The 1,153,433-nt window shown below is 38.8% G+C and overlaps 3 protein-coding genes, 2 long non-coding RNA genes and 1 pseudogene across 11 annotated transcripts; 4 read left to right on the top strand and 2 right to left on the bottom strand.

Annotated features, from left to right (window-relative positions):
* Positions 1-41,927: 41,927 nt before the first annotated feature.
* LOC133254884 (peptidyl-prolyl cis-trans isomerase A-like) lies at positions 41,928-51,826 on the bottom strand (annotated as a pseudogene).
* Positions 51,827-57,400: 5,574 nt separating this feature from the next.
* Positions 57,401-87,666, top strand: LOC133247620 (uncharacterized). Of its 4 annotated transcripts, XR_009736451.1 has the most exons (9): positions 57,402-57,549; positions 65,646-65,790; positions 70,823-70,916; positions 76,795-76,913; positions 79,524-79,666; positions 84,007-84,204; positions 86,309-86,370; positions 87,172-87,215; positions 87,485-87,666. XR_009736451.1 is itself a non-coding variant. In XM_061416647.1 (8 exons), the coding sequence occupies exons 1-7, from the start codon at positions 57,524-57,526 to the stop codon at positions 86,352-86,354; spliced, it is 750 nt and encodes a 249-aa protein (XP_061272631.1). In that variant the 5' UTR covers positions 57,401-57,523; the 3' UTR covers positions 86,355-86,370; positions 87,172-87,666. The 4 variants fall into 4 exon arrangements, 3 of the variants coding, with proteins under 3 accessions (XP_061272631.1, XP_061272623.1, XP_061272613.1); XM_061416647.1 differs by having other exon boundaries at positions 57,401-57,549; positions 79,545-79,666; positions 87,172-87,666; XM_061416639.1 differs by having other exon boundaries at positions 57,401-57,549; positions 87,172-87,666.
* Positions 87,667-190,871: 103,205 nt separating this feature from the next.
* Positions 190,872-274,698, bottom strand: GOLIM4 (golgi integral membrane protein 4). 4 transcript variants are annotated; one of them, XM_061416725.1, is made up of 16 exons: positions 274,121-274,671; positions 228,833-228,907; positions 227,538-227,587; positions 225,641-225,694; positions 223,704-223,854; positions 217,554-217,636; positions 216,941-217,024; positions 213,644-213,802; positions 209,484-209,813; positions 207,145-207,398; positions 206,610-206,692; positions 204,459-204,568; positions 201,621-201,788; positions 200,324-200,392; positions 192,904-192,984; positions 190,872-192,603 (listed from the first exon to the last, which is right to left on the bottom strand). In XM_061416725.1, the coding sequence occupies exons 1-16, from the start codon at positions 274,305-274,307 to the stop codon at positions 192,454-192,456; spliced, it is 2,088 nt and encodes a 695-aa protein (XP_061272709.1). In that variant the 5' UTR covers positions 274,308-274,671; the 3' UTR covers positions 190,872-192,453. The 4 variants fall into 4 exon arrangements, with proteins under 4 accessions (XP_061272709.1, XP_061272720.1, XP_061272731.1 ...); XM_061416736.1 differs by having other exon boundaries at positions 206,613-206,692; positions 274,121-274,399; XM_061416747.1 differs by lacking the exon at positions 216,941-217,024 and having other exon boundaries at positions 274,121-274,698.
* LOC133247681 (uncharacterized) lies at positions 238,754-250,274 on the top strand. Its single transcript, XR_009736468.1, has 2 exons — positions 238,754-238,882; positions 249,476-250,274. It is a non-coding gene; the product is annotated as an uncharacterized LOC133247681 (long non-coding RNA).
* Positions 274,699-306,741: 32,043 nt separating the features above from the next.
* Positions 306,742-402,048, top strand: LOC133247614 (uncharacterized). The gene is made up of 3 exons (XR_009736449.1): positions 306,742-308,031; positions 352,566-352,635; positions 401,462-402,048. It is a non-coding gene; the product is annotated as an uncharacterized LOC133247614 (long non-coding RNA).
* Positions 402,049-482,502: 80,454 nt separating this feature from the next.
* Positions 482,503-1,090,842, top strand: LOC133252773 (EGF-like and EMI domain-containing protein 1; the record flags this gene model as incomplete). Its single annotated transcript, XM_061425692.1, has 23 exons — positions 482,503-482,609; positions 485,995-486,104; positions 487,634-487,738; positions 924,399-924,521; positions 966,432-966,551; positions 968,486-968,608; positions 972,070-972,207; positions 978,109-978,231; positions 980,294-980,416; positions 980,786-980,971; positions 982,800-982,931; positions 986,533-986,661; positions 988,090-988,218; positions 992,391-992,525; positions 996,123-996,254; positions 1,050,113-1,050,244; positions 1,059,833-1,059,961; positions 1,063,009-1,063,134; positions 1,069,948-1,070,076; positions 1,073,661-1,073,789; positions 1,077,374-1,077,502; positions 1,079,180-1,079,308; positions 1,089,836-1,090,842. Coding segments are annotated over 23 exons (2,970 nt in total), but the record flags the coding sequence as incomplete, so codon positions are not given.
* Positions 1,090,843-1,153,433: the final 62,591 nt, after the last annotated feature.

The following is a 1,153,433-nucleotide window of genomic DNA, read 5'->3' as shown; positions in this document are numbered from 1 at the left end:
TTTATAAAAGAGAAGTCCCAAATCAGGAGCATTCAGTGATTTTTCCAAGGGAATTTGGCAGTTAGATGCTACAACTTAAAGAGGGACACAGGTGAACTTATTCCCAAATCCAGACTCTTTTCCCCTACACCAGTGGTTCTAAGTATCAGCCTCACCAAGCAACTTACTTTGTAAATCAAATTCTTTGGTCCCACCCCCAACTAAAGAATCAGAAATTCTGGGAGTCCAGCACAGCAACCTGTATTTAACAAGCCTTCCAGAGGATCCTGATGCACACTTAAGTTTGAGAATCACTTACAACACCCTGCTGCCCACATTTCCTGCTCTCAAGTTGATCAAAGTTTTTTCTAGTTATTTTAAGATTTGAAGAAGAAAAACACTGCTATTCTTGGAGATGAACCCAAGAGATCTTGATATGGACACTCGGGTACATCATAGGAAGCCAAAATTATATTTACCCTACTTTCAGATTCAAAGGGCTCTTGAAATTAAGAATCTATCCAATAGACTCCTTTCCCAAGGTTACATTCCTGAATTAAATGACTAGTAGCCAGTTATTCCCCGTATATAGCTCAAGTTAAATTTTTATGTGAGCAGACAAGGAAAGCTAGGGAAGATGTCTCAGAGAACTTATTTTCTTAACAATGAGCAACATTAAACTCTCTCCTCTGCCGGAGAAGAAGAAATATTGTATGACATCTCTTCTATGTGGAATCTAAAAAGAAATGATACAAATGAACTTACAAAACAAAGGGACTCACAGACTTAGAAAATGTACTTATGATTGCGGAAGCGATAGTTAAGGACTTTGGGAAGGTTAGGTACATATTGCTTTATCTAAAATGGATAACCAACAAAAACCTATTGTATAGCTCATAACTGTTCAATGTTATGTACCAGCCTGGATGGCAGGGGGGTTTGGGGGAGAATGGATACATGTAGATGTATGGCTGAGACCCTTCACCATTCACCTGAAACTATCATGACATTGTTAATTGGCTATACCCCAGTAAAAAATTAAAAATTTTAAATAAAAAAATCCATAAGATCCTCCTTTAAAAGAACTTGTACTATTAACTTATTATCTGATTAAAGTTACTGTAATTATCTGGCGGGGGGGGGACCTCTCTCCTCTGCTGAAATGAAAGCCCTTTACTTTCTAGTTTTCATATTCTTCTGTGACCCAAACTTTTTACCACAACTTGCAATGTTTTCTGCTTCTTAAAAAAACAAAAACATTTCGGGGACTAATAATCATCTTTGACAAAGACGCTCTAATTTGAGCACAAGAGAAATTTGTTTTCTTCCAACTTTTCCATTCTTTTGCCATATTTTCAAGACCACAAGAATCCTAACACAAAAATCATGGGCTTACGCTTTGTGTACTAGCTATTCTCCACCTTTTCAGCGTATTTTGTGAGAATAAAAGGAATCATAGACACAGGGTCAATTTCAGGCCTAGTGGATATATTGGGAAAGTCTGTCTCCCTCTCCTAGTTTTGGAACCCTGTTTACTCTGCTGGTAATCACCTGGCCATAATGATTATCCACAGGCTTCTGCTATTGCTGGATTTTCTGAGTCCTACTCTGTCTTACTTTATCATATTTTCTCCCCAACAGCACATCTCATACCTTGAATCCTATTAACATTTATCTCCACCCAAGGAGGAAGCACTGTGCTGACTTTGAAGTCATAGCTGATGACCTTGAACAAGCTACTTAGTCCTTTAGTTCCTCCCCTATGAAATGGGCATATGCAGTGGTTCTCAAAATGTAGGGTACCTTAGCATTACCTGGAGGGCTTGAAAAAGAGAAAACAGAGTGCTGGGCCCTCCACAGAGATTCTGATTCAGTAGGTCCAGGGCAAGGCCTGAGAATATGCATTTCCACAAAGGTCCCAAGTGATGCTGATGCTGCTTTTCTAGATCTCACACTTTGAAAACCACTGAAACAATGTCATTAGGATGAGAAATACTGTTTATAAAGTGCTTGATTCAAAGTAACCACCTCGTGAATGTTACCCTCCTGTCCTCCACCTCTACATGTCCTCAAAGCAAAGGAAATAGATGATAAAAATGAATTAATGACATTGGATTTGAATGAAATTGAGCTAAATGCAATTATCTTTGGGCTAGGCTTTTCTGGAAGCAAACCAAAAGAGATATTTCTGTGGAAAGAAACCAAAGAAGATATTTTAAGTAAATGAATCTTTAGAAGCTATTAATAAATATTGGCAAGGGGATCAGACAAAGGACATTCTTATACATCATTAGTAGAAAGAAAATGCATGTAATTTTAGAAGTTGATTCGGTAGTATCTACCAAAATGTGAAAGATGCGTATCTTTTGATCCAGCATTTCACTTCTAGAAATATATCCTTCAGAAAGACACATGAATGCACAGGAATATTGTGCAACATATTTGCAAAACAGCTTCTAAACTCAAGAAATGTAATTTTTTTTTCCCTCTAAGTCAACTTGATTTATACTTCAAGCCCATTGCACCATGTGGTAAAAATAAATCTAATTCATTTCAGGATTCATTTCCTGACATTTTTCTGGAATTGCATCTGAGAACCAGGACGTATGCAGAGAAAAGAGGGGTTGGGGTATGCGTGGATACTTGGCTTTTTGTCAGAATCCAGCCATGCTGTCATCTTCTGACTTGGCCTTCTTTGTATTGGTACTTGGTAGATTTTATACACAGATGTCTACTTCCTTATCACAAGATTTCCTCCTTGTGGTCCCATCCTGCCTGCTGCTTCTACAACTGCCATACAAGATGCCAGACACTTTTGGGAGGCTGGGACCCTCATTGCTTTGATGCTACTTTCAGATGCTTGGGACATTCTGATGTTTTTGTGTACCATAAATTCTGAGGTTATCTGGGGATCTAATCAACTACATAACTACTTATTTGAGTCCCACTAATAAAGTAGATTAATAAAGTTCAACTGCTAATATTCAGTGTCACAGATTGCTATTTGAAATCTTGAATTACTTTTAGTTTTTATCAAATACTAAGGAAAAGAAAATAACCATTTTAATGGTGAAAAATCTTGTTCTCAAGACAAATCCCAGAAGTAAGCCACCCTTAATCAGTGACTCAGTGATTATAACTTAGCAACATGCAAGTCTGTGTTAACTATATTTAGCTTTATTTTTGTATGCATTGAAATGAGCCTCTGATGGTCAAAATAGTTTTATGTTTTAAAAATGATAGCAGCTGCTTATCCTTAATTTTGAGAATATTCAGGGAGCTATTACTCTACCTTTTTCCCAAAAGACAGGAATGACTTCACTGTTTAGATGCAGAAAGAAATATTCAACCAATGCTACTTGGAATAGACTTCTTTAAAGCATATTTTGATTGTGTAACTGTTCTGAACTAAACTTGGCTTGTAAGTCTCTGACTGTTATGTAACCTCTGAGAAAATATTCAATACAAAAGTAAGAAATAAGGAGAGAATTAAATGAAAGACAATAATGTTGAAGCATTTCAGCATATGCATTTTTAAAGCACACATAATGTGCCAGATGTTGCAGATTCAAAGATAGATTGAACACAGTTCCTGTCAATGAGATCTCAGACTAGGTGGGGAGATAATCAAGTAACAGAAGATTCCATCAAATAATAAATACAAACTACAGAGCCAAACAGCCTTTGTCCTATCTGAAGAAAAGCTTCACAGTGGAGGTAATATTTAAGCTGCGATGGAAGAGACACATATTCAAGAAGCAGGGACAGAATTTTACCGAGACAAAAGTATCTTATTTATTAGAGACTGTTAGCTCTGTGTTGAAAGGAAATATATCTAATTTATCTACTACATCCTTAATGCCTAGAAGAGTGCTTGGATGCATAAGAGATGATATACATTTGTTGAATGAATGAAAACATGATTTTAAACAAAAATGAGCAGTTCCTGGTGGTTCTATCTGGTTAAAGCAGAAAGATTGGTGTTAACAGATGAGAGGCTAAAAAGTTGGGTATGGACCAAATTCTATAACTATGGTCTTCTAAGGAATTACAATTTTGTCTTCCAGACAGTGAGAAACCATTAATAGCCTTTGAGTAGGACCATGACACAAGTGAGTCTGTAGTAGAATGTTGGGATTAGCGCTGTGTGCTTGGGACTAGAGTTCATAACTGAGAACCAATGTTAAGTATTTCACATTATAAAAAGAACAGTCAATGATTCAGGCAACAGGTTTTACCCTGACCTCCCTTAATCATCACCTCCCTTCCCACACATGCATACAAGCAGCACTGGGAAAATGAAGAGAGGGAGTATAGCATTCTTGGTGAGATGGAATGTCCCCTCCCTTGGCCAGGATGCCTGGGTAAACCTATAGCCTCTGCTCCCTCCTGTAGCCTCCATGCCCCTTTAGAGGAAGCCACGAGAATAAAAGTGATCCTCTTATATTCTTTCTGAGGGCCATGGGACTTGGGAATGGCTTCTTCCCTTTGATTTTTCTTTACAGGAAAATTACAGAACAGTCTCTTTTTCTAGGCAAACTATTACAGCAAGCATCCTGCTTTCATGCATTTCTAGACTAAAAGGAGAGACCAGTTTCTATGTTTCAATCCAAAAGCCACCTTCAAGTTTTCCCAATGATTCTTTCGCCACACTCTTCACTGCATTCTGATGCCCCATCAGTGTGGTGCCAAGATCCTGCAACTGATCAAACATTCAGCCAGGAATAGAAGCAAAATACACAGCTCCGTCTCTTGCAGTGACCTTCAAGCTTTAATTTCCACCTCCTACTTTCAAACCTTATCACTTGGCTTGAAAGTGGATGAAATATGCATGCAGGAAGGAGAGGCTGAAAGCCCTTTTCTACAAACAGTGCCCTTGGGAGTGTACTGTTTGGTTGAAGTTGGGACTGTAGAAGAAAGAGTTCCCCCACATTCTAATTCAGAGGGTTGTTTAGCCCAGTTTCTGGCTGCTGTTTTTGGAATGTGGGGCTAGATAGCACTTGTCCTTATCTATAGGTCCTAGAAGCCAATTTCAGGGCAATAGGAAAAGTTTCACTCAATATTCAACATTGTTTTCCAAAAGAAGTATAAAGTAAGCCACTTAGGCAATTCTAAATTTTTCTAGCAGCCATATTAAAAAGGTGAAGAGAAAGAGTTTGGAATTAATTTTATAACATACTTCACCCCAGCTTATCCAAAATATATTTCAATATGTGATCAATATAAAATATTAATTTAGATAGTTTTCATTTTTGATACTGTCTTCAAAATCTAGTGTGTATTTTATAGTTACAGGACCATTTAAATTTGGGTTAGACTCATTTCAGTGCCCAGGAGCCATTTTAGACAACTCTGTTACAGATTATCTTGTGAGGAAACCTAACAATGGTTTTTTATCACTCATAGAATAAATCCAGCTTTCTGTTACAAACATGTTTGTGCTTTAGACAATTTTTCTGAAGGGTGAAGGGGCAGGCACCTTCCCTTACCATAGGCTTGGAGATTTCACCCTCTTAATATGTCCTTACCTATTAATCAATTATATAGAAACTCAGCTGTTTTAAAATATCCTTTAAAAAATATTTTTTTTTGTAACTCAGGTTATTGCTCAATTAAACAGAGAAAAATATCTAGAATAAGTTTTCTTTGAACTTTGTATCACAACTTTTAGAAAGAAACTGATGAAATTTATTATCTCTTAAAACACAAATCAAGCTTTTCTTCCATGAAGGCAGCTCAATATAGCTCTTTGCAGATGGATGGGTCTACTTCAATGCCCAGGTAATCGAACACAGGCTGGATATGCCCCATCTGTTCTGTTTCAGATTTATTTCTTCAGACAGAGCAAGAAAGAATCAAAAATCAGAGGTAAAATTGAAGTCATTACTTTTCAGATTTTTTTTTTCCTGTTTTCTTGGTTTGGCAGCTTGCCTCATTCCACAGAGACTTTATGAGGTATATTTGTGTCTTAGATTTTTGAAGGTGAGAACTGTGGTCTAATCAGTATTCTATAGGTTGCCTAGCACACAGAGGGTCCCCAATAAATATTAAACAGGAAGACTTTATTGAACCACTCTACACCATACACTTCCTAGTTCATCCATCATGTCAGCTTCCAGGGCAGAATCATTATGAATAGATGGGTGGTTGGATAGATTAATGAGAGAATTTATTTGATAGTTTGCTGCCAAAATTTTGCTACCTGTAATTAAATCATATTTCTTGGTCTTTTCCCATGAATCACAAGGAGAATACCTTCACTTATATTAATAAAAAGCCTAAGTCTGTATAAATACAGAGTAAGATCCTTGTCTCTGAAAATTTTAAAGGAAGTTAAAGCTCAATAAGCTCCATTTCCATCAACCCATAAAACTAGAACCCCCTAAATGACCTTCTGGCACCTCAAAATCAAAATACTTTAATGATGTCAGGATATGTGGAAGTCAATATAATATTGACTTCCAGTTATTCAATACTGGATTATACTCAGTGTAGTTTTAATGCTAAAAGGATTTTATTTCTTCAAAGCTATTAATTTATTAAATTCATTGATTTTAAAAGATTATATAGAATACCTATTATCTTCCAAGCATTATTTCCAGATCTGGACAATAGATAAAAATTCCTACTTTAAGCAAGTTTACAATCTATTGGAATACTTAATTCAATAGGTACTCGGTTAAGATATTTAAAACATTTAACCAACTATTTTCATTTAATTCCAGTATGTAATGATTTAATTCATTCTTACAAAACATAAAATCCAAAAAGTAGATAATAGAACCAAGACAACAATCAAGATTATTTGATTTAAAAAATGTATGTTCTTTCACAGTACTGTGACAAGTACTTGTCTTTCTATTCAATTTGTTCAGGATTAGGTTAATATAGCTACAAGATCTCTTCTAACTCTAAGACTTTTTTTTCTAGCTCTGTAATAAAATATTGTAATGCAAATTAAATCTAAAAAATGTGGATATCAATTTGAAAGTGAATATAATAAGTCTAAAGATAATACTGAAAAAATGACCCACACCTAAAGAGTTTCTACAAGGGAAATTTATGAAAAACTTGAGCATAAAAGGGCAGTACAGGCATATCTTTATAAATTTGATTCATATGACATAAATCATATAGTAAACTGGAACCATTCTATTTGATATTCAAATATATTACCACCCACACTTCCAGAATTGTTCCAAAATGTGTTTCTCAGACTGATTAAGATTCAATTGTTTTCTTATAAATCATGTGTATGCATTTCATGAATGCCCTCCTCAAATATCACCTTCTCCCTTCACCTGAAAGCCTCCGACAGTTGGACTGCTTTATATTACTCTTGAAGGCCCATAACAAATATGTTTATGTTTTAAAAGGTGGATCAGATAGTAAAGAATCTGTTTGTAATGAGAGAGACCTGGGTTCAATTCCTGGGTCAGGAAGATCTCCTGGAGAAGGGAATAGCTACCCACTCTAGTATTTTTGCCTGGAGAATTCCATGGACAGAGGAGCCTGGCAGGCTATGGTCCATGGGGTTGCAAAGAGTTGGACACAACTGAGCAACTAACATTTTCACTTTATATATCAGACCGCAGAAGGACTTCCCTGGTGGTCCAGGGGCTAAGAATTTGCATTGCAATGCAGGGGACAGAGATTTAGTCCTTAGTCAGGAACTAAGATCCCCACGTGCCTGGAGTAGCTAAGCCTGTGCACAGCTACTACTGAATCCTTGAGCCACAACTAGAGAGTCTGTGTGCCACAATGAAAGATCCCACATGATGCATGAAAATCCCACATGCTGCAACTAAGATCCAACGCAGCCAAGTAAATAAATAAATGAAACAAACAAAAAATTAACTTAAAAAAAGGTGGTAGGGGGGAAAGTAATGTTGAGAAGGAGTTGGGAAAGACAATCTCTTAAATATTAGAGACCATTCAATTATTTTAAAAAATCACTTGTCATTTTTTAAAAAACCATTTGTTTTAAAAATTCTGAAAGATGTGCTATTGTTCTGGCCCCACTGACTTGTTTAAAGGCAGGCTAGTTTCTAAAATTAACTTGTCTTTGAAATTTGAATCACAACTTTAAGAAAATTAAATAACTGTTTTCTCTTGCACCACGCATCAAGTTTCACTGTGTATTGAGGCAAGCCAGGGCACCCCACTTGTGAATGAGATCATGGATACCCTCAGTGCCATGGCATTCTGAGCTCCTCAATTTCACTCTATATTATAACTGCTTTCTCAAATTTTGGTTTCTTAAAGAATTTGCTAGTACCTCAACATCAAAATGATACCTTCAAGTTCCCTTCCTGAACTTCTCTTGATTTCATACATCCCAATAGCATTTATTCAATAATTTTACATGCCAGATGCTATTTCCCAGAGATGCAAAAATAACTGTTTTGCTACTTGCTTTCAATTTATTCATAACCTGGAAAAGAAAAGAGATATAAGGAATAAAAATGGAGTTGGCATAGAGATAGAGACAGGCATATCCTAACAGAAGTATCATGAAAGGGTCTCTAGTCTGACTAGGACTCAGAGAGAAGGTGTCCTCCGGGAACTGGGGAATGACGCCCAAGAGAATCCAAAAGAGCAACTGGGATTCCTCAGTTAGGCATGAAGGCAAATCGCCCCTGCATTTTTCTGGAATGTATACTCATCGTGTGCTCATGATTAGTACATTCCATATGGCGTACCTCCCATTCTAGATAGTGAGTTCTATGAGTCAAGGCCCATATCTGGCACAAATTTTTCTTTCACTGGGCCTAGAATGATGTCTTTAACATCAATTCTCAAACAGTCCCATTCTGCAGTACACAGGTGATTTGGGATTAAGAGATCTACAAGCTTAGCAAAAAGGTTTATGTTAATTACATCACAACCACATCTTGCAAGACTTGACATTTTTCTCATATTAAAGCAGATATAGACATCTGAAACCTTTTAAGAAATAACTGAGTAACTCAGTTTTCAAAGGCCATGAAAAAAACTCTAAAGTATCATTTCTATTTTGCGTAGTGTGTGCATTTGTCAAATCTCACCTAGAACAGTGTAGACAGCATAAGTGAATACTGAATTAACCATCACTTTAGCACTGATGGTGCTAAAGAAAGTAACCTGTCACACCATACATCAAAATGATAACATTGAAAAGCAATGCAAGACAAAGCAGTATCAACTGAAAGAGACTGATTGAACTGTAGCCTCCTTATCCGTCTTCTCTCTCCTCTGTTGTCAGTCCCGGGAATTCACAGCAGGATACCACACAATGGTGGTATATATAATGTGTATATATTTTATTATAAATGCATACAAAATCCTGGTAAATACAGTCCTAAATGCTTACAGCAATTATCTCCAATTGGTATGTTAGAATCAAATAGCTTCTTTTATTATTTTTCTTTTTTTCTATTTTCTTTTGTCAGTGGATACATATTACATTGATAATCAGAGGATCTACTATACCACTGAAATTTTAATCCTAGCTTGTCTCACTGTGTATGTGATGAGTGTCCTGATTCAGCCTGTGATTTTCTCTCTCTCCGAAGTCCCATGACGTGGACCCTGGTCTCTAACCAGTATATTTGTCATGAGTAAGACATCCTGTGGTGTTGGAGAAGACTCTTGAGAGTCCCTTGGACTGCAAGGAGATCCAACCAGTCCATCCTAAAGGAAATCAGTCCTGAATATTTATTGAAAGGACTGATACTGGAATTGAAACTCCAATACTTTGGCCACTTGATGCGAAGACCTGACTCATTTATTTGAAAAGACCCTGATGCTGGGAAAGATTGAAGGTGAGAGGAGAAGGGGACGACAGAGGATGAGATGGTTGGATGGCATCACAGACTCAATGCACATGAGTTTGAGTAAACTCCAAGAGTTGGTGATGGACAAGGAGGCCTGGTATGCTGCAGTCCATGGGGTTGCAAAGAGTTGGACACAACTGAGTGACTGAACTGAACTGAACTGAACAGAGGACATCCTCATGAAAATTTTTTAGCTTGAAGAGAAAGAGGGCATTTGAAATTAGAAATCCTGGGAGAGGCATTTTGGAGTTAATCTGCACACAAATGCTGGCTGACATCAAATATTTTATTCTCATTCCCACATTCACTGTAAACCCTGACTCTGTTTATGTGGAATGTTCAAGTTACACGTTATGTATGCAGATTATTACAGCAAGCGACAGATTCTCTCTTCTTTGACCTTCAAGGTACACAGTCCAACCATAAAACAATATTCAACTTTCTCTCTTTTATAGATATGATTGTAGACTGTAAACTCTTTGAGAAAGGCTTTGTTTCTCCTTTTTGTAACTCCACAGAGATGAGAATTCAGCTGGTTTAAACAGAATACCTTATTCACTTCTGTATTGCAGTGGGAAAGTTGAGTGCCCTGGGGAATTTGAAAATGCGATGTTTAAAAAAATATATTTTTATGCTCCTTTTTAAAAATGGCCTCACCAAACACATGTTATAATAGATATTTGGAAATCTTCCTCATAATGAATGAACTATTTACCAATCTATACTTCATCGTAAATAAAATGACAACGTGTATGCGGTTATTGTTAAAATCATACCTTAGAAATATAATAGGCTGTCTAAAACAAACCTAGGAACATAAGAAAACAAATAAAAATGCCCCTCCCTGAGCAGTTAATTTCTGCATTTTTGATAAATCTTGGCTTGCTTACAAGAGATTGTTTCGTTTGAAAAAAAATGAGATGAACAGTTCACATACCTATTGGGTGACTGTCATGTAGGAAACAGAAGTAGTGAATGTAAAATGGTATTTCCTAATGAATTTAGAATATGAAACCCTGAGATTTTGTGAGATGAGAGTTAACTGGTTCAGGATAAGGATGAAAAGGATGAATTCATCAGGAGATAGTCCTTTGCTGTCCAACTGAGTGGGATTTACATTACATTCTTCAAACAGCAGGGCCCCAGAGGACCTGGAGAGCTAGACATTAAAATCAGATTCAGGGCTCCAGGCATGAATGAGACAAGCCATGTATACTGACAGCAATTCTCAGTAATCCTTGGGGCTTCCCTGGTGGCTCAGAGAGTAAAGAATCCACCTGTAATGTGGGAGACCCAGGTTTGATCCCTGGGTTGGGAAGATCCCTGGAGAAGGAAATGGCTACAATTCTGTTTTCCTTAGTTCAAGACTTTTTCAGCAACTTAAACCAGAGAAAAGGTGGAGAAACACACACCACTCAAAGATATTAACTTTAAAACAATTTCATACTTTTTCTTGGCTCAACTCTAACTGAGAAAGGAGATGGCTTGGTAGGCAGTGTTTCTCAAATCCAAACGTGCACACTGGTCGCCTGGAGGTCTTGTCTCCCAAGTTGCTGATGCTCCTGAATTCAGGACTGGGTAGCAAGCACCCAGAGTACCAGAGTCCTGCATGGTACACTGAATCTGTTGGGTTATGAAGGACTGGAAAAGCTCTGCCTTGTTTTCAAAGCCAACCATCTAAATCAGTGGAAGGTAGCATTGGGTGGGGTGTAGGCAGCCCCTGATGTGATGGGAAGCTCCAAGCCTGATCTGAACTCTGCACTTGCTCAGGTCACATCAGATGCATGTGATGTTCAAGGAGAGGCCAGCTTCATTCCTTGTGGGGCTGGAGACCGACAGCTCCTAGGATCACAGTTTAGACAGCGGAGGTCACCTGCTGCCAGAGTGTCACAACATCTGCAGTCAAAGCATCATGACATAAATGACAGTGTCCTCTTTTAGAGGAAGCAAGGTGGAGCACGGGAGAGAACACTAAATCCCTGCCCTTGTGGCTTCCCAGAATCCAACTTTCCAGAAGAAACTGAGTCCCTTCCTTCTGTCCCCACCTCCTGGTGGAGTGTTGAGCTAGATCTTTGCCTCAGTTCATCACTGCAACATTTTCAGGGCTCCCCAAATTTCTCTCTGGGACCAGAAATGTGGCAGCATCTGACCTGTACATCAGGCAAGATGCCAGGCTGTATGAATCACAAGCTGGAATCAAGATTGCTGGGAGAAATAGCTACAACCTCAGATATGCAGATGGTTCCACTCTAACCACTGAGTGGCAGAAATTCAAAAGGAACTGAAGAGCCCCTTGGTGAGGGTGAAAGAGGAGAGTAAAAAAGCTGGCTTAAAACTCAACATTCAACAAACAAAGATCATGGCACCCAGTTCTATCACTTCATGGCAAATAGAAGGGGAAAAAGCAGAGACATCACTTAGCTGACAAACATCCATATGATCAAAGCTATGGTTTCCCAGTAGTCATGTATGGATATGAAAGTTGGACCATAAAGAAGGCTGAGTGCCTAAGAATTGATGCTTTCAAACTGTGGTGCCAGAGTAGAGTCTTGAGAGTCCTTTGGACTTCAGGGAGATCAAACCAGTCAATTCTAAAGGAAATCAACCCTGAATATTCATTGGAAGGACTGATGCTGAAGCTGAAGCTCCAATACTTGGGCCACCTGATGCAAAGAGCTGATTCATTGGAAAAGATCCTGATGCTGGGAAAGATTGAAGGCAAAGGAGAAGGAAGAGACAGAGGATGAGATGGTTGGATGGTATCACTGACTGAATGGACATGAATTTGATCGAACTCCGTAAGATAGTGAGGCACAGAAGAGCCTCGTGTGCTGTAGGCCATGGGATCACAAAGAGTTGGACGGGACTTAGTGACTGAATAACAACAGCCTCCCTTCAGCCCTTCAGGACACATTTGTGCAGATCAGAAAATGACCCTTCATGTGGGAAGAAAGATGTGGGCAAACTGAGGGACCGTGTGTGAGTGGAGCAGGGCTGGTCCTGGGTGGGCACTTGCAAGGCACAACCCACACGACTGCATCAGTGCCTTTCCTCCGGCAGCTCCCTAACACAGAACCATCAGCCTGCTGAGAACCACCCAGATCCTTGAGAGTGTGTCTAGCTGCCAGCGAGTAGATGATGATTTGCGGGGGAAAACTGCTTGGAGCTCTTCCAAAGAGCCCTCATCTCCCAATACCAGCAGCATCCTGCCTTTCTTGGCTCACATTGGGCTCCACCTTTGGGTGAGGCCACTTCTCTCAGAACCCTTTCTGCCAACCTGCAGGGCCTGCAGGAGGCCTTGAGGAGAACCCAGAAGGAGGCCAAGACTGCTAGTGGTTCAGGAGCCAACAACCTGGGGGAGATGCCTTAACACTCCCCTCACTGGACTGAGATGCCTCTTCTGCAGTCCTAGTGGGGAATCCACCCTGGGCCCTGCAGAGCCAGAACAGCCTGACTCATTCTGCTGCTTGTGCCAGAAAAATCATCAGAAATAGGCCTGAATCCTTGCCAGGTCTGCATCGCCATGAATTCTGTGTACTATGACCTTAAATAGCCTAGATAAGCCAGAAGCCTAAAATAGTTCAACTCTTAGAGTAACAGAATTTAGTCTTCTTCTCCTTCCTTAAGTTGAATTCTTAATTGTTAAACTGTAGGCTTTCTTTGTTGCTGTAAAAATGTTCAAGGCCACAATTCTATAGATTTTGAAGTGAAATGCTCAGAAGAGTAATTAATTTGCCATAATTAGCATCTGATTTCTACTCTGATCTGATGGGTGTTTAGAAGAGTACTTTTGGTTATTTATTCATGATTTTGTCATTGAATCCTAGTTTTACTGGATTGACTAAAGAATATATAGCTTCTATTGCTCTTTATGAGATGAAGTATATGACTCACAATTGAATATGCTCTAAAATATGGGAAAAGAAAGCATATTCCCTTTCAGTAAAATATGAATGTTTTAAATATATGTATGTGTAATTGTAAATATTTGAAAAGGAGTCTGCTGAACTTATTTTTAATGCATTATATCTTTAGTTGATTAAATTATCTTTGTATGTGTGAAAGATTTTATTTTATGTATTTTTGATGCTGTGTGCCTGGCAAATAAAGATATCAACTTTGCTTTGTACTTTAGCTTTTACCATGATAAAAGAACCCCTTTGTCTCATTTAATGCTCTTGTATATCTTACTTCATTTGATATATCAATATTGCCAGCCCTTTTTACATTTTTATTTGTATTTGCCTCTGTGATCTGCATATCCTTTTCTCAATTTTTATCTTCATTTTTATTTCAGGTATGTTTCTGATAGATAGTATATATCACTATGCTGCTGCTAAGTCACTTCAGTTGTGTCCGACTCTGTGTGACCCCCATAGATGGCAGCCCACCAGGCTACCCCATCCCTGGGGTTCTCCAGACAAGAACACTGGAGTGGGTTGCCATTTCCTCCTCCAATGCATGAAAGTGAAAAGTGAAAGTGAAGTCGCTCAGTCGTGTCTGACCCTCAGCGACCCCATGGACTGCAGCCTACCAGGCTCCTCCGTCCACGGGATTCTCCAGTCAAGAGTACTGGAGTGGGGTGCCATTGCCTTCTCCGATATATCAGTATACATCAGTATATATTTTAAAATTCAATTTGATATTCACTGTTTCATGATAGGGAATTTATTGTGAAGATTAATAGACTTTTAGTCTCATCATATTTAATATTTATTAATTTTTTATGCTTCTACTATTTATTAATTTTTCTATTTTTATCTCTCTATGTATTTTTGCTAATCATATTAGGCCTTTTTATGGCAAACATTAATCATTAAATTAATGGTGTTTGATGAATCTCCATACCTCTAAATATTACCTTATGAATGTAAGAATAATACTTTAATTTATGTGTCTGTTGTTCAATTGCTAAGTCGTGTATGACTCTTTGCAACCCCATGGACTGCAGCAAACCAGGCTTCCCTGTCCTTCACTATCTGTCGGAGTTTGCTCAAACTCATGTCCATTGAGTCAGTGATTCCATCCAACCACCCCATCCTCTGTCGCCCCCTACTCCTCCTGTCCTCAATCTTTCCCAGCATCAGGGTCTTTTCTGATGAGCCAACTCTTTGCATCAGGTGGCCAAAGTATTGGAGCTTCAGCTTTAGCATCAGTCTTTCCAATGAATAGGGTTGATTTCCTTAGGATGGACTGGTTGGATCTCCTTGCAGTCCAAGGGACTCTCAAGAGTCTTTTTCAGCAGCACAACTTGAAAGCATCAATTCTTCAGTGCTCAGCCTTCTTTATGGTCCAACTCTAACATCTATACAAGACTACTGAAAAAACCAGAGCTTTCGCTATATGGCCATTTGTCAGCAAAGTGATGTCTCTGCTTTTTAATATGCTGTGTAGGTTTGTCATAGCTTGCCTTCCAAGGAACAAGCATCTTTTAATTTTGTGGCTGAAGTCACCATTCATGGTGATGTCAGAGCATAAGAAAATCAGATCTGTCACTGTTTCCAACTTTTCCCCATCTATTTGCCATAGAGTGATGGGATCAGATGCCATGATCTTCGTTTTTTGAATGTTGAGTTTTAAGCTAGCTTTTTCACTATCTTCTTTCACCTGTATCAAGAGGCTCTTTAGTTCCTCTTCTCTTTCTGCCATTAGAGTGGTGTCATCTGCATACGTGAGGGTATTAATATGTCTCCCGGCAATCTTGATACCAGATCGTGATTTTGCGTGATGTACTCTGTATATAAGTCAAGTGCAGGGTAACAATATACAGCCTTGACATACTCCTTTCCCAATTTTGAACCAGTCCATTGTTCCATGTCTGGTTCTAATTGTTGCTTCTTGTCCTGCATACAAGTTTCTCAGGAGGCATGTAAGGTGGTCTGGTATTCCCATCTCTTTAAGAATTTTCCATAGTTTGTTGTGATCCACACAAAGGCTTTAGTGTAGTCAATGAAGCAGAAACAGAATTTTTTTTTTTTTTTTTTTTTCTGGCATTCTCTTGTTTTTTTCTATGATCCAGCGAATGTTGGCAATTTGATCTCTGGTTCCTCTGCCTTTTCTAAATCCAGCTTGTGCATCTGGAAGTTCTCAATTCACATACTGCTGTGGCCTAGCTTGAAGGATTTTTATCATTACCTTGCTACCATGTAAAATGAGTACAATTGTACAGTAGTTTGAACATTCTTTTGCATTGCCCTTCTTTGGGATTGGAATGAAAACTGACCTTTTCCAGTCCTGTGGTCACTGCTGAGTTTTCCAAATTTGCTGCTTTAACAGCATCGTCTTTTAGGATTTTAAACAACTCAGTTAGAATTCCACTACCTCCACTAGCTTTCTTCATAGTGATGCTTCCTAAGGCCCACTTGACCTCACACTCCAGGATGGCTGGCTGTACACGAGCAACCGCACCTTAGTGGTTATCTAAGTCATTAAGAACTGTTTTTGTAGAGCTCTTCTGTGCATTCTTGCCACCTCTTCTTAATATTTTCTGCTTCCCTTAGGTCCTCACTGTTTCTGTCCTTCATTGTGCCCATTTTTGCATGAAATGTTCCTTTGGTATCTCTAATTTTCTTGAAGAGAAGTCTAGTCTTTCCCATTCTATTGTTTTCCTCTATTTCCTTGCATTGTCCACTTTAGAAGGGTTTTTTTTTTTTTTAATCTTGGTTTGCTCTTCCCTGGAACTCTGCATTCAGTTGGATATATCTTTCCCTTTCTCCTTTGCCTTTTATTTCTCTTCTTTTGTCAGGTATTTGTAAGGTCTCCTCAGACAACCACTTTGCCTTTTTGCACTTCCTTTTCCTGGGGATGGTGTTGGTCATCACCTTTTACACAATATTACAGCATCTGCTCCCTCCGTAGTTATTCAGTTCAATTCAGTTCAGTTGCTCAGTCCTCAGTCGTGTCTGACTCTTTGCAACCACATAGACTGCAGCACACCAGGCCTCCCTATCCATCAACAACTCCTGGAGTTTACTCAAACTCATGTCCATTGAGTCGGTGATGCCATCCAACCATCTCATCCTCTGTCGTTCCCTTCTCCTCCTGCCCTCAATCTTTCCCAGCATCAGGGTCTTTTCAAATGAGTCAGCTCTTTGCATCAGGTGGCCAAAGTATTAGAGTTTCAGTTTCAACATTAGTCATTCCAATGAACATTCAGAACTGATTTCCTTTAGAATGGACTGGTTGGATCTCCTTGCTGTCCAAGGGACTCTCAAGAGTCTTCTGCAATACCATAGTTCAAAAGCATCAATTCTTCAGCACTCAGCTTTCTTTATGGTCCAACACTCACATCCATACATGACTACTGGAAAAACCATAGCCTTGATTAGACGGACCTTTGTTGGCAAGGTAACGTCTCTACTTTTTAATATGCTGTCTAGGTTGGTCATTACTTTTCTTCCAAGAAGTAAGCGTCTTTTAATTTCATGGCTGCAGTCACCATCTGTAGTGATTTTGGAGCCCAGAAAAATAAAGTCTGACACTGTTTCCACTGTTTCCCCATCTATTTCCCATGAAGTGATGGGACCAGATGCCATGATCTTAGTTTTCTGAATGTTGAGCTTTAAGCCAACTTTTTCACTCTCCTTTTTCACTTTCATTAAGAGGCTCTTTAGTTCTTCTTCACTTTTTGCCATAAGGGTGGAGTCATCTGCACATCTGAGGTTATTGATATTTCTCCTGGCAATCTTGATTCCAGCTTGTGCTTCTTTCAGCCCAGTGTTTCTCATGATGTACTCTGCATATAAGTTAAATAAGCATGGTGGCACTCTGTCTACCAGATCTAATCCTTTGAATCTATTTGTCACCTCTACTGTATAATCATAAGGACTTGATTTAGGTCATACCTGAATATCTAGTTGTTTTCCCTACTTTCTTAGATCTAAGCCTGAATTTTGCAAAAAGAAGGTGATGTTCTGAGTCACAGTCAGCTCCAGGTCTTGTTTTTCTCTGACTGTATAAAGCATGAGATGTAAGAGATGTGGGTTTGATCCCTGAGTTGGGAAGATCCCCTGGAGAAGGAAATGGTAACTCACTCTAGTATTCTTGCCTAGAGAATCCCATGACAGCAGAGCCTGGTGTGCTACTGTCCATAGGGTTGCAAAGAGTCAGACATGACTGAAGCAACTTAGCATCCACGCATGTATCTTCACCTGCAAAGAATATAATCAATCTGATTTCTGTATTGATCATCTGGTGATGTCCCTATGTAGAGTTCTCTTATATTGTTGCAAGAGGGTGTTTGCTATGATCAGTGCATTCTCTTGGCAAAACTCTGCTGACTTTTGCCTGCTTAATTTTGTACTCCAAGGCCAAACTTGCTCATCACTCCAGGTATCTCTTGACTTCCTACTTTTGCATTCCAGTCCCCATGATGAAAAGGACATGGGGTGTTAGTTCTAGGAGGTCTTATAGGTCTTCTTAGAACTGTTCAACCACAATCATGGAAAGCTAACCAAAATGATCACATGGATCACAGCCTTGTATATGTCTTTCCTAACACATAAAAATTAATATTTTATTTGCCCACCATCTCCTGCCCCTGCTTCCGCCTCACTCCCTTTCAGAGGAAACATTTCTACTTGTCCCCACCCCTTCATTCTGAGCCAATCCCCACCCTTGCCAACAGCCAATGCTTTGGTTTTTAATAACAGTTTCATATTTTTAATGTTTTATATCCTGGCTAAATATTCTCAGACAGCATTTTCCTTGGTTCAGGAGTAACTACTCATAACTTAAATACATTCCATGCATATTATATTTTCCATTTTTTATCTCTATATTTTAAAATCCATCTCATGGTTCAGCATTAGAAAATTCATCACTATGATTCATTAAGTAAACAAATTAAAAAGTAGAACATCATATTGCTTTTTTATGCTTTTGGTTTTAGTAGTATCCTTTCACATTCATAATCCAGATCATGAGATAGGCAAGATTTTATCCATCAAGGCTCCCCTTCATTACTCTGCCTAACAGAAAAAACATTGCTGCCATTTTAGTCAACAGTTAATCTTTACTATAAAATATTCTAACACTAAATGAACCTGCAACTCACACAGTGATGCTTAAATCTCATTTGGCAAATCACCAAACTAGCAGATTCTGAAACATGGTATTCTATGAGCTTTAGGGTGTGGATGTGTCCAGGCCTTCCATGAAAACTGACCTTAAATACTTCACAAATACCATACCACCCAGGAATTCACATTTTCTTTATTTAATATAGAACTGTGAAATCTGTAGAAAATAGCTGAATCATTATTTCTTAACTATCTCCTGCTATTAAAATAAGAACTATGAAACAAATCAAGGGAAGAGAAATTTCTTTGATTATATTCATAGCTTGCCCTTGTCCAAATCACATATGAAAGGATGTAGACAAATAGAAATTAAGATTAAACTTTGAAGTGGCTGAAGAACTTCCCTAGGATATAGTAAATATATAAACTGAAAGCTGATGTACGTCATGAATTCAGTCCTAAACAAATAGACTGAAGGATCACAATGGTTTTGTGGACATTTTTCTTTTCCTACTTTCCCAGACTTCTACAAAGAGATCTACTAGTAGTAATAAAAAGATAAATAAATTTTAGTGATGCTAAAGATATGTATAAACAAATTCTCTTCACTAATGGTAAAGGTGCAAATTAGCATAGACTTTCAGAAAGACTGAGATGTATATACAGATCTTTCTCAACTTACTACGATAGGGTTACATCACCATAAACCCATCGTAAGTTGAAAATACTGTAAGTTGAAAATTTGTTTACACCTAAACTACTGAATGTCATGGCCTAGCCTACTTTAAACATGCTTAAACACTTGAATTAGTTGGGAAAGGGGTAAAATTGTCTAACATGAAGCTTATTTTATAATGAAGCGTTGAGTATCTCATGTAAGTTATCGAATACTGTACTGAAAATGGAAAACAGAGTGGTTGTAAGGTGTTGTTTACCCTCATGATCCCATGGCTTACTAGGAACTGTGGCTGCCGCTGTTGCCAGGCATCACAAGAGACTATCACGCTGCATACTGCTAACCCAGAAAAAGACCAAAATGCAAAACTTCAAAGTACAGTTTCTACAAAATGCATATAGCTTTTGTACCATCGTAAAAATAAAAAAATAAGTTTAAACTACTATAACTTGGGGATCATCTGTACTTTTTTTGGTATATAATTGCTTTACAATGTTGCATTAGATTTTACTGTACAACAAAGTGAATCAGCTATATGTATACATGTATCCACTCCCTCTTAAACCTCCCTCTGCTCCCCCATCCTACCCAACTAAGTATTCACAGAGCACTGAGCTGAGTTCCTGGTGCATACACTTTTAAAAATTTTAATTTCATACTTTAAAAAACTTAATTTAAAAACTAAATTTAAAACTTAAGAAACTATTTAGGTGGTTGGGCCAAATGTATGTAAAAGTAGGTTCATTCATTGTTCTCAATAGAAAAGTAATTGAAAAAATTGTACAGACATCTATTAAGAAGGGCCTGGTTAAATAATGTATTGTATATATTCAGCAATTTATTAATAAAATGGCCATTTAGATCACTATATATATATATATATTTCTTTTTATTTTAATTGGAGGCTAATTACTTTACAATATTGTAGTGGTTTTTGCCATACACTGACATCAGTCAGCCATGGGTGTACATGTGTTCCCCATCCTGAACCCCTCTCCCATCTCCCTCCCCATCCCATCCCTCAAGGTCATCCCAATGCATCAGCCCTGAGCACCTAGTCTCATGCATCAAACCTGGACTGGTGTAGATCACTATATATTAACATTAAATAATACCCACAATATACTACGTCAAAAGGCATAAATATATAGAGAAATATGTCTAATTAGAGAAAGTCTATGTATACATTTATAAATACAGTACGTGGGAAATGTCTGGAAGGCTGTGATCTAAAACCTTATTGGTGCTGTTTTTCACAGGAGTGGGGACTACTTTGACCATACTGATTATACTGTGGGCATTTTTTTTATGAATGGCTGCCAGTATTTTTTGCTTCTTTTCTTCTTTATTATTTCCTACTTCTCATTTTCCTCCCTTCACTGAGTATTGACTCATTTGAAATGAATAACACACTCATATTCCAATGAAAAAGAGGAGATTAAAATAGGATAAATATGAAAAAAATAGGGAAGATATCTTACAGAGCATAAAAATGTGGATACTGGCACCTTAACTTTTGCAAAACGAAAAGGAGAAACAAAAGAGTCATTGACTTTTTTGAATGCTGACATTTTAAATTCATTCCCATTTGAAGTAGCGACATGGATGTTTGCTATCACTACTATTATGCAACACTTCTGGTAAAGTTATATATTGCCCTTGTAATTAAAACCTGTGATGGATTCATTTTGATATTTGGCAAAACTAATACAAGTATGTAAAGTTTAAAAATAAAATAAAATTTAAAATAAATAAATAAATAAATAAAATTAAAGTCCACATGTGTAAAAATAGCTAGCTCATGGGAAGCTACTATAGAGCACAGGGAGGTCAGTTTGGTGCTCTGTGACAACCTAGAGGGGTGGAATTGGGGCCAGGGTGGGGGGTCTGTCCATGGGATCACAGAAGAGGTGGACACGACTTAGTGCCTAAACAAAACAAAATGGCTGGTTCATGCTGTTGTAAGGCAGAAATAAATACAAAATTATAAAGCGACTATCAAAAATAAATTAAAAAAAATTAAAATCCAACAAGCTTTCTAAACCAACATATTATAATCAAGACTAGATTTTACCTCATGGAGGTAAAATTTTAAATATATTTCGCTGCTAAAATCTCCCAAAATAAAATGATATAAATGAGAAATTATGAACTAGTGCTGTAAGATATGAATTCTTTCCAGTAGGCTGGAGGTTGGGAGGAACATGAAAGAAATTTCCAGAAACAGAAAACAGCATTAAACTTATTGCAATTTATTTGACATTTTAAGTGTAATCACTCTTCATTTTTACAGCTACACATAGGGTTGATTCAGGCACATACTAATAAGTAAGATGTACAGGGTGCATCATGGTGAAACTTCTGGTAACTTTCCCAAGTCTCTGCATTTATTCTTATTTATTCATGTGTAAATCATTCATTTTACATATATCTTCCTTTCTACTAAATTAACATTTAGGATATAATCAAATTTTATTTTTTAGATTATTAACAAATTAAAATGTTAGTGACAAACACAAACTTTTTTTGCAGCTTTACAGAGTAAACATGAACTCTTAAGCTTTAGAAGAGGTTAATGATTAAGAAGACACCAAATATTAGATGGAAAATGCTTCCTTTATCCTGCTTTTTAGAGAAAAAGTATTGGGTTTTCTATAAAATGATAGGTCCTTAATATTCCACTGGACTGAAAAAAACAAAAATGGAACCTCTTTCAAATGTACGCTGTCAGTACACATACTTCAAATAGTATTTTTGAAGTGTGCTGTTTTATAAATATAAGGTCCTTCAACAACTTCCTACTTCATAGCAGAGTATCCTCTCTCCACCCAGAGTATTACAGTGCCAGCCTGAGTTTTAACATCACTCACCTCTTCTTCCAGGTCACAAGACAACTGTTTTTCATTAAGATGCTGGAAAGAATTGAGGTGTGGATGTGGCCAAGCATCAGCTACTTAGACTTTCACCCTTCATTTTGTTCCTAAAAGCAGATATTTAGTAAATGACAAAACTGTGTTTTGAGTTGTATTCCATGGTGACTGCAGAGCATAGAATTGTTCAAACATGTTATTTTGTAGATTTGTCACTAGAAAGCAGAAGTATTTCTGGTTCCCATAGAGATTAGATACTCATATTTGCCCATAGGAGAATTTAACAAGTCTTCTGATAATACTTTCCTAAATTATTCTTAAATATAGCCAGCATAAAACATATGATATTCAACTGCACTTAAGTTTTTAACATTTGCAATTTAGGAAATTTTGAAGTAATTAAAAAAAAAACTTTTAACAAAGGCAATAAAAAGTAATTGCTAATTACTTACTCTGGGTCAAAAAGATTGATGTAAACTTTTCAAGTATCTTTTTTCCCTAAGCCCACACTTTGTTTTTCACTTTGTAAAACTGCAATCAATGGCTGTCCTCGAGCTTCTTTGCTTTCTTGCATCCCTTTGCTGTTATTTCAGGAAGGATGGATACAACAAGCCCTGAGGAAAAAGAGCAACAACTCAAACTTAATAGTTGAATTTCTAATGTAAAAGAAAGACATTACTGAGATTCAAAACAAATATTTTCTCAAGTTCCAACTATGATTTTTATCTGTCTCCTTGGTGGTTTCTGACTTGCCAGTCAGAGCTGAAAAGCTCCTTCCCTGTCAATGCAAGCCAGGAATGCTAATACATCATCTGTCCTTGAAGTGGAACAAATATCCTTTACTAGCACAACTGATCCAAAATGAAAAAAAAATTATTACAGCAAACTGTGATGGTTGTCAATAAGGACACTTTCATTGTGACTATTCATTCACCACATCATGAACAACTGCAGTATCCTCTTATCCAAATGAGAAATACCTTTCCCACTCAATCGTGTCTTTACAAAGTTAGGGAGCTCTATTTTAAACTTTGCATTGAAGACACTTCTAGTTACAGTAAATCATCATATACACATTTATTAATTCATTTTTTCCCCTGAACTCTACCCCTTCAGAAAACCATGTGATGCCAATGATGAGCATGATGATTAAGCGTTTTGTTGGTGAAGTCTTTCCAGGCCTCAGCTAAATCAGCGCAAGAACTGACAGGATAATACCCAGTTCATAGGGATTGTGAGAATAAAATAATACAGCTAGCATGTGCCTAAAAAAAAAAAAAAAAAAAGGAATAACAGGGCACAGATGGATTCTCTTCCTCCAGTACAGGAAACAAAGCTTAAGACCTAAACTAACTTCACTTTCAGCCTCTCCCAAGAATGCAACCTTTCATCAGTTAATCTGGGATTACCTGATCAGAATTAATCAATCAGCTGGATAGACTCCTTCCTTTTCCCTAAAGGATGGCAACCGTGCCTGAAACAGTCCACTCTTTGTCAGAAACTTCCTTTTTCATACCCTCCTGCCTATAAAAGACTTTGATTGCATACAGTTCCCTGGAGATCCCTCCTATTTGTTAGACAGGATGCTGCCCAACTCATGAATCACTGAATAAAGCCAATTATATCTTCAAGTTGACTCAACTGAATTTGGTTTTTTAACAATGTGAAAGTCAATCAGTCGTGTCCGACTCTTTGTGATCCCATGGACTTTATAGTCCATGGAATTCTCCAGGCCAGAATACTGGAGTGGGTAGCCTTTCCCTTCTCCAGGGGGATCTTCCCAACCCAGGTATCGAACTCAGGTCTCCTGCATTACAGGCGGATTCTTTACCAGCTGAGCCACAATAGAGAGTGATAAAATAAATACTAGCTAATTTTTCAGTCATAATTTGAGTGAACTATTTGTATTACTTTATTACGAATAACTGAAAAATATTTTATTTGCTGTGAAAGTAGCCTAGAGTACTCAAAAGATCTCTGCATAAAAAAACTAGGTCCTTAGTACTGCATTTTGAGATACAGTTCCCATACTGCAGTCTCACAATTGTCTTTATAAAAATGTGTCAATGCTGAAAAAAACAAAGGAAGAACGAATTTTAAGAAAGGCTCCTCTTTAAAGGTCTAGCTTACATAAAAGAGGAAGCTATGATGAGGGGTTGTGCCTTCTTCAGAGGGGTTGTCCACAAAGAGCAAATTCCTGACTGTTCCCTCTGTTCATCTGATGCTTCAATATTGTAGACATTAAAATAGGGCCAGCTAACCTACTTCCATTCTCATTGACCCAGTCTTTACAGTTCACCATAGATTTTAGAAAAATACTCATGAGTTATTTTAGCAAACAGTTCTTAAAATGCATCCTTAAAATGAATAACAATATTTCAGTATTAGAGACTTCTATCCCATGAGCAAATATGTTTCACCCCAAATCCAGCATAAACGATCTAACAAAGAATTATTTTTCCAATAATAGACATTGCGATCTGATTTGTTGCCCCCACTCTGCACTAGCAACTGCACTATATTTTATTGCCTCTGTGGAAAGGGACTGTTGCCTGGCAATTCACTAAACAAGTAATGCTGCCTGCCTATCAGGAGCAAACCTTCAGCTACTGCACATACAGCTCCCTCCCTACCCATCCTACCCTCCCTACACACCCATGAGTGTGTGTGTGTGTGTGTGTGTGTGTACACACCTTTTAGTGACCCAGTGGATTGCAGCCTGCTAAGCTCCTCTGTCCATGGGATTTTCCAGGCAAGAATATTGGAATGGGTTGCCATTTCCTCCTCCAGAGAATCTTCCTGACCCAGGGATCCAAACCTCATTTCTTGTGTCTCCTGCATCTCTTGAGTCTCTCGCATTGGCAGGTGGATTCCTTACCACTGTGCCACCTGGGAAGCCCCTCCCAAGGTTGTACCCTGAGGTGAGTTCAGGACAGAGAAAAACAGTAAGAATCTGTACTTTGGATAGTGAGTGAAAGTCACTCAGTCGTGTCCAACTCTTTGAGACTCCATGGACTGTATAGTCCATGGAATTCTCCAGGCCAGAATACTGGAGATGGATTCTTTACCAGCTGAGCCACAAGGGAAGCCCTCAATAATTTGGATGCATAGCTAAGGAACCGGAGAAGGCAATGGCACCCCACTCCAGTACTCTTGCCTGGAAAATCCCATGGATGGAGGAGCCTGGTAGGCTGTGGTCCATGGGGTCGCTAAGAGTCGGACACGACTGAGTGATTTTACTTTGACTTTTTACTTTTCATGCATTGGAGAAGGAAATGGCAACCCACTCCAGTGTTCTTGCCTGGAAAATCCCAGGGACAGGGGACCCTGGTGGGCTGCCGTCTATGGGGTCACATAGAGTCCAACACGACCGAAGTGACTTAGCAGCAGCAGCAGCTAAGGAACAGTTTCCACAAGCCCATAGTCTTGCATCTTTTCATACATAAAAAAGCACTAAATTCATTAGTTGAAATGTCTATGCTTTGTGATTAGCAATAATCTTTTGATATTTGACTACATGTTTTATTCCAGCTAAAAATTCCTTTATATCCTGGCTCCTCTTTTCCTTCTTTGGAGCAGTTTTTCAGAGCTATCTGAGAGGCTGTCTCCTAGGCTATAATCCTCGGTATGATCCCCGAACAAAACTTAATTCACAACTTTTAGGTTGTGCCTTTCTCACAGCTTACATTGGCTATTTCAGGTTGGACATGAAAGGGTTAAAAGTGAACTTTCTGAAGTGTCATGGTCTTCTCATTCGCATTTCTGTTCAGTTGCAGTGAGTAGTAGCTACTCTCTAGTTGCGGTGCGTGGATTTCTCATTACAGTGGTCTCTCTTATTGCGAGCTCTAGGGTCCATGGGCTTCAGTAGTTGTGGCTCAGCCCCTCTAGAGCTCAGGCTCAGTAGTTGTGGTGCATGGGTTTAGTGGCCCTGCAACGTGAGGAATCTTCCCAGACCAGGGATCGAACCTGCGGCTCTTGTGTCTCCTGCATTGGCAGGCAGATTCCTAACCACTGGACCACTGGACGACTGGGGAAGTCCTAAATAGAGTCTTCAATTTTCTCATGTATTTATGGTGTATGCTTCCTGATTTTTTCTCTTCTGCACTAGAATGTGACTGCAGACTGCAACAGAGGCCTTCTCTGTCTTGTTCACCTTCATGTCCCCAGAATAAATGACAATGCTTGACACAGAGCAGGCCCCAAGTATTTGTACTACAATATACGCCAGGTGCTCTTCTAAGTTATTTAATCCCTACATCAGCGATATGATGTAGGGTCTATTATTAGCCCCATTTACAGATGGGTAAATTAAAGAACAGAAAAATGAAGTCATTTGTCTAACTTAGGAGCTGGTAAGAGGCAGAATCAGGATCTGAACTCAGGTAGGCTGTCCCTAACACTCTTATTCCAGCCAATAGCCTCTGGTGATTATGCATCTATTCATACCTGTGTATATTTACTGCATAAGTAAATGAAAACTTCTTTCTGCCTGGGTGCATGGGACATTAAATTATAACTAATCCTTTTGAATTTAATTCAAACTTCTGACCATAGACAAAGTAATGGCTCATAACAGATATAATGATTATCCCACCACACACTTTGTACTACGTCATTTTTTTTTCAACTTTAACTACACTGCTTTTTCACTATTGTGGTTTTACAACACTTTATGACTGAAGTACCACATTCATAAAGTTATGCCTCATAAATGTTACACACTCAGCATTTTCATGAGTAGTTTTAAAAAAATCTTAATGCAGACAGATTGCTCCCAGTTTGTGTTTCCACATTTTTTGTGGGGCAACAAATTTTGTGACTAGTTCATTTTATAATGCTGACTGACTTCAATCAGTGATTATTTTCTATAAACTAGAATTGTGGGGGGGAAGGGGACACTTCCTAATATATGGGAAAATCCAGAACTGAATATTTGAAATTGGAAGTACCTGAGAAAATCATGGTGTCTGTACATCTTTGACATAAATCTCATGAAGAATGATATATTTTCTTTCCTTGTCAAGTCATGCAACTGAAGTCAGACTTCTACCAAAACTGACTGAAAATGTAAACATTCAGATGATCGGTTTGGTGGATGCTTCGCCAAATTTTCTAAACTCCCAGTTACTTATAAACCAGTTACAGAACAGCCATGGTCTGAAACAATATATGCATCGTTATTATGAAGAGGATCAAGTAACCATGCATCCAGAAAATACCAGGTATGCCTGATAAGCCTGCCCCTTCTTCCAAAATGGTCCCCAAGGGACTGGGCATCTCCAGAGTATTGTTGAAAAAACACTGAAGTAGACAGATTCTAAATTTCTTTCCAGTGCTAAAGTGCGATAGTGGTCTGAGAAGCCCTCAAACTTGGAACAGCAGGTCATACAGATTAAGCTTAAAGAGTAATATACTATAATTCATTGATAAATGACTATTGTTCATTTAATGCAAACAACTTTTAGAGCTAAATTCATGCTTTTTGAATGGACTTTTGCACACATTAAAACGTTTAATTCAATGGTTATATTCCTCTCTGAGTACATCATAGAATCTATTGAGGTTAACAATTTAATTGGGATGTCTCAAACTCCATCACTCACCAAATGGGTGGCTTTGGTCCAATTACTTAACCACTCTCAGCTACAGTTTCCTCAACTATAAAGGGTAAAAAATCATAACAATGATTGTTTTAGTGTTGCTAAAAGAATTAAATGATGCCTATTCCCTACCTGACAAGTAGTAAGTTATACATTAAATGTTCATTAGTAGAAGAACCAAGAGTAGTAGCTACCATACTTAGAGAGCCATCAATTCTGTTTTCCAAGAATTCTGCTAGTGAGAATTATATTTTGTTTTGTTTCAGTTGCATTGCTGTATACAAGAATGCTAACTTTCGTCTTTAAGATTATTCAAATAGCAAGTCAGGAGAAAATCTATTTGTCAAGAGTCTGTCTCAATTGGCTAATAACCTCTAAGGAAGATAAAACTGCATGCCTTTCTTGGGATGTTGTTGTTTAAAAAGATTTTGAACAAGAGAAAGAAATGAAGAGTCCCTCTCAAAAGAAAGTCCAGTTTGGTAGTGAGAAAACTTTAGGGACAGTTGAGTAGAATGCAAGTCAGTAACTAGCTTTCTCATTGTGGGGAAGAAACACTAAGAGCCCATCCAGAGTTGAGAGGCAGGAGAGAGGATGGAAGGAAGACGAAAGATGAGGCTGTCATCATTCACCACTTCCACCTGAATAATTTTGAAAAATAAAGTAATAGAAATGAGGAGAAAGGAAAAGTCACCATTTTATCCCCCCATTGTGATTCAATTAGAAAAAAAAAAAAAGATGCAGATACCAATAGTCTCAGGTTGTGTTCTCTTGGTGGCAAGATTTGCTTGTTTCTGTGGCTCTCTGAAGTTGAAGGCAGTGTCTGCTACTAGAAATAAAATATGTGGCAACAGTAGCCCAAGACACGGAGATCCTCAGAGTGGCTTCTGAGAGGGTTCGATGTAAAGTTGGAAGAGTCTAGAGAATTCATATTTGAGCAATTATTGGGAAAGAATAAACTAGGTTAGGCACTACTTGTTCCTAGACTTAATGTTTTTCCAACCTGCAAATGAGATTTTTTTCATATTCGTATCAAGAATAAGGAACATAGTGTTTTGTGCAGCTCCTATATTCCAGACACAGTATTAACCACTTTATTACCCTTTATCTTACTTAATATTGAGCAGGTGGAATTATTAGCTCCATTATATAGCCCAAGAAACCAAAGCTTAGAGAGATTAATTAACTTGTTCATATTCATACAGCTGGTGACTGGTAGAAATGGGATTTGTAATTATTTGATGCCATATTTGATGGTGAACACAGCCTTTTATATTTTACAATAACTTTTCATTTTGTTTTATCTTTGAAATGTATGTTCATCATAATAAACAAAATACAGATAGGCAAAATAAATATATCTTTACATTAAAGGGTTTAATTTGCTTAAGTTATTTCAAAATCTTACTCAGCAGTTTTGCACACTTCTCTTCCTAAGGAGGGTTAACTTTTTGAGGGTTTTCTTTTGTCCACCCACTATTCCTGGGATAGTTCTTTTACCCATTATGGGCAATCAAATGTATGTGGACCAAATAAGTCCAAGAGAAAGTTGCTTGTTGGGGCTGTCACACCAGCATGAGGTCACATTTTTTAACTGTAGTTTCCAGAGTTGGGTGATGATACTTGGCCAGACAACCCAATTTCCTGGATATAGAGCACTGTGATGCTATAATACCTTCACAAGTGCTATCAGAAAACTTGGTTAAGAGTGAATATCATGGAAGTGCTTGCTCCATAATTTTCTACTCTCGAAACATCTTTGAGTGGTAACATTCACAGACAAGAACATTTTTTTAATCTTCAATTTTCTCTTATTTTTGAATACTGTACTTGATTTTGCAGGAAATGTGCTCAGTGAAAGAAAGAACAAGAGAATATGGTTGACAAAGAATAAGATAATAAAATGTATGTATCAAACTTAGAAAGTTTAGGTTAGGGAATTTTACTCTTTAGGTGAGTCCTTATTTAAAAAATAATTAGAAATAGGAACCCAAAGATGAAAGCATTCAAATAAGGTTCGTGGTCAGCTGTTTCTTTTGATGGATATATTTTATCATGCATTTGAGCTACAATATTTATTTATCAGGAAGAAGAAAAATTTAATTATAAAATTATATAACATCCTTTCAACATTTGATCTTACTATTTTCTTCACACGCATGTTGGAGAGTCATTTCTTTGTATTACTATGTCCAGACAAGATCTTTGTTGTCTTGGGGAGCTTCTCCTCTCACTTTCCAAAATATGGTCCTCATGGGGGCTGCTAATCACATTATTCTTCCCCCATCTCCGCCCCAGGATGGGCACGGGTGCCAGACGGGGATCAATCACATATGTCACCTTTCTAGTCATGGGAATTAGCTAAGGGACAGATGTATCAATAGGACTCGGGCCAATCTGAGTACCTGCATAGAATTTTTCTAACAGAATCTGGCAGGAAATAGCTTTGTTTCTTGTTAGTTAACAAGCCTTCAGAATACAAGCCCAGAGCTTTCTGCTACCAGGTCTTGCCTTGTGGGGGTCACAGGCCTAAGATGATGAAGACATCAATCAAAAGTGGAAAGAAGTGTGTGTGTGTGTGTGTGTGTGTGTGTGTGTGTGTATGTGTGAGAGAGAGAGAGAGAGAGAAATCCAGTGTCCCTGAGGCTAAATCTACTTTCCAAGCTTTGCCTTTCTGCCTTTCAGAGCAAATAATTTGCCCACTTGCAGAGCAAGTTCAAGCTAAGTTTTTGTCATTTAACTAAAAGTCCTGACTAATAGCCAAAACTCAGGGTGCTAAGTAAACAAAATCTGCAAGACATCTATTTTCTAGCTTCTATTCCCCTTGACATCTGTCTTGAAATATTTATATAGGAAATGTTGAAGTCTTTTTGGCAACAGCATAAAAATCATATTATTCAACAAACTTATTCCATGCCTTTTTAGGGCCAGGCATTGTGCTAAGCACTTAAAATACTAAAGAAACTGAGGCAAGAAAGTACCCTGTGTCCATGGCAGAAGCATACATAAAAACCAGTTACTACAGAACTGTGTTGGAGAAGGAAATGGCAACCCACTCCAGTGTTCTTGCCTGGAGAATCCCATGGATGGAGAAGCCTGGTAGGCTGCAGTCCATGGGGTCGCACAGAGTCGGACACGACTGAAGCGAATTAGCAGGAGCAGCAACAGAACTGTGTAAGAAAGGTTTTGTCTCTTTTTAACTTTTTGGCCGAGCTGGATAGCACGTGGGATCTGACCAAGGATTGAACTGGAGTGCCCGATGTTGGAAGTGTGGAGTTCCGACCAATGGACCACCCAGGAAATCCCAGAACAGCTTTAATAAACATCTGTGGAAAGTGTCAAGGGCACTCAAAGGAGCAAGCAAGTTCAACACTTGAACTCTTGAGTGTATTTTGAAGAACAGTAGAATTTTACCAAGCAGAAAACAGAGAAAAGGGGACTATGGACAGAGGAAATAACAAGTTGCTAGGTCATGGACATATGAAAAAGATACATGTCATGTTTGGGGAATAACAAAACCTTTGATGCTACTACAGCATAATGTTTTAGAGTTGGATAATGGTAAGGGAGAAGGAAATAGCAACCCACTGCAGTATTCTTGCCTGGAGAAGCCCATGGACAAAGAAGCCTGGCTGGCTGTCTTGGTGACTCTAGGGTCACCAAGAGTCAGATACGACTGAAGCGACTTAACAAGGACAACAACAATGGTAAGGGATTTGGCTAAACAATTAGGCAGAACTCTGTCTAAAAAGTCTTAAATGCCATGCTACGAAGCAGACTTCATCCTACAGGCTATGAGAAGCCATCTGAAGTTCTCAGTCAAATGAATGACAGAATCAAATGTGGACATACATGGATGTAATGAACATGTGCAAACTCATCACGCAGTAAACAATTATATCAACTCGTGTGTGAGGTTGGACAACTTTTCATACTGTTAAGAGCAGTTTATATATCTTTTTCTATGGATTTTCTGTAGACCACTTCTTGGCCTTTTTCATCTCAATTTATATATCAGTATACCTTTCACTGTATATTTTGCAAATATTTTTCCCAGGCTGCTACTTGTATTTTTTTAATTTTGTGAATGGTATGCTATATTTTTATAATGAAAAAAAAATTTAACTTTTACAAGATAAAAATCTGTCAATCTTTTTTCTCATTGCTTCTAGATTTTGAGTCATATTTAGGAATGTTTTCTTATCTCCTGACTATAAAGGAGTTCACTGAAGCTTTTTCTACATGGTGCTTTTTTATATCTTTGATTTAAATATCTGATCTGTTGGGAATTTATCCTGGCTTATGATGTAAGAAATGGATCCAATTTAATTTTTCTCCATATGGCTACCCAGTAATCAAAACAACATTTATTTAAAGGTCCATCTTTTCCCCAATGATGTGTGAAGGCACCTATAATGTATATTAATTTCCATATGGAATTGGATCTATTTCTGGATTTTCTACTTTTCCCTTTGGTTTATATGCCTATTCATGTGCTAATATAAATTGTTTAACTTACAGAGGCTTTATAGTACTGTAAAAAGTCTGATATGGGACTTCCCTGGCAGTCCAGTGGCTAAGACTCTGCTACCAATGCAGGCGGTGCTGGTTTGATCCCTAATCAGGAACTAAGATCCCACATGCCAAGTGGTGCAGACAAGAAAAAAGAAAATAATCTGACACAGCTTTTTCTCCCAGTCTTTAAGTCAGGGAGAATTGACATCTTTATGATGTTGCCTCTTTCTCTCCCAGAATCGATATGTTTTTCCATTCATTAAGATCCAGTTTTTTTCCAAAAACAATCCCCAGTTTTGCTTATTTAAGTTTTGGACATTTCTTGTTAAATTTATGTTATTATTTTTCTCTTTTCTTTATTTTCTATCATAAATGGAGTCTTTAATTACACTTTCTATTTTTGTTTATGCATATATATGTTTATAAACATACATACATACATATATATCCTATTAATTTTTGTATCCTTACTTTATAAACTGGGGCTTCCCTGGTGGCTCAGACAGTAAAGAATCTACCTTCAGTGCAGGAGAACCAGGTTCGATCAATGAGCTGGAAAAATCCCCTGGAGGAGGGAATGGTAGCCCACTTCCATATTCTTGCCTGGAGAACTCCATAGACAGAGGAACCTGGTGGGTTACAGTCCATGGGGCTGCAAAGAGTCAGACACGACTAAATAACTAACACACACACAGACAAACACACACACATTTATAACCTATTATTTTATTCAAATTCTCTTACTGATTATTGTATTTTTTCCATGGATCCTCTTGAATTTTCCAGATATATAATCACATCTTCTCTTAATAAAGTTTTACCTGCTTGTTTCCTTGTCATAATCCAGTAATTGCTTTCTCACATCTAACTGCTTTGGTTAGTATCTGCAATATGATGCTAAATGTTATGGATATGGTAGGTATCTTCTTGACTTTAGAGGAAAAGCACTACAACATTAAATATTAAACATCAGTTTCCTTAGCTTTGGGAAAACTGATTCAGGGATTGTAATTCAGGGGTTGTATATTGATCTGTAAGATTTAGATCTATCATCTTAAGGCTTCTGTAAGAAGACATCAGAGTGAGGACCTCCAGTGGATATGGATGGCTCTGTTTTCTTAGGAAAAGCTCTAGATGGGATATTTACTAGGTCCTTATTTTTTGCCAGATACTGTGCTAAATGCATTACATGAATTGCTTCATTCTAACCTAATCACAAGATATTAGAGTTATTATCATTCTCAAATTCCAGGACAGGAAACTGAGACAATGAGGTTAAGTAATTTATCAATATCACCTAACCATTAAGTGGTCAAACTAGTATTAGAATCCAGGCAGCCTAATGTCAGAGCTTAAATATAACTCCTATGTATGTGATGCTGACTCATAGGATTTGGAGAGAAACTAGTTATTCATAGCAGCTGAAACACTGGGAATGAATTGTATCCTTAAGATTGTATAGAGCAATAGTAAAGAGTGATGAGAAAAGTGCTGAGAGACAAAGCATGAAAGAAGCAGGCAGAAGAGGAATCCAGGGGAGACAGTGAGAAGGGGCAGCTAGAGAGAAAAACAAAGAGAGTGTATACCGTGGAATTAGAAAAGAGTCAGCAGTGATGGAGAATTCTAGTAGGGAATATGGTTTATTTTCTGACCCTGATTCTTTATTTTCAGGTTCCAAAATTTTCCACCATGTTAATCAATTCTTGTTTGTTTGTTTGTTTCATTATTTTCCAGGCAAGAATACTTGGCTGGTATGAAATACTGCAGGATAGTTACAGCCTTTTTAATGAAATGTTCACAGAATTGTAAAACTGAAAAAAAAATCCCTTATCATAAGGGAATATTAGTATGTTTCCTTAGGAAAATTACAAACTAACAAAGGTTCACATTTTGCTTAAATATATTTCAAGTTATCAGTCAACACATAAGTAATATGAAATCCCACAAAAGGAATTTGGTTGATTATAATCTCTAGCAGATTCTAAATGGTGACTTAGACAGTAAAGTATCTGCCTACAATGTGGGAGACCCTGGTATGATCCCTGGATAGGGAAGATCCCCTGGAGACGGAAATGACAACCCACTCCAGCACTCTTGCCTGGGAAATCCCACGGACGGATGAGCCTGGCAGGCTACAGTACATGGGGTCGCAAAGAGTCAGATATGACTGAGTGACTTCAGTTTCAGCAGATTCTAAAAGTCAACTTTTGCATATGGGGGACAACATTAAATGCTGCAGTATTACATTATTTTAACAGCTCTGGTTTCTTCCTCCTCACCTACTCTTTAACTGGAACTGCCATATAAGGAATAATAAACAACACAATGGTCAAAAGAACAAATGCCTTATCAAAGCTTTTTTTTTTTTAAAGGTTCTATAACTAGTTTAGCATAGCAGTAAATATATTGGCTTGTTTTGTGCTGTTTATGTCATGTCCTTCTTTGTAAGATATAAAATGCAAGATCAATGTGGTTATCCATTTGGCCTTGGTTGAAAACATTCCAGTACAACATTGCCATTCATCTTCATAGTCATTTAAATGCAATCTGTTACTCAGTTTTGTGATTTAATTTTATATTTTATGGAGTTGATAGGATTCCAGAATTGCTTTCTGAATCATCTGTCTTATACACATGTAGGGGAAAGCTTTAATCCTTGCATCTCTATGCAAGGAAAACTGTCACAGAAATCAAGCCCCCAGAAGGAGTTCATCAAGAGCGGGGAGGGTGGAGAGATGAATCAATAGGGTTTTATGTTTCCGCAACTCATAATTTTGAGTAATCTTATAACCAGTTTCCTTTTGAGAACGATTTGTTGAATATGGTAACATCTGCCATCTACTGGCTGAATTGAAGTACCACATAATGAACTCAGTTCAGCTCAGTCGCTCAGTCAGGTCCGACACTTTGAGACCCCATGGACTGCAGCATGCCAGGCTTCCCTGTCCATCACCTACTCCTGAAACTTACTCAACTAATGTCCATCGAGTTGGCAATGCCATCCAAATATCTCATCCTCTGTCACCTTCTCTTCCCACCTTAAATCATTCCCAGCATCAGGGTCTTTTCAAATGAGGGTCTTTTCTTTGCATCAGGTGGCCCAAGTATTGGAGTTTCCCCTTTAACATCAGCCCTTCCACTGAATATTCAGGACTGGTTTCCCTTAGGATGGACTGGGTGGATCTCCTTGCAGTCCAAGGGACTCTCAAGAATCTTCTCCAACACCACAGTTCAAAAGCATCAATTCTTTGGCGCTCAGCTTTCTTTATAGTCCAACTCTCACATCCATACATGACTACTGGAAAAACCAAAGCTTTGACTAGATGGAACTTTGTTGGCAAAATAATGTCTCTGCTTTTTAATATGCTGTCTAGGTTGGTCATAACATTTCTTCCAAGGAGAAAGTGTCTTTTAATTTCATAATGAACTAGAAAATTTTATTTTTATGTAAATAATATGGGGATGGGGTGGCTTCCCAGGTGGCCCAGCAGTAAAGAATCTTCCTGCAAATGCAGGAGACACAGGAAACATGGTTTGATCCTGGGTCAGGAAAAATCCTCTAGAGTAGGAAATGGCAACCCTGCTCAAGTATTCTTGGCTGGAAAATTCCATGGACAGAGGAGCCTGGCGGGTTATAGTCCATGGGTTCACAAAGAGTCAAATACAACTGAGCAACTGAGCACGCACATAGAGGAGGGCAAAGGTTTTGGTCATTGCATTTCATCTACATTTTCTGTTGTTGGTATCACACAGATTTTTAACAAACTATTTTTTTTGTGCCAAATTTGATCTAATAATTTACTTTCTTTGTGTACTCATGTTCAAAGTAAAGGGGGAAGAAAGCAGAAAGTAAATAAAAAGAAGAGAAAGAAAAATAAACATTTTTTAACCTGCTGCAACAGAAGATATAAACAGTAATAATTTAACTATATTTCTTAAATTGTTTCACTTTTAGGAAGATTCCATTTTATCATTGAACAAATGCTAATTTATTCTTGAAACATAATTAAATAGACTATTTAAATAAAAACATCACAGATAAAAATGAGTGCATAAATCTTGCCCTTTATTTTTACTATTGCTAACCTATCATACAGATGGTAAAGAATCTGCCTGGAATGCAGAAGACCTGGGTTCGATCCCTGGGTAAGGAAGATCCTCAGAGAAGGGAATAGCTAACCACTTCAGTATTCTTGCCTGGAGAATTCCATAGACAGAGGAACCTTGCAGGCTGCGGTTCACATGGTCACAAAGAGTCAGACATGACTTAGCTACTCACACAAACTATTACATGCAATATTTTACCGTCTCTGACAGAACTGACTTTAATTGGATAGTCTCCATGATGAAAGCGGAGAGAGCAATGGCACCCCACTCCAGTACTCTTGCCTGGAAAATCCCATGGGCGGAGGAGCCTGGTAGGGTACAGTCCATTGGGTCGCTAAGAGTAGGACATAACTGAGCAACTTCACTTTCACTTTTCACTTTCATGCATCGGAGAAGGAAATGGCAACCCACTTCAGTGTTCTTGCCTGGAGAATCCCAGAGACGGGGGAGCCTGGTGGGCTGCCGTCTCTGGGGTCACACAGAGTTGGACACGACTGAAGCAACTTAGCAGCAGCAGCAGCATGATGAAAGTAATGATGGATTTTCCGTCCTTACCTTATTCAGTTCTCAGCAGCACTTGACATAATTGACAGACTCCTCCCTCCTGGAAGCACTTTCTTCACTTGGATTCCAGGACACCATATTCTTCCTGCAGCACCAGCCACATAATTTGTGGGCCCAGAGCAAGATGAAAATGTGGGCTTCCTTGTTCAAAAAGCAAGGGAAAAAATATCTAAAGGTCATAAATCATAAAAAAGCTTTTTCCTTTCTTCCACTGTCTCTCCCTCAACTTATCTTTTTTTTTTGCCTTTCAATGTTGTTCATAAATAAAGAAAAATTTAGAATTTAAATTATCAACATGAATTTTACCATTCAGTTTTACAATATGCAATGCCAGAGTTAATGAAAATATAAGGGCATTTAAGTCATATGAATTACACAGTTCATAGTTTGCAGCCAATGCATGCATATATATTTTTTATTTTTCCCAGAACAGTGGAAGTGCTGCACAGGACTAATTCGATTATTTTTATTTCACTTCTTGTGATGCATTCATTCTATCAATACTCTCTACTTTGGCTAATAGATGAGAAAAGGAGGACTGAAAGGAAAAGGCTCTATGGGTTCTTCTATCTTTCCCGCTCCTTCTACATTACCCTTTCCAGTGTAAATGGTTGGCTAACGCAGAGAAGTAACGTAAGCAGCTCTTTGCAGTAGACAGCCCTCAGCAGGAGGCCCCTTTTCTTGTCACTTTAACAAATCTATACTGTAACTAACTTTTAAACCAAGCACCACCATCCTCTACTCATCTCTGGCTCTACCACACCTTTCAAATCTCTTAATCACACAATGCCTTGCCTAACCTGTTGGTTCTTTTTGTAGATCAAAGAAGTAGAAATGAAGAATAAGTAATGAACAGATGACTAGATCTCTTCCTTAGCTTCCCTTTCAGTAATCTTCCTAACAAATTGTGTGACCATGTGAAGAAGATAACTTCTAGAGGAATGTTTCGAGGAGTGAAAAGCCCACACACAAGTCTGCAACAGTGGGGGATGGTGATGACCCTGACCCCCTATCTCAGTGATTAACTGAAATTACTTCCTTCCTTTCCTTTAAAACTTTCATGGCCCAGCAGAATCTACAGAGATGATTTTCAGGGAACACTGAGTCTACCTCAGGCTTTCCTTTCTACCATTTGTGAGAAAACAATTGCTTTTGTAAGCGATGAACATCAGGACCCCATCAAATGTTAACAGCAACATAAGTAAGAAAGGACAGGATAGGGTTCTTTGGTTGTTCATGCTTTTTAGGTCACCATTGCCTTCTTCTGCTCTTATGCAGCATCAGGAATGTTAATGGGGGTGTCAAGGAATGGCCGATATACATAATGTGTGTATCTTCTCTCCTCACTTGCACATTCCATTGTCCCATCAAACTTCACCTACAAAACATAAGATCAAAGATAAGTAAGAATTGGTGGCAGCTGAGCAATCAAGTATGGGGCCCTTCTGAGTGCAAAGCGCTGTGCGCTGCATGGGTTATACACCCAAGAAGCTTGATCTGCTTCCTGGGTTTCCTCCTATATTATTGGCTGCACCTTCTCAGTCTTCCTCATTGGATCTAGATATTACGACTTGCATAAGAGCTAAGCCTCTTCTTTCATTTATTTTTTCCTTAGGTGATGTCATCCAGCCCCTAGGCTTCAAATGTCATCTATGTGGGGATTACTCCTTAATTTGTTCTACAAACCCTGACCTGTCCTCTGAGCTCCAGTTGTACATATCAAACTGCCTGCTTAGCCTTTCCACTTTGATGTCTAGGGTGAGGGTGAAAGTTGCTCGATTGTGTCCAACTCTTTGCAACCCCACGGACTATATAGTCCATGAAATTCTCCAGGCCAGAATACTGGACTGGGTAGCCTTTCCTTCCTCCAGGGGATCTTCCCAACCCAGGGATCGAACCCAGGTCTCCTGCACTACAGGCGGATTCTTTACCAATTGAGCCACCAAGGAAGGAAGCCTCTTATATCATCTCAATTTCTCCACAGACTTCTGCCTCCTCTTACCATCTTAGCTCACTATTCACTATTCACTTTATCACTTAAACACAGAAGTCTTTATTATTATTATTGTTATTATTCTCCTCCAGTTCCCTTAAATCTAAATCAAACACAATACCTCTCAGCTTTACCTCTACAGTATATCTCCAATTGAATCACTTCTATCTACCTGAGATCAGCCCTGGGATTTCTTTGGAAGGAATGATGCTAAAGCTGAAACTCCAGTACTTTGGCCACCTCATGAGAAGAGTTGACTCATTGGAAAAGACTCTGATGCTGGGAGGGATTGGGGGCAGGAGGAGAAGGGGACGACAGAGGATGAGATGGCTGGATGGCATCACTGTTTGGATGGCATCACTGACTCGATGGACGTGAGTCTCAGTGAACTCCGGGAGTTGGTGATAGACAGGGAGGCCTGGCGTGCTGCGATTCACGGGGTCGCAAAGAGTCGGACACAACTGAGCGACTGATCTGATCTGATCTACCTATGGGGCTTCCCTGGTGGCTCAGTGGTAAAAAAATCCTCCTGCAAGGTAGGAGACACCAGTTTGATCCCTGGGTTGGGAAGATCCCCTGGTGGAGGGTACAGCAACCCACTCCAGTATTCTCACCCTGGAGAATCCCATGGACAAAGGAGCCTGGTGGGCTACAGCCCATAGGGTTGCAAAAAGTTGGACAAGTCTGAAATGACTGAGGACACATGCATGCACGTCTACCTTTGGAGAGAAATTTAAGACACCTAAGACACTGCTGTTTATTTCCTGAACTGCTGTAATGGCCTCTTAGCCCAATCTTTGCTTCCATTTGTTTCTCTGTGATTATTTCTCCACATGGTAGCTGGGGTGATCTTTCTAAAAAGAGAATCATTTCACAAACTTTCCCTGCTCAAATCTCATGAGTGGCTTCCCAGCATATTTTAAATAAAATCCAGACTCATCAAATGACCCTCAGATCACGTCTCCCCTCCTGACCCTATGTTCTACCAGCCTCTACCTGCATCCCTGAGTTCCAGTAGCTTCACCTTTCTCCTTGCTGAAAATACCCCAAGTTCAATCTCATCTTAGAGTCTCTATGTCTGCTGTTCTCTCTGCCTGGAATACCTCTCCTGTCCCATTCTTCAAATTGCTCACTTTTTCAGTTCTTTCAGTTCTCTGTTCAGATATTGTCTTCTCCTGAATGGTCTTTCCTGGCTATTGTACCTAAAATAGCATCCTCTCCTGCTCCCCAACCTTATATACTCTGCCATTACCCCGTCTTATACTTTTCAGATCACCTATCTGTAATTGTACTCCTTACCCATTTGTTTGTCTGTCTCACCCACTAGAATATAAACTCTAAAAGCACAAGTCTTTGTCCATTCACTGCTGTATCTTCAAGGCTTAGGACAGTGTCTGGCATGTAGAAGGTGCTAAATATTTCTGGAATGAATAAAGGAATGCTTTATCTTTGTATCCATGGAACCTAGCATAGCACAATGTTTTGCTCAATGCAACCGTTCAATAAACATTGTGGAAGGAAGGAGGTTGGAAAATAATTTCCATTTCTCAGTTTATTAGCTCTGTGTAAAATAATAAATAGCTTACTTAGTTCTTGTGATTGGCATCTAAAATATTATTTCAAAATTAGATGAATTCTACCAACATACTTTACTTTTTTAAAAAATATATTTTATTATTCTACTAATAAGATTAAAATTGCTTTTTATTGGAGGGTGAATGGAATTAGGGTTTAAATTGCAAGAATTTCTTTTTATGATCCATGATAAGAATTATTAGTCTCTCTCTCTTTTTTTTTTCTTAAAGCTCTGATTTACCCTACTACAAAGGTATATACACAAAATACTTAAATTTCTATTTAGTTGTAATAGTCTCACAGGCAAACGTCAAAATGAGATTTGAATTATGCTTTGTTGATGGGTGACTGATTGCCTAATGAATATCTAAATAACATTTCGTTGCCTTTGTTGATAAATATGACATTGTATTTTCATCTATTATGCATGAAAACTGATAAATATAATTGCTATAACTTTGGGAAAACAAGCATTTAGGAGATCTCTTTAAGTACAACAAAAGCAATATTACATCTTAATAAGACTAACCTTGTTCTAATAAATTCAGTAAATATATGGTGACAACATTTATATGGCTTTTTCATTTGAATTCAGTATATACACAGTTAATGAAATAGCTATTTTATTATGAATAAATTCAGGATCTGGAAAGTAGATATAGATAGGTAGATATAGTTAAATGAATGTAGCTGTAGTAAAATTTGGTTTTCCTTGTTTGTTCACCTTTCCGCACTCTCTTTCTGAACCAACTCTCCACACCTTCAGGAATAGTCACCTCCTTCTGGGTTAAGTTCAATAAGCATTTTTAAATAACTCACATCCACAACACGAAGTGTGCTAATACTTGGAATGTAATCACGAATAAGATATGTTTTCTGGTTTTTTTTTTTTTTTTTAGGTTCACAGCTTATTGGGAAAAGTAACAGATATCTTCTTATCCCCCAAAAGTTAAAATATAGGGGTACTATAAAGATATTGCCAGAGTAATAAGAAAGCAATGTGGACTAAATTATTTTGAAGGACAAAGAGGTAGGTTGTGTTGGGTATGTGGAGAGTGTTAGAGAAAGGGCAATTAGAATGAGACACAACACATGTGCCTTGGAAATATTAATATTTGAAATGTTCTAAATAGGCAACCACTCTGAAGTTCTCAGATACCACACTATACAATGAAACCCACTGAAGGGTTTCAGGCAATGGAGTGATGGAGGCTAACGTTGTCATATACAGCTGAGCTTCTCAACACTTTCAAGTTTGTACAAATTGCTCAGGGATCTTCCTAACTGTGAATTCTGATTTAATATGCCTGGTGAGACCTGCATTTACTACAAGCTCCCAGGTGATGTGCTGGCTGATTACTGCTCTGTGAAACACTCTTTGAGTAGCAGCATTTCAGGGGAATTTCCTTAGGAGTACCCACTAGGGGCAAACATGATAGCTTAGGAAAGAGATGAGGGTCTAAGGTAAAGCAGTGGTGGAAAGTAAAGACTTCTTGGGGCAGATTGAAAGACTTTTCTAACGGATTCAAAAAAAAAAAAAAAAAAACTTACAAAATGTCTAGTATCTTACAGTGAGTACCCGTATTTGTTGTTGCTCAGTAGCTAAGTCCTATTTGACTCTTTGTGACCCCATGGACTTAGCATGCCAGGCTCTTCTGTCCTCCATTATCTCCTGGAATTTTCTCATATTCATGTCCATTCAGTTAGTGATGCTATTCAACCATCTTATCCTCTGCCGCCCTCTTCTGCCTTCAATCTTTACCAGCATCAGGGTATTTTCCAATAAGGCAGCTCTTCCCAACAGGTGGCCAAAGTATTAGAGCTTCAGCTTCAGCATCAATCCTTAAAATGAATCTTCAGGGTTGATTTCTTTCAGGATTGACTGATTTGATCTCCTTGCAGTCCAAGGGACTCTCAAGAGTCTTCTCCAGCACCACAGTCTGAAAGCATCAATTCCTCCTTGGATGCTCAGCTCAGTCTTCTTTACGGTCTAACTCTCACATCTCTACATGACTACTGGAAAACCATAGCTTTGACTATACAGACCTTTGTCTGCAAAGTGATGTCTCTGCTTTTGAACATGCTGTCTAGGTTTGTCACAGCTTTTCTTCCAAGAAGCAAGCATTTTTAAATTTCATGGCTGCAGTCACCATCCACAGTGATTTTGGAGCCCAAGAGTGGGAAAAATCTGTCACTGCTTCCACTTTTTCCCCTCCTAGTTGCCATGCCATGAAGTGATGGGACTGGATGCCGAGACCTTAGTTGTTTTTAATGTTGAGTTTCAAGCCAGTTTTTTCACCCAATCTTGTTTCACCTTCATTAAGACTCTCTTTGGTTCCTCTTCACTTTCTGCCATCAGAGTGGTATCATCTGCATGTCTGAGGCTGTTGATATTTTTCCTGGCAATCTTGATTCCAGCTTGTGATTCATCCAGCCTGTTATTTCGCATGATGTGCTCTACAAATGTTAAATAAGCAGAGTGACAATATAGAGCCTTTTCATACTCCTTTCTGAATCTGAAGCCAGTCTGCTGTTACATGTTCAGTTCTAACTGTTGTTTCTTGAATTGCATACAGGTTTTTCAGAAGACAGGTAAGGTGGTCAGGTCCTTCCATCTCTTCATGAATTTTCTACAGTTTGTTGTGATCCATACAGTCAAAGGCTTTAGCATAGTCAATGAAGCAGAAGTAGATGTTTTTCTGGAACTCTCTTGCTTTCTCCATGGCCCAGTGAATGTTGGCAATTTGATTTCTGGTTCCTCCGCCTTTTCTAAAACCAGATTGTACATCTGAAAGTTCTCAGTTTACCTACTGGTAAAGCCTAGCTTGAAGGATTTTGAGCATTAGCTTGCAAGCATGTGAAATGAGTGCAATCGTACAGTAATTTGAACATTCTTTGGCATTGTCTTTCTTTGAGATTGGAATGAAAACTGACTTTTTCCAGTCTTGTGGTCACTGCTGAGTTTTCCAAATTTGTTAACATATTATGACTTTTCTTGTATAGTTCTTCTGTGTATTCTTGCTGCCTCTTCTTAATCTTTTCTGCTTCTGTATGTCCTTACCATTTCTGTCCTTTATTGTGCCCACCCTTGCATGAAATGTCCCCTTGATCTCTCTAATTTTCTTGAACAGATCTCTAGTCTTTCCATTCTGTTGTTGTCCTCTATTTCTTTGCTTTCTTCATTTAAGAAAGTCTTCTTATCTCTCCTTGTTATTTTCTGGAACTCTGCAATTGGTTGGGTATATCTTTCCCTTTCTGCCTGGCCTTTCACTTCTAATATACCCATCACCTAATTCTACAATTAGCATTTCATTATACCTTCTTTATCATATACCTATTCATCTATCCATCTCTCAGTACATTCACCTGTTGTTCTTTTTTCAATGTATTCCATTGTAAGTTGCAGACATCCCCTTGCAATAAAAATAAAAATTTAAGATCAATTGAAAGTGTGGGTAAATTGAGTTTGGGTTGTTTCTTAAGTTAATGTTGATGAGGAAGAATGCATAAATAAAAGTTTGTGGGGTGTATTGAGCTCAACCCATTAACACTGAACTAGAGATGACCATTTAATATAAGTATTATGCATATATACATGCAACATCTATTGTTGTTGTTGTTGCTCAGTCCCTCGGTTGTCTCCAGCCTCTTTGAGATACCATGGACTGCAGCATGCCAGGCATCCCTGTTCTTCACCATCTCTCAGAGTTTGCTCAAATTCATGTCCATTGAATTGGTGATGCCATCCAATCACCTCATCCTCTGTCATCCCCTTCTCTTGCCTTCAATCTTTCCCAGCATCAGGGTATTTTCTAATGAATCGGCTCTTCATGTCAAGTGGCCAAGGTATTGGAGCTTCAGCTGCAGCATGAGTACAGAATGTTCAGAACTGATTTCCTCTAGGATTGACTGGTTTGATCTCCCTGCAGTCCAAGGGACTCTCAAGAGTCTTCTCCAACACCACAGTTTGAAAGCATCAACTCTTTGGCACTCAGTCTTCTTTATGGTTCAACTCTTACATCTGTACATGGACCTTTGTCTGCAAAGTGATATCTTTGCTCTTTAATACGCTGTCTAGATTTGTCACAGCTTTTCTTCCAAGAAGCAAGTGTTTTTTAATTTCATGGCTGCAGTTACTGTCTGCAGTGATTTTGGAGTCCAAGAAAATAATATCTCTCACTGTTTCCCTTAGTTATTCTTCTCAGTTAAAGATACAGACTGGGAATCATTAGCTGGTAGTTAAAATAAGAGTAAATGTGAGTTTTCAGACATAGAATGCACAAATAAAAGAAGATCAAGGGTAATGGTTTGAAAAAATGACACTTAAGACATTAACAGAAGTAAAGTGATGAAATAAAGGAGATCTAGAGGGGATTAGGGAAACAAAAAAGAATCAGCAGAGGAAACAGGGACAGAAAACTTTTCCTTGTAAATCTTTCACTGCTTGGGAATAGTGGTTTTAAAAAATGCTGACATTACACTGTCCATTTATGATATAATCTATATTATATTTATATATTTATATTTTAAAATGCAGAAATTATACCATGATTAGTCAATCTCAACTTCACACTGCCTTGTGTACATACCAGTGGGAGTAAAGAGCCATTCAAAAAAGATGTTATTAAGTCACTTTCTCACTGAAACATCAATAAGTGTTCCTTGTTTTGGCTGGAAAAGGGAAGGCAACTAACTGGACCCCCTATTCTTGTTTCTCAAGTAAGAGGTCCTTTTAAGAATCACTGACCCATAGACATAGGTATATATCACAATGAAAAGTAACTTTCACTTAACTTGAGACTCTTAGGGCATTGGATGTGGTGAGAAAAAGGTCTCTTCTTACTTTAGATTTAATAAGACATCTAAAAATTCATTTCATAAATTACTTTTAAAATTTTATATTTTGGTTCCACATTATAGCTATTTAATGGAGAAAGAAAGAGTTAAAGCAGAGGAAACATATGAAAAAGAATTATGGATGACAGGAAGAAAAAATGGGGTAAACCAAGTAAAGAGAAGAAAAAATAGAAACAGGGAAAGCAAAAGATCTTCCCAGGAGGAATAACTCCGTGTTTTATTGGGGAACCATGTATTGTCTAACGAGGTATAGCCAAACTTTTCTTAACAAGGATCATACAGTCAGTGTTTTGGCTTTGCTCTGTTATAACTTAAATTCTGCCACTGTAATACTAAAATAGCCATAGAGAGTAAATTTTTAAAAATGCATGTGTGTGTATGTCTATGTTTCAATAAAACCTAACTTATAAAACTAATTCAACCATCTGGATGGATGGCATGTTTTGCTGGCCTCTGCAATAGAGCAAAGGTCAACAAGTTGGATCAACAAGCTATTTCTATAAGGGCCGCATATACTTCTGTAGCATATTCTTCTTTGTTGCTATTGCTTGGTTTTTGGTTTGTTTTTACAACCCTTTAAAAATGTAAAAAGTGTTCTTACCTACAGGTCCTATCAAAAGTAACTGTAGGACAAATTTGACCAGAGGTCAGGAGGTTGCCTGGCCTTTATCTAGAACACACCTTCTTGTCTTATCTAATTTCAATTTGATGGGAGCTATTAACTCTGTGCTTTATAAATAACTGATACAATGTGGAATAATTTTTGTCTATAGACAATGATACTCAAATTCTGTTCCACAGAGGTCCAACGGTCTCCCCTCACTTATTATGGAAGAAGAAGTTAGTTTCACTTCTCTTTGCATATAATTTTAATATTCCAGATTTATGCCATTCAGGTATGACCTAAGATTATACAGTGACCTAAGATTATACAAACCCCTTAAGATTACACAGTGGAGAAGATACATAGATTCAAGGGATTAGATCTGGTAGACAGAGTGCTTGAAGAAATATAGACAGAGGTTATGGAATTCCAGGGGAACTATTGCAAAGTTTAAAAGATGCTGCCGCTAAAGTGCTGCACTCAATATGTCAGCAAATTTGGAAAACTCAGCACTTGGTCATGGGACTGGGAAAGATCAGTTTTCATTCCAATTTCAAAGAAATGCAATGCTAAAGAATGTTCAAACAATCATACAATTGCACTCATTTCACGTGTTAGTTTTACTGAGTCTAAGCTTGCTCTGCTTGCCACAGGATAAGTCAATGAATCCAAGACGAAGTGTTGGGATCAGGAAGGGACTTTATTCGGAGCAAATTGACTGAGAAGATGGCAGGCTAGTGCCTCAAAATAACCATCTTATCAGGGCCTGATTTCCAGATTCCTTTATGGATCAGAGATGGGCAGTGGAGGTGAGGAAACAAAGTAAAAAAAACTATTCAATCCTTGCAAATGTCCCCTAGTATGGCAAGCCTCAGGCAGGGGACTGTGTTAGTTTCATTTTCTTACAGTCCTTCACAGGTGGGCAGTTCAGGTTATCTCTCTGAGGCAGGCCATTATTTATCTTACAGAAGTGGCAAGATGAGAGTTAAAGTCACAGAAGCAGATCCAGCAAAAATTCAAAATTAACCTTTCTAGCATGGTAAATGAGTGCAATTGTACAGTAGTTTGAACATTTTTGACATTGCCCTTCATTGAGATTGGAATAAAAACTGACCTTTACCAGTCCTGTGGCCACTACTGAGTTTTCCAGACTTGGTGAAATATGAGTGCAGCACTTTAACAGCATCATCTTTTGGGATTTTAAATAGCTCAACTAGAATCCCATCACCTCCACTAGCTCTGTTCGTAGTAATGCTGCCTAATGCCCGCTTGACTTCACACTCCAGGATGTCTGGCTCTAGATGAGTGACCACACCATCACGGTTACCTGAGTCATTAAGACATTTTAAAAATAGTTCTTCTGTGTATTCTTGCCACCTCTCCTTAATTTCTCCTGCCTCTGTCAGGGCCTTACCGTTCCTGTCCTTTATCATGTCCATCCTTGCATGAAATGTTCCTTTGATATCTTCAATTTTCTTGAAGAAATGTCTGCTGCTGCTGCTAAGTCGCTTCAGTCGTGTCCGACTCTGTGCAACCCCATAGACAGCAGCCCACCAGGCTCCCCCATCCCTGGGATTCTCCAGGCAAGAACACTGGAGTGGGTTTCCATTTCCTTCTCCAATGCATGAAAGTGAAAAGTGAAAGTCAAGTCGTTCAGTCGTGTCCGACTCAGCGACCCCAAGGACTACAGCTTACCAGGCTCCTCCGCCCATGGGATTTACCAGAAGAAATGTCTAGTCTTTCCCAATTCTATTAATCTTCTTCTTCTAAAAAAGCTGGAGGAGGGCATGGCAACCCACTCCAGTGTTCTTGCCTGGAGAATTCCATGGAAGAGGAGGCTGGCAAGCTATAGTCTAAGGGTTAAAATGAGTTGTAAGTAACTTAGCATGCACACCCCTAAAAGAGGAACTCTTTATGACTGGGAAACATTACTCATTTTACTGGACACTGGCAAAACAAAGTAGAATTCTTGGCATATATATTTTTGCAAATGAACAATTTTTAAAATGAGTTTCATTGGGATTTGGCTGGTTGCTGCTTCTACTGTAGAGAGCATAATTTTCATAACCTATTGGTTAGCATGTATTAAGTAAAAAAGATGATATATGTATAAGAAAAATTTTAATATTCTAAGAATCAGCAGTAATATAACATCAGATGTGAGGCAACTCCAAATAGAATACTATTTAGTTTATTTTCTTACTTCTTTTATCAGAACCATCCTGTACTCAAAATTTAGGTCTCCAGAGTTGAGCTAACTCATCCCATTATTTATCTGAAAGCAAGCAAGACTTTCTTCATATTTCACATAAACCCCTTGTGTACAAATGATGTTATCATACCATAACACATGAGTTATATTATCATGACATGCCCTATGTCCATCTGTGAGTTTCAGGATGATAAATCTGCTAAATAAATATCAATAAAATGTTCCTACTCCATTATGCACGTCCAGCAGCCTGCTTCCTTCTTAGAATTGACTCCAGAGCAGTGACTGCCAGAGACCCAAAGACGGACAACAGTTAATATCAGCAAAGCCAAGGGCAAACAGGGAAAATAAAGAAAACATAATAGAGTTTTTTTTTTTTAAATAGGGACAGTTTGTTAATTTAATGAAATATTTTTTTAGATAGTATTTTTCTTACATGGATTATGCAATCTTTTAATTTTAGAAATGATGAATGCATATAGAATTTTTGCTGTTTTTGGTTATTTTATATAAAAAAACTGTTAATTCATTGCCAATTAACTAATTTTTTGTGTGTATTTAGAAAAGACTCAAAATGGAAAGTACTACTTTATGACTTTGCAGCATGAGCTACTTTTAAGTGAATTCAACTTTAGATTAAAAATTTATATTATACATAAACATACACATGCAAAGGGGTTTCCCAGTGGCTCAGAGGTAAAGAATCACCGGCAGTTAAGGAGATGCAGGAGATGCTGGTTCGATCCTTGGGTTGGAAAGATCCCCTGGAGGAGGGCATGGCAACCCACTCCAGTATTCTTGCCTGGGAAATCCCATGGACAGAGGAGCCTGGCAGGCTATCGTCTACAGGGTAACACAGAGTTGGACATGACTGAGCAACTGAACATAACACAGCACATGCAAATATACATATAGAAGATTTCTCATGAAGCAAGGATATTTAAAAAGATTTAAAATGACAGAAACCTGACCCATCTCATACATTCTATTAATCATTTTTGCCTAATAATAATTTCTTCCAGCTTAAGTTTAGAACTCTCTTAGTCTGCCTTTTAATGGGTGCTGCTCAAGTCCTTGTTCTGCTTCTCTGAAGGTAAGATCTTTTTCTCTCCTAATTAATAAAGTCATCTCTCAAAGAACTCCCAATTCTCTGGTGTCACCTCATGATTGAGTACCTGTTAGGTACAAGACCCTAGCCAGGTCCTCAAAATTCTGCTACACGGAGCACAGAACTGTTCACATCGCAGGAAAAAGAAAGGGCAAAACCTTGATTTGTCTCCAATTTAACCTTACAGGAAGGAAATGAACGCTTTTTCTCATGGTTATTTTCTCCCCAAAGAATGGAATGTGAGGCAGAATCCATACATCTGCATTAGAAATGCCACGGAATTTTTCTCAGTTTTTCCCTTATTTGCCTATCAGTTATTCTTCACACTCTCATAGGAAAATATGCACTTGTTTTTCTGAAGATTCTAGATCAATCTGTTGGGGACTAAAGTGCGTTTCTACTGAAAGAAGGCTCTTGAAATGTTTTCTTTAATCTATGCCTTTGTAAACACACAAACTTTTCTCAGTAGTTAACACAGTGAAATATTCTGCAGCTTAGTGACCACTTCTCAGCTGTGGACTCCCTCCATCTTCTGATTCAGAAGGATGGCTCTAGACCCTGCACTGTTGCTCATTCATTTAACCAGAACTTATTTCATGCTTATGATATTCTAGTCACTGTGTTTGGCATGAGAGATATCAAGTAGTGAATGATATACACAGGGAAACTACTATGGGTATTAGTTACTTAGTATAAGGCAAAAAGATCATTATGGAGAAAGAGCAGAGGAAGGCTAGTTACTCATTTGTATATGTCTGGAAGAATTTGGTAGAGGTGAAGACTATCCCCGAGTAATCTTGTTTGATAGTACTCATTATAGGGCACCGTCTCCAAACCTATGCTCTTCATCTCACCTTTCACTTCCTGAGTGCCCCTCTGCTTTCCCCTGCTGCAGTTTTGCAAACTGGCCTGCCCTTCCTGGCATCATGTTCTGAGTTCATTTTTCCACTATTCCCTGGTTTCCATTTCCATGGAAATTGCCAATTATTAACCAGCTTTTTATCAATCTAAATCTTACGCAGAAATCCATTTATAAAATAGATACAAGCACAACTCTGCCTAAAGTGTTGAAGGGGATGTGGGGGCTTAGATGGATCACCTTGCCTGCCTAGCAAATCACCATTTCATGATAAAATACAATAAGTCAAAATGCATCAGCAGTACTCCTAGTAAATATTCAGGTTCATTTTAGAAAGGCTTTCTGAGTGTCAAAAATAAAGCAAAACAGTATTTTTTCAATATCTGTAGGCAATGCATCTCTGTAAAGAAATAACCACTTAGTGGAACTCACGTGTATAAAAGAGATTAGAGCAGTAGGCTGTTCATTTAAGCTCATTTTGAAGTCCAAATATACATTACTGATAAAGATAATCAGTGAGGAAAATAGGGCTATTTCCATGAGCACAGAAATTTGAGATTGAGCTTATGAGTGGCTGTTGTAGTTTTATTATACCTCCACAGCATTTTACTTCTCATTCTATTTCCTTTTTCCTTCTCTCACTTCTCCTCCTTTTATCCTTCTTCCTCTCTGTGGCTCTGTCTTTCTCTCATACACACACACACATGAACACACACACACACACACGCACACACACACACACACACACACACACACATACTCTTTCCCTGTCTCTCTCTGTGTATGTGTGTGATTGACATATAATAAACTGCACAGATTTGAAGAAAACAATTTGATAAGCTTTGACATATGTATATACCTGTGAAACCATCACAATCAATATAACGTACATTATATTGTTTGGTATCCATTATCCAAAAATGTTTTTAAGTACACCTTCATTATCCCATTATTTTTTTTCTTAAATATAAAACACAAGTCAAATTTGCTGGGTTTGTCCAGAAAAGTCAGCAATGGTGATATTGTTGGGTTTTCCATTTCAAGGCTCTCCATGGCTTCCACAGTATTCTTGCCCTCTTTCACCTTGCCAAAGACCACATGCTTGCCATCCAACCACTCAGTCTCAGCCTGGCAGATGAAAAACTGGGAATCATTTTTGTTAGGGTCAACATTTGCCATGGATAAGATTACAGGACCTGTATGCTTCAGGATGAAATTCTCATCATGAATTTCTCCCCAGAGATGGCACTGCCACCAGTGCTATTATGGCCTCTGAAGTCACCACCTTGGCATATAAATCCTGGAATTATTCTGTGAAAGGAGGAATCTGTGTAACCAAATCCTTTCTCCCCAGTTCTCAGAGTATGAAAGTTTTCTGTTGTCTTTGGAACTTTGTCTGCAAATAGCTAAAAGGAAATGTGGCCCAAAGGCTTGTTGTTGATGGTGATATTGAAGAAAATGATGAGGTTGACCATGGCTGGGCAGTGCAGGAGGCTTGGGGTAGGACCACCTGCAAGGCTGTAATCCTATTCTTGCTCTGATGAATGGTGGGCATATTCCCTGCCCAATTTCCAAACAAACAGATCTGCTTTCTGTTACTATAGATTACATTTCATTAGTTAATTCATTTTTATTGCTATGTAATTCCCTGGTATGAATATATCGTAATTTTTAGTCCATTCACTTCTTTTGGCTAGAAATTTTGTTTGTTTGCAGTTTTTAATTTTTAATTTTAACCATTCTAATAGATGTGTAATGGTATCTTGGTGTTTCAGTTTGCATTTCCTTAATGACTGATGCTTTTCATGTGCTAATTCATCATCCACATATGTACTCTACTTAAACTTCCTTTCAAATATTTTGCCCACTTTTTTAGTTCCTTTCCCTTTCTCCTTACTATTGAATTTGAGAGTTTTTTTATATATTCTGGATATATTATATGTATTCGCAAATAATTTTTCCAAGTTGCTTGCCATTTCTTTCTCTTACAAGTGTCTTTTGAAGAGCATAAGGTCTTAATTTTGATGAAGGTTAGTTTATCAATTTTTTTCTCTTTTATGGATAATGCTTTTGTGTTACATGGCCTCCTTATTTGGCCCATGGCCTCTTTACATCTGCAAAGCCAGGAATGGCTAGCTGTCTTTCTCTGACACCAATTTTCTTTACTTCCTCTTATGTTTAAGGGCATTTATGATTACATTGGATCCACCTGGAGAAACCAGAGACTCTTCCCTGTCTTGAGGTCAGCTAATTAGCAACCTTAATTCCATCTGTTATCTTACTTCCCTTTTTCTAAGTAAGGTAACACATTCCCAGGCTCTGGGTATTCAGATATGGACATCTCTGGGGGAGATATTACCTGACACAGGGTGAATTGTGAGTCCTTCCATCTAGTGATGCTATTTTGTTTTATAAGACCTTAAGTTTTCCCTTTTATCTTTGTCTCCACCTCCTAATTGCCAAAGGGAAGTTCTCACTTCTTTTTTCACATTTTTCTCTCCCAGAAGTTACTTATTTCAAAGATGTCCCCTTCACATCATGCCTGGGCTTTTCCATCTGGCATACTCTGAAGTCTCTTCCCTAATAATCCTTCCTCTGATTTGTGTGGATATTTTCATAACACATCCTGGTTAGGCTGGACTTAATCTTTTCTTGTGATAGTTTTAGATCTATATTGGACTCCATCTTTTTCTGTCCTTTCCACAGTTTTTCTTGCTCAGCTTTTGCTTTCTTTGAAATACTGCTGTGGAGTGAGGCTAGGACTGACAAATGAGACACACGTGAGATGAAAAAAAGATTCATCTTTTTTTTTTAATTCATAGTTATTTTGAAGTTTTAGTACTCTCTGTTCTCAAGGTCTGCTGAGTTTTTGTGTAGACACACTCTTCCCTTCCTTTTGTTTTGTATACTTCTCAGAGGACGTAGTGTGTGTGTGCTGCATGTTAAGAGGACCTCTTAGGGATCTGGTAACTAGTCTGCTACCACTGTCTGAAGCTACCCACAAACTCTACCTTTTGTTTTTATTTCACAATATTGAGAAAACACTCCATTATACAGAGAAGCACTTGTAAATGGTAGCCTTTTTTTTAATAGCTCACATTCCACATTTGGAACACTTCTTATTTTAACTGGTCCTGAAACTTAAGAGAAAAATAGTGTGCATACTTAGTCACTCAGTCGTGTACAGCTCTTTGCAAATCTTTGGACTGTAGTCTGCCAGGTTCCTCTGTCCATAGGATTTTTCAGGCAAGAATGTTGGAGTGGGTTGTCACTTCCTACTCCAGGGGATCTTCCCCACCTAAGGATTGAACACGAGTCTCTTGTGTTTCCTGCATTGGCAGGCAGATTCATTACCCAAAGCTCCACCTCAGATGCCCATAAGAGAGAAAAGGAGAAGGATGTTTTCAAAGAGTTAATTGTCTAACATCAGGTATCAACCTGGGCTTCCAGGTAGTTGTCAAAGAACCTTAGTCAACTTGAATCTTGATTGTTTTGAGGACAGTTCAAAAGTAGTTTTAATTTTGAGATATTACTTTTTTTAATGCCAGATATATCAGTGCCTTGTAGTTCCTAGTAAGCATGCTGGTCCTTTCTTTGTGACATAGATAACCGTTTGAGTGTTTGATACGGAGAATGACTAACAGAATCACTCTGCATGTTGTGTTTGAGGAGAGAAGGTGGGGGGGCATTGTTTGCAACAGGAGACTAGTGAAGTGTCTGTTGCAATACGACTGTTAAGAAATATGGGGGTCTCACATCAGTGTTCACAGAAGCACTACTTACAATAGCCAAGACATGGAAGCAATCTAAGTGCCCATGAACAGATGACTAGTTTAAGAAGATGTGCTATATATGTACATTGGAATATTACTCGGCCATAAAAATAATGAAACGCTATTGAGGCAATATGGATGGACCTAGAGAGTATCATACTAAGTGAAGAAAGTCAAGCAGAGAAAGACAGATATGACGTGATATCACTTATATATGGAAACTAAAAATATGATACAATGAGTTTATTTACAAACGAGAACTAGATTCAAACTTAGAAACAAGTTTATGGTTACCAAAGGAGAAAGTGGGGTAGAAATAAATAGTTAGGGATTAACAAATACACACCACTGTATAAAGTTGATAAACAACAAGGACCCATTGTGTAGCACAGGGGACTATATTCAATATCTTATAATAACCTATCATGGAAAAGAATCTGAATATATATTCTGAATATCCTTGCTTCACACCCAAACTAACACAATATTGTTAGTGCTCATTACTATAGTTTCTATAGTTCAATAAATAAACGAGAAATATGGAGTCTTATGGTACCATAAGTAGCACAGGGAACTTTGCTTGATGTTATGTGGCAGCCTGGATGGGGAGTGTGGGGAAAAATGGATACATGTATCTGTATGGCTGAGTCCTTTTGCTGTCCACCAGAAACTATCACAACACTGTGAATTGGCTATATTGCAATACAAAATACAAAGTTAAAAAAAAAGAAATATGAGGTCTGTGGTAGCCATGGAGTAGATGGGAAGTGGCCAGATTCTAAATATATTTTGAGTTAGAGCTGAAAGGATTTCATCAGGGATTGGATGCAATATTTGAAAGAAAAGAGTAGTTAAGGATGATTCCATGATTTTGGGTTTGTGTAAATGAAGGATATAAAAGGGGTTGATCTGGATAGGAGATTTAGAAGTTTATTTTGGGAATATTAAAATGGAGGCGACTGTGAAACATCCAGAGGAATGTCAAGTAGGCAGGTAAATATATAGGCCTGGAATTCAAGAGAGAGAAGGGGGGTCTAGGATGGAGTTATAAATATTGGAGTCATTAGCATAGAAATTGTTTTTAAAACCATGAGACTGGATAGGATCATTAATGGAGTGAGTTAAGAGAGAAAGAAGTCTAAAGACTGAGATTTGGACACATTAGTATTAAGACATTAGTTGGATGAGTAGGGAACAGCAAAAGAGATTATAAAGTAGAAAGAAAACCAGTGGAGTGTGGGGTCCTAGAAGCCAAATGAAGAAAGTACTTCAGGGAAGAGAGTAACTCGATGTTTCAAATACAGTGGCTAGATCAAGGAAATGAGAACTAGGAACCAACCACTGAATTTAGTGACTTGAAGGTCATTAGTGGCCTTGCCAAATGTAGTTCTAGTGAAGTAGTAGAGTGAAAACAACACCTGAATGAGTTCAAGAGGGATGGGAAGAGAACTGGATGCAGCAAGCATAGACAACACTTGCAAAGCTTTCCCCACACTGTAATGGATGTGAAGCAATGGGATGAAGCTGGATTGAGAAATGGATCCAGGGCATTTTTGTTTGGTTTCTGCTTTAAATGGGGAAAATCACAGCATGTTTATACATTTGTGGGAATGATGCAGTGAAGAGGAGAAATTGATGATGCAGAAGAATTTCTGGACCAATGGTCTTGAGTAGAGATGAAGGGATAGGCTCTAGTCCACAAATGAAAATAGAAGTGCTGATGTCATACCTGTAAATGAGGAGAAAGCATGAGAAATAGGCAGGAAGATGAGAGTAAGTGGATGAATGGATGATGGGACCCTGAGGAAATTTCTTTCTGTTTGCTTTGTGGAAGTAAGGATGGGAGCAGAGATCTTGGAAGTTAGAAGATAGAGAAGAAAGTGTGAGGATCAACTGGGAGACTGGGGAAGACATTGGATCTGAGGATTCTGGCAAAGTCAGAATGAAAACTTTGAGTATGAATAGCTTTTGCCAGAGGTAGTGAAACTATGGTGTGTTTTGGGGGGCTAAAAGCTAAAAAGATTAATTAAGACCAGTTTATAATTTAATTAATTCATCTTGGGATAATACTGGTTTACAATTTTTGGACTTGGGGAAATTCTGAGGATGCTTAGAAATGACGAGGGTAAAGAAATGTCTGCCATTTGGCATCTCTACTCATCATGGGAAAAATAGTCAAAATTTGAGATCTAATTATTATAGATATTTGATAGCTTTTCTTAATTATACTAACTTGGACAGAAACAAATCAATTGTGGGTCTTTACCAAATATATCAAATGATATTTTTTAGCATAAAAAGTTTTTATGGTAAGTTTCAGCCTGAAACATTTTTGTAATATAAATTCTAACAGAAACGTAATGTAGAGAATGTGTTTACACTCTTTTGATATGAAGCAGATCTCTAAGGTTCCTGAAAATTTTTACCTATGGATGGATTGCCACTGCATGGAAAAAGAAATGGAGACATAATGCTTTTTTCCAGGACATGCCAAACATCTTGTTTTGAAATGAGGTTTTGAATAAAATGGTTTCCTGAATGTCTTGTTCTCTGAATCAGTAGAGACTATCAAAGTGTTTACTGTGCTTCTGGCAAACAACAAGTTCTCAGTCCTCAAAAGCACAGCTCACATTTTCTATTTGGAGGAAAGAAGGCATGCAAGGAGCAGGCTGAGAGAACTTTTATCAGCTCCTGAAGTTAAAAATTCACAGTGCTATCTACACACATAGCAGGTACTCTAAGCAGACTTCTTGAATCAGTAAATGAGAATACAATATGATATGATCTCCTTTTTCTGTGACAGGTTGTAAACATTTGCTTTGAAATACTTTTTCTTTCCTTGTGCTGAACAAGGCAGAATTCCCTACCTTCAGGTCCAAGGTGTTTTATCTGAGCAAGTTTCAAGCTGGAATTAGATAACTTCCCTTTTGCTCCTTCTGCTTGTTCTGAAACTACAGAAGAGGAGTATGAAACCAAATACTGAGGGATACATTGCATGAGTACCACTTCAACTAAACCCAAGCCAGATGCAGACAATTCAAGAAATAATAGAACTGAAGACAGCACACTTTTCAGGGATGCCAGGGCCATTTGCTCCTCTGCTATAATTTATGTTTCTGTAGTCAAGGTTCAGTTATACCACAGTTTAGAAAACTCCCTGGAAACAACGTTCACCATTAGCTGCTCCAGGAGCACAGGAATTCCTTTGATGAGCACTAAGAGATTGGTAACAATACCTCCTAAAGAGCCAGGTTGCTAGGTAACAGCTTGTTTCCTTGGTCACGGTGAATACATGGAAGACCCCAAAAGGAGGCTGTTGATTCTTGCTGGACAGCTCTTCTGGGAATGGGATGAAAAATGTCTTCAGAAAAATAGGTTTAGGAAGGCCAGAGGAACTTTATGCACCAACAAGACATGTCCGAAAGGTAAGCAAATGAAATGTTGTAAGTGGTCTTATTCATTCCTTGAGAGAAAACAGACAACCAGAGGTTTGTGTGTTCCTGGATTAAATTTCATTTAAAAATGTAAAATAATGAAATCTGGGTTACTGATGACTGTTGCTTAGAGAAATGAGCCACCGCCTCTCCTATATGCAGGCAACTGGCTACAAATGCAATTCAGGTAATCTATCTAAACTGCTGTAACAGAGAGCTGGACTTACTGTCTAGTAGTGGTACATTTATAGCTACACACAGCACGTTAAGAGAGCGTGTGTGAACTTCAGGGGGAAGGTCAGATAGGACAGCCAGAAGGAAATATCTATTAGTTAATATCCACTGCCGCCGCTGCTGCTGCTAATTTGCTTCAGTCGTGTCCGACTCTGTGCAACCCCACAGACGGCAGCCCACCAGGCTCCCCCATCCCTGGGATTCTCCAGGCAAGAACACTGGAGTGGGTTGCCATTTCCTTCTCCAGTGCATGAAAGTGAGAAGTGAAGTCACTTAGTTATGTCCGACTCTTCACGACCCCATGGATTGCAGCCTACCAGGCGCCTCCGTCCATGGGATTTTCCAGGCAAGAGTACTGGAGTGGGGTAATACCCACTAATTATAGTTAATATTAGTTTCATCTATGAGTTACATTTAAATGAAATAACTACCAGAAAACAGGACTTTTACTAGATCAATAAAGTCATAAATCAGATTAAATTAGAGGCCAAAATCCAATACTTGTTTCCTCATTCCTAAATTTTATAGCTGTTTCATAAATGTTTCTCAAAGCATGCTGATAATTAGACAATATATGATTAGGTCTCTTAAGGACTTGAATGTTTTGTCCTTATATGAGTTTAAATTGGCTCTCATCCTTAAAAAAGTGAGATTTGCACCTTCACAGGATGAAATACATCGTGCTTTCATGACTGTGTGAAATTTATTTATAGCTCCCTAAATTTACTGCCTATAGTTAAGATAGGAATCATGCTTAAGCAGGGATTTAAAGGCTGAAGCAGTTATATTACAGAAGTTTTCTTTTAGTTAGCAAACTCTGAACATCTCATCTCAGCAGTATGTAGATGTTATGTTGATTTTAATGTCAAAAACTGAAATAATTAGAAATGGGCAGGTGAATCAATAGTTTTTAAATGTGTAGAAATTTTGTGACCAGTTATAAATTTATTTTTCCTACTTGCTAACACCCTTGAATACACTGTACCAAGAGGAAGTTTACTCATGAATTCTGTAAAAAAAAATGATATTTATGATCAATATTATTGTTTTTAAGCTAGTACATTTTCGGAGAAGGCAATGCACCCCACTCCAGTACTCTTGCCTGGAAAATCCCATGGACGGCGGAGCCTGGTGCTGCAGTCCCTAGAGTCGCTGCAAGTTGAACACTACTGAGCGGCTTTGCTTTCACTTTTCACTTTCATCATTGGAGAAGGAAATGGCAACCCGCTCCAGTGTTCCTGCCTGGAGAATCCCAGGGATGGGGGAGCCTGGTGGGCTGCCGTCTACAGGGTCGCACAGAGTCGGACACGACTGAAGTGACTTAGCAGCAGCAGTAGCAGTACATTTTATAAAATTATTTCAGAGACAGGGTAAAAGTGATAACCAGGCTGCTAATTTAAACTTTAATCTTCAAATTTTGAAGGAGTGGGGAAAGAGTGGGAGGGAGGGAAGGAAGGAGACAAAAGGAAAAAAAACGTTTTCTTAGTGCCAGTATTTGTTCGATCACATTTCTGCACATCATGAAATAAGCCTTGATCATACTATCTTCCTAACATACTGTTAATTTCATTTGAAATTTTCTAGTTTTTTCTCTGTTAACAAAACTACCTAATCACATATTGTCCTTTAGTGTATATATTCTTCTCCCTTTCAGTGTTACATGTGGCTGAATTTTCAAAACTGTAACAATATAGGTAGTAGTAAAACATTGCTCAAGTACTGAGAACCTTCTAAATAGCAGATATATATGTGGTTACAGTAACATTCTAAAAATTTCTAAATATAATTTTATAAAGAAAACATAGAGGTATCTCAGTTTATCTTCATTGTTCCTAGGATTTTAATATAACTTTGTGTTTCTAAAAATATCAATGAGCCCATTAATAGGTACTGAAGTTTACAAGCTTTTCCTCTAAAGAATTTTGATACATTTGTCCTTTTACTCTTGTTGCACCTTAATATGGGGGCCTATTTGTGTTTATAGGAATGCACATGGGGCTAGAGGAACAGGAACAGGAAAAATTCATTAGAATACAAGGTTACATAAAATTAAAATCTGACCATTAAGATAGAAATAAAGAAATGACAATTTTTGTTGTATATTTTTCAAAATTATAATTTGTTCCTCTATGTTTTTAGAATCAACAATCTAAATAATTTCAGATATATCTGTTAAAATTCTGGGCCTTAGGCACTAAAATTTTAGGGATATTTGTAAAACACATGAGTATTTTAGAACATTCATTGCTATATGATTACTTAATTTATGAATTTAGTTCTAGGAACTTAATTTAGAGCCATCAGAAATTTGAATGCAATAACATGGTATACCAAATTTGCTATTTCAGACACTAACATTATAATTGCAAAAGACTTCTTGATCTCATGAAACCTCCATTCTCGGTGTTTTACAATATCTCATCACCATCCCTAACATGTAGATAGCACAATCATCACCTGTTTTACAAATGAATTAACTTATACATAGGCATAGAAAGGACAGGGTTTCTGGATTTTAAAAGATAAGAAGAATTGTCAGAGTAATCAGAGATTGGATTGATATCTTCTTTCAGCCAAATTTAATGCTCTAGAGTTCATGGTAAGTTTCCTCTAGCTGATAACCTAAGTGCATGGGTTTAGCAAGATCCCACTAGATCTGAGAACCTCGCTCAATAATGTGGGGGGAGAAAGAAAGCATCTGAGGACTTGGGGAGCGTCCTTTGATAACTGAAAAATACAATTGAGCTTTTTCTTTTTCTTCTAAATACAAAGCTCTCATGATGCAGCACTGAATATAAATGGAACATTTAGAAATGGAGTTGTAAGCAATGCATCTTGACCACGTTGACTGTCTGAAGCAGCCCCCTGGCCTTCTGGATGGTGTGTGTTCAATACCGCCTCCTTCGCTTCACCTTAGAAACTCGGCCATCTGCCACTTCCTCTTTTCCTCTCCTTGCAAAGCCACATAATCACCAACTTGACATTTTAATTAAACAGAGAGCATCCCTTTGCAGCCGACAATTTATGAGGCTTATCAATTCCTGATTGTAAACAACAATGCAATCTTCCAATGAAAGGGGCTCATGAATTGATAACTTATATTATTGTTGTTTTTTGTCCTGCAGTCTCAGCTCACCAGATTCCCTCTTGTTGGCCATTCTACACTTTTTGAAACCAAGAACAGATGGCCAATTCAGATAATACCACTTATTTTAAAGACATCATAAATCACTCCTGACAAATGCTGTACTGTTTTAGTCATGGCAACATTATATTACAGCATTAATAAAATTAATTTCTCTTTCATAAGGTTTAGACTTGCAATTTATGATAATTGTTTGTTCAATGCAGGCAGAAAGATTAAAAATGAGTAAACCAAAATACTAACTAAACTATAAGCCTGGTTTTATTTTCCTTGGGGAGGGGAGACATGAGAGGGTTTTTAAAACAGCTTGATATCACCTGGAATGATGTTCTCATAGGTTCTACTACTAAAGGCTTACCATTTATTTTCAGTAAAGAGTCAGTGCTCAGATTTACATGTTTTATTAACTACTGAATTATTTATCTGTAGTTAAGTGAAGCAATCAGAATAGGAAAAATCAATACTAATGATCTTCCCTAATAACACCTGCATCTGAATAAATGATACAGATTTACAGTTATTTAAAGAATCACAGTGACTTGTCTGAATCTTATTTGAATTGTAGTAATTAAAAACACTTGATCATTTACTTGTTTGACTTGGACAAGTTATGCCACCTTTTTGGGTCTCTGCTTCCTCATCACTAAAATCAAAATAACAATGTTATGCACTTCGGTGATTTTAATGATTAAATACTTTGGCCACCTGATATGAAGAGCTGACTCATTGGGAAAGACCTTAATGCTGGGAAAGATTAAAAGCAAAAGGAGAAGAGGGTGGCAAAGGATGAGATGGTTGGATGGCATCACTGACTCAATGGACATGAATTTGAGCAAACTCTGGGAGATAGCAAAGGATAAGGAGTCCTGATGTGCTGCAGTCCATGGAGTTGCAAACAGTTGGACACAACTTGGTGGCTGAACAACAACAATGATTAAATGAGTTAATCTCTGTAAAGTTCTTAGTGTAATGCCTAGCACATAGCATATGATTGCTAATGCTAATACTAAGTCACTTCAGTTGTGTCCGACTCTGTGTGACCCCATAGATGGCAGCCCACCAGGCTCCCCCGTCCCTGGGATTCTCCAGGCAAGAACACTGGAGGGGGTTGCCATTTCCTTCTCCAATGCAGGAAAGTGAAAAGTGAAAGTGAAGTCGCTCAGTCGTGTCTGACTCTTAGCGACCCGTGGACTGCAGCCTACCAGGTTCCTCCGTCCATGGGATTTTCCAGGCAAGAGTACTGGAGTGGGGTCCCATTGCCTTCTCCGTAGCATATGATTAATAAATGTCAATTATAAAATCATTATATTAGTAATAGTTGTCATCCTGTTAATATTGTTGCCAAAAAAACACAAAACCAAACCAAAAAAGCTTTTCACTCAGGCAGAGTCCGCATCATCTTCTGAATATTAAAGGCAAGGATCCACCAGAGGTGCTAAGTGACCCGAGGTCATCGCAGTAACAGTTTTACGTTCCCAGGGCTCATGGTTTTGCACTCTGAACGTCAGTGACGTGTGCATGAAGGCAGATGGGGTAGAAGTTTGGATTAGTTAGATAACCTGGAAGATGCTCTACCTTTTCTTTTTTTAAACTAAAGGATCACAAATTATCTTTCTTTGCTGATATTTTTCCCCCCAAACTGGACCAAAGTAAACTTCTATATGGAACTTGTGATAGAAGTAATGGAACAAAGAAGAGCTTCAGAATTCCCCAAAGGTTTTACTTCACGATGTCAGCACACTGCTCTTCACCACTGCCCTCTGGTGTATGTCCAGGAGGAATATACGAGTATGAGAGAAAGAATTCAGCCTTTGAGACCCACAGAAAGTAATCACACTGAAAGAGAGTCAGACTAGTTATCTACTGGTTAGAATCTTCTCAGATAATCTGTCCTTAGCTGAAACTCTAGACCAAATTTATTTCATTCCATTGTGGCAGGAAAAAAGCCAGTGAAAGAGAAAGAAAGAGTGCGGATGTTATTTGCCTATTTATTTCTGTTACCAAAGTTTTAATTACTTTCTGTTATTCGTAAATGTCTAGTAGCAGTCAAGATAATTGCACAAATAGTTCTTCCAGTTTAAACTCTCAAATAATCTAATGTAAATTAAGATAATGAGATGATTTTCAGTTACTTGTAAATGTGATTTTCCCTTGAAGCTGTTGTACGTGGTCTTGCAGCACTGCCCAACCAAAGTACAGTGAAAACCCAATCAACTGGATCTTTCTTATCAGACATTTTGGCTTTGTGAATTTATGGTTCCCTGTGCTCTCCTTTAAACAAAATAAGACTATTTCTCACATTTTAGGTTTAAAAACAAGAGAGAGAGAGACACTTCCAGATTTTCCTATTGGGTCTGCTTCTCATCACTGTGCTGTTGTTCAGTTGTGAAGTCGTGTCTGGCTCTTGGTGACCCTATGGACCACAGCACGACCCCATGGACTTCCCTGTCCTTCACTATCTCCCTGAGTTTGCTCAAACTCATGTTCATTGAGTCAGTGATGCCATCCAACCATCTCATCCTCTGTTGTCCCCTTCTCCTTCTGCCTTCAATCTTTCCCAGCATCAGAGTCCTTTCCAATGAGTCAACTCTTTGCATCAGGTGGCCAAAGTATTGGATCATCAGCTTCAGCATCAGTCCTTCCAATGACTATTCAGGGTTGATTTCCTTTAGGACAGACTGGTTGGATCTCCTTGCAGTCCAAGGGATTCTCAAGAGTCTTCTCCAACACCACAGTTTGGAAGCGTCAGTTCTTCAGTGCTCAGCCTTTTTATGGTCCAACTCTCACATCCATACATGACTACTGGAAAAACCAAAGCTTTGACTATACGGACCTTTGTCAGCAAAGTAATGTCTCTGCTTTTTAATACACTGTCTAGGTTTCCCATAGTTATTCTTCCAAGGGGCAAGCGTCTTTTAATTGCATGACAACAGTCAGTGTAAGCATTGATTTTGAAGCCCAAGAAAATGAAATCTGACACAGTTTCCATGTTTTCCCCATCTATTTGCCATGAAGGGATACAACTGGATGCCATGATCTTAGTTTTTTGAATGTTGAGTTTTAAGCCAGATTTTTCATACCGTTGATAAGGTTCTTAAGGCAATAATACTGAAATGATTTGCCATTCCCTTCTCCAGTGCCCCATGTTTTGTCAGGCCCTCATCCCTGTGTAACCATGACTAAAGTTCAGAATCACAGAAGAGTCAGTCATGTCATTATCCTTATTTTCCTGATTTCATTTTGGCAGGAAATGGCTAGCATATTTTCATAAAGACAAGAGAACCAAAAGTCAGTTAAATGTTTATCCTCTGTTCATCCCCTGAAATACTATTCCATTTTGCATTATTTTATTCTCCCTGATTGTTGGCAAAACTCTGGTTAGAGATAGCAGGATTTACCCGCTTCGGGAGTAATACATTTTGCACACTGTAATGTTTTTCTAATGTTTGTTAATTTGTTACCATGGCAAAGTATTCTTTGGTAATGTCAAGAAAACCATGTCCAGGTTATTAAAGAATTGCTCAGTTGGGGAATATTGGAGAGGTATATATTTTCTGATGGAGGGATAATTTTTTCCTTGATAACAAGGCACAGTTTTATTTACTTAATGGCATAGTAGCACTATTTTTAGAATATGATGTAATGGCTATGCTCGTCTACTCTAACACATCAGTTAATACATGAAAAATGAAAGACATTTCTACATTATACTTCATGAAGGCAACTTCAATATACAAGAGATGTGTCAGTTTCTTGTAAGCAAAATTGCTACAGACCTTCATAATAACTGTGCCATAAAATATAGAATGCTGTCTCTTAAGATTCTCGGAGCCTGAAAAATAATCCATCAAGTGTAAAAAGAGGCCAGAGATAGATACAGTTTCTAGTTTTATTTAACATGGAAAAGCATACTCAGATATTTTTAAATTGACCTAAAGTAATATACAGTACCAATTACAGAAAGAGAAACATAACCACTCCTGAGGAGAAAGGGAAAAGTGCAAGAATAACAGTAAATAATAAATGCAGGAAAGCAAAAAGACATTTTATATCTCAGTGGCATAACAGTGGGAATACAGAGAGAATAGGACTGTTTTTAAGTGAACTATTTGAGCAGTATTTCAAAGTGAGAAAAATTGATTAAAGAACCTGAATTTTTAATATGTTTGCCACAAATTTGAGGAAATATAATAGGTTTTGGGGAAATTTCATGGAAAATGGAAGACCCAGATCAGTGGGAAAACCAGTAGGGAGTTTAAAGCTTATTTGGCCTAAGCCAAATCTGTACCAGGAATGGTATTCCAAAATTAGGGCTGATTTCCTTGTTCACATCCTATGAGCATGTCTTCGTGTGTACCATTAGATTTACTTTTCTAAGATGTGCAGTCTCTGTAGACAGTCTTACCTGGAGGAGAATTTGCCTTAAGTGACTGTCAGCCATAAAAAATGTGTTTAGGACTATGACAGAATTCCTAGGGTATCATTTATCTCTCTTATAAATGGAAAAGCTGGTGCTTATAATTTGTGGCTATTGTTTTATACAAAGATGTTTACATTGAAAAACTTTAAGCATTTTTTTAAATGTTTAATTGGAGGATAATTGCTTTACAATGTTGTATTGGTTTCTTCCATGCAAAAATGTGAATCAGGCATAAGTATTCATATATCCCCTCCCTCTTAAACCTCTTAAGCATTTTCTTTTGCTCAGCTCCTCAGGTCAAAACACAAGCGATCAGAAGACTTGTCCATCTAATTCATCCTACAGCTCCTATCTGAGTGAGACACACACTCTGTGGGCTCTCTCCAGGAACAGAACACTATATTCTCGTTCCGATTCTGGAATATCATCCCTGGTAAGAATTTTTTAATTAGTTCTTTACTTAGTCATAAGTTTAACCTGCATTTTACTTAACATTTTACATTTTTTAATAAGTGTATACATGTCTTCCAAGGTGGCACTAGTAGTAAAGAACCTGCTAGCCAAGGCAGGAGCATAAGAGATGCGGGTTCGATCCCTGGGTAGGGAAGATCCCCTGGAGAAGGGTATGGCAACCCACTTCAGTATTCTTGCTTGGGAAATCCCGTGGACTGAGGAGTCTGGCAGGCTACAGTCAGTAAGGCCACAAAAAGCTGGACTTGACCAAAGCAACTTAGCAAACACACACACATGTCTTAAACCTATCCTTGTAACTGGGGAGAAAATGAAAATTGCTACTCTCAGTCCCAACTCAGAAAGGAAAGACTCTGGGGTGGAGGAAGGAAAACAAAAGAGATAGAGATGAATAGAAAAGATAATGACCAGAGACATAACAATGGTGTCCCTTCCTTTCCCCACTGAGTTCAAATTCTGTCTCTAGTCTAAAAATTATCTCCTTTCTTTATGGAATATCCTTTGTCCACAAGATAAAAAAATTTCTTCCTAAACTCACCATTTCTAAGATTGTTCTTCAACCCATCTAAGTGGAATCACAAAGTTTTGTCCCTCCTTTCCTTCATTCAAAAATTTTCCAATTGTTCCTTGGATGAAAATAAGTGATTTCTATGTTTGCCTCTCAAATTACAGAAAATGAGTTTTTCAAGCACAAATACCATATTTTATTTAACTTTGTATCTTTAGTGTCTGAGATAGTGCCTGCCACATAGCAGGGGCACCATATTTATTTTCAATAAATTAGTGAGTTGAAATGAAGCATTCTAGTTTCAAAAATATTTATTGAACCAATGGTTAATCACTTGGTTCATCAAAATCAAAAAAGGAAGAAGAACAGGGTAAGACATAGGAATATTCACCAGTCCTTTAAGAAGAAAGCATGGGCACACAACTGCAATATGTTGACAGCTTTTCATAGATATAAACAAAGAAATGCAATGGCTCATTTTCCTGTGATGCTAGAAACCCCCAAATCAACCACATAACTCCTTTAAAAAACACAGTTTTTTTACCCAAAATTAGATATCAGTTGAAAAACGGAAACTTTATTTTCAATATAGCTTTAGCTTAAATTCATTTTTTCCCCAGCTAGAGTCTCAGGAAACAGCACAAAAAGGCAATTGGATGTGGCAACTACAGGAAATTTAACTTAAAATTTTTTTTATTCTATGACAGTAACAAGCAAAAAAAAATTCCAAAAGCACATAACAGATTGGGAAAGATGCTTCCACAAACATGTAAACCGAACAGCCAAAGACAGACTACATTTTTCAATAATCTAAAACGTGTTTGTGTTTCTTAGTTTTTTAAAAATAGTTCTGAAGAATAAGTGAATTACTTGAAAGTATGTTAGCGAATCCCCAGATTGTCCCAAAGAATTTCTCAAGCATTAATTAACTTTTTAATGTTGCTGTTAATCAAGTTAGAGAACTTTGTTATTTTTAAAATGAATATGTTTACCCTGGAGAAGGAAATGGCAACCCACTCCAGTATTCTTGCCTGGAGAATCCCATGGATGGAAGAGCCTGATGGGCTACAGTCCACGGGGTTGCAAAGAGTCAGACACGACTGAGCGACTTCATGAGTCATAAGATGATGCCCTGGGCATATACTGATGAAATTTCTGAACCCCAAAGACAGAAAATCTTGTAAACTTCCAAATAGAAGGCATTCCCAGCAAAGGAGAGAGAAACAGACAGCCTTCTCAAAGCCACAATTCTGAACACTTAAGACAGAAGAATAATCATTACAAAGTAATGAGACAAGGGACAGTATTCTAAGTTAAATTTCTACAACTGACCAATAAGATCACTCTTATGTGAAGGTAAAGGAAATTTTCAGATGTGGAAAGATAACCACCTGCATTCGCCTTCTGGTAAAATGACTTGAGGAAGTATATCAGCAAAAATAAGCATAAAACCATGCTAAAGGTCTCACTTTGGAAGAGTAGGATAAAAATAGTTATTATTTAACTTTGATAAAGTGATACAGAAATTTAGTTACATGATAAAGTGATACAGAAATTTAGTTACATGATAAAGTGATACAGAAATTTAGTTACACTTAATTTAAATATGAATGCAATTACCAGCATAATTTTAAGTACTGGTGGAGGATTTAACTTGTTAAACTTTTTAGAAGTAATAAGGGAATAAGAAGAAATAAACAAAAAATATAAAATAAGATGGTAGAAATCAGACCAAACATATTAGTTATCCTAATGAAAGTAAATGGACTGAATTTCCCTGTAACAAAAAAAATCAGATCCCAAGTCTTTTCTTCCACAATATTCATGTTTCAATGAAAAGAATGTGAGGCTTGGAATTAACCAGGTCTGGCCATTTTACTCAACAATTTTCATTGACCTAACTTCCCTGGAAAATGAGCGCCACAATGAAAGAAAATACATCACTTAGAGAGGGGAAAAAACATCTGCTTCAGAGAGAAGGAAGGGGAGGAGAAACAGGGAAGAAGGTAGGGGTGCATTCACCACTCACAGCACTGCAACACCCAGGAGCCCCTGTTATTGTTCTTTAATAGCTTCAGAGAGAAAACAGCTACCATTTTTTAGCCAGCCAGAGCTAGGTTTCTGTTCCGGTTCAATAACTACCTACCTATATGACCTTGAAGAATTTTCTTAAATCTGAGCACCAATATTGCTGTCTATCAACTCTCACTGATACTCAGCAGCAGAAGGTAGGGAAGATGCTTCATGGTACAGCTCTCCATATCCTGGGCTAGAGATACCCTGGACCCAAATGGTAATGATAATGATTAAATCTAGGAAGGTTACTCAGAAGCCCTAGAAAGTGTTCAAATACAATTTCAACTGTTGTACATTTTTGAATGGCTATTAAAAAGGAAAGTGTGTTTTATTATTTGAAAAAAAAAATAGTCTCAGACATTCCTCTCAACTATCTTCAAGCACATTTGTTCAACCTCCCAGAGACTTCCGAAACACTGATGCCACTTGGTTCTTCATTCAGTGGCCACCCCATTTCCCTCCCTGTGCAGCTTGCACAGTCTGCCATTATGATGGATTACATAGCTGTGCAACCAATCACTGATGGCTGTAAATCCTTTAAATGTCTTTAACAGGTAATACAGTCATACAGTTCCAAAATAAAACCATGTCAGATGTAGAAAACAAACTTACAGTCACCAGTGCCGGAAAGTGGGGGGATAAACTGGGAGATTGGGACTGACATATACACACTACTATAAAAAATGGGGTTTCTCTGGTGGCTCAGACAGTAAAGAATCTACCTGCAATGCAGGAGACCCAGGTTTGATCCCTGAGTCGGGAAGATCCCCTGGAAAAAGAAATGGCAACTCACTCCAGTATTTTTGCCTGGGAAATCCTGTGGACAGAGGAGCCTGGCAGGCTACAGTCTATGGGGTCGCAAGAGTTGGACGTGACTAAGCTACTCAACAACAGTAATAACAGTATAGCACAAAGAACTGTACTCAATACTCTGTAATGGCCTATATCAGAAATGAATCTAAAAAAGAGTGGATATATGTATAACTGATTCACTTTGCTATACACCTGAAACTAACACATTGTAAATCAACTATACTCCAATAAAAATTATTAAAAATAAGTAATAAATAAATAAAATGAATGTGTTTAAATATTCATGGACCAACTAAGGTCATTCAGTAAGTAAGTAATGAAGGTAAAAGATCAAAGTTAAATGATTATTAAAAACCCACCTCTTCCCAATTTATTTTGAGGCAGCTTGCCCCAAATTTTGCTTTATAGGATGGGCTAGTTCCATGTGCTATGCTAAGAATGAAAGGTTCTATGGTTTAAAACTCTAGGAAAATACTTTGTAGTACAGACTCACAATATATCTTAAGATACTAAAGGTTCAGAGCAGTCCTGTAGTAAAGATAAATGCTTAGCTTGGTTTAATCCAGTGCCTCATAAGCTTTTTTCATGATGAAAATGTTCTTTATGTTAGTCACACAGCCTCAAGCAAAGGAAAATTATGCAAAATACTGTTCTGTGAGATGAATGTAGTTGTTCCAAATACTGTACTGGCGCTTCTTCAAATCAAATACCCTTGATTTGCCTGTACAGGTATAACACAGCTAACAGAAGAATCAATCTATGGTGTATGTATTTAACATGTTCTTTGCTGAGTAATATGCCTTTTAGTTTGTGCTAACCTTGAAACTATCATAAGTCATGTAAGATACTAGGAATTTTGATTGGCTACAGCTTTGGTAGTAATAAACAGCATAAAATTGCCCCAGATGTGATCTTGACACATATTCTGGTCAACAATACATTGTCCAGAACAAGAAAGATGAGCAGAGACCCGAAATATTTCATTCAATATTGGCCACACATTTTAGGAATAATGTCAATAAAATGGAACTCTTCCCAAGGAAAACCACGCTTCTCCTGAATAGTCAATAATTTGTAAACCATGATCTATAAGTAATAACTAAATGATAAAGAGGATGACAACTATTATTATACACTTAAAATAGTAGTCACATGCGAAGGGATTCTTCTGGGTAGCCTCAAAAGGCAGAGCTTTTGTAACTGGACTAACTCAGAGGGATTACTTCAGGTCCATATAATGAAGAACCTTTAACAATTACAACTATTCTAAAATAGAATGAGATTCCTCATGAGCTATTCAATAAATAGCAGAGGACAGATTATTAGAGGTGATGTAAAGTGGATTCATGAATGGGTGCATATATTTATTTGTGCTATCATTTGTCAGCAAACATAAATCAATTGCAGGTGTTGGAAGATGCAAAACTGAATAAAAATAAATAATTTAGATTGGACGAACATAACATCAATAAGCACATCATTAGGTACCTGGAGTTCAATTTAGCTTAATGTTTGGATGGGTTCACATTACTTGTACACATAAAGTAAGTGAACTATTTATCGCCAGATGATATTTCTCTTTTCTCTTACTTTAAAGCTTCCATCAGATTCTTTTAAGTACCTCACTTGGCACAAAGTAGAACAAAATGACATCCAAGGAAGTCAACTGCGTTGCCCACGAGTAAGAGAAGGTAAAGGAACAGAAGTGTGTGATCTTTTTGTACATGCTCTTAGTAGATGTTTTTTGAAGATAACAAGACATTACTTGGGGATAAAAACCTGTATGACCCAGAGGTAGAAAAATTTCCTTTTTCAAGACCATATAGTTGTTAATATAGTGAAACCACCTTTAAAAGCATACTCTTTTTCCTTTAAGATTTATTCATTTGTTTATTTTACTTTGGGGCTGTGGTGGGTCTTTGTTCCTGTGTGTGGACTTTCTCTACTTGCTGTGAGGGGGGACTACTCTTCATTGCAGTGCACATGCTTCTCATTGGGCTTCTGTGTGGGCTCTGGGGTGCAAGGGCTTCAGTAGCTTCAGTGTGTGGGCTCAGTAGTTGCTGCTCTCAGGCTTTAGAATGCGGGCTCAGCTGTTGTGGTGCATGGGCTCAACTGCTCAGTGGCATGTGGGATCTTCCTAGACCAGGGATCAAATCAGTGTTCCCTGCATTGCAAGGCAGACTCAACCACTGACCACCAAAGAAGCCCTAAAAACATAATCTTATAGCTGATCATATAAATAATAATGTTCTATATTAGAAAACAGAAACAGAAGAACCTGTAATTCAATTATCCAGAAATAGTCACTGTGACTTTTCTTTCCATTTAGTCTTTTTTTTGAAAAGCATGTATATATTTCCTTACAAAATAATGTGGACATCTGTATTTTTTGAGTTTTTTCACCTGATATTGTGAGCCTTTCTTTCCTCCATGTTATAAACATTACTCTAAATAAATTGTTTAGAAGTTGCATATCTTTCCATCATAAGGATGTTATTAAATTTATTTAACCAATGATCTTTGTTGGAGTTTTATGATCATGAATAACACTGTTACTTCAGTGGATGACTTGAAGCTGGTTAATCCTACATTGATTAAAAAAGCATTAAAAGAGAATCTAAATAAACCAGTAGTCTCATTATGCATTTTCACTAAACATTTTAAACTTGGTAAAATAACCAAGGCTTTATTATTCCTCTTTCATACTGTCAGATTTTATAAGTGTGCCGGTATGACAGTATGAAGGATTTTTAATCTGAAGCCCTCGATATACATAATGTTTTATTTCTAGAAATAGCTGCAATAGATTATAAGTTCTATAGGAACAGAGACTGTTATCTTTTTGCATCCTTCTTAAGTGGATGAAATAATATTAGACATAATTCCTGCTGCAGTGAGCATTTGGTCTTTACAAAATATCAAGTATCTTGGCTAATTTACATCTGTATTTGTAGACTTGCAGATACATTGTCTATCATAAATTGTAATATTGATATAAGAAAAGTTGCTATAGGTATATTCATCTGCCCATTTCCACCTCTCAATTGCATTACTTTACCCACTAATGCTTTTCTTCGTTCACTCAAACTCAAATGACAAAGGTGATTAAAATAACATCTTTTTATAAAACTGTGAGTTAAATATGCTCTTATGGTTTAACTCTACCATATCTATTTGCAGCTAAGCATTCACTGCTTATATAATAAAACATTATTGTATGTAACAATTTAATTATATATTATATTAATATATTTTATAATAATAAAATGTTATTAGATAGTACTATTAGAGGTAAATTATACTTTCCTTTGGAGACCTTAGAATATTTTTCTAGGAGCAACAAATTATGGGAAATTAGTGACATGTACGCACTTCTATATTTAAAGTAAATAACCAACAAAGACCTACTTTAAAGAAATTTTAATGAAAAAAAAATAAACAATAAAAAATAAATTATGGGGAATTAGGAAGGAAGGAAGGAGATCAGAGGCCATGAGGCCATGTATGTCACAGGTACAGAGTTCATCAACAAAAGAAAGAGAAAGGGTTACATAAGGAGCTAAAGAAGGCAGAGTTTCGTACGCTCTTAAACTTCAGTGTGTGCACAAGTTACCTGGAAGTGTGTGGAAAACACGGATTCCCAGGCCCTATGCCTGAAGCATCTGATGTAGTTAGTATGCAGTGGGGCCCTGGAATCTGAATTTATTAAAATTATTATAGGCGATTCTGTTGCAGGTGATCTGAGATCCCTACTATGGGAAAAACTGGTTGAGGGGGCTTGGAGAGAGGCAGGAAAGGAATACATTTGAATAGGAAGTGAACACTGGGAACAGAATGTAAGCGTATTGGCATTTACGCAGGTGTATGTGGGAGGAGGTTGTTGATAATTGTGGCAGCCACCATGAGGCAAAATAAATTGCATTTGGAGGGACAGGTGGAGAGTTGAGATTTAGAACTGCAAAACTGAAGAAACTGGAGGAGATGACAGGAGAATAAAAATCTAGGAGTAAACTGAAAAGGAGCATGTGTAAAGAGTCCAGCTGTCTCCCTCCTTCTCTGATCTAAGCAGGCAAGTCATGTGCTGAGGTCATCACTCAGCAAAATCAGCCCTCATGAAGATCCCAGTGGTCATTCATGCAGAGGATATCATCGCTCTCCAGAGATAAGGCACATTTTGCTTCCATTAGGCCATTAACAACACCCAATCTCTCGCAAGTGACTGGTCGTAAAAGGAATGGAACATGATCTAGGGGATAGGAACCAGTGAAAAATCCCATCAACTCAAGCCATGAAGAAAACAGATGTCCCTTGTTCATTGCCCTAAATTTTGCTTAAGTGTTTTTTGTGTGAGATGGAGAACAAGTACATTTCAAAAGCATTCTAAGAATGCCCCCTCTTTCTAGATTAGATCCTGAAACACCCATCAAAATTACTGCAGTTGATCTTAGTTGCCCCAGTTGTACATTCAGGAAGAGTTCCCAAGAAAAGAAAGGTTAGCTGGTGTGTGATAAACAGCAATTTCCCAGGGCTTTGATTGCCAGATAGAGACTGACTTACCTCCTCCCAATTAAATGAAGCCAAAGAGCATATTGTTGGCAGAATTACCTGTGGCGGATTCATTTCGATATTTGGCAAAACTAACACAATACTGTAAAGTTTAAAAATAAAATAACATTAAAAAAAAAAAGAATAGATTCTTCCTGTTTGAAAATCCTCCAGCAAGTTAATTCAGTCACTGCTGTTAGGAGTTAGAAATCCGATGAAGGGACAAAGAACAAGCTCAGAGATGGCAGGTGAAAGCCAACATCCCTGGGCTGTCAGATATTCCAGATTTCAGTTCTCAGCTGCTGAGATATATCTTCAATTACCAAGCAGGTCTGAGGTTTTTTTTAATAAAAAGAATCCAATTTAATACATCTCCTCACAGTGGAAGTGACCTTTGGCTTCTAACTTCAAAGAAATCTTTGCAAGCTGCTTTAAAAAGAAATAATTGAAAGAGCAGAAGATCAATAGATATCAAACAAAAAATACAGGGCAGAGTTTAATAACTCTGGTATAGCTATTGCACAAAGAAAGCTACCAAATTTGGTGTGGGGGAGAGGGTGTAAATAAAGACAATAAAACCTGAGGTCTCCCCAGTCAATGAGTTGACTGGTCCAGTTTTTCCAGTTCTATAACTTTTAATTCCAATCATTCTAATCAATGAAGAAGGTGATTTCCTAGTACAAGGATATTTAATTTGTAAAGTAGCTGGGATACTACCACCTTCCGGCTATGTAATTTCCTGAGTGGCAACATTACAGCTTGTTATGAGAGAAATGCCTGAAAGCGCAGGTTAGATTCTTGGCTTCCGTGTCTGATGAAAGAACTGATGTTTTTGTCAAAATAATGAAGCATTGGCCTCTTGCTCTTATTGCCTTCCATAAATCCATCTCAAATGGACTCATTATCACCCATCAGAGTCCAGACAGACTTGCCACAAAAAGCAAAGTTTGTTCTTGAACCTTCAATATCGTTTCTGTGTTCTTTTCACCTTTGAAACCATGCATTCCAGAAAAAATGGAGTGAGGAGAAGTGGGTACAAATGGTGCCAGGTCTGACTCTTAGAATACAAGATGTTAGAGTTGGGAGCAAATTAAAATCAAACCCGGTGGCTCGGCAGTAAAGACTCTGCCTGCCAATGCAGATGTGGGATTGATCCCTGGGTGGAGAAAATCCCCTGGAGAAGGAAATGACAACCCACTTCAGTATTCTTGCCTGGGAAATCCCATGGACAGAGGAGCCTAGTGGGCTACAGTCCATGGGGTCTCAAAAGAGTCAGACATGACTCAGGGACTAAACAACAAAATTTAGGGTAGCTTTCAGGGGCTTGATTGGCATCAGGAGAGAGTGAAGTGTGCCTGTGGCAGCATGATAGGAGTGTCAGGGTCTATGACAATAAGAAAACCTATGTTGGTCTAAAAGTATTAGAAATAATTTTATAAATTAGAAATTTATAAAATCTTTATAAAATATTGTGAACTTCAAACATAATTTCTCACCAAATTCAGCCTTTGATGGGCCCTTGATGCTAGACTTCCCCATATTTTTGCAGACGTGGAAAACTGAACAGCTCAGAAAAGTCAAATTAATCATCTGGAGTCAGACAATTACCTGGTACTTAACTCCAGACTGAAAACAAAATACCCTTTCCCCAACCCTGGAAGTTATGTGCAAACCTGATTTAGAGGACAATAAGGCTGGAAAATAGCAGGAAATGAGTTTGGAAATGGGGACCTGGATAAGATTGTAGAAAACATTGCCTGATGAACTAGGCTTTTCCATCTTTATTTGATAAGCAATAAGAAACTTCTGAAAGGTTTTGAAAATATCAGTCCCATGGTAAACGCTGTTTTTAGGAGAGCTGGGTAGCAATTTGTGTCATTTATGCTGAAGAAGAGAAGATTACAAAGCAGGAGATCTAACAGAAAGTAGCTGCAGTTCAGATAGGAAGATGTGAGTGCCTGGACATTGAAAAGGAAGGGACAGATTCTCAAGGGGAAAACTGGTAAGATTAGGTGGTTTATTGAGTTAAGAGACAAAAGAGAAAGAAAGTCAAGAGTGACTTCATGATCCCTAAAGAGAAAATTACATGAAGATTAAAGCCACTATACTGGTGATTTTTCTCACTTGCTTGAGCTAGAAGTAATTGATGTAAGATTAAAAGTTAACTCCACATGTTGACTTTTCCCTACAGTTAATAGAGGTCATTCCTCCCTTTTAATTACTCTAGAAAGTCATCAAATTTTCTCTGAACCTCACAATATTTGTCATAGTACTGTGCTAAATTGCATTTAAAAAGAAATCTATATGTGAGAATTTAAGTTAAAGCTGACTTTTGATCCTCTGCAGAAAACTAGACCATAGGTAGCAGATTGTGAAAAATTTAAATTAAAATAATCTACAGCCCTATTTTTTTTCTGATAACTGTATTCACTTTACTGTAAACTGAAAAAAAGTAAAACAGATGAAAAAGAAATAAAATTGCTGATTTGTTTGCTATTTCCTTTCTCTTGTATAACTCATCTGGTGATGGGAAGGCCTAGGAAGTAAGCTCATCAGAGATGGCCTCAAGGTTTCTGGCAGCAGGAAGAGAAACACAGGAACTGGGGGATTTAAATATTTAATAATCATTTCTTGATTAATCTATTATTGTCATACCTGGGCATCTGATTTAGTGTTTTCACATTAGAGGTTTCACTGTATTTTGTTTGGAAGACATGAGAGTTATTCAGCAAATTTCAGGGAAAATAATTTTAAACAATTAGAAAGTGTTCATAGTGGTCAAGTCCTGGCTCCTCTTCTGTCCCCATCTCTCCCCCAGCCTGATTAGGCAGGCAGAAGTGTATTTAGTCACATACATCACATTTTGTTAATGCTCACACTATTGGGGCATAAGAGTTCAATCCTATCTCCCTCAGTCCTAATATCAAGTGGAAGTTTAAAACAACCAGTCAAGCATCCAGCGAGGGTGTTGGTCCTGTTTTCCGGAACCTACTTCCAAGATCTCACCTTGTGATTTCTGCTCAGGACCCTCTGCCGAAGAGCTGCTCTTCAGAGAGGAGGAATGTACTTTGCCTTCACAGAAAAGAGTCCTTGAGAAAAACAAATGGGAAACGTGGCTGCAGGAAAACTGGGAGGACTGCACGGTGAGAGCTTAAAAAAAAAAAAAAAAAAAAAGTATATTTCCTTCGTTGACTAAATTATGGCATTTTTTAGAAAGATCAATTGCCAGAATAAACATCAAAACACATTTAAGCACATCTCTAGAAATTTCTCTGAAAATAGTTGTGACTGGTGATCCATCTCTTTTCCCCACCCTTTATCTTCATCAAGAAATGCTACTTATTTTCTAATCATTTTATATTGATATTGCTGAACTTTGGAAAAAGTTTAAAAGAACGGAGAATGAAATTGTATTTTTGATAATAAAAAAGTCAAGTGTTGAATGATAATCCTTATCAATGAGTTTATGATGTAGTCTGGACTCTGAATGATGTGGTAAAAGCTAAAAGTTTTAATGATCTAGGGCAGCCACTGGGGTCTGAACAGAGCTATCGTGGAACAAATCAAACTTTCAGCAGTGAAGGATTTGAGATGTGGTTTCTTGGTGCTGAAAATGACTCAGCTGGCTGAGCCACTAGCATTGAAACAGTTCCCATAGTTGGCTCTCAACCATTACCCACCTGTGAGGTTGCCATCACTCAAGCTTTCAAGTCATGGTTAAGCAGAGGACTGAAGACTTAACTGTGAAAAATAAACATTGGTAGCAATAAAAGAATAATGAACTTCTTTATAACAGAGTAAGATGCCAATATTTTTGAGACTTTTCAAAGTGATCAAATTGCATGTGAGGATTTTAGGAAATCTTCCAGAAATGAGACTTATTGGGATCTCCCAATGCCTCTTCTGTTTCACAGATGAATCTTGTATGTCATAGAATTCTAGAATTAGGGGTTGGGAAGGAGCTTCAGATTGGGTCTGGTCCAAACACTTTCCTTTCAAAAAGGAAAGGAACGTTTAGAAAAAGAAACTATTTGCCCGAGGTCACACAACTTATTAAGGGAAGCTAGGAAAGTAGAATATTGTTTCCCAGTACAGTGTTTTCTTTTCTTTCTAAAATTAATTTTAATTAGTCACCTATAATGGATACATTCCACTCTTTAAAATTTATATAGTGCACCTACTTATTTACTTGAAAAATTTAAATAACACACCTAAAACTTTAACCTCCACTCCCAGGATTCTTTTAAAAGTAATTATTCCAGTGTATACAAGCATTTGTTCTTTATAGCTGTCATTTAAACCGTGGATATATTGCAAAGGCCAATGGTACCTTGCTAAAAATTTCTCATAGAAAGTTTTATTGGCCTTTAGATAATTGTACTGCAAGCGAATGGCTAAATGAAGCCTAATCTATTACAGAAAAACTTATTGGGAAAAGCAGCCTATTTGAGAAGGTGATGTTTAATGTGGGAATGATAGATATAATCTCAATATTTCTTTAGTTTTGTTTAGAATGAAGACCTTTAATATTCTGGGAAAATAGAACTTAAAGTATCAAATTTCATAATGTTTAATATCTGAATATATCAAGACCTTTTTTAGATAGAGATATCTGTATTTCTTTAAAAATGGTAAATTATTTTGCTTCAATTTAAAAAAAGGAATGTCATCTTATGCAATAATTTCTAGTCACAGAAATTTACGGCAAAATTTTGGAAACAAAAAAAGTAAACTTGACTTTTAGAAATAGAGTTTACAAGAGCAATGCTACCACTAAGAGTGGTTTTAATCTCTTTGACATCAAAGTTGACTCATGTTAAAAGTAACAATAAAATATCCACTATCTCAGAAATATGTCACACTGCAGCTGCTGCTTCTAAGTTGCTTCAGTCGTGTCCAACACTGTGCAACCCCATAGACAGCAGCCCACCAGACTCTGCCGTCCCTGGGATTCTCCAGGCAAGAACACTGGAGTGGGTTGCCATTTCCTTCTCCAATGCATGAAAGTGGAAAGTGAAAAGTGAAAGTGAAGTCGCTCAGTCGTGTCCGACTCTTCGCGACCCCATGGACTGCAGCCTACCAGGCTCCTCCATCCATGGGATTTTCCAGGCAACAGTACTGGAGTGGGGTGCCATTACCTTCTCCAATGTCACACCTCATATATGTATATACCCCTGGTTATTTTAAAATGAAATCACATTTTCCATCTTTTGAATGATGGCATCTAACTCTGAAATTTTTATAAATGAAATTTCTGAGTATTTCCAAGGAGGCTAAAGACCTGGGTGCGATCCCTGGGTTGGGAAGATCCCCTGGAGAAAGGAATGGCTACCCACTCCAGTATTCTGGCCTGGAGATTTCATGGACTGTATAGTCCATGGGGGTCACAGAGTCAGACACAACTGAGTGACTTTCACATTCAAAGATAACTAATCATATAAACCCAAACAGGGCTTTACCCCCTCTACTTTTCATATCAGAAAAATTTCAAAATCTAAGGATCTTTCCATCTCTATCTGCCACCTCCCACCTGGTGTTTAATTCTAAACAATCCAGTCAATATCTTCATCCTCCTTTCCTATCTTGAAAATCTCTGCAATAATTGTGAGTATTTGGATGTGTGAATATTTTAGAAGACCAAAAAACAAAACAGTAAAAACTGCTGACTTAAATATATAACAGTTAAAATTAAAAACTATTTTTAAAAGTTGACAAAGCACTTGCTTTTTCTTTTTATTTGTTTTTCCCTTCAGAATTTGAACCTTTCATTTCAGGATTTGGGGGACCCTTATCAAGTTGAAAATTTTAACAGGATTCTTAGAAGACTAATTCGAGTTGAAACCCTCTGGTTAGTGGACAATTCACTGGTGGATTTAAGTGCCTTAAGATTGCCAAGGTACCTTCTCCTTAGCATGTCCAGTTTCTAAGTTAAAGTCAAGTCTTTATTATATGGGTACATGTGATCAATGTCTTTACCTATTGTGGCTCCCTTCATGTGGTCAGGCCTTGAAAGTGAAAGTGCTTTTTGATTCATTTTGATATTTGGCAAAACTAATACAATTATGTAAAGTTTAAAAATAAAATAAAATTAAAAAAAATTAAAAAAAAGAAAATAAAAACAAACCAAAAAAAAGAAAGTGAGAGTGCTAAGCGATGTCTGAGCAAGGCAAAAAGGGAAATTTATAAATCAAACTGTCACAATTTAGCAGGAAAAATCTATTCCTTTTCAAATTAATATTGTTATTATCAGTTCTTAGGGGAATAATTAATAATCATAGGACGTATCGGCAGAAAAGCTTGCTATGTTCCTTGTGTAGTGAACTGGAAATACAATCACATTATATATACATTATCATTGTAAGATAGTGATTTTTAGTCATGTTTATTGACCATTTACAGGGAAAGACTCTATAGGTAGTTAACACGAGTCTTGACTTCAGGTTCACTTGCTTTAAAAAAGAAAATTTTTTTTAACTGAGAACATTTTATTTATTTTCAATTTAATCTCTTATTTGATTTAAGATAAAATTCTTTACATTCTAATAGAGGGGTAGGAGTTGTCAATGAGAACAGTGACAGACATAAAAGAAATTTTAATTTATGTGGACTCTTTGATGTCCCAAGGACACTAAAGATAATATTAAAGATAATCTGCCTCCTTGCTCAGGATTGCTTGAGAACTCTGTGGGGAGCTGCCCTTTGCTTCACCAAGCAGATGTATAGCTAGAGCAAGCTGTGGTAGCCATCAGAGGGGCAGACAGAATTTCCCAGAAAAGAATTAGGAAATATTAAGCAGCAACAAGAAGGAATGGTAAATCCTCGAGCGAGTTAAGTTACATCTCTGAGCCGGGGCTGAGGCGGGGCAACGAAAAGAGCTCATCACAGTTAACAGGGGAGCGAAACGGGCCAGCAGACAGAGGAAGTGGCAGAATATGCAATGATCCCTGAAGATCTTCAGTCATTTTCAAAGTCCCTTCCCAACTTTAGACAGACTTGTGTAACATTTGATTTTACTTATGTTCTTTTCAAATGACAAATTTAAAAATACCAAAATAAAAGTTTTCAGAGGAATCTTAATATCACTGCCATTTTAATTTATTCAGTTTGTTGTTCAGTCACTAAGTCATGTCCGACTCTGTGACCACACGAATTACAACATGCCAGGTTTTTCTGTCTTTCACTAACTCCCTGAGTTTGCTCAAACTCCTGTCCACTGAGACAGTGATACCATCCAACCATCTCATCCTCTGTCATGCCACTCTCCTCTTGCCCTCAATTTTTCCCAGCATCAGTTACTTGATGTTAATTTGTTCAATTTTTCCCCTTAGCCTCTCTTCTAGGGACAAAATAAGGATGTATTGGTTATATTTTGTAATACTTATTTAAATAAATGTACAAGAAAAAATATTAATAGTCACATAGCATACTTTAGAAACACTACGCTAGAAGACCATTAATTTGGGGTATGTGAATTTGACTTGATCCAAATCAGTAAACTTCCAAATTTTTCCTATCTTATATAAAAAAGAGAGAAAAAGGGAAACTCTTATCATTAAAGAAAAGACGACCCAGTTTTAGTATTCTTTAGATGTATTCTTTTGGCCTTTCTTTCTTCAGAAATACAATGTATAATGTAAATTATATAATTGCAATTCAGACTCTACAACTGTCAAATCAATGTATCAAGAGAGTAGAAAATTGATGCATGTATATTCATAGCCTCCTTCTCTGTTGCCCCAGGAGAAAAATCACACTTGGTTTGTCAGTCATGTCCCCTAACATTATCCAATTGACTGAGGATCTGTGCGATGGTGAATATGAGAGGCTGATTTGGCCTTGGAGTACAGAATGAAGCAGGGCAAAGGCTAGTAGAGTTTTGTCAAGAGAATGCACTGGTCATATCAAACACCCTCTTCCAACAACACAAAAGAAGACTCTACACGTGGACATCACCAGATGGTCAACACTGAAATCAGATTGATTATATTCTTTGAAGCCAAAGATGGAGAAGCTCTATACTGTCAGCAAAAACAAGACTGGGAGCTGACTATGGCTCAGACCATAAACTCCTTATTGCCAAATTCAGACTGAAGTTGAAGAAAGTAGGGAAAACCACTAGACCATTCAGGTATGACCGAAATCAAATCCCTTATGATTATAGTGGAAGTGACAAATAGATTCAAGGGATTAGATCCGATAGAGTGCCTGATGAACTATGGATGCAGGTTCATGACATTGTACAGGAGGCAGGGATCAAGACCATCCCCAAGAAAAATAAATGCAAAAAGGCAAAATGGTTGTCTGAGAAGGCCTTACAAATAGCCATGAAAAGAAGAGAAGCAAAAGGCAAAGGAGAAATGGAAGATATACCTATTTGAATGCAGAGTTCCAAAGAATAGCAAGGAGAGATAAGAAAGCCTTCCTCAAAGATCAATGCAAAGAAATGGAGGGAAACAATAGAATGGGAAAAACTAGAGATCTCTTCAAGAAAATTAGAGATACCAAGCGAATATTTCATGCAAAGATGGGCTCGGTAAAGGACAAAAATGGTATGGACCTAACAGAAGAAGATATTAAGAAGAGGTGGCAAAAATACACAGAAGAACTAATACAAAAAAGATCTTCATGGCCCAGATAATCATGATGGTATGATCACTCACCCAGAGCCAGACATCCTGGAATGTGAAGTCAAGTGGGCCTTTGGAGGCATTACTATGTACAAAGTGAGTGGAGGGGATGAAATTCCAGTTAAGCTATTTCAAATCCTAAAAGATGATGCTGTGAAAGTGCTGCACTCAATATGCCAGCAAATCTGGAAAACTCAGCAGTGGCCACAGAACTGGAAAGGGTCAGTTTTAATTCCAATCCCAAAGAAAGGCAATGCCAAAGAATGCTCAAACTACTGCACAATTGCACTTATCTCACACGCTAGCAAAGTAATGCTCAAAATTCTCCAAGCCAGGCTTCAGCAGTACGTGAACCATGAACTTCCAGATGTGCAAGCTGGATTCAGAAAAGTCAGAGGAGCAGAGAGCAAATTGCCAACATCCATTGGGTCATCGAAAAAGCAAGAGAGTTCCAGAAAAACATCTACTGCTGCTGCTAAGTCACTTCAGTCGTGTCCGACTCTGTGCAACCCATAGACGGCAGCCCGCCAGGCTCCCCCGTTCCTGAGATTCTCCAAGCAAGAACAGTCAGATACAACTGTTTACATGGCACACACCTAGGAAAGAGTGGAAACCTGAAGTTATCAAAGATATGGTTAAGACTGCAAAATATCCCTATGGAAAATAGAAGGAAACAAGGGAAATGAAAATAATGGATGTGAAAAATTACAATGAAACGTGCGGGGCGGTTCAAAGTGAATTTAATTTGTCATGCTGCTGTGTGACTGTCATCTCTCTGTTTAGCACCATGTTTACTGTTCAGTTCAGTCGCTCAGTCGTGTCCGACTCTTTGCGACCCCATGAATTGCAGCACGCCAGGCCTTCAGCGATAATTATTTACCAAGTGTCTTTGTGGGCCATGAGGTTTATAAATAAATACCCTGTGTTTCCCTCAGAGTATTAAATCCCAGCTTATGCATAAAGGAATTTTTCTGTAAGGCAAGGCGTCAGTGATGGATTTGGAATTATTTTCTTTAATGGCATGGTTTTATACAATTATGGTTTTAAGGCAAAATATTAAGAAGCATTATATTCTGTCAGGAAAATGTATTCAACCTCAATGCCTAACACAGATTTCTGTTCCCAAGGGTAATTTTAGCTTTCTTTTGCATTAAAAAAAAAGGACTTAAAAAAAATTTTTAAATACTATTTTCTCAATATTGAATTTAAGTACAGAAAAGTAGAAAGAAAGGAAAACAATTATAATCTCACTACTTAGGGGCAATACTCTTCAGAAGCTTTGAGTGAACTTTTATATTGCTGAGATTTCAAGCAGCCCTTTACTCTTTCATCCAGGACTTATTGAGAAGTCACCAAGAACCAAACACAGTGAAAAGAAAACATAGTCTTGCCTTAGACAAGCTTTCAGTCTTATCTGCCCTGTTTATTTTCTCTTAATATTTTAATATACATATTTCGTTTTTCTTTCCCACCATATTTGTAGAAAATGTCCCTGTCACACCTTTGAGGTATCATAGTCTAGGTGAGGCATGCTAGTGCTTTGCAGTATTTGGTAGTTCACCATCCTCTTTAGGAGACAAATGACAGGATGTTTATATTTTATATACAGTTGCAGAGTTTTAAATATGAACAAAAACCATCTCACATCTTTCAAGCAATTGCCAAAGATCCCTCAGATACAGCATTTATCCTTGGCTGACAACCATATTGAGACTCTGACTGGGCTGTCCAGCTTACGGTGCACGCCACTGGAATCCCTTATGCTCAAGAGGAACCCTTGTGAATTTCACCAAAACTACCGAAAACGGTGAGGTCCCAAATGCTTTAAGTCATCTTTTCTACTTCATTGAATCTTATACTTTTAACCATTGTTCCCATCTTGCTTAAATTTGCTCAGCAGGTATTTAGCTTATCTACTGCGTGTTGAACAATTCATGCTTCTAATCTCACCTAAAGTGAGATTTGAACTGATTTGAACTGATCTTGTGTGTGTGTGTTTAATTTTTAATATACTCTTCTGTCAGTTAATTTACAATGCTGTGCAAATTTTAGGCTCCTCCTGTAATGGGACTATACATAAACTTAGATATTTAATTTTAGACTTGCAAATCCTATGCATTTTCTCTCATGATATTCAGCAGATGTCTTTTATAAAATTTCTAAATGTAGGTTCTCATCAAGGCCCAAGTGACCATCTTATAAACTGTTTATTCTCTGGTTTTATTTTCATATCTTTGGGCCACAAGGGCACCATTAATTAAGTGAATACAAAAAAAGTAATTGATTCGATCTTCTCTGGTGGTTGAAAGAGCTGGAAACCTTCCAAGAATAAACCATTTTTATTTCTTTGTCAATATTAGGAACATTCTTAATGGTGATAATAATGGAATCTAAACAACCTTGAGTGTGCACCAAGTAATATGTCCATCCATTTATCTGCAGCTAATTCCCAGCACCACTATTAGTACGTGTGTGTGCTCATCTGCTTCAGTTGTGCCTGAGTCTTTGAGACCCTGTGGACTGTAGCCTGTCAGACTCCTTTGTCCATGGGATTCTTGAGGCAAGAAAACTGAAGTGGGTCACCATGCCCTCCTCCAGGGGATCTTCCTGACCCAGGGACTGAAACCATGTCTTCTGCACTTTCTGCAATGCAGGCAGATTCTTTACCACTGAGCCACCTGGCAGCCCACACTGTTAGTATACTTATGGAAATTAAAATGGTAGAAACAAGCAGCTGAGTTCTAGACCTATATTTGCCCCCAGATGACCACAAGTCATCTCATCTCTCACTCTGAATCTGTCTCACAAAGGGTTAGATCATTTCTAGGCTCCATTCTGGTCTGTGATTATAGTCCTTCCTCCACATCCAATTTCCACAAAATATAGTTCTCTCACCACTTTCCTTTCTCATACTGGCATTTTCCCATAATAGCAACTATATTCCAGAGGCCTGTATAATATCAGACTCTTCAGTCCATGATGTGCAATGAAAATTGTCAAAATAAAAATTCTAATCTCTGTTGTTACTACGTAAATCTCATTACTGCAATTGTTTTCCCTTTGACTATAGTCTGAAAGCAAAATTTCATATTCTGTGACAATAAATTCTCAAATTGATATTATATAAGCAAAATCTGGTGGCACAGTTGCTTTAATATTGAACTAATATTTAACCAAAATAATGTTTTGAAGCTTAAAATTAATTCTATTTCCTACAGTCAGAGGAGTTTTAGTTAGACATTTCAATGTCATTCATAAAATAGCACATGTCTGTCTTAAAAATATTTATTAGTATTGTATTTCAGTTTGGTTAATTAATATGTGGGATTTTAGAAAACACTTTGGTCCCAACTCAGTCACTTGCCTGTCTTCAAAGAATGCCTTATAACAATAGTGTTAGATTAACTGTCTGAAATCTGATATGCCCTGAAGTCTCACTATAAAGCTGTCTTCAGAATTCATGAGGTGGTATAGAATTTATGTGGAAAAGAAGGATATAATGAGGTTCTTCTATTTGTTTAGTATTAATTCGATTGGATTGAGTCCAAGGTGCATACATACTGACAATCAGTCTACAAAAAGCCAGGTTGTATTGACCAAGGTAGTGCAGGGTTGCTTTAAACAGAAAGATGTGGTCATTTTAAAGCATGAGAGAAGGATTTAAGTATTCACTCCTACTGAAGCACTAAGCTGAAGTCTCAAGTTCATCCAAATTTAGGTTTAATTATCTAGCCAAAAATCCACATGAGGATTACAGCAGCATTCATTTTGTCACTGGGTACATTTGTGTTGAGAATTTAGGCCAGACTTTCAGTGACCCTTTACATCATGATCAGAATATTTAAGTATAAGCTTTTCTTGATCACTGACACCTAGAATTGTGACTGTCTTCCCTTCCTCCTTTGTTTCAGATCCTCCAATAAGAAGACAGCACAGTTCAAAAGAGAAAGGACTTAATGATAGAGCTAATGGTGTAAGTCCCAGGAGGTAGAGGGCAGCCCACTTCTTGGGACACCCACAGGCAAATTCTTTTACCATTCTTCAGAAGTCAGGATTATCTTAGTTCACCAATAGTTTGACTTTAAAAAAAGAAAGGGGGGGACTAGGAGTTCCTGCCAAGTCTGAAAACTGGAGCCAGAAGACAGATTTTAATCTTTACTCCATCACCTACAGGCTTTATGATCTTGGATAAGTTACTTAAAATAGGGGGTAAAAACTAACTTGACAGGATTGTTTTGAGGATGAGATAATGTGCAGAAAGCATTTAGAGCTAAGAAAATCATGCAGCCAATGGGAGTATTCCAGGAGGTTGGCACCATCATTAGTCGGCATGGCATGTCTCCTGAAAGGTTCAGCATCTTTCATCCTGGGCCAACGCCACTGTCTTCCATTTCCCCTGGCCTGAGCCACCAGAACTCCCCAATCAGGAAAGCTGTCCACTCGAAAGAAAACGCTGCTTTATAAAGCTGCTAGGCATACGGCTACTGTTTAACTGGGTTGACATGAAAGACCACCTCCTGAAGCTGGAAGTGACTGTCTAAATTTGAAATGTGAGCTCCTCTGTCAAGAGAAAATAACTCAGCACAAAATTGTTTCCCACCCCCTCTTATAACTCTCATCCAGAATTCTTCCTTAACTATCACTAGACAACTCAGACTTGCTTTACTTTAAAAAACAGCTTCCAATTTTATAATGTGTACATATCTCATGATCTCATTCTTTCTCTCATGGTTAGTTAGCTAAATCCACTCATTGATTTTTTTTTTCTTCATAGGACATTGTAAAAACTGGAATGATGTTCTCTTATGAAAACAGAGTGTATGCAGTTTCACTCCTCTGCTCAATACTTAGAATCTGCTGAACGATCTAGTAGCTTCCAGAGAGGCAATCTATGACAGGGTCATCAGCTCAATCAACACAAATTGTACTTTACCTTAATGTCATTGCAAAGATAAGGAAAACAGAATAAAGTGATAGCCACTCATCTTCCTTTTAACAATAGGCAAAGTCCACTCATTTACAGAGTAAGTGAAATACAATTCTTTTGTTCGGTACAGTTACTTTTTTTTCTTTAACTTTTGCTTTAGAGTGTTCTCCTGTTTGCCAAACTTAAAAATGCTGGATGGGATCCTGAAGCTACCAGAAGATACTCCACCACCAGAAACCAATATTTTTTCAAAAATATGTATTGTATCCTAATGAAATCTGTATAGAAACAAGCCACCACCATTGTTTTTAAAAATGAATAAACAAGAAATGTATGACTAAGTATTATGACTTGTTATATATATATATATATACACACACATATTATATATTTATATATCTATTGCTTTCCTTTTATCCAGTTTTCTCCAGTTTTTAAAATTCTATGCCTTATCAGTAAATAAATTTTGAGCACATAGATTTTAAATAATTTAAATAATTTTATTTTATTAATTTACTGTTTAATATTTTTAGAAGTTGTATACATAAAATACTAAAATGAATATATAACATCTATTTAAAAACATAGAATTAAAGATTTTTAAATGATGGCAATAAAAATTTAACATAAATAAGGGCTCTAAGGTTTTCCCATGCTCCAGGGACTCTTCTGGTCCACCCCTAAGACTATAAGCTCCTTACTTAGAATGTACTGCTTTAAATATCTGAACCTATCAGAAGGAAAAGGGACGATTAGAAGCACCTTGTACAATTTTAAATCACATGCACTGGATTCTTCATTTTAAATATTCTGTCATTTATTAGTGATTTTCACACAGCAGAACTTTAGGGAGGTCCTAAGCCATATGCTATTCATGGAGTACTTAGAAAATAAACAATAATGGTAAAGCTTCTTTTTAGAGAATTTCACAAATACAATTTTGAGACTGCCTTCCCTATGTGCTAATAAGAAAGAACACAATTCACTTTCATTGCTTTCAAAATTTACAGAAAGGTCAACACCCAAAACAACTTATGACTATATTTTTTTTATTGATAAAGATCAATGGAGTTGCAGAATTAAGGTTTTCCTAAGATGGTTTATTGATTATCTAGAGATCCTAGCATGAAATAAATAACATGCTTTCTGAATCATTCTGCCAACTAACTTCTGCTTGTAAAATTATATAACAAAGATTCTAACAAGACCAAGACACAGCCCCTTCCCTCAAGGATCTTATGAATGATTGAAGATTACACACAAAGACCTTAAATTCAAAGAACTGTGTTATGAATAGCTATTATATGAGTAAGTGAAAGGAAGAGATTTCATTTTAAATTACAGGAAGCCATCTGAGATGGATATTGAAGAGTCGTAGACCTTCCCAGGTAGTAGCAGGTTCTTCCAGTCAGATAACACAGCATGAAAAGGGATACAAAACCTAGAAATTGTATCTAAGTTAGGAATGGGCCTGGCTAGAAAAATCAGAGAAGTATATTGACAGTGGTTTAAAAAAGAGTAAAATATTAATAAAAATAGCTGTAACTTTTGAATATCTATTATGCATCAGACATAGGACAGAAACTGTACATTCATCTTTAAGTCCTCAAAAAACTGTGAGGTTGTGGTTATTATTTTATAGGCAGGAGTATCTGAAGCTCAGAGGGGTTAAGTAATTTTTTTAAGATTGATGATAAAGGTAGGTCACATGGCAAACCCAAGATTCAAACCCTGAACACCTTTCAACACTTTTGCTGTCTCTTCTAATAATTTGGTTCTAATTTTAAAATTCAAGATGGTACTTTTGTATTTCTAGCAACAGCTTCATCTTCCCAAATTCTAGCATCACAAATCCTAGTATTTAATCATAATCAAGAATTCACTATTCCTTGAACATATCCTAAACTTTTCTTGTTCAAGTTTTTCGATTTCTGCAATACTTTTCCTTTGAAAGCACCCCTGAGAACACCTTTCTCCTTTCAACGCTCATTTTGAATAGTATTTCCTCCAAAACTCTTCCCTCATCATTTCAATCAGATCTGTTTTCTCTGTAAAAAGTACTTTAAAAAAATATTGGTCTTATGGCATATTTTCTCATTACTGCTTCTATTTGATTTAAAAAAAAATTAGATTTTGCCTGCTTTCAAAAAAAACAGGGACTTTACTCATGAAGTAAATAAGAAACTGGGACACATTTCATTTTAGATGTTTACACATGTAACCTTCTGCCTCTCTAACTCAGTGTGGGAAAATACTTTCAGTAAAGGCCCAGAGAGTAAATACTGTAGGTTTTATTGGCTATATGGCCTCTGTACTAACCACTCAACTCTGCCATTTTTAGTGCAAAAGCAGCCGTAGACCACATGTAAATTAATGGGTGTGACTGTGTCCCAATAAAACTTTTGTTTAAGAAAGTATATGATAGGTTATCATTTACTGACCTCTACTCTAAATTTTAAGGTCATATGGTTGGTTTTCTTTATGAGTTTTTTTTTTTTTTTTTTGATAACGTGTTTCTGTTTTTTGTTTTGGTTTTGGCTCCTAGGCTTGTGGGATCTCAACTCCCTGAACAGGGATTGAACTTGCACTCCTTGCATTGAAAGGTGAAGTCTTAACCAGTGGACCACCGGGGAAGTCCCTCATGTGGTTGATTGCTTTACTCTTTATCAGTATTCGCTGCCCTCCCCAGAAGAGGTGTATACTTGCCCCTACTCTTTGAAGTCAAATGTGTCAAGCAAACTGATTTGGCCAGTGAAATGTAAATGAGTCTGACGCAAGTCACTTATAGGCGGAAACTTTGAAAATGAGTTTGTGCTTTGTCACACTTTCTTTTCTTGCACTTACATTAGCAGGCAAATTTCCAGATAATGGCTACTCCATCAGTCTAGGTCCTTATGTGAATATGGTGTGAGGCAGAGCTGCAGTCAACCTACAAAGGATGTACAGCAAGAGAGGGTGAACACATGTCATTAACCTATAAGATTCCATTTGATGATACACCATAACCTAGCCTTTCCCAACTAACAAACCTCCTCAAATTTCAATTCAGTTCAGTCCCTCAGTTTTGTCTGACTCTTAGCAACCCCATGGACTTCAGCACTCCAGGCTTCCTAGTCCATCACCAACTCCCAGAGCTTGCTCAAACTCTGTCCATCTACTCAGTGATGTCATCCAATCATCTCATCCTCTGTCATCCCCTTCTCCTCCTGCCTTCAATCTTTCCAAGCATCAGGGTCTCTTCCAATGAGTCTGTTCTTCCCATCAGGTGGCCCAAATATTGGAGTTTCAGCTTCAGCATCAGTCCTTCCAATGAACATCCAGGACTGATCTACTTTAGGATGGACTGGTTGTATCTCCTTGCAGTCCAAGGGACTCTTAAGAGTCTTCTCCAACACCACAGTTCAAAAGCATCAATTCTTTGGTGCTCAGCTTTCTTTATAGTCCAACTATCACATCCATACATGACTACTGGAAAAACCAAAGGTTTCACTAGATGGGCTTCTGTTGGTAAAGTAATGTCTCTGCTTTTTAATATGTTATCTAGGTTGGTCATAACTTTTCTTCCAAGGAGCAAGCATCTTTTAATTTCATGGTTGCAGTCACCATCTGCAGTATTTTTGGAGATCAAAAAACTAAAGTCTGTCACTGTTTCCATTGTTTCCCCATCTTTTTGCTATGAATTGATGGGACCAGATGCCATGATCTTCGTTTTCTGAATGTTGAGCTTTAAGCCAACTTTTTCACTCTCTTCTTTCACTTTCATCGAAAGGTTCTTTAGTTCATCTTCATTTTCTGCCATAAGGGTGGTGTCATCTGCATATCTGAGGTTATTCATATTTTTCCTGGCAATCTTGATTCCAGCTTGGGCTTCATCAAGCCCAGCGTTTCTCATGATGTACTCTACATAGAAGTTAAATAAGGAGGGTGACAATATACAGCCTTGATGTACTCCTTTCCCGATTTGGAACCAGTCTGTTGTTTCATGTCCAGTTCTAACTGTTGCTTCTTGACCTGCATACAGATTTCTCAGGAGGCAGGTCAGGTCGTCAGGTATCCCCAACTCTTTCAGAATTTTTCACAATTTATTGTGATCAATACAAAGGCTTTTGCATAATCAATAAAGCAGAAGTAAATGTTTTTCTGGAACTCTTTTGCTTTTTTGATGATCCAGAGGAGGTTGGCAATTTGATCTCTGGTTCCTCTGCCTTTTCTAAAACCAGCTTGAACATCTGGAAGTTCACCGTTCACATACTGTTGAAGCCTGGCTTGGAGAATTTTGAGAATTACTTTGGTAGCATGTGAGATGAGTCCAACTGTGCGATAATTTGAACATTCTTTGTCATTGCCTTTCTTTGGTATTGGAATGAAAACTGACCTTTTCCAGTCCTGTGGCCACTGCTGAGTTTTCCAAATTTGCTGGCATATTGAGTGCAGCACTTTAACAGTATCCTCTTTTAGGATTTGAAATAGCTCAACTGGAATTCCTTCACCTTCTCAAATTTACAGACAGAAACTTTACTTATTCAATACAATAAAGTGTTTGATATTTGGTATTGCCAACCAAAATAGCAGAATTGGCATGTAAAATGTTGAATAAAGAGAAGGCAATGGCACCCCACTCCAGTACTGTTGCCTGGAAAATCCCATGGACGGAGGAGCCTGGTAGGCTGCAGTCCATGGGGTCGCGAAGAGTTGGACATGACTGAGCGATTTCACTTTCAATTTTCACTTTCATGCATTGGAGAAGGAAATGGCAACCCACTTCAGTGTTTTTGCCTGGAGAATCCCAGGGACGGGGAGCCGGGTGGGCTGCCGTCTATGGGGTTGCACAGAGTCGGACAAAACTGAAGCGACTTAGCAGCAGCAGCAGCAGTAGCAGCAGCCTACCATCAGAAACCATAAATGGGGTGGTATAACTACCAAGTAGGATACAATTATAATACTTTCAGTAAAATGTATTAAAAAAGCTTTAATTAGGGCAATAGTGCTGGAAATAGACATAAATTATTGAAAGGTTGTTGCTGAATCACGCAAAGATGCAGGGATCCTTGGCCTCCGGAGGAGAAGAATTCAATCTGGGGCCAGAGACAAGGCTTGATCGCTCAGAGCTTTTGTGTAATAAAGTTTTATTTAAGTATAAAGGAGATAAAGCTTGTGACATAGACATCAGAGGGGGTAGAAAGAGTACCTGCTTTCTAGTGTTAGCAATGGAGTTATATACTTTTCAATGAATCCAAAGATGTCTGGAGGTTGTAAAGACCTCACCAGACCTACTCCCATAATTTACATTTTAAGATAACAGAATTAGCCAGAAGGTTTAATCCAGAGATTGTCCTCAGGCAGGATACATTATTGTTATATAATCTTATGGAATGTAGATGGAAAAAAAGTTTGTCCTTTGTTCCTTCTTGAGAATTCCAGACCCCTCTCTCCTTGGGGACCCCTAGACTTCTTATCAACCTGCCTAGGAAATGACTCTCTAATTATGAAGACATGAAAAGCTGGGGAGTTATGACAGCCAGCAAATTGTTTTATTATTTAAATTACTTTGAATTAAGTTATTATCTGCAAGCAAAAACAGTCTAATTACAAGGAAAATCATGGGTTTCATAAGAGGTGCTGGGTGGTAGATAGCTATGAAGAATAATGGCTAAATGCAATGTAATTAGGGTCTCAAAATATGTGTTACACTATTTCTAAGAGAAAGCTTATATTGAATAGCAATCTGATTTTCTGATCTTAAGAGGTATAGGTCCTATGGTCAGTGTGGCCAGAGCACATTGACTCAAGTTGGTGATGCTTACCTACACCAGAGGGAACCAACTGGACCAAGGGAAATTGACTAAATAAAAGCTAAATCCCAAATTGAGGCTATTTATTCATTGTGGTGCCAGCAGTTCTAATAGCTATCAGCAATGATATTATATGTCCAATGGTGGTATTGCTATTATTTCAGATAAATCTATTCACTTGACCTGTGTAAAATACTTCCTTGTATATTCTATAATCCCCAGAGATCTGAACCACTCACTCCCATAGCTTAAACATACTAGCAGGCATACGTTATTAGGAAATATGCAGGGATTAAAAAAAAAAAATCAGCAACAGAGCTATTTTTGTAGGAATTTTGTACATAGGTGCCAAAGATTTTCTGGCCATATTCTATTTAACTCAACAGAACCATATAAAGTTCCTACTATAAAAATTTTAGGTACATTCATCCTTCAACAGTTCTACTATTCAGTTCTTCTTCAATACACAGAGTGATCGGCATAAAAGGATATCCTAAAATCATTTACTATTTCACGTCTGTGTTTGTGTCCCAGTTTCATTCTTCCCCTGAATGAAACACGTGTGTAGGTTCATGATTTTCTTAATGACTTTAGTTCAAAATAGTGGCAGGAATTAATTGTGTAGATACTATTCACAACCATGACTTTCTGAGAGACAGCACAATGCAAATAACTCCTTCATTAGAAAATTATTTCAGGGAGAGAAGCTCATTCATGTACGAAGAAATCTTACATATCAACTAGTCCAGCTTCTCAACAGCATCCAGTGAATGCTTGGATCAACTCTATATTATCCAGTAAAAGGCTTTCCAGCTTACATTTGAGCAAATTGAAGAATTAAAAACATTGAATAAAACTACTTTTGATCCATCTGAATCTCTGGGAAGTTCATCCTGTATTGAACTGATGTCTGCCTTTTGCAATTTCCAACTAACTGTTCAAATCTTTCAAATAAGTGTAATTAATTTCATCTTGTAGGGAATTTTCTTCAGCTTCCAGGTTCTTAAAAGTACCCTGATATTTTCTCTTATATTACAAGGAAAATGTAAATGATTAAACTAATTAATGGGGTGAGGATGATGAAGGAAGGGCAGAAAAGCTAACTAGAAATCCCCAAAGTTAGAAAAGAATTTAATGAATTCCCTGTGTCAACTTTTAAAAAATTAAGTGAGCAAGCTCACTTTTCAATTCCTTTAGAAGTCATCTGCTTCCAATTATTATTTCTTTCCAGAATAGGACAATTATAACTAATTGCTTGTCATTATACTACCAAACTATGTTAATAGATGCTCATCTTTTTAAAGGCTAATTGCAGTCATGAAACAAAATTTCCAATTGGTTTTAGAGCTTTGGAGCAGATGCATCAATATTTGAATTATGCAGGTGTATATTTGCTTAGCTGCTTTTTTCTCTTTAAAAGACATATTCTATCAGTTCTGTTCAGAATTTCTAAAAGGTTGTGCTGTGCTGTGCTGTGCTTCACCCCTCTGTTGCTTTGTGACTCTATGGACTGCAGCCAGGCAGGCTCCTCTGTCCATGGGGATTTTCCAAGCAGGAATACTGGAGTGGGATCTTCCCAACCCTTGGAATCAAGGCCAGATCTCCCACATTGCAGGAGGCTTCTTTATCATCTGAGCCACCTCCAAAATACATTACATTATAATTATCATTGTGAAATATATTACTGCTAATTAAAAAAAATGTTTCTCTAAATTCTCAGTGTCCTTGAGCTATAAATATTTTAAAGTAATTTTCATTTTATATTGTATAGTCTAGCTATTTTGATAATGTCTAAAATGCAAGTTGCTTCAAGAGCTGGATTCATCTTAATTCTTTATACCCCTCCAAAACAAAATTTTGTTCTTAATGAGTATTAAGTGGATGAATGTGAAATCTGAGTATATTCTCCTTGAGGTTAAATCTCTAGGGTTGAAAAAAAGTTATATATAAAAAAATACATTATAAGGCTGACAAAATATTTTATGAACACCAAAAATCTCACTGAGACAAGGACTCTTGTGGGACAAAGGAGAGCCTTGGCCTTGCCCCAGCTTCTTTTCTGTCCATTTTCTCACTCCTTCCCCTAACCAAATCAGACCTCAAGCCAGCAGTTCTGCTGTCCCTTTTCCTTCAGCTCAAGGAAAGAGGGCTGAACTGCCTAGACACTGATTACTGACTCCATTGCATTTTTTATGGGTGGAGCTTATGAGGTGGCTTTTATTTTCCTAATTCACCCTTTTCTGTATTTGGAACATGGTAAGGGCACCATCTTTCTTCTCCCTTTCCTCCCTCCCTGCCTCTCCCCCTTCTTTCTCTCTCTCAAACAAACACATACACATACTTCGCCTGTCACTGTCCTGCTTGCAGGAGACTTTGCCTTGGTCTGGGAGATACGTATGCCAGTCTGGTGGTCCAGGTATGGTCATTGCTGGGCAAATAGAGCCAGTGTTCTTTTGTCTGCTTTTGTTCTATAAGAATGGTCATTTCCTAATGTCAAATCTGGGCTCAGCAGGATGGCACCCCCTCACATATCTAGCTGGGGTGTAAATTCTACTAAATCACAGTGTGTGTAATTTACTAGACTTTGCCAATGGTCTTTGGGGCAGAGACTTAAGTTATAATAAGATGTCCTTTTGTTTAACTAGTTATTGCTCTTTTCATTTATCACCTTCCTGAAAATTGTGGGAGGTAGGATTCTAGCATTCCTGAGTCCCATGGCCAAAATGCCATTTAAATAAATCTTACTCTACTCTGAATATTAGAGTATGTGTTTGCATGTGTGTGCATGTGTGTGCGTGTGTGTGTGCTGTCACTCAGTTGTGTTAGACTGTTTGAGATCCCATGGACTGCAGCCTGCGAGACTCCTCTGTCCATGGAATTCTCCAGGTGAGAATACTAGAGTGGGTTGCCATTTCCTCCTCCAGGGGATCTTCCCAATTCAGGGATCGAACCCACATCTCCTGTGTCTCTTGCATTGCAGGCGGATGCTTTGCCACTGAGCCACCTGGGAAGCCTCATGTGTTTACATATATACATACAAATATGCTGATAGATTTTATATTAAACATTGAATAGAATTTTACCTAAGTAAAACCTATAAACAAAGAAAATAATACCTTGATTATGTTTTATTGATCCAACTCTTACACATTCTCAACCTATTGCCAATCTGGTCAGAGAGAGTTAATGCTATTCTCTGCCTATTGTATAACACAGAAAGCTAATAACATGGCAAAGCTTTGTTGTGTAAATTAAGGATTAAAATAAGGAACCAAAGTGAATGTACATTTATCTCACACAGAGCTATAAAATTCAAGCAAATAGCTGAATATTGGTCTGTATTATTCCGAAGAATTATGGCTTCTCTCTTTGGCTTTCTAAACTAAAAATAAAGACAAAGCAATTGATCACTGAGTAAAAAGATCAAGGATGCCTTTCAGATGAATTTATATTAAGTATCTGTAGGGTATATTGCCATCATTTTTTAGAAGTAAAACTCATTTTGGTGAAAAATTGTGTTTTAAAAGGTTCATTTATTTCCCTTTTGCAAGCACACACCTGTTCAACGACTGGATATATTTCCTCTGCTTTTAAGACCATTATCTGTCTAAAACACATTTTTAAAAAGCTGTGTGTCTTTTCTCTCAGTAAATTACCATGGATAAACATAGAAAATGGCTCATTGGTGGGAGGAAATAAATTTATGAAAAGCAAATGAATTTTATCATGCATTGTTATTCTAATACTCTAAATTTTAGGTGAGGGTTTATGCACATCTTTGGCCTGGCTCCTCCCACACTTAACTCGCCACAGTTTTGTAACCTACACAAAAGAGCACACATAATCTAGCTTTGATTTAAAAGTTGTAACAGTGTGTGTTTCACTAGATAAAAATCTGATATTTTATAATATTTTTAGTAGTGGGGGTGATGGAATTCCAGTTGAGCTATTTCAAATCCTGAAAGATGATGCAGTGAAAGTGCTGCACTCAATATGCCAGCAAATTTGGAAAATTCAGCAGTGGCCACAGGACTGGAAAAGGTCAGTTTTCATTCCAATCCCAAAGAAAGGCAATGCCAAAGAATGCTCAAACTACTGCACAATTGCACTCATCTCACCCACTAGGAAAGTAATGCTCAAAATTCTCCAAGCCAGGCTTCAGCAATTCGTGAACCGTGAACTTCCTGATGTTCAAGCTGGTTTTTAGAAAAGGCAGAGGAACCAGGGATCAAATTGCCAACATCCGCTGGATCATGGAAAAAGCAAAAGAGTTCCAGAAAAACATCTATTTCTGCTTTATTGACTATGCTAAAGCCTTTGACAGTGTGAATCACAAGAAACTGGAAAATTCTGAAAAAGATGGGAATACCAGAGCACCTGACCTGCCTCTTGAGAAATCTGTATGAAGGTCAGGAAGCAGCAGTTAGAACTGGACATGGAAAAACAGACTGGTTCCAAATAGGAAGAGGAGTACATCAAGGCTGTATATTGTCACCCTGCTTATTTAACTTATATGGAGAGTACATCATGAGAAACGCTGGGCTGGAAGAAGCACAAGCTGGAATCAAGATTGCCGGGAGAAATATCAATAACCTCAACTATGCAGATGACACCACCCTTATGGCAGAAAGTGAAGAGGAACTAAAGAGCCTCTTGATGAAAGTGAAAGAGGAGAGTGAAAAAGTTGGCTTAAAGCTCAACATTCAGAAAACGAAGATCATGGCATCTGGTCCCATTACTTCATGGAAAATAGATGGGGAAACAGTGTTAGACTTTACTTTTTTGGGCTCCAAAATCACTGTAGATGGTGATTGCAGCCATGAAATTTGGCAAAACTAATACAATTATGTAAAGTTTAAAAATAAAATAAAATTAAAAAAAAATAAAAAAATTTTTAAAAAGGAAAAAAAATAAATAAAATAAAATATGATCCATCTGCTATTTGCATTACACAAAGTAATGTAAGCAATTACATTATATTCATTGGCTAATCCTATTCTAATCATTGGCTAAATCTCATTTTCTCATCTAAACCAGAATTGAGTTATACAAATACAAAAAGAAAACTCAAAAAAAAAAAAAAAAAAGAGACGCTTACTCCTTGGAAGGAAAGTTATGATCAACCTAGATAGCATATTGAAAAGCAGAGACATTACTTTGCCAACTAAGGTCCCTCTAGTCAAGGCTATGGTTTTTCCAGTGCTCATGTATGGATATGAGAGTTGGACTGTGAAGAAAGCTGAGGGCTGAAGAATTGATGCTTTTGAAGTGTGGTGTTGGAAAAGACTCTTGAGAGTCCCTTGGACTGCAAGGAGATCCAACCAGTCCATTCTAAAAGAGATTAGTCTTGGGTGTTCTTTGGAAGGAATGAGGCTAAAGCTGAAACTCCAGTATTTTGGCCACCTCATGCGAAGAGCTGACTCATTGGAAAAGACTCTGATGCTGGGAGGGATTGGGGGCAGGAGGAGAAGGGGACAACAGAGGATGAGATGGCTGGATGGTATCATTGACTCGATGGACGTGAGTTTGAGTGAATTCCGGGAGTTGGTGATGGACAGGAGGCCTGGCGTGCTACAATTCATGGGGTTGCAAAGAGTCGGACAGAACTGAGTGACTGAACTGAACTGAACATTTACTTAGCAGCCACAATATGCAAGACTATGCTAAGATTTTTCAAATCACCTGTGTAACTTCTACACCATCCCATTTCATTCGTTTATTTATTTTTGGCTGCACTGGGTCTTTATTGCTGCGGGGGCCACTCTCTAGTTGCGGTGTGTGGGCTTCTTATTGTGGTGGCTTCTCTTGTTACAGAGTACAGGCTCTAGACACTTGGGCTTCACTAGTTGCAATGCAGGCTCAGTTGTTGTGGCATACGTATGCAGTTGCTCCATGGCATGTGGGATCATCCCAGACCAGGGATCGAACCTATGGCCCCTGCATTGGCAGGTAGATTCTTCACCACTGAGCCACCAGGAAAGCTCTACCCTATCCTATTTTTCAAATGTAATTCTAGCAGTAGATAAGGTTTAGGGATTTCAGGATTCTCATATTGGCTGTTCAGTCTACAAACTCAGGATTTTTTTTTTTTTTTTTTTTTTGCATTTGGGCCTTCAAATCCACCTAGGAGCAGATATTCTTCCCCCTTGAGTCTTGACTGAGCAAAGTGGAAAGGAGAGAGGAGGTAGATGTGGTCTAAGCATAATTGGACATGTATCAAGTGTGATGGTTAATTTTATGTGTCAACTTGATGAGATCATGGTACCCAGTGTCAACTTGACTGGGTCATAGTGCCTAGATATTTTATTTGGCCAAACATATTTTAGATGTTTCTGTGAAGCATTTTTTAATTTTAATTTTTTGGATGAAATTGATATTTAAATCAATGTATTTTGAGTTAAGCAGATTGCTGGCTATACTGTGGGTGGCCTCATCCAATCAGCTGAAGGTTTGAATGTAACAAAAGACCACTTCCTCTACTCCCATCTCTCACCCCCACTGTAACCACCCACCCCCTCACCTCCCAAAATTCTACCAGTGGGTGGGGGTCTGACTGGAGCTGCAACATTGGCTGTTCCCTGGGTCTCCAGCTGCCATTTTACTCTGCAGATTTTGGACTTGCCAGCCTCTATAGTTGTGTGATCCAATTCCTTAATAATAAGTACATAAATATGTTATAAATAAATAAACACACGCATGCCCTATTAGTTTTGTTCCTCTGAAGAATCCTAATAGAGTAGATAACCAGCCTATGATGTGTATCTCTTGTGTGCTTCCTATTCTGTCTGAGACTTCTACCCACCAACCCAGATAAGTGATCATCATTTCTGTTTTTATTCTAATTTCTGTGTGGTTGGAAATGACTTCAACATATCCCTAACTTTCTCTCCTGCAGTTTCCTTATACACCATGCCTGAGTCCACCAGCATCTAACTTTTGATACTTAAGGCTATTTTGAAATTCAAGAAACTCTTTTCTTGCTCAAGTGTCTAGTTGTTATCATTGAAAGGCAAGTTTTCAAAACTATTATTTTTGCTATATACTTTCTGAAGTTCATCTTGAAAATCAAGGTGAATCACATTTTTTTATCCTTGGTTTTCATCTTCCCACCCTAAAGCAATAGCTGCTTCATTATTTATGCTAACAGAGGCAAAGCAAAATAATTTATGAAAAAAAATTTTGATCCATGAGCTAATATTTGTAAATATTCTCACTCTGCAAGAGTTGCGTAAATGTGACTCTCAGCGTTGGCTTTACACTGGAATTATCTGGACCTTCAAAACTATTAATGCCCTAATTTCATTCCCCAGAGATTTTGATCAGGTCTGTAAAGTTCAGCTGTTACGATTTTTACTAAGCCTGTTAGGTGATTATAATGTACAACCAGAGGTGGGAACTGATATTTTTTTTTTTTTGGGGGGGGGGAACTGATATTAAGCAAAGGCTCAAGGACTGGGTTCCAATGCCTGTTTTGCCAAGAACCAGCTCTGAGACCTGGAGGGATGCACTTCATCTATCTGGGTCCAGTTTACTCATATGCAAAATGTGGAACTGAGTTTCAAGGTCTTCAGTGAACTGTCCAACACTAACATTCTATAAATCCATCACTGTGATAACTAAAAGGGTGACCTCCTTCAGTGACTGGTTGAAGTATCACAAAAAGAGTGTAGTCACACAAACAAGGTTTCTACTTTGCTCTGAAGTAACATACAACAGGGCTTCCCTGGTGGCTCAGATGGTAAAGAATCTGCCTGCAATGAGGGAGATTCAGGTTTGATCCCTGGGTCAGGAAGATCCCCTGGAGAAGGGAATGGCAACCCACTTCAGTATTCTTGCCTGGAGAATTCCGTGGACAGAGGAGCCTGGCAGGCTATAGCCCATGGGGTCCCAAAGAGTTGGACATGACTGAGCGAGCGACTAACACACATACAACATATAACAGCTAAAAGAACTCAATGCTCTTTTCACTACAATGGTCTTTCCCTGTTGTAGACTGTGGAATTATTTAGGGACCAACACCAATTTAGAAGCACTGCTCTGTGCAGTGCCACACCCTCTGTTCCTCAGGGAAATTCAACGAGATAAGCCTCAAGTACTTTTTTTTTTAATCTTGTTTTCTTTTTTTTATGTTTTATTTATTTATTTTTTATTATTTTTTTAATTATAAATTTATTTATTTTAATTGGAGGCTAATTACTTTACAATATTGTATTGGTTTTGCCATACATCAACATGAATCTGCCATGGGTATACACGTGTTCCCCATCCTGAACCCCCCTCCCACCTCCCTTCCCATCCCATCCCTCTGGGTCACCCCGGTGCACCAGCCCCAAGCATCCTGTATCATGCATCGAACCTGGACTGGCAATTCATTTCATATATGATATTATACATGTTTCAATGTCATTCTCCCACATCATCCCACACTCTCCCTCTCCCACAGAGTCCAAAAGACTGTTTTATACATCTGTGTCTCTTTTGCTGTCTTGCATACGGGGTTATCGTTACCATCTTTCTAAACTCCATATATATGCATTAGTATACTGTATTGGTGTTTTTCTTTCTGGCTTACTTCACTCTGTATAATAGGCTCCAGTTTCATCCACCTCATTAGAACTGATTCAAATGTATCAAGTACTTTTTATCTTGAAAGCATGTGTCTCAAAATATGTAAAGGAATTGTCCTGCTCTCATTAGTTAAGTATTTTGAAAATGTGGATTGTGTACAAGGAATTTCAAATGGTGCATTAAATTACACTGAACTGCATGGTAGATTCTTTCTTTTTAATTCTGTTTTATTTCTCTTGATTAGTCAATAAAAAATTAGTTTATGCTAGGATATCTTTTTCTAAATTCAAACTTCTGTTTATTGTTTAATCATTGCCTTTCACTTCTCCAATTTGAAAGATGAACATAATTTCTCTTGTCTTTACCTTTCCTGCCTTTTCCATATCCCAACAGCTGTCCCTGTTGGGATATCTTTGTTACATAGCTAATGTTTCCTAATGTATTGTGAGAAAGAGATGTTACAGTTCAGACTCAAAGTTTAATGCAGGGAACAGTATTTAGTTAATATGCAATAAATGTTGTATTTTCACTCTAAGATATGTTATATATATGCAGGTGGATTTCTATCTAAATAGATATAAAGCTTCCTTTTAAAGTTCTTCTGTACCAGTAAAGAAGAATTCACCTCACTGTCATGCAAAGATTCAGATGAAATTATTGAGAAAACATTTACTTGGGAAAAGATGCAAGAGAGTCAGACCTCAATTGGACTGGCTGATCAAATAAAAATTTCAAGTGTTTAAATGGGAAAATAAGGAAATTACTAGTTGGGAATTGAAATATTTTATTTTGTCATTGGCTGGATCTGCATCAGAAGTTGGAGATGACAGTAGCTTTTTTAAATGGGATGAATAATAAATGTTTATTGGCCATGTCTTACTATTCTACCTTATCATTAATTACAAATAAATTATTTTTTAAATGATCCAACTATATGTGTCTATATGAGACACACTTTAGATTCAAAGACACAAATAGGTAGAAAGTAAAAGTATAGAAAAACATGTAATATGAAAGCAGTAACCAAAAGAGAACTGGAATGGCAACACTAATATCAGACAAAACAGACTTGAAAGACAAAATTGCTAATGGTGACAAAAAATACAATGACATTTTTTTTTAAATGACAGAGTCAATCTATCAGGACCTGTATTAATATTACAGGAATTTCTTGTTTGAGGAGTTATATATTCTGATACTGTCCAGCTAGTCGTATGTAATGTTTGGACTTCGCTGGTGGCTCAGCGGTAAAGAATCCTCCTGCAATACAGGAGATGCAGGTTCGATTCCCAGGTCAAGAGGACCCCCCTGGAGAAGGGAATGGCAACCTACTAAAATATTATTGCCTGGGAAATCCCACGGACAGAGGAGCCTGGTTAGGCTACCATTCAATAGTGTAGCAAAAAGTTGGACATGACTGAGTGAGCATGAATGAGGACATTCTTTTTACTTGCCAAACAAGTCCATTCTTCTCACTCAAATTATTTTTAGTGAATGGGGGTCTTAGGTGAGGTTCTGGTACTTTGGCCTAAGGAGCTTATTGGAATACCCACCAGTATCTAACCACATCATCTGATTTGCATGTAGCCCAGAAAACTTAAAGAAGACAACCTGAACCTAGTTTCTATTGAAGAACAGGAGAGTCTAGACTAGGGAGAACCCCATTGGAATTCCTGAAAGAATAATCCCTATAAATAAGGAAAGACCCTGGCCTGATAGACCAGATTCAACAGTGTAGTCTGTCCCAGAGAAAACTGCAACAGACTGGAAGTGAGGGTGAAGTAGCCATGAGGTGGGTCTGTGTGGAAAGTCCGTAGGCATGCTCTCAGTAGAGACCTAAAAACTTCCCCACTGGGCAACTTTATTCGTCTTCTCCAAGAGAAGAAAGTGAAGAATATAATCTAATCAACTGGAAAGAAAGGTAAATTAGACTCTGATACTGGGTAGGAAAGTGGATGGGAGACTAGATTATCCAGAGATACCAGAGGTCAAGTACAGATCAGGACCAAGAGGAGAAGCCTGAGGAATGCCTGAGCCAGGCAGCCTGGAGCTGTGTACATAAGCAACTAGCTCACAGCAAGAGCAGATGCTTGAGTAGAGGAAAGGCAGATTCATCCGAAGGCATTCAAACTGAGTTTGAAAAGTCTTTTGGGGGAACCCAAAAGAGAGATTCAAAAGGACTAGAAATGCTAAGAAAAGTCTAGAAAATTATACAAAGTTCAAGGAAGTCCATGTCTCATCGACAGCTACTACTGGTGCAGCAGCCTTAGGCATAAAGTACAAAATGAACTCATGAGAGAAATTGAGAGTACCTATTACTATGAAGCAATGTATCTGTGCACACTGTGTAAAACGTTTATTCATATATGGCATATGTAATCTTCACAATTTGTCCATGAGGTAATATTATTTCCATTACATGGCTCAGGAAACTGAGACTTGAGAGGTTAGAGTGACTTCCTTGATATAACCCAGCTAGTAAGTGCGATTGCTGGCTCAATCCCAGGTCTTACAACCCCCAAGCCAATGGTTTTGCTGCATCACCTCCAGTCTTCACAGCTTTCAGTACAGATCTACAAGGACCCAATTTTATAGACATTCTTCAGGAGCCCAACATGCATTTTCATCACTCACAATGGATTTCACAACAGACCTAGTAAAAAGCTGATCACATGCTGCCTGGAAGGCAAGATTACTTTCACCTGGGGCCTAGACTTAAAACTCATCCTTCTTATCTCAATACTGGAGAAGGCAATAGCACCCCACTCCAATACTTTCACCTGGAAAACCCCATGGACCAAGGAGCCTGGTGGGCTTCAGTCTATGGGATCGCTAAGAGTAGGATGTGACTGAATAACTTCACTTTCACTTTTTGCTTTTATGCATTGGAGAAGGAACAGGCAACCCACTCCAGTGTTCTTGCCTGGAGAATCCCAGGGACGGGAGAGCCTGGTGGGCTGCCATCTATGGGGTCGCACAGAGTCGGACATGACTGAAGCGACTTAGAAGCCGCAGCAGCAGCATCCCAATACATGTAAAGCCATTCCCTACTGATATATAATCTCAATAGCAGAAGTCTTTCAAACTTATAAAAGTACAGTATCTGGAGAGATATATTTCACATTAGGGTGACCAGGGAAGCAGAGAGAGAGGTGCATGTATGTGGTTGGTGTTGTATATGTGTGTGCATTCAATTGCTCTGTTGTGTCTGACTCTTTTGTGACCCCGTGGACTGTAGCCCACCAGGCTCCTCTGTCCATGGGATTTCCCAGGCAAGAACACTGGCATGAGTTGCTACTTTCTTCTCCAGGGGATCTTCCCAACCCAGGGACTCAAGATTAAATGTGGGGGAATAGATCTTCTTATTCTCTAATCTCTTGGACTGAACAAAAATAGAACTAAGATTCGCTTCAAAATCTTTAAACACCAGTTTTCGTGATGTAATATGGATCATTAAGGTGGGATCCAGCACCCTATACGTGCACTATTCTCCACTAAAATGCCATTTTTAAAGCTGCTGTTGCATTATACCAAGATATCTCAAAAGACTAAATGCATCACTTTTTGGTGACAGAGTTAAGTGGTGCACTCAAATGTAAAATTTGCTATTCCATGAAAAGAACAAAAGAGACACATATTTTAGATTTTAAAATTATAGTCATCTACAGTAGTACCATCAATACCCCAATTACCACCACCATCATCATCATTAGGGACCATTGTGGCATATATGACAGAGAGGAAAAATAATTTAATATACCAAAAAAAAGTTTAGGTTTCTTTTCTTTTTTAGCAAAGAAATGTAACCAATATTAAATGACACATTCTTTATGCTATTTTAATATTTCTAGAAATTAAGCAGTGGGGAACCAACCAAGAAAGAACAAAGGCCAAGGTGAATAGAACAAGAGTAATTTCTTATGAGACTTTCCTGGTGGCTTGGTGGTAAAGAATCTGCCTGCCAGTGCAGGAGATGCAGGTTTAATCCCTGGAGAAGAAAATGGCAACCCACTCCAATACTGTTGCCTGGGAAAGACCATGGACAGAGGAGCATGGTGGGCTTCAGTCCATGGGCTTGCAAAAGAGTTGAACATGACTTAGCGACTAAACAACAACAGTTTCTTATGTGGTAGATATATACCCATATCCTAAAACAAACACACTCCATTCCTCATTTTTCATCTCTATAACCTATGGAAATTTCATTTAGATGATGTGCTTCATCAAGGTCATCACATACTTCATAGAAAATTGTTCAATTACAAGACATGCCTTAACAATCTATGGAAACTGTTGTTCTCAGCTTCTAGTTTCCATTTTGGGCTTGGGTCTCATCTTCCATTGGAAAACATGTTGCACTTGTTCCTCGCATGGAAAACCTAATATCATGTAAAATATCTCAGATAGTAGACAAATAAATAGTATCTTATTGGTATCTTGTTGATGATCTATAAAAAGCTGAGACCAAATCTGGTTTCCTACATTGTAAAGCATTGAGTTTATTCCATAACTCAAGCTTTCTTGGCAGAACTTTGCCCGTGGGTAACCATGGAGCATATATAGTTGTTTACAGTGAGCTTCCTTATATCATAAAATACAAGGAGTCTTCTAGAATTTAAGATATTTGCCCTTGTGTTATTCACAGTTTTTACTAATTAGCTTGCTGTTTAGTTTAGCTGACTTTTTTCTCCTTGAGGTAAGACTTTAATGATGTGTGAAACAGAATTGATTTACATTCTACCACAAACTCCTTAATCTGAACAACTACTCCAGATTATTCTCATGTCATTGCAACTACGTTATCAGAATTTATTCTCAAACTAAAATTAAACTCTTACCCATATTTGCTGACAGAATAATCACCATGATGTTCACATCATATGTATATATTTATATATATACATATATATTTATATGCATACATATATAATATATTTCTATGTGATAAATATATTCATATATTTATTATATAATATACATTTACATATAAATTATATATATATATAAAAGAATCGCCATGTTGGCAATATCTGTTCATTTGCCAACTTGTAGTGAAAAGAACTTTGCTAGCTTTATCTGTTATAACTTGCTTCCTTTATCTTTCATTCATTCCTGAATAGGCTGTGGTGTCACTGGAAAGTGGTTCAGCTATCTTCTTTGTGGCAGAGTCATACAAAAAACTTCCAAGCAAAAATCTTTACTACAGTCTTCTGCCTGCTGCTGCTGCTGCTGCTGCTGAGTCGCTTCAGTCGTGTTCAATCTGTGTGACCCCATAGACGGAAGCCCACCAGCCTCCCCTGTCCCTGGGATTCTCCAGGCAAGAACACTGGAGTGGGTTGCCATTTCCTTCTCCAATGCATGAAAGTGAAAAGTGAAAGGGAAGTTGCTCAGTCGTGTCCGACTCTTAGCGACCCCATGGACTATAGCCTACCAGGCTCCTCCATCCATGGGATTTTCCAGGCAAGAGTACTAGAGTGGGATGCCATTGCCTTCTCCGAGTCTTCTGCCTAAGCCTCAGCAAATATATGTAATCTACATTGTAGATAACCCATACAGCACTAACATTCATACGTGAAATATAATGTTTATGTGTGAAAGACTGAACATATAGACTATATACCAATACTTCTTTCAGCTTTTCATTATTTTTTCTTACAAAGAATTCCTTTAGATTTAAATATATTTCTTTACACCATGAATGCAAATCTTGCTTAAATGTTTATGATTTCATTATTTCTTTAGCCAGTACCTTTTCACTGAAGTTTTAGTACTTCTCTGTTAATAATGGCCACAAAATTAAACACCATATATAAGTTATCATTTTTCCAATTAAAGAAAGTGACAGTTTTTTCGGTCTTCCTTTCTTAGTAATCACATATTTTACTTCAACATTCAGAAAAAAAAGTCTTTTCTCTTAACAAAGAAAAAGAGAGAAAATTCTGTGAACTAGGCTCAGAAAAAGGCCATCTGTAAATTAGGGTTAAGTATAAACAATATAAATCTGATATCAAATTTTGCTAACAATGTTAAACTATAAACTTAAAATTCTGAATCAAAATGTAAAATGACTAAAAACTCTCTGAAGTATCTAATGCTTACTTGTTCTCAGATTTCTAAACACTTTGGGGTTATGACTGACAAACTGTCTTTAAGATATTACCCATGACTGTATGCAGCTGAACCAAAAGCAAATTACCACCCAGCTTTAGCAGCATCTGTACTGATCTATATGCTATTAAACAAGATGCGTTTGCTATCATCAACTTGGTTACCATTGTATGCCAACTGCTATAATGGTTTCTATATTCTTACTCCCATTTTTCTATGTTTTCTTTGTATTATGTTGTTACAAGCCAATAATCAACAGCTTGCACACTGGTACTGAATGCAGAACCCACTTTGTCACTTAACATAATTATCTATCTATCTACCTACCTACCTATCTATAAGGAAAGAGAGTTGAAAGACTTATTTTAAATCTGTTGTTTGTATTATTACCTTTCATTATGTTTTATTATAAATAAATCTCTGTATGAATCAGATTTATTTAGCCATTGAAACCCTAGTGTCCTCTTTTATTTCCAGAAGTGTGTCCTGGTGTGATTTTCAGTTAAACCTTAGCAATGCCCCTAACCTCACCTCAGAACTTTTCTTTAGTAAAGCTAAGGATAGCATTTATTGCAAAGGAGTTCTTTAAATAGAAAATCTGACTGTTTCAGTATCTCCAGATTCTCTATTTAAAAAACGCTTTTGTAATAAATGATATCTTTTGTTTTACTAAAGAAAAGTTCTGAGATGAGGTTAGGTCCCCAGTGGCTTAGTGGTAAAGAATCCTCCTGCCAATGTAGGAAGACGTGGGAGAGGTAGGTTCGATCCCTGGGTCTGGAAGATCCCCTGGAGGAGAAAATGGCAACCCACTCTGGTATTCTTGCCTGGAGAATTCCATGGAGGAGCCTGTCAGGCTATAGTTCATGGGATCACAAAGAGCTGGACATGACTAAGCAACTTCCCAGAACACACATCAGTATCTCCTTTTCTCATCTTGATGAGAAAAACAACATTACCTTCTTAAAGGGTTTTAAAGAAAGATCACACAAGACTCCTTCAGAGAGGAGAGGGAAAGGTGCCAGCAGCCCTGGATTTCAGAGAGGAAGGTATTTAAGGGTTTTGTGAGAATTAGCACATGCCTCACTTCCTCACAGCTACCATGGAAGGTAGCGAAACTGCAGGATGCATGATTTAACAATGAACCCAGGGAGACAAGATCCAAGACATCAAGGCTCTAAACTTGGCAAAGTCTGTGCTGTCAGAGCTTGGCAGAGAGGAAGCCCAGCAGATTGCCTCCAAGGCAGCATGTAAGTCTATCAGGAGAAGAAACCAGAGACTGTTTGCCAAATTTTCCGGACCTCATTAGATTCCCAGGACCTTTACACATCCTGGCAAAGGAGAGAGGAGGTCAGTGATGAATAATATTTCCTACTATTTGGGCCAGATAGGGGCTCAGAGCAGAAATGTGACTTAGAGAAAAGAAGAGCTATCGAATCTGCAAATTAATATCTACCATAATATCTATATAATAACAGCTAGCAGACAAATTTCATATTCAAGAGATTCAGAAAACCCTTTTAATGCTATTGGCTATGTGACAAGTGATCTCAACACACTCAACTCCTAGACAGATCTTCATGACATTCATTCAATTATTTGCTCATTCACCAAAATAAACCAAATTTCTTCTATGTTTAGGAACTGTTTTAGGTGCCGTGGATACAGCTGGGAACAAAAAAGACAATAGCTGCTGTGCCCCATGGAACTTTTAGCCATTTAGACAATAAATAAGGTAGGCACAACCTGTAGTATCTTGCATGCTAAGTTGCTTCAGTCATGTCTGATTCTTTGCGACCCCATGGACAGTAGCCTGCCAGGCTCCTCTGTCCCTGGGATTCTCCAAGCAAGAATACTGGAGTGGGTTGCTATGCCCTTCTCCAGGTGATCTTCCCATACCAGGGACTGAATGTGTATTTCTTATGTCTCTTCCATTGGCAGGCAGGTTCTTTACCACTGGTGCCAGCTGGGAAGCCCTGTGGTGTCTTACAGAGTCATAAGTCCTAAGGAGAAAAATAAAGCTCTAAAGGGAAACTTGGATTGTTGAGTATAGGCTTAAATTTTAGAAGGGTAATCAGGAAAGGAGTCACTTAAAAGGAGACATCTGAACAAAGCCCTGAAGGAGGTGTGCAGCACGGATATGTGGAGGGAAAGTATTCCAGGCACAAGGAATAGCACGTAGAAATCCTGTATTTGGGCAGATGTTTGCCATGTTGGAGGAAATGGGAAAAGGACACTGTGACTGAAGCAGAATTAATAAGGCAAGAGAAATCAAAGATGAAACCCAAGAGGCAGTGAAGGTCAAATCATGCAGGGCCTTGTAAGCCAGTGTAGTTTCTGGCTTTCATTCTGAGTGAGATAGGAATGATTGGAGGCATGTGCATGGAGGAGTGACATGATTTGACATATATTTTAAAAGGTCATTCTGGTGACTATAAACAGGTTTTTTGTTTTCCCAGCAAAATCCAGCTGCATGGATTCAAAGTGAAGTAATCACATGATGAAAAAAAGCTTCACTATTTAATTCCTGTTCTTCCTTGGTGTTGTATTAAATTCATTCTTCTTCCAGTCTGGTCAACCAACTGTCATTATTAGTAGACACAAAAACCACAATCTGTATTGTTGACAGGAGTGAATGATGGAAGGCTTCCTAAAAAGCAACGATATTTACACTCTGTAATTGGTTTTTAAAGGACTTGGCTCTGACAGAACTGCTACTTTAGGACAATGACAGCTCCAGCCAACGCCCTGGAAGGAAATGTGCCTCCAGTTCAGTTCAGTTCAGTCACTCAGTTGTGTCTGACTCTTTGCAACCCCATGAATCACAGCACACCAGGCCTCCCTATCCATCACCAATTCCCAGAGTTCACTCAGACTCACGTCCATCGAGTCAGTGATGCCATCCAGCCATCTCATCCTCTGTCGTCCCCTTCTCCTCCTGCCCCCAATCCCTCCCAGCATCAGACTCTTTTCAACGAGCCAACTCTTCGCATGAGGTGGCCAAAGTTCTGGAGTTTCAGCTTTAGCATCATTCCTTCCAAAGAAATCCCAGGGCTGATCTCCTTTAGAATGGACTGGTTGGATCTCCTTGCAGTCCAAGGGAATCTCAAGAGTCTTCTCCAACACCACAGTTCAAAAGCATCAATTCTTCGGGGCTCAGCCTTCTTCACAGTCCAACTCTCACATCCATACATGACCACAGGAAAAACCATAGCCTTGACTAGATGGACCTTTGTTGGCAAAGTAATGTCTCTGCTTTTCAATATGCTATCTAGGTTGGTCATAACTTTCCTTCCAAGGAGTAAGCGTCTTTTAATTTCATGACTGCAATCACCATCTGCAGTGATTTTGGAGCCCAAAAAATAAAGTCTGACACTGTTTCCACTGTTTCTTCATCTATTTCCCATGAAGTGATGGGACCGGATGCCATGATCTTAGTTTTCTGAATGTTGAGCTTTAAGCCAACTTTTTCACTCTCCTCTTTCACTTTCATCAAGAGGCTCTTTAGTTCCTCTTCACTTTCTGCCATAAGGGCGGTGTCATCTGCATATCTGAGGTTATTGATATTTCTCCCGGCAATCTTGATTCCAGCTTGTGCTTCTTCCAGTCCAGCGTTTCTCATGATGTACTCTGCATATAAGTTAAATAAGCAGGGTGACAATATATAGCCTTGACATACTCCTATTCCTATTTGGAACCAGTCTGTTTTTCCATGTCCAGTTCTAACTGTTGCTTCCTGACCTGCATACAGATTTCTCAAGAGGCAGGTCAGGCGGTCTGGTATTCCCATCTCTTTCAGAATTTTCCACAGTTTATTGTGATTCACACAGTCAAAGGCTTTGGCATAGTCAATAAAGCAGAAATAGATGTTTTTCTGGAACTCTCTTGCTTTTTCCATGATCGCAGTGTTAGTATCTGCTGATGTGTGAGAATACATCTCACTAATTCCTCCTCTCTTATTGAACAGTAATGTTACTAAACCAAAGGAACAAATTATTCAAATAAATCTTGTATTTTTATTCCCCTTTTTTCTTTCTTTTGGTAAGTAGTCACAAATGTAGGTATTTAATTTCATTAACTGTGTTTCTCAGTAATATTTCTCAATTTTTTTTTGTGGGAAGCAACTAAAGCAGTGCTAAAAGGAAATTTATTACAATAAGTTCATTTACTAAAAAGGAAGAAAGATCCAAAATCAATAACTTAAGCATCTCAAGAAGCTAGTAAAATGAGGGTAAGTTAAACACAGGGCAGATAGAACAAAAGAAATAATCAAGATCAGAGCAGAAATCAATGATATGCAAGATAGAAAACAATAAAGAGAAAGAAAGAAACCAAAAACTTGGTTCTTTGAAATATTTCACAAAATTGATAAAGCTTTAGCTAGATTTTTCAAGAATAAAAGTGGGAAGACATAAATTACCAAAATCAGGAATGAATGAAAGGACATCACTGGAGACCTACAAAATTTAAAAATATTATAAGGACAAATCAAACAATGTGATACACTGTATTAACAAATTGAAAGATTAAAGCCATATGATAATCTCAATAGAAAAAGCCTTTGACAAAATTCAGCACCCATTTATGATTAAAACTCTTCAAAAAATGGTCATAAAAAGAACCTACCTCAACATAGTAAAGGCCATATATGATAAGCCTACAGCAAACATTATTCTCAATGGTGAAAAACTGAAAGCATTCCCCCTAAGATCAGGAACAAGACAAGCATGTCTACTTTCACCACTATTATTCAACATAGTTCTGGAAGTCCTCGCTACAGGAATCAGAGAAGAAAAAGAAATAAAAAGAATCCAGATCAGAAAAGAAGACATAAAGCTCTCACTGTTTGCAGATGACATGATACTGTACATATAAAACCCTAAAGATACTATCAGAAAATTACTAGAGTTAATCAGTGAATTTAGCAAAGTTGCAAGATACAAAATAAATACACAGAAATCACTTCTGTTTCTATATACTAACAATGAAAAATCAGAAAGAGAAATTAAGGAATCAAACAATCCCATGCATCATTGCAACAAAAAAGAATACAATATATAGGAATAAATTTACCTAAGGAGACAAAATAACTGTACACAGAAAATTATAAGACAGTAATTCCAACAACACAAGAGAAGACTCTACAAATGGATATCACCAGACGGTCAACATCGAAATCAGACTTATTTTATTCTTTGCAGCCAAAGATGGAGAAGCTCTATACAGTCAGCAAAAACAAGACTGGGAGCTGACTGTGGCTCAGATCATGAACTCCTTATTGCCAAATTCAGGCTTAAATTTAAGAAAGTAGGGAAAACTACTAGACCATTCAGGATTATACAGTGGAAGTGAGAAATAGATTTAAGGGACTAGATTTGACAGACAAGTGCCTGATGAACTATAGACTGAGGTTTATGACATTGTACAGGAGACAGGGATCAAGACCATCCCCATGGAAAAGAAATGCAAAAAAGCAAAATGGCTGTCTGAGAAGGCCTTACAAATAGCTGTGAAAAGAAGAGAAGTGAAAAGCAAAGGAGAAAAGGAAAGATATAAACATCTGAATGCAGAGTTCCAAAGAATAGCAAAGAGAGATAATTGATATTTGGCAAAACTAATACAATTATGTAAAGTTTAAAAATAAAATAAATTAAAAAAAAACACATAATAAAAAAAAAAAAAAAAAAAAGCCTTCCTCAGTGATCAATGCAAAGAAATAGAGGAAAACAACAGAATGGGAAAGACTAGAGAGCTCTTCAAGAAAATTAGAGATACCAAGGGAACATTTCATGCAAAGATGGGCTCAATAAAGAACAGAAATGGTATGGACCTAACAGAAGCAGAAGATATTAAGAGGTGGCAAGAATACACAAAAGAACTGTACAAAAAAGATCTTCACAACCAAGATAATCACGATGGTATGATCACTCACCTAGAGCCAGACATCCTGGAATATGAAGTTAAGTGGGCCTTAGAAAACATTACTATGAACAAAGCTAGTGGAGGTGATGGCATTCCAAATCCTAAAAGATGATGCTGTGAAAGTGCTGCACTCAATATGCCAGCAAATTTGGAAAACTCAGCAGTGGCCACAGGACTGGGAAAAGTCAGTTTTCATTCCAATCCCAAAGAAAGGCAATGCCAATGAATGCTAAAACTACCACACAATTGCACTCATCTTACATGCTAGTAAACTAATGCTCAAAATTCTCCAAGCCAGGCTTCAGCAATATGTGAACAGTGAACTTCCGGATGTTCAAGCTGGTTTTAGAAAAGGCAGAGGAACCAGAGATCAAATTTCCAACATCTGCTGGATCATCAAAAAAGCAAGAGAATGACAGAAAAACATCTATTTCTGCTTTATTGACTATGTCAAAGCCTTTGACTGTGTGGATCACCATAAACTGTGGAAAATTCTTAAAGAGATGGGTATACCAGACCACCTGACCTATCTCTTGATAAACCTATAAGAAGGTCAAGAAGCAACAGTTAGAACTGGACATGGAACAACAGACTGGTTCCAAATTGGGAAAGGAGTACGTCAAGGCTGTATATTGTCACCCTGCTTACTTAACTTCTATGCAGAGTACATCATGAGAAACGCTGGGCTGAAAGAAGCACAAGCTGGAATCAAGATTGCCGGGAGAAATATCAATAACCTCAGATATGCAGATGACACCACCCGTATGGCAGAAAGGGAAGAGGAACTAAAAAGCCTCTTGATGAAAGTGAAAGAGGAGAGTTAAAAAGCTGGCTTAAAGCCCAACATTCAGAAAATGAAGATCATGGCAGCCAGTCCCATCACTTCATGGGAAATAGATGGAGAAACAGTGGAAACAGTGTCAGACTTTATTTTGGGGGGCTCCAAAATCACTGCAGAAGATAATTGCAGCCATGAAATTAAAAGATACTCCTTGGAAGGAAAGTTATGACCAACCTAGATAGCATATTGAAAAGCAGAGACATTACTTTGCCAACAAAGGTCCATCTAGTCAAGGCTATGGTTTTTCCTGTGGTCATGTATGGATGTGAGAGTTGGACTATAAAGAAAGCTGAGCGCTGAAGAATTGATGCTTTTGAACTTTGGTGTTGGAGAAGACTCTTGAGATTCCCTTGGACTGCAAGGAGATCCAACCAGGCCATTCTAAAGAAGATCTGTCCTGGGTGTTCTTTGGAAGGAAGGATGCTAAAGCTGAAACTCCAGTACTTTGGCCACCTCATGTGAAGAGTTGACTCATTGGAAAAGACTCTGATGCTGGGAGGGATTGGGGGCAGGAGGAGAAGGGGACGACAGAGGATGGGATGGCTGGATGGCATCACCAACTTGATGGACATGAGTTTGAGTGAACTCCAGGAGTTGGTGATGAATAGCAAGGCCTGGCATGCTGCAATTCATGGGGTTCCAAAGAGTCAGACACAACTGAGCGACTGAACTGAACTGAATGAAAGAAATCATAGGCAACATAGACAGATGAAGAGATATTCCATGTTCCTGGGTAGGAATAATCAATATTGTGAAAATGACTATAATGTCAAATGCAATCTACAGATTCAATGTGATTCCTATCAAATTACCAATAGCATTTTTCAGAGAACCAGAACAAAAAATTTCACAGTTCATATGGAAACATGAAAGACCCCAAATAGCCAAAGAAGTCTTGAGAAAAAAGAATGGAGCTGGAGGAATCAGCATTCCTGACTTCAGATTATACTACAAAGCTACAGTCATCAGGACAGTATGGTACTGGCACGAAAACAGAAATATAAACCAATGGAACAAGATAGAAAGCCCAGGAACAAACCCATGCACCTATGGGAACCTTATTTTGACAAAGGAGGCAAGAATACACAATGGGGCAAAGACAGCCTCTTCAATAAATGGTGCTGGGAAAACTGGACAGCTATTTGTAAACAAATGAAATTAGAACACTTGCTAACACCATACACAGAGATAAACTCAAAATGGATTAAAGACCTGAATGTAAGACTAGAAACTATAAAACTCTTAGAGGAAAACACAGGCAGAACACTCGATGACATAAATCAAAGCAAGATCCTCTATGACCCTCCTCCTCGAGTAATGGAAATAAAAACAAAAGTAAACAAGTGGGACCTAACTAAATTTAAAAGCTTTTGCACAGCAAAGGAAACTGTAAGCAAGGTGAAAAGACAACCCTCAGAATGGAAAAGAATAATAGCAAATGAAACAACTGACAAAGGATTAATTTCCAAATTATACAAGCAGCTCATACAAGTCAATACCAGAAAAATAACCCAATTAAAAAATGGGAAAAAGACCTAAACAGACATTTCTCCAAAGAAGACATACAGATGGCTAACAAACACATGAAAAAATGCTCAACATCGCTCACTATTAGAGAAATGCAAATCAAAACTACAATGAGATATCACCTCACACCAGTCAGAATGGCCATCATCAAAAAGTCCACAAACAATAAATTCTAGAGAGGGTGTGGAGAAAAATGAATGCTCTTGCACTGTTGGTAGGGATGTAAATTGATACAGCCACTATGGAAGATGGTATGGAGATTCCTTAACAAACTAGGAATAAAAGCACCATATGACCCACAATCCCACTCCTAGGCATATACCCTGAGGAAACCAAAATTGAAAAAGACACATGTATCCCATTGTTCATTGCAGCACTATTTACAACAGCTAGAACATGGAAGCAACCTAGATGCCCATCAACAGATAAGTGGATAAAGAAGTTGTGGTACATATATACAATGGAATATTACTCAGCCATAAAAAGGAACACATTTGAATCAGTTCTAATGAGGTGGATGAACCTAGAACCTATTACACAGAGTGAAGTAGTTTAGAAAGAGAAAGATAAATATCATATTCTAACACATGTATATGGAATCTAGAAAAATGGTACTGAAGAATTTATTTACAGGGCAGCAATGGAGAAACAGACATAGAGAATAGACTTAATAGACATGGGGAGAGGGGAGGAGAGGGTGAGATGTATGGAAAGAGTAACGTGGAAACTTACATTACCATATGTAAAATAGATAGCCAACAGGAATTTGCTGTATGTCTCAGGAAACTCAAACATGGGCTATGTATCAACCTAAAGGGGTGGGATGGGGAGTGAGATGGGAGGGAGGTTCAAAAGGGAGGGGATATATGTATCAGTTCAGTTTAGTCTCTCAATCGTGTCTGACTCTTTACGACCCCATGAACTGCAGCATGCCAGGCCTCCCTGTCTATCACCAACTCCCAGAGTTTACCTAAACCCATGTCCATTGAGTCAGTGATGCCATCCAACCATCTCGTCCTCTGTCATCCCCTTCTCCTCCTGCCCTCAATCTTTCCCAGCATCAGGGTATTTTCAAATGAGTCAGCTCTTTGCATCAGGTGGCCAAAGTATTAAAGTTTCAGTTTCAACATCAGTCCTTCCAGTGAACACCCGGGACTGATCTCCTTTAGAATGAACTGGTTGGATCTCCTTGCAATCCAAGAGGCTCTCAAGAGTCTTCTCCAACACCATAGTTCAAAAGCATCAATTCTTTGGTGCTCAGCTTTCTTTATAGTCCAAGTCTCACATCCGTACATGACCACTGGAAAAACCATAGCCTTGATTAGATGGACCTTTGTTGACAAAGTAGTCTCTGCTTTTTAAGATGCTGCCTAGGTTCATAACTTTCCTTCCAAGGAGTAAGTGTCTTTTAATTTCATGGCTGCAATCACCATCTGCAATGATTTTGGATCTCCAAAAAATAAAGTCAGCCACTGTTCCCACTGTTTCTCCATCTATTTTCCACTCCATGAAGTGATGGGACTGGCTGCCATGATCTTCGTTTTCTGAATGTTGAGCTTTAAGCCAACTTTTCCACTCTCCTCTTTCACTTTCATCAAGAGGCTCTTTAGTTTTTCTTCACTTTCTGCCGTAAGGGTGGTGTCATCTGCATATCTGAGATTGTTGATATTTCTCCCGGCAATCTTGATTCCAGTTTGTCCTTCCTCCAGCCCGGCGTTTCTCATGATGTACTCTGCATATAAGTTAAATAAGCAGGGTGACAATATACAGCCTTGACGTACTCTTTTCCTATTTGGAACCTATGACTGATTCATGTTGATGTTTGACAGAAAACAACAAAATTCTGTAAAGCAATTATCCTTCAATTAAAAAAAAATAAAAAATAATGTAAGGAAACGAGCAACTGTATGCACTAAACTAGACAATTTAGATGAAATGGGTAAATTTGTTAGAGAGACACAAATTATCAAAATATAGTCAAGAAGAAATAGTGTATCAGAGCAAGCCTTAACAAGAAATTAAAATAGTAACTTACAGTTTTTCTCACGAAGAAAATCCCAGGTCTAGATGGCTTTACAGGTGAATTCTATTAAATAGTTAAGGAAGGATTATGCCAATCCTTCACCAATTCTTTCTGAAAATAGAAGAGGAAAAAAACACTTTACTCAATGCAGGGACTGCTCAGTCAGTGCTGTGCTTAGTTGCCCAGTCATGTCCAACTCTTTGTGACCCCCATGGACTGTAGCCCACCAGCCTCCTCTGTCCATGGGGATTCTCCAGTCAAGAATACTGGAGGGTTGCCATGCCTTCCCCCATGGGATCTTCCCAACCCAGGAATCAAACCAGGGTCTCCTGAATTGCAGGTATATTCTTTACCAGCTGAGCAACCAGGGAAGCCCAGTAAGGATACATCTCAATGTTGACCAAGGGACTACATCACCACTTAATATATAAATGCCTCTCCAAAAAGCATCAATATCATCAGTGTCAGAAAGAAAATACGCTTCCACAGAGGGAAGTGGCTCTCAAATATCAGTGATAATAATGTATCATCTGGGTGAGTATAATTTCTGTTCACTCGATAGTTACTTCTTAGAACAGAGTGATGCTCAATATAATTTGTATATTAGAACAGCTACAGTATCTCAAAGCATAGTTCATAGTCAACAAAACCTGAGAATATCTTCTAAAACTGTTTATTTCCATGAAATTGCACTATAATTTTTTGAATTCTGTTTTTTTTTTGACTTCAAGGAATTCTACAATAGGAAAGGACACATATCCAGTATTTTTGCAGTACAGATTTTTGCCAGAGGCAGTTTTGCTGTGGAACTAATTGGCTGAAAGGCAATTTTCTCATTAAAGATAAAATAACCGTTGACAGTTTGGTTTCAAATGGCTGACATTTTGATTTAATTTTTCCATTGACGGGGCACTCTTATTTTTATGTTATACAAATCGTAGGCCTCATAATGGTCTATACAGTGACAAGGACATATGGCAATCTTAAAATAGTAGATGATAAGAACTATGTATATGGACTTGGAAAAAAATACAGAGATAAATAAACTTGCTGGAGGTGTGAAATAGAGTGTAAAGCCAGATCGCGTATTATACTAAAACATGATAACACATTAGTTCGCAGATCCTTCGGTGACCATAGTAATCCTTCCCATCCTCAAAAACCAAAGTTTACCAAGCTATGCAAATATAAAAGATGTCAGTGGTAATTCACAACAGTATTCAAGAGCATTAATTATCCATTATTTCAGCCACAACAATTCAACAGCAGCTTGTCTTTTAATGCCATCTTTACCAAATTCATCATGCAATATTATAAATTGGAGGCAAGCGAAGACTCAAGCTCTATCATGATTCTGATGCAGACAGAATTCTAGTATTTGGCATGGATTCAGGCTTGGAGAGTTTGGTGAAATATAAGGACTAGGCTTGTGATAGAACATTTAAATGTAGTCCAGATACGTACTTCCAATTACAGACATTGCATATATTGATAAGAAATAACAGTATCTTTCTCTTCCCTTGTGGCTTATCTGGTAAAGAATCTGCCTGCAATGTGGGAGACCCGGTTTTGATCCCTGGGTTGGGAAGATCCGCTAGAGAAGGGAAAGGCTACCCACTCCAATATTCTGGCCTGGAGAATTCCATGGATTGTATAGCCCCTGGCATCGCAAAGAGTCAGACACGACTAAGCGACTTTCATTTTCACTTTTCTCTATTCTTTTTACTTCAGATTTATGGGTAAATCTAAAGAATCTTACAGTAGATTTTTTTTAATATTACAAAAATAAGATTTTTAATATTTTTGTTATTATTACAAATTTATCCTGACTTTAGAGACTAAATCCTTAATGACTGACTTTGAGAAAGTATCATTGTTTTCTCTATAATATTCCTTAATACAACTGTAACCATGAATCTACAGACATTTTACATATATTGAAATATTGTTTGCATTTTCATTTTTCACAGACATTGAAAACTTTTATTCTTTTATGTTTCATTATGTTCTTTTTAATGTCCCTCTTTTATTTGACTTTTGTTAATGTACATTTTATGTCAAAGTTGCCTTCTGATCAATTGGTTGTACAGAGAAACTGTAGGAAACTACTTGAGCAAAGATTCTTATTGTGAAAATACCTAGATTCTTATTGTGAAAATGCCTAGAACCAAAACAGGATTTCTCTACAGTAGCTGTTTGCATAATCTATATATAACCCATGCCTATGAGAGTGGTTTTTCCAGAGAAACTGAACTGAACCAATTTTTATAAATACATATATATTAAAGTGAAAGAGTTGCTCAGTCGCATCCGACTCTTTGTGACCCCATGGACTGTAGCCTGCCAGGCTCCTCTGTCCATGGGATTCTCCAGGCAAGAATACTGGAGTGGATAGCCATCCCTTCTCCAGGGGCTCTTCCCAACCTAGGGATCGAACCCAGGTCTCCTGCATTGAAGGTGTATTCTTTACCGCTTGAGCCACCAAGGGAAACCCATATACATATGGAAATCCCATATAAATATGTATCTATTCACATACAGGCTTTATTGTAAGAAATTGGCTCATGTAATTTTGGAGGCAAGAACTCCATAATCTGCAGTTAGCAAGCTGAAGTGCCAGGAGAACCGATGATATAGCTCCAGTTGGAGTCCAAGTCCAAAAGCAGGGTGAAGGCCAACGTGCCAGCTTGCAGCAGAGAGTAAATTCTCTCCCGCTCAGCCCTTTTTATTATATTCAGGCCTGGAACAAACTGGACAAGGCCAATCACATTGAGGGCAGCAATCTGCTTTACTCAGTCTACTGATTAAAATGTTAATCTCATCAAGATACAGGGACACACCTAGAAAAACGTTTAGTCAGGTATTTGGGCACTCTAGTGGCACAATGAAATTAACACATAAAATTAACGATTACACCCTGTCTTATCAAGCAATCTGCCTGAGATAATAAATGAGATCACAGTCATTCAACAAATTTGACAAATATTTATGAGTTCCTATCATGAGTCCATTCCCTGTGTAGGCTCTAGGGATACAGCACTAATTAAAACAGACAACTCCCTGAATTCTGGAGACATTAAGAAGTATATTCCCTAGTTCGGAGGTGTTGGTTTTCCACTGTCTATAAGAACCTCCAGTATCTAGCAAAGTTGTCCCACCCTATAGAGTCCAGTTATTCCAGGGGAAGAGGGTGATTTCTCTCCTTAGAGGCACTTCATTCCTAATAAAAATAGACTCCGGGTGAAGTCGTGCTGCTTGTCCTCCAGACATGCCTGGTCATGTTTTAGCTCCAGCAGTGTACATAGCTGCAGATCAAAATGGCAGCCCAACTCCACCCATGATGTTTGAATCTGAACTACCACTTCCTTGAATAAATCAATAGCAGACTTATTTGGCCTCCCTGAGGTTTGAAGACAAATGTGGTCAAGGTCTTGCCGTCTCAGTTAAAAAAATTCAATTGTGTGAGTCATGATGTATCTGAAAAGTTGATTCCATTAGAGGCCATTAATTCCACAAAGTTCTCAATTTGAAAAGACTTTTCTGCAAAGTTTCTGTTATGCATTCTATGTGACTAAAATCTAAAAATTACATTTCTAGAATTTGCTTTATTTCGTTCCCATGAGCCATTCAAAAAATATATGATAATATTTAAACATCAAAATAAGAATGTCAAACTTGATGTCTCCTTTCTGTTACACAAGAAAAAAATCTGACTCTCAAAGTTGCCAGCAAAGAATCTCACTGAATGATGCACAAGACGTGTGAGACAGGTCAGCCTCCTCTCTGGCTTGCACAAGCTGCTAAAATCTTGCTTTTTGCCTCTTCATTATAGATGTTCCTTCTGTGATAAGTTAACTATTCCAGGTTTATAACACATTTCTCAAATTCTTCACTGGCAAATGTGTTAAACCTCTTCTAGTCTTTGTGTGCCTGTATATTGAATTTTATTTTGCTTCATTTCTATATTGAATAAATTACCAACAACTACCATTTATTGAAAGCTAGTCATGGTTATGGGCTTCCCTGATGACTCAGATCGTAAAGAATCTGCCTGCAATGCAGGAGACCCAGGTTCAATCCCTGGGTTGGGAAGTTCCCTGGAAGGGAATGGCACCCACTCCAGTATTCTTGCCTGGAAAATTTCATGGACAGAGGAGCTTGGCGGCGAGCTACAGTCCATGGGGCCGCAAAGAGTCAGACGTGACTGACCAACTAACACACAGGCATGGTTGTAAAACATTTTCTCTAATCCTTATAAGAACCATGTATTGTTCTTCACATATAGCAATTGAGGTAACTGTGGCTGAAAAAATAACTTGACTAATTGGCCCAACCAAACACTGAAAATTGATGTTTAAAAAAGTTTTTGCTAAACATCTTCTGCTCCCTGTGTATCAGTGATACTTAGTGTAATAACGTATGATTCTATTACAACACAGCTATGGTTAGAAAGACAGAATGAAATTTTGTGGTTTAGTTAATGCTTTGGAAAGATGTTTTGAAAACCAATCTCCACACAGTTTCCTGTTCTTCTTATTGATAAGGGCCTACATGAAGGAGATACAATACTATTAGCTCTCTCTGATGGATATGCACAAGGACAATTTGCACATGAGATTTTGCCCAATATGAACTCCAGCCGAAGCCAACCTGATTTGTTCTCATTTGGCACTGGATTTTAATATATGGTCATGACTATGCCTTTATGTTTAGTGAAAATAAGATGATGTTATAATAGTGGCAGTGACACAGTACTGAATGTTGTATTCAGTATTGCTATAGGAGCATTAGAACACGAAAAAAACAAAAAGGGCCAAGGTCAAAATTTTTAAGTTGCAGACACTTTACCATTTACTAATATTTACCAGGAGGGAAGTCAATGATTGGGAGGAATAGAAAAATACACCAGGAAAAATGTACTCAGAAATTATTTAAATGGGAAGTTACACAAAACTGGCTGTATTAGCACTGATCTTGACTACTAATTTTTTAACTATGGATATTAATGCTGTAAAAATTCTCATGGGTGAATCTTTAATTGTCAACTGTCTAGTTGTTATTTTCTGACTATTCAATCTATATTTCAGCTGAAAAGATGATTAACATTTTGAGTAGACTTGACTACTGTCTGATGTTTAGGTTCAGACTAATATATTTCATGATGTCTTCTCTTCAGAAATTAATTTGTCACCAATTAATCTTTTCAATAAGCTTTTTTGCAAAAAAATAGTTTTTGCTTTGCAAATATAAACCACATATAACTCCTCAGGGAATAAAATGGTAATAAAATATGGAAGTTAATTTGAAACAGGAGAAATAGCAGAAATCATAGCTCTCAGTGTCAGTTGTTGACATTTGAAAAATCCCCCAGAAGAACCAGTTGCTACAGCAAAGTTTATTTTTATCAGATTTACTGCAATAAGAGAGAGTATCACCTTCATAGGTGGCTCCGTGGTAAAGAATCCATCTGCCAATGCAGGAAATGTGGGTTTGATCCCTGGGTGGAAAAGATCCCCTGGAGAAGCAACCCACTCCAGTATTCTTGCCTGGGAAGTCTCATGGACGAGAGCCTGGTGGGCTACAGTCCATGGGGTCCCAAAAGTCAGACACGACTTAGTGACTGAGTATACATGTATACATGCATCACCACGACAGAAACTTAATAGTGTCCTTAGAAGGGGGAAGCCAGTGGAAAGTATCTGAAGGGTTTTGTTTGGGTGAGTTTAGGTAGGTTTTGTCCAGGAGAAGGACTGATTGGGTTTGGCCAAAGTTCATGACATGATAGGTTTGGATTGGAAGGCAAAATAATGTGAGGACTTCAAAGTACTGATGAGTAAAATATTAGTCTTTATGAGTCAGTTATTGTAGTTGGTTCACCATCTTAGCTTACAGTAACTGTAATTTCCTGGAGCAAATGGCTGCTATTTTTGCTTGATGGCACAATCACTTTGCACAGAGAAATAAAGTATGTTGGCTTCTGGTGAACTTGATTCTTTAACTCTGATGCAATCGTTGCCAAAAAGTAGATGGACACTTAGCTTTAACATCCTCAAAAATATGAAGATGTCTTCCCAGGTCCTGTTTCACCTACTCTGAGAACTATGTTTTAAAATGGTACTAGATGCGACTTCTCTGGTAGTCAGTGACTAAGACTCCTTGCTCCCAGTGCAGGGGCCCCAGGTTCAATCCCTGGTCAGGGAACTGGATCCCACATGCCACGTCTAAGAGTTCACATGCCATAATTAAGAACCAGTGAAAAGTAAAATTAAAAAATAAAAACGGTGACAGAGTGATATTTCTACTACATGCCCTGCCCTCTCTCCGCATCTTCCCACCCCATTTAATTGGTTTATGGGTAAACATCTGGCCTAAGCCAGTCTATTCCTGACCCAACTCTTTTGACCCAAGTATTCAAAACTGTAATTTACTTTGTTCTCTTTTCTTGATCTGAATACATATAAACTCGAGTATAAATATATAGTGCTTATTAGTATATGTTTATTAATCTCAAGTTATTTGTGTATAAACATAATATTTAAAAATAATTGCCTTCAATGGAACCATGTAGGCACCCATTTCCTGCTGGATGGTGGCTCTCTTGAATATATTTTGTCCTGATTCCATAATCTTTTAGTCCCTTTTTATTAAATAGTCTCATATTGGCATTTAAAGAATCAATACCAATTATTTGTAAAATTCAGCCTCATTATCTAATTTCATACCTCTTTCCTTTTCCCCTTTGTAGGCTATTTCTCTTGGAGCTTAAATAAGAGGTATAATCTACTCTTCCCACATGTCCCTCTTCACCTTCTCTGAGTTGTTTCCTCTATCATTGGGGAAGAGGAGAGTTGGAGGGGTGCACATATGATATCTCAAGAGTCAGATGGGAGTCCTTTTTTTTTTATTCTTTTTGTTGCTTAACATTGTCTGGCCAACTAATTCCCATAAGATTTTGGTGTCTAAATATTGGCTTTATCATGGGACACAGGTTTCCTCCTTCCCTTCCCTGGAATAGAAGTTCTGATGTAAGTTTGACCACTTCCTGAGTTCCTGAAAACTGCCCATGCTGCAAGCTCTGGCTGTTGGGTCTCAGTAAATGGCTCTGTAGGACTGAGGGAGCTGGTAGAACTGATCAAGCCCATGATCTTTTGGAGTCCAGTCCCTACAACAGACTTCATTAACATGACTGTCAGAAAATGACAGAAAACCACAATTAGAAAATTTTTAAAAGGAGACGTATTTCCAAGAAAAGGGGAGCAAGACAGGAAACAGCAGTAGAAAAGATAGCAATTTTTTTCCCCTAGCAACAAGATAATTCAAACTGCAAAACATGAGACAAGCACAAATTGATGCTGTCATTCTGAAGGGAAGGGTGCAGAGTAGGGCTTGAAACAGGAGGAATTTTTAAATTTGTTAACCCTCTGCATCCATTCCCACACCCAGTATATCCAGGCATGTACACCTTCCTTTCCTTGGCAGAAAACTCAAGGTTCAGTCTTGCAGACACAAGTCAATAATTTCAAGAGCATCAGATATAGCTAAGGAGACATAGGAGGCATGCAAGCATCATATTAAAAACAGGTATTGGGACTTCCCTGGTGATCCAGTGGTTAAGATTCCAAACTTCCAATGCAGGGGGCATGGGTTCAATCCCTGGTCAGGGAACTAAAATCCCATGTATCAAGTGGCCAAATTAAAAAAACAAATAGGTATTAAGAGAAAGAGAGATATTCTGTATTAGTCTGCTTGGGTTGCCATAACACAATAATATAGACTGGGTAGTTTAGATAACAGAAATTTATTATCTTACAGTTCTGTAGAGCAGAAGTTCAAGATCAAGCTCTGGTAGGACTGGTTTCTGGTGAGAGTTCTTCCCCGGCTTACAATCACTTTCTCACTATATCCTTACATGGTAGAGAGAGAGCTCTCTGCTGTCTTTTCTTGCTACTGCTGTTCAGTCACTAAGTCGTGTCTAACTCTGCAACCCCATGGACTGTAGCCCACCAGGTTCCTCTGTCCGTGAGATTTCCCATGCAAGGATACTAGAGTGGGTTGCCATTTCCTTCTCCAGGGGATCTTCCCAACCCAGGGATCAAACACATGTCTCCTGCTTGGCAGGTGAGTTCTTTACCGCTGAGCCATCTGGGAAGCTCCCAGTGTCTTTTTTAACAAAGACTCTCATCCTACTGTATCAGGGCCCCACATTTACGGCTCTGTGCATCTGTGTGCATACTCAGTTGTATTCTACTCGTAGTGACCCCATGGAGCCCACCAGGCTCCTATGTCCATGGGATTATCCCAGCAAGAATACTGGAGTGTGTTGCCATTTCCTCCTGTAGGGGATCTTCCCAACCTAGAGAATGAACCCGCGTCTCCTGTGGATTCTGCATTGGCAGGCAGATTCTTTGTCACTTGAGACACCTGGGAAGACCATGGCCCCATTTAACCTTAATTACCTCCATTAAAGTCTTATCTCTAAGTACAGTCACACTGAGGACTAGTGCTTCAATGTGAATTTTGGAGGACACAGATGTTTAGTCTATACTACCCTCTAGCCCTTTTCATAGTTAAGTCATGCAGAATATTGGCAGTGGATCTTAGCTCAGCGGCGAGTAATGCACCTGCCAGTGCAAGAGACAGGAGTTTGATCCCTGGGTCAGGAAAACATTGAATAAATTTGTATAAGTCAAGCTTCTTCAGAGAAATAGAACCAATAGGGCATATATAAGTATCAGTTCAGTTCAGTTCAGTCTCTCAGTCGTGTCCAACTCTTTGCGACCCCATGAATCACAGCACGCCAGGCCTCCCTGTCCATCACCAACTCCCGGAGTTCACCCAGATTCACGTCCATCGATCGAGTCGGTGATGCCATCCAGCCATCTCATCCTCTGTCGTCCCCTTTTCCTCCTGCCCCCAATCCCTCCCAGCATCAGAGTCTTTTCCAATGAATCAACTCTTCACATGAGGTGGCCAAAGTACTGGAGTTTCAGCTTTAGCATCATTCCTTCCAAAGAAATCCCAGGGCTGATCTCCTTTAGAATGGGCTGGTTGGATCTCCTTGCAGTCCAAGGGACTCTCAAGAGTCTTCTCCAACACCACAGTTCAAAAGCATCAATTCTTCGGCGCTCAGCTTTCTTCACAGTCCAACTCTCACATCCATACATGACCACTGGAAAAACCATAGCCTTGACTAGATGGACCTTTGTTGGCAACGTAATGTCTCTGCTTTTGAATATGCTGTCTAGATTGGTCATAATTTTTCTTCCAAGGAGTAAGTGTCTTTTAATTTCATGGCTGCAGTCACCATCTGCAGTGATTTTGGAGCCCCCAAAAATAAAGTCTGACACTGTTTCCACTGTTTCCCCATCTGTTTGCCGTGAAGTGATGGGACCAGATGCCATGATCTTCGTGTTCTGAATGTTGAGCTTTAAGCCAACTTTTTCACTCTCCTCTTTCACTTTCATCAAGAAGCTTTTTAGTTCATCTTCACTTTCTGCCATAAGGGTGGTGTCATCTGCATATCTGAGGTTATTGATATTTCTCCCGGCAATCTTGATTCCAGCTTGTGCTTCTTCCAGCCCAGCGTTTCTCATGATGTACTCTGCATAGAAGTTAAATAAGCAGGGTGACAATATACAGCCTTGACATACTCCTTTCCCAATTTGGAACCAGTCTGTTGTTCCATGTGCAGTTCTATCTGTTGCTTCCTGACCTGCATATAGGTTTCTCAAATGATTCTATATATGTGTACTATAAGGAATTAGCTCATGTGATTATGGAAGCTGAGAAGCCCCAAGATCTGCAGTGAGCACCATTTAACAACTATCATAGCAATAATCATTAATGGATTATAGCTAGGTGGATGAAAGTTTATTGAATGACAGGAGGTATATACTTATTTATTAACTTTAGAGTGGATAACACTCTATTCAAAATATTAGAAGTTAAAATAATTTTGTCCATTGGGCAAAGCAACATCATCTGCCTCACTGAGAACACAGAACCATTTCTGTGGCTTTCTTACCTAAAATCATTACTTAAATCTGATCATTAGAAACATCAGATCAGTCCAGATTGAGGAACATTCTTTCAAATTGCTAGCCTGGACTCCTCAAGGCAACAAAAGAAAAAAAAAAAACATTGAAGAAAATTATCAGATCGGGGGTGAACTGATGAACTGTTATAGATAAATACAGTACATAATCCTGGGTTGAATCTGGATCAGAAGGGAAAAAAAATGTTAGATATAAAAGCATTATTGGAATTTCTAGTCAGGTAAATTAGGCTTTTCCAGATAGAAACTAAAAAGTAAAACTATTTGCATATGAAATAAACGTTTATGTAGAAGTCCTAAGAAATTCACTAAAACCTATTAAAGCTACTATATGAATTCAACAAAATTACAGTTATACACGGTCAATGTACAAAAATCAATTGCATATCTATATATTGCTGCTGCTGCTGCTAAGTTGCTTCAGTCGTGTCCGACTCTGTGCGACCCCAGAGACGGCAGCCCACCAGGCTCCCCCGTCCCTGGGATTCTCCAGGCAAGAACACTGGAGTGGGTTGCCATTTCCTTCTCCAATGCATGAAAGTGAAAAGTGAAAGTGAAGTCGCTCAGTCGTGTCCGACTCTAGCGACCCCATGGACTGCAGCCTACCAGGCTCCTCCATCCATGGGATTTTCCAGGCAAAAGTACTGGAGTGGGATGCCATTGCCTTCTCCGATTTCTATATATTAGTAATGAATAATCTGAATATGAGTTTAAGAAAACAATTTCATTTATAATAGTGTATAAAAGACAATAAAATATTTAGGAATAGATATAACAAAAGAAATGTAAGACATATTGAAGGCTACAAAACACTCTTGAATAGGGAAGACACCCATGTTCATGAATTGAAAGACATAATGTTAAGATGACAAAATGCTCTAAATTATCTACAGGTTAAATGCAATCCCTTTCAAAATCCCACCTGGCAGCTTTTTTGTAGAAATTGACAAACTGATTTTAAAATTCACATGGAAATACAAGGGACTCAGAATAGCCAACATAACCTTGAAAAACAAGAATAAAGTTGAAGGATTCACACTTTCCAATTTGAAAACTTACTACAAAACTACAATAATCAAGAAAATGTGGTAATGACATACAAACAGAGACATACAGGTCAATGGAATAGTATACAGAGTCCAGAAATAAATCCTAAAATGTATGGAAATTGATTTTCATCAACAATGCCAAGAAATTAATTGGGAAAAAAATAATCTTCTTCAACATATACTGCTGTGACAACAAATGTCAATATGCAGAAGAATGAAGTTGGACTTCTACCTCACATTATGAAAATTAACTCAAAATGTATCAAAGGCCTAAATGTAAGAACTAAACTGTAATACTCCTTGAAGGTGTAAATGTTTGTAACCTTGAATTAGATAATGTTTCTCTAAACCTAAAGCACAAGGCATCAAGAAAAAAAATAGATAAACTGGACTTCAAAAATTTTTTTTAAATGTTGTGCTTCAAAGAATACTATTGATACATAAAAAGTTCTTGGATATACAAAGAACTTACAGTTCAAATACAACTTGATTTAAAAATAAGCAAAATATTTGAATAGAGAATTCTACAAAAATATACAAATGATCAATAAGAACACGAAAAGATGCTCAATATTATTAGTCATTAGGGAAATGCAAATCAAACCACACTGAAATGCCACTTTACACATTCTAGAAAAACTATAAATAAAGAGACAGATAATACTAAGTGTTGACCAGGATCTGGAGAAATTGGTATCCTCATACATTGCTTGGTTGAAATGTAAAATGGTACAGCTGCTTCAGAAAACAGATTGTCAGCTCCTCAAAAGGTTAAACAGAGTTGCCATATGACTCAGACATAACCCCCCAAATGAAAATATATGTCCATATAAAACTTGTATAAATATGTTCACAGCAGCATTATTCATAATGACAAAGAGTAGAGACAACCCAGCTAAGGAATGGATAAGCAAAATGTAAAAATAGAATACTATTTGGCCATTAAAAGGAATTAATTATGAGTAAGTACTAAAACATGGATAAACCTCAAAAATGTTAAATGAAATGAAAGAAGCCAGTCATTAAAGACTACATTTTTGAGCCTGTATTTCGATTATATATTTAAAGTAATTATTACATGGCATATATAGTTAATGAGAAAATAAGAAAGAAAACTTTAATCAATTCAAATTACATCTAAGAAAAATAAAGGCTATCGAATCCTGAGAAAAACCAACTAAATTAAAACATATATACATACAATATACTAAAACTTCGAAAATATTTACAATTTATTGAAGTCAGGGTAAACAGGTAAATTCTTAATATGTCAACTCTAGAAACTCTGAAGTCTTAGGAATTATATACCAAAGGATTTAAAAACAACATTTTTAAAAGATTTTAAAATTACATTTGTTGTTAAACTGGGACTTGGACTACTTTTGGTTTAGTTTTGCCCATGAACCAATGCCATGATAAATTAGTCAGCAGCAGTGCATTCTGTCTATACGAAATGGCCAGAATCAGCAACTTTTTAGAGACAAAAAGATTAGAGTTTGGATGGGACTACGTGGGAAAAGGAGAATGACTGATAATGAATATGAGGTTTCTTTTATTGACAATAGAAGTGTTCTAAAATCACACCATTCTGTAAATACACTAAAAATCATTGAATTGCTGACTTCTAACAGATGAACTTTAAGGCATGTGAATTATATCTCATTAGAGTTGTTAATAAAAAATACACATGTGTAGAGCCAGACTGATAAGGTAAATGTGGCAAAACATTAACAATTATGGAACTTTGGTGATAGGTATATGGGATTTCTAAGTTTTGTGGATTTTCTGAAAGTTAGATTTATTTTTAAATAGAATAAAAATAAACGTTATGGTGCCCTCCCACTTTTTAAACTAAATGCATGGTGATAAATTTTTTAAATTGTAAAACAGATATGGGTTTAGAAGGGGCATCCCTGTGGCTCAGTTGGTAAAGAAACTGCTTGCAATGCAGGAGACCACCTGCAATGTATTAGACCCGAGTTTGATCTCTGGGTCAGGAAGATACTCTGGAAAAGGAAATGGCAACTCACTCTAGTATTTTTGCTTGGGAAATCCCACAGACAGAGGACCCTGGCGGGCTCCAGTCCATGGGGTCGCAAGACTCAGACCTAACTTAGCGACTAAACCACCACCATGGGTTTAGAGTGAGGCAGGAGATAATATCATCTAGTCAGGACCACTAACTCCAGAACTCCAAGGGGCACCATTCAGCAGCAGTATAACGGCCAGACATTCCCCACTGATCAGTAGCTTTAAATTCCATAATCAGGCCCTACATGGAAAAATCGGCAAAGCTCTAGAGTTAGACAGCCATGAGTTCAGGTCTTGGTGCCACCAGTTTTTAGCTGGTTACCTTGGAAAGTTATTTATGCTTTCAGGGTGTAGTAGGTACCTCCTACAATACTGCAATGACTCAATCCTTGATTAATGCACCCCCCACCCTTTGAGTGTGGGTATGAACTATAAAGACAGGAGAGACACTCCCATGATTTGAGTATGTCATATGTCTTTGTTAGCTTTAAGAAAATTAGTTAATTTTAAGAAAGGATGGACCTGATCTGACCACCTGAGCCTTTGACATATGGGTCTTGAAGTTAGAGAGAAAGAAGTCTAAGATTTGACACAAGACATTCCCATTGCCTGCTTTAAAGATGGAGGGGCCATCTTTAAAGATGGCAAGGCATATGGACGGCCTGCAGGAATTGAGAGTGACCCCAGCTCAGCCGACAGCCAGCAAGGAAACTGGTACTTCAGTTAGTTCTACTTTCTCAAGGAGCTGGATTCTGCCAATAGCCTTAATGAGAATGGAAGTGGATTTTCCCCCAGAGGCTTTGGATAAGAAAGCAGTCCAGATAACACCTTGATTTTAGCGTTGTGAGATCCTGAGCAGAGAACCAAATCATGCCATGCCTGGAGTTCTTTTCTACAGACCGTGAGCTAATACATGGGTGGTGTTGTAAGCTGCTAGATTTTGGTGATGTATTATAAAGCAATAGGAGACTAATACACAGAATATCCACTTCCTCACATATAAAATGAAAATAATATCACTATCTACCCCATAACATGTGTTTTTGTCAAATAAATAATCATACGACCACAGCAGCCTTTCATATAGTATCTACTTAATTTAACTTAGCTCTCATTTTCATTACTACTGCTATCATTATTGAGATCAGGTAAAGCAAAATCTCAAAAAAGAAATCAGAATCTTCTCTAGTAAACCCATAACAAACTTAATTTATTCATTAATGTGCCAACCAAGGTATTTTGGCATACCCAGAATATGAATAGTATTTCTAACATCATTCATATTAAAGCTTTGGCTTTTATTTAAAATCTGATTCATCTCAATGATGACATTTCCTAGTGACAGATAACTTTCTCAGTCCTTCAAAGTATTCATCATAAGGCTACCTGTCAAGTTTTGATGATGGGTGGGAAATGATGCAGACAGCAAAGAGCACTCTTATAAATAAAAGTCCCCTGAATAAGGCATTTAAAACTTTACACATTAACTGTAAAACTGAAATATTTCTGGCAACTAACAGCCCCAATGTGATATTCATGACACACACAAGCCCAACTACCTGAATAGAGTCACATTTGTAAAATGGACTGAAGAGTTTTGTGTCACCTAATCCCAGTTGTGGGCTAATGCTCAGTGTGGCTAACATTTATATTCTAAAATCAAGGGACTGTGAACGTGCACCTGTGCATTTACAAAGCAAAATAGCATTTATTCCCAGTGGGTATTTGTCTTCAACAATGAAGCAGAGCTATTGCTAACCCATATAATATTAGGCTAGGCTGAATTTACCTAAAACACTCCATAACTTGCATTTATGTTTCATAATATTTATTACCAAGATTTCTATGGAATTATCCTTCTTATCACTGACCAGGGGCTGCATACACTCCTTGATCTCAATTTTTATCAAATTTAAAACTATATCAGTATTTTAAGATCTCTAGAATTAACAGAAGTGCACCATTGAATAATCAGATCAATAGAGGATGCCACAGGTCACAAGCAGATCCATGGATCTGCAATAAACTTCTACAAAATTAAAAACACTAGAGAAATGAAATTGGAACATACCTTCCAAGCAAAGTGAAGCTGTCATTAACCTGCATGACTGTTCTGAGATTGACTAATTCTGAGAAAATCATTCAAGAGGTATTAAATATTTGCCTTTGATAAACAACTTTTGATAATTGACATTTCTAGCTAAAAATTAATTTAAAATTTTTCATTTAAAGTCATTCAATTTTCCTCATCTTAGACATAAATCCACTCTGATTCATTAGAATTATTTCACATTGTCTTTTATATTCTGAATACTAACAATGTTCTTACTTTAATCATTCTTGAAACATTACTAATTTTTGGAAGAAAGTTTTTTCATAATTTTTATCAAACACCTTTGCTTTTCATCAAAGGAATGTTAACTTACAAAGCTTTTTTACTTATATATAATTTGTAACTTGATTATTTATATGCACATCACATTCAACATACTAGTTAAACAGAATGGTGCATCAAAAAGTAAAATCCAGACTAAATCCTGGTATCTAAATGATGATATAAGGAATGTTTCCATATGCTAAAATAGCTGGAGAAGTTGATTTTTCACATTAAAAGACTCAAAATAGCTTAAGCACTATTTTAATAAATTTAGTGAAGATTTAATAAACTTGATAGGCATGGGTAGATATTTGAGAATATAATCTCCAAATACAGGAAAAATATAAATTTGATGTGCATATTTTTATTGTTCAGTTAGTTGCTCAGTCGTGTCCAACGCTTTGTGACCCCATGATCTGCAGCACGCCAGGCCTCCCTGTCCATCACCAACTCCCAGAGTTTACCCAAACTCGTGTCCATCGAGTCGGTGATGCCATCCAGTCATTTCATCCTCTGTCGTCCCCTTCTCCTCCTGCACCCAGTCCTTCCCAGCATCAGGGTCTTTTCCAATGAGTCAACTCTTCGCATGAGGTGGCCAAAGTTTTGGAGTTTCAGCTTCAACATCAGTCCTTCCAAGGAATACTCAGGACTGATCTCCTTTAGAATGGATGGGTTGGATCTCCTTGCAGTCCAAGGGACTCTCAAGAGTCTTCTCCAACACCACAGTTCAAAAGCATCAGTTCTTCAGCACCCAGCTTTCTTCATGGTCCAACTCTCACATCCATACATGACTACTGGAACAACCATAACCTTGACTAGATGGCCTTTGTTGACAAAGTAATGTCTCTGCTTTTTAATATGCTAACTAGGTTGGTCATAACTTTTTCCTTCTAAGGAATAAGCATCTTTTAATTTCATGGCTGCAGTCACCATCTGCAGTGATTTTGGAGCCCCCCAAAATAAAGTCTGCCACTGTTTCCACTGTTTCCCCATCTATTTCCCATGAAGTGATGGGACCAGATGCCATGATCTTAGTTTTCTGAATGTTGAGCTTTAAGCCAACTTTTTCACTCTCCTCTTTAACTTTCATCAAGAGGCTTTTTAGTTCCTCTTCACTTTCTGCCATAAGGGTGGTGTCATCTGCATATCTGAGTTTATTGATTTCTCCCAGCAATCTTGATTCCAGCTTGTGCTTCCTCCAGCCTAGCGTTTCTCATGATCTACTCTGCATATAAGTTAAACAAGCAGGGTGACAATATACAGCCTTAATGTACTCCTTTCCCTATTTGGAACCAGTCTGTTGTTCCATGTCCAGTTCTTAAATAGTATTAAATACTAAAATTATTAAAAGGTCTTACCACAACGTGTATCTCTCTGGTAGCTCAGATGGTAAAGAATCTGCCTGCAAGGCAGGAGACCCACATTCAATCCCTGGGTCAGGAAGATCTCCTAGGGAAGGAAATGGCAGCCCACTTTGAACTTTAACCTATTACTCAGTAACAGTGACCACAGCTTTGGTAAAGTTTTATCCTTCTACAAAAATTACACTATTAACCTACAGTCTGAAACTGGAGCTGCTTATTCAGACTTGCAGACTAATTGTTCTGAATCACTCACATACATTTGGATCTCATCTGCTTGGAAACAGGATGCAGTTTATGTCAGGGTACAAACATGCCTGTGTGAAGGGAAAACAAACCAGTAACTAATGTAGCAGGACCCTTTGTCATTGCTTCTGTCCTCTAGCTGAAGTAATTAATCTGGGAACAATATCCAGTCTCCTAAACAGTTCAGAAGCTAACAAAATTCATAATCCCTGAACTTCTGATTTATACAACAGCAATTTACAAGTAATCAAACAGAATAGAAAAAGGAATAGGAAAAGGTCCCATTTTAATCATCATTCAATAATACTTCTTAATGTCCTGTGTACTTAGCATGATTTTAGGCTTACGTAGGGCTTCCCTGTGGAGAAGGCAATGGCAACCCACTCCAGTGTTCTTGCTTGGAGAATCCCAGGGATGGGGGAGCCTGGTGGGCTGCTGTCTATGGGGTCACACAGAGTTGGACATGACTGAAGTGACTTAGCAGCAGCAGCAGCAGGGCTTCCTTGGCAGCACAGCTGGTAAAGAATCTGCCTGCAATGTAGAATACCTAGGTTTGATCTCTGAGTTGGGAAGATCCTCTGGAGAAGGAAATGGCAACCCACTCCAGTATTCTTGCCTAGGAAATTCCTTGGACAGAGGAGCATGGAGGGCTACAGTCCATGGGGTTGCAAAGAATCAGACATGACTGAGCGACTAAAACCAGTGTAAGCAAGTTCTGCCCTCAAGGAGTCTGCATTTTGCTTAGCATCCAAGGAGATTGATAGAAGAGGTAAGCAAGAAAAGGTGGCAATTTGAGCAGGTGTGGTGCTGGAGAAGACTCTTGAGAGTCCCTTGGACAGCAAGGAGATCAAACCAATCGATTCTAAAGGAAATCAGTCCTGGATATTGAAAGAACTTTATTGGAAAGACTGTTGCGGAAGCTGAAGTTCTGATACTTTCACCACCTGATGTGAAGAGCCCACTTACTGGAAAAGACTGTGATGCTGGGAAAGATTGAGGGCAGGAAGAGGAGGGTGACAGAGTATGAGAAGCTTGGATGGGACCACTGATTCTATGGACATGAGTTTAAGCAAATTCTGGAAGATGGTGAAGGACAGGGAAGCCTGGCATGCTACAGTCAGTCCAGGGGCCTGCAAAGAGTTGGACATGGCTTAGCGACTGAACAACAACTACTACTTATAGAGGTGAATTTAATGATGCCTCATAGCAGTGCTCTTATAAGAAATTATAATGAGCAATACTCTTATTACAGCAAACACAGTGAGATGATGAGAGAGCTGGCAGAGCTCAAGGAAGTTTCCCAGATGAATTAAATTCCCAGATACAGAGGTCTAAGACACAGGTCATGATTTAGCATTCTGGTTTCTAACTTGCTCCTCAAATTAACATATTTGCATTTACTCAGATTCTACCATTCATTTTTTAAATTTTTTCACAAAGAAAAAGTTAATTTTCAACTTTCTAATGCCTCTTAACATCAAATATTTGCATGAATAGGCTTCAAAAGGCCTATATGTTTTTAAAAAAGACTTTTGTGAAAGAACATTCTTTAAATGGTATTGTTTTAATCCCAACAAAAGCAGGGCGCTAATCAACTCCCTCACTGGTTAAAATCAATATCCTCTTTGTATTATTTAAAAGCGTCTGCCAAAGATCTCAAAGGCATTAAGCTATGGTGAAAATTTTACCTGAATTCTTAGAAGATGTGAGCTTATATTTGTCTGTGCTCTCTGTATGATATTGTCCCATCATTTACCTTAGTATGTTTTACTACACAACTTCTATTTTTTCATTTCTTTATTGGAAAGGTACTATCACGTTATTGAACCTGGTAGATAGTCACCCAGAGGCTCACTAATGACTCAACTCTATAGACATTGATTGAACACCATCTGTGTGCAGATTAGAATGGTAGCTGCTAAGGTAAATGCTAAGATGAATTAATCACAGACTTAATTCTCCTAAAGTTCACAACCAAGTGGCAGAGATTGTGACAAGATATATAATTCAGTGCCTGGGTAAGATGTTGAGGGAAAAAAGGAGGAGGAGACAGTGCAATCTTTAGATACTGAAAGTTCCTAATTTACTATCAGCATAGAATTTACATTATTACATGAGTTTCACTGCAAAAAATAGAAAAAAAAGAACTCTGAACTTTCTACTTAAACATTTACTCTGTTTCTCATTATTTCATTTGTTCTGTATGCCGTCTTTTAGCGAGTGCCTCCTCTGTGCACAGTGCTGCATAAGGATTTATCAGAACACTGAGTAATACAGTAGTATATGAAGATAAAACAGAGTTAAGGATTGTTATTTTCACAGAGATGCTTATCCTGAATTTTCTTCAAGATCAAAGCTTACTTTCATAGAAACTACCTGTTATATTTTATTGAACAGTTTTTAATTTTAATTTTTAAATCTTGAAGTTAATGTTCTTGGACTTTTCATTTAGAAAAGACTTTGGATTAATGGGAGAAGTCAGTTTTCCTGCAAAGAGAAGCACTAAAAGTCATTCTAACATCTATGAATCTCAGTATTTATCTAGCAGATTTTGCTAGAAATGACAATATCCAAAACAGAGCTCTAATCCTCTTAACTGGCAACAGATACCAAGTTACAAGTCCAATTCCTCATATATTAATACTTCACGAAATTTTCCTAGGTCTGGAAGAAGACAGCCAAAGGGCTATAAATTAACACTGTTCACATTATTTTGATGATTTGCAAAATATTTAACAATATTGACATGTAAACTACTTAGGTCCTTTCAAAGGCAGCAAAATACATTCAGATATGAAAATTCCCACCTAAAATTGCAAATGACAGTTATACTCACTTCAGTAATAACCGTGAGTTAACAATTAATTTGCATTAAATCACAGTTAAAAAACAATTGAGAAAATTGATTCCTTCTTCTTAAAAAGAGAAGTGCTGCTCATAGAAAAATGCTGTGGGAAAAATATTCAATTTTATAGCCAAATGATAAAGTGTGAGCAGTGACAGAAAATTTGTAAAAGTGTGCAGGGACTCAAAATCCCATATATTCACTTTCAGGAAGATACTATAAGATATGCTCTAGCAAAATGGGGCACTAAAACAAAAAAGAGGCAGACTGGTGCCTAGAAAATAGAGGATCCAACGCAAGAAAGCTACAAAATGGAGTCTCACCTGGACAGCCATCCCAAAGGCTGGAAAGCAACCAGCACAGGCTAAAACAGTGAGGTTAAGATCTCCAAAATATCAGATTTATTTGAACATTTGAAAAACTATAGTAATGAGTATTTGAGTGAGATGACAGAGAATTTGAAAAGATATATTGAACAAACAAATCAAACAAAATGAGGGAGCAAGGCAATTATAGACTCCAGGAAAAAAGAAAGGATATAAAAAAATAAAATGATAGTATACTACTTGGCTTATTAATAAACATATCTACATAGTGAACACCGACCAGTGACTTAAGCAAATATTTTATAATGATATGGAGAAGATGCAGGAAAGCAAGAGAGGTGAACATAAAAAGAGAAATCCATAATCAATTTTGGCCAAAAAGTTCATTCAGGCTTCTCCATACACTTTATGGAAAACCTGAATGAACATTTTGGCCAACCCAAGAATATCTAGCTATGATAAATAGTTATATACACATATAATTTATATGTGGAGAAGGGGAAAATAACAGACCAATCAACTCAGTTGTTGAAAATGAATGTTTCTAGGTAATAGGATTGGAAAAAAAAATGGAGAGATGGCTCATGTTTATTATAATCCTTTTATTTTTAAAAACTATGTGCATAGTGTTTTTATAAAATCTAACATATTTTAATTAACTTGCAAGTAACAAAAAGCATTCTGCTTAATCTAAGTAGAAAAATCATTTGTTAAAGGACATTAGGGAACACATAGATTCATTAAACAGGGTTAGTGAAACAGTGTAGAGGTTAAGCATCCAGGCACACACAGATTTGGCCAATAAAGAGACTCCTATTGCCAAAAGCCACATATCCAAGCTACTATTCCAGAAAAAAAAAAAAAGGAAATTTACATTCTCAGGTGGCTTATTTTTGCTTATCTTCCAGAGTATAGATTCTGTAATCACAGAATGTAGATTCTATGCCCTTAGCCTGGGGCAAACATGTCTAAAAATAGATTCTCCAACAGCGAACCAAAACTCAAACTGTGGGAAATTATCAAAATACAGAGAAGGTATTCAAAAGACACCAGAAATGCATAAATGATGAATTTTTGGTACACCTGGATAAAAATGAAAAAGAAATGCAAAAAGCAAAATGGCTGTCTGAGGAGGCCTTACAAATAGCTGTGAAAAGAAAAGAAGTGAAAAGCAAAGGGGAAAAGGAAAGATATACCCATTTGAATGCAGAGTTCCAAAGAATAAAAGGAGAGATAAGAAAGCCTTCCTCACAATCAATGCAAAGAAACAGAAGAAATAGAATGGGAAAGACTAGAGATCTCTTCAAAAAAATTGGAGATATCAAGGGAACATTTCATGCAAAGATGGGCTCAATAAAGGACAGAAATAGTATGGACCGAACAGAAGCAGAAGATATTAAGAAGAGGTGGCAAGAATACACAGAAGAACTATACAAAAAAGATCTTCATGACCCAGATAATCACAATGGTGTGATCACTCACCTAAGCCAGACATCCTGGAATGTGAAGTCAAATGGGCCTTAGACAGCATCACTACGAACAAAGCTAGTGGAGGTGATGGAATTCCAGTCGAGCTATTTCAAATCCTGAGAGATGATGCTGTGAAAGTGCTGCACTCAATATGCCAGCAAATTTGTAAAATTCAGCAGTGGCTACAGGACTGGAAAAAGGTCAGTTTTCATTCCAATCCCAAAGAAAGGCAATGTCAAAGAATGCTCAAACTACTGCACAATTGCACTCATCTTACATGCTAGCAAAGAAAAGCTCAAAATTCTCCAAGCCAGGCTTCAGCAATACATGAACCGTGAACTTCCAGATGTTCAAGCTGGTTTTAGAAAAGGCAGAGAACCCAGAGATCGAATTGCCAACATCTGCTGGATCATCAAAAAAGCAAGAGAGTTCCAGAAAAACATCTATTTCTGCTTTATTGACTATGCCAAAGCCTTTGACTGGGTATATCACAAGAAACTGTGGAAAACTTTGAAAGAGATGGGAATACCAGACCACCTGATCTGCCTCTTGAGAAATTTGTATGCAGGTCAGGAAGCAACAGTTAGAACTGGACATGGAACAACAGACTGGTTCCAAATAAGAAAAGGAGTATGTCAAGGCTGTATATTGTCACCCTGCTTATTTAACTTATATGCAGAGTACATTATGAGAAACGCTAGGCTGGAGGAAGCACAAGCTGGAATCAAGATTGCTGGGAGAAATATCAATAACCTCAGATATGTAGATGGCACCACCCTTATGGCAGAAAGTGAAGAGGAACTAAAAAGGCTCTTGATTAAAGTGAAAGTGGAGAGTAAAAAAGTTGGCTTAAAACTCAACGTTCAGAAAACAAAGATCATGGCATCTGGTCCCATAACTTCATGGCAAATAGATGGGGAACAGTGGAAACAGTGTCAGACTTTATTTTTTTGGGCTCCAAAATCACTGCAGATGGTGATTACAGCCATGAAATTAAAAGACGCTTACTCCTTGGAAGGAAAGTTATAACCAACCTAGTTAGCATATTCAAAAGCAGAGACATTACTTTGCCAACAAAGGTCTGTCTAGTCAAGGCTAGGGTTTTTCCCATGGTCGTGTATGGATGTGAGAGTTGGACTATAAAGAAAGCTGAGCACTGAAGAACTGATGCTTCTGTCATGAACCTCCATCCATAGTTCATCAGGCACTCTATCTATCAGATCTAGGCCCTTAAATCTATTTCTCACTTCCACTGTATAATCATAAGGGATTTGATTTAGGTCATACCTGAATGGTCTAGTGGTTTTCCCTACTTTCTTCAATTTCAGTCTGAATTTGGCAATAAGGAGTTCATGATCTGAGCCACAGTCAGCTCCTGGTCTTGTTTTTGCTGACTGTATAGAGCGTTTCCATCTTTGGCTGCAAAGAATATAATCAGTCTAATTTTGGTGTTGGCCATCTGGTGATGTCCACATGTAGAGTCTTCTCCTGTGTTTTGGAAGAGGGTGTTTGCTATGACCAGTGGCATTCTCTTGGCAAAAGTCTATTAGTCTTTGCCCTGCTTCATTCCGTATTCCAAGACCAAATTTGCCTGTTACTCCAGGTGTTTCTTGACTTCCTACTTTTGCATTCCAGTCCCCTATAATGAAAAGGACATCTTTTTTGGGCGTTAGTTCTAAAAGGTCTTGGAGATCTTCATAGAACCGTTCAACTTCAGCTTCTTCAGCGTTACTGGTTGGGGCATAAACTTGGATAACTGTGATATTGAATGGTTTGCCTTGGAAACGAACAGAGATCATTCTGTCGTTTTTGAGATTGCATCCAAGAATGCATTTCGAACTGTTTTGTTGACCATGATGGCTACTCCATTTCTTCTGAGGGATTCCTGCCCGCAGTAGTAGATATAATGGTCATCTGAGTTAAATTCACCCATTCCAGTCCATTTCAGTTAGCTGATTCCTAGAATGTTGACATTCACTCTTGCCATCTCTTGTTTAACCACTTTCAATTTGCCTTGATTCATGGACCTGACATTCCAGGTTCCTATGTAATATTGCTCTTTACGGCATCGGACCTTGCTTCTATCACCAGTCACATCCACAGCTGGGTATTCTTTTTGCTTTGGCTCCATCCCTTCATTCTTTCTGGAGTTATTTCTCCACTGATCTCCAGTAGCATATTGGGTACCTACTGACCTGGGGAGTTCCTCTTTCAGTATCCTATCATTTTGCCTTTTCATACTGTTCATGGAGTTCTCAAGGCAAGAATACCGAAGTGGTTTGCCATTCCCTTCTCCAGTGGATCACATTCTGTCAGACCTCTCCACCATGACCCGCACCTCTTGGGTGGCCCCACGGGCGTGGCTTAGTTTCATTGAGTTAGACAAGGCTGTGGTCCTAGTGTGATTAGATTGACTAGTTTTCTATGAATATGGTTTCAGTGTGTCTGCCTTCTGATGCCCTCTTGCAATACCTACCGTCTTACTTGGGTTTCTCTTACCTTGGGCGTGGGGTATCTCTTAATGGCTGCTCCAGCAAAGCGCAGCCACTGCTCCTTACCTTGGATGAGGGGTATCTCCTCATTGCCGCCCCTTCTGACCTTGAATGTGGAATAGTTCCATAAGGCCCTCCTGCGCCCACACAGCCACTGCTTCTTGGAGGTGGGGTTGCTCCTTCCGGCCACTGCCCCTGGCCTTGCACATGGGGTAGGTCCTCCCAGCCGCCACCCCTGGCCTCGGACGTGGGGTAGCTCCTCCCGGCGACCAACCTAGACAGCATATTAAAAAACAGAGACATTACTTTGCCAACAAAGGTCCACCTAGTTAAAGCTATGGTTTTTCCAGTGGTCATGTATGGATGTGAGAGTTGGACTATAAAGAAAGCTGAGTGCCGAATAATTCATGCTTTTGAACAGTGGTGTTGGAGAAGACTGTTGATTGTCCCTTGGACTGCAAGGAGATCCTACCAGTCCATTCTAAAGGAGATCAGTCCTGGGCATTCATTGGAAGGACTGATGTTGAAGCTGAAACTCCAATACTTTGGCCACCTGATGCAAAGAGCTGACTCATTGGAAAAGACCCTGATGCTGGGAAAGATTGAGGGCAGGAGGAGAAGGGGACAATAGAGGATGGGATGGTTGGATGGCATCACTGACTCAATGGACATGGGTTTGGGTGGACTCAGGGTGTTGGTAATGGACAGGGAGGCCTGGCATGCTGCAGATCATGGGGTTGCAAAGCGTCAGACACAACTGAGCGACTGAACTGAACTGAATTTCCTAGAATATATAATTTTCTTCATTATTAATATCTGACCGTTTGATTATAAGCATTATTGAAAATTTTGAAAAGAAATTAAGAAAATCTTATAATTCTATATCAGCAACTTCTGGGAAGTTATTATGTACCCTAGTTCAGTTCAGTTCACTCAGTCAGTCATGTCTGACTCTGCGACCCCATGAACTGCAGCATGCCAGGCCTCATTGTCCATTACCAACCCCCAGAGTCCATCCAAACCCATGTCCATTGAGTCAGTGATGCCATCCAACCATCCCATCATCCACCATCCTCTTCTCCTCCTGCCCTCAATCTTTCCCAGCATCAGGGTCTTTTCCAGTGAGTCAGCTCTTCCCATCAGGTGGCCAAAGTATTGGAGTTTCAGCTTCAACATCAGTCCTTCCAATGAACACCCAGGACTGATCTCCTTTAGAATGGACTGGTTGGATCTCCTTACAGTCCAAGGGACTCTCAAGAGTCTTCTCCAACACCACAGTTCAAAAGCATCAATTCTTCAGCGCTCAGCTTTATTTAGAGTCCAACTCTCACATACATACATGACCACTGTAAAAACCATAGCCTTGACTAGACAGACCTTTGTTGATGACGTAATGTCTCTGCTTTTTAATATGCTGTCTAGGTTGGTTATAACTTTCCTTCCAAGGAGTAAGTGTCTTTTAATTTCATGGCTGTAATCACCATCTGCAGTGATTTTGGAGCCCAAAAAATAAAGTCTGACACTATTTTCACTGTTTCCCATCTATTTGCCATGAAGTGATGGGACCAGATGCCATGATCTTCGTTTTCTAAATGTTGAGCTTTAAGCCAACTTTTTCACTCTCTTCTTTCACTTTTATCAAGAGCCTTTTTAGTTCCTCTTCACTTTCTGCCATAAGGGTGGTGTTATCTGCATATCTGAGGTTATTGATATTTCTCCCAGCAATCTTGATTCCAGCTTGTGCTTCCTCCAGCTCAGTGTTTCTCATGATGTACTCTGCACATAAGTTAAATAAGTAGGGTGACAATATACAGCCTTGATGTACTCCTTTTCCTATTTGGAACCAGTCTGTTGTTCCATGTCCAGTTCTAACTGTTGCTTCCTGACCTGCATACAGGTTTCTCAAGAGGCAGATCAGGTAGTCTGGTATTCCCATTTCTTTCAGAATTTTCCACAGTTTATTGTGATCCACACAGTCAAAGGCTTTGGCATAGACAAGATATATCCAATTACAACATACACAAAGATAGTGAGTATAGATTCTGGGCCTGATTACAAGAGAGCAAGTTAAAACAGGTTGCTGAGTAGGAGTAAGAAACCGATTATACATGGAAAGTTGTAGATCAGATAAAAACCTTGGTATCTTGAGGAATAGTTACAAATTCTGTCATAAGAATGGATTTCTACTGTTTTCTAATTTGAGACTGAGCATCTTAAGTATAAACTTTGGTGACTGTATTTTTCTTTAGCTAAAATTATTATAAATTACTTCACTCATTACAGCAATTTGTGATAGTGAACCATATTAAGAAGTAAACATATTTGTCTCCAGTGTAATTATGCACAGAGACAGTGACAATAAATAACAATGCAGATAATATAATTATTCTATAATTTTTATTTGATAAAATGATAATCCAGATTTTGTTTACTAATTTGAGTCAACAATCATATATATATATATATAAAACAACTAATTTGAGTCAACAATCATATATATATATATATATATATATAAAACAACTCCTTGGAAGTAGTATCACTCTAAAATTCTTCAACACATCAAATCTTCAAAGTAGAATTAAAGAATGTAGATACTATCCCAATAATTATGCTCTGCTTCTAGAAACATTACAGTAGTCATAGATTCCCAAATGCACATTGTGGAGGTAAATTTAGAGTAGATCTAGAACATGATTCAGATCAGATTAGATCAGTCGCTCAGTCATGTCCAACTCTGCGACCCCATGAATCGCAGCACGCCAGGCCTCCCTGTCCATCACCAACACCCAGAGTTCACTCAGACTCACATCCATCGAATCAGTGATGCCATCCAGCCATCTCATCCTTTGTCGTCCCCTTCTCCTCTTGCCCCCAGTCCCTCCCAGCATCAGAGTCTTTTCCAATGAGTCAACTCTTCGCATGAGGTGGCCAAAGTACTGGAGTTTCAGCTTTAGCATCATTCCTTCCAAAGAAATCCCAGGGCTGATCTTCAGAATGGACTGGTTGGATCTCCTTGCAGTCCAAGGGACTCTCAAGAGTCTTCTCCAACACCACAGTTCAAAAGCATCAATTCTTCGGCGCTCAGCCTTCCTCACAGTCCAACTCTCACATCCATACATGACCGCTGGAAAAACCATAGCCTTGACTAGACGGACCTTTGTTGGCAAAGTAATGTCTCTGCTTTTGAATATACTATTCAAAAATTAAATTAAATTAAATTCTTTTAATTTAAAAGAATTAAAATTAATTCTTTTAATTTCAGTCACCATCTGCGGTGATTTTGGAGAAAAATAAAGTCTGACACTGTTTCCACTGTTTCCCCATCTATTTCCCATGAAGTGATGGAACTAGATGCCATGATCTTCATTTTCTGAATGTTGAGCTTTAAGCCAACTTTTTCACTCTCCTCTTTCACTTTCATCAAGAGGACTTTGAGTTCCTCTTCACTTTCTGCCATAAGGGTGGTGTCATCTGCATATCTGAGGTTATTGATATTTCTCCCGGCAATCTTGATTCTAGCTTGTGTTTCTTCCAGTCCAGCGTTTCTCATGCTATACTCTGCATAGAAGTTAAATAAACAGGGTGACAATATACAGCCTTGACGTACTCCTTTTCCTATTTGGAACCAGTCTGTTTTTCCATGTCCAGTTCTAACTGTTGCTTCCTGACCTGCATACAAATTTCTCAAGAGGCAGATCAGGTGGTCTGGTATTCCCATCTCTTTCAGAATTTCCCACAGTTTCTTGTGATCCACACAGTCAAAGGCTTTGGCATATGAAACCCAAAACCTTAGAATTGGAGAAATTCATAACTTCGTTTTATATAAGTGAAAAGAAAAGCTCAGAAAGTAATAGCAATCATATATGTATGGAAGAAAACACTGTAGAACCCAAATTTCTTGGTATCAATTTAGTGTGGAGCCAGGATATTGTTTCAGACATTATACTCTTTCTAAACTACTATGTTATACTGTGTCTTGACAAAGAAGAAATATATATGCTCATTAAATATAAAGGGCTTCCTTGATGGCTCAGGGGTAAAGAATCTGCCTGCAGTGCAGGAGAGGCCAGTTCAGTCCCTGGGTCAGGAAGATCCAGGGAAGAAGGAAATGGCGATCCACTCCAGTATTCTTGTCTGGAAAATCCCATGGACAGAGGACCTTGGCAGGCTACAGTTCATAGGGACGCAAAAGAGTCAGACATGACTTAGCAACTAAATAACAACAACAACAAGTAAACATAAAAAGGCCAATTTCAGCTACAATGAAAGTTGCATATTAAAATAAGAGGAAATCACAGTTCATGGTTATAAAGTCTGTGAACACTGAAAAAATGTATACGGAGCCATTGCTCCCAGGAGAAATAGAACAGGTTCTTGCAAGCTTTTGGTCACAACATTTTCTTCAACTGATAGGCATATAATTTTGTTTAACCATAGGCAGTGTTTCTTTATAGTAAAACATTAGCTGAGAACATTATCCTGATGCTGGGTAACATGACCATAAATTTCTTTGGCTTTCAACTCACAACAATTCTATCTACTATGGTTTTTTAATCGGTCATCATATCACTAATCCACAAATTTAACTGTCCCATAGCTTCATCTCGAACTGTGGATGTTATTTCTGCACTTTCCAGAGAAGCCTCACATACAGATCAGTGAATTTCCTCTCCCCTTCTCTGGATACATCATACCTTGATTCATGAACACTGAACTCCCAGCCAACAGCACTATAACTCAGGCCTGAATGAAGCTTATCTAACACGTGTATTTTTTCCAGAAGGCACATCACAGCTTCTTACACATGGGAACAGTAAACAGCACTTTAGCATATACTAGGGGACCATTTAAACAGCAAAATTACCAACAAAAGCACAAAATGTGAAAATTGTGGCACTAAATTAACTGTGAAAAAGACACTTGTTCACAGTATGAAAGTTGAAACAAGAGTGCAGGAGATGGCCTTGTTTGCCCATATGTGATTCAAATTTTTCACCACTCTGCACATGTCCACAAACAACCAGGAAAGTGCCCTGAGTACTGACTTTGGAATTGCAAATAGACTTTAATGAGTTAGCAAATTCACAAATACAGAATTCATGAATAACTAGGATTGACAAGGATTTCAAAAGATTGATAAGACTAGTGTTGGCAAGGATGGGGAACAGCGGACATTCTCCGCTGCTGGAGTTTGCCTTCCGAAATAGGACAGAATTTTCTGAGGCCAACTTGGAAATACAAATCAGAAATTTAAAAACTGTTCACCTACTCTGATAATTTTATGTGCAGCTTGGATAGAACAAAAAGGCTTATCCTTCCCTGAGTAAGAGAGAATTCCTCCTGTCTGATGGCCTTTCAACTTGGTGGACAGTTTTTTTCCTGCCTTCAGACTTGAAATATTGACTCTTCCTAGGTTGTGATCCTGCTGGCATTCTGATTGGAAACAGAATGTGGCTGTGTTGGGTCTTCCATTTACAGAATTAACCTGCAAATTTTGAGAATTCTGAGCCTTCATAATCTTATGAGCCAATTTTTTATAAACTACTTCTTTCTACATAATAAATCCTATTGGATCTGTTTCTCTGGAGAAATCTAACACATATGCTTTGTTCTTGGAGTTGAACTTCTAGGAATATATCTCGAGAAATTAATCATTCAGTAGATAGATAGATATAGAGATAGACTGATAGATTGACAGAGATGTACATATACCTCTTACATTATAAGTTTTATAGAAGTATTATTATAATGGCAATGAATTAGAAAGAACCTAAACTTCCACAAAAAAGAGGTTTTTGTATATTGTACTATGCTGATATAAAAGATTATGATATTGGTATATATTTTGTATTCATATATAGGTATTTATAAAATATTAAGTTAAAATGATTACAAGCTATTATACATAGTACAATTATATTTTAAAAATATGTGTGTGTGTTTAGTTGCTCAGTCATGTCCTACTCTTTGTGACACCAAGGACTATAGCCCGCCAGGTCCTCTATCTATAGGGATTTTCCAGGCAAGGAAACTGGAATGGGTTGCCATGCCCTCCTCCAGGAGATCTTCCCAAGCCAGGGGTTAAACCCAGGTCTCCCACATTGCAGGTGGATTCTTTACCATCTTAGGCACCTAAATGAGCATATATATATATACAAAGAAGTCTTAACAGAAGCTGTTATCTTGAATGGGAGGAATTTGGGTAAATTCTATTTTTATTACCCACTATATATTTTCTTTTTTTCTATAATGGGGACTTCCCTGATAGCTCAGTTGGTAAAGAATCTGCCTGCAATGCAGGAGACCCTGGTTTGGTTCCTAGATCAGGAAGATCTGCTGGAGAAGGGATAGGCTACCCATTCCAGCATTCTTGGGCTTCCCTTGTGGCTCAGCTGGTAAAGAATCTGCCTGCCATGCGGGAGACCTGGGTTCATTCCCTGGGTTAGGAAGATCCCCTGGAGAAGGAAAGGGCTACCCATTCTAGTATTCTGGCCTGGAGACCAGACCCCTTCTGTCCACTTAAATGAACATATATATGTAGAAAGAAGTCCTAACATAAGTGGTTATCTTGAGTGGGAGGAATGTAGGTAAATTCTATTTTTATTACCTACTACATATTTGTATTTTCTTTTTTTCTATAATAAGCCTATATTATTGTGTTTGAAAAGAATCTCATGATGGGCAAAGACATGGTATAAAGAACTCTAGATTTGATGTCAGGTGACTTGGATTCTAAAACCCAGATCCTCACTAACTTGAGGTAGCTTAACTACCCTGGTCCTCGTTTTCTCATCTATAATATCATAAAACTGAATTAAGAGATCACTAAGGCCTCTCCTAGTACCACACTAGTCTTTCCTGGGCCCATATTTCTTTGGATTCTTTGGTAAAGGTTTTAAGCATTGGTACTCTTGTGATTTCAACATAGGGATCATAGGGAATACAAAAAGAGCAACTTCCGTACATTGGCTATTGGGACTTTACCAACCTGTGAACCTACCTGGACCTAACTGGCTTGATCCTGGGCTTGTGACAGCAGATTGGAGGCTCACAGATCAGGCACAGCTTTGCACTGTTTGGTGGCATTGTCCAAGTGTCCTAGAAAAAGAAAGAAAGCACATAGTAAAAAGAACATGGATGCTGGTGTTTGAATTCCCATTCAAGCACTTGCTAATTCTAAGTTTTTCCTAACCAGTAAAGAGAGACTGTTCTTATGGATTCTGAATTCACCAAGGTAGCAAAAGTGCATAGTATAGAATAGGCAGAAACTTGAAAAAATAAGTAATTGCTTCCTCCTCGTCTTCCTTTCAAAGATGATACATTCTATAATCAGGTTGATTCCAAGGAAAACGAGGAAAGGGAAGTGAGTTTTCTTCATGATTGTTCTAGAAGCTAGAGGTAATCCTGTTGTTCTATCTAATGATTATGTAAGACAGTTGATAAATTATAGCTTACAATGAATTTTTTGTCATAGCAATTTTTAAAAAGCAAGTTAAGCAATAATAGACAGGAAACAAGGATTTAATTTTGGGATCCAGTTTGGAACACAATTAAGGTGATGTAGGAGCCTAATATTTCATTCACCTAATAAAATATCTCCATGTTCAGGAGTGATTAGATGCAGAGTCATTTCCTGGCCCCTCTAGTAGATAATACATCTGACACTGTGTCCTTTAACAAAGCCCCGGAGGCACAGCTCAAAAATACTCTGAGGAACAAATCACACATTGTCCAACCTACACGAGCCCTGAATTCTGCCCACAGAAGCACTGACCATAATCTGATCTTATTTTCTCATGGGATCTTAGGATAAGAAGTTATTGCTTTATCTTGAAAACTTATTGTATTCTTTTGAAAGGGGGTTATGCAAACTCATGTTGATGCATAACTGTAAACAAATTATGATGCCTCTTATGAACTCAATGAATCTTAGTTTCTCACAATGAGGAAACCGCTTGATTATCCAAAGAGATGAGCTAAGTGTTCTGTTCCCTGATCCCACACTGATTTTTGACTACCTCCTAATTCCCTAAAGCTGCAGTTGCTTAACTGTATGCCATCTCCAGATGGCAGAGAATTTATACGGGAGTTGTGGAATTTTTACATTTTTAATGGAAACATACTGATACGGAGCATCTGTCAGAGAGCCCATGAATGATAAGCTAGAGGTAATTTTCAAACCACGTGACATTCCTTTGGATGACCTCTTTTAGAAACTGGGTTTTCTGTAGTGAGCAGTGCACAAAAATTAATCAGGAGCAGGAAGTGAGGATAGTGAGGGATGCAGTCTGATTCCAAGTTTCAAGAAGTTGTGTAGTGCCCAACAGAGGCACAGATCATTTAAGGAGGTAACTGTGGTTATTCAAGAATGATTTAAAATAATTTTTCTTTTAATTTATGTGTAATACTTTTTAAAATGGCTGCTAAATTGCTAGGGCATAAACACTTAAGAAGTTGTTTGGATCTAGGTACTTAAAGTACCGAACTATCAGGTTCTTATTTTGGCCTAAGGATGCTGTGGGAAAAAAAATATTGAGACACTAAGGGCTTCATAAACAGATAAAGTTTGGTAGCTTCTGCCCTGTAGCCCTTTTCTGTCTTGTCAATACGGCTCAGGTCAATATTTTATACTCAAAGGCTTATCCATCACAATACGCTGCCTGAGGAGGTGGGTGTTCACTTTCATTGAAGCAGAGAACGCTAAAATAAATTTTAGGTCATTAAGATCTTGTCAACCTACTGAGAAATGCCTGCTATAGCTCGTGTTAAATATTTATCACCTGAGGACAGCCATCTGTTCTTTCCAATTCTCATTTGGCCTTCGCCGCCTCTCTTCCTGCCAAAAGCATTAGATGCTTGATGGTTTGATTCCCCAAATCAGAATGCTTTGGGGTTGCCTATTGTATGCATTTATTTATAGCAATATTTATTCTGTCTGACTTGCTTCCTGCATTTCTCAAAACAAAACATCCACATCTCATAAATGTGCTATGAAATTTCTAATCATGTTGCAAGCTACAAGCACTCTAAAATAATTACTTCTCTTTCTGCTTAAATTGGAAAGCTGGAGAATAAATATTCAGACTTTATTAGTCATTCATATTAGAAACAAGGCAGAGAAACTCCAAGTTATACTTGCATATTAAAGATCCCAGGAATCTGAAAATATTCACGCTTTTTCCAAAATGCATTCTCTGGGAGAACTCCTCTGATGTAATTATTACCTCAGGGTAATATCTACACGGATGGCTTTCAAATGTCCATCCCCTCCTTTATCCTCTCTTCGGAGTCGCAGCCACACATTCCAAATTGCCTAGATATGCCACAGCCCCACAACCATCCTGGGCCCTAAATGTACTCACCACCTTTCCTCTTTTACTCTGCTTCCTTCCTCCTACCTTTACATCCAACTCAGGCTCAAAATCTTGGTTACCCTTTTCCTCCTTATTTCTCCTTCCCAATAACCAAAGGATTTCAAATCATAGCAATCTATCTCTTCAATTTTGCTCCCCACTAACAACTAATATTATTTGGAATTATTGGGATATCTTCCCAAACATATTTTGGACATATCAACAATATACTACGTGTGATAAATTTATAAACTTACTTATTTCTCCTTTTGTAACACAAATAGTAACATTTCCTACATGCTGTTCTGCCCATTGATTTTTCACTCAACAAAACACATTGGAATCATACTGGGGAGTGTGCACGGTGTTTCCATTCTTTATGCCACCAAATCATCTTCTCTACGGGTTTACCATGATTTTTATTTAACCCAACACACTGCAACTATAGGCATGTATATTTTAGATTTTGATGGAGAAGCCAAATCATCTTCCATAAATGTTCCAATCTGCGCTCCCTTCAGTAGTGTCTGAAGTAAACATTTATAATTAAAATAGAGAGTCATCCTATCATATAATCATATAAAGGTGCTCTTCTGTGTTGGAGAGAAATACTGTTTTCTATTATTTCTTGGTAATTACAGGATAGATACAAGATGCTACTGTTTCATTAAGTAAAAAGCTTTCTCTGACTAAAAATCTCTTTTGCAACTTCTTTATTCTCACTGGTAGGGCTTTGTGCAAAATGGCTTCACTCAAACCCTTAGGTAAAGCATTTATAAGATTCGACATAAGAGAAATCTTTTTTGTATTCACTTCTCCATATGCCTTTTCTATCTCGTTATTGCCACATACACACAAAAAAATACAAAATGATGTAGAGAATCTAAGTTAGGCAGAGGTTTATCAGAAAGAGCAGGAACACATATTTAAAATGCTCATCTTTATAAAAAAGAAGGAACAAGTTTCTTTAAATGATTTTACTGTACATCCAACAAAAGAATCAATATCTGGCTTTTGCAGGAGCAGTCTCATAGTGAAAATAAAATCACTCACCCTTGTAGCTTTAAACAACAAACTTCTATGCCTAGAAAGAAAAGAGCATTTTAGAGAGAAGCTTTAAAAAATAATGAGAAGTGGAAATTAATCATGTTCCATTCTTTCAAAAGGCTTGTTTCTTGAAAATGAAATAATTAATGCACCATTCCTAATATCTCAAACCTTAAATAATTCTTTACAAGGTTTGCTAAACAGTCAAGACTGGAGTGCATGCATGTTAGTGAAGAAAAATAAAAGAGAGAGAGAGCGAGAGAAAGACTGCACTTCCATAAAGTATTATTTAACTTGAAGACCTCAGGCAGGCAAAATGTGAGTGGAGTTAGAATAAGCTTTTCAAAAGCTAGACAGGCAACCAAAGAAAAGATACACAGTGTTTTCTTTAAATGAAATAAGGTGAAATTCAAAGAGGGAGAAGTCAATATTTCACAGCCACCAGCAGCCTTTAGGTTGTGTCCCCCAAGCCTCTGATTCTACCATATTAGGTACTTTGGAAATCTACAGTATCTTTTAAAATTGAAAAAGGAGTTAACGAGATTCACAGCATCAGCTAGTACAAGCTACTGCATTTCTTGTGTCTAAAGGCACTTGCAAAAAAATAAATAAATAAAGGCACCTGCGTATATAGGCTTAAATGAAACCTCTTTTTGTTGCATTGACTCTGGAAACCTATGGTCCAGCCCTGAGGACAAAGGTCCCCTTTACACATGTCTCTCACAGGATTCCTTTTACTACAGTGTGTATTCGTTTCTTGCCTTCTATGTGTAAAAATGTACTTATAAAAGTTAATCTGGAGCATCTGAGCCAAAAGAAGTTCAGAAACAGGAAGCTGAAAATGCACATATGAGGCTCAGATACATGTTCATGGTACTCTTCATAAAGGTCACAGTTAAAATGTGCAGAGAGGCAGAATGAGGGAAAGAGCATAATGAAATAAAAATTACAAGGGAGAGGGAGCCAGTGAACAAACCAGGAGAGACCAAGGAGAATCTGCTACATTGGAAAGCAGCTGGCAGAGGCAGCCTAGCAGGGGGCAATCAGCAGAGCCGGATCCAGTCCTCAACCCTCTCTCCATTTCACTTCCCCCATCTGTAAGTTGAGGGCCGTGCTGTCCAGATCTGATACCCTATGGTCTCTGAGTCTATGCTTGTGCAGGTGTGTGACAGAGAGGATGGAGCTGAAAGGCATGCCTAGGATACTGATTTCCTCCTTTCTCTCTGACATGAGCTGAGACATAAACACCGCTGCTCCACAAGTATTCATCCCATGTCCCAGCCCTCTTGCACTAACAGTGAAGCCATGACCTAGATCTGACTACTGAGCTGTGAACAGCTGCTGTGTCGTGTACAGGCTGAGGCATAAGAGCCCAGGAATGGCCTCCAGTTGTCTCCTTCCTACAACCAATGCCATAGCCTGGGTTGCTGAATGATGAAGTCGAGACAGAGGTCTCTACCGACTGACATGGGATATGTAACATGAATGAGAATAGACTCTGCTGTGGTTGTTACATATATATCAGACATACCACACTTTACTCAGCTTCACTTTATTGTGGTTTTTATGAAGTGAAGGTTGTAGCAACCCTGCATTGAGCTATTTCTCCAACATCATTTGCATAGTTAGAGTCTGTGTTATATTTTGCTAATTCTTGAACATTTTATTATATATTATGCTGGTATGTGATTAATGATCACTGATGTTACTACTATAATTCAATGAAGCCTCATATAATGGCTAATATTTTTCAGCAGTATTTTTTAATTAAGGCATGTACATTGTTTTTTAGACATAATATTACTGCATGCTTAATAGAATACAGTATGATATAAAGATAATTTTATGTGCATTGGGAAATCAAAATATTTGTGTGACTTGCTTTATTGAGATATTTGCTTTATTTTAGTGCCTAGAACCAAACCCACAACATCTCAGAGGTCTGTCTCTATGTGTGTGTGTGTGTGTGTGTGTGTGTATGTGTGTATAGGCAGAGGGGGGCTTCCCTGATAGCTCAGTTGGTAAGGAATCTGCCTGTAATGCGAGAGACCTGAGTTTGATCCCTGGCTTGGGAAGATCCCCTGGAGAAGGGAAAGGCTACCCATTCCAATGTTCTGGCTTGGAGAATTCCATGTACTGTATAGTCCATGGGGTCACAAAGAGTTGGACACAACGGAGCAACTTTCACTTTCACATATAGGCAGACACTCTTATCTGATATGACAGCATAGCAGTAAACAATGGATATAAGAAATATTTGAACATATGTGAATGAAGAGAAAATAGTGAAAAGAAAACTGAAGAAGCTGTTACACATTAAATAAGGAAATTACTAGTAGAAAGAGACTACGTGTGCACATGCTCAGTCGCTTCAGTTGTGTCCCACTCTTTGCAAACCTATGGACTGTAGCCGACCAGGCTCCTCTGTCCATGGGATTCTCCAGGAAAAAATACTGGAGTGGGCTGCCATGCCCTTCTCCAGGGGCTCTTCCTGACCCAGGGATTGAACCTGCATCTTTATGGCTCCTTCAGTGGCAGGTGGGTTCTTTCCCGCTAGTGCCACCTGGAAAGCCCAGGGACTATGAACAGAATATTCTAGAAAAGTGGTCAAACCCAGTGGGATCCACTGTTCTACATACTCTCAAGGAAACTCCAGTCTGTAAATCCAACTTCACAGAAAATCCACAAGAAATAAATAAGTGTGAGTTTCGTGGGGGAGGAGAACATTAAATGGTTAATCATCCTGTGTTTCATGCACTGGTTCAGAATTCAGATTTTTTTAAAAAATGTTCATCCTTTCATTTATTTCCAGCTAAAGCACAGTAACCAAGATACTGGCATTCAGGGGAAAGATCACACCTCAGGGGAACCTGTTCAAAATGAAAACTCAGAAACGGGGTGGTGAGAACATGTCTTCAGAGACCTCATCCAAAAATGCTAAAAATAAGACAAGGCTAGCTTTTAGAGAAAAAAAATCACTAAAAAATAGTGTCACTTCAAAAGAGCTGTTGTTGCCTCCACACTTTGAGAAGTCATTTTCTCCATCTAGTGGGACGTTGGAAATGCAGATCTGATGCATAGATACACATAGATCTGGAACTCTTCAACACGAAGGTCACAGTGATGCAGATCTTGTTTATGCAACACCCATCCTCATACCCATCTCACTTGTCTTGTTCTGCAGACCAGGCACTCTCTGGCTAGTGCTCCATATGTAGCCTGGTTCCAACAGCAATGAGAGGCAGCTGCCAGTGACAGGAAGAAGTCATTTTCCTATAGACAGGCCTGCTGGAGAGGTCCCTGGTCTCCTGGAGTAGCTGTCATCAAGTGTCTGGCAACCCTTCCCTAGGTTCCTCTGGTCTGAGAATGGTAACTAGTTTTTACTGGACTTTTCTCCTGCCTTTATTATTGCTAGTTTTGCATCTCAGCCTACTTCCCAGGACTTCTCTGGTGGCTCAGATGGCAAAGAATCTGCCTACAGTGTAGGAGACTCAAGTTTGGTCCCTGGGTCAAGAAGATACCCTGGAGAATGGACCAGAATTCCAAAGTCAGACACAACTGAGTGACTAACACTTTCACTAGTTCCCAGGAATCCTGGAGTTCCTGTAAGTTTCCCAAGAGTGTTTTATGAGTCTTCTTATGTTTAAATTAGTTGGAGTAGATTCTAGCCTGCATGTGAGCTCAGTTGCTCATTTGTGTCTGGCTCTGTGCGACCCCATGGACTGTAGCCAGGCTCCTCTGTCCATGGAATTCTCCAGCAAGAATAATGGAATGGGTTGCCATTTCCTCCTCCAGGGAATCTTCCCAAACCAGGGATCAAATCTGAGTCTTCTGCATTGGCAGGCAGATTCTTTACCACTGAGCCACTGGGGAAGTGCATCCTAGTCTGCAACTAGGAATAAATTACCTAAGGATTCAGTGAAATAACAGATTCAAGGTAAAGGCATTTGCAATTGCTAATGCAGAATCTGAGAAGAGATGAAGCAGGAAAGTTCAGAGTGCTTGTCCTATCCCCAGGTTGTCAGGAAGCATTTAACAGGAGGCTTCGTGTGTGCTGTTTTGAATCTGTCAGGAATTCTCTGTTCCTTATTAATTCCTGAATATTCAGGAATTAAGAGGAGGGGCAAGCCTCTCCCAGGACTGAGGAATCCAGGCATTTCCTTCATTAGTGTTTCTATATGGTGATAAGTACCCTCTTCCTTGGTAAAAGTGATTGTTTACAACTCTCTCTCTCTTTAATATGGATTGCCTATGTTTTGTAAGTCTGGAATTTTAATCTTTATCTTTGCTGAGAATAACATGCCCACACCATGTTGATTAAAACACCTTTGTTCCATCAGAGCTCTGGTCCCCATGTCTGTCTTTCTTTCTTTCTTTCTCTCTCTCTTTTTCAGGCTGATCCCCTGGAGCACAGAGGCTCTCTGAGTTCACTTTCCTGCCCGGGCTTCTAAGACCCTCTTGAGAAGGCGCTCTGAGTCTTCACCCCATTGAGAGGGCACCTGAGGCCTCCATGAACAGAGCAAGTCCCATGTCAGGGGCTTTATTGGCTTTCTGTGTAAACCAAGGAATATCAGCCTCTTTCTCTCTCCTTTACTTTCTTATCGGTCAACTCTGGACCACCAGGTTCCGGTCCATTAAAGGACCTTAACACCAGGTGAGCTTCAGGTTTATATACTATTTTGTTATTAGAGAGATGTCATCTGTGTCCTCCGTTCCCCTTGCTTTGTGCAGGAGAAAACAGTCTACAGGACCCTCTGTCAGGTACCCTTTGTCTTTTGCAACTGTTAACAGCAGACTGGCCATCACTGCTGGTCACAGAATCTCGGCTCTCTGTGGCTCCCTGGGCCCAGATCCACTCCTCTTCTCATCCTCTGCTTTTGAGCATGGTGTGGGTCCCAGAAGCTCTCAGGAGCTTTTTCCATGCCTTGTTGGTAAGACAGGGACCCTTCAAAGCTGCTCTCAGACTCAGATCCCTGGAAACTCTGTCTGTTTACTGCCTACATGCCATGTGCCTTCCAGAGCCATAGGAACTGGGAACTCTCTGATGTTCGTCACCTCCCCCAGCAATGGCCAGACAGTGAGCACAAGACTGAACATCTGTTTGAATGATAATCTCATTGTCCCCTTTCCTGAATTTCAAACCAAGTTGGTGAAGCCAAAAACAGATGTTTTATGTAAACTTCAGAAAATCTAGTTTGAAGATTTTCCATACATTTCCAGTTGGCATATCAATTAGTACCACCTCTATAGAAAATAATTTGGTAATATTTTACAAATTTTTAAAACACGTGGCCTTAAATGGTAATTAGGAATTTATACTATAGATACAATAATGATATCAGAAAATGACTTTTTAATGAAGTTACTCACTATGTGACTGTAATCATGAAAGATAGTAAATGACTATCAATATGAGACTAGCTAAGTAAAAATTATGGTAAATCATGCAACAGAATATAATGAAAGTATGCTATGCTATGCTAAGTCACTTCAGTCGTGTCCGACTCTGTGTGACCCCATAGACAGCAGCCCACCAGGCTCCCCGTCCCTGGGATTCTCCAGGCAAGAACACTGGAATGGATTGCCATTTCCTTCTCCAATACATGAAAGTGAAAAGTGAAAGTGAAGTCGCTCAGTCGTGTCCTACTCTCAGCGACCCCATGGACTGCAGCCTACCAGGCTCCTCTGTCCATGGGATTTTCCAGGCAAGAGTACTGGAGTGGGGTGCCATTGCCTTCTCCAATGAAAGTATGAAAAATAACAAAGTGACTTTTCATATACACTAATTTGTAAAATCTCCAAGATACATGTAGAAGGTTACACCAAAACCATTAGTATTGATTGACAGTGCAGAGAGGAAGTAGAATAATCTTCATTAGATGGGGAAATTTTCACCAGATAGTCTTTTATACTTGTTGACTTTTGAACCATGTGACTGTAAAATCTATAAATATACTTTTTAATCTTCAAAAACATTTATTTAATTTAAAAAATAAACCTTTTTCCTAAACAAGTGTGTATAATAACTATATATATATATATATGTGTGTGTGTGTGTGTGTGTGTGTATGTTAAAAAATTGCTTCAGGCTAAGCAATTATTTTGGAATAGCTACCTTCCCCTGAAGCTACTCTTGCTTCAGTTTTAATGAGAGAAGAGCCTCAGGGCAAAGAGAAGCAATTATTAATTCCTCAGAATAAGCACTTACTTGCTTCAGTTTAATGTTTCAAAAAATTCCATGTCTTTACATATGGTCAATAGTTGGGATTTGCATCACTCTTTACTTAGATCTTTGTGTGTTAAGTGTTTCTCCTTAGTTCATTTCAATATTTATATCAAAACCCTTCTAAACCTTTCATTCTACAGTTTTTGTAGATTCAAAGAAATTATATCACTTTAGATATTAAATAACAACCACAAGGGAATCTTTTTGGGGGGTTCTCAGACAATTAATACCAGCTCTGTTTTATAGTGTGGTTAGCATGTACCAAGCACACTCCAGAAGGTTCTTTGCTATACTTGTTTGTTTAATCATCACTATAACCCTATTAAGCAAGTACTGTTATTAACTTTTCTCAGATGAGTAATCTGTCACAGAGATGTTCTCCAAGGTCACACAGATAAGAAGGGATGGGAGGAGGATTCAAACCCTTAGATCTGGCTCCAGTAAAGATGATTGTGACAACTAACATCTATTGAGCAATAACGATGTATCAGGTACTGTCCTAAAATTTTTCCATGGATTAATGGTTTTTTAAGGAATTAACCAATTTAATCCTTATACCAGTTCTGTTGGTAGGTCCTGTTATCCTCTCATTATATATGAGGGTATTGTCTTAGTCAGTTCCAGCTTCTATAATAACAGCAGAGACTGGATAGCTTAAACTGCAAACATTTATTTCTCAGAGTTTGAGAGGCTGGGAAGTCCAAGATCCAGGTGGAGGCAGATTTGGTGTCTAGTAAGAGCCGGCTTCTTGGTTCACAGCTGGGGATCTTTTCCTTGTGTCCTTACACGGTAGGGGACGTGGGGCATAAACATTCAGTCTAGAGCAGGTACCAAGGCACAGAAATTCATCATATTCTTAGACACTATGATAACCACTACAGTGTTTCATCACAAACAAACCCATGAGGCAAATATTTTCATCTCGATCTTTCAGTGAAATTCCCTAGTTTGCACAGTAATGAGTAATGGAGACAGTCTGAACTCGGCGGTCTGCCTCTACAATCTGGACTCTTCCTCCCTAGAGCTCAGGCCAGACTAATGGGGGTTTGGCACTAACCAGCTGTTTGCTTTGTCCAAGTTACCTAACCTCTCTGAGCTTTAACGGGCACAATTTTGAAAGGAGAGAGAAGAACCAGAAGTTCTCTACAAATACTGACAATCCTGGGAGGTTCTGTCACTTGACTTTCCCGCTCCATCCCTTCTCTCAGTTTAGAAAATCTGTACAAAAATCTCCGTTAACTTCATACTCTGACACTACTAGACTTAGTAAAAACGAGTGCTGAGCAAGAACGAGTGCAAGAGCAAGGTTTGAAATTACAGAAGAGAATTAATATTTGGACACAGGTTCTAATCATGACTCAACATGTACCCTACTCAACACCCCTCATACCACCACAGTCCTGGGCCTTAGCTCATGCTGAACTTTCTGCTTCAGGCTTTCTCCTTCCCTTTCCACTTTGAGGGCCCAAATCAATAAAATTCCTCAAGATCATTTTAATTGTCTCCTCTGTGAATCCTCCCTGTTCTCTCTTCATACTGGAAGCAATATTTCTTGCATCTGGTTGAATTTTTCTCTATAGGCTAATAAAAGTCAAAAGCACAGAGATTGCTGCCATTTCAATTATTTTGTGCTATCATTCTAACAATTTTTCTGGTCAAAAAATTCTTCATCATTTCAGGTCAATTTTGCCTTCTACCCATCTTGATTTTTTACATGTGAAACCTACAACAAGGTTATTTCTTTAACAAGAAAATAATCCAAGTTCCTTTGACCTTTTCTAAAAGGGCATTTTCCCACCAATTAATATCTTGGTCGCCTTTCTGTGCCTCTCTCCAACCTTTCTTTCTGCCCATCCTTCTCAAATCCTCTCTCTCAATCTCTCTCCCTCCCTCCCTCCCTTCCTTCCACCTTCCTTCCTCTCCTCCCTTTCAAAATCTCTCTCCTTCTCTCTCCTTCTTATTTTCTTTCTTTTTAAATCTATAAATTCACTTAAATTTAGAAAGTACTTGTTGAAGTCCAGCTAGGTACAGGACTCTATTATTGGTATTATAAAAGATTTAAAAATTCAGAAGTCATCTCTCCCTTCAAGCAATTTAACAATATACTTGGAAAGAAATATGTAAAAATTAATTATGACACAGTATAGTCTAAGACATGTTTGGGGAACTGGAGATTAATCTTTAAAAACAATGCAATATGCACACAAAAAGCTATCTTAAAAACAAGCTAAAGAAATTTACAAAACATTGAAAAGTAATTAGTTCTCCTAAAAGAGGACCCAAGATAAAAATTAGTTATATTAAATTATATAAAGGTCTTCCAACTTTAATAAGACAGAAAACAATTTTGCTATTGTTAGTTTAAAAACTAATCAGATAAATTTATATCTAAAATATGAAGTGCCTTTTTCTATAGCATTTAAGCAAAAAATTAGTGTAATTTTCACTTATGGTATAAAATTTCTTTTTATTTTTTAGGTTGGCTAGAAATTAAGCAGGATTTGAATGAACCCCAAGTGCTCTATGACTATATTCAGAGTAAAATGTTTGCTTTATATGGAAGGGCTTCAAGGGAACAGTGCAATGAAACTGTGAGAACGTATTAGCATCCCAGACAGTTCTGTAGATATTCTTTACTCTAACAGGCCAAAGAATGGTTTATTATTTCCCCAGGTTTATATTCTTATATTTTAGAAGTGGCAGATTTAAAATCATAGGAATCTTAAGTAATGGTAGAGACTTCAGTGACCCATCTTGTCCAGAGGTACGCTCCCATCAGCCAGCTGAACCCCTACCAAGGCAATACAGTCTCCTTCCCTGATAGTGCTAAAGTGAAAGTGAAAGTTGCTCAGTCGTGTCTGACGCTTTGTGACCCCATGGACTATACAGTCCTTGGAATTCTCCAGGCCAGAATACTGGAGTGGGTAGCTCTTCCCTTCTCCAAAGGCAATTTTATTCACTTCTTTATTTCAAATGAGTTCTTCCATATTTTATAACCACCACCACCACAAAAAAAAAAAAAAAAAAAAAAAGGTCTTCATGCACCTATTAATATATTAGGTAATAACATAATCAATGTATTGGTTTTTTCTTCTGTGTTGAAGAAATAGAAATAGTCTAAATGACATTATTGAGGCAACATAGTGCACTTCTAGCAATTATTATTGTAACATTTTTATTGTTGTTTTTTGTTACCAAGACTGGAATGTCTCAAACATTAGACAGTATGCTTACTGAAATAAATCAAAGTAACAGAAAAGTGTGGTTAAAGCATATGTATGTAAACATAAATAATTATACACATATATAAATAGAGAAGGACTTCCCACATGGTGCAGTGGTAAAGAATCCACCTTCCAGTGCAGGAAAAACTCTATTGAATAGACGTGTGTTTGATCTCTAGGTTGAGAAAATCCCCTGGAGTAGGAAATGGCAAGCTGCTCCAGAATTCTTGCCTGGAAATTCCATGGACAGAGGAGCCTGGTGGGCTAGTGTCCACAGGGTCATGAAGAATCAGGTATGACAGAGCACATACCAACCAACCACATAAGCAGAGAAAGAAGTATCAGGAAAAAAGAGGTGGTTATTCCAGCCATCCCTTACTTTATGAACAAAATTCTACTATTGCATTGGCTTACATTTTTTTCTTCAGTTCAGTTCAGTACTGTTGCTCAGTCATGTCCGACTCTTTGCAACCGCATGGACTACAGCAAGCCAGGCTTCCCTGTCCTTCACGATCTCCCTGAGCTTGTTTAAACTCATGGCCATTGAGTTGGTGATGCTATCCAGCCAGCTCATCCTGTCATCCCCTTCTTCTCCCACTTTCAATCTTTCCCAGCATCAGGGTTTTTTCAAATGAGTTGATTCTCCGCATCAGGTGGCCAAAACATTCGAGTTTCAGCTTCAGCATCAGTCCTTCCAAGGAATATTCAGGACTGATTTCCTTTAGGATGGACTGGTTGGATCTCCTTGCAGTCCAAGGGACTCTCAAGAGTCTTCTCCAACACCATGGTTCAAAAGCATCAATTCTTCAGTGCTCAGCTTTCTTTATACTACAACTCTCACATCCATACATCACCATAGCTTTGACTAGATGGACCTTTGTTTGCAAAGTAATGTCTCTGCTTTTCAATACGCTATCTATGTTGGTCATAACTTTTCTTCCAAGGAGCAAGCGTCTTTTAATTCCATGGCTGCAGTCACCATCTGCAGTGATTTTGGAGCCCCCAAAAATAAAGTCTGTCACTGTTTCCATTGTTTCCCCATCTGTTTGCTTTGAAGTGATGGGACCAGATGCCATGATCTTAGTTTTCTGAGTGTTGTTTTAACCCAGCTTTTTCACTCTCCTCTTTCACTTTCATCAAGAGGCTCTTTAGTTCTTCTTCACTTTCCGCCATAAAGGTGGTGTCATCGTCATATCTGAGGTTATTGATATTTCTCCCGGCAATCTTGATTTCAGCTTGTGCTTCATCCAGTCCAGGATTTCTCATGATGTACTCTGCATATAAGTTAAATGAGCAGGGTGACAATATACAGCCTTGACATCCTCCTTTCCCGATTTGGAACCTGTCTGTTTTTTGATGTATAGTTCTAACTATTGCTTCCTGATCTGCATAAAGATTTCTCAGGAGGCAGGTCAGGTGGTCTGGTATTCCCATCTCTTTAAGAATTTTCCACAGTTTGTTGTGATTCACACAGTCAAAGGCTTTGGCATTGTCAATAAAGCAGAAATAGATGTTTTTCTGGAACTCTCTTTTAGATGATCCAAAGGATGTTGGTAATTTGATCTCTGGTTCCTCTGCCCTTTCTAAAACCAGCTTGAACACCTGGAAGTTCCTGGTTCATGTATTGTTGAAGCCTGGCTTGAAGATTTTGAGCATTACTTTACTAGCGTGTGAGATGAGTGCAATTGTGCGGTAGTTTGAGCATTCTTTGGCATTGCCTTTCTTTGGGATTGGAATGAAAACTGATTTTTTCCAGTCCTTTGGCCACTGCTGTTTTCCAAACTTGCTGGCATATTGAGTGTAGCACTTTCACAGCATCATCTTTTAGGATTTGAAATAGCTCAACTGGAATTCCATCACCTCCACTAGCTTTGTTCATAGTGATGCTTCCTAAGGCCCACTTGACTTCACATTCCAGGATGTCTGGCTCTGGATGAGTGATCACACGATAGTGGTTATCTGGGTCATGAAGATCTTTTTTTGTATTGGTTTTTCTGTGTATTCTTGCCACCTATTCTTAATATCTTCTGCTTCTGTTAGGTCTATACCATAGCTGTCTTTTATTGTGCCCTTTTTTGCATTAAATATTCCCTTGGTATCTCTAATTTTCTTGAAGAGATCTCTAGTCTTTCCCATTCTTTGCATTGATCACTGAGGAAGGCTTTCTTATCTTTCCTTGCTATTATTTGGAACTCTGCATTCAAATAGGTATATCTTTCCTTTTCTCCTTTGCCTTTTACTTTTCTTCTTTTCCCAGCTACTTGTAAGGCCTCCTCAGACAACCATTTTGCCTTTTTGCATTTCTTTTTCTTGGAGATGGTCTTGATCCCTGCCTTCTGTACAATATCATGAACCTCTGTCCATAGTTCACTGGGCACTCTGTCTATTAGATCTAATCCTTTGAGTCTATTTGTCACTTCTACTGTATAATCATAAGGGATTTGATTTAGGTCATACCTGAATGGTCTAGTGGTTTTCCCTACTTTCTTCAATTTAAGTCTGAATTTGGCAATAAGAAGTACATGATCGGAGCCACAGTCAGCTCCTTGTCTTGTTTTTGCTGACTGTATAGAGCTTTTCCATCTTTGGCTGCAAAGAATATAATCCATCTGATTTTGGTATTGACCATTTGGTGATGTCCTTGCGTAGAGTCTTCTTTTGTGTTGTTGGAAGAGGGTGTTTGCTGTGTCCAGTGTGTTCTCTTGGCAAAACTATTAGCCTTTGCCCTGCTTCATTCCGTACTCCAAGACCAAATTCGCCTGTTACTCCAGGTATTTCTTGGGTTCCTACTTTTGCATTCCACTCCCCTATAATGAAAAGGACATCTTTTTGGGGTGTTAGTTCTAGAAGGTCTTGTAGGTCTTCATAGAACTGTTCAACATCAGCTTCTTCAGCATTACTGGACAGGACAAGACTTGGATTACTGTGATATTGAACGGTTTGCCTTGGAAACTAACAGAGGTCATTGTCGTTTTTAAGACTGCATCCAAGTACTGCGTTTCGGACTTTTTGTTGACTATGATGGCTACTCCATTTCTTCTAAGGGATTCCTGCCCACAGTAGTAGATATAATGGTCATCTGAGTTAAATTCATCCATTCCAGTCCATTTTAGTTCACTGATTCCTAAAATATTGATGTTCACTCTTGCCATCTCCTGTTTGATCACTTCCAATTTGCTTTGATTCATGGACCTAACATTCAAGGTTCCTATGCTATATTGCTCTTTACAGCATCAGACTTTACTTCCATCACCAGTCACATCCACAAGTGCATGTTATTTTTGCTTTGGCTTTGTGTCTTCATTCTTTCTGGGGTTATTTTCCCACCTATTTCCAGTAGCATATTGGGCACCAACTAACCTGGGGAGTTTATCTTTCAGTGTCCTATCTTTTTGTTTTTCATACTGTACATGGGGTTCTCAAGGCAAGAATATTTAAGTGGTTTGCCATTCCCTTCTCCAGTGGACTTCATTTTGTCAGAACTCTGCACCCATCCATCTTTGGTGCCCTACATGGCATGACTTATAGTTTCATTGAGTTAGACAAGGCTGTGTTCTGTGTGATCAGATTGGTTAATTTTCCGTGATTGTGGTTTTCATTCTGTCTGCCTTCAGATGGATAAGGCTTATGGAAGCTTCCTGATGGGAGAGACTGACTGAGGGGGAAACTGTGTCTTGTTCTGATGGGTGGAGCCATGCTCAGTTCAGTTCATTTCAGTTCAGTCACTCAGTCGTGTCCGACTCTTTGCAACCCCAAGAACCACAGCACACCAGGCCTCCCTGTCCATCACCAACTCCCAGAGTCCACCCAAACCCATGTCCATTGAGTCGGTGATGCCATCCAACCATCTCATCCTCTGTCATCCCCTTCTCCTCCTGCCTTCAATCTTTCCCAGCATCAGGGTCTTTTCCAATGAGTCAGCTCTTTGCATCAGGTGGCCAAGTATTGGAGTTTCAGCTTCAACATCATTCCTTCCATTGAATATTCAGGACTGATCTCCTTCAGGATGGACTGATTTGATCTCCTTGCCATCCAAGGGATGTTCCAGAGTCTTCTCCAACACCACAGTTCAAAAGCATCAATTCTTCAGCGCTCAGCTTTCTTTACAGTCCAACACTCACATCCATACATGACTACTGGAAAAACCATAGTCTTGACTAGATGAACCTTTGTTTGCAAAGTAATGTCTCTGCTTTTTAATTTGCTGTCTAGGTTGGTCATGACTTTTCTTTCAAGGAGTATGCTCAGTAAGTCTTTAATCCAATTTTCTGTTGATGGGCAGGGCTGTGTTCCCTCCCTGTTATTTGACCTGAGGCCAAACTATGGTGGAAGTAATGAAGATAATGGTGCCCTCTTCAAAAGGTCCCACGCATGCGCTGCTGCAAATTTTTCTTTGCATAACCAAAAGCCTACATTTAAAAATATCTCACACATTGGAAAGTTATTTAATTCAAAACTCAGTGAGCAACTGCTCTACTGAAAACAATTTTGGAAAATGATTGTCACTATACTGGCATTATTCACCTGCCTTGTCAGTCACATACATATTTATAATGTTCCAATTCATCAGCTTAGAAAACTCAAACAGCATTTAAGTGAAACATACTAGAGCTCTCACATTATTAACAACAACAGAAAACATAAATATAACCCTCTCTTTCATCCAGGGTGTCCTTAGAAAGATTTGCAATGCATTTTATTATTATATTCACATAAACTATGCCCAAAGAAATTTAAAGTAGAATTAGAGGTTTGATTTATTTCTATTCTTTTTCAACATTGTCTTCTGATGTTCGAAATAATGAGTAACACTATATTTGAGTCAATAAGGTCAATGTTCTGTTTTTAAGAAATGAATTTTAGAAAAATAAAAAATACTCAACAATAGAAAAAATAATACATTGCTTGGGGTGTTCTGTGAATTTCAAAAATTCTGTTAACAGCATAAGTATATTTTAGGGCTATGAAACAAGAAAAAATTTATTTGGCCTATGAATTTATTTTTTTCTCTACAAGTCCTATTTTGAGAAACATTGATAGGACAGTTTGCTTCAGCCAGAAATTTTTTTTTTAAAGAAATCAAATGAAGTTTAGAGTTTTTTTTTTAATTTTTTAAAAATTTTGTATAATACAGAAAAGTAGCAAGAAAAATAATTGCCTGTAAGACCATTACTAGTAATATTTTTGGTATAATTCTTTTTTCTTTTTAATGCATAATTTTGGTTTGGTGTTATCTTCCCCCCATTAGCTTCAAGTACAAGTACAGAGAGGGACATTAGAATGCTATTTAAACCTCCATCTCAATGAGCTCTGCCTCTCACTTATTTTTGTTACCTTGACAAATCATGTATTTCTCTGTCTTAAGTTCTCATCTATAAGTGAAAGTGAAAGTGAAAGTGAATGTCACTCAGTCATGTCCCACTCTTCGCAACCCTATGGACTATATGGTCAAGTTCATGCAGTTCTCCAGGCCAGAATACTGAAGTGGGTAGCCTTTCCCTTCTCCAGGGGATCTTCCCAACCCAAAGATCAAACCCATGTCTCCTGCATTGCAGGCAGATTTTTTACTGAGTCACCAGTGAAGTCCAAGAATACTGAAGTGTGTAGCCTGACCCTTCTCCAGGGGAATCTTCCTGACCCAGTAATCAAACCGAGGTCTCCTGCATTGCAGATGGCTTCTTTACCAGCTGAGCTACCAGAGAAGCCCCATCATTTTTAAATGGGGATAATACTGACATTTGTCTGTTGTGATCTGACCTCACTGAATGCATGTCCTCACAACTGTCAGGCTCTTTTTGGTAATATTGGTGATCTACCATAATTAGAATTCCTCTCCAACATTTTGGCTGTTGGGGGATCTGTAGCAATGAAAGCAAAGCTCAGACTGATTTTTGTCAAATATGAACATTTCATGACAACCAGGTAACACCAGTTCTTCATCTCTTTAGGTAACCTCCCAGCAGTTTTCTTGGAAGTTACACTCCAAGCCAAAGATGCTAACACTTTTCTAAGATGAGGATTAATTGTCCTTCTCATGGGAACATATGATATCTAAAACACCATTCCAGAGATGTAGGCTTCCCAGGTTTAATACACTATTCAGGCAAATTTTCAGGTGAATATAAAGTATTTCTAACTGATCAACATAGTTAGAACACCACTCATTTCACCCATAAGAAATAACCACTAGCATTTCTTCTGCTAATTAGTGAACTCTCTAATAAAAAAGTAACAGTGATACATGAAACCTGGTATACTTGATCAATGTTTTCAAATACTCCCAATCACCTCTGGAATGTTTTTTCTATCTGAATATTTAATTGTTGACCAAATGACTTTGGATTAGAAATAAAAATTAAAATACATACTTGCAGTCCACTGTATAGGATCAAGTATTTTAAAGAAAATTATGGACAATTAAAACTATCTCTTTTACTGTCAGAAAGATTGAATGTAATTATTTAATAAATATTACTGAGCTGCTCAAAATGAGCCAGGCACTATTCTTGGCTTTGAGAAGATGGAAATAAAGAAGAAAAATTCGACTATCGTGGATATTGTCCCTAGACATTATGTTCTCAATAAACTCTGTAGAATGAATAAATTATTGATATTTTTATTTTTGTTATTATCATGTATATGTTGATGATATTAATAATTTATTATGTACCTACTACTATACAGTATATAGATACATATATAAATATGTATATAGAAAATATATATATTTATTATGACATAAGCATTGTTTCTAAACACTATTGTTAATTATTACATAGTATACCAAAGTCTGAAGGTGCAGCAATTTGCTTAACCATTCTCCCATCCTTGGCATAGGAACTATTTTTGATTTTTTATAATGAAACTACTATTGTGAAAAACACAATAGGTTAATTTACTTTTGTGAGACATCCTATGAAAACTTACATAGTAAAACTACTATAACTCTTTCTTCCCTTCTCTCAACTATATTTAAATTGACACACTAAGAAGGGGGCAGCAGATGATGAGATAGTTACACAACATCACTGACTCAATGGACATGAATTTGAACAAACTTCAAGAGATAGTGAAGAACAGGGAAGTCTGGCATACTGCAGTCCATAGGGTTGCAAAGAGTTGGACATGGCTTAGTGACTGAATAACAATAACAACAATTTATCAGGACCAAGAAGCAGCTCACATCTCTGCAAATTTTACTTTGTTAAAGGATAGCTCTGGCAAAGCCATGGTGAGGAGCCACATGCTTGCACACACACACACACACACATATATATATAGCTTTAGCTGCCTACCAAGCATTGCCATTTCTCTTAAGTGGTGGGAGATGCAACATGTAACAATTTGTTCTTTATTTCTGAGAGGATATTCTGAAATGCCCTATATATATATATATATATATATATATATATATATAATATATGCACATATATATATTAGAGAGAGATCCTAAGTATGGGATCCTCTCCCTTCTATTGTTCTTCCTTCTCCTAGTCATTTTCTTTATTCTACCTATTCATTTTTGTTTTTAAAGTAGGGTTTCCTTAGAAAAGAGTCCTCGAAACCCACTGTCTTTTCCCGCAGACGGTCCCTTTGTACTAAAGAGGCTCTGGGGTGAGCAGCTCCGGCAGCAGCCCCCTTGCCTGGGTCTGCTGCAGAAACCTTTCCTACGTCACGTTTCACTCTGCACTCGAAGTCTTTCTGTTGCTTGGTAAATTAGTTAGATTCATTTTCCAACCCTGGAATATACTGCTGAAATATACTGCAGAAGCTGAAACTGCCTACCAAGCATCACCCTCTCTTCTAGGTCATGGGAGGTGCAACATGTGACAATCTGTTCTTTATGTCTGAGAGTACATTCTTGCCCCAGACCACTAGAGTCCTATAATCTATACTGATGAGGACAAGATCCTGAACCTTCATCAAAGGGAGGGTTTATTTCCTCTCTTTCTGGCCTTTATTTGCCAATTCTTGTTTCTCTGGTCCAATTAACATATCATTTGCTGTGATGGACCAACATGATATTCCGCACTTCATTTCAATAGTCCAAGTTTTTTATTCTGTATGACAGAATAGAAAAGTTAGCATAACTCTGGAACAAGACCCTAAATAGTATTCTAGTTTATCATGAGTAAAAACTATTTCTGACTCTCTTCCTAAGTGGAAAATGATGAATTCACCAGATTAATGACTGCATTCTGTATACCTTGGGTCAGATATTCTCCTCTGACAAGGATAATACCTGGCACAGTTTATGCTCATCCTTCAGAATTTATCTGGTTTCATTAGAATATGATGAGGATCACTAATTCTGTATCCTTTAGTTTAAAGGCCGCAATATACTCTACCATTTCCTTTGGAGCTCAAAATTGTTATGACTGTTTTGGTAGGCGATCGGGGAGCAGTTTTAAGTTTTAAAGGCTTTTCTTTTATGATAATTCTTACTCCACAGACTGGGGAATCTATATGGAGGATCTTCCAACTGCTGAGTATGCCTATAACAACTATTCATTTAGGAATGAGAAAATGGCCACTGGTGGTTCTGTGGACCTCTATGAGTAGGACCCGGGCCAAGATTCCATTTATTATCTGACCTCAACCACTCTCACTACAACAGGGGAATTCTACATTACTACTTTGTAGGTCCTTCTGTGAAACCACAAGGGAATCCTCATCATGTATCTTTCAGATAACCTTTCTCCGAGGAACTTGACCTTTGTTTCATCATTAAGTGGTCTCTAAGTTTGAAAACTGACTCGCTTCTGAAAACTAGGCAAAGGATCATGATTGTTTTATTGGTGAAACTCCCTTCCATCTGCTGACCAAGTATCTTTGATTTCTTTGCATACATTTGGAAATATCTGTGTTGGTTGCAACCTACCTTGCCCTTTAATATACTATATTCCATTAATTATCTCCATAGCTCTCTTTATTCCTAAATAGAAAACTCCAAAAGGCTATTTGAAAAGGATACTGATTTATGAGAACTACGAAATGTCTGAGATTTTACCTTACTCGCATGGTAACAAGTTGGCCAATCCCAAGTTCATGAAAGACTGTAGAAGGCTCAAGACTTCTGGGTCAGAGACAAAGAACAGTTTATTACTCACAGCAATAGTAGTAGTGGTCAGAGTATCAACATCTTTGGTGCTGGTTCCCTAAGCCCAAAGGGCCATGCAAAGGGGGTGAGATGATATCTGAATATGCAGCTGGATGTGTTACAGGAGAGAAGCTCTGAGTTTGGGGAATCTGGATCTTTTATAATGGGCAATAAGATGCCTGTCCTTCATTTTGGAGGAAGCTGTTAACTTTATTAGACTGGGAAGTAAGCATGCCTGCCCTTTGTTCTGGAGGGAAACACTACCTCTATCTTTCAAAGGTGAGTACTATGCAAAAATCCTTGAAAAGATCATTGAAACAAAGGACAGTTTGTGCTTCACTTATCAAGAAACATGAGAAACTAAGGAGAATTGTGTCCCCAAACAGATAATATATATTGAAAAAGTGTATAATATTTGCTCAGTAAAATATGTACAGTCTCCTGAAGGATTATATTGCTGGTCCAGGGAAGTAAAACATCAATGAAGATGTCAAAGTATTTATCTAGATGAGTAATTCAACTGTAATTACTTCATTAGTTGAGATTTTAAGCTTTTAAATTATGTGATAATGTTTTGTTGATTATGAAGAGGATTTTTTTTCTTGACTTTACCTGAAATTATATTATAGTACTATATTCTATTGACTTTGAGAGCTGAAAGATTTTAAGATATATTGTTATTCCATTTACCACTGAGGGAAATAGTGTCTAATAACTATACATTGCAAAGCTATCATATGCTGTAAACTGCTTGATAATTTTAGAAACATTAAATTAGGGAAAATATATGTGTCTTCAAATAAATGAGATGTATTGTCTGCTTTTCCAAACTAGAATAGACACAAAAGGAAGGAAGAGATTTTGCCTATGTTAATCATCAATATGTGCCAAGTGCCTAAAATAGGGTCTGGCACATAGTAGATATTCAGAAAGTATTTGCTGAATTAATATAGGAAAAATTGTAGGCTCTGCATCCCTCCCCCTTATGTCTCTCCACACCCCCTAACTCTGGTCTGCAATAGTAATTCTCAACTCTACCTACATAGAGAATTATCTAGGGAGCTTTAAAAACATTCCAATGCCTGGGACCTATTCAGACTAATTAAATCAGAATTTCTTGAAGCAAGATACAGACACAGGCATGTTGTAAAAGTTGTCTGACTGAGCTCTCAGGGAAGGCCAAACGTTGTCCAGGTGAATCTAATGCACACTGAGAAGTTCAGACCCACTGATCCGTGCCGCTCTACTAACAACACATACACACGTGGCTGCCACGCATCTCTGCATTGCACCTTCTCCATATGTAGAGATTTGACCACTTGGGAATGAGAGAAAATCTTCTAAAGGAAATCACTGATATTCTCTCAGAATAATAATCCAATATGTTTGTATAATATATCCTTATCACCTCTCTCACTTGATCCTCAAACAGACAGGTGAGGAAGGAAGAGCAAATATTATCATTTTTAATATTAGAATCTGAATCTCGATGATTTACTGAAAAGAAAAGGAAAAATATGCACATTTTTTCTTCTTTTTTGTTTTATGATTAAAAAAAAAATTGTTCTAAATGATCATTTATATGTCTATATCCAAACAGCATTTCTTATTCAGTGTGTTAGCACTTGCAAAATGCTAAGAGAAGATCTGATTACTACTATGAGTCATCAATTCATTCAACAAATACTCACTGAATATTGACCTATTTGTTAGATGTCTATTGCATTCCAGCTGTTATTCTAAAGCAGCTGAGCTTCTCCTGGAACTTTTACTCTGCTCAAGCAATCTGTACCTTTCCCCAGGCTCCGCCTCTCACCACCTCACGACCTTCCCTTGTCTACCCTGTTTCAAACCCATACTCTATGTATGGCAAACAGCACAGGTACGTATATTCATATGATTCTATTGTTTAAAAGACAGTAATTTTCTTTTGAACTGCTGTGTCCTACTTCTTCATGCTTTAAATCATGATTCTCTTCTCTTTCTTTCTTCCTGTTAGTTTTTATTCAGTGAGCTTGGAACAGACTGAAACATGCAAAGAATAATATCCACTGGAGGATTAAAGTTGGAGAATGGGGTCAATTTTGGTTTTTGTCTTTCCAGAGAAAGCGAAGTCCTTGTATCTCTAATGTGTTAGAAACCATTTTTCCTCTAGGGGGAAGAGAGTCATTAAACTCTCATTATCATTTTATAAAATTGGGAACATTTGCTAGAATTATAAGAGGGATATTTCCAGCAACAGGGAAATCTGCACTTAAATGATCTCATGCCCATAAATGAATGGGACTTAACAATAAACCATTTTTCTGAAACAACCATAAAAGACTCTTAGAATCAAAAGTCACCATGATGAAAATGTAGACAAAATAGGCAGACTGTTTTAATGATCTTTAGGGACAGACTTAATTTCCTCCTGAGGTATTATAACATTATTAAAAAGTTAATGGGTTATCAGCCATCCTTAGAAACCTTTAATCCCAAAGATTTGTATTACCCAGTTAATGTCCTCATTAAAGAATTTAACATTATCCATAGGCATTCAAATTGATATAGAAGTTATACTTTCCTCCTTTGGCTTTCATGTAGTTTCTTTTTAAATCTGAATGAGGATGGGAATGGAAAATTCATTATTTCTAATTACAGATTTGAAACCATTTCCCAAACATGTTTTGTTTCATAAAACATTTCAGACAGTGGTCCACTTAGACCCTTAATGTGTTCCAACATAATTTTTGGAAATGCTATATATTATCTCCTTCCTAAACAAGTATTTCTTATCACCCTAAATAGGATCTAAGATGACATAGTTGGGTGACCATACATCCATGTTTGCCTGGGACAATATTGGACAATTTAGTCCTGTCCTTTTCTTCATAGCAACTCTAAAAAGCACTTGCAGGAGGTAGGTGTAATAGAAAGAAATGACACATTTAAGCAGGATGCAGCATGCATCCTATCTTTTTCAGTTTGAAGACATTGTTAAATTGTAACTACAGAATATCTGGTCCTTCATGACCCAGGGAGTGGCAGAACCAGGCTCATCACAGGTTTCCCTAAACCTTAATAAACACACTGAGTGGATGACGCTATAGCATCAGGTTTTACATGCCTTAACCACCTCCACTCACTTCCTCCCACTGCTTACAACTTATTCTCCCCTTAAATATTGCTGGTCAATGCAACAAAACATGCACTGCCCAATAGCCAGTGGTGGAGTTACACTCATAGAGGATTTGTGGTCACTCAGATTTCATTTCAGGTCACCTACTTAGCCTTGGCCAAGTTGGGGAAGAAAACATTAAATAAGGATAATTCAATTTCTCTAGTCTAGTACATTTTTGTCTGTTTCAGTAGATGTCTCAGGATGTACAGTTGGTCTGAGAAATCGACAGCAGCAGAAGATGCCTCTCTAGAGACAAAAACCATGACCAGAGCATGCTCAGAGTAACCTGCCTATTTCACTTGAACCAGCGTTGTTTTTTTTTTTTTTTTTTTTTTAATGGGGTGAAAAAAAGAAAGTGTAGACTTTTATCATGACCATCATCAGAAGACCTCACAGAGTGCAATAAATTCACATGATAAAAAAAAATTCATCAAATATTTTAAGTTTTTTCATTTACTGACTTTTCTGATTTACTTTTAACAGCAAAGTCCAGAATGAATTATTATACTATTCAAGCAAAAACCACACATTACATTGAAATAGACAAACAATTATTACCAATAAGAAAATAAACTACTGTCACAAATAATTTGTTTATTACTACCAAGTTATTCAGGGTTCTCTGGAAATCATTATTTTGGAGACTATCTGGGCCCCAAAAGACCAAAAAAGGCCCCATATTATCCTTAAATATTTATATATACTAGGATTTCCCTGGTGGCTAAGTGGTAAAGAATCTGCCTGCCAATGCATGGGACACAAGTTCGATCCCTACTCTGGGAAGATTCCACATGTTGCAGGGCAACTAAGCCCTTGTGCCACAGCAACTTAGCCTGCTCTTTAGAGCCTGTGAGCTACAACTACTGAGCCTGTGTGCTGAAAATACTGAAGCCCCCACGCCCTAGAGCTCATGCTCTGCAACAAGAGAAGCCACTGCAATGAGAAGCCTGTTCACCACAGCTAGAGAAAGCCCTTGTGCAGCACTGAAGACCCAGCACAAATACGAAATAATAAATAAAAATTTTAAAAATATATTTATACATACTAGCTTTTCTTGTAACAATAGCTAACACATATAAGACCTCCTGGGTCCATTCATGGTTCTAAACACTCTTCACGCATTTACTCATTTAATCATCCTAATAATCTTGGGCGGCATATAACACATATTACTGCCTTTACAAATAAGGAAACTGAGATGCAGAGAAATTTACTCACATGGCTAGTCAGTAGCAGCCTGTGATGTCCTCACCACACCGCCCTGCTCTCTTTATAATACAGTATATGATTAGTTGCTCAACTGTGTCTGACTCTTTTGTGACCCAATGGACTGTAGCCCACCAGGCTCCTCTATCCATGGGATTTCTGAGGCAAGAATACCAGAGTGGGTTGCCATTTCTTTTTCCAATAATATAGCACATCTTTATTTAAAAGCTTTTGAAGAAAAGTAGTATATCTGTTTTGCTTTCCTTTTGCCAATATCTCATGTCCTTCTTTTTAAGAAGGACACAGTGACCCACTCCAGTATTCTTGCCTGGAGAATCTCATGGACAGAGGAGTCTGGTGGGCTGCTGTCCACGGGGTCGCACAGAGTCGGATACAGCTGAAGCGACTTAGCCTGCATGCATGCATTGGCGAAGGAAATGGCAACCCACTCTAGTATTCTTGCCTGGAGAATCCCAGGGACAGAGGAGCCTGGTGGGCTGTCGTCTATGGGGCCGCACAGAATCAGACATGACTGAAGAGACTTAGCAGCAGCATATCCTTCTTTATATACTGCAAGCAATCAAGAAAAGATACAATAAATATGTTAATCAATAGTAATCATGTTTCAGATAAATGAAAAAACCAATATACCACAAAGACTTACTTTGAGCATAGTATATAATCATTGACTCTTTCTAATAAAGACTATGCCAATATTTCCTAAAAATAGTAAGTATTATTAAGTTACTTCCTAATTCTTTAGTTTGATAAAATTCAATAAAAACTAAACAACATCTTTCCCAAGTAAAATTATTTAACTGCCACTGCAAGTATTTAATACATAAGTACCAAATATATATTCTGAATCACTTTTTTTAAGCTTCTGATTTTTCCTTTACAGTAGCTAGAACATTGTACTGGGCTGAATAATTGAATCATGTCCCCCTTCTCCAAATTCGTATTTACCTAGACTCTCAGAATATGATCTTATTTGGTCATTCGCAAATAGTCTTTGCAGATATAAATAGACAAGATGAAGTCATACTATAATAATAGATTAGATTTATCCTTATAAGAAGGAGGCAGAGACGATACAGGGAAAACACGATATAATGAAGAGGTCGATTGTGTACTGATGCATCCATAAGCTAAGGATGGCCAAGGACTGCCAGAGGGAGAAGCCTGGCGGGAAGAACAGACCAGATTCTCCGTCAGACCCTAAGAAAAGAACCAACCTTGCAGACACCTTGATTTCCAACTTTTAGCCTCCAAAACGGTGAGAGAATAGATTTCTGTTGTTTTAAGCCACTTAGTTTGTGGTAATTGGTTACAACAGCCTGAAGTAACTAATGTAGACACTACATTACATTTTAGTATTTGCTCATGATTAGATAGAAATTTGCTGTTGCCTCAATTGTTGAGACATGAGCAAGAAAAACTATTTCATAAATGTCAGTTTTTATTTCTGTTGTAACATACATGGTCTTTATTTATCTAAAATGATGACTTTTTAAAGCAGTATTTAAATATCTTATTTAAGTTTTTGAATAAGCTTAATTTCTGCCAGTTAATTATTTGTTGCTATGCAGTGATTTGATTGAGTACTATATTTTCACTATTAATACTAACAATAGATTGTTTCATTCCTGCCTAACAGAAAAAATTTTGGGCTTCTCATACCGTACAATTCATTCAATAGAACCTACAGTCAAAAGCCAGTCAGACCTACCCAAGTTTTCAAAATGATGACCTTTCCTTCCTGGTTTTTTATAAAGGTAAGAGTACTGGAGTGGAGTGCCATTGCCTTCTCCGAAATGAAGAACAATTATCTAAATCAATATGGATGAATGTTAGGTGTATAACACTGAACCGAAAAGCATCTCAAAAAACTAGAATGTGCAACCATGCTAATAAACCTCAAAATAAGTAGAACCAAACAATCACCATTTACAGATTTGTAATTCACAGCAATAAGATTTTTTTAAAGGCAAAATAGTGATACATGTTCCCCCCCCAAAAAAAAAAAAACTGTTAACTGGGGAATATACTAAAGTAAATGCAGTTTCTCTTAATTCACCAATTCTATATATGAATGGGACTGCTAAAAAACCTCTTCAGAAGAATTCTATGAACAGAGGAGCCCGGCAGTTTACAGTCCATATGGTTACAAAGAGTTGGACACGACTGAAGCAACTTACCACATGCGCAAAAAAGACTGTATGGTCAGAACAGACTCTTGGATATACACAAAATTAATGCTACACTGGGAAGGTTTATTGTATATATTACTAATGTCTATGGCCATCTTAAATGGCCATTGAGAATTCTATACTAAATAAGGAAACTCTCTAGAACATAGACATTATATAAAAATGTGTAAAAAAATTAGTACTGATCTCTGACCATAGGATGTTTGTTTTCCTAAACTACCTAAAAGCAAGAAAGTATGACATTAACAATCCTTTCAGAAGTCAGTTCTTGGATTAATTTAAATTTTGTCTTATTTGTTACTCTTATGATATCACATTTAAAAAAATAATAAAAGGTCAAGAAAGCAGACCAGTAGTCAGTGGCCAGGTGATCCTTCACACTGAAAGCTGGCTCACAGGATCTTGGCTCTACCAGGCTACCAGGTAAGGAGAATAGGTGGTAGGGTGGAAAGGAAGGAGCCCACAGCCAAGCTTGCCTATGAAGAGGAAGCATGGGTTAATTCAGGAGCTGAGAACAATTCAAGAGCTGAGAATGGGGAAATGTCAAAAGGATCAAAACCCATATATGTCCCCACTGTGGTACATGCATATGCACAGGTATTTATTAGTTCAGATGTCTGTCCTCAAAACCAAGAATATTAAAGATGTGGCGCAGAAGGAGTAAAAAGCAGAAGAAAGGAATTGGAATCATGGTCTCTGTTCCACTAGCTTTGACATTGCAGCCAAGGCACTATAATCAAGCAGAATAGAAGAGGCTCCCAAGGGTTGTTAAAACCCACTCCAAAGCAGGGGTGTGGGACAAAATTATTAACCCATTTAAAAAATCAGGTTCAGCAATCTATTTGGATAAAAGTACTACTCCTAGACTTTGCAAAGGGTCAGAATCTTTGAACTTAAAGTCAGTTTTGTTTTTTTTTTAATTCTACTCACAGCTAAAGGCAAACAAGGAGAGTAGGCTTCAGGCAAATTGGTCAGCCCTCTCTTTCTCCTTCTCTAGCTTTGAGGCACCAGCATTCTCTGGCTCTTCACCCAGCAGCATCTCAACTCCAGGTCACCAATATTCAGTGACACACATATGGTTACCTGAAATTTAGGAGGTGGATAGTCTACTTCATCCAGACAGAACCCTGTACTAAACCACTCATGCCTCACTGAGGACATGAAGCCTTCAAGTCCTCCTGTTCAGTTAAGGACATTTCAAATATTAGTAATTTAATTAGCAAAAAAAAAGAATAAGAAGAAAATAAGAAGGAAAAAGAACAAATGAAGAGTACCTGGTATAGTTCATTCAAGTTACAGAAAGCCTGTGAGATTTGGACACAGATGCCTCTGTAATGGGCTGTCCTGTGGTGTAACTGAATAACAGAATACAAAAGTCAGGTGTGTACATTCATGTTAAATTCAAGTGCATTTTCTTTCTATTTATTTTTGGCTGTGCTGGGTCTTTGCTGCTACCCACAGGCTTTTCACTAGTTATGGAGATCAGGGGTTACTCTTTCTTTTGTTGCACGGAGCTTCTCATTGAAATGGCTTCTCTTGTTGCAAAGCACCAATTCTAGGCACAAAGGCTTCAGTGGTTTCAGTGTGTGGGCTCAGTAGCTGTGGCACAAAAGCCTAGTTACCTGGAGGTCTGTGGGGTCCTCCCTGAACAGGGATTGAACAGGTGTCCCCTGAACTGGCAGGCAGACCGCCCCCAACCACTGGGTCACCAGGGAAGCCCCCCAGGTGCCTTTTCAAAATGAGAAGCCAAGATATCATTTTGCAGTCCTTTCCTGCCTGTTCCCTGGCAGATACAATTTATCATCTTCAGGGTCAACACTGAACTTTCTTCCCTTTCTAAAATGTATGCTATAAAATGCTAATTTTCCTCCCAATTCAGTTTCATTCTTATTAAGCATGGTTTGTGGTTTTTCCAGTAGTCATGTATGGTTGTGAGAGTTGGACTATAAATAAAATTAAAAAGTAAACAAAAAAAAAGAAAGCTGAGCGCCGAAGAATCGATACTTTTGAACTGTGGTGTTGGAGAAGACTCTTGAGAGTCCCTTGGATTGCAAGGAGATCCGACTAGTCCATCCTAAAGGAAATCAGTCCCGGGTGTTCATTGGAAGGACTGATTTTGAAGCTGAAACTCCAATATTTTGGCCACCTGATGCGAAGGGTTGACTCATTTGAAAAGACCCTGATGTTGGGAAAGATTGAAGGCAGGAGGAGAAGGGGATGACAGAGGATGAGATGGTTAGATGGCATCACTGACTCAATGGACATGAGTTTGGGTAAACTCCGGGAGTTGGTGATGGACGGGGAGGCCTGGTGTGCTGCGGTTCATGGGGTTGCAAAGAGTCGGACACGACTGAATGACTGAACTACACTGTGCTCTTTAGCCACCTTAGTAATTTTGTGGCACTTCAAATAAACTCTCGCTCCAGCTGCTGGAAGAAGTCATAGGGAGGGTGTGGTGATGTTTGACCTGGAAGCTGGACCAGAAATGGGTGGCTCCTCAGAGTGTACCTTCTACACATCGTTCCCACAGGAGGAGCTGGTTTCCAGGAGGCGGCTTTGAGAAAGCAGTGTGGTGTTGAGACCATCTGGACTGAAAAATGTGACTGAACCCAGTTAAGGCCTCTGTATAAACCATTAAGTTTCTGGCAGGCGGGTGTGGAGATCTACTTACCGTGCAGTCATGGAAGATAAGTCTCCTATGATATAAGTTTCCTTGCTCATCAAAGCTGCCACCTGTCAATCTGGAGTGGTTGGCATCTTTCTTCCGTTGCTCCCTGCCCTTCTGTGTACAGGGGCTAGTTTCAGATTTTACCTTGTGGGTCGGGGGGTGATTCCCAGAACTGTGACTCAACACCTGCTTTTCTGTCAAGATTAGCAATATGTTTGATAACTTTCACAATCTAAACACTGACCTGGAGATTTCAATGTATTGTGTGTAAAGAACTCATACCCTAATTTAGCTGCGAAATTTTTATCAGGGTGGCGATGTTTTCCTCCTTGTCTCGGAGAAATTTCTGGTCTTGACTTGAACACACATTAGGTTGAACAGCATATGTTAGGGCATTAGGTTCCATTGCCCAAGGTGTGGATTAAAAGCAGGACTGGTTGGCTGAGACAACCACCATCTACTCCCTCCACCCTGGCAGCCTGTGCCCAAAATAACAGAAATGAGAAGCTGTAGATGTATTGCCTTGTGATTTATTTCTTAGTATTCACTTACATTTTGCATGCTTTATATTTCTATACATATAGTGTTTTTCCATGTCTCTGAAGCTTTAGGAAGTGCCCTGGTGAACATGTGAATAAACTCTGCTTAGTCAGCCATGTCCCCAGATGCTCTGGGATGCCTTGGAAGTGACTGAATGTTGAGGAATTCAACTCAAACTGCTTGTGTGGCCATGCCCTTCCATTGAGACTGCTTGCTCACCTTTTCATTTCCCTAGGATAATTGTCTCATTTTTCCTCATATACTGTTGGTTTTCCATAAGCCAAATTCATAAAAGTGATGTATTGGTTATTTTAAAGTAAGGATGTGGATGGGACAGATCAACCTGGATCAACACTCAATTCTCTTTGGCCAGACAATTGATTAATTTATTCTTTTTCCTCCAGACAGAGTATCTCAAATTACTGACGATTAAAGGATTCATACTGTTTTTCAGATCCTTGGATGGTTCATATATTGAAAGCTCTGATAAGACTTAGCTACCACATTACATCATTCAAGGAAAAAGATCATAAATTTAGGTATAGTCTTCTGGCCTCTAAACTCAGAAATAGTTTAGGGCTTCCATGTCCTGTCTCTGTCTTAGTGAGTCTTACAGGTAGAGGGGTAGAAACTCAGGCATTGGATTCCTCAGATGAGGACTCAGTGATCCCAACCATAGCATGAAGTTTTCTGTGATCATTCCCATTTTATGAGTGGGAAGTGGAAATACAGAGATCAAGAAACTTGTCCAACTCCAGAAAGCTTGAGAGTGGTGCATGCTGTGGTCAAATTCCCATCTGTCTTCTTGCTGCATGGCAATTATAAGCATTAAGTATCTGGTTATATTCTCCCCAAGTGTTTTAACTATGATTCTCTCACCATTATAGCAAGATACTGAGTCATGACCAACACTGTCATGAAATACTGATAAAAAGAACTAGAAGAGACATGGGCTTCCCAGGTGGTACCAGTAGTAAAGACCCTGCCTACCAATGCAGGAGATGCCAGAGACATGGGTTTGATCCTTGGGTTGGGAAGATCCCCTAGAAGAGGATATGGCAACCCAGTCCAGTATTCTTGTCTGGAGAATCCCTGGACAGAGAAGCCAGGCAGGCTATGGTCCATTGGGTCAGAAAGAATCAGACACGACTGAAGCGACTTAGCATTAGAAGAGACATGAGGTATTTCTTAAAACTTTTGTTTCATTTATCTAATATAAACACACATATTCATGCACACTGTTTTATGATATAAACTGCATTTTATTACTCAGAAATGAAACTAATTAAACTGCCAAATTCCTCTCCTTTGGGAATTTTTTGTTATTCTATAAAAATCCCAGTTTATGGGTTTGAGAAACATTGTTTTGAGGCAAAGCAATTGCATTGCAAGTATTTTTCTCCACAAGCAAGAGATTAATAGAGCTATTCATTTGTGCAATGCCCCACTGTAATATTCTAAAATTCCTCAGTGTGAATCTACAAAAGATAGCTAAGCCTTACTATTACAATATTTATAATTCACTTTAAAATACTTCTGCATAGACTATGTGGTGAGCTTATATATGTGGATATGTGCTGGCAGTACCCTAACTATGAATGTACATCTCAGAAATGGTAGATCCGCCCTTGAAAGAATCTAATTAGTGACTTCCAACCCTGCCTATACGTTAGACTCTGAGACTTTTATAAAGAATTTAATAGGTATAATATTTTGTTTTTACAATTATCATACAATGAGGTTGACCTTTTCCTTTGTTGCTGTTGTACAGTTTTATGTGTTATACATGTAAAGATTCATATGAAGCTCTCACAATCAGAATATAGAAGATTTTCACCACCCAAAACACTCCCTTGTATGTATTATACCCCTTATGAGTCATACCTCCCTGCCAATCTTGATTTGGTGAGAGATTTTTTAAAAGTACCAATGCCTAGGCTCTGCCCTCAGAGTTTCTGATTAAATTAGATGGGTTGGTATTGGAAATTATTTTTTTAAGTTTCTTTGGTGGCTTGAATGTGCTTCCAGGCTGAAAAGCTGGTGCTCTCACCTGGGCCCAAGTCCAGAGGCTGCTGTTAAAAGATCTTCTACTCACTTCAGCTCAATGTATTTAGTTATATAGGACCATGGATATTAAAGACTTTCCTTTTTCATTGTAGAAATGAATGCTGCTCAAAACATGAGTATGCGCTGGAGGTAGTCTTGCACAGGCACCTTCCCTGCCCACAAAATAGTCTGGGCACTGGGGGAGCCCAGCATCCATTGCAGAAGGCTATGGGCTGCATAAAGGAAGATTGTCAGGCAGGATCTGACCAGACATTTAGCCAAATTCTGTCTGTAGAATATTACAGGATCATCAGCAAATCCTTTAAGCCTCATGTCTGTCTACAGTGCCTAAAAGGATAGATATCTGAGACTTCCTAAAAGTTTGTAGTCTGTTTCTGCTTACCTGTAAATGTTTGCTTTGCAAATTTAGTCTGAGACTTGCTTTCATTGTAATTTACCATCTAATAGAGCGAGAGACCCAGGTTTGATCCCTGGGTTGGGAAGATCCTCTGGAGAAGGAAATGGCAACCCACTCCAGTACTCTTGCCTGGAAAATCCCATGGACAGAGGAGCATTGTAGGCTACAGTTCATGGGGTCGCAAAGAGTCAGACACGACTGAGCAACTTCACTCACTCAGAGTAGCTCAGATGGTAAAGAATCCATTTATATTGCTGGAAACCCGAGTTCGATCCCTGGATTGGGAAGATCTCCTGGAGAAGGGAATGGCTATCCACTCCAGTAGTCTTAGATTTCCCTGGTGGCTCAGACAATAAAGAATCCACCTGCAATGTAGGATACCTGGGTTCCATCCCTGGGTTGGGAAGATATATTTTGGGCTTCCCAGATGGCTCTAGTGGTAAAGAAGCTGCCTGCCAATGCAGGAGACATTAGAGACATGGGTTTGATCCCTGGGTCAGGAGGATTTCCTGGAGAAGGGAATGGCAACCCACTTCAGTATTCTTGCCTGGAGAATTCCATGGACAGAGAAGCCTGATGAGCTACAGTCCATACTGTCACAAAGGGTCAGACATGACTAAAGCAACTTAGCAGGCATGTACAGAGCAATATTGGGGGAAAACACAACTCTTTCAAGCTTCTAACTTATAAAGCAGTAGTTCTCAGTCTTAGCTGTACATTAGAAACACCTGGGGAAATTTTTAAATCCTGATGCCTAGACTATAGCCTAGTACAAGTAATTCAGAGTCTCTGGGAGTGGGATCCAGGTTATCACTACTTTTGAAATTCCTCAGATGTGTAGCCAAGGCTGAGAACCACTGTAAAGAGCCTACTGATATCTGGCACAAATAACCTAATAATTTTGGACAAATAAATTGGCTTAGATTTTTCAGCTAATTAAGCTGAACTTCATTTTCCCTCACCTGCACATCTAGCCCTGGCAACGGGCTGGATGCTCAGTTACACCGTGCTGCTCTGCATCACCTCCACCCCTGGCCTCTCCACTTAGAGCCATAAGCATTCTTAGAAGATGTAGTAGTTAGCTTCAGTTGTGTAACCAGTTACTCTAAAACCTAAACAATACACATTTATTATCTCATAGTTCCTGTGGGATAGGCATCTAGGAATGACTTATATAGGCAGTTCTGGGTCAGGGTTTCTAATGAAGGTTACAGTCAAGCTGTAGTCTGAAGGCTTAATGGGGCCAAATGGTCCGCTCTAAACTCGCTCATGTGTCTGTTGGCGGGAGGCCTCAGTTCCTCACTGGCTATTGCCCAGAGGCCTCAATTTCTTGCCACATGGATGCAGGTCTTAACATAAGGCTGTTTGAATACCATCATGACATGGTAGCTGGCTTCCAAGAGACAGCGCAAGAGGAAGCTACATTGTCTTTTTGACCTAATTTCTGAGTCACACCATCACCCCTTTTAATTTTGTTAGAAGCCAGTAACTAAGTCCAGCTCACACTCAAAGGAAGGGAAATTAGACTCCACCTCTTGAAGGAAGATTATCAAAGATAATCTTTTGTGGCCAAATCTTAAAACCACCTCAGAAGATAATTGGATTAGGCCGTTGTTGTTCAGTCACCCAGTCATGTCCTATTCTTTGCAACCCCATAGACTGCAGAATGCCAGGCCTCCTTGTCCCCCACCATCTCCCGAAGTTTGCCCAAGTTCATGTCCATTGCATTGGTGATACCATCTAGCCATCTCACCCTCTGATGCCCTCTTCTCCTTGTGCCCTCAGTCTTCCCAGCATCAGGGACTCAGTCAGCTGTTCACATCAGATGACCAAAATTCTGGAACTTCAGCTTCAGCATCAGTTGTTCCAACAAGTATCAGGGTTGATTTCTCTGAAGATTGACTGGTGTGACCTCCTTGCTTTCTCCAGCACCACAGTCTGAAGGCATCAATTCTTTGGTGTTCTGCATTCTTTATGGTCCAGCTCTCACAACCATACTTGACCCCTAGGAAGACCATACCCTTGACTACACCGACCTTTGTTGTCTCTGCTTTTCAACATACTGTATAGGTTTAAGGAAACATAAAAGGTGCATTACTTTTATGGAAGAAAATGTCTATTTCTATTAGGATTCATCAGCTGAACAGCAATCAGACACCTACAGCACTCAAAAAACTGTGAGTTGAGATCACAAATTGCATGATTTTTAATACTTTAATGGGCAGCCATGGAAGCTGGTTTCCCTACCTTCAGTCTTTAGAAGGAGAAAGAATATACCAGACCAAAGAAGTCATCCCATCATATTCAAACCCCTGTTTTCCAATGTCTTTAAAAGACATGTACTTTACAGGGAATGCTATGCATGTGTTAACAGATAAACAGAAATGATGTTTAATTTCAAGCTCCATTAGAAACATACAGGGAATTGTGAGAACAAGGTCAGCCGAGATGGTAAAGGACGAAAGCATTTCATTTCCAGTTACTTAAAACAGTGTACAAATGCAGCAGCTAGGATAATGTTGGGTGATTGCCAACTCAAAATAGAAGGAAGGATTGTAGGAAAGAACTGGAAGGCCTTGATACCTGAAGATCTTAAAATGCTCTATTTTCTGTTGACATAATTATTTTTACAGCAAACATTTGGGTCATTTAAACTAGATAGCTATCATCTGTGGGCTGAATCTGGCTTGCTGTCTGTTTGTGTAAATAAAGTTTTATTGGAACACAGCCATGCTCATTCCTTTACACATTGCCCCTGGCTGTTTTCACAGTACAGTGGCAGAGTTAAGTAGTTTCAAAAGAGGTTCAGGCAGTAAAGCGTCTGTCTACAATGTGAGAAACTTGGGTTCGTTCCCTGGGTTGGGAAGATCCCCTGGAGAAGGAAATGGCAAACCACTCCAGTACTCTTGCCTGGAAAATCCCATAGACTGAGGAGGTTGGTGTAGGGTACTATCCATGGGGTTGCAAAGAGTTGGGCACGACTGAATGACTTCACTTCACTTATGGCCCACAGGGTCAAAAGATTTACTATTTGGCCCTTTACAGATAAAGTTTGCCAGTCTTTGATATAGACTAAAGTTGAGAATATATAAGTATTCTTAACTTCATTACAATAATACCAACACTTTTGTGATTAATTCCCTGGGCTTAAAGACAGATCCAAGAGAAAAACATGATGATCAAGAGACTGGCAAAAAGCAGGGCCATTATTTATTAAAACTTGCTACATTTAGGGTGATATGACTAGAAGTTAATGAGAGTATTTCCTCTCGTTACATAAATAAAAATACAATGTGGAAGTCAGTCAATATTCTTCAGTATATAATTGATAAAAACGAATCTTAAACTAGTTCAATGGGACAAAAGGGACAGAAACCTTGGAAAATAAAATTAAAGTCAGAACCTGGGAATCTGAGCACCATTCTCTTTCTTTGTGATTCTGTCTCTCTCCCGTTTTCACCTTCCCTCTGCTCCTCCACTCCTGCCCCAATCCTATCCCTCTCTGTTTTGACTTCATTTCTTCTGCTTCAACTGAGTTTTTTCCCATGTCATCAAGGAGCGTGACTTCTGGAAGCTCCACATGGATGATTTCTGTCATCACTAGAGCAGCCAAGAGAACATTTCTCCTATCTAGCCTCAGTATAGAAATCAGAAGTAGAGAATTAGTATAGAGACAGAAGATGAAGTCCAATGATTGGTTTGGAGCCTACTCTAGCAGTTGTTAAGCCTTTCTGCAGATGAAGAACAAAAGGAATGGTGTGAAGACAAAAGGTCAACCAGTGGATGGATACATAGCCGACTCCATCATACCAGCTGGGCCTCCTACGATAGTTAGTGACAAGACCCAAGGAAATTCGAAGAGGATATTGCATCTGTTTTTTGGCTTAGGCATGGCTGTTATAAATTGAAATTATTTAATATATTCTGATTTGAAAATGACTCTAGGTTTCACAGCTTCATCCACTCATTTCTCAGGACATTATTTATTCTTCATGTTACAATTGATGCTTCATAGAAGACAGACATACAGTGTTACATCTTCCTTTGACCATATCTTTCTCAGGTCAAGTAATTGAAACTTTTTGGTTCTTCCTCAAGACCCTATGGCTGTGACTTCTTGCTTTTTACTACTGTTACATTTATTTTTGCAAAATTTAAAACACGCCTTCTTAATATATGAAACTCAGAATGAGGCACTGGATAAAGATCCATACAACCCTGGCTGTATGTAGAATTAACATTGGAATCAGATTCACTGGGAAAGACTTCCTAGCTCTGCCATTTACTTGTATGATCTTGAAATAATCAATATTCTCATTTTATGGGTAAGGATTTTGAGATTTCATTTAGTAAATATATATTGAAGATCTTAGTGCTTGGGTTGAGGGAACGAGGGAAATAAGGTCTCCACCTTCACAGAACATTTATGTCAAGGAATGCACAGACTTCTTGATAGTCTATTTCCATATTCTGTGGGAGGTACCATGATATGAAACACAGGATGCTATAGGGGAACAGAGAAATATATTCAACCTAGAATGAATATTGGGATGAGAGGTGGACACGTCTCAGAATTGGTATTAAGGTGAGACTTAAGCAATGAGCCAAGTAAAGAGGGGAAAGCAAACTGATTGAACAGTGTTTGGGGGGGGAGCAAATTTATCATGCTACAAGAGAGCACAATGATTTAAAGGAACTGAACGTTAGTCAAGTATTAGTCAGGAATCTTCAGGTGGCAAGTGACAGAAATCCATTTCCAACTAGCTCAACTGAAAAAGTAGAATTTATTGGCTCATTAATCAATCTGTGGGTGGACCTGCCCAATATCAGGGATGGCAGGATACAGGGACTGAAAAATTGTCACAGCTCTTTTCTTCGCTCCCTCTGCCTTTTGCTTGTCTTTGCAGGTTAGGTTTGTTCTCTACCTCTGTAGACTATTTTCTCCACACAAGTGAGAAAACAGACATCAGCTGATGTGAATTTACAAGTGGTAGCTTTGCTATTGGAAGGAAAGAGAGATGCTATTTTCCATTTGGTCCAGCCTGCAAAAATGGCAGTAATTGTGCAGAGTCTGAGATTCACCTTACGAGCTAACGAGTTAGCCTGCCACAGTTCCATGGATGCTAGTAGAAGACTCTAGACTGCTCGCTTAAAAACAAATATTTCTCATGGCACAGAAGGCAACGTGAACTTCGTGTTCACATCAGTTCCTCCTTGGTCCCCTAGTGTTATGAGGTGGATGTGGAACACCCCAGGTGAGAGGATGCACCCACATTGCTTGTGTCACTCCTAAGGATCTCCGATCTTAAGAAATTCTCCATCTTATAGAAGGACTGCTAGTAAATCTGCCCAAATTTCACCCTGCGGGGAGACATTATCTTTTTTATTCCAGCCAGGAACAAACATGCCCTCTGACCTAGTGGGAGATACTATCTCTAGCAGCTGGCTGTTTGATAGGCAAATACCCTTGAAAAGATTGTTCAGGATAAAAACTCACAAGATGTATAGAAGCACTGTGGAGAATTGCCCTCCAACAAAAAAATCCCAGGGAAGGAATTGAATTGGTGTGTCACGAATCATGTGCCCATTTTGGATCAAGCACTTTGTTCCGAGATGTGGGGTAGTAGTATCGGCTCTTGTCAAATCAACTTCCCACCCAAGGGTAGGAGTCAAGGTCAGTTACTAAGACATTAGTGTTTGACAAAGATGAGTCATACTTATTATGATACAGAATTAGAGTTTAAATTACAAGGCTGAAAGGGTTAAGATGGGTTATGAAGAAATATGTCAGTCATGTTAAGGAGTTTGGAACTTTTTCTATGTGCAACAGCAATTTATTAATTTTATAATGGAATAGTGTGTTATCTTTGGAAAGATCACACTGACACAGACTTTAGGGACAGGAAAGGGTAAACAAGGAGAAAAGTTAGGGGACTATTACGGTAGTCCACGTAAAAGATAACAAAGGCCTGAACCAGGACAGCAGGGTTGAAAAGAAATGGACAAATGATATACTGGTAACATCCATAGGGAGAGAAGACAGAATCAAGGACAAACTTTGCTTCTGTTTTGGGAAACTTTATGAACTGAGATGCAGAGCCTAGAAAGAGAAGTAGGTTTCAGGAAGGCAAGAAGACAAATTCAGCCTTGAAAATCATAAGTTTAAGGTAGGATGGGTCACAGAGAGCTAGGGTGAGGAGATAAATTGGGAGACATATCCAAGAATGAGAGAGAAGTGTACTGGATAGAGTAGAGTCCAGGACAAAAGCTGAAGAGCACTGATATGCTAGGGGCCGACAGAAGAGAAATCAGAGGGGGAAAGAAAAAGGTTGGAAAAGAGTAGCCAGGATGGTTAGAAGAAAACTAGAACAGACAGTACAAAGGAAGCCAATAGAAAATTCAAGAGCAGAAATTGACTTTTTTTTTTTTTAATGCTGTGCAACCTGCCACAGGACAATGTACCAAAATGATGTAATGAGAACTAAAAGCAAAATAAAGAACTCAAAGCAGTTTAAACAATCTCACATGCTTCAGGAAACCAAAATTCTTCTGTTGTAAGAAGGGAATTCCATGAGCCTTAAAAGAGCACTGTGGGGATAAAGTAGACCCTGTTCTCCCATTTCTCACAGTAAGAAGACGGTGTGTCCATCGTTTTCCTTTATCACAGTGAGTCACTGTGACCTCCACGTGGCTCCAATTATACTCTTATTCCTAGATCTAACTCAGTCACTCTTAAATATCCAGTTATTCCATTTGTACTAGTATTAATATAGCTCTTTTTGCGCTCCATGTGCCTCCACACCCTCCCCCACCTTCTTCTTATGTCACTGATACCAAGTCACAGATTAATTGGCAAGGCAAATACAAATGACATTTTATTTCTGCTCATCTCATTAATATAGATCAGCTCTGGCTGATTAGTTCTCCTCCAAACACTGGCTAAAACAGGTCTGTAACTTGGTGCTATACAGAGTAGAATGGTTTGTGATTGCTTTGCTTTTCCAGGGAAGATACAATAGTTTTTGTTTATATTGTGCGTGTGCACATGACACTGTCTCACACTCCTTTTTTCTTCCTCCAGAACTGGCTCAAATAAAATAAACATTCTTAGCTCTTTCTTTAGAAAAAGGGGGAGAAAAACTCATGTGCCAATCCAAGCAGAGAAAGAGACAGCAAAACAGGAATAGATTTGGAAAAGCACTTTATAATTCATTACTATACATTGGTAACTCTTAAAATTTTTCCTTTTATGAAAAATAACTGAAAAATGTTGTAAGATCAGAAACTAATAAAAAATCACATACTTTTAGAAGATTTACCACTTGCTCCTTTTCATTTTATTGACTATTACCAAGTTTCAATGTGTTTCAAATAATTAAATACTGCAACTGGGACATTAAAAATACAAACTAATTTACCAAAATAATTGTATTCTGAATATTATGTACAATATTATACATTTTACATTACATAAAGGGTTTTTATACATAAAGGTAAGATTTGATTCATGATTACTGAAAATCCAAAATACATTTGAACAAAGCATTCCTATGCATACATACATAATCACTCATATGGGATAATAAAAAACCATACATGAGTGTGGTTATTAAAAAATAAAATTACATTCATACAATAATAGTACAAATTGAAATCAGTTTTAATTTGAAAAGTACTATTATAAAACCACACACATATGAGTGAATGATATAACCTAATTCTATTTAGTTAAAAATTTTTATACTTGAGACTGAAATATGTCTCTATCCCATGGGAAATTTTTGATTTTTGATTTTTAATTTTAAGGGATTTGTATAATTCATCATCATTAAACGTGTATCCATGGATATAATGCAGACCTAATCCCAGCAAACAGAAAAGTCATGAGGGTCAATCATATCACCTTCTGTACTTCACCATATAGTTTTTGAACAATATATTGTTCAGTTGTACAGTTTGGTACTTCTTCATATTCATGCTTGTCATCAGTGATTAAGTGTTGAGGCACAGAGTTTACAGGGAAATGTGTATTATTGTCAAGAATTAGATACTAAAACAAGGCTATCACTGGGTGACTACCGAAAAAAAGAAGGGGTGCTCATGTGGAAAATGCCACCCATACACACCAAATTCGTTATTAAACAACATTGTCAGTCCTTTAAAAAGGTTAATATGCTGATGTGTCATACCTTGTTTGAATCCTGAAATAGCTAAGTCCAGAAGAGTGCCATGTAAGTTTTAGTACTATCTCACTTTTAAATTTAATTCAAGAGGAAGACCTGTGATTTTAAGTAAAATCAAACATTTCTCTAATTGATCCGAGAAGCCTGAAAAACAGTGTCTTTATAACAAAAATGTCTTTCTAATTGTATGTCACTGTCTATGAATCTTATCCCAGAGATACACAGACAGGTGAAAATTCTATCAGAACTATACATAAGAACCTTGGAAAGGCACCAATTAGTAAATTGGCCATTCTCCTTAAAATGTGTATAGCATTTTTCAGTATTCCCTATCTTGAAATTCTGCATTTCATCAAAGGCAGACAGCAGAACACTTGGAAACTGGAAGACAGAGAAGGAACAAGTTGAAACATATACAAAATCAAGGTCTTTTCCAACACCACATAATCTGCGAAAAATGAGATTCAGAGCCTAATGTCTGCTATATCATTTTTCTTCTCGTTCAGGTCTTGCTTGAATATAAAAAGAAGCTCTAACCTAGGTTATCAAAATATATTCATATAAATGTATGAGCATTTCTAATACAAAAGTTAAAAAAGGTCTAAATTTTTAATTTTTGTAATTAAATATCCTAGAGTTCAGTAGGCAGATTTATTTTTGAGCAGCTTGAAAAGAATCTGACAGCTGAGCTCTGCCTGTGAAATCGGGCATGGCTACATTTCAGCTCTTTGCCGTGACTTCTCAGCGGCAGCAGCCCCATCCTCCTCCTCGTCATCCTCCTCCTCATAATGCTCCTCTCGGCCTTTGGGGTGGTTGTCATCTCGAACTTCTTGCTCTTCTCCTTCATTATTTTTCTCATCGGCCTTAAAGTTAAAAGAAAAAAAGGAAAACTGAGAAACAGGACACTGAGTTAGTGGCATAAATAATTCCCTCTTAAAAAAAAAAAAACCAGAAAGAAAACAAGTGAAGAAAATATTCCAATAGGCAAGAGTGCTACTGTCTTTTCTAATCTTCACACTGTTACAATTTCCTAATTCCCAATGTTACACTCCATGGCACCTTAGATGTGCCCACTGGGATCTTTCCAACCACACATAGGCGTCTCCTCCTCACGTGCACAGAGGCACACATGTGCAACAGAAACATGTACATCCTACACATACATTTTCATCATTTTCACCATAGGTCTCTTCAGCGTTATGCTCCAATTCCCTTTTCTTCTCCTCAGTCAAATCTTCCTGAACCTAAAACAAACCAGAGACATCAAGTGGACACTTGGATCATTTCAACACTTGAAGCAACATATTGTGATTTCCAAAAAGTTCGTTCGAATCAGTAAAGACAAAACTAAACTAAAAATAAATCTGAAAAGACAAAGATTTGACTTGTCTATTAGCCATGAATAAATGTGTAACATACTTACTAAAAAAATTAGTGTTATTCAGAATCTAGGACTTTTGTGTGTTGAGTTTCTGATTTGTTTGAATAAGGGTTAACACTCCAAGTATAACACCCGAAGAAATTCACCTTATAAAGTTAAAAAACTCCTCTTTTCCAAAAGAGAGAACTGTGAAAGTCTGAAAGTTCTGACAGAATATAAGTTCTTGTGAAGAACAGGAACCATCAGTCTTACTCAACTAACTGCCTTCAATTCCTAGAGGCATGCTTGGCATGCTGCAACTGCTTAATAAATATTGTTGAATAAATGAATCAATGAATGAATCAATGCAAAAAAATATCTGCTCTTACAGATATTTACAAGTCACAGAAATCAGGCACCACCACCTACACTCTGGTGTAATAGAGAACAGAGAAAAACCTGTATACATACATTTCTATAATTAAGAATAAACTTTTTTGGCTAAAATATCTAGAACACAGAACATAATCATTTCAGTTTCTTCATAGAATAGTTATTAAGCTACCTCAAATCCCTGCATGTCTTTGTATTCTAACACATTTCTGTTTTAAGTAGTTCTCTTTCATGTATGCTATTACTATTATGTGTCATTGATTCTGATTATCTCAAAATGCAAATCAGAGAAAGAATTCAAATATTTTTGATCATTAAATCTCTATTTAATAATCACATCTATGAAAATAGAGGGTGATATATTTTACAACTTAACTATGACAATGGCATAAGAGTAAGTCTTGAGTAACACAAAATTACCTAATTTGTGTGTGTGTGGGGGGGGCAGTATATATGTGTTAAATATCCCAGAAATGGGCAAGAAAAAGAAAGTACACTGGTGTTATAATTAAGGAACAACAAATTAAGGGCTGCATCAAGGTGTCCATAGCCCAGGTTCAGCAGAATGAACGGCACCCATCAGACTCACTCTGGAGGGACCCTGACCTGTTAAGAGTCTACAAAGATGAACCTTCAAAGATGCCAGCCTTCATGAGTCTTTTCTAACCAGTCCATTGTTGGCTGGACTCACAGCCCCTATACCACACTGGAATCAAATAAATACATTGTGGGGACAGATATAGAGGATATTTTGTATTTACGTGTCCTGGTAGAGCGAGCTATAAAGAAGACACTTCTGCCTCACCGTAGGCTGTAGCAGTGGCCAATGACATCTCTTCGGCCCTTAGTCACGGAATGACAACACTCCCCAGGACATTACAGTGGAAACAGTGAAGCACTTACTGCCGACTGTACTAAGGTCTCACTAATTGAAAATTGCTAAAGTGTCCCAGTTGATTTCAGTGAAAAGACATGTCTTGTATGGCCTTTATAATGAAAATACACTAGTGAACAGTAAATACTGTAGTTGGGGCTGGGAGGGAACTGCCTTGAGACTGTGGTACAGTGAAAAGAATAAATCAGGGTTAGCACATGTTTGCTATAAAGGGCCAGATAGTAAATATCCAGGCTTTCTTGGCCATCAAGTCTCTGTAGCAATTACCCAAGTCTAGCGCAGCAGTGGCCTTAGACGACATGTACACAAAAAGGCATGGCTTTTGTTCCAGTAAGGCTTCACTTATAAAATAGACCCAGGCCTGTAGCCTGCCAACCCAATACAGACCATGGAGTCAGAGAGAGCTAGATTAAATCCTTGGCTCTGCAACTCTCCAAGCTGTATAAACAATAAGGTCATTTGTTTTTACTATGAAAAGTTTCAAGCACACAGAAAAACAATGATTCAATAAACTCCCTAATAGCCATCACCAAGGCTCAAAGGTCATCTCAATGTTGCCATGCCTGCATCACCTATCACTTTATTTTCTGATGAATTATTCTTAAAAATTCTAAATATCATGTAATTTCAGCCCTACCCATCTCTAGACACATTGCACTTTTCTTATATAACCATAATGCCATTATCACATCTAATAAGTAATTCCATGGCATCATCTAATGTCTAGTCCTTACTTACATTTTCTCAATTGTCTTAAATATGTCTATTTACATCTGGCTTGTCCTAATCTAAACAAAAGTCATATCCAACACCAATTCCACTTCCTTCTTTTTTCCTTAATGCTATATTATTGTCCAGTAAAATGACCCAGACTCTGGATTTCTTTGCTTCTTTGAGGTGTCAGTTATTTCTTTAGCCTCCACATTTCTTACAAAAGGAAGTTAGTTAGCTTAAAGGCTTGAATGAATTCAGATTCAATTTGCAAAGTAAAGATTTTTCAGAGATGATGCTGTAGACTTCATATTTCCATTACATCAGGAAGCATATACTGTCTGCTCTACTTTTAGTGAAGCTAAAGTTGGTCAGTGAGCTCAGACAGCTACAGCCTGATCCCTCCATGGTAAAAGCCCCTGACCTCCATTAATCTGGTGATGTCATCCACTGATGACTGCTCCTAAATCAACTGTTTTAATTAGGGGTTACAAAATGGTGACTTTCTAATTCCATCATTCCTTCTGTATACACTAATTTCTAAAAAGAAAAACTTGCCTGTATCAACTAGTTAGTTACTATGCTTTAATGTAATGTGCATATGTGTGCATGCTCAGTCATGTCCTACTCTTTGTGACCCCACGGACTGGAGCCCGTCAGGCTCCACTGTCCATGGAATTTTCCAGGCAATAATACTGGAGTGGGTTGCCATTTCCTTCTACAGATCTTCCCAACCCAGGAATCGAAGGCACGTCTGTTGCGTCTCCTGCACTGGCGGGCAGATTCTTTACCACTGAGCTACCTGGGAAGCCCAGTTACTATGCTTGGTATACTTAATTATGATAGCTTTTAAAAGCAGACCTGGGTAGGGTCTAATCATGGTTCTAACAATAACAAGCTGTGTGACCTCTGAAAATTTATGTAACCTCTTTGAAGTTCAAATTTCTTATCTGTCAAAGAAAGGGGTTAGATAAAAATCAGTGATTTTTAATTTTCTGTTTGTGTGTGTGGTATGGTGGGGGTCAAGGACCGCTTTAAGACTTTGATGAGAAAGTCTTTAGTAAGTAGGCACCTAGACATACATCATTTTGCAAAGAAGTCTTAAGAGGTTCAGACTTCTTTAAACAGTGTATTCCTGAAACATCAGCATTCCTGCAAGCTTGTGGAAAAACTTCGATTCCTAGGTCCCACACAGGAACAGAAGCTCCAAGAGTAAGGTCTGATCCAGGGATCTGTATGTTTTACACACTTTCCAAGGGGATTCTTATCCACAGCAAAGCCTGAGAGCCACTTGAGTGACAATGAATGTCTCTGGCTAGAGAGATAAATACTGTTTCATGAGTTCTTGCCTCTCTTGGAACCTACTGTAGAAAATTTAGGTTGTGGATCAACTGACAATATACACTGAGGTGGAAACCATTGATTTAAATTACTCTTTAATTTAGGTATTGCACAAATGAAAATTTTATAATTTTTCAAATTTATGAATATAACTTTTCTAATATTCTAGTAATATATTCTTTACATTTGGGGGCAAGAGTAATTTAAACTCATCTTAAAGGCATTACTGAAATGGGACAAAATGATATGGAGTTTGTCATTTTAAAATATGTTTAGACTAATAACTGCCAAATGTTACTTTTTTACAATGTGGACATGCCAGTTATGTCTTCCACACTTGACCCTCTTTATTATCCTGCTAAACCTGATGGAAACATTTTCTTAAATATCTCCCTGAACCATTGCTTATTACTCATTCAGTTCAGTTCAGTTCAGTCACTCAGTTGTGTCCGACTCTTTACGACCCCATGAACTGCAGCACACCAGGCCTCCTGGCCATCACCAACTCCCGGAGTCCACTCAAACCCATGTCCATTGAGTAGGTGATGCCATCAAGCCATCTCATCCTCTGTCGTCCCCTTCTCCTGCCCTCAATCTTTCCCAGCATCAGGGTCTTTTCAAATGAGTCAGCTCTTCACATCAGATGGCCAAAGTACTGGAGTTTCAGCTTCAACATCAGTCCTACCAATGAACACCCAGGACTGATCTCCTTTAGGATGGACTGGTTGGATCTCCTTGCAGTCCAAGGGATTCTCAAGAGTCTTCTCCAACACCACAGTTCAAAAGCATCAATTCTTTGGTGCTCAGCTTTCTTTATAGTTCAACTCTCACATCCATACATGACTACTGGAAAAACCATAGCCTTGACTAGACAGACCTTTGTTGACAAAGTAACTCAAATTACTCATTACTAAGATCTAATGATTTAGGCATTTTAGAAAAAGTCCCTATGTGATGTGGCAAATCTAATAAATAGCAAAAACAAAACAAAACAGATCTCTTGAATCTGAATGGACTTGGCTAGCTACCCAGTCCCCATATGTATTCATGCCTTTCTCTGATGCATCAAAGATCTTAGGAGGTGAGCCAGGAACTAGAAGGATGCCCTTAAGTAACCAAGAAGCCTAAAATCCAGAGAGATGGATGGGACATGATCACGGAAAGAGCTTCAATCTGTGATGGACACCGCTGCTTGCCGGCTAATGTTTAATAGAGTTTCTGCCATCTGGACAGTTTCTTGATGTGGTGATTCCCAGGCCAACATGCCACTAAAAGGCAGCCAGGAAACCCTGTACCTGTTCTTATGTGAGTGTTCAATCTGGTTTTACTCAGATTGGGGAAACAGAGCACTTGGGTTTTTCACAGTAGTCATTTAAGCTCTCTATATTTTTAAACATTTAAATCATTTTAAAGTACACACAGCACTTTTTGGCAATGTCACAGTTTGTCTCATTTGCTCATAAGGAGATTAAAAAAATCTGTAAAGTATGCAACACACGGATGGCTTTTCATAGGAATGTCTTTCTAAGGATCCCAAAGCAAAAACAATCAATGCTTGTTAACAGTCGTTTTTAGATCTTAGAAGGAAAACACTGTTGCACTACGATAAAAGAAAGCAGGGAGAGGGCAGATTTCCTAACATCACACTTGTTTTGGGTTTCTGTACCCTCAAAGTTCAAGTCACAAGTCTGATGGGCTATGCCTCTGAACAGGTACAACCTGGCAAGATGCAATTCCTCCCTAGAGGCAAATGTGACAAGAAGGCAGGTTGATGGTGGACTGGAAGGGAGGGGAGCCAATGGTGGCAATGGGCCTTACATCTCAGGGGTCAGCTGGAAGCCTCTGAGGCTTAAGGAAGAGAAGAACGATGCACATTACCCTGCATTTTACAGTTTTGAGTGCTCACATACACAGCACTCATAGACAACAGGCTATGTATTCTCACATACAGCAACCCTCTTTGTTTTTCTCATTTTGCTGCACTCCGCTGAGAACTTTGTCTCTATTACTAGGTCTTGACTGGTATATGGAAATTCTCCCTCAGCAAGGGAAGAACTGAGAACAGTGGAAAGAGGTGGGAAAATCCAATAACTAAGCACCTCAGGAACTGCCAAAAAAATAAAATACAGCCTGAACAAAGGACACTTAGAGGGCAGAGGGGAAAGGTACCCAGGGAAGGAGAGGCAGGCTGGGCTTCTGCTGAGAGCTCACATGGTAGCCACACTAAAGGAAAAGGTGTGATGACCTGAGTCTGCCAGGGTCAGCGAGTGGGGACAGAGGTGCCAAGCTCGGAGTTCTGGGCTGGGCACTGGGGGGGCCTCTGCCTGTCACCATCCTCCTTCCCTCCCACCTCTCTGCCTTTGTTTTCTATCTTTGATCCCTCTTGGATCCCACATTAACTGATAGAATACAGAAGTAAAAAAAAAAAATTAATCAGTAAATACTGATTAAAATTTTATGTTTACCCTTCTGAATTTTTAAAAAGAAGCCAAGGTGAGCCTCTTCTCTTTTAATCCCTAAAAGATCCCTGACAGCGGACATAATGAAACAAGTAATATTAGTCCAGACATCCTGTTACAAGAGAGGTCCAGATGAATATCTTTCTCTTGCCATATGTCTTCATATTCAAGGCTGCCAGGTTCTCTAACACTCTCTTCTGATGATATGGCTCAGGGGTTTGAGCAGGATGAACAGCAGGATGAGAAAAAGGAAAGAGAATAAGAGGATCAAGGCAGGTAGATTGCATGTAAAACTACAGGTATATGTTGCCAATGTCTGCAAAGAATGATGTTCTTCTCTGTTTTCCTGGTATAAAGACAAACTTCAGCATCAGCTCTGAAAAGCTGACAAATGCAACCAGACGAGGCAGCAGCCTTAGCCGAGGGAGCCCTGCCCATGAGGCAGAACACGGGCCTCTCAGCAGGCTCTCAGGTAGGTTCAGGCTGCCACTTGTCCATCCTCTCCTGCCGCTCCCCGTAGGGCCAGAGTCACACATTTGCAAAGGCCTGGTTGAGAAGCGCCTCTGAACTAGGGCTTTAATTTGCTAGACCATTTTCTGGTCCAGAGAGACACGGAGCCTGGGGCCTGGGCCTCATCCATTTCATATTCCTGTGTTCTGAGCTCCAGTGGTCCCTACAGGACCCTTCTGAGACTAATCAGCTCAACCAACAGCATTAATCAATCAACTACACAATTGTGGCACTACACTCAACACTACACACTACACACAACTACACATGGTAGATGCTCCACGAAGCTAATTTACAGTAATATGCAAGGGGTTTGCAATAAAAAGCAAACTAAAATGAAATGCTAAGAAATTCTACCCAAATGCATTTTACTCAACTGAGCTCCTTACCTATTTTTCCTTTTCTTCTTTGTTAAATTTAAGATACTAAATTTTTAGAAGGGAAGAGGCTAAAAGTGAAAATGTTTTACATGTCTGGAGGGTGTTAAGTGTGTTCTGCTAGACACCATGGGGTGTCGCTATGAGGCAGGAGCAGTGGCCATGTCTACAGAGAAAGTCTCTGAGGTTTGTCCAGACTCTCAAGGGGCAGAGCTTTGTTCTTCTTTCTTGTGAGGGAAAGAGACAGGAGAAAATATTTTTACAAAGATCACATAAACCTAAGTATGCCATTCCTGGAAGGTCAAGTGTCTTCTTAATTCAAAATTTCTAGGGAAAACAAGAGAAGAGAATTCTATCATCCTGTTTTTATTATCTTCCAAACAAATGTCTCCACGGCTATGGTCCATTTCTCCTCGAAACCATCCTTCCTTATCTAGCCTACGGCTCTCTAAGCCTTTCTATGAAAGCCCATTCGGAGAGGTTTTTTCAGGTGAGTGTGAGACCCCAAGCAGTCTGGCCTCCTGCCCCCCTTCCTACCTCCTCTTCCCCTTCTTCCTGGTACTGCTCATCCACGTTGTCCTCCTGCTGGTCTGGGTTTCCTGCCATCTGTTGAAACAAAAGGAGAGGTTCAGGTTACTGAACACTGGAGATGCATTTTCCAGTCCTCTGGGACAAAGAACAGACAGGCCACCATGAAGAGTGCATTTCAATGCCTCAGTGGGCAGGAAATGATGACTAATCACTCCCAACAAAGCCCAGGAAGCCCATGACCCACTCCTTCTGAGTGCACACATTGCATGTGAGGTAAACTTCCTGTCCACACAGGTCATAACGAAAACCTTTTGCATAAAACCTGGCATTTATAGGGCTTCCCTGGTGGCTCAGATGGTAAAGAATCAGCCTACAATGCAGAAGACTTGGGTTTGATCCCTGGGTTGAGAAGATCCTCTGGAGAAGGGATTGGCAACCCACTCCAGTATTCTTGCCTGGAGAATCCCATGGACAGAGGAGCCTGGTGGGCTATAGTCCATGGGGTCGCAAAGGTTCAGAAATGACTGAGAGACTAACACTTTCACTTTAGGCATTTATAAAATCCCCAGGTTAATACAACCCAGCAATCCCACTGCTGGGCATACACACCGAGGAAAGCAGAACTGAAAGAGACACATGTACCCCAATGTTCACTGCAGCACAGTTTGCAATAGCTAGGACATGAAGCAACCTAGATGTCCATTGGCAGACGAATGGATAAGAAAGTTGTGCTACATATACACGATGGAATATTACTCAGCTGTTAAAAAGAACACATTTGAGTCAGTTCTAATGAGGTGGATGAAACTGGAGCCTATGATACAGAGTGAAGTAAGTCAGAAAGAAAAACACCAAAAAGTGTATTAACACACATGTATGGAATTTAGAAAGATGGTAACAACGACCCTATATGTAAGACAGCAAAAGAGACATAGATGTAAAGAACAGACTTTTGGATTCTGTGGCAAAAGGCAAGGATGGGATGATTTGAGGAAATAGTATTGAAACATGTATATTACCATATGTAAAATAGATGATCAGTGCAAGTTTGATGCATGAAGCAGGGCACTCAAAGCCAGTGCTCTGGGACAACCCAGAGGGATAGGGTGGGGAGGGACGTCGGGAGGGAGTGGGTTCAGGATGGCGGGACACATGTACAGCCTTGGCTGGTTTATGTTTATGTATGGCAAAAACTACCACAATATTGTAAAGTAATTCACCTCCAAATAAAATAAAATTAATTAATTAAAAAAATAATAAAATCCCCAGGTTAAAACCACCCTCCATCATGGCGCCCACTTACCACCAAATGTTCCTCCATTTCTGCATTCTGTTGCTTTTGGTGACTTTGTTTTTGCTCTTCATTTTCATCTGGCAAGTTTTCTTCCCTCACTTGCCCGGCTTCTTCAAATTCATCCTCGCCTTGATTATTAGGGTCATCTGCTGGGTTTATATCCTCTACAGCTGCCCTCTGTAAAATTTTAATGAAAAGCAAGCACCACTTCAAAATCCAGGATCAAGTTTAATTTCATTTGAAAGGCCACAGGCTGACAGAGAATTAAATTGTCCTTTACCAGACTGCTCAGGTCTATCCTTACCAAGACTCACAGATACCCATCCTGCTGTCCAAAGATAAAGCCTCTGCTTTGTCAGAGACGGATGCATCAGAAAGAAGTTCAAAGAGCACTTCTTTCCTGCAAGTGATTCCAAAACAGTTCTCAAAGCTCCAATGCCATAAGTAATATGAGCATAACTAGATGACAAGAAAAACAGTTAATGAAAGCCAAAGGACCAAATAGGATGAATCATTAAAATTAGAGATTTAGATAGGCAAATGGTAACTGCTTTCACCAGTTCGTCAATTTTTACAGACCAGTTATTCTTTGCAAACCAGCTGATGTAAGCGGGTGAAAAGCAGCTGAGGAGAGAGGAAGCCCACACCAGCAGGGACCCAAGAAGAGGGCCTGTGAGGAGACAAGAGGAGGCTAATTCAAGAGCAGGCCATCACATTCTAGTGTGGATCTAAGAAGCTAAGAGATGTGAAGCTAAGAGATGCTGCACTGATAAGACACAAAATAAGAGGGAACGGGCTTAACTTCTGGTGATATAAATATTTTGAAAAATACCTCCCCCAACCCATCCTACCTCTCAAGTAGTTCTTGGTTATTGTGTTCAACGAATGCCCTTCATATTATCAACTTTAGAATTATCTGGACGTCCCACTTATGATCACAAAGCACCTTTCAAAATCATATACACCCTCATAAAGATTCAGATTTTTAGAGTGTGAGCTGGGCGGAAATGATGATGCTTGTAGGAGCGTCCCTGATCACACTGGGGTCATCAACAGGACACTTCACTGAAGCAGCAAATGCTTCCCAGAGACAGGGAAGCCTGAGTGAGATTTAGTCTCCAGACCACAAAATTCTACTTCAATTCACTTCAGAGCCTTGAACATGTTCAAGAGCTCACTGCAGTCTCAGCTGATGTATTATCTGTACCTCCCTGGCTAAATACTTTGTTCAAGAACAAAGTGACACTTTTCTTGGGGATACAGAGTGACAAATCATAACCTTCACACTAAACTCCAGTTACTCCACAATCTTGTCATATGGATTTCCTTTTGTGTGTTATCAATAAACTGTGTGGAAATATAGGGGAAATGTAAAATGTTTTCTTCAGGGCAAAAAGTACTGAATGTCCTTTGCAAAAGTTTATAAAAATATACAAATTAGCTCTAACTCTAGCCAAGTAATAAAAAAGGTTTAATAGGCACAGTTGTTAGACATTAAAAAAAAAAAAAAGGATGATTCATTAAACCTCAGTGAAGCTGGACAAAAATGTTCCTAATTTAAAAAAAATAAATAAAACAGGTGAGACAGAGAGACAAGCAGGCTAATAATTTCTAATTAAGGGAAGGCATGGTAGAAAGGCCAACATTTCCCATCGTGTTATCTAGAGCAAATCAACCGATGAAAGGAGAGTGAAGGATTATGCAGTCAGGTAACCAATCAAGACAGACAGCATTTCCCAAAGTCAGGAACTGGAATACCCACCCTTCCCCTGTGCCCTCCATCGCTCTCAGGCTCTTGCATACTCACTCTCTTGCTCTCTCGTGGACACTCTCTTGCTCCTACACATCCTCTGGCTCTCTCATACTCTCCTGTTATCTATAGCTCTTATCCTTTCCTGACAATATTTCAGGGCTAGGGTTCCCTGGAGCATACTTTGAGAACTGCTGATTGAGGAGCTAGTGGGTAGATATATCCTACCACCTCTCTGTGCAAGTTATAGGGGAAAGCCGTTTCCATCGAGGTTGCTTCAAGCAGCTCGGGAAGACTTTGTCAGTGCTTATCAAGAAAGAATATCAATCCTCCTCCTCTCAGTCCATTGGACCAACATAAACAGGGCCCAGAGGACAGCAGGGCCCAGAGGACCACATTCTATAAATGTGGTGGCTGATTTGCTAGCAAAAGATGACAGGAGAGCTAAAGTTGTCAAAATCATCTACGCATAAGTGCAAAGACACACTTACAGGCAAGGTCAAGGTCCCATACCACCCAACTGAACTGGGAGACTTGGTCCTTTCTTGCGTAAATGAAAAGAATAGCTTTGGTTATTATATCTCTACTTGTTAATACTCTAATTTTTCTATGGCAATATGGTATCTGGGAAATGTTTTTCATTTCTCAAACCTCATATTCTTAGCTGTGTGTTTACTGAAATAGTCACCGGACTGCAGAGAGATTACACAGTTGCAGGACACACATTCACAACCGAGCAGACTGCTCAGCATGCTCCATGGTGGCTGACCTCCTTTCTTGGGTTCTCTCTCTAATTCCCACATTTGCTTTGTTGTGTTTTCTTTTTCATCTTTCAGAATTACTACATACTACAGTGCCTCTTTTTGCTCTTCTATTTTAATTTTACTAAAGTCCCCAGAGGGCAACTCCCTGGATGTTTTCCCTGAGCAACCTTTAACCCATTCTCATCACACAAACACCCCATGGTTGACAGTTAACAGTTACCATATAATTATGTAAACCACGTGGAGCTGGAGTTACAGAGTCAGGTAAACCTTTATATTTCCTTTCTGCCTTGTGAGTTCACAAGGGTCATGACCGGATGAGAGGACACTTACATCTCCCTCGGATTCTGGGTCAGCTTCATGGGGCCCTTGTTCTTGCAGCTCATGTCCATTCTCTGGGTCTTCTTCTGCCTCGTCTTGGTGCTGGTTATCTCTCTCATAGGCTAGCAAATCAAAGGAACCCTTATCAGCCCCAGTGAACCAGACAGGATTCTTCCCTTTTAAAGCCAAGCCAAGCCAAGCTACCGGTGGGCTTTCCTACAGACCACATCACTCACTCTCTTCTTTTAGGTTAGCTCAACATAAAGTACACGTCTCAGCTTTTCTGAAAGTTATCTTTTTCCCAGTCCCTATATCTACAGAGACAATGTGGATAACTGACATATTCTAACTCTCTAAAACACATGTTTACAACAGAAGCTGAATTTTACCCCATTATGCCAAAAACAATGATAGAAACTTTCTCCATAAAATAAAGCCCAATCAATTGAACATCACTAAAATTATTGACTAAATTTTGGTAATGTCAGAGAAAATAGCAAGGTACCAAAAGAAGAAACGGATGCTATTTCAGGAAATGAAAGAAATGGTAACCCCATTTGTGAAGCTCAAAAACAAATTCAGCCCATCTTGTGTTCTCTGAGGTGGTAGTGATGATACCACAAACATCACATATTTATACTCACACATTTACTTGTTACTTTTTGAAAAAAATATTTCAATACAGAGAATTTAGACAAGAACACACACACAGATATCAGAGGAAAGGTTAAATACATGGAGAGTATTTAGCCTGTAGAAAATAAAGATACAGGTAACTTACTATTATGTTTCAAGTGCACCAAGGGATCCATTAAATAAAAGGGAGAACAAATGGTTCTCTAGTCTTTACTGATAATGGAACAAAAAAGCTTCAAGTGTTGCATGGGGGCACATAAGGAAAACAATTTCTTGACTATCAGAGCTATAAAATATCAGAATAGGCTATAGAGGGAGTTCGGTAATCACCTTCCATTAGATTCTTTAAGGAAAGGATACACAGCTAAGTGTTAGCGTTGCCAGAGAGACGGTTATTCTCTAGTTCTGCTATCACAGTAGGCAGTATTTGTTCAGTGACATATAGATGTGTACCACGAATGAAAGCTACTAGTGACTTAATTTGAAAAACTTTCAAGGTAATAATCTATATGTCTCCAAGGTAAGAAGAAAATGTAGAGGTTTCCTAAAGCCTAATATTCCTACGACAATGTGCTAGAAATAAAAATAAGTATTAACGTACAAGAAGTTTAGGGGTTTCCCAGGTGGCGGCAGAGCGGTAAACAATTTGGCTCAGCTAAACAATCTGTTTGCCAATGCAGGAGACACAGAAGATGAGAGTTTGAACCCTGTGTGGGAAGATCCCCTGGAGTAGGAAATGGCAACCCACTCCAGCATTCTTGCCTCGAGAATCCCATGGACAGAGGAGCCTGGTGGGCTACACTTCATGGAGTTGCAGAGTCAGACACGACAGAGCATGCAAGCAAGCCTTCCATGTAAGAAGAGTAAAGCACTATTTCCTCTCTACTTTAAAATGGCAGAGAGCAAACAGATTATCTTGGGTTGATTCAGGCCATCAATGTGAACTTTTTGGGAGGATAAAGGAAAACATATCAATGACAACAAAAGACATATGGTGCACAAATCTCTGTACATATAGGTACCCTCCACTTTTTGAAAGTTTGTTTTATGCCATTTCGCTTTTATGAAAGATCTACATTAGTACCTGTTTTGGCTAACTGAAAGAAATCGGAAGAGGATGTTCAATTTTATGAAAATAGGTGAAAGCAAAAATAGCCATTTAGTGTTTCATTTGTAGAGAGAGAAAGCAGGTATGGAGGCAGCACACACCTGAGCAGAGAAGCAAGAATGGCACCACCCACCTCCTTTCCAGGACCTACATTCAGCATCTCAACCTCACACCCCCAGAGCTCTGAATGTGCTGGTGAGCATCTGTGCTTCATCTCAATTTATTTTGTGTATCCGTTAGCAAGATGTGTCCTATGGTAATTGTTTCTTCGATCTACACCATTTCAGCTTACAAACAGTTTCAAAGGAACACTCTCAGAGAGCAGGAGAAACCTGTACACAGGTATGCATATGTCTCTGAGTTGACATTATATATTACCCAGCAGTTTCATTAAAACATTCATCATCTAAGAGGCTCACCACCTCCTTCCTCTTCCTGGATGCCCTGGTCCTCCGCTCCCTGAACGATATCATTATCCACAGCATCGTAACGAGCTTGCTGCCTGCAAGGAAACAAACAGTCATCAACTCCGGGACACTAGTAGAACAGTTTGACATAAGACATTTATCTTTAAAGAGAGTTACCAATGAATTTTTCAAAATTCTTTTAAAAGCCATAAATATATTTCCTAAATGTATCCAATTAGGTTTAATAAGGATTCCAGGTACACTTTCAAAGGATACCTTATAAAAGATAAAATGCTTTTCAAAAACTAAAATGAAGCTAGCACAACACCTGACAGGTTAATTGGAGATATAAACTGTTACTTTCAGGCAGAAAAAAAAATGTTGATTATTTTGGAAGTTAAATATTTAGAATTTGATTTTCAGTTCAGCCTCAGCTCCCATGAGCAAGAGGAGCCCCTCCAGTTCACAGGGAAGGACTACGAGGAGCTGTCTTTAATCTGCCTGTGGACACTGGAGGCCAAGCTATCCAGGTCGGTCAGAAGGCTACCGTGGCTGCTCGGGGCGCTGCAGCCGGCCCTCCTGGAGCCCATCCTGCCGCTGTCGGGCTGTCTCCCTGGCGAGGAGCTGCTGCTGCTGGTGCTGCCGCAGCAAGTGTCCCTGCAGCCGCTGCTGGTGCAGGGCCTCCTGCTCCTCCCTCAGCCGCTGGGCCTCCTCCGCCCGCTGCGCCGCCAGCCTCTGCTGTTCCAGCTGCTCCTCATACGGTGACTGGAGTCTGGTGACTGGCTTGGCTGAAGGATGCACCTGGGGAACAGTGAGCAAGAGCAGTCGGGTGCCCTGGGTCTGCCCTTCACCCATTTCTCATGACACGGGCAGAAGGCAGGGCTGGTTTATTAATACCTCTCTGTCAGATCAACTGTCTTGTATGTTAGGTCCAACACCACCCACTGCCGGACTCCACTGCTAGTTCCCTACTCTCTCTGAATCACCCTTGGCTTCTTTTAGCAAGAAGAAGCTTGGCTTCCTTTGACCTTCCCCTGCTGTTGGCATTAATGCAGATATTTTTAATGTGCTCCCTCTCAAATGGAAAAGGACACAACAGAAGAAATGTTTCAGCTTTAATTAAATGTATGCTCAAAAGACTTTGGTATAAGTGGGCACTTAATAACCTCAGACTAATTGGGGCAATGTCTGAGCTGAAGTTGAGGCTAAGGCTTTTCCATGAAGACCTGAAGACTTTGGGAAGCTAATTAATTCCAGCAAAGCATACACCAATCTCAGGCTAAGCAGAGCCAAAAAAGGTCAAATTTCAGGTTAGGGTGGAGAGGCAGAATCGCTTTCCTTCAAAGAAATAAAAAATGGATGAGGAGAGGATTTTCAGATTAAAGGAAAATCTGATCCAGGAATTCTTAAAGTCTGCTTCCATTAAGCAATCTACCACTCTCTCCTCCATCCCCCAACTAATACAAGCACGTACAATTCTCACCAAAGGAAAGAGGGTGCGTGGTTGAGGGAAATTAAACCTAGTAGGGAATTATCTTGGAGGAAAGCTTATGGATGCAAGACTGGGAGAGGCTTCTTCACACTAAGTGTGCAACAGTCTAAGAGTAAACCTACAGGTGCCTTTACACCTGCTCAGCCAATCCTCTAGCAGCTTGAAGTCTTGAAAAGTTTGAGAGCAAACAGAGCTTCAGAGATGTAAATAAAGGATGATCAGCATTCATGTAAGAGCCAGGTAGATTGTTGTCAGTATTACCTTAGAGGCTGTGTAATAAAAATATCTGGCTGCTTTAGCGTTGCTCTCAGTTCTTTTAAAGTATCATTTATAATAATAATGTTTTCATGAGTCTTACTTATGTGAGAGGGGTGTGCTCAGTGGAGTAAGAGGGGTGTGGAGTGAGAGGGGAGTGCTCATATGGAGAAGGGAGCGCTCAGTGGAGTGAGAGGGGAATGGAGTGAAAGGGGAGTGGAGTGAGAGGGCAGTGCTCATTTGCAGAGGGGAATGCTCAGCTTGAGCAGACACTGGTTAAACACACTCACCCAGTGGCAAACCCTCAGCTTTTGATGACTTACTAACCACCCTGAATTTGGATATGTGAAAGCCAACACAGGATTTAACAGTAAGTGAACAGGGAGACGAGCACCCTTGATCACAGAAAATGAGTCACTTCTTGGCATCAAGATGCCCATGGGCCTTGGGCACAGACTGAGAAAGTGCAGGATGAGGTGACCATCTAGTTTCCTAGTCTGTTAAAGGGATGTGCCCAAGTCTCCCTTACTGTGCACTCTTTTCTCTTCCTTTTTTAAAAAACTTTAATTGGAGGATAATTGCTTTACAATGTTTTGATTTCTGCTGTACAACAACATGAGTCAGTTTTAATATACACATATCCCCTCCCTGTTGAGCCTCCCTCCTACCCCCACCCTACTGTGCATTCTTGACAAATAAACACCTACAGCACCTTCTCTTTTCCCCAGTCACCTTTCTGGAGTAAGGCAGCTGTGCTACTAATGTCACAACAGAACATTTAAATAAGTACATGGAAGATTTAGTGAAATCACCCCCATTTTATTTTAGAGATTGTTACACATGGGCTTTTCCCTTGATGCAGTTGACCCTTGAACAATGTAGGGGTTAGGGGCATGGACCCGCAGCACAGTGAGAATCTTCATATAACTTTTAGTCAGCCCTCTGTATGTACGGATCCTCCACAGCCTCCCTGTGGGGGCCCTTCTGTCTCAGTTTCCCATGTTCAGATTCAACCAAACACGGATTTTCTAGTGTTTACTAGAAAAATCCTTACAGAAGTGGCCCTGTTCATAGGTCAACATTATGTAGAAACAAAGCCACAACCTCTACCCCAGCCGACTGGTTGGGCAACCTCATACCTCAGCGTGAACCTCCCCTGCGGCAAGTCTGGCTTCCTTTCGTTCACGCTGTTCCGTCCACTCCCGATCCTGCTCCTCGGGTGATGGGTCGTGCTCCTCCTCGAGGTGCTCAGGCCGCCCGACCTGCTCCATGGCCTCCTCCTCCAGGGCCCGCCTGTGCTCCTCCTCCACCTGTCGCTCCTCCGGCTCCTTGGGTCCTGCTTCTTGATGGGTCAGTTCTGCGGGAGCCTTAAGTTCTGCCTCCTTCTGGGTGGAAGGGTAAGGTTTTGTTTCCTCTGTTCTTCCAGGGGCTGCTTCATGGTTCTGCCACACTTCACTATTTCGAGACACCTAGGTCAAGCACATCACTGGAAATGACACTCCTCTAGTTTGAAAGTAGTGACAGAATTTCTTTATTACCATGTCTACAGGGTTACAACATAAGCAAAATCCTGGAGTCTAGAAATATAGAGTCCTGACTGAAAAGTATGGCTGCAATGGAGTCACTTAACTCTTCTCACTGTGTAATCTCACCTAAAATAGAGATAACATAAGCAAAATTTCATCACGGAAAGCATACCGTAAGTAACCTAAAAGTAAAGCCTGTAAGTGACCACATCTCAGTAGACTCTGCCCTCAAAAGCAGTCTAACTCCTGTTCTCTCAGAATAAAAAGGCAAAATCCTCATACTTCAAGTGATTGAATACTTATGCAATTTTCTTTGATGTAAATTTTGTCTTCAATAATTATTTGAAAAGAAAAGGATAAGATCAAATTGAGGATGAGTTAGCTTTGATTTTTGTTACCTAATATAAAAAAAGAATGCCATTACTAATGGACATCCATGTAAAATAGTGTCCATTAAATCAGGTACAATAAAACATTTTAATGTATTAAAAGTAATATTTCTTTGTACACCAGAGAAAGTCTGTGAATATTTTATATTATTAATACAGAAAACTCTGAAGAAAAAAAAAAGATAGGTTTTTTTCTACAGAGAACTCCTCTTCTAAAATTGGTGAACTTAAATCAGTTTTCTCTGAAAGCGTCAGAGATTTCTATATGGTCTTCATTTCTTAGAAAAAAGGGGCAGAATGAAGTAAACACAACATCAATAGGAAAATGTGTCACTGCTCTTCCTCCTGCCAAATCCTCCTGATTTTTCTTTATCAGGAAAAATATTTTGTTTGGTCAGACTGTCCCATAATTGAAATAAATGTGAAGCTCTCTTCTTAAATTAGCAGAAACATAACTGAGAAACTGGACTGTATAAATAAATAAACCAAGGGAAAAAGTCTTTTCTCAGACACTTGAGGACAGCTTCTGGAGGTACACATCTTATCAAGTCCTTGCATACCTGGAAAGTGTGAATTGATAGTACCCTGGCTTTACTGTCAGGCTAGCAAAGTAATGCTCAAAATTCTCCAAGCCAGGCTTCACCAGTATGGGAACTGTGAACTTCCAGATGTTGAAGCTGGTTTTAGAAAATGCAGAAGAACCAGAGATCAAATCGCCAACATCTGTTGGATCATCGAAAAAGCGAGAAGTTCCAGAAAAACATCTATTTCTGCTTTATTGACTATGCCAAAGCCTTTGACTATGTGGATCACAACAAAGTATGGAAAATTCTTAAAGAGATGGGAATACTAGACCACCTGACCTGCCTCTTGAGAAACCTGTAAGAAGGTCAAGAAGCAACAGTTAGAACTGGACATGGAACAACAGACTGGTTCCAAATTGGGAAAGGAGTACATCAAGGCTGTATATTGTCACCCTGCTTATTTAACTTATATGCAGAGTGCATCATGAGAAATGCTGGACTGGATGAAGCACAAGCTGGAATCAAGATTGCTGGGAGAAATATCAATAACCTCAGATGTGCAGATGACATCACACTTATGGCAGAAAGCAAAGAACTAAAGAGCCTCTTGATGAAAGTGAAAGAGGACAGTGAAAAAGTTGGCTTAAAACTCAACATTCAGAAAACTGAGATCATGGCATCTGGTCCCATCACTTCATGGGAAATAGACGGGGAAACAATGCAAACAGTGACAGACTTTATTTTTGGGGGCTTCAGAATCATTGCAGTTGGTGACTGAAGCCATGAAATTAAAAGACGCTTGCTCCTTGGAAGAAAAGTTATGACCAAGCTAGACAGCATATTAAAAAGCAGAGATATTACTTTGCCAACAAAGGTTCATCCAGTCAAAGCTATGATTTTTCCAGTAGTCATGTATGGATGTGAGAGTTGGACTATAAAGAAAGCTGACTGCCGAAGAATTGATGCTTTTAAACTGTGGTGTTGGAGAAGACTCCTGAGAGTCCCTTGGACTGCAACCAGATCCAACCAGTCCATCCTAAAGGAAATCAGTCCTGAATATTCATTGGAAGGACTGATGCTGAAGCTGAAACTCCAATACTTTGGCCAACTGATGTGAAGAACTGACTCAATGGAAAAGACCCTGATGCTGGGAAAGACTGAAGGCGGGAGAAGAAGGGGACAACAGAGGATGAGATGGTTGGAGGGCATCACCAACTCAATGAACATGAGTTTGAGTAAGCTCCGGGAGTTGGTGACGGACAGGAAAGCCTGGCATGCTGCAGTCCATGGGGTCGCAAAGAGTCGGACATGACTGAGCAACTGAACTGAACTGGCTTTAGAGTGGTAAAGAAACTGCCTGCCAATGCAGGAGAATCAAGAGATATAGGTTCAATCCCTGGGTTGGGAAGATCCCCTGGAGAAGGAAATGGCAACCCACTCCAGTATTCTTGCCCGGAGAATCTCATGGACAGAGGAGCCTGGCAGGGTACAGTCCATGGGGTTGCAAAGGGTCAGACATGACTGAGGCAACTTAGCAAGCACGCTGGCTGGCTTTATAGGAAATATTTCTCTGAAGGATTCTAAGTGCTTTCAAACACCTGTCATTTATCTCCACAGCATCCCTGTGAGAAAGGTTAGGGCAAGTAACTATTACCTCCATTTCATAGATAGAAAAACTAAAAAAAAGTCAGAGTCATTAAAAGATCAATCCAGTTGAACTTGGATGGAGAATAGAACCAGTTCCCACACCAGGGCACTGACTGTGTTTTCTGAAGTTCAGAGCAATGTAAGACCCAGACAAAGAGTAAGTATCCAGGACACAGAAGCTGTCCGTGAAGGAATGCTTTGCTCAGACTGAAGATTCAAGTGAAGTCCACTTATACCAACTTAATTATTCCTATAAGATGATGAGAAGACGAGCTGGGGAGTCTTCTCAAACACTCATTGTTTACAGTGTGTTTGTCAGGGGAAAGATCTGATTACAAAAGCAACTCGGTAAGAATTAATCACATGGGTGACACCATTTGGGATGCTCCACTTAGGAGACATTCTTAAACAACAAGACTTAATTTTATAAAGAACGGGAATACAAAAGAGTGGATTCTGTTTTTAGACCTTACTCTCTTGCAGTTTCATGAAGGTCTTAAAATACAAACTTTGACATATGCTATATGACCTAGTACAGTATCAAGTTCAAATATATTATCAACTTAGTACTTGAGTGGGGTGATTATCATATAATATCCTCACAATCATTTAACCTTCTTACTCTACCCCAATCCCCCCCCCCAAAAACCTTAAAATACTCAGACATGATAGCTTCTTTCAACCAAATAGACCCATATGAAGAAATAAAACTAGTTTAGTGTTTGTCAGAAAACAGGACAGCAGTTCTCAAAGTGTACATCACCAGGCCAGCTGAAACAGAAATGCAGATCCTCAGGTTTCATCCCAAATTAGCTGAACCTATAGGCTTGTTGTTCAGTTGCTCAGTCATGTCTGACTCTTTGTGACCCCATGGACTAGCCCACCAGGCTCCTCTGTCCATGGGATTCTCCAGGCAAGAATACTGGAGTGGGTTGCCATTTCCTCTTCTAGGAGATCTTCTCGACCCAGGGATTGAACCTGAGTCTCCTGCTTTAGCAGGTGGATTCTTTACTGCTGAGCCACCTGGGAAGCCCAACCTGTGGGCTGAAAACAGCTCTTCCTGTTTTAACAGCCCTAATGGGGAACTCTTGATATTTGCTAAAATTTGAGAATCAATGTTCCGCAGGAAGAGCTGACCATATTTAGAGTAGTTCACCTGAGAACAGCTTGACAGAGAAAATGACTCGCCCACAGGCCAGTTCCCAACTCTTACCTCCCGAGGCTCTCCAGGCGACTTGTCTCTTGCTGTGCTGTCACCTTGTGGAGAATGTGCCACCTGGGTGATATTTTGCTGTTCTGTTTGTTCTGGTTTTCGAAAGCTTGGAATCCTATTCAGTGTATCTTTCAGTTGTTTATATTCTGCAACTTGAGTCTGCATTACAAATTGCACAATTGGATGCAAATTGCACAATTTGAGGAGGGAAAAGGATATCATTCATAGATGGTTCAGTGGAGGACTAGATAAAAATATTATACCTAAATGCGAGAGGAAAAATATGCAGACTGTTTCCATGCATTAGCTATACTTACTTGGACATGCTCAACCATTTTTAATCACATGCAAATTAGAATTAGAGTTAAAGGGAACAGAGAAAAATATCTAAGGCAGATGTTAGTTTTCCATGCTACATTAAACTAAGTCAGAATTTTTATAAATAACTCTCTAGTATAAATATCATTATTAAAAGACAGCTATGCAATCAGTTTTAGGACATTAAAATCTATTTTAAAATTCCACATTTATATAAATCTAAGTGCAGATGTCTTTTACCAGTATGGTCTGAGTAACACTTTTCAGCAGAAAAGAAAGAACCATAGGCTTCAAATAAGTAACTGATTATATATGTAAAATCACTCAGGCCATCCTCTTTCCCAGTCAATCTGTGGTCACATAAGGTCCCTACCTCTCCAAAAAGCTCCCTGTATTGTGCTCTGCAGTTTTGGAAAACAGTAGCATAGGCATAAAGGAGGCTGGTTTTTATTCTCATTCTTTGATTCTGAATATCCTTTTCTTCTAAAATAACAAAGGCACTAATGCAGGTATAGAACGAGAATATACTTATGTGTGTGTTATCTGTGTGTATATGTGGTAGGATGTGTGTGTGTAGGTGTGGGTGTGTGTGTGTGGTGTGTGATACTTTAAATACCAGAAGCTATAAAGATGGAAAAAATAAATATGTTAAGAAAACCAATAGACTGCTTATACTTAGCTTATCATATGTACCAGCACTGTTATCCTAAAACAGAAGTGCTATCTGTGTAAACACACATTTCCATAAGCACATACAAAGAACCCAGAGCTCTCTTCTGAACACACTTCCCAGGCAGGGTGCCCCTTCACTGTGCCCAGCAGAGCAGAGAGGAGGCTGGCGAGTCTTGCTCCCTTGGCCACAGTTGCACACCTGCACGGCACTCACCCACCTGCTTCCTGCCTCTCTAATTCACAAAGAGAAGTCTGCCTGCTAAATGTGTCTCAGGGGCGTGCTTCTTTATCATTTGTACAAACGTGTGCCATATGGCTAACAGTGGCCCTTAGCCAGAAACCTATCAAAACATTTGCAAACTGACTTTGGAGGTCAAAGGGGAAAAAAATGACATCTATACAGCGATGCTTTTAATAAGATAAATATTCTACCCTTTCTTCTTTCTCCTCCTCCTACATATGTAACCTTTGAAGGGAGAAATACTATGGTCCTCAAACATGAGCATGCATGAAGAATCATGTTAAATTATGGAATGATCATGTTAAAAATGCAGGCTCCTGGATGCCCACCCTAGAAATCAGTATTCAGTAGGTGTGGGGCAAGGCCCACATAACTGTAATACAGAGAATCTCCACAAATCCCAGCTTCAAGGTGGTTCTGGGCACTGATATTGGGCCAGCTTCTCTACTCCTTTTGACCTTATTTAGTTATTAAAAAAAATACAGTTATTATATAACTCAGTAGGTTGTGAATATTAAATAAAATTCTGTATATAAAGTTATTATGATAATCCCTGACAAATTCTAAGCTCTCAAATTCCACTCAGGTCCTGGTTTCTCCCCACTTAATTACATTTAAAAATCAGATTGTCAAGACAGAATCTCATAAGATGATTTACATGAGAAACGTATATGCCTGAAATAGCAGTTGTTTTCTAAGCAGATCTGGGCAAAGTTTCAACTGGGGAGTAAAAGAACAGGAGAAACTTGACGACCTCATCCAAAAGAACCAAGAAGATATTCAAAGAAATAGAAAAATATATGTACATTAAATTTAAAAACTTGTTTTCTATTACAAAATCTTGTGAGTAATATTCCTCAGTGAGCTTACAACAGAATTTGGTTTTGGTCATTAAATGAACTACTTTACTCACATTTTTCTGAATTTTCAAGTCGTTGCTTAATTTAATATTTATTGTTATTATAGTACGTAGAGTATTCAAATTGGTCTGTCATATTTTTCAGTATGAAAAGTAGTCTCATGTAACAATGCTTGGCAGAAATTTTATAAAGAAGATTTTGAATGTAATAATATCCTCTAAAGCTAATTTAATTGATAAACATGTAAAAAATTACCACACAGCTACAGTTTTGTAGGGGGATAATCAATGACTGCCTTGAAAAGGGGTCCTACAGACCCTGATGTTACAGTCTCTGAAACAGATCAGGGCCTGGCATACGATTCTTTTAAAAAATTTTATAAAGACAAAAAATAATGCACAGTCTCCTGGTAAGAACAAATAGTTGGTTTTCCTTTGCTCTTTTCTTTTAATTCTTCCAAGAGAAGAAAAGTGAAGACCAGTGATTAAGAATATACAGTGACTAAACTAGCCATTCCTATTTGTTTCAATGATAAAGCTGTAAAACAGTCAGTGTGACATTACTTCACTAAGCTCTGTAACATCTGTATTTGTTCATTTAATACATTATCTACTGAGGGCCTGCCTTGTGCGAGGACTGCTGTAGGCTTTGAACAAATGAAACTTACGACTCTGGTTTTCCTTCTCTATTTACCTGTGATTTCTTATTTCCTGTAATTTGACCTAACAACACATAAGCCTAGGCCCAAAAGGAGTGTATGCAGGCGTAAAGCCGGGAGCAAGGGAAGGAGGAGTAAAATATAGAGTTTTACAATGATTTATTTAGGTACTTAGCATATAAAATCCTGCAGATAGTATAGCAAGAGTCTACATAGGTCTATATAGTGGAAAAAACCACATATGTGGGATGAATTCTCTGACTTAGACAAGTATTAGACTACTGCATGTAGGAGTTGGTGGAGGGTAGAAAAAGTCATATGAACCACACTGCCAGTGCAGGAAAAAAAAAAAGAAAAGGAAAAAAATCAAAGCTTTACTTAATATTCTCTTGATTGAGTTTTGAAAGCATGCATGATCTTCAGGATAAGGAAAGCTCTGTCCTAAGGAACTCAGCGAAGACTGGCCTTTAAGAGACTGCATGCACAGAGGAATTCAGAAATGTTAAGCAGACTTAAAAAGAACGCAGAGAGGCTGCTACCCTTCTAACCTGTGCAGCAGCTAGTGCACTCTTGTGGTCTTCCAAAGTCACTACAAGTTGCTCATGCTCGGAGAGTAAATTCTTATGCTGTTGCTACACAAAAAAGAATTTTACATGTTGAGTTTTGACATTCTGGGACAAACTCCTCTTGGGCAGGTAGTGGTATGGCCACCCAAACACTGCTCACTTGCTGGCTTGTTTGTTGTTGTAGCATTTGATAAGTTCAAAAATCTTTGCAGAGGGAAGACCATGGTTAAGGTGGTAATCCACAATCTAAAATGTGTTACCCAAAAATCATAATCACTTAGAAGGAAATCAAAACAGGAAGAAAAATACCTTTAGTTATTAATAAACCTTTTCAAATAAAAAGCTTATTAAGATTCAACCACGTGGCAAAAGAATCATTCCAGTGCTAATGCAAACGCTGAGATTTCCAGATCATTCTTTAGCTTACAATGCACAAGAAGTAATGGGCAGGTTCACTTTCCACAAAAGCCCAAAATAACAGTGTGGATTGTAAAGCAGGTCAAGTAGTGAACGACTTTTAAGTCACTACAAAGTAAAGCAGGCAAACACAAATCAATCAAATGCTGGGGTTTTTAGGTTGTTGTTGCTGTTTTACCTTGACATCTTGCAGCTGTGTGTGCATGTCCTGATGCGCTCTCCTCAGCTGTCTGTTCTCTTCTCTCAGATTGTACACGGTTTCTATTTTAGAAAAAGGAAAATCATGCATAAAGCCCTGGGCCTTTCAGGCTCTTGATTCTATTATTTTCCTATCTAAAGCCTCACATAACTTTTTCAAAGATCGTTTTGAACTTTGACAGTACAATACTCCAAATCAACAAAACTTAGCACCATTTTGGGATGTGGCACAGATTCAGTTGGGCAACCCAATACAATCTGGCTCAGTGGTTTAAATATGCTTAAACAAGCTATCTGGCATAGAAGTTAAGGATTTTTAATTACTCCTGAGCTAAAAATGAAATATTTTTGTTAATAAGCAAACCCCTAGGAATGAAATGTAATGGGTAGGGGTCATCTAAGATTTTAGTCTCACCATAAATTAAAAATAAAGCTATCAAAAAGCACAAACTGCCTCTCTCATAGCCATGAAAAATTTCCACAGTCCTTCAAAGGGATTTCAGTTACAAAAGCAACTCAAGAAACAAGGGACAGACACCTCATCTGCTCAAAAATTCTAAATGTATTTTCTTTCTCCCACAATCGAGTTCTTGACTGGTCTAAACTCTTCCTCCAATAGCTACTGGACAATTCTTTGCACAGTTACAATGTGAGACTGCAGTGATCACAGTGAAGTCTTAAAACCTCCCCAGCCACAAGCCCTACAATTCGCGGAACAGCCTCTTGGTAATTTCCCCACATTTTCTGTATCTGGAGATTATCTGTTATGAACTGGTAGCCCCTGGGCCAACACACAGACTTTTTTTTTTTTTGGCCCCTGCAGGTGTTAGCCAACATACAGTGTCTTCCACATTTGAAGGGCTGTAACCAAGTAAAAATCAAGAAGCTGGGTCTCATAAGATTCTGGCAACATCAGGCCAATTCTCAGCAGAAGTTAAATGGCAGCTGGGTGACCATATGATTCATTTTCCAATGGGAGATACTGTCGACAGTGAAAGGGGTGCTGTTTTAGAACAATGCTGGGACAGCAGCAGGTGTGGGCCTGCACAGTGCTGGGCAAACTGTCCCCAGAGTGGCAGCCACTCCCTGCAGGCAAAACTTTACTGTCTCCAGGGTGGCCGTGAGCACTGCAGAAAACTGCCGGTCACCACGCCGCCTCATATTCTCTGCCCGCTTTCACTCCGTTAAGAGTCCCTGCTTGATCCCTGGGCACTGGCTTTATGACACATTTGGAAAGAGATCAAGAAGAAGGTGAGAATGTCGCTAGTGGTTGTCCACCTATTTGTAACAGCAGATTTTCTCAAACGTCAAACGGGACACCAGCAGCAATCCAAGAGGACCCCAAGTGTGTCACAGGCTGGATGGGCCTTCAGTATACACACGCACACATGCAGTTGAAATACACGGCTGACTTTTAAAGGAATTCAGTTTATAACCTTAAGGACAGTGTCTCCTGTGCCTTTGCTGTGTGACCATAAGTTACTTAACTTTTGCAGGCCTCAATTTCTTCATTTGTTGAACTGGGTTAAATATAATGCCTACCTGCCAGGTTGTTATAAGGCTTAAAGAAGATACCTGCATGAAGAGTTTCACCCAGTACTGACACATGGCAAACATTTATTGAGTGTCAGCTCTTCTTATAACCATAATGATGAGAATCATCTAAGCTTACATGGTATCAACTCGTTATCTATATTCTAAATTCTAAACTCCCTCCTCATGTCACATTAATCTACCAAAGATCACTTGGACTACACACAACATGGTTTGCCATGACAGAGCCTCGTCTATCACAATTTACTGTCAGGGACCATGATCAAACAAAACTGCCGATGTGAAAATCACTTAGAAGTGTCATCAAAGGCACTGCCATATTAAGTTGTTTAAAATTTCTATGAGATGTCTTCCAAATATTCAGTTCAGTTCAGTCGCTCAGTTGTGTCCGACTCTTTGCGACCCCATGAATCGCAGCACACCAGGCCTCCCTGTCCATCACCAACTCCTGGAGCTCACTCAGACTCAGGTCCGTTGAGTCAGTGATGCCATCCAGCCATCTCATCCTCTGTCGTCCCCTTCTCCTCCTGCCCCCAATCCCTCCCAGCATCAGAGTCTTTTCCAATGAGTCAACTCTTCGCATGAGGTGGCCAAAGTACTGGAGTTTCAGCTTTAGCATCACTCCTTCCAAAGAACACCTGGGACTGATCTCCTTTAGGGTGGACTGGTTGGATCTCCTTGCAGTCCAAGGGACTCTCAAGAGTCTTCTCCAACACCACAGGTCAAAAGCATGAATTATTCGGCACTCAGCTTTCTTCACAGTCCAACTCTCACATCCATACATGACCACAGGAAAAACCATAGCCTTGACTAGACGGACCTTCATTGGCAAAGTAATGTCTCTGCTTTTCAATATGCTGTCTACGTTGGTCATAACTTTTCTTCCAAGGAGTAAGTGTCTTTTAATTTCATGGCTGCAATCACCATCTGTAGTGATTTTGGAGCCCAAAAAAATAAAGTCTGACACTGTTTCCACTGTTTCCCCATCTATTTCCCATGAAGTGATGGGACCAGATGCCATGATCTTCGTTTTCTGAATGTTGAGCTTTAAGCCAACTTTTTCACTCTCCTCTTTCACAGAGGCTTTTTAGTTCCTCTTCACTTTCTGCCATAAGGGTGGTGTCATCTGCATATCTGAAGTCATTGATATTTCTCCCAGCAATCTTGATTCCAGCTTGTGCTTCTTCCAGCCCAGCGTCTCTCATGATGTACTCTACATAGAAGTTAAATAAGCAGGGTGACAATATACAGCCTTGATGTACTCCTTTTCCTATTTGGAACCAGTCTGTTGTTCCATGTTCAGTTCTCACTGTTGCTTCCTGACCTGCATATAGGTTTCTCAAGAGGCAGGTCAGGTGGTCTGGTATTCTCATCTCTTTCAGAATTTTTCACAGTTTATTGTGATCCACACAGTCAAAGGCTTTGGCATAGTCAATAAAGCAGAAATAGATGTTTTTCTGGAACTCTCTTGCTTTTTCCATGATCCAGCAGATGTTTGCAATATGATCTCTGGTTCCTCTGCCTTTTTGAAAACCAGCTTGAACATCTAGAAGTTCACGGTTCACATATTGCTGAAGCCTGGCTTGGAGAATTTTGAGCATTACTTTCCTAGTGTGTGAGATGAGTGCAACTGTGCGGTAGTTTGAGCATTCTTTGGCATTGCCTTTATTTGGGATTGGAATGAAAACTGACCTTTTCCAGTCCTGTGGCCACTGCTGAGTTTTCCAAATTTGCTGGCATATTGAGTGCTGCACTTTCACAGCATCATCTTTCAGGATTTCAAATAGCTCAACTGGAATTCCATCACCTCCATTAGCTTTGTTCGTAGTGATGCTTTCTAAGGCCCACTTGACTTCACATTCCAGGATGTCTGGCTCTAGGTCAGTGATCACACCATCGTGATTATTTGGGTGGTGAAGATCTTTTTTGTACAGTTCTTCTGTGTATTCTTGCCACCTCTTCTTAATATCTTCTGCTTCTGTTAGGTCCATACCATTTCTGTCCTTTATTGAGCCCATCTTTACATTAAATGTCCCCTTGGTATCTCTAATTTTCTTGAAGAGATCTCTAGTCTCTCCCATTCTGTTGTTTTCCTCTATTTCTTTGCATTGATCGCTAAGGAAGGCTTTCTTATCTCTTCTTGCTATTCTTTGGAACTCTGCATTCAGATGCTTATATATTTCCTTTTCTCCTTTGCTTTTCACTTTTCTTCTTTTCACAGCTATTTGTAAGGCCTCCCAGACAGCCATTTTGCTTTTTTGAATTTCTTTTCCATGGGGATGGTCTTGATCCCTGTCTCCTGTACAATGTTACGAAGCTCCATCCATAGTTCATCAGGCAATCTATCTATCAGATCTAGTCCCTTAAATCTATTTCTCACTTCCACTGTATAATCATAAGGGATTTGATTTAGGTCATACCTGAATGGTCTAGTGGTTTTCCCTACTTTCTTCAATTTCAGTCTGAATTTGGCAATAAGGAGTTCATGATCTGAGCCACAGTCAGCTCCCAGTCTTGTTTTTGCTGACTGTATAGAGCTTCTCCATCTTTGGCTGCAAGAATATAATCAATCTGATTTCAGTGTTGACCATCTGGTGATGTCCATGTGTAGAGTCTTCTCCTATATTTTGGAAGAAGGTGTTTGCTATGATCAGTGCATTCTCTTGGCCAAACTCTATTAGCCTTTGCCCAGCTTCATTCCTTATTCCAAGGCCAAATTTGCCTGTTATTCCAGGTATTTCTTGGCTTCCTACTTTTGCATTCCAGTTCCCTATAATGAAAAGGACATCTTTTTGGGGTGTTGTCTAGAAAGTCTTGTAGGTCTTCATAGAACCATTCAACTTCAGCTTCTTCAGTGTTATTGTTTGGGGCATAGATTTGGATTACTGTGATATTGAGTGGTTTGCCTTGGAAACAAACAGAGATCATTCTGTCGTTTTTGAGATTGCATCCAAGTACTGCACTTCAGACGTTTCTGTTGACCAGGATGGCTACTCCATTTCTTCTAAGGGATTCCTGCCCACAGTAGTAGATATAATGGTCATCTTGAGTTAAATTCACCCATTCCAGTCCATTTGAGTTCACTGATTCCTAGAATGTCGACATTCACTCTTGCCATCTCCTGTTTGACCACTTCCAATTTGCCTTGATTCATGGACCTAACATTCCAGGTTCCTATGCAATATTGCTCTTTACAGCATCAGACCTTGCTTCCAAATATTAACTGGTACCAAAAATACTGCTCTCTCTCTCTCTCCATGTTTCTGTCTCAGTCTCTCTCTCACCCTCCAAGATATTGGGAGATTCTCTCTTCTGATGACAAGAGTCCCAGAACTGACTGTACTTCTCCTTTTGTTCTGGATCCCAGGATGTTCAGACCAGCCATCAGGCTTGAATTGTCTGAGTATGCAGAACTCACATACCAGTGTCCTCCTATTTTCCACAGTTCTGATTTCTTGATAAAATTTTACTACACGTGGACTGAGTTTCAAAGAAAGGCGTAAATATAGAGTAGACATAAGATAACATGCCTTTTAAGCCTCTCACTAAAATTAAATGAACTAAATTATGTGAAGTATGCCAAGGTCTGGCACCTAGAAAATACTTACAATGTATTCCTATTATTTTGGAATACCATTATTAACCTATTATTTTGGAATACTGAGAGACAAAGCATAGCAAAAGAAAAGTACAGAAAGTCCAAAAGACCTATCACACAGCAGATTTCTATGACGACATTTTACATAAAACCAGGAAATTGTTAGGCACAGTACATTAACTAGATTATAGAAGACCTTACTCTGATTTCATCTTTGTTTATGTAAGCACCGTGTACCTTTTTAAACCAAAGCTCACACTTCAAACTTATTCAGGACCGAATAGGTGACTGTAGAATATGCTGTTGCCCTTTTTCAGAACTCATATGTACTCAGAAGTGATGTATTTCATTTCATATTACTATGAAAATACCTGGTACTGATATTTATGGTGGTTAGCATATATTGAAGGTTTACCATGTACCAGTAATTGTATTAGGTGCTTTGCATAATTTAATCCTCATACCAACTCTATAAGGTTAATACTTTTAATGAATATCCCACTTTTACAGATGAGGACAATTGAGTCTGTGGAGATTTATACAACTTGCCAATGGTCATAAAACTAGTCATTGATTCACCAGGGCAGGCAGACTTCAGAGCCTGAACTTTTTGAAGTGACCATAAGTGATCAACAGAGTCTTTGTGCCCCAGTGGAGATCTGGAAACCTATCACCGTGACTGGGGAGCACTAGTGGCATTCTGTGGGTAGGGTCAGAGATGCTAAATGTCTCACAATGCACAAAAAGAACTGTCTTGCCCAACAAGACCAATATATCCCATTGAGAAACACGAAGTATTCTTTACTGTTTCCCTAAACAAACCAGAGAGATCAGTGTGAAATATCATAAAGAAGTAGCTGGTAAAACACTACATGTGATGTAAATAAATCACCAAGCAAACAAAAGCCTATTGTTCCATTCAAACATTAATATGAGTATTCATTTCCATGCACACTGGCTCATTAGGTTTCCAAATACCTTTTAGCTTAGAAAGCTCTTGTTCTTTCTCCTGCTGCAGCTGCAGGTATCTCTGCTTGTGGTCATTAAATGTCCTACTGAAGTCTTCTCCTTGTCTGCGGTGTTCCTCTTCCAAGTCGCTGTGTTGCTTCTTTAGCTCCTCGTGTTGACTCTGCAAAGATGAAAATTTGAGCAGGGATATACATTTGTAACTGAGCAGGACCCCATGGGGCTTTCCTGGGACAGGCCTAACCTGTATCCTCTGCTTTAGCTCCTCTCTGAAGTACCTAGATAACAGTATTTGATGCCCATTTCCTGAGTTGTTTTGTAGATGTGAAACCATCCCCCTGCCTTCCAAATGGAAGATGTTAACTGCTTGATGACTCTGAGCATACAGCCTCAGGCCTCCTGGAGCCTAAGGACTGACAATGCTAACTCCTGTGACACCACCCTGCTACCTCACCGTCAACCAATCAGACACTTGTACAAAAGCTGATCACAGACCCTGCAACCCCCCTCCCTTACCTGGCTTTTAAAAATGCTCTGCCAAACCCTTGGGGGAGCCTGGGGGCTTTTTAGGGCATAAGCTACCAATCTCTTTCATGGCTCTGCAATAAACCTTGCTCTGCTCCAAACTTTGATGGTTTGGTTTGTTTGGCCTCACTGTGCGTTGGGCACAGAGAATTTGCACTAACGCATTCTCTAAATCAGTCTGTCTCTCGATAGCACAGCCTTTCTCTTGTAAGAAAGTAAGCACAGATGAAGTAGGCTTCATTTTCCTGACTGCTTTAAATCTGTGCAGCTCTTTTCCATTTCCTTTCCATTTCAAATGAATAGTTTGGGATCGTGGCCAAAAATAATTTTTCCCTTAATTTTTAACATTAATGTGAACAACAAGAAGTTGGAAGTTTACAAGAGTGATGGAAAAGGAAGGGATCTGGGGAAATTCCCAGGGACTCAAGTTACTGTGGAAACTAGGTAAAGCTAATGGAAAAATTACCCCTCCATGGAGCCTCTAGACTGCCTTTCAATCTGATGTTTTCCCAGCAATGTTTTTTATTTCCCTTCTTTGATTATCAGCCTTTCTGGTAACCCAGTTTAAAGAAGGGGAAAAAAAGACTTTTTTCCCTTTGGGGGATGTAAAAGAAATCGATTATTCGTAAAAATGATTCTTATACTACTTAAGATTATAATACTGTAATCACAACCTAGATAAATTCTATAGTCTCCAAATGCTTAATGTGAATGGGTGGTCTACTTTAATTCATGTATTGCTTTCCTGAGAATAGTAAAGATTCTGGTTTCAATAAAAGGCATACACCCTACTGATACAGGAGCAAAGAACACCAAACAAAAAGCTGGGCACTGGTTGTTGGAGACAACGGCAGAGAGTTCCTGCTGTGTGGCTAGCATAATAGCCGCTGCTCATCTCTTCTGGCCTGACACAAACAGTGCATCTCTCTCTCTCTTTTCTTCAGTCTTCCTGACACACAACAATGAGTTTTATCCAAGAACCAAGGAAGGAATATCTTTAAATATCAATTGTGCTCCTGTGTAAGTGGGCCACTTATGACACATTAGTAACAGGAAGACAGCATTCTAATACTTCTACTGCCTCCACTGTGTCTAAGATTACAAAAAAAAAAAATTTCAAGAAAAACCACTCTGAGAAATTAGATAAAAACAAACGAAAATCCTTAAAGGACAAAGAACAAACTCAAAAATTAAGTGACCAGAGACCCTGATTTATAAGAAAATGAATAATGAGTTAAATATGTCCTTTGTAATCAGGTGATAAACATAATGGAGCATTATAATTATATATCACCTTTAGCCAAAAATGACTTTATTATACCATATCATGGTACAAATCAATTTTCTGTAAACTTTCCTTAATCACATAAGTTACTTAGTTAACCCCTTCATTCATTCATGAAGAATATGTCTAAATTACTCACCTTCAGCATCTGATGTTGGACATTCAATGCACTGTACCTGCTATTAGAATCTTGCTGTAAATTGAAAAGCAAATAATTAACAAAAAGATAACACATTTGGCTCTTTTGTTAAACAGAACTTAAAACTCTTAATGAAAGGTTTTCACTTGTTCACGTGTGTAAGTAAAAATGAATTCTAAGCTGGAGCCAGGATGCTTCTGAGGTCCTCTCTTTACTTCATAGTAGAAATGAAGTTTTACATTCCTCTAAGTTTGCTAGACTTTAATGGTGAAAAAGCAGGGCATGGAATTATAAAACCACAGTTTGAAAGGGCTCTTGGAGGTGATTTACTTCCACTCTCATATTCAGAAGAAAAACTGAGGCCAGAGGCAGAGGAGAGCTTGTCCTGAGACACAGCACCGCATATGGCTGGTACCTTGTGCCTGGTGCTCCAAGGGGAACAGGAGAGAAACCAGCAGAGACCAGGCCTTACAAGCTTAGAATGGGTTCCAGAAAGGGAGAGAAAAGGCACTTTTCTTCCTTGAGTTTCCATGGGTAAGAAATTCTACATACATTGTGCGTACGTGTGTGTACTCAGTCATGTCTGACTGTGTGTGTGTACTCAGTCATGTCTGACTGTGTGTGTGTACTCAGTCATGTCTGACTCTGTGATCCCAGTGACTACAGCCCTCCAGGCTCCTCTGTCCGTGGAATTTTTAGGGCAAGAACACTGGAGTGGGTTGCCATTTCTTCCTCCAGGAGATCTTCCCCACCCAGGGATTGAATACACATCTCTTGCATCTCCTGTATTGCAGGCAAATTCTTTACTACAGCGCCAGCTCACAGAGAGAAACAGAAAGGCTAAGGAACAGGCCTAGGGCAAATATCTCCTTTAGTAGCAGAGCCAGGACAGAACCCTGAGCTTTAGTGTCCAGCTGAACTCCGTGCTCCAGCAGTGTGTTCTTATGTACCAGTGGAGCATCTTCACATTTGGAGCTCACACATGTCCAGTCCTGGGCAGCCACAGCGGGTCAGTGTACAAACCACACCTGCCAGTTTTCTCTCCCCAGGCTGCTGTGTTTTTCTATCTTACGTGCCCCGCCTCTTACTTTACACCATCGGCAGTATAAGCACAGCTTCATTTATTTCTTTCATGTTCTTGCAACTTCTAAAATGGACCACATTTTTGCTTTAACACTTTATTTTTATCACTTTATCACTTTAATTTGTAATATATTACATGACAAAATGCACAACAGAACACACACGATTTTGACTAGGTTTTAAAAATGCAAGATAAGAGTGAAAGCCAGTAACCTCCTAGTTATTCAAGGAACCGACTCTTCTTAGTTTTAATGCCCCACAACACCAATGCTTTTGTCAACCAATACTTATATGTTTTTCTTAGAGTAAGAGAAAAAAGTGTTTTTCCCTAGTTAATTTGGACTTTAAAACTTTTTTAAAATGTCAATATCATTTATTTATCTATTCATTTTACAGATGTTTTTGAACATTTGAACATGTGAACTCTAGACCAGGTATTGTGTTAGACATTACACAGTAATGTCTCTGCAAGTGACAGTAACATGGTGCAAAGGCAAATCAAACTAAATATCACATTCTATAGAAAAGAGAGACTACGGATGAATAAATAAAGGAATCTCTTTATTGTGAATATTAAGGATATTTTCAATTTATCACTATTGCCAATAATGTGATAAGCAAAGGAAGGTAGGTTTTAAAGGAACAATTTTTAAGGTCTTCCTCTTAGAATTTTTTTGGGGAAGGAAGGAAGGAAAGGATGGAGGGAGATGTATTTCAGTCTTAATGATCAACAGAGTAAAATGTTTGGAGACTTTATTTCCCCCCCTGTCAAGTTTTGTGAAATAAAAAACTAAGGGAGAAAAAAACAACTTACCCTTCCCTTATTCAGTGTTTCTTGTGCTTCTAATTTATAAACCAGAAAATCTAGAAAATACAAAATGGAGAACATAATTACATTAATTAACTCTATTAGTATAAGTTAATTCACTGTGGCATTTTTAAACATCTAAAAAAAACAAGGGCACATTTTACTCAGACCTCAACAATCTACTTGATGATATACTTTATTTTGTCTTTTAATGCTTGAAAAGTTTTCCTCCATACCTTAAAGTTGGGAATCTTGCATCAGCAAAATACACACTATAGTCAACTGACTAAAAGTGCATTTAGAGTGTGGACTTGGTGATGAACTCACCTTGAAATGAAGGAGAAAAAAACCAAAACCATGCAGTGCACCTAAGGACAGAGATGATTTATTGCCAGCCACTAGATGGCACACTAAAATCATTCAGGACCTGAAAAGGAACTCAAGCCGTGGAAACCATCTTTAATGCTCTTAAAGCTTTATTATCCACTAGATGGCTCTACAAAATCACTCTGCATTTGAAGACAAGGAAAATCCAAACCCTATCAGAGCATTTTAATAATCTTAAAACTTCCCAGTAAAACATTCCAGCTCACACTGTCCTCCTCTGTTCTCCCTTCTTCTACCCCATACCAAAGTAATCAGACAAAACACCACTTCAATCTAATATTTAACCAAAAAGTTGAATAAATGAAAATAAGAATGCAGGTAACTCCAAATCACAAGCTATACAAAGTCCATGCTTTATAGAAAAATTCTGATAAAAATCAACAGCATTGATTTTTATTTGACACCTGTGCTAAATGTTTATTTTTCAAAACAAACCAATCGGCTATGCCAATAAAGTCTTTAGCACAAGAGAAAAACAGGTCTATAACTTAAAAGATGTCATGCAATGAGATTGAAATCGATTATGCTATAAATGCATATATACATATATATATATATATGTATATATATGTATACATAAAGTTTGTCATATTCTGGACTGCATGGTATTACTTTCCCAGATGTCTGTTAACAGATGTTAATAGATATACGATATTCAAATGAAAAACTGTGTGCTATTTCTAAAGTAATGCATATAACTAATATATGAATGACCCCAAAGAGGCACAAACTAAATGAAAAATTCTAAATCCAATCTTGAGCAGGAATTATTTTCTTGCACAATGTATAGCATATTGCTTGACGGACTTCGGGTGATTTGAAGAATTTCTAAGGAAAAAAACAGTAAAGCAAATACATAATACTTCAAAGAAGAGCATAAAAAACGTAAAACACGAATTACATTATTTATTTACCTTCCTTTGCTTTCTTATGTTCAAGTCTTTCCTTTTGCAAGGATTTCTCCAATCTTGATCTGTGTTCATACACAACTGGAAAAAAAAAACGTTGAAAACTTATCTTCAATAAATCAGAAATTCTAAAGTAAAATCAACATCAATTTTCAAAACAGGAAGAAGATAGTTTAGAGTCCTTTCACAATTAAAATGAAAATGCACACCTTTAACCTGGGTAAAAGATGGAAACAATAATAGACGTAGTACTCAGCTGACTCCTATACGGTCTGCCCCTCTGTAGAAACAACACTGTGCAAGAGGCTTCCACCTTCTTGGCCAGTTCCTTGTTCTCCTGCTTCTGGAATGTGAGTCTCTGTGGGGTTCCCTGTCTCCCGCTGGACGAGCGTGTCCACTCTCCACACTTCAGCCACCATCTGCACGGCATTTACCCCCGTCTGTGTGTCCAGCTCCCACCTCACTTTCAGGCACTAGGAGAATATTTACACCCAGAGATCCCATAAGTGCTGCCAAGTCAACGTGAGCTGACAGTGCATTAGAGCTGCCTGACACGGATTCCACTCCTGGGTTGGGAAGATCCCCTGGAGTAGGAAATGGCACCCGCTCCAGTATTTTTGTCTGGAAAATTCCAGGGACAGAGGAGGCTGGTGGGCCATAGACCACTGCGTCACTGAGTTGGACAGGACTGAGCACAGAACAGCAGCTGAATGAGCTGAGCAGAGGGTGTGTGTGGAAAACGCAACAGCATACTAAGGTTTGCTGAAAAAGGAGGTGTATTCCCCATGTCAGAGAAAATATAGGCGAGAGGGCCACAGAGACGAAGGAGGGAGACTGTCCCCACTGAAGAGCCTATAACCTGTGCCATGCCTGCATGTTCAGCTGTGTCTGACTCTGCTACACTGTGGACTATAGTCTGCCAGGCTCTTCTGTCCATGGAATTTTTCAGGCAAGAAAACGAGTGGGTTGCCATTTCCTACTCCAGGGGATCTTCCCGACCTGGGCTTGAACTTGTATCTCTGGCTGGGCAGGCAGGTTCTTTACCGCTGAGCCACCTGGGAAGCCCACAGGATTGACATCTGCCATGGCAGGAAACCCTAGGCAAGCTGATGTCATGCCACAGGACCTTCCTGCACTTTACCAAGCCCACCTCCACCGTCTATTCTGAAGAATTGGGAGTTATCTGGTGAGGGGAGCAGGGAGTGATAATGATTTAGGGGAAAAACAGAGAGAAGCTCCTGGGTACTTCCTCCCTCACTACAGGCTGCACATCTCCAGGAAACAGGAGCTGCAAGAGAGGTTTTACCTTTAATGAAAAAAAAAAGTATTATTATACTGGACTAGGCCAGATATTACTAAACCAAGACTGTATTTATCGATAAAAGTTATTGAGAAAAAAAAAATTTTTTTTTAATCTGAGAGAAGCTGATACAAAGTATAGTGAAGTCTGTCTTAGATTTCATGCAGGGACAGACAACTCAAGCCCACAGGGTAGTGGTTGGAACAGGGGAGAGGAGAAGAGGATAAAGCAAGTTTCTGATGTGCCCTTTAATCCTGTTTGCTCAGCATTATGGTCACAGATGACCTCACTCCCTGGCAGGCTCAGCCAAGCTTGCCACTGGGTTCTTTTTACCACCTCCAGCTCCTCACAGCTACCTAAGATACAATTCAATCTTCAATCACTGATTGACCCTTCAGTGTGTCGGTTCAGTTACTGAGTCATGTCTGACTCTTTGTGATCCCATGAAGTGTGTCAGTTCAGTTCAGTCACTGAGTCGTGTCTGACTCTTTGTGATCCCATGAACCACAGCACACCAGGCTTCCCTGTCCATCTTCAAATCCTGGAGTCCACCCAAACTCATGCCCATCAAGTAGGTGATGCCATCCAACCATCTCATCCTCTGTCATCCCCTTCTCCTCTCGCCTTCAATCTTTCCCAGTATCAGGGTCTTTTCCAATGAGTCAGTTCTTCGCATCAGGTGGCCAAAGTATTGGAGCTTCAGCATCAGTCCTTTCGATGAATATTCAGGACTGATTTCCTTTAGGACTGACTGGTTTGACTTCCTTGTAGTCCAAGGAACTCTCAAGAGTCATCTCCAACACCACAGTTCAAAAGCATCAATTCTTTGGTGCTCAGTTTTCTTTATAGTCCAACTCTCACACCCATACCTGACTACTGGAAAAACCATAGCTTCAACTAGATGGACCTTTGTTGGCAAAGTGTGTACAACTGCCCCAAACTGCTGGCCACCCAAAGTTGCCACGGTCACAGCAATCCCCTCCCTGAACCTCCTCCCCACCTTTCCCCACTGCCCGTCCCCCACCCCCTGCCAGGTGCCAGCTATGGCTGTCCTTCTTCCAATATGGCCGTCATCTCCAAGGTCCTACTCCTTCTCCCAACACTGCATCTCGCATCTTGCCTCCCATGTAAAACTGCTATTGCCAGGGCTCCATCTACGACTCCCACAGCCCCTACTCCTCTACATCTCAGTCCACGAGTGTTAAAATGCCTGCCACCACCCAGACTGGCCTGGTGTTGTCTCCTCTGGCCTGCCCCAAACTCATCTTCCCTCTCGTCTCAGCCTCCCAAGAGTCACCCAAATAACTCCGTGCCCCATTTCCTTTCTCCACTTGGGTCCCTATTTTCTTCACCACATGATCCTTCCCTCTCCTGCAGTGCTGTTATATAAAGGGATCTCATCCAACTCCACTTTACCCAGCACTGGGATACGAGTAGAAACACAAAGTGAATAGATATGGGCCTTCGCCTCAAGAAGCTCTAGTCTAACACAGGAGATAGATTCAGTAATTTTAAATAATCAGAGCTAACTGCATTTGGCATAATAAAAGTATATTTAAGCCCAGTGAAAGAGGGGGGTGAGCTCTGGAAGGAAGAGGAGTGAGGGAAGACTCCTGGCTGGCTTTGAGAGTGAAGAACAATCAGGTGGGTGGGGGCGCCGCAGGAGAAAGGTGCTCCTGAAGGACAGCACAGGGACAAAGTGCAGAGTGATGGGACTGGGCCAAAGGCGGCTGTTTTCCAAAAGGCTGGTTCCAAGTCCACTGCTGAGAAAGTACATTGTTTTTCAAACATACAGGTGTATAGTATATACATTTCTTGGCCAATTTCTAAACGTCTATTAAACCAAGAGTTTCCTTGGATTGGTACTAATGCTACCATCTTGAATGACATTTGGAACGAGGCACAGAAAACAAAGATTAGCGTTGTGGAACCTCACCAAGCCAAGCCCAGAACTGTGTGCTCATAGTCTCTGAAATTTTCAGTCAGGTGGGGGAAGCCTACAGGGAAACATAAATTACAATGTTGTCATGATATACACAGGTGAGAACAGGATGCCATGAGAACATCTAAGCTCCCAGCTGATAGAAAAAACACGCCCTCATCTCCAATCCACTGGCCAAAGTCCCCACAGTCTGGGCAGTGGCTCACAGGAACATAAACATGCCAGGTAATAGGGCTTAAGTATACCTTTATTATGCTAAATGAGTGCACTAACGGGACGTATCATGGACAACTTCAGCAAGCATGTGCATCACTTTCAAAGAAAGGTAAACAGGCAATGTAGTCAAGATCGTGCTCTAAAGGAAGCCAAGTGGCAGCAGGGGTCCTGAGTGCAGGGGCTCCCGAATGGAGGTCAGGACCTCTAGGGGGAGACAATGCAGGCTAGCAACACCCAAGATAAAAACAACAAAAAACCCAGCAGCAGCAGCACAGTCAAGAAAACATCTGTGAGGGAACTGTTAATCATCATCCCCAGACACCTCAGACTCTAAATATTAACTATTACCATGGGAAGGTAAGAATGTGGGGAAAACGCTGCATTTACAAATTATAATCCTGTGAAATTCTTGACAATAAAATACAGCAGCATCACTCAACATTACGTGGTACTTGGTCATCATGTAATGCTTATCTTTGGTTTAGGAAGCAGAAAACACATCTGCATCTGCAGAAATGCATCTTCACTGGCGTGGAGGGTCCACAGGGAGTTGGTGGACAGGATGAGGAGAACTGGGGGGCGGGGCGACATGGTTCTGCGCTTTACTCTCTTGCCTGCGATTCAGTCAGGAGGATAACATGCAAACAGCTGGTACAAAGTACTCATCGACCAAACTTAATCACACAGCTGTCTGACAATTATGTGCAGAATGGGAATTTACACATTTGATGTGTAAATTCTAGCTTGTCTCAACAGCTAGAAGATTCTAGGATACATGAAAATTGGAAACTTTCATAAATAACCTGAAGAGATGCTATACAATGTCCACAAAGAGGCGAATATATCTGTGGATTACAGTCCACAATCAAAGGTCTTGGGAAATCTGAGGCATGATCATGAATGCATAAAATGGCATCATTCATAGCAAAACCTAAGAAAAGAAAAATGTGTTTTTGCAAATTGCAGCAGAAAAAAGATGTGGTAAACAGGAATACAGGGTATGTGTAGAAACCATGATGTAACTGTACTATTAATATTAACTTACTCAGAATTGGTCAAGCCATTATTAAAGCGCCAGCTTCTAGTCCTGATACATAACCTAAGAATTCAGAAATGGTTTGCGAGTTGCAGAATATCACTGAGGAGGAAGGTGAGAAAATGGAACAGTAGTGACTGACAGAAGATTGGAGAAGTGCTCAGAAAAAGGAAAACAAAAGGAACATTACAGGCTGAGAAAACCATGTTAGGTAAAGGAAAGTGAGAGTAAAAATTAACCCTTAAAAATGGAACTTCCAGTAGAAAGAGAGAAGAGGAAGGTGGTAATGTAACGATCAAAAGCACACACTCTGGTGTCTGGGTTCAAGTTCATGATCCAGTCCTTACAGGGCAAGATGCTGAATTTCTTTGCACTTCAGTTTCCTTATATGGCACATGGGAATAACAACAGTGCCCATCCCTTTGGGTGGATGTCAGGGCTAAATGAGTTAATTTACATCAACTGCTTCAAACACTGCAGGGCACAGAGCAAATGCTAGAAAATACTAAAATATTTTTTCATCTGTCTGTGATAGCTTAAAAGTGCCAGAAAATGAATCAGGTGATTCCCTGAGCTCTTTCAACCCTACAATTAAAGTCTAATAATAACAAAGCAATTATACTTACACACACATAAACATATGTATTGAGAGAAGAGACTTGAAACAGCAATAAAATATTGGTCTCAGTTTCTTGTTACTTAAAAAAAATTTCCCTTAAAAAAGGAGAGAGGGTTGAGAATATACTTTCTAATAGTTTAGTAAAACCTATAAGCCTATTTTAATAAAACTTGAAGGGCAGCAAAACAGACCAGATGGAATCTTTGTATTCTTACAGTTCTTCTAGAAAATGTTTGTATCAATTAAACACACACATATACCCACACTACCTTTAATTCTTTAACACACATTCTCCAGGCTTTGCGGCTGGTGATTTATCTAGGTAGGTTTACTGTTTTGCTTAGAAGGAGGATTGCTAATGAATCCTTGTCACTTATCTCTATTTTTCTATTTATACTCTGAAGTCGAGGTCATCAGTCAAGATGAAATCATACTGTTAGAACTTTTGCAGCAAAAAACTTATATAATGAATACGCTCAAAGCACCAAACAGGTTCCAGGAAAAATAATTTTAAAAATAATGGTTCAGTCTTGGCATTCAAGATCGCTAATGCAGACCAATACTGTAACCAGGACAGGATGTGAATCACAAGAACTCATATGAAAAAGATGAAAACCCACAATACTCATCATCTCCTCTGCTTACTGACAAGGAGTTTAATATTTTCCATGCAGTCAAGAATGGAAAGAGTTTTCATACCTCTCTCAACACACACTCAAGAGTTTAAAAACACGCCAGCTTCCTACAGCAATTTTCCATTTTAACTGACTTCCATTCGAAAGGCACAAAGACACTAGCTGTCCTCTGTCTATGGGATTTCCCAGGCAAGAATACTGGAGTGGGTTGCCATTTCCTTCTCCAGGGGATCTTCCCAACCCAAGGATCGAACCCACATCTCCTGTGTCTCCTGCATTGCAGGTGGATTCGTTACCTCTGAGCCACCTGGGAAGCCCGTGTATATCCACTTAAGGGTAAAACATACCATCTATAACACTTTAGGGTAAACTGCTTCCATTCAGAATTAGAAAGCAACACTTTAAAATTAAACAGAAAACACTGCTAAGCGTTTTAACACCTTAAGCCAAGAGGGCAATGTTTCTTTGGAATTTCTGTGAAATTTCGTTCAGTCCTGATGATAACACAAAATTTTATCTTTATTTAAAAAACAAACAAACAACTGAGTCTTGGTAGGACAGGCACACTGTTCAACTTGTGAAAACACTGATTTGTGAGTGTCTTTATCATTTTACAGGTGACAAAAGTTAAAATGAACAAGTCTATGCTTTGATAATTGTGGCTGAAGATCTTTAGGATAGCAAGACAAATGACATAATAGGAAAATCAACTGAAATCATCATAGTTCTCAGAACACAATACTTTTGAGGTTTCATTTTATTTGGAATTTTTAGGCCTAAAATCATTGTTATTTATCTTTAAGAACAGTTTTGACTGTGGTTCTAATTAGTCAGAAGTGGGGTGGAACCACCCAACTTGCCCTCCTCTGCTGAACAAGTTAGTAATTAACACAAAGTCAACATCATCTTTTTTCCTTCTTTCCTTCCCTCTTTCATTTCATTTCATATGAAGTCTGAGAAAGAATATCAAATATCTCCCTAGAAAACAACCCACATAAAACAAGTACAAAGACAAAAGAAGGGGGACAATTATCACCGTTTTGAGGATCACATAGGATCCCCACTCCAGTGCCCGTAAGGCTCTCCTTCAGTGTCTCCGCCCCGATCTTTCCTCGAGGTCTCCTCAAGCTCTGCTCCCTCCCCATGACTCCACTAGGACCTCTAACCCCTAAACAGTTAAGTCCAGATTTGACTTTTCACCCCATTCCAGTTTTACTTCTTCCAGTACAATCCCACATCTCCAGTCTGCTCGACAGTGTATGTGTGAATTGAATTATTAAAGAACCCTGTCCTGTGGTTAGTTCCCTTTGCCAAATTACATCTTTGTATTGCAGGCCTGGGGGCAACACTTTCCAGTGGCTCCCTGTCACGCCTTGAATGAAGCCCAAAGCCTCATGAGGCTTCACCCCATCGTCCATCTTCTGCTCCAGCCACAGCAGCCTCATTATTCCCTGAACACACCAGCGAGCTTTCACCTCAGCATCTCACACTCCCTCTTTCCGGTGCCCCCACTGCTCCTTCTCTCGTGACTATCTCCCTCACCTCCCTCAGATCTTCACTAAAAAGACACCTTCTCACCAACAACTTTCCTGGACAACCTAAGTTTGCAACCTGCTTCTCACCCTCAACGCTTCTAGGGTCCTCCCCCACTTCATTTTTCTCCGTACTCTTTAACTCTTTCTACTGTATTTTTTGCTTTATTTATTGCCTTGCCATCTCACCAGAATATAAGTTCAGACAGGACAAAAAATGTCTGGTTTGATTTATCCCTGTTACAGTGAATTACAGGCACTGAATAGGTAACGAATGAACAAATGAATGACTAAATGAATGAACTATATATGCCATGAAGGCTGGGATTGGCTGCTTCCCTTTCCTTCTCTTCTATATCCCCAACCCTTACTACCACTTCAGTTCCAACCCCCCAACTCCTAATATCTAGCAGGATTCAATAATACTTGTGAAATGATTGAATGTATTTAGATTATAGGTCATTCTCTTCCTCATTTGCCTGCTATCCTTTAAGTCCCAGTATTTTTAACTGAATTTCCATATTTTTAGGCTCACTGGTACTCACACATCCCAGAGAACAGACAGGTAACAGAATAAATATACATATAGGCTCCTAAGATTAGCGTTAGTTAAATCATAGCCCTGAAATACAGACGCTTTCAGAAAGCCAAGAGGAAAAAAGGACAGTCTGATTAGGTATTTTTCTACTGCATGGCAATTGCTATACTTTTTTTAACTGCACAATAAACTTCCTATAATAGTTCACACAAGTGTCTATTTTTAAGTTTGCTAACGCATACAGTTTGTGAAGTTGTTTAAATGGAAATTTTAACCATGATTTGAATTGGTGCTTTACTGCCTTTCCTATTTTGGATAAAACTATACCCAAGCTTTCCCTCATGATACTATTTAACTGAGATTTGCCTTTTTTCAAACATGTATTAGCTGATTTAAGATATATGTCTTCACACAAGTCTTCTCCTTGGCACTCTTTCAAGTGGTGAGCTACTAATAATCATTCTTATTATTAGAGGAAACCTACTCATTTTCCTGAACTAATTCTTCTCTTGGATGCCCAGAGCTATCATAGCCCAGCAGTATTCCAGGCACCTTGGGAGACACCAAAGTATAAGATTTACTCTTATAAAAAGTCTCTAATCAATAAATTTGGATTGGGAGAGGAGGTTAAGAAAGGTAAAGCAGTAAGAAGACAATTAGAGACAACCAAAGGCTAGACGTCCCTTGTGGCTCAGAAGGTAAGGAGTCTGCCTGCAATGCGGGATACCTGGGTTCAGTCCTTGGGTTGGAAAGATCCCCTGGAGAAGGAAATGGCAACCCACTCCAGTACTGTTGCCTGGAAAATTCCATGGATGGAGGAGCCTAGCAACCTACAGTCTATGGGATCGCAAAGAGTCAGACACGACTGAGAGGCTTCACTTTCGTTCTTTCTAAAGGCTAGGTGAGCCAGGATGACAGAATAACCTGCTGAGCCAGCAGATTTTTACACCTAATCTCTTTGTAAGCTAAAAGAAAAATTATCCTTCCGTCCCATTAAAAATGTAAAAGTTACATTCTCAAAGGCCTAAATAAGTACCTATGAGCAAATATTGACTTCTCTGGTGGTTCAGACAGTAAAGAATTCACTGGCAATGCAGGATTCTATCCCTGGATCTGGAATATCCCCTGGAGAAGGAAATGGCAACCCACTCCAGTGTTCTTGCCTGGAAAATTCCATGGACAGAGGAACCTGGTGGGCTACATGGGTTTGCAAAACAGTCAGATATGACTGAGCGAATAACACTTCATATGCATATATATTAGAAACTTAAGAACTCACAATAACAGAAGTTATTCTAAAACCAGATGAATAAAAATAGACCCTTTAAAGTAATATTTGTATCTAGAAATCAGATTTCAGATGGACTGCATCATGACACTTCAGGAAATAATGCATGACAGAGATGAGTAGGTTTCTGGTATCCCAAAATTGATTTAAGGGCATATAAGAATGCTCTTTGGATGGGCTAAAATATGCAAAAGCACATTGGTTTTTTAATGAACCTAAGAATTTATGCATAAACTTTCAAAATCTATGTGCTTGGACCAAACATGAAAGACATTATTTAATTTTCTTAAGCTATGTAGCTTCTTCATGGAAACCTGCCTCTATGGACACTTCAAGTAATGCCAACAAAGAGGGAAAATCCAGAACTCAAGTAATCCCCTTGTAAAAACCTGTATCTAGCAGCACACCCACAACTCAGAAAGGGTGAGCTGGGCTGCAACTGGCTTCTTCAAATTAATGCAGCAGTACATAAGCACCCCCAAAATCATCTAAACTCCCAGTGTCAAGTCTTCACTTCAAATGTCAAAGTCTGCAACATTTCTTGGGAAAGTCTTCATGAAAATATGGCTTATTAAGAGATACTATGTAAAATCTCTTATCTATTGCATCCTATTTCATTCAACAAATCAAATATTCACTGAGTATTTACTACTTTGGGAATACATCCTGAGCACAAGGGTAGAAAATACCATATTTTCTACCATTCTCTCTGCTCATATTCTGCAGAGAGATAAAACTGATGACACAGTCAATGGTATATAAGAAGTTAGTGAATGCCACCGGAAGAAACAGAAAGGGTAAAAGAGACTGGAGCTGTGGGAAGAATGGATCAAGTTTCACTTTTTTTTTTTTTCCAAGTTTCACTTTTAAATATGGTGGTCAAGATAGGCTTCATACAGAAGGAGCCAAGACTTGAAAAAAAGTGGAGTTGGCACTCTAGACTCCTCAGGGTAAGTGTTTCAGATATAAGGAACCGGAAGTACAAAAGTCCTACAGCGAAAGTGTATCTAAGAAAAGCACGGAGGCCAGAATAGCTGAGGCAGAGTGAGATCTAGAAGGTTAAAGGGTGAAGGTGAAGGGGCCACATGGCAATGGGTCTTACAGAACCTTGTGAAGACTTGGCTTTTACTCTGAGACAAACGGGGAGCCAGTGGAGAATTTTGAGCAGTAATGTGTGATGTTCACTTAGTTTTTAAAATAATGATCACTCTGACCACATGCATGCAAGATGCAAGTGGGAAAGCTAGTTAGTAGCAGGCTTTTGCAGTCATCCAGGCCCGAGTGTAATGATAGAATAGGATGATGCAGAAGCCTCAGCCAGTTCTGCATTTAAACTCAAGGTAAAACCAGTGCCTGTAATCAGCTGAGATGAGGAAAGTCACCATGGACTAGGGTTATGAGGAAGACCAGGAATAAGACTTTAGTGACTACTGAGTGATTTACTGGGCCTGCAGGGGTCAGTCTAGATTCCCAGAGGCAACATTTGTGTGGATGTTTCCTTCCAATGGAGGAAGGATGTTTCTTATCTACAGGAGAGCAGCAGAGACAGAAGACAGAACATGTGAAAGCACTGGGGCAAACACAAAAATAATGTTTGTAGTATTCCTCAGACTTCCCCGAAAGTCAGAGGAACCTGCAGTGCTTGTTCATCACACAGATTCCTGGGGCCCAACTAGAATCTACTGAGTCAGGATTTCCTGGGAAGAGTCTTGATAATCCCAGGTGGCTTAGAAGGTAAAGAACCTGCCTGCCAGTGCAGGAGTTGCAGGAGACGTAGGTTCAATCACTGGATCAGGAAGATCCCCTGGGAAAGGAAATGGCAGCCCACTCAAATATTCTTGCTTGGGGAATTCCATGGACAGAGGATCCTGGTGGGCTACCATCCACAGGGTTGCAAAGAGGCAGACATGACTAAAGCGACTGAGCACGCACGTGCAGTCTATGCTGAGAGAAGGCAGGACCAGTTCAACCTTGCCTGTGCAGTGGGAGACGAGCAGGTGGTTCCCGGAAGAGGGCAGAAGAGCACATTTTTGGGTGCTGGCAACATTCTGATTCCTGGTCTGATTCCACACTGTCTGCTTTGTGAAAATTCACTGAGCTATATATTTAGAATTCATGTACTTTTCTGAATGTATATTTATCTAAGATCATGGACTTATTATTTTCAGTTGTTGTTGTTTAGTCACTCAGTTGTATCCAAGTCTCTTGCAACCCCATGGACTGTAGCACATCAGAGTCCTCTATCCATATGATTCTCTAGGCAAGAGTACTGGAATGGGTTGTTACTTCTTTCACCAGGGGATCTTCCTGACTCAGGGACCAAATCCGTGTTTCTTATATCTCCTGCATTGTCAGGTAGGTTCTTTACCACTGAGCCACGAGGGAAGTCCTATTTTGAGTTACATATTATAAGTGAAATTAATAGTAAAATAGAAAACATTCAGATAGATCACTTTCCCCCTCTGTGTCACCCCAGCAGTTTGATTCAAATTCTTCACAGGCATGTCCGGCATCTGTATCTGCATCACCTCAGGTCAGTATTTCAGTCCTCTGACAGTTTTCTAGAGCATACTCATCTTCACTAGAGGTATAGCATTTGTGAAATTTTCCATCTGATGCTGTCACTGGCAAAGTCCTAAGTCACAGATATTTGGTAAAAATTAGGATAGCTGACATCTCCATTTGTCTTGTAGGTGCAGATTCATGCTTTCAGTAGCCCTAGTTCCTGAACATTTTAGGGGTGAAGGTTTTCCGTTTTGTTTTGCCAGGTGGGGGTAGTAAAAAGGCTTATGTATAAAGACATTTTGCATTTATAATTGTGAGATCACGTTCCTGGGAATAAATACCCACACTATCTTTAACACTGCCACATCCTTAAAAAAAAAAAAGATTTTGTCAGGTGCCCGCCATAAATATCTGGCCGCACTAAACAAGGTCATTTTGGGCCATGCATCTTCCTCACACAGTGCTCTGCTGTTTAAAATAAAGCAATTGGGAAAGCTCCCAGAAATAGCAGAGGCTTTGTACTCACACCAGGACAATGAGATCCCCTCTTTTCTGCAGAGTAATTTTGCAGGGTGAAGGGAATTTCACTTTATAATATTCAAGTATATGCAGTAATCACTGACAGGGAGATGAATGCACAGAAGCAAAATATATTTAAGAAATAAATGCAAAATGCCTGAGTGACTGACTCAAAATGCATTATGAAAGTGGATCCAAGGATGCAAAGATTTCTGCCTTATGCTTCTGTGCAAAAGGAGGGTCCAAGACCAAGGAAGACAGCAGGAGTTGTAGGAGGGGGGCAGGGTATCATGCATCTCATGGTGGACGTGTTTAACGCCTGATATGGACACCAGAATAGTACCAAAAAGTTTTAACAATAACCAAGGAATAACAGTACCAAATAATAGTACCAAAAGTTTTAAGAATAACCAAGTGGCTGATAGCCAGAAGGTTAATGGTGGGAACATTTACATCACTATCACAAGTCTAAGAAGATGCAACACAAGGACCCCTATGAGGGAAACTCCCAGCCAACCCTCCACAGTCACCTCTTACTTTTCCTGACATTTTTTGTTCCACAACAAACTGCTTATCCCAGTTACCACTGAGGGAACTTAAGAAGATAAGACACTGTGGGGACAAGATCAACACCAGATGTCTAAAACCTGCTTCACCAGTTTGACTGGAATTGTTAGTGATAACCTGTATTCTTTTCCCATTTTTTGACATTTTAAGCTCTCCTCTAAGATAAGAATATAATCGGGTATCATTTTTCTTTTCTCATATTTGCTATAGAGCAATGAATATTTTCCTGACGGTTTGCTAGGAAGATCATATGCAACTCTAAATAAGAATATCTACTGTACTGAGGGCAACCCATTCCAATATTCTTGTCTGGAGAACCCCCATGGACAGGGAGCCTGGCGTGGCTGCAAAGAGTCGGACATGGCTGAGCGACTAACATACACACACATACATTGTGCTAAGATCCTGGGCACTGTCTGATGTAGGGTGAGGGTAAGAGTTTAATCTCTACTCACTGCACAGCACATAAAAGCCCTTCAGGAGAAGGATAAGTTCACTGGCTGAGACCCCCAAAGGTCAAATAAAAACATCCTCTTTTCAGCCTTTAAGAAAGGGTATAGTACATATCAGAACATCTGGATTTCAGCGTGATAGCAAGAGACTTTTGATCACAACACGACATGAGGAGGACACAGAGGGTTTTGTGAAATTCTGGTGAGTAGGCCTTGAAATACTTCCATTATATTGGACTCCATCAGGTAAACACAGTCACCTACACGACACCTGGCATGTGAGATCAGTGTCCACCTTCACCGTGGTCCCCAGAGGCTTCTGCAGGTCATCTGGATGCCCCACGCCTACTCTCTCACAGGGATCTAAGCAAATCTCTATCCATGGTCTTATTATAATACTTTATGTATGGATTTGTCATTCCTATTAATTTGGAGAATTACTCATGAGAGAATCAAATCTGTGCAGTGTTACCTAGCCTTGAGTCTGGATACCTGCTGATGGTTTATGAAATGACTGAATGAAGAAAACTAGCAGGTTATGTTTACAATGTACTCTTCATATCAATTATTTCATAAAATTTACCTACAAAACATGTAATTGGTTACATACCAAGATAGATTTATGCAAGTCCAGCTAAATTTGATACAGTTGACTTATACCAATATAAACATAAAAATTCATTGACAACCTCTAAAATTTTTCTGTGAGAGGTAGAGATAATATATCTAATATCTATATTGTTTAAATTAACAAAGTACATGGGGATTTTTGAAAGTACAGTAAAATCAACTGACAGTCCAGATCTGACAGTAGAAAGGTGAATAAGTAGATGCTAAAAGAAAAAGAAAAAAACTTTGATGATACCGGCATTCTAATTAAAGTGAGAATTTCAGTTTCTCTTTTCAACCCATTTCATAGTAGGCATATTAAATCCACTGAAAATTACTTAAGCAGGACTGATATGAATTAACCTGGAAGAATTAAAAAAGAGGAAGAAGGAAAAAAGGGACAAATGGGCAGATAAACAGATGGAGCCAAGAGACAATTTAATGAGAACATTTTCAAGGAATTTAGGGGAAATAACACTAGCCTGAGCCAAGGTTCCTGAGCCCCATGCTACCATACACGAATCAGTTCTGTTGTCACATTTAAGAATCTTCACATTTTGAATTCTGTTTCCTGAGCAATAAAATGAAGTAGTTGGGACATTTGAGTCACCAAGGTCCTTCCAATGCTAAAATTCTCAATACACATATTTAAAGCAAAGGAGGCATCAACAGTACATTCATCATTTCAAATTGAACTTGAATATTCTCAATAAAATAAATGTGAATATGAGAGGAAAGATTCAATTTAGCAGAATACTGGGAATGGCTCTGATTTTTCATGGAATGGTTTCTGACAAAAATTACACTATTTTCGATTTATCTGTCACATGATTTTCAATTAGTTGAAAATTATTATGTATAAACTAAGACCCTGTGTCACACTTAGAGTGTCCTATAGTGGGGCTCTCCTTTTCTATAGGTACGACTCTAAAAAACTGCAAGCACATTATCCTTTTCTGATACTCAATGAATTTTGATACTGAAAGAATAATAAAAGCAGTAAAGTGCATTTACTTCCACACAGTTACTACTACACAGTTACTACTTCCACTGTAAACAGGTCTAAGGAGCATGCTTGCCTCCTTTTTTCCCCTGCCTGATAAATGTTTCAGGTTGCTCTCTTCATGACTTTTCCACATACCAGGGACTAATACCCAAGCATAGTTGGTGAAAAGCCTGGACACAGAGGTGGGAAAATGCACATGTCAAGTGTTATTCAGAGTAGGCAGATGTCTGCGTATGTCTACTTGAGCATATCTGCAGGCAACATTCCATAGTGGAGCAGGTCAAAGGCTAGAAGTCCAGAGATTTGGGTTTAATTTTTAATCTGAAAAGTATTTATCTAACGTCATACATTTCATCACTGGTAAAATAAACCTGGCTTAGCAACTGATTTCTCAGGCTTCCTCCAACTCTAAAATTCTCTGCTTCTCTGATGTGACTTAACAGGCAAGAACACAGAATCAGCACCGTGGAATGACCTGAATAAATGTTTTAAGATCTTATAGCAGAAAAGTGATGCTCAGAAAGAATGCTGGCCTGACTAGAATAGGGGGGCCCAGCAGGGCTATAAATGAAGACAAGAGGAGGGGCAACATCTTTTTTGGCTGAAGGGCTTAACTCCCTTTTCTTCTGCAAAGTATCTGAAAATGATTAAAATTATTTTGATAGCTGCAAGTAATTGGGAGGTGGGTGAAAACAGGAAGTTCGGGCAAAGAATAACCTCAATAGTTCCAGATTCTAACAATTCAATATTTACAGTAATTTGGACATGAGTAGTTGACATTTATTATTATACTACAGCTTGATTTTCAAATGTAGAATAAAACTAATTATGCTATTGCTAAGTCACTTCAGTCGTGTCCGACTCTGTGTGACCCCATAGATGGCAGCCCACCAGGCTCCCCGTCCCTGGGACTCTCCAGGCAAGAACACTGGAGTGGGTTGCCATTTCCTTCTCCAATGCATGAAAGCGAAAGGTGAAAGTGAAGTTGCTCAGTCATGTCTGAATTAGAGACCCCATGGACTGCAGCCTACCAGGCTCCTCCATCCATGGGATTTTCCAGGCAAGAGTACTGGAGTGGGGTGCCACTGCCTTCTCCAAAACTAATTATAACCATAGCTTAAAACAAGATTCGTTAGCATACTAGACACTTCACCTCTGATGTGATGCTATTTCCCTACTGACAAACTGTAAATCAGAATTTCTCTGAAAGAGTAAACAGTTATTCCACTAAAGATCCCAGTTCTATTCTTTATTGCCTTGTAGATAAACCTGTCACTAAGAGGTTAAATACATTTGCAGATGAGTGCTCATCTATTCAGGGGGAAAAAGTGTCCTTTAAAACTCACTTTGGTAGCAATCATCATAGACTATGCTTTTATACTCCTTTATAATTTATATACAAAGAGGCTTTTACTCCCAATTCACAAGTAATTTGTGGTGGAACAAGGTGCTAATTAGAAACTACTCCTATTTATTCATTAGACGATCCAGTGACCTTTCTTTAGCCATTAGCTCATCTTACATGTATAGTACTGAAAAAGGTATTTACTTAAGAAGGTTTAAGCTTTTTAGTGAATTAGTGTGGTCTTGTTTCACTGTTCTAAATTTCTGTAGAGGTACTTCATAAGAAAAGAAATTCATTTATTATGGTAACTTTGTGACTGTCATTCAAGACACTGTGAGAAAGGAAATTATTACCTTTAAGTTTACCTTTAAGTTGTTGATACAACATACCTGCCACCGTGCCATAAAGCTGTATGAATCTAAGTATGTAGATAAAAGAAATGGTTTTATTAATTATTGCTGAATATGAATTATCATAGAACTGGGACAAATTTTAGTTAATATTCACGCTTGGTTCTTTCATCTTTGCTTTAGAATCTTGGGAACTCACTAGGTAAATTTTTAAACATTTTAAGGAACTCACTTTTGAGTTCTACTTTTAATGAAGATAATTTTGTGCTACTTTGTTACTTACTCCATGATAAAATAAAAACTACAGTACTTACAAGTATCCTATCCCTTCAACACTACAAATTTATGAATTAGGAACTGCAGTTTCTGATTCAAAACAATAAACCTAGAAATATACATTAGATGGTTACCTAAATAAATAGCAGTATATGTAAGCAAATAAAAAATAGCACTAGTTATTACAGTTTTTCTTCTGAGGTTAACACACACATGCACACACACACACGATTAAAAAAAAAAGCCCAAAAAACAAAAAAATAAAACCCTCTGATCTAAACACAGCTGCCAATGTACTGTCAACTTAGTAAATCATTCTTGTACTAAATGCATGAGAGAAAACAGCACAGGCATTTGAGGGGGAAAAAAAAGGCCAGGACTCATTTTAAAAACCAATACAATATTGTAAAGTAAAAAAAAAAAAACAACATTCCTATAAAGCAGAAAGGAAAATTCTACACTATCAATGCACAAAATATACATGATATTTATCTGAGGTTTACAAAGGGAGTATTTTCATTACCTTTCCTTTCGGAATTTCACGAATTTGAAAAGAACATAGATGAAATCTAACAAGAACTTATTAATATTTTCTGGCCTGGTGTTTCACTAGGAATATATAGAAGTAATTTTATAATTTAACTTCATAGCTAAGAAATAAAAGGTGTTATAAGCTTAATTTATCATTCTGAGTTAAAAGAATTTATCAACCTAGAGGAGTGGGATGGGGAGGGAGGTGGGAGAGAGGTTCAAAAGGAAAGGGATATATGTATACCTATGGCTAATTCATGTTGAGATTTGACAGAAAATAACAAAATTCTGTAAAGCAATTATCCTTCAGTTAAAAAAAAAGAAGAAAAAAAAGAAATTAACCTATGTAAGATAAAGCAAACATTGATAATTCATGAATGCATTTATCAGTTAGGCTTACATTCCTTATTGCAGTGGAAAACCCTGAAAGCAAATCAACAAAAATTACTGTGACTAAAATTTTTCTTTCAATACTCCAAGTCCGACAATAAAGTGAAAATAAAAATCTCTTACAATTTGACTTCTGAATGGTTCTATTTTTCAGAGAAACTTTTCCCTAAATTCTGAAAGCAGGTATATGATTTACTATTTTATATATTTATACATAAGTTTCTTGCAGGATAAAAAAACTTTAAAAAATAATTTGTTATTTTTTTCTGTTTCCCCAATAAGATACTGCAATGTTGATTAAGTGAATGGCAGATTTTTTTTAAGCCATAAGGGAAGCTTCATTTCTATTCTTCTCATCCATTTTAAAATGATTTCTCTAAAACTTAAAGTGGAAATACAAATAAAGTAAAACATCAACTTAAACAGGTCTAAAAAATCTTAAACTAGTAAAAATTGCCTTTAATTCTATATAAAGACTGCTGCTGCTGCAACACTAAAATTTTAGAGCTAGCCCTGGTTGTTATTATGAGTGACTTTTTGTCTCTTGAAATTTTTCTGCACTTTTCAAATTTCTACACGAACATAAACTACTCGTAAATTTATATCATAATAATTATGTTGATGCTAATTTTCCCATACCTTGACTAAATGGAGGTTTTTTTGTGTGTGTACTCATTTTCTAAAATAAAGGGAAAATCTATTGACAAGTTGATTGCTGTGTCCAACAGACAGTATACAGTTAGCCGAATCTTCTTCATATCTGATCTACATTTCCAGCACTAGAGGAGACTATTGTTTCTAATGATGACCATTCTTAGCACTTAAGTAAAGCAATTAGTACAGTTTGGAATGTCTTTCAATAATATAATAGGAAATAAAAAGTAATTTAACTGATTTCTCTTTTATCAGAAAAACACTTGGCATACAGTTTTCAATATAATCTCAAATTCAACAGAATGGTTTAAATATACAGACCAGAAAACATATGGGTGGAGAAAGTGATACTTTTCCTATTTAACACTGACAACTGAATGTACCAGAATATGCCATTTCCTATTTCACTTAATTTTTACTGTTTTGATGTTTATAATCACTGAGTAAAATGGATTAACAATTGAAGCAGGAGCCTTTCAAAGATCATTCCAAAATATGCTTTGTGAGAGAAATAAAAATGCCTGTTAAAAAAAAAAATCATGTCTTTTAATATGCTAAACTTACTCTCCCTAATGGAGATTTTAAAAGGGTGTCATTAGAGCTTTATATCCTATTTTTATTTTCTAAGTTGGAGTTATATAAAAACTTTGATGTAATGTAGTTAGTTTTCAAATATGAAGCCTTTGTATAGAAAGATGAAGTTACTTCAGTTCAGTTCAGTCGCTCAGTCGTGTCCGACTCTTTGCGACCCCATGAACCGCAGCATGCCAGGCCTCCCTGTCCATCACCAACTCCCAGAGTTTACCCAAACTCGTGTCCACGGAGTCGGTGATGCCATCCAACCATCTCCTCCTCTGTCGTCCCCTTCTCTTCCTGCCCTCAATCTTTCCCAGCATCAGGGTCTTTTCCAATGAGTCAGCTCTTCGCATCAGGTGGCCAAAGTATCGGAGCTTCCGCTTTAGCATCAGTCCTTCCAAAGAACACCCAGGACTGGTCTCCTTTAGGACGGACGGGTTTCATCTCCTTGCAGTCCAAGGGACTCTCAAGAGTCTTCTCCAACACCACAGTTCAAAAGCATCAATTCTTCGGCGCTCAGCTTTCCTTATAGTCCATTCTCATATCCATACATGACTACTGGAAAAACCATAGATACTACCTTACCATTAATAAGGCAAATATTTTGTTTTTCTCTGTGTGTATTTTGTGTATGTGCTCAGTCATCTCCAACTCTTTGAGACCCCATGGACTATAGGGCTGCCAGGCTCCTTTGTTAGCCTACAAAGGAATTTTTCAGGCAAGAACACTGGAGCAGGTTGCCATGCCCTCCTCCAGGGAATCTTTCAGACCCAGGGATTGAACCTGTGTCTCTTGCACCTCCTGCACTGCTGGTGGATTCTTTACCACTGCACCACCTGGAAATTTGTTTTTCTAGAAGTTGTAATTGCTCAACTAATTAAAATGGAGGTGGAGTTGACTACCTTTTTCAAAATGTCTGCTATGTATTAGATAAAGAACTGATGTTTTCATTAGCCTCATTAACTTCAGAGAGTAAATATAATCTCTATTTGAATAGGCAATCAAACAGGCTGAGTGGCTAGGTAACCAGTCAAAGCTTATCCAAGTGTTTAATTATGGAGTTCAAATTTGAACCCCAGGCTACAGTCATTTCAAATTTGCAGAAAGTGAATAGTTTCCTCATCTTCTTAAGTTTGCTGTTCACACTGTATCTTAAAGTCTTGGACATAATCATCCACCTCATCAAATACAGATTCACAGAATCTCTAAACTGTTGTAAAACCCAAAAAGAATTTTTTTGGGGGCCACTCTGCAAGGCTTGTAAGATGCAGGATCTTATTTACCTGACCAGGGATTGAACTTGTGCCCCCTACAGTGGAAGCGAGGCATCCTAATCACTGGACTGCCAGGAAATCCCCGCAAATGAATTATTTTTAATATTCTCATCACCAATGATATAATTAACCAAATAATGGCCTAATTTTCAACTCATGGAAACCACCTGCATTTTCATTAGGGTTATTAAAGAAGTAATTTTAAAAGAAAAACAATTTCTATGGCCTGCCTAGACAGAAGCATACAGCCTTATAACTTAAAAGGGAAAGCCTATTTATTCAATGTAACACCTTTCTGACGAAAGAATAAAATCATATTGTGAAAAAAACTGAAGTTAGGGAGTTCCCCTCACTTCTTTGCTTTTAATAAGTTCGCTCCTCTTAATGAGTGGAGGTTTCTTTCCCTAAATTATTAAATCTACTTTTAAGACCAGTCCTTTAAAATAAAAAAATCAACAGTGAAATAACAGCATTTTCTCCATCCTATAGGCCAGGAGCTGGCAGTATGGACTCCAGGTGGACCCAAAGATTGGTACCTGGGGCATATCTGCCACACACTGCTTCCAGCAGCCTCTTGCATCAGCAGAAGGATGATGCCCAGTGGCACAGACTTAAGCATGACCTAATGAAGCCTTCCAGTTCATGTCATCAGAGGTTCCCAAAACCCTGGCACACCTAGAGGAAATGGGAGTTGCGCTAAAGTGGAAAGAAAACTGAATTTAAAGTGGGCAGATTTTCATTCAGATTCCTTCTCTCATATACTACTTTTGTCACTCTGAACACAAAACCTTTCTGAACCTTATTCTTTGATTCCATAATGTAAGTAATACAGCCTATTTCCATGTAGGGTACAAAATAGATACTCAATGAATTTTAGTTGAATTCAAAACAAGGGCTGAATCTTGGCATGACTCTCAAGGCATGAATGATGAATAAACACAAGAAGTGCAACAGACAAAAGACAGCAACAGAAGTAAAGAAACTGGCATGGTGAGAAGTTCCCGACGGGTCAGTGGAAGCCACCCAGGAGCAAAACAAGGAAATACGGCAGCAGGAAGAGACCTAAACTGAAATGAGATGCTCCGGGGGGACACCAGACAATCCAGCAGGTACAGAGATGACCTGTTTTGCTTGATGACTAGAAGGGAATGCTGATTTCACTGATTTTGCTACTGAATGCATCACAAGGGTGGGTAACCCAAGAAAATATGTGAGGGAGTGGAAAATATGTAAGTAATTATATGGATGTTGTAAAACTTACTTTAATTAAAAAATTCCTTGCTCTGAATGTTTTGTTAACTCTAAGTATGCACAAGGATTGATACATCTCCCCCACGGCCTTCTTCTCAAGGGCTGAGCTGCCCCTGAATTCCACTGTTGTAAATCCCAGGCAGGGAGTGAAATACCATGTAGCAGTTATACCTGCTTCAGATGATCAAATCTCTAAAGGATACCTAGAAAGTCAATCTTGGACTGTGCATTTTCCATCAGGCCAAGTTACTGGTACCAGTCTGCCATGAAACTCAATCTTGGATTGCTCCCCAAATTGTGCTGACAATCAGGAAGGAAAGGTATCTGCAGGATTGGTCTTCCGAGTCCAGCCCAACACCAGGGATAAACTAGGACATCCTTGTCCAAGTGTCACACATATGGATGCTGCTCACTGAAGCATTTGTCTCCAGGCACCAGGTGGTGGAGGGTAAAGCCCAGTCCACCTGGTGGGATAACTGGGGAAGGAAGAGAGAGCGGAAGGAAATTCATGCCAGGTAACATTCTAGGCCTTGAACATATTTACTCTTTACATCAATACTGTCAGATATATTTTAAAATAAGGCTCAGAAAGACTCAACAACTTGTTTACGGATATAAAACTAAAATTTGGCAGACTCATGAGTCAGTCTGACTTCAAAGCCAACTATGATACATTGATCAGAAACACAAAGTTCAACAGCAAACCTAAGTAAAACAACACCTAGTAAATAAGAGAAGTTGTTAAAACACAGGTGAGTATGAGAAAGATGAAAATCATGAGCCAGAGAGAGCTAAACTAAAAATAAATCCTCCCTTAAAACGTAATTACTCAAAAACTCTTTTTGGAGTCTCATTTATTATTATACATAATTCTGGGACTTCCCTGGTATCTCAGTTGGTAAAGAATCCACATGCAATGCAGGAGATCCCAGTTTGATTCCTGGACTGGGAAGATCCAGTGGAGAAAAGACAGGCTACCAACTCCAGTACTCTTGGGCTTCCTTGGTAGCTCAGCTGGTACAGTTTCCACCTGCAAAGCAGGAGACCCTGGTTCAATTCCTGGGTTGGGAAGATCCCCTGGAGAAGGGAAAGGCTACCCACTTCAGTATTCTGGCCTGGAGAATTCCATGGACTATACAGTCCATGGGGCTCAGAGTCGGACATGACTGAGTGACTTTCACTTTCACATACATAATTCTATCTAGTGCGGTAATTGGGCATTCAAGCCACAGCAAAATTAGATGAAGCAACTTTAAGGAGATGGAGACAGAAGGACTACCCTAACAAACTGGTAACACTGAAGAATGCTATAAACATAATTATTACTCAGAGAACTAATCCCAAAGGTACACTGATTGAAGGCTGAAGTACGGGCAACTGTCTATATGCGATGACAACCATATATTATGAAATTAAATTTCCTGTATTTTTAGTCAATTCAGCAAGGTTATCTTTAACAATATATAACTTTAAAATATACGTAACTAAATAATTTACCATTTCTACTTCTGTAGAACAAGCTTCCTGACTTTGTGTTGTTCAGAAAATACAGTTTCTTTCCTTCTTACATTCTGAGCATGCTAAAAGAAACACAATATTATATAGCACAAAATAACATGCTGAACCTAAGACATAAAGAAGACCTTCTATTGTGAAGCCTCTCCCAATTTTCACCCTGCCTCCCACCCTGCCATCTCCTCCTCTTTTACTTTACTTGTTCTCATATGGCACACACCAGAGTCTGCCCTTCATCACTAAAAGGACTCCTGGGCGGGTAAAGACCATGTCTTATTTGGTTTGTAACTTCAGAGCATCTAGCACAGTGCCTTCTACATAAGGTAACTGAGAAAATAATAAACTGATGAAATTTATGTTCAGTACACCAAATTTTAGAAACAGTGATACATGTAAAAACAACTTCCCATATGAAATGGTTAAAATAAAACTTTCAGGGCTCAAAAAGGGAAACTTTTTTTTTTTTCAAATAATGATCTACTATATTTATCAAATAAAATTTATCATTTATCAAATAATGATCTACTATATTTCAGGCATTGTTCTAAGCCCAAGGATTATAAAACACTGGACATGAAATGTCAGTTTTTTGAATTCAAGGGTCTCATACTCTCATAAAGTAAGACAGACAGACAAGATACAATTAACAAGGAGACACAATATGGGATTTCAGAGGTCATTAGTGTAAATAATGAGAGAGAAAGTACTTGGGTGGATGAACTCTCATCACTGTTCAGCTATTCCCTTATCAAGGAAGAGACCCAGCTATGACTTTTAAACACTGCTCAGAGGTTAAAAAAAATGAAACACGCAGGCTTCTCAAAAGTAACCAATGCAATTCTCATGGGCTGCTATAGTAGCCAGCCTTCCAGATGGCTCCCTATGACACCCCCAACCTCCTGGTAATCATACCCTTGTGTACTCTGCTCCAACACTGTACCAGGGATGTGACTAATAGCATCCAATACAAGTGGATTAGGTTACAAAAGACTGGCTTCTGTGTTGGGCTCTTCCTCTGTTAGATCCCTCACTGTGTGGGGGATGCCACATCAGGAGGACACTTGGGCAATCTATGGAAGGGCATTCCCTTGCGAAAATGGAGGTATCTCACCAATAGTGAGAAGCTGAAGCCTGCCAGCAGCTTCCTCCTGAATCAACCGCAGCCCAGCCAACTGTCTGGGTCCAGCAATTCATGACCCTCAGGAAAATGTGTGGAATAGTTAATGGTTACATGTGTTTGTTACATGAAAGTAGTAAGTTTGGGGATAATTTGTTATGGAGTAAACAAAGCCAACACAGCTGCCTTTGTAGGAGCTGGCATCAAAGCTGAGGCCTGAATAAAAAATGTCAGTCAATGATGAAGAGATTCTCAGGGAAGAAGCAACCAGATAAGACAGAATAGCAGGTTTAAAGACTCTGAGAAGGCTGTGAGCTTGGAGGGTCACTGCAACAGCTAAAAGGCCCATGTGGTCGGAACTTGTTGGTACAACTAAGTGGTAATAGAAAAGTTCCTCTACAGAGAAATGGAAAATAACATTACCTAACTTATATTTTACAAAGAATAATCTTTATAAACTACTGAGCTACCACGTGGGAGGTAAGGGTGGAAGCAAGAAAACCAGGTAGAAGCCTACTGCAATCAGCCCAATCAAGAGAGGACAGTGAATCAGACTAGGACGTTAGAAATAGTACAGATTAGTAAGAGGCAGGATATGTATTTTGAAAGTAGGGTCAACACAACTATAAAAAATAATCCATGTAGTCCACACCATGCCAGTAGGTGTTTTGAGTGACCTGGATAACACCAGAACAGACCTAGAAAGAGGGGAAATTAGATATAATCGAATGAGACACAATTCAAAGTTCAAGACATAATTCTGGGTATGATAGTTAAAAAACTGTAATTTCTTGCAGTTAAAATGCTATGGGGCCTGGTAAGACTCTTCTCTTTACAAAATAATTACTCAGAAATGTTCTTTTTGGTGTCTGTTCCAATTGATGCCAATCAGACTTTTTTTTTTTTTAGTACTTAAGCAATTAGCAGAGTTAAAAAATAAATAAATAAAAAGAGATGAAGGAAAACTAAAGCCAGATTTTCTTTCCACATTAACGTAGTCCCAAAGGAACAAAGTTAATAACAAGAAGTATTTCTTTAAGTTAAAGAATAAATACACGGTAACTGGCCAATTATTCACTGGTTTCATAGAGTATTAGTTTCACTAACTGGCGCTTAACAAGAATCGACATGTTCCTACTCTGAAAACTTTCTGAGCAGGCATTGTTCATAAAAAGTACAGAAATAAACTTGTCGGAAAAAAAAAAAACAAAACTACCTCTTCTTACTGCTTTTTCTAGAGTAAGCACAAAAAGCATGTCAGGACGACTCACAGGAAATTAACCATTTCCAAATTAAGGCCATTATTTGTGTACCGAGGGACCAGCCTTCAGCTTCCCTTTTTTAGCAAACAATTCTAATATTCTCAAGCTGAAACATGAGAAATCAAGCTTTAAAAAGTAAAAATATAAATAAATTGCTACTAGGATTATATAACTAAAGACCAGTATCAAGTCAGACACAACTGAGCGACTGGACTGAACTGAACTGAGTATCATTCGTAAGTGATTAGACATATACACACACATACATACAATCATACACAATCTCACATTAAATGGAAGGAATTAGTAAATACGCAGGGCTTCCCTGGTGGTTCACTGGTTAAGAGTCTGCCTGGCAAAGCAGGGGACACTAGTTCAATCCCTGGTCTGAAGATCCCACACACTGTGGAGCAACTAAGCCCACGTGCTGCAACTGCAGAGCGTGTGCTCCAGGGCCCCAAAGCCACAGCTATTGCGCCCATGTGCTGCAACCACTGCAAGAGGAGTCACCGCAACGAGAGGTCCACATGCTGTGACTAGAGCAGCCCCAACTCACTGGAGGACAGCCTGCACAGCAAGGAAGACCCAGCACAGACAGAGACAACTAACTAAATAAAAATTATTTAACAATTAAGAAAATATGCAACTTGAAAAATGCTTAAAATTAGATATATCTATTAAAAATATAGAAAGAAAAACAGCAAGACTGGCGAAAAGGCTATCTATTTCTCTCAATTTTCCGTAGTTTTCCCCCAAAGCCTTGGGTATAAAAATATAAAGCCTTGGGTATAAAAAGATATAGTTGCCACAGTAGGTGCTAGAACCTTCAAATAAATACTAGTGACATAATTTTTCATTTAATATTTTTAAAGAAAAGAATCCCCGTGGATATATAATGAATATTTTTTTAAAAGCCAAGCATTATTTGAATATCTACAAGAAGTCTACAAAGAATTTTAAATGCCCAAACTTATCCATGGGTCCATGTTCTAAATTGTTCTAGCTTTTTAAAAAACCGCTTATAAACTAGTATGTAAGACTGAATCCTGTATTTTATCACATCTGCTTTTGCTGCTAAAATCACCATATTAAACACTGAAATACTTCAGCAGAGAAGGTCTACTAATTCTATGTCACTGAAAGAGCAGTCATAAAAACCTAACAGATAAGCCTTCAGCTTTAAAGGATACTTCATTTACGTTCTATCTCGTAATGACAGCACCTATAAAATTAAATCCTCTGAGAAAGTCTGTGGACAGCAGGTGCTTCAGAAAAGTTTGTTGACTGAAGAAAAAAGGAACATATTTACCTAATGCCTTTTGTTTATAATTTCTGCTACATGTCTTTTCATTATGAACTCATACCTTTTGCCTAGAAAACCAAATGATTAAAACCATGTTTTTTGTTGTTGTTTAGTTGCTAAGTTATGTCTGATTCTTTATGTTAATCAATGTTAATTTTTGAAAAAGTCTATGTCAAATCACCATAAAATGTTTCTTCAAATCAAAGAAGCTTTCTTCTTTTATCTCACACTGTACCAATTTTGAAATTGACTCTGGTAGATGGGGTCATCACTCCGAATTCTTTAACCTTCTATACTGTAATTATATACCCACACCCTGCCAACCACAGAGTAGTGCTTACTGTTGTGGGCAGAGAACTCTTCCGCCCCCCAGTCCATCAGTGTTGGGACAGACCATGCATCTTGCTTGGCCAATGAGGTGACAAAAGGAGTGAGCCAGTTCCAAGTTTGTCTACCCCTTACGTTCAGATAAATCAGGCCAGGTCAAGTCCAGGCCACAATGTTCAAATCACAGACAAGCAGTAAGCATGAATATGTCTGCTCTTTTAAGTAACAGTCTTTTAAACTGTTAGAAAATAAAAAAATACTGATGTTCAGTATCTTTATATGGCTACTCATGTAACATTAGTTGCATCAAATCACACCTGTTTGGATTACCTATCCTAAATTCATAACAGTAATTTTCCTTGACTATCTTCTGTTTCAGAAAACAGAATCATAAATCTTTTCAACTAAAAAAAATTAAAGAAAATGTCATGGAAAGACATTTGTTCTATGTAGTCTAATTTTCAGAGATAAACTATAATATATTGAATGGGCTATATTTTAAGAAACCCAAGTTACAATTTTTTAATCTCAGATGTCTCTACTAAGCAATTCTCTAAGTGAACTGAAGGTATTTCCCTAAATACCTGATAAGATTCCAGAACCACCCATATGGTTTTTTGAGCAGTTTCTGAATAGCTTCCCTTTGAAACTTCACAGGTGTAAACTAAGTAGTGTTGGGGACGGGAGCCAGTATAAATCACTAAAAATCTGAAATTACAGAAGAGTTTAGTACACACAAGCTTATTACTTTTGAATACTAATACTTCTAGGGCCTGCCTGAATCACAAGATAGGAAATATCTGTTACTTCTGTGGCTAGGAGGATATACTCCTCAGTGATTTAGAAATCTATTCTTTTAAAAAACTAGGTTGGATTTTGGTTAACATAAATATCTTATTAATTTTTTTCTATCATAATTTGTACAAAGACAAACTGTAGCATAGCACAACACAAGTTCTATTATGACAAGTTATAAAAGTAACATTCATGAATGTTCATGAATCAATTCCAAGAACATCATTGCCTTTTTAGCCATTTATATGTAATAAAGCAAACTCTAGTGTGAAAACTGTGTAGTAATAAATTGCTGAGCATGTCACTACAAATAATTCTTATTTTCATTATTGTTCACTTAAGCTAGCATCTCAGAATTTTAAAATGACATTATTCTAGTTTAGAAATATTCTTAACGCTAGTTCAACCACACACCAGATATCTGAGTTAACTCTATAACACTCCTCGCAAATGCTTAGCTATCCTCTGGACACTTCTAGTGAGAGGCAATGTTCCCAAATCAAGGGATTGTGAACATGTTTCAGGAAATTAGCAAAAAGGAAGAATCGGGCCTGATGTAATTTTATGTTTTTAAATAAATTACTTTAAAATGACCCTTTTACACAGTACAAATGGAAAAAGAATGTATCAGAAGAGCAGAAATGATGGTGAACAGAGAAAAGATAAGCCAGCTCACATCTGGACAGATCCCTAGGCAGCTTATCCTTATCCTTGGCTGAACAATGACACCAATGCTTGCATTTTGAATGTTAAGTTTTAGTTGCTTTTATTTTTGGTCATATTTTTTAATTTGTAGTGGTAATAGTCCAGTGCATACAGATAGGATGCATAAGGATATTAAATTAGCACTAACACAGTCAAGGCTATGGTTTTTCCTGTGGTCATGTATGGATGTGAGAGTTGGACTGTGAAGAAGGCTGAGCACCGAAGAATTGATGCTTTTGAACTGTGGTGTTGGAAAAGACTCTTGAGAGTCCCTTGGACTGCAAGGAGATCCAACCAGTCCATTCTGAAGGAGATCAGCCCTGGGATTTCTTTGGAAGGAATGATGCTAAAGCTGAAACTCCAGTACTTTGGCCAACTCATGCAAAGAGTTGACTCACTGGAAAAGACTGATGCTGGGAGGGATTGGGGGCAGGAGGAGAAGGGGACAACAGAGGATGAGATGGCTGGATGGCATCACTGACTCGACGGACATGAGTCTGGGTGAACTCCGGGAGTTGGGTGATGGACAGGGAGGCCTGGCGTGCTGAGATTCATGGGGTCGCAAAGAGTTGGACACGACTGAGTGACTGATCTGATCTGAATAGAGGAGAAATAATAAAATAACAACTTGGCAAATGCACTCAAAATAGACTTTAAGCTATAGTCATTGAGGACATTAAGTAGTTACTAACTCTTAAAAAAAAAAAGTCAAAAGGAACTAGAGCATTCATAGCAGCAGACCTATTACTCAAATGCTTATCAATCACAGAATGGATAAATTGTGATAGACTTATAAGATGGCATACTAAAAGAAGTGCGCAATCTATAACTACATGTAATAGCTTGGATGAATCTCACAATGTTAAGAAAAAGAACTGTTTGATTCATTTGTTTGATTTCATTGATGTAAAATATAAAAACAGGCAAAATCAATTCATAGCAATTATCCTTAGGGAGTGAGGAACAGTTCATGACTGCAAGGGGCTCAAGGAAACTTCTGGGATGCTGGTGGTGTTGCATTTTGATCAGGTTGCTGGTTATACAATGAGATACAATATGCAACTAATTTTAGACTAATATACATTTGTGACAAAATAAAACACAATGTTATTTTGAATATGTTAAAAATTATTTTCTTAAATAATTCAGAGACAACTAATGGTCAGTATCACTTAAAATGAGAAAATAATTTTAGCCTTTATATATCATGAACATTAACTGTATTATCTTTAAAATTACCTTTATTATATGACCACTATAACACACAAAGCTAAATTTTTACTTGCATAAAGTCACCTCTGTACATATGCCATGCAAGAAGGAGGAAAAATAAACTCCTAGAGGAGTTTGTGAGATTGTCTGGTACAATGAAAAGGTTTTGAGAATTAGAAGAAAATTTGGGCAACACTTTATAAAGTATTGATAATAAAGAAAAAATATGGTTAGAACCATGGGTATTAGCTGACACATTCCAGATTTTCCACCAACAAGCTGTGTGACCTCTGTCAGGTCAACACCATCCAACAGAAATACATATGAACCACATTTTCAATCTTTAGAGTTCTGCAGCCACATTTTAAAAAGTACAAAGTATACATGCATTGCAATAATATCTAATAATTAATAATTATTAATATCTAATAATTCAATAATATCTAACATGACCCAAGAGTTAATCGAAATATAGTACCACCAAAACGATAAAGCTGTGCTTAACTGAAAAATATTTCACAGTGCTTCAGCTTTAAATTTTAAGTTTAAATAAATTAAAATATGAAATTCCACTCAGTCACACACTTTCAGTGCTTTTTCCACACAGCACCAGTGGCTACCACACAGGATGGCACAGTTGTCAGGTCATTTGATCTCTCTGAGGCTTGCCTTTTTCATTGATAAACGAAATAAGTTATTCGAGAGGAAGAATTCCAGTGGAAATTTTGCCAACTGAAGCCCGCATGCCCCACTCAAAGTGCAAGCCACACAAGAATACAGACCAGGGTCAAGAGATCCTATGACTTCTCAAACAGTCTGAAATCTAGATGTTTACATAAAATATCTTTCTTTTTTCCATGTAGGCAACTACCTTGAAATTTTTCTGGGCACTGTGTGGGCCAAACCAAAACATATCCATATGTTTCTCTTTGCAACCTGGTTTCTACAAGCATTCTTTCCTGCTTTTCCAATCTGTGACTTATTTAGGAGTGATTTGGCTTCTACATCTGGAAGCTAAAAAACACAGCTGGAGAACCAGTTGACCGGAGAACTTCAAAGCCCCCCTGTACAGAGCCTGTGGTGAAAGTTCCATAGCAGGATCTGGGTGTGGGCTTCAGTTCAGTTCACTCACTCAGTCGTGTCTGACTCTTTAAAACCCCATGAACTGCAGCACGCCAGGCCTCCCTGTCCATCACCAACTCCCGGAGTTCACCCAAACTCATGTACATCGAGTTGGTGATGCCATCCAGCCATCTCATCCTCTGTCGTCCCCTTCTCCTCCTGCCCCCAATCCCTCCCAGCATCAGGGTCTTTTCCAATGAGTCAACTCTTCGCATGAGGTGGCCAAAGTATTGGAGTTTCAGCTTTAGCATCAGTCCTTCCAAAGAACACCCAGGACTGATCTCCTTTAGTTTACCCCCGTCTATACCCCAAGTTGCAGAGGAGTCTAAGAAAGAACCATCCAAAGGTAAGGGACTGTTTAAGCCCCTAATTTTGGACCAAGGACAATGTGCCAGAGAGAGATGAGAAGTGTGGGGGAGCCAAGTTCACCACGGTGACTATCACTCTTATTACCCTGGGATCCAATCCTATGGAGCCTGCCTCCATCCTCCGGGCACTTGTGATGCAGAAAGGAGCAAGGGAAACATGCCACTGAGTAAGTGGAAAGCTGCAGAGTGGAGCAGGAAGTGGGAGCATGAGCAGCCAGCAGTACCTTCCGTGGACCCAGAGATGGGAAGTGATGGGGGATGGCAGGTGGGCCCCAAAGAGACAAGTTCTCAAGTCAAGCTGAGTCACCATCTGGGGCTATTCTTAATTCTGAGGAGCCAAAGTCAGAAACTCTATTTTGTGAATAGATACTGTCAAAACCTCCTTTTATTAAGAGTTCCAGGGTGATGTAGCTTTGGAAACTGAGGATTAGTAAAAGCCTTGAATTAGGATTCAAGTAATTTGAGCATTAATCCCAAGTGTGTCACTGTCTTGCTGTGTGATTTCTGTTTCCCCAAATTTAAAATGAAAATAATTGTTGCATATTGCTTTAAATATCATGAATACAAAGCAATCTGAAAAGCCTAAATTTCTCACGTGATAACAAGACATTCTTTTATTATTTACTAAGCAATTACTAATGGGTTTTGCAGGTGACTCAGTGGTAAAGAATCTTCCTGCCAATGCAGAAGACACAGGTTCGATCCCTGGGTTGGGAAGATCCTCTGGAGAAGGAAATGGCAACCTACTCCAATATTCTTGCTTGGGAAATCCCATGGACAGAGGAGCCTAATGGGGTACAGTTTCTGGGGTCACAAAAAGAGTTGGACACAACGTAAAGACTAAACAGCAACAAGCAATTACTAGTAGATTGTAGGAATGCAATTTATGAAATGTCATTTAAATCTCTAATCAGGATTCTTACACTTAAGGGGCGTGGTAGGGATTTGGGCTTTAGAGGAACAGCATTGAGCATTGACAACCCCATTACAAACAGGGCCACTTTCCAGAGGATTCATGAGGCAGAGCCAGAGGAGGTAAAATTCCAAGATGGACTTAAAAAAACCTCAGAAGGAGGAATTTGCCCTAAAGCAGTAGTTCTTAACCTTTTTCAGGTCACTGATGCTTTGAGGATCTGATAAAAGCTATGACTTCTGTCTTGGAAAAAGGCACATATACAAAATTGACATAAATTTTCAGAAAGTTCATGGACCTCTCACTGATCCTAAATTGAAAACGCCACCCTTGAGGAAGAGGGGGTCACAGACAAGACACACAACATAGTCTCAGGACTGAGTTGTCGCCTGGTAGGAAGCAGTTTTGAGACCAGCTGGAGGCCTACCCTAAAAACTAAGCAGTCTTTCTTTAAAAGCTCAGCCTCTGCTCAAAGTATTGCTACTGTTGGACCCTCAGATGAAGACTTCTTGGAGGCTAAAAACAGGGCCTCACATGTACTCATAAATACCATCATTCTAGCTAACTGGGTTAGTAGCTACTGTTTCCTTGGGTGGTATCAACAGAAAAGAGCATCCTCTGGCTTAATCCATATGGACCCTAACCAACCTGAGTAGCAAAAGGTAAATAAGAAAAACACAACATGCAGACCATTAAGTCTCCCTAAGAACTACACTGTACTCTATAGAACACATAGGGAATTTTCTATGTGTTCGGACACAGAACGAAGACCATATGTCTCAAGGGACTTCAATCTATGAGGGTATCACTAAGACATGAGGCCCACAGCAACCTAGCCTAACAGTGAGGATCATGGCAGCAAACTGGTACCCACATAGATAGCAGTAGAGGCAGGAAGATCATCACTGATTGCTAGATATTGAACGGCAACTTCTCACTTACAAGAATGGAAGCTCCCCTTGATTTTTAAGTGAAGCATGACTTCAAACATTTGGACAAAGTATTCTCTATCCACTTCCTGATGATCCCACCTCTTATAGAAATGTGTTTAGGAAAGTACAATGGAAGTAAAATGGAAAATAGAAATATTCAACTCAAGTATCTTTAATTACTAAAGTATGTTTGGAAGAGTGAGGCCACAGTATGAATTTGAAATTTCAATTGTTCATAACATTTAATGATGTTTTCATAATATGCCTATATGCTCTGTTTTTTAATTTTATCAATAGCACAAAAGAATATCTCATGTATTATAATATATAAAACTTGACTTTCAAAATAGGAATGAATGAACAAGTTGAAATTACTATTCATGCAACTAATGCTCTTTTTTTAAATCAAAGATACCTCTCTTTATAAAACCAGTTGAACTCCATTAAAAATATGTATCTTCTGACTATCAAATAATAAGGTCTTCACAAGGGCTGCAGGCTATATAAAGTCAAAAGGAACACATTCAGAAGCAAGTGAAAATACCATATGGACAAACACATTCTACTGCATTCCTATCTACTAACCAATGAAATACAGTCTTTTGCAGAAATGTGAAATTTTCACAAATTGTCAATGGATTTTGAAACTCCCTAAGGACAGGATGGCTTCAACTTTGAGATTTCCCCTAACAGCTCCTAGTTAGGTTTATACTTCAGAGAGTTACCTGGAAATCTCTCTTAATTTGAATTCTTCCTGGTCAGATAGTTTAAAGACCAGATAATTTCCCTCTGAGGTGCCATGATTTCAAATGTCATTTTTTACTATGTCAAATTAAATGGTAAATCACATTTTAATATACAGTAAAGCATTTTTTACAAAATTACAATTACACTGGGTAATCCAAGAATATAATTTAGTACAGTACCTGGTACACAGCAAGTACTCAAAGATGACTTTGGTAAGGATATTTCCAACAATGACAATGACATTCTTACATTGTGGGAGGCAGCTACTAAGATGGCCCCAGATGATCCTTGCATTCTGTTATTCTTACCCTTGAGCACAGGCTAAATTTGGTGACTCAACAGTAATGAACAGAATAGGGCAGGAAGTCGTGAGTTATACCTTCAAGATTAGGTTATTAAAATACTTTCATATTCACCTTGGGTTCATACACACTCTCTCCCTGGCTGTTGCCCTTCGATCTCTTGCCCTGAGGGAAGCCAGCTACTCTGTTGAAAGCTCCAGGTTGGAACTATGGAAATTCCTATGGAAAGCCCTGGAAGAGTAAGACTAGAATTGGATCTTCTGAGGCCTGCCAGCAACCACATTAGTGAATTCTGAGGCAGATTCTCCAGTCCTGGTCAAATTTTGGGATAACTACAACCCTGATTCTCTGGTGGCTCAGATGGTAAAGAATCCGCCTACAATGCAGAAGACGTGGGTTTGATCCCTGGGTTGGGAAGATACCCTGAATGAGGCATGGCAAACCACTGCAGTATTCTTGTCTGGAGAATTCCATGGACAGAGAAGATTGGTGAGCTACAGTCCAAGGGATCATAAAGAGGCAGACAGGACTGAGTGACTAAGCACAGCACAGTACACACAACCCTGATCAGAAGTTTGACTCCAACATCCTGAGAGATCTTGAATCACTCAGCTAAGTCAATTCCTTTCCAGCAAAAGCTGTGATAGTATTTGTTGTTCAAAATCAACTCAGTCTGGGGGTAATTTGCTATTCAGCAGGATAACTAATCCAGATTTTGGAAGCAGAGTGCTGCCATGACAGAAATCTAAATGGTGGTAGTGGCTATGGAACTGTGTAGTGGGCCTAAGAAGACCATGAGTCAAAGTGTAAACTCTCGAACACACTGTTAACAGAACTTCGGACTTTGAAGAGATTTCTAATAAGGGCATGAATGAAAGTGAAGAAAATCTTATTGGAAACTAGAAATTACGTAGTGGCAGAAGGTTTAACAATACTGACACTGAACATGTAGTTACGTGACCTGCAGATTTGTGCAGTTAGATGAGATGTTTTAAAAGCACCAAATGAACTGTGTGATTTAGCTGAGGAGATTTCCCAGCAAAGTACTGAAGAGGCTACCTGGTTTCTTCTTGCTGTTTAGGGAAACCTGTGAGAAGATAAATTGGGGGAGGGATCACTAAACGAAAAAAAGACAAGACTTGAAGGTTTTGAAGATTCTCTACTGCTAAGTCACTTCAGTTGTGTCCGATTCTGTGCGACCCCATAGACGGCAGCCCACCAGACTCCGCTGTCCCTGGGATTCTCCAGGCAAGAATAGTGGAGTGGGTTGCCATTTCCTTCTCCAATGCAGGAAAGTGAAAAGTGAAAGTGAAGTCGCTCAGTCATGTCTGACTCTTAGCGACCCCATGGACTGCAGCCCACCAGGCTCCTCCATCCATGGAATTTTCCAGGCAAGAGTACTGGAGTGGGGTGCCATTGCCTTCTTAGTAATGCTAAAATCAAGAAATCGTTTCCAACCAAAGATCATTTCTAGGGAACTGTCTGAAAAAAAGTGTGAAGTGAGGTCAAGGTTGTAGCTTCTGAAATCCTTTTGGTAAGCCCTGGGAAATGTGGCATGTCAGAATATTATTCAATCAGGCTATAAGACCTCCTACAACTTTTAAGGGTGTGACTCACAGGTCCTCTTAGGTGCGAGTTTCCTTAATCAAGCTCACCTAACACACGTTCTCTCAACAGGGTTTTGCTAAGTTAAAGGGCACTGTCTCTCCCTTGTTTTTGCAGGAACCCAAGGTAGAGAAGGAATCATCTCTAAGATGGGTGTGCTTTTTGACTAACAAGAGTAAACCTCAATAAGCTTCATGGGAGACCCACAAAAGTTTGAGAGGATTTTATCAGAAGAAACACTGCCAGTTTTGACTGGAAGGAATGGAGAGGGTCCTAAATGAAAAAACACCATCAATCCCCAACTTTGTACAGGCAAGAAACAGGCCGAGAAAACTCAGCTGTAAACACATACCACCCCTTCATGAATAGGAAGGATAACTCAATACTCCACAGGGTAGAATCAAGAACCATGAAGGATTATTCCCAGGCCTGAACCTAGTTGAAGAACATCTGCCTAACTGGATTTCAGAATTTACATGGACCAGCAACTCCTACATACCTTGTACTTTGTGCTTTTTTTGAATAAGAAGATGTAGGTATCTTATGCCTGCTCCACTGTTGTATGTTGCTTGAGTTGAGGTTTAGTTTCACAGATCCATCAATGAAGAGGAACTAAACTTGAGAAGTTATATTTGAGGAACTATTTCCAAGGAGTCGTACCCACACCCAGATAAGATGACTTCTGGATTTTGAGCTGACACTTACCTATAAGGAGGATTTTTTTTTTCATTTTCTAATAAAAGTGATGTTTGACATCAGTACCATTTAACATGTTTTTCAGAAAAAAAAATCTCTATAAAGGATATAAAATCCTTTTTAAAATTTCCTCTAAATATTTGTTATGAGGTTGAGAGGTCAATGACATAGGAAGTATAGATTTATAATACTAAATCTCACTAACGTAAAGCTTAATAAACTGTTCTACACTAATCAAACTAAATAACCAATTTATCAACTTCCCATTTTTAATCTATATTTGGAATATTTTATAGTATCATAGCTATTGTCTCAGAGAAGGCAATGGCAACCCACTCCAGTACTCTTGCCCGGAAAATCCCATGGACAGAGGAGCCTGGTGGGCTGCAGTCCATGGGGTCGCTAGGAGTCAGACACGACTGAGCAACTTCACTTTCACTTTTCACTTTCCTGCATTGGAGAAGGAAATGGCAACCCGCTCCAGTGTTCTTGCCTGGAGAATCCCAGGGACACGGGAGCCTGGTGGGCTGCTGTCTATGGGCTCGCACAGAGTTGGACACGACTGAAGTGAATTAGTAGCAGCAGCAGCAGCAACTATTGTCTAGAGCATATAAGCAATGTCAAAGTTCTCTTACATAGCTTGAGTTGTAGATTTTTTGTTTTTTTAAACATTCCACTTAAAAAAGAGGCTTTAAATGAGATGTGAAATAGGAAATGAAATGTTTGACTCTCCTAAAATGATAATATATTTTTCTTAAATTCACTTATTCTCAAAGGAAAGGAAATGGTGTCATTCAAATGTTCTAAATGCCTCATCCTTCAGAGTGACAGCACATCTTTCTATTCATTACCTATCATATTATGACATTTTATATATGAAAAATAGCTAAACCAATATTTTTTAAAATGTCACACTATTATAACAAGCAATTTATTTCATGCCTGCATCCCTCCAGGCTATGAGTCTATTTAGTGAGGCTTATTAGCGTAGGGCAATGGCTGGCATGTCCTCTGGAAAAGCACCCATAAGCCAATAAAAACAAAGAACACAAGTGTGCCATTCAGAACTACAGAGCATTGTTTAAAAATAGCAACACCCATTTCAGCTCAAACTGCAATGAGGGTGCTGCTGGTCTCCAGGGGCTGCAGGGTGCAGCCCTGGAGGAATGCTATGTGGCTCTGGAAGTCAGTGTATGTGGACTCTGGGCTCAGCCTGAGACACATACTTAGTGACTCTTCCTCTTCCAAACTGTTTTCTTAACTGTAAAATTCAGTGTCGGTATCACAAAGTGATTTGATCTATTCCTAAATATTATTTAGGAATAATTATTATTTAGGAAATAATTATCATTATTTCATGCATGCAAAACCTGTACAGGTACTATGAGATGCCAAATGTTCACTTTTTCCCCTATAATAAACTTCTATAAGGGAAACTTTACATTACTACCTTGTAAATGAAAAATCTGACTTACATGGCATCAATGGGCAGTAATTGTAAAATTTAAATGCAATAAAACAAGAAAACAATTATTAAAGTCTAGCTATTAGGCTTTTTGGTTGCCTGAAGTCTGCTCTCTTTAAGAAAAACAAATGAGCAGCTATATCAACAAGAGCTTCTAGAATCAAACTGAGAGTTGCTCCTTGATTTGTCAAGAAAACACTGAAAGGGAATTCAAAAAAACAGCCATTTCTCATGTGATTCTATGTTATTTCAAGCAGCATGTGCAGACCACCTAAAATCAACTCAAGAATCAACTAAAATCACGCTCTGTAACTGCACCAAATGCCCTATACTCTGGAGATGCTGTATCAAATAATCAGACTTGTTACTTCTGATTCTAAATTTTATCTTAAATCCTCACATGACCCACCTAACCCACTTTCTCCAAACCATTAATATCACCATGAGACACTAAAGTAATTTTGAGGGCAATGTAGTACTGTGGAAAGAACCCAGGCTACAAAGTCACATTAGGGTTCCAAATTCAGATTCATTAGATTCGACCTTGATGCTGGAAAGTTAATTAACCCTCTGAGCCTCAGATTGCTCCTTCACACCACAGTGCTTGGTTCAGTGCTAGTGAGAAAATGCAAGTATCATGTTTAGCACAGCCCCTGAATGTGGGAGAAAGAAATGGTACGTACTTCACATAATTTAATTTTTTCGGGGAAATTTCCAAATTTCTGTCAAAATAAATTCGCTTTAATGGCTTGAAAGACAAAATACAGTTGGCCATTTTTATTTTAAAGTACAGTTATATTATGCATAACTTTCACTTCCAAACAAAGCTACAAAACCCACAAACCACTGACTGGCAAGAGTAGCAAAAACATTTTGTCCTCAGTGATAAAATAAGAACACTGAGTTGTCAAAATGAAAAACAGCAACACTTAGTTGCTACCATGTACAGCATTCTCAGGTCCTTTCTTACCAAAAAAGGGTCAAAACGGTACAAAAGACAGAGTGAGAGCGTCTTAAATCAAATAAAAGTTTCAGCCAAGTTGAGCATATGGCTCCAAAAAGAGCCATTAGACCACAGCTAATAACTGTTACCTTCCAGATGTAATACGGTGGGCAAATGAAATGAAAAGCAGCCAATGCTAATACTATAACAGCAAGTCCTGGTTTCCTAGTAAATGTCATAGTAACACACGCTGGGATTCATGCCAGTCACATTCAATGTATTATTTCTAGTCCATGCAAGTGTGCAAAATAGACATTGCTAACCTCAGGGCACTATGAAGAAACCAAAGTTCACCTGTGTGAACAGAGGTTACCTGTGTGCTCAAGATCACTCCATTGGTAAACACCGGAGTTGTATTCAAACAATATCTGATGCCAAACCCACACCCCCTTCACTATTCCCTATTCTTTTCTTTTTAGGACATGGAGGTGTGGGCAGGAATCTTCTCCAATGTTCTGAAATGTCATCAACTGATGTTAGTCCCCTTCCCTCTCTTTCTCTCTTCCATCTTCTGGTTCCTCTCAAATCCTCTCTGCACTTTGGTACTCTCAGCTTCAGTCTTCATTCTCAAACTCCCAATTCACCCATTCCTTAAGTCTCTAAAACCTAGTCTTATGTCCACACTCTTGGTGAGGCAAAAGGAATTTTAAAAGCTCAAGGTAAGGTTTCCAATCTATGTGGATGTAGTCAACTGTACAACATACTTGAGACTTAAAAGGCTCACTCACCCCTTATACATGGAATCTAAAAAGAAACGATACAAATGAACTTACTTATAAAATACAAAGAGACTCACAGACAGAGAACAAACTTACTGCTGCCGGTGGTGCATGGGGTTGTGGGGGGAAGGAATGGTGGGGAAGAGATAGTTAGGGAGTTTCCAAAGGTCGTGTACACAGTGCTGTATTTAAAATGGATAATCAACAAGGACCTACGGTATAGCACATGGAACTCTGCTCGATGTTACCTGGAAGCCTGGACAGGAGGGGAATTTAAGGGAGAGTGATACATGCGTATGTGTGGCTGAGGCCCTTTGCTGTTCACCTGAAGCTGTCAAAACATTGTTAATCAGATGCTTCGCTGTTGTTGTTCACTCAGTCATGTCTGACTTTGCCACCCCACGGACTGCAGCACACTAGGCATTAGCTTTACCCCAATACAAAATAAAAAGTTACAGCAAAACAAAGGCTCACAGATAATGGGCGATTCTCTTCCCTAGTCAACCAATATTGGCGAGTTCCATTACAGGGATGACCAAGGCAGGTATAATGTGCAGAACCAAACATATCCGTACATGTCACATATATTCAACAGAAGTCTTAATTGAGTCATATTTTCCAAAGTTTTATCTTTTATTCAGGGAATGAATTTTAAGGCAGGATTTTATATACAAATAAAACTGACTGAACTTAAAAAGTTGTCATTTCTATTCCATTTTTTAAATAGAACAGAATTAAACAAAAACAGCCTGATAAATTTCACCTTTTAACTGCAAGATGTATGTACTTCAGTGAAAATGTCCATTTAATAGACAATATATGTTTGCTGTTTAGTCGTCAAGTTGTGTCTCTTTTGCGACCCCATAGACTATAGCCCACAAGACTGCTCTGTCCATGGGATTTCCCAGGCAAGAATACTGGAGTGGGTTGCCATTTCCTACTCCAGGGGATCTTCCTGACTGAGGGATGGAACCCACATCTCCTGCATCTCCTGCACTGGCAGGCAGATTCTTTAACAGTGTGCTGCCACCTGGGAAGGTGAATCCAAGATCACCAGCTGATTAAAAAAAGAAAAATATAGCAAGACATCAAATCCAAGCACTCTGACTCCTCAGCCCACATCCACTACATTTCACTGCCCACCTTATATAAGCATATTCATCAGCAGAGAGCCAATACCACATAGGTATAGACCTACTATTTATTGAGCACCTATCATGCCAAGCACCTGGCACTGGAGATGAAAGAACAACAGAAAGAAGAACCAACACACACAAAAAATCTGGCCCTTAGCTGAAGGACACTTTTTTATTCTTTAAAGCAGATTCAGGGGAGGTCGAAAAAAAGTAGCCAGAAACAGTATGCTTTCATGCTCAGGTAAATGGGTCATCCCGTGTCTCAGGGGAACACCATGCAAAGGGCAACTAACTTAAATAACCATGTCAGCCTTAAGCACCAAACCTGTTTATTTTAAATAACTGTCACACACTGATCTGAATAGAAGACAACATATGAACCTTTTCTTGATGGTTTCTGGTCATCACTGGGAAGACCAAGAGCACTGCAATAATGTAATACAGTGTTTTAAGAACTAGCGACTGTTTGACCCTACTTAAAAAAATTTTTTTTTTACATAGTTCATCCCTCTCCCCGGAGAAGGCAATGGCATCCCACTCCGGTACTCTTGCCTGGAAAATCCCATGGATGGAGGAGCCTGGTGGGCTGCAGTCCATGGGGTCGCTAAGAGTCGGACACGACTGAGCGACTTCCCTTTCACTTTTCACTTTCCTGCATTGGAGAAGGAAATGGCAACCCACTCCAGTGTTCTTGCCTGGAGAATCCCAGGGACGGGGCAGCCTGGTGGACTGCCGTCTCTGGGGTCGCACAGAGTCGGACATGACTGAAGCGACTTAGCAGCAACACATCCCTCTCCCAGATCTTATTGCACAAGGTTACTCCTATCTCTGGCTATCACTCCCTCTCCTAATCTGACATAATATACAGTTAATTAGTAACCAGACTTGAATTCTAACTTTAAATTATCAGGGAGGGTCCCTTCTCCAGAGTAAAGTACTTGGATTTACACCAGTCTACCTATTTTCTTTGATGTGCATTTAGGTACAAAAAAGGAGCTAATTATAAAAACAAATTCTGTGAATTTCAACATTTTACCCATGGCAACCGTGGGAAGAAAAAGAGGTCAAATCTCTTGAACAGAAACCATAATGATAACAAAAACTAATCGTGAATGAACAGTACCTACTATGTGCTAGGTATGTGCTAGAAGCTTCATTTGCTGTTGTTTAGTTGCTAAGTCGTGTCTGACTCTTTTGTAACTCTATGGACTGTAGCCCCCCAGGCTCCTTGGTCCATGGGATTTCCCAGGCAAGGATACTGGAGTGGGTTGCCTTTTCTGCCTCTGAGGGATCTTTGTGACCCAGGGATCTGTGTTGGCAGATGGATTCTTTACCACTGAGCCACCAGGGAAGCCCAGAAGCTTCATAGGTATTAATTATTTTATCCTTATAGTATTTTATGAAATAGGCCATTCTAATCTCCATTATATAAATAAGAAAAATGAGGCCCAAGATCACACAAAAAGTTGCAGGGCTAGAATTTGAATCACATGCTTGGGTTAAAAGAAAAAAAAAAGTCAAATGTCTTTTCAGCCAAGCCAGTGAAGTCAATGTGTGAATCAGCTCAGTCTCAAGACTACAGAGCTGTGGTTCTCAACCTTGGCTGCGCACTGCAATCACCTGGGGAGATTGCCAGTAGGCTTCCACCCCCACAGATTGTGACTTAATAGGCCTGGGAGCTGCCCAGGTGATTCTAATGGGCAGTCAAAGCTCAGATACGCCTTATAGACAGAAAATGGTGGGTGGCCCGAAAAGTTTTTTTTTCTTAATTTTTAAGTTACCTAAACACTGAGCTAATCAAAGGTTGTTACTACTGCCTCTGCCACCAGAGGTAACCTCTGCTCTTCTCCTCAATATAATTAAGGAATATTATGGGTGGAAGACAGAGAGGCTAGGCTGGCAGACACAGACGTTTGTTTTTAGTGGAGGGGGCATTGCTAAGTCTTGAACTTTCACCACATCACCCCCACCATTTCCTACTTATGAGACTGTTTGACTCCAAAATGCACTGGGAGTTAGACTTAACCTGCTTTTAGAATAATGTCTAGTGTACAACCCATTATTAAACTGAAGATGACCCAAATATGTTCATTTAACAAATGACACCTTCAGATTACATGGCCAAACTAAAAGTTTTTCAACCAGCATTTTTTTTTTTTTTTTGCCACTCATAATTAACTGATTTTAATCCAAACCAGGTCAAGAGATCTCACATAGCTAAACAAGTCTAATGTCCTAAAAACAAATCTATGCTGGTCATACATAGCACTGCCAAGTAAAATGTCATCTGTCATTGGAAAAGGGAAGAAAAGCTGCCTGCCATCAAAGAATCTTCATTAAATGGCCTGCAGATGTGAAATTAAAAATAAAATGCCACAGAATAGAAGTGTGAAAAAAGAAAAACTACAGAAGAAGAAACTGTAATCTGAGTAGGAAATAATTCTTCACACACAATCATATTGAATTGCTGCAGCACCACAATTCAAAAGGAAATAGCAAAAGGGTAAATTAAGAAATGGACTGTAAGGTCACTCATTCAAACTGGCTACAACATTTTTTTTTTCATCTCCTGCAGCAAAGCAACTGCTATGCACTATAATGGTCTTGGATACCAAGTACTACCCCTCTTCCCCACAAATAAAAGGAGAAAAGACACTGAGCCTGATCTTCTAAATAGAATACTGCAAATAAAGGCTACGACTCAGATATTGGGACCTCCTCAGTCAATGAGTTCCACTGCTGGGAATTAAGGCAAATGTGGTGCTTGGGTTAAATATTTCACTGGTGTTACTTGGGCTTTTTCAAAAAAGCAGACAGGGAAATGAAATCTAAGAAAGCAAACAGAAGTGCTTGGAACTAGTTTTCTTACCACAGTTAATTTTTGTTTGTTGAGTGAATAAATAAATACATTGACCCTCCCTCAGGGTCAGACACTGTGCAGTGCTGAGGGTGTTTTGGTGAACTATTGACAGCACCTGCTCTCGAGTCTCCTGAACTAAAAGAACAAGGCACCAACCTTCTACCATCCACCATCCACCCTTCCTATCACAAGTGTGAGAACGCAGTCCTGCCAGTGTACTCCTAAACGGCAAACACTTCCCTAGGTCTAACTGCACTGAACTTCACCAGGAAAGCACTAGTGTCTTCTAAGTAAATAAATAAATATCCTTACTGTGCAAACCAACAGTAATTCATGGGTAAATTTCAACACATTTTACAGAAAAAAACTTTTTAACCTAAGGCTGAATCAAAACAGATTTTCCTTTTGAAACAAACTCAACTCACATATTTTCATTGCCTGTGGTGACACAGCTTCAGTAAGCTAAAAATACTTCCTTTACTTCTAAACTGGGAAAAACAAATAAGACCAAGAATCAGCTGTGGATCATTTTCTTATTTTTTTTTTTTTTTTTTTAACTAGAGAGAACATTCAAAATAGCTAAGTCCTGAAAAGACATCTGTTTTATATTTGTATAAATACACAGTGACAGAAACCAGCCATGCAGCTTGTATCTTCCTAGTGATGTGAAATAAGCTCTATTTGCATTATCAGCAAAGACTGTCAACATTTCACTACTCACAGCCCTTTACTATTATTACTTGTTCTGGTTAGGGAGAGGGCTGCATGAGTGTTGAAAACCAACCAAGAGTACAAGAAAAAGCTTTCAAAAAATATGTACAGGATGACGCTGCTCTTAACAAGGCCACCTGGTTCTGAATTTGCAGTCGCGCATCTTTTATGTGCCTGAAATTTACATTAAATAGGATTCTAAAATAGAAGTATAGGAGCTTAAGTCATTCTGCAGGTCTTGCTCACATTGTGCTTGCTGTGTATTTGGCGAAGTGAAAAACCAGGCTTCTCCTCTTGAGCTTCTCAAGGCTAACTGTAACACACACACACAGACACACACACACACCTACACCCAACCACCCCCCTTCTGGGATAAACTAAAAGTTAATTAGGAAAACAATTCAACCTTTTTAAAAAATTTTTTCCAAAAACATACCTGCAGGATGTTGAACAGTAGTGTGGACTTTCCCCAACACATTGAACATCTCTAAAGTCACACTACCGAGTTAGCAGAAATAAGATACTAGCAAGTGTAGGCTACATTCAACTAGGGCATTAGTTCGGACCACTGGGTCAGGCTTAATTTCCTTGGGGGAAAAAGAGCAGAGTTTGAGAAGTCTCGGCCAAACTGCCCACTTCTTAGGCTACTGACAAAGTCAGCTGAAAAGCAAATACCTAGAAACCAGAAAACCAAGCTCCTCCGGATGCGCTGCAGAGCGGAGGCAGGGATCCTGGTCTGTCTGCCTAGATGGCTGCTGGGACTTTTGACAAATGACAAGTGCTGGGGTAAGAGACTCAGCGTGCACCCGCCCATCTCATCGCCCAGTGGGACATGGGTTGTGCTGCCAATTTCAAATGTAAGCGCCGGAGGAAGCCGGACGGTGAAGAGGTGTCATCTCCTCCGACACTCCGGGATCCGGAGGCCCGGAGGGGCTGCCTCTGCTGTCCCTGAAGGTCAGAGGTGGCAGCGCCCGCAGGGCCAACGGCTCGCCAAAGCCACTTTTCCAGCCAGGGCGGGAGGCGCGGGGCAAACTTGGCCACTGGCCGCGCGCATCCCGTTAACCGTACCTTGTAACTGGGCGGAAAGGGACTCCTGGTGCTGCTGGTACTTGAGCGCCACCGCCTCGGCTTTCCGCAGCTGCGTCTGCAGCTCGTAGTAGAGCATCGCGCCATAGAGAAAGCCGAACACCACGGTTAGCAGCAGCAGCGTCTGGAAGATCCGCTTCTGCTTTCGGGAGCACATCCCGTTTCCCATAGTCCCGCCTGGGCCCCGCGCCGCGGCCGTCCGCGCCGCCGCCGTGCCTTCCTCCCCTCGGCCCAAGCAAGCGCCTCAACAGCAGCCGCCGAAGGAGGTGGCCGAACGCAGCATGAGGAGGAGACGCGAGACACAAAAGCCGGGCCCGAGGGGAAGTGGCGCCCGCTCAGCCCCCGCGCGCCGCGGGGCGCGCAGCCATCGACGCCGCCGAGGCGGCCGCCGCCGCCGCCAAACTTTTGCGAGGCTGAGTCTCCGCGAGTGCCCGGGCCCGGGAGGGGGCCCTCCGCATACTTTCCGGCGGTCTGTCCTCGCGCCGGTCCCCAGACGCCGCCTGCCTCTCTCCCTCCTGCCCACTTTTTGGCCCGGCTGCCCCGGGCGGCGCTCGGAGTCCCGCCCCGGCCGCTCCCCGCCCCCTCGCGGTGGCTCCCACTGCGCGACTGTGGCCACCAAAAGGAGGGGGTGCGGCCCCAACAAAGGGAGCAGGACTCCAGGCAGCCTCTCGGCGTGCGGCTCGCGGGGGTGAGTAGCTGGGTGGGCGACCGGCTATCCCGGCCGAGTTTGGGGGGGTACCGCGGGCCGGTGTCACTGACGGGACTGCCGAACCTCGGCGGCCGCCGCCTCCCACCCAACTTACGTGTCACCCACGGCCCCGCTATTTTGGCCAACGGGATTCCGGGAGGAAGTCCCACTCGGGCTCCCCGCTCATTGGGCCGGTCAGAGCCGCCGTTCCCTCCCTTCGGGGAGGCAGTACCGGGCTCGATTGGACGCCCGCTTTGTCCGTCCGACCCCTGGGCCGCGCCCTCCCTCGAGCTCCTGGTCGGGCGAAGGGCTCCTTGGGCAGCCTGGCCGCCTGGCGCCGGGTTACGCCCACGTGGAGTGCGGGTGATGGGGAGAGGCCGTGGAGCCAGCCGCAGGGAGGTTGGGGTGCGCGAGAGGCGAGTCCCGGCTGGCGTCTGGGAGAGAGACGGTGTGTGTGTGTGCGCGCGCGTGGAAGGGTATCTGTGATCCTGCACTGGAAAGCACGTGGGGAGAGGAATACAGTGTATGAAGTGGGAGAGAGTGGATGGGAACAACCGTGTACTCTCCACAGAGCACCTTTCCTTCTTTCCCTGTCCGGTGGGCAGATGCGGCAGGCACACGTAGCTAAATGACCACAGTTTTCTTGTAAACCAGAGATGCCTTGCCTACTGAGTCTTGCCCCATCTTGTGTCCTAGCGCATCCCCACAGGTGGCAGGGCACTAGTCCGGAGACTCGAGCATGCTACGGTGATAGCTCAACTGCCCACGTGGGTTGGGGAAGTCATCTTGTCTTTGGCAGAGGGAAAGAAATGATCTCATGTTTTTCTCCTGGCTGCAAACAGAATAATTTAAAAACAAATCTTAGAGGCTGAAATGAGTATGCATTCATTTTGTCATATGTATTGGTTTTATTGGTGGCAAAAAATACATCAGTTACATTGCTAAGTTGCATTTTAAAGGCCAATAAGATTCCCTATGTAAAAAAACAAGTAAAACAAACATAATAACTACAAACCTCTTCAGAGAAAATCCATAGCACATTTATTCTAAGTTCTTGAAGGGAAAGAAAATTGAGTTTATGCATAACTGATAATTTTGCTTTTGCTCTTGACCTAAATTCTAAAAAAGTAAATTATTTCTCAGAAGCCTTAGTAATGTAATTTATGACATACTGCATAATTTTTGAGATATTTTAACCAGATTTTAGTCACCACTGTCAATAATAGCCAGTGAGTGCTCAAACAGAGTAGATCTGTTTAGCCACAACTACTGCTTAAGGACAGCCCCTGTGCAGAAATTTTTTTAGGTGGGCTCTGATATTAAAAGCCATAAAATAAACCGAATTTACAATCTAGCTAGTCTGTGAGCTTCCCTGGTGGCTCAGATGGTATATAATCTGCCTGCAATGCAGGAGAACCAGCTTTGATCCCTGGGTCAGAAAGATCCCCTGCAGGAGGGCATGGCAACCCACTCCAGGACTTTTGCCTGGAGAATCCCATAGACAGAGGAGCCTGGTGGGCTACAGTCCATAGGGTCTCACAGAGTCAGACACCACTGAAGCGACTAAGCAGCAGCAGCCTGTGATGTTAATACTAGGGTGAAAACTCAGTGTGCCTGACTTGTGCTTTTCCCTAATAAATGATAACTTACATTATTTTTAAAATGCTTTTATTTACAAATATACTATCTTATCACCGCCAGGTTAAATATTTGCTTCACATATTGGTAAATAAAGCAAAGCTTATCAAAGTATTGTGATAGGTCTAGAACCTTCTAGAAAACTAGGAGCACAACAGGATCATAATCCAGGTCAGAACCCTGTCCTTTCCATCTCTTTCTCCTATAGAAGCCATGTTCTCATTGTTTTGAAACAAGTTATATTAACAGATTTTATCTGGTCCATTAGAGTAAGAACCTAATTTAAAGAGAAAAAGATCCAAAGTTTCAGTGTTTCGTCCTGTCATGCAAATATTAGGTAGGCTTACTTGTTTTTGAATCTACCATGTTTAAATCTACAGTGTTTAAATTTCATTCTTTCAGTGTGACTCTTGAGACTGAAAACTGAGACTGGATAATTCCTGCGACCTTGTCAGAATTCCTCATAACTAAAAATTCCGTACCATTGTCAGTGTGCAATTTGTTAAACAAACTTTTCCTCCAAAAAAACTACCTAAACTGCTCTGGAACAAATTAAGTTTTATAGCAACAATCCTGGCCCATACATGAATAGATAATTATCCTGGCCACAAAAGAAAAAGAAACTGTATAGAGAGTTGGAAAATTATTGCTCATATATTACACAGTATGCAATATTTGGTTGTTTTTCAAAATCTTTGGAAAATTCCTCTGCTTCCAGAATATATGATTACCCATTTTAAACCTCTGATTTCTTCCCCAAGTCTTATTTCTGACTGCAAAGGTATTCTTTGCCTAAAGCTGCTGGCTGACTCTACAGAATATAATAAATGTAGGTCATAAAACACAACTCAATATTTTAGTCATAAAATTTGAAAGAGAACAAAAATTATTACCTGAACTTATCCATTATTTCAAATTCAAGAAGGGTATGTAGAAGTACATAAAATCACTAATGGCAGTGTCTTTATAGTATTACTTTTCCAAGGTGAAGTGTGCTGCTAGTTTCTTGAAAATATCAGTGTAGAGCTTTTCAAAGGCCAGTACTGGGGAAGCTATTCAAGGCCTATAAATTGAATTTACATAACTCTGCCTTTAGGTAGAGCTATTCATATTGGGCTTGCTAGGTCTATTGGAGGAGGAAATGGCAACCCACTCCACTGTTCTTGCCTGGAGAATCCCAGGGACCGCGGGGCCTGTTGGGCTGCCCTCTATGGGGTCGCACAGAGTCGGACACGACTGAAGCGACTTAGCAGCAGCAGCAGGTCTGTTGTAAGTTCTACTTTGTTTTTGTTTCTTTCAATTCAGTTCAGTCTGTCAGTGTGCGACCCCATGAACCACAGCACGCCAGGCCTCCCTGTCCATCACCAACACCAACTCCCGAAGTTCACCCAAACTCATGTCCATCGAGTCAGTGATTCCAGCCAGCCATCTCATCCTCTGTCATCCCCTTCTCCTCCTGCCCCCAATCCTTCCCAAAATCAGGGTCTTTTCCAATGAGTCAACTCTTTGCATGAAGTAGCCAAAGTATTGGAGTCTCAGCTTCAACATCAGTCCTTCCAATGAACACCCAGGACTGATCTCCTTTAGGATGGACTGATTGGATCTCCTTGCAGTCCAAGGGACTCTCAGGCGTCTTCTCCAACACCACAGTTCAAAAGCATCAATTCTTCGGCACTCATCCTTCTTCACAGTCCAACTCTCACATCCATAGATGACCACTGGAAAAACCATAGCCTTGACTAGACGGACCTTTGCTGACAAAGTAATGTCTCTGCTTTTTAATATGCTATCTAGGTTGGTCATAACTTTCCTTCCAAAGAGTAAGCATCTTTTAATTTCATGGCTGCAATCAACATCTGCAGTGATTTTTGAGCCCCCCAAAATAGTCTGACACTGTTTCCCCATCTATTTGCCATGAAGTGATGGGACCAGATACCATGATCTTAGTTTTCATTTAAAAATAGTATTATATAATTATATTTTTATATGCCATATATTTAATATGAATAATTTCAAATTGTAAATCTAGAGGGATTCCACGAAGTTAATGTTTTATTCCTAAAACTGGAAGAAATTCAAGAGATTCAAGATCTTATATTTGAGAAGGGCTAGCACCCTTCTTATTTAACTTCTATGCAGAGTACATCATGAGAAATGCTGGACTGGAAGAAGCATAAGCTGGAATCAAGATTGCTGGGAGAAATATCAATAACCTCAGATATGCAGATGACACCACCCTTATGGCAGAAAGTGAAGAGGAACTAAAAAGCTTCTTGATGAAAGTGAAAGAGGAGAGTGAAAAAGTTGGCTTAAAGCTCAACATTCAGAAAACGAAGATCATGGCATCTGGTCCCATCACTTCATGAGAAATAGATGGGGAAACAATGGAAACAGTGTCAGACTTTATCCTTTTGGGCTCCAAAATCACTGCAGATGATGATTGCAGCCATGAAATTAAAAGACGCTTACTCCTTGGAAGGAAAGTTATGATCAACCTAGATAGCATATTAGAAAGCAGAGACATTACTTTGCCAACAAAGATCTGTCTAGTCAAGGCTATGGTTTTTCCAGTGGTCATGTATGGATGTGAGAGTTGGACTGTGAAGAAAGCTGAGCACCAAAGAATTGATGCTTTTGAACTGTGGTGTTGGAGAAGACTCTTGAGAGTCCCTTGGATAGCAGAGAGCTCAAACCAGTCAATCCTATAGGAAATCAACCCTGAATATTCATTGAAAGGACTGATCATGAAGCTGTAATACTTTGGCCACTTGATGCAAAGAGCCAGCTCATTGGAAAAGACCCTGATGTTGGGAGATACTGAGGGCAGGAGGAGAAGAGGATGACAGAGGATGAGATGATTGGATGGCACCATTGAGTCAAAGGACATTAGTTTGAGCAAACTCCCGGAGACAGTGAAGAACAGGATAGTCTGGCGTGCTGTAGTCCATGGGGTCGCAAAGAGTTGGACATGACTGAGTGACTGAACAATAACAACCAGAAGCAAGTAGAGCATAAGCAAAATAAATAAGTGGAACTACATCAAGCTAAGTGTCTTCCCAGTGAAGGAGACCATCAACAAAATGAAAAGGCAGCCTATGGAATGGGAGAAGGCATTTGTCAATCATATATATGATCAAAGGTTAATACTGAAAATATATAAGGAACTCATACAGATCAATAGCAAAATAAAATCCAATTAAGAATGGACAAAAGACCAGAATAGACACTTTTCCAAAGACATACAGATGGCCAACAGGCACATGCAAAGATGCTCAACATCACTAATCATCAGGGAGATGCACATCAAAACCACAATAAGATACTACCTCAGACTTGCTAGAATGGCTTTATCAAAAAGACAAAAAATAACAAACACTGGTGAGGATGTGCAGGAAAGGGACCCTTGTGCACTTTTGGTGGGAATGTAAATTGGTGTAGCCAGTATGGAAAACAGTATGGAGCTTTCTCAAAAAATTAAAACTAGAACTACTGTATGATCTAGCAATTCTATTCATGGGTATTTGTCCTAAGGAAATAAAAACATTAACTCAAAAAGATCTCTGCAACCTCCCTGTCATTACAGTATTATTAATCTGAGTTTTTGCTGATAGATGAATGGATAAAGATGTGGTATCATATAAAAGAGGCTTCCCTTGTGGCTCAGACAGTAAAGAATCTGCCGCAATGCAGGAGACCCAGGTTTGATCCCTGGGTCAAGAAGATAGCTATATATGATGGGTCATATGTAATAAAATACTACTCAGCTTAAAAAAAGAAAGAAACCTTGCCATTTGTGACAACATTGATGGACTTTAAGGGTATTATGCTACATGAAATAAACCAAAGTACTGATGATTTCACTTACATGTGGACTCTAAAAAATATAACAAATGAACAAACAAAAGAAAACAAACCTCATAGAGAACAGATTGGTAGTTGCTAGAGAGGAAGTCGGCGGTGGGTGGGACTAATGAGTGAAGAGGGTAAAGAGGTACAAATGACCAGTTATAAAATAAGTCATGAGGATAATGTACAGCGTAATGACTGTAGTCAATATTGTAATATTCATTTGAAAGTTGCTAAGGATCTAATCTTAAACATTCTCATCACAAGAAAAGAAACTAATCTTGTATGGTGATGGATGATAGCTAGACTTATTGCAGTGAGCATTTAACAGTCCACATAAATATAAAATCGTTATGTTGTACACTTGAACCTAAAATATTATATGTCAATTAAACCTCAATTTTTACATGAAAATTAGCATCTTTATTAATTAAAAAATCAATGAAATTAAAAGTCAAACAAAAATGAAGTAGCAATAATAATAATTGCTGAAAAAAGTTTCAACAACTCTTTCATTTAGCATAGCAACTATTTCCATTTTTGTGTATTACCATCTATTTCTTTCTCATCTGCAGTTATATTTAATTAAAGCTATAAAATAGCATATTATTTTGTATAATGCTTTTCATTACCACTACCTTTATAATATCTTTTTTTTATATTGTCTTAAATCATATTTTCAAATGTCTTCCTTTTCACTGAGGTGACTCTAGTGGTAAACTTGTCTGCTAGTGCAGGAGACAGAAGAGATACGGGTTCAATCCCTGGATGAGGAAAATCCCCTGGAGGAGGGCATGGCAACCTACTCCAGTATTGTTGCCTGGAGAATTCCATGGACAGAGGAGCCTTGTGAACTACAGTCCACAAGGTCTCAAAGAGTCAGACACAACTGAAGTAACAGCACACGAACACACAATACCTACTTAGCCGGTCTCCTATATCTGGCCATTTGTATAGCTTTTAAATAATAAACAGTGAATATTTTTATTTGCTTTTTATTTGTTTTCATATCTACCAAATTATATTTTTTAAGGATACATTCCCAGGAATGCCATTTCTGAAACAGTGTATAAGCAACTTCATGGGTCTCAGTAGTTCTACCAGTTTGGATGTGCACTAGCAGAAATCTTCCTTCAACATCGCCTAACTTCAGAAAATATGCTGGTTAAGTTTCTGTTTGTGTGATTTATTTGTTATTATAGTGCAAATGGTAAGTAAATTTAGACTTACAAGATGAGGAAGAGTTGGATTAAAGGAATGCCAGAAAAAATCAGTATTTGCCTAGACATTTTATTATAATGATGAGAATTCCCTGTTGAAAGCATAAGAAAAACATTCATGGACTAAGGACAGAATGATGGTCACAAACAAGTATAGCCAAAATGTAAATAGCAAAAAGACCAAAACAAAACAATAAAACCAGTTTCAATTAATATCAGTTTTCATTTTGGTAAACACAGTGTCAATCTTAGATGGAAAATGATGCCTGAAGCCAAGGATGGCTCCATCTTCAGCAAAAGTATTATGGTTTCAAAAGGAAAGGTTTTTTTTACTCAGACAAGAAAACTCAATTTTTTAAAATGCAAAAAAAGGTAACAAATTCTTTCTCAAAATGCCTGTTACTTTCCTTTCCTTCTCCTCAGGTAATTACTTAAAGGAAAGCAAATTGGATATATTTATTAATATAAAGATGTTAAAGAATGAATATTAACTCATTCAGTTCAGTTCAGTTGCTCAGTCATGTCCGACTCTTTGCCACCCCATGGATTGCAGCACGCCAAGCTTCCCTGTCCATTACCAACTTCCGGAGTTTACTCAAACTCATGTCCATCGAGTTGGTGATGCCATCTAACCATCTTATCCTCTGTCATCCTCTTCTCTTGCCTTCAGTCTTTCCCAGCTTCAGGGTCTTTTCCAATGTGTCAGGTCTTCATATCAGGTGGCCAGAGTTTTGGAGTTTCAGCTTCAGCATCAGTCCTTCCAATGAATACTCAGGATTGATGTCCTTTAGGATGGACTGGTTGGATCTCCTTGAAGTTCAAGGGACTCTCAAGAGTCTTCTCCAACACCACAGTTCAAAAGCATCAATTCTTTGGCATTCAGCTTTCTTTATGGTACAACTCTCACATCCATACATGACTACTGGAAAAACCATAGCCTTAACTAGATGGACCTTTGTCAGCAAAGTAACATCTCTGCTTTTTACATGCTGCCTAGGTTGGTCATAGTTTTTCTTCCAAGGAGTAAGCATCTTTTAATTTCATGGCCACAGTCACCATCTGCAGTGATTTTCAATTCAGTTCAGTTCAGTTCAGTTCAGTCTCTCAGTTGTGTCCGACTCTTTGTGACCCCATGAATCACAATCATGCCAGGCTTCCATGTCCATCACCAACTCCCAGAGTTTACCCAAACTCATGTCCATTGAGCCGATGATGCCATCCAACCATTTCATCCTCTGTCGACCCCTTCTCCTCCTGCCCCCAATCCCTCCCAGCATCAGGGTCTTTTCCAATGAGTCAGCTCTTCTCATGAGGTGGCCAAAGTATTGGAGTTTCAGCTTCAGCATCAGTCCTTCCAATGAACACTCAGGACTAATCTCCTTTAGGTTGGACTAGTTGGATCTCCTTGCAGTCCAAGGGACTCTCAAGAGGCTTCTCCAACACCACAGTTCAAAAGCATCAATTCTTCAGCACTCAGCTTTCTTCACAGTCCAACTCTCACATCCATACATGACCACTGGAAAAACCATAGCCTTGACTAGACGGACCTTTGTTGGCAAAGTAATGTCTCTGCTTTTGAATATGCTATGTAGGTTGAGCATAACTTTCCTTCCAAGGAGTAAGCATCTTTTAATTTCATGGCTGCAATCACCATCTGCAGAAATTTTAGAGCCCCCCAAAATAAAGTCTGACACTGTTTCCACTGTTTCCCCATCTATTTCCCATGAAGTCATGGGACCAGATTGGAGCCCCCCCAAAATATTAACTCATTATTCCTCCCAAAGATTTTGTGGGGAAATGTGTTAAATGGCTGAATTCTAAAGGCATAGTTGTAGCCAGCCTGATGAAAAGAGTGATCTTTGTGAATTGAAGAGTCTGACTTTTCACTATTCAGTTTCCGATTCTCCTGCCCAGTTGTAAAGGAGCGTTGGAACATTTAAAAGTGACTCAGAATACCTAGTGCCTGGTACAATATATCTGTAAATCACAAACTATCTATAAGGTCAAGGGTGAGTCTGGAGCCATTCATTCTCTCATTTGTCAAATGGAAGAAATTATTATATCTGTCCTGCCTACCTCAGAGGAAATTGCTTCTGAGAGAAGAAACCCCCAGGATTCAAGAGACTAGCAAAACTTCAGACTTAATTTAGATAAAATTGAAAGCTACAGTGTTCCTTGTCATTGTTCACCCAAATTTGTGTACATTTCTGGAAAACTACAGTTGATTTTTAAAAATTAGCTTTAAGGTCTTCCCTGGTGGCTTAGTCGGTAAAGAATCAGCATTCAGGCAGGAGACTGCCTGCAATGCAGAAGTGTTCGATCCCTGAGTCAGGAAGATCCCTTGGAGTAGGAAATGGCAACCAACTCCATTATTCTTGCCCAGAAAATCCCATGGACAGAGAAGCCTTGTGGGCTACAGTCCATGGAGTTGCAAAAGATGCGGGCATGACTTAGGAACTGAACCACCACCCAACTAAAACTGATAATTTTGCAATTATAATTATCAATTGAGCTTCTTTTGATTGCTGGGAAGGGGCAAATTATGACATCAAAGCAGAGGAGTTTTCTTGTAATACACCACTATCAACCAGATTTCTAATTCTTGGGTTGTAATTTGTGGGCTAATATTTTCATTATGCTTTAAATCACAACAATTTTTGAAGTAGTTATTGCATATAAGGTACAATGCAGTGAGGGCAGCAGAAAATGGGGATTTGTTGATGAATGAACCTTGGACCCTCTGTGAAGAGCTTACCAGTGTGGTGCTTATTTGTTTAAAGTCTAAACTGAAGCTTTGGTTAGAAATTTAAATTTCTCAGGGAGACAGCAGAGCAAGGAAAGAAGAGGGCTCGTGATGTAGTCAAGATCCTTCTGATGAATGCTTCTTAGACAATGCAGTTGGAACAGGTTAATCAGAGTCAGTTCCAACTGGGAAAAATAAGTGATACATAAACATCTTAAAACATAGAAATGTACTTTCCTTTAATCATCTCTGAATGTGGGGCCAAGGTCTTTGCTTTGTGTGTGGATCTGTTGTTGGTTGGAGCTCAGTTTTGTCATTTAAGCCATAACAGCATCATTCAGATTCCAGTTTTATCTTTATTGAGTGGTGTAAGAACTTAGGGACACATACATGATAAGGTCACTACATGTAAAACATATCTATATTTTTAAAAATATTTTTTCTTGTCCTTGTTTTCCACTTGACTATAATTTTTCTTTAAGCTACCAACCATTATGAAGCTTTTCCAAACCACTCATATTAACTTTCATAGAAAAAAACTTTTTTTACTCTCATATCTTGTTAGTTTATATAACATTTGATTAAATTACATAATAAAAATAACAAATGCAATTGCATTAACAGTTTTTAGAACAAACAACTTGCCTCTACTGAGCGTAGAGGTTGTTAGGTATACACAGATGACTTGGAGATTATTTCTCTTGTGCCAAAAGCTTTCAGCCCTGATGTGTGGTGGGGAAGGAATCCATTTACAGAGAGGGGAAGAGCCTTCCCTAATCCTGTGAATTCCTTATCAGGAGTTAAGGGTTTCTACTGTACATTCAAATGCTCTTGAGATAAAAGGAGGAACTGGTGATTAAGAACAAGGTTTATGAGAGAAAAAACAGTGGAAACAAAGGTGTCGGGGAAGAGAGTGCTTTGAAGAGAGATGGGAGCGTTATTGATAGAGTTACAGAGAGGACAAGTTAAGATAAAGCCAAATAAGACCATAAAGTTAACTGATTAGGGGTAGGCTGGAAGATTGCAGAATTTAGGAAATAAGCTGGTTGTTGTTCAGTCACTAAATCGTGGTCTGACTCTTTGATACCCCCATGGACTGCGGAATGCAGGCTTCCTTGTCCTTCACAATCTCCCGGAATTTGCTCAAATTCATGTCCGTAGAATTAGGGATGCCATCCAACTGTCTTATCCTCTGTCATCCCCTTCTCCTCCTGCCTTCAATTTTTCCTCGCATTAGGGTCTTTTCCAATGAGTTGGCTCAACACATCACATGGCCACATTAGTGGAGCTTCAGCTTCAGCATCAGTCCTTCCAATGAATACATTGGTAATAGGTGATTAAGGGAAGAGATTTGGTAAGAGTGAACTTTGCTTTTGTTTTTGTTTGGCTGAGAAAGAAGATTGGGTGGAGTTTGAGGTCTGAGAAACTAGGTTGAGAAAAAGTTTGGTTTTAGAGTTTGGGATTTTGTTTTAGATTAGCATACACTTAAACAGTTTTGGAAAGGAGCTAGTAGAGAGGGGTAAGTTAAGGATGTAAAGTGCTACATTTAAGTATATTAGAATATATGGAACATTATTTCATAAGGAAGTGCCCTATTATTGATTATATTCCATTTAGAGACTCAATAAATTATTGAATGAATGGTCTTAAGAGTTATGAAAGAAGAAAATTCAAAACATTGTCTGGCTAATAGAAAAAGAAATTTGCTTGAGGACCTAAGATAATGTGTGCTTGTGTTAATTCACTTGGATTCAGTGTGTATACCCTAAAAAACGGGCATGACTATCTGATAATATCTCAAGTAAAGAATCTGTTAGAAATATCTATTTAACAGAAGAAACTAACTCTACTTTGAAAATAGAAATTGGTCCACTTAAAACCACTTTTGTATCACTATTAGATGCAGTGTTTACTAAGAAGCTTATGGCATAGGCAAATATCTCATAATGTTAAATGGAAAAGGTAAAAGCTAAAATCACAAAAACAGTATAATTGAAACCATATTAAAATACTTATAGAAAAGATAATTTGTTATATCTTGCTACTTTTAAGTGATTAAATGAAGTTAAGGGGTGAGGGGAGGAAAGGCATATATTTTTACTTACTCCTGAGAACCTGTTTATTCTCTTCAGGATAATGATGCTTTCTACTCATTTGTAGTTTTTAATGTTATGGAGCACATCCCCTGACCATCAGGTCTGCTTTTCTATAAGGAGTAAGTTGATATCACAACATGCAAAAAGAGGGCAAACCCCCAGCACTAGGCTGCCAGTCCACTCATTTCCCCTCCTCCCCACACTGGCAATCATTGAAGTTCACTTCCTCACTGAGGGACTTCTAATGAGACTTGAGTATCCATCTGAACATTTGCCTCTACAATCATGTCTAGCACTGTGCCTGGCACATAGTGAACACTGCATACACTTTTATTGAGTGAGTAAATCAACTTGGCATATGAGGTGGAATCTATTTTCAATCTCTGCCATATGTCAAAGTAAATAACAGACAGATTCATAAGATAAATGTTAAAGAGAGACATTGGAAAGAGAAAAAAATGGAGAAAAAAGTAAGAGAAAATTTATCTGATTTTAAATGTAGGACAACTTTCTAAGTAGGGAAGCATTAGAAGAAATCACAAAGGAAAACAAATAGATTGTATTACTTGAAAATCAAATTGCATTTTATTAATATTAAAAAACTTAAAATCAAACAGAATATTTGCATAGATTAAATAGATTGCATTAGTAACATAGATTTAATAGTTTTAAGTTGTGTAATTGTATGTATATTGTTTGAAACATTCTAGGATACTTTAAAATTGCAAAATTTATAAGCAAAAGATAAACAGCCAGTACATGTGTAAGAAAATATTTAATCTCATCAATCAAAGAAAATAATTCTAGTAATCTCATAACAAATAAAAGCAAGTTTTAAAAAATGTTTACAGTAAGATTGGCTTAATGTGGTAAAAATATTTTTAACAGCATTGCAGATCAAGCACTGTAAAATGTGTTTTCATGCCTTTTGATTTAGTAATTTCCTTTCTCAGAATCTATCTGTAGACAGCAGTCTAGAACTCATGAGAACATTTTTGCAAAGCCCTCTGCAAAGCTAATTATTGCAGAGACAAATAGAAACAACGTAAACACTGCACTACTGGGAAATAGTTAAATTGTAGTATAAATGCCATATGAAAATATTAACCAGCCACTAAAACTGGTTGTCTAACTTGGAACCGTCAGAAAGGAACCTTGAAAAAAGGATTTGTGTGAAAGCATTGTTTAGAAAAATCCCTGTGAACAATCAGTATAATAGCAGGAATGATGGCAAACCTGCTGCCCCATAGGAAGTTACTTTCGCTTGATCTGCTTTATTCAGACTACCAAATGTTAATTTCATCCAGAAACATCCTCACTGACACACCCAGAAATAGTATTTAATTGAATATCTGTGAATCCTGTGGTCCAATTGTGTTGACACATAAAATTAACCATCACAGGGAGGATGAAGAAGAAAGGAATCAAAGACAATTATCTGTGTTCCACCTTAGATCTCTGTGTGGACAATGGGTCCATGATTTCTGAATCGAGTATGGAAAGAACAGACTCGAGGTACCCAAGGGAAATTCAGTATTGGACATGTTTTTTGGAGCATTTGTGGGGCATGTGTGTGTGTGATCAGTTGTGTCTGACTCTTGTGAACTTGTGGACTGTAGCCTGCCAGGCTTCTCTGTCCTTGGAATTCTCCAGGCAAGAATACTGGAGTGGGTTGCCATTTCCTCCTCCAGGGGATCTTCCCAACCCGGGGATCAAACCCACATCTTCTACAATGCAGGTGGATTCTTTACCTGCTGAGCCATCAGGGAAGTCCCAATCTGTGGGGCATTTGATTGTAAATATACCACTTTGGATTTAGATTGGAGATATTGAATTGACAGCTGTCTGTATAAGTTTTAGAAGGAGAGAATGAAATTCCCCGGAGAAAGTGTGTTGAGGATGAAGGATGGAATCCTGAAGGATTATAGACATGAAGGGACAGGAGAAGTCAAAGACACAGAGGTGAGATAATGGAATGAGATCAGGAACCCAAGGCAGGAGTTTCAAGAATGATGAAGAAGGAAACTATCATCTACTGCCAAGAAGTCAAATATGGAAAATACTGAAAAAATGACCAACAAAAATAGCAAATAGATTTGTGTTAACACCAGGGAGAAAAACTTGCAGAGGTGAGATGGATTGAGAAGTGCAAATGCAAAGGAAACAAGAGACGTAAAACACACTTAATGCTGCCAGCAGCTTAGATTGATGGAAAGTGAAGAGATGATCCAGGATGGAAGTAGGTTAAAGAATGTTTTTCTAAAATGCTGAAGAGAAGATCAGGGATGGGAAGAGGAAAGACAGGGAACATGGTCTCTGAAGAAAAATGAGATCCAGAAAGAAATAAGATCCAAAATACATGAAAAGTTTGATATTAGAGATTCTGGTGTTACTGCCTGTTCTTTTCTAGTCCAAATAAACACATGGAAGTTTGTCATTATAATATTACTTTGCATTCTGTCATAGGTGATGAAAAAACATTTCTGCATTTTAGATGTTACCTTTCTATATAAGCTTAAGACTGCTTAATTTCATGATTTCAGAACGCATCTATACTCAAATGGAGTAATATATTTGAAATTACTCTGTAAACTCTAAAGAGCTGTGTAACTTCCAGCAGTGAAGTCATTGGGAGCAATTTAAAAGAAATATAACTTCTGTCCTTTATTCTCCTCTAAATAATAACAATATGTCCCAGGGCATATGTTTCCTTTGTAAAAGAGTTGCAAAATTCCACTTTCTTGTTATCAATTTTTTTTTCCTTTCAAAATACCTCCATTACTTTCTATCCTATGGTCCAGTTTTTTTCTGAACTGTTCTAATGATCTTTACATAGTTCTCTCTTTTGCTAGTTTCTGCCCCCTTGAATCGATCCTTGACCTGTAGCTTAAATTTAATTTTCCTCAAACACTGATTGCAACTTCACTATTCTAGTCAAAATCCTTCAGTGGCTCCTGAACCTGCTTCCCTGAATTAACCACAGAATAAAGTCTGTATTCCTTAGCCTTAAGCACTCCATTGTCTGCTCTCCACTTTTCTCTTCAACCTTTTAATTTCTTCCTAGTACCTACAAAGCTACTACCCCTTTCAAATTGATGTGTTTTGTTTCTTGAAGGCATCTAGATGGACCATACATCTTTATAAGGATCATGCATTTCCCAGCTTTCGGAAGCACCTTTCACACTGCAGCGTGGTTGGTTCCCACTAGCGTTACAAGCATTTATAGCTTACAATGTGCATAAATGGAATTGATGGCCTCTATTTCACAGGAGAAATATTAACCCAACTTTTGAACTTCAATTATATCATGACCTGCCACTGGATTTCCCTCTTTATTCTTCTTCAAACCTACATGTAGAGAAATTACAACTGATCAAATTCAAAATTTTCTGTCAATTAACTTCTCTGTAACCATCTTACTTTATCCTCAAAATGAACTCTCCATTATAAATGGGCTGTTGTCTATGATCAGGTCTCTACAAATAGAATGCCTACCTCTGAGCCATTTCATTCTCTTTCCTTCCATTCTCATCCTTTCCACCATCTTCCAACAATTCAAAGACAATCTACCTTTCATTAAACAAAACAACTTGCACCATCTCTGTAAACCTTCAATAATTATTCTGCTTCGCAATCCTCCTTTATTTTCTGAGTTAGTGTTAAGATTATAATATGCGCTGCAATATTTAACACTTGGTTAATATCACAGCTTATTTTCATTTGTCATGCATCAAATTTTGTCAGTCACCAATTAGACTGTGATTCTTTAGTGGTCTTAATTTTGGCTTTTGTAACATTTATATGCCTTGAGCATAGAATACAGTCATGTAATATTTCTTGATTTGATATTTTCACTAAAATTAAAAAATTATAAAGCTAACCCTTATTTAGTCTGTAAAATTCTTAAAAAGTTAATCTATAATATGTAGTGTGATTTTGTAGGTATTTTTTTATTGTCTGATACATTTCTTTTGTTCTTGAGTTCCATTAGGAAATTAGGCTTTTATTTCTCTATCTGCTGTGACTTTACGAAACCCAAAAAAAGTCAATGGTTTTCTTTTCTGGAGTTTGTGACACAAGGCTGCTTATGCCTTTCTTGACCTCCATGGGGAAAATATGTCCTTAAATAATGAAGACAAAGAAATATAGAAAGAGTAAAGAGATTCATAGAGGGAACTATAATGATATTCTTTGAGGCCATAAATCCCTTTATAGTTGAGGTCAACCAAATCCCTGGGTTGACCATTTATATAAGTCAATAAATTCCACTTATAGGAATTAAGCCTCTTTAAATTGGGTGGGTTTCTGCTATTTCGTAACTGAGAGACATGACTCATACATTTGTATATGTATACAAATACATATGTATTTGTATGTATGTATCATTCAATCATCTTGCATTTTGTATATGAATGGCACTCTGTTAGGTATTGTGAGTGATAATCATTTGGGCAGATAACTCATATTCTGCCCTTAAGTAACTTTACAATCTAGTAAGAAAAGTAAGATGTATACATCTAATAATATAACACAATACGTGATGGATGACACGTGGGAAACACAAAAGACTACAGACGTCAGATAAAGGACTAAAACCTTTTGTTAGAAAGAATCACAGAAGATTCATGGAGCAGGTAACTTTAGAAATAGTCCAAGGATGGTAGAAGGCTTTCTCAAAGGATTTTAAAATATCTAATAATATGGGTGTATAGACTTTGAACAGTGAAGATTAGAAACTGAATTGGAAAGACAAATTGAGGCCAAACAGTGGATAAACTTAATAATGCTAAAACATGGGCTCCATTAGGAAAAAGGGAACTGTACCAAGATTTTGAAGAGGATCAAAGTGTTGCAAAATATAGCTACTATTAAATCAAAGAAAATATAAGCTAGTATATAATGCAGAAACTTGGGAAAGGAAGTGTATAAATTATATTTGAACCATAATATTTATAAATCTATTTTTTCATAATGTTTTCTTTACAATATTTATCAACATCTGTCAACAAAACTTATTTCTAGGAAACTATATCCAAGTAGGTGAAGGAGTTTGAATTAGTATCTTTCTTATAGATATTTAAATCATTTAGACTATCTGTATTCTTCAGACATTTTCCCTTTGCCCAAATCATAGAAAAATCATCACTATGACTGAGTTCAAATTATTTTTTGGTATTTGACAGCATGTTTATAACCTTTGCTGCTGCTGCTGCTAAGTTGCTTCAGTCGTGTCCGACTCTGTGCAACCCGAAAGACGGCAGCCCACCAGGCTCCCCTGTCCCTGGGATTCTCCAGGCAAGAACACTGGAGTGGCTTGCCATTTCCTTCTCCAATGCATGAAAGTGAAAAGTGAAAGTGAAGTCGTTCAGTCGTGTCAGACTCCTAGTGACCCCATGGACTGCAGCCTACCAGGCTCCTCCGCCCATGGGATTCTCCAGGCAAGAGTACTGGAGTGGGGTACCATTGCCTTCTCCATTATAACCTTTAATTATCCATTTAATTCAAGGATGGTGATGATTATGTTTATCTGAACTAGCCATAGACTTGAGGGCAGAGTGCATTCTTTGGGTTGTATTACACAAGGTGTTTTTAGAGAATGGATGATCTTATTCCTTTGTCCTTTATTCACTTATACTTGGCTCTCAGAAGCCTAGTTTTTGCATTGCGTGCAAATGCCCAAAAAGGAGCTTAGAGAAGTTCTCTTTTCACCAAATTGTGGGCAGAAAATGACATACTGCACAGTATAAGCCAAGTAAGGAAGCAAATTTCCCACAGAATTATGAGACAGCCCCATCTGTAACTCTGGGTGTAGCTGTGGTCTCATGCCAAGTCTTTGCTCTGGAGGAGTTAAATAGGACTCTTTCCCAGAACGTCTGAGAATAATCATGTCAGTTGAAGGTCTTGGTGCCAGTGCCTGATAACCACTGGCCTGGGCTCACAACAGTCCTTTCTACCTTGCCCAGTTCACTTAGGAGAGGCCATGTTGCTCTTTGATAAGTGTGTTAGTCACTCAGTCATGTCTGACTCTTTGCGACCCCATGGGCTGTAGCCCACCAGGCTCCTCTGTCCACGGAATTTTCCAGGCAAGAGTACTGGAGTGGGTTGCCATTACCTTCTCCAGGGGATCTTCCCGAACCAGGGATTGAACCCAGCCTCCTGCATTGCAGGCAGACTCTTTACCATCTGAGCCACCAGGGAAGCCCTACTAATTGACAAAGCAGTGTCTTAATCTGGAAGGAAGACCAGGACCCACTTGGATAACCCTGAGATTATAGCAACAAATTAAAGTATGTCATATTTACTCTACTGGTAGAGTCATGAAGGCTTCTTATGCATTTAAGAAAGATTTCCACTTAAAATATGCTGAAATAGGAAAATTTTATATGGAAATGATAGTTGTTTGCTATCTGATAAAAAACAGCTGGACTTATTTTCTCCTCTTGGTGACTGATCAGATACAAATCACCAGATAGGCATTTCTATACTGAATTTGTCTTGCAAACTGAAAAGCTAAACCAATTTCAAGTTTGATAATCTGTCAGGGAGCAATTATGTCATTTTAAGGTGAGGCAATAAATAATCCATTTTACGTACTTCTGATTCTGATATTCTGTTGTGACTGCCCAGAGACTGGCTAGTTTGTTATTTAGTTGCTAAATCGAGTCTGACTCCTTGCAACACCATGGACTCTAGCCCATCAGGCTCAACTGCCTATGGGATTCTCCAGGCAAGGATACTGGAGTGGGCTGCCATTTCCTTCTCCAGGGTATATTCTTGACCTAGAGATGAAACCCACATCTCCTGCATTGGCAGTACCCCAGTTTATTCCTAGTTTACCTAGGAATAAACTGGGGTACTGAGACAAAGCAGTAGAAAGTGTGACATTTTAGAGACAAGGGCCTGAGAGAGAATGCTGTTTCTCAGGGTGGCCCTTGAGGGAATAGTGCTTTATTGTTGCAAGCCTGCCTAAAGGGCTTCTTCTTTTTGTTTATTTCTTTTAGCTCCTATGAAATCATCTGTGTTAGTATTAATAAATTACTCTTTGCTTAAGCATTTCATGTAAGAGCCTATTTTCCCCATAGCCTGGAACAATGCCACCACCACCACAAGATTAAACAGGCATGAAAGATTGAGGAGTGCCTTGGTGAAGCAACATTCTGCTTTATTTTCTTTGCTCTTCAGATAATGACTCTAGGGAAAGAAGAGAAACTCCAGAACTACTTTGTTCTCTTCAAAGCCTGAGCCTCAGGAGAAAAAGTAAAAAGACATGACATGTTTCAGGCTGAGGGGCCTCAAAACAGGTCAGCTCTGGGCCTTTATTTATTATATTGATGATACTGAGTTCAAAAATTACTTACTTTTTCAAAAACAGCTATGGATAGTGGATAGGAAAAAAAAAATCAATGGTAGCAGGTAAATCAAACTTTAGTTTGTTCATATACATTTTCTGTTGTATTTATCCTTGAAGAGGATTTTAGTGCAGATGAGGGGGAAAAAAAGCAGATGAAAATCCTTTAAATCCTCATCATGCCATCAAGTGAATGAAGAACATATGTTTATAATAATTGGACATATACAGATGAGTAAAGAATTCCTGAGATTTACTATTAGTTGATGTGCTAATTTTCAGTTAAAAAACAAACGTGAGGACTTCCCTGGTGGTGGAATGGTTAAGAGTCTGTGATTCCACTGCAGAGGGCATGGATTTAATCCCTGGTCAGGGAACTAAGATCCCAGCAAAAACAAACACAAACCCTTGGCCTATCAGTAAGTATACGGTGCAATGAAACTTAGAGGAGCCTAACGATGGGCTCTTCCGGTATTGGCTTGCCCACCTCCAACCATTGGCACTTTCTGTGACCTTGAATAACCAATTTCACCTTTCCTGCTCTTGGATACATACCTGTTGTTATGAACTGAAAATTTGTATCCCCTCAAATTCATATGTTATGATCCTGACCCAACCTCATTACTGTCTTTGGAGACAGGGGCTGTGAGGAGGCTCACTGAGGTCATCAGGCTGAGGTCCTGATCTGATAGCGTTGGTGCCCTTATGAGAAGGGAAAGGCACACCAGAGTCTTTGCTCTCTGCCCTGCGAGGACAGCGTGACAAGTCAGCCTCTGCAAACCAGATGTGGGCTTTCATCAGAACTGAATCTGCCAGTACCTTGGTCTTGGACTTTCCAGTTTCCAGGACCATGAGAAATGTTTGTTGTTTAAGCCACTACTTAATGGTAGTTGGTTACAGCAGCCTAAAATGACTAAGATGACTGTAAAATAAGAAAAATGAGGTAGATGATATACATTTTCAATGCCAACATTATATAACTGAAGTTAGGAGTTTGAAACAATAATGCAAGGTCATATTTTGCTTCTTCTAGCTGAATACACACACACACACATATGTGTATATATATGTGTATATATATATATGAATATATATATACACATACGGGCTTCCCTGGTGGCTCAGACTGTAAAAGAATATGCCTGTAATGGAGGAGACCTGGGTTTGATCCCTGGATTGAAAAGACCCCCTGGGGAAGGGAACGGCTACCCATGCCAGTATTCTTGCCTGGAGAATTCCATGGACAGAGGAGCCCGGCAGGCTACAGTCCACGAGGTCGAAAAGAGACACAACTGACCACACACACAGAGGGAAGGGGAGGGTTGTTTAAACACATGTAGGCAGGCTTCATTTTGTACAGTAGCATAGGGCCATAAAAATGGCTAATAAATGTATACCTATATGGGGCTTCCCTGATGGCTCAGCAGGTTAATAATCCACATGCAATGCAAGAGACACAGGAGACTTGAGTGCAATCCCTGGGTTGGGAAGATCCCCGCAGAAGGAAATGGCAACCCACTTCAGTATTCTTGCCTGGAAAATTCCATTGACAGAGGAGTTTAGTGGGCTACAGTCCACCTAAGCATGCGTGCATATATATGAACTGAAAAAAAGTGTTAGTCGCTCAGTCGTATGTGACTCTTGTGAACCTGTGCACTGTAGCCTGCTAGGTTTCTGTGTCCTTGAAATTCTCCAGGCAAGAATACTGGCATGGGTAGCCATTCCCTTCTCCAGGGGCTTTTCCCTACCCATGGATTGAACCCAGGTCTTCTGCATTGCAGGCAGATTCTTTACCATCTAAGTCACCAGGGAATCCCCTGGGCAATTAATAAATACTGAGATAGTTTCAGATAAATATAACTAAAATATTCTTCATACTGCTATATTTTCCTCACAATTTTTTGATACTCATTAGACATATGAGCCTGGAGAAGGCAATGGCAAACCACTCCAGTACTATTGCCTGGAAAATCCCATGGACGGGGGAGCCTGGTAGGCTTCAGTCCATGAGGTTGCTAAGAGTCGTCACGACTGAGTGACTTCACTTTCACTTTTCACTTTCCTGCATTGGAGAAGGAAATGGCAAGCCACTCCAGTGCTCTTGCCTGGAGAATCCCAGGGATGGGGGAGCCTGGTGGGCTGCCGTCTCTGGGGTCGCACAGAGTCAGACAAGACTGAAGCCACTTAGCAGCAGCAGTAGCAGCAGGCATATAAGCCTTGTTAGCTAGAATTCTTTCAGAGTCCTTAAAACAACTTTCCTCTTGCTGATTAGGTAGTTTGTTTGGGCTTACTGCTGGCAAGACTTGGAGCTATGGTCACTTTTCTTTGAATCTTGAATGGATGGAAGAAATCCAATATGCACTTAAAAAAAATTATACCATGAATTAACATGAAAAACTGTGTGTTATAATATTAAAACCTTTCTATCTGATATTAAATACTTAATACTCTTAATGAAACCTATAATATATTATAGAACTTAATCTGACTTAATTGAAGCCTTGTAATAGCAGAATTAACTCTTTTATTATCAAAAATATTTTTAAAAAAGCAGCTCCAAACCCATCTTGAAATAGGTAGGAATATACGTTTTGTGTATTTACTGAAGCATATTATCAGTATTTCAGCATTTGTTCTTGTGTCATTTCTTTTAACTTTGTACATGGAAAAGTGATGGGTAAATTATTGATCTTTGAACTGGAAAGCCATAGAGCTGGGCCAGGTTGAGCCCTCTGGATACAGTGTATGTATCCAGAGCCCCAGCTCTGTGAATCTTTCTGCATGCCAGTATCAACTTTATACAGAGGATGAAACTTTGTGTTGGGAATTTTAATATAGAGTAGCTCCATGACTGGTTTTTGAAATATGACTCCATTGTCACTTCATAAAGTTTTGATGAGACAGTACTTGTGTTTGGATGGAAAACTCCTGCCTGCTTTCTTTATGAGTGTGAGAGTCAAATGTTCTGGATGCCAAGGAAGGACTCTTTCCAGTAGGTGGCTGGTTCCAACAGAAATCAGATGATGATCCCTGACAGGTTTACTGAGGAGATGCTTTGCACCATCATCATGAAGGTACCAGAGACTTGAACTTTCAAATATTCACTGGCATGACTTCAGAAATGTTTGATGTAAGACAGTTTATCCTCTTCTGTTTTATTATGCCTTTTCCCAACATAACACCAACAACTACTTTACCTTCCTGTCATTGATATACTAATGTTATTTCCCATATGTATACCACTTAATGAGTCAACACAAACACCCGTTTTATCTCATTTTTTGGAAGAAAATGGAACAATTATCAACATCTCACTTAATTACAATACGTGATAGGTGGGCTTTAGCTAAATTCCATGAGGAGCATGACTAGGTCTGTTTTGCTGAATGAATGATGAGTGAATTCACACATCTCTCATATACTTCGACTCCCTCTTATGATCTCCAACAGTTTCTCCCTCCAGCCCTCTGAAAGCCCACCAACATATTTTTTTTTCCTTTTCCTAATATTTACCAGTTTGACTGGAGGAACCAGCTTGACCAGAGATACCTATTTGAATCATTCTCCTAAATCCATTTGATTCTACTTGTAATAATACCTTTGTTTATTTTAAAGTATAGATTATAAAGCATAATCACATACTTCTCACTGAATCCTCATAACCACATCCAAGATTAGTTTATGTGGTCAGACTATGCCCTCCCTTGGCACCTGCTTTATCTTTGCAGGATTTAGTAATTGGCTATTTAATATCTATCTGTGTGCCTTACATAGGGCTTAGCAGTCTCTGTTCCATCAATATTTGCCAAATGAATGGATGACTTGAATGAATGAAAGTTTCTATCCCTATTTTATTGTTGAGAAAACCGAGAATCCTAACAGCTGAGTAACTTGCCTAAATTCAGAGTTCAAAATAGGCTGAGTCAGGGCTCAAACTCTTCTGGACTTCAAGCTCTTCCCTTTCCCAACCCAGCTGCTAGACTGTGGAGAAAACGCCAAGACAAATTTTTCAAACAAATAGAATCAATAGAAGCCAAATAGGGAGTATGATTGTGTATTAGTCTCTTAGGGCTGAGGAAACAAAGGACCACAAACTGGGTGGCTTGAAACAATATGAATTTATTTTTTCACAGAGCTCGAGGCCATAAGTCCAAATCAAGGTGTCAGCAGGTTTGGGTTTTTCTTGGGGGCCCGGGGAGGATCTGTTCTAGGGCTTTCTCCTCGCTTCTAGTGGTTCCTTGGTTTGCAGCTCTATCCCTCCTGTCTCTGCCTCTGTCTTTATGTGGCTTTACCTGCATCTGGTATCCTATGTTCTTCTTATAAAGATTGGGTTTTGAGCCCACTCTAATCCAGTATGAACTCATCTTAACTTATATCTTAATTATATCTGCAGAGACCCCATTTCCAATTTAGCTCACATATCCAGGTACCAGGCTTCACTGGTGTCTCAGGTAAAGAATCCACCTGCAATGCAGGAGACCCGGGTTAGATCCCTGGATCATGAAGATCCCTTGGAGGATGGAATGGCAACCCATTCCAATATTCTTGCCTGGAAAATCCCATGGACAGAGGAGCCTGGCACCCTACAGTCCATAGAGTTGCGAAGAGTAGGACATGACTGAGCAACTAAACTAGCATGCAGCTAGGTACCAGGGCTTAGGATTTCAGCCTGTCTTATGCGAGAACACAATTCAAACCACAGCTGATGATGTTTTTTAAAGAAGGGACTAATATATGAATAATTTAAATAGGGTTGAATTATTTCCACAAGTAAACTTACCATAAGACTAAGGTTATAACTTTATTAAATCACTTGGTACAACATTTCCTCAGGTGTGTTTTCTAACACTAGTCTGCAGAATATTAGGAAGTATTGCTTAGGGGAAAAGGGGGCTTTTATTATTAAATAGTTTTAAGAAACTGTAGGTCACATAGAGTTAAATCACCTTACAGGCTATTTGCAGGACTCCTCGGAAACTTTAATATGCCAGAGTGTATCACAAAGACGTAGTATATGCTTCCTAAACTCATACAATGACAGACCATTTTTTAACTTGAGTGCTGTCCTAGGGAACACCCTTTCTGAGACCTTGACTACACAGATAACATTATGTTGTAACTATCTGTTTACAAATTTTTCTCAGTAGGTTATAAGCTTCTGAAACGCAGAATCCATATTTCACTAATCTTTGAATCCTCAGAACATGCCTAGCATCTGACAACTATAGGGCCATGTGGTTGTACAGGATACAAATAAATGATGCTTCCCAGACTGATATGACCCAACCATACCAGACATGTAGAGTGGTGTTTTATCAGTTAGGATTTCTTTCAGCCGTGTCACAAGTCCTGGCCACTCTTCCCTGATAATTAAAGGGATTACTTTTTTTCTCACATAATAGGAAATTTGGGAGGAGGCAGTTCAGAACTGATGCACAGCTCTGCTCAAAAGAAATCATCAAGGCCACAGATCTGCCTTGTTTCAATCTTCAGTAACAGGAGGTCTTTTCTCAAGGTTACAGAATGGCTGCTTCATAGCCAGCCTCCACTTCTGGGCTTCAGGCAGGAAGAGAAAGTCTATTCTCTCTCACTCTTTATCTCTCCCTCTCTTTCCTTCCTTCCTTCCTTCTGTTCCTTCTCCCTCCTTCCCTCCCACACCCTTATCTTTCCCTTTTTTTTCCCCTTTTAACATTTAAAAAAACAGTAGCTTTCCCAGAAACCACACCAAGAATTTCAGCCTATATTTTATTGTCCAGAAGCCTGCCACAGTCTTCCCCTAGATGCAAGGGAGTCTAAGTAGGTGTACTGATAGGCTCATTATCAAGCCCCACCCGGCTCCCCAAAATGGGATCCCATTGGCAACGAAGAATGAGAAAAAGGCTTTTCAGCAGCAGGCTCTTGAATCCCATGCCATATAGGTTTGTTTGTACTATTGTTATTGTTAACAGTACTGGAGTTGTGACTGGTGCTGACCTATTTATAGAAAAAAAAAGTTTTTAAAAAATTTAAATATTTTTGTATTTTAAATTCCATAAAGAAGAACTGTGTTTCAGTAATCACTGAAACTGTTAGGTTATGTAACCTCCTAGTAATAAACTGTCTTGATGGGGGAGAAAAATGTATTGGAGAGTGTCCCAGGAATTCTGGACCCAGAATAGTAGGCTAATTGAGTGCTTATGCAATCACTGGATAAATTCACAATACAACTGAACAAGAAATTAAATATATAACCTCAAACTATTTCATTGATTCATTGCCTTGGGAAACCAGTGTTAACTTACTTCATCTTATTGATCCAGCATGATAAATAGAGCATTTTAATGGGGACTTGGATTCCATAATGATTTAGTTTCCAACATCTGTAGAAATTTTAGATCAGCCAGCAAAACAACTACCAATCTTTTTTAAATTTTTAAAATTTTTAATTGGGAGATAATTGCTTTACTGTGTTGTGTTGGTTTCTGTAGTACATCAACATGAACCAGCTGTGAGGATATATATATATTCCCTCCCTCGTGAGCCTCCCTCCCAATCTTGAGCCATGGTGGTATGAAGTTTGCTTTACAAAATTGGTGTCCTTTCCCTCTGAGATACAGCCATACTCAATTAAAATCATGCAATGTTAGCTAAGTAACAGGGCAGCAACCAAGACTGAAATTGTGGAGAAAAATTCCGAAGCGTGTCTGAATAATAGGAAGCAGAACTCAGAAATAGAAACTGCTTTCTGCTGTGATCACACCAGTGCAGCTGTTAGAGATTCTCCAATTGATCTGGAGAGTGTAGGAGACATAAATTAAAAATAAATAACTGTAGCAGCATTGCCGTGACTTTTTCGTCACATTTAATTAATTGGAAGTTTGGGACAACTTAGGACTTTGATATAGCTGCATTATTTGTCTTTCTCTTTATTCTTAGGCTTCCTGTTCCTATTTAGAAGGTAGCTCTCCTTCAGTTTTTTTAAAATTGTAACATCAACACAATTAATCGAGGAACAACTCATGATTAAACAAGATGCTCTAGTACCTCTGACTTCTAAAACATGAATCAAGTGGGACTGACCTAACTCCCTCAGATGACAGCTCATAAAACCCTATTTTTAGGTAGAGAATGCTGAAGCTTTTAGATCACATCTCCCAGAGATTATGAGATTGCAAAGAATATTACCTGCCTTCCCGCCCCCCGACACAACTCATTAAGACCAGATCTAGAGACTTAGTCAAACCTCAGCCCCAAACTCTGTGGCCAAATTTTCTGATAGACACATGGTACATTTTCACTGCATTTCACTTCCTTCAGGTTCTAAATGAAGCCTTATTTATCGGGCTGAGGACATCCTGGGCCTTAGGCTCCTAGATAGCTTCTCAGGGTCCTTTCTTCATTTCTTCTTGCCTGAGGGCCTGTGCATAGGCTGTTCTTTTTATTCCATCTTGGTTTTTTTTTTTAATTGGAGTATATAATTGCTTTACAATGTTGTGTTGCTTTCTGCTTACAACAGTGTGAATCAACTACAAGTATACACATGTCCGCTCCCTCTTCAGTCTCCCTCGCCCACCCTGCCTCTGCCATCCCGCCCTAAGTCATCATAGAGCACTGAATTTAGCTCCCTGTGCTATATAGCAGCTTCCCACTAGCTAGCTATTTTACACATGGTAGTGTATATTTGCCTAGAATAGTCTTCTCTTTGCCCAGATTTCCTTTTGTCCTACATTCCTTTCAGGTCTTCTTCTAAATTTCATTGGCATACTAAGTGAGTTTTCCTCAGTTATGAGCTCCAGAGTACATTTCTACCTTACATATCACATGTAGAATTATTAATAATTATATTATCACATGTCATTAATTGTGCTATATTATTAATAATAATTCATCTGGCTACCACCTTAATTTATTTCTTGTAAAGTGAAGAAGAACTAAAAGTGAAGAAGAACTAAAGAGCTTCTTGATGAAAGTGAAAGAGAAGAGTGAAAAAGTTGGCTTAAAGCTCACATTCATAAAACTAAGATCATGGCATGTGGTCCCATCACTTCATGGGAAATAGATGGGGAAACAGTGGAAATAGTGGCAGACTTTATTTTTCTGGGCTCCAAAATCACCACAGATGGTGACTGCAGCCATGAAATTAAAAGACACTTACTCCTTGGAAGAAAAGTTATGACCAACCTAGACAACATATTAAAAAGCAGTCAATTACTTTGCCAACAAAGGTCCATCTAGTCAAGGCTATGGTTTTTCCAGTAGTCATGTATGGATGTGAGAGCTGTACCATAAAGAAAGCTGAGTGCCAAAGAATTGATGCTTTTGAACTGTGGTGTTGGAAAAGACTCTTGAGAGTCCCTTGGGGTGCAAGGAGGTCCAACCAGTCCATCCTGAAGGGGTGTTCATTGGAAGGACTGATGTTGAAGCTGAAACTCCAATACTTTGGCCATCTTATGCAAATAACTAACTCATTTGAAAAGACCCTGATGCTGGGAAAGATTGAAGGCAGGAGGAGAAGGGGACGACAGAGGATAAGATGGTTGGATGGCATCACCGACTCAATGGACATGAGTTTGAGTAAACTCTGGGAGTTGGTAATGGACAGAGAGGCCTGGCATACTGCAGTCCATGGGGTTGCAAAGAGTTGGACATGACTGAGCAACTGAACTGAACTATTTTATTCCTTGAGTGCAATGTAAAGTAGGTAGAAGCAGGTCTGAGAGATACAGGAGAGAAATAGAGAACGATGGATCTGACCCAGCATTGTTTTCCCATTTCTATTACTATTTTAACCCTTATAACAGTGTATTTTTGGAGAAGGCAATGGCAACCCACTCCAGTACTCTTGCCTGGAAAATCCCATGGATGGAGGAGCCCGGTAGGCTGCAGTCCATGGGGTCGCTAAGAGTCAGACACCACTGAGTGACTTCACTTTCACTTTTCACTTTCATGCATTGGAGAAGGAAATGGCAACCCACTCCAGTGTTCTTGCCTGGAGAATCCCAGGGACGGGGGAGCCTGGTGGGCTGCCGTCTCTGGGGTCACACAGAGTCAGACACGACTGAAGCGACTTAGCAGCAGCAGCAGCAGCAGCAACAGTGTATTATAATAACCTCTGTACATGATTTTTTTTTCCTATTGCACTGTTTGTGCCCCAGTCCAGAATGCTTGTTCTCCTAGGCAAACACTGGCATTGGCTATTCCCATACCATAGGAGCTGACAATCTAGAGTCTAGTCAGCTACTCATGGAAAGCAATTAACTTTTCAAGCCATCATAAGCCAAATACCAAACAAATCAGCAGACACGATAGATCTGTACTGTCCATTCTGGTGGCTTCTAGCTACAAATGAGATGGATGGAAGAGCAATTTATTTTGATAATCATTTTAGTTCCTGGAAAGGGTACCACATTAGAATAATGACATAGCATAAAGTTTGTAAACAGAAATTTAAATGCTGCATAGTTTATAAAGCATGTCATAATGAAATTCTGCATATTGGCTTAAGCAATGCCTCAAAAATACTAAAGATACAGATGCAGAATTAAAACTAGTGGACTAAAATATTATAACAGGATGTGGAAGAAAAGTAAGATATGGTATTAGTTTACTATAGTTCACTATTTTTAGGACTTGCTCGGGGCATAGTCACATCTCAACAATACATAGAAGTTTGTAAAATATTATTAACTTCTAAATCTTGTACTATGTAAATGAATTTCTTGTTCAAAAATAAAACTAAGACTAGGGAAGAAAAGAAAAATGGCAATATTAATATGTTTTATATTTAACTTTTGATTTACTAATACATCTTTTTAAGTTGTTATGTAAACATTATATATTCTTAGAAGATCATTTCTGAGATTATAAACATACTTTTTAAAATATATATTGTGAAGATTGGCTTCAGGAAGCAAAGATAGAAATAAGTAGCATATATGATGATGGAGATTACTACACATTTGTGGTAATTGTGAAGACTTTGCTGAGAGAACAGTTATAGAACCACTTCCCAGGTAATTGGTTTCTTGAAGTCCTTCCATGATTATGTGGCAATTCCATTTTTGTCATCATTGTTCCATAATTAAGACATTATGGTTTTTCAGAGTTTTTCCCTGATACATCTGATGTGTGGAATATTTTTATTATTCTTTACCCTCAAAAAAACTTCCCACACAAGTACTTTTCATTATAAAAGAATTTAACATTTTAGAAATCTCTCCATGACTGAAATGTCTGTGTGTGTTTTTTTTTTAATGAACTATGCATGTTTTTTTAATGAACATAATGGATGTGCAAGTTCCAGTCAATATTTCACTTTAAAGTTTGGTGGATTTTTAATGCATTCAATGAATGCTACTGATTGCATTAATGCAGTCCATTTACAGAACAGCTGCATTTTATAGTCAGTATATCAATATTAGTTACCAGACAAGTCCTCCAAATCCTCCAAATGAGAAAGCTGAGATTTCTTTTGTAATATTGCAAGAATACATTTCACTCAAGAATCATAATTTCAAATAATTTTAAAAATATACATTTTTTTTTGTTTCCAGTTTATATAGAAAAATTGGTTGATTTCTTACAAATTGTAAGTTGAATGAGAAGTTTCCTTTACTAGGGCTGAGAATTGATTTATGGAAAAGTGTTAAATCTCTTAGGTTTTCATTTGTGTATTTGAAACTTGGCTCTTCGCTTATTTGGCTCTTCATGTCACATGGGATTTTATTAAGGAATATATTTGTCATGCCAAATCCCCCTTTTGTAATGACAACATGCATGGGGCAAGAAATCATATGCAAATTGCTTTTGTATCACTCTGGAGTGTGCAGGTTTGTGACCACTAAAATAATTATTTCTTAATAATATGTTTTAAATGAAAACTCAAAGAGTGGATACATCTTCCAAAATATGTGTTGCAGTAAATTATGGTTTATTGGCCATTCTATCAACCTGGCATTTCTCTTAATAAAGACATTTGTGTTTTGGCAATAGCAGGTTAAGTTGTGCTAATTTTGTGTTTATTATTGTGACCCTGAAAATGTATAAGATTTTTAAATACCTTCTGACTTATCAAAGAAAGATTAAATTATATTTCCAAGTCACTTCAGTTTCCAGAAAATTGCAATTCTTTGAATATATTTGTTCTCTATATAATAATCAGAGAAGGCAATAATCCTCTATTAGAATACTTTATCCCTAGAATATATTATTAAAAGAAACCCTTGAATTATCAGTCATTTTCCATTTCAAGTACTTCTTTACAGCATGTTGCATTTCTTGACATACTAATTATTATAAAATATGACTAACTTATTTTCCTTTTATCCATATATTCTGTGGAGAACAAAGTTAAAGTGAAAATATTTGAATAGTTTTCTATTTAGGAGAACCCCCAAATGATGAAGTGTTGTCAAGTTATTAGATCCCCTTAACAGTATCATTATTAGTGCCTTTCTTCTAACCCAGGTGGAGAAGGAAATGGCAACCCACTCCAGTGTTCTTGCCTGGAGAATCCCAGGAACGGGGGAGTCTGGTGGGATGCCATCTATAGGGTCACACAGAGTCGGGCATGACTGCAGTGACTTACCTTACCTCTAACCCAGGAACTTATAATTGCATAAGAGATCATTGGACTTTTCTAAGTATGAGAAATAGACTCTGAAAACCTTTAAGGCTAAGTCTTTTTTTCAGTGTAGTTAAAACCAAAAGGAACGTGTTAGTTTCAGCATTAAAAGTGGGTAATATAATCAGCAAATGGTTATAAATCAGGATATTTAAAGACCTTGTTCTGTAGTAAGATAGAAATTAAACTACTTAGCCAGGCTCTCTATTCTGTTGCACTTGATAGCTGCTAAGTCACATCAGTCGTGTCCGACTCTGTGCGACCCCACAGACGGCAGCCCATCAGGCTCCCCCGTCCCTGGGATTCTCCAGGCAAGAACACTGGAGTGGGTTGCCATTTCCTTCTCCAGTGCATGAAAGTGAAAAGTGAAAATGAAGTCGCTCAGTCATGTCCAACTCTTAGCGACCCCATGGACTGCAGCCTACCAGGCTCCTCTGTCCGTGGGAGTTTCCAGGCAAGAGTACTGGAGTGGGTCGACTTAAAAATCAGTAAATAGGCAAAACTTTAGGTTAACACTAAACTCTTGAGTGTTTTAAATCAACCGTCCTTCAGTTTCAAGAACCTGAATTCATCTTCCCAACTGGGTTGGCCTCCTTCACTTAACAAGGACTCAGAGGCCTAGTGGAATTTACACTAATCAAACAGTGCTGGCAACCAAACAGCTCAGTTTCAATACAAGGAGAAGCCAGGAGCAGAACCCAAGTTACTGGTGAGTCTCATACTTTGCACCACTCAGCAGGGCAGACAATCTTCTCCTGTTACACCTTGAAGCAAAAGAAGGGACGGTGCTTACCCTGTTGCACCTGTCTGTAATCCAGGGAAAATGTAAACTGAGCTGATAGGACTGGTAACAAGCCTGAATAACTTGTTTGGGACCCAGGATTTACTCTTTCAGTAAAACTACTAAAGGATGGAATGTATCTTTGCCATAATTTCAGCTATTTTACTTATTAATTCCTACTTCATGTTGTCCTGGCTTGTAATTTATTGTTGTCGTTGTTTAGTTGCTAGATTGTGTCTAACTCTTTTGCAACTCCACAGACTGTAGCCTACCAGGCTCCTCTGTCCATGGGATTTCTCAGGCAAGAATACTGGAGTGGGTTGCCATTTCCTTCTCCATGGGATTCTCCTGGACCAGGGATTGAACCCGTGTATCCTGCTTAGCCAGGTGGATTCTTTACCATTGAGCCATCAGGGAAGCCCTGTGATTTCCTGTAAGACCTTAAACTGGACTTAAACTTAAGAAGCTCAGATCTGAAGATTATTTCAGTTTGTTTCAGGAGATAAGACTGACTAGAGTTGTAGACAGAGAAGGCAATGGCACCCCACTCCAGTATTCTTGCCTGGAAAATCCCATGGACAGAGGAGCCTAGTAGGCTGCAGTCCATGGGGTCGCTAGGAGTCAGACACGACTGAGCGACTTCACTTTCACTTTTCACTTTCATGCACTGGAGAAGGTAATGGCAACCCACTCCAGTATTCTTGCCTGGAGAATCCCAGGGACGGGGGGAGCCTGGTGGGGTGCCGTCTATGGGGTCCCACAGAGTCGACTTAGCAGCAGCAGCAGCAGCAGAGTTGTAGAGCGTGCACTAGCAGTAGATTCACATTCCAGCTCTGCCAAATGTAGGTGTGGCAGGGTTAACCCTCGTAACTCAAGTCCCTCATCTCTAAAACGAGGCTCATAACACCTTCCACGGAGAATGTTACTGGATGTTTAAAACTCAGATATACCTGAAGCCCTTGGCATATAGGAAGGACTCAATAATTGATTGTTCTGAAGCTCTTTCTTTCTTTTCTCATTTCCCTTTTAAGGTGACACAAGGGTACTAGAAATGTCAGGTTTTCTGCTTTTCTGTTGCTCTTTCCTTTTGTCCCTCTGATTCTTCTTTTCCTCCTTCTCTAAGACTGAGCCCCATGGTTTTTTTAGGAAATGAGCTATGCATCTTATTCTTAACAGAAAAATGTCTTTGTGTGTGTGTGTATGTAAGTGTGTGTGCTGATATTTATGCTGTACGGAGTGTCAGTTCATATATTCTGGCCAGAATTTCTTTATATCATGGATCTTAATCCCTGCATTTTATCTTTTCTGAAATGGTAAAATGTTGCAATGGGGCAGTAATGGAGTAAAAGGGCAGGGAATGATACTGGAAAATGACAAGTTAAATTTTCTTCTCTCTTCTGGTCCTGTCTTGGTGTGTTGATATATTTACTTTCTCAATGGAAGGAAAGGAGACTATTTTCCCTCTACCATTTTCAAGATAAAATCAAGGCTCCTGAGCCTGTAAACTGACCACTGCTGAAACAAGCAAACTGACAAGGAGTGAAACTGTAGAGTTCACATGTTGTGTTTACTATGTGGGAAACACCATGATAAGAATTGCATGAATTATCTCATTAATTTCACAAAAACTCTATCATTATCTCTCTGTTACAGATGAGGAAGTTGAAGTGTAAATGGGTTAAGATAACTCCTCTCACAGAAGTGTCTGGACCAGGATCTGAACCCAGACAGTCTAGTGCTGAGAAGAACCTAATCTGCCTTCTAATGTATGATGTGGACTCACCACTGAGGGCTACATTCAGTGTCCATGTCCTGAAATTGTGCTACTCACCAGATCTGCCAACATGACCTGGGAACTTATGAAAAATACAGAATTTCAACCTCACCCCTGACCTACCAAATTTTAATTTGCATTTTAAGAAGATCCCCAAGTAAGTAGCATACGTATTAAAGTTTTGGATACACAAGACTAATGCATTATTTCTGGGATCATGTAAATATTTTTGTGTGATGCAAGAAGAAGAAAATCAGGATTTTAGATATCTCAAAGGGATTAAGATTTAGAGACAATGCAGTTCAACCTCTTCCTTTCATAGACATTGAAAATGTTACATGGTGATTAAATATGTGTTTAAAAATAAATAAATGTTTAAGAATTCAATAAAAAATTATTGAGCGTATATCACCTGGCAGACTGTATGTCAAGCGGGATGGAGATACAAAGACACACAAATTACATACGCTGGGAGACCAGTGGAAGGGACAAAGAGCATGAAATTTATAGGTGCTATGATATAGAGTGTGTGTGATGAAGCACTGAGGAACAAAGAGGTTGAGACAGGGATCAAGATAGACATTTTTTTTAAAGCTCTGACATTCAATGTATTTAATTTTATAAATGTCATTACTGTTCAGCTGCACTGGGTCTTTGTCGCAGGGCGTGGGCTTTCTCTAGTTGTGGTGAGTGGGGACTGCCCTCTACTTGCGGTGCACGGGTTCTCATTGCAGTGGCTTCTCTTGTTACACAACACAGGGTTTGTTGTACATGGTTTGGGTACATGGTTTAGTTGCCCCATGGCATGTGGGATCTTCCTGAACCAGGGATCAAATCCATGTCCCCTGCATTGGCAGGTGGATTCTTAGCAGCAGCAGCAGCAGCATCATACCCCTTCCTCTCTGGTAACCACTATATTTTCTCTGTGTCTATGTACTTATTTTTGTTTTATTTGTTCATTTATTTATTTTTTTATTCCACATATGAATGAATTATACTGTGTTTGTCTTTCTCCATCTGACTTTATCACAATACCCTCAAGGTTCATCCACATTGCTAGAAAAGGCAGGATTTTATCTTGTTTATGGCTAAGTAGCAAGGAGATCAAACAAGTCAGTCCTAAAGGAAATCAGTCCTGAATATTCATTGGAAGGAATGATGCTGACGCTTCAGCTTTGGCCACATGATGTGAATAAATGACTCATTGGAAAGACCCTGATGCTGGGAAAGATTGAAGGCAGGAGGAAAAGGGGACAACAGAGGATGAGATGGTTGGATGGCATCGGCAACTCGATGGACATGAGTTTGAGCAAGCTCCAGGAGTTGGTGATGGACAGGGAAGCCTGGCGTGCTGCAGCCTATGGGGTCGCAAAGAGTTGGACACAACTGGGCAACTGAACTGAGCATTCCATTAGTGTGCGTGTGTGTACATCTATCATCTATAACATCTTCCCTATCCATTCAACTGTTGATTGACACTTAGGTTATTTCCATATTTTGGTTATTGTAAACAATGCTGCAATGAACATAGGAATGCATATATCTTTTCAAGTTAGTGTTTTCTTATTATTTGAATGCATGCCCAAAAGTGGACTGCCTGGGTCATATGGTAATTGTATTCTTAATTTTTTGAGAAATCTCCATAGTGTTTTCCATAGTAGCTTCACCAATTTACATTCCCACCAACAGTGTGTGCAGACATGCTTCTCTCCACTTCTTTGCTGACACTTGTTATTTCTTGATTTTTTCATAATAGCCATTCTAATGGGTGTGAAGAAATATCTCATTGTGGTTTTGATTTTTATTTCCCTAATAATTAGTGATGATGAACATCTTTCCATGGGCCAGTTGTCTTGTTTGGAAAAATGGCTAATCAGATCCTCTCTACATTTTTTGTTGTTTGCTACGGAGTTGAGTTCTTTGTATATTTTGGATATCAACACAGTATCAGATATATGATTTGGAAAAATCTTCCATTTGGTAGGCTGTCTTTTTGTTTTGTTGATGTCTTCCTTTGCTCTGCAGAAGCTTTTTATTTTAATGTAGCTCCTTTTGTTTATTTTTTATTTTATTTCCCTTGCCTGAGGAGACATATCCAGGAAGATATTGCTAATGTGAACATATGCTATGTTTTCCTCTAGGAGTTTTGTGGTTTCCTGTTTTATTTTGGAGTTTTTAATCCATGTTGAGTTAATTTTTGTGTATTACATGATTGGGGTCTCGTTTTGTTCTTTTGCATGTGGATGTCCAGTTTTTCCAACACCATTTACTGAAGAGACTGTCCTTTTGCTCCATGAAATATTCTGTATGAAATCTATTAAGTTCATCTGGTATACTGAGAGTATATCTCATTTAAAGCCACTGTTTCCTTGTTGACTTTCTGTCTGGATGATCTATCCATTGGTAGAACTGGGTGTTAAATTCCTCTTGATTTTTGTGTTGCTCTCAATTTCTCCCTTTAGGTCTATTAATAATTGCTTTATATATTTTGGTGCTCTCACATTTGTCTGTAGAGCTGAGATGAGTCTCCTAGAGGCAGCATATTGATGAGTTTTGCTTTTAATCCATCCAGCCACTCTGTGCCTTTTGTTTGGTAAATTCAATCAATTTATATTTACAGTGATTGTCGGTAAATGAGAACTTAGTTCTGTCATTTTGTCCTTTGTTTTCTGGTTGCTCTATAACTCCGTTGTTTCTTGTTCCTTGTGTTTCTGTATGCTTTTTCTAGTTTGGTGGTTTTCTCTGATAGTTTTCTCAGTTTCCTCTTTTCACATTTGTATCTCTGCTCTAGATTCATGTTTTATGGTTACCGTGAGTTTTGTACAAAGCGTCTCACAGATAAAATAGTCCTTTTCCTGAAGATAGCATCATATCTTCATTTGGTAACTGAGATCTGTTTTTCTAACTCTTCCCCACTTAAGTTTCTGTTGTCTCAAATTATCCTATTTTTACTATTGTGAGTTCGTTACCAAATTAAAGTAGTTATTTTTACTGCCCCTCTTCCTTTATCTTTTATACTGTAATTATGCGTTTAACAATTTATTCTGATATAGAGTTGCAATTTCCTTATTCTGTCTAGTTAACACCTTACTCCTAGTTCGTGTACTTTTACCTTTTCATTTCAGGTACAAGAGCTCCTTATAACATTTCTTGTAAAGCAGGTCTAGTGATGAAATTACCTAGCTTTTGTTTGTCTGAGAGAGCTTTTATTTCTCCTTCGTATCTGAAGATTAACTGCTGGATAGAGTATTCTTAGCTGACAGTTTTTATCTTTCAATATTTAGATATGTCATTCCACTCTCTCCTGGCATGTAGAGTTTCTGCTGAGAAATCTGCTAATGGCTTAATGGGGTTCCTTTATAGGTTCCTGCTCTTTTCCGCACCTCCTGCCCCATAGCCAAAAGGTCTTTATTGATGACTTTCAATAGCATTAATATAGTATGTCTTGGAGGAGGTTTTGTTTTGCATTCAGAAAAGTAGATAGTCTTTTAGCTTCATGGACTTTGATATCTAATTCCTTTCCCAGATTTGGGGAGTCTTTAAATGTTATTTTTTTAAAAGTAAACTCTGCTCCCTTCTCCTTCTTTTCTCCTTCTGGGATTCCCAATTATCCTTATCTGCCTTTCATAATGGAGTGGGAAAGTTCTCATAGAATTTCTTCAGTTTTGAAAATCAGTTTTCTCTTCTCTTTTACCTGAATCATTTCCATATTTATATCTTTGAGCTCACCAGTTGTCTTCTATATGGTTTATTCTGTTTCCAATGCTTTCTAATGCATTGTTTATCTCATTTATTGGGTTCTTCTGCTCTAGAAACTCTGTTTGTTTCATTTTTAGAGTTCACTCTGGTAAAGTGTTCCTTCTGTTCATTAACTTTATTCCTGAGCTGACTGAGCTGAACTGCCTTTCAAAGTTTTCTTGTAACTCACTGAGTTTCTTCATTATTGTTATTTTGAATTTTCTTCCAGTCAGATTGTAGTATTCCATGATTTTAAGTTTGATTTCTGAATAACTGTCAGTTTCCTTTTGTGATATCGTTACCATGGTTTTTCATAGTGCTTGATTAGTTTATCCAGTGCTACATTTGAAGCAGCAAGCACCCTTCTTATTTAGATAAAGCTTTTAAATTTTGATTTTAACAATTCAACTGGTAGGTGATTAAAGCCTTTCTTTGGTTTTTCAGCAGGTGGCATTATAGCACAAGGTTTTGGTTTCTCTCTTATCAGGACAGCCTCTGGCGACATTAGAGAGTGGACACTTTTTCATCCTTCACTGCCTCTTTCAAAGGTGTCGCTGGGGCCCTCATTGCCACTGCCTGTGCCTCTGAGGTGGGGTAACTGGTGCCTTGATGCTGCCAAAGTGGAGTTGCCATTCAGAATACCAGGAGGGCAGACGCTCCCACTGCACCCAGGGTCATCTAGATTTCAGGCATTGATGCCATGGCAAGGAGAAGGGCAGGGTGAGGGAAGAGCCAGGGTCACTAGCACCTCTACCACACCTGGGGTTGTGGGGTTTGAGGGTACTGCCAGCGGTGGCAGGGGTGGGGGGACTGGACTCAAGAGTGCTGCCACAGCTGGAGGAACCGGGGTCATGGGTCCTGCTGCTTCCACTGCCCAGCTCCCTGTGCTCACAGATTCTGATGTGACCAAGAAGCTGGGGTAACTACTTCCCCTGCTGCTATGGGGCTCTCTGGGGCTACACGCTCAGCCGCTGCCATGAGAGTCCAGGATTGTGGACTGGGTTTGCCTCCACTGCTCCCCAGTTCTGCCTCCTCCATGCATTCCAGCCCACCCACCTTCAGATACACAGATATGTGGCTCTCTCTGGTGTCCTGGTGGATGGGGCAAGGAACCTCTGTTGAATTCCAGATCTTTTAGGGTTGTATATTGAAAAGGAGAAACAAAAAGAGCTTTTCATGTCCCCATGATGCTGACTGCCACCAGTCTCTGGATAGTTTTGATCAGTCTAATTTCCAGACCAATGGCACCTGGCGTTGTGTTAGTCGCTCAGTTGTGTCTGACTCTTTGAGACCCCATGGACTGTACCCCACCACACTCCTCTGTCCATGGGATTCTCTGGGCAATACTGGAGTGGATAGACATTCTTTTTTCCAGGGGATCTTTCCAACCTAGGGACTGAACCCGCATCTCCTGTGTCTCCTGAGTTGTAGGCAGATTCTCTACCCGATGAGCCATTGGGGAAGCTCAGATTCAGTGAGGGAGAGAGGAGTCAAAAATCTTTGTAGATGAGACAGAAGTTGGATACATTTTAACGATACACTATGAACCAAGTACAAAACAGAGTTCATTTTCCCAAAGCATGACCCAAATGGGCCACCAATATCAGAAGTACTTGGGGAAGCTAAACACGATTCAGTTTCTGGCTCCTTCCCTAATCCTACTGGATAAGAAACTATGGAAACAGGTCCCAGAAGGCAAATGTTTAACACTCACCAGATGTAATTCTGATGGGCATCAGCTGAGAGAATGACTGAATAAGTCTGTTATTTGATATGAAATCATTTTAGTAATATGGAAAGTTTATGTTTTTCATTATCTTCACTGAATTTTCTTTCAATTGTATCCAAAATGTGTCATAAGCAGTCAACAGAACACTATAAATAACCATAGAGTAGGAAGTACATTCCAAATATTTGAACAGGCAAATATGTTGCTTATTTTTGTACTGGGACAATTTAAAGAGGCATGGTGTGGTGAAGCCACTGAAGAGTTAAGGAGTATTCATCTTTTTAATGTCTGGAGCACATATTTGTTGAGGTGATTTCATTTTAAAGCGGTGATTTTGCTGACTAAGAGTGCCCAATGGAATTGGCAATAGGGAGAGAAAGTGGCACAGTGCCCAGGAATCATTAATGTTAAAGACTCCAAAGGTGCTGCTAATGGACAGCACTGGTGAGACGTTCTGCTTTAAATGCAGAGATATGTAGAGTGTGTTAAAAATGTGCTACCCTGCACTCTTGTAAGGATGGGAGCAGTTCCTGAAATTAGACAACTTGGTTAGAGTCAAGTGAACTGAGGAAAAGTTCTCCTGCTACCAAAATTATTTCTCTGCCATTCTCTCTTCATTTTTTGCTGTTTGCTTTTTAAACTTGGACTCTCTTGTACCTACTCTGCTGGGCTTCTGTGATGGCTCAGCAGGTAAAACATTCGCCTGTAATGCAGGAGACACAGGAGATAGTGTTCGATCCCTGGGTCAGGAAGATCCCCTGAAGTAGGAAAATGACAACACACTCCAGTATTCTTGCCTGGAAAATCCCATGGACAGAGGAGCCTGGCAGGCTACACTCCATGGGGTCTCAAAGAGTAAGGCATGCCTGACTGACTCAGCACAACCACACAGCTCAATACCTACTCTGGATTATTGCCAAAACCTTCTAACGGATCTCCTGGTATTCATTCTCTTTCTTCTACTTGCTGCCAGAATTCTTTTCCCAAATTAGATCTGTTTCACTTTTGAGCTTAAAATTTTGCAATGAATAGTTTCTCACTGCCTACAGAGTCAAGTCCAAAGTCCTTCACACCCCAGCTAAGACACCCTGGCTCCTACCAACCATTCCCCTCCTTGATCTGAGTCACTTTTTTTTTTTTTTATGCCATTTACATCCGTATTTTCCTACACTGATTGTAGTTCACTGAGCCATTTGTAGACTTTCTTCTCTGTTTCTTCCTCATAAACAAGAGATAAAGCAATGTAACAAACCAAACCTCTTGAAAATACACATTTCTGGCCAAGGCCTTATAGGCCAGAAATGTAATATTTTCACTTCCAACATCCCAAATTACATGACTGCTCCTGGGGGAGAGAACACATTATCTCAATCCCAAGGATTTTCAACTCAGTCCATGCAGTTTCTCCTGGGAAATCCTCTTATCTTTATATGAGCTGCTGGCATCTAATGACAGGCCTTTTGGCAACAGGGAATTTTCTGGGAAACCTTGGCATTCAGATCCCTTTCCCATTATCCAGGATGTCCTATGTCCCACATATCAGCTGAGGGAAAAATGAAGCTCTTGAGACAAAGGAAAGAGGCTCTTACGTGGTGTGAGTTATAGATAAGGAACCTAGAAGAATGGAATCTAACCTTGTTCAATCTTGCAGCATTTCTTACTCCAGGCTCCTGATTCTGCCTAGATTGGGAGTTTAGCATACTTGGAATAGTCAATTAGAAGACAGAGGAACTGTACTATTCTCAGTCCTGTTTGCTAAAGATATACCTGGTTTAAATATTAATGAGACACAAGACTAATAATTCTGCTCAATTCCTTTTCTTCAAAAAATCCCCAGCTGTCTGCAAAATGCTTAGATGCTTGCTTTCTAAAAAGACTCTTAGATGCTTCAGGGCAAATATTCTTTCTGTGTTTCAAATAAAAATTCTCTTATAAGGTTCCTTAACTTAAAAAATTATATGGTAAGCTTTAGGAGCTTGGTGTGTTTCTAAGACAGACAGAGACAGGCCAACAGCAGAATATGATTTGAAAGCAATTGTAAAATAGTGCTTCTAAGAACAGCCTCTCTTTTCTTCCTCCTTCCTTTCCTTCTTCTTTTCCCTTCCTTTCTTTCTTCTCTTTTTTACTTCCTTTTTCTCCTGTGCTTCTGCCTTTTCATTTTTTCCCTTTCTCTTTCTCTCTCTTTTGTTTTTGCTTCTATTCATTTATTGGACACTACAATAGGCCAGATTGTATGAGAGATAGAAATATTAAAAAAAAAAAAAACACTACTGCCTTTATTGACCACACAACCTAGTGTTGGAAGAAATATACAGGTATGCAATTAACAAGGATGTTTGGGGTTGCTGACTTCTTTTAAAGGAAGGAAGGCATTTTCTCCAATTGAATGACACACTTATTCGTTCATAGTGCTAGATTATTTTCATAGTACGTAGAACCGTAACTTCTTGTTGCTATAGTATAAGGACTGAGTTGAAGAGTGCTCATAAATAGGTTTGAAAGGGAAGCAAGAGCAGATAATAGTATTATCAGTTCAGTTCAGTTCAGTCGCTCAGTCGTGTCTGACTCTTTGCAACCCCATGAATCACAGCATGCCAGGCCTCCCTGTCCATCACCAACAGCTGGAGTTTACCCAAACTCATGTCCGTTGAGTCGGTGATGCCATCTAGCCATCTCATCCTCTGTCGTCCCCTTCTCCTCCTGCCCCCAGTCCTTCCCAGCATCAGGGTCTTTTCCAATGAGTCAACTCTTTGCATGAGGTAGCCAAAATATTAGAGTTTCAGCTTCAACATCAGTCCTTCCACTGAACACCCGGGACTGATCTCCTTTAGGATGGACTGATTGGATCTCCTTGCAGTCCAAGGGACTCTCAAGAGTCTTCTCCAACACCACAGTTCAAAAGCACCAATTCTTCAGCGCTCAGCTTTCTCTATAGTCCAACTCTCACATCCATACATGACTACTGGAAAAACCATAGCCTTGACCAGATGGACCTTTGTTGGCAAAGTAATGTCTCTGCTTTTTAAAATGCTATCAAGGTTGGTCATAACTTTCCTTCCAAGGAGTAAGCGTCTTTTAATTTCATGACTGCAATCACCATCTGCAGTGATTTTGGAGCCCCCCAAAATAGTATTATAGTTCATAATAAAGGATTTGGCATTTGTCCTGAAGTCTGTGAGAAGCTGCTACTAAAGGACTTCAGGCAGAGATATGAGATAATCATAGCATTAGGAAAAAAAAGTTATCTGGTAATAGTGAAGAGAATAGCTAATAGTATACTAATAGTAGTGGGGAGAGGGAAGGGCATTAAGTGGAGGTAAGGAGACCTTTAAGGAGGGTGTTGCTGTCATCTAGACAGTGATAAAGTCATTACCAAGTTGAACCTTTAGAGAAAATATGAGGTTTTAACTCACAGAAGAAATGTGGGTGAGTGGCAGAAAGAGAGGAGTTGTGGAAGTTACCCAGATCTTCAACACAGTATCATTAACACAGGTTCAAGTCACAGGAGGAAAAGACCTAGTGCTGGGGTTGAGGGAGCATGATTTGGGGTTCAATTTTGAGCATGTTGAATTCGAAGCATCTTACTGGATATATGACATATATTTAGGGGGTAAATGGCTTGGGAACTCAGAAGAGAGGTGGATAAAAAATGTAGCTTTGGAAGTTGGTGGTCTATAGGTGGTGGCTGAGACCATGGGGTGGGTACAATCATTCAAGAATTGGGCGGTGTAGGGGAGAGAATAGGAAAGAGGGGAAAGCCCAGAACCCTGGGAACACCAGTACTTAAGGAAATAAGAGACGGAAGCTGGGGAGATTGAGATTAAATGAGCTGGGAAGTAGAAAGAGGGATTTAGTAAGTGATCTCAACAGGAGCCAAGGAAGAAAACTTTCAATAAAAGATGGTGCTACCATTGAATATTGTAGAGAATTCAAGAATAAAGGACCCAGAGAACATTAATTGAATTAAAGAACAAGGTTTTCCTTGGGGACCTCAGTGTGAAAGGTTTCCATAGATTAGGGTAAGGGGTGGAACACAAAGTTTGTGGAGGAGAGAAGGGGTGGGGCCTTGGAAAGCTGGGCAAAAGCTAATGAGGGCACCAGCATGGCGACAGTGGAAAACCTAAGCTGAGGGCAGTAAGACTGAACCAGGGTCCTTGATGGTATGCGGGTGGCCTTCAGTGGAGTCCCAGGAACTGAAGAGAACAATGCTGTGTCAGTGCCGAGCCCCAGGAACAGACGGAAGGGGCTAGCTGTGCGCTCACATGGGCTGCAGTCTGGGAGCACGGGCTCCGGAGACTGACCTCATGGCCTCTTCTTCTGTGACCCAACTCCAACACTGGAGAAAGAGGAGAAGCAGGGAAATACAACCTGGGCCCCTCTTTCTGTTCATGTCACTGTACTCCTCACATGTCCTCCCCTCAACCACCTGCCTAGCCAGTCCCACTAACAATACTCAAAGAAGAAAGCTGTGAGCTCACTTATGGAGGAGGATTCATATTGAATTCTACTCTGGGGTGCCTTTTTATTAGTTTGTTCTACAGGGTTAAAATATTTTTTTTAATGTCTTATTTTATTATTTTTGGAGGGGTTGGAAAGACTTGAGCCTGTCTATCTACAAAAATGAAAAAAAGCCCAAAGAGAGAAGATGAAGATTCTGGAGAGAAACAAGCTCTGGAGAAGTGAGAGGTGTTGGACACAGAGCAGTAGTGAAGACAGGGAGAGCCCTTTCTGCAGGTAGGAGGTCAGGCAAGAGTGACACTGAGGGGCAGAGCCAGGCATTTGACTTCCTGTCTACTGGCCCTGGGTTATCCAGTTACCCAGACTCATCTGGGGCCTGGGTTCATGACTGAGTGGAGGCACAATGGCTAAATTCAGTAAGCCAATTCTGGAGCAGCCAGTTATGTGAGTCAGTTTTCAGAAGAGATTTTTATTTGGTGAAATGTTGAAGAAGAAGCTTTATTAGCCTTAGGTGGCTGAGGTCCTGAGAGGGCAGATGAAAGCCAGGGTTAACGTTTTAAAAATTTTTATTGGGGAACATCCCATGGCCAGAGGAGCCTGGTGGGCTACAGTCCATGGAGCCGCAGAGAGTTGGACATGACTGAATGACTAACACATACACATGCATAGTTGGTTGACAATGTGTTAGTTTTAGGTGTTCAGCAAAGTGAATCAGTTATACATAGACATATATCCACTCTTTTTTAGATTCTTTTCCTTTATAGGCCATTACAGAGTATTGAGCAGAGTGGGTCCTTATTAGTTATCTATTTTATGTATGAGCATGCATGCTCAGTTGCTACAGTCGTATCCAACTCTGTGTGACCCAATGGACTCTAGCCCACCAGGCTGCTCTGTCAATGGGATTCTTCAGGCAAGAATACTGGAGTGGGTTGCCATGCCCTCCTCCAGGGGATCTTCCCAACCCAGAGATCAAGCACCCATCTTCTGCACTGCAGACTGATTCTATACTGCTGAGCCACCGGGGAAGCCCATTTTATATATAGTAGGCAATGGCAGCCCACTCCAGTACTCTTGCCTGGAAAATCCCATGGACGGAGGAGCCTGGAAGGCTGCAGTCCATGGGGTCGCTGAGGGTTGGACATGACTGAGCGACTTCACTTTCACTTTTCACTTTCATGCACTGGAGAAGGAAATGGCAACCCACTCCAGTGTTCTTGCCTGGAGAATCCCAGGGACAGGGGAGCCTGGTGGGCTGCCGTCTATGGGGTTGCACAGAGTCGGACACGACTGAAGTGACTAAGCAGCAGCAGCAGTGTGTTTATATCAGTCCCAATCTCCTAATTTATCCCCCACCTTTTATCTTTAGGTAAACATGTTTATTTTCTATATCCATAACTCTATTCTGTTTTGCAAATCAGTTCATTAAGCAAGGGCTATTTTAATGCAGGTTATTGTTTTCATGAAGAAAGAGGCTAGGCCATCCCCAGGGAGAAGTGAGGTGTGGGCCTTGAGGAAAGGAAGAAAGTTAATGGAGAAGAAGGCGCAGCTATGTCTAGGGCTAATGAAGGACTGTTGAAAAGTGTGGAGGACCTGGCTGGGGATAGCGAGAAGAGTTCTTAGTGCTGTTATTTATCTGATTTTCTTCAGTGTTCAGTAGCTTAATGGGGCTTCCCTGGTGGCTCAGACGGTAAAGAATCTGCCTGCAATGCAAGAGACCCAGGTTCAATCACTGGGTAGGGAAGATCTCCTGGAGAAGGGAATGGCTACCCATTCCTGTATTCTTGCCTGGAGAATTCCATGGACAGAGAAGCCTGGCAGACTACAGTCCACGGGATCCCGAAGAGTTGGACACTACTGAGCGACTAACACTTTCATTTTCACTTAGTAGCTTAAACAGGAGAATGTAAAAAGCAGACAGCCAGCTTAATCCAGGGTTAAAATAATGTCCAAAAAGAAAGGAAAGGTGCAAGTTTAAAGATTTGCAGAAAGATTTGATAGAGGAAGAGCATCTAGAATTCCCACAGGCTGAACAGGAGAACTCAGGTGGTTGGAGAAGCAGAAAACCCCTATTCTGTTAAAGGTTATTGTGGCTGGTGTGGCCTGGGGGAAATCTTTGTTACACATTTGTAAGGCAGCCTACAATTGCATTAGCATTTTTGGCAACCACATCACACCTTGGGCTTATGTTGAACTCACTGTCGACCAAAATCCCTAAATCTTTCACATGTGCTGCTCTTAAATCCTGTTTCCGCCATGTTGTACTTGTAAAATTAATTACTATTTGGGGCCTAAATGTAGGGCTTTACATTTATGGTTATTAAATTTCATCTTGTTAGGTTTAGGCCATTGCACCAACTCAGAGAATATTGGATATCTTGACTCAAGTTTTCACACATTTCCCCCATAACTTTCAATGAGACAGAATCCAGAGGAATTCCTTATGCACATTCAAAAGTGACAGATTTACCCTATGTCTTATTTTTTAGTTCACATCTTTGTTTTGTCTAAAAGGAACTTGGCCATATTTCTTTCTAACATCATAATTTGCCAAAGTGTGCTGGTTAAGATGTTTGTGCCTGCAAAGGTGGAATTCTGAATCAGCCTGGAGTAAACAATAAGGACATTTATTTGTGCACAGAGGTAGGGAGGGCTCCAAGCACAGCACAACCAGAGCTCAGACTGTTCTGCTGTTTGGAGTTTACCTTCTCCGTGTCTTGTCCCTAGGCCAGTTTCCTTTGTGGATATAAGCTGGCTGCCAACAGCCACGAGGATAGCGTGCTTCCTTGTTTGTGTCCAAGAAAGAGGGTGGGAGGTGAGAAAGTGTGAATAGAAGACTATTCTTTCAGTTTGACTAGGACAACCTCCTATATCACCTTTACAGTGACCAGCAATCCTGATGTGCTTGGAAGTGAGGGAAGTCCCAGGATGTGGGACTTCCAGTGCTAAAACAGGAAAGTCCTGGGCAAGCGGGGACCATTGGTCATCCTGGCACCTACACCTAGACCAGTGACCTCTACCAGGATGAAACCTGACTTTGACTGGCTTAACCCAGTCAAAGCCCTTGGCAAAGGGCTTCTCTCATGGCTCACTTGGTAAAGAATCCACCTACAATGCTGGAGACCCGAGTTCAATCCCTGGGTAGGGACGATCCCCTAGAGAAGGAAATGGCAACCCACTCCAGTATTCTTGCCTGGAGAATCCCATGGACAGAGGAGCCTGGTGAGCTACAGTCCATGGGGTCGCCAGGAGTCAGATACGACTTAGTGACCAAACCACCACCAGAATTGGCAAAGGGATGGGAATACATGGTTGGTTTGCACACACGTTTCTGAAGTGTGACGCTGGTCTATCAGATTCCACTGGGTTCAGATTCCTTGGCACCAAACTCACTGATTCAGAATCTCTCAGCATGGAAATGGGAAACTAATTTTTATCAAGCACTGCAGACAGTGCCCTACACAGTAATGCTTAGAGAAATACTGGTTTAGACTTGATAGTACTCACCCCTGAAGCTTGGGTCAACACCCAAAATGGCAAGGCTGCTAGGGAGGATGGCCGGGACTAGGGAGGATGTTGGGAAGTCACAGCCCCATGTACCTACTCTAGTTCCCTGGTTTTCTTGTCAAGTAATCCCATCTTCTAGAAGGGAAGGAAGATGCTTTGGGATTCCTTGTTCTTAGTGAAATCATACTTCTTCCTGGTAATATCCAAGGGCATTAGTAAGACTCCCTTCAGTAAGTGTTCACAAAGCATGCTTGAGAATCACTCTTGCTTTTTTTCTTGGAATCAGTATAAAACTCTGAAGTAGCCAACTTGCAGAATCCATGACCTTAAAAAATTTTTTTTGGATAGAATAGTATTTCCTTGTATTTAGTTCCTACGGAAGTAGCATACATTTGAAATTAAGCAGCATACATAAGAGATTGAGCTCTGGTCAGGAAAAGAAGCAGAGAATCTAAGCTTTTCATTTGCATATATTGATTTTGCATATATTTATTAACTTCCTGAAGCTTATTATTTGCAAAATAAAATAAATATAGAACTTAATTTACTGGGCTGTTGAATTAAATGAGATAATGTTTATAAAGTTTGAGCACAGTGCTTGTCTCAAGTAGTCAGTACATTTTGATAATTAATATCCTTCCTCCTCATTCTTTCATTATTTGAGATATTCTGAGGACTAAAGTAAGGCCAGGCACAGAGCTTGTCACTAAAGATCACAAAAATGAGGGTCAGTCCCTGCTAGCAGGGAATTCACAGTATTGGCATTATAATATAATGACACTGTAGTAGATTTATATACTGGATATCAGGAGAAAACAGAGGAAGGAATGCTCAATTTAGAGGACGACCTGGGTCTTGAAGAATGATCAAGAGTATTCTGGATGAATATGGGAAAAGCAGGAGAGAGGACTTCCAGATAAAGGATATAGCATGAGCATTAATAAAAGCAGAGAACCTGAAAGAGTAGAGCCCCTTTGTGAATGTAAGTGATTTTGAAAGCTGAAATGCAGCATTCATGGGACTTCCCTGGTGGTCCAGTGCCTAAGACTAAAGTCGCAAAGCAGAAGGCCCAGGTTCGATCCCTGCTCAAGGAACTAGATCCCACATGCCACAACTAAACATCTCAAATGCTGCAACTAAGACCCCCTGTGCAGCCAAATAAATAAATAAAAAGAAATGTGGCATTCTGGTCAGGAGCAGTGGTAGATGATGTATATAGGAGGAAAGGGCTGATTCAGGGCTTTGGGCTTCTGTTCTACGAATGGAACAGGGTTTTAAACAAAGGAGTTAGTTGTGTGGCTACCCTTGTGTTTTAGAAAAATCAATCTAGGGACAGTGAATGAGGAGTTGGAGGATGGTGAGACAGGGAAATTTCAGAGCTTGCAACATTACTCCTAGTGAGAGTTGATAAATGTTAAAACAAGACAAAGGGTATTAGGAATAGAGTGGAAGGATGCAAACAAGAAAGGTAGGGTAGATACAAATGACAGGACTAAGTGACTGATTAGGCATCAGGTGGGGAAAAGGAAGATTTGAGGGAAATTCCTGTTTCTGTCTTGCTGAATGGTGATGTCATTGTCCAGACAGGATTACAGGGGGAGCTGCTGGTGGTGGTAGAGTCAAGCTTTGAACCGATTGAATTTTAGTTCCACAGGAGATCTCCAGATGGAGGTGCACTAGATTGTCTGTGTCTGGGGAGTACGTTCTGGGCTGGAGAGATGGCTGGGAAATCAGCAGGGAATGATCTTCAGGCACTGGTATCTGTGGGTGACAAAAATTGCCTGGGATGATGCCTCAGCAAAGTATGTAGATTAGAAGGAGGGCGAGTACCCTCAGAGACTACCAGATTCCACTAAGCTCGTGAATGATTCGGCGATATAATCTGTTCTACCAGGGTCCAAGCCAGAAGAATTAAACATGTTTAAGCTCTGTATTTTTCATACTACTCTTTCCAAGAATTCTTGCTGATCTGTCTAGTCCTTCATTTATTCCCCTTAAGTAACTGAGATTTTTCTGTCAGTTTTTTTTCCCCCCTCAGAGGGTAAAAATATGATAATGTTCTAAATTTTTAAATTGCATTTTGTTTTCTAATTGACTGTCTAGTTTCTTTGGAATTTCTTTAGCTGTTTTCTTATGTTCCTGTCCAAAATTCAAACAGTTCTAAATAGAAAACTTAAGAAAAACTAAGTTAAAATATAACGTTACTTCTGATGAAGAAATGGGGATGAGGAAAATAAAAATGACACAGCTCTGAGAAATATATGCAGGAGAGAGAAAAATACTACAAAATCTATGTCCAAGAACATTTTAAAGAAAGTGAAATGGATGTGTTTACTGCAGCTGCCCTGGTATTTAAATGAACTTAAGGCAAATTCAGAATTTTCCACAGTTTATTGTAATCCCATTTGAAAGAGATGGGAATGCCAGACCACCTGATCTGCCTCTTGAGAAACCTATATGCAGGTCAGGAAGCAACAGTTAGAACTGGACATGGAACAACAGACTGGTTCCAAATAGGAAAAGGAGTATGTCAAGACTGTATATTGTCACCCTGCTTATTTAATTTATATGCAGAGTACATCATGAGAAACGCTGGGCTGGAAGAAGCACAGGCTAGAATCAAGATTTCCAGGAGAAATATCAATAACCTCAGATATGCAGATGACACCACCCTTATGGCAGAAAGTGAAGAGGAACTAAAAAGCCTCTTGATGAAAGTGAAAGAGGGGAGTGAAAAAGTTGGCTTAAAGCTCAACATTCATAAAACTAAGATCATGGCATCTGATTCTATCATTTCATGGGGAATAGATGGGGAAACAGTGTCAGACTTTATTTTTGGGGGCTCCAAAATCACTGCAGATGGTGATTGCAGCCATGAAATTAAAAGACACTTACTCCTTGGAAGGACAGTTATGACCAACCTAGATAGCATATTGAAAAGCAGAGACATTACTTTGCCAACAAAGGTCCGTCTACTCAAGGCTATGGTTTTTCCAGTAGTTATGTATGGATGTGAGAGTTGGACTGTGAAGAAAGCTGAGCGCTGAAGAATTGATGCTTTTGAACTGTCGTGTTGGAGAAGACTCTTGGGAGTCCCTTGAACTGCAAGGAGATCCAACCAGTCCAGTTGGATCAGTTCTAGGTGTTCTTTGGAAGGAATGATGCTCAAGCTGAAACTCCAGTAGTTTGGCCACCTCATGCGAAGAGTTGACTCATTGGAAAAGACTCTGATGCTGGGAAGGGTTGGGTGCAGGAGGAGAAGGGGACGACAGAGGATGAGATGGCTGGATGGTATCACTGACTCGATGGATGTGCGTTTGGGTGAACTCTGGGAGTTGGTGATGGACAGGGAGGCCTGACGTGCTGTGATTCATCGGGTCGCAAAGAGTCAGATAGGACTGAGCGACTGAACTGAACTGAACTGAAGGTAAATTCGTCAGTCTTTTCCCTCAGCAGTTAGAGAAGCAGTCTGGGAAAAGTCAGAGGGGAAACTCCAGTCATTTTGCATGAGAAGAAAATGTATAAGAGTTTAGTGAAGTAAAAGACCTCTGCCAACTGCAAACTAGAAACCATTCCTGTAGCAATCCAGGAAGTAAAGAATGCCAGCTAATGGATGCCACCTAGTGGGAAACAAGGATTTGGAGAAAATGGACTACCAGAGGATTTCAGAACTTGAAGGTGGTTTAAAGTGACCAATGTGAGATTTATTCACCCTTTCAATAAAAATTCATTCAGGATCTGCTCTGTACCAGGCACATAAATAAGTTCTAGGCATTATATAGTAATCATTTGCAGTTATGTCCACAAACCCAGAGGTCCAAGAGTTCCAAATTTATTTTTCTGTAACATAATTACTATCTATTTTAAACCTCCACTTCATTGGTGATGAAAACTTAAGTCTCAGTCACTTTGGCACCCCAACACCTTCTGCCCTGGTTGGGTCTGAGCTCTAGGGTTTAGTTGCAGTGGGGCCTCTGCACTGCTGTCTATCCAGTCTTCTTCTGAGATGGTTTTATTCCTGTGTGTTGTTTGGACATTGGCCCTTATAAGTCACTCCTGAAAAACCTGCTCTTGTTTCTGTGTGTAGGCTTTAGACCAATTAGGGGGAACTGATACTTAACAAAGTTGGTGTTTCCTCATTTACTTAGGGATTCTTTAATTTCTACTAGCAATGTTTTGTAATGTTCAGTGTGTATGTTTGCACATTATTACTAAATTTATTTAAGTATTTTATATTTTTGATGTGATTGAAACTTTTTAAAATTTCAATGTCAAATTTTTCTGTTAGTATATAGATTATAATTGATTTATTTATTGATCTTGTGTCCTGCAACCTTGTCAAATTCATGTATTCTAGCAGTTTTTTCTAGATGGCTTAAGATTTGCTACATAGACAATCACGGTGCCCATGAATAATGACTGTTTTATTTCTTCCTTTCCACTTTATAGGCCATCTAGCTCTTTTTCTTACTTTATAATATAGCCTCAGACTTTGAATATAATGTTGAATGTAAGGGTAGAGTGAATATCCTTGCCTTGTTCCCTATCTTAGGGAAAAAAATATTCAATCTTTCACCATTGAATATTATGTTAGATTAAGAAAGTTCCCTTTGGTTCTTAGTTTGGTGAGAATTTTAAATCAGAAATAGGCTTATAGTTTATACATACTTTTCTTGTTTCTCTTACGATGATCATAAGATTTTTCTTTTTGGTTTCTTAATATTGGACACCTCTGGGAAAGATGCCAGATATCAAGCTATTTTTTCTATTTATATATATATGGGCTTCCCAGGTGGTTCAGACAGTAAAGATTCCATTCTGATAGAGGAGCTGGCTGGCTACACTGCATGGGGTTGCAAACAGTTGGACATGACTGAAAGACTGACACTTTCGTGTCTTCATATATTGCTAAATTCCATTTGTTAATATTTTGTTGAAGATTTTTGCATCTATTTTCATGAAGGATGTGGGTGTATAATGTTTTTAATTGTATGTTTATTAAATTTTAAGATTAGAATAATACAGGCCTTATGAGGTGAGTTGAAAAGTGTTTCCTCCTCTTTTGTTTTCTAGAGTTTGTGTAGAACTGGTATTATCTACTTCTTAAATATTAGGTAGAATTCATCTGTGAAGGAATCTGAGACTGGAGGGTTTGTTGTGGGTTGAGATAGGGGTAGGGAGAAGGATAGTGGAAGACTGACTTTTAAGTTGTTACTTTGATATTTATTATCTATTGTGTAGCAACTGTTGATGTTAACATCTTCAGACCCATTAAATTTTTTCAGATTGAGTTCCTTAACACTAATACAGTAATTTCCGATTTTAAGTAATTTACTTTTGTCAACTCTTTTTTTTTCCCCTAATGTCTCATATTTATAGCCTTATAATGCTACCACACTCAGTTTCGCCTTCAAATGAGTTCATTTTTCCTGTAACTGAGAAACCATTAAGGTCTAAGAAGAAGTTTCCCTTGCCAGTTGACTTTTATTTCCATGATGGTATTGATAGGTAGGATTCATCACTTTTCATTTTTCCCAATGGGCTTTTGAAGTATCTTATTGCAGCAGCATGATAAGAACATATGAGACTTATCAGTTCTGGAAAATTAATTTAATTTCTTGGTGGGTTGAATGCTGCTCCTTTTCTGCTCACTCTTCTTTCACTGTTGACCCCTTGCTAATTTTGACCCCCATCTCTCAACATTTTGCTTTTTTATACCATTTTTAAGTAAAACTTGGAATCTAGGCTGTTTCAAGATTTAGTTGCCTTGGATAAGAAGCTGCTTAAAAAATAAATGCCTTTGAATCACTGAGAGTTCTGTTTTCCACCATAATCTTGAGACTGGCTTTTTAAATATACTTTTCCACTACCATCTCCTTCTCACTTTCCCCGCTCATATTTGTAAATACCTAAACAAAGGTCCGTCTAGTCAAGGCTATGGTTTTTCCAGTGGTCATGTATGGATGTGAGAGTTGGACTATAAAGAAAGCTGAGCGCCGAAGAATTGATGCTTTTGAACTGTGGTGTTGGAAAAGACTCTTGAGAGTCCGTTGGGGTGCAAGGAGGTCCAACCAGTCCATCCTGAAGGGGTGTTCATTGGAAGGACTGATGTTGAAGCTGAAACTCCAATACTTTGGCCACCTGATGCAAAGAGCTGACTCATTTGAAAAGACCCTGATGCTGGGAAAGATTGAGGGCAGAGGAGAAGGTGATGACAAGGATGAGATGGCTGGATGGCATCACCAACTCAATGGACATGAGTTTGGGTAAACTCTGAGAGTTGGTGATGAACAGGGAGGACTGGTGTGCTGTGGCCTATGGGGTCACAAAAAGTCGGACATGACTGAGTGACTGAACTGAACTGAACTGAAACAACTGAAAAAAAGTTGGAAACAATGGAACTAATGCCAAAAGGCAGAAAATTAAAGTAAGCCATGATCATTTGTTTAGAAGTGAAATTAAACACAATGAAAAAAATTAAGACCTTAAAGTTTTCTGGAAGTTCATATCGGAATCCTTACATTAAAACATACACCCACCAAGTCATACTTCTTTAATTCTATCTTCTTCAGCTACCAGCATTCAAGACACATAAAAGCAATATATTATTAAGATATATTATTCTGGTTTTGTTTTATTACAAGTGTTGCAACATTTCTCTCCTCCAGCTTGAATCATAAATCTGCAGTCTCTGTACTTTATTATGGACTAAATAAGTACTGTAGGCTGACTTAGGAAATTAACCTCTAATGTAGCAAATTTTTTCCATTAGAAATTAAATTTGAAATAATAATCTGTCTTCATTCAACAGGCTTCCTTGGTGGCTCTATAGTAAAGAATCCGCCTGCCAATGCAGGAGATGCAGGTCAATCGCTGGATCAGGAAGATCCCCTAGAGAAGGACACGGCAACCACAAGGAGTCAGACATGACTTAGTGACTGAATAGCAACAACCAGTATTCTTGCCTGGGGAATTCTATGGACAGAAGAACCTGATGAGCTACAGTCCATTGGGTTTCAAAAGAGTAAGACACAACTCCCAACTAAACAACAACAACAGCAACAGCAACTTCATTCAAAAACAGATTTCTTAAGAATCTAGGCTACATTTTTTAACACTCAGTTCAGTTCAGTTACTCAGTTGTGTCCTACTGTTTGTGACCCCATGGACTGCAGCATGCCGGGCTTCTCTGTCCATCATCAACACCCAGAGCTTACTCAAACTCATGTCCATTGATGATGGACATGTGAGATGCCATCCAACCATCTCATCCTCTATCATCCCATTCGCCTCCCATCTTCAATCTTTCCCAGCATCAGGGTCTTTTCCAGTGTGTCAATTACTCTCATCAGGTGGCCAAAGAGCTGGAGTTTCATCTTCAGCATCAGTCCTTCCAATAACTACTCAGGACTGATTTCCTTTAGGATGGACTGGTTGAATCTCTTTGCAGTCCAAGGGACTCTAAAGAGTCTTCTCCAACACCACAGTTCAAAAGCATCAATTCTTTAGTGATCAGCTTTCTTTATAGTCTAACTCTTACATCCATACATGACTACTGGAAAAACCATAGCTTTGACTGCTGTCGCTACTCTGCTAAGTCGCTTCAGTCATATCCAACTCTGTGCAACCCCATAGACGGCAGCCCACCAGGCTCCCCTGTCCCTGGGTTTCTCCAGGCAAGAACACTGGAGTGGGTTGCCATTTCCTTCTCCAATGCATGAAAGTGAAAAGTGAAAGTGAAGTCACTCAGTTGTTCTGGCTCTTCACAAACCCATGGACTGCAGCCTATCAGCCTCCTCTGTCCATGGGATTCTCCAGGCAAGAGTACTGGAGTGGGTTGCCATTGCCTTCTCCATAGCTTTGACCAGACAGACCTTTATACACAAAATAATGTCTTTGCTTTTTAGTATGCTGTCTAGGTTGGCCATAACTTTTCTTCCAAGGAGTAAGCGTCATTTAATTTCATGGCTGCAGTCACCATCTGTGGTGATTTTGGAGCCCCCCAAAATAAAGTCTTTTACCAATTCCATTATTTCCCCATCTATTTGCCATGAAGTTATGGAACCGGATACCGTGATCTTAGTTTTCTGAATGTTGAATCTTAAGCCAACTTTTTCACTCTCCTCTTTCACTTTCATCAAGATGCTCTTTAGTTCTTCACTTTCTGCCATAAGGGTGGTCTCATTTGCATATCTGAGGTTATTGATATTCCTCCTGACAATCTTGATTCTAGCTATAGTGATTCATCCAGTCTGGCATTTTGCATGATGTACTCTGCATATAAGTTAAATAAGCAGGGTGACAATATACAACCTTGACATACTCCTTTCCCAATTTCGAACCAGTCTGTTGTTCCATGTCCAGTTCTAACTGTTGCTTCTTGACCTGCATACACATTTCTCAGGAGGCAGATCAGGTGGTCTGGTATTCACATCTCTTGAAGAATTTTCCGCAGTTTGTTGTGGTCCACACAGTCAAAGCCTTTGGCGTAGTCAATAAAGCAGAAGTAGGTGTTTTGGTAGAACTCTCTTGCTTTTTCGATGATCTAACGGATATTGGAAATTTGATCTCTGGTTCCTCTGCCTTTTCTAAATCCAGCTTGAATATTTGGATGTTCATGGTTCACATACTGCTGAAGCCTGGCTTGGAGAATTTTGAGCATTACTTTGCTAGCATGTGAGATGAGTGCAATTGAGCAGTAGTTTGAACATTCTTTGGCATTGCCTTTCTTTGGGTTTGGAATGAAAACTGACCTTTTCCAGTCCTCTGGCCACTGCTGAGTTTTCCACATTTGCTGGCATATTAAGTACAGCACTTTCACAGCATCATCTTTTAGAATTTGAAATAGCTCAGCTGCAATTTCATCAACTCCACTAGCTTTATTCGTAGTGATGCTTCCTAAGGCCCACTTGATTTTGCATTCCAGAATGTCTGGCTTAGATGAGTGATCACACCATCATGGTTATCTGGGTCATGAAGATCACTTTTGTATAGTTCTTCTGTGTATTCTTGCCACCTCTTCTTAATATCTTCTGCTTCTGTTAGGTCCATACCATGTCTGTCCTTTATTGTGTCCATCTTTGCATGAAATGTTCCCTTGGTGTCTCTAATTTTCTTGAAGAGATCTCTAGTCTTTCCCATTCTGTTGTTTTCCTCTATTTCTTTGCACTGATCTCTGAGGAAGGCTTTCTTATTTCTCCTTGCTATTCTTTGGAACTCTGCTTTCAGATGCTTATATTTTTCCTTTTCTCCTTTGCCTTTAGCTTCTCTTCTTTTCTCAGCTATTTGTAAGGCCTCCTCAGACAACTGTTTTGGCTTTTTGCATTTCTTTTTCTTGGGGATGGTCTTGATCTCTGCTTCCTGTACAATGTCACAAACTCCTGTCCATAGTTCGTCAGGCAGTCTCTGTCAGATCTAATCCCTTGAATCTATTTGTCACTCCAGTGTATAAATGTAAGGGATTTGATTTAGATCATACCTTAATTGTCTAGTGGTTTTCCCTACTTTCTTCAATTTAAGTCTGAATTTGGCAATAAGGAGATCATGATCTGAGCCACAGTCAGCTCCTGGTCTTGCTTTTGCTGACTGTATAGTGCTTCTCCATCTTTGGCTGCAAAGAATATAATCCATCTGATTTCAGTGTTGACCATCTGGTGATGTCCATGTGTAGAGTCTTCTCTTTTGTTGTTGGAAGAGGATGTCTGCTATGGCCAGTGTGTTCTCTTGCCAAAACTCTGTTAGTGTTTGACCTGCTTCATTTTGTACTCCAAGGCCAAATTTGCCTGTTACTCCAGATATCTCTTGACTTCCTACTTTTGCATTCCAGTCCCCTATAATAATTAAAAGGATATCTTTTGGGGGTGTTATTTCTAGAAAGTCTTGTAGGTCTTTATCAGATCAGATCAAATCAGATCAGTCACTCAGTCATGTCCGACTCTTTTCGACCCCATGAATCGCAGCACTCCAGGCTTCCCTGTCCATCACCAACTCCCGGAGTTCACTCAGACTCACGTCCATTGAGTCAGCGATGCCATCCAGCCATCTCATCCTTTGTCGTCCCCTTCTCCTCCTGCCCCCAACCCCTCCCAGCATCAGAGTCTTTTCCAATGAGTCAACTCTTCGCATGAGGTGGCCAAAGTACTGGAGTTTCAGCTTGAGCATCATTCCTTCCAAAGGAATCCCAGGGCTGATCTCCTTCAGAATGGACTGGTTGGATCCCCTTGAAGTCCAAGGGACTCTCAAGAGTCTTCTCCAACACCACAGTTCAAAAGCATCAATTCTTCGGTGCTCAGCCTTTTTCACAGTCCAACTCTCACATCCATACATGACCACAGGAAAAACCATAGCCTTGACTAGATGAGGTCTTTATAGAACCATTCAATTTCAACTTCTTCAGCATTACTGGCCAGGGCATAGATTTGGGTTACTGTGATATTGAATGGTTTGCCTTGGAAACGAACAGAGATCATTCTGTCGTTTTTGAGATTGCATCCAAGTACTGCATTTCAGACTTTTGTTGACCATGATGGCTACTCCATTTCTTCTAAGGGATTCCTGCCCACGGTAGTAGATATAATGGTCATCTGAGTTAAAATCACCCACTTCAGTCCATTCTAGTTCACTGATTCCTAAAATGTCGATGTTCACTCTTGCCATCTCCTGTTTGACCACTTCCAATTTGCGTTTATTCATGGACCTAACATTCCAGGTTCCTATGCAATATTGCTCTTTACAGCATTGGAATTTACTTCTGTCACCAGTCACATCCAAAACTGGTTTTTTGTTTTTTTTTTTTTTTTGCTTTGACTCTGTCTCTTCATTCTTTCTGGAGTTATTTCTATGCTGATTTCCAGTAGCATATTGGGCACCTACCAACCTGGGGAGTCTATCTTTCAGTGTCCTATCTTTTTGCCTTTTCAAGCTGTTAATTGGGTTCTCAAGGCACGTATACTGATGTGGTTTGCTACTCCCTTCTCCAGTAGACCACGTTGTGTCAAAAGTCTCCATCATGACCTATCCGTCTTAGGTGGCCCATAAGGCATGGCTCATAGTTTCATTGAGTTAGACAATTCAGTTCATGGTGAATGACTCCACTAACAGACAGAGAAGGAAAGGATAAGGATAAGCTACACTTCACTGTTGGAAATATGAGACTGGAACTCAAGAGAAAAGTAAAGGGTACAAGTCTAGAGAGTTGAATTTGTGAGAGTGAATGAGACTGCCCAAACAGCTACTCTAGCTGATGTTACTGAAGACCTTGTACATTTATCAAAGCTTGTGACCTCTTTTCAATACTTATTTTCTTTGACTCATCTTTACTCTAGAGAATATGAATTGCCTCTTTCTTTTAAGAGTTTCCCTTTGTTTCTATGATACTTTTACTTCTAATTCTCTTAATACTCTCTGACCATTTTCTATTTTTGTTTCTGACTACTTTTTCCTCTTTCTGTCTCTTCAGGGCTAGGTTATTGGTTTTTTTTTTTTATCCTTGAGTATATTCTTGCCCATCATCTGTTTGGGCAGTCTCATTCACTCTCACAAATTCAACTCTCTAGACTTGTACCCTTTACTTTTCTCTTGAGTTCCAGTCTCATATTTCCAACAGTGAAGTGTAGCTTATCCTTATCCTTTCCTTCTCTGTCTGTTAGTGGAGTCATTCACCATGAACTGAATTTCTCTTAGTCACTCAAGTATTAGCTTGGGCTATTCAAAGTTGGACTTGAAAGTGACTGCAATCAGTCCTAGGGCTGTTGAAGATCCACACAATGCCTTTTTGCAAATTAGACAAAGTCACTCCCTTACATGAAATACAGTACTTCCTAAAACAATAGATAATAACTTCCATCATGCAATGATTTATTTATAATGAAACATTTTCTATAACTCTATAGTGACTAGGATGTAAATGATACTCCTTTAGCTATTGTGCTATCTTCTGTCAAGCAGTGTACAACCTATGCAACTATACAGAGCAGAATAATATTTCATAGCCTTATGGCTAAGAAACAAAAGGCCAAGATGGTATTTATTATTCCTGTGAGGCTATATCAGAATTAAAATGTGTCCCAAAGAATCTTATGAATCCTGCTACTTGATCATGGAAAAAGCAAGAGAGTTCCAGAAAAACATCTATTTCTGCTTTATTGACTATGCCAAAGCCTTTGACTATGTGAATCACAATAAACTGTGGGAAATTCTGAAAGAGATGGGAATACCAGACTGCCTGACCTGCTTCTTGAGAAATTTGTATGCAGGTCAGGAAGCAACAGTTAGAACTGGACATGGAACAACAGACTGGTTCCAAATAGGAAAAGGAGTACATCAAGGCTGTATATTGTCACCCTGTTTATTTAACTTATATGCAGAGTACATCATGAGAAACACTGGACTGGAAGAAACATAAGCTGGAATCAAGATTGCCGGGAGAAATATCAATAACCTCAGATATGCAGATGACACCACCCTTATGGCAAAAAGTGAAGAGGAACTAAAAAGCCTCTTGATGAAGGTGAAAGTGGAGAGTGAAAAAGTTGGCTTAAAGCTCAACATTCAGAAAACAAAGATCATGGCATCCGGTCCCATCACTTCATGGGAAATAGATGGGGAAACAGTGGAAACAGTGTCAGACTTTGTTTTTGGGGGCTCCAAAATCACTGCAGATGGTGACTGCAGCCATGAAATTAAAAGACGCTTACTCCTTGGGAGGAAAGTTATAACCAACCTAGATAGCGTATTGAAAAGCAGAGGCATTACTTTGCCAACAAAGGTTCATCTAGTCAAGGCTATGATTTTTCCTGTGGTCATGTATGGATGTGAGAGTTGGACTGTGAAGAAGGCTGAGCGCCAAAGTATTGATGCTTTTGAACTGTGGTGTTGAAGACTCTTGAGAGTCCCTTGGACTGCAAGGAGATCCAACCAGTCCATTCTAAAGGAGATCAGCCCTGGGATTCCTTTGGAAGGAATGATGCTCAAGCTGAAACTCCAGTACTTTGGCCACCTCATGTGAAGAGTTGACTCATTGGAAAAGACTCTGATGCTGGGAGGGATTGGGGGCAAGAGGAGAAGGGGATGACAGAGGATGAGATGGCTGGATGGCATCACTGACTCAATGGATGTGAGTCTGAGTGAACTCCGGGAGTTGGTGATGGACAGGGAAGCCTGGAGTGCTGCGATTCATGGGGTCGCAAAGAGTTGGACACAACTGAGTGACTGATCTGATCTGATGGGAAAAAATTAGTGATGTGAGTTGTTGGAAAGGAGAAACTTAAATAGATGATGTAATTATCTTAGAAATATGTTGCAGCAAGCAAGCAAACAAATGTCTTGGTGATAGAATCTCAATATTTTTCCTTGAGTGATATCTTGAAATATGTGAGATGTTCAGTGTCCAAACAAGTGCTAAGCATAAATCCTGAGAAAATATGTCATAATCTTGTGATATATCCTGTAACAAATATCTGAGAGCTTAACTGTTTTGATTTCAGTGATTTGCTAAGCCTTTCAATAGTTTGAACTGATGGTTCCAGATAGTCAATAAGCCATTGTGAAAATAGTACATGAAAACAGGCATCTAGAATGTTTTAGGGGAGGCTTAACTTATTATTCTTTGGGGATATTGGGAGTCTATAGCTTTTCTTTTTTTGAGCATTATTTAGTCATTTGGGAATAGTGTCTGAAAAAAGGTAATGGAAGCAATTCCTGGCAGAAGACTGCAGTGCTCAGTAGGGCAATCCCAAAGAAAGCATTGTGAAGGAAGTGGGTAGTGGTAGTTAAAAATATATTCATGTAAACTTCTAGATTACTTTCAGAAATACTCAGGAACAGTTTTGTAGGGGGTTATGTAATACATACATATATATTACATGATATATTATATAATATATTATATATATATTAGATCTACCAACTAATGAAACATAAAGGCTAGTTATTTATTATACATGCACATTTATACATGTTAAATATACTTAACAAAATTAGATTGTACTATATCCTTCTTTTTCATTTTTTTATCATAAGCATTTTGCCCATGTCACTCTATATATAATCTCAAAGTCATTATTTAAAGTCTGTATAGTAGCTCATTTTGTTCCATAATGTAATTTATAATTCTATTTTTAATGTTTGCTTTTTTAATCTTTATAAATAACACAGAACACAAATAGAAGAATTATAAAAGAATGTAAAATCCAGAAAAAGATATATGTACAAAATTTAAATTATTTCCTTTACACATATTACTGAAGGGAGATTTTGTAAGATGGTTGAATAAAAGCATTTCTGTGAGCCTTGGTATGTATTTTTAAATCGGTTTCCAGAAAGGTTATACAACTTCTTTTTGACAGATAATGTGATTGCTCTGTCAAGGGAAATTAGTAAGTATAGTGTAATTGGACATACACATGGATTTGGAAAACATTTATTTCTTCATTACAGAAAAGTTTGAGAAATGCAGAATATATAATTGTTCAGTAAAATGGATTTAATACATCCGGGGTGTAATTAAAATAAAGAATGAGCTTTCAAAAGGGTTTCTTGAAGCTTGCCACTGGTCTCTCTTCTATATAGTATTTCTTTTAAAATCAATGATATAAATGAATATATAGAAAATCTTCTTAGAAAATTTAATGATCAGGAGACTTGACATCAAGGGAGCAATTGTTTGGTTAGACTTTGGAGGCACCAGAGCATAGTAGTTAGATTTGGAGTCTGACTGGGTTTTAAAGATCAGCTTTGCCACTTGTGACTCTGTAAATTTGGCCAAGTCACCTAACATCTCTCAATCTCATTACTTTTTTAAAAATATAAAATAGAAAGAACCTCATTTTTGGTGCATTTTTAGGGTCACAGCAAAATTGAGAAGAAGGTATAGTGATTTTTCATATACTCCCTGTCCCCATATATGCATAGCCTCCCCCATTATCAACATTCCCCACCAGAGTCAAACATTTGTTACAACTGATGTACATGCATTTTCATATCACAATTGCCCAAAGTCTATTGGGCAATTTTACCTTGGGCTTCACTCTTGGTGGTGTACACTCTATGAGTTTGGACAAATGTACAATGACATGTATCCATCATTATAGTATCATATAAGATATTTTCAATGCCCTAAAAGTCCTCTGTTGTCTGCCCATTCACCCCTCCTTCTCTCAAATTCCTAGCAACTACTGATCTTTTTACTGTCTCCATAGTTTTACCTTTTTCAAAATATCATGTCGTTGGAATTATAAAGTATATAGTCTTTTCATATTTACTTCTTTCACTCAGTAATATGCATTTAAGTTCCCTCCATGTCTTTTCATGGTTTGATAGCTCATTTCTTTTTGGTGGTAAATAATATTCCACACTCTGGATGTACTACAAGTTATCCATTCACCTCCTGAAGGACTTCTTGCTTGCTTTCATGTTTGGGCAATTATTAATAAAACTTCTGTCAACATCCGTGTACAGTTTTTTGTGTGGAACTAGATTGCCTTCTCCTTTGAGAAAACATCAAGGATCACAATTGCTGGACCATATACATTAATTTTGTAAGAAAATGCCAAACAATCTTCAAAGTGATCATACTGTTTTGCATATCAACCAGCAATGTGTGAGAGTTCCTGTTGCTCCAAATCCTTATCAGCATTTGGTGTTGTCAGTACTCTGGATTTTGGCCATTCTAATAGGGGGGCTTCGCTGGTGGCTCAGCAGTAAAGAATCTGCCTGCAATTCAGGAGACATAGGCTCAATTCCTGGATTGGGAAGATCCCCTTGAGAAGGGAATGGCAACCCACTCCAGTATTCTTGCCTAGAGAATCCCCATGGACAGAGGAGCCTGGTGGGCTATGGTCCATGGGGTTACAAGAGTCAACTTAGCAATTAAATCACCACTACCACCAATAGTTGTGTGGTGGTGCCTTATAGTAGTTTTAATTTGCGTTTCTGTGATGAGACATAATACAGATTTTTCCAAATGTTATGTGTCATATGTAGATCTTTGGTGAGTTGTCTATTAAGGTTTTTGGTTCATTTTTAAATCAGATTGCTTTCTTTATTGTTGAGCTTTTAAGAGTTCTTTGTATACTGTGGATAATAGCCCTTTTCAGATGTGTCTTTGCAAGTGTTTTCTCCCAGTTTGTGGCTTGTCTAAATTCTCGTGACATTTTATTTAGCGGAGTAAAATTTTAATGAAGTCCAACTTAACAGTTATTTTTTTCTTCCGTTGGTGTCTCATTATCCTTTTAGTTATGACCTTCCCTCCTGTTCTTATTTGTTTACATAGTATGGATGCATTTTTCATGAGATATTTTATTTACTTATTTACTTAATATACAGCTGTTTGTATAATTCCATTTTGGTAAGATTGCTATTCACTTCTACAAAGAAAATTCACTTCAATCAAAAGATTTATATTTTTCTTTCCAAAGGTGAAGGGGTAGAGAGTGGAGGAAGCTGGGAACAAATAAACACGTTTCTTATAAGACTGTTGCAAAAAAATTGAAATAATGCAGAAGATACAAAATGCTTAACATGCTTCTATCACACGGAAGCTATATAATTAGTTATTACTAATCCAAAACTTTCTTGGCAAACTGGAAATGTGAGTATATTAATAAAATCAAATATCCTAGGGATAAATACAAGTTTATATATTTGGGTCCAAAAATGATAACAAAATTGAGTATCAGCTTTAATGATAAAAACATGATTGATTTAGGTAAATGTAAGGTCAATAGTATGATGTGTCTATCAGAAAAACTAAACGTGACCTATAGCTGCTTTAGTAAAGTGTTTAGAATAAGAGAGGTGACAGTCTTGTCCTACTCTGTGCTAATCACACCATGCCTTAAGCCTTGTGTTCAGTTCTCCATATAAGATTTCAGAGGGGCTGGGGTCTAGGTTTGGGATTAAAGTCTATTTTTAAAAATATATTTCTTTAGACTGTTGAGACTTTTCTACCCCAGTAAAATAATTTTAAAGTCAGGGTAAATTAAGTATATTTTATGTGGAGAAGGGAAGTTCAGTGAGGTGAAACTAGGTCAGTCGTGTCTGACTCTTTGCAACCCCATGGACTATACAGTCCAGGGAATTCTCTAGGCCAGTGTACAGGGTGGGTAGCCTTTCCCTTCTCCAGGGGATCTTCACAACCCAGGGATCAAACCCAGGTTTCCTGCACTGCAGACAGATTCTTTACCAGCTGAGCCACAAGGGAAGCCCAAGAATATTGGAGTGGGTAGCCTATCCCTTCTTCCTGACCCTGGCATCCAACCAGGGTCTCCTGCATTGCAGGTGGATTCTTAACCAACTGAGCTCTCAGGGAAGTCCAGGGAAATTTAGAAGGATGTACTAAATAGCCGCTTAAGTATTTGAATATGTACCATCTGGACAAGTTGTTTATTTGGATACAGGTAATAGACTTTAGAAAAGGATAGAGGATTTCACAAGATCTAAGATCTGAACAATAGGCTTCTATGAGGTGGGCATCAGGGAAGCTTTGGTGTTTAAGCTTGAGGCTCCTTTTTCTGGGTGCCAGCACTGATGTGTCTCAGCATCAGCATTCCAGTCTCTCCTCAATTCTCTAGAGAGAGAATCTGACCATCCAATTGTATCAGGTCCACTCTTGGAACAGCACCGTTTGGCCAGTTAGTAAAATGGGCTTTAGATTTAGGTTACTAGGAATCAGAATGAAGTGTCATATTCACAGCTAGAACTGCCTCCTTTACTTTCTCTTTCTGCCTTCTCTGAAGTCCAAATAGAAAAATTTTAAAAGAAGGCTTATTGACATTCTTGTTTTTTCTTTCAGTATAATGCCCTAAATCTATTATCTGACAGTTGCTGTTAATCTGTCCTTAAGACTGAGTAGGAGGAAATGTACTTTATTGAGAGATTGTCTTTCCTCTGAAATTAATGATTAATGTGATGCACCTTAAAAGGTAGAAGACTGTATTTTAAAATCCTGTGTAAGGGATAACTGTTAGGAAGTGGATTTTTTTTAGGTCTGGGCCTATAGGGACTTCCCTAATGGCTCAGCAGTAAAGAATCTGCTTGCCAATGCAGGATATGAGAGTTCAATCCCTGAGTTGAAAAGATCCCTTGTTGAAGGAAATGGCAACCCATTCCAGTGTTCTTGCTTGGAGAATCCCATGGACAGAGGAGCCTGGCGGGCTACAATCCATGGGGTCACAAAGAGTCAGACACAACTTTGCAATTAAACAACAACAACTGGGCCTATAAAGGCAGTCCCTTTTTAGACTAATCTTTAGGAAGGTATTGAATATATATTGTTTTATTACAAGAGATGAGCTTTGGGTAACTGAAATTTACAGTGTAACATAAGTGCTAATCCATTGGTATGGAAAAAAATAAATATAAATTTCATGGCAAAAATATCAATTTTTATAAGCATTTTAATCGATATCAATGGCTTTTAATAACCTAAAGCAGGTTTTTTTTTTTTTTTAATTCACTGAGCCAGGGAATTTTTAAAAATCTCTCAGATAATGTAATATTGTGATTCAGGGGCTGGAGAAATTTTTCTTAAATACCAGACAGCATTTTCGTCTTTGCGGGCCACACTGTCTCTGTTGCAACGACTCAGTTCTGCCATTGTAACCCACAGACAGCTATAGACAATAGAGAAACCAATCAGCACAGCTGTGCTCCAGTGAAACTTTATTTACAAAACCAGGTGGCAGATGGGATTTGGCTGAAGCACTACAGTTTGCCACCCCTGTTGTAACTAATTATACGGTCGTATTTGTTTTGGCTGTTAGGAAGCTCAGACCCAGTTTTGCTGTCTGTTTCCAGCGTGGACCACACTGCCTGCAGGCTGTACATCACTCCATTCGTGTCATCGTTCCTTTACGCCAGTGTCCTTGGCCACCTTTTACATATTCTGTTTATTGTTTACATCTCAAACCACCACATGAATTCATTTTTGAAATGAGATTCATATAATTGAGTTAGATTTAGCATAGCATTTAGTTGGGAATTGATTTTGTATTACTGTAGTTAAAATTCTCAATTCATAAGGTCTAAGTTTGTCAAGCAAAGATCAAAGTATAAGTTTGGTAGATTCAGACATCTGTATCTACCATGTACTAGGGAGCTGACTTTTATTATATCTCTTTTTATGTACTATTCAAAGTTCTTAAGTTGTACTGATGTTTTCTGATTCATCTTCATCTTGAATATTTAGGAAATGATATCTCTTTCTGTTTATTGTCTTTTGTGCTATATTCATAGGACATAAAATTAAAAACACATAAAGATAAAAATCACAATCCAGACTCTACCCCCAAACTTAGTTGTTCTGACAGGTCTTTACCCCAGAGTCTTGGAATGTCATTTCACATGCCTACGTTTAGACATGCTTCAATTTTAAAAAGATGTCTTCTATTTAAATTGAAATAAGTGTCTCACAAACCAATCATTCATACTCAACTTTCATAATTTTTGCCATGTTTTATAAAACTTTTTTCACTTAACCTAATAAATGTAAAACAAAATTCTGTATTACCAATATAAAAGGAAAATCATTATCATTGGTCATAGACAGGGTAATTAAAATTATTAATATATCATATTTTATGTGATCTAATTTTATGTTTCATACCAGCAGTAAGTGCTATATTTTTGGAAACACTAGTTTTAAGTAATTTTTACCTCCTGCTGCCCTGATGATCCTAGCCTAATCCAGCAATCAATCAGTTTATCACTCAGAAACTTGGAATTCACTCCCCACAAGTTCTCTCCTACCCCTACCCAGTCACTAGCCTTGTTAATTTCTTGGGGCCCAGGATCTAATAGAAACTGGCTCCCCTTAAAATCCATACTTGTTAAAGCCACAGGGTATAAATCTGTCCTGCATGTCCTACATCCTTCTTGTCAGCATCCACCCAAGGACTGTAGAAAACCCAAAGCCAAGGACTGCACATAACAAAGCCATGGATTTCTTTCTTAAAGAGAGAAATGACAGCTTTAGACCTGATTATCTTTTCTTTGGTACACTGATTTCTAGAAATCAGACTTTTTCCCCCTTAACTCACTTCATGCAATTTCTGGAAAGGGTGTTGGACTTTTATAATTTATGTATTCAGAACTAATCAGAAAATAGAATTTGGAGTAAAAGATGGTCCTACTCTTCTTTTCCACATTAAAAAGGACACACTGCATTTTTCACAAAAAATATGTTATATAAGATTATATAATAGTTGAGACTTAGTATCACGTCTTTCTTTATGATGTGAAATGAATTTTAAATAGACCAAAATATTGTTTGTACTATGGATGCATTGATTTAATTCTCTATTACCATTAGCATTTGAGATAATTACTAAAAATGTTTGAAAAAGTTAAATCTCAATTTTGTCAAACCAACAAGTGCCCCCAACTCTTCACCTTCTGCTTGGCAGGGAGGACTTTATGGAAAAGGCACAAAAATTTGACCTACTTAGTCTGACACAGAAGTTGTCCTTCTAAATTTGAGAACTGTCCAGTTGGCAGTGTGACATTGACAGGCTTAATCCCTCCAACTAGCTGCCATTTCTACAGCTAAGAAAGATTGCAGGGGGTCACACTGTCCATCTGTCATCCTTTCCAATGAGTAAAATTATTTTAGATTTAATTTAAAAACCCATCACTGTTCCCCTAAACTAGTGGTGAACTTGCTTCATGTACTTTTGTAAGGTACATTTCTGTCCTTTTATTGAAGACCTACTAAAGCCTTTGAGGAACTGCCTTATCTGGGTATGATGTTTACCCTGTACCCAGCAGTGAGCAGAAATGCAGTCAGAGAGCAAATGTCTATCCTAAAATTACCAGTTCAAATTGTTTGTCAATGTCAGCCTCGTTATTGTAATAATTCATACCTACTGCTTTTCATCTGTGTCAGATATCACACAGACAATTATGTATCATTCTAACAACAGTCTAGCACATTGAGTAATTATACTCATGTTTCTGATGGAAAAACTGAGACTAAAAAGTATCAAAGCAAAGCTGTGCTTCACGTTGAGTTCCAATTGGCATCACCCCTAACATTTCTATTTTACCCCATAATCTTCCCTTTTTATTCTGCATGCTTTCTAAGTCTGAGTCTACTTGATTACCAACTTTAGAATGCCTGAAACTTAATCTGTTTATTTAGGTTTTGAATCAAGAACACTAAAGCTACTAATCAGAGGTACTGATTGGCATGAGATGATCAGGTCAACAACTTTGAAATCATATAATGTGGTTAAAAATAACTTTAAAAAAAAAACTTTGTTTAACCTATCCATTCTGATTGACAGGATTCACTGGCATTGAGCTGTATCCCCCCTTCTCTACCTGCCAATCCATACACAAAGTTGTTGCAAATAAAGTTTCTGCATTCCATACTTTCCAGAATTTTCTAGAATATTGGACCTGGCTTGTCTATATAAACCATGATTCTAACAAGCTCTCTTTACTAAATTCTGTGTCCTTGACTGTTCTTAACTGGATTTGTGAATAGATGGCGACTTAGCTTAATTCCTTGCCTTTCTAGAGGACATCTTTTCCAGGCCCTTTCCTCTTAATCAGTGTCCAGTTGTGGTCCCTTCCATCACTCTTTGCATCAGGGCAGAGGCTATTAACTAGTAGCAAGCAGACCATACTTCCCCTCACATGTGTTTGGTTTATCTCACCCAGTGTTGTTGTTTTTTGGTATTGTGACCAATGCAGTAATTTCAGGAGCCAGACACAAAAGATCACATGCTGCATGCTTTCGTTTATATGAAATATCCAGCATAGATAAATCCATAGAAATAGAAAGCAAATTGGCTGGAAGGAGGAGAGTGGGGAGTGATTGCCTAATGGGAATGGTGTTTTATTTCAGAATGATGAAAGTGTTTCAGAACTAGATAGAGGTAGTGGCTGCATAACACTGTGAAAGTACTAAAAGCATTAACATAAGTTAATTTTATGCTATGTGAATTTCACATATATAAGTGAGGGGAGTGATTTCAGATTTTCTACCTTTGTTGGGAAACTGTCCTCCCATTCTCACTATGTAGCTATCAGTGCTGAGTGAACTCTAGTCCTTTAGATGAGAAGAGGTGCTTTAGGGACCACATTGCCAGACCCTGAATTGTTGACTCAAGTCTGAGACTAAAGAATCAGGACCAAAATTCTACATGCCCTAGCTGTTGACTATACTGTAGCAGAGAGCTATTTCTCTGCACGCTCCATCAAAAGCCAGATAATGAAATATTTGCTGAAAGATCTGCACCATTCAAGAATAAAGGAGGGGTTAGTGGGAAAGTGAGGAAATAGATTTCCTTTGTGGAAAAGGATATTCTTTTGTATATCAATACTGAACCAAGGTCAAATGGGAACTTCACTCCTTTAGTCACTTCTGTGGGCATTTGTACAGGTGATCGCTACCTCTGAGGGACCAGCTCAGTAATCAAAGCACAGCAGTGGAGGTGGAGCAGGAGAGAAAAGGAATCAAATGAAATAGAGACCCATGATGACAAAGAGGAAAAGCATAACACAAACAGAATCCATTCTCCCCTACTACCCCTGACACTCTGTTGGTGGCAATAAGACAGTTAACTCGTTCTCTCCTTTAAGGAACATCATGAAATAATGTCTGAAATTAATTGAAGATAATCAGTTTGGCTACTTTTACTCCTCTAAAGTTTCCCCCCACCACCCCCACTAGGAAGCCTGCGTAGTAAATAATTTAACCTTGCTCAAAATGAGTTCTGGTCTTTGACCTTAGCTTCTGGGAGGTAATCACTAAGCCTTTGGAACTACAGAGCTGAAAAGAATGTCTTTATTTTTACCAGATAGTCTAACACTATGATACATAATGGGGACTGGCTAAACCCAGATAGTCTTAGGATGGGACTGGCCACACTAAAAAACCCAGCAATGTTATCTAGGGTTATTCTGGGTCAGACAAGCACATGAGCAGTGAAGCATCAATCGTGCCTATGTAATGGATCCCCAGTAAAAGCTCTGGGTACTGAGGCCTGGCTGAATGTCCCTTGTTGGCATCATTCCATGTGTCTTGTCACATATCAATGCCAGGAAAGCGATGTGTCCTGACTCTGTGGGGAGAGGACAGTGAGAGCCCCACGTTTGGTATTTCCCTGGACTACAGCCCATGTGCTTCCTCTGTTGACTGATTTTCCCCTGTAAAAACTGTAACTGTGAGTATAACAGTTTCCAGGGAGTTCTGAGAGTCCATCTAGACATTGTCAACATTGAGAGTGGCTCTGGGATCCCTACAAACGTTAGTGTCAGAGATGTTAGTGTCACATATTCTGCATGCCTTCTAATTTTACAGTAGTCTAAGCTCTTCCTAGTTCTACTCTTGAACAGGCATATCATACCTTGATTACTTAAATAGTAGAATTCATGGGGACAGGGACAGGTGTTATCTACTTCTGTAGTGTTTAAAATTTTTATAAGTATACATTATCTATAATAAAAAACATTTAAAAAATTTAAGAGTCTCACTATTTCAGCATTGCTGCTAAGTCGCTTCAGTCGTGTCCGACTCTGTGCGACCCCATAGATGGCAGCCCACCAGGCTCCTCTGTCCCTGGGATTCTCTAGGCAAGAATACTGGAGTAGGTTGCCATTTCCTTCTCCAGTGCATGGAAGTGAAAAGTCAAAGTGAAGTCACTCAGTCGTGTCCAACTCTTAGCGACCCCATGGACTGCAGCCTACCAGGCTCCTCCGTCCATGGGATTTTCCAGGCAAGAGTACTGGAGTGGGGTGCCATTGCCTTCTCCAATTACTCCTTTATCAGGCAACAAATATGGTGGAGAAGTAAAATGATTTACAAAGATAACAGAAATAGTGAAGCTGGAAACCAATCACAGAAATACATAATTAAGGTAAAATTATGCACTATACATTATAATTTATTTAAATCCTTGGCAACATTATAAAGCAGTATATTGAATTGGGCATATAATGTGTCTGATTCTGAATAGCAATTAGGTCATTTAAACTATAATTAGAATTTTAAAAGAAATCATCATAATTTCTCTAAATGTGCACACTGAGTCATAATATTGCTTTATGGAAACCACATCTGAAAACTATTTAAATAAAGCTTGGAATGTCTTATGAGTATGTCTATGTATATATTGGACAAAATAGAGGTTTTCAGTCTGAAAAAAAACTCCTCTCTAAATGCCAGATTTGGGACTAAAATAAAATAAGTATTTAGAAATAGTATTGGGAGATAGTAGAGTTTAAGAAGCACAGAAAATGCTAAAATAAAATTAAATGCAATAAACTAAGCGTCTGGTGATTTCTCTCTCCCCTCTTCCCCCTTCATCTTGGGAGGCGGGGTAAAAGAGGGCCCTGCACTTAGGCTCAAGTTGGAACTGTTCCACGAGGTCAAAGACAAAACTGTATCAAAGAGAAGATGTGCAAAGGCTATTGATTCATAAACTGGGCAAGGGAATCCATCTGTCATTACTGTCAGCAGGAGTTATAAGCTGGTAGAGAGGAGAATACATTTAGAGAGTAAAGAGAGGAAACAGTCTCTGATTGGCAAGCATCCTCTTATGGTGGGATTTTTAGAAGTGAGGGGCACTTGCTGCTTGGATTCCAGGAATACTCATAATTCGTTTGTTGGCTTCAGAGGGCAAGTGAGCCATCCAGGGACATTGCTAAAGAGGAAGCTGTGCTTAGTATTAGAGGTTGAAGGGGGATCTGTAGCTGACTATTTCCTGGAAGAAGTGAGGCTCCATGGGATCCTCTTTTTGAGGTCAAACTACCTTAATGGTGGCAAGGCTAGATATCATGGAGAAAGTTTCTCGATGAAGACAGGGTTGGGCAGCTATGCACTATTATTCTAATGGAATCATGCATTCTTTCTTCCTTTCTTCCATTTTTTGCTTCTGTGCCACCCTTCTTCATCTACTGTGCATCCATTACTGTCCATCCAGACTTCCTGATTCTTAAACATAAAACATTAATTTCTGTGCTGGAGCCTCTGGTCTCTCTCTTTTCTCTGCCTGGAATGTTCTCCTCTTCACCTGGCTCAATCTTTCTGCTACTCAGACCTTACCTATTTACCCCTTTTAAGTCAACCATTTAAAGGAAGGGAAGAGAAAGAATCTATATGTAGATGTGCCTATGCATGTATAGTGATATTATAGAAGCTATGTGAGAATCTAACAGTGGTTCCTTCTGAGAAGGAGCAGTGAGAACACCTAAGAACATGAAGGAGGAGATTGGAAGGGGAGAATCACCATGTATCTTTTTATATATTCTGATTTTATACTATATGAATAGATCTCCTATTCTAAAAATTTTTTTAAACTGAAAGCACGTTAACGTGAATGGCAGCCACTTAACCAGCCACCATCACTTTACTTGCATGTATATGTATGTATGTGTGTTTGTCTGAAAATAACATTTTTCCACCATCATAGTTAGTTAATAATTTGTCTAAGTATAGAAGTTTTACTTGAAAATACTTTTAGTGCAGAACTTTGAACATGTTTTTTCTTCATTATTTTCTAGTATCTGATAAAAAATTGAATTTTTTTTTTTTTTTTGGTAGGAAACCTGTCTTTTTGGAAGCTTTTAAGACATCTCTTTATCTCTAGTGTTTTTTTTTTTTTCCATTTTAAAAATTGTGGTATAATACAAATAACATAAAATTTACCATGCTAACCACCTTTAAGTGTGCAGTTCAATGGTATTAAATACATATTGTTGTACGACCATCACCGCCAACCATCTCCAGAACTCTTTTCGTTTTGTAAAGCTGAAACTCTGTCCACTAAATATAAACTCCCCATTCCCACCTCCCCCCTGTCCCTGGAAACCACCATTCTCTTTTGGTCTCTATGAATTTGACTACTCTATATGCCTCATGTACCTGGAATCATGTAGTATTTTATACCCTGTGTTTTTATAGCACTTTTCAGCCCTTTCCTAGTTATTCGTTGTTTATTGTTTATTGTCACCTCTATTGTGTTCTAGGTTCCACGAAAGCAGGGTCATTACTTCTCTGATTCATCCCTGTGCCCTCAAAGTTGAGAGCAATGCCTAGAACACAGTAGTACGTGAGCTGATGAATGTTAAATGGCCCATCAGTGGGCAGTCTTCCAAGGGGAGGGATTCTCTATACCACTTTGCCGGAAGAGGTTTGAACCTGGCAAACATTTACCATGTCATCAGCTGCCTTGGATGTGGGGTGGGCTTGGATTTGCTCTATACTGACTGAATTTCTGACTTGCTGCCTTTGTGATGTTATGATGAAGTTACCAAAACAAGACCCCACTTTGTATAATTAGAAAAAATGACCACTATAAGACAGTCTGAGGAAAACTCTTATGCTGCAAAGTCAAGTGGAATTTCTTAGCTGACAAAGAACTGGTCCTCTTTATCTTTTCTCTTGTCTTGGAGCAGAGCAGATTGTTCTACAGCCATCAGATAAATACCAGCTTACCCTCTGCTTAGTAGAATCTTGGCTATGATCTTGTTAGAGTGCCAATCTTCCTTTCTTTCTGGGATAGATTTAGGCCAGACAGGAGGATCAGCAACATTTTCTTAAAGAACCCGATACTAAGTATTTTAGGCTCTGTGTCTGTATGACTTCTGTCCTAACTACTCAGCGCTGTTGTTACAGTGCAGAAGCACCCAAGACAATAGATAATATGTAAAGGAATGAGCATGACTGTGTTCCAATAACACTTTTTTATGGATTGCTGAAATGTTAATTTTCATGTGCCATGGAACATTATGCTTCTTTAGATTTTTTCCTACCCATTTAATCAAAAACATCCTTAGCTTGTCAGTTCAGATCAGTCGCTCAGTCACGTCTGACTTTTTCTGACCCCATAGACTGCAGCACTCTAGGCTTCCCTGTCCATCACCAACACCCAGAGCTTACTCAAACTCATGTCCATTGAGTCGGTGATGCCATTCAATACCTCATCGTCTGTTGTCCCCTTCTCCTCCTGCCTTCAATGTTTCCCAGCATCAGGGTGTTTTCTAATGATTCAGTTCTTCACATCAGGTGGTCAAAGTATTGGAGTTTCAGCTTCAGCCTCAGTCCTTCCAATGAACACCCAGGACTGATCTTCTTTAGAACGGACTGTTTGGATCTCCTTGCAGTCCAAAGGACTCTCAAAGGTCTTCTCCAGCACCACAGTTCAAAAGCATCAATTCTTCAGTGCTCAGCTTTCTTTGTAGTCCAACTCTCACATTCATACATGACTACTGGAAAAACCAAAGCATTGAATAGATGGACCTTTGTTGGCAAAGTAATTTCTCTACCTTTTAATATGCTGTCTAGGTTGGTCATAGCTTTTCTTCCAAGGAGCAAGTGTCTTTTAATTTCATGGCTGCAGTTACCATCTGCAGTGATTTTGGAGCCCAAAAGTATAAAGTCTCTCGCTGTTTCCACTGTCTCCCCATCTATTTGCCATGAAGTAATTGGACTGGATGCCATGATCTTCATTTTCTGAATGTTGAGCTTTAAGCCAGCTTTTTCACTCTCCTCTTTCACTTTCATTAAGAGGCTCTTTAGTTCTTCTTCACTTTCTGCCATAAGGGTTGTGTCATCTGCATATCTGAGGTTATTGATATTTCTCCCAGCAATCTTGATTCCAGCTTGTGCTTCATTTAGCCTGGCCATTTTGCATGATGTATTCTGCATATAAGTTAAATAAGCAGGGTGACAATATGCAGCCTCAATGTACTCCTTTCCCGATTTGGAACTAGTCTGTTGTTCCATGTCCAGTTCTAACTGTTGCTTCTTGACCTGCATACACATTTCTCAGGAGGCAGGTAGGTGGTCTGGTATTCACATCTCTTAAAGAATTTTCCACAGTTTGTTGTGGTCCACACAGTCAAAGGCTTTGGTGTAGTCAGTAAAGCAGATGTAAATGTTTTTTCTGGAATTCTCTTGTTTTTTAATGACCCAACGGATATTGGAAATTTGATCTCTGGTCCTCTGCCTTTTCTAAATCCAGGTTGAATATCTGGATGTTCACAGTTCACATACTATTGAAGTCTGGCTTAGAGAATTTTGAGCATTACTTTGCTAGCCTGTGCTGCTGCTGCTCAGTCACTTCAGTCGTGTCCGACTCTGTGTGACCCCATAGACAGCAGCCCACCAGGCTCCCCTGTTCCTAAGATTCTCCAGGCAAGGATACTGGAGTGGGTTGCCATTTCCTTCTCCAATGCATGAAAGTGAAAAGTGAAAGCAAAGTCGCTAGCCTGTGAGATGAGTGCAATTGAGCAGTAGTATGAACATTCTTTGGCACTGCCTTTCTTTGGGATTTCATGAAAACTGACCTTTTCCAGTCCTCTGGCCACTGCTGAGTTTTCCAAATTTGCTGGCATATTGAGTATAGCACTTTCACAGCATCATCTTTTAGGATTTGAAATAGCTCAGCTGCAATTCCATCACCTCCACTAGATTTGTTTTTAGTGATGCTTCCTAAGGCCCATTTGACTTTGCGTTCCAGGATGTCTGGCTTAGGTGAGTGATCACACCATTGTGGTTATCTGAGTCGTGAATATCCTTTTTGTATAGTTCTGTGTATTCTTGCCACCTCTTCTTAATATCTTCTGCTTCTGTTAGGTCCGTACCATGTCTGTCCTTTATTGAGCCCATCTTTGAATGAAATGTTCCCTTGATATCTCTAATTTTCTTGAAGAGATCTCTAATCTTTCCCATTCTGTTGTTTTCCTCCATTTCTTTGCATTGATCACTGAGGAAGTCTTTCTTATTTCTCCTTGCTATTCTTTGGAACTCTGCTTTCAGATGCTTATATCTTTCCTTTTCTCCTTTGCCTTTAGCTTCTCTTCTTTTCTCAGCTATTTGTAAGGCCTCCTCAGACAACTGTTTTGGCTTTTTGCATTTCTTTTTCTTGGGGATGGTCTTGATCCCTGCCTCCTGTACAATGTCACAAACTCCTGTCCATAGTTCGTCAAGCAGTCTCTGTCAGATCTAATCCCTTGAATCTATTTGTCACTCCAGTGTATAAATGTAAGGGATTTGATTTAGGTCATACCTGAATTATCTAGTGGTTTTCCCTACTTTCTTCAATTTAAGTCTGAATTTGGCAATAAGGAGATCATGATCTGAGCCACAGTCAGCTCCTGGTCTTGCTTTTGCTGACTGTATAGTGCTTCTCCATCTTTGGCTGCAAAGAATATAATCCATCTGATTTCAGTATTGACCATCTGGTGATGTCCATGTGTAGAGTCTTCTCTTTTGTTGTTGGAAGAGGATGTCTGCTATGGCCAGTGTGTTCTCTTGCCAAAACTCTGTTAACCTTTGACCTGCTTCATTGTGTACTCCAAAGCCAAATTTGCCTGTTACTCCAGGTATCTCTTGACTTCCTACTTTTGCATTCCAGTCCCCTATAATGAAAAGGAAATTTTTGGGGGGTGTTATTTCTAGAAGGTCTTGTAGTTCTTCATAGAACCATTCAACTTCAACTTTTCAGCATTAGTGGTTGGGGCATAGACTTGGATTACTGTGGTATTGAATGGTTTGCCTTGGAAACGAACAGAGATCATTCTATTGTTTTTGAGATTGCATCCAGGTACTGCATTTCAGACTCTTCTGTTGACTATGAGGGCTCCTCCATTTCTTCTAAGGGATTCCTACCCACAGTAGTAGATATAATGGTCATCTGAGTTAAACTCACCCATTTCGGTCTATTTTAGTTCACTGATTCCTAAAATGTCGATGTTCAGTCTTGCCGTCTCCTGTTTGACCACAACCAATTTGCCTTGATTCATGGACCTAACATTCCAGGTTCGTATGCAATATTGCTCTTTTCAGAATCAGACTTTACTTCCATCCCCAGTCACATCCACAACTTGGTGTTGTTTTTGCATTGGCTCCACCTCTTCATTCTTCCTGGGGTTATTTCTCCTCCAATCTCCAGTAGCATATTGGGTACCTACCGACCTGGGGAGTTTATCTTTCAGTATCCTATCTTTTTGCCTTTTCATACTGTTCTTAGCTTGTAAGCTATATAAAAATAGGCAGTGAGCTCAATTTTTCCCATGGGCAGGAGCTTACCCACCTTTTTGAGGGAAGGATTACCTGTGAAATATAAAATGTAATTCTCATATAGTGCAGGGTGCACAGAAAACAATGTATAAATGCTCACATTTCTTTCAGACCAGATATTCTTGAAAACAACAGGGAGAAAACAATTTTGTTAACTCACAACAATAACTACTATGTATATAAACACACAGGTACACTATAATATCCCTAGAGGAGGAAATGGCAACCCACTCCAGTATGCCTGCCTGGGAAATTCCATGGATTGAGGAGCCTGGTGGGCTACAGTCCATGGGGTCGCAGAGAGTTGGACACGACTGAGTGACTGAGCAAGCAGCACTAAAACATGCTACCACAAGATAATGTCTTTAACTTCATCCCTAAAAGAAATTATTCTAGCTTTAGTATTAGATACTAACTATGAAGCGTATCTTGGGCAAAGTTGTATAAGCTATTGCATCTTTGTGGAAAAGAAAAATATCATGTCAAATTGGTTGCACAAAGAGTTTGTGCATGTTTATAAATTCTCATTGTTGCCCTTTCTGTTCTTTATATTTAACCACTCAGCTTAAGGATTAAATCTACAAATGCTACGAGAGTTTGTATGTATATGTCACAAGAGTTTAAAGATGGGAGAGCCAAGGCACAGGGTGGTTAAGAAAGTTTCATAAAGTCACACAGCTACCACATGCAGAACCTGAGTTAGACCCTGGCAGGTGACCCTAGATCCTGCTGTTTTCACCACTTTGCTATTTTTTAAAATCATCACACCTTTAAATTTTCATGCTAATACTAGTCTTTCTCTCCAGGGGAAATTGTTCCCTCTATAAAAACAGAGTGAGAGTTTAAAAATATTTCACCTCCTTCAATAAACAAACTGTGATACATAAACTTTCAGGTTTTAAGTACAGTCTTTAATATTCTCATCAGCCTGGGAAAATGAGTCCTAACAAAGATCTATGCAGAGTAACCACCTGGGTTCTACACACAGACCCAAGATAGCATTTTTAGATGAAGGTTTAGGAGGGTTTTTTTTTTTTTTTGGTAAAAATGTAAGATAAAAATTCTTTCTTCCATAGAACTACTCACTTTGCCAGTTTCCATTATATTCTAGAACATATATAAAATTTCAAATTAATGCTAGTAAAATATCTCTGATGGAAATGTTTGCATATAAATATAAAAAGCAAATGTCCATGTTGTTTTTAAGTACTAATTGTGGAATATAATGCAGGAGCTGTTATCTCCTGAAGAAGGATGGTGGTCAAAGATCTATTCCAGAATGCTGATAGAGGGGCTGGCAGGTAAGCTCCTTCGGTGATTTTAGTGATTTTCTCTCCATCAAACATAACTGGGCAACTATATCCTGAAGAAATGAGACCCTGGGGTTTCTTCTTTTCCAGTGATTATTATATTTTTTAATCTCATATTTTATCACTGCCATTGATAAGGTTTTTAAAAAGGTGTTGGAGATTAACCTTGAGTAGTAAGGATAAAATTAAACACAAAATGCCTCTTTTTGATGAGACAGCTATTCAGTGTGCTTTCTTCATATATTTAAAATCACATCCTATATCCTCAGTTGCTTCTATGCCAAATAATAAATATCTTGAACTTATACTGTATCATGTAATTTATGAAGCATTTTTACATATTTGAACTAAGTTTAAACAGAAAACACTGATACAAGTTTTTGCTCCTTTGTATGGATAAGGGATTTGAGAAAGATTAGGTGAGCTTGCTAGGATAATTTTATTCCTATTCTCTCATTTTTAAGAAATGGATCATTTTATTACCCACAGTCTTATAAGAGGGCATTGTAGAGAAATGAAACTATTATGAGTATTCCATAATTCTTCCTGGTAAATGGGTAAAGATATTTAACTCTGGGAGGGATATGAGAAATATTGATGTTTGTCCTCTGGCTTATCTCTCTTAATAATATTAGCCTATTGAGTTCTTACTCTAAGGTTCAGTTCAGTTCAGTTCACGCAGTGCTCAGTCATGTCCAACTCTTTGCGACCCCATGAATTGCAGCATGCCAGGCCTCCCTGTCCATCACCATCTCCCAGAGTTCACTCAAACTCACATCCATGGAGTCGGTGATGCTCATCCTCTATCGTCCCCTTTTCCTCCTGCCCCCAATCTCTCCCAGCATCAGAGTCTTTTCCAATGAGTCAACTCTTCACATGAGGTGGCCAAAGTATTGGAGTTTCAGCTTTAGCATCACTCCTTCCAAAGAACACCCAGGGCTGATCTCTTTTAGAATGGACTGGTTGTATCTCCTTGCAGTCCAAGGGACTCTTAAGAGTCTTCTCCAACACCACAGTTCAAAAGCATCAATTCTTTGGTGCTCAGCTTTCTTCACAGTCCAACTCTCACATCCATACATGACCACTGGAAAAACCATAGCCTTGACTAGACGGACCTTTGTTGGCAAAGTAATGTCTCTGCTTTTCAATATGCTATCTAGGTTAGTCATAACTTTCCTTCCAAGGAGTAAGTGTCTTTTAATTTCATGGCTGCAGTCACCAATTGCAGTGATTTTGGAGCCCAAAAAATAAAGTCTGACACTGTTTCCACTGTTTCCACATCTATTTCCCATGAGGTGGGACCAGATGCCATGATCTTCATTTTTTGAATGTTGAGCTTTAAGCCAATTTTGTCACTCCCCTCTTTCTCTTTCATCAAGAGACTTTTTAGTTCCTCTTCACTTTCTGCCATAAGGGTTGTGTCATCTGCATATCTGATGTTATTGATATTTCTCCTGGCAATCTTGATTCCAGCTTGTGCTTCTTCCAGCCCAGCGTTTCTCATGAGGTACTCTGCATATAAATTAAATAAGCAGAGTGACAATATACAGCCTTGACGTACTCCTTTTCCTATTTGGAACCAGTCTGATGTTCCATGTCCAGTTCTAACTGTTGCTTCCTGACCTGCATATAGGTTTCTCAAGAGGCAGGTCAGGTGGTCTGGTATTCCCATCTCTTTCAGAATTTTCCACAATTTATTGTGATCCACACAGTCAAAGGCTTTGGAATAGTCAATCAAGCAGAAATAGATGTTTTTCTGGAACTCTCTTGCTTTTTTGATGATCCAGCAGATGTTGGCAATTTGATCTCTGGTTCCTCTGCCTTTTCTAAAACCAGTTTGAACATCTGGAAGTTCACAGTTCACATATTGCTGAAGCCTGGCTTGGAGAATTTTGAGCATTACTTTAGTAGTGTGTGAGATGAGTGCAATTGTGCGGTAGTTTGAGCATTCTTTGGCATTGCCTTTCTTTGGGATTGGAATGAAAACTGACCTTTTCCTACTCTAAGGTAGGCTTTCTAAAAAAACATTTAATTAGCACAGTTAATCATCATTAATACCCTCAGTGGTGGGTATATAATACAGATGTGGAAACGGAAGGGTAGAGGTGTTAATTTACCCCAGATGCTGCATCTAGTACACTAAGTTCTCCACATACAAACAAGTTCTGCTCTGAGAGGGCATGTATAAATCCAATTTGTTTTTACGTCCAACAAAGTTAGCCTAGATACCAAACTAACACCAGCAGCTATATAGTATTGTCCTATAATAGGTTTGTAATACTTTCACACAAATAATATGTGAAAAACAAACACACATACAAAAATACATTTTTCATATTATAGATACCCTGGAGAAGGGAATGGCTACCCATTCCAGTATTCTTTCCTAGGAAATTCCATGGGCAGAAGACCCTGGAGGGCTACAGTCCAAGGAGTTGCAAAGAATCGGACATGACTGAACTGTTACTTTTCACCTTGAAAAGTACAGTAGTACAGTACAACAGCTGGACTACAAGGGCTGGCATCACATCAACAGGCAAGCAGAGATACTGACTAGAGGCGGGAAGAGGAGGAGAGAGATGGTAAGGCTGAAAGATCGTCAGCAATAGGAGACAGAGGACAATGCTGCAATTTCAGTCATGCCTGATGGTGGTTCATATGTAGGAGACCAACTGTAACTTGTTAAACAGGATTCAGTGAGGCTATCTGATCCTAAAACTTGAGCTTTTTTATATCCTCCACTAATTCTTTAGAATACTACTGCTATATTCTGTATTTTCCTTAACTATATCTTTTTATGGCCCTTGTAGGGAACCAAGTTTCCTGTATCTTATATAAAAACTGAATAATTTGAAAAAATCTGAGTTGGATTTTTGGGTATTTAAAAAAATTTTTTAATAACATTGTATGTTTTGGAGGTTAGAAAGATAAAGCTATGAAAGGGCAACTCTCAGAGGTGTCTACTTTCTAGCATTTATTTTGGAATGTAGGAGGGAACTTCAGAGACACACTAGAGAAAATATTAGGTAGCTATGAGAGATAATCTTGAAAAAGTGAGTGGGTTCTCATCAATAAAATCTTAGTGAAAGTGTCCATAAATAAAGGTCAGGCTTAGGACTTCTCTGCTGGTCCAGTGGCTAAGACTCTGTGATCCCAATGCAGGGGGCTTGGGTTCGATCCTTGGTCAGGGAACTAGATCCTACATACATGCGTGCATGCATGCTGAGACGCTTCAGTCATGTCCAACTCTTTACAACGCTATGGATTGTAGCCCATTGGGCTTCTCTGTTCATGGGATGCTCCAGGCAAGAATACTGGAGTGGGTTGCCATAACTTCCTCCAGGGGACCTTCCCAACCCAGGGATCGAACCTGTGTCTCTTATGTCTCCTGCATTGACAGGTGGGTTCTTTACTGCTAGCACCACTTGGGAAGCCCAGATCCCACGTGCCGCAATGAAGATCAAAGATCTCCCATGCTGCAACTAAGACCCAGTGCAGCCAAATTCAAAAGAGAGAGAGAGAGAGAGAGAGTCAGGTTTAAGCTAAGGTTAGCCTACTACCATGGTATCTTAATATTATGGGGCCATGTGTTCCCCTAAGATTTTAACAGCAGCCCCACACCTTAAAAAACGTGACGCCTGAGTGAGGCTTCTAACAACAGGGACAGTTCTGGTCAGCTTTACCCAATTTGAAATATGGCAGAGCTAGGTCTCAAGCCCAAGTCCTTTAAACATACGTTTGAAAGTAGAACATTACTGGCACTTTCATGGAGAAAGGACCAACTCCAGGCAAATCACAAGAGGCACACTTACAGATTGTCACCTCTTGGCTGCCTCACTTCTCTGGACCCCAAGCACTCAGGACCTGCAAACTTCCTTGGTGAGTAAGAGGCTTTTATTCTCCTATCCCTTCCTGAGCAAGGCAGTGCCCCCAACCACACCTCCATCCTCTGCCCTTCAAAGAACTTCCCCTTCATCTAGTTCAGCAAGTGGTACAGGACCACTGATGACTCATGCACAGTAAGGTATGAAGGACTGACAGCTGGTGTCTCTGGCTCAACAGTGTTTTAATGCAAAGGAAGAATTCTGGTGTTTACTTAGTGATAACTTCGCTGCAGAAAAGAATTCTGGATGGTGGAATTTCAGCAGTGATATATGGCTGAGAGTGAGAAATGGAGTAGAGATGAGGGAGAAATTATTTTTAGGATGAAGTCCAGCCTAGAGTTGTCAGAACTGAATTCGAGTCCAAGCTGTATGGTGTCTTTAGACTGTGTTTTTGTTGTTGTTCAGTTGCTTAGTCATATTGGATTCTTTTGTGTCTCCGTGGACTATAGCCTCCCAGGCTCCTCTGTCCATGGGATTTCCCAGGCAAAAACATTGGAGTGGGTTTGCCATTTCCTCTTCCAGAGAATCTACCTGACCCAGGGATTGAACCCACCTCTCCTGCATTGGCAGGTGGACTCTTTACCACTGAGTCACCAGGGAAGTCATTTAGACTGTGTGTGTGTGTGTGTGTGTGTGTGTATGCGTGCTAAGTCACTTGAGTCCTGTCTGACTCTTTGCTACCCTGTGGACTGCAGCCCATGAAGCTTCTCTGTCCATGGGATTCTCCAGGCAAGAATACTGGAGTGGGTTGCCATGCCCTCCTCCAGGGGATTTTTCTCACCCAGGGATAGAACCTGCACCTAATGTCTGCTGAACTTGCAAGTGGGTTCTTTACCACTGTGCCACCTGGGAAGCCCTTAGACTGTGTGATTGTGTTCAAATTATTTAACTTCTCTAATTCCTAGCTTCTTTAATCTGTAAAATGGAGCTAATAATTAAATTGTGGTTATGGAAACCATGTAATTTCTTGTGTGTAGAGCACAGTGTTTGTTATATGAGAATTGCTCTATAGAAAATGATTAAGTTTTGGGATTCAGAGCTAGAATTGTGGCTGCTTCAAATGCTTCAGTTCAGTTCAGTTCAGTCACTCAGTAGTGTCCGACTCTTTGCGACCCCATGAATCGCAGCACGCCAGGCCTCGCTGTCCATCAGCAACACCCGGAGTTCACTCAAAATCACGTCCATTGAGTTGGTGATGCCATCCAGCCATCTCATCCTCTGTCGTCCCCTTCTCCTCCTGCCCCCAATACCTCCTAGCATCAGGGTCTTTTCCAATGAGTCAACTCTTCCTATGAGGTGGCCAAAGTACTGGAGTTTCAGCTTCAGCATCAGTCCTTCCAATGAACACCCAAGACTGATCTCCTTTAGAATGGACTGGTTGGATCTCCTTGCAGTCCAAGGGACTATCCAGAGTCTTCTCCAACACTACAGTTCAAAAGCATCAATTCTTCGGCACTCAGCTTTCTTCACAGTCCAACTCTCACATCCATACATGACCACTGGAAAAACAATAGCCTTGACTAGATGGACCTTTGTTGGCAAAGTAATGTCTATGCTTTTCAATATGCTATCTAGGTTGGTCATAACTTTCCTTCCAAGGAATAAGTGTCTTTTAATTTCATGGCTGCAGTCACCAATTGCAGTGATTTTGGAGCCCCAAAAAATAAAGTCTGACACTGTTTCCACTGTTTCCCCATCTATTTCCCATGAAGTGATGGGACCAGATGCCATAATCTTAGTTTTCTGAACGTTGAGTTTTAAGCCAACTTTTTCACTCTCCTCTTTCACTTTCAAGAGGCTTTTTAGTTCCTTTTCACTTTCTGCCATAAGGGTGGTGTCATCTGCATATCTGAGGTTATTGATATTTCTCCTGGCAATCTTGATTCCAGCTTGTGCTTCCTCCAGCCCAGTGTTTCTCATGATGTACTCTGCATATAAGTTAAATAAGCAGGGTGACAATATACAGCCTTGACGTACTCCTTTTCCTATTTGCAACCAGTCTGTTGTCCCATGTCCAGTTCTAACTGTTGCTTCCTGACCTGCATACAGGTTTCTCAAGAGGCAGGTCAGGTGGTCTGGTATTCCCATATCTTTCAAAATTTCCCACAGTTTCTTGTGATCCACACAGTAAAAGGCTTTGGCATAGTCAATCAAGCAGAAATAGATGTTTTTATGGAACTCTATTGCTTCTTTGATGATCCAGCAGATGTTGGCAATTTGATCTCTGGTTCCTCTGCCTTTTCTAAAACCAGCTTGAACATCTGGAAGTTCACGGTTCACATATTGCTGAAGCCTGGCTTGGAGAATTTTGAGCATTACTTTCCTAGTGTGTGAGATGAGTGCAATTGTGCGGTAGTCTGAGCATTCTTTGGCATTGCCTTTCTTTGGATTGGAATGAAAACTGACCTTTTCCAGTCCTGTGGCCACTTCTGAGTTTTCCAAATTTGCTGGCATATTGAGTGCAGCACTTTCACGGCATCATCTTTCAGGATTTGGAATAGCTCAACTGGGATTCCATCACCTCCACTAGCTTTGTTCGTAGTGATACTTTCTAAGGCCCACTTGACTTCACATTCCAGGATGTCTGGCTCTAGGTGAGTGATCACACCATTATGATTATTTGGGTCTTGAAGATCTTTTCTGTACAGTTCTGTGTATTCTTGCCACCTCTTTTTAATATCTTCTGCTTCTGTTAGGTCCATACCATTTCTGTCCTTTATCGAGCCCATCTATGCATGAGATGTTCCCTTGGTATCTCTAATTTTCTTGAAGAGATCTCTAGTCTTTCCCATTCTGTTGTTTCCCTCTATTTCTTTGCATTGATCACTGAGGAAGTCTTTCTTATCTCTTCTTGCTATTCTTTGGAACTCTGTATTCAGATGCTTATATCTTTCCTTTTCTCCTTTGCTTTTTGCTTCTCTTCTTTCCACAACTATTTGTAAGGCCTCCTCAGACAGCCATTTTGCTTTTTTGCATTTCTTTTTCTTGGGGATGGTCTTGATCCCTGTGTCCTGTACAATGTCACATACCTCCATCCATATTTCATCAGGCACTCTATCAGATCTAGTCCCTTAAATCTATTTCTCACTTCCACTGTATAATCATAAGGGATTTGATTTAGGTCATACCTGAATGGTCTAGTGGTTTTCCCTACTTTCTTCAATTTCAGTCTGAATTTGGCAATAAGGAGTTCATGATTTGAGCCACAGTCAGCCTCCAGTCTTGTTTTTGCTGATTGTATAGAGCTTCCCCATCTTTGGCTGCAAAAAATATAATCACTCTGATTTCGGTGTTGACCATCTGGTGATGTCCACATGTAGAGTCTTCTCTTGTGTTGTTGGAAGAGGGTGTTTGCTATGACCAGTGTGTTCTCTTGGCAAAACTCTATTAACCTTTGCCCTGCTTCATTCCGTACTCCAAGGCCAAATTTGCCTGTTGCCCCAGGTGTTTCTTGACTTCTTACTTTTGCATTCCAGTCCCCTATAATGAAAAGGACATCTTGTTTGGGTGTTAGTTCTAAAAGGTCTTGGAGGTCTTCATAGGACCATTCAACTTCAGCTTCTTCAGTACTACTGGTTTGGGCATAGGCTTGGATTACCATGATATTGAATGGTTTGCCTTCGAAATGAACTCAGATCATTCTGTCATTTCGGAGATTGCATCCAAGTACTGCATTTCAGACTCTTTTGTTGACCATGATGGCTACTCCATTTCTTATAAGGTATTCCTGCCCACAGTAGTAGATATAATGGTCATCTGAGTTAAATCCACCCATTCCAGTCCATTTTAGATTCTTAAAATGTCGACGTTCACTCTTGCCATCTCCGGTTTGACCACTTCCAATTTGCCTTGATTCATGGACCTGACATTCCAGGTTCCTATGCAATATTACTTTTTACAGCATCGGACCTTGCTTCAATCACCAGTCACATCCACACCTGGGTATTGTTTTTGCTTTGGCTCCATCCCTTCATTCTTTCTGGAGTTATTTCTACGCTGATCTCCAGTAGCATATTGGGCACCTACTGACCTGGGGAGTTCCTCTTTCAGTATCCTATCATTTTGCCTTTTCATACTGTTCATGGGGTTCTCAAGGCAAGAATACTAAAGTGGTTTGCCATTCCCTTCTCCAGTGGACCACATTCTGTCAGACCTCTCCACTATGGCCCATCCATCTTGGGTGGCCCCACAGGGCATGGCTTAGTTTCATTGAGTTAGACAAGGCTGTGGTCTGTGTGATCAGATTGGCTAGTTTTCTGTGATTATGTTTCATTATGTGGCTGTGAGGAGATACTCCTCGTCCAAGGTAAGGAGCAGCGGTTGTGCTTTGCTGGAGCAGCCATGAAGAGATACCCCATGTCCAAGGTAAGAGAAACCCAAGTAAGATGGTAGTTGTTGCGAGAGGGCATCAGAGGGTGGACATACTTATGCTTAAGTGCATAAGTAAACAGAGCCAAATATAAACAGATAGATAGCATGCGATGGTTAGTTAGCAAATGGTGTCTAGCCAAAAACAGCCATATCCAATTCCTCACATCTACCCGCAGATGATTTTGTTCATAAGCTTTCCTTGTGCTGTCTTATGTGGCACATTGTTCCTCGTGTATATGTGTGTGTTGGGGGAGTTGCCATGTAACGACAATCATGTAATGATGATAAGTAACTGTAACTGTTCCATGTTTTTCTGGCATGTGAATTTCAAACGTTGACTTTAACATAAGAGTTATCACCAACATTGATTTTTACCATCTATCAAGCTATGGTTTGAGATGAGAGATTCTAGTCAATAAGTGTTCTACATATTCTCTATGCCAGAGATTCTCAAAATTTACTGTGCCTTAGAAGAACTAGGAAGGTTCAGGTTAAGAATTCTGTTTCATGGGCTCCTCCCTTAGAGGACTGGATGCAGAACATTGAGGATGGAGCTTCGGCAGCCGTACTTTTAACAAGCGCTCCCAGGTGACCTGACGCAAGTGGTAAGAGAGGCCTGTTTCAAGAAGTTGTTTTCTATTACTTTTTTTCAAATCTGGAGAGAAACAACTGTTTATCTGGCTCCGAGTTTCCCATTTTTCCCCAGCCTCATTTTCCTTTCACTCTCAGTTTATGAATGCGATGGCCCAGCTTAGATTTGCATGAGATTTTGATTTGAAAGAACAACCTACCTGCCAGGCATCTCCTGAGACCACAGTCCAAACTTTGAAATACTAGAGAACCTGCATTTGAATCTCAACAGAGACACTTTTCTCCCCATTCTGAGGCTTAAAGTAGCCTTACACATACATAATTCTAAATCACTTTTCCCTCAGTAAGACGTTTTGTAACTGTTATTTTCAAAAATTTGAACTTCATTTTCCTTTCTTTTTTTTCTCTGAAATCCTTAGTAATTCTTATTCCTGAGTTAAGACAAAATGAAAGACGGGCCATGTATGCTAAAGTGTATAACTAGAAGATGCTAATTAAGTATCGATACTTTAAAATGATTAAACAAAAGCACCTTATGCATACTTCCAGCCTCGGCCAAGAGTGTGGCTTCAGGCTAACCCTTGGAGTGATGGAGTTGTCTTCCCTGACCCAAAGTGCTTTTTTGCCATCAATCCTCTGAATCTTGCATTCCAGATTTCATTTCTTCCCTCAAGCTAGTATAAGAACAAAGCATCCTCCTATCCCTTAATCAAAAGCCGTAATGCTGTGAATCTTCCCTGGGCCTCCCCAGAGTGCTTTAAAGATGCCAATGGAGGCCTTGGTTCAGGGATCCATTGTGAATTGAACCGTAAGTTAAATGGTGTTTTTAAACTCACATTTCAGTTACTCTGGAACTAGGAACAAGTCACTTCACCTTTTTGAGCTTTGATCCCAGGAGTAGTTGTGAGACCTGATGAGATAATATTTAAAACATATACAAAATGTTTAGCACTTGCTAGACAATCAATGCATGCCAGTTATTACTATTACCTACCCCTGTAGATGCCAAACCCAGATGGTCAGCCAGCACAACTACTGTGGTAGGTAAAAGATCTGGGTTTTAAAACAGCAAGTGAGATCCGAAAATGTAACCGGTCTAGTATTTGTTCTTTAAGGACTCATATGATTTAATCCTTGAAGTATGTTTGTCCTGTGGAAAAAGCGAAAAAGGAAGAAGGAAGGTGGTTTGGAGAGCTGGCAATGTGCTGCTCGGCTGAGCTAGACTAGTAACAAAAGCCAGCATTAGAGAGGATTCTTGGAGAAGCAGCCTGTAATTAACTGAGAGGGCAATGGATGCTCTGAAATAGCATCCAATCATAGAGCTCTCGTTATTTTCCTCATTTCCTTGCTATCCTTTTCTCTTTCTTGGGTCATATGTGCACACATTGAATTACTTGGAAAATGTAACCAAAGAAGGTAAGCCCTTCTTTTATTGACAAGTCAGGAGCATCCTTACCCAGAGGAAATGCAGGGTTACTGAATTTATCCAGATAATGCTTCAGAATCCTCTGTTACTTTGTCTGGATTTGATCTGTATAGATGGAACATCTGGGGTAAAGTGACAGCTTTCTAAAAACTCCCTGTGAAATAATGTTTTAGGGCCCAGAGAACTAATTATTTAGCCATCAATCAAATGTGTCTTTCTCACTTGTATACTTTGTATTTCCAAAGGGTGGGAGTTGGCAAACTTGTTAGCTCATGTGAGTCTAGATAGAGTAAATGTTTCTAGAACACATTCTTGCCTGTGTTTAGGCATAGATGATTGGGGATGATTATTTAGTCGCTCAGCCCTGTCTGACTCTTTGCGAACCCATGGACTGTAACCCTCCAGGCTCCTCTGTCCATGGGATTCTCCAGGCAAGAATACTGGCGTGGGTAGCCGTTCTCTTTTCCAAGGGCTCGTCCCAACCCAGAGATTGAAGCAGGGTCTCCTACGTTGCAGGAGGATTCTTTTACCACTGAGCCATCAGGTAAGCCCTTTAGGCATGGAAATGACACATAAAGTGAAAGTCACTCAGTTGTGCTCTACTCTTTGTGACCCTATGGACTGTAGCCTGCCAGGCTCCTCTGTCCATGGAATTCTCCAGGCAAGAATCCTGGAGTGGGTAGCCATTCCCTTTTCCAGGGGATCTTCCCAATCCAGGGACATAACTGGGGTCCCCTTTGTTGCAGGCAGATTCTTTACCAGCTGAACTGCCAGTGAAGCCCTTTAGGCATGGATGTCAACCTTAAATATGTTTGTACTAATCTACTTGGGCACTTGTTCAGTAAATATTTACTGAGGACCTACTTTGTATACTTCCAAATGCTGAGTGTAGTGTTATATTTCTCTGGGAGCAGGTGGGCATTTCATACAACAAACCCAAGTGTACAAGAAGGCAAGTCAACTTTCTTTATTACAGAGATATAGCAGATAGACCAAATTTTGAGAATTCTTTCCCCCTCTTGTCCTGAGTCTTCGCCGTATCATCCAGAAAGGCAGGGAGTATGTTTTGCTTCATCTATTCCTGGAAGAATTATGACACATTTCAAAGAAGTCACAGCAAACCTTCCTGGATTTTGTTTCCAAATGCTTAAACCAAGGTTAAACGAATCCAAACACTTAGATGGGTCTGACAAATAAATCGATGGGAGGTGTGAGCTGGACAGGTCTGTGATGAGCTAGAAGGCATGTGGTTTGGATAAAGTATGGTTTGGATAAATGTGGTTTGGATAAATCTCGTACTGCAGATACATTTTTTTTTAATTTTATTTTAGTTTTAAACTTTACATAATTGTATTAGTTTTGCCAAATATCAAAATGAATCCACCACAGGTATATATTTATGTGTTTTTCTTTAAATGAAAATTTAGCAATTGGATGCTTTCCCCCATACCTTTTTTAAGTACCATACATGAGTTTACAAAGTCTGAGTGGGCCAACATTGGGTTCATTAACTAAATCTACATGGATTTTGCTGAAAGGAGCATGGAAGGCTTCCTGAAGGAGGTGGCGTTTGAATAAGGCCTTGGAAGGTGAGGAGGGTTTTGCCGTGATAGGCCCAGATGGCGGGGAGCAGAAGGAGTGGAAAAGCAGAGGCAAAAGAAATCGTCCGGAGGTTGATTGTGGGTGAAGATCAAAGCTGCTGTCAACTGAGGATTTCCTGAGTGCTTCATTTGGACTGCTTCACTTACTCTTTTCAAGTCTGTGAGCAGATGCTGAGAGTATCCCCTTCTAATGCTTAAGGCTGTTAAACCTTAGAGAGGTGAAGGTGGTGGCCTGAGGTCTCCTAGCTGGGGAGGGCAGGAAATGGGATTGGTGCTACTGTCTGACCTGGGCAGGGCGGTTCCTCACTGCTGCATTAAGCAGGACCCTTCATTGTTAGGGGTTTGGGCTGGCATTCACAATACACACTGGATCAGAAAGAAGTTTCAGGATAGTCTGCTTAAGAAAAAAATTAATTTTATACATCAATCTTTGATGAACTTAAAGCTTTTCCCTATATAATAACTTTTTAATAATTTCCTGCCATTCCTTTCTTCTTGTTTCCTTCCTCCCTCCCTCTCTTCTTTTTTTCTTTTAAATTAAGTTATTCATCCAAGGACGGTGTTGGCCCCAGGATATATAAAGGTGGACCAAAATATGTGCAGTCTCTGCCCTCATGGGAGTTATATTCTTTGTTAGGGGGAGGCAGGGAGCTAGATATTCAAATAGTTTCTAGATTAAAATTGCAAGTGTGACTTTTACTTTTGCTGTTGTTTGGTCATTAAGTTGTATCCAACTCCTTGCGACCCCATGGACTGTAGCCCACCAGTCTCTTCTGTCCATGGGATTCTCCAAGCAAGAATACTGGAGTGGGTTGCCATTCCCTTCTCCAGGGGATCTTCCTAACCCAGGGATAGAACTTGTGTCTTCTGAATTGCAGGCAGATTTTTTATCGTCTGAGTCACCAATGAATGGAAATTAGAGCCATTAAAGCTTAAGGTGGGGGCTTTGGTTTGAAAGGCCAGGAGAGAATTAGTAACTTTGAATGGAGTTCTGAAAGATAAATGAGAGTTAACTAGAGGAATCAGGAAGAGAGAAACGCGTAAGCAGCATGAGCAGCATATACAGAAGACCTGTAGTAGCAAGAAAAATGGGCTGAAAAGAAGACCTGAGTGGCTAGAGCTGAGCACACTGAAGAGGGAGATTGGGAAGGCGGGGGCCTAATCATGCAGAGTCTTGCTGTGCCTGTTAGAGCTTGATCTTTATTTATTTTTAAATACAGCCCTAACTGCCCTGTAGAGAGTGGATCAGAAATGAGAGAAGTGGAAGGAGGTGGAAGTAGATGTAGTTGAAATTAGTTCAGCCAACCAGGTGAGAGAGGCACGGCTTAAACCAGGTGGTGGCAGAGATGAAGGGAAGTGGGTGGATTCGAGAGATGTTCAAGGCATGAAATCAACAGGACTTTTGAACTGTCTGCATATGAGTGGTGAGAAACAGGGATGGCATCAAGCAAACTGTGTTTCTGACTTGGAAAATGGATAGTTTGCCATTATTGAAAAAGGAAGACTAGGAATAATTTTGTTTGTTTTGCTTTGTTAAGGATTGGGTTGAAAGTGGCAGAGAAGAACAGAAATTTTAAGTTAAAGCACCTTTAGGATTGTGAAGATTTTTGGTAATGGAGTTTTAGCTTTGACTTACAACTTATCCTGCCAGCACCCTATTTCTAAATACTGGCTCAGTTCCTTTCCTGTGGGAAAAAGAGGTCATCACAGACTGATAGTCAGGGGCTGCTGCCCAGCCCTGCACTGGACATGCCCTGAAATTGAAAGTGTTAGTCCTTTTGTTGTGTGCGACTCTTTGTGAGCCCACAAACTGTAACCTGCCAGCCTCTGTCCATGGAATTCTTCAAGCAAGAATACTGGAATAGGTTGCCATACCTTCCCCCAGAGGATCTTCCCGACCCAGGGTTCGAACCTGGGTCTCCTACATTACAGGCAGATTCTTCACTCTCTGAACCACTGGGGATATGCCCTACAGCCCCTCTGATTCCACCTCTCCCTCCTCAGATCCCAGAGCCAGCCCAGCTGCCAAGAGGAGACCTCAGATGGCTCAGGTGCTCCAGGCTTGAGACCTCAACTCAGACCACAATGTGCGACCCTTCCCAATGCTGATTAGGGTTGTCCAACTGCTCTAACCTCGCTTCAGCTCTTGGTGGTTTGGGTTCATCATCACTGGCTCCCCTCTGCTTCCATCTAGACTGCTGCCTCCTCGCCACCTCCTTGCCAGTAGTTCTCAGCATGTCCTATGGAGAACTGCATAGTATATCACTGCTGCTGCTGCTGCTAAGTCGCTTCAGTTGTGTCCGACTCTGTGCGACCCCATAGACGGCAGCCCACCAGGCTCCCCCATCCCTGGGATTCTCTAGGCAAGAGAGATTAATTCCCCGCTTCCTCTGGTCCTTCCTTCTGTCATTCCTCAGAAACATACCAGGTTCTTAACAGAGGCTGCCAACCTGAAAAGTATCCACCAGATGGCACCAAAACATTGTATTCCAATAGTTCAGGCCTCGCTACACCTTCAAGAAAACCCAAAAGTTCCACTACTGTGAGATGAGAAAGTACAGCCCCAGGTGCCAGTTCAACAGAGATTAATATTCACACTCCAACTTCCCGGAGTATTTAATTTTGGGTTTTAGAGAGAGAGAGAGACAGAGAGAATCTTTCTCACATTCTTTATTTTTATTTTTCCCTCTTTAGACTCTGGAGTAAAGGCTACGATGGACATTACAAAATGAGGTTCGTGAATATTTTCAGGGACCCTGTCATTTTCACTTGTGTTTGTTTCACTGTCCTTTTCTTAGTGTTAAAAGCTCTGCTTGTTACAGAACCGCATGTCAATAATAGAAATACAATCACTCCCTCTTATCTAAGTAATAATTAAGATTAATTGAAGACAAATATATGCATCCAGCATCCTAGTTAAACAGATGATTAAAAATAACCACTTTCTCTAATTTTAGTGTAATTTTTTTCAGTTTCAAAATTGAATTATCATTGGTGACAGAAAAAATAGTATGAGTGACCATTTAGATTATTAAAACAGTTAATGAAATTAATATACTGATAAATCTTTGTATTATCTTCTACCTATGGGATAGATAGTTTTATCTTTAATCAACATAATTAATAGTTATGTTGCAGATGACACAGCTTAAGAAACTTTGAGGGTTCTTTCTTATTTTTAGTAATATTTCAATGGCTTAAAAAATACCATGCCTTTATAAATTAGTACTTTGTATTGGGTGATCAATTGTCTATTGTGCAAAATTTAGTCAAATGTTCATGTGAGGAAAGTTCTGTACAGATTTGTTCTTTCAAATTTGGAGATCTGGGTACTAAGTGATTAATGACTTTGCCAGGGTGATGGGAAGGAACAAAGATGTTAACATCCACTATTTTGATTCTTCTTTGGAGGAAGAAGAAATGATCTGTGTGTAAATGCACAGCATGAAATGAATTTTAAAAATGAAAGCAGGTTAAAAAATAATTTGATGTTAGCTCAGTTTTGTGCATATATTTTTATACTATTTTGCATGTATACTCTTTTGTAAAATTTGGCCAGCAACATGCACATACACACACCTGGAGTACATATGTATTCCTTGTTTCTCAAAGGTGTGTATGCATGGGGGTGGTGCTGTCTTTTTACACTGCTTCTTGCTCTAGAACTTGGATGAATGTCTGGCCACTTCCCTACCCTAGGGAGTCATCTGAACGTCTACAGTTCCCAAAGTGCTTTGGGATCACTTAGGCTAAAAGATGCAATTTATTGTGAAGCTATCTTATTTTATTCCCAAGGGAATTTCATCATTTTGTATTTGTGAAAACTGTCAATGCATCTTTCTCAAAATGCAATTATCTAAAAGAAGCAAACCAACACAGAGTAGACCCCTTGTCTTCAAAGTCATTTTATTAAGAGTAAATTAGACTGGAAAAATGATAGTCTGAAATGCATTTTCAATAGATTGCTGTCAGCCTTGCTACCTGTCAAACAGAGAGGCCTGAAGTTTCATAGTGACATATGGATTAGCCCAGTCTTCCCCGCAGCGTGAAAACAAAAGACAATTGGTGATGCATGGGGCAAGCTCATCTTAAAACAGAGATATCAACAAAGGAATATGACAGCATGAAAAGACAGAGTGCAGTCTGCTGTCCACATTCGCAAAGAGATTCTGTCTGAATCTATAACTTCAATACACTATGAGACAGAAAAAGAGAAAATACGCATTAAGGGTAATTGTTCATCTGGTTCTTTGCTTTAGCAAATGCTGAATTTCATTCTCAGAAGGGAGGAAGAAGTGGGAACAATGGAAAAAATAGCTGCAGTTGTAGAGTCATTAAGAAGAACCATATGGAATTAGAATTATTTGATTTTTTAAAATCATCCATCTTAGAGACTTTAAATGAATGTTCAAAATCCTCATCCACTAATCAATTGAAAAAATAAAGGCTGAAGTCACAAAAGAGCCTCAAGAGCAAAAAAAACCTCTTTTCCCAGTTAGAGCTTTAAACTAGCCTAGTGAGGTCATTTAGTTCAGGGTTTGTTTGGAAAAGAAATGCATATCAAAGTTAAAGAAAACCATACAGATCTGTTTAGGTCTGGGAAAATAAGGTATGGATTTTTTTTTTCCAAACAATTCATGTGAACAATTACACAGAATACTTGCCTGACCAGTAACTTTCAATTAAATAAAAACGAAAGTTCCCCTCATAACCATTTTAATCCATACGTCCTAAGGGACTCCAAACAAGTGTAATAACACGTTGCAAAAGTCAGTGAAGGAAAATGATGTATTGAACTATAGAAACTGCTGATTTTCTAAGTTTGGGATTAGATGCTAAAAAAAGCAAAGATAGTTTTATAGTCACACAGTGCCCAGCAGAGACCAATGTAGAGCTCAGAAGGAAATGTTCAGGAAAGGACAATGTTGGGGTATCCTGAAGTAGTTTGCCTAAGGGTGGGGGATCAGTGATGAGTGATATTTTGTCAGAATCATCACTTGTGTGGAACAGGGCTGGCTCTGCAAATAGTAATAGGAAGCTGCCCACAGAGGGTCACTCAAAATAGGGACTGGAAGGCTCATCAGGATGCCCTGAAACACCTGTGATTAGTCATGTGTTAAGTGGTCCTGGATATTTTACAAAAATGGAGGATGGAGTAATATTTTCTAATTAATATATTAGAGAGCTTTAGGATATCCATGTCCTTCCTAGAAAAATGCAGGGTCCTGAAGGTTTGAAAAATGGAGCAGATGAGTTTTGGGTATTGTCCTGGGCTGAGCCAGAGGACACACATAAAATATTACATCAAGAGGGAGGGACATATGTGTACCTATGGCTGATTCATGTTGGTATATGGCAGATATCAACACAATATTGTAAAGCAGTTACCCTTCAATTAAAAATAAATACATTAGAAAATGATACTACATCTGATGTCATGAGAATTTGGAGGGGGCTGAGGTTATTAGCAATCAGTAGAGAAGTGGGAAAGAAATTACGGACATCAGTGGAAGCATTTCCAAAATTCATAGTCTTGCTTTTAAGTGGAGTTCTTCCCAGGGAATTTAGCTTATTGATATTTGCTTTAGTACTGTAAGGTTAAACATGTGAAGGAAAATTACATAGGGAGAAAATAGGCTCCAATACTTTGGCCACCTGATGCGAAGAGCTGACTCATTGGAAAAGACCCTGATGCTGGGAAAGATTGAAGACAGGAGGAAAATGGAACAACAGAGGATAAGATGGTAGGATGGCATCACCAACTCAATGGACATGAGTTTGAGCAAGCTCCAGGAGATGGTGAAGGACAGGGAAGCCTGGAGTGCTGCAGTTCATGGGGTCGCAAAGAGTTGGACACGACTTATTGACTGAACAACAAAAATAGACATGTTTGTTGTACATTTTGCAATATTTTAAAACGTGTCTTCATGTAATATCTGTTTTCTTTATTTTTGTTTTCTTTATTGATTATGTCTCTTGTCAATAAATGTCTCTTTTTTCTACAAACCCATAGGGATCAGCTTTGATTTCTCATTTTTGGAGAAAATCCCTGAAATCACAGTATGTACTCATTGTCATAATTGCTGTTGATTTTGTTGCTATTAGATTTGTTCTTGCTGTTGTGGTACCAGTGTGGCTACACTATTATCTCAGCATTAACACACTATGTCAGATAAGATAATTTTCAACTACATAAAATGAATCATAGTCAATTATTCAAGTAAGGGTTTGTTTTTCTCTCATAGAAAATAGACCAGGATCAGCCATCTAGGACTGTCACAGTGGCTCTTAATGACATCAGAGTCTAGATGCTTTCTCTCTTTCTGCTCCTCCATTTATGGCTGATGACTTTGAGCCACAGGGTCACCTCATGAATCCCAGATATTCGATCTCCAGCCTTCTCTGAGCAGTACAAGGGGATGGAGAACAAAGCCACATGGAGAAACGGTGATGTCTTTATCAGGAAAGCAAAATTCTTTCAGGTATCCCCAGGCATCTGCTTACATTTTGTTCACCTGCACTTTGCCTGATGACCATCCCTACCTTGAGAATGCTTGGAAATACAGCTTTTAAAGCTGGGTAGGAAACCAGTGCTCTATTTGTATGGAATAAAGAAAGACTAGACATTGGGCTGTGACCGGCAGACTCTATCACATACTGACTTCTCCACGGAGTAGGTAGTATGTGTAGAGTGGAATAGGAAAATGCATTTCTAGAAAGATCCTATACTTAACCACTTAGGTAGGGTATAAAGAAAGCAAATTGGAGGGAAACAGAGCAGTGGATTGATGGTTGAAAATTCTAACTGGGAATGTTGAAAAGGTTGATGTTTGGCCCAGGTGCACCAAGAAAGCTATTTTTTTATTTTAAAAGGGTTTGAGGTTGACTTGTGTGGAATACAGGAAGAGGAGCAGGAAAGAACACTAGCAGGAAGGAAAAGGAAAAGGTAGCCATGACTTGCTCCTTCATAATGTTTGAAAACCAAAGATAGGCAGGTGAATTTCACCTGCCTGCATCTCACATAGGGCTGTAATGAGGGCAAACAAAGGCAGGCAAACAGACCGGTTCCGGCTTATTGACTCTCTGCTGTTTGGGTGACTCAGTCACTCAGCCTCTAATCTGGAATGTCTGTGCAACTGAGACGTTGACTATTCCTATCCCACTGATGTGCAAGATTACTTGTTATAATGTCCAACCCGTAACAATCCATCAAAATATGTTAAATATTCATCATTATGAAATATCAATATTCATCAAGTCATCATTCATCTTATGATTATAGACCTGGAAATTATTTCACTAATTTCGGTTCAGTCTTCACATAGCTCTTCTGTATGATCTTGGACAAATCATTTAACTCTGGGCCCAGATTTTTTTATTTCAGTAAAATGAATGTAGTAATATCAACCTCATGCACTAGTTGTTACAAGCAAATAACAGACTTATCTAAAAATTCTTTTAATAGAGAATCTTTATATCCAAGTGTAAAATATTATTAGTGTTAATATATTGTATGTATCTTTTCCCCTTTCCTATTTGTTAGGCTTCCCTCTTGGCTCAGTGGTAAAGAAATTGCCTGCAATGCAGGGGGACTTCCCAGGAGGTGCTAGTGATAAAGAACCTGCCTGCCAATGCAGGAGACACAAGAGACTCGGGGTTCAATCCCTGGGTTGGGAAGATCCCCTGGAGGAGGTCATGGCAACCCACTCCAGTATTCTTGCCTGGAGAATCCCATGGACAGAGGAGACTTGTGGGCTACAGTCCATGGGGTATGGCAAAGAGTCAGACATGACTTAAGGACTAAACAACAGCAGCAACAACTTACTTTCTTAGATGAAGTTGATACAGGGTAGAGCAGATAATATATATTTGAGATATTTCTAAAAATTCGAGTTGACAAATATGTCAACTCCATCAATTGGTAAACACAAGTGCTCAAATATTTATCTATAAGAAACTGAACTGTGGTCTAAAATATTCCTTGTGATTTTTAGCTCAGACGGAAAGACTGTGTTTTCAAGCTGTGTGTGCCAGAGACCAATGTACTATTCTGACATGTTACAAGTCATCCTTCTTTTCTCATTGAACTGCTTCCTTTCCTTGTTGAAAAGTTTTAAAATTGCCTACCGTTATGATAAACAATTCCCATTTAAAATAGTCTTGGCTCGGCAAGTCCCCAGAGAAGATTGCTGCAGACGATCTGCCTCTGGTGGTGGGAATTGTCACTGATGTCCTCTATCCTCTGCCTCAGCCCTGGGGGCAATTCCATGTCCACTTGGCCTTAACAGCACCACAGCTCCCACAGACACTGTCAGCTTTAGTCACTTTAAGTGGTCTTGGTAAATAGTAAAGAAATGGTTTCAGTAAGATATTCCTAATTTTAGAGCTTAGGTAGATTCCAACACATGCCTTTTATGCCTCCTACATAATTTTCTATTTGTGCAATATATTGAATTTCTATTCCAATTTTCCATAGTTTTACTTAAGGGACACTTAGTACTTGATAGCAGCTTTTTCCAAATTCATGCATCAGAACTTTTGTTTTTCACCATTAATTCTAAAACTTTAAAAGAGAGGGTGAGTAATGGCTGGCATTTTTCTTTTTTTATGTGTTAGAAAGAAAGGTTCTTTACATCTGGCTTTAGCTCTCTTTTAGTTTATCCCTGTTTTCAGATATTCTTTCTTATTCTACATATAGACAAGATCAGTGTCCTTTGAGATGCCAGCCAGCAATTAGGAAAAGCATGTGTGTTCTCTTGTCTTATATGGAGCCTATGGTTTGACCTTTGAATTCTGTTATTTTTCAGACGCACCTAGCAGCATGTGCGGAGAAGGCAATGGCACCCCACTCCAGTACTCTTGCCTGGAAAATCCCATGGACGGAGGAGCCTGGAAGGCTGCAGTCCATGGGGTTGCTAAGAGTTGGACATGACTGAGCAACTTCACTTTCAGTTTTCACTTTCATGCATTGGAGAAGGAAATGGCAACCCACTCCAGTGTTCTTGCCTGGAGAATCCCAGGGACGGGGAGCCTGGTGGGCTGCCATCTATGGGGTCGCACAGAGTCAGACACAACTGAAGTGACTTAGCAGCAGCAGCAGCATGTAGGATCTTAGTTCCCAGACCAGGGATCAAACCTTCACCCCCTGCATTGGAAGCATGGAGTCTTATTACTATGGTTTGGATCTCATTCTCAAGGACACAGGACTAGGGGACTCAATTGATAGGATGCTGAGGAAGTGGTTTACAATCAAGAAGCCAACCAGGTTTTTTTTTAATATATATAAATAAATCCAACACACTAATTTATAATATAAAATATTTCTTATCATCAGAATATTTATGACTAACCATCACTGGTATCAGCAGATTCACCCCTAACCTATAGGGCCTGAGGAAAGAATATAAATCATGACCCATACCATCTAAATATTTACAAATTACGTTAATATATGATTAATTAAAATATGTTCTGTCTTCCTACCTTGACGAACATACCTTCATTTTAATCTAGAAAGCCAGGTTAGGATTAGAATTCTCCACTTTCCTTGTGGGGAGGAGATAGCTTCATGGCTCCCGCCTCCGTACCTGTGCTCTTCAGCTTCTCACTCATCTCTTTTTATCCTAGTTCTTTCCATGTCCTGCCAAGCATCTCACAACCATGTTGTGAGTACCTCAGTCTATACAAGCACAAGTTCAATCCATCCCACAAGCAACCAGTCCCCCACTGGCCATTCATCTGCCTGCCTTTGGAAGGAGAAAGCCAGGATAGACTCTTGAGGCAAACCTGGAGCCATTTGGGCAGAACCCCTACGTTCCTGGGCACTCAGAATATGATGCTAGAGCCAGCCCAGCTGCCCTGAGTAGACTTAAGTTGTCTCAGGTGGTCTAGGCTAGTGACCTTGACTCAGAACGTGGGGTCCCTCCTGACACTGATTAGTGCTGTTCAGCTGCTCTGTTCTTGCTTCAGTTTTTGCTAGTTTGGTTTCATCACCACTCACTTCTCCTCTATCCCCACCATCCTGACTACTGCTTTCCTCCACCCACTTATCAATAATCCCCACACTCTCCTTGCCCCCTCCCCACACCCAGAAAGCTTAAGATACACTGTCAGATCCTTGTTTCCAGAAACGGCAAACATTGATTATGTTTAATCAAGTAAATTTCAGTTCTGCAATATCTTTTTTTATAATTTTATTTATTTTTTGACTGTGTTGAGTCCTTGCTGCTGCTCGGACTTTTTTCTAGTTGCAAAAGAGCAGGAGCTACTCTCTAATTACTGTGGTAGAGCTTCTCGTTGTGGTGGCTTCTCCTGTGGACCACGAGCTGCAGAGTGTGCAGTCTTCAGCAGTAGCGTGGGCTCAGTAGCTGTGGCTCCCAGGCGCCAGAGCACAGGCTTAATAATTGTGGTGAATGGGCTTAGTTGCTTCACAGCACGTGGGATCTTCCCAGACCAGGGATCAAACCCATATCTCCTGCGTTGGCAGGCAGATTCTTTACCACTGAGCCACCAAGGAAGTCCAGGTCTGCAGTCTTGATGTTCCCTTGAGTTACTTTGCCTGCATTTGGGATGGATCTCTTAACTCAGTCATCCGTTCTTAGGAATTTCCTGGGTTTATATGCCTATCATGGATCTCATCTATTGGATGAACTTCCTTAAGCATTATGAAAAATTGTTAAGAAATATTTCACTGTATATAAAGATGCTCTTAATATAAATTTCATCCCGACATTTTTTTTTTCATGAAGTTCCTTTCTTTTAAAAAAATTAATTAATTTATTTTAATTGGAGGCTAATTACTTTACAATATTGTGATGGTTTTTGCCATATATTGACATGAATCAGCCACAGGTGTACATGTGTCCCCCCATTCTGAACCCCACTCCCACTTCCCTCCCCATCCCATCCCTCTGGGTTGTCCCAGTGCACCAGTTCTGAGTGCCCTGTTCATGCATCAAACTTGGACTGGTCATCTATTTCACATATGGTAATATACATGTTTCAATGCTGTTCTTTCGAATCATCCCACCCTCACCTTCTCCCACAGAATCCAAAAGTCTGTTCTTTACATCTGTGTCTCTTTTGCTATCTTGTATATAGGGTCATTGTTGCCATCTCTCTAAATTCCATATGTATGCATTAATATACTGTATAGGTATTTTTCTTTCTGACTTATTTCACTCTGTATAATAGGCTCCAGTTTCATCCACCTCCTTAGAACTAACTCAAATGTATTCTTTTTAATAGCTGAGTAATATTCCATTGTGTATATGTACCACAACTTTCTTATCCATTTGTCTGCTGATGGACATCTAGGTTTCTTCCATGTCCTAACTATTGTAAACAGCTCTGCAATGAACATTGGGGTACATGTGTCTCTTTCAGTTCTGGTTTCTTCCGTGTGTATGCCCAGCAGCATCCCCACATTAAAAAAATTTTTTTTCAATAAAGTATAGTTAGTTTGCAATGTTGTGTTAGTTGCTGGTGAATAGCAAAGTGATGCAATTATACTTGTATATATTATTTTTCATAATCTCTTCCATTATGATTTATTGAAGGATATTGAATATAGTTCCCAGTGATATACAGTAGGACCTTGCTGTTAATCTAACTTATACATCATAGTTTGTATCTGCTAATCCTAAACTCCTAATTTATGCCCCCCAAATTATTAAGTAAAGACTTGGTATAAATTCCTCCATGTTATTATTAAATAACCACTTCAAATTCCTCACAAGAATCAGTGGTTCTCAAACCCAAGGAAATATGAGTCATCTGAAGGGCTTGTGAACCCCAGATTGTTGGCTAGGGAAGTATGTGTATGAGAATCTGCATTTGTAACAAGTTTCCAGGTGGTACTGATGCTACTGGTCCAGGGATGCACTTTGGAAACCACTGCTTTCCATGTGTGCTGCTCATTTCCTCTCCTCTCATTCACTCTTCAGTACAGCACAATCCATCTTTCAACCTCACCATCTAATGATGTTGCTCTGACCAATGTTCTTCTAGGGCTAAATCCAATGGCTAATGGTTAAGTCTAACAGACACCTTTCTTTCTTTCTCTCTTTCTCTTCTCTCTCTCTTTCTTTTTGGTCAAGTGGCATGTAGAATCTTAGTTCCATGACCAGGGTTTGAAGCCACATGCCCTGTATTGAAAGCTTGCAGACATAACCAGTGGACCACCAAGGGAAGTCCCTAAAGGACACTCTTCATGTCCAGTAGGTTCTTAGGAAATTTCTGATGCATTCAATGTGATTTACCCCTACTTCCACATTCCTTCTTTTGAGTTTTATTTCATACAACTTTCTGGTCCTTTTATGTTTTATTGCTTTGCTCTCCACCTGGAAGGCCTCTACCTACTATTCTTTCTAGACTGGGACCCAGTGATACTTCCTCAAAGAAGTGCTTCCTTTTCTTGTTCCAGAAACATGGATAACCCTTTCTTTTTCTTTCTCATTCCACTGTGTGTGCTATGTGCTAAGTCGCTTCAGTCATGTCCGACTCTTTGTAGCCCCATGGACCATAAACCTCACGGCTCCTCTGTCTGTGGTATTCTCTAGGCAAGACTACTGGAGTGGGTTGCCACACCCTCCTCCAGGGGATCTTCCCAACCTAGGGGTCAAACCCATGTCTCTTATGTCTCCTGCACTGGCAAGCAGCTTCTTTATCACTAGCGCCCCCTGGGAAGCCCTTCCCTTTCCATTCTGCTTATGTCTGTATCATTCTTTCTGTGACATCTGTAATGGTTTGTATTTATTAATCTCCTGGTCAGGAAAAATTTTGACCAGGTTTTGTACTGAGTACTGCTATACAGTAGCTGTAAAGACTTGCTCTGATTCCTGGTAATCCTGTAGGTACAGAGCTCATTTGCATTCTCTGGGATGGAGCAAAGGTATGGGAAGCACGTAGGAAGGGTGAAAGCTAAGTCTCTGGATTGGGACAATGTCAGTGGCTATGTTTTCCCTTGACAAAGGTTTGGCTGCCCAGGAAGGGAAGTCCTCCCCAGATGCAAGGCCAGTGGCAGGGACTGCCAGCATTATCTTGGGAGCGTGCATTGCTTTTCAGGCCTGGGAGTCTGAGGATGAAAATTCAGCCCCCATTCATCTCCCCAGTGCCTGAACAGTGCCACAGTTGCCCTTTGCTGAAAATAGATTTCAGTTTGCCTGGCTTTAGTGGATTTGGCCCTCTCTCTCCCCTTCCTCATTAAACTCCCTGCCATCATCCTCTCCCCTTTCATCTCTCCTCCCTGAAAGAAAAGGAGAATCTTTATCTTTTAAGCAAATGTTTTATCCATTATAAGAGCTCACTGTGTCCTCAAGGCTTAAATCTTTGGAAGCAAAGTCAGAAAGAAGGAAGACTTTTTTCCCCCTTCTTTGCTTTTTTCACCCAATTATGTCACTCTCCTGGGTAATATGCCCAGCACAGAGCGGGTGCTTCTCTGTAGGATGATGTGAGGGTGAGAAGTACTCTACTGCAAAAAGAAAATATGCTAGTTATAATGTCAAACCATAGCCTATAATTCAGTTCATAGTGCTGCCAGAAACTTGACTATAGCCATTCTGTGGCCAGGAACTCTGTGCTATTCATCTTTGTACCTATCTTGCCTATTACACCTGTCATGCCTGTTGTGTTTACTAGGCAATCAGGGAGTATCATCATTTTACACAAAATGATAGTCTGTTGCTACCATCTTTAGAAGAATGTCAAAGAATGAACCGTTAACACCTAATATCCGTGCACCCTTGGAGCACCCTTTTCAGCAGGTCTGGAAAGAACCTCTTGAGTGATCATCCAAGGCTGTGTTTCTCCATCTAATCCAGGGTCAGTCGCAGCAGTAAGAAAGCCAGCAGCAGCCACATATGTGCAAGTCAAGCTTCTCTCCATCTGTTTCCTCCTTAGGGAAAATCTAACGCTAAAATGACTTTCTAAGGGGCGGAAGCACAGCTGTTGTCACCACCGTCTCTACAGAGTCACAGGATAAAAAACCCTGCTTCCTCTCCCCCAAAGCTCTGGTGTCTTTGGACCCGTTTTGAATGGCAGTGATGATTCACTTCGCTGCTGGGACGCTGGTGCCAACAGCACCTCCTTCGCTGCTCTGGCCTCCACCCCGTTTATCTCTGGCCCTGAGAGCCAGGGAGGCTGGGCTATTTCTATCTCAGGCATCTGTGTTTCTGATCAGCTCGTGTGTTTGGCCAATCTAAGCGTAAGGAGAAACTGAAACTACTCCCCATTTGTCTGAAGTAGTCCTTTCGTTTGGGCGTGGCACAGAAAATCGGGTGCTGATGCTGGGGATATGTGAGTCAGAGGTCAGAGATTCGGGCGGGGAAAGTGTTGCTTCTGTGAGCATCCTGGTGGAATCCAGAAAATGTAGGTTATGGAGGAAAGCTTTGGACTAATCTGGCAAAGTCTTCATATTTCTTTTGCTAAATATGAAGCTATGTCTAGCTGGAGTCACTTTTTATTTCTCCAGCCCTGAAAATAAGATTATAGCCTGGCCAAGAGACCTCAGGTTTTTTACTCTAGTTTACTCATCTATGTGGAGGTCCTGATTTTCCAGAGAAGCTCTAACTTTAAAATTTTATATGAGTAACTCCTAGATACTTTTATTTCTTCCATATAATATCATTTTTCTTAAGAAGGAGCACTTAATTCTAATTTAGGTAGTTTGAAGGACCTGACATTAGTATGATTTCAGTGCTCCCCACTTGATTCTGTTGTATAGCCAAGGCTGAGAATCACTGATTGAGAATCCATGAGAGAGTCTCACTGTAAAATGTAATTTGATGAGTTAAAGATTTACTAATAACTTACTGATATAATCTGAGTGCTTTCTTGCTCCAGATTATAATAGTATATAGTTGGGATGTTTAAATTCGATAATTTGTTTTCTGTACAGAAGTATATTGGAACTGGAATATAGGGCTAAGTGGGTTGTTTTCTTTGTGACTTAACAATAACACTGTGAGAGCTTACATTTTGTGGTCCTTCACATTTTGTCAACAGCTTTTATAATGATACAACCTCATTTTATTTTGGAAACAATTTCACTAGGTCAATGTTTTGGCATTCATAATGAGATGAGAGAAATATTTCTGGAATGCTTCATGAGGAATATTATCAGAAAAGTAGCTTCTCTCTTTTCCCCCAGTCCATACTATGGTCCTGGCAAAAGGTCAAAGTCGGGAATGTGAAACAGAAAAGCACTTGACAAACCTGAAGATATGTGAAGCCTGCCTTTTTCAGCCATGTGGGAAAGGGAAGGAGGAAAGGCTAAGAAATGAGGCGCAGGGATTGGTCAGACTGGGTTGAAATGTCTTCCTTTCTCTGGGTTGGAAACCCAGCAGGGCATCCGGGGGTGTGGCCTACATTTTGAGATCTGAAAGCAGAGCTGCACTCTGGTCTCCCGCTGAAACATAGGGATAGAGTGAAGGTAGAAGCAGATGTGTTGTACGGAGCTCCACATGGCATGCAAAGGATACAGATATTCTCTTGGCCCTTACAGGAAAAGGGAAAGTTGAGAGCCATAGACTTACTCTGACTCTAAGAGGTGGAGAATGTAGCCAAGACCCAGACAGCTCTGAATCAGTGAGAATGAGAGCGGGCCAAGCCCTCGGGGAGGCAACTCCATAGCTATTCTAGTTCTCCCTTAAATTCATGGACATTGCTCCAGACTTGGTTATCTGGGGCTTCCCAGGTGGCAATAGTAGTAAAGAACCTGCCTGCCATTGCAGGAGATGTAAGAGACGCCTAGGTTTGGTCCCTAGGTGGGGAAGATTCCCTGGAGGAGAGCATGGAAATCCACTCCAGTATTCTTGCCTGGAGAATCCCATGGGCAGAGGAGCCTGGGGGGCTACCGTCTATAGGGTCACAAAGAGTTGGACATGACTGAGCGACTTAGCACGCACCCGTCTGGGTTATTTGCTGCTGCTACTGCTGCTGCTGCTGCTGCTAAGTCGCTTCAGTCGTGTCCGACTCTGTGCAACCCCATAGACGGCAGCCCACCAGGCTCTGCTGTCCCTGGGATTCTCCAGGCAAGAACACTGGAGTGGGTTGCCATTTCCTTCTCCAATGCATGGAAGTGAAAAGTGAAAGTGAAGTCGCTCAGTCGTGTCCGACTCTTAGCAACCCCATGGACTGCAGCCTACCAGGCTCCTCCATCCATGGGATTTTCCAGGCAAGAGTACTGGAGTGGGGTGCCATCGCCTTCTCCCTGACTGCTTCTTATTTGTCAAAGTTACCTGCCAGTGTCTCTTCTATATGGGCACTGGTCTAGAGTAAGTGGTAGCTAAATGATTTAAGTGGACGATTCACATTGAGAGGGGTGGATTAGAAAAACCATGTGGTCAGACAGACCTCATCCAGTTCCAACACTGTCTAGTTTCTTCTTAAATAAACAACTTACCACTTCTAAGCTGAGAGTTCTTCTCTCAGCAACAGACACATCTAGCTCTTAGAGTGATATGAAAATTAACTACATAATTCTACTCATTAATTTTGGCCTCTTTGGGTCATTGTAGAACATGGCCTGGTCCATAGTGAGCACAAAAAAGCAACTGTTGAATGAATTGAATGAATGGCTCAGTTCAATTCAGTTCAGTTGCTCAGTCGTGTCCGACTCTATGCGACCCTATGAACCGCAGCATGCCAGGCCTCCCTGTCCATCACCAACTGCCGGAGTCTACCCAAACCCATGTCCATTGAGTCAGTGATGCCATCCAACTATCTCATCCTCTGTCATCCCTTTCTCCTCCTGCCCTCAATCTTTCCCAGCGTCAGGGTCTTTTCAGATGAGTCAGCTCTTAGCATCAGGTGGCCGAAGTATTGGAGTTTCAGCTTCAACATCAGTCCTTCCACTGAACACCCAGGACTGATCTCCTTTAGGATGGACTGGTTGGATCTCCTTGCAGTCCAAGGGACTCTCAAGAGTCTTCTCCAACACGACAGTTCAAAAGCATCAATTCTTCGGCGCTCAGTTTTCTTCACAGTCCAACTCTCACATCCATACATAACTACTGGGAAAACCCTAGCCTTGACTAAACAGACCTTTGTTGGCAAAGTAATGTCTCTGCTTTTTAATATGCTATCTAGGTTGATCATAACTTTCCTTCCAAGAAGTAAGCGTCTTTTAATTTCATGGCTGCAGTCACCATCTGCAGTGATTTTGGAGCCCAGAAAAATAAAGTCAGCCACTGTTTCCACTGTTTCCCCGTCTATCTGCCATGAAGTGTTGGGACCAGATGCCATGATCTTAGTTTTCTGAATGTTGAGCTTTAAGCCAACTTTTTCACTCTCCTCTTTCACTTTCATCAAGAGGCTCTTTTGTTCTTCTTCACTTTCTGCCATAAGGGTGGTGTCATCTGCATATCTGAGGTTATTGATATTCCTCCTGGCAGTCTTGATTCCAGCTTGTGCTTCTTCCAGCCCAGAGTTTCTCATGATGTACTCTGCATAGAAGTTAAATAAGCAGGGTGACCATCTACAGCCTTGATGTACTCCTTTTCCTATTTGGAACCAGTCTGTTTTTCCATGTCCAGTTCTAACTGTTGCTTCCTGACCTGCATATAGGTTTCTCACGAGGCAGGTCAGGTGGTCTGGTATTCCCATCTCTTTCAGAATTTCCCACAGTTTATTGGTATCCACACAGCCAAAGGCTTTGGCATAGTCAATAAAGCAGAAATAGATGTTTTTCTGGAACTCTTTTGCTTTTTTGATGATCCAGAGGATGTTGGCAATTTGATCTCTGGCTCAGCTAGGAGGCTTTTAGCTACAAGTGGTAGAAAACCCAACTCAAATACTCTTCAGAATGAATAAATATATAGAATAATATAATTGAGAAACTTAGCAATGATTAGTTAGTGGTTGAATTGATAGCCCTCGCTTTTTTAATTAAAAAAATTTTTTTTGTATAATTCTCTAATTTTGAGTTCCTGCCATGCTGACTTCTTTATAACTGTACTAAGACCGCTGCAAGAGTCCTAGGCAAAGAAAGTTCAGAGAAAAAGAGGACATTTTTGGTGACTGGCTTTGGAGTGAGGGAATGTCTTTCCCAGAACTCCCATCAAAATTCTCTTCTTGTCTCATTTGACAAAATTGGAACACATACTTATTTTTGAGCCAAATTCTCAACTAATGAGGTACACCGACTGTTCACAGCCTAGGTTCCTATGCCCTTCACTTCAGGAACAAAGGGATTATCCTTAGAATAATCAGCCTCTGAAGCTAGCAGAGGGGCCCTGGATTATGCATGGGAAGGGTGGGTACTTGAACTCAAATTAAGGTACTTTTTGGAAGGAGAAAATGGATGCTTGTAAGACAATCAACCATAAATATTAACCACAATATGTAAGCACCAGCCACCATATTTGACATGTTGTGGGCTCTCAAGTAAGGCTGCCTCCATTTCTCTTATAAGCAGACTTTAAAGAAAGTACAAGGACTCAAAGAACATGAACAAATATTTAGTGGTGGACAGTAAGTAGGGATTACAAGAGGATGTAGAGTATATCCATTAGAATTCCAGAAACAAATACATAATACACTCAAATGAGGCAACTGAAGAGAATTTTTATAAAAGGGCTGCTTACAAAAAAGCAAAGGGAACCCACCAGGGATAGAAAGCACTGCGGTGTAATACCCCTAGGACTGAAGGGGCAATGGAGGAAATAGTTACTAAACCAGAACAGAGTAGCTGTCAGTTGGTCTCAATAGAAGAGGTCAGAGTGGGAGATGGGAGGGGATTTTTCCTACTGGGGAACATTTGGCAATGTCTGGAAACATTTTAGATAGTCATGACTTGTGAGATGTTATTGACATCTAGCGGGTAAAGGCCAGGGATGCTGTTAAACAGATCCATACAATGAAGTATTATCCTGCCCAAAATGTCAATAGTGTCAAGACTGAGAAACCCTATACCAGAGAAAGCACTGTGAAAACAGAGGGCTGCTGAAGGTCTGGCCTTTGCATGTAACTCCAAGCAACCAGAGACAGGGAGCAAGATGGGGCAAGAGACACCCTCCCTGCCTCCCGCTTGCCCATATTCCAGGGGCTCCTATTGAGTTGTTATTCAGTTGCTCAGTCGTATCTTACTCTTTGTGACCCCGTGGACCCCACTTAGGAGTCTCATTTTTGTAGTTCAGTGATTGTTTAACTAGTTTGGTGGCCTTTGAAAGTCCATCCAATGATAAAGACAGAAAGTAATATATTATCATCATCATATGACTTTTCTCTTCTTTAGTTTTACATAGAGATTAATAAATTTCTTTCATGTCATTGAGAAAACAGTCATTTGAGACTGCTATATGTAAAGAAATGAAAGACTTATCCTTCACTTATTTTTGCCACTTTAGCCTCTGATTGGTATATTTGAGAATTAGATGTGAGTTATTTTTTTTTTTTATAGAGGCTTTTTTCCTTTTAAGTAAGTACAGAGCAAATCTTGTGTAGTTTATCATAGTTTTTACCTGATCTTGTTATTTATCAATAATTAGTTAGAAAAAGTAAAAATGGAAAATATGAATGTTCACTCCTTTCTTACTTCTGACATTTTTGAAGGTGTTCACTCTGTTTTCTGGGCTTCCCAGGTGACTCAGTGGTAAAGAATCTGCTGCAATGCAGGAGACTCAGGTTTGATCCCTGGGTGAGAAAGAAAGATCCCTTGGAGAAGGAAATGGCAACCCACTCCAGTATTCTTGCCTGGGATATCCCATGGACAGAGAAACCTGGCAGGCTACAGTCCATGGAGTCACAAAGAGTCAGACATGACAGCGATTAAACAATGATAACCACAGACTCTACTCTCTGAGACATTCCACTTCAGGGTTTTCATTTGGAGGATAACTTGAAAGAAGGTGCTCTGAAACTTAAAGTAACTCAAGACTTTGTGGCCCTTGCCTAAGTAGTAAAGCCATGCCAGGTAGAGTGATCATCAAGACTGCAGCCATGTAGACATTTAAGGTTCTTTTAAGGGAGATTCAAAATAAAAGCGAACTTATGAGTGAAGTAAGAAGCCTAATTTGTGCTTCTGAACATTAGCTTCTTGTTTACTTCTTTTTAGAATTTTTGCTATTAGATATATTTATTTACAGCTAAATGAATGAAGTCATGTAGCATATTATAAACAAATATGGACATATTTATCAAATTGTATCTGTGAAATGTCTTGGAGATTTGTAATTATTTTATCTTAAAATTCAAACCCAGACAACTGCTTGGTTCATGCAGTTCTAATAAGCTGGTAGCAGCAATGAACAGAAGGTACAGTCTGGGAGACCCTGATACCTCACTTAGAAGTCCCCCCCACCCCATACCTACAGTGATAGAAATGGCACATGCAGCCCCGTGGAAGTAAAAAAAAATACACTGACAGATGCATCCTGGACCTAGAAATACGTGTGTAGAAATAGAAATCTGAAAGATTTGTAGTAAATTTTTTTTGTTGCTCCACCTGAATTTCTGTGTGAAGCTATAGTAGTTTTGAGGTTTTTTAAAAAACTAAATGAATAACAAGGTATTAACTATAGATCACGAAAACATCAAGGAAGTATGCAGAGGTTCATTTAGCCTGCTGTTTATTCCTCAGCTGAAAGAGCAAGGTCTCTGTTTTGTTTTTGACATGCCAGTGACTTGAAATTAAGATCTGAATATCAAAAAAGAAATTAGAATTTCAGGAGATAAACCAAAACTACTAAAACCCTGATAGAGAAAAAAGTGTTCTTTTTAAATTTTATTACTGTCCCTCTATTTTCAACCTCCCTGTGGTCTGGCAACAGAATGCTTCAGAAAGTATCGATAGTTGCATGTAAGCATCAAATATAATGAGCCACAATTTTTTCCTAAAAAGAATATATTCAAAATGTTTTCAAAACTTCTTTAAGAAGGGGGGTATATAGTGAAAACCTTGAAGGCCTTGAAGTGAGAATCCAGAGACGGAAAACCTCCTGCAGGAAGCCCACAAGTCACCAGAGAGATCTGGTAAGAGAATATTTCATTGTGGATGTAGACACTCAAAATTTACCCCCAACTCCCTCACGCTTTTGCAATGGAAACATTCCTTTGAACAACCAGGAAATAACCTTGACTTTATCTTCAGTGCTTTCCAATGAAGTAACATACCAATGACACCCACGGATATTCCCTCACTCCCCTGCCACTCCAGGCCAACACCTCTTGTCACACTCCACGTAACATTCCCATGTCTTCTATATATGCCTATGTCTAGGCATATGTAGAAGATATATATGCAAATAATGCACCATACACAATGTTTGTTGAGTGGGGATATTACTCTATATTCCAAGTTGTCTGAGGGTATTCCCTGTGGTGAATGTGCTGATAACTTTCTGCTATTACACATCTGTTTGTCCAGTCACCTCTTAGCACATCTTCTAGCTCCCATGGCACACACAATCACAGCTTATCTCTTAACCATACATTGTAACTCAACACAATTTTATCTCTGAAACTACATACTGTAGCAGATGTATCTTTCATTATGCCTTTGCCCTTTTTACTCATCTTCCTGGACAGGGAATGCTAAAAGTGGCAGTCTTGGTAAGGATGGTAATGAATCACAGGTCCTACAACACATCTGCTCTCCTTCCAGACCATATAAAAGTGCTTGCTATAAAAGTGATGGACTTCCTAAGCTTTTGGTTCATCTCCTGTGGCACACTCCACTCTGTTCAGATTCTATCTGATCCTCTGTGTGGCCCTGTGGAATTGGGAGCTTACGGAACCAGCACACATATACTGATATGTCTGCTATTGCTTTTGCTGTGAGTAATAGAGGTCTTTGATGAAGAGTCTTGAGTCTGGCAACCACAGGACTGCAGAAGGCTACCTATTCACTTGTTCAGTTGCTTCATTCAGCGTTCTACTGCTTTCAGCCTCCCTCCACTCTGTCAAACCTATTTAAGTGGTGTTAAGTATCCAGAGTTGTGAGCCCATACATCTGCCCAAATATACAGGCATTGTCTTCCTTCCTTCCCTCCCTCTTGGCTTCCTACCAGTTATAGCTATCTATCAATATCCATCTCTATCTAATTATCTGTTATATACCATTTTTTTCATCTATTCAACAAATATTTACTGAGTGCCTCCTTTCTTTCAGGCACAGTTGCACCTTCTGCAAATTCAGCAGCAAATACAACAAGCTAAAATCTCTCATCATGGAATCTTTATCTTCATCTTTATTTGAAAAAAAAATTAAAAATAGATGTCAAGGAATACATACAAATAGCACAATCCTTAATAGATATAGGTAAAGATGAGATGAAAGAGAAAAAGGGTAAAGACTAAAACAATGTTGAGGGGTGAGATTAATATAAAAGACTAAACTACTTGTTTTTGTCTAAATTTGGCTGTGAGGTTTATGCTGAAATTTTCTAAGTTCTCTGGCTTTGGGAAAGTTTCCAGGAACAGTTACATCTTTCAAGAAGGCCCAATGGTCAGGTACATAGTTATCTTCCTTCTGAGATTGCCTCAGAGTTGAAAAATGTTCTGCTATTCTGTAGGACCATCTAATCACAGGGACCATGGGTATAAATCACTGAGTAGGTGCTCATCTAGGCTGTGCTCATTTCCTGGACTTAGGCTCTTTGCTATGCTATGCTTAGTCACTCAGTCATGTCTGAATCTTTGCAACCCTATGGACTGTAGCCTCCCAGGCTCCTCTGTCCAAGGGATTCTCCAGGGAAGAATACTGGAGTGGGTAGCCTATCCCTCCTCCAGGGGATCTTCCCAACCCCGGAATTGAACTGGGGTCTCCTGCATTGCAGGCGGATTCTTAAATTGATCTATTGTACTCTATAGCTTGTGTCTCTTCACTCTTGTGCTGTTATATATGTTATAATATACAAATGCAGAGACATATGAAGGTGAAAAGTGATTATGACTCTGAGAGATAAAAAATGGGGCTTTGGATAGGTTCCTGTATGTGTAAAAAATTCATAATAATTCCTTCACTTGTCCTTCATGGTACCCAAATTCTAGCATTTCAGTTCCTTAAGATGTTTACTTGTTCTTTAAGACATCCTTCTTATATTACACTCTAGCAATAAGGGCTGCTCAGCATGTTACTTGTTAGTAAAGGACATCTACTTTTGTTTTAATGCTTATTTAAAAAGAAATTGGGATTTAGTGCTTGTCGGCACTAATGGAATCAATGGTACTTTAATATGTGTTAATGGTACTTCAGTTCCCTTAACAGCAGAAAACGGTGAGGTTATTAACCAAACACACTGTTGTTCCAAATGAAAGAGAAAGCATATGGAATCTAGAAAAGGCAAAGATGGCAAAAGGTTACGCTAGTGTGAGGCCGTTTGAACCTAAAGGAAATGTATACAGTTTTCTTCTTTGATGTGTTTTAGTCCAAAGAATAGACAAAATTGTAACGGCAGGTGTTGGCGAGGATCTCATGCATCTTATCAAATTTGAAGGTAAAAGAACTTGCTTAATGCTTCTCCTTATGAAATTTCAGTGAGATGCTAGCTGTCAACTGCTAGCTTTAGGAAAGAGTTTTCCTCTCTATTGAAGTAAATATCTTTAAAAGACCATGTGAATAAGAGCACAATAAGGAAAAATGTAAAAGAGCAGAGAAGTGCACTGCACTGGATTAGACTTTAGCTCATCATATTAAACTCAACAAAATAAGAAGGCAAATTAATGGTTGAGGACTTATCTTGTATATCTTGCTTTTGAACCTTCAAGGCTCCCTTTACCTTGCACCTGTATCGAGATATATCTTTTAGTCTTCATTTCTGGATACATATATTACATCTGATGGCAGATTTTATAATTTAGACACTGCATGTTGTTAAGTCAAAGGCTAGAAATATTGTTATAAGAAAGGACATGATTACCTTCCAAAAGAAAGAGCTACTTTCCCAATTGCTATCTATATCAAATGATGCTGAATATTTCCTGACATGGCTAATCCTTAGCTTTTTTAAAAGTCTGGTGGAAATTTTCTGCTGTTAAAAGATTAGTCAAGCATTTTGAATTAGTAGAGAATATTGAAATATTTTGTGTAGTTATTGGAAAATATCTATTCTGTTCATCTTTCCTTAACATTTGTAGTATTCTTCTTTGGGATAGACTATAATAGACTTAAATCCCTGGCTCAAAGAAAAAGTCACTTGAATTCTCATACAATTGATTTTTAAACTTTTACTTAATAGTTTATGGACTCTAAAAGGATCATCTCTGAAATAAAACCTTTCTCTAGTCTTGTATAGACTGGATAATTTTTGGCATTTTTGGAAACTGAAAGGATGTCTAATGATTAAATGTTTGAAATACAAAATTAGAAATCAGGAAACTTAAGGTATTATCTCAGCTCTGTACACTGTGGTGTCAGATACTGTGCATTGCTGAGTTGTTACAAAACCCAATAAGACAATTTTAAGAAAGTGCTTTGTACTTTTTGGAAGAAAGGTTTTATATCAATATAAAGCATTAATACAAGTCGCTTGAAGTGTCGTTGCCTGAAATCTGGGAGTCAATACAGTATTGTCTCTATTGCTAGTGTCTAGTTGTATAAAACACTCTAGGATTACACTGTCAATTTAATATCCATGCAGGGTTTTTGTTAATGCACACTCTAAAAGGGGATGCTAAACAATGAGATCAGTGAACTATTAGAAGTCACTCTGTATGTGGGCAACATTTCTTCCTGTATCATCCTTCCTGGTTTTCTAAAGAAATATTTTCCTACCTTGAATTTCAACAGGTTATATTTACATTCACATCACAGAGACAGTCATAGTGTTTAATACTTTTTTCTCTTTTTAAGAATAATGAGAAACAAAAATCAGTGGTTTTGAATATTTCACAACAGATGCCAATAATTCCCTTGTGAAGCTGTACCAGACTGCTGGACACAAGTCAAATGAATTGTCAATAATGCCACAACCTCGTATCCAGAAAGATTGGACTGCTTAGAAAGCAGGTTTATATATAACATGATTTCTGTCAAAAGACTGGAGCTATTTTCAAGTTTTAAGAAAATGTATTTCAGGTAGCATTTCTAGCATTTTAACATGGGGCCATTTTCTTCTGTGTTTTCTTCAGGGTGATTACTTATCATCATACAAAATGAGAATTCAGGGCACATGTCAAACTTTCAAGGAGGGACACTGGGAGGTGATAATGCCCAAAGATAAATTGGAAAGATACCATAGGTATTAGCCTGTGTAAATGCTGCTTTCAATTTGTGTAGCAGCCACTGTAGCACTTTCAGAAGAAGATAATGAATTAAATGTAATTCTTGGCTGTCCCCTGAAGTCCTAACAAGGACCAAATAGCTGAATCCAAACTGATTTGAAACCTATCCTGGAACCATTCCATAGAAGCCTCACTTTCATTCTATAATTGGGCCAAGACAAGCTTTAATATAGCTTAATTTCTACCCTTGAAAGCACTGACAAGAATGGCTCTTGAATTATAGCAAAATCTCATGTGTTTTCTTGTTCTATGAAGGACTCAACAAATGCCAAGACTTGTCCTTGGTTCTCATTTCTTAAGTGGGACTATGTTTATATTTTAACCCAAAGGGGCACTGCTATTACCCGACAGTTCCTTTTTTTTTTTTAAATCTGTTAACCAACATAATAATGACAGTATAAATCAGCTCATTTGTTAAATAGTTCTCTAGGTTGCCCTTAACAAAATGTTTGTTTTAACTAAAACATTTCAGTCATTCAATATGACCTCACCTGATACAGTCTGCTATTTTGAAAGGTATAAATTAAACATTTCTCCTCTTAAGGAACTCAAAATAAATTTAGATGGAAGAAGTAGACAGTAAAACTGAAACACTTAGATATTAATACTAAAAAACTCAGATTTTATCATATGAAATTCATTTTAAGTGGATAGAAAATGCTGCAGCTTTTTAAAAATTTTTTCTGTGTGACCTTCCAATATTAGCTATTGCTCAGAATATATTGGAAAGGGGTTTGCAATGAGGAAAAATTCTGAGGTTGAGTTAAGAAAGGCTTAGCTTCTTTGGACTATGCAAGCTGATATTTTCTAAATTCAATTTGTATTTTAATTCATGCTTTGCAGGGCTTTTCCAAAATTGGTTCAACCAACCAGTAAATCAAAAAAGATTCATTAAAGCTTTTCACTGCAAGGCACTGTTTATAAAGAACTAAGTAGATAGCATCATTTAGGTCTGAACGCACTATGGAGAGAGCCAGTACAGCCAAGGTTTTCTAGAAGAGGCAGAGTGACTCAGAGCTTCCTCTTCTACAACCAAGAGGTCAGAGCAACTCCACTTCCATGAGGACACTCAGGTGACTGCTTTACTCTTTTTGAAGCTCTTGCTGACCGAGAGACCGCATTCTTAAAGTTCTGTATCTGATCTCTTGCCTCCAGTCTGCAATTCACCCTCTTGACTGTCTCTATAACCAGACTCCAGGTTCTACCCAACTCTGATTGTTTTGTCAACCTGTTTTCAGGGTTATTCCCAGCCTTTTGTGGGATTTCCAGTTTTTAGTCTGTGTGGGAGTTTCCCTCACATCGTAGTCCAGACATGTTTGGTTCAAACTCTCCATGTTTGACACTCTTCCTAGTACCAGGTGGATTTTTTTTTTAATTAATTTATTTTTTATTGAAGGATAATTGCTTTTCAGAATTTTGTTGTTTTCTGTCAAACCTCAACATGAATCAGCCATAGATATACATATGTCCCCTCCCTTTTGAAACTCCCTCCTCTCTCCCTCCCCATCCCACCCCTCTAGGTTGATACAGAGCCCGTTTGAGTTTCCAGAGCCTTACAGCAAATTCCCGCTGGCTATCTATTTTACATATGGTAATATAAGTTTCCATGTTACTCTGACTTTTGAGACTTGCAGAATTCAGACCCAGGAGCATGGTCGCTAATTAAGAGGTGAATCTCTCTTTTGAGCATTGACACTGAGGGGCTGGGCTTACCCCATGGCTCACCAGTAAAAGAATCTGCCTGCAATACAGGAGACACAAGAGATGCGGGCTCTATCCCTGGGAGGGGAAGATCTCCTGGAGGAGGAAATGCAACCCACTCCAGTGTTCTTGCCTGGAAAATCCCAAAGACAGAGGAGCCTGGTGAGCTATAGTCCATAGTGTATTAAAGAGTCAGATACAACTGAGTGCGTACACACACACACAACACACGCATTGAGGGGTTGGCTGAGCTGCCACCAACCTCTGTATAAAGGTCAGGATCCTTGATCCTTTTGGAAGGGAAGGAAAACTGTGGCTCCTCATTTGCCAGAGGGCCTAGCATGCTCTTATTTGTGTGGCTTCTGCAGAATTAATATAAATCAGATAGCATTCTTTCCGTTAAGGCTCTTACAACCAAATACTTAAGACAGTATAAATCCAGAGCTTTTCTGGATATAAAGAAATGGGGTCATTTTGAGAAGAAGGAAAATTCTTGCCTCTGGAAAAACAAAGTGAAAAAAAAGCAATGAGATCTGAACAGTAGTAAATTTATTATTTTATTCAACGAGAGAGAAGACAAAAATTTCTTATGTACTTAATGACTTCCTATAAGTGAAGTTTTATTTATTTATTTTTGTACTTAGTCTCTGCTTTGGACTAAGTGGTTTGGAACTTTTCATTACAAAATTTTAAATAAAATGTTTCCTATTAAAAAAAAAAGAATGTCTTTGCATTAACAAAAGGTATGCTGTAGAAAATAACTTGACAGAGATGGAGTCCAGCCAAAAGCAGAGTTGGTTGGGAAAACCTAGGGTCAAGCATCAGACTGGCATGTAGTCTTGAGAGCAGGTCAGTAAATAGGAATTCACACAAGGAAGCACCAAGAGTCCCAGAGGGAGATTCAGGATACTAAAGTCAAGGTCTTCAGCTGAATTAATAATCAAGTGGGAATTCAGGTGTCATGAAAAAGAACAGGGCTTTCAGGCAAGGTGGCTCTTAACAAATTTCTTCAGTATCAGCCAGATTTCACTGGTCCAATCTAATTTGAAAACAGATAAACCAGTGTGTCTTCAGGGTAGCTGAGGCTTCTGACACAATCTCTGTGACAAAATTTCATTATGCAAGGATACGAAGAGAAATATGCACATAAAAACTAGTCAAATAAGTCCATACATCTAAAAGACATTCTGTGTTGCTTGTAATCTATGTTTCACATGTGTGAGAAAGCCTCCCTTCAACAAGAAAAAAATTGTTTAAAATTGGATATTCATTCCAAAGGATGAAGATCCTATATCTTTTGTGCTTCCCTCTTACATTACCTATCAAACAGCAGATAAAGTCATGCGCAAGGTTTGGGGAGAGTCCCCAGTGAGGGCTACTGTGAAGACAAATGGTTAATGTCTGTTCTCCCAGCTGCTCAGTTAATTACTGTAATAGAAAACATCTTGAGGGAAAACACTGCATACAGTTATTAGCAATTAACCCACAACTCTAAAAATCACAATTCTTACTAATAATAGAACATTGCCCAGCCAGCCTAATTAGAATCTCTACACAAGAGTCTTGTATCTTCAGAAAATATAAAATCTTGTAGGTTACTACTATTTAAAATGCAAATAGGAAATTGGGGTGATGAAGATGACATTGAGAAATGCAGAATGGAGTAGAATAGATAGAAATGGAAGGTGCATGATTTATGTGGTGATAAGCTAATTTCAAGACATGCAAATGACTCAGATATATTAGCCAAAAGAACTTCCCTCTAGTATTTACTACAATTACAGGACCCAGTGGTAGTAATGGTTGATTGTGGTTGTTGTTGCTGTGTGTGTTCGCTCAGTTGTGTCTGAATCTCTGTGACCCCATGAAGAGTAGCAGGTCAGGCTTCCCTGTCCTTCATTATCTCCTCGAGTTTGCTCAAACTCATGTCCAGTGAGTTGGTGATACCATCCAGCCATCTCATCCTCTGTTGTCCTTTTCTCCTCCTGTCCTCAATCTTTTCCAGCATCAGGGTCAAAGTCCTCGATCATGTTCAACTCTGAGACTCCATGGACTGTAGCCTGCCAGGCTCCTCTGTCCACAGGATTCTCCAGGCAATAATATTGGAGTGGGTTGCCATGTCCTCCTCCAGGGGTAAAGAAGGTAAGATAAAATAATGCAGGGCAGGAGAAATCCATGAATGAAAGTAGACAGGTTTGGCATCGCTTTGTTTTTCTTTGAATCATGGATTTTTCTTAGACACAGCAGGTCATGAAGCTCCAATGCTTTTTCTCCCATTTGGATATGTTTCATCTACTGTTCCCCATTATTATTGACCTTGCTCAATGCTTACTTGTCTTCTTGCCTTTCTAGAACACACTACATTTATTCTTGTCTCAAAATCTTAAAACTTACTATCACTTCTGCCTGGAATCTTGGTCCCTCGGATTTGATATGACTGTCTCCTTCTAAGAATTCAGATATATACTTAGAAAAGGTTTGATCACAATACACAATAGCCTGTTTCTTCTCTTTTTGTTCTATAACATTCTCCTATTTTTCCATACACACATCTCAATCTAATAGAGTAGCCTATTATTTCTTTTTTTTTAAAGATTTATTTATTTATTTATTTTTGGCTGTAGTGAGTCTTTGTTGCTGCATGTGGGCTTCTCATTGTAGTGGCTTCTCTTGTTGCAGAGCACAGGCTATAGGTATGAAGGTTTCCCAGCATGTGGGCCCAGTATTTGTGGGTCCCAGGCTCTAGAGCACTGCCTCAATAGTTGTGGCTAACAAGCTTAGTTGCCCCAAGAAATGTGGGATCTTCCTGGACCAGGGATTGAACCGGTGTCCCTTGCATTGCAAGGCAATTCTTAAACACTGGACCATCAGAGAAGCCCCTATTATTTCATAATTTATCATATTAGGCTGTATTTATTGACTTCCTTCCTTCCTGTTTTGGATCTGTTATACCCCATTCCCCAAAGCTTCCTTTCCACTCTGCTTTCTGTAGTTGTTTCACAAATCTGCATCAGTATTTGCATTATTTTACATATGGCATATTGCTTGCAACTACACCAAATTACAAAGGTCTATATAGTCAAAGCTATGGTTTTTCCAGTAGTCATGTATGGATGTGAGAGCTGGACAACAAAAAGAGCTGAGCACTGAAGAACTGATGCCTTCAAACTGTGGTGTTGGAGAAGACTGTTGAGAGTCCCTTGGACTGCAAGGAGATCAAACTGATTAATCCTAAAAGAAATCAACCCTGAATATTCATTGGAAGGACAGTTGCTGAAGCTGAAGTTCCAATACTTTGGACATCTGATGCAAAGAGCCGACTCATTGGAAAAGACCCTGATGCTGGGAAAGATTGAAGGCAGGAGGAGAGGGGGACAACAGAGGATGAGATAGTTGGATGGCATGACCAACTCAATGGACATGAGTTTGAGGAAACTCCAGGGGATGGTGAAAGACAGGGAAGCCTGGTGCTGCAGTCCATGGGGTCGCAAAGAGTCGGACATGACTGAGCAGCTAAACAACAACAACAATACACCAAATTACATCTTAGGCTATTTACGTTCCTCAATAAACTTTTTTTTCCCATTTAATAATTTTCTCATGTTTTTTCTCACTTACCAGTAGTTTTTTTTTTTTTTTCCCCTCAAGGGCTCTAATGCCTAGAAATAATTTCTATAACTCCCAAACACATTAAATGACCTCCCTTTCCTTTTATCTCCCATGGATTTTTTCCTAGACTCTCTACTTCCAGACTGTAGGATGTTTTTTAATTCTGGTTCACAGTTTGAGTTGTAAAACTTCCCTTTGTCACTTTCATGGAAATACTCTTTACCATACTTTCTGGTTTCTATATTTTCCTCTCTCAGTTCATGTCCCCATTTTGCTGGACTATATCCTCCACTAGCTTCCTACGAAAGTATATGTGAGTGGTTAGTTTTTTTGACATTTTGTATGTCTGAAAGTTCTTTCTCTTAAACTTGATTGACAGTTTAGATGAGTATGGAATTCTATGTTGAAAACTTTCCTTCAAAACTGTGAAGTTGGGTTTCTCTGGTGGTCCAGTGGTTAAGAATCCACCTGCCAAAGCAGGGGACACGGGTTCAGTCCCTGCTTTGGGACTGAAGATCCCACATGCCACAAAGCAATGAAGCCTGTGTGTCACAACTATTGAGCCTGTGCTCTAGAGCCCATGTGCCACAACTATGAAGCCCACGCATCTAGAGCCTGTTTGTGACTCCTATCTACCAATGTGATTAATAACCCTGCATCAGGCTTCTATCTTCCAAACTCTACTTGAAATAGTTGATCATTTGTCTCCTCTCTCATTCATATTGGAGGATAACATCTTAAAACATTCTTTACTCTTCATTTAGTAAAGTGTGGGGAAGGAAAAGATATAAAACAGTGTGATCAATTTACTGTATTAAACTGAAATGCTTTTTTTCAGGACACAGCATCTCTTTTTTAAACTGGTTGCTATATTTATCTAAAACAGAGGTTTTCAAACTTTACTGTGCATCATTTGAAAGTGAAAGTGAAATCGCTCAGTTGTGTCCGACTCTTTGTGACCCTATGGACTGTAGCCTACCAGGCTCCTCCATCCATGGGATTTTCCAGGCAAGAATACTGGAGTGGGGTGCCATTTCCTTCTCCAAGAAGGGCTTGTTAAATTGCTGTGCCCCACGTCCAGACGGATTGTTTCAGTTGTTAGAGGATAGTCTGAGAATTGTTTTCGACAGAGTCCCAAACAATGCTGATGCTGCTGCCTTGGGAACCACACTATGACAAATACCAATTTACATGCATGACTTTCACTTTAATTAAGTCTGGTTCTAGTCTTTCATATGCAGAGGTATGTGCATGCGGAACTCCTATTCATCCTTTATCACCTACTCCATATACACCCTCTGGGAGGTTTTTCAGGCCATATAGAAAACATACCCTGCCTTCATCCTCTATATTTTATTTCTACTTGTTATACTAATCACATTGGACAAGTCACATGTCTGACTTCCATAGAGGAGAGTAAACTCTTTGTGCATGTAGCTCCTGTCTTATTATTTATTTACATTCTTCCTCCTCCTCCTCCACTTTCTCACCTACTTCCCAGCCTCATCCTCTTATGCTTTCCCCTGCTTCTCCTTCTTCATTTCTATTCCTGGACTTATTGCCTCACATATAGAATTGAACTGGAGTTATGTTACCACATGTAGTCGATACATAGGATGTAAGTTCAAAATCATTTGTCTCAGAAATTGGGAATGTCTTAATTCATTCATCAGCGTGTCATGTAACTGATGGCAGGCACGCTCTTGAAGTCAGACATGCAGATTACAGCAGCTTTACTCAAAGTAGCTGATCTGTGAACTCTCCTCATTACCTGGTCCCAAGGATGATAAGGAGCTTACCTCAGAAGGAAATCAATGGACTGGTTACTTCATTGGTAATGTCTTGCCATTAAAAAATGTCAGCTGAACTAAGTGGTGCGCTCTGCTTTCATTCTGGGAAAAACTTCTCGTCTAGTCAGCGACCAGTATGAAACATGCTGCAGCCTCGTACTGTTCAGCAAACTACATTTGAAAAAGCTGGGATATAATTCACATGTCATAAAATTTATACTTTTAATAAATGTACAACTCAGTGCTTTTTTGTATTTTTACAAAGCTATATAACCATCACCACTACCTCATTTCAGAGTGTTTTCATTATCTTACAAAGAAACCCTATATCCCTCAACTCCCCATTTCCCACTTTCTCCCAGCTCCTCTTAACCACTAATTTACTTTCTGTTTCTACGGATTTGTTTGTTCTGTACAATTCCATTGAAAAGGAATCCTAAATAAACATGTGCGCTGTTGTACCTGTCTTCTTTCACTTAGCATAAGGTTTTCAAGGTGCATCCATATTTTAGCATGTATCGGTACTTCATTCCTTTTTATGACTGAATAATATAATGTACTGACATGGCACATTTTGTTATCTGTTCATCAACTAATGGTCATTTAGATTTTTTCTGTTTGGGGCCTTTTTATAAATAACACTGTTACAAATATTCTTGTACAAGTTTTTGTGTGGTCATGTGTTTTTCATCCTTGTACAGTGTAATTGCTGGGTCATATGGCATGTGTGTGCCTGCATGCGTAGGTAGTCGTGTCCAACTCTTGGTGACCCCATGGACTGTAGCCCACCAGGCTCCTCTGTCCATGGACTTCTCCAGGCAAGATTACTGGAGTGGGTTGTCATGCCCTCCCCCATGGGATCTTCCTGACCCAGGGATCAAACTTGGATCTCTTATGTCTCCTGCGTTGGCAGGTGGGATCTTTACCGCTAGTGTCACCTAGGAAGCCCGGGTCATGTGGTTACTCTATGTCGAATGTTTGGAGGAACTACCAAACTATTTCCAAAGTGGCTTCATGAGTTTACATTCCTACCAACAACAGGGTTTTAGTTTGTGGTGTGGGTTTTAGTTTCTTCACATCTTTGTCAACACTTCTTTGATTGTAACCATCTTAATAGGAGTGAAGTTGTACCTCATTGTGGTTTTGAATTGCATTTCCCTAGTGGCTCTTGCCTGGAAAATCCCATGGATGGAGGAGCCTGGTCAGTTGCAGTCCCTGGGGTCGCTAACAGTCGGGCACGACTGAGCGACTTTACTTTCACTTTTCACTTTCATGCATCAGAGAAGGAAATGGCAACCCACTCCAGCGTTCTTGCCTGGAGAATCCCAGGGACGGGGCAGCCTGGTGGACTGCCATCTCTGGGGTCGCACAGAGTCAGACATGACTGAAGCGACTTAGCAGCAGCAGCAGCAGTGGCTAATGATATTGAGCATCTTTTCACTGTGCTTATTGGGTATTTAGGTATCTTCTTTGACAAATGTCTGTTCAAATCATTTTTCCATTTTTATTGTTGAGTGATAAATATTACTTATAAATATTGGACACTAGTCCCTTATCAGATATGTGATTTGCAAATATTTTTTCTCATTCTGTGAGTTGTCTTTTTACTTTATTGATAGTGTGCTGACTGCACTTTAAATATCAGAGTGACATAACTGAAGCTCCTGACTCTTAAGCTACAGAAAACACATAGTCAAGGGACTTCCCTTGTGGTTCTGTGCCTAAACTCTGCTCTCCCAATGCAGGGAGCCTCAGTTCGATCCCTAGTCAGGGAACTGGATCCCAAGTGCCACAAAAAAAAGATCACACAACCAAAAACAAACAAACAAACGCAAGACACACACACATACCGAAAGCTACAGAAAATATTCCAGGTGCAAGTGTGTACTGTGTTTGTATGAAAATGGAGGATAATGAACTTTTAAATACACTAGCTTGGGGGTGGTGATTTGGAGTCTCAGATACAACTAGAGCTTATTCTTCTACAGAACAGCTGATGCTTCCTGTCTTCTTCAGGTGGGATTTAAATGGATAGGACTAAGACCATATTAGGTATGATAATTTTTCCTTAAGTGGATATTTTTCCTTATTTACACTGAGGTTCATTAGTTATTACTTTGCTCACTTATTCACTCTTGTGAAATCCCTCTCTTTCATCTATATTGACTTGGAGAGGGATGGTAAATTCTATACTATCAATATTTGATTTTGGTCTTTCCTGGGTAAGAATGCTTCATTTATAAGAGGTAAGCTAATGGCACAGCACGAGTAGCTTCTTGCAGCCGGAGCCTAAATAACTGGGTCCACTATGAAGCACACATCAGGCTGTGTTGCTCCCTCTGTGCATCTTTAGGATCAGATCTGTTCAACATTCTTAGCGCTAGTTGTGCTTACAACTAACCATTGTAGAAGCATTGACAGTGGGTTTGTTAGGATTTGATCAGTTACCCAAGACGTTCAGACATAAAAAATAGGAATTCAGAATAAAAGTTACCAGGGAAGGAATTTTGGTGTTCACTTTTTCTTCTTTACAGAAAAAAAAAAAGTGGAAAAGTGGACCTTGGGGGAATAATAGGAAGGAACCTTTTTATGTACAAAAGTTAGCTTTAATTCACCCCTAATAGTCAAAGCCATCTTAAAAAAGAAAAAAGATGGAGGCTTCACATTTCCTGACTTTAAAACATATTGCAAAGCAACAGTAATGAAGTTGATATGGTTCTGTCCAAAAAAAAAAAAAAAAGATACACAGACAAATGGAATAGGATAGAGAGAACCTAGATATAAAACTCTTGCAATATATGGCCAAACGATTTTGACAAGGATGTCACAGCTACATAATGGGGAAAGGGTAGTCTCTTCAGCAAATGCTGCTGGGAAAACTGAACATCCATATGCAAAAGACAAGCTAAACACTTACCTTACATCATATACAAAAATTCATTCAAAATAGATTAAAGATCTAAACATAAGAACTAAAACTATAAAAGTCCATGAAGAAAACAAAGGAGAAAAGCTTTAGGACATTAGATTTGGCAGTGATTTCTTGGGCGTGACACCAACAGCACAGGCAACAAAAGTAAAAGTAGACAAACGGGACTACATCGAGATTAAGAACTTCTGTGCATCAAAGGAAACAATCTAGAGTGAAAGGCAACCTATGGAATGAGAGGAGATCTTTGCAAGTCATATAACTGAGAAGGGGTTACTATCTAAAATAAATAAGGAACTTCTACAATTCAACAACAAAAGCCAAACTGCTAGATCAAAAAACGGACAAAGGAGTTAATAGACAATTCCTTAAAGAAGGTATACAAATGGCTAACAAACACATGAAAAAGTGCTAAGCATCGCTAATTGTAAGAGAAATGGAATAAAACTTATAATGAGTATCATCTAACACCCATTAGGGTGGTGACTATCAAGAGAATAGAAAATAACAAGTGTTTAGAAGGATGTAGAGAAATTGGAACTCTTGTGCACTGTTGGTGAAAATAAAATGTACAGAAATTATGTATAACAGTATAGAGGTTCCCTCAAAATAAAAAACAAAATTATCATATACTTCAGCAATCCCACTTCTGAGTATATAGCTGGAAAGATTTAAAGCAGGTGCTTATAGAGATATTTATACACCTATGTTCATTGCAACATTATTCATAATAGCCAAGAGGTGGAAGCAACCCAAATGTCCATCAACAGATAAACAAAATGTGGTGTATACATACAATGGAATATTATGAAGCCTTATAAAAGAAGGAAATTTGTCACATGCTACAGCATGGATGAACCCTGAAGACACTGTGCTATGTGAAATAAGCCAGTCATAAAAGATATGATTCTACTCATGAAGTGTCTAAAGTAGTCAACATCATAGAAACAAAGTAGAAAGTTGTTTGGCAACAGCTAAGCAGAGAAAGGAAGGGGGAGTTAGTGTTGAATGGGAATAGAGTTTCAGTTTTGCAAGATGAAAAAGTTTTAGTGATATTGCATAAAAATGTGAATATACTTAACACTACTGAGCTGTATATTTAAAAATGATTGACAGTAAATTTAATGTTACATGGTTTAAAACACACACACACACACATGAATTAGCTGTGCAAAGTATGGTTTCCAAAAAAGTACAAGTTAAATGTGTCTTCTAATTGTGTCCTATCTCATAAATATACATAATTCTAGAGCTGGTAATTCTATTATAACTTACATCAAACTGGTCAAGTCTTAATGGCCAATGAGTAGCACAGTACTGAGAAATTATGTATTAATCAGTAGACGGGGATCTTAGGATTTTTATGCTAAATGTATCACTTTTCTAAAAAAGAGAGCTATTGGTATGTAGAGACAAAATTAGTGGCAGATGAAACCAAAGCGAGAATGATCATTCACATCTTGGAGTGACAATCCCAGTTGGTTCCTGGGTGGGTTTCATTCTATTTTGCCTGACGTCAAGGTTTTATTGTACATGGCTCATTAGTGCTTGTAGGCATTTCTATAATGGCAGTTTATTACACTTTTAGGTGACAGAATCTGTCCTTTGAAGAATTGCTTTTTGACTTCCTCTTCTTTCAACCCACAACACCTGCCAGATAAAGTGGCCTGCTCTCTTTTCCTGTCCCCATACAGACACTGGAAGTTTCTGTGTGCAGGAGAACAGGGCTGAAGAGCTTTGGCAGGAAGGTTTTTGCAGCAGCCTGCCTGTCGAATTGCATGGATCAACAATTTCTCAATTAGAAGAAGATAGACGAGAAGATAAAGTATGCAGTGACTGTTAAGCTTTAAGCAGCAGCTGAGAAAGATTTTGGAACATCTGGTTGGAATCTATTTCTTTTTAGGTAAGCATTCCTTTTTACAACCAGCATACATAAAGCATGAAATTGGCTTACTCCGCCTCCTCCTAACAAGGGAGAAGCTAGTTATATTTATTACTCCTTTGATGCAGCGTGGAGAGAGTGGGGTAGCATGTGGCATTCCCACGGGAGGTCCCCTCAAATCCTTTGGACTCTTCTCAGAGAACATTTGTCTGCTTGATAAATCCATTTTTAAGAACCTATTCAGGTTGACAATGTTAAAGACCATTCACAAAAATAAAACCCAATTCATATTTCTGTTTTTTCCTCCAATAACATGAACACAAAACTTCTCTCTCTCTTAATTAAAAAAAAATGATGCTTTGTGTATGTGCCTCATTCTCTTGCTTTGTTAATTTAAAATTTTCTTTCACTTGGACAATAAATGCTGAATGAATTGTTTGTATCTGGCTTCATTTTGTTTGTTCATAGCATCCCCAAACCACCAAACTGCTTTGCTCTTTTACTACGTATGACTGTAACAACAGGTTTCAAAATTCACCCTCTTTTTACAGAATAAAATAGCCAACTAATCAAACCAAATCACCAATTATTTTTAACTTGTATGAATAGATTGCAAAAGGAGAGCTGAGTTCAAATTAGGGCTTCCCAGTTCATAGAAAGTTTTAAATCCTTTTGCTGGAAGAGTATATTTCATTTAATGATAATTGCTTACATGGCTATATTGTTATCCATGCTAAAATAATTTGAAATCAATTTCACTTTATGAAATATGCACTAATCACATTTAGCATCACATCCAAAGTGCTTTAAATGTTCATCTATAATAAACATGGCTTTAAATTAAGGTGCATAAAAGGAAACTCCTAATTTGGGATTTTCAATTTACCGATTCACTTCCCCCTTACCCAAATTAAACATGACCTTTACTAAACAGCCATGCAATCAGATAATTTATATATATATTTCTGTATTTCCCCATTATTCTTTAGCTCTTAAAATAGTTCTGGGTTTCAGCTGTGGCTTACATAAAATTTAGCCTTGTAATAAAGGAGGTCTATTATTTATGCAAGGCCTTCTGTAACATAAAGAAAGAAAATGATTAGAAACTTTGTGCACTCCAGGAGGGAATGAGATTAGTTGAAGATAGAGCCCTGAAGTGTAAAAACTAGTCCAGAAGCAAAGAAAGGCTTAGCAAATCACAGAAATTTCAGGGCACAGTTAATCTATACTGTCATCTTTGGGTGTGCTATACATTTTCATTAAAACAATTAAGATCAAACTGTATTGAAATAACCTGAATTCTTTGGGTTTCATCTAAAGACAAACTAGAAATTGAATCAATGGAAAGAATTAATCTTTTCACCTCTACTTACATTGAGAAGGGAAGAAAAAGTCTCACCTTATGTAGTTAGTACACACAGTTCAGGAGTCACGATTACTGTGAATTAGGTTTCCTTTTCTTCCTTTCTGCCCTCACCCTGCCCTGCTTGCCTTTGGTCATTTCACTGTTCATTAGCACCTCACTAGAAGAGGGACAGGAAGAAGAGGAGGTGAAATTAGGCGTTCAACTTTGTTACTTGGTTACAAAGGTGACAAAGAGGTTTAGGAGAAGTTAAAACTAAGAGTTAAAAATAGATGTTAAAATTATCAATGTGTTTCAGCGACCCATGCGGGGCAGCCATTATCAGAACTAATTAAGAGTTAGCCAAGTGACAATGCACTTGTACAACAGATGTCAGCACTTTCCCTAAGTCTGCTCTGTGATTGGAAAAGCTTTGATTCATACATAACCAGTATTTAGGAACAAAAAAGAAAGAACAAATCCCTGTTTTATAAAGTAAAGGGGTTCAAATAAGGATTTCTATTGTGCAAATTGTCCCAAAATTGTTTGTTAAAGGCATCTGTCAAACATAGAGAAATCATCTAGTTGTATATTTGATTTTTCACTTTAAGTTAAACTTCAATAAAAGAAGTAAAAAATATGAATATGTCTAAAAGAAATAGAAAAGACTGCAAGGTAGTGTGAATTCCAATGCCACAAGTCAAGGAGGACAAAGTCATAGAATGTGAAATAACTCAGGAGTGGAATGGTTCTATCCCACCCTCATTTTTTTCTTTCTTTTCATGGAAACCCCAGAAGTTTGCTCCTCAGTCTCTCCTGTATATGCCCAATTGCTTCTTTAGTTGCAGAAAAAGCAGAAAGAAAAGAAGGGAGAACAAAGGCTCAGAAAACTGAATTGAAGAGCCAGATGGTTAAGTCAACTATGAAGGGCAAAGGGAAGCCCCAAACACCATTTGGGGAAGATCTTTTTCAGACTAGTAGGACCGAGGAAATCAGGTGGTACCACTTTAAATGCTTGACTATGAATGAGTCATTGGAGAGCCACTTTTGGTTAAGTTTAGGAATCAGAGAAATAAGTTCTCTCGCTGCAGATTGATCCGATTCCTGCAGCTGTGAACTGCAGATTGTGGCTTCGGAGCCGGGCTGTCCTTGTTGGAGGGCACAATGCACCATAGATTTTTATTTTCTAGAAACAGACTCCAGAGGTTTGTGGCCTTCCAGACAGCAGCTGGCGCCGGGCAGAGGCATCGCTTCGGGCCGGAGCTGCTGGCGACCGCGCGGCGCTTGGCTGTGCGTCCCAGGCAGGCGGGCCAGCACCGCAGCCGGAGCCTCCGGTTCCGAGCAGACGCTGTTCCCTTCTGGAAGGGCTCTGGGGGCTCGCAATGGACTGCTCCTCAGCAAATCTGGGGGAAGAGAAGCTGGTGTGAAGGAAAGGTGGGGGTAGGTTTGGAAAAGGGTTGGCTTCTCCTTATAACTCTGGTGCCTGAAGTGGGTGAGATAGATGGGGACCAAATAAAAGGAAGGGCGATGATCCCATTTGGAGTGACGAGGATTTCTGGATGAGCCGACGGTGTCCTGCAACTGTCAATTTGGCAGGAGATTTGACTCAATCAACTGCTGTTCGGATCCCACTTCAAACACACATACCGCACCCCCCCCCCCTCCCGTCCCTAGCCTGTGTTCTGACAGACTCCAGAGACTCGCGTTCGGAGCGGAGAGAGAATCAAAAGTCAGTTTTCCTTTAGTCTCTACTGGTGGCAGATTACATCTGGCTTGGTTTTGAGCAGGTTGGTTTGTGAGAGGTTCGAACCGCTTCGTGTCTTTGGCGAGGTTTCGGTGTGTGTCTTGGATGTGTAGGCAGGAAGAGGTAAGGAGCGGGGTAAGGCGAGATGATTAAGCAGAGCCCCCTAAATCTCGTTTTAATTGCGCCCCCAGCGTCCTGCCGCGCTCCGCGCCTCCTCCCGGCAGCACAGGGTGGAGAGGAGGGAGTGAGGAGGGCGAGGGGCGCAGGGCCGCTCAGCAGCTAGTCTAGCCAAGGTGGCAGCGGGACTGTCTCTTTAAGCGCTCCGGAGGGGCCGGGCCCGGCGAGCAGCGAGCGCGTTTCCATGGCACCAAGGCTGCGGGGGCTGCGGGGCCGCGGGGCTAGCAGGTTTCCAGTCGCTCCCGTCGGAGCAAGGGCGCCCATCTCTGCGGCCCGAGCGCCACCCAGGCGTTCCGCCCGCGAGCTCCTCGTCGTCGGTGATGCCTAGTGGGGCCGAGCTGCTGCCGCGCCCTCCGCAGGGAGACGCATCTCGCCGGCCCCGCGAGCCCCGCACACCAACTTCTGCCCTGCGAGCTCAACTTCTGCACGGGGCTCCGACTTGCGGAGCCGGAGTGGCGCGCGGCGCGCAGCCGGGGTGGCGGCTGGAGCTGCTCCACCCCGCGGAGATGACCTGGCGACTGTGGCTCTGGTGCTTCTGCGCTTGGGTGGCCGCCGGCTGGCCGCCAGGCAGCGCCCTTCAGCTCCGGCCAGGCATGTAAGTGTAGCCCGCGCGCTCCGGTATGTGTGAGGAGAGTCGGCCCCGTGTACCTCCGCCCACTCCTAACCTGCTGCGGTCCTGTGGCTGGAGCAGTTTCCTCCGGGTAAGGGTGGAGGGCGGCAGTGGCGGGCAGGCACCGGGCGAGGTCTGAGAGCTGTCCCAGGCCGAGCGCGGCGGGAACGCTGTCCCCTGCGCGTCCTCGGGGCAGAGACCCGGACCTGGGTGCTTCCCACCTGACTTACTTTCTCAGCGCCAGACAGGATTTCTGCCTAGGGGGGTGTGTGTGTGTGTGTGTGTGAATTTCCTTTTTGGAAGAGTAATTGCCTAATGACAAGTTCCACTTTTTGAATGGGTTTTGAACGAAATCCTGTTGAACAGTGCGTTACTTGACATGTCCTTCCTAGAGACCAGAGTTTATGTAATATCCAGTCTTTTTTTTTTTTTTTTTAAAGAAGTATCTCCGAGGCCGAAGGAGTGGATTATTCCACAGGTTTGTTGAGAGGCGAACCCTTTGATGGCGAATGACTTTCGCCAAAGTGAGGAGCTGGGGAGGCGAGTGTGCTAAGGGCTGAGTGCGCGGCCACTTAGATGCTTGCGGGGTTAGGAGAGAACCAAAGAGTAGCAACATGATTATAATGCATCCTCTGCGGGTGGGGCATGGTTTCATTTCCAGAACAAAAGTGAAGGAGGCAGGAGATGCTCATTCTTGGTCTCGGTGGCAAGTGTTGCCTGAAGCTCAGGGCAGGTGTGAATTTTAACCAATTGCCCTATCGCCCTGACTAGCTGGAGAAGTTTGCCCCGGAATTCTGTCTTCTCAGGGGGATGGATCACCATCAACTGTCTGAGAGAGAAGCCAAATCTAACTCTGCTTTTCCTTTCTACTCTTAAGCGGTTATGAATACACCTTAGTGTCTTTGCTACTTCTTCGCTTCATCTTTGATTTTCTGAAATGTGAATGCTTTATAGTGGAAAAATGGTTTAGATGAGTACACAAAGCCATCTGTACCTTTCTGGGTCTTGAATTTTTCTTGTCAGAAAAATACTATTTTTGGATTCACTTTACATTTCCATATTTCATCCTTCTCCTGTGAGATTCGATTTGCTACCTGGTTACTGCGAATGTCACTAACTATAAATCTTGAGTCATGACCAGTGTGCAGTGGTGTCACAGAACAACTCCTTGTCTACATAGTTTGTAAATACATGTTGGCAGAAATGCAAGAAATTTCTGGGTAGGTGATTTCTCTTGCATTGATAAGATGGGTCCTGTTTATTTGAATAGGCGTTTCCTCTCCAGTTTATTTCAGAAAACACATCTTACTTTGGGTAGCTTGTGCATAGATAAGCCTCCACTTTTTAGATACTGCTTTTTTAGCTAGCTGGCTGGCTAGCTGTTCTCTTACTTTTACAAGTGCTGTTATTAAAGTGGACCCTGGCTGACTTATTAGGTAGCTACCCGTGCACATGAGGTAGAATAATCCCTTTTGGGGGGGGGCACTGAAAAAGAACAGAGATACCACATCACTTTTTATATTGCTTAGATATTTTACCTCATGTTTCAGTATTGGTACTTTTGTTGAAAAGGCTGGAAGGATGACATTGCATTTTTTTTAAAGGACACTGCTACTGCAGCTCATTCATTTATCAGGTGAGATGAGATCAGATATTAAAACCAATATAAATTCTTGGGTGTTTAATAGAGATGCTCTGTCTGGGAGTTATTGAGATCACTCTGATGAGTCTTAGTACTTTCTGAAATCTGGATGGGAAAAATCCAATCAAATTTGTATTTAGTCCTCCCTGGTATTAGAGTTAATGGTTTCTTCAGCAGGAACCATGTTGGGATTTAGTGCTAGTTTTCTGCAGATGCCTTTGCAATTGTTGTAGGCATGTGGAATACAGCCACACAAAGCACTTGGCTTCCACACACCTGTCCATCTATTAAATTAAAGAGAATTCTTCCTGAGATTTTTATTGACCTCTGAGGTCCATTATCAGTGAGAGCAGGCTTCTAATGAGATGAGGGCCACTAATGAGAAGGCACCATCCTACTGACTGGCACTTATAGGTCATTAACACAGGTGAAAGTTTTGTGTAGCTGATCTTGTCCTTGAGCAGATTTTGGAGCTGAAATGACAACTGAAAAGAAGAAATGACTGTGCAGCTAATAATGGTCAGCCTAAGAGTAAAGAATTGTATTTATGGTATGTTCTTCCACGGGTATGCTCATTTTCAAAGGAAATTCTATCAATGAAACAAAAGATATAACGTATGACTTATGGGTTCTCCAACTCTAATGATAATCGATCTTGCTGATGACCTTGTCATCACTTTAAGCAAACCTTTGGTTTCCTAAGGTTAGGCAGATTTATAAAATCATCATTCCACAAAGAGTGCCTGTATACTTACTATGTGACTCAACATTGGAAATCACAGGTAATGAATACTGAGTCTTTTTTGAATTCTTAGTTAGATGTCAGGCAAATTTCTAACTACATGTATTATTTCATTTTATCCTGGATATAGCCCTACAAGAAAGGCACTGTTATCGTCTCCATTTACGATGAAGAAAGAGACATAGTAAGGTTAAATTCACACTCCAAGAATTCATGAGATTTGGATACAGGTAGTTTGAATTCCAGTGCTGGAGTTCTTAACAAATATGATCCCTTTTAGAACACCCAAGCCCAGCCTGTGTTTCTAAGAAGTTCTTTGTAATCACTGCCCAGGGTTCTCAATGGGAATGCAGCTGGTATTTTCTACCTAGTGGGAACCTGTGGGGCTTTTTTGACTGTTGTAAAAGCTATAGGGTTCTATTCGCATTTGGGCTTGGTATGGAGGTGGGCTGGTGTGCTTCATCCTGCAGTGGGTAAGATTGTTCCTCACAAGGAAGGTCTGATCTCTCTCTTCCTCACCGAGACTCTTCATAAGAAATTCTCCTGCTCTCTTATAGCTGTAGACACTGAAGTATTAAAACAATGGGCTCGGCTTAAACTGGGAATTGTGGAATAGGGAAAGCCAGCCTTGGCAAGTACATTATGAATTGGAGAGTTGTAACTGATGATGGCATTTTGATAAAGGGATATTGAAGCGTTTACTTATGTTAATGGTACTCTGCAAATGTTTTCTCAAGGATTAAATAGATGGAAATAAACTCTACTCCAGATCTTTGAGACATCAAAGGAAAATGACTGGCTGTAATACACTCTATTAAAATTTATCCTTTGTAATGCTGTCTTGTAAACACTTGCATAAGTATTGGATACAACATGATGGAAGTAGTGAATATGGGTGTGTTGCAGATAGATACCATTCAGGCAGAATGTCTATAAAGCCAGATCTGCCTATAAAGGCAGATCCAGCAGCTGAAGCTCCAGGGACTTGATGTACTGGGCATTCTCTGACACTTAGTGGGGATTTTAGAACGGTATGGCCACTTTGTGACTCAGTAGTCTCCTAAACTATTTCATCATGTGACCCCATGGACTGTAGCCTGCCAGGCTCCTCTGTCCATGGAATTTTCCAGGTGGAAATACTGGAGTGGATAGCCAGTTCTTCCTCCAGAGGATCAGGACAACTTACATTCATTCCCCCTAATGTAGGTCTCCAATACAGGTTGATGTAGAAATCCAAAATGTGCCTGATACGATACAGCTTACCCACCCAAATGCCACCCCCAACACATATGTGTAGAACTGTTTCCCCTCAGCCTGCTGTAGATGATATAGAAACTTGTGGTCATTGTGGCAGAGATTTAGCTTTTTGAACAATCAATACATTTAGAAGTAGAAAAAGGGAAGAAAATATAATAATCCAGAATCGTGAAGGGAAATTGACAGAGGTGTCTTGTGAAACACACACCATGTTGGTATTTGTTTTATTTGCTCTAGTTTTGTTTTTTTTTCACTTCTGATAAAGCCTGAAATTGAGCCAATTAGAGATGTCTGGGGCTATGAACAGAACAGTCCACTTTTAAATTCACAAATAATTTAAGCATGGCCTGTGGTCTGTCATTTACTCAGTGTAAATTAATTAAAAAATACTTTTCTTTTTTTGTTGAGATCAGTCATACTAAGTGAGCATAACATAAAGTGAGGTAGAGAAGACTATGTACACCCTCCATGGGCAAGGCATTATTTCTGGCAGTTTGTGTTTATTGTTTTAAGAATAATCCTCTGAGTTTGGGAATACTGTCATCTCTATTTTTCAGATGAGGACACTGAGACAGAGGGAGAGATTAAGTAACTTGCTGTGGTTTCATAGCTGAGAAGTGGTGGGTTGGGCCCTGAACCCACTGTAACTCCAGATCCTTCTTCCTGATCAGTGTTACCTGATATGGTCCCTCTCCCCTTGACCTTTCCTTCCTAGGCTTCCTTGGCTTTCAAATTGCCATCCTCCCAGGCCCTCCTGCTTATTTTCAGCAGTGGCTTACTCTTTCTCCTATTGCCCCAAGTGGACCTGAACCTCACCTCTGCCAGGGAATTTTAGGAACCAATTTCAACCCTTCCTTTATTGATGACATTGACATTGCATTATTTAATATGTAATATTTTGACAGACTCTCTGTCCTCAGCAGGGAATCCTCAACTTCCTGTCCTCAATATTTTTTTCTGTTTCTTTACTTCTTTCTTGTGTATCTTGTAGGAATAACTTTCCGGATTTTTCAAGGTAATTCCTTCCCTACATGTTCTACTTCCTACCTTGAACAGTGTTCTTTACTAGTCATCTCTTTTCTTCCTTTTATTGCCAACTGTTTCCTTTCTGCTATTTTCGCCTCTCCCCCATACGTTCATGTCTTCCTGTCTTCCTGTCTACATCTCCCTCTGTTCCGTGTTTCTGATATGTTTGTGACTATATGTGGATCTGTATTGACCTTGTTTCTTCTCTCCTTCACCTTTAATTTCTCAAGAACAGTTCTTTGATGCATATCAATGATTTTATCATTGATCATTTAACCCACTGCAATCTGGCCTCCTCTGCTAAAATTCCTTCCCAAGATGCTGCCTTGTTTCCAGAACTGACTCTGCTCTGAGTTTTCTACTGGCTACTCCTGTTTCCCACTTCACTTCTTCACTTGTGCGTTTCCTTTGTACACTCAATTTCATCTGTAGTTCTCCTGCACTAGCTGCTGCTTTCTCTCACCTTGTATCTTTAATCCCCTTTCCACTCTATACTTTCCCTGCTTTATCTATTTCTTTCCCTGGCTCCTACCATGTGTTCTATTCTGGTGAAACCTAGATCTGCACATTTAGCCCCATTCTCTTCAGAGCTACAAAGTTGCATTTCTAATAATAGATTTATTATCACTGTGGGGTCAAGACTCAAAATGTCCTTAGATCATCTCTAGTTATATTTGTCTCCCTAACGTTTTCTCCCTCCAAAGTACTTGACTCATCTATTTTCCCTTCGTATTTGAACTCGTATCTGTCGCTTTTCTGCTAGTTTATCTTGTAGTTACATTATGAACTTTAGGTAAGATGATCATGAACAAGCCTTTGTGTATGATGATTGGATAACTAGAATTAGGTGTTAAATTTTAGAAACACCAGCAATGAAATCTCTTGAATTAGTTCTCTTTCCCATTGCCAACACTCAAGCCCAGCCATGCTGTTTTTACTCCTAGATTGTTATGGTTGTCTCTTGGTTGGTCTTCCGCTTCATATTCTCTGGATCCTCTTTATTTTTATTATATATTCAATTTCATAAAAGTTGGTTTTTATTATATGTACAATTTCATCAAACAAAGACCTAGTAACATCATTTCCTTTTGTAAAAACTTTGATTTTCCATGGAGTAAAGTTCAAGTATCAGAATATTATTCTTAAATAGCACTTATTAAATGCCAGGAACAATATAAGTACTTTCCATATTTTAATTCATTTCATCCTCACAACAACCCTATCAGAATATTAGTATCCATATTTTATAATGAGGAAATTGAGATCTAGAGAAGTTATGGTTTTCTGAGAAATTGCATATAAGGCTATGGAGCTCAGGAGAATTTATGTAGTTAACAATTTTGAAAGCTAGGCTATGAACCCGGATTGTTTGACTGTAGAATCTGTGCTTTTAACTATTGCACTCTATTCAAGATTTTATCTTTCTGGTATTATTCAATTTCATAAACTTTTATAGGACAATTTTAAAAATTTCCTTTAGTTCTTTTCTCCTCGTCAAGAACTGTGATGAGGTGTTCTTGTGTTCAGATTTTACTCTGCCTGCAGGGTAACAAGTTAGTCTGCCAGAGTTCATAGCTGCTGCAGAAGACATGAGACTCCTGGATGAGAGACAAAGGACTTTACTAATCAATCAGGCCATAGCAGGTAATTCAAGCTTCATGTTTGCATCAGTCACCCCACTACCAGTTCCATGAGGCAATGAGGAGTGGCCCAAATGGATACTGTGTACACAGTGGGTTTAAATCACAGATGAGGAACCCAGGCCTTATAAAAATCTCCAATATTATGAGGGGGATGTTAGCAACCTTGCTAAACTTTTTGCCTTAGAGGGAGACATCATCTTTCTTATCCTGCTCAGGAAACAACTCTGACCTCAGCCCTGGAAGGACACACCTTCTAAATCTTCCAAGGCTGTTTCTATACAAAAATCCTTCTAGAATAAAAGCCCCGAAAACTTCTTCACAAGTTATGTTAAGAAATGAGTCCCAGCACCTCCAACATTTTCTTGCCCCATTTCACCAGCATGAGCTTTGCTAAAGCTTAAATCTAGTTTTGTTCTCTTGTTAAATTCAGTACTTGTGTTTCCATTTCTTTTTCAATAGGTGGGAAGACTCTGGAACTAGAGGAACACAGAGGTTTAATGAGTGGACTCAGGGGCTATGTTCAAATCCCAAGTATCTGTCTTCTCTCCACTGAAGCTGAAAGTAAATCATTAACTCAGCTGCTTAGTATGTAGCTGATTTCTTGTTACATCCATTTAACAAATGTTTATTCCTTGTCCAGTGTTTTGCTAGGCTTTGGGGATACAAAGAGGATAAGTTGATTCTCTGTCATCGAGCAGCTCATAGCTAGAGGGAAGAAAGAATCCAGGGCTTCAGTTGTAGGTTTTCAAGAGTGTATTTTTCTTAAGCTAATTCACTGACTAAAGGTTAGATGGATGACAAAAGTGGTGGTGGGGTTCTAGTTGATGAGAAGAGCATGTGCAGGAAGAAGTAAGTCTTTTCTCATTTGGAAAAACCATAAATCAATTCCTCAAAGATGATGCTGTGAAAGTGCTGCACTCAATATGCCAGCATATTTGGAAAACTCAGCAGTGGCCACAGGACAGGAAAAGGTCAGTGTTCATTCCAATCCCAAAGAAAAGCAATGCCAACGAATGCTAAAACTACTACACAATTGCACTCATCTCACACGCTAGTAAAGTAATGCTCAAAATTCTCCAAGTCAGGCTTCAGCAATACATGAACCGTGAACTTCCAGATGTTCAAGCTGGTTTTAGAAAAGGCAGAGGAACCAGAGATCAAATTTCCAACATTCGTTGGATCATGGAAAAAGCAAGAGAGTTCCAGAAAAACATCTATTTCTGCTTGATTGACTATGCCAAAGCCTTTGTGTGGATCACAATAAACTGTGGAAAATTCTGAAAGAGGTGGGAATACCAGACCACCTGACCTGCCTCTTGAGAAACCTATATGCAGGTCAGGAAGCAACAGTTAGAACTGGACATGGAAAAACAGACTGGTTCCAAATAGGAAAAGGAATACCTCAAGGCTGTATATTGTCACCGTGCTTATTTAACTTATAAGCAGAGTACATCATGAGAAATGCTGGGCTGGAAGAAGCACAAGCTGGAATCAAGATTGCTGGGAGAAATATCAATAACCTCAGATATGCAGATGACACCACCCTTATGGCAGAAAGTGAAGAGGAACTAAAAAGCCTCTTGATGAAAATGAAAGAGGAGAGTAAAAAGGCTTAAAGCTCAACATTCAGAAAACTAAGATCATGGCATCTGGTCCCATCACTTCATGGCAAATAGATGGGGAAACAGTGGAAACAGTAGCAGACTTTATTTTTGGGGGCTCCAAAATCACCGCAGATGGTGACTGCAGCCATGAAATTAAAAGATGTTTACTCCTTGGAAGGAAAGTTATGACCAACCTAGATAGCATATTGAAAAGCAGAGACATTACTTTGCCAACAAAGGTCCATCTAGTCAAGGCTCTGGTTTTTCCAGTGGTCATGTATGGATGAAAAAGTTGGACTGTGAAGAAAGCTGAGTGTGGAAGAATTGATGCTTTTGAACTGTGGTGCTAGAGAAGACTCTTGAGAGTCCCTTGGACTGTAGGGAAATCCAGCCAGTTCATCCTAAAGGAGGTCAGTCCTGGGTGTTCATTGGAAGGACTGATGCTGAGGCTGAAACTCCAATACTTTGGCCACCTCATGTGAAGAGTTGACTCATTGGAAAAGACTCTGATGCTGGGAGGGATCGGGGGCAGGAGGAGAAGGGGACGACAGAGGATGAGATGGCTGGATGGCATCACTGACTCGATGGACGTGAGTTTGAGTGAACTCCAGGAGTTGGTGATGGACAGGGAGGCCTGGCGTGCTGTGATTCATGGGGTCACAAAGAATCGGACACTACTGAGCGACTGAACTGAACTGAACTGATAAATCATTTTCTTAATGGTATGTCTGGAGGGGAGAGTATAAAAGGAGCCACAGTAGAAGATGAGTTTAAGGCAGTTAAGAGGGACTAACTCAGGGGGGTCTTACAATCTCAAGGTGAGAACTTTGGACTTCGCAGTACACCAATCAGGAACCAAGAAGAGACTGACTGAAAGCAGAGGAGGAACCTAGTCAGATTTGTGTTTATTGAATGAAGAATGGGCTTGAGAGGGAAGAGGCCAGAGGTGGGGAGCCCAATGAGGAGATTGCTTCAGTAGTAGAAGGAGAAGTGGTGTGAGTCTCATAAACACAGGAAGTAGTGGTGGTGATGAAAGGAAGGATAGATTCCAAAGGAATTGGTGAATGTGTGGTGGAAAGGGAGAGAGAAAGAAGGTGACATCTGGGTAATAGAGAAAATCAGAAACACAGGAAAGGGAAGAAGAAGGTGAGTTCTGCTGTGACCCTGTCAGCACTTAATGCATCTGTGGGCTCTCAGATGGGGACCTTCTGGGGAAGCTCCACAGGAGTGTCTGAGGCCAGAAGATTGGTCTGGGCTAGATCTATATTGGGGTATTGAAGTGTCAGGAGACAAGTATGTATAAAAAGTGAGGAGAAAAGATTATTAAAGAAGGAAACCTGGGGTACTTTGGTATATGAGAGGAGAGCTTCCCAGGTGGCACCGGTGGTAAAGAACTTGCCTTACCTGCTAATGCAGGTAGATGTAAGAGACCCGGGTTCAATCCTTGGGTTGGGAAGATCCCCTGGAGGATGGCATGGCAACCCACTCCAGTGTTCTTGCCTGGAGAATCTCATCAATGGAGAAGGCTGGTGGGCTGCAGTCCATAGTGTCGCACAGAGCTGGACGTGACTGAAGCGACTTAGCAGGTACACACATGAGGAGGACTGATGAAAAAGGACCCAAGGAGGAGATTAAGAAACTGCCTGAGAAGAAGGAAAGAGGGAGGGAGTGTAAATGCCATGGGACGTGTCAGGGAATTTAAATAAAAGAGGAGTATGGAAAGTGGAGGGTGTTGCTGCTGCTGCTAAGTCGCTTCAGTTGTGTCCGACTCTGTGCGACTCCATAGACGGCAGCCCACCAGGTTCCCCCGTCCCTGAGATTTTCCAGGCAAAAACACTGGAGTGGGTTGCCATTTCCTTCTCCAATGCATGAAAGTGAAAAGTGAAAGTGAAGTCGCTCAGTCATGTCCGACTCTTTGTGACCCCATGGACTGCAGCCTACCAGGCTCTTCCATCCATGGGATTTTCCAGGCAAGAGTACTGGAGTGGGGTGCCACTACCTTCTCCCTGAAAAGTAATTGACTTAGAGTTACCCCCAACAAACCCAAGGGAAGAACCTTGTTTAGTTCTTCTTTAGCTGAGAAAACTCTGGTAGCCATCACTTTTGGTCATGGTGACGAGAAGTGTAGACTCCTGGAGAGCAGCTGGAGGTGTCTGAGTTCGTGTTGGACTCAGTTTGTCATCGTTGCCCCTGCCCCTCATGCCCTTGCAGGGCCCCCCAGTGCTCTCTATGCTTTACTCTCAGTGAACGTCCTGCCTCCTTGTCTCTGCCAGGCCAATCTCTTAAGACCCAGCACCAAAGTCATCTGTTTCACAGCTAAGTTCTGGGTCCCTCACACAGGGTTAGTTGACTGTCTGTCCCAGCAATCTGAACTGACATTTGAATTTTCATAGGTATGCAAAGATCTCTAGATTTTTTTTTTTTAAGAAATCTATTTGAAAACCATGTGATAATGATGAGAACATGTTTAGAATTAGTAAAGGCTCTCCCAGCCAACTGTTTGTAGAGTCAGCTCCTGGTGTATAAATTATGTGGCTTGTCAACTGATGATGTGGGAAATGCTTTTGTCACTCTTCAGTAGACAAGTTTCAATGGTGGTAAGTGTTCTTCTCACTGATATGGTTAATTAAGAATTGACAGTAATTCTGAGCTTTAGTGACTTTGACTCTTGAGAGAAGAGGCAGTCCCAGGAGATTTGAGGTTTGGTTTCTCTGAATTATTAAGAAAACTGTTTTTCTGGTTTAGCATAGTAGATTCGGAACAGTATCAGGAGAAAGGCAACCTAATTTTGATTTTTTTTTTTCTTCTGGAGCTCAAAACACTAATCTTCATTTGCAGTACTTCCAAATTTTTGTTACATTGTAAAGGGTTTGACTTATAGACAAGTGTGTGATAATAGAGTAACAGTCAAATTGTATTGCTTTTTTATGTATTGTGGAGTTTAAACAAATTTTGTCTATCCCAGCTTACAGAGTCCCAAAGATAAGAAAACTCTTCTCAGTGTGAATAAACTGGGAATGTATCTTGACATCAAAAATTTATTTTCTAATGCCTTTCACAGTTTATTCATGCTGAGAACCACTTCTTATCTTTTGAACTTTTGAACTCTCTCTGTATTGGGATGAGCAAAAATGAACACGGCTTTCCTTTCAGTGTACTAAAATACCACATGTAAAATAAAACAAGTAGAAACTCAAGACACAGCGATACACACTGGCCAATTATGTGATAACAGAATAGTATTTGTACTGGGCTTTAGGCATGTTATATGCAATATGAAATGAATTTTGAAATAGGGAACACAACAGGCAGCAGCTATTGAAAGGTATGCCTTACATCTCTTGTAAAGCACATCTTGCTTGAATTCAACTGACAGTAACAAGTTAGGGCCAGGAAACGACTCAGTCAGCATTCCCTTTCATAAATCTATTTACAGTAGAAACCCCATTAACATTTTAATTGTTTCACAGCTAAACTTGCTCAAAGTGCCACCTTTAATAGGGCTCAGTTTCATTAAAATTTAAGGGACCAGGGAGTTCATAGTCTCCTCTAATGACCCAGCAATCGTCGTAAAAGTTCTAAATATATTTTTGGTTCACTGTACAACTGAGGGATTCTTTGTAGTGGCCAGATATGCTCCCAGTAAGTTGTTGTATCTCCCCATTTCAATCCCACCAGAAAACTCTCTGCTTCTCCCTCATCTGAATCCCAGGGTCTCTCTGCTAAAGTCCTGTTGAGCACCTTCTGTCAATTTTTATTTAGTTGCTCATGTTAATTCTGTAGCTAGATTTTAACTGCATTGTGGACAAAGTATGAGCCCAATAATTGTTTGTTGAATTTAAACTAGTCACTGATAATTAACCTTCAACCCATGTTTCTGTGTCCCCTCTATTGCTCCCTTGTTGATAAAAATGTACCCCAAACTTATATTATCTATAAGCTTTGGGAGCTCTTGTTCTGGCTGTGCTACAAGTTAGCTCAGTGAGACTGGTAACCTCTCTGGTCTCTAGTTTCTCATGTATCTGTTATAACACATGTTCCAAGAGATACATGTTCTTCAAGGATTAATCAGCCTTAAAATATATTCCAATCTGACTTGTTATGTACAATTATTTAACATTGGTCACTTAAATGTAGGGAAATGTCTGCCTAAGACACTATTCTTGCTCTTTGACTTCATTCTGTGTTAAGCCCTCCTTGACAAGGTGTGATGGTAGTTTGTGTTGTTATTTAGTTGCTCAGTCGTGTCCCATTCTTTGTGACCCCGTCTACGGTAACCCTCCAGGCTCCTCTGGGATTCTCCAGGTAAGAATACTGGCATGGGTAGCCATTTCCTTCTCTACTTGGTAGTTTAAAGGATCCTTTTTCTCTAAAGAATGTTTCTGGCTGTAATGAAACATGCTCATTTGCTTAGAGAGATATCATAATTTTATTTTCTAAGGGAAAACTGAGATGGCGAGATATAAAGTCTTACATCAAAATGATCCAGCAGCCTTATACCATCAAAGTGCATTAAAAACTAGGAAGATCCAAGATCGTCTCACTATAAATTATTATTTGGGGGTGCTAAGGATCTGTTCTTAATCCTGGGATTTGGCAGTGATATTAGGGTACAGATTATACAAAAGCAGTAATAAGAGGGAGCATGGTTCTTGTATTCTTTTTACCATGTAGTTTTTGTGTGTTTATAAACCTATGTTTGTGTGATTGTCAGTTTCTGGGTGTGTCTCCTGTGGGCTTCGCCTGCACTGTGTATTCGGTTTCCAAGCACTCTTTTTTGCCTTCGAAAAATAGTTTCAGACTCATTGCCGGAAGATTTTGGTTAGTGGTAGTAAATAATGACCAGAGTAGATTTTAGGAAATCTTATGTTAGTGTGGTGCTTTTGCAGGCCTGATGTGCACGAGCAACTCTTGAAGTTCTTTTGCTTTGGAAGGTACATGCTTCAGATTCACCAATTCTTTTGTGTCTTACAGTTTTCATAAAAGATATTTCTATTTCAAGTAGCTTTTTGTCTCCATGATATCAGCACATAAGCTACCCTTTTTATTTCTTAAATGACCCATTTTAAATTTACACACTGGACTGATTTGACTGTGTGTGTTCAAATCAAAAATCGTTTCACAATCCCTTATTCTTAATTTTGAAATCCCAAAAGCTCTAAATACTGGCAGGTACTTTTCATTGTTGCCATTTGTCACAAATTAATTTGGTGGGGAAATCTATACTTAGCTGATGTGAGTCTAATTATAGAATTTATTTTATTCAATATGAAAATTCTTATTTCTTTAAGTAAACGCTAATGGATTTGGTTAGGGTGTGACTCTAGACACTTCTGGGCACATATGTGCCATATTGTCTTTCTAAAATCTGAAAAATTCTGAACTCCAAAGCAATTGGGCCCCAAGGAATTCTAACCAGTATGGGTAAATAAGATATTTGAAGAACATGCTGATTTTCACAGAGTAAATTTTTAGACATTCATTTTTTAGAATGTTTAGACCATTCTTTTATAAAATGCGGAATTGCCTTTTAGCAAAGGAATACCTATTTTTGTTTGTTTACATTCTGGAGGTTGGTTTGTGTAAAGAAGGAAGTTTTAGCTTCTTGTGTCCATCAAGATAAAAAAGACCATTATCAATATTAATGGATGTTTTTATATGAAATCCCAACATTTTATAATATACCTTGTCAAAAGTAAAAAAATATATATAGCAGATTTTATCATTTAAAAATGTTCTCATTTTAATAATCGGGAAATAGAGATTAGATAGTCCCTTAAGGGTAATGGGTGAAAATGAGTTCTGTTGTCGTTCTTTGAAGCCCATTGCTTCTGTATGAAAGTAGCAGAATCAGTGCCATCCATTGACCAGGATCTTCCTGCCAGGCGACGTGGCAAGGGTTTCCTGTATTGTTTCATTTTATTTCATCTGAACAATAAACACTGCAGTTATACTATGCCTCTAATGTTGAAAAATCATTATTTAGGGATTACGATAAGGCCAAAAACCCTCTCATTTCTAAAATTTAGATATTTTATTCATTTCAATTTCATTCTCTGTGCAGAAAGGATAAAACTTCTTTGGTCCTACTCTTGGTTACTATTTCTAATGTCTAATTCCAGAGGGTAAACTGGTCTTTTGAAGGGTAAGGCAGTCTGGTTAGGCTCAGTCTGAGGGACCCCCTAGTACCAGATTAATGTTAATACAAGTAGACTTTGAAGTCTTTTGCTCCCCTCTGCTTCACAAACTTTCCTATTTCACTGTCTTCATACATTTTATTTTGTGTTGTGAAGTCCTTATTTTGACTCCAACAAGCCGTTACAGTTTTTAGATTATATCTGTGATAGCTCCATATCTGTTTAGAGTCTGGTAAGCTATTAGTTTCCAAAAAGAGTCAGTCGAAATTCCTAACTCACTTTGCTGTAGTCCTTCCATTTCATATTAAATATGCTTATGATATTCTCTTTTGTACATGGAATCCACATGACCACATGTTGCATTATTAATGGCCTCCCCAAGGCTTTGCTTCTTGCTGTGACTACTTCAGTTACCTCAGGGTTTAAGCTCTTCATCAGGTAGCACAGGTGGGGCATTTATGTTTCTGACTTGACTCTCTAGCATAGCAGGAAAGAGGCCTGTTCTGAAGAAAATAAGAATCCTCTTAAGGTGTGATGGAGTCCCTTGGTATGGCGTTCTGGTCCCCATGGAGACAGACTCTTCAAGAGAGCCGAATGGCCCAGAAGCAAAAGTTAATTTTAAAGGATCCCAGAAGCCCAAGCAAGGCACTTTAACATCTGACAGACTCGCCAAGAATTGAACATGAAGAAGAAGTAAATTGTCTCACAAAGGAGGAGGATTACACATGGGTAGGACTGCAGGTGACACTTCCTGCCTCTGTTCAGTGTGGCAACAAGAGATAGTATGGCTTTTGACCTACAGACAAATTAAATGCCACCTGTCAAAAAAGTGAGCTTTATGGCTGAGTCTTTGCAGTTGTGAGAGATGGAAAACATTTGTGAGGAAGCAGGTACTAAGGGAAAGTCTGAATTAAAATGAATTATTGCTTGAAGGAAAGATAAATGCCTATTCTGATCGAACCTGAGGCTGGCGGTGAATCTATTACACGAACATATCATCACTGTCTGTTTCATTGGGTACTTCATTTGCCCACGAAATAAAACTGGTTTTTTCTTGAAAACCATCTTTAAAATTTCTGTGTGTTAGCAAAAAAATTGGAAATGGCCTCAACGTCCAACCGTGAGGAACAGTACGTAAATTATGGTATATCCTTACGATGGAACATTTATGCAGCTATTAAAAACGATGTTTACAAAGAATTTTAATGCTCTGTAAAATGCTTATATTATAATAAGTCAAAAAGGAAGCAGGATACAAATGTCTGTAACAGCATGGTTTTATATAGAAATGAATAAATATAAAGACAATAAGCACAAAAGGAGGGAAATGCATCAAAATGTTTTAATAGTGTTTATCTCTTGGTGGTGAATTATGGATAATTTGTAATCCCCTCATCTATAGTTCTCAGTTTTTGCCAACTTTTCTATAATGAACATCTATTAATTTTTCTTTTTTTTAAATTTTATTTAATTTTAAAACTTTACATAATTGTATTAGTTTTGCCAAACATCAAAATGAATCCACCACAGGTATACACGTGTTCCCCATCCTGAACCCTCCTCCCTCCTCCCTCCCCACACCATCCCTCTGGGTCGTCCCAGTGCACCAGCCCCAAGCATCCAGCATCGTGCATCGTGCATCGAACCTGGACTGGCATCTCGTGTCACACATGATATTTTTTCATTTGGATAGATACTTCAAAAAATTCAACTTGCTTTGGAAATAGTTTTCTGACTTGGCATATATTACTGGCCAGAGCCACTTGAAGGCAACTTTGTAAGACTATTGTTATGGCCACCAGTACCATTGAATTATTTCTGGTAAGAACTTTTATGGTTCATTTGTATTTTTCACTAAAAACACATCATTGTGTGCTGTCTATCTGGGTTGCTATGATTTATTCCAGTGATGGTCCAAAAAAAAGACTAAAAAATATACAGGCAAATGTCCTCTACTTAAAGGTTTTGGAAGCATCCCAGAGCAGGGGGGAATAGGTAGCTTTATCACATGGGCTCCAATCTTGTAATCTGGTTCATAGTTAATGGACATAAGCATATTTAGAAACAAGTAGGCCATAAACATGGCTTCTTCAGACCTAGAGTTTTACATTTAATTTACTAACTCTAAATTGCTAAATTACCTTAACAAATTTATGACCTTTGTTCCTACTCCAAAGGGTGAGATTAACCTGCCTTGGCTTTTCAGTTCAGTTCAGTTCAGTTCGGTCGCTCAGTCGTGTCCGACTCTGCGACCCCATGAATCGCAACACGCCAGGCCTCCCTGTCCATCACCAACTCCCAGAGTTAACTCAGACTCACGTCCATCGAGTCAGTGATGCCATCCAGCCATCTCATCCTCTGTCATCCCCTTCTCCTCCTGCCCCTGATCCCTCCCAGCATCAGAGTCTTTTCCAATGAGTCAACTCTTCACATGAGGTGGCCAAAGTACTGGAGTTTCAGCTTTAGCATCATTCCTTCCAAAGAACACCCAGAACTGATCTCCTTCAGAATGGACTGGTTGGATCTCCTTGCAGTCCAAGGGACTCTCAAGAGTCTTCTCCAACACCACAGTTCAAAAGCATCAATTCTTCAGCGCTCAGCTTTCTTCACAGTCCAACTCTCACATCCATACATGACCACTGGAAAAACCATAGCCTTGACTAGACGGACCTTTGTTGGCAAAGTAATGTCTCTGTTTTTCAATATGCTATCTAGGTTGGTCATAACCTTTCTTCCAAGGAGTAAGTGTTTTTTAATTTCATGGCTGCAGTCACCTTGGCATGATTCTTATTTCTGTAACCAGTTGATACAGGTAGAAATATTTTGCTTACCTAGAACTTAATTTTCTGTCAGCTTTTCTACCTGGAAAATCACTGAGAATCAGAGGTAAATAATAGTAGTAACATGAATTACAATGTTAAGTGTTAGTTACTCAGTCGTGTATGACTCTCTTGTGGTCCCGTGGACTGTAGCTTGCCAGGCTCCTCTGTCCATGGGATGTCCCAGGTGAGAATACTGGAGTGGGTAGCCATTCCTTTCTGCAGGGGATCTTCCCAACCCAGGGATCAAAGTGGGGTGTCCAGCATTGCAGGCAGATTCTTTACTGTCTGAACCACTAGGAACCCAATATAAATTAGCTATTAATAATAATAGCTAACCTATATTGTATACTTTCTATTGTTTTAAACTCTGTGGGTTCTTTACCTCATCATCTCATTTAATCTTTACAAAAATGGTGCAATTATATTGCTCTCCCAAGTTACAGAATAGAAAACTGAGGCTCAAAAAAGTTGAGTAGCTCATCCAAGGTCACATAGCTAGTTATTCTGGAGCTGGAAGCTGAACTATATTCCAAAGCCCAACATACACTTAACTGTTACAGTAAATAGAAAGTGCAAATGGATGTCACAGAATCTCTATTCAGAAAATGCTGGATTTTAAACTTCAGGTTCCCAAGAAATGAGCACTCTATTTTTCAAATGACTTTAGCAGACTTACAAATAACATATTTGAAAAGAAGAAAAGAGGACTTCTGGAAGTCAGAATCAGTAGCAAGAAAAGAATATACAGTTTTAGACTGATAGTAAGAGAACCTGAAAAAAACTATATTCTCAAAATCTCTGAAAGCATTATATTCTGGATTGGTTAGATAAGGCATCATGTTTACTTTACTGTGTACCCGTGAGTAAATAGGGAACTTGATCATGGTAGATTTATTTTGTCAATAGCATGTTAAGTTCAATATAGTCCTAATTTTATTTACAGATCTCTAGCTTTATTATATTGGAGAAGGCAATGGCACCCCACTCCAGTTCTCTTGCCTGGAAAATCCCACGGATGGAGGAGCCTGGTAGGCTGCAGTCCATGGGGTCGCTGAGGGTTGGACACGACTGAGCGACTTCACTTTCACTTTTCACTTTCATGCATTGGAGAAGGAAATGGCAACCCACTCCAGTGTTCTTGCCTGGAGAATCCCAGGGACGGGGGAGCCTGGTGGGCTGCCATCTATGGGGTCACACAGACTCGGACACGACTGAAGTGACTTAGGAGCAGCAGTTTTATTATATAATATATACATTTTAATGTGGAAAGATAGAATATCCAGATGTGGTAACAAAATAAACATCTGTCATAAACTCACAACCAGAGATTTCCATTGTTAACATTTTGAAAGAGTTACACAATATAAATACAAATATAAATATTGATGTAAATATATATGTTTATGTAACAAAATACTTTTTATTATTGCCTTCACTTATTATCTTGTGAGCACTTCTTAAAATGTTCTTTGATTATGAAAGTAGAGAGGTATCTAATATATTTGAGAATGATTTTCTTCCAGAAAGGATTAAAAAAAAAAACCCAAGAAACATTTATTTAATGCTTTAAGGAAAAATGAATATTAATCCAGAAAACTATTTCATGTGAATCAGTTCATTTCTTAATTATGCTGTATCAATGAAGCACTGATGTACTTGAGTTATCTTCATGCTACAGAGCTCTCATTGTTCTCCTCTATTTAGATTAAACCTTTTAAAGTAATTTTTTTTTTCAGTAAAGAAAAAAGGATCAATAATGAGAGTGATAATTTAAGAGTGTTTTGAAAGGAAGAGTATATATTCCCTGGCTGGAGCTGATGTGATTTAAAGCCATCTGCTTCTTTCACTTGAAATGTAGTCAGCTTTGTATCCATCAGCCTACTTAAGTCAGGGGGAGGGGCAGGGCCAACTTTCAAAAGCTGTGTTTTCATTTGCTGTTTCCTTTGGAGAAGGAAATGGCAACCCACTCCAGTATTCTTGCCTGGAGAATCCCACGGACAGAGGAGCATGGTAGGCTACAGTCCATGGGGTCACAAAGAGTTGGACATGACTGAGCGACTTCACTTTCACTTTGACAAAGATTTATTGAGCATATGCTTTGTGTGGGTCCTATGTTAGATGCTTATTTAATGCAAAGAGGTATAGGATATGTCCTCTATACTCAGAGAAGTCCATTCTGATGATGAAAATAAACCAAAAAGATTATTACTATTTAGTATAACAGGTGCAGAGAAAGAAGTGAGCTTAGAGGGCTATAGGAGCACATGGGCAAGGTTCTTTGGCCATAGAGATGCCTATGGAGACAAGTGGCCTGAGAGAAGGAAGATAGGTGAGTGGTGAGGGGAAGGGGTGTGATGAAGTATGTTTCAGATAGAGGGACTGCCATGTATAAAAGGTTTTGGGGACTAGAGAACAAACAGGCTGTGTTGAGAGTCATGGAGATTAGAATTTAAGGTGGAACAAAGCTTGAGACATGACCACTGCCTATCAAAGAGGCATTGTATGCTGCGCTGAGCAGTTGGAATTTTATCCTGAAAGAGTCTTTGAAGATATTGTCAGTGGAGTCTTGAGAAGAATAGCTGTGGTTCTGAGAAATCACTCTGGCAGTTGTATGAAGAAGCTCTCCGTGGTAGTGATAAGAAATGATCAGAATCTGAACTAAGGTGAAAAAGTAGTTGAATTGATGAACTTGCTGATTGTTGGATGTGGGAGGCAAGGGAGTGGGTGGGAAATAGGATGACATCATCATCTCCAGGCTAAGTGATTGGGTACATTCTGCAAGGGAACAGTGCGCAGAATGAAGCAGATTGAGAGGACAGGTTGAAGGTGATGAGTTTGTTTAGAATGTGCTCAGCTGGCAGCTGGGTGTGTACTGTCTTGAGATGAGAGGAAGCTGTGAAATACACTGGGAATACCAGCATGAAACCAGGGAGCAGAGTAGAGTCACTCAGGAAGTATCTGTGGATCCAGAGGGATCTTTGAGGACCACCACCATTGAAAGAATCAGCAGAGAATAAGGGTGTATTCTCTGCTGTCTGGGTCCAAATACTACTTCCACCAGTTACCAGGGAAAGTTACCTAATGTATGTCCTTTAGTTTCCTCATCCATAATGTGGAGATGACACATATTTCGGTTATGGGTAGTTGTGAATCATAAAGTGAGTTTATATATTAAAATATATGTAGTAGGATGGGCTTGTAGTTTAAAAAATGATAGATGTAGCTTTGCTCTATAATGATTAAGAAAATTTGGTCCAAAAAAAAAAAAAAAATGAATGAGCGAAGAAGACAGAACAGGTACTGTCAAAAGGGTAGAGAAGGACATCCATGGGTGGGGGCCTCATAAAACTTAAGGAAGGCCAGAAAGAAGATGAGGTGAGAAGGAAGATGAGCGTCCCAGGTGGTACTGGTGGTAAAGAACTGCCTACAAATGCAGGAGACATAAGAGATGTGGTTCGACATCTGGGTTGGGAAGATTCCTTGGAGGAGGGCATGGCAACCCACTCCAGTATTTTTGCCTGGAGGATCCCATGGACAGAGGAGCCTGGAGGGCTACAGCCCACGGGGTCACAAGCTGAACACGGACGTGACTAAAGTGACTTAGCACGCACGCAGAAAGAAGATGAGTTGTATTAATGTTACAAGAAAGACAAGCCACATAAGAGCTAGGAAGTGTCCTTTGTGTTTTGTTCCAAGAGTTTACTGGTGGCTTTGGTGGGTTGGGGCCCAGTTCCTGATCTTGGTCTGAGGAATGAACAGAGGGTGAGAGCGGAGTGAGCAAGTGGAGACCGTTTTTCCAAGGGGCTTGATTGAAGCCAAAGAGTTAGGATGGTGTCAGGGGGGAAATGGAGAAGTGATTTGTGGTGTTTTAAAGTGTGGGTGAAAAAATAAAATAAAATAAAATAAAGTGTGGGTGAAAATCTTAGTTGCTTAGTAATGTCCAACTCTTTGCAACCCAATAGACTGTAGCCCAACAGGCTCTTCTGTCCATGGAATTCTCCAGGTAAGAATACTTGATTGGATAGCCATTCCCTTCTGCAGGGGGTCTTCCCAACCCAGGGATCAAACCAGGTCTCCTGCATTGCAGGCATATTCTTTACCATTTGAACCATCAGGGAAGCATGGATGAATCTGAAACATTTTATATTTGTTAAGAAAGAACCAGGATAGGGGAGAGGATGGAGTGTTGGATTAAAGTAACCCCTCATTAATTCATCAGATTTCCCTCAGTATTTTCTGTGTCTGGCATGGGCCATAAGCTGAGTATTCTCTCAAGAAGTATGGTCTGAAGCTGTGGATGAGCGGAGAGGCCAGAACTCTAACATCCTTGTGTTCGGGCTGATGAAGTATGGCATTGAGAGGGACTCTGCTTCTTCATGGCTGAGGCCCTCTCCTGAGAGTATTTGTCTGGGTTAGGGGTGCTGAAATCACTGGGTGAATGGTAAGGCATGGTGTTGGCTTGAAGTATATAAGATCATCTCAGTAGTTTCTTCAGCAGGTCAGACTACCAGGCAGGGAACCTCCTGAGATGGGGGAAATCCCCTCTCCAAGCTTGGTTACTCTGCAGTTATGCTGACTATACCATTCATTGGAATACCTCCTTTTTCAAAGGCACAGCAGGGTATTGGAAAGAACATGTATCTAGATAACAGAAAAGGTATTAGGTTTATTCATTCATTCAAAACTGTATCGAGCACCTCCTGCGTGTCAGATGATATTCAATGGGCTAGAATTACAATGGGGTCAGGAAAGCTGGAGTGCCTGCCCCACAAAAGCTTGTATTCCAGTGAAGGAGACAGCAATGAAACAAGTGATCAGGCCCCTGCAGGGAGAGCAGAGGCCCATATTTCTGTTCAGAGAAGTCAGGGCATCTTTCCAAGGAAGGGCTGGCAAGACTCAGCTGGAAGATAGGTTGGGATTAGCCAGGTGAAGGGAACAAGGGGAGAGCTTTCTAAGTAGAGGAACCAGCATGCGTGGAGATGGTGGGTTTATGAAAGAGTCTGGTACTTCCTAAAATGCACGAGAAGTTTGCTTAGGCTAGAATATGCTCTCTGTCCAACAAGTTAAGTGATATTCGGCAACAATGACACCAATCTTGTATCTGCTGCTCTCTAAAGGTGTAAATGGGAGAAGGATGCTCCAGGAGGCTGCTGTTCTCAGAAAGTACTGAGATTCCCTAGTGGCTCAGATGGTAAAGAATCTGCTTGCAATGTGGGAGACCTGGGTCTGCAAGATCCCCTGGAGAGGGGCATGACAACCCACTTCAATATTCTTGCCTGGAAAATTCCATGGACAGAGGAGTCTGTTGGGCTACAGTCCATGGGGTTGCCAAGAGATGGACACGGCTGAGAGACTAACACTTTCACTTTCAGAGATAAAACAAGATTTGTGGGAAAGGCCCCAGAGGACCATGTGTAGGATGGACTAAAGCACAGGGAAGGCAAGGGGGAAACCAGAATTAGGGTGGTCTGTTGGGAAGTTACCTGTTGATGAGACTACTGGGCTGGATATGTAAGTGGAGAAAGGAGTGGACTGGAAGAAGATATCAGTTTGCTAAAGAACAGGAGGTGCTGGGATGAGCAATTCCTTGGAAATTACTGGAGAGAGGCTCATTTGAGAAGGATCATGGTGTTGCAGTGGAAATGAACTGCATTTTCAAAGGGATAAATTTTAGAGAACAGAGCGGAGGACAGAATCTGGGAAATCAATGAAGAGATGCAAAAGGATACAGCATGGAATGAACTCAATTTGTGTCAAGGAATTTTAGAAGGGAGTGTTTTAAAAGAATTAGATTGAATTTCAACATTCCTTTGATGAATACTCTTTTAAACCTAGTGAATTGGAGGACATTTTAAGCTTAACAATAAAGAACTCCCAAGTGGTGTTTGCAGCTGGCAGAAGCAAGCCCGACAGACAAGTTCCTAGATGCTGCTCTAGCAACTTTAGGCCTGGTTTTGTCTGTTTCATTTTTATTGCCAGTTGGTGACTACTAACTAAAATTTTCAATAGTCTGTTTAGGAGGTAACATAGCAGGAGATACTTATATTCCTTAGTAGAGTTGTTCCTGAGCAAATCCAGAGACACTGGAATTTTGTGTGAAGGTTTTCTAGCAATTATTTGCACTGAAGTGTGTGGAAATAGAGGTCTGTTGATGTGCGTTTAAATTCTGAAAGACATGAAGGGTACTGTGAAAATGCACTACGCTGCGTTTGTTAGGAAAAACGATTGCCCGGAGCAGCATGGGCAAGTCTGGTCCAAGTTCACCGGGGATCCACCGGGTGCTGACAGGAGGCGGGCGCATGCGGGTCGATAGGCAATCACCGAGCCGCGGGGAGGCTCCCTGGCGGCCAGCCAGGCGGCACGGCTCCGCGACGCGCGCTCCTTGGAATTCAGAGATCTTCTTAGCGCGCGGATACGCGTCTGCCTGCTTTAGCATTAACACTGAAGAGGGAAGAAACGTGAGACCTTTAAAACCATGCCATCTTGGGTTGCTATGATTTGGCTCTGGTTTCATTTTATTCAGTGGTCAAAGAATGTTGTTTCCAGCCAGGAAAGCCTTCCTATGTGTCCTTCAGAAGACTGATTTATGGTTTCTATGGGAACTGGATAATCAAAATTTGAAAATTAGTATATTTTAGGTCCATGGACACTGCAACACTGTGTGTGTGTGTGTGTGTGTGCGCGCGCGCGCGGGCGTGTGTGTGTGCGTGCGTGTGTGTGTGCATGTCCCCACGCGCAAGCGCGGGCTTCTTTCATTTGGAGAAGGAAGGAATAGAAGCTTTTCCATCCATCGTTATTCAGTGACGTGCACCTTTGTTGAGGTGAATTGTGAAGTGTGTCGTATAACATTTCATTCACTCATTCATTCACATTTACTGTTATCACCTTTATCTCCACTATATCATTCCCATAGGGACAAAGAAACTAAAATGCAGAGACAGGGGGAAATTACTTTGATGTGATTATAACTCTATTCAGAGTGAAAAACGAAATATATATATGCGTATATATGTACACAAACATCATTTTATGGGGACTTTTGATGATTTGATTAGATCTAATTTTACTTTCCTCCCCTCTGGAATATTATGTGCTGAAATATGAGATTTGGGGGTTGGGGGGAATACTAACTTCCCTGAAGTTCTCTTAAAAGCAGTTCAAGACCCCTTTGATTCCAGAATTCAATCAGTGGTCACCTTTCCTCGGATGAGGACATTTTGCATGTCTTTACTGCTCTTCCTGCCCTTACTACCAAGGGACATGGTGTCCAGCAGCCTCAGGGAACTCTGGGCTTCCATTTCTTTGATTGGGAGTATTCCTCCTTCCAGTTGTCCCTTCACTCCTCAATGCCATGTATCGCTTCTTCTGCTGCCCTTGATCTTGGTTTTCACTTGAACAGGAGTATCTTCTTACATCCTCTCCTAGGGATGTGGGGTCACCAAACTCGAATGAAGACACACTCCATTTTACAGTATCTTTTATGCTTTTAGACTGTGGTCGTAGGGTTATTTCTTTGTAGTGATTGCTGTGTTTTGCCTTAGGTCTTGGCCAATAGTCATCCTTGATTCTTCAGAAGTTGACACCTATAGTTTAATTTTTAAACCTTGAATAACTCATATTTCATTAAATTATTTTCAAAGTATTTAGACATTAGTTTTTGACTCCTGTCTTGCACCCCATATCCAAACCCATGAACTTTACCTTCCAAATAGATCTCCTGTTTTTCGGATGACAAAGCTCAGCTTCAGTATGGTAACATAGATTTCCCAAGGCTGTACAACCTGAAGGTTAGAAGTTAAGACTGGTTCTGTCTAGTCTTTTTCTTTTTCTACCCAAACCATCCTCTTTTAGTGTTTTAAAACTCTCCAAGCTGTTTCTATGCTGTTCCCCAGAGAGTGAGTTCTGATGTCGGTCTGCTCGGAGAACAGTATGGGGTGAGATGGAAGTGTCACTTTATAGCATTGCAGAAGCATCTCAATATGGAACTTGCCTGTTCTGATCTGTTCATTTTTCTCCTCATGTATAATTACAGAAAGCTCAAAAACGAAATCGAACTACAGGGTATAGGGATATATAATAAGCCGATAAAACTAGAAAGATATAAAGGAAGTAATTATCATAAAGTCAGGAAAACTGTTACTCTAGAGAGAGGGGAAGGGCTTATGAAATGGAATGAGAGGGGGTGGTTCTAGGGTGATATCAGTGACCTGGGTGGTGGGTACACAGGCTTGGTTTAGAATGGTTCATTAGGCTCTGCATGTACTTTACCCTCACTTGTCTCTCTGTGCATAATTGTTTGTCACAAAATAACATATCACTGTGTATTTTATCCCTTTGCCTTTGAGAAGAAATGAAATTTGGGAGGGATATAGGTGTGAGGTTTGATTGTGTGAGAAAAGGTGGTGCTTAAAAATCTGAGGTTCAAATTTAAAACCTGTGAAGAGAGAGAAAGGGAGAAAAAAGTGGCTGTGTTTAGTCTGAAAGGCCAAGCTACAGATGTTACTTTGCCTCCTTTGGTGGAGGAGTGTTAGATATTGCTGTTCAGTCACTAACTTGTGTTGGGCTCTTTGTGACCCCATGAACTGTAGCTCACCAGGCTCCTCTGTCCATGGGATTCTCCAGGCAAGAATACTGGTTTGGGTTGCCATTTCCTCCTCCAGGGGATCTTCCTGACCCAGGGATCAAACCCATGTCCCCTGCATTGTGGGAGGAGTCATCGCTGAGCCCCCAGGGATGCCCAGAGAAGTGTTTATACAGATGCCAGCTGTGTCTTTCCTGGTAGTCCCAGGGCAGGTGGCAATGTGTGTTTTTAGGAGACTTAAACATAAAGACCTTTAGCGTTTCTAGGGTAGAGATTGTTTAAATTCCCCTAATTATTTCTAATCATTAAATATTCTGAAATAGTGTGACAAGGCCTTTATGAATGGGAACATTAGGGACTCATTCTTTAAGGGTTTTCTTTGTGCAGCCTCTGAGACCTCTAGGTAAAGTTCAAGTGCTTTGTTCTCCAGGCACCTGTAGTACTTGCTTGCATACCTGTTCGTTATCAGATATCTCCTCCATCAGATGGGAAAATGTCTTTAAGGTGGAGTTTTTATCTTATCTCTCTGTGCCTGGTGCTTTTGAAATGTTTAAGGAAAACAAATCCATAGAAAGAATTCACAGTTCCACCCATAAATCCTTAGAAAACATCCACTATGGGCTGAAACTGGTGTTTCTTAATCTCTGTGTGATAAAGCAGAAGTTGAGGACAAAAGAAAATTGTGTTATGTTTGTGAACCATCCGCACTGAGCTGGACAATGACGAGATGTAGGAAAAATTGATTTCTAAAGTGGAAATGCTATTGACATTAGGAGAAAATCAAAGAAACAAGGTTCATAATTAGAATAAATAAATGTATTGCCTTATAATTGACCAAATGCTTTCACAAATGTTATTTATTATCACAAAATTCAGTGAGATAGAGAGATATAACCCTGTTTTACAGACAAGGAATCTTCAAAGATTTAGATAACTGTGAGGTTGACCAAGTCTACAGATAAATTATAGAGTCCACACAGAAACTCCCTATTTCAAATCCTGGACATCTTCCACTATACCATGTTCTTTCCAGAACAGGAGACTTTTGTGTCAGTATGTATGACTCTGACTTAAATACTCCATTCATGATATCGCAAAAGGAGTTATATATTGTTTTCTCATATTTTCTTCTTTCAAAATGCTTTCATATATGGTTTAATAAGACTCAAATGCATGTTAAATCACGTTTTATATTTTATCCTTCTTTCATGTGTTAAATGGAATTATACCTCTCCATCTCACTGAGTAACTTGAAGTGCTTTAAAGTAGATAATCTTAGGCAAAATCCAGATGGGCATACAGTTTTATAAATTCAGAAATTGATTTTATGTTCCTTTTATGATTTCACTCTTGCATGTCATGAACTTTCAAAGGTTTGTGGTTAAGCCCAGAGTAACACACTCCCAATGTTATTTGCCTGAGAAGCTGTTAGTATGAGATTTATATATGTGACAGGAGGTAGATGTAATCCTTGCGTTTAACTACTAGTAATATGAAGGAGCAGATGTTAATATGAGAAGTGACAGCTTCCTTAAAAATACCAAGTGAACTTTTGACTTAAAGTTAATCCAGCAGGGACCACAAAGAATAGATGGGAGGTCGTGTTTCACACCTGCATACTTAAACATCCAAGTCTGATTTCCCTCCAGCATTACCAATTACACTGATTATAGTTTTTATTTTTCTTTGCACTTCAATTCGAGTTTCCAGACAATCCGAAGTGTTTAGATGATCGATCTGTGTATATGTGCTGATTAATTGCATTTATCACAAACCACAATGGAAAAAGTTGCCATAAAGATCTCAATTAAATAATATACAAGCTACCATGGACAAACATCTTATAGTTGAATTTTGGCAGAATACACTGAACTGCAGTTTTTTACTTTATATTGATTGGGTAGCCTTGTGATTTTGCAGATAGGGGCTGTAAATAGCTCTCTAGAGAAACTCAACCTGTAATGTGTATGTACAAGTATGTTTATCTGTGAAGCTAGGGTGAGAATGCTGGGAAAGTTCATGAATTAACTATTGATCTGGAATCTGGAATTCACTCAAGAGTTTTGAGGAAGATAGAAGCCTCTGTAAGGATAACAAAATGACATAAGTTGAAGCTGGTTACAAACCATAATAATTGGTAATATTAGTGTAATCAGACCCTCTAGTTAGGGCAGAACCAGATTTCTACTTCTTTTTCTTGTTAAAGAACAATGTTTATACCCTTTGTTGAATTAGTGCTCTTTACAGAGAATCTCTTTTCATCTTGACGGTCCATCACTTCATGGCAGATGGATGGGGAAACAATGGAAACTGAGAGACTTTATTTTCTTGGCCTCCAAAATCACTGCAGGTGGTGACTGCAGTCATGAAATTAAAAGATGCTTGCTCCTTGGAAGAAAAGCTATGACAAACCTAGACAGCATATTAAAAAGCAGAGACATTACTTTGCCGACAAAGGTCCGTCTAGTCAAAGCTATGGTTTTTCCAGTAGTCATGTAGGAATGTGAGAGTTGGACCATAAAGAAGGCTGAGTGCTGAAGAATTGATGCTTTTGAACTGTGGTGTTGGAGAAGACTCTTGCAAGTCCCCTGAATTGTGAGGAGATCAAACAAGTCAATCCTAAAGGAAATCAACTCTGAATATTCATTGGAAGGACTGATGCCGAAGCTGAAACTCCAATATTTGGGCCACCTGATGTGAAAAGCTGACTCTTTGGAAAAGACCCTGATGCTGGGAAAGATTGAAGGCAGGAGGAGAAGGGGATGACAGAGGATGAGATGGTTGGATGATATCACCGACTCAATGGGCATGAATTTGAGCAAGCTCCGGGAGATGGTGAAGGACAGGGAAGCCTGGCATGCTGCAGTCTGTGGGGTTGCAGAGAGTCGGACATGACTGAGTGACTGAACAACAGCTTCTTCTCTAAATGAGTAACCCAAACTATGGGGAAACTGTGTCAGCATGAAGATAGTCTTACTACTTTGTTTATATTAATAGAAAGGAGAAGCTGAAATAAGCCTATAGGACATGATGCATCCACTTGACAGAATTTGGGAGGCACTGAAAGTTGTTTAATGAGGTCTTAGCAACATGGAGACTGCTTGATACAATGCTAGGTGAAAAATTATTTTACACACATTGTAGATATCTACTGTATATTTTTACACAGAAACACACACATATGAAAATAGACTTCTAGAAAATAGTAGTCATTTGATTATTCTTATTATCAGCATTTTACAGATTAGTGCTGCTAAGTAACTTGTCAGGGTGACACAGTGAGAGAGGCTGGACCTGAATCCAGCATTGCCTGCCTCCCAAGACCATGCTTTAACATTATAGTAAACTTGTAACACTGCTTCTTTGATATGTAAAATATACATACCAGTTCTAAGGAAAATTAATGAGAAATCCAGAATGGTCCCATAGACATGTTTTTCTTTGACTTAACTTGTTCAACTTTAATTTTATTTCTACGTTCATTTTTTTCCTTTACTCATTCATTTTTATCTTTCCTTTCCTATTCTTTTCTCCTCCATATTTTTGTAGAAGAGGAAAAGGTCTCCCTTGACTCTCTTAGGTTCCTTGACTGGGTCTGAAGATAAGATGTACAATGGTTAATAAGACTAAAGCATACACATTTATTTAATATCAGTTTTCCATGATATAGGAGCCTTCATAGGGAAATAAAGAACCTCCAAAATGGTAAACCCAGGTGTTTTTATGCTAAGTTTGATGAAGAGTGGATAGTTGCGGAAAGGTATAAGACAGAAGAGGAGATAAGTGTGAAAAAAATGTGGAAACTGAGGTTGGTTCCTTCAGGTTCTTCTCAAGGTCTCTCCAACTTGGCATGTTGCTATCTTGGATGTTCCTTTTCTCTCCAGGTATAGGGAGGATACTCTCACAGGAGGGTCTGAAGACTTGCTTTAGGGAAGAAGGGAAGATGGGAGGCTAAGGTCAGAGAACCTTCTGCTTCTACTGTTTTCTCACACTTCTTCAGTTTAAAATATTCAATATGCCAAGATGCTATATTTTGGGACAATGTGTCCTGAACTTTCCCTTCTCAAACAGCAAGAACCATGTTTCTGGTAAGACCATGGTTTGGTGAATAACTGAATCTCTGTCTCACCCAATCTCCCTTCCCCTTCTCCTCTGTTCCTGACTGGTCTTCTCCATACGTTGGCCATTTCCTCTTGGACGCCTCCCACACGTTGGCCATTTCCTCTTGGACGCCTCCCACCTATCTTAGTTTATTCCTTCTCTTCCACTGGAAGTAGCCAAGTAAATTTCCAGACCCTCCTTTTGGGGGTGGGGGGTGACACTCATTTAGCATTGTATATTTTAAAATCTGAGCAACTAGCAATTTATATTCCTGCTCTTTAATTCTCATTTTAGGAGCTGCCTTTCTTGGAGGTAATTATTGTGTGGAGCAAATGTTAACTGTTTCTAGAGAATTCATACTATTGATAATTTGGCCCTTCAAATGTTTTAAGCAGGAAGACTATTTTCCCTGGCCTCCCAGGGGTAGTGGGTAGAGGTGGAAGATGCTGGTGGTTATCTCGTGTTTTTAATTAACATGTTTGTTTTTCGGGTGTCTTTTCTTTTCTGACATTTCTCCCTCTGGACTCAGCAAGTTTTTGAATCGTTGGTTCTCCTGCCATGAGAACATCCTTTGAGAGAGGCCCTAGAGAAGTTAAGAGACCCTGGAGATCTCAAGAGATGTTAATTAGTAGGAGTAAATAAGTGGCTTGTTTATTTGTATGCACATTTTAATGCTGTCCTTTCCTTTTTTAAATTAAGAAGTGGAAAATGTGCTTGTGCTTAAATGTAGTGTAAAGTTTCCCATATTCCTTTGGGTGTTGGTGTATTTTCCCTGGTTGCAGAATATATTTTCAGAAAGAATTTTATCTCTTGAGAATGGCCTTCCCCCATTTTATTGCCTTTTGTTGTCACCCCTACCCTTGCATAAAAATATCATCTAAATTGTAGCAATATTAATATTTTATCATCTGCTACAAAACTAGACAGCATATTAAAAAACAGAGACATCACTTTGCTGACAAAGGTCCTCATAGTCAAAGTTATGGTTTTTTCAGTAGTCAAGTATGAATGGGGTTTCCCTGGTGGCTCAGATGGTAAAGAATCTGCCTGCAGTGCAGAAGACCTGGGCTCAGTCCCTGGGTTGGGAAGATCCCATGGAGAAGGAAATGGCAACCCACTCCAGTATTCTTGCCTGGAAAATCCCATGAACAGAGGCATCTGTTGGGCTACAGTCCATGGGGTTGCAGAATTGGACACGACTGAGTGATTGACACACTGTCCCAGACATGGGTGTGAGAGTTGGACCATAAAGAGTGCTGAGCACCGAAGAACTGATACTTTTGAATTGTGCTGGAAAAGACTCTTGAGAGTCCCTTGGACAGCAAGGGGATCAAACCAATTAATCCTAAAGGAAATAAACCCTGAGTGTTCCTTGGAAGCAATGATGCTAAAGTTGAAGCTCCAATACTTTGGCCTCTGATGCAAAGAGCTGACTCATTGGAAAAGTCCCTGATGCTGGGAAAGATTGAAGGCAAAAGGAGAAGAAGGCAGCAGAGGATGAGATGGTTAGATAGTATAACTGACTCAATGGACATGGATTTGAGCAAACTGAGAGACAGCGGACAGGGAAACCTGGCATGCTGCAGTCCAAGGGGTTGCAAAGAGTCAGACACGACTAAGTAACAGAACAGCAACAGTAACCACGTGTGTGTGCATGTATGGTCAGTTGCTCAGTTGTGTCTGATTGTTTGTGACCCCATGGACTGTCCACGGAATTTTCCAAGCAAGAATACTGAAGTGGGTTGCCATTTCTTCCTCCATGGTATCTTCCCAATTTAGGGATCAAACCTGAATCACTTAAATTTATGCATTGACCAGCAGATTCTTTCCACCGCACCACCTGGGAAGCCCTATAGTAACCATACTTACTTATTTTCAAAAATTACACAAGACGAGAGCTGAAGAAACAGAAGCTTGGAAATTGCCCATGCTTTGCATAAAACTCTTTTCATCCAAAAGTTAAAAGAAAAAAATTACAGTGACTGAGTAAGAAGGAACCTTTAGAATGTCTTCCCCATTCTTATCTTTAGGCAACTTCATCCTTAAGACAGCTCAAGAAAATGAAGTACTGTCCTGTTTTGGAAGCCATTAAAATTATTTTCAGAACTTCTTCCTGGTATCCTCTTCCAAAATATAGTAAGTCAAACTATTGGAATTTTCTTATTAATATTTTACTTAATCTCTTACAGATGATATCAGAGTTGTTCTTTTACATCCTATTTAAGAGAAGCAACATGAAATAGTGGTCAAGAGCATGAATTCTAGAGTTAGACCACCTGGGTTCAAATCGTGACTTGGCCACTTACAGCTGTGTGACATTGGGTGATATCGTTTATTTCACTTAAAACTGGGTATGACAATTTTGTGAAGTATTACATATAAGATACTTAGAACAGTGCCTGGTACACACTAAGCACTAAATGATTGTTATTAAATTAGGCTTACCATTAAAAGAGGACAGTGGTCTTCAAACTAGAAAGGGTAGAACAATAGTTGAAAGGGAATTGAATCTCAAGATGTCAGGAGATAGTAAGAAAGTCCCAGTTTGAGGTTTTCAATCCTAAACTAATTATACTCCAGATTCTTAAGATAATGTGTGTAGGTTATAATAGGACCATTTTTGGTAATTATCTTGGAAGCTTGGAGATATATTTGAAGACAGATAGGAAATAAATTATATTTTCAAAAGCCATCCCACAAAACCTAATGATAATGTTGTGGCCATGATGAACTTGATTATAATACTGTTAGTTGAATTTGCAGATTTGTACTCATACAATTACAGTGTTAATGAATGGCTCATGAACATTTTTTATCCCTTCAAGAATTTGAAGGGGTTTACGATTAAAATACCAATAATGGAAGAAATAAAATGTAAATAAAAGTAGAAAATTGACACAATGGCACAGCAGAGCCCAAGCATGGGACCTGAGATCTAACACTGTATGTTACCCCTGAAGTTCACACTGAGCTTTGAGGTTCTTGGTGGCCAAGATGACAAAGGAGATATGATCAGTTGTTTCACTGTCATTATCCCAAACTAGAAAGTAAATAGGTTACTCAGGGGAGTTTTTCCTAGTAGTGACTTTTAGAAGAGATTTATCACATAAATAATGAGCATAAATAATGAGCACTGATTTAACAGGCAATTCCCTCAATAATATTTTTTTGAAGCAACTGGGCTTTTTAAAGCAACCTTAGGAAAAAAGTTTAGAAGTTGTTATTAAGTGTCATTTCAACAAAGGCACTATTATGAAAGGCTAAACTAATTTTGTCTACATATGTGAACATCACATGGTCTGAGATGATCCAAAGTTTAGTTTAAAGTTTGACTGTAAATCCTTGACAGTGTTTTTCAGGTCTCTTCTCTCAGGCAGACTTTGAGAGGAGCTGGATAATAGGTTCTAATTCAGAAAGGAACAGGGATAGGAATATTTTCAGTTGGGAGTTTTAGCAAGATCAGTATGCTTTAGAAATAAGCTAGGAAGCTGGTAAAATAAGTCTCCTAGAAGGAAAACCATAATTTATTTCTCTACCGATTTGAACCTCTGAGCTCATTATAGAGCTGCTGGGGCACTGGGTTGGGTGAGGGCGTGAAGGAAGAGACTTGAGAGGTAAGATAAAACAATGCAGCTTTACTTATTTTTTTACATTGTTTAAAATGCTTCCCTTGTGACTCAGCTGGTAAAGAATCCGCCTGCAGTGCAGGAGACCTGGGTTTGATCCCTGGGTTGGGAAGATCCCCTGGAGAAGGGAAAGGCTTCCCACTCCAGTATACTGGACTGGAGAACTCCATGGATTCTATAGCCCATGGGGTCACAAAGAGTCAGACACGACTGAGCAACTTTCAATTCACTTCACTTCATACACTGTTTATGTATAAAAATATTTTTTACATAGTTTCTCCAAAGACTATGTGAGAAATCATAAAAGAAATTATTTGTTTAAAAATTTGGAAAACTACTATCATATTGCACGGCCATAGTGGTATTGGTCTATCAGTGCTCAGTCGCTCGGTTGTGTTTGACTTTTTGTGACCCCAACTGCCAGGTTCCTCTGTCCATGGAATTTTCCAGGCAAGAATTCTGGAGTGAGTTGCCATTTCCTACTGCAGGGGATCTGCCCAATCCAGGGATTTAACCCATGTCTCTTGAGTCTCCTGCATTAGCAGGTGGGTTCTTTACCACTAGTGCTCCAAGTTGGCAATAAAAAAAATCTGAAATAAATTCCCTTGGATTGGTTTACTTTAAGAACTTTTCTGAAGATCTAGCCAAATGATCAGTTGCATAGAGTACCTCCTGAAAGGAGTGGAGAAAGGTGAAACAAACAAATAAATTCCAATAGACTTTTCAATATATTTTTCTGCAGATAACTGGTTTTAGTCAGAATAATTAATAATAAATCTATAATTTATTAAATTTAACTTTGGCTAGAAAACAGAACGAAGTATATATTTCTAGGCCAACCTAGGGTTCTAGATTCCTGGATAAAGAATAATGAAAATAAAACCATGTATCAATATACAGGATCATAATTCTTTTTCTAATTTCTATGGAAATGGAGACTGTGTGCAACGTACCTGATTATTTACAGTAGTGTGTGTCTGATGGTGAAAGTAAAGTGTGATACTGTAAAGAACAGTATTGTGTAGGAACCTGAAATGTTAGGTCCATGAATCAACATAAATTGGCAGTGGTCAAACAGGAGATGGCAAGAGCGAACACTGATGTTTTAAGAATCAGTGAACTAAAATGGACTGGAATGGGCGAATTTAATTCAGATGACCAATATGCCTACTACTTCAGGCAAGAACCCCTTAGAAGAAATGGAGTTGCCCTCATAGTCAACAAAAGAGTCTGAAATGTAGCACTTGGGTGCAATCTCAAAAACAACAGGATGATCTGGGTTCGTTTCCAAGGCAAACCATTCAATATAACAGTAATCCAAGTCTATGCCCCAACCACTAATACTGAAGAAGCTGAAATTGAATGGTTCTATGAAGACCTACAAGACCTTCAAGAACTAAGATCAAAAAAAGATGTCCATTTCATCATAGGGGACTGGAACGCAAAAGTAGGAAGTCAGGAGATACTTGGAGTAACAGGCAAATTTGGCCTTGGAGTACAAAATGAAGCAGGGCAAAGGCTAACAGAGTTTTGCCAAGACAACGCACTGGTCATAGCAAACATGCTCTTCTGACAATACAAGAGATGACTCTACACAAGGACATCACCAGATAGTCAATACCAAAATCAGATTGATTATATTCTTTGCAGCCAAAGATGGAGAAGCTCTATACAGTCAGCAAAAACAAACTGGGAGCCTAATATGGCTCAGATCATGAGCTGCTTATTGCAAAATTCAGACTTAAAGAAAGTAGGGAAAACCACTATATGATTCAGGTATGATCTAAATCAAATCTCTCACAATTATACAGTGGAAGTTATAATTATGCAGTGGAAGTGACATATAGATGCAAGGGATTAGATTCAAGAGATTAGACAGAGTGCCTGAAGAACTATGGACAGAGATTCATAACACTGTACAGGAGGTGGTAATCAAAACCATCACCAAGGGGAAAAAAATGCAAAAAGGCAAAATGGTTGTCTTTTGGTTGTTATAAGGAGGCCTTCCAAATAGCCAAGAAAAGAAGAGAAGCGAAAGGCAAAGGAGAAAAGGAAAGCTAAACATACCTGAATGCAGAGTTCTGAAGAACAGCAAGGAGAGATAAGAAAGCCTTCCTCAGTGAACAAGGCAAAGAAATAGAGGAAAACAATAGAATGGGAAAGACTAAAGATCTCTTCAAGAAAATAAGAGATACCAAGGGAACATTTCATGCAAAGATGGACACCATAAAGGACAGAAATGGTATGGACCTAACAGAAGCAGAAGATATTAAGAAGACATGGCAAGAATACGTAGAACAACTATACAAAAAAGATCTGCATGACCCATATAACCACAGTGGTGTGATCCCTCACCTAGAGCCAGACATCCTGGAGTGTGAAGTCAAGTAGGCTTCAGGAAACATCACCAGAAACAAAGCTAGTGGAGGTGATGGAATTCCAGCTGAGTTATTTCAAATCCTAAAAGATGATGCAGTGAAAGTGCTGCACTTAATATGCCAGCAAATTTGGAAAACTCGGCAGTGGCCACAGGACTGGAAAAGGTCAGTTTTCATCCAATCCCAAAGAAAGGCAGTGCCAAAGAATGCTCAAACTACCACACAATTGCACTCATTTCACATTCTAGCAAATTAATACTCAAAATCCTTCAAGATAGGCTTTGAAAGATGTACAAGCTGGATTTAGGAAAGGCAGAGGAACCAGAGATCAAATTGCTGACATCTGTTGGATCATAGATAAAACAAGAGAATTCCAGAAAACATCTACTTCTGCTTCATTGAATATACTAAAGCCTTTGTGTGGATCACAACAAACTGGAAAATCCTTAAAGAGATGGGAATACCAGACCACTTTGCCTGTCTCCTGAGAAATCTATATGCAGGTCAAGAAGCAGCAGTTAGAACTGGACATGAAACAATGAACTGGTTCAAAATTGGGAAAGGAGTGTGTAAAGGCTGTATATTGTCACCCTGCTTATTTAACTTATATGCAGAGTACATCATGAGAAATGCTGGGCTAGATGAAGCACAAGCTGGAATCAAGATTGCTGGGAGAAATATCAATAACCTCAGATATGCAGATGTTACCACTGTAATGGCAGAAAGTGAAGAGGAAATAAAGAGTCTCTTGATGAAAGTAAAAGAGGAGAGCGAAAAATCTGTCTTAAAACTCAACATTCAAAAGACAAAGATCATGGCATCCAGTCCCATCACTTCATGGAAAATAGATGGGGAAAACAATGGAAACAGTGACAGACTTCATTCACTTGGGCTCCAAAATCACTGCAGATGGTGACTGCAGCTATCAAATTAAAAGATGCTTGCTCCTTGAAAGAAATACAATGACAAACCTAGACAGTGTATTAAAAAGCAGAGCCATTACTTTGCCTACAAGGGTCCATGTAGTCAAAACTGCGTATGTGTATGAATGTGAGAGTTGTGTATGAATGTGAGAGTTGGACTATAAAGAAGGCTGAGTGCCAAAGAACTGATGCCCTTTAACTGCAGTGTTGGAGAAGACTCTTGAGAGTCCCTTGGACTGCAAAGAGATCAAACCAGTCAATCCTAAAGGAAATCAATGCTGAATATTCATGGAAGGACTGATGTAGAAACTGAAACTCCAATACTTTGGCCACCTGATGCGAAGAGCCAACTCATTGGAAAAGACTCTGATTCTAGGAAGGATTGAAGGCAGGAAGAGAAGGGGATGACAGAGGATGAGATGGTTGGGTGATATCACCGACTCAATGGACATGAGTATGAGCAAGCTCCGGGAGATGGTGAAGGACAGGGAGGCCCAGCATGCTGTAGTCCATAGGGTTGGAAAGGGTCAAACACAACTGAGCTACTGAACAACAGCCACAAATTTACCACAAACTTAAGACACTAAAACACAGTACCAGTGCTTCACACACCAATAGAGATTATTTGTTCTACTTTGAAAACTCTCATTCTTGAATGTAAAAAAGATGCAGGTTTTGACTGTGTCAATAACTGGATGTCCTTACTAATATCATTCAGCCTACAGGACAGTTCAAGGTGAATAAAAAGCTATGAGATAGACAGATATAGATAAATAGAGATGAGTCCTCTCTCTCCCAGCCTATCCTCTGTGCTTGGCCTAGAGCTTTAGCACATCTTTAGACAGAAGACTCTTGAGAGTCCCTTGGACTGCAAGGAGATCCAACAGTCCATTCTAAAGGAGGTCAGTCCTGAGAAGACTGATGTTAAAGCTGAAACTCCAATACTTTGGCCACCTCATGTGAAGAGTTGACTCATTGGAAAAGACTCTGATGCTGGGAGGGATTGGGGGCAGGAGGAGAAGGGGATGACAGAGGATGAGATGGCTGGATGGTGTCACCAACTCAATGGACATGAGTCTGAGTTTACTCCGAGAGTTGGTGATGGACAGGGAGGCCTGGCGTGCTGCAATTCATGGGGTCGCAAAGAGTCGGACATGACTGAGCGACTGAACTGAACTGAACTGATACAGAAGACTGGTTGTATATTAGAGTTTTTACCCCTCCTCAAGTCTTTATATTCCTAATCCTGTGAATTTCATTAAGATAGGGTCATCATTAATATTTGATGTAAATCAGAACCCCTTTGAATATGAAGTGGTTAATTACAAGCAAAAACAGAAGGGCCTTTTCTGAACAAGTTCCATATATAGTGTCCCAAAGTCTAGGTATATAGAGGGGTCAGAATCCTAGTGTGTGAAGGATTAAGAAGGTGTAGAAATATGTTTGATTAAAATGAATAAAACACATTCACTGCTCACTAGTGGGAATATATAAAAACATAAGTAAATCACCTGTAAACATACTCCACAGAGATTGCAACTGTTAATAATTAAGTGAATGACTTTCTACCTAGAATCTTCATACAGAGATCTTTGTTACTGTTGTTATCTTCATATCTTTGTTTCTTTTTCTAAAAATCAGGATCCTATTTAATCAGTGCTTTGTATCTGTTACTTTAACTTAACTTCAACCATCAGCATTTTCCCAAGTCAAATATTATTTAAAGTATATGCTAGGTCTTTTATCTTGTAGTTGTACCTATAGCATATTAATCTCTCCCTATCTTTGGGTATTTTGAGATATTTCTAATTTTTTTACAGTTATAAAATATGATGAGCATCTTTATACCTCATCATTTGAGTGGAAGTCTCATAATTTCATGAGAATATATTTCTGAAAGTGGAATTCTTGAGCCAAATTTTTTTGAACTCTTGATACATTTTTATATATAAATTAAATTAAATTATCTATTAGTCAATCTATCTGTCTATTTTAAATTGTTGTCCTTCTGCAAACCTTAAAATGCTCGCAGTAATATATTAGATTGCCCCAAATGGTTGACTTTTTTCTTATAAAACATCTGTAAAACCAGTACTTAAAATGGAAAAAAAAAATTATCAGTAACTAAAATGGAAAAAAAAAAAAGTGTGTGTCTGTGTGTGTGTGTCTGTATAATTTCCCTAGACATCTTATAAATTGCTATGCAGCGAGTAAGTAGGAAATAATTACTTCATTGAGCCGCCCTTTGCTTTATTATCTTTGGAGAAATCATGAGATCCTTTATTTTTATCTCTTAATGTTTTTATGACATGACAAGCAGTTTGTCTGCAGTTGGTTATGAAAATGTAAAAATGTGTAGACATTTCCTACATGTCTGAGTAGCTTGAAAAATGAAGGGGGATTAGGCTGCTAAATAAGTGTTCAGTTGATAATTTAGCCTCTGAGTTATGTGGCGCAGTAAGTGAGTGGTGGTGTGGACATCAGGGCTTCTAACTTGAATGGACATCCCCAATGAGCAAGTGGACAGTTTGGTGCCTGAGAGCAACATTAACCTGGAATGTGACCTCTTTGCTTAGTTGCAGAAGATAGGTTATTTTTCAGAAGCTTAAGTCTATCAGACTGGCCTTGTTCTTTACTGGGAAGGTGGATAAACAATGACCGGGCTTGTCCTTGACTGCTATTGTGATCTAGACACGTACCTGAATAGAACATGTAGTCCATTCTAATAGACCTCAGGAGCTGTACCCAGATCTTGACTGCCTGTGAGAGTTTTTATTGGTTTGTTTGTTTTCTAAGTTTATGGATGTCATCAGCAAAGTCTCTTCTTACTCCATTCCAAATTATCTATTGGGAACGATTCTAGCTCTGGCTAACTTTTCCTTGTTTCTCAATTTGAGGGAAGAGAGTTGAATGAGCCACAGTTCGAAAAGGATCCTTGTGTAACCATGTCATGTTCGAGGGAATAAGATGAGAAACCTTCTAAGCCTGGTTGTAGGTCTTCCATGGTGCTCTTTAGGGACTTCTCAGGGTGCATCCTCTGACTTTCTTCCCATCTTATGAGGACACTTCATGAGGCTGATACAGTGGCCAGGGTTGTCTGGGACAGAATCTCTAGACTCAGGTGAGTGAACTCTTATCAGAGCGTGGTTGGTGTATTTCATGAGAACACAGTGTTAATCTTTAAATGTGCTACTGGTACATGTAAATCCTCTAAGCTAATAAACTCTTTTGGATTTTTCCATTTCTTCATTAAGATCACATATATCTTAAGGAGAGTTGGGTATAGTGTGTGCCTTGTTGTGTGGAAGTTGGATTAGCAACCACAGTCTACCAAGTTTAAATCTTTCATAGACTTCTGAAATAAGAGCCATCACCTTAGATAGGGTAACTGTGCAGATCAGGATAAAAGAGGACAAAATATGACATATTCACTCTTTCTAACAAATAAGTAATATAAAAGACAATATTGTCCAAGAGAAAACCAAAATAATATCAAAATATTTCTTGGGACATACTTTGAGCTCCCCCTCTGCCTATTATACAGAGGATTACTGTATTTTGCATCTACCAACATTAGAAAAGGAAGAGAAAGTGTCTTTAAACTGCAGAGTACAGCATAAGAGATTTAGATTGGATGCAAGGGATAATATTCTGGTAGGATAGTTAAACATTGGAAAGAGTTACACCTGAGACATTGCGGGCCTAATGGTGGGGCAGAGGAGTTGCTGGCACACCTGACCCCTGAATGGCATCATGGTAAAGAGTGTTTGAGAGCAGTCAGCAAAGTTATGTAAAAGAAGTACATATGTTACGGTTACAAAGAATTTTTTGAACTTGTTAGAAAGTAAGAGGAAGAGCAAAGAATCACTCCTAGGCTAAAAGAACATCATCTCAGGGGCGGTGGAAGAGTGAGGGTGCTATTGCACATTAGAATATAAAAGAGGCACGGAAGGAATTGTCTAGACAAGCAAAACACACTGTGAAAAAAGGATCAAGAAAAAGGGAGGGGAATTAAAAACTAGCTAGCTGTATTTACAGGAAACAGTTATGTGCTTGTAGAAATGTTTTGGTTTGGTGTCTGGAAAATATGTATAAAATGTAAATATCTCTTTATTTATTTGAATTACTTTCTTTGAAGAATATTAAACAGTAATAGATTCTGAATGGACTGAGGTATTTATGTGTCTTCAAAGAGAAGGATAAAATTAATGGTCTCCCAGAATCAATTTTTAAATTATGATTTCTTCATCATTATTATGATTTTTGATGCTGAGTGTGCTATGAGGTTCCAAGTGCATGTGGCTATCATTAGACAAATATTTACTAAGCAAACTACCGAGGAGAACAGCATGGGATACAAAAATGTGATGCATCTTTCAAAAGGAGCTTGCAAGATCCTCAGGTAGATTTGACTGTAGCAGATGCCATAAGGGCCCCCAGGAGATACAAGGCATTTTTATAAGAGCCGAGAGCCAGCAGCAGTGAGTTTAGGCTCCAGGAGAACACACAAGGCTTTCCTGGAGGGGTGGCACTTGGGCTGAGCCTTTGAGACGAGATGGAGGTTTTGACTGATGGAGTTGTGTGGGCAGAGGGAGGCAGGCATTCTGGGAGCAGAGAACAGTGGGTGGTAGTACAGAGAAGCTGTATGCCTAATGTGTTGTGTTTTCTGAAAGCCAACAAGGCTTTTGAGGAGGAAAGAGTACCCTAACCTTGAATGAAAGATAGGACAAGAAGCCCAGTTAGCTAACTACTGAGTTAGTTTAGGCAAAGGAATAATTGCTTGCGCTAGGTAAGGAAATGAAAATGAAAATCCTGTGGGAGAATCTGTGAGAAAGACCTAAGGAGTGCAAAGAGAACCAAAGGTGGGAGGAGGCTTGGTGGGATATTGAGGCTACTGATAAAAACTAGAGAGAAGGAAAGGATATTGATAAGGAAGTCCTTGAAATCAAAACTTGCGTCTCTCCTGGCTGCTTTCTTTTCTTCTGTTCTTCCTTTCCATCCTTCCTCCCATACCTTTGCATGAAGCCTCTGCTTTGGGTCTGGCTCTGCTCAGTGTAATGAAGGGAGACAAAAAGATGCTAAAGACATCCCTTTGTCTTTCGTTGCTTGCCATCTAGTTTGGGGAATAGGATATATGCATACTTAGGAAGTAATTAGCACCCAGTTAAAGAACTACTGTGTGAGTGCAAAAGAGAAATGGTGGGTTGAGGTCTCTGTCCTGCAGAAGCTAAGCTTAGATGCAAATATGCAAAGTGTGCTCTATTTCAGTTGCTCATCAGGTAATAAATGGGATCAAGCTCATTGGTTCCAGTTCCAGTTTGCTGTGAACAGATTTCTCTTTCAGGTACCCTTGAAGATGCTTGTATGTCTCCATGTGTTGTCACCTTTATATTCAGAGATCAGAGGAATATTAAATAAGTTTATGACAAGCTACTCCTGCCCTCTTGTTATTTATGGAGATTTCTCTCCCCCAGGAATTACTTTGCAGATGCTTCGTTTTGAAAGCTTTTCTGTATTTCAAAAATGTTTGTTGACTGAATGAACAGAAGACTTTTTAAATTAATTTAACCCCAACTTTCAAATAGCAGCATTCCTGGGTGAAATAAAGCCTTCAAATCATTTCAGGGTTGGATTTATCATGCTCAAATCTTCACGTAAGATTCCAGCTTTGGATTTCACATCTGACAGCTGTGAACTAGAATTCTTAAATACCACCCCACACATCCATCCCCTATCTTTAAAGGACCTGTGACTTCAGTAGGAACTCTGAGAATTTATTTTATCCCCAAATTTTAAAAGAATTCAAAATGGGCTGGTTATTTTGCACTTTCCTCTTAATAGCACCCAGGGATAAATACCGGTGTCTTTTGTTGCCATCTGTTTTCTAGTTTCTCTTGTCTATTTTTGTGTCCCTGGTCTATTCTGTTAAAAATTCCTTTCTATTTATAAAAAAGTACATGTAGTTGGCAATATGAGGTTTCTTTTGCATCTTCGTGTATCCGATGAGACAAACTACTAGATCATTTTGGAAAACATCGTGCTTTGTAAAATTTGAATGTGAAAAACCAGTAGCAAAGAGAAGAAAGGCAGTGGGGGTATTTGCCAGATAGGAGATGCCTCACTGCTCTTTCGAAGGCCAGGAGAGCCACTTATTAGGAAAAGGCTCCCTGAATCTAAGCTTTGATATTCACTTGGGGAAACCGCAGACTTCAGAACAGGTACTGTCTCTAGGAGTAGATAGTGATCCCTGTGGGCACTGGCAGGCCTTTCCCCCTACTTTTTTCTCCTCTTTCGGGTCTCTGTTCTCTAATTAAAATTGGTGTTTTGGAAAAAGAGAACATGAATTCTGAATACAGTAATAAATTATATCCTTGCCTCGGATGGAATTAAAATGACTGCAGACTTGAAATTTCCCTGCCTCTGAAAACTTAATTTGATATTTTCTGTTACACACCAAGTAGTGATTTGCAGAGGCACAGACTGTAAGATTAATTGAGGCAGCCATCTCTTCTGGCGCATCTAATCTTACATCTAATTATCTGATCATCTGAATCGCAAATACAGTAGTTAAAGGGTGTCTGCTTAAAGGGCAGCCACAAAATGTAAATATTAAAAAGGAGAGCTGTCTGGTTTTTAGGAAGCAGACACGGAGATTTATAATAGCCATTATGTTATTCGCGGTATTAGGTCAGCGGGTCACATAAAAATGTGGTTACGTTGTTCTCTCACTAAAATGTGAAGACCGTTCTGATGTCTGTGCTCAGTTTGTTTTGACAATTAACCTCCATTAGTATTCTAGACCACATAAGAGCAAAACTCTTAAAAGGCTCTCTTTTTCATGAATGTACTGTCAAATTGACTTCATCATTTAAATAGGACTGTAGTCACAGTAAATGATGAGTTGATATTTATACAAAGCATAACCTTAATTAAAATATTATGAGCAATTAAACCCAGTGTTCACGGAATTATTGTACATTTATGTGTAATAGAGTAAAAACATTGCAAGGGACTGTTAAGCTTTTTGTGTGAATCTAATTAACTTTGACAGGCTCTGGGCTTTTCTCCCCCTTATTTTTAGAAGTGTTGGTGAATAAGTGGTCTTGCATCTGGAAAACTTCAAACAGTTTTGATCAGCAATTCAGATCTGATTTAAAATGTACGTATCGAGACGCTGTTTTAAATACAGACTTGATAGGCGTGCAGGGCTCGGCTTCTTGTGGCAGGAAGGCAGATGTGGAAGGCAGAACAGCTGCGGACTGGTGCCGCCAGCGGGTATTGTTTTCGTCACAATTTAGTCAGGCCACTAAGGCTGTGAGGAGGCCTTTGTATATTAGGCTCTGGTTAATGAAAAGGTGAACTCACTGGGTTGATTCCCTGGAGGGCGATTAGGAGGGAGATGGTTCTCCTTGCCTTTACGTAGTCCTGAGGGAACAGGGGAACCAGGAGCAAATCCAAGTTCCCATGGAGCCAAGGGACTTCCTGTTTTGTAAGTAAGGGAAAGATGCCCTCCTGCAAACAGTGAATTAGAACATTGAGGATAATGCAGTTTTTGTTCTCCTGTTGATTCTCTAAAATCCCACTAAGAAACTAGGAATTTCCTTGTGGTTCTAGGTAATAACAGTAACAACGGTTATATTTTATTCAGTACCAGTTGTGTAGCAACTGATTGGCAAACATTATTTTTATTTTTTAAGATTTTATCGAAATATGGTTGATTTACACTTTGTACAGCAAAGTGATTCAATATATGTATATATATGTATATTATTTTATATTTGTTTCCATTATGGTTTATCATGGGATATTAAATAGAGTTCCCTGTGCTGTATAGTAGGACCTTATTATTTATCCATCCTATGTATAATAGTTTAACTCATCCCTTTTAACTCATCCCAAACTTCCAATTCTTCCTTCCCCAACCGCCCTCCCCCTTGACAGCCACAAGTCTTGCAAATATTATGTGATTTAATCTTTACCCATCTCTTTGAAGAAGATACTAGTTCCAATTTACTGATTCAGAAACTGAGACCCAGGGTATGTGTCATCCTTGTAAAGGCACATAACTGCAAAGTGTAAGTGCTATTAAAATGCAAGATTAAAGTATACATAAACATAGCACTGAATATTGAAATAGATAAAAGTTATGTGAAAAATATACCACAGCAATTATATTTAATATGAACCTATTTAGGGGCCTCCCTGGTGGCTCAGTGGTAAAAAATCTGCCTGTCAATGCAGGAGACATGGGTTCGATCCCTGATCCAGAAAGATCCCATATGCGGCAGAGCAACTAAACCCATGCACCATGACTATTGAAACTGTGCTCTAGAGCTTGGGAGCCACAACTGCTGAAGCTGGTGCACCCTAGAGCCGGTGCTCAGCAATAAGAGAAGCTACCTCAATGAGAAGCCCGTGCACTGCAATTACAGAGTAGTTCCCACTCTCTGCCACTAGGGAAAAGCCTGAGCAGCAATGAAAACCTAGCACAGCCAAAAATAAATAAATTAAAAAAATTATTTTAAAAATATCGACCTATTATGTAAAAATTACAAAAGAAACTATGTATACATGTATGCACACACGCACAGAGACATGTGTATTAATGCAGATAAAAAGTATCGTAATTGAACACACTAGATGGCTGACAATGATTATTTGAAGTGGCTGAGAAGGGGGAGGGACAAGTAGAACAATTTTTTTTTCAAGTTTTTTCATTAATTTCTTTCAATGTTATAATCTTTAATTCATATATCACTTGGGTAATTCAAACTTAAAGATCCAGAAAGGATTTCTGCTGCCAAAGTGAACATTTGAAAATGAGAATATTAAGAAAATGGTCACAGGTCTGATTTCAACCAGGGCTATGTAACCCCAACATTTGTGTTTCTTCTAAACTAACATGGCTTTTACAAATTGACTAATGTTAGGGGAAAAAAAATCCCATGAAAGGGTTTAGTGGGTCTCCCGACCTTCCTTTGGTACTCAGAAAACCCTGCTTATCCATACCTGATTTAAGGATACATCAGAATTCCATCCTTAATCTATTTTAGCCAAGTAATATATACTGAGTCCCTCTGATGCACCAATTGCACTATAAAACCCAGAGGAGGCTAAGAAATGAGTAAGTCACTGACTCTGCCCTTAAGGTGTTTGAAGCATCATGAACTGACACACTCATATCCAAAAGCTTCATGTCATATGGTGTGGTGACAGTGAGAAAAACAGTGTGTCCTGGGGCATTTAGGAGGGGACAATTATAAGGCTAAGGCTCATGTGATAATTTATTAGGTACCTGGATGGATGTCATTGGAAAAGACCCTGAAGCTGGGAAAGACTGAAGGCAAAAGGAGAAGGGCATGGCAGAGAATGAGATAGTTAGATAGAATCACCTACTCAGTGGACATGAATCTGAGCAAACTCTAGGAAATAGTGAAGATCAGGGAAGCCTGGCATGCTGCAGTCCAGGGGGCCGCAAAGAGTTGGGCACAACTTAGTGACTGAATAACAACAAAGTATCTCGGAGCTGGATGTGATGGAAGATGCTAATATATGGTCTCTGTCCTCAAAGACTATGTAATGTTGTAGGAAAGAATATTTTAACATGAGAAAATAATCAGTTCAGTCACTCAGCTGTGTTCAACTCTTTGCTACCCCATGGACTGCAGCACACCCGGCCTCCCTGTCCATCGCCAACTCCGGGAGCTTACTCAAACTCATGTCCATAGAGTCAGTGATGCCATCCAACCATCTCATCCTCTGTCGTCCCCTTCTCCTCCTGCCTTCAGTCTTTCCCAGCATTAGGGTCTTTTCAGCTGAGTCAGTTCTTCACATCAGGTAGCCAAAGTATTGGAGTTTCAGCTTCAGCAACAGTCCTTCCAATGAATATTCAGGACTGATTTCCTTTAGGATGAACTGGTTGGATTTCCTTGCAGTCCAAGGGACTCTCAAAAGTCTTCTCTAACACCACAGTTCAAAAGCATCAATTCTTTGGCACTCAGCTTTCTTTATAGTCCAACTCTCACATTCATACATGACTATTGGAAAAACCATAGTTTTGACTAGACAGACCTTTGTTTGAAAAGTAATGTCTCTACTTTTTAATATGCTGTCTAGGTTTGTCATAACTTTTGTTCCAAGGAGCAAGCATCTTTTAATTTCATGGCTGCAGTCACCATCTGCAGTGATTTTTGAGCTCAAAAAAATAGTCTCTCATTGTTTCCGTTGTTTCCCCATCTATTTGCCATGAAGTGATGGAACCGGATGCCATGATCTTAGTTTTCTGAATGTTGAGTTTTAAGCCAACTTTTTCACTCTCCTCTTTAACTTTCATCAAGAGGCTCTTTGAGAAAAGCCAGGAATAGTATGTAATTGACTACTTTGTAATGTAAGTTAGGCCCTAAATGAAGTAAGAATTCAGGAAAGGTGGGAATCACTCTACGTAACAACTGTAGAAGAGGATTTTATAAGGAAATAAATTATAGCACCAATATTTTTTTCTGCAAGTACCAGTATTTTAGCAATTGCTTAAGGAAAGGGTAGTGGCCAGGGATACTAGTCTGCATGCTGAAATTGGCCTTTGAGTGGAGTCTCTCATCATTCTCTAACCCTTGTTTATAAAAGGAACTGAATAGCAATTCAATCCATTCATAGCCCATGAATTTAATTCATATATATATATACACACATACAGGCACACATGCAGGAAATGACAACCTGCTTCATGCTTGTGCCTAGAGAATCCCCATGGATAGAGGAGCCTGGTGGATACTGTCCATTGGATTGCAAAGCGTTGGACATGACTGAGCGACTGAGCATACACATACACACATACATACATGCATTTATGTGCTATTTCATATAAATCATGATCACAGATGTTTCTTTTCTCTGTTTTCCCTCCTTCCCTCATTCCTTTGCTCTCTCCACCCTTCTTCCTTCTTCCTCCCTCCCTTCTTTCCTTTTCCTTCTGCTAGTATTTCTAACATATTCGGCATAGAACCAGGCACACTTGGTTAAAAAAAGGTAGAAAGAGAGATTTCTGCCCTAGAAAACAGGAGACTGGAAGTGTAGAAGAGCTGGTTGTTTAGGGAGTTTCAACAGACATTAAACCTATGTTCTGGATCCTTCCAGTAGTACTGTAATCGTGTATATAAAGTTCCTAGCACAGTGCTAGCACATTCTAGATGCTTAGTAAGCATTAACTCTCTTCTCAGCCCCCTTCTTCCACCTTTCTACAAGCCTTTCTCCTCAAATTCAGTCTGGGGAGAAGAGAGAAAAACCCACGTGGGAGGGACTGTAAAAAATAAGACTGAGAGTTACATATTAGGAAGAGTTTTGATGTCAATAGTCAGTTCCTGCCACTGTCTCAATATTACAGTGATTGGGTCAGTTATTATTGAGCAGCTCTGGACTTCTTAGGGGCTTCCCTGGTGGCTCAGCAGTAAAGAATTTGCCTGCCAAAGCAGGAGATGCAGGTTTAATCCCTGGGTCAGGAAGATCCCCTAGAGGAGAAAATGGCAACCTACTCCAGTATTCTTGCCTAGAAAATCCCATGGAGAGAGGGCCTGTGGGGTCCAAAGAGACATGACTGGGTGACTGAGCACACACGTACAGACTTCTTGGAGTGAAGAAAACAATGTAAGTATGTTAAAAATGCATATGCATCTAGAGCAAGCCACAGATGCTGTTAAGTAATTGGGTTGGTTATTTTTGAAAGATATTTCTATCATATTAACTTTTTTCTATTTTTTTGTTTTTAATCATTCTGAAACAGATAAAAATCTTTCATAGTATGATTCATACTTCTTTAATTAAAGATTGAACTTAAGACTCAGCCCATCCAAGCATTTTTTTTAAGTGATAATTTTTCAAATTATATAAGTATACACTCTCACCAAGGAGAATCTGTAAAATAAATAAAGTATAAAAAAACAAACAAACAAAAAGATATATTCCTACAAGCTGGAGAAAACTATTGTTAGCATTTGGTTCCAAGTTCTTCTAGTCTTTTTGACGCTTATTTATAATATAGGTAAGGCTTACCTTGTGGATCAGTGGTAAAGAATCTGCCCACCAAGCAGGAGATGCAGGTTCAATCCCTCAGTTGGAAACATCCTGTGGAGAAGGAAATGACAGCCCACTCCAGTATTCTTGCCTGGGAAATCCCATGGACAGAGGAAGCTGGCAGGCTACAGTCTGTGGGTCTCAAAAGGGGTAGACATGATTTAGCAACTTCATCTTCACCTTTACCTTCAGCAACCAGGCAGCAACAACAAATAAAACAACAAATAATAATATAGGTATTACATGTATTTGGTTGCTATTATACTTTTTAAATTTGGCTGCAGAATTTTTTTAGTGTGATTCAGTTTAAAGTCATTTCTCATTTTCACAATAGTCCTGAGCAGGGCACAGAGAAAAGGCCTGTTATTGAAACTGACTGGGCTCCATACCAAGCCTACTCTTTCCTCTAATGTCATCCCTTAGAGTGTGAATGGCCAGGGAGTGGCCTAGGAGGGGCTTCTGCTCTGTGCCTGGGGAGAGTAGGCAGACTATGGGGGCAGTTGCTCAGTCTGGGAATGGAACGTGGCACCTGGCAGGCACACAGGTACTTGGAGGGCTGACTGGACAAGGTCAGAAACAGGAAACATGAGTTGATTAGCACATGTCGTGGGATTGGTGTTCAAGTAGAATGACAAGTTAGGAGCTATAGGACCTGAAGTTGGTGTATTTGTGGGGTTGACACAGAGATGGAAGCAGAGGAAACATTCCAAGAGCATCATCTTTGGACAGACAGAAGACTTCTATATTCAGCAGTCTTTTCTGTGTCCTCTCTGAGTATTAAAGTGACTGAGTACATTTATGCCAGACTATGGTGACTCAGAACTCAGGCATATGAACAGTTAGGGTGTCAACATGTTTGAAAAAGAGACAAGGTGTTTACCCAGATCTTTCACTTATATATATTTATTTAGGAGAGTTTGACACGGAGAAGGCAATGGCAACCCACTCCAGTACTCTTGCCTGGGAAATCCCATGGACGGAGGAGCTTGATAGGCTACAGTCCATGGGGTTGCGAAGAGTTGGACACAAGTGAGCAAATTCACTTTCACTTTTCAGTTTCATGCACTGGAGAGGGAAATGGCAACCCTCTCCAGTCTTCTTGCCTGGGGAATCCCAGGGATGGGGGAGCCTGGTGGGCTGCTGTCTATGGGGTCGCACAGAGTTGGACACGACTGAAGTGACTTGGCAGCAGCAGCAGCAGCAACAGGAGAGTTTTGAAGCATCTTGTGGACATTGTGGGGGAAGGGAATGTTAATCTCCCTTCCTCAAATACCACTTAGTGCCCTTACTGATTATTTCTTTGGAGCTCAAGAACTACCTTTAGCTCAGGAGAAGTCTTGAAGCCTTGTTTCAGAAAGATATTTTTCATCTGAACAGACTAGGGATTCCTTACAAAGTCCCTAGAAAATCATATCCATCTATGTTGGATGACTGATAGCAGATATTCCTAGATTTAATAAATATTTATTAAGCAACAACAATCTATCAGAAGCTATTCAGAACACTGTGGATATAAAAGCTAATAGAAGTGTTCCTTATCCCCAGGAAACAATATGCAGAGAGGTAGATTTGAAAGGAGACTTATATAAGCCTTGGAGTTACTTAGAGGTGGATTTATGCTTTTTGTCCAGTCATGGGAGTTCAATATTGAGTCCTAATGAATGATTATTGAATGGTTACATATTGCATTTGTTTTTGCTGTTGAGTTGCTAACTTGTGTCCCACTCTTTGCGACTCCATGCACTGCAACATACCAGACTTCCCTGTCCTTCACTGTCTCCCTGAGTTTCCTCAAACTCATGTCCGTTGAGTCAGTGATACCATCCAAATATGCAATAAAAGCTGGCTTAAAGCTCAACATTAAAAAAACGAAGATCATAGCATCTGGTCCCATTGCTTCATGGCAAATAGATGGGGAAAAATTGGAAACTGTTGGATTTCATTTTCTTGGGCTCCCAAATCACTGCAAACAGTGACTACAGCCATGAAATTAAAAGACACTTGCTCTTTGGGAGAAAGGATATGACAAACCTAGACAGTGTATTAAAAAGCAGAGACATCACTTTGCCAGCAAAGGTCCACATAGTCAAAGCTATGGTTTTTCCAGTAGTCATGTACACATGTGAGAGCTGGACCATAAAGAAGACTTGATTGCTGAAGAATTGATGCTTTCGAACTGTGTTCATGGAGAAGACTCTTGAGAGTCTTTTGGACATCAAGGAGATCAAACCAGTCAATACTAAAGGGAATCAACCCTGAATATTCACTGGAAGAACTGATGCTGAACCTAAAGCTCCAATACTGTGGCCACCTGATGTGAAGAACTGACTCATTGGAAAAGACCCTGATGCTGGGAAAGACTGAAGGCAGAAGGAGAGGAGGCAACAGAGGATGAGATCGTTGGATGATATTGCATATACATATTGCATTTACCTACTGACTGTCATCTTTCATCAGAAGCAGAATTTTGCACGTAGCTTCGTTTATGCAGAGCTTCTCATGCTATTACTTGTGTTTTGAAACCTGAGCAAATGCATGACAGTCATTTTTTTCCTACTGTTTCTACAATGTGCTTTCTTTGGCATAGTCCTCTTCATGTACTGCTTTCTCCTGAATTCTACATTTTATTTCATTTATAAACAGTAAACCAGGAACTTGGGATGTTGCCAGTTCTATTATTTCTCTAACGATCTTTAGAGGCAGGTTTCAGTATTATAGTGCCAATTCCAGAGACTCTGAGGTGGAATAGATTCTCTGAGCCATGATTTTCCATTTTTGGTGTTTGTCAGGTACCTGAGATGATCAGCTCTGTGTCACAGCTGGAGAATCTTTGGGGATATGGAGCTACAACTGAGATTGTTGCTGGGTATGTGTCAATAAAACTATATTTCTTGACTCCAAATTGCATAACACTGTGAATCTGTCACTCTAGACAAAACTGGATCTGGCTTTTGACATTTTTAGAGTAAAATAAAAATGTTTAGTTGATGGACGTTAGCTAGTTTTCTTATGACCATAGGGAAAGTATGTGTGCTACTGATGGGGTTGATCTTTGGTAGCTCTGTAGGGTTGCAATGCTCAAGCTGTAGCATGCATACAAATCACATGGAGGGCTGGTTAAGACATAGCGTGCAGGACTCCACCTTGAGAATTTCTAACTCAGTATGTGGGGAAGAGGGCCATGGATGCAGAGTACATCATGCAAAATGCCAGGTTGGATGAAGCACAAGCTGGAATCAAGATTGCTGGGAGAAATATCAATAACCTCAGATATGCAAGAGCCTCTTGATGAAAATGAAAGAAGAGAGTGAAAAAGCTGGCTTAAAACTCAACATTCAAGAAACGAAGATCATGGCATCGGGTCCCATCACTTCATGGCAAATAGATGGGGAAACAGTGACAGACTTTATTTTCTTGGGCAGATGGTGACTGCAGCCATGAAATTAAAAAAAACGCTTGCTCCTTGGAAGAAAAGTTATGACAAACCTATATGGCATATTCAAAAGCAGAGGCATTACTTTGCCAACAAAGGTCCATCTAATCAAAGCTATGGTTTTTCCAGTAGTCATGTATGGATGTGAGAGTTGGACTATGAAGAAAGCTGAGTGCCAAAGAGTTGATGCTTTTGAACTGTGGTGTTGGAGAAGACTTTTGAAAGTCCCTTGGACTGCAGGGAGATCAAACCAGCCAATCTTTAAGGTAATCAGTTCTAAATGTTTATCGGAAGGACTGATGCTGAAGCTCCAATACTTTGGCCACCAGATGCAAAGAGCTGACTCATTGGAAAAGACCCTAATGCTGGCTAAATTGAAGACAGGAGGAGAAGGGGACATCAGAAATGAGATGGCTGGATGGCATCACTGACTCGATGGACATGAGATTGCACAAGCTCCAGGAGTTGGTGATGGACAATGAGGCCTGGTGTGCTGCAGTCCATGGGGTCACAAAAAGCTGGACTTGACTGAGCAGCTGAACTGAACAGAACTGAACGGAGCAAGTCCCAGGTATTGCTGCTGCGGGTCCAGAGACCACGTGTTGAGAACCTGTAATCTAGGAGATTCCCTTACTGTGTGAAACTATGGTTACTTTTTAAAAATATAAATGGGAAGAAAAAAAAAAAAAACTATTGAAGATTGGGTTCTCTTTGAAATAGTCATGATTCTGTGGAAGATTAGAAACTCTGCTGTGTTCAAGTATTTTTGGGAAGGGAGACAATATCTTTCCTCATAACTTATTGAAATAGTGTTTTAGAGAAAAAAATCTATTATAAAACCTTTAGCTGAAACTTCCCTCATCTTTGTCTTAGAATTTTTGACCTTAGAAAGGTGGCATCATTGATAATTAAAGGCCATTATCAGTCTTTTCTTTTTCCTCCCATCCCACATCTCCAGTCTAAGTAATATATTGCTCTAGAACCCTAATACTGACCTTAATTTAAGTGTTATAAACAAAAGGATGCTGAATAGTAAGACCAATTATCTTTGATGGGTAAAGGCTGAACTCTTTCAACCTGTTCAAGAAAGATTGTATGGAAGACATCCAGGTTCCTGAAAGGAAGTTTATCTGACCCAGACATGACAGGCAGAAGTGATTTCAATTTAGCCTGCCTCTTTCAAGTAAGGCTTTGTATCAGAGATTTATTTGGATACACTTCAGTGCCATTTGTGTTTTCGAGTTAGCGAATGAATATCCCATGTAACATCTAGCCTGGGGAATAGCTGTGTAACTTTTCCTTGGATGTCAGGGGTACATTTCAATTTTTATGTAGCCTGAGACTTATAAAATCCAGGAGGCCTTCTTAAAGAGTACACATATATCTTATATTTTCAAATTTTACAAAAACTTATGCTAAAGTGAAAATACTAGTTTTACTTCTTCCAGAGCTGGTAGCGTTCAAGGCTAGTGAGGGGCCCTGAAGTTTAAATTTCATTAGTTTCAAGGACAGTTCACTTCAGACTGTATTACAGGGCCCTGCCACAATTGATAATACATTGTGGATGCTTAAGGAAATTTTGCGGAGCGAATTCATGAATTCTTCATCACAGTATCTTCAAAGCAGTGTGACTTCCATTATTTTTGAGGTATTGATGTCACTATCTATGACTTGATGTCGAAGATATGTTAGCACTTCATTGTTGGTTAGTCACTATGTCCAACTCTTGGACCCCCATGGACTGTAGACTCCTCTTGTCCGGGCAAGAATATTGGAGTGGGTTGCCGTTTGCACTAGGTTTCTTTTTTTTTTTTTAAGAGATAAAGAAAACAGAGCATCTAAATCAATCAGTGTTTTTCTATGTAGAATCAATAGCATATTCATAAGGGACCTCCCATCTTAAGCTAAAGAGATTAGCAGTAAGGACAAAACAGTGATGATGAATGGCTTAGGCCAGGGAGGATGTCAGCTGGATAGACCTGGTAAATCGAACTTAAGGCTGGTCAGCTTGGAATTCTCAAGATTCTATTGCTTTGTCTTCTGATTTTCAGAGGACACAGAGTGAAGTTTTAAATGGTGGAGAATTTGCTGTAGAGAAATCCATACTTTCTGGATGATTTTAGTGGAGATTTGGCTACTGCATTGGGCTTGGCAGGCCAAGTACAGGTGAGCCTGGACTGGAAGGTGGAGAACAAGTGACCCTGGAGTGTGGCCAGAACTGTTTGTCTTCTTTGCTCTCGAGGATGTGTCATCAGGTGAAGATTTATATGTGTTTCTGCTTTGAGATGGAAGTAAAAAAATAAGTGAAGACTATATAGTTGCAGCTTTCTCTTCATTAAGGTCAATAGGGTGGCTTAGGTCTTTGCAGAGATTTTGAACAAGGAAATATAGTAAAAGTAGAAGATTAAGGAGGTAGCAAAATGATTTAAAGATGGTCACACCCATTGACAAAGTTTTCTTAATGACTGAATTTGGAGTTGTGAGATCATTTAAAAGGAAGGAGGATGGAATTACTGGTCCATTATATTCCTAATCAATATTGACCACCCATTCCTTTTAAATAGTTTATGCATAATAGCTCATAGATTGCCCAGGGAAAGCAAAGTATTGTTTATAATTGCTATTTGAATATTTTATGTAAAAGTTAATCTTCTGAAGACTCCAAGAAATTATTGTAGATTAAAATAAGAAATACAGATTTGCGTTTATAAGAAATTAATGATAGTTCTGAAATTGAAGAGCCATTTAGTGCTGGGGGAAATAAATACAAATTGTAACATCTATCTGATGGAGTTTTGTTTAGATTGCTTCTGGTGATAAACCATCTATAATAATATAAATCAAGGACTGGTGTTTGCCATAAATTTGCAATGTTTAGCATAATTTTCTTTTGCATTTCATACTAAAGTGACACCAAGAAATATGAGATTAATAGTTATTAAGTGAAAATGACTTTCATGTCTGTAGTCATTTTTAGAAACAGTTACGTGTAATTCATTTAGGGAGCAGAGAAAATTAATTTGTGGCTGTGGTGGGATATAGCACATTAAAACAAAGAGGAAAGTGCCATATAGTAATACACTTTGGAACATAAAGATAGATTCATTTTTAATTCCTTTTGGTTTCTCTGTAACGTCTTAATACCTTATGATGCCCTTCAGGTCACCACGCTCTTGTTTGTTGAGACCAGAACATTGTATGAATAGCTTAAGGAACAGGAAAGTTGATACAAGTTCTCAAATTATGTCATAATATTGGAGAGCACAAGCTTAGCCATACCCAGAGGGAATAGAGGGTCAGATGGCAGCAGTAGCAGCACGGTGCCTTTTATTAATTTTAATTAGTGTTTTCATTAGAAAGTGTCGTATTAGATTCTGATTTTTTCAAAAATTATACATTATCTACTTTCATTTGTTTCACAGAACAATGCCATGGAAGATCAAGTCTATAAGTTTTGGTTTTTTTTCCTAAATCTAGCCTCAGATTTTATGAGCTTAAAAATTACATATGTACTGTGCTAAGTAGCTTCAGTCCTGTCCAACTCTTTGAGACCCTTTGGACTGTAGCCAGCTAGGCACCTATGCCCATGAGATTCTCCAGGCTAGAATACTGGAGTGGGTTGCCATACCCTCCTCCAGGGGATCTTCCTGACCTTAGGATTGAACCTGCATCTCTTAATGTCTCCTGCATTGGCAGGCAGGTTCTTTGCTACTAACACCACCTAGGAAACCCCATATAAATGCATCATATGAATATAAATAGATTGTGGAGAAGAGAGAATATAGAAAGCATTTTCCATCCAAAAAACTTGAGTGAAAGAGAAAAAGAGTAAATACAAAAATGTAAGAATACGAAAGAGTAAAGACACTTGTTTAAATGCTTTACATGTGTTTACTCATTTATATTATCTTGAGTACTGGAACCCTTTTTAGGCAATGTGATGCATTTACTCTTTCAGGTTCTACTTACTAAATTCTGTTTCAGTGTCCACCTTGGAACTAGATTGGAAGCATTAATATTTTAGTGGAATGTGGAGAACAGAGATCATATTTAAGTTTATAAAAAATAGGTCAAATCTGACTGATACAATGTTGTAAGTTCGTATTTAGAGCACCCTCTGCTTAAAGTATATACCAAAGCTAGATAAAATATTTTAAAAACATAATAATAAAAATGTAATGTGAAAATTTAATATTAGATCTCTAGGTGGACCAGAGAGGGGACAGAAATGCCAAGCAGTGGTGAATTGAAGTCCAGTGTGGGCTTTCTAATTTCTAGGGCTAAAAGCAGATAGAGAGAGCTTAGGGACTGGAAGGGTTGAAGGAAAGTAAAGTGAAAGTGAAAGTTGCTCAGTCATGTCTGACTTCTTTGCAACCCCATGGACTATATGGTCCATGGAATTCTCCAGGCCAGAATACTGGAGTGGGTAGCCTTTTCCTTCTCCAGGGGATCTTCCCAACTCAGGGATTGAACTCAGGTCTCCGGCATTGCAGACAGGTTATTTGCCAGCTGAGCCACAAGGAAAGGAGAGTAAGAGTGCTACGAGGCCAGAATCAGAAAGCAACATGAAATTAGGAGCCATCCCTTCCAACTGACCCCTCTTCCCATCTGCTGCCGGGGACACTGACTTCTAGGAGGCTGTGTCTAGCCCTCGGAGGACAAAATCAGCTTGTGACCAGGATTTGAGCCAAGCCACCTGCTGCCTTGGTTTATGGGTCTCTAGAAGGCTCAACCGTATCATGGGGCAGTCACTCTGAACTAACAAGATAGGACACCTGACTATGGACTGAGGGCCTAGGATGACAGGTGGAGGGAGCTACAGTTCAACCAGGGCTATTGAAGACGTCTCAGTGTGCTGGGGTACATGGGGTATATGGGACTGTTTTTATATTTTTCTAATTATTACTTTCAATTATGTTGTTTCCTCCTTTCCCATCCTTACAAATTACTAGCAGACTCCAAAATTTTCCAGTTACTTTCATTTATTAATATTAATTTAGTCCAGCTCAGTGTAAAACTCAAATCTTCAAAATCTGTCTTCCTTTTTCTGCCATTACAAACTAGAACTGTAGCTCTGGGAACTTGACGTAATCAACAAGAGCAAAGGCTGTTTGTGGTCTGTCTCCAAGGCATGCTGTCTTTTCCCCTTGTCCTCCAACAGCTCTGTCTTCTGGTTTGGGAAGGCTAGGGAGAAAGAGTCAAGGGGGCTGATTTCCTGCTAGTCATGAAGGTGATGCCTGGTGTTACTTGGATTTCGTGTGGTTCTGTCTGAAGTTGGGGTGCTCTATTTTAGGTGCCCTGTGTTCTTGGAGAAAGTAATCATCTTCAACCCAGGCTGTCTTCAAGAATCATTGCAGAGAGGGCCTACATTATTTCCCTTTGGGTCCTCCCAATGGTCCACATGCCCAACAGCTTTTTTGGTTGGGTGTGTGATCACTTGACTCAGTAGCCACATGAAGCCTGATGACTTCTTCCCCTCCTCTCATCTCAGTCTCTTTGCATGAAATCAAAGTGACCTTCCAGCTTTGTGAAGGATTGTGATGGGGTGGGATATCTGCAGCTTGGTACTTGTAAGCCCTACTTTTTGAACTACTTTGCACAGTCTCCCAGATTTGGATCTCACATCTATGGACCAGAGTCAGGCTGTAATTTACATAAGACTCCTTAGTACTAATTACTTCCAAAAATGCACTTACCAATGTAAAGAAATCATTAAAATAGTAGAAATATAATTTAGAACTAGGTCACGTAGATTGTGGAAAACAGAGAATACAGAAAATATTTTCCATCCAACAGCCATAAGAGGGAGGGAGGAAAAGAGTCAATACAAATTGCTGGTATATAGAAGTCACAGAATGAAATAGGAAAAATAAGTACCTTTGTAATAAAAATATATTAACTATATTTATCGTACCTATTAAAAGACAGAAACTAACAAATTGTTTTTTTAAAGGCAGCTAAAGTTGTAAAAGAATGCATAGCATGTTTAAAAATAAAGTAACAGAATAAGTTATGCCTAAAAAATGCAAACCAAGTGAAATTTAGTATACAAATTTTAACATCAGGCAATCAGATTTTAAGGTAAAACAAAACAATGAAAAACACATTATCATGGGTTAGAAGTCACAATGCTTAGTCACTCAGAAGTATCTGACTCTGCAACTCCATGGACTATAGCCCACCAGGCTCCTCTGTCCATGGGCATTCTCCAGGCAAGAATACTGGAGTGGGTTGCCATGTCCTTCTCCAGGGGGTCTTTCCCACCCAGGGATCAAACCCAGGTCTCCTTCATTGTAAGCAGATTCTTTACCATCTAAGCCACCAGGGAAGAGGCCACAGTGTATAATGATAAAAGGAATAATACACTAAGTATATCCAATACAGTTGACACCCGAACAACACAGGTTTGAATTGCACAGGTCCATTTATGTGTAGATTTTTTTCAAGAATGACTACTATGGTGTTACAAAACATATGGTTGGTTGAATCCAGGGATGCAGAGGAACTGGCTGTACTGAGTTGAGGGCTGTTTGGATTTTTGACTGTATATAGGGTTGGTGCTCCTAACATGCATATTGTTCTCAGTCAACTGTCATCATCAACTTGTGAACCCTTAACAACATAGCCTCAAAATATTTTAAGAACTAAACTGTCAAAATTACAAAGAATAATGTTCAAGGTAACTAATGAAAGATTTCAATATGCATTTTTTATGATCCAAAACCAGGCAGAGAAAAGTATTTATATTTACCAAGTATAGGGATTTCATCAATAAAATGCACAAGCTTGAATCTGTGTAGTGTGTGTACATAAGTACATATCCATGTCCTTATTAACAAAGAATGCATATTATTGAGTATACATGTAATACAAGTACACAAAACTTTGAAACACAACTACAGAAGAGTGATAGATATTTTCATATTCATAGATTTTGAAGGATCACCATCATCTGGATGATAATCTTTGACATCTGTATGATTTAACTAGATACCAACAGTCGTCAGTTCTTCCATGTGTCAGGCAGGAAAAAAACCTATTTTCTATCAACTTAGGTTTGGAGGTTTGGGGACCTGCAAATTAATTGACAACAGACAGATTAACAGGAGAACAGTTCATTATTCATGCATGCAGTAGTCCTCTGTCGGGAGTAGAGCACAGAACAACTGGGGGTAAAGGTTTATATACCCGGTTAATAAGTGGGGAGGAGGGGCTTAAGGCTTCAAAGATGTAAGGCTCTGATGACATTTGTTTACACAAGTTTTTTTGGACTGTCCTGATGCCCAAGGTTAGTTGCATTCCTGATCACTCAGGAGTAAAGGTGATGGGGTTTGTGGCAGATGTCTCTTTAAATCTTTGCTCTTGACAGATAGGGAAAGCTCATATAAGATTACTTTTTGCATCTGTAGCTCAGATGCATTCACTTTGAAGTAATCTTTGTATCATCATTTTAGTGGATTGTTGATTGCTTCATTTCTGCCTTCTGAAACTTCTTGGAGAGAAGCTGGGTTGGCTGCTCAGGAGAGAAGACTCAGGTTAGAAATTATGAAGTAAGAGATCTGTTGTTGTTGTTCAGTCACTAAGTTGTGTCCAACTCTTTGTGACCCCATGGACTGTAGCACACTAGGCTTCCCTGTCCTTCACTCTCTGAGTTTGCTCAAACTCATATCCATTGAGTCAGTGATGCCATCCAACCATCTCATTCTCTGTCACTCCTTTCTCCTCTTGCCTTCAATACTTCCCAGCATTAGGGGCTTTTCCAAAGAGTTAGCTTTTCATATCAGGTGGACAAAGTATTGGAGTTTCAGTTTCAGCATCAGTCCTTCCAGTGAATGTTCAGGGTTGATTTCTTTTAGGATTGACTCATGTGTAGAAGGAGAGAAATGCATAGATTAGAATGAGAAAAAGAAAGAAAATCAAAGATGATATCTAAAACAAACTATAAATCCAGTTTCTGAGTCTATGGGGCAGCTAGTCAATAAGATTATAAGTATTAGGTTTGAAGTATTTTAAGGTAGTGGAGGGAGGTTGTCAATGGCAATCCGACAGATTTCCTGGTTTGAAGATTGAATGTCTTTGGTGATGGCATAGGTGTCAGTGTGACAGTCACGGTTATTTCCTGAAGCAGAGCATGAAAGAATGAAAGTGTTTTGGTGAACTTCCTCAGCAGTCCATACAGCAGAGCTCCAGTCACAAAGGTTGCCCATACATGATCTGTTGTAATGATGGGTCCTTTGAAGTTTATGTCACATTATTCAGCTTCAGCTTACAGGGCTTCTTTGGATCCTGTGGGAAGAGCATAGCTTTCTAGAATTGTCTGGGTTAGTCAGGCTTTGGTGGTGATTTAGTCACTACGTCAAGTCCAATTCTTTTGTGAACCATGAACTGTAGACCTCCAGGCTCCTCTGTCCATGGGATTACCCAGGCAATAATAGAGTGGGTTTCCATTTCCTTCTCCAGGGAATCTTCCCAACCCAGGGATCAAACCTGGGTCTCCTGCATTGCAGGCAGTCTCCTGTATTGCAGGTGGTCTCCTGCATTGCAGGCAGATTCTTTACTGACAGAGCCACTAGGGGAGGCCTTTAGTTCTCAGTTATTTCCAGTCAGGAGGATGGGAGAAAATTGGAAATGTTAACTAGGAGAGGTATGCTGCTGCTACTGCTGCTGCTGCTGCTGCTGCTAAGTTGCTTCAGTCGTGTCTGACTCTGTGCGCCCCATAGATGGCAGCCCACCAGGCCCCGCCGTCCCTGGGATTCTCCAGGCAAGAACACTGGAGTGGGTTGCCATTTCCTTCTCCAATGCATGAAAGTGAAAAGTGAAAGTGAAGTCGCTCAGTCGTGTCCAACTCTTAGCGACCCCATGGACTGCAGCCTACCAGGCTCCTCCATCATGGGATTTTCCAGGCAAGAGTACTGGAGTGGGTTGCCATTTCCTTCTCCAATGCATGAAAGTGAAAAGTGAAAGTGAAGTCGCTCAGTCGTGTCCAACTCTTAGCGACCCCATGGACTGCAGCCTACCAGGCTCCTCCATCATGGAATTTTCCAGGCAAGAGTACTGGAGTGGGTTGCCATTGCCTTCTCCGATAATATATAACTATAATATAACTACCACGTTGTGGTCTTTTACAGACTGGGACCTGGGAACTAGAGTCAACGAAAAGAAAGAGAGAAAAAGAGAGAGAAACAGCAGTATCTCTCGGGTTACATGGAAAACCAATAAAACCCATGCACAGGACTTGTACTGCTTATGAAGGCACAGGGCATCCTCTCAAGGAGTTCATGAAAGCCCGGGTGAGAGAGTGAATTCAGTAGGCTTCCATGCTCCAAAGAGAATGAAGAGAGAGAGAAGGACGTGGGGGACCCAAGTCTCTAGTAGAGCAAGGGTATTTTATTAGCAGAAATGCAGGCTTATACACTGTTAATAAAATGATTACTCAGCCACTACAAAGAATGAAATTCCACCAGTTGCAACAAAATGGATAGTCAAAAAAGAAAGAGAGTTCCAGAAAAATATCTATTTCTGCTTTATTGACTATGCCAAAGCCTTTGACTGTGTGGATCACAATAAACTATGGAAAATTCTGAAAGAGATAGGAATACCAGACCACCTGACCTGCCTCTTGAGAACCTGTATGCAGGTCAGGAAACAACAGTTAGAACTGGACATGCAGCAACAGACTGGTTCCAAATAGGAAAAGGAGTTCGTCAAGGCTGTATATTGTCACCCTGCTTATTTAACTTCTATGCAGAGTACATCATGAGAAAAGCTGGGCGGGAAGAAGCACAAGCTGGAATCAAGATTGCTGGGAGAAATATCAATAACCTCAGATATACAGATGGCACCACCCTTATGGCAGAAAGTGAAGAGGACTAAAAAGCCTCTTGAGGAAAGTGAAAGAGGAGAGTGAAAAAGTTGGCTTAAAGCTCAACATTCGGAAAACTAAGATCATGGCATCTGGTCCCATCACTTCATGGGAAATAGATGGGAAAACAGTGGAAACAGTGTCAGACTTTATATTTTTTGGCTCCAGAATCACTGCAGATGGTGATTGCAGCCATGAAATTAAAAGACGCTTACTCCTTGGAAGGAAAGTTATGACCAACCTAGATAGCATGTTCAAAAGCAGAGACATTACTTTGCCAACAAAGGTTCGTCTAGTCAAGGCTATGATTTTTCCTGTGGTCATGTATGGATGTGAGAGTTGCACTGTGAAGATGGCTGAGCGCCGAAGAATTGATGCTTTTGAACTGTGGTGTTGGAGAAGACTCTTGAGACTGCAAGGAGATCCAACCAGTCCATTCTAAAGGAGATTAGCCCTGGATGTTCATTGGAAGGACTGATGCTAAAGCTGAAACTCCAATACTTTGGCCACCTCATGCGAAGAGTTGACTCATTGGAAAAGACCCTGATGCTGGAAGGGATTGAGGGAAGGAGGAGAAGGGGACAACAGGGGATGAGATGGCTGGATGGCATCACTGACTCGATGGACATGAGTTTAAGTGAACTCTGGGAGTTGGTGATGGACAGGGAGGCCTGGCGTGCTGCGATTCATGGAGTTGCAAAGAGTCGGACACGACTGAGCGACTGAACTGAATACATACAAGGTCACTGAAGAGAGTCACTGAAGGGAGTCACTGAAAGGAATCCAAGTGGGTGCTCTTTCCCATATCTCAGTCCTGAGAACTGCATGCAGCTCTGCTCGTTCCTGTATTCCAGGAACTGATAAGGAACAGAGAATCCTTGAGAAATGGCACACAAAGGAAAATGCAACATATTGGATCCCTTAAAGTTGAATGTCCCCTGACAAACCAACAAGGGTGGGTTATAGTTTTCCACTGAAACATAACATTTTTCTCTATAATAATCTCAATCAGAAATAAAAGTAAGATTAGACTTGGTTACAAAATGAGTCTGATCTTATTACATTTGGCCAGATTAATTACATAAGTGCTCCAAGAATGGTAATTTACCACATAGACCTTTTTAGAATTTATTTTGCTGGCACTTTCATAAGGAATCTCACATTGGCCTTTAAAAGTCTCTCAAGGCTAGGAAACCAAGACAGAAACTTGTCACTAGACTTCATTTACATTATATACATGAGTAAATTCATCTATTCTCAAGGTCCCCCTAATTTCAAGGCCTGTGAGGAAGTGAACGTCCTGATTTACCTGTATGTCTGGGAATACTCTAAGCCAGGTGACAGGCCAGTTTTTCCAACAGGGCTTTCAAGCTTTGGTTCCATAAAGTCAGACTTATTAATGCAAACTGTCTGGACATATGTGATTCTATGAATCATTTTAAAATGTGAAATTCTAGTCAAAGCCTTGATTTTATAACCCATGTTTCCAATTATGTTTTGTTACAAGGAGGACAGATTCTTATCAAATTTGTGCAAGTAACTATATTGCCATGAAACTAAGAATACCTAATGAGATTTTCTAAAGTCTGGAAGGATCAGAGAGAGAAAAAGATAAATGTTTCATTTCAGTTTACAAAAGTATAATTTACAAATTTGTAAGGTATAGATGGCTTAAGAGAAAAGAGAAGGATGTTCTTTAAGTCCAGAAGAAATATTCCAAACAAAAGCCATAATCATCCTTTCTGAGTTCATTTCGTTTCAATTCAGTTCAGTTCATTTCCGTCTGTCAATCATGTCCGACTCTTTGTAACCCCATGAATTGCAGCATGCCAGGCCTCCCTGTCCATCACCAACTCCCAGAGTTTACCCAAACTCATGTCCATTGAGTCAGTGATGCCATCCAACCATCTCACCCTCTGCCGTCCTCTTCTCCTCCTGCCCTCAATCTTTCCCAGTATCAGGGTCTTTCCAAATGAGTCAGCTCTTCGCATGAGGTAGCCAAAGTACTGGAGTTTCAGCTTTAGCATCAGACCTTTCAATGAACACCCAGCCCAGGACTGATCTCCTTTAGAATGGACTGGTTGGATCGCCTTGCAGTCCAAGGGACTCTCAAGAGTCTTCTCCAGCACCACAGTTCAAAAGCATCAATTCTTCAGCGCTCAGCTTTCTTTATAGTCCAGCTCTCACATCCATACATGACCACTGGAAAAACCATAGCCTTGACTAGATGGACAAAGTTGGCAAAGTAATGTCCCTGCTTTTTAATATGCTATCTAGTTTGGTCATAACTTTCCTTCCAAAGAGTAAGTGTATTTTAATTTCATGGCTGCAGTCACCATCTGCAGTGATTTTGGAGCCCCCCAAAATAAAGTCTGTCACTGTTTCCAGTGTTTCCCCACTTCTATTTCCCATGAAGTGATGGGACCAGATGCCATGATCTTAGTTTTCAGAATGTTGATCTTTAAGCCAACTTTTTCACTCTCCTCTTTCACTTTCCCCAAGAGGCTTTTTAGTTTCTCTTCACTTTCTGCCATAAGGGTGGTGTCATCTACATATCTGAGGTTATTGACGTTTCTCCTGGCAATCTTGATTCCAGCTTGTGCTTCTTCCTGCCCAGCTTTTCTCATGATGTACTCTGCATAGAAGTTAAATAAGCAGGGTGACAATATACAGCCTTGACGTACTCCTTTTCCTATGTGGAACCAGTCTGTTGTTCCATGTCCAGTTCTAACTGTTGTTCCCTGACCTGCATACAGATTTCTTAAGAGGCAGGTCAGGTGGTCCGATATTCCCTTCTCTTTCAAAATTTTCCACAGTTTATTGTGATCCACAGAGTCAAAGGCTTTGACATAGTCAATAAAGCAGAAATAGATGTTTTCCTGAAACTCTCTTGCTTTTTCAATGATCCAGCAGATGTTGACAATTTGATCTCTGGTTCCTCTACCTTTTCTAAAACCAGCTTGACCATCTGGAAGTTCACAGTTCATGTATTGCTGAATTCATTTAGTCCTATGTAATTCTTGTGCTTGATGTTGGATTAGCAGTTTTATGAACCTGTAAACTTTTCCACTAGAGTTCTAGAAAGTGTGACTTAGTTCAGTGGTATGATCTCATAGTTATTTAAGCAAAACAATTAAAGCCTATATCCCAGGGTACCTGGCATAGTCCTCTTCATGAGTCTTTAAGAAAATTCCTTTTGTTAAACACCCTAGCCTGTAGCTGATTGCAAGTGCTTTCAGGAAAGCATCAAAGTAAAACAATAACTATCTGTGTCTGAAAAAGATTTAAAATAGCTGAGGTTAAAAAGATCTGTTGAGAATTCATTATAAAAGTAATGCAGTTGGCAGAGAAATTTGGTTGTTTCCTCGACACACAATATTTCAAAATAAAAACTGGAGATTGATAACATTTACTGTTGTTTTCTAATATCAGGCTAAATATTACCAGGACATACCATGAGCAGTGAGGGCACTGATAAATCTCTAGAAAATTCATGCAGTTTCTGAATACTTATATTAATACTATTTACTCATACAAATATAACCTAAGGAAGGTTAAGCATCTCTTCTTATTTGACAATACTTATTATGCAATTCAACATACCTAATTAATTTTTAACATCTCTCTTTTTACAAGGTGAAGAGCAAATCCTTTGATATTGTCTGGGTCCCTTTGGGACATTTCAAAGTCAGTTCAAGATCAAGATATTATTTAGGAGTTGACTTTAAGAATGTAAAATATCCAAATTAAAAAATGTCAAAAGGTTTGAACACTTGATTGATAATAGGATCATAGGGCACTGTTTAGCAATACTTAACCTATTCAACAAAGTGACAAAGAAAGATTGTAAAAATAATGATAGGAAGTTACATGATTATAAGATAAAGCTTAGCTCTTTCGATAGTGAAAAGACTTGGTTCTTTTAAGCAGTCAGGAATACAATGAAGACAACATAGGAAATTATTCTGAAAAGACACAGAATCTTTGTTTTCAAGGTGAAAAAGGGTACTTAAAGGATCAAGAAAAATGTTGTACAGTTCCTTATTAAGAGCAGACCAGTAGCCCAATGCAAAAACTAGAGTCTGGTTTCATTAGAGAGGGAAAACCAAGCTCTAGTTTTGCATTCAGGTACTGTTAGTAATAAATCTCATATTAGAAAAGTATAAATAAACCCATTCAACTGTAGGCAGATTTGACCATTCAACATAAGATTCCTTTTCTACAAACCTTGTACAACTTTCTGTACCATTCAGATTTTTGTCCTGTTCTTTTCTTCTTTCTGATTGTGGCACAACTGGTCATCTTACTTTTAGGACAATATTACTCTCCTTTTTCTTTTCACAATAATGTGTCTTACGTTCCTTACATACTTTTCATAGAAAGTTGTTTTCTATTTCTCTATTATTTCTATTCATATTTTTTATTAAACTTTATTTTCATTACTTGTAACTGTTGTAGACTGTATTAGTAACTGTTATGCACCTTCCCTCCCTCAAATTCACATGTTGAAATTCTAACTCCCAATGTGAGTGTATTTGAAGACAGGATTTTAGAGAAGTTGCCCAGGTTAAATGAGGTTATAAGTGTAGTGTGTTAGCAGCTCAGTTGCGTCTGACTTTTTGCAACCCCATGGACTGTGGCCAGCCAGGCTCTTTGTCCATGGAATTCTCCAGACAAGAATGCTGGAGTGGATTGCCATTCCCTTCTCCAGGCGATCCTCTCGATCCAGGGGTTTCCAGCATTGCAGGCAGATTCTTTACCATCTGAGCTGGGGAAGCCCCTAGGTTATAAGGGCAGGGCCCTAATCTGATAGAAGTAGTGTCCTTACAAGAAGAGACACCAAAGTCTCTCTGTGTATACAGAGGAAAGTCTGTGTAAGGACATTGGAATAAAGCAGCTGTCTAAGAAAGGATGAGTTTTACGAGAAACTAACCTTGTTGGGACCTCGATCTTGGATTTCTAGCCTCCAAAACTGCAACAAAATAAATGTCTGTCTTTTAAAATACCCAGTTTGTGGAATCTTGTTATGACAGCCTGAACTAATACAGAAGACTTTCTTTAGGCAGGTTCTTTACCATTAGTGCCACTGGGAAGCCTCTCCTAGTAGGTATAATATTAGGTTACTTGACCAGTAAATGTGGTAAGATAAAATTCATGCTTATATTATAGTTAATGCTGATAACTCAGAAGACAAACTCATTTTCATTAAACTGATAATAATATTATACCAATCTTATTTACCAAAGATTTATCCAAATTGCTTTTGGATTTGAATTTGACAAATATTTGGGATAATCTTTATACTTCTGGGAGGTTTAGAAATATTTTACTTATAATAGAGCTTATTTTTTGCCGAGTCAGTTATAACAGAACTCTTTTGAGGGATTTTATATGTTGATAATATCACCCAGAGGTGGGATAATATCACCTGTACATAACATAAAACAAGCATAACTATACAAACAGATGCAAATAGAGATCTTATGACTTTCATTCTAAAATTTTAGCTGTGAGTCAGGCATAGAACAGTCATGCAAAATGCACTAATTTAGACAAGAGTTGGGTTCTTGTCTTTGACCCACTTTATGTTTTATTCTAATTACATTTCTGGCAGATGGGACCGATTGTTAACTCCTCAATATGAGAGCAGAATCTTTCCACCAATATTTAAAGAGAAGATTTTTAAGATTTTTTTTTTTGCCTTGATATACAATATAATCTCATGTAGGTTATAGACTAGAATTTGGACAAATGATTGAAGAGATATTAAGAAGTCATGTGGTGTTTCCAGATTCTTCTGAGTGGATAAAATAACTAGTCTGTTTCCAATTGGCCCCCTTTCCTCCCACTTTCAGCTTCAGACTGTTGCTTTTGGGATTTCTTGAGTTCTTAAGAATCCCTGAGGAGGTGGGGGAAAGGGGCCAAAATTAGTTTGAATGACTTCTGCCCTTTAATTTTGTTTAGAGGGGCATTTTAGACTAGCTCTGATACCTTTTGTGTTCTTTCCATTCATCTTCTATAGGTAGTAATAGGACATTTGCTTAGAAAGAAAACCCTCTAAAAATTATTAAAATATAAAAGGTTTTCAGAAAAAGTCCATCATCTGGCTATTGACGATAGGATCTACATAGGTATACCCATCCCAAATGTGACCCCAAGCAATAAGCTCTTTTGTGGCTTCAGTTCAGTTCAGTCACTCAGTCATGTCTGACTCTTTGTGACCCCATGAATCGCAGCATGCCAGGCCTTCCTGCCCATCACCAACTCCCAGAGTTCACTCAAATTCATGTCCATCGAGTCAGTGATGCCATCCAGCCATCTCATCCTCTGTAATCCCCTTATCTTCCTGCCCTGAATCCCTCCCAGCATCAGGGTCTTTTCCAATGAGTCAACTCTTCACATGAGGTTGCCAAAGTATTGGAGTTTCAGCTTCAACATCAGTCCTTCCAATGAACACCCAGGACTGATCTCCTTTAAGATGGACTGGTTGGCTCTCCTTACAGTCCAAGGGACTCTCAAGAGTCTTCTCCAACACCACAGTTCAAAAGCATCAATTCTTCAGTGCTCAGCTTTCTTCACAGTCCAACTCTCATATCCATACATAACCACCGGAAAAACCATAGCCTTGACTAGATGGACCTTTGTTGGCAAAGTAATGTCTCTGCTTTTTAATATGCTATCTGGGTTGGTCATAACTTTCTTTCCAAGGAGTAAGCGTCTTTTAATTTTATGGCTGCAGTCACCATCTGCAGTGATTTTGGAGCCCAAAAAGATAAAATCTGACACTGTTTCCACTGTTTCCCCATCTATTTGCCATGAAGTGATGGGACCAGATGCCATGATCTTAGTTTTCTGAATGTTGAGTTTTAAGCCAACTTTTGCACTCTCCTCAAGAAACTCAAGGAACTTTAGTTCCTCAAGGAACTAAAAAGTTCCTCTTCACTTTCTGTCATAAGGGTGGTGTCATCTGCATATCTGAGGTTATTTAGGCACATGCATATATGCACACAATAGGTGTCTTTGAAGAGGGCACAGGAGATGCATCCTCTATAATTCAAAATAACTCTCAACCAGAGGAAATGAAGGAAACCAAGTGCCACTGGTGCTAAGAATGTTTAGTCCCAGTCCTCCCACAGAAGCGAGGCACGTCTAATCACAGACCTTCAACTCTATGATGCCAGATGGTGATACAGAGATGGGAAGTCTTAGTGCTATGAAGGCATTGGAAAGGAGGTGAGAAGGGGCCTTATGAATTGAGACCCTTTAGGATTTAGGCTTAGACAACCTCCTTGAGAGTCAGCAGTGATTGGCAGGAAGTTTTGCTAGTGTATTCCTGTCTCAGTTCTCTCTTTGGTTCCAAGTCAACTTCTTAGGACACAAAATTGAGACAGAAGGAAAGACTTACCTGGTTTTATTGGTGACCCGCAGCAAATTTGTCCAAGCAGATACTGGTCCAGTGCGAACTGCAAACTCACCAGTCTACGAGGGTGGCTCACACAGGCTTATGGAACCTTTATCTGTGTTCTTTGTTATGACTGTCCTTCTTAGGACAAGCAACACTTTGAGACGTGCATGTGTGCATGCTAAATCACTTCAGTTTATTCTGACTCTGTTGTGACCCCATGGACTGTAGCTCTTCAGGCTCCTCTGTCCATGGGGTTTCCCAGGCAAGAATACTGGAGTGGGTTGCCATTTCCTTCTCCAGGGGATCTTCCCAACCCAGGGATTGTACCTGCATCTTTTGCATCTTCTGCACTGCAGGTGGATTCTTTACCAGCTGAGCCATCAGGGAAGCAAAAGAACAAGAGTAATCCTAACCAAACATTTTCTCCTGTAAATCTAAATTTTGGAAAATTCCTTTCTAAAAAGATGAGACGCTCTTGTCACTTTTGCTCCGAAGAGTTCAACTGCAGAACCCAAAGGAACCAAGGATTTCTAACCATTCAATCCTTGTTGCAAAACTGTTGGGAGGAAAACCTTTTCCTTTATCATCGGAGCTTTGAACATTAATCTCCTAGAAGATTAGCAGGAGAAAAATTCATTACTCCTGTATGCAAGAGTACGCTATAGGGAGTAGCTCCCTGAACAACTTGGGATACATACTAGTAAGGATTTACCTAGTAACTTATTAAGGTGGTTTAGGGCTTCAAACGGAGAAGGAAATGGCAACCCACTCCAGTATTCTTGCCTGGAGAATCCCAGGGACAGAGGAGCCTGGTGGGCTGCTGTCTGTGGGGTTGCACAGAGTCGGACACGACTGAAGCGACTTAGCAGCCGCAGCAGGGCTTCAAAGAATGGAAGGTTCTGATGAAGTTTGTTTACACAGATTGGCTTTGAAATGTCCCACTGCCCAAGATCAGTTGACTTCCTGACTGGAGACTTCTCTGGAGTGGTGGTGAGGAGGTTGGGAGGGGTGCTTGGGGCAGGTGATTCAGGTGTATCTCAGCTTTATTCAGAGAGAAGTTCAGGAAACATTTCTTTCTGGACCTGTAGTGCAGATATTTTTACTTTGATGTAATCTTTATGCCATTCTGACAGGTTGTTGGTCCTTTCACGTGGAATCCCAGAAAGGTTCAGCATTAAGCATTTAGAGCGGAGGTAAGCAGTGCACAGCGGGCAATGTGTGGGGATGGAAGCAGAGAGTTGTTTGAAAGACTGAATGTAAATTCAGTCTGGCGGACCTGGTGGAATTCCCAGGTTCCTTTCTCCAAACTGTAGAGCTGAATAAATACCATGCTTTATTCCCACTCAGGAGAGAGAGAGAGAAAGGGAGAGGTTGGATTCTCTCTAGTGAAGAAGACAAACCAGGGAAGGTTCAGTAGGGGTGCAGACTGATACTACCTAAAGATGGGGGTCCCCTTCTGCTCTCTGGTCCTGAAGCAGCAGCCATAGGCTGTCTGCTTCCATGGGCAGGAAATTGGGGCTACTTTTCTGAAGAATGGAATGGCCCTAAAAATCAGATTTCCATACAGGGACGTCCATTAGGTTCACCCCTAATCACCTAACAGTGAGCTCACGAATTGTAAGCCCTTTCTATCACACAGAACTCCCAATCAGCTTCTAGTGCTTCATGCTTAAAATGTAGTCAAGCACTGATAACTGCTATTTGAGAAAGAGAATTGGACTATAAGGAAAGCTGAGCGCCAAAGAATTGATGCTTTTGAACTGTGGTGTTGGAGAAGACTCTTGAGAGTCCCTTGGACTGCAAGGAGATCCAACTAGTCAATCTTAAAGGAAATCAGTCCTGAATATTCATTGGAAGGACTGATGCTGAAACTGAAACTCTAGTACTTTGGCCACCTGATGCAAAGAATTGACTCATTGGAAAAGACCCTGATGCTGGGAAAGATTGAAGGCAGGAGGAGAAGGGGAAGACAGAGGATGAGATGGTTGTATGGCATCACTGATCCAGTGAATATGAGTTTGAGTAAGCTCTGGGAGTTGGTGATGGACAGGGAAGCCTGGAGTTCTGCAGTCCATGGGGTTGCAAAGAGTCGGACATGACTGAGCAACTGAACTAAACTGAAAACACAGGAGAGGCTAAAAAAATCCTGAACTGAAACAACTCAGAGAAAAACAAATATTACATAGGGAGATATAAGGAAAAGATTAATCTGTAATTCAGTTGTTTCTATAGGGCAACTGACATCAGAGTTGTTTATAGTCATAAACTATTAGAAACAACTGTATATCAATAGGATGTTGGCTGAATTAATTCTCCTATATTATTCTAAGTTCATACTCTAGAAAAAAAAGGTTAAATTAATGCTACAAATTTCAACAAGGAAAAATATTCATACCATGTTATTTGCTAAGTTAAAAAATATTTTTTACATAATTTAAAAAATAGTAGATTATGATTCCATTTATACAAAAATATGTTTGTGTGCACCCAGAAAGAATTGGATATGAATCTATCATTTTACTAGCAGTGGTTACATCTGGTAGCATGTCTAGGGACAAACAACTTTCTGTATTTGTTCATTGTTCAGGCTTCTATACTGTTAGCATTTATGACTCTTGAGAAAGGCGCATAATTTTAAAAAATTGAAATATACTCAACACCTGCAGAATAACCAAGTGACTGATTTTTTAAAAAAAAATTATTTGTTTATTTATTTTGTTGCACTAGGAGGTCTTTGTTGCTGTGAGGACTTTCTCTAATTGCAGCTAGTGAGGCAATAGCACCCCACTCCAGTACTCTCGCCTGGAAAATCCCGTGGATGGAGGAGCCTGGTAGGCTGCAGTCCATGGGGTCACTAAGAGTTGGACACGACTGAGCGACTTCACTTTCACTTTTCACTTTAATGGATTGGAGAAGGCAATGGCAACCTACTCCAGTGTTCTTGCCTGGAGAATCCCAGGGACATGGGAGCCTGGTGGGCTGCCGTCTATGGGGTCGCACAAAGTCAGACACGACTGAAGCGACTTAGCAGCAGCAGCAGCAGCAGAGGGCAGTTTATTGTTGCTGTGCAAGGGCTTCTCATGGAGGTGGCTTCTTTGGCTGCAGACCGCAGACTCTATGCTTTTGGGCTTCAGTACTTGCAGCACACAGGCTTAGAAGTTGTGACTTTTGGGCTTAGTTGCCCCATGGCATGTGAAATCTTCCCAGACCAGGGATCAAACCCATGTCCCCTGTCCGGCAGGAGGATTCTTATCCACTGCTCCACCAGGAAAGTCCCAAGTGACTGATTTTATTTAACCACTTCTTTAGGGGCATCAAGGATGATGTTGCTTTACCAAACATTCTCTACTATGAGTTAACCTAAAATAAAATTTCATCTCAACCAAAGGAAAGTTGCTTGCTAGCTGTGACATGTGAAACTATATATAATGTGAAGTTCTGAAGTCACATTGATGTTTCTTATGATGTTAGATTATTTGGTGACAACCTGAATTACATATAATTTTCTAGAAACTTTAGACTAATACATTTTCCTTGTGATGCATAAAGTTTGTGCTGTGCCTTTTCTTATTCACTGGTGTGCTAGGTTTGGGTCTTCTTAAGGTACAGAGTTTCCTTGGGGACTTCTTTGTAGGAATTAGGAAAACCTTAAGGAGTGTTTGGTAGATTACTGGGACTTGTGGGTCAATTGCTGGATTGGGCTGACTTGTTATTTGTAATGCCCAAGAGCAGATATAACCTAAGTCATTATCAAGGAGGGGACCTGGGTGTCAGAGAGAATCACAGATCCATCTCTAGATCCTGTCTGTAGTAAAAAAAAAAAAAAAAAAAAAAGACCAAAAATCAAAATTCTAAAAACTCTCTGTGGCTTACAATGCCCTGAGAATAAAATCAGAATCCCTCAGCCTGAAAGGCCCCGTTTGCCCTTCAGAACATCTCATCAATTGAGTCAATTTGGCCTCCTTTCAGATCTCTGGAGGCCAAGCGTTTCCCCTGTTTAGAGCCTCAGTTCATTCTCCTTCTTTCTGCCTGAATGGCATCCCCTGGTTGTCCTGGTGTCTCTTCACCCTTTTAGGTCACAATGTCACCTCTTCAGTGAGGCCTTTCCTAATCAATGAATCTTAGTAAGAATTCCCTTCTCTTTTTCAGTCCCCTGATTGTTTCCATCTTAGCAGTCTACCTTTTGTATTTTTAAGTGTTTTTATTTACTCTCCTTTCTACTTCGATGGTCAGGGCAAAGGGACCGTGGACTTTCACTCATACCACCTGCAGCTGAAAGTGTCCGCAAAGCACCCTTGTCCCTCTCCTTTATCACTGCACACCTGCCACGCTTCCAACTGCCAGTATTTGCATTTCTGTATCTGAAGACTTTGGCTACTGGAAGCAGACTCTGCCTACCTGGGCTTCTGCCTGAAATGCTGGAGAAGATGTAGCTCTCAACCAAGCACTCATAGGAATTGGTGTATGAATACCCAGGCTCCTTCTGACTTTGGGGAGCTCTCAGCTAGTGTTGCCTGGCTTGATAATATATCTTTTTTCTTGGCTAACTCTCTTTCCTTGTCTCATTTCATCACTTCCTCACTGGTGTTTTCTTCACTTTCCAAAGAAACTACTTACACTCAAATCCTTGGTGATAGTGGGTGCAAGCTGGGTGGTGGGAGGGTGGAGGTTGGGGTGGAGCAATGTTTCTGGCACATGTAGGTTGCAGTATTTGTTGAATGGATGAATGACTAGGGTGGGTGGCTGGATGAATGGAATAATAGATTTAAAAAATAGGTTATAAAATAGAGGTCAAGACTATATGGGGTGTAAAAATTCAAATTATGGACAGATAAAGTAAATGTTTGGTGAACTCATTCTAACAGGGCTAGTCTGCTTCCCCCAAACATGTTAAGTCCATGTGAAGGTAAAGATATAGGACAATCTAATATGACACTCAATTATTAATTATTTATTTCTTTACTTATTTCTGATTGTTCTGGGTGTTCCTTGGTGTGCAGGCTTTGTTCTGTAGGTGCGGCAAGCGAGGGCTACACTCTAGTGGTGGGTGGACTTCTCATTGGGTGACTTCTCTTGTTTTGGAGCACGTGCTCTAAGGCACTGGGGCTTCAGGAACTGCAGCACATGGGCTCAATAGTTGCAATTCCCAGGCCCTAGAGCATGGGCTTAATAGTTGTGGTGCCTGGGCTTAGTTGCACCACAGTATATGGGATCTTCCTGGACAAGGGATTGAACGCATGTCTCCTGCATTGGCAGACAGATTCTTTACCATTGAGCCACCAAGGAAGCCACAGTATGGCATTTTTAAAAGCTAAGCTTTTCTTTAGGCCCACTGCCCAATTCTTGAGGATTTTATGGATGCCTCACTTATGTGTCGTTTTTACATTTATTGTTTTATTACAGTATTTACCTAAAGCACTAAAGCTATACAAACTCATAAATAACATTCAACACAAATTTTATTTCATTTAGGTAATGTTAACAGTCCCCAAAATCACCTTTCAAAAGTATATCTGGAGGTGAGAATTGGACTGTAAGTGAAACCAGAAGGTGAGATTTAGTCAGTGCCCTGAAATGAAGTGATCACAAAAAGGGACTGCAGCTGTGGAGGGTGAGGTAACTGATTTTAGTGCAGGCAGTATATTAGGTGTTGTTATCAGTGTTATCACTAGACAGGTTCACAGATCTGTTTAGAGACAGACTAGAGTCCTGAATCAGGAGCCATTTCTATTTTCAGCAGATTATGAGTATGGAGAGTTGGCTAGACTATGAGTTTCACGACTCATAAAAAAGAACACCAACCCCTGACCCTAGGGAGGTTCGTGTATGGCATACAGGTGACTTTGAATGCAGGAGAAGTCTGAGTGTTTGGTCAGATGACTGTTATAATTAGTATTGTTTTCAAAAGCCAAACAATTGGTATGGACTAGTAAATCATTCCAGAGAAGGCAATGGCACCCCACTCCAGTACTCTTGCTTGGAAAATCCCATGGACGGAGGAGCCTGGTGGGCTGCAGTCCATGGGATCGAGAAGAGTTGGACACGACTGAGCGACTTCATTTTCACTTTTCACTCTCATGCATTGGAGAAGGAAATGGCAACCCACTCCAGTGTTCTTGCCTGGAGAATCCCAGGGACAGAAGAGCCTGGTAGGCTGCCATCTCTGGGGTCACACAGTGTTGGACATGACTGAAGCAACTTAGCAGCAGCAGTAAATCATTCATCACTAAGTGATCAGATCAGATCAGTCGCTCCGTCGTGTCAGACTCTTTGCAACCCCATGAATCACAGCACACCAGGCCTCCCTGTCCATCACCAACTCCCGGAGTTCACTCAGACTCACGTCCATCGAGTCAGTGATGCCATCCAGCCATCTCATCCTCTGGCGTCCCCTTCTCCTCCTGCCCCCAATCCCTCCCAGCATCAGACTCTTTTCCAATGAGTCAACTCTTTGCATGAGGTGGCCAAAGTACTGGAGTTTCAGCTTGAGCATCATTCCTTCCAAAGAAATCCCAGGGCTGATCTCCTTCAGAATGGACTGGTTGGATCTCCTTGCAGTCCAAGGGACTCTCAAGAGTCTTCTCCAACACCACAGTTCAAAAGCATCAATTCTTCGGTGCTCAGCCTTCTTCACAGTCCAACTCTCACATCCATACATGACCACAGGAAAAACCATAGCCTTGACTAGACGAACCTTTGTTGGCAAAGTAGTGTCTCTGCTTTTGAATATGCTATCTAGGTTGGTCATAACTTTCCTTCCAAGGAGTAAACGTCAAATTACAAAAGAATTTAATTCTGGCACTCTAGGTGATGAGTGTTATCTGTGTGCTGTGCTGAGTCACTTCAGTCATGTCTGACTCTTTGTGACCCATGGACTGTAGCCCACCAGGCTCCTCTGTCCATGGGATTCTCCAGGCAGGAATACTGGAGTGGGTTGCCATGCCCTCCTCCAAGGGATCTTCCTGACTCAGGGATTGAACCCGCTTCTCTTATGTCTCCTGCATTGGCAGGTGGGTCCTTTACCACTAGTGCCACTTAGGAAGCCCTGAGTTTTTTCTATCCCCGGACATTTAAAAATTAAAGACAATATGTCTAAAATCCTGTATGTTTGTGTAAGCTTTCTATAAGGAAATGTTGATATAATTGTGCTAGTTCAAAAGTATTTGCGTTTAAAGAAGTATTGGGTTGCCAAAAGGGTCGCTCGGGTTTTTCCCTTACCATCTTACAGTAAAACCTGACTTTTTGGCCAACCCAATATTATGGGTGAAACTGAATTAACTAAGCATGTCGATGGAAAATAGTGCTCAGGAATAATTTCCAGGAAAAAATTAACTCCTTTTGTTGAATCAGCCTGTCTTTTTTCTTCATGGATATTGAGAATCCTGGACTTGTGTTTCTTTATACATTTTGGCTACCAAAGAGCTTAGAACTTAATTTTCAGCTCAGTTTTCTCAAGTACATGGGAACTTAGGACATTCACATTTGTCTTCTAAATTTCTCCTTGTTTTTTAAAATCTATTCTGATTTTTCTTTTCCTTGGGTCTTTTTTTTTTTTTTTTTTTCTACTTTGCCTGTATTTTTCTTTCTCACTTTATGTAAGTCACCACAAGCTTTTTGTGGAAAATGAAGGAACAAATGATTCATGAATAAAACATAAAGATGTAATCTATTTTTATTGCATTACTATTCTTTTTTTTTCCAAGGCCAAATGTTTGCGAAGAAGAGCAGCTGACTGTCGTGGGACTTCGACGGCCGTGTGTCCAAGCGTTCACGCCACACCATCAAGATCTGGAAACAGGGCTGCACCAGCCCGCAGTGGTGTGTGGGTTACGAAAGAAGGTAAAGGTGTTCCACTATCTTGACTTTGTTTCTAAAAATCAAAGCCAAAGCCTAAACTGCATCTGAAGATTTCATCCAATAAATTTTAGAAAATAATCATATAAGTAAACAAGAATAAGATATGCCCATGAGGAACTTTAAAGTTATATATTTTCCTTCAGAAACAGAATATATTATTACTTTAGTTCAAGCCTCATTTCTATGTGAGGTATTTGGGTTAGATGCCATTAATTTTACTTTTTAACGGGATAGACACTGAAAGCTGTGGATCAGAAGGCCGAGAGAAACAAGAAATATTGTGTTAATTTGCTAAATTTAGTGTAACTTGGATCCAAGGCATCTATGATTCTGAACTACCATCTGACCTGCCCCTGGTTCTCTTGTAACACTTTGAAACCTAGAACTTCTTTAACTTCATTATGGTCTTTGAATTAGGATTAACTCAGCTGCCTGGGAAAGGACAGAAAAAGCCAGTGTGTGTTTTTCCTATGCATGAAGACTTCATAGGGACTTTTTAAAATAGATTTATAAAATATCTAAGCATTTCTTAAATAGTTGCTAAGGTGTTCAAGTTTTACGTAAATGAATCAATTTTGTCTGAATTCAGGAAACAAAGTTAAAAAATGTAACTTTAATGAATTTATTATTACTAGTATTAATATCACTAGTATTACTTAAGGAAAATTGATGGCATGTGTAAATAAGGGCATTTGCCACTGTATAGAAATGGCGGAACACTGGTAATTAATATAAGACTAGGTTTAATAAGACTAAATCATTTATGAGATTTTCCCTGGTGGCTCAGACGGTAAAGTGTCTGCCTACAATGTGGGAGGCCTGGGTTCGATCCCTGGGATGGGAAGATCCCCTGGAGAAGGAAATGGCAAACCACTCCAGAACTCTTGCCTGGAAAACCCCACGGACAAAGGAGCCTGGTAGGCTACAGTCCATGAGGTCACAAAGAGTCGGACACGACTGAGTGACTTCACTTTCACTTTCCCATATACATTGTGTGTGTGAATAGTGGGGTGTTTTTTTTTTTTTTTTGGTCTTTACTCAGGACCTTTAAATTAATTTAAATCAGAAAAAACTTCTGGCTTTTACTAGCTATGTGACACTGAAAAAGTTTCTACTTTTTCTATTCCTTAGTCTGTAAAGTTAGAAAAATAATACTATACATGGATATTACAAGGATTAACTAAAAATGTGTTTAACACATGTGATACGATGCTTGGTACACAGTAGATATTCAAGTCCTGATTTTGAAAATGACTTTTCGATTAGCTATTTGGCATCCCTTCCATGAAGTTTATCTTCCCTAGGGGCTCAGATGGTAAAGAATCTGCCTGCAATGCAGGAGACCCGGGTTTGATCCCTGGGTTGGGGAAGATCCTCTGAAGAAGGGAATGGCTAACAGTGCCAGTATTCTTGCCTGTAGTATTCCATGGACAGAGGAGCCTGGCAGGCTACAGATCATCAGGTCAAAAGGAGTCAGAAAGGGCTGAGTGACTAAAACTTTCACTTTTTTTTCACTACCATGAGATTTAACTCTTGTTGACATTAGTCCAAACCAAAGCAAGTCCACTACTACATAGACATTCAGATTTGGGAAAGCAAACATGAATAAATAAAACATGTTTTATGTTTATTTTCAAGAGCTTAATAGTTTTATGCTTTCCTTTATTCAGCAAGTATTTATGAACCTGAGTTTGGAGTTGTGGCATGCCAAACTTATATCCCTTTTGTTTGTATGTAAGTAAACAAAGGTATACTTATATCCCTATTAGAGAGATGTACCTCCAAAAATATTAGGGGACACTTCAAGATGGTGAATAATCAAGTGTCATAAAAAGAAAGAAAGAAAGTAAGTAAAGTAAAGCGTCTGCCTGCAATGCAGGAGACCCAGGTTCGATCCCTGGGTTAGGAAGATCCCCTGAAGAAGGGAATGGCAACGCACTCCAGTATTCTTGCCTGGAAAATCCCATGGTCAGAGGAGCCTGATAGGTTACAGTCTGTGGGGCCGCAACCGGACATGACTAAGTGACGTCACTTTCTTTCTATTCTTTCTATTCTCTCTTCAAGATGGTGAATAGTCAAGTGTTACAAAAATGACATTAAATCCTATTTTCAAGAGAGGAGAAAGAACACTGTACATTGACATGATGCAAAAAGAGAAATTGGAGGAAGTGAAACTTGAAATTGGCTTTGAATATGAAGGGGATTGGGCTTCCCTAGTGGCTCAGTGGCAAAGAATCCACCTAAAATGCAGGAGACACGGGTTCAATCCCTGGGTTGGGACGATCCCCTGAAGGACAGCGTGGCAACCCACTCTAGTATTCCTCCCAGGAAAATCCCATGGACAGAGAAGCCTGGTGAGGTACAGCCTATGGGATTGCAGAGTCAGACATGAGTGAAGCAAATGAGCACACAGGCACAGGAAGGTGATTTGGGCTGGGGATATGAGGAGAGGTAAGACAATATAGTACTTTGGGGATAAAGAATAAATAAGACATCAATTTGATAGGAAGGAAGTTATCTGGGTTAGTGAGATTATGGTTCAGTTCAGTTCAGTTCAGTTGCTCAGTCATGACCGACTCATTGCAACCCCATGGACTGCAGCATGCCTGGCCTCCCTGTCTATCACCAATTATGGTATTATGGTCTATTAGGAGGTCAGCAGAAATAGTGTAGTGTTTTGTTCATTATTTTATTCATTGTTCAATCTTTTGTTCCTTGTTGCCCTCCCCCCAGGAGACTTTGTAAACTTTTTCTTTTTATTTTAGTAATTGTCCGCCTTCCCCATGAAGGTTCAATATCACAGATACGCTTCTTTCTGTTCCTGTTCTCTGCTCATGTGTAGGACCACAGACCATTGTATTACTAAGATTTTTCTCGCCCCTCCTACCCAAGAACCAATTGTCCCCTGCTTGTGGATGATGTCACCACTGATGAGAATGCACACTATCATGGGACCCATGATGAGGGGCCTTCACTGTCAAATTGAAAGCATGTGACTTATTATCCTTCTAGATTTCATTATTCTCTTCATAATCATGGGTTCCATTTTTGATAGCTTCAGTGACCCTTAGGGTAGTTTATACTACAGGACTTGCAGTCCCTATTAATTTTCAGTAACCTGTATCTACATTAAATCTTGGTTATGTATTTAATGAGGTGTGTGTGTGTGTGCATGTGTACAATGCATACAAATTTTATATGTGTATATATATATATATATATATATATAGTGTGTGTGTGTGTGTATAAATGTCAGGATTTGGGTTGCAGGGAGGATTTGATAGTGGGTTTAAGATGACAGCTCTGGCTTTAAGACGAAGCATTACCTTAAGAGGAAAATAGGATCAATCTCATTCTTATTCCTTAGGACCCGATACTACACCATCTACAGACAGGCATACAGCCTGGAGCAGCAGACAGTCTACAAGTGCTGCCCTGGTTGGAGCCGGTGGGACAATGAACCTAGCTGCCTATGCTGTAAGTTATAATTCTTCCTGTCTAACTCTCTGTCACTAGAAGTAATGGTCTCACTCTGTTTTGGGCTTCAATCATATCATGCCTGTCAAGCTTTAGGCATCTTTAGACTCACCGCAGATTCAGAGCATCTCTTTGGACTGAAGATGCTCACATGGCAGAAATGTGCAGAAAGCCTTTCTGTTAAGCGTTGCTAATGATAGATGAGAACTTAGGACCCACAGAACTGATGCTTTATATTCTGTCTCTTTATGTAAAAGGCAGTTTATTTAAAGCCAGACAGGTTACACCTAGTAAGCTTCTGTCTCCCTTTGCTGTTTGCCCCTTTCTCATATCATCAAATTTGTAATCCATGGCTGATTCAAAAGTCCGGAGGGAAATCTAAATGGGATTTCTTGACTTGTGCTTCTCATGATTAATTGCAGAACTAGGGAGGCAGTTTACTTTTTAAGATGAGGTATGCAGTCCTTTCACAAACCTCTGGTGAGGGTATTCTAGGACCTTTGGTGTCTATCTGACAGCCCTTGAGCAGCAGAACTAGCAGCATTATATAGTTCATTCACACCAGAGAAACTAATCCGTTTAGCGACTCTGTTACCTATGTGTTTATAGTTATTGCCAAGTCACTTAAAATGCTTCAGTGTGTTGCAATCAATGCAGACCACAGCACAACCATTCATCTCTCCTGTTATCCTGCACCTTTGGGAGTTTGTCGGCATCCTGCTCCCTTCCCCACCATGCTTACTGTTCTTGAATGATTTTGGTGAAGTTGCCTCAGGCTTCCCATATTAAGCAGGCTTAGGGTTGAGGAGTACACTGGGGGTCATTGCATTTGCATGCAGTGCTAGGACACTGAAGATGAGTGGCTTAAGCTCAGTAAATATATCTGCCCACATGTCATCTCACCTATATTATAGACTCCTGGAAATTAATGATTGTGAGATGAATTCTTTATCTTGTGTGGCACCTAGCACAGTCCTTTGCCTCTGGTAAGTATTTGTATTTCTTGCTTGTGTTTTAGATTTGGTTGGGTTGCATAGCCATCTTCATGGAGTTCCTTTAAACTAGTGCTACTCTTTTTTATTTTTTCCTTTAGTTTTTATTGGAGTGGAGTTGATTTACAATGCTGTGTTCATTTCAGGTGTACAGCAAAGTGAATCAGTTATACATATACATATATCCACTCTTTAAAAAACTTGTTTCCCATAAAGACCATTGCTACTCAAACTTGAATCTAATACAAATCAGCTAGTACCTTGTTAAGGTATGGATTCTGATTCAGTAGGTCTAGGGTGGGGCATTTCTACGAGCTTCAAAGTGATACAGATGTTACCACATACGGAGTTCTACAAGGCTTTAGGAGGCAATGGCCTTAATTGGTAATGAAAAAACTGTTTTCGGTGGAGAGGCTAGAGGAGCTGGTAGAAATTTCTAGATGGTGTCTATATTAGCAACTTGATGAGTACACTGAGGATTTTCTTTCCTTCCCTATACTCTGTTCTCTCCGGCCTTCTTGTCTATCTTTCTTTTAGCTGTCTCTGCAGTGGAAACTTGTGTCCATGGGAAGAGATGCTCAGAGGGTGAAGTCCAGCGGTGCCAGTGTTCAGAGGGTTTTCAGGGACCCCACTGTCAATATGGTGAGTTGCGAACAAGACCATTTTATTATGATTTGGAGCTGTCTGCCTTGCTTTTAGGGGCCAGCCAATTTTGTCGATTCAAACTAATGGCAGGGTTATCCCTCTGGGGATTGGTGAGCATTTGAAATCAGCCACTAAGCAAAAACCTACAACCTACAGTGTACTCAGCATTGAAAATTATGCTCTGCAGTTTAGTTTTAATTATTCACTATAAGAGTTCAAAGGGTAGCAGTAAGTACAAAATAGTCTATTTTGTAAAGGAAATGGCAGCTTAATAAGAAAACCTCTTTCTGACTTCAGATGTTAAATCTTTAATGGAGCCATGGTTTGAAAATGCTGGTACAGTATTCTGTGAGATTTATGTGATTTGTGAATGAATAAAGTGAGGATTAAGACAAATTTAGCATGATGTGATATTTACTCCTTTTCTATCATTTGTGTTTTGTCAAAAAAAAGCACAAAAAGCTTGACACTTGCATGATTCTCAATGTGTCAAAACTTGGTAACCTAGTTTTCAAGGTTGGAGCTTAACAACTGTCAGTTTTGGACATGTGTGTTTAAGATGTTTCTTGGGCAGGAAATTCTCAAAATGGCCAATGATGTGTTTTTTACTGCATCTGCTATGAGAGTGGGTGCTTTCAGAAGGATTTGTTTTGACTTGATCATCTGATTCTAGTCTCTGGAGGATGTGAATCCATCTGCATTTATCTTTTCAAGGCAGGGAAAACAAAGCAAAACCTATCACATAGAAGTTAAAGAAATAGGTATAAAAAGTGAACAAAAATATTGTCTTCATTGTCTTCTGCTAATACGTTTGCCTTCTCTTATCCATTACTTGAATCTTTGTCAGTGAAGTTGGAAGGTTGCTGAGAGCTCATCACTCATATTCATTTGTCTCCTCTGCCCTTGGCATAAGGTTCAGGCTCACATTTTTTCCTGGGCACCTCAAAGCTATTCTTCTTGTAAATTAATCTTGATATTCTTCCCTAGGTTGTTTCCTTTTTTAAAAATTGTGAATTAAAATAAAGCTGATTTTCTATCCCAATTTATTCTTTGACTATGGAACACTGATTTCAAAACAGAGGTCTGAGCTCTGGAGAGTGTCTTCAGTTGTTTCTATTAATTTTAAGATGGTAACCGAATCTATACATTGTTCCATGAGACCAAATTATTTGCCCCTAAATACATTGCTTGAACTATCTGTAACACACTGGTTTCCTCATCTTGATCATTATCTGTGATGGGCAATTACACATGTCATTGATTCATTAAAATTTTTAAAAATCAATTATTACTTTATTGATTCATTTGTTTTGGTAGAGTAGATTTTGCAAAACATCAAGTCCCTGAGGAGAAAGGTAATCAAAGAGACATATGGTAATGATAATAGCCTCAAAATTATACCTGGATTAATTTATTCTATATTTTTCTACATTAGTACTTGAATATTTTGATTATTCCAATTTCTTAACAACTTTTATTTACCAAAGTAATTAAAATGCTTTTTGAAATTCAAGTAGCTAGATATTGTATTCTTTAGTTTGAAGTTGGTGAAAGTACTGGATGATTTTAAACACATGCAGAATAAGTATATATTTTCACAAGTTTGTTTTTATACAGAAAATTTCAGAAGTCATGAGGAAAGGTGGACCACACAAAATACCATTTAGGATTCTGCATTGCTCTTTTTTTTAAATTTTTTTAATTTTATTTTTTGTTTAATTTTATTTTATTTTTAAACTTTACAATATTGTATTAGTTTTGCCAAATATCGAAATGAATCCGCCACAGGTGCATTGCTCTTTTAAGTACTGTTGTCCAAGTGTGTTTACCTATGGATTTTGACAGTGTTTCATCTCTCACTGTAGAACTGTTGAATGTAAAAAGAAAAATTGATGAACCCCAAGGGATATATATCCTGAAGTAGCAGTTCAGGAATCTGCTACATGATTTCACATTTCATCCAGCAAAATGAGATATCATAAAGTGTAGAAATTTAGGAGTTTGATGGAGGAATTTTGAAGACTTTCTAGGAAATCAAATATTTGGTGAGACAAGTGGAGAATACAGTTAAGAATACAGTTAATATATTAGATGAGTCTTGAGAATAGATTAAAAATGAAAATTAGAAAAGATTGTTTTAAAAAGAATAGAATTGATAAGATATATGTATATATTCTCTCAATCAGGTGGATTTTAGTTTGGAAGTACTGCTTGAAGCCAATCTCTTATCCAGTGGCTGGATTTGAGTTATGAATTATGAGTATATAAACCTTGGTCTGATAGGCATTACTCTCTCTCTCTCTAGATATATTATATATATCAAAATTAAAATTAATTTGATGTTTTTCAAATTATATAAACAGTGATTCAAATGATAAAAATAATTTAAATTTAAAATGTTTTAATTATTAAAAATTAGCAGTTTATACAGTATAAGAAAGCAAAAATCTATAGTCCTATTGCCCTCAGAAAATCATGTGGTTATCCTTTTATGTATATTTAATCATATTCGTATAACATATGGAATTTTACATAGATGAGATCATCTCTCATATAATGGTTTTATCATAAATACCCCCCCTTTTTTTCTTAATTACTTTTTCTTCTTTGCTCTTCTCATCCAGTATTCTCTCTCCTCCCTAGTAATAATCTTCTTAATACTCTTTTCTATATTTCCTGCATATATGGAAATATATACAAACAGCTGCATAACATTCCATGGTATTGATATGCCTTAAAATTTCAACCACCCATGTATTGATGAGCATTCATTTTGTTTCCCACTTTTTGACACAACATCAGTGCTGCAATAGTATGATGCTTTTAATTCTGTGAAACATATTCCCAGTAGTGGAATTGTTGGGTTCAATGAATATGTGTTTTTTTTTATTATAATGTACTTAAGGATCGAAATATTCATTTAAATTATTTGTGAAATGTTTTGTGGGCCATGGCAATGACTTTATAAGCTTATTTGATTGAGATGGATTAAAACCTAGATGAGCGCTAGTTATTTACTTATGTTTTTGACCTGGTAACATAATGGAGAATCACTTGCATCTTCATCTAAAGTGAGATGTCTGATAAAATATCTAGGATCAGAGTTATTGTAAACATGGATTGCTCTCAGTATAGGATAAAGTTGACTTTATTTGATATGTATGGGAAAAATAAGTCAATTAAAATGAGCCAGATGGGCCTTTTAAAAATGGAGAAAAGAATCTAGTCCAGAGAGAGAAGGGACATGCTAATAACTGAGAGAAATGCTTGAAGTTGATAATGATTCTAAAATTGCTGATCTACTTAACTCATTTGAAAAATCTGCCTCTAATAAGGAAAAATGAAGAAAATGAATTTGGACAATTAGGAAGTAATGAAGAGCTTTCTAAAATAGCTATTGATTAAAGGAATCAAAGGGAATACTTTGAAGATTTGAACACATGCAAATCAAGCTAGATAGCTAGTGGTTAAATTTTCTCTTTTTTAATTCTATGGATCCAGGCAAAACAACTTGGAGCTTCATTAACTGATTAATATCACACACAGAGTCACTCCTTTTATTCCTCATCACTTATTCCATCTTCCTTTTCCCTGGTCAGAGGTCAAGTTAAACTATAATGTGCCTAATAGTGAGATGCTAAGGCTCAGAGATCTTCTTATTTCTTTCATTTATATATTCATTCATTCATTCTTCTAGCCAGTCTTTCAGTTAGTCAGTAGATATTAATATCTCACGCCTAGTCTGTGTGCTAAGTGCTGCAGATTCCAAAACAACTGTGGTATCCTGTGTGGTAGGAAATCAGTGATTCTAATATAGCTCACGAATGCTATGTCAGAGGATAGTTCTGTCCTAAAGAAAACAAGAGAGGGTTGCTAAAGGTGATGCTTGGAAATATAGGAATAAAGTACCAAACAGTAGGGTTGTATATTCAAGAAACTCTGCCTAAAGGCCTGCCTGCTCAGGGATTGGTTTTAGGGAAGGCAAAGTCCTTGAAGAATCAGTAACCACCTCTGTATGAGGTTCTGGAAAAGCTAGTTTGACTGGACAAAGAAAAGCTAAGGAACTGCTGCCCTGGACATAAGAAAAACTGTTTTTGCCATGTCCCATGTACATCCCTTCTTGAAGCCAAGAGAGCTACTTGTATTATTATTATTATCCCTTGAGCTTGCTCTGTTTTTAATATATCTGGGAAATATTCTATCTTCTATGCCAAATTTCATATTATTGTTCTGTTCCTCTTTAAGAATAAGTTGTACTTGGTGTTTTCAAGTCTTTTCATAAAACTTCCTTTAGTCCTTTAGTCCCCAGACCTCTCATTTTTTTCAAGTGTGATGTTTAGGCACTTTAAAAATAGAATATTGCTGGAATGCTGTCTGTTGACATGGAAAACCTCAGAAGTTCTGGGCTAGAGGTTGGGTCTTACCAATGACCATTTGTAATATCTTGGAGAAGGCATTTTATAGCCCTACAGCTCATTGTCATCATTTGTAAAATAATGAGCTCTAATTTTCCTGTACACCTTCCGTGTACCAAGCACAGTTCTAAACTATTTGTATGGATCAAATTATTAATCCTTACAACAAGTCTATGAGGCTAACACTCTTATTTGTCCATATTTGTACCCAACTGAAGCATATGAAGTGAATCAGCCGTATGCATATGTATATCCCTTCCTTCTTGGGCCTGCCTCCCACCCACCCCCACATTCCCACCCCTCTAGGTCATCACAGAGCACCAGGCTGAGCTTCCTGTGGTTTACAGCAGGTTTCCAGGGGCTATCTGTTTTACAGATGGTAGTGTATATATATTGATCATAATCTCCCAATTTGTCTTGCCCTTTACTTCCCCCGCTGTGTCCACATGTCTGCTCCTTATGTCTGCATCTCTGTTCCTGTCTTGGAAATAGGTTCATCTGTATTATTTTTCTAGATTCCACATATATGTGTTAATATATGGTAATTAATGCATTGCTTCTTTTTATTGATTGTATATTGCCTGAAAATCTGTAGGGGAAATGCACTAAGTGAAGGGGGAAAGGCGCCTGTGGTTGCTTCGCTTCCCATTCTGTAGGAAATCTGAGCAAACTTTGGGTGTTTGGTCACAGGTATGATTTTCAGCCAGCCAGTGGATTCCAATCAAGGAGCCCAGTAAGCTCTTTGCAGGATATATCTCTTCTATGCAGATAGGAGATCAGAACAAAGAATCTCCTTAAAGTGGCTTGTCCCCAAGAGCATTTTTAATTTGAGAAGTGGTGCAGGTTGAATTGTGTCACCCTAAATTTGTATGTTGAAATTCTCATCCCCAGTAACTTATAATGTGACCTTATAGAAAAATGATTGTTGTAAGTATAATTAGTTAAGATGTGATTGTATGAAAGTAAGGTGGACCCCTAATCCAATATATACTGATTAAAAGGGGAAATTTGGACATGCAGGTATGCACACAGAGAGAATGCCATGGGAAGATGAGGGCAGAAATCAGGGGGAGGCATTAATAATCCAAAGAATGCCAAGGATTTCTAGCCAACCACAAGAGGCTAGAAGAGAGTCATGGAAAGGATTTCTGCACCCAGCACTCAAATGGAAGCAACCCTGCTGACACTTTGATCTCAGGTTTCCAGCCTGTAGAACTGAGAGACAATACATTGCTGTTGTTTAAACTGCTCAGTTTGTTACAGCAGCCCTGGTGATCTAATCTAGAAAGTTTAGAAAACATTTTCTATCTCCACAGCTTCATTTCAGCGGTAGGCCTACTGAAACAATGAAAATGGGGAAAAAGTGGCAGGGGGTTTATAAAAAGCAAATCATGCTAAGAAAACTTGATGGCTTATTTTAATTGAATTATAAAATTAGTGGGGGAAGAAGATTTAATTGGGAAAAAATGCAAAATCATTAATTGAACATGCCTATTAATCTGCAGTCCTAAATGAGCATTACTAGGAGATAGTCTGAGAAGAAACACAGGTTATATTATGGAGATAAATTGATAGGCATTCTTAACATGAGCTGACAGTGTAAAATTCAGTGTTATTTTGTTCACCACATAAAGATGCACTGAGTTAGAGCCTTAAGCCCTCGGCAGGGTTCTAGCAAGTCCATGTCAAGGCGATTGCATTCTGCTTTACATAACTTGACAGAAGGATATGGCAGTATTGACAAGGATTGAGACAAGTACAGGAAAGGGACAGCTAGACCGTTTATGAGGAAAGCAAAGCAATAACTGTTTGACATCTCCCTGTGAGCATAATAAAGGGACATCTTATTAGGAATCCACACAGAAGGTTTACTACCCTGACATTGATTTAAAAATAGAAGCTTTGACAGTGATTTTTACTAAAATAGCCTTCCAGGTATGCTTTGCATGGCCAGTGTTAGCAACCAGAAGGTAGATGCACTTAAAAATAAAGACTGCATAAGAATTACCTAATATTGCAAGAATGGCAGCCTTAGAAGAGGATGACCTAGCACTATCCATGGTTATTTGATTCTACAGGATATCCTTAGTGATGGGCTAGAGAAGTTTGCAGATGGATAGTAATGACTATAAGAGCTAACTCAGAAGTCATGCTTTCTACATGGGAGGTGCTGTCCTCAATGCTTTATGCATGTCAGCTCATTAATTACTCACAACAATTTTCTAAGGTAAGTCCCATTTTGTAATAACACACTGAAAGTAAGGAGAAATTAACTTACTTGAGGTCATACATGTAATAAATGATAGAGCTAGGGTGTGAACTCAAGCAGTCTGCCTCCTGAGTTTGTCCTTTGAGTCACTATGTGAAGTTGTTTCTTTAAAATATAATAGATCTCTTGTTTATGAGAAATAATGTTTATATCATTTCCCTGAAAGGGACATAAAGGATTTATACTTTATTTTTAGTGTTTAAACCTGTTCAGTATGCTGAGAAAACAATATTCCTGCAAAAAGTTTGAGCTAAATGACTTTTTTTCACTTAAAGTTTTGCTTGTTATACATGTATTGAGGGATTTTTAGAACCTGTGTAAGAAATACATAGCTTTCCTATTGAAAAGGCTGCATTCTCATTACAGAGATAGGAAAACAAATCATTATAATGTGATGAATGGTATTCTCAGAAACACACTAAAAGAAATCCAGGGACTAAGTCATAGTGGGGAGCAGGACTTGGGGGTTATGGCAAGTAAGATGTGTATTAACTCCATGTCACTCATTATTGCCAAGTGAATAATATGGGTTTCAACTCCTTGGATATGTAATGCCATTGAAGATTTTAAGATGGAGATTTTATTTGTAGAATTGTGTTTCAAAGATATAGTCATAATATGATGGAAAGAGGCTGAAAATCCAAAGGAAAAGAAATGTTACGTCATCAAATGGCCAAATCTTGCATGCAGTTATTTGTCATTCTTTTTTGTTGCTTGCTGGAGCTTCCTTCATAGCTCAGTTGGTAAAGAATCCACCTGCAGGGCAGGAGACCCCGGGTTGATTCCTGTTTCTGGAAGATCCCTTGGAGAAGGGATAGGCTACCTACTCTAGTGTTCTTGGGCTTCCCTTGTGGCTCAGCTGGTAAAGAATCTGCCTGCAATGCAGGAGACCTGGATTCGATCCCTGGGTTGGGAAGATCCCCTGGAGAAGGGAAAGGCTACTCACTCCCGCATTCTGGGAGAATTCCATGGACTATACAGTCCATGGGGTTGCAAAGAGTTGGACACAACTGAGCGACTTTCACTTTCACTCACTTTTGTTGCTTGCTGCCAAAAGGTTTTGTTGCTGTTATTATTTTTAAAATACCAGACTTCTCTTATTTTATCAGGTACAGAACTTAAAATGCCCCTTTTAGGTTTTTGATTATATAAAGTCCCATTTTTCTCTTAAGAAATTTGATAAGCATAATTTGAAAGAGGAAGTCCTGGATTAAAAAATCCATGACGGAAATCAATGCCGTTCAGTATTTTTCGAAATAATATAACTGGAATTTTTGCTTGCCATTTGAATTTTAAGTATATGTTGCATTCGTGTGTGAAGGGTAAAATTTTACTCAGAGTTATTTATATCTGGGCAAAGTGAACTGGGCATACACCAAAATAGCATCAGCACCAGTAGTGGCCATTGGGCCGGGTCAGTTGGTCTGGACAGTGCAGCTTCATTTCTTAGTCTTTTGAAACCAGAAGTTCCTTAATCTACTGTAAAATGGATGGAATGGAATGGAACTTTCCACACTTCTGTATGAGAGTTTAGGCTGGTCAGTGTTAGAAACTACCAGTATGATAATCATAAAAATACCCTAGAATGAGTAGGGTGTTTTATGTTGAGAAAAGAAAAAGTGAAATTTCTTTACAAGATTCTCTGCTCTCAGGCTAGTCCAGTAACACTGCGCTGGATAGAAGGAGTAAGAGACAGAAGGAAGCATCTGGTGGGTCTGTTACCTCGGTGATGTTCACCAGACAGGATGGTCCTGGGGATCCAGCTAACCTGGTTGTAGGCATTTTCGAGACTTATTTAGAGGTACATTTCCTGAAAGAGGCAAAGTAGAAGACTGGAGTAAATATAGTCAAAAGTCAAATTCTAAGTAAGATAAAAGGTAAAGAATAGTGATAATCAAGAGAATTGAGAGACTAGATGACACTGAAGCTACAAATTTAGCTGTACAGATATGGCTCTTTTCTCAACCTGGAGCATCTTGTGCAGGGTGCCCTCTTCCTTCTTGGTTGAACTAGTATAAAGCTGGTTGTGCAGGATGTAATGCTTTATATTTTTCAAGGGCTTCCCAGTTGGTGCAGTGGTAAAGAATCTGCCTGCCAATGCAGGAGACACAGGAGACTTGAGTTCGATCCCTGGGTGGGAAAGATCCCCTGGAGTAGGAAATGGCAACCTACTCTAGTATTCTTGCCTGAAAAATTCTGTGGACAGAGGAGCCTGGTGGGCTACAGTCCATGGGGTCACAAAGAATCAGACATGACTGAGTGACTAAGCACACACGCACACGTATTTTTTAAACCTGAATAATATGAACTATTATATTTCTTAAAATGTATTCTCTGGACCACTATTTCCACTGGATTTTAAGAAGTGTTGTAGGAAATGAAGTTTTTGTGTTTAATAAGTTCAGGAAATTCTAGGTCAAATAACCTTATATTGTGTTCATTCTTGTAGGATTTTCTAGAGCCTGTGTGTGTGTGTGTGTGTGCACATGTGTGTACTCTGTTGTGTTCGACTCTTTGTGACCCCATAAACTGTAGCCCACCACGCTTTTCTGTCCATGGGATTTTTCGGGCAAGAATACCAGAGTGGGTTGCTATTTCCTCTTTCAGGGGATCTTCCCGACCCAGGGATGGAACCCACATCTCCTGTCTCCTGCATTGGCAAGTGAATTCTTCACCACTCCATCACCTGTGCTGTGCTGCGCTTAGTCACTCAGTCATGTCTGACTCTGCAACCCCATGGACTATAGCCCCCCCACCCCAGTCTCTGTCTGTGGAGTTTTTCAGGCAAGAATACTGGAGTGGGTTGCCATGCCCTCCTCCAGGACTGGGAAGCCCTTAATGTGTTAATTAGGGTATTGTAACTCCCTCAGAGGAGTATCTAGATTCCTGCGTTTTCCAAATGCATATGACCATATAGCCCTTTTATGGAGGTATCTTGAAGTATTTGTTTTTGAAAATATTCTTCAAGTATTATTATTTTGTGGGACTCAGTTGCTTTGAAGGAGATATTACATATATATATAATATAAAACATATGTATATAACATATAATATATATATATTTCATGTTCAAAACCATTCAGTTTTATTAATTAACATATATTAAGTTCACAAATAGTCTAAATAAGCCCTCTCATAATATACTGTATGACCCTAGATCAAAGTAAAGATTACAAGAATTTAGAAGCATTCTTGATTTTCTTTTTTTTTTAATTTTATTTTATTTTTAAACTTTACATAATTGTATTAGTTTTGCCAAATATCAAAATGAATCCGCCACAGGTATACATGTGTTCCCCATCCTGAACCCTCCTCCCTCCTCCCTCCCCATACCATCCCTCTGGGTCGTCCCAGTGCACTAGCCCCAAGCATCCAGTATCGTGCATCGAACCTGGACTGGCATCTCGTTTCATACATGATATTTTACATGTTTCAATGCCATTCTCCCAAATCTTCCCACCCTCTCCCTCTCCCACAGAGTCCATAAGACTGTTCTATACATCAGTGTCTCTTTTGCTGTCTTGTACACAGAGTTATTGTTACCATCTTTCTAAATTCCATATATATGCTTTAGTATACTGTATTGGTGTTTTTCCTTCTGGCTTACTTCACTCTGTATAATAGGCTCCAGTTTCATCCTGATCTGCCAATTGCAGTTTCTATGGCTTACAAAATAGCGTCTAATTATTTAGTAAATATGGGTGTACACTACTTTTATAACCTTTCAGGAAAAGTTTGCGTATGTTTTCCTTGAATATCTTTGAAGATATCTTTATTTCATCCATGTCACCTAATATTAATTTCTATTGCTTTTGTGAATATACATCAGGATTTTAATGAACTGACATCTTTTTATCCTGAAAAAGCAACTGGAACAACTATTTAAAATTTAGAGTCAGCCTATGTCTTATTTTAATAACAGAATTTATATATACATATATATAAATTTATATATACATATATATAGATGGACTTCCCCCCTGACTTTGCAGTAAAGAATCTGCCTGCAATACAGGAGACACAGGAAATGCAGGATCGATTCCTGGGTCAGGAAGATCCCCTGGAAGAGGGTATGGCAACCCACTCCAGTATGCTTGCCTAGAAAATTCCATGGACCACGGAACATGGCCGGCTACAGTCAATGAGGTCGCAAAGAGTGGGACATGATGATAGCTACTGAGCATGCATGCACTCACACATTATCAAAAATTGGAAATAAAAAGTTAAAAGCTATGTTTTCCAATCTACTCAACTGATAATAGCATATTTATATAATAGTTAAGAAAATGTACATTTAACAGAAGCTTTCCCGTATGTTATCTCATTTAAGCCTTAAACTACTCTTTGAGAGAGTTTTTATTATTCCCAAATTAGAATTGAAGTGACAGGAACTCAGGAAGCTTTGTTGAGGTGCCCTAATCACAGACTGTTAGTGGCTGAGCCAGGTTTTTACCCAAATATTTAACTCCAGTGTTTATGGTATTCTCTGATCTGTATAGTTGCCTAAGGATAAGCAAGTCAGCAAGACTTCCCATGGGTCTTTTTTTGGTTTGTTTTCTGAACCATACTATGAGCTCTGCTGGACTAACAAATAGAGGAGGCAAAGTGGGGTTGGGAATTCTTTCTCATCTTTTTCCATCAGGCCCTCATGGAGTTTTCATGATTTATATATTAATATTTCTCTTTTCTTCCCTTCATCTGTCAGAATTTAGTTTCATTGTTTCTCCTAAAAACAACTTCAGACTCCTGTCTAACATGCAGTCAGCCCTCCATATCTGTGGGTTTTGCATCCACAGGTACAGAGGGCCAATTGGACCAAGCCGTTTTATAAGTAACTTAAGTACCCATGGATTTTGGTAACTTTTGTGGAGTCCTGGAACCAATGCCCTGTAGAGATATGACTAGAGTAGCTTAACATAAGTGGTAGCAGAATTCCAGAAGTCATAAGGTAAGGTGATCTTGTTAGTTAGGGGAGCTTTCAAGAATAACTCTATATGTATTGTGTAGGCTACTGTTCATGCTCTTTTCATCCTGAGGTGCAGAACTAGCGTACCCTCCTAGGCCAATACTAGATCTTGGTGGCAATCTACTCCTTCAATATTGCCATCAAGTGAAAGAACTCCGGCAATGTTTGTTCTAAGCCATAATACCAAGGTCTGGGTTTTTGACAGCATGATACAGCCTTTTTAGGCTTCTCTTGTGGCTCAGTTGGTAAAGAAACCACCTGCAATGTGGGAGATCTGGGTTCAATCCCTGTGTTGTTAAGATCCCCCAGAGAAGGGAAAGGCTACCCTCTCTAGTGTTCTAGACTGGAGAATTCCATGGACTGTATAAGGGTCACAACTTCTTTGGGGTCACAAAAAGCTGGACATGACTGAGCAACTTTCAATTTTACTCTACAGCCTTTTGGAGATTCCTCAGTGGCTAAGTGGTAAAGAATCCACGTGTAATGCAGGAGACATAGAAGATGTGGGTTTGATCCTTGGATCAGAAGATCCCCTGGAGGAGGCAACCCACTCCTATATTCTTGCCTGGAGAATCCCATGAACTGAGGAGCTTGACAGGCTACAGTCAATAGGGTCAAAAGAGTCAGACACAACTGAACTGACTGAGCATGCATGCACATACAGCCCTTTACACCTCTCACCCTCACCCCCTAGTCCCTTGCCTCCATAAATCTTGTGCTATAAACTAACTACCTTACAAAGTTAGAACTGTACAAAAATCTTCATGACCCAAATAATCACACATGGTGTGATCACTTACCTAGAGCCAAACATCCTGGAATGTGAAGTCAAGTGGCCTTAGGAAGCATCACTACAAACAAAGCTACTGGAGGTGATGGAATTCCAGTTGAGCTATTTCAAATCCTAAAAGATGATGCTGTGAAAGTGCTGCACTCAATATGCCAGCAAATTTGGGAAACTCAGCAGTGGCCATGGTACTGGAAAAGGGCCATTCCATCACTAAGAAAGGCAATGCCAAAGAATGCTCAAACTACTGCACAATTGCACTCATCTCACATGCTAGGGAAGTAATGCTCAAAATTCTCCAAGCCAGGCTTCAACAGTACATGAACCGTGAACTTCCAGATGTTCAAGCTGGTTTTAGAAAAGGCAGAGGAACCAGAGATCAAATTGCCAGCATCTGCTGTATCATGGAAAAAGCAAGAGAGTTCAAGAAAAACATCTACTTCTGTTTTATTGACTATGCCAAAGCCTTTGACTGTGTGGATCACAACAAACTGGAAAATTCTTCAAGAGATTAGAATACCAGACCACCTGACCTGCCTCTTGAGAAATCTGTATGCAGACCAGGAAGCAACAGTTAGAACTGGACATGGAACAACAAACTGGTTCCAAATAGGAAAAGGAGTATGTTAAGGCTGTATATTGTCACCCTGCTTATTGAACTTATATACAGAGTACATCATGAGAAACACTGGGCTGGATGAAACACAAGCTGGAATCAACATTGCTGGGAGAAATATCAATAACCTCAGATATGCAGATGACACCACCCTTATGGCAGAAAGTGAAGAACAACTAAAGAGCCTCTTGATGAAAATGAAAGAGGAGAGTGAAAAAGTTGGCTTAAATTGCAACATTCAGAAAACAAAAATCATGGCATCTGGTCCCATCACTTCATGGCAAATAGATGGGGAAACAGTGGAAACAGTGTCAGACTTTATTGTTTTGAGCTCCAAAATCACTGCAGATGGTGACCACAGCCATGAAATTAAAAGATGCTTACTCCTTGGGAGAAAAGTTATGACCAACCTAGACAGCATATTAAAAAGCAGAGACAGTAGTTTGCCAACAAAGGTCCATCTAGTTAAGACTATGGTTTTTCCAGTGGTCATGTATGGATGTGAGAGTTGGACTGTGAAGAAAGCTGAGAGCCAAAAAATTGATGCTTTTGAACTGTGGTGTTGGAGAAGATTCTTGAGAGTCCCTTGGACTGCAAGGAGAACCAGCCAGTCCATCCTAAAGGAAATCAGTCCTGAATATTCAATGGAAGGACTGATGATGAATCTGAAACTCCAATACTTTGGCTACCTGATGCAAACAGCTGACTCATTGGAAAAAACCCTGATTGTGGGAGGAATTGTGGGCAGGAGGAAAAGGGGATGACAGAGGATGAGATGGTTGGATGGCATCACTGACTCAATGGACATGAGTTTGGGTAAACTCTGGGAGTTGGTGATGAACAGGGAGGTCTGGCGTGCTGCAGTCCATGGGGTCACAAAGTGTTGCACACGACAGAGCGACTGAACTGAATTGAAGTTCCTTAATCTCTGTTGTATTATATACATCTACCTTGAACCTCAGAAAGCCCAACAGCATAGTTATAATCATAATTAATATATTTACCATTGAAATAAATGACCCAAATCAAAGGCTTATGAGAAAAAGAAGATGACTAGTAAATGGTTTAACCTTATGCAGAAAGACTTCTGCCCTTTGACCTTAGCTTCTGAAACGTCATCTCTAACCTCTTGGAGTATCATTTTCTGATAGGAGCATTTTATTTCCCTGGGTACCTTAGGTCACTGGATTGTCTGACAATAGAACTATCCCTGAATATCACTGGAGGGCTGGACACGTGTAGATAGTCTTAGCTTGCCACCGGAGAAAGACCACCAACACGATCTAGCGTAAGGGCTCTGGGTCACTTTTAGAGAGGCTGGTGACTGGAGACTGAAATCGTGTAAGTGGGCAATTAGTAAGTAAATCAATAGGCCTATTTGATGGACTCTTAACAAAAACCCTGGACATAGAGCTCAACTGGACTTCCTGACTGGCAGCTGTCCGTGTGTATTGTTACCCACTGATTTAGGAAATTAATGCCTTCTAAGGTCCACGTTTGATACTTTTGGCCTTCATCCTATGTACTTCTTTCCTTGGCTGATTTTAATACAGCAGCTTTTAGTGATTTCTGTGAGTCCTTCTAACAAATCACTGAATGTTGAGAGTGATTTCGTGAACCCTCTGAACTTGAAGTTGGTGTCAGAAATGAAGGTAATTCTTGTGGGGACTGCTCCCTCTAACTTCTCAGTTGGACTAAACTGTCTCAGAAGGGGAGTCCTTTCTCCCTTTTCTTCTCCTTCGAGAATGAAATGCACTGAGTCTCTCCTCCTAGTGTGTGGGGTGCACAGGGAGGATTGTGCAGCATCTCCTCCTAGTGTGTGGGGTGCACAGGGAGGATTGTGTTGCATTGAGTCTCTCCTCCTAGTGTGTGGGGTGCACAGGGAGGATTGTGCAGCATCTCCTCCTAGTGTGTGGGTGCACAGGGAGGATTGTGCAGCATCTCCTCCTAGTGTGTGGGTGCACAGGGAGGACTGTGTTGCATTGAGTCTCTCCTCCTAGTGTGTGGGGTGCACAGGGAGGATTGTGCAGCATCTCCTCCTAGTGTGTGGGTGCACAGGGAGGATTGTGCAGCATCTCCTCCTAGTGTGTGGGTGCACAGGGAGGATTGTGTTGCATTGAGTCTCTCCTCCTAGTATGTGGGGTGCACAGGGAGGATTGTGTAGCACTTGGTGGCTGCTCACTTGCACAGCATGGCATTGGATGAGGGTTTTCCTCATCACTGGTGAAGAACAATAGTGTCTGGACTGCTTATGTGGGTTGGAAGTAATGATTTAATCCATCCATTTATTGAATCAGATGGTAAACCACAGAAGGCAAGTGCAAAAATAACAATTTTATAATCTGTTAGTTCTGAACAACTCAGGAGACTGAGGGACTGTGGAGGAGTAGGAGAATACAGTACACGAGACCTGAAGTTTTAAGAACCTGCCTGCATTTTTTAATGAACATTTGTTTAAGTCATTGTAATGGTTTAAAATGGCTTTAAAACTATCTGCTGAAGAATATTTAACAACTGGAGATTTAGTTATGTAACTTAAATAAAACCTTTTTTTTTTTTTTCATTCTGACAGAGGAGATGATATGTTTTGTTCTGTTGTGAGTTCCAGTGACCCCTGCTTAGCTTTCATTTATCACAAATAATCTTCTCCAGGATACTGCAATTGCTGCATTGTTGAGTTGCTTATATTACATCTAACCTTGGTGAAGGGTCAAAATAAATCTGTGAATTAAGTAAGAATACATTATAGCTGGCTGAAGAGCGTGTCAGGAATACCTGAAGAGAAAACAGAAACTATTTTTTCCCTACAGCCTGTGTATGATTTGATGGGACTCTTTTTCTGTCTACTTAGAGTTTAATAGAGAAATACTCTTCTTCATTTCAGCCCTAATGTGAGTAAATGTCCATCATGGACAGAGCACTCTCCTAGAATAGAGAAAGCACATGGTTGCTGGACTTGGCTTACTCATGTATACAGAGGAGGAGATTCTCAGATCATCCTCACTAACCCAGAAATAAAAATACACAATGAGAAGCTCAAATGCCTTGACTGTATAAATGTGTAGTTGGCAGTGAGTTGGAGGAGGTCTGAATATCAGATAACCTCAATGATAACCTCATTGTTAACTTAGAGCATTATGGATAAATACTGATGGCAGCTATAGAGGGAGCCATGTTATGGAAGAATACCTGAAGAATGAGCAAGATGGAAATTAAACTTGAAAGGAAGCAAATCAAGGGACTTATATAGGAGGATATGGGAATTGACTAATATACTAATGTACTAATATATACTGGTATTACTATTAGTATAATATATACTATTATACTAATATATACTAATTTGAGGAATATATAATTGACCAGATGGTCAATACCAAAATCAGACTGATTATATTCTTTGCAGCCAAAGATGGAGAAGTTCTATACAGTCAGCAGAAACAAGACTGGGAGCTGACTGTGACTCAGATCATGAACTCCTTATGCCAAATTCAGACTTAAATTGAAGAAAGTAGGGAAAACTACTAGACCGTTCAGGTATGACCTAAATGAAATCCCTCACAATTATACAGTAGAAGTGACAAATAGATTTAAGGGATTAGATCTCATAGACAGAGTGCCTGATGAACTATGGACACAGGTTTGTGACATTGTACAGGAGGCAGGGATCAAGACCATCCCCAAGAAGAAGAAATGCAAAAAGGCCAAATGGTTGTCTGAGGAGGCCTTACAAATAGCTGTGAAAAGAAGAGAAGTGAAAGGCAAAGGAGAAAAGGAAAGAGATACCCAATTGAATGCAGAGTTCCAAAGAATAGCAAGGAGAGGAAAAAAGCCTTCCTCTGTGGTCAATATAAAGAAATAGAGGAAAATAATACAATGGGAAAGATTAGAGATCTCTTCAAAAAAAATAGAGATACTAAGGGAATATTTCATGCAAGATGGGTACAATAAAGGACAGAAATGATATGGACCTAACAGAAACAGACGATATTAAGAAGAGGTGGCAAGAATGCACAGAAGAATTATACAAAAAAGATCTTAATGACTCAGATAACCACGATGGTGTGATCACTCATCTAGAATCAGACATCTTGGAATGCAAAGTCAAGTGGGCCTTAAGAAGCATCACTACGAACAAAGCTAATGGAGGTGATGGAATTCCAGTTGAGCTATTTCAAATCCTAAAAGATGATGCTGTGAAAGTGCCGCACTCAATATGTCAGCAAATTTGGAAAATTCAGCAGTGGCCACAGGACTGGAAAAGGTCAGTTTTCATTCTGATCCCAAAGAAAGGCAATGCCAAAGAATGCTCAAACTACTGCACAACTGCACTCATCTCACACGCTGGTAAAGTAATGCTCAAAATTCTCCAAGCCAGGCTTCAGAAGTATGTGAACCATGAACTTCCAGATATTCAAGCTGGTTTTAGAAAAGGCAGAGGAACCAGAGATCAAATTGCCAACATCCGTTGGGTCATCGAAAAAGCAAGAGAGTTCCAGAAAAACACCTACTTCTGCTTTATTGACTATGCCAAAGCCTTTGACTGTGTGGATCACAACAAACAGTGCAAAATTCTTACAGAGATGGGAATATTGGATCACCTGACCTGCCTCCTGAGAAATCTGTATGCAGGTCAGGAAGCAACAGTTAGAACTGGACATGGAACAACAGACTGGTTCCAAATCGGGAAAGGAGTATGTCAAGGTTGTATATTGTCACCCTGCTTATTTAACTTATATGCAGAGTACATCATGAAAAATGCTGGGCTGGATGAAACAAAAGCTGGAATCAAGATTGCCGGGAGAAATATCAATAACCTCAGATATGCAGATGACACCATGCTTAAGGCAGAAAGTGAAGAAGAACTAAAGTGCCTCTTGATGAAAGTGAAGGAGGAGAGTGAAAAAGTTGGCTTAAAGCTCAACATTCAGAAAACAAAGATCATGGCACCCAGTCCCATCACTTCATGACAAATAGATGGGTCCACAATGGAAACAATGACAGACTTTATTTTTTTGAGCTTCAAAATCACTGCAGATGGTGACTGCAGCCATGGAATTAAAAGATGCTTAGCCTTTTGAAGAAAAGTTATGACCAACCTAGACAGCTTATTAAAAACAGAGACATTACTTTGCCAACAAAGGTCCATCTAGTCAAGGCTATGGTTTTTCCAGTAGTCATGTATGGATGTGAGAGTTGGACTATAAAGACAGCTGAATGCTGAAGAATTGATGCTTTTGAAGTGTGGTGTTGGAGAAGACTCTTGAGAGTCCCTTGGACTGCAAAGAGATCCAACCAGTCCATCCTAAAGGAAATCAGTCCTGAATATTCATCGGAAGGACTGATGCTAAAGCTGAAATTCCAGTAATTTGGCCACCTGATGTGAAGAACTGACTCATTGGAAAAGACCCTGATACTGGGAAACATTGAAGGCAGGAGGAGAAGGGGATGACAGAGGATGACACGGTTGGATGGCATCACCAATTCAATGGACATGAGTTTGAGTAGGCTCCGGGAGTTGGTGATGGACAGGGAAGCCTGGCATGCTGCAGTCCATGGGGTCACCAAGTTCAGACACAACTGAGCGACTGAACTGAACTGAGGGAATATAAAAGTTAATATACTAAGCATATCTTGAAAAATGTGTTCAAAGTTTCTTCTTTTTCATGTTTTTTCCCTCATTTAGATAGTCCTACATTATTGTAATGGGACAATTAAAGGAGGACAAAATGTGTTTTCTATGAGTGTCCGTTGAAAACTGTTTTTTCATGACAGGCTTTGATTAAAAATGTATAGTTACAGCAGGGCAAATACTGTCCTTGAGAGGTTTTTTTGTAGCCAACTTACAAATAAGAGAAGTTAGGTAATAAAATTAAAGCAGAGGAAATATAATAGTTTAGTAAACAGGAAATGATAGCTGATATTTTGCATGATTCAAAGTCACTTTTTGTACTGAAAAGGAATGAAGAAGTCTCATGAATCACTGACATAATACCTAACAGATATTCTGCTACTGTGTTGAATATTTACATATTTATTCATTCAGCAAATCATTATGCTAGATATGTAGCTAAATCTTTTGACCACAAGAATTAAATACTCTTAGGGTTGAGAAATTTTCTTAGTGGTTAAGAGAAATGGTTCAGTGCCTTTAGAAATTTTAAGCATAAACTAGTAGTAAATATTGTATTTCCTTCTTAAACATTTTGAAATCCCTCTGAAATGTATGTGACCCTGTGGTCAGGCTCAGGCATGTTTGACTCTTTGTGAATCCCTGGACTGTTGCCAGCCAAGTCTTCTCCATCCCTGGGATTCTCCTGGCAAAGTATAATGGAGCAGGTTGCCGTTTCTTCCCCCAGGGGAATCTTCTTAATCCAAGAAGCGAACTGTAATCATATTGTGACCTTAAGGTAATAATATTTTTCAGAGAATAGGGACAGTCTTCAACTATTCTGGATCAATTGTATTTTACTGTGATAAAATGGTAAAGATTATATTCAAGAAGAATAATGTCACAGTAGCAACCTAATGGGTTTCCCGGGTGGCGCTAGCATTAAGAACCCTCCTGCAAATTCAAGAGGCATAAAAGATGTGGGTTTGATCCCTGGGTCAGAAACATCCTCTGGAGGAGGGCATGGCAACCCACTTCCGTATTCTTTCCTGGAGAATCCCATGGACAGAGGAGCCTGGTGGGCTACAGTCTGTAGGGTGGCAAAGAGTTGGACACAACAGAAGTGACTTAGCTCACATGCACAACAACAAAATAGCCTTTCAAAAATCAGGAAAGTTAGTCCCCATCATACCCAAAGGTACACTGTTAACTACACTCAGAAATTTCCCCCTTTGTCTAAAAAGGTACTGTCTGATTTCCTTACTCTGTTGTGTAGAAATATAGTACATACTATCCTATGGACAGAGGAGCCTGATAGAGTCCATGGGGTTGCAAAGAGTAGGATACAGCAGAGCAAATAACACTTCACTTTCATCCTGGCCCTGAGTCCTGGAAGAAGTAATCACGGTAGACAGAAAACAGACTTTCAGGAGATTTCTTTTTAACTCTAAGCTATGTTATGATCCTTCTGGCTTCAATTTATTTCTGTTGTGAAATATTGCCCGTGAGAACCAGCTTGGGATCAGTAGGTGAGACTAAATATTGTGATTCTAAACAGCTTTTTATGTTAAAGACAGTTTTTTTAATCTGGTTATTGAGAGAATGTATGTGTGCTATTTATTAAAGTACACAACATTTTTGCTAAGCAAAAAGAAAATGCATGAAATCCAATTGCAGAGGCTTAATTAAAGTGGCTACTTCAGTTTATTTATTTTTGGGCATGTCATTGAATCCTACTTAATTTTTTTAGCAAAATGGAAGAACTTTCTTCCCAGGGAGGTAATAAGTTTCCTCTCGTTGAAGCTGTACACCTGGATTATGAATGACCATGTGTAGGACTGGCAGAGAGGAAGACTGCAAAGTTAGAGAAAAAAAAAAAAAATGACCTTTCAGTTCACTTCAAAGTCCAAGCTTCTGTGATCTTTACATGGTGATTTTGACACCAGGACTGAGTCTTCACCACTTTATGTCTGGTCCCCAGCAAGGAACCTGAAACGAATTGGGCTTTAAATGTGCTTTTTGAATGAGTCAATTAATAGGTTAGTAAGAATTTTATTTAGCTTGTTGTGTAGCTTTAACTTTGAGGCTGCAAAGTGAGGCTTAGCGATGCTTTCTTTTTCTTTGAGTCACTGTGTCAGCCTTTGGGTCCTTGTCTCAGGATGAACAGCGCTGCCAGGCTGTGGCTGTCTGATCAGTCCCACTAGGCTTGTCTTAGCTTAGTCTCACTTTCATGACCCAATCAATAAAGTTATCTTTTGAGAAATAAACATTGTATTCAAATAAAACATTCCTATCAACCAGTCACTAACACTGACATATGTTTTTAACGATGTAAAAACTCTGGAACAAAACTGAAATAAATATAAATATTTAGCTTCAAATTAAATGCTGTTATTTCATTTCAGAAGCAACTAAACACTACCTAATCTCACTCCTCTGTCCTCCCAGGGATTAAGTAACCAATTCATTCCACAATTATTTTGGAGTTAACAATCTTCCCAGCTGCATTCATGGCTCCACAGCGCTCTGGGGCTACAGAGCAACTTGGGCATCAAAGCTTTTATTTCAGTCTTTGATCCTTCTCTTCAGGTTAGACCTTTTTCTGCCTGCTTGCAATTTCTCAAAGAGAAGGCATTAATAATTTGCCATCGGAAGACTTCCAATTTCATTCTCTTGTTTCTTTGTCTACTCTGCAACTTTTTTTTTTCCTCCTCATGAGGAGAAACAGTCTTTTTTGACACTATGTGCTTGGCTTCCCTAACATGGAGGAGGATTACAGAAGCATTCCTATGATTCTCTGTATTAGCATTCTTAGTCCATTTGACCTGTTTCTCTTGCCTTATTCCTAACCCTGTAGCCAGCAGTTGTGAAGTTACTATGTATTGAATTAAGATTCCATTTTAACAACTCTTGCAGGATTACTGTAGTTGTAATGGATAATTTTAAGCTCAAATCTTAAAAAAAAAAAAAAAACAAAAAACAAATAGGATCTTCCTTTTATCTGTAAACATTTAAGTAGAATAAGACTAACTTTTAAAATGTAGATTGAGTGGATTACTAAATGAAAATTCTGGATGATTCCTCTCCCTCTGTAGAAACTCAGTATATATTTATTATTGACTCAGTGAGAGTGAGAATCTTAGATACTTTCGGTATTTCTCTTTACTGACTTTAGAGTGAGACTGTTGGGTTAAAGGAAGAGAATATGCATTTATGGTTTATGCTTCTTTTTATATTTCTCTAGAGGTGATCTTGGTACTTAGATGAAATTGTAATGGACATTTGAAAATGAAATCTTTTTCCAAATTGGCTTATTTCAAACTGAAACTAGTTGGATGCAAATCTGCCTATCTAATCTTCTTAGTATAAATTTGCCTTTGATGTTGTGGTTTCATAGTCTAGTTGTGCCTCTTTCTCATTATGTCTTCTGGCACATTGGTATTTGGGGAGACATTTTCATTTCTTGTGCTCACTTGATTAGAGGTGAATGGAGGGAGGGGGAGAAGGGATTGGTCTACCAGATGCCCCTGCCTGATCGTTGTTCACAAATGCCTGCATGCATTAAATGTGCATGTCTATATCCATAGGCATAAGCCTTTGGAAAGCATCTCTGCCATGCCACCCTAGTGGCATTCTTTATCTTCAGTTCTGCCCCTTTAGGGGGCTTCTCTTCAAAGAGGCATAAGTACAATACATTCACTAGTTACTGTTGGCAATTTAAATTCATCCCACATTTCTGTAATTATTTTTCAAAATTTCTATTTATTGTTTTATTTGCTGACAGTTTTCAGGTTAAAATGTGAATGCTGAAGACAGATGATAATTATTTAGATTCTGCTAAGATACCAGTTTAAAATAGCAGAAATCTTCAAGCCTTGCTACATGCTTTATCATAAAATGTGACTTTTCCAATATTGCAAATATACTTTTCTATTTGAGAATAAGAAAGAAACAGGCACATTTTGAAGGCAAAACATTTGATATTAAAAGAATGAAACTGAGAGAGATTTAGTTGAAAAAGTCAAAGATATGAGGGGGGAAATTCTGCCAGTTTTGTTTGTAGCTCTTCAAAGGTATTTCTTCAGGCTGATTGCAGTTGCAAGAGGATTGATTAATCACGCTGAGTGGCTTTATATTTTCTGTATTGAAGTGGATGAGTTGAGGCATAAGCACATGATCAGATATAAAAGGGTCAATCCACTACTGGAGTTCATTTTATTTATTTTTTAATTGGAAAATAGTTACTTTATAGTATTGTGATGATTTTTGCCATACATCAACATGAATCAGCCATAGGTGTACATGTGTTTCTTCAAGAGAACCACTGTCCTTCTCATCCCATCCCTCTAGATTGTCATAGAGCACCAGCTTTGGGTTCACTGTGTCACACACCAAACTCCCACTGGCTATCTGTTTTATGATATGTTAATGTATATGTTTCAATGCTAATCTCTCAAATCATCCCTCCCTTTCTTCCCCAACTGTGTCCAAAAGTCTGTTCTTTGTCTCCTTTGTTGCTCAGCATGTAGGATCATCAGTACTATCTTTCTAGATTCCATATATATGCATTAATTTACAGTATTTGCCTTTCTCTTTCTGACTTCACTCTGTATAATAGGCTCTAGGCTCATCCATGTCATTAGAAATATCTCAAATGTGTTCCTTTTTATAGCTGAGTAGTATTCCACTGTGTATATGTACCACAACTTCCTTATCCATTCATGTCAATGGACATCTAAGTTGCTTCCATGTCTTAGCATAGAGTTCATTTTAATCTGAAACTCTAGGTGACCTCCAATTTCACAGATAAAAATTAAAATATACTTGGTGTTTACTATGTGCCATACAATAGTATAAGTATTTTAGAATAGAGTAGTGTGCATTTTTCTCCTAATCAAAAGGGAAGAGACAGACTACTTACTCCCCATAGCAGCTCTATGCAAGAAACATTTTATTATCATTTCTATTTCAGAGATGAGAAGATGGAGGCAAAGAGAAATGAAATAAATTGCTTGAGATCCGTGTATGTGTAGGTGATGGGGCTCAAACAAAGAGCCCATGATCTTAATTTTATTCTGCCTCTTAGTCTTAGACTGAATGCTCCTGTGAATTCATGTTTGTGGTTGATACCCCTCTGTTTCTGGTCTCACAAAGCTCTTGTCATCTATCCTGTTAGAGATCCCATAGTTTAACTGGGCAATGCAAATTCTCTTGCCTCTGGCTTTTAACATGACTCCTGGGCAAAAGGAATATCTTCTATAGATTTGAAAAGATGTTTGAGGGTTTTTCTCACATTATAAATCATGGTTAGTGCCATTTATCAGAAGTCATTTTATTACTCAAGAGTGCACTTGTCACAGATTTACATGTTTTATGGAGCCTATTTAAAATTGAGGATCTTCTGTCCCTTTTCACTATTTCTTAAAAGAAAACAGCAAAGTGGTGATTGGAAAATAATCAGCTGGCTAAGTTCCGGTTGTTATACTCCATCTCGAAGATGCACTCACAAGTTTCTGAAACTTGTGCAGCTGTTCATTCAAAGATGCAGGGAGATAGACAGTGTACAAAATAGCAAACAAAGGCACTGCAGCCTGCAGGAGAATTGGGATTTCATTGTGTGTGTCAAAAGTAAATGAATTCAAGAATAACCACTTGAAAAGGAATTCTCCCTTAATGTCTTTGGTGCAAAAATGTGCTCAGATTGTACTGGCTCTGAAGAGTGAGACTCAAAGAGGTAAATTACTTTCTAGTTACTGGCTTTCAATTGCTACTGGCTCAAAGTGCTAGCTAACCTTGTAAAAGTGGAGCAGAGAAGAGAGTAGTTTGCATTTTTCTCCTAATCAAAATGGAAGAGACAGGCTGAGTGAGATCCCATAGTGGCACCAAGATTTCTGATGGCAGAAGTTTATAAATAGGCATAAACATCCCATTGCAAGCTTCAACAAGAACCACTTAAATGTCCTGTATACATTTTTCAAGCAATTTTTCTTTGGAATAAAAGGTCTAGGAAATGGTTCTGAGGTGTGAAAACTGATGTTTATAGAGAGTAAACTGTTTCCTTTGAAGGCTTTTCAAGTATGTATTCAGCAACTGTGTAATTATGTAAATTTTTCTGAGACAGTTACAGCAGTTAGAAACCAGTACTAATGAAATGATGGGTCATGGGTTCAACCGTCGTCTGGGCCAGTATGCTTCAAGTGGAGAGAGCCTTTAGTACAGCCCAGAAAGCATCTCTGAGGCTGCCCTGCGATCTCTTGGACTTCTTTGGCCACAAGAGGACTGAGGACTTATTAAAATCAAATTCCTTTTCCAGGAAACCTATCCCACCCCTCACCTCCAAACTGCATGATAGTTATATCCTTTGTATCCTAATGGGTAGAACTGAATAAAATATATGTTCAGGAAGAGAGGGAGCTGTGCTGAGAAGCTGAACACAGTGGAATGCATGTGGCATAAACAGTGCTGGACATCCTCATAATGTGGTTTCGTTTGAATTAGTTTAGGAAATCTGCTCGCAAAATCACTCCAAAGTATCGCATACTTCTTGAATTGCTTCTGCCTTGTTCTCCTCTGAAAATGGAGCTACTAATGCCTAGTTTCAGGGTTGTTGAAGGATTAAATAAGATAATATGTGACAGCACCCACTTCAGTGGCAGATAATAAGTACCCAATAAATGGTGCCTATTATTATTTTCAGAAATCTCCAACAAATGTCATTGTTAACTAGATACCACAAACACCACTTTGAAGCATTGATATAGATTAATGAAAACAAGAATCGCTATTTATTTACAGAACATTAATACCTGGATTTTATGGATCTCAGGAATTTGACATGCCCTTCTTTGGTGGCTTGGTGGTAAAGAACATGCATGCCAATGCAGGAGATGTGAATTCGACCCCAGGGTCGGGAAGATCCTCTGGAGAAGGAAATGGCAACCCACTCTAGTATTCTTGCCTGGGAAAGTCCGTTGACAGAGAATCCTGGTGGATTACAGGCCATGGGGTCACAAAAATGTTGGACACAACTTCTGACTAAACAGTAACAGCAACAACTTGTATGGTAGCAGATAGCAAGGTTTTAGTAAAGAATTCTTTGACTATTAGTATAATCTGTTTCACTCTGAATGTTGCAGAGCTAAGAAGTAGGCACATATAACATGGAACGTGTATATGAAAATATGTTAGTAAGTTAGAAAACATTCAGAGATAAACACCCATAAATATTCAGGTGCATTGCAGGAGCTCTTGGGCAGATTAAGTGAAGGAGAGGGCAACCAGTGCAGGTTGGATAGACCAGAAAGGTGATACATTTTCTTGTATCACTTGGTTTTGTTTTGTTTGTGCTTGGAGAGGTGATGGGTGATTGAAGTGAAGTGAAGTGAAGTCGCTCAGTCGTTTCCGACTCTTTGCGACCTCATGGACTGTAGCCTACCACGCTCCTCCATCCATGGGAATTTCCAGGCAAGAGTACTGGAGTGGGTTGCCATTTCCTTCTCCAGAGGATCTTCCCAACCCAGGGATCAAACCCTGGTCTCCCGCATCATAGGCAGGCGCTTTACCGTCTGAGCCACAAGGAAAGTCATAAGATGGGTGATTAGAGCAGTCCAAAAGAGCATGTGTTTAGAACTTCTAAGCCTTAGCTCCGTTTCTGTTATAAAATCTTTGTGTTTTCCTTGAGAAAGTGACTCGATTTCCTGGGCATGATTCATCCTCCTTTGTACAAAGAAGAAATTAAGCTTGACTTCTGCGGTTTCTTTCTGTTCTTACATTCTGTGGAGTCAATGGATCTGAGAGAGGCAGGCAATAGTACTAGCAATTTGCTGTGTCCGAATCAGCAACCTTCGTGCCCCTCTCGTGTTGTTGAGACCCTACCCTAAGTAAGCCTAAGTAGTGGTGTCATTGTGGTGATCACAATGATAAACGGTTGAATTTCCAAATTGCAAAACCAGGGCTGAGAAACTAGTTGCTTAACAGTACTGAGAAAATCTGGAGCTTCAGTTGGATAAGATATGGTGTTTAGTTGGTTCCCTAAGGGGAAAAAAGGTAGCTTTGTTGACTTGCTGGAAAGAACTAGGAATGACAGAAACTGAGGAAAGAGGAGGCAGCAAGGGAAGAAGGAGACTAGTGGATAGTGGCCCCAAAGGAGGAATAGGAGTAGGAAGCACAAGGATGGGGAGGAAGCAGAGCTGGTCAGGAAAGGTCAGAGCTGGGCTCTCTTCATTTCCTCCTTCTTCTCCCAATGTATTAGTCTCTCAGTCGTGTCTGACTCTTTGCAACTCCATGGACTGTAGCCCCCAGGCTCCTCCATGCATGGGCTTTTCCAGGCAAGAATACTGGAGTGGGTTGCCATTCCTTTCTCCAGGGGATCTTCCTGACCCAGAGATCAAATCCAGGTCTCCCGCATTGCAGTCAGACTCTTTGAGCCACCAGGGAAGCCTCTTCCTCTCCCAATAGCAGACGTTAATACCACTTACAGGATTCTTTCCCACTGAGTCCACATTTGGCTTCAGGATCCTTCTGAACACACAGTTCCACAAAGTCACTGTCAACAGGATGAGCACATTACAAAGAAATTGCATTTTGGGATAAGGGAATGAATTCAAGTTTATAAGTTGTCAATTTTTTAGGCATTAGTCCAGTTTCTCTATGTCATTCACTCCAATTTCACCAACTCACAGTTATTTTTCTGTTCTCTCAAATCCTATAGCACTTCCTGTCTGTCTGTTATTTGGCACTTACCCCCTTCTCTGGTCTGTAATCTATTTGTGGTATGAGTCTTGTCCTTCCAACTGGATATAAGCTCTTTAAGCCTGAGATCATGTCTTCCACGTCATTTCTCTCCTCACAGTATATACTTGACACTTGAAAGTTCATGGTTTATTTGTGACTGTATCTTTGCTGAAAATGATGTAACTAATTTTGGTAAAGTCTGTGTAAATAGTTGAAGTAAAAGTTTTAACACCAAAATGAAATGATCTGCAATGTTTTTTTCATTGACTGTTCTGAACAACAGACACGTCACTACAGAATGCTAAGAACAGGCTAATCTATAAAAACACATGCTAATTTGTGGAATGTTAAATCATTTACTAGTTTTCAGAAGGGGTACATTTGAGTGCTGGCAGTTAGTGACAGATGAGACTGGATCTCAGATTGTTGAAATCCCAAATAAAGATGTGCTCTGATTTCCTTCTCTGCTGCTGAAATTTTCCAGTTGCTGAATTTGATGGAGAAAACTGTCCCCACAATATCATGGCATGAGTTTTTTAAATGACAGTGTTTTCCTCATTAGTGCAGAAGAGACATTAATAACTCATTCATTGAACACATAATATTTTCCAGGCATTGTTTAAAATATTTTGCATATAAACGGTGTATTTAGTCTTTGCAGTGTCTGTAGAACTATTAGTTCTTAAACCTGAAACACAGAGTGGTTATGTAACTTATAAATGAAGTAAAAGTCAACAGTTAGTAAGGTCACACAGCTAGTAAGTAGAAAAAAACCTGGATTCAAAGGCAGCCTGTCCCCAGAGTCCAAGCTCCTCACTGACATAGTTTCTTCAGGTGAGTCCAAGCCCCTGAGGGCTTGTCTTCGATTGGTTTCATTAGCTAATCGACATTAGCTAATGTTCTCTGTGCCTCTCAGTGTGGTGAACAGAAGACAACAGTGAATAAGTGAATTACTTTCTGGAAGGTGAACATCCATATAAAGACCGCTTCATCTTTTAATTTGGGGCATAGAGTGAAATGGTTAGAATGGTGTCCTTAAATTAGACTGTATGAATTTTTAGTGTGTTCTGCAGATTTTCTTTTAGTGACTTGGGAAGAGTTATTTATACTCTTGACCTTAATTTCTTCATCTATAAAATGGAAAAAGAGTTCATACCTGATAAGATTATTGAATAATTGAATGAAAGCATCTATATAAATTGCTTGATATAGTTCCTGACTATAGCAAGCACCCAGTAAATGCTACTATCATCATCGTTATCATCATCGTCTCATTGCCATCATCACTGATTTGGCAGAAAGGTAGCTGGCCTGCAGCATCTGGCAGCCAGCCACATTCTTTGTTTGCCTTTATGTGAAAGGGACCAGTCTGTCTTAGAGTCCGTATAAATAAAGCAACTATTGTTGCACTTATGCTTTAAACATATTCCTTAGTTCAGAAAAATTTTACTTCCTCATTAATAATGTCAAATACTAATTAAAAGGATTCTATTAAGTGCATTTGGGGTACTCTTATGGTGCCATCACAATTTAAAAATCGGATGGATTTGAAATTTCTGAACTGTGGCAGATTATTAAGTCAGTTGAAGCCTATTTCTTTTGCATGGTTCGTTCAGATGATGCGAAGCACTTTGATATCATTTTAGTGGGTACATTTCAGTGTTTGACAAGCTAACTTTTTGTGTTGTGAACTATGTCTTGTTTATTTATTCCAGAGTTGATTTTTCATGAGTGGTAAATGGTTGGTTAACATGAGAACTTGCAAGTGAAATATGAAACTACACCTATGGATTGAATGTAGTGTGTGTTAGATCAAATGGTTAGACACGAGTAAGTAATGCATTAGCACCAGTTCTGTATCTTCATGATCCATCTGCATTCCTTTGCATGAGTAGTATTCATAGTAGTTTTAATTCATAGTATTCTTTAGCTCTCAGTTTTGTTTAATCTGAGAAGGCTAGTGAAGTTAATTATGTTGTCTAGAAATGGAAAAAGAAACCCACCAACAACCACTAAGATTGCTGCTAATGTTGATATGATTGAATTCATAGTAGAGGCAGCTGGATTTAATTATCAGCTTGCAGTGTTGTGGTTTCAGCAGCAATTGCTGAGGAATGGATAATGCAAGTAGCCTTCAAAGCCACTTACATTAGAGATAAAAACCTTGTCATTCAGGCAGACAGCTGACTGAACAAGTATTAAAATGAACAAAGATTTCCCAAGGGAGGTTGCAGACTAAGGTTTGGTTTTGTCTCCTTGGCTTCGATTCAAATATGTCAGCGACACAGGATCTTATTCTTTCTAACTTAAAATGTTAGCCATTCTTTAGCATGAGAGGTGAATTGGGGGAGAGTTAGAGGGTGGGGGCATTGTGGCAGCTACAGAAATTTTTAGTTAGCTAATGACTCCATCCCTTATTTGGCTCATTTATGGGAGAAATGTAGAAAAGAATCCTTGGGTTCTAATTATCTTAGTAGCATTGTCTAAGTACCAACTTAAATTCTGTCACAGATGTGACAGAGCTGGCTAAGAGCAACAGTGGCTAGTGGGAGCAGAAATCCAATATTTTCCCTCTAAATCAGGGTTTTTCAACAGCGGCACTATTGACATTTTGGGGCCAGATAATTCTTTGTTGTTGGGGACTGTCCTATGCCTTGTAGATGTTTAGCAGCATCCCTGGTTCCTATGCACGGAATGCCGGCAGCCACCTCCCCCAATTGTCGAGACCAAAAATGTCTCCAGATATTGCCAAAAGTGCCCTGGAAAGCAAAATCAGCCCCATTATGAATCACTGCCATACATCTATGAGAGGGATATGGGTAAATTACTTTTGGATGGTATTACACGTTTTTACATACACAAACATACCCACATCTCAGACCTCTATACATTAGCTCTGTTTGCTTTTATAAGTAACATCCTTACAATACTCTAGACAGAGCTTTCAGAAGCATAATGTCTATCAACATAAATTCTATAGCTGGTGTTGCTTCTCTGCACAGCAGTCCTTCATATTCTCAGAAGCAGCCCTTTAGCTACATAAGATATGAAACAGCAGGATGCAATAAGGAATGAATGAATCTTTAATGAATAGTTTTTAATAGAAGTCACATTGTTTTAATAATAGGGATGATAACATGTTATTAGTGCTGGCAATTAATTAAGGAGTCCTTGCCAAGATAATTGGTAATCATTTTCTTAATTTCTTTCTGTGATTCAATAAATACATTTTTTTAAAGTGTGATAACATTAGCTGACTGAATCACAGTTCCCTTTGCATGTAGCTTAGTTACCAGATTGAGGTTCAAAAATATTGAGGGAGTTTGTCCTGCATTGTGTGGATGAATAAATCAAAAGAATGATTGCAATAAAATGATTGCCTGTTTTTTAAAAGTATGATTCAAAAGAAAGGCCCTCTTAAGCCCCACATGGATGTTTTTTGTTTGCTTTTGGTCATATGTGTAATCCCTACTTATTTCAAAGCCCTTACCTAAAGAACATAGGTTCGGGACAGTTTGAATGCAGGAGAAAGAACCCAGAAATCTGAGCACTGATCTTGAGCACCTGTCTTATCTTTAGCATTCTGCGGTTTACTGTTTCTATTTTCTTAGGTCTAAAGGAAGATAACTCCTCTTGCCTCAGCCAACTGGTGCATAAATCTTGTTAGAATTAATTAGAAAATTCACATGAAGTCTTTTGAAAGCCTGGAAGAAAAGTACTCTAACACCAGAAGAAAAACTTGGGGTTTTTCTTCCTCTTCCTCTCTCTGCCAGGTGGCTCTGCTTCCCGTCTATTCTCATCCATCCTTTCTGCTGCTGGGGGTTGATGAAACTGTTACTCACACTCTTTCCCAACATGCATTCAAGGAACGGTATTAGATTCATGTTGTTGAGAGATTTAAACCCTACCTTGTCTGACAGACTCTGAATTCACCTCTTAAATGCATTCCTACAGGCCCCAGTCACAGTATCAACAAAGTTGAAAATACCAACTTTATTTTTTAGTCACCTTGAATAAAAATGATGCCATTTATTTTTTAACAAGTTTGGAATATTCTCTTACAAACACTATCAGTTCTGATGTACTTCAGTGATGGGAATAGTATCTGTGCTATTTTTTGTGTGGAAAACTTATTTCTAACAGTTTCCCTTTATTTATTTATTTATTTTTTTTTGTAAATCTAATTGCTTTTGGTTCACCAGGAATTCATGGGCAATTGCTTTTCTCACTATTACAAATATATTGCAAGTGGAGCTTTTATATTCAGGGTTGCTGACCTGAATCTGTTTTCCTTCTCAGTAATCTTGTGCTGTTTCCAAGTTTAGGAAAACTGACAGAGTTTGAAAAGACAATATGCATCAGTCAGACTAGGGGTGCTACTGTTGCATCCTTTATACATAATTGCCAAAAAATCCTATTAATACCCAAGTGCAGGCCAATGCATGAAAATCTAATTGAAACATTGCAGAGATGATTCAGAGACAAACAGGAACCTTCATTTCCGACCCCAATTTACTGCTGTCCCACACAGATTTCATGTTCTCCATTTCTGAAGAAATTATCTATATCAGACATGTAGACTTATGATCCAGAGGTTATAGGAAACATCACTTTATATTAAAAAAGGGCCCACCTCATGCCTGGCTTTGTGCTTTACTCCTTGCATTAATAATGATGTCTTTCCAGCTTTAATTCTACTTCTCAGTCCTGGGGGACACATATTTTAATTTTTTATTGGTTGTGGTACATTTTCAGCAGATTCATAAGAAGGCCTTCCCATATGCTTCCTGACCTATTCAACCTGCAGAAAGATGTAAATGCTTCCAAGTGTGTGTGTTTCCGTGTGCTTGTGTATGTGTTTGATGAGAAAGAAGGAAGTGGTAAAAGTTGCTTTCACCTGAAGGAGCACCTTTGTGTCCCTATTTAAAATGGATATAAATCAGAATTTTTTATGCACTTAGTCATTTTTTCCCCTCCTAGTAGGCCTCAGCCTTTAAAATTTGATAGCAAATAGATTAGGAAGATAAAAATAATAAAGAAGTCAGCTTATCCATGATTTAATCAATATGGTAATCCACTGAAATTCTAAAATTTATAAGGTCAAACTTTAGTAGAAATTTATGATTCCTTATGTAGTCAGCTGGTTTCCCCCCTTTATCTGATGGCCTGGACTGATAGCATTTGGAAGGTAGGGCACTGTGTATGCATAGGCATAATTTTTACTCCCTAAAATCTTTCTGTGCAACAATTTTTACACTTAAGCATCTTAAGTGCTTAAGACTAAAAATATGTCTAGAGTTTTGGGAAAAAAAAACCTCTAAAAACATAGAAGTTTGGAAAAAGTAGAATATAACATATGTGTAACAACTTGTTCTTTAAGAAATGACTGGGCTTTTCAAATAAGTAATTGTAGGGCTTGGCTCTTTAGGTGAGAACTACTTTGTTGATTAACAGACTGAGATTCTCCAAGGAGGCCATCTTGAGTTCAGGTGTAAATTACTTGGTAGAGCAGGAATCAAGCCCAGAATATGTGTTACAAGTATTTACATATGAATTCTAGTATTTATTCCTCATCTAGGCTACAATGTATCCTGGAAAAGGGTATCTGTGCTTGCTTCTTTGCCCCAAGGTATCACAGTACTGGATGATAACATGTTAGAATTGTCCAAAAGGGTTTTTGTGAACAGATTTGAGTAATATTTTCTACTGCAATGTAATGATTTTTTTAAAAAAATCTAAAGTGTTACTTTTCATGTCTATAACTGGAGGAGCTAACTAAAAATGTTTGTATCATTGAAGTTAGTGGTATCTTCCCTTCTCAGACATCCTAAAACTTATCTGTGCCATATGTTTTGATATTCAATGCAGCACTTTATTTATTGAGCACTAGCCCTTAATTTTTGGAGAAGGCAATGGCACCCCACTCCAGTACTCTTGCTTGGAAAATCCCATGGACGGAGGAGCCTGTTAGGCTGCAATCCATGGGGTCGCTAAGAGTCGGACACGACTGAGCGACTTCACTTTCACTTTTCACTTTCATGCATTGGAGAAGGAAATGGCAACCCACTCCAGTGTTCTTGCCTGGAGAATCCCAGGGACAGGGGAGCCTGGTGGGCTGCCGTCTATGGGGTCGCACAGAGTCGGACACGACTGAAGTGACTTAGCATAGCACAGCCCTTAATTTTATTCTTAAGTCATTTTAACTGAAGTTTGCTCCTTCTTAATAGCGTGGGAATGATAGTATGCCTGTAATAATTTCTTTACAGATAGGGAACGTATATTTAGAATTTTCTTGGGCATCAAAATTTTAAAAACCGCAATAGTCTTCACTGACCATTTCCCCTACACTTGGTTTTATAAAGAGGGCTGGTCATGACCCAAAGTAAGCTTCCCATCTTCCTCCTGAATTTGACTACTCCCAGGGGCTTCCTCTTTTCCTTGATGGTGACAACTTTCAGTGATTCCAACCAAACATATAGATGGCAGCCTTGACTTATCTCTTTCACATCTCCTGCCCAATCCTTGAAAAATATACTTTTGATTCTATGTTCAACTTAGGTCCAGAACCCATCACTTTTCTCCACCTGCACTGCTACTACCCTCCTCTAAACTGCAGTCATCTTGTGCTTTGATTACTGTAGTGGCTTCCTCCCTGGCTCCCTGCTTCCACCTTTGCTCTCCTTTCTCTTCTTACAAAGAAGCCGGAGTGATCCTGGTGAAAGCATAGCCAGAGCCTTCGACTCCTTTGATCAAACTGTGCTGTCTCCCACCCCTACCCCCCGCCACTGCCCTGCTGCATGTGAGGCTCTCTGTGATCTGCCCCCACCACCCTATTCTCTCTCTGAACTCTCCTCTCCTCTGACTTCTCTTCTCTCGCCCCTTTCTGACCACACTGGCCTCATTGCTGTGCTTCTCAGAAGCCAGGCATGTTCCTGCCTCAGGCTGAGCAGTGGCTCTTGCTTCCACCTCCATGGCTCCTACATTCTTAGATGCTGAATGATGGGCTCCTCCATTTAACGTTTCCTTGCCGTTAGGGTATCTTGACAATCTTAAAATTCACAACTGCTTCCTGGCACTCTCTGTCCTCCTTATTCTGCTCAATTGTTTTCTCTCTGGCACTTGCCTCTGACTAGCAGACTATATATACAGTTTGCTTATTTTAGAGTTTGTCATCACTTAACTAGAATGCTGACTAGATGAAGGCAGGGATTTTTGTTGGCTTTTTTCAATGTCATAGGGGCTTCCCTGGTGGCTCTTTACCAGATGGTAAAGAATTGTCTGAAATGCAGGAGACCCAAGTTCGATCCCTGGATTAGGAAGATCCTCTGGAGAAGTGAATGGCAACCCATTCCAGTATTCTTGCCTAGAGAATCCCATGGATGGAGGAGCCTGGAGGGCTATAGTCCATGGGGTCACAAAGAGTCACACTCCCAGCCTGAACAGTACTTGTCACATAGCATGTAATCATAGTATGCATTGCATATAAAAAAATAATCACTCTATTTACTCACTGCTCACTGTGGATAAATTTTCATTTTCATCCTTTAACTTAAGTCTGCTCTGTGCACCTAGGACCATTTGAACAAGAAGAGTTCAATCATGACTTACTTTGAACAGATAGAGTAAAACATGAGACATTCAGACAGCAGGAAGAGTTTGCAAGACAAGAAGTGAGAGAGCAGAGTGTGAAGATTTGGGTACGAAGGACTGTTACAATGTAGGGCAGCAATGGGGGGGTGACAGCAGACAGATTGTCAAAGCACACGTATGTCGGGCCAACGTACCTAGGTTTATCCCAGAGGCAGCAGTGAATTATTAAAAGATTACACAGGGATTGACTTGCTCAGGTTAGCATTTTGGGAAAGAAAAATCACTGAAGTATACATTCCTTTGAAAACCTGCTAAATCTTCAAATGTATAGATGAAAATAGAGAACAATTTTCTTCACAACATAATTATCATGAAACAGTACCCTGGAAAGGTTTACTTTATATTACTTTAATAAATTTGGATCAAAGTCACAGACACAACTACATTTGCACATCTGAGCATGAACAAGGGCTTGTTTGACCTATGTAAAATAAATGCCTTTGGACCTTATCACGGTTTTAGGAATTTTAAGAACTGATGTGATGTTCCTGTGTTACCATCACAACAGGCTGGTTATTACTGCACTTCATTATCGTTGAACGTGCTTTGATATTATTTGCAGCTAAAGGGCAAACGATAACTTTCTTTTTAATTAGCAGTGTTTTCAATTACTTTTCATTCTACATCTGTAAAGAAAAACTGGCTAAAAGTTTTCAGTATGAAATCCTCTTGCTTTGTGAAACAAAGACTTTTCTTATTGGCAGAAAAATAGCCCCTGGAGGAAGAAATTTTATTTTTGGAGAAAGTGTTGGAGGATGGTATTTTAGAGATAATATGTTGGTTGCCAACCGTGATTGCATTTTTTTCCAGGTAAGAGAGCCTCTACCAGGTGGACAGTCTCTGGAAACGGCCACATGTTCAATTAAAATGTTTTAACAAATTTAGTGAGAGTTGGGTAGTTTTTCATCTTTATCTCAACTTCCAGCACATCAAAAGAATTTAGCTTTAATTGCCTCTTATAGGAATTAATCTGTATGGCAGCCTATCTCTAAATAGCCAGAAAGGCCATGCCCAAACGTGAAGCCAATCTTCTCTCCACACTTGCAAGTGCCCCAGAGAGATTTGCTCACATGTAAACAGGCCCCTGTTGGGTTCCTATTAGTAGTGCTAACAGTAACTTATTTCAAGTTGAGAATTTTAGAAATTCGAATAACTTTTTGTCAGTTAGGATTCTTGGTTCCAAGCAAGAGAAACTGGCTGGTATTTTAAACCCAAAAGGATTGCCCTGGATGGCTGGTGGGGGAGGAGAAGGCACACAAATTGATGGAGGAGGAGCAGAGTCTTGGAGGGAAAATTTGCAGAAGCCAAGGAGTTCTGGGAGAAGCAGGAAATACAGTCAGTGAGTAGAAGGTCTGTTTTGTGCACAGTTCAACTGCTAGAAGCAAGTACCTGATAGACTACCAGGGAATGTGATGGAAAACTTTATCTTCTTCTTAGAGAAAGGCCACAGTACAATGTAGGTTCTACTGCCAAGACTGTGACAAATGCATTGTTCTTGTTGCTTGGTTGCTGGGTTGTGTCCAACTCTTTGTGACCCCATGGACTGTAGTCCTCCAGGCTCCTCTGTCCCTGGGATTTCCCAAGCAAGAATACTGGAGTGGGTTGCCATTTCCTTCTCCAGCAGATATTCCTGACCCAGGGAACGAACCTGCATTTCCTGCACTGGCAGGTGGATTCTTTCCCACTGAGCTACCAGGGAAGCCCATGACAAATTGGTAGTTTATCTTAAAAAGAGACCACAGTGTCCATAGATATTGGGAACTGGGATGGAGAGGTTGAAATCTATCAAAATGACCTGTATATGCTACTTTGGGCTTTTTGTTGTTTGTTGCTTTTTTTTTTTAAGTGATTGATATGGTGATGGGTGAGGAGGGTATGGCAACCTACTCCAGTATTCCTGCATAGAGAATTCCTCCCCATGGATAGGAGTGCCTGGTGGGCTAAAGTCCATGGGGTCGCCAAGAGTCGGAAACCACTGAGCATCTAAGCACAGCACAGCATATGGTGAGGGGTAAGGGTTCTTCCCTTTGTGAGTTGGTTTAAAATATCCATATACCTGTCCATATAGCATTTAGTTTTTTTTTTTTTTTCTTGAGGAAAAAGAGTTATGGGTTAGAATGAAAAATGAAGATACCGACCAAATTAACTGTCTACCTATAGTAACTCAGGATTATCTATAGTACTACACCCAAAATTTTTGTTTTGAATTATTCCTGAACTGCTCTACTTTTCCTTGCTCCTAAATTACTAACAAAAAGGAAAGTGGGAACACAAAAAAAGTCTTTGTTTTTCTTAGTCAAATCAGATTAGGATCAAAGGGAAACATTGATTAAAATATAGGCAGGTGTATACATATGTATACAAACATATGTAGATATTTATATATTTTGTTTAATTTCTTTAACTATTTAGTGAGTTACAGGCCTGATGTCTTTAAACAATGAATGTGTATTAAGAACAAATAAACTATTTTATATAACCAACGATGATTATCAAAATCAGGAAATTAACATGGATATGGTATTATAATCTGTAGATCTCATTCATTTTTCCAATGGCTAGATGTTCAACTGGCCAGATGTCCTTTATAGCATAAGGGAGTCTCTGATCCTATGTTCTGTTATCATATCTCTTTGGTCTTTGTAATATGGAATACTCCTTCATTAAAAACATTGAAAAGAAAATGTTTCTTTGTATTTTAAGATTGATAGTTTTGAACAATATAGGCTATCACATTGTAGAATATCCCTCCTTTTGGCTTTCTCTTGTAGATTTCTTTATTAATGAATTTAGGTTACTTTGGGCAGGAGATTTGCAAAGTGATCTGTTCTCAGTACATCTTCTCAGAAGGTTCATGAGGTCACTGCCCATTTCTGAATATTAACTTTAACCAGTTGCTTCAGGTGGTGTCTGTCAAGTGTCACCACTATAATGTTACTATATTGTTCCTTTGTGATTAGTAAGTATTTGGTTTGGAAGTGTTTTGAAGCAATGGAAATAATCCGTTGCTCCTCAAACTTTTGTCTTTTAGCTTCTATGGATAATTCTTGCCAAATACTGATTTTTCTATTTTGAATGTTCCTTATTGGGCTTCCCTGGTAGCTCAGATGGTAAAGCATCTGCCTGCAATGCAGGAGACCCAGATTCGATCCCTGTGTCATGAAAATCCCCTGGAGAAGGAAATGGCAACCCAGTCCAGTATTCATACCTAGAACATCCCATGGACCGAGGAGCCTGGTGGACTACAGTCCATGGGGTCGCAAAGAGTTGGACACGACTGAGCGACTTCTCTTCTCCTTCTTCTACATTTATTAGTTGTACTCCTATTGTAAGGAAGAATTTTTTGGGGGGGTTTGCATAAGTAAGGTGGACTAACTGATGCTTATTTATTGTGTTATAAAGTCCTTTACTCTCATTTATTTATTTCGATGCTCAAAATCTCCCAGAGTAAAGAATCCACCTGTAATGCAGGAAACGTGGGTTCTGTCCCTGGGTCGGGAAGATCCTCTGGAAAAGGAAATGGCAACATACTCCAGTACTCTTGCCTGGAGAACCCCTTGGACAGAGGAGCCTGGTGGGCTGCAGTCCATGGGGTCGCAGAGTCAGATACAACTGAGCAACTGACACACACACACACAGCTCTTTTAAAATGACTCTGGTGGGTGTCTATACTTCTTTGTCTCTTTCAGGTAGGAAGACATTGTGCTTGAATTTCACAGTACATTGTACAACATAGATGCTTCGTAACAATTATATTGAATTTGCCAATAATTCATGCATTATTTCCTCTAAAATTCTCAGTCTTAACATTTTGTAAAATTACCCTTTTGTAAAATAAACTTTCTAGGAAACCAACTCAGGAGAGTATATAAAACTGTGTTGCTGTTATTATTCTCACCCTGAGTATACTGTGGCTTGAATAACATTTGTATTGTTTTAATTTTATCTACATTTTATTTGATTTTCTTATTAATAGTGTATTCACATATATTCTTCCTTTTACATAATGTAAGATCATTTGCAAAGTTTAGAGTAAGTATGCAAGTGGATCCCTTGTCTAAAATGACTTTCAGACAAAGTGATTTGTGTGTTATCTGTCCATTTGCCATCCTAAGGGATAATGGGAAATTTGGGGGTGGATAATGACAACAGACATTTTCCTCCATGATTAACTTCTGCCCTGCTAGACATCCCTTTGAAAATGGTTTAAAACCTAATTTCCCATATTCATTTCATAGCCTAATGTTTTCAAAATTAGTCATTGTTGACCTCTTACTTCCTTTATAAAAAATAAGAAGTTGTAAAAGGGATAAAATACCAAATACCAAAAGTATTTTCAAGGGAGCCTTCAGCTTCACCCAGACTTAGTGAAATCTCCTGAGAAAACAATGTTAACTCATCTGGCATTAATAGAGTGCTCATTATGTGCAGGCATTGTGCCCCAGATCTTAATAAGTTACTGTCCATCTTCAAAAAGCTCATAGTATAGTTAGAGAGACACATAAGCAAAAAATCTGAAAAAGAGGCAATAAGGGCGATATCCACAATGTTCTGAGATCAAAAGAAAGGTGTTCACTTTGCCCAGAGAGAACTGGTTACCTTGATGCTTTTGAAAATAAGTGCAAATCAATATGTCCAAGAAAGGAGAGATTTTTCTCCATACCTTTTTGAGTGGTTGAAGATTTGATAATTTATGCTAAAAGAGGCTATAGTTTATTTGAACAAATGTTCTGATCATTTTAAATCATAACAGAGACTGTTATATAACCACTGCTCTGAGTGTGTGAACTTGTTTAGTCTGAAATATTTGTTCTTGTATAATAAGGTGACATAACAGTCATGCAAGTGAATGGAAGTAGTAAAGGAAAGCTATCCAAAAGATAAAGACTTTTGAATATTTTTATATGCCATAATTGAACAATTATGAATTTTGCATATTGAAGACTTGAAAAATACTGAGCCTGGTGACTATGGCTCCCTTCAGATGGGCTAGGATAAACTTCATGAGTGTATGAAATCCTTTGAATTATAAGCCTCTTTTTTTGTGAATTCACATTTATGTATATTTTTCTCTCATAGGGTCTATAGCTTTTATTAGTTTCTCAGTGGCTTCCTTGAATCCCTCTAAATTAAGAAACATTTGTGAAGTGGCATGTTGAACGTAGAATTAGACCACAATTATAGCCCTAGATTAGCTGTACTCCATGCAATCTTAGACCAATAATTTAATGTTTCTAATCTTCAGTTTCTTCTTTTCTAAAATAAGAGTTTTAATTAATGTCAAGCCTCCTCAATAGATATATCTCAATCAACACGGTTCTTAAAGAAATTTGCAAGCTAGGTGGATGCAGGTTTTTAGCCATTGCAGGGTTGGCCCTCACAGTTATAATATAGGTTGATGCAAAGATAATTGTGGTTTCAGACCATGAATTTTAAATCATTATAACTAGGTTCCAACACATCTTTATTGATCAAAATAGGAACCATTACAATCAGCACATTTTTGCCAACAAGAAATAACTCTATTCATTTCTGTAGCATGAAAATCCATACTTCAGGATTCAACAAACTCTTGGAAAGCATTTTCTGCCTCCTACTGGTTGTGGAAGCATTTTCCCTGCAAAAAGTTGTCAAGATGCTTGAAGAAGTGCTAATCGGTTGGTGAGAGGTCAAGTGAATATAGCAGATGAGGCAAAACTCCATAGCCTGATTCATTCAACTTTTGAAGCTTTGGTTTTGTGACATGCAGTCAGGCATTGTCATGGAACAAATTGGGCTCTTTCTGTTGCTGGTTGCAGACACTCAAGTTTTCAGTGCATCTCATCAATTTGCTGAGCATACTTCTCAAATGTAATGGTTTTGCTGGAATTCAGAAAGCTGTAGTGGATCAGATGGGCAACAGACCACCAAACATTGACCATGACCTTTTTTGGGTGCAAGTTTGGCTTTGGGAAGTGCTTTGGAGCTTCTTCTTGATCCAGCCACTGAGCTAGTCATTGCCGGTTGTTGTATACAGTCCACTTTTCATCACATATCACAATCTGATTGAGAAATGGTTCGTTGTTGTGTAGAATAAGAGAAGATGACACTTCAAAACGATGATTTTTTAAATTTTGATCAGTTCAAGAGGCACCCACTTATCGAGCTTTTTCACCTTTCCAATTTGCTTCAAATGCTGAATGACCGTAGTATGGTCAATGTTGAGTTCTTCAGCAACTTCTCATGTAGCTGTGAGAGAATCAATTTCAATGATCCTCTCAATTGGTCATTGTCAATTTACGATGGTTAGCAACTACACTCCTCATCTTCAAGGCTCTTGCCTGCTTTGCAGAACTCCTTTAAACACCACTGCACAGTGCGTTGATTAGGAATTCCTGGGCCAAATGCATTGTTGATGCTTTGAGTTGTCTTCACTGCTTTATGACCCATTTTGAATTTGAATAAGAAAATCACTTAAATTTGTTTTTTGTCTAACATCATTTCCCTAGTCTAAAATCGATATAAAATAAATAGCAAGTAATAAGTTATCAGAAAAAAAACATAAAGCAAGAAATGTGCATTAAAATGATGTATAACATAAACGCATTTGGGCTTACCAGGTGGTGCTAGTTTTAAAGAACCTGTCTGCCAATTCAGGAGACACAGGAGGTGCAGGTTCGATCCCTGGGTCAGGAAGATCCTCTGGAGAAGGGCATGGCAACCCACTCCAATGTTCTTGCCTGGAGAATCTCACAGACAGAAGAGCTTTGCAGGCTACAGTTAATAGGGTCACAAAGAGTAGGATTCAACTGAAGTGACTTAGCATGCATAACCACATTTATTTAAGAATGCATTCCAGTATCAAACAGCAGAGTTCAACAATGCAAAATCACAATTAGTACTACTTTTGCACCAACCTAATATTTAGAAATTTGAATCTTGATTTTCAGGTTCCCTTGAAAAATTCAAAGATCTGTTGGATTAGGGCTCACACTGTGGCCCAGCAGTAGTTTGGAAGTCAGCACTAACATATTTGGACAGATGCATGAACTCAGGTCTGCCACAGTATTCATCCTGCTCTGCAGTCTCACACCAGCCCCCTCCACTCATTTATATCGGTTTCCTGCCTCTGGAAGCATTTTATATGGTGTCCTCATAATATACTCTTTAGCTGGCGAAGGAGAACAGATCATAGCGAGGTGGCCAGTGTCAGGCCACCATACCTCCTTGTGCCTTTACTGAGAGAATTCTTAAGTTCTCTGTGTTCCAATGTATGTCCTGATTATGGAGGAAGACTTACCACTTTTTAACTGAAAAGAGTCTACCTGCTTGGGGAAGATGATAGAGACTGCTCATGAACTTTACTGCTCATATTATATGACACTGTCAAGCATTTGCCATCCGCCAGTATTTTAAGATGGGCTTCCCAGGTGATGCTCAGTTCAGTTCAGTTCAGTCACTCAGTCGTGTCTGACTCTTTGTGATCCCGTGAATGGCAGCATGCTAGGACTCCCTGTCCATCACCAACTCTCGGAGTTTACCCAAACTTATGTCCATCGAGTCAGTGGTGCCCCCCAAACACCTCATCCTCTGTCATCCCCATCTCTTCCTGCCCTCAATCTTTCCCAGCATCAGGGTATTTTTCAATGAGTCAGATCTTCGCATCAGGTGGAAAAAGTATTGGTTTCTGCTTCAACATCAGTCCTTCCAATGAACACCCGGGACTGATCTCCTCTGGGATGGACTGGTTGGATTTCCTGGCAGCCCAAGGGACTCTCAAGAGTCTTCTCCAACACCACAGTTCAAAAGCATCAGTTCTTTGGCGCTCAGCTTTCTTCACAGTCCAACTTTTTCATCCATACATGACCACTGGAAAAAACATAGCCTTGACTAGACGAACCTTTGTTGGCAAAGTAATGTCTCTGCTTTTGAATATGCTGTCTAGGTTGATCATAACTTTCCTTCCAAGGAGTGTCTTTTAATTTCATGGCTGCGATTACCATCTGCAGTGAGTTTGGAGCCCCAAAAATAAAGTCTGACACTGTTTCCACTGCTTCCCCATGTAGTTCCCATGAAGTGATGGGACCAGATGCCATAATCTTAGTTTTCTGAATGTTGAGCTTTAAGCCAACTTTTTCACTCTCCTCTTTCACTTTCATCAAGAGGCTTTTTAGTTCCTCTTCAGTTTCTGCCATAAGGGTGGTGTCATCTGCATATCTGAGGTTATTGATATTTCTCCCAGCAATCTTGATTCCAGCTTGTGTTTCATTCAGGCCAGCATTTCTCATGATGTACTCTGCATATAAGTTAAATAAGCAGGGTGACAATATACAGCCCTGACATACTCCTTTTCCTATATGGAACCAGTCTTTTGTTCCATGTCCAGTTCTAACTGTTGCTTCCTGACCTGCATATAGGTTTCTCAAGAAGCAGGTCAGGTGGTCTGGTATTCCCATCTCTTGAAGAATTTTCCACAGTTTGTTGTGATCCACACAGTCAAAGGCTTTGGCATAGTCAATAAAGCAGAAATAGATGTTTTTCTGGAACTCTCTTGCTTTTTCGATGATCCAGCAGATGTTGGCAATTTGATCTCTGGTTCCTCTGCCTTTTCTAAAACCAGCTTGAACATCTGGAAGTTCACAGTTCACATATTGCTGAAGCCTGGGTTGGAGAATTTTGAGCATTACATTACTAGCGTGTGAGATGAGTGCAGTTGTGCAGTAGTTTGAGCATTCTTTGGCATTGCCTTTGTTTGGGATTGGAATGAAAATGGACCTTTTCCAGTCCTGTGGCCATTGCTGAGTTTTTCAAATTTCTGGGCATATTGAGGGCAGCACTTTCACAGCATCATCTTTTAGGATTTGAAATAGCTCAACTGCAATTCCATCTCCTCCACTAGCTTTGTTTGTAGTGATGCTTTCTAAGGCCCACTTAACTTCACATTCCAGGATGTCTGGCTCTAGGTGAGTGATTACACCACCATGATTATCTGGGTCGTGAAGATCTATTTTATACAGTTCTTCTGTGTATTCTTGCCACCTCTTAATATCTTCTGCTTCTGTTAGGTCCATATCATTTCTGTCCTTTATTGAGCCCATCTTGGTATGAAATGTTCCCTTGGTATCTCTAATTTTCTTGAAGAGATCTCTAGTCTTTCCCATTCTGTTGTTTTCCTCTATTTCTTTGCATTGATTGCTGAGGAAGGTTTTCGTATCTCTCCTTGCTATTCTTTGCTAGTTGTAAAGAATCCACCTGCCAATGCAGAAGACACAACAGATGCAGGTTTAATCCCTGGGTCAGGAAGATCCCCTGAAGAAGTGAATGGCAACCCTCTCCAGTATTCTTGTCTGGATAATTCCAGGGACAGAAGAGCAGGCAGGCTACAGTCCATGGGGCTGCAAAGAGTTGGACATGACTAAGCACACACACACAACATTTTAAGATATTATTCTTGGTCAGTTTTAATAGATCCTAGATTAGACCACAGAGAGAGTCTGAAAAAGATGGAAAGGATATGATAAATTTGCTTATGCCCTGGTTGTTCACACATAAGATGAAACATGAAGTAATTGTGCATTTTAAATAACTTCATTGGGAAGGTCATGTACACATTGCTTTATTCAAAATGGATAACCTACAAGGACCTATTGTATAGCATATGGAACTCTATTCAATGTTATGTGGCAGCCTGGATGGGAGGGAGGTTTGGGGGAGAATGGATACACGTGTATGTATGGCTGAGTCCCTTTGCTGTTCACCTGTTAATCAGCTATGCGTGTGTGCATGCAAAATCACCTTGGTCATGTCCGATTCTTTGTGACCCTATGGACTATAGATCTCCAGGCTCTTCTGTCCATGGGATTTTCCAGGCAAGAACACTGAAGTGGGTTGCCATTTCCTTCTCCAGGGGATCTTCCCAACTCAGGGATTGAACCTGTGTCTCTTGCATCTCCTGCATTGAATGCAGATTCTTTACCACTGAGCCACAAGGGAAGCCCCAATCTATGATATATCTCAATACAAAATGGAAAGTTTAAATTTTGAAAAAAAAAAAAAGCCTCATGGACCAGATCAGGGACGCACACACTTCTGTAAATGGCCAGAGAGTAAACACTTTTGGATTTTTAGGCCATACAGTCTCTGTTGTAAGCACATAAATCACTTTAGATAATACATACATATATAAATGAATGATCATGGCTATGTTCTAATAAAACTTTATTTACAGAAATAGGCAGATTTGGCTCAGTTGTAGTTTGCCAGCCCCTGGGCTAGGTGCTCATTACAATATGGAGTCTAGTCTTCAGAGGGGTTTAAAAATCCTGGAGAGTAATCACAAAGATTACGACAGAATGCTAACACAAGATGTATTAGAAAAAAAGACCCACAGGAAAAGTGATCTGAGATTGTTTAACTTCACCGAGAGGAGGCAGCTGGATGACATAATTTATGTTTGACAAAAATAATTGAGAGTGGTTACATTTGAGAGTGAATTATTAGGGCAGTTTGTGGACTCTCCCTGAAAGGTTGTAAAAATAGTATAAATTTTCATCTTTCTCAGATGGCTTTCTATAGAAATATGGACAAGGATAATCTATAGTCATTGGGAGATGAACAACTTGGAAGTAGAACTCTCTTTGCAAATAAGGTTGGAACAGGATTGGATGGAAGCAGACCAACAATTCAGAATTCTGTTATTTATATCAGTACTTGATGCACTTGTATTCTTAGGCAAGGAATTAGAAAAACATAGTTTTCTGGGGAACATGGTTGATTAACATCTAATAAAACTATTACCAGTGTGTCTAATGACTATAAAGTGCTACATAAGTTTTAAATATCAGATATAATATCTATGTAACAGACTTATCCTTAAATTTTTTTGAAATCTCTAGAGTTCATTTACCTATTCTATTAAGTTACCTGTGCAGAAACTTGTGATTTTGTGAAGGGGAAATCAAAGGTATGCACCTATATTTCATTTCTTATTTGGTCACATTGTGTGTCACTAACTTAAGATAGTAATTGCAATAAATTTAATTGGTTTCAGGTTACTATCTCACTTATGTCAAATAGATACATAGGAAAATATTATGACAGTGTTGGCACGGACTTTGGAGGATGTCTAGTTCAAACCGTTCATATTTAAAACAGAGAAACTATAAGCCTGTCTTGGGTTTCTCTGCACCTGAGATAGAACTAAAATTTCAAATATGTTGCTTATTCCCAAAAGCTAATTCAATTTAGTATTGTTTTTGGCCAAAATGTTTTTTAATCATAAGACAGTAACTTCAAGTTTCATAGATCTACTTAACAAAAGAAATATATCATTGTATACAACCTGTTTAAGTTTAAATGCCCAGTCCTCTAACAGGACTGTTCTATGGTCATTCTGGCAAGTGGTTCTTTTATTTTTTCAATGGATGTTTTGCATTATGATAATCTATGCTATCCATCCCAATAATAGAATAAAATAAGGTCTGATAGGAGAAACTACTATCCCATGTGATGAGTTAAAGATTCTTTCTATCCTGTTACAGTCTTATTGAGGAGGAGGAATAATCCATGGCAGATGTGATCAATGTGTTATATATCAGATCAGTTCAGTTCAGTCGCTCAGTTGTGTCCGACTCTTCGCGACCCTATGAATCGCAGCACGCCAGGCCTCCCTGTCCATCACCAGCTCCCGGAGTTCACTCAGACTCACGTCCATCGAGTCAGTGATGCCATCCAGCCATCTCATCCTCTGTCGTCCCCTTCTCCTCCTGCCCCCAATCCCTCCCAGCATCAGAGTCTTTTCCAAGGAGTCAACTCTTCGCATGAGGTGGCCAAAGTACTGGAGTTTCAGCTTCAGCATCATTCCTTCCAAAGAAATCCCAGGGCTGATCTCCTTCAGAATGGACTGGTTGTTATACATAGTAGATGGTAAATAAAATTTAGTAGCGAAGACTGCTTCCCTGTCAGTAGGGATTAAATTGAGCATAATTGCAAATTGAAATTTTATTTGAGAATCTGTGTCTTTTGGATATTATATAATGAAAGAAGATGTGAGATATTTCTTTTTTTAGTAGAGTACATCACAAAATAGGTATAATTAACTTATCATGGCAGTTATGTGCTATCATTGCTTCTGTGTGTGATTAAAGTTGCCCCCTTTAAAGTAGTGCATCAGGGAGGTTTTGACACTTACATTCAGGATTCCACATTTAGTCAAAAAGTTTTGAGAATGCTTTAATTGAATTTACTGTATCAGGTGGTTACAACTGTTCATGTTTTGTGAGAGAAATCATCAGTGTGTGAGAAAAATCAGCCTCATTATATTAGTCGGTATCCCAGTGTGACAAACACAAGTTTTCTTCTCTAGTTTAATCATTTAGAGTGAACCAACTTGACCCTGAATGATGCTGGCTGTTTCTGAAAGTTAATTCCCCTTTTATGAAGTTTGTGGCCATTGATATCAAAGAAATGTGTTGTAGCCACTGAATGCAATTCCAAAAGAGGAGTTCTAGAAACTCTGTTCTGCAATAACATCAGAGTGGGAGGGCTAATCTTAAGATGAATTTTGTCTGACAAATATTTACTTTTCAAAACTTGAGATGTAATTTACACACAGCAAAATGCACAGATAGTAAATATGAAGTTGAATGAGTTTTAAAAATGGCATGCACCTATGTAATCCACACCCCTATCAGAGTGTAGAACAGTCCCATCACCATAGGTTTGTCCTGCTCCTTTCCCTCGGTCTCTGAACTGAACCTCACCACAACACAGGCAATTACTGTTTTGATATCTTTTACCATAGTCTTATTATGCTGTCCCAGAACTTTATATCAGATCAGATCAGATCAGTCGCTCAGTTGTGTCCGACTCTTTGCAACCCCATGAATCGCAGCACACCAGGCCTCCTCCCTCTACGGCTCCTGGTTCTTTCCCTCACTTTCGATTTTCATCCATGATGTTGCATGTCTTGGCAGTTTGTTCCTCTTTATTGCCGATTAAGAATGCTTTTGTTATGACTGCTTGTTTAATGATGTAAGTTGAAACTGTATGGGAAGACTAGACTATCTTAGAATTTAGAGAACAAGGTCACATTTAAGTATTTTCTTTTCCATGTAGACCAATTCTACTATAGTATATCTATTATACAAGGTATTTCTCTCTAAATAGTTAAATAATGAAGGGATAATTTAATAATGAATAATGAATTTAATAATGAATAATGATTTAATAATGTCAATCACCAGGATAACTAATAGTTCACATGTTTTGCTATAAATATTTTAGGAAAAATTGTACTGGAGCCTTAGTGTTTTTATTAATTAATTAATTAATTTTAATTGGAGGCTAATTACTTTACAATATTGTGTTGGTTTTTGCCATACACTGACATGACTCAGCCATGGGTGTACATGTGTCCCCCATTCTGAACCCCCCTCTCACCTCCCTCCCCATCCCATCCCTCCAGGTTGTCCCAGTGCACCTGCTTTGAGTGCCCTGTTTCATGCATGAAACTTGGACTGGTCATCTATTTCAAATATGGTAATATACATGTTTCAATGCTATTCTCTCAAATCATCCCACCCTCACCTTCTTGCACCGAGTCCAAAAGTCTGTTCTTTATATCTGTGTCTCTTTTGCTGTCTTATATAGAGCCTTAGTGTTTTGAAGTGATACCTATCTAATACTTAGTAATTTAATTAAATGAATTACTGACAGGAGCACACTGTGTGCCAGACATAATACTGTATGAATTTTCTCATGTGTTTTGAAATTGTATGTAAAACTTCTAGAAGAAATGAAGCATCAGTAAGTGATCTAAGCCTATATACTTGTTTATAATTGATGAACTTCAACTTTAGTACAAATCTGTTACTTTGTAGGCTGATGAAAATGAAAAAAAAATTGCTTGAGAAGATCTAATATTTATTATAAAGGTATGTTGTTGTTGTTTAGTGGATAAGTTGTGTCTGACTCTTTTGCAACCCTGTGGACTGGCTCCTCTGTCCATAGGAGTGCCCAGACAAGAATACTAGAGTGGGTTGCCATTTCCTTTTTTAGGGGATCTTTCCCATCCAGGGATTGAACTTGTGTCTTCTGCATTGGCAGGCGGATTTTTTAACACTGAACCACCTAGAAAGGTATAGGTACTAAGAAAAGTGAGTACCTATACACCATTTTCAAAAAAAATCGTTTGTCCTGATGGCTTTCTTTGTTGCTTGCTATTGAAAACTGGACTCCATGGGGTTGAAGCATCATGGAAAATTTAATTAAGTTTTAATTAAATGTTTTCCATGGTTTTGCATAACAGGGAGATAATATCAAATCTAATTCCTATAAACTCTTAACATGAATCTGGGTAATCAACACAGGAAACTCTAAGGATCCACGTTGTTTTGTATTATATCTATTAAGAGTATTTTAAAAGGATAGTCTTACAATGTCTCTAAATGTGTTTATTAGAATCACTGAACTCAGAACTCTCCAGGGGAGAAATTTTTTAATTATTACTTAAAATTTCATTGGTTTCCTGTAATGGCAATTTAGTGATTTTAATGTCTCTGAAATTAGTGTGTTTTGCTGTTTCCTAATTAAAAAATCTTACATGAGTGCTTTTTATGATTTTTGAAAGTTAAAGGGGTATAGAATCTAAAATGTTGCATCACTTTCAAATGCGTGAACAGGATGTGTGCATGCCTGCTCCATCATTTCAGTCATATTTGACTCTTTTCAACCCTGGGGACTGTAGCCTGCCAGGCTCCTCTGTCCATGGCAAGAATACTGGAGTGGGTTGCCATGCCTTCCTCACGGGGATCTTTCTCACCTAGGGCTCCAACCCATGTCTCCTCCAGCTTCTGCATTGCAGGCAGAGTCTATTCCACTGAGCAACTGGGAAGCCATGAACAGTATCAGTTCAGTTCAGTTCAGTTGCTCAGTCATGTCCGACTCTTTGTGACCCCATGGACTGCAGCACACCAGGCCTCTCTGTCCATCACCAACTCCCAGAGTTTACTCAAACACATGTCCATTGAGTCAGTGATGCCATCCAACCATCTCATCTTCTGTCATCCCCTTCTCCTCCCACCTTCAATCTTTCACAGAGTCAGGGTCTTTTCAAATGAGTCAGTTCTTTGCATCAGGTAGCTAAAGTACTGGAGTTTCAGTTTCAACATCAGTCCTTCCAATGAATATTCAAGACTGTTTTCCTTTAGGATAGATTGGTTGGATCTCCTTGCAGTCCAAGGGACTCTCAAGAGTCTTCTCCAAAAGCACAGTCCAAAAGCATCAATTCTTTGGCGCTCAGCTTTCTTTATAGTCCAACTCTCACATCCATATATGACTACTGAAAAAACCATAGCTTTGACTAGATGGACTTTTGTCAGCAAAGTAATGTCTCTGACTTTTAATATGCTGTCTAGTTTGGTCATTGTTTTTGTATGAACAGAGTAGAAGTTGCCTAAATTCTTTGTTGCTCTGTAATGGAAGGTCATGATGTATCAAGACAATAGGGTTGTTGTTCAAGCTAGTTTTAGAAAAGGCAGAGGAACCAGAGATCAATTTGCCACCATCTGCTGGATCATCGAAAAAGCAAGAGAGTTCCAGAAAAACATCTATTTCTGCTTTATTGACTATGCCAATACCTTTGACTGTGTGGATCACAATCAACTGTGGAAAATTCTGAAAGAGATGGGCATACCAGACCACCTGACCTGCCTCTTGAGAAACTGTATGCAGGTCAGGAAGCAACAGTTAAAACTGGACATGGAACAACAGACTGGTTCCAAATAGGAAAAGGAGTACGTCAAGACTGTATATTGTCACCCTGCTTATTTAACTTATATGCAGAGTACATCATGAGAAACGCTGGGCTGGAAGAAGCACCAGCTGGAATCAAGATTGCCGAGAGAAATATCAATAACCTCAGATATGCAGATGACGCCACTCTTATGGCAGAAAGTGAAGAGGAACTAAAAAGCCTCTTTTTTTAATTTAATTTTATTTTTTAACTTTACAATATTGTATTGGTTTTGCCATATATCATAATGAATTCACCACAGGTATACATGTGTTCCCCATCCTGAATCCTCCTCCCTCCTCCCTCCCCATACCATCCCTCTGGGTTGTCCCAGTGCACCAGCCCCAAGCATCCAGTATCGTGCATCGAATCTGGACTGGCGACTCATTTCATATATGATATTATACATATTTCAATGCCATTCTCCCAAATCATCCCACCCTCTCCCTCTCCCACAGAGTCCAAAAGACTGTTCTATACATCAGTGTCTCTTTTGCTGTCTCGTATACAGGGTTATTGTTACCATCTTTCTAAATTCCATATATATGCGTTAGTATACTGTACTGGTGTTTTTCTTTCTGGCTTACTTCACTGTATAATAGGCTCCAGTTTCATCCACCTCATTAGAACTGATTCAAATGTATTCTTTTTAATGGCTGAGTAATACTCCATTGTGTATATGTACCACAGCTTTCTTATCCATTCATCTGCTGATGGACATCTAGATTGCTTCCATGTCCTGGCTATTATAAACAGTGCTGGAATGAACACTGGGGTACACGTGTCTCTTTCAATTCTGGTTTCCTCGGTGTGTATGCCCAGCAGTGGGATTGCTGGATCATAAGGCAGTTCTATTTCCAGTTTTTTAAGGAATCTCCACACTGTTCTCCATAGTGGCTGTACTAGTTTGCATTCCCACCAACAGTGTAAGAGGGTTCCCTTTTCTCCACACCCTCTCCAGCATTTATTACTTGTAGACTTTTGGATCGCAGCCATTCTGACTGGCGTGAAGTGGTACCTCATAGTGGTTTTGATTTGCATTTCTCTGATAATGAGTGATGTTGAGCATCTTTTCATGTGTTTGTTAGCCATCTATATGTCTTCTTTGGAGAAATGTCTATTTAGTTCTTTGGCCCATTTTTTGACTGGGTCATTTATTTTTCTGGAATTGAGCTGTAGGAGTTGCTTGTATATTTTTGAGATTAGTTGTTTGACAGTTGCTTCATTTGCTATTATTTACAAATAATTTCACAATTTGTATGGAAATACAAAAAACCTCGAATAGCCAAAGCTATCTTGAGAAAAAAGAATGGAACTGGAGGAATCAACCTGCCTGACTTCAGGCTCTACTACAAAGCCACAGTCATCAAGACAGTATGGTACTGGCACAAAGACAGAAATATAGATCAATGGAACAAAATAGAAAGCCCAGAGATAAATCTACGTACATATGGACACCTTATCTTTGACAAAGGAGACAAGAATATACAATGGATTAAAGACAATCTCTTTAACAAGTGGTGCTGGGAGAACTGGTCAACCACTTGTAAAAGAATGAAATTAGAGCACTTTCTAACCCATACACAAAAATAAACTCAAAATGGATTAAAGATCTAAAAGTAAGACCAGAAACTATAACACTCCTAGAGGAGAACATAGGCAAAACACTCTCTGACATACATCACAGTAGGATCCTCTATGACCTAAAAAGCCTCTTGATGAAAGTGAAAGAGGAGAGTGAAAAAGTTGGCTTAAAGCTCAACATTCATAAAACGAAGATCATGGCATTGCATCCCATCACTTCATGGCAGATAGATGGGGAAGCAGTGGAAACAGTGTCAGACTTTATTTTTCTGGGCTCCAAAATCACCACAGATGGTGATTGCATCCATGAAATTAAAAGATGCTTACTCCTTGGAAGGAAAGTTATGTCCAACCTAGACAGCATATTAAAAAGCAGAGACATTACTTTGCCAACAAAGGTCCGTCTAGTCAAGGCTATCGTTTTTCCAGTGGTCATGTATGGATGTGAGAGTTGGACTATAAAGAAAGCTGAGTGCCGAAGAATTGATGCTTTTGGACTATGGTGTTGGAGAAGATTCCTGAGAGTCCCTTGGACTGCAAGGAGATCCAACCAGTCCATCCTAAAGGAGATCAGCCCTGGGTGTTCACTGGAAGGACTGATGTTGAAGCTGAAACTCCAGTACTTTGGCCACCTGATGCAAAGAGCAGACTCATTGGAAAAGACCCTGATCCTGGGCAAGATTGAGGGCAGGAGAAGAAGGAGATGACAGAGGATGAGATGGTTGGATGGCATCAATGCCTTGATGGACGTGGGTTTGGGTGGACTCTGGGAGTTGGTGATGGACAGGGAGGCCTGGCGTGCTGTGATTCATGGAGTCACAAAGAGTTGGACACGACTGAGCGACTGAACTGAACTGAACTGAATTGAAGGCTTATTTGAGATATTATCTCTTAGTATTTCATTATCACACACATTAGAACTCATTAGAACTTTTTAGGCCTTATGTCCAAATAAAATTGTAGGGTTAATTACTAAAATGAATTAATAGAATTGAACATTTAAAATATGGCACAGTTTTGTTACTTTTCCATTTTTCATATTTTATAAGCTTTAAACAAATGAAAGTACCTCATGCCTCTCTTGACATTTGGGAAACTCTAGTTTAAAAAATCTATAACATGTAATATAATCCAATTGACCAAACATATATTGAGTTTTCACTTTTTCCCAAGGGCTGTATTAAGTACTAAGACTACAAATATGGATGATTCAAGATTCCTCACTTTCTTTTCTCTATTAAGTTTTTTTTTTTTTTTTCTGTGCTTCCTTTAGCTTTTCATTCAATCTGTATTTTTATCCCTAATGTAAAGAACTACATTTTAACTGTAAATGAATAGTGTCAGACTAGGCGGTTTCTAAAATCTCTTCCATTTTTTTATTTCTATGTCTTTTAAATCTATTCTCTGAATACCAACATGGATCTTCACAAATATTGAAGCAAACTTTGTTGAGAAGTGAAGAAAACTTGAAATTATTTTATATCCAAACTAAAGAAACTAGGCTTTGGAGTCAGACAGCCCTAGATAAAAATCTGTACCACTTGGGTAAGCTACTGAATCTTCTTGAATTTACCTCTGTGGAGTAATCCATAAAATAGGGATACAAATGCTATTTACCCTATAATGTGTTACGAAGATAAAATGAGATAATGCATGTAAGGCACTGAAACAGATGTGTTCAGAGCTTAATATGCTCAAGATAAATAGTCATCTTTATTATTCAGGCCATATAAATATAGATATTTTACCTATTTGGAAAAGTATTTGTAAATAGTCCCAAATTAAATAAAATGTACTTGTCTTCATTTTACAAGAACTTGGTGATGATGACAAACTAAATGTATTTTCTGTCTGTTTAAGTCACGCTTTGAGATGCTTTGTTGGCTCTGTTGACAGAGGAATATGGCTCAGTAGAAATATTGCATAATCTGGCTTCCTCGTTGCTCAGCACAGTACTGAGCTCAACACCACAGTACTGAGCTCAACAGCTCTGCTATGTGCTTGCTGAATGAAGGAGTGAATAATTGGCTGGAGGAGTGAATGAAAAGGATTCCCCAAGATCAGGTGTCCTTTATACACTAGGGGAAAAAAAGAAATCTTATTTGTGACATCAGTGAATAGTTGAGATGGAACTAGAATCCAAATTTGCCCACTTGCTGATATTTTCCATAATTCCTTAAGCTTCTGTTTCTCACAGTGACCCAAATTCATGGACATGTTGCATTATGGTGACTTCATAAAATATGAGATAGAAATCACATTTTTAACTTATCTATAGCAAGAATCCAAAGTACTGAGTGGGGCAGTTAGCATCAGTTTTTCTGTTTTATTTTCAGAAAATGTGAGACTAGGAAAAAAATAGATGACCTGGGATTACAAACCAATTTTTAGTATCCAGAAAATGTGACTCTGTTCCAGAGGAGCTGCTTCTCACCAGTTTTAATGTTATTTCATCTATTGAAAGTCAATGATGGACTGGGGACTTTGAGCTGGACTTTTCAACAGTGCCCTGTGGCTCTTTGGCATTCCCCTGGACCTGTTAAGATTATGGAACCCCATTAAGAAGATTCCCTTTGAGATCTTGAGATAAAGACCCTGAATGTATATCATTAAGAGTGTAATACTGGGCCAAAGTCATGCTTCCTTTTATCTATCTTTGATCTTTGTGATCTGAGTTTGGGCCAGCATGGAGTTATGCTCTTAGAACAGCTGCTGGAGTATGAAAGAGCATTTTTGAGAGAGATAGAGATTGAGGAATATGAATTGAAATCAGGACTAGTAAAGTCATTCAGCAGCCTCGTATAAAGGAGCATTTTGAAATCTAGCATGCCAATGCACCAGTACTTATGGGCCAGGTGTTTTTAATTAAACATATCTTAAGGTATTAAAAATTTGAAATGCATGCATCCTTCACACTTTTCCCTGCATATTTTATGTGTGGAGTTAGATAGAAGGCAAAAATATAAGAAGGAACTAAAGAAACTGCCAGTAGGAAAATCAGTTGAAATAATTCAGAGGCTTCTACCATTTTTAAAGATCAAATTTGGTTTGCTCATAAAGCCCTGAGTAGGATGAGAGATGTTTAATAACTCTTGGAATTTGGTAGTAGAAGAAAAGCGATGAATTTACAGACCTTAAGCTCGGTTGCTTGGATTGTCACATTTTGCTATCTAAGAGAGGAAAAGATTTCTTCCAGCTGCAAAATTGTGGGTTAAAAGAAATGTCACACCAAGGTTTTTTTTTTTCTTCTTATTTTAATGAATATCCATATGCTCTGAATGTTATCAGATTTTCAGGCTTTAGAAACTGAAGGCTTTTTATTCATAGGACAGGCTTTGCAGGAACTACTATAGTGCAAATTCATCCCCAAAACTCTCCTAATGCACATAAATTTCTCTTTGGAAATATCAGCTCTTGGGTAGCAAGAATAATTTCATTATGGCCTTCCTAGCTTTTGGCTTTTGTCTGAAAGATCCAGAAAGTGCAGAGGTTATAATGTATCACTTCAGTGACAGGAACACTTGTCCCTTAGGATTGACATTTCAGGAGCTTCTTCATGTGTTACAGAGCCACCTGCAGAGAGGGTTTGAAAGTCACTGGATAGCTGACTTCACCCACAGGGAAAGTGACAGGGACCTGGAGTAGACAGAGGCTTTTCAGTGGAAACCTTTAGGCATAATTAGATTATTCTAGCAGGTAGTGGATTCATGTCAATCTAGCCATCTCCAGAGGATGCTGGGGGCTACCGGCATCACATGACAGCTTTCACTGGCTGGTTACACTGAACTGAGTCAACTTCAGGGACCTTTGAACTGTGCTTAGGGGATGGGGTAGGAATGCAGCAGGCTCCAGAGACTTTTTAAAGATTTACTCTTCATCTGAGTTGGCCCGAAGGATTCAGAGAGAACCTGGGATAGTGGAGATAATTTTACAGTCCTCTGAAATGAGAGCCATCTATAAAATACTGATATGACATATAGTAAGATGTTTGTCTAATACTGATATATACTATTCATAAAATATGCCTAAAATATGGGCTGATATGTAGTAAAATATACGTAAAATATTGGCATTGAAACATGGTTGATAGTGTGTCTCATCACTATGTGTCAGTTTGGACTTACAGATGTCTAGATAGTTGGTAAAACATTACTTCTAAGTGTGTCATTGATACTGGGTTTGAAAGAGATTCACATTTGAATCAACTGAGTAGAGAATATCTCCCTCACCTGTGTAGGCAGGCATCATCCGATGCATTGAGGGCCTGCCTGAATAGGAAAAAAAAAAAAAAAAGACTGAGGACCAGTGAATTTTCTCTTTTTGCTTGAGCTGGGACCAGTGAATTTTCTCTTTTTGCTTGAGCTGGAACATCCATCTTTTCCTGCCCTCAGAGGACATGGACATTCCTGGTTCTTGGGCCTTTGAATTTGGAATGGGATTTACACCACTGGATCATCTGGTTCTTGGATTTGTTGTCATTGGACTGAAGACTTGAAACACACTAATGGTTCTTTATCTATTAGTAAAGAGAGAGTGGAGAGTCCATGATGTGAACTTCTCATAGAGATAGAAAAAATATCTACATCGGTTACTCCTAACCAACCACTTATAAGAAGAGACAAGTGAGTTTTTATATTGATACTTTTGAACATTATTGGAAAACTTGGAAATATCATGAAATCGTTGATTGCTTCTAATGTCACTGGACAAAGTGGTGAAAGAAAAGGATGAGCTCAGAAATTCAAATTCCCAGCTCGAGCACTAGTAGCATAGATGTGACCTAAGAGCTTCTAGGTGTGCCTTGAAGGGAGAACCTTATCTCCTATAGTGATAGGGCTGAACCTCATCCTGTGGATGATTAAATGATAACACAAGTTGAACTTTCAGCCTCAAAGGATGTCACTATTAAAGTGAGGGTATTGATTGGAAAGAATGGTATTCTGTAGGTTGAGATGAGTATGTATGGGAAGATCCTGATTAAGCTGGCTCAGACTGTGAAGAATCTGCTTACAATGTGGGAGACCTGGGTTTGATCCCTGAGTTGGGAAGATCCTCTGGAGGAGGGCATGGCAACCCACTCTAGTATTCTTGCCTGGAGAATCCTCATGGACAAAGGAGGCTGGTGGGCTACAATCCATGGTGTCTCAAAGAGTCAGACACGACTGAGTGACTAATACACACATACACACATACACACACACACACACACACACACATTGAACCCTTAAATTCTGATGAGTCTTTTTTGCTTTAGAAGTTGCCTCTTTCATCCACTGTGCTGCTTTCCTACTTTCAGGAGAAGAGATCTCTTTGTTGAGATCTGAATGAAGGGATTAGCCCTGCTTGGTCTAAGGACACTGTACTCGCCTCCTCTGAAGCAGTTGCCATGTAAAACAATGCTAGTTCTCCTCAGGATCCACTCCGCCATGCTTCTAGACCTATATTTAGACTTGAAAAGTAAGGAACAAAGGGTGACCTATGAAAAAGTGTGCCACACTCCAAAAGAACCACTTGTTTTCTATTTTATACAATCAGAAATCCAGGGCAGGTATGTGGGAGTGAATGCTAAGGATGTAGGTTATGGGAGGAAGGTACATGAATTTGTATCAGGCTCTCTGAGCAGCTTCAGGAAAGGCTTTAACAGTTTGGTTGGTTGGACCAAAAGATGGCCCACTGGGAACAAGTAAAAACATGTTCAAATTTGAGAGGAGTGCCCCAGCATCCTTGAAGAACCCCGTGTTTACTCTTCTCTGTAGGTTAGACCTTACAGTGAGAACTACAGCCACTCAATTGGAAAGCAAAATGCAATGAGAGTAGTTGGATCCCAAGGTGATGGAGGCCAAGTGGCAGCAAGGTAGATGGTGGTTACCATAATGGACAGCAGATACATTGATAAATGCCTAACAAATAGAGAATATATTTTAGGTATTTAAGTGTCTATTTAAAGCCAATCCTATATTTGGAGAAAGACTTGACATGAAGTCTTAATGAATTTGAAATACCTCAGTAGACTATGGAAGAATTCATTTAAGAATGTCAAATTTTATATTTAATAAGCCATGTCCTAATGTCTAAAAAAATTCAGTCTGGTGTGTCAAAGTGATTTTCACATTCAGAGATATACAAGTGACTGTTTCATTATTTCAGCAGAACCTGGTGTGGGTGAGATGTTACAAAATACCAATGGTGAGGAAATCTGGTTCTTTCAAGTCCGTGATTTTGGCTGAGGCTCCAGTTTCCCAGTGGTGTCTGTTATAAAGTAACGTACAGGAGTTGGCAGCAAGTTAGAGATAACGACTTCCATCCCAAAGACTGTCCAAGCTGCATGTTAAATTTTCCCCATCTGTCACCACTCTCTACTGTCCCATGTAAGAGTCAGCTTTGGAACTGGTGACATTGGAGGTACTTGTTATGCCTGTCAAAACAAGACCCAGGGGTCTTATTGTTATGACAGTTTGGATATACTGGAACAGTAATTACCATTCATATGGCCTTCCTGTGGTGTTCTCCTGTTTCATGCTCCCATCTCCCCTTACATGGGTCCCAGTGTACATGGCACTGAATAGTAGAATCAGCAAGAGATGGTACCACAGATGCTTTTTAGGATATTATGTTATGTGAAAGCCAAAGAATGCTGGTACCTAACATTTGATTGGACTATATTTGTTGCTTATTAACCAAGTAGCTAAGGGCAAGTAATATAGGGCTATAACTATATTTCCAGATAAACTATCGCTTGAAACATTTAACTTTTATGAGTATATAATTGACAATGTTATGTTAAACCATAACAATTTACATACAACAGTATGGATGAATCTCAAACATTGTTGGATAGATGAACCTTATATATATATAAGTAGTTGCAGTATGATTCCATTTACAGAAAGTTCATGTACAGGCAAAACTATTGCATGATCTAAGAAATTAGGCTAGTGGTTACTCTTGGGGTAGAGCAGAATGGGTCTTTGGAGATGCCAGTGTTGTTCCCTTTTCTTGATCTCAGTTATAGTTACAGGTTGCATTAGAATTTATCAAGTTGTATATTAATAGTACTTTATGTGCTTTTCTGTTTGAATATCATTCTTCAATTTGAAAAGTGAAAAAGGAATTACCTTCTAAAGTAAAATAAGTTATTATTTTTAAAAAGTTCACAAAACCATAAAGCAAGAGAATTATTTTTCAACATCATTTCACATTATTGTAAGTGATGATAAAAGTCACTTGTGGAGTATATCTCCTATGCTGGAATAGCTTTAAGTGTTTGAAGTAGGTTGCTTATTTAATGACTTTACCAGTTTTTGAGGTGCTTATTATCCCAGTTATTTGGTGTGCTAAGGAGGAATTGAGACTTGGAGAAATCAAGCAGGTTGCTCAAGGTCTTATAGCAGGTTGGCCATGTGTGAATTTGAATTCTGCTCTGTTTAATGGCTTTGCTGGTAGCTCAGTGATTAAAGCATCTGCCTGAAATGCGGGAGACCTGGGTTCTATCCCGGGGTCGGGAAAATCCCCTGGAGAAGGAAATGGCAACCCACTCCAGTATTCTTGCCTGGAAAATCCCATGGAGGGAGGAGCCTGGTGGGCTACAGTCCATGGGGTCACAAAGAGTCGGACACGACTGAGTGACTTCACTTTCACTTTCACTTTCTGTTTAACTTCAAAGGGGGAGGAGCTTCCAACTCATCATCACACTTGCACATGGAGACAAGTTGTTGATTTCAAACTCTGGACTTAATTTTCATGTTGGGGACAGGTAGTTTTCTTTATGAATTTAACTTTCATTTCCCACGGTAGTGAATGGTTGTCATTACTTTAGCATATTTTGCACTCAATCTGTACTCAGAATTTATAGAACTCAGACAGCATCAAATAAAAGCAGCAAATTGCTTTAACCCAAAAGTTTAGAAAAGCTAGAGTTAGTCCTATTTCACAGGCAAGTCAAACAGGTAAACTTGGACATATTTATTTTTTATTTTAGGAACTTGCTTCTTAGCGTTGGCCTTAGTGCTTCTAAGCTTATGGTTGAGAGAAAAAGTGAGAGATGGTCAGATAAAAAGCTCTGAATTTAAGAATAGTAGTTTTTTATTTACTAGGGCAATATTGAATGAGGAGATTTTGGAAAACTGAGTAGTCTAAGGAATCACATTTATTTCTCATTAGAAAGTTGATTTCATCCCTTGGGCCACACATGGTACTGGTGTAGGGAAAAAGTGAGTGGAAAAGGGATATTAGGAACGTAGACCAATGCCTTGAGAGAGGCAGGCATTAACTTTCCTGCAAGTCAGAATTAGGTAGATGTTTTAGTTCTTTTAAGCTGCTGTAACAAAAATGTCATTGACTTAAATAACAAGCATTTATTATCCAGTTCTATAGGCTGGGAAGTCTAAAATCAAGGTTCTGGCACACACAAAGAAGAACATTAATACTGTATACTTATAAAAGCACTATGACATCTCATTTTACCCTCATGATTCTGAGAGATTGGTATCATTGGTATGTCAGTATTATGGTTACAAATGTGAGGCTCAAGGAACCTAAGTAGCACGAACACATTTCAGGAGTAAACAACAGAGTGAGAATATGAAGGAGGAGGAGCACTTAATCATGACTAGGTAAGTTCAGTCCATATCAGTTCAGTTGCTCAGTTATGTCCGACTCTTTGCAACCCCATGGACTGCAGCATTCCAGTCTTCCCTGTCTGTCACCAACTCCTGGAGCTTGCTCATACTCATGTCCATTGAGTTGGTGATGCCATCTGCCATCCAAACATCTCATCTGTCATCCCCTTCTCCTCCTGCCTTCAGCCTTTCCCAGCATCAGGGTCTTTTCCAATGAGTCAGTTCTTCGCATCAGGTGGCCACAGTATTGGAGTTTCAGCTTCATCATCAGTCCTTCCAATGAATATTCAGGACTGATTTCCTTTAGGATCGACTGGGTTGATCTCCTTGCAGTCCAAGGGACTCTCAAGTGTCTTCTCCAATACCACACTTCAAAAGCTTCAGTTCTTCGGTGCTCAGCTTTCTTTATAGTCCAACTCTCACATCCATACATGACTACTGGAAAAACCATAGCTTTGACTAGATGGACCTTTGTTGGCAAAGTAATGTCTCTGCTTTTTAATATGCTGTCTAGGTTAGTCATAACTTTTCTTCCAAGGAGCAAGCGTCTTTTAATTCCATGGCTGCAGTCACCCTCTGCAGTGATTCTGGAGCCCAAGAAAATAAAGTCTGTGACTGTTTCCATTGTTTCCCCATCTATTTGCCATGAAGTGATGGAACCGGATACCATGATCTTTGTTTTTTGAGTGTTGAGTTTTAAGCCAGCTTTTTCACTCTCCTCTTTCACTTTCATCAAGGCTCTTTAGTTCTTCTTCACTCTCTGCCTTAAGGGTGGTGTCATCTGCACATCTGAGGTTATTGATATTTCTCCCGGCAATCTTGATTCCAGCTTGTGCTTCTTCCAGCCCAGCGTTTCTCATGATGTACACTGCATATAAGTTAAATAAGCAGGGTGACAATATACAGCCTTGACGTACTCCTTTTCCTATTTGGAACCAGTCTGTTGTTCCAGTTCTAACTGTTGCTTCCTGACCTGCATACAAACCTCTCAAGAGGCAGATCAGGTGGTCTGGTATTCCCATCTCTTTCAGAATTTTCCACAGTTTATTGTGATCCACACAGTCAAAGGCTTTGGCATAGTCAATCAAGCAGAAATAGATGTTGTTCTGGAACTCTCTTGCTTTTTCCATGATCCAGCGGATGTTGGCAATTTGGTCTCTGGTCCCTCTGCCTTTTCTAAAACCAGCTTGAACATCTGGAAGTTCACGGTTCACATATTGCTGAAGCCTGGCTTCGAGAATTTTGAGCATTACTTTACTAGTGTGTGAGATGAGTGCAATTGTGCGGTAGTTGGAGCATTCTTTGGCATTGCCTTTCTTTGGGATTGGAATGAAAACTGACCTTTTCCAGTCCTGTGGCCACTGCTGAGTTTTCCAAATTTTCTGGCATATTGAGTGCATCACTTTCACAGCATCATCTTTCAGGATTTGAAGTAGCTCAACTGGAATTCCATCACCTGCACTAGCTTTGTTCGTAGTGATGCTTTCTAAGTCCCACTTGACTTCACATTCCAGGATGTCTGGCTCTAGGTGAGTGATCACACCATCGTGATTATCTGGGTTGTGAAGATCTTTTTTGTACAGTTCTTCTGTGTATTCTTGCCATCTCTTCTTAATATCTTCTGCTTCTGTTAGGTCCATACCATTTCTGTCCTTTATCGAGCCCATCTTGGCATGAAATGTCCCCTTGGTATCTCTAATTTTCTTGAAGAGATCTCTAGTCTTTCCCATTCTGTTGTTTTCCTCTATTTCTTTGCATTGATTGCTGAGGAAGGCTTTCTTATCTCTTCTTGCTATTCTTTGGAACTCTGCATTCAGATGCTTATATCTTTCCTTTTCTCCTTTGCTTTTTGCTTCTCTTCTTTTCACAGCTATTTGTAAGGCCTCCCCAGACAGCCATTTTGCTTTTTTGTATTTCTTTTCCATGGGGATGGTCTTGATCCCTGTCTCCTGTACAGTGTCATGAACCTCATTCCATAGTTCATCAGGCACTCTATCTATCAGATCTAGGCCCTTAAATCTATTTCTCACTCCCACCGTATAATCATAAGGGATTTGATTTAGGTCATACCTGAATGGTCTAGTGGTTTTCCCTACTTTCTTCAACTTAAGTCTGAATTTGGCAATGCCTAGAAGGACAGAATTAAAGTTTTTCTCTTTTTCTCGTTGTAGAGACTGATATTTTGGTTACCAATTAAATATAGAAATGTATAATACCACATATATTGGACAAATGAATTGCACCTGCGAAGGAGGCTCAAATGATTCTGAACTTTTGTAAAATTACACTTGACTGTATGTAGCTTGGGCTTCCCACATGGTGCTAGTTGTAAAGGTTCCACCTGCCAATGGAGATAATAAGAGGTGATAATATGAGGAGATAATAAGAGACGTGGGTTCAATCCCTGAGTTGGAAAGATCCCCTGGAGGAGGGGATGGCAACCCACTCCTGTATTCTTGCCTTAAGAATCCCATGGACAGAGGAGCCTAGTGGGCTACAGTCCTTAGAATTGTGGAGTCTGACACGACTGAAGTGACTTAGCATGCACACATGTATATAGCTTAGTCCTTATCTATTAGGGGTTAGTTGTATGCTTGTAAGTTTTCCAAATTGTGTGGAATCCAATGTTTATGAAAGAATCCATAACAAAAGTATGTGACCTTGAAACTTGCATATATCATTCAAAATCAACCATAAACATCCAATTGTTTAGAAATTTGACTAATAAAATAATTTTTTCAGTGAATTTTTGTCACTGAGAGTTTTTAAATTGTAGATGCATGGGGATAACAACAACAACAAAAAACTGACCTCGTTAAAATTTTTACAGTAACTACAGTTAGTGTACCCCCTAATTATCTGTGCCCAGGGTAAGCTGCTTCCCATCCATCACCCTTGTATGCTGCTGCTTTGACTGGTATTTTCTCCTTCTGAAATGACTGCTTTCCCCCTCATCCTGCCTCCTGCAGTATACCTCATTGCCCTTCCCGTCTCAGTCAGACACCACCTCCATTAACTGATTCCCGCAAGTGAATGCTATTAATATGTCTCCTTACTTTGAACTCACAGTATACTATTATCATTATTCTATTGACCACCTTGTAATATTAATTTTGTGAATATTGTCATGGAAAGTAGAGCCTTACTTCACTTTTTATTTGTTATTACCTAGCATTAAACACTTTTTCATTTAGTCAACCAGTCCTCAGACACATCATATTGATTAAATGCAGAGGAAATTATTACAGTAACCAGACCACACTTTGTTTTATTTTATGATTTTTCATATACGATTTCTTCTTATTTCCATAAGTATTTTGAACATACTTGTTTGCAAATCATTTTCAGATAATAGTTTTGTGTTTGGCATTCTTCCAAAATGAATTATTTCAAGATGTCTAGAATGTCAGCTGTCTTTTGTGGCATTTGCCTCATATGGTATGAAATTTTTGTTTGCTGGCTCATTTTGAGTAGGAATTTTATTGATGTTGCTGATAGTTTATTTTTAGTGCTCTTCTCTCTGGGCTTATATACTTTGCCTACTGGTTTTTGCCATCACCTGTTTCCAGCTCTCTGGAGCTCTCTGTCTAGAACTAGATCATATATTGGCATGACTGGTCTCCAGTTCTGCAGAGTTATTGGTGTTACAAGTCTTGTTTCTGAGTCTGAGAATGCTTGAACCCAGGTTGAAGTGGGCAGGAGTCTTGGCTCCCATTCATTTTCCTGAATAGAATCTCAGCTCCTGGCAATGGTCACCGTTTTGTTGAAACTCCTTTCTCACAGGTCAGGGAAATTAAACCCAACTTCAGGTTTCATAGCAAGTCTAACCCTGGTCCCCTGCCAGAAGAGGAGTGCTTTGGGCTCCTGTTAGTACCCCTCCCCATTTTGCAATATCTTAATTTTACCCAGGAACCTATTACGTTACTTTTACTCTTTGTGTTTCTATTCCAAGATCTTTACCTTGTTCCTAAACCCAGTTTTGTGTTTCTAAATACTAAATATATAGTATATAACATAAAATTATAAATTTGTGAGTGTGTGTGTGTTTCTTTAATTACGATGGGTTCAAAGCAGAGGTAGTGAGTGTTTATACCTGAACTCACTATTTTGTCTTAATAAAAAGTCAGAGACTTTAATTTAAATGAGATTAAACTTCTGACTCATCATATGGTGATCCTTCTTTTATTACAAATTACAGAGATTTCATTTTGATTTAGTTCCTTGCCAGTGGTTCTCATTTGATTTTTAAAAAGATTTTCTGATAAAGAAGAGGGATTTTTTTTTTTTTTTTTTTGGTGTGGGGCAGGGCAATTTATTGACTCCAAAAGGCCATCTGAGCAGCCGAGTCAGAATCATTAAATGTACCTTCCACTCAGCTTTCTGCTTTGTTACAGGCAGTGAGTGTGGGTTAATTAAGCTTTTCAGTCCTCCCATATTTGTTTTACCCTTCATTCAATAGTAGAATTAATGATAACTTAAGTAAAAAAATAAATGAAAAGGCATGTGAACATCTACAGTAAAATCACTTAATAAAATGTCAGTAGCAGCCAAGTGAAGAGGTTATGCTACTGTACATTCATTTTCTGTGTTACTGTGAGTGAGATGAAAATCAGACTCTCATTCTGCTTTGGTGAGCCTTCAGGTGCCAGATCTCTGAAGTTGATAGAATATAAAACGCAATATTTTTCCAAAGGAGCACTCATGGAGATGGAACAATGTTTTACTTTTAAGATTAGGTTTTCTTTCATCCTTCTTTTGCTAAGTGTTTGCAATCACACATGAGAAAAATTTTTATAGGGAATCAAAACATTGAAAACAATTTCAGGGATAATTTTCCACATTGTTATAGAAGCCTTTCCTTTATTAAAATACTTAAAATTAAACTTCCCTTGTGCATTTACTTGTTTTTAAATAATTCCTTCTTTAAACAAAAAAATATTTTACTTTACAGAAGATAATCATTTTGGTAAAAATGTTCTAAAATGCATGATATAAATGTTACCTTCTGTACTGGGTACAGAAGTACCAGTGTTCTTTCCAAAATTCATGTTCTGCTAGAACCTGTGAATGAGACTTTATTTGGAAATGGGTCTTTGTAGATGTAATTAAGTTAAGGTGAGTTCATATTGTATTACGGTGGGCTACTATAATGGGAGAATATGATGTCCTTATAAGAAGAGACACCAACACACAGAAAGGAGAATGACATGTAAAAATAGAGACAGAAGTTGGAGTGATGTATCTATAAGCTTAGAAATGCAGAGAATTGCCAGCAGTCACTGGAAGCTAGGAGAGAAGTATGGAATAGGTTTTCCCTCACAGCCTCTAGAAGGAATCAACCCTCCTAATACCTTGATTTTGGACTTCTATCTTCAAAAATGTGGAAGCGTAAACTATTTATTGTTTTAAGCCACCCAATTTGTGGCACTTTTGTTCTAGAAACCCTAGGAAACTAATATATATTTTTACATAGCATGTTTTACTGAGCATAATGCAACTTTTATCTATGGTATAAATGATGTGAGTTTGTTTTAATGCCATGAGTGTTCCAAGAGACCTTTGAAGTGTCCTGGATTTACCTTGCCCCTCAAAGAAAGTAGATAAGGCAATTTTGATATTCTTGCTGGTCTTTGTGTCTTGTGGTCATCGGCTATTATATTTCTATACATAACTTGCCTTTTCCTCTTCCTCTCTGTGTCTATATAACTGGCCTACTTTAAGAAGGATTGAAGGTTTCCAGGAGAAAAAACCAACCCACCTAAGTTTGTTAAATCAGTTCTTGATATTTACATACAATTTTAAGTTTATCGGCTCAATTCTAAGAGTTCAGAATTTCCCAAATTGTATTTGGTCATAAATATACTCTGGAGAAACCCTGGTGGTTCGTGGTAAAGAATCTGCATGCAGTGCCGGAGATGTAGGAGGACCTGCGTTAGATCCCTGGTTTGGGAAGATCCTCTGGTGGAGGGCATGGCAACCCACTCCAGTATTCTTACCAGGAAAATCCCACGGACAGAAAGGCATGGTGGAATCAGTCCCCTGGGTTGCAAAGAGTTGGACACAACTGAAGCGACTGAGCACAGAAGATCTCAAGTTTCTACAGAAATCACTTTGTGGAGCACTGTCTTAAAGGGAAAACTTTCTGTTCCTTAATAAACAGTTTCACTTAAGCCTAGAGCTGAGGTGTTCTTTGTGGGCCTTCTGCTCTGTGACTTTATTTTGAATATTTGAGGTTACTGAAAACTGGAATGTCAAGAGACATGAGGAGTTGTTCTAATTTTTTCTTAGCAATAATTAATCTTCCTAAAGTACCAGTTATTTAGATAGGAGTTGATTTTTTTGTTCGTTTGGTTTTGGGGGGCATTTATTTTCCTGTCATAATCTAGGTGCTAAGAAAGATTAAGTGAATCTCTTATTTGGAAAATTCTGCATAAAGTTGAAATTGAAGACAGGCAAACAACACTGCAGTTGAACTAGTTTTTTTTTTTGTTTTTTTTTTTAATGTCTGTATATTCAGTCCCTCACACCTTCTATGTTGTTCTAACTTTGAGGCTGCCTTTGAGTTAGTGGTGGTTTAGTCGCTAAGTCGTGTTCGACTCTTGTGACCCCATGGACTGTACCCTGCCAGGCTCTTCTGTCCGTGGGATTTTCCAGGCAAGAATACTGGAGTGGGTTGCCATTTCCTTCTCCAGGGGATCTTCCTAACCCAGGGATTGAACCCAGGTCAACTGCACTGCAGGCAGATTCTTTACCAGCTGAGCTACCAGGGAAAACCTATGTGGCATCCTGTCTATATCTAATTATTTAAATTCAGTAACTTAACAGGGTTGCCGAAGCAATGTTGTTCCCAGCCTTATGAGGAATCAATAACATGCCATGTATGTGTTCAGTCAATCAGTCTAATGAAATATCCTCATGTGCCAGGTATTGTTCTAGATGATAATGGTCCAGGATCATTAAGAAGCACACACCCTATTGAAGAGAGACCAACAATGAACTGTACGTGGGTAATATTTCCAGTTGGTTAATTGGCAATAAGTGTGATGGAGAAAACTCAAATAAGCTAGAGGGTAGGAATACGGGTTAGGGCAGGTGAAAGTTTCCAATTAGGATGATGGTGGTCAGAATCGGTATCACTGAGGGTGGAATTTGGTACAAACATCCCAAGAAGGTCAGGAGAGCATTCTAGGCTAAAGGAACAACCAAAGCAAGGCCCAGAGCCAGGAAAATGTCTGATGTCAGCACCAGCACAGGCTAGTACGTACAGAGCAGAGGGGACAGGACATAAGTAGGAGAGTGTAAGATTGGAGAAAGGTGGTGGTAGGCATGACGTGGAGGTCTTCTAGATCATTATAAAAAATTTAGCTTCTCTGTTGAGTGGGATGGGAAGTCATTGGAGAAATTTGAGCAGAGAAATAACATGATCTAGCTTACATTTTTTTTTAGGTTATATGAGAGTTTATTTTTATTTTGTATGCAATTTTAAATGTTACGTTCTGTTTATGGACTATATTCCCAATGTTTTACATTACACCCTCGAGCCTATCTTAAACCCAATAGTTTGTACTTCTCACTTGCCCACCCCTAGATTGCCTCTCCCCTACCATTGCTAACAACTAGTTTGTTCTCAGTATCTGAACTTGCTTCTTTTTTTTGTTATATTCTCTGCTGCTGCTGCTAAGTCGCTTCAGTCGTGTCCGATTCTGTGCGACCCCATAGACGGCAGCCCACCAGGCTCCCCCATCCCTGGGATTCTTCAGGCAAGAACACTGGAGTGGGTTGCCATTTCCTTCTCCAATGCATGAAAGTGAAAAGTGAAAGGGAAGTCGCTCAATCATGTCCGACTCTTCGTGACACCATGGACTGCAGCCTACCAGGCTCCTCCGTCCTTGGGATTTTCCAGGCCAAGAGTGCCGGAGTGGGGTGCCATTGCCTTCTCCGTTATATTCTCTAGTTTATTGTATTTTCAGATTCCACATGTAAGTAATAGCACACAGTATTTATCTTTCTCTGTCTGCTTTATTTCACTTAGCATAATGCCATCCAAGCTTATCCATGTTGCTTCAAATTGCAAAATTTCATTCTTTCATATGGCTTAGTAATATTCTATTGTGTACACACACACACACACACACACACACACACACACATATACACCACATCCATTAATCTGTTGATGGAACTTAGATTGTGTCCCTACCTTGGCAAGCCTAAATAATATTACTATGAACTTTGGAGTGCACACCTGTCAGAATGACTATTGTTAAAAAAGCACAAATAAGATATGTTGGCAAGAATGTGGAGAAAAGGGAATCCTCATACTGTTTTTGGGAATGTGAACTGGTGTATCCATTGTGTAAAAGAGTATAGAGATTTCTAAAAAGCTAAAAATCAAATTTTCATATAACCCAGCAGTTCTACTACTAGGTATAAAAACAAAAACAACTGATACATGCACTCTGATCTAGCTTATATTTTACATCATGCTTTTAGGAGCATGATGACTATAGGGCGGTTGGCAGCCAGGATCATATATCAGCTCTCATAAAGGCATTTTGAAATAGACTGAGGTAGTTTCTTATGACCCACTCTAGTGTACTTGCCTGGAGAATCCCAGGGACAGGGGAGCCTGGTGGGCTGCCGTCTATGGGGTCGCACAGAGTCGGGCACGACTGAAGCGACTTAGCAGCAGCAGTTTCTTACAGAGGGGAACTCATACTTTGGAGGCAGATGTCATAGAACTCTAGGAATAAATTAAAATGTTTCATTTTCTTAGAGATATCAGCATAGTCACACAAGTAGGAAAATGTTTTTAGAAAATCTGACTTGAAAGTTTGTATCTTTTCTTTAGGTCTCTAACAAGGATTGCTCAGGCTGATATGTGTTATTATGAGTTCTGAATTCATCATTTGTTTTGTTGCATTTAATACTGCAAGAATAAAGAAAATCTTGTCATAAAAATCGTTGGTTATGGAGATTCTAGGTGAAGTTAAAACTCAAGAAGATATAAGCCTCTCAACCTTCAATGTGTTTAACCATTGTTAAATAGAATTTTGAAAATTGGTTACCATATGGTATTTGTCTTTTTCTCTGACTTCGTTTAGTATGATAATCTCTAGGTCCATCCATGTTGCTGCAAATGGCATTATTTCATTCTTCTTTATGGCTGAGTAGTATTCCACTGCATATGTGCACCATATCTTCTTTATCTATTCACTGTCAGTGGACGTTCAGGTTGCTTCCACTTCTTGGCTATTGGGTATAGTGCTACAGTGAGCACTGGGGAGGGGGCACATGTATTTTTGAATTATGGTTTCCTCTGAATATATGCTCAAGAGTGGGCTTGCTGGGTTATATGGTAGTTCTATATTTAGTTTTTTAAAGAACATCCATACTATTGTCCATCGCAGTTATACTAATTTACATTCACATGATGTCATTTAAGTGGAATCTAAAAAAATGATATAAATGAGCTTATCTACAAAAAAGACTCACAGACGTAGTAAACAAACTTATGGCTACCAAAGGGGAAAAGTGGGATGGGAGGGATAAATAGGAGTTTCGGATTAACATATACACACTACTATATATAAAACAGATAATCAGCAAGGACCTACTATTTAACACAGGGAACTCTACTCAATATTCTGTAATAACCTGAAAATAATCTGAAAATTGATGGATATATGTATATGTACAACTGAATCACTTTGTTGTACACCTGGAAATAGTACAATGTTAGAAATAAATCATACTATAAAATTAAATTGAATTAAATTTAAATATAAAGCAATATAACAGAAAGAAAACTGATTAGTAAATCAGTTATATTTTTGGATAACTAAATGGTTGGCAAGAAGAATGATCTTGATATAGAACTATGTCAGTTAATAAATAAGAACAAGAGTCATAATATGAACCATCCATTGATGAGCCAACCCCTCATAAAATGTACCCCATTCAAATATCCCTTCTTGCAGATGTCTTCTTCCATACCATTCTGTCACCCTCTTTTCTAGTCAGTATATCTCATATTGTTAGATGTGGCTGTACTGAGCTGTAGAAGGTAAATCATTTCTAAATGAAAATAGTCATCATTCAAAAAGATATAAGATTTCATGAAGTTTACAAAAGCAGTTCTGCAGAACTCTTTAAACCACTCTCAAAATTATTAACAAACAAGGGTCTGGCAGAGTTATACTGGTTATCATTTGAAGGAGGAAAAAAATCACCATGGATGATCATAGATGGTGCTCTTAAAGACAAAGTGTTGAAATGTCAAAAATTAATAAGAATAATAATAGTTGACCTAGAGCCAGACATCCTGGAATGTGAAGTCAAGTGGGCCTTAGAAAGCATCACTACGAACAAAGCTAGTGGAGGTGATGGAATTCCAGTGGAGCTATTTCAAATCCTGAAAGATGATGCTATGAAAGTGCTGCACTCAATATGCCAGAAAATTTGGAAAACTCAGCAGTGGCCGCAGGACTGGAAAAGGTCAGTTTTCATTCCAATCCCAAAGAAAGGCAATGCCAAAGAATGCTCAAACTACCGCACAATTGCACTCATCTCACACACTAGTAAAGTAATGCTCAAAATTCTCCAAGCCAGGCTTCAGCAATATGTGAACCGAGAACTTCCTAATGTTCAAGCTGGTTTTAGAAAAGGCAGAGGAACCAAAGATCAAATTACCAACATCCGCTGGATCATGGAAAAAGCAAGAGTTCCAGAAAAACATCTATTTCTGCTTTATTGACTATGCCAAAGCCTTTGACTGTGTGGATCACAAGAAACTGTGGGAAATTCTGAAAGAGATGAGAATACCAGACCACCTGATCTGCCTCTTGAGAAATCTGTATGCAGGTCAGGAAGCAACAGTTAGAACTGGACATGGAACAACAGACTGGTTCCAAATAGGAAAAGGAGTACATCAAAGCTGTATATTGTCACCCTGGTTATTTAACTTATATGCAGAGTACATCATAAGAAACGCTGGACGGGAAGAAACACAAGCTGAAATCAAGATTGCCGGGAGAAATATCAATAACCTCAGATATGCAGATGACACCACCCTTATGGCAGAAAGTGAAGAGGAACTCAAAAGCCTCTTGATGAAAGTGAAAGTGGAGAGTGAAAAAGTTGGCTTAAAGCTCAACATTCAGAAAACGAAGATCATGGCATCCGGTCCCACCACTTCATGGGAAATAGATGGGGAAACAGTGGAAACAGTGTCAGACTTTATTTTCTGGGGCTCCAAAATCACTACAGATGATGACTGCAGCCATGAAATTAAAAGACGCTTACTCCTTGGAAGGAAAGTTATGACCAACCTAGATAGCATATTGAAAAGGAGAGACATTACTTTGCCAACAAAGGTTCATCTAGTCAAGGCTGTGGTTTTTCCTGTGGTCATGTATGGCTGTGAGAGTTGGACTGTGAAGAAGGCTGAGTGCCGAAGAATTGATGCTTTTGAACTGTGGTGTTGGAGAAGACTCTTGAGAGTCCCTTGGACTGCAAGGAGATCCAACCAGTCCATTCTGAAGGAGATCAGCCCTGGGATTTCTTTGGAAGGAATAATGCTAAAGCTGAAACTCCAGTACTTTGGCCACCTCATGTGAAGAGTTGACTCATTGGAAAAGACTCTGATGCTGGGAGGGATTGGGGGCAGGAGGAGAAGGGGACGACAGAGGATGAGATGGCTGGATGGCATCACTGACTCGATGGACGTGAGTCTCAGTGAACTCCGGGAGTTGGTGATGGACAGGGAGTCCTGGTGTGTTGCGATTCATGGGGTCGCAAAGAGTGGGACAGGACTGAGAGACTGATCTGATCTGATCTGATCCACTATTAATGTATACTATTTACTGAGGGCTATTCCAAGTAGTCTTAGTATGGCTATTAGTTTGGCTAAGTGTGGCACAGGGTCACACTGACCCTTTTCTGGATAAGCTGGAAATTTTTCTTAGCCTGCACTGGTATAGTGGTTCTGCTCAGCAAAATTCTGGAGAGCCAGTTCCTTCCATGCCGTTTCTCTGTTTCCTTAGAGTGTTTATATCATGAGTGTAATCCTAGAAATCTCACTCTGTGTACATTTCTCCTAGTCATAGTTTTCTTCCCTTTTACTTGTGGCTCAGCTGGTAGAGAATCCACCTGCAATGGGGGAGACCTGGGTTCGACCCCTGGGTTGGGAAAATCCCCTGGAGAAGGGAAAGGCTACCCAGTCCAGTATTCTGGTCTGGAGAATTCCATGGACTGTATAGTCCATGGAGTCGCAAAGCGTCCCACACAACTGAGTGACTTTCTCTTTCACTTTCAAGTGTCCACACTGGAAGTTCATGTATCACCTTTGCTTTTATATACTGTCGAGTACTTAATCCCCTGGCCACCTCTGGATGCGAGGATAGAGGCAAAGTGTAGTATTTAGTTTTGCTGGCCAGATGCCCAGGTGACCACTGGAAGTCTCTGCACTTCTGGGGTGATTTTATTCCATCCTTGTAATAATTCTATCAAGTAGGCGCAATGGACAGAGAAGTCTGGCAGCCCATGGGGGCTCAAAGGGTCACACTAGACTGAGTGAGCACACACACACACAGGTGCCATTACTATTATTGTATTATAGATGAGATTACTTTGGCATGGAAAGGCTTGACAGTTTCTCAAGTCAGGGAATTAAGTGTTTTTGAAAATATAACCCTTGTTATGATTTTGCTGTGAGCATCAAAAGAAATGTTAGCGGTTCTCAAAGGACCACCTTTTTCTTTTTCTTTAAAAAATACTTTTGTAAAATGCAAGAAAAATACCACCAATCGCTGTAAAAGTTTCTAAATATCTACTCTAAATTCTGTATATATCTTGCTGTAGACCAGGAAAAGTAAGAGGTGATGAATTGGCGCCAGTCCTCAATTTATGTAGCCCTAAATTAGGTTCTGCAAGGAGATCCAACCAGTCCATTCTAAAGGAGATCAGTCCTGGGTGTTCACAGGAAGGACTGATGCTAAAGCTGAAACTCCAATACTTTGGCTACCTCATACGAAGAGTTGACTCATTGGAAAAGACTCTGATGCTGGGAGGGATTGGGGGCAGGAGGAGAAGGGGACGACAGAGGATGAGATGGCTGGATGGCATCACCGACTCAATGGACAAGAGTTTGGGTGAACTCTGGGAGTTGGTGATGGACAGGGAGGCCTGGCGTGCTGCAATTCATGAGGTCACAAAGAGTCGGACACAACTGAGTGACTGAACTGAACTGAAATTAGGTTCTATGGTTTAACAATCAATGTTACTGGAGAAAGTAACAGTGTTCTCTCACCCTTGACACATTTGATCTGATCATTGTTTGCTTTAAATAATAGTGCACAGTTGCAATTACATATATATATCTATGTATATGTATGTATGTATATACATATATGTCTATGTTTCTTACTGTAAAGAAGTATAGAGCTTTAGAAATTCATTTTATTTGTAATTGTCCTGAGACCTTTTCATGTGCATTCACAAATTGACTCATAAGCTTTGTCAGTCATGAGAGTTAAGGGAGTTAATTTTCAAAAAGAATTTGGTTACACTTACGATGAAAGACATATGTCAATAAACCTATCAAATAAACACAGGAAAAATGTAAGAAATCACATGCAGGAGGAGTAGCAAATATAGTTATCATCTAGGCTAGTTGAAGACTTTTCACATCATGTATAAATTCTGCTCAATTGGTCAAGTACACCCAGAAAAAATATTGAGAAAGATTTTCAGCCCACGTGGGTTCAGCTCTGAAAGCCTGTCATGGTTGATTAATGATGTCTGAAGAGGAGCAGGTGGGGTGGCAGGCATGCCATGTATTTTCCTCCATCAACTCTTATACTGGTTCTGAGTTTCTAGCAGCAAAGGAAAAGCATTCTACATAGTGGGTTATATTCATTATCTAATGAAAAGGAAATGTTCACATTCGTTAAGAGAAAGGACATTTTCCTTGCTTTTAATTCTAAAATAATTTTGTTTTTTTAGATGGAAAGGATATTGACAAGTATGAAAGTTATCCTAAATAGTGATTTAATGTTTTTTTTCAGTAGATTTACAGGTATATGCCTTTTACAAATATATCAACTCTTGATAATCCAAGAGCATATCAGAAAAAAAGAAGCTTGTCTTATTTTTTATGAGAATATCTGCAAATATTGTACTGTACTTATAAAAAGTAGCAAGGAAGGCTAGAATAATTTTCTGAAAGGTTAAATGATCAATCTTTTGGACCCTGTCTTCTCCCTATATAAAGTTATAGGTTTATATCTTAAAAGAAAATCTTTTCCCTTTTCCTCTGTGGCGAACAAATGACATGACATTGCACTGAAGAGGAAGGAGTTCAGTAATGAGGAATGGATTGGACATGTTTGGGAGATGAGACAGCCCTGTTACAAACTTACAGCTATAACCGATGTCCTAACATTGGTTTTGACAACCTGTAACAATGGCAGAAGCAGCATGGAGATGATTTTTAACAATGCACAGAGGCAGTAGATAGACTTGTATACCCTGAATGTCTTTCTGCTTTCTTCTCTAGGTACCTTTCCCACTTCCCTCCTCCTCTTTCCTTCTTCCACTTAGCCATTTCTGTTACTTTGTTCCAAGTCCAATGTTTTCTACCCAGTTCTTCCATTCCTGGACTTCCCAAAGGATTAAATTATTGAATTTAAAGGAGACATTAAAGATCATCTCTAACCTAGTTATTAAGTTGACAGGACTGACTTTAAGTTGATAATTGCTTAAGGTATTATCTCTTACTAATAAAACCTAATATTGATTCTCTTTAGAGTTTTCTCTAATATTGCAATGCCTCAAGCTCAAACTAACATCTTCTTATTTGATTTTCGTTAATCAAAATTAAAAACCCATCAGTGCTGTCCACACAGTAAGTAATACTATATTATAAATAACTCTCCTAATAGGTAACTGACTTATAAAGTACTTAAAAATGTTAATTGAAGAGACTTCCACTTCTGGTCAAGATAGAGTGGCAGTAACAAATGAGTTCTCTGAGAACAATGAAGTTTAATGTAAAGTCAGTAACAGAAAGATATTGGAGAAATCCCCCCAAACACTTGAAAAGCAATTGTAACACATTTTTAGGTAATCTAAAGGTCAAAGGAGAAATCAAAAGGGGAAATAAGGAATTTGAATTGAATGTAAATAAGCACACAACATTGGCTTCCCAGGTGGTGCTAGTGGTAAGGAACCCACCTGCCAGTGCGGGGTACATAAGAGATGCTAGTTTGATCCCTGCGTTGGGAAGATCCCTTGGAGAAGGGCATGGCAACCCGCTCCAGTATTCTTGCCTGGAGAATCCCACAGACAGAGAAGCCTGACAGGCTATAATCCATGGGGTTGCAAAGAGTCAGACAGGACTGGAGCGACTTAGCACACACACACGCGTGAGTATATAACATAAGTAGAATTTGAGGGATGCTGTTATAGCAGTACGTAGGGGTAGAGTTTTAGCGCTCAGTGCCATATTGGACATGAAAAAATGTCTCCAATCAATGACCTTAGCATCCAACTTAAGAAACTAAAACAAACAAACAAAAATCACAAATTAAACTCCAAGTGAGCAGGAAAAAAGAAATACTAAGGGTCAGAGAGGGAATCAATGAAATAGAAAAACAATAGGGGAAGTCAATGAAACCGAAAACTGGTTTTTTGAAAAAAAATCAATATAATTGTTAAACTTCTAGACAGATTATAAGGAAAAAAGAGGGAAGATGTAATTACCAATATCAAAAATGAGAGAGGTAACATAACTACAAAAGTTACACATATTAAAAAAACAGGAATGGCATATTTTGAATAATTTTATGCCAGTATATTCAACAACTTAAATATAATGGTCATGTTACATTTGATCTTCATTGGAAGACCAAAGCCCAATCAAGAAGAAACAAATAACTTAAGGAGCTCTTTATGTATAAAGAAATTGTATTTGTAGTTCACAGCTTCCAACAAAGAAAACTCTAGGCCCATAGAGCTTCCTTGTTAAATTCTGCCAAAGATTTAAGGAGGAAATGATGCCAATTCTGCACAAATTATTTCATAAAATTTGAAGGAATACTTCCTGGCTCATTCTTTGTGGCTGCTATTGCCCAAATATCAAAATCAGACAAGGACATTCAAAGAAAAAAAAAAACTTGAAAGAGTAATATCTTCATAAACATTGATACAAAGATTCTAAATAAAAATTTTAGAAAATCTAATCTAATAATAAATTAAAAAGATTATCTAAAATGCCAAATAGGATTGTAGTATAATGCAGCTCACCACATGGCTAAGTTTTTTAAAAATTATCACTTAAAAAGATGTACTGAAAGCATTCGACAAATCCAACATTCCTTTCAATAAAACTCTGAGCAAAGTAAGAATAGAAAAAAAAACAGCTTAGTTTTGTAAATGGTATCTACAAAAAGCCTCCTGCAGCTAATGTTATAATTAATGGTAAAAAACAAAAACAAAAGTAAAAAACTGAATGTTTTGCTAGAGAAATGAGTAACAAAAGAAGACTGTTCACTTCACCACTTTTGTTCAATATTATAGAGGTTATAGCTAGTAAAATCAAGCAAGAAAAAGTGTCTTGATTGGAAAAGAAGTAAAATTTTATTTGCAGATGGTTTTATTATCTAAGTAGAACATTTGATAAAATCAATGGAAAACAATACTAAAACTAAAATATGAGCTTCATAAGGTTGCAGGAAATCAACCCTGAATATTCATTGGCAGGACTGATGCTGAAGTTGAGGCTCCAATACTTTGGCCACCTGATGTGAAGAGCCAACTCTTTGGAAAAGACCCTGATGCTGGGAAAGATTGAAAGCAGGAGGAGAAGGGGGTGACAGAGGATGACGTGGTTAGATAGCATCACCATCTCAATGGATGAGTTTGAGCACACTCTGGGAGGTAGAGAAGGACATGGAAGCCTGGTGTGCTGCAGTCCATGGGGTCACAAAGCATCAAATATGACTTAGGAACTGAACAACAACCATACATGCTATGCTTTTTCTACCTCAATGTCTTGAAACCTCTGCTTATCTGATTATCTATAATAATAGAGACAGGATTGTGTTGGCACAAATTTGACTAATACATCAATGAAACAGAAAAAAAGAACTCAAAAATGGCCTACACAAAGACAAAGAGTTGGTTTTATACAAAGCTGCAAAACCAATCCAGTGGATAAGGAATAAGTCTTTTCCTTCTCCCAAAAGGGTGCTGGAACTATTGGATATGCATATACAGCCCAAAAAGAACAGAAAGGAAAAATAACTAAATGAAAATGGATAACAGACCTCTATGTAAAGCAAAAACTATAACACTTCTTGAAAGAATCATAGGAGAATATCTTTGTGATATTGTGTGAGGGAGAGATTTCCAGATGTGACACCAAAAGCACAATTGTTAAAAAGAATTGATAAATTAGACTTTACCACGGTGAGAAACTTTAGCTATTGGAAAGACTATTAGATAAGAAAAGTCACAAATGGGAGAATATTTTTGTAAAGCATGTACCTAATTAAAGGATGTGTATCCTAAAATCTGTTCATGGGGGTTTCATGGCAGGGATACTGGAATGGTTTGCCATTCCTTCCTCCACTGAACCATATTTTGTCAGAACTGTCCACTATGACCCTTCTGTCTTGGGTATCCCTACTCATAGCTTCATTGAGTGACCCAAGCCCCTCTGGCATGATAAAACTGTGATTCATGAAGGTATCAAGAAGACTCTTGAGAGTCTGTTGGACAGCAGGGAGATCAAAACAGTCCATCCTAAAGGAAATCAACCCTCAATATTCACTGGAAGGATTGATACTGAACTGAAGCTCCATACATTGACCACCTGATGTGAAGAGCCTACTCACTGGAAAAGACCCTGATACTGGGAAAGATTGAAGGCAAAAGGAGAAGGTGGAGACAGAGTATGAGATGGTTAGAGCATCACCAACTCAACGGACATGAATTTGAGCAAATTCCAGGAGATAGTGTAGGACAGGGAAGACTAGCGTGCTGCAGTTCATGGGGTTGCAAAAAGTTGAACATGACTTAGTGACTGAAAAATAAAATCCTGAGCACGTAAAGGACTCTCAAACATCAACAATAAGAAAACCTAATTTTAAAATTTGGCAAAAGATTTACATAGAGACATCATGAAAGATGATATACAGATGGCAAATAAGCACATGAAAAGATGTCCAACATTATAAGTCATTCAAGAAATTCAAATTAAAACCACAAGGAAATATCACTACACACCTACTAGAATGTCTACAATTAAAAAAGCTGACAATGTTGGCACGAATGTGGAGGAACTGGAACTTTCATATGCTGTGAATGGAAATGTAAAATCGTATAACCATTTTGCAGAGTTTGGCAGTTTCTTAAAAATTTAAGCACACATCTGTTCTGTCACCCAGCCATTCTCCTGGACAATTACCCGAGAGAAATGAAAGCATATCTTCATACAAAGTTTTATACATTAATGTTAATGGCAGCTTTATTTATATTAGGCACAACTGGAGAAAACTTAAAGTTTGTCAATAGATGAGTGGACAAACTGGAATATATTCATACAATGCAATAGGACTCAGCCGTATAAAGGAATGAACTATTTATACACAACATGGATAAATCACAAAATAATTATGCTGAATGAAAGAAGCCAGGAGAAAAGAGAACATACTGCATGATTTCATTATGTAGAATGCAAATTGATATTTAATCACAGGTAGTAGATCACTTTTTGCCTGGTGGGGCTAATAGGGTGGGGAGCAGAACTAAAAGGATAAATTGCAAAGCAGCAGTATGAAACTATTGAGGGTAATGACTGTGTTCATTTTGCTGATTTTGATGGTGATTTCAGAGGCATATACATATGTCAAACTTATCAAATTGCATACTTTACATGTGGTTTGTTGCATATCAGTTATAAGTCAGTAACACTGTTAAAATGCTAATTGTAAGGGCTTTCCGCTACCTTTTGCCAGCTCTCTTAGGGAATATCTTCCCAAGCAGACAGTTTTAGCTTTGAATAAAATGAATAAAGATGCATAATTGGTGTTGCTTAGTGCCAAGCAGCCCTACTCTCTGTTGAATTATTTTTCATCTTTAGATGTGACTCTGTAATACAGTTTTTGTAGTAAAAAAAACTCTGCAAATTCAGTTTCTAATCCCCATGCATGAGACCTTAATGTCCTCACCAACCACTTTGCCAGGTGCTTTGTCATTCCAGCTATGCTTGAACAGGGAACTCACTCCTTAACAGGAATATATAATAGCTTGGACAGTTCTTGCTCTTAGAAACTTCTTGCGTATTTTGACAAGTTTCTACTTATATTTTGATTGATTGGGAGGAAAATACAGATTGTCAAAGAAAATCTTTGATATTTGAAAGCCCAAATCTGAGAATGAGATAAATCTTTTTAAAACCAGCAGAGCAATATGCTGCAATGATTGGCTAATGGTGTCCCTCTTTAACTGCCACCAAAGAGAGAGGTTTGGTGTGGGGAGTGTCAGGGGAATGGCCCAGCTAGTGGGGTGATGGGTTCCTGACTCTCTCACATGCTTAATTCAAAGCAGACTTATTTTGATCTGTTTTAATACCCTGCTTTTGTGCAAGTTTTCTTTTCTTTTTTCTTTGTAAATCATTGGAGTGGTGAAAAGACCTTGTTCTTTGAGCACAGAAAAATGAATTTATGTCTTTCTGACACATTACGTGGATATTTTACACATTAGTCATGTCAGTAAGCCAGGTTAGGTGAAATAGTCAGCTATTAGAATTGAGAGTTACTACATCAACATTGTTTCTATATTAGTTTACTTTGGCTGCCACAGTAAACACCACACTTGGATGGCTTCAACAACAGAAAATTGTTGACTCCTATTTTTGGATGTGAGAAAATCAAGATCAGGTGTGGACAATTTGGTTTCTTCTGAAATTTCTCTCCTTGGCTTGCAGATGGCCATCCTTTCATGTATCTGCCTGTGGTTATTCCACAGTTTGCATATTGTCTGTGTCCTAATTTCCTCCTCTTGTAAGGAGACTGGTCATACTGGCTTAAGGACTGCCATGTATCCTCGTTTTACCTTAATTATCCCTTTAAAGTTTCTATCTTCAAATACAGTCACATTTTAAGGTATTGGGGATTAGGACTTCAATATATGAATTTGGGGAGGCAACACAATTTATTCCATAGCAATTTAATTTCTTATAAAATGAAGACTTGCTTTTTAACATTCTTTTCAACAGTGATAAGGTAATCCATATAAAGCAATAGTAAAGCATCTGGCACATTTTAGCTACATAGTAGATGATGATGATGATGGTAATTGTGAAATAAATGTATAAATCTGTGCTTATATAGAGAAAATATTATTTAGACCATTGATATCCTGATTGTAAAATGTACTGAGAGGTAAAAGGAATCTATAAAGACATCATGGAAAATTATTCAGGTTACAGTGCATGTTTATTGTTATTTTTAGCAGGCTGAATTCAATGGCAATGGCATGACTCAACTTTTAACACAGCTCTTTGCTCAACTGAAGAGGAACAATAGCCCACAGTGCTCTAGAGCACTCCAATTAAGATGCCCAGTGAGGAGCACCGGCTATGCAGAATGCATAGGGTGGCAGTGGTGGCAACTGGCACAGTCTTCAATTTCATTCATGTTTACCTCCATTCTAGAGGAGAAATGAGAATTTGCTCCACTGCATTTTAAGCTGGGGTCATAGGAACAGTTATTTTTGTTTCTTTCCCTAGTGAGGAATTTAAGAAGTCGGAAATTCAAATACATTTGCCAAATGCAAATAGTTTTATTTATTAATGGCTACTAATGGTCTGTAATCATCACAGCTGACTATGTAAATAAATCATTTATGAGAAGAGTTTGCAGAGTTGAATTCACAAAGTTTCTGTTTTCCTTTCACATAGGTTTAGCTATATCTGATCTTGAATTGAGTTAAGGGACCAAGCTTCAAAAGAATACAATTTGAGAAAGCAGAGGAGTATCTTGTAATTATAAAACATCATGATACTCTTTAAAATTCTATATGTTACTCATAATTTCTAAGCTCAATGATCTGTGCTGTTATATTAATTAACTCTCAAAATTCTAATAGCAGAGCAGATCACTTGATTTTGCTTGCCTACACTACTTTATGTTAATTAATGAAAACCATAAATTCAGAGCCTTTGCAAATTGTGCTGCTTCATTGCATTTAGTGCTCTTGTAATTCCTACTCTTAATTAAATAATGAGCCTCCAGAGCACATTCCTAGCTGTGAGTTACACTGTGTTGTAGATATAGCTGGGATTCCCACTAGCCAGTCAGGCCAGTATGTCTTTTCTAACAGGTAGAAGAGTTTATTTTTCAGTTTCAGTGCCTGATGTGGGGAGAGACATGTTACGGCAAAATCCACCTTTGTTTTGAACAGGTTGCCAGGATTGGGTTTTCATTTGCTCTTTCCTGTTGAGGGCACCCATACTAGAAGTGGTGAATTCTTTTCTTTCTTTGTGATTGGGGCAAGCCACATTATTCTGGAGACAGAGCAATTAGTGTACGTGTGCTCTTTTCTTTCTTTGAAGACATCTCTTTTGTAATTCATTCAGGAGTCAACAAATATGAATTGTGCAACCAAGTAGTACCCTGGGGGGTGGGTAGATACAGCAGTGAATAAGACTGTTCCTTTGAGAAAACAGTTACATCTCCATTTACATCAATTCCAAATTCTGAACCTTTTCAATGGGAAAACCTGTACAGTATTTTGAGAGTCTCTGCATACAAAGGAATTTTAAAAACACAATATTCATAAGAAGTTGCCGTAGTAAAAATGCATAATAGAGGAAGAGTAATTTAAACTGTAAGATCTTACAACTAATGACAGGCTTGGGTTTTGCCTATGTTTATGGCATTAATCCACTTTCCCCTCATTTCCTAAATATATCTCCTGACTGGTTTGTCATATTTTACTTTTTTACTTGCAGTATCTTTCATTTTTTATGGGGTTGTTTAGCACAGAGTGAGATAAGGCATATTTTGTTCTTTTTATGGCATAAGTTATTCAGCTTTACTGTTAGGAACTAAACATCACAGTTTATTTTTAATGAGCGACCAAATCATTTTTCATATATAAGTTTTACTGCAGAACAGAAGCAAGTGATCCATCCACCAGTGATAAGATAACTCAAGGACCAAAATAACCAAAAATATCAGGAGTTACTAAATGACTGCACTTGCAAGTCAGAAATATTTAATTTAACTGACACAGCTAATTGTTGATTATTCATAAACCATGTTTCAAATTGGTGGATTATCCAATATTCTTTCTTTCTTCTTGATCCCCCCTCAGCCATTTAATTCATTTGTGGCAAAGAGTGAAATAGTTGATTATACTACTTGTCCCAATTTAAGAAAATATGTTGAAGATCATGATTAAAAATTGTGTGTAATAAAATATTGATTATAAAGGATTCAAAATTATATGAAATAAACTTTAGTTACTTCAATATTTCATTGACTCTAACACAGTGCTACTTAAAAATGTGGTTCACAAACTGTTAAACATGCATTAAAAGAATTTGAGAGAAGCATTTAGAAGTGTTAATAGCAATTTGCCTTTTTCAAATACCCGCATGCATGTTGTTCAGTTGCTCAGTTGTGTCCAACTCTTTGCGACCCCATGGACTGCAGCACACCAGGCTTCCGTGTCCTTCACTATCTCCTGGAGTTTGCTCAAACTCATGTTCATTGAGTCAGTGATGCCATCCAACTATCTCATCCTCTGTCGCCTTCTTCTTCTCCTGCCCTCCTTGTTTCCCAACATCAGGGTCTTTTCCAATGAGCCAGTTCTTCACATTAGGTGGCCAAAGTATCATAGCTTCAGCTTCAGCATCAGTCCTTCCAATGAATAGTCAGGGTTGATTTTCTTTAGGATTGACTCGTTTGATCTCCTTTTTGTCCAAGGGACTCTTAAGGGTCTTCTCCAGCGCCACAGTTCAAAAGCAAGTGGACTCATATTGAACAAGGTAGAGCTATATAAGAATCGTGCATGCCTACTCAGTCATGTCTGACTCTTAGCAACCCTATGGACTGTAGCCTGCCAGGCTCCTCTGTGCGTGGGATTCTCCAGGCAATAAATCTGGAGTGGGTTGCCATTTCCTCCTCCAGGTAGTTTGCCAAGTACTATTGGAAGTTGTCCTTGATTGATAAATGCTCCACCAATTTTAAGATGTATCTCAACTTTAGAGATGTTAAAATGTGAGGAAACTGATATCTTGGAATTGTTGATATGATAGCTTTCCATTATTAATTTATGCCTTTATTTCTCCATAGGAAGTTTCCTTTTGGGGGTATATCCTAATGGTGATTATTCATATTTTTTGCCGTAATTCAGTGGTTGTGTGATATAGTAGAAAATGAGTTCCCTTTGACTGCATTTCCTGAATTTATGACCTTGGACAAGGTTCACATTCCTTACTGATTAAGAGGAATAAGAAATACATCTCAGGGTCATCCAGATTGTTTTCTTATCTCAACTTGACTCATGGAAGAGGGTGGTCAAACATATTTTCTTTCATTTATAATTAAAAAATATGTATGCACATAAATAATTTTGAATATAAATTTAGAATATAAATTAACATTTTCAAAATGTAGCTATATTTTAAATATTTATTATACAAAAAATTAGACTATATGAATACTGTGGTCAAGTTTTAAAAATGAAGTCAAGAATTACCTCTCTCAGTTTTGATTCTTCTGACTCCCATTATAAGTAATAGCTCATTGAATAAATATTGTAAATAAATCTCTTAATCTTAGCTAATTTCAAAATTATTCATGAGTTGAACCAAAAAGTTTCAAATACATCTTCTACATAAATAATATTTTGTAACTCTATATTTTACATTTTTAAAAATAATTTTATGATCCCAATTTCTTATTTTTTAGAGTCTTATTTTAAAAATTTCAACATTAACTTAGCTAATGAAGGTTTCTTAGGAGTGTGCATTATTTTCTCTAAAAGAACATAACACTAACAAATTTTCTGTAAGAAAATAAAGCCTTCTAAATAATCTTCACCACCACACTTTATAAACATTCATGTTTAGATAGCTGTTATTTTGAATTCTCTGATTTTATCACCAAAATTGTGTGCTAACATCTGTTAGTTAAATGACTAGAGTCATATTATATTTACCTTATGCTTGATAGGTATTAATGGTTTAATATCTCAAATTGAAATATTGGAATAATGGAACTGATACCTTCTAGATTGTTAAGAATCTTGAACTTATATTTGGAAATGAAATGAACTGCAGAAAATAGACTTTCTTATTTACCTTAATCTTTATTCAAGCATTTAACTAGCATACATTTTGATAGCATATTCTGATGTACAAAATATTCTCCATATATTTTAAATACTTTTCCAGTTATAGAAAAATGTATTTATTTTGGGAAAGTATAAAACAAAGAAAATTATTATTATTATTTTATGTTGAATGTGACATTTATGTATTTTCCCAATTTTATTAAAAAATTATTATGTAATAACTCAACTATTAGTGTCCACTGATAGCTACTGTTAACATTATGGTGTGTTTTCTTTTGGAATTAAGAAAAATATATATTTTATCATTTAAGAATGATATTTCTTCAGTGTGATGAAAGTCTGTTAATAAATATCATCCATCATCTAAATATATTAACATTTAGAAAATCATACAGCTTTTATTGAATATTTAGGTTCATTTCAATTTTTAAGCACTATAAATAATGTTCTGCTCACATCTTTTTTTTTTTTTTCTGCTCACATCTTTAGGTATGCTTCATGTGGCCTCTTTTGATCATCACAACTCTGTGGGGTAGGCAAGGACTGGTCTATAATTTTTATTACCATTCCTGCCAGGGAATTGAGAGGTCAAAATTCAGACTCAATGAATATCTCAAAAACAGAAACTTTAGGTACAAGTTGATAAACCCAGGTGTTTAATGTTTAAATAATTGCTTGTTCTCTTAAAATGCCTTCCTCTTTGAAAGGGTTTAAAATAGAGGTGGTGCTCATAAAACATCTATAACAGCTGTGTAGCTGCTGCTTCTGCATAGGATTGGTGGCTATGTCATGAATTATGTGGCATTGTTTAGATGAGGTCTCAGTGTTGATGGAGATTGTGACCTGTTGAAGGATGAGATGTCATGTATCATAAAATTAATAAATATATAGAATAGAATCTTTGACAGAATAATGATGTCTCTGTACCACCAGGGAAAATAAAAGGGGGTTCTATTTAATCCAACCAGGTCAGATGAAATCTGGTAATTAAGAAGTGAACAGATGTGTGGGCAAAGCTGACCTCATACATGATTAACCAGAATTGTAGAAAATATATGACTCAAGAATTGATAAGTGTACAGATTTAACAGTTTATATTCCACATAAGCATTTCACATTAAACTACAAAATTAGAACTCAGAGCATATATCTTTTAGAAAAATCAAACATATTTTACCTCCTGTTAGGCTAGCATTGTTATTTTCCCTAATACTCAGTAAAAGGTTTGGTGGTACTATTTCCCCATAATGGTATGGATTTCATCCTGTCGTCTGGTGTTCTTTAATTTTTACTGGTGCTCTCTAATTGAATCATGGGAGTTATTTGTGTTTCACACAAAGAAAGTTGGCACATGTCATGGGCTGTGGACAAGCAAGTAGAGCTATAGAGTGTACATTTAGCCCTGAGCAAAAAGGTAACTGGCTCATTGGGACCTTTCACTTCTCAAAATGCTGAGGGCAGCTGAGAAGATAACCATATAGAGAAGGATGATTTACAGTATTTATTAATGAGAAGTGCTGGCGTGCAGTTGGGTCCTACCTTGACTGCTGCATGAAAAAGCTACATCAGAATACAAGTTCACATAAGCATCTCCTTGAGGCCATCCTTGCTTGGCCCCTGCTACGAGGTGAGTGCTCTTTGCTTTTTTTGCTTTCTAAAATAAGAATTCTGACTTGATTTTTCATATCTCTAATTCTCCATAATAATGTTGTTCTTCAAAGGTATTTCAAGGTAGATTTCACACTTAACTATCTGACCAAGTTACAGACATAGTGATTTGAAGCAATGTACATTTTTTTGTGCTTTCATGAGTTGGTAACGCACCTAAAATTTTCTGAGCCTCAATTTCCTTTCTGAAAAATGGGAAAACTATATCTAAAAGAGTTGTGAAAATCAACTATGATCATATGGCTAAAGTATAATGAATACTCAGTATTCTTAGCTCTTGTTATTTATACAAAAGTAATCAAAATAATAACAGAAAGAATATAGGTTTTGGTATTAGTTAAATTCATTTGGAAGTTTTATTTTTGCCTTATTTGCTATATGACCTTGGGCAAATACTTAGTCATTAACTCAAATATTATATTACTTGAGGTTTCACTTGAATTCTTTAGATAAAAGAGAAATTGGGCACACATATTTTGGAGAATGCTTACAGTGTCACAACTCTAATGAAATTATTTAGGAGCAAATTGAGAATAATTTTATAGTAGCTATTGGTTTGGGGGAAATACATGGTTGAATTTGGGTGTCAATATTTTGTGATGAAGGTATATATCATGAATGGTTGACATTCACTGTTGCAATAATAATTTAAGCCCATATAATGAATCAGTTCAAATCACTGAGCATATTTACGAAGCTGTACACATAATTGACATTTTAATTCCCCTGAATATCTTATCTCATTATCCACACTGCTTAGGAAAATGTATTAAAATAGACTGGCAACCAGGAAGCTTAAGCTCTATTAGACTATAAAAAGGACACTGGGTTTCTACTAGTGACCAAGTGGGTTTTTGTTAACTTTTGAATTGAAATTAGAGAAAGTTGCACATGTTTTTATGATTACACCCACTAACCAGAGCTTTGAAATAATGGGGGTTGGAATTTGGACTGAGTAGGTAAGATTTGGAAGTGGACAGTTTTCGTTAAGAAATGTCGATTTGTTCCAGTACAAATTAAACATTTTCCAGGCCAACAAAACTGGTAAATTTACCAATGTCTTTCCCTCCCATGTTCATCCCATTCATAAGTCTACTTCTGCTCTTATTTTTCTGTTGAACTGCCAACAGATTCTGAGTTTTTATTTCCTTTGCTTGGTATTTCTTTTCTTTCTATGTTACTTCTTTTTCTGAAGCTTATTTTCAAAAGAAAAAACTGAATGTTCAGCAACGTGATCGTCAAGTAAGAACCAAATATTCAAGTTATCAGGGAAAATGTGAGCAGTTCCTGAATTTCCATTAAAATTCCCAAAAGGACATAGTGAGGAAAAAAAGCCAATTCGGAACAGTGAAAGCCAAGATTTATAGTCAGTCTATTGCCAGAATATGGGAACAATTTGTGATAATTACCAAGTGAAAAAATAAACAGATTTCATTTGGATAGGGCACTTTGCAATTCACAAAATTGTTGAGATATGTAAATCTAGCTATTCACTAGTAAAAATTTTGGAAAGATAAATAGAAATTACTGTTTTGAAAAATTTAATCACTTTAAGGAATACTTCTGCCAGTTGAAATGACCTAAAACCAAGATGTTAAAAATGAGGAAATCTGTGTTTTTTTTTTTTTTTAAAGGACTTAAATTTGAGTTAAGGTTTAATTAAAAACTTAAATCTAAAAAAATAATGATTTTTAAAAATTTGATAACAAAGTTCAGTGGAAAAGCTAAAGCATTTTAGAAGTGCTATGGACAATGTAAACATAGCAACTTAATTGAAACTAGATTAAACCAAGAGATTATATTAACTAAGATCTGAATGGAGAGAGTAGAGGAATAAGGAGAGGGAAACATGTCTTCAATTCCTTATCTTGTGTGGTGAAGTGTGCAAAACTACACGTCTTTCAATTCAGTTCAGTTGCTCAGTTGTGTCCGACTCTTTGAGACCCCGTGAATCGCAGCACGCCAGGCCTCCCTGCCCATCACCAACTCCCGGAGTTCATTCAGACTCATGTCCATCGAGTCAGTGATGCCATCCAGCCATCTCATCCTCTGTCATACCCTTCTCCTCCTGCCCCCAATCCCTCCCAGCATCAGGGTCTTTTCCAATGAGTCAACTCTTCGCATGAGGTGGCCAAAGTACTGGAATTTCAGCTTTAGCATCATTCCTTCCAAAGAAATCCCAGGGCTGATCTCCCTCAGGATGGACTAGTTGGATCTCCTTGCAGTCCAAGGGACTCTCAAGAGTCTTCTCCAACACCACAGTTCAAAAGCATCAATTCTTCGGTGCTCAGCTTTCTTCACAGTCCAACTCACATCCATACATGACCACTGGAAAAACCATAGCCTTGACTAGACGGACCTTTGTTGGCAAAGTAATGTCTATGCTTTTGAATATGCTATCTAGGTTGGTCATAACTTTCCTTCCAAGGAGTAAATGTCTTTTAATTTCATGGCTGCAGTCACCATCTGCAGTGATTTTGGAGTTCCAAAAAATAAAGTCTGACACTGTTTCCACTGTTTCCCCATCTATTTCCCATGAATTGATGGGACCAGATGCCATGATCTTCATTTTCTGAATGTTGAGTTTTAAGCCAGCTTTTTAACTTTCCTCCTTCACCTTCATCAAGAGGTTTTTTGATTCCTCTTCACTTTCTGCCATAAGGGTGGTGTCATCTGCATATCTGAGGTTATTGATATTTCTCCCGGCAATCTTGATTCCAGCTTGTGCTTCTTCCAGCCCAGCGTTTCTCATGATTTACTCTTCATATAAGTTAAATAAGCAGGGTGACAATATACAGCCTTGACGTACTCCTTTTCCTATTTGGAACCAGTCTGTTGTTCCATGTCCAGTTCTAACTGTTGCTTCCTGACCTGCATACAAATTTCTCAAGAGGCAGATCAGGTGGTCTGGTATTCCCATCTCTTTCAGAATTTTCCACAGTTTATTGTGATCTACACAGTCAAAGGCTTTGGCATAGTCAATTAAGCAGAAATAGGTATTGTTCTGGACTCTCTTGCTTTTTCGATGATCCAGCGGATATTGGCAATTTGGTCTCTGGTCCCTCTGCCTTTTCTAAAACCAGCTTGAACATCAGGAAGTTCACGGTTCACATATTGCTGAGGCCTGGCTTGAAGAATTTTGAGCATTACTTTACTAGCGTGTGAGATGAGTGCAATTGTGCAGAGGTTTGAGCATTCTTTGGCATTGCCTTTCTTTGGGATTGGAATGAAAACTGACCTTTTGGAGTCCTGTGGCCACTGCTGAGTTTTCCAAATTTTCTGGTATATTGAGTGCATCACTTTCACAGCATCATCTTTCAGGATTTGAAGTAGCTCAACTGGAATTCCATCACCTCTACTAGCTTTGTTCATAGTGATGCTTTCTAAGGCCCACTTGACTTCACATTCCAGGATGTCTGGCTCTAGGTCAGTGATCACACCATCATGGTTATCTGGGTTATAAAGATCTTTTTTGTACAGTTCTTCTGTGTATTCTTGCCACCTCTTAATATCTTCTGCTTCTGTTAGGTCCGTACCATTTCTGTCCTTTATCGAGCCTATCTTGGCATGAAATGTTCCCTTGGTATCTCTAATTTTCTTGAAGAGATCTCTAGTCTTTCCCATTCTGTTGTTTTCCTTTATTTCTTTGCATGGATCGCTGAGGAAGGCTTTCTTATCTCTTCTTGCTATTCTTTGGAACTCTGCATTCAAATGTTTATATCTTTCCTTTTCTCCTTTGCTTTTCGCATCTCTTTTTTCCACAGCTATTTGTAAGGCCTCCTCAGACAGCCATTTTGCTTTTTTGCATTTCTTTTCTATGGGGATGGTCTTGATCCCTGTCTCCTATACAATGTCACAAATCTCAGTCCATAGTTCATCAGGCACTCTATCAGATCTAGTCCCTTAAATCTATTTCTCACACACATGTGTTTATATTACTGGAAATTTGAGATCTATCAGTTCAGTTCACTTCAGTCGGTCAGTTGTGTCTGACTCTTTGTGACCCCAGGGATTGCAGCATGCCAGGCCTCCCTGTCCATCGCCAACTGCCAGAGTTTGCTTTCATTGAGTTGGTTATGTTATTCAACCATCTCATCCTCTGTTGTCCCCTTCTCCTCCTGCCTTCAGTCTTTCTCAGCATCAGGGTCTTTTCAAATGAGTCAGTTCTTTGCATAATGTGGCCAAAGTATTGGAGTTTCAGCTTCACCATCAGTCCTTCCAATGAATATTCAGGACTGTATTCCTTTAGGATGGACTGGTTGGATCTCCTTGCCGTCGACAGGACTCTCAAGAGTCTTCTCCAACATCACAGTTCAAAAGCATCAAGTCTTCATAGTTTAAGTATAAACACTATAGTATAAGTATAAATAAAGTTAAGCATTAGTGGAGTTACATAAATATTTAGTTCAATTCACAGGTTATTAGAGAATATAAAATGTATTTCAAGTTGTAAATCAAAGTAAGCATTTAGAAACAGCATATGACTATAAAAGGGAAGATTAAATATAATAGTTAAAATATAAGACTTGCACATTTGGTTAAAAACTAAACTGTGATGCTTTCCTATTTGTCGAAGGAAAGAGAATTTTAAAGAGAAACAATAGTTAGGGTAATATCCTAATAAATACAAACAGAAAGAGAACAGAGATGGCTAAATTAATTTCAGACAAATTTATTTTCCAAGAAGACTTTACTTTGGTTTAGAGAAAAATTACAATCTCAGTGAAGCTATATTTACCAGTGTTTTATTTTTTAGTTTTTACATGTAAGTTATATCACAGTGTTTGTCTTCTTCTGTCTGACTTATTTACTTAGGGTAATACCCTCCAGCTCCATTAATTTTCCTGCAAATGGCAGAATTTCATTCTTTTTTACGATTAATATTCTACTGTGTATGTATATTGTGTGTGTGTTTAGATATATGTATATATATATATATATTGATCTATAGATCTATATGGATCTCTGTATAGATCTATATATCTCTCCATATCTATCTGTCTATATATCTCACATCTTCTTTAGCATTGATGGACATTTAGATTGCCTCCATATCTTCACAGTTGTAAATAATGCTGCTATGGACACTGGGGTACATATATCTTTTCAAATTAGTGTTTTTGTTTCTTCTCAGGAGTGAAACTACTGGGTCATACGGTAGTTCTATTTTTAGGTTTTTGAGAAAATTCCATACTGTTTTCCACAGTAGCTGCACCAGTTTACATTCCTACCAATAGTATTCCCTTTTCTTTACATCATTGCCAACATTTGTTATTTGTGGTTTTTTGATGATAGCCATTCTGATAGGTGTGAGATAATATCTCATTGTGATCTTGATTTGCATTTCCCTGATGAGTAGCAGTGTTGTACATCTTTTCCTGTGCCTTTTGGCCATCTGCCTATCATTTTTGCGAAAGATGTCTCTTTAGATCTTCTGCCTAATAATTGGGTTCTTTCTTTCTTTTGCTGTTTTTTTGAGAAAACAGCAATTCCCCAATACTAGAAAGCTATACTCTAGATAAGGAAAATGGGAGCTAGAAGTATTTTAATTTAAGCTATGTAGCCAAAACTGCATGTAAGAGAACTATCTTAGCTTTAGATCTTTTCATTATTAAATAGGAATTAATAATATAAGTTAATTAAGGATTAAAATAACAAATTTAGAAATAGTAAAACAAAGCAAGCCAAAAAAATTAAGTACAAAATAATGAAACTCAAGGTAGATATCAATGAATTATTGAAAAAGAAAATAAAACATTCAAAAACCTGTTCTTTAGAAAATAACAATACATTCAGAAAATTATTCTATTAAAAATCATGAAATAGCATACATATTTATATTGGAGCATACATGTATTATAAATGAAATATTAAATTTTTTCAGTAATATCATATTAAACTCCAAGCTTAATACTTGAAAACATTAATGAAGCATTTCTGAAAACATACCAATTATCAAAGTTTACTCTAGCAGAAATCAAAGATTAGATAGACCAATAATCTTAACAAAGTCGTACAAATAAAAGGTTATTCCCTCCACAAAAGTTTCTAGAATCAGATGATTTTACCTTAGTTCTGGTGACATCCTTGTGTATACCATTGCAGAACATGGAGCATTTAGAATACTGAACATTGTGTTTTAGGAAATCAGCATTAATTTTGATTATTGAAAATGATAAATTCAGTACAAAAAGAGTATGGATCCTACTCACAAAAATTAAATAGGGAGAGTGGAGACATATTGTTAATTTTATCCTTGAACCGTCTTCATTCCATCTCTTTCCTTGCTAATAGAATCCTTATTTTCTTTGTGCTGTGACTTTTCCAACCCAAGGTGATTAATTATGATTGGTCTAACTCTAAACTAAAGATGACAATTATGTTCCTCTTTGCCAGCAGTTCACTTTCCCAGCCCTCCTTAGAGCATGAGTATGGCTGACTGATTCCGTTCTAGCAAATGAAACTTAAGAGAAGCTTTGCTGGTGAGCATCTGGAATAGCTAAATTAATGTCCTAATAGTAGGATGAAATGGAAGGGGAAGGCTTGTTAGTGTTGTCTGGAATGGGAGTAGACATTTTGCAAACATGAGGTGTCTAGTGTGAAAAACAAATACCTTTGACTGTTGTTAAAGATGACGGAGGAGAGAAAGATATAAAACTTAAATCAATGATGACATAATTGACCTACTGAAGCAGCTTGAGGTCACCTCTGTGTTTTTCTTATTACCTGAGTTAACATATATATACACAGGCACACACACCCCACATGCCACTGTCACTGTGATAAGTATTTTTGTTCTTACAGATAGAAGTGTTCATCTGAAATAAAGGCCAAAATCCAAGCTAAAATACTGACAAAAATAAAACAATAATTCTTGCAAAGAATCATTCACTATAATAAAATGATTCAAAACTGAAAAGTTGTTTTAAGACACAATGATGGTCCAATATTAGGAACTCTATCAAGCTTATAGCACATCACTAAGTCTGATGATGCTACAGAAACTAACACCCATTACCAATTTTTTTAATGTAAATAAATTTGAAATAAATGTGATAAGTTTCAAGAGTAAGATTCTACATCCATTAGATGTAGCTGGGGCAAGTTGAGGGTGCTAAGTATCATTATTATAATTTAAATACTGTTCTGTAGTTTCTAGTCAATAGAATATGTGCTGAAATAGAAATACAATTATAAATTTTGAAAAGGAAAATAGTACCATTATTTGAAACAAACATGATCATGTTCCTGTAAATCCCAAGAAAATGCACTGAATTGACAAGAATGCTCATGGAAGTGGCCAAGGAAAAATAGATATTGTCTCATCTAAGGGGATTAATAGAGTATACACAGATCCCATAGAACATAGTGATGATAACACCGACACATCTAACATTGAAGTTTATCCAGAGACAAAAGCTGTAATGAGCATCTATTTCTATCCAGGGGAGTGATTCAGTCACTATGAAGGTCTGTTGAGCTATCTTGTAAGACTATTTTATCATCTTCCATCAAGACTCAGATGAAATATCCTTAAGAACATATATCATCCTTCATCCTGATTTCATTTGCACCTAGCAACATTCTGATGAATTATTTGACTTCTCATATATCTTGGTCCTGGGAAGGTATGAACGTGTGTGTCCTGTGAATGAAGTCTTTGAGTATTTTCATTACTGATAAAGGTTTAGTTCCGAAAATACACTAGAAAATTGGAATTCTAGTTAACCCCAATAGAACAGGAAAGATATAATTTGTTCAATAAATGGCATCTTGAAAATTGATTCTATGGAGAAAAGTCAAGATAGTATATTCACCTTTATATGTATACATGTCAGCATGAATTCTATATGAATTAAATGGAAAATTTTAAGAGAAATAGATAAATAAAAAGAATTTTTTTTGAATCTAGAAAGAACATATGCATGAAGATTTAACTTATACCCCAGGTTTAGGAAGAATCTCCCAATTGGGAAATAATTACAAGTGTTATGAGACCTTTCCTAGATTAGTATTCAATAGATAATATTCACCAGAAATGTATTTGAAATTGAAATACCCTAAAGTAGTCCAGTAGACCAACTTATTTGAGGGAAGAATGTCTCCTCTTGTGAAGCTAAAAAAAAATGATAAAATTCCAAGTATGGTTTCTGTACTGCCTGGCCCTCTTGGAGCCAAGAAATCTGGAGGACTTCTGAGATCTTCCAAGGATGTCTAAGAACTTTTTACAAGCAGAGGGATTCTTTGGCTGCTACTTTTAAGTTCTGTAATCATTTTTTTTTCATCTAGGATTCAAGTCAGACAAACACCCCCTTTTCCTGTCCATGACTGTCCCCTCATCTCTTCACAGTCAGAGACCAGATAAACCTCAATTTTTAAACCTCTGTGCCTGGACCTACTAGGTGCCTGGAGCAGGGAGAGAGATGGGACTTTCTGCATCCCAATGGATTATACAGTGTGTTTCTCCCTGAAGCCTTCCCCCAGCATTTTTCCATAGAATAGGGCTGTTGAAAGTGCTCTATTGTACCCTAGCTTGTCACCATGCATTTGTCCTTGTGGTCTTGCCCCACAGTGAAAATGAAGAAAAGAAGAACATGAGGAGAGGGGTAAGAAAGTTGAGTCTCCTGGGTATGACCTGTGGTCCTGCCTGAGTAAGTTAGCTGGAAGACCCAGATATCCAGAGGCTTTGTGAAAGACCACCACCCCTTCATCTAAGCTTAGCCTGAGAGACAGGTCTGGATGAAATTCTGTCCATATTTAATGTCACAAAAGCAAGTCTTCCCTGTCCTACTCTGGCACTCCAGATGCCATGTTGGGTACCTAGAATTGGTATTCCAGATCTGTTGAATGGTTCAGAAGCATCCTTCACACTTAATGTGTAAAATGCAGATTCAGGTATAGGAAAGGCATTTTAATGGTACATGCCTGTGTGCTAAGTTGTTTCATTCTCATCCGACTCTTTGCGATCCTATGGACCATAGCCCACCAGGCTCCTCTGTTTATGGGATTCTCCAGGGAAGAATCAGAGAAGGCAATGGCACCCCACTCCAGTACTCTTGCCTGGAAAATCCCAAGGACAGAGGAGCCTGGTGGGCTGCAGTCCATGGGGTCGCTAAGAGTCGGACACGACTGAGCAACTTCACTTTCACTTTTCACTTTCACGCATTGGAGAAGGAAATGGCAACCCACTCCGGCGTTCTTGCCTGGAGAATCCCAGGGACGGGGGAGCCTGGTGGGCTGCCATCTCTGGGGTCGCACAGAGTCGGACACGACTGAAGCGACTTAGCAGCAGCAGCAGCAGCCAGAGAAGAATACTAGAGTGGATTGCCATGCCCTCATCCAGAGGATCTTCCTGACCCAGGGATCGAACCCTTCTTTCAGGTATCTCCTGCATTGGCAGGCAGCTTCTTTACCACTAGCACAGCCTGGGAAGTCCATTTTAACGGTATCAGCATGTAATTATGAAAGTGTAGGGTGTCTGAAAATTGTCCATATCTTTATCCACTTTAGACTAAAAATCAGCAAACATGATTGAAAGTGTTAACGGCATTTCAATTATGTTTGCTGATTTTTAGTTTTTAGAATCAATCTACAGGCAAAGCACAAAATAAATATAGAGGATAATGCAAATATTATAAAACTTGACAATATAGTAATAATAATAATGTAGTGAATTTTATAAAGTGAAGGATGAAAGAGGGGAAAGTAATGAAGATAAATCATACTTTTAAATTGTAATAAATTATATATATATGTATAAAATAAATCAAGAGACCTAGAAGAATGGAAAATAATAAGAGTTTACAAAGATTGGCAGGAAGTTAGGGTGTTTTGAACTTCTCATTTTTCATAATGGGTGGAGATAAATACTGTCTAAAATTAACGGTTTGAGGGCATTAAGATTTTAATAGTGGTTGCCTAAAAACTATAAATACTGATAATAGTGATTATCTCTAGTAAGTAGGACTTGAAGGTTAGAAAATAGAGAAAAAAAATCTTTCATTTTTTTCTTCTATACTATTTGGGTTTTTTAACCATATGTAAGTGTATGTATGTGCTGTACTGTGCTGTGCTCAGTCATGTCCAACTCTTTCTGACCCCATGAACTATAGCCCACCAGGCTCCTCTCTCCATGAGATGCTCCAGACAAGAATACTGGAGTGGATTGCATGTCCTTCTGCAGGGAATCTTCCTGACCTAGGGATCAAACCCACATCTCTTATGTCTCCTGCATTGGCAGGTGGGGGTCTTAACCATTAGTGCCACCTGGGAAGCCTCAAGTTTGTGTGTGTGTGTGTGTGTGTGTGTATGTATATATTTTTTAAAGAAAAAGATGGATATTGTGCCTCTTGGATTTTTTTTTATCTGTGACTCTTATTATTCTTTTTATCCATTTCTTTGCTTTTCATTCTTTGACATGGTCTTACTTAACTTTTATCCTACAGACTAATCCCTTGATTTTAACTTGTTTTTTTTTTATTCTACAATTAAACCAACTGTTTTAAAACCCTGATCACAACACATCAATAAATCACATCTTTTTGATGAAATAAATAGAATTATCGTACATGAAATAATGGCTGGATGTAACATATACATACATATAAACAATGTGTCATAATGGTAAATGTATTTATTGGTCAAGAAAGCTTTAAAACAGATGATTTAGTGTGTAATTAGTTGTGTTAAAGAATTTTCAAATCTTACCATGTTTGCCCTTGAATAGCTTCCTAGTCATGCAAAATTCTTCTTAAATTATGGATGTATATATCCTCTTGTATCTCTCTGAAGACACTAATATTTTTGAAGAAGTATTTTCTCTCCAATTTGATTCAGTTTTATCCCAGATTTACTAGTTTATTTCTTTGTTTTGCTTCCTTATTTCCATGCTTTTGATATCCCTCTAATATTTGATGACGCTTGTTTGACTGTTTGGATTTCGGAATAAAGAACTAGTTTAATTAGTAGAGTTAGCTTGCATGGGATTATTATGCAGTTTTGTAGGTCTTTGTTCCCAACAGGCCTTGAGTGTGAGATTCTAATTTAAACCTCTAAAAGCACGGTATGGGTGATACCCTTGTGGTCCAGTGGTTAGGACTCGATGCTTTCACTGCCAGGGCCCCAGGTTCAGTCCCTGTTCAGGAAACGAAGGTCCTGCAAGCCATGTGCTGTGCCAAAAAAATAAAATAATATAAAATAAAAATGAACACACAGTCAGACAGGAGGTACCACACAACAGTGTTGTTGGGCAGCGTCTACTGTCCTGTGATGTTCTCATTGTCAAGAGAGTTACTTTGGGAGAAGCAATCGTAGTGAATCTTATTTCTGAGTCAGTATATTCTTTCTTGCCATATGTTATAGAGCTTTGACATGACCTTAAGCCATGTTCTTTCTCTCAGATGTTGACACCCATATACAGAACCGTCCTCTGGGAGATGACCCATTTTCTTTGGAGAAAGGTTTTCTGGGTGTAGTCATGAGGAAAAAGGACACTAGCCTCTGTCTGCAAAGGAACAGAAAGGGCTTTCTGTTCCCTTCTCTTAAATAAATACAAGAAATGCTTTAATTAATCTACTCATATCATGTATCCTAGCTCCTTTCTGTTATTGTACTCACTGACTTTGAACTCGACAGAGCTCCCTTGAGGAGAATCCTGCTAACCGTAGTGTTTGATGCTGTGGTTTTCTCTTCTCTGTATATCCTATAATCAGATTGTACCTGATTTTTATGTTTCAGGAATTTCTCAAATATATGGAGTAAATTGACAGCCTTTCTTCCGTTTTCAAAAACAGCCTATTGAATGAAGAAAGATATAAGAATCCAACTGTCTTCTATTAAGTCAGAACACTCAAGATATTTACAAAATATCAGTATAAACATGATATTATTCTTACATTTTTGGACAATATATTTGGTTTTTTTAATATGTGTCATAATATGTAATGGGCTTATTATTTTTATATTTAAATAAAGACTAAATAATATTTTTTAAATCTCAAGTTAAATTTCTAGTATGGTGAATATTGGACTTTCCAGGTGGCACAGTGTTAAAGAATCTGCCTGCCAATGCAAGAGATGCAGGAGATGTGGGTTCAATTCCTGGGTTGGAAAGATCCCCTGGAGTGGGAACTGGTGACTTGCTCCAATATTCTTGCCTGGAAAATTCCATGAACAGAGGAACCTGGTGGGCTATGGTTTGTGGGGTCTCAAAGAGTCAGACAAGACTGAGAACTGAGCACACATATACCCATAGAATGAAACTCTTTGGGTTCTTTAATAATCTTTAAAATGTAAAGAAGTACTCAATATATCCACAGCTTCTTTTGACTTGTAACATTGTACAATATTATGTGACTTTCCCTAAACAACATGCTACTAAAGGGCAGAGGCAAGCCTTGAACTAATATCTGATTGCTCCAAAGTTCTTCTTTCTAAATATTTCTGCATTCAGTTTGAGAACTAATGGGTTTTTTTTCAGATGTCTGTCAATATCTCATCCTGAATAATTTCTTGCTTGATTGTCACTTTCATCAGTCTGGCATCCAGCAGGTTCTGAGAATTGATGGAATGTGTTTCTGAATAGAACTTTTGAAGAATCTTGTATACATTTCTGAAATATCCTTGACATCCCCAGCAGTTATCAACCACTTTTTCTTTGGATAGGGCTGACTTTTGGTTATCACACCTGTGCCTATTCAGGCTTTCAGACACTCTACAAACTTTTTTTTTTTTTTTCATTTCTTTGTCTCTTCTAGATTTGAATGCTTTCAGTACCTAGCATATTGTTATCACAGTTGTTGTTAATGATTGCTATTGTAGGTTACAAGTAAAACAGATACTGTTAAGTGGCTTCTATAATTTGCTTCCAATCACTATTATAATATATCTCATGCAATATTAACAATTGGGATTGAAATTTCAGTTCCTATACAGCATTCACTTGACAGTTCAGTCTCCAGGGTAATAGCTCTCCCTTATTCATAGTTTCAGCTTTCATTTAAGAATATGCCAAATTATAGTACCCACCAATATGGCCTCCTTCCCAAGCCATGAATTATGCAGCACTGTAGCTACTGCTGGCTCTTCTGGGAATTTATTGTCTGTAGCTTCTCCATCCCAGGTGGATCACTTGCTCTCTTCCTGCCAAACCCTTCTCTCTGCCTAGACTCCGACTCCTCTCTCTCTTTGTGGCCCCCAGAACTCTGCCAGCTTTTTAGAGCACTTGTAATAATAAGAAAATGGCACTCCTTCCTCCAGGCACATATGATCCTGAAACAGAGACCCATGAACACCTCATGCCTTCTGCCAGGCCACTGTGGAAACCACACTCCTTGACTCTGAACACCTCTGGGAGGTCATACTGGGAAAAAGAAGTTTAATGACACTGACACTGATTTTTGAACATCATCATTTCAAAAGCCTTATGAGTAGTCTCCCACTTTCTATGTAAGAACACAAACCATACTCTAATTTTAAAAAAAAATGCATATCTGGCCTCTGTAGAAAAAGATGTGATACTTCAATACAGAATAACTGTGTATTTCAAGCATTCAATCCCTTTAACTTTAGTCTCAAATTACCTGCTTTCCAGAATGTTACAAAAAAGTCTAGCTATCATTTTGTCAGTTAAGAGATACTATGGAGCTTAAATAAAATGAATATCCTCAGGGTTAACCATCATTTGTGTCCTCTCTCTGTCCTGTATTTCTGCTGATGCATTGCTTGTTTCTCAGCGTCAGCCCTTGCTTGCTCAGACCCTTCCCAATTGGTTATGTCAATTCTGACAGTTTCTTCTATCCTTCTGGCCTCCTGATCTTGGATTTCTCCACCTGGCAAATTTATGTGGAGATTTTCCGTTGGCAACCTTATCCTCATGCAGAAGGTCTAATGTCTTTCCCTCATAAATACTTCCTGGTAGGCAGCCTGCTATCAGGATAGCTTCTATATGTGAATATAGAAGTGCCAAATCTCTGTTCTTCTGTGTTCTCAAGCCTGGGTAAAGTCAGACTTCCAAGTAGCCATGTATTTGGACCTCATGTAAATGGTTTTACTCTGCTTTAACATAATGCTTTTGACTCCACTGAGAGTTAGATTAAGATATGTTCACATGAAGAAGATTCCTAGAGCTTTTATTAATATCATATGAGGTCTTCCCTATAGCTCAAATGGTAAAGAATCTGCCTGCCACACAGGAGTCCCCCGTTTGATACCTGGGTCAGGAAAATCCTCTGGAGAAGGGAATGGGAATCCACTCCAGTATTCTTGCCTGCAGAATTCCATGAGCCTGGTGGGCTACATTCCATGGGATCGCAAAGAGTTGGACACGACTGAGCGACTACCACTACCACTACTATGAGAACACCTGACCCACTGTAATTATTATTATTTTTTGGTCATCTTTCTATAAACATCCACATGATAAGTTAATCTTAACATTTTTGTGGGTGAGGTATGTCTTCCCTAATGAAATGGTACTTGCAAATTATTACATAATTAATGGCAACTAATCTGTCGTATACCATGTTTTGCATTGTCTACTAAGAAGCATAGAGCTATATGTTAGTATCATTTTTCTGTAGGTATATTTAGCTTAGGTTTATTGATACTCACCTTTATGTTTTATGTTTATGAGGTTCCTTAATTCAAGCTGATGACTTACTCTTACAATTTTATGCGTTGCCTCATTCCTAAAGTCACCTAAAAGCACAGAAATAAAAAAAAAAATCAGAACAGGAGCTATGCAATGAAAAGAGCATATAGTTATAGAGACCCTGCTGGGTTCAGAGAAATTAAAGGAAATGGAGAGGGCAATGGCACCCCACTCCAGTGCTCTTGCCTGGAAAATCCCATGGATGGAGGAGCCTGGTGGGCTGTAGTCCATGGGATTGCACAGAGTCGGACATGGCTGAGCGACTTCCCTTTCACTTTTCACTTTCATGCTTTGGAGAAGGAAATGGCAACCCACTCCAGTGTTCCTTCCTGGAGAATCCCAGGGACGGGGAGCCTGGTGGGCTGCCGTCTATGGGGTTGCACAGAGTCGGACACGACTGCAGCGACTTAGCAGCAGCAGTAGCAGAGATACTAAAATAAGCTAATTTTATCTGGGCCAGTAATAATCAGTATAACTGCAAATCATCTTGTTGGCACCACATGAAGTGTTTCCACCAGCCTGACTTCTCCCTCAGTGGCACTGTGGGCCTGTTGTCTGGACTCTTGAGGAGTACACTAAGATGGTGGCTTTCCCTTGAAGTCTTTTCCTTCTGGCCTAACCTGCTTGTCCATTAGAGGGAATGTCACAGAAAGAAGAAGTGGTAGGAAGCAGCTCTTGCAAAGTCACAGACCTAGTGGAGATTGCTGTGGCATTAGAGTGTATCAGTTCAGTTCAGTCGCTCAGTCGTGTCCGACTCTTAGTGACCCCATGGACTGCAGCACGCCAGGCCTCCCTGACCATCGTCAACTCCCGGAGTGTATAAAGATGTATATACAGTCACCAGCATCAGTATGAGAATATTTTCATACGTTATTTAAATCTCTTTCTAAAAACATCTCAAAAAAAGCTGTATATGATGATTAGTGGGGGGGATTAGATCTTGTCAGTACTAACTGTCTTATTGCATAGGGAGTTTATAGACTGCACTTGTTTTCTCTCTGCCATATTTTAACTCACCTTTATGAATCCCTTTACAGTTGTAGAAGAAACTACTCCTTTTTCTCTTTTCCTCTTCAACCACATCTTCTTATAAGGCCCAGGGACTTTCTCTGAGGCCGCAGCTCTTAGGTAATTTGTCCTGTGATCTTTATGCCACAGCTTATATGATTTTTTTAGAAGGTGATTGTTATTTTCTGTGAAGAAAAATGGGGGAAATTTTTTTTTCAAACATTAAACTTTTTATTTTGTATTGGGGTATAGCAGATTAACAATATTGTGGTAGTTTCAGGTGGGCAGCAAAGGGACTCAGCCATACATACACATGCATCCATTTTGGGGGGAAATTTATTTATAAAATATAAAAACTAGGGTACATGAGAGTTAAGTGTTTATCAAAGTTTCCTAGCAAGGAGATCAGAGTGAGAAGTCACAGCTGTGAGTGATGAGCCTGCTGCGTACCTCTGGGGATATGTGGTACAGGCTTCTCGCCTGCTTCTTGACATTTCTGTGGACTTTTGTAACCTTGGTAGTCACAGTGTGGGAAGGGGGAGGGAAGAGGCGAGCTAAGTAAAGAACCATCTAATACATACTCTCTTTCTCTTCCTAGAGGACATTTTATGATCTTTAATGTATTCCTACAAAAGGAAATAAAATTTTAGCAATTCACATAGAAGTTCAGAGAATCACCATATGCAACGTTAGCTTTTAAATCTCATATATATGCATGTATGTGGAGAGATGTACGTTTTTCTTTTTCTCCATCCTCACATCCTTCCTGACAAAACTCAGATTTGTTATTTTAAGTATTCTCTGCTTGGTTGTGGCTGCTGCCATTTTCAGAAAATTTTTCACTAAATACTTTTTTCAAAATTTGTCACTTGGAAAAGTGTTCTGTTCCCGGCCCCCGCCAGGGTTATGTATGGTGGAGGTCTACACAATTATTATCTGCTCTCAGCAAAACTGAATAGCTGGGAGGGAATAATTCTACACTCTCTGGTGCCAAAAGCCGCTTCTGAACATATTGCAGTATATACTGGATTCATTTTAAAGTGGTTGTAACTAAACAAATCACAACTTTTTGGGGATAGGGTAATAGTATATTAAGACTGTGTATAGTCTATGAGTAGTCGGTGTATTAAAATCTGTCAGAAAAGGTCATTATTGACTATGGGTTAACACCTGCAGTCAGTACCTTGAATAGTGCCAATATGTGTTGGCCCTTATCTTTCCCAGGGTTCAAGTCAGGAAATGAGATCTGAAACTTTAGCTGAAGGGGTGTGAACCAGATTGCCAAACTTCTTAGTGGAGAGAAGTTTCTGGGTTATTTGGTTTGCTTGGTGTTTTTTTGTTGTTGTTTAATGATTCTGAGTATTTTAGCGTTGAAGAGTTGAGGTATATGTAGGATTTTAGTCTTGGGCCTTTTGGATCCAGGGAGAGAAAGGAAATGCCCTTTTCCTCTCACCCTACCCCAAACCAATTACCTTTAGAGAGGTATCAGCTGTGTTTTGCTAATGAGCATTGCCGGAGGACGTTCTGGAAGCTCACTGAACACAGAGACTTGTGAGCCTCCTCACAGTGGAATCAGGCAACCTGTCAGTCTGTTTATACGTGTGCTGGTGTTTTCTTTGCGAGGCATACAAGCCAATTAGAGTGTGGCTCTCTTAGAACATTTCTGAGGAGGTGGATACTTCTTTTCATGTTTGGCGTGGGCATCTGTTGTATTGGGGAGAGTGAGATCAAGAACTGTACGATCAATTTCAGGAGGAAAATTAGGATGAAGGGAAGAACCAAGTTTGTTTAAGTAGATTTGGCAGAGGATTTAGTAGAGAAAATGATCTGAGCTCCATGTATCTGTACAGTTTGAAAGTTCAGAAGAATGAGAACAGACATGTTTCCTTGACCGCCTTTCATTAAGTGCCTATTGTTTTGATAATTAGTTCATTATAGAGGAGAAATGTGAATGGTGACCTCTGTCCCGTCTGGCTCATGAAAAACAAATGGACTGATTTCCTCTGGGCAGTGTGATCAATTACCAGTAATGAAGCTGAAATGAATGATCCTGATATGCCTTTGCGCATTTTATTTTGCAAGGAAATCAGTGTCTTATGCAGCTTAAGAGATGGCTCCGACTTTATATTACAACGTAATGTTCAGCCTTCCTACCCTCTCCTCCCCAAATCAAGACTTACTGTCAGATAAATTCAACTAGTGCCTTAAGGAGAAATCAAGTGAATATGGGACAAAGATGCAGTTACATTTTGATGGTTTCCCACTATGTGAATAGCAGTCAGCTATAGAATAGGTAACCGTCAGCAATTTTATTTTAATTCTTTGCTATATGGAACCTCAGGGAGGAAATGTTTTTGTGTAGAGGTGAAAACTTATTTTTTTTCCTAAATTGTAAAATGATTGAAAATTGTGGCTATCATTACTTGTAGTTTTACTATTTGCACCTATAATAAAGAGATGGCAATGCTATTTAGAAGTTGATGCTGAGGATCTATAAATGTCTATTATAAAAGCTAGTATTTAGCATCCACATTCTAGAATCACTGCCAGTGAATCCCATTGAAAAACTGTTAAGGATCTCTAACAATGGATGGTACCTGGGTATTGTCATCTCATTCTTTTTCTCTTCTGGCTGGAAATATTGGCGCTAGTAACTGTAACTCTGTAAGAGATGTGGGACTGAGATAAATTTTAATTTCCCTCTAGTTTTGTGTGTCCTGTTTGCTGCTTGGACCAAAGTCTAATTTTAAAATATACATGTTTTCTTTGTTATAGCAGTGATGCAAAAATAAGAGGTCTATAAAGACTTAAACTCATTATTTGCTTCTAATGGTTGGAGAAAGAAAATTGGAGGTCTTTCAGTTCCTGGTCCATATTACTGCAGGATAAAGGAATAATACATGCATTAATTTAATATCCTTATTTATAGGAAAAGCTTATTAAAATTGTGCATTTCAATGTAGCAGCCCTTAGTGTTTTAAAGGGGAGAGAACTGATTAACTGTCATCAGTAGACCCAGTCTGAGTCTGTGGTTCTGTCACATATTAGCTATGTGATCATGAGAAAGTTGTCTAACTTCTAGAATATAGTCTCCTGATGTATTCCATAACATTTTTGTGTTAAATTATCTTTAACATCACTTCTAACTCTAATAGTCTATGCTTTAGTGACCATTAACTGTAATCATTTGTTAATATGTTCAGTAGACAGTATTTAGAGTCACCTGGGTATGAGAGCTTTACTACATAGTACTATCTGTGGTGGTGTTTAGTCACTAAGTCGTGTCCGACTCTTGTGACCCCATGAACTCTAGCCCCCCCAGGCTCTTGTCTACGGGATTTCCCAGGCAAGAATACTGGAGTGGGTTGTCATTTTCTTCTTCAGGGGATCTTCGTGACCCGTGGATGGAACTTGGGTCTCCCGCATTGCAGGAGGATTCTTTACTGACTGAGCCACTAGGGAAGCCCAGAGTACTATTTACTAGTACCTATTAAGAAGGTTTTAAATGAAATGCAACATACTCTCCCTTTCAGAAGCTTATCGCCTAGAGGAGAAGACAGACAAGCAGTGTGTGGCAGATACTGGAAAGACCTATCTGCTTGTCTACTTCTGAGATAAGTATTTAAGAAGGTTTCCTAGCCTGTGGACCTCACACATCTTTTGGGAAGACAGATGAAAAGACTTAGGGTCTGACCCTCTGGCTGTAGGATTCTTCTTGATAGGAGTTTTCAAAAAGGCAAGGAGCTCATCCTGGGATAAAATAGATGCCTGCTCTTTATCTTAAAAAGCATGTCAATTTTTAGAATTGACAGATATTTTGGTGTGACTCTGGATGCTGCCCCTCAATATGTCCTCTAACCTAGCTCTGAAGAGATAAGCTCAGTTTTATCAAGAGAGTGAGAGAGAGAACTGAAAAAAAAAAAAAAAGACAGCATCAGCAGTGGAAGAGCTGCTGCTGCTGGTGGATAGGGAAGGTTTCCTTTTCTGTGAGGGCAGCATTAATGAATACAGAAGTGGCATGATGGGATTACTAGCTATGAAGACAACACCCCACAAATGAGATCAAGGCCAGTGAAGCTTCTATGGGAGCCCTCGGGTACTATACCAGCAGAGGTAAAACAAAATATTAAACTTAATGATCTTAAAATTTTTAATGTGTGTCACAGCCCATTTAAAAGGGCCAAAACAGCCTTTGCTACGCCCTTCCCAAGGATTCAACTTGCCTGCCATGTATAAAATTTGCCGCTACCGCCTATTTTTTAATCAGAAATAAGTGTCATTAAATGTAGGATATGTCATTATTTTAGGTATTACCAAAAAAGCAAAATATACCAAGTAAACTAAGCTTTTGTTATCAGTTTATTTTCTATGCACTGAAAGAGCTCTTTAGAAGGCATGTGCCAGGTAAGTTTTATGATTCAGCTTTACTGAACTTAAAACAAAGAAGAGTCTTTGGCTTCCACGATGGCTCAGCAGGTAAAGAATCTGTCTGCAATGCAGTAGACACTGGAGACGTGGGTTTTGATACTTGGGTCAGGAAGATCCCCTGGAGGAGGAAATGGCAACCCACTCCTGGACAAAAGAGTCTGGTGGGCTACAGTCCAGGGGGTCCCAAAAAGTCTAACTCTACAAGCATTCACACACCTTAGCTGGCAGATACCAAAACCCAGCAATGGTGCGGAGAAATCTACCCATTCCAGCAGTGTGTTTGCTTGGCATACAACTCCAAAGTTTATAGTCCAGCAGTTCAGAAAGGGAAGGATAGAAAAAGGAACAGCTCTAATCTCACAGAGGGAAATATGAGGAAAGCAGTATTAGAGCAATTTGCAGTTGGCCCCAAAGGCTACCCTGATTTCAGAGATATTAAAACGATGAGAAAACTGCATTTTTGAATAGAGAAAATAGGATATGTGTGTGTGTGGTGTAGTAAGTTGGAGCTTTGCAATGTTACCAGGTAGAAGTTTAAAAGGCAACTAGACCCCAGAGAAAAGTGAAAATTGATAGAATGGCTCATTCTTCTCTGTGAATGAGAGAGGGAAGAGAAAAGGAGACCAGAGTTAAGGACTGACTATTTTCTCCATTGAGGACAAGCTTCCTGGACTGATGTTCAAACATTTGTGGAGCCTAATAGTGGGCTTTCTTGGTGGCTCAAATGGTAAAGAATCTACCTGCTGTGCAGAACACCCAGGTTTGAACCCTGGGTCAGGAAGATCCCCTGGAGAAGGGAATGGCAACTCACTCCAATATTTTTGCCTGGAGAATTCCATGGACAGAAGAGCCTGGTAGGCTATAGTCCATGGGGTTGCAGAGTCAGACGTGAGTGAGCAACTAATGGCTTACAAAGAGAAAAGAGTAGTGGTCAAGGATCTGACTTTGAAAATCATTTGGTGGTTTAAAAGACTACTATCGTGCCTGAGAGCCACCTGCAGCTATTGAGAAAAGAGACATAGGATCTGAGTGGTGTGGCAGATGAAGGATCTAAGTGAAAAGAATTATTATTATTTGTGCTTTTGTTGGAACTCATGTACTTTATAGATTTTTTCTCAGATTTTCCTGGGCTGTAGTATCATGGATGATATGATAGAAAAAGATGATAATGTATATTCCTTTCATGCCCTCCATTCCCCTTTGAGTAAACCTTTTGTGTGCTTTTAAACTAGGTGGGCAATTGGGAAAAAAGCTATTAACAAACATTTTTTGCATAAAAATATATTTCTTGCTAGAAATTGTTTGATTTCACGTTGTAGTGGCAAGCTCAGTACGTCAAAATACTTTTCATTACTCACTGCATTGAGGCACTGCTGGGCTACCCAATTGCAAACATCATTCCAATATGCAATGCTCCTTAGCTTTGAAGGCTACCAAAGCACATTCAGTCTTTTCTGAAAAAATAACAGAAGATACATTCATGTGTTAAATTATTTGCTTGGTAATACATTCAGAGAGGAGAAAACATACAATGACATTGTTAATTGGGTGATACAAACATTCGTGATAATGAGCACATTGTGCAGAGTATCTAAGGTGGATGGTTGTGTGGTGTGAATGAAAGTATGTCAGCTGGCTTCCAGCCTGCTGGTGAAAGGTTTGGACCATTTGTGTTGGGTAATTTTATGGTGGATTTAAGAGAATTTATTTTCCTTCAAGAAGGAAATGGTGCATGCAATATTCCATATGTAATTCCTTGAGTAAGAGATAATTGCATTGCATATTAACCAACTATTTGCATTTAATTAGCAACGGTTTCTGCTACTGTAATTTTTCTTTAAAGTAAATGTTTGGAAATGTGTTTGTCTTATTTAGTAACTTTTTAAATATGTTGCCACACCTCAGTGCTTGTCAAAGGTTATCTAAATGTACTACTCAAGGAAAACATTTTTAAATTACTCAGCATCATAGGCTTCAGTTTCCTCATCTGCACTGCTGCTGCTGCTGCTGCTGCTAAGTCACTTCAGTCGTGTCTGACTCTGTGCGACCCTATAGACGGCAGCCCACCAGGCTCCCCCGTCCCTGGGATTCTCCAGGCAAGAATACTGGAGTGGGTTGCCATTTCCTTCTCCAAGGCATGAAAATGAAAAGTGAAAGTGAAGTCGCTCGGTCGTGCCCGACTCTTAGCAACCCCATGGACTGCAGCCTACCAGGCTCCTCCATCCATGGGATTTTCCAGGCAGGAGTACTGGAGTGGGGCGCCACTGCCTTCTCCGCTCACCTGCACTAGGTAATGTGTAATAGTCTTACCAGCAAAGTCATGCAATTGCAGTTATGTATGTAGTGTCATGGGGCTTCCCTGGTGGCTCAGACAGTAAAGAATATGCCTGCAATGCAGGAGACCTGGGTTCAATCCCTGGGTCAGGAAGATCTCCTGGAGAAGGGAATAGCAACCCACTCCAGAATTCTTGCCTAGAGAATTCCATGGGCAGAGGAGCCTGGCAGACTACAATCTGTGGGGTCAAAAGGAGTCAGACGTGACTGAGTGACTAGTACTTTCACTTTCACATATGGTGTTACAGAACATGTCTTAGAGTTCCAATCAGTGACAAGTTTGTTTTCCTTTTAGGAATAATGTGTGGGAATAGGTCCTAAAGTAGGACCTCTCAAAGCCAGGTTCTTAGACTACTTGCCTCAGACTCACCTAGGATGCTGGCTGAAAATGCAGATTTCCTTGGTGTTATGGACCAAATTGTGTTCCTGTCTCCCTACCCCATTCATACATTAAATCTCTACTCCTCATTGTGACTGTATTTGACAATAGGGCCTTTAGAAGATAATGTTAAGTGAAGCCATAGGGTGCAGTCTTAATCCGGTAGAATTGGTGGCCTTACATGAAGAGAAAGAGAGAGATCTCTTGTTCCACATGTACCAAGGGAAGGCCAAGTAAGGACATAGCCCAAAGGGGGCCATCTGAAAGCCAGAAAGAGAGCTCTCACCAGAAACCAAATCAGTGGGCATCTTGATTTTGCACTTGCTACCTCCAGAACTGTAAGACAATAAATTTCTGTTGTTTAAGCCATCCAGTCTATGGTATTTTGTTTAGCAGCCTGAGTTGACTATGACACTTGGTTCTACCCCACTTTTACTGGATTCAAAACACAAGGAATGAGAAGCCCCCACCCTGAACACATGAGGACAGCAATACGTGGCGAGCATATAGGAGAGGACAGATGGTGTTATAGCAATGGGATGGCAGCGGTTGGAGAGTAGGTACAGTGGAAGTATTTATCTCCAGGTTTAAGTGTCTGAGTGTCCAAGACCTCAGGCACAGTTAGGGACCTGAAGGTGGGCTGTGGTCTCTGCTTAGACAGCCAGTCAAGTGTTTAGATGGCATATGGAAGATCCTGATGACCTCTAGAAGAAGCCAGCCACACCCTGAGCCAACCTTGCTTTCTAGGAAGTAAGACATGAGATATGCCACCACAGAATCTACTGGATCTCAGGACTTTGACTTCTCCCCTGCAGAACCATAGGATCTGTGAGAGCCATCTGGGGTAAACTTGCTAAGGGGTAAGAGACTGGATTTCATATTGCAGTTGTCTCCGAAGGTGATTTTTCATTCTCTCTCTAGGTTCTTGGCATTTTTTATACTTTATGTATTTATTTTTTTGGTCTCACCACATGGCATGTGGGATCTTAGTTCCCTGACCTGGGATCTAATCCATACCCCTTGCATTCGAAGTGCAGAGTCTTAACCACTGGACCACCAGGAAAGTCCCTCTTAGCATTTTTATATTGTCCCTGATGCAGTCCTCTCGGACAGTGTTTCATTTTCCAGGCTTTGTTTCCATCACTGTCTATGTTATTATCCTCTTTCACAGAACTCTGGGCTTGTGCCTGTGTGCACACACTCACACTTGTAGTGAACTTGTCTTGGCCTAGCCCTGAGTTAGGGAATTGATAAAGTCATCCTTGCAAATACATTAATGGATTTGCATAGCATGACTTTTCAGGTAAATTATTTCCATTTTGATAGTCTTTAGAAGGCAAAGCCTCAAAAGAATAAGTCTCAAAACACCAACTACTGACAAAAATTTCAGGCCCTTTCCTTCTCAGATTATCATGTAGGGAGCTGTCTTGTTGACTTAAGTCCAGAAACAACTGATCTCAAGTTATAAATGATACAGATCCAAACTAGTTCTGGTCAAAGTCATAAAAAGTGCTGAAAGCGACCCACTATCCCCTGGTCCAACACACACACACCTGGATACTGTTCCTTCTGTTGTAGCCATGCGTTCTGGGAAACAAGCTCACTCAGAAGGACAATGCAGATAGTGGAGTGCAGTTTATTACACCGGCGGGCCCAAGGCAGAGTCTCCTCTTAGCCAAGGACCCCGACCAGTTTTTGTGAAAACCTTATATACCCTTAGTGTACTTGCTCAAACCCACCTCCCCAAATTCCTTGAAACCAGTCTGGACAAGGTAAAAGAGAGATACGATCAAAGTTAACCCATGATTCATGTGTCACAAGACTAGATAAACAGTGGACACTTATCAATAGGACTGTGGTCATATCCCGATAAACATAATGGAATTTATGACTTTGTTCTGTTACAGAGATAATTAGCATATTCTTTTAGGCAACAGAATGTCCAAGTACAAGTCCTGAGGCTCTTTTATCCGAGGAGTCTGGTTTCCCATTGGTACGCCACTTCTATAGACACTGGGCACAAAGTTCAGAGTCCACTGGGAGGGTAACCATGCATGTAGCCTAATGTTCACAGCCTGGCTTAAAAGGTGGAGTCCAGCTCTGTCTGTTTCCTCCTTCACTTCCTGTTCCTATTTGTTCAAGGATCATGCTTTACCAAAATTCAGCCTTTGTCTCTCTCTCTATCCCCTTAGTCTGCTTTCTTTGCCTATTTCCACTTAAACTTATTTCTGTCTTTTCCCACATAAGACCTAAGACCTTTCCCTCTCCTCTGTGCTTTTGAGCAAATTGTTAAGAAAAATGAAGCTATACAATCACTGTGCCTGTATTTTCTCACTCATTTGTTAATCTGGCCTCTGCTTACACTCACCCTTTACATAGCTCCAATTGAGGTCATTAAACATGTCTTTTTAACTTAACATGTCCTAATGTTTAGACCTTGAGCAATATTGCCCACTGCTAACTCTTCCCACCTTGTCTAAAATACCACCACCCACAAAACACCCAGAACAATTGTTATCACAATTTAGATAATAAGTTCCAAATTATCACTGTAACAACTCTTAAGAATATGTTTTGATCCTCAATCCCTTATTCCCCGAGCCCAAATATGAGGACCAAAAACTACTGATAGGCGTGGTAGGGAAATGAATCTAAGACAGAAGGAAGGATCTTAATCCCCTCTCCCCTCATTGTCTTTGCATATTTCCAGGTCTCAAACTCCAGTAAGAAGACAGCAGTTCCCTTAAGGTAGAATTTCTCAACTTAAGCATTATTGAAATTTTAGGACAGAGAATTCTTTATTGTGGGGGCTACCCTGTGCATTGATCCCATAACATCAGCACTGGCATCTACTCAGTTGATGCTAATAGTAGACAGTTGTGACAGCTAAAAATGTCTCCAGTTCAGTTCAGTTCAGTTCAGTCACTCAGTCATGTCCGACTCTTTGCAACTGCATGAATCGCAGCACGCTAGGCCTCCCTGTCCATCACCGATTCCCGGAGTTCACTCAGACTCACATTCATCGAGTCAGTAATACCATCCAGCCATCTCATCCTCTGTCGTCCCCTTCTCCTCCTGCCCCTAATCCCTCCCAGCATCAGAGTCTTTTCCAATGAGTCAACTCTTCACATGAAGTGGCCAAAGTACTGGAGTTTCAGCTTTAGCATCATTCCTTCTAAAGAAATCCCAGGGCTGATATCCTTTAGAATGGACTGGTTGGATCTCCTTGCAGTCCGAGGGACTCTCAAGAGTCTTCTCCAACACCACAGTTCAAAAGCATCAATTCTCTGGTGCTCAGCTTTCTTCACAGTCCAACTCTTGCATCCATACATGACCACAGGAAAAACCATAGCCTTGACTAGACGGACCTTTGTTAGCAAAGTAATGTCTCTGCTTTTCAATATGCTATCTAGGCTGGTCATAACTTTTCTTCCAAGGAGTAAGCGTCTTTTAATTTCATGGCTGAAGTCACCATCTGTAGTGATTTTGGAGCCCCCAAAAATAAAGTCTGTCACTGTTTCCACTGTTTCCCCATCTATTTCCCATGAAGTGATGGGACCAGATGCCATGATCTTCGTTTTCTGAGTGTTGAGCTTTAAGTCAACTTTTTCACTCCCCTCTTTCACTTTTATCAAGAGGCTTTTAGTTCCTCTTCACTTTCTGCCATAAGGGTGGTGTCATCTGCATATCTGAGATTATTGACATTTCTCCTGGCAATCTTGATTCCAGCTTGTGCTTCTTCCAGCCCAGCGTTTCTCATGATGTACTCTGCATATAAGTTAAATAAACAGGGTGACAATATACAGCCTTGACATACTCCTTTTCCTATTTGGAAGCAGTCTGTTATTCCATGTCCAGTTCTAACTGTTGCTTCCTGACCTGCATACAAATTTCTCAAGAGGCAGGTCAGGTGGTCTGGTATTCCCATCTCTTTCAGAATTGTGATCCACACAGTCAAAGGCTTTGGCATAGTCAATAAAGCAGAAATAGATGTTTTTCTGGAACTCTCTTGCTTTTTTGATGATCCAGCAGATGTTGGCAATTTGATCTCTGGTTCCTCTGCCTTTTCTAAAACCAGCTTAAACATCAGGAAGTTCACGGTTCACGTATTGCTGAAGCCTGGCTTGGAGAATTTTGAGGATGACTTTACCAGCGTGTGAGATGAGTGCAATTGTGCAGTAGTTTGAGCATTCTTTAGCATTGCCTTTCTTTGGGATTGGAATGAAAACTGACCTTTTCCAGTCCTGTGGTGCCAAATATTCCCTGAGGGCAGAATACCCTTCCCCTTTCATACTTATCTCCTAGCTGAGAACTGCTACCAAGGGAAATGAAATTTGGAGAATCAATGACTGCACTATAGATTACCGAAGTGAACTTTCCTGGTAACTGAAGAAGACAGGAAAAGTTATAGGATCTGCCAAAACTTCACACGGTGGTAGGGAAGCAAAGTTTGAAAAGATCCACGCAAAAAAGAGTTTTTGTAAGGATTGTCCCCCTCCTCTTGTCATCTTTTGCATAACATTGTTATACTTATTTCCTTATATAAAGAGTAGATATATGAATATATATTCTAATCTGTCCCAGATAGTTTTGTCCTAGCTTAATTATTAACAGAACCTCTTTTCATTCTCACAAGTGTCCCATTTTGGATGAAAATGACATGGTCATATATTATTTTCTCAACTACACTAAAGGCATCAAGAGGGAAGCTAATTATTTATTGCATGCTGATGGATCCCTATGGTACTGTCATTGTGGCTAATTTTATGTGTTAACTTGACTGAGTCAAGGGATGCCCAGATTAAACTTTGGACTGTGTCTATGAGGACATTTCTGGGTAAAATTAGCATTTGACTCTGTTTACTCAAAGTAGTTTCATTTCCCTGATGTGGGTGGGAATCATCTGATCCATTGTCAAACCTACAGTGAAAATCAAGCTCAATTATGTTATGTACTCCATCAGCAGGATTGGCCTGGTCCTTAAGAAACTGCATCACTGGTGGCTCAGACATTAAAGGATCTGCCTGCAATGCGGGAGATGTGGGTTTGATCCCTGTGGGAATATCACCTGGAGAAGGGAATGGCTACCCACTTCAGTATTCTTGCCTAGAGAATCCAAAGGACAGGGGAGCCTGATGGGCTACATTCCAGGGGGTCGCAAAAGATCAGACATGACTGAGTGACTAATGCTAAGAAAATGAAGCAAGCATGTGTACAAGGAGTTACATGCTCTAAGTGATAGTGCAGTTCAGTGAAGAGAGTAGACTGATTATACCCACAACTAAATGCATTTCACTGCCATTGCTCTACAAGCCTAATTATATTTTGAAAAGATAATCACTATTCATACTGTTATGGCCATGCATTCTGGGAAACAAACTCATTCAGAAGGACAATGCAGATAGTGGAGTGCAGTTTATTACACCGGCGGGCCCAAGGCAGAGTCTCCTCTTAGCCAAGGACCCCGACCAGCATTTGTGAAAATCTCTTATACCCCATGTGTACGTGTCCAACCCACCACCCCAATTTCCTTGAGACTTACATAAAACAAAGGAAGTGTAAATACAATCGCAATAACACCATCATTCAAGTGTTAGGTGTTCAAACAGTTAATAATCAATAAGCCTATGGTTACACTCTCATAGGTACAGAAAGAATTTATGACCTGTCCAGAGAGAGGGGTGATTCAAGTATGTTTTCTCTTAGGCGATGAGTAACCTGGATGTGATCTCCAAGATTCCCCTGTCCAGAGGGGGTCTTATCCTTCTATTGTAGTTTCCATAGGCACTAAACACAGAGTCAAGAGTCCATTGGAGAGGTGGCCGAGCATGATCAGCATGAACAGGCCTAAGCTGGGGTCCAGGCCCTATGAATTCCTTCTTCAGTACTTTTATTCATTACAGGTAGGTCAGTCCATGTGATTTTTTTTCCCTAAGGGAAATCAATGAGTCTAGAATTTAGATTGTGAAGGATATTTCTTATATAATAATTCAGTGCCAAAGAGATGTGCCTTAAATAATTTTTCTAGATTAATAAACTTGTGCCCTCATCTTTACTCAGCATCATTGCTGAGCATGTACTGGCCCACTCATCCATAACGCTTTCAAAATCTTTTACACTTTACCTTCTCATTTTCAAGCTCCTATTTTGGAGTTACTTGCTGAAGAAATTGAAGAGCTCTTCATTTAAGAACAAATCAGGAATGATATGTAATATGACTGGTAAAATCTTCAACATGGCCTTTAATAAGAACTAGATGCCATAATTGGGATGCCCTTATCATCTCTTTGAGGAAAAGTTTAACATCCTAAGATTATAGCAAATACATATCTGTAATAATACCCTAAAAAATGCCTTAACACCTCTGGAATTATTGATATGTTTCCTTCCAAAATAATGGTAAACTTCTGGAATCATTTATGATTCAAGTAGATTGAAAATGAAATCATATTACTTTTCTGCTCTCTATGGAAGCTTTTGATTGTATTCTTTTCAATTGTATTATAATACCTAGGAGTTGGGTATTAGTAACCTCATTGTATGTTTGAGTTAACTGTGATTCTTGAGAGTTTAGGATTTAAATACAGGTCTCCTTGACTCTGAGCTTTTGCATCTTTCAGAGTTTCATTGGGAAACTTTCAGCCAACATTAGAAAGTAAAAGAACAAATAACATATTTATTGTAACATATTTATTGTGTTTAATGTGGAGAAATCCTTGTGGAAATTCTCGGACACATTGCTTCACCAAGCCTCTTTCATTTTTTTATCTGCAGATTGAAGATAGAGTAACTACCTTATGGGATTAAGAGAGTGTGCATTTGTAGTAAATGAATTTACAGAACTTAACAATGTCTGCACACAGCAAGTGTTCAGCCTTTTTTTTTAAGAGCAGAGCAAGAATGCATTTGATACACCTGTAAATTATTTTTAATATATATAGGAAATCATTTAGGGACATTATTCATTCTTCTAAAATTATGTCATGATTAAGGATTTAACAACAATCTATTACTTTTGCAGCAATATGCTAGATATCAGAGAGAATGTACGGAAGCATCCTGTCTCCCTATGAGCCTCTTATGTCCTGGTTATGAAGATAAAATATACACACAAAATAGAGAACATGGAGTTGTGAGATTCTACCTGGAAGAACAACAGGAGTTTGGTGGAGAGAGAAGCTGTGGACCCTAAACTGAGATGGGGTTGTTGTGGTTAGTTGGTTCCTTAAGAAGTGTAGACTGTGGAGGAGAGAGAGCTGGGGGTGGGGTGGTGGGGTGGGGGGATAGGATGGGGTGTGGGGGGTGGAGGTTGGGGGCAGAGTTAGGGAGATGTGAAGAGCAAGGCCCTTTGGGGAGGAGCAGCCAGACTTAGCCAATGACTCTGCCTTACTGGAAGAAAAGAGGAAAGAAGAAAAAAAAAAAAAAAGAGGAAAGAAGGTTCCCACCCTTCCCAAGTGGCTATTCTGTGAAGTATTTCGTCATTTCCTTACAGAAATCTTGAGAACTAAATTTGTAAACTAGGCCTAACTGGAAATATCTGTTTTTCTCCCTTCCATGCGGCAACTCTTACTGCAGTGAAGGAAATGGGGAGCCTGTGGGAGCCTAAAAAATGAATAGACTCCTAGTGTGGATTTTCTCCACAGAAATTAACACTTACAAAAATGTAAAGACTGTGCGGTTCTGAAACATTTTATCTTTACATGTGAAATAAATTGTTTTGAAAATGTTACTCGATTATTTTCATGCATTTCTAAGTAGTCCACCTACCCCTTGACCTTTGCTTTCACCGAGCAGGTGGGGAATTAAATTGATTTGACCCCTTTGTTCCTTGACTCCAATACTTACCTATCACTCATACTGACCTATCACTCGTGTCTTACAATGCCTATTGCAATGGATGGAAGATTACTTTTCTTTAGATAAACTTCTGGAGAGATTTTTAATAACTTTTAAGCCTTTGTGCTTACATTCATCTTATCTATGTTTTCAACTGTCCTTTCATATTATCTTTTAATAGCATTATTGAGATATAATTCATATACCATCCAATTCACTCATTTAAAGTGAACAATTCAATGAGTTTTAGTATCATCACAGAATTGTGCAACCATTATCACAATCAATTTTAGAATATTTTCATCATGTCAGAAAGAAACCCTGCACTTTTCAGCTACCATTCCCCCAGCCCTGGGCAATGAAGAAGCTGCTTTCTATAGGTTTGCATATTCTGGGCATGTCATAGAACTGGAATCATGTAATAAGTAGCTGGCTTCTTTCACTTGGCATGATGGTTTTAAGTTCATCCAGAGTTAAAACCTGTATCATTACTTCATTTCTTTACTATTTCATTGTTTGGAAACACCACATTTTACTTATCCTTTTGTCAGTTCAGTTGAGTTGGTTCAACTTCTTGGCTGTTATGAATAATGCTGCTATGAACATTGATGTGCAATTTTTTGTGTGTGCGAGGCTATGTTTTTATGTTTCTTGAATATATTTCTAGGAATGGGAATGGCTGAATCATACAGTAACTCTGTGATCAGCCCTTTCATGCCTTTTTGAGTCAAGATGGCCTCACAACATACCTGTATCCAGGCATGCTAGACACAAGTACCTGCCCTCAAATGCTCTCGTTTTGCTTGACTTCATAAAAGGCTCCCTGCTCTTCTTGCATTCGTGTTCTCCTTTATGTCTCCTCACAAATCCAGTGCTTAAAATACCACCCAATTTTTTATCTCTAACCTAGACTGCTTCTCTGGAATCTGAATCTCCATTTCCATACGTTCAATACCAGACCTTTTTGAATACTCTATGCTGCTGCTGCTGCTAAGTCACTTCAGTTGTGTCCGACCCTGTGTGACCCCATAGATGGCAGCCCACCAGGCTCCCCCATCCCTGGGATTCTCCAGGCAAGAACACTGGAGTGGTTGCCATTTCCTTCTCCAATGCTTGAAAGTGAAAAGTGAAAGTGAAGTTGCTCAGTCTTGTCCGACTCTTAACGACCCCATGGACTGCAGCCCACCAGGCTCCTCTGTCCATGGGATTTTCCAGGCAAAAGTACTGGAGTGGGGGTGCCATTGCCTTCTCCTTTGAATACTCTATAGGGACTTCTAAATCAATCTTTTATTATCCTCCCTTCCAGCATGCTCCTCCTTATGTATATTCTAAGTAGGGAATGACATATCCTAATAAGAAATCCAATAGTCACACTAGCCTCGGTTTTTCCCTTACACTATCCATTACCAAGCCCTATTGATTCAGTCTTCTAAACATTGTGAGTCTATCCTCTCATTCTTAGCCTCTCTGTCATTGCTTTGGTTTAAGCTCTCAAGTCTTTTCCATGAAGCTGCCTCTCAACGTATCACTCTGTGGTTCATCTCCTTCCTCCTCTCTCTGTTCTTCCTGAGGCTTCCAGAAGTGTTGCTCTGAAACCAAATCTAATCATATCACTCCTCAATGTTTCCCCATAGTCTACAGAATAAAATACAAGCTATGGGCCCTTGTGCACCAAACCTTCCATGAAGTGACAGTCACTCAGTCGTGTCCGATTCTTTGTGACCCCATGGAGTGTAGCCCACCAGGTTCCTCTGTCCGTGGAATTCTCCAGGCAAGAATAATGGAGTGGGTTGGCATTTCCTTCTCCAGGGGATCTTCCCAACTCAGGGATTGAACCTGGGTATCCCCACATAACAGGCAGACTCTTTACCAACTAAGCCCCTGGGGAGCCAAAGCTTTCATAACCTGGTCCTAATAATCTCTTTAGCTTCTTTGATTAGGCCCATCCTGTGTCTAGACCCAGCAAAATCTCTCTGGGACTCCACATGATCTGTGCGTATTTTCACCTTTATGTCTTCACATTGGTTTCCTCTACCTAGACTGTCCTGGCCTTAAGCTTCTTTATGGTCTGACAAAATTCCACCACAATTTTTTGTAGAGGAAACAAATAATCATGTATCATAAAGATAATAGTATTTTGTGCTTTAGGACATCTTGAGCCTTTAACAAGAACTTTCCATAATCTCAGTTTGCTTTGGTTTGGTTCTCACAGCATCTTGTACCTTCTTTCATCATAGGTATTATTGGGCTGTATTTTAAATATATCCCTTCACTGAGCTGACTTTCTTAATTCACTGATAGTTCTTTGAGATATAAAGCCACATATGTGTTATCTTTGTCATCTCAATACTCAGTGCAATAATAGGTACTGAATAATATGTTGAATGAATTCATGAATTCTATCTGCTCCAAATATTCCAAGAACCCCAGATCTTATGTGTTTCAAATTCCCTGCCTGTGTTTCATTTGACCCAACTTCTTCCATGCCTAGAGCTAGTGACAGTATTAAGTACCTGATAGGCAGTACTGGTTGTCCTCTTATTCAGATAGTGTTTTCTTACACCCACTTTTCTGCCATCTGCTTAACTTGCTTTTCTTTTTGGTTTTCATAGTTATTCTTGCTCTTTTGCCTCCTTTTAGCAAGGATGGCAGATCATTTAGACTGATTTCCAAAGGCCATGGGACTTGAACTCACTCTATGACTGGTAAGGGCTCTGTGTGCAACTAGTCTTCATGCTGTGATCTTATTCTGTGTCACCCTTCAGGTGATGCTCTTTGCAAACGGACATAAAGAGAAACCAAACATTTACCTGTGCAATGGCTCTTGCTTAACAGCCAAAGAAAAGTCCAGACAGTTTTATAAGCTTTCTGTAAATTTCTTTTGATTCTTCCTTTAAACAGTTGAATTTATTAGTTAGACTTTTAAAAAGGAAGGGGAGTGGAATGATGCAGAAATTTAAGCCCTGTGTACCTCTTACCCCAACACATAGTTGTAGAATCACTTCTTTAAATATTTGCTTCACTGAAGAAAAATAGCTTTTATTTCAGTACCTCCCATTGGACTTACAATTCCTCTCATTAAAATGAATGTATTTGCAGGTTGGAAGAAGAATTAATAGGGCCATCCTTTTGAATGTGGAATGAAAGAGTGAAAGGCAGAAGAGGCTCTTGCTGTATATACATAAAATGTGAAATACTGTATAAAAATAGAGCAAACATCTAGTTTCAAAAATGTATTACTAGGCTCTTAATCTAACAAAATATCTCAGTGGTTTTTTGGTCATTTGAGTTTTGATCGGTAGCTTTACAGTTTCTTGCATTTGGATATTGATTAGCATGAAGTATTAGAATAAAACAAGAAATATGTTAGCTTTTTTATATTTCATACAGTGTTCCAAATGGACAAAATAAGCAATTACATTGATGCTTGTGTAATTTAGTGTTTATCATCAAAAAGCTTTATCGCCATGCCTTTTACCTCTGAAAAGTTTATGGTTTAAAGACGTTTGTAAAGATTTCAGACAACAAATAGAAAATCTATTTCATAAAGCAAAGAGAGATAACTATGGTATTGTAAAGATTGGAAGTAGTTACTCCACAGAATTGTTTTCAGTTTTAAATACAGTATTTTGAAGACAGATGAATAGGTTTTCAAGCCTACCAATTCTCTAAGACATTGCCAATAATGTCCAGTCTGGTAGGAATGAAAGCAAAAGACAAAGTAGTAACTTTCATAATGAGGCTTTGTTCATTCCAGGAGATAGATGGGATTCACAAATGGATACACATATTGTGTTAAGTGCAATATGCTGAATGACTAGTTTGTAATTTCCCTTAGACGTTTCTTTTCTGAACCTTTGAAGTAATTCTCAACTCTGAAAATTCCCACAGGCTTCTTCAGAATTGTCTCCTTCATGTCTTGTAAATATGTTTATTGAGACTACCACCCAGATCATCTTAAATTTACAAAAATCAAACAGAATCAGTTTTTTAAAAGCTGTTGGAAAAAAACCAACATTCCTCTAAGTTCTGTTTATGTACCTCCTCATCCTGAAAAAAGCGACATCTAGTAGACGATAGGGTTCAGAAGCCTGAATTTATCGCTGAGACCTGTGACCCATTCTGTGTTGGTTATCACAATGTGGAAACAACAGCAGCAAGCATTCCCCAAACCGACAGGATTGAGGAAGGGTGAGGGGCAAAGAAGCATCTTCTTCTGTTACTTTTGTTGATGACTGTCAAGTCAAAATCTGTAAATACAACTTGGGGTGTAGAAAGAGTCAATGCAGACTTGTCTTTTATGGCAAAACATATGAATACAGAACGCACTGGGAAGGATGTTTTATGAGGAAGGAGTTTTTGATGGAAGGCATCCCTTAAATTTTATGCTTCACTGTATAAAAAGAGATAAACTGAAACACCAAGTCATTTTCCAAGTTAAGAGCAAAGATTTATTGAAATGACACATTTTTTTTTCCTTTGCACTGGAGTTCACACCATAAGACAAGGCTTTTGGAGTGTTGGGTTAGAACTTTTCAGGTATACTGACAATAGAGATGTTTTGTTTAGCTTCTGAGTAGATTGTCTTTCTTTTTATGTGTTAGTGTTAAGTAGTATTTCCTATCCGTTTTATCAGAAAGGAAATGGCTGTCAGTAACTCAGTTCCTACTACCAGTAGTGTAAGCCTGATGTTGGAATATTGACTTAGAAGAAACAACAACATCAATTCTGACTCTTACTGGTGGAAATGATGATAAAGTTGCATATTGGGCCTTGTAAGCAGTATACCATGAAATTTAAAGGAAATTGAAAGTTACCCCACTCCCTTCTTACACGGCCAATATTGCACAGCAGTCTAAATCCTGATATTCCCAATATGTGTCTACTTTCATTTGTTTGCTCGTTTATTTAACAAACATTTATATGCTCTTAACTGTTTATCTAGTCTTAAGAGAACCCGACGGGATAGATACTCTTATTATTCTTAATTTGGCGATGAGAAAATGGAGACAAAGTAGGGAAACATTTTTCTTCCAAGACCGCACACTGTAAGTATCCAGATTCAGGTAGTCTGACTCCAGAATCTGTACCTTCAGTTTCTCTAAGCTAAGTGTTTCTGTGTGTTTTTGCTCAGTCACTCACTAGTGTCCAACTCTTTGCAGCCCCTTGGATTGTAGCCCAGCAGGCTCCTATGTCCATCGAATTTTCCTGGCAAGAATACTGAAATAGATTGCCATCTCCTACTCCAGGGGATTTTCCCAACTCAGGGATTGAACCTGCGTTGCTGGCATCGCCTGCGTTGACAGGTGGATTCTTTACCACTGTGCCACCTTGGAAACCAAACCAAGTGTTTATACATGTGATTTTTAATGATGAAAATGCCATAGTGAAGAGGGAGAATCTATTAATAACCATAAATATACAACTCTGAACAAGGCAGAGGTCTTGTAGAGAACTGACTGGCTTTCCCAGAGGGGAATTGAGATCTAGACATTTATTGGAGGGAGGAAGGAAGCAGGGAAGAAGAAGAATAAAGGTTTAAAACCCCAAGATGGGAGTGGAGTGAGCAGACTTCAGAAAGTTTCTAGGACTCTCTAGGAAAGGGAATTGTGGAAAGTAAGACAGTTGCCCACATGGGCTACTGAACAGAAATGAACCAGGTCTGGCCACTCTAATCAACCTGTTTTTTTTTTCCACTTTGTTTCCTTCTGATTATTTTTGTTGTTCTCCTCTCCCTCATCCTCTCCTTTTCTCATCTCCTCCTTCCTTTCCTCTCATGGCCTTTCCCATCCTTCTACACTAATTAATACTGGGACCATACATTCTATTAGCCTGTATGATATTTTGTTCACAGAACCCAATGTACTTGTGCTCTTGTATGGGTGTGCTCAGTGTGATCTGTGGCCAGTAGGTAAATTCTGACCTGCATTGGTGTGTGGATCCTTGTTCACTGACATTGTGTTGTATTTGTGTTTTTAATTGAGTTAGTGGCTATATCAGTCAGGAGAAGCTATTTATGGCAAACACAGGAGCACACGTGCACACACACAACTCAGCAGTTTAAACAGTCTTCTCTCTCACTCATGTGGCACGTGTATCATGACAATTGTACTGAATTGTCTTCACTCTGGACCTACTTTGATGAAGGAGTCATTATCTGAAATACTAATAGTTGCCAGAGTAGAAAGAAAAGAGCTTTGGAAGGTCTTACATCCACAATTAAAATCTGGTTTACAAGTAACCAAACAGAACTACTCACATGGTGCCCCCCAGGAGAAGCTAGACAGTCCAGTTCTACTATGTGCTTAGAATCTCATGATTCCTACAGTTGTGGACATTTAAAATTCAGAGGGTTCACATAATGATTGGAAATTTTAAGAATCAGAATTTGACAACACAGCTCCCCAATCCCTGCTAGGAAATAGCTGGTCAGAGCTGAAGTAGCAGATATCCCCTTGATATGTTTTATGGCAACTCTCCCATTTACCAAATCACTCTAACCTCCCTGATTAGGTACCTGTTTGTGCGTGCATGTGTGTGTTAATTGCTAAGTCATGTCCAACTCTTGTGAAACCATGGACTGTAGTCTGCTGGGCTCCTCTGTCCATGGGCTTTCCCAGGCAAGAAACTGAAGTGGGTTGCCATTCCTTCCTCTAGAGGATCTTCCTGACTCAGGGATCAAACTTGTGTCTCTTATGTCTCCTGCATTGCAGGCAAAATTCTTTACCCTCTGAGCCATCTAGGACATTATTCAATATATATGTCTTTTGCAGATATGAAGTAACATTAGTTCATCTTTGAAAAGAACAATAGCTCAGGTGGAATCCAAAATAAACTATGTGTGTGATGTCATGTTTTTCCCCTCCTACTGTCTTAAAAGTTTTAGAAGAGCTTATTTTCTTTAAAAAAAGTTCTCCAGGGAAGTTAATTTACATTCATATGTATTTTCAGCTTTATGGTAATAGGGAAAAAGTTGAAGTTAGTTGATGTTTACTTGCAAGATAAACAGTTATTAATGTATACAGGCTGACTGTGAAATTTTGTTAAAAACATTGGTCAACCTAATGTTTTTGAAGTTTAGCTGAATCATTTTTGGGATTTTTGAATGCATAGTTGAAAGGAAGGTTAAGAGATTTTCCAGGGGGCACTGAAGTCAAACCATAAACTTTATTTACCATTTCATATCATAAGGTGATAATTCTAAATTATCTTCGTTTCAGGAATTGGTTCAGAGAGACTAAAATTTGGGACTTCACTTACCACTAGAGGTGAGAGGACCTCTACGTATTGCAGAGAAAAACTACTTTTTTTAATTTTTCACTATTAAATTGGGATGAAATATGCTATTTTACTCTGTATATGAAGTATCACACTTTAAAGCACATTAAAATTTCATTGACTCAATACATATTGCCAAATCCTATGAATGGCTATGGCCATCTCAATGAATAATTTTGAGGAATGGCAACTCAATGTGTTATTCTTTTCAAATGAAAGCTTTAAAAACTCACTCTGCCTAGTCTACTTTTAGAAGTTAATATAAGTTCAATCTATTTTTGTATTTCAATTGTACCTGAATTTAAAATGCCAGGTTTCATCCATCTCTTATGGTAACTCTTATGTCTAACCATTTCCCAAAATATTTTCTAAAGTGCATATGAAAGCCTACTGGAAAAAAAAAATAAAGTATGGTATATGGGCTCTTGTTCAGGTTAATCAAAGTATGGGTAGTTAAAATGACTCTCTTTAAAACAAGGTTATTAACATTTTGAGTGAAGGTACATCTCATAGTAAAGGGTGATGGGTTCATTTTGCTTTTTCTAAAGGGTAGAGTTGAAGTCACAGCATATTCAGGGAAAAACAGGGATCTGTAGTTTTTGGAAGAGAGGGAACTTTGAAATTTTTCTCCTGTGGTTTCCCTGGTGGCTCAGATGATAAAAAATCTGCCTGCAATGTGGGAGATCTAGGTCCAATCCCTGGGTTGGGAAGATCCCTGGAGGAGGGCATAGCAACCCACTCCTGTATTCTTGCCTGGAGAATCCCCATGGACTGAGGAGTGTGGCGGGCTACAGTCCATGGGGTCACGAAGAGTCAGACACAACTGAGCGACTAAGTACAGCACAAGGCAAAAGAAACAAAAACAAAAATAAACAAATAGGAACTATTTTGCACAGCAAAGGAAACCATCAACATAGTGAAAAGACAACCTGTGGAATGGGAGAATATATTTGCAGATGACAAGACTGACAAGGAGTTAATATCCAGAATATATAAACAGCTCATACAACTCAGTATTTAAAAAAACACACAACCCAAACAAAAAAATGGGCAGAAAAGACCTTTTTTGGAGGCACCCCACTCCAGTACTCTTGTCTGGAAAATCCCATGGATAGAGGAGCCTGGAAGGCTGCAGTCCATGGGGTCGTTAAGAGTAGGACCCGGCTGAGCGACTTCACTTTCACTTTTCACTTTCATGCATTGGAGAAGGAAATGGCAACCCACTCCAGTGTTCTTGCCTGGAGAATCCCAGGGATGGGGGAGCCTGGTGAGCTGCCATCTATGGGGTCGCACAGGGTTGGACATGACTGAAGTGACTTAGCAGCAGCAGCAGCAGCAGATGGATCTAGAAAATATTATGCTTAGTGAAATAAATCAGACAAATACAAATACTGTGCATTATCACTTGTATGTAGGATCTGAAAAATAACACAAGCTAATGTGTATAGCAAAACTGAAACAGACTAGGGACATAGAAAAGAAACTAGTGGTTACCAGAGGGGAAAGGGAAGGGAGGACAAGATAGGGGTATTGGATTCATAGATACAAATTACTATGTATAAAATAGAAAAGCAACAAGAACATATTATATAGCATAAAATTATAGCCATTATCTTATAATAACTTTTAATGGTGTACAATCTGTACAAAAAATGAATCACTATGCTTTATGCCTAAAACTAATATACTATTGTAAATCAACTATACTTCAATTAAAAAAATAATGAAGTATGGCATAAAGGCAAAATGAAAGTGGGTTATTATGAATAAAAAAGAGCAATTGCTCACCCGTATTATTCTGGAAAGAGGAGCCTGGCGGGCTACAGTCCATGGGGTTGCAAAGAGTCGGACACGACTGAGCGACTAAGCACATCACTCAAATTATTATACAAGGAATTTATGAACTCTGTACCAGGAACTGGGGATAAAGGACCAAATACATACTTTTTATTTCATCACAACACCACAGTTTTTAATACTTACCATCTTTGCATATTAAGGATAGTTTTATCACAATATGGAAAAATCCCTAAGCAACCGTTTGTTTCCTGTTGTTTTCCTCACATATTTATTATGATCCATTATACGTTATCTTCTTTTTTTTTTGCCAGCTACTTGGCTTCTTCTTCATTGAATTTTAATTTCAGCATTTCAATCTGTTGAATTTCTTGTCATATATATTCTTACCAGTTTTGTGAAGTTCATATAATCTCTTGGTAGGAGAGAGATTACTTACCTAAAACATGATCTGAAAAATATTGAATCATTACTTTTTTTCCCTTTTCTGTTACTTTTCCTATGAAATATTCCTCTGAATATTTTCCTTGAAACTTTTGTAAATTTCATAAGTGTTACACATGACTATTTTAATATCCTATACAATGGTGTTCATTTTCTCCCAAATTATTATTTGGAAAGAATATTGATATTTAATAATAATATTCAATTATTTCCTCAATCAACCACTGAGTCAAAATAGTGTATTGAGAGGTACTTCTCATTGCTTTATCAACTCCCTGAGATATTAAGTTGTCAGCTAGACAAGTAAAGTGCTCTACTCTTAGCTGGATGAGAACATCAAGCTAGATGGAAAGCTTTTTTTCACTTGGAGCCACATCTGAGTTCATCTCATCATGTTTAGGGAAGCACTGTGGACACAAATGGCACCCCGCTCCAGTACTCTTGCCTGGAGAATCCCATGGATGCAGGAGCCTGGTAGGGTGCAGTCCGTGGGGTCGCTAAGAGTCGGACACGACTGAACGACTTCACTTTCACTTTAATGCATTGGAGAAGGCAATGGCAACCCACCCCAGTACTCTTGCCTGGAGAATCCCATGGACACAGGAGCCTGGTGGGCTGCCGTCGACGACGGGGTCGCACAGAGTCGGACACGACTGAAGCGACTTAGCTGTGGACACAAATTCCAGGTTATCCAACTGCCTGTAATAGTGCCACATCTGATACATAGTTGCTCAATAAACTCTTGTTGGATAGTGTAACGAATCACTGACTCTAGCCCAGTCTTCAGTGTATTGAGACCTCTTCTGTTTCTTCCCTTATGTCTACCCACATGTTTTCTCCCTCAGGTATGTAGATTTCAGTGCCTGTCTTCTACATGTCATGCAGTAGTCCATTCAGGATGCCATTTCCTGTTGAGTTGTTGGTTCTATCCAGTGCATTAGGGGAATCAATGAGTTTGTTCACTAACAGTCTTGCATCTTCAGCTTAATTTATTGATTATTCATATTAGCTAAACTTTCATTTTCCATGTCTTTACTTTTAAGGATTGTATTTGACCATCTTTCCAGTTATTTGTAACTGAGAATGGATGAGTTCCAAGGTATTCTTTTCAGACTGTGTGTGCTACCTTCATAACATCCAGTTGTATAGTTTATTTGATCATTTTATTACTCCTCTGCCTCATTTCAGTGTAAGAGATTCTATGGAATACCTACTTTATGATCTCATGTCTTTGAATTTTATGTAGCTTTTACAATAAGAAACACAGTATAATTACTATAGGGGTTCACATATTTAAAAGATGCTTTCCAGCATGTAGAAGTGACAGTGTACGTTCACTGCACAAGAAGTTAAAACATGTGCGTTGCAGATTTGAGCAAAGACCTTTCACCTCAGACTCAGATTATCTGATTATTAAAACACACTCACTTCTCAAATCCTCAGTTCTCTTATAATGTCATGACCTTTAACTGGAAGAAGAGATGCAAATACCACTTGTTCTCAAAAATACTTAAGCCATTAAAGGAGCATTTTAGATTTCTGTAGGCTTTTCCACTTATTCTCAAAGGTTTACCTGAATTGATGAGCATCTGATGGGTTTCATGCACTTGGGGAAGGAAGGGAACAAACCTCTCTATTAGTCGGATCTGTAATAATATGTGGTGCTGTCCCTGAATTAGAAGCCATTCACTAAATCATCACCCACAGTTCTTTTCATCCACTGACATCTTAAAGTTTTGTGGTATACAGAATATTGGGGCTTAATCAAAAAGGTCAGTGGCCACCTTTGAAAAAGGCCTAAGTCTTATACCTGTAATGTACCTTTAGAACTCCAGGGATATAACGTTGCGGCTTTCAACCTTGGCCATACATTTGTAGCTAAGTCATGTCTGACTCTTTTACAACCCCACGGACTGCAGCCCACCAGGCTCCTCTGTCCTTCGGATTTCCCAGGCAAGAATAGTAGAAGGGGTTGCCATTTCCTTCTTCAGGGGATCCTTCCAAACAAGGATCGAACGTGGGTCTCCTGCACTGCAGGAAGATTCTTTACCACTGAGCCACCAGGAAAGCCCTGGCCATACATGGAGAGCTCTAAAAACGTGCTGGTGCCTGGATCTATTTCCAGATAGTCTAGAGTGAAAATTTGGGGCATCCCTGGTGGCTCAAGTTGATGAAGAATCTACCTGCAATGCAGGAGACCCAGGTTAGATCTCTGGATTGGTTAGACCCTGGAGAGGGAGGTGGCAACCCACTCCATTATTCTCACCTGGGAAATCCCACGGACAGAGGAGCCTGGTGGGCTACAGTCCATGGGCTCGTGAGAGTTGGATATGACTTGGTTGGTGGTGACAAAACCACCTGGGGATCTTGTTAAGCTTGCAGACTCCCTCTCAAGAGGGCTTTCCATGGAGCCTAAGAGTCTGCATTCCTAACAAGCTGACAGAGGAAGTGGATGCTGCTGGTTCATGGACCACACTGTGAGTTTTAGGCCTTAGAATTTCTTTCTTTTCCTTCTGTGTTATATTTTTCCACCATTCAGAAGTTCGATGCCAATTTAACCTCATACCGCTTTCCTAGAATTTTTTTCTTCCCTACTTTGTGGGTTGTTGGTCATGAGTTTTTCTAAGAATGTGTTCTTTTCTAATAAACCAGGGCACTGAGAGGCATTTCTCAAACCTTGTGCTTTTTCTTTTCTAGTAGGGAGGCCAACTTGCATTTATAGTACACATAATTCGTGAGTGCCTTAGGCAGGAAGATAAATATAACTCTGGTCACTGAAAGGTTTCCTTCAGTGGCTCTATCTCCCAGGTCTAGCATTGAAAAAACTGTCTTTTATGGCTCCCCTGGGACTCCTTTTTGTTAACTTCTTGGAAAAACTGCATCCAAGTGAACCAGACAACCTTCTTCCCCTGCAGCTAACCTCTCCTTAATTGCTTGTTGTTGATAATTAACGCTAATTTACCCCTACTCTCTTGAACTTAGAAACCAATGTTCCAATATTCAGTGTTCTGTTTTAAAATTCATAGCCTTTTCTGTCTCTCTTGCTCCCTCTGAGTTAGATTGAATGGTGGTTCTCCTTGTATTTTGGATAGGTATCACCATCCACCAAAAAAATTGTACTGCTGATTAATAATCATGATTTCTTGTTCCATTTTCAAAGATTCTTGTTTGGTAGATCTGAAGTAGGCCCAGGTATTTATGTCTTTATTAAGTGGCCAGTAGGATGATTTTTGAGATCCAGCCTTTGAGAAACAGTATTCTTGACCTGACTTCTCAAGCTTTAATGTGTATTCAAATCACCAGGGGTTCTTGTTTACCATACATTTCTGGTTTAGCAGTTTGGGGATGGGATATTTTTAAAAAGACTTCAGGTCCTAGGAGTCACAATATTTTGACTAATAAGGTTTTAGATCATGTAGTTCATACTATACTATTCACACTTATACGTATACACTACCTTTGATGTAATATAATGTATGTTTAAAATCTTATGTGAATGGTTGAAACATGAACTTCTTAAGGGAAAAAAATCTCAAATCATGGAATACCAAACTTAGAAGAGAACTTCTAGAGAACTGAACTAGAGATCTTTTGCCCAATCCAGACCTTCAGTTCAGTTCAGCTCAGTCATGTCTGACTCTGCAACCCCATGGACCACAGCACGCCGGGCTTCTGTGTCCATCACCAACTCCTGGAGCTTACTCAGCCTCATGTCCATTGAGTCGGTGATGCCATCCAACCATCTCATCCTCTGTTATCCCCTTCTCCTCCTGCTTTCACTCTTTCCAAGCATCATGTCTTTTCTAAGAAGACTTTGCATCAGGTGGCCAAAGTATTGGAGCTTCAGCTTCAGCATCAGTCTTTCCAATGAATATTCAGGACTGATTTCCTTTAGGATTGACTGGTTTGATCTCCTTGCAAGTCCAGGGGACTCTCCAGACCTTCAGTTCCTTTTAAAGGGAACATTGTGGCCATACAATGCTGTTTATTGTGTAAATTTAATCTGCATCAGAGTGATGATTTTGAAGATTTTTGAGGCCTTTTATCTCTTATATAAAAGAAAAATTGTCCTGGATTCATTGTTGATGGATATAAGGTTAGTCTTTGCCTTTTTCTTGCTTTAGTGGCTTTAACGTAAGACTGATCCATCTAAAACATCAATAAAGTGGCATTTCTCATATTGAAAGGAAGTCTTGGCTTTTCAAAACATACTTTGCAAGATTCTTTGCAAAATTCTTTTCCATTATTTCCTGTGAAATTTATTAGAATGAAGAAAAATAAAAGACTTTTATTTGATAGGAAAACTGAATATAAAAGGCTGGTATGAACTGAGCAGAAATTTTGGAGCTGAATATAGCTGAATTTATGCCCTAGACAACTTATTTTAGCACCTCTGAACTGATTTTTCCATCTGTGAACTGGACATAATGATTGCTATCCCATGGACAGAGGAGCCTGGTAGGCTGCAATCCATGGGGTCGCTGAGTCAGACATGACTGAGCGACTTCACTTTCACTTGGGAGAAGGAAATGGCAACCCATTCCAGTGTTCTTGCCTGGAGAATCCCAGGGACGGAGGAGCCTGGTGGACTGCCATCTCTGGGGTTGCAAAGAGTCGGACACGACTGAAGTGACTTAGCAGCAGCCACAGAACTATATATAATTAGAAAACATAATAAAAATATCTGTAACATAATTCATAATAAAGAGCAATCATTATCGTTCTTCCTAGATTTGTTTTTATACATATTATTGCTACTATAAATTCTCATTATTTTCACATATTTGCTCTGAGTCAAACATATAATTTTAATCTATTTAGGCTATCTAAGTCCTAGAAATTTTACACAGATGACTTAAAAGACATAAATATAGGTGAAGGACTGTGGTAAAAGCATTCAAAATTACATATTATTATAGGACCTCTTAAATAAAAGCCAGGTCAGATATTCAGAATACAGTTTTGAGAGGAACAAGGTGATTAATTTGTACTGAATTTAAAAATTGAAGATTATTAGCCTTTTAGAAGCTGATAATTTGCTAGGATAAATCATTTCTCTAGCATTTGCTATAAACTGTATACTGTTTTTCTTTTTCAGGACATTTTTGGGAAATGGAATACTACTTGTTTGTAGTGGAGAATTTTCTTATTTTTTTTGTGTGTCCTTGGAAACATAATTCCCTTATGTCCAGTTTTATTTTTAAGCTCAGAAGTTCTCAACTAGGGAAGAATTTGCTCCCCTTACTCCCAAAAGGGACATCTGGCAATGTCTGGAGACATTTTTTGCTGCTGTGACTGGTGGGAGCTGCTATTGGCCTCTAATGGGCAGAGGTCTGAGATTCTGCTCAGCACTGTACAGTGTGCAAGGCAGGCTCCCCACAGTAAAGAATTATTGGCTCAAAAGCTCAGTAATGCTGAGATTGAAACCCTGTTTTAGTCTATGGATTGATTAAAGTAAATGGTACAATGTTCAAAAATCTGCGGGTCAAACATGCTTTCTCAATGGGGGCAACATGGTTCTCAAGGGACCAAAAACTGGTCCTTGGTGTGCAAAAAAAGTTTAGATATTACCATGGATTAGGCCCTCCAAAAGTCAATCCTAGTCAATAAAATAAAAATATGTACACACACACACACACACACACACACATATATATACAGTATATCTGTGATGTTAAAGTTTCATAGGTATGTGGATGGTCTAAAAAAAAAAGTCTAAATAGGCTCCTTGTGCATGGTTGCTAAGTCTCTTCATTTGTGTCCAACTCTTTGCAACCCCATGGACTCTAACCTGCCAGGATTCTCTGTCTATGGGATTTCCCAAGCAAGAATACTGGAGTGGGTTGCCATGCCCTCCTCCACTGGATCTCCCTGACCAGGGATTGAACACACGTCTCTTATGTCTCCTGCATTGGCAGACAGGTTCTTTACCATCAGTGCCACTTGGGAAGCCCAGGATCCTTGGAGGGTGGTGTTGAAAAAAGGTTGACAAGGGTGCTCAAACAAATGACCCTGGACAGGTCATTCCTGTTCTTTGTGCCTTAGTCTCCCATGTGCACTCAGCTCATAGGGTTGTTTTGATGGTTAAAGTAACATTAAGCATCACTTATTTATTGAGTACCTGTCATGTGTTAATTATTACCAGTGTAAGCAGAGTGTCTAGACTCAGTCATTAAAAAGACTGAAAGAATGCTATTTGCAGCAATATGGATGGACCTAGAGAGTGTCATACTGAGTAAAGTAAGTCACACAGAGAAGGAGAAATATTGTATGACATCCCTTATATGTGGAATCTAAAAAGAAATGATACAAATGAACTTCAAAACAGAAATAGACTCACAGACTTCGGAAACAAGCTTATGGTTGCTAGGGGGAAGGATTGAGGGAAGAAATAGTTACGGAGTTTGGGATGGGCATGTACACACTGCTGTATTTTTAATGCTGTATTTAAAAACCAATGAGGACCTATTGCATAGCACGTGGAACTCTGCTCAGTGTTATGTGGCAGCCTTGATGGGAGGCGGGTTTGAAGGAGAGTGGGTACATGTATATGTATAGCCAAGTCCCTTCTCTGTTCTCCTGAAACTATCACAACATTGTTAATTGACTATACCCCAATACAAAATAAAAAGTTCAAAACAAACAACAAAAAAATAAATCTATACCAAAAATACATAAGGAGAGTGTCTAGACTGACACACCAAGAGAGAGAAATACTGTTATCGCTGTAGAGATGAAGAAACCGAGCCATACTTAAGGATCCGAATCAAGCAAATAGAGAGGACAACATATGATTTTGTATCTGACTTCAAAGCCTCTCTCTTACTCACTCACTCTATAGCAGGTATAACTGCAAGGTTGCAAGTAATAAAATAAGCATATGTCTAGGATTTTCTCTAGGGAAGTAAACATTATGGTAATACTTGTGGCTTTTAAAAATTTTACCCAGCTTCAGGAAACACGTCCCTGCTTCCTTTTGAGCTTTACCTTCCATCTCACTTCTTGATCCAGCATTTCCCTTTTCCACTGAGACCTAGAAAACTACCAGCATTTTTTTTCTCTCTCTCTCTCTCTGTTGCCTGCATTTTTCACTCTCTCTCTTTACTGGTTCAGTTTCTACTGCCTGTAACTTGCTCAAGTCTTTTGAATCTTATGAAACCCTTCTTCAAACCCACAACCCACTGAAAATACTACCTTATTCTACTCCTCCCTTTTCCAGGCATCCTCTTTACAAGGTCTGTTTTTACTTCCTTCCTGTTTGCCCTTCAACATCCTCAATTTATGCTTCCACCCCTAATCGCCAGGTCTCAGTGGAGTTGACCTGTTTCTGGGATTGACATTGTGGACACTCTCTCTTATTTGAAGCTCCCCGCTCTCTTAGTTCCTGGGACATGCTTCTCTCTTGGTATTTCTCCTACTTTTCTGACCATTCCTTGTCAGCCTTTTATGCGTATACGGAAGGGATGGTGGTCCATAGGACTTAGCCTTGACTGTCTTCTCTCCTCACACTGCTCATTCTCTCACTGCTCGCCTGGTGTCCAGTCTCATAGACTCTCCAGCCAGCTCCCAATCCATGTAGCAATATCCTGCTACTCACTGAATATTTCCACAGGTGTCTCCAGGCTCCCCAGATTCATCTTCTCTGAAGTTAGACTTCTCCTCTTTCTTTTGCACATTTATTTCTCCCCTGGTCATTCTTATCTTGGTATTGACATCTCCACTGAAGCGGTTACCCGAGATAACACGTGTACCAGGTGTGTTCCATACGTGACAGTCACTAAATAAACTGTAGTTATTATGAATTTAATCCTCACACAATGCTGTGACATGAGTACTATTATTATTGCCATTTTAGCTATGACAAATTAAGGCACTTGGTGGCCTGCCTACGGTCACTTTTACTTTCTGCATTTTTCTAACAACAGCCAGTTAGTCAGCAAGATCTTTTCACTGACCCCATTTCCAGCTGGCTGTGGTCAAGTTCTTTTCATTTCTTACTTATAATAATAACCTGCAAGGGCTATTTCCTTCTCCTTTGACCTTTCATTTTCTTCATCACACTTATCATTGCTTGACATACTAATCATTGTGCTTATTTTCGGCCTCTCTCACTCACTACAATGTAAATGTCATGACTTTGTCAGGACTTTTTGTTTATTGCTATATCTCCAGATTTAGAATAGTGCTTGACCTACAGTAGGTTCTTAAATATATTACTTGAATGAACAAATGAGTAAATCAGTGGATGGCATTAATATTATTACTATTTATTGCAAGTTCATGAATGGTAGAGATCAGATCCTTTTTGACTTCATACACCAAGTTCTTTGGTTTGTAAACTATGTTCCTTGACCACACTTAAGGGTTTCTACCAACATTCTCCTGGAATTTAGGTGTTCTGGCTTTAGAATTATAGTAGCTCCAATTTTATTTGTTGTACAATTTAATCTGTGGTAGTGGTTTCGCTGCTAAAAGGCTTTGAAATCCACAGGCCTACTGTGATTCTTAACACATTTTGAAAGTCAATCAGTAAATATTTGCTGGGTGAATAAATAAGCCAGAAATGAAACTGCCAGAAATGCTATCATCAACACATAGAATAATAGAGAGCTGACATGTTCCCCAATATCTTATGCTTAATAAAATATCCCCAGTAGCATCAACCTATTTTATTCATCCTTACAAAGCTAATTTAGATTAAAAAAATTTTAAATATATATTTAAAAACATTTTCCTAATACACCATAATGGCTTTTCTGCTTTTGTGGCATGACTTTTATTGTTTTCTTGATATTGTTAAGTAGTCAATGAATACCAGTGCTATATATGTTAATGGCACTAGTTTAATTACCATTAAGTAGTAAGATTACCATTAAAAAGGTAAGATAATTGCTTTACTATTAGAAAATAAAAATAAGATGATGACTCAACATTCCCCACATCTTACTAAAATATTTCTCACTAAAAATATTTTACATCTTCAATATGTCTGGTAATATTTGATTTGTATGGGATTAATTTTTTATTTGTACTTAATGACTCCTTTGAAAAAATTACCTATTAACACTTGACTGACATATATATCTAACACAAATAATCTCATTTGGTTTGAAAGAATTAATAATGGCCATAAAGAAGTAAAATTTTTAATTTATTTTACCTATTTAATTTAGTTTAATATAACATCTAAATGGTAACATATAAATAGTATGGTCATAACAGGATCAAAATCAATTCCACATTTTAACACAGAGTATATTCCTAGTATTTGTGACTAGAATAATTTCTATTCTTCAGGATCTTTCCACTACAATAATTTCCAAAAAGGTTTTGATTCTCCCCAGGTGATATCTTTTCCTTTTTCTGAGGAAGAAAGAAAAGGGTGTGGTGGTCATGTCACTGGGGATTTGAGAGAGATGTTGAGAATATACAGATATCAGGACAATGTGATATGAGTATGTTATATAAAATAATGGAATGCACATATATATTTGTTCTTGAAAGTGTTAGTCACTCAGTAGTGCCCGACTCTTTGGGACCCCATGGAGTGTAGCCCACCAGGCTCCTTCTGTCCATGGAATTCTCCAGGCAAGAATACTGGAATGGGTAGCCACTCCCTTCTGCAGGGGATCTTCCCAACCCAGGGATTAAACCTGGGTCTCCTGCATTGCTGGAAGATTCTTTACTTTCTGAGCCACTAGGGAAGCCTCAGCCTATTACAACAATTTACCATAAACTTGGTGGCCTAAAACAAACAAACTTATTTTCTCATAGTTCTGGAGGTCTAAAGTCTGATATTAAGGTGTTAGTAGGGCCACGCTCCCTCTAGAGTCTCTGGAGAGAACCTCTCTTAGCCTCTTCCAGGTCTGGTGATTCTCCTTTTCATTGTAGCTGCCTTGCTCCAATCTTTTGCCTGCATTCACATGGTTTTTCCCTCTTTGTTCACACTTTCTTCCCTTCTGTCTCTTGTAAGGACACTTGTCATTTGATTTAGAGCCTACTCTGGCAAAGAAATAGAGGAAAACAACAGAATGGGAAAGACTAGAGATCTCTTCAAGAAAATTAGAGATACCAAGGGAGCATTTCATGCAAAGATGGGCTCGATAAAGGACAGAAATGGAATGGACCTAACAGAAGCAGAAGATATTAGGAAGAGATGGCAAGAATACACAGAAGAACTGTACAAGAAAGATCTTCACGACCCAGATAATCACGATGGTGTGATCACTGACCTAGAGCCAGACATCCTGGAATGTGAAGTCAAGTGGGCCTTAGAAAGCATCACTATGAACAAAGCTAGTGGAGGTGATGGAATTCCAGTTGAGCTATTTCAAATCCTGAAAGATGATGCTGTGAAAGTGCTGCACTCAATATGCCAGAAAATTTGGAAAACTCAGCAGTGACCACAGGACTGGAAAAGGTCAGTTTTCATTTCAATCCCAAAGAAAGGCAATGCCAAAGAATGCTCACACTACCACACAATTGCACTCATCTCACACGCTAGTAAAGTAATGCTCAAAATTCTCCAAGCCAGGCTTCAACAATATGTGAACCGTGAACTTCCTGATGTTCAAGCTGATTTTAGAAAAGGCAGAGGAACCAGAGATCAAATTGCCAACATCTGCTGGATCATGGAAAAAGCAAGAGAGTTCCAGAAAAACATCTATTTCTGCTTTATTGACTATGCCAAAGCCTTGGACTGGGTGGATCACAATAAACTGTGGAAAATTCTGAAAGAGATAGGAATACCAGACCACCTGACCTGCCTCTTGAGAAATTTGTATGCAGGTCAGGAAGCAACAGTTAGAACTGGACATGGAACGACAGACTGGTTCCAAATAGGAAAAGGAGTACGTCAAGGCTGTATATTGTCACCCCGTTTATTTAACTTATATGCAGAGTACATCATGAAAAACATTGGACTGGAAGAAACACAAGCTGGACTCAAGATTGCCGGGAGAAATATCAATAACCTCAGATATGCAGATGACACCACTCTTATGGCAGAAAGTGAAGAGGAACTGAAAAGCCTCTTGATGAAAGTGAAAGAGGGAGTGAAAAAGTTGGCTTAAAGCTCAACATTCAGAAAACGAAGATCATGGCATCCGGTCCCATCACTTCATGGGAAATAGGGAAACAGTGGAAACAGTGTCAGACTTTATCTTTTTGGGTTCCAAAATCACTGCAGATGGTGACTGCAGCCATGAAATTAAAAGATGCTTACTCCTTGGAAGAAAGTGATGACCAACCTAGACAGCATATTAAAAAGCAGAGACATTACTTTGCCAACAAAGGTTCGTCTAGTCAAGGCTATGGTTTTTCCTATGGTCATGTATGGACGTGAGAGTTGCACTGTGAAGAAGGCTGAGTGCTGAAGAATTGATGCTTTTGAACTGTGGTGTTGGAGAAGACTCTTGAGAGTCCCTTGGACTGCAAGGAGATCCAACCAGTCCATTGTGAAGGAGATTAGCCCTGGGATTTCTTTGGAAGGACTGATGCTAAAGCTGAAACTCCAGTACTTTGGCCACCTCATGTGAAGAGTTGACTCATTGGAAAAGACTCTGATGCTGGGAGGGATTGGGGGCAGGAGGAGGAGGGGACGACAGAGGATGAGATGGCTGAATGGCATCACTGACTCGATGGATGTGAGTCTGGGTGAACTCTGGGAATTGGTGATGGATAGGGAGGCCTGGCGTGCTGCGATTCGTGGGGTCACAAAGAGTCGGACACAACTGAGTGACTGAACTGAACTGAACTGGCACTCTAGGATGATCCCATCTATCCTTTTTCCAAGTTAGGTCACATTGACAAATTCTGGATGGACATGTCTTAGGGAAAGGATGACTTTACTCACTACAACATACAAAATCATGTTTGAGTATAAGACCCAGTACAAACTGTGTTCTATAAATGACAGGTGGTCTGAGGGCTATTTACATTGTCATAGGGTGAATAATAGATAGTTGGTATGGAAATGAATAAACATAAGATGCTGATTATTTTGCGATTCATGTTTTGTCTCCAGGACATTGATTCTCAAAATGAAATGTTCATGTAAAGTCACCCTGGGTCTCCTATTAAAAATAAAGACATTTTAGGCTTCATTTCCAGAGAATTGGATTTAATAAATCTGGCGTGGGACCCAGGAATCTGCATTTCGATAGACAGAGAGGAGGAAAGATAAGTTTTGTAGGACCAGGATAAAAAACAAACAAACCTAGGTTTCGTAGGGTTAGGACTTACTGCACATTTGAAAGGGCTCTTGTGAAAGAAAATAACAAAACATAAAATTAGTCACAGTGTCACAATAAATATTCCAGAAAGTTAAGCTTGACCAGCAGCTTTTTGGGAAATTTGCCCCAGCAGATACCACAAGAATCTGGTGTATCATCTATGGAGCACACTTTGTAGAACACTGTTTAAGACTCTTCCTACCTATCTTTTCTTGTTGTTAAACATCGTCTCTTGTGGAAATACAGTGCATTTACAAATGGAACTTCCCTTTGCAATCTTATCCTAAAGTTAATTATTTAGCAGAGGCCTTCATGTTATTGAGAATCTGCCTGCAATGCAGGAGATGCTGGTTTAATCCCTGTGTTGGGAACATTCCCCTGGAGGAAGAAATGGCTACCCATTCCAGGATTCTTGCCTGGAGAATCCCATGGACAGAGAAGCCTGATGGGCTACAGTCCATGGGGTCACAAATAGGTAGATACGACTGAGCACAGCAGCATCAAAGCTGCAGTAGCTTAATGTTATTAGAATTATGACTGTATCAGGAGATGAATTGATCCCTGGCATTAAATGTAAGACTTGTGAGCTTCAAAACTTCCTCTGACATAGTCTTCTTGCTACTATTAGTATTCCATACTGCTGCTAAGTCACTTCAGTCGTGTCCGACTCTGTGCGACCCCATAGACGGCAGCCCACCAGGCTCCCCTGTCCCTGGGATTCTCCAGGCAAGAACACTGGAGTGGGTTGCCATTTCCTTCTCCAATGCATAAAAGTGAAAAGTGAAAAGTGAAAGTGAAGTCGCTCAGTCGTGTCGACTCTTAGCGATCCCATGGACTGCAGCCTTCCAGGCTCCTCTATCCATGGGATTTTCCAGGCAGGAGTACTGGAGTGGAGTGCCATTGCCTTCTCCGTCACAAAACCTAGCCAGGCCTAATACCATGGCCCCAGCCCTTGCCCTCGGCAATGGTTCACACCATGAAGAGTGGCTTCTCTCTGGATCCTAACAAATCCACCTCTTATTGCATGTGTTAAAATCCATGGTATTCTTTGAGACTCTTCAAGCATGAAATGAGTATCTCACCAGATTGATGCAAGGATTAAGTGAAATCATATATGAGTGCCTGACACGGGGGCTGCACAGATTCTTGGTAAATATTTCCTTCCTCACTTTACGTTTTTTCTTTTCCCCCTCCTCTTGTCTCCCCACGTTCTCTGAAGTAGCTTTACCTCTCAGTTACTAAAGAACTCCTAAAGAAAGAAACTATAAAGTTTACTGTGGAACTTTGCATTTTAGTTATTACCCATTTCACTCATAAGCAGACTAATGACATTCTGTTGCTTTTCCTATATGATAGAAAAATTTGGTTCATAATAATAATTGTCACATTAAAGGTTTTTCTTTGGGGCTATCTCTACGTAAGTCTTTGCCATCAGTTCTCCATACTTGTTACTGTATTCAGTTCCCTCAAAAAACCTATAATGTAAATGCGATTGTCTCCCATTTTGATGATGAAAGAACTGAGGCTTACAAAACTTTATGTAATGTTTCCAAGAAGTTATACAATGAGGAAGTGACAAAACAAGCTAACTGCACTGGTCTGACCTGAGGTCCACCTCTGGGCTATAATTCTATGATAACATTTCATAGACCTGAATCAACTTATTTATAATAACTGATTTATTTGACCTAACAACAAACTTCTGTGTTTATTAGCTGCTAGTGGTAATAGAATGATGCTTGCTTTATTTAAAATACTGGTACAGAGATATGGTAGTTGTGGGTGCTTTAATCCAGGAAATTACTGAGAGTACAATTCTCAGTGATTGGGTAGAAATGCTTTTAATTTCCATCTTGTCTTGGCAGTTATACTTTTTAAAATAAAATTCTTTGCTGTACATTTCAGTTTTACTAATGTGATTATGTGGTCTCACATCAAAAGGGTTCACTGCTTAATGACCAGGAACCAAGCAGGTCAGGATGCAGGAGTTGGAAATGGTTTTAAATAAATCAATTTCAAGTGAATTAATCTTTGAAAACAGCGCTTGAGCATTTTCCATATGAAAGTTATTTCCATTATGACTTCATAGAGCCATTCAAAGTGTCTTTTTGATCTTTATTGTCTTTATGGTACCGAGAGTAGCTACATTGCGTTATAATAACATAGTTTATTTCTGTCTCTAAACTATCTTCGGATGAGAGTGGATTTATATAGCTGTGTATATTTGCTCAGCGTCTCTTCAATATCGTTCCAGAATCAGTCATATATCGCCTTTGGTTGTATATGTATCTTTGTGAAAACGACAGCAAGTACTGAATCAGAGTGATGTGCCATTTACAGCGTGTTGCTTTCTGTATTGTCATTACAGTGGCATGCTCTCAGGCAGCTTGTGTACTTAAGATTTACTAGTCATTTGTCTGCTTCCAAGTAGTCATCAGTGATGATACTGTATATTAAAGTTGCTAAACAAATTATATTTTTCTTCCTAAAATTTCAGTGATTCAAGCTGTATCAGCATCTTCCTTTTCTTCCTTCCTTTCTTTTCTTCCTCCCTTCTTTCTTCCCTTTATTTCTTTCTTGCTTTTTTTTTTTCCTTCCAGAAAGCAATGTATATTTTATAATTTGTTGGGTAGCTTCATGGAGAATTTGAAATTATTTTTCTTAGAAATCCCCTTTCTTCCAGTTTTTGCCTTTGCATTTATATTATCTCCATGGCCCAACTTAATATTTAAGTCTCAAAGCAATTCACATGTTTCAAGCATTTTCTTCACTGATATTATTAAACTTAGATTTTATCTTTCTCCATTCAATCACTAAATTGATAAAATCAAAATCTCAGTTATAGATGTGATATACCTTTAAGAATAAACTTTTAAACAGTGTATATAAAAAAGAAAAAATAAAGCCAAGGTCTGAAAAAATATTGCTAGAAAAACCTAATACTCTCCACAAACTAATAAAAAAAACTTAATTTCCATTAAAAATCCACATGGAATTCTCACACATGTTTTAGATAAACATTAAAGCAACCACTTATTAAAATGATACTTAAACTTTTTTTTTTGAGTAGTGTTAGGTGGTTTTACGGAGAAGGCGATGGCACCCCACTCCAATACTCTTGCCTGGAAAATCCCATGGATGGAGGAGCCTGGTGGGCTACGTCCATGGGGTCGCTAAGAGTCGACACGACTGAGCGACTTCACTTTCACTTTTCACTTTCATGCATTGAGGAAGGAAATGGCAACCCACTCCAGTGTTCTTGCCTGGAGAATCCCATGGACGGGGGAGCCTGGTGGGCTGCCGTCTATGGGGTCCCACAGAGTTGGACACGACTGAAGCCACTTAGCGGCAGCAGCAGCAGCAGGTGGTTTTAGGTAAGTTGTGACATTTTAGTTTTTCTATTTTTTGTGTGTTTACTTAGAGAGTTTTTTCTCTGTCTTCCCAAATGAGAAATCTATTGCTTATTATTAAATTCAAAGAAAGAGTTGTGCCACTATGATCGTGCTTTATGTAGATCAGTACAGGGAATGATAACCACAGGCAGAATTGTAGAAGCCTATATAGTATTTGTAATTCGTGCACATGACATATAACTTCTAATTCTGATAGTTCCAGGTATGTAAATACAGAGACTGTAATTAATATCCTTGTATTTCTTCTTCTTTGTTTATTTCTGCTTCCTTCTTTCTTCCGATCCTAAATATAGTTTTGAGTTAGAAATGAAAATACATGCAGATATTGAAAACAAACTACACTTACATAATGGGGAACATGGAGGGAAGGGGTAAGGCAGGAACTTGGGATTAACAAACGCACTACTATATATAAACTAGATAACCAACAAGGGCCTACTGTGCAGTACATGGAATGCTACTCAATACTCTGTGATAACCTGTATAAGAAAAAAAATCTGAAAAAGAATGAATATGTGTATATGTTTAACTGAATCATTTTATTGTGCTCGTGAAACTAACACAATGTTGTAAATCAACTATTTTTGTTCAGTCAGTCGCTCAGTCGTGTCTGACTCTTTGCAGCCCAATGGGTTGCAGCATAACAGGCTTTCCTGTCCTTTGCTATCTCCTGGAGCTTGCTCAAACTCATGTCCATAGAGTCAATAATGCCATCCAACCATCTCATCTTCTGTCAGCCTCTTCTCCTCCTGCCTTCAATCTTTCCCAGCATCAGGGTCTTTTCCAGTGAGTCAGCTCTTCACGTCAGGTGGTCAAAGTATTGGAGCTTCAGCTTCGGCATCAGTCCTTCCAGTAAATATTCAAGGTTGATCTCTTTAGGATTCACTGGTTTGATCTCCTTCTACTCCAAGGGACTCTGAAGAGTCTTCTCCAGTCAATTATACTGCAATAATTTTTTTTAATAGAAATTTTAAAAATAAAATAAAAAAGAAGAAATGAAAATACAGAAGTGATTGAGTACTCTTGGGTGCCTTTCAGATGTAAACTTCTGGTACCTGTGAAGAACTTTGTCATATAATTCAGTCTCATTTGAATTGTATAGGCTTTGAATCATCAAATTTGAAGGAATTTGGCAGTTACTCAGTCCTCCATCTGCCTCCAATAAAAGCCGTTATTATTAGGTCATCCCAGTGAGATGGGAATCTATGCTTTCTTTTAGGCTTTGAGAGAAAATGATTCAGTAATCTCTTTTATAACTTATTTCAGTGTTTAATAACTGGAACTGTCAAAAAAGATTTTTTCATCATTAGCCTAAATTCTTTTTATTGTCATTTAAGCCCAAGAATCAGATGAACAGCCTTCTAGAATTAATCTACAAGTACAACATCAAAGGACACAATAATCATAATCCAAGATGTTTTGCATCAGTCATGCCATCCTAATTCTAAAAGTCCAGAACTGGGACTCTTATTAATAGTGATTAAGTTTTAGGGTTTAATACTCCTAATACTTATAAGAACAAAATATGTGGGATGTGTCTCTGAATACCTGTTAACTTGGTTAAAGCCCTATTCAGAATGCTGTTTATTAATGATGTACATATTGTTACCCTTTCTGTTTACTATGGCTGAAATTATGAGTCCCCAGTCTAGATCTATTTCCTCTGATCAACTTTCTGAGCCCTTTGATACAGGTTAATTCTTGTCTACTTTTATTCCATCCCAATTCTGCAACTCCAAGCCCATCAGTTACAGGCCTTGGCCCTCCAGCTTCTGTCTTCCTGTTGTCATATTGTTGTTGGTCTTTGCTGCCAGTCCTGGAGAACCTATAGTTAATGACCTCAATCGTTGGCTACTTGCATTGCTGCTGCTACACTTATGCCACCTGGTCAGTAGGTGCCAGAAGCCTGAATAGTGCTGGACCTGATCCTGGGACAAGAAGCAGAACCAGAAATGAATACACTATTTAGATGTTTTGCTTATATGTATTATCCAAAATAGACTCTATTGTTTTAAAGAAAAACTATTACTTGTTAGAATTTACTCAAGAAGAGAAGGAAAACGCTTTATGTGTTTGATTTTAAAGTTCATCCTGTAGTATTACACATTGATTGGAATGGTTGAGGTTCCATCAAGTGAGAAAAACCCAATTCAGAATCACTCAGGCAGAGGTGTAGATTGTATTAGCCTATGTAATCAAGTGATGGTAAGGAGAACACACATACATCTGACTCCAGGAATATCAAGATCGGAGAAACCAAGTGATGCCAGAATTTGCTCCATCTCCCTTTTTTTTCTTTTTTGGCTGAGTGATCTCTTTGCTCCAGACACATTTCCTACAAGGGGTGGGTCTGGTGCTTCACAGTTCATAGTTTTGCCACTCCTTGTGTCATCTTAGAAGTCTTTCCTTAGCTAGAGTGTAGAAAATTCTGATTTTTAACAAGTGATATTTGGTGATGTTAAGCAGTATCTGAGAAGAATCACCTTGGCTGCTCTGTTTGATGGGTGGAGGAAAGAGGATGGGAAAAGAGGGAAGCCAGATAAGAAGTTTTATTACTATAATTCTGGTGAGACATAATGGTGACTTCAGATAAGATAGTTAGAAATGATGAGAGTGGTTCAATTGGGATGTATTATGGAGGATAACTGGGCTTCCCTGGTGGCTCAGACGGTAAAGCATCTGTCTACGATGTGGGAGACCCGGGTTTGATCCCTGGGTTGGGAAGATCCCTTGGAGAAGGAAATAGCAATCCACTCCAGTACTATTGCCTGGAAAATCCCATGGACAGAGGAGCCTGGTAGGCTATAGTCCGTGGGGTCGCAAATAGTTGGACACGACTAAGCGACTTCACGTTCACGGTCATAGAGGATAACTAACAGATCAGAATGATGGCTTGGTAGTAAGATATGAGGAATCAAAGAGAAACCTAGGCTAACTCTTGTATGCTGGGCCTAAACAATTAGATAGATGATGATATCATTAATGAGGAAGAAAGCAGTGTGAGGAGCATGGATGGGAACAGCACTTGATGTCTGCTTAATAAATATTCTAGTGAAGGTTCAAGTGATCAGTTGGTTATCCAGTCCTGGAGCTCAAATAAGAGACCAAGAATGGAGATACAGTTATTGAAAAAAGTTATGTGATTAACATCATATGAGGATACCATAATTCTTTACCTATAAACTCTAACAGAATTTCACAGAAGTGGAATAAAGGAATTTAAGACTATGGTAAAACAAAAATAATTATAAATATACTACTAATAATCAATAATCATGATAAAGTGTTTATTCTAAATTGTATGAAAAATCCAGTTACTGCCCTTATATGTAATATATGGCACATATCTTTCAACAAATATTTGTAGATTTCTTTTTCATAAATTCAAACAAATGGAGAAATACTATGTCTTTATATCCAAAGACAGAATGTAATAAGCATTCTATCCAATTTAAATTGATACTCAATTTTGCCTTTTAGCAGAATCAGAATGAGGCAGAACAATTGGTAGGAACTACTTTATCAAATATAAGACCTCACCCCTCTCTGCCCATAAATGATTGGACTTCTCATGGACCCATATAAATCAATAATGTGCTTAGTGTCAAAGTGTTAGTCGTTCAGTCATGTCTAACTCTTTGCAACCCCATGAAATGTAGCCCACCAGGCTTTTTGTCCTTGGACTTCTCCAGGCAAGAATACTTGGCGAGAAGCCATTCCCTTCTCCAGGATATCTTCCTGACCCAGGGATCGAACCTGGGTCTCCTGCATTGCAGGCAGATTCTTTACAAACTTTAGTGTGTGATTCTGACTAAGTAATATAGAAACTATTCCAGTTACATGGAAGAAGAAAGCTGGTCTTAATATGAGGCTTGGGTTCATGCAAGAAGGCTAGAATAACTGGAAAACCAATCTGAGGGGAGAAGAGTCACAAGAAATCCAATAAATGGCTCTGAGGGGAAACCCAGGACAACGCAGCAGAAATAGAAATAAGGTATGCTCCGTGCTATCAGGGGATAAGATGTTGCTTCCATGCCGAGTTCCCCTTTCAGACAGTGTTGTTGTTGTTCAGTCACCCGGTTGCGTCTGACTCTTTGTGACCCCATGGACTACGGCATACCAGGCCTTCCTGTCCCTCACCATCTCCCAGGGTTTGCCCAAGTTCATGCTCATTGCATTGGTGATTCTGTCCAGCCATTTCATTTTCAGACACCCTTTTGTCCTTCAGCCCTCAGTCTTTCCTAGCATCAGGGACTTTTGCAGTGAATCGTCTGTTCACATCAGATGACCAAAATACTGGAGCTTCAACTTCAACATCAGTCTGTCCAGTGAATATTCAGGGTTGATCTCCCTTAAGGTTGACTGGTTTGTTCTCCTTCCTGTCCAAGGGACTTTCAGGCATCTTCTCCAGCACCACAGTTTGAAGGCATCAATTCTTTGGCACTCTGCCTTCTTTATGGTCCAGCTCTTACAACTGTACAGGACCACTGGGAAGACCATAGTCTTGACTGTAGGGACCTTTGTTGGCAGAGTAATGTCTCTGCTTTGCAACATCCTGTGTAGGTTTGTCATCGCTTTCCTTCCAAGAAGCAATCGTCTTCTGACTTCATGTCTGCAGTCACTGTCTGCACTGATTTTGGAGCACAAGAGGAAATCTGTCACTACTTCTACCTTTTCCCCTTCTATTTGCCATGCAGTACATGGGGCCAGATGCCATGATCTTAGTTTTTTTTTAGTATTGAGTCTTAACTGGCTCTTTTAATTATCTTCCTTCACCCTCATCAAGAGGCTCTTTAGTTCCTTCTCACTTTCTGCTATTAGAATGTTATCATCTGCATGTCTGAGGTTGTTGATGTTTCTCCCGCATATCTTGATTCTAGCTTGTAACTCATCCAGCATGACATTTCTCTTGATGTGCTCAGTGTATAAGTTAAACAAGCAGGGTGACAGCAGACATCCTTGTCTTACTCCTTTCTTGATCTTGAACCAATCACTTGTTCCATACAGGGTTCCAACTATTGCTTTTTTATTCACCTACGGGTTTCTCAGGAGATGGGTAAGCTGGTTTGGTATTCACATCTGTCTAAGCACTTCCCACAGTTTGTCATGATCTACACAGTCAAAGGTTTTAGTAGTCGATGAAACAGAGCTAGTTGTTTTTCTGCAATTCTCTTGCTTTTCCTATAATCCAGCAATTGTTGGAAATATGATCTCTAGTTCCTCTTCCTTTTCTAAACCCAGCTTGGACAAGTATACTGGAAAGTATACTGGGGTGTTTGCCGTTCCCTCCTCCAGTGGACCACATTTTGTCAGAACTCTCTGCTATGACCCATCCATCTTGGGTGGCCCTGCATGGCATAGCTAACAATTTCATTGAGTTATGCCAGCCCCTTTACCACAACAAGGCAGTGATCCTTGAAGGGGCAGACAGTGTTACAGACAGCCAAATTTCTGTTTCATGTCCTTGGATATCAGTATTTCCTGTCCTAGATGTAGACTTGGGATAACATCCCTCCTCTCTTTAGGCAGAATCAGTAATTCTGATTCAGGTAAGAAAACTCACAGTTGGAGAAAAATATTCATGTACAAAGATATGCATAACACAATTATTTAATAGCAAATAAAAATAACTTAAATCCTCAATATGCAGAAATGGTTAGTTTGTAGTATTCACACAGAGGAATATTATACAACCAGTAGAAAAAAGACAGTTTAGTGATATATACAGATGCTCATATGTTAAAGCAAAAGCAGAATACAAAACTGGAAGTAGATATAGTGACACATTTACATATGCATTCCCATACGCCATCAGCCTCACCAGCCTAAAATATGATTGTATATTATTTGTATATACCAACCAACTGGCCAGCAAGCAAGCCCTTTCACTATCTCTTAGAGCTTCTTGTGATCAGATCTATTCATGCTCTGTAACAGGCCCTTCTCTGGCCTTTGTTCATATCTTTGTGTCTTGACCTTGCTGCTTAATGGATGTTGTGAGATCTCCGCAGGGGCTGGCTGCCATCTCATGACTACTGTGGCCAGCACTGGGGCTCCAGTCTTGGAGTGGGGCTCTTCTCTTCCTAACACCCCACAGGACAGTACCTCCAGATGTAGGTGAAGCCATCAGATTCTCAAGAGTCTTCTCCAATGCCACACCTATGAAGTGATGGAGAGCCAATCAGGAAGACATATCCTACCTGCCAGGATTGACTCTCCCAATTTCTTTGTGACTGCATGTTTGCCTGAGAATACACTGTGTCCTAAAGATAAATTTGATCATAGGGTAAACCAAATGTGGATTTAGGAGACAAGATATTTTCTAACTTTGCAAAGGTACAATCCTGCCAGTAAACTAACTTTTAACTCTACCAAGAACCCCCATCCCCTCAATCTGATGCAGGTTTCCCAACAACAATGGAAAGGCACTAACCAAATCCCTGGTTAACTAAAAGGCTTGCAAAATAGACCCTTTCAAAATGAAAATTCCCTTAAGTTTTCCCTTAAGGGAAATATCTCTTTTCTACCCTAGAATTCATGAATTGCCTACAATTTCTGATTTATTATTCAAAAATAAAATAAGTTACAGTCTGGTCACTTGTGTACTGTGATTATATCTAGGAAGGAAAGTGATGACAAACCAGTGAAAGTAGAAAGTGTTAGTCTCTCAGTCATGTCTGATTCTTGCAACCCCATGGATTGTAACCCACCAGACTCCTCTGTCCATGGGGATTCTCCAGGCAAGAATGCTGGAGTTGGTAGCCATTCCCGTGTCCAGAGGATCTTCCTGACTCAGGGATTAAACTCAGGTCTCCTGCATTGCAGGCAGATTCTTTACAGTCTGAGACACTAGACAGCATGTTAGAAAGTGGAAACATCACTTTGCCAGTGAACCATGATTTTTCCAGTAGTCATGTATGGATGTGAGAGTAGGACCATAAAGAAGACTGAGTGCTGAGCAACAGATGCTTTTGCATTGTAGTGCTAGAGAAGACTCTTGAGAGTCTCTTGGACAGCAAGAAGATCAAATCAGTCAAGGCTAAAGGAAATCAACCCTGGATATTCATTGGAAGGACTGATGCTGAAGCTGAAGCTCCTATACTTTGACCACCTGATGCTAAGAGCTCACTCATTGGAAAAGAGCCTGATGCTAGGAAAGACTGAAGGGAAAACTAGAAGGAAGGAGCAGAGAATGAGTTGGTTAAATAGCATCACCGACTCAATGGACATGAATTTGAAAAAACTCTAGAAGATAGTGAAGGACAGGGGAGCCTGGTGTGCTGCTGTCCATGGGGTCACAAAGAGTTGGACACGACTTAGTGACTGAACAACAATGTGATTATACTTTTTAAAATGTCCTGTATTGAACATGTATTATGAAAAAATAATTTTAAGAAGTGTATGTTGGAGTATACTTTCATTGCTATAAATATTTAATAATTATTTGCCCGATTAACTTGTTAATGACTTGAACACCAATGATTTGATAGTTTTAATTTTAATAAAAATTTCTAATTCTGAAGAAAACCACATGCTTCTATTTGTAAAGTTATGATTATATCTGTAAGAATTTTAGTCAGTATTTGTAGCAGTTAAAAAAAGAGCTGAAAATTCTAGAAAGTAGCAAGCATAAGATCTCTCCCCCCATTAGCTTAGAAGATGATTAACTCTGTTAATTTTTGTGTGTATTTCTGTTTTGATGATGGAGAAGAGCTTTATCCAAATGAAGTTAACTACTTGAACTGTCAAATGTACCATTTTAAAGTATAAACCTATGGAAAATTCTATAGCATGGGCTCTGAGGTCATCACAAGTTTCCAGTATTAATGAGATTATTATATTATGTTATTGTTTGTGATAACATTTTATGTATTGAGTTTAAGTAATCATCTAAGCTCTAACTTTTCAGCCAATTAATCATATACACTGCTGCTGCTGCTACTGCTGCTAAGTCACTTCAGTTGTGTCCGACTCTGTGTGACCCCGTAGACGCCAGCCCACCAGGCTCCCCCATCCCTGGGATTCTCCAGGCAAGAACACTGGAGTGGGTTGCCATTTCCTTCTCCAATGCATGAAAGTGAAAAGTGAAAGTGAAGTCGCTCAGTCATGTCCGACCCTCAGTGACCCCATGGACTACAGCCTACCAGGCTGCTCCGTCCATGGGATTTTCCAGGCAAGAGTACTGGAGTGGGGTGCCATTGTCTTCTCCAAATCATGTACACTAACAAAATTCAAATTGAATTTATTTCAAACCGAGATCCCTTTGATTGTGGTGAAAGGTGGCAAGAAACTTTAATTCACTTTTAAGTGCAAAAATACTTAAATAAATTTATTAATGGAATCTTGTGATTGAAAATGCCAGGAGGTCAGTTAAGTAGTTTTAGAGGATTTCTGTGAGTTAAAACATATCTCCAAGTAATGTAATAAATTTTCACTTTATAGGATTAAAGCATTGTTGAATGAACTGTTTATCCTTTAAATTAGTCTGGATTTTATGATTTCTTAGATTTTACAAAAACCACTATATATTTTTGAAAGCACAATTTCTTAATATAGACGTGATGAGAAAATCTTTATCATCACTTTTTCTGGACTCATATAAAACTCTTTGGAGATACTTTTTTTGAATTTTCATTTCTTTTACTAATGTGATGTTTCTTTGCTAAATGTTATGAAAAGTATATAAACCACATAGTTTTGGATGTTGAGATTGAATTCAATTGGGTATCTTTTAGCTACAGTGAAATAGCTTTTTCATAAATGCTATAAATATAGCGGTTAGAATCACATCTGGAACAGTGTGATCTTCCGATTCATTTGAGGTATTTTGAAACAATGTACGCAGCACTGTTGTTCTTGGATTCTTACCTCCTTCATCAGTTGAAATGTCAGCTTTATAATCATTTCTTAATTTCACTTTCTCACTTTCTTTTTCAGTATGTAACTTATTCATTCTTTTTACTGACCTTGATAAATGGTTCTCTTTGTAAGAAGAACAAAGTAACTGTGCCCTGTAACTTGATAATTATCAGGAAAGGAGATCAAAGAAAGAATAGTTAATTTCATGTCTTCTTCTTTCTCTAAATCTTCTGTGCTCTTTGATGTCACGCCTTATGGGCCAGAAAATAAAGACTAACTTAAGTGTAGGGGTACAGGTCAGTAAACATAGTTCCTGAACTCAGACAAAGGCCATCTTTTAAGATACGAATTGAGTTTTCCTTTAATTATACTTAAAGACGTTAACCGCATTTTTTTTTTCTATCAAGCAAATAGCAAACAAGTCAAATTGAAATTGTTTCCATTGAAATTCACATAATCTTTGTATTTCAGTATTGAATCTGCCTATGTTAATTAGCCAAGGACAACTCTACTTCTTATAGAATAAATAGATTAGTTCAAAAACTATAATCCTTGCCTGCAATTTATGATTATCTCTGCATAGAGAGTTAGCAAAAGGAGTAAGTTTGTTGTCTTGGATTTTTTTTTTCCTAGGTACATTCTCATGTGTTAGGTAGCTATTATTTCTGCTGGATAGTTTCTGTTAATTAAAGTTTATAATTCCAGAAAATGAAGCCTGGTGCATTCATGTCTTGAGTCATTACTGCCTTCTCTAAGTTTTGCCTAATGAGGTCAACTGCCTCTGAAATGCTTCATGACTTAGTGTTCAGAGAGACTGTCCATCTAAAACAGATAGCATGAAGAATAGAAACACCTTTTCCACCTCCTGGTGAAAGACAACATTCTCTTCTTCTGCTTAGAAATGATACGTAGAAATGAAATTATATATCTAACATTTTATGACTAACCATTTCTCCTTCAGAGTTACTGGTTTTCCTGTTTCTAGTCTAATATCTCGTGTTAAACAATGAATCGGGTAACACTAGTGTTTGGCTTTAATGAGTGGTTTCTGATAAGCCTCATCATTCATCAAATTTAGTTTTAAATTATGGTTTCCAAGGCCATTCACAAGTATACGTTAAAACCATTTCTTATTTAAAGATTAATTGTAGTAATTTCATTGTCTGGAGATTAGATAGAGACCTTCAAAAACTCCTTTTGATGAAGTAAGTAATAAAATATAGAAACAGTTCTGTGGTTTAATATTTATGTGTCTGTGCTAAAGTTTTTACATGAATTTGAAAACTTTTAATAGATATTTTCAGAGTGAAAATATGCCAACACTTTCAGCACATTTATAAACCCCTCTTGTCTTCAGTCTTATAGGCTGTGTCCAATAAAGTTCTATATCTCCTGAAGGACCACTATGATTTACTGTCTTAATGAAGCAAGTTGGAAAAAGTTTTGTGCAACACCTTTGCTGTGCTCTGTGTGCTTTATAAAGTTGCAAAGTATGTTCCAGTTTTAAATAAAGTTTCAATGACGGATTTATTTCTAGCATGGGTGAAACTGGACCTGAGGGAATAGTTACATGAGTGCCCTGAACACACACACACCAGCTCCATCACCTCTGTTAGATCATGTTAACTGCTCCAAGGAGAGAATACTTCAAGCAGCGATGAACAAAGTATTAATTTCCTCATTTGGAAATTTGCCAGATATCATCGTCAGCATAATTGTTTGGGGAATGGGTTAAGAGTTTGATGATTAGCATTTTCTTATACAGAAGATTTCTAAAACAACAGATCCATTCCCTATTATGTAGATTTTCTCAATATACAATTTTCACAGCCAGACCATTGGTGTTGGATGATGAAGAATTCTGATTTTCCTCACTAAGATCAATGTCTAAAGGAAAAACTTAGAAATATACTTTTTGATTTAGAGAAAGGAAATAAGGAGAAAATAATATCCAAATCTGCTTGGTGTTTAAATAGGAGAGAGAAAGCTGGCAAATGTCCTTCTAGTAAGCGTGAGTAGCACTAAATCTTTTCCTCTTGTATTTGTGATTTTGATTTTTAAAATACTGATTTCCAAGCTCTCATTTGTAGCTTAAAGGATACCTTTTAAAGATAATTTATTTTATTATTTTCTAAATTTATTTTCTTAATATATATTAAGTTATTATATCCTGTTACTGTTAAGAGCTAAGTGTCATAAAATATGTCTCTGAAAAAGTGAGTAAGTCTCTAAGATAACCAGTTGTTGTTTCTTAGTTGCTAAGACGTGTCTGACTCTTTTTTTGTGACTCCACGGATTGCAGACACCAGGTGTCCTTGTTCATGGCATTTCCCCGGCAGAAATACTTTTGAGTGGGTTGCCATTTCCTTCTCCAGAGGATCTTCCTGACTCAGGAATCTAACCCAGATCTCCTGCATTGCAGGTGGATTCTTTACCCCTGAGCCACTAAGGAAGCCTCAAGATAACCTCTTATGTTTATGAAGATACTTGAATGATCTGGCTAGAGAAAAACTCTAAGTGTATTGTTAAAGTATAACTTTTTTAAAAAGATAAAATCACAGTTCTTATATAAACTGAGTATATTTCAGAGATTTTATTTGACTTAATGAGTAAGCCAATAAGAAGCTACAACTAGTTCAAAGGAGAATTTACAGAAACATGTATCTGAGCAATAAAGAAAGCAAAAATGAATGTACAAGTAGATGCAAAAGTGCTCTGTCCATGAGGCAATAATGAATTGCATTTCACAGGTCTCATTTTTCAGTTGCATTTCTATAGAGAGGAATGATCTGAAGTATTTCCAGTAATTTACAGGGTTGTCAAATAGCTCCAGAACAATGAAAGGCAGAAGTTACCAAGAAAGATGCACCAAACAGGGCATTCAGCAGTCTTTTTGCCCTTTTAAAGCCTTTCCCAACTTTTCCTGAAAATAATTAAGCTGTTGATATGTCATCTTCCCATGAGCTCGCTCATTAGGTGAAAGTCATGCATTTTTTTCTGTTAATTTTTATGAGAAAATATCTGGCAAAAATAGTTCAATTAGATTCAAACCAATAATTTTAGGGCAGCTATTAAGAACTATGATTCTTAAAATGAGTAGAGTACACTTGCTGCAACCAGAGGCCATTTAACCTACTGAGATCAGCCAGGTCTGACATGTTATGTGCTCTGTGTAAATTTCAAAGTGCGGGTGAATGTTGGTGGAAGTGTTAACTTGGGTGGATCAGAGAGGGTAGCCTTTAATGATATTAAACTTTTGACTTCACTGCACCCGAAAGGGATCTTTGGGTAAAAAATGATCTTTTATCATCCATATCTGATTTTCCTCGTGTGTAACTACTGCAATTGAAGAGAGACTTTTCCTTTGTGAGGGTAGTCGAGTATGTAGTGCTGTACCTCAAATATATACACAAATTTTAATGCAAAGGTACTCCAAGTGGAGAATTTCTAGATCCAAGATACTACACCTACTCTGAAGATGCAGAAAAAAAGGTAATGAATGAAAAAAATGTTTTAAAGGTAAAAAATGGAAAATAGGAAACTCAGAAACTCAGGTTGAAGAATGCTGTGCCCACTGGGATGACCCAGAGGGATGGTATGGGTAGGGAGAGGGGGTTCAGGACTGGGAACACGTGAACACCCGTGGCGGATCCATGTTGATGTATGGCAAAACCAAAACAATAAAGTAATTAGCCTCTAATTAAAATAAATAAATTTAAATTAAAAAAAAAAAAAAAAAGAAGAATGCTGTGCCCAAACTGGGATCTTACAAGTATGCTGCTAAGTGGCTTCAGTCATGTCTGACTCTGTGCGACCCCGTAGACGGCAGCCCATCAGGCTCCTCCATCCCTGGGATTCTCCAGGCAAGAACACTGGAGTGGGTTGCCATTTCCTTCTCCAATGCATGAAAGTTTAAAGTGAAAGGGAAATCGCTCAGTCATGTCCGACTCTCAGCGACCCCATGGACTGCAGCCCACCAGCCTCCTCCATCCATGGGAGTTTCCGGGCAAGAGTACTGGAGTGGGTTGCCAGTGCATATCTGAAAACCAGTGGATGAGGCTGCCAGTGAACCTGATGAATACAATAGAGCAAGAATTTAGGGGAATTAAAGACCATAAGCCTTGTATCTTCTCACAAGACAGGGAAATTTGAATGCATCCTGAGAGAGTTTAGTAAAAGTCAATAATTACGTAGTTTTTAGTATGCTACTGTAGTCATTGAGTTCATTAGGATATATGCCTATTCATCTTGCTTTTGCTGGCACATTAATATCAAAATTTATTATAGCAAACTTTAACCATGCTCTTTTTTTGTAACAAAGTTTGAAAGCTTCCTATAGTCACTTTACTGAGCTCAGGGATGTACAAAGTAGCAAATATAATAGTTGAGTCCTGTCCTACTCATTAGTAGGGACAGATGATTCCCCAGGACTACTGAGAGATGTTCTTAGTAATAAAATTACAATAAAAAAATCACTGCTGTTTTAAGATGTGCTTCTGAGGGAAAGACTTTCATTTTAAAAGATAAAGAGGTTCTAACATGTCCTAGTCACCAGAATCTAAATTATCTTATGCTTGCTGCTAGAGTGTCCTAAACACAAATACTTGGGATCTCTTTCCTTAACTGGCATGCAATAAATTACCGAAATGAATAAAATAGAGGTAGTTAAATCAATTTTGACTCCTTCTAAACTAATGACATCAATAAATTTTATTTATGTAAAATAAATTGTACATACAGTAGATACATACTCTTCCTCTTTATAAAACTCTGCTGCTGTAGTCCCTAAGTTGTTGGCTAAATATTGTGGAGGCACTTTGGTCCAGCATGGAGATTGACTTCTATTTCTCAGACTGTCATTTCCTAACTTTGCAATGGTCTTCTTGACTGGACAGGATACAAGTTCTAGATAAAGGTTTTTGTTTCTTTTAAATAAACTTTGCATTTTCTAATACAAAAGAGAAGAATACAAGATTAAAGATAAAAATTTTTGCAAACAGATTTCCTGGAAATTTCAGTATGTTTGAGCACTGAAGATATGGCTATAGAATTAATAGAATCAGTTAAAAATTGTCAACTGTTAAAAAGATAGTTAATAAGAATCGATTAAATATATGTGAGATTTGAATCTGCAGGTGTATTGTAACATAAAAAATAGAACTTTGCACATATGTTGCTGATGGACTTTAAGGAGTTAGGGGAAATAGATATTTTCTGCACCTCCAGGAAAAAAGATGATGATATCCTCAGTTTTTAACTAAAATATTGCCAATGTAAGATCCTTCTTTCCTCTTGAGGTAATGTTAAAATAAGTGTTCTGGTTGATTGGTAATAAAGAAAATGAAATAATTTACCTTCAATTTGGGAAGAGAATCCTCTCTAGTGAATATAAGTGGCAAATAGAAAAGTCTCTGTAGCATAAAAGTGATTTGATACTTGATTTGGAGTTGGGAGGCATCTGTTGGATGCTGTCTTGCTACTTGTTAACTATTTATCCTTAGGAATATTGTGAAACGGTATCCTCTATCCTCATATTTGAAGTGAAGTAGTGATACCACCATAGGATAGTTAGGGATAAATTAAATACAACCTGACTTCATTTCTAGCATATAAGAAACATCCATTAAGTATTTCTTGGCATTACCTCTTTCTAAAATCTGGCTGGAATGACCCATGAAACAATTCAGTTTGTTTGTTTTGATGCTGTGAGAGCCATCCTTGTCTGTTTCACCGCAGCATAGAGGTACCACTTCCTATCATATTACTAACAGAGGCATATGCTAGTGTTTCCGGATGATGCTAATATATCTGGGTGAAATAGTAAAAGCTACAAAGATGTGTAATTTGAAAAAAGCCTCTCAACTGATTCTGCTATGATTCTTTCTAATTGGAGAGTTGGCATAATTATACATTTTTTTCTGAAGTACACTGATGACAAGAAGAGGGCCTGTGAATGAACTGCACAATTTGTCTGACTCTAGAAATATACACAGTGTAATTGTCACATTATTATTGTGGATTATAAATTAATCACTCATCCTCTTCAGGTGAGCTGTTAAGATTCAAGCCAGTAGACTTGAGGACTCAGAGCATCAAGGTGGTGTGGCCAGGGAACTGATTTTTTCTTTCACTTATTTTAATCTACTTTTTTGCCCAGAAATGGACTATACTTTTCCCTTGAAATCTGCACTGTCCAATCGGCCAGGCTTCTCAAACCAGAGATAGTCTTAGGCATAGTTTTAAAAACAAATGACATCCCATCAGTAGAATGAGAAATCCTTTCTCGAAGACTACTTACTGGTTTTAACAAAAGGGGAAAAAATTTAATAATAGAGATTGGACTTCTAAGTATGTTGTTTTTCTTGGGCACATTGTATATGCTGAAAAGTTAATGCTGTTTTTAAAGTTAATTCATAATAATTGAACTGAAGTGCTGGGAAAGTGCTGTTAGAGAGTCTATTTATGAACCTTGTGCCCTCTTTGTCAATTCAGTAAAAGCACTGCTCCGGGAAAGAAAGGAGAGTGAGCTGACTGCATGGTGTGCACTTAGTCATATGTGCCTCCTTCTCCCCGAAAGTATCTGTTTTTCTAAGTGCTGCTTTTCTTTTAATCCATCCACCTCATTGAGTCAGCAGGCCTGCTAGCCCCATTATCACTCTACTTTGAAGTCCAGGAAGGGCTGCTGAAATGTATTTTGGTAGCTATTCACTGCAAATCACTTTTGTTGTCTGAGGTGTAGATCAGAGTGGACAAGATGAATTAGGGGAGAAGAATGTGTGGGCACCAGTGAATTAAATAAACTACTGTTTGGATGATCACATTGACAGGTATTTTAAGTAAATACAATTCCCAGTCTTTGTTGGGCTGTGGGATATTGTTTTATCCTGAGTGTTGCTGGGGGTGAAGCCTTCGTAGGAAGCGTTACACTTTTCCCCAGCGATTCCATTTTATAATGAATGGCTAAAACTGGGTAACTAACAGCTTTTATCTTCAACCATAGCAGGTTAATTGGCCTATGCTCTGTTCAAACACTGGGATACCAAGAGAGCATTAAAATGGTCATTTCAGGTAATATTTCATTACATCCCTGATAAGTTACATGAAAACAAAGAGTAAAAGACCATATAGTAGTTTTTGTTCCTTTAAAAAAATATTTATGTAAAAGAAATGAGAAAACTAGAATATGCAGATAATAGTAACAGTAAATTTGGGGTGATGAAATTTGACATTTCCTTCCTTGCTTTCCTCATTACCTTCAACAAGTGTGAATTATAAGAAATTATAATAAAGTTATGAGAAAATTATAAACAAATAACTTTTAAAAAGAGTATGTACACATCAAAGAAATCATGCTTGTAAGCAAAAAGAAATTAGAAAGCAGGAAAGGCTGATTACAGTATATTTCTAATTAATTACCCAACTGTATTATTACCCTTTTCCTAATAATTGAGGCTTCCAGAAGCCCCTTTGCAAATACAATGATATTAAAGGAGAAACATATATCGACCAAGAACATGTAATTGTGAAAAAAATGTAGAAACAGTATCAATGTGTAAAGTCAAAAAATAATTGAATCCACAGTTGCTGCTTATCCTGAAAACAAGATCAGATGGCAGTTCTTTAGAGGTGATAAATTAGAGTATGTATGTTATTGTGTGCAAAACTATTTTAAAAGATTTGTAATACAAAATATTTATAATAAAAATTATTTCATGAGCCAACAATATCATGCAAGCAAAGACAACTTCAGCTTGTGGGGGAATTGGCTGAGGTGCTCACAGCACCGCAGTTTAAAAATGGTTAGTCTGGGAGTTGGTCTGGAGATGATGGAGAGAACAAGGAGTCAGAATGGCTTTCTGTTAACTTCATTGGATTGTGTGACTTCTTTGGACCTTGAGCTTCTAATCTGAAAATTGGAGAAAATAATAATAAAAAACTATTAAAGTTGTTAAATAAAAAGCATTTTTAAGGTGCCTAGGGAAATGCTTGCCAGAAAGCAGTGATTCAATGAATATTAGCTCTGTACTTGAATTTGGAGTCTCCCTTGGTGATTCAAATTTAATTATTGAAAAGGCTAATGGCTTCAAAAGTAGCCATTTTAGAGAATGAATTCACAGCAGGGAGAAAAAACTCAAGCAGTTATTCTTTCGCAAAACTCCAAGAACAGGTCTTGGGCTAATTTATTCCATTTAGTACCAAATGGCCATGGAACAGCAATTTTTAAAATTTCTATCATTTGTTTGGGTTCATATTTGACTTTGATAAGTTCACAAGTGCAGAGATTCTTTCAGCTTGAGAACAAGTTGAATTTTCATCATAGAAACTTCATATCCAGCAGGTTGATTGGCAGCCATTCTAAGGGAGAGATCAGAAGCAGAATAACAAGGTGGTGGCAATTAAAGACCGAACTGTTGAGTAAGGAAATTTGGTTGGAATTTCATCATTGTGAAATCTATTTGACTTCCATCATCCTTACAATGTATTAAATCTAGACAGTGTATTAAAAAGCAGAGATATCACTTTGCCGACCGAAGTCCATACAGTCAAAGCTATGGTTTTTCCAGTAGTTGTGTATGGATGTGAGCATTGGACCATAAAGAAGACTGAACTCCAAAGAATTGATACTTTCAAATTTGTGGTGCTGGAGAAGACTCTTTGAGAGTCCCTTTGGCCACCTGATGTGAAGAGCTGACTCATTGGAAAAGCCCCTGATGCTGGGAAAGATCGAAGGCAAAAGGAAAAGGGGGCAGCAGAGGATGAAATGTTTGGATAGACTCAGTGGACATGAATCTGAGCAAACTCTAGGAGATAGTGAAGGACAGGGAAGCCTGGAGTGCTGCAGTCCATGGGGTCACAAAGAGCTGGACATGACTTTTTGACTGAACAACAACAACAACAAAAATTCTTACATCAAGAAAAAAAAATCAAGTCTAACTTTTCAAAAGAATAATTTTTGTAGGGGAAAGGAGATGCTAAAACAGGTTTATGAAATTACATCCTCTGAAGTGTTGTATAAAACAGTACTCTCTCTGATATGTAATTTGCCTTTAAGCCATTCAGAAGAGTCTGGATGGTGACTGTTATCCAAGTCTTTATCTAAAAAATTCAGTGGTAGGGCAGTATCTGTACCTGGTGAAGTCTCTGATGGAACATCTATTCAGCTAAGACATGGAGGTGAAGGCTTTTTCTGGGGTCACAATGATACCACAGTTAAATCCAGCTTGTAAAAGCAGAGACATTGGTTTTCTATCTTACATCTATGAGTCCATTTTATTTTAAAATCATTGCAGCCTATATTTCTTTTACCTGTTTTCAAGTTGCAGTAATTCTGAAATAATCATTCACCAATCACAACACAAAATATTCTCTAAGGCTTTCACACTACTCTATAAAACAAAGCAATTCTATGATCATAAAAAGCTTTAAACATCTGAATTGGGTCTGGGAAAGAGTACTGTGTAATATCTTTTCAGACTTGTAAAGCACAGAGAAATGGATAGTATTCGACATATGGAGTTGTTCATTTTGCAGAACACTTGCTATCAGATGTTCTTAAATAACAGGATGAGGAACACATGCTTAATTAGCTCAATTGTCTGTGGATAACCGTGGTGACGCTCAACTTTCCTTTCAGTTTCAAGTTTATGATGCCTTGGAAATTCTCTCTGAAATTTGCTCTAGCATATAATGCTTGTACATTGTGCTTTAATAAAATTATCCAGCCCTAGTGAAATCCTGCTGTAGTCCATCAAAATATTTCTACTCAGCAATAATATTATCACATAAAGCTACACCCATACCTTAAACTTACAATTTTATGGGCTATGTTTTGAAGATATAATATTCTACAAATTTTATTCAATTGTGAACACATTTTCCCATTACCTTTTATTTTTAAAAATTACAATCTTTGCCTTTAATATTAGATCTAATAATATTAATATCTCTTTTGGTCATCTAGTCATTGAATGGCTATTTTAGGTGTCATGAAATCAAATGCTTATATCAATAGTAGGGAGAAGAAATAATTATGGAGAATTGGAACTGTTCCAGTGTAGCAGCAGGGGTCTAGTGTGTGCATATGTATCAGTTCCCTATTGCTGTAACAAATTGCCACAAACGTGGTGACTTGAACACAAATTTATTTTCTTACAGTTCTAAAGATGAGAAGTCTGAAATGGGTCTCTGAGCTAAAGTCAAGGTGTTGGCAGTGATATGGAGGCTCTAGGGGAAAGTTTTTTCCTTGTCTTTTCTATCTTATGTTGCTGCCTGCATTTCTTGGCTCCTGGCTGTCTTCCATCCTCAAAGTCACCAGTGGCCAGTCAAACCTTTCCCACCCTGTACCACTCTGCCCCTGATTCTTTTTCTTTCCTTTCCCATATTTAAAGGACACCTATTGCTTATGTTGGGTCCACCTGGATAATCCAAGATAATCTACTTTAACATCCATTTATTACCAACATTAATTCCATATGGAACCTTGATCCCTGCTTTCTATATAATATATTCACAGGTACTGGAGATCAGGGCATGGATATTTGTGGGGTTGGGGCTTCCCTGGTGGCTACTGGTGAAGAATCTGTCACTGCAGAAGACTGGGCTTGGAAAATCCCCTGGAGGAGATAATGGCAACCCATTCCAGTATTCTTGCCTGGAAAAATCCCACAGAGAAGCCTGGCAGCTATAGTCCATGGGGTCACAAAAGAGTCAGACATTACTGAGTGACTAAACAATAGCAAATTGGTAAGGTGACAATTATTCTGTCCAACATGGAATGTATTTCCATTTTAAAATAAGCCTCAAAGTGATGTTTCAGGTAAAATATCTGGATATTTAAATGTTTGAAACTAATTATAGCTTTTTAAAACTATACCATATATGGGATCTCAGTAGGACCATTTAAGTCTACAGGCTGTCTATTTACAACCACTTGTCTATCTCATGTCTGACTCTATGCAAAGTATCATGCCTTTTGACTTACGGTTTTTCAGTCTAACTGAGGAAGAAGATGGCTCAGCAGCTAAAGAATCCACCTGCAATGCAGGGAGGGAGATGGGAGATGCAGGTTTGATCCCTGGGTTGGGAAGATGCCCTGGAGAAGGAAATTTAAACCACTACAGCATTATTTCCTGGAAAACCCCATGAACAGAGGAATCTGGCGGGCTACAGTTTATGAGGTCGCAAGAGTTGAATACAACTTAGCAAGTAAGCACAGAAACATTTAAGCATGTCTGCACAACAGTATGTGAACAACACGGTATGAGGAACATTATGTAGGAGGGTGCTTAGGGGATGATCAGTGTAGGGTAAAATAAGGTAGTTCTTGGGAAAAAAATAAGGATCTGTATTGATGAAGGACATTTAAAAGATGTTATGATTAGACAGTTAGCTTCTAAGCAGCAGGCATAGGAAAGAACAGGGTGTGTATTGATAGACACACTTAGAAGCTGATCTTGCTGGGGTAGGAGGGATCAGTTTGGGGCAGATCAAATGATGTAGTGACACAGGTAATATACAGCTTCAAGGCTTTCTTTAGAGTTTGGCTTTATTTTGATACACATTAAGTTGTTTTGGATTCTTGGGCCAAAGAAACAGGTAGATATAATACTGGCTAAGAGAGTTATTTTGAGAGTTATCATAACAGAAATGAAAGCATAGAGACCAGAAAGATGACTCTTTCAGCTATCCAGGTATGCAATAATGAGAAATCTATACTGAGGTGCTTGATGTGGATTGAAAAACACCTAAAAGCCATTTCAGAGAAAGGATCAGCCGGGTTAGTGAATGACTGGCTTGGAGGAACTAATGAGATAAAGGTAATGATAAGATTTCAAGCCCAGGGACCAGGAGGATGATGGAATCATGGGCTGAGATACATAGATTTAGGTAATTAAAAACATTGGATTAGATGACTTTTTTCCCCCCAAGGGAAAAGAACATGGGGCCAAGGACCAGGCTTTAAGTCATGCCTATATTAGAGCAGTAGGAAAAAGATGAGGGAGCAGAGGAAAGAGGGAAAGCAGAACCATCATAATACAGTGCCTGGACAATCAGGGAGGTGGGTAGTTTTAGGATAAGGGGAAAAAAAGTATTCTGCAATAACAAATACAGTTTTGTTTTGTTTTTCCAACATGAGAATTGTTTGATAGAGAAGGTGAGGGCAAGATAAAGAAAACTTGTTCAAAAGAGTTGGCAATGTAATTTGAGGTGGAGATGGAATGCTCATTGAAGGTGAGAAGAGAAGTTCCTAGATTTGTTCATCTTGAAATGGTTACAAGATAGGAAAAGGCCACGGAAGAACCGAGAGTGATGTTCCTGAAGAGGTAGATGTGATAGACAACTTTGAAGTAGGTGCCACTTGACAGCATCTTTCAGACGTGCTCTTCTGCCTTTAGGGTGAGCCCAGGACACCGTGTCTGGTCTGTGACCTCACCCTATTGGCTGAAATATATTTTCAGAGAGAAGGAATGGGCACCTGACTCAACCTAGGTCAATCATAATCTCTTTTTCTCGAATTTCCTCAGGGAGCCGGAGAAATGTGTCATTTATTTTTGTGGATGATCGCAAATGTAGACACGTAAACATAGGTTCTGAATGTATTATTTATTTAACTATGTATATGTACATTACAGCAGAGAGAATCAGTCCAGTGATGAGAGAGAGAGAAAGAGACGCAGGGAGCAGAGTCAGGGAGAAAAATGCTAACACTGTGTTCCTGTTGGCTTTCTTTTCTCTACTTTGAACATCTGAAGTTTTCCCTCTTCCTCTGGATTTCTATGTTTAGTTGTTACCTTTCCCACACATTCTCTTCTTGGCTTAGAATCATTTCAGATCTGTCGCTCAGTCGTCTCCGACTCTTTGGGACCCCATGGACTGCAGCACACCAGGCCTCCCTGTCCAGCACCAACTCCTGGTGTTTACTTGAACTCATGTCCATTGAGTCCATGATGCCATCCAACCATCTCAACATCTGTCATCCTCTTCTCCTGCCTTCAGTCTTTCACAGCATCACGGTCTTTTTCAATAGGTCAGTACTTCGAATCAGGTGGCCAAAGTATTGGAGTTTCAGCTTCAGCATCAGTCTTCCAATGAATATTCAAGACTGATTTCCTTTAGGATGGACTGCTTGGATCTCCTTGCAGTCCAAGGGACTCTCAAGAGTCTTCTCCAACACCACAGTTCAAAACCATCAATTCTTTGGTGCTCACTTTCTTATAGTCCAACTCTCACATCCATACATGATCACTGGAAAAACCATAGCCTTGACTAGACAGACCTTTGTTGGCAAAGTAATGTCTCTGCTTTTTAATATGCTGTCTAGGTTGGTCATAATTTTCTTCCAAGGAGTAAGTGTCTTTTAAATTCATGGCTGCAGTCACCATTTGTAGTGATTTAGGAGCACCCTCCCCCCAACCCAAAATGAAGTCTCTCACTGTTTCCCCAACTATTTGCCATGATGTGATGGGACCAGATGCCATGATCTTATTTTTCTGAATGTTGAGCTTTAAGCCAACTTTTTCACTCTCCTCTTTCACTTTCATCAAGAGTCTCTTTAGTTCTTCTTCACTTTCTGCCATAAGGGTGGTGTCATCTGCATATCTGAGGTTATTTATGTTTCTCCTGGCAATCTTGATTCCAGCTTGTGCTTCATCCAGCTCAGCATTTCTTATGATGTACTCTGCACATACGTTAAATAAGCAGGGTCACAATATACAGCCTTGATGTACTCCTTTCCCTATTTGGAACCAGTCTGTTGTTCCATGTCCAGTTCTAACTGTTGCTTCCTGACCTGCATACAGGTTTCTCAAGAGGCAGGTCAGGTGGTCTGGCATTCTCATCTCTTGAAGAATTTTCCGGTTTGTTGTGATCCACACAGTCAAAGGCTTTGGCATAGTCAAAAAGCAGAAGTAGGTGTTTTTCTGGAACTCTCTTGCTTTTTCGATGATCTAGCAGATGTTGGCAGTTTGATCTCTGGTTCTTCTGCCTTTTCTAAATCCAGCTTGAACATCTGGAAGTTCATGGTTCACATACTGTTGAAGCCTGGCTTGGAGAATTTTTAACATTACTTTACTAGTGTGTGAGATGAGTGCAATTGTGCGGTAGTTTGAGCATTCTTTGGCATTGCCTTTCTTTGGGTTTGGAATGAAAACTGGCCTTTTCCAGTCCTGTGGCCACTGCTGAGTTTTCCAAATTTGCTGGCATATTGAGTGCAGCACTTTCACAGCATCATCTTTTAGGATTGGAAATAGCTTGACTGCAATTCCATGACCTCCACGAGCTTTGTTGGTAGTGATGCTTCCTAGGGACCACTTGACTTCACATTCCAGGATGTCTGGCTCTAGGTGAGTGATCACACCATTGTGATTATCTGGTTCATGAAGATCTTTTCTGTATAGATCTTCTGTGTATTCTTGCCACCACTACTTAATATTTGCTGCTTCTGTTATGTCCATACCATTTCTGTTCTTTATTGTGCCCCTCTTTGCATGAAATGTTCCCTTGGTATCTCTAATTTTCTTGAAGAGATCTCTAGTCTTTTTCATTCTATTGTTTTCCTCTATTTCTTTGCACTGATCACTGAGGAAGGCTTTCTTATCTCTCCTTGCCATTCTTTGGAACTCTGCATTCAATTGTGTATATCTTTCCTTTTCTCCTTTGCCTTTCGCTTCTCTTATTTTCTCAGCTCTTTGTAAGGCATCCTCAGACAACCATTTTGCCTTTTTGCATTTCTTGCCCTTGGATACGGTCTTGATCCTTGCCTCCTATACAATGTCACGAACCTCCGTCCATAGTTCTTCAGGCACTCTATCATATCTAATCCCTTGAATCTGTTTCTTACTTCCACTGTATAATCATAAGGGATTTAATTTAGGTCACACCTGAATGGTCTAGTGGTTTTCCCTATTGTCTTCAATTTAAGTCTGAATTTGGCAGTAAGGAGTTCGTATCTGAGCCACAATCAGCTCCCGGTCTTGTTTTTGCTGACTGTATAGAGCTTCTCCATCTTTGACTGCAAAGAATATAATCAATCTGATTTCAGTATTGACCATCTGGTGATGTCCATGTGTAGAGTCTTCTCTTGTGTTGTTGGAAGAGGGTGTTTGCTATGACCAGTGTGTTCTATTGGCAAAACTCTATTAGCGTTTGCCCTGCTTCATTCTGTCCTCCAAGGCCAAATTTGCCTGTTACTCCAGGTATTTCTTGACTTCCTGCCTTTGCCTTTCAGTCCCCTAAAATGAAAAGGACATCTCTTTGGGGTGTTAGTTCTAGAAGGTCTTGTAGGTCTTTATAGAACCATTCAACTTCAGCTTCTTCAGCATTACTATTTGGGGCATAGACTTGGATGTCCCAAGTCTTAGAATAGGCTTAGAATAGGTTGAGGGAATTCTGATACTTTAAACCAAAAGAGCCATGAATAAGACACTGGCTTAGATGGTGAGGAATAAGACACTAGGAAAGGTTAAATCTAGAACATTGACATTTTGAGTATAGTTCTTCCTCAAGTGATAAGGAAGTGGAGAGTTGGTACAATGAGAGATCTGGGAAACCAAAAAACCACAAAAGGTACTTTGGAAGCTTGCATTCTTTACCCTACAATTAGTTCAAGCCTGACTTTAAAAATACTTCTGAGAAGTCTTCTTTAAGTCACTATCCTAGGTAAGGTGCCCTTTCCATATATTATCACTCACAAGAATGTCCCCATCACAGCATTTCTTATACTGTATTTAAGTTGCATCTGATCCTATCACTTCATGGCAAGTAGAAGGGGAAATGTGGAAGCAGTGACATATTTCCTCTTCTTGGGCTCTTAAATCACTGTGGATGATAATGACTGCAGCCATGAAATTAGAAGACAATTGTTTATTGGCAGGAAAGCTATGACAAACCTAGACTGTGTGTTAAAAAGCAAAGATACCACTTTGCTGACAAAGATCCATAGAGTCAAGGCGATGGTCTCTCCAGTAGTCATGTATGGATGTGCGAGCTGGACAATAAAGAAGGCAGAGTGCCAAAAAATTGATGCTTTTGAACTGTGGTGCTGGAGAAGATTCTTGAAAGTCCCTTGGACAGCAAAAATATCAAACTAGTCATTCTTAAAGGAAATCAACCCTGAATACTCTTGGAAGGACTGATGCCAAAGCTGAAGCTCTAGTCCTTCAATCACCTGATGCAAAGAGCCGACTCACTGGAAAAACCCAACTCATTGGAAAACAGACTAATGCTGGGAAAGTTTGAAGACAGAAGAAGAGGGTGACAGAGGATGAGATGGTTGAATGGCATCACCAATTCAATGGACTTTAACTTGGGCAAACTCTGGGAGATGGTGAGGGATAGGGAAGCTTGGTGTGCTGCAGTCCATGGGGTCACAAAGAGTCGGACACGACCTGGTCAGTGAACATCAATAGTTGTGGGTGCACTTGTCTGTACTCAACCTCCAGACTTTAAGCTCGATGTGTCAGGGACCATGTACATTTGTTAAGAGTACTTCATATCATCCCAGTGGAGACCAATACTTTTCCATTTTGCACAATTGAAACAGCTCTTGCCTAAAATGTTTAGAGTATAAATTTAGAGTAGAATCATGCATGAGATCTTGCATGCATGAGAACTTGCTTGAAGATGGTAAATATGTTAATTTGTTATTACAATTATGAAGTATTTAAACTAATTTACTTAGAGCTTTTTTTGAAAGTAGTTGATTTGTTTTGAAAGTAATTAATGGTAATAAATAAATCTCAAGATGTTATTACTTGATGATTTTTAGGGGTCTAGATCTTCTAAATACTAATATAGAGGGAAAGGAAAAGACAGAAGGCTCCGATGATTTATTTTAGCAGAAAATCTGTTAAGGTATTGAATGTGTAGTTAGAGGGAATGTGATTAAAAAAACAAATCAAGAAAGGAAATAACCAGCTATCTCCTTTTAAATAGTTGGGCACTTCACTGGTCAGTACTAGTAGCATACAGCTTTTGCAAGCTTTGGATCAAGAATCCCACCCTTTCAAGCAGATCTTCATGTTCATTGCTTACTCCTCAAATGATTTCAAAGTAGAAGAAATTGACCTGTAGCCCTTTTTCACATTAAGGCCAGAGACCTTTAATAGTAAGGAGAAAGTATAACAGTGGTATGACTATGGACATAGTTTGAATCTTGCATAGATTATTTTGGATTTTTAGGGTATAAAAAAAGTGGTAAGCTTAACCTTTATTTTCAGGACTCGATCTTTATAGACTCATGCCATAGGTCACAGACAAATTTACCATCCCCTAAGAACTAATTTTAGCAGAGTTGACTTGTGTGTTTGACAACAGTTTTGAAGATGCAGAGTCCTTGGTTCTAAAGATAAGAACCCATTTATTCATTCATCTCCACAGCCTGCCTTTACCCTGCACTGGAAAGCAGCTGATGTATAAGGCAGAAGCCTTCCTTGTCTCTGCTGCATGTCAGGGCTGGCAGGTATTAGATTGTCAGTCCATCTGGGTCTTCCTGTACGCACTCGAGCTATCTGAATCAATTTTTTTTTTTCCCTCATTGAAACCCATTCCATCATCTTCTGAACATATTGATCTTCAGTCATGCACATACTCATCATACTCTTCGTGGTGTTTCTGCCTGCAGGCCTCTCCTTCTCATTATTTCTATATTGGTCACTCTGTCCTTACAGCTGATGCCAATCACACTTCTTACAAGTACATTTCAAAGGCGTTGAACCTCTGGTGTTTCACTCACAGGAAAATAACACTGAATCTCTCCTTTGTACCTGCAGTGTAGATTCACTTAGCTGATTTCATTTGAGCACTAGTCCAAAATTTCAAGAACTTTTGTAAAACTAAATGCTCTTTCAACCACTCCCCATGTTCCCTTTTCACCTGATATGCAAGTGAAAAGAGAAGGGTTTCATGTAAGGCACAGAGAGAACAATTGTACCATGGGAAAAAGAAAGGATCAAAATTAATCATGACCTGCAGTCATACTACCTTTGGCTATGATCGTCTCAGATCTCTTATCTGAGAGGGGCCCAGCTGGTTGCATCTTTTAAATAGAGGACCCTGTGGGAGAGGCATGTGGTGGTTGGAAGTACTTCTCATGGTTCTGTTTGTGACACTGCATTCTGGCACTCTTGCATCTCTGCCTTTCTCAAGAAGCTATGTATCCTCGCTGAATTTCTAGTAGAAATTTTCACAAGACTGTTACTCATCTGTTGTGGTCAATCTGTATTGATCCTACATTACCAATTAGATAGTGTGTATTGACTCTACGTTACCTTTAAATGATTTGATCCGATTAGATGCAATAAAAATAACAAAAATAGTAATAGTTAGACCTGATTGAGATGTTGAGAAATGCCAGCTGTTGTGCAGCCTGCTTCATCTCGTTAAATTCTCAATAATCTAAATTACCTCCTAGCCACAGACTACAGGTGAGGAAGCTGTGAATTAGAAACATCCAATTTCATCAATTTTGAGATATATGTCGTCTTAGTCCATTCATGTTGCTGCTAAGTCGTTTCAGTCATGTCCGACTCTGTGCGACCCCAGAGACGGCAGCCCACCAGGCTCCCCCGTCCCTGGGATTCTCCAGGCAAGAACACTGGAGTGGGTTGCCATTTCCTTCTCCAATGCATGAAAGTGAAAAGTGAAAGTGAAGTCGCTCAGTCGTTCCCGACTCTTAGCGACCCCATGGACTGCAGCCTACCAGGCTCCTCTGTCTATGGATTTTCCAGGCAAGAGTACTGGAGTGGGGTGCCATTTCTAGGCTTGAGTAAATGATAAGTATTTATTTCTCATAGTTCTGGAGGCTGGAAGTCCAATGTGAGGGCCTAGCATGGTCAGGCGGAGAAGGCAATGGCACCCCACTCCAGTACTCTTGCCTGGAGCATCCCATGGACAGAGGAGCCTGGTAGGCTGCAGTCCATGGGGTCGCTAAAAGTCGGACACGACTGAGCGACTTCATTTTCACTTTTCACTTTCATGCATTGGAGAAGGAAATGGCAACCCACTCCAGTGTTCTTGCCTGGAGAATCCCAGGGACGGGGGAGCCTGGTGGGCTTCAGTCTATGGGGTCGCACAGAGTTGGACACGACTGAAGCGACTTAGCAGCAGCAGCAGCAGCATGGTCAGGTCACGGTGAAGGCTCTCTTCTGCCCTGCAGACTGCTGACTTCTGTGTCCTCCTGTGGCAGAAGGGGTTATGGAGATCTGTCAGGCCCCCTTTTATAAGGACACTAACCCCATTTATGAGGGCAGAGCCTCCCAAAAGTCCCACCTCCTTAAACCATCACCAGGTGCATTAAGTTTTCGAGTATGCATTTTGATGGGACACAAACATTCAGACCCTAGCATACATTTTTCCCACATTTTCCCATCTCTCAAATTGGACTGTCGTATTATTAATGTATTTTATGAAGGTAAGTGGCAGTTCTGTTTTGTTTTACCGAGTGGCACATAAACTACTTATATATCTTACTTACATTCACTGGTGGTTTTAGTTTAACAAAACATAGCACCTTGTCCAAAGCCATCCAGTTAATACACATTAAGGCAGAGCAGAAACTCCATGCAATATTATCAAGTGTTATACTTCCAATAAATGAAGACTTGGAATGAGGTGGAGGCGTGCCAGCTGATTCGAAGTGGCCTGTTCTTAATGAAGTTGTGACATTTTTTTCCATGGCAAGAGTTGACACTGATAAAGGATTTGTAAAGACTTTTATTATTCTGGCTCTGGTTTTTAGGGAAAGCAATTAGGCAGGTTAAAGGACGCTATCTTAGTGTCATTGGAGAGAGAAAATAATCTTGGAAACTTCTTTCAGTTTTCCAAATTCCAATTCTGATACTTGCTATCAGATTCAGGGGAAGACCTTTGAGTCTCTTTGATTTTTTTGAATCATATATTCTCTGAACCTTTCCATCCTCTCTTCTGTGGTCCTGAGCAGTCCTTGAATATACAGGTTATCCTCCCAGGGTCCATCAGCCAATTAATCAAAGACAAGGGCAAACATCTCTTTGCTTAGGGACTGATAGTTTTCTGTTACACATTAGGAAATGTGTCTCAGAAGGCATTTATCTTTCTTTACTTGCTGTTCACATTGAAGAGTGAGAGAGTGAGAAAGGCAATAAATGGTCTCTCTTCCTTCTAAGCGTTTCAGCATTCTTTGTATGGCTTCTCATGTTCCCCTGCCTCCTGTTTTAGTAGCACTTCAGAATGTCTCCCAGTCTGTTTTAGAGACAGTTTATTGGCTGTGATACTGAGAAACATGTAACTTATGTTTCTTAACTTTTTTCCTACTGTATTTTCCTTTCCAAAATAATACCACAAATGGCAACCATTTAAAAAGTGGGAACTTGTCAAGAGAATTTGAAAAAAAAAATCATCCAATCCCCAACTTCTGTGATACAATGTTAATGAAATATTTTGGTATGCTGAAACCTTAATTTAACACTGCCCTGGTAAGTGAAACTGTCTTGTAATGAGTATCTTCAAGTCACAGAAAGTCTTGAAACATTTCCAAAGATGATCAGAGTTCTATAATACAAAATTTTATCCTGTAATAAGTCATATAAAGACTTTCAAATATTTAAGACATTCTCTCATCAAAGATCAACCTCACTTTAGTTGTTATATCAAATTTCTTATTGATCTTTGATCATGGTAAATGCTTTTCTTGGGGATGTTTGCGTAACTGGGTCATTTATGATAAGATGGGTATTCTTAAAACCAGAAATTAGATGCCAAATTCCAACTCTAATAACAGCTTTTTAAATCACAAGATTCTTTTTTTTAATGACTTGTGGGTTATTTTAGACCTTCTAAAACCATTATTCCAGCCTGTTCACTTATTCTTTGCCTGGAGATTATTTCTTTTTATTAAGCCTGCAAAAAGTTAAAGGTCAAAATCCCACCTGAAATAAGTTGGGGAGTTTCCAAATAGAAATTATTTCTCTTTCATCTTTCTCCCACCTGCCTTGCAATTTCTCATCCCTTGTCTGCCATCCAATTAATGCACATCAGCTTTGTTTGTCACCTCTGTCGAGAAATGTGGTTGAGTGATTAGTCCAATTTTATATTACTGTCTAACACATCACACATACGTTATTGAAACAAAATGCTGCAGATAGATTTGCCTGGTTCTGTACTTCAGTAATTTCTCACACAGTATTGCTATAAGCATCACTTCTTCGGAAACAAAGATACCTAGGTCTAGGTACGTAATTTGTGGAGCTAGGTCCCCCCTCCCCCCAAAAAAGGCACCTGGTCCCATCTGGAGGTGAGGAAGTCAGTCTTTTCCCCTCAGTCTAGTGGCCAGGTGACTTCCAAAGAATTTCACCCTCTAGCACTGGATACTGGATTAGGGGTGGACAAGAGGTGGCTCAGGAAGTAGGTAATAGATTCTTGCTAGGTGGACCGCTGAGTACATCATGGAGTTGGCAGGCTACCTGAGTACTGGGGTATACCTGACCTGCCTCCCTGCAATAATACTCAGGCTCCCTACCAGGGGCCAACCTGGTCAATTACCCCCTCACCACAGAGAGAGAGCAGTAGCAGCCCACAGTGGATCAGAGGCTGGTCTGGGACAAAGAGGCTGAGAACCCTTTCAGGGGATGCAGGACACTATGTGAATTAAAGTTCCAAACTCTGGTGCCGCTCCATTGACCCATTGAATTTCATTTACAAAGCACAAACTCAAAAATAAAGTGAGTAAGAATTTTAAGATGAGGGAGCTTCCCTGGTGGTCCAGTGGCTAAGAGTCCATACTCTTAATGCTCAGGGCCAGGGTTCGATCCTTGGTCAGGGGACTGGATCCCACATGCAGCAACTAAGACCTGGCACAGCTAAATAAATAAATGTTTTCTTTTAATTTTAAAAAGAATTTCAAGATGGTGACCACAGAGCACTAAAGCCATTTGCAAAATTATACTGGTTGCAAACCCTTGAAACCTTTCCTGAAAGATAATTGCTTCTGCTGTGAACTACTTATTTCAATTACTGTATTTTTTGTTTAATGTTATAAATATTTATTCACAAGCATTTCTCCCCACTAGATTATTCACTGATGAGCAGTCTGGTGGAAGAAATGGTATCATTTTTGGAGTTCTCCTATTATATTTATAGTTGCCATATTGCATATAATAAGTTTATTAATTAGACAAGCAAAGCAAACAAAAAATACATGACACAAATGATAACTAAATCCTATCTTCTAGATTATTTAATTCAGTAATAGGGTAATTATGTGTACAATTTCCTTATATCTGCTTGAGTATTATATCCTTTTTCAGGTTTGAGGGGCCGGAGAGACTAGATAGAGGTTGCTTATTTTCCTTTGAGGGTTGTACCATGCTATTAGTCCATGGCTTTCCATTCTGGCTACAGATTACAATCACCTGGATATCATTTTATAAACACTGATGCATGGGCCCTTCACTCTAAGATTCTTATTTAATTGACTAGGAGATGAGAGCTGTTCCTTCAGTTCAGTTCAGTTCAGTCACTCAGTCGTGTCTGACTCTTTGCGACCCCATGAATCGCAGCACGCCAGGCCTCCCTGTCCATCACCAACTCCCGGAGTTCACCCAGACTCACATCCATCGAGTCAGTGATGCCATCCAGCCATCTCATCCTCAGTCGTCCCCTTCTCCTCCTGCCCCCAATCCCTCCCAGCATCAGAGTCTTTTCCAATGAGTCAACTCTTCACATGATGTAGCCAAAGTACTGGAGTTTCAGCTTTAACATCATTCCTTCCAAAGAAATCCCAGGGCTGATCTCCTTCAGAATGGATTGGTTGGATCTCCTTACAGTCCGAGGGACTCTGAAGAGTTCTCCAACACCACAGTTCAAAAGCATCAATTCTTTGGTGCTCAGCCTTCTTCACAGTCCAACTCTCACATCCATACATGACCACAGGAAAAACCATAGCCTTGACTAGACGAACCTTTGTTGGCAAAGTAATGTCTCTCCTTTTGAATATGCTATCTAGGTTGGTCGTAACTTTCCTTCCAAGGGGGAAGTGTCTTTTAATTTCATGGCTGCTGTCACCATCTGCAGTGATTTTGGAGCCCCCAAAAATAAAGTCTGACACTGTTTCCACTGTTTCCCCATCTATTTGCCATGAAGTGATGGGACCAGATGCCATGATCTTCGTTTTCTGAACGTTGAGCTTTAAGCCAACTTTTTCACTCTCCACTTTCACTTTCATCAAGAGGCTTTTGAGTTCCTCTTCACTTTCTGCCATAAGGGTAGTGTCATCTGCATATCTGAGGTTATTGATATTTCTCCTGGCAATCTTGATTCCAGCTTGTGCTTCCTCCAGCCCAGCGTTTCTCATAATGTACTCTGCATATAAGTTAAATAAGCAGGGTGACAATATACAGCCTTGACATACTCCTTTTCCTATTTGGAACCAGTCTGTTGTTCCATGTCCGGTTCTAACTGTTGCTTCCTGACCTGCATACAAACCTCTCAAGAGGCAGATCAGGTGGTCTCGTATTCCCATCTCTTTCAGAATTTTCCACAGTTTATTGTGATCCACACAGTCAAAGGCTTTGGCATAGTCAATAAAGCAGAAATAGATGCTTTTCTGGAACTCTCTTGCTTTTCCCATGATCCAGCAGATGTTGGCAATTTGATCTCTGGTTCCTCTGCCTTTTCTAAAACCAGCTTGAACATCAGGAAGTTCACGGTTCACGTATTGCTGAAGCCTGGCTTGGAGAATTTTGAGCATTACTTTACTAGGGTGTGAGATGAGTGCAATTGTGTGATAGTTTGAGCATTCTTTGGCATTGCTTTTCTTTGGAATTGGAATGAAAACTGACCTTTTCCAGTCCTGTGGCCACTGCTGAGTTTTCCAAATTTGTTGGCATATTGAGTGCAGCACTTTCACAGCATCATCTTTCAGGATTTGAAATAGCTCAACTGGAATTCCATCACCTCCACTAGCTTTGTTCACAATGATCCTTTCTAAGGCCCACCTGACTTCACATTCCAGGATGTCTGGCTCTAGGTGAGTGATCACACCATCGTGATTATCTGGGTCATGAAGATCTTTTTTGTACAGTTCTTCTGCATATTCTTGCCATTTCTTTTTAATATCTTCTGCTTCTGTTAGGTCCATACCATTTCTGTCCTTTATTGAGCCCATCTTTGCATGAAATGTCCCCTTGGTATCTCTAATTTTACTGAAGAGATCTCTAGTCTTTCCCATTCTGTTGTTTTTCTCTATTTCTTTGCATTGATCACTGAAGAAGGCTTTCTTATCTCTTCTTGCTATTCTTTGGAATTCTGCATTCAGATGCTTATATCTTTCCTTTTCTCCTTTGCTTTTCGCTTCTCTTCTTTTCACAGCTATTTGTAAGGCCTCCCCAGACAGCCATTTTGCTTTTTGGCATTTCTTTTTCATGGGGATGGTCTTGATCCCTGTCTCCTGTACAATGTCACGAACCTCATTCCATAGTTCATCAGACTCTCTATCTATCAGATCTAGGCCCTTAAATCTATTTCTCACTTCCACTGTATAATCATAAGGGATTTGATTTAGGTCATACCTGAATGGTCTAGTGGTTTTCCCTACTCTCTTCAATTTCAGTCTGAATTTGGCATAAGGAATTCATGATCTGAGCTACAGTCGGCTCCTTGTCTTGTTTTTGCTGACTTTATAGAGCTTCTCCATCTTTGGCTGCAAAGAATATAATCAGTCTGATTTCGGTGTTGACCGTCTGGTGATGTCCATGTGTAGAATCATCTGTTGTGTTGTTGGAAGAGGGTGTTTGTTATGACCAGTGCATTTTCTTGGCAAAACTCTATTAGTCTTTGCCCTGCTTCATTCCATATTCCAAGGCCAAATTTGCCTGTTACTCCAGGTGTTTCTTGACTTCCTACTTTTGCATTCCAGTCCCCTATAATGAAAAGGACATCTTTTTTGGGTGTTAGTTAAAAGGTCTTGTAGGTCTTCATAAAAGCTTTCAACTTCAGCTTCTTCAACGTTACTGGTTGGGGCATAGACTTGGATTACTGTGATATTGAATGGTTTGCCTTGGAAATGAACAGAGATCATTCTGTCATTTTTGAGATTGCATCCAAGTACTGCATTTCAGTCTCTTTTGTTGACCATGATGGCTACTCCATTTCTTCTGTGGGATTCCTGCCCGCAGTAGTAGATATAATGGTCTTCTGAGTTAAATTCACCCATTCCAGTCCATTTGAGTTCACTGATTCCTAGAATGTGGACATTCACTCTTGCCATCTCTTGTTTGACCACTTCCAGTTTGCCTTGATTCATGGACCTGACATTCCAGGTTCCTATGCAATACTGCTCTTTACAGCATTGGACCCTGCTTCTATCACCAGTCACATCCACAGCTGGGTATTGTTTTTGCTTTGGCTCCATCCCTTCATTCTTTCTGGAGTTATTTCTCCACTGATCTCCAGTAGCATATTGGGCACCTACTGACCTGGGGAGTTCCTCTTTCAGTATCCTATCATTTTGCCTTTTCATACTGTTTATGGGATCTCAAGGCAAGAATACTAAAGTGGTTTGCCATGGATTGTTTCAAAAGCTTGCAGAATGAAAGGAGAATTTGGGCAGGGTTAATCCTGGTTGTGGGTTGGGGCTGTCAACCAAAGCCTCTATATTCGGCCCTCAGTAGGGCTTCGGAGAAGGCAATGACACCCCACTCCAGTACTCTTGCCTGGGAAACCCCATGGACAGAGGAGCCTGGTGGGCTGCAGTCCATGGGGTCTTGAAGAGTCGGACATGACTGAGCGACTTCACTTTCACTTTTCACTTCCATGCATTGAAGAAGGAAATGGCAACCCACTCCAGTGTTCTTGCTTGGAGAATCCCAGGGACGGGGGAGCCTGGTGGGCTGCCGTCTATGGGGTTGCACAGAGTTGGACACTACTGAAGCAACTTAGCAGCAGCAGTAGGGCTTGGCCTTCTCACAGCCTAGCATCTGGGTTCTGAGGAAGAGTCTCCCAGGAGCAAATGTTAGGAGACCCAGGTAGAAACTTTAAGGCTTTCTCTACTCCAGTCCCTGAAATCCCAAAGCATCACTTCTAAGCACTTTTAAGCATCACTTAAACAAGTCACTAAAGCCAGCCCAGATACTAGAGGAGAGGGATTAGACTCTGCCTCTTACTGGTGGAGTGTCAGGGTCACATTTGAGACAAGCATGTGGAATGAAGATTATCACTGTGGTTATCTTTGGGCTTCTCTGATAGTTCAGTTGGTAAAGAATCTGCCTGCAATGCAGGAGACCCTGGTTCAATTCCTGCATCAGGAACATCCACTGGAGAAGGGATAGGCTACATACTCCAGTATTCTGGCCTGGAGAATTCCATGGACTGTATAGTCCATGGTGTCGCAAAGAGTTGGGCATGATTGAGTGACTTTCACTTCACTATCTTTGGGCATACAATCTGCTGCAGAAGTCATGCATCCTTGAAAGTCATTTTAGGCAGGACTGCAATAGTCACAACATCAAGGAACTAGCCCAAGGTGTGCTTTGTTCTCCATTTCTTTTTCAGTTCACAAGCTAGGCCTTCCTTGAAGAGTTATCAGCCAGTGATTCCCAAGTCTGTAAAAATTCTATGCATTTTTAAAGATATTTGTGATGGTGAAAGCACATTGTTGAATTTTTAAAAATTAAACACATGATAGATAGCAAAATTCCTTTATACTGCTATACTACTACATTTTTCTTCCCAGCTTTAGTTCATAAATGACAGTGTATAAAATCTAGGACTTGGACAATCAATCTAAATTTCCAATTTTATACCTGTGTATTCAAAAATCCAGAATACTGAAAAGCCAAAATTATCAACCTTCACCTTGGCACTACCTGTCGGTAACTCTACCACTTTGATTAAGAGGCTTGTTAATGCTTTGTCCAACTTGATTGACCCCAACCACCAGGCTTATGTGGTAACAGGTGTTCATCCATACCTGCCTCGCTCTAGGTCTTTCCTGGACATGGTCGTGTTCTGGAACTTCATGGAAGAAGACATTTAAGTTCAGTTTGTAGAAGCATGATGGTATTGTTTTAATGTTATGAATGTTCAACCAAAGTTAGAAAACAGTAACATAAAGTTTCCTCATTTGGCATATTTATAATATCTGTTGAGTAACCTAAACCCATCTAGGCAACCTAAACTCAGTGTACAGTACACATAATATAAAGATACTTTATGTGACTCTAAGGAGCATTCATCTTTGCTGAGAACACACTCAGCAGCACTAAATGCAGGCTACAGAAACATCTGTGCATTTGTCTTTATCCTAGGTAAATTATGCTTATGTCATATTTTCTTTCCAAGAACATTGAGCTATAATTAGTAGCAGCTTCCTTGGAATAGATCACTAGGCCAGTTTTAAAGTATAAATTACTACATTGATTTTATGGGCCAAGATTTAACTGTAGCAGAGAATCATGAAATTGGACTGCAGACAGTCAGAGTTACTGGTACCATTCAAAGACATCAGACTGTTACTGTCATTTTGGGCTTTTTTTTTTTTTTAATTCTAATTGAAGGCCTCCTTGTATACTTCCACAAGGAAGAGCTTGTTAGGAATATAGAGTTGTCCCATCCATGGGCTTCCTGGTGGCTCAGTGAGTAAAGAATCCGCCTGCAATGCAGGAGAACAGGCTTCAATTCCTGGGTCAGGGAAGATCCTCTGGAGAAGGAAATGGCAACGCACTCCAGTATTCTTGCCTGGAGAATTCCATGGACAGAGAGCCTGGTGGGCTGCAGTACATGGGTTGCAACGAGCCGGACACGACTGAACAACTAACACTAACACTAAAGTCTGAGAAGCACCAATGTTGACAGTTCAGTCCAAATTCATAAAACAAGGCTCAACATAGTTACTACCTACATCTCCAGCTCCTTCTTCTGCCTTTTTCCTCATGGTACACACACCGCTTGAGTCATTTCCAGCTAGGAAGATGAGGCTTTTTAAAGTTATGGATATTCTATCATTTTTGAGCTACAAAATAACAAATTCTATTCATAGCATATTTAGGTTCAACCTATGTACAGTGCCTTGTATAAGGGTTGATACTTCATGATTCCTCACCATTGGGCATCTTGAACAACTGCTGCAATGCCCCTTTTCCCACTTGGTAAATCATCATTCATTCTTTTTTTATTTTTGATCTTTATTAGAGTATAATTGCTTATTGTGTTAACTTCTGCTCTACAGTAAAATGAGTCAGTTATATATACACTGGAGAAGGCAATGGCACCCCACTCCAGTACTCTAGCCTGGAAAATCCCGTGGATGGAGGAGCCTAGTGGGCTGCAGTCCAGGGGGTCACTAAGAGTCGGACATGACTGAGTGACTTCACTTTCACTTCTCACTTTCATGCATTGGAGAAGGAAATGGCAACCCACTCCAGTGTTCTTGCCTGGAGAATCCCAGGGACAGGCGAGCCTGGGGGGCTGCCGTCTATGGGGTCGCACAGAGTCGGACATGACTGAAGTGACTTAGCAGTAGCAGTAGCAACATATATACATATATCGCCTCTTTTTTGGATTTCCTTCCCATTTGGGTCACCACAGAGTACTGAGTACAGTTCCCTCTGCTGTACAGTAGGTTCTCGTTAGTTATCTGTTTTATACCTAGGTCTCCTGCATTATATGTGAATTCTTTACACTGAGCACCATTTTATACATAGTAGTGTATATGTGTCAATCCCAATCCCCTGATTCACCCCCTCTCTTCTCCCACTTCATATCCATATGTTTGTTCTCTACATCTGTGTCTCTATTTCTGCTTTGCAAATAAGTTCATCTGTACCATTTTTCTAGACTCCACATATATTGTATGATATTTGTTTTTCTCGTTGTGACTTACTTCAGTCTGTATTACAGTCTCTAGGTCCATCCATGTCTCTGCAAATGGCACAGTTTCATACCTTTCTAATATTCCATTGTGTATATGTACCACATCTTCTTTATTCATTCCTCTGTTAATAGACATTTAGATGGCTCCCATGACCTGGCTATTGTAGATATTGCTGCAGTGAACATGGGGTGAATGAACCTTTTTGAATATGCTTTTCTCCAGGTATATGTCCAGGAATTAGATTGCTGGGTCATATGGGAATTCCAATCCTTCTATAAAGCTTGACTTACATCTGCACATCTGAGGTACTTGTAGGTTTTTTTCTGCTTGTTGTCCACTGCAGTGCCTAGAATATATAGGGTAACATTAAATTAATATTTGTTAAATGAGTGAGTGAATAAGTGAATGAATATTTCACATATTTTCAAGCTATCGTTTCCATTACTACTGATAATGGAGGCTTTTATTATAATTTCCTTTGTAACATGCATGCATGCTCAGTCTCTTGGTCATGTCTGATTCTTTTGTGACTCCACAGACTGTAGCTCACCAGGCTCCTCTGTCCATGGGATTTCCCAGGTAAGAATATTGGAAAGGGTTGCTATTTCCTCTTCCAGGAGATTTTCCCAAACCAGGGGTCAAACTTGCGTCTCTTACGGCTCCTAAACGGGCAGGTGGATTCCTTACCACTGAGCCACCTTTTCTTGTAACATCTAATATCAAAAGAAAACAGTAGAAGTATATTTTCCAACTCTAAATATGTGTTATTTAAGTGTGCTTTGCATCATATAAAGTATATGTCCCTAAATAGTTGTAACTAATTACAGTCTTTGTCAAACGAATTATGCCTTTGAGGGAAATGCTCATCTTTCTAAGATTTGAACCTTACAGAATATTCTTTCTATAAGTGTTGACTCTTAAGATGGTAATAGTCACCCCTAATTTACCAATTTTGTAACTAGGTTTATTGCTACTGCTACTGATATGGGAGAGGATTGGCAGGGCACCTCTGATTTTATGCCAGAAGAAATAGGAAAATTAGAGAACATCTTTACATTTCAAGTTTTTTGGATTTTTTTCCCCCGTGATATGACAAAGAACACAACTTGGATTAGTTTCAGCTTGGCTAGAGAATACACACTACACATATGCTCTTTGACTTTGGCAGTGATATCTTGTGATTTCAGGATTTTCCTTTTGGTTGGCAGGTTTTTCTTTAGATGAATGTATCTTTGATGAAAATGAGATCTTAATGAAACCTTAATTCAGATACTGTAAAATCACACACTCTCTGTATAGAAAAAAAGAAATCCTGAATAGAAATTTTCACTTTACACCACATACTAAGAGATACTTTTCCCCAGATTGCCCAGTTCTGATGACCCATTTTGGTAAAAAATAAAACAAAAACATTTCTTTATTATTTTCCTGCTTGCAAAAATGTTTATTATAAAAATATAAATTCTTTGATGATACAGTAGAAAGTTCAGGTCTGTGGTAATAATCACTATTAAAATTTTAGCATATAATCTTCCAGATTTCTTTCTTTATAGATACTACTACATATGTTCTAATCCAAAGGAGCATGAACCACTGGATCTAAAATATATTGCAAGGAACCTCTGTGTTTCTGGCCTGCAGCCATGAAGTATTTTTGATCCAGTGGTTCATCCTATGTATAAGCCTTACTTAACTGGGGGCAAAGGATGTACTTTTTCCTTTTTGTGTTTTGCATGTATGTCAACATTATAAATAGTTTTTTAACACATACTTTCAGCAGTAAAATGTTAGAAATTAATATAGTGTTAAATGAAGCGATCACTTCAGATTTTCATTTAACTCTATATCTTTTCCTGGCATGTGTGAAGTTTATTTATTCTTTTTCATGAGCAATTGATTAATTAGATTTTGTGAAAGCTAATTGTTAAATAATTCTTTTTCTTGGCAACTGGAAAGCATTACTAAACTGAGAGCACTAATTTTAGGATTAATTCTAGAATTCTTTGAACTATATTGTTTCTAAAGGGAACATTGGAAAAAAAATAATGGTTTCTTACTAGTGAGTTTTGTTAGGCAAGAAATTATGAGCCCTTTGTGATTCTCATTTTTGAATTCCATTCTTTTTATTTGACAGTAGCATATGTCTATTCAAATGTTAGTGCTTTCTAATTTTTTAAGAGTTTGAGTTTACTTGCTTGTCATCATTATTTAGAAATTACCACAAGTGAAATCACCAGTTTTCATTTTATTTTCCAAGATATGTGTGACTCACAGAAAATCTACTTAAACCATTTACACATGGGCACACACATTTGTTCACTTACAGATATTGGAAACATATTTCAATTTCAAAGTCAAGGGCTAAAAATTTCAGTTGATTAAACTTAATGAGGATAAGGCATTTGAGATACTTAAATAGACAATGCTATTCATAGTTCCAGTGATTACATGATAATTATAAAAAAGTGGACCCAAAGACCTTTACTCTGTGAAATTCTCTAAAGAAGGGGGAAAAAATCAAGTTATTATCCTAATATCATATTTTTGTTCTTTAGGATGACTCCTAAAATGGACTTTTCAAAATAATTACCTTGGAAAACTTTTTAAATATGATTCAGCAATAGCTGTGGGCTACATTTAAGGCTTAGATCAGGGTCAGGAATAAAGTCACTCTGCTCAGCAAGAATATTACCTTGGTAACTGAAATCTGAGAAGTCATACACTACGTATTTTTATTTCATTTCTCTGGTGAGTGGGAGATTTTTTTTTTCTATCTTTTTAATAAGCTGAAATGGAAATATTTTCCCCCTGCTTAAGACTGTATGGTCTAAATTCAGAAATGTAAGAGACAAAATTCACCTGTGTCTTGGGAGCTTGAGTTTTGACAAAACTGGATTCCAGATTTTTTCCTCTGTAGATACTACTATATATGTTCTAATCCAGAGAAGCATGAACCTCTGGATCTAAAATGTATTACAAAGAACTTATGTGTTTATGGCCCAAGCCATGAAGCATTTTGAAAAAGGAAATATATTCTTTTTTTGTTGGGGGCACTTTCATATGTAACTTTTAGTCTTTAATTGTCTTAAATATTTGCACAACTTATGAAAATGGGAAGAAAATATCTTTATTAAGCTGACCACTTTGTAACAGTCAAGCCCAACTTTGTTATGTTCTATTGGGTTGGCCAAAAATTTTGTCCAGGTTTATTCCACAAGATTTTTTCATTTCCAAAACCCAAATGAACTTTTTGGCCAACCCAGTACTTGTCTTTGAAATGTCACAGCTGTGATCACCCTCTTGCACAAGAGTGTCAGTGGTCCCTTGGCATTCTCAAAGAATCTGGAAATCGGACATGAAACCAACACAGAGTGGTTTACTGATGTCTACTGTGAAAAAAGGTGTGGTTTGTGAATTCATGCATGCATGCTCAGTCGCTTCAGTCATGTCCAACTCTGTGTGACCCCATGGACAGCAGCCCACCAGGCTCCTCTGTCCACAGGATTCTCACTACATACAGCAAGCACTGTAATAGAGGTGGTTCTTGCCCCTGTGGCCAGAATTTCAAATTTGTGAATTAGGGTTTATGAGGGAAAATAATGACAGGGTGGAGCTAGAGGGAAATGGGTATTTTACTAGAGGGAATGGGAAATGGTTACAAGTGTTAGAGAAGTGCCGGGGACCAGCCCTGGCTGATCCAGGGTATTCTAAGCGGGGACGGCATCGGCGACCTATTTATTTAAATATTTTATCAAAGATATAAAGAGTAATAGGATGAGGATAGCTCAGTAGGAAAATTCAGTGGAGAAAAGAGGCTGAGTAGCTTGGTTTATGCAGGAGACCAATAAAACTTCAAGACAAGACGTTTGCACCACTTACGTAGGCTGCAGGCGTCCTTCCGTTCTCCCGAAGGAGAGGAGACACTGAGGCCTCCCCGGTCGGATCTTAGAAGCCCAGGCATAATTAGTAAGCATGGCAGGTTCCACGCTCCAGATGGAGACTCAGCCAGAATTTGGAAGAGAGAGAGACATGGGGAGACCAAGTTTCGGTGAACAAGGCCTGCACTTTATTTTCCAAAGTAGTTTTTATACCTTAAGCTGTGCATAGAGGATAATGGGGGAAGGGGTGGAGTCATGCAAGGACAGCAGTACCTGGTCCTAATCGAAGCCAGGCTTTCAAACTTATCATATGCAAAAGTTCAGGTGAATTACATCATCTTCTGGCCAGGAGGCCTGTTAACATTTTAAGAAACTTATCTTTCTCTAAAGGTGATTATTCCAAAGTTAGGCACCAGCCTCCAAAAAAAGCATTGGACAAAGCTGCATTCCTATAGGGCAAAGGTGAGGTGGGCTCAATCAAGAAAAGAATTAACTCAAGGGTCCAAGGTTACAAATATTGAGGCTACTACTTACATTTCTATACACCCATTATATCAATCAATACACTGCCAAGGACACAGTAGCACAGTGGAGACTTAGCAGCAAACATTGGCCCAATAAGTGAAAAACCCTTCACCAATACAATTTCTAATCAATCTTTTAACTACTCAAAGGAATCTGTGTTTAGACAGTTTAGAACATCTCCTGCCTCTCACAGTTGGGAGGCTCTGAACAATCACATGTGGCCGGAAAAACCTATTCAGGCAGGCTAGAGGATTTCCAAAGGAGTTTGTAGGTTAAACACTGTCACACCCAGGAATTATTAACTGGAGCTGTAAGCTAACTCTTTTTCAGAGAGAGGTAGTGGGGGATAGCCCCCCGTAAAGTCAGAGGTGTAGGTGAAAGCACAAAGCAGAAAGTAGGCAGACTCTGGTTTTGGGGGTAGATACTTGAGAATTTCCAGGGGGACTCCTGAGGCTCGATCCCGCCTTTGCGTATGCCGAGCCTCCTTCCTCATGACCTTTGCCATGGGCGGAGCTCGCTCCCCGCAGAGAAGAACTTTTTTTTTTGACTGCACTGGCTCTTCGTGTGTGGGTTTCTCTAGTTGTGGCACCTTGGCTTAACTGCTACATGGCAACTTATATCTTAGTTCCTCAATCAGAGATTGAACTTGCATCCCTTGACTTGGAAGGCAGATTCTTAACCACTGGACCATCAGGAAAGTCCTCTCTCTAGGGAAGTTCCTAGAGAAGAGCATTTTGAGTAGATGTTGCCATAGATTGGGGTCCTGGGAAATAAACTCTTGAGATTTGAGGCCAAGAGTTTGAGGTCAAGAGGTTGATTTGAAGATGACATGATGAAGGATAAGGGAAGCAGAACCACGGGCAGAGGTTGAACTGTGATGCCCATTCCAATGGAGGGCTCTGGAGCTGAGGAGGGTCTTCTGAGTTGTCCCTGCTTTAAAGCAATTGGGGCTGCTGGCTTGGCCTTTCTACAGTATCCGCCACCACCAAATACCTTCCCAGGCATTGGGTATGGGGATGATCTCAAGAGAGATCATCTCAGGCAAGATTGCTCTTCTCAGATGAGAATAATGCCTGCTTAGAAACTCATTCACTCCCACCAACAGGCAAACACCTCAGTTCTAAAGAGGAATCAAAGCAGCACACTAGAGCATCCACTATAATATAACTAATAACTGAAGAAGGAGAAAGCCAAAATAAAATGGAGGAGAAGTGCTTTCTAGACAGATAAAGCATCATGGGCAAAGGCCTCCAATTAGCAAAAAGCTCCAGTTGTTGAAGTAACTAAGAGTGTCAGTGGGCGACTGCTATTGCTGTATGGAGAATGGGTTTTGTAGGAATATGAATGAAAGTCAGGGCATCACTAATGGTCCAAGGAAAATAAAATGATGACTTAGATATTATGGTAATAGATATGAATAAAGGATATATTTTCAAATTATATTTAAAAGTAGACTGAATAGAACTTGGTGATGGATTGGGTGGTGGTGGAGTGAATAAGAGGAATAAGAGAAAGGAATAAGAATATCTTCCACATTTCCTGCTTGAGCAGCTAAGAGAATGGTGGTGTCATTTACTAAGATGGAGAATATTGGAAAAGGAACAGGTTTCCGAAGCCTATTATAGAAGAGTGATTTGATTAAGTTCATATAAATCAAAATACAAATAAATCACACTTCTTTGGGGACACTACAACCCTATGGCTCTCCTCATCACTGAAATAGCTCCTAAAAAACAGTAGAGTCATTATTGGGAGCTACCAGAGAAGCAACGTGGCAAAGCTGAGTTTGTATCAATTCAGAAATGCCTGCATGCTGTTGTTATACGATGACAACAGCAGAATTCTAGCTGGTTCTGTAGAGATGTCTTGGCACAGAGCATATCACTTTAGATATCCATTATGCAAAACATTGTTATTCATCCAGTCACTCATTCAATTGTATTTTGTTTTTTGTACTTACTATATGCCAGATACTCTCGTAATGTGCTGGAGTATAGTTCTGAACATGGCAGAAAAGCTCCCTGCCTTCTCAGGAAGCTTACCATCTCAACAAGGGAAAAGGATAATAAACTACTGGGTAACAAACTAAATAAAATCATTTCAGTTAGTGATTAATAGATAAAAATAAAAAGGGAAGTGTTGTGGTGAGTGCCCAGTGTGATGGGGGTGTGCAGGATTTAAGAGGAGAGACACAGAAAGCTTTTTTCACAAGGTGACAGGACAGTTGAAAACTGAACAGGAAGAAGGAGGCATTATGGGAACATCTGGCAGATATTTTAGGGTGAAGGGATGAGAAAATTCAGCTATCCCATGTAGTAACAAGCTGGGTGTGTTGAGAAGCAGAAGGAAGACCAGTTTTGGCTCAAGCACAGTAAGTGACATGGTGACTAGTAGGACTTGAAGTGAGAGAAGTAATTTGGGAAGTGTTTGGGAAGCCATGGAAAGGATGTTGTCATTCAAAGAGCACTGGAAAGGCACTGAAAAGTTTAAGTAGCTCAGTGAGCTGATCCGATGGTTGTTTTCAAAAATCACAGGCTGATGGAAGAATAGATTTTAAAGGGGAAATAGGTGGAGTGGCAAGAAGCTCTTTAGAAGGACTTAACAGTTGGTGGAAGCAACATGAATGTGACTTAGACTAAGGTGGTGGTAGTAGAGATGGAGATAGGAACAATGTGAAACATACTTGGGGAGCAAATCCAGTGGATATGGTTCCCTTAAGAAGAGGTCAGTCCTCAATTTTTAACTTCATCAGCGAGGAAGCTTGTAGAGTACAATAGAAAATGGGAGTCAGTGAAAAGAACAGTTTTGTGCAAAGAAGCCAGATGTTCTTATGTAGTGATGTTAGAGATGCTATTGGGCTTTGTCTGGAGTTGAAAGAAAGTTTGAGAAAAAGTTATAAATCTAGCAGTTTTCGATGGATGTTGCTGTTGTTCAGTCACTAAATCATGTCCCATTCTTTGCAACCCCGTGGACTGCAGCACGCCAGGCTTCCCTGTCCTTCACTATCTCCCAGAATTTGCTCAGATTGATGTCCATTAAGCTGGAGATGCTATCTAACCATCTTATTCTCTGTCACCTCCTCTCCTTTTGCCTCCAGTCTTTGCCAGCATCAAGGTCTTTTCCAATCAGCTGGCTCTTCAGTGGATAAATACTAATTAACACTGCAGGACTGACTGGCATCATCTGCAGAGAGAGAATAATGGAAGAAAGAACACAGCTCAAGACCAAGGCTGGGGTAGCCTGTCTTCCAGAGGTCTAGCAGAAGAAAAGAGTTCAGGAAGACCCTTTGGTGTAGGTGTGTCACAGAGTGACATTTCATTAAGTAATGAACTCAGTGGAAAACCAGAAGAGTGCACAGTCACAGAAACCTATTTTAAAAAAATTCAATCAAGAGAAGACAGTCAAAGGTATTGGTATAGGCTCCTACCAAACAATATGGACAGCTAAAGAGACGACACTGGTGGGCTTGGTACAGGCAGTTCAATGCAGGAGAGGGAACTGAAACCTGATTGCAGAAGAGTGAATGGGAGACAATGAAATGCAAATACCAGTAGACCACTCTTTTGATAAATTTTACTGAAAAAATGGAGCAGAGAAAGGTAGTGGTCAAGAAGGAAGGAATGAGAAGACCAGAAATGAGTTTGCTAAGAAAGAAACCTTAGTGCAATTTGTGTGCTCATGGAATATTCCAGCTGAAAGAGAATAAATGAAGATGCAGAAGAGAGGGGGATAATTGCTAGAATGATGTTCCCAAGAGGTGTGTTGGGTGGAGAAAGTGAAAGAAAGTGAAGTCGCTCAGTCATGTCTGACTCTTTGCAACCCCATGGACTGTAGCCCACCAGGCCCCTCCATCCATGGGATTTTCCAGGCAAGAATACTGAAGGGGGTTGCCATTTCCTTCTTCAGGGGATATTCCCAACCCAGGGATTGAACCTGGGTCTCCCGGATTGTAGGCAGACGCTTTACCGTCTAAGCCACCAGGGAAGTTGGGTGGAGAACTAAGGCTCAAATGAAGAGAGCAGACCTCCATCTGAGCAGGGCCAGGATGTGTCTTCCAGAGAAGGAATGGAAAGAATGCAGGTACAGATGCAGAGCGATTGGCACGTTTAGTGATGACAAGATGAATGTGTTAGTGGTCTGTTGCATCCATGCTTTCCCCCCATGAACTATGAGGTTCTGAGAGTGGCAACGGTGATGGCAGAGGCTGGTGTGTTGTAAGTGGAGATCAGAGGAATGCCCAGATGATAAACCTTGTGTACCTTGGGGAAGAAAGATTGTCGCCATTAACCCTGAAGTGAAGTGTTAGTCCTTCAGTTGTGCCCGACTATTTGCGACCCCATGGACTGTGGCCCACCAGGCTCCTCTATCCATGGGATTTTCCAGGCAAGAATGCTGAAGTGGGTAGCCATTTCCTTCCCCAGGGGACCGTCCTGACCCAAGGATCCAACCCGGGTCTCCGGCACTGCAGGCAGATTCTTTACCGACTGACCTATGGGGGAAGCCCCATCTGGGTATTCTATAACCATATTTTATAGAAAATGCAGAGCGATAGCAATCTGTAAGACTGCTTAACACTAATTATAAAGAGTAAGCAATACTAACCATAGCAGTGATGTTCCCTCAAGTTTGATACATTTCCATTGCTCCTAAGGAGATGTAACTATTTCTAATTATTGAAAATGATGGACACATTCACTTGTTTGTTTGTTTGTTTTTCTGCCAGATGGCATGTGGGATCTTCCCTGAACAGGGGTGGGATCAAACCCATGATCCCTGCAGTGCAGGGATTGGCAGTGCAAAGTCTTAATCACTTGATTGCTAGGGAAGTCCACATTCAGTTAAGTTTAGTATGACTTTCTTTTAAGAGGTTTCTAAATGTAGTGGGAATATTTCACTCTTAGTTTTGTTGTAACCTTATTGGCTTCCCTGGTGGCTCAGATGGTAAAGCATCTGCCTGCAATGCGGGAGACCTGGGTTCAATTCCTGGATCGGGAAGATCCCCTAAAAAAAAAATGGCAATCCACTCCAGCACTCTTGCCTGGAAAATCCCACGGCTGGTGGAGCCTGATAGCCTACAGTCCATGGGGTCACAAAGAGTCGGACACAACTGAGCGACTTCACTTTACACTTTACTTTTTAACTTTATTGAAACCAAGAGAATATTCATTAGGGAAGAGGGTTTTTAATTTAATGTGCCTTTTACTTCTCCATGGGCTTCCCTGGTGACTCAGATGGTAAAGAATCCGCCTGCCCATGCAGGAAACTCCAGTTTGATTCCTGGGTTGGGAAGATGCCCTGGAGAAGGAAAGGGCAACCCATTCCAGTATTTTTGCCTGGGAAATCCCATGCACAGAGGAGCCTGGTAGGCTATAGTCCATGGAGTCTCGAAAGAGGCAGACTGGATTTAGCAACTAAACAACAACATACTTCTCCATAAACAAGGAATGAGCACTCTTTTCAGAGCCTGTGAAAGGTCACTAATAAAGTATATATTTTAGAGCAGTGAAATTCACATAGAATGATCTTGACCTCTGCTTCCTCAAGTCCTTTTTCTTTTTCAGCTTCATGTGAAGATCACAAAGGTGGGAGGGAGGGTGCAACTTGCCCATGGAAATGCTTTAGTATTATTTTTTCATGTATTTGGCTGCATCGGGTCTTAGTTGTGCTGCATGGGATCTCTGTTGCATCATGCAGGACATTTTGTTGTGGTGCATGTGCTCAGTAGTTGCCCCACAGCCTGGGGGATTGTAGTTCCCTGACCAGAAATCGAACCTGCATCCCCTGCACTGCATGGCAGATTCTTAATCACTAGACTACCAGGGAAGTCCCCATAGAAGTACTTTTGAGAGCAGATTTTATCATGTATGATATTATTTCCTGTTATAGAACCTAGTCTGTCATTGTAAGAACAGGCAATTCCAATGTTATGGTTATTTTGAGCATGGTTGATGCACCTTTCATACTGCCTTTTCATACTGTTCATACTGTTAATGGGGTTCTCAAAGCAAGAATACTGAAGTGGTTTGCCATTCCCTTCTCCAGTGGACCACATTCTGTCAGATCTCTCCACCATGACCCTCCCTTCTTGGGTTGCCCCACGGGCATGGCTTAGGTTCATTGAGTCAGACAAGGCTGTGGTCCTAGTGTGATTAGATTGACTAGGTTTCAGTGAGTATGGTTTCAGTGTGTCTGCCCTCTGATGCCCTCTTGCAACACCTCCTGTCTTACTTGGGTTTCTCCTACCTTGGGCGTGGGGTATCTCTTCACGGCTGCTCCAGCAAGCGCAGCCGCTGCTCCTTACCTTGGACGAGGTACCGTCTCCTCACCACCACCCTTCCTGACCTTCAACGTGGGATAGCTCCTCTAGGCCCTCCTGCACCCACTCAGCCACGGCTCCTTGGATGTGGGGTTGGTCCTCCCAGCCGCCACCCTGGCCTCGGGCATGGGGTTGCTCCTCCCGGCCGCCACCCCTGGCCTCGGACTTGGGTAGCTCTTCTCGGCCATTCCTGCACCGTCACAGCCTGGCACTCTTGGCTGCTGCCCCTGACCTCGGACGTGGGGTAACTCCTCTTGGTCGCCGCCCTTCAGGAATGGGGTCCTCCCGGCTTCTGCCCCTGACCTTGGATGTGGGGTAGCTCCTCTCAGCCGCCGCCCCTGGCCTCGGGCATGGGGGTGTGGGGTAGCTCCTCCCCAGGTCAGTAGGTGCCCAATATGCTACTGGAGATCAGTGGAGAAATAACTCCAGAAAGAATGAAGGGGTGGAGCCAAAGCAAAAACAATACCCAGCTGTGGATGTGACTGGTGATAGAAGCAAGGTCCAATGCTGTAAAGAGCAGTATTGCATAGGAACCTGGAATGTCAGGTCCATGAATCAAGGCAAATTGGAAGTGGTCAAACAAGAGATGGCAAGAGTGAATGTCGACATTCTAGGAATCAGTGAACTCAAATGGACTGGAATGGGTGAATTTAACTCAGATGACCATTATATCTACTACTGTGGGCCGGAATCCCTCAGAAGAAATGGAGTAGCCATCATGGTCAACAAAAGAGACTGAAATGCAGTACTTGGATGCAATCGCAAAAACGACAGAATGATCTCTGTTCGTTTCCAAGGCAAACCATTTAATATCACAGTAATCCAAGTCTATGCCCCAACCAGTAACGCTGAAGAAGCTGAAGTTGAACGGTTCTATGAAGACCTACAAGACCTTTTAAAACTAACACCCAAAAAAGATGTCCTTTTCATTATAGGGGACTGGAATGCAAAAGTAGGAAGTCAAGAAACACCTGGAGTAACAGGCAAATTTGGCCTTGGAATACGGAATGAAGCAGGGCAAAGACTAATAGAGTTTTGCCGAGAAAATGCACTGGTCATAACAAACACCCTCTTCCAACAACACAAGAGAAGACTCTGTACATGGACATCACCAGATGGTCAACATCAAAATCAGATTGATTATATTCTTTGCAGCCAAAGATGGAGAAGCTCTATACAGTCAGCAAAAACAAGATCAGGACCCGACTGTGGCTCAGATCATGAATTCCTTATTGCCAAATTCAGACTGAAATTGAAGAAAGTAGGGAAAACCACTAGACCATTCAGGTATGACCTAAATTAAATCCCTTATGATTATACAGTGGAAATGAGAAATAGATTTAAGGGACTAGATCTGATAGATAGAGTGCCTGATGAACTATGGAATGAGGTTCGTGACACTGTACAGGAGACAGGGATCAAGACCATCCCCATGGAAAAGAAATGCAAAAAAGCAAAATGGCTGTCTGGGGAGGCCTTACAAATAGCTGTGAAAAGAAGAGAAGTGAAAAGCAAAGGCGAAAAGGAAAGATATAAGCATCTGAATGCAGCGTTCCAAAGAATAGCAAGAAGAGATAAGAAAGCCTTCCTCAGCTATCAATGCAAAGAAATAGAGGAAAACAACAGAATGGGAAAGACTAGAGATCTCTTCAATAAAATTAGAGATACCAAGGGGACATTTCATGCAAAGATGGGCTCGTTAAAGGACAGAAATGGTATAGACCTAACAGAAGCAGAAGATATTAAAAAGAGATGGCAAGAATACACAGAAGAACTGTACAAAAAAGATCTTCACGACTCAGATAATCACGATGGTGTGATCACTCACCTAGAGCCAGACATCCTGGAATGTGAAGTCATGTGGGCCTTAGAAAGCATCACTACGAACAAAGCTAGTGGAGGTGATGGAATTCCAGTTGAGCTATTTCAAATCCTGAAAGATGATGCTGTGGAAGTGCTGCACTCAATATGCCAGCAAATTTGGAAAACTCAGCAGCGGCCACAGGACTTGAAAAGATCAGTTTTCATTCCAATCCCAAAGAAAGGCAATGCCAAAGAATGCTCAAACTATCACACAATTGCACTCATCTCACACGCTAGTAAAGTAATGCTCAAAATTCTCCAAGCCAGGCTTCAGCAATACGTGAACTGTGAACTTCCTGATGTTCAAGCTGGTTTTAGAAAAGGCAGAGGAACAAGAGATCAAATTGCCAACATCTGCTGGATCATGGAAAAAGCAAGAGAGTTCCAAAAAAACATCTATTTCTACTTTATTGACTATGCCAAAGCCTTTGACTGTGTGGATCACAATAAACTGTGGAAAATTCTGAAAGAGAGGAATACCAGACCACCTGACCTGTCTCTTGAGAAACCTATATGCAGGTCAGGAAGCAACAGTTAGAACTGGACATGGAACAACAGACTGGTTCCAAATAGGAAAAGGAGTATGTCAAGGCTGTATGTTATGACCCTGCTTATTTAACTTATATGCAGAGTACATCATGAAAAACGCTGGACTGGAAGAAGCACAAGCTGGAATCAAGATTGCCAGGAGAAATACCAATAACCTCAGATAGGCAGATGACACCACCCTTATGGCAGAAAGTGAAGAGGAACTAAAAAGCCTCTTGAGAAAAGTGAAAGTGTAGAGTGAAAAAGTTGGCTTAAAGCTCAACATTCAGAAAACGAAGATCATGGCATCCGGTCCCACCACTTCATGGGAAATAGATGGGGAACAAGTGGAAACAGTGTCAGACTTTATTTTTTGGGCTCCAAAATCACTGCAGATGGTGACTGCAGCCATGAAATTAAAAGATGCTTACTCCTTGGAAGGAAAGTTATGACCAACCTAGATAGCATATTGAAAAGGAGAGACATTACTTTGCCAACAAAGGTCTGTCTAGTCAAGGCCATGGTTTTTCCTGTGGTCATGTATGGATGTGAGAGTTGGACTGTGAAGAAGGCTGAGCACCGAAGAATTGATGCTTTTGAACTGTGGTGTTGGAGAAGACTCTTGAGAGTCCCTTGGACTGCAAGGAGATCCAACCAGTCCATTCTGAAGGAGATCAGCCCTGGGATTTCTTTGGAAGGAATGATGCTCAAACTGAAACTCCAATACTTTGGCCACCTCATGTGAAGAGTTGTCTCATTGGAAAAGACTCTGATGCTGGGAAGGATTGGGGGCAGGAAGAGAAGGGGGCGACAGAGGATGAGATGGCTGGATGGCATCACTGACTCGATGGACGTGAGTCTGAGTGAACTCCGGGAGTTGGTGATGGACAGGGAGGCCTGGCGTGCTGTAATTCATAGGGTTGCAAAGAATTGGACATGACTGATCGACTGAAGTGAACTGAACTGATGCACCTTTCTGGATAACTCTGAGAATAGGAAGGAAAATCAATTCTAGCTAAAGGTATTCTTCTATTCTGTTTTTACTGATGTTGCTTGTTTATTTAATATTAATAGCTGATAGACAGAAAACCAAACCTGGGTTTTGAGATAAAGGGGGAAAAAAAACTTGCCAAAACTTTATACCATCCACAAATCCGTGTATGTACGTATATATGTTGTTTGCATGTGTGTATTTCCTGTGTTCCTTGACGTTCGTGGTTCTGTTTTTTTTGTTTGTTTCTGGGTTTTTGTTTTTTGCATTTTTAACATTGTTAAATTAAATGAAAATAACATCAAGAATTAATATATCATTTTATCCAATGCAAAGATGAAAATGGAGAATGGGGTATCATTGAAATTAGATATTGTTGAAGTATAGATTTGGAATACCTCAGTACTTTTAAAAGTTCTAAATTATTTTCTGAAAGTTTGGTAATTTACAAGGTGATAGTAATGGAAGTTTAGTTTTAAGTCTAATTTTGCAAAACTCTGAAATCTGTAACCTCTTGAGAACAACAGAGGCAAACACCTAAAAAGTTGAAACAGTACCTGGGTACATACAGTAAAGCAAATATGACCATAAATTTTAAAGATTTGTAGGCTGAAGCCAATTTGTAAAACATTTCCGAGTCTTCAGTGATCTTATTAAAATGCAGAGTCACACACAGTGTGCTGTAATGATATGCATTTAAGCACCAACTTTGTATGCCTCCAAGTTTGTTATTCTCAGCTGCAAAAGGATTTAAAATATAAAATTCTATTTAATAGTTATTTTGTGCCTGGGTATTAGAATGTTTGTTATTGCTTAACGCTTGCTCATCATACTCATTATATGTATGTACACATGTTAAATGCACACTCTTTGGAGACATGCTGCACTGTAAGTCTAGGAAATAAATATGTACCTATAATTAATGTATAGCTTCCAGTGTTTATTTATGATACATGATATTTTTCTTTGCTCTTTTAGAATGATTGATTTTTGTCTCTCTGTAGCTTTTATGGTTCGATTGAGTGATGATTTTCTCTCTCAGATGTATCAGTAGAAATATTTCTAACTGCCCAAGGCAGTCATATGCCACAGCTGGCACCATATTTAAGCTACTTCCCCACGTAAGTGCATAATTTCGTCACCTGGTGATAAACCGGGAAGAGCTACAGAAGGAAAATTTGCAAAAATAGTCCTATTTTCACTGAGCTAATGCTGCAGCTCTGTCAGTTAGGCCTTTCAAGGTAGATGAAAACGTTTGTTTGCAAATTAAACAACCTAGAAAATTTCATCAAGACTCAGCAAAATTCAGAATGCTGCTTCCTACAGATGCAGCCACTTTCTATTGGGTATGGATGAACAGACACTATCTGTGATATTTAGTGGCTCCCGAGGTATTGAAAAGCTTTTAAGACAAGGAAAACCAACAGTCTTAACTAAGAGATGGTCAAAGAAGATAACACATGAAATGAAAATAATGAAAAATAGGAAATAATTTTTCAAAACGATATATACTGAGAAAAAAGGTGGGAGAGGTGATTAATTGGAGTGGGTAGATCTTTTTAAAGTGTTTTATACTTTTTAATATGAAGTGATTTTTAGCTGTGCTGGATCTTCTTTGCCGCAGTGGGCTTTCTCGAGTTGCACGAAGCAGGCTACTCTGCAGTTGTGCTACAGGCTTCTCATTATGGTGCATTCTCTTGTTGTGGCACAGGCTTTAGGGCATGGGCTCGAGTCGTTGCAGCTCACGGGCCCACAAGACCTATGGGATCTTTCGGGACCACAGATTGAACGAATGTCCTCTGCATTGGCAGGCAGATTCTCAATCACTGGACTACCAAGGAAGTCCAGAACTGAAAAAACTCATTTTAGTTTTCAAGGATTAACTCTGATTTCTTTGTTGCTAAACAAAAAAAGCTTATCAATGAAGTAACAGGGATATTTGTTGTCTGAATTAGTATGTTGTCAATAGTTTAAACCCAGGATGATGATTTAGTAAAACAAAAGTTTGTTATTACTAGTTGTGCCTGACTCTTTGTGACCCCGTGGGCTATAGCCCACCAGGCTCCTCTGTCCATGGAGTTTTCCAGGCAAGAATACTGGAGTGAGTAGCTTTTCTCCAGGGGATCTTCCCAACCCAGGGATCGAACCTGGGTCTGCCGCATTGCAGGCAGATTCTTTACCAACTGAGCCACCAGGGAAGCCCAAACAAATAAACAAAAATCCCCTAGCCATTTGCTTAAAGTGACATTTTGGGAATTACCTAAAGAAAATCTACTTTTAAAATTGTATACTTTTGAAATTACTGTCTATTTCTTACAATCCCCTCAAAATTCATTTCTGTTCCAAAGAGAAGAAATAGGAAAATAGTCAGAGTCATGCTGTACCAAACCACCATCTACTGTGATCTGCTCCCTGAGATCTTTCCCAATGCTGTCTTCTCGCAGAGTACCTGAGTCCTGCTCCCAAACCTTTCCTGACCTTTGGCTCCCTATTCAACCTTTGCAATTTGGGATCCATTTCTTAAATTCTCTACTTTCTGCTTACTAATTTTTGCTTCTGTGGAAAAATGAAACCCTTCTCCAGTGAACATTTGTCTCCTTACCAAAAAAAAAAAAAAAATGCAGTTCAAGGTATCAGTGGATGTGTTGATCCCTACAGGAGCTGGTGAAATGATTTGCTGGTCTTTCTCCCCTCTGTCCTCACCAAATTACACTGGGTTGAAATCTGCTACTTTTGCTTGTGCGGCTTGACCCTACATCTTTCTGCAGAGAATTGAACTGTCACACTTTGAAATAACAGCATAATTTAGGTGATGAGGTTTTATTTATTTTTTTTCTTCTAGGAGGCTCATACTGAAGAAAAGACTACTTTCTATAGAGAAACAAACCCAAAATTCTAATAGATGAGTAAGAATAATGCTTCTTTCAAGACAGCATTTATAAATAAAGTTCCTGTCATACATTTGAGGTAAAAGTTTCTCTCAAGAACACTAAAGGACAGCAAGATAATTGAGCTTTGGGGGAAGCAGAAGATTAATAGAGAGTTGCTTTGATTCTGGATAAATAGTGAAAGTAATTTCCCATAAAAATTTTAAAAACATGGTTATTTTTATTAGATAACAAAATAAGAGACTGGATTGGAGTTCAATGGATAGCATTACTTTTAGGAAATGTTAGTTTTTACTCAGAGTTCAGGAAAAAAGACCAGACATAATACTCAGCTTGCTATAAATGTCATCCAGATTTTCTCAGGGCCCCAGTGGGGGTGTATAATATACATGTATGAACTAGTAGGGTCAGTCTCAGCTGGTGGTTGAGGTGGTTTTTGCAGCTGAGTCAGCTGTTTAGCAGGCTAAAAATAGGCCAGAGAAGTCAGTTTTAAGGGACAAAGGACTCAGTGGTCGTTAATAGGAATTCAAGGTAATGTCAAATCTTCAGTTATTCAGAAAGAGCCAATAAATAGTTCAAAGAATGCCAGGTTTGAACAGCAGACTCAATCCAGGCACAAGCTAAGCCTTTGGAGCTCTCTGCTCATTTACATCAAAGAGAAGTTGAGCAAAGTTTTCAGAATTTGGGTTTCTTGGAGTGCAAAACTAATTCAATGATGGAAACTGTATTTAATGAAAATAATACAAAATTATGAATACAAAGGGCTTCCCAAATGGCACAGTGGTAAAATTATCTAACTGACAATGAAGGAGATGCAAGAGAAATGGGCTCAATTTCTGGGTTGGGAAGATGCTCTAGGGTAGAAAACAGCAACCTGCTCCAGTATTCTTGAATTCTTGACTGGGAAATTCCATGGACAGTGAAGCCTGGCAGGCTACACAGGATTGCAAAAGGTTGGACTGAGCAACTGAGCATAAATACAAAATTAGACCCAGGTCCTTAGAAGGGGTTAATGGAAATGAGGAAGCTTGAAGCTTAACTTTGAGAAACTGCATATTAAATTTGTCTCTTGAGCATAGAGATAGTGCCCCTGTCAGCTTTAAAAAAAAGGCAAGTCATTCCAGAGAGAGAAAGGGCTGCTGTAGGAACAGACAAGGAATTAACTTATGTTCAATCAGCAGTTCTCAGCCAGGACAGAATGTTAGAGTCCTCTGGGGGATTTTGAAATAAAACCTACCTGGGCTCCAGATTTCCACCCAGAAAGTCTGGGTTGGTGCTCAGTCATTGGTATTATTTAGCCCCCCTCCACCATTTAGTTCTAATATGCAGTCAAGATGGAAATCTACTGAGAATTCATAATGATTGTGGTAAAGATGATCTTGTTATCAACAATGGAACATCTGCTTTGTGTGAGAAGGCAGAGTATCAAACACCTGGCAGGCATTATCTTCTTCGTATCCATGATTCCCCAGAGTTATATGTGTCATCAGCATTCTAACATGCAAGATTCTGAGACTCAAGGAAGTGTCTTGGGTCATACAGCAAACATGAGATCTAAATGCAGGAGCCAGGATCTAAACTCTAGTCTGGCCAGTTTTCTGGCTCTGTTAATTGCTCTGTATTTCTACCTTCTTAGACAATAGCATGTTTGAAGGGGTTAGAGAAAGCTTAAGACCTCATAGACTGAGCCAAGGAGCCAACTGACTACCAGTTGGGATAATTATAAGGACTTCCCACCTGTCAAAGAAGTTCTTGGAAGTCCAGAAATTCCCAGCACCTTCGTGGGATAGTTCAGTTCAGTTCAGTCGCTCAGTCGTGTCCAACTCTTTGTGACCCCATGAACCGCAGCACACCAGGCCTCCATGTCCATCACCAACTCCCGGAGTCCACCCAAACTCATGTCCATTGAATCGGTGATGCATCCAACCATCTCATCCTCTGTCATCCTCTTCTCCTCCTGCCCTCAATCTTTCTCGGCATTAGGATCTTTTCAAACCAGTCAGCTCTTCTCATGAGGTGGCAAAAGTATTGGAGTTTCAGCTTCAACATCAGTCCTTCCAATGAACACCCAGGACTGATCTCTTTTAGGGTGGACTGGTTGGATCTCCTTGCAGTCCAAGGGACCCTCAAGAGTCTTCTCCAATACCACAGTTCAAAAGCATCAATTCATGGGATAGAGGTGACTATTAATGTTTCTGTATCTCAAAGAAATAACATGGAGGCTGAAGTTATATATTTTTTTATCCTTCTTACTCTCCCAACTCCAACAATGAGGGTTAAATTCACCATCAGGACCAACAGCACAACAAGCCTTTCCCACTCCTTTTCTCTTCATTCAATGTGTCCCTTTTGTTGCTCACAGAGGGTTCCTTGCTTCCTGGCTAGGTTTCATTGCTCCTGTCTATAGATCCTCTTTTATTTTATTTTTTTTGCCTTAATACTTTTCATGCCCCTCCTCTCCTCTCTCTGCATCAACTGTAGGCTAATATATTGTGTTTGTGTCAGTCACTCAATCATGTCTGACTCTTTGTGACCCTTTGGACAGGCTCCTCTGTCCATGGGGTTTTTCAAGCTAAAATACTGGGGTGGGTTGCCATTTCCTCCTCCAGGGTATCTTCCTAACCCAGGGATTGAACCCACGTCTCCTGCATTTCCTATCCTTTACCTACTGAGCCATCGGGGAAGCATGGGTACACACCTAACTTCCCTTCCAATTCCTGACTCATGAACTCTTTTATTCAGCTACACAAATGAAGGGTCTATTGCTGCTCTCAATTTCTTATAGCACTTAATTTTAAAATTACTTGCTCCTATTTTCATGACTCCTTTTTTCCTGATATCTGGACATTCCATATCCTAGCAACTGAATGAGTGCATAATGGACCAGAGGCAATTTGAAAAGCATCTTACCTGTGCTCGAGATCACCTGTAGCTACTGACCACTGATCTGCATTCTGAGAACAGGTTTATGCACTGTATTTTCCCCATCTAGCTGCTGGTGGCTTCACGGTCAGCCAGGATCCTCACTGGCCAATAAAACTCATGGGATAATTTTATTTTTCCAGGAATGGGAGAATTTCCATAGTGGTGGCTACTTGGTGACTTGCTCTGGGTCTTTTACTCCAAGTATATACAGGCAGGAGAGAAGCAGAGTGGGGAGTACGGGAGCTAGAGCCGAGACTTGGACTTAAGTGTGGCCCTACTGCTTTCTAGTTATGGGGTCTTGGGCAGATTAGATGGTCTGTCATCTGTATAAAATGGAACTAGAATGCCTATCGGATGTGATTTTTAACTGTGGTAATGTGAAAAAATTCTTTTGAAATATGATTGATACATGGGGCTATCTAATGTATTTTCAAATCTTATTTTAAAATACAGCGCTTCCCTTTATCAAGAAAGATGTCTGCTGTTATAAAGTTTTCACAGAAATCCCCTTTCCTAGAATATAATTTTTAAAAAGTTTAGTTACCCTGGTTATACTTCTCTTGTGTAATTCCAATAAGCTGTCAAAAAAAAGCAATGCCTATTTTTTGAGGGATGAGGTATAGAGTTAGAGATTCCAGATATTACTAATTTTGTCATTCCTTGCCTGTTGATTTGAGGTCCATAGGTAACTCTAATACGTAAATCAAGAGAAAGCATTAGAATTATTTCAGGCTCTCCTTTCTTGTTAGTGTAGTTGTGTAACATGTCTTCAGTCAGTTATGATTTATGCATAGTACCAAATTTTTCTTTTCTGTACTGAAAATATGCTCTTTTTTCACTTTCAGGTAATTGACTAGATTAAATGATAAAATATTTTATGATGTATATGTAGCAGAAATAAAAATATAGAATACTTTGTATCAGATATGTATATTTTAGGAAAAGGCAAATGGGGAAGTTTTATATATATATAGATAGATAGATAGATATAAAATATATCTATATATCTATAGATATCTAAATATATATCTATATATATATAAAATATTCATTCATTCATTAGATCAGTGAACTGTTACTGAGTTCCTACTCTGTGCCAGGAACTGTTCTAGGTGCTAGAGATATAACTAATAACAAACCAAACAGAAACCCCTGCTCTCATCTAACAAATTCCACAAAGAAATAGAGCATGGAGATGGATTTTTTCCTTGTTTATATTGCATATTACTATGACCAGTTAGCATGTATTTGTTTTTCTGTTTTATAAAATGCTTTAACTTCATAATTTAAATCTAATTAGTCTAAGTAAGTTGGTGAAAGCATCCTGTATTTAATCTGTTCTCTGTGTGAGAAAAGCCCAGTTTGACAGTAGCCTGCGTTCTCACAACAAAGCTAGCATTAGAGTTGACCATGGATTTCAACTCTTGGGACTTACAGTGACTTCCACTTTCTGCTGCTTCTATAATTCTTATTTTAATATTCTTTCTTCTCCTATGATTTAACAGTTAATACCATTACCAGAAAAAAAGAATAATAGAAATCTGTTTTCTCCTTGCTTTGCCACACTGCAAGTGCAAGAAGTGCAATTATATCCATCCCAATTGAGGGATGTAGGGAAATCTAAGCATTTTAGAAGGGGAATAAACAAAATTAGCTGTATTAGTCAAACGGTCTTACACAGTTGGCAGTAGTTTACATTTGAGGTGGATTTATTTTTAATATTTTTTCTGGCTTTTTAGCGGTCCAGAGACCACAAGAATGTTGTGTTAACTACACAGGCAATTTAAGTTAGGTTTCAACTTAGGTTTTGTTTTGTTTTGTTTTGTTTTTTTCCTGCTCTTGTTAGTTTTACTATTAGCATAATGTAGCTATTCCTTTATGTAGCCTTAATGGTCTCCTTTATTGTTAGTTAACATTCAGTGGCTTACCCAATGGCTCAGCAGGTAAAGAATCCCCCTGCCATGTGGGAGACACAGGAGATGCGGGTTCAGCCCCTGAGTCGGGAAGATTCCCTGGAGGAGGAAATGGCAACCCACTCCAGTATTCTTGCTTGGAAAATTCCATGGACAGAGGAGCCTGGCGGGGCTACAGTCCATGGGGTTGCAAAAAGTTGGACACGACTAAGCACATGGCACTACTACTACTAATATTGAATGAGTAGCTACAGGTAGGTAGATGCTCCCTCCAGAAAGTGACAGTGATTATGATAATCAGAGTGTCTTTGGACATGGCTTTGGGAGCAAGAACCATCTGGTAAGAAATCTACATTAAAGCCTTTTTTGCCTAATAATCCTTTATCAGCTATTTTATAGATGCATTATTGTGGAGACTTTATGGATTGGAGGGAAGCACATTTTTAACTGTAGGACAACAGTGTTTGGCTTCATTATCAGGAGCAATTGATGAGCAGCTAAAACATTCTTTTGCATTGATTGTGCATAACTAAATGCTGATAGTATGATATTAATAGAGTATTCTTGTCTCCTTGCCACAGAGAAAATGGTCCATTTCTTCACTCTCTAAGAAATATCCTTTAAGAGGGAAAGCAAAAATATCAATGTGAGGAATCCAGGATCAAGAATTCATAATCAATAGCTGAGAAAAAGGAGTTGAGTGTTAGCACACATACACACATTCCCTGCGGCCTTCTTCAGGTTACCCTATTTAGTGCCCTAAGACCCAGTAGCCATTCTACAAAATGTATGGAATGGAGCCAAAAGGTCAGACACCCTCAGAACTTGATTCTCTCCCTCTCTAAGCATTGGCTTTCAACATGAATGACGGAACCAGTCAAGTCACAGTGAAGTGAATGCACTGTCAGGAAAGGACATTAAACAGGTTTGTTTTATTCATTTATCTGTTAAGTTGAACAAATGGTACAAGAATATGATAATGAATTTTTAAAAAGAAAAATTTAAGACATAATTCTAACTTATTATTTTTTTTTACCTGATTTGTATCTATTGGTCTCACTGGCCATAAGCAAAATTTAGTGTAGAGATACTGTGATCACTCACCTAGAGCAAGACATCCTGGAATGTGAAGTCAAGTGGGCCTTAGGAAGTATCACTATGAACAGAACTAGTGGAGGTGATGGAATTCCAGTTGAGCTATTCCAAATCCTGAAAGATGATGCTGTGAAAGTGCTGCACTCAATATGCCAGCAAATTTGGAAAACTCAGCAGAGGCCACAGGACTGGAAAAGGTCAGTTTTCATTCCAATCCCAAAGAAAGGCAATGCCAAAGAATGCTCAAACTACTGCACAATTGTACTCATCTCACACGCTAGTAAAGTAATGCTCAAAATTCTCCAAGCCAGGCTTCAGCAATACGTGAACCGGAACTTCCAGATGTTCAAGCTGGTTTTAGAAAAGGAAGAGGAACCAGAGATGAAATTGCCAACATCCGCTGGATCATGTAAAAAGGAAGAGAATTCCAGAAAAACCTCTATTTCTGCTTTATTTATTATGCCAAAACCTTTGATTGTGTAGATCACAATAAACTGTGGAAAATTCTTCAAGAGATTGGAATACCAGACCACCTGATCTGCCTCTTAAGAAACCTGTATGCAGTTAGAACTGGACATGGAACAACAGACTGGTTCCAAATAGGAAAAGGGGTATGTCAAGGCTGTATATTGTCACCCTGCTTATTTAACTTATATGCAGAGTACATCATGAGAAACGCTGGGCTGGAGGAAGCACAAGCTGGAATCAAGATTGCCGGGAGAAATATCAATAACCTCAGATATGCAGATGACACCACCCTTATGGAGAAAGTGAAGAAGAGCTAAAGAGCCTCTTAATGAAAGTGAAAGAGGAGAGTTAAAAAGTTGACTTAAGACTCAACATTCAGAAAACTAAGATTATGGCATCTGGTCCCATCACTTCATGGCAAATAGATCAGGAAACAGTGGACACAGTGGCTGACTTTATTTTTTGGTCTCCAAAATCACTGCAGATGGTGCCTGCAGCCTTGAAATTAAAAGACACTTACCCCTTGGAAGGAAAGTTATGACCAACCTAGACAGCATATTAAAAAGCAGAGACATTACTTTGCCAACAAAGGTTCGTCTAGTCAAGGCTATGGTTTTTCCTGTGGTCATGTATGGATGTAAGAACTGTGAAGAAGGCTGAGCGCTGAAGAATTGATGCTTTTGAACTGTGGTGTTGGAGAAGACTCTTTAGAGTCCCTTGGACTGCAAGGAGATCCAACCAATCCATCCTAAAGGAGACCAGTCCTGGGTGTTCTTTGGAAGGACTCATGTTGAAGCTGAAACTCCAGTATTTTGGCTACCACTGCAAACTCCAGTATTTTGCAAAGGGCTGACTCATTTGAAAAGACCCTGATGTTGGGAAAGAGTGAAGGCAGGAGGAGAAGGGGATGACAGAGGATGAGATGGTTAGATGACATCACCAACTCAATGGACATGAGTCTGGGTAAACTCCGGTAGTTGGTGATGGACAGGGAGGCCTGGCATATTGAGGTTCATGGGGTCTCAAAGAGACACGACTGAGCGACTGAACTGAACTGAACTGTTCACCTTTGGAAACTTTCTACCCTGTTCCTTAAATTATCTTTGTTGTCCAGTGAACTTGACTTGTTAAAATTTTAGAGTATTTATAAGGACATTAAAGTTACATGATAGTTGCACCAGTTTAGCACCTCTCAGTGTCTTCAGTGACTATAAAAGTACCTGACACAGAGTAGGTGTTCATGTATGTTCATTAAGTGACTGAAACCGTAACCTCCTGTTCAAACTTTCTTTTCCAAGATTCTCTCCCTATTTCCCCTCTGCCTTCCAAACTGCTTCCCCCACCCCCACTTAGATATAATTTACATGCCATAAAATTTACCATTTTAAAGTATGCAATTCAGCAATTTTTAGAAAATTCACAGAGCTGTGGAACCATCATCACCATATAATTCATGAATATTTTTTTTCTCCCCCAAAAGAAACCCCTACCCATTCATAGCCATACCCCATTCTTCCCTCCCTCCAGCTCCTGTCAACCATTAATCTAGTTTCTGTCTTTTTGGATTTGCCTATTGAGGACACTTCATATAAATGAAATCACACAATATCTGGGTGTTCTCCCCCATCCCCACCCCCGACTTCTTTCATTTAGGGTACGGTTTTCAAGTTTTATCTGTATTTTAGCTTTTATGAGTACTTCATGCCTTTTTATGGCTGAATAATTCCACTGTAAGTGTACACCACATTTTGTTTATTCATTTATTAGTTAATGGGCATTTTATCCATTCATCAGTGATGATCATTTGGGGTTTTCTGCTTTTTGGCTATTATGAATAATGCTGTAATGAAAATATGTGTATAAAGTTTCTTGAGAACATATATTTATATTTATATTGGGAAGATGCCTAGTTGCGGAATTGCTGGGTCATATGATAACTGTGTTTAAGTTTTGAAGGAACTGATTTTCCCCATCAGTTGCATCATTTTTCATTCTCATCAGCAATGTATGAAGTGCCCATATCTCCACACTACATCAAACATTTTCTCCATTAAAAAAAATTATAGCCATCATTGTTGGTATGAGGCGATATCTTGTAGTTTTGATTTACATTTTTTACTGACTAAGGATATTGGGCATATTTTCATATACTTATTGGCCATTTGTATTTCTTATTTGAAGTGTCTATTCAAATTATTTGTCTATCTTAAAAACTGAGTTATTTGTCTTTTTGCTGTTGAGCTATAAATGTTCTTTATATATTCCAGATACTATACCCTCATCGGTTGTATGATTTGCAAATATTTTCTCCCATTCTGTAGGCTGTCTTTTCCGCTTTCTTTCTGAGTGGATGCATGAAAGTTTTTACCCATGTCAAATTCCAGTTCATTTATTTATTTATTTGGTGGCTTATGCTTTTGGTGTCAGGTCTAAAGAACCATTGCCTTGTCTAAGGTCATGAAGAGTTACACCTATGTTTTCCACCAAGAGTTTTATACTTTTAGCTCTTATATTTAGTTCTTTAATTCATTTTGAATTAATTTTTACATATGGCATGAAGTAGAGGTCCAGGTTCATTTTTTTGCATGTAGAAATGCAGTTGTTCTATTACGATACTTTTCTAGCGCCTTCAAGGTTTTTCTCTCTGTGTCTGCTAAAATATCATTTCTCCAAGTGTGGCTTTTCATTATTTAAAACAGTAATGTGGATAATTAAGTTGTTTAATTGTAATGGTTACATAGTTATTTTAGGAAAAATAAACTTTCATTTTTTATGCCTAACTTTATTGTAAAAACATAATTATTTGTGTTTATTGTAAAAACATAGTTATTTCAGTAAAAATAATATTTATTTAAAGAAAAATACTAAGAATACCATAATATGGAAGTTACTTAGGTTGAAAAATATAATGACACTAAGGTAGGGTTAAAAAAAAGTATGGAAAATACTCTTTCATAGGTATAAAGCTTTCATAGATATTAAAAGTTAATGTATTGCAGGAGGGGAATGAGCTGTTAAATCTTTTTAATTACTAAGAGCCACAAGTTTGGCACTCAATGAGTGCTCAGAAACAGTGATATAGGCACTTCTGGGTTTTCCCTGGTGGCTCAGATAATAAAGAATCCACCTGCAATGCAGGAGACCAAGGTTTGATCCCTGGGTCAGGAAGATCACCTGGAGGAATAAATGGCTACCCACTCCATATTCTTGCCTAGAGAATTTTATGGACAGAGGAGCCTACTGGGGCTACAGTCCATGGGATTTCAAAGAGTCCGACACAACTGAGAGACTTTCACTTTCATATATTATTACTGCTTTTAATTTGCACTCAGTTAACTCCCCTGACATCAAAATGGCCAGGAAAGAGCAAAGCCAGCTTGTGAGTCCAGGTCCCTGTCTTCCCTCAAGCCTCTGCCAGTCCTCTGTGTCAGGCTTCTTTTGACCACTTAGGACACATGACTGGCCACACTGCTCGTGGTAGTCAGGCCACGTGAGAAGGGGAGGCCAGGCCGAGGACTAAGCTGTGAGGTGCTCGGTCATGTCTTAACACCCTTGAGATAGGTATTTGACCAGCTCTCCCCTTCCTCTTTCACCATTCTCTCTTTTCTTTTCCTCTTCCTGTTTTCTCTTCTGAGAAGTTAGAGTGAGTATTTTATTATTTCGTTCATGTATGTGGTTAACTCTCATTTACCAAGGTTCACATTTGAAATAGGGCTGCATCAATGAAAGATTATACATTCATTGTATTCATGAGTTATTACAATACATATGTAATCTCAGGTTCTGACACTTCGTTTTAGTTTTGTAAAGTTAATCTTGAATCTGTTTATTCCCTTTATTCTTGCTTTCTTCCTCCCTCCTTTTCCTCCTTCCTTCCTTTCATCCTTCTATCGACAGCACTAAGAAATCTGAAATATACAGAAAAAGGACAACTTCTTTGTTATTTCTCATTATCCTGAGAGACAGGGAGACGATACACTGGCTTTTGAGTTTAAATCCTAGGATACTCCACTAATTATTAAATCTTTCTGAACTTTTTTCCTCATAAAATAGAAGCCATAACATCTACCTCATAGAATTATTCTGAAAATTAAATGAAATATATTTATAGTATCTAGTCGTATAGTGGGTTACCCAATAAACATGACCATTATTCATTTTTTGCAAATTATATTATCATTAATGTTCTTAACCCAAAAATTTTGGCAAAAATTAGAGTGCTTAAAAATCTATACATGACAGAAAACACTGGTGTTCTGTTGATTGCTAAGTGGCTTCTTGTACAAATAGTCTGAGATGCTTGGATGTGATGGAAACATGCGACCAGTATTCTGAATGTGCAGATGTTAGAAGTGTGCTTATGACTCAAAAAAAGGCTATTTTGTCCTTTTATTATCAAACATGATATTAAGTACATTTGTTGGCAACACCAACACATTCTTAATAACCAGAGATATATGAGCTAAAATATAAGTGAAGAGTCATGATCCTTGGCTAATCCATTTCCAAAAATACCCTGCTGAATTGTACACACTGTCTTTATATTAAGTAATATACACTAGAGGATCTGTCATTTATATTTCTGTAGAAGAATTCACAACACTTTGCAAACCATGATACTCTGAGCATATAGAGCAACATTGTAGGTATTGTTTTGTCACTAGAACCTGACTTGCTATGTACTGTTAGGGTGATGTGGGCTTCCCTAATAGCTCAGGTGGTAAAGAATCCACCTGCAATGTGGGAGAATCTGGTTTGATTCCTGGGTCGGGAAGATCCGTTGGAGAGGGGATAGGCTACCCACTCCAGTATTCTTGGGCTTCCCTTGTGGCTCAGCTGGTAAAGAATCCACCTGCAATGAGGGAGACCTGAGTTCTATCCCTGGGTTGGGAAGGTCTTCTGGAGAAGGGAAAGGCTACCCACGCCAGTATTCTGGCCTAGAGAATTCCATGGACTGTATAGTCCATGGTGTCGAAAAGAGTTGGACACAACTGAGCAACTTTCACTTTCACTTTCATTAGGGCGATGTAAAATACACTGGTAGTTATGACCAACCTAGATAGCATATTCAAAAGCAGAGACATTACTTTGCCAACAAAGGTCCGTCTAGTCAAGGCTATAGTTTTTCCTGTGGTCATGTATGGATGTGAGAGTTGGACTGTGAAGAAGGCTGAGCGCCGAAGAACTGATGCTTTTGAACTGTGGTGTTGGAGAAGACTTTTGAGAGTCCCTTGGACTGCAGGGAGATCCAACCAGTCCATTCTGAAGGAGATCAGCCCTGGGATTTCTTTAGAAGGAATGATGCTAAAGCTGAAACTCCAGTACTTTGGCCACCTCATGCGAAGAGTTGACTCATTGGAAAAGACTCTGATGCTGGGAGGGATTGGGGGCAGGAGGAGAAGGGGATGACAGAGGATGAGATGGCTGGATGGCATCACTGACTCAATGGACATAAGTCCGAGTGAACTCCGGGAGTTGGTGATGGACAGGGAGGCCTGGCATGCTTCGATTCATGGGGTCGCAAAGAGTCGGACACGACTGAGCAACTGAATTGAACTGAATTTTCAAGCATTTTGGTCTAGTCTGGGACACAGTGAGTTAATACATTTTTAATTTTGCTAGCTAGCACACATGCATTCTTAACAACAACAAAAAAAGGTTCATCTTTGCCGTGTGCAATGTTCTGTTTTTTCTGCTCTATTCTATTTCATTAACTAATGTCGCTAAATTGGCTTCACAAGCCACTAAACTGTTGTTACCTGCAGTTTGATAAACATTTCATTTTAAGATGTAACCACTTCACTTTTGAATCCCTTCCAGAATCAAACCAAGGAATTGTTTGAAACACCTAGAAAAATCTTACAAATATTTATGAACTTTTAAAGCATTTTCCATTTTGTGCCTGATCGCTCTCTTTCACATTGGTTAAAGGTACTTTATTTAAAATAAGAGAACAAAAGCACTCAAATGCACTGTAGAATTGGATTGTATTCCCTTTAAGTACAATAAAAGATAATTCCACTGAATCTATATTATGTCTTTCATTTTTGCCTTTATGATTTCTATTAATTTTCCTGCACTTGATAAGGTTTGCATTTCATATGAAGTTCATCTTAACAAATGATTTGTATTGAATGTCATGTTTTAAATGTAAAAACAGAGTATATTATCACAATGAAAAGGGAGCATGTCGAATAAAAGAGCAGACGGACGGGGCCTGATTGATGTTCGAAAGTTATTTTTGCTGTGAACTCCCGTCAGCCCAGAAATCATAAAACAGAAAGGGAGGCTTGGTTCAGCTCACACGCCCTTAGGGGATGTATGGAAAAGGATTTAAAATTCTGATAGAGTAACTTCAAAACTGTAGCAGCTGAAATAATTTATTTCACTACAGAACAGCCAACTGAACTTTTACATTGAAATTATTCTTTTTGAACTTGCACAGGGTGGCAGGAAAGCTCAGTGGTCTCTGCATCTCTGTGCGAAGGGTACCTGCCTTTCTGTTCCCGAACCAAAGAGCAGCGCCTTCTCTGGGTTCTCTTGCACTTTCCCACTGATCATTTCCTGGCTAGAGGGCAAAAACAACCAAAAGTCTATGGTTTCAAATAAAGGTGGTGAGGGGAGGTAAAGAGGAGAAGGTTGAGGCTAATGGAGAAGTTTTTCTTTTCTTCCTTAGGAAAAGTTTCCAAACGTTGGTTTTGGGCATTGTGTGAAATGAGTAGAGAAAAATATTGGGGCATTTTTCCCCTGTAATGACTGCTACATCCAGTTAGCTGGAATTGTAGCATTTGATCTGGGTGGACCTTCAGATGATCTTAGAAGAAGAAATAGAAAAGCAATGAACCAGGCAAGGGCTACTGCTACTTGTTGATACACAGCATTCCTTTTCATTTTCTGTGGTCTTTATCAAGCTACACCTGGGCAGCTCCATGCATCTCTTTGTTCTGAGAGACACTGAGATGATGACCACAAGGAAAAAGCAACTCTGTCACTTCTGGAAAATGTTTCCCAACCTGACCCCATCTATGATGGTTGTATATTTCATCTGGTGTACCAGAATATACAGAATAAATGACAATGATGGTGCCAATAAACTATAAATGAACTTCTACTGTATTAATCAAAAGCAACAATACATTTGATAAAGAGTAGATTTCTATGTATTTGTATGAGGATATGTAACCTATCATGTATTCAATCTACACAAAATTTCCCCATAAGAATTGCCAAACTCTTTGTAATCATTCTACTTATCTACGTGGTCTGAAACTCACACATTGAAAACCATTGCTCTAAAATTTTAAAGATCACTATCAATTAGGTGAGGCAAATGCAGCTCAAAGGAATCCCTGAATTAATCATTTAAATGGTCAGACACAAAACAATAAAAATAAAAAGAGAATGAATAAAAAATCTATTTATAATTTGCCTTTATTGATATCCTTAGATACAAATAGGGAAAGCCCAAAAGGATAGAAAGTTGTATGCTTATTTTTAGATAAATACTTCTCTGGAATATGCAGATTTTATTTTTTCAGATGAAATCTCTCTATACTACTGCTATGAATAGTGTTTGAAATTTTAATAACTTCCTATGCTGATTTCCTAAATATGTGGTTTATTATTAAAAATTGCTGATGTAAATAATTGGTACCAAAATAAACAAAAAAAGACACAATTACAGTAACAATATCAATAAAACCAAGCTTTCACATACACTTCCAGCAAATGTGAAAGAATTAAAATTATAGAGTACATTTTTAATTTATATTATTGAATTTTTAGTTTGTTTTTTTTATTTGAAGAGGAAATATTTTCATTCTAAAACAAACATTTTATGGTCAGATACAGAACTTGAAACCTGGAAAATTTTGCTTTGAGGTAGATGTTAATATTGAATCACTTCATGATTTATAGTTAATGAGCATTTTTCTAATGTTGAATAGAGATAGTTAACTGGAAAGTGATCTCTAGTTAATAAGCTTTTACAATTAAGACTAATTTTTGTCCCCCATTGAGGAATAGCTGGATTGCATTCTATGCTAATGAAACTGTTTTTCAGTGAAGCATACAGTGATTTTCATAATTCTAGTCCTGGCTAGGATGTTGGGAAAATGGTGCATAGCAAAAATAATTAAAATGGGATTTAAGGCCATATTTTGGAAAGCTTCTATTTTTCAAGATTGTTGTTTGTGAGTGCTTTACTTCTGAAGTCTCAAAAATTTCAGACCTGAGAGTAAATTTGATGTTGAGGAACGTTGTGAGCTTTGATTCAAATTCCAACTTTGTTACTATTGGATCAGTGATCTTGATCAATTTGCTTAATAATGTGATATATAACTTGCAGGGTTGTTAGGAAGTTGTATATCATATCCAAAGTACTTGTCATGCTATATTCAATAAGTCTTAGTTGCTATTATTATAATCACAAGTATTATTACCACTATCATTCACAAAGTGGTTATTATTCCTATATTATTTAGCAGTTGAGCCTTTTGCTTGAAAGTAAACTCCTTTCTAATGAAGGCATCAGGTTAAATATATCCAATACAAAATAAACAAATGGACTTTGAATACATCGGTGTGGTCAATGGATGATTATGAAATGCCGAATCTAGTAAGCTGTCTCAATTTCTCTAATAAGACAGAAGGGATGAAATTTCTAGAGGGACCCAGATTCTCACAGCATGAGTTGTTTGGTCACCTCTAGGACGTGCCCTCTTTAAAGTGAATATTGCTGCTCTCTCAATCGTATTTTTGTTGTTTAGTCGCTAGGTTGTGTCTGACTCTTTTGCCTCCCCATGGACTGTAGCGTGCCAGGATCCTCTCTCTGTCCATAGGATTTCCCAGGCAAGAATACTGGAGTGGGTGGCCATTCCCTCTTCCAGGGGATTTTCCTGATGCAGGGATTGAACCCAAGTCTCCTGTATTGGCAGGCAGTTTCTTTACCACTGAGCCACCAGGGAAGCCCCTTGGCAATTGTATGCAAAGTTGTAAAATATCAGTACATTCCTTTGAATGCCCCAGCATCCCAGCCAGGACTTCTCTCTTACTCTTGTCCAGGCTACAGTATTGATTTATCCAAGAATATTTCAACCTACAGTATACTTTCCGCTAGAAAGGTAAAGTGTTTACTAAGGAAATAGCAGGGTGGATGAGAGCTTTGTATGGAAAGAAGGAGAGGTGCTGGGAGCAGGGTAACTTGGATATGGTTGTTGTCGGTCTCTCCACAAGGTGGCACTCATTCTCCCTTCTTTATTTTATTTTATTTTTCTTTCAATTGACAAAAATAAATTTGTCACTTAATTTTCACCGTCACAGAACACATATTGTTGGTTTATGTATCAACTGTAGCTGGTTTCAAGTAATTTAAAAACACCCTATCATGTTTCTTATTCTTAGTAGTAAGTATAATTTTACCTCCTCTAAAGCTCTATTTGTGTTTCCCTGGTGGCTCAGTCAGTAAAGAATCTGCCTCCAGTGAAGGCAACCCAGGTTCGATCCCTGGGTGGGGAAGATCCCCTGGAGGAGGGCATGGCAACCCACTCCAGTATTCTTCCCTGGAGAATCCCCACGGACAGAGGAGCCTGGTGGGTCCATGGGGTCGAAAAGAGTTGGACATGACTTGAGTGACTAGGCACAGCACAGCAAGGCTCTATTTGGATGTGAATACACTAACTACTAATACTTAGAAGTACACGCTTACCCCCACTCCCAATTCCAGATGTAACAAAACTGATATTAACCTCCTAATTTTTTTTTGCTAAAATCTCTGTAGAGTATAAACTATGAAAAATACAACTGAAAAGCCAAAAGGCACAAACTTCCAAGTTATAAGATAAGTACTAGAGTTGCAATGTACAACATGATAAATATAATTAATACTAGTGAATGTTATATGTAAAAGTTGTTTAGAGAGTGAATCCTAAAAGTTTTCATCTCAAGGAAATTTTTTTTCTGTTTATTTAGTTTTGTACCTATATAAGAAGATAGATGCTCACTGGACTAACAATCACTAAATGTAATAATCTTTTCATTTTATTTGATAACCATTTCATGATGTATGTAAGTCAAATCATTATGCTATGTATCTTAAGCTCATATAGTGCTGTATGTCAGTTATCTCTCAATAAAAGTGGGATAAAAAAGTAAAATACGGTTGAAGACTAAAAAGAATCAGAATAACCTAACCCCCTTTTGTTTTCATTATCATTTTAAATTTTAAGTGGACATACGAAAAGTATGTCCATTTGAAAGAAAATCTCTGACACCTCGATCTGGACATGTGTCAGAAGCATATTTACCACCAAAGAGCCTTGGGTCTCCTTACTCTTTAGTGATGGGAAAAGTTGCCGCTATAGTCTTGTCACTTCAAGTTAACTTCACTGGAGTCTGTGCAACCATTCAGTTTTCCTTAAAGCAGGAAAAACACTGATTCATTAGATTATTTTTAAGGTCAAATACAAAGTAATACATGTTACTTCTTCAAACACTAAAGTTATACCATCAGTTTCCTTAAAAATAGGTTTTGAACGATAGATGCTAAGTAAATAAACCAAAGGGGATTTAATGGGCGATTTCATGCCTCTATTTTTAGCATTTGCATCAGATTCTCTTTCAAAAGATTTAGAAGGCATGGACTATATGTGGGCAAAATGATAGCTTACTTGATTTTTAACATGGTGATAATGAGCCCCTATGGAGAAACTCTTATTCTTACAGAGTTCACAGTGTCTAGATTTCTTTTGGAGGGTAGACTTTAGGGTAGTTTATGGTGACTGTAAGACAGGTTGCCGAAGGTTAGAGTAAATTCTTTCCTGCCTTGATCATAACAACTATTATTAGGGAGTCTTTGCCTCATCTTTTAGGACGCTAACCCTGTTGGAAGCTGATATTGCAGAATGCTTGCCCTCACATGGCCAAAGTCATACTTTGAGAGGAGGCATAAAAATCTTGAGAAGGTTCTAAGAAGAAAAAAATATTCCAGAGAGGAAACTAAAACATATCAGAATGTTCAACGGAAAACAAAGCTAAAGCTTCAGTAACTTTAGTAAAGATAAAAGATACTGCTCTAACTTGTTACATGGGCTAAATATTAAACTAAGCCCTTCCTAATTACTAGCTCTTTCATGCTCCCAGTGTTCCTAATATGACAAAAATCATTATCCCATTTGTTAACAAAAAGGATGGCTGAGAATCAGAAAGGATTTAGACCTAAGATTTTTATTCCAAAGCCTGAGACTAATCAGTATACATCCCTGGCTCAATATACATCACTGAACATCAGTGATGTCCAACTCTTTGCGACCCCCTGGAATGTAGCCTGCCAGGCTCCTCTGTCCATGAAATTTTCCAAGCAAAAATACTGGAGTAGGATGCCATTTCCTTCTCCAAGGGATCTTCCTGACCTAGGGATCGAACCCACATCTGTTGTGTCTCTTACATTGGCAGGCAAATTCTTTACCACTATGCCACCTGGGAAGCCACTGACTTAGAGGAGCATAGAATGGTAGAGTTTGACTACTGGCATTAAACCTAAGTAATATTTTTATTTAAGTATAGTTCAGTTAGTTGTTCCATCCTTTCAAATTATAAGGGAAAGTATGCTTCCCAGGTGGTGCTAGTGGTAAAGAACATGCCTGCCAATGCAGGAGACATAAGATGTGGGTTCAGTCCTGAGTCAGGAAGATCCCCTGAAGGGCTTGGCAACCCATTCCAGTATTATTGCCTGGAGAATCTGATGGACAGAGGAGCCTGGAAGACTACAGTCCATGGGACTGCAGAGTTGAACATGATGAAGTAACTTAGCACAGCACAGCATGCTTTCAGTGAACTTGAGAGAAATTTTGATTTGATGCATGGAGGAAGGTCTAAATCCTCAGGGTATAAAAACAGTGAGTAAACTAAAAAGGGCCTTGTGGATCTGAATGAAAAATATTCAAGAAGCAAGGGGTCATAACTACTTTACTAGTTATGTGGATCAGTCTTCAGAACATAAGGAACTGCACAAGTATCTCCTTATAGAGATTTTTATTATGAGTGTAAATACCTTTATGTGAAATATATTTCATACATATTGAACTCAATCAGCATCATTCCTCATTCACTTCTCACCTCTGTCAGTATAAAGCCCTAGAACATTCAATAGTTGGCGCACCCCAATATGATCATTTTTCTCATTAATCACTTTTTCATATTCTCTTCAAACTAGGCACACCATCTTCTTTCATTTGTTATAACAGTGTGGAAGTCTCTTCTTGCTTTCGATTATCTAGCTGTGGGAGAGGTAGATTTTTCTCCATGCTTTTTGCTATTTTTGAGTGAGTACATACTGTTTCTTTTGGCTGAAGTGGAGGAGGGAAGGAGAGTTTAAAGAGGTACATGTAAATTTCTTTGAAATAAAGTGGAATTATTATTATTGTTGTACAGTTGCTAAGTTGTGCCCAAATCTTTGCAACCCCACGCAGCAGAATTCCCTGTCCTTCTCTATCTCTCAGAGTTCGCATAAACTCATGTCCGTTGAGTTGGTGGTGGCCATCCACACATCTCATCCTCTGTCCCACCCTTCTTGCCTGTCCTTAATCTTTCCCAGCATCAGGGTCTTTTCCAATGAGTTGGCTCCTCACATCAGGTGGCCAAAGTATTGGAGCTTCAGCTTCAGCATTAGTCTTTCCAATGAATATTCAGGTCTGATGTCCTTTAGTGTTGACTGGTTTGATTTTCTTGTTGTCCATGGGACTCTCAAGAGTCTTCTCCAGCACCACAGTTCATAAGTATCAATTCTTCAGCACTTTGTCTTCCTAGTATCAGTACAGAATTTCAAAAATTTATGGGGACTCTAGAAATCCAGGTTTTAGAGGAGATCTCATAACTTTTCAGCATTGACAAAACATTAGAAGTCTTTTTGAAAACTGTGAGGAAAAATATGTTGCTGGTCTGATCCAGCCATAGACTGGTCTTGGTAACCCTGAAGTATACATTCAAATTTCTTAAAGTCCCACTTTGAACTTTGTTGTTATTGTTGGTCAGTTGCTAAGTTGTGTCTGAGTCTGTGCGACCCACAGAGTCATGCAGCTACCTCTGTCCTCCACTATCTCCTGGAGTTTGCTCAAATTCATGTTCATTGAGTTGGTGCTGCCACCTATTTCATCCTCTGTTGCCCCTTTCTCTTTTTGCCTTCATCTCCACTGAACTTTAGTATTTTTAAATTTTATTTGCCATCTCAGTAGTTATGCAAAAAATGTGCCTGCGTACCCAGTTGTGTCTGACTCTTTGCAACCCCATTGGACTGTAGCCCACCAGGCTCCTCTGTCCATGAAATTTTCCTGTTAAGAATACTGGAGTGGGTTGCCATTTCCTTCTCTAGGGAAATTTCCTTACCCAGGGATTGAGTCCCCATCTCCCGCATTGGCAGGTGGATTCTTTGCCACTGAGCCACCTGGGAAGCAGAATTATGCACAGATACCTTAGTGTTATTTTAGTTATTATTTTTAATTGTTTGTATGGCTATGTTTTAACCCCTCTTATGATAGTTCTATACCTCACTATTCTAGTGAACTTTTGTGTAGCCCCTTTATTTGTGAGGCTCTGCCTGGGTACTGATTTGGTATTTATTGTTTGTTTTTTGTTTGTTGTTGTTTTTTTTTTTTTTTTCCCAACCTTGCCTGTCTCTCTGGGACCCTTAATACTCAACACATCTTTCTCAGTTCTTCATCCCCACTAACCTATTTAGATGGGAACTTTTGACTCAATGAAGAGCCACTATTAGGCTCACACCTGAAAGATTTTTTTTCCCCTTCTTTAATCTCTCAGGCTCTGATGTCCTAATATACTAATTTATGTTGGCTTCCCTTAAAGACCCTCCACTCATGTTTCTCCAACTCACTAATTAGTTCAGTTTTCTGATTTACTTTTCTCAATAACTGACTTCTCATCTACAGATGTGGGGGAAAGAAAGATTATAGACCCATATGAATCAATATAAACCCCACAATGCCTCTGCAATTGCACAGTTCTGGCACTGTGCACTTGCCACTCCAGAATTCTTGCCTGGGAAATCACATGGTCAGAAGGGCCTAGTGGGCTATAGTCCATGGGATCGCAAAAGAGTCAGACGTGACTTATCAACTAAACAACAACAATCTCAAAGAACTAGAGGCACTATGACCTATTGTTGCAGATTTCATAGTTAAGAGCTTACTCATTCCTTGTACTAATCTCTGAAACACTCCTATCCTCTTAAAAAAAATGATAAGGGGAATTATTTTGTAAAAAAAAAAAAAATTAAGGGTTATAAATTGTATCATGTGCCCGCATTTCCTGTGGCCCCCCAACCCAACTGCCATTCTGGCTTCTTTTTTTTTTTTTTTTCCGTGACATGTGGAATCTTAGTTCCCTGATAAGGGACCAAACTCAGGCTCTCTGTAGTGAAAGCGTGGAGTCCCAACCACTGGGAAGCTCCTGAGTACTGATTTGTATAACAGGTCAATTCTTTATACACACACAAATGTGTGTGTGTGAGTGTGTGGGTGTGTATGATAATATGTTTTAATCAGATATCAGTATATTTATTACATGATCTCATTATGTTGCTTTATTCTTTTATGTGTTGTAGATCAGATACTTTAGTTTTATATATCTGTGCTCATCCATCTTGCCTCTGATGAGATTCTAATAGACTCCATTTTTTCAGTATTAGGAATTTATCTCTTCTTGGTAGCTGAAGAGGAATTGGGTTGTTTTTTTTTTCCCCCCTAGTTTTCAATAAAATGTTCAACTCTGACTCATCTGGAATTAATACACTGTGTAGTATGAGAAATGACTCTAAGATTTTTTTTTCTATACCGATATCACATTTGCCCAGTGCTATTTACTAAACAGTAATTTCTTTCTCTATTGTTATAGATTATTATAATCATTTGAATTATATCAATCTTGAATTTTATCAATCTTGGTTCTATTCCATCAGTCTGTTTTTTGAACTATTTTTTAATATATAATTATTGCTTTGTGATTTTAATCTCTAATAGAATAAAACATGCAGAGATGTATTAAATTATTTTATTCTTGGAAAAAATGATCCATTCACATCTCCTGTTTCCTTCTTCCAAGAAAAAGAAAAAAGTTATATTAACTTCTAAAACCAACTAAAATGGTCAAGGAGAATTAAATGTTATGAGTTGGGAATGAATGACAGATTATTTAGGATAACACAGTATGCCAAGTGAGTTTTATCAGCTGATGCAATGGTGTGATTGACAGTTTTCACTGAATCATTTTATGTATCTATGAAATTAGGAAATGAAATCTGTGGTCTCTGAGTTCCTTAGAATGCTAGAAATCCTATGACTTTTTTTCCTAAAATACTATAATCATTTCAACACCTCCAGTGTCTGACAACATATAGGCTTTGTGATGGGAAGACAAGCTGAGACATTGTCTCCTGTAGGAAACCATCCCTAACTACCACCACAACCCCTATACCCGAGTCTCCTGCAGCCTCTCCCCCTCTATACCCCCTTGGTACCCTGCAGGTATTACTGCACAGGCCCTGGAACAACACAGTAGAAGAAAAATAATTTCTTAAATGAATTCAGTCCATGCAAGGCCTGTGGAGTGACCTTCACTGTTATAATATTTTCCCCTGTGGGTGGAAGCAAGACTAATTTTCCAGACCTGAAAAGTTGGAGGTTCAGGCATCACAGGAATCTGCCTGAGTTGCTTTCAGGAGGCAGCTTCATCCTAGCTATAGCTCAGATGTTCAAGATCGGAGTGAAAGCTAAAATGAGAACTGAAATACCTGATAACCACAGTGACAGGATGAACATATGCGGACGCTTTAATCTCTCTTCTTAGTCCAGGAGGAACAGCAGGACCTGTATATACATACAGAGTTAGAAACTTAGAATATTTTGGGTCTCTCTCCCAAAAAAGCTATAAAAATACTCTAAAGTTTCGAACTTGAAGCCATTGCATCTTTGCACTGTAATTTATTGTCCGCTGCCAGTGATAAACTGGTTATTCCTGTTACAAGAGCATGTGGTGCTGAGACTCTGTAAACTGTATTTATCTAGACAATGATAATATATAACTCTGCAAATAGAAATGAAATTTTCCCGTCTAGCATGTTTTCTGATTACATCTTAAAGAAGACCATTTTGGTAAATATATCTAAAGAGAAGGTGGGGATATTTTACAACTATAAACTATCCTTGCATAGCAGAGATGTAGTCCATTAATTCTCAGAGCTCCAGGCAAGGCTGACAATTCATAAGTGGTAAATCCGGAGAGTTATGAAGATATTAAATCTCACATCTGGTGAGAAAATGTGTTATTTCACTGGGTTGATTGATGGACACTTTCCCGTTACAGTGCAATTTGGGAAATCGCACTGTTAATTGCTAGGGTTTTAGCAAAGCTCTGTAGTTCAATTCCAATTACTTTAGTTTTGAAAAACAGAACAGCTGGATGGTGAAATTGCCTGGAGCTGTCACCAAGGGAGGGCACAAGCCAGCCACCCGACCTCTGCCATTCCTGCCTTGGATTTTCTTCAGAATTGTTAGGTAGTGAAATCGCAGGCTCCTGGTTTTATGAGATCTCCTTGCCCTGAGCTTTCTTTGGGCTCAGGAGCAAGTCTGTTTGCTTATCGCTCAGGTGATCACTACCCCCCATCATCTGGAGCCCTCCTGTGATTACTCATTTGCCTCCCTCTTCACTGGGGAAAGAAGAGAAAAGTTAAATTTCATCACTTCCTGATTGCTTACTGCAAGTGATCACTTCCTTGCCTTAGAGACAAAGGAAGCTTTAAACGTCCTCCTCAGAGTTTTCTTTTGCTGTCATGTTGACCTTTCAAGTCTCTGTCTATGGGGCAAATTACATGTCTCCACACACTATCTCTTTGTCTCTGGCTAAATATAGAATGAACAGCCTCCAGTCGTGGTTTGGAAGTGGCCTGGTACCAGCAGTTAACTGTAATCAAATTGGGCGATTCAGCCCCCATTCCCTGCATCGCCCAGGCTCACTAACGGAGCCAGATGTGTTTTAGATGCTTTCTTAGGTTAATATAATATGGGCTCCAGGAGGCTCTGCCTGACTTGGTACAACTATGAATATATAAGAGGCTTTCTTCAGTAGCTTCAGGATTTAAGAGCCATAATGAAATGAGGGCAAGGCAACTCTGACAAAATCTTGGTAAGGACGAAAGTTGGGGGTTTTCAGGGGAAATATTTCTGAAGAGAGGGTAAGCTTAGTTATGTAGATGGGAGATTTAGAGAAAGTATCTTGCTTTCCAGAATCTCTACTTACTCTTCAAAATCTATTTTGATATTGTAAATTCAACAAAAATTTTAATGCCCTGCTGACACTCTTGAGCTATGTGTTCAGTGTATTTGACAAGTTAAGCTGAGGGACAAAGGTTGTAGAGAAGGGATCTACCCCTCTGGAAGCTGTCCTGAGCAATGGACTCTGCCCCCAAGCCTACATAATATTAATACTTGGTGAATCAAGTACCTGTCCAAACTACTATTACTATTGAGGGAATCCTTTTTGGTAGCCTTACTTCTCCTCCCTTCCTTGGAAGCATGCAACATGACTCTATATCTCTATGGTTTGTACCTTGTTTTAACAAAATTATTAGTATGCATGCTCAGTCACTCAGTTGTGTCCCACTCTTTGCAGCCCCATGGACTGTAGCCCACCAGGCTCCTCTGTCCGTGGGACTTCCCAGGCAAGAATACTGGAGTGGATTGCTATTTCCTACTCCAGGGGATCTTCCTGACTTGCATCTCTTGTATCTCCTGCATGGGTACGTGGCTTCTTTACCACTGTGCCACCTGGGTTAACAACCCCCTGTACTCTCAAAAGAGTCTAGAATAAGCTAATAGACTATATAGTCACCATGCTCATTATTCTATATGTTTTGAACCACAAACAACATTGAACCTGAGAGTAAATCTTATAAGTGAAATTTTCTTAGTCTCCCTAGATTGTCCTGTCCTGCTCTGAACCTTTGTAGACAGATTTCCCAGGGAGTGGCCCATCCCTCAATCAAGCCCTGTATAAAATCCAAAAGGCATGAAAATTTATATCTGGTAGAATGCTTAAAACAAAACAAAACAAAAAAACTCTCCTCTGCAAATTAAAGGAATTAAGTACTTTCAAAAGGTGGATTCATTTTGATATTTGGCAAAACTAATACAATTATGTAAAGTTTAAAAATAAAATAAAATTAAAAAAAAAAACAAGACTTGATGGTGGTCATCAACATTCATTGTTGTCAGTTGTCATTATTTTTTACTTTGTATTTTGCATCAATGGCAAATCTGTTACTTCTGGCATCTTGATATATTAACTTTCTAACTGTTGAATTACTGCCTCTGTTTTCTTTTACACTTAACAGGCCCATTCCTTTCACTCTTCTCTCGTAGGTCCTCTTTTCACCTTCTCATATCCAGGTGTCTCTCCTGTTATCTTTCCATGCTAGCTTCTGGCTCATTTCTTTTCTGAAGACTGGGCAGAGCTTTTGATCAAGGTGTGTCTGGAGGTGAGCAGAGGTAAGATTGTTTATGTGTACCTTTTCAAGAGAGCCCAAGCACTGCCAACCATTCTCTTCCTTTCCAAAACTGTGTTCCTAATGTGCATTTTATCAATGGAGACTTGAATCTTCAATATATCCCTCCAAAGCCATTTCTTGACAGTATGGATTTTATCACCTTCTTTAAATGTATGTACTATATATTGTTCTTCATTGAAATTAATTTACAGTCAGCCTTCTGTATCCACTGTTTCTGCATCTGTGGGTTCAACCAACCACAAATAAAAAATATACAAAAAAAGAAATCCAGATATTTCCAAAAAGCAAAACTTGAATTTGCTGCACTCACAAGTATTTACATTTGTATCAGGTATTATAAGTAATCTAGATGATTCAAAGTAGACTGAAGGATGGACAGAGAATATATGCAGATACTACGCCATTTTTTCCAAACTTTAAACTTTTTATTTTGTATTGGGGATTAGTCAGTTAATAATGTAGTAGTTTCATGGGAACAGTGAAGGGACTCAGCCATACATATATATGTATCCGTTCTCCCCAAACCCCTTCCTACCCAGGCTGGTACATCACACTGAGCAGACTTCCATGTGTTTTACAGTAGGTCCTTGCTGATTATCCATTTTAAATATAGCAGTATTTACATGGCCTTACCAAAGTCCCAAACTGATTCTTCCCCTCGGCAACCGTAAGTTTGTTTTCTAAGTCTGTGAGTCTCTTTCTGTTTTGTAAGTTCATTTCTATAATTTCTTTTTCGATTCCACATATAAGGGATGTAATACAGTATTTCTCCTTCTCTGTCTGACTTACTTCACTCAGTATGACACTCTCCAGGTCCATCCATGTTGCTGCAAATTCTCAGCCATTAATAAAAATGAAACTATGCCATTTTATATAAGGCACTTGACATCCACAGATTTTGGCATCTGTAGGGGAATTGAAACCAATCCCCCACAGATACTGAGAGACAACTTGTGTAATACTCCTAATAACAGGGGTCATTTATTTAGATTCCAGTTTGTACTGTCAACCAAAATAATGTGGGAGGCTGCAAAAGAGAGAATAGTTTATTTTGGATTTTAAGAATTGAAGCTTGAGAGACCCAGATTTCGGTAAGCTGAAAGTTTGTTTTGAAGAAAGGAAAGAGTCAGAGGCTTGTTAAGTCAGACTAGGTTATTAAAAGTTGCCTGGTGAGAATTTTTATTAACTCAAAGCTAGTCAGAAAATATTTGTCCTTAAGGAATCATGAGTTATTTTAGGGTAAGGGTCAGATAAGTATCTTGAGTTTCTGGCAGGTGTTCTGGATGATTTCATCAGGTCGGTAGGCTGAGACAGTGCATAAGTCACACTTCCTTAATGGCCTCCTGGCTCCATTTAAGACAGCATTCTTAGCAACAGCAACTCCATTTTGGTTTTCCTTTCACAGTCCTCAATCTTGATCTTCTAGAAAGTCCCCAATATTCCATTGTATTTCATTCTCTTCCTTTCCAAAACTGTTATTGCAAAGAAATGTGGATATTTTTTTATTTTTCATAGTTCAGTTATTCATAGTTTTGTAATCATTTCCCATGTGTGATTTCTGTCTCCCTGGCCATATTTAAACCACACTGGGTAGTGGAAACCATGTCTTCATGTACTTTTCAGACCTCTTACAGAATTGAGGTGAATGTCAAGTGCATGTAAAAAATTGCATTATTTATTTAGCTTGACAGGTCCTTGACCAAAGATATCAGTACCATTTTTTGATAAAGGAACTGTTTCAGTCAGGGCTCTTTGATTGGAAGCATCACAGACCACTTCTTACTGAAGTATAAGTGAGAATGTTGCTGGGGGCTTCCTAGGTTGGCGCAGTGGTAAAGAATCCGCCCACTGATCCAGGAGACCCAGGTTCAGTCCCTGGGTTGGGAAGATCCCCTGGAGTAGAAAATGGCAACTCACTCCAGTATTCTGGCCTAGAAAATTCCATGTTGACGGGCTATAGTCCATGGGTCTGCAAAGAGACATGACTGAGCGTGCACACGTGTGCACACACACACACACACACACACACACACTGAAAGGTTATGAGGGTTGCCCAGAAAATTGAAGGGACAACAGGAAACCTAATCTTAGGAACAATTGGGCCTACAGCAGCCCTGAGATTACTCATAATTGTTATTAATAAGAAAATTCTTTTTTCTTTGTGTTGTGTGGTTCAAGATTCAAGTTCTAGAACTGAACTCAGGTCTTGTATTCACTTTTGAACAAGGGAAGGTGAGCGTCTGGATCAGGGTTACCTTCCTGACTGGGACCAGTGAGTGAATAGACTTCAAAAGCCCTCCTCTTTCCTCTATGCTGCTTCAGACTCCACACATCTAAAGGTACATCACCAATCCACTGAGCGTTCTTGGATCCATCTCACTGTCTTTTGTTTTGCATTTCTTACCCAAGCAAACATGCATATAGCTTGACTACTCTTTCATGCATTTACTTATAGATCATCCTATGGCTTTCTCCATTTAGAGGTTTTATTATAAGATTTTATATCTCTGTGGTGTCTACTGGATTGCTATGCAAGTTAAAGGAATAAATGACAATGCAAAGTTGCTAGTTTTGATAGAATTTTATTAACAAGGGGAATTTATGCATGATTTGAAAACTCTGAGTTATAACAATTTTATTATATATTCCCTTTAGTCATATGTTCAAAGTAATATGCTGTCATATTATACTTACCAGCTAAATTTTTAAAATGAAATTTCTTAAAATATGTGAAGTTGTTAAAAATTATTTTTTCTATGTGTTTCATATTACTTCTAGATAACATTAACCTCCTCATTCTTAAAAGTTTCTACAGAGCACTAATATATAGAATATATATAGTCAAAGGTAGCCTCTTGGTAAACATTCAGGTGTCATAGACTCTGAAATTATTATGTCCTATACAGTAACATTTTTTTCTTTGCACAATCAAGATATTGTATTAGATATAAAAAAATAACTTTTTAAAAGTTGTGTCATCATATTATGATGAATGCAATTAGTAGTTTATTAACATTGAATATTTTATTATAGAATTGTCAATTTATCATTAATAATTAAAATAAATTCTGTATTTTAAATCATGGTTAAATTATAGCATGATGCCTCTTTTTTTCCTTTATGGTAGAACTTGTCTAGTTTTTTAAAAGAATGTCTATAGAAAAAAAAAAAAAACCTGATACTAGCTCTTGTTTGTAGTGTAATTACATTTTGAAGTACTTTTATATGTATTGCTTAATATTTTGGTCATATCTGTGATATGGGATTGACAGGTGACTTAGAGTGGGGACTTTGAGTCACATGGTACCAGTCAACATGGAGATGGAAGTCAACCATGTGAATAATCAATTAATTTTACTACATAATGGAGCCCCAATAAAATCTCTGAACACTGAGACTTGGGTGAACTTCCTTTGTTGACAACACTCTGCATATTGTCACCCACCATTGCCAGGAGAGGAACACAGAGATAAAATAATGGGAGCCCCATATTTGATACTTGCCTGTACTCCACCCTGTCTGCTTCCTCCCTTGGCTGGTGTTCATCTGTTTCCTTCTCTGTAACAAGCTGTAACTATGAGTATAGCTTCTTTCAGGAAGTTCTGAGAGACCTTCTGGAGGATTATTGAGCCTGTGGGTGGTTTCGTAATATCCCAAACTTGCAATTAGTGTCGGAAGTGAGGGCACATTTGGAGACTGTGCCCTCTAATTTGCAATTACCTGAACTCCCAGGAAATTTGTCTAAACTCTCACAATAATGTACTGATCTGTTGGATTTTTTGAATCACTATAGTATTGAAATCCTGAAGATACTCATTTTCCTATTCTATCCTATCATGTAGTTATTTTATAAAAGAAACTAATTATGGATTCAATTTGGCATATTTATGCCAGATTTCACTCCTAAATTAACTATTTTCCACATTTATTAAGATAAATGCATTTATTTAAAGAAACTAGTCAACTGAGGCTATGATACTGAAAATTTTCTTTCTAAAAACTGTCTTAAAAATTTTTTTTTAAAGGTAAAGAGAAAGAAGGAAAGGAAAGAAATAAAAAGGAAAGAAGTTCACACATAAGGTAAAAGCTCAGACAGTACAAAAATTTCAATCTATGGGAAATTAATCTCCTGCCTTCTTCATCTGATGGAATCTTTAAAATTTCTTCAAACAAGAATTGGTTCTCCCCCTTTTAGTTTTTCCGTTTATGTATTTATTGATGTTAAAGTATCCCTTTCAGATCAACTGAAGTCCTGAAGCTATTATTGTGTATGAAATTTCAAGCCACATACTCACTCACAGTTTCTCAGTGTTCTTTCTGTCTCCTTATCAGTAATTAGCAGGCCCCACTTCATTTTGTTTCTAATCTCTATTTACATTGCTTCTTTGTCATTCTTCTTTTATGCCTGCTAGCTACCATTTCTTTAGCCTTTTTGATTTGGTGCCTCTTTTTAAAAATATTTGTTCCATTATTACCATATCAGTTCAGCTACTGGTTAGTTGTGAATGCCTATTGTATGTGAGACACCACTTAATATTTGAATCATATTTTGGAAAAATCCAAGTCCTAGGTAAGCCTCTTTATTGTGCTTTCCATTCTGATGTTAGATTTGGTGTATGTGTGTGTTGCCGGGCATCAGCAATGAATTGTATGATCATATCAACAAATATTGTCACATTTTAGTTAAAGGAACTGAGTAAATTAAATGACAGCTAGTTTAAGGCAAAGCAGGAATCAAATTATAGATCTCTGGACTTCAGTGTACAGCATTATAATTGCATTTCCTTTTCTTTCTACATGTTTTTGGTTCAGAGAAATCCCAGACTCAAAATTTTCAAACTGGAGACATACAGGACAACTTCACATATATTAAAACTCTTACTGTAATTTCTAATACCAAGGTATGTGTTCAAGAAACAAAGGGATCCATTTCTCTCAATATTTAGATTACCAAGCAGCTTTGGTCGAAACTTCTTTTCAGTGTTGCTAATTCATCTCCAACTTGCCCTAAGCAAATTGCTAGTTGACAGAATTGAATGCTTACCCTAAAACAAATGGGAAAGATTCATACCTGAACTTATTTAAATCTGGATAACTAGGACTACAGTATGCATTCATGGTAACAGTGAAATATGTGGTTTCTTGCAGAAGACAGAGTGAGCAAACAAGCTTTCTTTAACACAGTGTGTTATTTTAGGCATATTCTGTTCCTTTTTATTTGTAACTGATAAATCCAAACCTGCTGCTGCTGCTAAGTCGCTTCAGTCGTGTCCGACCCTGTGCAACCCCACAGACGGCAGCCCACCAGGCTCCCCTGTCCCTGGGATTCTCCCCAGGCAAGAAAACTGGAGTGGGTTGCCATTTCCTCCTCCAACTCATGAAAGTGAAAAGTGAAAGTGAAGTCGCTCAGTCTTGTCCGACTCTTAGCGACCCCATGGACTGCGGCCCACCAGGCTCCTCCTTCCATGGGATTTTCCAGGCAAGAGTGCTGGAGTGGGGTGCCACTGCCTTCTCCGTAAATCCAAACCTAAGAAGGCATATAACTTGTTTTCAATGCTGGACATGCTAGTTCTCCCCAGATTGGAGATTGCACTCCTTCTCAAAGATTTCCATGGAAGTCATCTTCATGGCAGAGGAAAGTGGCTTCTAGTTGTTGGGTAGAGCACTTTTCCAGAGCAAAAGTGCTTTGAAGTAATAGCCTTTTCTTTGTTTTAATTTAAAAATTATGTTTACATCTCTTATTCTTTAGCAAAATAACAATCAAAATTCTCACACTAGAAGTGGATACCATACTTATTTTGTAATTTAGGGTATGTCTGTCACATGGTAGTCCAACCTTAACTCAGGTAATTTATACTCCATTTTAAGAAACACTGAGATGGAATATGTGAATTCTGGAGGCCATAGGTTTCTGGTTGTAGGTGTTCCCAGCGTTTTTTGCATATTAATATAGATTGAGAGTCAGAAAGAAAAGACTTACTAAGCAGTATTTCTGAAGCATGTTTTACTGTAGTATCTTTTTCACATACACACTTACTGGCATCTTATGGAATGAGTGTTCCAAGGAACACAGCTTGAGAAAGACTTGTGTTACCTCTCCATTTTATTATGTAAATATATTTTTTCTTAAAACAGTTTTTGTTATTTAAAAAGTTAAATACTAAAATACTAAGTCTATTATAACATTAAAAGTGATCTATTTTGTTATTTCTTTTAGAGCTTGTCTGCTATTTGAATAAAGACTTTTTACAAAATCCTCTCAGTGTATGAAAATAATGCCATTAGGTCAGTAGCCTAGGAATCAGAATAACTTGTTGCCTAGATCATGACACTTATCTGCTCTGGGATTCCAATCTTTCTAGTCTTATAACTCTTGTCACCTCAATTGCTTGTTTAAATTTTTAAAATTTAAAATTAAAAAAGGTGTCATACCTGTCCTATCACAGTACATTTACAGAGAAGGCACTGGCGACCCAGTCTAGTACTCTTGCCTGGAAAATCCCATGGACGGAGGAGCCTGGTGGGCTGCAGTCCACGGGGTCGCTAAGAGTCGGACACGACTGAGTGATTTCACTTTCACTTTTAACTTCATGCATTGGGGAAGGAAATGGCAATCCACTCCAGTGTTCTGGCCTGGAGAATCCCAGGGATGGCAGAACCTGGTGGGCTCCCGTCTATGCGGTGACACAGAGTTGGACACACTGAAGCGACTTAGAAGTAGCAGCAGCAGCAACTGTGTAAACTACAAAGTATAACAATGTAGTACTACTAGTATAACTAGAAAGTATAACAATGTAATTATCAATATAATTACCATTTTTATATAGCTAATCACATTCTACTTAACCTTTTGTAAATGTTGGATACAGTTGATGGAGATGTAGGAACATTTCTGAAAACCATGTGAAATACAGTGAAAAAAGTGAAAGTGTAAATCGCTCAGTCGTGTCCAACTCTTGGCAACCTCATGGACAGCAGCTCACTGGGCTCTTCTGTCCATGGAATTCTCCAGGCAAGAATACTGGAGTAGGTTGCCATTTTCTTCTTCAGGGGAGCTTCCTGACCCGGGGTTCGATCTTGGGTTTCCTACATTGCAGGGGGATCCTTTACCATCTGAGCCACCAGGAAAGCCAATGTTTGATTATTATCAACTGTGAGTTTCTTTTAGCAGTTTTTCCATCATCTTTTGCAGAGAATGTTCTCTATGTTTACATGGGTTATATATCTGTAACTTGTTTCTTCTTATTTCCTCTCAGCTAGCACAGCTACCATTCCCATGGGAGGCTTCCTTTTCCCTGTAATTTATTTTTAAGTGATATGGCAAACTGTTTTAGTTTAATGCATTTTTTCCCTAAAGTTCCCTGTAAGTGGCATTTACGAGCAATTTCAGATTTATTCTGTTATAATGGCATTTAAAAAAGATTATCCTTAGGCTTTATGATGGTTTTAGAATAAACCTAGCTAAAAAAATCATCTTTGTTGTGAAAAAGAAAGCTCCTAAATGTCTTTAAACATAGTCTGTCATTCAGGGATCTTCTGTCTGGAGACAAGTTTGTCTGAGTAAACTGAACAACAGTAATTCATGGCCTTTATTCAGTATTGTGTATTTTCAAAGCAGTTTGCAATCAGCAATTCATTTAACCACCCAGCAATGCCAGCACTGAGAAACAAATGTAGTCTGACCACCACCTGGGCTTGTGTTAGCACCGCAAATTGCCTCTGTGCTCACATTATCTAGCCTCAGTTCAGTTCAGTTTAGTCACTCAGTCATGTTCAACTCTTTGCGACCCCATGGACCGCAGCACACCAGGCCTCCCTGTCCATCACCAACTCCCGGAGTTTACTAAAACCCATGTCCATCAAGTTGGTGATGCCATCCAACCATCTCATCCTCTGTCGTACCCTTCTCCTCACACCTTCAATCTTTTCCAGCATCAGGGTCTTTTCCAATGAGTCAGCTCTTCACATCAGGTGGCCAAAGTATTGGAGTTTCAGCTTCAACACCAGTCCTTCCAATGAACACCCAGGACTGAGCTCCTTTAGGATGGACTGGTTGGATCTCCTTGCAGTCCAAGGGACACTCAAGAGTCTTCTCCAACACCACAGTTCAAAAGCATCAGTTCTTCCGGCACTCAACTTTCTTTATAGTCCAACTCTCACATGCATTGGAGAAGGCAATGGCAACCCACTCCGGTATTCTTGCCTGGAAAATCCCATGGACAGAGGAACCTGGTAGGCTTCAGTCCAGGCGGTCGTGAAGAGTTGGACACGACTGAGCAACTTCACTTTCACTTTTCACTTTCATGCATTGGAGAAGGAAATGGCAACCCACTCCAGTGTTCTTGCCTGGAGAATCCCAGGGATGGCAGAGCCTGGAGGGCTGCCATCTGTGGGGTTGCACAGAGTTGGACATGACTGAAGCGACTTAGCAGCAGCAGCAGCTCACATGCATACATGACCACTGGAAAAACCATAGCCTTAACTAGAAGGACCTTTGTTGCCAAAGTAATGTCTCTGCTTTTTAATATGCTGTCTAGATTGGTCATACCTTTTCTTCCAAGGAGTAAGCGTCTTTTAATTTCATGGCCACAGTCACCATCTGCAGTGATTTTGGAGCCCCCCAAAACACAATCTGCCACTGTTTCCACTGTTTCTCCATCTATTTGCCATGAAGTGATGGGACCGGATGCCATGATCTTTGTTTTCTGAATGTTGAGCTTTAAGCCAACTTTTTCACTCTCCACTTTCACTTTCATCAAGAGGCTTTTTAGTTCCTCTTCACTTTCTGCCATAAGGGTGGTGTCATCTGCATATCTGAGGTTACTGATAGTGATTTTTGTCCAGCCTAGCTTTGATTAAAAATCACCCTTGGGACAAATAAATCACTAAATGTAAGCTACTCCCCTCTACTACTTTGTCCTTTATTAGCTTGTAAGTATAATAATCTATTGCCATTTCAGTGGGAGCCATCCGAATATTGGGGAGTACTCCTTGGGAATGGTTTGCTAATGCTAATATGATGACAGGCTGTTGTGGGAAGATCCTCTCAGGGAACTTTTTGTACTCACCCTTTGAGGTCCAACTCAGATGTTATTTTATAACAGAAATGTTCCATGAAACTTCTCCTTCTGTTTTCCCATAATTTAATTAATGTCTCCCTCCTGTGTTCTCACAGAATTTTGTACATATTTCTGTTACAGCTCTTGGCACAATTTTGGTGTAGCTTCAAGTCTAGACTGAGAACATTTCTATGGCCCATAACTATGTCTTAAATCAAGCCTTATTCCTTTGCACAGTGTCTGGAATATGTGGAAACCCAAGCATCCTTAAATCCCATTTTAGCACTCAGTTTCTCTGGGTGGCTTTAACCAGGTCATCTACCCTCTGCTCTAGTTAGTGTGAAGAACAGAAGCAGGGTATCCAGATCAGTTGTGTTTAGTGCTGTCTCCCTGAAGGCATTACAGTTTTGACCACTTTCTCATGATGAAGTTTGATTTTTTTTTTGAAACTGATAGGAGGAAGCAAACAGGGTATATACAAGTGCAAGAGTCAGAAGCAGCATAATAGCCTGGACTGTGAATAGTCTTAATGACAGTGGTCATCATATGTCATCATTCTCTTCATCATCATCACTGCCACTGCCATCATACAGTTACCATTTATTGAACACTTTCTGAGTTCATGGTCCAGTCCTAGGTGTCATAGATTTATCTCACATGATTATCATAATGGCCATGCAATGTAGGAATTATCATCATACTCAGGCCAAAAAAAAATCAGAAGCCAGGTTCAGAGAGATTAAGAAACACTCCCAAGATTGTGTAGCTAGTAAGCGAGGTAGCCAGGATTTGAACCTCATGGCGGTGAGGGTTGTATCTTTGTTGCTCACTATCATTTGGATACGTTCTCAGGCCTGCTTGCTTCTTGGAATACCTGCTGATTGTATTGCTTCTCTCTTTCCCTTTGTCCATGAACATGCAGGTGGTGAACAACCCAGAGACTATATTCAGGGATGCTTTTCAGTTCTATCGTTCTGTTCAGAATTCACTGTTCAGAAAGGCCTCCTATAGAAGGAGTTGCCATTAACTGCAAATGGAGCTCTGATCACAGGAGGAATGAGGACAGGAGCTGAGACCATTATTCTGTATTCTAAGATGTCAAAAGCCGACCAGAACAGCTTTCATGTTTTCATTCTTGCTTTGAGGCCTCCACCTTGAAGGCTGCCTTTTTTCTCAGATCTCCCAAATGGGTTTTATTCTCAAAATTATAAAAGGCAATGCTATTAGTGCATGTTCTTGCTGTTTAAGGAAGCAAAAACTTTTCAAATCTTGAATACAATTACTTACGGGGTGTTTAATTTAAAACAAGGCAGATTGAGCTCTATTGCTTGAGGTTAAAGATGTGACATGTTCCTCCTAGTGCTTTGGACCATGTAGAGGCTCATTGCAGAGTCAGCTGGAACCATTTGAGAGTTGCCTGACACAATACAGAGTCACTTGCAATTTACATCAATCAATGAAATCAATGAAATTTGCAAAGCTTTGTGGCTCTCTGAAGACTTAGGGGTTGCTTACAATTCCAGCAGAGAGCTGCTTACTGTATTGAAGGATTCCATTCTGTCTCCCATCCCTAACATACTATGTCATAAAATTAATTCAAAGGACATTAAGTTAATATGAACAGGATATAGAAGTGTGTGATGTGAGGATAGGGGGATAGGTGTGTAGAAGTGTCTTTCTATGTCTTTTGTGTGTGTGTGTGTGTGGAACATGCCTTTAGAGTTTTAGAAAACAAGTGGTCTAATCATCTCTTCCTTTTCCTTTTTCTTTCATTTGTACTTTTATTCCATAAGTTGCTTATAGGTCCTTGAGTAAATCTTCATTCTTTGGCAAACAAGTCACTCAGTCGTGTCCAACTATTTGCGACCCCATGGACTGTAGCCTATCAGGCTCCTCGTCCATGGGATTTTCCAGGCAAAAAGTGCTGGAGTGGATTGCCATTTCCTTCTCCAGGGGATCTTCCCGACCCAGAAATCGAACCCGAGTCTCCTGCATTGCAGGCAGACGCTTTACCATCTAAGCCACCAGGGAAGCCCTAGAGTTTTAGAAAACAAGTGGTTTTATCATCTCTTCCTTTTCCTTTTTCTTTCATTTGTACTTTTATTCCCATAAGTTGCTTATAGGTCCTTGAGTAAATCTTCATTCTTGGGAAACAAGCATATTTATTTGTAAATTAGTCTTACCTCATTCATCTTATGTACAGTTTGATAAAAATTTACCATTAAAGGTTATATTCTTCATCTTGCTCTATAAACATTTTTCTCAGATTGTAAAAATCTAGGTTTGAAGTCATGGATAATGGCAAGGTATGAAATTTTGGAAGCATTAAAATTTGTGAGCATCCAGAATATGAGGAAAATAATATAGAGCATTGAATTTGTAGCCTTGTCACATTAATGGATAGAAAACTAGTTCAGTTCAGTTCGGTTCAGTTGCTCAGTCATGTCTGACTCTTTGCGACCCCATGAATCACAGCATGCCAGGCCTCCCAGTCCATCACCAACTCCCGGAGTTCACTCAAACTCTTGTCCATCGAGTCAGTGATGCCATCCAGCCATCTCATCCTCTGTCGTCCCCTTCTCCTCCTGTCCCCAATCCCTCCCAGCATCAGAGTCTTTTCCAATGAGTCAACTCTTTGCATGAGGTGGCCAAAGTACTGGAGTTTCAGCTTCAGCATCAGTCCTTCCAATGGACACCCAGAACTGATCTCCTTTAGGATGAACTGGTTGGATCTCCTTGTAGTCCAAGGGACTCTCAAGAGTCTTCTCCAACACCACAGTTCAAAAGCATCAATTCTTTGGTGCTCAGCTTTCTTAAAAGTCCAACTCTCACATCCATACATGACCACTGGAAAAACCATAGCCTTGACTAGATGGACCTTTGTTGGCAAAGTAATATCTCTGCTTTTCAATATGCTTCAATTTCAATATTGAAATTACTGTATTTCAATAAATGACTTTCCTTCCAAGGAGTAAGCGTCTTTTAATTTCATGGCTGCAATCACAATCTGCAGTGATTTTAGAGCCCAAGAAAAAATAAAGTCTGACACTGTTTCCACTGTTTCCCCATCTATTTCCCATGAAGTGATGGGACCAGATGCCATGATCTTTGTTTTCTCAATGTTGAGCTTTAAGCCAACTTTTTCACTCTCCTCTTTCACTTTCATCAAGAGGCTTTTTAGTTCCTCTTCACTTTATGCCATAAGGGTGGTGTCATCTGCATATCTGAGGTAGTAATTGGTATTAAAATGTGCTTTGAAGTGTTAACTTGAACATTGTCATTATGATTAGGTTAACAAAGCCTACCCTGAATAAAACAAAAATACAGTGGCTTTCAAAAAAAAACATGTGGTCTAGATATGAAATTGCAGAAATAGTAACACAAGTTATAAAGGTCTTGCTTGGTAAGAGTGAAAGAGTTGAGTGTCTTTCAGGTAAAGGCAAGTGGAGGGAGAGAAATGGAACTTTCTTAATTGGGGTGAGAAAATAATAATTTTCTAATACATCAGGGAACACTTAATAGGACAGTTGGATTTCAGAAACAATTTTTAAAAGGCCAAAATGATAAATTACAAAAAAACAGAAGATATGTGAGGTATATTTATCATAATGATTAAGTTTGTGAAAGCCTCTCAAGTAGCCAGCCTAGAGTTTGAGTTATTTGAGATCTAATGAGACAAAATAGGATTGGGTGATAACGGTAAGCAGTAATCTACCGAATGCTTTTATATAAATATTTTATGTACATTAAGGTAGAGTAATTATGGTAGCACACTAAATATGCATCGTATCAATGCAATATATAGGCCTTAAAATTAGTAAAGTTTTTTACTGTATTTCAGAATTTCCATCTACCATTTCCTTTCCCATGTGCTCAGTTATTCAGTTGTGTCCAACCCTGTGCAACCCTGTGACTGTAGCCCACCAGGCTCCTCTGTCCATGGGATTACCCAGGCAAGATACCGTAGTGGATTGCCATTTTCTACTCCAGGGGATCTTCCTGACCCAGGGACTGAACCCTCTTCTCTTGCATCTCCTGCATTGGCAGGCAGATGAAGCCCTTCCTTTCCTATAGTAAATATTTTATTCTATTTTATCATTATTTTTATATTTGGGGTATTTTCAAATTTTTTCCCATTATGAAGAGCATGACATTAATCTTTCATCGTTGTGTGACATAGTAAATATTTTCATATCTTATGTCTTAAGAAACTGCTTGTAAATATCCTATGCTTTTTCAGTTATGAGGTTATGGCTCCTCCAAGCACCCTCTCAACATTTAATGGGTTCTGACTGAATCACTGAGAGTTGCTAAATCTTTGTCCCAGGATCTATGGCTCTTCCCTTCCCACCCCTCCCCTCCCTTCTCCTCTCCCCTCTCCTTCTTTCTCTCCCTCTCTATCTCTCTGTCTCTCCATCTCTGTCTCTTTCTTTCTGGGAAATATGTATATTTCTAAGACATCATGGAGGTGGAGAGTCAGAGAAGTAAACCTCTTACTCTAATTTTCCTTATTTTCTTTTTTTTAAATGAGTGTCCATAGCTCTCATCCTAATTATCCCCACTTGTTAATTTATGCATATTTGAACTATTTTTTCATAATTACTGACCAAATGTTTAAGAGTATATTCACAATCCAGTACTTGAACTTAGAATAAAGAACTGGTTGACAGCAGAGTTGTTCAGTTCAGTTCAGTTCAGTTCTGTTCAGTCGCTCAGTCATGTCCGACTCTTTGTGCCCCATGAATTGCAGCACTCCAGGCCTCCCTGTCCATCACCAACTCCTGGAGTTCACTCAAACTCACATCCATTGAGTCGGTGATACCATCCAGCCATCTCATCCTCTGTCGTCCCCTTCTCCTCCTGCCCCCAATCTCTCCCAGCATCAGAGTCTTTTCCAATGAGTCAACTCTTTGCATGAGGTGGCCAAAGTACTGGAGTTTCAGCTTTAGCATCACTCCTTCCAAAGAATACCCAGGACTGATCTCCTTTAGAATGGACTGGTTGGATCTCCTTGCAGTCCAAGGGACTCAAGAGTCTTCTCCAACACCACAGTTCAAAAGGGAACCTTAAACCAAAACCTCTTGTCAACCAGTTCTTTAAGTTCAAGTACTATATTGTGAATATACTCTTAAATATTTGGTCAGTAATTATGAAATTTAAAAAATTTCCTGAAATTGTTCCCATTGTTAGAGTTCCCTATTTCTGATTCTTTTGCTTCCCTTCTTACTGCATTCTCTTGCCACAGTTTCACTTGTTTTCATAATGCAATATGGAATTTTGTGGCCAATTTGTGCCCACCAAATGCTATGACTCCTTTGAGAAGACATTCCTGAAAGGGTCCCAGAATTGGTGAAGCCCCTAGCTTCTTCTAAAACTGTGATATCCTGCATTCCAGAGGAGTTCGGTTCAGTGCTTAGGTTTTTGGTTCATAGTTCTACAGAGCTCACGGATGGTGAAAGTCTTTTCAAGCTTTTAAAGAATTTATATTCATAGGGGAGCTGAACTTTATCTCCCTCTCCTTCCCCCTCCCCTGACTTAAATTTTCAGCTGCAACTCAAAGAAAAACAGAGATTAACAAAGGAAAAGAGTTTATTAATGCAAGCAGCGCGTATCACACAGAAGAAAGAAATTTATTATAAAGAGAAGCTCAAAGTGGTGATTTAAAACTCTGGTTCATATACCATTTTCAACAAAGGATAATACATCTATGGAGAAACAACAGGACAAAGGAAAGTGACTTTAGGCTCCTAAGGGTGGTGAACTGTGGGAACATAAATATATAGGTGGGAACTTAACCGAATTTGGGTTGTTTACCGATTCCCCTGCTGCCATCTCTAGATTGGATAGGAGTCTGCCGAATAAAAGGAGAATTTATATCCTGCCTTTAGGCAGAGCTGGGGGAGGGTAGAGAGAGCTGTTCCTACTTTTGCTGCCTCTTAATTGCCTTCAGCTCAAAATAATTTTTATGTCAAAGAGGCATGTTTTGGGGTGACATATTTTTGTTTCCTTCATGTGCATATATGGAGCCCCTATTTCAAAATGGTTTGGAATAATGCACACCTGACCTGTTTTAAACTATTAGGGATTAAGGCTCCAGGAACAGGTGATATCAGCAGTAATTTAAATTTGGTGAAAAATGTTGACCCTTCCCTGAGTCTTGCCCAAACTTGGAGTTTTCACAGTGTTGATATTTGCATACTTTGTGTCACAGCATGCCGCCCAACCACCCACCCCATCCCCGCCAACCCTGCCTGCAGATTTTCTTTTTGTTTATATTCAAGATGAGCAACACTGAGAGTCAGGCTTCTTGACTCTAGTCCCAGCAGAATGTTAATTAGCTTTGTGGTTTGTACAAAGGCACTTCAATTCTCCTGGCTTTAGTTCCTACAGATGTAAAATGGCTCCTTCTTCATGACCTTTAAGAAAATTTACAGTTTAAAGGTCTTTAATTCTTTGCACGTCTGGTCTTCAGGTATATCTTATAATCTGCATTAGGTCATAGCTCTATATCTGACATATCTAGAATAGTGCTGGTTATAATTTAGGTATTCAAGAAATTGAATTCATTCAAAGTACATAAGGTATTAAGGAAAACATTCCTACTGTAAATTAAGGACTATTATATTTCCTTGTTCTCAGTGATATGTTTCTTGGTATATGGAATTGGGTTAACGCTGAAATTGTTTTTGTTGAGACGAGCCTTCTTTAGACTCAAGATTATAGTAATGATGTTTTGAGATGCTGCTGCTAAGTCACTTCAGTTGTGTCCGACTCTGTGCAACTCCATAGACAGCAGCCCACCAGGCTCCCCTGTCCCTGGGATTCTCCAGGTAAGAACACTGGAGTGGGTTGCCATTTCCTTCTCCAATGTGTGAAAGTGAAGTCGCTCAGTCGTGTCCGACTCTTCGCTATCCAATGGACTGTAGCCTACCAGGCTCCTCAGTCCATGGGATTTTTTAGGCAAGAGTACTGGAGTGGGTTGCCATTGCCTTCTCCACGTTTTGAGCTAGTGAGTTACATGTCTATACAGATCAAGGATAGAGAGAGTAGTGGATCACCATGAATTTGTACTATTTCCTATTCAGCAGCAGAGAAAAGGTAAACCCCTCCTCTCGTATACTCCCACCCAAAAGCCTCCTGAACAAATTTATTTATAACTCATAGATAATCTATGGAGGATGATCCATTGCTTGCCTGAGAAATCTAACTCTTAATTTCACTCATTTAAGGATGATCTCAATGAAGCTTCATTTTTGGGTTCAGTTCAGTCGCTCAGTCGTGTCTGACTCTTTGCAACCCCATGAACCGCAAAACACCAGGCCTCCCTGTCCATCACCAATTCCCGGAGTCCACCCAAACCCATGTCCATCGAGTCGGTGATACCATCCAACCATCTCATCCTCTGTCGTCCCCTTCTCCTCCTGCCTTCAATCTTTCCCAGTATCAGGGTCTTTTCCACTGAGTCAGCTTTTTTCATTAGGAGGCCAAAGTATTGGAGTTTCAACTTCAACATCAGTCCTTCCAATGAATACCCAGGACAGATCTCCTTTAGGATGGACTGTTTGGATCTCCTTGCAGTCCAGGGGACTCTCAAGAGCCTTCTCCAACACCACAGTTCAAAAGCATTAATTTTTTGGTGCCCAGATTTCTTTATAGTCCAACTCTCATATCCATACATGATCACTGGAAAAACCATTGCCCTGACTAGACGGACCTTTGTTGGCAATGCTGTCTAGGTTGGTCATCACTTTCCTTACAAGGAACAAGTGTCTTTTAATTTCATGGCTGCAATCACCATCTACAGTGATTTTGGAGCCCCAAAAAATAAAGTCAGCCACTATTTCCACTGTTTCCCCATCTATTTGCAATGAAGTGATGGGACTGGATGCCATGATCTTAGTTTTCTGAATGTTGAGCTTTAAGCCAACTTTTTCACTCTCCTCTTTCACTTTCATCAAGAGGTTCTTTAGTTCTTCCTCACTTTCCGCCATAAGTGTGGTGTCATCTGCATATCTGAGATTATTGATATTTCTCCCAGCAATCTTGATTCCATCTTGTGCTTCCTCCAGCCCAGCTTTTCTCATGATATACTCTGCATATAAGTTAAATAAGCAGGGTGACAATATACAGCCTTGACGTACTCCTTTTCCTATTTGGAACCAGTCTGTTGTTCCATGTCCAGTTCTAACTGTTGCTTCCTGACCTGCATACAGGTTTTTCAAGAGGCAGGTCAGGTGGTCTGGTATTCCCATCTCTTTCAGAATTTTCCACAGTTTTTTGGGATCCACAGAGTCAAAGGCTTTGACATAGTCAATAAAGCAGAAATAGATGTTTTTCTGGAACTCTCTTGCTTTTTCAATGATCCAGCAGATGTTGGCAATTTGATCTCTGGTTCCTCTGCCTTTTCTAAAACCAGCTTGAACACCTGGAAGTTCACGGTTCACGTATTGCTGAAGCCTGGCTTGGAGAATTTTGAGCATTACTTTACTAGCGTGTGAGATGAGTGCAATTGTGCAGAAGTTTGAGCATTCTTTGGCATTGCTTTTCTTTGTGATTGGAATGAAAACTGACCTTTTCCAGTCCTGTGGCCATGGCTGAGTTTTCCAAATTTGCTGGCATATTGAGTGCAGCACTTTCACAGCATCATCTTTCAGGATTTGAAATAGCTCAACTGGAATTCCATCACTTCCACTAGCTTTGTTCGTAGTATGCTTCCTAAGGCCCACTTGACTTTACATTCCAGGATGTCTGGCTCTTGGTGAGTGATCACACCATCGTGATTATCTGGGTCGTGACGATCTTTTTTGTACAGTTCTTCTGTGTATTCTTGCCACCTCTTCTTAATATCTTCTGCTTCTGTTAGGTCCATACCATTTCTGTCCTTTATTGAGCCCATCTTTGCATGACATGTTCCCTTGGTATCTCTGATTTTCTTGAAGAGATCTCTAGTCTTTCCCATTCTATTGTTTTCCTCTATTTCTTTGCATTGATAGCTGAGGAAGGCTTTCTTATCTCTCCTTGCTATTCTTTGGAACTCTGCTTTCAAATGGGTATGTCTTTCCTTTTCTCCTTTGCTTTTCACTTCTATTCTTTTCACAGCTATTTGTAAGGCCTCCTCAGACAGCCATTTTGCTTTTTTGCATTTCTTTTTCTTGGGAATGGTCTTGATTCCTGTCTCCTGTACAATGTCACGAACCCCCATCCATAGTTCATCAGGCACTCTGTCTATCAGATCTAGTCCCTTAAATCTATTTCTCACTTCCATTGTATAATCATAAGGGATTTGTTTTAGGTCATACCTGAATGGTCTATTGGTTTTCTCCACTTTCTTCAATTTAAGTCTGAATTTGGCAATAAGGAGTTCATGATCTGAGCCAAAGTCAGCTCTGAAAATGGCAAATGGGACTAGATTTCTAGTTCAGGGATTTTCATTGGCAGTAGTTTTTCTTTCTTTTACTTTTTAAAAATTTATTGTATTTTTGGCCACACCTCATATCTTGTAGGGGCTTCCCTGGTGGCTCACCTGGTAAGGAATCCGCCTGCCAATGTGGGAGACCTGGGTTTGATCCCTGGGTTGGGAAGATCCCCTGGAGAAGGGAATGGCTATCCACTCCAGTATTCTGGCCTGGAGAATTCCACAGTCTGTGTATAGTCCATGGGGTCTCAAAGAGTCGAAAGGACTGAGCAACTTGCACACTCACAGCAGGTGGAACTTCCCAAACCAGGGGTTGAACTCATGCCCCCTGCAGAGGAAACACAGACCACCAGGGAACCACTGGACCACCAGGGAAGCCCCTATTATTTATTTTTAACCAAGAGCTCCTGAACTTTGTTAGTTGGAAACACATATCCAACAGTTACAGTTAGATATGTAAGAATATTATTATGAGTACATTTTCAGTAGAGGAAGTCTCCAAAAAGTGTTACTGCTAATCTTCTGAGCCATTAGTGGCATTCATATGATAAAATGTTAATGTTTCCTTCTAATTTAAGTGCATTTCTGAACATACCTCAAAGCCAAGCCATGCTGGGTTGAAATGAGGAATGTGATTGCATTTGATTTTAATAGAACATAACATTGATGGAATTGAGATTGACCTCATTATGATGCTCAATTCCATACTAGATCTTTGCTTTAGGCATTAAAGAGCATATGGTAATAACTTTTTTTAAGCTTTGCTGTTAAAGATTTAGTAGAAAGATTATCTGGAATACTTTTTATCAAATATCTTATTTAAATAAGAGGAATTCTTTAAAGCATTAGCATTAAAAATTCACAGAATGCATGAAATTAAATATAGAAAAATCTATTAGGTTATTGTCTCTCTCCCAGAAAAGGGTTACTTCAGAGGAAAATGAAAAATAATAACTGAAATAATTATAATATCAACATTATAGATAAGAGAGTAAAGGATAGATTAGATTGGTAAGGGAAATAAACTAAAATAAATATTTTATTCTTTAAGAAGTCTTTTACCCCATTTTTATATATTAAGTTTACATGTCTGAAACATTAACAATTGAATCATCAATTCTTTTTGTTGTTTTTAAATCTGGTGGCTCAGAAGGCAAAGAATCCACCTGCAATGCAGGAGACCCTGGTTCGATTACTGGGTTCAGAAGATACCCCGGAGGAAGGCATGGCAACCCACTCCAGGATTCTTGCCTGGAGCATCCCCATGGGCAGAGGAGCCTGGTGGACTACAGTCCATGGGGTCTGGACTGTAAGAGTAGGGCACGACTGCACGACTTTCCCTCACTCACTCACTCACTCACAAGTGATTCTGAGGCATTTCATTACAAATAGGCAACCAAAATAAAAATTTAATTGACAAGTCTTAATGCAAATGATCTGCTTGCAGTTAATATGCTCTGCCTTTTTTGTTTCTGGATTCTCAGCACAGAATCCTGTTTAAACACCACATGACATTTGTATTTTGTTTTATAATATACGCAAAGATCAAAATGACTTGAAGTATTAGAAATTATTAACAGACTTATAAATGGAACTGTTTCTAACTTTATTTTGAAGAACTAATGAGCGCTCATCCTACTGAACATAGGACAGATGGGTGCAGGGATGGAAATACTTGACTTTTTTTCCTCCATTCACCTTAGATTCATTGGCTAGGCCCTGTACATTGAACTGACAAAAGACAGATTATCAAAAGAAACACAGAGTTTATGAATGTGTGCATGCTTTGTAGACACAGATAGACACAGATCACAGTGGTGAGTAACTCAAAAGGGCAGTTAGAACCTGGGCTTATGTAGCATCTTAATAAAAGAACAGCAAATTTGTAAAGAAGTGACAAGACAACAGAAAAGCTCTTTGAATTTCCAGGGGTGGCAAGTTGTTAAAATGAAAATATATGGGGAAAGTAATTGTAGATAAGAGGCAGTTAGCAAGACTTATTTGTGTAGATTCTTGGTGCCATCTTTTCTGCAGGAGTCACGTTGTTATCTCTGGTTCAGGAAGTAGGGGACCTGGACACCTTCACAAAAGGAGTTCACTTATTTATGTTCTGCTTTCAGGCAGATGGATGGGTGGGCAGAGACCTTATCTTATGTCTGCTTTTTCTCAGTTGCCTTCTGCTCAAAATAATCCTTTTGCCAGAGCAGTATATTTGGGGGTGGTATACTCTGAACCCCTTCACAGTTATGCAGCAAACTTTGCATTTGTCCACTTAGAGCATCACTGATGCTTTCAATTTTGATAACCTCTTTTGAATAACTGAGTACCTTTTACGAATATGTTTAAATTTTTAGAAACCCCCTACCCTGACCCTGCTTCTCTCTCATTGGGTATGTGTGGCTTTGCTGCTTGTGGTGAGGGTATATCTAATTAGTAACAGTGTGGCTGGTCTGGTTTGCTCATGAGGTAGGCACCAATGGGATATGACTTGTCCCATCTGGACATTTGAGTGGAATATTGATAACATCATTGGAATCTGTAGTCCAGCCAAGCATCACTCACTATAATGTTCTATGTTCTGTAGCCTTTTCACAGTTCTTGTTTTCAAGATTGATCCTACATGTTTAGGTAGAATTGATACTAAGGGTCAGGTAGTCTTAGCTCTAGAGAGAGAAAATATGATTGTGCTAAATGAAATATTAGATAGTATCAGACTTACTTCATGCCAGTAAATTACAGGTCCTAGTAAGTAGGCAGGGGCCTAGTAATGTTTGCTCTACCTGTCTTCTCAGACTTGTCCTCCTCTCTGGCCTCCTTTCAGTTACTCCAGCTTGTCAAGACCCCTGAGACGCTGGTCTCTTACCCTAGAAAGCTCTCTTTGGATAATACCTTTTTATCCTTCCTTGTCTCTGCACAAATGTTTCCTCCTCAGTGGTCTGTGTCTTTTATTCATTACAGTGTCCCTAGTGCCTAGAATATTGTCTGCTGTATGTCATGCTGCTGCTGCTGCTGCTAAGTCGCTTCAGTCATGTCCGACTCTGTGCGACCCCATGGACTGCAGCCCACCAGGCTTCTCCATCCATGGGATTCTCCAGGCAAGAACACTGGAGTGGGTTGCCATTTCCTTCTCCAATGCATGATAATTTATATTAAATGAATGAAAGTTGAATGGATAAAATAATATAATTTAGTCTTTATAATAACTTGTTGAAGTTTACATTGTTATTCTCAATTTATAATGGGAAAACTGAGGCTTATTAAGGTTTGGTGACTTGTCTGAATTTACCATACTAGTAAATACCATACTAGTATGAGGCAGGGATAAAATTCTCATTCAGGTCTATATGGATTCAAAGCCCATCTTTGGACACTAAACTACACTGTCTGCTTCCATAGAGCAAATTTTCTCTCTTATTTCTCCTAGCTTGATCTGTATGCTAATAGGCTAATGTATTATTTTTTCTATAGAAAGACATATACCCAGAATAAGCATATAATTTGAAGTAGATTTCTCTCCTTACATTTTTTTGTGAGAGCAGAACTATATCTGCATATTCATTTTTCTTAAAGCCTCATAAAAGGAGTGGTTGAATTGTGCTCTTCACAATAAAGTTGAAAATGTCATATCCACACAGGTAAGGGAATAATTTTCTTAAATAATTCAAAGATGGAAACATTTTTAAGCAGTAACAACTTGCCACAACTGTTAAAAATGTGAAATTTCATATAATATTTGGCTTTTTTAAGCTCAAGTTCAATTGAAAATGTTATAATGGTGTAATATTTCATTTCATTGAATGAAAATTTCAAGATGAAAAATAGAGTTACTAAGGACTAACCAAAGGCTTTCCTGATAAATTAACATGAGTTTATTTGGTTTTGATAGAACTCCAAGTCCTCTTCCTGACCATGATTGTACACATTGCTACTTGCTTTCTTGGCTACCAACACAGCAGATGATAGATAACTCCATTGACAAAGTTTTTTTTTTTTTTCCATTTTCCTTATAATGAAGGTATTTGTGTCTCTCCTTGATACAGATACTTTGGAGTACTTCTGGCTGAATACCTCTTTTATTTTATGGATGAGAGATGGAAAAATAAAAAGATTTTTTTCTATCAAATTTCCAACCTATATATGTTTTGCTTCAACGACTTGTACAATGGCAAGTAGAAAACCTGAGCAGTTGCCAAGTAGCATCTTTCTGTAGATCAATCCACAAAAGACAGGAAAAAGAGCATTCTGAGGGGTAAGAATTGGAAAATGAAGCCAAATCAGTGAAACAAAGCAAAACAAAAAGCCTGAGGCAAATTAATCGTGACAAACCCTGTATAAAATCTGGAGAACAAATTGCTGTACCTTGAGCCTTCAGTAAACAAAATCATTTTAAATTTTACTACAATGGGAGATTTAAATGCAAACTGATTCTATTTGTAAAATCATTTCAGTTCAGTTCAGTTCAGTTGCTCAGTCGTGTCCGACTCTTTGTGACCCCATGAACCACAGCACACCAAGCCTCCCTGTCCGTCACAAACTCCCGGAATTCACTCAAACTCATGTCCATCGAGTTGGTCATACAATCCAGCCATCTCATCCTCTGTCGTCCCCTTCTCCTCCTGCCCCCAATCCCTCCCAGCATCAGAGTCTTTTCCAATGAGTAAACTCTTCTCATAAAGTGATCAAAGTATTGGAGTTTCAGCTTTAGCATCAGTCCTTCCAATGAACACCCAGGACTGACTCCTTTAGAATGGACTGGTTGGATCTCCTTGCAGTCCAAGGGACTGTCAAGAGTCTTCTCCAATACCACAGTTCAAAAGCATCAATTCTTTGGCACTCAGCTTTCTTCACAGTCCAAATCTCACATCCATACATGACCACTGGAAAAACCATAACCTTGACTAGATGGACTTTTGTTGGCAAAGTAATGTCTCTGCTTTATAATATGCTATCTAGGTTGGTTATAACTTTCCTTCCAAGGAGTAATTAAGTGTCTTTTAATTTCATAAATGCAATCACCATCTGCAGTGATCCAGTTGAGCTATTTCAAATCCTGAAAGATGACACTGTGAAAGTGCTGCACTCAATATACCAGCAAATTTGGAAAACTCACCAGGAGCCACAGGACTGGAAAAGGTCAGTTTTCATTCCAATCCCAAACAAAGGCAATGCCAAAGAATGCTCAAACTACCGCACAATTGCACTCATCTCACACACTAGTAAAGTAATGCTCAAAATTCTCCAAGCCAGGCTTCAGCAATACGTGAACCGTGAACTTCCAGGTGTTCAAGCTGGTTTTAGAAAAGGCAGAGGAACCAGAGATCAAATTGCCAACATCGGCTGGATCATGGAAAAAGCAAGAGAGTTCTAGAAAAACATCTGTTTCTGCTTTATTGACTATGTCAAAGCCTTTGACTGTGTGGATCCCAAAAAACTATGGAAAATTCTGAAAGAGATGGGAATACCAGACCACCTGACCTGCCTCTTGAGAAACCTGTATGCAGGTCAGGAAGCAACAGTTAGAACTGGACATGGAACAACAGACTGGTTCCAAATAGGAAAAGGAGTACATCAAGGCTGTATATTGTCACCCTGTTATTTAACTTATGTGCAGAGCACATCATGAGAAATGCTGGGCTGGAAGAAGCACAAGCTGGAATCAAGATTGCCGAGAGAAATATCAATAACCTCAGATATGCAGATGACACTACCCTTATGGCAGAAAGTGAAGAGGAACTCAAAAGCCTCTTGATGAAAGTGAAAGTGGAGAGTGAAAAAGTTGGCTTAAAGCTCAACATTCAGAAAACTAAGATCACGGCATCCGGTCCCATCACTTCATGGCAAATAGATGGGGAAACAGTGGAAACAGTGTCAGATTTTATTTTGGGGGCTCCAAAATCACTGAAGATGGTGACTGCAGCCATGAAATTAAAAGACGCTTACTCTTTGGAAGGAAAGTTATGACCAACCTAGATAGCATATTCAAAAGCAGAGATATTACTTTGCCAACAAAGGTTCATCTAGTCAAGGCTATGGTTTTTCCTGTGGTCATGTATGGACATGAGAGTTGGACTGTGAAGAAGGCTGAGCACTGAAGAATTGATGCTTTTGAACTGTGGTGTTAGAGAAGACTCTTGAGAGTCCCTTGGACTGCAAGGAGATCCAACCAGTCCATTCTGAAGGAGATCAGCCCTGGGATTTCTTTGGAAGGAATGATGCTAAAGCTGAAACTCCCAGTACTTTGGCCACCTCATGTGAAGAGTTGTCTCATTGGAAAAGACTCTGATGCTGGGAGGGATTGGGGTAAGAGGAGAAGGGGATGACAGAGAATGAGATGGCTGGATGGCATCACTGACTCGATGGACATGAGTCTGGGTGAACTCCGGGAGTTGGTGATAGACAGGGAGGCCTGGCATGCTGCGATTCATGGGGTCGCAAAGAGTCGGACACGGCTGAACAACTGATCTGATCTGATCTGAATACTTACTTTTTACCACCATTTATTTCAATTTGTTAGAATGTTTTCTATTTAAGCAATCCAGATTTATTAGTTATCACTTACTCTGGTAACCATCTGAATTGATTGCAAGGTAAAAACTTTATATATGTTTTATGTTGCTTTTATGTCTTGGTTAAAAACAGAATGCTAAATTGTTAGTGAAATGCTCAAGACTCAAAAACTTGTCCCTGTGACATTTTGTTTCCTTTTCTCAATGCTAGAAACAGATTGCAATAATTGGAGATTCTCTGTTGAATGAGAGACATAGATGCAATGGTACATATAACAAAACTGGTTCATGATAATGACATGCATGTCAAATAGGTAACATTAGGAGGCAGGATTTGCTGAAATACATATTTAGGTATTGGGGCTACTACCTCTTATAATAACATATGAAAACTCAAAAAAAACATTGTTCTTTTAAAGATGTAGGCAGGAGACTGAAGATTTGGGGAGTGTGGCTTGCTCTTTGCTTCTTTTAGTAAATGGCACGGACAAAAGAAGAGAGAAGACAGGTTGGGAAATGAGTAGTTGGCTTTGAATTTCTGTGCCTGGGCTTAAGACACATGTGGCCTCTGAATAGGAATCTAAAGAATGGCAGACAAATTTCTTCTCTCATAATAACTGTGCAGTAGGTTTCCTAACAATGGAATGGGACTGTACCAGAAGGTAGAAGTCCTTTTTCTGGGCAATGTTGAAACCAATAAACAACTTTTTAGTCAGAGAACTGTAAAGAGGGTTCAAATATATGTGATAGGACTAGACAATTATTAACTGTTCTTATAATCTGAGCTTTTATTATTTAGTTAATTCTTCTGTATTAAAACATTTTTTACGAGGGTATAATAAAACACCTGACTAGTTAACCTAGGTCACAGTATATAAATGCAAATTTCAATATTTTGAAAAGAATACTCCAATACACAGCATTTAATATTTACAGAATTAAAAGGAAACCTATGTTTTATATAACTCATCATTTCACAGTACTCAAATTTTCAGAGTACTCAAATTTTCAGAGTACTATTTCATGTGGCGCTGCATTAGGGGATTGTGATATTTCGAGTTAGCTGTATTAGGAGGACGAAAGTAAGGAGGAACCATCTGGAACAATGGAGTAGAGTGAGAAGAGGACTAGATCTCCCAGATGAGAGAAATGGCAAAGGAGGAAGGTGAATTTTCAGATGCTGGTAAAACTATATGCAGAAAGTGAAGTAACCTATGTTAGATCAAAATTCCAGCTCCCATCAGACCACATGTAAACTTACATGACAATTGTCATAGTCTTTCAAGTTCAACACGTATTTTTCCAGTCTTTTAAGCCAATGTATTATGCATTTGCTTCCCTGGTGGCTCAGTAATAAAGAAAAAAAAAATCTGCTTATGTAGGAGACGCAGGTTTGATCTCTGGGTCAGAAAGATCCTCTGGAAAAGGAAATGGCAACCCACTCTAGTATTTTTGCCTGAGAAATCCCATGGACAGACGAACCTGTTGGGCTACAATCCACTGGGTTGCAAAAGAGTCAAACACGACTTAGCAGCTAAACAACAACAATATTTATGCACTTAACCATGTAGGACAATAATAAAAAATTAATAGAATATTTGAATTATAACCAAGTTTTCTGAGATATAGCCTATAAAATTGGAGGATCTTTGTTTCATGTTGCAGGATTTAATTGTCATTCCTTAATTTAATTAATGAGTTACCTGAGTCAACATAGTCTGATTTAATTAAATACAATTAAATAAAATTCAAATAAAGTAAAATATAAGCTGTCTACCATAATATATCATTTAATTTTCATTTTCAAATAATTTCAAGGTAAAGCAAGTTGTCAAATGGAATATGCTATAGTTTGAAAAACCCTCCTTATAATGGCTGAAATCAAAGCCTTTGACCTACAAGGTAAGGTTCTGAAATGACACATTTTCCATTGCCTTCAGAAAATAGTTCACATTGTCATGGGTCCTTAGAATTGTCCCCCTTTACTCTTCAGCTTTGGGTATGTCTCTATTGTTAATAAATTTTATAAGTCATGTGACATCTAAAAAAATGAGAGAGAGAGAAAAAGTGTTAGTCACTCAGTCCTGTCTGACTCTTTGTGACCTCTTGAACTGTAGCTTGCCAGGCTCCTCTGTCCATGGGTTTTTCCAGGCAAGAATACTGGAGTGGTTAACCATTTCTTTCTCCAGGGGATCTTCCTGACCCAAGGTTCAAACCTGGGTTGCCTGCACTGCAGGCAGATTCTTTACTGTCTGAGTCACCAGGAAAGCTCCAATAATACTGGAGTGGGTAGCCAATCCATTCTCCAGGGGATCATCCCTACCAGGAATCCAGTCTGGGTGGTCTCCCGCATTTCAGGAAAATTCTTTACCATTTAAGCCACCAAGGAAAACATCTAAAGACCTTTCCAAACTCATGTGCTAATATTCTATTCTATGTTTCTTTTCTTGAGGATCTGCATCAATCTTTTTTTTTTTAATGTATTAGAATTTACTTTTTTCTATGTTAACAGTTAGCTCAGTGGTTTAGAAAATAGTTATCAAAAGGATGAGCTCTTCTCAGTGGTTTAGAAAATAGTTATCAAAAGGATGAGCTCTTATGTAAAATCTTTAATATCGGGCTGGTTTTTTTGTTTGTTTGGTTGTATGTTTTGTTGAACATAACCAGCCACCTTGGAAATGTACATTATCAGTTAGTTTTCCTGAACACAGCTGGGGCCCTTAGGGGAAAGAATGTGACTAGAACTGCATATCTATCATCATTCTAAGGGAATCCATTCTAAACACATCCCCTGGGGCCCAAGTGACTTCTGTAGGCCCAGGAAGCTCTCTCATTCAAGATAAGGACCAGTATTTGGTTGGGTAATGGGCATATTGGTTAGGATATGGAATTGAAAGTCAGTGATATATACAACCTATTGAATTTATTTTAATCTAAGACATAGAAATGTATTTTTAGTCATGAAAAACTAAGACTTTTCTTTGAATATGGGCTTTCTTTTGTTTTGTGTCATATATTTTAGTATAAGCCTCGTTCATTTTGTATTCTCTCTATATCCAATTTCATTTTCTTGGAAAAGGAGTAAGAATGTAAAGATATTTGCAAAAGTTATCTGTGAAAAATCCTTCTAGGTTTTTATGATTTTTTTTTTTTCATACCTGGTTCAACAGTTTTTTTCAACTTTAGCAAGTCCTCTCAAAACTTTCAGCTAGTTCTAATTTAACACTCAGATTTAATTGACTTTTATAATATTTAATCAAATGTATGTAATCATAAATGTATCCTGAAGGAAGAACGTAAAAGCTCCTTTTGAAGATGTCCCCTTCCCATTTCCCATACCAAAAAAGGGGTAACAGCCTTATCACAGGAGGCAAGATGGCACCAAGAGAGAATTTAAACAAACAAACCTTACTAACTAGCCCTTATCCACCATTAGTTTCCCCATATATTTACTTTCCTTCAATTGGTCAGACTTCTCTAGTGGCTCAGTGGTAAACAATCCGCCTGCCAATGCAGGAGATGAGGGTTCAATCCTTAGATTGGGAAGATCCCCTAGAGAAGGAAATGGCAACTCACTCTAGTAGTCTTGCCTGGGAAATCCCATGGGACAGAGGAGCCTGGTGGGCTACAGTTCATGGGTCCCAAAAGAGTTAGACACAACTTCACAACAAAACAACAACAAATTGGCCACCTTTAAAGTCTAAATCCCTTTTTCTTTTTTTGTCACTTCCCTGTAAAAGTTTTGCTCTTTGTTCAGTTCAGTTCAGTTCAGTTCAGTCGCAGCACGCCAGGCCTCCCTGTCTATCACCAATTCCCGGAGTTCACTTAAACTCACATCCATTGAGTCAGTGATGCCATCCAGCCATCTCATCCTCTGTTGTCCCCTTCTCCTCCTGCCCCCAATCCCTCCCAGCATCAGGATCTTTTCCAATGAGTCAACTCTTCGCGTGAGGTGGCCAAAGTACTGGAGTTTCAGCTTTGGCATCATTCCTTCCAAAGAACACCCAGGACAGATCTCCTTTAGAATGGACTGGTTGGATCTCTTTGCAGTCCAAGGGGTTCTCAAGAGTCTTTTCCAACACCAGAGTTCAAAAGCATCAATTCTTCGGCGCTCAGCCTTCTTCACAGTCCAACTCTCACATCCATACATGACGACTGGAAAAACCATAGCCTTAACTAGACGGACCTTTGTTGGCAAAGTAATGTCTCCACTTTTGAATATGCTATCTAGGTTGGTCATAACCCTCCTTCCGAGGAGTAAGCATCTTTTAATTTCATGGTTGCAATAACCATCTGTAGTGATTTTGGAGCCCAGAAAAATAAAGTCTGACACTGTTTCCACTGTTTCCCCATCTATTTCCCATGAAGTGATGGGACAGATGCTCTTTGTTAAGATTCCATATAAGCCCAAGTTCTAATCGCCTCTTTGAGTTACTCATTACTGAATTCTCCTGTGTGTATGTGCACATATTAATAAATTCTGTGTGTTTTTCTCTTTTCAGTCTGTCTTTTGTCGGATTATTTTACAGCCCCAACTACTTAATTAAGAAGTTAGAGGAGACTTGTTCCTTCCCTCCATAGGCAAATAGTTCAAATGGTAGTTGAAGAAGCTAATGGTGAAAGAGAAGTTGCTAGCTTGAGTGTACAGCATGCCATGGAGATCATTCATATTTCAAGGAGAAAACAGCTCGTGAGTGTTAGTCTGACAAGTCACATAAATGGAGCTCAGTTGAGAGAGCTTCTAATGTTTTAGTTTCTTTGATTACAAACTCCTCAAAAGAAGTGTCTGCATCTTATGCATCTTCCTATTTCCTGTTTATCCAGCACAGTGACTGGCATATAATAAACATACACATTTCTTTCTTCATTTGAGTTCATATATTTTGAAAACACACAATCATCCCAATGGGAAACTGTTTCCTCCGCAGGTGTGAGTGGTGGTTGTATTTTGTTTTGTTTTCTCTCACGCTCACTGAGCAATAAGGCAATATTAACATCCTGTTTGTGTTTCATTTTGATTGCCATTTGGTCAGCTTGAGCCTGAGAAAATTTATGCACAATTGTTTAAGAGGGTCAATTTATGCTGAAAGCTTTGGAATTATCTTAGAGCCATCTTGAAGCCACTGCAAATTGCAATTGCAGTCATAGAAATACTAGAAAGCAAATGAATCAAGTGACATTTGGAATGCAATGTCAAAACATGTTTGGATTCCTCCCTGGAAAACAAGCATTGAAAAGAGCTGGTCATTAGTGGATTATAGGATTTTACTAGATGTTAGCTTTCTATAAAAATGTGTTTGTATTTTGTGAAAGATGTACATGTTCATAGTTTTAAAAGTCAAAGAGTAATGAAAGACCGATTTTTTTTTTTAAAGCTATCTGCTAAACCACTACTCTCATTCCTCCATCTCTATTCCCTAGACTGGACATAATTTCAATTCTTTCATAACTATCTCTCCTCATATGTAATTCTGTATCTCTAAATAATATGACAATATTTCTATTTTCTGACATTTTATTCTAATTGTCTGTCTCCTTACTATAGAAAATGAGGATTGAGCTTTCTTACTTCTCCACTTCTTGCTATATACATTTTTTTTTGTTTCATTATCCCCAAACTTACCTCATGTGTTTTCTTCAATCAATATTCTGTTATGTAAATAACTATATAAATATTGATCATCAGATCAGATCAGTCACTCAGTCGTGTCCGACTCTTTGTGACCCCATGAATCGCAGCATGCCAGGCCTCCCTGTCCATCACCAACTCCCGGAGTTCACTGAGGCTCACGTCCATCGAGTCAGTGATACATCCAGCCATCTCATCTTCTGTCATCCCCTTCTCCTCCTGTCCCCCAATCCCTCCCAGCATCAGAGTCTTTTCCAATGAGTCAGCTCTTCGCATGAGGTGGCCAAAGTACTGGAGTTTCAGCTTGAGCTTCATTCCACAGATAAGCCATTTAGTGTACTATTTAGTGTACTGTAATGACTACATTTTTTTTCTTTTCTGAGTTTTTTTGTGAGCCAGATTTTGCTTCATTTTTCTCATTTGTTTATTTTTCTCTGTTAGTTCAGTCACTCAGTTGTGTCTGACTCTTTGCAACCCCATGGACTGTAGCACACCAGGCTGCCCTCTCCATTACCAACTCCTGGAGCTTGCTCGAACTCATGTCCATTGAGTAGGTGATGCCATCCAACTGTCATCCTCTGTCATCCCCTTTGTCATCCCCTTCTTTTCCTGCCTTCAGTCTTTCCCAGCATCAGGGTTTTTTCCAATGAGTCAGTTCTTCACATCAATGGCCATGCTTCAGCTTCAGCATCAGTCCTTCCAACGAATATTCAGGACTGATTTCCTTTAGGATTAACTGGTTTGATCTCCTTGCTGTCCAAGGGACTCTCAAGAGTCTTCTCCAACACTACAGTTGCTTTTTTTTTTCTGTGTTGTTTTCTCCAACATCACAGTTTTTCTCTATAACTAACACTAATTCAATGCAAACTTTCTAAGAAAAGTTAAAAAGAAAGTGATGTTGCTCAGTCATGTCTGACTCTTTGTGACCCCATGGACTGTACTTGCCAAGCTCCTCTGTCCATCAGATTTTCCAGGCAAGAATACTGGAGTGGGTTGCCATTTCCTTTTACAGGGGATCTTCCCAACCTAGGGATCAAACATAGGTCTCTTGCATTGCGGGATGATTCCTTACCTAGGCACCCTTCAATAAGGTCAAACACAGAAAGGAATCTAACAGTCCTGTTTCATTTCTTCTTCTTTTTTTTTTTTTTAAGAAACAGATCTTTTACTCACCCAGTGGCTCCATTGGAGTTTGTTTTCCATAAGGTTGTAGCTTAGGACAGTTTTTGCTTAGGACTTCTCTGTCATTTGGAGGAAAAAATAGCAACCCACTCCATTTGTGCCTGGGAAATCCCATGAACAGTGGAGCCTGGCAGGCTGCAGTCCATGGGGTCTCAAGAGTTGAACAGGACTGAGCGACTAACTCACTTTCACTTTCTTTGTCATTGCTCTTGGAATTTCCTCTGCCTTTCTCTTGTATTGGGTCCCTTGTTATCTGAATCTGGTTAGCTAGTTATTTCTTATGGAGATTACTTTCCAGTACCTACTTGAGAAAAACTGATTGAAGAGTGAATTCCTGGAAATGTTCATTGTCTCAAAAAGTCTTCCTGTACCCCCACAAGAAATTGATCATATCACAGTTATAGGATTCTAGGTTTTAAAAAAAATTGCCCCTCAGAATTTTATAAAGTAATGCCCCATTCTATTCTCTATCTTCCAGTTTGATAAGCATTATAGCCTCTTTTGTATCTGACTGGTTATTTTTAAAAGCTTTTCCAACTTTGTTCCTTTTACCTGATGTTCTGAAATCTCACAATCTCTTACTTGATACAAATCTTTTTCATTCCTTTGTGCTCTATACTTGGCTGACTCTTTTAAACCAGAAATACATGCTTTCAGTATGGGATAATTGCACTCTTATTTTTAGGGGGGTCATTTCTGATCCTCTGTTTTCTCTTTCGGGAACCCTAATTCATCAGATACTGATCTCCTGGACTGATTCTCTAATGAACGTAAGTTTTGGACTCCATCCATTTGTTTTGTTTTTACATTCCTGAGTGATTTCTTCAACTTTTTTATGGATTTTTTTTTGATAGTCATTTAATTTGTAAGCATTATTTGTTGTTTTCTAAGTGCTCTTGTTTATAGTTTCCTAAAGAGATGGGAATACCAGACCACCTGACCTGCCTCTTGAAAAACCTATATGCAGATCAGAAAGCAACAGTTAGAACTGGACATGGAACAACAGACTGGTTCCAAATAGGAAAAGGAGTACGTCAAGGCTGTATATTGTCACCCTGCTTGTTTAACTTATATGCAGAGTACATCATGAGAAACGCTGGGCTGGAAGAAACACAAGCTGGAATCAAGATTGCCGGAAGAAATATCAATAACCTCAGATATGCAGATGACACCACCCTTATGGCAGAAAGTGAAGAGAAACTAAAGAACCTCTTGATGAAAGTGAAAGTGGAGAGTGAAAAAGTTGGCTTAAAGCTCAACATTCAGAAAACTAAGATCATGGCATCTGGTCCCATCACTTCATGGCAAATAGATGGGGAAACAGTGGAAACAGTGGCAGACTTTAGTTTTTGGGCTCCAAAATCACTGCAGATGGTGATTGCAGCCATGAAATTAAAAGACACTTGTTCCTTGGAAGGAAAGTGATGACCAATCTAGATAACATATTAAAAAGCGGAGACATTACTTTGCCAACAAAGGTCCGTCTAGTCAAGGCTATGGTTTTTCCAGGGGTCATGTATGGATGTGAGAGTTGGACTGTGAAGAAAGCTGAGCGCCAAAGAATTGATGCTTTTAAACTGTGGTGTTGGAAAAGACTCTTGAGAGTCCCTTGGACTGCAAGAAGATCCAACCAGTCCATCCTAAAGGAGATCTGTCCTGGGTATTCATTGGAAGGACTGATGCTAAAGCTGAAACTCCAGTACTTTGGCCACCTCATGCGAAGAGTTGACTCATTGGAAAAGATTCTGATGCTGGGAGGGATTGGGGGCAGGAGGAGAAGGGGACGGCAGAGGATGAGATGGCTGGATGGCATCACGGCTCAATGGACGTGAGTTTGAGTGAACTCCGGGAGTTGCTGATGGACAGGGAGGCCTGGCGTGCTGCGATTCATGGGATCACAAAGAACTGGACACAACTGAGTGACTGAACTGAACTGAACTGAATCAAATTATATAAGCACAGTATCTGCAATATCTTTTCTTCTTTTATGTCTAAAGATACACAAATACATTCACACTCACAAATACACGTTTATTTAGTTTCTTCTTCTTGCAGTGTTTTTGTTTACAAGTTTTTTTGTTGTTTTGAATCCAAACTTCAGTACCAAACAGTACGGAAAAGGCTATTGACAAATGTATGTGTGTGTGTCTGTGTGTATGTGTATGTACATGGACAAGAACCAGATTTTTTTTTTGAGGACCTTCAAATGTCACTTAGAATCTCAGGATCTTTTGATTGGACCACTTGGTTTCCCCAGGGGGGGAAACAAAAATTCTTTGATTTCATTCAATATGGACCAGTATTTTTAATCTTAGTTTTCAGTGTAATGGGCTTCCCTGGTGGCTCTGTAAGTAAAGAATCCGCAATGCAGGAGACCCGGGTTCGATGTCCTGTGTGGAGAAGATCCTATTTTACCCTCACTCTCAGAATCTTTCCTGAGTACACTTCCTTTCTTTTGTGAGGGTGAAGAAAGAGTAATTAACTAGTCTTCTATATAGGCCATGGGATCTGAGGCTCTGCATATGCTTTTATGGACTTAAGCAAACAATCCTGCTTTCAGTCCTTCCCTGAACCCTGGACTTCCACGGTCCTGATAACTAATTCCTAAACCTAGCAGGGATTGTTCGTCTGAGCTTGGTTTCATTCTGTTGGTAAATTTACTTCCCCTTCCCAGGCAGTGAAGTCTGTTTGGCTCACTGGGTAACCTGACTTCCACTCACTTTCTTTATTCCAAAATTTGCTTCCATCTCTTATCTGATGATGTCCCATCTCCTGTTGTCTATGTGCTTCTGTATTTATACTTGATTCCTGTATTTTCATTTTAGTGAGATTTACGGAGAAGGCAATGGCACCCCACTCCAGTACTCTTGCCTGGAAAATCCCATGGACGGAGGAGCCTGGTAGGCTGTAGTCCATGGGGTCGCGAAGAGTCGGACACAACTGAGCGACTTCACTTTCACTTTTCACTTTCATGCATTGGAGAAGGAAATGGCAACCCACTCCAGTGTTCTTGCCTGGAGAATCCCAGGGACAGCAGAGCCTGGTGGGCTGCCGTCTGTGGGGTCGCACAGAGTCGGACATGACTGAAGCGACTTAGCAGCAGTAGCAGCAGCAGGGAAAGAATGGGATAAAGATTTTGAGAGTTTTTTTTCTCTCGCTAGTAAGAGGAAACTGTTCAATATTTGCTTTTAAAATGCGAAATACATTATATATTGATAGTAACTGCTGTTAATTCATTTATCAGTTCTGACCATGGGTTAATAGTATTTTGACTTTGGCTATTAACTTTCCCAAATTATATACTCCTAAAACCATTTATCATTTATTTTTATAACTTTTTATAACTTGAAAAATAAGCAGTCTAAGAGCTACCATAAAGTGAAAACAGTTAATTTGCACAGTGTTTCTTTTGAATATTCATTTAGATTATATTATTTTATCTTATTCTATAATAAGATGTTTTAATGCATATATGATTCCCTATCATTCTCACAAGTATTTGCATTTAATGCTTTGTTTTCTTTATTTGATTTACCTTATGAAATAGTCCCTTTGACAGAGATTATTACTTATTTTCTGAGTCAATAAGGTTTCATACATGTAAATATTAGAACTTAGTTATAGGGTCAAAACACTTCTTCATACATGCTTGAATCATTCTCCCTGCTAACATAATTTTCAATTGAAATATATTGCTCTCTTTTGAAGATTAAATTTATTAAGGGGTGCTTTTTTAAAATAATGTGTGAATTATGAATCTGTGCTTATAAGTTTATGATGCCTTCAAGTAGGCCACATTGTCAGTGGAAAAATTATGGTACGAGTTAGGTTTTATACTGCTAATAAAATGAAAGTAGGTTAGGTTAGGTAAGAACACATTAAAAATGGTAGTTAAATAGGATGGCACTGAATTGTGTTTCTGTTCAGATTGAAACAAAAAACAGTATTTACCCAGCATTCCCTGAAGCAACCATTCCAGATGAAGTTTTTATTGAACTTGGCAAACGAATGATGACAGTCATATTCTTAGGTAGAATAAATTCCCGGAAAAAAGAACAGCTCCATCTCAGTGACCAATTTTGCTATTCTTTTTAACTAGTCACATTTTGGCTTTAGCTAAGTTTAATTGATGATTTAATTGTTACTTGCGTTAAATAGGATATTTGTACTGTGTAGGATGCATAAATCAAGGATTTTCATTGCTATGCTTCCATTGAGCTAGTTCAAGACAAAACTTACTTGAAGAATCCTGACTTCAGGACCAAACAGTACAAAATCAAAGGCAGTGTGATAAACTAAGTAATATTCCCTAAATCTGCATCTTAATCCCTTGACCCTGTGCATATGTTACCTTTTCTCATAGAAGGGACTTTGTAAATGTTATTAAATTAGAGGTCTGGAGATAGGAAATGTATTCTGGATTATCGAGATGAGCTCAATGGTGCAATCACAAATGTCCTTACAAGGTGGAAGCAGACAGGAAGATGAGACCACAGAAGAGGGAGTGGTGATGTTATGATGAAGATGAGACCACAAGAGGAAAAGGTGATATGATGATGAAAGCAAAGGCATGTGAAGATGCTATGCTTCTGGCTTTAAAGATGGAGGAAAAGGCCATGAGCTAGCAAGGAGTGCTACTCTTGAAGCTGGAGAGGGCCAGGCGAAGGATTCGCTCCTCAAGTTCCAAAGCCTTAACTTTAGCTCCATGAAATTGATTTCAGACTGCTGTCCTATAGAACTACAAAAGAATAACTTTGTATTATTTAAGTGTAATCTGTTGCAGCCGGAGAAGGCAATGGCACCCCACTGCAGTACTCTTGCCTGGAAAATCCCATGGACAGGGGAGCCTCCTGGGCTGCCGTCTATGGGGTCGCACAGAGTTGGACACTACTTAAGCGACTTAGCAGCAGCAGCAATCTGTTGCAGCAGTGATTAGGAGACTAACACAGCTGGTTACTCCCCAAATTACTACAAACAGTGTAAAACCAAAAATAGAAAAAAAGCCACAAGGTCACATTTCCCTTCAGTCAGAACCTAGATATCTATTGACGGAAGATTCCAATGGAAAAATTACAAAATGGTACACTACCACTGTTTTTGTAGAAAGGTTTCTGAGGTTTTCCATTAGGTGGAATACTTAGGGAAATGGTCTATTAAAGTCATCCGGGGTAGCCCATCTTGGACATATCCTTAGGTTCTGCAGCAGAACAATTTTATTTTAATCCCTTCTGGGATTTTCCTTTTTATACCTGTTCTCTAGGGAGAAGTGAAGTGAATTACATAATTTAGTAATTATAGAGGAACTTCAGGCTAATTTGTTGCCTAATTTTTTAAGAGATGACTATAGCAGGGCCTTTTTTTTTTTTCCTCTACAAGTAATGATGGAAGAAAATGAGAACCAAATGTATGATTTTATGGAATGTAATGGAGAGAGATTGAATTGCAAAACACTTTATGAAGAAGAAACTTCGAAAATGTGTTACTTATAAATTGCATGCAGTATACATACATGAAAACAAGCACAGTAATTAGTTCTTTTGAATATTACATAAACTTCCATATCAGTTATCTCTTGTAATGTAACAAATCACCCCAAAACTTACTAGCCCCAACTGTAACCATTTCTGTGCTCATGATTCCACAGTTTGGGTATAACTCACTTGGTGGGTGTTTTTCGCTGATCCTGAGGAGAATCACAGGTGAGCCTGTGCTCACCCTTGCAACTGGAGAAACTTGACAACTCAGCTGAGATGGAGGAGACCAAAAGAATCTCATTGACAGACCTGGCAGCTGATGTTGGCTATTGGCTGTGGCATGGGCTTCCCAGGTGGTACAGTGGTAAAGAGTCTGCCTGCCAGTGCAGGAGACACAAGAGATACGGTTTGATCCCCGGGTTAGGAAGATGCCCTGGAGAAGGAAATGGCAATCAACTCTAGTATTCTTGCCTGGGAAATTCCATGGACAGGGGAATCTGGCGGACTACAATCCATGGTTTGTGAAGAGTCGCAAATGACTGAGCATGCATGCATGCACACATTGGCTGTGGCACCCTGGTTCTCCTCTGTGTGGCCTCTTATGAGCTGATAAGTTAGACTAGATTTCTTCACTGGAAACATTTCAAGAGGACAAAAACAGGAGCTACAGTTCTCTTAAGCCTTAACCTGAGAAGTCACACAGTGGTACCGTCACATTCTTTTGGTAAAAACAAGTCACAAAGGGTAGAAAAATAGTGTTCACTTCTGAATGGACAGAGTGTAAAGTGACTCTGCAAAGAATGTGGATATAATATAGTATGGCTCATTAGGAAATACTACTGCAATCATTTACCACACATCCTAAAACACATAATCATTTTTTATTTTTACCCAGACAAGGTGGGTCCTTATTTTTGTCTTTTCCCCCTTAATCAGTGATGAGTAGTAGTAAGAACTAGTAGGTATGGGAGAAAGGACTGTGGTAATTTGGTTGGGAAGAGCAAATTCATTGAATACTTGAGGGCATACATAATGGGCATTTTCCCCTTGCTTTTTTTCACCACTTTTGTTCAGATACATTCTTTGAATATAGAAACACTCTTCTATTAATATTTGTATACAGAAAATGTTGTGAGGTTTTTTAAATTACTCGTTAGAAATGTATTGAAAATCAGAGTCCTGTGATCACTGGTTCTGTGTGTTTGTGAAGGGAATGTGGTTAAATCTACAGTGTGAGGAGGTAGGCTGTGAAAATAGACGATAGGAATACCATCAACCCAGCTGCACCTTAGATCACCTGGGTAGCTTATAAAAACTTGGGTGCTCAAGTCCTATCCCAACTCAATTACATCAGAATTTCCAGGTATCCATATTCTGTGGAAGTTCCCTAGGAGAGTCTGACATGCAGCCAGGATTTAGGACCACTCACTGCTATAAGGGTGAGAGATTTGGAAGAGTGGTTTGAAATAATGAGGTTTGGGGATATAGGATAGAAAGGCTGGACTTGGTCAGGAGCCAGCCAGAGCTGATAAATTGACAGTGCCTCAAGGTGGAAAAATTATTAACCTTCCTGTTTGATTGTATAGGAGAGAAAGTGTCCTAATTTTCTGATGGGACGCCTAATTTTTTAATATATTTTTACAAGGCAAAATAACATCAATGGAAGGACATTATTTTGAGCTAATGTAAGTAATTGAAACTTCATAGTGGAAGTGGCTAGAGATAAAATAATGGTGAAATAATTTTCATATACCTAATGCATTTTTGTGCTCTCTGTTTAAAAGGACAGAACTCATAACTAGAGATTTGTAATTTGCACCTTCTTTCCCCAATGACATTATTCTTCACTCACTTATAACTAGAATCAAAAGTATATAATAGTTTAAAAGTCTGAGGCTTTTCAGAGGAGCAAGGGAGGATGCTAGCTCTTCTTTTAATAATTCTTAAATATATTACCCTCAAGAAATGGAAAAAAAAGATATGAAAATAGTATGCAAATCATTTGTCCAGTTGGACTGTAATATATGGGAGGGAACTGTTAGCCAGTTGAGGAATTTATAAGAATCTAGAGTAATCTAGATTCTCACACTCTAGTAAAGTAATGCTCAAAATTCTCCAAGCCAGGCTTCAGCAATACGTGAACCATGAACTTCCAGTTGTTCAAGCTGGTTTTAGAAAAGGCATAGGAACCAGAGGCCAAATTGCCAACATCCGCTGGATCATCGAAAAAGCAAGAGAGTTCCAGAAAAAATCTATTTCTGCTTTATTGATTATGCCAAAGCCTTTGACTGTGTGGATCACAATAAACTGTGGAAAATCCTGAAAGAGATGGGAATACCAGACCACCTGACCTACCTCTTGAGAAATTTGTATGCAGATCAGGAAGCAACAGTTAGAACTGGACATGGAACAACAGACTGGTTCCAAATAGGAAAAGGAGTACGTCAAGGCTGTATATTGTCACCCTGCTTATTTAACTTCTATGCAGAGTACATCATGAGAAATGCTGGGCTGGAAGAAGCACAAGCTGGAATCAAGATTGCTGGGAGAAATATCAATAACCTCAGATATGCAGATGACACCACCCTTATGGCAGAAAATGAAGAGGAACTAAAAAGCCTCTTGATGAAGGTGAAAGAGGAGAGTGAAAAAGTTGGCTTAAAACTCAACATTCAGAAAACGAAGATCATGGCATCTGGTCCCATCACTTCATGGCAAATAGATGGGAAACAGTGGAAACAGTGTCAGACTTGATTTTTTTGGGCTCCAAAATCACTGCAGATGGTGACTGCAGCCATGAAATTAAAAGACGCTTACTCTTTGGAAGGAAAGTTATGACCAACCTAGATAGCATATTCAAAAGCAGAGACATTACTTTGCCAACAAAGGACTGTCTAGTCAAGGCTATGGTTTTTCCAGTGGTCGTGTATGGATGTGAGAGTTGGACTGTGAAGAAGGCTGAGCACTGAAGAATTGATGCTTTTGAACTGTGGTGTTGCCCCTTGGACTGCAAGGAGATCCAACCAGTCCATTCTGAAGGAGATCAGCCCTGGGATTTCTTTGGAAGGAATGATGCTAAAGCTGAAACTCCAGTACTCTGGCTACCTCATGCGAAGAGTTGACTCATTGGAAAAGATTCTGATGCTGGGAGGGGTTGGGGGCAGGAGGAGAAGGGAACGACAGAGAATGAGATGGCTGGATGGCATCACTGACTCAATGGACGTGAGTCTGAGTGAACTTCAGGAGTTGGTGATGGACAGGGAGGCCTGGCATGTTGCGATTCATGGGGTCGCAAAGAGTTGGACAGGACTGAGCGACTGAACTGAACTGAACTGAGAATAATCTAGGTTGGATAGAAATGTACTCCTATATTGATGCCACTGCAGTTTTGCTTGTTACTAACAAAGCTCCTTTCTCATTAACATTTCCATAGTGAACAGAGTGCTTGTTTCTGAGCTATTCACAATGGACTGAAATAATCGGACTATTCATTTGTCGACCTTTAAAAGTGGCTAATTAAAAACAGTGTCTGGATGGCTCAACCCTGTCATCCCAAATCAAGACTTGATTGTGAGTGGGGACTGTAATCTAATACTGTACCTGAAGTGAAAGATTAATGACTTAGACTGGGTGAAACCATCAAGTAGGTAATATTTTTTCTTTCCATAAAAAGTAATTACTGGTGGAGTAAAGAATACATTCAGGCATTCAAAGATTTAAGATGACATGAAATCTTTGGAGTTAGAGTTATAAAAGTTGATTTATACCGAAGAATCCAGAAAAATGATTCAATGAACCCATCTTTGTATATTGAGACTATTTGCTTCAACACAAGTCTTTATGATAGAAAAATCAGCATTGAGATGAAAAATTCCATCTAAGGAAAATACTCAATATTAAGGCTGAGGATTAAAAATAAAATACAATAAAATTACCCCTTTGATCCTGAAACTAAATCTAAAGTAATCTGCAGTAAAAGACCTTTTGTGTTTAAGGATTCCCTGTTCTTTGAGATGGGGTGTGTGCTGTGTTTAATAAAGATTATGTGACTGATTACTTTTCACATACTGACAGCCCCCTGTGGTGTCTTTTATGTGTGTCTAGGGGGGTTATATTAAAGCTCTATTTTTCTGTATAGTGGCCACCTGTTCTTACAAAAGGTTGTATCAGACTTTCTTGGAAATAATGTTGGGCTCCAAAGCCTAATGCAGGCTGATGAGACTGGTCTGCATGTGAACTGTGCAGTATTGTGAATAGCAATGAAGTGGGGAGGACGGAGGCCCAGGCAAAGGAAGATACCTGCTCGGCTGTTATATTTATCAAGGATTATACTGAAACCCAGTTCTGATTATGGACAGTGTGATATCTTAAAGTAAAGATGATGAATAAACTAGAACCAGGAAGAACCTTCATTTTCTGTAATGTGTATGCATAAATGAGCTTTACAAATTTACTTTATTTCTCTAATTGATTTCATGGAAGAATCTTATTGTGTAAATATGGAGAAAGCAATTTTTACAGCAAGCCCTAGTGTAAAGTAAATGATTACTAGAGGTGCTCAAAGTAATTATATAACATGAAAATCAATATAAAACTATATTACAGTATTTATTTTACTTATGAATCTGTGTGTGTATGGTTGAGAATGATTTCAATCTTGCTATAAACTAAGCTTTCAAGATAACAAAAAAATGAATATCTTCTATGGTGATGCCAACTGCAGTTAAAAACCGAGACTTAATAAAATAATATAAAAGATTTTATGCGTTAAAATATGTCTAATAAGATAATATAACTTCCCATGGCCTACACAAAAGTTGGCATATTCTTTCTCTCGATTTTTTTTCCCTTTGCGCTTAGTAGCTCAGTCGTGTCCGACTCTTTGAGACCCCACGGACTGTAGCCTGCCAGGATGCTTTGTCCATGGGGATTCTCTAGGCAAGAATATTGGAGTAGGTTGCCATGCCCTCCTCTAGGGGGCATGTTCTTTCTCTCAAAATTTTTTTTTTTTCCTTTGCTGCTGCTGCTGCTAAGTCGCTTCAGTCGTGTCCAACTCTGTGCGACCCCATAGACGGCAGCCCACCAGGCTCCCCTGTCCCTGGGATTCTCCAGGCAAGAACACTGGAGTGGGTTGCCATTTCCTTCTCCAATGCATGAAAGTGAGAAGTGAAAGTCAAGTCTCTCAGTCATGTCCAACTCTTAGCGACCCCATGGACTGCAGCCCACCAGGCTCCTCCACCCATGGGATTTTCCAGGCAAGAGTACTGGAGTGGGGTGCCATTGCCTTCTCCATACTGTCTCCTAAAATTGGAAGTACCTGTTTTTCTGTTCTCCAGTCATTACTTTGTCTCTGCATGTTGTCCTTGAGCTGTTTTGACCATTCTTTTGGTTTTCAAGTCTAGGATTCTCAAATTTTTTATTTCAAATTTATCCTATTTAAAATCAAATTCTTTGTCTACCTCCTTTAAATCTCTTTATGTTTTCTTGCTTACTCTCAATAAACAGCATCACAATCCACGCGTTCAGGTGGACTGGAACCCCAGGTGTCATCATGTATACCCTGTCTTCAAGCTCTATTGATGTTCAAAGTTCTTTTCCCATTCTCTACCACAAGTCTAAATTTAGGATCTCCTCATTTTTACCTGAACATTGTAACGGCTGTCTAAGTAGTCTCTAGTTACTGGTAAAGACATCCAGGTTCTCTAGCATTGCATTCAGGGCCATTCATAGAATAGCCCTTGCAAGCCTAATCTTTCATTGATTTTGTACAATTCACCGCAGGCCTCTCTCTCTCTTACTTGTTCTCTGGTTTTCATGAATTTCTTGGAGCTCCTGAGTCATTCATGTCTCTTCTTTGTACACCTTTCTTCCTCCTTCTGGAAGACCCTTTCTGTTGTAATCGTAGTCTTGTGAACCCCTTTTCATCTTTTGTAGCACCAGTTTTCTACCTCATATCATGCATTAGTGGTGGTCCCATCAATTTATGTTGTGACCTGTGCCTTTGAGCAAGTGTTACCTTGACATGAAACTTTCTACAAAGAAGTTAATGTTGTTAAAATGCCACTTTCAAATTAAAGCATTGTACTTGGAGAAGTACAGTCCAGTGACCTTATAAAGAACTAGAAACTGTTATCAATGGTGCTATCTCTCTTGAGCCTGGTATACTTGCAAGGCATGGTGTCTACATCAGGGCTGAGTTCATGTGTGTGTGTTGGGGGTTGTGGAGAGGTGATCATGGTGGAAGGGGAAGGAAAAGACCCAGACAGGATGGGTCTTTCCGTTTCAGGAAGCCAGAAAGGTAAAAGCCAAAGAGATGGTATAAGACAGAGTCTTTAGGGAGCACTAAAGATCAAAGCTAAGACACAAAATGCTGGTAATCAGGCTTAAAGGTTGATGCAAGGGTTGATACAATGAGATAAAGTTGAATAGGGAGTCAGGTAGAAATGGAACTGAGGGAGGGAATAGCACAAGGCGGTTTCTAGGCCACTGTCAGGATCAGGCATGGAATATTGTTTGACTGTCATTGTTTTTGGAGGGTACATGGAAGCACATACCTTGCTTCTTGGGTGCCTTGGACAGGCACAGGCCACTGATGTGAGCAAACCTCTCCTGCCCAATTTCTAAATTCATAACGAAGGCTAACAACTCCAGCTTTGTGGCCTCTAAATGATTGAACTTGGAACTGGACTGTAGATTTATTTCTCAGGTATTTTTCAGCACTTTATTGTTGTTGTTCAGTCACCAAGGCATGTCCAACTCTTTGCCACCCCATGGACTGCAGCACGCCAGGCCTTCCTGTCCCTCACCATCTCCCAGAGTTTGCCCAAGTTCATGTCCCTTGAATTGGTGATGCCAGCCAACCATCTCATCCTCTATCACCTCCTTCTCCAGCCCTAAATCTTTCCCAGTATCAGGGTCTTTTCTGTGCTACAAATCTTGATTTATTTGTATTTGATTATCTTATGTGGACCATAATTGCATTTTGCTAATTTAGAGGTAAGTGTCATATCAGCGTGATTTTTTCTCCGTTACTTCTTTTCTATTTTCCTTTTTATTTTGAAAGATTGTGATACATTTGTAACATCCTAAATTAACAGAAATTACTTGTCTTTAGAATTTTTTGAAATAATATGCTCTACATTTTCTAAATTAAATTGTTTAGATGAAGTTCTAGATTTATGAAGAAAATTCAGTGGATTTATGTATTAGCAACATATCTTACGTGTTTTTTTTTATATATCTTTTTCTTTTGGTACCTCATACAAATATACTCAACATTAGAAGAACTATATAGAAGTGCATACTTTGTAAACACAATGTGATGATTGAAAAAGTTAGACATTTAAGTCTAGATTGATTGGAGTAAAGTACAATGGATAAGATCATGCAGTTGAATTTCCCAAATGATAGAAAATAGGTAGTAAAGAAATATATACAAAATAAATTTCAAGGTTGTTGAATGTCTACCTGTCACTGAAGATGACAGTACAGATAATCTTAATGGAAAATTCCTCTGGGCCATTTTTAGCAGCTATTCTGTAAAATGTTATTTATCCAGTGATTTTTATGGTATCTTCTCTTGCTTTATTACTCTACCTCCTTCTGCTGATTCTTCTGACATCAGACCTCTGTAAGATCTGCCAGAGAAGCTCTCCTGGCCTAAGAAATCAAGCGTGGGTGAGACCTGGTGCAGAACAGGAAGGCGACCCATACTTGGTTTCAGAGGCTGTGAGAATACCTACAGTCTAGAGAGAAAAGCTTTTATGTTAATGCAAGTCTTTCAGAGAACAAAGACTTCCAACGTAATCTTCCCTTATTACAGATAGAAACTACTAAAACACAGATATAATTCATAACCTTTCTATAATTCCATTCCGATGGAATTTCTCAGAACTTTCTAAAGGACAGAAACCAGGCTGACAGATAATGATTTGACACCAATGATAATGATTTTTGTATGTGTGAAGCAGATAAAGCCTTTATTAGAGGCAAATTATGTGTGAAAGAACACAGGGGTGAACTCAGAGTGAGTTACATGGAATGGAAGTGACTTAGGTCGCTTATGTGGGGGCAGTCATCTGCACTGTCTATGGCCAGTTATCTTGCTCGTGCCCATATTTGGTCTGACTCAGGGCACTCCTCAATATACATGTTCATCTTTCAGCCAGGATGGATTCCACTGCAAGGGTTTCTGGGAAGTTAGCAGGACATATTATGGACTGGTGACCCCTCCCTCCTTTGACTCATGAGGATCTTCTCTGCTTATGAGTAAGTGTGGTCATTCTTGACCACAAGAATAAGAAAAACTCTACCTCACTTTGAGTTGCTTATGTTATTGTTTTTAAACATTATCTAAAAAAAATCCAGGGCTTCCCTGGTGGCTCAGTGGCAAAGAATCCACCTGCCAATGCAAGAGACACAGGTTCAATCCATGGGTTGGGAAGATGCCCTGGAGAAGGAAATAGCAACCCACTCTAGTATTCTTGCCTAAAAAATCCTATGGACAGAGGAGCTTGAAGGACCATAGTCCATGGGGGTCACAAAAGAGTTGGACATGAAGGAGTGACCTCCTCCAAGAGGGCTTATGCTGCACCCAGGTCTGCTGCACTCAGAGCCTCTGCCCCTGTGGCAGTCCACTGCTCACCCGTACCTCTGCAGGAGACACGCAAACACAGTTCTGTCTGTCTCTGTGGGGTCTCTGGGCCCTGGTGTACAGAAGGTTTGTCTGAGCATCTCTGGCAGGTATGGGGTTTGATTCTAAATACAATTTTGCCCCTTCTACCGTCTTGCTGGGGCTTCTTCTTGGCCATTGGACATGGGGTATCTCCTCAAAGTTGCTCCAGTGCCACAGAGCCACTGCTCCAGAGCCTACTGAAGGAGTGACTAAACAAACAAAAAAACAATATAACCCTTAGAATCTGCACCTGAATGGTGTTCTCACATCAACTTTCCTCCCCTCCCCTTCATGTACTTCCCTTCCTTGGTCATGAAAGAGACATAATTTTGAGAAATTCTGCTAATGATTTTTAAAGCATTGTGTGCATGAAGCTCCTTACTCTCTAGTACATACCTCCTATTCCCTGACCTGTCCAGCTGTGGTGGTTAGTTGTCCATGGTTTTGTGGTTGCTCTTTAAGGGCTAGGAGAGATGGATGGAGCTGCATGGACAGAGTAGGATTTCGCGGGGGTCCCATTTACACTTTGGCATCTACCCACCCTTTCTCTAACTGCATATTTTTCACACACCCAGCCCCACTCACAGCTGCTTGCCTATAGGGCCAAAAATCTTTAGTTAGTGATCTGCCAGAATTCTACTTTTCTATGTAGGAGATTGGAGTAATTTCAAATAACCCATCTGGTGGGATGAAGAGAAGTAAAGAAACTGAGGTAAATAAAATATGTATTGTTAAATACTTGGTTGCATGCATTGTATCTTGACTGACAATTTATTTGTAGACCATATCTCTTGAGCTGGTATCTGTTAATTTTTATTTATCTTATACTCTTTAATGTTGCTGAAAGGGTGGACTGGGCATGGTAGTATGGATATGTATTATCATCTCCTAGGCCAGAGGAACAGTTCAAAATTGCTTTTTATTTTCTCAGTCAGAATTCTGAAGACCTGAATCCTTGGCATAAAAATTTAAACTGGAAAAGCAAGTTCTGCCAAGTGTATATTACATACCTCCTGGCCATGGATTTTGGTAGGCTTCCTTAGAGAAATATGAAACTTGTTTCCAATAAAGACTTATTCTGTATTTCCTTAATTTAATTTCACATTTGTACATTTTTATTTATAAGCGGTATTACTCTATCCCAGTTAGGATAGTTTAATTTATAAATATGCAAAATTAATAAAGGACACATCACCATTTTGCTGAGTTCTGATACTTAAAGCAAATTCTTTGCTTAGACATTTTGTTTGTTCTGAAATGAATTAAGAGAAACTCAGTTTCTTTTAAACTGTTATTTCAGCTAAACAACCTCTCTTGGATGGTCTAGAGAAGTGTTGTCCAGTGGATTTTTCCGCAGTGATGGAAGTGACCCTATTAACTTTCACTTTTCACTTTTATGCATTGGAGAAGGAAATGGCAACCCACTCTAGTGTTCTTGCCTGGAGAATCCCAGGGACGGGGGAGCCTGGTGGGCTGCCATCTATGGGGTCACACAGAGTTGGACACGACTGAAGCGACTTAGCAGCAGCAGCAGCATAATAACCAATAGCCAAAGGAAACAGGAAATATGGCTAGTGCTGTTGAAGAACTAAATCCTTTATATAGCTTCATATGGCTAGTGGATCCTGTATTGGACGGCAGAGTTCTAGAGTACTTTAATCATTTAGACAATTTCTTCTAGGTTAAAAAGTCACCAAATGCATAATTTATGAGTTATTTTATGAATTTCGTAGGTTTTGATTAATAACTTAGCCTTATATGCTATATTTTAGAATAGTTTTAATTCATTACCATGTCCTCATACAATAAACTGTCCATGAAATAGTGATATAAAGCAGTTTTTCAAGTTTTAAACTAATTCTGTTCATGCTACTTTATTTTTAATAAAAGCACTCATTAGATTTCTACTGAAAACTAAAAGCTGGACAGTTACCAAACAGTGACCACACAGTAATTGAGTGTTAGTCTTTGGCCAGTATTGCATAAAATCTCCATAAGTTTCAAAAAATGATTTGATGTGATTCCTCTCCTCAACAACCTTACAGTCTTGCTAAAAAGACAAAACTGGCAGGCACGAGATAATTAGAAATCAATCAGTGCTAAACTTAATTATGCAAAATAGGAGCGAAGAAGAGAGTGAGATTGCTGTAAGCATAGCAGCCAATCTCTGCACTTTAAAAGATTCTTAAAAATCAGGTATTCTCAATTGCAGACATGATGCAGTTGTATTCCAGTGGGCTTACTTGTTCAGGATATCACAACCAGCTAAACATGAGCCCAGAACTTGAGTGCAGGTTCTCTTGTCCCTCAGTCTATTATTCTCTCCACATTGCCTTTAAGACTGCCTCCTAGAGGAGATTGTTTTTAAACAGTTCATTAAAAAGAAAGTTTGAAGTCAAGCAACTATAAAACAAATTCCATTTCAAATACCCAGTTTCCTCTAGCAGAGTGTCTTCCAAACTTAATTGTTCACTTAACACATTCATAAGTTTTGCCATATCCTTTTACCACCTGTACTATTATTTATAAATACTTCTTTTATCTTAATTTAAAATTTATTTCAAGGAAAATGAAAAGCCAATATCATTTATCATAAATAAATGGTAACTGGGAAATAAATACAGGAAAAATGAAAGCTAAGCTGTGGTATATAAATTCCTAGGCAGACACTTCACCTAAGCCACAGGACGGTTTTCTTAAGAATATTAGAAAGTGCTGGAAAGCCTTAGAAGCAGTAGTCTTCCATTACTATAAAGAGCAATCCTTTTCTTCACTTTCAGTTTTAAAACTGGAATTTACAAGGTCTCATTGCTGAATCTAATGCCTCATGGCTCTTTAAGACTATGTTACAAAGGAATGAGCCATGGATCCTCAGTTCTCTACCACATTTATACATGTTGACATAAATTTGTGTAACTGCGTTGGTTAGTGATATGGGGTTAATTTTGCTTATACTTGGAAATTATATAATTGTGTAACCTTCCTGATTATTTTCCTTATTGAAATGAACATTGTTTGGTCTATTGGATGATGTCTTTGTGTTGTTATTTTTTACAGGGAAAGTAATAATTGTATAATAAACTAATCTTTTAAAAATATTAACTAATGGAATTTAGATAGATTATCTCTCCATCTACAATCATACAATCCTATTTTTTTATTAAATGAAAACAACTTTTATGGTTGATGGTGGAGCTGTCAGGAGTCACAGGAAACTGTGATTTATGGAAATGGTTTATTAGGTAGAAAGATGACATGCATGATTTCTTTAAAAGGTGGAAAGGGCTTTCAAAACATAGTTTTAAAAATCTTGAAAACATGGCCCTCATTCAGATATCAAGTAAGGATACCCCATGCATGTTTCCTCACAGATTTGTCCAACTCTGTGCGACCCTATGGATCGCACAGCTCACCAAACGCCTGTGTCCATGGGATTCCCCAGGCAATAATACTGGAGTGGGTTGCCATGCCCTCCTCCAGTGGATCTTCCCAATCCAGGGATCAAACCTGTGTCTCTTGTGTCTCCTGCATTGGCAGTTACATTCTTTACCACTAGTGCCTGACTTTATTTTTCTGGGCTCCAAAATCACTGCAGATCGTGATTGCAGCCATGAAATTAAAAGATGCTTACTCCTTGGAAGGAAGGTTATGACCAACCTAGACGGCGTATTAAAAAGCAGAGACATTACTTTGTCAACAAAGGTCCGTCTAGTCAAGGCTATGGTTTTTCCAGTGGTCATGTATGGATGTGAGAGTTGGACTATAAAGAAAGCTGAGCACCGAAGAATTAATGCTTTTGAACTGTGGTGTTGGAGAAGACTCTTGAGTGTTCCTTGGACTGCAAGGAGATCCAACCAGTTCATCCTAAAGGAAATCAGTCCTGGGTGTTCATTGGTAGGATTGATGTTGAAGCTGAAACTCCAATACTTTGGCCACCTGATGCAAAGACCTGACTCACTGGAAAAGACTCTGATGCTGGGAAAGATTGAGGGCAGGAGGAGAAGGGTACGACAGAGGATGAGATGGTTGGAAGGCATCACAGACTCAATGGACATGGGTTTGGGTGGACTCCGGGAGTTGGTGATGGACAGGGAGGTCTGGGGTGCTGCGGTTCATGGGGTCACACAGAGTTGGACACAACTGAGCAACTGAACTGAACTGAACTGAACCACTAGTGCCACATGGAAAGCCCCAAGAATTCGTTATAGTTTGTTTAACTCATCCATGAGAGAATCCTTGGGATGGCTGAAGTGGTTTAAGGAATCTGTGAAGAAGTGAGATTATATAGTTACTTGGGAAAGGTGATAAAATAAGTTTGCTAAATTAGAGAAAAGACCAACAGGCAATAAAATCATAAACTTTGATTATATCTTTTCTACCAGAGAGAAATTACTTGTATCTCTATCAAAAAACAAAACAAAACAAAACAAAACAGAAAGCCCACTACAAGTAATTTGACTGACTTGGTACACTATAATATGTAGTAAATCAAATCAAGGTGCCTTTCTCAAGTACAGTAGTTGTTGAGAATCGAAATGATTTTGCCTCCAGGGGATATTTGGCAAAGTCTGGAGATGTTTTTGTTCTTGGCAACCTGGAGGGTGCTAGTGGCATCCCGTGAGTTGAGTCCAGGGATGCTGTTAAATATCCTACAATACACAAAAAGCCTTCCCTGGCCCCTCTCGTACCCCCAGGGAAGGATCATCCAGTCTAGAGTCTCAGTGGTGTTCCAGTTGAGAAATTCTGCCCTAGGTAATTAAATAACCTTTGTTAGCCCTGTTATTGTTCCAGTGTGACATTGAAAGAACCCATAGTCATCCTTTAGCCTTCTTTCCAAGTTTTGGATAATTTTTCTCAACAATGCAAAGAGACTTTCCATGCAGTACAAGGGTTTTTAAAGGACACGATTTATATTTTCTGAACACACCTAGAGAATTGTGAGCTAAGACAACTGTCACCTAGACATTGTGAGCTAAGCTTGAGGTCTCCTTTTTTATATTGTCTTTCTCTTTCATTCTCTGGTTGCTTTTGTACATTTTAATTTTTTAATCTGAAAATAAGTGGTGAAGAAATGTTAAAATATACATTATTTGTCACTATGACCATTTTAATGAAGGCTTCATTCCATTTTCTACAGGATATTTTTCTCAACTGACTGTATCTTTTCCTGATTGACACTTGTGATTCTTGAAAAGGAAGTAAAGGCTGATGCACACTAATAGGAAAGAAGAGATATTAGTCAAGCAGAGATTTCCCACACTTCTTCCGACTAAATTTCCTCTCTGGTTGGGAAGTTAAGGAAAGCTGACACATTGTCTATAAGGAAATATGGAATTGATGACATCATACCCTAGTCTTTTTAATACGTTAGTGGATTGAACCAAGAGTCAGAAATCAAGGGTAGTCTTCTCTAACATCTAACTTACATTTAACATCTAAAATACATCTAATTTAGTGAAAAGCTAAAACAGTGAGAACTTTAATTCATAATCTATTATGATAATTCAGCAGCAACAACTATCATTTTTTGTGTATTAGTTCAAGCTTTTACTCGGTATAGCCTCATAATTTTTTTTTTTTTTTTTCTTTTTAACCTTATGTGATTTAGCTCACCATAAGCTTTTTGGACCAGGCACAGGCATAGAGAGATGAGGGGGAAGAGTTGCTTCTGCACTAAAGAAATTCTGAGACTAGTACCTAAAGTTGTAACATGTGATTTTATAGCCTAGTTTTTCACTTCATGTTGGACTTTCAGCATTTTTTTTCATGTTGCTGTATTGTCTTCCTGATTATAATTTAAAAGATCTTTTTAATATGAATAATTTTTTAAAGTCTTTATTGAATTTGTTACAGTATTGCTTCTGTTTTATATTTTGGGTTTTTTTTTTTTGGCTGTGAGACATGTGTGATCTTTGCTTCCCGACCAGGTATTGTGCACAGATCCCCTGCATTGGAAGGCAAAGTCTTAACCATTGTTCCTTAATCAGGAACATCCCTCCTGATTATCATTTTGATATATAAAGGAGTAAGTTTATCCTCCAAGTCATCTAGCAAAGTATCTGTTACTTGGTGGATGCTCAGAAAATGCTCCTTTACTTCTGCTCAAACACTCGAATTTCTGTACTGGACAGAACTTTTTGTGTAGAAACATTTTTTTTTTTTTAATGGGGAAAAACCTGAGACATTGTCAATTTAACCAAAGGAAAATATCCAGCTCTGTACTTGAGCTTAAAAATTGGATTCAACCCCTGTTACTGCCCCTTATTGACTGTGTGGCATTAGATAAGTCACTTTACTTCTTAGGGGAATTTTTCTGTATATTTAGGGGAGGGAGTTGCACTAGATAATAGGAATGTTTAAGAGTTAACATTATTTTGCTCCTATCCAGGATCTCACATTAACAGAATTGAGATAAAGATCTGTGGTTTCTTAAAGAAAATCCATCTAACAATGTTAATCTTAATTTATCAAATAAGCTCACTTTATAAAGAGCCCCAGAGTGCTACAAAATAATACACAGAAACACAAAAACTAGCATTTTAGGAACACATCATGTATTAAGCATGTCTTTAAATATTTCATGTGTATTTTCACTATTTTCAATTATGCTCTCAGGTAGGTATCATGCTTCTAACTGAAACTCGGGGAAATTAAGCATCTAGTATCCTTTCTAGTATATCATGCCAGTGTCAAGAATATGAATGTGTTCACTGAAAAGTAAGTAGCTGTATTTCTTCTTCTTTAAAGTTCTAGAAGGACCTTTTGAGAATGGTTTTGTGGACCAGAGCTATTGAAAAAGCTCTTCAGGGAAGTAGGAAATAACTTCTTTCTGATCTCATGTGATTTGTTCCTGTAACAAGGAGACCATGAAAATCATTGTCCTCATTCTTGAGGAAATGTCAAACCTTGAGGACAGATAGCTCCTTAAACTATGAGCCTAGTGCTGCAGTGGAAGACAGTCCAGAGTTGAGATCAATGTTCTATGCTCTTGCTCATGCTAATGACTTGGTGTGTGAATTATCTAATTTGCAGGAGGCCATCTCTAAAAGTAAGGGATCTATACCTGATGATCTCCAAGATATTCAACTTGTCTTCTACCCCTCCTTGGGCATCCATTTTATTTATATCTTTGCTGTTTTGTGTCTGAGAAGGGAGTGTGGGATCTACACTTCTGTTGGCAAGCATTCAGTGAATCATCTGTTTAGTAACTTCAATCATCCACTCTTATCTGATTGTCTGCAAGCATACTCAGTCACTTCAGTTGTGTCCTACTCTTTGTGACCCTATGGACTCTAACCCACCAGTCTCCTTGTCCATGGAATTTTCCAGACAAGAATACTGGAGTGGGTTGCCATGCCCTCCTCCAGGGGATCTTCCTGACCTAGTGATGGAACCCACATCTCTTATGTCTCCTGCATTGGCAGGTGGGTTCTTTACCACTTAGCACCACCTGGAAAGCCCCCTTATGTGATTCTGCAAGTCCTAAATCTTTGTAGATTTTTGTCTGGCAACTCACTCCTTTCAGTGACCACTTTTTGCTTCCACTCCTATTTTTTTTCTCTGCTCAAAAGAATTTCCAGAATTTAATGAGAGCTGTCATCAAGAGATGGCCCCTTCCTCATTCTCTTTGTGAGTGTGTGTTAAGTTTTATTATCATTATACCTTTTCAGTTATAGCAGTGTCATTTCTAGACAGAAAGGAGATTAGTATATGTAGGGATATACTATATTATAGCCTTGAGAAAGTAAGTAGAGAGTGGAGATTATTTATAAATTGGAGTGAAAGTCAAATGATGCCACTAGAATGTTCCAAAGGAAATTGAGGGACCAAAGTTGTTGTTGTTCAGTCACTAAGTTATTTCTGATTCTTGGCAACCCCATAGACTGCAGCATGCCAGGCTCCTCTGTCCTCTACTATCTCCTGGAATTTGCTGAAATTCACATCAATTAATTTATGTCCATTCACATCCAGTGATGCTATTTAACCATCTCATCCTCTTCCACCTCCTTCTCCTATAGCCTTAAATCTTTCCCAGCATCAGGGTGTTTTCCATTGAGTCAGCTCTTCACATCAGGTGGCCAAGTACTGGAGCTTCAGCTTTAGTGTCAGTGCTTCCGATGAATGTTTAGAGTTGACTTTGTTTAGGACTGACAGATTTGATTTCCTTTCCTTCCAAGGGACTCTCAAGAATCTTCTCCAGCACCACAAATTGAAAGTATCAGTTCTTTCATGCTAAGCCTTCTTTGTGGTCCAACTCTCACATTGTACCTGACTACTGGTAAAACCATAGTTTTGACTATATGGACCTTTGTCGGCAAAGTGATGCCTCTGCTTTTTAATACTCTGTCTAGGTTTGTTATAACTTTCCTTCCAAGGAATAAGTGACCCATAAAGAAAATGAAAGTAAAGTCGTTCAGTTGTGTCTGACTCTTTGCGAACCCATGGACTGTAGCCTATCAGGCTCCTCAGTCCATGGAATTTTTCAGGCAAGAGTACTGAAGTGGGTTGCCATTTCCTTCTCAATGGGACCTTCCCAACCCTGGGATCGAACCCAGGTCTCCCGCATTGCGGGCAGACGCTTTATCCTCTGAGCCACCAGGGAAGCTCTAAGTGACCCATAGATGACTAGAAAGGTCTCAAGAGGAAAAGGGGGAGGTGTGATGAATCACAAGAAAATTATAGACTTTTTCTGTTGCTGGAAGAGCTTAATGAAAGGTAAAGTCATTTATTAACTCAGATATTTACTGATGACCTGTTACATGTAAACTCTACCCTGGGTGCTAATTCCATGAGGACCAGTAGGTACAGCTTCTGTCTTCTATTTACTTGTGAAATTGAGGTAGAGCCAGAGGCTTAGATAAACAAAATAGAAATGCAACACAGTTAGTATTAATGAAAAAATATCATAATTTAGAAGTAACTAATTGCCCAAACTGAAAGGGAAAATTCCATAACACATATTCTGGTTAATATTTTATAGAGTGAAAGCTAATTACTTTTAAACTAATCAGGGGTTTGAACAATATTCATCAAAGAGTGGTTCCTATCATATGTATATAAACTAATCAGAGGGTTGAAAAATATTTATTAGAGAGTGGTTTCTATGATACATCTAATCTATGATTAATATGTGACACATAATTCCAAGAGTCATGTTTTTAGTATCTAATCATAAGGCATATGAAATGTGGAGTGTTAGAAGGGAGAGTTAATTACAGTTGGGATTCATCCTTATTTTAGAAAATACAAAAAACAAAAGTCAACGTTGCATGCACCAGGCATAACAGCTCAAGGCATTTACAGGGCTCTGTAAAGAGATACACCTTAATGCAAAGATAATGCCTTGCAGGGTTATGGGGGATTGGCTCAGGTTTCCTTTGGTAGAGAGGAGACCGTGGTTCTCCAAAGTGGGTAGATGTTCCTGAAGTGTTCCCAGAGATCATAACAACTTCTATCCAGGCTTTGAAATAATGAGGACTATAGAATGTAGGTGGGATCTCCTGAGAGGGAGAGATAACCAAATAAAGCAAACTGTTGTTACCAACCTTGGGATTTCTCTATGGCCTACCGATTCATTATCTACTCCAACAATTGCCCTTACCTTGCAGCAGGAGAGGGGCCCCAGAAGGCCAAATCCATGTCTCCTGCTTTCTCCAAACCACTTCCAGTGATCAGGAGAATGAGGCTATGAAATGGGAAACATTTACTCCCAGGCACTGGCTTTATTCATTTTTAATAAAGAATTGTTACCAGCACAAGTCATGCTGTTATTAATTTCAAATTAAAACTCAGACTATGTATGACCTCTTTAAATCAGCTATTTTCCAATTCATTTATTTTGGCTGTAATTATGACTGATTGCTCAATTTTTACTGGAATAGCTAGGGTGCAGTTTAATTTTAGCTGAGGTCTTTACAATAATAACCAGGGAATCTTTCCCACATATCTGTATAAGATACTTAATTTTTTGTATAGAATTAAAATAACAGATTTGGGTACCTGATATATTATTTCTCTTTACAGAATTGTGGAAAATAATTTGTTTATTCTGTGGCTGTACCTTAGCAGCTCCAACGATTTGAATTTTGTCGTATTTAAAAGAAAAAAGAATGAAACCTATTCGGAATATGTTTATTCATGTCAGTGCTTAATTTATTGATATTATATGTGTGTGTGCATGCACATACTCACATATAAATACACACAGTCACATATATAAATATGTCCAGAGGTTGGAAGCAAAGTATTCCTTGATTAAAAAACATATATATATATATTTTTTTAAATGCCATATCAAGGTCTGGGACATTCCCAGTCTGAAAAATAAGTCCTTCCCCTTTTATTGCATATTGAAACTAGCAAAGAAACTTCATTGATTGCTTTTATTATGTTAAAAGCCTCACCCTTTCTGTCCGACATTGTGTTCTATTTAAGTTCATCCTTTATCAACTGACAAAAATCCATTTTAAATATTGTTTGGAAGCCAGATTTCTGATACACTCCACTGCTACTAGACTTTATTTTTGTGTGTGTGATGTACTGCACAAAATTGTCTATTGATATGAAGCAGGCTGTGGAACGATTTTTCAGCTTTGATCACTAGAATGAATCGATTTTTAACAAGCCCTTGGTATGGCAGCAGCTGCTGATGTCGTGTGTCTAACAGCTTCATTGAAGGGTTCCATTTGATTTGCTGTTGCTAAGTACTCTCTTTCAGTGAACTTGTCTGTGAAGACTTCCTCAACCAACTGAAGCTCTTTTATTAGGTTAGAAACTGCTGTTACATGTTATTTACTGATTAAAAAATAATTATAGGCAGTCTACATTACATGGAATCATCAATTTGCCATTAGTGCTACTTGGTAGAAGCTTTGAAAATGGGAATGAAACTCAAAACTAGCTTTCCCACTGAACATGCTAATTAAAATAAAAGGTATTTATTTGTTCATTCTGAATATACAAGCTAGTGGCAGAATCTTGTGGTGTGACTTTCCCTTAGTGCTTATTATGATTGTGATCAGCTAGTAAGTTCACTTTTGTCTTCACAGAAGAGCCATACAGTTGGAATTCAGCATCCTAACATCACTGGAGACATGACAACATAAACCACTGGTGATTTATGTCCAGTTGTGAGCTCTAACGTGGGCCAGTATGCTAAGTTGGACAATTAAAATCATCACTAGCATCCTGACAACAGCAATATGGTTTTTCAGATATGTTCTCAGATTGTCAGTTCCTTTCCCTTTAGTCTTTATTTGATTTCTAATGGTCAGCTTAACATTCAGAAAACAAGATCATGGCATCCGGTCCCATCACTTCATGGCAAATAGATGGGGAAATAGTGGAAACAATGGCTGACTTTATTTTTCTGGGCTCCAAAATCAACACAGATGGTGATTTCAGCCATGAAATTAAAAGACGCTTACTCCTTGGAAGGAAGGTTATGACCAACCTAGACAGCATATTAAAAAGCAGAGACATTACTATGTCAACAAAGATCCGTCTGGTCAAGGCTATGGTTTTTCCAGTGGTCATGTACGGATGTGAAAGTTGGACTATAAGGAAAGCTGAGCGCCAAAGAATTGATGCTTTTGAACTGTGGTGTTGGAGAAGACTCTTGAGAGTTCCTTGAACTGCAAGGAGATCCAACCAGTTCATCCTAAAGGATATCAGTCCTGGGTGTTCATTGGAAGGACTAATGTTGAAGCTGAAACTCCAGTACTTTGGCCACCTGATGCCAAGACTTGACTCATTGGAAAAGACCCTGATGGTGGGAAAGATTGAGGGCAGGAGAAGGGGACGACAGAGGATGAGATGGTTGGATGTCATCACCGACTCGATGGACATGGGTTTGGGTGGACTCCGGGAATTGATGATGGACAGGGAGGCCTGGGCATGCTGCAGTTCATGGGGTCGCAAGGAGTCGGACATGACTGAGCGACTGAACTGAACTGAATGGGCAGTTAATAAACCAGACTGGGTAAAATGTCAATAAAGACAGAAATCCTTCTTTTTAAAAGGAATTCTCATCAATGTTGCTGCAAGTTTTATTCACCAAAGTACATTACCCTACTTTTTCTTTTAAGCTCTGTTAAGGAGTTTTTTTATCAGGAGTTTATGTGTATGAGTATGTGAAGTGGGCTTCCCCAGTGGCTCAGCGGTAAAGAATCCACCTGCAGTGCAGGAGAAGATGCAGATTTGCTCCCTGGGTGGGGAAGATCCCCTAGATGAGACATGGTAACCCACTCCAGTATCCTTGCCTGGAGGATCCCACGGACAGAAAAGCCTGTTTGGCTACAGTCCATAGGGTCTCAAAGAGTTGGACATGACTGAAGTGACTGAGCACGCACATATATATGTGAAGTATGAACTCTCTGGAGTACAGAAAAGGTTTGTTTCTCTAAGAAAGTTTTTAGCTTTGTGTCAGGTATTTAGGCATTGTGCTTTTCTTGTTGGATTCCCCTAAGAATATAATGTCCTTTAAATATATTGACAGCATGACCCAGAACATTCATCATTTCCTCTTTCCGTTTAAAAATATAGTTTTGCTCTTTTCGTTAATCTTCAAATTTTCATCTTGACCAAAGATTGACAATTTTAAGAGTATTTTTGTCAGCTGTGACTGTCAGGAATAGAACAGAATCAATGATTAAATGGATAAGTGCAGGAAAACCAACCTGACATAGCAAAGAGAAAAATTATATTTCTAGTTTTAGAAATAAATATGTCAAGCTAAAATAATTTCATTTGTCCTTAGCCCACTTTCCTGAGAAGTTATCCGCCATTTTAAAGCCATGAAAGAATTCAGATCAGAGAGGGAGCAGATATTTTGCAGTTTCACAACATAATCATGTCACAGAGCAGCACAAAAATTCACTCTCCTATTAAAGTGGTTTAAGTTACAGAATCACAGGAAAACTGAATTTTGTTTTATAGGCAAACAAAATATGAAGGGGAACCAGATATTGGTAACATTGCCTATAAATTCATATTTACAATTTTCCTTCTTGTCTTTGCCCTTACTTTTTGTTTTTTGTGTTAGATTGACCAGAATGGGCTCCAAATTGTCTTTTTTTTTTTCCTGTTCAATGTGTGATGAAGCACCAAGGGTGTTAGGTGTACAGAATGCCAGTTGTCAATATTTTTCTTGTTATCTCTCATTTTGCTCACTGTTAATAAGATTGAGCAAAAGAAACAATTCATTGAGCTTCTGTGTTTATTCTGTTTTCTTGGGTGGTCTCTGAGTATCTGTATTCTTTTAGGAACACATTCACATTTCATTCTTGAACATGTAAATATAGAGCACAATTTAGGGGCACAAGAGACATGGAGTGGACTGTTTGCTTTTATTTGTCTGTTTGTTCTTCAAGTTATCCAAGCATGAAGAGCCTTCAACAGTTTGGCTCAAGCCTACTTTTTGTGAATGAAACACCCCAGACCCAGTACCATAAATGTATAATAATTACCCACGCAGTTAGTAACAAGATCTCTTGGTCCTCTCTTATTTATTCACCAAATCAGATACTTAATGATTGACTGCTTACCATTTTTGTCACACTTCAGAATAAAATTAGACACTCTCTCTAAATCTTTCCATTTTCTTTCATTCTTCTCTGGAAAAGGAAAAGCATTTTGTGGCCACATGTTTGAAGACCATCTTTTTTTGAAATTTTTTTTTCAGAAAACACCCAAAGTTTCCATCACTTTTCTAAAATGGCAATTCTATCTTCCTCTCTGAAAACATGTTAGAATAAAAGATTCCTGACAGCTGATTAGGAAAGTGACATATATTTTACTTCCTTTCAGATGAAGCCTTCTGAAAACGTATTTACTTACCAGGGGCAGTGACAGCCTGTCTGGCAAAAATAATTGATATCCTTTCTGCTTATTGTAGGAAAGGAACAATGAAACAAGAAAGACCTTTCTCATACCTTCTGAGAGGAAGAAGCTGGAAGAAATTGATTGTCATTAAATTAAGGTTTTCTTTTGGATACTCTGGCCACTGACACATTCTTTAAAAATTGTAGCAACTCTTTGCCTCACTGCTGTTAATAATTAGGCTTGGTGTGCTATTTTCAAATATTTCTTTTAGAGAAGCATGCATATTCGTCTTTGACAAAGGGTAAAAATATTTGAAAATTACCAGGTTTATAGTTCACTATATATCCTTGAAATATCAGCCCAGATAAATATAGTGCAACTTTAGTAATTCAGATTAATATATACAAAAGTATTTTCTAAATTAAAGCTCATTTGCTTTTGAATGAAATTTGAAATTGGTTCTAGTAGTCATAAGCTAAGTAATCATCAGGAAGACTATTGTACTTTTTGAAATTTTGAGTTTTGAGGTATATAAAATAGGCTGTAGTACTCATTTTACAGTTATTTGTTGTGAGGCTTATGCACAGTCATGTAAATATTATTAATTATTATGAGGTACCTTTAAAGAGATATAGTTTTGGCACGTATCTGTACAAAGAAAAAAATTAATGCCTATATATATATATATGTATTCTGAGAGAAGGTCTGTCTTGTCTGCCTTAAGAAACCAATAAAATCTTTTTCCAAGAGTCACAGCCAAGTCAAAAATTGTTCTTTTATGCACCACAAGCATTTTCACAGTTATATTTACAACATTAATTTCTTAAAGATTTTGTTGTAAATACCTTTTTCTTAACACTTCAACCTAGTCTAGATCAAACCATCACCTGCAGAGATATTCATATATATGTTTTCTTGTTTTTCAAAATGTAGTAATAGATCAATGGTGCTTGCTTTAAAGCTGGGCGGCATGTGGTTTATTCACTATTCAAGAAACTTTGATAAATCTATGGCAAATCTAGGGAGCAGACACTGAACTACTCTGCCACAATCCGTATTTTACAGGCACTGTGAAATCTCTGTTTCTATATTAAAGCCTTCTGTATACGTAAATCCTTCTATGGCAGATGCCATCTGGTCAGCGTGTGGTTGTGGGGCAGCTGTAGAAGTCATGCTTTGTTGACCTAATGGAAGCTCTGTCTTCAGAGAAGTAGAAAATTGGTTGTTTCTGTGGGTTATAAAGTTCCAAACCGTTGCTTGCCACCTGAGAGCATTAATTTCCTTTTATTGCTTGTTTCCATAGTTAAGGAGTGGCTTGTCAAAGGGCTAACTGTCCCTGTCTCTTCTCCAAGCCATTAGGTAATAAATTGGATATCATATGTAATTTTTCAGGTTGTCTTTTTTTTTTTTTTTTTTGGTAAAGTGAAAGATACTATGTTAAACTCTGTGCCCTCAAATGCTCTTTAACCTCATATAATCTTACCTTTTCCAACCTGTGAAAACTGCAAAAACTCTTCAGTTTTCAGGAGAAACTCACTAGGTTTGTCACTAAATTTGTTTTCTCCTTTTAAGAATGTTTAACTTTGGGGAATCCCATGTAGGGTTGTTGACTTGATTAGATGTACATTTTATTAAATCTGCCCTTGAGACCTTTAACTCCTAAATAGCTGTTCAAATTTTAATGAATTCTAAGAAATCAGGAATTTTGCTTAAACTTTATATTGCCAAGCTAATAACTTTTTTGATGGACATCCATTATAATCTTGAAGTTTAACATTATAAACCATAAACACATTAACTGAAACATCAAATATGAACGTAAAATATTTAAGATATATGTTAAAACATTTTATATTTTCCAGCATGTTATAACCTGTAAACACATTCAGTTATATTATTTCACTTATTTATTATTATTATTTGTCTAAGTATGGAAATTGAACTACTTGTTTCATCTGTGAATTGAGCAGATTGAAGTGAGAAGGTTGATTTGATCAATGAAAGGTCATATGACTAGTCATTGGCAAAAGAAAAACAACTAGACCATGCTGCTGCTGCTGCTGCTAAGTCACTTCAGTCGTGTCCGACTCTGTGCGACCCCATAGATGGCAGCCCACCAGGCTCCCCCGTCCCTGGGATTCTCCAGGCAAGAACACTGGAGTGGGTTGCCATTTCCTTCTCCAATGCATGAAAGTGAAAAGGGAAAGTGAAGTCACTCAGTCGTGTCCGACCCTCAGCGACCCCATGGACTGCAGCCTACCATGCTCTTCCATCCATGGGATTTTCCAGGCAAGAGTACTGGAGTGGGGTGCCATTGATGTAGTTAAATAGCATCTCTGCTATAATATACTGAAAGTAATACATAACTCCTGTTATCAGAAAGGTATTTTATGTAACATGTCAAGCTTACTATCTCAATAATTGTGGCTATTTACTGTTCTCTGATAACAGGAATGAATCATGATGCTGAAGAACTTTACATAATACTATCTGTCCAGTTTACCCACTGTCAAAATTTCAGATTTAGAATCTGTCCTATTGCAGATATAGGCATTCTGGGTTACCTCATGAAAAAAGAAAATGTGAATGAGAACTTGTTCTTAAACAACAGCAACAATGACAAATTTCAACTGAAATGTTAAGATGACTGTATGTAAAACAATGCTATTTTATGACAAATCAGAGCAAATTCCAAAGCATCCACCATATTACCAGTTGCAATTCACTGCATTATTTTTTTCTTCCTTAGAACAATGTAATTTCTGATTGCAGATTCTCAAATAACTGAAAAAGCCACAGAGTTTTCAATCATAATTTCACCAACTCTTTGCATCCCACTTGTTTTGGTTGAAACTCAAAGAAGAGAAACTGTGTTCCCAGTAGAAAAGCCACAAGGAAGCCTTTTTGTAGATGCCAAAGTTAAAATGTTGCCAACAGGCAGATGGAACCCAAGTCTGAATGAGAAAATCCCAAACCAGGCCTCTTGCTGTGGCTTTAATATAGCCTACTTGTATCCTGATTTCCCGTCTTTATTACTGGGGTTCCAGTTATTTATGAATTGAATTCCCATGTAGTTATCTTGCTGTTACTGTAAAATGCCACATGATATTTTGTGCTAAGTCAATAAATGACTTGTGCCACCACTGTATTTACTTTGGTTTTGTAATCTCTGTGCTCTTACCCTTTTTCTGACATTTTCCAAGCCTCTCCCTGCAAATCAGCTGGCCATAGAGCAGCGCTTCCTTTGAGCAATTGACAGTCTGCTGCTGCTGCAGGCCTAACCACCAATTCACACCGCAGGGCACTGTCCACCCCAGGAAGAGATTTGTTCTCAGTTGTCTGACACTTTGGTTACTTTAAAAATTACTCCCAGGATTTAGACTTCTTGCAGGTAATTCTTCTTGCAGAAACATGAAAAAAATATTGGTTGCTTGATGCTTAAATGAAAAATAAGGAGAAGCAATAATGCAGAATCATTTGAATTGGAGAAATAGAGGTGATTCAAGAGGTCATGGGATAAAATTTCTAATTCAGAAGTTTTCAAACTCTTTTGAACAAGATCCACAAAGAAATACAATTTACAGTGTGACCGCTTATATTCATCTCTATACTACAACTGAGTATAGAGAAGGAAATGGCAACCCACTCCAGTATTCTTGCCTGGAGAACCCCGTGGACAGAGGAGCCTGGTGGGCTATAGTCCAAGGGGTCACAATGAGTCGGACACGACTGAGCGACTTCACTTTCACTACAATTGAAACCAAAGTTTTACAAAACAGTACTTATCCTTATTTCATAGGATTGTCAAAGTGTAATATTTTTAAAGTTAAAGATATAATTTTCCTACAAAAAATAAAATGAAATCTTAACCCCTAATTTTATGTATATATATTTCATTCAGCTTATTACTTATTGAGGAAACCAATACAATGTTGAGATTGGATAAAAGATTATTTGAGGAGCTGGGTATTTATAGACAATAAGATATTAAAATAGCTAAGTTAGATATAAAACTAGCCAATGTGCTATAGTACAATCAACCCTAACTTTAAGAGTACAGCCACTATGGAGAACAGTGTGGAGATTCCTTAAAAAACTGGAAATAGAACTGCCTTATGACCCAGGAATCCCACTACTGGTCATACACACCAAGGAAACCAGAATTGAAAGAGACACGTGTACCCCAGTGTTCATCACAGCACTGTTTATAATAGCCAGGACATGGAAGCAACCTAGATGTCCATCAGCAGATGAATGGATAAGAAAGCTGTGGTACATATACACAATGGAGTATTACTCAGCTATTAAAAAGAATACAATTGAATCAGTTCTACTGAGGTTGATGAAACTGGAGCCTATTATACAGAGTGAAGTAAGCCAGAAAGAAAAACACCAATACAGTATACTAACGTATATATATGGAATTTAGAAAGACGGTAACGATAACCCTGTATGTGAGACAGCAAAAGAGACACAGATGTATAGAACAGTCTTTTGGACTCTGTGGGAGAGGGAGAGGGTGGGATGATTTGGGAGAATGGCATTGAAACATGTATAATATCATATATGAAATGAATCACCAGTCCAGGTTCGATGCATGATACAGGATGCTTGGGGCTGGTGCACTGGGACAACCCAGATGGATAGTATGGGGAGGAAGGAGGGAGGGGGGTTCAGGATGGGGAGCACGTGTATACCCATGGCGGATTCATGATGTATGACAAAACCAATACAATATTGTAAAGCAAAAAAAAAAAAAAAATTGTTGAATGAATACATAAAAAAAAGAGTTATTTTTTCTACAGGACAGAAATTATTAGCATAGCTACTGTAGAAAACCTACAAGTTAATGTGTACTTTCACTAAATCTGGGACTTTACATTAGTAGCAGAGTCAAAGTTTATTCTTTTAGGTAATACTTGTTCACACCTCTCAAATGATACCCTCACATAATGTTCAAAAGCATAGTGCCCAAATATTTTACTCATTTCTTCTAAATTTGACTAATTTTTCTTAATAGGATATACTCTGATATTTTTATTAAGTTCCATTTTATTTTTAAAAAGGTGATATATCTCCCTAAATTATTTTCATCTGCCATAAGTAGTTCATGACTTGGTTTAAATACTACTGTACCAGTGTACAAATAGGATATCCCTAAGCACTTTCAGAAAGAGGCAAGTTTTTTGCTCTGTCTTATGCATAAAAATCAAAAGGGAGGAGGGAAGAGGAAAGAGCCTCAGCCAGCTGTCTTAAGGGACCTCAGCATTCTATAAAGTGGTATGACTGTTTATAAAAGTCATAATTCTTTTCTCTCACAAAGCACACATTTTGCTTAGGTTGCAACTTAGACTCTTTTCCTCCTGATTAGAGTAGAATTTAGACAACTTTGTAAAGTTCATATAGCTTTGGGAGAAGGTGAATTAGTTATTTGGAAAAACTACCTCAATTCACAGAGGCAGTTCAGAAAACCGAGGAGACTGGCTCCATCACACGGAAGTTTCATGGGGAAGCCCAGCAGGTAGCCACAGAACAAAGGATAGTCCCTGGACTCAGAAAGGTGTGGGTGACAGTCACCACATAGAGGATCTCTAGCAAACCTCTGTTCTTCCTAATCTGAGCTGCCTTATCTCTAATGTAAGGAGAGAACTGTAATGAGAATTAAATGATGGACTACATGTAAACTTCTCTGTAAGACTAAAAAGCACTCTGAAAATGTAAATTCCAGTCTCTCTACCCAGTATATATTTTTCCATCTTTGTATACCTTCTAACACATAAGATATAAATGTTGACCTGCTGCTGCTAAGTCGCTTCAGTCGTGTCCGACTCTGTGCGACCCCATAGACGGCAGCCCACCAGGCTCCCCATCCCTGGGATTCTCCAGGCAAGAACACTGGAGTGGGTTGCCATTTCCTTCTCCAGCGCATGAAAGTGAAAAGTGAAAGTGAAGTCACTTAGTCATGTCTGACTCTTAGCGACCTCATAGACTGCAGCCTACCAGGCTCCTCCATCCATGGGATTTTCCAGGCAAGAGTACTGGAGTGGGGTGCCATTGCCTGCTCCAAAATGTTGACCTACTTGCACATATTTACCAGTAACTGAGGCACTTCCCAGGTGGCGCTAGTGGTAAAGGACCCACCTGCCAATGCAGGAGACATAAGAGACTGAAGTTTGATCCCTGGGTTGGGAAGAGACCCTGGAGGAAGCCATGGCAACGTACTCTGGTATTCCTGCCTGGAGAATCCCAGGGACGGAGGAGCCTGGTGGGCTGCAGTCCATAGGGTCGCAAAGAGGCAGGCATGACTGAAGTGACTTAGCAGGCGTGCACGCTCCAGTGACTGAGATAATGGGGACAATGTTCCCTAAGTCTAGTGAATTTTGTAAGTGCTTTCTCTCTTCTACACATAGTTCTTTGTTAAAGTATGTAAAGTTGTGCTAGTTATTAATCATCTCTGTAAAATGCTCCAAAAATTTCAAAGTAAAGTGCACCATTCTGATGAAATAGGGCTTCCCAGGTGGTGCAGTGGTAAAGAATCCTCTGGCTAATGCAGGAGACAAGGGTTCAATCTCTGGGTTGGGACATGGCAAGCCACTCTAATATCCTTGCCTGGAATGTTCCATGGACAGAGGAACCTGGTGAGCTATAGCCCATGGTGTTACAAAGAGTTGGACACAACTGAGCACTCACATTCTGATAAAATGTACTGTAGACTTTGCACCTGTAGAAGCTTCTAATTATGCTTCCCATGCATTAAAAAAAAATGCACGTAGAAAAACTGGTAAATGGTGAACATCAACTTCCCTGAGGATTTTAACAAAATTTCATTGTAGTAGAACATTTAACAGTTTAATTCTGAGCTCTTTCAGGAATAGTCTGTAAAATGTTTTGCTTAGGTCTCTTTTTAAGCACTGAATTCTCAGCTTAAATAAAAGGTACATTGAACCTTTGCCATAAGCAAAGTTAAGTCATTAAATCACAAGAGGTGAGCTTGAAGATGGCAGATGAAGACAGAAGAAATAAACGCAATCAAAACATGCCTGAATGTGGTGTTTCCTCTTTCTCATTCTTAGACAATAATTGCTGAGATGGAAATGAGACAGCTTTACTGAAAAGGTAAAGCTACTCTCTTGATTCCTAAGAGATGTGTTTTTAAATAGCCTATAAATATTAGGAAATGTATTTTAGATGTATTTATGTCTTTTGCAAAGCACTTCAGATAGTTGAAGTAATGGGTCTCTTGAGTTTCACTTTTTCAGTGCTTTCTTCCCCCTTTACCTCCTCCCCTGATTCTTCTGATTACATGAGAGAAAAGAGCAGGCTTCACTTAGACATTAATGTGTCTATTGTACTTGCTTCATCAACACTGGGGAGGTACTGTCCCCCTGTTGTATAACTGGAAAGGCAGGCTCCAGATGGATCATCTTGGGACCACTGCAAGCAACAGGGTGGTACCCAGACATGTGGAGAATGAGTCTGAGAAACAGCACCAGTGGAGCCTAGGTTGGCAAACTGGGGGACATTTATTCATACCTTTGCAGCTTGACTCCAACCGGTTTCTACGCCATCATAATCGCAAGAAATTTCCTTTGGTTTCTCCATTATGGGACTTAAGTCACCACTTTGCATTCCATTTCCCATTGCTAACTTTTAGGATCTAATATTCTTCCCATCTAGTCAAGGCTATGGTTTTTCCTGTGGTCATGTATGGATGTAAGAGTTGGACTGTGAAGAAAGCTGAGTGCCAAAAAATTGATGCTTTTGAACTGTGGTGTTGGAGAAGACTCTTGAGAGTCCCTTGGACTGCAAGGCGATCCAACCAGTCCATTCTGGAGGAGATCAGCCCTGGGATTTCTTTGGAAGGAATGATTCTGAAGCTGAAATTCCAGTACTTTGGCCACCTCATGTGAAGAGTTGACTCATTGGAAAAGACTCTGATGCTGGGAGGGATTGGGGGCAGGAGGAGAAGGGGACGACAGGGGATGAGATGGCTGGATGGCATCACTGACTCGATGGATGTGAGTCTGAGTGAACTCTGGGAGTTGGTGATGGACAGGGAGGCCTGGCGTGCTGCGATTCATGGGGTCGCAAAGAGTCGGACACAACTGAGCAACTGAACTGAACTGAACTGAACTGATTCTTCCTTTCTAAGGATGCTGGAGGAAGACATTCACACCCGACAACACTTCCTTTTATTCCTACCAAGATATTCTGACCCTCTGTTATTGACCCCTTCTTAGGAATACTTCTGTTCCTGTTTTACCCTGCGCTTCAGCCATAGTACACACCACATACTTTCTTGCCCATGAAAAGGGAAGACATTTAGTGTAGAGAAGGTCATCGGCTTGGAATCAGTTTAATCTGTGCTTGAATCTGGGCACTTACCAGCCACACAAACTTGTACAGAAGGGAACATACTTTCTCTTACTTTCTGTTCTAGGTTTTTATGTTCAGTCTCTGGGACAATGGAAATTAAACGGACAAAAGGCAGATTAGTAGGATAAATGGTTTATTACATAATACACATATGGAACCTTCACAGAAAAAGAGTGAAGACCCGAAAGAAGTGGCTGGAATCTGGGCTTATATACCATTATGACAAAGAACAATAAACTTGAGAAAAGTGAAGAGAAAAAGGAAAAGAGTTGTAGGCTTTTGGAACGGCTAACTGTGGGAAGGTAAATATACAAGAATGCTAATGGAAGAGAAGAATTGTCTGTAAGGTTTGTTATGATACCTCTTGGTGCCCATCTCTGGGCTGATGAAAAGTCCAGTGTATGTGAATAAGAAGAGGGCAGAGTGGAGAGCTATTTTTAAGTCTGATGCTTCTCAATTGCCTTCAACTCAAAATAATCCTTCCACTGAAGTGGTGTATTTTAGGGTGATGTATTCTGATTCCCTTCAACCTTAACAAGGTTACTTACTTCTTGGAACCTCAGCATCATACTCTGTAGAAGAGAGTGAAACCTCCTGTGATTGTTGGGGGAATAAATGCCTCTTACTCAAAGCTTTCATAGGGCTCTGCCCCCATTTTAAAGCTTCTGAGAAAGTGCTTCCCTGCTCCTAAAGTTCCTGGACTTTGCTGTTCGGTTTCCTTTGTCTTCTCTCTCTCTCCCTCATTTTCTATTAACTTAACTTATCATCCTCCAGTTGAGCAATTTTACTTAGAGGCTGAAGGAAGCAGAGAGAAGCTGAATAGGGATAAAGACAATCAAGTGGTAGGAGATAAGGAAATTTTAAATGTTTGTTGTTTTTGTCCTGCATAATAAACCCATAGAAACCACATAGTAACCTTGACGATAATACTCTCATTTTAGCCTGCATTTCCTCCATCCACAAACAGTGCATCTCTCTAAGTCTCTGAAGACCCAGTCTGTTGTTCCATGTCCAGTTCTAACTGTTGCTTCTTGACCTGAATACAGATTTCTCAGGAGGCAGGTCAGGTGGTCTGGTATTCCCATATCTTATAAGATTTTCCACAATTTGTTGTCATCCACATAGTCAATTTTTGGTGTAGTCAATAAAGCAGAAGTAGATATTTTCTGGAACTCTCTTGCTTTATCGATGATCCAATGGGTGTTGGCAATTTGATCTCTAGTTCCTCTGCCTTTTCTAAAACCAGCTTGGACATCTGAAAGTTCACAGTTCCCATACTGTTGAAGCCTGGCTTGGAGAATTTTGAGCATTACTTTGCTAGCATGTGAGATGAGTGCAATTGTGCAGTAGGAAGGATTGATGCTAAAGCTGAAACTCCAATACTTTGGCCACCTCATGCGAAGAGTTGACTCATTGGGAAAGACCCTAATGCTGGGAGGGACTGGGGGCAGGAGGAGAAGGGGACGACAGAGGATGAGATGGCTGGATGGCATCACCGACTCCATGGACATGAGTTTGAGTAAACTCTGGGACTTGGTGATAGACAGGGAGGCCTGGTGTGCTGCGATTCTTGGGGTCACAAGGAGTCGGACACGACTGAATGACTGAACTGAACTGAACTGAATGAACCTTCTTTGGTCTTGCCTTTCTTTGGGATTGAAATGAAAACTGATCTTTTCCAGTCCTGTGGCCACTGCTGAGTTTTACAAATTTGCTGACATATTGAGTGCAGCACTTTCACAGAATCATCTTTCAGGATTTGAAATAGCTCAACTAGAATTCCATCACCTCCACTAGTTTTGTTCATAGTGATGCTTCCTAAGGCCCACTTGACTTTGAGTTCCTGGATGTCTGGCTCTAGGTGAGTGATTATACTATCGTGATTATCTGGGTTGTGAAAATCCTTTTTGTATAGTTCTGTGTATTCTTGCCACCTCTTCTTAATATCTTCTGCTTCTGTTAGGTCCATACCATTTCTGTCCTTTATTGTGCCCATCTTTGCATGAAATGTTCCCTTGGTATCTCTAATTTTCTTAAAGTGATCTCTTGTCTTTCCCATTCTATTGTTTTCTTCTATTTGTTTGCATTGATCACTGAGGAAGACTTTCTTATCTCTCCTTGCTATTCTCTGGAACTCTACATTCAATTGGATATCTCTTTCCTTTTCTCCTTTGCCTTTCGCTTCTCTTCTTTTCACAGCTATTTGTAAGGACTCCTCAGACAACCATTTTGCTTTTTCGCATTTCTTTTTCTTGGGGATGGTCTTGATCCCTGTCTCCTGTACAATGTCATGAACCTCCATCCATAGATCTTCAGGCACTCTGTCTATCAGATCTAATCCCTTGAATCTATTTCTCACTTCCACCATATAATCCTAAGGGATTTGATATAGGTCATACCTGAATGGTCTAGTGGTTTTCCCTACTTTCTTCAATTTAAGTCTGAATTTGGCAATAAGTTCATGATTTGAGCCACAGTCAGCTCCCAGTCTTGTTTTTGCTGACTGTATAGAGCTTCTCCATCTTTGGCTGCAAACAATATAATCCATCTGATTTTGGTATTGACCATCTGGTGACATCCATGTGTAGAGCCTTTCCTTGTGTTGTTGGAAGATGGTGTTTGCTATGACCAGTGCATTAGCCTTTGCCCTGCTTCATTCTGTATTTCCAGGCCAAATTTGCCTGTTACTCCAGGTATCTCATTACTTTCTACTTTTGCATTCCAGTCCCCTATATTAAAAGGAAGTCTTTTTTGGTTGTTAGTTCTCGAAGTCTTGTAGGTCTTCATAGAACCGTTCAGCTTCAGCTTCTTCAGCGTTACTGGTCATGGCATAGACTTGGATTACTGTAGTATTGAATGGTTTGCCTTGGAAATGAAAAGAGTTCATTCTGTCTTTTTTGAGATTACATCCAAGTCCTGCATTTCAGACTCTTTTGTTGACTATGATGGCTACTCCATTTCTTCTTAGGGATTCTTGCCCACAGCAGTAGATATAATGGTCATAGGAGTTAAATTCACCCATTCCAGTCCATTTTAGTTTGCTGATTCCTAGAATGTTGATGTTCACTCTTGCCATCTCCTGTTTGACCACTTCCAATTTACTTGATTCATGGACCTAACATTCCAGGTTCCTATGCGATCTTTTCAGCATCAGACTTTACTTCTGTTACCAGTCACATCCACAACTTGGTATTGTTTTTGCTTTGGCTCTGTCTCTTCATTCTTTCTGGAGTTATTTCTCCACTGATCTCCAGTAGCATATTGGGCACCTACAGACCTGGGGAGTCCATCTTTCAGTCCTATCTTTTTGCTTTTTCATACTGGTCATGGGGTTCTCAAGGGAAGAATCCTTAAGTGGTTTGCCATTCCCATCTCCAGTGGACCACGTTTAGTCAGAACTCTCCACCATGACCTGTCCATCTTGGGTGGCCCTACATGACATGGCTCATAGTTTCATTGAGGTAGACAAGGATGTGGTCCATGTGATCAGATTCCAAATAGGGGAAGGAGTAGGTCTAGTCTGTATATTGTCACCCTACTTATTTAACTTATATGCAGAGTACATCATGAACAACGCTGGGCTAAATGAAGCACAAACTGGAAGCAAGATTGCCAGGAGAAATATCAATAGCCTCAGATATGCAGATGACACCACCCTATGGCAGAAAGTGAAGAGGAACTAAAGAGCCTCTTGATGAAATGAAAGAGGAGAGTGAAAAAGCTGGCTTAAAACTTAACATTCAGAAAACTAATATCTTGGCATCTAGTCCCATTACTTCATGGCAAATAGATGGGGAAACAGTCAAAACAGTGACAGATTTTTTTTTTGGGGGGGGGGCTCCAAAATTACTGCAGATGGTGATGGCAGCCATGAAATTAAAAGGCTCTTGCTCCTTGGAAGAAAAGTTTTAACCAACCTAGAAAGCATATTAAAAAGCAGAGACATTACTTTGCCAACAAAAGTCCATCTAGTCAAAGCTATGTTTTTTCCATTAATCATGTATGGATGAGATGTGAGAGTTAGACTATAAAGAAAGTTGAGCACCGAAGAACTGATGCTTTTGAACTGTGGTGTTGGAGAAGACTCTTGAGAATCCCTCAGACAGCAAGAAGATCCAACCAGTCCATCCTATTCACTGGAAGGACTGATGATGAAGCTGAAACTCCAATACTTTGGCTACCTGATGTGAATTTGACTGATTCATTTGAAAAGACCCTGAAGCTAGGAAAGATTGAAGGCAGGAGGAGAAGGGGACAACAGAGGATGAGATGGTTGGATGGAATCACCAATTCAATGGACAGGAGTTTGAGTAAACTCTGGGAGTTGGTGATGGACAGGGAGGCCTGCTGTGCTACAGTCCATGGAGTCACAAAGAGTCAGAAATGACTCAGCGACTGAACTGAACTCAACTGAAGACACAACCTAGATTTTTGTCTCTGTTTCATTTATTGAAGCATGAGAGGTGGAAGTAATTTTTCTTACTCTAAACTTTCCTGGAGGTTTATTTTTAAATGTTATTCAGTTCAGTTCAGTCGTTCAGTGGTATCCGACTCTTCAGGACCCCATGGACTGCAGAACACCAAGCTTCCCTGTCCATCATCAGTGCCTGGAGCTTGTGCAAATTCATGTCCATCAAGTCAGTAATGCCATCCAACCATCTCATCCTCCGTCATCCCCTTCTCCTCCTATCTTCAATCTTTCCCAGACCCAGGGTCTTTTCCAATGACTCAGTTCTTAGCATCAGGTGGCTAAAATATTGGAGATTCAGCTTCAACATCAGTCCTTCCAGTGAATATTCAGGACTGATTTCCTTTAGGATGAACTGGTTGGATCTCCTTGCTGTCCAAGGAGCTCTGAAGATTCTTCTCCAACACCACAGTTCAAAAGCATCAATTCTTTGACACTCAGTTTTCTTTATGGTCCAACTCTCACATCTATACATGACTACTGGAAAAACCATAGCTTTGACTAGATGGCCCTTTGTTGTTAAAGTAATTTCTCTGCTTTTTAACATGCTGTTTAGTTTTGTAATAGATTTTCTTCCAAGAGCATCTTTTAATTTCTTGGCTGTAGTCACCATCTGCAGTGGTTTTGGAGCCCAAGAAAATAAAGTCTGTCACTGTTTCCATTGTTTTTAATTTTAATTTATTTTTTGTTAATTTTATTGCCTGATTACTTTCCATACTTTAGGATACATGCATGTCTTAAGTTTCTACTTAACTGACCCCTAGAATGACCTCTCCCCCAGTGTTTCGCAACATGAGAATTAGATAAATGATTGCACTTGAATAGTTAAATTTAGGTCTAGATTTAGAAATGTTAGATTTAACCAAGCCTTATTGATGGGTAGCATCCTGATACTATTACTGTCCTGCCATCCCTGAGTGTTGTAGAAGGACACACACACACACACACAAATCTCTAAAGGGTTAATTCCTTCTTTGGATCTGTGTTTACTCTGTCCTTGCCACGTGAGTTGCCCGTTGTGCCAACAATCAGCAGTGTGAGAGATGATTATTTTTCTTAGATTTTTTCATGGATTCCTTGGTAGCAATTCTGATAACTGCTGATTTAGGCAGAATTCAAAAGAGGAACCTTACAATGAAAGCTGCTCTACCATTAGTAAATACGTGAGAGCCCTCATCTTCCAGTATGAAAGTTTCAAAAGAAGGTCTTTTTTATTCCCTTCATATTTCACATACACTGTGCTTCAAGTGAGAGCAGACCACTCCCAAATCTAACCTTTTCTTGAGTTTTAGAAATTGAATAAGAAGACAGTAACTGATTTCATTTCAACTGAATTTCCCATAGGAGGGCTGAGGAGAGTCCTGGATCATGTTTCATGTCATTTGATGAGAATGAATCCATGATAATCTATGGTTTAAAACGAGATAAATTTCCCCATTATGGCAATGAAGTCTTGTGTTAAAATATGACACTTTACTACAGGTCACTGCTTTATTTCTTTAAGACTTTTGGTGAATTGCCTTTTGTAAAACATCAAAAACACATTTGTACATTCTACTTATTTAATGTCCAAAAAGCACAGTGTGCCAGATATTCAAGGAAAAGAAAGTTATTCTTGGTGAGAAAATGACTATATATATACTTGAAATTAAACTATCATTCAGTTATCTAGAAGATTATCCAATAAATCCCTCTATGTTCCTATAATTGGCTCCATTTGCAAATTGAAATTTTGCAAACAAAACTCACTACTTTCTTGACACCACTGATTTTGTACAATTAAATTCATATGTATGCTTCAAGGGAAAAAAATGGAAAACATGTCTTTCTTTTACCATCTAGCTGTGTTACCATAAATTTATATTCATTGTGATTTTTCTTTTATAGGAAGGTAAAGCATGAATGATTTTCCTTGTAACATAAAAAATTCTGATTTAATTGTTTTTAATAGTTGATTCTGGTTTCTGACTTCAATTGTGTTCTTCTTGACAAGCACCTATTTCCTGATCCCCCAGCCACCCCCCTTCTCATCCTGTAGCTTGACAGGAAGACATTAAAAGACTGATGTAAAACTGCCTTATGCTTCTGGGGCTCTGCATTTTACCTTAAAAATTATTCAATAATTATTTTGTTGAATGAGAGCTCAATTTTCCCTTTTATGTAAGACTTTGTGTGTGGTGGATGGCAATAGTTTGCAGGTGGTAGCCTATGCATGGGGCTGGTGAAATAATACACCAAACACCAGTGAAGAGCAAGGCGCAGGGAGAGAGGGATGGATGCCTTTACATTTGTGCCCCTGACTTGGAAGCTTCCAGAACATTATCTAGCCATCCAGGATCACTAGATCTGTGGGATCCATGAAGTTAGATACTAACCCTTCCTTTGTTCTTGTCCTCATATAGCTCATACATCTGACAGGATACCTGGCATAGGGGCATAGAAAAATTCTATTAATAAGCTCACTGTTAATACAAGCAGAAGTAACATTCTATAAATGCAAAGTGGAATTAAATGAATCTCTTTTTAATCTCTGAGATACTATAAATTCTTTCAGAGTGTTTTGAAAGATGATTCTCTTTTGATAGAAGACATGTTCATAGAGACAAAAAAAAAAGACATTAAGGCTATCTGAATAATTATAATAGAGCCAAATAGCAAAGTTGTCCATTTATATATTATAAATCTGAAGTGGCAGGACAGTAGTTAACACTGTACAATAAAATATTTGGCGATGCATATGCAGAACTTTTACAATTTCTATTTTGGGAGCAAAAGAAGGATTTCTAATCAGCACAGCACCCTTTAAAATGATTCAATTGATGCCTGTGTGTTTAGGGAGAAAAGAAATGAGGAACATGAATAGATTTCCTGAGAGAGTTAGAGCGAGCAGTGATTAAGCTTAGAACATAAAATTACCATTTATGATTAGTTCAGTTCAATTAATTCCATCCATCTATCCATCCCTTAATTCATTTATTCAATCAACCGGCATTTATTGAAAAACCTATTTTGTGTCAGGCTCTGTGAAAAGCCCTGGGGATTGAGGACTCAAAGACACCATCCAAGAATTCATAGTCTGGCGGTGAAGTCAGAGATGTCGTTGCAGTACCTGAGGGTAACATAGGATTTCTGCTAGGGGGTGACCGGAGTGGGGAGGATTGGGGGCTGAGAGTGCCCAGGGCAGGAAGGTGGTGCAGCTGTAAGTCACAGATAGATGAGAGCCACGTGGAAGACAGGATGATTATGTACCTAACGGTGACCAGAACATAGTCTTCACCAAAATAGAAAGTATTTCCTGCCCTCAGAGAGCTTAAAATTCTTATTTCTCTTAATTTTTAATGCATATGCTTATAGGCAGTCATCTTTGGAGATATTTTTGGCCCTGAGTGTCTTCAGCAAAGTTTCTCATAAAAAAAACACTGGGTATGTAATCCTAGGTTTCCACTTGCTTGTTTGTCCCAAGATTTCTGGGTTTACATACCACCATTCCCCTCCACCAAAGAATTCCATAATGACTATGATTTTTACTCACTGCTGTATTCGAAAGTCACCCAGAAATACAGCAAGAAAATCCAACCAACTAATGTTAAGTTTGGTGACTGGGATATATTCATACATTTTTGAAATGGTGTAATCCTATTTGTCCCAAGAAAATTCTTGCATTCCTGTCTTAGTTAAATCTCTCAAACCAAGCAGTTTTCTGCAAGATATAATCCATTCATTCAGGTATGAAAGTACGGAACCTATTTACATATTCACAACCCTGATGGCTCTGTCTGGGATAAAATAAATTTATTTCTGAGTTGTCTGGGTTCTGCAGTTATTGCAATTTTAATACTATTGTATATTCAGGCTTTCTCCTAAAGGCTCATTTAGGGCAGTTTTGAAAAATACTGGAAATTCAAAAATAGATTGTAAGCTCTTGGGGCAAATACCATACCATGTTTTGATTTCAGTTCTCTTTACTGCTCTGACAGTGCTGTGTATGTCTAAAGCTGCTTATAAGTATGCAAATAAAAATAAAATGATTAGCTGAACTGGGATAAAGAAAAGGGACCTTAATAAAAGGACATTTATTAGAAAAAATAACCAGATTTTAGAAAATACAGCCCTTGGGAGAAAATGTTCTGTATTATATAGCTTTAGTTGTACTTTCGTGGACTCATCACAATGGAATAATATTTGGTTGAAGTTACACAAATGACTGAAAGAGACTGAAAGAGACTGAAGAGAATACCAGACCACCTGATCTGCCTCTTGAGAAATTTGTATGCAGGTCAAGAAGCAACAGTTAGAACTGGACATGGAACAACAGACTGGTTCCAAATAGGAAAAGGAGTATGTCAAGGCTGTATTGTCACCCTGTTTATTTAACTTATATGCAGAGTACATCATGAGAAATGCTGGACTGGAAGAAACACAAGCTGGAATCAAGATTGCCGGAAGAAATATCAATAACCTCAGATATGCAGATGACACCACCCTTATGGCAGAAAGTGAAGAGGAACTTAAAAGCCTCTTGATGAAAGTGAAAGTGGAGAGTGAAAAAGTTGGCTTAAAGCTCAACATTCAGAAAACAAAGATCATGGCATCCGGTCCCATCACTTCATGGGAAATGGATGGGGAAACAGTGGAAACAGTGTCAGACTTTATTTTTCTGGGCTCCAAAATCACTGCAGATGGTGACAGCAGCCATGAAATTAAAAGACGCTTACTCCTTGGAAGGAAGGTTATGACCAACCTAGATAGCATATTCAAAAACAGAGACATTACTTTGCCAACAAAGGTTCGTCTAGTCAAGGCTATGGTTTCTCCTGTGGTCATGTATGGATGTGAGAGTTGGACTGTGAAGAAGGCTGAGCACTGAAGAATTGATGCTTTTGAACTGTGGTGTTGGAGAAGACTCTTGAGAGTCCCTTGGACTGCAAGGAGATCCAACCAGTCCATTCTGAAGGAGATCAGCCCTGGGATTTCTTTGGAAGGAATGATGCTAAAGCTGAAACTCCAGTACTTTGGCCACCTCATGTGAGGAGTTGACTCATTGGAAAAGACTCTGATGCTGGGAGGGATTGGGGGCAGGAGGAGAAGGGGACGACAGAGGATGAGATGGCTGGATGGCATCACCGACTTGATGGACGTGAGTCTGAGTGAACTCCGGGAGTTGGTGATGGACAGGGAGGCCTGGCATGCTGCGATTCATGGGGTCGCAAAGAGTCGGATAGGACTGAGCGAATGATCTGATCTGATACAAATGACTTCCCGTGGAAGAGGCTACAAGCACATCAGTAATTCAGTACATGGCAAGTGGAGTAATTACAGTTCTGGGTTAGCTGTTCAGACACTTGTAGTTGGGGGTGGAGCTGATGACAGATACTAAGGAAGGGGAGATACCAAGGATCACAGTTCAGAGAGGGATTAAAATAGTCATGGCTGAGTTTAGTGTGTTTGAGGGGACTCTCCGCTGGACACTGACACTCAGAGGAAAAGTGGTGAAAACTAGTTCTGGGAATTTCTTTAAAAGTTAAAAAAAAAAAAACAACTAAAAACGACAGCATTAAAGGCAAAGCATAGAGATACCCATGCTGATGAGAAGAAAGATAAGAAAACAGTAGGAGGTCGCCTGTAGAGCATTGGCCTGTTTTTAAGATCTAATGCAAAAAGCAATTATCAGCTGGATAGAACAAGGGCAGATCATCAAGGACAAGAGGAAGGAAACAGCAGAAGCCTGGGAGGTGGTCAGAGAGGCTGGGACACAAAATGAGTTCCAATTAGAGCAGGTCAGTGAGGAGAAGGAACCTGCCTGCTTTTCATAACATTTGAAACAAGACCAAGGCCGAAGGAAGTACTGGCTCACCAGTTAATAAGGAGAGGAAACAACACACGAAAAGCCTTACATTTTATATCTATTTATTTTTAGATTATGAGCAAAAAAAATAAACATCTACACTAAGAGACTTAACATAGCCCACAAATAGAGGCTCACAGGTAGGCATTACAGGAATGATCAAGCAATTGAAATTTTTCTCATTTTAGCTAAATGCAGTAGATTATCTATGATAATCAGGGAGATGGATGAGAGTATTCTTTCTGAAGAGTACAGTTTTAACTGAGTCGTTTAAGCTCAGACAGAATTCTGCAAATCAGAGGTTTGAGAGACCTTTTGGGAAAATTCACCCATTATTATCAACGAGCTAGAGATAAAAACCATTGTAACTGACTTTAAATGTAGGAGATGTTGGGAATATGTACCTTTTAACCAAATTTCTTTCCATTCTTAGAAAGAAACTGAACCATTTATTCCCAAGTCAAGTGTTCATGTCTTAATTAGTAATAAATTTAGAGTTTTCATTAGAAACTTAGATGAACTAACTAAATATTTTTAAAGAAAATTACTGAGCATCTGCTGCTGCTGCTAAGTTGCTTCAGTCGAGTCCAACTCTGTGCGACCCCAGAGATGGCAGCCCACCAAGCTCCCCCATCCCTGGGATTCTCCAGGCAAGAACAATGGAGTGGGTTGACATTTCCTTCTCCAATGCATGTACTGAGCATTAAATAAGAAATGTGGCTATATTTAACTTTATATTATTTCAATTAATACAATACAAAGGATAAGGTAAATAACAATGTTTTATGTCTAGAAATATGAGAATATGTAAAAATGATGAGTAGGTGGTCCCTAGTCCCTTCATAATTAACATTATTTTATTAAAAATTGATTAAGCCTATCCTGTTGACATGTGATCAGTTTATTGAACAGCTGATCTCAGTAGGACAGTAATATGAAATGGTTTTGTTTTTCCAGTCTTCTCCTTTAAACACTCATTTGTGTCTCCTTTTGTAACTCTTATTTTGTAGAGGTAGAAGACTGTGGTGATTAATAGGGAAGACCTGAACTGCCTTGGTTCTGACATATGCTAGTTGTGTGACTACAGAAAAGTTGCTTAACTTTTAATGCGTCTGTTTCCACATCTATAAAATGGGAGTAATAATCATATTGGAAAATATTTTCCTCTTACCCTTCTACGTTCTGACTGGTTTAAGAATTAAATTGACATGAGACATGTTAACAGGAGAAAATCAATACTTTAATTATGCACATATGGGGGTCCCATAAGAAAAATGACACCCCAGGATAAGTCAGACAATTGAGGCTTATAGCTTATCTAAAAGGTGAAGGGGTAGGGGTTTTAGACCTCAAAGGGGAAGAAAGCAATTTATAGGAAAATGGGAAAAAACAAATGTTTGGTCAACAAATGTTTATTATGATGCAGAGATAATGGGATGCAGAGATGACTGATCAAACAGGCCTTGCTGAGTACCTGTCTGACTCCTTATAGTTATGGTTGGCTCTGGAGAAGGGAGCTTCCTGTGATAAGTTGTTACTGTTGTTTCATTGCTAAGTCATGTCTTACTCTTTACGACCCCATGGACTGTAGCAGCATGTCAGGCTCCCCTGTCCTTCACTATCTCCCAGAGTTTGCTCAAACTCATGTCCATTGAGTCGGTGATGCTATCTAACCATCTCATCCTCTGCTGCCCCCTTCTCCTGTCGCCTTCAATCTTTCCCAGCACCAGGGTCTTTTCCTGGGATAAGCCCCTATCTATATCCTACAAAGCTATTCAGGGGAAGGCAGTAAAATCTCTTACTGAGATTTTTGTTTTTCAAAAGCAACCAGCCTAAAATAATCCTCATGTGAAAGAGACATATTTTGAGGTGGCAAATTTAGCTTCTTTACAATTAAAATAATGATTTAAGAGATTGTGAGAATTCATTGGATTACCCTATTGAAATCACAGTGCCTAATACATTAAACTTTTGAGAAGTATTCAGTTCAGTTCAGTTGCTCAGTCATGTCCAACTCTGCAACCCCATGGACTGCAGCACAACAGGCCTCCCTGTCCGTCACCAACTCCTGGAGTTTACTCAAACTCATGTCCATTCAGTCAGTGATGCCATCCAACCATCTCATCCTCTGTCATCCCCTTCTCCTCCTGCCTTCAATCTTTCCCAGCTTTGGGGTTTTTTCAAATGAGTTAGTTCTTCACATTAGGTGGCCAAAATACTGGAGTTTCAGCTTCAGGATCAGTCCTTCCAATGAATATTCAGAAAGTATTAGCTATAGTATTATCTCAGTGAAAGCCCATCTTTTCTAGTCATGTTGGGTTATCGAAAACTCATCTAAGATTTTTAAAAATTCTAATCCCATCTCTTCTCTTCTAGGTTTGACCCTAGATTTCAGGAAACTAAAGAACAAGGCAAGATCTCTTTCTTCTTTTAGGTTTTAACTCTTCTGGTATTGAGACAGGCATTAGAGTTCTTGGGATGAAGGCAAGAATTCCCATGAGAAAGCCAGACTTGGGGTTCCCACCACATTCAGGGGATTGACACAGTAGGTAGTGGTGGGAAAAGCAGGGACTGTATGGCAAGAGCCCTTCACCTGACTTTTTCAAGGGGCATGCAATTCTTGGGGGAGGTTGCAACGGGAATTCCCCAAAGCCTGGTTCCTTGATGGAGATTATAGCTTCTGTTCACGTCTTTGACTCTGTATCACTCCTGCTTGCCCTATTTCCTCTTAACTGGTGAACCCTATAGCTGGGGTTTCCTCAACAGGTAGGCCACAAACTTGGAAAGACATTGATTGTGCAGCCAGGATGCTGTTTTTTTCGAGTTCTCTCAGCAATCATAACATTGCTGAGCCAAGTGCCAGGGAGACTGGCTACTCTATCCACCATCAGCCTTCCGCTTATAAAGGCTGAGAACAAATGGGTGGCAAAGAGAATGTGAGAGCCTCTTAAGAAGCCCCAGCTGTTGGTAGTTCTTCTCAGAACAAAAGATGTTCAATAGCTATTTGGTCTTAGTTTGGGGGCTAGTCACCAGTTCCAGGATATCAGGAAAAATCTCTCAACTTGTCACAAATTCAATAGTTGGAAGCCACGTTTACTGATCATAGTCTTTTTAACTTTAGAAATTCTCTTTATTTCATTCCCTTCTACTGTTGCCCAAGAATGCCATTCCTTCTTTGGGTACTGTATATCTGATTTATCACTCTTTACCTTTGAGTCTCGTATGAAACTAATTTTTAATGAGTTCTTGGGAATTCCCATTAAGAACACGTGATGCAGAATGACTTATGTGGATAATTTCAAGACTAGTCTATTACAGTTTTCCCAGCCTACATGTTTATAATTTAAGTCCATTAAATATGCTTTAATAACAGATTTTTAAAAGATATTTATTTATTAGATTTATAGGCAGAAAGGATAAGATGGAGACGTTTCCATTCATTAATTCCCTATTCCTGCACTCTTGGGCCCACGTCTCCTCTCACATATCTGAGTACATTGGATGAGTGTGGTTGGTTATGATGCAAATAGATCCACTTATATAACTGGTTGGCTCTTTTCACTCATGTTTTACATCTCCAAGAGAAAGATGGGTCAAGGAGTAGGTAAAGAGCCATCATTATATTAATGGCAGAAATGTGTCATCAACTGCAGCTTCTCTGAAAACAGGACACAGACTCTGTATAATTCTCATCCAAGGACTTCTTTGGTTCTGCGTAAAGTCAACTTTTCCCTGGTCCCTCTCCTCTATTATTATTACCCTTGAAAAAGTTGTTTTATCCTTTGTTTACTTCCTTTATCCCAACATTCATGGGAGGAAAGGATAGCTGATACTGAGTCTTATTTGGAAAGTTATGTTTAATGATTCAGGTCTTTAAAAATACAGCCTCAGTTCGTAACTTTATTTCTTTAAACAAAAGGGGAAATAGCCATGAGGAAGTTTCGAATAGAGACTGAAACTTCTTCAACTTTTGTATTCTAACTATCAGGTTTCAATAATAAAAGAAAAATTTAAGAAGTCTTTCAACAAGACACTGCCATTTCTCTGGGTACTTCCTGTATTAATTCATTATATCAACTTTTCCTTTGATATTGTATGGTAGTCCCTTCTCAATTTAAGGCTGGTTTAAGAAAATTGGGAAACAACCTTTTAATCCAGGAGGACCAATTTCATTAAAGATCTTGTTACATGTTGGTGATCCAACCTTGCCCTCTTAAGTATAGCTCAGAGATGACATTGTGAAACTGCTCCTGTCATTAAAAGTCAGGCCTAACATAACTGCCAGAGGCACAAAAGTGCAGAGTCATGTCAGTTCAGTTCAGTTCAGTTCAGTTGCTCAGTCGTGTCTGACTCTGCAACCCCATGAATTGCAGCATGCCAGTCCTCCCTGTCCATAACCAACTCCCAGAGTTCACCCAAACTCATGTCCATCGAGTCGATCTTCATGACCCAGATAATCACGATGGTGTGAACACTCACCTAGAGCCAGACATCCTGGAATGTGAAGTCAAGTGGGCCTTAGGAAGCATCACTACAAACAAAGCTAGTGGAGGTGATGGAATTCCAGTTGAGCTATTTCAAATCCTGAAAGATGATGCTGTGAAAGTGCTGCACTCAATATGCCAGCAAATTTGGAAAACTCAGCTGTGGCCACAGGACTGGAAAAGATCACTTTTCATTCCAATCCCAAAGAAAGGCAATGCCAAAGAATGCTCAAACTACCGCACAATTGCACTCATCTCACACGCTAGTAAAGTAATGCTCAAAATTCTCCAAGCCAGGCTTCAGCAATACATGAACCGTGAAATTCCAGATGTTCAAGCTGGTTTTAGAAAAGGCAAAGGAACCAGAGATCAAATTGCCAACATGTGCTGGATCATTGAAAAGGCAAGAGAGTTCCAGAAAAAACATCTATTTCTGCTTTATTGACTATGCCAAAGCCTTTGACTGTGTGGATCACAATAAACTGTGTAAAATTCTGAAAGAGATGGGAATACCAGACCACCTGACCTGCCTCTTGAGAAACCTATATGCAGGTCAAGAAGCAACAGTTAGAATTGGACATGGAACAACAGACTGGTTCCAAATAGGAAAAGGCTGTATATTGTCACCCTGCTTATTTCACTTATATGCAGAGTACATCATGAGAAATGCTGGGCTGGATGAAGCACAAGCTGAAATCAAGATTGCTGGAGAGTCATGTCAGAAGACTCCAAATTAAGAATTGAAATTCTTGGTTTCTACCAGTTTGGAAAACCACTCAGTCTTCCTGGACCTCAGCCCCAAGTGAAGTTGGGAGTAGTTTGAATAAACCAGAGAGATAAATAAAGAACAGCTCTTTTCATTACTACTACTTCAGTTGAGGTCTCAATTGAAAATTAGTCTTGTATTTTGTCATTTGTGTTTCCAAATAATTTTTACAATGCTGTAATAATATTAATATTTACTAAGTATTTATTATGTGCTAGGCACTGTGTTAAGTACTTCCTATACATTAACTCAGTTAATCCTCACAACCTTTTGAGGTAAATCATATTCTGTAACCGAAGAAAAAATTAGAGAAAATAGCCATCTTCCTCAAAGTCTGAAAATTTATGAAGTGAGAATCCAGATTTTTTTGGCTTCAAGGTTCACATTTTTAAACAGATTACAAATGTTGCTATTAACATTATTTGGAGTGTGTTCCTTATTTCTTTATCAATTAAATCACTTATTAGGATGGGACATGCCTGCATGCTAAGTCACTTCAGTAATGTCTGACTCTTTGTGACCCTATGGACTGTAGCCCACCAGGCTCTTCTGTCTATGGGGATACTCTAGGCAAGAATACTGGAGTGGATTACCATGACCTTCTCCAGGGGATCTTCCTGACCCAGGAATTGAACCAAGGTCTCCCACATTGCAGGTGGATTCTTTACCAGCTGAACCACAAGAGAGGCCCAGGTTTTTGAAAGTTGCCTTCAACTGGTCCTGCCATCGTTTTCTAAAATAGATTCAGATTTGAGGGAGATTATTTTGTTTCATTTTTATTTTTAATTGGAGGATGATGGCTTTACAATGTTGTGTTGGTTTCTGCAGTACAGCAAAATCAGTCAGCTATAAGTATACATGTATCCTCTTTTTCTTGAGCTTCCCTCCTGTCCCCGATCCCACCCCTCTAGATCATCACAGAGCAACAAGTCGAGCTCTTAAGGAGATAGACATGTTTTTTAGAGCATGCTTATAAGTCAGAATGAGATCAGGTGCTATAAAAAGATAGGGGTATTCAGTGAGAAGTGTATTTGAGAAATACGTGGTTTAACAAAGTTAAACAATTGTCTTTCTGATGGGTATTACAGAACTTTGAATATGCTATTGTGTAAAGCAAATCTCTAAGAGGTTAGTGAGAATGCACTTTCCTTATATTTGACCCTCAGACTTCTTCAGGAAGCAGCAATGGAGAGGAGTGTTTCTAGGAATGCTCTATGGAAAAGAAATACAATTGTAGAAAATGATATTTGAAAGGTTCCCACCTGCTTGGGTACCAAATGGCATATTCCCTTTGCCAGCAGAAATTCTTAATAAATATCCCCCACCTATTTCTGATGGAGTGTCATTGTTAAAGCCATTTTAGAAAGAATTTGACAGTACCTACTGAAAACCATTAAAGTGCTCATATCCTAGACCCAGTCATAAGACCCACATTGGAAAATATATCCAAAATTAGAAATCTAAAGCAGAGAACAACTTAAATACCCCAGATAGATTAAAAAATTATACTGGATTAAATGTGAATGATATAATCATGAAAACAATGATTATAAAACCACAACAATATGAAAATCCTTAGGTCAATATTAGTCAAAAATTGTTGTAGAAAATGCTGCTCAGTCCTGTCTGACTCTTTGCAACCCCATGGACTATACAATCCATGGAATTCTCTAGGACAGAATGCTGGAGTGGGTAGCCTCTCCCTGCTCCAAGGGATTTTCCCAACCCAGGTCTCCTGCATTGCAGGCAGATTCTTTACCAGCTGAGTTACCAGGGAAGCCCCTTGCTTATAAGGCCTCTCATTTTTCAAATGAAAATTAAGGTATGATTTATTAAGGTACTTTAAATATATGTCTTCACTTTGTTCACATGAAACTTGATGAAAGAGTTCATTTTTCAGTGACCTTGACTGTATTTTGTAAATCTGAAATCTCCTTGGGGAATACTTGAAGGATAAAACAAACTCAATGGAATCTACCTCTAGAGAAATCATTTGTAAGATACTCGGGTATGGTGTAGAATATGTTCAACTTTAAAGAACTGAGAGATGCTTATACAGTTAGCAGTTTGTCTGCCATTGCAGGTGGTTTAGGGGAAGGCACACAGCACTGGTAAAATGGCTTAGGAATGCCTCCAAGTACCCAGGCTCTTTTAACTTTCCCACTTCAGCATCTATAGAATGTTCACTTATATTTCATCTGTTTCATTCATGGTTTCAAGATGGCTTTTGTATCTCCAGGCATCTCATCTACATTCTATTCCCAAAGATGGTGCATAAACTAGGGTGGGTCAGTGCTTATATTAGGAAATGCCCCTAGAAATCCTGTACAGACTTCTATTTACATCCCATAAGCTGCCACTGTGTCACATGGCCACCACCAGAATCATTAAAGCTTTTGGACATCTGTAGAAAACAAATCCCATGGACAGAGGAGCTATGGGGTTGCAAAAGAGTTGAATACAATTTAGCGAACAGAAGACAAAAGCAACATGGCAGGGAATAGATGTTGAATCATCTTGTCTCCAGAAATTAAATTGTCCACACGTCTCTCTAGAACATTCCTTAGAACCAAAAAATTATCACAAAAATTTTTTTCCCCAAGCAATATTAGATGTTTCAAAGGTCAAACACTAAAAGTTATGAACTTTGCTTCCATGCATCAAATATGTTGCTGAGTTCTTACTGGAATCATTACCATGTGAGGAGGCAACCAGAATAAATGAACTGCAGCCAGCTCTAACAGGGTTCACTAATAGTGAGTAAACCAGAAGTAAAGGATAAAGAAATATTCAGTTCAGTTTAGTCTCTCAGTCATGTCCGACTCTTTGTGACCTCATGGACTGCACCATGCCAGGCCTCCCTGTCCATTACCAACTCCCAGAGTTTGCTCAAACTCATGTCCATTGAGCTGGGGATGCCATCCAACCATCTCATTCTATGTCGTTCCCTTCTCCTGCCTTCAATCTTTACCAGCATCAGGGTCCTTTCAAATGAGTCAGTTCTTCACATCAGGTGGCCAAAGTATTGGAATTTCAGCTTCAATATCAGTCCTTCCAATGAATATTCAGGACTGATTTTCTTTAGGATGGACTGGTTGGATCTCCTTGCAATTCAAGAACTCTCAAGAGTCTTCTCCAACACTAAAATTCAAAAGCATCAGTTTTTTGGCTGTCAGCTCTCTTTATAGTCCAACTCTCACATCCATACATGAGTACTGGAAAAACCATAGCCTTGACTAGATGGACCTTTGTTGGCAAAAGCAATGTCCCTGCTTTTGAATATGCTATCTAGGTTGGTCATAACTTTTCTTCCAAGGAGTAAGCGTCTTTTAATTTCATGGCTGCAGTCGCCCTCTGCAGTTATTTACCCCTGTTTATTTGGCCACTGTTATTTCTGTTTTATTGACTATGCCAAAGCCTTTGACTGTGTGTATCACAATAAACTGTGGAAAATTCTGAAAGAGATGGGAATACTAGACCACCTGACCTGCCTCTTGAGAAATCTGTATGCAGGTCAGGAAGCAATGGTTAGAACTGGACTTGGAGCAACAGACTGGTTCCAAATAGGAAAAGGAGTTCGTCAAGGCTGTATATTGTCACCCTGCTTATTTAACTTATATGCAGAGTAAGTACATCATGAGAAATGCTGGGCTGGATGAAGCACAAGCTGGATCAAGATTTCCAGGAGAAATATCAATAACCTCAGTTATGCAGATGACACCACCCTTATGGCAGAAAGTGAAGAACTAAAGAGCCTCTTGATGAAAGTGAAAGAGGAGAGTGAAAAAGTTGGCTTAAAACTCAACATTCAGAAAACAAAATCATGGCATCTGGTCCCATCACTTCATGGCAAATAGGGAAAGAGTGGAAACAGTGGCTGACTTTATTTTGGGGGGCTCCAAAATAACTGCAGATGGTGATTGCAGCCATGAAATTAAAAGACTCTTGCTCCTTGGAAGAAAAGTTATGACCAACCTAGATAGCATATTAAAAAGAAGAGATATTACTTTGCCAACAAAGGTCCATCTAGTCAAGGCTATCATTTTTCCAGTGGTCATGTATGGATGTGAGAGTTGGACTATAAAGAAAGCTGAGTGCCGAAGAATTGATGCTTTTGAACTGTGGTGTTGGAGAAGACTCTTGAGAGTCCCTTGGACTGGAAGGAGATCCACCCAGTCCATCCTAAAGGAGATCAGTCCTGGGTGTTCATTGGAAGGACTGATGTGGAAGCTGAAACTCCAGTACTTTGGCCACCTGATGCGAAGTCTGACTCATTTGAAAAGACTCTGATGCTGGTAAAGATTGAAGGCAGGAGGAGAAGGGGACGACAAAGAATGAGATAGTTGAATGGCATCACCGCCTGAATGGACATGAGTTTGGACAAACTTTGGGCATTGGTGATGGACAGAGAGGCCTGGCATGCTATGGTCCATGGGGTTGCAAAGAGTCGGACACAGCTGAGTGACTGAACTGAACTGATTTACCTGGGGCCAAACTGTGGTGGAGGTAATGAAGATAATGGTGACCTCCTTCAAAAGGTCCCATGCATGTACTGCTACACTCAGTGCCCCCACCCGTACAGCAGGCCCATGCCTCCACTGGAGACTCCTGGACACTCCTGGGCAAGGCTGGGTCAATCTCTTGTGGAGTCAGTGCTCCTTACTCCTGGGTCTAGTGTGCACAAGGTTCTGTTTGTGCCCTCCAAGAGTCTATTTCCCAGTCCTGTGTAAGTTCTGGCAGCACTATGGTGGAGTTAATGGCGACCTCTTCCAAGAGGGCTTATGCCATACCCAAGTCTGCTGCACCCAGAGCCCCTGCCCCTGCGGCAGTCCACTGCTGATCTGTACCTGCACAGAAGACACCCAAACACAGTTCTGTCTCAGTCCCTGTGGGGTTGCTGGGTCCTGGTGCACACCAGGTTTGTTTGAGCCCTCTAAGCATCTCTGGCGGGAATGGGGTTTGACTCTAAATGGGAATTTGCCCCTCCTACTGTCTTGCTAAAATTCTATAGAAATATTCAAGTAATGAGGTAGCCTGGATTCATTTAAGATAGACTTAAGTTCCTTCTTGTTATAGTAGAGAACAGTAAATAATGAGCATAAAGATGGCCTCTGAGTTCTCAAAAAGAGCGATATTATATTGAGTATTTTTTTGTAATAAGGCAGAGAGGGCAGAGAGATTTATCATCTATGTGTTCATAGTTGAAAATCTAATGTTAAGTAAAGGAGCAAACTCCAATAGGCTATTTAAAATACTTTGTTAACTAGTAAATAGTTTCTAAGAGTTAGATTTCATGAGTCTCTACTTAAAAAAAAAAAAAAGAATAAAATTAAAAAAAAAAAGAAATGAGGAAATTAACCTAGCAAAGGTATTAGGGGAAAAAAATCTATTTAAATGATTAGCATCATTTATACAGAAGATCATTATAGTACTTCAGAAAGGAATGACACAGTCTAAGAATTAAGTCATATTAAATTTAGAAAAAGTTAAACTTTATTTTTTAAAAATCATGCTTTTCATTTTTTCTCTCATTTTGGTCCAAAAGAGCGTAAAACTTGGTTACAGACCAGCACCAGTCCACAGATGGGTGTTTAGGGACTACTGACATATTTTGAAGGATTTGACATCCTTGAGACATGCTTGTTTTTGTGTCTTCTACATGCGTATATGCAATTCATAATTTTTTGGTAGCTGTTGTGTTTTACTAGCTTACTGTCAGTCACATGCTTGGTGTGAATTGTTGTGTGTGGCAAATTATTCTCCTTCCATTGTCTAAAGTAACTGTCTGGTTTTCAGGAGAAGTCTGGAATGGCAAACACTAGCTGTGTGTCATCATTCTCTCTAGTCTATGCCCATGATAAACTCACTCTTCATGGTAATTTTTACTGCTGAGACAAGAAATGGTACCAGATCCTATCTCATCACAATATGTAGGAAGTATCATTCAACCCACTGGAGCTGACAGATAAAATTCTTTTGTCCTTCTTTAGTTAGGTATTATCTCAGAAGATCTTTGCTAAAATATTGCTGTTTATGTGAAAGGGAGAGTTACTGACACATTGGTTCAGTTTAACCAGCAGTTTACATGGCAGAAAGAGGAGTACTAAGGGAGTAAAAGTACAAATCACTTATGTTTTAAAGGCAGTGGGAAGAAACCTCAGAGACGTGGTGGGGGCACTGTCCAATGTGTTGGTTTGAGGTCACACAGGTCCCTTCCTCAAACATTCCCAGTGGGTTGTCATATACTTGTTATTCAGTCTGGATTTCCAACAAATGCTCTAAACCATACACTCTAGCAAACCTGTCAGTAATCCCAGAACAATGACTTATTTGCTTCTCTGGGCTTTGATGTAATTGTTCTTAAGGCTACCTGTTTAAGTAGCCCAGGTGCTTATAGATAAGTAAAACTAATGATATATATTGTAGAAATTTGGAAATGCTAGCCATGTCTCAAACATTAACTTTTCTAAGAGTTCTTTCCAGAAATCCATTCTTATTTTTTTCTACCTCCCAAATAAGACAGGAGATTCATTTACTGAAGAAGTATAAAAAAATAGATGGTAAAGCAACTTTTTCCATGCTTCTACAAGGAACATTCTCAGGATTAGGAGAAACCATTGTTAAATAGAACAACTTGGAAGTATTTAAACATAATGTTATAGGATAGTCTGAAGGCCTTCCCAGGTGGCACTAGTGGTAAAGAACCCACCTACCAATGCAGGAGACATGAGACATGGGTTCGATCCCTGGGCCAAGAAGTTGTCCTGGAGAAGGATATGGCAACCCACTCAAGTTCAAGTATTCTTGCCTTGGAGAATCCCATGGACAGAGAAGCCGAGTAAGCTATAGTCCATAGGATCACAAAGAGTCAAACACGACTGAAGTGATTTAGCACACACACACACACAGGAAATCTAAAATATTGTTTGTTGAATAATAATTTTGCTTTTAAAGTTAATTTAATTAAAAATAAAAAGTGATATAGGGACATGAAAAATAATCACCCATGATACCACCACATAATACATATCTTTGTCATTTTGGTATATTTCTTTCCAAACTTTTTTTTTTTATTAAAGCATTATAGAGCAATTATTAAAACATAGACTGGTCATAACCTGGAAAATATTCATGGAATACTATTATATTTAGCTTTGCTAAAATATATTTGTATTTCATTCATGAATTCTCAAGCCAAGTACACTCTGCTAGCCAACTGTGGGAATAGTTACTTGTTTTCATTTAATGAGGTTTTATGTTTATATACTTGTATATATGTGGCTTCATCATTTGATATTCATTTCAACATGAATGTATTCAAATTTACACAATATTATTAGCTATTTATGTTATTTTTTCAATAAATGAAGGCATATGCATTTCTAGTAGCATCTGATTAATATTAATGTATATCTTTGCAGAAGTTTGGGTAACCATTGTACTAATACCTGGAAAAGCAAACACTCCTTTATTGTATCTCATCTTCTTTTTTAAATAGTCATATTTTGTAAGTTAAGACATAATGTTTCATCATTGTATTAATTTGCTTTGTTTGGTTTCTAGTGATGATTTTTTTTTTAATGTTGGGAATTGCCAGCTTTTATGAGTTACCTCTATAGAATTTTTTAAAAATCTACTTAGTGATTTTCTTATCAACAATTATGTTCTTATTAGTCAGGATGGTAATCTGTTATTTTGTACTGTTTTTAAACACTATTTTCTCTTATTCAATCTATGCTTTTATGGCATGCAAAAGTTTAAAACACAATTTCCTGAGTAGAAAGTCATTGATTAATTTCTTTGTGATTTTTCTAACTGCTGATTGTAAAACTCTTTCCCTCTTCAGAGATTCAATGAATATCCAATTCCAGTTTTTTAATAGTTTGTTTTAGACAATATTTAACTCTAATCCACCCGAATCTATTTTGGTAAATGGTGTGAGGTGAGGCTATAAATGGATTTTCTCCAAGATTGCTTATCATTTATTCAAACACAAATTATTGAATAATTTACCATTCCCTGGTGATTTGTGATGCTCTATCTATGATTCACATTTTACTGAGAATACAACTATCTCTGGTCTAAAGAATTATTTAAAGTTTAAAAGTTTAAAGTCAAACACTTAAAAAAAAAATACAAAATATTGTGATATTCATTTCTAATGCAAGGTACACATGGCAGACACTTTGAAATAACTCTCTGATGAGAGAACACTGAAATCATTATTATAGTATCCAGTGCAGCGTATGCTTGCAGTATTTCCTTTGCAGACAGAACTTTCAGACCAGCATACAAATGACAAGTTAGTCTCAGTTGTGTCTGATTGTTCTCAGCAGCACTAAACCGAGTCTTATCATAAGCATGAATAGGCAGAAATATTTAGCTAGGAGGATGTTAATAGGAGTATTCTAGATAGTGAAAAATAGAAATAGACTAAACTCCATTAATAGGAAGCTTTCTGTGTAAATCGTGAAACTGCCTTACAATTATTAAAACATTACAGAATGGTCATAACCTGGAAGATATTCATGGAAATTATTATATTAATAAAATTAAGTAGTTCATAAAAGAGAATGTGCAATGTGATCACATATTGATAAAACAACATGCATATTGTATTACAGCAATATATTATTTTCTTTGCTCTACAGAGAGGAAATAGTAGAAAGATATCCAACATGATGTTAGTGAAGATTACCTAGTTATCTCCATATGGATATGTCATATATCTCTATGAACACACAAGGATTAAGCAGCTGTCTGCATGGGTCCTTTCTTTGATTTTCTCTGATTTTTACTATCAATGGACAATTGGTTTTAGATGAAATTATTCTAAAGAAGTTGCTTCCACAACATAAAAATAAAAATGGCACATTTCACTTTTTTAGGATACTAGGTTTTTGATCAGATAGGAAAATGAAACCCTGGAAACAAATGCTACTATCTTATCTTTCTTTGGCTGTACTATTACCAAAGTTCAGTAATAAATTTTCAGGAAGCACTCAGCATCCTTTCAAACACACCCCAAAACATCATGCCATTAATTTCTAAACTCAGCAGAAGAGAATGGAGAGGTTCCTCCCAATAAATAAAACTCCAGGGTAAATTGAAAGATCCATGCAAAATTCTTTTGTTGCTACTTTTGCCTTCTTACATACATTGTGGCCACTGTCTGAGGAGTTAAATGAATGACTGGTGGTGACAAGACCAAACCATGTAACATAATTGGTTTGTCATCCTTTGAAAATTCTATCCTCAGAAAAACTTATTCTGAGAATGATTTTGCTATTTTGGCCCTTAACTGGTTTGCTGACCAGTAGGGACACTGATAGTATTCTATTATGCCAGACAAAATTCTGTGTAATGCTAGCAAAGCAAAATATTTTAAAAGAGTAGATGAACAGTGCAAAAAAAGACTAATTAGACTTTGGAGTTTTTTATAGCACTAAATTTTCCTAGGTAGAGATCCTTGTGAGTGTGAGGAGAAGAATGCATATTTTATTTGGGCCATGTAAGAAATCTTCCTGCTCAGAAGACTGCTTTTACCTACTGGCTAATACAAGGCATGACTAAGAAGTAATCAGGGAAATCCCACAAGCCATATGGGAAAATCAGTTTCATCACGTTATAGCCACATCTTGTATTTCCTTTATTCCATGCTGTGCCAGTCTCAGAAAGGGCTGCTGGTATTGGAAACAGTAATTGGAGCTTTGCATTCAGTAACAAATAGTGAGATTAATATTCCCTTTGGTTAACATTATAGATACAAGTGTATGGAAGAACAGTATGAAAGGAAGGGTGGTTGCAGCAAAGAGGGAATGGGAAAACCAGTACAATTCAAGTGTTGGATTTATGTAAAGGTAGAAGTAAAAGTTATTTAGTAACCTGTATGACACAGGAAATTTACAAATTCAGAGCAGATGCCAGAGCTCCAGGGTTCTCAAGGATCCCTGCTTTAATAATTTTTTATCTGAACTGAGAGATGTCTGAGACGTCCCAGGGACTGGGGAGGCCATCCAGTGGGTGGGGTCACTCAGTGATTTCAGGACAGAGACTGTTTTCCAACTAGTGTGGAAATACATCCATATTTTAACAATCAGTGTGCATATCAGTGACTGAATTCTTTCATGGTGTTTTATTTGGGGATTTTGTCCAGGATTTCAGATTCCGAAGTATTATTCTCAGCTTAAAAGTGTAACATTTTTGATTCTAAGAGATTTCTTCTAAGCATTTTCTGCTATCTCTTCCCTTTGAGTCACAGAATCCTGGTTTGTTTCTTCTTTTTTTTTTTTAATGGCTGACCTTGGTTGGTCCTGCTTCCCAGCTCAAGTCCTAAGAGGGTCAATTATTACTGGTCTGGTAAAACCATCAGCAAGATCATTTCCTGTGTGGCTTTTGATGAAAACAACTGTCAAGGCACTGACCTTGTCCTAGGATTGGAGATCTCTTCCCCTGAACCCCTCCTCTGAGAATGGTCCCTTGAACCTGGGTCACCTATCAGTGCTTCTCTTTCATTCACTCAGCAGCACTGATAGCCACACTGAGCCGCAGCATCTAGCCTGACTTGGAAGAAACGTGACTCATCACAGGCATCTTTCTAAATTATCGTTTGGAGGTGTCAAAACACACATTTGTCCAGTAGACAGAAAAAACCCACTGGCCCAGGGAAGACACATTTGTCATTCCTGAAACCCATTAATGGTTTGACTTTACATTTGTGTTTTAACGTATCTCCTGTTATTCAGAATTTGGATTGCCATCTCAATTCTTTGTCACTTTTGGGAGAAGAGAAAATTTGCTTCTGAGTATCCGTTGTTTCCCATGGACCTTTGTCTGATTTAATCTTAAATAACTTGCTCTAAAATATAAGTTTTCTCTTTGTCAAATTTAAATCTGAATCACCCTACATCATTTTAATGACTTTTTGTAGTTAAAAAATTATTTTGATTAACTAAATGGAAAGATTCTTCTGTTTTAAAATCTTCTTTAGCGTGCTAATCTTATATTAAGTCCCTACAAGTTTTCTAGGAGAAAGAAGTAAGAGAATCCCTGGCTGAGTTAATTTATGAACTGATGATTTCACAAAAAGAAAATACAAATACAAAAGTGGAGACAGTGATAAATTCTCCTGAAATTAGTATAGGGAAATGCAAATTACTATAAGAAAAATCATAGAAATGCTTCTGATAGGTGTCTTTTAAATTCAGTTTTTAGTTCTCCTACAAGTACCTTCCTGAAATTTAAAACTCTTAAAATAAGCAAAGAATAGGAATCATTTTCTAAAACCTTTCATAAATGTGACATTGATTCATTTATATACAGCCCATTAGCGTAGGGTTTCATCTCTTCATCTATCATTTCACTTATCTCCTGATTTCTCCAGGGCATTTGATAAATGAAAGACCATTTACATTGGGTGCATTAATGACCTTGGTAAATTTTGAAAATGTACCTCCATATTATATGTACATATATTTTTCAAAGTGACCTACCAGTTCTTTGTGCATACCAAAGGACAGAGTGGCATAGTGCAGCTTCATTACTTGCAGATAATTTTAAAATGAAATTCTGAAAATATGGGGGTTTATGTTGTGAGAGTTGGACTGTGAAGAAGGCTGAGCACCAAAGAATTGATGCCTTTGAACTGTGGTGTTGGAGAAGACTCTCGAGAGTCCCTTGGACTGCAAGGAGATCCAACCAGTCCATTCTGAAGGAGATCAGCCCTGGGATTTCTTTGGAAGGAATGATGCTAAAGCTGAAACTCCCAGTACTTTGGCCACCTCATGCGAAGAGTTGACTCATTGGAAAAGACTCTGATGCTGGGAGGGATTGGGGGCAGGAGGAGAAGGGGACGACAGAGGATGAGATGGCTGGATGGCATCACTGACTCGAAGGACATGAGTCTGAGTGAACTCCGGGAGTTGGTGATGGATAGGAAGGCCTGGCGTGCTTCGATTCATGGGGTTGCAAAGAGTCGGACATGACTGAGCGACTGATCTGATCTGATGTTGTTACATACGTACATAATAAGTAATTGTGTAGGGGTTAAAAGTTACCTATTGGCAAAAGAGGCAGAAGAGCATTGTTCAGGATAAATATGACCCTTTCGGGGTTTTCTTCCATATTCCAAAACTTTCCACAGACATGGTTACAGAGCATATTTTTGTTTGTCTGTTTTGGTGTTAATATTTTTTTGTCATTATAATTTTCTTACTATGATGAATTGAAACAGAAATTTCTTTCTAATATCTTTTGTTGGCTTATCCCAAAATGTACAACAACCCAAGGCAACACACACACACACTGTATATATATATATATACTTTATGTATGAGTGAAGTGAAGTAAAATCACTCAGTTGTATCTGACTCTTTGCTACCCCATGGACTATACAGTCCATGGAATTCTCCAGGCCATAATACTGAAGTGGGTAGCCTTTCCCTTCTCCAGGGAATTTTCCCAATCCAGGGATCGAACCCAGGTCTCTTGCATTGCAGGCGGATTCTTTACCAGCTGAGCCACAAGGGAAGCTATCTATCTGTATCCATATTGACATCTACTATATATTTATTACCCTATTTTGCCTTATTTGTAGGTGTTTTTTCCTTGGCAGAGGGGATACTGGGGCAGTAGAAGAACATACGGGTGTACTCTACTATGACTCTAGCACTGGAATGTGCTTGAAAAGTTAAAGAAAAAAAATCATTGCTTTATAGCCCTCAGTGGTTGAGGTTTTAGAGGACAAGGATATATTTTGTTTATCTGTATATCTTCTGGTTCCTAGTACAGTGCTTAGCACATATGAGGTATTTAGTACTTTTTGACTAGTGAATGAATGAGTGAATGAAAACTTTGTTTTACTTGAGGTTACCAGAGCTATTTTCAAGTCCCATGACAAATACCCAGCACATAGACAGTAAAGAAAAGGAGCCTCTGTCAGTGAGTCACATAAGAGACTAATGGTCAAAGAGAAAATTGGAAATTTTGACTTTTATATGGAAAATTTCATCTCTGTGCAGTGACTCAGATCTACCCTCTCTTTTTGTGTAGCTCACCTGAGCACCAATCAAATGATTAAAATGAAACTTGGGTTCTTGTTTAAGAAGTTTCAGAAATTTCAAGTGGTCTATGTGGAGTTACCACCATCTCCCCAACTGTCCTGCCTAGCTCCTGGCGCTTAAGAAGCAAACTGAGGCCCAGAGAGGAAGGAAGAATTGCTCAAAATCCCATGCTTTGTAAGGGCCAGAGGCAGGCTTTGAATCCAATTCTTCTGACCCAGGTACCAGCATTCTTTCTGCTGCACCTCTACTGATTGGCTGAACGACCGACCTGACTACTTGGGATGGACGGCATCAATCTTGCATGTGAAGTTATAGAGAAGTGACGGCCATAGTCATGACCAAGATGCATCCACAGTGGTGGGCCTGGCTCTGAGGAAGAGAAACCTGCAACTTAAGACCGAGGACTTCATGTGGACAAGAATACACTCATATCACGATGACCAGTGCCACTTGAGAAAGTGAGGTCTGGACCATCTCCCTAAGACCACTTGCTCTAGACTGGAGCAAGCATTTCCTACCAGATGTATCAGCTGAAATCTTGGTCCAAGGGGTCAGTCTTGCAGAAGGCAGAAACTGAGATATAGACACCAGAAGAGAATCATAAACACCATATGTCAAAGTCCAGGAAAGTAAAGCCATGTCAAGAATTCAGAACCAAGCTTTTAAGCCCATTAGATGCAGGTGGTGGTAGTGGTGGTGATGTTCAGTTGTGTCTGACTCTTTGTGACCCCATGGACTATGGCCCACCAGGCTCCTCTGTCCAGGGGATTTTCCAGGCAAGAATACCGGGGTGGGTTGCCATTTCCTACTCCAGGGGATTGAGATCATAGTAAAGTAGGTTGTTGGTGAGCAAGGAGGAGGGAAGGGGCTGAGTTCTGGATAGTTGCCTCGAATTCTAGCCTGCGGTAGAGTCTCAATTTGATGAGCTTGTTGATGTGGTATGTGCAATGATCAAGCAGAGGTGATAAAAGAATTCAAAGCTTTTCCTCTACTGATGTGCGTCCTCAGCCCTTCAAAATGCACTTTGGACTTTCTCCCCTGTTTCTTTAACACTACATCTTTAATATCAGATCAGATCAGATCAGTCGCTCAGTCGTGTCCAACTCTTTGCGACCCCATGAATTGCAGCACGCCAGGCCTCCCTGTCCATCACCAACTCCCGGAGTTCACTCAGACTCACGTCCATCGAGTCAGTGATGCCATCCAGCCATCTCATCCTCTGTTGCCCCCTTCTCCTCTTGCCCCCAATCCCTCCCAGCATCAGAGTCTTTTCCAATGAGTCAACTCTTCACATGAGGTGGCCAAAGTACTGGAGTTTCAGCTTTAGCATCATTCCTTCCAAAGAAATCCCAGGGCTGATCTCCTTCAGAATGGACTGGTTGGATCTCCTTGCAGTCCAAGGGACTCTCGAGAGTCTTCTCCAACACCACAGTTCAAAAGCATCAATTCTTCGGTGCTCAGCTTTCTTCACAGTCCAACTCTCACATCCATACATGACCACAGGAAAAACCATAGTCTTGACTAGATGAACCTTTGTTGGCAAACTAATATCTCTGCTTTTGAATATGCTATCTAGGTTGGTCATAACTTTCCTTCCAAGGAGTAAGTGTCTTTTAATTTCATGGCTGCAGTCACCATCTGTAGCGCTTTTGGAGCCCAGAAAAATAAAGTCTGACACTGTTTCCACTGTTTCCCCATCTATTTCCCGTGAAGTGATGGGACCGGATGCCATGATCTTTGTTTTCTGAATGTTGAGCTTTAAGCCAACTTTTTCACTCTCCACTTTCACTTTCATCAAGAGGCTTTTTAGTTCCTCTTCACTTTCTGCCATAACTTCCATATTTATTGTCAGGAAAAACAATATAGTGCTTGGGAATCAGCCAAAGAGATTACAGGTATCCATTCTCTGAGTGGAGTATTGGACATGCCTAAGGGACCATATGTGCATTATCTATTTCTATAGGAATGTGCATATTTTCTTGTCTTTCTGTTGACTGGATTATTTTACAGCTCTAAAGGTGTAGAAGTTGTAGAAAACTGATAACTTGCAAAAGATTTTTCTCCACAGTGAAGGTATTTTGTCCTACAAATAAACATTTGATAACTGCACAATGAAAAACATGACCCAAAAAACATTATTACCCTTTATAATAAGTTAATCGGTTTGTCACTTATTAGTAAATTAACTGCCCATTGCTATGTGTATATATGTATATCACTGGTTTTTTCCATTAACAAGCAAGTTGAATATGATGAAATCTTCACCATATATATTCTATATGTACAGCAGAGTCATGTTTTTAAAATTAAAATGAAAAATTACACTAACATCCTTATTATTAATATCTCTACCATGCTAAGCACTTTGTATCATTGAGCTTTCTTATTACCTGGCTCTCCCTTATAAAATCATTTGCTAAGTTAAATATACCTTACTTCAATTGTCATTCTCACTATCAGTGAGCCAGTTAGAGTCCCAACTATTTTGTGCTTAGGCTGGTCCAAACTGACCATCCAAATTTGTCTCCTCCACCATCACAATCTAAACACAAAAAAGCCAAATCTTTTCATTAATCTCAGGTTTTTGGGACAATCTCAGCTTATAAACCTTGTTTGACTATCTATTGACTATAAAATCATGTCCCCAAACTTCATCTCCTTGACAAAATGGATCCAAGGTATCATCTGAACCCTATATTCAGTGGCCCCTTATATTAGTCTGCTTGGACTGCCATAACAAAGCAACAAAGTTTGGATGGCTTGTTGTTTTTCAGTCACTCAGTCATGTCTGACTCTTTGTGATCCCATGGACTGCAGCACACTAGGATTTCCTGTCCTTCACCATCTCCTGGAGCTTGCTCAAACTAATGTCCATTGAATCAGTGATGCCATCCAACCATCTCATCCTCTGTCGTCCCCCTTCTCCTCCTGCCTTCAAGCTTTCCCAGCATCAGGGCGTTTTCTAATGAGTCAGCTCTTTACATCAGATGGGCAAAGTAATGGAGCTTCAGCTTTAGCATCAGTCCTTCCAGTTAATATTCAGGATTAACTTCCTTTAGGATTGGCTGGTTTGATTTCCTTGCAGTTCAAGGGACTCTCAAGAGTCTCCAACACCACAGTTCAAAAGCATCAATTCTTCAGTGCTCAGCCTTCTTTATGGTCCAACACTCACATCTATACATGACTACTGGAAAAACCATAACTTTGACTATATGGACCTTTGTCAGTAAAGTAATGTCTCTGCTTTTTTTTTTTTTAGTATTTGTTTTTTTTTTTTAATTTATTTTATTTTATTTTTTTACTTTACAATATTGTATTGGTTTTGCCATACATCAACATACATCCATAACGGGTGTACATGTGTTTCCCATCCTGAACCCCCCTCCCACCTCCCTCCCCATACCATCCCTCTGGGTCATCCCAGTGCACCAGCCCCAAGCATCCTGTATCCTGCATCAAACCTGGACTGGCAATTCGTTTCTTATAGGATATTATACATGTTTTAATGCCACTCTCCCAAATCATCCCCTCTCCCTCTCCCACAGAGTCCAAATGACTGTTCTATACATCTGTGTCTCTTTTGCTGTCTCGCATACAGGGTTGTTGTTACTATCTTTCTAAATTCCATATATATGCGTTAGTATACTGTATTGGTGTTTTTCTTTCTGGCTTACTTCACTCTGTATAATAGGCTCCAGTTTCATCCACCTCATTAGAACTGATTCAAATGTATTCTTTTTAATGGCTGAGTAATACTCCATTGTGTATATGTACCACAGCTTTCTTATCCATTCATCTGCTGATGGACATTTAGGTTGCTTCCATGTCCTGGCTATTATAAAACAGTGCTGCGATGAACATTGGGGTACACGTGTCTCTTTCAATTCTGGTTTCCTCGGTGTGTATGCCCAGCAGTGGGATTGCTGGGTCGTATATCAGTTCTATTTCCAGTTTTTTAAGGAATCTCCACACTGTTCTCCATAGTGGCTGTACTAGTTTGCATTCCCACCAACTGTGTAAGAGGGTTCCCTTTTCTCCACATCCTCTCCAGCATTTATTGCTTGTAGACTTTTGGATCGCAGCCATTCTGATTGGCGTGAAATGGTACCTCATTGTGATTTTGATTTGCATTTCTCTGATAATGAGGGATGTTGAGAATCTTTTCATGTGTTTGTTAGCCATCTGTATGTCTTCTTTGGAGAAATGTCTATTTAGTTTTTTTTCCCATTTTTTGATTGGGTCGTTTGTTTTTCTGGAATTGAGCTGCAGAAGTTGCTTGTATATTTTTGAGATTAGTTGTTTGTCAGTTGCTTCATTTGCTATTATTTTCTCCCATTCTGAAGGCTGTCTTTTCACCTTGCTTATAGTTTCTTTTGTTGTGCAGAAGCTTTTTAATTTTAATTAGGTCCCATTTGTTTATTTTTGCTTTTATTTCCAATATTCTGGGAGGTGGGTCATAGAGGATCCTGCTGTGATGTATGTCAGAGAGTGTTTTGCCTATGTTCTCCCCTAAGAGTTTTATAGTTTCTGGTCTTAAGTTTAGATCTTTAATCCATTTTGAGTTTGTTTTTGTGTATGGTGTTAGAAAGTGTTCTAGTTTCACTCTTTTACAAGTGGTTGACCAGTTTTCCCAGCACCACTTGTTAAAGAGATTGTCTTTTTTCCTTTGTATATTCTTGCCTATCTTTGTCAAAGATAAGGTGTCCATAGGTGCATGGGTTTATCTCTGGGCTTTCTATTTTGTTCCATTGATCTATGTTTCTGTCTTTGTGCCAGTACCATACTGTCTTGATGACTGTGGCTTTGTAGTAGAGCCTGAAGTCAGGCAGGTTGATTCCTCCAGTTCCATTCTTCTTTCTCAAAATTGCTTTGGCTATTCGAGGTTTTTTGTATTTCCATACAAATTGTGAAATTATTTGTTCTAGCTCTGTGAAAAATACGATTGGTAGCTTGATAGGGATTGCATTGACTCTATAGATTGCTTTGGGTAGTATACTCATTTTCACTATATTGATTCTTCCAATACATGAACATGGTATATTTCTCCATTTTTCATATACTGTCTAGGTCTATATCAATAACCTCAGATATGCAGAGGACACCACCCTTATGGCCAAAAGTGAAGAAGAACTAAAGAGCCTCTTGATGAAAGTGAAAGAAGAGAGTGAAAAAGCTGACTTAAAACTCAACATTCGAAAAATGAAGATCATGGCATCTGGTTCCATCACTTCATGGCAAATAGATGGGGAAACAGTGGAAACAGTGGCTGACTTTATTTTCTTGGGCTCCAAAATCACTGCAGATGGTGACTGCAGCCATGAAATTAAAAGACACTTACTCTTTGGAAGGAAAGTTATGACCAACCTAGACAGCATATTAAAAAGCAGAGACATTACTTTGCCAACAAAGGTCCATCTAGTCTAAGCTTTGGTTTTTCCAGTAGTCATGTATGGATGTGAGAGTTTGAGTATAAAGAAAGCTTAGCACCGAAGAACTGATGCTTTTGAACTGTGGTGTTAAAGAAGACTTTTGAGAGTCCCTTGAAATGCAAGGAGATCCACCCAGTCCATCCTAAAAGAAATCAGTCCTGAATATTCATTGGAAGGACTGATGTTGAAGCTGAAACTCCAATACTTTGCCACCTGATGCGAAGAACTGACTCTTTTGAAAAAACCCTGATTCTGGGAAAGATTAAAGGCGGGAGGAGAAGGGGACAACAGATGATGAGATGGCTGGATGGCAGATGGCATAGCTGATTCAATGGGCATGAGTTTGAACAAGTTCCGGGGGTTGGCGACAGACAGGGAACACTGGCATGCTGTAGTCCATGGGGTCACAAAGAGTTGGACACAACTAAGCAACTGAACTGAACTGGACTGAATTTATCTAGTCATGATTAACTGCTCCTCCTCCTTCATTTTCCCACTCTGTTGCTTACTCCTGAAATGTGTTTGTGCTACTTAGGTTCCTTGAGCCTCAAATTTGCAATCCATAATATTGACATGCCAATGAAACCAGTCTCTCAGAATCATGAGGGTAAAATGAGGTGTGATAGTGCTGGGATGCCCTGATGCTGGGAAAGATTGAACACAGGAGGAGAATGGTATGACAGAGGATGAGATGGTTGGATGGCATCACTGACTCTATGGACATGGGTTTGGGTGGACTCCGGGAGTTGGTGTTGGACAGGAAGGCCTGGCGTGCTGCAGTTCATGGGGTTCCAAAGAGTCGGACACAACTGAGCGACTGAAATGAATGAACTGAATGAACTGAACTGAACCAGAAAATGATGCTCTATTGAGATCATCCCTAATGGAGTGAAATAAAGAGTTAGATTTCTCAGGCGAGGAGGATGAGGGAAAAGAAGAGAAAGAAGCACAAGAGAGATGTTAGCTAATAGCCACAATTGTGGCTTATTAAAACTTGGACTTATAAAACTTGTACATTAGAGGCCAATAGTATCCCACTTTTGGAACCTAGAGTTTCTAATACTTTATATTTTAATTAATGATATTCTTAGTAAGTCATATTTCATTTAAGTAGTTTCATGCCTTTGAGTGATGGAGAACATTATGTTTCATGGATCACGGTGACTTTAATATTGATCCCCATTCCCACTGTATCACATTGGCTTGAAGATCTGATTTCAGCTAATTTGTCTTTCACAATCAGCTGGGGTGTGATTTGCGAGGACAACTTATTGTGTTGCAGCAAATATACTTTGCAATGCAGCCAATTTGGTCTGGTTTGTGAAGCATGAAGAGATTTGAGGTCTCAGCTAATGTGCATTACACATGTCACATTCCACAAACTAGGCCTAAGACTTGTGAGAGTGTGATCCATAATTCCATCTACTGACACCAGACTGTGATATTTATTGCTGTGAAAATTCCCATGACAAATTTGTTTCTGTGGCACATTTACCATTATAAATTGACATGGAGCCATGGATGTGATGGTTTCAGATGTAACAACCCCAGCACTTTATTATTTTTTTTTCAAGTCTTAGACTTAGGCTGCTGTGAAATTTTTAGAAGTTCCTGTTTCCCTGGGTTATTTTAAAAATAACCAGTAAATCATGCTTTTAATAGAGTATATTATTATTCAAACCTTTTCTAAAGTTCCATCTGATTTCTAAATTTAACAGTATGCTCTTATCTCTAAATTTTAGTCACTATCCATTTAACATGTATTTTTTTCATTATTGAACTATTCCAGACACTTCCTTGTGAAGAAATCAGGACTAAGTGTAACAGTCTGTATAGGGACATTTGTGAGGTGGGGTTCAGTTCAGTTCAGTTCAGTCGCTCCGTCTTGTCTGACTCCTTGTGACCCCATGGACTGCAGCACGCCAGGCTGCCCTGTCTATCACCAGCTCCTGCGGTTTACTCAAATTCAGGTCCATTGAGTCGGTGATGCCATCCAACCATCTCATCCTCTGTTGTCCCCTTCTCCTGCCTTCAATCTTTTCCAAAATCCGGGTCTTTTCAAATGAGTCAGTTCTTCGCATCAGGTGGCCAAAGTATTGGAGTTTCAGCTTCCACATCGGTCCTTCCAATGAATATTCAGGACTGATTTCCTTTAGGATGGACTGGGTGGATCTCCTTGCAGTCCAAGGGACACTCAAGAGTCTTCTCCAACATCACAGTTCAAAAGCATCAATTCTTCAGCACTCAGCTTTCTTTATAGTCCAACTCTCACATCCATGCATGACTACTGGAAAAACCATAGGTCTTTGACTAGACAGACCTTTGTTGGCAAAGTAATGTCTCTGCTTTTGAATATGCTGTCTAGGTTGGTCATACCTTTCCTCCAAGGAGCAAGAGTCTTTTAATTCCATGGCTGCAATCACCATCTGCAGTGATTTTGGAGCCCCCAAAAATAAAGTCTGCCACTGTTTACATTGTGTCCCCATCTATTTGCCATGAAGTGATGGGACCAGATGCCATGATCTTAGTTTTCTAAATGTTGAGTTTTAAGCCAACTTTTTCACTCTCCTCTTTCACTTTCATCAAGAGGCTCTTTAGTTCTTCACTTTCTGCCATAGGGGTGGTGTCATCTGCATATCTGAGGTTATCAATATTTCTCCCAGCAATCTTGATTCCAGCTTGTGCTTCATCCAGCCCAGCATTTCTCTTGATATACCCTGCATATAAGTTAAATAAGCAGGGTGACAATATACAGCCTTGTTGTACTACTTTCCCAATTTGGAATCAGTCTGTTGTTCCATGGAGGGGATAAATATGATTTCCCATTAAAGTAAACCTTCTAAGTTGAGAATTGTAGAATTTGATCTGTGGCTTCAGTTTGTCTGGGGGCCCTCTACTGTTTCTGAGGGGCCCAAGATTGAATGAGACATTGAGGCTTACAGGAAGTTGACAATCACCTGAAGAAAGACACAAATAACCAGAGAGAAGTTAGCAGCCTTTTCTCAGTTGGGAATGATTTTACCCTTCAATGACATATTGCCAATTTAAATGGGGATCTCCCTCAGGAGTTAGATGTATACATATAAATCACTCCTAAATATTCTTTGGAAGGACTGATGCTAAAGCTGAAACTCCAATACTTTGACCACCTTATGCGTAAAACTGACTCATTGGAAAAGACCCTGCTGCTGAGAAGGATTGAGAGCTGGAAGAGAAGGGGGTGAGATAGTTGGATGGCATCATCAACTCAATGGACATGAGTTTGAGCAAACACCAGGAGATAGTGAAGGACAGGGAAACCTGGTGTGCTACAGTCCATGAGGTCACAAAGAGTCAGACATGACTCAGAGACTGAACAACAGCAAGAGCACTGGACTGGAGATGTAGATGTGAGAGTCATAATGTGATAGTTGTTGAAATCGAAAGACTGGTAAGATTACCCAGCAACAGTGTGTGGATGATCAGGACACTGGGTAAGGGACGCCTGCATTTAAAAGGAGACACAGAAGGACTCACAAAGGCAACTGAGGAAAATATTAATACAGTAACATTAGTAAACATTTTTAAGGAGTCCATAATATGTGCAAAAAGCTGTACTAAGCTCTTTACTTACATTAGTCTGTAACTAGCCTGGAAAATCCCATGGACGGAGGAGCCTGGTAGGCTGCAGTCCATGGGGTCGCAGAGTCGGACATGACTGAGCGACTTCACTTTCACACACCGGAGAAGGAAATGGCCACCCTCTCCAGTGTTCTTGCCTGGAGAATCCCAGGGACGGTGGAGCCTGGTGGTCTGCCATCTGTGGGGTCGCACAAAGTTGGACACGACTGAAGCGACTTAGCAGCAGCAGCAGCCTATCATTGCCAGCTCTTTTTAACAGTGGTTGAAGGAGGGATCAACAATATCAAACTTTCAATACAATGAGGACTAAAGGTGTTCATAGACTGACAATAGCACACCAGGTTTCCCTGTCCTTCACTATCTCCTGGTGTTTGCTCAAACTCATGTCCATTGGAAGTCAGGATAGCAGCTTCTGTAGAGGGATGGATCTGGAAGCTAGAGTCCAGGGGATAGAGAAGCCAGAGGTTGGTGTGGAAGTGGAGATAAAGGAGTTTGCATTAAAAGGATAAGAAAGAAAAGGACAATGTTTTAATACAAAGAGACTAAAGGGAAGGCATTTTGTTTTAGGATAGAAGAAGGTTAAGAGTTGCAGATACTGGTTATAGACCTTCAGGAGAGAGATGAAAATTCCTTACAGACAGGAAGAGAACTGACAAATTTTACAAGAAAAGACAGGGTAAGAGACTTGAGAGGCATTGCCTGGGGCCAAGCTGAAATAGGATACCACTGTCGCCAGTCCATCAGTCCCTTTGAACCCCTTTTTGGAATTTCATCCCTCTTACCCAGTTTGGGTTTATCTGAGCTGTTCTTGCAGGAGGACCTCTGAGTGTTTTATCTTCACTTACCAGGACACCATGCTACAAATCCATATCACACGAATAATATACAATTGTCTACCTTCTCTATACCTGCAAAGCTGGGAGATCAGGGCCAGAAGGAAAATCCCTCACTTTGGGACTATTGCCTATCCTGAGAGACGAGGGATTCCCAAATGAGTGTTGCATAATTTGCTTATTTTTTGTGGTCATCTTACTTTATAGCATGTTAATGTGTATTGGATATTTCTTTCCATTAATACAGTGCTAATATGGAATAGTTTTCCTTCCCTAAATATTTTCCCATTTCTGCATCATAATCTGACCAAAACTGTGTTTTCTGTACTATTTCTAGTCTTTATCATTTATTTAAACACAAATTTTGAGTATCTGCAATGTACTAGGTCCTAGTTTGTAAGATACATATAATATGGTTAAGGCACTTGAATAGCTCACAGTCTATAAGAAAAACAGATAAGCAAATAGCCATCTAGAATAGAAAGAAATCAGTGCTTTAATAGATGTAATATATAAAATGATTATGCAAGCCGATGCAGTGTGTAACTATACATTCTCCCTCATGAAAGAAGTCTTCAACTCAAATACTGAATTACTTACATTTTTTTCAAATGGGCTGTCAAGAATAGAAACACCCCCCTCTCTTTGCTTGATGGATTCCTCCCCCCTCCTTTTTTTTCCCTCTTTTCTCTCCTTGGCTCTTACCCTGCCAATTCTCTGCACGGGCTCCTTTTATATTCTGAAATCCCACTTAAGGGACTTTCTCACTGATTATAATGACATAGGTCTGTTTTCACAGCTGCAATCTTAAAGTTTCTTAATAATGCCATGTTTTAAACATTATCCTGAAATGCTAGAAGGTTTGAAGGTACGCAAAAAGTAAACAGTCGGCTCATATGAAAGGAAGAGAACAGTTGTAATATAAAACTTTCAACAATTTGTATAAAATCATTGGCACTTCATTGAAAATCTCAAGCTCTTGAGACAACAAAATTTTCCCCCAAGGGGAACTAATTCACTAGACATGTGTGTACATTAGAACCAGATGAAGGTGATGCAGTAAATTTGGAAAGACAATTCCTGAACTTATTTGAAGCTGGAGACCAAGCATTTGTATTTCTATTGGCTTCTTTGGGCTTGCTAAGAATAATTTTCCCAGCAGAGCAGATTTTGGGAATTTGCATTTATGTTCATGGTCACCTTTGACATCTGAGACCCTGAGGACTTGACATCACATACTATTATTATTATAAACAGAGCTCCCAAGCTGTTCAGCTCAAATTACTACTTCGGTGTTAACAAGAATGGTGCCACGTGGTGAGCATATGCTGTTTGTGAAAGTAAATGAGGCTTTAAGAATGTTTGACTCTCATAAGGAAGTCTACTAGCAGATATCTTATATTGAAACCCTGTGCATGTTCTCATTCGACTATCATGAACAATGTTTAAAGACTCAAGGTTGTTACTTGAGAATAAATCAGGGAGCTCTTGAACATGTGGGTGGATATAACCAGTCCATCTTAAAGGAGATCAGTCCTAGATGTTCATTGGAAGGACTGATGCTGAAGCTGAAACTCTAATATTTTGGCCACCTCATGCAAAGGGTTGACTCATTGGAAAAGACCCTGGTGCTGGGAGGGATTGGGGGCAAGAGGAGAATGGGATGACAGAGGATGAGCTGGCTGGATGGCGTCACCGACTTGATGAACATGAGTTTGGGTAAACTCCGGGAGTTGGTGATGGACAGGGAGGCCTGGCGTCCTGCAATTCATGGGGTCTCAAAGAGTCAGACATGATTGAGCGACTGAACTGAACTGAACTGAGCTGATTCACCATAGAGCACGACAGGCATTTTTCCTATGTTTATCCTCTTAAAAAATGTATGTATTTCACTTCAGGGCTCAATAGATCTTTCAGATGGTATCTTAATAGAGCTTCCTCAGCACAGAAGTGATTTATTTCTTTCAGTGAAGGATTTACTTAAATCTACTTTTGGGGCATTTAGCATTATAACTGGGTGTAGAATTCCCTTACTTTGGACAGACTAAAAAAACTCCCAAGACTAATTAGGCAATTTAAATGGTGAATAATGCTATTTCCCTATGCATTTGCTTTGTGAGTTAAGATGATGAAGATTTAATCTTCTTTTTTTATGGTCTCTTTTGTCTGCGAAACTAAAGATCCACTTTTATAAAAGATTTTCCTTTGTTGTGCTTTAGAAAGGGATTTGACACCTGAATGGTAGTGGTAATGAAATTCTCTGTGTGTTAGGCTTCAAGAAAGAAATATTAACATGAAATTAATGAAGCATTAACAAATAAACTGAGTTCATAACGGTAGCCATTTCCCTATGTTATATGTGATAACCATAGATGTAGGTTACCAGTAGTTTGGAGCTTTGCATCTGATCAATGCCATCAATACATTTCTAAACAAGGTCATTGGGGAAAACCATAAGAAATATTTTTTTATCAGAATGAGATTATGAATACTTCCAACTGTTACAAAACTTTTTTCCTTTCAAGCATTTTTTTTTTTGTAAGGACTAAAGTTCTAATACATTATAACCTGAAACTTGACATTAAATATAAATACAACTGAAATCAAATAAAGAGTATTACGTCTCTTCTCATATCCTATATATTCTCATTCTTCACAGGGAATGACTGTAGCCTATAAGGTGCCAGGTTAATCTTGTTTAAATTGAGCCCTCAACTTCTGTCCACAAACTGATGGAGGATCATGTGAGGCAACAAAGGAGTATAGTTCTGATGTAGTGATAGAGGGTGAGTTATTGATAGTACCAGAGCAAGAGAATGATAACATGCAAATGCCTTTTAAGGGCAATTAGTTTGGAAATCAAGAGTAAAATGGAAATGACAGATTGAAAAGATGGAGACAAAGAGGCAGTGTTTGTATCACAGGGAGAACCTGATATCATCTCAGAATCCCTTTTACCTGGTCTGGCTTAAGGCAAATTACAGTGGAGGCGGCCATTGGGCTCACAATCAGAAGGCTCTTGGTGACTTAAGAATGTATTTTTATAGAAAATTATAGAAACAGCTGTCAGCTTAAAAAGAATTTGATGAAGTTTCTGGGGATGTAAAGAGATGTAATGGGTATAGAGAATGAGGGCTGAAAGAGGAAGTAGAAAAAAATGAAAAGTAATCAGAGAAAGCAATGTTATTTCTAATTTTTTAAATCCATGAGCAATTTATTACAATACAAGAGTGATGCACAGTGAACATGAGTGTGTCAATAGTGAAATTGGTGATGTGGGGAGGAATTCATGTGGCAGAAAGTACAGATCCTAAAATATCAATTCCTCACCCAAGTGGTCTCCAAACCTGGGGAACTGACTATTATATATTTGGGCATATCTTGTATTGGAGGGTTTAGCACATGTTTCAGTTTCCTGATGATAAATTTTGTGAACGAGTCTACTTATCAAGGCATATATGTTTCAAGACAGACCATAAAAGAGGTAAACTGGGAGATCCCTTGGTTTCTCTTTCTAAAAGCAGGAGGGAGACAGTTATTTATTGTATCAACAAAGTAAAAGCATGAAAGGAAAATAGAAAGTTCATTAATATTTTCATGAGTCAAGTTTTATGGTTATCACTGTCCCCAGCAGGAAGGGGATTCATAGAATCGAGAGGGGGCAGAGTGGAGGGAGGAGATGGAAGGGAAAGATAGTTACAGCGTGTCTGAGAAAGTGAACTAATTTGCCTACCTATCAGGAGGTGATTTTTTACCAAGAGTTTCTCTGCAATTAAAATGCTTTAGATGCTTCATTTCAAAGACATACAGGTTGACCAGCAGTTTAAAGAATTGCAAGTTGTTGGATAATGATCTCAATCTAGCTCCTTCCCTTCACCCAAACAGGACTCTTCAACCACCAGCAGTAATTACTCGGATTTTAGCTTTCGGGCACCAGACAGTATGTCACGATCAATAGCAGGTTTGTCATTTGGGAGATGCGGTTGTAGGGGAAAGGTGAGAGGCACTTCTTCCCAAGCTTCAGAAAAGCAAGTCTCTTCTCCCATCCTTGGTCTGCTATGCTAGTGGTGTGTGTGCCTGCTTGTATAAGTGTTTAGTCTAGGTCGTTTGTTCCTTTTTATGAAAGTAATTTAAATTGGGATCTATGATATGCCAAATTGTAGTTGATTCTGTTTTTGAGAGACTCTGGTCCTTAAATAAAATGAACTAAGTGCAGTGTCTAATTTTTTTTTCCTTTTATCTAAGATCTTTTATTGAAATTCTTCTCTATTTTAGATGTCAAAATAGAATTTAGCTCATAAACAGCTTAGAGAGTTTATTTTCCTGATCATTCTACTTATGAAAAATGTAATATTTGAAAGACATGTATCTATCACAAATCAAAATTGATGCTTAAACACAAAAGATATGTTTGCCAAATTGCTGCTTCTCCCTGGTGCTCCTTTAGGAACATATGGTTATGGTAAATGGAAATTAGGTCTTACTATATGCATGCTTTTCTTCTTTGAAATTCACTGTTTTATTTCAAATTTGAATATTCCAGAATTTTTTTTTTCTGGTCTTTAGTGCTATGCTCTAACGTCTGATTGTCCTGACTCCAATCCCCTGACTTCTCTGCAGTCCTGTTACTGTGGCAGTTTAATGTTTTATTTTCCTCGTTTGGAAGATTTGTTTTCATTGCTGTGGTTCCTATTGTCTTTGCCTCTGCACTGTTACTTTTGGCTAAAAAACCCAGAAAGTCTCTTAGCAGTTCACTGTAACCTTGGCTTGAAACAACAGGATCAGAGAAGGATTTTGCCTTAGACTGAGTGGGGGACAATTAACCAAGAATCACAGGGTCAGAGAAATCAGACAGATGCTGATAAAGATAAAAAAAAAATAATGATCAATTTGTATAACATTGAAAGAATATATACTTACAGAGCACAAAAATCTGATTGCATTTAAAATGTCATTACACTGTTTGAAGACCTATTGGGCTTCCATCCTAACATCTCTGCTTACCAGCTAGGTGACCACAAGCACTTAACGTCGGTGGATTTCATTTTCCCTCTTGGAATGTCTGGATCATAGCAGCTTGCCAGGATTACGATAATGCCAGTGTGAATCCTTATGCAAACAGTGCTTTGAATACCATTTATTCTTAAAGCCATATTATGCTGTAACTGTGGAAGAGAACTAAAGCTAGCTAGAGAGGGGTCATAGGGAATCTGATTTTCTTTCTTTCTTTCTTTAGAGTTTGGCTTTGGCAGGACTAGATTTAGAATTTACCCTTAATTTGGCTTGAAATCTAGGTGCTATTTTTTAAGCTGAGTGACAATTTCCACTTACTGCTTTTATTAGCTTGACCTTGCTTTTCAATCCAAGTACTCGCTTATCCTTCACTCTCTAAATAGCAGATTCTTTTAGAAAACAGAGTCTCATTTTCTCTTACCTTGGAAATGGCCACGGTGTTATTTTTGCCCTTGGTTGTCTTCTAAGTTGAGTACAGAAACTCTGTCCAATCCATCCTCGTGGTGACCTCATGGTCTTCCTGCTCAGGAGCATTCCTCCCCAGCAAGCTGTCCTCTTCAGCCCTCTCACACTGTCAAGGCGCTGAAACCATGGTTCATGAAAAGCTCTCGAATTACTGAAAAGCTGTTCTTCACATTTAATAGTTCTAAAGGTGGCATAGAAGGTTTTGTGCCATTTCTCTTTTATCTTATGCCATATTCCTGTAGCTGAAGGTGAGAATGCTGAAAGGCATTATGAGAAAACAGAGCTTTCATTTCACCCTCATATTAAAACATCCAGAGGATACCAGTAAAGTGGGTAATTGCAGATTATTAGAAAAGACTCTTACACATTTCAGTTGCCATCACAGCACAGCAATTTACATCAGCTCTTAAACTGTAAAGCTTCTTTATCCCTCTGTTGATTTATCAGCCAACAAAAACATGCGTTTGCTATGACAGTTAAATTCTTCATAGAGGTTTGTGTTCCATTAAGCCCTTTATCTGGGGCCCATCCTGGTACCTATGATTTTAAGAAGTCAAAACAGGTGGCTTGAAGATTTTTCACTTTGGTGTAAGTGTTGTCAGAATTCATTCATTTTTTTTTAAGTGTAATTGATGTGTAAAGAGTTCATTCATTCTTAATGTTATTTCTGGAACTTTATTGTTTCCTCCTCTGTGAATAATACTTGTAGTTTGTCGTCTGATAAACCAGTTTTCTCTGAGTCCCTGAGCTGACCAGTGTCTTCTATAACCACCAGCTTTTTCTTGGCACCTTCTTGATAACTCTCCACTCAGCCCAATCTCTCTCTACCATTTGCCCATCCAGTGATCTCCAAGTGACTGATTTGGCTTACTTAGTTTGAATTGCCTCCCACTCCAACCAGGTTTCCCCATGAGGCTGTTGGGAATGGGGTTCTATTTTGCTTGGTTCAGTTTTGTCATCAAAGAGAAACTTTCCTACTGTTAAAGTTGCAGGATGATGGGTTCCTGAATATCTTAAGCAAAATTACCATATCGGTGAATAAATTTGCATTGTATCAGATTGAGTCTAGAAAAATGATAATATATACATGTTAAAGAAACTACACAAAGTACTAATGTATAAGATGTGTGTGTCTGTGTAACCTTCTAATGACTCATGTTATTTGTCTATTTTATTATAGTTAAGTGGAATATCCAGGGCAAGCATAGATACACTGTTGTAATGATAAATTATATAGTTTAATCCAACTTCACCAGTGATAATTCAGATACCTTTTACAAATGTATTTCAAGAACAGCTTTTTTCATGTTTGCTCCTAATTCCAGCAAAAACGCCTAATTATAGAACAACATTAGGTTAAAAAAAAAAAAAAACGATTTGCTTGGGGAAAAGGTTTTATAAGTAATCAGTGCAAAGCAGAAATCTCTTGCTGGGAATAATGTGGGCCAGCCAAGGTTTCTGTGAGGGGTTTTTAAAAATTTTTTTTTGGTTCGGTACTGCCTGGGTGACGTCTTCCCATCCATCACTTAATCAGGAAATCAAAAGACGGCAAGCTGCAAGACAGACCCTCATTCGAGATAAACCCTGTGACCTCTTAACAGGTTACTGAATCTTCTGTGGGAGTTCAGCTGGCCAAGGGACTTTTTATATTTTTTGGATTTATTCATGAACCTGCAGGCTTCCTGGTGGCTCAGATAGTAAAGAATCTGCCTGCAATACAGGAGACTTGGGTTCCATCCCTGGATCAGGAAGATCCCCTGGAGGAGGAAATGGCAACCCACTCCAGTAATCTTGCCTGGAGAATTTTGTGGACAGAGGAGGTGGTGGGCTATAGTCCATGGGGTCGCAAAGAGTCAGACACAACTGAGTGACTGGCACCTTCACTTCATAAACCAGCAAAGCTTTGGCTGATGTCACAGAACCTGAGAGTGTAAGTTCTATTCCTGGCTTCATCTTTAGGCATGGCTACTATATTCTGTTTTCTTTTGAAACTCAAATGAGGTGCCATATCTTTAAATTCAAATATATCAGATAAAACAGAGCCTGTTTTTTCTCTATGAGCATATGTGTATCTCCTATTAACCCTAATGAGCTAGAGACATTCTGTAAAGAACAGCCTCATAAGGCAATAGTACTGAGTGTTTGCTGAAAAAGAAATAGGTTTTCTGTGGGGATTGGGGAGAAGGTGGAAAAAGAACAAGGAAAAAAGAACCTTCATGTATTAAATGGCTTAAAGATACAGTATATAAAAAAGAGATGCTTTTATTCCTTTTGTATTTTCCAAGAACAGTTCTGCCTGCAAATCCACAAAATGGTACAGATACTAAAACATCACATTTGCCTACTGTGATTAAATTTCACTAATTACACAACCACACTTGGTATGTGGGCCTGATGCATCACCTCTTTTTTTTCTTTTGTAATCATTGTTATATCTGTGCTCTATAATCAACATTCATCACAGCTAATTAGAGTTTCTTTGTCTGTTGTTTCTGAGATCTGACATTCCTAGGGTTCAACTGCAAGATTCATTTTTAAACATTTCTGAGGTCTGTAGGAAAAAAAAAAAAAGAAAATTCTAGAGCTGTATTATTCACAAATGGCTTTTTGAAATTTTAATGTATCATGAGTTTCTTATTTTATTGGATTTAAATGATTACTCTTGGTTCAGGAGACCAAGTCCTGCATGATTTTGCATGACTCTTCTATGACTTACAAATACATTCTTGTTGGTAAAGGCACTGGCAGTCTTCCTCATTACTCAAGATCTTGTAGATTTCTATATGGTACCGGAGGACAGACATTTTTGCTGTATTCGTTTGACATTAATGTTGATTTCTCTTCTAAAATGAATAGAATGCTGCAGATTTATATCATTTATAGGCTCAAAGCTTATGTTCATTCTCAAATGAAGTTGTCTTTCAGCAAATGTTTTTAAATACGGACACTTTAAATGTAAAATTACAGCAATAAGAAAGCTAGCTGAATTTTAGCTAGTCTATTACAACCAATTTCATCTCATTTCTAGATGTTGGAGCCCAAAGCTTTCAACTCACTCCTCTGTTTTCTCATCTGCAAATCCCACCATCTCCTACAGCCCCTTATTAAGGCAATTGTAACTTTAAAGCTTTGATGGAAGGGTAAATCCAAGTGGAAGTCAGACACTCATTACCTGCGTACATCCTACCTTCTTTATATTGTGTTATCCTACCTTGTTTTCACCATCTTTTAAAATCTACATTTTCATTGCTGCTGTTTGAGCCCGTAATTTGGTCTATGTCAATCCCTGATAAACAAACCTGTGTTTCGGAGCAACCATTTTGTTTCCTGCTCCTGGAAGTTCAGCGTACACTGCAGGATCTTGGCCTATGAACATCAAATTACAATACAATCTGAAAAAGTAGATTAGAAAAGGAGCAATCTGAAGTCATAATAAGCTTGCAGAGAGAATGAAAAGGCACTGTGAATAGTAGGAAAGCTCCACAGAAGAAGTGATACTTGAATTGAGACCTGAAGATACTAATGATAATAAAATCTAAATTTTAAATTAAATTAAAAATAAAATACATGAAAATGACATCTTGCACTGTTCTGAGCACCTAAACTAAATTAACTCCTTTAAACTTCAAGAATACTGTGAAGGGCCATATATTATACTTATTTGATAGATAAGGAAACTGAGGCACAGAAAAGTTAGCTATCTTACTGAGGGAGACTTTATTTTCCACAGATGCTATATTTTCCAAAGATTTTATTTTCCAGCAATGCCTCCTTTTCCACATGTTCTAACTGAACTTTGCCATCTCCATATGAAAAGAGGAGGTCTAATTCCTCTGCTTGAATCTGGACAGGTTTGGGACTCTGATGAAATTAACAGAATGTGGCAGAAGTGACAGTAAGTGACTTCCAAGGCTAAGTCCGGAAAGTAGATACAGTACCCACCTTGATCACTGGAACACTTGCAATGGAGCCCTGAGCTGAAATGCTGCCAGTCTGCCTGCCCGAGACCAGTATGCTTTGAGGAAGTCCAAAGTAGCCTGAATGAGAGGTCTTCTGGGCAATGTTGAGATTACAGAGAGAGAGTGAGGTGTGCCTGCCTAGTCCCAGCTGCTCCATTCCCCTCTGTCCTCTACCTCCAGCTGCTATCTGACTACGACTGCATGGGTGGAGCCAGAACGACCTCACCAAGCCTGTCCCATATCCGTGACCCACTGAAACTGAGACAATAAAATAACTGTTGTTTTTAAACTACCAGATTTTGACATTTTTTGTTATGTAGCAACTCTATTGGTAACAGTCATACAGTGGACAAGTATTAGAGCCGGAATCTGGACCCACTCTGACTCCAGAGCCACTCTTACTCCTTAGCCAGAAAGTGAAGTTCAAGATTTATGCACATTCCTTCAGGATTAAGGGGATTCCCAGGTGGCAGAGTGGTAAAGAATCTGCCTCCCAGAGCAAAAGGTGCAAGAGACATGGGTTCAATCCCTGGGTCAGGAAGATCCTGTGGAGAAGGGCATGGCAACTCACTCCAGTATTGCCTGGAAAATTCCATGGACTGAGGAGCCTGAGGGGACACAGTCTGTGGGGTTGCAGAGTTGGACATGACTGAGCATGCAACAGTCACACTCAGGTTTAAGTAAAGCCTTCATGTTACATGAATATGCTGCAAAAATCTCTCTTTACAAATCATTATTTCTGAGAGAACAGAATGTTTTTGCATAGTGAACTTTTCCTTTTATGACTGAAAATTAAATGATGGAAGAATAAGAAAATGTTTAATGGGATCATAAACATATCAACTGTCATCATTGTAAAAGCTGACTGTCCAATGATTGGTAGATATATGTTGCATCATCTAAGTAATGATTTCTAACTATAGTAAAATGACATGGCAGTTTAGATAGAGGGGGAAACAGTGATTTTTTTTTAATGGTGCAATAATTTCTGAATAGGCAACTTGGAGTAGAAAAGACTGAAACTGCTTTGGAGCCAGAAAACTTAGATTTTAGTGAGCTTGAATTTCAATCTTGCCTTTAGTTTATTTACAGCAACTTGAATCACATCTCCTACACTAGCCAGTAAGCTTACAGGCTTATCTTAAAAAAAAAAAAAAAATAACGGGTTTTATCCTTGGATCCTTCAGGCCCAACATGAAGAAGCCGTTGAGTAAATATTTGCTGAGGAAATGACTGTATAATATTAGCCATCATTGTCGTGCTGTACATTAGATCTCCAAAAACCATTCATCGTATACAACTAAAACTTTTTACTTTGACTAGTATCACCTCATTTCCCATTCCTCTCTTCTCCAAGTGACCACCAGTCTACTCTGCTTCCACGGTTTCATTATTTTCGATCTCACATTAAAATGAGGTTATGTAGTGTTTGTCTTTCTGTCCCTGGCTTGTTTCACTTAGCCTGATGTTCTCCAGATTCATCCATGTGTTGCAAATGGCAGGATTCCCTTATTTTTAAGGCTGAATAGTATTCCATTCTACATATATACTATATTTTCCTTATCTATTAGACCAGGGTTCCCAACCCCTGGGCCATGGAAAAATTGTCTCCCAGGAAACCTGTCCCTGGTACCTAAAAGCTTGGGGACTGCTACATAAGACCATTGATGAACATTTATTTAGGTGGTTTTCATGTCTTGGCTATTGTGAAAAATGCTGCAAAGAACTTAGAAGTGCAGATATCTCAGGATTCATATTTCACAACCTTCAGATATACATCCAGAAGTAGGGTTACTGGGTCATCTGATAATTCTGTTTTTTAAATTTTTTGAGGAACCTCAGTATTGTTTTTCATGATGGTTAGACCTACTTACACTCCCCCTTGTAGTGCTTAACAGCAGCAGCAGCAGCAGTAGTGCTCCAAGGTGGCTTTCTCTCCACATCCTCACCAACACTTGTTACTTGTTTTGTTTTTGATATTTGCTATTCTAACAAGTGTGAGGTGACATGTCATTGAGATTTTTCTTTTCATTTACCTGATGATTAGTGATGTTGAGTACATTTTCAACACTTGTTTGTTATTTCTATGCTTTCTTTTGAGAAATTTCTAATTAGTTCCTTTGTCCATTTTTTTAATTGATATATTTGGTTTTTTGCCATTGAGTTGTATGAGTTCCTTATATAGTAAATCTTCACACACACACCAACACACACATAATGGCAATTATATAGAAGTAACGAATATGTTTTTTATGTTGACTGTGGTGACTGATCTTTGCACAATGTACATATATACATCAAAACATCAAATTGTGTACCTTAAATATGTACAATTTGTATTTGCAAAAGATATCTCAATAAATTATTAGGAAAAAGGTGTAACTATAACTCATAGACTATCAGTTGCTTTATTTCTAGAATGTAAGTCAGCAGTTTTGTTTGCAATGCAGAAATTATCAGCACTTGTCATACCTTGGACTGGGAAATTTTCTAGGTCATAGAGGGACCTGTACTTCATAAATAAATAAATAGTTCCATTTAAAATTTGTCTTCTTGACACACTGGAGGATGGATTAATGTTATGGAGAAACAAACATTATTAGCACTATTGTGACATCTGTTTCTCCCATTGTCCTATAATGATGCGTGAATGAAAGAGGATTTGAGAATCTGGCTAAAAGATAGATTTAGATTATCTCATTTTATTTTAGGTGACAGAGGTTCATGTGATTTCTTAATACTCTACTGGGATAGAAGTTTCTCAAGGATGGCTACCTTAATTTAGAAAGTTGTATTGTACCGTCATTAAAAATAAGGCCTACTCTACTTCCCTGGTTTGTGAAGTTTAGATGTAACCCAGAATCTGAGAATATGATGTAAATATAAAAATGTTAGTTATGTGAAGCAATATATAATTGTTAATTATAATTATTCATTGTGACTAATTTGTGTTGTTGATAGCGTAAGGGAAATATAGACCAAAAGAACAAATTGGTTTTAGTTCCTTGTCTGATTTTTTTAGCTGTGTTGTAGACTTGTCATGACTTTTTGTCTTCCTGGATAAGAGCTAACAGTTCAAGAAGATTGTGTTTTTGTACAAACTCAGCTTTCCAACATTTCATACTGTGAAGCTATTTTTTTGCAGTCACTTGGTAAGAGTTATACATAAATTACACAGGGAATTTGAATTAAAGGCAATTGCACTTGGAGGTGGTGGTGGTTTAGTCACTAAGTCGTGTCCAACTCTTTTATGACCCCACGGACTGTAGCCTACCAGACTCCTCTGTCCATGGGATGTTCCAGGCAAGAATGCCATTTCCTTCTCCAGGGATCTTCCCAACCAGGGATTTAAACTGGGTCTCCCACATTGTAGACAGTTTCTTCACCTGTCTCAGCCTGCCAGGAAGCAATGTGATTGTTAGTTTCAATAGAAAATTTTCAGTTAAAATTGCTTTGTAAATACACCCAAATATTTCAAACATATCTAATTATTAGCAGACAGGACTATAATTGGGCTTCCCTGACGGCTTAGCAGGTAAAGAATCCACCTGTAATGCAGAAGACACAGGAGATGTGGGTTCAATCCCTGGGTCAGAGGAGCCACTGGAGAAGGAAATGGCAACCTGCTCCAGTGTTCTTGCTTAGACAATTCCAAGTACAGAGGAGCCTGGCTGGCCACAGTGCATAGGGTTATCAAGAGTCGAACACAACTGAGCGACTGAGCACACACGAGGACTGCAATAAGAAGGTAGTAATTTTAGAATTGTTATTTAATGTCAGCATAACATTGATTTTAATATTTTTTCACATTTTGAAAAATTCTTGAAAAATAAATATATCTCTAGAAATGTAAGATATGCTATAATATAATGGCCTTTTTTCAATGTCTCTGGTTTCATTTAAAGTAGCCATTGTTTAATGTAAGTTTTTCCTATAAAAATCTAATTTTCCATTTACAGCCTCATGGATGGACCTAGAGAATGTTAAGCTTAGTGATATAAGTCAGGCAAAGAAAGAAAAATACTATAGGATGTCACTTATAAGTAGAATCTAAAAAATAATACAAACAAATTTATATACAAAATAGAAACAGACTCACAGACAGAGAACACAAGCTTATGGTGACCAAATGGGGAAGAAGAAGAGAGGGGGACAAATTAAAAGTTTGAGATTAGCAAATACAAACTACTATACATAAACTAGAAAACCAACAGAGATTTACTAGATACCACCGAGGATTATGCCCAATATCTTATAATAACCTATAATGGAATATAATCTGCAAAAAGAAGAATCACTGTTGTACATCTGAAAATGACATGATATTGTAAATTAGAAGGCTTCCCATGTGGCGCTAGTGGGAACAGAATCTGCCTGCCAGTGCAGGAGATGCAAGAGATGTGGGTTTGATCCCTGGGTCAGGAAGCTCCCCTGGAGAAGAAATAGCAACCCACTGTAGCATTCTTGCCTGGGTAATCCCCTGGACAGAGGAGACTGGCAGGCTATAGTCTGTGGGGTTGCAAAGAATCCTGGACAGGAAATGGCAACCCACTCCAGTTTTCTTGCCTGGGAAATCCCATGGACAGAGGAGCCTAGCATGCTATAGTCCACGGAGTCGCAAAAGAGTTGGACAGGATTTAGCAACTAAATAACAACAACAAAATAAATTAACTATATTTCAATTAAAAAATCTAAGGAGCCTAGCATGCTATAGTCCACGGAGTCGCAAAAGAGTTGGACAGGACTTAGCAACTAAATAACAACAACAAAATAAATCAACTATATTTCAATTAAAAAATCTAATTAATTGTTTCACAATTCTTCTTGCTATATGAATTTCTGATTAATCTTTTAAAGAAGTTTTTAGTAGAAATATGAAAGAAAAACAAAGCAATTGTGTATAGGACATGAATGCATTTATATTGGGCTTCAAAATTTGCAAAACATTTTTGTAGATGTTATTATAGTTATATTTGTCAACATTTTTATGAATTGTCATCATATTCTTTTTCAAATGAAGAAGAGACAGCTCACAAATGTGAAGTGAATTGCACAGTTTCTCACAGAAGAGTTAGAATTTGGATTCAAACTTCGAGCCTCAGAGGCTGAATGAAGTTCAGTGCATATTGCCTTATAGCTGTGACTGTTTCTTCCTTTTTGTCTAGGGGTCACGTAAGGAGTGAGGTCACTGGACTATAAGGACTGATTCTCCTCTGTGGTAGTCTAACACATTTCCACATTCCTCCTTTCTTTCCACTGCCAGTAATGAATAGTAGAAGAAGGAGCTTGGCTGGGCCTTAGGAGACTCATGAAAGTCAAGACTTTTGTTTGAGGTTCTCAACTCTTAGTGTCTAAAAATCAAACAAGGTGCTGAAGTCTTGAACTGGAGCCACAGATGCACTATTTTAAGGAAAGTCCTAGAATTAAAATCATATATACTAGTTATTATTGGCATTGTCAAAATTATTCAGAACACACACATTGTTAATATAATTCATTCATAATTCTGTAATCTCAAAATGAGATCATAAAGACCCAGTACATTGTTTAAATGCATTCCCCAATTATATCTGGGCATATATGAATTTTCCAGAAATGTTGATTACTGTCGTATCTTAACCTATACAGAATTACATTAAGTCTGGGACCTAAACAGAAGTTGACTAATTTGCTGGAAAAGCTAATTGCAGTAAGGAGCTTAGGTCTTCACTCCAGCAAGTCTATTGATTTGAAAATGACTATGATATGTAAGATATGCCTGACTTTTTGGGTAATTTTCATAAAACAGTCCTGTAAGAACAAAAATATGCATGATAAGTTGGACCAAATACATTTGGTTTAGAGAAAGATGTAAGTAAAAATTGAAACACTTCTGATTCTGCCTCTTTACTTTGTTCTGTGGCCAACTCTGTTCAGCACTTGCTAGTTCTTGAAAGCAGTATAAGCAATCACTAAAACCCAACAACTATAGACTAAGTAGATCATGTGATTTTCAAAACAGAAGCATGTTTTAGGAGAATGGTCAAATATAAAAAACCCAGATTCACAAATTTGTTTAAATATAGAAATTAATAGCTTATTTGTGTATGTAATTTAACAGATCTTTTTGTGTGTTTGCAATTCTATTTTTTTCCTACAACCAGAAATGCAATACTGCTCTTGCAAACATCATATTTAATTCTTGAAGAGACTGCAGTATGTCATTGCAGATGGATTGATAGCCTTGATGATATCATTGAACTTTTGTCATGCCTAACCTGGAAGACATGCTATATGTCAGAGAATTTTTGTCATTCATCTTGCTTTTGAAAGGCCAAATTTATTTGCAACCTTGAATGACATTGGACACATGAAACAGCCTGAAATCTATCATGCAGTGAGTATTTTATAAAACTGCAATTTTAAGTCCTTAAGTATTGACTTGGTTTTCAGAAACATCTTAAAATCCAATGACTTTCAAGTTTTTACTTATGAACACTGATTTTTCAGTGGGTAAAAATTTTATATTTTCATATATATTTTTTCTGAGTATTTGAGGTCACCAAATGTACACCTGCTTTCTTTTACTTTTTAAAGAAAGGTGAAAAAATAATACAGTTGGAAATGCATATTTATATTTTTTTTATTTACTATTGTCAATATGTAACTGACCAGTGAACAGATACTAGTAATGAAGCTTATCTTTTGGTTGGATTATTTAGGCAATTAAAAAAAAAAAACACCTCAAATTTTATATAAATACAACAGGATTATATGAAAGTAGTATTATAGGAAGAAGAGCAAAATTGTTTTTAAGATTTCTGTCTGTAGAGCAAGAAATATGATATATGTTACTATTAATTTATAATTCCATCCACATTAAGACTGAATTCATGTTCAATAGAAATTAAACAAGAACAATCAAGTGCTTTCTATGAATCACACTTAACTTTTCAAGTATAAATAAATAATAATAGCAAATGTTTAGTTAATAATAAAAGCTACTATTTAAAGAGCTTATTTTAAGCTAGAAACTGTGTTATTTTAAATGTTTCATATCAGTTGATCCTCGAAATAGTCTTATCTTAATAAAATACCTTTCCTGCTTACTGTACAGATAACAAAATTAAGAACTTTGAATAGAAAGTGAAAGTGTTAGTCTCTCATTCGTGTGTGATTCTTTGAACCCTATGGACTGTAGCCCTCCAGGGTCCTCTGTCCATGGAATTCTCCAAGCAAGAACAATGGAGTGGGTTGCCATTTCCTTCTCCAGGGGCTCTTTTCCACACCCAGAAATTGAACCCAGGTCTATCGTATTGCTGGCAGATTGTTTACCATCTGAGCCATCAGAGCCCAAGAACTATAAGGTTAGCCTCAAATATCTCATAAAGGAGTTTACTTTTGTTCTTATCGGTGCCCTTGCAGATCCAGACTTAAGCTTGATAATAAGAGCCATTGCTTTTGAAAGTGTGGCCTGCCCCCAGAACTCACCTGCTTGTTATATTTGCTTGTCCTTAAAGGGTTTCTTCTTTAGCCCTGGTAGGAGGTACTTGCTATAAACAGTGTGACACCCTCCGCTTTTATCAGCTCTTCAGTATATAAACATGGGTCTAGTTTTCAGGAGGATAGTGATGTCTTGTTTAACTTCCACAGAGCATATTCTAAAATGCTGTCTTTATCATTTGAACATGAAGATTACTCCAGAAACCAGAAGCATTCACATGCATTGTTGTCTTCTCAAGTAGGGACCGTCCAACTCATTGGTTGTACAGCCTTGGCCACAGGAAATGGACTGAATAGAATGCCAACATTCTATGTCATTGAGCACTTTAAGCTCATTACAAAGCAGCTTAACAAGCAAAATTATAAGGCTCATTCATCTACTTTTTAATAGCACACTACATATTCTAAAATTTAAGTAAAAACGCTAAAAATGATATAATTGTGCACCATGGCAGAGAGTATATAAAAAGGGAAAGGAAGGTGGTAGGAACCTTTTAGCCTTAACTTAAAAATATAAAATATATATATATATATTGCATTTATTGTGATGTTTTTCTGAAAGTATGTTCATTGTAAAAAAGTTGGGAAGCACTAAAGTGTATAGCAATAAAACAAAGCAAAAGCCATCTGCAATCACTTCAATCAAAGACAAGCACTTTAGCATATTTGAGTATGTCCTTGCATTTTAAAAAGTGTATTGACAGATAAGTAGATATGTGGGATGGCCATTATATATGTATATGTAAATATACACACTCTTTGTGTGTCATAACATTTGCAGAGATAGGTATTCTCCTGGAACATGGTTGTTGTATAGTGCTCCTTGATTCATAAGTGTCATAACATACTTACTACTGTTCAGATTCAATTTCTATTTTTCCTACTCTGGCATTGAAAAATAAGGAATCATTATGGAAACTTTTGACTGTCTCCTTAAGATATATTCTGGAAGGAATTGCTGGTGGACAAATATATGCATGCATATACAGATTTTGTGGACCCTTGAATCTCAGAAACTATTTCTCAGTTTGTGCTCTTACTAGCAAAGAATGTATGGTGTGTTCCTTTACCATTTTACCTTTATAATTTTACACATTAGCATTGCTTTTAATCTTTGTAAATCTAATAAAGAAGGAATAGTATTAACTTTATTTTCATTTTAATTTGTTTGATTATTAATAGGGTTCAATAACATTTGACATTTATTAGACATCTGTATTTTTTTTTTCAGTTTATTTCATTGTACCATATTTCTGTTTGGAATAGTTCACCTTTTCCTTTTGATTTATACTAGCTTTTTAATATATTAATGATTTCTGCCCTTTTGCCTTTTATGTGTCAATGTTGTCTTCATTTCTTGGCTTTTAATTTTGGTCTCAGAATGATAGACTTTAAAGTTTATGTAGGGCTATCTATCAGCTTCTTTCTTTTATTATTTTTTTTTTTACTACTGCTGTTATTTTAGTTCCAAAAAATAAAATATATTTGTAAAATATCATTAGCTATTTTATGTGCTACTAAAATTCTTCCTGAGCAGAAGATATTTTAAGCCCTTTTAATGTTATTTTTACATACTATTTTGACCAATTATTTTAAATACTAATTATTTTTACATACTAATTATTTTGTCTTTTATTTCTTTAACTCTTGCTCATGTGTAAACTTTATCTTATCAATCTGATTATGAGTTTTCTGAATGGTAAATTCATTTTGACATTTGTAAATAGACATATGTGGAAAGGGATTCTTCCACATGATATTTATTATTTTAATATTTCAGAATCAAGACTGGGTGTCTTTACTGACAGTTTTCTCTCATATTATCTCCTAGAGATACATTTATTTACATTCTTTAGGAGTAAAAAGCCTTGTCGTCAACTCTCCCGTGATCAGATGTCACAATCTAGGAAAAGGATTTTCAAATTTTTTAGTAGCAAAAACAACCAGTTTATTTAAACAGATTTTAAGTTGAGAGCTGCCCAATATAAAAGCAGTACAAGCAAGTCAACCCACTTACTGATTTAGAGAAGTTATGCTACAGTGTTCATTCTCCTTGTCCTCCTCTCCATTCCTATCCAGGCCTTCCCTGACAGAGACATGTGAATCTTCAAGGATTTGAAGCCAGGTCTTAAGACCAGGAAGGGTCAAGTCAGATGCCTTTAGAGCCAGTTAAATAAAATAAATGAATGAGATTAAATGAGTGAGAAGGGATAGGTTGTGGGAAAGACTGTGATGAACTGGAAAACACATAGAAAGTATAAATGTGGTCCAAAAGCATAGATTATTTTTCAAAGCCCTCTTTGGGGTATGCAAACCAGCATTACTTTTCTTTTTAAAAATTCTGCACTTATTTCAGGTAAAAATCTGGCAGAGGCAATTTGGACCATATTGATTCAGCTTTCAAGTGGATTAATTTTGCCATAATATGCTGTTATAGGTTAGGTCTTGGGCTTCCCTGGTGGCTCAGATGGTAAAGAATCTGCCTGCAGTGCAGGAGACCCTGACTCGACCCCTGGTTTGGGAAGGTCCCCTAGAGAAGGGAATGGCAACCCACTCCAGTATTCTTGCCTGAAGAATTCCATAGACAGAGGAGCTTGGTAGGCTACAATCCATGGGGTTGCAAAGAGTTGGAGGCGACTGAATGACTAACACTCACTTACAGGTTAGGCCTCATCTTTTAGTACAGGTCAATATTAGTCAAAAATTGTTGTAGAAAATGTTGCTCAGTCGTGTCTGACTCTTTGCAACCCCAGGGACTATACAGTCCATGGAATTCTCAAGACTAGAATATTGGAGTGGGTAGCCTTTCCCTTCTCCAGGGGATCTTCCCAACCCAGGGATCAAACCCATGTCTCCTGCCATGCAGTCAGATTCTTTACCAGCTGAGCCACAAGGGAAGCCCAAAAATACTGGAGTGGGTAGCCTATCCCTTCTCCAGGGGATCTTCCTGACCCAGGAATCAAATTGGGGTCTCCTGCATTGCAGGTGGATTCATCACCAACTGAACTATCAGGGAAGCCCAGAAAATGTTAACATTTTGGAAAAGCCTCTGTTGAAAATGTTCATTGTCTTATCCAATGGTCCTTATGTTCAAACAGATTTCCATAAGAATTTAATGACAGCAAAAATCTATCCCTCCAAAAAAAAGAAATAATTTCCCTTTGAATGGTCACCAAAAATTATATAATCTATTGTTTTATTCTGTTTTTTTAATATAAATTTATTTATTTTAATTGGAGGCTAATTACTTTACAATATTGTATTGGTTTTTCCATACATCTCACACCTATTTTTTAAAGTAATGATGGCACAAATAATATTACATCCAAAACTAAAATTTAAAAGATATAACTCTACTATTATTATGTCAAATTATTTAATGATTAATCTTTCCAAACTTTCTTCATAAGAATATGTAGCTTTTATAGTTGTAACTAAAACAGAGAAACAATTTGTAATCTATTTCAATATAATAGTTCTCCATGTTGATTTATAGAAATCACAATTATGACTTGTAATGACTGCACTGAAGTGATACATTTAATTTACTTATTTCCATATTGATGAACATTTCAGTTGTAATAAATGCTTTGTTTAACATATATATGACTTTCAGTTTTCTTTTTAATGACCATAGCTTTTTTGAATAAGCACAATTTTAATGATTTTATTAGTTCATTATGAGGTCTGTGTGATGTTAAGTATGGAAAGGTGCTAACAGAGTTGAATTCCATTGGAATATATTTTTGGACAAATTCTTAAATGTGAAATAACAGGACTCTTGATACTTGACCTATCCCAACATATCTCCTTTTTTTCTCAGCAAACTAAGTTTAGAGAATAATATGTAAACTTGTACCCAGATATTTCTGAGGAAATGAGCTTTCACTGTTCTTTCTCTCTATGATACTTTGCAAGGCTCTGGACCTATTTTTAGAGTCTTGTAATGCAGCCATGAAATTAAAAGACGCTTACTCCTTGGAAGGAAAGTTACGACCAACCTAGATAGCATATTCAGAAGCAGAGACATTACTTTGCCAACAAAGGTTCGTCTAGTCAAGGCTATGGTTTTTCCTGTGGTCATGTATGGATGTGAGAGTTGGACTGTGAAGAAGGCTGAGCACCGAAGAATTGATGCTTTTGAACTGTGGTGTTGGAGAAGACTCTTGAGAGTCCCTTGGACTGCAAGGAGATCCAACCAGTCCATTCTGAAGGAGATCAGCCCTGGGATTTCTTTAGAAGGAATGATGCTAAAGCTGAAACTCCAGTACTTTGGCCACCTCATGCAAAGAGTTGACTCATTGGAAAAGACTCTGATGCTGGGAGGGATTGGGGGCAGGAGGAGAAGGGGACGCCAGAGGATGAGATGGCTGGATGGCATCACTGACTCGATGGACGTGAGTCTGAGTGAACTCCGGGAGCTAGTAATGGACAGGGAGGCCTGGTGTGCTGCGATTCATAGGGTCGAAAAGCATCGGACACGACTGAGCAACTGAATTGAACTGATTCTTTGTTAATCATGAATTCCTGGCTGATTGACTGATTCATGTTGTAAGAAAAATAAACAAGCACATAATGCCTCAGTTAATGGAGTTTTCTTTGGTTTGATGCAAGGAAAAGTAAGGGCGATCAAGAAATAGTGTAGACAGGTATTCTTTTACTGGCTACAATGGTCTATATGGTAACAGGCCAATTCTCTAGCTGAGCACAAATAGAAAAGTGGTATGTAATATTAAAAAAAAATCACTCATCTGAAGACATTGGAAAATATCATGGCAGCCAGGAATATCAGTGAGACAAGGTTTCCCCTTGAGGGACTGATTCATTAGTGACATAGTAGAAAATTCCTAAAGATGCTGCTAGTAGGAAGAAAAGGCAGAAAGAAGAGTCATCAGCCTCACTAGGTTGGGAAGATGTAAATTCAAATTCAGACCTATCATGGAATCCAAAGTTTGAGAGCTCAAAATTCTGGAGATAAGGTATCCCAGAGTTGAGTAAGACTGTGAAACCACAGCAAAGAAGTAATCAGGAAAAAAGAAATCATACTATACAACTTACTAATTGAAAATTGGAGATAAAGTATTAAAAATTGTTTAAAGAACGTTAAAAAATATAGGACTAGCAGATGTAGGGAAAAGTCACGATGTCCAGGACTTAAGGATAATGCCCAAGAAAGGAACAAAGTTAGAAACAGTCTCCCGGTTTTCACACCAGGTTGAAATTTACATCTAATTGGAGAGGTTTAGTTGTTGCCCAATGGATGGTATGAAAGTTTGGTGAGGTGCTGCTGGCCAGGGATGGTGGGCAGAAACTTGCCCACTGGGGTGGCAGTGAGATTCAATGGAAAGCTGATGGAGCACTGGTGAGACTTGCTGAAGGGTATGGACCACTGGAAAAATAGCTGCTTGCTGATAGGTAAGCTTCCCAATGAGAGGAAAGTAGCCTGCTGACAGCTGCAGTGTACATGCCTTTGAAACAGTAAACATTGGAGTCAAACTAATGTCTCTTCCTCTTACAGCATTCCTACAGTACCCTTCACTAAGGCTTATCATTGTACAACCTGGTAAAGTAAAAATATTTACAAGATCCAGCTTCAATATTATAAAGCAAGTCAAAAAAGAGTGGATTTGTAAAAATGAGCAAATTGTTGATGAAATGAAAAATTTCACCTAAGAAATAGAATTTACAAAATAATCAACTATATATTTTAGAAATGAAAAATATAATAACTTTAATGGAAAATGCAGTAGATTGAACTAAAGGTGTATTATGAACAGTTGTTTACAAAATTAATGACTAAATGACAGGTCAGTACACCATATCTGCTGCTGCTGCTGCTGCTAAGTCGAATCAGTCATGTCCGACTCTGCGACCCCAGAGACGGCAGCCCACCAGGATTCCTCATCCCTGGGATTCTCCAGGCAAGAACACTGGAGTGGATTGACATTTCCTTCTCCAGTGCATGAAAGTGAAAGGTGAAAGTGAAGTCGCTCAATCGGGTCCGACTCTAGCGACCCCATGGATCGCAGCCTACCAGGCTCCTCCGTCCACGGGATTTTCTAGGCAAGAGTACTGGAGTGGGGTGCCATTGCCTTCTCCGAGACCATATCTAGATGGAAGCAAATAAAGAAAAAAAAAAAACAGTAGAACAAAACACAAAATATCATAAGAAAAGTGACATAGAGGGAGGGTATGGGGAGGGAGGAGGGAGGAGGGTTCAGGATGGGGAACACAGGTATACCTGTGGCGGATTCATTTCGATATTTGGCGAAACTAATACAATATTGTAAAGTTTAAAAATAAAATAAAATTTAAAAAAATCAAAAGTCTCACAAATAAATGTTATGCAGTGCTAAAAAGAAGAGAGATAAAATGGGCAAAATTGTGAGAACAATTTCTGTAAAACTTAAAGACATCAAACCATAGAATTATGATGTACCTTAAATTCCAAGGAGGAAAGTTATAAAATAAAAGAACCACCACACATTAAAGCATATCATAGTAAAACATCAGAAACAGAACAAAAAGAAAATCTTAAAAGTAGGCAGAGAAAAACAGTCACATTACATGCAAAAGGAAATTTAAATGATAATGAAATGTCACTTTCAAAATGCTTAAAGACAATGGCTGTCAATCTATGATTCTATTCCACTGAAGATACTTTTCAAAAATTATAGTGTGATAAATGGGAGGAATAGGCAAATCTGTACAGAAGAGTTTCAAATAACTTACATATATACCTCACCCTGAAGGAGGACCGCAGAAGGATATCTGCACTTCTTAGATGTCGGCTGTGCTTAATGACCTCATTCCAACGAATACTGGTGCAGAAAGGAAGAAAAGAGCAAACTTACAGTGGAGAAATCTGACGGACACTGTCAGCCTGGGTATCACGGCTGCCATCAACAGGGCTAAGTCAGGTGCTGCTAGAGGGTACTCTTGATACGATCATGAAAATGGCACTTCACCGCTGTGGTCTTCCTCCTCAAAACACACCATCCCAGTCAAACAATAAGATAAACATCATAAAAATCCAAATTGAGAGACATTCTGTAAGCTACCTGGCAGTACTGCTCAGAACTGTCAAGGTCATCAAAGGCAAGGAAAAGCCAAGAAACTGTTAAAGCCAACAAGAACCTAAGGGAACATGACAATTACATGTAACATGTTACCCTGGAAGGGATCCTGGGACTGAAAAAGGAAGTTAGGTTAAAAACTAAGAAAGACTAAATGAAGTATGGATTTTATTTAATAATGTACCAATATTGGCTCATTAATTAAAACAAGTGTACCATCCTAATGTAGATATGTATACTAATGGAATATGAAATAAATGGGGTATATGGGAACTCTCTATCTTTGCAATTTTTTTGTAAATCTGAAAATGTTCTAAATTTTTTAAGTTTATTTAAAAATTAAGTGAAAAAATGTCATTTCCTAACAAAATCTGGAAAAATAGCATTGCCAGCAAATCCGTAGGAAGAGAAACACTAAAAGCAGTTTTCAGACAGTGGGAAAATTATTCCAAAAAGAAGCATATAGGTAAAAGAAGCAATGATAAATATCAGAAAAGGCAAATACGTGGATAAAGCTAAATTACTATTGACTATGTAAAATAGAAACAATAAATCCTTATGCCTTCTAAATATCTGAAATTCAAAAACATAATAAAAATAATATGAAAAGCAGGAAAAGCATAAAGATGTTAAAGTTCCTAGGATTGTCAGGGAAGTGATTAAAATACTAATTTATATTAGACTTTAATAATAGATATTGTAATATCTACAGTAACCACTAAAAGGATAATAAAGTAATATTTAACTGACAACCTAATAAAGAGTACATATAAAACACTAAAAATAATAAGTTTAAAAGGATATAGAGAGTAAAAGTAATGTAAAATATATGGAAATTTAGAAAAATAAGAAAATAAATGGTAAATTTAATCCAAATATGTGAGTAATTACATTAAAAGTCAATGATATAGTACTATAGTTTAAAGATATTAGTTATATTAAAATAACACATACAAAGATACATGAATATAATTTCTCAATTTAGCAAATACACAAAAATTTAAAAGTAAAATTTAGAAAATAAAATGTTTTTCGACAAGGCCAAGTATCTGGGACCTTTTGGTGTGAACCAGTTTTCTTATGGACAAGATGTCTAATGGAGTTTTTGTACAAGACCAAATATCAAGAATTTTTTGGCATGGACAAAGTGTCTTAGGCATGTCTTAGACAGGACCATATTTTCTAATACCTATATTTTAATTAAAAAAATATAGCTGGAGCTAAAGAGGAACATTTTACAATAGCAAAGGTTTAATCTGTTGGAAGATGTGGAAATTCTAAACTTGTTTGCCACTCATAATAGGGCTTCAAAATAAGTAAACCAAAAATTGCCATTATAAAACACAAGTGTGAAATCAGAGAGAATTTACTATGCCTCTCACTAACTGATATATTGACAAACATTAAAAGTTCATAAGGATACAAAGATATGAGAAGCGTGATGAATAAACTTGACCTCATTATACATTTTTCCTAAATGTGTAAGTGTCATACATATTTGAAATATCTGAATCTGCCTGCAATGTGGGAGACCTGGGTTCGATCCCTGGTTTGGGAAGACCCTCTGGAGAAGGGAATGGCAACCCACTCTAGTATTCTTGCCTGGAAAATTCCATAAACAGAGGAGCCCAGTGAGGTATAGTCTATGGGGTCACAAAGAGTCAGACACGACTGAGCAGCTAACATACACACATAATCATATATTCATATATACGTACAGAAAACATAGCACCTGGCAACTGTAAGTATATCAAGTAAATTATATACTTGATATAAATATTTAAAAATATAAATATAATTATATTTCAAGTAAATATAGATTTTTTTAAACCAAAATTGACCATATGCTGGAATATAAATCAAGACTTAACAAATCTTGAAGAACTGAAGTCATGAAGAACATATTCTCTATACCCAGGAGAATTAATCTATCATTTCATAATAACAAGATGATTCGAAGTTCCTCAAATGTTTGAAAATCCCCCAAATATACCTAAAATGACCCAAACAAAAAAATGTTGATTTAGATTAGGAAGTATTTTGAGTTGAATGATAATTAAGTCATAACACAGCAAAGCCTGTGGGATGCAGATAATCCTTATTTTTAGGAAAATGTATAGGCTTAAACAAACATATCAGGGTGATACACTCTCTCCAAGAAGACTACCATCAATTTCTTGCTTCACTGGACACACCTACAAAGCCCATATTGTGAGAAGAAATTCTTCCGTCTCTTGGAATCTCAGCTCACCTGTGCCTGCATTATCCAATAGATGTATAAGAAGGGACGCTATGTGACTTTCAAAGCTAGGTCATTAGAATCCTTACAGCCTCTGTTGGATCTCTTAGAATTGTCTCTCTGGGTAATGATAACCACCATGTATTGGTAAAATGTCTTTATCCTGAGACCACGAGGCAATGAGAAATTCAAAGTTAGGCATATGGAAATAAAGAGAGATGCCCGAGCAGTCTCTCATATGTTCCAATTGTGTGCATGCTCAGTTGCTTCAGATGTGTCCAACTCTTTGCGATTCTGTGGACTGTAGCCTGCCAGGCTCCTCTGTCCATGGGATTCTCCAGGAAAGAGTACTGAAATGGGTTGCCATGCTCTCCTCCAAGGGATCCTCCCAACCCAGGGATCAAACCAGCATCTTCTGCATTGCAGGGAGTTCTTTACCACTAGAGCCACTGGGAAGCCCATGTTCCTCTCAGCCCAAATCCCAATATCTGAATGAATAAACCTGTGTGCAAATCTAACCCAAGCTGTCACCTGACTGCTAGCATATGTGAAAACCCAAATAAGAACCACCCAGGTGACTCTCCAATCCCCAGAAATGTGAAAGATAATAGTAAATTGCCTCTACAAGTCACTTAGTTTAAAGATGGTTTGTTTTATACTTATAGGTAATCAGAAATATTTTTAAAGAAGAAAAGCCAAAACTCAGTTAACTAAATTTCAAAATCAAGAACTTAGAAGCAGAGCACTGAAAGAAATCAATACAGCCAAAAGTTTGTCCTTGGAAAATATGAAGATATTGGGTTGGCCAAATTATTCATTCAGGGTTTTCCAACTAGATAAATAGACAAAAATCTGATGGAGATGAAAAGAGAAGATGCACATTATTTATTTCAAGAACGGGAAAAGAACCTTCCTACAAATTGAACAGGCATTAAAAAGATGGTATGAGAATGTTATGAATAAATTAACAGTAATAAATTTGAATATTTATATGAAATGGACAAATTCCTTCAAACATAGTTTGTCTAACATGTTTAAATGAAAATATGAATATTCTTATTCTTATTTATTATAAAAGTGGAATCAATAATTAAAAGTCAATGCACACATACACACATACACAAACACAATCCCAGGCCCAGACAGTATTATAACTGAATTCTTCCAAACATGTAAGTAAGAAGAAACCTTAAACAAAATTTTTTAAGATAATAGAAAAAAGTGGAAAAATGGTCTCTTTGTGATACAAATACTTAAGAACTAAAATAGACAGGAACTTTCCTAATCTGATAAAAGTAATCTACTAAAAAAAAAAAAAACACCCTACAGTACACAGTATTCCTTACAGTGAAATGTTAAAATGTATCTTTATAATTTCAGAAGCCATACAAGGATAAATACTGCTACAATTTCTCTAGCATTCTATGTGATCCACTAGTTAATGAACCAGTGTTTTAAGAATTGATTGAACAAATGGACAAAATATTTGAATAAGCACTTAAACAAGATTTTATCCAAATGGCCAATAACATGAAAAAGGTACTTAACCTAATTAATCACCTGGAAAATGCAAATTAAAATCACAATGTGATGCTACTGTATACTCTTCAGAAGAGCTAAAATGAAAAACAAAACAAAATAGAATATCCCAAGCACTACAAAGGACGAGTGGCATCTGGTCTCTAACACACCACTGATGGGAGTGTAAATTAGAATCGCCTCTTTAGAAGACTATTTGGCTGTACTACTAAAGCAGAATCTAACATAGCTTTTGACCCAGCAATTCCAATCCTAGATATATTACCCAACAGAAATGTATATGTAGGTCTATCAAAGGCATGTGTGAGGATGTTCATCGAGACACTCTTTACAATAACCAAAAATAAGAAAATAGGTAAATTCCCATTAACTATGAAATGAGTAAATAAAAAATATGGTATATTCATATATGTGAATGATATACAGGAATAAAAATGAACAGACTACAGGTACAGTTTCATAATCTCAAACAGAATACTGGACAAAAGAAGACAGACACAAAAATATGCACAGTATGATCAGTTATGTAGAACTCAGAAAGACAAAACTAACCTATAGTGTTAAAGATTTGGATGGTTGTTACCTTCAGCTAGGCAGAACACTCTGGATGTTAGCAATGGTCTGTTTCTTGGGGTTGCATTGCTATATTTTATGTTTGAAAACTTATCAAACTGTTGCAGGAAGGGGGACCCCTTCCAGGGCCCGAAAGTGGTCTCTTGTCTTACACTCAGAAATGAATTGTCTGAGGAGACACATGTGCTGACAAAGCAAGAGATTTTATTGGGAAAGGGCACCGGGGTGGAGAGCAGTAGGGTAAGGGAACCCAGGAGAACTGCTCTGCCACGTGGCTTGCAGTTTGGGTTTTATGGTGATGGGATTAGTTTCCCGGTTGTCTTTAGCCAATCATTCTGACTCAGAGTCCTTCCTGGTGGTGCAAACATCACTCAGCCAAGATGGATACCAGCAAGAAGGATTCTGGGAGGTGGTCGGACACGTGGTGTCTCCTTTTGACCTTTCCTGAACTCTTCCAGTTGGTGGTGGCTTATTAGTTCCATGTTCCTTACCAGGACCTCCTGTTGTAAAACAACTCATGCAAATGGTTAGTAGGGGCCTGGCCAGGGTGGGCGGTTTCAGTCAGTGTGCTTCCCCTAACAAAACTTAAGACATGTTTACTTTTGTATGTGTATGGCACACTTCAGTGAAAATTTACCTGCTGCTGCTGCTGCTAAGTCGCTTCAGTCGTGTCCGACTCTGTGCGATCTCATAGACAGCAGCCCACCGGGCTCCCCTGTCCCTGGGATTCTCCAAGCAAGAACACTGGAGTGGGTTGCCATTTCCTTCTCCAATACATGAAAGTGAAAAGTGAAAATGAAGTCGCTCTTAGCGACTCCATGGACTGCAGCCTACCAGGCTCCTCTGTCCATGGGATTTTCCAGGCAAGAGTACTGGAGTGGGGTGCCATTGCCTTCTCCAAAAATTTACCTAAAAACTAATAAAATTTATTTCTACAGCTGCAGAGCCAGGCCTCAGGCAAAATCAGTTTTATCCAGTTGAGGTGCACCATCCCCACTCTGCATCATTTTTTTTTAGTTATCAGTGCTCTGCAGTCTTGATTCTACCATTATGGAGACTCATCTCCCCTTTGGCAATGCTTCTACATTGTCAGCTTCTTCTGCTGCTCCTGACTTAGCTCATTGCCCACCCCCATCTCTCCTTTCTTCACTCTCCCATCTTTACTTACTACCCCCCCACTTCCTTTCTGCCCTCTCCACTGTCTCTCTCTTCCAGCCACAATTACCTCATAAAACAAATACCATTGTCAGCAAGTGAGCGTACAGAAGTGGCTACTTTGAGCAGAACAGGCCACTCACTATCAAACCTGCAGAGAATTTGGAATGCTTAGCAACTGGAAGCTGGTTGGATGTACATAAAATCAAGCCCTATCTGTAAGGGTGCTTTCTGAACACAAGTTAAGAAGTGGGCTGTGGACATATCCAGCACATGGACACAACCACATCACACTTCTGTGTAGTCCTCCACCCCAGCTGGATTTGAACCATTGGAAATCATGAAATGACCCTTTTACCTTCCCCTACACTGTCTAGTGCAATGCCAAAGATATAATAGTAGTGTTAGTTGCTCAGTCATGTCCAGCTCTTTGCGACCCCACAGACTGTAGCCCACCAGTCTTCTCTGTCCATGGGATTTCCCAGGCAAGAATACTGGAGTGGATTCCCATTCCCTTCTCCAGAGGATCTTCCTGACCCAGGAATCAAACCATGGTCTCCTGCATTGCAGGAGAACTCTTAATCCTTTGAGATACAGGGAAGACCTAAAGATATAGTGATTCAGTTCAATTCAATTCAGTTCAGTTCAGTTCAGTCACTCAGTCGTGTCTGACTCTTTGCAAGTCACCAACTCTTGTCCGTCACCAACTCCCGGAGCCTACCCAAACCCATGTCCATTGAGTCAGTGATGCTATCCAACCATCTCATCCTCTGTCGTCCCCTTCTCCTCCTGCTCTCAATCTTTCCCAGCATCAGGGTCTTTTCAAATGTGTCAGCTCTTTGCATCAGGTGGCCAAAGTACTGGAGTTTCAGCTTCATCAGTCCCTCCAATGAACACTCAGGACCGATCTCCTTTATGATGGACTGGTTGGATCTCCTTGCAGTCCAAGGGACTCTCAAGAGTCTTCTCCAACACCACAGTTCAAAAGCATCAATTTTTTGGCGCTCAGCTTTCTTTATAGTCCAACTCTCACATCCATACATGACTACTGGAAAAATGATAGCCTTGACTAGATGGACCTTTGTTGGCAAAGTAATGTCCCTGCTTTTTAATATGCTGTCTAGGTTGGTCATAACTTTCCTTCCAAAGAGTAAGCATCTTTTAATTTCATGGCTGCAATCACCATTTGCAGTGATTTTGGAGCCCCCCAAAATAGAGTCAGCCACTGTTTCCACTGTTTCCCCATCTGTTTCCCATGAAGTGATGAGACCGGATGCCATCATCTTCGTTTTCTGAATGTTGAGCTTTAAGCCAACTTTTTCACTCTCCTCTTTCACTTTCATCAAGAGGCTCTTTAGTTCTTCTTCACTTTCTGCCATAAAGCCGGTGTCATCTGCATATCTGAGGTTATTGATATTTCTCCCGGCAATCTTGATTCCAGCTTGTACTTCAATAATTATTTATCTGAGAAACCTGCAGCCAAACATTTAATGGATGAATAAGTGACCTTGTGTTCTAACTTCCTAGTTCCTCTTCTCAATCTCATCCTGAAATGATGACTTGGATGTGAAATTTCTTGATCTGCACCACAAGCCTCCAAATTCCCTAAACTTAGAAAAGCCCTTAGGACACAGTTCAAAAATATATCAAATACCAATGATTATGACCTGTCTTTTTCTTTACACCAAAACTGGAGTGTGTTAGCTAAAACTGGAGTATGTTAATTAAAGTAAGGTATTATAATTTTATCTCATTTCATCTGAGGTCAAATGGTGATGTCATGCTGTGATGGTATACTTTTAGGAGAGCCATTGAAGTCTTTTTGTGTGTCTAGCTATAGGAAGCTAATTTCTGTTTATATATTCAATTGCAGATATAAATGAATGTAGCTCTGACAATGGTGGCTGTCAGGACCAATGCTGTAATACAATTGGCAGTTATTACTGCAAGTATCAAGCTGGCCAGAAGCTGGAGGAAGATGGCAGAGGATGTAGAGGTAACAGTTGGGACTGTCTGCTTCCTGATAAGAGAGAACATCTATGTAATGCAAAAGAGGGGGATGTCTTTGATCCAGAGCCAGTTGAAATGCCTGTGCTGAATGTTGTCAAGAGCACAGATCTTCCTCTCATGTCTAGATTACAAAATTGTAACCCTAAGAACACTTCAAGTAGCTTATTATAAGAAACATATGATTATACACTGGTTTGGCTGTGTCATGTTCTGATTTTGGAATTTCAATCGTTCATTTAAATCCCTGGGTAAAGTACATATTTGTGAAAGCATTTTGTTTAATTCTCAAGTGAAAGTGGTGCTTATCATAAAATACTCATGTCTTGTTACAATAGAAATAAAGAGATGCAAAAGCAACCACAGGAACGGTATTTTTGATATAGAATTAGCTTTTTCCCCCACAAACTTCCATTTTCTGACTCCTTTTAAAATTAATTCCCTCCTTCCTTTATTTATTAATTCATCATTTTGTTCATTTGACAGTCATTGAGTTGCTGCTCTTTATCAGGCATTATTCCATGCTCTAGGGATATAAAAATTAATGAGAAATAAATTCTGCCCTGAAGGAGCTCACTGATTAGAGGCAAAGATTGAAACATAAGCCAAAAACTTTACAGAATAGTGTTTTAAGACATTATAGAATGAGGTTAAGTACATTGAATTCAAAGAGACCTGGATTTTAGTCTCAACTCTGTCACTTACAATTTCTGTAACCTTGGGCATGTTATTTAATCTTGCTAAGACTCTTTCGTTGTCTGTAAAATTTAGGATAATGGTAGCTCCAAAAACCACAAAAGTTGCTGTGGGAATTAAATAAGATAATGCATCTAAAGCACTTAGCATAGCGAGTGGCTATAGTAGGTATTCAAATGATAACTATGGATTGTAGTCTAATTTATGACCACATTGTTTCCCAGATTGGGAAAGTAATTGGGACCAGAGAGCCCTTCCTTGTCTTCTAAAAGAGAAGAGATACCCAAAATATAATAATCTCTTGTACCACGCTTTTTAACTGTCCTTTCTGACTTTTTCCCTATCTATTTTTACCATTTAAATGCTTGAGCATTTAATGTATTCAGCCTTTTTCTTTAAATCACATAGGAATGCATTCATTTGGTTTCCCCATTGACCTTACAAAATCAAACTCAATTTTTCCCCTGACAATGTCAATGCCTAATGGGACGTGTATGAGTAAGTTAATGGGAGAAAACAAGAAACAAACATCATCCCACTGAAGGTGTCTGGGACTGGGGCTGTGGGTTTGTTGGGACTGCAAAGACAACACAAGTTGTGGATGTGAGTAGGTTGGAGAATTTCTCAGATTTTCAGGAGGCAGTGCAGCTCATTCTCTTCTGGACCATCTCTGGCACATAGCAACAGGATAGGCTGCAAGTAGACAACCATATGTTTGAGGGTGACTACATCTGGAACTTTCTGAGACAAGTTTCATTCCAGGCATGGTCCTCTGTCTGTAAGGGTGTGCATGTGTAAAGGCAAGTCCTAAATTCAACCAGGTCCTTTTTCATTCAAGTGAGATCATCTTTATTTCTGATGAGACTGAAATGATGTTTTCAGTATGGATTCAATATCAGAGAACCAGAGGGATCACCACCTCATGGTGCCCAAATGATAGGTAGGCTAATGCCCACTGAAGTTAGCATGATCTGCCTGATGAGAATATAATTTTCACAACCCTCTTCACTGCCTAACAAGCAGTGAACTCTTTGTTTCTTTTTGGCTGAGTATTATTATTATCAACATAATCATTATTATGATACATTTGAAATGCCAGTAGAGCAATTAGCTGTGTTACGTTTGACAATTATTGTTGTTATTTTTATAGCAACTATTAGTCTGGTAAGGCATGTTAAGCTTTATATCCACTGATTTATTTATATGCAATTATCTCATATTTTAATTGAAATTAGTCACTCTTCATATAAATAACATATTTAGAGAAGTGATTTCCATACTTTCATATAACTGATGTTCATTTCTGCACAATATATGAGTAACTTGGGTTATTTGTGAGAATTAAGAGTTTGACACTGAATTAACACTGACTTCCATTTACTGAGATGTATAACTGGGATTGATGGAATGGGATGGAGCAACTAGCCAATAAAGAACTACCTCTCTCAGTCCCCTACTTCTAGCATCTTTTCTTATTCATTTCTTTGAATGACCATTTGATAGATATAGTGATGTTAATGATTCATTTTGGTGGATTGTTGAACATGCAATGATCTCAGATCATAATTTAATAAAAATAATAGAGGTTATTTTGAAATTAAATGTATCCTAAAGCCATTGCAAATGGGCATTTCAGTTCATGTGAGGGCACTAGTGAGTCATTCATATGTATTTACTTGATGCTAACAGTAAAGGTTGGTTGGTTTCAAAGGCTATTGTGTTGAATGCTGAAGATTTGGAATTAAACAATCATTTAAAGAGACTTTTTCTTTGCATTTATATAAGTTGTATTTAACTACTTGAATTGCTTTTTAAAATACAGATCAGAATTTTAGCAGCCATTTATTGTAGCATTAAAATACATCTAGAGGCTACCCTTTCAATGGAATTGAAGCATTTATAAATGGCTAATCTTATTCCTTAACCTTTTCTCTGCTACTGCTGTTAAGTCACTACAGTCGTGTCTGACTGTGCGACCCCATAGACGGAAGCCCACCAGGCTCCCCCATCCCTGGGATTCTCCAGGCAAGAACACTGGAATAGGTTGCCACTTCCTTCTCCAATGCAGGAAAGAGAAAAGTGAAAGGGAAATCGCTCAGTCATGTCCGACTCTTAGTGACCCCACGGACTGCAGCCTACCAGGCTCTTCCGTCCATGGGATTTTCCAGACAAGCGTACTGGAGTGGGGTGCCATTGCCTTCTCCGACCTTTTCTCTAAAGAGCTATAAACTTGTGGAAAAGGCTTCTGATTAGCTCAGGTACATGAGTATTCCCTTCTTTCAAGCATAGCAATGAACCTAAAACACAGTTTCTAACTCACTCTGCAGATAGATTATTATAATGTGTAACTTAAATGTACAAATAACTGCATGCCACTGAACACAGAATATATATATATAATTTTTATATATATGAAGGACATAAATTTTTCTGCTTTAATTTGTTAATATCGGGTAAAATATTTAAGGCTTTTCAAAAATGCGACCATCTTTGCATTTCAGGAAAAAAATAGAACTGGATTTTGTCACTTTGATATTAAATCCAATTTGCTATAATTTTATCATATTTGCATCTATAATCATGAGTTAAATAGGCCAGTAGTTTGTGTTTCTCATTTGCTTTTTATGGCAGTGGTTCTCAAATGGAGGAATTTTGTCCCCAGAGACATTTGGCAATGTCTGGAGATGTTGATTTTCACAACTGAGGGGAGGGAGTACTGTTGGCGTCTATTGGGCTGAGGCCAGGATACTGCTAAATGTCTTCTTCTGTTACTCTGATTGTACCTATGCTGGACCTTATTCTATCTCACATGCTGCTTTCATATGTTCTATTTTCTTTTCTCTCTTTACTACATATGCTCAGTCTTATTGAGTTTCAAATATCAACAATTTAACTTTATATCTTTAGAAGTCTCATTTTCCTCAAATCAGTAAGTTCCTTTATGTTGTATGTTCAGTTTTTATACTTGTATCCTTTTCTTTTGATATTTTGCACATAGCTATTCTATATTCTGTGTCTGATGCCAACTTCTGTGGTCCTTGTGTGGGAGTCTAAACCTATTGCTTCTTATTTCCAGGCTACAAGTTAGATTCTCTTTTCTTTCATGTTGCATATGCTTCTCATATAAAACTTCTCCCAGAGCACTGCATTTGTTTAAACATTTAGACTATCTAGAATTACTTACAAGATCGGGACTATCTCCTAGGTAAGAGCCATGTCTTATCACTTTTTCATAACCACATCACAGGTGTCTAGTGCCTAGCAGAATTCCATAAATGCTTACTGAATGAATAAATAGATGAAAGAGTACATGTCCAACCAGTCAGAAATGCATACAGACATAGTCAGTACACCTCTTATTCATTTCCTTATGTACAACTTTTAATCAGGCTGGGTTTGTCATTTAGAGTCTGACTAGTTAAACCATTTGGTTATTAGTAGGTCTGCGGAGAAGGCAATGGCACCCCACTCCAGTACTCTTGCCTGGAAAATCCCATGGATAGAGGAGCCTGGTAGGCTGCAGTCCATGGGGTCGCTAAGAGTCAGACACGACTGAATGGCTTCACTTTCACTTTTCACTTTCATGCATTGGAGAAGGGAATGGCGGCCCACTCCAGTGTTCTTGCCTGGAGAATCCCAGGGACAGGGGAGCCTGGTGGGCTTCTGTCTATGGGGTCACACAGAGTCGGACACGACTGAAACTACTTAGCAGCAGCAGCAGCAGCAGGTCTGTGTAAATATTTGCTGATAACAGATTTGTTTCATTTAAAAGGGCAAATCACATTTTTACTTTTAGAGGGCAAATCAAAATCTTAGTTTGAAAATTCTGACATTTCTCCATGTGCAATATCTAAATTATTGGCATGGCAACATAACTAGTGTGACTGAGCATGGTAGTACCATGGAGTCAAGGGCTTTTTCTAAATTAATGGTAATTAACATTGCTATACATTATAATCAGTGAACTGACAAAGATAATAAATACGGAGTGGACTGTTGGGATATAGTTTTCCATTTGGAAGAAATAAATGAACCTAAAGGTATATTGTTTAATGAATTGACAGTCAAAATATTTTAAAGTAATTTGGTAGTATTTTAGCCAACTTTTTTTCTGAAACACATTAGAAATAATGTGAATAAACAATGTATCTCAGCAAACTGTTGTTATACATGGAACTACAGAATTTTTTACTAAAACAAAAGTTTTTATAGGTGGAATCCCAAGGAAATTAAATGATTTGAACAGTCTCAAAATGCTAATTGATAGATGAAGTGATATTGGAAACCAAGCTTTCGTATTTCCCCTCTGTGAGATTGATAGGCAGTATGAACTGCATACAGAGCAGATTAATCAGAACCATGGAGTCTAATTGCTACAGAGGCCCAGAAACCCTCAACTCATAGAGACTACAATCTACAGAGGAGAGAAATTAAAGCCTGAAGAAACTGATTGATTTCTTCCAATTCCCAGATAGTTTACTTATAGAGCTAAGAACAAAATCAAGCTCTCCTTTTTCCAATTGCCATTCTTCCAATTATGGTCAATAAGCATTTATTGGGTAACTAGTAACTGTTCAGCATTGTGTTGGGGGTAATATGGGGAGGGAGGTGGGAGAAGGGTTCAGGATGGGGAACACATGTACACCCATGATGGATTCATGTCAATGTATGGCAAAACCAATACAATATTGTAAAGTACTTAACCTCCAATTAAAATAAATAAATTAAAAAAAAAAAGTAACTGAAAGTGAAGTCGCTCAGTTGTGTCCGACTCTTTATGATCCCACGGACTGTAGCCTACCAGGCTCCTCAGTCCATGGAATTTTCCAGGCAACAGTACTGGAGTGGGTTGCCATTTCCTTCTCCAGGGGATCTTCCCAACCCAGGGATGGAACCCAGGTCTCCTGCACTGCAGGCAGACACTTTACCATCTGAGCCACCAGGGAAGCCCTAAGAGTAACTAAATTAATGCAAAATTTGGTTTCTTTCATCATAGTGTTTCAGTATCATTAAGCATCAAGATATGGCCCCTGCTGACTCAGCAGGTAAAGAATCTGCCTGCAATGCAGGAGACACTGGCAATGCAGCAAATCCAGGTTTGATCCGTGGGTTGGGAAAATCCCCTGGAGAAGGAAATGGCAACTCACTACAATATTCTTGCCTGGAGAGCAGCCTGGTGGGCTATAGTCTAAAGGGTCACAAAAAGTTGGACACGACTAGTGACTAAGGACACATACATGAGTAATTATACTATACGCTTTGAGAACTCACTCAGTTCTGCTCCTTGCCTCCAAGCAGCACCAAATCTAAACGATCTGCTTGTTTATCCTGATATTAGACATCTCCAATCAGGGAGGTTCTGCACTTCCTTTTCACAGTTTTGATAAGCCTGTCTATCAAGAAAGCTTTTCTTATGTGTAATCTATATTTCTCCTGCTGAAGTTTAAGCCTAAATTTTATGTTCTTCTTAGCTCAGAAAGACTTAACAAGTCTTTATATTAATTCCTTACACACTTATGGAGCATTTCTGTGCCCTCCTCAACTTACTAAAAACGTTGTAGCAAATACTGGAAGCTGTTGGCACTTCAAAAAATACCACCTATCTATCTTTCCATCCCTGTATGTATCTATCCATCTATCTACATACATAATACACACATCTTAGTTTTTGAGTTCATAAAACTCCACTTGAAGACATCATTATTAAGGATTTATCTACTTTTCTGTGTTGCTTCTTTTAATAGTCATTTATAAAAGGCCTCTTGAACTTCTTCTGGTATTAGGGAGGATATACAGATACACAGATTGTAAAGAATCTGCCTGCAATGAGGGAGACCTGGGTTCTATCCCTGGGTTGGGAATATCCTCTGGAGGAGGGCATGGCAAGCCACTCCAGTATTCTTGCCTGGAGAATCCCCATGTACAGAGGAGCCTGGTGGGCTACAGTCCATGGGTTTGCAAAGAGTCAGACATGACTGAGCAACTAAGCACAGCACAGCACAAAGATAGTAATACTAGCTCCCAGACCTCCTTAAGCTGACAGTCTGATGGGGTGATGGGGAGCAATATAAAATGAAGAACAATTTGAGAAAATTCCCGTACAGTGTATCCTCATATATTAAAAATTTGTCTGTTTTGAATTTATCAACACATTCATAATATGGAATTCATTATGTTGAAAAAAAACTATGAATCACTTAAAATTCTTGGGATTTATCATATTTGAAACATAAAACTATACAAATATCTTTCTTTTCATCCATTCATCCATCTAACAAATTATGTGTCTGGCCCATACACTGTGGACCATGTTGAACAAAATACTGACTTTGGGTTTGAATATTTAATCTGACATTCACTAACTGTGAGATTTAGGGGAAGTTATTTAATATCCACAGGCTGTCCCTTCTTCATCTATAAAACCAGAATAACGATATTTAATCTGATGTGAACTGGGAGATTAAATGAGATGTTGTAGGCAAAAAACTTGGTGGTGATAAGGCTCCTTTCCCCTATTTCATGACCACAGAAGAGGGATATTCTCAATCCTGAGATCACTCATTCCCTTCTTCCTAGGGAAGGAATTACTTCACTCTCTGGGGGGTTTGGGGAAAGGAATACAGAATTCAGTCCACCTTCCTGTCTCCTCTTTAGGATCTGCAAAAGGCCTTCAGGAAATGGCCATGTTGGTCTGCTCTGATGCATCTTTAAGTAGGTCAGGACCCCAGATTGGGAAGACATAGATTTTCCCATTACACTTGTAACCAGTTCTGACCATTTGCCTAATTCTGCATACCTCTTCGGAGAAGGCAATGGCACCCCACTCCAGTACTCTTGCCTGGAAAATCCCATGGACGGAGGAGCCTGGTAGGCTGTGGTCCATGAGGTCGCTAGAGTCGGACATGACTGAGCGACTTCACTTTCACTTTTCACTTTCATGCATTGGAGAAGGAAATAGCAACCCACTCCAGTGTTCTTGCCTGGAGAATCCCAGGGACAGTGGAGCCTGGTGGGCTGCGGTCTATGGTGTTGCACAGAGTCGGACATGACTGAAGCGACTTAGCAGCATACCTCTTTAGGAAACTTCTAAATCCTTTTCTCCAGGTTCCACTTTAACAAAAATCAAGTTGCTCTTTTGTCTACCTCCACCTATTTTGGATTAAATCTCAACTAATTCAAAAGTCAAGCAGGGAATACACATTTGTTAACGTATCTTTTTAGATACTAACACCTTGCATCAGCCTAATACATAATATGTGCTCAATTTTTTTTTCATTTTTCTCTCATTAAAAAAAAATTTCCTCCTATGCTATATGTTGCTGAATATAAAAATATATGTGAGTTGGTTATCTTTCTCTCTTCAAGGAGCTTCCAGCTCAATAAAGGAGATGAGTATAAGATAGTATAAGATAGCAGGAGTAACTATGTGCTGCTGCTGCTGCTGCTGCTAAGTCACTTCAGTCGTGTCCGACACTGTGCGACCCCATAGTCGGCAGCCCACCAGGCTCCCCCGTCCCTGGGATTCCCCAGGCAAGAACACTGGAGTGGGTTGCCATTTCCTTCTCCAATGCATGAAAGTGAAAACTGAAAGTGAAGTCGCTCAGTCGTGTCCGACTCTTCTCGACCCCATGGACTGCAGCCTTCCAGGCTCCTCCATCCATGGGATTTTCCAGGCAAGAGTACTGGAGTGGGTTGCCATTGCCTTCTCCAGTAACTATGTTCAGGCACAAGGAAAATGCTATGGGAATTAACCAGAGAATGAGATAACCCACTGTTGAATCAAAAGGGGCTACAGGAAATAGTGAAACTGAAAGTCGCTCAGTCGTGTCCGACTCTTTGCGACCCCATGGACTTAGTCCATGGGATTCTCCAGGCCAGAATACTGGAGTGGATACCGTTTCCCTTCTCCAGGGGATGTTTCCAACCCAGGGATTGAACCCAGGTCCCCACATTGCAGGCTGATTCTTTACCAGCTGAGTTACAAGGGAAGCCCAAGAATACTGGAGTGGGTAGCCTATCCCTTCTCCAGTGGATCAGGGAACACGGACAGGCACTAATCATTCAGTCCTGGGACTGAACCACATTCCTTCCACTTCTTTATTTTATTTTATTTTTTTTTAATTTTTAATTTTTTTCTTAATTTTATTTTATTTTTAAACTTTACAATATTGTATTAGTTTTGCCAAATATCAAAATGAATCCGCCACAGGTATACCCGCGTTCCCCATCCTGAACCCACCTCCCTCCTCCCTCCCCTACCCTCCCTCTGGGTCGTCCCAGTGCACCAGCCCCAAGCATCCAGTACCGTGCATCGAACCTGGACTGGCGACTCGTTTCATACATGATATTATACATGTTTCAATGCTATTCTCCCAAATCTCCCCACCCTCTCCCACAGAGTCCATAAGACTGATCTATACATCAGTGTCTCTTGCTGTCTCATACACAGGGTTATTGTTACCATCTTTCTAAATTCCATATATATGTGTTAGTATACTGTATTGGTGTTTTTCTTTCTGGCTTACTTCACTCTGTATAATAGGTTCCAGTTTTATCCACCTCATTAGGACTGATTCAAATGTATTCTTTTTAATGGCTGAGTAATACTCCATTGTGTATATGTACCACAGCTTCCTTATCCATTCATCTGTTGATGGGCATCTAGGTTGCTTCCATGTCCTGGCTATTATAAACAGTGCTTCGATGAACATTGGGGCACACGTGTCTCTTTCCCTTCTGGTTTCCTCAGTGTGTATGCCCAGCAGTGGGATTGCTGGATCATAAGGCAGTTCTATTTCCAGTTTTTTAAGGAATCTCCACACTGTTCTCCATAGTGGCTGTACTAGTTTGCATTCCCACCAACAGTGTAAGAGAGTTCCCTTTTCTCCACACCCTCTCCAGCATTTATTGCCTGTAGACTTTTGGATTGCAGCCATTCTGACTGGCGTGAAATGGTACTTCATAGTGGTTTTGATTTGCATTTCTCTGATAATGAGTGATGTTGAGCATCTTTTCATGTGTTTGTTAGCCATCTGTATGTCTTCTTTGGAGAAATGTCTATTTAGTTCTTTGGCCCATTTTTTGATTGGGTCGTTTATTTTTCTGGAGTTGAGCTGTAGGAGTTGCTTGTACATTTTTGAGATCAGTTGTTTGTCTGTTGCTTCATTTGCTATTATTTTCTCCCATTCTGAAGGCTGCCTTTTCACCTTGCTAATAGTTTCCTTTGTTGTGCAGAAGCTTTTAAGGTTAATTAGGTCCCATTTGTTTATTTTTGCTTTTATTTCCAATATTCTGGGAGGTGGGTCATAGAGGATCCTGCTGTGATGTATGTCGGAGAGTGTTTTGCCTATGTTCTCCTCTAGGAGTTTTATAGTTGCTGGTCTTACATTGAGATCTTTAATCCATTTTGAGTTTATTTTTGTGTATGGTGTTAGAAAGTGGTCTAGTTTCATTCTTTTACAAGTGGTTGACCAGTTTTCCCAGCACCACTTGTTAAAGAGATTGTCTTTAATCCATTGTATATTCTTGCCTCCTTTGTCAAAGATAAGGTGTCCATATGTGCGTGGATTTATCTCTGGGCTTTCTATTTTGTTCCATTGATCAATATTTCTGTCTTTGTGCCAGTACCATACTGTCTTGATAACTGATTCTTTACCAGCTGAGTTACAAGGGAAGCCCGAGAATACTGGAGTGGGTAGCCTATCCCTTCTCCAGTGGATCAGGGAACAGGGACAGGCACTAATCATTCAGTCCTGGGACTGAACCACATTCCTTCCACTTCTTTAATTTCCTTAAAAAAAATTCCTATCAAAGTACTACTTCATACTACTTGTCCTGCTGTCTCTCTTCCTTCTTGGTTGACACTGGAAGGCATCTGAGATTTGAACAGCAAAACTGCCACTACCACACCACAATCATTCTTTGTAGAAGCTCTGGATGTTTTCTTAAGTATCTGTGTCTCTTCATCTAGAGAGAAAGCACATATAACTCAAATCTGAAACTCTGCTATGAAAATGGAAATCCACTTTATCTCTTTTGAAGTTAATCTTTTAACTAAAACCCATCATTTCTCCCCTAGTAATTCAGAGTAATCATTTCAACACCTCAGCTTTCAGCTAATATATATTACAGTCAAAAGTGTATTTGGAAGTGAAACAAACTGGAAGAAACCGTAACTGATATAGATTCTCCAAGATGAGCTGGCCCACTACCCAAATTTCATTAGAGGCACAGATCCATGGCATAGTTCCTATAGGTGGGCCTTCCCTGGTGGCTCAGATGGTAAAGAGTCTGCCTGCAATGTGGGAGACCTGGGTTTGATCCCCGGGTCAGGAAGATCCCCTAGAGAAGGAAATGGCAACCCACTCCAATATTCCTGCCTGGAAAATTACATGCATGGAAGAGCCTGGTGAGCTACAGTCCATGGTGTCACAAAGAGTCGGACACGATTGAACAACTAACATTTTCTTTCCTATAGGTGATGCCAAAGGAGGGACACTGGAAAAGAAGAAGTCCCCAAAGTATAAGGCAGATAAGCAAGACATTGCTTACAGGAGCTTCTTGTTGGTAATATGCCAGAACAAAAATCCTAAGGCAAACCTATTGCCTCAATAGCTCCTGTCACTTGCAAAAATGATGAAACAGAACAGCCCATCAGGACAAATGTCTGTATGGGAGTGTCTGGGAATGGTTGGCAGCAAAGGACCTTCCTTCCCAAGTTTGGCTCATGTTCCTTAAATTTTACTGTTTATCAGGAAGCATAATATAAATTTATCATTCTTAAGAATAAAAGCTTTTAGTTTCATTCACAATTATTTTGAGTTTCTCTATTTGATCCTCTAAAAAATAAGCTGATCTTTCTGAAAAAATATAGTTGATATTTTTCCTTTTTTTCTAAGAAAAAATCCCCAACTGAAGCACCCTGCCTGAATTCAGATTTTTGTTTTCTCTCTCTCTCTCTCTCTCTCTCTCTCTCTCTATATATATATATATATATATATATATATTTGGCATATGGAATCATACCCTCCAAAAGATCAATATGATCCTGTATTCTAAAGAGTGGTCTTTTTAGACCTGTGAAATGTGGAGATTTGGTTCCTACCTATCAAGACCCATATTATTTTCTGTTACTATCATAAATAGTAATGGATAACTAATTTTTAAGATTTATTTGCTATAAGAAATTTGTCATCAATTTCTAAAACATACAAGCATCAATTTCTAAATAATGGAAGGACTCATTAAGGGGAACCCTGAATATATATGTATTTAATTTTTAATCAGGAAATAAGCCAGTTAAAATTGACTCGCTGTTTTGCTATTGGCTTTCATGTGTTTGTTTTCAGTGACCTTCTAAAGATCAGAATTTCCTCACTATAGGGCCTCATAGAGAGAATTGAAACCACTCATTTCTGAAAAAAAAAAAATGTATACTTTAATTCATAAATTCAAATTAAGTTTTTTTTCTTATTTATTCTAGTTCTTCATTTATTCATAGACCTAGTCTGCACTTCCTTGAATACAGGTAATATCAATATAAAAAGACATCACTCATTTTATTTATTGTGGATACACTTGATGGATAATTCCACATGCATCACCAGTAAAAACCAAGCACATGAAAGATGCATATTTATTTGTATTTTTACTTTATATCTTCTATACATGTGTTTCACTGGTAACAGTATATGCCTAAGAATAGGAAATACTGTAAATATGTAGAGCGTGCCATACAATTACAAACATTAACATTCATGTATTTTACCATTCCTCACAGGTAGTAAAGATATATTTAAAAGAATCATATCTGAGAATTTTTCTAATTCTCAGTATTATCTTTATTAAAAGGGGTTTCTGGCATTATTAAAGTTTATGGTTATGTGATTGTTTTTCTGAATACTCAGGATAATTGATCATAAATTGTTATTTGCAGTCTGTCTTGTGGACTGAGAAAGGCAGCTAGATTTTTCTAAAACCTATGGTTAACTCTCCAGTAATAGACAATCTGGCAATGCCGAGTGGTCCTGCTTGTCATAGGAGACTTTCACTTCCCTAGCACACACTTGTGATGGGGAAAGGAATTAGCCTTGGTTGGTTCAAATTTGTCACTGGGTCCTACTGACCCCCATTTCTGGGTTGGGATGGAGACCCACAGAATCCAGCTTCCTAAGGCTTCCCTGTCTGTGTGGGTATAAAAGGTCAGGAGCAGGAATGAGGAGAAATGAGAATAATCCTTGAAAGGAGTGCATTTTATATGTATATGTATTCTGTATTTAGGGCTTCCCTGGTGGCTCAGCAGTGAAGCATCCATTTGCAACGCAAGCAAACATATGCAATACAGAATCGATCCCTGGGTCAGGAAGATCTCCTGGAGAAGGAAATGGCAACCCACTCCACTATTCCTGCCTGGGAAATCTCAGGCTACAGTCCAAAAAGTCGCAAAGAGTCAGACATGACTGAGTGACTAAACATCCACTACTATCATGCTGTAATTAAATACATGCTTCTTAGTTATAAATTTCTCTAAATTCTAACAAGCTTACAGATATGAGGCACTTCAAGTCTTACAGTATTCCCAGCAATAGCTGTTCAGTATAGCTCTAAAATATATATATATATTTTCTCTGCTTCATGTATATTTAATATATTTTGAGCATGACCAAAATGACCCATGCTAATTAATCAAAAAATGTTGACAAACTAAGAAAAAAGGTGATTATAAATTGCTTTTCACTCACGAGAAAATAAGCTGGTTAAAAACAATTTGTTATGTATCTATGAACAAGGTAACTATAATCATTTGCATTTAAGTCAGTGATCATAAAAGATGGCATGACTGTAAAATTCAAGGGGCCAAAAGACCTGAGCAAGTTATCTATTTATTTTTATATGATTTCTACTGTTTTAAATAATCATCACATTTTGGAGGCTTGACTGAGTACTGGAAACATTAAAACCACGGCTGAGAAAATTAGGTTAATTATAATTCATTAGACATTGTTCTTATTAAAAGTGAGCTGATTTAATCCCTATTAAAAGCCTTAAGGCATGAGAAAGCAAAATAGCTATGTAAAAGTCTAGTGTTCTCAATGAAGAGAAGATACTACAGTTCAGTAAGACCTGAAATGTGTATAGGAATCACTGTGTGTGCTTAGTCACTCAGTCATGTCCAGCTCTTTGCAACTCCATGGACTATGGCCTGCCAGGCTCCTCTGTTCATGGGATTTTCCAGGCAAGAATACTGGAATGGGTAGCCATTCCCTTCTCCAGCAGATCTTTCTGACCCAGGGATTGAACCCAGGTCTCCTTCATTGCAGGCAAATTCTTTACCATCTGAGCCACCAGGAATCACTTTAGATCTTGCTAAAATGCAGATTCTATTTCAGCAGGTGTGAGATCAGCCTGATAATCTGCATTTCTAACAGACTGTCAAGGCAAGTGATTCTGTCATCATAGACCATCCTGAGAAGAAAGCCTTTTGTTAGCTTTTCTTTCAGTTCACTTGTTTAATAATTGTTAAGCCCTCGCTAATTAAAATAGGCCATAGGAAGGGTTACAAAATGGTGTGATACCTGCTCTTCTCAATATTTTAAAACTTTTCTTTTTTCTTATTATTGTTAACAATGATGACATTTGTTTCACATAGAAAGATAAAAGGTGATAATAGTGATATATTACATTTGTGTAGCACTTTATACAGTATGACAAACTTTTATTAAAAGCCAGTTTTGTTGAAATGTAATTCACATACCTTCCAATTAACCTTTTGCAAATGTACCATTCATAGTTTCTAATACATGGAAAAATATATACAGTTATTACCACAGTTGATATTAGAACATTCCTATCACCTTAAAAAGAAAACCTGTAGCATTTAGTATCACGGTCCTATCTCTCCTTTATTCCCCTCTAAACCTAATCACCCACAAACCTACTCTCTGTCTCTATAGATTTCTCAATTCTGGACTTTTATGTGAATGTAATCATATAATGTGTGGCTTTTTGTGACTGGCTTCTTTCATACAAATTATAATATGTGTCAGAATGTCCTTTTTGAGGCTAAGTGATATTCTATTTTATGGAATAATATTCCACTCATTTTTACCGCATTTTTAAAATCCATTTGTCAATTGATGGACATATGAGTTGTCTCCACCTTCGGGCTATTATGAGTAATACTACTATCAATATTGATGTGCAAGCTTTTTCATGTACATATTTTCATTTCTCTTGTGTATATACATAGGAATGGGACTTCAGGTTATATGGTAAGTCTGTGTGTAATTTTTCTGAAGCTTTTAATATATTTATTTTTCTTTTAGATAAGATTTATGAATATGCATTTGGATATACACACATCAAACAATTTGCTTCATGAAAAGAGGTCCATGGTCAAATAATTTTGAGGAACACTGATACCAATACTCCTTTAAGGAAAATCAGGCAAAAGAGAAATCATTTAACTTTGTTTAACCCAGGTTTCCCAAACATGTTGGGAAAACATGTTTTCCCATTTTGAGAAATTGTTTAATTCCATGATATACATTGCACTTCCCTATTGGCTCAGATGGTAAAGAATCTGCCTGCAATGCAGAAGACCTAGGTTTGATACCTAGGTTGGGAAGATTCCCTAAAGAAAGGAACAGCAACCCACTCCAGTGTTGTTGTCTGGAGAATTCCATGGACTGAGGAGTCTGGTAGGCTACAGTTCATGGGTGGCAAAGAGTGGGTCACGACTGAGTGACTAACACTTTCACTTACATGACATAGATTAATTGTTCTTCCAGATATAGAACTGTTGGATGGGGCAGAGAGTATATTCAGGGAACTCAAGAATGACTTCTTTGGCTAAAGAGCAAATGGCTTCAATTCAAGAACTACATTCTATAGTTACATGGGAAGAAGTATGTTTTTCAATAGGAGATATTTGAATAGAACAATAATGGTATGAAACTGTGATTTCTGAAAGTTATTCTGGCCAAAGTATATATGATGAAATGGAAAGACAAGTGTACATGGAAATGGTAGGGTGATCACTGAAATGGAGTACCATACTCTTTGTAAATAAGGTGGTAAGTAATATGGAATAAATTATTGATAGCAGAAATGCCACTTGCAATGTAATAGAAAAAATACTGAACAGAGATATCACATGTAAACCACATTTATTAGCATATCTGTATAAAAATGTATACTATAGCAAGCAAATTTCAGTCCTTTTCCCCCCCTCATTTCTTATTTGAAAATCAGTGCTTGATTTCTGTGTTTGACCTGCCATGGGTTTTGATATTGCCATCTGGCAGAGCCTGCTTATCATCTTCATTATGGACCTAGTATTTCTCTATGCTGATTCCTAATTTTCTTCATTAAATCCTAAGTTAAGCCAATTTCAAATTAATGAGAAATAAGATTAAAGATGAAAACTACCTCTGAATGTTATCATTTATTATGCTGTTGGGGCACACTATTTATCACTGCTCAAATCTGGTTGTAAATAAGTTCTCTCTTTGAGGAGTTGACCTGCCTTTACTTTTGTTCCTTTTAGTTTAGTCACTGTTTTCGTTTGTCATTGAAATTGGAATTGCCAGATGGTTTGCAAAGACTAAGCAACAACATTTTTTTAAAGACTCTTTATATACAAACAAGTTAGCAAACAAACAAAACAGAACGTTAGCTCAAATTAAAAAAAAAAGTTCTTAAAAAACAAAACACAGGCATAATATGAGTGTAAATTATATCATCTCATTTATAACAAGAAATGTATAACAAATATGGGCCACATTTCTTAAATTAGCAGAAAAATGGATCTCTAGGATGGATACACCTTGTCAGTGTAACACACACAGCATTGCAGACAGCCCTCGGCCAGCATTTTTTTCTTCAGCTATAGCTATGTAAGTTTCTATTCATTTTCACAAGTGGTGCTCTCCAGTATTAGTAGAGATTTTCCCTTGTTGCCCACATGAGTAATTGAAGATCGCTGATGTGGACATTAGGAAACCACTTTAGTGACCACTTCACATCCCCCTACTGGGAACTCAGAATATATACCTTCCCTTCTATGGGCTCCCATTTCCTCATCTGTAAAACACTTTCATGTCACTTCGATCCCATTTGTTAATTTCTGTGATAGATTATAATATGGTTCCTATATCAGCCTGGGTCCAATTACAAGAGACAGAAAACAGAAATTTGAACATGAGGAGTTTAATACAAAGAATTATTAACCATAACAGGAGGTTAGAGTGAAGAGGACCTGGTCAGTAAGAAGGGGTCCAATTAGAAGAGAAAGACACCACACAGTAATTTAACATGAGAATGTTAATACAAAAAATTATTAGCAGAAGGTCGGAGTACAAAGAATTTGGTCACTGAGAAATAATAGAGAACTTTAAAGAATAAAGGATTACAACTACTACCCCAGAGCTAAAAAGTAGAATAACTGTGGAAGAGACTCCCCAAGACTGAGATCCAGACATTGTTGGGAAGGGTGTGTTCCTGGCTCACTGGATGGCAAAGAGGCCACTGCTGTAGAACTTGCTGGAAATATGACCTTTGGAACTTGCCTTAAGTCTGCTCTCTAGGGTGCTAGAGAAAACTGTTAATGAAGGGGTGTCTCTTCTCTACACTGTCACCCAAAGTGTGTGTCAGGGGAAGTGCTGGGTGTTGGGAACTGCTGACCACCAGTCAGTGCAGGAGCTGGAGCTGAAGAAGTTGCCTGCATTGGCAGAGCTGTGCACGAATGCAGCATCCTAGTGCTAGAGAAGTTGCCTGTGCTGCAGAAGTGTGATGCTGGACGAATAGCCTGCAGTATAAAACTGAGCAATAAGAGAGCCTGCACCCTGCAAAAGCCAGATGCTAGTGAAGACTTCTGTGTTAAGGGAGCCAGGCAGTGGAGAAGCTGCATCTAGAGAGGGAGCTGCCACCAGGAGGGAAAAAACCCTTCTTTACAGTGTCTCTCCAGTGCCCTCTACTGGCAAAGCTTAGCATCATGTCTGCTCAGGAAAGAAAACCATTTAAAAGGCCCAGATCCATTTTCACAGAGAGGACAAAAAGTACATTTGGAGCTGGGGAGTAATAAATCAGCAATCAGCACAGTTCCCAACTATGCTCATTCCACACCATACAGGTGCTATAAACAAATGTCCTTCACTATGTAGACTTGGGTACTCCCCTGAAGGCAAAGAGACTTCCCCTGCTCATTGACAGCTTGATCATGTGACTTGCCGGTGCCAACTGTGTTTGAGTGGAAATGATACAATGCCAGTTCTGAACAGGGTTTTAATGTGAATGTGCAGTTCATCAAGGCCTCTTGCATCATTGCCCTCTGCCCTACAGAAACTGAGTCCCAGACAGAGGATACTCTTTTTTTTTTAAATTAATTTTATTTCATATAGTTGCTTTACAATGTTTTGTTAGTTTCTACTGTACAGTAAAATGAGTCAGCCATACACATACATCTATTCCCTCCCTTCTGGACTTCCTTCCCAGGTCCCCGGAGTGTTGAGTAGGGCTCCCTGAGCTATACAATATGCTCTCATTAGTTGTCTGTTTTGTCGTTGTTGTTGTTCAGTCGCTAAGATGTGTCTGTTTGTGACCCCATGAATGGCAGCACACCAGGCTTTCCTGTCCTTCACTATCTCCTGAACTTTGCTCAAACTCATGTCCATTGAGTCCATGATGTCATCCAACCATTTCATCCTCTGCCACCCGCTTCTCCTCTTGCCCTCCATCTTTCCAAGCATCAGGGTCTTTTCCAATGAGTCAGCTCTTCACATTTATTTTGTATATAGTATCAATAGTGTATATGTATCTATCCCAATCTCCCAATTCCTCCCAGCATGTAAATAGAATCTAGAAAAATGGTATAGATGATTTTTTTTATCTTCAAAGCAGAGTCTACTCTTTCATCTGGGTCCCAGGGTAAGGTCCCAGAGCTGAGTGGAACCACGGCCAACCTATAGACCACTAAAAGAAGAAAAGGTCTGGATACATGCCTGAGATTTTGCTTGTTTTTTATTACCCCCCAAAAAGGTGACTAATACAGTCTCGTTGCTTAACAAACAACTCTGATTTTGGCTTGGCTAATTATTATCATGCTGCATAAACTATAGTTCAAACCATTATGTTATTTTCTGATTTTACATATTTACCTGCCTTAAGAAAATAGCACGAAGAGACAAGACCTGTTCTTGGATTGAAAGAAATTCACCCCAGCAGTGTCACCTGAGAGAAGTCTCCAGAGGCTTGCTAGCTGGTATTTGCCAGATGACACATTCTTGGGTGTAACTCCCTGGTGGAAGAGTAGAGGTGGAAAGGTTACAGTTAACTGTTGCTTTAATAAAAAAGGTTCCTCTGCACTGCATTCACACTTGTCTTTTTGCCAGTGTTGTTGATCTGCTGTCAAGACTATCATTTACTTCATTTTACCTGATCTTAATCAAATGTCTGCAAATCAATTAGGATACTTGCTTGTGGTTTATCTTTGGATAACTTGTCGTTCTTAACTAGACTTGATAGACTTCCATACGACTTTTTGTGAAGGAAGTGGTTTTTTGACAAACGATGTTGTAAAACTTATTCTTCAGTTCAGTCACTCAGTCGTGTCCAACTCTTTGCAACTCCATGGACTGCAGCACGCCAGGCCTCCCTGTCCATCACCAACTCCTGGAGTTTACTCAGACTCATGTCCATTGAGTCTGTGATGCCATCCAACCATCTCATCCTCTGTCGTCCCCTTCTCCTCCCACCTTCAATCTTTCCCAGAATCAGGGTCTTTTCAAATGAGTCAGTTCTTTGCATCAGGTGGCCAAAGTATTGGAGTTTCAGCTTTAGCATCAGTCCTTCCAATGAATATTCAGGATTGATGTCTTTTAGGATGGACTGGTTGGATCTCCTTGCAGTCCAAGGGACTCTCAAGAGTCTTCTCTAAGAAGACTTTTGAACCACGGTTTAAAAGCATCAATTCTTCAGCGCTCAGCTTTCTTTATAGTCCAACTCTCACATTCATACATGACTACTGGAAAAACCATAGCTTTGACTAGACGGACCTTTGTGGACCTTTGACTGACCTTTGACAGACCTCTGACTAGACAGTGCTGGAGCGGCAGCTGCGTGGTGCTGAAGTGACTTTGAAGAGATACCCTATGTCCAAGGGCAAAGAAGAAGCCCCAGAAAGATGGTAGGAGGGGTGAAATCGCATTTAGAATCAAACCCCCTCCCCACCAGAGGTGCTTAGAGGGCTCAAACATACCTTGTGCCCACGAGGACCCAGAGACCCCACAGAGACTGAATTGTTCTTCAGCTGTCACTAAATCTGACAACTTCATCTTCACATGGACTTTCTCTTTTCTTATTGATCTATAAGGAAAATAAATTATATTCTACCTCACTGTTCTACTAACCATTATAACTATAGTTGACCCCTTACTACATTGCAATTATTATTATACTTGGTAATCTCAAAGAACCCCCAACCACATACACACAGGCACACATGCACACATATATACTCTCTCACACACATACACACACACAAGCAGCCATTTAATAATAGATATTTCAGGCTTCATATAACTGAAAAATCATGACTCTACTCAATAATTTTTAAAATTAAAATCAGAAATAAGCATTCACAAGCTCTGATTTTAATCATTGACTATTTAAAAGTATGGGCCAAATACTAACATATATGTAAAATATATGTATGACTCACCACTTTGGTGATGACCTGCTATCACTTTGCTGACAAAGGCCCATATAAGAGAGTTTGACCATAAGGAAGACTGAGGGCCAAAGAATTGATACTTTTGAATAGTGGTGCTGGAAAAGAGTCCCTTGGACTGTAAGATCAAATCAGTCAATCCTAAAGGAAATCAGTCCTGAATATTCACTGGAAAGACTGAAGCTGAAGCTTCAATACATTGGCCACCTGATACAAAGAGCGTGATGCTGGGAATGATTGAAGGCAAAAGGAGAAGGGGATGGCAGAGAATGAGATGGTTAGATAGCATCACTAACTCAGTGGACATATATCTGAGCAAACCCTGGGAGATGGTGGAGGACAGAGGAGCCTGGAGTACCACAGTGTGTGGGGTTACAAAAAATTGGACACAACTTAGTGATTGAACAGCAACAAAGTATAACTCAAAAAAAAAATTAAATAGTTCTAATACTTTTCTTTGAGTGTGAGGGATAGTCCCATGGATATTAAAAAAAAAATTGGCTATGGTTTTCCAACCGTGTTTCTGTGCTAATGATCAGTTCTAGAATTAATTTAATTGGACAAGTGAATGAATGGAATCATGAGGAAGTTGAAAAAGTCACAAAGTCTAGTCTGGTCTCTGCCCCTGGACTGCAGAATCTGTTTTCTCATCTCTAAAATGGGGATAATATGATGGGATTTGTTTTTTAAGAATAAAATGAAAATGTGTCAGTGAAAAGGATATATAAATTATCAAGATGTTTGCAAATGTGAAATTTTTGATACTATGAAATGATTGATGATGGGTTGGTATTTTTCTAAATCCCATTCAACCTGGAGCCTAGACAGGAGATAACAGTCAATCAGAAGAGTAATTTTCAAAATATATCCTCTTAGAGCAAAAAAGACAAGATATTGGGATAGGCCTTAAATGTAAGTATAGGTAACAATGTAATTTTTCCTTTTTCTGACATCATAAATAACCTAATTATAATTTTGACTATAGGTAAATATCATATTTGTCAAAGTCCCATTTTGTAAAGATGTGGTCAAGCAGTAGAGAAATTCACTGCCAGTGAGCTCCCTAATAATCATATAGTGAAAGTCACTCAATTGTGTCCAACTCTTTGTGACCCCAAGGATTATAGCCCACCAGGTTCCTCTGTCTGTGGAATTCTCCAGGCCAGAATACTGGAATGGGTAGCTGTTCCCTTCTCCAGGGGATCTTCCCAACCCAGGGATCGAACCCAGGTCTCCTGCATTGCTGGCAGATTCTTTACCTGCTGAGCTACCAGGGAAGCCATAGTTATATAGTGAAGTGAAGTGAAAGTCACTCAGTTGTGTCTGACTCTTTGCGACCCCTTGGACTATACATTCCATGGAATTCTTCAGGCCAGGATACTGGAGTGGGTGGCCTTTGCCTTCTCCAGGGAATCTTTCCAACCCAGGGATCAAATCCAGGTCTCCCATGTTGCAAGCGGATTCTTTACCAGCTGAGCCACAAGGGAAGCCCAAGTTATATAATATTATTACTCAAATGGGAAGAGAAAGAATCTTCATAGGTATCTTCATTGGAAAGAGACTTAGTGGCAGATTGGTGTTGGGGGAGGGAAGGGATAAAGGAAAACTTGAAGCCCATGGTCACCTTCTCTATGAACTTTCCTGGACTCCATTTCCCCAAGAATCTAGTGAACACTTCATCTCTTTGTTTCTTGCAATCTGCTAGTCCTTTGGACAAACCCTCTATTAGAATGTCACATGGTATACTGTATTTGTTTGCTAAATTGTCTATCTCACCCATCAGACCATAAATGCCTTGAAGTTGAGAATCCTCTCTTAATTCTCTAGTAGTCCTGACCGATGCCTTGCGAAGTGCCTGGCATATAGTAGATATTCAATGAATGTTAGATGGAGGGATGAATAGGTAGAAAATGCTGCTGCTACTGCTAAGTCGCTTCAGTCGTGTCTGACTCTGTGCAACCCCATAGACGGCAGCCCACCAGGCTCCCCTGTCCCTGGGATTCTCCAGGCAAGAACATTGGAGTGGGTTGCCATTTCCTTCTCCAATGCATGAAAGTGAAAAGTGAAAGTGAAGTCCTTCAGTCGTGTCCGACCCTCAGCAAGGTAGAAAATAGGTCAGAGTAAATTAACAGGATTTAGTAAAGTTTTAAAAAAGCATCACACATCTTAAATATTGAGGAACTTTTTTCATGACATAGTCCAATACATATTTTATATTAAAACTGAGTAGAAAATGAGTCCATCAATTTGCAGATATTTAGGGGTAAGACTCCTGGAAAATAAGATTAATTTCTAATGTCTTAGTTCCTATGTTTCACTTTAGTCACTCAGTCATGCCCCACTCTTTGTGATCCCATGGACTCAGCGTGCCAGTCTTCCCTGTCCATCACCAACTCCCGGAGCTTGCTCAAACTCATGTCCATCGAGTCAGTGATGCCATCGAACCATCTTATTCAACTCATCATCTGAGTTCCTATGTTTATGTTAATGAATTTCTTAAAAATAGACTTAAAACAACTATCATACCCTATTCAAAAGTTAACACTCCATTGTGTATATGTACCATAGCTTTCTTATCCATTCATCTGCTGATGGACATCTAGTTGAAAAAAGGAATATATTTCTAAGTTACAATAAGATGGAGGAGGAGGTGTTATAAACTTAGAGAGGTATGCCCACCATATAAACTCAGAAGCTTAGGAATTTTTGTCAAATGTACAGAATACTGTAATTATTTTGTAAAAGAAGAGTAAGCTTTAAAATTGGCTTGAACATATTCTAAATTATAGTAGGGCATTAAGTTTCATTTTTCTCAGATGTCTTAAAGACAATGTGAAACTCTCAAACATTTTCTAGTATTTTTATATTTGAGCAAGCTTGCCTGTTAACTATCTATAAATGGGTTTGTGTACGTGCTCAGTCACTTCTGTTCAGTTCAGTTCAGTTCAGTCGCTCAGTCGTGTCTGACTCTTTGCGACCCCATGAATCGAAGCACGCCAGGCCTCCCTGTCCATCACTAGCTCCCGGAGTTCACTCAGACTCACATTCATCGAGTCAGTGATGCCATCCAGCCATCTCATCCTCTGTTGTCCCCTTCTCCTCCTGCCCTCAACCCCTTCCAGCATCAGAGTCTTTTCCAATGAGTCAACTCTTCGCATGAGGTGGCCAAAGTACTGGAGTTTCAGCTTTAGCATCATTCCTTCCAAAGAAATCCCAGGGCTGATCTCCTTCAGAACGGACTGGTTGGATCTCCTTGCAGTCCAAGGGACTCTCGAGAGTCTTCTCCAACTGGTTGAATCTCCTTGCAGTCCAAGGGACTCTCAAGAGTCTTCTCCAACACCACAGTTCAAAAGCATCAATTCTTTGGTGCTCAGCCTTCTTCACAGTCTTAACTGTCACATCCATACATGATCACAGGAAAAATCATAGCCTTGACTAGATGGACCTTTGTTGGCAAAGTAATGTCAGTCACTTCAGTCATGTCCAGTTGTTTGCAACACTATGGACTGTAGCCCTCCAGGATCTTATGTCCATGAGATTCTCCAGGCAATAATACTAGAGTGGGTTGCCATGCCCTCCTCCAGAGGATCTTCCTGACTCAGGGATTGAACCCCTGTCTCCTGTGTCTCCTGCATTTGCAGATGGATTCTTTACCCACTGAGCCACCTGGGAAGTCCATAAATGGTCATCTCATTCTTAATCTTAAGCATGATGAAAGAGTAGGTGTAATCCTTGGATGTGATTGCAAGAAATATTTGGAGAAATATCATATCTGCCAGGCTGGAGAGATTTTACTTTCTAAGGAAATGTTTGGTAAGGTAAATCTTGCTTTGACTTACATTGTCTGCTATGTGATTTAAATTCTTTGCCTACTAATCACAAATCTCCAGATCTGGGAAATGGAGTTCCCTAGAACAGGCTATATATTTTTTATTGCCATCTCGAATCAAACTGATGTCATTTATCATGAGAGGACTAATAAAAGTCACATTCTGTATTGAAACATCCTTGTGTTTTATGGACCCATCTGATAGACCCTTAATAAAGTTTTAAAACAATCCATAATAGATTTTGCAAAAAGCTCAAATCTACCAGCACTCTCATTAACAGCCCAGTTTGAAGCTCTACTTTAGGCATGATTATCTGCCAAATGATGTTAGTGGGGTTGTTTAATATTAAAAGACTAGCTGAAGGGACAGGAGGCTCAATTATTTTTTAAAAATCCAGTTAAACTGCTATTTAGAGTAATTTGACAAACAAAATTGAATTTTGTTCTTATTTTCAAAGTACAGATGTATATTCATCTCCTCAAATATGTAGTTCATTGAAAATGCCAACTAAGTGATTCTGCATGAAAAGAAATAGTTGATTAAAAGAAAAAGATCCCGTAGCTTGTTAAAACATAAATGTATTACAAATGACACCATGCTCACTCAATGTTTACCCAGTTAACTATATGTTACAAAATAAAAGACCAGAGTTTTTGCCCCACCTAATATCCACAGAAAGGAACAACAAGGAGCAAATTCAACACATACAGTTGTCTTTTTATTGACTACTCTATCTGGGGAGGCTATCCTTTGGGTCTCAGACCTGTTTACCAAATATTCACTTACCAAGACTTTCCTACCTTAGTAAAAGATATTAGCAGATTAAAAAATGAGATAATCATCAAAAAGAATAACAGTTATCTTTGTTGCAGTGAAATGTATTCTGCCTTGTATTAATCCTTGTGTGTATGTGTGCAAGTGTGTGTGTGTGTTTAGGTATTAGAAACATGTGAATTAATTTGCAGCAAATTATTAGGAATATGGCTTCATGATCTGAGAGGGGAGTCGAGGACAGTAGAAAAGGAAGAAGTTTTATTTTCAATTGTTTCTCCTCTATACTATTTATTTTTTACCTTGAGCTTATAATATTTTTAATGAAAATAAAAGCTTTTCAAAATGGCACTATTAAGTTTCCTTAAATTTCACTGTTTTACATCTAGTAAAAATATTCAAAGAAAAATTGATAAAATATACACTATTACATTCAAAACACAGAAGCAAATTTTTATTATTAACTACAATGAAAGGAAATCCAAACCATAATTACTAGATGATTAGGACTCATAGAGTATTTAACAACAAAAATACAGAAAGAGACTTAATATACCTACAACCAGTTATCCTTCTCTGCTACACATATTAGTGGAATTTGAGCCAATATTCATTCTTTATTGTACAACTCAGACATTAGACACCATTTTTGTATACTTTTGGCATTAAGCTCAGCAACATATTCAGCTATTAGTATGTCGGTTGAGCCATTGAAGTAATTTTGGATCAGGTATTAAGATCTGGAATTACAGAATTAGAATGAACATTAATAATTTACTCTTGTTCATAATTCTTAGTTTTTAAGTCACAGATGTCTAACTCTTGAATCTATTTGTTTTAGAGTTCTGATCATTTACCCCAAATAATTTTAAATTCCCAAAGAATTATTAGATCAGATGTAGGGCAAAGTTACAAACATATCATATTTGAAATCATTTCTCCTCCAGCTTTCATTGGCTGTCCTCATTGTTTCATCCCTAATGACTACCTTATCCTGGATGAGACAAGAGGATGAAATGAGATAAATTAACATCCTGGGCTCTTGGGTACAATTCTGTCAATGACAGTTTTACCTGCCCTGCAGAGACAATCTAGTTTCCTTGGAAGTATTACTTCTTTTACTTTAGAAAGTGCTACCCTGCCTTACTGTGAAAGGTAATAATTACCTAACTTGTTTTTTACTTTGATGTATCTGTTTGCTTTTTTTGGATATTGCTTCTGGGCTATTACTGTAACTTCAAATTTCAAACACTAGCTTATATTATATCTCTATATGCCAAGCAGCACCTGGACTTTTCAAATTAGACTATATATGACTCACTCCCACTTATGCTCATGGCGTTCTCTATGACCAAATCTGCAATACGCCTTTTTAAAATTTTGTTGCTCAGTTAGTGCTAATTTTAATTTGCTATTTTCAATATTAAGGGAGTTAGAAACACTCTCTTTCAGGTTAATGACACCTTTTCAGGATGATTTGGGGATTTATTTTTATATCAAGATCATTACTCTTTTTCTAAAGCTAGAGGAAAATAATTTAGGATCATTTTGGAATATCCATCAGACGATTTGTAATTTGGAACTACTTCAGGCATTCTTTTTTTTTTTTTACACAAATGAAGACATGACCCAAATTTTCTATGAGTATGTTGATTTAATGAGCTTATTCACTTTAATGAAAGCAATTTATTAAGGGCATTTGTTGTTCAGCTGCTAAGTTGTAACCAGCTCTTTGTGACCTCACGACAGCAGCAAACCAGGCTTCCCTGTCCTTCACTGTCTCCCAGAGTTTACTCAAACTCATGTCTGCTGAGTTGGTGATGTCATCATCCTCTGTCACCCCCTTCTTCTCCTGCCCTCAATCTTTCCCAGCATCGGGGTCTTTTCCAATGAATTGACTCTTCGCATCAGGTGGCCAAAGTATTGGAGCTTCAGCTTCAGCATTAAGGGCATTACTAAATTTTTATTTATTTATAGCATTTATTATTTAAATAAATTTTATATGTAAAATATATTTTTAGTTAATGTGTACCAAATCTTGGTTCAGGAAATATAATCCATGTTTTCCTCCTCTCTGGCAGACAGGCAATATGAAATATGATTATAATAAATTAATTTTGGACATTTAATGGCACTAAAGGCCTCTCTTTTTACTCTCTTTTAATGAGGGAATGGCAACCCATTCCAATATTCTTGCCTGGAGAATTCCATGGACAGAAGAGCCTGGTGGGCTACAGTCTGTGGGTTGAAAAGAGTCGGACATGACTGGGTGACTAACACACACATGGTGAGATGGTGGGTTAAGATTCCACACGGAGCCACTGGGAGTTTCTTGAGGATCAAAATCTCTTCTCATCCTGGCTGAGTTTTGGTGCACTGGTTGGAAATTGTGTACTCCACTTAAATATCAATAGAGAGAATCCTATGGCTAATGACTGGAGGGGACTTCAAGGATAGTTGCAATGATTCCAGGAGTGGCCCTGTAGGTAGCTGCCATAGACAGTGGGCCAGGGGAGTGTTGGGGTTATAGTAAGATAATCATTACATTTATTGCCCAAACTAGGAAAACTTGTAGAATAAAGGGAGGAATACCTAAATAATTAAAATTTTATAAGTATTGAAACATAAAAAAATCATTACATGCCATAAGGTAAATATATGTTATTTATAGCATATAATAAACACAAGAGTAGCAAGGACATTCACACCACTCTCTCTAAGCTCTGCGGCAGGACTTTCCAGCCTCCCATGAACGAGCCTGTAATTTCCCAGGTTTTCCACTGACCCTGTCAACTGAGGGCCTGCTAGAGCAAAAAGACTATTGGGGTCAATCTTCTAAAGATTTTAGAGAACAGTGTGACGTAGTTGATATGTGGGTTACACCTCTAAATCCTGGAATTTGTTAGAAGTATTAAATTGAATGGGATAATATGTGGAAAATGCCTATTGTCCTTCCAAGCTTAGTGCCACCAAAATGTCAACATCTTTTTCCTTCTTTTTTAACCACTCACCAAACACTCACAACATTTACACAAATTCACTTCACCTTATCTTTATTATAGTTAGTGGTTCACATGTTTGTCTTTCTAGACTCAAAGGTCCTTGAATACAGGTCTTTTCTCACGCATCCTTTTATCTACCCAGGGCCCAGCACATTGTTGGATCACGGAAAATAAATGTTGGCTAATTGATGTTTCTGGTGCTCCCCAAAGAAGAGCCTACTTTTCTAGCCATCCCACTTTAAAAAGGAAAAATAATATATAGTAGAGGATGGCAATTCACTGGGTTTTTGAGCTTGAGGGCACTTAGTGTTAAAGGCAGATGACTTTCTTTGTTCAGATGGACACTGGCAGCTTCTCATCTATAATTTGGTTTCCTGAGTACATCTACTCTCCAGGCACCCAATTCACTGTGAAGAACAGTCCTGGTTTTTCAGCTGCTAACATAGCCATAAATAGGAATTTATTTGAACCTCTATGTCCTTGCTCTCCCAGCCCCCCCACGTGAACCAACGCATTCAGACTCTGAGTGGGCCATGCTCAGGTCAGAACATGAAGCAGAAAGATCAGAGCCAGGCTCTCTGAGCCCAGTCTACTCACCCCAGTCTCCAGGATATTCTTACTGGGCACATGTACACCCTTTCCCAAGTGGAAATAACAGTGCCTCTGTGTGCTTTCTCTTCAAAAGGATCATTAGTCTATGCCAAATTTCATTTTTGTTTTCAGATTTTCAGGGTTTTTTTGGCCTAAATATTTATAATAGTGTAGATAAACACATTGTTGAGTAACACTTTGTAATTCATATAATCTGCTATCTAGGTAGAAGGCATTATTATTGCTATTACCAGTTGGGAGGAAAATGGGGCTTAGAAAGATTAAAAGATTTGCTTGTGATCAGTAAATGTAGAATCAGTCTTTTTTGTTTCTCTAAGTCTGCCTCTCTTTCCACAGGGCCACCTGCATCTCTGTACTTACTGTGCAAAGATATTTATAATCCTTCTAATGAAAAATCTAAGTTGAAAATGTGAAAGCTAATATCCAACAAATGCTTCCTTTAATAAATACAATAAAAATAAGAATTTAGTGAGAAGATATTCCATTGCTTTACTTGATGGAATTATAGTCTATTTTTTATGAGTATGACCTAGATCCCAGGTTTATGAACATTTTAATGCAGGTTCCAAACTAAGTTCAAGTCTATTTAAAATTTTCTAGGCTGCTTTGATTTGTTTCTGGGTCACGACTGCTGTTTACAGACATTCTGAATCTGGGATCATTGAAAGATTTTATTAATGAATCCTTCTCAAGCTGTTCATCAGTGAAAATAGCACAAATGCATATGGATGTTTGTCTTTGGGTTACAAAGCATGTCATAATTCCTAGCATCCCAAAAGACCTAAGAAGTTTGGTGCCACCCATACCATCTCTTAGGGAGCCTGATTTAATGTTGTATATTTCTTTCTCCAGACATGTGGTGAAAGCTTGCCAGTGAGAGCAGGTAAGGGAACCATTGGACCTAAAGTAACAGATTAGAAAAATTTTACTGTTAGTTAAAGACAGACAGAAATAAGAATAGATTTTGATTATTGACTTTTTTTCACTTTACCTGCTCCTTTGACTCTGTATAGAGAGGCATCCTGACTTATGCTCTGGAAGAGGAATAGTACCTTTTTTTCTTTATTTCTTCAAGCTCTTTCTCATTTCTTTCCTTCCTAATATTTACTTTTCCTTTGTGAAATATTCTTAAATCTGTGGATTAGGATATACTTTGTTATATCTCTTTTTTTTAAAGTAGCTTTGCCTATTATACGAAGGATATATGTTTCTCACAGAATACTTAGAAAATACACATTTACAGAAAAGATTTTATGGTGAATTTTCATATTAAACATCATCTTCTCCAGAGACTTAGTATTGGTAAGTAGACTATATTTTTTAAAATTAAGAACAGACAAACTTAAAGAAAATAAGACGAACTTTTCCATATTAAAGACAAAAGACACCAGTTCACACATGTGTAAATGGGTGTGGATGGAGTTGGCTAACTTCATACTTTGGAAGTTCCAAGTCTGGAAACAGGCAAGATACAAAGAACTGAACTTAGAGACTGAAAAAACCAAATAGTGATTTTATTAGTTTGTAGGGATACCTTAACAAATTACCACCAGCTGAGTGGTTTAAACAACAAATTTATTGTGTTAAGTTCTGATAGTAGCACTCTGAGATTTAAAAATGTCAGCAGGGCCACGCTACAGGCATTAGAGGAGGCCTCTGTCCTAATTGTCATACTTTGTTGGCAATATACAGTGTGTGTCAGCTTGTAGAAAAGAAGCATCATGCTCATCTCTGCCTTCATCATCACATGACACTCTGTATTCTTTTCCCATGGCATTTCTTTTGGAAAGTTTGCAAGTATTGGGTTAGAGGCCAGTCCTTCTCCAGCATGATCTCATCTTAGCTAATCACATCTGCAGCAACCCTATTGCCAAGTAAGATCACATTCTGGGGTGCTGGGGCGTTAGGGAGAAATACAATTCAACCTACAACAATAGGCTACCAAGGTCACTCTCCTGGCAGGAAACCAGAAGCCAGGAAAGGATTTCCCTACCTTTGAAAGGAGGCTGACTCTAGCTCCTTGTTCTAATTTGCATACCTCAGATGTGGAGTAATCAAAACTAGACCATCTGCTTGTTGAGAGACTGTGTCTATAGTAGCCCCATTCCAGAAATGTTGTTTAGTTGCTAAGTCATGCCTGACTCTTTGAGATCCCATAGACTTTAGTCCACCAGGCTCCTCTGTCCATAGGGTTTCCCAGGCAAGGATACTGGAATGGGTTACTGTTTCCTTCTCTAGGGGATCTTCTTGACCCAGGGATTGAACCTAAGTCTCCTCCATGTCCTGCATTGGCAGGCCAGTTCTTTCAAACTGAGCCTCAGGGATGTATGTGCCCTAATGTAACACCTGTTCTCTACAGTCTAGGTGCAGGTAACCCCAAATCCAATAGAGGAAGCTCCACAATTTTTATGAACTTTAGTTTATGACCCCCTTTTCAGATTCACATCTGCCATTTTCCTTTCCTTCCAGCAAAGGAAGTAAAATGCTTTCACACAAATTAAAATTGTCAACCAAAATTCTAAATCCCATAGAAAAAAACAATGTTAAGGAAAAGCGCTAAGAAAGCTCAACAGTTAGTCAATGAATTTAGTTTCATTGGGCTTCCCTCATAGCTCAGTTGGTAAAGAATCTGCCTGCAATGCAGGAAACCTGGGTTCAATTCCTGGGTCAGGAAGATCCCCTTACTTTCATCAACAAAAAATAACAAACCAGTCATAAATGGGTTTTAAATAAGTATGTTCAACATCATCAAAAAGAAAAAAAGGGAATACTCAAAAGGAACAGGGCAACATAAAATGGCAGATGTGAATCTGAAAAAAGGGTCATAAACTAAACTCATAAAAATTGTGAGTGTGTGTTTGTGTGTGGTATTTGTGTGTCTTAAGAATTGAATTAGTTCTGGAAATCTCACTTAGCATATAGTCAAATAATATGAAGAGATAAAAACATGAAAGAAGAGTTAAGATGTATAGATTTATATTGAGGAGTTATAATATCTGTATATTAGGGGTCTCATAAATAAGAGGAAAAAGGCAATGGCACCCCACTCCAGTACTGTTGCCCGGAAAACCCCATGGATGGAGGAGCCTGGTAGGCTGCAGTCCATGGGGTCGCTAAGAGTCAGACACAACTGAGCGACTTCACTTTCACTTTCCACTTTCATGCATTGGAGAAGGAAATGGCAACCCACTCCAGTGTTCTTGCCTGGAGAATCCCATGGATGGAGAAGCCTGGTAGGCTGCAGTCCATGGGGTCGCACAGAATCTGACATGACTGAAGCGACTTAGCAGCAGCAGCAGCATAAATAAGAAGTGAAGTGAAGTTGCTCAGTTGTGTCCGACTCTTTGCAATCCCATGGACTACCAGGTACCTCCATCCATGGGATTTTCCAGGCAAGAATACTGGAGGGGGTTGCCATTTCCTTCTCCAGGAGATCTTCCCAACCCAGGGATTGAACCCAGGTCTCCCGCATTGTAAGCAGACGCTTTACCGTCTGAGCCACCAGGGAAGTTCCATAAATAAGAAATAAGGGGAAAATGGCAGAGAAGTAATTTTTAAGGAGATAATGGTTGAAAGGTGTTTTTTCCAGAACTCAACATATACACATATATAGTTATCTCCAGATTGGAGATGAACCCTAAGTATTGCAGAAGTAATTTAAACTTATACCTCTCTATGTTTTGGTGAAACTTCAAAACATCATAAATAAAGAGAAAATTCTAAAAAACAGCAAGATAGAAAATACAACTAGCCTAAAATGACAGATGATTTGTCACAGAAGAATCTAGAAAAAAAGATGGAGCAAGATCTTCAAAATAGTGGAGAATATATAGTCAATCTTCATTATTTGTGAGTTCACCAACTAACTAAAATTTATTTGTAACCCCCAAATCAATACTCCCAGTGCTTTCCCAGTCATTCAAGGACATGCACAGAGCAGCTAAAAATTTGAGTCACCTAATACATATGTTCCCACCTGAAGTCAAACAAAATAACACTCTGCCTTCTTGCTTTAGCTTTCAAACTGTAAACTTGCAAAATGTGGTTGTTGTTGTTTTGTAGTCTGTTTAATGGCACATTTTTTTTAATGTATTGGTGATTTTAGGTCCAAAAATACATATTGAATATGATGTCTTAAAACAGAAACACATATAAAAAACAGTTGTATGTATTGATTGGTTGGTGAAAATGTTGTGACCAGAGGCTTGCAGAAAGCTAACCTAGTATTCCCCTTTGGAAATATAATTAAATCTCACCCAGGAATTAAAATCCGAAGAATCAAGTATATTCTTCATACACTTGAGCAGGGCATCACATTCTTAGCAAGAAACTAAAAAATAGTCACTTTGCACGTGGACATTCTATATGTTTGATTGTATCACCTAATGTTTAAATAATTTGGGATTTAGATTTACTTCCCACATTGTCATATAGGTAGCAAAGTGCCCACCTGTAAGAACATCTCCTTTTTACATTAACCTAGGGTAGACATCATCTTTTTGGGGTTTAATTGTCGTTAAGAGATTTTAATATACTTTAAATTTAAAACAAATTACCTTTAAAAAAGCACTTCATGTATTCCTTTTGGACATATGCCTCCGTTGGCATTTTTCGGCTTCCAATGGTATTAAGATTTCTGCAAAACCCAGAGAGAGAGCCCTTGGTTAGTTGTTAACAAGAAGCAACTGTTTTCCATGGGAGATCAGTCATTATTTTCCGTATTTCGTATTTAATAACCTTGTTTTCAATGTGCCGTGTCCTGCTGAGGGGACGTTCAGGGGGCCTGTCATGTAATAGAACTGGACACAGCTTGAGTTTTGAAGCTACAGACCTTCAACTGAAAAAGGGAGTCCAACATTTTTGTGTTAAGTGGGAATAGAACAGATTTCAGAAAATTTTCTAAGTTCCCTTTGTTACTTTAAGCTTTTTTTGTTTTTGTTGCTTCTGGTTTTCTGCAGGATAATGTTTTCACCTTTAGCAACACCTGCTAGAGCCTCAGTGATCTCTACCTTATCAAAGGCAGAATAAGTTAAGGCTATGATTCCTCAGATTTAATTCCTAGTATTACTGGAAGTAAACTCTCCCAGAGAATTTTATTTAATTTTTATCAGTTTGTCTTTGGCTAAAGGGATTTCAGACATTCTGAACTAGGAGAGAGAGAATTTGGATAAATCCTCTTGAAACCCCTTAATAATAATGAAAATAATAATAGAAGCTAACATTTGTTGACTTGTCACTAGGTAGCAGGCACCGTGCTACTGACTACTTTTATCCTCAAGACATACCCATGGGTTAGGCGCTATTACAAAGATCCATTTTTACAGACAAGAAGAGCTTGTGTGCGTGCTCTGTTGCTTCTGACTCTTTGCAACCCCATGGACTGTAGCCCACCAGGATCCTCTGTCCATGTGATTCTCCAGGCAAGAATACTGGAGTGGGTTGCCATTGCCTTCTCCCCAGGATCTTTCCAACCCAGGGATCAAACCCCAGTCTCCCGCATGACAGGGAGATTTCTTTACTGTCTGAGCCACCAGGGAAGCCTGATAAAAGCTTAGTGGCCTTGAATTACCAACAGCCTCAGCATCACTTGGAATGTTGTTAGAAATGCATATTCTCAGGCACCACCCAGACCTAAGAAAACAGAAACTGGGGAGTTAAAAGAGCAACTATTTTAGCAATTCCTCCAGGTACATTAGATATTCTAAAGTTGGAGAACCACTGCCCTAAATGGTGCCTTTCCAGTGAAACTCATGAGGGTGTTTTCACTTGTGCTGAGGTAGCAGAGGCTGTGTTTGTATCTGTGTTCTAGTGCCTAAAAATGTGTCTGAGTCATGAGAGGTGTTCAATCAATATACCCTTTATAGTTGCAGATTGATCTGTAATGATCCATCCTAGGTAGTTCTAAGCGGGGGATGAGATGATTCGCTAATTCACAAGCCCACTTTATCCAGATGTATTTTCTCTTCTCACAGGTAGAAAAATTTGTAATTCTTTTCAAGCAAACATCAGGACTACTGAGACACCAGAGTCAGTGTGCAATGATGGGGTTTTCACTTGTGAATTGGAGCATTCTCCTTAAGACCTCAAGGCCCGAGCAGTGCAGTGCATGTAATTCATTGTGTTTATGTTCTGACAGAGTGGGGATCAGGAGGGTAGGGGAGAGGCTTCTCCTGTACTCTAGCTATCCAGGGAGTCACAAATAAGAGCAGCCAGGGAGACGAGTTGTGAACACACAAAGCAAATAATCAAAGCTTGAAATACTAATTTAAAGCAATAAAAGAAGCCATATTATAAAGCAGATCATAATTAATACAGTAATTTATGCAGATAGTCATTGAAAATGTATACTCTGATATAATGTCTAGAGCACTCAAATATGAATCAACAAACAAGGGTGGCTGTTTACCATGTGCTGACCACATGCTAATGGATGAGTCATTCAAACTCCCCACACCTCATTTCATCTGTAAAATGGCCTGTGTGCTAAGTCACTTCAGTCGTGTCTGACTCTTTGTGACCCCATGGACTGCAGCCCTCCAGGTTCTTCTGTCCATGGGATTTTCTAGGCAAGAATACCGGAGTGGGTTGCCATGCCCTTCTCCAGGGGATCTTCCCAACTCAGGGATTGAACCCACTTCTCTTATAGGTCTCCTGCATGGGCAGGTGGTTCTTTACCACTAACACCACTTGGGAAGCCCATAAAATACCCTGTGTTGAGTCACTTGTCATGTCCAACTCTCTGCAACCCTATGGACTGTAGCCCACCAGGCCCCTCTGTCCCAGGTATTCTCCAGGCAAAAATACTGGAGTGGGTGTAAAATGCCCTACTTACCTCATAATTTTATTAAGAGAATCAAAAAGCATAGTGCCTAGGTCTTTCCACTGTAGCATATGTTCCTAAAAGCATTCATAGCCATAAAAATAATTCAACTTTAAAGATAAGAAGGGCACAGTACTAAAACAAATACAATTTTATAACTTGAGCTCTGTCTAAAACAACCAAACTCATAAAAATACTACTGTAGTTTAAAAGACCAATTAAGTTCCACAAAACAAAATCCTGCACTAAGTATAGGAAGATATCTTAAAAAACAGAGAAACGGCAGTTTGATGAAAAAGGAATATGAAGGTGCTGGAGCCTTTGAATTATGAGAACAGATCAAAGTATACCATGTACATCAGTACATGATTCCAAGACCAAGTAGATGGATAATCCCAAGTGGATTTAAGAGGAAGTTAAGAGGAAAAATATAGAATGGATGGGCATCGCTTATTGAACCACAGTCCACCACCATACTTTCTGTATTTCAGTTGTGTGGTATATATTTTGGAGAAGGCAATGGCACCCCACTCTAGTCGTCTTGCCTGGATAATCCCATGGTTGGAGGAGCCTGGTAGGCTGTAGTCCATGGGGTCGCTAAGAGTCGGACACGACTGAGCAACTTCACTTTCACTTTTCACTTTCATGCATTGGAGAAGGAAATGGCAACCCACTCCAGTGTTCTTCCCTGGAGAATCCCAGGGACAAGGAGGAACCTGGTGGGTTGTTGTCTATGGGGTCGTACAGAGTTGGACACGACTGAAGAGACTTAGCAGCAGCAGCAGTATATATTTAGCTCCTGGAACTTGGGGGAACAAAGCACTAATATGCTATAAAATTTCTGAACCAATCACATTAAATTGACCCAGTTCCCTTATATAACAATACTTATCAGCTAATTCTTCTTCTAAGAACACTTGTAACTAAACAGGCTGTATTTTAAAGTATTGTAAAGCACATAATACAAGTAGGCTATTTTTATTAGCATTATTATGTCTAGGTTTATGAGGGCCCAACATAACCAAAATCATCAGTGCAATCAATTCTTCTATGAATTTTTCATTGAATCTTAGACAACATGCAAATGGGAGTGTGCTGAATGACTTAAGGACTATTAGTCAAATGAACTATTTGTGATCTTTGAATTCTATTCTGAGTGATTGGGACATATCTTTAGATTAAAGAAATCAGTTGTTATACACTGTTTATACAAATTCTACAGTGATACCAAGATAATCTTAATGTCTCCAAGAGTTAGTCATTTTGAATAACCCAGCTTTCTAGAGGTATTTTTTTGTTTATGTACAAAATATTATTAATTTTATGGAAACTTTTCTAAATTAAAATTAGACGAAGTGAAAATAATACACAGCAACAGTAATTTCAGGACTGCATTTCTTGTTTCCATGGCCTCAGAAGTCAAGAAAGTGAGAAAGGACTTCTCCATCCATTCCTTTACCTTGTCTGCTTTCCCCTGGCTTCAGGGGGAATCAGGAAGATACCCTGATCCCAGAGTTTGGACCCGTTCACCTCATAAAGTGTTTGCCATGCTCTGCCTTTTGAAAGATTAGACACCTGAAGGCAATGTTACTGGACTCTAGAATGTGGAGAGAATACAGGGCAATATAAAAAGGAAGAAGAGGCAGAGGCAGCCTGAGGAAGAAGAGGGAAGAAATTGCAAAGCACTTGGGGAGGACATGGGCACACTGATGTCTCCCATGGGAGACAGCATCATGCCCCATGGCTGCAGAATGCCAAGCACTTGACAGTGCCACCAGAAAGTGGCCTCTTCCTGTGGAGACTCCAAGTCTCAGCAAAAGGGCCCATCCTATTCCCACGCCTGGCACAGGAGTAATAGAGAAATGCTGCCTGCAAAAGGCCTTTGAGAACCCTGCTTGGGGGTGACGGTTCTGGACCAAAGAGCAGGACCATTTCCTGGCAGTTGTGTGAGTCTAAGGAAGAGGAGACTTTTCCTCAATCAAAGGACCCAGAAGGAATTTCCTGTCTGATGGAGATCAGTACAGGTTATATTTGGTTTAGCAAAGAAAGTAAAACTGACATGCATTATCTTTTGTTGTGTAGATATATAGTGAATGGCTTCCCTGGTGGCTCAGAGGGTAAAGAGTCTGCCTGCAATGTGCAAGACCCGGCTTTGACCCCTGGGTTGGGAAGATCCCCTGGAGAAGGAAATGGCAACCCACTCTGGTACTCTTGCCTGGAAAATCTCACGGACAGAGAAGCCTGTAGAAGGCTATAGTCCATGGGGTCGCAAAGAGTCGGCTACAACTGAGCAACTTCACTTTCACTTTATGTAGTGAATATCTAACTTGAACAGAAAACACCCCTCCTTGGCTTCTTCGCAGTGCATGAAATGATTCACCTTTGCCTATCCATGAACCTTACTTATATGCACATATATTCACCTTTACAAAACAATGTAACATGACACTATTTTTTAGAAGTCTTGAATTAGCTTTTTGTAGTTATTTCACCTCTTTTTCATTTTTAGTAAATGTTTCCTCATTTCTGATTGGTTCCTCTTATTTAGCTCTGGACTTACTTTTAGACAATAAACTTCATTATAAATATAAATAACACATTGGAATATTAAATAGTAGTTTTGAAAATATACTTACAACATTGAGAAAATATTTATGAGACTGTTCAGTGAAAAAAAGCAGAATACAGATTTAAGCAGAATGATTTGAAGTATATATTGGAAAGAAAATAGAGCAGATATAACTAGAACCTCAAGCAAGACTGAAATAGACTTGAGAAACTCTGATTAGTGATGGGGTTTTGCCAGGTTGAAGTCCAGTTGATTGGCATGAGATGGGAGAACTTTGCTTAGAAGAAAAAGAGGGAGAAGGTAGTAGAGAGAAAATTTCCTGAAAGAAAGCCTTGAATATGCAAGGAAATGGAAGCATGACTTGGGATTCACCCTAAGATTCACTGTCTGATAGATACATGTTCACAGAGGTTGAAAAATAAAGCCGAAATTAAAGTAGACATGGATGTAGATGTTCTCAATGAATTTGAGGTTCTTGCCTCATTGTGAAAAAATCTGGAGATGAAGTGATAGTTAAGAAGTGGATTTATTTAAAGAGAAACACGCTCCACAGACAGAGTATGAGCCATGTCAGAAGGTAAAAGAGCTCTGAAATGTGTGGTTAGCTTTTATGGGCTGGGTAATTTCACAGGCTAATGAATAGGAGGATTACTCCAATTATTTTAGGGAAGGGGCAGAGATTTCTAAGAATCGGGCCACAGTGCACTTTTTGAACTTTTATGCTGCTGCTGCTAAGTCGCTTCAGTCATGTCTGACTCTGTGCAACCCCATAGACAGCAGCCCACCAAGCTCCCCCATCCCTGGGATTCTCAAGGCAAGAACACTGGAGTGGGTTGCCATTTCCTTCTCCAATGCATGAAAGTGAAAAGTGAAAGTGAAGTCGCTCAGTTGTGTCCGACTCTTAGCGACCCCATGGACTACAGCCTATGAGACTGCTCCGTCCATGGGATTTTCCAGGCAAGAGTACTGGAGTGGGGTGCCATCGCCTTCTCCGTTGACCTTTTATGGTTGGCCTCAAATCTGTCAGGGCGCTGGTGAGTGTGTCATTTAGCATGCTAATGTATTACAATGGGCTATAGTAAGGCTCAAGGTCTAGTGGAAGTGGAATTTCCCTCTATCTTGGACCTAGATGGTTCTAATCAGTTTTTTTTTTTGTTTGTTTTTTAATGGCTATGAAGTTCTTTTAAATGTTGTGCCCTGTCCCCTCCCTTCCTGTTTTGTAGATAGATATATTGTTGTTTCATCGCTCAGTCATGTCCAACTCTTTGGGACCCCATGGACTGCAGCACACCTTCACCATCTCCTGGAGCTTGCTCAAACTCATGTCCACTGAGTCGGTGATGCCATCTAACCATCTCATCCTCTGTCATCCCCATCTCCTCCCACCTTCAATCTTTCCCAGCATCAGGGTTTTTTCAAATAAGTCAGTTCTTCACATCAAGTGGCCAAAGCATTGGAGTTTCAGCTTCAGCATCAGTCCTTCCAATGAATATTCAGGAGTTATTTCCTTTAGAATAGACTGGTTGAATCTCCTTGTGGTCCAAGGAATTCTCAAGAGTCTTCTCCATCCCAACATTTCAAAAGCATCAGTTCTTCAGTGCTCAGCCATTTTCTGGTCCAACTCTCACATCCATACCTGACTACTGGAAAAACCGTAGCTTTGACTATATGGACCTTTGTTGGCAAAGTAATATCTCTGCTTTTTAATACTCTGCCTAGGTTGGTCATAGCCTTTCTTCCAAGGAGCAAGTGTCTTTAAATTTCATGGCTGTAGTCACCATCTACAGTCATTTTGGATCCCAAGAAAATAAAGTCTGTCATGGTTTCCATTGTGTCCCCATCTATTTTTTTGTTATGAAGTGATGGGACCAGATGCCATGATCTTAAATTTTTGAAAGTTGAGTTTTAAGCCAGGTTTTTCACTCTCTTCTTTCACTTTCATCAAGAGGCTCTTTAGTTCCTCTTCACTTTCTGCCATAAGGGTGGTGTCATCTGCATATCTGAGGTTATTGTTATTTCTCCTGGCAATCTTGATTCTGGCTTGTGCTTCATCCAGCCTGGCATTTTGCATGATGTACTCTGCATATAAGTTAAATAAACAGGGTGACAATATACAGCCTTGATGTACTCCTTTTCCAATTTTGAACCAGTCAGTTGTTTCATGTCTGATTCTAACTGTTGCTTCTTGACCTGCATACAGGTTTCTCAGGAGGTAGGTAAGGTACCTGTGAGTGACTGTCTCCTCCAGATGCACAGGTCAGCAGTGGCCTGCCGTGGGGACAGGGGCTCTGGCTGCAACAGACCTGGGAGGCGCAGCACATGGCATAAGTTCTCTTGGAGGAGGTTGCCATTAGCTCCACCATATAGCTGCTTAGCAGGCCCACAAACTGAAGAACAATTATACCAAAGAAGTTCTCACACTGTTGAAAAAGTTTTAGGGCCCACACCAGATTTCCCAACCTGGGGACCTGGCAAAAGGACTGAGAGCCCCAGAGAATTTGACTTTGAAGGCCAGTGGGATTTAATTATAGAACTTCCACAGGACTGGGGGAAACAGACTCTTGGAGGGTACAAACAAAACCTTGTGTGCACTAGGACCCAGGACAAAGGAGCAGTGACCCAACAAGAGATTGAGCCAGACTTGCCTGTGAGTGTCCAGGAGTCTCTGGTGGAGCCATGCTTTGACAGTCAGGGACACTGAATTCAACAGTCCTGGGAGCCATGGCATGCTGCCATAAGTCCTTCTGAAGGAGGTCACCATTACCACCATTACCCCTACCATAGTTTGGCCTCAGGCCGAACTACAGAGAGGGAACAGCCCTTCCCATCAGCAAAAAAATTGAACCAAAGATTTACTGAGCCTGGTCCTGCCCTAGAGCAAGACCCAGACTCCCCCACAGCCAGTCCCTCCCATCAGGAAGTTTGCACAAGCCTCTTATCCTTATACATCAGAGAGCAGACAGAATGAAAACCACAGTTACAGAAAACTAACCAAACCGATTACATGGATCACAGCCTTGTCTAACTCAGTGTGCTATGAGCCATGCTGTGTAGGGCTACCCAAGACAGATGGGTCATGGTGGAGATTTCTGACAAAACATGGTTCACTGGAGAAGGGAATGGTAAACTACTTCAGCATTCTTGCCTTGAGAACCCCATGAACAGTATAAAAAGACAAAAAGATAGATATATGGGAGCTGACAAAAAAATTCATATAGATAGAAATATAGATACAGATCAGATATGTGAGGCTAGAAATAAACACACTAAAAAGTTAACATATGCTATCTTGATAGTGGCTTTATGGGATATTTAATTTCCTTTTTGTCAAGGGAGTGTGTAATTTCAATTCTGTCTCACCACAGCAAAGATTTTATATGGTGGACCAGTGTTACAGCTTTGTTACAGCTCAGTTTTATTTGGCAAAAAAAAAATAGATAGTACACCCTCAAGGCATAAGGACAAGCCAACCCCAAAGGAGAGGCCTCAACCTCAATCCTCTTCCTTCCTACTTTTATACATTTGTCTCCTCCCCCACCTTGAGCCTGCCCTATGCAAAGTGGGCTGGCCAAGAAGGGGGTGTGTTTGTTTCACCTAAAGTTCTCTCTCTGGTCCATGGATTTTCTTTTGTTCCATTTTCATGGGCTTTTCTCTTTGTCTTTTAGCCACTGCCATTTTGGACTCCTTTTTCCTATTCTAACCACTTACATTTTCAAAAATTATTTTCTGTAATACCCATCTTGTCAACAACAGTCATTGTTACTTTTAGAATCATAATGATATTTTTGGACTTTCCTGTAACTCAGACAGTTAAGAATCTGCCTTTAACATGGGAGACCTGGGTTCAATCCCTATGTCAGGACTATCCTCTGGAGAAGGGAATGGCAACCCACTCCGGTATTCTTGCTTGGAAAATTCCATGGACCGAGGACATTGGCAGGCTACAGTCCATGCAGTCACAAAGAGTCAGATACAACTGAGCAACTAACACCACTACTACTAAACATATTTTTAAAAATTTATGCATAAGTGTAGGCAAAGAAAAAATGTCTTTCCTCTCCTTTTTAGGTTCTTCTGGCTGGTCTAAGAATTAAATTTATGTGAGACAAATTAAAAAGAAAAAGTAAAATTTAATCATGTACATATGAGGAGTTCCATAAGAATATGAGGCCCAAGGACAAATTAGGCAATTAAGGCTCTATGCCATAGGAGAAAGGGAAAAGGAGGAAGGGTTTGGAGACTTCCGAAAGGATGAAGGCAATAGATATGGAGGTGGAAAAGCAAGTATTTGCTTTAAAATGTTGGCTGGGCCATGCAAAGACAATAGGAAACAGAATGGACTTTGGTCTCCAGGCTCTACTGACTTATCCCAACTACCCAAGCCTATATTTTTTGTAGATATCTCTGGTGATGGCACTTTTCCTGGAACAGGCCCTTTATTTAAATTCTTTTAGGATTTAGGTTGCTTCCGTCTTTTCTGACTTTTTGAGATCCTATGGACTGTAGCCCACCAGGCTCCTCTGTCCATGGGATTCTCCAGGCAAGAATACTGGAGTGAGTGGCCATGCCCTCCTCCAGGGGATCTTCCTGACGAAGGGATTAAACCAAGGTCTCCTGCAATGCAGGTGGATTCTTTACAGCTGAGCGACTAGGGAAGCCAATGGATACTGGAGTGAGTAGCCTACCCATTCTCCAGGGGATCTTCCCAACCCAGGAATCAAGCCAGTGTCTCCTGCATTGCAGATGGATTCTTTACAAATTGAGCTACCAGGGAAGCTCACAGGAATATTCAATTCAGTTCAGTTGCTCAGTCATGTCCGACTCTTTGTGACCCCATGAATCGCAGCACGCCAGGCCTCCCTGTCCATCACCATCTCCCGGAGTTCACTCAAACTCACATCCATCAAGTCGGTGATGCCATCCAGCCATCTCATCCTCTGTCTTCCCCTTTTCCTCCTACCCCCAATCCCTCCCAGTATCAGAGGTTTTCCAAGGAGACAACTCTTCGCATGAGGTGGCCAAAGTACTGGAGTTTCAGCTTTAGCATCATTCATTCCAAAGAACACCCAGGGCTGATCTCCTTCAGAATGGACTGGTTGGATCTCCTTGCAGTCCAAGGGACTCTCAAGAGTCTTCTCCAACACCACAGTTCAAAAGCATCAACCCTCTTATACTGTTGGTGGGAATGCAAACTAGTACAGCCACTATGGAGAACAGTGTGAAGATTCCTTAAAAAACTGGAAATAGAACTGCCTTATGATCCAGCAATCCCACTGCTGGGCATACACACTGAGGAAACCAGAAGGGAAAGAGACACGTGTACCCCAATGTTCATCGCAGCACTGTTTATAATAGCCAGGACATGGAAACAACCTAGATGTCCATCAGCAGATGAATGGATAAAGAAAGCTGTGGTACATATACACAATGGAGTATTACTCAGCCATTAAAAAGAATACATTTGAATCAGTTCTAATGAGGTTGATGAAACTGGAGCCTATTATACAGAGTGAAGTAAGCCAGAAATAAAAACACCAATACAGTATACTAACGCATATATATGGAATTTAGAAAGATGGTAACAACAACCCTGTATGCAAGACAGCAAAAGAGACACTGATGTATAGAACAGTCTTATGGACTCTGTGGGAGAGGGAGAGGGTGGGAAGATTTGGGAGAATGGCATTGAAACATGTAAAATATCATGTGTGAAACGAGTTGCCAGTCCAGGTTCGATGCACGATACTGGATGCTTGGGGCTGGTGCATCGGGATGACCCAGAGGGATAGTGTGGGGAGGGAGGAGGGAGGAGGGTTCAGGATGGGGAACACATGTATATCTGTGGCGGATTCATTTTGATAATTGGCAAAACTAATACAATACTGTAAAGTTTAAAAATAAAATTTAAAAAAAAGCATCAATTCTTTGGCACTCAGCTTTCTTCACAGTCCAACTCTCACATCCATACATGACCACAGGAAAAACCATAGCCTGGACTGGACAGACCCTTGTTGGCAAAGTAATGTCTCTGCTTTTCAATATACTATCTAGGTTGGCCATAACTTTTCTTCCAAGGAGTAAGCATCTTTTAATTTCATGACTGCAGTCACCATCTGCAGTGATTTTGGAGCCCCCAAAAACAAAGTCTGACACTGTTTCCACTGTTTCCCCATCTATTTCCCATGAAGTGATGGGACCAGATGCCATGATCTTCGTTTTCTGAATGTTGAGCTTTAAGCCAACTTTATCACTCTCCTCTTTCACCTTCATCAAGAGGCTTTTTAGTTCCTCTTCACTTTCTGCCATAAGGATGGTGTCATCTGCATATCTGAGGTTACTGATATGTCTCCTGGCAATCTTGATTCCAGCTTGTGCTTCTTCCAGCCCACAATAAACTGTGGAAAATTCTGAAAGAGATGGGAATACTAGACCACCTGACCTGCCCCTTGAGAAACCTGTATGCAGGTCAGGAAGCAACAGTTAGAACTGGACATGGAACAACAGACTGGTTCTAAATAGGAAAAGGAGTATGTCAAGGCTGTATATTGTCACCCTGCTTATTTAACGTATATGCAGAGTACATCATGAGAAATGCTGGACTGGAAGAAGCACAAGCCGCAATCAAGATCACAGGGAGAAATATCAATAACCTCAGATATGCAGATGACACCACCTTTATGGCAGAAAATGAAGAAGAACTAAAGAGCCTCTTAATGAAAGTGAAATAAGAGAGTGAAAAAGTTGGCTTAAAACTCAACATTCAGAAAACTAAGATCATGGTATCCGGTCCTATGACTTCATGGCAAATAGATGGGGAAACAGTGGAAACAGTGGCTGACTTTATTTTTCTGGGCTCCAAAGTCACTGCAGATGGTGACTGCAGCTGTGAAATTAAAAGACGCTTGCTCCTTGGAAGAAAAGTTATGACCAACCTAGACAGCATATTGAAAAGCAAAGACATTACTTTGTCAACAAAGGACTGTCTAGTCAAGGCTATGGTTTTTCCAGTGATCATGTATGGATGTGAGAGTTGGACTATAAAGAAAGCTGAGCACCGAAGAATTGATGCTTTTGAACTGTGGTGTTGGAAAAGACTCTTGAGTGTCCCTTGGACCGCAAAGAGATCCACCCAGTCCATCCCAAAGGAAATCAGTCCTGAATATTCATTGGAAGGACTGATGCTGGAGCTGAAACTCCAATACTTTGGCCACCTGATGCGAGGAACTGACTCATTGGAAAAGACCCTGATGCTGGGAAAGATTGAGGGCAGGAGGAGAAGGGGACAACAAAGGATGAGATGGTTGGATGACATCACCGACTCAATGGACATGGGTTTGGGTTGACTCTGGGAGTTGGTGTTGCACAGGGAGGCCTGGCGTGCTGCAGTTCATGGGGTCTCAAAGAGTCAGACACAACTGAGCGACTGAACTCAGCTGAGTTTAAGAGTAAGTAAATTTTAGAATGAATACTACCAACAACATCTGAAAGAGAACCATCCAAGAATTTACCAACTGGAGTTGTCTGTGTCTTTCATATTATGGGTGAGGGAATAGTAGAGGAGGAGGAAAGTGAATTAACCCCCTTTGCTGTTCCTTAGCATTTCAGAAAATGAGTATAGAAAATGATTCATTATCTCCGTCCCTTAGGGATGTTGTCAGGGTTTTTAATAAAGTATTCTAAGAGGTTTGTATAAGACGCTAATGAGCATGCTAAAATAAACTCTATTCACTCTATTGCAAACTAATTTTCTTCTCCCTTCCTGTGTTTAGAAATGTTTTTAAGACCAGTTGCTACCTTACTCTTGTATTTGCCCATGTTAATTAAAAAATAATTATGTTTATGGTATTGAACATTGTAAGTTTGGGACGAAAGAGTAAACAGATAGCTTTTTAATATTCAAGTTGCTTCTAATCAAAAGAAAAGCTTTCAAAAATTGATAATAGAAAGATTCAGCATATTACTTTTGAGATGACATTCTGATAATATGTGATTTAAATTAGAAAGATGTGCATTCACTTTCTGTGAAGATATTCATGAGAATATTAGACATACATTTTGATGTAATAATATTTAAAAGTAATCTAAGGTATTTTTCTGGGCTCAAAATATATTAATGAATAATTAAATTTGTCAAGTCCTATTATTAGATTTTTAATAAAGGAAAGAAAATGACACTAAATATTAAAATTTACTTGCAAATAATATATTTTTGAAATAAATCTTGAATATCCTTATTATATAATTTTTATACTTTTACCAAATGTTATTACTTTTATTTCAAGAATTTTTTGAGGGGATCTTGAATTATTATGTTCAGAGTTGATTACAATTATAGTTAAACTTTTATAGGGGATGATTCACATAAAGTTATAGTGGGTTATTCATATAAAGCACTTAGATATTTTTTAGTAAGTCAAAATAATGGCAATTCCAATAAGCAAGAAAGTATAATTCTTTCTCCTTGGAATGTTAATTAATAACTAAAAATGGAGAAAACATATCTTTCCCTTATATGGCTTTAAAATCAGTTTAAAATTTATGTCTTTAGTTAAAAGTGAATTTACAGCTCATAATTTTTTTGGATTTATTCTTCTTCAAAAAAGTTTTTTTTGTAGGAAAGTTTTGATAAACTACTTTTTAAGTTTCATGATAGTGAGGAATAAGTATTTATATTTTGTATCTTCCACAAAATTTCATACAGTATGATTACTATCAATTATCTTTTTATTGGTTCATTTAACCAGAAATTTATCTGCCATTATTATTTCCAAAAATGTATTTCAAAATAAAATCTACAGTTTGGAGTGTTTCTTAACAATGTATTGAAAATACTTTTTTTCTAAATGGTGTTTTATGTATTTTTTCATTAAAAATTTGTCCTTCTTTGGCTGTGTTTTATCATTTTCAGTTATAATACTGACAGTTGTCCAGGATCCTAAACACAGATTTCCACTAATGATGTCTATGGCATTTATTTTCAAGTACCAATAATTTTATTTGCTGCTGCTGCTAAGTCACTTCAGTCGTGTCCGACTCTGTGTGACCCCATAGATGGCAGCCCACCAGACTCCCACGTCCCTGGGATTCTCCAGGCAAGAACACTGGAGTGGGTTGCCATTTCCTTCTCCAATCATGAAAGTGAAAAGTGAAAGTGAAGTCGCTCAGTCGTGTCCAGCCCTCAGCGACCCCATGGACTGCAGCCTACCAGGCTCCTCCATCCATGGGATTTTCCAGGCAAGAGTACTAGAGTGGGGTGCCATTGCCTTCCCTGAATTTTATTTGTATTTAATAGCAATAAACATCTAGTCCTTATTGCACTTTTATCTCTCATTATAAACATATTTTCCTTCACCTTGTGAGAGCCATACTCACAGAGGAAATTCAATAATTTTTCCCCAAAGATTCCTTCTCAAAAATTAATGATAAAATGTTAAATGTTCAGAAATAGGATAAAAAATATTTCCAACCTTCACATTTTACCATATTTTTCAAATGTTTCTTCTAATGAATTGTTTTGTTCCAAATTTGATTTCTTGCCTGATTTTTAACTGAACTGTTTCGAGATAGGTCCCTAGGAAGCAGACTCTGAGATGGAGATTAATGTGCATGAATTTTATTAGAAGCTACCCTGCTGCTGCTGCTGCTGCTAAATCGCTTCAGTCGTGTCCGACTCTGTGCAACCCCATAAACGGCAGCCCACCAGGCTCCACTGTCCCTGGGATTCTCCAGGCAAGAACACTGGATCAACAAAGGTGGAAAGCAAGGAAGGGTAACAGGAAGGGGCAAAAAGAAGAAAATGGTGTGTTGTGTGATAAAGTCACACAAAAATTTTAATGGAACTCATGGGAAGTTCTGAAACTAGGATGACCCTTCAGAATTGTGCTGACTTCAAGGCCTGGGTTTTGTACTCTGCAAGCACCAGTCATTGGATTTAGGCTGCCCCCACAAATTTACATACTCTTGGATAAAGAGGCTGTCTTCATTAGAGGAAATCCCTGAAGAGGGGTGGCAGCTGAAGGCTAGATATTGGCCACACTCCTGGCCACTAATTTGTAAGTCCTTCACTCATAAAAGGTGATCTGGGTGGCATATCCTAGCATCCAATACACTAGTCACCACCACGAGCAGAGTTGGACACATTCACTGCATCTCCATCAATCTGTTTTGAACTGAGGCACTCTCACAACCCTGGCACAAGAAATCAGACCACCTGACCTGCCTCTTGAGAAATCTGTATGTAGGTCAGGAAGCAACAGTTAGAACTGGACATGGGACAACAGACTGGTTCCAAATCAGGAAAGGAGTACATCAAGGCTGTACATTGTCACCCTGCTTATTTAACTTATATGCAGAGTACATCATGAGAAATGCTGGACTGGATGAAGCACAAGCTGGAATCAAGATTGCTGGGAGAAATATCAATAACTACAGATATACAGATGACACCACCCTTATGGCAGAAAGTGAAGAACTAAATAGCCTCTTGATGAAAGTGAAGGAGGAGAGTGAAAAAGTTGGCTTAAAACTCAACATTCAGAAAACGAAGATCATGGCACCTGATCCCATCACTTCATGGAAAATAGGTGGGGAAACAGTGGCTGACTTTATTTTGGGGGGCTCCAAAATCGCTGCAGATGGTGACTGCAGCCATGAAATTAAAAGACGCTTGCTCCTTGGAACAAAAGTTATGACCAACATAGACAGCATATTAAAAAGCAGAGACATTACTCTGCCAACAAAGATCTGTCTAGTCAAAGGTATGGTTTTTCCAGTACTCATGTACGGTTGTGAGAGTTGGACTATGAAGAAAGCTGAGTGCCAAAGAATTAATGCTTTTGAACTGTGGTGTTGGAGAAGACTCTTGAGAGTCCCATGGACTGCAAGGAGATCCAACAAGTCCATCCTAAAGGAGATCAGTCCTGGGTATTCATTGGAAGGACTGATGTTGAAGCTGAAACTCCAGTACTTTGGCCACCTGATGAGAACTGACTCATTGGAAAAGACCCTGATGTTGGGGAAGATGGATGATGGGAGGCGAAGGGGACGACAGAAGATGGGATGGTTGGATGGCATCACTGACTCAATGGACATGAGTTTGAATAAACTCTGGGAGTTGGTGATGGGCAGGGAGGCCTGGTGTGCTGCAGTCTATGGGGTCTCAAGGAGTCAGACACAACTGAGCAACTGAACTGAACTCTCACAACCCTGGCACAAGAAATCACTGAGCAGATGCTGCTTTCTTTTCCTACCTCTTTGCTTCCCTGACATTTTAGCTTTCTTTGCATATTTAGAAGACCAACCAGTGATGTGCTTTGTCTTCTCAGCTTTCATGTATTAAAAATCAGCATGAAGACTGCAGATAGATTTAACTGACAATGAGTCTGTTTTATTGTTCTCTACATGTAGTTCCCCTCAACATATTCAGTAGATCTTAATATAGTGTCTCTTTTGACCTTGTTTAATTTGAATGGACACTTTTAATTAGAGCTGGCAAAATTTCTAAATGTGCCATATGGTTTGCATAAAAGATTAAGAATAGAAGGGTAATTATTATCTGTGGAACAGCTAAAAGAATGTTCCACGCCAACTATCAAATGTGATTCAGATGTAAAAGACAAACTGAAAGAACAGTAATCGGTTTTGAATTACATGTAATGGTTCTTTTCTGGTCTTTATATTTTCTATAGAATTTGTAGGTAAAACCTTCATACAATAGTACATAGACACCCCCTAAAATCTCATGTCCCTTATAGTGATCAGCTGTGATTTATTTCTGTCATGCGTTTGTAGCAGTCATGTGTGAATACATTACACCTTGAAAGAAGAGCATTTGTTCTAAAATTATATCAAAAGTTTGAAAAATCTTAAATGTGGCATAAATATTGATGCTCTTTCTGTAAGTTCAGACTTTGAAATGTGTGATATAGGCTTGTTAAGTGAGCCATCTTAAGTTGCTGAGGAAGTTTAAAGAACCCCTAGGCAAGGTTTAGTGGTAGTGATGATATTAAATATAGAATATGTAATGCATTCACTCTCTGATAAATAGAGTTTAGTAGCCAGGTGCCATTGGTGATTTCAGTTATCAGTTTTGGAGATAAAAATGCATGTAATTTTTAACATATGGGAGTGATTCATTCTGATTATAATATGTATAAATAAAAAAGAGAAAGTGCAGTTCTGTTTGGTAACTCTTTGTGCTTGCTTTTTTCTTTAGATGACACCAATTTATCACTGGAATCAGTGCTATGTGCATCCTTAGTGGTCTTCTTCTAAGCATTGCAAAAACATACATATATATGTATCTGCATGAAAATATCTATGTATATTCATAGATTATAAATATTTGCATAAATGTATATGCATATGTAACACCTTCATATCATGCCATATATATTGTTCAGGAACTTTATCTCTCTCCTCTTTCTCTTATTTAACTTTATGATATCAACATATTTTCATGACAGCCCACTTATTTTTTTAATTTGTTTTTAATTGGTGGATAATTGCTTTACAATATTTTGTTGGTTTCTTCTGTACAACAATGTGAATCAGCTATAAGTATATCTATATATATATCTATATCTATATATATATATCTCTTCTCTCGAGCCTTTCCCACTCTGCCCATCCCACCCATCTAGGTCATCACAGAGCAGAGCTGAGCTCCCAGTGTTATACAGCAACCTCCCACTAGCTATCTGTTTCACACATCGTATTGATATATGTCAATGCTACTCCCTCAGTTTGCCCCACCCTCTCCTTAGCCCTGCAGTGGCCACAAAATCTGTTCTCTGTGACTGTATCTCTATTCCCATTTAAATATAAGTTTTGATTTTAAAAAATTGTTGCATAGTATTCCATAGGGTTGCTTTAGCAGGTTTAATTAACCAGTTTAAAGCATGGAGATAACCATTTGTTGATGCTATTTTTGTTTTATTACAATTAGTTTATTTTATTAAATAGGTGAATAATTTTATTTCCTTCTAAGATCAGAGCAATATACTTTTCTCCATTTTTGATGGTTAAATTTTGCAAAACTTTAAATATTGCATTTTTATTTAGCTATTCATACTAATTATAAAATAGACCTATTATATTTTAGAAATGATTTTAAATCCTTTTTCATATATTTCTTTTCTCTGAAATAGCCTCTTCTGTACTTTTCTTTTTTTCTGAGACTGTAAGTTCCTCTCTGACATTGTGTAATGTGTAATAATAAATGCCAGGTTTTTCAAAAATAGGTGCAGTCTTAAAAATTAAAGCCTAGCTTTAAAGAAAGTTTGTATTTGGGGTTAAACTTCCCAGTTTTGAGACACACATTATGAAAACCTGACCTACTGGAGCACATTCTTCCAATTTCTAATCAATGTCCATTCAACCAGAGCAATAACTGCTTTATAAGCTAAATTAGAGTGCCTTCTTACCGCTGATAATTCTTGGTACAGCCTCTTGAGCATCAAGTACGAATTTCAAGAGAATCCATCCCTAGACAAATTCAGCCTTATCAGCCTGAATCCAGACAGCTTTCGCTTCCCTTTGAATGTAACTAGCCTGTACTTTTCCATCTCTTTCATTTGTGCTGCCTTTGTGAATCCACAAAATCATGTTCACTACACTGGGGGAAGAAAGAGCACAGGGGCCAGAACACATGTTTTCTTTACTAATGTACTTCAGCCCCTACAGGTTTCTCTTCCTTGTTCAATTCTCAGTGAGAACCTCATCTATGTCTTTTGCCCGCAGTCAGAAAGTCTTAAATGATAAACCTGAAAATGTATTTTCTTGTACTGTCACACCAGGTGCTAATAGAGTTCTCCCTTTTAAAATCAGATCCACTCTCTAAAATGAATGACTTAAATCTAAGTCCATACTGTGACATTTGTTGGAATATTCCTAACATTATCAACTGTATTATTGGCATTGGTGACTTGTCTCTTGATAAACAAGTTGTCTTATTAGATCTCTTTTATGTTAAGCAAGGTATCTTTTTTCAATGTAAGTATATTTGTTTATATTCATGTTATTATCATTCATTTATTAATAAATCTCTCTTAAGCTATCTATTATGGCCAAAATATTATACTAAGGGCTGCTGTTGCTGCTAAGTTGCTCCAATCGTGTCTGACTCTGTGCGACCCCATAGACAGGGGTGTCCACGACCCCTTGGACTGCAGCCTACCAGGCTCCACCGTCCATGGGATTTTCCAGGTAAGCGTACTGGAGTGGGGTGCCATTGGCTTCTCCGATACTAAGGGCTGCTGCTGCTGCTGCTAAGTCGCTTCAGTCGTGTCTGATTCTGTGTGACTCCATAGACAGCAGCCCACCAGGCTGCCCCTTCCCTGGGATTCTCCAGGCAAGAACACTGGAGTGGGTTGCCATTTCCTCCTCCAATGCATGAAAGTGAAAAGTGAAAGTAAAGTCGCTCAGTCGTGTCTGACTCTTCACGACCCCATGGACTGCAGCCTACTAGCTCTTCCGTCCATGGGATTTTCCAGGCAAGAGTACTGGAGTGGGGTGCCATTGCCTTCTAGGGGTCATTTATTTTAGACCACATAAGAATAGTTGTAGCAGCATAGTATGAAGGAGAAAGAGCACTGGATTCAGCATCAGAAACTGTGGGTTTCTGAATCCTGGCTTTGGTATTTAAATATCCGTGCTGTCAGATTTTGGCCAAAGTATTTAACCTACAATTTTTTGATGCGATAGCAGAAGTACAGTTCTGCCAATGCATCTAATTTACATGGCTAAACTGAACGTTTCATGTCTCAGTCAAAAGTATCTGCATTTGAATTACCTCATTGATTTTGAGATTCCTGAAGGACTTTTTAAATAAAAGAGTACAGACACTGAAGAAATCTCTTTTAGGAAGAAAGCAATATTAATCCCAATGGAGAATTACAGTCTCTACTCTGAAAAGCATGCATTACTTGTAGGCCAGAAAATGGCATATTCCAACTTCAGATATGTTCAGATCTTTACTGGACATTCTGTTAAACTTCCTTTTGGTGAGCAATAGAATGGAGAATAGAAAATACCCAGAACTAGGAAGAAGTCTTCAGGAAAGTGAGAGAGAAGCACTGAAGTGCCAGGACAACAAATCCAAGGTAGGAGTGAGAACCAAGCCTGGAGGTGGTCAGTACTATTGACATCTATAGAAAGGTCCAGAGTACTAGGTCCTAATTTTCAGGCATACTGCAAGGCAGATGTTATCATTCTAATTCAGAATATTTGAATTCTAATTTACCCATTTCTTCATTCTGAATTTAATCATTTCCCAACAGACAAATATCTTCTGGGTGTGGAAACCCAAATAGCCCTTTTGAGCTTGCAAGCTGAAGCCCAGGCCTGGAGGGCTCCATGAAGGTGCCTAGAGGGGCCATCCCAGGCACTAGCCATCTGACATAGGTTGCCACATCTATAGGTTGCCACAAGTCATGCCTGGGACACCCTGAAGCTGTTTATTCTAGCATCAACACAGAGCTTTTCCTTGAAGGATTTCTTTCCTTTGACAAAGTTGATATTGACTAATATTAACATATAATGATTAATTGTTAACACTGCTTATTTGATGTATAGCCTCCTGGGTATCTTCACATTCATTTTAAAAAAGCAAAAACAAAAATGGAGTTTTCTTTTATGTACAATTTTTGCTTTTTCATATATGATAGAAATCTTTGCATGTCAGAATATATAGCTGTATATCGTATTTTAAAATCTAGATAAAATACAAAAGAAAGGCAACACATTACTAGGTCCATGGTTGTAAAGCCATCTCAGGCAACCTTTGATTAGGCAGTTTTAGCAACATGATGAGTGATGGCTAAACTGCCAGAGGATGTCAATGAAGCAGAGAGAGTAGTTGGAGCCAACTCCAACTGGCTTTTAGAGTTGGAGGAGCAGCAGAATGGTTAAGAGAAAGGTTAGAAAACTGAAGACACAGGGGAAAACCACTGATGACAAGGGAGAGAGGAAGAGTTAAGCTCAACAGAATAATTGATGTTATGAAGCCTGAAGGATGGAAATGGAATCCAATTGAAGGCATCATGTAGAGAAACTGATTTTAGAACCCATAAAAAGAAGGGAAAGAGAAGTGGAAACAGGAGGCATTTTGTGACAGAAAGACAAAAGTCAAAGGGATTCTCATCAGCTAGCTCAGGTTTCACAATAAGATCAAAAAGCTGCAGCTCTTGGAACCTGAGAAATGTGTGCAGGGCTACCTACATAAGTCCCAGTGTCCAGAGCAAAAGTGAGAATGTGTAGTTTTTGTTCAAAAAGTAAGAAAAAAAATTATAGGTACTGAAATGTAAGGCTTTTATTTAAAAAAAAAAAAATAATGTCTCATCCTATTAGGATGTTTTTTATTTACTGTTGTGCTTCTGGGCACGGGATACTCGGAGAAATGCAGATACTCACACAGGCCTGTTGTCATCCTGTGTAGCTCAGTGTGTGTGCATCTGGGAACTCACACAGTGCCCTGAATGGGGACCAGAAAGCCAATCTCCCCTTCCTACTTGCTTACAGCCCTACCCAGTGTGGATGGGCAAACCCCATGTCTATGCTTGGACATGTTCAGTATTGGATCAGAGCTAAGTGGGAGGCTCAACCCTGCAGAGTCACCCTCCAGGTGTGCTCTGTGGCTGTCAGCCTGAACTGTGGCCAGCTGCTATTAAAACTCACCAAAGTGTCATGGAAACTGTTCACCAAACCCTTAACCCTCTCCCACACCATGGTCAGGCCTTTACTGAGTGGGGAGGGGAGCAGAGAGCAGCACTGGTCACTGGGTATGGGGGAGTGGTGTGGAGAAGGGCAGCCTGGTAGAAGCATTCCAAAGAAAAAGCGAGTTCATAGAAGATGAAAAGACATGAGTTGAGGTTCCAGGTCCCTGGGTCTTGCCTTATTGTCCCACATGCCTTCACTTACAAAACACAAACACCAACATTAATATTAGATATTTCCAGATGGTGAACATGGAGCATTAAACCCTAAATATTGGACCCTTCTGAGCCCAACACCCTTTGCTATTACAGTTGTCACATGCCTGTGTGTGTGCGTGCACAAGTGCTTGTGTGTGTGTCATATTAAAAGCTTAGAATTCTCACTGTCAAATTCAATGAAGCATAAGCTGAATTGTTTGTGAGAGTTCCTTCATCAATGCTGTGCTTGTTTGTTGTCTTTGGAGGAAAGCAGAGTAAATAGATGATAGAGCCATATTATGATTTTCGTGGACCTAAGGCATTTTCCCCTTAATGGACCCTTTCAGTCTTAGAAAAATATATATTTTATGACTGCAATGATATAAATATTCTACATTAAAATATTTTTTCAACCTAAAAGTTTGCACTAGTAAAAAATTTATGTGGTCATCGGAAAGTATTATGGGTTCTAGGCACTGTGCCTAATGGATAAGTTGGTCCCTCCCGGATGGTGGTTGTCATTCAGAACTGGCATAGTAGGTACGGGATGAGATCTGGGAAAGGATTCTGGAGAGCCACTGGGGACAGCGTGAGATCCTGGCTGGGTGGAGAGGAGTATGGGAACTCTCTAGGGAATGAGGAATTGCTAGATGAGGGCCTGGAGTCACAGAGAAAGGAGAGGGAAAGAGTCACTAAGGAATATATCAAAAAGTAAATGAAAGTTTGGAGTCAGAGTGGGAAATAATCTAGGTCCTAGGGTGTTGAAACATTCACAAAGTATAAAAATTCAAAGCTTTGGTCTAGATAAAGACCAGTTATGGGCCACAAAATGTTTTTTGTTTTTCTTTTTTTTTTTAGAATGAAATGTTGTCAATCTTTATTAGCAACATTCAAAAGATTAAGACTGGATAGGAACAAACAACTCTGTCAGACAACAGGAGGTAGATTTTGACCGCACTGTTGAATGCTAAGAACTAGTAAAAGTGAAGTCGCTCAGTCATGTCCGACTCTTTGCGACCCCATGAACTGTAGCCCACCAGACTCCTCCATCCATGGAATTTTCTAGGCAAGAGTACTGGAGTGGGTTGCCATTTCCTTCTCCAGGAAAATGTTTTATCTTTATGTTTTCAGTTTCAATTCAGTCGCGCAGTCATGTCCAACTTTGCAACCCCATGGACTGCAGCACAGCAGACTTCCTTTTCCATCACCATCTCCCAGAGCTTACTCAAACTCATGTCCATTGAGTCGGTGATGCCATCCAACCATCCCATCCTCTGTCGTCCCCTTCTCCTCCCACCTTCCATCTTCCCCAGCATCAGGATCTTTTCCAGTGAGTCAGTTCTTCTCATCAGGTAGCCAAAGTATTGGAGTTTCAGCTTCAACATCAGTCCTTCCAATGAATATTCAGGACTGATTTCCTTCAGGATGGACTGGTTGGATCTCCTTGCAGTCCAAGGGACTCTCAAGAGTCTTCTCCAATACCACAGTTCAAAAGCATCAATTCTTCAGCACTCAGCTTTCTTCATAATCCAACTCTCACAACCATACATGAATACTGGAAAAACCATAGCTTTGACTATACGGACCTTTGTAGGCAGAGTAATGTCTATGCTTTTTAATATTTTATCTAGGTTGGTCATAACTTTTCTTCCAAGGAGCAAGCACCTTTTAATTTCATGGCTGCAGTCACCATCTGCAGTTATTTTGGAGCCCCAAAAATAAAGTCTGTCAGTGTTTCCATTGTTTCCTCATCTATTTGCCATGAAGTGATGAGACCAGATGCCATGATCTTAATTTTCTGAATGTTGAGTTTATCTTTATGTTTAATTTTACTCATTTAAATTTGCTCACAATATATTAAGTCATCAGTAGGACATCCCTGGTTGTTCAGTGGTTAAGAATCCACGTGCCCATGTAGGGGACACAGGTTTGGTCCCTGGTCCAGGAAGATTCCACATGCTGCTGGGCAGCTAATTCCATGTATCACAACCCCTGAGCCTTCACTCTAGAGCCTGTGCTGCACAACTAGAGAAGCCGCCACAATGAGAAACTCGATCACCATAACAAAGAGTAGCCTTCCTTGCTACTAGAGAAAGCTTGCACATAGCAAGGAAGACCCAGAACAACCAAAAATACATCATAATTGTTTTAAAGTTATCAGTAGGTATTCCCTAAGAAATAAATCCTGCGGGAAAGAAATATTTTCAGATAATTTTTAATTTTAAGAATGAAAATCACTAAATCATACTCTCCCAGTTCCAGTTTATTTGGCTTTGATTAAAGAAAGAAATGGTGACTGCAGCCATGAAATGAAAAGATGCTTACTTCTTGGAAGGAAAATTATAACCAACCTAGATAGCATATTAAAAACCAGAGACATTACTTTGCCAACAAAGGTCCATCTAGTCAAGGCTATGGTTTTTCCAGTGGTCATGTATGGATTGTGAGAGTTGGACTGTGAAGAAAGCTGAACGTCGAAGAATTGATGCTTTTGAACTGTGGTGTTGGAGAAGACTCTTGAGAGTTCCTTGGACTGCAAGGAGATCCAACCAGTCCATTCTAAAGGAGATCAGTCCTGGGTGTTCTTTGGAAGGACTGATGCTAAAGCTGAAACTCCAGTACTTTGGCCACCTCATGCGAAGAGTTGACTCATTGGAAAAGACTCTGATGCTGGGAGGGATTGGGGGCAGGAGGAGAAGGGGATGACAGAGGATGAGATGGCTGGATGGCATCACTGAATCAATGGACATGAGTTTGAGTAAACTCCGGGAGTTGGTGATGGACAGGGAGGCCTGGCATGCTGCAATTCATGGGGTCACAAAGAGTCGGACATGACTGAACAACTGAACTGAACTGAAAGAAAGAATTGAGAGAAGGGAATATTGTTTTGTTCCAGTTGGGACTTTTAAATATCATCACCAATTTTTGTGAATAGGAACTTCAGGCTTTGAATTCAGCACATTTCTACTTAATTTACAAGTGCAAATGCTTCTGAGATAAATTTAAGCAATATAACATCAGATTATATATGAGCTATTTTATAATAATAGAAATCACTTTTAACTACAGGTTAAGTGACTACATTAAAAGGGAATACAATTATTTTAATGGATTTCTAATTAAATGCTTAAATCCTGGATAGTCTAGAGGTGCACTTTAAATTAAATTGATCTTTCTTGGAAATTTGGTTGAAAGCTGTTGGCAAAGGATAAAAAAACTGAAAAAAAAAGATTCTATTTTTAGTGTGTAATACTTTATGATAAATGGTACATGTTTAGGTAAACATCAGAAAAGAAAAGGTACAGAGAAAGAACCGGAGAATGTAATTTAATAATGGGTATAAAATGTAAATACATATTTTTCCAAAAGAATAATAACCTATAAACAAACATAAAATGTTTATTCTCCATATAGTACAAATTAAAGAAGGGGACCAGTTTTACTAAAAGTAAAGTAGCAAAATGTCACATTATTTTATTTGTACAATTGTGTTTATAATTTTTTGTTTTAAAATAACTTTGATGGAAAAAATACATAATTATTATCTTCCAAATACTTTGTATGTGGTAATGTTGCATAAGGGCTTCCCTGGTGGCTTAAATGGTAAAGAAACTCCTGCCATGAAGGAGACATGGGTTCAATCCTTGGGTTGGGAAAATCCCCTGGGAAAGGGAATGGCAGCCTACTCCAGTTTCTGGCCTGGAGAATTTCCATAAACATCGGAGCCTGTAGCAGAGAAGGCAACCACACCCCACTCCAGTACTCTTGCCTGGAAAATCCCATGGACGGAGAAGCCTGGTGGGCTGCAGTCCGTGGGGTCGCTGAGAGTCGGACACGACTGAGTGACTTCACTTTCACTTTTCACTTTCATGCATTGGAGAAGGAAATGCCAACCCACTCCAGTGTTCTTGCCTGGAGAATCCCAGGGACGGCGGAGCCTGGTGGGCTGCCGTCTATGGGGTAGCACAGAGTCGGACACGACTGAAGCGACTTAGCAGCAGCAGCAGGAGGAGCCTGGAGAGTTACAGCCCATGAGATAGCAAAGAATCAGACACAACTGAGCAACTAACACACACAGACACACAACGTTACATAAATACCAGAGGACAAAAGGGACGAGAAGAAAGGAAGAGTAGGAAGTAATAAAAAGGATAAAACAGTGTGTTCTCTGCAGTCGAAACTTTGTAATCGGAGTATGTATGGACATTCGTTAAAAATGTTGAAGGGACTCCTATGGTGTAAGAGTTGGGACTTGTTTATCTTTTAAGGTTCTTTTGAATTCTACAATTAGGTAAATAAGTTATTTCCAGCATTTTAATTCAAAAATTTTCCTAGAAAATAATTAAAGGTAACAGAAGTGGCACACAATTTACATTCATGAAAATATAATGCTAACTCAAGATTTATAATATAAAGAGAAACTCAAGCATCATATAGAAAAAGTAGTGCTTCTTTCCTCTGTTGCCTGTGCAAAAGTCACTGGCGACTATTTCATCTGGGTCACATGCCCTTCCTTAATCTAACCATGTAGTTGATGCTGCTGTTATTTAGTCCTTAAGTCGTTTGTGACTCTTTGTGAACCCATGGCCTGTAGCCTGCCAGGCTCCTCTGTCCGCAGGATTTCCCAGGCAAAAATACTGGAGTGGGCTGCATTTCCTTCTTGAGGGGATCTTCCCAACCTAGGGACTAAACCTGCATCTCTGGCTTGGGAGGCAGATTCTTTACTACTGAGCCAATGGGAAGCCCACCCATGTGGCTCAGAAGATGGAATTCGCAGGTTGTCTCAGCTGGGGTCCTGTGCCAGTCCTGTAGTTTGATGGTGGTCATGGAACAGATGGCTGCCATCAGCCTTCATGTTACCCCAGTCCACAAGAAAGAAGCTCTGTAATCAGGTGAAAGAAAAGAGAAAAAAGTTGCTTTTAGATAAAATCATGACTCAGTTCAGTTCAGTTCTGTCGCTCAGTCGTATCCGACTCTTTGCGACCCCATGAACTGCAGCACGCCAGGCCTCCCTATCCATCACCAACTCCCAGAGTTCACCCAAACCCAGGTCCATTGAGTTGGTGATGCCATCCAACCATCTCATCCTCTGTTGTCCCCTTCTTCTCCTACCCTCAATCTTTCCCAGCATCAGGGTTTTTTCCAATGAGTCAATTCTTCACATCAGGTGGCCAAAATATAGGAGTTTAAAATTCAACATCAGTCCTACCAATGAACACCCAGGACTGATCTTTAGGATAGAGTGGTTGGATATCCTTGCAGTCTGAGGGACTCTCAAGAGTATTCTCCAATACCACAGTTCAAAAGTATCAATTCTTATGCACTCAGCTTTCTTCACAATCCAAATCTCACATCCATACATGAGCACTGGAAAAATGTTAGCCTTGACTAGACAGACCTTTGTTGGCAAAGTAATGTCTCTGGTTTTTAATACGCTGTCTAGGTTGGTCATAACTTTACTTCCAAGGAGTAAGCGTCTTTTAATTTCATGGCTGCAATCACCATTTGCAGTGATTTTTGAGCCCAGAAAAATAAAGTCAGCCACTGTTTCCAATGTTTCCCCATCTATTTGCCATGAAGTAATGGGACCAGATGCAATGATCTTAGCTTTTTGAAGGTTGAGCTTTAAGCCAATTTTTTCACTCTCCTCTTTCACTTTCATCAAGAGGCTCTTTAGTTCCTCTTCACTTTCTGCCATAAGGGAGGTGTCATCTACATATCTGAGGTTATTGATATTTCTCCCCGCAATCTTGATTCCAGCTTGTGCTTCCTCCAGCCCAGCGTTTCTCATGATGTACTCTGCATATAAGTTAAATAAGCAGGGTGACAATATACAGCCTCAACATACTCCTTTTCCTATTTGGAACCAGTCTGTTGTTCCATGTCCAGTTCTAACTGTTGCTTCCTGACCTGCATACACATTTCTCAAGAGGCAGGTCAGGTGGTCTGGTATTCCCATATCTTTCAGAATTTTCCAGTTTATGGGGATCCACACAGTCAAAGTCTTTGGCATAGTCAACAACGCAGAAATAGATGTTTTTCTGGAACTCTCTTGCTTTTTCCATGATCCAGCAGATGTTGGCAATTTGATCTCTGGTTCCTCTGCCTTTTCTAAAAGCAGCTTAAACATCTGGAAGTTCACAGTTCACATATTGCTGAAGCCTGGCTTGGAGAATTTTGAGCATTACTTTACTAGCATGTGAGATGAGTGCAATTGTGCGGTAGTTTGAGCATTTTTTGGCATTGTCTTTCTTTGGGATGGAATGAAAACAGACCTTTTCCAGTCCTGTGGCCACTGCTGAGTTTTCCAAATTTGCTGGCATATTGGGTGCAGCACTTTCATAGCATCATCTTTCAGGATTTGAAATAGCTCAACTGGAATTCCATCACCTCCACTGGCTTTGTTCGTAGTGATGCTTCCTAAGACCCATTTGACTTCACATCCAGGATGTCTGGCTATAGGTTAGTGATCACACCATCATGATAATCTGGGTCGTGAAGATCTTTTTTGTACAGTTCTTCTGTGTATTCTTGCCACCTCTTCTTAATATCTTGTGCTTCTTTTAGGTCCCTACCATTTCTGTCCTTTATTGAGCCCATCTTTGCATGAAATGTTCCCTTGGTATCTCTACTTTTCTTGAAGAGATCTCTAGTCTTTCCCATTCTATTGTTTTCCTCTATTTCTTTGCATTGATCGCTGAGGAAGGCTTTCTTATCTCTCCTTGCTCTTCTTTGGAACTCTGCATTCAAATGGGTATATCTTTCCTTTTCCCCTTTGCTTTTCACTTCCCTTTTTTTCACAGCTATTTGTAAGGCCTCCCCAGACAGCCATTTTGCTTTTTTTCATTTCTTTTCCATGGGGATGGTTTTGATCCCTGTCTTTTGTACAATGTCACAAACCTCCATCCATAGTTCATCAGGTACTCTGTCTATCAGATCTAGTCCCTTAAATCTATTTCTCATGTCCACTGTATTGTCATAAGGGATTTGATTTAGGTCATACCTGAATGGTCTAGTGGTTTTCTCCACTTCCTTCAATTTAAGTCTACATTTAGCAATGAGCAGTTCATGATCTGAGCCACAGGCAGCTCCCAGTCTTGTTTTTGCTGACTGTATAGAGCTTCTCCATCTTTGGCTGCAAAGAATATAATCAATCTGATTTCAGTGTTGATCATCTGGTGATGTCCATGTGTAGAGTTTTCTCTTGTGTTGTTGGAAGAGGGTGTTTGCTATGACCAGTGCATTCTCTTAGCAAAACTCAATTAGCCTTTGCCCTGCTTCATTCCGTATTCCAAGGCCAAATTTGCCTGTTACTCCAGGTGTTTTTTGACTTCCTACTTTTGCATTACAGTCCCCTATAATGAAAAGGACATCTTTTTTGGGTGTTAGTTCTAGAAGGTCTTGTAGGTCTTCATAGAAATGGTCAACTTCAGCTTCATCAGCATTACTGGTTGGGGCATAGACTTGGATTACTGTGATATTGAATGGTTTGCCTTGGAAACGAAGAGAGATCATTCTATCGTTTTTGAGATTGCATTTCGGACTCTTGTTGACTAAAATCATGACTGCTGCTGCTGCTGCTAAGTCGCTTCAGTTGTGTCGAACTCTGTGCGACCCCATAGATGGCAGCCCACCAGGCTTCCTCATCCCTGGGATTCTCCAGGCAAGAACACTGGAGTGGGTTGCCATTTCCTTCTCCAATAAAATCATGACCAGAACCCTCCAAAGTCATAATATCATCTTGGCACAGTTTGTATCAGATTCCCATTCACGGATCGTGAGGTTTCTGTATATTATAACATAGCCAGTTCCCTTTAGCTAGTTTGACCTTTGGGGTTGGGGTTTAGAGATGAAGTCGACTAAAAGGGCATAGGGTTAATCAGATGTATGGAAGGGACAGAGTTGAGCTCATTTTCTGAGTCTTAATTCCCATCTTCTGAATCCTCTTTCCACTCTATCAGCTGCCCTGGGATCTAGAGGTTTTTAAGGCCCCAAGGCCGGCACTCTCCTAGTTTCTCTGCTGGCGGCCTCAACTTTTGTCTCCTTCACGCACTACCATTAAGAGATCTTACTCTGTCCTTGAATCTGATATGTGAAGATAAAGCTAATCAAAATCCACTCTAGGAGGAGAATCCAGCCTCACATTCACTTTCCCATAAAAGTTATCCCATTCACTCATATAGTTACTGGGAGAGAAAAGGCTCCCCATCTATCATTTCTCTGTACATCTCTCAGTTGATGAATCAGTTAATCAATACTCCATTAATGGAACCCCAGTGTGTATTCTGTCCTGTATCCCAACACTCATGAAAAGATGCACTTCTCAAGCAGTGATTTCTACAGTATCCAGAGCCAGGTGCCCCACACTCTCCATTTGTGACCTTTAGTGTTAGATATTCCAGGGTCTTTGAACAATTTCTAGACCAACCGAGTTATCTCAATCAAGCAGGCAGTCAGCCAACCATTTTTCATTACCTACCTTTGATTTCCAATCCCTGCATTAGTCCTCCGTTCTCTCATGGCCTCTCTTCTAACTTTCTAGATGTGTCTCCATTCACCATTCATTTAGGAAACATTAAGTAGCACCTTCTTAATATCTTCTGCTTCTGTTAGGTCCATAACATTTCTGTCCTTTATCGAGCCCATCTTTGCATGAAATGTTCCCTTGGTATCTCTACTTTTCTTGAAGAGATCTCTAGTCTCTCCCATTCTGTTGTTTTCCTCTGTTACTTTGCATTGATCGCTGAGGAAGGCTTTCTTATCTCTTCTTGCTATTCTTTGGAACTCTGCATTCAGATGTGAATATCTTTCCTTTTCTCCATTGCTTTTTGCTTCTCTTTTTTTCACAGCTATTTGTAAGGCCTCCCCAGACAGCCATTTTGCTTTTTTTCATTTCTTTTCCATGGGGATGGTCTTGATCCCTGTCTCCTGTACAATGTCACGAACCTCTGTCCATAGTTCATCAGGTACTCTGTCTATCAGATCTAGTCCCTTAAATCTATTTCTCACGTCCACTGTATTGTCATTAGGGATTTGATTTAGGTCATACCTGAATGGTCTAGTGGTTTTCCCTACTTTCTTCAATTTAAGTCTGCATTTGGCAATAAGGAGTTCATGATCTGATCCACAGGCAGCTCCCAGTCTTGTTTTTGCTGACTGTATAGAGCTTCTCCATCTTTGGCTGCAAAGAATATAATCAATCTGATTTCAGTGTTGACCATCTGGTGATGTCCATGTGTAGAGTTTTCTCTTGTGTTGTTGGAAGAGGGTGTTTGCTATGACCAGTGTGTTCTCTTGGCAAAACTCAATTAGCCTTTGCCCTGCTTCATTCCGTATTCCAAGGCCAAATTTACCTGTTACTCCAGGTGTTTCTTGACTTCCTACTTTTGCATTACAATCCCCTATAATGAAAAGGACATCTTGTTTGGGTGTTATTTCTAAAAGCAGAGATATTACTTTGCCAACAAAGGTCCGTCTAGTCAAGGCTATGGTTTTTCCAGTGGTCATGTATGGATATGAAAGTTGGACTGTGAAGAAAGCTGAACACCAAAGAATTGATGCTTTTGAACTGTGGTATTAGAGAAGACTCTTGAGAGTCCCTTGGACTCCAAGGAGATCCATCCAGTCCATCCTAAAGGAGACCATTCCTGGGTTCTCATTGGAAGAACTGAGCTGAGGCTGAAACTCCAGTACTTTGGCCACCTGATGTGAAGAGTTGACTCATTGGAAAAGACTCTGATGCTGGGAGGGATTGGGGGCAGAAGGAGAAGGGGACGACAGAGGATGAGATGGCTAGATGGCATCACCAACTGGCGCAAGAGTTTGGGTGAACTCCAGGAGTTGGTGATGGACAGGGAGGCCTGGCATGCTGTGATTCATGGGATCACAAACAGTTGGACACGACTGAGAGACTGAACTGAACTGAAGTAGTCTCTAAATGCTAGAGTTGTGTTAGACCTCCAAGGAAAAAAGGAGAAGCTGAACCAGTCACTGTCCAAAAGATGAAAATTTCTCAGAGGATGATACCTTTCATTATAGAGAGTGAATCTGGAGTTTGGCTAAATGTTTCTGTTTTTTCTAACTGAGTGCCCAGGGTGAATGCCTTATCCATTTCTGGAAATAATATCCTTAGCTCTCAGGCTATAGTGAGTTTGGCTTTTTCTTGAAAACTGGAAGAGAATCAATGTGATTGGACTGTGGGTTGAAATGGTTATAGAGAAAAGTAACTAAGCAAAATGAGCTATTGATAGATGACTTTTTGTTTAGCTCAGTTTTACTGGCTCACTCACCTTTCTTTCCCATTTGTGCTTGACAGTATAAAGTATGGAAATGATTTTGCGTATCATTAAGTGTATGTCAACTTCATGTTTTCAGTAGGCTCTGTGTATATGCTTTATTTTCATTGTTTGTAGCCCTTCACAGAGAAACTATGATAACAATATTGTAGCAGTATATACCAGAGCCTTGTCACACTGTGGTCTTCAGGGATGCGATTGGTTGTGTTATAGATGAAGCAGCAACACAATAGATCCAAGAAAGCCTGGCCTTGGAAACTCTGTTTTCAATAAGAAGAAAGAATAGATTATTCTGGACTCTGAAAAACCTTTTGTAAAGAATAGTCATCCCCAAGGGCTAACTTGCTATCCACATTCTACTATGTGGCAGAAAGACTTTATAATTTACCAATCTACCAGATTGTTTTCAGTCCTCATTTGATTTGATTTTCAGCAGCACTGATTTTGTTGTTCATTCCCTTTTATTTATTTATTTTTTTTTTACATTCCTCCTTGGGTACCAGGATTCCATACTGTCTGCTCCTTTCCACCTTCTTGATTCCCCTTTCTCAGTCTCTTTGCTGAGCCTTGTCCCTCTGCAGTTTTATCTACCCATCACTTATCTGTTCATTTATTCACTTTCATCTGTGGAACCTTAGTTTCCTGACCAGGGATTGAACCAGTGCCCCCTGCAGTGGAAGCATAGAATCTTAACCACTGGACCACAAGGGAAACCTGGTTTTTCCCTCCTTTTCAGCAAATATTTATTGTGCATACTATATGACAAACACTTCTTTAAGTACTAGAAATACAGCAATAAGCAAAACATATACCATCTCTGTCCTCAAGGAGCTAACAATATAGTAAAATTATTGGTTCCCTGGATTAGGTATTTGTGCTCTCACTGCTCAATAAAATCTCATGCAGGCCCACATGCATGACATCTTTTCCTTCTTCCTTCCTGAGCTAACATAAAGGATCAGCTTATCAAATCAGGCCCAGGAAGATAAGGGATCTTTCCTGTACTGTGCTTTACTAATCATTTCAAGACTACAAGCAATCAAAAGGCATAAGAAGAAACAAGGAGAAAACAGTAACATCTGTAGCTGCTCAGATGGACATGCTCACTGTAACCCAGAGTAACAGGTGATCGTGTGTGTGTGATTTCATTTCTGTGTACTATTACAAAGTGTGCAGGGTCTCATATTCTAGAATACCCTACTATAACTAACCAGTTAGGCTGTAATTGTTTCATAGATGGTGACACAAGACATGAGGCTCCAGGGTCAGAAACAAAGGGCTTTATTACTCCTGGCATAGCCAGTAGCCAGAGCTTTATATGTCTGTGTCAATTCCCTGTGTCCCCCCAAATCCTGTAGCAGTGACACAAAGGACTCATTATCAATGCCTACACACCATCTGGCTGCATTAAACAAGGGAAACACTGAGCTTGGGGAATCCACCACTTTTAGAGTTAGCAGAAACAAGCCACTTTGTTTTCTCAGGGGATATGTTAGCTTGTCTCTCTGTGCAAACAGAGCCTTGAAAAATGGCTTGGGTAAAGAGTTGTCTGACATAAAATACGTAAGGATGTTCAGTGCCCAGGGTGGATTACTTCTCCCAGGATATACTTTCTCATGGACTGCACTAATATGATTTGAGATTCTCAATAATTTGAGAAATCCCTCTCATATCTTCAAGTCAGCCCTCTCTATTGGTCCCTTCTCATCAATATTTAAACTACTGCAAATCTGGTCCACCTTAAAAACTCTCTCCCTCTACTATGCTCTCCAGTCCAAATACAGCCTCCTTTTCTTAATAGTCAAAATTATTGCAATATGTGTCTTAGCTTTCTGTCTCCCTTTCTTTGTCTCCCACTTTTTCTTCAACCCAACACACTGCAACCTGGGATCAATCTAGTACTCTATTAAAACAGCCTTCTAAGTCTCAGCTTCCTCCTCTGTAGGTAGGAGTAATATTAGTATTTATTTCGTAGGGCTGTCTTGAGTATTAAATGTGTTAATGTGGACGGTTTAGAGCAGTGCCTGGTACATTGTTTGTGTTCGGTAATTGTCAGGTGGGTTATTTTTATTGGTATCCTCATCCTCATCAGTTTCATCAGTGAAATTCTTGTTAAATCCAGTGGGCACTTCCCAGTTCCTATTTGAAATCCCTGTGTTGTCCACATTTTCCTTCTTGAAACTCGCCCTCCCTCGGCTTCCATAATGCCAGACTTTCTCAGTTTTCCTCCTACTTCTCTGGATGGCCATCTTGGTCAGATTTGTGTGTTCTGTCCTAAATGTTGATACTTCTCAGAGTTCTCTATTAACCTCCTTTATCTTCTTTATCTACATACTTTTGCTTATTGATATTATCCCTACTCTTGTGCTCTGAGTTACTATCTATATGGAGATGCTCGATATTCTGTACCTTTTCATTTACTTTTTTAACAGGTATTTTTATAACATCTATGTGCCAAACACTGGAATAGGTATTGTGAGTAAAACCAGCAGAATTCCTACTCTCATTGAATTATTCTTGAACAGGGAACAAAGATATAAAACAAATAATCACACATATGATTCAGCAGCTATATTCTTTTAGTATCAAATGTTCCTCCTTCTGTGCTATTTTAATGAATGTGGTGAATGCCACAAATATCCATCCAGTTGTTCAAGTCACTTCACCTTGAGTCTTTGTTCTTCATCATGCATGCATGCTAAGTTGTTTCCGTTGTGTTTAACTCTTTGCAACACCATGCTCTGTAGCCGGCCATGTTCACCTGTCCGCAGGATTCTCCAGGCAAGAATACTGGATTGGGTTACCATGCTAATAAACAAAACATTTTGATTTTCTCTTCTCTTTTATATCTGCCCATGTTTCTTTCTTTCCACTGCTACTAGATTAGATCAAGTCTTCTTCATCATTCAGCTGGATTTTGGCAATTGTTGTTACTTGATCTCCCTGCCTTCAGTCTCCCATTTACCTATCCTTTGCCCTGCTGGTGCCCATGGTCTATAAAGTAGACACCTGATTCCTTGCTGCTGCTGCTGCTGCTGCTGCTAAGTCGCTTCAGTCGTGTCCAACTCTGTGCGACCCCATAGACAGCAGCCCACCAGGCTCCCCCATCCCTGGGATTCTCCAGGCAAGAACACTGGAGTGGGTTGCCATTTCCTTCTACAATGCATGAAAATGAAAAGTGAAAGTGAAGTCATTCAGTTGTGTCTGAGCTTAGCGACTCCAGGGACTGCAGCCTACCAGGCTCCTCTGTCCATGGGATTCTTCAGGCAGAAGTATTAGAGCGGGGTGCCAATCAGGCCCTAGCCACATCTTTAGCATAATCTCTCTCTCTCTCTTTTTTTTTTTTTTTTTGCATTAATCCTTATTCTCAACAGACCAAATCAGAAAAATCTCTCAGAGCAATTGTGAGGAAATCATGCAAGATGGCATCTTCAACCTTGTAGGCACTATCAGATCTAACACAGTTTTGCACAGGCAGTTTGATAAACTTTTAATATTCATAATAAAATTGAACCAAAATTGTGATAAATCCCCAAATTCATTAGAATCTTAACAGAGTATAATTGCTCCAGAAATGTTAAGAGGAAGAACTACATCACTTTTCCCAATCTTTGATGAAACATAGATGAAAACATTTCACTGATTGGAGGACAATGAATCTTTTTGGAAAGTGTGTGCTTAGTTTGGGCTGTATTTGGTGACTTCCTCCTGCAAACCCACTTTACAGTATGCATGAATCAGTTAGGATGACTTATTTTACAAGCAATAGGATCATGTGATTTAAAATGCCTAAACAATAAAAGGGAGGGTATTGAATCACTTAACTGAGAAGACCAGAGGTGGGAAGGTTTCAGGCATAATTCAATCAGGACTCCAACTCCTATACTCGATCCTTCAGTTCTGTCCTGTTTGTTGGCTGTATCTTTAGTGTAGCCTCATTCATGGGAGCAAACTGGCTACTGTAAAATGGCTCATATACACACATTAAAATTTCCAGAGCAACAGGGTCTCTATGTTTCAGGTTCCGGACCTATATGTTGAGCTTCATGGTGACTGGATCACATCTGAAGGAATTCATTCATTCCTGAGACAGTCATATGCTAATGAAGACAGTACCTGGTCCAATCACTGTGACAGATGGAGGTAAATTTATGCCAAGAAAAATCCACCTCAGATTTGAGAGAGGAATGGTATTTATCAGTCCCATGGAATCTACATGTTTTCTCTAAAATCACAGGGATAAATTTCCCCAAAGGAAAACCTCATAGCTATTGAGTATTAGTGAAGAAGAAAAATGGATGAATCCTAAGCAGTCAAGCAGTGAACATTCACTATAGACACAGTTTAAGTTTGTTCATTAGCAAGCAAAAATTATTCTGTGCCCTGGATTTTTTTAAAGAAACTTGTGAAGGGTCAAAAACAAACCAATAGTCTATTACAAGAGTGAAGAAAAGGCAAGTGGAACAGAGCCCATTACTAAGAAAATCCATTAATGAATATTAGTGAATACGAAGACTAAATGATGTGGAGGGCTCTCAAACCACACATTCATTCATTCACTTATCATTTATGGAGTATAAACTTTATGCCAGAATATGCTTAATATAACAGGATCCTTGACCTTAAGGAGTTCATTCGATCAGGAATTATAGAATTAAAATACAAGTGAAAAGTCAGCAGTATTGCACATCAGAGCGAAAGTAGAATAGTAAAACAGAGTGAAAATAATGCAACATGTAAAATCTAGTAGAGTCTTCAACACATCCTTTAATATTCCCTCCACACCTAACACTTCTATAATGCAATCTTTAATATAAAGCAACCCAGGAACACTTATTTCCAATCAAAAGATTCCTGAGAACAGTACATTAAAAAGCAAATGGAAGAATAATTTATCTTACTCTGGCTGCATACTCTAAAAAAAAAATATGAAATAATCCTGAATTGTTTAGGGAAAAAATGGATCATTGTTGTTTCAGGGGGCTTTTATGTGCAAAATACATTGGATAATGATGTGAATTATTTTAAGCTATTATATTCTGTGACCATCTGGGGAAATAATTTGGGGGATAAATACAGCAGAAGTATTAAGAGAAAGGACACTAAAAAGGAAAAATAGCAGACATAGTTGATTCTTTTTGACATTTTTTACAGTATAAAAATCATCATCCTTGGTCCATATCTCAGTGATAATGCTGAAAAAATTCTAATCATTTTATCATTATTCCCAGCAGTGTCCTGGAGCTCCAATTCTAAGGGCAGGGCTTTCTGTAAGCATCTAACATGAAGATATAACTGAGAGAAATTTTGAAGAAATGGTTTCTTCACATGAAGTATACTTGATAATAACATTTTAATGTAATATTGACATTTCTAGTTTTTAACTCTGTTGGGCAGAATCTTGATAGAAAAGAAAATCACTTGTGACAGCTTCAGCATGAGTGTCTAATATCTTGGCAATTTAGCCCAGTTTTATCCTATATCAGAGGTACTTCATCAGAAAGGAACTAAAATATCCCTCATGTTTTACAGAAGAAAGTCATTCCTCATAACAGATAATGCTAAAGTTGTCTTAAAGCTATTAACTATTACTGAGAGAATATTGTGGGAAATATTAGTGGTTTATTTTTGGATGATTTTAGCATATAATTTAATATATGTGTGTATGTATATAAGGCTTCCCTGGTGGCTCAGTGGTCAAGAATCTGTGTGCAATGCAGGAGATGCAAGAGACATGGGTTCAATCCCTGGGTCATGAAGATCCCCTGGAGGAGGAAATGGCAACCTACTCCATATTCTTGCCTGGAGAATCCCATGGACAGAGGAGCCTGGCGGGCTTCAGTTTATGGGGTCACAAAAAGTCAGACACAACTTAGCAACTAAACAACAACTATATATATATATATATGTATGTATACATTTGTGTAGGCAAGGAGATGAAGATCAGCCCTGGGATTTCTTTGGAAGGAATGATGCTAAAGCTGAAACTCCAGTACTTTGGCCACCTCATGCAAAGAGTTGACTCATTGGAAAAGTCTCTGATGCTGGGAGGGATTGGGGGCAAGAGGAGAAGGGGACGACAGAAGATGAGATGGCTGGATGGCATCACTGACTTGATGGACATGAGTCTGAGTGAACTCCGGAAGTTGGTGTTGGACAGGGAGGCCTGGCGTGCTGCGATTCATGGGGTCACAAAGAGTTGGACACAACTGAGCGACTGATCTGATCTGATCTGATATACACACTATTTTGGTCAGAGTATTGATGTATCTATTTAAACTGAATTGGTATGCTTTAGTCAAGCAGCTGAGAAGTTGAGTCAAATCATGACATCTATGATCCGTATGACATTTACAGTTGGACAGAGGACTGTCTGCAGGCTCATTACTCAGAGTATGGTCCCCAGACCAGCAGCTTTAGAATAGGCTTGGATCTATTAGAAATGCTAAAATCCAGCCCCTTGGCTCTTTGCATTCTAACAAGGCAACTAAAGCAGAAACTACATCAAGGGATCTCAACTCCGGCTCCACATAAGAATCACTAAAGGTGCTTTTTTTTTTTTTTAAATGATAAGTAACTTTTATTAAACATTTGCTGTAGTCTATTTTTTATAATCTTTTATACTGGTTTAGTTGATATACAATATTACGTAAGTTACAGATATTTAATATTCACAATTTTCAAAGATAATACTCCATTTATAGTTATTATGAAATATAGGTTATATTCCCTGTGTTGTACAATATATCCTTATAGCTGATTTTATCCAAAATGTTTCACTCTCCAGTCTTACCCTGGACCAGTTAAATTAGATTTTTTAAAGGCAAGACCAAGGCATGGATAATTCTAAATACTCACCAAATTATTCTAATGCCCTGCCAGATTTGCAAACTGTAGGTCACACAATGCCCAAGTAATCTGTAAATTCAGTGTATTCTGAAAGGACACAAAGGAAGAAAGTCAAACCAATTACTCTGCATTTGGTACCGCTTTATAAATGATTGATTTTTTTTAACTTTTAATAAGTTTGCTTAGCTACTGTGTGAACACAGCCTATTATGTCTCCACCTGCCCACAAATTTGTATTGCAAATCAAGAAAAGGAACATGTTGCTATCTCAATTCATTAAAAGAAGATTTTAGATTTGTTTTTCAATGTTACTTTCTTTTGCCAACCTTCTTCTCCAACCTGACAAGTCTGAACACTAAATCTCAGACACTGCATGTTTAAACAGCTGCACCTCTGGGTTGTGTGTGCATGCTCAATCTCTCAGTCATGTCCCACTCTTTGCAATTCCATGGACTGTAGGCTGGGAGGCTCCTCTGTCCATGGACATCTTCAGGTATTACTTGTCCTTTTCTCCATGACCTCAAGTCTCAGTTTATATCTCAACCATCCCCTAATCACTGCCACTCAAATGTGTTTTCCCTTCCCTGAATTCCCACGTTGCTCAGGACGTCTATCATGTGCTCTCATTTTATGGATTTTTAAAAATATTTTATTTATCTGTGCCAGTTCTTAGTTGTGGCACAAGGGATCTTCAATCTTCATTGGAGCATGTGGGATCTGTAGTTGGGGCATGTGAGCTCTTATTTGTGGCATGTGGGATCCAGTTCTCTGGCTCCTGCATTGAGAACACAGAGTTTTAGCCACTGGATCATCAGGGAAGTCCTTCACTTTATGATTTTGCCTTGTTGGTTCAAGTTAGTGGAATACAATCGACTGATTCCTACATACAGCCTCAAGTATGAGAAATCTATTCCAAAATCATATATATGAATAAGAAAGAAAAACATAAACCATAGTGTCAGGGGAGTGTAATCTCTTTGGTTCTGTCTCATCACAACAAAAATTTGAAGTGACGGATGTTAAAGCCCTCGGTGCGTCACAGCCCTCAGACAGTCTGTGTTAGAGTTCTCGGACAGATCAGATTTATTTAGAAAATAAAGAAAAATACATCATTGAGGCGTGAGGACATGTAGACCCAAAAGATGCGATGAGGAGAGAGAGAGAGAGAATGAGCACGCGCGTGGGGGAGAGAGAGACCCCTGGCCCTTTGGCTCCTCTTTTTATATGTCTTTTCCTCCCCCGGGCCTGCCCTATGTAAATTGGGCTAGCCAGGAATGCTGTTTGTTCTACCTCAGGTCCTCACTCCAGTCCTTGGACCTTCCTTTCTTCTATTTTCGCGGGCTTTTCCCTTCCTTGTCTTTTAGCCACCGCCATTCTGGACTCCTTTTTCCTATTCAAACTTTTGGTAGTCATTGTTCTTCCATCTTACAGATGAAAAACCTGAGTCTCAAAGAGCCAAGGTTGATAGGCTAATAAGCTTTGACACTAAGATATTTTTCCCAAGGCTCTCTGACCCAATGTCCAGAGGAAGTTTGATTTGCTTTTCTTTGAGTGTTATGTATATTTTAATATATTATGGCACTTTATAGTTCTGGGGGCAGGTTCAGAATATGAATACACTAAAACATAGTCAAAGAGGACTCATCCTTAAAATCCATGTCCACTCTAATCTTTGGAGTGAGCCCAGTGATTCTTTTTTTTTATTGTACACTTACTTGGTTTCTTTTGTCAGAAAATTATTGAAGCTTGAGCAGGAAGGGAGGTGGTCTTATTATGCTTCTTTCTTTAAAATTCCTTTTTAATATGCATGTAATACCTTAAAACCTTTCTTGTGGGAAAAAAAAAAAGAACATTATAGATGTGGATAAACTTTCTTGTCCAACACACTTATCTTGTACCCCACCCAATCTACATGCCTTCCTTCCCTCAGCAGTCATCATTTTATCTGTGCACACTTTTTAAGACATTTTAATTTGTAATACTTATGTATGTGGAGAAGGAAATAGCAACTGGCTTCAGTTTTCTTGCCTGGAGAATCCCATGGACAGAGGAGCCTGGCAGGCTACAACCCATGAAGTCTCAAACAGCTGGATACTACTGAGCACACACACATACACACACACACACACACACACACATGCATCTATATCTATATGTAAATAAATCTATCAATCTATATATGATATATTATGAAAAATTTTGATGATTGCAAGTGCTGAAGTGTTGATCATTATATTGGAAAAACATATGACTCTTGAGAATTAAGTTTTATTTGTATGTTTAAAATCAAAGACCTGGGAAGGAGATCTAATTCAGCGTCTGACAGAACTAAGATTCAAAATTATATCTCAACCTTGTGGAATAATACCCTAAAGCTAGAAAGAATAAAAATTTAGCCAGCATAAATATTAAAGCCCTGCACAAAGTATGAGTAACAAATGGAGAATTCTGATTTGATGTTGGTTTATATGGAAAAACTTAGTGTTTTGTTGATCACAGACTCAAAATTTAATAAAAATTCTAATACTATGAAAAGTCCATAGTTCTTATCTCTAAAATAAGATTCCTTTAAAAAATATCAGAAATTAATCCAGAATATCTAATTTTAGAAGGAAAATACAGTAAACTAGTAATTTTTAAATGTGGGACTCCTTTTATGATTTATATTTTTCTTCTTTTTCATAAAAAAATGCCAAGTAGAAGGAAATTCTTTTTCTTCCCTCAGTACAAATGCCCTAATTTTTACCACAGTACAAAATATCCATTAGGATTTCAAGGTCCTATGATAAGATACTGCAATAGTATTCCTTCCCAATATTGATGTCTTGAATAAAGGTCTTGCCCTGTGGAATTAAGTCTCACTCAATGTAAAGCTAATTATCTATTATGATTACATATTTTAGTGAAGAGTATTCATACTCCACATTCTGTGCTGGAATGAAACTGGAGGCAGGGGACTCAGGGACATTATCTGCATGAGACACGAGCATTCTCAATCTTGACTGCTGCCTGATTTTTACTTTGACACGTCACAAAATAGATTCTCCAAACAAGAAGATGTAGAAGATCTTATTTCACTGATTATCTGAAAAACTTGACCTATGTTTGTGGTGGTCTTCTTGTGATTTTAGATATGTAAGTACTGACTGTATAGGATACAAGAAAATATAGGTTCTGAGAGAGAAATCGATGTTCCTTTCCAAAGGAAGACAAACACTCTCTTCATTTATCATGAATTTGACTGATCCAAATACATCGGTGACCATGAGTCTTGACCTTTTTCTATTTATTCTAAATTAATATCACTTCATGCATAAGCATACTAAGTATATCAGAAAATGAAACCTTGAGGGATAAGGAAGAAGCTGAGTCAATGGAGCAAATGTATTGATGTGTTTTTAAGAACTCCAAACCATGGTTTTATTTGAATTTATCTCATTCTACCCTAATGTCCACCATAGCACATAAGGAGAGTCAAGGTCTTAACTTTATTACTGACTTTTTTCAGCAGCATCAGACCAATAATATGTGTTTATCTACTCGCCTGTGTTGCTCCAGATAGAGTAAGTAGCTCATTGTAATTCTCCCCTCCAGGTTTCCTTCCCTAAGGACATATCTATATCTCGGATCTGTCTAATTAATCAGGATGTGAAGAATAGAAAATTGTGAAACAGTCCCTATGCTCATCGTGGCTAGGCTTTAAAAAGCTCAATAAAGTTTCTGTCTACATTTTCTTGTTTATACTGTGGAGTAAAACGTATCAAACAGGCAAAGATTTGTGGCAACAGAGATGGTGCCTTTGCGCAATAAAACACATACTGTGTATCAAACAAATATTGTACCACTTCTATGAAGCTGACATTGGAATGACATTGTAATCCTGGCCATCTGTCTTCCTCCTCTAGATGTCGATGAATGTGCGGTGGTGAATGGAGGCTGCCAGCAGCGCTGTATTAACACTCTGGGCACCTTCCACTGTGAATGTGATACGGGATACAGACTCCATGCTGATGAACGCACCTGCATAAGTGAGTAAATATTAGAACCAGCTTGAAGTCGTTTTCAATGAAAATCGACCTGCTCTTGTAGGGGCAGAAAGAAAAGGTTTTTCTATTGTAAAAATACCTATAGAAGCTGACAGTGTTCGAGTACAATTCTCTCTCGTAGTATAAAAAGAAAAGACATCTTGCTATTAAAAGACTAAAAAGATGGGGAAGGAAATAGAGAAATTAACATTCACAAGCAAACTCAGATTTCCAAATGTGTGGCTGTTTCCACAGGGCATCTTTTCTGCCACATGTAGTAAAGTATAAATTTGTTAGTTGTTGTTTGTATACCAGTTCAGCACAGACTCTCCATGAAGAGAGGAGGCTATAACAGTCACTTACTCATTTCAAACCAGAATCAGAATTGGACTTGTGATTATAATAGCAAAAATTATAACAGATTATACACCAAGGAGCTTATGGTTGCTCAAGAATAGTTAAAGCTACACACATTAAATCTGAGGTTACTATATACTTATTGTGTATCAGGATGTTCTTAGATATCAGTTTGGGGTGGTAGAATTATTATTTTAAGTCTTGGTATGTTTCTGAATTTTATAAATTTGCTAAAATGACTTTGTACACAGGAAAAAAATATAGAATCCTGTATGATTTATAAATGTTTTTTAATTGAAATGTTTTTTCATTGAATGATGAGCAAGCACATTTTGATTTCATCCCCAAGTCCCTTTAAAAAATATCTATTACATTGAAAGAGTAGCATGTTATACAACAACATTTAATTGCTGGTTTAATTGGTACAGGGCTTGTTAGCTTGCCCATTTACTCAAAATTATTAGCATTTTATGGATATTCTATAATTATGATGTTTCAAAGAGAAAACAGCCAGTTTTGCTTAACTTAATTGTTTATACTCTCTCTTTTTTGTAACATATCTTATAGGAAATGAGAGAAAGCCAGAGGAAACAGGTAAAGATATCCTAGTCATAGATCTGATTTTGATATGAGAGAATAGAGGTTTGGGGAGCAAAAAAAGGCTTTTCCAAAGTTGAGTGAACATGCAGATAGAAGCCATATCGTAGTAGCCAGGGAACTCAGTATCGTGATAACTATATCTACAGCAAGCACCCTAGTGGGACAGCAGCTCATGTATATTTATTTAGTCCCTGAACTACTCCCTTATTTTTTGCAACTTGACTGCTTGTAGCAATAGGAATCCCTTTCCCGTCTCCATCTCCAGCCCCAACCTGTAAGGACGTCAGCTATTGCATCCTTAAACTGCCACCCTAACTTCTCTCAGGCACAAAATGTTTCAGAACAGGATTACCAATACATGCAGATGTGGCATTTATTGGTAAAGGTTGACTTGGTGAATGTTTGTGTCTTATATAAAAATACTTTGCAAAGTAATGCATTATATAAATCTATGATATCTGATTTTTGCAATAAAGCAAAATGAATACTCTAGTACCCAACTAAAGTACTTTTTCAGGTGTAATTAATTTTCTAAACTCTAGCAGTTATTATCTGCTGCTGCTGCTATGTCACTTCAGTCATGTCTGACTCTGTGTGACCCCATAGACGGCAGCCCACCAGGCTCCCCTGTCCCTAGGATTCTCCAGGCAAGAACACTGGAGTGGGTAGTTATTACCTTTTTCTTAGTAAAATTATTAATCTCTTTCCTTGTTCCTTGCCATCATTGCTGTAGAAGTTTTCAATTTTTGTTTCAGTGAAATCAGGTCAAAAGTAGACTTGGATAAGAATATTATGGTTTATCTTTTCTGTTTCTATTCCTTAAAAGCAAATTTCTATTGTACAAATACATGGATACTATGGCAAGAGGGTAGTCCTCATCTCTGGAGGAAGGCATGGCAACCCACTCCAGTATTCTTGCCTGGAGAATCCCACGGACAGAGGAGCTGGTAGGCTTCAGTCCCTGGGGTCGCACAGAGTTGGACGTGACTGAAGTAACAGAGCGCTAGCAATAGGGTATTTGTAGCTCCACAGACTGATCCTCTTTTATGCAGAATTTCAATGCAGTGTACAACTTAAAAACTAAGATAACAACAAGTATGGATTTCATGATTGCATAATTTTAAAGCTTTTCACCCATTGGATATCATTCTACAGAAGGACTGGATTGAGAGCCCAGGAAGTGACCTTTATGGAAATTTTCATGTCTTTCTCCTATGAGTATATTGAAATTTTGGTTTCAAAGAATGGTCCTAAAAATCTCAGTTGACACAACTACAGCAGTCTTGCTAAAATGAACTCAAGAAGAATTTAAGCACTTTGTAGTTAAATACTCATAATGTGAGCTTGAGGATAAGAACTGTTTGTCTGCTTATTTGTTTTGAAAGAAAGAATGTTATGTAGAGAACTGAGTCTTACTTTGGTTTCTATTTTAAGTAAATTTGTAGGAAGCGTCAAATATTTTAAAACAAAAAAATCAAATTAGCTCACATCCCCTTTGGAATTTTTTTACCTGGCAGGAAACTGAGAATGATAGCTGATGCTTACCAGGATATTGTAGTAGACAGAAATTAATCATGACCTGTGGGAGAGTCACAGAGGAGAAGGTGAAGTTATAGAATTTTATGATTCCACTACTTAGAGTACTTGAAATTAGGTGTCTTCGTTTCTTCCCTCCTCCCTACCTTCTTTCTCTTCCTTTGCCCCGTTCTGCCCATCAGTCAGAGGCTTAGGTTAGTGTGAATTTTTTGAGCCTCTGGTGTTTTTTGCACTTTCTCTTAATTACAGCTACAGCAAACTTCTTGTACTCCAAACCCGTACAGAATTTAAGATGAATTCATTTCAGGAAAACATGCTGTCTCTAAGGACTGTGCACTTGTGGTGACATATGGCCAGCAGTTACTGGTCAGCCTCTGCCAGATAAAGTTATACAAAGTGGTGTTAAGAGAGGGGGTCCATAATATCCAGCTACAGTGTACAGGCCGCTTGGCTCCCCATGTAGTACTGCCTGCACTGCTGATAAAATATGATCCCAGTAAAACTGGAATCTTGGCCTCAGTGACCCTCAGTTTGAGTACCTGAATTTGTTTGCAAATTTTTGGAGTGCATGTCATTTTTCTGGTGGTAAGGGCTTATTATTTTCATCAGATTTTTAAAGACATCTATAATGCTTCAGAATATCTCCCATATACTTTTGCCTTAAGATGGTGCTTCTTTAAAAGGTGTATATGTAGGAGGATTCCATGATACTGTTACATAATGATACAGTCACACAACTCTGTCAATGTGAGGCAAAGCTTGTCAATGACCTCTTCTCCTTATAACTTCCTTTATAATGGAATTCTGGGCCAGAAGTCTAGGTCCGTGACCTTGGGCAACACAGTTACACCTGGTTGATGAAGAGTCCAGACCCAGCATGGGAAAGCAGTCAAAATAAAATTTTGGCTTTGCTATCAGTATTTGCGTTCAGATTTGCTTTGCTATCAGTATTCTCCATTAACACAGATATTACCAAATAATTTATATACTTTTAAATTTCCCTTTACTTGGAAACCAACAGCTTAAAAAATAGAAACTAGATTTAGCAACGACCTGAAAAACAGAAATATTCATATTAGTCCACCATTGACTCTCATCTATAGACCAGAAACAGTGGCACAGTGGACTCCCAGTTGTCGCGTGTCCTTTAGCAAGTCCCTTCATCTCTCTTCACCCTGTATTCCTTATGTGGGAAGTGTAGAAATTGGACAAAATTACTGCATCTCCAAAGTATTTTAATATTATGGGGTTCCCCAAATTACTAACTTGTTACAAATCATCTGTTAACCTGTATTTGTTAAAATCCACTGGATTCTGTAGAATAATTATTTTATAGAGCTTGTATTTTATTTGAAAAGTATTTAAAGAACTTAGACTTTAGGAAGTCCCACATACAAACAGTGTGTGAGAATTTTATATCCAGTTTAATAAAAATATAAGATGAGAATTTTATATACAGTTTAACTTAAATATTTTTTAAAAAAACAATAATTATATTCTGGTCCTTTTTGGAAAACTCTGTTTTATATATCATAGAATCTTATTTTGGAGGAATTCAAGGACTAATCCAGCCTAGTCTACCTGAGAGATGAAAGATCAGAGATCCAAAGAAATCAAGTAAATTTTACTCTGAAAATAAAGGAAATTAATTTTCAGAAAAATCTGGCTAACTTCACTTTTTATCAAATGCTTTAACATAATTTCTGATAAATACTTTTAAAGACTAAGAAAAACCATAAAAGTACTATGAAATGAAATTCTTACATTCTATTTTAGTGGAGCTCAGGGTTAAAATAATGTATTTTCATGACAGCTATTGATGAAAGAAATCCACCTTATATTATCACCCTGTAAGTACAAATTTATCACTTCTCTCTTATATTTCTATCATATGCTGCAATAAACCTAATTACATTCAGTTCTGCAAGTAAGTTATGCCCTTTTCTGCTTCCACACCTTACCTTATTCAACCTAGACTCTAACCCCCAAGTCTCCACCTGTCAGAACTCTACTTACCAAGTTCCATGTTCAATGTCAATTGGCCTGTTAAGCCTTCTCAGGTGACCCCAGCCAAAAGCATTCCTTCTTTTTCTTCTAATACCATATAATTTAATGTTGCCTGAATGACACATTATACCATATAGTTTTATATGTGTGCAGTTTGGATTCAGACCAAATGAAAGACACTAATGACCTTCTAATTATCAGCTTTCACAGGAGTCTTTTCCATGCCTTTTTCAATGGCCTCTGACACTGTTAACCACTCATTTTTCTAAATCTTCCTCTTGACTTCTTGACAGCACAATTTTCACCTTTGACTGCGGCTTCTCTCTACTTACATTATTGTTACCTCGTTCTGACTTTTGATTATCTTCTTTCATCACTATGGACTGAACTATGTCCCTCAAATGCATGTTTTAAAGCCCCAAGTTTCAGCATGATGGTGTTTGGAGGTAGAGTCTTTGGGAAATAATTAGGTTTAGATGAGCTCATGCATGTGGAAGATCTCATGATATCGGTGCTTTAATAAGAAGAGATACCAGAGAGATTGGGCTCCCCACCGTACCAGGATCTGGCTGAATGGCAGCCATCTGAAGCCAGGAAGAGAGCACTTACCAGAAACCAAACCATACTAGAACCTTGACCTTGAACTTTCCAGCTTCCAAAACTGTGAGAAAATTAATTAAGCCACCCAGGCTGGAGTATTTTGTTACAGAAGCCCAAGCAGACTAATGTACTTCTCTTTTCTCCTTTATTCCCCCTTCTCTAGTCTATCTCCATTTAATTCTACCTTTAGACAAAAGTCTAAATGTTAGCTATTATCATGCTGCTGCTGCTGCTAAGTCGCTTCAGTCGTGTCCGACTCTGTGTGACCCCATAGACACACACCCAGAGAGCCCACCAGGCTCCGCTGTCCCTGGGATTCTCCAGGCAAGAATACTGGAGTGGGTTGCCATTTCCTTCTCCAATGCATGCATGGTAAGTTGCTTCAATCATGTCCAACTCTGTGCGACCCCATAGTTGGCAGCCCACCAGACTCCTCTGTCCACAGGTTCTGTAAGCAAAAACACTGGACTGGGTTGCCATTTCCGTCTCCAGGCTATTATCATAACAAAATGTTAAAAAATATAAGGACTTTACTCAGATGGATTTGCTTGTTGGGGAAAAAATTCAAACTTGCAATATTTCTAGCTTTTGGACCCTGGACAAAAAAAATACATTCTATTTGATAGCTTTGCAGATTTTCTCATTGTTGACAGGCAGACTTTAGTAGATATGACTAAAAATAAGTAAGGATAATGTAGACTAAACTTTTATTGCCAGTGGATATTTTTTAGGAGCCAGAGGCTAGACACCAAAATAATTTAATTACCCGAAATTTCTGTATTTAGCTGTGTAATTTGCATTTAAAGTAACTTGTAAGATTTTGTCTATACTTTGTTGTACCTCACAAAGTCTTTGTCTTTCTATTTTTTGTAACAACCTTGTTAAAAATGCTCAGCTCAAATCTCCATTCATAATCATGTCCTTCTTCTGCTATATTTGTTGAAATTAGCCTTCTCACAGGGGTGAAATAATTAAATGATTGAAAGTTTTAATGCTTGCATAGTTCTCTTACCTCTCTTTCATGCCTTCAGCACATGGGTTTATTAACATGTGTACTCACACATAAGCAAATGGAATCACTGGTGTCTGCACAGAGAAACCTCAGATAAACAACATTTTAATTATTTTAGTCTTCAATACAAAAATTCTTTATTTCCACTTGCTGGAAATGGTCAGGAACTGTTTTTCTTCAATGGTTCCTTTTTGTTCTCACAAAATGAGTTGGGGGAAAGGAAGAACCAAGGTTACCTGGAGGCTGTAAACCAAAGGTATTTCTGTATGTTGAAATGTGAAACAGTAGAATCAGAGGTCATATTTTAATTCTAAATAAACAGAAGTTAGGTGTCATGAAGAGGGTAGATGTACAGCCTGGAAGCTTGATTAAACAGATATTCTTAGTAAAATTCTGAGCTTGAATAAATTTTCTTTCATCGGATTTTTATGTTTCACATTTTAAGATAATACTAACCTTAGTGTTCTTGCCTAGAGAATCCCGTGGACAGAGGGGCCCGGTGGGCTGCAGTCTCAGAGTTGGGCAAGACTGAAGCGACTTAGCAGAAGCAGCAGCAACCTTAGAAAAGGATTGAGAACACAATTAGATGTGGTGGTCTTCACATAATAGATTCTTTTGTTTTTGGTCTCAGTGTTCTGATCCATGATGTCTAGGTTTTATTTGATAAAAGGAGTGGAAGATTCTTTCTGGGGAATGCAAAGAGATTGCTCTCAAATTGGAGATAAAAGAAGTTAAAGACTTTCATTGTAACTACCTTTCTATTAATTGCATTATTTATGAAGACAAATTAGAAACAGAATTCATTTCATATGACAGCTGATGTCTTGAATAGGGCTATGTCAGGTTAAAAAAATTGTTTAGTTTGTCAGGTGGATGGCATCTCTCAGTCATTATCAAATTCATCGCCCTCGCAATATTAATCACTTTTGTGTGCTAGGTGATAAATTTAATTCTCCGAAGTTGAATTTAGGGAACACATCTCTTCTGCCCTCCTTGTCCCCATCTGTGGCCTTGAAAAAATATCATGAACTTTCCAAGGTTTTATCCATTTTGTTGATGATTAACCCAATTCAAAACCTTTTCCCAAATTCAATGGATTTTAGGAATGCATTTAGAAATCTTTCCTTTTCTACAGTTTTTCTATAGTCTTCAGACTTAGGAAGACATGTGTGACTTTGGACTTTCATTTAACTGTTCAGTTATTCCATTTCTCCACATGTAGGGATTGGTGAGGAAAAATTACAGCACAGGTAAAATCCTTAGTGCAGGGCCTGACACAGAGCAAGTAATCAGTAAAAATTCGATCATGATATTAGTTCTATACTTGCAGTTGGCTGTGTGAAAGTCATTCAGTCATGTCTGACTTTTTACAATCCCATGGACTATACAATCCACGGAGCTATCCAGGCCAGATACTGGAGTGGGTAGTTGTTCCCTTCTTCAGGGCATCTTTCCAACCCAGGGATCAAACCCAGGTCTCCCACATTGCAGGTAGATTCTTTACCAGGTAAGCCACCAGACTAAATAAAATTATGAGGAGTCAGACACTCTAATTATTAGTATAAGCTTACTTTGCTGATCAAATGGCTTCCTTTGGGCATCTTGGTTGCTAGCTTTTTAGCAAACATACGTTGATTCTTTTTTTTTTTTTTTTTTTTTTACTGGAATATGATTGCTTTACAGTGTTGTGTTAGTGTCTGCTATACAGTGAAGTAAGTCAACCATGTGCATACATATATCCTCTACCTCTTGGACCACACTTCCACCCCACCCCCATTCTTTCAACAACTCCGTTTCACTTTTCTTTCTTTTTTGCATTTTGGAGTTTTAAAGCAATATTAAAACTATATTTTCATTGTATGGTAAAATATTCTCATTTATCACTGGGTTGAAGATTTATATCTCCCTGTTTCCCAAAGCACTGGAGGCAGCAAGCTTTAGGCAGCTTATGCATTTTCACAGGGTCCAAAGAGCAAAATGACATGAAACAGAAAATAGAACTGCCTCCATCTAAAAGAAGCGAAAGGATTAGGTGCTTGCAAATACCAGATATGAATGTAACATTTAAATCCAAATCTAGTAACCTGGTATAGCGTTCTAGTGACTGACAAGAGCCACATGGTTTAAACCAGGTTTGCATTTTCTTACAACAATAATCTTAGAGGCGTTTTGTAGAAAATTCAGTGATTTCAAAATCTCTTAAGGTATGCATTCCTTTCATTATGCAGAGAAAACAGAAAATTTCAGCTAAGAGCCCACCCAGCTTTTACTCCCATCTAGAACTTTTGATATTATTAGTAACTCTCAATACTGTCTGCTTTACTCTTCACTGAGAAGGAAAGCACTCTGATGTTATTTCAAGCTAATCCCATCCTGCCCCACCTGAGAACCTTGCTCAAAATTTTGAAGGTGGATGGAAGGAAAAGACTATTGTTGTTCAGTCACTAAGTTGTGTCCAACTCTTTGCGACCCCATGAACAGCAGCATGTCAGGCTTCCCTCTCCTTCACTGTCTCCTGGAGTTTGCTCAAACTTGTCTATTGAGTCAATGATGCCATCCAATCATCTCATCCTCTGTTGCCTCTTTCTCTTCTTACCCTCAGTCTTTCCCATCATCAATGTCTTTTCCAATGAGTCAGCTCTTCACATCAGGTGGCTAAAATATTGGAGCTTCAATTTCACTATCAGTCCTTCCAATGAATATTCAGGGTTGATTTCCTTTAGGATTCACTGGTTTGATCTTGCTGTCTAAGGGTCAAAGAGTCTTCTCCAGCACCACATTTCGAGAGTATCAGTTCTTGGGCACTCAGCCTTCTTTATATGAAAGAGCTTATGGAGTCATCACAGAAATGGAAGGGAGCTGGGAGAGTTGTGTCTTGTAATCCACAGAGGAAAGAATGTCAGAAAGAAAGGAGAGGTTGTTACATTCAAGGTTTAAGTAAAACATCTGAAAAGTGGTCCTTGAAATGCTCAATGGATAATGTATGGATAACCCTGGCAAAATTAGCTTTAGAGAGGAGTTTTAAAATAGAAAGATGTTGATTATAGAAGAGAAAGAAGGGCATATTAGGAGCAAGGTTTTCTATCTTAAAACAAATCTCCTCCCTAAAACTACTTTTGCCAGACTCGTTCATACATTGTCTGCTGATAATTTCAAGGAATACTTTTCAAGCATTCTTGAACATCCTGAAAGTAGTGACTGCTCCTTCCTTTCTTCCTGACTTTCTCTCCTCCTTGTATTGTAGGAAACAGCTTTCTCTTGGTTCTCTTCCATCTCTGTGATGACTCCCTAACCTTTCTCATACAGTCTTTCCCCTCTGTCGAACTCTAAAATTTTTCTAGATCTTCAGAGTTCTGGTTTTGGCCATTTCTTTACTCCCTCCTCTGTGATCATATCCACTGGCAAAACTTTACCCACTCTAATTAGCTACATATGGATGAGGTCCACATCAATATTACTAAATCAGATCACTCTCCTTGTTCTCTGAACTCAGAGATCCAGCTACTGCCTGAAGCCCTTATTGAGGACCTGAGGCTCTCATTGAGGGAGTCTCCAGCATTAGAAACTTAGTGGACCTAAAATTAAATATATCTTCTTTCCTACCCTCCACCTCCCAAATTTCTTCTTCTCTGAGTAGTAAGGACAGCTCAGGTCACCATTTTACCAGGGCAGTCTAGTGTATCTGAAGTTACTCATCACTCCTCCTCTCTCTTCCTCCTCCCATCAAGCTCTCCAGTAAAACCAATGGGCAGTTTCTCCTCAACATCCCCCAAAGAGCTGGCTTCACTGTGACCACTTTCATTCATGTCCTCATTATTTCTTACAGAAAGGTTTACTTTAATTGCTTCTTTCCTGATATCATTCTTCATAACTGACCCCTTCAATCAATTATCTAAACTAATGCCAGAGATATCTTTTGAAACTATAACTTAAAAATTATTTTACCATCCTTAAAACCTTTGTTTCTCTATAGCTTTTAGAATTAACCCAAAATTTTTACTATGGTTTACAACATGCTTCAGGGTCTGACTCTTTGTTACTTCTGTCTTACTTGCCATATTGTGACTCTGCATTTCATACTCCAGGCTCAGACACACTGAAAATTTGTAGCATATAAAGTGTGCCAGAAGTTTCCACATTCCTACACCTTGGTCTTAGCGTTCCATCTGTCAGACACTCCCTGTTTCTGCCCGTACTTGTTGCCAGGTTTCAGTGCAAGTCCATACTTTCCCCTTTCTCATTTATTTTGTCTCTAACTCCCCTCACCTGACTTCTGTCTTTCAAGACAAAGGTTAGAATCACCTTCTCTGAGGAGACTTTGCAGATCTCTTCTCATACTTAGAATCCACATTTGTCACCTGTCTTATAAGATTTATAGATGCTTTCAATGGTGGGACACAATATAAAGACACTCAGATAGATGACAAGAAGAACCTTTGTTTTTTACAGCTCCAAATAAAAACTCCCTGGTGGCTCAGATGGTAAACGTCTGCCTGCAGTGTGGGAGTCCTGGGTTCGATCCCTGGGTTAGGATTATCCCCTGGAGCAGGAAATGGCAACTCACTCCAGTACTGTTGCTTGGAAAATTCCATGGATGGAGGTGCCTGATAGGCTAGTCAGTGGGATTGCAAAGAGTCATACACGACTGAGCAACTTCACTCCATCATCATGTCCTGCACTGCCGGCAAATTCTTTACCATCTGAGCCACCAGGGAAGCCCTATATGTGGCAAATGGTGCAGGTGGTCAGGCTAAACTCACAGTCTTCCTGGGGTTTAGGTATTTTGAATAACTCCACTAGCCCCCAGGAAGACTGTGAGTCTAGAGACCTCCAGCAGTTGACTTTGTGTATATCTTAACTCTGGAATGTCTGATAAGGGAAGTAGTTGGGGTGGGGGCTTAGTCTGTGAAGGAGAAGAGGGTTTTGAGCCATGACTTCAAAACAGCATTTGTGAAATAGTACATCATACACCTCATAGAGTCAAGGACAACTCTCTAATAGAGCCTCTCACAGTGGATTAGGAAGGCTTATTGTCTATCTCTCCCACTAGCATGTGACTGAAAGTGTTTACTTTTATTAAATGACTCTTTTTATTCAGTGTTTAAAATATGAAGATCCTTGTAATAAATTATACTTTGTTTAGAAGTATGAGCATTTTGCCTCTTATGACCCGTTTTTCTTTATTAGATAAGAAGAATTATACAGTGCATGATTTTGGCTCCTAGAAAACCCAGCATTAACTTGAAGGGTTAATTGCAGAGACTTTTTAGCCTATATTCCTAATGTAGCTTTCTCTACTCCATTTCATAACATGGTTCTTTGTTTGCTGCAGTGGTTATTTTTTGTACCTTTCCCCTTCCTTTTAAACTCTAGCTTTGGTGGTTCTATTATAGGTATGTTTAGACCATACATAGCCACAAGTTATCTGTGGAAGTAAATGGAATATAAATGGAATAAAGCTAACTAAATCCAAGTCTAGATTTATCACCAAGTGTCTTGTAAAAGCATCATGGACAGAATTTTAAATCCCAGATTTAGCAAAGATATGAACCTGCCATTCAGTGGGATGGTCTACCTATTGGTTCTCTGAAATCCCAGGTCTTGCTGTCAATGTCAGAGCATGTGAGGACATCAGACTGGCCTTCATACAAGAGTGGGTAGAGTACCTAGGGCTTTGTAGACCTAGACCTTGATGCAGAGCAACCAGTTCATAAGGACAGAATATATGTATGATTATACATGGGAGTCAAGGGCATAACTCTGGTAAGAATCCAGGGTGTCATTTCCAATCATTTCCTTTTCACAGGAGAAGGAATGAGACACAAAACCCAAGGGAAAGGGCTGGGACACTATTTGGAAGTCAGGCTGTGTACGGAATCTTCAGGAGATACATACATATTCTGAGAATTTGAGTTCTGCAGGCAAGTGGAGGTGTTGTCTATAAGCATAGGCACAGAATAGGGTTCAAGTTTGAGCCAAAGAAGGAGATAGGCAGGAAAGAATCGAACTCTGACATAGAAAACTTTTCAGGGATCATCTCTTTAATAGTCATAAGACAAGAATATAACCATTGACCTAACAATCAAGATCCCATGACTCCTGCCCCTGCAGGCTTGCTGGTTGGGTGGATTAAGGCTACTGGGATGTGGAGCATCCCCAGGGAAAGGCAAGTCTCCTCGAGCTTGGTCCTCTGGGTTGACATTCATCCAGAGGCGGAGCAAGCCTAGTCTTTCTTCAGATATATTAATTCATTGAGACATCAAATTATAGAATCTAAGTAATTACAGTTTGGGAGTAATTTTGGTTGTGTCCATTAGTAATACTAACCACCATAATTTTTAAAATTTTATCTCTAAACCTCACAACAACCTTAAGAGGTAGATATTATTACTCTCATTTTAAAGATAATGAAAGCCAGTTTCACAGAGGTTAATACAGCCTTGGAATCACAGGCTTTGGTTTACAGCCCTATAGAGGACTGCTCTGAAATCAATAAGCACCATGAGGAAGTAGGCTGCAGTGTACTTTATACTTTTTGAAGGGGAAAAGAAGTTGAGTACATCTGCCATGTAACCTTTGCTAAGCTTCTCTCTTCTGGGCTATGGGATATGGTAATTTAGTCCTATTTCATCCCAAATTTGGAAATTTAAGAAGATTCTCTGTGTTCCCTCTTGAAAATAAAAATTGGGTCCTTCTGTAGACTCCCACACTGGTTGGTCTGGGCTGTGGTGGGCTGGCCTTCTGTCTGGGCAAGAATACAAGTCAAACTCTTAAGCGTTCACAACAGAATGTCAACCTTGCCTCCCCAGTGTCTGGTGTCCAAATCTTATAGGTCTCACTTCAATTGAAAACGTAGAGATGCTGCTCTACAGGCCCGTGTTAGAGGATTTTGACTGTGAATTGAATGGGAGCCAACATTCATCCAAATCTCCCTTAAGACATCTGATATACAGAGTGCATAGTGGGAAGATCATAAGCCTTGGCACCAAACAGCTGTAAGTTAGAATCCCAGCTTTGCACCTAACAAGCTGTGTGAATGTGGGGAGTGTTTTTACATGATAACAATGACTAATATTCATAGAGTGTATGTTATCTATTGGGGCACAGTGTTATGTTTATATTCACTGTTTCATTTACGCTTCGTAAAACACTGTGGGGTGGATACTCCTGTTATTACTCTTTTAGCAACGTAAAGAATGAGGTTTGGAACGTTTAAGCAACTTGAGGAAGGACACTCAGCTTGTAAGGGGTAGATATGGGATATGCCTTTTAGACAGAGCTGATCAATTGAATCCAGTTCTGAAAACAAACATTTGTTCAAAGGAAGGTGTTTGGATGATCGGACTTATTGTTAAAGCATTTTAAGGAAAGAAAAGATACCAATTAAAATTTAAAGGGTTCATAATGGAGTGCTATGTGGAAAATGGGTTATAAATCAAGGAGAACAAGTCAAGCTTATTGCCTTATGGCTGGTGAGCGATCCTGGCACTTTGGACTGTCACAGTTAAGAAACTCAAAAGCTACAGGAGTTTTACCTATGTATATTCAGCCGTATGAATTTTTTAAAGAAATATATCAAGACAAAAAAATTATTCTGATGACTCTCTTTTTTACAGACTTTTTAAAGTTTTTAATTTTCCACTTTTATTTTATATTGGAGTCTTTATTTTTGGGTTTCCTTGGTGGCTCATACAGTAAAGAACCTGCCTACAATGCAGGAGACCTGGGTTCAATCCCTGGGTCAGAAGATCCCCTGGAGGAGGAAATGGCAACCCACTCCAGTATTCTTGCCTGGAAAATCCCATGGACAGAGGACCCTGGTGGGCTACAGTCCATGGAGTTGTGAGAGTCAGACACAACTGAGCAACTAACACACACACACACAGAGTTGATTTACAATGTTGTGTTAATTTCAGGTGTACAGCAAAGGGATTTAGTTATACATATACATATATCTATTCTTTTTCAGATTCTTTTCCCTAATAATAGAGGTTAACACAGGGTATTAGCTATATGAATTTTATTTTACCAAAAAAGTCATATAAACGATACACAAATTTGTAGTTTAATTTTTCAGAGTTTTTTTTTAAATTAGTTTTATCAAAATCAGTTTAACCATTTGTATATTCATTCTAAGAACATAAGATTTGCATCAAATTATAAAGTTTTGCTGTATTATTTAATAACAAACCTAATGACTTGTAACAAAGTAAAAAGAAAGGCATTCCAAGGTTTGTTATTGTCTGACATTGTTTAAATTTTGATTTGAAGGTTTTGTATTGTATGGTTTCACATGTACTAGAAGCCTTTATTATGTTGATCCCTACCAAATGAAATTCACAGATTACGAACCAATAGCAATAAGAGTGACTGTTACTTGTTATAACAGGCAAAGAAACTTTGCCTGTTACTTTGCCATAATCTCAGTGCTCACATTCATTTATTTGAGAAGTGAATCTAGTATATGGCTCAAACTTGTAGTAACTGCAGTAGAATGGTTGGATTGATTTTTCTGCCACTAATATTTTTCTCTGTCATATGTTGGAAAAATATTTACAATTTCAATTTTCTCCTGAATTCAAGGGAAAAGAATGCAAATTTTATTACTTTATCAAACTGACTAATTAGTCCTCTTTGTCTAGAGGGAATGCTCTGATTCCTACAACTCACATTTTTAAAATTTCTTAAGTTTGAAAACAGTTTAGTTTCAACCTGGCCTTATATCCAAAAGAAAATAATTTAACAATATTATGTATTTCTCATTATAACTTTTATGAGAGACCCGTGGTATAAGAACTACACTATTTCATCTCTTAGTATTTCCATGAGGCTAGTGATGATTTTACTAAGTGCCATATCACAAAAGTATCAGAACAATGAATTAAAACCAGAAAGAAAAAATTGTGTATTAGTCCTTGAAGCCGCACTCTGAATGTCAAAATAGACTGTCTTGGTTTTTCAAACAGTTGATTAAACTCACAGTACAAGGAATTTAAATTTGTATGGAATCATCGAAATAGAAAATATAAGATGTGGAAGAATAGGTTTCCTTCATTCCAATGACTGACATATTTGCTAACCCCTCTCCTTGTAGAAAGCATAAATTAATAAGTGCTGAATCTCAAATTCAGTAGGATACATCCTACCTTGGAAGCAAGAATTAGGAGAACAAGAATAATTGATCTTCCACGTGACCCATTAAAACAGGTCTCATTTAATGCGATACTGTTTAAAACTGTGTCTCTTTCAAGTAGGCTAACCTGAATGTAGGCCCCCTTTTTTGCACTTTACAGCAAAACTGAGCAATTCCCTCAACCATCCCGATCAGAGGACCTTGAACTGAGAGCACATGTTTAATGATGCCTGGACTAGCTATTGATTAAACACTGACAATGTTCAGAGGAATTGAGAATCAAAAAGCCTCCCCATGGCCAACTCTGCCATGCTCACTTCTTAATAGATGGCAAAGGAGGATTCTAAATGAGATCTGCTGCCCTGCACATCCTCAGAACTCCACAGGCAGTGGGATTAATTTCTGCTTTGCAGTCCTTTGGAACTACCATGTCTAAAATGTCCAAAATGAATACAGATTTGGAACTACCATGTCTAAAATGTCCAAAATGAATACAGATATCCATCCTTCTTTATTTCCTTATTTCTCCTTTTTAGGAAAAATTTTTCTCTTATGAATTTAATGCATAGAGTGATACTGCTTTAAATGTGGAATGATGAAAGCTCATCATTAATTAAAACATAAAGAATTGGACAAATCTTGGGACTATAATTTAAGTTGGATAACTCCATAAATCAAGCAAGCAAACAAACAGAAAGGTTAAAAGAAAATAAAGAATAAGAGTAACTAAAAAGGAGAAAAATGATTTGAAGTCAGAACTAATAGTCACACTGTCATTGCTCTGTTAAATTGGTTAGTATCCAGAGGCTTAGATTATTTTTAGGATATTCTTTTGTCTGGGTAGGAGATTGTGACCCAGAACTGTGAAGTGAGGTTGTTTCTATACTTTAAAAAATGTGATTTTCAATGATGGAACCACCCAACTGTTTTACCTTCAACAAACATTGATGGAACCCCTAAAGGGTGTCAGGCACGTGGCTTGATGCATCCCTTTTAAAGTTATTTAATCCTCCCAACGAAGCTGTGAAATACACATTATAATCATTTTAAAGATGTGAAAACTGAAGCTTGGAGGAATTAAATAAATCTCCTATTATCAAGCAATCAGTAAATAGACAAGATTTAAGTCACACTGCTAGAAACAGTTAGAGCAAGGATTTAAATCCAGATATTTTGAATAATATTCTGTTAAGCTCAATACCATATAATACCATCTTTAGTTGAATAATATACATTTAATGAAAGATTTTGTGGGAACCTCAGATTTATTTTATTGCTTTATTTTTATTTTCTGATTTCCTAAGGATTACATACCTTGGGTAAAAAATTTCTGGAAGTGAAAAAATATAAATAGGGAGAGAATAAAGGGAATCACAAACCCTCTCACTCGGAAACAGTTCTTGTTATTTGGACTTCTTTCATTTCAGTTTTTCCTCTTCTTTACTGAGACCATATCACCTTTTGCTGTCTACTCCTATAAGAGCACTCATAGTGCACACATATACACACATACATGCGTGCAACCTTAATGTATAATAAGCTAAAACTATTTGTAACTGACTTTAAGGCAAATACCTTTTGATATTTACATAAATATACATATCATGGAATGTTTTTCTTTGCCAAGTAATACTGACAGTGTATATTTGCATATATTATCTGGATATTTTTAATTATTACTGTTTTCTAGGCAAGATTTCAAGCAGGAAGATTAAAGTAAAAGAAGTTAAAAGAAAGCATATTTTTAAAAATTCTTGAAATCTCTTGCCAAAATGTTTTCAAAATTTTAATATGATTTCTTGATCCATTACCACTATGATAGTTCCTGTCTTATTCTTACTAGCATCACATTTTATTGTCCTTTTTAGTGTTCACTCTCTCACACGCTAGTAAAGTCATGCTCAAAATTCTCCAAGCCAGGCTTCAGCAGTACATGAACCATGAACTTCCTGATGTTCAAGCTGGTTTTAGAAAAGGCAGAGGAACCAGAGATCAAATTGCCAACATCTGCTGGATCATGGAAAAAGCAAAAGAGTTCCAGAAAAACATCTATTTCTGCTTTATTGACTATGCCAAAGCCTTTGACTCTGTGGATCACAATAAACTGTGGAAAATTCTGAAAGAGATGGGAATACCAGACCACCTGATCTGCCTCTTGAGAAATTTGTATGCAGGTCAGGAAGCAACAGTTAGAAGTGGACGTGGAGCAACAGACTGGTTCCAAATAGGAAAAGGAGTACGTCAAGGCTGTATATTGTCACTCTGCTTATTTAAATTCTATGCAGAGTACATCATGAGAAACCCTGGGCTGGAAGAAACACAAGCTGGAATCAAGATTGCGGGGAGAAATATCAATCAACTCAGATATGCAGATGACACCACCCTTATGGCAGAAAGTGAAGAGGAACTCAAAAGCCTCTTGATGAAAGTGAAAGTGGAGAGTGAAAAAGCTGGCTTAAAGCTCAACATTCAGAAAACAAAGATCATGGCATCCGGTCCCATCACTTCATGGGAAATAGATGGGGAAACAGTGGAAACAGTGTCAGACTCTATTTTGGGGAGCTCCAAAATCACTGCAGATGGTGACTGCAGCCATGAAATTAAAAGACGCTTACTCCTTGGAAGGAAAGTTATGACCAACCTAGACAGCATATTCAAAAGCAGAGACATTACTTTGCCAACAAAGGTCCATCTAGTCAAGGCTATGGTTTTTCCTGTGGTCATGTATGGATGTGAGAGTTGGACTGTGAAGAAGGCTGAGCGCCAAAGAATTGATGCTTTTGAACTGTGGTGTTGGAGAAGACTCTTGAGAGTCCCTTGGACTGCAAGGAGATCCAACCAGTCCATTCTGAAGGAGATCAGCCCTGGGATTTCTTTGGAAGGAATGATGCTAAAGCTGAAACTCCAGTCCTTTGGCCACCTCATGCGAAGAGTTGACTCATTGGAAAAGACTCTGATGCTGGGAGGGATTAGGGGCAGGAGGAGAAGGGGACGACAGAGGATGAGATGACTGGATGGCATCACTGACTCAATGGACGTGAGTCTGAGTGAACTCCGGGAGTTGGTGATGGACAGGGAGGCCTGGTGTGCTGCAATTCATGGGGTCGCAAAGAGTTGGACATGACTGAGTGACTGAACTGAACTGAATTTGATAAGTAAACCATGTGTGTTTTTTACTTTCTTCATTTAGTTCAAATTCTAAAAGTATATGTGTAATTTGTGTCTTTTATCAGTTTTTTTTAATGGTACTTTTTCTAATTTTAATTTTTTGTGAATTATGTCCTATATATATATATATGTATGTATGTATATATAGTACTTTATAGAGCAAGTATAATCATCTGTTATACTTATTACAAATATGTTGTCATAATTTTTCTGAGCATAAAAGCAATATATATGTGTATCACAATTTAGAATATGTATATATAAGAAAAAAATGGAAAAGACTAAAAAAATCAATATCATTATTTAGAATTTACCATTATCAACATTTTTCTTATACTGCTGGAAATTTGGGTATTGAGTCCTAGAAAGCTAATTGGAATATACTAGAAACAAATCTAACGGAGATTCCATGTATTTCAGCACTTTTGCTGTCCATCTATCTACCTATAATCTATCACCCGTATCTATCATCTATCTATTTCTCTAGTATTAATCAATTATCTAGGTAATCTTAAGAGTTTTTGAACTATTACTGCCTGTCCTCCTTTCTCAGCAGGTGAGATTCTGTCTTAATAAGTGTAACATAAGGGAAAGCCAGAACTCCAAGGGAATGATTCATCAGAGGGTTCCAGCCCTCTGTATTCCCTAATTCTAACACTACCATGCTTCATCGGCACGGACATACCTGCTGCATGACAGTGAGAGTCTTCTCAGGGCCTCACAGCTGGTGCAGAAGAAATTCTTTGCAGAGGATATGCTAAACACTGAGGTTTTCTAGCCAGTATAACCAAGCAACTGTTCAGAGAAAAACTTCTGGCCTTTCATATGGTTTTATTCAGGAAGGGTCTGTGACCACATTAATTCAATATATATTTAAAGTTTGGGACATTAGTGGATAAGCATTTCCAAGATATTATGCAAAAATGCATAATTTTAAAAGCCTATAAGTATTGATCTTAAAGAGGAAATTTTGAAGAGAACAATTAGACAAGCATAATCATCAATCTTCAAAAGGAACTATTAAGATGATACAGAATTCCCAATTTTTGGCTATAGATTTGGAAACCAATTTCTTAAGAGAGCCGTGTAAGCCTTGAGGAGACAGTTGTCCTCATTTTGCTAAATTCAACCTTTTCCTACAATGCAGAAAAATGACAAAGTGGAAGATTCTTGAATGTGAGTTAACATACACTTCTTTTTCTTTCCCAACAGAAATGTAATCATACTTTATATAACTTTCAGCAACTCTTTTAAAATTTAATATGCACCCTCTTCCGTATTATTATATATTTGATAAAATCATTTTAATGACTGATACCCCTTTTTCTGTTAAATAATTTCTTTAATGATTTACCTGTTTGTAGATTTTTTTGTGTGTTTTCTCTCTCTGCTGCTATAGTGAACACAGTAACTGCTAAGCACATTTATGCCAAATCTGAATATTTCCATAATTATTTCTTTCGTATGAATCAAGATACAAAAAATGATGACATCAGAAATGGTATTTATTGTCAACTTGTCCTCCAGAAAATAACAAGTTAGGTTTCTATCAGCCATATTTTAGGAAAACCTGCTCTTTTTCATTATGCCCAAAGAAGACCTATACAATATATTTTTTTTCATCATTTCCCGGTGGGATTGGTGTCATTGCTTGGGTTCCCTAAAAACAGACTCCAAGATTTTTGTGCAAAAGATTTACTAGAAACAACACAAGTGAAGGGTAAGGTTAGCAAGATAAGATAGAGGGAGAAATACTTCAACAAGGGTTCTACTGACCTTTTAAGAGAATTTGAGAGCTGGGGTGTCCCTTCAAAATTGTCCAGTCTTGAGGCAAAGCAACTGGGACTCAATAGCCCATAACAACCTGCAGCCTGACCTGGGAGGGGCATGACCTTAAATGAGGAGTTTCCCTTCAGCTGAGGGCTGCTCTTCTGGAGAAGAACTTGGTTGTGAGCTGTGTGCTGACATGTCCAGAAGTTGAGGACTGAGTGTGGTTCAACTGAGTGATGTTGCTGGAGCTGCTACTGCACACCATGCCTTGTGCCACTCAGATCTACTAGTTTTGTATAATGACTAGTCTTCCAGGCTTATGGTTGCTGTCTTTTCCGGGAAAATTGGCAAGAGTAAAGTTAGTGAAATGAGCTATAGTCCCTGCACTGAAGCTGGTCTTGAGGTTGAAATTGATGCTTAACATCCTTCTCATTGCAGGTCTAGATTTTTCTCACCCTCCTTCTTTTACCAAGTATCATAGGTAGAGAACTCTGGAAAACAGACTCTGAGATGTGCATATAGGACATTTATTGAAGAGAGTTCTTGGGGACAACACATGTGAGAGATGAGGGAAGCAGAATTGTCTAAGTGGATGAATGAATTGAGATGCAATTGCAAGAGCCTCAGGCAATTTTCTGGAAATGTCAGAGCTAGAGTAGCTTTTCAGATTGGCCCCAGCTTTGGAGAAGGCAGCAGGACTTTGTACTCTAACACTGGGCTAGTCATTAGGTGAAGGCTGCTAGAGCAGGGCATGTGACCTTGGGCAGGATGTCTCTCTTCATTTAATGACCCTTCTGGAAAGGGACACAGCTGAAATCTGTCTGTTGCCAATACCCCTAGGAGCTGAAGTAATGAGAATTTCAGTCCCAAAATGGAATCTGGGCAACACACTATTGTATCCATTATAGTAATTTAAAATGGCATCTCATTATTATCATAATTTATTAATATATTATTTTCTGTGTATTAATGTACATTTTAAAAAATTGTTTGTATATTTCTTTCTTCCACTTTTCTGTCAATATATCATTGATTTGGTTTTTTTGGTCACATTTGTTGTAAATATTTTGTTTTTCAGTATATTCATGTTTAAATTTTATGTAGCACAAAATATTTATGTTTTGTTTTGGCATTTGTTTCTTCCATTTGAGTTTTAAGAGTCTTCTATCTAGCTTATAAATAAATATAGATAATTTTATCTAGTGATTTTGTAGTTTTATTTTGTTAGATTTGAATGTTTAATCCATCTGGAATTTACTCTGGTGTATGATGTAAAGCAAGGACTTAAATTATATGTGTTTTCCAGATAGTTCAGTATTATCCCAGCATCATTTTTGAATGATCTTTCTATTCTTTAATGATTTTAGGCTATCTTTGTGAAATATTAAGTACATTAAGTTCTTTTATGTACCAAGTTTTGTCCATCAGATATGATTTTGAATCAATTAACTTTTTTATACTAGTATCAGAAACATATTGCCTAAATTATTATAGTTTTTTAGTATAGCTTACTACTTAGTTGAACCAACCTATCATATGGAACAAGTTATTGACACAAGAGTAGATGATTATGATTATCTTAAATGCTGAAATGTCTACTTTTTTCAGCTTCTATGAACATATCTGTATTTCTTCACTTCTGATCTTTGGTCTATGCATTTTGCCATTTGACAAATATTAAATACATTAAGAAAATGTCACACTCTTGTTTTCTCCTATTTTTTCCCTCTGCTTTTCCTTTACAGTCAATTTTTGAACAATCATTTAGCTGCATGTTTCATTTCAAATTCCTTGTATTTTCTGTTTTCTGTTACACATGATACAACTTAAATATTTATCACATGTTGGATGAATAAGATCATCATTTCCTTTCTGTGTCAAGTCCTTGGCTCTCACATCTAGAACACTTTACAATGTGGTAAACAGATATTTTGGGACTTCCCTGGTGGCTCAGACAGTTAAGAATCTGCCTGCAATGCAGGAGACAAGGGTTTGATCCTTGGGTCGGGAAGATCCCCTGGAGAAAGGAATTGCAACCCACTCCAGTATCCTTGCCTGGAGAATTCCATGGACAGAGGAGACTGGCAGGCTACAGTCTATGGGATTGCAAAGAGTCAAACATGACTGAGTGACTAATGCTTTCATTTTACTTTTAGGCAGATGATTTTTAACAGTGTTATGTTGAAATACACTGAAATAACACTAGATGTGTGCTATACTTCCCTTTTATTTTTCTAAAGGGATGCCATTCATGAAACTTTGAATATTAAAGCTGCATTTACTTTCAGGGAAATTCTAGAGACTAAATTTGAGGGCCTCCAAACTTAATTGAAAATTTTGGAACTCACAGGATGGAAAAGCTATGTAGTCATTGTTTTTGTTCATTTATTTTTATTCATTCCACATGTAATGAGTGAAGGACTGCCTACATAATAGGCAAGGGTGAGTGCAAAACTGAAAAGTGGGATGCCTTGTTCAAAAAGTATTAGGAATTTCAAGATGATGATGGCTAAGCATTCAGCCAAGTATGGGGCCCTTTTGAAGCCACACAGGCTTTTAACACTCAACAGAGCTAGATATGACTGAACATAACCCATACGTTGTTCTAAGCAGTGGCTTCAGTGTTGGGAAGAAACTGACATGGTGGTTACTATCCTCAGGAACTCACAGATGCAATGAAGTTGAAAGCAGAAGAATGTTAATAAATTTCCTTGAGTAGTTCTCTAGTATCTTCTTTAATTCATAATCAGTTTTAGAAAACTGATGACTTTACACTCCTTCCTAGTCCCATAGTTTTTCAACTGCCAGGTCCTTGGATATAATTTTGCAGGATTTGTTAAATGACCACTGTGTGCAAGACACCCTACTATGACCTAGGTGAAGATAAAATAAAATTAGAAACTTATTTTTATCATTAAAAAAAATCATTTCCAGTAAGGCAGTATAAAAGCCCTTTATAGAGCATTTTTTCATATTTCCAGTGGACATGTATGTACGATGAATTGTAGCAGCAGCTGGAAATTTTCTTCTCATTACTCTGACTCCCTGAAAGGATATTGTCCTCCAAATGCGAGAAACTCTGTCACTAAGGAAGAAATACATCTTATTAGAATGAGAATGTTGTAGAAAATGATTGTATGGTTTCTCATGAGTTTGGGACTAATATATATGTGATGGTTTTCTTTGGGGGAGGGGGATCATATCAAAATATTTTAGCCAAAGAACCTCAGGAGTAGGTAGGAAATAGATAGAAATAGATTTCCTTTAGCAATTGATTCCTCAGCGTGCTAGTTGTGCCCAGACAAGCACAGGATATTTTGACATCTGTTTTACTTTGTTTCTTGCCTCTTCCAGCATTCAAGCTGTCAGCTCTTGCTCTGTTAACAATGGGGGCTATGAGCAGTGGTGTATTCAGATCGCTGATGAACACTACTGGCCCTGGAGCCTTTCACACCACCAGCTAAATGAGATGGTAGATACTATGAGAGGAAGTCACAGTGAACACATATTACCTGCTGCAAAGGAACAACGTGTTGAGAGCAGTAAAACTTTTTCCAGCCTTCTGTACCATTTTGCAAGATTGTGTGTTTGAAACAATCGTTTTTCCCCCTACAATCTACTTCACACGTTGCTTTCCATAAACAGCTGTTGCCTTTTTTTGTCTCTGAAACCCTTTGTGTCCTTAGGTTCACATTCACTCATGTTTAAGGCGGGGCAGCCAGAGATAGCAATATGATTCACAGTAAGGAAATGTGACAGAATTCAAGAATTTAAAGTGATGTTAAGTATCCCACTGAGTTTAGAAGAATCACAAACAAAGATATCTAGAAAAAGTGGAGATGCACAAACTAAGCAAGATGGGTGAGGGCTTTTGTTCTCCACTGCATATTTTGTTACTTATACATCGAGAAGAAATGGTCTGCAGATTCAATAGAAAAAGCTATATGTATCCACGGTAATGTTTTTGATAAAAAACACATCTCTCTTTTATTAATATATTTATTTAATTAAAATTCCCTGAAGAGACTCTGCATGCTAGCATCAATTCTTTCAGTTCAGGAGGCAGTGAGGGTCAAGGGGAAGCTTTAGCCCTCCTCCCCAAATTTTTATCTATTTTCCAATTGTACCCAAAAATGATAAATATTTTTAATATGAGCAATATATGTTTTCTCAGTCCTAAGGAAAATGCAAATAAACCATCCTTTCAACTTTTCATATTTTTATTAACCTCTAGCATAACATCTAAATATAAATGGCATGTTTCCTTAAATGCAGCTTTAAGACTGCATTCTCTTCCAAAAGTGAGAAGTGAAAGTTACTCAGTCCTGTCCAACTCTTTGCAACTCCATGGACTATACAGTCCATGGAATTCTCTAGGCCAGAATACTGGAATGGGTAGCCTTTCTCTTCTCCAGGGAATCTTCCCAACCCAGGGATCAAATCCAGGTCTCCTACATTGCAGGCAGATTCTTTACCAGCTGAACCACCAGGGAAGCCCTTCTCTTCCAAACTGGGTGTTTTTTCTGACCTTCTGTTGAAATTCTGGAATCACTGCCTATTCCCTAAATGGTTCTAGCTTTTTTTTTTTTTCCTTCAAATTAAGTGCATTTTTTTGTTTGTTTGTTTGTTTCTTAACATCTCAATGTTTTCTCCCCTTCTGGTCTCCTAGATCAGGTTCTTGCCAGAACTGATCTCTTTGGTGTGGAAGGATATGGGTTACCACCTAAACCCAATAAGTCAAAGACAGACTTCTTTTTAACTTGGTAGGAGTTGGACTGGTTTTGCAACAAGACTATTATTAGAGTCTATTACTATTATTCCCTATAACAAAAAATAAGAGTTCCCTAGATAATGCCAAAGGCAGAATTTGTCCTGGGTTTTCTCCCAGGATCTGTTTGAACCATGTTTTCTTTCTTTCTCCCACTTGTTCACCATCCTGGGCTTCCACTCCAGTTCTTTTAGCAACATTAGTATGACTATATTGAACTTGTTTCCTTCTGATATTCTCTTTGGATTTCTGTGTGACAACACACTTAACTTTCTCTTGACTCTTAGCTGAAATGTTTAGGTAGCTTCTGGTGATACCTTTTCATAACTTTATGTCTCTTAAAAGGCTGATGGATTTGACACTTCATAGAAGTGACCTTTGAACTGTAGATAACTCTTAAAGAAAATTTCACTTTACAGAATTAAAATATTTGTGCTCAGCTGCTTGAACATTTTTTCGTTTTGTGTATTTAGTTCCGTACAGTCTTATCACATGTATGAATTTGTGGGTGGCCTTCCCAGGTGGCTCAGTGCAAAGAATCTGCCTGCCAAGCAGGAGACCTGGGTTTGATCCCTGGGTTGAGAAAATCCCCTAGAGAAGGAAATGGCAACCAAATCCAGTATCCTTGCCATAGACAGAGGAGCCTGTCTGGCTAAAGCCCATGGGGTTGCAAAAAGAGTTGGACGTGACTGAGTGACTGACTAAACAACAGTAAGTCTCCTAGTCAACATATCTCCAACCTGAAAACCAAGCTCTCCTTAGTAACCTAACTGGATTTAGTGCTGTATCACTGCTTCTCTGTCACAGGCATCTTACTATCAAAGACATGAGCTCCCTTCAGTCTATATACTCTAGGGATTCTTTAGAAATCTTTCTCAGACCACTTTAAATTATAGAAAAGAATGACAGATTTTAATGAACCCTAGATTTTATTTTCTTAAGACTAGAGGGCAATTGGGATCAAGTTTAGAATACTACAAGGTGGGTAGGGTGAGGCAAAGATACCCATTATACATTGAAAGAAATGATACCCTACCAATTACATATATATATGTGTGTGTGTGTGTGTGTGTGTATTTATATATACATTTAATTATTTGTATGTATATATACAAATGTATATGTATGTATATATGTGTGTGTATTATATATATACGCTGGACTGGAAGAAACACAAGCTGGAATCAAGATTGCCGGGAGAAATATCAATAACCTCAGATGTGCAGATGACACCACCCTTATGGTAGAAAGTGAAGAAGAACTCAAAAGCCTCTTGATGAAAATGAAAGTGGAGAGTGAAAAAGTTGGCTTAAAGCTCAACATTCAGAAAACGAAGATCATGGCATCCGGTCCCATCACTTCATGGGAAATAGATGGGGAAACAGTGGAAACAGTGTCAGACTTTATTTTTCTGGGCTCCAAAATCACTGCAGATGGTGACTGCAGCCATGAAATTAAAAGACGCTTACTCCTTGGAAGGAAAGTTATGACCAACCTAGATAGCATATTCAAAAGCAGAGACATTACTTTGCCAACAAAGCTTCGTCCAGTGTTCTTTCCTGGAGAATCCCAGGGATGGGGGAGCCTGTGGGCTGCAGTCCATGGGGTCACAAAGAGTCGGACATGACTGACACTACTTAGCATAGCATATATACATTTAATTATTTACTTGGCTATGCCAGGTCTTAGTTGTAGGACGTGAGATCTTTGATCTTCATTGTGGCACGTGGGACCTTTATTTGTGGCCTGTGAACTCTTAGGTGCAGCATGTGAGATCTAGTTCCCTGACTAGGGATAAAACCCCGGCCCCCTGCATTGGGAGCACAGAGTCCTAGCCACTGGACCACCAGCGAAGTTCCCTATCCTATTTTAACACCATTTACAAAAAAAGTGATCTTTGTAGTTGAAATTATGCATGTTTTATTTCAGCAACTGTGCACATTTTAAGTTGTGAATGATTCTGCTGAGTCATTCAGTGTAATCAAAGGAAAGCGACAGAGGCCATTTTGCTGGGCACCAACAGAGATAGGTCTGAATTTACAAGTGCCAAGTTCATGTTCTTATGCTGGATAATGTTCAGCATCTATAAAGTCAACAGTTTGCCAGCAATGAATAAGTAACAACTGGTGATTTTGGATAGAAGTGGGAAGAAGAAAATGAACGTATTAAGGTTTCTTGCTTTTAAAATTATGTGGGTGAACTAAAGCTTGATATATGTGTAGACAAACTTCCCAGGTCAGTTGTTTTGTTATACTTGGGATAAAATCAGGATGGAGAGTCATTTTCTTATGGCACAGTTAGTAGGAAATTCCACTAGTCCTCCGAAAATGCTGCCTTCCCACAGCTGACATTAGCAATCACTGTGAATAATTAAGTTCTTTGTTGACAGAAGCAGATTCTCTGCCTACAGTCATCTAATCCTAATCCAGCAAAAGATGGGAAGGCTCTTCTTTATTTGTTCAACAAACATTTATGGATCTCTTCTTTTTTTGTTGTTTGGCAGTGAGCATGAGAGTGATATTTCCGTCCCTAGGAAGGTGATTATTAATTTGATTGAAAAGCTAGTTCAGCAGTAAACTGAAACCAGCACCTCTTTTCCTTGAACTCATGGAATACCCAATAATAGGGGACAGGGAAGTGAGGCCTTTTCCCAAGCACTGACTTAGACTGTCTCAGCGTAGTTTAATTACTTTATTTCAATTTAATGTTTGGGACTTTGCTGTCACACACATATTTTTTTTTTCTACAAAAAACTATTGGGATTATTTAAACATCCTTCTGTTTCCAGTTACGAAGTCATGTGGTTGGAATTTCATGGATTTAATCACATTATACCATTTTTAATAAAAGCTCAAAATCATGTAATTACGCCAAAGGAATTTACTTTAGAAAATGTTAAAGCCTATGGGATGATTCACAGTTCAGCTAAATTTTCGTAAAGAACCCACAAATAATCATGTCAGTCAGAAGGACATTTGCAGTGCTCATGGACACAGGACTGTGATTTTGCTGATAACACATCATTGTCCAAGGCAATAAAGAGAAGGCAACAAGAATGTGATATTATGTGTGCGTGCATGCTAAGTCACTTCATTCCCATCTGACTCTTTGAGACCCTATGGTCTTTAGCCCACCAGACTCCTCTGTCCATGCATTCTTTAGGCAAGAATACTGGAGTGGATTGCATGCCCTCCTCCAGGGGATCTTCCTGACCCAGTGATCAAAACCACATCTCCTACGGCTCTTGCAGGTGGATTCTTTACTGCTGAGCCACTGGGGAGATATTATGTATATATACATATTCATATATGTGTGTGTGTATATATATATATAATATATATATATATGTGCATGTGTGTGTGTGTATATATATATATATATATATATATATATAATGAAATCTTAGAGACCAGCAACCAGCAGTGATTTTACCAAACAATTTGGCATCATAAAAGGAGTACCAAAAAAAGAAAAATCAAAGTTAAAGAAGGTACACTAGGGAAACCAACACTGAAGGTGTAGAAACACCATTTGGAATGATCAAAGGCCCTTCCAGTTTTGTCTCTTACCATGGGGGTGGATAGGCTCAGACACTGAAATAACACCTAAAACTGAGCTGAAAATAAAAATAACCCCAAAGAAAACATCAAGAGGTTAATGAATTTAATCAGGGCCTTACATATGTAACTCAAGGTAAGACCAGTCTATTTCCAGATCATTAGAAACAATTATTTTCTCCTTCAGTATAGTGATCTTGAGGTTGAAACTGCACATTTTTGGTTTTCAGCAGACATCGACTTTTTGGTCCTACTGTCATCAACCTCGAATTCTATTACTTTATAGTGAATACACGAAGTCCCCTTCACACCTCTCCTCTCCCTGTGGTCTTTTTGGTGTCATTAACATCTCTTGCCTCAGGATCTATTGACATACTGAAAGCAGCAACTTCTCCTGAAGTCCTCTTAACTTTGTAATGGATCAATATATGCCATGCAATTTATTTTATTTTTATTGCTTTACACTTGCTATTATAAAAACAATACATGTTCATTGAAGGAAATCTGGAAAAAATGGGTAATAAAATAACACAAAAGAAAAATAGTAGAAACCATCCATACCACCATACAAAAGTAACAGTTTTTATGTATTGGTATATATTTTTTCAAGCATTTTATTTGCATAAATAAATTGACATAAGATTGTACAGTGTCTTCCATTATATATTTTGCCTTATTAAAATATGTAATGCACTATTTTATGTAATGTATTTAATTACAAACATTTAAAGTTTAATTTTTACATATAATATTTAATGATTGCATTATAATAATAGCTTATACTTAGAACTACCTTTGAGTCAGACACCACTGCAAAGAACATTTATATGGATTGTCTCATTTAACTTTATAGCAACTGTATACAGTAGGCACTTTACAAAAAACAAAATGGAGCACAATAGAGGTTGGGTATTTGGCCCAAGATTTCATAGCATGAAAGTGGCAGAAACAGCATTTGAACCCAGGAACTGGCACTCTGGAACCCAAGATTTTTCCAGCTGACTGTATTATGCATAGCCTACCCTTGTTTTTATAACTGCACTCCAAGAATCCTGATGTGGAATAAACAGATTTGTACTTTTTATTTTAAAGAAAATAACCAAAAAATATTCTTACAGATAAATCTTTGCTCCCAAAATGATAATTTCCTTAAGATAAATTCCACTGATTAAAATTGTTAGAGTTCAGATGTTATTTGCACACTCACGGCATCAAATTTTCATGCAAACTTAAATCTTAAGGCAGCTCAGCCTGATACACATAGACTGAAAACTGGAAGCAATAAAGCACTAAATTCAAATCCTTTTTTCTTTTCTAGCAAAACACATCACCACCGTGTATCTTGTTGGGAAACAAGCCTAATAATTCTGTTCTGATCTTAGAGTTATAAAATATGTTGAAATCTAAAAGATAATTCATATGAATTCAAATCTGGCAAAATCTTTAAGACACAAGTACCGTGCATATATTATAGGCTTTCAGTACGGGTTTGATGATTGACTAGTCCAGATCTGGAAAGTGTCCTGTGCTTCTTGTTTTTGTGATATTTGCTCTAAAGAAATGTTTGCCTAAATCCTTTGAATTAGAGATCATCTAGAAGCTGAATAAATGATTATTGGAACATTGAGTTTAAATGGCCTTAGTTGACCTATTGTACGTTTTGCAAATACATCAAGGAATTATATCTACCATTGCTTTAATAGAATTTCCAACTGTGCCTGTTTGCAATATTAGTATGTCTGGAAATGCTTTTATACATGGAAATTATTGATGGCAGATATTAAGTTACAGCAGCACTTTGGAAACAATTTGAGCTTTTTGTATTTTAACATTTTCCAAGCCAAAAATTAAACGAAAAGGATGGCATCTGTATATATATTTGAACATTTGACGTTCCTTGAAAAATGTGTATCCCATTTGTAAACCAGTATCCCCAAATCCTTCCTGCATCATTAAGAGGGAAATTCTTGTGAAATAATGTCTACATTTAGGAAAAGCAAGTTGATGAAGATCTATTTTCATTGTCTTCTCACTTTTAAAATGATCCAATGTAATTGAATTCTCTTCAAATCACTCATATACATCTCATACCTCAACCACCCACCCAACAAGTGCCCCCACTTAAAAAATTGCTCCCAACTCTGGGGTTAAGTTCTTCCTAGCCAGCACTCCAACTGTGTCCTTGGGGTGGGTGCTACACACATATTCGATTTCAAATAACTGATCCCGAATTTCCACAGTTGTCTTTGCTCTCAACTTCCTGCCTTCCTATATTTATACACCATCGTTGTGGATTAGGTTCTCAAACCTATTTTTTCTCTTCGATAACATCTGGAAAGAATCAGTATGACCCAGTGGTTTAAAAGACTATGGGGATCAGCTGGATCTGGCTGAAAATCCCAGCTCTCTCATTCACTGTGAAGATGAGCTGTTAATTTAAACTCATTAGTATTTCCTCATCTGTGATCTGGGCATAATAATCATATATATGTCATAAGGTTATGAATAAAGGTTAAATAAGTAGTGTGTGTAAGGCTTATTAAGTTTCCTGGCTCACAGAAGTTATTGCTAGAACCCTAACGCAAAGAGGAGTACATTTTCAGCTGCAGGGTGACATAACAGTTTCTTGATAGAGTCAAGACTAGAATTCAGTTTTTGATGACTCCAAGTCTTGCTCTCAAACCTCATGTACTCTATCCAGTGCAGTCTTCCCGGGTCTCACTTTTCCAGCTCCCAGTCCTTGCTTACTGAATTTTAAGAATCAATTTCTGTAGATTCTCAAAATTTTCTTTAATGCCATTTCTCCCATCTCCCAGGAACAAAAGTTCTATTGCCCCTGTGGCTGTCCTCTGTATTTATCATTATTATCCACCTTTAATTCTGTCATCTCATCACTTATCTTCTGGGTACACCACCCTTTATGACCTTGTCTTTGTAAGCATCTCATCTCTATAGCTATCACAAGATATTCCGGACCTCTTCTCCTCCAGTATAGTGTAGGAGTTAAGAAACAAGTTTCTAAATCCAGCTTCCTGAATTTGAAGCCCTCCTTATCCTTCAAATCCCACTTCTGTAACTTTTTAGCTTTGAGACCTTGAATACAATTTCTGCCTCAGTTTCTTTTTCTAGAAAATAGATATTTAAACTGTACTTACTTCTTTGAGTTCTTATGAAGATTAAAGGAATGAATGCACATAAAGTACTTATGATCGATCGTGGAATATATTAAGCATATATTATCTTAATTTTAACAATTATTAATCCACAATTATAATCATTATTATTATTTGTTGAAGATTTCCAAATGTTGCATAGTTCAGAGTTATTATCCCTTCAGGTCATCTCCTTGTTCCCTGATACCATTCAAGAAAGACTTTTCCTTATCTGACTTTCAAGTTATTGTACTTACATTCATGATGTACTGAATGAACATGAGTGAAGTGCCTGAAACAGTACTTAGTACAAGTGAAGCACTCATAACTTTCTTTTGACTGTCACCCTTCAGCAGCTGACCCAGCTTACACTTGACTTCCTTTTTGAAAGTCTCTTTCCTTAGATTTTGAGACCCTGTTCTTACCTGGTTTGATTCTTTTGCTAATAATTGGTCTTCTCTTTCTACATCCTTCCCCATTTGTACATACTTGTTCATCTCCCCACATAGTAGAAGTTCTTATTTATCTTTCTCTCGTAAGATCTTTTACTTAGTAGGAATTTGGTAAATCATTCCTGATTTTATTATTTGCCTTGATTCTTTTAACTCCCTACATAAAGTTTTTTTTTTTTTTTCCTCTACTCCAGTCAGTTGTAGCTATTCACAAGCCTGAACACACTCTGGATTTCACATCACTCACAGTTGTTTTATTTCAAATATATCAAATTCCAAACTCTCTTTCTGATGGTAGCTTATTATTCCTTTGTCCATTTCACTTCCTCTTCTTACTGTATTATCACTTACAATGCCTAACATTTGATCATTACTCCAGATACTGTATTAGTTGTTTTACATACCTTATTTCACTACATATTTAGCAACAATATCATGAAATAGTGATTATTATGCTTGTTTTTACAATTACGGGGCTTAAAGCTCCTAGAAGTCAAATGACTGTCCCAAGGTCACAGTGCTAGTGGCCCTGGCAGAGTCAGGTCACAAATTCATGCCTCTTAGATCTTTTTCATATGCCATTTAGAAAGTTTAACTTGTTAAATGTCGACATGAATATTATAGACAATAATTATTATAGTAATTCTGTGGAAGAACAGAATTTTTAATAATATAATGAACTTTAAAAAGTGGTTGTTTTCTGCCCATTGGTTTTCTCATTGCATCAACCAGTGCTCCATAAAGTGATAGGCTCCAAAGTACCTCAGAGAGTGTGGCATTTGACTACCAGAGCTCTTGTCGGAGCAGGCTGCAATTGTGTTAGAAATTGGCTCTCCAGCTGGGCTGGACTGCAGTTAGGAAACACAATCGTCAATGGTGAGCTGCCACTGCTGGGATGTGAAGCAGACATGAATGTTAAGCAATAGTGTCCACAATTTGCAACCCAGGAACTGCCAAATTGACAGCTAGGCTAAACTATAGCAGCCTAGGACGATGTGACTCGTTTCTCTGGTCAGTCAATACAAAGTCTTATATTGCCCTTTGATGAATACAATATCCCTGTCCCATAAACCAGGATGCTGGCTATTATGAAGCTCAGTTAGAGTCTTAGCCAGCATTTCATGTCTGAGCGCCCTTGTAAGCCTCATAATGGCCTGAACTCTAGTTGGATGGGATTAGCCTTTCAAGTGAACATGCAGTTCATTAAGCATGTAGAAGCTCCAATGGCAGCCGCACTTCTCGCCATGAACTAAATAGATTTCTTGCATTTTATCTAGGACTAGATGAAAGGGATGTGTAATGCTGTGCTAGAAATAAATCTTGACTCTCTGAGGGACTTTAACAGATAGAGTGAGTGTAGGAATTCAATAATATTAGTAATGAACAAGACTTAAAAAGAAAATCTAAAGGTTTGGGGGGTTTTCTGTCTCTTTTCCAAGAGCATGGACCAAATGATTGTTTCATCTCATTTTTGCTTTGAGGATTTTTTTCTTTCAGGCTTGTGATAATAATGTGGTATTTCACCAGATAAAAAATCTGCTTATCTTCACCATTCTCTCACATGTTGCTATGCCATGCGTTTCCTTCCTGCAAGGGACATTTCCAACTTGCCATTATAGACCAGGAACTGGAGTTGGAACTGAAGAGTTCTTTGATACGAAAACCAAAGGTCCCTGCCATCAAGAATATCGTGGTCTGGTAGCAGAGACAAATGCATGAAGAGTTCACAGCTGTGCAAAACATAGCATAGGAACCCCAGTAAACAGATGTAAACCAGACTAAAGGGCTGAAAAAAAAGAAAAGAAAAAGAAAAGCTTTTAAGAGGAAATGATATCTAACTTCAGTTTGGAAAGAAGAGTAGGAATTACTCCAGAGAACAGTGTCAAGGTCACAGAAATCCTCCACATAGAATTACTTCACATATAATCACATTTAAAACACCAACAAGTAGGGATGCTATTGGGATTATAGAGTGGAGATTTTATGAATGTATATCCAGTTAATTTTCATTAGGAATATACTTCTTGGACCAGAACATATTCCCTGGTACAATGCTAATATACCTGCATATATGAAAATGTGCATTGTTTAATCACGTGGGTACTTGGTTAAACACAGACATCTTAACCTTACAAATAGAATCATTGGTTTTCAGGCACCTTTGAAACTCAAGAAATGAGAATCTAGAGAGAGGAAATCAAAAGATTCTGACTAGTGAATACCTTTAGCAAATGCTTTGTGGCTTATGGGGAGGTTACTAATTAACATGAAGGTTACTAACATGTGCTTTTGAGAATGTCATTTGGAGAAAGTGTTACCTGAGAGTATTGAGAGGTCTTAAAAATAAGAACAAAAGTAGCCAGATATTTTCCATGGCATCTTTAATTCTTCTGTACTTAATTGTTGAAAAACTGGTGACTGAAAATTTGTGGAAGTGTAATAGAACATCTTTAAGAGAGAAAAATTTCTGGTATTGAGCTTGAAATCTCCCTCACTGATTATAATTAAGTAACATTTAGCTTCCTCAGTGTACATTTGTACATTTTCTGTAAGAATCTTTTCTTAAAAAGTTGGAGGTGTAATTTGACTCATGTATTGTGCAAGATAAGTATGAATTTAATTTTTACAAATAAGTCAGGAATTTCTCTGTGGCTGTTTATCCCATATAGTCTTTGGAAAGTAGAGGTATATGACAAAGATTCATTTGAAATCAATATTATAATCACAACCAATTTTTAAATCATATTTTAATATCATATTTGTTAAAAATCTAAATAAGGTTTTAATCTATACTGGAATACATAAAATAAGATAAATACTTTTTTTTTACTTAAACATTTTCCAAAATTTTGACTAATAATCAAACCTTTAAAATGATTTCCGGCCAGAATTTGAGCTGTTCAAGATAAATTGCAACATATTATTTTAAACTGCTCTTAAACTAACATATTTAGTGAAATCCATGCCAACTCATACATCCAAATTACCTTCTTATTTATGTTCTTCAAGTTACACAGAAAGTAAAAATGAAACAGCGATTTCTTTGGAATTTGAAATGCCTTAACTGTGCATAAGAATGCAAGATACTGAGAGATTTTAAGATTGCAAAGTCAGTGAAAGATTTTATCCTATGTGGCTTCAGGGCTACCATTTTGTAATGAAGTATTTTCTTAATAAAATACACATATTTTAACCAACTCAATAAAGAGAAAATGATTATTGAGGCAAGATTCAGGAGACCTGGAAATTTTACTATTGACCCTGCCACTTATCCATTTAAACTCTTCAGTGCCTTACTACTGAACTTAGTTAATTCCCAAATCTTTACTGTGGACTGCATGTGCAGCCACAGGCTTCATTATGGTAGCTGTGACAAACCTAGACAGTGTATTAAAAGCAGAGACATAACTTTGCCAACAAAGGTCTGTATAGTCAAAGCTTTGGTTTTCCAGTAGTCATGTATGAATGTGAGACTTGGATTATAAAGATGGCTGAGCACTGAAGAATTGATGCTTCTGAACTGTGGTTCTGGAGAAGACCCTTGAAAGTTCCTTGAACTGCAAGGAGATCATCAAACCAGTCAGTCCTAAAGGAAATCAACCCTGAATATTCACTGGAAGGACTGATTCGGAAGCTGAAACTCCAATACTTTGGTCACCTGATGTGAAGAGCCAACTCATTACAAACGATCCTGATGCTGGGAAAGACTGAGGACAGGAGGAGAAGCAGGTGACAGAGGATGAAATGGTTGAATAGCATCACCTACTCATTGGACATGAGTTTGAGCAAACTCCAAGACATAGTGAAGGACAGGGAAGCCTGGCGCACTGCAGTCCATGGGGTCACAAAGAGTTGAACACTACTTAGGGACTGAATGATGACAATAACATGCAATGCCTTTTCTACCTCAGTGTCTTGAGACCTCTGCCCCAAATTCTCTTTTCCAGTCAAGGCTTTCTGCTTAAGCTATTGTCTTTCACAGCATCTTATTTATTTCCTTCACAGCACTCACAATAATCTGTGATGATTTTTCTTACCGATTTACTCATACACTGGCTACTTCATCCAGCAGAATGAACAGTCCAGGAGGGCAAGAGCATGGTCCTATTCCCTTGAATGCATCTAGAGTCTACCATCCTGTATCTATTGTGTCCTTCAATTTTTCAGCAACTGACAGACCTATACTTGAAACCAAATCTCTGATAACTGTATCCTCTTTCCAACAAACTACAGTTTATAAAATGTCTTCTATATAGATTCTAAATGTATGAGGATACCAAGGTATATAAGTCAGCTTCCTGCCTTCAAAGAATTGTATATAATCTATTCAAAGATATAGAATGTGTCCTGTAATTGGGTAATTGCAGATGTTTTGCCTTTTTAATTTCACTGTCCATGTGTTCATTGATAGTATATTTAAATGCAATTTATCATTGTATGTGTACCTTGTATCCGGCTACCTTGCTGAACTTACTTTTTAGTTCTGAGAGTTTGTAGATTCCTTAGGATTTTCAAACATGATTTTCAAATCATGTAATATGCAAATGGGAATAGTTTTATTTCTTTCCATCTGATCTATGATCCTTTTATTTCCTCTTCTTGCCTGATTGTGTGAGCTATGGTAGCACTATGTTGCATAGGGCAATGAGAGTAAGCACTTTTGTGTTGTTCCTAGTCCCAGGGGGGAATAATTCAGTATCATTAAGCATAATATTTGTTATAGGTTTCTTATATATGCTTTTTATTAGGTGAGAAATTTCTCACTGCTCCCATTTTCTTTTTGTCATGAATATTGTATTCAGTTCAGTTCAGTTCAGTTGCTCAGTTGTGTCCAACTCTGCGACCCCATGAATTGCAGCACACCAGGCCTCCCTGTCCATCACCAACTCCCAGAGTTCACTCAAACTCACGTCCATCGAGTTAGTGATGCTATCCAGCCATCTCATCCTCTGTCGTCCCCTTCTCCTCCTGCCCCCCATCCCTCCCAGCATCAGAGTCTTTTCCAAGGAGTCAACTCTTCGCATGAGGTGGCCAAAGGACTGGAGTTTCAGCTTTAGCATCATTCCTTCCAAAGAAATCCCAGGGCTGATCTCCTTCAGAATGGACTGGTTGGATCTCCTTGCAGTCCAAGAGACTCTCACGAATATTGTATTGAATTATGTCAAATATTTTACATTAATTAATATGATCATGTGAATTTCTTTATTCTGTAAATATGAAGAATTACATTGATTTTGAACATTTCACCAGCTGTGTATGCTGCAATAAACCCTCCTTGGTCAAGCTGTATAATTTGTGTGTATGTACTACTGATTCTATTTGCTAAAATTTTGTGAAGGATTTTTTGCATCTGTATTGATGAGTGATATTGGTCTATAGTATTTTCTTTTCTTTTTCTTTTTTAGAAATAGAAAGTCTTTGCTGGGCTTTGGTATCAGAATACTAGCTTCATAAAATAGATAAGTTAAAAAGTATTTCTTCTATTTTCTAGGAGAAATTTTAGAATCGATGTTAATTCTTCCTTAAAAGTTTGGTAGGATTATTCAGTGAAATTATCTAGGCCGGAAAATTTCTCTTTGTGGAATGTTTTAATTATGAATTAATTTTTTTCAGATTTATAGAGCTATATGCATTCTCTGTTTCATGTGATTGAGTTGTGATTGTTTGCATTTCTTTTAAGGAATTAGCCCATTTCATCCAAGTCGCCAAATTCAGCAGAGTTGTTTGTAGTGTCTTACTATACTTTTGATGTCATCAGGGTTTATAGTAATATCCTGTTTCATTCTGAACAGTGGTAATTTGTACTTTTTACTTTCTTTGTCAGTCACCATTGCCAATTTTATTGATCTAAGAACCAACTCTTTGCTTCAATAGTATTATCTATTTTTTTGTTTTTAATTTTATTGCTTTCTGCCCTCATTTTTACTATTTCTTCATTTTACTTGATTTGGATTTATTTTGCTCTTCTTATTCTGAGTTCTTGAAGTGGAAGCTTAGATTATTGATTTGAGATCATTTCCAATGGATTTAGTACCACAAATCTCTCTCCCTCTTTCTCTCCCTCTCAGCACTGCTTTAACTGTGTCCTCAAATTTTTGGTATTGAATTTTTATTTTTATTCAACTTGATGATTTTTGTTTTCCACTGAGACTTTTTGTGGCCTATGGATCACATAGAAAGTGTGTTTTGTTTAGTGTTCTGGAGGCACTTGACAAGAATATATATCCTGCTGTTGTCGAATGTAGTGTTTTGTAAGTGTCAATTAGATCTTCTGGATTGATAATGGCTTTTCTTTTCCACATTTTGCAGTACTATTGTTTGGTGCATATGCGTATCTATGCATGCATTCATAGTCATGTCTAACATTTTGGGACCCCATGGACTGTAGCCAACCAGGCCCCTCTGTCCATGGAGACTTCGAGGCAAGAATACTGGAATGGTTTGGCATTTCTTCCTCCAGGAGATCTTCCCAACTCAGGGATCAAACCTGTGTCTCTTGCATCTCCTGCATTGGCAGGAAGATTCTTTACCACTGTGCCAACTGGGAATCCCTACATTTAGGATTGTTATGTCTCCTTGGTCAATTGCCCTTTTTATTATTCTTTTTCTATTATTGTATGTCTCTGTCTCTGGTAATTTTCTTTGCGCTGAGATCTACTTTATCTGATATTAATGGTGCCATTCCTGCTTTCTTTTGATCACTGTTTGTATGATATGTATTTTTTTCCATCCTTTTACTTTTTACCAGCCTATATCATTATATTTAGAGTGAGTTTCATGTAGCCGGCATATAGTTAGGTCATGTTTTCTAAGTCATTCTTCAAAACTGGGCCTTTTAATTGGCATAGTAAGTCATTTACATGAATGTAGTCATGTAATGACACACTTGTTTGACATTTCTTTTTTTCTGTTTATTATTTCTGTTTTATTACATTTTTCTGAATCTTTTCATGTCTTCCTATACACTACTATAACATTTTTCTAAAATTCCATTTCCCTTTATTCATAACAATTTTTTGTTGTTGTTAATCAACTACAGTTTATTTTATTTTATTTTTTAATTTTATTGTATTTTTAAACGTTACAATATTGTATTAGTTTTGCCAAATATTTGAATGTATATCTTTACCTAGCTTTTTCCTGATTGTCAGGTATTATATTGTGTATAACTATTTACCGGTAGTATTTTTACCAGTTCAAGTGAGGTATGAAACCTTAACTACTTTCTCTCTACTCTTTTCCATTCCTATATAATTGCTTAACTATTCTCTCTATGTACATTTAGAACCATATTAGACAATGTTATGTTTTATTCAGTTATTAAGTATAATTTAGAAGATTCATGAGGGGAAGTAAAGTTTATTGTATTTATATATGTTTCTCTATATATTGTATATATAATGCATATATAATGTTTTGTATATACACAAAATTTTGTATATATATGTATATATTCATATTTTTCTTATTCTTGCTCTTTCTTATGCTGTTGTTCTTTCTTTTTTTCTTGGTGCTCCACCATTCCTTTCTTTAAAAATACTTTCCTTTCTATTTATAAAAAAAATGACATAATTTCAGAATAGTCTGCTAGAGATAAATTCTCTTCGTTTTCCATCATGTGGAAATGTCTTGGTTTCTCCTTCATTCCTGCAGGGTAATTTTGCTGGGTATAGGATTCTGAGTTGTTTTCTTTTCATCAGTTGAAAAATGTGTTCCCAAAATATATAAGAGGAGAGAATAATCCCAAACTCATTCCATGAGGCCAGTATTACCCTGATACCAAAATCAGAAGAGTATTTCACAAAAAAAGAAGACTACAGACCAAAATCTTGTATGTTTGTAGATCCCAAAAATCCTCAGCAAAATACTAGTAAACCAAATCCAACAACACATAAAAGAAACTATACACTATAATCAAATCAGATTTATCTCAGGAAATCAAGATGGGTTCAACATCTAAAAATTATGTATTTAAAAATATACCATATTAAAACCAACCTTATCATCTCAATAGATGCAGGTAAAAAAAAAAGAACTTTACAAAATTTAGTTCCCTTTCATGATAAAAGAATTCACCAAACTAGAAATAGAAGAGAACTTCCTCAACCAATAAATGGAATCTATGAGAAATACACAGCTAATATTTACTTAATAATGAAATGCTGAAAGCTTCCCCCCTCTAATCAGGAATGAGGCAAAGATATCTGTTCATACCACTTCTATTCAACGTTGTACTGGACATTCTAGCCAAAGCAAAAAGGCAAGAAAATAAAAGCCATCCAGGTTAGAAAAGAAGAAGTAAATTATCTTTCTTTGCAGATGACAGGATCTTGTAACAGAAAATTTTAAGAAATACACCTTAAAAAATAAAAGCTATTAGAATAATAAGGAAATTCAGCTAAGTTACATGATGAAAGATCAAAATGTAAAATATCAATTGGATTTCTATACAACTAAAAAATCTGGAAGTAAAATTAATGATTTTACTATGATTCATAGTAAATCATAATGATTTTAATCATTATTAAAACCATTTTAATCATCATTATTTGATTTTTAATCAATGATTTTTAATCATTTTTTTACTAGAAATGATTCTAGTTACCATAGCATTGAATACAATAAAATACATAGGAACATATTTAACAAAAGAAGTGCAAAAATTATGTAATGAAAACTATAAAACATTGTTAAAATAAGTTAGATTCTAAAATAAATGGAAAGACATCTCGTGTTCATGGATCAGATAACCTAATATTGTTCAAATGACAATACTCCCCCAAATTGATCTACAAATTTAATTCAATCTCTCCCTACATAAAAGCAAGAAGCAGAACAATGTGTATTGCATGTGTGATAGATAGATAGAAGATGTTTGTATCACTTATATTTTCATAAAGTCTGAAATGGTTTGCAAGAAACCAATGAAAGCATGTAAGCATTTATGTATGATAGTGGTTGCATGAAACTGAGTAAATGTGGAGACAAGGTAGCTTTATTCATTTTTTTTTTTTTTTGTATTCTGTGCATTATTTTAAAAAAGGAAAGGGGAGCATGCAAGAGAAGAAATTCCCACCCCAGCAGCTTATAATGTAGACAAGGCTGTTTCTCATACTTAGACCAGGATCACTTAACTCATGAATTCAACAAATAAGCTCTGTGTGGAGGTACTCTGGATGTAACATGTGGCTTTACATTACTTTGGACTTCCAAAGAATATGACTGAGACTAAGAAAAGAGCAAATAAGGGGAGGAGGTCAGAAGGAGGTCACTGACTAATTTCAGTAGGATGTGAACTTCTTTATTCCATCTCCATGGTAGCTGTAGCTAAGACTCTTCCATTTTACTCCAGTTGGCCTTTTCTTCACACCGTGGTTGCTTATTCCAAGGCAGAGGAAATAGAGAGGAGGTGAAAGGTTTATATGAGGATAACTGCTGTGCAAATGAGTAGAGTAAGTGGGGAGTGAAAGAGAAAAAAATGCAAAGGTGTATGGAGGATTTCCTGCTGGCTCTATTTAACTTTGGGTACAAAAGCACAGCAGATAGACTTTTAAAAAGAGTAAAATTAGCCAGTTCTTTGACCTTGATTCATGTTTAGATTTGTTCAGATTTTGGAATTCAGATCAGAAAATAGGGAACCCATTTCCCATCTGAAAGTGGGAAAGACTTTCCAAAGGCCTTATCATCCTAACATGAGAAGCCCTCTGGTCCCAGTTCTCTTGTGTCTTTATCTACACTTCTGCTCTGCACGTTTTTCTACAGTTATTGAATTACAAACTCTCACTGCTTAATTGCTTTTAGAGATGGACCCCTGCATGGGTGGGAATGGATGTGCCCACATCTGTCAGAGTGAGAATGGCGTGGCCAGGTGTGCCTGTCACCCAGGGTACCAACTATCTGAAGACAAAAAGGGCTGTGCCGGTAAGAAGTTGAAGCTGATGGATTAATTGGGTAATTGTTTGCAATTTTGTGGTAATTCAGTTTTGAATAGTCAGAACAGCTAGGAGAAAGGTGTTTTCATTTATGCTTAAAAAGAAACATTTATATTCTTATTTGATCATTCTGAAAGGTATTTTTTATGATACTATTTAATACAAAAGCTCAGTGAAATTTTTAGTTACAAAAAATAATCTGTGTAGTTTCAGAATTAATTCTTTTTGTTTTCTGTTTTTCATTCTGAAATGAATTCCAAAATTAATATTTCAAAACCTTCCATAATTGCACAGGGAGTTTTTTTATTATAGGCTACAGAAGGTGGGGCTAACCTTTGAAAATCAAGTATGTGCAAATGAGTGTTCTCAGAAGTTAGGAATAATTAAAACCAAAGAGAAAGAAACTCTAGAAATACAAGGTTACATATTTCCATTTCCTAGAAATAGCAAAACAGACATACTTCAATTCAAAGATGAAAATGATAAATTACTTCATGACCAGAACTAATAAATGAAGTCATTCCTGTGGGACTGTCTTTGTTTTAAGAACTTCTGAGAAATCACAGAATCCTTCATTTTTATCACGACATTTCCATGAAATGAAAAACAGTTTATTGGGGTTAATTAAGAAAATATAAAATGTTTCCTGACTAATGTGACTGATAATGCTTTGAGAAGTTGAAAAAGAATTAGACATAAAAATTAGTGTTAAGTTAGTTTTTTTTTTTTCCTTTAAGCCAAAAGTAAGATAAAACTTTCTGTGGATTGTTAAACATACTTTTCTAACACAGAACATTTATGCTTTGGTCCTCTGTTTACATAGAACCTACCTTACTCTGTATCTGGCACAAAATAGGATCTTATTAAATACCTGTGGAAAATTTAGAAATATATATATAGCCATAATTTATAGAATATCTTTTTCAAATTTTTATTTTGATATCTGGAGTGATATTCCTAAAAAGACTGTCCCCAAAGTTTCTGCCTACTTAGAGTTTTGTAAATACCTTAGAAAGATAAGCATTTCTCTTAAATTAAGAGTCCTGGTGGGAGTGACATGCAGGACAATATAAGGAGGAAGTTCTATTTGGAAAAATGATAATGAAACCTATTCATTTAAGGCAGGTGTGGAGTAAGGGGAGCATAAACTTCCTGGGCCACAAAATGATGTTATACTGAATAGACTTGTCTATTGGTGTCGAGAAAGAGAGGGCACCAGGTTTTAAATGGCACTGTGACAATCATATGTGGAACATATACTATGGATTGCTACTTAAGAAGACTCCAAATCTGCCTTGTGTGGGGCCACTTGTACTGTCTTAAGTCAGAGAGATACCAATTTTGGTTAAGAATTTAATATATATTCACAATGACAAATTAAAGTGTTCTATCTGTATTGTTAGGGGATAGAAAAGGTCTATTTTTGTTTGTTTTCTCTTTCTTCAAATTAATAGATAGCAGCAGTTTCTCATGGGGCTTCCCAGGTGGCTCAGTGGTACAGACTCCATGTGCCAATGCAGGCAAAGTGGGTTCAGTCCCTGGGTAGAGAAGGTCCCTTAGAGAAGGAAATGGCAACCTACTCCAGTATTCTTGCCAGGCAAATCCCGTGGACAGAGGAGCCTGGCAGACTATAGTCCATGAGATCACAAAGAGTTGGACACAACTGAGCAACTAAACAACAACAAGAAGTAGGTTCTAATGGAAAAAAGTGTTTAAGAACATGAATGAGACCTGCCACAGAGTTCTTGTCATTTTACATTGGTTTATTTGCAAATATGGAGCCTATGTGATATTTTACTGTTATATTTGTTGGCATTGTTGTCAGGGGTTGAAGGGGAGGGGATGCTTTCATTCATGTTTATAGTTGTAAATAAGTCTTAATTCCAGCTCAAAGACACAGCTCCTGTGTATCTCTCTCTGCAGACATAAACGAATGCGCTGAAAGGCTTGCTCCCTGCAGCCATCGCTGTGTGAACACAGTGGGATCTTTCACTTGTGCCTGCCAACCTGGTTTTGAACTGGGAGCTGATGGAAAACAGTGTTACAGTAAGTGACAGTGATCGCAGCCCAGGAATGTGTGGCATTTTACAAGTATTAAGCAAGAGTAATAAAAGGATTGTGCTGAATAACTTGCCAAAGTAAGAGCTCCTTAGAATGTTTTCCACTGGTGTAGGGTGGGAGTGGGAGCTTAGAAGGCCAACCCTCTCATTTTAATTTGATGAAATAGGAGCCCAGAGTCCACAGAATGTGGTCAGCATCATGGTCCTCTTTGTAGACCACAAGGACTAAGTCTCAGGTCTTCTGGATTGGGGCTCTCTCGGACCCATGGGTCTCCTTTGTGAGGAGTCTGTCATCCATCACCACCTCTGTCCTGCAATATTTATTGGACACTAATAACTCCAGTGTAACACTCAGGGGAAAGGAGCCAGAAAGAAAGAAAGAACCAGTAGGGTGAGGGGCAGGCCTAGATGGTAGTACCACGTCTGATTTCTGATCTCAGCTCCAAAGATGCCCTTCCCAGTTCTCTCCTATCAGGGCCAAAGCCCAATGTTCAATGATATAAAATTAGTCAGTGACTGAACTATAACTTGAACTAGTGTCTCTAAGCTCCAAATATATTATCCTTTTAACTTTGTTATGTGTTTGTATACATCATACATCTCTTGATCAGCTTTGATCATGAAGAAGAATACAGTGACAGATTAAATCAGCTAGTGTTCTTATCTAAGCTCTCTCATGAAGAGACAGTCTTAAGGTCACTAACTTCTTCATTCTCCTCCACTGCATAAAGCTCTACATTTATTTAATGCCTGGGTTGCCAGTGTAGCCGTAAACTCTGTTGGTTTATTTCTACTGCCTAAAGACGGGGCAGTTTTGCTGCGGTGATATTTATCTTTTAAAGAGCAAACGAAGTAAGATGGGAGGGAAGAATTAACTACTAATTAGGATATAACTTTTTCCAAAGTGAGTCTTTCTCTTGGTGCCCCGAGGAGTTCTTTCAGGCAAAGAGAAGTGTCGATGGATTTTTCAGTACTATTAATATTTTGGCTTTTTAATGTGGTCAGAGGTTTAGGAGATGAGGACATTTTACAGATGCCTGAGATAAAAACCCCTGCAATCAGATTGGTGCATTCTCAGTTATCATGAAAGAGGGGGCCATTATCGCTAATGAGTCGTGAGGTTCAAGCTTTCGTAGAATTTACTTGGGAAAGCAATTTGCCCTAGAGTTGAATACATTTGGTTGAAGTGTATTTTTACATTTATTTCCCTTATGTGAATATTTGGCTAAGTTCTTTGTGTAGCTCTCACCAGACCTCAATATTTACTAACTGACATACAAAACTTTCTTGGTGAAAATGAATGTTTCAAAACTTGTAGGTGGAGTAAATATTTTCAGAACATGGTCATATTTAACAATAAATTATGTGCTCTTCATATAGCAGCCTATTTTAGGCAAATATCGTTTTAACTTTTTCCTAAGACAATGATATTTTGTACCTATATCATTTCTTTTCAGAAGTTCTCAAAATACTGTATAGCATAATGTGTTCTATGAATGAACTATCACTATCTTGGGGTTAGAAATTTAAAAATTCCAGATCCAGCATGGTTAAATAAAATTTTCTACAACTACCAGGCAATATATAGTGAACTTAAACTCCATACACATTTAATGCATATTTAATATACTGAGCAAATAATGATTATTTGCTATGAGAAAACACAGGGATCAGTCTTTAAACTTTTTAAAGCATATTTTTAAGTATGATAGTTTAATTGTATCATCCATATCAAAAACATTTACTTCTGTTGGTAAGTTAGAGGTGAGTATGCACTTGTTTTAGCCTCGTATAGTTTTTGTGAGGTTCCAATAATACCATTTATATTTAAAGTAAATTACCTCCAGCAATCTTAGAGCTGCATTGATCACAGGAGAAAAACAAGAACCAGAGCCAAAATTTGAAATATGTCTCCCTAAAGAGTATATGTTAACATATTGTGAAAAATATCAGTTCCCTTAATTATTTCAATCTTTCCTTTAGCTTTCTCATTTAGCTCAGTCCTAAACTAGCTGTTTCTAAACCCAAAGGCATTCTTATTTTCAACAATAAATTGATTAGCATAATCCTTCTTTTGTTTAGTCAATCATTCAAAACCTATTTTTGAACATCTGTTATGAGCTGCGTAATACAAGATGATGAAGGCACAGAGGGATGAGCACAAAGACAGGGATACGTCCTGGCTGTTCTGGGACACATAAGGCTGCTGCCTACCATAGACAGGAGGCTGAGATCCGGAGTATGATTTCTGTACTGTAACCATACAAGAAAAACAGCAGATACCTCAACAGTTTGAATGGTAATATAGGCTTTCAAAGAATGCCACAATCCTGAGTGCCTTTGTTCTGTTCTTTCCCATCTTTCTTCTTTCAAAGGATTCAGGAGGTAAAAATGGAAGGAAATGAACCAACATAGTCACTCTCATTAGAGGTGTGTCTAAGCAACACAAATGAAGAACAGAGACCAATGGTGAAAATAGCAGAGTATCTAATTCCATATTTTTCACAACGATTCAAAGCATTCTTTTATTTTTCATTTTCTCACTTAGAAAATGATTGATTATAATACCTGTGGGCTCAGGAATATTGGCATCTGTACACTGAGGTAGATGTCCCCTCAAATGCCCCCAATTAGTGGCATGTACCACAATCAGCAAATTGGTGTTTGAGTTAATAGGATGTTTATATACAAAATGACTCTTGCATACATCATAGCTATAAAGATGATGCTAGTTACATATAATCAGCTAACTCATTGGTTTTGTATTCATATTTTTGTTCCATAACAGTGCTCACAGCCTAGGAAAGGGGCACATATTAACATACCATTAGTTTGAGAACAGATATGTCAACTGGCAAACTATTTGCTTTCTGATCATTGATTCAATACACACACACACACATATATATTTACACTCTGAAAATACCAAAAATTGCCATAGGTAAGTATCCTTTAAGATGTGTTTAATAACCACTGGTGGACTCATTACCTTTCTGTATCACCTTGTCATTTTAATATTATTTATAGATTTATTATTATTTTGATATGATATAAATATGCACAGGGCTTCCCTGGTGACTCAGAGGGTAAATAATCCACCTGCAATACAGGAGACCAGGTTCAACCCCTGGGTGGGGAAGATCCCCTGAAGAAGAGAATGGTTACCCAGTATTCTTGCCTGGAGAATTCCATGCACAGAGGAGCTTTAGAGGGCTCAGTCCATGAGGTCACAAAGAGTAGGACATGATTGAACAACTAACACTTCACTTCAGTGTCAGATATGTACAATGCTTAATAGTTCTCAAACTTTTATATGCTCAGAGTGTTGACAAATTTCCAATAAAGTTTGTCCTCTTCCCAACAGAGAGAGAGTGTACCCATTATTGCCATGTATTCATATTTCTCTGTTGTTATGCTAATAATCCTCCCTTTGCTTGTTTTGGAAAGGGATTGAATTGGAAATTGTCAATAGCTGTGAAAAGAACAATGGTGGTTGTTCCCATCACTGTGAACATGCAGTTGGTGGGCCCCGATGCTCCTGTAACCATGGACACCGGCTCGATTCAGATGAGAAAACATGCATAGGTAATGTATGGTGAATGCTATCTTCCTTCAGAAGTTGCCCTGGATTCATTTAGCCCTTTCTTCTCTAATACTTGGTGCTATAATGTAGCTACACCTCTCAAACTACAAGTAAAATGAACAGTGTCTTTGGCTACTGGATAATGTAAAAGAAATATTTATGGACAGAAGATATCATAGTGTTTTACTTTGAAGTTAAAGAAGATTTAAAACTTATTAGCGATATATGTGACTTAACAGTTTTATTTCTAGAAAATATTCCAAGGCTTCCAAAGAAATCCCAGGGCTGATCTCCTTCAGAATGGACTGGTTGGATCTCCTTGCAGTCCAAGGGACTCTCAAGAGTCTTCTCCAACACCACAGTATCAATTCTTCGGCACTCAGCCTTCTTCACAGTCCAACTCTCACATTCATACATGACCACAGGAAAAACCATAGCCTTGACTAGACAAACTTTTGTTGGCAAAGTAATGTCTCTGCTTTTGAATATGCTATCTAGGTTGGTCATAACTTTCCTTCCAAGGAGTAAGCGTCTTTTAATTTCATGGCTGCAGTCACCATCTGCAGTGATTTTGGAGCCCAGAAAAATAAAGTCTGACACTGTTTCCACTGTTTCCCCATCTATTTCCCATGAAGTGATGGGACCGGATGCCATGATCTTCGTTTTCTGAATGTTGAGCTTTAAGCCAACTTTTTCACTCTTCACTTTCACTTTCACCAAGAGGCTTTTGAATTCCTCTTCACTTTCTGCCATAAGGGTGGTGTCATCTGCATATCTGAGGTTATTGATATTTCTTCCGGCAATCTTGATTCAAGCTTGTGCTTCCAGCCCAGCCCAGTTTCTCATGATGTACTCTGCATAGAAGTTAAATAAGCAGGGTGACAATATACAGCCTTGACGTACTCCTTTTCCTATTTGGAACCAGTCTGTTGTTCCATGTCCAGTTCTGATTGTTGCTTCCTGACCTGCATATAGGTTTCTCAAGAAGCAGATCAGGTGGTCTGGTATTCCCATCTCTTTCAGAATTTTCCACAGTTTATTGTGATCCACACAGTCAAAGGCTTTGGCATAGTCAGTAAAGCAGAAATAGATGTTTTTCTGGAATTCTCTTGCTTTTTCCATGATCCAGCAGATGTTGGCAATTTGATCTCTGGTTCCTCTGCCTTTTCTAAAACCAGCTTGAACATCAGGAAGTTCAACATAATTTTTTCAACATATTATTAAAACATGTCACTGTAGACAATGAGAAGAATAAATTCCACCCCAGCTTGCTCCATAGTGAAATGTTTAATCTAGAACTTCTGAGAAAAAGGAATATCTACCAAAAATTGGGAGAGTGAGCATCTCTAGTTTTCCTACTCCTGCAGGAAATTTCCCTGACATCACTCTATCCCTCTTCCTTAGCCTCCCTTTTGTTAGAAGCAGCTATTTTGCCTCAGACTTTCCTGGTATACTGTTGCATTTTTTAAAAAGCTCTTGAATGGAAGAGCATTTTTTCCTTTATTTACATAACAGACTTCCCAAGGTGAAGTTTCCTACAACCCTTACAGACCTCAGACCTCCGTGTGGCCAGGAATCAGAACATAGTAGTCATTCAGCAATACGTTGGGGCTTCCCAGGTCATACAGTGGTAAGGAATCCCCTTGCCAATGCCGGAGGAGCAGGAGACTCGGGTTTCATCCCTGAGTTAAGAAGATGCCCTGGAAAAGGAAATGTCAATTCACTTCACTATTCTTGCCCAGAAAATTTCATGGATAGAGGAGCCTGGCAGGCTACAGTCCATGGGGTCGCAAAGAGTCAGACACAACTGAACTACTGAACACAAACATCAAACTAAATTACTGTGTGCCCTGGGTCTGAGAGCACCTACAAGCCTCGAAAACAATTTGTCATCATTTGAAAATTAGGATACCCTATTTGCATGTTTTCTTTTGTGATGTTTTATCACAAAAATATTTCTTAAAAATTATGATATGAGTACTGAAAAAAAAAAAAAACTTCGACCATCTAATGCTACTCAGTGTAGTTCAAAATAAATTGAAGTACCATAAGGGAAGAGGTGAATTCCAAAAGCCTAAGTTGATGGGATTTTTTTAGTTTGGCACTAATGTGACAGAGTGAACTTTAAGGGATTTTAAAGTATTTGGGTTTCATAAATTTTTAAACCAAAACAATGTCTTTGCTTGTTATTTCTTAATCCAGCATCACCTTCTGCATTTTTCTCAGAGTCTACAGTGGTTAGCTTAATGAAGCCAGTTGCTTGCCTTGCACCTTCTTATGTAGTGAAAAATATGCTTATAGATTTCTACCTTGCTAGCATTTGGATCTCTGGAAAAAATAAAGAACTTCTTTTCTTTTTTCCCTCCTCCCTTCTTCCCTCCCTCCCTTCCTTCCTTCTTATTCTCTCCTTTTCACTGTTCGGTAAGGGAAACTGGAATTTTGTTAAGGCTTTTGTTTGCAGCTTATAATTTGATATCTTTCCTGATTCTTTGAAAAGTACAATTTGGTAAAGTTCATATTTACAGCCAGCAAAAATCACATCTGCCAGGGTCAAAATATAGAAAATTACACATTTATGAGATTTCAGCAGTCAACATGATGACATTATTTTGTTGATGGCTCAAGTTTATTTCATTTTCCAACAATAAATAACACTCATTCCTAAAAACCAAATATTCTCTAGAGTAAAGGCAATGATTTGTTTGGAGTGTGCATATACATAGTCTGCCTACTTGCCTGAGAACAGATTAAAGGCATGAATGCTTTGTAAAAACATTTATGCATGAGAGAAATAATTTTCTCTTTAGCTTATTTTAGAATTTACTTCTTCTTACATGAGAACATACAAATAAATGTAAAGTCATCTAGTCTGCAAATGGTCAGTCTTGCCCAAATGCAAGCATTTATTAGGGATAAAACCTAGTGATGTGTTAACACAATTTGAAAGACAGCTATACAAAATACAAGTGTCTCACCAGCAATAAGTTCACTAAATTTAACAATTGGTAGTTATCAGAAAAAATATTATTCTACTCTTTGGTGCTTTATTCAGTGACTATGTGTGGGAAACAGATACAGAAGATCAAGTCCTTTCCAGGTTTACTTTTGATGCTTTTCTGAAGTCATAGTTGAAATGTTAAATTGTTTTACTTGCTATAATTGATTCTGTATTTTTGATTAGAGCTAAATTTACAGGTGAATTTCTCTGCCGTGTTGTAATATTTGGTATATTGGCCAATGTAGGAAAAATATGATCATCAGAGAGGCAGAGGAATTAAAAATAAGATCTTACCAAAAAAAAAAAAAAAGATCTGAGAAGGAATAAAGAAATTTAAGAAAACATGATATAAGGCTTGAAGGGACAGGGCATTTTAAGAAAGGATGCATTGGATTTCTAATGAGTTCTATACATGAGACAAGAAATAGCCCCAGAGGAATGATAATAGAAGAAGAATCCAAAATGGATCATAAAATGATAGATTGAATAACTCATTTTTCCAATTAATATGATGTGATACTAGATAGAATAAGGAATCATGAGATGTATGTATTTAGAGGCTCTGGTGGTATATGAGAAGACTTTTTAAAAAATCTTGAAATAAGAAACCACCCCCCCCCCAAAAAAAAAAACTTAAAATGTAGTATTTTAACCCCAGTGTTCATTGCGGCAACTATTTACAATAGCTAGGACCTGGAAGCAACCTAGATGCCCATCAACAGATGAATGGATAAGGAAGATGTGGTACATATAACACAATGGAATATTACTCAGCTATAAAAAGGGAGTGTATTTGAGTCAGTTCTAATGAGGTGGATGAACCTAGAGCCTATTACACAGAGTGAAGTAAGTTAGAAAGAGAAAGACAAATACTGTATATTAATGCATATATATGGAATCTAGAAAGACGGTATGATGTTCCTACATGCATTACAGCAAAGGAGACACAGAGATAAAGAACAGATTTTTGAACACAGTGGGGGAAGGAGAGGCTGGGAATATTTGAGAGAATAGCATTGAAACATATACATTAATACATTTCCATATGTAAAATAGCCAATGGGAATTCAGTTTATGAATTCCCAGTTTATGAAACAGGGAACCCAAAGCCCATGATCTTTGATAAGCTAGAGGGATAGGGTGGGGAGGGAGGTGGGAGAGGGGTTCAAGAAGGAGGGGACATATGTATACCTAATGCAAATTCAGGTTGATGTATGGCAAAAACCACCCAATATTGTAAAGTAATTATCCTCTAATTAAAAAAATAAAAAAGATTTTAAAAGCAATGTTTTAGATAAAAACTGAAGTTTTAAGTTTTTTGCCTTCTATATCCATGCTATGTAATCCAAAAGACAAAGGAAGTTTTAATGTAAGAAAGGGAAAAAAATATCAGCTAGAATTTTATGAGTAGCACTGCTTGTGACATTTTGCAGGAAAAAGAATGTTTTGTGTCCAAATGACCTTCATTTAGATATTTTATGGTGACCCCTAATGATGGTTAATTGATTGCATTTTCTTTCCTTTCTCTTGTCTGCCTTTTCTTACATTGGTTCCCTTTCCAAGGTTAATTGAGACACTGATCTTTTATATATTGGCTGTTCACGTAGTTATGGAGCAAAGGGATTTTTGTAAGCTCAGCACTGACAGGCCACCCAACTTAACAGCTCAACAAAGCGGGTAGAATTGAAGGCCTATAGCCAAAAACCCTGACCACACAATTTCCAGATGTCTAGCTAGCAGTGGGCGATGAGTCTGTTCTACCCCTTAGCCAAATATATTACAAATGATTATCTCAAAACTTAGAATAAATAGATTACCCTTTGCTGAAAGGTTTCAGTTTGATCTATTCTGATTAATTTTTATTCTCCCTAGGGCAAATAAAGGAAGATACATTACAGATTGTAGAATTCTAGAATGACAGTGCCGAAGGAGACTTAAAGATCATAATTTAGAAAACTGTCTATCTGATAGGACATTCCAGGGTAATGCTAAGTCACTTCAGTCGTGTCCGACGCTGTGCAACCCCGTAGACGGCAGCCCACCAGGCTCCCCTGTCCCTGGGATTCTCCAGGCAGGAACGCTGGAGTGGGTTGCCATTTCCTTCTCCAAAGCATGAAGTGAAAAGTGAAAGTGAAGTCACTCAGTCGTGTCCGACTCTTTGCAACCCCTCGGATTGCAGCCCACCAGGCTCCTCCGCCCATGGGATTTTCCAGGCAAGAGTACTGCAGTGGGGTCCCATTGCCTTCTCCATCCAGGGTAATAGTGTCACCAATTATAGTAAAAACTCATCCCCATCAATGTAGCATCAAAAAGTTCAAGCAAATGCCCTGAAATATTCTGTAATTTAATACATAATGTTTAAGATGCTTGTCTGTGCTGTCTCTGAATTGCCTTTAACCACTTGTCTTCCCAGTCCTGTGAATTCTTTTCCTTGGGAGCATTCTTTCATCCAAAGCTCTTAGGACACACACATAGGGGCCTAAGACTGCCTCCTTTTTGTAGCTGTTAAATGTTCACTCAATGGAATATTTTAGCTCTGCTTCTCAAGCTGTTTTTTTTCTTTTTTTAAATTGTTGTTCTTCAGGTTCTCTGTTTATTCAGCCAGATTGCTGTTTAAACGGGAAAAATAGCAGAGAGCTCTTTCCCTGTGCTTATAAATGAATTTGGAGATTATTTACATGCTTTTCAAATAAATACTAGGCATAGGAGAAGCATGTCAGAAACATTAACCCAAATGCAAGCCTCATTCGTGTTATCGTTTATTCAGTGTCTGTACTCCGTAGCCTGAGAAATAGAAAATAATTAGTAAAATGGTTTTAATTTAGAAGTGGGGCTTATCAGCATCTCTATAGGTGAATTAAATTCATATCTCTTAAATAACAAAAATGTCTTTTCTCCCCTTTAGACCTTGATGAGTGTGACAGTGGAGAAGCCTGCTGTGCCCAGTTCTGCATCAACTATTCAGGAGGCTATGAATGCAGTTGTCAGGAAGGCTTTCAGATCAGTTCTGATGGTTGTGGATGTGATGGTAAATTCCTGAGCTCTAACATGAAATCCCTGCTGTGACGGGGCAATCAACGGAGGAGGAATATCTGAGGCAGAGAGTTAGGGTGAGAAAGAGAAGGTTTTCACCTTAAAGAAACTTGGATCTCTCTGTGGTCCAGCCACTTACTATTGTATGAACGTGGGTGACACTCAGTGCGCTGAGCCTCAAATCCTCATCAGTAAAGTGAAGACAATTATGGGATTACTGGATAAATTAAGAAATGTAATCAATGTAAAGGGCCTGCTACTGTGATTGACATCAAGAAATCACTCAACTAAAAGTAGCTATTAGTATTATTATTATATTCATTGGTCCATAATCCCTTGTACCTAACTTAATACACATAGGCAAGTGAGAGATTCCAGCAAGCCATAGCATAATGCTACAGGAGTCACTTAAGGTAATCATGACAGGAAACCGAGTTGATTATTGAAAGTTATTTTAATTAGACAGCAGCAGCAAAAGGATTGCCATTTCTTGAGCCATAGTATCAGATTCCTTTATATATCTGATGTTAATCTAGCTAATGCAAGCTTCAAGATGAGTCATTCTATAATTTTCTAACTGATTTGTTGCTTACCCTTTAGAGGATTTCTAGCTGACATATATTTTTATAATATCGTGAAAGTGAAATTGTTAGTCACTCAGTCCTACCTGACTCTTTGCAACCCCATGTATGTAGCACACCAGGCTCCTCTGTCCATGGAATTTTCCAGGCAGGAATACTGGAGTAGGTTGCCACTCCCTTCTCCAGGGAATCTTCGTGACCCTGGCACTGAACCCAAGTCTCCAGCATTGCAGGCAAATTTTTTACTGTCTGAACCACCAGGGAGGCCCCTATCATAGAGGAGTTTTAGCTTAGTAAATTCACATTTTTGTGAAGGGCTCATATAAGTCATTGCTAAAAATTACTTTACCAAGTTTACCCTAAATATATAATCTTTAAATTTTTATTTGTGGTCATTATTACCATTATTTTGAACCATATTTTTCTTGAAATCAAAGATGAGAATATTGTTATCTATTTCAATAACATTCAAATTACATAAGAAGACTTTAATGCCTCAGAGGAAATAGTGTTCCTTGGATTAAAGAAGCAAATTCTTAAATTCTGTTAAGGATGCTAGGTGTGTTTCTTCACTTAGATGCCAAACTCCCCAGCCTTGCAGTGTCGATAACAACAAAGAACATACAACTATGGTATCTATATATTCTAAATACAGTAGAACATATTACTACTTACACCTCCCATCCAATTAACAGGGCCAAAAAAAAATTGAATTTCATGTACCATCTGCTATTAAACAGAGTGAGCCAAGAGATGATTATATGGCGAGAATATACATACTTGGGTACACACATCCAAATGGAAAAGGTATCCACAATCTGAGGCCAGCCTAGAAACTCAGTTTTGTAAATGACCTTTTAGAATCATGAACACACTGACCAAAGCCTGGGCTCGGATGTGAATTTAACACCAGTAAGTGGTATGAGATCAAAACCTAGGATTCTTCCATCTCTGAAATTCTCCACAAATCATGTACAAAATTATGCATTGAATAAATGCTTTGCCATAGATGTTGAATAATTCAAGAGTGAATGAACATTCTGCTAAATGATACACAGCCTGAGACTATGTACGTTTTAAATTCTTCATCAAAATCTTATGAACGAGATCTCAGAAAGACATTGTCTATGCATATAGATAAATGATGGTAAACTTGGAAATGAGTAAAAGGAAAATAATTGGCAGGATATTCTTGAGGAAGAATTTGGGGTCGGGGAGATCCCCTGGAGTAGGAAATGGCAACCCACTCCAGTATTCTTGCCTGGGAAATCCCACAGACAGAGGAGCCTGGAGGGCTACAGCTCATGAGGTCACAAAGAGTCAGACACATCTGAGCACACAGCACACACAGACACACACACTTTCTGTATAGCAATACATTATTATTAGTTAATAAAGGTGACAAATATGCCCATGAGTTCATAATGTCTATTTTATCTCAACACTGAAGAGCAGATATTGTTTCAATTTTCCTAGATATGGATGAGTGTCTGGATGTCAGTATCATCTGTGACCAACTGTGTATCAATTCTGTTGGAACCTATGAGTGTTCTTGTGAGGAAGGCTACAGAATTGGAAGTGATGGGAAAACTTGCATCTGTAAGTCTCTGTGAAGAATCCTATCAAATCTCTTCGAAATGACTTCAGCCCTTGTCTTGTTCTTCAGGAGTGCAGAGACCATATATTCTTTAACTCAACCTGTCCTCCCCTTTCTCGCTTCACAGACTAAGATCTTTTCTTTTCCCCTTTTGTTCTCCCCGTGGCAGTTTCCACTCTGTGCTTGCTGTGTCTCACCTTCATTTACAATAGACTGTTTGAAATGGTCTTCTCAAAGACTTTTACCTTTCAGCTGCCCCCTGCCTTGGCTATCTAGTTCAAACTCTTCTCATTTCTCTCATCAACCCTCGCTCAGTTTTTCCTTCTTTTAACCAGCATGTGGAATCCAGGCATTTCTCTGTGTGGTCTTAGCTTTAGATGATGAACTAGAGGAAGAAGAAGAATTAGACATTGTCAAGTTTCTGGCTCTCCTATTCAAGAGCCCACCTCATCTGCTTCATTATGTGGCCACCTCTCTGCCTCTCTCCCATGAAGATGAAGACCATAAGGAACAGGGACACGATATTCCAGGAGAACTGACTGATTTGCACAATGTTGGTGGGTAAATGAACATGTTTCATTATAATCACCTCTTCCCTCTATTTTTAGATAATTCACAGAATTTCTTTTATAGACAATTTTGTTATCAATATTTAATGCCAAATAAAAGCGTTTTAACGTGATATTGACAAGAGACATGGGACCAAAATTACTTCTTCACAGCTCCCTATCAAATTCATCATCTGTTATCCATCTTCCTTTTGCCAATAAAGGGTTGCTATGTATGTATGCATTGACAAGGGGGTGCAGGGTGATGGAAATTTGATACAGTGAAATGGAGTTGAAAATATATTTGAATTAGCATCGTGGAGACAAGGATTGGGGTCTTTTAGTTCTAACAGTTTAAACTCAACTAGAAGTCATTTTTGTATAGTTAAAATTTACTTTAAATAGCCTGAAAATCTAGATCCTTTTTAAATTTTAAAATGCAGAGAACCAATGGTTCAATATGCTCAAATGGACCAAGAAAAAATATCTTTACAAATGTGCACAGTTTTTCTTATATATCCACTCAACAGAACTCAAGCATCAAATCACTTCTGATCAAAATAAATTAGCATAACTTCTTTCAAAAGTAACAGTTTGCAGCCAGTCTGCTGCTGCTTTTTCTTTTCTTTGTAAGACAGAGCTGCTCTTTTTGTTCTTCCTGTATTCCTCGTATTTTAAGAGCATCAAACTTAATGATTGCCTCAGAATGCTATCAGTAAAATGAAGATTTGTTTATATGTGATGGTCAAACATAACATCAGTAATTGCATCTACATAAAGATAGAAATTCTTTAATGTTTCTTAATCAAGCTTCTGATACTTTGGCTACTCAAAGTCACAACTGAAATAGTTCAAGGCTATCCGGGCAGTTAGGACTTGAAGGGCCAAGGTCTAGAGGGAAGAGACATTCAGACAAGTAAGATGGACAGTCTGTGCTACATTTCTCCTTGAGCCATCTGCTAATGGATGGGCAGTGCTGACAGAGAAGCCGGGAAATCTATAGATAGCTGCTGAGAGGGTGAGGAGCTTAGCACAGTTACCAGCAGTTTTGTGGTGTTAGGAGGTAGACTGAAATTCAGAATCTGCCAAGGTGGAGAAGCCTCGCTAAACATGACAGGCTTTCAACTGGGACATCTGAAAGACCCCATCATGAAATGGGCAAAACTTAAAAAGTAGTGAACCCACACATGGCTGAGTTTCATAAACATTATATTGAATGAAAAGAAGCTTGATACCAAAGAGTACATACTTTACGATTCTATTCATATAAAGTTCAAAAATAACGGTAAATATTCCATGGCAGTATAAATCAGAATGGTGCTTAATTTGTAAGGCTAATGATTAAGAGTCATCAAATCACCTTTGATTTTTTGTGATGCTGGTAATAATCTTTATCTTCATCTGGGGGCTTTTACATGAGGTTGTTGACAATGTGGGGAAAAATTCTGAAGGGTACATTTGAGTTTTGTGCATTTCTTTACCTGTATATTAAATCTCAGTAAAAAGGCTTACTTGGGGGAAAAAAAAGTATAAAAAAGCCTAGAAGAAACACACACACACAAACTAAAGTGCTGGGAACATTATTTCTGTGTTCAGAAATCAATGGTAATTTCTTTTCTTTTCTTTTTTTACTTTCTTAAAGATCCTAAATATTTTTTAGGGATTACATTCCAAGCTCTTTTTTAAAAGGTATCTCTTTGCCATTATCTTCTTCTGGACTCTAGAAAACGTGCTCAAGGAGCATGTTTATTTGTTGGGGGAAGTAAAGGGTTTCATCTTCATTTTCAGTGATGTAGGTAGTACATGTAGGGTTCACTAAAACTGTATCGCATTCCAGTTTGTTTAGATAACACCTTCGGACACGAATGCAGTTTGAGCTGTGAGGACTGCATGAATGGAGGCCGATGCCAGGAAGGAAAGAGTGGGTGTTCTTGTCCCGATGGCTGGGGAGGCATTCTTTGTAATGAAAGTAAGTAATACTTTGGAGCATGGGTGGGGGGTGATGAATTCTCCTTTTACTGCTGGTGAACTACTGGTGATGAGTTCTTTCCATGTGTTCTCCCCAAAATGTTTTAACAAGATTAACGGTTGATAGGGATGGGAAACCAATTTACTTGTTGTGCACAAAGAATGTCTGTGAAGCACTGAGGTTTCAAACTGAACATGTGATTAAAATGGGAAATTTTGTGTTCCCTGGGAAACTTGATGTGCTGTCTCTTGTTTATCCATTGAACATGAAAGTTAATAAAGGATCCTAATATCCTCGGCCTATAAAAATCCCTCCATTTAAATAAATCATTAGGCACTGGCAAGCTACTCCCTGTGAAGAAAAAAAAGTAAAATGATTTGTGTTATGAAGTACAATTAATGGAACTGCTTAACTGTTGCCTTTTTTTGTTTGTGTTTTCTTATCTTTTTCTTTAAAACTTATGTAAGTAGAGGCAATGACAATTTTAAGATTTTTATATAAGCCTCTCATGAGAAAATGTCAATGATTTGTACAATAATACCTCCAATAAATGTTTTACTTTATATTTTAAATGAAGGTATATTTGCAGGTACTAAAACTGCCAAGTAATAAAACTCAAATATATTGACTACCTTTATTTCCTTTTTCTTTTTAAATTTCTCTTATAAATTTTTTAATAAAAGAGTTTTGTTTGTGAATGGCTTGGAAGATGGTGTGAACAGATTTTTCTTTTGAAGCCCCTGAATATGGGAAGAAAGAGCACAAATATTGTTTCTATTATGAAATATAAAAGAAGCAAAACCTGGATTATAACATACTGAAGTGGTTTCAGTTAGACTGCTGAGGACTTTCCTCAAGCATCACTCTGATCTTGTCTCCCTGCTGCCCAAACAGCTTCAGAAGTGTCCCATTTCCTGATACATAAAGCTTACGCTTCTAATCTAGTCACTGACAACCATCTATTATCAGGCCCTCATAAATCCTTCTCTCTTTTTATCCACAGCTCTGACCAGCTTATTATTTCCAGCAAACTAAACTACTCACTACTTAATTCTTCTTTTCAGCTTTGTGCCTTTTGCTAAACTGCCATCTTTGTCTATTGCCATTTATGGCATGAAGCTTTATCTGATGGCCCTAGTCTAACAGCCATTTATATTTCCAGTGGATTTAAAGCTTCTCTCTCTCCTTCTCTTTGTCTGTCTGTCTGTCTGTCTCCATCAGATTCAAGTTAGCTATGCTCCTGTTCTATTTCCCTTGCTAGTCTGGGAGCTTATTTACGTGTTTCCAAATTGGAGGCTACAGTGCATGAATGAGTGAAGCTTTGTATTGAGACATCCAGCTATGTTGATAGGCCACTTGATATAGTCAACTATATAAAATGGATCAAATTAATTTTGGGCTTCCCAGGTGGCTCAGGGGTGAAGAATCTGCCTGCCACTTTAGGAGACACGGATTTGATCCCTGAGTTGGGAAGATCCCCTGGAGAAAGGAATGGCAGCCCACTCCAATATTCTTGCCTGGGAAATCCCATGGACAGAGACTGGCAGGCTACATACAGTTTATAAGATTGAAAAGAGTTGGATACCACTGAGGGACTAAGCACAAACACAAATAAATCTTGTTGCATGACTATTAGGAAGTAAATGTTTATATCCTTTATTGTAAATTTTGTTGGTAAATATGTGTCTTCCACACCCTTGATCCATAACATGTTAGCATGAGAAATAAAAGTAGAAATCTATTGCAAATCCATGAGAATAAAATATGTCTGACACAAAATTAATATACAAATGTTGAAAATGAACTTCCTGATAAAAGGAAAATAACACAACCCCTTCTTTGGCTTTGGAAAAACTTAAGATTCTTTAAGTGTTCACATGGTCCTATAAAGGGCAGTCTGGCCCTGAAAGCAGAAATTTATATCTTCTCTGCATTTCGTCTCTGTCTCTTTCAATTTTTTTTCCTATAAAAATTAAAACAGAGCAATCCAAACTGGAAGAAAAAAGTATGATCACTAAATCTTTTTAACAAAAAGGGAGAGTGAGGATATTTTCTTAAAAATCCCTATAAACTGTAAAAATGGAAATGACCAATCATTCATCACTAGTATTTCTAAGAGTACCAGCTCTTCTTATGCAGCAAGAAACATAAAAAAAAATTTCTTAAGGGATCTGGAAAGTTAGTTTTCCCATTGGTTAGATCTTATAACCCAGTATATTTATTGGTCTATAATGAAAACATCTACTTGGATATTTTAGGAATTTCAGCAAGTAGTTACAAAGGAAACAGCTAAAAAATTACTACATATTAATTTTAACAGCACACTTTAGGACTCCATTTCTTTTAAAGAGATTTCATATTGACTATCTCCTTTGTTATTAAAGAGGGGTCTTTCCAGTAGAAAGAGAAGACTAAAGTATTTTCATATGACAAATGAATGGGCTATGTATTATATGGGAGGGAAGATTCATATCTTTTTCCAAATCATCCAGCTATGGTTTGGGACATGTTTGGTTTCAAATTTTCTTCTCTAGATAAATGCTCTGTTTGATGTTAATGAAGTATTTAGCAAATCCATGATCCCCTGGATTAGGAAAGGGCAACCCACTCCAGTATTCTTGCCTGGAGAATCCCAGGGACAGAGGAGCCTAGTGGGCTGCCATCTATGGGGTCGCACAGAGTTGGACACGACTGAAGCGACTTAGCAGCATATATATATTATATATTTAAAATGTGTAGTCTATAGTTGCTATAAAAATTCAAAGAGTTACTACATGTAAATTAGTAATGCAGGTCTCAACCATGTTTGTTGCCAGTTTACTTCTTTATTGCTCCCTTTTTTCCCTTTCCTATTCCTTTCCTTGTCATAGTAACCACAGGCTTGAAAGCAAAGAAAAAAGTGAATTAGAAATCATGTTTCCATATTAGCATCTAGAATGGTGTAGAGGGGGTAGATAGAAGAGGTAATAAAAATGTAGTTTTTAGTATTTAGCCAATGATGATAAAATGTCAATTTAAATGGCTACTGAAATGATCTCAACAGCTGTATTTACTCAAGCTTAAAATCATAGACATTTTCCACACTGTATTTATTTTTAATGGAATACTAAGCACTTCCCCCCAAAACAGCAAACCAAAGAAAACAATTGCTTGTCTTTGTCAGTCTTTGACAGTGCAGAATACCTTGGAATCCTCAAGATAGCTACATTCATTTCTGGTTAAAAACACATGGCTCTTTGTTCCTACATTTTCTTCCTATTTTTCAAAGTGGAAGGTGCAGTTTGTTTCTCACTAGGGTTAGTGACATCTGTACAACAAAAATGTTTATGTAGTTCCAAAAATGTGAGGGTAAAAGTTTAAGGAGCAAGGTAAATTTTGCATGTAAACCTTGTTAGCAGTTCTTTAGTCAGCATCATTTTAACTACCTGTACCAGTAATTCCCCCAGGAATGATGAACAGGCCAGAGACTCTTCCTGGGTCTGCAAGTTACAGAGACTTTAATTACTGAGAATCAATTCTAATAGGCAATCGTTTTTCTCTCTCTATTTGTGTCACAATGATGTGTTACACTGCATGTTCACCTTCACTGTTTTCTTCATAGCTCGTTCCCCAGAGACCAGTGTGAGACAGTATGATGACATCTGTGACTGTCAGAATGGAAGCACCTGTGACCCTCTGACTGGGCGATGCAAGTGCCCCCCAGGGGTTCATGGGAAAACCTGTGGAGACGGTAGGAATGTCTGGTCTTGTGAGACAACTCTAAGTTCTTGAGGTTTCTAATAAGAAATAGAATAAAAGCTGAGTCTGTATTTTTCAAGGTGGGCTTTTCTGAAGATATAAAGGGTTGTGTATGTATATATACATACATACATACACACAAGCACACAATTGCTTTGACTGATAAATGTGTAAGAGAACAAAATAAGTGGTACTTAAATCTCCAGCTGTGATCCAGGCAGGATGAATCCCGATACAGATAAAACCTTTCTCATCCACTGAGCAAAATGTTGAGTTTGTGTGTACAGGTTTGCACACAGGGGCTTGGGTGAATTGATTTGCTCTGCATACTAAAAGAAAGAAGAAAATGAAGCTCTTTGGACAAATCAGGGAGGATGTGAGATAAAAACCAGAAAAGGAAAGGAGAGGAGAGAGAGAGGAGAAATGATGCATGAAAAACTTACGAAATACCCATCCAATGAGTGCTGTGTGTGGATTTTTCATAGAAACCAATCAAGAGACCACATTTTCTACATGGGCTGATAAAACACAAAAAAAGAAACTGCTTGTACAATCCCAGGAGCTGAAGGCAGAGAGTCATGAAGATGTAAGTCTTCAGGGATTGCCAGAAATCATGGAGAGTTTATTAGATTCTCACAGATTGTAGAACTGGGGAGAGAGAAAACCCAAGTTTAGTTTGCTCTCTGAGAGGTGCAGGAAGGCTCATGCTCACACCCTAGTTATTCATCCCCCAATTTTTATTCATTTATTCAAAATATATGTATTAAGTGTTGCAAGACACTGTGCCAGGCTTTATGATGTGTTGAGAAAACAAAAATGAAACAGACCCCGGTCTTTCGTCATGGAACTCACAGTCTTGTTCAAAGCAGACACAGGTTACACACGTTGGTAGGTACTTCAAGTTAAATCTTAATGTGTGCTTGGGGGTTGAACCATGAGGGCCATGCAGACTGTGTGAGCCAGGGAATGACTTGTAGAGAAGTGACCCTTAAGCAGAAGTGTGCATAATGAGGAAACATGAAGCAAGGCAAGAGAGAAGGAAGAGCACAGCAGATTCAGGGGGCCATGTGTGACCTGACTCTGAAGTGAGAAAGAATGAGGTGATTTAGGGGTGCCTGAGAGGGATCTGCTGATAGAGCCAAAGTCAGGGAGATACTAGCGCAACATAAGGTCAGCCAGCACAGGGGCTCATTTCTTGTTACACTTGGAGTTTTTAACCTGACAGCAATGACAAGTCATTGCAGAATTTGGGGCAAATGATGTAAAATCATAGGGGTAGTTTTTTAAAAATCTCTAGTCTCTTGATTAATCAGATTAGAAACATTTTACCTTTTGCAGTCTCCTTATCTTACATAACAATAGCTCTAGTGAGGTTTGCATGTGGGCAAATATTCACTTTGTTTGTCTTTCTACCCTCCAGGATGTCCAAAAGGATTCTTTGGGAAGAATTGCAAAAGGAAATGTAACTGTGCCAACAATGGCCATTGCCACAGTGTATATGGAGCCTGTTTGTGTGAGCCAGGGCGCTATGGGAGGTTTTGTCATTTGAGTAAGTCTAAGGCACTAAATTTTCTCTGTGTGTGAAGCCAGAAAGCTCAGAAAATTACTGAAAATATTTAGTGTCAACTTAAAGAAACATCCAACATCAGAGTTTTGAGCTTAAGTTTTAATCAAGGTCTTGCTGAAGACTAGAGCCCAGGAGACAGCCACTCAGTTAGTTCTGAGGAAACTGCTCCAAGGAGGTAAGGGAGAAGCCAATTTATTTATATATATTTGTATCCTTCCTTGAGCTTGCCAGGTGGCTCGGTGGGTAAAGAATCTACCATCAATGCAGGAGATGCAGGAGACACGAGTTCCATCCCCGAGTTGGGAAGGTCCCCTGGAGGAGGGCATGGCAATCCACTCCAGTGTTCTTGCCTGGAGAATCCCATGGACAAAGGAACCTGGTGGACTACAGTCCATTGGGTCACAAAGAATCTGACATGACAAGCGCTGAGTGAACATGCACACACTACCTGCCCATACTCATCATCTAATTTTAGGGTTGACTTAATTGGCACCACACCTGTTGTGTGATATTTTACATTATTATTCATTTATGTAAAGTAAAATGCCTTATATATTATTAAAGAGGAAGTACAATAATATGAAATACCCTGACATTTTTAGTGTTATCACCAAGTTATATAAATCCATCTCTCTGTAAATATTTTAAGGTAATTAAAAAAAAATAAGACTCTACTAAAAAATGTATGTTGTTGCTCAGTTGCTAAGTCATGTCTGACTGTATATATACATATACATATATATATATATATAAAAGACATTTTGATAAAAGAATCTGGCTCTTTGAAATTCTTCCTGAGATATGCATCTACCCATCTAAGGGCGTGTTTATCCAAAGCACAGAGTGCCTCATCCTGTTTTTCATCCTGAATTTCTCAGAGTTTACTGTTCATAAGCAACTTCAATGGGTTAGGACTTACCACTTGTGGAACAAAATGGTGAGCAGCACATCTCTTCTTTTTTTACATTAGACAAAGGAAGAAAGTAAAAAGCATAGCGTATTTTATACAATCATATTATATACATATCACAATTTTTGTTTTAGTCTTTATTTAGCCTCCTTACATTATAGAATCTATATTTTGATGAGTGAAAAAAAATATTCTAAAGTCTTTTTCCTAGTTAATGTTTACCTTAATATTGAGAGGGAGATGTTAATAGTTCATTTAAATGGACATTCCACATTTTATGAAAATTAAACATCAAAAGTCCAATACACTGAGTTCTAGTGCAAAAAAAAAAAAAATCCCTAAAATGTCTAAATCATGCTATTCATTTTGCATTTGTGACCAGCAATCACATACTGTCAAAGATGGAAGAAAACACCATCACCAATACGTGTTTCAGCTCATCAGTAGCTTCTAAGCTATCTCCTACTGGGACAGCTCTGGGTGCCCACCTTCACATCCCACCTTGACACTGTGCAAGTCCCCGTGAACCTGAAACAGTCTGCACCTCACCCTTCCACCTATTCCATAGTCCCACCTTTGAAAATCCTTCCTGAGTGAACCTCAGTAATACTGTGACCTATTTAAAATATCAGAGACCTTTTAGAGTCTTACATTGTATTTTTAGTTGAATGTCCATGGACCTTATCTATTCTAGAAAAGGCATGCCCCTTAAAAACAGAATAAGCAGTGAATTCTCCAATAAGGGAGCCAGTGAAGGCTTCATAGAAAAACAAGCCTGGGTCTGAAGCTCCAATACTTTGGCCACCCAATGGGAAGAGCCGACTCATTGGAAAAGACCATGATGCTGGGAAAGATTGAGAGCAGGAGGAGAAGAGGGCAGCAGAGGATGAGATGGTTAAATAGCATCACTGACTCAATGGATATGAATTTGAGCAAACTCCGGGAGATAGTGGAGGACAGAGGAGCCTGGTATGCTACAGTCCATGAGGTCACAAGAGTCGGGCATGATAGCAGTGAACAGCAACAACATGAGAAAAGGTATGGACGAGGAACAGAGAACAGGAGAGAAGACATGGGTAAATGAGAACAATGCAGGTGCTGACGATGTATCACAAAGCACTGGATTCCTCCTAGAACAAACCTAGAAAAAAGATAGCATCATTTCTGTTATTGTTCCAAGGTTAGAGGATACATCACATTTTAAAGTAATAATTCTTACATTTTTCATAAGCTAATATCAGATATTTTGGTGAAAAACATTCAAATCATAACTCATCTGCTCAAAAATTTAAAAAGCAGATGGTGGTGGTGGCAATGGTGGTTAGCAATTGGAATGTGATCCTCTTTAGAAAAAAACATACACATTCCAGGTCTTCAGGACTCATTGCTCAGACTTGAGGCTTCATTTATTAATGCCATTTGCTTGGCCCTAAGAGGCTTGAATTTGCAACCCTATATTAGTTTTCTAGTCCTGTTACAGTGAAGTACCACAAATTAAGTGGTTTAAACAACAAAAATTAATTGCCTCATAGTTCTGGAGGCTGGAAGTCTGGGATCAAGGCGCTGGCAGGCCACATTCCTCTGCAGGCACCAGGGGAGGAACAGCACCAGGCTGCTCTCCCCTAGCTTCCTGTACTTCCCTGACTTGTGACAGAAGAACTCCAGTATTCGCATGGCATTTTCGCCTCTTGTCCAAATTTCTCCTATTTATAAGGACAGTAGTCATATAAGGCTGTAAGTCCAGCCCACATCAGTATGACCTCATCTTAAAGAATTATGTCAGCAGCAGCACAATTTCAAATATGACCTCACCTTAACTAATTACATCAGCAAAGACATAATTTCCAAATGAGGTCACATTCTGAGGTACTAGAGGGAAGTACTTAAACGTGTATTTTTGGAGGACATGTTTCAATGCATGGCAAACCCTGAGAAAATGCTAGATTACCAACAAAAGATTTCTTCTTCCACTTTTTCCATTTTTTCCCTCCCTAGTGCTATGTTCTTAATATACTCAATTGTCACAGTTAAGTATTCCATGGTATAACTTGTCCACTGAACCCCTGTTCTATAAGCTAAACCAGAAAGAGTAGGGCCTGGAAACTAATCTAGGAAAATTAGTGCTGGAGAGTGAGCAAGAAGCCCACATCAAGGAAGACAATAGCTCTGAAAGCTGCTGGGGGTTGGTGGGTCTAGGAAAAAAACTCAACACAGAAGACGCAGGAAGGATGAGGAGGTATCGTCCAAAGAGGACACTATGAACAGTGCAAAGGGGCCCTGTTGATAATTTTGTTCTGCGTTAAGGGGTAACTCTGTCTGTCCCTGGTAACTGAGGCAAAGACCACCCTCCATGGTGGATTATAACCACCACTTCAGATTACCTCTGCTAATAATAGCACACATTAGCAGATGCTCATAATTCCCATCTATCAGAAAGTCAAGTGGTTTATTTTGTCCTCACCAAGCAGTTTTCCACAGCAAAGCCTATGCATGTATATAATACAATTTGAGCCTGGAGGGCACTTGAAAGATCTTTTATTTCAGTCCTTTAGACTCCTGTAATGTGGGAGAAAAAAAATTGTCAGTTATATTTTGGAAAGGAAATTGAAGCACTAAAACTCCTCAAAAAGATAACGAAGATAACAGTGTGTTTTCCTGAATGCAAAGGTGGGACTTTCTCAATTTAGAATTCCTGTGCTGACTAGCATCCCTAAAACTCAACAGCATGGGGAAAATGATGAAGGAAAGGCAAGCACCATTTGCCAAAGATGTGGCCAAGATAATGGTGCTGTCAGAATGAAGGTTTTGGGTCATCTACATGATGTAGAATTATTGCAGATTACCATATAATGAAAGGGAATGAAAACAATGGCGAGCCTTCCCATCAATGCTTGTCTATCATTGCCAAACTTCGACACGATGGATATGGGGCCTGGCAGGCATTAGCAGCCTTTGGAGAATATAAACTACAGGCACCGATGGAGTACATTGAGAAGCAATTTCTCTCCCAGAAGCACCAAAGCCTTTTAAGTAGTTCAGGCTTCACTGTTCACATCCAGTTGCCAAAAAGCAAATGAATTGCTTGATTTGAAAGACATTTGTTTCCCTATTTTTTTGGCAGCCAGGATGATCCCCTTGTTTTTCCCATAATCAGGCCCCACAGAACTACATGCCTGTGCACTCACAATGTAAAAGAAACAAAGCATGGTTTTCAGGTGACCGCTTTGCCTCAATCTGCTTGCAGACTGTCCCAAGGGGGCCTACGGAGCTGGCTGCTCTTCAGAATGTCAGTGTGTGGAGGAGAACACCCTGGAATGCAGTGCCAGAAATGGCAGTTGCACCTGCAAATCTGGTTACCAAGGCAACAGATGCCAGAGAGGTACAATCTGATGATAAATTTTCTTTCTTCTCTAATAACAATGCTCAGCTTTGGTTTAGCACCAGCTGATCATTAATTAGTTACTCCACCCCACACAGGTCCTTGGGAAATCAGTAAACTTTATCAATCCCCTATTTGCAGGTGAGGAATCTGAGACGGGGGCAATAAAGCCATTTAACCTTGTCTTCTTAGCCTGTGATGTAAGCTGTCCCCTTGCTGGCTTGAGCAAGGGAAGAAAGATCACATTGCAGAGAATCTTATCCTAAGAAGATGAGAGCTGGCCAATCACTTGTTAGAGCTGAATTAATCAAGTAAGGGCTGCTAGCTTTGAGAGTGAAAGAATAATTTTCTTTACATCTAAAGCTGGACTGTTCAACAAATGCAATGGAAACCATAGAAACATTTTGAAAATTTTAAACATGATTATTAGTGTGCTCCTCTCTGAAATCTCTGTAAATAATTTATTTATAAATCTATAAATACAAAAGTTTGTGTGCAGCATAATTCCAATGATAAGTAACGTGTATAGATACATACGTGTAGGTGCATATAAAATTTGGAAAAAGGTATTCCAAGATGTTAGTAACGGCTTTCTCTGGATTGTGGACTCACGGAATGCTTCTCCTAAGGCATCTGCATGGCTCTCTCATTTTCTCAAAATGGATTGTGTTACCTTTTTAGTGAATCTTGTCATTACCATGCTACTCAAAATTGCAACCTGCAAGTCTCTTTGAACATCTATATTTTTCCAAAGTGCTTACCATCATCTAACATACCATATTTTCTAATTATTATTATGTCTAATGTTTATCGCCTGCACAGTTGCTGCTAGAAGCTGAGTCCCAACAAGGGAAGGGTAGTTATTTATTTACTTTTTACCAAAGTATCGCCAGACTATTAAAACAATCAGGACATATAGAGGTTACTCAATAATTACTATATTTTCTTAAATAAATATATGTGTGATTCAATAATTTTTATTCTTTTTCTCTTGTTATTATACATTATGAATTAAGCAGTTCTTACTCTTTTATCTAGGGGAAATTATCACAGTATTTATTTCCTTTTCATGCATATCAGGTCTGAACATATAAGTACAGTTATCACAATTAATGGCAAGTGAACTTTTTGCCTGTGAAGTGATCCAAAGCAATCTCGTTTAAAATCAGAAGGAGATAATAGATTTGAATGGAAGCCATCATTCTATTGGGTCCACTTACAGAGGCTGGGCCTGGGGTAGAAGGTTGTCCTTGACTCTTGTATATTACACATTACCCTTACATTATCTTCTTCACAGGGTCTGCAGGGTTTGTCCAAGCTGACTGAAAGGGAATTGGGGTCTTCCAGGTTGACCTGTGGCTGTGGACCCGGTTGTGGAACTAGAGTATGTAAACAGCAATGTTCACCAAGATTTTGTAGAGATGAGGGCTTTTTATGTAGCTGGATTGTGACTGTCTAGGTAATGAGGAAGAGAACTTGAGGGAACAGAAGGCTGACATTATACAAATGCATTGAACATGGTATGAGAGTGGGTCCCATTCCAATATCTAAACCTCCTTCTGCTTCAACTGATTTTAAGCCTAGAGTCAGCCCCTCATTCATTTCCCTACTAGAGAAGTTGTGCCCTAGAAGTCAACACATGGGAGATAATATCATATATACACACCTGGGTAAATTTAATTTATTCTGATAACATTTTCTCAAAGCAACTGCTGAATACACTATATTGGAAAATGCTTTTGAGATTCCCACTGTGAAGGAAAATGAGTTGAAAGTATATGTAAATCAGCAAAATAGAGAGGTCACCATAGTCTCAGGAAAACATATTATTTTTTAATCAGATAACTTTGTCCAATTCTGATATTTTTGTCTAACCACAAAATGAAATTATGACTCAGACTGGAGCGGGTGAACAGGATCACCATGATTGGCAGCTAAAATCAAGGCAAGAAAAGCTCTCCAAGTGTTGTTCATGATGAAAATCAGGCCTGTTGTTCTTCTTTCTCTTTTTTCAAAGAGTGAAGTAGCCCAAGTGCTCCTAGAGCCAAGCATATCTTTAAAAATCTTGACTCCAGACCTGTGTCTAGATTGCAGATGAATACTTAATTAAAGACTGCAAATTGTTTCAATGGCACTAATGAACAGTGCTCTCCATAATCAGCACCAGGCCTTATTTAGCCCATCAGTGATGACTTTTAAGAGCAGTAGAGCTGGTTTCTACACTAATCTGTGAAATAGCAAAAAAGAGAGAGAGGGAGGAAAAAAAAAAAAACTAACATCTTTGCCTTGCATTGATTAGTTTGTAGCCTGGGGTGTTTTGGACCCCAGGTGCAGACAGACTTGACTATGGAGGACTCTGGCCCAGAAGTCTCTTGAGTCTCTCTAAAGAGGCCTGTTCTGCCTTTGTGTCACCGTTAAAAGGACCAATTTTTCTTGGACTAGTTCCATATTGATGAACTTGAAATTTTGAACACTGATGGAACCCTAAGAGCCGGTTAACTGACATGAAAAGTGCTGAGTACTAGTAGTATCATCACGGAAGTTGGGTGTAGTGACTGAGAGCACCAATTTCACAAACCAGTTCTGGATTCCAGTACTGACTTTGCTACTCATTAACCGTGACCCAGAATAAGTCACTTAACCTCTCCAAGTCTTAGTTTCTTATGTAAGTGGAGATAAAGTTGCTATGTCATATAGGGATTTTTATGAAAATGTCAGCTAATTTATGTAAAATGCTTGGCACAGAAGAAGTGATCAATAGATAATAGCTAAGAATGGTATGACCCTAAATTAATTAATAATTCTGTTATTCAGAAGCTCTGCCCAAGACTCGAAGATACTTCACAGCCAAATTTGGTTTTATGTAGCTTTCTATAATTATCACATGTTTAAGAAAGTCTCACTGTTTTCCCTGTGTTAAAAGCATGCTTTCTACCAGGTTTCAAAATTCCAGTGGTTTCAGTGGAGACTGAAACCTCTAACTGAGCCCTCAGTAGTCCCTGAAGTATTAGCCATCCTTTTCTAGTTCAAGAACATTCAAAAAAGCAGCACAAGTCTCTCTGTCTTCCCCTTATACATTGCACACTCTTATAAAATACAGAAATTACAAACCTCTGGAATGATTATTCTGGCTTAGAAAATAAGCAAAGACTGGGAAAAGAGGGTTCAGGTGGAACAAATCCCAAGCACCACACCTTCCAAGCTTCCTTTATAAATTACATCTCATTTCAGATTTTGTTCTGTGCAACTGCCTCCAAAAATATACATCAAAATTGCTTCCATTGTTCCTGTCTGAAAAACCACATTTTTAGCAAAAAGCCAACCTCTGTATGTGTGTTTCCAAAGTGACAAGATATGGCCTCATGTTGATTTCTTCATGGAATATTTTGGAAGTGTGATAAATCCTTAGGGGCTACTCTGAATGTTTCTTTCTTTGCAGCTCAGTCACACACACACACACACACACACACACACACACACAGACACACACATTTTCCTACTCACTTAGGCAACAGCAGAAATCCGGGACCACGTTGAGATTTATTACAAGGTGGTAATAAATAGCTCCTTTCTTTCTTTCTCGTTTTATTTTACAAGCCTGCCCTGATGGCCTCTGGGGATCAGCATGCCAATTCTTCTGTGGACCCTGTGAGAATGGAGGTCAGTGCAACAAAGAAACTGGAAACTGTGACTGTCTTCCTGGTTACATGGGAAAAGCCTGTACCCTATGTAAGTTATTAACCTAGACTAGATGACCAACAAAGTTATTAAAGTTGATAGCTTTATAAATGCTTTTTCAAAACTGCTCTGTGAGCTACAGTGTAAGAGTGTATGTTTTAATTATCTGTTGTACAAAAAAACCTCAATACTTGGTAACAAATCCTGCCAAAACCAACTTTTAATTTGATTCTTTGGATTGATAAGATGATTCTCCCTCTTGTCTCACCTGCAGTCACTGGTGGCTGCTTCTAGCTAGTAGATCAGCTGGAATCAGGGATATCCAGCCTTTTCTGTACATAGCATTTCCACAAGGTTACCTTGGTTGTTGTTCCGTTGCTAAATCATGTCTGACTCTTTTCGAGCCCATGGGCTACAGCCTGCCAGGCCTTCTGCTCCCTCACTATCTCCTGGAGTTTGCCCAAGTTCATGTCCATTGAGTCAGTGATGCCATTCAACTGTCTCATCCTCTGTTGCCCCCTTCTCCTGCCCTCAGTCTTTCCCAGCATTAGGGTCTTTTCCAATGAGTCACCTCTTTGCATCAGGTGGCCGAAGTACTGGAGCTTCAGCTTCAGCATCAGTCCTTCCATTGAGGATTCAGTGTTGATTCCCTTTAAGATTGACTAGTTTGATCTCCTTGCTGTCCAAGTGACTCTCAAGAGTCTTCTCCAACAGCACAGTTCAAAGGCATCTATTCTTTAGCCCTCAGTCTTCTTTGTGGTCAACGTTCATATCCGTACATGACTGCTGGAAGTTAGCTTGGGCTTCCTCAAAGCATCACAGCCTTAAGACAGCAATCTAAGAAAGAGCATCCAAAGGTGGAAAAGCAGAAACTACAATGTCTCCAAAAGCCTACCTTTGGAAGCCACACATTGTTACTTCTGCCACTTTCTGTTGGTTAAAGTAAGTCATAAGGACAGCCAGATTCAAGGGGAGGAGAAAGAGATTCTACTTCCTGATGAGAGGGGTAGTAAAATCTCATTGCAAAAGACCTGCAAGCTAGGAGATATTTGGAACCCATCTATCATAGCATGCTATTTAAAGTTATACTGAAAGGCACTTTAAAAATCTGCTAGACTGTATTTCTCATTCTTGTCAGAGTGGGAACAGATTAGAGACAGATAAAAAGTGATTAGTCAAACTGAAGCTGCTTCAAAGAGTGTGTAGAACTACTACTTTGCTATCTCCTTTTCTGCTTGTAATTCTTGCATAACCTCTGTTAACCCTGCCTGTATTGCCTTCTCTACTCCATCCACCATGAAACAGTTACTTGAAAACTTGAGAAAAGCTGTGGGCTGTATGGTAACAATGGTATTTTTACATTACTATTTCAAATGTTTCTGATCAAGGTTAGCAGAAGTCTAATGTTTGAATTGTCTATGATAATATGAGATGTGAACATTGATCTGAATTATCTGCTAGTGCTTAGAATTTTCTATAAAGCAGCAAGCAAATAAAAGCAGAAACTTAAATGTAAATATAAGGTGTAACAGTAGGGTAGTATTTAGCACTTAGCTAATCATCTGATCATTTGGGAAAATGCATGACTGCCCCAAGGATAACCCTCAAGCAAGAGTGATAGAACAAGGTTGTTGCCTGATGATTTTTCTGGATATAACTAGATCATTCATACTTTAGGACTGTCATTCTGGCACTGTTGACAGCCTTTCAAAAGGTATAAATTTTGCTAGTACAGCAGTTGGCTATCCCTAGCCTACTTGTTTCCTTTAAAAAAAGCTTAAAGGTAATAATTTACATATTCAAAAGGTAGTAACTTGCTATTTCCAAAGTGAAGTGACATTTTCTCTTGCCTAACTCAATTTTAATGAAATAATTATTAAGCAGATAGTGATATATCTGTTTCAATTGTCAGGTGATATAAATAGAGTATTTAGAAACAAGGAGAGAGAAAGATAAACTGTTCATTCTTTAATAGTTATGTTACAACTATCTTCCATTTGAAGATTTCAAAACCAAGGAGAATATATTATGAAAGTCCCAAGAGATTTTTAGGTGACAATTCTAACTTTATTGGCAATCTGATACATAAGATAATACATTGATTTGGATAGGCAAAAATATTCCCCAACTTCTAGACCAGTTCAATTTTAATGTTATATGCTATTATCTGATTTTACACACACAGATAGAAACACAAATTATATAATAATCCTAATAGGATATTTAAGAAAATGAATGAAACCAAAGCATAGGACTCATTAAAAATGCTTCATGTACTCCACAAGAAATGTGTGTGGCATTTAAAAAAGGGGTTTATGTTTGAAGAAACGCATATATATTTTTATAAATACTCTGAAAATGGTGCTTACAGAATTTTAAAACTTAGTTATTCTGCATAATGAACTGTAAAAATACTTGTAGACTATACAAGGTAATATGTTTTAGAGGTAGTAGAGACAAAAAAGCAGTTCTAAAGATATTGGCTTTATATAAATTCAAATTATTAGAAATTATAAATACAAATACTTGGGCAAAGTAATTCCTTTTTAAAAGTGTTGCTTTCACTGTGTGAGAAAACTCTCTGGATTGTGGTAGACTATACATTTTCTTTCTTCTTGATAGACAGTATCAGGGTTGGTGACGGTTATGGTTGAATAGACACTCATACCCTTGATGAGAATGTACCATCTCTATGAAGGTTTAGTCTCATATATCAGGCCTGTTACCAAATAATCTCAGAAGTGATCCCAGCTTTTTCTTTATCCCAGTATTATTTCTACTAACTAAAGTACAAAATAAAAGTAACCTACATAGCCACCCAGAACAAGAATGAGCAAGCAAATCCTATAACACATCAATGGGCTATTGTGAGGCCATTAAGATTCATGTTTTGGATGAATGTGTAACATCAGGAGAATTGACACTAAATGTACATTAAATACATTTAATGTATTTTCTCTATAAATATATAGAGCATTTGTAAATTTGTAAAAACCTGTACACATGTATGTGTGTGGGAAATTGTAGTAGAAAGGAAAGCAGTTGTTAACAATGGCCATCTCTAAGGACTATTAGTGAATATTTTTCTCCTTTTTACATTTCTGCCTTTCCCATATGTACTTCTTAACTATTTTTCCCCTTTACAAGGGAGAAAATATATCATCTTCAGACCAGTCACACACTAAACACGTAAGATAGTTGTCTATTCTTAAAGTATCATCTGGTGGTCTTAACTGTTCCCATATAGTGAAGATGTGTGTTCTTCAGTCCAATTGATCTTGTTGCTCTTTAAGATTGTTTTCTCCTGTTTCAGATGAGCTGGATATTGAGCATAACTTGACAATACCACTAAAATGCTTTAAGAAAGTAGTAAATGTTTCCTCTGGACACTTCACTTCCCTTTTTTCAGAAATCCCATATTCCTTTCCCTTAGTCATTGTTATTACTTCTCTAAATTCTGCCATGATTTCTTATGCGTGTTTACAAAATAGACCCCTTCACTATGAAGAAGAGAAAATTAGAAGAGAATAAGGGAGAAGATACTGAAAGGGGATGTGTATGTATGTGTGTGTGCTTGGTCTTGGTCGTGTCCAGCTCTTTGCAACTCCATGGACTGCAGCCTACCAGACTCCTCTGTCCGTGGGACTTTTTAGGCAAGAATACTTTTGTGGGTTGCCATTTCCTACTCCAAGGGATCTTCTCAACCATGGATCAACCTGCATCTCTGTCATCTCCTGCACTGGCATCACTGCACCACCTGGAAAGCCCCAGGTAGGGAGATAGCAATTCCAAATACAACTTTTAAACATATGATCAAACAAGTTTTAAACATTATATGATCAACTATCATGAAATGATGATTCATCATGAGGTGATGATGGTCAAAATCATTAAGTGCCATGAAAACCCTAATAAACACAGCTGTGAACCTTCTGTAAACAAATTGATAAATGTTTAACTACTGATTCTCTGAAATATAAAAACCCTGTTTTGGTTCATTTGACAATTTCCTGTGTAATATTCCCACCAAGGCAATTTCAAGCAACCAATATGACATCAACCGTCTCAGAAAATTCCCCAAAATTTAATAGGTTGCAAATTAACCACTGGCTTTCCAAGCTGGTATTAACAGCTCCAGTATACCAGTGGCTGGCAAATAATTGTAGCCTGAAAACTTAAAAATCTGAAAGTGAAAGTGAAAGTCGCTCAGTGGTATCTGACTCTTTGTGACTCAATGGACTATATAGTCCATGGAATTCTCCAGGCCAGAATACTGGAGTGGGTAGGTAGCCTTTCCCTTCTCCAGGGGATCTTCCTAAACCAGGGATGAAACCCAGGTTTCCTGCATTGCAGGCAGATTCTTTACCAGCTGAGCTACAAGGGAAGCCCAAGAATGCTGGAGTGGGTGGCCTATCCCTTCTCCACTGGAGAAATCTGAATGATTTCTTAATCTTTACTTTCTGTTTTGATATTAAGAATTCGTAACTTTTCAGGTGTTCATTTTTCCTCTTTCTAAGCAGGTGACTAAGTTGACATTTGGGTTGAATTAAATTAACCAACAAATAGCTTCAACCAACCAAAAACTTGCTATCAGGCTACTCTTTTTTTTTTTGGAATAAAAATTAATTATTTAGTTTAATTGATTTGAGATTCAAAAAATAGACTAAAAATCATTGCATTGCTTTATGTGTAAATTCATACCCCTTATCCTTTTTCTCTCAGTTCACGTAACTGGAATATTAACTCAGATCATGAGGAAACAAGTGGTCCCTCCAACAATCACTAAGCTGTTTTCCATCTTCCTGTAGCATACCTACCCTAAACTAGGGCTAGCATCTCCTAAAAAAGACAATTATCTAAGATAGAAAAAAGAACACTTGTAAAGTGAAATAAGATAAAACAAACAAAAAACTATTAGAACAGTTTTGAGTGTTAAGCATCACCAGGCACAAAGAGGTGAGGTGCGATAATATACTTCCAACCTCTCTGAAGCAATCCTCAATTTGATTTTTAAAGTTGCTATAAAATAAATTGTATTTAAATAATACATTTCCCATCCTTCCCAGCAGTGAGATGCATATCCTTTACCAATCTGCTTCTCGGCAGGCGGTCCAGCCTGATGAAGTATCAGCAAAATGTCAGCTCCCACAGAGAGGTGCAACAAGAGGCAACACTAAAGCAGTGACAGGCCTTTCAAAAAGCTATTGTGCAAATTCAGTTTTAAAATAGGGATGTGGCTGAGGGCTGACGGGTATGTCATTACCAATGCGTTCATCTCCCCATCGTCTATGGGAACGGAAGAGAGTCACAGTGCAGTGATAGAAGAGCTTTACGTTGAAGAGTGGTGGGTCCCGGGGCTGCTCTTTCTCCTGCTTTTATCAACATCCATAATGTCTCAGTTAGATCTTTTTAAAAACATTCAAACTCTTGTAAATTTATAACCTTCAACAAATTACTGATGCCTTACAAAATTCCATAAAGAGTTTTAAGCCCATCATAATTTGCCTATTCTCACCTGTATCCCATATACATTTGTCATTCTCCCAAGCACATGTGCTTTTAAAATATGGTGCTGTTATTCATTGTTTTTCCCCTAAATAATTTTTTCTTCCTTCATTTTTGTTGCCTGTTAAAATACTTCAGGGATTTTTATTTTTCAGTATGTGTAAACAAACAAACAAAACCACTAAACCCTTTCATTGCCCTATGTAGCATTGCCCATCATAGTATATTATAAGTGTCTGTTTATACATGATTAAAATGATCATTCATTTTTTGTATTCCCCAGGTCTTGGTTTACAAGGGATGCTCATTAAAAATTTTCTAGATTCAATTAAAGAACATTCTTGAAACTCAGTAGAGCAGTTTGGAATTAAAGTTTCATAGAAATAATCCATCAAGTCAAAAATAGACATGAGAAACAGAGTTTATGGAACTGAAAAAAATGTAACTAGCCTAAATAAACCAGATTGAATTGCTAGAACTTTTAAGATAACAGTAGTGGTGCAAGGAGAAGGAAAGCTTTTTCCAGGCACCATAGCTTTGTTGATGCTCCATTTCTGAAAGAACTTTCCAGAAGATTTTTTCAAAGGCTTTAATGACTAATAACACCAAACACCATTGAAGATTTTTGTGGTTCTTTGCTTCTTCTCAAGACTTTAGATTTATGCTTTTCTGTACTCACCTCCAATGTATGCAATCATTTCTTCTGAATATAACAGAGCCACATTAGAATAGTGAATAAATGTCTGTGGCTTTTAGTTTTTATAAACAAAAGGGATTTAACTAAATAATATACAATATATAAATCTATGTAATAATATATAATCCAATATGTAGTAACACTGTATAGTAACTATAGGTATATGCTGTACAATGATAATAAATTGCTCCAAGCTCATGCTAGTTGAGTGCCATTTGTATGTTCACTGTATACATCTTTTTCATCAAGGTATGTGTGTGTGTGTATGTGCGTATACTCAGACATGTCTGATCCTTTGTGACCCATGGACTGTAGCCTGCCAGTCTCCTCTGGCTATAACATTTTCCAGGCAAGAATACTGGAGCCAGTTGCCATTTCCTACTCCAGGGAATCTTTCCAAAGCAGGGATCAAACCTGCATCTCCTGTGTCTTCTACATTAGCAGGGAGATTCTTTACCACTGATCTACCTGGGAAGCAATATCCCTATTTTATGAATGAGGAAGCTAACTCTAGGAAGAATTAGGTAACTTGTCAGGAGTTATGTAGTTAGTAACTGAGGACTAGATAAACAATAAAGTCCATGCAAATGCTATGTATAAGGTGAGACTATAGGTATTGATATTAAATAGTGTAGCTGCCTGCTTGTAAAAATTTAAAGAAAATAGAGAAAAATTATGAAAAACCTAAGAAGTCAGGAAGTTTCATTAAGGTTGTCCTTCCTTTTTTTTGGCCTCATATTTGTAGGTTGACAGACATAGCCAAGAGCACTGTTGAAATATCAAGTGCCATAGGAGCCTATGCTCAGTTTAACAACGGAGGCAGGATGTTTTTTGTTTGTCTGTATGCAGCATGTCCAACTTATTTCCACAACCTAAGCTGCCTGCTGTACCACATCAGTAATGATAGTTCTCAGCAGGACCTTGATACCAGCCGGTGTATCTGCCTGTCCAACTGGACTGAGCCTGCTGACAGAAGCTGTAAATCAGAAGCAGATTATAAGTCCTGTTCATCATCTAACATAAATAATGACCCAAAGAATTTTCTTTGCATTTTGCACTTGCTGAGTGGTCTCACAGTTTTTTTTGTTTTTATAGATCTGCCCACTCTAAACAGTGTTTAAAATTCTCTTTGTGTGTTGGTAAATGTAGCTGGCTAGTTGTCTACCGTAATCCATGATTACACTTGCTGCTTGCTTCCAGAGCCCTAAATTGAATATCTGGCAGAGCACAAAATAAATTCTTATTTCTACACAGTGAGTCATCAAAAAGTTCTACTTTCCAGTACACACACCTTTCATATATGTAGATACACAGACCCTTTGTGTCTTATTAGTTTTGTTTGTGGTCACTGTGTTTTGGAATTTTTTATCTACTATGACTGAATATTTAGTTTTACTTGTTGAACATGTACTCATTCTAGTACTATAATTTTTTAGTGTTTAAATATAAGGACTAGTATGACATGAAGTGGAGAAGGCAATGGCACCCCACTCCAGAACTCTTGCCTGGCAAATCCCCTGGACGGAGGAGCCAGGTAGGCTGCAGTCCATGGGGTCGGGAAGAGTCGGACACGACTGAGTGACTTCACTTTCACTTTTCACTTTCATGCATTGGAGAAGGAAATGGCAACCCACTCCAGTGTTCTTGCCTGGAGAATCCCAGGGACGGGGGACCCTGGTGGGCTGCCGTCTATGGTGTCGCACAGAGTCAGACACAACTGAAGCGACTTAGCAGCAGCAGCAGCAGCATGACATAAAGAACACTTTATGTTCTAATTTGGTTTGAAGTATGAAAGTGTCCAGATGCCATTATTTCCTTCATAAGCAAAAAACTTGTGAGTGCTGACCTTATATCTTCTCTGCTTGCAATAGATGTGTACTTATTTTGCCTTAGTTTTCTCATCCATAAAGTGAGACTAACAAAAGACCCAACTCACTAGATTCTTAAGGATTAAATAGGTTAATACATATCATACCTTTAGAAGGCCATTCAGCACAGAGCTAAAATAATCACGATGGTGTGATCACTGACCTAGAGCCAGACATCCTGGAATGTGGAGTCAAGTGGGCCTTAGGAAGCATCACTATGAACAAAGCTAGTAGAGATGATGGAATCCAGTTTGGCTATTTCCAATCCTGAAAGATGATGCTGTGAAAGTACTGCACTCAATATGCCAGCAAATTTGGAAAACTCAGCAGTCGCCACAGGACTGGAAAAGGTCAGTTTTCATTCCAATCCCAAAGAAAGGCAATGCCAAAGAATGCTCAAACTACCGCACAATTGCACTCATCTCACACGCTAGTAAAGTAATGCTCAAAATTCTCCAAGCCAGGCTTCAGCAATATGTGAACCATGAACTTCCAGATGTTCAAGCTAGTTTTAGAAAAGGCAGAGGAACCAGAGATCAAATTGCCAACATCCGCTGGATCATCGAAAAAGCTAGAGTTCCAGAAAAACATCTATTTCTGCTTATTGACTAAGCCAAAACCTTTGACTGTGTGGATCACAATAAACTGTGGAAAATTCTGAAGAGATGGGAATACCAGACCACCTGATCTGCCTCTTGAGAAATTTGTATGCAGGTCAGGAAGCAACAGTTAGAACATGGAACAACAGACTGGTTCCAAATAGGAAAAGGAGTATGTCGAGGCTGTATATTGTCACCCTGCTTATTTAACTTATATGCAGAGTACATCATGAGAACCACTGAGCTGGAGGAAGCACAAGCTGGAATCAAGATTGCGGGGAGAAATATCAATAACCTCAGATATGCAGATGACACCACCCTTATGGCAGAAAGTGAAGAGGAACTCAAAAGCCTCTTGATGAAAGTGAAAGAGGAGAGTGAAAAAGTTGGCTTAAAGCTCAACATTCAGAAAACTAAGATCATGGCATCTAGTCCCATCACTTCATGGCAAATAGATGGGGAATAGTGGCTGACTTTATTTTTCTGGGCTCCAAAATCACTGCAGATGGTGACTGCAGCCATGAAATTAAAAGATGCTTACTCCTTGGAAGGAAAGTTATGACCAACCTAAACAACATATTCAAAAGCAGAGACATTATTTTGCCAACAAAGATCCATCTAGTCAAGGCTATGGTTTTTCCTGTGGTCATGTGTGGATGTGAGAGTTGGACTATAAAGAAAGCTGAATGCTGAAGAATTGATGCTTTTGAATTGTGGTGTTGGAGAAGACTCTTGAGAGTCCCTTGGACTGCAAGGAGATCCAACCAGTCCACCCTAAAGGAGATCAGTCCTGGGTATTCATTGGAAGGACTGATGTTGAAGCTGAAACTCCAGTACTTTGCCACCTGATGCGAAGAGCTGACTCATTGGAAAAGGTCCTGATGCTGGGAAAGATTGAGGGCAGGAGGAGAAGGGGACGACAGAGGACGAAATGGTTGGATGGCATCACCGACTCAATGGACATGGGTTTGGGTGGGCTCCATGAGTTGGTGATGGACAGGGAGGCCTGGCGTGCTGCAGTTCATGGATTCTCAAAGAGTCGGACACGACTGAGCAACTTAACTGAACTGAACTGAACAGGATTAGTTAGTGAGGGTGTTAAGACTGGAACTCAAGTAGCAAGTTTTAGTGAATAGATATGGAAAATGAAAATTTGACCATTGAAAATTATTTGGTGTATATAGTTTGAAATATGCTGAATGACACATATGTGAACAATTACTTGTTGGAAAGTCAGATCCTAAAAACCTAAAGGAGAAATCAGAACTAGTAGGTAGAGGTGTGAACCATCAGCATAGATGATTTGGGCGAGATAACTAAGGAGAAGACACTAAAGGGGAAAGCCAAGAAGACTATGAGAGAAATTTGCTAAATTCCCTACATTCAGGGGGATCTAGAGAAAGGGACAGAGAAGGCAATGGCACCCCACTCCAGTACTTTTGCCTAGAAAAATCCCATGGACGGAGGAGCCTGGTAGGCTGCAGTCCATGGGGTCGGGAAGAGTCGGACACAACTGAGCGACTTCACTTTCACTTTTCACTTTCATGCATTGGAGAAGGAAATGGCATCCCACTCCAGTGTTCTTGCCTGGAGAATCCCAGGGACGGGGCAGCCTGGTGGGCTGCCGTCTATGGTGTCGCACAGAGTCGGACACGACTGAAGCGACTTAGCAGCAGCAGCAGCAGACAAAGTGAAACCGACAAGTGAGATAAAGATTTACTTAGAGCAGATGTTACAAACTGGCAGCCTTAGAGCTGAATTTGACTTGCAGATGTATTTTGAATGGCAGGCAAACTCCATTTTAAAATATGTGATTCAATATTTTAAAAAATCAGATGTAGGAACTCTGGACACATCTTCCTGTATGGGAACAAACAGTTACATTTGATCAGTTCACACCTCTTTATTGGAGGGCAAGCCCTCTCCTATTGGTCCTGGGCCCACAGCTCTGTGGGAATTAACCCACAGGGATTCTACCCACTTTCTTCTGGGGGCAGGACCTGTGTTTGTGACTCCTGCTTTAAAAAGATGGAAATAGGTGGAAAAGAAATAGAATGACCCAGATATAATTCCAGAGAAAGATGGCTTTCAAGAAGAAAAGGATAATCACTGATTTATATACGTTCAAAAAAGAAAAGAAAAAAAAAATAGAAGGCAACTTCAGGATTTGTGATTTAGGACTTGGTAATTAAAAAAAAAACATGAAATATCAATTTAATTTAGGATTAAAATTGAATGGTAAACAAGTAAATTAAAATAGCATCCCAGGAAGCTTGACAATGAAGGAAACAAAATGTTTAACTCATTTTGTTCTCTATCAACAAAATGTTTAAAATTGTCTTGCCTCTTCAAGGATACATTATCCCTTCTGACCATCAACATACATCATTTTCTGTTGATGGATCTGATTCATTCTTGGTCCCTCTCACTCCTGAAGGTCAGGTCCAGTGTAGTCATGATGGAAAAGATTCAGAATCCCTGAGAATTATTAATGTTGAAATGAATCAAATACCTGGATATTTGCTCTCATGTGAAGCATGCAAAGAGTATATTTAAATGATTCTGCTGATATGTATTTGGAAAAATATGTAACTTTTAAAACTCATTGAATTTTTCTATTGTTGAGTTTTAACTTCTCCCTCTTCCTTCCTTACATACACATACACACACACACACACACACAATTTATATCATATATACTGAGACACAGTTTTTTCACATTTTAACATCTCTAAAATTAGGTAGTATCTTATAAACTGATAGCACAACAATATATAATTATATCATAACTTTCTAACGTAGTCTATTCTCTAAGTACACGTTGAAGGCAAGTGTCTTTTACTATATTATGAATAATTTCCATCTTCTGGGCCCAAAAGGAGATAGAACATAGAGGGAAAAATCTAATGAAATCTGTGTATTAATTTTCAAGCAGTTTGAAGTGACTCAGTTGTAAATGTCTGATGGGTCATAATAGCTCTTTGCAAGATGGAATAAAAAACTGCCTATTGACTTCAGAAACAATAGTGATGCACAGGCTGGGAGATATCTGAATTTTTTTTTTCTGTATTAAAAATGATAGGCCCAAGAAACTAAGGAAAAGAAATTGTCCTATTTTAAGATACTGTCGATCTCACTGTGTTCTTGTGCCATCATTAATCAATGGTCTGAGTGTAGAGAAGAAAGGGAAGGAAGCTTGGCAGACAATGAAATGTGTCTCACTTCAGCACAGCAGCAAGGAGCTCAGACTTCCTGGACAAGCCTACCTTTGTGAGAGGCTCCACATAACTAGTGTTTTGCAAGCTCAGTCTGAAATTTTGTAAATCTTGAGGCGGAAGTTCTGTAGTATCACTGAAATTGCCTATGTATTGGCTATTACTAGCAAATTATGGGAGAAGGCAATGGCACCCCACTCCAATACTCTTGCCTGGAAAATCTCATGGCCGGAGGAGCCTAGAGGACTATAGTCCATGGGTCGCTAAGAGTCGGACACGACTGAGCAACTTCACTTTCAGTTTTCACTTTCATGCATTGGAGAAGGAAATGGCAACACACTCCAGTGTTCTTGCCTGGAGAATCCCAGGGACGGCGGAGCCTGGTGGGCTGCCGTCTATGGGGTCGCACAGAGTCAGACACGACTGAAGCAACTTAGCAGCAGCAGCAAATTATATTTCCTTATATTATAGAATTGTGAAATATCTCCATTGTATATTTCAACTCTGTGTTGCTAAATTTACATTTAAACTTAAGAGAATGCAAAGTGATAGTGCTAGCCATACCCATGTATAGTATACACAAAAGTGTGCATTTTGCAGAGAATGTCTATAATTTAAACTATGTGGTCCAGCAGTCTGATGTATTTTAATAATCATCTCATCATAAAAGTTGTTTAGCACTTTATGCTTTACAAAGGATTTTCATCTCTATGATCTTGTTCAAAATTGGAAAATTATCTAAGGAGAAACAGTGGTTTCTACCTTAGTACTACAGTTCTGTTGAAATGGTGAGGATGCCAATTCTAGTTATATTTAGCCTCTTAAGTTATTATTGCTATCAATCTTGAAGTATGTGTTCTTTATGGTATCTAATACAAAGTCTTAAGATTCAACTGTCTTGGATCTTATGTTCTCTTTTCTCTCTTATTTTAGCTTTTTGAAAATGAACAATAAGACTGTTCTGGTTGAAAATATATGAAAAGACTAGAGGACAAATAGTTTTAAGAGTGCAAATGTTTGCAAAGGCCAGCCTGTGTAAAGTAGCACGTTCCACATACTTAGTATTCAAATACATTATCCACCTGACAAGATAGTAAAATATCCTACTCATCTGTTCAGGACTAATTTTTTAAATTTTAATAATTTAATTAGTCTCTAGCACGGCCTTTTAAAACTTTGCAAAGAATATTAATAACTCATTAAAGATTAATTATGTGTCAGCTTTGAGGTCAAAGAGTTGGAGTGGTTTTTAGTTATCTGAATTAAAACGCATCTGCTCTGAAAAGGACACAGTAGTGTAAGACTCTCTGCCTTCTTCACCAATCTAAAGTTCTTATTTGTTAAAACATGTACACACAGATGTTAAACATGGGTCTTTGACAATTAAATGAGAAAATGATGGCCATATGCATACTAGTCTAGAAGTTTAGTACAGAGGGATGTCTTCAAAGACTGGTTACCTTTGGAAACTTCTGTGACTTACAATGCTAACTGGAGGACCAGTCACAGATATGCTAGTTATGATGAAGTCTTCCTCACGATCGAAAATCTGCTTCTTGTTTTCATGGAGTGGAACCATGGAATTTAATGGAGCAAGAGTTTGAGAATAAGATGATCAATGAAAAATAGATATCTAAGTGGAGAATAGAGGAATTCTGAGACATGAATAGAAAGGGGAGATGGAAAGAGAAGAAAGTTCTTAGAGGAATCTGTATTGTTACAACTTTGATGTCTTCATATAGCCAGCAAAAAATGAAAAAAGCGAAAGACAGCAAAAAAAAAAGCATTAAAATTGTTCTAATCAAAAATATTTATTTAAGTCATTCATGTATTTAGAATATGACTCCTGATGAATCAGTTTTTTTTTTCGTTTCCCCTATTTTTAAAATTGGAATAACAATAATACCTTTGATGTGGGATGCTGAGTGGACCAAGGTTATTATAAAAAATCAACTACATGGCCTTCACATTTAGATCTTCAATAATGAGTAACTCTTATTGTGATAGTTAATTTTTGAAGTATCCAGATATTGCTTTCTAAGAACTTTAAATGTTTTTTAAAAAGATAATCTAATGAACTGTGCTATGTTATTTAGCATGATTGTATAAATTTCTATAGTCATTTTCACTACCAATTTGGGGGAAATGATAGTTTCTCCGACTTTCAAAGAGTGCATTTCTCTCATTGTATATGCCTGTAAGTCCATTCCCAAAGCTTCCTGGTTCTTCGTAAAAAAAAATAATAATAATACTTTGGGAGAATTATATTCCTTCTTGGACTTCTATAACTTAAATGAAAGACTCTGCCAGTCAGCACCACCAGTTTTCCCTTGTTCTTGGCATACAGACCATGAACTGGTTTCCAAGGCAAAGCATTCAATAATCTGTATGCAAAGTAGTATTTTTACATAGCTCTGAATGTCATATCCAAATGTAAAGCTGCCTGTTGCCTCAAGTGTGAAATTCACTCTCATTTAAATTTTGTGTTTCTTTGCAGCTAGTGATGCTGGTATTTGCAGACTTGGCCATGAAACACATGTGATGGTGGTTAAAAGTAGTAATAACTGTGACCTCTCCCTTCTTGCTTCTGTCTTCATGAAGAGGGTTTTATGTGGCAGCTATCCTTGGGCCAAAGCAGGAAATCTGCAAGAGTCAAGGGAATAGAAATGTTTATTTTTTTTTTTTTTGCCTTGATGATATTTTACAACCTCCTCCAAGTTGTAGATTTTTCAATATGTTGTGATCACCAGTGTTTTTAGAGAGCCCATGTTTAAAATTTTATGGTTTCTTTTATCATTTGAATTCAAATATGTAATAGATTGGATACTGGGTTAGTTTCAGATGTCTTTACCTGGGAACAATCTGCTCAGTAATTAGAGTTTGGTTTTTAGGAAGAAAGAATATTAGGATGTTTGTCTCTGTTCACTTACAGAGGAGCACCCTGGGACCAACGTCCCACTTGGCACCTGTTCATGATGATTTAAAGATACTAGTCATTTTCTGAATGCATTTCATCTTGAGCTCCTTTTGAGGCTGATTTCAGTTCAAAGTGCCAATTGAGGATGAAAAGGTTACTAGAGAGTTTGCCTATTCATGATGCAACTCCCTTTTCATCTGGGTCCCCAGTTACCCCATGCCAGGATCACTTTTAATCTTCCCACTGCTTTTCTCTACTGGCTGCAGCTCCTTTGAACTACCATTTCTAATGCAAAGGGTCAATGACAAGAGAATAGTGTCTCTGTGGTTAGAGCCAGACCTCCCATTTAGGTAAAGCACTTTACCAGAAATCAGAATTTTTAAAGTCATTAATTGTAGTACTTGTATGAGTTACTTTGAATTGTACCTCACATGAGATAGCAAAAACAATAATAGTGGCTATAATCTAGGATCAAAAAAGGGATGCAAAAAATAGCTTTTCTTTAGAGAGGGAATTTCTTCATGACAATGCTGGGCAAGATTATGTACTTACTGCTGTATGACACATTGCCTTATAATTTGATGACAGAAAACAATAACTATTCATTATTTATTTAGAGTCCAAGTATAGACTGGGCAGTCATGCTCTCAGACAATGCAGACTCAGCTGGACTCATGTGTCAGTGGGTAGCTGGCAGGGCAGCCATTTCTGGCTGGTGCAAGCTGGCCTCTTAGGTCTAATCTCACAACTGGCACACTATCACTTCTGCTGTAGTCCACTGGCCAAAGCAAATAACAAGGCCAGCCAAGGTCCAAGGGATGGAGAAGAAAACTTCACCTCTAGAAGGGAGAAATTGCAAGTGACATTGCCAAGGGCAGGGGTTCAGGGATGGGAGGAGAATTGGGGATGATGTTTATGATCAGTTGGCCACCATTCCTTTCTCAGATTATGAGGGGCAGTGTTGAGAACCCCTCGTGTACTGCATCTCACCCACTCTTTTATGCATGATAATCTCCATCAGTCAAAAGTGAGATGTGAAGTGTTGAATTCTCTCTAGCCTTCAGTGAAGTTAGTATGTGAGAAAAATAACTAGGTAGCTCCAGATTGCTGTTTTGCACTGGTTAATACATTTCTGCTATGTTTAGTTTAATACAGATATAACTTCTCTAATGGAATGTTGATTTTGTTCTGAAAGTGTTTCATCTTCTTACTTTCATATATGTATATATATATGTGTGTGTGTTTATATATATGTGTGTGTGTGCATTAATGGCCTTATATATATGTATATTTGCACATATATGTGTTTTTATATATATCTGTAAGTATACACACACACACACACACACACTTCCTATTCCACTTCTGCCAGCTTGCTAGCATCCTTGCTAGTCTTTGGCCCTTTGAGACACTACCTTGACTACTGATTACCCTAAAGTTCACTGCCCAGAAGGGGACCTGCTTCAACAGGGCAAACAGTTACCCTGCTTCAACAGGGCAAACAGTTACTCTGTAGAGAGGGAAGATGTTAATAATCCTGTTTATACATCCCTTCATATGATAGTTCTAATAAAAAATCCATAGGGCTCAGCAATGGGGGCTTGAAATCTGGCCCATAATTTTGCACCTAGGGTAGCTGCATTTATAATCTTCTTTCAGCTGTAGTGTCATCATCCCCATTAAGAATTTAATGAGCACCAACAGGCCTGGCTAATGTACAAAGCACAGAGGTAACCATATCCCCTTCCCAGTAAGCTGTTGCTTGATTACAGAGTTACTGGTGTGCATGAGGACCCGGGACCTCCCTGTTTTCACTTACTTCATAAATCTAGACACAGACCTCACTTTGGGGATCATATTATTGAGAGGAGACTACAGAGGAAAAATAAACCCCGTTTGGTAAAGTAAATGGTATGCCTGCTTCTGTAGCTACCCATCGTTTATTACTGCTGTATGTTATTTCCAGCAGTACTTTTAACAGTGATCATAAGGGACCTTTAAAGACTTGCTGATGCCTCTTGGGCAGTTTCACAATAATACAGTTTATAAATAATTCTGCCTACATATCTTATATATTCAGGATACCTCTTGCCTTGCTTCGTTTGTTATGAGTGTATTTGCATAAAAACAGGTTATTTGGATATCTGTCCTCTGAGAGCTATTGTTTTTTCTTCCCTCCAAGTCAGAATCACATGTTCTCTCAGCTACAGTCACATCCACAACCAAGTGCAGATTTGTGAACTGTAGAGAGGGACACAAACTAGGAAGAGAAAAACTTCTAAGAAACCCTGTGATCTTGTTGGAAATTGTTGTGTTTGCTTTATAAACATTTTTGTAGGCATTTTTATCTGAGGATTCAGTTGTCATTTGGGCTACAGTGTAAGTGTGTATATGAGAGGTGGTGTTCATATGAAAGTGACATTTTATTGTACATCACATATGTGTATGTAATACATGTCACCCCTGTGCAAAAGAAATTATGTTAGAATCAGCAAAGTATATGTGATTCTTTTTAGTTCATATCATCTTTATTCTCCAAAGAAATTTAAAATACAAGCTTTTCTATTCAAGCTTTAATTTTGTCTACCCTCATTTTGAGAGAAGTTAGAAAAAAATATCAAATACTGTGTGTGTGGTTAAAACCATGGTTTTTATTTGGAATTTAGAAATGTATGTACCAAGGTTTGCAAAAACACCTGTACGGTTTTATTTCAGATTTTACAAAGTGTTTCACTGGAACATCTGTTAAAAATACAAATTAATGGCTCTTCCTCAGTCCTGCTGAATCAGACTCTCTGGGAATAAAAACAAAGTATCTCCATTTCTAAGTCAATCCCTTAGATATTTCTTATGCATATTAAAGTTTGAGAAACACTGCTAGCCTTATCCCAGAATTAAATGTAATTATTAGAAAACTATATACTGGGACCTTATTAATTCAATTCCATAGAGAATTTTCTTCATGTTACAATGATTCACTGTTTTGTGCTTGATTTTTTATCAAGAATCAGTACAAGAAATGACAACACATGAAGTGATTCTGTACTTTTAAGAAACTATCATCAGTCAATTGTTCAGTATGTTGTTCAAAGACCCTCATCCAGAAATTCACATGATACATCCTCCTTTAACCCAACTAACCTGTGTAATTATAACATACATATAGAAAAGTGAATGAATCATAAGCTTTCAGGGTGGTACATTTTTCAAAATGAATACATCCATGTCACCAATATTCAGATTATGAAATATAACATTGTCAAAATTCATAGAAGCCCCCTTATGCCTCATAGAAGAGTAAGTATACTGACTTCTATTACTATAGATCCATTTTGCCAGCTGGCTTTTGATCTTTATGCAAATTAAATAATGATGTATATACTCTTTTGAGTATCTGGTTTCTTTTATAAACATATTTGTGAGATTCATCTGTAATGTTGGATATAGTTGTAGTTTGTTCATTCTTATTGCTGTTCAGTGTTTCATTTGATAAGTGATCCATAATTTTCAGTTTTATTATTGATGATGGATATATTAGTTATCTATTTCTGCATATAGATTATTCCTAATTAGCAACAAACTTGCACCTGAAAAGAGCAAACATTATCTTACATTGCTTCTGAGAATCAGGAGCCTGGGAGTGATGCCACTGGGAGATTTTGACTCAGAGTCTCTTAGGAGATTTTGTTTAAGCTGCCAGCCAAGTTCAGTCTTTGAAAAACTGACTAAGGCAAACTGCTCCCAAGTTCACTTATGTGTCCACTGGCAAAAGGCTTCAGTTCCTTATCATATAGATCTCTTCATAGCATTTCTTCTGATATGGTGGCTGGCTTTCCCAAGAGAGTGATAGGGGAGGAGGAGGGGATAGAAAATCCAGGAAAGAAGCTGCAGTCTTTGGCAACTGAATCTCAGAAGTGACAAACCATCACTTCTGCCATATTCTACGGTTACACAGATGGTCTCAGTGTGAGAGTGGACTGCAAAAGAATGTGGACACCAGGAGGAAGGAACATTGCATACCGTCTCAGAGGCTGGCTACTGAGGTAGTTACTGGAATACTTTTCCATTTTTGGCTAAAAGGAATAGTACTGCTTTGAACATTCCTTTACATGTGTTTTATCAGTCTATACCTAGTATATGTACCTAGTAGTGGAATTCCTACATCAGATACCAAGAAAAAGTTTTCCAAAGTGCTTGTCAAGCTATTCTTTTATAAGCAATACTCTACTTGCTCCCTCCTTGATAACACTTGATATTGTGTGTATTTTTCATTTTAGCGATTCTAGGGAGGTGTTTAATGGCATCTCATTATGATTTTAATTTAAACCCCCCTAATCGTTAATGATATTTCTTCTTTTTTCATATACATATTGTGATTTGGAGTTTTTCTTTTGTGAATCCCTATTCTCTGTTATGGCTGGTTTTTAAGTCAGTTACCTAAATTTTATTATTGGTCAGTAGAAGTTCTTTCAATATTCTGTACAGTCCTTCATAATCACGCATATTACAAATATCTTCTCCCACATTGCATACAGTTTCACTCTGTTAATATTTATTTCCTTCAGTGAGCAGAGGTTCTTAATTTTAATATGGTTGAAATTTTCACCACTTTTTTCTTTGTGTTTAACTTTTGGAGATTTGTTTAATAATACTTTGCCTACTCAAGCTCTTGCATATATTTGCTTATATTTTTCCTAAAAGCTTTGTTGTCTTATCTTTCAAATTTAAATCTACAATTCATCTAGCAATATATAAAACATAATATTTCTTGCCCAAGAGGGTTTGTAACAAGCATTCAAAGGTAGTTTTACAATTGATAATCATCTCTCTGGTGCACCATTGTATTAGGGAAAAATAGGACACAATTATATATGTTAATAGATTCAGAAAAGCATGTGAAAAATTCATCACTCATTATAATGAAACACATACACATATTCATACATATATTCACAGACATAGTCTTAGAAAATGAGAAAAAGAACTTCTTAAGTCTGATTTTTTTAAAAAAATCTATAAAAATAAATACAGCAAACATACTTTGTGGTAAAAGACTAAAACCATCCTCTTAAGATTAGAAATACAAGACAAAGATGCTGCTGTCACCACTTCTTTACAGTATTGCACTTGAGGTCTCATCCATTGTAATAAGGCAAGAAAAAGTTGTACTGGAAAGAAAGACTTAAAACTGCCATTATTCCTGCATGATATGATTATGTGCTTAGGACACCTCATGAAAGAAACTGCATACTACTGGAACTAACAAGTAACTTTATGAAGGTCACCTGGATATTATATCAATGAAGAGACTAATTGTATTTCTGTATCCAAAAAACAAACAAATAAAAAATGAATATTTTAAAAGAATCAGTTTATAATTGCATTAGAGAATATCAAATGTAAAAAACAAATTATATGCAAGCTATATAATGCCTCTAACTTAAAACTACAAAATATCATTGAAATAAATTTTAAAAGAACTAAGTAATGGAGGCATATACTCTGGCCATGGACTGGAAGATTCAACCCAAAGTGATTGATAGTGTTAACTCAATCAGAATCAAAATCCCTCCAGTTATTTTTGGAATTGAGAAGCTGGATCTAAAATTTATTTGGGAAAGTAAAGATCTAAGAGGAACCAAGACAATCTTGAAGAATAGGAACAGAATTACAGAACTTTCATTACTAGTTATAGGTATAGTAATTAGATAAAATAGTATTGGTTTAGATATAGATGAATAGATCAATGAATGAAGCACAAGCTAGAATCAAGATTGCCGGGAGAAACAACAATAACCTCAGATATGCAGATGACACCACCCTAATGGCAGATAGTGAAGAAGAACTAAAGAGCTTCTTGATGAAAGTGAAAGAGGAGAGTGAAAATGTTGGCTTAAAACTCAACATTCAGACAACTAAGATCATGGCATCCAGTCCCATCACTTCATGGCAAATAGATGGGGAAACAGTGGAAACAGTGGCAGACTTTATTTTGGGGGACTCCAAAATCACTGCAGATGGTGACTGCAGCCATGAAATTAAAAGATGCTTGCTCCTTGGAAGAAAAGTCATAACCAATCTAGACAGCATATTAAAAAGCAGAAACATTACTTTGCCAACAAAGATCCATCTAGTCAAGGCTATGGTTTTTCCAGTGGTCATGTATGGATGTGAGAGTTGGACTCTAAAGAAAGCTGAGTGCCAAAGAATTGATTCTTTTGAACTGTGGTATGAAAGAAGACTCTTGAGAGTCCCTTGGACTGCAAGGAGATCCAACCAGTCCATCCTAAAAGACATCAATCCTGAATATTCATTGGAAGGACTGATGCTGAAGCTGAAACTCCAATATTTTGGCCACCTGATGCAAAGAACTGACTCATTGGAAAAGACCCTGATGCTGGGAAAGATTGAAGGCAGGAGGAGAAGGGGATGACAGAAGATGAGATGTTTGGATGGCATCACTGTCTCAATGGACATGAGTTTGAGTAAACTCCAAGAGTTGGTGATGGACAGAGAAGCCTGGCAAGCTGCAGTCCATGGGGTCGAAAAGAATTGGACATGACTGAGCAACTGAACTGAACTGAATTGGTAGGCCAATGGAACATAATAAAAGTCCAGAAAAATGACCCTTTCATACAGAATTAATTGATTATGATAAAAATCACCCCACAGTACAGTTGGCATGTCCTGGCCTTTTCAGTAAACAGCATTGGGTCCCTTGAATATTTGTACTGGAGTGGGTAACCATTCCCTTCTCCAGCGGATCTTCCTGACCCAGGGATCAAACCTGAGTCTCTTGCATTGCAGGCAGATTCTTTACTGTCTGAGCCACCAGAGAAGCCCTTTGAATATTCATATAGGAAGTTTTAAAAAAAAAGAATCTTCACTCTTACCTCACACCACACACAAGCCAAAACATAATTTTAATATTAAAAAGATATCTGTCTTTTATTTTAAAAATAGTATTTTTTAATCAGAGAACTATATTTTTATTTGCTTATTTGTTTTTACTATCTAAAAACTCATGGATAAAGTATGTCTGATTACAATAATTTTCTTTAAAAATTTTGTCCTTTTTATTGCATGGTTCTTTTTCTTTCATCCTTACTTTAATGGTTCTATTTTATGGGTCTTTCCTTTTTGTGCAAGTTATTTTAAATCCTTTTTTTGAAATAGGGTATAAATAATTAATAAGTCAATCAATGAGGCAAGTTAAACTTCTTTTGAATTTTGAAGCCTGATTGAATTGTCAAAAAGAATGATAGCTCATATAGTTCTCTTAATAATTTCACTTTGATAAAATTATAACTGTCCAACATCATATTGCCAATATGTATTATGCATATAAATATTACATGGAATGTTCTTTAAATGTTAACATATGTGTCGGAATTAAAAATACATAGCATTTACGTGGAGTTTGCTTTTTATAAACCGCCTATAATAAATGTTTGAACCAAAAAATACATAATTTGTTCCTCTTTAGTCATCACACTGGAGGAGTGAAGTGGGGAGAAGGAATAGCTGTTTTGAAAGTAGGAAGTGTAATGACTGATAAGTCTTTCCACCTCTGTTAATGATTAAGAACACAGACTTTAGATTTACGGAACCAGCCTGCATAAGAATCCCAGCACTACCAGTTAGTAACTGTGTAATCCATAGACAAGTTACTTTTCTTAAGCCTCAATTTCTTTATAACCAGAGTGGGGATAATAATACCTACTACATACAAGCTTGGCTCTGTATAGCTGAATGTATGTATGCATGAGGCCAGTTGTTTTGCAGAGCGTAATTTTTCAGATCTTAATATCTATCTTACTTTAAGTGGATGATCTTGATTTGAGATTCTGGAAGAGAATAAATTGGACACCAATGCAAAACAAGCTAGCTGAATATGGAATAGCTCAACTAGGAGAGCAGGTTAAAAACCCAGATGACATGGGGCAAATAAGAAATTCTGAACACTGTGCAGCCCATCAATTGCAGTGAGGCCCTGGGGAGTTGTAACCTCTGAAACTGTGGATGCTGTTGCTGTTGTGTGAAGCACAACAGCACTGGTGGGCTCTCTGAGCTCCCATTCCACCTGACACACGCGGCAATAAAGTGCAGCACATGGTACCCACATCAGAGCAATAGCTACGTCCTCAAAATAATATTTTAATGACTTCTGTCTGCATTTGGGGAGATGATTTTAGACACTGGGTTTTCTCTTTTCGTAGGTTAATACACCTTCCCCTTCAGATCTCCTCATTTGGGGACATGTCTTTCACAGTGTATTTCCCAGAGAGTATTTTATCTAATTTGTAATGCCCTGAGGGCATCTTTGATCCACAATGTAAGGGCAGCATCCAAAACCAGAATCAGGGTGTCCATGGTTGGTCGGGCAAGTCTGCATGTGTTCAGGAGGATGGATAAGGACAGTTTGTGAAAAGGTATCGTTTCCTTCTTTGCCACTTCTGTCTGGTTGCTGCTGTTTTTTAAGTCCTATCATCTTTGGCAAAGATAGACTTCTGTCATCAGACTAGAACTGAACCCTGTGTGCTTGGGAAGTTTTGAGGTCTTTTTTTCCCATCTGCTGACACCCATATCTACTGACATTTGCAATGGTCTTATTTAAATATTTTAATTGCTCAGCTGACCTGAGCACCATATCAAGAGGCAAATAAAGGAGCATTTTTTATATTTAATATTAAATCAGCCTTTCCTCTTCCCACCTCCCCATACCAGAGACCTACCATTTCTACTGACAGTACAGAATATTTTGCGACAGGACAGGGATTGAAACAGTGGATTATGTCTTTCACTTCAACAAGATCCTGTTCTAACTTCTGTACATCTGATATGGTAATGGGGTATAGATTATAAAGTACAGATTACTACCCAACCAGCTAAATTAAAATGCACCAAAGACTTAATGCCATCTTAAAATATCACCATAGAAAGCAAAGCTCTGAGTAGATGCTTTAGTAAACAAATCTAGAAAAAGTTCCATTTTACTTGCTTGGAAGAAGTTTATAGGCATGCAAATATCTAAAATTAAGCAATGCTAAAGAAAAAATAAATTCACTTTTCAGAGATGATTAAAGTCTAGAAACGAATTTGCTATCACACAGTAATTTGCTAAACTGAAGCAGGAGTTATTTTGGATTGAATTTGTTATATAGCTCATGCATGAAATGATCTGTTGCTTGTTCTTGTGAAGCTGTTGCCACACTGAAACAGCAGAGGGGGAAAAAACTGTATTCTGTCTGAGGCATTGTAAAAATATTGAACGCTCTGACTGAGGGTTTTTGTAGAGGTATCCAACTACAACTTGTCATTTACACTTTATAGGCCAATAGCTGTTAAGCCAAAATTGCAGATGCTTAGCTTTCAGAATTATTTATTAATGTAGACTTGGGTTCAAAAGCCCAATTCAGGCACCTTCAGTCACTTATGTGATTACACTGCCATCGTGTGGTTTCAAAGATTCCTTTCAACTTTAAGAAACATCCAAAGAAATGGTCTCTTACTTGCAAAAGGGAAATTATAATAATCCAAGTACTGTCTCTTATTTGTTTGTTCTCTGTCATAATACCATATAGTCCATAGATGACCATGGGTAGTAGAAAATAGGGGATAATAACATAGAGATGGCAGTATGGGTATGATTCTAATAATTCTTCAAAATTTACCAAGGATTCAGCTTCTCCCCAGTGAATGCCATCAAGAAGTTTGTTAAGATATACCCCAAAATGCTGTTTCTTGACCTTTTCTGCACAAATCTGGCATTTACAGCATCCAGAAACCATCTGAAAAATTCTCTGTAGATATCTGTAGGCAAATGCATCTCAGACTGAGTTCCCCCAAACAGCAGCATCAGCGTCCCTGGAGAACTTAGTGGAAATTCAGATTCTTCAGTTCCATGCTTTACCAAATAAACTCCAGAGGTGGAGCCCAGAACTCTGGGTTTTTAACAACCTCTCCAGGTGATTCTGAAGCTTGCTAAGGTTTGAGAACCACTGCCATAGAGAATGGTACCTGTCCTGCAGTAGATTAACACATGTTTCCCTAGATAGAGCTAACTTTAGGAGAACCTGCCCCTGGTCATCTGAAAAATTCTGAAGGAAAATGGAAGAGAAGGGCCCCAGGACTTCCTATGAATATGTTTGCCCAGCACCCCGAGGCTCCCCTGGAAAGGAAGATGCAGAGCATTTCTGTGAGGTCCCCATTCTCATCAGCTGGTATGTCAACTCTTTACCCCATGAAGATGCTGTACAGCTGGTGTATCAACTCTTTAGCTGAGGAAGATGCTGTAGTCAATCAGGCACAAATCTTTCAGTCTTTGGGGATTATTGGAGATACTGGAGCAGCAGTCTGAGTGAATATTGTAAATATCCACTTTTTCAGACATTAAAAATACAGTTTTAAGAAGGGGAATTAAAAACATGAAAGTACCCCAGGCTCTAAGAAATACTAAGGGATATTGGGATGGCATGAAGATTCCCTGAGCTGCCATAGCAGCTTCTCAACTCCACTGACTCAACTCCACTGGCCGTGTAGGAAGGTTGGCCCTGGGCTGCCAGGATTTCTGATAGTTTCAAGAAGGACCAAAAATCAGAATTTTTATGTGGAATATTCCATTTTTTAAGTGTGTTCCACTTGGAGTGCATGTCTAGTTTAAAAAGTAGAACCATATTTAGCTTTTTGATTCAGTCTACTGACCTTCCAGATTGTGATCTCTGAGACGCACAGGCAAGGAAAACTGGATGTCAGTTTCGACACACATTTGAGACCACCCTCATATCTTGTACTTAAGTGATCTGTGTTCATGTCTTTTCATCTTTATAAGTGTAAATGCATACATATGAAGCCTGGAAATCCAGTGTCTCAACGCATGAGGGAAATATTCTATACAGCAAGGAAGTAGCTTCAAAGTGAAAAAAAGATGAATAATCTGAAAGATGCCTAAATTTTAAAATTACATGCTTTGGAAGAAAATATAAATAAATGATATTTTTACTAATTTGAAGTATGCTTTTACAACATTTTAAAATGTTATAAATTTCACAGCATACATAGAATAAAAGTAATGAGGATATACACATTACTTGGAGGGTGACTTATTCTTAGAGATATATAAAGTACTTCAAATATATAAAGCTCATCAATAAATTTAGGTACTCATTTGGAGAAAAAAAGTCAGGTCTTATGGTTCAGCAGTAAAGAATCTGCCTGCAATGCAGGAGACCAGGCTTCACCTTGGGTCAGGAAGATTCTCTGGAGAGGGAAATGGCAACCCACTCCAGTCTTCTTGCATGGAGAATCCCATGGACAGAGGAGCCTGGTGGGTTTCAGTCCATGGAGTCACAAGAAACTCGGACATGACTAAGGTACTAAACCACCAACTACTACCGTGTGTGTGTGTGTACACACATATGTTATTCCTAGCTCTGAAAGAAATCCTTTATGAATAGCTGCTGAATTAATACAAGTTTAGGCATTGGTTCAGGTATTATCAAGTGAATTTGCTTTATCAGGAATGCTCTCTCCTGGCCTGATCCTCACTGTGGTCACTAGATCCAAGATTCAGAGAAGGCTGCCTTATTTATTTCACTACTACTTGTAGATTTTGTTGAATGACTTTAAGAATAAAACCAACTTTAGATAGACTCTGGTTTTCTCTCTAGTTTCTTTCCAAAAATAGTAAAATTCCAGTGACTCCACCACTGACAGTATCTTTTAGATTGTCTGATAGGAGAGCTCATTCTGGAGTAGGTTACAATATTCACTCTGAGCTGAAGCTCATTCTTGTTGCTGGAGGCCAATGCCTGGATATGTCCCTACCATTCTGGGTAACAATAGACTCTCTCAGAGAGCTAGTTCTTCGGGTGTGCTGCTGAATTTAATGATTTCCTCACTGAAGTCTCTGGCCCAGTAGTGTGCCACCGTGCTTAGGATTCTGGCCACAGGACTCCTTTGCTTCTTTAAAGGAATTTTGGGTTTCAAGAGTACCTCACTAAAATGCACATCTTGGGAGGGAGGAAAACATGATGTTTGGGAATGTTTCACTGGAACTGGAGGGAAACGTGGGTATGTTAGAGGTTCTACATGGTTCCTGACCAAGAGAGGCACATAGACCAGAAAGCAAAACAAATAATCACACCACAATATGCTTAAGGTGTTAAAAAGAAAAAAAATGCTCGGGACTCACTGAGAAAACAAACAAAAACTGTCCTAAAGGATCTAGAATGATTGCACAAGTAGTTAATATTTACACTTGGTTTCACAAGATGAATAGGCACATACCTGGTGAAGGAGGAAGAGATACCATGTGAAGAAATGCTGGTCATTTCTTGTGACTAGAGTGTTTGTCAGCCATCGGATCTTTGAAATATAGCACAGGGTTCCTATAATGAATCCAACAGTTATTTTTTCATGCAGGAATAAATGAGTGGAAAAATGATTATTATGTTTGTAGGACAGTGTGAATAATGGAGAAATAATGTAAGACCAGAAAGATTGGTTAGAGACAGATACCATGAAGGCATCATTGAGGAAGCTAAATTTTATTCTGTAGGTTTTTAGTATCATTTTTTTCTGTCAAGATCCATCTGCATCATGTCTGTTGAAGTGCTTTTTATAATAATGCAGATTCCTGGCTCTTAGATCAACCGAATCAGATCTCTTGGAGATTGAGCCAAGAAATCTTTTGCACTCTGAAAGCTAGTGCTAGAAACAAAGTACAATTCTTAAAACATTATTTTTCAACTTTTTTGGTTGTTCATCATCTTAAGAGAATCTGTCAAAAGCTGTAGAAACTCTCCTCTGAAAAATATATATGCACATTCATTTTTACTAACAATTTTATAGAGATTATGAAACCCCTGAGATTAACTCATGGGTTCAAGTTAATAACCCCTGAAACCAAGCTGGCTAACAGCTAATTTAGAGAAAGTCAGATGAGAATCACTGTTACTAATGAGAGAAGGTTTTTAGATGCAGTTGAAGAATACCGACAAATCACTTCTTAAAAATTTTGTCTAAGACTAACCTGATTTCTTTCTGACCATGTTGACTATAAAAGAGATATATTCACATTTAAAAGGAGAAGAATTTATGCTGGGAGCCAGGAAGCTTCTTGGTCATTTCCATCCCAAGTAAAGCATTTGATGAAAATTGGAATGTTTCAAAGAGGAAAAAAAAAAGTATTTATTGGGCATTTAAAAACTGATATGTTGTTTTGCCCTGTTTCAAATAGCAAATGAAGTTATTGGCATTCTAGAAAGTACATGAGCTAACTGTTTATATACTTAAAGCCTCACATATTTAGATTATATCTAAAAATCTTGGTCTCTTTCTGATAATCTAGCATTCGGGAACCATAGTGCGTTTCTATTTCCTCCAAAATTGAGAGAGATATCTGCAGATATCCACAATAGACCAACTAAAATGGTCTATTGATGGAGATATGTCACATGGAACAAGATAAAGTCTATGAAAGCAGCCTTTTAGAAAAGTCATGGCTGAACTCTAATGACCTAGATTATTTAATGCAAACATTGTGTGCAATTTTGGAGATTTAGGGCAGCCCTCCCTCTAGTCAACTAAAACAATCCAGCTTATGTAAAACCAACAAGAAAATATTTCAGAGCCACAACTTAATATTCTATGTACCTGGAGCAGAATCACTGAACTTCATCCAAACTTGGAGCAGAGTCAAAGACAGGTGAGGGAAAGAGTATGGTAGGATATGCAGAAAGGATTTATAAAGTTGGGAGCCTTATACAGAGTTAAGGAATTAATAATGTATTCAGTTAACAACATGTAATATTATTCTGTAAGTGTCTAATGTCTTGATTAACAAAGACCATCATACTGAGTTTTTCCACCTGCAACTTTTTTTGTCACTCAACATTCTTTTGGAAGTTAGTTTGCATTTGATGTATGTTGACAGAGTCCATTTCTTTTAAGTTCTTAAAAGGATACTGTTGGGTGAACATGCTACAGCTTCATTATTCATTTTCCTAGAGGACATAGAAGTTGTTTCTGATTGTTTGCCATTACCATCGGTGTTTCAAGAACACCTCAGTGAGTGCCTCCTTGTGACATATATTGATGTTTCTTAGGGTTTGTACTAAGTGTGGATTTGTTGGGCACAGGATATTCTACATGCAACTTTGTTTAATAATGTCAAACTGCTCTCCAGTGTAGGGTACTAGTTATGTGACAGCTGCAGTTGTGTTACTTTAATGTCTAACTCGTGTCAGATTTTTAAATGAGATATTATTTTTATTTGCATTTCTCTGATTACTGGTGAGGTTTGGCATCTTTTGATACATTGCCCCTTCAAGTGTCTTGTGAATTGTTGGTAATGTCCTATGTCCGTGTTTCTAAGGGCCAAGCACTGATCTAGCCTCCTGAGATATAACCGTGAACAAAAAAAAGAGCATTGCCCCCTTAGACCTTATATCCTAGCAGGGAGAAACAGACAATAAACAAATGCATTTAGTTTAAGTGCATTTTGTTGCAGGATAAGGTGAAAGTGTTACTGGAAAAAAGACAAAATAAAACAAGTAAAGCAGATTAGGGGTGCTGGGTAGGCAAGACAGTTCAGAGTGGTAAAGAGTGGTCAAGAGGAGGCAAGATTTGAGTTCATTGAGAGAGTTAAGAAACAGTAAGAAACCAGTGTCTCAACAATGGAGAGACAAATGGAAAAAAAAAAAAACAAAAAACTGTAGAGATGAAATCAGAAAAGTAGAGGGAAAGCACTGTTCTATCAGACCTTGTGGATCATTGAAAGACTTTGGCTTTTAGTTGAATAAAATGAGGGATCCACTGAAAGGCTTTGCACAGAGGAGTGACGTGACCTGGCTTGTTATAAAAGGAGCACTCACATTAAATTTTCAAATGCTTACATGCAACGGTTTCTACATAATGAGGAACTTGGCTAAATCTTTCTTCCTATGGGAACAATTCAATTAAAGATCAACTAAGACTGGGAAAGGTTGAAATGGATTACTCCTTGCGCTTGGATGAACAACTAAGGTTTAGGACTTGGATAAGCAGCAGCTGAGTTCTAACTGTGGCTTTACACTTTTTCCTTCTGGAAGCTCTGGGCTGTTGCCTTTGACCTGGATGCTTTATAGCTTATGCATTGGTCACGCAGGGGTAAAGTTACTTATTGCTATTGTTAACAATCCTATGCCAGACCCTGGGGCGGCTGTTGTTAAGCATTATCTCTGATACCTGGCAGGACAACGTATTGTCGTCTTCACTGTCATCTCTGCAGAGCTAGACTAGAGGTCAGATCTATTCAACCCCAAGTCCCTTATTTTTTTGTTGCCCTATGGTGTGTGGCAGGGAAGTTACAGGATCTCTGTTTGCTAGATGGCAATGGGTATTGAAACAAAATGGCATTGAGTAATACATAAGGCAACAGTAAGGCTTTTTAAAGAAATAATCATTTTAACATGTATGACTTCTGAAGTATTCAGCTTCTATCTTCTTTGAAGCTAGTATATTAAAAAAAAAAAAAACACAAGGGCTGGTTTTCTCTTTTCCTGTTTGTTTTGATATGCAAAATGAAACACATTTATGGGATGAATTTTAGATCTCCGGGAAGGTTTATCCTAGTGCTTCAGAAAAGTAGATATTTCAATCTAATATGCTAATGTATTATCAAAACCCAGCATAAGTGACTAGTTCAAAGTGTTCAAATGGATTTACATTTTTGAAAGAAAAATAGTCTCTGCCCCAGTGGATTGTGAACAACAAACAATGTCTTATTTTCTTCTACCTGAGTAAGAATACTCCCTAGGCTGGCAAGTCTGTTCTCCTCAAATGTATTTGTGAGACTGTGTGCTTCATGTGATGGAACACCCATCATCCCAGCCCCCAAATGGGTTGCATCCATTTTAAATGAAGGCAGACATTTATGTCTGCAATTCAGGACTGTTCAAAGGCAGCCTTAGCCAAGGATGCTTATGTTACTTTTTCCATAACCATGCAAAGGCCAAGTATGAGTACTCTTTTTTTTTTTTTTTGAGCCTAGAAATCTATGGTAATACATATTGCCTTTAGGTTTGTTTTATTTTTAAACAAACTTCAGAAGAGACAGGTCAGAATAAATAATTTTGAAGTTAGATGGTAATAAATTGCTAGGCATATCCTCTTTTACTGCAAATAAATGCTCGTGTCTAACGTAGGGAACCTGGATAGATGTGAAGTCAACTAGCCAGTCATTAAATAGTGACATGAAGCAGTACTGCTCTCTGCCAGGTTTACCTTCCAGCTTTGTCTGGAAGAGTTCTTTCAAGTTCACCTCAGTTGGGTGGACTTGGAATCTGAAGATTGAGATGGTATGCATGTGTGTGACTGTGTCCAGTTGGAATAACATTTTCTTCTTGCAGCTCATTTTTTATAATAATAAAAAAAAAAGACCACACAAAACAAAGTTTGTTTAAAATTGCATCAGATTATCTATGTTGGAAAATCTACCCCTATAAATTCATATAGTAAAAAAAAAAAAGGAAATCAGAAGTTCAAAATGATATCTCAATGTATTTCCCCTCAGGATAGCCACCGCTTAAGAAAGAAAAACAATTAGCAACCTTCATTACTTGTGGAGAAAAATATGTCTCTTCAGGAAAGTTGCCTCTATTTGCTAGGCTGTTCTAACCAAATTTCCCTTTTACACATGGGAAATTTAACTGGAAATATCTGTGGCCTGTTCTTGCTTGATAACATTTCTACATAAGCATTTCATTTAAAAGGCAAGGTTCCTATGCAAAGTAGTCTGATAAAGACTTTCTTTGCAAGGGCAAAAACACTAGTTTACTTGTTCGAAATGATAGAATTAAGACCAGAGTTCATACCATGAACTTATCCCCTGACACTCCCTCCCGCTTTCGCCTGATGAAAGCATGCTCATGTGAACTGAGTTCTGAAACCAAATCCGCTGCTGAACACACTCAGCATTTGGTGCCCGATTTGTACTGTGACATTCAAGCTTCTGCCATGGCTGTTGCAATGTAAATAGGAAATTCTAAATGTGATTTGAATTGCCCTTTGGGGAGGTTTACACTCAGAGACGGTACCTTTCCAAGGTAGCCAGTACTTAATATGGAGCAAGCCCAGTGGTGGGGTTGGAGAGACTGTTCCGCTTCAGAGCACAAGTTGACAGGAAACCATGCATGCCTTCAACTGGACCGAAGGAATTTGGCGGTTGACGTAGCCATACATAGCTTGAAATACTTTCTCTTGTTAGAAATGTTTTAGATTAGTCCGTGAAAACAAGCACCTTCATCATTCACATACGGTGATTCAGTTTTGAGGGAACAGCTACTCCCATAGATCCTGGTTCAGAGACTGGCATAAGCAATGACTGGTTTTTAATTAGCAATAAGCTCTTTGTAAGTATTAGAAGTCAACCTTTTGCTGTAATTGAAATATCTACACTAGCAAATATGCTTTCACAATAAACAGAAGTGCTCAGACCTTTCCAATGAAATGCAACTGTGTGGATACTACTGTGTCGCACATTGAAAATGCATCATCAATTCAAATGTTATTGGGATGTTTCTAAGACTTTTAAAGCAAGCATTAAATTCAAGTCCATTGGATTATATGTATATATATATTTGATATTACCTGATATAAAATTCTGGTTGAGTCTACCCATAAATAAATTCAGATGTTGCCTTTTCTTTAGAATGTGGAATTAAGTGAACAGAAGTTCTTAGCTAAAATTCTCCACTAGAGGGCCATAGCTCCCTCCTTCCTTGTGCATCTGGGATGGGGCTCAAAAAAACAGAAGTAAATATTTTTATATTATTCTTTTCCCCTCAAGCTCATTGTTTTTTATATATGTGTATATATATATATATATTACACATTAGATATATGTTATATGTACATAAAACAATGAGCTTTATGTGTATTATATACATACATATATAAAACAGTGAGCTTGAGGGAAAAATAATGAGCTTGAGGGGAAAAGAATAACATAAGAATGTATTTAAATATATGACGAGTAAAAATATTTAAAAAAAATAATGGCACAGAAGTATGTATAGTGAAAGCTCCCTGCCAATTTAAAATTCTCCTCTCCCAACCCACCGTGCAATTTTTTTTTAAACATAAATGATATTGCACCAAATATTAATTTTATTCTTGCTTGTCTGTTTTATTTGCTAAACTATGTATTGTATGCATCTTTTCTGGTCAGCTCACACAGATACACCTTTTCTTCAATATAATTTCAGAATACTCTGTGATATGCCCCGAAATGATTTGTTTAATAAATCTTCCTTAGAAGGATATTTAGATTGTTTTCAGGATTTTGGTATTTAAAAATGCTGTAGTGAACATTCTTTCATTTATTTCATTTATTTCTTTGCATGGATGTGAGAGTTTCTCTGTGAGTTAAATTTCCTAGCTACATAATAAATAGCAAGGCTATTATTTAAAACTTTAATAATTATTGCAAAGTATGTCAATCTCCAGGCTTCCCAGATGGCACTAGTGGTAAAAAACCTGCCTGCCAATGCAGGAGACATAAGAGACATAAGTTTGATCCCTGGGTGTGGAAGATCCCCTGGAGGAGGGCATGGTAACCCACTCCAGTGTTCTTGCCTGGAAAATCCCATGATCAGAGGAGCCTGGTGGACTACAGTCCATGGAGTCTCAAAGAGTCACAGATGACTAAAGCGACTTAGCACAAGCACATGTCAAGCTCTGAAAAGAAAAAAAAAAAAAAGATATGTTCAGTGATTTAAACTCATACTATGTGTAAGTACCTTTTAGCCCTAACCCTAGCAAACACTGGGTATGTCAAACTTTATAATCTTTGCCAATTTATTAAAGGAAAAATGACATCTTGGTCTAGGTCCATGATAACTAACTTCAATGAACAAATTAAATTTAAAATTGAAAAGATCAGAAGATGGAAGTAGGATGACCAGTTGTTAACGGTTCCAGGAAAAAAAAATCATTGGACAAACTGACCTGACTTCCATAAACCAGTGGTAATAAAAACCCGTGCTAGGTCTAAATAAATAGTTAAAATTTTCCACGTACTTTATATCACTTAAAAGTTATAAATTTTTTAAATGATAGAAAGGAAGGTGGGTGGATATTATTATTTTTAACATTAAAATGAGAATGAAACTTTAACAGTGTTCTTTTTACTTCATCACTCTTATGATTTCCAGCATAAAGAACTTTAATAATGAATCTTGAATCTTAAAGTGAATTTTACTTCACCTGCTAAGCCTGTTTCTCCCTTTCTCCTTAGAGACTGCCTATCACAATTTACCCATTCTTTTCTCTCCATTCTAAATTATAGCACCCACCCTTTCCTCTTGGTTTTTAGCAAAGAACAAAATGCCAAGAAGTGAAATGCCAAATAGTTTTTCCCTAACAAATATTTTTGTTACTAGGTTAAATATACACCCAAGTAGTAGGTTAAAAATAATTACAACAGAAGTTGGCTAGTTTGTTGTTCTAGTTTTGTTCATTTTGCTCTGACAGAAGCCAGTTCCTTTCATGGTAGCTATATATATCCTATCTGACCCAAAAAATATCCCATGAAGGGACAAGCCCACCTTGGAAAACTGCAAAGCAGGCAAGGCTTGTTCATGTCCTTCCTCCTCCTTCAAACCCGCCATGTTGCCCCTACACCATAGCTATTTCCTCCTTCCACCCTCCACCTAGCTGTGTTTAGCTTTATCTGAGTACTCTACACTGGAAGGGAGATATCTGAACTTCGGTATTAGTTGACTATGTCTTCTAGGGTGTGGAGAGTATACATAAATGAAGAACAGTCAGAGACTCAAATGAGAGCTTTTCTTAAGAGGATAGAGAATAGAGAGCAGGAGATGTGTTTTCAAGCATTGAGAATGTCCTATGTGGTTTCTATGCCAGCTTCTATGGAGCTTCTCTAGGTCTGTGTAAACGTGAAATTCCAGATGTAGAAAAATATAATGGCAAAGAACCAATGGATGTAGCAGGGCATCATTATTCCTTTCACTCTTTTGTATGTGTACGTGTGTGTGTGTGTTCAGTTTGGTTTTGGGTACCCATAACCCCAGCCTTTATAATGGAAGGCTTTAAACCACATTCCAGCCTTCCTGGGTATGGGAATTTTGTTGGACTCTGGTCAATGCTAATTGAGGAAATAACCCTCTCCTTCCTGCCCCCTTCTCTAACCAGATAGGAATCTGTGCGACTTATCTCAATAATTTCTCATTTTGAGGTCTTTGGATTTTTAGGTTGTTCTATGTCAGTTCCATTTTTAGTAATTAATATATTTTAAACAAGGGAGATGAAATGAGGCAGAATTGTAATTATTGGCTGCCAATTTATGAACTTGAAAAATATGGCTTTGCTAGAAAAGAAAAATACATATGAATAAGGAAAAATGAGTTAGCTACATACATAGATATGGTTTTTGTTTGTGAGAAATGAGTTATGTATATGGGGTGAATTCCTGAGTGTGAATGTTACTGTAAAAAATATAATTTAATAAAAATTCATTTATACAAACCAGAAAAGAAAGAGATTTGTGTAGATAAACTTGAATTTATTTCTGCCTTGTGCTGTAACTTTCTGTGTTGAAAATGTGATTTTAGATTATAAAGCTCCAGCTAAGCAGTAATTTCTTATCAACTGTGTAAAATAACCTTTGGACTGAATATTTTTAAATTGTTGTATATTCTCTATAACAGATAATGTGCATAAAATTCTCCATGCTCTGTGTTAGACAAGTAATGAATAATTTGACAGAGGGTCAAATGCTTTTCAGTATGATTGGGGAATCTATTTTAAAAATATTAGAAAGTTTTCCAGTAGTTGAAAAGTTTATGTCCAGGAGCCTAGAAACATAGTTACTTCATTTGACCAGCACTGGAATAGTGCACGAAAACCGGACTTACATTTTTAAAAAGAAAGGAAGGGAAGTAAAGAAGGAAGAAAAGAAGGAAGAAGGGAGAAAAGGTTGATTTGTATTTTTCCATTTTCAACTTGTCCAGATGGACTTTTGGGGGTTGAATTGTCACTGTCACCAGATGTGTCATGCTGTCAGTCCATCTCTGGGATATTCTTCTCTGTCCCTGGCTGGTTTGGAGCCAGAGGCCACAATGGAAGTGGACTGAGCAATTCTATCCCACACCTTGCACATGGGCAGTACGCATGCACCTTTTTTTGTCCAACAGATCCCCATAGTTTAAAATAATTCAACTTCTGGTTAATGAGCATATACCCAAATGTGGCCATTTCTTACACTCCATTCTAGTGTTGACTTGTAACTATAAAAACATTATCCTTAAGTTGCTATTAATATTTTGGGAAAGACACTATATTATTTCCAATCAATGATGACATAAGCTCAACTCCATTGTATGAACATAAGTCATCAGCTCAATTAATTCAGAAAGGAGAGAAAAAAAAAGACCAGTGAATATAGGCAAAATAACCAGAAAAATTTAACTTCTTCAACCAGCAATTTGGACAATAGGTTGATGAGGTCACACAGTAAGAGGTACATGAAGGCATTAGTATCCTTAGGTGTGCATGTGTCTCGCTGGTATCCTTAGGTGCACATGGGTGTCTCTATTAAGTTGCATTCTCCAGAGATCAAAAAAAAAAAGCAAAAATGCTCATATGTTTCTAAGTAACTGGCTTGTGCTGATGTTTAAAACCTTCAGATGTCACAAGAGCTTACACACTGGCAGACTATCAAAATGAGAAATATCTCTCGTGTTTCTGGGATAGATCATCTTTTGTTGGAAATGCTGAATTTACAGAGCATTTTGGGATGAACCTCTGAAGCTCTTATTTGCTGTTTGTGCGGAAAAGTGCAGTTTTTCTAGAGCAATTTTCAAAAAGATTTTGTTTGGAAAAAATCAGTATTTTCTGGAGATATCAAGACTAATAATACTGATTATCACACATTTCTGGACTGGTAGATTTCTGTCTCCTCCCAGATCTGAAGGAGAAAGTATATAAGAACTATGAGTGAGTGAGTGTTAGTCACTCAGTTGTGTCCAACTCTTTGTGACCCTGGAATTCTCCAGGCAAGAATACTGGACTGGGTAACGTTTCCCTTTTCCAGGGGATCTTCCCAACCCAGGAATCGAACTCAGGTCTCCTGCACTGCATGCAGATTCTTTACCATCTGAGCTACCAGGGAAGACAAATAAGAACTATAACTGTCTAAAATATTAGGATCAATATTATCTCTTGCCAGTATTCAATATTTTTCAACATTTAATTTTCATTTATTTTGGTTTCAAGCTAAACTTGAAGGTTGGATTTTATAAGTATTTTTTAAAATCATAGACACATTTTAGTTTTTACTTAGTTAAAACTCACTGGAAAAAGTAGAACTGGAGTCATATACCAAAAACAATAATGATTTGTTATTATTTAAACTTCCAAGTCTTTCTTTTCCTCAATTGTGGATCCATTGCCTCAATTCAGTTCAACCAACATTGTATAAAATTGCAGTTTAACTCATGACATGATGAGATTTAACATGCTCATAAAATTCTTCCTTGATGATCATGTTTGGCCTGGCCTTAGCTCTCCCATAACCTCACTACAACTCTTTCACTTACCAAAATTTGTCTTCTCTGGAACAAGTATATTTTCCCCTGTCTGCTCGTAGCAGCCTTTTCATTCCCTCTCCTCTACCCATATCTAAAAATCCTGCAAATATGCTGATTAAGACAATATAGTTTGATTTGGTTGTAGCAAAATAATAATAATAATGAAGGCACTATACACATCTCTGGATAGTTTGTCTCTTTTCTCACTCCTACTCTTAGAAAAATTTCAGTCACAAGAACTGTGCAGTTAGCAAGCTCTCAGCATGACCCTACTTATTCATCAAACTATTTGAAATCATAGCAAAGTTTGTTCCTCCATATTTTATTAAACTCAATTAAGTAATGGGATCTTTTGTCATCAACTTCATCTTCCATGGAAAACCCACTGCACTTTACAGTTCATGAGATGCCAGCCATTCATTTCTTTGTGGTGTTGAAGGTAATTTGATTTATATCTTGCTCTAGTTAAGATGCCCATGTCTTCCAGCATTTTTGACTTGGAGTTAGAGGCTGAGGTCAAGTTAACAATGGTAATCTGTCTCTCTGTAAGCAAACAATGAATCACCATTCGGGTTTTAAGACTATGGTAAGATTTGACTTGGCAGCTTGGTTCAAAGGTTGTCAGCAAAATGTATGAAAGTGGCCTGCATCTGGAACCTCTGATCATTGATGTCAAGGATTTCATAATGAGGCCACCAATATAGTTGTGAATAATTGGTAAGAAGTAGGAGTGGTTAAAGAAGCATTAGTTCTATGCCCTATTTGGACTGGATTGATTTGATCTAGACTTAATAATATTAAAAGCTCTTCTAGCCATTCCCGGGGCACAAATGAAAATGCTTTCAAATTATTAAGCAAGAATGTGACTTATTCAGGACAATGTGTAAGACAAGAGGGATAACATGAAGTAGTTCATTTCAGTCCCTTACTTTGGGCCAAGTAAACTGCCTTTAGAAAGGGAAAGAGCTTCATAAGAGTTGCAATATTTTATTACTAACTGAATTGGAGTTTGTTTTAGAAAGTTGGCAGGTAAAGCAGCTGAAGTTGAGAGGAATAATTTGTAAAAGTTAGGGGCCAATTTCTTTCAAGTATCTTGTTTCTAAGGAATTTGCACAAGGTGATGACTTTGCTATGAAGAAAACTCTGAGATCTAGTCAATTTTGAGTTTTTTGTAAATAAATTCAATGTCTGCTGCATAGTAAGCATTGAATTAATATTTGCCAGTGAAATGAATGTAGCTTTAGTGGTTGTTTATGAGTGAATATTTATATGTCTTTAAAATATCAACATGAAGAAAAGGCATTTTTTTTCAAAAGCCATCGCCTAAAAGCAATGATTTTTATGATCTGACCTGACAAGAATCTACCTAACACTGCTGCTGTTATTTGCTCTTATCGCATTGTGAAAAATAACACTAACAGGTTTGTTTGTGTTTCTGTTTTTGATGCTTTATTCCTCTGTACTGATAAAGAGGGGATAATATTCAAGATAGACATGTTTTCCAGGTGAGAATTTGAGCTGATCTCTAATACAGAAGTTTCATTAGAATATGTGAATATCACTTGTTGACTTTCATTGACCTTAACATTGATATGAAGAGAATTTTCATTAAGGATTCATTTTACATGAATACCAAAAATTAACACTCTAGGATAATAGTCAAAAAATAATTGGCTCTCTTTTGGTAGCAAATCTGCAAAAAGAAAATAATTACTATTAACTGTGCTGTTCCTGTGTTCTATAAACTTATCCTGAGTATGCACTGAAGCGAGTATTAACACACTTGAGTAGAAGCAGCAACACTTTGGTTTGGGGGATTCCAGGATTCCTTGCCAAATATATGTAAGCATCTCCTATACCTGGTCTGCCCCCTTTGTCTAACCTCCATACTGCACATGATCCAATCTGTGAATTCTAAGCAGAGAATACTGAATGTTTCCCTCTTCAAGGTAGAATTCTTGCATCTAGTATGATTGGTGCTATCCACCGAAACAGACGATTGGACCTGGGTATCCTTCTTTCTAAATTCTACTCTTATCCCTTAGAAAGCAGTCATTGGTGACATAGCCTCTCAAGCTTAAAATGTAATTATTTCATAGAGCAGAAAATTCTGGAATCTAATCTTATTTATCAGTTTCTATGGTTGTGAATATACCATAGCTAACTTAGTGTATACTCCTACTAAAGTAGAATGTATCAGATTTCCATCATTGTAGATGTTTTTCTGAACATTTTCATAATAAAATTTTTCTGAAAAATAAAACTAAATAGAGTTATGGAAATGACAAAAAAACAACATGATCCTCAGAGAGGTGACTTTCCCAGGGTAATATGGGTAAGAATTGATAACTCACAAATATCCATCCAGGTCTTCTCTCTATATATTACCCTGGTTCTGTGAAATGAGGTGAGAACATGGATCTCAAGTCCTTTCTTGAAAAGTGAAAGTGAAAGTCGCTCAGTCATATAGGACTCTTTGTGACACTATGGGCTATACAGTTCATGGAATTCTCCAGGCCAGAATACTGGAGTGGGTAGCCTTTTGCTTCTCCAGGGGATGTTCCCAACCCAGGGATTAAACCCAGGTCTCCCCCATTGCAGGCATATTCTTTACCAGCTGAGCTGCAAGGAAAGCCCAAGAATACTGGAATGGGTAACCTAGTCCTCCTCCAGTGGATCTTCCCCACCCAGGAATGGAACCCAGGTCTCCTAGGCAGATTCTTTACCAACTGAGTTATCAGGGAAGCCCTCCGGTCCTTTCTTAAGGGCCCATAAACCAATAGGGTATGTTCCTACCTCCCACCCCACCCCACCATTAGTGTAATAACTCCTGGGAAGAAGTATAAAGTCATGCCTAAGAAAGTGATACTGAGTCACCAATGCTGACTCAGACTGTGCATACTTTAAACAAATGACTTCACAGTAGTTTCCTTAGTTTTTGCTGTAAAATAAAAATAATAACAGCTATTCCTTTGCAGAGTTCTTCAGGTTATAAAATGAAATATTACAGGGAGAGAGTTTAGAACAAATCTGATGCACTGTAGGTACTCAGAGAATGTCAGCTCTTTAGTCAGGAGCCTTTCTTCAGTTCTGCAATTCACTAATTTCCCATAACCTACTCTCTGGTCATTCTTGCCTTCTTTTATTTCTATAAACTGTTCCCCTCTCTCTGCTTGAATTCTTATATTCTGAACATCTGCTGGGGGTAAAAGTCTCCTAACCACAATTTTCACCATGCTACTTAATTCACCTTTTAGTAGCTGAATAAAACATAAGATTGAAAAATAGGCCTATATAAATTAACCCTTGGTTTTTAAAATGGATATATTTCTTCTGGGCCTTCTCAGATGGTACTGGTCATAAAGAACCACCTGCCAATCCAAGAGATATAAGAGACTTGGTTCCATCCCTGAGTCGAGAAGATCCCCTAGAGAAGGATATGGCAACCCACTCCAGTATTTTTGTCTAGACAACCCCATGGACAGAGGAGCCTGATGGGCTACAGTCCAGAGGGTTTCAAAGACATGACTGAAGCGACTTAGCATGTACATACAGATGCCTATTTCTCCTGTGGGTATTAATATAATCCATCCACAGTAAATTGAAATGGTAAGGTTCTCGAAATTTTGTGTGTTGTTTAACTTTTATCTGGAGCACTGACAAGGAGGAAATATTGTTAACAGATATTTGTTAGTACTGTCCACACATGTGGAGGATGGCAATCACCAGGTTCCACAAAAAGGCGACAGCCGTCATGAAGGCCCCAGTGAGATAGTATGGTGACCATGGCATAGAAGGTTCCATTGCAAAAAGGAACATTGTCACTTTGACTAAAACACTCTGAACAGTTCCTTAATGATTTTGTCATGTATGAGCATATACTCAGAAAACAAGCCTTAAAATGAGCCAGGTGGAACTTGCTTTCATCACCTATGTGAGCCCCAGGTCTTCGCCTCATTTCCCTTTTCTGTTCCACATGCTATTTTCCAATTCTGAGCCACTGAATTATCCACACTCTGTAGCTCTTACAGTGATCTTGCCCTCTCCTCCTGCCCTCTCCAACTAGTGCTTTAATTGCCAAGGTAAACTGAAAAGGCCTGTTATCAAAAAATGTAAGGATGACTGCATGCTGATTCAGACTTGCTTATTTGCTATGAACTTCTGCAATCAATGTCTTAAAATTTTCTAGCCTGTTTGCAACTCAAATATAAGTGTATTGGGCCATTTTAGAAGAGAGATGTCATATGGCAAAAACAAGCAAACATATAACAACAAACAATGAGAGAAATACTTAGGAACCAAGAGCATTTCCTCTGATCTCTTATACAATCTGTCATCTGGTCCAATTTATTCCACCTCAAAGAAAGTCTCTTGGAACAACCCCTTATCTCCATCCTTGTCCAGATCTCCAGTTCAGGTTTTTGTCTCTCTCTAAGATGTCTACGGAGAAGGCAATGGCAACCCACTCCAGTACTCCTGCCTGGAAAATCCCATGGACAGAGGAGCCTGGTAGGTAGTCCATGGGGTCGCTAGGAGTCGGTCACGACTGAGCGACTTCACTTTCACTTTTCACTTTCATACATTGGAGAAGGAAATGGCAACCCACTCCAGTGTTCTTGCCTGGAGAATCCCAGGGACGGGGAGCCTGGTGAGCTGCCATCTCTGGAGTCGCACAGATTCGGACACGACTGAAGCGACTTAGCAGAGCAGAACATGCCTACAGTGGCCCCCGAAATGGGCTCCCATCCTGCAATCCAATGTGCACACTGTCATCAGTTTGACCATGATGTTTCTATGGCAACTTGCAAGCACCAGATCAAGGCTCCAGTGTGATATTAAAAATGCCTCACTTTTAAGGACCAGCACAACTCTTCAACATCATTCTTGTTCCTAAACCCTGTCCTGTAACCATGAAGTAATGTGTCTGTCACTTTCAATAAAAGACTTGATTCATTCATTCTCTTCCTTCTTACAGATGAATTTCTACTCTTCTAGACCCAGTTCTAATGCTATCTCTCTGAGGATACCTTGATTCCCACCTGATAGGATTAACTATTCATTTCTTTTAGATTCCTTAGCCTTTCTTACATATCTGTATGTAGCACTTGTTAGAATGTTCTATATCAGTTTTTCACATATCTTCCTGAATCAGTTCTCTTGGATTCTCCAAAACAGATACTAGGCTTATTCAATTTTATATCATCAGTGTCAAGCATAGGACCTTGTGAATAATGTAAATGTTGAATAAATATTTAATAAGCAAATGATTGTATACACATACCAGCCAGGGAGCCAGTGTTCTGTTTTTGTGTAGGATCAGCCTTGCACACAGTCATGCATATTGGACTAGAAAAGTATCCCTTCCTTCTTTTTTGTTTCCTTCGACAAATATTTATTGAGCAACTTCTGTGTTCTAGGTTATATGAGAGGCATCAGGCGTATTACAAATAATAAAACATTGCCTCTTCCCTGGAGATGCTTTCAACTTTAATATGAAGGAAAAGCAATAAATTAGGAATATGATTTGGGTACCAATTTCTTAACAGTCACCCCCTCTATGTTTATTACTGGACCACGGACATGTCTTCTTCTCTCTGAGGGCCAGTATTTGAGATAAGCCTTGAGTTGCACATGGTCACCTCCATCTTATCCCCTGACACTTTAGGATGTGTAGAAGGTCTTGAGAGAACCTTCTTGAAGTGTCTCAGTAGCTCAGAGAATGGTATCTGATGCAGAGAATGACAAGGTCATTGATCCAAGGGTCAGGACCCCTGGGTTCCAGTTTTAGCTCGGTCGTTAATTGGCTATGACCTTGGGCAAATGATTCACTCTATTTGGATGTCTTGTCTGTAAATTGAGTGTGTTGTTCTCTACTCTAGATTAATAGCTCTCAACCAGGAGTTCATCATGGGATTTTAAAAATACATCTCTTCAGTCCATACCAAACAATCATGAATTAGAATTAAATCTCCCAAGTTAAGGCCAGGCTGGGTATATTTAGCAAAAAAAAAAAAAAACAAACAAACAAAACTTGAGGGTAATTTGGAGAGACTCTGACGGAGCTATATCTGCTCTCGATAATATCTTTATATCTGAGGTCTCTGGGCCTCTGTCTGGCAGGTCCCCACCCTGACTGAGACATGGAGACTCTAGGCCACTCCGGTCTTTCTCCCTTAATAGGCTGTGAGAACCAGGAACATTGTTTCAAGAAACAATCAGATCAGTAGCTGACATCATAGGTCTTCCTGAAAGAGAGGAAAGAGATGCAGAACATAGATAAGACAAAAAAAAAAAAAATCCCCAGATACTTGTGGGATGCTAGTAATCACAACCGGCACCATGGGTCTCTCTGCAGCTTCTTGAACTTTACCATGGACTCAGCCATTCTGATGCCCTCATCCCCATATATTTATCCTCTGACTGAGGCACAAAGATCTGAGTGAGCTAATGCATCAAGCCATGAAAAATGAACAATTAAAACAATGAAGTTGTCAGTTCTTTTACCAGATTGCAAATAAATAACTTGCCTGTCAGCCTGGCTGTTCTGCTGGACCATTAGTTTAATACAAAGACATTCTGAGAAACGGGTGGATGACAGCTGATCTGTCACAAGGCCTTTGATAAGGACCTGAGCAAAATATGCTGTCATAAACCACCTAAGGTCAATCCCAAAGTATTAGCTGAAATTTGCATATACCTCTCCGACCATCATGAAAGCTGTACACTTCCTTTTTTGTTTTTTTTTTTTCCTTAACCAGTGAGAGGGTAGGTACTTGTTTTGACAGTCTAAAGCATCTTTATGCTTATGCTTATTTAGCTTGTCAGGAGCTCTGTGCTGGTATAGATGGCCTTGGAGTTTGTAACTGTCACAGTGATCTTGGGACTACACAATGTATCTCCTTGCTAGGCTGGACAGGGTCTTCCCATGAGAAATTACTTTATGCCGTGACAAATGCTAAGACAGTCATAAATTTCCAGACAAAAAGTCAATTCATTGCATTTTCTTCTATGTATGGTTTGAATTCTGTGTGCCATCTCAGAAAACATTTGCCAGCCAGATATATTGCTCATGGAAAATAATTATGAATATACAAGTCAGTAGACAAGACAATTAAATAAAGACAAATTCATTACATTCTCTAGTAGAGATCTCATTCATCTTTAAATTTTAGTGGAAAAAGTAAAGATATGAATGACCTCTCAGGAGTCACTTTGAAGAAGATAACCCTTATTTCTTAGAAGCAAATAGCACTATTAGAAAGTTTACCCATCATAAAATTAGGTGAGAAGCAGTGTTCATGAGGTTTTCAGGGTTAATCAACTTGTCTAATTGACTTTGTTTCAACTTGAATTTAACAAAATGACTCCTCAGTTTTTAATAAAAATCATTCAAATGCCTGAGAATGCAATAAATCAAAAATGCAATACTCCTTCTTCCAAAATCTTTTGGGTATTTATCTCTATTCAAGTCATATCTCCATGGTAAAAGTGATATAAATTCTACATAAATCAAAAGATAGTAACTGTCAATTCAGTCTTAGTTTGGAGTACATTCACTGATTAATTCAAAGGGTGAAATCTCACTTTAATTGTGTTGTTCAGTCACTAAGTTGTGTCTGCCTCTTTGCAACCCATGGACTGCAGCACTCCAGGCTTCCCTGTCCTTCACTATCACCCAGAGTTTGTTCAAACTCATGTCCATTGAGTCAGTAATGCCATCCAACCATCTCACCCCCTGTTGCCCCCTTCTCCTTGTCCCTTCAATCTTTCCCAGCATCAGGGTCTTTTCCAATGAGTTGGCCCTTTGCAACAGGTGGACAAATTATTGGAACTTCAGCTTTAATACAGAAAAACAACTTAAATCTAGAGGAGCCACCCACAGAGGTTTTGTGGTTCAGAATGATTTAAACTAGAAAGCAGCATGGATTATACTACTTGAAACTGGTTTGACCAGTTCTTCCAGGGGCCTGGAAGGCTAACTAGTAAACAAGGTGAGTAAGAAATTGTCAATATAAAACTCCCCAGGCTGATTTTCATACCTACTAAGTTAAAGCACGACTTGGTCTATTATCCAACTTTGTAATCTCTTTAATGTTATATAAAATTAGCACCCTTCTCACTTCCTAAGAAAAACCCCTGAGAGAATGGAAAAAAGCTCAGAGCTCATCCTAAGGCCATCTTAGTTTTGTTCTGATCTTTCCACTTAGTAACCTTACCAGTTGTGCAAGTGGTTTAATTATCTGCTTATCCTACTATGTGTACAGTAGCCTTCTCATACTGTTCATACAGCAGCACCTGCTTAAAGGAGACCTTACACATATTAATAAAACCAAACACTGTTCTATAGATAGGAGAACCCCAAAATTATTTTCTTACAACAGAATAATAATATTATACATGAAGCACTAAGAACAAGCAGTTCATGATGTGGAAAAATCCACTGTGATGTGTGTTTAGTCTTTTACTTCTCACAGTTTTAGCCCTTGAGAAGTCTCTTCTTGAGTGTTACTGTAGGTGTATCTGGGCCCTCAAGCTGCTTCCCAGGTTCTTGCTGGGTTCTGACCTCTCAAGAATCCCAAGTTATTCTCAAAGTGACATCCATTACAACATGTCCTTTGGTTCCAGTAAGTAAAAATTTTTTAAATAACTGATGATAGTTTTTCCATATTTTTATATTATATAGTTCTTAAAAAAATTATATTTTTGTGTTGATTTCTAAAATGACTTGTGCATCAAGCTATTATTAGTAACATAACTATTTAATAACATGATCTCTAAGGATAAATCAGAAGCTACTTAAAATACTTGGGAATATAGAGATTGTGATAGGCTGAATGATAGGCTCTCAAAGATGTCCCAGTTTCTGCAGTCTGTTAATATGTTATCTTACATGGCAAACGGGACTTTGCAGAAGTGATTAAGGATTGGAGATGGAGAGATTTTTCTGGATTACCTGATAGACCTAATATAATCAAAAAGGTTCTTGTAAGTGGGAAACAGGACTTCCCTGAGGGTGTAGCAGCTAAGACTCTGTGTTCCCAACGCAGAGGGACTGGGTTCAATCCCTGGTCAGGGAACTAGATCCCATATGCTGCAACTAAAGATCTGGCGTGCCGCAACTAAGACCCAGCAGAGCCAAATAAATACAAATAATTAAAAAAGAGAGAGAGAGAGAGAAACAGAATAAAAAGAAGCTAAGCTGCTGGCTTAGCAGATTTGAGAAAGTGGCCATAAGCCAAGGAATATAAGTGGGTTCTAGGAACTAGAAGAGGCAAAAAAATAGATCCTATCTTTAAGTCTTCAGAAAAAATGCAGCCCTGCCAACATCCTGTTTTTAGACTTCTAACCTGCAGAACTGTGAGAGGATAAGTTTGTTTTTAAAGGCCACTAAATTTGTGACAGTTTGTTACAACAGGAAACCAATAGAGAAACATTTATAACAATATCAGTTCAGTTCAGTTCATTTCAGTCACTCAGTTGTGTCCGACTCGTTGCGACCCCATGAACCACAGCACACCAGGCCTCCCTGTCCATCACCAACTTTCGGAGTCCACCCAAACCCATGTCCATTGAGTTGATGATGCCATCCAACCATCTTATCCTCTGTCGTCCCCTTCTCCTCTCAGCCTCAATCTTTCCCAGTATCAGCGTCTTTTCCAATGAGTCAGCTCTTTGCATGAGGTGGCCAAAGTATTGGAGTTTCAGCTTCAACATCAGTCCTTCCAATGAACACCCAGGATTGATCTCCTTTAGGATGGACTGGTTGGGTCTCCTTGCAGTCCAAAGGACTGTCAAGAGTCTTCTCCAACACCATAGTTCAAAAACATCAATTCTTCTGCGTTCAGCTTTGTTTATAGTCCAACTCTCACATCCATACATGAACACTGGAAAAACCATAGCCTTGACTAGACGCCTTACCATTGTCTAACATACATACACAAGTACCATTGCCCACACACTATTTGAGAATTATATCAGTAACTCAGGCTTCCCTTGTGGCTCAGCTGGTAAAGAATCTGCCTGTAATACAGGAGACCTGGGTTTGATCCCTGGGTTGGGAAGATCCCCTGGAAAAGGGAAAGGCTACCCACTGCAGTATTCTGGCTGGGAGAATTCAATGGACTGTATAGAACGTGGGGTTGCAAAGAGTTAGACACAACTGAGTAGCTTTCACACATCAGTAACTCATACATACTTGGATCTTTCGCTTTGGAAATTTTTTCTCCTCCCTCTTCTTTTCCCTCACCTTTCCCTTCCCACTACATATACTCTTTCTAGTGTTTCAGATCTGTTAAATTGTAATCTCCTCACAGAGAACCTTTGAAACAAAACACATCCCATCCTCTCTCTGCCAGTCTAAATTAGGGTCCCTGATGTCATTCACTCTCATAGCACCCTACCCCCTTACAACAGTTTAAAATTAGGTATTTATTTGAGTGATTATTTTGTTGTTTTCCTGTTTCTTCTTTTGGAAGTTTGAAGGGTACAAGTACCACATTTGATTTTGCTCACTGTTGTGAACCTAGCACATAGAAAGTATCCAGGAAATATCTCTTGGCTGAATGAGAATGTTCCAGAATTCTGCGAGTTCAGTTTTGTAAGATGGAGTGAAAGCATGCCTCATAATGCAGTCTGTCAGGGATCATGAAGCAACAAACTGATACACCACCTTCTCCTTCAGAGGACAAGGAGCAGGTTTTGCTTCAAATTTGATTTCGTCAGAAGTCCTAATCAAAGTCATTCAGCCAGATGACAATTGATAGATGTTTTTCATGATGCATATATAATCTAAGAAATACTATAGTATTTCTTGCCAGGAGCCGGTGAGGCATTCCACTCATGACAAAGGTTATGAGGAAGGAGGCTCGGCATACGCAAAGGCGGGATCGAGCCTCAGGAGTCCCCCTGGATATTCTTGAGTATCTGCCCCCAAAAAACCAGAGTCTGCCTACTTTATTGCTTTGTGCTCTCACCTCTGACTTTACTGGGGGCTATCCCCTACCACCATCTCGCTCTCTCTGACAAAGAGTTAACTTACAGCTCTGATTAATAAAGTTCCTGGGCAATTAGGAGTGTTTAAATCCAAACCCCTCAGATGGCTCTCTAACTCGCCTGACAAATTTACCCGGACTCCTACAGCTATGCATACAATTGTTTACAGTCTCCCAGCCTCGAGAGGCACGGGAAGCTTAAGATATTCAAATAGCTTAGAGCCTCTCAGAGAGTTAGAAACTGTCAGAATAAAACTAGTAAAATATTTCATTGATGAGCCAATGCTTGTTGCCAAGTTTTCACATCCCCTGTATTGTATCCTTGAATATGTATTAATTAATAGTTGGTATGTAGAAAAAATAAGTAGTGGCCTTGGTGTTGTAACTTTAGACCCTTAAGGTAATAAATTCTTTCCTTTGTTGTAAACCCATTACACATACACCCTATAGGAAAGCAATTTTATCTTCGGAAGATGGCACCAAACCTTAAAATAATTACTCTTAGAGAAAATAAGTCTTTGTTGATAAGTCTTTGTCAAGAGTCATAAAATGTTAATAAGCCTTCTGGCCAGAAGATAATGTAAATCACCTAAACCATTTGTATACGATAAATTTGCAGGAAAGAAACCCTGGTTTTTGATAAGGATCAAAGACTGCTGACTTTGCATCCCCTATTATCCTCTATGTGTAACTTAGGGTATAAAAGCCCCTGTTGAAAATAAAGCTATGGGCCTTGCTCACCAATGCTTGGTCTCCCCATGTCATTTTTCTCCTCAATTTCCAACTGAGTCTCCATCTGGAGCACGGATATTCTCTGCGACCATTTATTTGCCTGGGCTTCTAAGACCCACTCGAGAAGGTGTCTAAGGTGGGGCACCTTCTGCTATTCGAGAGGGCGTCTGCGGCCTCTGTGGTCAGAGCTAACCTGGTGTCACGGGTTATATTGATTTTCCACGTAAACCAAGCTACTCAGCTTCTTTTCTCCACTGAATTTTCCTACTGAGCTATCCTCACTCTATTATTCTTTATATCTTTATGAATAAATAAATAAATAGTCACCGACGCCGTCTCCCCTTCGAATACCCTGGATCAGCCGGGGCTAGACCTCGGCAATTTCTCAAAAATTCTCTTTAATAACATTCAAAATGCTTTTGCTGCTTTTATTTCCATTTGCACTTTATTGGTTTTCAATATGGGGTTTCCCAGGTGGTGCTAGTGGTAAAGAACCTGACTGCCAATGCAGGAGATATAAGAGATGTGAGTTTGATCCCAAATTGTAAATTCCTTCAAAGACACTTAAACATCCATTTAAGAACTGACTTTGAGAACTTCAAGAGATCAATTTTTCCTGAGTAATTATTTATATTTTCTGCAATTTTGATTCCACTGGAGTTCAAGAATCAAAGCTAAGGATTTGCTTGAACTCTTCTTGGGATGGAGAAGTGATTAACATTTGTGAACATTTTGGTGAAGCTTCAAAATGCAGAACGATTCAGGAGGATGTATTGAGGAGGATGTGGATACATTTTATTTATATGTATTTCAGAGACGTCATGCCATGTGATTTCAATGTTTTTTTAGAAAAATATCAATCTTTATTTCTTTTTAATTTTTTAATTGGAAGAAAATTGCTTTACAATATTGTGTTGGTTTCTGCCGTATAACAATACAAACCAGTCATAATTATACTGGTTTATGAGAACCAGTATCACCTCCTGGTGATATATATCACCTCCTTCTTGAGGTTCCCTCCCCTCCCTTCATCCCACCCCTCTAGGTCATTATCACAGAACATCAGGCTGGGCTCCCTGCATTACACAGTAACTTCTTACCAGCTATCTGTTTAACCTGTGGTAGTGTATGTATGTAGGTGCTACTTTCTTCATTCATCCTACTCTCTCCTTCTCCAACTGTGTCCACAAGTCTGTTTTCTATATCTGCATTTCCATTTCATCCCTGAAAATAGGTTCATCAACACCATATATATGCATTAATATAGAACATTTGTTTAGAAAAACATTGGTCTTTAAATATTAGATACTTTTCCCATATTATTCTGAATGTGTCTATGGATTTTGCCCATATATAGTATCTCTGTTAAATAGTCGATTCTGATTTTAAGTATAAGGGTTTCCATGGAAAGGAAACAGATTTTACTGAAATACAATGAGATCCCCCTATATTACTATGTCTACTCGGTTATTCCTCATAATAATCTGTGAGATAGCTCTCATTGATCCCACCGTACTGAAGAGGAAATTGAGGATTTTATTGACGATGCCAAAGCCTTTGACTGTGTGGATCACAACAAACTATGGCAAATTCTTCAAGAGATGGGAATACCAGATCATCTTACCTGCCTGCTGAGAAATCTGTATGCAGGTCAAGAAGCAACAGTTAGAACTGGACATGGAACAACAGACTGGTTCCAAATCGGGAAAGGAGAATGCCAAGGCTGCATATTATCACCTTGCTTATTTAACTTATATACAGAATACATCATGTGAAATGCCAGGCTGGATGAAGCACAAGCTGGAATCAAGATTGCCAGGAGAAATATCAATAACCTCAGATACACAGATGACACCACCCTTATGGCAGAAAGCAAAGAAAAACTAAAGAGTCTCTTGATGAAAGTGAAAAAGGAGAGTGAAATAGTTGGCTTAAAACTCAACATTCAAAAAATGAAGACCATGGCATCTGGTCCCATCACTCCGTGGCAAATAGATGAGGAAACAATGGAAACAGTGAGAGACTTTGCTTTTGGGGGCTCCACAATCACTGCAGATAGTGAGTGCAGTCATGAAATTAATGGACACTTGCTCCTTGGAAGAAAAGCTATGACCAACCTAAACAGCATATTAAAAAGCAGAGGCATTACTTTGCCAACCAAGGTCCATCTAGTCAAAGCTATAGTTTTTCCAGTAGTCATTTACAGATGTGAAAGTTAGACTACAAAGTTGGACTACAAAGAACTGATGCTTTTGAACTGTGGTGTTGCAAAAGACTCTTGAGAGTCCCTTGGACTGCAAGGAGATCCAACCAGTCCATCCTAAAGGAGATCAGTCCTGAATATTCATTGGAAGGACTGATGGTGAAGCTGAAACTCCAATAGGTTGGCCACCTGATGCAAAGAACTGACTCATTGGAAAAGACCCTGATGCTGGGAAAGATGGAAGGCAGGAGAAGAAGGGGATGACAAAGGATGAGATGTTTGGATAACATCACTGACTCAATGGACATGAGTTTGAGTAAGCTCCGAGCATTGGTGATAGACAGGGAAGACTGGTGTGCTGCAGTCCATGGGGTCGCAGAGTCGGACACAACTGAGCAACTGAACTGAAGTGAACTGTGGTCTTAAACAATTGTTTAAAGCCAGAGATATATGGCGTGCTGTGATTCATGAGGTCGCAAAGAGTCGGACACGACTGAGTGACTGAACTGAACTGAACTGAACGTCCATACTGGTGCTGAGCCTCCCTGACCCAAAGTTCATGCCATTTCCTCTAGACCACACGACCTTCAATGGATCTTGCAGACCAGCACAGTAATCATAAGGCCCCTCTCTATCAAAGCAAATCATACAGGATATTGCTTCCCTCAAAGCCCCAAGCCAGTGGGCCCCATACCTCAAGACGGGAAATGGCTAAATAGATGGGGAAATTGGAACTTATTACACAAACACTTCTGTGTTCAGCATGGCCACTTTGACTCGTTAATGTTGTTATTCTCCTCAGGGCACAGAATTTTGTGGCTGTATTTGCTGTGGCCCTGTCAAGCTTTATGCTCAGTAATGCCATGGCAAAAACAGGTCTTCCCAGTGATGGCAAGAATTTGTAGAACCGCAGCTCATGGCTTCTGAATTTATCAGAAGGCTTTAAAGACACACATTTTATTTTTTCTGATTGTGAGCCTTTCATTAGGGAGTACCTTTCATCACGTCACGGTGAAATGGGGCTGATGCTCTTATGTATTTACTGACAATGATGTGAAGGAAGTAAGAATATCACAAACATCCACTTCCAGTCACCTCTGAAATGCCACGACCAGTTCTTCTTGCTTCACCACTCATTAACAAGTAAAGTTAATCAACTTCTCAACCAATAAAACCAGATGTGCTCTTTGGCATACCTAGCAAGTTCAGGATAAGTGCATTACTGATATATATATGAATAATCACTGATTCTTAGAGAAAAAGGATGTTTAGATCAACAGCAGACTATATAAATAGTTGTTCACATGCTGAGTCAGATTCCACCTAATTCTCTTACTTGTACATATCCCAGTCAAGAAGAGAGGAAAAAATTCTCTTTTTAAAATTAATCACCCATATTTCATCAGTCTTTGTTTTTAATACTAAGCAAGCAACTTTGGCCGCCTCATGTGAAGAGTTGACTCATTGGAAAAGACTCTGATGCTGGGAGGGATTAGGGGCAGGAGGAGAAGGGGACGACAGAGGATGAGATGGCTGGATGGCATCACTGACTCGATGGACGTGAGTCTGGGTGAACTCTGGGAGTTGGTGATGGACAGGGAGGCCTGGCGTGCCGCAATTCATGGGGTCGCAAGGAGTCAGACATGACTGAGCGACTGAACTGAACTGAACTGAAGCAACCAAGGGCCTTTAAAGTTAGAATATCTAGTTTGTCTACCATTGCTGTCATTTCTATTTAAAAAGAAAACTGGAAGATGAAATGATCTTAAGGATTGTTGATGCTGAGAAAACAAATAACCCCACAGCCAATGAAACAGAGGGATACCATGAACAAGGCAGCTAATAACTTCTCCATTGTGAGGGTTTTCTAAAAGGTTGGTTCTTTCATGATGCTAATCACTCCCGAGGTGATAAAAGGTTGATTCAGAAATTGTTATGCAACTTTAGGTGCAGCAACCTAAATTATCTGATTTTTTTTCCCACTGAATGTGTTTGAATTGTCATCAGATACAACCATGAAATTCAAAATGTGTGCTTGACTACAACTTGTAAGCTGAGAAATTGAGAAATACCTAGAAAGCCTTTCTCCTTGTAAAAAAATGGTATGATATTATTTAGAAGTTGGGAAGGAAATCTTTCACTGCTTGGGCTGTAAAAAAAAAAAAAATCTCAAAACCAGCAGAGTAGCTGACAAGTGACACAAATACAGTATATACTAATGCACAGAGAGAAACAACCTTGAGAATTTAAACAGGCTGCACACACACAAAAAATCTTTATCCAGATATGTGGTCCCTCATGAATTATACTATTATTTTAGTTGATTTTACCTGACATCACCCTATGAGTTTCTTTAGTGACAAGAAAATTGCAGCCGGCCCTTGACAGTCGGTCACAAATTGACTGAACAAAACAAAATCAAACACTGAAGTAATCCCCAAGTAAATTTAATGAAACCTAAATCCCAATGGGTAGCACACTTCTGTAGGCAATGGTCTTATTTAATAAATTTTCCCCTGCTTTCACTTTTAGAGCTATATATACACAGACAAATTTAATTCATTGGGTTTACATTTCCTCTTTCCCTTAGTTTGTCCACCAGGCACATACGGGAAGGACTGTAAACAGGTATGTCAGTGTTCAGCTGAGAATGAGGAGTGTCACCCAGTCACAGGGAGATGTACCTGTCTGCCTGGCTACCATGGAAACCGCTGTCATCTCCGTAAGTGTGTTCTGTGCCTTAGTTGTAATTTACTGAAGAGACACTGCTGGAGTGGGTTATCATTCAGAATGCTAAAGGGCAAATGTTAATTCAAGGTTCTATCTAATTCATTGTAAATCCTATGGGAGTTTTTATTAGAATGGTTGAAAACATACTTTCCTGTGTAACTCATTCTCCCATTTGCCTTTCCTAGTCAAAATATCCCCAAGAAAAAGATAAGAATTAAAGAGAAAGAAAGAAGGAAATATAAACAAAGTATTATAAATCAATATATAGCAAATGGCAACATATTCAGAGTGATTCATAAAGTTAGTTCCACAATCTGCTTTTAAGAACAATCAAGTTAAATAAATTGTTATTCTGGAATGAAAACAGTGACTTGCTTAAATGACAAAATGCCAGTTGGCTCATTGTTGTATAGTAAAAAAGAATAGTCCCTTGACCAAACACCTTATATTCATTTGTTAGGAGATTTTAACATAGAAATGGTTATAGGAGAACATATGATAAAAACTCCCAAGGAACATGTTAAAATGTTCAGTCAGCTACTTAATTTTTAAGCTCGTAATTATTTATAATGTACTTTTTATAGGTTTAAGGATAAAATGATTTGGCTTTAGTTTCATTTTTCCCCCAACTTGGCCCTTGCTACTCTCTTTTCTCCCCAGTCGTTCCTATAACAGGTTTTTTTCCCCCCTACTTTCCTTTCCTAATTCTGCAAGTGTGTCGATGAGTTTTGGATCTCGCCCAAAAAACATCAGCCATAAAACATAGACTCATGATCAAGCTATTGGTTCCCATTTTCCACAAGCCATAGAATATATATTTTGAATATCAATTCTCACATTTGTCCTAATTTTAAACTTTACCAACTAAAAACACAGTTAAGCATGTATAAAAATGGTTTAATACACCCATAGAACCCACAACCATTGCATTATTCAAACTTACAATGAAGAACTAAAGCATTAAATTAATAAAATTTTAATTATTTTTTCGGTCATGGCAAATCTCAAGCAATGGAAGAAAGGAGTGATTTTCTCACATTTGAGGCTGTCACATTTCTCAGGAAAAATTTCTTCTTGATATCAAGGATATTTCATCTGAATAAATCAAAATTAAGTTACATAAAGCTGAAATGTAAATGTAAACTGAAAGCTTACATTTCAGAAAGCCAGCTACCTTGGGTTGAAGGAGGAGAGCTTTGCCTTGAAAAAGCCAGGTTGAGGCCGGGAGCCGCTCCCTGACTAGTCCAATGGGCTCAGTTCCAGGCAACACGTGGTTGGAAGTTGCTGCAAAGGTTCCTTGGCAAGATGCACTGTAATTACGGGAGGACAAAAGAGGGGTTCAAGAAAATATCCATAAAAGGTGTAGCTGGCTCAAAAGCAAACATTCCAGCAGCCAAAAACAACCAGGCTTTCATCTTCCCAGGTTTGGAGTGAAGAATCAACATTTTCTCTCAGTAGAGGTCAGAGGAAGCAGACAAATGGAGTAGGAATCTCACCACTTTTCCTTAATTTATACTGGGTAGTTTAGTCCCAGTCCCGGAGTTGGTGATGGACAGGGAGACCTGGCGTGCTGCGATTCATGGAGTCGCAAAGAGTCGGACACGACTGAGCGACTGATCTGATCTGATCTGATGGATGGATAGCAAGTAGGGAGGAAAACAAACAAACTTGGTAGATGTAAATTCATCTTGCTATGTATTTTATGAGCAACATGAAATTGTTAAGTGATTACAGATCCTGGAAATCTTTCATTTCTCCAACCTGCAGTATGATTTATTAGAAGTCTCTCTGAGTGAACTGAAAGCATTGGAATCCTTGACCACATTGGAACCATAGACCACTCTGTTGACAGTATCTATAAGAAGACCCATAACACTTGGTTTAAGACACTTTGAGAAACATGGGCCACAGGATAGCTCACCTGTGCCAAGAGGAAGATGTCAAGACATGAGTGGAAGCTTGGCTTAAATGGTCTTGCTCATAGCAATGACTATTCAGACAGACCAAATCTTAGTATCTGTTTTTAAGAATAAAATAAAACTGTGTAACAATGGCTGGTGCATATGTGAATAAACTGGTCAGATACGACTAGGAAAACAGACTGAAAAAGAGATTCATGCTTTTAATTTGCTTTGGAGCTAAGTGTCTCAAGATACAATCACAACCTTGCTTGTTCTAACTTCCTAATTAAACTTCCCAAATGTCACTTGCTTCATCATGGTATACAGTAACCTTTAATATTTAAACAAATCAGAATGGCGAATTCATTTCCAAGCTTCTTAGTTAATCTCCTTCATGTAGAGGGGGTGGTGCAAGGATAAGGGAAAATATTAATAATCATCTTCTAATTGAAAATAATGGCTTCCTACGTGGCACAGTGGTAAAGAAATCTGCCATGGCAGGAGATGCCAGATCCCTGGGTTGGGAAGATCCCCTGGAAGAACAAATGGCAATCCACTACAATGTTCTTGCCTGAAGAATCCTATGGACAGAGGAGCCTAGTGGACTACAGTCCATGGGGTCTCAGAGAGTCAGACACAACTGAGCACATGTGCACACACACACACACACACACAATGGAAAATAACCAAATATCCATTGTTCAAGAAACAAAATTTCCTGGGGAAAATAATTGTAAAGAATAGAACAAAGGCCAAGCAATGATCAAAGTGGAATTTTAGGAAATGAGAGAGGGGAGACTGAACACCCCATCAAGCCAAATGAAATCATTATCTCCTGGGCGTATGTTTACTTGTTAAATTTAGTGAACATCTGAGCAAGAGATGTGTGCATAATTCTAGAAGTTAGACTTTCACATAGTCACAGAATTATATGAGAAAGTAGAGCTGTCAGTAAAATAACTTATTCTTGGGAAAAAAGTTATGGGTACTTTTGTAAACAGATATCATACTCTTAATATAAATTTAATGAGTTGCGGGATTAAGAGGTTAGTGCATATACTGTCTTTTAACAGATGTTATGTTCATTAGAAGGTTAATTTCATCATATTCAGTGTCCCAATTTTAAAAGGATAATTAAGTTGAAGGCTTATTTTCTTTCTGTATACCAAGAAGAAACAGCAAAAGATGATATTTTCAAATGCAAAACCACCATTCAGGCAGTTTGAAATGAGTATATGTCAGAGAGAAATTATGTTTTCCAAGTCACTTCAATTCAAATGAAAGTGATCTTAAAATATAGATCTTTACATTTATCGGTTATATAAATTCATCAGATAACAGCGTCTAATTCTTCTTTCCTTTTAACTGACGCTCATTCTTTTATACCCATTATTATATCTACAGTTCAACATTTTCCTAATTAATGAATATGTAAATTTCACTTTATGGGGTGTTTTCATTTCCCTATTTGAACAAAAACCCACATCACTTTTCACTACCAACTCAAGGGATTGCAGAATTTTTTATATTAGTCAATTCTTAATTTAACTTCCTTTTTAGAAGCAACATGCCAGCAGTACACACCACACTTCATTGTTTCCAACTATACCTTTTTTTCTTTGTGTTTTTTATCTCCACTATCAAGCAACCAAATATTTAAGCATCATATAATAATGATAAAAGCTATTAAAAGTTACATTCTGAAAGACTGACCCAGATAGACATGAAAGCATTTTATATTGTGGTGAATAAGAGAAGACAGAGACTCTTTAAACCACTAGTTCTGTTTTTAGATACACTCTATTGAATTTTAGTAAGGGACAAAAATAACTTCTTAGGAGGACTAAAGAATGCTGTACACCAAAGAAGTATCCATTAACTATGAGAACTGGCATCCTTTGGAAGGAAGAAACAATAGGTGAGAATGTGAAGTGCATTTCTCATTTTTCATAGAAAGGAAAAAAGTAATACAACAGCTGTAACAGAGAAGTAACCTTTGATAAGAATGATCTTAGCTGTTTTCTGTTCATTCTTCATCTTGAAGGATTTTATTAATATTTTAAAACTGAAAGAGAAAGGGACTGATGGAGGGAAGGAGAAGCCATTTGAGTCTAAGGCTCAAGATGAGACAGTGGATTCTAGGATGGGATATAGATAGGGATTATAAGCAATCGGAGTTTCAATAAAAACCATTTCTTGCTGTCTAAAACCTGATACATGTGCAACACTCAAAAATGTTCTTTACCATCAATTCTTCCATAGAAATACAGGATCAAGTGAAAGGAAGCCAGTGTCATTCAGTCTCTCAGTTCAGTTCAGTGCAGTTCAGTCGCTCAGTCATGTCCAACTCTTTGCGACCCCATGAATCACAGCACACCAGCCTCCCTGTCCATCACCAACTCCCGGAGTTCACTCAAACTCACGTCCATCGAGTCAGTGATGCCATCCAGCCATCTCATCCTCTTTCCTCCCCTTCTCCTCCTGCCCCCAATCCCTCCCAGCATTAGAGTCTTTTCCAATGAGTCAACTCTTCGCATGAGGTGGCCAAAGTACTGGAGTTTCAGCTTTAGCATCAGTCCTTCCAAAGAAATCCCAGGGCTGATCTCCTTCAGAATGGACTGTTTGGATCTCCTTGCAGTCCAAGGGACTCTCAAGAGTCTTCTCCAACACCACAGTTCAAAAGCATCAATTCTCTGGCACTCAGCTTTCTTCAGAGTCCAACTCTCACATCCATACATGACCACTGGAAAAACCATAGCCTTGACTAGATGGACCTTTGTTGGCAAAGTAATGTCTTTGCTTTTCAATATGCTATCTAGGTTGGTCATAACTTTCCTTCCAAGGAGTAAGCGTCTTTTAATTTCATGGCTGCAGTCACCACCTGCAGTGATTTTGGAGCCCCCGAAAGTAAAGTCTGACACTGTTTCCACTGTTTCCCCATCTATTTGCCATGAAGTGATGGGACCAGATGCCATGATCTTCATTTTCTGAATGTTGAGCCAACTTTTTCATTCTCCTCTTTCACTCTCATCAAGAGGCTTTTCAGTTCCTCTTCACTTTCTGCCATAAGGGTGGTATCATCTGCATATCTGAGGTTATTGATATTTCTTCTGGCAATCTTGTTTCCAGCTTGTGCTTCTTCCAGCCCAGCATTTTTCATGATGTACTCTGCATATAAGTTAAATAAGCAGGGTGCATATAAGTTAAATAAGCAGGGTGACAATATACAGCCTTGACGAACTCCTTTTCCTATTTGGAACCAGTCTGTTGTTCCATGTCCAGTTCTGATTGTTGCTTCCTGACCTGCATATAGGTTTCTCAATAGGCAGATCAGGTGGTCTGGTATTCCCATCTCTTTTAGATTTTTCCACAGCTTACTGTGATCCACACAGTCAAAGGCTTTGGCATTGTCAATAAAGCAGAAATAGATGTTTTTTCTGGAACTCTCTTGCTTTTTCAATGATCCAGCAGATGTTGGAAATTTGATCTCTGGTTCCTCTGCCTTTTCTAAAAGCAGCTTGAACATCTGGAAGTTCACGGTTCACATATTGCTGAAGCCTGGCTTGGAGAATTTTGAGCATTACTTTACTAGCATGTGAGACGAGTGCAATTATGCGATAGTTTGAGCATTCTTTGGCATTGCCTTTCTTTGGGATTGGAATGAAAAGTGACCTTTTCCAGTCCTGTGGCCACTGCTGAGTTTTCCAAATTTGCTGGCATATTGAGTGCAGCACTTTCACAGCATCATCTTTCAGGATTTGAAATAGCTCAACTGGAATTCCATCACCTCCACTAGCTTTGTTCGTAGTGTGCTTTCTAAGGCCCACTTGACTTCACATTCCAGGATGTCTGGCTCTAGGTGAGTGATCATACCATCGTGATTATCTGGGTCGTGAAGATTTTTTTGGACAGTTCTTCTGTGTATTCTTGCCACCTCTTCTTAATATCTTCTGCTTCTGTTAGGTCCATACCATTTCTGTCCTTTATTGAGCCCATTTTTGCATGAAGTGTTCCCTTCGTATCTCTAATTTTCTTGAAGAGATCTCTGCTGCTGCTAAGTCACTTCAGTTGTGTCTGACTTTTCATGACCCCATGGACTGCACCTACCAGGCTCTTTCATCCATGGGATTTTCCAGGCAAGAGTACTGGAGAGGGGTGCCATCGCCTTCTCCAGAAGAGATCTTTAGTATTTCCCATTCTGTTGTTTTCCTCTATTTCTTTGCATTGATCGTTGAGAAAGGCTTTCTTATCTCTTCTTCCTATTCTTTGGAACTCTGCATTCAGATGCTTATATCCTTCCTTTTCTCCTTTTCTTTTCACTTCTCTTCTTTCACAGCTATTTGTAAGGCCTCCTCAGACAGCCATTTTGCTTTTTTGCATTTCTTTTCTATGGGAATGGTCTTGATCCCTGTCTCCTGTACAATGTCATGAACCTCCGTCCATAGTTCATCAGACACTCTATCTATCAGATCTAGTCCCTTAAATCTATTTCTCACTTCCACTGTATAATCATAAGGGATTTGATTTAGGTCATACCTGAATGGTCTAGTGGCTTTCCCTACTTTCTTCAATTTCAGTCTAAATTTGGCAAAAAAGGAGTTCATGAGCTGAGCCACAGTCAGCTCCTGGTCTTGTTTTTGTTGACTGTATAGAGCTTCTCCATCTTTGGCTGCAAAGAATATAATCAATCTGATTTCGGTGTCGACCATCTGGTGATGTCCATGTGTAGAGTCTTCTCTTGTGTTGATGGAAGAGGGTGTTTGCAATGACCAATGCGTTTTCTTGGCAAAACTCTATTAGCCTTTGCCCTGCTTTATTCCGTACTCCAAGGCCATTTGCCTGTTACTCCAGGTGTTTCTTGACTTCCTACTTTTGCATTCTAGTACTCTATAATGAAAAGGACATCTTTTATGGGTGTTAGTTCTAAAAGGTCTTGTAGGTCTTCATAGAACCATTCAACTTCAGCTTTTTCAGTGTTACTGGTGGGGGCATAGACTTGGATTACTGTGATATTGAATGGCATGCCTTGGAAATGAACAGAGATCATTCTGTCGTTTTTGAGATTGCATCCAAGTACTGCATTTCAGACTCTTTTTTTGACCATGATGGCTACTCCATTTCTTCTAAGGGATTCCTGCCCACAGTAGTAGATATATGGTCATCTGAGCTAAATTCACCCATTCCAGTCCATTTTAGTTCGCTGATTCCTAGAATGTCCACGTTCACTCTTGCCATCTCCTGTTTGACCACTTCTAATTTGCCTTGATTCATGGACCTAACATTCCACGTTCCTGTGCAGTATTGCTCTTTATGGCATTGGACCTTGCTTCTATCACCAGTCACATCCACAATTAGGTATTGTTTTTGCTTTGGCTGCATCCCTTCATTCTTTCTGCACTGATCTCCAGTAGCATATTGGGCACCTACTGACCTGAGGAGTTCCTCTTTCAGTATCCTATCATTTTGCTTTTTCATGCTGTTTATGGGGTTCTCAAGGCAAGAATACTGAAGTGGTTTGTCATTCCCTTCTCCAGTGGACCACATTCTGTCAGACCTCTCCACCATGACCCGCCCGTCTTGGGTGGCCCCACGGGCATGGCTTAGTTTCATTGAGTTAGAAAAGGCTGTGGTCCTAGTGTGATTAGATTGACTAGTTTTCTGTAATTATGGTTTCAGTGTGTCTGCCCTCTGATGCCCTCTTGCAACACCTACCATCTTACTTGGGTTTCTCTTACCTTGGACGTGGGGTATCTCTTCACGGCTGCTCCAGCAAAGTGCAGCCACTGCTCCTTACCTTGGACGAGGGGTATCTCCTCACTGCCGCCCCTCCTGACATTGAACATGGAATAGCTCCTCTAGGCCCTCCGGTGCCCGGCGCCCGCGCAGCCACCGCTCCTTGGACGTGGCGTAGCTCCTCCCGGCCGCGCTTGTGTGCCGTCGCAGCCACTTCGGTCTCTAATCATTTTTAGAACTGTGCTTCCAAGTGAAAACGTTGTGCAAGAGGAAGGACCTCAGGCAAAAACGAAACCTTTGCACTCAGGTTAAGCAGATAGGAAAAGGGTTTTGCCATAGGCCCACCAATGATCTTGGCACTGTGAAAGAAAATAATGGCTACCATTAACTTGGGAGCTATCTGAGATGGTGATATGCTAGGTGCCCTACTTGTTCACACAACAAGCCTGTGATTCTGTTATCATCCTCTTTGGGAGTGAAGAACTAGGAGCTCAAAGGAAGGACTTCCACATTAGCAAGTGGAAGATACAGGGTTCAAATCTCAGTCTTTTCAAAATATTCTACATCTTTTTATTTTAGAAATATGACAGGAAAAAGGAAACTGTGTTTACCAGGTAACATAATTTTGTGCAATAACATTTTTAAGTAACTATACTCTACTTCCTCATCTTCAAATAATTGTTGAGCCAGATGGACCTGAGGTCTCTTGAAACTAAAACTTCTGTAATTTTAAGACTAAAGTACCAGAAGTTTCATAGAGCAGGACAACAACATATTTGGAAGTGCTTCAAAGTCAGTTATGTGCTTGAATCCCTGCTACATTTTCTCTTCTAGTTACTTATCCTATTTCTACTTAAACTCGTACAGAGATGGGTAGCTCACTGCCTCATGGTGAAAGCTTATTCCAATCCTGGACAGCGCTTTCAAAGAGTATTTCCTTATTGAGATAATATCCCCCTTCTTCCTTTTCCTTAAGACTTCCTTTTCATGTGTGAAGACAGTTCTATCTTCTTAGGTCTATTTTCTCCTGGCTAAATACCCCCAATCTTTCGATCATTGCACAGATAATATGGTTTTCAGGTCACTCTGCCCTGCTCAGTCTCCTTCTGCCTTAAAGTCTGGCCATTTATCTACCTCTTACACATGTATCATCATGGTCAGCCAAGATCCATGGATAAGAGTAGAAAACTGAGACACTAATAGAAAATTAAGATGCTTTCTCCAGGCTTGTTGCCGTTTTGAATTCTTATGTGTATTAAACCCAGATCATTCCAGATCAGACAAACTATACTTAGATAGTAACTGCAAGAATGACTTTTTCTAGGCAGGAATAAAACAACCTTCTTTGGTGAATTGTCTTTTTTTCTGAGCATACTCTAAAAGTGGGTAGATTTTCAAGGAAGTTCAAGGTTAAGTTTCTTATGTATTATTAATGAACAGCTTCAGGAACTCTATGTCCCCATCTGTATTTCTAAGGCTGCTGCTGCTCTGCTAAGTTGCTCCAGTCGTATCCGACTCTGTGCGACCCCATAGACGGCCTCCCACCAGGCTCCTCTGTCTCTGGGATTCTCCAGACAAAAACACTGGAGTGGGTTGCCATTTCCTTCTCCAATGCAGGAAAGTGAAAAGTGAAAGTGAAGTCACTCAGTCGTGTCTGACTCTCAGCGACCCCACGGACTGCAGCCTACCAGGCTCCTCCATCCATGGAATTTTCCAGGCAAGAGTACTGGAGTAGGGTGCCAGTGCCTTCTCCATTTCTAAGGCATCCATCCCTATACATTTGTATCCTCAGATAAGTCCATCCCTTGAATCAGTATCTTGAAGGTGATAAGAATACCAAAAACAGTAATTGGAATGTTGAGTTAACCACATGACTATGGGCATGAAGTTAAGCACTGATAGCTTCAAGTTACAATACCACATATGGTTTTGTTCTCTTTCATCAGGATGCCCAAAAGGCACTTATGGCCCTTATTGCCGAAGGAAGTGTAAGTGCCTGAATGGTGGCAGCCGTGACACCATGATTGGAACCTGTGACTGCCTTCCTGGCTTCATCGGGGCTGACTTCAGTCAAAGTAAGTCACTCTACTATGAATTTTATATACTAAATCAGCGTTTTAAAGAACTGCACTTAGAGAGTACATGTTTTGGCATTTATTTTACAGGATGATTTACTGCAGTAACAGGAGTAAATTCTAGGTTGAGGAGTACTTCTGGCAGGAATTTGATTGAGAGCTGAAGTCAGTGAAGGCAGCCAGGAAGCCCTCTGGTCACAACCTCTCTGGCCCCAGCAATGCTGGACTCAAGTCAAGATAAGAAATTGTGTTTGGCAAGATCAGAGCAGACTGGAGATTCCTATGTACACAATGTCAAATTCATTGTCCAAATTTCCACAATTTCATTTATCCTCAGCAATTTTCTAGCTCAAAATTAAGTAGTTTCCCCTTACCTAAAAGTAACCATTTCCTGAAAATCCAAAGACCTTAAATAACTACCCATCATACAAACTCTGGGAGATGGTGAAGGACAGGGAAGCTTGGCATGCTGCAGTCTGTAAGGTTACAAAGAGTCAGACATGACTGAGCAACTGAACAGCAACATCATACAAGTAACTACTGACATAAAATTTAAGGGACCAGATATAAATTAAAGATGCCATACAAATGCACTGGCTTAGACATTGTGGGAATATCCTTACAAACACATTTTGCTTTTATCAAATCCGTCAGTTTCCAACTATTTAGACAGTTCACAAGATGATGATGGTCTTTAGGGAGGATGGAGGAGGCAATGAGTTGGAAAGGGCATGGTGGGGAGGTGATCCTGGCATTGTTGTATTCGTTATCCTAGTGCTGTTGATGAGCATGTTTGCTTGGTGATCCTTTATTGATCTGTTCACTATTATTATATATTTTGTGCACTATTCTGTATCTTCCCTGGTGGATGTCCCAAGTGGCTCAGTGGTAAAGAATCTGCCTGCAATGCAGGAGACCTGGGTTTGATCCCTGGATCAGGAAGAAGCTCTAGAGGAGAGAATGGCAACCCAATCCAGTATTCTTGCCAGGAGAATCCCATGGACAGAAAAGCCTGGTAGCCTATGGGCTACAGTCCATAGGGTCACAAAGAGTCAGACATGACTGAAACAACTTCACATGCATTCTTTATCTTGTACTTCACAAAAGAGTAAAGATTTTTTTTTTCAACTTTTAATTTTATATTGGAGTATAGCCTATTAACAGTGTTGTGATAATTTCAGGCAGACAGCAAAGGGATTCAGCCATACATATACAGGCATCCCTTCTCCCCCAGACTCCCTCCCATCCAGGCTGCCACATAAGAGTAAGATCTTAAAGACTGAAGGACTGTGATTGTGAACTTGAGATTCTTTTATTTGGAAGAATGATAACGAAGTTTGTGATCAGGCAAAGTTATGGTTATGTGGTAAAGATATCCAGAATGCTTATCTTCTTCAGGCAGGTAGTTGCTTGTTTTCTTCCTATGAGGGTAATCTTACTCTGCTTCAGTATCCTGCTGTTCTGAGAATAAAAGATGAATAAGACAAAGTCCTGGCTCCAAGTGGCAGAAAATTGAAACCTAATGGATACTGCCTCTGAGGCCTCAATGGCCAAGTTATCTTTGAGTGAAAGCCAGCCCATAAACATCTCCCAATGAAGGTTCTAACTGGCTCCTTTGTGTTTGTTCTTCAAAGAAAATCGTTGGAGAAATTTCCTTAGGCCAGAGAATCTTCAAAAGTCATGGTTTCCTTGAATGTCCGGAGGAGTTTTGTCTGCAGAAAGCCATGATCTTGTACTTGAGCAATTTTCCTTCTCTGCTTTGACAGCTATGGCGATCAGAGCCAAGTTTTCTGTCACCTTTTACAATTCAAAGAATTATATTTGTTTATGTATACACACTTCCCTGGTGGCTAAGACAGGAAAGAACACCTGCCATGTGAGAGACCTGGGTTCGATCCCTGGGTTGGGAAGATCCCCTGGAGGAGGGCATGCCAACCTACTGCAGTTTACTTGCCTGAAGAATCCCCATGGACAGAGGAGCCTGCCGGGATACAGTCCATGGGGTCACAAAGAGTCGGTCATGACTGAGCAACTAAGCACACAATGTATACACTGTTATATATTTTCCCTTTATTGAACCTCACAGATATTTATTTTATCTTTGTTTTGTCTCTATTTTGGTAAGCATCTCACTGAACTGATAGAATGAGATTGCAGCAAAACAAACAAGCAAGAAAATTAATAAATGTGTTAACTTATGAATAAATTAATTTTAAATTTTGTTAATTAATGCAATTAATTTAATAGATATAATCTATTGACAGTAATTTAGCATATTTGTTTGTTTTGATAAATACACAATAACTTTAGAAATTAATTAAAAAATACATAAATATTTGGAGATGTGAGCATAAGGCACAGAAGTGTAAGCTAAATTTTCCAAGTGCACTTTAAGAGGAAGCATCCCTCATAGCTCAGTTGGTAAAGAATCGCCTGCAATGCAGGAGACCCGAGTTCTATTCCACAGTCGGGAAGATCCGCTGGAGAAGGGATAGGCTACCCACTCCAGTATTCTTGGGCTTCCCATGTGACTCAGCTGGTAAAGAATCTGCCTTCTATACAGGAGACCTGGGTTCAATCCCTGGGTTGGGACAATCTACCCACTCCAGTATTCTGGTCTGGAGAATTCCATGGACTGTATAGTCCATGGGGTTGCAAAGAGTCAGAAATAACTGAGTGAACTTCACTTTCACTTTTGTACTCAAGATTAATACATACACACACAGCCTAAGACAGCCACGCAGCAAAACAAGACTGAGCCTGTTAAGTGTCATATCACATACATACATACATGTCTGACACTAGATATTTGGATGGAATTCCTGATATCAACTAAAATTGCACTAAGTAAGCAACAATTTGAACAGGTCTTTTTTTTCCCCATAGTAACCTTTTAAATCGAAAACCAAGGGCAAGTCGGGGAAACCTATTTGATTAAAAGAAAAGGTTATGTATCTACACGTTCTTACAAATCTTGACTGGTGAAATGCTTTATTAAGGCAAATCTGGTTTCCTTTTGCTCTGCTTTGTTTTTCTTCTTTCTGCAGCTTGTCCTGAAGATTACTATGGGCAGGACTGTGTCCAGCGGTGTTCTTGTGTCTCAGGACAGTGTGACCCGGTGACTGGAAGGTGCCAGTGTCCACCTGGCCAAGTGGGGGCCAGGTGTCAGCAAGGTAACAATGCCTGCAGGGTCACCTTGTTCGTCTTGGCACTAATTAAGCTAAATTCTAAAGGCAGATGCAGTGCCAGGGCTTATAATTAAGTGGGAATTGTTTACGACACTTTAAAATGTGGCTTTAATCATATGCAAGTACACACTCCTGTAGAGTTATAAAGGAAATAGTTTACTGGGCGAGTAAACAAAAAAAAATGAACGAACACAAACACAGAATAATTTCTGCATATTCTTAACTAGGAGCAAACTTTTAAATAACTAACTTTTGTAAAACTACCTCAAATTGTGTGTTGGAGGTATCTGATTACCAACAACAGAAGAGTTTTATGTCCTCATCAGTTTTCAAGAAGGCCATTGAAAGCTGTAGGAAACATGAGAGAAGGAAAAAATACATGACCTTGGTTTAAAACTGTCAAGCTTTCTTTGTCCTAAATAATATTATTTATTATTATCATAATAACAGAATTGTTCAAGGAAAATACGTACATAGAGGATGCCGGGCCCCTACAGCTCTGAGTTGGGGCCAACAGAACAGCTGTTTCTCAATGACACACACAGAGGAGCAAGTCTAAAGATCCTTTGTTGAAATACAAAAGTTGGGTGTGTGGGCAAGCTGCAGGAGCTTTCTTGAACCCCAGTGGACATCACAAAGATGCAGGAAGATTGGATAAAATGAGGAAGGGCACAGATATATTATCATTTCACGTCTTCACTAAAGAAGAGGGAACTGTAAGCAGCCTTGCTGCTAAAGAGAGGCTAAACTCACCCACACAAGTACATGACCCACATCCCATGACTTTGTGTCATATTCTGGGCTAAGGAGGCATCCTAATAACCAGAATCATTTTTCTAGCCTCTAATCCATACCGCATGCATGCTAAGTTGCTTCGGTCGTGTTTGACTCTGTGCCCCTCCATGGACTGTATCCCCCCAGGCTCCTCTGTCTGTGGGATTCTCCAGGCAAGAATACTGGAGTGGGTTGCCATTTCATTCTCCAGGGGATTTTCTCAACTCAGGGACAACCCACATCTTCTGAAATTTGAAGTGGGTTCTTTCCCACTAGTGCCACCTGGGAAGCCCCAGTCCATGCTATGCCCATCCCCCCATAAAAATTACAGGTGCACAAAAACCAATCTGATTTTTTTTTTTTAAAAAACTGGTGCACATGAAAACCTTCCCTCATCTTAGAACCAAAATATGAAACCGTTCAAAGACTTTTTAGTGAAATTTTTATAAGAAGGAGAAAAGGAATAGGAAAACAAAAAGCAAGATGAACATGGAGCAGAAGAGTTTTGTTATGGAGCCCATGAAAATATTAACTGAATTTATTCCAAGCATCCAAAGGACATAATGAAAAAGTGTCCCCTATAAATTGTGAGTGCTATGCAGAGATACATGGGTTCATGGAATAAATGAAAAGACAACAAAGGGAAATGAAAAAGTAAGCTGGCAGAGCTCAGAAAGAAGTGGAAATGAAAATTAAACCTCACATCATATAAATATAGTCCACATTGAACTCAGGTAATGAGAGAATGGAATCTGCTGATGCGATAGCCATGTAAGGAGAATATACCTGAGGAAAGTGAAAACAATGAAATAGAAAAAAATAGATACATAAATAGAAAAGAAAATATTCAAATATAATCAAGATTTTTTCCCCTCTGAAAGGAAGGAAGATCTGTTGCTACAGATTGAATGAATACATTCTATCCCTAGAAATACTAATTAGGCTTGATCATATGTGAGAGGAAATTCTATTGAGGATATAAGAAAAAATATGAGATCTCATATGAAGAGATAGGGAAAAAAGTCGGCCTGATACCTCACAGTAATATTTATTGCTAGTTTATGGCTATCAAAACCTACAAAGTTCTAGGGAAAATATGTGATTCAAGTATTTTAGACACAAACTTTTATTCAAGAATAACATGATGGGAAATAAACAATAATTTTTAATCATCAAAAATTGCTGGCAATATAGTAACCATAAAATATTTTGAAGAAACTACTAGAAGATAAATTTAAGCAACCAAGTAATGCATAGAAAATCTCTGGTAAAAAGGACATTTGCTGCTGCTGCTAAGTCACGTCAGTCGTGTCTGACTCTGTGCGATCCCATAGACAGCAACCCACCAGGCTCCCCCATCCCGGGGATTCTCCAGGCAAGAACACTGGAGTGGGTTGCCATTTCCTTCTCCAATGCATGAAAGTGAAAAGTGAAAGTGAAGTCGCTCAGTCATGTCCGACTCTTTGTGACCCCATGGACTGCAGCCTACCAGGCTCCTCCATCCATGGGATTTTCCAGGGAAGAGTACTGGAGTAGGTTGCCATTGCCTTCTCCAAAAAGGACATTTAATGGGTGTTAAATCTATTTTAATTAAGGCTAAGTTTAAAACAAATTAGCAATTATGGTGACATGGAATATGATAAATATATAGATATTTTACATGATAAAAAATGCTGAGATTGTAACATAAAGAGCATAAGCTCTAGCTTTTAAGCTCCCCTGGGGTATATAAGGCACGCCTAACCCTGCACCAGGATGGGGTAGGAGAAATCCTAGTGGGGCAGATGCTTTCATTCCTGCCAGAAAGGAAAGAACCGGCCACCTTGGCAGTGACAGTGGAAACTGTGTGGAAAGCACCAGCTTCCACCCACCAGGTGATGAGGAAACTACACCCTTGCAAGCTAAGATGGAGTCAAGGGGGTCTAGTGGGCAGTCAGGACTCTCACAAACACCAAGCAGCAATGAGGCCACTCCAGGCAAGTCAGTGAAGAGCGAGTAGGAAGCCACAAAGAGACACTTCTACCCCTCTTTCGGGTAGGATGTCAGCCTAGTGGAGGCCTAAACTCTTGCTGTGGCCCAGCAGGGATGAGGCACATTTACCCTTGCTCCCCTTGGCGGCTGTGTGGGGAACTTGGGCTTCAGCCTCTCAACGGATGAACCTCTTTCCTTGCCAGTGGAGTATCATAGGAGACTTGCTCAAACAGAAGATTTAAAGGAGATCCAGAGTCTCAAAATGTCAGGTTCATTAAAAAATTATTCATTATACCAACAACCAGGAAAATTTCAACTTGAATAAGAAAAAATAATCGAAAGACACCAACACTTGGATGACACTGACATCAAAATTATTTGATAATAATTTTAAAAGAAGTCATCATAAAAACTGATTCACTGAACAACCAAAAAAAAATTTTTTTTTAATAGAAACGTTCAACAAAGAATACGAGACATAAAGAAGAACCAAGCAGAAATTTTAGAACTGGAAAATACAAAAACCAAAACTGTAAAAATCTCAGTTTGGAGAGGACAGAGGAACACATTAGTGAACTCAGAGATAGATCACAGAAATGACCCAATTTAGACAGCAGATAAGGAAATGACAACAACCAAATAATAACAACAGAGCCTTGGGGAATCTGTGGGAGGGGAAAAATAAATAAATAAATAAAACTCAGACTTTTATGTCATCAGAGTCTTAGAGGAGAGGAGAAAGTAAGCAGGACTGAAGGAGTCAAAGGAACAATGACTAAAGATGTCCTAAACATGACAAAAAGTTTAAACCTACAGAATTAAAAACTCTGTGTGAGTGCCGAACAGGATAAACCAAAAGAAATCCACAAAAGACATAACAACGTCAAAATTCTGAAAACTGAAAAAGAACAAATTTTGAAAATAGCAAGAGAAAAATAACACCTACCTTACCTTCAAAAAAAAAAAGACTAGAATAAAATCAAGGTAAATAAATAGGTACAGACACTGCAAGCACTTTTGAGCAAAAGTAAAGCAGAAGTTATGATATAACTGAGCAGGACCCCAAGGGGCCTTCCCCCATATTCTCTGCTTTAGCCCCTCTCTGAAATACCTAGATAAAGTATTTGATGCCCATTTCCTGAGTTGTTTTGCAGATGTTAAAAAAAAAAAAAAAAAGAAAAACTCCCCCTCTCCAACAAATGGCGACAACAAATTACCTGACAACCTTGAGCACTCAGCTCCAGGCCTCCTGGAGTCTAAGAACTGATAGTGTTAATCCCTTTGACACCACCCTGCTACCTCACAATCAGCCAGTCATCGAGCTGTGCACCAGTGGATCACAGACCCAGGAACCCCTTTCCTCACCTGGCTTTTAAAAATGCTTTGCTGATACCCTGTGAGGAGCTGGGGCTTTTTAGAGCATGAGCTACCTTGCAGGCCCTGCAATAAACCTTTCTTTGGTCCAAACTCTGATGCTTCAGTTTGTTTGACCTTACCGTGTGTTGATCACATGAATTTGCATTAACAATGACATCAATATCAATGTTAACTTTTATAGTTAATAAGTGATTTTTATGTGTGTTAACAGGGAGTAAGATCTATGATAAGAGAAAAAAGAACATGATGTACGGCTTGAGAGTATTGTTTACTCACTAAGTAGTATCTGACTGGCTCTTTTGCAACCCCATGAACTGTAGCCCACCAGGCTCCTCTGTCCATGGGATTCTGCAGGCAAGAACACTGGAGTGAGTGTTCCCTCCTCCAGGGGATCTTCCCAACCCTGGGATCATTGCAGGCAGATTCTTTACCACTGAGCCACCAGAGAAGCCCCTTGAAAGTATTAGGTGGATTGAAATTTTGAATCAAGTGGTCAGGGTAAGTCTCTTTGAAGTGAAGCCTACAAGGGAAAAAGCAGGTACCAATGATGTTTTTTAGAAGGGAGACTGAAAGATAGAGCTGAGGGATGGAATACTTTTCTCTATAATATACCTTGATATACTGCTTGAAATATTTATTGTATAATTACAATAACCTTTCTAAAGTTATTCACACAATTCTGTGTGAATATTGTTTAGGACTTAGAACAATGGAAAGAAACATTTCTAAGCACTCCTTACTTTTCTGATTGCTTTTTGTCCAAAGTTCTATCTTAAAGTCCCATCTTTTAACTGATTCACCAGTTTCAGGAGTACATTTCAGCATTCAGATTGGAAGATGAATCGGCCTCCTGGGTGATGAAGTTGTTTTGGAAGGGTGAAAGGGACACAAATAAAGTTAATCTTAATAGTATAAGACATGGTGTCTTGATTCTGCTTAATTGCCTTAAAGGCAAAAACCAAAAATACATACGATGATGTTTCATACATTAATTGTACAACCTTTATCTGTTTGTTTTTTTTTTTTAATAAAATTAAAATTCTTCTCTCATTTGGTACTGTGGAGAAGGCAATGGCAACCCACTCCAGTACACTTGCCTGGCACATCCCATGGATGGAGGAGCCTGGTAGGCTGCAGTCCATGTGGTCACTAAGAGTCGGACACGACTGAGCGACTTCACTTTCACTTTTCACTTTCATGCGTTGGAGAAGGAAATGGCAACCCACTCCAGTGTTCTTGCCTGGAGAATCCCAGGGACGGCGGAGCCTCATGGGTTGCCATCTATGGGGTTGCACAGAGTTGTACACAACTGAAGCGACTTAGCAGCAGCAACAGCATTTGATACTGAAGTTAAGTGCACCTATTCAGTTAAATAAAGGCGAGAGAGAAAGTGTCATACAAATCAAAGTATGTGTTCTGTTGTTTATTAGCCAAATACAAGAGCAAGTTGGGTTTCTCGGGTGGCACAGTAGTAAAAAAAAAAAAAAATCTACCTGACAATGCAGGAGACACAAGAGACATGGGTTTGATCCCTGGGTCAGGTCAGTCCCCTGGAGTAGGAAATGGCAACCTGCTCCAGTATTCTTGCCTGGAAAATTCCATGGACAGAGGAGCCTGGCAGGCTACCGTCCATGGGTCACAAAGAGTCAGACACGACTGAGCATGCATGCACTTAGAGCAAGTTAAAACTTTTTTATCCCTCTAACGTCTGTTCTGCTAGCTAAAATAGGAAGAGAGTCAGAAGTTCTAGATTTGAATCTTGGGTCTTATCTTTTGGCTGCTTAAGTGTGAGCAAGACTTAAGTTTCTCAGCTGCAGTTTTCTCAAGTGTAAAATAAGAATACTGTTACCCACATCAGAGAAATATGTATAAGCATTAAATGAGATAATTCATGTGGAAAATATCATTATGTAAAGCTATTATAAACTAGAGGGTATAAATGGTGGGCCTTTGGCCAAATCTAGCCACAAATGTGTTTGAATTGGCTGACATAGTTTTGGCTTCCACAGTGCTATAAAACAATTTTAATTAGTTGCCAACTTTCAAATATTAGATGATTTCATATAAAATATGGATTTTGAGTTTTCCTGAAAAAAAAAAAGCATATTCATTGCCTATGTTGGGCCCATATTCTTCATGGCAAAACAAAATAAATGTGAGTAATGGTTACTCTCCCACTGGTGGCACTTCCCATCATTCAATTATTTTCCCTCTGACAATGAAGCCTCAATTTCCCTTATGTCTGGTTAGCTTCACTCGTGTGTATCTTAACTCCTCTTGCCAGTACATTTTTGTTTGTGTCACCTACCACTTTGTACTGAAGTGCTCTTCACATTTCAGCACTAATGCATCTTTATCAATTATGGGATTAAATACATAAAATCTCCCGTCACTAATCTAAGATCGATCTCTGTTTTTCATAGAACATCTCCAGTTCCCAAAGTATACCAGGCACAAAGTTATAAGCTCAATAAATATTTATGGAGTGGATGAAAATATGAATGAATGACATTGATGTGCTTACTACCTGAAGGATACATCTGAGTGGTTGTTTGCTTTGAGTATTTTTAAAAAATGATTTTGCTATATGGATTTGATTAGTCTCTCTGAAGCCGAGAAAAATATTTACTTGCATGACATTTTTACTTAGTTTGATTTTTTGAATTTTTACTACAGTATGTCCTCCAACAAAATATGGCCCAAATTGTGAGCTAAAATGCACCTGTAAAAATGGTGGCCTTTGCAATCCTGTAGATGGAAGCTGTACCTGCGCCCTTGGATGGACAGGAGATTATTGTGAAAAAGGTAAGTTGATTACTACCTTCTTTTATTCAATAAAATCTACAGCATACTGCCATTCACTGACAAAATACAGTAGAAATCTGTGAAAGGGCTATTTTCCAATACATTTATGCAAGTTGTTTATAGTTTATGATTACATTTCTAATAAAAATAATGTTATGTTAATACCAGTTGATTTTGTTACCTTGTTACCGGAATACCACATGAAAACTCTTAAACTCTTAAGTAATTGAAATAGTATTAATGTGAAAGAGCTCCTGTGAGACCTAAATCCCACTCCCCGTCCAGCCAGTTCTTGAGGTGGGCAGGGCACAGGATGCGGGGCCCTGGGCAGACCCAGCTCACATCAGGAGTGGGCCCAGCTTCAAAGGGTGATGAGAAGGACTCTGGGACCAGAGGTCTTGAAACTGTACATCCTCAGGAGAAGTTTAATCATGTACCACCATAAATGTACTTTTATTTAGAAGTGATATTCATGTGCTGCTCCACATTAGAAAAGTTGATAATGAATGGATAAAAATAAATATCGATAGTTATTCTAGTGTTTGCTTTTCAAACCACAGTTAATTATTTTGTACAGCATTGGAAAGCACGCACCTAATTAGAGCACACTCTTTTAAGAAGATAGTGTTGTGTTTTTCAGAACATTGAGAAAGGGTAGTAAGATACAGTATGGATGAGAACACTGTTCTTGGGGCCTAACCTTGGGGCCCCCTGAGTGAAAAATAATCCACAGTGAACTTATACTGAGGTGGTTCCAACTATGGGATCTCTGGCTCCTTAGACCTGGGACTATGATGTGCTCTCATAATGGGGGTAATTACCCACCATCTTTCACCACTCATTTGACTGTCATGAAACTTGGCAGCACAGTGCAAGTGAAAGTACCTTGCAATGGGATTGCATAAGCCCTTATGCTAATTCCTGCTTTGCTGATACCATGCTCTGGGCCATAAGGACATTCACAACATCTCCCCAGTAGTTTCCCATCTGAAAGTGAGGATGATGACACTGAAATGACAGCCCATCTAAAACCAACATTCAAGGAAGACCAATTTTCATGGACTTTTTAAAACCATGGATCTCCTCTCTTAATTCATGGGAGATAGCTCCTATCAACATTGTGATACTCAGGACTCCTAAAGCAGAATAATAGCATTTTGTGTAGAATAGATGTGCTCTTGATTTTATTTTTGGTTTTAAGTTAGATAACCCTCAAGCATTTGGGGATGTGGGATATTTTAACTTCTGATTCTATCATTTAAACCTTTTATTATGGAACATTTCAAACATATACAAGAGTTACTGAGTCATGGGGTAAATACAAATGTAACCTTGTAACATATGGACAAATTCTCTCTCATGGGAGATTATATCATATTTCATCCTCATAAGCAATACATGGTTATCAAAAGAGTATAATATGCATGACTCATTGGAAAAGACTCTGATGCTGGAGGGATTGGGGGCAAGAGGAGAAGGGGACGACAGAGGATGAGACGGCTGGATGGCATCACTGACTTGATGGACGTGAGTCTGAGTGAACTCCAGGAGTTGGTGATGGACAGGGAGGCCTGGCGTGCAGCGATTCATGGGGTCGCAAGGAGTCGGACACGACTGAGCGACTGATCTGATCTGATTATATTAGTGGAGTTTTCATATTCATTGTTATTATTATGAATAATGTTTAGCATCCTCTCTGATGGCTAAGGAACTTCTGCATTTCTTTTTCTATAAATTGCCTACTTATACTGTAAATAGTTGTCATTTCGATGCGCCCAGGGGAGGAGGTGAGCTCAGGGTCTATGTGGTGCACAGTCTTGGCCACTCTCATCACTGCAAGGCTTTTTTCTCCAAGATTACTGGGCTTCTTACATAACAGCTGACATCTTAAAACAGAAGTTGTCAGGTCTTCCTAAGACATAGACGTGATCTATCATCATTTTCACCACATTCTCTTGGGTACAGCCAGTTATGGATTCAGCCCACATTCCTCAAGAGGACTGACGATACAAAAGTATGAGTCCCAGGTGATGTGCTTTATTAAGAGCATCTTTGAATTATAGATTATGCATGATTCAAAAAGATTTTGTTTTCTTTTTTTGTTATAAAACCATCTTTTCTCTATTTTGTAAAATGTTGAGTCTTAATTAGGGATGGACTCCCCATTCTCAAGTTTTAAAAGAATTCAGCCATGTTTTCTTTTAGGACTCATATGACACCATTTTTTACATGCAATTCTCTGATCAATTAAAAATATTTTTCTTGGTGTATGGTGTGAGGAATAGATTCATTTCCCCCTTATGTGGCTGTTCAGTTATCACACAAGTCTCTCTCTCCCACTGATTTGAGATGCAGGCTTCATTGACAACTAAACATTAATATGCAGTTAGATATAGTTCCTGATGATCCACTCTATTGATCTGTTTATGTGAAAATACAATAGTGTTTTTATTAGGAAGTCTTTATTATATGTATTTGATATCGACAGAGCTAGCCACCCTTCATTACTTTCCTTTTTTGGGGATTTCCTGGTGCTATTCTTGTTAATTTGTCCTTCAAAATGAAATTTATAACCAAATCATCCAGATGCAGGAAAAAAAAAAATCAGTTTTTTTCCCACTGTTTTATTGTCCTCGGGGAGAATCATTGTTTTAGGGAGAATTAGCATATTTCTGATATTAATTCATCTTATCCAAGAACAAACATGGTCTATCTTTCCATTTGTGTAAGCTTTTTGTTCCCCAATAAAGTAAAACACTGAATTTTAATATTCATATTATGACATAGCTATTAATTTTTTAATTTAGTCATCATTTTACTGAATTTTAAATGACTATTATTCAAATGTTTCTTCTGCATTTATGAAACTAGTAATATGATTTTTTTCTTTAGGCTGATAAGTATGATGGATTTATCAAATAATTTTTTAATATTACATAACCTTATATTCTTAGAATAAATATTAGTTGTGATATATTACTTTATAATATGCTATTGGCTTCTGTGTACTTTTATGAATTTGGCATGAATATCATAAGTAAAATTGAAGTATAGTGTTTTGTGCATTTTTTGGGGGGGTTTTGGAATTGATGTTATACTCACATAATAAAATCTATTTGGAATTTTCCTTCCTTTTCAATGCTCTAGAATATATATAAGTAATAAGGTGATGATCTGAACTGTAAAACTTTATAGGATTTACCTGTGAAGCTCAGGAGTGGCTATTTTTTTTTTTAATTGGAGCTGTTTTCTATTTTCTCTATTGTTTTTCTGTTATAACTAGCTTATCTAGGTTTTCTGCTTCAAATTAGGAAAATGTTGGTAAGTTGTCTTCTGTAACTTTTCCATTTCATTTAGGTTTTTGTATTTATTTGTAGTATACTTTTTATATTGATTCCTTTTGATGATCATTGCACATTTTTTAAAAAAAGTGTGTATTTGTACTTTTCCTCTTTTATCTTGATCACATTGGCTAATGATTTGTCTGTCTTTTTCATTAATTGTACTGTTTATTTCTGTCTTCAAATTCATTACAGGTTCAATTGTCTTAACTAGAGTTATTGGTCGTGTGGTTTCTCTTTCAGAATGTCTTCCTGGTTATTATGGTCCAGGCTGCCATTTTAATTGCACGTGTCAGAACAATGGAGTTTGCAATAGGTTTTCTGGAAGATGTGAATGCCTCCCTGGTTACCATGGAAGAGACTGTGAGCATGGTAAACAGAGAAAATGAGTGGGCATGTTATGATGTTAAGTTTAAAAAAATATTTTTAAATCATAAAATAATACATTCACATTATATCAAACTAGATAAGCTGTTAATATTTTAATGTTTATTCTTGCAATGTATTTTATAGCTCTAATTTAAGTTCTAGGTGCTGAGAACTATCATGATGATGAAGTAATTGAACTTCTTTATTTGTTTCAGAATAGATGCTTTAAAAAATGTCTGTGGTTCTATGATTATCTACAGTAGACACAGGCAGACACATGCATTGGAGTCAGCTGTTGGTCTTTTAGAATATACTGATATTTCTTTATATCATTTTTTCATTTGGACTCTATATTTTCAACTAAACTAGGAAAATGGAGAATTCTGCCATAATTTGTCTTTGACATCAGAGAACCCTGATGGACAATACAGCTAAGAGATTAAGATGTGAGAGCTTAGTCTCTGGAATTAGTTGTATATGGCCTGCCTCTGCCATATAAAATATGTATAAACAAAATTTTCATAAGTTTCCATTTTTATAGTGTATAAAATGAAGATAATAATAAACTCGCCTTAAAAGGTCATCATTAGGATTAAATACTTGGAAGCATGCAGCACTGAGGCATGTTGTAAAAGGCTTCACAGGTGGCACTAGTGGGCAATTACCTGCCTCCCAATGCAGGAGACATAAGAGATGTGGGTTTGATCCCTGGGTCGGGATGATCCCCTGGAGGAGGGCATGGCAACCCACTTCAGTATTCTTGCCTGGAGAATCCCACAGACAGAGGAGACTCGTGGGCTACAGTCCATAGGGTTACAGAGCTGGACCTGCTGAAGCTACTTAGCATGCACACATGCGTGCACATTGTAAAAGCTGATGAACAGTAATTACTTACAAATCAAGTCTTTTTTAAAGCCTCTGTAGTTGGTGGCTCAGATGGTAGAGAATCCACCTTCAATGCAGGAGACCTGGATTGGATCCCTGGGTTGGGAAGATCCCCTGGAGAAGGAAATGGCAACCCATTCCAATATTCTTGCCTGGAGAATCCCCATAGACAGAGGAGCCTGGCAGACTACAGTCTGTGGGGTCACAAAGACTCAGACACAGCTCGGCGACTAAACACAGCACAGTGATATTAACAACATTTAAAATCGTTTCCACTTGTTTCAACCTGTCTTTAGGTTCTATAAAACATATTTCACAGAAACAAATTCTACTAACCCTTTCTAGGTTTAGAATTATTGCCAGCACTCTGATGTTTCTTGGGTTAAGGTATATGAAAGTAAACATCATGTAGTTTTTTTTTGTTTTCAATATTGGAATAAGAGATACAGAAGAGGGAAAAACAGTATCTATTCAAGGCCCACAAATTTCCTCCTGTTTACAGTAGGGTAGCAAGGAAGATTTTGAGCAGACAAGGGACATCCCTCTGGTGAAAGAAATCTATAAAGTAGATACATTATTAATTATTAGGAAAAGTAGCCATTGATTGTGTCCACACAGGAAGCTATAGTGATGATCTAGGATTTCAAAAATCTATTCTGGGATCAAAATGTAAATGGATGAATAGAAAAGTATATTGGAAGAGCAATTGACTGTATTTTGGCAATTGATTTGGACATACAGGTGAGGAAGATGTAGGAATCAAAGTGAAGTGAAGTGAAGTCACTCAGTCATGTCCAACTCTTTGCGACCCCATGGACTATAGTCTACCATGCTCCTCTGTCCATGGGATTTTCCAGGCAAGAGTACTGGAGTGGGTTGCCATTTCCTTCTCCAGAGGATCTTCCCGACTCAGGGATCGAACCCAGCTCTCCCGCATTTTAAGCAAGACACTTCACTGTCTGAGCCACCAGGGAAGTCAAAGATAACTCTAAAGTTCTAAGCCGATGGACCTGGAAGAATGATAATATCATTTAGACAAAAGGAAAAGTTGAGCAAACCAACATTTATGAGCTCAGTTTTTTTTAAATAATTAAAATAGGGGAGATAAAGGAGGCTTCCCTGGTAGCTCAGCTGGTTAAAAAAAAAAAGTCTGCCTGCAATGCAGGAAACCCCAGTTTGATTCCTGGGTCAGGAATATCCCTTGGAGAAGAGATAGGCTACCCACTCCAATATCCCTGGGCTTCTCTGGTGGCTTAGTCAGTAAAGAATTAAAGAATCTGCCTGTAATGCGGGAGACCTGGGGATCTCTGGGTTGGGAAGATCCCCTGGAGGAGGGTATGGCAACCCACTCCAGTATTCTTGCCTGGAGAATACCCATGGACAGAGGAGATTTGATTTTTTTTAATGTATTGTCAACAGCAATTAAATAAGATCAAACAAAAGAAACCTTGCACTATATCTTCATTTTTTAAGAGTTAAAATGAGATTCGAAGATGGAAGACTGTATATCATACAAAATAATTCATTCCTCATCTCTTTTTGGTTTTACCTTCTTTTTCTGCTCTCTGATGTCAGTTTTTCTCTGATGTTGAATATATCCTGAGTAACTCCATTTATGCTGAAGTGTCACACACTTGAAGCCTAGGCAAATCCAACTCTAGGTGCCTGGGAAGGAGGGTTGGGGGACACAGAGAGAGGAAGAAATTGTGAAGAGCAAGAGTGAGAGGGAGCGAAAGAGAGAGTGGATAATTGAAGGAAAAGGAAATTGCATACCCCTTCTGTTCCCACTGGTAACCATAGACAAAACCCAAGTAATAAATGAGAATCCTTTGCCTGCTGTCAAAATTAGCTCTCACATACCTCCCTCAGGCTGAGCATCTCCCTGGGCAGAGGACAATTTTAGCATTCCAAGGAGTGCATTTGCTTGGACCACATGGCATCTAAACCAATTACTTCTGATGTTGGACCACATGGTATATAAACCAATTACTTCTGATGTTCAGCCACAAAAATATCTCCAACCATGGAGGAAAAACAGATTGCATTGAACTTGCTAAGAAACAGTTCTACATTATATGTCTATGGGCTATCTAAATAAATTTTTTAAAGATTAAATTTCGCTGACTTTAAAACATGACTTCATAAGATGTTAACTTACTCCATACATATACATCATGTTCTCCATTATTTACTTTCTTCCTCTTTTTCCTCTCCTGTTTTCTTTATATCCCCTTCCATTGTCTATCCCCAGGACTTCAAATACCAAGAGCTATATGAATCACCTTCCACGGATAGTCTCTTATTTATTTAAAGAATTTTAAATTCTCACTAAAGTTAGCCTGGATCTGAAGTTAGAAAACACTGCTATTTTAGGTGTTTAGGTTATTAGAGGGTTTTGATGAAGTCTTTGTCAGACTATAACACATTACAGCAAATCAACTTTATCTACTTGAAGATATCTTACATTTTCTTGTGGACTTTTCTAGACTACTGGTTGAGAATGGCACTGATATATTCACATATCTGCATGACTAAAGTACTGTCACTATGCTTCTCCATGTAATTTTTCCTTGCTTTCCAGTTCTTGTGCCTCTTTTCTCTTTCTTTGGTCCTGGGAAAGAGATTACCTAGAGTATACCCTTTGATTTTTCCCTTATTTATTCTTAAAGCCAAAATAGTGTTTTGACATTTCCATTTTCTAGCATGCCTTCCTGGATTTTATGGTTTGAACTGTGCTCACATTTGTGACTGCAAAAATGGAGCCAGTTGTGATGCAGCCAGTGGACAGTGCATTTGCCCAGCAGGTTTCCATGGCAACCAGTGTGAAAAAGGTATAGCCAGAGTGTTTTTAAGCATTGAATGTGGGAATTCTGTGTGACTGTGAGATCTTTCCATCTGATGGGAAACATGTAAACCTGAATCTCAAACATGGAATAATCACCTGAGCTTCTGATGTGGACATTAAAGTGACAAGAATTCACTCTTACAAGCAGTAAAATGAGTCCTGATTTTATTACTGATTGGTCAAAATTTTTATTCTGCCCTAAATGAAACTATTTAGGATCTCAAAACACCACTAAAGCAGTTAGTCTTCAATGGAAAAGAATTCTGCTTTGAATGAGAAATATTTCATTAAATGCTTTGAAAAGGATGACATGCATTTAGTTCAGTGAAACAGATTCAAGGGCTTTATGAAAATGTTTAAGATGTGAACTAGGCAGAAGAAATAGCAGCCATGAATGTGGATGAAGATATATAGGTGAGAAAGTGGGCTACTCAGTTTGAAATAAAATATTATTAAGCCCTGGTCCATTCAAAACAATACAGAACCACACAGGTTTCAATAAATAATTCCAAGTTTCATTTTAGTTTCTACTATGTTTGCTCTTGTGCATATGGTTACAGCAACCCCAATAATTATAAAGATAATAGAATGATAGTGGTCATTTGACTTTATGTAAATCAAAGTTCTTATCTTAAAGAAGGAACTATATATTAGTTCCATATCTTATTCACATAGGTCACTAGAACTTTACATATAGTATCTCTTGTCCATGCTTTATTCACTTATTCATTTATCATGTAACAATTTGAAAAAATGTACACATATTACCTGCTTGCTATTTAAAGCCTGGGAATATAGTGAAGCTTACCATCTTCTGGAGAAACGGTAAATAAATAAATAGCATTATAAGGAAAACTAAAGTAATGCCTCCCTGGTGGCTCAGTGGTAAAGAATCTGCCTGCCAATGCAGAAGACACAGGTTCCATCCCTGGGTCGGGAAGATCCCTGGGAGAAGCAAATGGCAACCCACTCAGTATTCTTGCTGGGAAATCCCATGGACAGAGGAGCCTGGCAGGCTACAGTCCATGGGGTCACAAAAGAGTCAGACACAACTTAGCAATAAAACAACAACACTTAAAGTAATGTACTTGGCTGGATGACTCAGTCTCATTCCTTAAATTTCTGTCTTCAAAAAGCTTGCTGCTGCTGCTGCTAAGTCGCTTCAGTAGTGTCCGACTCTGTGAGACCCAGTGGATGGCAGCCCACCAGGCTCCCCCATCCCTGGGATTCTCCAGGCAAGAACACTGGAGTGGCTTGCCATTTCCTTCTCCAATGCATGAAAGTGAAAAGTGAACGTGAAGTCGCTCAGTTGTGACCGACCCTCAGCGATCCCATGGACTGCAGCCTTTCAGGCTCCTCCATCCATGGGATTTTCCAGGCAAGAGTACTGGAGTGGGGTGCCACTGCCTTCTCCGTCATTCTAACAGGTGCAAACCAGTGTTGAAGTAAGTCAATTTTAAGGTACAAGTATGAACCTGTGTATAAAATGAAGCTTCATTCCAGAACTTTCCTCCCTTCTTCCAACCAAATAATCTCATTTTATCTTCCCACTATGCTTTTACAGAACAAAAAAAAAAAGAAAGAAACTATCTTAAATCTCAACTTAGGTGCATCAGTGAGAGCTCAAGGAGTTAATTTTTCAGCATTTCTCTTTCCTGGATAGAATGTTTAGCTGGAATGTTTGGAGACAATTGCCATCAACTTTGTGATTGTGAAAGAGAAAGCTCCTGCCACCCAGTAACTGGAAAATGCCTCTGCCCACCTGGGAAAACTGGAGGGAGATGTGATGCTGGTATGAACCAAAACACCTTTGGATGTCTCTCTGACTCATGGGTTATGTGGAAATATATAGACATTTTCATACTAAGAGCATTAGTCAAAGAACATTGCCTGACCACTGCTTGTTACCTTGCCTTACTATGATTAATCAGGGTATGTAGTTGTTACTTTATAGACACCCAAAACCAGTAGCACAACAGACAGAGCATACCTTGTAAGTACCTCAAAGTGATGCAGTTAAACATTGTGATCACAAAGTGATTCAAGAAGATACTAGATTTATAAGGCAATCAAGGTAAGGGCCAGATAGTATTCTTAAAAACAAAGTTTTCAAATACTCTTTGGGAACTGAAACTTATACTTTTTGTTTTGTTTTACTTACAGAAATAACAGCCTTAAATAAAATTGTAATATTCAGGGACTATCTTTAAAAAAAAAGAGAAAATAGATTCAATGAACCATTGACTTCTCGCATGCTGTTAAACTTAACGGATGCATACTAGATGGATAGGTTTTATATTAAATTCACAGTAGTCCTGAAGGACTGACTGTGCCACAGATATAACCCAAAGTAGAGCATTTAATCTCAGAATTTACCTTCTTCATCTGGCTAAAAGGAAGGTTCAGTTCACTTCAGTTCAGTCGCACAGTCATGTCCAACTCTTTGCGACCCCATGGACTGCAGCACACCAGGCCTCCCTATCCATTATCAACACCCAGAGCTTACTCAAACTCATGTCCATAGAGTCGGTGATGCCATCCAACCATCTCATCCTCTGTTGACTCCTTCACCTCCTGCCTTCAATCTTTCATAACATCAGGGTCTTTTCAAATGAGTCACTTCTTTGCATCAGGTGGCCAAAGTATTGGAGTTTCAGCTTCAACAGCAGTCCTTCCAATGAATATTCAGGACTGATTTCCTTTAGAATATCCAATGGACTCTCAAAAGTCTGCTCCAACACCACAATTCAAAAGCATCAGTTCCTCAGCACTCAGCTTTCTTTATAGTCCAACTCTCACATCCATACCTGACAACTGGAAAAACCATATCTTTGATTAGATAGACCTTTGTTGGCAAGTAATGTCTCTGCTTTTGAATATGCTATCTAGGTTGGTCATAACTTTTCTTCCAAGGAGCAAGCATCTTTTAATTTCATGGCTGCAGTCACCATCTGCAGTGATTTTGGATCCCCCCAAAATAAACTCTCTCATTGTTTCCACTGTTTCTCCATCTATTTGCCATGAAGTGGTAGGACCAAATGCCATGATCTTAGTTTTTTTGAATGTTGAGTTTTAAGCCAACTTTTTCACTCTCCTCTTTCACTTTCATCAAGAGGCTCTTCATTTTCTGCCATAAGGGTGGTGTCATCTGCATATCTGAGGTTATTCATATTTCTCCCTGCAATCTTGATTCCAGCTTGTGCTTCTTCCAGACCAGCGTTTCTCATGATGTACTCTGCATATAAGTTAAATAAGCAGGGTGACAATACACAGCCTTGACGTACTCCTTTTCCTATTTGGAACCAGTCTGTTGTTCCATGTCCAGTTCTAACTGTTGCTTCCTGACCTGCATACAGATTTCTCAAGAGGCAGGTCAGGTGGTCTGGTATTCCCATCTCTTTCAGAATTTTCCACAGTTTATTGGGATCCACACAGTCAAAGGCTTTGGCATAGTCAATAAAGCAGAAATAGATGTTTTTTCTGGAACTCTCTTGCTTTTTTTCATGATCCAGCGGATGTTGGAAATTTGATCTCTGGTTCCTCTGCCTTTTCTAAAACCAACTTGAACATCAGGAAGTTCACAGTTCAGATATTGCTGAAGCCTGGCTTGGAGAATTTTGAGCATTACTTTACTAGCGTGTGAGATGAGTGCAATTGTGCGCTGGTTTGAGCATTCTTTGGCATTGCCTTTCTTTGGGATTGGAATGAAAACTGACCTTTTCCAGTCCTGTGGCCACTGCTGAGTTTTCCAAATTTGCTGGCATATTGAGTGCAGCACTTTCACAGCATCATCTTTTAGGATTTGAAATAGCTCAACTGGAATTCCATCACCTCCTAGCTTTGTTCATAGTGATGCTTCCTAAGGTCAATTTGACTTCACATTCCAGGATGTCTGGCTCTAGGTGAGTGATCACACCATCATGATTATCTGGGTCATGAAGATCTTTTTTGTATAGTTCTTCTGTGTTTTCTTGCCACCTCTTAGTGTCTTCTGCTTCTGTTAAGTCCATATAATTTCTGTCCTTTGTTGTGCCCACCCTTGCATGAAATGTTCCCTTTGTATCTCTAATTTTCTTGAAGAGATCTCTAGTCTTTCCCATTCTGTTGTTTTCCTCTATTTCTTTGCATTGATCACTGAGGAAGGCTTTCATTTCTCTCCTTGCTATTCTTTGGAACTCTGCATTCAAATGGGTATATCTTTCCTTTTCTCCTTTGCCTTTCACTTCTCTCTTTACACAGCTATTTGTAAGGCATTTTAGGAATCAGCGAACTAAAATGGACTGGAATGGATGAATTTAACCAAGATGATCATTATATCTACTACTGTGGACACAAATCCCTAAGAAGAAATGGAGTAGCCATCATGATCAACAAAAAAGTCCGAAATGCAGTACTTTGATGAAATCTCAAAAATGAAAGAATGATCTCTGTTCATTTCCAAGGCAAACCATTCAATATCACAGTAATCCTAGTCTATGCCTCGACCAATAAAGCTGAAGAAGCTTAAGTTGAACCGTTCTATGAAGACATACAAGACTTTCTAGAACTAATACCTCAAAAAGATGTCCTTTTCATCATAGGGGACTGGAATGCAAAAGTAGGAAGTCAAGAAATACCTGCGGTAGCAGGCAAATTTGGCCTTGGAGTACAGAATGAAGCAGGGCAAAGGCTAATAGAGTTTTGCCAAGAGAACACACTGGTCCTAGTGAACACCCTCTTCCAACAACACAAGAGAAGACTCTACAGATGGACATCACCAGATGGTCAATACTGAAATCAGATTGATTATATTCTTTTCAGTAAAAGATTTAGAACCTCTATACAGTCAGCAAAAACAAGACCAGGAGCTGACTGTGGCTTGGATCATGGACTCCTTATTGCCAACTTCAGACTTAAGTTGAAGAAAGTAGGGAAAACCATTAGACCATTCAGGTATGACCTAAATCAAATCCCTTATGATTATATAGTGCAAGTGACAAATAGATTCAAGGGATTAGATCTGATAGAGTGTCTGAAGAACTATAGATGGAGGTTCATGACATTGTACAGGAGGCAGGGATCAAGACCATCCCCAAGAAAAAGAAATGCAAAAAAAAGGATGTTCGAGGCTATGTATTTCTAACATCATTTCCAGCACTAATCTGTGATTCTGTAACCTAGAATTTCAATCATGCTGAAAAAGCCTCAGTAACCTTCCAGGTCAGGCTGGTGGCTCACTGGTAAAGAATTCATCTGCTAATATAGGAGATGCAGGTTTAATCCGTGGGTCAGGAAGATCCCCTGAATGAGGAAATGGCAACCTACTCTAGGGTTCTCACCTGGAAAACCCCATCAAAAGAGGAGACTGGTGGGCTATAATTCATGGGGTCACAGAGTCAGACACGACTTAGTAACTGAAAAAATAATACAGCAACGACCTTCTACGCTACAGGAGAGTGCTAGTCACCTAACATCCATCTCCCCCACCCGACCTTGCTGCCGAGAAATAGAAGAAAAACGATTTGCTTTGAATGCCACGCCATGCCCTGCCCTAAACTTTGCTTATATTTATTTCATCTGTATCACAACCCCTTGAAATCATTGCCATTTGATTTCAATGGCAAATTTGATTTCAATGGGAAATCTTATTCCTATTTGACAGATGAGGAAGTGGAGGCACAGAAAGGAAAAAGTGGCAGAGCCAAGATTTGAACCCAGGTAGTCTGGCTTCAGACCTTGGGTGATGCTATTAGAAGGTGATACTGTATATGTAAACATCTGTATCTAGTCCAGAATAAGGAACCTCCAGTGGCTCATTAATAGTCTTGCATTCCTTCCAACCCCTCCTTCTTCCCTTCTGAGCAGACTTACAGGATAAGGCCAAGAGGTTTTGAGTATTAACTAGGAATCCTTTGGCTCTTCAAACTCAGGAGCTTACTGATATTGACATTTCTTCCCTGAAAATCTGCTTCATTTGTATCTTTAATCCTTGTGTTTCTACAATCTGCACTAAAAGTTTCTTGAGAGTCGAATCCATGTTTACTTATTTTTATCAAAAACATTTAGAATTAGGTCTAGTGCATGATAGCCTCAGCAAAATTTTTTTGAATTCATTCTTGCTTCCTTTCTCCATTTTCTGAATGGAGTCATGATAGAAGTACCTGAACTTGGTCACATATAAACTAAATTCATCAGAATACACATCCACATGACATCATGGTGAAGCTACAGGACACAGTCTCCAATGAAATGCTCACTAAAGGCAGTGCTTTATGCATTTGTGGATTCATCTAAATCCTCAAGAAAACCATTAATGTATATTGAATGCATATTATCAGCTAGGCATTTTCACTTATACTAGATGCCTTTAATATTATCACTATGCCCATTTTCTAGGTGAGGAAGCTGGGCGCTGAAGGTTAAGTAAGTTCCACAAGATTCAGTTCAGTTCAGTTCAGTCGCTCAGTCATGTCTGACTCTTTGTGACCCCATGAATCACAGCACGCCAGGCCTCCCTGTCCATCAACAACTCCCAGAGTTCACTCAAACTCATGTCCATCGAGTTGGTGATGCCATCCAGCCATCTCATCCTCTGTCATCCCCTTCTCCTCCCACCCCCAAACCGTCCCAGCATCAAAATCTTTTCCAATGAGTCAATTCTTCGCATGAGGTGGCCAAAGTACTGGAGTTTCAGCTTTAGCATCAGTCCTTCCACTGAACACCCAGGACTGATCTCCTTTAGGATGGACTGGTTGAACCTCCTTGCAGTTCAAGGGACTCTCAAGAGTCTTCTCCAACACCACAGTTCAAAAGCATCAATTCTTTGGCGCTCAGCCTTCTTCACAGTCCAACTCTCACATCCATACATGACCACAGGAAAAACCATAGCCTTGACTAGATGGACCTTTGTTGGCAAAGTAATATCCCTGCTTTTCAATATACTATCTAGGTTGGTCATACCTTTCCTTCCAAGGAGTAAGCATCTTTTAATTTCATGGCTGCAGTCACCATCTGCAGTCATTTTGGATCCCCCCAAAATAAAGTCTGACACTGTTTCCATTGTTTCCCCATCTATTTCCCATGAAGTGATAGGACCAGATGCCATGATCTTCGTTTTCTGAATGTTGAGCTTTAAGCCAACTTTTTTACTCTCCACTTTCACTTTCATCAAGAGGCTTTTTAGTTCCTCTTTACTTTCTGCCATAAGGGTGGTGTCATCTGCATATCTGAGGTTATTCATATTTCTCCTGGCAATCTTGATTCCAGCTTGTGCTTCCTCCAGCCCAGCGTTTCTCATGAGGTACTCTGCATATAAGTTAAATAAGCAGGGTGACAATATACAGCCTTGACGAACTCCTTTTCCTATTTGGAACCAGTCTGTTGCTCCATGTCCAGTTCTAACTGTTGCTTCCTGACTTGCATACAGGTTTCTCAAGAGGCAGGTCAGGTGGTCTGGTATTCCCATCTCTTTCAGAATTTTCCACAGTTTATTGGGATCCACACAGTCAAAGGCTTTGGCATAAACAATAAAGCAGAAATAGATGTTTTTTCTGGAACTCTCTTGCTTTTTCCATGATGCAGCGGATGTTGGCAATTTGATCTCTGGTTCCTCTGCCTTTTCTAAAACCAACTTGAACATCTGGAAATTTCACAGTTCAGATATTGCTGAAGCCTGGCTTGGAGAATTTTGAGCATTACTTTACTAGCATGTGAGATGAGTGCAATTGTGCAGTAGTTTGAGCATTCTTTGGCATTGCCTTTCTTTGTGATTGGAATGAAAACTGACCTTTTCCAGTCCTGTGGCCACTGCTGAGTTTTCCAAATTTGCTGGCATATTGAGTGCAGCACTTTCACAGCATCATCTTTCAGGATTTGGAATAGCTCAACTGGAATACCATCACCTCCACTAGCTTTGTTCGTAGTGATGCTTTCTAAGGCCCACTTGACTTCACATTCCAGGATGTCTGGCTCTAGGTCAGTGATCACAACATCGTGATTATCTGGGTCATGAAGATCTTTTTTGTACAGATCTTCTGTGTATTCTTGCCACCTCTTCTTAATATCTTCTGCCTCTGTTAGGTCCATACCATTTCTGTCCTTTATTGTGCCCATCTTTGCATGAAATGTTCCCTTGGTATCTCTAATTTTCTTGAAGAGATGTCTAGTCTTTCCCATTCTGTTTTTTTCATCTATTTCTTTGCATTGATTGCTGAGGAAGGCTTTCTTATCTCTCCTTGCTATTCTTTGGAACTCTGTATTCAGATGCTTATATCTTTCCTTTTCTCCTTTGCTTTTCACTTCTCTTCTTTTCACAGCTATTTGTAAGGCCTCCTCAGACATGCATTTTGCTTTTTTGCATTTTTTTTCCATGGGGATGGTCTTGATCCCTGTGTCCTGTACAGTGTCACGAACCTCCGTCCATAGTTCATCAGGCACTCTGTCTATCAGATCTAGTTCCTTAACCTATTTCTCACTTCCACTGTAAAATCATAAGGGATTTGATTTCTGTCATACCTGAATGGTCTAGTGGTTTTCCCTATTTTCTTCAATTTCAGTCTGAATTTAGCAATAAGGAGTTCATGATCTGAGCCAGTCAGCTCCTGGTCTTGTTTTTGCTGACTGTATAGAGCTTCTCCATCTTTGGCTGCAAAGAATATAATCAGTCTGATTTCGGTGTTGACCATCTGGTGATGTCTATGTGTAGTCTTCTCTTGTGTTGTTGGAAGAGGGTGTTTGCTATGACCAGAGCTTTCCCCTGGCAAAACTCTATTAGCCTTTGCCCTGCTTCATTCTGTACTCCAAGGCCAAACTTGCCTGTTACTCCAGGTGTTTCTTGACTTCCTACTTTTACATTCCAGTCCCCTATAATGAAAAGGACATCTTTTTTTGGGTGTTAGTTCTAAAAGGCCTTGTAGGTCTTCATAGAACCATTCAACATCAGCTTCTTCAGTGTTACTGGTTGGGGCATAGGCTTGGATTACCGTGATATTGAATGGTTTGCCTTGGAAACAAACAGAGATCATTCTGTCGTTTTTGAGATTGCATCCAAGTACTGCATTTCAGACTTTTTTTGACCATGATGGCTACTCCATTTCTTCTAAGGGATTCCTGCCCACAGTAGTAGATATAATGGTCATCTGAGTTAAATTCACCCAGTCCAGCCCCTTTTAGTTCGCTGATTCCTAGAATGTCGACGTTCACTCTTGCCATCTCGTGTTTGACCACTTCCAATTTGCCTTGATTCATGGACTTGACATTCCAGGTTCCTATGCAATAGTACTCTTTACAGCATCGGACCTTGCTTCTATCACCAGTTCCATCCACAGCTGGATATTGTTTTTGCTTTGGCTCCACCCCTTCATTCTTTCTGAAGTTATTTCTCCACTGATCTCCAGTAGCATATTGGGAACCTACCGACCCGGGGAGTTCCTCTTTCAGTATCCTATCATTTTGCCTTTTCATACTGTTCATGGGGTTCTCAAGGCAAGAATATTGAAGTGGTTTGCCATTCCCTTCTCCAGTGGACCAAATTCTGTCAGACCTCTCCACCATGACCCTCCCGTCTTGGGTTGGCCCCATACGGCATGGCTTAGTTTCATTGAGTTAAACAAGGCTGTGGTCCATATGATCAGATTGGTTAGTTTTCTGTCATTATGGTTTTAGTGTGTCTGCCCTCTGATGCCCTCTCGCAACACCTACTGTCTTACTTTGGTTTCTCTTACCTTGGACATGGGGTATAGCTGGTAAATGGGAGCTTAGGGATTTGAAACAAGCAGTCTGGATCCAGAATTAGACTTTTAACATCACCACTAGATACTGCCTCTCAAGGAAAAGAAAGAGATAGGAACTGCTTTCAGGTGTCTATCTGCCTCATCCACTAACCAGAGTGAGTGCTGTTTAATTTAATTTAATTTAAAATTCACCTCCACAGTCACACATGACATTAAGTGCTCAGTGGCCACATGACTAGTGGCTACAGTATTGAATAGCTCGGTATAGAACATTTTCATCATTTCAGAAAGTTCTATCTGACAACATTTGGCAATGACTTAAAACTAGCCACTAAACCAGGAGAGCTGATGGACAAGCTGAAAATTAAAACCTTACTGTATGGAGTTTCTATGGACTAAATTCGCTATCACATAGTCTCTTTCATCCACAAGTAAATTGCCACGTGACAGTGGATGCTTTGTATTAACTTGTTAATTCTAGGTGGGCACCTCAAGGCCTCTCTTGTTGTGAGCTCTTTGGGGTACCCATGGCCTACACAGACGTACTGTGGGCTCTTTTATTTGCATTTTTATTTTCAATTAGGCACAGTTCATCTGCGATATTAACTGTGAACAGCTGTGTCTGTGCAGGCACTATAAAGATAAAAGACCTCATTTTAATTTGAACTCTGGTAAAGAACCTATTAAACAGCCATAATATTAATTCATAAAAGAATGTAGCAGCTTTTTATTGGATTACTTCCCCACCCCCTTGGTAAATTAACATTTGCAGACATTCAAACAGATGTCTTAAATACACATCGTTATTAACATGAAAATGTGGTATTTTTGTAAATTAAAATCAGATTCTGAACTGCTCAGGAGAGATCCTGACTCATAACTCTTTTTCAAACAAGAAAACTAGGCCTTAAAAACCAAATTAAGTAATCCTTCCACACACTAGGCAGCGGTGGGTGTGTTAGGTTAAATTCCAAATGACACAGAGTTTTGTTTTGTTTTGTTTGTTCATAAAGTTTGATGATTAAAAAAAAAAAAGATTCATTTCAGAGTAGTATTTGCATCACCTCCCAAGTTCCTTCTGCCTACCTGTTGTTCCTTGATTTAGGAAGGAATTGAGTTTTTGTTTACTCATGTTGAAACTCTGTCAAAAGAATTAATTGTAAAATTGACATATGTTTTCCTTTATCTCATATTTTAAATGCAACTAGTTAATTAAGATGAGAGCTAGACCATGCCTAAATCTATCTTCATTATCCAAGAAAGAAAATTAAAATAAACATGCACTGCTTATGGAATATTTAGGGTGAATCTCTAACCCAGCAAAAAGAATTTTGAGACCAGAAAGAAATGTTTAACAAAATTTTGCTCACAGACTTAGAATCTGCTCTAGGTGTCTGTATCTTTGTATTTATATTGCTGTCTCTAATTTTTTCTGCCTTCCAGCTTTCCACTTTCTGCTTTGGGCTTTCTTTTCCATATGCTTAATACTTGGTGTCTTTCTACATGGTACTGCAGAATAAGGAATGAGAACTTAGAAATTCACCTCTGCCATTTTCCAGGGGTCTAACATTTGAGAAGTTCCCTTAAGACATTCAAACCTTAGTTCATCTCTTTCCAGAATGAGAAAGCTTACCTCACCAGCATTCCTACCTCACAGGTGTTTGTTAGAGCCAATTAAGATATATTAGGAACCCATTTTGAAAAATGGCATAGAGCTAGATGAATGTTATTATTGCAAAGTTAAGTTTCTCTGGTCCTTAAACGTTGGTAAATTGAGTTATTTCCCAGTCTTGCCTGACTGCCTAAGAAATGTGAAACCATCTTCTGTTTCCATGGGCTGGGCTTGGCTTTCTTCCCAAGCTCACAATCCTTCAGAAACAGAACCTGTTAATTCTCTGCTAAGTCTCTGCTGGATATCAGACTAAGACAAAATATGCAGGTTGGGGTGTGATTTTGGAAGGGAGACTTTTTTTTAGTCCATATTTTATTGTTTCGATAAAGCTAACACTTTTTAATTCCTTTTCATTTATTTACTGATTGTGATCACAATGCAATTCAAGTTAAAGGTAGTTATAACCCTTTAGTACATATAGCAGGATCCTCCATGAGATCTATAATCCTTTCAACATATGTTAAGAGATGAAAAAATTGAATTTAACGTCATTTCATTTTCAGCAACATAAGCACAAGTAATTGTGTTTTCAACCTAAAGGCAAATTTCATATATTGTGTTTTCTGGGTAAGTGTTGCCTTTTTCTGACCTCAAGACAACTAATCCATTTTCCTCGTGTCCCTCACAAAGCGCTACTATAAGCTGTATCAAATAATCTAATTTTGAGAAGGCATTTTGAAAATATCAGTTGCTGTCCTGTCTTCTCATCTGTTTGATTTTGTCACTGACTTTCTTAACACTCTTCAGCCTCCTCCTGTTTCCCATTAAAGTCCTTACTTTCTTATATAACATTCTAAGCATGGGAAAAAGATACCAATGGTTAACCAGAATTCTTTACAAGCCTATCATTATCTTATTGAATTCCAAGAAATAGTAGTAAAAAGACTGACTGAAATGCATATTTGAATTGGTTTTGTTTTTATTTTCCCCCTCACAGAATGCAGGTCAGGCCAATACGGACCCAACTGCTCTCTGAAGTGCCGGTGCACCCACACAGCTCACTGTGACCCTCTTAATGGGCACTGCAATTGCCCCCCAAAGAGAATGGGTCCAACCTGTGAGGAAGATGGTTTGGATGATCCTCAGTAACCAAATGCTAACAGCTTTTCAGCGGATGAATAGAATTTTGCTGAGGTTCACCCATGGTTCATCATCTTAACTTTGGCAGAGAAATGTACTTACTCAACCATCTTCAGCCCAACCTCGCCTGTTGTGAGGTGAAAGACAGGACGTCTCAACTTTATGGCCTCCAAGCACAAGTTCCACTCTCTAGCCTACCCTTCCCAACTCGCTGAAGAACATGCCCAAGAAAAAGAGAATGTTTTTTTAAGGTCCCAAATTGTAGTAACATTTTGGACTAATAAATGAAACTCTTTTTTTTATATGCACAGGAGGTATTTAAATTTGGAAGTAAGAACTGCTTTTCAGTTCAGGTTGGACTGCACTGAAATATTCACACCTATTCACTGAAGACCTCAGTGACCATTAAGTAGCTGGATCCTCTTTAGAAATGTCTAGAATTTCATCTATTTATTCTCAGTATCCTGCTTCACAGCTAAGTCAGCTTCAGATTGTTAATGTATTGTATTTCAAACATGACTTTTGGTGTGGGAGGCTATTAAGACTTTAGCCACATAAAGATCAGGGTTAAAGTATGACGTGCAGACTTACAATGAATCATCAAAATGTTTAATGGTGTTCTCCTCATCACTGGTCAGCAGACAGGAAGAAAAAATGAGTACAACTGATCAAGGGAAGTGCTTAGCCTGCTCCACAGATTACCCATGGAGTAGGACCTGATTGGAAGTAAGCTTTTAATCCACACTGTAATCTTGACTCAAGCTGTTCATCATTTAGGTTGGTTCTATAACATGTGTAAGCATGAGCCATGTGATGAGCCCCAGAGAGACATATCAATAAATATGATTATATTCTTGCTCTCAACTGGTTTATAAGTGTTTAAAATTTCAGATGACTGCTTAATTCACTTTAAATAACAATAATTTTCTTGATTAGAAATGTTGTTATTCATGTTATCTAATAGGATAAACAGAGAATACTGAAATTACATAACTATATATTTGACTTAAAACAATATGTACACAATATAGTATTTAAAGCTCTTAAATAAAATTTTAAATAAAATATTTAAAACTTTAAAATAAAATCTGAAGAAAGCTTTGACAGAGATTTATGAAAAATGTTTGGTGTATCAATTCACTAGTTTCTGATCGTTACTTAACATTTATCTTCCTATATCTCAGCACACTTGACAGAGATATATCATATCTACAATAGACAGCCATGTCAAATTTACTGTTATTAAATAATATGAAAGATATAATTAGATAACATCCCCAAGGATTGCATCTAAATTTGCTTTGGTCTTAAAAGAGTTACAATCAACTTATCCTTTTTTAGTCTCCATCTATAGTATTAAAGTTTTATGTTTACAATTAAAGTCATTTTAACTATTTTTATCCAATCAATTGAAAACTATGCCTTATTCCGAATATTTGACCATTTTCCTTACCTTTTATTTTTAAAACTTCTCTCAGCTTTCCTCATCTTACCTGCAAAGAGTATAAGCAGGCTTCTTTCTCACACTGCCATGTACCACTGAACTCCCTTCATTTCAAGACTTAAAAAACAGTGACTGCAAACAGGGGAGAAAAGCAAGATACCAGATTTCTCTTCCTTACTAGAGATTTTATCACTTAGTAAGACACAAAATAATTTGGCAGGAAAAAAGAAAAATAAGAGATTTCTTTAGGTTGAGTTTTTTCTTATGTATTACTTGAAAGAGAAAGTGAAAGTCTCTCAGGCCGATCCTTTGCCACCCCATGGACTGTACAGTCCGTGGAATTTTCCAGGCCAGAATACTGGAATGGGTAGCCTTTCCCTTCTCCAGGGAATCTTCCCAACTCAGGGACCGAACTCAGGTCCAGATTGTTTACCAGCTGAGTCACAAGGGAAGCCCTCTGTATTGCTTAAGTCTTTATAAATGAGAAGCCATATATAAAATGTCAAGCCCAATTCTTGGCAAATGGCAGATAGTCCATATATGATCTCTTTTGTCTCCTTTTCCACCCCAAGCTCTAAAACTAATTATGAGAGTAGGAAAGCAGAGTCATTGAATGAATCACTAGTCACACAGTCATGTGACCCTTTAGACAAACTGTGTTTGGCTTTCATAGCTCTACCATTCAACAGGAATCAGTGCAAGTTACCATAGCCCCTTTTCTTTACAAAATTTTTATAGATTTCCCTTTCATATCAAAAAGGGAAATAGAAAAATATTTAAAACCCAGAAGGTTTCCATTTTACTTTTAGTCACCTTGAAAAATCTTAAGTGGGACCCTACAAAAAGTTAATAGTCATGTGGTAAATCATCTGTTCTAAAAATATTCCGGTTTTTTCTCTTTGAGGACACTAACAGATGTCTAAAAATCATTTAGGCAATGACATTTCATTCATGGACCAGCATATAATAAACGTTAATCTTAATTTAACAGATGGAAAAGTATAAGATAGAATTTCCTTATAAAATCATGTAACAGAATTAAAAAACTCATTTTTAAATCACTGGCATGTTAAAATGCTTTCAATCAAGAAGATAGTCTACAATGACCCACACTTCTGAATAAATATAGCATACTTTTTACTTCTGTAAGGGTTTACCTGAGCTTTCTACTTGTCAACAGCTACTGAGGTATAGTGAAGTATAATTTGGCTACCAAGAAATACTTTGCACAAAAGTTTTAAATTCAACTATTGTTTAAAGTGAAGCATGATTCAATAGACATGTCTTTTTAAAACTAAAGTTCAATGTCAAATTAGAATCATTGTCATTGGGTAGAAACACTTTTTATTATTCCTTCTGCTTCTCCCTATATAATCTGCTCTTTGAAATGTGGAAATGCTGACCCCAAAAGAAATTCGTCCACCCATAATACCTCTTTCAAAGGTGCCTATGTTGTTATGTTTCAGTCTCTCATTTGAAATACAAGAGCAGAGTGGGGATTACTATGCTTTTCTGCAATAATATAGCTCAAGTTTAAAGAAAAGTGAGCAGATGTATGGAAGTGTGCTGGCTAATTTGGAGTTTTAATCTAAAAAGCCTGGGATATACCATTTCAGTTTAACACCTAACTTTCCTCTTGCTCTTTCTAACTTCTACATTCATTTATTGAGTTTTCCAGATGAGACAGCTATTTGACACAGGTTAAATTATTTTTAGAGAACTTGGAAATCATTCCAAGAGTTAGTGGCAAGAATGGCATTTCCTTTGTTAGAAATAGCAAAGAGGGTTTGGCTTCTCCTGGGCCTCTTTCACCTTGGTTTCTCCAAGACCTGGTAATACAGATGTAGCAAGAATTTAAAAAAGCATTTTGATGAAGTGAACAAATAATAGCAACTGTCTACACTCTAGGAGTTATGTATTCAATTCAGTTGAAATAACTTTTCATGGTTCTATAACAGAAAAAAAAATCCAAGTAGCTGAGTTTTTAAATTAGATTTCAAAGTGATTCCAAAGTTTTGACTCTTTTGCTAATCATGAGGAAACTATGTCCTACTTTCTCTGCTTATGTTTTAGTTTTCCTAAATCAAAACACAAAAAACAATAATTAAGGTCAAAGAAATCTGTTTAAAAGCAGTAGATATCTCTTTTCTATACTTTTACAAATACTGACACACTCTTTCATCTCTAAAAGCTTTGTCAGGATTATAGGAAACACTATTTAATAATTCTTATTTTTATATTTATGTGCAAATAGCTTAAATTTTGAAGAAAATTAATTCAAATGGCAAATATTAACATTTTTATTTATATTCTTCCACTGGATATCTTAAAAATATGTAAAGTTTCATAATGACTCTACTTGAAAAGACTATAAGAATATCTATGAAATATAACTTTATTGCTCAGACCTCATGAGAAAAGTTCAACAGTGGTCCATCAGACAAAAAGATTCATGTGAATAATTGGATGTTAAGTGCTTAAGTGTTGACAATATCAGTCTCTTGAAATGGAGAACATTGGTTTGTAAATAAAATTCCATACGTAAGACTTGGATGAATTTGGTAGCTAAGTTTAACATATATTTGATGAATAATCGAACTTGTAACTGATTAGATATATAATCCATTGGTAATATTTGAAATCGTTTATTGACTGAAAAATGGCCTTCATTAGTGTTGCTTTTTAACTATTACCTAAAAAGCAATTTTCTGTATTTTTAACTTTTGTCTGAATTTATTAATACACTGAGAGATATTAATATTTATTGTTTACAACACTAGGTACTATTGAAAGCATGAAAAAATAGTGGTGAACAAGATGGATGTATTCCCTGCCCTCATAAATTTACAGTCTAGTATAAGACATTAGCCAAGGAGAACAATGTTTTTAAACATTCTTAGCTTTGCAGTGAGTTTTAGAGTTCATTAATCCTTTCCTAAGTCTATTTCTCATAAATTTGTTAATGCTTCTATATTAACACACACTTTGATAAATCAAATATATCCTACTTAACTTTAAAAAATCCACACACAAGATTTTACTCTTAATGTCACTACAGGAAATGAAATATTTTTTAAAAACGTGTGAAATACCATTTACATTTATAGAAAACTCTATTTTTTTTTGTAATGTAAAAAGGAAGTCCACTTTCAAATCTATTCTTGTAGTTCTAGTGGCATGGAGATTTAGGTTGTGGAAGTAGAGAAAAAAAGAAAATATTTCTCTTATTCTGAAACCAATATGTTCTTTCACCATCCACTACTGCCTTCTCTTTTGGTCAAGATAAGTGTTTCCCAGTGAGAGAGGAGAGTTTGCAGACATTTTTAAGAATATGATTTTATAATAAGGTGTAATTCTCTCAAGTATTAAAAAAAATCTTGCTATTTTAATGATGTCTGAAAATAAGATTAGATTATTTCTTTTTTCAATTGTCGTAAAAGACATACAATGTAAAATTTACCATTTTACCAATTTTTAAGTACCTAATTCAGTGGTATTAAGAACATTCACATTGTTATGCTACAATCACCAAGGATTATTTCTTTTTTTATAGGAAGAACTTCTTGATTCCAGTTGAATAATATGTAGAGTCCTCAGTATAAATTATTAGTCTACTTGAATGCTTAATCATATATTGCCTGCACTTTTGAAGTTTTTCATATGTTTGTGAATGCTTTGATTATTTGAAAATATGCTTTCTATAATAGTTTCTTCCTATTCGCTAGATGTTTCTGAAAACAAAGACATTCTTCTTATTTAAACAATTATGCTTTTCTTAAGGATCATGCAATAAGAAAAGCAGCCATTGTTTGCTACATGTGTCACAGTTGTAGCTTATCCATTTTTTCATGTTTCTAAACGTACTGAAGAAAAATCCAAAAATAAGCACACTCATTGCTCTATGAAATATTAATCCAACTTGTAATTCTGTTTAAACAACCCTCGTGAATTTCCTGTTTGTACTCTTTTCTTCAATATCTCTACCCATGACTCCACTCTGGCCTTGACTCAGTCACAGTATCAAGGCCATAGTACAAAGGCTCTCAAAGCCTTGTTGTCTCAAACAATACGTATTCCATGAAATTAGAAAAGAATAGTGTTTAATAAGAGAAGGGAGATGGAGAGGAGACTTGTGGGAGTGTTATAGTCAGAACAACACTACGACTTGAAAACTCAGGGTTAAACATGGATTAAATAATATGCTTCACTGAAATGTTTGGAGTGCTAATATGGATTTGTGAATTTCAAATAGGAAGACACAGTATGCAAAAAATTCCAAATTGTTTAGGTAGTTTTTTTTTTTTTTTTTTGAGGAGAATTTTGAAAAACAAGTGTCCCAGGAAACATTTTTTGTGGAAAATGGGAGTAAATGTATACTTGAGTCTTCAAAAACATACTTGGTCTGGATATCCTGATCACACCTTTTTATGGCGCTTCTAGTAACTGCCTGAGAGGATTCTAAGCAAGACCTATATTAATTTATAGTTTCCCACAAATTTGCCCTGAGTCAGTAAGTTTTTCTCAAAATGGAACTTTGAAATGCAAAGTAAAATGTTGAAACTCTCAAGAGATCTGCTTTTCTTTTTGTCTTAATATGAGAAATTGAGTAAATTGTTTTTAAATATTCAGGACAATTAGGAAGTTGTGAAATAAATTATATTCTTGTTGTTTTCTTTAATTTTTTTTTTACTGAAGGATAATTGCTTTACAGAATTTTGTTGTTTTCTGTCAAACCTCAACATGAATCAGCCATAGGTATACAAATATATTCTTTTTAAATGAAATATTATAAAAGGCATACAGAAATGTGTGTTAGAAAAATAAAAGACTAAAGTTTTGCTAACATCTGGGCATTTTATAGTAGTTTTATATACCATATTTTGAACAACCCATGGGGATTATTTAAATGCATTAAAAATTCCAAAGCAAGAATGTTTAATAGCACACTGGAATGAATGTAATTTCTTTTTGAGAATTGCTAAATGGTTGCATAAGTTGTTGTCACGTCATAATTGAAGTATGTGGATTCTGGTGATATTAGAGTTATTATGATCTATTATTTACTAATGATGGTTATATCACTTATTAAATGTTTAACATAAATTATCTCTAGTTCTACACACACACACACACACACACACCTATTTATGTTGATAGTGGTTCAAGTTTGTGGAGAATTTCCTTTTGGATTATATATTTTAGACATTTTCTGTTAAAACTCCATTAAAAATTTCAAGTTATTAAAAATAAATGTATAAGCTGTAGCATTCAGAAATATCATCTTCCTTACTTTTAAACAATTCCAATTCTATGTGACATATATATTTAAATTAATAATTAATAAATTGCAATCCCCTAAGAGTAATGATTCATATTATATCAAGCTAAACTACATTCTCTATTGGTTATTTGAGATACAGTAAACCTGGACTGTGAAGAAGGCTGAGCGCCGAAGAATTGATGCTTTTGATCTGTGGTGTTGGAGAAGACTCTTGAGAGTCCCTTGGACTGCAAGGAGATCCAACCGGTCCATTCTGAAGGAGATCAGCCCTGGGTGTTCTTTGGAAGGAGTGATGCTAAAGCTGAAACTCCAATACTTTGGCCACCTCATGCGAAGAGTTGACTCATTGGAAAAGACTCATGCTGAGAGGGATTGGGGGCAGGAGGAGAAGGGGACGACAGGATGAGATGGCTGGATGGCATCACCAACTCGATGGACATGAGTTTGAGTGAACTCTGGGAGTTAGTGATGGACAGGGAGGCCTGGTGTGCTGCGATTTATGGGGTCACAAAGGGTCAGACACGACTGAGCGACTGAACTGAACTGAACCTAGCTATATTATGTGTTAGGTAACCAAACAAAACAAGGAAGGGATATTTACAAAATAGAGAATTCTATATACTTGGAATCATAGAAGAACAGAATTAGAAAAGACCTTAAAGAGGCTACTCTAGTCTTTTTTTTGGGTGGCGGGGGAATGAAACCAAGAATCACAGGATGAAGACTTTTTCATCTCTTATCTCCTGTCTTATGTCTTTCATCTTTTGCCTTTTGATTCTGCCTTTTCCAAGACATATGAAAAATTCTTCTGACTTAGGAAGGTCACTGAACTTTGCTTTACAGAAATCCCTTTGAATTCTAGCTTTCGTGTCATAGACCTTCCAAACTTTCAGTGGCACGATTTAGTAGTTATGCTTGCTCTATCTGGGAACAGTACTTTTATACAGATATAAAGAATTGAAGCCAGAGGTCTAGGGCCCTACACTGATTTCACTGCCTTCTGAATTTTAAACATCTTTATATCTTCTTTGGCGTATATTATTCAAATATCCTATATGTTAAAAAAACAGTTTCAGTTCAGTTCACTTCAGTTGCTCAGTCAAGTCTGACTCTTTGATATTCCATGGACTGCAGCATGCCAGGCTTCCCTGTCTGTCACCAAATCCCGGAGCTTGCTCAAACTCATGTCCACAGAGTCAATGATGCCATCCAACCATCTCATCCTTTGTTGTCCCCTTCTCCTCCTGACTTCAATCTTTCACAGCATCAGGGTCTTTTCAAATGAGTCAGTTCTTCGCATCAGGTGGCCAAGCTATTGGAGTTTCAGCTTCAGCATCAATCCTTCCAATGAATATTCAGGACTGATTTCCTTTAGGATTGACTGGCTGGATTTCCTTGCAGGCCAAGGGACTCTCAAGAGTCTTCTCCAACACCACAGTTCAAAAGCATCAATTCTTTGGTGCTCAGCTCTCTTTATAGTCCAACTCTCACACCCATACATGACTGGAAAAAACATAGCTTTGACTAGATGGACCTTTGTTGGCAAAGTAATGTCTCTGCTTTTTAATATGCTGTCTAGGTTAGTCATAGTTTTTCTTCCAAGGAGTAAGCGTCTTTTAATTTCATGGCTGCAATCACCATCTGCAGTGATTTTGGAGTCCCCAAAAGTAAAGTGTGCTGCTGTTTCCACTGTTTCCCCATCTATTTGCCATGAAGTGATAGGACCAGATGCCATGATGTTAGTTTTTTGAATGTTGAGTTTTAAGCCAACTTTTTCACTCTTCTCTTTCACTTTCATCAAGAGGCTCTTTAGTTCTTCTTCACTTTCTGCCATAAGGGTGGTGTCATCTGCATATCTGAGGTTATTGATATTTCTACTGGCAATCTTGATTCCAGCTTGTGCTTCCTCCAGCCTGACATTTCACATGATGTTCTCTGCATATAAGTTGAATAAGCAGGGTGACAGTATATAGCCTTGACATACACTTTTCCTAAATTGGAAACAGTCTGTTGTTCCATGTTCAGTTCTAACTGTTGCTTCTTGACCTGCAGACGGGTTTCTCAGGAGGCAGGTCAGGTGGTCTAGTATTCCCATCTCTTTCAGAATTTTCCAGTTTGTTGTGATCCACAGAGTCAAAGGCTTTGGGGTAGTCAATAAAGCAGAAGTTGATGTTTTCCTGGAACTCTCTTGCTTTTTTGATGATCCAACAGATGTTGGCAATTTGATCTCTGGTTCCTCTGCCTTTTCTAAATTCAGCGTGAACAACTGAAAGTTCTCAGTTCATGTATTGCTGACACCTGGCTTGGAGAATTTTGAGCATTACTTTGCAAGTGTGTGAGATGAGTGCAATTGTGCAGTAGTTTGAACATTCTTTGTCATTGCCTTTTTGGGATTGGAATGAAAACTGAACTTTTGCAGTCCTGTGGCCACTACTGACTTTTCCAAATTTGCTGACATATTGAGTGTAGCACTTTCACAGCATCATCTTTTAGGATTTGAAATGGCTCCACTGGAATTCCATCACCTCCACTAGCTTTGTTTGTAGTGATGATTCCTAAGGCCCACTTGACTTCCCATCCAGGATGTCTGGCTCTAGGTGAGTGATCACATCATCGTGGTTATCTGGGCCATAAAGTTCTTTTTTGTGTAGTTCTTCTGTGTATTCTTTCCACCTCTTCTTAGTATCTTCTGCTCTGTTAGGTTCATATCATTTCTGTCCTTTATTGTGCCCATCTTGCAAGAAATATTCCCTTGGTATCTCTCATTGGGAACCCCCAGGGAATTTGACACTGGAGGCCAGTGGGATTTGATTACAGAACTACACAGGGCTGGGGAAACAGACTCTTGGTGGACACCAACAAAACCTTCTGTGCCCCAGGACCCAGAAGAAAGGAGCAGTGGTCCCACAAGAGACTGACCCAGACATGCCTGTGAGTGTCCAGGAGTCTCCTGTAGAGGCAAGGGTGGACAGTGGCCTGCTGCAGGGTCAGGGGCACTGGATACAACAGTGCATGCACATGTCCTTTTGAAGGAAGTCACCATTATCTTCATTACCCCTACCATAGTTTGGTCTCAGGTCAAAAAACAGGGAGAGAACACAGCCCCACCAATCAACAGAAAGTTGGATTAAAGATTTACTGAGCTTGGCCCCACCCATAAGAACAAGACCCAGTTTCCCCCACAATCAGTCTCTCCCATCAGGAAGTTCCATAAGCCTCTTATCCTTATCCTTCAGAGGGCAGACAGACTGAAAACCACAATCACAGAAAACTAATCAAAGTGATCACGTGGACCACAGCCTTGTCTAACTCAATGAAACTATGAGCCATGCCCTGTAGGGCCACCCAAGACAAATGGGTCATAGTGGAGAGTTCTGACAGAACATGGTCCACTGGAAAAGGGAATGGCAAATCACTTCAGTATTCTTGCCTTGAGAACCCCATAAACAGTATGAAAAGGCAAAAAGATAGGACACTGAAAGATGCACTCCCCAGGTTGGTAGGTGCCCAATATGCTACTGGAGAAGAGTGGAGAAATAACTCCAGAAAGAATGAAGAGACAAAGCCAAAGGGAAAACAATGCCCAGTTATGGATGTGACTGGTGATGGAAGTAAAGTCTGATGCTGTAAAGAACAATACTGCATAGGAACCTGGAATATTAGGTCCATGAATCAAGGTAAATTGGAAGTGGTCAAACAGGAGATGATGGCAAGAGTGAACATTGACATTTTAGGAATCAGTGCACTAAAATGGACTGGAATGGGTGAATTTAATTCAGATGACCATTATATCTACTACTGTGTGCAAGAATCCCTTAGAAGAAATGGAGTATTCCTCATAGTCAACAAAAGAGTCCAAAATGCAGTACTTGGGTGAAGTCTCAAAAACAATAGAATTGTCTGTTTGTTTCGAAGGCAAACCATTCAGTATGGCAGTAATCCAAGTCTATGCCCCAACCACTAATGCCAAAGAAGCTGAAGTAGAACCGTTCGATGAAGACATACAAGACCTTCTAGAACTAACATGCCAAAAAGATGTCCTTTTCATTATGGACGACTGGAATGCAAAAGTAGGAAGTCAAGAGATACCTGGAGTAACAGGCAAGTTTGGCCTTGGAGTACAAAATGAAGCAGGGCAAAAGCTAACAGAGTTTTGCCAAGAAAATGCACTGGTCATAGCAAACACCCTTTTCCAACAATACAACAGATGATTCTACACATGGGCATCACCAGATGGTCAATACTGATATCAGATTGATTATTTTCTTTGCAGCTGAAGATGGAGAAGCTCTACACAGTCAGCAAAAACAAGACCGGAAACTGACTGTGGCTCAGCTCATGAACTCCTTATTGCCAAATTCAGGCCTAAATTGAAAAATGTAGGGAAAACCAGTAGACCATTCAGGTATGACCCAAGTCAAATCCCTTACGATTATACAGTAGAAGTGACAAATAGAATCAAGGACTTAGATCTGAAAGAGTGCTGAAGAACTATGGATGGAGGTTTGTGACATTGTACAGGAGGCAGGGATCAAGACCATCCCCAAGAAAAAGAAATGCAAAAAGGCAAAACGGTTGTCTGAGGAGTCCTTACAAATAGCTGAGAAATTAAGGGAAGCAAAAGGCAAAGGAGAAAAGGAAAGATATACCCATTTGAATGCAGAGTTCCAAAGAATAGCAAGGAGAGAAATGAAAGCCTTCCTCAGTGATCAATGCAAAGAAATAGAGAAAACAATAGAATGGGAAAGACTAGCGATCTCTTCAAAAAAATTAGATACCAAGGGAACATTTCATGCAAAAAACAGTTTAACCTACAAATAACAAGCATAATTTGCCATAGTTTTCTATTTATGTAATGAAAAGCCCAATTCCTTTATTCAAATCACACAGACATTTAAGTTTAAATATGTAATTCTTTTAAGTTTATGTAAGTACCAAAGAAAACTCTGAGAACCATTATTAGTAATACCTCCATTTGTAGCCATAAGGAAAAATATCTTCTTTCCATTAGTGTGAGAGCACTTGAAATGGAAACCCTGTTGATAACAATGGATCCACTCCACATATTTTTAACTAACCAATTGTACCACCTATATTATACTTACTCAACAAAGATATAGTCAAGGAAATTTAGAGTAATTAAATAAAAATGAATATGTGTATACTTCTAAAGCAATTGTCATCAAATTTGATCAGGAAGCATCTGAATATCATGATGATCATGACAGAATATAAATTATTAAGATAATGGATCATATTACATGGTATATGTATTTCTTAGAGAAACCATAACTTTATTATAGATATGTGTGTGCTAAGTTACTTCAGTCATATCCAACTGTTTGCAATCCTATAGACTGTAGCCCTCCAGGTTCCTCTGTCCATGGGATTCTCCAGGCAAGAAAACTGGAGTGGGTTGCCGTGCCCTCCTCCAGGGGATTTTCCCAACCCAGGGAACAAACCTGTGTCTCTTACATCTCCTGCACTGACAGGCAGGTTCTTTACCACTAGCACCACCTGGGAAGTGTTGTACAAAATCACAGACATGAATATATATGACCATGTTTATTAATTGTACAACAAGGCACAGTCACCTTTCTAGGGACTTCTATTAAAACATATTTTATGATACTTGGATGTTCACTTTGTCAGAATCAACAATTATCAGGTATCAGTTTTTTAAAGGAAAACTTTTATTGGTGAATATAATAAAAAAATCTAGGTTAAAAAATTTAATCAGATGTGAACTGGAAGAAAGATTGACTATATTCAATTAACCAATGGAACTGTTTTTCACATTTTCAGCCCACTATTGTATAATTTGGGTGCCATTGTTCCAAAGTCTATCTTATGATTTGTTGATCAATAATTTAAATGATAGATAAAGATGGTGACTGTATTTTGACCTATAAGTATATGATTTTTAAAAACAGAGAACATAAAACTTTCCTCAGTAATGTGTTTTTAAAAACAAACTTGTGTATTATGAAAATGGTGCTTATTTTAAATATTTGTTTTTATGATATATTTTCTCTGCAATAATGTATTTGTTAAGAGTAATAAACACAAATGAAATATTAATTTTGGAAAGAGTCATTTAAACTTGAGAAATCAATAACTAGCAATAAAAAAAGTTAAATAAATCTGACACACTTGAGCTGCTCAGACCTGGGAAGAGCACAATACTCAGGCCCAACTGAGTCTGCGCCTCTGAGGACTACCCGAGTGCCTGAACCTGAGCGGCTTGGACCTAGGGGTACATGCAACCCAGGGCCAGCCTCGGATTGTTCCCGGCGGAACAACCTAGAGCCCGAGCAGTGTGGGCAGGGAGGCTACACGCGCCGTGAGCGGGGGCAGACCCAGTGTGGCTGAGGCACTGCGAGCGCACGCCAGTGTTATTTGTTTGCAGCATCCCTCCCTCCCTCCCTCCCCACAGCGCGACTGAACAAAGAAAAGAAATCAGGATATAATATCCAAGAGAAAAAACAGTCAATGGATTGACACTGTGTCAGTGTTCTGATGGGTGGAACTGTATTTCTTTTTTTTCTTTGTAAACAATAAAATATTTTATCTTTTCTAACTCACAGAGTTAGTGCCAAATTATTTGTTCATGAGGGAATATTCTTAAACACTGAAGTATTATATGTATGTTATTATTACCCTTTTCATTATTATTCAATCAAGAAAAATGCAGTGAATCAACTGGCTCAGTGTATAGATAAAATGGTTTCTACAGATGTTTCTTCTCAAACTGATTGTGGGTGTTTTTCTTTGGATAATAATAATAATTATATAATTGGTTAATGACATTTATCAAGTTCTTAATATACACCAGACACCATAGTAAGCATTTTCAAACATTTTACTTAATCTTCACAATAGTTATTTGGTAGATATGAGTTTGCATCTGATTTTTCTTTTAATTAATAACAGTTCAGAAAGTTGAGAACTAAAGGAATCTAATCACTGTTGAGGTCATAGGGCTCATAAGTAGACAGAGCTCAGGTTTGCCTGATTCTGGGGGCCAAACTCTCGTCTGTATTATGCGTGTGATTCTAAAGCACTACCATATAGGATGAAATCTATAGCTGAAAATTTGATAAAGTAATAAAATCTATGAGAGTAGGTTCATACTCCAGATTCCAGTCAAGACACGTGATTTAGTCACATTTTCAACCACTATCATTTTTGGCATGTAAAAAGATGTGTGTGTGTGTGTGTGTGTGTGTGTGTGTGTGTGTATGATTTTTTTTTTATGACATGTGTATAGGCAATGATTAAGCAAATGGTATCTCTGAGTGACCTTAACTTTCAACAAAGAACAATCACACTAATTTAACTGTACCTTGTTCTCTCCCAATTCCCAACCAGATTCTTAAAAATAGAATGAAAAAAAAAAAAAAAATCCCTAGGGTGATTTAACTTAGGCACTGCATATTTTGTTTCTTGTTGCTGTTTAGTTGCTAAGTTGTGTCTGACTCATTGTGACCCATAAACTGTAGCCCTCAGGCTCTTTTGTCCATGGGGTCTGCCAGGCAAGAATACTGGAGTGAGTTGCCATTTCCTTCTCCAGGGGATCTTCCCAAACCAGGGATCAAACCCAAGTCTCCTGCGTTAGCCGGAAGATTCTTTACCACTGAGCCACCAGGGAAGCCCATTTTGGCTCTTAAGTGACAATAGTATTTCCAAATATCTCTTGGCCCTGTTTATCTGTCCACTTAACTACAGACCTTACAGGCATTCTTTGCTGGAAAGAGGAAACAGGTTTTCTTTTCACAGTTGTGGGAATGTAATACTCCATTTCTTAGGATTGCTAGGGATAGAACTTAACATTCCTTATTTTCAAACTTTTGATGATGGCTTTTTGTACCAAGAAATCCATCACCTCTACCATCCCCTTCCAACTTATGTATCTGTATCCTAGCTCTACCCTTGAACTCATCACACCTTCATGCCTTTCTCTCTGCTTGAAGTACTCTTCATTCTCTGCATGGTGAAGTTATTCCTCCTTAAAGGCTCATTCAAAGAGTCTAACTTAGTCCAATCCACCCCTCACCCACCCAAAAGTATAAAGAAGTTTTCTTTTCAGGCTTCTACAGCACAGAAGCTGGCATGTACTAGGAGGGAAACAATGATTTATGGAATTGTCAACTGCATTAAAAATGAATTAGAGACTGATCTACCTGTCAGGGGGCCTCTTCTCTTTTACAAAATTTAGAGCTCCTTGTTTAAATTTCAAACACTCATTCCCCTTGTGGCTATAATTGGCTTGGACAAGCAATAGCCAAATGAACATATGTGGACAGTAGATGCCAAATAATGCAATTTTATTGAAATATTCATGTGGCTTTTTTGTTGGCGGGAGAGAATACTGCTATCTCACCATAAAGACTTAGTTCGAAAAATGCAACATAAGGAAAAAACCAGATCCCATCTGCCAGGCAAAATAGCTATAAAGTGGAGAAATCAGGTTTTTAATGAATCCTTTGAGAGTAACTTGAGTTATTTTTTAATGTAAGAGCAAATAAACTCTTGAGCAGAGCTGCATAGCCGTGTAGTATTCTTTTAATTTATAGCTAGGCCAAATCCAAATCCTGGTTTTAGCTAAATTAGAATTTTCCCAGAAGAGAGAATGATTAGACAATACAAGTGGGCTTATGTTGGCTTTCTACAATCTGGCTCACGGTCTTAGGGGACTAGAATTCCATCCTCAATTCAAGGCAAGTAAACATTTCTCCATATATTCACGAAACTCACTGTGCAACTTGGCTGGAGTTCTCTGTTTTCTTTAGCACATATCCACAAAAACAAGAGTGCTGGTCTTCCATATTCCACTCTGAATGAGTGTGGGATAAGATAAAACACCTGTTCTTTCTTCTTTCTTGGCCAACATTGTCTGTCTCCATTTTCAGACTTCTGTTTTGATTAATGTTTTTTTCCTACTAATAAACCCATTTGAAATATAACTCATTCCATGGATTTTAATGATTAACAAAGAAAGAATCTTTAACAATAAGGTACTACTGTACAGCAACAGAAAGCTATATTCACTATCCTGTGATAAACCATAATGGAAAAGAATATGAAAAAGGATGTGTATACATACATGTGGGGTTTCCCCAGTGACTCAGCAGTAAAGAATCTGCCTGCAATGCAAGAGACTTGCAGGAGACATGGGTTTGATTCCTGAGTCGGGAAGATACCCTGGAGGAGGAACTGGCAACCCGCTCCAGTATTGTTGCCTAAAAAATCCCAAGGACAGAAGAGCCTGGTGGGATACAGTCCATGGGTTCGCAGAGTTGGACATGATGGAGTGATTAAACAAAAACAAACACAAACAAACATCCATATGTGTATGCACAACTGAATCACTTTGCTGTGCAGTCAAAATTAATGCAACATTGTAAATCAGCTATACTTCAATGAAATCTATTTTAAAAAGTTAAGATTATCTACATTGATAAAAATTATTTGTAATGTACATTGTGTAAAGCAAGACATTGTAAATGATCAGGAGTTTTTAGGGTTTGTCACTCTTGAGGTGCATTCTTCTCCTTAATACTTCATGCATGGAGAATTCTGCAGAAACTTCACTTTGAATCTTAGAAATCAAGTGAAGGTAAACATCAAAATAGCCCAGAATTGTAAATATATATATATATGTATATGTTCTATTATGTTTATTGGAAGATAGATGGTTACTGGTTTGGAATTTCTAATACTATCTGACTGGTTCCCAAATGAATAGTGTTACTGGAAGATAGCTGGTTACTGGTTTGGAATTTCTAATACTATTTGGCTCTTTCCTAAATGAATAGTGTTACAAGAGTATTTGTATTTGCTTCCTGTTTGAGGCTGACAAGAAGTGAAGATATCACACTCAGTGGGGATCACACAACGGGCATCCTGGGAACTAAGGGGCTGGGACGTCAGGAAGTTTGACCAGAGAATGTCTTGTGCCATTTTTGAGTAAGATGGTGTGGAAGTTGATGACATAGAGAAAGGGATGGATAAAATGGGTCATGTCCAAACGTGTGATCAGACGCGCGATAGAAATCTGAGCCCAATCTTATTCTTTCTGATCTGTCTTAAGTCCCTGTAAACCCCAAGCCAAGGGAACCCTGCCTTAATATTATGGTGCAAAGCACATTATGGTGAATTAGACAAGTCACTATATTCTGCCACTTCTATTTTTTAAAATGGAGGCTTTATAACAAGGAATTTACTGCTGTCTTATCATTGTTCTCAAGGGCAATATGCCCCTGTGACTCCTAGCACAAGTCAGCATTTTCTGTCAATATGGGAGGGAAGTGGGAATGGAGTGGGGAAAAGTGAGGGAAAGAAAAATCAAGATCTGAGGTCTAGAGTATTGGGCAAACATGTTAGCAATGTTTAAAATCATAGAATCCAAGAGTTGAAAATGTCTTAAAAACCCCACAGTCTGAGTTCTCACTCAGTGAAGCAATCATTTTTATAACCATGTCTGATATCCACCCTATCTCTTCTTAAATGCCTTCAGTAATTCTTGAATATCAACCTGTTCCCTTGTTATTAGAAATGTCTTTCTTAAATTAAGACAGGCGCTAAACTCCATAGAACTTGTAGTCTTTGGAAAATGTCTTGTTACTCCTCTACTTGACAGTTTTTTGAAGAGTTGAAACCAGCTTTAATGTTATTTTATTCTTGTTTTTTCTCCAAGGGAAAAAGCTTTAACGGCTCCTGATATCCTTTACTAACCTCTTCTGAATGTGTCCCAGATTAACAGTGAGTCATTTCTATAATTGCCAAAGCTGTAGCTGATGTTTAAAATAGATTATAGATTACTATATAAAACTTAGTTTATTTCTATTTAATTAACAGTGTTTATTGTGTCAAATCACCTATAATCTCACCCCTAAGATAACCACAGCTTACATTACCATATGCTTCTTTTCATATTGATATATTTTATATCATTTCTGTAGAATGCATTATGGACATAACTTTGAGCCCTGCTTTATTTCTAATGTTATGTTTGAACAACTTCCTACCTTCTTAACAATCTTTGTGAAGATGCCTGCAGTAATTCATCTTAAATCTAGTATTCTAAATTCTATCCTGATAATATCTTCTTCTTGACCCCTTCACCCTAAGTATCTGCAGAAATTCTTTTTGAAGCACTTAGTCAACATCAAGACTATGGCTATAAAGACTTGAAGCACTTGGCAGGTAATCATTGACAACAAAACACTTCAGGTATAACAGAAAACCAGTGCTTTTTTTTAAATTTAGAAAGTTGGTTTAAACTGAGAACACTTCTCTCTCTTTTGTTGACCAAGTCTTCCTTATTGAAAAGACACTTCTGAAGCAGATAAGGAAATTTACACTCTCTATTCACAAGGTGTTTAATCTCTGTATTCTCATGATGACACACTGAGGGCCATTAGCCAAGGAGACTCTCTCCTGATGACAGAGGTGGATTCCCAGTGAAAAGAATCAAGTGAAGGTAAGCAGCACAAGGCTTTGTAACCATAGTTACTTTAAGTCTAAGATTATAAACGTATTGTTTCCATTATGAAAGATGCATTAACATTCCTTTTTGTCCAGTCTTAGAAACCTTGTTATCATGGGCAGCTTGTTTACTTACTTATCTCTTAAAAGATGGCTAGGCTTAATTAACACTTAAACATTAACCTTGAAGATATGTCCTGGGAGGGCCAGAGATGGGGCATAGAACTCCTTGAAAATGGGATGGAGTAATCTCGAAGAAATGCTGAAATTCTGAGAGAAGCAAAAGCTTTATCTTATGAGCCCCTTTAAGAATCTGCTCCTGCCAACCAGGAAAATTCTGGAAGTCACTACTGATGTCATTAGGCATGCACCTGAATTAAATGAAGCGTAGATGGGGGCACTTTGGAAAGAAATCTTTAAAAGACAAAATTGCTATATACTTTGCAGCTAATCATCTCGTTGTAGCAGATGTTTTCTTGCAAATGGTATGAAGTGAAGTCAAGTGAAATCGCTCAGTCATGTCTGACTGTTTGCAACCCCATAGACTGCAGGCTGCCAGGCTCCTCTGTCCATGGGATTTTCCAGGCAATAGTACTGGAGTGGATTGCCATTTCCTTCACCAGGGGATCTTCCCAACCCAGGGCTCGAACCCTGGTCTCCTACATGGTAGAGAGACGCTTTACCATCTGAGCCACCAGGGAAGTCCAAATGGTATATATATACATATATATTCCCAGTAAACCATTGGAATGAGTCACATATTCCTAACAATGAAGTAAAATGTTCTTTAATGACTAGGCTGTCACCACATTTAGGGAAATTGCTTCCTCAGTTATATTTTCTCCTTTTGTAGCATAGTACACATCCTGAAAACCACACAGTTCTATCATTTGTCTGAGAAGTTGGCTATTATAAACCACTATATTGATTATGGAAGTATTGTAGCATTGCTATTTCCATGAGCGTTTTCAAAGAACTACCAGTCTGAGTCATCTCTAATTATTTATGGTAAATTTCTAAGGTTAGGAATTTTCAACTGGCTTCTCAAAAATATTATAAACACTAGTGTAGCCTTCTTTGAGACGTCCAAAATTTCTATCTTATAAAGCAAGGAGAAACTTAACTTTCATTCAACAGGACTGTATTAGTTAATATGATAACCCTCCCCAACATGACTTTCTATGTTTACCTGAATTGCATGCATTTTAACATGGTTTTCTCAAAGAAACCTTCTGTTTCACTGCACTGAATTAATCAATCCACCACCGCATTCCCTGATCACAATTTGCACCCTCATAGTACCTTAAATTTCTTCATGTAACTTAGTACACTTTTAATCCTTACTCAGTGCCTGTTTTCTCCACCAAGTTTAAAACTACACCAAACCAGAGACCTTATCTATGCTTTCTCAGTGTTGGTTTCTTAGAACCGAACATAACTGCCTTGTACATGGCTGGCTTTTCATCAATATTTGTTGAATGAACAAAATTAAGGCATTAAATATGCTCAGAGTTTTTTTTGTTTTTTTTTTTTAAGAGTTTTTTAAATTTATTTTTTAATTGGAGGAAAATTGGTTTACCATGTTGTGTTGATTTCTGTGTTGATACAACAGTGCAAATCAGTCATAACTGTACATGTATCACCCTGCTCTTGAGCTTCCCTCCCCTCCCTCTGTCCCACTGCTGTAGGTCATCACAGGGCACCAAGCTGGGCTCCCTGTGTTTTATAGCAACTTCTCACCAGCTCTCTATTCTACATATGGTAATGCACATGTTTCAGTGCTACTCTCTCAATTGTCCCACCCTCTCCTTTCCCCATTGTCTCCACGAGTCTGTTCTCTATGTCTGAGTCTTTATTGTTGCACTGCAAATAGATTCACCGGTACCACATTTCTAGCATCCATACATATGTGTTAACGTATGATATTTGTTTTTCTTTTTCTGACTTCATTCTACTCAGAATTTTTGAGGCAAGAGCTTTTCCATAATACCACATTACTAATTCAAATGTCTAGTGCATCTGAATTGAGGCATGCCCATGGTTAGTGACAGAGTTTGCCATTTTGGAGGAAATACTTTTTTTTTCCCCTCTCACTCTATTCTCTAGTCTGCTTCAGGAGGAGGATAAACATAATGAAAGGACAGTGTTGGGTCATGAGCAAAGATATAAAACCCTCGATGTGGTGATAAAAGAGGCAAAGGCATCTTGTATTCTACTATTAATAATAAATGTTCTTTGTTACTGACAAAGAACTTTCAAACTCTTGATAATTGAGAACGCATGCTCTAGTAGAGAGAAATTGAGACTGTATGATCAAATGAAACCTTTAAAAGGTGTGTATTATTATTATTTCTAATTATCTGGATCAGAATTTTTGCTTTATTATATATCAAATACTAACACTGTTTTGTTTTATTTGTTTTAAAGAGAAGTTATATTATATAGTAAAAATTTTTAATTATCCTCTTTGTAGAGTCTCTTGATTTTCACGGTATTGAAATAATATTCCAGTTAACTACAATCCAGTCTGAGGAGAAGAGGCAAATCTCTTGTGTGGAAGAGTTTCGAAAAAATTATGTAGATACTCTACCCCAAAGGAAGTGGAGTATAACTTGCCATTACTTAGGTATGGGCTTTTCATAGTGACTTCTTCCCAAAGAATATAATGCGAAAGGCAGGGGGCAGGAGTTTAATTAACAATGGAGAAATCTGACCAATATTCCCTCAGGTAGGTGAACATCAACAGGGATATGTCACATTGGTAGTCTGTACCCTTGATGTTTTGTGATGAAAATGACACCTTACTTCTGTGGTCTTCCTCCCTAAAAGTCAACATCACAGCCTAACCAGGAGAAAAACATCAGTCAGTGTACACAAAATAGCTGACGAGTACTCCTCAAAATGATTAGAGTTATAAAAAACAAGGAAAGTCAGAAATTGTCATAACCAAGAGGAACACAAGGAAACATGATAACAAAATGTCACATGGTATTCTGGATGGGAAAAGACACTTGGTAAGAACTAGGAAATCTGAGTAAAGTGTGTGCTTTAGTTAATAATAGTGTGTGTGTATCAGTTCATTACTTGTAACAAGGGAAGGAAAGTTAGAGTAACTCAGTTGTGTCTGGCTCTTTGTGACCCCATGGACTATACAATCCATGGAATTTTCTAGGCCAGAATACGGGAGTGGGTGGCTGTTCCCTTCTCCAGGGGAACTTCTCAACCCAGGGAACGAACCCATGTCTCCTGCATTGCGGGCAGATTCTTCATCAGCTGAGCCACCAGGGAAGCCAACTTGTGACAAGTGTGCCCTACTGATATAAACGTCAATAAAGGAAACTGTGTGGAGAAAGTCTCTGCAGTATGTTTGCAATTTTTCTCTAAATCTAAAATTGTTTTAAATTAGAAATATTATTTTTTGGCCTCACCTTGCGACATGTGGGATCTTAGTTCCCTTAAAGAAAGTGAAAGTGTTAGTCACTCAGTCATTTCCAACTTTTTTCAACCCCATGGACTATAGCCTGCCAGGCTCCTTTATCCCAGGAATTGTCCAGGCAAGAATACTGGAGTGACAATCCCTTCTCCAGGGGATCTTCCTGACTCAGACATTAAACCCAGGTCTCCTGCATTGCAGGCAAATTCTTTATCAGCTGAGCCACAAAGGAAGCCCTGACCAGGGATCAAATCCATGCCCCCTTCCTTGGAAGTGGGAGTCTTAACCACTGGACCACCAAGGGAGTCCCCTAGAAAGTTTATTTTATTTAAAATAGTGACTTTTCAAACCTTAAAATTTTACTAGATTAAAATTTATGTGGTCACAAGTTGAACTCTATTTACAATAGTTGTTCTAAGAAGAACAGGGACCACATTAGTTTCCTAGGGCTGCTATAAGAAAGCACCACAAACTATGTGGCTGAAACAATAAAATTGTCTCATACTTCTGGTAGATAGAAATCTGAGATCAAGATGTCAGCAGGTTTGGTTCTTTCTGAAGACTGTGAAGAAGAATCCATTCCATACCTCCTGTCTGGCTTCTGATGATTTACTGACCATCTTCAGCATCCTTACCTTGTAGACGCATCTCCTAGATCTCTGTTATCATATCCACATAGCATTCTCCTTGTGCATGTCTGCTCCTGTTCAAATTTTTGGTTTATAAGTACAGTAGTCATATTGGATTGGCTTCCCAGGTGGTGCTAGTGGTAAAGACCCCATCTGCTAACGCAGAAGACATAAAAGACATGAGTTAGATCCCTGGTTCAAGAAGATCCCCTGGAGTAGGGCATGACAGTCCACTCCAGTATTCTTGCCTGGAGAATCCCCATGGACAGAGGAGCTTGGTGGACTACAGTCCATAGTGTGCAAAGAGCCAGACCCAACTGAAGAAACTTAGCACTTATTGGATTAGGGTCTACCCTAATGACTTCATCTTAACTTAATCATCTCCAAAGACCATATTCTCAAATTAAAGTGAAGTCACTCAGTCATGTCTGACTCTTTGCAACCCCATGGACTGTAGCCTGCCAGGCTCCTTCGTCCAAGGAATTTTTCAGGCAAGGATACTGGAGTGGGTTGCCATTTCCTTCTCGAGGGGATCTCCCTGACCTAGGGATCGAACCTGGGTCTACCACACTATAGGCAGACTCTTTACCATCTACATTCTGGTTAATAGATGTCTGTCCAGGGTCCATTCTCAAATTAAGTCATATTCACAATTACCTCTAGTAATACATTGGAATACAGTTCTGGGAATATAATTCAACCCATAACAAACACAGTCTTTGAACTTTAAGTGTCTGTTCATCCAGGAAGTCACCTTACCCCTGGATGACCACATGAGAGTGGTAGGGTAAGAATGATACTAAAGTTTTCTTGTAAGCCTGTACCTTCTACTTACTGAATGTGATCCTGGAACTATCTATCTACTGACTCTTTTATAGGGCCAATCAGATTCAGAGTTTCCTACATTTGCATTGACACAATCATAGCTAAATCTAGAGATGTAACTTTTAGCTACTTCTTAAATTGGTAAGAATTTTGAAGCTCAAATGAGTGTGAAAATATTGAACTTGGATGTGCATATTTCTCTCTTCTTGTCACCATGCCATCTTCCATCTTCCCAACTTTCAATCATGTTCAGTAGTTGAAGTGTTCAAATATGATTACAAAGCACAGGAACTGATCAATCAAAGATTTTTTTCAAAACATAGTTTCAAGAAATCTGCTCAGCTCAGTCAAACCTTTTGAAGATAATATGTAGGTAGTCAGGAGTATTGTCAATGGAGTTAATTATATATAGACTCCTCAACCAATCAGACTTAGAAACCCACTTATGTGGGCATTTATCTAATTCTTCTTCTGACCTGTTACAGGGGATATTCTCCTCTTACTTCTTTTAAGACTAATTTCTCCACTTAAGCCTCAAGTCACATCACTTCAAAGATCCACAATATAAATAATATAACAAGGAAAGTATGTATTTTAGGTAGTATGTTAGATAGTAAAAATTGTTAAGGAGAAAAACAGAGCATGGAAAGGCTATATGAAATGTTATACTTTGAAATTCCTAGATAAGGTGTCCAGGGATAGTCTTATTGAAATGATGAAGACAGAGTTAAGAACTAAAAGAAAGGAGAAATTTACACATGTTGCTATCTGCAGGGAGACAACCAATAATGTTCCAGGAAGAAGGAAGAGCTAATGTGAAAACACTAAGCAGGCAGCTTGCCTGGCATGTTCGAGGACAAGGTAGCTGGAACAGAGAGAATGAAGGGAAGAATATTAAGAAATGAAACCAAAGAGTTGCCAAGGAACCAGATCATTTAAGAGTTTGTTCAACATAGTATTTTTGTTTTTACTCTGAGTGATGTGGAAATTCATTTTTGAAAAGAGGACTAATAGGAAAATAATTATATTTTGCTGGGTAGATGTAATTTATGGAGAAATAGGAGTAAAAGAGAAGAGAGACTAGTGAGGAGCTATTACCTTAATCCAGGCAAGAGAAGATGGTGTCCAACATGTCAAGAGGAGAGTGCATGCTAAATTGCTTCAGTCGTGTCTGACTCTTTGTGACCCTATGGACTGTAGCCTGACAGGCTCCTTTCTCCATGAGATTCTCCAGGCAAGAATACTGGAATGGGTTGCCATTCTCCTTTAGGATCTTCCCAACTCAAGGATCAACTGCATGTCTTTTAATGTCTCCTGCATTGGCAGGAGGTCCTTTACCACTAGCACCACCTGGGAAGCCAAGAGTACAGCTGGTAGGTGTTAATTTTTGATATATTTCATGCAGAACAAAGAAAATTTTCTGATGCAATGGATGTGGAGAAAGAGAATGGATGATGCAATGGATGTGGACAATGGATGTGTAAGAAAGAGAAGAGCAAAAAAAAAAATTTGTGAAAGAATCAAATTGCTCTTTGAGATGAGAAGGACAACAGAAAGAGCTAGAATTTTATTGGGGAGGGGCAGGCATCAGGAGTTAGTTAAGTTTGAGATAGCTATTAGATTTTTAGGGGGAAATGTCACGTAGGCTTTTCCAGACTTGAGTCCAAAATTCGTGGGGAAAGTTAGGTTGGGGACATAGTGTTTTGAGCCATTAGGATATAGATGGTTTTTCAAACCATGAGAATGGATGAGATGACCTAAGCAATGAGTGTAGGAAGAAAAGAGAAGTGGTCCAAGGACTCAGCCCTGGATGTGCCAGCATCTATTAATTTTCATTCTTCCTCTAATATTCCTCTTGTATATTTTCTGCAGGGACATAGTGTTTTGAGCCATTAGGATATAGATGGTTTTTCAAACCATGAGAATGGATGAGATGACCTAAGCAATGAGTGTAGGAAGAAAAGAGAAGTGGTCCAAGGACTCAGCCCTGGATGTGCCAGCATCTATTAATTTTCATTCTTCCTCTAATATTCCTCTTGTATATTTTCTGCAGACTAATCTCTTTTGTAAGTAACCACTAGTGGTTGGCATTGCTCTACTGTGTGTCAAAAAGTTACAGTAATTAAGAGATCATGGTATTGGCTTATAAAGATATAATGAACAGAATCAAGATTCCTATCAACAGACAGATATGTATATGGACATGTGATTTATAACTACATTGGTACTATAATAGTTGGGATATATGGTCTTTTCAATAAATGATACTGGGAAAACTGACTATGCATAGAAAAATTTAAAAAAAAACTTGACCTTATTTCATATCATATGCAAGCATCAAATCCATATGCATTATTGGCTTAAATATTAAAGGTAAAACAAAAAAGCATCTAAAGACAATTTGTGTAATATATTCATAATCTTGTTTTAAGTAAAAACTTAAATGAGAAACAAAAGCATTAAGCATAAAGAAAGGATAGATAAATGAGGATATATATTAAAACTGAATATTTCTGTTCATCAAAATATACAAGATAGTTAAAAACAAATCACCAAGAGAAGAAATATGCTTTCAACATGTATTACTGATATAGACCTTTTTTCCCAAATTGTATAAAGGACTCTTACCTAGGAGTAAGAGACAAGCAGAAAACCCAATTAAAAAAAGACCAAGAGAGCTGAAAAGGCACTATACACACACACTGTGGTAGCAAATACCTAGTAAACATATGGAATATATGACAAGATATTCAAACTCATTAGAAACCATGAAAATACACATTAAGAGCACCTAAAGAATGTCCAAATTTTAAAATGTTGATAATAATAAATATTATGGGCACAACAGAAATTCTCACACACTAGTACTTTGTGATAGAGTACTACAACTACTTTGGAATAATGCGTCTTCTAAAGCTGCTCATATTTTGAAAGTGAAAGTGTTCGTCACTCAGTTGTGTCTGAACTCTTTGTGACCCCATGGACTGTAGCTTACCAGGCTCCACTGTCCATGGAATTCTCCAGGCAAGAATACTGGAGTGGGTTGCCATTCCCTTCTACAGGGGATCTTTCCCACCCAGGGATTCAACCCGGTTTTCCCACAAAGCAGGAAGATTCTTTACTGTCTGAACCACCAGGGAAGACCAACCATATTTCATGACCCCATAATTTTACTCTTTAATATACACTCAAGATAATACCAAATATGTACAAAATTATTCATAATAGCATCATACAAAATAGACAAAAATGGGGAAAATGTCCTTTAACAAATAAATATTAATGCACATAGTGTGTGTATATATATATAACTCAATTTAAATACACTTTAAAAACAGGAAAACCTGAAGTGTTTGACAATACAGACTTTGATGGTATTTAAAAAAGCAAGGAAATCATTAGGCTAGCATTCAAAGCATTGGTAATTTTGAGGGAGAGGGAGACAGTGGGCACAAAGCGGCCTCCTCGGAACTGACAATAATTTATTTCATGTCATGACAATAATTACATGGCTATTTGCTTTGTGATGATAATTGCACTCTCAGAAAGAAAAATATGATTGAATTCAGTTCAGTTCAGTCGCTCAGTCATGTCCGACTCTTTGCAACCCCATGGACTGCAGCGCACCAGGCTTCCATGTCCACGAACAACTCCCAGACTTTATTCAAACTCATATCCTTTGAGTCAGTGATGCCATCCAACCATCTCATCTTCTGTTGTCCTCTTCTCCCTGCCTTCAATCTTTGCCAGCATCAGGGTCTTTTCCAATGAGTCAGTTCTTCGCATCTGGTGGCCAAGCTATTGGAGTTTCCGCTTCAGCATCAGTCCTTCTAATGAATAATCAAGACTGAATTCCTTTAGGATTAACTGGTTGAAACTCCTTGCAGTCCAAGGGACTCTCAAGAGTCTTCTCCAACACCACAGTTCAAAAGCGTCAATTCAACATTCAACTTTCTTTATAGTCCAACTCTCACAACCATAAATGACTACTGGAAAAACCATAGCTTTGACTAGACGGACCTTTGTTGGCAAAGTAATGTCTCTGCTTTTGAATATGCTATTTAGGTTGGTCATAACTTTTCTTCCAAGGAGCAAGCATCTTTTAATTTCATGGCTGCAGTCACCATCTGCAGTGATTTTGGAGTCCCCCAAAAATAAAGTCTGACACTGTTTCCATTGTTTCCCCATCTATTTGCCATGAAGTGATGGGACCAGATGCCGTGATCTTAGTTTTCTGAATGTTGTGTTTTAAGCCAACTTTTTAACTCTCCTCTTTCACTTTCATCAAGAGGCTCTTTAGTTCTTTGCTTTCTGCTATAAGTGTGGTGTCATCTGTATATCTGAGGTTATTGATATTTCTCCTGGCAATCTTGATTTCAGCTTGTGCTTCATCCAGCCCAGCATTTCTCATGATGTACTCTGCATATAAGTTAAATAAGCAGGGTGACAGTATACAGCCTTGAAGTACTCCTTTCCCAATTTGGATCCAGTGTGTTGTTCCATGTCTGGTTCTAACTGTTTTTTCTATACCTGCATACAGATTTCTCAGGAGGCAGGTCAGGTGGTCTGGTATTCTTATCTAAGAATTTTCCATAGTTTTTTGTGATCCACACAGTCAAGGGGTTTGGCATAGTCAATAAAGCAGAAATAGATGTTTTTCTGGAACTCTCTTGCTTTTTTGATGATCCAGTGGATGTTGGGAATTTGATATCTGTTTCCTTTGCCTTTTCTAAATCCAGCTTGAACATCTGGAAGTTCACAGTACCTGATTGAATTAGGAAACAAAGATCAATTATAAATTTTTGTTACAGCTCTTTTGTTAAAAAAAAAAAAATCCTGCCTAGTATAGTGCTGTGTTGTATGCTTCTTTTAATTTTGTGCCTGTGTCAGCTCTAGCAATTGGTAGGGCACTGTAAAAGAAAACAAAAGAGGGACACAGAGCAGCATGATCATATCAGACCAAGAAGAAGAATTTGTGATTAGGGAGAGCAAAACTTTTCTCACTTGACAATCTGATTGATGGATACTCTGACTGATCTTGGAACACTCATGAGCCAAATAATAAAGTTTTGTGATCGATTATTAATATCTACCCTCTTAGTCCATACAGGCTGCTATAACAAAGCACTGGTGGCTGATAACAACAGAAATTTATTTTTCAGAGTTTTGGAAATTTGAAGTCCAAATCAAGGAATCAGTGTGATTGCCTTCTGATGAGAACACTCTTCCTGGTTCATAACCATCGCCTTCTCTCTAGGTCCTCATGTGGTGAAAGGAGCTAGAGAGCTCTGTGGGGTACTACTTCCATTCATGGGGGCTCTACACTCATGACCTATTTACCTTCCAAATGCCCCACCTCCTAAAACCATTACTTTGAGCTTTTGGATTTTAACATTGGTTAAATTTTTGGACTGTAGCATCTACTATAGTAGATTTTTGCCATATTTTCCTAAATTATACAATTCTAAAGAAACAAATTAGCTCCAAATCCTACTAAAAGATAAATCTGAGGACCTAAAGATTCAGTTAAACCTGAGATTAAATAGAAGTTCCAAATACTGTGATATAAATTTAGCCTGCATTTTACCATCTAAATAAAAAGAGATTGTATGTATTTTCAGTTTGTGTGTGTGTTTGTACACATGGAATTGGGTAGGATGTGAGGTAGAGAATAACTTCTAACAGAAAATCATTAAATATCTTCTCAGGAGAGAGGAGTTCATATAAAATTAACTTGAAGTACAAAGATTTCTCTTAGTATAATCTTTTATATTTGTATTTTAAAATTGTTATTGACTTAAGATAAATATTGGAAAATACTTGGGAACAATATTGGAAATAGTACCAACTTGAAACCAGCGCCTTGGTTTCTAATTTCAGTTATGTCACTAGTTAAGTGTATGAACAAATTAATTTCCTTCTCTGTACCTCTGCTTCTTTACGCCTATCAAGTGACCAGTTAAGCACATGGTCTCTGCTTCCAGCTCTAATAGTCTATAATTCCATGATGTAGACCACTTGATTAAGTGCTAAAACTGAGAACATCAGTGTCAGGGCTTTGTGACACAAACCATCTTGCTTAGCCTTTCTGAGCCTCATTTTCTCATCTGTAAATGGGGGTGATTATATCTACATCATTTGATTGTGAAAGTTAAAAACAAATTAAATTGTTACTCAACCTGATGCCTAGACCCTCATGAGCTTCCCAAAATAGCAAATTGTAATTAGGGCTAAAATCATCTGCATAAAACCATCTCACCTACTTCAGACTCCAGGAATTCCCCTTTCTTCTGAGCTCAGAACGATTCGTGTCTAGGTCAATCATTCGGTAACTCATCCATCATGTGACATCTCTTCCAATTAGGTTTTAAATATTACCTGAATATTATATTACAATACTAGTAATGATAATCAGAGAAGGCGATGACACCCCACTCCAGTACTCTTGCCTGGAAAATCCCATGGACGGAGGAGCCTGGTGGGCTGCAGTCCGTGGGGTCGCTCAGAGTTGGACACGACTGAGTGACTTCACTTTCATTTTTCACCTTCATGCATTGGATAAGGAAATGGTAACCTACTCCAGTATTCTTGCCTGGAGAATCCCAGGGACGGGGGAGCCTGGTGGGCTGCAGTCTATGGGGTCACACAGAGTCAGACACGACTGAAGCGACTTAGCAGCAGTAATGATAATAGTGATCATTACCTGTCACTGACAATGTGCCAGGCATTGTGCTTGGTAATTGCATATAATCTTCACAGCAGCAACATGAAGTAGGCATTTCCTTACTTGAGAGTTAGAACCAGGTCATATTTCATTAAATACAACCCCCCACAATACCAAGCACAGCACCTTGAACATGGGAGATTCTCATTACATATATTTTTGATTGACTGAAATGTGGCAGTGGGTCCTCTGCATCTCCCTCTAATGTATGTAGTTGTTTGATTTATAAGAAATTCCTTTCCCTGGCTGTGGTCAGCTCTTGAATTTATGTTTGACGAGAAAACCATAGAGTTTGGCAACTCTGCAGTGATAGGTGATGTGTGATTCATCTGGGGAAGAATAGACATTTTCTATTCAGACTTTGAATTCCTGGGTCTTATGGTTAGTTAATCATGTTTATAGGAATGCATGACTGAGCAGACAGATTCAAAGGAAGGAGACTTTAATCTAAATGACTCCATTGTGTGTTCCCAGATATCATCTTGTCGCCCATTGGTAATATTTTCTATACCCACTGCTTGAATGTATGAGATGAATACAGTCTGGTGTTTGTTTATCTTAAGAGAAATTCTGTAATACAGGAAGCAGGGCCCAAGCTGGAAGCAATGGGTACCTAAAATCAAGAACATCGTCACACTCCCAGGCAGCCAGGAAATTTCCCCAGTAAGTCACCTCTGTCTGTATCCCAAGGAAGCTGCCTGGGTTGGCACAGAATGGGAGACATGGAAAGATGCCCTTCTCAAAAGGAGCTCTAAGGAAGGAATTAGATATGGTCCTGGAAGCTTCTCAACCACAGAGGTAGCAGGGTGGGAGCTGGTGGAAGTCACAGAGAGTCATCATTCTAGCTGCTGCTCTCAATCCTTGCTCCCAGGAGGCTGGCACAGCAGTTTCTCCTCAAGTAATTACTCTTGGCTTCCTTCAAATACCCCCAGGTTCTCAGTGGATGTTTTTCTTCACCATCCCTATGAAGTCACTAGAGTCACTGGCAGTAGTGGGGCAGGGAGTAGCATGGTAGGTGCTGAACAATCCCGGTTTCACTGGCGGGAGAAATGGCCCTGTAAATCCTTTCAAAGAGGGCCCACCACGTCCTTCAGAAAGAAGAGGCAGCCAGGGACATGAATGTGATCATTGTAAAGCAGCAAAATGTGTGACTCGTGAGGATTCTGTTAAATCCAGCAAAAGTGAATGCTACAGTTAACCCATATCTCTGGGGAGTACTAACCCTGAAGCAGACTTATTAATTAGGGCTTCTGAGGGGCACAGCAAAGGCAGGGGTCGGGGGGAGCTTTTTCAGTTACAGAGCTCCATTCTAATCTGCTTCTCTTCATGGGGGCAACTCTTGTATCTTTTTTTGTGTGTGTAATCCAAACAGTTTGAATTGATTGCTCACCAGATCCCTGTCATGCTGAGTATTTTCAATTCAGGGAGGAAAAAAAGTTTTTAAAATGAATCAGTAGGTGGAGCTCTTTCTTTCTATTTATTTCTCAATCCAAGGTCCCATTTTTAGGGAGGGACACAGAACTTTTGAATAAAACAAATAGGCATTTTAAAAATGAAAACACATATATGATGTGCTTTCCTAATTGAAAGGGTATATTGTGAAATCATTACTGTCACAGAACATTTGCGTTGCATGCGAATGCTTAAGCAAAGAAAATATATAAACCTGAAATGACTTTAGCAATTTGAAAGTGATAGTGGACATCTGTGTTCAATAACCTTTTGCTGGTAACTGGTGTTTAATATTTCATGTCAAATCAAGAAGAGTGATAGAAGGTTTGCGAACACAGAGATGGCTGGCATTTTTGCAGCACAGCCTGCCCTTTGTCATATTCACCATAAAGAAACCTGCTGTAGTGAGGGTTGAAACTGCACCAGAGTGATTCCTTTTTTGGACCTTATATAAACGTCCAAAATACATGGGGCTCTATTTTCCTTTAGAATGATGTCTATAAGAAAAAAAGGTTAAAGGACTTCCAAAGTTTATTATTTATTTAAGAGAAATAGGGGAGTGTGTGTTGGGGATGGGGGGGTTCTTGGAAGAAATTACAGAAGAATAAATCATCTAGAACAAATCTTACCTTTGTGTTTTCATCAGTCCCGATTCTTTCCTAGTTGGTGTGCAGTGATGTTTAGGAACTTGGTTGCCAATAGAAACATACATTCCTAAGGCTCACAGTGAAGTATGTCTAGATAGTATTTTAATGTTTATGTAGTTGGGCAGGATGGGGTGAGAAGTGGAGAGTAGGGAGCAAGAACTTTTAACTTTATAACTTCCTCTTCCACATTATCTTAGGCATGCAATCTTGATTCTAAATGCACATTTGTTTTAGCAACAACTATAATAAAAGAAGGACCAATGGGACAGCATTATTCTTTGAACCGACCACAGGATTAGCACTTAGTCCTGAAAATGGTCACATTGACCTGGTAGTCATGTCAAGTCATGCTGACCTCAACATCTTCTATTCAATTCTCAGGAGGCTGGACCCTGGAAACTGCTTTAAGTAGTACATAATAAAAAGTCAAATAGGAAGGCTCATAGAGTTTGAGATACTCTAGATATCTGCTGCTGCTGCTGCATCGCTTCAGTCGTGTCCGACTCTGTGCGACCCCATAGACAGCAGCCCACCAGGCTCTGCCATCCCGGAGATTCTCCGGCAAGAACACTGGAGTGGGTTGCCATTTCCTTCTCCAATGCATGAAAGTGAAAGGTGAAAGTGAAGTCGCTCAGTCGTGTCCGACTCTTAGCAACCCCATGGACTGCAGCCTACCAGGCTCCTCCATCCATGGGATTTTCCAAGCAAGAGTACTGGAGTGGGGTGCCATTGCCTTCTCCGCTAGATATCTAGGAAGTTTATAGTTTATATTCATGTTGAAATAACAGAACTGTAAATCTAAGCAAGGACATGTTCCCCTTCCTTCGCCTAAAAATAATGTGGTTTTAGAATGACCAGATCCTTAGGCACGTATATGCTATTCTTCATTCTAAAAAAACTAATTCCAGTAGCATAAGAACAAGATGTGGTAAGAATCTGGAAAATTGGAGTAACTGACCCGTGTGCTTAAATTCATCTAACTATGGTTCAAGAATAGAAATAGGATTAAGCAAGTTAATTAATTTTTATAGAAAAATGACCACCAAAATCTGTTAGAACTAATAAATGAATTTGTAATGTTTCAAAATATAAAATCAATATATAAAAAATAAGTTGTGATTCTATGCCTTAACAATGAACTATCAGAAATCGAAACCAAGAAAATGATCCATTTATAATTACATCAAAGAAAAAAAACACCTAAGATGAAATTCAACTAAGAGTGTAAAATGATATGTACAGTGAAAACTACAAGACATTGATAAAATAAATGGAAGAAGACACAAATAAATTAAAATATATTCTGTGCTCATAGACTGGAAGAATTAATATTCTTCAAATGTCTATTCTACCCAAAATAATCCAGATTCAGTTAAAGCTCTATTAAAATTCCAGTGACACTCACAGTAAGAGAACAAACAATTCTAAAATGTGTATGGAAACACAAAAATAATGAATTGTCAAAACAATCTAGAGAAAGAAAAACAAAGCAGGAAGCACCACACTTACTGATTTCAAGCGTATTACAAAACTATAACAGAGAAGGCAATGGCACCCCACTCCAGTACTCTTGCCTGGAAAATCCCATGGATGGAGGAGCCTGGTGGGCTGCAGTCCATGGGGTCACTAGGAGTCAGTCACGACAGCGACTTCACTTTCCCTTTTCACTTTCATGCATTGGAGAAGGAAATGGCAACCCACTCCAGTATTCTTGCCTGGAGAATCCCAGGGATGGCGGAGCCTGGTGGGCTGCCATCTGTGGGGTTGCACAGAGTCGGACATGACTGAAGTGACTTAGCAGCAGCAGCAGCAGCACGAAACTATAATGATTAAACAATATGGTATTGGCATAAAATTAGACATATATATCAATGGAACAGAATAGTGAGCCCAGAAATAATCCTTCATATTTATGGTCAATAACAAAGCAGCTAAGAATATACAAAAAGGAAACAATGGACTCTTCAATAAATGGTTTGGGAACACTGGACAGACATGAAGAAGAATGAAACTGGACCCCTATCTTACCCGCCTAGACAGAACTCAACTCAAAGTGGATTAAAGACCTGAAACCATAAAATTTATAGAAGAGAAAGATTTTTTTTTTGTATTTGGCACTAAAAGCAAAGGCTGCTGCTGCTGCTAAGTCACTTCAGTCGTGTCCGACCCTATGTGACCCCATTGAAGGCAGCCCACCAGGCTCCCCCGTCCCCAGGATTCTCCAGGCAAGAACACTGGGGTGGGTTGCCATTTCCTTCTCCAATGCATGAAAGTGAAAAGTGAAGGTAAAGTCGCTCAGTCGTGCAAAGGCAACAAAACCAAAAATAAAGATGTTGGACTATATCAAACTAAAAAGCTTTTGCATATCAAGATAAACCATCAGTAGAATAAAAAGGGAACCTATGAGGTGGGAGAAAATATTTGAAAATAACTGAACAATGAGGGATTAATATATCTTAAAAATTTTTTACGGGTGTATAGTTGATTTACAATGTTGAGTTAGTATCAATTGTGCAACAAAGGAATCAGTTACTCCCCATAGGCCATTACAGAGTATTGAATAGAGTTCCCTGTGTCCTACAGTAGGTTCTTTTCATATAATTATATCAATAAAGAATGAGGCAGGTCTAAGGATATTTTTGGAAAATTTCAGCAACACAGGAGAAAATAGAGTAGATATTATTACAAAAGAGTAGGAGCATGCTCAGAGATAGACAGAGTCTAATGACAAACTAAGCTAGTTGTACACTCAGAAATATATTTCTGCAGGCAAAAAGTAAATAACTGGACATAATAAATCTTATGGAGAAGATAAAATAAATATATTTGTTTTAAGTGGTATTAGCCGATAATATGACATTTTGCATTTCACTTTATGTTTTGCAAAATTGCAATCAACCTCTCACTTGATCATGATGAATCTCATGAGGATCAAGGAACTACAAGCATCTTCCTTGTTGGAGACATAGGGAAAAGGATGGCTGAACAAAAAATTGTGCCCAAGATTGCAGGGAACCTTGGTGAATTTATTTGTCCAAAAAGCTAAGCATATGGCTAGGGCTGGTGGCAGGGCCTCAAAGGCTGTGGCCTAATAGCCTCTTTTGTCTCCTAAGGCCGGAAGCCACAGTTGTTCACCAAACTTGGGCATTCAATGTGCAGCATGCAAGGGACCATGCTGATCTCACTGGCAGATGTTAAATTGGTAGAAAAATGCAGATAACATACATGGGAAAGTAAAGCCTTCTCTTTCTACAGCTGCCAGGGTGATCTGCCTTGGGGTTTAGTCTGTTTCCCATATATTCCTTAAGTAAAATCCCAGCCATGGTGGCTTGTTAAAAGGGTGAAAGAAGAAAGATGTCATCACTCAACTGTTTCCCATGTAGGGTATGTTTATTAGTCATCAGTCTTATATATCACCATTCAATGGAAAGGTCCACATTTACAGTAACCATGTGCCCCTTCATTTTCTCCAAGCTGCAATGAAGTCTGGATAATTTAAATGCCTCTATAAGCATCCGTTTGTGAGCCATTGTAACCTCTTGCCAAGTTATTGTGGCATTGAAGTCAGGGGAATGAACAGAGCTTTACAGAACAGCTAGAGAAAATGATCTTTCCAGCAACATATCAAAATGCCCCCATTTGCCTTTTCATCATAAATGAAGATCCAAGGCTCAGTCACAGAATATCATCATTCAGAACACTAATTCTCATTTTATCGATATTAGGAGCCTGCTTTTGGTACCTAGGGCTTCCCTTGTGGCTCAGTTGGTAAAGAATCTGCCTGCAATGCAGGAGACCTGGGTTTGATCCCTGGGTTGGGAAGATCTCCTGGAGAAGGGGAAAGGCTACCCACCCCAGTACTCTGGCCTGGAGAATCCATGGACTGTATAGTCCATGGGGTCGCAAAGAATTGGACATGACTGAGCAACTTTCACTTTGGTACCTAATTACAAATCAGCATCACTGATTGAATGTAAAAGAGCTGTGTTTCTCAGTGGTTAATTCCTAGTACCTATTTTATTAATAATCATTTGTGTTCTCTTCAAGTTTAGGCATTAACTGTCCTTTAAATCAAAATGAAATGTATCCTTGGCAACCTCTGACTCAAGCATTTGGTTCCCCATAAATACTGGAAATGACACAGCATGCACTTTGCCTCTGGTGCACCTCTTCAAAAACCAGAGTTATACAAGGAGGGACATTTGAGAACCAGGGAGCCCTGTTCCACAAAACCTCCCCAAGTTCTGGGAAGCAGTGGCATGTTGAAAATGACAGGAACAAAGCTGCTTAATCACAAGGAATCAAGTGTGTGTGTTGTCTGGGTGTGTGTGTGTTTGAAGGCCAAAAAAGGAACTAAGCAGAGTTTCACTTCTTAGCAGTCTTAAGCAATAATTTCCTGGAGTCCAATATTCTCCTTTGTTTACTCTTTCATGATAATCCATGATTTTCAGTTCTGATTTTATTAGAAGCATGTTTCTCATCTTATTGACCCCACCCAATTTTCAACCAATTATGTAACTACAAATTTTTCTTCTCCAAAATGCTTCTTCTCACCCAATTGAAAAGCAAGTTTATTCTAGATTTTCTCTTTTTCCTGACTCTCCCTCTTCATCCTACCACGAACACAAGGTAATTAAGCACATACTTGATCAGCCCATTGCAATGAAATAAAAATGAAATGTGTACTTGGCTACTTCTGACTCAAGCATTTGGTTCCCCAGAGTTGCAATTGCCAGAGTTCCTTCATGTTGGATCCTTTTAATGATTTCATCAAATAGACGAGGAAGGTATTATTCCTCAGTTTAGAGAGAAGGAAACAGGCACAAATGTTAAGAATTGGCCCTTGCTGGAGTATTCCATGGGCATTAGAAGTCAATAGTCCTCATTACTAATCAGTCTATAATGATAATCAAAGTTACTGTATATTGAACAGAGTACCAGGAATTGCAGTCAGTGCTTTACATTCTTTCTGTTTCTGAATCCTCACAAGACACTGTGATGAAGATGTTAGAACTCTCGTGTGAAATATGAAGGAGCAGATTTCAGATCAGAGGGCAAACCTAAGTCTGCCTAATTCACAAAATGCTGGAGTGGGCACTGTGACTTGGAGTCCCCCCACCCCACATACTTCTGGTCTGCTAGCTAATGCATGGACTGTAACATCAGAAGTAACATTGCTGACTTTCTCTGATGAATATGCATTTTTTATTTCCCTGAATTCTTATAAATATGATGGGGAAAATTAGAGCCGATAGTGCATTTTACTAACCAAGACAAGAGTCTGGCGATGCCACCCACCCATATTGAGAAGAGATAAATTAAGGCCACAAGACCCAGTTTGGAGGATGAGTCAATTGGCATATGATTCCTGGGTAAGTAGAGATTTTTGTTCTGTTTTCTGCTCCCCCCTCAAAAGAATGCAGTGGAGGAACACATAATCATAATGTAATAATAGACAGAAGACTGTTTGATATGTTCTGAATTCTATTTCCCATGATGGTATCTATCATCTTCCCTTAACGTATCAGCAGACTTATGTAAAAGGGAAGACAGATTCCAAGCTGGGTAAAGAGTAGTACTTTCTGTCACTATGAATCTTGTCAAAGCAACTATTTATAGTTGTTATTGTAATCAAACCTTAAAAGTTGGCTTAAAGCTCAACATTCAGAAAACAAAGATGATGGCATCTGGTCCCATCACTTCATGGGAAATAGATGGGGAAACAGTGGAAATAGTGTCAGACTTTATTTTGGGGGGCTCCAAAATGACTGCAGATGGTGACTGCAGCCATGAAATTAAAAGACACTTACTCCTTGGAAGGAAAGTTATGACCAACCTAGATAGCATGTTCAAAAGCAGAGACATTACTTTGCCAACAAAGGTTTGTCTAGTCAAGGCTATGGTTTTTCCTGGGGTCATGTATGGATGTGAGAGTTGGACTGTGAAGAAGGCTGAGCACCAAAGAATTGATGCTTTTGAACTGTGGTGTTGGAGAAGACTCTTGAGAGTCCCTTGGACTGCAAGGAGATCCAACCAGTCCATTCTGAAGGAGATCAGTCCTGGGATTTCTTTGGAAGGAATGATGCTAAAGCTGAAACTCCAGTACTTTGGCCACCTCATGTGAAGAGTTAACTCATTGGAAAAGACTCTGATGCTGGGAGGGATTGGGGACAGGAGGGGAAGGGGACGACAGAGGATGAGATGGCTGGATGGCATCAGTGACTCCATGGACATGAGTCTGAGTGAACTCCGGGAGTTAGTGATGGACAGGGAGGCCTGGCGTGCTGCAATTCATGGGGTCGCAAAGAGTTGGACATGACTGAGTGACTGAACTGAACTGAACTGAGAAGATGGATTTTATGTTGTGTTTTTAGCACACCATACAAAATAATAATAATTCAGGGCCAAGATGGAACTTCAGGAGTGATGAATATGCCTATAGCCTTGATGGTGATGATGATTTATACTTATTCTTGTACTCATTAATTTATGTGTATTAAATATGTTCAACTTTTTGCATCTCAACTATACTTCGATGAAATGGTTAAAAATACACACACATACATGCACATACACATTAGGGTTTTTTCCTACTTTCTTAGACATATTGCCCTGTTAAAAATACAGTCATCTTTACTTTAAAGATGCCTTGTCTTCTATCTAAATTTTCACATCTGAACTAATCAAAAATTTAAAAATCATTTTATGTTAAAGGAACAAAAGGAATGGCAAAAGCACTTTATGGAAGACTTCCTGCTTTCTCTGAAGCTGTGCTTTTTGCATTGGTAAAGAAGTTGAGATGATGCTCTTCTTCCACTCAAATAGGGGCAGAGGTGTTCTCTGTGAAGCAAACCTTTCAACAATTGCCTGTGGTTCAGTTCTGTTCAGTCACTCAGTCGTGTCCGGCTCTTTGAGAGCCCATGGACCACAGCACGCCAGGCATCTCTGTCCATCACGAACTGCCAGAGTTTACCAAAACTCATGTCCATCGAGTCAGTGATGCTATCCAACCACCTCATCCTCTGCCATCCCCTTTTCTTCCTGCCTTCAATCTTTCACAGCATCAGGGTCTTTTCAAATGAGTCAGCTCTTCACATCAGGTGACCAAAGTATTGGAGTTTCAGCTTCAACATAGTCCTTCCAATGAACACTCAGGACTGATCTCCTTTAGGATGGACTGGTTGAACCTCCTTGCAGTCCAAGGGACTCTCAAAAGTCTTCTCCAACACCACAGTTCAAAAGCATCAATTCTTTGGTGCTCAGCTTTCTTTAGAGTCCAAATCTCACATCCATACATATCTACTGGAAAAACCATAGCCTTGACTAGACAGGCCTTTGTTGGCAAAGCAACGTCTCTGCTTTTTAATATGTTGTCTATGTTGGTCATAACTTTCCATCCAAGGAGTATTCATCTTTTAATTCATGGCTGAAGTTACCATCTGCAGTAATTCTGGAGACCCCAAAATAAAGTCAGCTTCTGTTTCCCCATCTATTTGCCAAGAAGTGATAGGACCAGATGCCATGATCTTCATTTTCTGAATGTTGAGCTTTAAGCCAACTTTTTCACTCTCCTCTTTCACTTTTATCAAGAGGCTCTTTAGTTCTTCTTCACTTTCTGCCATAAGGGTGGTGTAATCTGCATATCTGAGGTTACTGATATTTCTCCCAGGAATCTTGATTATAGCTTGTGTTTCCTCCAGCCCAGCATTTCTCATGATGTACTCTGCATATAAGTTAAATAAGCAGGGTGACAGTATACAGCCTTGACATACTCCTTTCCCAGTTTAGAACCAGTCTGTTGTTTCATGTCCAGTTCTAACTGTTGCTTCCTGACCTGCATACAGATTTCTCAAGAGGCAGGTCAGGTGGTCTGGTATGCCCATCTATTTAAGAAATTTCCAGTTTATTGTGATTCACACAGTCAAAGCCTTTGGCATAGTCAACAAAGCAGAAATAGATGTTTTTCTGGAACTCTCTTGCTTTTTCGATGAGCCAGAGGATGTTGGCAATTTGATCTCTGGTGCCTCTGCCTTTTCTAAAACCAGCTTCAACATCTGGAAGTTCATGGTTTACGTATTACTGAAGCCTGGCTTGGAGAATTTTGAGCATTACTTTACTAATGTGTGAGATGAGTGCACTTGTGTGGTAGTTTGAGCATTCTTTGGCATTGCCTTTCTTGGGATGGGAATGAAAACTGACCTGTTCCAGTCCTGTAGCCACTGCTAACTTTTCCAAATTCGCTGGCATATTGAGTGCAGCACTTTCACAGCATCATGTTTTTGTATTGGAAATAGCTCAACTGGAATTCCATCACTTCCGCTAGCTTTGTTCATAGTGATGCTTCCTAAGGCCCACTTGACTTCACATTCCAGTGACGGGTGATAGAAGCAAGGTCCGATGCTGTAAAGAGCAATATAGCATAGGAACCTGGAATGTTAGGTCCATGAATCAAGGCAAATTGGAAGTGGTCAAACAGGAGATGGCAAGAGTGAACATCAACATTTTAGGAATCAGCTAACTGAAATGGACTGGAATGGGTGAATTTAACTCAGATGACCATTATATCTACTACTGTGGGCAGGAATCCCTTAGAAGAAATGGAGTAGCCATCATGGTCAACAAAAGAGTCCAAAATGCAGTACTTGGATGCAATATCAAAAACAACAGAATGATATCTGTTTGTTTCCAAGGCAAACCATTCAATATCACAGTAATCCAAGTCTATGGTCTGACCAGTAACGCTGAAGAAGCTGAAGTTGAACGGTTCTATGGAGACCTACAAGACCTTCTAGAACTAATACCCAAAAAAGATGTCCTTTTCATTATAGGGGACTGGAATGCAAAAGTAGGAAGTCAAGAAACACCTGGAGTAACAGGCAAATTTGACCTTGGAGTACAGAATGAAGCAGGGCAAAGGCTAATAGAGTTTTGCCAAGGGAACGCACTGGTCATAGCAAACACCCTCTTCCAACAACACAAGAGAAGACTCTACACATGGACATCATCAGATGGCCAACATTGAAATCAAATTGATTATATTCTTTGCAACCAAAGATTTAGAAGCTCTATACAGTCAACACAACAAGAGTGGGAGTTGACTGGGTCTGATCATGAACTCCTCATTGCCAACTTCAGACTTAAATTTAAGAAAGTAGGGAAAACCACTAGACCATTCAGGTATGACCTAAATCAAATCCCTTATGATTATACAGTGGAAGTGAGAAATAGATTTAAGGGGCTATATCTGATAGAGTGCCTGATGAACTATGGATGGAGGTTCATGACATTGTATAGGAGACAGGGATCAAGAAGATCCCCAAGAAAAAGAAATGCAGAAAAGCAAAATGGCTGTCTGGAGAGGCCTTACAAATGCTGTGAAAAGAAGAGAAGAGAAAAGCAAAGGAGGAAAGGTAAGATATACCCATTTGATAGCAGAGTTCCAAAGAACAGCAATGAGAGATAAAAAGCCTTCCTCAGAGATCAGTGTAAAGAAATAGAGGAAAATAATAGAAGGGGAAAGACTAGAGATCTCTTCAAGATAATTAGAGATATCAAGGGAACATTTAGTGGAAAGATGGGCTCAATAAAGGACAGAAATGGTATGGACCTTACAGAAGCAGAAGATATTAAGAAGAGGTGGCAAGAACACACAGAAAAACTGTACAAAAAAGATCTTCAAGACCCAGATATTCATGATGGTGTTATCACTCACCTACAGCCAGACATCCTTGCCTGTGGATCTGGGATCAAAACCAGGAAGGATAAAGGACTCATTTGAATGGATGAGGTTAAGAGTCAGTTCAGTTTAGTTCAGTTCAGTCACTCAGTCATGTCAGACTGTTTGAGTCCCCATGAATTGCAGCACGCCAGGCCTCCCTGTCCATCACTAACTCCCAGAGTTCACCCAGACTCACATCCATTGAGTCAGTGATGCCATCCAGCCATCTCATCCTCTGGTGTCCCCTTCTCCTCCTGCCCTCAATCCCTCCCAGCATCAGAGTCTTTTCCAATGAGTCAACTCTTCGCATGAGGTGGCTAAAGTACTGGAGTTTCAGCTTTAGCATCATTCCTTCCAAAGAAATCCCAGGGCTGATCTCCTTCAGAATGGACTGGTTGGATCTCCTTGCAGTCCAAGGGACTCTCAAGAGTCTTCTCCAACACCACAGTTCAAAAGCATCAATTCTTCGGTGCTCAGCCTTCTTCACAGTCCAATTCTCACATCCATACATGACCCCAGGAAAAACCATAGCCTTGACTAGACGAACCTTTGTTGGCAAAGTAATGTCTCTGCTTTTGAACATGCTATCTAGGTTGGTCATAACTTTTCTTCCAAGGAGTAAGTGTCTTTTAATTTCATGGCTGCAGTCACCATCTGCAGTGATTTTGGAGCCCAGAAAAATAAAGTCTGATGCTGATTCCACTGTTTCCCCATCTATTTCCCACGAAGTGGTGGGACTGGATACCATGATCTTCATTTTCTGAATGTTGAGCTTTAAGCCAACTTTTTCACTCTCCTCTTTCACTTTCATCAAGAGGCTTTTGAGTTCCTCTTCACTTTCTGCCATAAGGGTAGTGTCATCTGCATATCTGAGGTGATTGATATTTCTCCTGGCAATCTTGATTCCAGCTTGTGCTTCTTCCAGCCCAGCGTTTCTCATGATGTACTCTGCATAGAAATTAAATAAGCAGGGTGACAATATACAGCCTTGAAATACTCCTTTTCCTATTTGGAACCAGTTTCTTCCAAGTCCAGTTCTAACTGTTGCTTCCTGACCTGCATATAAGTTTCTCAAGAGGCAGGTCAGGTGGTCTGGTATTCCCATCTCTTTCAGAATTTTCCACAGTTTATTGTGATCCACACAGTCAAAGGCTTTGGCATAGTCATAGTCGATCTTCTTAGAGAATTTCAAATAAGGCTATGGTCTGACAATGTTTGTGTCTCCCCAAAATTCGTGTTAAAATCTTAATGCTCAATGAGATAGTTTTAGGAGATGGGGCCTTTGGAAGACAGTTAGGTCTTGAGGGTAAAGCCTTCATTGATAAGATTAGTGCTCTTCTAGAAGAGGCCCCACTGAGCTCCTTAGCCACTTCTACTATGTGAGGACATCGCAAAAAGCACTGTTTATAAACCAGGAAGAGTGTCCTCAAAAGAATACAACCAGGCTGAAGACTTGATGTTGGACTTTCCAAAGCATCCGAAACAGAGAAATGTACATTTTTATTTGTTATTGAATCTGTAGTATTTTGTTATAACAGTACAAACAGACTAAGATCAGTATTTGCAGTAGCTTTGGGCACTTTCCAAATAGGAAAAGCAGTACGTCAAGGCTGTATATTGTCACCCTGCTTATTTAACTTATATGCAGAGTACATCATGAGAAACGCTGGACTGGAAGAAGCACAGCTGAAATCAAGATTGCCAGGAGAAATATCAATAACCTCAGATATGCAGACGACACCACTCTTATGGCAGAAAGTGAAGAGGAACTCAAAAGCCTCTTGATGAAAGTGAAAGTGGAGAGTGAAAACGTTGGCTTAAAGCTCAACATTCAGAAAACGAAGATCATGGCATCTGGTCCCATCACTTCATGGGAAATAGACGGGGAAACAGTGGAAACAGCATCAGACTTTATTTTTCTGGGCTCCAAAATCACTGCAGATGGTGACTGCAGCCATGAAATTAAAAGACACTTACTCCTTGGAAGGAAAGTTATGACCAACCTAGATAGCATGTTCAAAAGCAGAGACATTACTTTGCCAACAAAGGTTTGTCTAGTCAAGGCTATGGTTTTTCCTGGGGTCATGTATGGATGTGAGAGTTGGACTGTGAAAAAGGCTGAGCACCGAAGAATTGATGCTTTTGAACTGTGGTGTTGGAGAAGACTCTTGAGAGTCCCTTGGACTGAAAGGAGATCCAAACAGTCCTTTCTGAAGGAGATCAGCCCTGGGATTTCTTTGGGAGGAATGATGCTAAAGCTGAAACTCCAGTACTTTGGCCACCTCATGCAAAGAGTTGACCCATTGAAAAAGACTCTGATGCTGGGAGGGATTGAGGGCAGGAGGAGAAAGGGACACCAGAGGATGAGATGGCTGGATGGCATCACTGACTCGATGGACATGAGTCTGGGTGAACTCTGGGAGTTGGTGATGGACAGGGAGGCCTGGCGTGCTGCGATTCATGGGGTCACAAAGAGTCGGATACGACTGAGCGACTGATCTGATCTGATCTGATCTTGGGCACTGTATAATCAATCTCCAGAACTTGTTTATCTTATATAGCTGAAACTTTGTACCCTTTGACAATTCTTTCCTCATATCCCTTCCCACAGCTCCTGGTGACAACATTCTACTCTCTGCTTCTGTGGTCTTGACTGTTTTACATTCTATACAGAAATGAAATTATACAGTATTTGTTTTCTGGCTTACTGCACTTAGCGTAATATCCTCCAGGTTCATCCATGTTTTTGCAAATGGCAGAATTTCCTACTTTTTAAAGGCTAAATAATATTCTATTCTATGTATATGACACTTTTTAAATCAAGTTATTAATCAATGGACATTTATTTTTATAACTTGGCTATTATGAATATTGCTGAAATGAATTTTTAAGTTTTTATTGAAGTATACTTGATTTACAATGTTGTATTAGTTTTAGATGTTTTCTACATCTGTGACTCTGCTTTTGTTTTGTAAATAAGTTTGTTTGTACTCTTTTTTTTTAGATTCCACATATAAGTGATATCATATATTTGTCTCTCTGTGTCTGACTTCACTCAGTATGACAATCGCCAAGTCCATCCACATTGCTGTAAATGGCATTATTTTGTTCCTTTTATGGTTCAGTAATACTCCATTGTATCAGAAATATTTTATAGTTTTTAGAATACAGACTATATTTTACCTACATGTTATTAAGTTTACTATTAAGAATTTATATCTTTGATGCTACTGCAAATATCATTTAATTTCCATTTTTATTTGTTTTTTAGTATGTATATAGAAATATAATTTAATTTTTGTTTGGTAAGCGTATTAAAAAGCAGAGACATTACTTTACCAACAAAGGTCTGTCTGGTCAAAGCTATGGTTTTTCTAGTAGTCATGTATGGATGTGAGAGTTGCACTATAAAGAAAGCTGAGTGCTGAAGAATTGATGCTTTTGAATTGTGGTGTTGAAGACTCTTGAGAGTCTCTTGGACTGCAAGGAGATCCAACCCGTCCATCCTAAAGGAGATCAGCCCTGAATATTCATTGGAAGGACTGATGCTGAAGCTGAAACTCCAATACTCTGGCCACCTGATGCAAAGAACTGACTCACTGGAAAAGACCCTGATGCTGGGAAAGATTGAGGGCAGAAGGAGAAGGGGACAACAGAGGATGAGATGGTTGGGTAGCATCACTGACGCGATGGACATGAGTTTGAGTAGGCTCTGGGAGTTGGTGATGGACAGGGAAGCCTGGCCTGCTGCAGTCCATTGGGTCACAAAGAGTCAGACATGACTGAGGGACTGAACTGAACTTATACCCTATAGCATTGCTAACCTTTCTTACTAGCTCAAGTAGCAATTTTGTGGATTCCTTATGCATTTCTAGGTTTATGAATATGCCAAAAAGCATTTTGTATTTTTCTTTCAAATTTTTGTCTTTCTTTCTCTCTTTCTCTTTTTTGCCTAACTTAACTGCCTGGAACTTTTAGTACAATGATCTGTCTCTTGAGAAATTTGTATGCAGGTCAGGAAGCAACAGTTAGAACTGGACATAGAACAACAGACTGGTTCCAAATAGGAAAAGGACTTTGTCAAGGCTGTATATTGTCACCCTGTTTATTTAACTTATATGCAGAGTACATCATGAGAAACTCTGGACTGGAAGAAACACAAACTGGAATCAAGATTGCCAGGAGAAATATCAATAACCTCAGATATGCAGATGACACTACCCTTATGGCAGAAAGTGAAGAGGAACTCAAAAGCCTCTTGATGAAAGTGAAAGTGGAGAGTGAAAAAGTTGGCTTGAAGCTCAACATTCAGAAAACGAAGATCATGGCATCCGGTCCCATCACTTCATGGGAAATAGATGGGGAAACAGTGGAAACAGTGTCAGACTTTATTTTGGGGGGCTCCAAAATGACTGCAGATGGTGACTGCAGCCATGAAATTAAAAGACGCTTACTCCTTGGAAGGAAAGTTATGACCAACCTAGATAGCATGTCCAAAAGCAGAGACATTACTTTGCCAACAAAGGTTTGTCTAGTCAAGGCTATGGTTTTTCCTGGGGTCATGTATGGATGTGAGAGTTGGACTGTGAAGAAGGCTGAGCGCTGAAGAACTGATGCTTTTGAACTGTGGTGTTGGAGAAGACTCTTGAGAGTTCCTTGGACTGCAAGGAGATCCAACCAGTCCATTCTGAAGATCAGCCCTGGGATTTCTTTGGAAGGAATGATGCTAAAGCTGAAACTCCAGTACTTTGGCCACCTCATGTGAAGAGTTGACTCATTGGAAAAGACTCTGATGCTGGGAGGGATTGGGGGCAGGAGGAGAAGGGGACGCCAGAGGATGGGATGGCTGGATGGCATCACTGACTCGATGGACGTGAGTCTGAGTGAACTCTGGGAGTTGTGATGGACAGGGATGCCTGGCTTGCTGCGATTCATGGGGTTGCAAAGAGTCTGACACGACTGAGAGACTGATCTGGTCTGATCCACAGAGATTGTTCTGAATCTTAAGTGAAAAAATTTCAACCTATCTGCAAGATGTATGACATTAATGTAGATTTTTCTTAGATTTATTTATCAGGTTGAGGAAATTTTTATCTATTCCTAATTTGGATCATTTTAATCATGAATGGTTGTGGGATTTTATCAAAGGCTTTTTCCTGCACCTATTTTGATGATCATATGATTTTTCTCTTTTATTCTGTTGATATAATGAATTGCACTGATAGCTGTTCAAATGGTAAACCAAACTTGCATTACTGCAATAAACCTTAACATGATATATTAGCGATTTAAAAATTATTAAATTTTATTTCCTAAAATTTTGTTGCACATCTTTGTGTTTATAAAGGTTATTGGTGAGCAATTTTATTTAAAAGTCTTATTTGGGGCATAAATTTACTAGTGAAGCTATCTGGGTCTGGAATTTTATTTATTTATTTTTTGAGCATAGATGTTTTTAATAAATTCTATTTCTTTCACAGATATGGAACTATTCATATATTTCATTTCTTTTTGAATCAGTTTTGGCAATTTGTGTTTTAAAAGGATTTGTCCATTTCATTGAGGTTGTCAAATTCATAACCCCAAAGTTGCTTCATAATATTCATTATCCATTTATCCTTTTTTATTCTGTTAATGATGTCACCAGTTTCAATTATTATGTTAGTAATTTGGGTATCCTTTTCCTTTTCTTTTGATCATTCTAGTTAAATATTTATCAAGTTTTCAAAAAATCCAGACTTTGATCTAACTGCTATTGTATTTTATTTTCTATTTCATTTATTTCTACTCTTACCTATAATGATTACTTAATTCTGTTAAATTTGAATTTAATTTGCTTCTTCTTATATTTTCAAAGTAGGCATTTAAACAATTGATTTTGAAGTTTTTTCTTCTCTTTATAGTAAATTTTAAACTATAGTTTTTCCTCTAGTGGCAGGTTTAGCTGCATTCTACAAATTTTGATTTTTTTTCTTTTTTTTTTTGATTTTTTTTTTTTGATTTTTACTTAGTTAAAAATGCTTTCCAGTTTCAGTTATGGCTTATTTTTGACTCATGTGATGTGTAGAATTTTTTTTTATTTGATAAATATTTGTACTTTAGCCATATATTTTTTGTTAGTTATTTCTAGTTTAATATCTTTGTGTACACTGAACCATTAGTCTAAATAAATCTATGAGTTGTAGCCAGACTGTGGATAATTGGTAATAATATTTTAAAATACAGTCAGATACTTGAGACAACACAAACTCTTTTTTCAAAAGCTTTCAATGAGTATTAGTTTCTGCACTAGACAAAGCTCTCCAGTGAAACAGAACCAATAAGATATATAGATATAGACATACAAAAAATTTATTTTAAGAAATTGATTCACATCATTATGGAGGCTGCTGCTAAGTCGCTTCAGTCGTGTCCGACTCTGTGCAACCCCATAGACGGCAGCCCACCAGGCTCTTGCGTCCCTGGGATTGTCCAGGCAAGAACACTGGAGTGGGTATTATGGAGGCTGCTGCTGCTGCTGCTGCTAAGTCGCTTCAGTCGTGTCCGACTCTGTGCGACCCCATAGACGGCAGCCCACCAGGCTTCTCTGTCCCTGGGATTCTCCAGGCAAGAACACTGGAGTGAGGTGCCATTTCCTTCTCCAATGCATGAAAGTGAAAAGTGAAAGTGAAATTGCTCAGTCGTGTCTAACTCTAGCGACCCCATGGACTGCAGCCCACCAGGCTCCTCCATCCACGAGATTTTCCAGGCAAAAGTACTGGAGTAGGGTGCCATTGCCTTCTCTGATTATGGAGGCTAGCAAGTGCAAAATCTGTATGATGCGCCAGCAGGTTGTAGATGCAGAAAGGAAGCAATACTACAGATAAAGTACAAAGTTGATCAGCCTGGAGACCTAGAAAGGAGCCAATGTTGTAGTTAAGTTCTAGGGCCAACTGTCACAGTCCCTCTTGCTCATGGGAGCCCAGGGTTTTCTGTTCCATTCAGGCCTTCACCTGAATATGACCTATCCACATTAAGAAAGGCAATTGCTTTCCACCAATTTGATATCTAATTTCATCCAAAAACAACCTCACAGAAGCATCAAAAATATTATTTGATCACATATCAGGGCACCATATTTGAGTCAAGTTGACACATAAAATTAACCATTACAGTCTCTGTCACAAAGTATATATTATAGGTATGAAAGTCAAGCAACAAATCCAAGTGTATACCCTCCCTTACACCAGGTGGAATGGTAATTTACCCACGGGATTCTGATCAATTCTTCTACCCCCAGAGCTATGTCAGTGCTGCTGAGATGTTGGTTGGGAAGTATGGTCATAGAGATGGTAATTCACAGGTTGCAGCTAAGAGCCCAGCCCCCACATATATGGTCCCCTCAGGTCTTGTCTCAGTAGTTTCAGTGCCTTTGTGCTTAGACTTAGAATTTCCTCAGTAAAATGACCTGTACAAATGTGTATTGAGTAATATAATCCTGAGCCTTGAATGAAGAGAAAAATGAGAATAATGCATAGATAAGATATAAATTAATGTCTCAAAGATTGTTACCAGCTTTAGAAACTTCAGTTGAGTAGATTATGAACTTAGTATTCAAGATGCTGTACATTCATTTATTTATGCATTTGTGCATTCACTCATTCTTTCAACATCCTAACCATCTATAATATTTTTCTTACTAGATTAGATGTTAAAAAGTTGACCCCCAAAATTATTTTTTCTTGTCTTGAATCTCACTGGAAGCAGGAAAAATATAAGAATTACAGAAAAAATAACCACCTGTGGCTTAAGTCTGAATTGTGACTGTCAGTCTTGTTCACTCTTTTCCTTTAAGTTTCACATTCAATCATTCCTCTTGATTTCACCCCCTAAATATATTTTAACTTTTCAAACTTCTATCTCCCTGTCTATCATCCTAGTACAAACCACCATCATCTCTTGCCTGGAATTCAGATGTGACTTCCAAACAGGTCTTTCTGAACATACTCTTTCCCCTCAAATGCATTCTTCATGGCACATAAGTGGCCTTTCAAAAGCCTGACAGTTCACACAGCTCCCTTCCTTAAACATTTTCAATGATCTCCCATTGCTCTTAGGATAAAACTCAAAATTCTTGAAATGGCCCACAATGCTTTCTGTGATCCAACTCCTTTCTATCTTCATGTCTTGTCCTTACCTTGCTAATTCACTCAATCTTATCTTTGGCCCTCTCTTTACCACTTTCTTTCCCATCTCAGAGTTTTTGCATACTTATAAATATACTGGATATTTTCCATATCTTTTCTTTACTCACCTAGAGTCTTCTCTTTCCCTCTCTTCTCTTACCTGCCTACTTCACTAAACTTTCAGGTAAAATTTTGCTTTATCCTGCGCTCTTCTATTTCCATCTCATGTGACACGGCTACTTTCAACATAGAGCTCAGATCACCTTAACTATGCAGCTATAGTTATGTACTTATACACCTATCTTATTACATGTGTCATGTTTCTCTCCATGACCAGAATGTAAGTTCCATGAAGTTAGATACTGTTTGATTTTCATTTTTATATCTCAATGTCCCTACACAATACCTGACTATAAGATGAATGCAAAACAACTCAGAATGTGAAAAATACTACAAGGGAGATACGAAAGATTTTGAGTAATCAAGTGATATAATCTGCTTTATTAGAAATGATGGCATCACTTTCAGCCCATCTCCTGCTATTCTTGGAACTAAGGATTACAAGAGAGATCTTACGTTTTCTATTACCTTTGAAAAGGAATAAATGAAGGCAGTGTTTGCTATTACCTGGGTTTTCCTACTCTTTTCCTGTTTTCTTAGCATTCTTCTTTCACTCAGGTCACTCCCATTTTTCCTGTTATATAGGAAAACAGCCTCATGAAAGTACATTTCCTCTCCCTGAATATTTGCATTAAAAAAAAGTCCTAGAAGAATTTCTACTGTGTGATAGAATTCTGACACTGTCACCAAGAGCAGGTAGCCATTTTGATACCCCTCCAGCTCATGCTTCATGTGCACACAAAGAGGCAGATTCTAGAATGTTGATAGTAAGCCATCTACTTCTCATTCTTGGAATCTTTTTGAATTAGTCATGATAGGCTGAGAACTCCAAATTTTAGTGACTTATATTAATAAAAGTTTATTCTCAGGCATACAATACCTAATGCAGTGTTTTGGGTTGAGTGACTATTCTGGCTGTCCTTTTCCTAGGAGAAACTCCTTTTCTCATGAATTTGCCCTTCTCTGGGTGCTTAGGGTCCTTCAGATTCACCCTACAGATGGCAAGGAACAGATGCAAAGAGAACAGTGGCTCCTTTGTCAGATTCAGTTCAGTTCAGTTCAGTTCAGTCGCTCAGTCATGTCTGACTCTTTGCGACCCCATGAATCACAGCACGCCAGGCCTCCCTGTCCACCACTTTTCACTCAAACTCATGTCCATCGAGTCAGTGAACCATCCAGCCATCTCATCCTCTGTCGTCCCCTTCTCCTCCTGCCCCCAATCCCTCCCAGCATCAGGGTCTTTTCCAATGAGTCAACTCTTTGCATGAGGTGAACAAAGTATTGGAGTTTCAGCTTCAGCATCAGTCCTTCCAATGAACACCCAGGACTGATCGATTTCCTTTAGGATGGACTGGTTGGATCTCCTTGCAGTCCAAGGGACTCTCAAGAGTCTTCTCCAACACCACAGTTCAAAAGCATCAATTGTTTGGTGCTCAGCTTTCTTCACAGTCCAACTCTCACATCCATACATGACCACTGGAAAAATCAGAGCTTTGACTAGATGGACCTTTGTTGGCAAAGTAATATCTCTGCTTTTCAATATACTATCTAGGTTGGTCATAAATTTCCTTCCAAGGAGTAAGCGTCTTTTAATTTCATGGCTGCAATCACCATCTGCAGTGATTTTGGAGCCCAAAAAATAAAGTCTGGCACTGTTTCCACTGTTTCCCCATCTATTTCCCATGAAGTGATAGGACCAGATGCCATGATCTTCGTTTTCTGAATGTTGAGCTTTAAGCCAACTTTTTCACTCTCCTCTTTCACTTTCATCAAGAGGCTTTTAGTTCCTCTTCAGTTTCTGCCATAGGGTGGTGTCATCTGCATATCTGAGGTTATTCATATTTCTCCTGGCAATCTTGATTTCAGCTTGTGCTTCCTCCAGCCCAGCGTTTCTCATGAGGTACTCTGCATATAAGTTAAATAAGCAGGGTGACAATATACAGCCTCGACATACTCCTTTTCCTATTTGGAACCAGTCTGTTGTTCCATGTCCAGTTCTAACTGTTGCTTCCCGACCTGCATATAAGTTTCTTAAGAGGCAGGTCAGGTGGTCTGGTATTCTCATCTCTTTCAGAATTTTCCACAGTATATTGTGATCCACACAGTCAAAGTCTTTGGCATAGTCAACAAAGCAGAAATAGATGTTTTTCTGGAGCTCTCTTGCTTTTTTGATGAGCCAGCAGATGTTGGCAATTTGATCTCTGGTGCCTCTGCCTTTTTTAAAACCAGCTTCAACATCTGGAAGTTCATGGTTCACGTATTGCTGAAGCCTGGCTTGGAGAATTTTGAGCATTACTTTACTAGCGTGTGAGATGAGTACAACTGTGCGGTAGTTTGAGTATTCTTTGGCATTGCCTTTCTTTGGGATGGGAATGAAAACTGACCTTTTCCAGTCCTGTGGCCACTGCTGACTTTTCCAAATTTGCTGACATATTGAGTGCAGCACTTTCACAGCATCATCTTTTAGGATTTGAAATAGTTCAACTGGAATTCCATCACTTCCACTAGCTTTGTTCATAGTGATGCTTCCTAAGGCCAACATGACTTCACATTCCAGGATGTCTGGCTCTAGGTGAACTGTACAAAAAAGATCTTCACAACCCAGATAATCACGATGGCGTGATCACTCACACTCACCTAGAAAGTCCCAAAGTTCACATCTATTTTCTTATATTTCCCTCACCCCAGGCTTAGGAATATGTAATGTTTACACTTCTTCCTGTACAGCTATGAACATTTTAATTAAAATGTTCAATTAAATGCTTTGTTGTTGTTATTGCTCTTTCGGTATGAGGAAAGGTGTTCCTCGCATTAAAAGAAAATTATTTGGAGCACCGTTGGAACTATATTTTACTATTCCCATTTATCATTTATCCCATTTGTCATATTATTTATCATTTATCCCATTTATCCCATATATCCCATTAAAATAAAACTATATTGTATTATTCTCAGTCCCGAGATTCTGACTATAGCGGAGTTTTCAAATAACATTTGAAGAAAACTGAATAGAAAGCATTCTATTTTTAGAGTTATTTTTCCTGATATTTGCTTTGGTAAGATTTACATAGCTATCAATTCCATCGATGATAAGTATTTCACTTAGAGAAAAATAAAACTACTATAAAAGGTTTAGCTTTCTGAAACTTCATAAAATCCCCAATTTTTAGTGAAGATTATAATAAGATGAAAATATAGGCAGATTCAGTGAAGACAGAAATAAAAAGATGAAAATATTTTATAGCCAATGTATGTATCATCAATCTTGCCATTTCTTCCCAATTTAAAAACTTTTTGTGATATTATGTCAATCTTTTCTGATAATTCAAAAAATAACACAGTTTATATATGAAATGCATATATATATATGCTTTGGGGTATATATACACCCAAAGCAAATCCAGTGTAGCAAAAAGTTCTGCCACGTATGCAGAAATAATTATCAGTTGGCTACACACTCCAGTATTCTTACCTGGAGAATTTCATGGACAGAGGAACCTGGTGGGCTACAGTCCATGGGGTCATAAAGAGTTGGACACAATTGAGAGACTAATTATTTTTTTTTTCCACTGACAAATATCTACTCTTTGGAGTTAGATTATTCAATTTTGTCAGTAATTATTTGTACTATTGGGCTCATCCAATTCTTATTTGATCAGCCAATCATTATCATTTTAAGGATGAATTTGATAAATTCCAAGTGTCAAATATTCTAGAAAATTTTAATTCCTGAAAAATACGATCATAGCTAAACTAGACTTAGTGCCTAATACTTTAAAGATTTTTTTTTTTAATATTTGCCATCCACAAGAAATTCCTTCCCTCGGTCTGCAAAATTGTTGATTTATCACTTTTTTAAAAAGTAGGTGAACTGAAATCATAGATAAGTTTAAAATTACACTGGTTGAGTTGGATATAAATATTGAATGTACCAAGAAATGTCAATTTTCCAGATATCCTTTGTTTTTCTCCTCAGATCATAAGCATAAAGATTATTTCTCAAATCTCTTGCAAAAACGGATTTCTATGACATGGTTTCAGTTTTATCTTGATTTTTTTTTTTTAAGAGAACATTTTAGAGTAACTGCTTTTTAAAGCAGACAAAAACAGTTATTATAATGCAGTGTGGAATCTGATAAGATTTGCTTCTCCTGGTCTAAGAATTATTTTAGAATCCTTGTACTAAAGTACTCTAAATACTATTCTCTATTTCTGTTATATTGATCTTCCTAGTATGACACTGGATTATACTCATCCATAATTCCTAATTAACTGTTAATAATTTCAGAGCAGGGAGAGGTTAATTGTTGCATTCCCAGAATCTTGGACAATGGCCTAACACATAGTAGACAATTGATAAATGTGTGCTGCTGTGCTGTGCCTAGTCATTTACTCATGTCCGACTCTTTGCTACCCCATAGACTGTAGCCCGATAGGCTCCTCTGTCCATGGGGATTCCCCAGGCAAGAATACTGGAGTGGGTTGCTATGACCTCCTCCAGGGGATCTTCCCATCCCAGGAATCGAACCGAGGTCTCCCTCGTTGCAGGAGGATTCTTTATGTCTGAGCCACTAGTGAAGCATGAGTCGCAGTGACAAATGTGTAGTGAATAAAAAATTAATTTATTTCTATTCTGTCTTTATAAAACAAAGTAGTATGACTCAAAATCTGGTAAATTGTGTCAAATATCTCACATTCTTATTTCTGGGCTACCCCCACCCCCTAACTGCCCAGTTCTCAAATTCTACTGCAAAATGTCACGACATGACCACTGGTACAGCACATGTGTGGTGCATAGTAAATGTTCAGTAATAATAATTTACTGAATGATTGAATGAGCAAATGATAATGCTGAATTTTTTTTTAATGTAAGAAATTATGAAAATTTGTGAATAGAGTTGAGATATTGAACTGCTCCCTTGGAAAACACAGGATGAATGTCATATGAATGGAATTCTACATAGTGATGAAACTAATAAAAAAGATATTGGATACTGGTAAAAGTATTTTTAACCAATTTCATGATGCACTGAGTTCTACTTTTGAAAATCACAAATCAAATATTTTGACACCATTAAGAAAAATGTAATGCCTTTAACAATATAACTATGTCATTATATAGCATAGTGTTCACTTATTGTTTATTTATGATAAATAATCACTCTAAAATTATGGAACATTATTATTCATAATATTACTCCCATCATTTATTAAGTGTTTACTACATTCCATAAATTTCATATGCAATATCATTAAAACAGCCTGTTGTTGCATGTCAATTTCTTCTGAGAATTTGTCTTAGATATTTTTATAAAATTTTTCAAAATTTTGTGTTTCCAAGACTGTAAATTTTATGAGGGCAGGAAATAAATACATTCTATTACTGCACACCCAACATTTAGTACAGAACAGTCACATATTAGCTCAAACATATATTTATCCAATTGGAGAAGGCAATGGCACCCCACTCCAGTACTCTTGCCTGGAAAATCCCATGGACAGAGGAGCCTGGTGGGCTGCAGTCCATGGGGTCGCTAAGAGTCGGACACGACTGAGCCACTTCACTTTCACTTTTCACTTGCATGCATTGGAGAAGGAAATGGCAACCCACTCCAGTGTTCTTGCCTGGAGAATCCCAGGGACGGGGGAGCCTGGTGGGCTACCATCTATGGGGTCGCACAGAGTCGGACACGACTGAAGCGACTTAGCAGCAGCATATTTATCCAATAAATAAACGAACAAATAAATAATAGTGCTTCATGGTGGATAGTGCTACATTTGTCTTACTTGTAGATATAATTTTGACTTACAGGCTATAAGGAACTTGCTCAAGGTCAAGTAATTGTAAGCCAGAACTTCAGGCCATGTTTTTAAAAAATCAAATCTATGGTATTGCATACTGCATTTTCTAGTTCATAGTGTTCATACTTCTTGTCTTAATCTGTTCATTATGCTTTATAAACTACCATAGACTGGGTGGTTTAAACAGAATTTATTTTGCAGAGTAGAAGGTGGCAAGTCCAGGATCAGTGTGCTGGCAGATTTAGTGCCAGTGAGGGCCCGCTCCCTAATTGATAGATAAGTATCTTCTCACTGTGCCTCACATGGCAGAAGAGGGCAGGAGAGCTCTCTGGGGCCCTTTTTAAAAGCCCCCAATCCCATTCATGAGGGCCCAACTTTTCTGAACTAAGTACCTTCAAAGGCCCCACATCCTATTTCCATCACTTTGGGGCATAGGATATTAACATATAAATGTAAGAGGGTACACAAACATACATTCCATATCATCCCAAAACAAATAATAATATAATGTGTGCTATTGGTCTATAGTGGAGACTTAGACTAATGTCCCTAAAGAAGCAACACAGACCATTTGATACGTTCTTTAAGACATTTCTGGTTGAAAAGTAGGAATTAATACATGTTCAGCTTTAGATTTTAAGTTAAATATGATAAAATAAGGATTGCAAGGTCCAATGTAGTGCAGAAAAACAGAAACACAATAAAAAATAAAAACAATCACAGAAATTTCAACCTCAATCAAATTTTAAAAGCCTTTAAGAAAGGAAAAAAGATATAAAATCTGAATATAAAAATTTTATCAGCCAATGTCAATAACCATAATTTTGATTTATCAGGAAGAAGAGTCTTTAGATTGGACTAAGGAAATAAAGCCATATGTAGATTATAAGAGATAATCTTAATGCACAAAGATAGAAAAGGTGATAGCAAAAGATTTGAAATGATATACCAGGCAAATGCTAGCTAAGAGAATGCTGCCAAGTAATGTGATATCAGTAAAAATAGACTTTAAAACAAAAAGTTATACTAGATTACATGGTGCAACATAGATAAACCCTGAAAAAATTAAGCTAACTAAAATAAGCCAGCCAAAAACCAGCAAATATTGTATAATTCTACTTGTGGAAAAATAAGTTACATCACAGAATAGACTTTATATATTGAGAGTCCCTTGGACTGCAAGGAGATCCAACCAGTTGATCCTAAAGGAAATCAACCTTGAATATTCATTGGAAGGACTGATGCTGAAGCTGAAACTCCAATACTTTGGCCACCTTATGCAAAGAATTGACTCCTTGGAAAAGCCCCTGATGCTGGGAAAGATTGAAGGCAGGAGGAGAAGGGGACCACAGAGGCTGAGATGGCTGGATGGCATCGCCAACTCGATGGATGTGAATTTGAGCAAGCTCTGAGAGCTGGTGATGGACAGGGAAGCCTGGTGTGCTGCAATCCATGGGGTCACAAAGAGTCAGACACGACTGAGTGACTGCACTGAACTGATAGAAGAGACACATTCGTAGAAACAAAAGGAATAGAGGTTACCAGGGGTTGGGAATATGAGGGGATTTGTTGTTCAGTCGCTCAGTTGTGTCTGACTCTTTGTGACCCCATGGACTGCAGCACCCCAGGCTTCCCTGCGTTTCACTATCTCCCGGAGCTTGCTCAAACTCATGTCCATTGAGTTGATGATGCCATCCAACCATTTCATCCTCTGCCACCCCCATCTCCTCCTTCCTTCAGTCTTTCCCAGCATCAGGGTCTTTTCCAATGAGTCAGCTCTTCGTATCAGGTGGCCAAAGTACTGGAGCTTCAGCTTCAGCGTCAGTACTTCCAATTAATATTTAGGGTTGAATTCCTTTAGGATTGACTCATTTGATCTTCTCGCTGTCCACGGGACTCTCAAGAGTCTTCTCCAGCACCACATTTTGAAAGCATCAATTCTTCAGCCCTCAGCCTTCTTTATGGTACAACTTTCACATCACTGGGAAAACCATAGCTTTGACTAGACAGACCTTTGTTGACAAAGTAATGTCTCTGCTTTTTAATATACTTTTAATAGGATGGTCATAACTTTTCTTCCAAGGAGCAAGCATCTTTTAATTTCATGGCTGCAGTCACCATCTGCAGTGATTTTGGAGAAAAAAACAAAGTCTTTCACTGTTTCCATTGTTTCTGCATCATTTTGTCATGAAGTGATAGGACTTGATGCCATGATCTTAGTTTTTTGAATGTTGAGTTTTAATTCAGTTTTTTCACTCTCCTCTTTCACCTTCATCAAGAGAATCTTTAGTTCCCCTTCACTTTCTGCCATTAGGGTGGTGGCATCTATATCTGAGGTTATTGATATTCTCCCCAAAATCTGATTCCAGCTTGTGCTTCATCCAGCCTGGCATTTTGCCTCATGTACTCTGTATAGAGGGCTTCCCTGATGACTCAGAGGGTAAAGAATCTGTCTGCAATGCAGGAGACCCAGGTTCAATCCCTGGGTTGGGAAGATCCCCTGGAGAAGGGAATGGCAATGCACTCTGGTATTCTTGCCTGAAGTATCCCATGGACAGAGAAGTCTTGCAGGATACAGTCCATGAAGTCAGGTCGCACTGAATGACTACACACACACACACACACACACATACACACACACACACACTGCATAAAAGTTAAGTTAAATAAGCAGGGTGACAATATACAGCCTTGACATACTCCTTTTCCAGTTTTAAATCAGTCCATTTTTCCTTGTCTGGTTCTAACTGTTGCTTCTTTTTTTTTTTTTTTAGCATCCTGATTTCTTTATTTTTTTTTTTTTCTTTATTTTTCAGGTATACACGTGCTCCCCATCCTGATTGCTTCTTAACCTGCATAAGGTTTCTCAGGAGGCAGGTAAGGTGGCCTATTCCCATCTCTTTAAGAATTTTCCACAGCTTGTTGTGGTCCACACAAAGACTTTAGAAGTAGATGTTTTTCTGGATGAGGGGTTGGGAGTTACTGTTTGGTGGGTACACAGTTTGCTTGGATTGATAAAAAAAATTCTGGAATGGACAGTTGTGATGGTAGCAAAACATTGTGAATGTCTAATGCCATTGAATTGTACATTTAAAAGTGATTTAAATGGTTTTTCCGAGTAAATGTATTAAAAGATTTTTAGTAGCTCTACTAGTTATAGAGAGGATCACTAGCGAATACTAGTTATTCAGTTCATATTAAAAAGATACTACTTGAATGAACCTAATAAAATGACTTCAAAGTATATAGAGAAAAAAATGACTAGGCTTCCAGGTAAAATTGATAAATCTATTTCCATAATGGGAATTTTAATATATTTTTAATTATTGATAGGTCAAAGCTGAAATGAATTAATATAGACATAAAGGAGTTCTAGGAAGTTTGATGTAGTAGAAATATTTATTATAATACTTCCTAAATTATAACATATACATTCTTCTCAAGCACACCTAAAATAGTTACAAAATTGATTGCATTTATATTAGACTCTTAGGCAATCCTCAACCACCCTAATTGGTCCTCAGTAAGAAAATAAAAAGAAATTAAAAACATCAAAAAGGAATAACACTAAAAGGACCTGAATTGTTGGGGATAATATGAGTATATAGTGCAAGTTAGAATACTGAATTAAAATGCAATAATCACTTGCATCATTATGAAACAGTAACACAGATCAGAAAATAAGTATTTCCATAAATATAATTTGTAATAGCAATAAAACATATAATCTATCAGGGGAAATCAAACAAAAGGTGTGCAGGACGTAATAATATTTTAATACTTTATCCAAATAATTTTACCGAGCCTAAATCAATGAAGAGATGTTTTCTATGTAGATACAGTCATTTTTATAGAGGTATCAAATGTCTCCAAATTAATCTGTAGCTTTAATGCCATTCTAATTAAAATTCTAACAGAGTTTTATATTGATTTTAAAATCAGATTCTAATATTTACAGAAGAGAAAAGAGCCAAGATTTATTAAGACATTCATGAAGGAGAAAATTCTTAATATCTACCAGATATTAAGAATTAAGATAAAGTCAGAGTAAATAAGAAAGTGTGGGATTGGCACATGGATAGAAATGTTGACCCATAGGACAGAATGCAGGTTCAGGTACAGAATATAGGCTAAGGCAGAGTATTGTTGCTCAGTCGTGTCCAACTATTTGTGACCCCATGTAGCATGCCAGGCTCTTCTGTCCATGAGATTTTCTAGGCAGGAATACCGGAATGGATTGTCATTTCCTCCTGCAGGGGATATTTCCAACCCAGGGATCAAACCCACATTTCCTGAGTCTCCTGCATTGACAGGTGGATTCTTTACCACTGAGTTACCTGGGAAGCCCCATGCACAGAATAGATCTTGAAAAATACAGGGATGGCATCTCAGATAGCTGGGAAGCTGAAAGACTGTTCAATAATTGTGGTTTTATACAGAAAATTCATATTTAAAAAATTAAATTGGCCCCTTCCTCTCACCATATAATTGCTAAAGGAATTAAAGATGTCTATATGAAGGTAAAATTAAAGGAAATTTGATATTGACATGTATATACTGTTATATTTAAAATGGATAACTAACAAGATCCTACTGTACACCATAGGAACTCTGCTCATACTATGTGGCAGCCTGGATGGGAAGGGGTTTTAGGGGAGAATGATAGCCTTGTACAAATATGGCTGAGTCCCTTTGCTGTCCACTTGCAACTATTACAACATTGTTAACTGGGTATCCTTCAATATAAAGTAAAAAGTTAAAAAAAAAAAGAAAATGTAAAAGAGGTCCCTCTGAAATTAGAATAAAGAAAACTTACCTAAATGATGCAAAAAAAAGCATTAACCACAAAAGTTTAATGACTATGATTACATTAAATTAACAACTTCTGGATCTTAAAGGAAAGTGAAAATAAAGCCACAAGTTCTGAGAAGATATTTGCAATATACATACAACCAACAAAAGACTACTCTATCAGATATTTTTTAAAAACTCCTAAGTCAATCATATTTACAATTATTCTACAAAAAATCTGAGCAAAAGATATGAAAATGAGTTTCACAAAAGAGGAAACATTTCATCAAGCAAAATTAAGGAAAAAAGTCCAATTTTATTTATGCTATGCTATGCTAAGTCACTTCAGTCGTGTCCACTCTGTGCAACCCCACAGATGGCAGCCCACCAGGCTCCCCTGTCCCTGGGATTCTCCAGGCAAGAACACTGGAGTGGGTTGCCATCTTCTTCTTCAATGCATGAAAGTGAAAAGTGAAAGCGAAGTCGCTCAGTCATGTCTGACTCTTAGCGACCCCATGGATTGCAGCCTACCAGGCTCCTCCATCCATGGGATTTTCCAGGCAAAAGTACTGGAGTGGGGTGCCATTGCCTTCTCCAAATCTTATTTATAGTAAGGGGAATAAAAATTAAGATACAATGAGATAACTACCATTTTACCCACTCAATTGGCAGAAACTTAGAAGTTGACAGCACAAATATTGGAGAAGATACGGGAACTCCTAGTCATTGCTGGTCCAGTATTAGTTCTTTTCAGTTAAACCATTGTATCTCACCTGTTTCCTGCCAGGACTGTCTAATATACACATTCTTACTTATGTTCTAGTTCTTAGGCTCATGGTTATTGAGTATATGTGTTGTTATATCTCATAAAATATTTGTTATTACATTGTATAATGCCTATATTTTGCTCTTCTTTTACATGTATTAAAAGGAAAAATGTAAATTTAAAAATAATTTATCATCAACACAGTAAATCAATAAAAAATTTGTAAGTTGCATTTGTGATTTACTTCTAGTTCAAAGATATCTAATTGAACAGAGGTTTTTATTTATACTAATCACATTTAAAAATCAAATTTTAGATGTGCTTGAATTCCTGCATTTGTATGAAAGAGGCTTCTGAAATTTCCCTATTTCTGAAATTTAGCTGATGTTTTAGTCCTCCCAAATAGTGACTATAATCAAGAAGAACATACTTTATAAATTTCAAAATTATTTATTCTGATTTACAGTTCAAAAAATTGCTTTTAAATATATTTGACTCTTATAGAAAGCTTGGGTGTCAGATAGATAAGGCAGTTATTAGAAGGACTACTAAAATAAGCAGAAACTAAGTCTTTAAGATGGTAAATTACCTACACAGGTCCACACATTAGCTAGTTGCATAGATTATACTTGACTCTTCACTTTTTGTCTATTCTCTCCCTTACACCATTTTACCTGAAAAGATAATAATAAGCTTGTAAGTCTGTGAAATGTTTCACCACTTTGAAAATGCCTTCCACATCACGTCATCTGTTTTGATTCTCACATTCACCCTTGAGTTTCTTTAGCATATTTCTTCCTTCTCATAAAATACATAGAGCATAATTGAAACCAAACGTAGTATTAGCCATGAAAATATAATATCTTTCTGTTAAAAATTTTATTAGATAATCAAATCAAAGTAACAGTAAAATAATCTTGCTTTTGTTTCATAAACCACAGCTATATTTACTCATTTGTCTGAGAAATAGCTAATATTAACTAGTTCAGAATTTCTTGGTTTTTGTTTTAAAATAAGTGCATGAACGAAAGAATGAATGAATGGTCATATCATCCAAACAGCTTCTGCTTTTCTGGACTTTGTGAAGAGAGCCAGAAACATGCTCCTCCCTCTAGAAATTTACTTATTTTTCACTTAACAGAGTACAAAGAAACTCTTTCAGGAAGTATGTCTTTAAATATTAATTTAAATACATTGAGTATTGTGCAAATGAATAATGTAGTATTATTAAGCAGGATTATTTATTTTCAATCTTATTTATAAACATTCTGCTTAAATTCTTTTGCTCTTTCCTTAATGCCCATGTGGTCCTGCCAGCGAATGGTAGTCTGGTTACAGGCAAACTATATTTCACATCCCATCAACCCCACCTGCTCACACTTGGCAGTGTTTGACTTGAGTTGCTGCTCATTAGAGGCTCTGGCAGAGAGAAAGAGTGGGTAGAAGAAGCAATGAAACCAGTGCCTGAAAAGTGAAACTGAGGTTTAGGTTTTATATGGGATTTTATTTGGTGAGTGGTTACACTGCTTTTCATTATACCAGATAACAGGTTGCTGGCAGCATATTTAAGAGATATGGAACTTTTAAGGGGCTGAACATGATATTAAAGCTTGATGAAATGAAGTCTAATCGGTGCCCCATAGTCATACATGTGCCAGGAAATGTACACGCTGGTGCTTTAATTGTAATCAGCCATTCCTTTAAAACAGCTACAATCTCCACTTTGCTGCACAAGGAGAATCTAGGAAACAATGCCATTAAGAGTTTATATGCCATCTTATGCTCCACGTTCTTCATAACATTACATCAGTTCTACAGGCATTTTCTGCTCCATTTACCAAACTGGCTCTAGTCAATGAAGTTTTGCATTATAAGCCCCCAGGGAAGAAAATAATGCAGGAGTTTTACTGTCCATATTAATGCTATTTAATATATTACTCAAACATGTACTTAAGACCAACAATTCTGATTACACAACTTTGGTTTAAAGTGGCTTCCAAACTGACTTCTTAACTGGCAACTTCTCAACTGCTCTCGTCTTCCCAAACTTCTCTTCGGCCGATAGGAGGGTCCAGGGAGTACAGCCTGAGATGCCTCAGACTGGATGGTATTCATGTTATAAACTTCATTGTCTAAAAAGAAAGAGAAAAATAATGTCCAGCCTGTTT

This window comes from Bos javanicus, chromosome 1 (genome assembly GCF_032452875.1).
Source record: "Bos javanicus breed banteng chromosome 1, ARS-OSU_banteng_1.0, whole genome shotgun sequence".
Classification (NCBI taxonomy): Eukaryota; Metazoa; Chordata; class Mammalia; order Artiodactyla; family Bovidae; genus Bos; species Bos javanicus.
Note: the sequence above shows the minus strand (reverse complement) of the source record. Positions and strands in the feature narration are given on the sequence as shown.

Bases quoted from the DNA above. Each gene is read 5' to 3' on its own strand.
- LOC133247620 (XM_061416639.1), top strand. From the start codon at position 57,524: ATGCACCAACAAGACATGTCCGAAAG. The intron at 70,917-76,794 runs GTAAAGGAACAG...ATTTCTGCTCAG, and splicing joins TTGCCCACGAGTAAGAGAAG to GACCCTCTGCCGAAGAGCTG. The intron at 76,914-79,523 runs GTGAGAGCTTAA...TTTTCCCTTCAG, and splicing joins AAAACTGGGAGGACTGCACG to AATTTGAACCTTTCATTTCA.
- GOLIM4 (XM_061416725.1), bottom strand. From the start codon at position 274,307: ATGGGAAACGGGATGTGCTCCCGAAAGCAGAAGCGGATCTTCCAGACG. The intron at 217,025-217,553 runs GTAAAACAGCAA...TTTTTTGTGTAG, and splicing joins CACAGCTGCAAGATGTCAAG to CAACAGCATAAGAATTTACT. The intron at 207,399-209,483 runs GTATGAGGTTGC...ACTGTTCCCCAG, and splicing joins CAGGGGAGGTTCACGCTGAG to GTGCATCCTTCAGCCAAGCC.